At 48.7% G+C, this 844,104-nt stretch overlaps 307 protein-coding genes across 307 annotated transcripts; 162 read left to right on the top strand and 145 right to left on the bottom strand.

The window, feature by feature from the left end:
- Positions 1-37,503: 37,503 nt before the first annotated feature.
- N7477_001243 (uncharacterized protein) lies at positions 37,504-38,821 on the top strand (the record flags this gene model as incomplete). Its single annotated transcript, XM_056962906.1, has 4 exons — positions 37,504-37,621; positions 37,682-37,837; positions 37,927-38,612; positions 38,660-38,821. 4 exons carry the CDS (start codon positions 37,504-37,506, stop codon positions 38,819-38,821), a joined length of 1,122 nt encoding a protein of 373 aa, XP_056827909.1.
- Positions 38,822-41,872: 3,051 nt separating this feature from the next.
- N7477_001242 (uncharacterized protein) lies at positions 41,873-43,159 on the top strand (the record flags this gene model as incomplete). Its single annotated transcript, XM_056962905.1, has 1 exon — positions 41,873-43,159. One exon carries the CDS (start codon positions 41,873-41,875, stop codon positions 43,157-43,159), a length of 1,287 nt encoding a protein of 428 aa, XP_056827908.1.
- Positions 43,160-44,606: 1,447 nt separating this feature from the next.
- Positions 44,607-45,976, bottom strand: N7477_001241 (acyl-CoA dehydrogenase family protein; the record flags this gene model as incomplete). The annotated part of the gene is made up of 2 exons (XM_056962904.1): positions 44,607-45,604; positions 45,655-45,976. The coding sequence occupies 2 exons, from the start codon at positions 45,974-45,976 to the stop codon at positions 44,607-44,609; spliced, it is 1,320 nt and encodes a 439-aa protein (XP_056827907.1).
- Positions 45,977-46,505: 529 nt separating this feature from the next.
- N7477_001240 (CaiB/BaiF CoA transferase family protein) lies at positions 46,506-47,489 on the top strand (the record flags this gene model as incomplete). Its single annotated transcript, XM_056962903.1, has 1 exon — positions 46,506-47,489. One exon carries the CDS (start codon positions 46,506-46,508, stop codon positions 47,487-47,489), a length of 984 nt encoding a protein of 327 aa, XP_056827906.1.
- Positions 47,490-47,608: 119 nt separating this feature from the next.
- On the bottom strand, positions 47,609-49,957 carry N7477_001239 (Zn(II)2Cys6 transcription factor; the record flags this gene model as incomplete). The annotated part of the gene is made up of 7 exons (XM_056962902.1): positions 47,609-48,125; positions 48,175-48,333; positions 48,393-48,573; positions 48,621-48,810; positions 48,866-48,932; positions 48,977-49,741; positions 49,794-49,957. The coding sequence occupies 7 exons, from the start codon at positions 49,955-49,957 to the stop codon at positions 47,609-47,611; spliced, it is 2,043 nt and encodes a 680-aa protein (XP_056827905.1).
- Positions 49,958-53,094: 3,137 nt separating this feature from the next.
- N7477_001238 (NAD(P)/FAD-dependent oxidoreductase) lies at positions 53,095-54,579 on the top strand (the record flags this gene model as incomplete). The annotated part of the gene is made up of 6 exons (XM_056962901.1): positions 53,095-53,151; positions 53,203-53,247; positions 53,285-53,356; positions 53,419-54,312; positions 54,372-54,445; positions 54,498-54,579. The coding sequence occupies 6 exons, from the start codon at positions 53,095-53,097 to the stop codon at positions 54,577-54,579; spliced, it is 1,224 nt and encodes a 407-aa protein (XP_056827904.1).
- Positions 54,580-58,634: 4,055 nt separating this feature from the next.
- Positions 58,635-60,182, top strand: N7477_001237 (uncharacterized protein; the record flags this gene model as incomplete). Its single annotated transcript, XM_056962900.1, has 5 exons — positions 58,635-58,781; positions 58,839-59,064; positions 59,141-59,211; positions 59,262-59,536; positions 59,606-60,182. The coding sequence occupies 5 exons, from the start codon at positions 58,635-58,637 to the stop codon at positions 60,180-60,182; spliced, it is 1,296 nt and encodes a 431-aa protein (XP_056827903.1).
- A 413-nt stretch (positions 60,183-60,595) lies between these two features.
- N7477_001236 (Dyp-type peroxidase) lies at positions 60,596-62,582 on the bottom strand (the record flags this gene model as incomplete). Its single annotated transcript, XM_056962899.1, has 8 exons — positions 60,596-60,873; positions 60,934-61,239; positions 61,305-61,402; positions 61,469-61,579; positions 61,644-61,733; positions 61,808-62,169; positions 62,239-62,473; positions 62,539-62,582. The coding sequence occupies 8 exons, from the start codon at positions 62,580-62,582 to the stop codon at positions 60,596-60,598; spliced, it is 1,524 nt and encodes a 507-aa protein (XP_056827902.1).
- A 1,633-nt stretch (positions 62,583-64,215) lies between these two features.
- Positions 64,216-66,417, top strand: N7477_001235 (putative galactose oxidase; the record flags this gene model as incomplete). The annotated part of the gene is made up of 1 exon (XM_056962898.1): positions 64,216-66,417. One exon carries the CDS (start codon positions 64,216-64,218, stop codon positions 66,415-66,417), a length of 2,202 nt encoding a protein of 733 aa, XP_056827901.1.
- Positions 66,418-70,334: 3,917 nt separating this feature from the next.
- On the bottom strand, positions 70,335-72,466 carry N7477_001234 (ferric reductase family protein; the record flags this gene model as incomplete). The annotated part of the gene is made up of 5 exons (XM_056962897.1): positions 70,335-70,733; positions 70,861-71,293; positions 71,494-71,653; positions 71,702-72,186; positions 72,243-72,466. The coding sequence occupies 5 exons, from the start codon at positions 72,464-72,466 to the stop codon at positions 70,335-70,337; spliced, it is 1,701 nt and encodes a 566-aa protein (XP_056827900.1).
- A 610-nt stretch (positions 72,467-73,076) lies between these two features.
- N7477_001233 (copper transporter family protein) lies at positions 73,077-73,599 on the top strand (the record flags this gene model as incomplete). Its single annotated transcript, XM_056962896.1, has 2 exons — positions 73,077-73,420; positions 73,488-73,599. 2 exons carry the CDS (start codon positions 73,077-73,079, stop codon positions 73,597-73,599), a joined length of 456 nt encoding a protein of 151 aa, XP_056827899.1.
- A 302-nt stretch (positions 73,600-73,901) lies between these two features.
- Positions 73,902-75,027, bottom strand: N7477_001232 (alpha/beta hydrolase; the record flags this gene model as incomplete). The annotated part of the gene is made up of 2 exons (XM_056962895.1): positions 73,902-74,686; positions 74,733-75,027. 2 exons carry the CDS (start codon positions 75,025-75,027, stop codon positions 73,902-73,904), a joined length of 1,080 nt encoding a protein of 359 aa, XP_056827898.1.
- A 254-nt stretch (positions 75,028-75,281) lies between these two features.
- On the top strand, positions 75,282-76,570 carry N7477_001231 (FAD-dependent oxidoreductase; the record flags this gene model as incomplete). Its single annotated transcript, XM_056962894.1, has 2 exons — positions 75,282-76,263; positions 76,329-76,570. 2 exons carry the CDS (start codon positions 75,282-75,284, stop codon positions 76,568-76,570), a joined length of 1,224 nt encoding a protein of 407 aa, XP_056827897.1.
- A 79-nt stretch (positions 76,571-76,649) lies between these two features.
- N7477_001230 (glycoside hydrolase family 72 protein) lies at positions 76,650-78,691 on the bottom strand (the record flags this gene model as incomplete). The annotated part of the gene is made up of 6 exons (XM_056962893.1): positions 76,650-76,704; positions 76,869-77,568; positions 77,636-78,379; positions 78,442-78,467; positions 78,522-78,559; positions 78,617-78,691. 6 exons carry the CDS (start codon positions 78,689-78,691, stop codon positions 76,650-76,652), a joined length of 1,638 nt encoding a protein of 545 aa, XP_056827896.1.
- Positions 78,692-80,483: 1,792 nt separating this feature from the next.
- Positions 80,484-80,844, bottom strand: N7477_001229 (DUF2406 domain-containing protein; the record flags this gene model as incomplete). The annotated part of the gene is made up of 2 exons (XM_056962892.1): positions 80,484-80,593; positions 80,652-80,844. 2 exons carry the CDS (start codon positions 80,842-80,844, stop codon positions 80,484-80,486), a joined length of 303 nt encoding a protein of 100 aa, XP_056827895.1.
- A 4,663-nt stretch (positions 80,845-85,507) lies between these two features.
- On the bottom strand, positions 85,508-87,122 carry N7477_001228 (uncharacterized protein; the record flags this gene model as incomplete). Its single annotated transcript, XM_056962891.1, has 5 exons — positions 85,508-85,828; positions 85,887-86,310; positions 86,360-86,551; positions 86,604-86,761; positions 86,814-87,122. 5 exons carry the CDS (start codon positions 87,120-87,122, stop codon positions 85,508-85,510), a joined length of 1,404 nt encoding a protein of 467 aa, XP_056827894.1.
- Positions 87,123-88,468: 1,346 nt separating this feature from the next.
- Positions 88,469-90,465, top strand: N7477_001227 (nonhemolytic phospholipases C family protein; the record flags this gene model as incomplete). Its single annotated transcript, XM_056962890.1, has 4 exons — positions 88,469-88,591; positions 88,642-88,724; positions 88,783-89,047; positions 89,104-90,465. 4 exons carry the CDS (start codon positions 88,469-88,471, stop codon positions 90,463-90,465), a joined length of 1,833 nt encoding a protein of 610 aa, XP_056827893.1.
- Positions 90,466-90,614: 149 nt separating this feature from the next.
- On the bottom strand, positions 90,615-93,836 carry N7477_001226 (uncharacterized protein; the record flags this gene model as incomplete). The annotated part of the gene is made up of 9 exons (XM_056962889.1): positions 90,615-90,925; positions 90,982-91,207; positions 91,254-91,362; positions 91,415-91,878; positions 92,448-92,529; positions 92,580-92,731; positions 92,780-93,453; positions 93,505-93,739; positions 93,813-93,836. The coding sequence occupies 9 exons, from the start codon at positions 93,834-93,836 to the stop codon at positions 90,615-90,617; spliced, it is 2,277 nt and encodes a 758-aa protein (XP_056827892.1).
- A 543-nt stretch (positions 93,837-94,379) lies between these two features.
- On the top strand, positions 94,380-95,868 carry N7477_001225 (uncharacterized protein; the record flags this gene model as incomplete). The annotated part of the gene is made up of 6 exons (XM_056962888.1): positions 94,380-94,595; positions 94,651-94,743; positions 94,790-94,987; positions 95,037-95,391; positions 95,442-95,504; positions 95,561-95,868. 6 exons carry the CDS (start codon positions 94,380-94,382, stop codon positions 95,866-95,868), a joined length of 1,233 nt encoding a protein of 410 aa, XP_056827891.1.
- Positions 95,869-96,403: 535 nt separating this feature from the next.
- Positions 96,404-96,922, bottom strand: N7477_001224 (uncharacterized protein; the record flags this gene model as incomplete). The annotated part of the gene is made up of 1 exon (XM_056962887.1): positions 96,404-96,922. One exon carries the CDS (start codon positions 96,920-96,922, stop codon positions 96,404-96,406), a length of 519 nt encoding a protein of 172 aa, XP_056827890.1.
- A 1,618-nt stretch (positions 96,923-98,540) lies between these two features.
- Positions 98,541-99,684, bottom strand: N7477_001223 (NAD(P)-dependent alcohol dehydrogenase; the record flags this gene model as incomplete). Its single annotated transcript, XM_056962886.1, has 2 exons — positions 98,541-99,443; positions 99,505-99,684. 2 exons carry the CDS (start codon positions 99,682-99,684, stop codon positions 98,541-98,543), a joined length of 1,083 nt encoding a protein of 360 aa, XP_056827889.1.
- Positions 99,685-102,370: 2,686 nt separating this feature from the next.
- On the top strand, positions 102,371-104,401 carry N7477_001222 (uncharacterized protein; the record flags this gene model as incomplete). The annotated part of the gene is made up of 8 exons (XM_056962885.1): positions 102,371-102,587; positions 102,643-102,779; positions 102,830-102,912; positions 102,966-103,063; positions 103,118-103,238; positions 103,286-104,132; positions 104,181-104,286; positions 104,334-104,401. 8 exons carry the CDS (start codon positions 102,371-102,373, stop codon positions 104,399-104,401), a joined length of 1,677 nt encoding a protein of 558 aa, XP_056827888.1.
- Positions 104,402-104,720: 319 nt separating this feature from the next.
- On the bottom strand, positions 104,721-106,814 carry N7477_001221 (putative glucan 1,4-alpha-glucosidase; the record flags this gene model as incomplete). The annotated part of the gene is made up of 5 exons (XM_056962884.1): positions 104,721-105,344; positions 105,411-106,048; positions 106,100-106,196; positions 106,259-106,542; positions 106,589-106,814. The coding sequence occupies 5 exons, from the start codon at positions 106,812-106,814 to the stop codon at positions 104,721-104,723; spliced, it is 1,869 nt and encodes a 622-aa protein (XP_056827887.1).
- A 1,038-nt stretch (positions 106,815-107,852) lies between these two features.
- Positions 107,853-110,138, top strand: N7477_001220 (putative alpha-amylase; the record flags this gene model as incomplete). Its single annotated transcript, XM_056962883.1, has 9 exons — positions 107,853-108,008; positions 108,057-108,095; positions 108,140-108,255; positions 108,304-108,412; positions 108,461-108,689; positions 108,738-108,900; positions 108,948-109,094; positions 109,141-109,381; positions 109,434-110,138. 9 exons carry the CDS (start codon positions 107,853-107,855, stop codon positions 110,136-110,138), a joined length of 1,905 nt encoding a protein of 634 aa, XP_056827886.1.
- A 123-nt stretch (positions 110,139-110,261) lies between these two features.
- Positions 110,262-111,795, bottom strand: N7477_001219 (putative extracellular lipase; the record flags this gene model as incomplete). The annotated part of the gene is made up of 2 exons (XM_056962882.1): positions 110,262-110,592; positions 110,615-111,795. The coding sequence occupies 2 exons, from the start codon at positions 111,793-111,795 to the stop codon at positions 110,262-110,264; spliced, it is 1,512 nt and encodes a 503-aa protein (XP_056827885.1).
- A 1,262-nt stretch (positions 111,796-113,057) lies between these two features.
- On the bottom strand, positions 113,058-113,666 carry N7477_001218 (UbiX family flavin prenyltransferase; the record flags this gene model as incomplete). The annotated part of the gene is made up of 1 exon (XM_056962881.1): positions 113,058-113,666. One exon carries the CDS (start codon positions 113,664-113,666, stop codon positions 113,058-113,060), a length of 609 nt encoding a protein of 202 aa, XP_056827884.1.
- A 552-nt stretch (positions 113,667-114,218) lies between these two features.
- On the bottom strand, positions 114,219-115,960 carry N7477_001217 (fungal specific transcription factor domain-containing protein; the record flags this gene model as incomplete). The annotated part of the gene is made up of 6 exons (XM_056962880.1): positions 114,219-114,259; positions 114,315-114,388; positions 114,441-115,232; positions 115,307-115,538; positions 115,585-115,841; positions 115,887-115,960. 6 exons carry the CDS (start codon positions 115,958-115,960, stop codon positions 114,219-114,221), a joined length of 1,470 nt encoding a protein of 489 aa, XP_056827883.1.
- A 920-nt stretch (positions 115,961-116,880) lies between these two features.
- Positions 116,881-118,446, bottom strand: N7477_001216 (UbiD family decarboxylase; the record flags this gene model as incomplete). Its single annotated transcript, XM_056962879.1, has 3 exons — positions 116,881-117,417; positions 117,482-117,579; positions 117,609-118,446. The coding sequence occupies 3 exons, from the start codon at positions 118,444-118,446 to the stop codon at positions 116,881-116,883; spliced, it is 1,473 nt and encodes a 490-aa protein (XP_056827882.1).
- A 600-nt stretch (positions 118,447-119,046) lies between these two features.
- N7477_001215 (flavin reductase family protein) lies at positions 119,047-119,779 on the top strand (the record flags this gene model as incomplete). The annotated part of the gene is made up of 2 exons (XM_056962878.1): positions 119,047-119,100; positions 119,150-119,779. 2 exons carry the CDS (start codon positions 119,047-119,049, stop codon positions 119,777-119,779), a joined length of 684 nt encoding a protein of 227 aa, XP_056827881.1.
- Positions 119,780-120,551: 772 nt separating this feature from the next.
- N7477_001214 (uncharacterized protein) lies at positions 120,552-122,656 on the top strand (the record flags this gene model as incomplete). The annotated part of the gene is made up of 5 exons (XM_056962877.1): positions 120,552-120,903; positions 120,952-121,083; positions 121,135-121,357; positions 121,407-121,936; positions 121,983-122,656. 5 exons carry the CDS (start codon positions 120,552-120,554, stop codon positions 122,654-122,656), a joined length of 1,911 nt encoding a protein of 636 aa, XP_056827880.1.
- A 106-nt stretch (positions 122,657-122,762) lies between these two features.
- On the bottom strand, positions 122,763-123,680 carry N7477_001213 (uncharacterized protein; the record flags this gene model as incomplete). The annotated part of the gene is made up of 2 exons (XM_056962876.1): positions 122,763-123,512; positions 123,573-123,680. 2 exons carry the CDS (start codon positions 123,678-123,680, stop codon positions 122,763-122,765), a joined length of 858 nt encoding a protein of 285 aa, XP_056827879.1.
- A 2,028-nt stretch (positions 123,681-125,708) lies between these two features.
- Positions 125,709-127,214, bottom strand: N7477_001212 (flavin-containing monooxygenase; the record flags this gene model as incomplete). The annotated part of the gene is made up of 1 exon (XM_056962875.1): positions 125,709-127,214. The coding sequence occupies one exon, from the start codon at positions 127,212-127,214 to the stop codon at positions 125,709-125,711; it is 1,506 nt and encodes a 501-aa protein (XP_056827878.1).
- A 708-nt stretch (positions 127,215-127,922) lies between these two features.
- Positions 127,923-129,049, top strand: N7477_001211 (lipase/thioesterase family protein; the record flags this gene model as incomplete). The annotated part of the gene is made up of 2 exons (XM_056962874.1): positions 127,923-128,268; positions 128,325-129,049. The coding sequence occupies 2 exons, from the start codon at positions 127,923-127,925 to the stop codon at positions 129,047-129,049; spliced, it is 1,071 nt and encodes a 356-aa protein (XP_056827877.1).
- Positions 129,050-129,424: 375 nt separating this feature from the next.
- On the bottom strand, positions 129,425-130,485 carry N7477_001210 (SDR family oxidoreductase; the record flags this gene model as incomplete). Its single annotated transcript, XM_056962873.1, has 2 exons — positions 129,425-129,710; positions 129,767-130,485. The coding sequence occupies 2 exons, from the start codon at positions 130,483-130,485 to the stop codon at positions 129,425-129,427; spliced, it is 1,005 nt and encodes a 334-aa protein (XP_056827876.1).
- Positions 130,486-131,235: 750 nt separating this feature from the next.
- On the top strand, positions 131,236-133,065 carry N7477_001209 (cytochrome P450; the record flags this gene model as incomplete). Its single annotated transcript, XM_056962872.1, has 4 exons — positions 131,236-131,439; positions 131,506-131,951; positions 132,012-132,396; positions 132,451-133,065. 4 exons carry the CDS (start codon positions 131,236-131,238, stop codon positions 133,063-133,065), a joined length of 1,650 nt encoding a protein of 549 aa, XP_056827875.1.
- Positions 133,066-133,381: 316 nt separating this feature from the next.
- On the bottom strand, positions 133,382-134,672 carry N7477_001208 (metallophosphoesterase family protein; the record flags this gene model as incomplete). The annotated part of the gene is made up of 2 exons (XM_056962871.1): positions 133,382-134,490; positions 134,531-134,672. 2 exons carry the CDS (start codon positions 134,670-134,672, stop codon positions 133,382-133,384), a joined length of 1,251 nt encoding a protein of 416 aa, XP_056827874.1.
- A 1,211-nt stretch (positions 134,673-135,883) lies between these two features.
- On the bottom strand, positions 135,884-137,184 carry N7477_001207 (uncharacterized protein; the record flags this gene model as incomplete). The annotated part of the gene is made up of 3 exons (XM_056962870.1): positions 135,884-136,291; positions 136,350-136,427; positions 136,498-137,184. 3 exons carry the CDS (start codon positions 137,182-137,184, stop codon positions 135,884-135,886), a joined length of 1,173 nt encoding a protein of 390 aa, XP_056827873.1.
- Positions 137,185-138,226: 1,042 nt separating this feature from the next.
- N7477_001206 (uncharacterized protein) lies at positions 138,227-139,808 on the bottom strand (the record flags this gene model as incomplete). The annotated part of the gene is made up of 2 exons (XM_056962869.1): positions 138,227-139,525; positions 139,590-139,808. The coding sequence occupies 2 exons, from the start codon at positions 139,806-139,808 to the stop codon at positions 138,227-138,229; spliced, it is 1,518 nt and encodes a 505-aa protein (XP_056827872.1).
- A 943-nt stretch (positions 139,809-140,751) lies between these two features.
- On the bottom strand, positions 140,752-142,299 carry pgxB (uncharacterized protein; the record flags this gene model as incomplete). The annotated part of the gene is made up of 5 exons (XM_056962868.1): positions 140,752-141,135; positions 141,194-141,439; positions 141,495-141,668; positions 141,725-141,892; positions 141,961-142,299. 5 exons carry the CDS (start codon positions 142,297-142,299, stop codon positions 140,752-140,754), a joined length of 1,311 nt encoding a protein of 436 aa, XP_056827871.1.
- A 610-nt stretch (positions 142,300-142,909) lies between these two features.
- Positions 142,910-143,550, bottom strand: N7477_001204 (MAPEG family protein; the record flags this gene model as incomplete). Its single annotated transcript, XM_056962867.1, has 3 exons — positions 142,910-143,109; positions 143,204-143,496; positions 143,546-143,550. 3 exons carry the CDS (start codon positions 143,548-143,550, stop codon positions 142,910-142,912), a joined length of 498 nt encoding a protein of 165 aa, XP_056827870.1.
- A 533-nt stretch (positions 143,551-144,083) lies between these two features.
- On the bottom strand, positions 144,084-146,200 carry N7477_001203 (putative plasma membrane antiporter; the record flags this gene model as incomplete). The annotated part of the gene is made up of 10 exons (XM_056962866.1): positions 144,084-144,454; positions 144,511-144,618; positions 144,683-144,733; positions 144,868-145,048; positions 145,096-145,144; positions 145,198-145,583; positions 145,652-145,825; positions 145,874-145,974; positions 146,020-146,088; positions 146,146-146,200. The coding sequence occupies 10 exons, from the start codon at positions 146,198-146,200 to the stop codon at positions 144,084-144,086; spliced, it is 1,545 nt and encodes a 514-aa protein (XP_056827869.1).
- A 1,413-nt stretch (positions 146,201-147,613) lies between these two features.
- N7477_001202 (uncharacterized protein) lies at positions 147,614-149,299 on the top strand (the record flags this gene model as incomplete). The annotated part of the gene is made up of 7 exons (XM_056962865.1): positions 147,614-147,711; positions 147,764-147,791; positions 147,862-148,478; positions 148,569-148,729; positions 148,782-148,815; positions 148,875-149,108; positions 149,176-149,299. 7 exons carry the CDS (start codon positions 147,614-147,616, stop codon positions 149,297-149,299), a joined length of 1,296 nt encoding a protein of 431 aa, XP_056827868.1.
- Positions 149,300-149,458: 159 nt separating this feature from the next.
- On the bottom strand, positions 149,459-151,841 carry N7477_001201 (uncharacterized protein; the record flags this gene model as incomplete). Its single annotated transcript, XM_056962864.1, has 5 exons — positions 149,459-149,554; positions 149,657-149,752; positions 149,801-150,742; positions 150,795-151,412; positions 151,461-151,841. The coding sequence occupies 5 exons, from the start codon at positions 151,839-151,841 to the stop codon at positions 149,459-149,461; spliced, it is 2,133 nt and encodes a 710-aa protein (XP_056827867.1).
- Positions 151,842-154,136: 2,295 nt separating this feature from the next.
- N7477_001200 (uncharacterized protein) lies at positions 154,137-154,687 on the bottom strand (the record flags this gene model as incomplete). Its single annotated transcript, XM_056962863.1, has 3 exons — positions 154,137-154,379; positions 154,436-154,599; positions 154,648-154,687. 3 exons carry the CDS (start codon positions 154,685-154,687, stop codon positions 154,137-154,139), a joined length of 447 nt encoding a protein of 148 aa, XP_056827866.1.
- A 2,187-nt stretch (positions 154,688-156,874) lies between these two features.
- Positions 156,875-157,823, bottom strand: N7477_001199 (GPALPP motifs-containing protein 1; the record flags this gene model as incomplete). The annotated part of the gene is made up of 3 exons (XM_056962862.1): positions 156,875-157,063; positions 157,121-157,275; positions 157,325-157,823. 3 exons carry the CDS (start codon positions 157,821-157,823, stop codon positions 156,875-156,877), a joined length of 843 nt encoding a protein of 280 aa, XP_056827865.1.
- Positions 157,824-157,983: 160 nt separating this feature from the next.
- Positions 157,984-159,819, top strand: N7477_001198 (uncharacterized protein; the record flags this gene model as incomplete). Its single annotated transcript, XM_056962861.1, has 1 exon — positions 157,984-159,819. One exon carries the CDS (start codon positions 157,984-157,986, stop codon positions 159,817-159,819), a length of 1,836 nt encoding a protein of 611 aa, XP_056827864.1.
- A 176-nt stretch (positions 159,820-159,995) lies between these two features.
- N7477_001197 (uncharacterized protein) lies at positions 159,996-162,848 on the bottom strand (the record flags this gene model as incomplete). Its single annotated transcript, XM_056962860.1, has 3 exons — positions 159,996-160,293; positions 160,343-162,051; positions 162,102-162,848. The coding sequence occupies 3 exons, from the start codon at positions 162,846-162,848 to the stop codon at positions 159,996-159,998; spliced, it is 2,754 nt and encodes a 917-aa protein (XP_056827863.1).
- Positions 162,849-163,724: 876 nt separating this feature from the next.
- N7477_001196 (uncharacterized protein) lies at positions 163,725-165,254 on the top strand (the record flags this gene model as incomplete). Its single annotated transcript, XM_056962859.1, has 3 exons — positions 163,725-163,920; positions 163,976-164,163; positions 164,304-165,254. 3 exons carry the CDS (start codon positions 163,725-163,727, stop codon positions 165,252-165,254), a joined length of 1,335 nt encoding a protein of 444 aa, XP_056827862.1.
- Positions 165,255-165,439: 185 nt separating this feature from the next.
- On the top strand, positions 165,440-166,084 carry N7477_001195 (Neutrophil cytosol factor 2 p67phox; the record flags this gene model as incomplete). The annotated part of the gene is made up of 1 exon (XM_056962858.1): positions 165,440-166,084. The coding sequence occupies one exon, from the start codon at positions 165,440-165,442 to the stop codon at positions 166,082-166,084; it is 645 nt and encodes a 214-aa protein (XP_056827861.1).
- A 519-nt stretch (positions 166,085-166,603) lies between these two features.
- On the top strand, positions 166,604-169,102 carry N7477_001194 (dynamin-related GTPase DNM1; the record flags this gene model as incomplete). The annotated part of the gene is made up of 3 exons (XM_056962857.1): positions 166,604-166,702; positions 166,763-168,733; positions 168,788-169,102. The coding sequence occupies 3 exons, from the start codon at positions 166,604-166,606 to the stop codon at positions 169,100-169,102; spliced, it is 2,385 nt and encodes a 794-aa protein (XP_056827860.1).
- A 219-nt stretch (positions 169,103-169,321) lies between these two features.
- Positions 169,322-170,769, bottom strand: N7477_001193 (uncharacterized protein; the record flags this gene model as incomplete). The annotated part of the gene is made up of 4 exons (XM_056962856.1): positions 169,322-170,316; positions 170,377-170,393; positions 170,450-170,475; positions 170,524-170,769. 4 exons carry the CDS (start codon positions 170,767-170,769, stop codon positions 169,322-169,324), a joined length of 1,284 nt encoding a protein of 427 aa, XP_056827859.1.
- Positions 170,770-171,120: 351 nt separating this feature from the next.
- Positions 171,121-173,583, bottom strand: N7477_001192 (uncharacterized protein; the record flags this gene model as incomplete). Its single annotated transcript, XM_056962855.1, has 3 exons — positions 171,121-172,426; positions 172,468-172,868; positions 172,927-173,583. The coding sequence occupies 3 exons, from the start codon at positions 173,581-173,583 to the stop codon at positions 171,121-171,123; spliced, it is 2,364 nt and encodes a 787-aa protein (XP_056827858.1).
- A 5,436-nt stretch (positions 173,584-179,019) lies between these two features.
- On the bottom strand, positions 179,020-181,245 carry N7477_001191 (ELMO/CED-12 family protein; the record flags this gene model as incomplete). Its single annotated transcript, XM_056962854.1, has 4 exons — positions 179,020-179,468; positions 179,526-179,714; positions 179,758-180,916; positions 180,979-181,245. The coding sequence occupies 4 exons, from the start codon at positions 181,243-181,245 to the stop codon at positions 179,020-179,022; spliced, it is 2,064 nt and encodes a 687-aa protein (XP_056827857.1).
- Positions 181,246-181,625: 380 nt separating this feature from the next.
- On the bottom strand, positions 181,626-183,245 carry N7477_001190 (protein phosphatase regulator REG1; the record flags this gene model as incomplete). Its single annotated transcript, XM_056962853.1, has 3 exons — positions 181,626-182,046; positions 182,093-182,602; positions 182,671-183,245. 3 exons carry the CDS (start codon positions 183,243-183,245, stop codon positions 181,626-181,628), a joined length of 1,506 nt encoding a protein of 501 aa, XP_056827856.1.
- A 2,536-nt stretch (positions 183,246-185,781) lies between these two features.
- On the top strand, positions 185,782-186,510 carry tma22 (putative RNA binding protein Tma22; the record flags this gene model as incomplete). The annotated part of the gene is made up of 3 exons (XM_056962852.1): positions 185,782-185,842; positions 185,922-186,029; positions 186,089-186,510. The coding sequence occupies 3 exons, from the start codon at positions 185,782-185,784 to the stop codon at positions 186,508-186,510; spliced, it is 591 nt and encodes a 196-aa protein (XP_056827855.1).
- Positions 186,511-186,638: 128 nt separating this feature from the next.
- N7477_001188 (uncharacterized protein) lies at positions 186,639-187,986 on the bottom strand (the record flags this gene model as incomplete). Its single annotated transcript, XM_056962851.1, has 2 exons — positions 186,639-187,368; positions 187,433-187,986. The coding sequence occupies 2 exons, from the start codon at positions 187,984-187,986 to the stop codon at positions 186,639-186,641; spliced, it is 1,284 nt and encodes a 427-aa protein (XP_056827854.1).
- A 764-nt stretch (positions 187,987-188,750) lies between these two features.
- Positions 188,751-189,623, bottom strand: N7477_001187 (uncharacterized protein; the record flags this gene model as incomplete). The annotated part of the gene is made up of 1 exon (XM_056962850.1): positions 188,751-189,623. The coding sequence occupies one exon, from the start codon at positions 189,621-189,623 to the stop codon at positions 188,751-188,753; it is 873 nt and encodes a 290-aa protein (XP_056827853.1).
- A 576-nt stretch (positions 189,624-190,199) lies between these two features.
- N7477_001186 (CGR1 family protein) lies at positions 190,200-190,717 on the bottom strand (the record flags this gene model as incomplete). Its single annotated transcript, XM_056962849.1, has 3 exons — positions 190,200-190,340; positions 190,434-190,561; positions 190,645-190,717. 3 exons carry the CDS (start codon positions 190,715-190,717, stop codon positions 190,200-190,202), a joined length of 342 nt encoding a protein of 113 aa, XP_056827852.1.
- A 476-nt stretch (positions 190,718-191,193) lies between these two features.
- On the top strand, positions 191,194-192,237 carry amcA (putative mitochondrial ornithine carrier protein AmcA/Ort1; the record flags this gene model as incomplete). The annotated part of the gene is made up of 3 exons (XM_056962848.1): positions 191,194-191,331; positions 191,382-191,972; positions 192,037-192,237. The coding sequence occupies exons 1-3, from the start codon at positions 191,227-191,229 to the stop codon at positions 192,235-192,237; spliced, it is 897 nt and encodes a 298-aa protein (XP_056827851.1). The 5' UTR covers positions 191,194-191,226.
- A 376-nt stretch (positions 192,238-192,613) lies between these two features.
- N7477_001184 (uncharacterized protein) lies at positions 192,614-193,397 on the bottom strand (the record flags this gene model as incomplete). The annotated part of the gene is made up of 2 exons (XM_056962847.1): positions 192,614-193,290; positions 193,343-193,397. 2 exons carry the CDS (start codon positions 193,395-193,397, stop codon positions 192,614-192,616), a joined length of 732 nt encoding a protein of 243 aa, XP_056827850.1.
- Positions 193,398-194,238: 841 nt separating this feature from the next.
- N7477_001183 (uncharacterized protein) lies at positions 194,239-194,706 on the top strand (the record flags this gene model as incomplete). The annotated part of the gene is made up of 1 exon (XM_056962846.1): positions 194,239-194,706. One exon carries the CDS (start codon positions 194,239-194,241, stop codon positions 194,704-194,706), a length of 468 nt encoding a protein of 155 aa, XP_056827849.1.
- A 333-nt stretch (positions 194,707-195,039) lies between these two features.
- N7477_001182 (uncharacterized protein) lies at positions 195,040-195,264 on the bottom strand (the record flags this gene model as incomplete). The annotated part of the gene is made up of 1 exon (XM_056962845.1): positions 195,040-195,264. The coding sequence occupies one exon, from the start codon at positions 195,262-195,264 to the stop codon at positions 195,040-195,042; it is 225 nt and encodes a 74-aa protein (XP_056827848.1).
- A 457-nt stretch (positions 195,265-195,721) lies between these two features.
- Positions 195,722-196,391, top strand: N7477_001181 (cytidine deaminase; the record flags this gene model as incomplete). Its single annotated transcript, XM_056962844.1, has 5 exons — positions 195,722-195,806; positions 195,864-195,997; positions 196,062-196,147; positions 196,216-196,297; positions 196,350-196,391. The coding sequence occupies 5 exons, from the start codon at positions 195,722-195,724 to the stop codon at positions 196,389-196,391; spliced, it is 429 nt and encodes a 142-aa protein (XP_056827847.1).
- A 288-nt stretch (positions 196,392-196,679) lies between these two features.
- On the bottom strand, positions 196,680-201,273 carry N7477_001180 (vacuolar protein sorting/targeting protein 10; the record flags this gene model as incomplete). The annotated part of the gene is made up of 2 exons (XM_056962843.1): positions 196,680-197,313; positions 197,369-201,273. The coding sequence occupies 2 exons, from the start codon at positions 201,271-201,273 to the stop codon at positions 196,680-196,682; spliced, it is 4,539 nt and encodes a 1,512-aa protein (XP_056827846.1).
- Positions 201,274-201,878: 605 nt separating this feature from the next.
- Positions 201,879-203,350, bottom strand: N7477_001179 (uncharacterized protein; the record flags this gene model as incomplete). The annotated part of the gene is made up of 2 exons (XM_056962842.1): positions 201,879-203,267; positions 203,309-203,350. The coding sequence occupies 2 exons, from the start codon at positions 203,348-203,350 to the stop codon at positions 201,879-201,881; spliced, it is 1,431 nt and encodes a 476-aa protein (XP_056827845.1).
- Positions 203,351-204,718: 1,368 nt separating this feature from the next.
- On the bottom strand, positions 204,719-207,441 carry N7477_001178 (exocyst subunit SEC10; the record flags this gene model as incomplete). The annotated part of the gene is made up of 3 exons (XM_056962841.1): positions 204,719-205,213; positions 205,284-206,885; positions 206,920-207,441. The coding sequence occupies 3 exons, from the start codon at positions 207,439-207,441 to the stop codon at positions 204,719-204,721; spliced, it is 2,619 nt and encodes an 872-aa protein (XP_056827844.1).
- A 564-nt stretch (positions 207,442-208,005) lies between these two features.
- Positions 208,006-209,127, top strand: N7477_001177 (ditrans,polycis-polyprenyl diphosphate synthase; the record flags this gene model as incomplete). Its single annotated transcript, XM_056962840.1, has 2 exons — positions 208,006-208,516; positions 208,568-209,127. The coding sequence occupies 2 exons, from the start codon at positions 208,006-208,008 to the stop codon at positions 209,125-209,127; spliced, it is 1,071 nt and encodes a 356-aa protein (XP_056827843.1).
- Positions 209,128-209,553: 426 nt separating this feature from the next.
- N7477_001176 (uncharacterized protein) lies at positions 209,554-210,365 on the bottom strand (the record flags this gene model as incomplete). Its single annotated transcript, XM_056962839.1, has 2 exons — positions 209,554-210,199; positions 210,277-210,365. The coding sequence occupies 2 exons, from the start codon at positions 210,363-210,365 to the stop codon at positions 209,554-209,556; spliced, it is 735 nt and encodes a 244-aa protein (XP_056827842.1).
- Positions 210,366-211,835: 1,470 nt separating this feature from the next.
- On the top strand, positions 211,836-214,447 carry N7477_001175 (putative C6 transcription factor; the record flags this gene model as incomplete). Its single annotated transcript, XM_056962838.1, has 2 exons — positions 211,836-211,910; positions 211,970-214,447. The coding sequence occupies 2 exons, from the start codon at positions 211,836-211,838 to the stop codon at positions 214,445-214,447; spliced, it is 2,553 nt and encodes an 850-aa protein (XP_056827841.1).
- A 1,976-nt stretch (positions 214,448-216,423) lies between these two features.
- Positions 216,424-217,842, top strand: N7477_001174 (uncharacterized protein; the record flags this gene model as incomplete). The annotated part of the gene is made up of 1 exon (XM_056962837.1): positions 216,424-217,842. The coding sequence occupies one exon, from the start codon at positions 216,424-216,426 to the stop codon at positions 217,840-217,842; it is 1,419 nt and encodes a 472-aa protein (XP_056827840.1).
- Positions 217,843-218,272: 430 nt separating this feature from the next.
- On the bottom strand, positions 218,273-220,147 carry N7477_001173 (putative MFS transporter; the record flags this gene model as incomplete). Its single annotated transcript, XM_056962836.1, has 8 exons — positions 218,273-218,522; positions 218,580-218,793; positions 218,844-218,955; positions 219,001-219,388; positions 219,444-219,468; positions 219,521-219,690; positions 219,758-219,907; positions 219,963-220,147. The coding sequence occupies 8 exons, from the start codon at positions 220,145-220,147 to the stop codon at positions 218,273-218,275; spliced, it is 1,494 nt and encodes a 497-aa protein (XP_056827839.1).
- Positions 220,148-220,937: 790 nt separating this feature from the next.
- On the top strand, positions 220,938-222,286 carry N7477_001172 (putative O-methyltransferase; the record flags this gene model as incomplete). Its single annotated transcript, XM_056962835.1, has 6 exons — positions 220,938-221,033; positions 221,084-221,222; positions 221,269-221,283; positions 221,342-221,468; positions 221,526-221,650; positions 221,715-222,286. 6 exons carry the CDS (start codon positions 220,938-220,940, stop codon positions 222,284-222,286), a joined length of 1,074 nt encoding a protein of 357 aa, XP_056827838.1.
- Positions 222,287-223,378: 1,092 nt separating this feature from the next.
- On the top strand, positions 223,379-225,079 carry N7477_001171 (uncharacterized protein; the record flags this gene model as incomplete). Its single annotated transcript, XM_056962834.1, has 8 exons — positions 223,379-223,418; positions 223,471-223,496; positions 223,597-223,724; positions 223,782-224,052; positions 224,099-224,207; positions 224,257-224,471; positions 224,528-224,595; positions 224,647-225,079. The coding sequence occupies 8 exons, from the start codon at positions 223,379-223,381 to the stop codon at positions 225,077-225,079; spliced, it is 1,290 nt and encodes a 429-aa protein (XP_056827837.1).
- A 319-nt stretch (positions 225,080-225,398) lies between these two features.
- N7477_001170 (uncharacterized protein) lies at positions 225,399-226,664 on the top strand (the record flags this gene model as incomplete). The annotated part of the gene is made up of 4 exons (XM_056962833.1): positions 225,399-225,735; positions 225,939-226,266; positions 226,344-226,578; positions 226,626-226,664. 4 exons carry the CDS (start codon positions 225,399-225,401, stop codon positions 226,662-226,664), a joined length of 939 nt encoding a protein of 312 aa, XP_056827836.1.
- Positions 226,665-226,964: 300 nt separating this feature from the next.
- N7477_001169 (uncharacterized protein) lies at positions 226,965-227,333 on the bottom strand (the record flags this gene model as incomplete). The annotated part of the gene is made up of 1 exon (XM_056962832.1): positions 226,965-227,333. One exon carries the CDS (start codon positions 227,331-227,333, stop codon positions 226,965-226,967), a length of 369 nt encoding a protein of 122 aa, XP_056827835.1.
- Positions 227,334-228,978: 1,645 nt separating this feature from the next.
- Positions 228,979-233,674, top strand: N7477_001168 (putative ABC multidrug transporter; the record flags this gene model as incomplete). The annotated part of the gene is made up of 9 exons (XM_056962831.1): positions 228,979-229,430; positions 229,485-230,031; positions 230,067-230,810; positions 230,862-231,071; positions 231,125-231,734; positions 231,788-232,266; positions 232,314-233,095; positions 233,145-233,487; positions 233,537-233,674. 9 exons carry the CDS (start codon positions 228,979-228,981, stop codon positions 233,672-233,674), a joined length of 4,305 nt encoding a protein of 1,434 aa, XP_056827834.1.
- A 39,621-nt stretch (positions 233,675-273,295) lies between these two features.
- N7477_001167 (porphobilinogen synthase HEM2) lies at positions 273,296-274,467 on the top strand (the record flags this gene model as incomplete). Its single annotated transcript, XM_056962830.1, has 2 exons — positions 273,296-273,418; positions 273,466-274,467. The coding sequence occupies 2 exons, from the start codon at positions 273,296-273,298 to the stop codon at positions 274,465-274,467; spliced, it is 1,125 nt and encodes a 374-aa protein (XP_056827833.1).
- Positions 274,468-274,945: 478 nt separating this feature from the next.
- On the bottom strand, positions 274,946-277,026 carry N7477_001166 (uncharacterized protein; the record flags this gene model as incomplete). Its single annotated transcript, XM_056962829.1, has 2 exons — positions 274,946-276,168; positions 276,255-277,026. The coding sequence occupies 2 exons, from the start codon at positions 277,024-277,026 to the stop codon at positions 274,946-274,948; spliced, it is 1,995 nt and encodes a 664-aa protein (XP_056827832.1).
- A 1,590-nt stretch (positions 277,027-278,616) lies between these two features.
- Positions 278,617-282,532, top strand: N7477_001165 (exportin CRM1; the record flags this gene model as incomplete). Its single annotated transcript, XM_056962828.1, has 10 exons — positions 278,617-278,682; positions 278,760-278,789; positions 278,845-279,061; positions 279,132-279,844; positions 279,934-280,705; positions 280,763-281,233; positions 281,296-281,525; positions 281,603-281,981; positions 282,043-282,214; positions 282,292-282,532. The coding sequence occupies 10 exons, from the start codon at positions 278,617-278,619 to the stop codon at positions 282,530-282,532; spliced, it is 3,291 nt and encodes a 1,096-aa protein (XP_056827831.1).
- Positions 282,533-283,041: 509 nt separating this feature from the next.
- Positions 283,042-283,616, top strand: N7477_001164 (PPP1R11/YPI1 family protein; the record flags this gene model as incomplete). The annotated part of the gene is made up of 2 exons (XM_056962827.1): positions 283,042-283,246; positions 283,294-283,616. 2 exons carry the CDS (start codon positions 283,042-283,044, stop codon positions 283,614-283,616), a joined length of 528 nt encoding a protein of 175 aa, XP_056827830.1.
- A 293-nt stretch (positions 283,617-283,909) lies between these two features.
- N7477_001163 (shugoshin family protein) lies at positions 283,910-285,924 on the bottom strand (the record flags this gene model as incomplete). Its single annotated transcript, XM_056962826.1, has 4 exons — positions 283,910-284,739; positions 284,803-285,323; positions 285,377-285,809; positions 285,876-285,924. 4 exons carry the CDS (start codon positions 285,922-285,924, stop codon positions 283,910-283,912), a joined length of 1,833 nt encoding a protein of 610 aa, XP_056827829.1.
- A 241-nt stretch (positions 285,925-286,165) lies between these two features.
- On the top strand, positions 286,166-286,656 carry N7477_001162 (DASH complex subunit DAD2; the record flags this gene model as incomplete). Its single annotated transcript, XM_056962825.1, has 2 exons — positions 286,166-286,338; positions 286,548-286,656. 2 exons carry the CDS (start codon positions 286,166-286,168, stop codon positions 286,654-286,656), a joined length of 282 nt encoding a protein of 93 aa, XP_056827828.1.
- Positions 286,657-287,586: 930 nt separating this feature from the next.
- On the top strand, positions 287,587-287,952 carry N7477_001161 (uncharacterized protein; the record flags this gene model as incomplete). The annotated part of the gene is made up of 1 exon (XM_056962824.1): positions 287,587-287,952. One exon carries the CDS (start codon positions 287,587-287,589, stop codon positions 287,950-287,952), a length of 366 nt encoding a protein of 121 aa, XP_056827827.1.
- Positions 287,953-288,430: 478 nt separating this feature from the next.
- N7477_001160 (cytochrome P450) lies at positions 288,431-290,186 on the bottom strand (the record flags this gene model as incomplete). The annotated part of the gene is made up of 4 exons (XM_056962823.1): positions 288,431-288,741; positions 288,792-288,910; positions 288,974-289,731; positions 289,818-290,186. The coding sequence occupies 4 exons, from the start codon at positions 290,184-290,186 to the stop codon at positions 288,431-288,433; spliced, it is 1,557 nt and encodes a 518-aa protein (XP_056827826.1).
- Positions 290,187-291,866: 1,680 nt separating this feature from the next.
- On the top strand, positions 291,867-294,137 carry N7477_001159 (glycerol-3-phosphate dehydrogenase GUT2; the record flags this gene model as incomplete). The annotated part of the gene is made up of 4 exons (XM_056962822.1): positions 291,867-292,297; positions 292,364-292,623; positions 292,690-294,018; positions 294,073-294,137. 4 exons carry the CDS (start codon positions 291,867-291,869, stop codon positions 294,135-294,137), a joined length of 2,085 nt encoding a protein of 694 aa, XP_056827825.1.
- Positions 294,138-295,995: 1,858 nt separating this feature from the next.
- On the bottom strand, positions 295,996-296,289 carry N7477_001158 (uncharacterized protein; the record flags this gene model as incomplete). The annotated part of the gene is made up of 1 exon (XM_056962821.1): positions 295,996-296,289. One exon carries the CDS (start codon positions 296,287-296,289, stop codon positions 295,996-295,998), a length of 294 nt encoding a protein of 97 aa, XP_056827824.1.
- Positions 296,290-298,884: 2,595 nt separating this feature from the next.
- Positions 298,885-299,767, top strand: N7477_001157 (uncharacterized protein; the record flags this gene model as incomplete). The annotated part of the gene is made up of 4 exons (XM_056962820.1): positions 298,885-298,957; positions 299,007-299,046; positions 299,204-299,307; positions 299,367-299,767. 4 exons carry the CDS (start codon positions 298,885-298,887, stop codon positions 299,765-299,767), a joined length of 618 nt encoding a protein of 205 aa, XP_056827823.1.
- Positions 299,768-300,202: 435 nt separating this feature from the next.
- N7477_001156 (putative Golgi matrix protein) lies at positions 300,203-301,639 on the top strand (the record flags this gene model as incomplete). Its single annotated transcript, XM_056962819.1, has 3 exons — positions 300,203-300,233; positions 300,292-300,860; positions 300,920-301,639. The coding sequence occupies 3 exons, from the start codon at positions 300,203-300,205 to the stop codon at positions 301,637-301,639; spliced, it is 1,320 nt and encodes a 439-aa protein (XP_056827822.1).
- A 668-nt stretch (positions 301,640-302,307) lies between these two features.
- Positions 302,308-303,104, top strand: N7477_001155 (guanylate kinase; the record flags this gene model as incomplete). Its single annotated transcript, XM_056962818.1, has 3 exons — positions 302,308-302,323; positions 302,566-302,768; positions 302,832-303,104. 3 exons carry the CDS (start codon positions 302,308-302,310, stop codon positions 303,102-303,104), a joined length of 492 nt encoding a protein of 163 aa, XP_056827821.1.
- A 645-nt stretch (positions 303,105-303,749) lies between these two features.
- aspD (septin aspD) lies at positions 303,750-305,118 on the bottom strand (the record flags this gene model as incomplete). The annotated part of the gene is made up of 6 exons (XM_056962817.1): positions 303,750-304,091; positions 304,142-304,355; positions 304,420-304,557; positions 304,626-304,707; positions 304,760-304,888; positions 304,980-305,118. 6 exons carry the CDS (start codon positions 305,116-305,118, stop codon positions 303,750-303,752), a joined length of 1,044 nt encoding a protein of 347 aa, XP_056827820.1.
- A 209-nt stretch (positions 305,119-305,327) lies between these two features.
- Positions 305,328-305,816, top strand: N7477_001153 (mitochondrial 54S ribosomal protein bL32m; the record flags this gene model as incomplete). The annotated part of the gene is made up of 2 exons (XM_056962816.1): positions 305,328-305,601; positions 305,779-305,816. 2 exons carry the CDS (start codon positions 305,328-305,330, stop codon positions 305,814-305,816), a joined length of 312 nt encoding a protein of 103 aa, XP_056827819.1.
- Positions 305,817-306,555: 739 nt separating this feature from the next.
- N7477_001152 (SKI complex subunit WD repeat protein SKI8) lies at positions 306,556-307,790 on the top strand (the record flags this gene model as incomplete). Its single annotated transcript, XM_056962815.1, has 7 exons — positions 306,556-306,558; positions 306,610-306,646; positions 306,697-306,957; positions 307,012-307,178; positions 307,226-307,319; positions 307,367-307,553; positions 307,607-307,790. The coding sequence occupies 7 exons, from the start codon at positions 306,556-306,558 to the stop codon at positions 307,788-307,790; spliced, it is 933 nt and encodes a 310-aa protein (XP_056827818.1).
- A 117-nt stretch (positions 307,791-307,907) lies between these two features.
- N7477_001151 (kinetochore Spc25 family protein) lies at positions 307,908-308,739 on the bottom strand (the record flags this gene model as incomplete). The annotated part of the gene is made up of 2 exons (XM_056962814.1): positions 307,908-308,452; positions 308,508-308,739. 2 exons carry the CDS (start codon positions 308,737-308,739, stop codon positions 307,908-307,910), a joined length of 777 nt encoding a protein of 258 aa, XP_056827817.1.
- Positions 308,740-308,988: 249 nt separating this feature from the next.
- Positions 308,989-312,115, top strand: N7477_001150 (uncharacterized protein; the record flags this gene model as incomplete). Its single annotated transcript, XM_056962813.1, has 3 exons — positions 308,989-310,318; positions 310,369-311,071; positions 311,128-312,115. 3 exons carry the CDS (start codon positions 308,989-308,991, stop codon positions 312,113-312,115), a joined length of 3,021 nt encoding a protein of 1,006 aa, XP_056827816.1.
- A 222-nt stretch (positions 312,116-312,337) lies between these two features.
- N7477_001149 (copper metallochaperone ATX1) lies at positions 312,338-312,627 on the top strand (the record flags this gene model as incomplete). Its single annotated transcript, XM_056962812.1, has 2 exons — positions 312,338-312,425; positions 312,476-312,627. 2 exons carry the CDS (start codon positions 312,338-312,340, stop codon positions 312,625-312,627), a joined length of 240 nt encoding a protein of 79 aa, XP_056827815.1.
- Positions 312,628-313,045: 418 nt separating this feature from the next.
- N7477_001148 (DUF2293 domain-containing protein) lies at positions 313,046-316,230 on the bottom strand (the record flags this gene model as incomplete). Its single annotated transcript, XM_056962811.1, has 5 exons — positions 313,046-313,172; positions 313,545-315,430; positions 315,498-315,788; positions 315,839-315,958; positions 316,012-316,230. Coding segments are annotated over 5 exons (2,643 nt in total), but the record flags the coding sequence as incomplete, so codon positions are not given.
- A 276-nt stretch (positions 316,231-316,506) lies between these two features.
- N7477_001147 (uncharacterized protein) lies at positions 316,507-316,968 on the top strand (the record flags this gene model as incomplete). The annotated part of the gene is made up of 2 exons (XM_056962810.1): positions 316,507-316,802; positions 316,854-316,968. 2 exons carry the CDS (start codon positions 316,507-316,509, stop codon positions 316,966-316,968), a joined length of 411 nt encoding a protein of 136 aa, XP_056827813.1.
- Positions 316,969-317,620: 652 nt separating this feature from the next.
- N7477_001146 (RING finger and CHY zinc finger domain-containing protein) lies at positions 317,621-319,900 on the top strand (the record flags this gene model as incomplete). Its single annotated transcript, XM_056962809.1, has 3 exons — positions 317,621-318,853; positions 318,903-319,260; positions 319,350-319,900. The coding sequence occupies 3 exons, from the start codon at positions 317,621-317,623 to the stop codon at positions 319,898-319,900; spliced, it is 2,142 nt and encodes a 713-aa protein (XP_056827812.1).
- A 574-nt stretch (positions 319,901-320,474) lies between these two features.
- N7477_001145 (uncharacterized protein) lies at positions 320,475-322,783 on the bottom strand (the record flags this gene model as incomplete). The annotated part of the gene is made up of 9 exons (XM_056962808.1): positions 320,475-320,696; positions 320,756-320,884; positions 320,945-321,860; positions 321,926-321,982; positions 322,032-322,125; positions 322,186-322,349; positions 322,404-322,440; positions 322,531-322,625; positions 322,680-322,783. The coding sequence occupies 9 exons, from the start codon at positions 322,781-322,783 to the stop codon at positions 320,475-320,477; spliced, it is 1,818 nt and encodes a 605-aa protein (XP_056827811.1).
- N7477_001144 (glycoside hydrolase family 127 protein) lies at positions 322,636-324,703 on the top strand (the record flags this gene model as incomplete). The annotated part of the gene is made up of 6 exons (XM_056962807.1): positions 322,636-322,752; positions 322,807-322,858; positions 322,931-323,351; positions 323,415-323,768; positions 323,819-324,149; positions 324,209-324,703. 6 exons carry the CDS (start codon positions 322,636-322,638, stop codon positions 324,701-324,703), a joined length of 1,770 nt encoding a protein of 589 aa, XP_056827810.1.
- Positions 324,704-326,256: 1,553 nt separating this feature from the next.
- On the top strand, positions 326,257-329,184 carry N7477_001143 (IQ calmodulin-binding motif domain protein; the record flags this gene model as incomplete). Its single annotated transcript, XM_056962806.1, has 1 exon — positions 326,257-329,184. The coding sequence occupies one exon, from the start codon at positions 326,257-326,259 to the stop codon at positions 329,182-329,184; it is 2,928 nt and encodes a 975-aa protein (XP_056827809.1).
- A 293-nt stretch (positions 329,185-329,477) lies between these two features.
- Positions 329,478-330,743, top strand: cia1 (iron-sulfur cluster assembly protein CIA1; the record flags this gene model as incomplete). Its single annotated transcript, XM_056962805.1, has 1 exon — positions 329,478-330,743. One exon carries the CDS (start codon positions 329,478-329,480, stop codon positions 330,741-330,743), a length of 1,266 nt encoding a protein of 421 aa, XP_056827808.1.
- A 293-nt stretch (positions 330,744-331,036) lies between these two features.
- Positions 331,037-333,011, bottom strand: kexA (serine-type carboxypeptidase kexA; the record flags this gene model as incomplete). Its single annotated transcript, XM_056962804.1, has 3 exons — positions 331,037-332,368; positions 332,428-332,788; positions 332,845-333,011. The coding sequence occupies 3 exons, from the start codon at positions 333,009-333,011 to the stop codon at positions 331,037-331,039; spliced, it is 1,860 nt and encodes a 619-aa protein (XP_056827807.1).
- Positions 333,012-333,656: 645 nt separating this feature from the next.
- N7477_001140 (SAM-dependent methyltransferase) lies at positions 333,657-334,482 on the bottom strand (the record flags this gene model as incomplete). Its single annotated transcript, XM_056962803.1, has 4 exons — positions 333,657-333,880; positions 333,937-334,047; positions 334,098-334,115; positions 334,167-334,482. 4 exons carry the CDS (start codon positions 334,480-334,482, stop codon positions 333,657-333,659), a joined length of 669 nt encoding a protein of 222 aa, XP_056827806.1.
- Positions 334,483-335,098: 616 nt separating this feature from the next.
- Positions 335,099-335,732, top strand: N7477_001139 (endosulfine family protein; the record flags this gene model as incomplete). Its single annotated transcript, XM_056962802.1, has 3 exons — positions 335,099-335,134; positions 335,188-335,271; positions 335,361-335,732. The coding sequence occupies 3 exons, from the start codon at positions 335,099-335,101 to the stop codon at positions 335,730-335,732; spliced, it is 492 nt and encodes a 163-aa protein (XP_056827805.1).
- A 1,282-nt stretch (positions 335,733-337,014) lies between these two features.
- Positions 337,015-338,405, bottom strand: N7477_001138 (ICE2 family protein; the record flags this gene model as incomplete). Its single annotated transcript, XM_056962801.1, has 3 exons — positions 337,015-337,818; positions 337,885-338,240; positions 338,312-338,405. 3 exons carry the CDS (start codon positions 338,403-338,405, stop codon positions 337,015-337,017), a joined length of 1,254 nt encoding a protein of 417 aa, XP_056827804.1.
- A 765-nt stretch (positions 338,406-339,170) lies between these two features.
- On the top strand, positions 339,171-340,313 carry N7477_001137 (MYG1 family protein; the record flags this gene model as incomplete). The annotated part of the gene is made up of 2 exons (XM_056962800.1): positions 339,171-339,229; positions 339,281-340,313. The coding sequence occupies 2 exons, from the start codon at positions 339,171-339,173 to the stop codon at positions 340,311-340,313; spliced, it is 1,092 nt and encodes a 363-aa protein (XP_056827803.1).
- Positions 340,314-340,931: 618 nt separating this feature from the next.
- On the bottom strand, positions 340,932-341,501 carry N7477_001136 (Yae1 family protein; the record flags this gene model as incomplete). The annotated part of the gene is made up of 1 exon (XM_056962799.1): positions 340,932-341,501. One exon carries the CDS (start codon positions 341,499-341,501, stop codon positions 340,932-340,934), a length of 570 nt encoding a protein of 189 aa, XP_056827802.1.
- Positions 341,502-341,635: 134 nt separating this feature from the next.
- Positions 341,636-343,610, top strand: N7477_001135 (methionine--tRNA ligase MES1; the record flags this gene model as incomplete). The annotated part of the gene is made up of 2 exons (XM_056962798.1): positions 341,636-341,769; positions 341,822-343,610. The coding sequence occupies 2 exons, from the start codon at positions 341,636-341,638 to the stop codon at positions 343,608-343,610; spliced, it is 1,923 nt and encodes a 640-aa protein (XP_056827801.1).
- A 464-nt stretch (positions 343,611-344,074) lies between these two features.
- Positions 344,075-345,237, bottom strand: sonA (putative nuclear pore complex protein (SonA); the record flags this gene model as incomplete). The annotated part of the gene is made up of 2 exons (XM_056962797.1): positions 344,075-344,905; positions 344,977-345,237. The coding sequence occupies 2 exons, from the start codon at positions 345,235-345,237 to the stop codon at positions 344,075-344,077; spliced, it is 1,092 nt and encodes a 363-aa protein (XP_056827800.1).
- Positions 345,238-346,906: 1,669 nt separating this feature from the next.
- N7477_001133 (cupredoxin domain-containing protein) lies at positions 346,907-347,400 on the top strand (the record flags this gene model as incomplete). Its single annotated transcript, XM_056962796.1, has 2 exons — positions 346,907-347,248; positions 347,293-347,400. The coding sequence occupies 2 exons, from the start codon at positions 346,907-346,909 to the stop codon at positions 347,398-347,400; spliced, it is 450 nt and encodes a 149-aa protein (XP_056827799.1).
- Positions 347,401-348,825: 1,425 nt separating this feature from the next.
- On the top strand, positions 348,826-349,551 carry N7477_001132 (uncharacterized protein; the record flags this gene model as incomplete). Its single annotated transcript, XM_056962795.1, has 3 exons — positions 348,826-349,094; positions 349,145-349,328; positions 349,390-349,551. The coding sequence occupies 3 exons, from the start codon at positions 348,826-348,828 to the stop codon at positions 349,549-349,551; spliced, it is 615 nt and encodes a 204-aa protein (XP_056827798.1).
- Positions 349,552-350,258: 707 nt separating this feature from the next.
- Positions 350,259-353,992, bottom strand: rgsC (putative intermediate filament protein (Mdm1); the record flags this gene model as incomplete). Its single annotated transcript, XM_056962794.1, has 2 exons — positions 350,259-351,286; positions 351,340-353,992. The coding sequence occupies 2 exons, from the start codon at positions 353,990-353,992 to the stop codon at positions 350,259-350,261; spliced, it is 3,681 nt and encodes a 1,226-aa protein (XP_056827797.1).
- Positions 353,993-354,359: 367 nt separating this feature from the next.
- N7477_001130 (bifunctional phosphatidyl-N-methylethanolamine N-methyltransferase/phosphatidyl-N-dimethylethanolamine N-methyltransferase) lies at positions 354,360-355,208 on the top strand (the record flags this gene model as incomplete). The annotated part of the gene is made up of 5 exons (XM_056962793.1): positions 354,360-354,408; positions 354,478-354,517; positions 354,576-354,592; positions 354,659-355,085; positions 355,136-355,208. 5 exons carry the CDS (start codon positions 354,360-354,362, stop codon positions 355,206-355,208), a joined length of 606 nt encoding a protein of 201 aa, XP_056827796.1.
- Positions 355,209-356,352: 1,144 nt separating this feature from the next.
- N7477_001129 (uncharacterized protein) lies at positions 356,353-357,460 on the top strand (the record flags this gene model as incomplete). The annotated part of the gene is made up of 3 exons (XM_056962792.1): positions 356,353-356,575; positions 356,631-356,809; positions 356,867-357,460. The coding sequence occupies 3 exons, from the start codon at positions 356,353-356,355 to the stop codon at positions 357,458-357,460; spliced, it is 996 nt and encodes a 331-aa protein (XP_056827795.1).
- A 1,064-nt stretch (positions 357,461-358,524) lies between these two features.
- Positions 358,525-360,245, bottom strand: N7477_001128 (RXT2 domain-containing protein; the record flags this gene model as incomplete). The annotated part of the gene is made up of 4 exons (XM_056962791.1): positions 358,525-359,675; positions 359,738-359,891; positions 359,989-360,110; positions 360,173-360,245. The coding sequence occupies 4 exons, from the start codon at positions 360,243-360,245 to the stop codon at positions 358,525-358,527; spliced, it is 1,500 nt and encodes a 499-aa protein (XP_056827794.1).
- Positions 360,246-360,679: 434 nt separating this feature from the next.
- Positions 360,680-364,584, bottom strand: N7477_001127 (uncharacterized protein; the record flags this gene model as incomplete). The annotated part of the gene is made up of 4 exons (XM_056962790.1): positions 360,680-362,439; positions 362,496-362,609; positions 362,667-364,278; positions 364,339-364,584. The coding sequence occupies 4 exons, from the start codon at positions 364,582-364,584 to the stop codon at positions 360,680-360,682; spliced, it is 3,732 nt and encodes a 1,243-aa protein (XP_056827793.1).
- A 1,223-nt stretch (positions 364,585-365,807) lies between these two features.
- Positions 365,808-368,579, top strand: N7477_001126 (alpha/beta fold hydrolase; the record flags this gene model as incomplete). Its single annotated transcript, XM_056962789.1, has 3 exons — positions 365,808-366,151; positions 366,202-367,598; positions 367,654-368,579. 3 exons carry the CDS (start codon positions 365,808-365,810, stop codon positions 368,577-368,579), a joined length of 2,667 nt encoding a protein of 888 aa, XP_056827792.1.
- A 950-nt stretch (positions 368,580-369,529) lies between these two features.
- N7477_001125 (uncharacterized protein) lies at positions 369,530-369,994 on the top strand (the record flags this gene model as incomplete). Its single annotated transcript, XM_056962788.1, has 1 exon — positions 369,530-369,994. The coding sequence occupies one exon, from the start codon at positions 369,530-369,532 to the stop codon at positions 369,992-369,994; it is 465 nt and encodes a 154-aa protein (XP_056827791.1).
- Positions 369,995-370,556: 562 nt separating this feature from the next.
- On the top strand, positions 370,557-371,543 carry N7477_001124 (60S ribosomal protein uL6; the record flags this gene model as incomplete). Its single annotated transcript, XM_056962787.1, has 4 exons — positions 370,557-370,602; positions 370,861-371,164; positions 371,253-371,430; positions 371,493-371,543. The coding sequence occupies 4 exons, from the start codon at positions 370,557-370,559 to the stop codon at positions 371,541-371,543; spliced, it is 579 nt and encodes a 192-aa protein (XP_056827790.1).
- A 469-nt stretch (positions 371,544-372,012) lies between these two features.
- N7477_001123 (uncharacterized protein) lies at positions 372,013-373,981 on the top strand (the record flags this gene model as incomplete). Its single annotated transcript, XM_056962786.1, has 3 exons — positions 372,013-372,096; positions 372,226-373,206; positions 373,259-373,981. 3 exons carry the CDS (start codon positions 372,013-372,015, stop codon positions 373,979-373,981), a joined length of 1,788 nt encoding a protein of 595 aa, XP_056827789.1.
- A 111-nt stretch (positions 373,982-374,092) lies between these two features.
- On the bottom strand, positions 374,093-374,423 carry N7477_001122 (uncharacterized protein; the record flags this gene model as incomplete). The annotated part of the gene is made up of 3 exons (XM_056962785.1): positions 374,093-374,201; positions 374,249-374,319; positions 374,373-374,423. 3 exons carry the CDS (start codon positions 374,421-374,423, stop codon positions 374,093-374,095), a joined length of 231 nt encoding a protein of 76 aa, XP_056827788.1.
- A 405-nt stretch (positions 374,424-374,828) lies between these two features.
- N7477_001121 (putative amino acid permease) lies at positions 374,829-376,472 on the bottom strand (the record flags this gene model as incomplete). The annotated part of the gene is made up of 3 exons (XM_056962784.1): positions 374,829-374,875; positions 374,962-375,675; positions 375,734-376,472. The coding sequence occupies 3 exons, from the start codon at positions 376,470-376,472 to the stop codon at positions 374,829-374,831; spliced, it is 1,500 nt and encodes a 499-aa protein (XP_056827787.1).
- A 620-nt stretch (positions 376,473-377,092) lies between these two features.
- On the bottom strand, positions 377,093-379,362 carry N7477_001120 (uncharacterized protein; the record flags this gene model as incomplete). The annotated part of the gene is made up of 3 exons (XM_056962783.1): positions 377,093-377,223; positions 377,273-379,270; positions 379,332-379,362. 3 exons carry the CDS (start codon positions 379,360-379,362, stop codon positions 377,093-377,095), a joined length of 2,160 nt encoding a protein of 719 aa, XP_056827786.1.
- A 734-nt stretch (positions 379,363-380,096) lies between these two features.
- On the bottom strand, positions 380,097-380,987 carry N7477_001119 (uncharacterized protein; the record flags this gene model as incomplete). The annotated part of the gene is made up of 1 exon (XM_056962782.1): positions 380,097-380,987. The coding sequence occupies one exon, from the start codon at positions 380,985-380,987 to the stop codon at positions 380,097-380,099; it is 891 nt and encodes a 296-aa protein (XP_056827785.1).
- A 1,369-nt stretch (positions 380,988-382,356) lies between these two features.
- Positions 382,357-382,922, bottom strand: N7477_001118 (uncharacterized protein; the record flags this gene model as incomplete). The annotated part of the gene is made up of 2 exons (XM_056962781.1): positions 382,357-382,707; positions 382,767-382,922. 2 exons carry the CDS (start codon positions 382,920-382,922, stop codon positions 382,357-382,359), a joined length of 507 nt encoding a protein of 168 aa, XP_056827784.1.
- Positions 382,923-384,777: 1,855 nt separating this feature from the next.
- On the bottom strand, positions 384,778-386,661 carry N7477_001117 (rhomboid protease PCP1; the record flags this gene model as incomplete). Its single annotated transcript, XM_056962780.1, has 4 exons — positions 384,778-385,066; positions 385,120-385,628; positions 385,678-385,781; positions 385,836-386,661. The coding sequence occupies 4 exons, from the start codon at positions 386,659-386,661 to the stop codon at positions 384,778-384,780; spliced, it is 1,728 nt and encodes a 575-aa protein (XP_056827783.1).
- Positions 386,662-387,279: 618 nt separating this feature from the next.
- N7477_001116 (uncharacterized protein) lies at positions 387,280-387,705 on the top strand (the record flags this gene model as incomplete). The annotated part of the gene is made up of 1 exon (XM_056962779.1): positions 387,280-387,705. One exon carries the CDS (start codon positions 387,280-387,282, stop codon positions 387,703-387,705), a length of 426 nt encoding a protein of 141 aa, XP_056827782.1.
- A 527-nt stretch (positions 387,706-388,232) lies between these two features.
- N7477_001115 (Mob1/phocein family protein) lies at positions 388,233-389,271 on the bottom strand (the record flags this gene model as incomplete). Its single annotated transcript, XM_056962778.1, has 3 exons — positions 388,233-388,779; positions 388,843-388,957; positions 389,013-389,271. Coding segments are annotated over 3 exons (921 nt in total), but the record flags the coding sequence as incomplete, so codon positions are not given.
- Positions 389,272-389,780: 509 nt separating this feature from the next.
- On the top strand, positions 389,781-391,237 carry N7477_001114 (Paf1-complex subunit LEO1; the record flags this gene model as incomplete). Its single annotated transcript, XM_056962777.1, has 3 exons — positions 389,781-389,968; positions 390,024-390,198; positions 390,257-391,237. 3 exons carry the CDS (start codon positions 389,781-389,783, stop codon positions 391,235-391,237), a joined length of 1,344 nt encoding a protein of 447 aa, XP_056827780.1.
- Positions 391,238-391,566: 329 nt separating this feature from the next.
- N7477_001113 (Zn(II)2Cys6 transcription factor rglT) lies at positions 391,567-392,897 on the bottom strand (the record flags this gene model as incomplete). Its single annotated transcript, XM_056962776.1, has 2 exons — positions 391,567-392,753; positions 392,807-392,897. The coding sequence occupies 2 exons, from the start codon at positions 392,895-392,897 to the stop codon at positions 391,567-391,569; spliced, it is 1,278 nt and encodes a 425-aa protein (XP_056827779.1).
- Positions 392,898-393,081: 184 nt separating this feature from the next.
- Positions 393,082-395,411, top strand: erb1 (ribosome biogenesis protein ERB1; the record flags this gene model as incomplete). The annotated part of the gene is made up of 2 exons (XM_056962775.1): positions 393,082-393,468; positions 393,522-395,411. 2 exons carry the CDS (start codon positions 393,082-393,084, stop codon positions 395,409-395,411), a joined length of 2,277 nt encoding a protein of 758 aa, XP_056827778.1.
- Positions 395,412-395,889: 478 nt separating this feature from the next.
- Positions 395,890-398,174, bottom strand: N7477_001111 (putative AAA family ATPase/60S ribosome export protein Rix7; the record flags this gene model as incomplete). The annotated part of the gene is made up of 4 exons (XM_056962774.1): positions 395,890-397,244; positions 397,337-397,772; positions 397,837-398,067; positions 398,118-398,174. The coding sequence occupies 4 exons, from the start codon at positions 398,172-398,174 to the stop codon at positions 395,890-395,892; spliced, it is 2,079 nt and encodes a 692-aa protein (XP_056827777.1).
- A 156-nt stretch (positions 398,175-398,330) lies between these two features.
- On the top strand, positions 398,331-399,147 carry N7477_001110 (ESCRT-III subunit protein VPS20; the record flags this gene model as incomplete). The annotated part of the gene is made up of 3 exons (XM_056962773.1): positions 398,331-398,374; positions 398,529-398,892; positions 398,944-399,147. The coding sequence occupies 3 exons, from the start codon at positions 398,331-398,333 to the stop codon at positions 399,145-399,147; spliced, it is 612 nt and encodes a 203-aa protein (XP_056827776.1).
- Positions 399,148-399,308: 161 nt separating this feature from the next.
- Positions 399,309-400,173, bottom strand: N7477_001109 (PITH domain-containing protein; the record flags this gene model as incomplete). Its single annotated transcript, XM_056962772.1, has 2 exons — positions 399,309-399,729; positions 399,866-400,173. 2 exons carry the CDS (start codon positions 400,171-400,173, stop codon positions 399,309-399,311), a joined length of 729 nt encoding a protein of 242 aa, XP_056827775.1.
- A 491-nt stretch (positions 400,174-400,664) lies between these two features.
- Positions 400,665-402,787, bottom strand: N7477_001108 (putative ATP dependent RNA helicase; the record flags this gene model as incomplete). The annotated part of the gene is made up of 3 exons (XM_056962771.1): positions 400,665-400,796; positions 400,852-402,510; positions 402,563-402,787. The coding sequence occupies 3 exons, from the start codon at positions 402,785-402,787 to the stop codon at positions 400,665-400,667; spliced, it is 2,016 nt and encodes a 671-aa protein (XP_056827774.1).
- Positions 402,788-403,111: 324 nt separating this feature from the next.
- N7477_001107 (uncharacterized protein) lies at positions 403,112-404,559 on the top strand (the record flags this gene model as incomplete). The annotated part of the gene is made up of 4 exons (XM_056962770.1): positions 403,112-403,132; positions 403,186-403,519; positions 403,573-403,818; positions 403,877-404,559. The coding sequence occupies 4 exons, from the start codon at positions 403,112-403,114 to the stop codon at positions 404,557-404,559; spliced, it is 1,284 nt and encodes a 427-aa protein (XP_056827773.1).
- A 345-nt stretch (positions 404,560-404,904) lies between these two features.
- On the bottom strand, positions 404,905-405,254 carry N7477_001106 (mitotic-spindle organizing protein 1; the record flags this gene model as incomplete). The annotated part of the gene is made up of 3 exons (XM_056962769.1): positions 404,905-404,976; positions 405,027-405,104; positions 405,177-405,254. 3 exons carry the CDS (start codon positions 405,252-405,254, stop codon positions 404,905-404,907), a joined length of 228 nt encoding a protein of 75 aa, XP_056827772.1.
- Positions 405,255-406,539: 1,285 nt separating this feature from the next.
- Positions 406,540-406,962, top strand: N7477_001105 (GNAT family N-acetyltransferase; the record flags this gene model as incomplete). The annotated part of the gene is made up of 1 exon (XM_056962768.1): positions 406,540-406,962. One exon carries the CDS (start codon positions 406,540-406,542, stop codon positions 406,960-406,962), a length of 423 nt encoding a protein of 140 aa, XP_056827771.1.
- Positions 406,963-407,568: 606 nt separating this feature from the next.
- N7477_001104 (uncharacterized protein) lies at positions 407,569-409,137 on the top strand (the record flags this gene model as incomplete). The annotated part of the gene is made up of 1 exon (XM_056962767.1): positions 407,569-409,137. The coding sequence occupies one exon, from the start codon at positions 407,569-407,571 to the stop codon at positions 409,135-409,137; it is 1,569 nt and encodes a 522-aa protein (XP_056827770.1).
- Positions 409,138-409,186: 49 nt separating this feature from the next.
- Positions 409,187-410,406, top strand: N7477_001103 (uncharacterized protein; the record flags this gene model as incomplete). The annotated part of the gene is made up of 2 exons (XM_056962766.1): positions 409,187-409,558; positions 409,609-410,406. The coding sequence occupies 2 exons, from the start codon at positions 409,187-409,189 to the stop codon at positions 410,404-410,406; spliced, it is 1,170 nt and encodes a 389-aa protein (XP_056827769.1).
- Positions 410,407-411,269: 863 nt separating this feature from the next.
- On the top strand, positions 411,270-413,185 carry N7477_001102 (PP2C family serine/threonine-protein phosphatase; the record flags this gene model as incomplete). Its single annotated transcript, XM_056962765.1, has 7 exons — positions 411,270-411,305; positions 411,649-411,970; positions 412,023-412,096; positions 412,156-412,240; positions 412,288-412,494; positions 412,545-412,787; positions 412,866-413,185. 7 exons carry the CDS (start codon positions 411,270-411,272, stop codon positions 413,183-413,185), a joined length of 1,287 nt encoding a protein of 428 aa, XP_056827768.1.
- Positions 413,186-416,242: 3,057 nt separating this feature from the next.
- Positions 416,243-417,784, top strand: N7477_001101 (choline-phosphate cytidylyltransferase; the record flags this gene model as incomplete). The annotated part of the gene is made up of 4 exons (XM_056962764.1): positions 416,243-416,709; positions 416,763-417,113; positions 417,171-417,585; positions 417,653-417,784. The coding sequence occupies 4 exons, from the start codon at positions 416,243-416,245 to the stop codon at positions 417,782-417,784; spliced, it is 1,365 nt and encodes a 454-aa protein (XP_056827767.1).
- A 494-nt stretch (positions 417,785-418,278) lies between these two features.
- On the bottom strand, positions 418,279-419,404 carry N7477_001100 (uncharacterized protein; the record flags this gene model as incomplete). The annotated part of the gene is made up of 2 exons (XM_056962763.1): positions 418,608-419,404; positions 418,279-418,572 (listed from the first exon to the last, which is right to left on the bottom strand). Exons 1-2 carry the CDS (start codon positions 419,394-419,396, stop codon positions 418,279-418,281), a joined length of 1,083 nt encoding a protein of 360 aa, XP_056827766.1. The 5' UTR covers positions 419,397-419,404.
- A 582-nt stretch (positions 419,405-419,986) lies between these two features.
- Positions 419,987-421,332, bottom strand: N7477_001099 (DMT family transporter; the record flags this gene model as incomplete). The annotated part of the gene is given in 3 exon segments (XM_056962762.1): positions 419,987-420,138; positions 420,152-420,905; positions 421,015-421,332. 3 exon segments carry the CDS (start codon positions 421,330-421,332, stop codon positions 419,987-419,989), a joined length of 1,224 nt encoding a protein of 407 aa, XP_056827765.1.
- A 326-nt stretch (positions 421,333-421,658) lies between these two features.
- Positions 421,659-424,028, bottom strand: N7477_001098 (UTP25 family protein; the record flags this gene model as incomplete). Its single annotated transcript, XM_056962761.1, has 5 exons — positions 421,659-422,664; positions 422,714-423,197; positions 423,218-423,290; positions 423,343-423,868; positions 423,916-424,028. The coding sequence occupies 5 exons, from the start codon at positions 424,026-424,028 to the stop codon at positions 421,659-421,661; spliced, it is 2,202 nt and encodes a 733-aa protein (XP_056827764.1).
- Positions 424,029-424,233: 205 nt separating this feature from the next.
- Positions 424,234-425,363, top strand: N7477_001097 (eukaryotic translation initiation factor 3 subunit F; the record flags this gene model as incomplete). The annotated part of the gene is made up of 3 exons (XM_056962760.1): positions 424,234-424,332; positions 424,382-425,094; positions 425,147-425,363. 3 exons carry the CDS (start codon positions 424,234-424,236, stop codon positions 425,361-425,363), a joined length of 1,029 nt encoding a protein of 342 aa, XP_056827763.1.
- Positions 425,364-426,332: 969 nt separating this feature from the next.
- Positions 426,333-427,769, top strand: N7477_001096 (uncharacterized protein; the record flags this gene model as incomplete). Its single annotated transcript, XM_056962759.1, has 1 exon — positions 426,333-427,769. One exon carries the CDS (start codon positions 426,333-426,335, stop codon positions 427,767-427,769), a length of 1,437 nt encoding a protein of 478 aa, XP_056827762.1.
- Positions 427,770-429,608: 1,839 nt separating this feature from the next.
- Positions 429,609-430,730, bottom strand: N7477_001095 (putative transcription initiation factor TFIID subunit 13; the record flags this gene model as incomplete). Its single annotated transcript, XM_056962758.1, has 2 exons — positions 429,609-430,081; positions 430,139-430,730. 2 exons carry the CDS (start codon positions 430,728-430,730, stop codon positions 429,609-429,611), a joined length of 1,065 nt encoding a protein of 354 aa, XP_056827761.1.
- A 95-nt stretch (positions 430,731-430,825) lies between these two features.
- Positions 430,826-431,294, top strand: N7477_001094 (protein kish; the record flags this gene model as incomplete). Its single annotated transcript, XM_056962757.1, has 4 exons — positions 430,826-430,828; positions 430,967-431,076; positions 431,126-431,207; positions 431,271-431,294. The coding sequence occupies 4 exons, from the start codon at positions 430,826-430,828 to the stop codon at positions 431,292-431,294; spliced, it is 219 nt and encodes a 72-aa protein (XP_056827760.1).
- Positions 431,295-431,580: 286 nt separating this feature from the next.
- N7477_001093 (pentatricopeptide repeat protein) lies at positions 431,581-433,938 on the bottom strand (the record flags this gene model as incomplete). The annotated part of the gene is made up of 1 exon (XM_056962756.1): positions 431,581-433,938. One exon carries the CDS (start codon positions 433,936-433,938, stop codon positions 431,581-431,583), a length of 2,358 nt encoding a protein of 785 aa, XP_056827759.1.
- A 267-nt stretch (positions 433,939-434,205) lies between these two features.
- On the top strand, positions 434,206-434,778 carry N7477_001092 (CCDC12/cwf18 family protein; the record flags this gene model as incomplete). The annotated part of the gene is made up of 1 exon (XM_056962755.1): positions 434,206-434,778. One exon carries the CDS (start codon positions 434,206-434,208, stop codon positions 434,776-434,778), a length of 573 nt encoding a protein of 190 aa, XP_056827758.1.
- A 268-nt stretch (positions 434,779-435,046) lies between these two features.
- On the bottom strand, positions 435,047-436,007 carry N7477_001091 (zinc finger CCHC-type containing 10; the record flags this gene model as incomplete). Its single annotated transcript, XM_056962754.1, has 2 exons — positions 435,047-435,728; positions 435,796-436,007. 2 exons carry the CDS (start codon positions 436,005-436,007, stop codon positions 435,047-435,049), a joined length of 894 nt encoding a protein of 297 aa, XP_056827757.1.
- Positions 436,008-436,795: 788 nt separating this feature from the next.
- On the top strand, positions 436,796-439,428 carry N7477_001090 (putative R3H domain protein; the record flags this gene model as incomplete). Its single annotated transcript, XM_056962753.1, has 5 exons — positions 436,796-436,846; positions 436,899-437,704; positions 437,760-437,900; positions 437,951-438,318; positions 438,368-439,428. 5 exons carry the CDS (start codon positions 436,796-436,798, stop codon positions 439,426-439,428), a joined length of 2,427 nt encoding a protein of 808 aa, XP_056827756.1.
- An 806-nt stretch (positions 439,429-440,234) lies between these two features.
- N7477_001089 (thioesterase domain protein) lies at positions 440,235-440,756 on the bottom strand (the record flags this gene model as incomplete). Its single annotated transcript, XM_056962752.1, has 1 exon — positions 440,235-440,756. One exon carries the CDS (start codon positions 440,754-440,756, stop codon positions 440,235-440,237), a length of 522 nt encoding a protein of 173 aa, XP_056827755.1.
- Positions 440,757-443,457: 2,701 nt separating this feature from the next.
- On the top strand, positions 443,458-444,525 carry N7477_001088 (uncharacterized protein; the record flags this gene model as incomplete). The annotated part of the gene is made up of 3 exons (XM_056962751.1): positions 443,458-443,972; positions 444,041-444,339; positions 444,482-444,525. 3 exons carry the CDS (start codon positions 443,458-443,460, stop codon positions 444,523-444,525), a joined length of 858 nt encoding a protein of 285 aa, XP_056827754.1.
- A 2,494-nt stretch (positions 444,526-447,019) lies between these two features.
- On the bottom strand, positions 447,020-447,842 carry N7477_001087 (mitochondrial 54S ribosomal protein bL17m; the record flags this gene model as incomplete). The annotated part of the gene is made up of 2 exons (XM_056962750.1): positions 447,020-447,508; positions 447,627-447,842. The coding sequence occupies 2 exons, from the start codon at positions 447,840-447,842 to the stop codon at positions 447,020-447,022; spliced, it is 705 nt and encodes a 234-aa protein (XP_056827753.1).
- A 73-nt stretch (positions 447,843-447,915) lies between these two features.
- Positions 447,916-448,623, top strand: N7477_001086 (MICOS complex subunit Mic12 family protein; the record flags this gene model as incomplete). The annotated part of the gene is made up of 1 exon (XM_056962749.1): positions 447,916-448,623. The coding sequence occupies one exon, from the start codon at positions 447,916-447,918 to the stop codon at positions 448,621-448,623; it is 708 nt and encodes a 235-aa protein (XP_056827752.1).
- A 306-nt stretch (positions 448,624-448,929) lies between these two features.
- Positions 448,930-449,683, bottom strand: N7477_001085 (DUF5315 domain-containing protein; the record flags this gene model as incomplete). The annotated part of the gene is made up of 2 exons (XM_056962748.1): positions 448,930-449,144; positions 449,167-449,683. 2 exons carry the CDS (start codon positions 449,681-449,683, stop codon positions 448,930-448,932), a joined length of 732 nt encoding a protein of 243 aa, XP_056827751.1.
- Positions 449,684-450,190: 507 nt separating this feature from the next.
- On the top strand, positions 450,191-450,746 carry rps23 (40S ribosomal protein uS12; the record flags this gene model as incomplete). Its single annotated transcript, XM_056962747.1, has 2 exons — positions 450,191-450,449; positions 450,568-450,746. 2 exons carry the CDS (start codon positions 450,191-450,193, stop codon positions 450,744-450,746), a joined length of 438 nt encoding a protein of 145 aa, XP_056827750.1.
- Positions 450,747-451,985: 1,239 nt separating this feature from the next.
- Positions 451,986-453,468, bottom strand: N7477_001083 (translation initiation factor eIF2B subunit beta; the record flags this gene model as incomplete). Its single annotated transcript, XM_056962746.1, has 5 exons — positions 451,986-452,058; positions 452,115-452,485; positions 452,539-452,948; positions 453,001-453,296; positions 453,371-453,468. The coding sequence occupies 5 exons, from the start codon at positions 453,466-453,468 to the stop codon at positions 451,986-451,988; spliced, it is 1,248 nt and encodes a 415-aa protein (XP_056827749.1).
- A 579-nt stretch (positions 453,469-454,047) lies between these two features.
- On the top strand, positions 454,048-455,640 carry nemA (Nem1-Spo7 phosphatase catalytic subunit NEM1; the record flags this gene model as incomplete). The annotated part of the gene is made up of 2 exons (XM_056962745.1): positions 454,048-455,443; positions 455,498-455,640. 2 exons carry the CDS (start codon positions 454,048-454,050, stop codon positions 455,638-455,640), a joined length of 1,539 nt encoding a protein of 512 aa, XP_056827748.1.
- A 1,634-nt stretch (positions 455,641-457,274) lies between these two features.
- Positions 457,275-457,991, bottom strand: N7477_001081 (N-terminal protein methyltransferase; the record flags this gene model as incomplete). The annotated part of the gene is made up of 1 exon (XM_056962744.1): positions 457,275-457,991. One exon carries the CDS (start codon positions 457,989-457,991, stop codon positions 457,275-457,277), a length of 717 nt encoding a protein of 238 aa, XP_056827747.1.
- A 278-nt stretch (positions 457,992-458,269) lies between these two features.
- N7477_001080 (uncharacterized protein) lies at positions 458,270-459,396 on the top strand (the record flags this gene model as incomplete). Its single annotated transcript, XM_056962743.1, has 6 exons — positions 458,270-458,323; positions 458,383-458,453; positions 458,511-458,727; positions 458,777-458,836; positions 458,890-459,168; positions 459,226-459,396. 6 exons carry the CDS (start codon positions 458,270-458,272, stop codon positions 459,394-459,396), a joined length of 852 nt encoding a protein of 283 aa, XP_056827746.1.
- A 2,560-nt stretch (positions 459,397-461,956) lies between these two features.
- N7477_001079 (glycoside hydrolase family 76 protein) lies at positions 461,957-463,485 on the top strand (the record flags this gene model as incomplete). Its single annotated transcript, XM_056962742.1, has 4 exons — positions 461,957-462,053; positions 462,118-462,365; positions 462,413-462,862; positions 462,919-463,485. 4 exons carry the CDS (start codon positions 461,957-461,959, stop codon positions 463,483-463,485), a joined length of 1,362 nt encoding a protein of 453 aa, XP_056827745.1.
- A 562-nt stretch (positions 463,486-464,047) lies between these two features.
- On the top strand, positions 464,048-465,560 carry N7477_001078 (putative salicylate hydroxylase; the record flags this gene model as incomplete). Its single annotated transcript, XM_056962741.1, has 6 exons — positions 464,048-464,134; positions 464,187-464,357; positions 464,407-464,559; positions 464,609-464,689; positions 464,740-465,190; positions 465,256-465,560. The coding sequence occupies 6 exons, from the start codon at positions 464,048-464,050 to the stop codon at positions 465,558-465,560; spliced, it is 1,248 nt and encodes a 415-aa protein (XP_056827744.1).
- Positions 465,561-466,938: 1,378 nt separating this feature from the next.
- On the top strand, positions 466,939-468,994 carry N7477_001077 (GMC family oxidoreductase; the record flags this gene model as incomplete). Its single annotated transcript, XM_056962740.1, has 5 exons — positions 466,939-467,205; positions 467,258-467,437; positions 467,495-468,179; positions 468,218-468,502; positions 468,570-468,994. 5 exons carry the CDS (start codon positions 466,939-466,941, stop codon positions 468,992-468,994), a joined length of 1,842 nt encoding a protein of 613 aa, XP_056827743.1.
- Positions 468,995-470,549: 1,555 nt separating this feature from the next.
- N7477_001076 (putative vacuolar transporter chaperon Vtc1) lies at positions 470,550-471,046 on the top strand (the record flags this gene model as incomplete). Its single annotated transcript, XM_056962739.1, has 2 exons — positions 470,550-470,583; positions 470,700-471,046. The coding sequence occupies 2 exons, from the start codon at positions 470,550-470,552 to the stop codon at positions 471,044-471,046; spliced, it is 381 nt and encodes a 126-aa protein (XP_056827742.1).
- A 615-nt stretch (positions 471,047-471,661) lies between these two features.
- Positions 471,662-471,978, bottom strand: N7477_001075 (uncharacterized protein; the record flags this gene model as incomplete). The annotated part of the gene is made up of 2 exons (XM_056962738.1): positions 471,662-471,705; positions 471,726-471,978. 2 exons carry the CDS (start codon positions 471,976-471,978, stop codon positions 471,662-471,664), a joined length of 297 nt encoding a protein of 98 aa, XP_056827741.1.
- A 56-nt stretch (positions 471,979-472,034) lies between these two features.
- Positions 472,035-472,754, bottom strand: N7477_001074 (uncharacterized protein; the record flags this gene model as incomplete). The annotated part of the gene is made up of 1 exon (XM_056962737.1): positions 472,035-472,754. One exon carries the CDS (start codon positions 472,752-472,754, stop codon positions 472,035-472,037), a length of 720 nt encoding a protein of 239 aa, XP_056827740.1.
- Positions 472,755-474,432: 1,678 nt separating this feature from the next.
- N7477_001073 (uncharacterized protein) lies at positions 474,433-475,827 on the top strand (the record flags this gene model as incomplete). Its single annotated transcript, XM_056962736.1, has 1 exon — positions 474,433-475,827. The coding sequence occupies one exon, from the start codon at positions 474,433-474,435 to the stop codon at positions 475,825-475,827; it is 1,395 nt and encodes a 464-aa protein (XP_056827739.1).
- A 25-nt stretch (positions 475,828-475,852) lies between these two features.
- N7477_001072 (uncharacterized protein) lies at positions 475,853-476,516 on the top strand (the record flags this gene model as incomplete). The annotated part of the gene is given in 2 exon segments (XM_056962735.1): positions 475,853-476,157; positions 476,177-476,516. The coding sequence occupies 2 exon segments, from the start codon at positions 475,853-475,855 to the stop codon at positions 476,514-476,516; spliced, it is 645 nt and encodes a 214-aa protein (XP_056827738.1).
- A 970-nt stretch (positions 476,517-477,486) lies between these two features.
- N7477_001071 (uncharacterized protein) lies at positions 477,487-478,599 on the top strand (the record flags this gene model as incomplete). The annotated part of the gene is made up of 1 exon (XM_056962734.1): positions 477,487-478,599. One exon carries the CDS (start codon positions 477,487-477,489, stop codon positions 478,597-478,599), a length of 1,113 nt encoding a protein of 370 aa, XP_056827737.1.
- A 357-nt stretch (positions 478,600-478,956) lies between these two features.
- N7477_001070 (uncharacterized protein) lies at positions 478,957-480,350 on the bottom strand (the record flags this gene model as incomplete). Its single annotated transcript, XM_056962733.1, has 5 exons — positions 478,957-479,337; positions 479,434-479,642; positions 479,691-479,832; positions 479,885-480,112; positions 480,171-480,350. The coding sequence occupies 5 exons, from the start codon at positions 480,348-480,350 to the stop codon at positions 478,957-478,959; spliced, it is 1,140 nt and encodes a 379-aa protein (XP_056827736.1).
- Positions 480,351-481,805: 1,455 nt separating this feature from the next.
- On the top strand, positions 481,806-483,454 carry N7477_001069 (putative FAD-dependent oxygenase; the record flags this gene model as incomplete). Its single annotated transcript, XM_056962732.1, has 3 exons — positions 481,806-482,078; positions 482,153-482,764; positions 482,816-483,454. 3 exons carry the CDS (start codon positions 481,806-481,808, stop codon positions 483,452-483,454), a joined length of 1,524 nt encoding a protein of 507 aa, XP_056827735.1.
- A 653-nt stretch (positions 483,455-484,107) lies between these two features.
- Positions 484,108-484,842, top strand: N7477_001068 (GNAT family N-acetyltransferase; the record flags this gene model as incomplete). Its single annotated transcript, XM_056962731.1, has 1 exon — positions 484,108-484,842. The coding sequence occupies one exon, from the start codon at positions 484,108-484,110 to the stop codon at positions 484,840-484,842; it is 735 nt and encodes a 244-aa protein (XP_056827734.1).
- Positions 484,843-485,263: 421 nt separating this feature from the next.
- Positions 485,264-485,969, bottom strand: N7477_001067 (GPI anchored serine-threonine rich protein; the record flags this gene model as incomplete). Its single annotated transcript, XM_056962730.1, has 3 exons — positions 485,264-485,624; positions 485,682-485,723; positions 485,854-485,969. The coding sequence occupies 3 exons, from the start codon at positions 485,967-485,969 to the stop codon at positions 485,264-485,266; spliced, it is 519 nt and encodes a 172-aa protein (XP_056827733.1).
- Positions 485,970-486,798: 829 nt separating this feature from the next.
- On the bottom strand, positions 486,799-488,011 carry N7477_001066 (alanine--glyoxylate transaminase; the record flags this gene model as incomplete). Its single annotated transcript, XM_056962729.1, has 2 exons — positions 486,799-487,870; positions 487,923-488,011. 2 exons carry the CDS (start codon positions 488,009-488,011, stop codon positions 486,799-486,801), a joined length of 1,161 nt encoding a protein of 386 aa, XP_056827732.1.
- A 1,168-nt stretch (positions 488,012-489,179) lies between these two features.
- N7477_001065 (vacuolar protein sorting-associated protein 29) lies at positions 489,180-489,994 on the top strand (the record flags this gene model as incomplete). Its single annotated transcript, XM_056962728.1, has 4 exons — positions 489,180-489,236; positions 489,302-489,316; positions 489,374-489,787; positions 489,842-489,994. 4 exons carry the CDS (start codon positions 489,180-489,182, stop codon positions 489,992-489,994), a joined length of 639 nt encoding a protein of 212 aa, XP_056827731.1.
- A 726-nt stretch (positions 489,995-490,720) lies between these two features.
- On the top strand, positions 490,721-491,506 carry N7477_001064 (polyadenylate-binding protein; the record flags this gene model as incomplete). The annotated part of the gene is made up of 4 exons (XM_056962727.1): positions 490,721-490,789; positions 490,889-491,145; positions 491,205-491,292; positions 491,366-491,506. 4 exons carry the CDS (start codon positions 490,721-490,723, stop codon positions 491,504-491,506), a joined length of 555 nt encoding a protein of 184 aa, XP_056827730.1.
- Positions 491,507-492,318: 812 nt separating this feature from the next.
- Positions 492,319-495,380, top strand: N7477_001063 (NEDD4 family E3 ubiquitin-protein ligase; the record flags this gene model as incomplete). The annotated part of the gene is made up of 8 exons (XM_056962726.1): positions 492,319-492,402; positions 492,487-492,634; positions 492,687-492,792; positions 492,866-492,999; positions 493,062-494,295; positions 494,349-494,642; positions 494,693-494,830; positions 494,885-495,380. 8 exons carry the CDS (start codon positions 492,319-492,321, stop codon positions 495,378-495,380), a joined length of 2,634 nt encoding a protein of 877 aa, XP_056827729.1.
- Positions 495,381-497,045: 1,665 nt separating this feature from the next.
- Positions 497,046-500,985, bottom strand: N7477_001062 (hybrid sensor histidine kinase/response regulator; the record flags this gene model as incomplete). The annotated part of the gene is made up of 7 exons (XM_056962725.1): positions 497,046-497,230; positions 497,282-497,396; positions 497,461-497,752; positions 497,803-498,804; positions 498,894-499,637; positions 499,690-500,850; positions 500,909-500,985. 7 exons carry the CDS (start codon positions 500,983-500,985, stop codon positions 497,046-497,048), a joined length of 3,576 nt encoding a protein of 1,191 aa, XP_056827728.1.
- An 811-nt stretch (positions 500,986-501,796) lies between these two features.
- N7477_001061 (TauD/TfdA dioxygenase family protein) lies at positions 501,797-502,587 on the bottom strand (the record flags this gene model as incomplete). The annotated part of the gene is made up of 4 exons (XM_056962724.1): positions 501,797-501,828; positions 501,881-502,021; positions 502,068-502,116; positions 502,165-502,587. Coding segments are annotated over 4 exons (645 nt in total), but the record flags the coding sequence as incomplete, so codon positions are not given.
- Positions 502,588-503,179: 592 nt separating this feature from the next.
- Positions 503,180-504,948, top strand: N7477_001060 (Zn(II)2Cys6 transcription factor domain-containing protein; the record flags this gene model as incomplete). Its single annotated transcript, XM_056962723.1, has 5 exons — positions 503,180-503,243; positions 503,290-503,885; positions 503,964-504,038; positions 504,088-504,837; positions 504,913-504,948. The coding sequence occupies 5 exons, from the start codon at positions 503,180-503,182 to the stop codon at positions 504,946-504,948; spliced, it is 1,521 nt and encodes a 506-aa protein (XP_056827726.1).
- Positions 504,949-504,982: 34 nt separating this feature from the next.
- On the bottom strand, positions 504,983-505,735 carry N7477_001059 (uncharacterized protein; the record flags this gene model as incomplete). The annotated part of the gene is made up of 1 exon (XM_056962722.1): positions 504,983-505,735. One exon carries the CDS (start codon positions 505,733-505,735, stop codon positions 504,983-504,985), a length of 753 nt encoding a protein of 250 aa, XP_056827725.1.
- A 1,142-nt stretch (positions 505,736-506,877) lies between these two features.
- On the top strand, positions 506,878-507,966 carry N7477_001058 (uncharacterized protein; the record flags this gene model as incomplete). Its single annotated transcript, XM_056962721.1, has 1 exon — positions 506,878-507,966. The coding sequence occupies one exon, from the start codon at positions 506,878-506,880 to the stop codon at positions 507,964-507,966; it is 1,089 nt and encodes a 362-aa protein (XP_056827724.1).
- Positions 507,967-509,919: 1,953 nt separating this feature from the next.
- Positions 509,920-511,888, top strand: N7477_001057 (uncharacterized protein; the record flags this gene model as incomplete). Its single annotated transcript, XM_056962720.1, has 2 exons — positions 509,920-511,781; positions 511,837-511,888. The coding sequence occupies 2 exons, from the start codon at positions 509,920-509,922 to the stop codon at positions 511,886-511,888; spliced, it is 1,914 nt and encodes a 637-aa protein (XP_056827723.1).
- Positions 511,889-512,385: 497 nt separating this feature from the next.
- On the bottom strand, positions 512,386-513,514 carry N7477_001056 (uncharacterized protein; the record flags this gene model as incomplete). Its single annotated transcript, XM_056962719.1, has 2 exons — positions 512,386-513,174; positions 513,269-513,514. The coding sequence occupies 2 exons, from the start codon at positions 513,512-513,514 to the stop codon at positions 512,386-512,388; spliced, it is 1,035 nt and encodes a 344-aa protein (XP_056827722.1).
- A 632-nt stretch (positions 513,515-514,146) lies between these two features.
- On the top strand, positions 514,147-515,311 carry N7477_001055 (zinc-binding alcohol dehydrogenase family protein; the record flags this gene model as incomplete). The annotated part of the gene is made up of 2 exons (XM_056962718.1): positions 514,147-514,756; positions 514,806-515,311. 2 exons carry the CDS (start codon positions 514,147-514,149, stop codon positions 515,309-515,311), a joined length of 1,116 nt encoding a protein of 371 aa, XP_056827721.1.
- Positions 515,312-516,063: 752 nt separating this feature from the next.
- Positions 516,064-516,667, top strand: N7477_001054 (dynein light chain Tctex-type family protein; the record flags this gene model as incomplete). Its single annotated transcript, XM_056962717.1, has 4 exons — positions 516,064-516,093; positions 516,170-516,208; positions 516,259-516,333; positions 516,383-516,667. The coding sequence occupies 4 exons, from the start codon at positions 516,064-516,066 to the stop codon at positions 516,665-516,667; spliced, it is 429 nt and encodes a 142-aa protein (XP_056827720.1).
- Positions 516,668-517,580: 913 nt separating this feature from the next.
- On the bottom strand, positions 517,581-518,996 carry N7477_001053 (WD40 repeat domain-containing protein; the record flags this gene model as incomplete). The annotated part of the gene is made up of 5 exons (XM_056962716.1): positions 517,581-517,665; positions 517,739-518,229; positions 518,284-518,779; positions 518,881-518,902; positions 518,975-518,996. The coding sequence occupies 5 exons, from the start codon at positions 518,994-518,996 to the stop codon at positions 517,581-517,583; spliced, it is 1,116 nt and encodes a 371-aa protein (XP_056827719.1).
- Positions 518,997-519,577: 581 nt separating this feature from the next.
- On the top strand, positions 519,578-520,858 carry N7477_001052 (uncharacterized protein; the record flags this gene model as incomplete). Its single annotated transcript, XM_056962715.1, has 1 exon — positions 519,578-520,858. The coding sequence occupies one exon, from the start codon at positions 519,578-519,580 to the stop codon at positions 520,856-520,858; it is 1,281 nt and encodes a 426-aa protein (XP_056827718.1).
- A 2,764-nt stretch (positions 520,859-523,622) lies between these two features.
- Positions 523,623-524,733, bottom strand: N7477_001051 (SUR7/PalI family protein; the record flags this gene model as incomplete). The annotated part of the gene is made up of 2 exons (XM_056962714.1): positions 523,623-524,236; positions 524,295-524,733. The coding sequence occupies 2 exons, from the start codon at positions 524,731-524,733 to the stop codon at positions 523,623-523,625; spliced, it is 1,053 nt and encodes a 350-aa protein (XP_056827717.1).
- A 615-nt stretch (positions 524,734-525,348) lies between these two features.
- N7477_001050 (uncharacterized protein) lies at positions 525,349-526,830 on the top strand (the record flags this gene model as incomplete). The annotated part of the gene is made up of 3 exons (XM_056962713.1): positions 525,349-525,904; positions 525,958-526,527; positions 526,607-526,830. The coding sequence occupies 3 exons, from the start codon at positions 525,349-525,351 to the stop codon at positions 526,828-526,830; spliced, it is 1,350 nt and encodes a 449-aa protein (XP_056827716.1).
- A 391-nt stretch (positions 526,831-527,221) lies between these two features.
- N7477_001049 (peptide alpha-N-acetyltransferase complex A subunit ARD1) lies at positions 527,222-528,131 on the top strand (the record flags this gene model as incomplete). The annotated part of the gene is made up of 2 exons (XM_056962712.1): positions 527,222-527,594; positions 527,743-528,131. The coding sequence occupies 2 exons, from the start codon at positions 527,222-527,224 to the stop codon at positions 528,129-528,131; spliced, it is 762 nt and encodes a 253-aa protein (XP_056827715.1).
- A 228-nt stretch (positions 528,132-528,359) lies between these two features.
- Positions 528,360-530,579, bottom strand: N7477_001048 (uncharacterized protein; the record flags this gene model as incomplete). The annotated part of the gene is made up of 1 exon (XM_056962711.1): positions 528,360-530,579. One exon carries the CDS (start codon positions 530,577-530,579, stop codon positions 528,360-528,362), a length of 2,220 nt encoding a protein of 739 aa, XP_056827714.1.
- A 708-nt stretch (positions 530,580-531,287) lies between these two features.
- Positions 531,288-534,069, bottom strand: N7477_001047 (COPI-interacting protein CEX1; the record flags this gene model as incomplete). Its single annotated transcript, XM_056962710.1, has 9 exons — positions 531,288-532,044; positions 532,095-532,267; positions 532,314-532,517; positions 532,575-532,869; positions 532,924-533,297; positions 533,348-533,494; positions 533,557-533,667; positions 533,759-533,896; positions 533,947-534,069. 9 exons carry the CDS (start codon positions 534,067-534,069, stop codon positions 531,288-531,290), a joined length of 2,322 nt encoding a protein of 773 aa, XP_056827713.1.
- A 1,877-nt stretch (positions 534,070-535,946) lies between these two features.
- Positions 535,947-539,621, bottom strand: N7477_001046 (putative PAB1 binding protein (Pbp1); the record flags this gene model as incomplete). Its single annotated transcript, XM_056962709.1, has 6 exons — positions 535,947-536,155; positions 536,210-536,528; positions 536,575-538,595; positions 538,653-538,926; positions 538,983-539,160; positions 539,467-539,621. 6 exons carry the CDS (start codon positions 539,619-539,621, stop codon positions 535,947-535,949), a joined length of 3,156 nt encoding a protein of 1,051 aa, XP_056827712.1.
- A 1,229-nt stretch (positions 539,622-540,850) lies between these two features.
- N7477_001045 (formin-mediated actin nucleation enhancer) lies at positions 540,851-543,884 on the top strand (the record flags this gene model as incomplete). The annotated part of the gene is made up of 2 exons (XM_056962708.1): positions 540,851-540,913; positions 540,972-543,884. 2 exons carry the CDS (start codon positions 540,851-540,853, stop codon positions 543,882-543,884), a joined length of 2,976 nt encoding a protein of 991 aa, XP_056827711.1.
- A 696-nt stretch (positions 543,885-544,580) lies between these two features.
- N7477_001044 (uncharacterized protein) lies at positions 544,581-547,393 on the top strand (the record flags this gene model as incomplete). Its single annotated transcript, XM_056962707.1, has 6 exons — positions 544,581-545,092; positions 545,221-545,811; positions 546,139-546,219; positions 546,444-546,473; positions 546,528-546,614; positions 546,679-547,393. 6 exons carry the CDS (start codon positions 544,581-544,583, stop codon positions 547,391-547,393), a joined length of 2,016 nt encoding a protein of 671 aa, XP_056827710.1.
- Positions 547,394-547,707: 314 nt separating this feature from the next.
- On the bottom strand, positions 547,708-548,202 carry N7477_001043 (uncharacterized protein; the record flags this gene model as incomplete). Its single annotated transcript, XM_056962706.1, has 2 exons — positions 547,708-547,989; positions 548,080-548,202. The coding sequence occupies 2 exons, from the start codon at positions 548,200-548,202 to the stop codon at positions 547,708-547,710; spliced, it is 405 nt and encodes a 134-aa protein (XP_056827709.1).
- A 778-nt stretch (positions 548,203-548,980) lies between these two features.
- N7477_001042 (uncharacterized protein) lies at positions 548,981-549,331 on the bottom strand (the record flags this gene model as incomplete). Its single annotated transcript, XM_056962705.1, has 2 exons — positions 548,981-549,134; positions 549,216-549,331. 2 exons carry the CDS (start codon positions 549,329-549,331, stop codon positions 548,981-548,983), a joined length of 270 nt encoding a protein of 89 aa, XP_056827708.1.
- Positions 549,332-551,445: 2,114 nt separating this feature from the next.
- N7477_001041 (basic helix-loop-helix domain-containing protein) lies at positions 551,446-552,855 on the bottom strand (the record flags this gene model as incomplete). The annotated part of the gene is made up of 1 exon (XM_056962704.1): positions 551,446-552,855. One exon carries the CDS (start codon positions 552,853-552,855, stop codon positions 551,446-551,448), a length of 1,410 nt encoding a protein of 469 aa, XP_056827707.1.
- Positions 552,856-557,198: 4,343 nt separating this feature from the next.
- On the top strand, positions 557,199-558,763 carry N7477_001040 (putative Golgi traffic protein SFT2; the record flags this gene model as incomplete). The annotated part of the gene is made up of 4 exons (XM_056962703.1): positions 557,199-557,430; positions 557,621-557,741; positions 557,850-558,180; positions 558,611-558,763. 4 exons carry the CDS (start codon positions 557,199-557,201, stop codon positions 558,761-558,763), a joined length of 837 nt encoding a protein of 278 aa, XP_056827706.1.
- A 382-nt stretch (positions 558,764-559,145) lies between these two features.
- Positions 559,146-561,545, bottom strand: N7477_001039 (tRNA ligase; the record flags this gene model as incomplete). Its single annotated transcript, XM_056962702.1, has 1 exon — positions 559,146-561,545. The coding sequence occupies one exon, from the start codon at positions 561,543-561,545 to the stop codon at positions 559,146-559,148; it is 2,400 nt and encodes a 799-aa protein (XP_056827705.1).
- Positions 561,546-561,906: 361 nt separating this feature from the next.
- Positions 561,907-562,566, top strand: N7477_001038 (ankyrin repeat protein; the record flags this gene model as incomplete). Its single annotated transcript, XM_056962701.1, has 1 exon — positions 561,907-562,566. One exon carries the CDS (start codon positions 561,907-561,909, stop codon positions 562,564-562,566), a length of 660 nt encoding a protein of 219 aa, XP_056827704.1.
- A 461-nt stretch (positions 562,567-563,027) lies between these two features.
- N7477_001037 (vacuolar protein sorting family 37 protein) lies at positions 563,028-563,849 on the top strand (the record flags this gene model as incomplete). Its single annotated transcript, XM_056962700.1, has 1 exon — positions 563,028-563,849. One exon carries the CDS (start codon positions 563,028-563,030, stop codon positions 563,847-563,849), a length of 822 nt encoding a protein of 273 aa, XP_056827703.1.
- A 553-nt stretch (positions 563,850-564,402) lies between these two features.
- On the bottom strand, positions 564,403-565,613 carry N7477_001036 (ferritin-like domain-containing protein; the record flags this gene model as incomplete). The annotated part of the gene is made up of 2 exons (XM_056962699.1): positions 564,403-564,675; positions 564,732-565,613. 2 exons carry the CDS (start codon positions 565,611-565,613, stop codon positions 564,403-564,405), a joined length of 1,155 nt encoding a protein of 384 aa, XP_056827702.1.
- A 1,820-nt stretch (positions 565,614-567,433) lies between these two features.
- N7477_001035 (putative plasma membrane ammonium transporter (Ato3)) lies at positions 567,434-568,375 on the bottom strand (the record flags this gene model as incomplete). Its single annotated transcript, XM_056962698.1, has 4 exons — positions 567,434-567,777; positions 567,831-568,059; positions 568,083-568,299; positions 568,335-568,375. 4 exons carry the CDS (start codon positions 568,373-568,375, stop codon positions 567,434-567,436), a joined length of 831 nt encoding a protein of 276 aa, XP_056827701.1.
- Positions 568,376-571,209: 2,834 nt separating this feature from the next.
- Positions 571,210-573,250, top strand: N7477_001034 (flavin monoamine oxidase family protein; the record flags this gene model as incomplete). Its single annotated transcript, XM_056962697.1, has 4 exons — positions 571,210-571,448; positions 571,546-571,807; positions 571,854-572,085; positions 572,136-573,250. 4 exons carry the CDS (start codon positions 571,210-571,212, stop codon positions 573,248-573,250), a joined length of 1,848 nt encoding a protein of 615 aa, XP_056827700.1.
- A 206-nt stretch (positions 573,251-573,456) lies between these two features.
- On the bottom strand, positions 573,457-574,331 carry N7477_001033 (SDR family oxidoreductase; the record flags this gene model as incomplete). Its single annotated transcript, XM_056962696.1, has 2 exons — positions 573,457-574,067; positions 574,118-574,331. 2 exons carry the CDS (start codon positions 574,329-574,331, stop codon positions 573,457-573,459), a joined length of 825 nt encoding a protein of 274 aa, XP_056827699.1.
- Positions 574,332-574,733: 402 nt separating this feature from the next.
- N7477_001032 (aldo/keto reductase) lies at positions 574,734-575,845 on the bottom strand (the record flags this gene model as incomplete). The annotated part of the gene is made up of 4 exons (XM_056962695.1): positions 574,734-574,932; positions 574,983-575,314; positions 575,371-575,632; positions 575,706-575,845. 4 exons carry the CDS (start codon positions 575,843-575,845, stop codon positions 574,734-574,736), a joined length of 933 nt encoding a protein of 310 aa, XP_056827698.1.
- Positions 575,846-576,122: 277 nt separating this feature from the next.
- N7477_001031 (flavin monoamine oxidase family protein) lies at positions 576,123-577,637 on the bottom strand (the record flags this gene model as incomplete). The annotated part of the gene is made up of 3 exons (XM_056962694.1): positions 576,123-576,880; positions 576,934-577,246; positions 577,311-577,637. The coding sequence occupies 3 exons, from the start codon at positions 577,635-577,637 to the stop codon at positions 576,123-576,125; spliced, it is 1,398 nt and encodes a 465-aa protein (XP_056827697.1).
- A 1,788-nt stretch (positions 577,638-579,425) lies between these two features.
- N7477_001030 (GFA family protein) lies at positions 579,426-580,083 on the bottom strand (the record flags this gene model as incomplete). Its single annotated transcript, XM_056962693.1, has 2 exons — positions 579,426-579,729; positions 579,818-580,083. The coding sequence occupies 2 exons, from the start codon at positions 580,081-580,083 to the stop codon at positions 579,426-579,428; spliced, it is 570 nt and encodes a 189-aa protein (XP_056827696.1).
- Positions 580,084-581,481: 1,398 nt separating this feature from the next.
- N7477_001029 (nitrogen permease regulator 3 family protein) lies at positions 581,482-583,941 on the top strand (the record flags this gene model as incomplete). Its single annotated transcript, XM_056962692.1, has 3 exons — positions 581,482-582,526; positions 582,577-583,049; positions 583,093-583,941. 3 exons carry the CDS (start codon positions 581,482-581,484, stop codon positions 583,939-583,941), a joined length of 2,367 nt encoding a protein of 788 aa, XP_056827695.1.
- A 2,433-nt stretch (positions 583,942-586,374) lies between these two features.
- Positions 586,375-588,212, top strand: N7477_001028 (La domain family; the record flags this gene model as incomplete). Its single annotated transcript, XM_056962691.1, has 2 exons — positions 586,375-586,596; positions 586,635-588,212. The coding sequence occupies 2 exons, from the start codon at positions 586,375-586,377 to the stop codon at positions 588,210-588,212; spliced, it is 1,800 nt and encodes a 599-aa protein (XP_056827694.1).
- Positions 588,213-590,041: 1,829 nt separating this feature from the next.
- Positions 590,042-591,398, top strand: N7477_001027 (SPFH domain-containing protein; the record flags this gene model as incomplete). The annotated part of the gene is made up of 2 exons (XM_056962690.1): positions 590,042-590,523; positions 590,588-591,398. The coding sequence occupies 2 exons, from the start codon at positions 590,042-590,044 to the stop codon at positions 591,396-591,398; spliced, it is 1,293 nt and encodes a 430-aa protein (XP_056827693.1).
- Positions 591,399-592,070: 672 nt separating this feature from the next.
- hir1 (putative histone transcription regulator Hir1) lies at positions 592,071-595,608 on the top strand (the record flags this gene model as incomplete). The annotated part of the gene is made up of 7 exons (XM_056962689.1): positions 592,071-592,107; positions 592,228-592,302; positions 592,415-592,633; positions 592,700-594,527; positions 594,611-595,166; positions 595,216-595,465; positions 595,517-595,608. The coding sequence occupies 7 exons, from the start codon at positions 592,071-592,073 to the stop codon at positions 595,606-595,608; spliced, it is 3,057 nt and encodes a 1,018-aa protein (XP_056827692.1).
- A 727-nt stretch (positions 595,609-596,335) lies between these two features.
- N7477_001025 (YchF/Obg family ATPase) lies at positions 596,336-597,941 on the top strand (the record flags this gene model as incomplete). Its single annotated transcript, XM_056962688.1, has 3 exons — positions 596,336-596,410; positions 596,611-597,168; positions 597,390-597,941. 3 exons carry the CDS (start codon positions 596,336-596,338, stop codon positions 597,939-597,941), a joined length of 1,185 nt encoding a protein of 394 aa, XP_056827691.1.
- A 280-nt stretch (positions 597,942-598,221) lies between these two features.
- N7477_001024 (translation machinery-associated protein 20) lies at positions 598,222-598,927 on the top strand (the record flags this gene model as incomplete). Its single annotated transcript, XM_056962687.1, has 3 exons — positions 598,222-598,235; positions 598,309-598,449; positions 598,537-598,927. 3 exons carry the CDS (start codon positions 598,222-598,224, stop codon positions 598,925-598,927), a joined length of 546 nt encoding a protein of 181 aa, XP_056827690.1.
- A 363-nt stretch (positions 598,928-599,290) lies between these two features.
- N7477_001023 (RIC1 family protein) lies at positions 599,291-602,756 on the bottom strand (the record flags this gene model as incomplete). Its single annotated transcript, XM_056962686.1, has 7 exons — positions 599,291-600,085; positions 600,135-600,212; positions 600,273-600,610; positions 600,670-600,937; positions 600,988-601,105; positions 601,157-602,298; positions 602,454-602,756. 7 exons carry the CDS (start codon positions 602,754-602,756, stop codon positions 599,291-599,293), a joined length of 3,042 nt encoding a protein of 1,013 aa, XP_056827689.1.
- A 258-nt stretch (positions 602,757-603,014) lies between these two features.
- Positions 603,015-604,164, top strand: N7477_001022 (uncharacterized protein; the record flags this gene model as incomplete). Its single annotated transcript, XM_056962685.1, has 3 exons — positions 603,015-603,017; positions 603,075-604,060; positions 604,116-604,164. The coding sequence occupies 3 exons, from the start codon at positions 603,015-603,017 to the stop codon at positions 604,162-604,164; spliced, it is 1,038 nt and encodes a 345-aa protein (XP_056827688.1).
- Positions 604,165-604,829: 665 nt separating this feature from the next.
- tim44 (protein translocase subunit TIM44) lies at positions 604,830-606,438 on the bottom strand (the record flags this gene model as incomplete). The annotated part of the gene is made up of 2 exons (XM_056962684.1): positions 604,830-605,505; positions 605,561-606,438. The coding sequence occupies 2 exons, from the start codon at positions 606,436-606,438 to the stop codon at positions 604,830-604,832; spliced, it is 1,554 nt and encodes a 517-aa protein (XP_056827687.1).
- Positions 606,439-606,787: 349 nt separating this feature from the next.
- Positions 606,788-607,486, top strand: N7477_001020 (mitochondrial 37S ribosomal protein uS11m; the record flags this gene model as incomplete). Its single annotated transcript, XM_056962683.1, has 1 exon — positions 606,788-607,486. The coding sequence occupies one exon, from the start codon at positions 606,788-606,790 to the stop codon at positions 607,484-607,486; it is 699 nt and encodes a 232-aa protein (XP_056827686.1).
- Positions 607,487-608,043: 557 nt separating this feature from the next.
- On the top strand, positions 608,044-612,104 carry N7477_001019 (putative VPS9 domain protein; the record flags this gene model as incomplete). The annotated part of the gene is made up of 2 exons (XM_056962682.1): positions 608,044-608,121; positions 608,175-612,104. 2 exons carry the CDS (start codon positions 608,044-608,046, stop codon positions 612,102-612,104), a joined length of 4,008 nt encoding a protein of 1,335 aa, XP_056827685.1.
- A 459-nt stretch (positions 612,105-612,563) lies between these two features.
- N7477_001018 (uncharacterized protein) lies at positions 612,564-613,847 on the bottom strand (the record flags this gene model as incomplete). Its single annotated transcript, XM_056962681.1, has 1 exon — positions 612,564-613,847. One exon carries the CDS (start codon positions 613,845-613,847, stop codon positions 612,564-612,566), a length of 1,284 nt encoding a protein of 427 aa, XP_056827684.1.
- A 638-nt stretch (positions 613,848-614,485) lies between these two features.
- On the top strand, positions 614,486-614,862 carry N7477_001017 (uncharacterized protein; the record flags this gene model as incomplete). Its single annotated transcript, XM_056962680.1, has 3 exons — positions 614,486-614,590; positions 614,670-614,752; positions 614,808-614,862. 3 exons carry the CDS (start codon positions 614,486-614,488, stop codon positions 614,860-614,862), a joined length of 243 nt encoding a protein of 80 aa, XP_056827683.1.
- A 332-nt stretch (positions 614,863-615,194) lies between these two features.
- On the bottom strand, positions 615,195-616,866 carry N7477_001016 (uncharacterized protein; the record flags this gene model as incomplete). The annotated part of the gene is made up of 4 exons (XM_056962679.1): positions 615,195-615,959; positions 616,028-616,168; positions 616,223-616,725; positions 616,758-616,866. The coding sequence occupies 4 exons, from the start codon at positions 616,864-616,866 to the stop codon at positions 615,195-615,197; spliced, it is 1,518 nt and encodes a 505-aa protein (XP_056827682.1).
- Positions 616,867-617,608: 742 nt separating this feature from the next.
- Positions 617,609-619,330, bottom strand: N7477_001015 (alpha-N-arabinofuranosidase; the record flags this gene model as incomplete). Its single annotated transcript, XM_056962678.1, has 5 exons — positions 617,609-618,604; positions 618,655-618,743; positions 618,793-618,920; positions 618,969-619,163; positions 619,224-619,330. The coding sequence occupies 5 exons, from the start codon at positions 619,328-619,330 to the stop codon at positions 617,609-617,611; spliced, it is 1,515 nt and encodes a 504-aa protein (XP_056827681.1).
- Positions 619,331-620,072: 742 nt separating this feature from the next.
- N7477_001014 (uncharacterized protein) lies at positions 620,073-621,920 on the top strand (the record flags this gene model as incomplete). Its single annotated transcript, XM_056962677.1, has 8 exons — positions 620,073-620,099; positions 620,159-620,204; positions 620,276-620,351; positions 620,400-620,591; positions 620,642-620,885; positions 620,934-621,190; positions 621,253-621,517; positions 621,603-621,920. The coding sequence occupies 8 exons, from the start codon at positions 620,073-620,075 to the stop codon at positions 621,918-621,920; spliced, it is 1,425 nt and encodes a 474-aa protein (XP_056827680.1).
- A 108-nt stretch (positions 621,921-622,028) lies between these two features.
- Positions 622,029-622,853, bottom strand: N7477_001013 (PSME3-interacting protein; the record flags this gene model as incomplete). The annotated part of the gene is made up of 3 exons (XM_056962676.1): positions 622,029-622,499; positions 622,526-622,616; positions 622,645-622,853. 3 exons carry the CDS (start codon positions 622,851-622,853, stop codon positions 622,029-622,031), a joined length of 771 nt encoding a protein of 256 aa, XP_056827679.1.
- Positions 622,854-623,400: 547 nt separating this feature from the next.
- gcy1 (putative glycerol dehydrogenase Gcy1) lies at positions 623,401-624,357 on the top strand (the record flags this gene model as incomplete). Its single annotated transcript, XM_056962675.1, has 2 exons — positions 623,401-623,420; positions 623,484-624,357. 2 exons carry the CDS (start codon positions 623,401-623,403, stop codon positions 624,355-624,357), a joined length of 894 nt encoding a protein of 297 aa, XP_056827678.1.
- A 1,644-nt stretch (positions 624,358-626,001) lies between these two features.
- Positions 626,002-627,102, top strand: N7477_001011 (uncharacterized protein; the record flags this gene model as incomplete). The annotated part of the gene is made up of 1 exon (XM_056962674.1): positions 626,002-627,102. The coding sequence occupies one exon, from the start codon at positions 626,002-626,004 to the stop codon at positions 627,100-627,102; it is 1,101 nt and encodes a 366-aa protein (XP_056827677.1).
- Positions 627,103-629,133: 2,031 nt separating this feature from the next.
- On the top strand, positions 629,134-630,545 carry N7477_001010 (uncharacterized protein; the record flags this gene model as incomplete). Its single annotated transcript, XM_056962673.1, has 2 exons — positions 629,134-629,186; positions 629,246-630,545. The coding sequence occupies 2 exons, from the start codon at positions 629,134-629,136 to the stop codon at positions 630,543-630,545; spliced, it is 1,353 nt and encodes a 450-aa protein (XP_056827676.1).
- A 623-nt stretch (positions 630,546-631,168) lies between these two features.
- N7477_001009 (acyltransferase family protein) lies at positions 631,169-632,545 on the top strand (the record flags this gene model as incomplete). Its single annotated transcript, XM_056962672.1, has 1 exon — positions 631,169-632,545. One exon carries the CDS (start codon positions 631,169-631,171, stop codon positions 632,543-632,545), a length of 1,377 nt encoding a protein of 458 aa, XP_056827675.1.
- Positions 632,546-633,421: 876 nt separating this feature from the next.
- On the top strand, positions 633,422-636,417 carry N7477_001008 (uncharacterized protein; the record flags this gene model as incomplete). The annotated part of the gene is made up of 8 exons (XM_056962671.1): positions 633,422-633,666; positions 633,734-633,987; positions 634,044-634,181; positions 634,234-634,491; positions 634,560-634,801; positions 635,198-635,374; positions 635,613-635,858; positions 635,926-636,417. 8 exons carry the CDS (start codon positions 633,422-633,424, stop codon positions 636,415-636,417), a joined length of 2,052 nt encoding a protein of 683 aa, XP_056827674.1.
- Positions 636,418-636,740: 323 nt separating this feature from the next.
- On the bottom strand, positions 636,741-637,778 carry N7477_001007 (arylformamidase; the record flags this gene model as incomplete). The annotated part of the gene is made up of 3 exons (XM_056962670.1): positions 636,741-637,284; positions 637,359-637,619; positions 637,675-637,778. The coding sequence occupies 3 exons, from the start codon at positions 637,776-637,778 to the stop codon at positions 636,741-636,743; spliced, it is 909 nt and encodes a 302-aa protein (XP_056827673.1).
- Positions 637,779-638,191: 413 nt separating this feature from the next.
- On the top strand, positions 638,192-639,454 carry N7477_001006 (putative eukaryotic translation initiation factor 3 subunit EifCh; the record flags this gene model as incomplete). The annotated part of the gene is made up of 5 exons (XM_056962669.1): positions 638,192-638,199; positions 638,251-638,290; positions 638,363-638,832; positions 638,886-638,984; positions 639,046-639,454. The coding sequence occupies 5 exons, from the start codon at positions 638,192-638,194 to the stop codon at positions 639,452-639,454; spliced, it is 1,026 nt and encodes a 341-aa protein (XP_056827672.1).
- A 484-nt stretch (positions 639,455-639,938) lies between these two features.
- Positions 639,939-641,152, top strand: N7477_001005 (putative mitochondrial carrier protein; the record flags this gene model as incomplete). Its single annotated transcript, XM_056962668.1, has 3 exons — positions 639,939-639,968; positions 640,080-640,269; positions 640,329-641,152. 3 exons carry the CDS (start codon positions 639,939-639,941, stop codon positions 641,150-641,152), a joined length of 1,044 nt encoding a protein of 347 aa, XP_056827671.1.
- A 313-nt stretch (positions 641,153-641,465) lies between these two features.
- N7477_001004 (uncharacterized protein) lies at positions 641,466-642,883 on the bottom strand (the record flags this gene model as incomplete). Its single annotated transcript, XM_056962667.1, has 2 exons — positions 641,466-642,749; positions 642,803-642,883. The coding sequence occupies 2 exons, from the start codon at positions 642,881-642,883 to the stop codon at positions 641,466-641,468; spliced, it is 1,365 nt and encodes a 454-aa protein (XP_056827670.1).
- A 61-nt stretch (positions 642,884-642,944) lies between these two features.
- N7477_001003 (uncharacterized protein) lies at positions 642,945-646,712 on the bottom strand (the record flags this gene model as incomplete). The annotated part of the gene is made up of 3 exons (XM_056962666.1): positions 642,945-644,973; positions 645,005-646,158; positions 646,239-646,712. 3 exons carry the CDS (start codon positions 646,710-646,712, stop codon positions 642,945-642,947), a joined length of 3,657 nt encoding a protein of 1,218 aa, XP_056827669.1.
- A 2,050-nt stretch (positions 646,713-648,762) lies between these two features.
- Positions 648,763-649,835, bottom strand: N7477_001002 (HMG-box domain-containing protein; the record flags this gene model as incomplete). The annotated part of the gene is made up of 3 exons (XM_056962665.1): positions 648,763-648,867; positions 648,926-649,228; positions 649,281-649,835. The coding sequence occupies 3 exons, from the start codon at positions 649,833-649,835 to the stop codon at positions 648,763-648,765; spliced, it is 963 nt and encodes a 320-aa protein (XP_056827668.1).
- A 361-nt stretch (positions 649,836-650,196) lies between these two features.
- N7477_001001 (uncharacterized protein) lies at positions 650,197-653,965 on the top strand (the record flags this gene model as incomplete). Its single annotated transcript, XM_056962664.1, has 5 exons — positions 650,197-650,337; positions 650,372-650,707; positions 650,768-650,906; positions 650,981-653,620; positions 653,691-653,965. 5 exons carry the CDS (start codon positions 650,197-650,199, stop codon positions 653,963-653,965), a joined length of 3,531 nt encoding a protein of 1,176 aa, XP_056827667.1.
- A 312-nt stretch (positions 653,966-654,277) lies between these two features.
- N7477_001000 (uncharacterized protein) lies at positions 654,278-654,735 on the bottom strand (the record flags this gene model as incomplete). The annotated part of the gene is made up of 2 exons (XM_056962663.1): positions 654,278-654,436; positions 654,529-654,735. 2 exons carry the CDS (start codon positions 654,733-654,735, stop codon positions 654,278-654,280), a joined length of 366 nt encoding a protein of 121 aa, XP_056827666.1.
- Positions 654,736-655,309: 574 nt separating this feature from the next.
- Positions 655,310-656,145, top strand: N7477_000999 (uncharacterized protein; the record flags this gene model as incomplete). The annotated part of the gene is made up of 2 exons (XM_056962662.1): positions 655,310-655,671; positions 655,704-656,145. The coding sequence occupies 2 exons, from the start codon at positions 655,310-655,312 to the stop codon at positions 656,143-656,145; spliced, it is 804 nt and encodes a 267-aa protein (XP_056827665.1).
- Positions 656,146-656,760: 615 nt separating this feature from the next.
- On the top strand, positions 656,761-658,672 carry N7477_000998 (C2H2-type zinc finger protein; the record flags this gene model as incomplete). The annotated part of the gene is made up of 6 exons (XM_056962661.1): positions 656,761-657,714; positions 657,738-658,047; positions 658,099-658,239; positions 658,294-658,370; positions 658,421-658,511; positions 658,569-658,672. The coding sequence occupies 6 exons, from the start codon at positions 656,761-656,763 to the stop codon at positions 658,670-658,672; spliced, it is 1,677 nt and encodes a 558-aa protein (XP_056827664.1).
- Positions 658,673-659,327: 655 nt separating this feature from the next.
- Positions 659,328-659,745, bottom strand: N7477_000997 (uncharacterized protein; the record flags this gene model as incomplete). The annotated part of the gene is made up of 2 exons (XM_056962660.1): positions 659,328-659,677; positions 659,715-659,745. The coding sequence occupies 2 exons, from the start codon at positions 659,743-659,745 to the stop codon at positions 659,328-659,330; spliced, it is 381 nt and encodes a 126-aa protein (XP_056827663.1).
- Positions 659,746-660,321: 576 nt separating this feature from the next.
- Positions 660,322-663,071, bottom strand: N7477_000996 (ABC transporter integral membrane type 1; the record flags this gene model as incomplete). The annotated part of the gene is made up of 7 exons (XM_056962659.1): positions 660,322-660,462; positions 660,549-660,985; positions 661,095-661,852; positions 661,913-662,438; positions 662,501-662,663; positions 662,719-662,884; positions 663,037-663,071. The coding sequence occupies 7 exons, from the start codon at positions 663,069-663,071 to the stop codon at positions 660,322-660,324; spliced, it is 2,226 nt and encodes a 741-aa protein (XP_056827662.1).
- A 4,138-nt stretch (positions 663,072-667,209) lies between these two features.
- N7477_000995 (sialidase family protein) lies at positions 667,210-668,492 on the top strand (the record flags this gene model as incomplete). Its single annotated transcript, XM_056962658.1, has 4 exons — positions 667,210-667,742; positions 667,791-667,907; positions 667,960-668,002; positions 668,061-668,492. The coding sequence occupies 4 exons, from the start codon at positions 667,210-667,212 to the stop codon at positions 668,490-668,492; spliced, it is 1,125 nt and encodes a 374-aa protein (XP_056827661.1).
- Positions 668,493-668,936: 444 nt separating this feature from the next.
- N7477_000994 (uncharacterized protein) lies at positions 668,937-670,187 on the top strand (the record flags this gene model as incomplete). The annotated part of the gene is made up of 3 exons (XM_056962657.1): positions 668,937-669,632; positions 669,656-669,962; positions 670,018-670,187. The coding sequence occupies 3 exons, from the start codon at positions 668,937-668,939 to the stop codon at positions 670,185-670,187; spliced, it is 1,173 nt and encodes a 390-aa protein (XP_056827660.1).
- Positions 670,188-670,439: 252 nt separating this feature from the next.
- On the bottom strand, positions 670,440-672,103 carry N7477_000993 (uncharacterized protein; the record flags this gene model as incomplete). Its single annotated transcript, XM_056962656.1, has 2 exons — positions 670,440-672,017; positions 672,065-672,103. 2 exons carry the CDS (start codon positions 672,101-672,103, stop codon positions 670,440-670,442), a joined length of 1,617 nt encoding a protein of 538 aa, XP_056827659.1.
- Positions 672,104-673,182: 1,079 nt separating this feature from the next.
- On the top strand, positions 673,183-674,235 carry N7477_000992 (oxidase ustYa family protein; the record flags this gene model as incomplete). Its single annotated transcript, XM_056962655.1, has 5 exons — positions 673,183-673,420; positions 673,476-673,607; positions 673,661-673,791; positions 673,843-673,942; positions 673,994-674,235. The coding sequence occupies 5 exons, from the start codon at positions 673,183-673,185 to the stop codon at positions 674,233-674,235; spliced, it is 843 nt and encodes a 280-aa protein (XP_056827658.1).
- A 67-nt stretch (positions 674,236-674,302) lies between these two features.
- Positions 674,303-674,908, bottom strand: N7477_000991 (GNAT family N-acetyltransferase; the record flags this gene model as incomplete). Its single annotated transcript, XM_056962654.1, has 1 exon — positions 674,303-674,908. The coding sequence occupies one exon, from the start codon at positions 674,906-674,908 to the stop codon at positions 674,303-674,305; it is 606 nt and encodes a 201-aa protein (XP_056827657.1).
- A 577-nt stretch (positions 674,909-675,485) lies between these two features.
- Positions 675,486-677,150, bottom strand: N7477_000990 (purine-cytosine permease family protein; the record flags this gene model as incomplete). Its single annotated transcript, XM_056962653.1, has 2 exons — positions 675,486-676,613; positions 676,668-677,150. 2 exons carry the CDS (start codon positions 677,148-677,150, stop codon positions 675,486-675,488), a joined length of 1,611 nt encoding a protein of 536 aa, XP_056827656.1.
- Positions 677,151-677,821: 671 nt separating this feature from the next.
- On the bottom strand, positions 677,822-679,448 carry N7477_000989 (uncharacterized protein; the record flags this gene model as incomplete). Its single annotated transcript, XM_056962652.1, has 2 exons — positions 677,822-679,272; positions 679,418-679,448. 2 exons carry the CDS (start codon positions 679,446-679,448, stop codon positions 677,822-677,824), a joined length of 1,482 nt encoding a protein of 493 aa, XP_056827655.1.
- Positions 679,449-679,814: 366 nt separating this feature from the next.
- On the top strand, positions 679,815-681,222 carry N7477_000988 (M20 family metallopeptidase; the record flags this gene model as incomplete). Its single annotated transcript, XM_056962651.1, has 5 exons — positions 679,815-679,907; positions 679,966-680,296; positions 680,350-680,761; positions 680,821-680,960; positions 681,008-681,222. The coding sequence occupies 5 exons, from the start codon at positions 679,815-679,817 to the stop codon at positions 681,220-681,222; spliced, it is 1,191 nt and encodes a 396-aa protein (XP_056827654.1).
- Positions 681,223-681,703: 481 nt separating this feature from the next.
- On the top strand, positions 681,704-683,642 carry N7477_000987 (uncharacterized protein; the record flags this gene model as incomplete). Its single annotated transcript, XM_056962650.1, has 9 exons — positions 681,704-681,858; positions 681,912-682,070; positions 682,126-682,185; positions 682,236-682,500; positions 682,555-682,818; positions 682,869-682,969; positions 683,023-683,088; positions 683,140-683,374; positions 683,430-683,642. The coding sequence occupies 9 exons, from the start codon at positions 681,704-681,706 to the stop codon at positions 683,640-683,642; spliced, it is 1,518 nt and encodes a 505-aa protein (XP_056827653.1).
- Positions 683,643-683,740: 98 nt separating this feature from the next.
- N7477_000986 (amino acid transporter) lies at positions 683,741-685,146 on the bottom strand (the record flags this gene model as incomplete). The annotated part of the gene is made up of 5 exons (XM_056962649.1): positions 683,741-683,920; positions 683,975-684,217; positions 684,273-684,602; positions 684,694-685,052; positions 685,101-685,146. 5 exons carry the CDS (start codon positions 685,144-685,146, stop codon positions 683,741-683,743), a joined length of 1,158 nt encoding a protein of 385 aa, XP_056827652.1.
- A 298-nt stretch (positions 685,147-685,444) lies between these two features.
- N7477_000985 (uncharacterized protein) lies at positions 685,445-685,643 on the bottom strand (the record flags this gene model as incomplete). Its single annotated transcript, XM_056962648.1, is given in 2 exon segments — positions 685,445-685,558; positions 685,575-685,643. The coding sequence occupies 2 exon segments, from the start codon at positions 685,641-685,643 to the stop codon at positions 685,445-685,447; spliced, it is 183 nt and encodes a 60-aa protein (XP_056827651.1).
- A 1,473-nt stretch (positions 685,644-687,116) lies between these two features.
- Positions 687,117-687,923, top strand: N7477_000984 (uncharacterized protein; the record flags this gene model as incomplete). The annotated part of the gene is made up of 3 exons (XM_056962647.1): positions 687,117-687,239; positions 687,300-687,442; positions 687,509-687,923. The coding sequence occupies 3 exons, from the start codon at positions 687,117-687,119 to the stop codon at positions 687,921-687,923; spliced, it is 681 nt and encodes a 226-aa protein (XP_056827650.1).
- A 1,839-nt stretch (positions 687,924-689,762) lies between these two features.
- On the top strand, positions 689,763-690,023 carry N7477_000983 (uncharacterized protein; the record flags this gene model as incomplete). The annotated part of the gene is made up of 2 exons (XM_056962646.1): positions 689,763-689,859; positions 689,902-690,023. The coding sequence occupies 2 exons, from the start codon at positions 689,763-689,765 to the stop codon at positions 690,021-690,023; spliced, it is 219 nt and encodes a 72-aa protein (XP_056827649.1).
- A 71-nt stretch (positions 690,024-690,094) lies between these two features.
- N7477_000982 (uncharacterized protein) lies at positions 690,095-690,593 on the top strand (the record flags this gene model as incomplete). Its single annotated transcript, XM_056962645.1, has 2 exons — positions 690,095-690,213; positions 690,275-690,593. 2 exons carry the CDS (start codon positions 690,095-690,097, stop codon positions 690,591-690,593), a joined length of 438 nt encoding a protein of 145 aa, XP_056827648.1.
- A 1,106-nt stretch (positions 690,594-691,699) lies between these two features.
- Positions 691,700-692,608, bottom strand: N7477_000981 (uncharacterized protein; the record flags this gene model as incomplete). The annotated part of the gene is made up of 1 exon (XM_056962644.1): positions 691,700-692,608. One exon carries the CDS (start codon positions 692,606-692,608, stop codon positions 691,700-691,702), a length of 909 nt encoding a protein of 302 aa, XP_056827647.1.
- Positions 692,609-692,849: 241 nt separating this feature from the next.
- On the top strand, positions 692,850-693,029 carry N7477_000980 (uncharacterized protein; the record flags this gene model as incomplete). The annotated part of the gene is made up of 1 exon (XM_056962643.1): positions 692,850-693,029. The coding sequence occupies one exon, from the start codon at positions 692,850-692,852 to the stop codon at positions 693,027-693,029; it is 180 nt and encodes a 59-aa protein (XP_056827646.1).
- Positions 693,030-694,252: 1,223 nt separating this feature from the next.
- N7477_000979 (uncharacterized protein) lies at positions 694,253-694,723 on the top strand (the record flags this gene model as incomplete). Its single annotated transcript, XM_056962642.1, has 1 exon — positions 694,253-694,723. The coding sequence occupies one exon, from the start codon at positions 694,253-694,255 to the stop codon at positions 694,721-694,723; it is 471 nt and encodes a 156-aa protein (XP_056827645.1).
- A 535-nt stretch (positions 694,724-695,258) lies between these two features.
- Positions 695,259-696,440, bottom strand: N7477_000978 (uncharacterized protein; the record flags this gene model as incomplete). Its single annotated transcript, XM_056962641.1, has 1 exon — positions 695,259-696,440. The coding sequence occupies one exon, from the start codon at positions 696,438-696,440 to the stop codon at positions 695,259-695,261; it is 1,182 nt and encodes a 393-aa protein (XP_056827644.1).
- A 2,145-nt stretch (positions 696,441-698,585) lies between these two features.
- N7477_000977 (SDR family NAD(P)-dependent oxidoreductase) lies at positions 698,586-699,525 on the bottom strand (the record flags this gene model as incomplete). The annotated part of the gene is made up of 2 exons (XM_056962640.1): positions 698,586-699,421; positions 699,474-699,525. 2 exons carry the CDS (start codon positions 699,523-699,525, stop codon positions 698,586-698,588), a joined length of 888 nt encoding a protein of 295 aa, XP_056827643.1.
- Positions 699,526-699,774: 249 nt separating this feature from the next.
- On the bottom strand, positions 699,775-700,726 carry N7477_000976 (TIM-barrel enzyme family protein; the record flags this gene model as incomplete). Its single annotated transcript, XM_056962639.1, has 3 exons — positions 699,775-700,383; positions 700,432-700,577; positions 700,639-700,726. 3 exons carry the CDS (start codon positions 700,724-700,726, stop codon positions 699,775-699,777), a joined length of 843 nt encoding a protein of 280 aa, XP_056827642.1.
- Positions 700,727-707,484: 6,758 nt separating this feature from the next.
- N7477_000975 (C2H2-type zinc finger protein) lies at positions 707,485-708,285 on the top strand (the record flags this gene model as incomplete). The annotated part of the gene is made up of 1 exon (XM_056962638.1): positions 707,485-708,285. One exon carries the CDS (start codon positions 707,485-707,487, stop codon positions 708,283-708,285), a length of 801 nt encoding a protein of 266 aa, XP_056827641.1.
- Positions 708,286-709,426: 1,141 nt separating this feature from the next.
- Positions 709,427-711,365, top strand: N7477_000974 (uncharacterized protein; the record flags this gene model as incomplete). The annotated part of the gene is made up of 2 exons (XM_056962637.1): positions 709,427-709,769; positions 709,843-711,365. 2 exons carry the CDS (start codon positions 709,427-709,429, stop codon positions 711,363-711,365), a joined length of 1,866 nt encoding a protein of 621 aa, XP_056827640.1.
- Positions 711,366-712,027: 662 nt separating this feature from the next.
- N7477_000973 (adenosylhomocysteinase) lies at positions 712,028-713,487 on the top strand (the record flags this gene model as incomplete). The annotated part of the gene is made up of 3 exons (XM_056962636.1): positions 712,028-712,066; positions 712,126-712,258; positions 712,313-713,487. The coding sequence occupies 3 exons, from the start codon at positions 712,028-712,030 to the stop codon at positions 713,485-713,487; spliced, it is 1,347 nt and encodes a 448-aa protein (XP_056827639.1).
- Positions 713,488-714,103: 616 nt separating this feature from the next.
- Positions 714,104-715,369, top strand: N7477_000972 (Tm-1-like ATP-binding domain-containing protein; the record flags this gene model as incomplete). Its single annotated transcript, XM_056962635.1, has 1 exon — positions 714,104-715,369. One exon carries the CDS (start codon positions 714,104-714,106, stop codon positions 715,367-715,369), a length of 1,266 nt encoding a protein of 421 aa, XP_056827638.1.
- Positions 715,370-716,070: 701 nt separating this feature from the next.
- Positions 716,071-717,846, top strand: N7477_000971 (glycosyl hydrolase family 79 C-terminal domain-containing protein; the record flags this gene model as incomplete). The annotated part of the gene is made up of 6 exons (XM_056962634.1): positions 716,071-716,330; positions 716,388-716,495; positions 716,569-716,889; positions 716,954-717,006; positions 717,072-717,268; positions 717,331-717,846. The coding sequence occupies 6 exons, from the start codon at positions 716,071-716,073 to the stop codon at positions 717,844-717,846; spliced, it is 1,455 nt and encodes a 484-aa protein (XP_056827637.1).
- Positions 717,847-718,568: 722 nt separating this feature from the next.
- N7477_000970 (uncharacterized protein) lies at positions 718,569-721,045 on the top strand (the record flags this gene model as incomplete). Its single annotated transcript, XM_056962633.1, has 2 exons — positions 718,569-719,331; positions 719,394-721,045. The coding sequence occupies 2 exons, from the start codon at positions 718,569-718,571 to the stop codon at positions 721,043-721,045; spliced, it is 2,415 nt and encodes an 804-aa protein (XP_056827636.1).
- Positions 721,046-722,119: 1,074 nt separating this feature from the next.
- Positions 722,120-724,211, bottom strand: N7477_000969 (uncharacterized protein; the record flags this gene model as incomplete). The annotated part of the gene is made up of 2 exons (XM_056962632.1): positions 722,120-723,648; positions 723,683-724,211. 2 exons carry the CDS (start codon positions 724,209-724,211, stop codon positions 722,120-722,122), a joined length of 2,058 nt encoding a protein of 685 aa, XP_056827635.1.
- A 1,878-nt stretch (positions 724,212-726,089) lies between these two features.
- clf1 (putative cell cycle control protein (Cwf4)) lies at positions 726,090-728,156 on the bottom strand (the record flags this gene model as incomplete). The annotated part of the gene is made up of 2 exons (XM_056962631.1): positions 726,090-726,320; positions 726,375-728,156. The coding sequence occupies 2 exons, from the start codon at positions 728,154-728,156 to the stop codon at positions 726,090-726,092; spliced, it is 2,013 nt and encodes a 670-aa protein (XP_056827634.1).
- A 435-nt stretch (positions 728,157-728,591) lies between these two features.
- On the top strand, positions 728,592-730,123 carry N7477_000967 (U4/U6-U5 snRNP complex subunit PRP31; the record flags this gene model as incomplete). Its single annotated transcript, XM_056962630.1, has 2 exons — positions 728,592-729,654; positions 729,699-730,123. 2 exons carry the CDS (start codon positions 728,592-728,594, stop codon positions 730,121-730,123), a joined length of 1,488 nt encoding a protein of 495 aa, XP_056827633.1.
- Positions 730,124-730,882: 759 nt separating this feature from the next.
- Positions 730,883-731,706, top strand: N7477_000966 (uncharacterized protein; the record flags this gene model as incomplete). The annotated part of the gene is made up of 2 exons (XM_056962629.1): positions 730,883-731,459; positions 731,519-731,706. The coding sequence occupies 2 exons, from the start codon at positions 730,883-730,885 to the stop codon at positions 731,704-731,706; spliced, it is 765 nt and encodes a 254-aa protein (XP_056827632.1).
- Positions 731,707-732,327: 621 nt separating this feature from the next.
- N7477_000965 (uncharacterized protein) lies at positions 732,328-733,530 on the top strand (the record flags this gene model as incomplete). The annotated part of the gene is made up of 5 exons (XM_056962628.1): positions 732,328-732,843; positions 732,901-733,012; positions 733,082-733,296; positions 733,345-733,437; positions 733,492-733,530. 5 exons carry the CDS (start codon positions 732,328-732,330, stop codon positions 733,528-733,530), a joined length of 975 nt encoding a protein of 324 aa, XP_056827631.1.
- Positions 733,531-733,876: 346 nt separating this feature from the next.
- N7477_000964 (Low-affinity potassium transport protein) lies at positions 733,877-736,291 on the bottom strand (the record flags this gene model as incomplete). Its single annotated transcript, XM_056962627.1, has 6 exons — positions 733,877-734,575; positions 734,632-734,803; positions 734,908-734,975; positions 735,031-735,100; positions 735,154-735,950; positions 736,025-736,291. 6 exons carry the CDS (start codon positions 736,289-736,291, stop codon positions 733,877-733,879), a joined length of 2,073 nt encoding a protein of 690 aa, XP_056827630.1.
- A 1,388-nt stretch (positions 736,292-737,679) lies between these two features.
- On the top strand, positions 737,680-738,953 carry N7477_000963 (uncharacterized protein; the record flags this gene model as incomplete). The annotated part of the gene is made up of 6 exons (XM_056962626.1): positions 737,680-737,736; positions 737,796-737,832; positions 737,887-737,957; positions 738,024-738,147; positions 738,234-738,399; positions 738,470-738,953. 6 exons carry the CDS (start codon positions 737,680-737,682, stop codon positions 738,951-738,953), a joined length of 939 nt encoding a protein of 312 aa, XP_056827629.1.
- Positions 738,954-740,111: 1,158 nt separating this feature from the next.
- Positions 740,112-740,787, top strand: N7477_000962 (uncharacterized protein; the record flags this gene model as incomplete). Its single annotated transcript, XM_056962625.1, has 2 exons — positions 740,112-740,258; positions 740,308-740,787. 2 exons carry the CDS (start codon positions 740,112-740,114, stop codon positions 740,785-740,787), a joined length of 627 nt encoding a protein of 208 aa, XP_056827628.1.
- Positions 740,788-741,858: 1,071 nt separating this feature from the next.
- On the top strand, positions 741,859-742,515 carry N7477_000961 (uncharacterized protein; the record flags this gene model as incomplete). Its single annotated transcript, XM_056962624.1, has 1 exon — positions 741,859-742,515. The coding sequence occupies one exon, from the start codon at positions 741,859-741,861 to the stop codon at positions 742,513-742,515; it is 657 nt and encodes a 218-aa protein (XP_056827627.1).
- An 834-nt stretch (positions 742,516-743,349) lies between these two features.
- N7477_000960 (aldo/keto reductase family protein) lies at positions 743,350-744,420 on the top strand (the record flags this gene model as incomplete). Its single annotated transcript, XM_056962623.1, has 3 exons — positions 743,350-743,401; positions 743,452-743,884; positions 743,940-744,420. 3 exons carry the CDS (start codon positions 743,350-743,352, stop codon positions 744,418-744,420), a joined length of 966 nt encoding a protein of 321 aa, XP_056827626.1.
- Positions 744,421-744,899: 479 nt separating this feature from the next.
- N7477_000959 (C2H2-type zinc finger protein) lies at positions 744,900-746,131 on the top strand (the record flags this gene model as incomplete). The annotated part of the gene is made up of 3 exons (XM_056962622.1): positions 744,900-744,999; positions 745,109-745,438; positions 745,500-746,131. The coding sequence occupies 3 exons, from the start codon at positions 744,900-744,902 to the stop codon at positions 746,129-746,131; spliced, it is 1,062 nt and encodes a 353-aa protein (XP_056827625.1).
- Positions 746,132-747,226: 1,095 nt separating this feature from the next.
- N7477_000958 (chromatin-remodeling ATPase CHD1) lies at positions 747,227-751,719 on the bottom strand (the record flags this gene model as incomplete). Its single annotated transcript, XM_056962621.1, has 2 exons — positions 747,227-747,341; positions 747,392-751,719. The coding sequence occupies 2 exons, from the start codon at positions 751,717-751,719 to the stop codon at positions 747,227-747,229; spliced, it is 4,443 nt and encodes a 1,480-aa protein (XP_056827624.1).
- A 1,072-nt stretch (positions 751,720-752,791) lies between these two features.
- Positions 752,792-754,814, top strand: N7477_000957 (ATP-binding cassette domain-containing protein; the record flags this gene model as incomplete). The annotated part of the gene is made up of 4 exons (XM_056962620.1): positions 752,792-752,811; positions 752,870-752,894; positions 752,987-753,401; positions 753,460-754,814. The coding sequence occupies 4 exons, from the start codon at positions 752,792-752,794 to the stop codon at positions 754,812-754,814; spliced, it is 1,815 nt and encodes a 604-aa protein (XP_056827623.1).
- Positions 754,815-754,917: 103 nt separating this feature from the next.
- N7477_000956 (uncharacterized protein) lies at positions 754,918-755,097 on the bottom strand (the record flags this gene model as incomplete). The annotated part of the gene is made up of 1 exon (XM_056962619.1): positions 754,918-755,097. One exon carries the CDS (start codon positions 755,095-755,097, stop codon positions 754,918-754,920), a length of 180 nt encoding a protein of 59 aa, XP_056827622.1.
- A 428-nt stretch (positions 755,098-755,525) lies between these two features.
- Positions 755,526-756,963, bottom strand: N7477_000955 (WD40 repeat domain-containing protein; the record flags this gene model as incomplete). Its single annotated transcript, XM_056962618.1, is given in 4 exon segments — positions 755,526-756,179; positions 756,199-756,594; positions 756,707-756,872; positions 756,926-756,963. The coding sequence occupies 4 exon segments, from the start codon at positions 756,961-756,963 to the stop codon at positions 755,526-755,528; spliced, it is 1,254 nt and encodes a 417-aa protein (XP_056827621.1).
- A 570-nt stretch (positions 756,964-757,533) lies between these two features.
- On the bottom strand, positions 757,534-759,985 carry N7477_000954 (snoRNA-splicing protein PRP40; the record flags this gene model as incomplete). The annotated part of the gene is made up of 4 exons (XM_056962617.1): positions 757,534-758,454; positions 758,511-759,597; positions 759,650-759,789; positions 759,845-759,985. 4 exons carry the CDS (start codon positions 759,983-759,985, stop codon positions 757,534-757,536), a joined length of 2,289 nt encoding a protein of 762 aa, XP_056827620.1.
- Positions 759,986-760,142: 157 nt separating this feature from the next.
- Positions 760,143-762,070, top strand: N7477_000953 (TRAPP trafficking subunit Trs65 domain-containing protein; the record flags this gene model as incomplete). The annotated part of the gene is made up of 4 exons (XM_056962616.1): positions 760,143-760,317; positions 760,374-760,655; positions 760,709-761,817; positions 761,900-762,070. The coding sequence occupies 4 exons, from the start codon at positions 760,143-760,145 to the stop codon at positions 762,068-762,070; spliced, it is 1,737 nt and encodes a 578-aa protein (XP_056827619.1).
- Positions 762,071-762,495: 425 nt separating this feature from the next.
- Positions 762,496-763,575, top strand: N7477_000952 (Mpv17/PMP22 family protein; the record flags this gene model as incomplete). The annotated part of the gene is made up of 6 exons (XM_056962615.1): positions 762,496-762,561; positions 762,629-762,719; positions 762,794-762,819; positions 762,894-763,236; positions 763,288-763,454; positions 763,504-763,575. The coding sequence occupies 6 exons, from the start codon at positions 762,496-762,498 to the stop codon at positions 763,573-763,575; spliced, it is 765 nt and encodes a 254-aa protein (XP_056827618.1).
- Positions 763,576-764,420: 845 nt separating this feature from the next.
- On the top strand, positions 764,421-765,807 carry pgkA (phosphoglycerate kinase pgkA; the record flags this gene model as incomplete). Its single annotated transcript, XM_056962614.1, is given in 4 exon segments — positions 764,421-764,486; positions 764,548-764,968; positions 765,039-765,574; positions 765,586-765,807. 4 exon segments carry the CDS (start codon positions 764,421-764,423, stop codon positions 765,805-765,807), a joined length of 1,245 nt encoding a protein of 414 aa, XP_056827617.1.
- Positions 765,808-766,469: 662 nt separating this feature from the next.
- Positions 766,470-766,874, bottom strand: N7477_000950 (proteasome regulatory particle lid subunit SEM1; the record flags this gene model as incomplete). Its single annotated transcript, XM_056962613.1, has 1 exon — positions 766,470-766,874. The coding sequence occupies one exon, from the start codon at positions 766,872-766,874 to the stop codon at positions 766,470-766,472; it is 405 nt and encodes a 134-aa protein (XP_056827616.1).
- A 694-nt stretch (positions 766,875-767,568) lies between these two features.
- Positions 767,569-770,013, top strand: N7477_000949 (uncharacterized protein; the record flags this gene model as incomplete). Its single annotated transcript, XM_056962612.1, has 6 exons — positions 767,569-767,653; positions 767,825-767,901; positions 767,957-768,023; positions 768,083-768,430; positions 768,585-769,120; positions 769,252-770,013. The coding sequence occupies 6 exons, from the start codon at positions 767,569-767,571 to the stop codon at positions 770,011-770,013; spliced, it is 1,875 nt and encodes a 624-aa protein (XP_056827615.1).
- Positions 770,014-770,830: 817 nt separating this feature from the next.
- On the top strand, positions 770,831-772,715 carry N7477_000948 (MFS transporter; the record flags this gene model as incomplete). Its single annotated transcript, XM_056962611.1, has 4 exons — positions 770,831-771,251; positions 771,319-771,340; positions 771,395-771,818; positions 771,870-772,715. 4 exons carry the CDS (start codon positions 770,831-770,833, stop codon positions 772,713-772,715), a joined length of 1,713 nt encoding a protein of 570 aa, XP_056827614.1.
- Positions 772,716-773,910: 1,195 nt separating this feature from the next.
- On the bottom strand, positions 773,911-792,416 carry nrps1 (uncharacterized protein; the record flags this gene model as incomplete). The annotated part of the gene is made up of 12 exons (XM_056962610.1): positions 773,911-776,601; positions 776,656-776,928; positions 776,982-778,270; positions 778,324-778,984; positions 779,036-779,415; positions 779,476-782,137; positions 782,176-787,586; positions 787,652-791,063; positions 791,126-791,277; positions 791,318-791,423; positions 791,472-791,891; positions 791,946-792,416. 12 exons carry the CDS (start codon positions 792,414-792,416, stop codon positions 773,911-773,913), a joined length of 17,928 nt encoding a protein of 5,975 aa, XP_056827613.1.
- Positions 792,417-796,879: 4,463 nt separating this feature from the next.
- abcB (uncharacterized protein) lies at positions 796,880-801,885 on the top strand (the record flags this gene model as incomplete). Its single annotated transcript, XM_056962609.1, has 7 exons — positions 796,880-797,125; positions 797,216-797,753; positions 797,801-798,027; positions 798,079-800,813; positions 800,868-800,948; positions 801,000-801,374; positions 801,651-801,885. 7 exons carry the CDS (start codon positions 796,880-796,882, stop codon positions 801,883-801,885), a joined length of 4,437 nt encoding a protein of 1,478 aa, XP_056827612.1.
- Positions 801,886-803,147: 1,262 nt separating this feature from the next.
- N7477_000945 (nucleoporin Nup120/160) lies at positions 803,148-807,224 on the bottom strand (the record flags this gene model as incomplete). Its single annotated transcript, XM_056962608.1, has 3 exons — positions 803,148-804,313; positions 804,369-806,507; positions 806,579-807,224. 3 exons carry the CDS (start codon positions 807,222-807,224, stop codon positions 803,148-803,150), a joined length of 3,951 nt encoding a protein of 1,316 aa, XP_056827611.1.
- Positions 807,225-807,810: 586 nt separating this feature from the next.
- On the bottom strand, positions 807,811-810,672 carry N7477_000944 (recombinase RAD51; the record flags this gene model as incomplete). Its single annotated transcript, XM_056962607.1, has 7 exons — positions 807,811-807,855; positions 807,876-808,621; positions 808,693-808,738; positions 808,877-808,936; positions 809,005-809,070; positions 809,895-809,934; positions 810,005-810,672. 7 exons carry the CDS (start codon positions 810,670-810,672, stop codon positions 807,811-807,813), a joined length of 1,671 nt encoding a protein of 556 aa, XP_056827610.1.
- Positions 810,673-812,084: 1,412 nt separating this feature from the next.
- Positions 812,085-813,325, bottom strand: N7477_000943 (uncharacterized protein; the record flags this gene model as incomplete). Its single annotated transcript, XM_056962606.1, has 2 exons — positions 812,085-813,173; positions 813,224-813,325. 2 exons carry the CDS (start codon positions 813,323-813,325, stop codon positions 812,085-812,087), a joined length of 1,191 nt encoding a protein of 396 aa, XP_056827609.1.
- A 604-nt stretch (positions 813,326-813,929) lies between these two features.
- N7477_000942 (ankyrin repeat domain-containing protein) lies at positions 813,930-815,609 on the bottom strand (the record flags this gene model as incomplete). Its single annotated transcript, XM_056962605.1, has 1 exon — positions 813,930-815,609. The coding sequence occupies one exon, from the start codon at positions 815,607-815,609 to the stop codon at positions 813,930-813,932; it is 1,680 nt and encodes a 559-aa protein (XP_056827608.1).
- A 2,344-nt stretch (positions 815,610-817,953) lies between these two features.
- N7477_000941 (MFS transporter) lies at positions 817,954-819,516 on the top strand (the record flags this gene model as incomplete). The annotated part of the gene is made up of 2 exons (XM_056962604.1): positions 817,954-818,279; positions 818,331-819,516. The coding sequence occupies 2 exons, from the start codon at positions 817,954-817,956 to the stop codon at positions 819,514-819,516; spliced, it is 1,512 nt and encodes a 503-aa protein (XP_056827607.1).
- A 4,649-nt stretch (positions 819,517-824,165) lies between these two features.
- Positions 824,166-826,224, top strand: N7477_000940 (uncharacterized protein; the record flags this gene model as incomplete). The annotated part of the gene is made up of 3 exons (XM_056962603.1): positions 824,166-825,127; positions 825,164-825,668; positions 825,727-826,224. The coding sequence occupies 3 exons, from the start codon at positions 824,166-824,168 to the stop codon at positions 826,222-826,224; spliced, it is 1,965 nt and encodes a 654-aa protein (XP_056827606.1).
- A 1,950-nt stretch (positions 826,225-828,174) lies between these two features.
- N7477_000939 (uncharacterized protein) lies at positions 828,175-829,776 on the bottom strand (the record flags this gene model as incomplete). The annotated part of the gene is made up of 2 exons (XM_056962602.1): positions 828,175-829,671; positions 829,726-829,776. 2 exons carry the CDS (start codon positions 829,774-829,776, stop codon positions 828,175-828,177), a joined length of 1,548 nt encoding a protein of 515 aa, XP_056827605.1.
- A 2,729-nt stretch (positions 829,777-832,505) lies between these two features.
- Positions 832,506-833,585, top strand: N7477_000938 (glycoside hydrolase family 95 protein; the record flags this gene model as incomplete). Its single annotated transcript, XM_056962601.1, has 1 exon — positions 832,506-833,585. The coding sequence occupies one exon, from the start codon at positions 832,506-832,508 to the stop codon at positions 833,583-833,585; it is 1,080 nt and encodes a 359-aa protein (XP_056827604.1).
- Positions 833,586-834,237: 652 nt separating this feature from the next.
- N7477_000937 (uncharacterized protein) lies at positions 834,238-835,170 on the bottom strand (the record flags this gene model as incomplete). Its single annotated transcript, XM_056962600.1, has 1 exon — positions 834,238-835,170. The coding sequence occupies one exon, from the start codon at positions 835,168-835,170 to the stop codon at positions 834,238-834,240; it is 933 nt and encodes a 310-aa protein (XP_056827603.1).
- Between the last annotated feature and the right edge of the window lie 8,934 nt (positions 835,171-844,104).

Here is an 844,104-nt window from a genome sequence, read left to right as displayed (position 1 = left end):
CTATCGCGTAAAAATACTGAATAAAATACTATAATATTATTTGAACCCTAAAAATGAATTAACCTTATTTCGTAACCCAAAAATAGAAAACCTATAACCCTTTAGAGAATAATAATATAAAAACCTTAGGGACTAAAATTTATTAATTTAAATTATAAAAGATATCCGAATACCCGGAAATTAAGAATTATAATAAATCTATAAACTTAGATTTCTTCTATAAAATAAATCTAGATCTAACTTACTTAATAAAATCTTAACCCTTAATAAAATTAATAATAAATTATTAATATATACTTCTTATATATTCGATTATTATAAATAATTTCTAAAATTATAAATAGGAAAACCCTTACTCTTTTAATTAGAATATAAAGAAATATTAATAATAATATTTATTCTTTAATATATCTTTATCCTTTAATATATCTTTATATCTTTATATTTTATATCTTTATATTTTATATCTTTATATTTTATATCTTTATATTTTATATCTTTATATCTTATAACTTTATTATTATTCTCTTTTTTTTATATTCTTTATTCTTCTTATAATATATAAAATCTTTAATTTTTCTAATATTATAATTCTTATTATATATAATTAATAAATTCTAAGATATTATCGAATATTAATATTTCTTTAAATCTATACTTATTTTATTTATATAGAAATCTTTTAATATATCTTTTTTCTCCTTTAAATTCTATCGTCTCTTTTAATATATATTCTCTCTTAATAATAATCCTATTAGAATTTTAAAATATATCTTCTATAATCTATATATATATATTCTGTAATATTTCTTACTTTTAAATCCCTTTCCCTTATAATATATATATCCTTTTTAATTTACTAATAGATATAACTTATTAAATCCTAACTCTTAAATCTATATATAGATTTTTTAATATATCTTTATTTTATTTTCTTATTATTTTATAATATATAGACTCTTTATCTATATAAGAAATATATATTATACCCTTTTATCCTATTATAATTTAAACCCCTATAATCTTTCTTTTTATTAAATTTATTTCTTAGAATTTATTCTATATATCTTTTATAATCCTTATATATATATAATCTCTTATTTTTCTCGCTTTAAAATCCTTTCTCTTTTGAATTTATATAATTTTTTTCTATATTATATAAACCCTTACTCTAATAATTTATATTTCTCTATATTCTTTTATTTATTAAATCTATATATTAATTTTCTTATATATATCTCTTTATATCTTAAACCCCTAAAATTCTATAAAATCTAATCTATCTCTTTTTATATATATTTAATATCTCTTCTTATATATATATAAACCCTTACTTATAGATAATTAATAATATATTTAAATCTTTCTTATTTATAAAATTAAACCTTTAAACTCTTACCCTTATAATATATATAACTCTTACTCTCTTAATCTATATATTAATTTTTTTATATATCTTAATTCTATTTTATTCTTAATATCTCTTACTATATAGATTCTATCTTAATTCCTTTATATATATCTTCTTTCTCCCTTTAATTCTATATTATCTTATTATATATATTTTATTATAATTCCTATATATATATTATTATTTTTTTTTTATTCCTTATATCTCTTTTTATATATATATATTTTATCTTTTTTCTTATAATATAATTTATACTAACTATACTATTATATTAAATTCGCTATCTTATCTAATTCTTTATCTCTTTATATCCCTTATTACTTTTAAATATTTATTATATTATTAATTTAGTGTAAAAAAAAAGTAAGATTCTATTTAGTAAGAGAGTAAAATTAAGCTTATAATTTAGGTTATTTAGAATAAAGATATTCTTACTATTATTATTACTATATATATCTATAATATATCGCGAACTATATTATATAATTATATATAAACTATCTAAATATATTTCTTATATTAATATAATTATTTATAGGCTAAGTAAAAGGATTAATAAATATTAAATACTTAATTTTAGCTAATTAAGGAGATTATTAAGTATTATAATATCTTATCTAATAATATCTATAATTTTAATAAAATAGGCTTCGATAACTTTAAAGGCTATTTATTCTATTAACTATAAGCTATATATATAATTAATATAAGCTATTAATTCTTAATAGTTATAGAAGCTACCTTATACCTAAATTTAATTATCTATATACTAAATATAATATTATTCCTATATATATATTCCTATATAACTTATATCTATTATAGCTACTAGATATAGGCGATTGCGTAATTCTAAAGCGATTATATAGTTATTTCGTAAATTAATAGATATAAATAGATATTAACTATATTAATAGGCTTAATTTCCTTATAGCCTACTTATATATATATAAAGATATATTTTAGGCTAAAAATATTTAAAATATATTTAAAGCGACTAATTTAATATTACTAAATATAGTAAAAGTCCTTAATAAGCTAAATATTTAGCTTTATTTATCTACGCTATTAGACTAACTATTAAGCTAATTAAGCCTATATTACCCTAAAATACTAAGTAATATTAAATAGCTTATAAAGTATAAGATATTAGTAAAGCGACTTATAAAGTATTAGTCTAATAGCCTACTAACGCCTATAAAAGAGGTATTTAATTAAGCTTATAAGGCTTATAAAAAGATTATAAAGTATATTCTTCTATTAGAGTAAGAAGTAATAGATTTACGTACTAAAAACTATAAAAAGAAAAGAAAGAAGGCCTTACCTAAAAGGTAGATCTAGCGCTATAAAGGCTTATTCGTTTATAAAGCCTATAAATAAGGTATTAGTCTACTAAGTAATATAGAAGGTAATAAGGTAGTCTCTATAATACCTACCTAGGCGGCTTTAGCGACCGGTAATTAGACTAACAGATATTAATATATATATAATATATATAGAAGGCCTAGCTATAGGGTTAATTATTATCTAGATAGAGATTAAATTAAATATAAAGGCGTTATAGTTTTATGAAAGCTTTATAAATGAAGAATAAGTGGACGGGGTGGCGGGTTTGGTGTGGTGGCGGGTTTAGTGTGGATTATGTTATATATATATTCTACCTTTCTTCTGTTATATATATCTCTATTTTATTCTATTCCTTATATCCCTTTTTTTATATATATATTCTACCTTTCTTCTATTATATATATCTCTATTTTGTTCTATTCCTTATATCCCTTTCTATATATATATATATCTCCGTTTCGTTCTATTCCTTATATCCCTTTCTATATATATATATATATTGTATATTTCTTCTGATATATATATCTCTATTTTATTCTATTCCTTATTTCCCTTTTTATATATATATATTCTACCTTTCTTCGGATATATATCCGTTTCTCCTATATATATTCATAATCCTTTCTATCTTACCGCCTATAAATCCCTTATCGATATAAATAATATATATCTGACCCTAACACCCGATAAAAATTTAAAACCTTAAAACCTTTACTCCTTTCGCTCTATAAATCTATTTGTGCGTAAATCTACCTTTATACACTACTATATTCTGATGGCCGTCACTAATTATGCCTGCACTTATAAGGATATCGACCTTATGCACTACAATTTTCTGATATCCGTCACTATTTCTACTTAAGTCCTATTAACTCCTTTATACCTACTACTCATTTCTGATAGTTATTATTATTAGTGTTTATATAGTGCTAGTGTTTGACTGCCGTTATTATTTATACCTTCGACCCCTACGTCTCCCCTTATATATAGCGAGGTATTAACAGACGTTATCACTTATACTAACTACCACTATATCTCCCTTTGCGCACTACGAGTTGTTAATAGACGTTATTATATATACCTACGACCCCTATATCTGCCTTTGTATATAGCGAGTTATTGACAGACGTTATCACTTCTATATGAGCCCTACGTCTCCCTTTGCATACAGTGAGTTATTAACAGACGTTATCACTTATACTAAAACTTAAAGAAGTCTATATTAAGGTAAAGCTAGCCTATATAGCTATATAGTGCACTCCTAGCGGGTGTGTCCTTATATTAAGCTACCTTACTTATAGGGGACCGATATATAGGTACCTCCTCTGCGTAGTTAGATATATACGCTAGAAATATTTTCGATAGACTAATAAATTTCTCGGTCCGCGCGGCTTATAATATATCCGGAAACTACGATTTGCCTATATTCCTTATATATAGAGATAGTATAGGTAAGATAATATTATAAAGAGCTCGTAGGCGGTAATATTGTCTATAATTAATGAGAAATTATAAATTATTAGGGTGGATCTATATCTACGGCGAAGGAACACGCAAAATACTCGCTAGAATTTGCTCGGATAATACTGGAATAGAGATTAAATATAAAAGTCTTCGATTCTGAAGTTTATTAAGAAGAATGTGCCTACCTAATAGATAACGAGGATCCCGCTCCTACCACTATATTATGCCTTATAAAAATAACTTAAGTAACTAGAATAAGTAGGTAGTCTACCTGATCGACGACGAGGATTCCGCTTCTAAGCCTATATTATACCTAGTAAGAATAATTTAAGTAGCCAGAATAAGTAGGAGGCCTAGGTCTCCTTACTAGAGAGTAACCTATCTCGCTTCCTAGGCGGTTAGTATCCTATCTTAGTACCCCCTATTGAGACTAATAAGTCTAGCGAGGACGAGTCTAATAACGATACGGAGGAGAGCGAGGAGGAGTAGATATCACTTAGTTTCTTCTTAGCTCTCTCTGCACGGGTTAATTTAGTTTAAATTTAAATCTTACTTATAATACGAAGTCCCGCCTAGAGTTCTACTTTAATAGCTCGCGTGGTTTTGTGGCCGATATTTTATAGCTAATGTTTTATTAGTGTATAAAATAGATTGGTAATATATACCCTACCCTAAAACTATAACCGATTTCCGGATCTCTTTAGTAGCCCTTATATAATAGCTATTAGGTTTTAAGTGTTAGAAAATACCTGGGATGTCACTTATAATAATAATACTTTGATAGAAACCGATTAAATATATCTTACTAGTGTCCGGATAGACGTTTCTGCTAATATATATGAATAGGTGTACGAGTAGGCTCTTATAGTTACCGAGACTCTAGTCTACTAGTAAAAACTGCGTCCCGCCTACCTATAGAATAGACTAATAGAAGAACACTATTATTCTAACGCTATAATTCTGATATATGTTAAATTATTTTTTCTCTAGATCGTCCTTTATAGAGTGGTTAGCTTTAACGTAGGTTAGAATTAGGGCTTTTAGTTAGGTAACGCTAACTAGGATAAGATAACGACTAACTTAGCAATACACTTAGTCTATTTGGTGCCGAGTATAAGTATAGGATATATATTATCGCGCTATTATTGGGCAGACTAGTAAGATACAGAAGAACACTATTATTCTAACGCTATAATTCTGATATATATTAAACTATCTCTTCTCTATATTGTCCTTCACAGAGTAGTTAGCTTTGACGTAGGTCAGAATTAGGGCTTTTAGTTAGGTAACGCTAACTGGGATAAGATAACGACTAACTTAGCAACACACTCAGTCTATTTAGTGCTAAGTATAAGTATAGGATATTATCGCGCTATTATTAGGTAGGACACAGAAGAACACTATTATTCTAACGCCACAATTCTGACCTATATTAAACTATCTCTTCTCTAGATCGTCCTTTATAGAGTGGTTAGCTTTGACGTAGGTTAGAATTAGGGCTTTTAGTTAGGTAACGCTAACTGGGACAAGATAACGACTAACTTAGTAACACACTTAGTCTATTTAGTGCTGAGTATAAATATAGGATATATATTATCGCGCTATTATTAGGCAGGACACAGAAGAATACTATTATTCTAACGCTATAATTCTGACCTATGTTAAACTATCTCTTCTCTAGATTATTCTTTATAGAGTGGTTAACTTTGACTTATGTCAGATATTAGGGTGCTAGCTAAGGGGGGGGGAGGTATTAGGCGTCACTCAATCTTACTTAGGTCTCTAGTCAACTTTTATAGCCTCCTAATTGGGCGTAACACGTGAGGATAACTAACGTATACGTCTCGATCAGTTCCGAACGGCTCGGACTAGATTATACGATGTTAGTCGCGTATGACATTTCTTAATTTACTTATAAAGGAAATAAAGGTGCTAGTAAGGGCTTTAATGATTAGAGTAAAGGATATAGGTCAGGAGTGTGTAAACCGACCTTAGGTAGACACCACGTATTGACGAGGGTTATCGGACTATATCTCTAATATCTGTTAGAGATAATGACTAAGGGGCGAAGCTTTACGCGCTTATCAAATCGGGTTAGCTTCCGCGGGGATATATGCGGCTCTCGCACTAGGAGACCCACATAGAATTATCCGGCCTCTACCATATATCTTGTTTTTGTCTTCACATATTATAATCACTTTGTTTGTTCTCAAACGCACACCTAAATCCCTTAATACCCCTTAATTAAGCGAGCTCCTTCCGCGGGGATGTACGCGGCTCGCGCACTAGGAGAACCACATAGAATTATTTGGCCTCTACTATATATCTTGTTTTTGTCTTTATATGTTATAATCACTTTGTTTGTTCTTAAACGCACACCTAAATCCCTTAATATCCCTTAATTAAGCGAGCTCCTTCCGCGGGGATGTACGTGGCTCTCGCACTAGGAGACCTATATAGAATCATCCGGCCTCTACTATATATCTTATTTTTGTCTTTATATATTATAATCACTTTCTTTGTTCGCAAACGTACACCTACAAAATCCCTTAATCCCTCTTAATTAAGCGAGCTCTCAATAGGCACAATAAAAAATAAATTAAGCTATAAATAAAGACTTTCTGTTCCTAAAAACCTTCTTCTGCTTTTTCCCTAACTTTTTCCACTGTTAGACCTAAACATACCTATAAGCATTTTCTAGTCTGATATTAACAATCAGCGTATGGTCTATTTCCTATAAGTAATCTTTAGTCTGCATTTAACAGACGTTAGAGAATCTTATCTATTCCGTTATTCTTTATTCTTTTCTCTGTTAGCCTCTCCGGTCTATCTTTAATAGACGTTAGAGAATCTTACCTGTTCCGCTCTTCTAACGTCTTTTCTCTATTAGGTCTTCCTAGTCTATCTTTAATAGATATCAGAGAATCTTACCTATTCCGCTTTTTTAATATCTTTTCTCTATTAGGTCTTCCTAGTCTATCTTTAATAGATATTAGAGAAACTTACCTAAATCTTTTTACCCTTTACTCTATTAAAGTATCTACTTCACTCTTCCGGCCTGCTTATTACTTTGCTTACGAACCCTTAGTCCTCTTCTCTTATCCTTTACTACTATAAGGTTATAGGGGATTCGACGCTCCACCCGCCTATAGACTTAAGTTAAGCCTACCCCGGATCTTACTAAAGAGCCTTCGCCCGCGCCTAACTCAGAGCTTTCGCCTTTATCTCCCTTATCCCCCTCGGAACCCGAGCCTAAGCCTAAGACTAAGCCTAAGCCTAAGTCTTCGTCTAAGTATAAGCCCGAGCCTAAGCCCGAACCTAAGACCGAGCCTAAACCTAAGGCTAAGCCTAAGCCCGAGCCCGAACCTAAACCTAAGCCTAAGCCTAAGCCTAAGCCTAAGCCCGAGCCTGAGCCTAAGCCTACCCTAGCGAAGAGTAAGAAGTTAAAGGCCGCGCAAAAGTTTATTTAAAGGCCTAGTCGAAGGAATACCTTAGAAGGCTACAAAAATATTAAGTTTACCTCGGCGACGTTAAAGGATCTGGAAGGTTCTGCGGCCCATCTCGTAGGTACTATTAGTCTCTCGAACACTAAGGAGCTTCATAATCTGTACTCCTTAAAGTTTCTATATTTATATAGGGTAATTAGGTAATACCTTACTAACCGCTAAAGTGAATTCGGTAATCGCACTCTCGCTTAGAGATTTAGGATTATAAATTAGAATACTATAATACTTAGCGTTAAGGAATACGAACGATAGACTAACTTATTTCTCGCGGATAAGCCCCTAACTCTAATAACTGACTATATTAACGAAAGAAACCTCTTTAACCTACGCTAGTTATAGTGGATTCGATGATTTCTCCTTACCTATCCTACGGATCTGGGTATATAATCTAATTTACGGAATATACCGTTTAAATTCGATACTAAGGAAACCTTCCTAGCGTAAAAGGTACTGGTCTATTTTATAATCTAGCTACGTAAGAACTCTAACTTTTTGGCAGATTATTCCTAGAATAATAAGGCGATTCCACCGTAGTTAATTGCCTTCGGCCCTTTAACTAAGATCTAGATAGTCTGACCTAGTACGGAAGTCACGAAGATCTCCGAACTAAAGAATATACTAGCTAGGTTCGGCATAGTCCGCGATAAGTATAACTTAGATAACCCTATAAACCTAGACACTCCTAGTTAGGACGTGATCTCGGATTTCTAGTATAGTTAGCTAGTAGCGGATATCGGTAATTCACTTAAGAAGCCTAATATTGCCTATCTTAGTTATCCTATCTTATCTTAGGCGGACGTCTAGGCGCTCTATAACTTCTTATACGGCCTAGTCTTTTAGAATAGGACCGTATTAATCTATAAGGACCCGACCGCTATAACCGAGGAAATAACTACTAGTTACACTTTAGGGATAATTATAATTAGTGAGGCGATTAGGACCGCTATCGATAATAATAATAAACTCGCCGAAGACCCTAAGTCGGTTAACCTAGAGGGCCCTAAAAACCTTACGATAAAGATCGTATAGTAACGGCTATAACTATAGGTCTCCGCTGCTACACCCTCTTTTAACGAGGCACTCTATTCCCTCTAACTTAATATAGATATTAATAATTAGGCTATCCTCTAGCCCGCCTCGACCTTCCGAGTTAATTATATCTTACTTAAGCCCTAGTAAGTTATTGGCGTAGCGTGGATAATCACCTAAGAGTAAACCCCTCTTAAAGGGGGCCTTCTCGCTAACGCGTATAGTCTAGGAAAGATATTAATTACCCTTACCCTAATCTAGGTAGCGACCGATCTCACTCTAATAGGGCCCTAGGAACCCCCCTATATATTTGCCCTATCGTTAATTCTGGTCCCAAATACCCTCGTAGATATATAGATAACGGAGATTAATTAGTATTTTGGCGATACGCTAACTATTCTTCTATTCTTTAGGTTTAGTACCTAGATTAGTCATAGCTATCGAAAGGAGTAAACGATTAGTGAACTTCCTAATCTAAAGGAGGCTCTACGTAAGCTCGACCCTCACGCCCCTTCTATAGGGAATACGATCGTTCTCTCCTCCTACTAGACGTAGGCCCGGCGTATTACTAGACCGGTAGACGAGGAAGATAATCCTGTTCGCCGAACCTATCTATAGACTAGGACCTCTTAACTAATAGCCGATCCTAAGGCACGGAATCCGGCTAGGGAGGAGGAGCGATTTAATAAGGATATTTTAACGGATATAGAGGAGGAGGTAAAGGAGGAGGAGGTAGAGGAGGAGGAGGTAGAGGAGGAGGAGATAGAGGAGGAGGAGGTAGAGGAGGAGGAGAAGGAGAAGGAGGAGGAGGAGGAGGAGGAGGAGGCCTTACTAACCTATAGCTCTTAGCGCTCTGAATCCTATATTAGTATCTCGTAGGCCGTGCGGGACTAGCTAGCTAAACTCTAGGACGCTAACTTCGCTAATATAATAATCGCGTTTATCGCTAAGCCTATCACTCGCCAGAAGTTCTTTAAGGGTCGTATCTCGAATACGACTTTTTAGCGCGTTATCTGCGACGAGAGATACTAAGTTAAGACTATCTCCTCCTATTAGTATTAGTCTGTTACCTTTATAGCCTACTAGGTAACCTAGTTCCTAACTGCTACGCTAATATAGAATAAGCCTCTTAACTTCTGTGGCTATCTCTCACTTTTATAGACCGATAAAACTAATACCTAGGATATTAATAATAGCTTAGAGGAGGAGACCTTAACCGAGTTAGATAACTATAAGATATAGTCTAAGTGCGCCTACTTACCTAAAGAGGGCCTACCATAATATCTTCTCTCGCCTAAGGGCCTACTCTCGCTTAGCTAGAAAGGCTATCTTACTAGCTAGGTTAGCTATAAGTGTCTTCCGATTATCCTTTGTCTAACCTACTTATACTAGGAGCCTAGCTATAAGATACCTAGTGCAGAGGGGGTCCTAATTATAATTAGTAAGGATATCCCCTCTCTAGGGATTATAACGGTAAAGCTTCGCTACACCCGTACTACCTAGGTTAGTTACGACTAGATCTACGGGCGGATTATCTATAATCTATACGGTTAGTAGGTAACTAAGGATATAGCGAGGGGTAAGAGTATTATCCCTATTAATTAGGCGATATTCCGCTAGCTCTGCTATCTAGCCATAAATCCGAAGCTCGATATATTCCTCCGGCGATCTATAAGTCGCGTTCTCTCGGCAGATATTAGCGTCTTTAGTAAGTGTGGCGATAACTATAGGTTCGGTCTATTCTTTGCCTATACTATTAAGGATTAGGCCTTTACTCTCCTAACGAACCGAATAGCTATCGCTTAGTATCTGGCCTATAACTATCCCTGGCTCCGGTTCCTATTCTACCTACTCTAGACTAAGGGCACGCTTACTGTGTCTGGCCCTATCACTCGCCCTCGCTTCCTAGTATACTATAACTAGCTATTTACCCGCTAGATAGTAGAGATATTCCTCGCCGCCCTTAGCGTAAATTTCTAAGTGATCCGCGCGGGTATATCGCTCGAGGCGCGGTTTACGGCTATTAAGTAATTTACGAACCCGGACAGTGCTACTATAGTCCTTCTCACTACGTTTAACTATAGCGCGCTAGGGCTTAATATATATATATACTATAGCCGTATTATGCTTATAGAGGGAAGCCAGAACTATAATAGCGTCTTTTAGACGATCGGCCGGATTCACTGACTTAGGCAGACAGAGCCATAAAGGGCTTAGATCCTCTTCCAGGACTATACTATTTAGCGCTTTATGGAATATAACTATACCAAAAAGATCCTGCCACAGATCGCTACCTAGTTCCGCCCCTAGCTAGAAACCTAGATCGCCGCCGACACCCTTAAACCCGCGGATAGTAAATCGGATGAGGGTAAAGGCTAGCAGAGCGACCCTAAGATAGAAGGTAACGAGACCGAAACGGTAGATAAGGCGAGGAAGCGCTCCTCGACTAGCTCTCCTATCGGATCCTTAAGGATATATTAGGCCTACCTAAGAAGGCCCCTTTACGGCTAAAGATATTAGATTACACTGACCTCGGCTTAGAAGGCTCCACTAACCGCGGCTAAGTATACTTCACTCGTGGACTATCGAGCTCGGCCCCGCCTCCTATAACCCTAAATAAGCCTAATCGTTCGCGGAAGCGCGACTCGTCGCTATCTATATAAGATAGCCCGAGTAAGAGGGGTCGTGTGTGATCGGACTTCGTGCAAATAAGCCTATAGCGCCTGGGTTCTCTAGTGTTTTCTGGTGTTTTTTGGTATTTTTTTGGTCTTTATCTGCGTATAGAGATAGATCTCTATAGAATTTGTGATTTTGGCTACTATAAAGAAAGGGGAATAAGAGATAATACTAGGATAGAGATGATTTACGAAATACATATAAATCTAGGCTCTAATTTCCGTATGAATTTCTGATATCTGTCGAAAATATCCCCTCTTATAATCCTATATACTATCCTAATAATAGCCTATATATACTAATAGATATCAGAAATCCCCTCTCTTATAATCCTATATACTATCCTAATAATAGCCTATATATGCTAACGGATATCAGAAATCCCCCCTCTTATAATCCTATATACTATCCTAATAATAGCCTATATATGCTAACGGATATCAGAAATACCCTCTCTTATTAAACTATATACTATCCTAATAATAGCCTATATATACTGATATCTATCAGAAATATCCTCCCTATTATATTATTAACCCTCCGTACGTAAAGGGAATATCTTAAATGTCTCTATGCTACGCACAGTCGGATCTATATACGGTTAACCTAACGCAAGAATTCTGGGCTATTATTAACTTTAGCCTTAAAGACGGCGAGACGGGCCTTAAGCACGGTAGCTACTCTTATATAGGTATGTTCTGTGATGACCGCATTAAGATCATCGTTAACGACTAAGGTAACCGAACTACCCTATTATTCGTTACCTTTACCGACTCTGAGCGTCTTATCAGTGACGCCGCTAAGAACTAGGTCGCTATAGACCTTTATAATAATATATATTTATAATAGCTCCTGCCGTCGGTATTAATTTAGGTATTATCTACTCTTATATAGGTGTGTTCCGTGATAACCGTATTGAGATCATCGCTAACGATTAGGGTAACCGAACTACCTATCGTTCGTTGCCTTCACTAACTTATCGGTGACGCCACCAAGAACTAGGTCGCTATAGACCCTTATAGTAATATATATTTATAATAGCTCCCGCTATCGGTATTAAGTTAGGTATTATCTACTCTTATATAGGTGTGTTCCGTGATAACCGTATTAAGATTATCGCTAACGATTAGGGTAACCGAACTACCCTATCGTTTGTTATCTTTACCGACTTATCGGTGACGCCGCTAAGAACTAAGTCGCTATAAAACCCTTATAATACTATCTTCGATACTAAGTGTCTTATTAATCGTTATTTTAACGACGCTAAGGTTCAGGCTAACATAAAGCACTAGCCCTTTAAGGTCGTTAATAAGCCCACTAAGCCTATTCTCGAGGTCGAGTTTAAGGGTAAGACTAAGTAATTTACTCCCGAGGAAATCTCCTCTATAATCCTCACTAAGATACGTGAGACCGCTAAGACTTACCTCGGTGGCACTATTAATAACGCTATTATTACTATCTCTGCCTACTTTAATAACTCCTAGCGCTAGGCTACTAAGGACGCTAGTCTTATTATTAGTCTTAACGTCCTCTATATTATTAACGAGCTTACCGCTACTACTATACCTACGGTCTTAATAAGAAGTAGGAGGGTAAGTGTAATATCCTTATTTTCGATCTCAGTAGTAGTACCTTCGATATATCTCTTCTAACTATTAAGGAGGGTATCTTTGAGATTAAGGCTACCGCTAATAATACTTACCTTAGTAATAAGGACTTCGATAACCGTCTTATTAACCACTTCGTTAATAAGTTTAAGCGTAAGTATAATAAAGACCTAACCACGAACGCTCGTACTCTCCGCTATCTCCGCACTGCTTACGAGCGTACTAAGGGTACCCTATCTTTTACTACTTAGACTTCTATTAAGATCGACTCTCTCTTCGAGGGTATTAACTTCTATACCTCTATTACCTATACCTATTTTAAGGAGCTCTGCTAGGACCTCTTCCGCGGTACTATAGAGCCTATTAAGCGTATCCTCCGTAATACTAAGATCGATAAGGCTTCTATCTACGAGATCGTCCTTATTAGTGATTCTACCTATATCCCTAAGATCCAAAAGCTTATCTCTAACCTCTTTAATAAGGACGCTAATAAGTCTATTAACCCTAATAAGGCCGTCGCTTACGGTACCGTTATCTAGGCCGCTATCCTCTTAGGTAACACTTCCTTTAAGTTTATTAATAAGATCTTATTTCTCGATATCGCTCCCCTCTCTCTTAGTATTAAGACCGCTAGTGGTATTATAACTACTCTTATTTAAGTATAATACTACTATCCCTACTAAGAAGTTCGAGACCTTCTCCACTTATTCTAATAATTAGCCCGGTATCCTAATTTAGGTCTTTAAGGGTAAGCGTGCCTATACTAAGGATAATAATCTCTTTAATAAGTTTGAGCTTACTAGTATTCCCCCCGCCCCCGCGGTGTGCCCTAGATTAAGGTTACTTACGATCTCGATACTAACGGTATTATAAATATCTCCGCTATTAAGAAGGGTATAGGAAAGACCTATAAGATCACTATCTCTAACAATAAGGGTTATCTCTCTAAGGAGGAGATCGAACGTATACTCTCCGAGGCTAAGAAATATAAGAAGGAGGATAAAGCTAAGGCTAGCCGTATTTAGGCTAAGAATAGCCTTAAGTCCTATGCCTACTCCCTTAAATCTACTATTAATAAGGGTAAGCTCCCCCTCTCCGATAAGGATAAAAAGAAAATTAAGGAGAAGGTCTCCGAGGTTATCTCTTAGCTTAATAATAACTAGACTGCTTAGCGCGTCTAATACTTATACGTAGATCGTAAGGACTTTTAACTTAGCTAAGCTAATTTCGGATAGCTAACAAAATAGGCGATTAAGGGCTCGGAGCTATAGTATAAGTAGACTCTAATAGCTATCAGAGTTTACCTAAAATAAGCTCTAGGGACTGGGCTCTCGCACTAAGCTTTTTAGATAGCCGTCAGAAATTATCACTATCTAATTTATACTATATATCTACTCCGGCTAAATAGATAATATTATTACTCGTTATCGCTTAAATCGATATTAATATCCTCGCGACTATATTTCTGCTACTAGTCCCCTTTACTGCCGCCTCTAAGCTAGCTATATTACCGTTAGCGCGTCACTGGCGCCTAGAAGTTTAAGGAATTAATATAACTCTGGCTAAGTCGACCTTATGTATTTCTGGCTAAGTCGACCTTATACATTTCCGACTAAGTTAACCTTATATATTTCTGACTAAGTGGACCTTATATATTTCTGACTAAGTAGACCTTATATATTTCTGACTAAGTCGACCTTGTGCATTTCTGACTAAGTCGACCTTATATATTTCCGACTAAGTCGACCTTATATATTTCCGACTAAGTCGACCTTATATATTTCCGACTAAGTCGACTTTGTGCATTTCTGGCTAAGTTAACCTTATGTATTTCTGACTAAGTCGACCTTATGTATTTCCGACTAAGTAGACCTTATATATTTCCGACTAAGTCGATCTTATATATTTCCGACTAAGTCGACCTTATATATTTCTGACTAAGTGGACCTTATACATTTCCGACTAAGTAGACCTTATATATTTCCGACTAAGTCGACCTTATATATTTCCGACTAAGTCGACCTTATATATTTCTGGCTAAGTCGACCTTATATATTTCTGACTAAGTGGACCTTATATATTTCTGACTAAGTAGACCTTATATATTTCCGACTAAGTCGACTTTGTGCATTTCTGGCTAAGTTAACCTTATGTATTTCTGACTAAGTCGACCTTATGTATTTCCGACTAAGTAGACCTTATATATTTCCGACTAAGTCGATCTTATATATTTCCGACTAAGTCGACCTTATATATTTCTGACTAAGTGGACCTTATACATTTCCGACTAAAGTAGACCTTATATATTTCCGACTAAGTCGACCTTATATATTTCCGACTAAGTCGACCTTATATATTTCTGGCTAAGTCGACCTTATATATTTCTGACTAAGTTAACCTTATATATTTCTGACTAAGTCGACCTTATGCATTTCCGACTAAGTTAACCTAACGCCTATTTACCCTACTTAATATTATATCGCTTACACTATTATAATATAAAATCTAAGGCTCTTATACTCTAACTCTAGCTAGTGCTTAGCTTAAAAAGACTATACTTAAACTTTCGCGTAAGGCGCTAGAAGGTTATCGTATATTATAGGAGGGGAGGCCATAACGCTAATTGCTTAATATATTTCGCGGCCTTTAACGCCTATAACTAAGCGATAAGTATCTCCTTAGCGGCCGAGAGTTTAATATCGGTGAGGTAGAGTGGGACTTCCTCCTACTCCCTAAAGTATAATAGTTAATATCTTTACCCTATCGGAGAATCCGGTTAGGACTAATAATATAAGCTTAATCTTAAGATTTCTCGCCTTATAGCGATACTTCTTTGTATCTCGCCTAGGATAGATCTATTCTTACTTTAGACCGATCGTCTATCTAATATAATTAGTATTCTAGATTACCTATTAGGCGGTACTAAACTCTTATAGGAGCTCGTAAAACTTAGCTACTTTGGCGAGGCGCCAATAATCTAGCGCCGGTCTAAACAGAATAATTAGGGGAGGCGTGCCTCGCTATCCCTTCCCTAGCGCCTCAGTTATCTCTAGGTCTAATTAAGTAATCGCGGCTTATATATTTTGCTCCTATTAGTATAACTAGGCCCGAGAGGCGATATAGTCAAAATCTATATTACTCTAGTCCTATCGTAGGGGGGGGTAGAAGATAAAGGATAGCTATCTATAGTACTATCCGCTACGCTACTCTCTAGGTAAGAGAGGGCGCGCGAAGGGAGCTTAATACTATATAATAGTAGTTAACTTAGATAAAGCTTGGGTGGCCGAGGGATATTAGGTAGCGATATAAGGAGCTTAGCGATAGATACCTATATAGGGTTACTATCTTACTTAGTGGTAAAAGTAGTACTTTATAGGGGAGTAAGTATCGCGAGGAAGCCTAGGCTAAGTAGCCCTTAGCTAGGAGTTAGTATTAGCTAGGTCTTATTAATAGTAGATAGGGCCTAGAGAGAAGAAGATAGTACTAGCTAACTCTCCGATATTAGGGGGAGACTTAGGGTTAGTTAAGGTAATATCTAGATAGTAGCCTATAGAGGGTATTATTCTCGATAAGGGGGTCTGTAGCTTAAAGATATAACGGACGAGGTCTAGGTCTGCGACGCTCTAACCCTTAACAGAGAAGGATCGATAGGATAGAATACGGTTAAAGGACGCTAAGTACGAGGTATTAGCGATTATAACCGTAGGGGTAAGGACGGCGAATCAGAGGTACTAGGCGGTACTAGGCGTAGAATAATTATAGCGAAACCTTTAGGTCCGAGGGTAAGGACTAGGACTAAGCGCCGGTCGAATACTTCTCTGCTTAGTTATCGGACTTACCTTAATTTAGGGCGAGGAATACTAGAGCTAGTTAATCTAAGTCTAGTTCGAGCTCACTATATTAGCCTATTATCGAGGGATAGTAGATCTCTGGCGGGATTGCCACGGAGGCTTATAACCGGGCTCGATTAGATAATCTTTACCTTTATCTCGTGGAGTTAAGCTCTGCTACTTAGGGCTCTCTAAGCCTAGCAAAGACTAGGGGAGTATAACGGGTATTTAGGATAATAGCGAGGGGATAACTTAGAGGACAATATAGTACTCGCCCGCGTCTATTATAACTCTTTAAAGTAAGCTCGAGCTAGTTAGTATATAAGATTAATTATACTCGCTTCCTTAACCCGACTATCGATAACCTAGAGCCAGTCTGTCCGACGCCACTGCGTATAATATAATCTAATCACTATCTAGAAACTAAGGTAGGGTCCCTACTATTAATATAGTCTTATATTTTTAGAGACTAGGGAATTAGGGGGGGATATTAATTATATAGGAACTGCCTGTCCCGAGCACTATAACCCTAACCTCGAGATATTAGAGTAGGTCTATTAGACGCCACTATATATAAGTAGATCTAATAATAATTAAGAGTGATATATAGGATACGAACAAATCGAAGCTATCTACTCCATTATATATTATTAAGGAGATATAGAGGTTAGACCTAAAAGACCTAAAATAATTTAAGGAAAAATGAAGCTAAGGACTTTTGGCTCTACCTACTAAGATTAAAGTATGAGTTAGCCTATATTTTCTCTCCCTCGCACGATTTCTATTATTATAGATAGCTAGCCGTCCACGGAAATATTTAGATTAAGCGACGTAGCTAGCGGCCTATCGAGAGCGATATTATTAACGGTAGTAGACTACCTAAGTTAAGCCCGCTCCGTTCGAAGCGTACCCCGGCCCCAAGCCAATAACCTAATTTAAGTATACCTATCTCTTACTATTATAGGTAGATCTTAGTGTGATACTATCACGAACGGTGACTACCTATAATACCTTTATCGCTCTTCGGGCCGAGATTAAGCCCGAAGAATTAGCCCTAAGCGATAAGCCTAAGATTAAGATTAGGATAGAGAAGTGAAGAGACGCTTTCGCTAACGATAAGGACGTGGTATCGCTATCCTTTCCTATATATCCTATAATATAACCGCGACGCAGAGCTACCTAGTCCAGACCGATCCTACCCTTAGTCCGATAAGTCGCCTATAGGCTAGCAGACCAGCTCCTAAACCACTATAGCTACCCAGAGGGGTATCCCGAAGCGACGCCCCTACGCGGTAAAGATAGTATTAGCCTTCGGGAACTAATATAGTAGGCTATCGTACCGAATATCCTAGACTAGCCTACGTTTTAGTAATACCTAGCCCTATAGGCTAAGTCCCTAACACTAATATATTATTAATAGCTCCTCTGCGGCTTAGGCCTTAGGCCGACCGCGGGCTAAGCTAAGTCTATACCCCCTACTATTAATCCCGTAATTAATAATATAGACTTACTAACCTCGCTCCTACGTACCTTTAATATTAATAGTAGCGAAGGGTGGGCCACTAACCTCGCGGTCGCGCGCTAAGGACTCTAATAGCTCGCGATATAGCCGTCTACGAGTACCCTAACGACTTCCCTATACCTTAATCCGCTACGCATTAAATAGCGGGATCCCGAGAGCTAGCGGTTATATTACCGTTCGGTCCCAGTTTATTATATCCTGTACCTATCGCTAGGGCGGCTCTGTGGCTTTAAGGCTATAGAGCTATTTATACTATTCCTAAGGCTATATTATCTTTAGCGTACCTTATAGGTATTAAATAATAATAAGTACTACGAATAGATAGACTATTTATTGCTTCTAGCCCTACGCTAGATATTACTGCCCGAAACTATAACCCGCTTACTAGGGAGTGGATAAGAAGCGATTCTCCGGGGTTCTACCGCCGCGATAGAAGGGGCTACGGGGTCGGGTGGCTAGCTCCCGCGAATCTAGCTACTTACTCACTTTCTCCTACCCGGAAACCTAACTAGGATATAGGGTATAATCTAAGAATAACTCGCTCTAGGTCTCTATATAGCGAATAAATATAGTTAGGTAAGGCTACTCCTTACGTCGAAGAACCTAAAGGGGGAGACCCACCGGCGTTTGTGGTCGGAGATAATATAGGGCTAGAACTATCTCTAGCACTCCGCGGTTAATAATTAGTTCCTAACGAGCTCCTTTTTTAATATAGTATAAGAGATTTACCTCCCTAATAAGATTCCTTAAGAGGCGCTTAAGCTAATATAGCGATAATATTGCCTAAGTCGGTTTAAGGGGTGGCTAGTTAAGCTCGATACTACCCTAGAGACCTCTTTTACGCGGCCTCCCTTAGCGGAATCCAAAGGAATTCCTTTAACGTAGATATCCTTAGTACTAACTAAGGTAATTCCTAATTCGTAGCCCCCGATATCCTCGGTAATAATAGAGATAATTCCTAATATATAGCCCCTAATAGCGCCGGTACTATTAATAGCGCGAATCGACTGGGTCCTACTTACGTAGACCCCGACTAGCTATATACCGCGATCGAGAAAATTAGTATGGTCATAATTCTGGCCTTAGACGCTTCTCCGTGATATAGGGAGCCTTACCGTCGAGCTAAAACCCTAGTGCGCTCTTCGATAGGCCGGTCTCCTCTATATATAACTCTATAATATCTCTAAGGAGATCTTTGCGGTCGGGAAGGTATACCCGTTTGGGAACCTAGCGCTAGATACCCTCGTACTACTAGCTGCCTTAGTCCGGGTCTTATAATATATAGGAGGTGCCTACGCGTACTCCTATACGACCCTACTCGGCGGGTATCTCTATACTAAGGCGCGATATTACGCGGCGCTTAAGGGGGCTTAGGGCCGCTCCTATAGCGCCCGAGAGGAATACTAAGTTATAGTAGAGTTACTTAAGGCCTTAGATAATAAGATAGCGGCATAGGAGGAGGACGAGCACTATATCTAACCTTAAATATTACGGTTATTCTATTGCTACCGCACTAATAACGCGCTTATTTAGCTTCGGTAGAATTTAAACTGCCTTTACCTAGCTATCGAACTCGTCTATAGTCTTTGCCTCGCCCGGTATCTTCACTAGGAGTATTCGCGGGTGGCGATAGTGATAATCCGCGCCCTATATTACGGATTTAGTGGCTAAGGCGTCTCCCCTTTATATTATTAGGAGTTATAGATTAGTGAGTAAGAGTAGCCTCCCGCTAAGGGCGAGGAGGTCGGTAAGAGAATTAAAGGTCTTAGATAGGGCGAGACGATAGAGCGATATAGCTATGCCTAGTTCTTAGATAAGTTTGACTAGGAATTAATACTCTTCCGGGAACCGTACTAGCTTAGGCTAGCTATCTATCTCCTATCCCTCCTTAGAGCCTATTACCTACGATATTAGTTAGTACGGTATACCTTAGATAACTAGGTCTTTCTCTACGATATATTCCGCTAGCTCGAGACAGATCGTAGGCACCGCGTAAGGTCTCGTAAAATCCTCGATCTATTAGCCAATCTCTGCCTTACTACCTTCCGTTAGGAAGTATTCTAACGCCTATCGGCAGTCTAATACCTTTGTAGGCCTTATACCGCTAAGGCGCTCGAAGGCTAGCGACCCCTTATAATATAGACCTTTCGCGATATATTATTAGACGGATAGCTTAAGAGATATATATACCTACTTAGGCCTAAGGGGACCTATATCCGGTATATCGATATAATATTCGCGGTACTCTGGGGTTAGGATAGCGATAGTTAATAGGGGGAGCTAGTCTAATAGACGCACTAAAATATAAAGCTATATCGGGAACTCTTCTGCTATAACTTTAACGCGATTATCGCGACCCACTCCTACTAGGTAGCGTAGGAGTGGCGCGAGTTAGTCTATATAATCTTTATACGTACGTATTAAGTACTCCCTAATCCGACCGAACGCGACTTCTGGCCTAAGGGTATAGGGAATCGGCTCCCTCTCTGGTGTATATCCTATCTTACGCTTCTCTAGTACCTAGGCCGGGATCTTATAGGGTATACTATTAGTAGGTAGGTTAAGTACCGCTAGATATAGGCAGACCTCCTAACGTTACCTCGGGTAGGGTAGAAGAGGAGCGAAGCGGTATTTACTATAACCCTCCTACCTAGGTATCGCGTTAAGCTAATCCTACTATCGCTACTAACCGGCTTAATCTCGGAGTGGGTATCGAAAGATATCTAGGATAGTACTAAGGATAATAGGCCGCTAATCCTAGCGCTTAATGAGGATAGGGAGATTTCTTAGTGGATCTACGCGAACTTCTCTTCTCGTTATATACTTTAGTAGCTTACCTAGCGAGCTACGTAGAGCCCCGAGAATCTTATTAAGTAACTATAGCTTATTACTAACTATAGCGACTCGCTTAGGCGAAAGCTAGCTACCGAAGATCACGCGTTATACGACGCGTTATTAACGGACGGCTTTTAGCGCTTAGTAATTAAAGATAAGGAGCTTAAGGAGCTTAAGAAGCTTACTAACCATAACTCACTCTATAATAAATAGCGATAGGCCTATTAGTAGGCCTAGCGATATCAGGAGCGCGGGGTTTATACTTAAAAGGCGCTTAATCGAATATAGAAGTACAATACCTAGATAAAGAATTTACGGAATAAGAAGAAGCTAGTCCTCGAGGGGAGGGTCTTCGAAGGTTAAGAGGATTATAATTATATCGCGAAGAAACGGGCGATCGCATAAGAGGAATTCTCTTAATAGATCGAGAAAACCTTAGTAAAGCTAGATTTAGAGTATTTTTTTAGAGAGAAGTTTAGCGAGGTAAGGCGATAGCGAGAGATAGTAAGGGAGAGAAAGAAGGAAGTGCGGGAGCTTAGTTTATCTTAAAGTAGATACTAATAAGATAATATTTAATATAATAGTCTCTAGAAGTAATAGGTGGCCTTTACTATTTGCTAATAGCCGTTAAACGTATTAGGTTAATAAGGTTCGACGGCTGTTAGTATTCCCCTACCCCCTTTAAGGCTATTAATAGCCGTTATAAACCACTAAGGCTATATTTACTGATACCTATTAAACCTTATATATTTTTAATAGGTGTCAGTAAATAGCCTGCTTTATATAGATTATATATTATATATATTATAAATATATAGACGCTTATTAAAGATAGCGTTAGTAGTTAATAGAGTAAATATAAGGGGTAATATATATAAGTCACTGGAGAAGATATATCTTAAGAGTGGGCCTAAGAGAGTCGTGAACTTATACCCTTTACTATACACTAAATCTATAGATAATAGGGAGTTCAAAGAAATTATTAAATAAGGTAGTACGTAAATAATATCATGTATTCACTAGGATATCTATAGTGCGTAGGGAAAATATAGAAGCCGAGCATAGTTTAAAATATAGAGGGTAGCCTTAGTCGTAAATATAGAGGGTAGCCTTAGTCGAAAATATATAGGGTTGGGTTAGTCAAAAATATATAGGGTCGGGTTGGTCTAAAATGCAGACCTAACCTTATGTATTTCCGACTAAGTCGATCCTATGTATTTTCGACCAAGTTAATCCTATATAGTTTCGACTAATTTCGACCTTATGTATTTCTGACTAACTCGACTAAGTCGACCCTATCCCCTCTAAAGCCGCTTACACTTATATCTACCGCAGACTTTATAATAGCCTTAGATTGCGATACCAGTGACTTTAATTTAATTTAATTCAAATTCTATTAATCTGATCGAGCCTAACTAGCGTCGTTAAGGCTATGTAGGCGCTTCGTCCAAATCCGAAGCAAAACTTGTTATCCGTAACTCCAGACGCGCGGCTTACAGTAAATAGTATATATAAAGGAAAACCGGCCTCTGTAAGAGGCCGGCACAAAAAAGAGTATCAGAATATCTATATCTTACGTATAATCGAGCCTATATAAAAGTTAAACCTAAAAGATAATGCCTATAGTCTTTCACTTCTTCTATGTCCCCTTGTCCCCGCTATATGCTCCCGCCTCTTTAGTGTTAGTTCTCTATTCCCCTAATAAGGAAGAATACTAAGTGCTTCGGTTCTTAGTTAATTATGGTGCGTAGTGAATTAATAATTATTTTGGTGGCCTAACTATTCTCAGTAGCCCGGTCTTATTGTTCAGTAGTGTATACGTAGCGTCTTCATAACCTTCCTATAGCCGTAAGGCTAATTTATTTATGGCTATCGTCTGGTTCCGGCTCGATGTGTCGGAATTGTCCTAAGAGACCTATTTAATATATTATCGTAACAGCGTAGCGAGCCGCGCGCGGGTGGGACACAATAGTATCGTAGTTTGTAGTGTTGCTAAGGTCGGTGCGAGCGACCTTATTAAGTATAATTCTTCGCAGATCACTATATAGCGGGCATTAGAGTAAGATATATCTCGGCGTTTGAGATCCTTACTCGTAATAATAGCGGTCTGGTTCCCTTCTTTAATTTCGTATAAGAAGTGACCTAGTCTAATATATATCGACCTTATTTAGATAAGGATAGATATATATGGCTTCGATAGCCCCTCGTATAGCTCTAAGACCTTCCGCGTCAGCGCCTTAATAAGGTACTTCGTTGGCCGGCCCGTCTTCTCCCTCTCCTATTATTTCTTCTATCTCTCCTTAATACGCTTACGGGTGTTACGCTTCGCCGCGGAGGCTAGGCGGATAAAGTGTTTCTCCGAACCTGCACCCGCACGATACTAGCAGTTTTTTTAAAAATGAACCCTACCGACGCGATATATAGCGGAGATAGGGTTCGAGAAAATAAGGCTCCTAATTGCTATTTATTAAATTCTATATTAAGGCGATAAAGATAAAATATAAGGAATAGTAATCGAAAAAAAGGGAGATAGGCGTAATAAGAAATGCATAGGGTCGGGTTAGTCCAAAATATATATAGTCGGGTTGGGTCGGGTTAGTCCAAAATGCATAGGGTTGGGTTAGTCCGAAATACACAGGTCGGGTTGGTCCAAAATATAGGTCTGACCTTATGCATTTTCGACCAAGCCGATCCTATGCATTTCGGATCATATCCCCTTTTGGGAATTTCGGACCAAACGCTAACCTCTTTCGGAATTTTGGACCATCCATACCCGCTCAAGGAGAGCAACTTTAAACCCCCCCTATAAAATTCAATAAAATAGATAAAAATATTCTGATTTAATATATAATATCTGAAGCACTTTTAATTGTAGGGAAAAATATAATATAACCTAGTTTCGCTTATATAAGCCTATCGTTTGTGCCGGTTTTTGCCTACTAGACGCCCCAAATGGTGCCCCTGGACACCGCCTTCAACGTCTATCCCAAAATAAACCCTCCTGAAACACTAATGTTTAACCCTATTCGGATGAAACCCTAACCACTCTCGTACGAACGGGGATAATCAACGATAAACTAAAAACGACGAACCCTAACCACGATACCTTCTATCCTATAAATCTTGATATCGTACGGTATAAACCCTAAACCTAACCTAATATGGATCTATCCGTATATCGACCTTTATATCCTATACTTTTCTGACGGCCGTCACAATTTCTACCTATAACCCTCTGTACTATCCTTTACGCACTACTTCTTTCTGATAGCCGTTATTATTTTGACCTAAAAACCTCTATATAGCCTATGTCGGACCACTATTTTCTGACCACTGTTACTATTAATCCTACTTATATATAATACGATCAAACTGTCTATATAGATTGTCGGATATATGGATTAAAATAAAATCCCCTCTTAACTATATTCCTCGTACGACTATAATCCTTACATCCTATATCCGCTATAAAACCGCCATAACCAAATAAATCTCACTACTAATTCTATCTGTCGCATCTACCCTCGCTCCGATTCTTACCCTAAAAACCCTACCACCGCCGCTATATCCTCTAAATCTACCCCCTACGCTATTAATTACTATTACTATAACCCCTGGCCCCGTCGTATAACCGCCTACCCCGCCATATCTGCCGGCTCACCGAATATTATTATCGCGAATATCCCTATTAAAACCCCGCGGTAAACACACCCACCCCTATCGTCCATATAGCCCGCGCAAACCGCCTACGGTATCCTATAATAGAAATAACTAGTAAATACCGTATACTGAATCCGCCCGCGCTATTATATATATTACTGCCGCGCCCTACTATTCCCCGCCGCCGGATATTAATATAAATTATGCTCCGTATCCTGCCCGTTAATCGTACAAATCTAATACCGCTTATGCTATCGCTACGCTTCCGCCTCTAAAAACTCCCGGTCCTATAAATCCTACTACCTACGCTAATAGTATATACGCTGGAACCCCCCGCGGTCGATATCCTGCTGCCGGAACTCGTACTAGATCGGACGGGGATAGCTAGGCCCGGTCTACGCTTAATAGGGATAGGGCTAGTCGTGGTCGTCCGTGGATAGGGCCCCTAAGACTAAATACTATCTGATCCACTCGATACCCCTCGTGGGTGCCTATCGGACAATATATATCCTGCTAATCTGGATAGATCCTCGTAGGGCTATCGATTATCGGGCGTACCCTTATCCGGGTTCGATATCCCCCTTTTACGATAGAATATATGCCGGGCGTGGCCTAGCCCGGGTGCCTAGGTTAGTATAATAGGGGATTCTATCGGTACCTCGGGTGGCCCACTGGCCGGGGGTCGTACGACGGCGGGGGATATACTACCTCGCCGGCGCCAAATAGCCTTAATATACCGACTAGGGCGGCTCACGGCCGGACGACTAGGCTATTCGGGCTCGTATCCGTCGTATCGCGCCTTATCTAACCGCTCGGGGTAATTACCGCACCGAACCCGCTAATACCTATCGATAGGGCCGTCCAAATATATATCTAATATCACCTATTAACACTAGCCCGCCCTGGCCGTTATATACTCGTATAACCGCTATTGCTCCGCCGGCGTCTTATTGTCCGTGGCCGTATGCTCCGGGATCATCCACGGCGGCACCGTATTAATCCCCGCGGGCTAAATAATAATAGCCTCGCTAGCCTAACCGTCCTGGCCGGTACGCCCACTTTCCTACGCGTAATCTAATATTGTACGGGGCTATCTAATATAAATTACACACCGAATATCGGGGATATCGACCCCTATCCCTAACGCACTTATCGCCATAATTACCCCCGTAGGACCGTGCCGGAACCGGTCGATAATCCTAATCTAGTCGTCCTGTTCACTATAAAATATATCGCACCCTAACTCGTCCGCTATTATCCTAATATATATCTTTATACTACTATATATAATTACCCGCCCCGCGAGGATACGCTAGATCCGCTATCGTACGAATGCAATCACCGCGGCGGTCTGGATCTATTAGTTCGGTCCGATTAACCGTTAATCGATAATAGGTCGCTATACGCGGTATACGATGTTACTTTGGCTCGTACGGCCGCGGTATAACTCTACGTCTGCCCTCGTATAACGTATCTGCTGCTATAACCGCCCTTCGGCGCTAAGGGGTAACGTAGCCGTTAATAATATAATCTGCGTTTATACAGTAATTAACTAGCCTAGCTACCGTATTATCGGACGAAACGTAGTATCCCGGTTTAATATAATATAGCACTCGTTAATCACGATCCGGTCTAATCGCTATATTATTCGCTGCCAGTTTAAAAACGTAGTGAACTCTGTACTTAACGCTAATTCAGGTATAACTAATACAATCGATACCTTATCTAGGGGCCGTCGGCTCTCCTATACCATATATAATATCCCTAATATCGTATAACGGTCCTATAAATCGGCCTATAATATAATTAATAGTACCACGACCACGGTTAATCCACCGGCCACCTACGCGGGTAATATAAATAATATACTTTTGCCGCCTCCGGTAGGTATCACGGTAATAACCGGACTAGCGCCGTATTAGATAGCCTAGATAGCCGGCCCTTATACGCCTCGGAACTATATTTAGTTGTCCCCGGTTATCCGTCGGACGGCTTCGGTTATATTAGTCTCGCGTAACTGCTACCGGCGCTAGCTACGGGCCTCGTCCGCTATTAATTCCTACGGGGTTCGCTTCCGTTTACCTAATACCCGCGTTAATAGATCCTCGGACGATAGAAACCCTAAAAACCGGTGCTAATCGGTACTAGATAACCGGAATATCTCCCGGCGGTGCGCTATCGTACCGGCTTGCTCGCTAACCTCGCGGCTATATATTATCCCGGCGACGTATAATAAATGCGCGGCCTATAAATCCGTAATATAGCCTATAAATTAGTCGTGGTCTATCTGGGACTCGTCGTCCGTATCGTCAGGCGTACCTATACTATCGGTCATATAACTATTATAGATATTATTCGGGAATACACTAGATACCCGTAAAAACCGTCGACTGATCCCAATAGCAATATCGCGATACGTGGGGATATTCAATAAATACCTATATAATCTAATCGCTATCTCGCGCTTTAATACCTCCCGGAACCGCTCGGACGACCACTCGCGGCCAATATAGGGGTCGGGGGGCCATAAATATATGGCTTATAATATATAGGACGGATACTCGTACGACGACTGCCCTAGCGGGTATACCTATAATCGCTCCATAAATAGTAATACTAACCATAAGTATTATACGACTAACTCCCCGACCTCCCGCGGTAAATACCGGTAGATAGTTTTAGTATTATTCTGCGTATAAAACCCTTTATAGTACCGACTAGTAAATACCACTAATCTATCCTCGATAAATATATTGCGGTGGCTGCCCTTGGTGTTCTGGTGCCAAATACTTAATAGCTTAGGGGCTCGACTAGGTTATCCGGCGATAACGTGGATAGCGATACATAACTACTCACAGAATCGTACGACCTATTATATATATCGCTGAATAGCGGATATCCGGAACTGACCCTCGTGCGTATTAATAAACCGCTGTTATACGGCACTATCCTGCGTTAACCGCTAGGTTATCCACTACGCGCTATCCACGGGCTACGTCGTACGCGAATCCTTTAAAAAATACCACCTAGGTTTAGCCTACGCAGGGTCGTCTATTAAACTGGCCTACGGGATAGATAGGATAGGCGTGGTCTCAGTGGTTATTAATAATTCGTCCTATAATATCCCCTATAATAATCCCACTAATCTATATACGAACCCTCGGAAATCGCCTATCGAAAAATGCACCTCCTTATATAATATTTGATCGGGGCCTATCCACGCGATATGCCCGGGCGTAGTGCTATTATAATACACACATAAACCGTACGTCCGTAAATCTAATATCCACTGTATTAGGCTATACGTGCCACGGACCATAAATATATCTACTAATACCTTTAACCACTCGCGAAACGGCCGCGAACCCTACCGTCGCTACTAGCTAAATAACATTAATCCGGGCTCGTGGGATCGGGGGGGGATCTTATATAACCGGTAAATATGGGTGATCGGGCTCAGGGGTGGCCGTGGGGCTCTGGCTAGTATATCCTTTATCCTGGCCCGCGAATATATATTTAGGGTCGTCTATTAGACTCTAGCTAGCCTATTCGCCGATCCCTTATCGGTGCTACAAAAATTATACGATCTTATCCGCGTAGGGATCTAACCGTAATACCTTATATAATACCATAAACCGCGCAATCTTGATTATCTTAGACAAAATAGGGGGGGTACGACTCGGGCGTCTGCTAACCGTCCTGGCTACGCCCTAATATGGCCAATACACATACTAACGCACACTCGTACTCCTCGGCGCCCACGCGCTAATTTAATAACTCGATACAAAAGTCGATATATACTTATTTAATAGGCGTGAACTAGTATAGCTCGGGATTATCGTTCGTACAATCACGGGTAGCCGGGTCGGCGCCCTAGGCCGTAGACTGGGCATAACGCTATAATACCTGCCACGCGCGTTGCTACCGCGATATAAACCGGTATCGGGGGCTGCGCCATTTATGCGGCTACTGCGTATAAGCAAAAAAACATTAACACCCGCTACTATAGCTCCACGTGTCGTACAATATTATCTATATCTATATACGCCTGCAATAGTTAGTGCGGGCTCTGGTCCTTCTCGGTCCGCGCGGCCTCGATCCGGATTAAATAGCCGTATTACTTAGTGACACGCTGGCTCACGCGGGCGACCCGATCTATGGCGTCCTAAATAGCACGTACGATACCCTCGGGGCCCTCGGTATCCGGATCGGGTGTGGCGATAGCCTCGGATAATAGTTATACGGGGATCCCTCGTAAATACTAGGCCTACTGCGTCTGCCATAATCACGGGTTAGCCTTATCTAGCTCGCTAGCTTATACGACGGTCTCGTCGCTAGCCTAGGACGCGGTAAAACACTATTCGAGCTAGTTCACTAACCCTTAGACTATAGTAGGGTGCGGCGGAGGCTCTATAGGCTCATACGACGGGCCGGGCCGGCGCACGTGGATATAGTGGGAACCAAACTTCGTGGTAAAGAACCGCTAGTAGTATACCGCTTAGGTAGCGTCGTGAATCGCGACCTAAGTAAGGTTATAAAGCCGGGACTGCTAGTGGCCTTAATAGTAACTATATAGCGACTAATAATACTTTATACGCTAATACTTTCGAATACTCTCTTTACTACGGCAAATATAGTTATAGCCTTAGACTTAGGTATATAAGATATTATCGGTATATATCGCGAGGCCTTCGATAGGCTAGTCGACCCACTTAGGAAAGTATAACTAATTAATATTCTCCTTAACCTCGTCCCACTCCCTAATAGTCGCTTATACCTACTAGGTATTAGCGAGAGTCATACGATAAGGCGTATAGGTTAGATAAAAAGACGACCTAGGTCGGACGGACGGCGTACTAATACTAGCGATATATAATTACTAAATACTTAGGGATTCGGAGAAATAACTCCGTAGCGGTAGGGGGAGCCATTATATAATAAGGTTTCGCGGATCCTTAATATAGATATCGCTATAAGGTTTATACGAATAAGAGCGATTCGTCTATTAATAAAAGGGAAAAAGGTAAGTAGGAATTCGCTAAGGGGTACCTAGCTAAGTAAGACCTAGGATTTTAGCTTATATAATTTTATTTTTATATTAACGACCCGTACAAGATATTTTAATTATATATTAAGTATATAATAAAAGAATTAAAACCCCCTAAGACTTCTAAATATTAAGACTATACTAATAAATATTAATATTCTGATAATAATTCTAGTAGTTTTATTTACTTATAAAGAAAGTGAAGTAAAAATTTATATAGTATTATAACTATTTCTCTTACTAGCCAAAAAGATTATCTATATTCCCTAGTCACTAATATTATATAATCCTTAGGCCTTATTCTTATATATCTAGTATATACCCTAAGGAAGTTAGCGTAGCGCGTTCTTACGACCGCGGTCCTTATCTAAGGTCAGATCTATCACAGAGATCTCTTCGACGTCGCTATCTACACGCGGACGCTAATAACCCCGACGGGATGGCCGTAGGGCCGCCCGGATAACTCTCCGGTTATCCGATAGGGCAACAGATTCCGGTATAGGTAAAGGATAAGGTGGGTTACGTAGCTATAGCTATATAGTATTATAGGGCTCTCTATTATATATAGAGCACCGAGATATGTAATTACGCCACTTATAGTTACTATAAGAGCCACTAAACTAACCTAAGAGACAGATATATTGCGGAAAGGGTTTATACCGGTCTATATAGGTATTGTAGGGCTAAATAAGTTGATTACCACGGGACTAGATTAGTAGCGTATTAATATATAAGGGTCGCTAAGAGACAATTTACTGCCTATTAATATTGCCTTATATATATTAGATAGGGCGTCCGCGTTCCCGAAGGATCGTAAGCTGCGCCGGAGTTATATATATCCGGGCAAGCTTATTATTACCTACTAGCAGTTATAGCTACCCCTAGTTACCGCCTAGTCGTTCCGTGTACTAAATAAGAGACTAAATACCTTTAGCGTATATATAAGGGAGGCAAGGGTATCCGTCTTTGTCGGTATAGGGGAAGGGCCAGCTAGTAGACATTATATATTAGCTATTGATCGCTAAGAGTGCGAAGATTAAGTTATAACTTACCTCCTTTACTCCCTAGGACCAAAGTTCGGGATACCTTCGCTAGCGTAGGGAGCCTAAGGCTCCCGATCTCCGCTATATAATAGTTAGTATTAAGGATATTATCTAAGGATCAGAAGGATACGTACGACGAACTACGATTACTACCACTACTACTACCACTACCACGATTACCACCACCACAGCCACCGCGGCCTCGATCACGGCGAGAGACAGAAGAGGAACTAGAACAGAATTAGTTTAACTTTATATAATTATTAGGGTTTGTATAAGGAGCGTATCTTAACGTAATTATACGTTAAGGGAAGAGAGAATAAGGGGGGGGGCCTCTATAGGGCGAGGTAATTAGGGATTTCAGGAAAAAAAAGTACAAATAAAAATAGTAATTATTAGAGTGCAAAAGTGGTCGGGGAAGAGAGATATAAAGGAAGGTAAGTTCGAAGATTTTATATTCAGGATTATACATTAATCCGAAGTACGTCTATTATCCCAGTCTATTGAGCATATTATGCGTTTGTATTAAGGTGTTTGCCTGAGCCACATTGTCTAAGACTAATTGTCTAAGACTATTGAGCACATTGTGCGTTTGTATTGAGGTGACTGCCTAAGCCCTATTGTCCAAGACCATTGACCACATTTAGGTGACTGCCTGAGCCTTATTATCCAACACTAATTGTCCAAGACCATTGACCACATTCAGGTGACTGCCTGAGCCTTATTGTCTAAGACCATTGACCACATTGAGGTGACTGCCTGAGCCCCATTGTCCAAGACCATTGACCACATTTAGGTGACTGCCTGAGCCTCATTGTCCAACACCAATTGTCCAAGACCATTGTCCAAGACTATTGAGCACATTGTGCGTTTGTATTGAGGTGACTGCCTGAGCCTCATTGTCCAAGACCATTGACCACATTCAGGTGACTGCCTGAGCCTCATTGTCTAACACCAATTGTCCAAGACCTATTGTCCAAGACTATTGAGCACATTGTGCGTTTGTATTGAGGTGACTGCCTGAGCCTTATTGTCCAAGACCATTGACCACATTCAGGTGACTGCCTGAGCCTCATTGTCCAACACCAATTGTCTAAGACCATTGACCACATTCAGGTGACAGCCTGAGCCTCATTGTCCAACCCCATTGACCACATTTAGGTGACTGCCTGAGCCTCATTGTCCAACACCAATTGTCTAAGACCATTGACCACATTGAGGTGACTGCCTGAGCCTCATTGTCCAAGACCATTGACCACATTGAGGTGACTGCCTCAGTCCCATTGTACGAGACCATTGAGCCCATTATCGATGACAATGAGATGACTGCCTCCGTCCCATTGTACGACAGTAATGAGGTGACTGCCTCCGTCCTATTGTACGAGTCTATTGAGCCTATTATCGACTGTAATAAGGTGACTTCCCCGTTCTATTATCTATTATTCTTATTAGTATACTAAGTATAACTACTAGAAGGCCTTCTTTAAGAAAGTAGTAGGGTTTTAGGGTTATAGAAAGCTTATGTAAACTCCTAGCCTAAGGGTAACTAAGTATCGTATGAGTGGCCAAAGCGCACCCCATTAAAAAAAAGGTCCAAATTTCTAATCCCTATAACTACCTCTTCTTTTAATCGTACGATCTTCAAATTAAAACCGGGTATAAAGCGATCGCTAGTTTAGAACTTTTGAAGTTTTAAGGATTATCCGACCGATATTTTCAACTAGGATGCACTCAAGAAGTCCAACTGGTATGCACTCACTAGCGCCATTTTTCTCCCATAGTAAAGCGGAAACCCTAACTGGTATGCAATGCATCCCACCAACCCCCATGGGATAGCCTCATCCAGCTCGCCGGCTTGTACGACGGTCTCGTCGCTGGCCTGGGACGCGGTAAAACACTGTTCGAGCTGGTTCACTAACCCTTGGACTACGGTAGGGTGCGGCGGAGGCTCCATAGGCTCGTACGACGGGCCGGGCCGGCGCACGTGGATATAGTGGGAACCAAACTTCGTGGTAAAGAACCGCTGGTAGCATACCGCTTGGGTAGCGTCGTGAATCGCGACCTAGGTAAGGTTATGAAGCCGGGACTGCTAGTGGCCTTGATAGTAACTATACGGCGACTAATAATACTTTGTACGCCAATGCTTTCGAATACTCTCTTTACTACGGTAAATATAGTTATAGCCTTAGACTCGGGTATATAAGATACTATCGGTATATATCGCGAGGCCTTCGATAGGCTAGTCGACCCACTTAGGAAAGTATAACTGATTAATATTCTCCTTAACCTTGTCCCACTCCCTAATAGCCACTTATACCTACCGGGTATTAGCGAGAGTCGTACGATAAGGCGTATAGGTTAGATAAAAGATAACCTAGGTCGGACGGACGGCGTACTGACACTAGCGATATATAATTACTGAATACTTAGGGATTCGGAGAAATAACTCTGTAGCGGTAGGGGGAGCTATTATATAATAAGGTTTCGCGGATCCTTAATATAGATATCGCTATAAGGTTTATACGAATAAGAGCGATTTGTCTATTAATAAAAGGGAAAAAGGTAAGTAGGAATTCGCTAAGGGGTACCTAGCTAAGTAAGACCTAGGATTTTAGCTTATATAATTTTATTTTTATATTAACGACCCGTATAAGATATTTTAATTATATATTAAATATATAATAAAAGAATTAAAACCCCTAAGACTTCTAAATATTAAGACTATACTAATAAATATTAATATTCTAATAATAATTCTAGTAGTTTTATTTACTTATAAAGAAAGTGAAGTAAAAATTTATATAGTATTATAACTATTTCTCTTACTAGCCAAAAAGGCTATCTGTATTCCCTAGTCACTAATATTATATAATCCTTAGGCCTTATCCTTATATATCTAGTATATACCCTAAGGAAGTTAGCGTAGCGCGTTCTTACGACCGCGGTCCTTATCTAAGGTTAGATCTACTACAGAGATCTCTTCGATATCGCTGTCCATACGCGGACGCTAATAACCCTAATAGGATAGCCATAGGGCCGCCCGGACGACTCTCCGGTCGTCCGATAGGGTAATAGATTCTGGCGCAGGCAAAGGATAAGGCGGGTTACGTGGCTATAGCTATATAGTATTATAGGGCTCTCTATTACGTACAGAGCACCGAGATACGTGATCACGCCACTTACAGTTACTATAAGAGCCACTAAACTAACCCGAGAGACGGATATACTATAGAAAGGGTTTATACCGGTCTACGTAGGTATCGCAGGGCTAAACAAATTAATTACCACGGGACTAGATTAGTAGCGTATTAATATATAAGGGTCGCTAGGAGACGATTTGCTGCCTATTAATATTACCTTATATATACTAAATAGGGCGTCCGCGTTCCCGAAGGATCGTAAGCTACGCCGGAGTTATATATATCCGGGTAAGCTTATCACCACCCACTAGTAGTTATAGCTACCCCTAGTCACCGCTTAGTCGTTCTATATACTAAATAAGAGACTAAATACCTTTAGCGTATATACGAGGGAGGCAAGGGTATCCGTCTTCGTCGGTATAAGGGAAGGGCTAGCTAGTAGACATCGTATATTAGCTATTAATCGCTAAGAGTGCGGAGATTAAGTTATAACTTACCTCCTCCACTCCCTAGGACTAAAGTTCGGGATACCTTCGCCGCGCGGGGAGCCTAAGGCTCCCGATCTCCGCTATATAATAGTTAGTATTAAGGATATTATCTAAGGATTAGAAGGATACGTACGACGAACCACAATTACCACTACCACTACTACTACCACCACGATCACTACCACTACGGCTACCGCGGCCTTAACTACAGCGAGAGACAGAAGAGGAACTAGAACAGAATTAGTTTAACTTTATATAATTATTAGGGTTCGTATAAGGAGCGTATCTTAACGTAATTATACGTTAAGGGAAGAGAGAATAAGGGGGGGGGGCCTCTATAGGGCGAGGTAATCAGGGATTTTAGGAAAAAAAAGTGCAAATAAAAATAGTAATTATCAGAGTACAAAAGTAGTCGGGGAAGAGAGATATAAAGGAAGGTAAGTTCGAAGATTTTATATTTAGGATTGTACATTAATCCGAAGTACGTCTATTGTCCCAGTCTATTAAGTATATTATGCGTTTGTATTAAGGTGTTTGCCTGAGCCACATTATCCAAGACCAATTGTCTAAGACCATTAAGCACATTGTGCGTTTGTATTGAGGTGACTGCCTGAGCCGCATTATATAAGACTATTAAGCATATTGTGCGTTTGTATTGAGGTGACTGCCTGAGCCCTATTGTCTAACACCAATTATCCAAGACTATTAACCACATTGAGGTGACTACCTGAGCCACATTATCTAAGACCAATTGTCCAAGACTATTAAGCATATTGAGGTGACTGCCTGAGCCCTATTGTCCATGACTATTGAGCACATTATGCGTTTGTATTAAGGTATTTGCCTAAGCCATATTATCCAAGACTATTAAGCACATTGTGCGTTTGTATTGAGGTGACTGCCTGAGCCCCATTATCCATGACTATTGAGCACATTGTGCGTTTGTATTGAGGTGACTGCCTGAGCCCCATTGTCTAAGACCATTGACCACATTCAGGTGACTGCCTGAGCCTCATTATCCAACACCAATTGTCCAAGACTATTGACCACATTCAGGTGACTGCCTGAGCCTCATTGTCCAACACCAATTGTCCAAGACCATTGACCATATTCAGGTGACTGCCTGAGCCTCATTGTCTAACACTAATTGTCCAAGACCATTGACCACATTCAGGTGACTGCCTGAGCCTCATTGTCCAACACCAATTGTCCAAGACCTATTGTCTAAGACCATTGAGCACATTGTGCGTTTGTATTGAGGTGACTGCCTGAGCCTCATTGTCCAAGACCATTGACCACATTGAGGTGACTGCCTCAGTCCCATTGTACGAGACCATTGAGCCCATTGTCGATAACAATGAGATAACTGCCTCCGTCCCATTATACGACAGTAATGAGGTGACTGCCTCCGTCCTATTGTACGAGTCTATTAAGCCTATTGTCGACTGCAATAAGGTGACTGCCTCCATCCTATTATCTGAGTCTATAGAGCCTATTATCGACTGCAATAAGGTGACTTCCCCGTTCTATTATCTATTATTCTTATTAGTATACTAAGTATAACTACTAGAAGGCCTTCTTTAAGAAAGTAGTAGGGTTTTAGGGTTATAGAAAGCTTATGTAAACTCCTAGCCTAAGGGTGACTAAGTATCGTACGAGTGGCCAAAGCGCACCCTATTAAAAAAAAGGTCCAAATTTCTAATCCCTGTAACTACCTCTTCTTTTAATCGTACGATCTTCAAATTAAAACCGGGTATAAAGCGATCGCTAGTTTAGAACTTTTGAAGTTTTGAGGATTATCCGACCGATATTTTCAACTGGGATGCACTCAAGAAGTCCAACTGGTATGCACTCACTAGCGCCATTTTTCTCCCATAGTAAAGCGGAAACCCTAACTGGTATGCAATGCATCCCACCAACCCCCATGGGATAGATACCTATGGACGGTGATTCGCGCAGCCGGAAAACCCGGGCCTCGGATTGGCGGAAGCGTACGAAGCTTTGGTATTAATTTAGAGATAATTTAGAGATTATTTAGAGATTAAGCGAACTAGCGAATAGCACTAGATAAGGCGGGCTAGAAGAGGGAGTCGGACGTAGGCATAGAAAACATATAACTCGCACCTTCTGTATTTAATTCTCTAGCGGCCACTAGCAACTCTGACATATCGCCGTACGGGGATCAAACAGAGTCTAATGGAACTCTCTCTCTCTCTCTCTCTCTATATTTCCTGTGCTGTTTAGGGGGCGGCGGGCTTGCCGGGAAATACGATACTGATTCACCACGTGTTCCTGACCCGTGAAAATGAATGGCTCCCCGCATAGATCGCGACCTACGCCAAACTTGCTTGCGAGTGCAAAACCCACCTTATGGCTCACTTGATTTTGCCTTTTTCATTACCTGCGACGTGAAATGGTCTATCCACCACGTGGGTTGATATGCCAAACTTCATTGGGTACCGGGGAAATATCGGGGTTGAGCGATCTAGCATCGACGAGTGCCTTGAAACCATTATTCATTGAATTCTGATATTACTGCTGTCTTTGATAGATCTACCGGCATTCCTAGTGGAGATCAAATTGTCCGAGCACTTCTCGAAATGGAAGGTCTTTCCATTATTGCCCGTCACAACGGCACGTCTTGATGTCTTATTAGCCACAGTGACAGCGAAGCTTTTTGCTTGTGGCATCCAGGGCCCACTTCCCACGGCAAGAATCAGGATTCAGGAACCAGGGACGCGACTGACTTTGCGGTATCATGGATGGTGTTGGAAGCCTGTTCAAGTTACATTCGGTCTCTCAATCGCCTGACCCTTAACTCGCCATATAAAGGGCGAGCAGCCAAGATACCAGCAGAATGTTTCGCAAACCGCTTTGTGTATTGTCCTGATATCCGAAATGTCTTTTATTTCTCAGATAGCCCTGACCTTGGGCCTGACCCTGGGTGCTGCTGCCGCCCCAGACTCCATCGTTGCGCCCAAGGGTGCTGAGACCCTTACCGTGGGCCTTCTTGGCGGTAAGTTCTCCCTTTCTTCTTTTCCAGACATAAAGCCACAAGGATACTAATGAATCCCAGACTACGGCTGGACTGGTTGGCAGCCTCTTCCTCTGGACTTCTGCAACACTGCCTTGTCGAAGCTCGAGGCCGACGGCGTGGAGATTCCCCGCCAGCTTCAAAATGACTGCGACCCCGGTGACCGTCAGGCCATCTCAAACGCCACTATTGAAGAGAGTAAGTCATCCATCATCCGTGTCCCTCTAAAACTTGGAAAAGGGCGAAAACGTGGAAAGAAAGCGCACATACGCTAACGTATATTACAGCCCGCACGGCTCACTACATCGAGAAGGTCTGTCTCAAAAAGGACTGCTCGGCCTTTGTCTCTGTTGGCGATAACTTCTACGATAGCGGGGTCGACTTCACTTCAGAGGGTATTCAGCGCTTTTATGAGGGCTGGGCTGACATGTACGTCGGCGAGGCCTTCGACAACAAGACCTGGTACCAAGCTCTCGGTAACCACGATGTCGTCGCTGGCCGTGCCGGCGTTGATTTCCAAACCCGCATTGCTCCCTTAATCGATGATCGTTGGTACTTTGGACATGACCATCTGCCCTACTACACCTACGACTTGACCGGCTCCAATTGGACTGCGACCTTTGTGGTTGTGGACTCTGATTGCTTTATTGAGAAGTACCAGGAAAGCACTTCCGTCTACAACACAGACTATGTGATCGCCTGCCACAAAGACACCCAGACGCAGGTGGAGTTCTTGCGTGAGTCTTTCGCCAAGTCCGAAGCTACCTGGAAAATCCTGCAGATCCACCATGGTTACATCTCCTCCTCGACCAACTACACTGAGCTAGCTCCCCTAATGGAAATTGTTCGCGAGAACAATGCCGTCGTTGTCAACGGTCATGACCACTGCATGGCTCACTACCAGTTCGAAGGCACTGACTATGTTCTCACTGGCGGCGCAGGCTATGCCGAGGCCGGCGACTGCAACTACGGTGTTCCCTCGGCCCGTACGCCAAGTGGCTCGGTGCCGACGCCAATCAGGCCGCTAACGGCTTTGTGACTCTTGACATTAACTACAACGCCTTGCAATTTGAGTACTACGCCCGTGACATGCGCCTTAAGGGTGCTGATTATTACCCTGTCAAAGACGACATGGAGCCCTCATATAGCTTCACTGTTACCAAGCACGCAACCAAGGCTTAGGGGCTGCGTTCGAAATGGAGCCCCATGAACGACCGTCTCGAGTAGTGAGCTACTTTTTTAACCAATAAATATTTGTACGTCTGATTCTTCATTATTGCTTCAGACCATCTTTGGCGGGAAAAAGATGGCTTGGCGTCAAAGTGGCTTGAATCACCGTGTGCGCCGATTCAATGTAGCTGAATGAACTGCAAATTTGTTTTGCAAGACTCCACAATGTTGAAATTTTCGAGATTAGACATTTAGTGTGATAGCTCCCGAGTCAAGGATTGATGTATCGTAGGTTTAGTCCCACCGAATTAAGTACAGTTCTTCGACAGGGTCTCTATGATACACAAATCGTCTCTGCCATGCCAAGACTATGTGCAACCAACGAGGTACGCCAGTGGGGAGATGGGACGAGAAGTTTCTTAGCCCCCGAGGAAAATGTCAAAGTCTATTCATCGTCTAGGCCTACGGTCCTCGGCACATGTGTTGTCTGTCCCCTTCCACAGTCGGATCCCACCTACAGGGTGACCAAGAAATAAAGGTTACTTCTGTTCACCGCCTTTCCCATTTCCTCACATACCGTCCACCTATGTTCCTAGCAATACGTGACGAGTTCAGCTCTCCCCCTTTTCTACCATAGCTACGCGGTATTGAGGGAATTAAAGAGGCTGGATACGTTGATTAATATTATAGAACTGGAAGAATCGAAGTGGAGAAGTAACCTTTCTTCCTTGGTCGCCCTGTATGTCCTACCTGTTATATCATATCATCATCTTTAATAGCTTGTTCGCGTATCCATGCTTTTCGATCGCTTCCCTATTTTTGGCCTTGAGATGGAAAGCGGGTGAAATAGGCGGTCACCTAGTGGCAAAGTGGTGGGGACAAACCTTTTGTAGGAGTACTGAAAAAAGAATTTTCATATCCGGAATATGTCTGCCTGGCCCTCTCAATATGTACAGGAGTCTCTGTAGATCGTGATGGCGTTGAATCATTCCCCTCCGATATGATTGGTGGTCGGCACTGGCATGTCCACGAGCCCCCGTCTACACAAGAGCAACTGTCTTCAAACTCTACGCGCAAAGCCTGATCAGCGGGACCAATTAGCAGCGACCAGTGTCATTTTTCCTCTTTATTGACTCAGTGCAATTATGCTAATAGTCTTAAAATATAGGAAGAGCTGTAACCTACCGATTATGACGTCCACGTGAAGAAGGGGAATTTCTCGCCGTATGATGCATTCTATATTCAATCGCCATTTTCACGAGATTAAAGCATCCCTATAGTAGCAGTCTTCATTGCGAGACACATTTATCTCTGATTGTAGATCGAAAGCAACACGGCTAGGAGCTTTGACGAATTAGCGCTGTGTTACCTTAGATCTGATGAAGTTTTCTCGAAGAGGATGACTGATATCGTGGCTGCGTTCTCTGGAAAGAAGGCGGTAGGTGTAGCATGTCAAGCTAGTTCTCTTTTCCTGAGTAGCCATTTTGGCGGATTCATCGAGCAAGCTCATTATGTGTTCTTCCTAATAAGTCACTAGCCACCCTTCGTTGACGCAAATTCGACTAGAAATTAGACTGACCCATGTGAGGCCCGACGGTTGAGCTGTGGATGTATCCTGGAGCCTGCATTCATACAATTTTTTATCTCACCCACGTATGATTGAATGGTTTCGTCGCAATCCTCTCCAAGCAACGACCGAGTTTGCTCAGTGCGTCGTTCAACAGAACGTTCCAGTTTACAATATGTACGTGTGGACTGACAGAGCCCAGATCCCCGAGGTCTTCAAATTCTATTTCAAGGGCTCTAGAAACCCCACTTCACCAACCCAGCGTGCCAACAGTGCTAATATAATCAATCTCAGAAGGGGCAAGAAAATCCATAATGCGTTGCGGTCCTGTCACGAAAGACAGATGAAGCTTTGTAGAAGGTCCATGAAAAATTTCAAGATTAACAGACATAGCCAAAATGTTACCGCTCTCGCCTGTCTACTTTACAAAATCGACCTCGCGGGAAACTGCGGGAATGGCGTCACTTGGAAGAGATGGCTGACTTATGCCCACGTAATATTCCGAGGGAAGGTGAGCGCGAGACCATCAAAAAATTCGGAGTACTGTCTCGAAGAGCTGATTGAAAGGTTGGAAGAAATGCCCTGGTCTCAACCAAGAGTCAGGGCCGTAAAGGTAGAGAAAAATCACTGTAAGTCTACGTCTGAAGCCATTGAATGAATGTGATGATTCTTCCAGACTTGCAAGCTTTTTGGCCATCTGTCAAACGAATGCTCCGAAACTGCCTGGTTTTGGGAAATTGTTCAACCGAGACAGGTTAGCCAGTTTCCAGAAGGTTCGAATGATGTTGCCTAGGGGCCAAGTTCGATATCGGTGAGCCAGCAATGGAGCCCACGTGTGAGGATCACTAAGATGCGGCCAGTCTGATTTCCGCAATGACTATGTTGAATGTTTTCAATGCTCTGATACTGCTTTGAAAGTATTTCAGAATCAAGTTATAGCTTGATTTGAGCTTGGCTTAAGCTTGGCATTTGGTGTCTGTCCCGGTATGTCCATAGCGAGTTAGTAGGTACTCCTCTTAGTGCCTCACGTCCGGCTTATTGACAAGAGGACCCTTTCCCGTCGAAAAATAATTCTAGCGCCTTGGCGAGGATATCCAAGGAATAGGTAAATCCACACGTGTCACTATAAGCCAATGCAAGATTGGGATCAAACTCGTGGTATCGCCATCGACCACAACATGATAAATTGAGAGTAACTTAAATGGGTCACCCATGAGAGAAAGATGTCGTTCGGGTGATCGACGCTTTGAGTCAACCGGTTAGGTCCAGCATTAGCTCCAGCATGAGAGCATCCGATCCCTCAGACCGTCTACACAGGTACCAATGTTAACCAAATCTGCTGTCGAGACCGGGCACGTGGATCAAGCATCTGCGTATGCTTCGTTAAGTTCAAGGAAGGCTGAATCATATAAACCTGGGCCCCAGCAGCTCGCACGATATACCATCAATTATCTCGGATTCCATTCAGTCTTATTCTGCAAGCCAGGACCCACAAGATGCGTTTTTCCACCAAGGCTGCTGTGATGGCCCTCGTGCCCTTAGTCTCTGCTCAGTATAATCTACCGGATGACAAGGTTCCTTACCAGGGTGGTAATACGTTCAAGACGAACGATTCTGAGCTTGCAAGCTACACTTTCACCTACAAGGCTCCCTTCGAGGCTGAGCAGTATGGCGGATACTACACCTGGGCAGTCAACAATAACACCGTTGCCGGCTCCAACTTTACTGGTCCTCATATGGAACCCGGCTACAACTACTTGCCTGATGGGTCTCTGACAAGCTATTCTTATTTTATCATCAATGAGGGCAATCCCAAGCCAATCAAAGAATCAAAGCTTTTCAATGAGCGCCTTTCGGCGCGCATCCATCCGCGCGATTTCTGCGCCAATGGCAACATCAACGAGGGCAAGGTCAAAAAGATCCTTCACGTTATCTTCGAGAATGAGGTTTTCAGCTGGACCATGGCGTCTCCCTACTGGCAAATGCTTGCCACCAAGGGCAAGTCTTTGACCAACTTCCACGCCATCATCCACCCGTCGTTGCCCAACTATGCTGCTGTTGTGGCCGGCGACTTCGTCGGCTTGGCAAACGAGCACTTCTACAACGTGAACACCACCACCATCTATGATCTTCTCGATGTCGCAAATGTTTCCTATGCCTCTTACAACGAGTGGTACAACCCTACCGAGACTCATCGTGGCCCGAACGATTGCAACAACTACATTTTCAACGGCCCCTACGATAACACTAACCCCAACTGGTCTTCCCAACTTTACCGCCGCCTGGATGTACCAGCTCTACTTTTCAACACCTATACCTCCAGTTACGAGCGTTGTGCTCAGCTGTTCGATGCCAACGTCACGTTCGCTAAGCATGTGAATGCCCATACTTTGCCCGAGTACTCATACTACATTCCTGACATGCTCCACACTGCCCATGACCCTGAGTCGAATAGCGTCTACATAGACCAGCCAACTTGCAGTGCCCTTTGGTCCAAGTCGTGGCTCGACCTGTACCTGCCTGAGCTTGAAGCCCAGGGCACTCTTGTGATTGCTACTTTCGACGAGGCCACCTGGCAGACCGATGATGACACCAGCCCCAACAACCATAATCACATTGTCACCATGCTGTTTGGCGCTGGTGTTACCCCCAGTACCAAGGACGATACCTATATTACTACTTACGGTCTTCTTCGCGGTGCTATTCAGAATTTCGGTCTGGGATCTCTCGACCGTAACGACACCAACCCTACTAACGGCAATCTGTACGATCTGATCTACTGAGAATGCTTTTCCTGATTGATTCTCATTGAAAGCCGTCTGATCAGAAATTCCTCGCGCGTTTCTTTTGCGTATATACCACGTTGAGTGAATGGAGAGTATGCAAAATAGATATCGATTTATCGATTATATCATTCCTTCTAGTTCTTTGACAATTTCATCTACGAAACGAGCGTCACTGCAGCGTCTCAATTCACCCGCCACCAGTTAGCATTTTTGGTAGCCTATGTGACGCATGACTATCTTGAGGCCTGAGGGGGAACGGGATTAGGAAGGAGCCGTGGGTCTAACCTAATATAGGATAGAAGTGGTTTTATTTCGTAGATACTCGTTTCCCTCTTTCTCTCTTCTTCTTCTTCTCTAGTTCAGTTGCCCTGTTAATGATACACGAATTCTTCTTCGTCTTGGTCGGTAATAGCCCAGAGAGCTTGCTTCTCCTATAAGCAACAAGTCATCACCTCTATTTAAGCTTTCGCAAGATAATCAGACTTTCAGGTCCTCAACGAGCCGCAAATTAACAGCCAATCCATTAGGTCGTGACACTTATTCTGCGCGAAGAATTCGACCAGCAGAATTTTGGGGCTAGGCCCCTGCTTGCCTTCTTTCAATCTTCATACTATGTAGCAGAAATCAATATTGGATCTTAATGCAAGGTCCAAAGTAACTTTGAGGTTAAAATGAATTGGAATTTTGTCCGCGAGATGTAACAAGCGCGTTAATGTGACGTTCAAAAGTTGGTTCCATCCCAGGATTTCATGTCCGGCGAGTGAAGATTCACTGGCTCTTTCGGCAGAAATTGGTAGTTTATATTTCCTTAATCTTGACTGGCCTATATTCAGCTCTGTTAACCTAAGCTTAGGACCCCTCTAGCGTCCAGATAAGCTTACGGAGGGGAAGAGTCGATCTTGGTGTGCTAGATTACTTGGTCCCGTAGAAATCTATATATTGTTCAATAGTGAATCGTAACCCAGATGATTATATAACTGCCTTGTACGCAGTGACCTCGGGCTTTGATGTTGGACTACGATATATCCGGGAGGCGGCATAATGGTCGGTGAACGGCCGAGGTTGTTTCATGGTCTTCTGTACCCGCCGTAAAGGTTCCATGAGACGATGTCTTGCTCTTAGATACTAAAAATCGAAAGTCGACTTTGGGAATTCGAAGCAAATAAGAGGGATTTTGACATGAATCTTCCCTTTGCCAACCTGGCTATATACCGTAGAGGTGTATGTAGCAGTGTTATAGGACTGAGTAAAATGCAAATCTGGAATAATAAAGGCCTCAAAGCATAATCCTAGTTCACTTTTTCCACACTATTTCACAACGATCTATCCGAAATTTGAGCCAATATTCGCGATTGGGACAAGGTTCTTACAACTTCACTGAGAAACGAAAGCTGTAATCAGTGGCCATAATGCCTCCACCCACCCCAGGGTAATGACTAATTGACTAATAGCTTCTAGGCAGCTCAAGCACTTTCTCACTGACGTAGTTTAAAATCATCTCACGACTGACTGGGGCTATCCGCGGCACAAGGCATTCGCGGAAATATCGCTCCACGTCGTACTCCATTGCATAGCCCATTCCGCCGTGAGCCAAGACGGCTCGTTCGCAAGCCGTAAACGCTGCCTCGGCAGCCAGGTATTTGGCACTGTTGCAGGCCACCCCAATGGAATGAAATGGAAGTGATCCATCATTTGTATCGTAGAGTCGTGCAGCGTGATAGGTGGCCAGTTTGGCCGCTTCCAATTTCATATATGCATCGGCCAGGGGATGGGATACACCTTGGTTCTGTCCGATGGGCCGGCCAAACACCACACGATCTTTGGCGTACTGGGATGCCTTCTCTAGTGCGGCATACCCGAGACCTAGGGCCTCGCCTGCTAACAAGCAGCGCTCGGCGTTCATGCCGTGCAAAATTATTTTGAAGCCCTGGTTCTCCTCTCCAACTAATGCGTCGGCTGGTATTGAATAATTGTCAAAGAACACTTCATTGGCGTCCACAGCCCTTCCACCCATCTTCTTAATCTTGCGCATGTCCAAGCCAGGGTTATCGCGGTTGAGATCGATGCAAAACATGGAGAGACCTTCAGATGACTTTGTCACTTCCTCCAGAGGAGTAGTTCGAGCTAGCAAGATCATTTTCGAAGCAACCTGTGCGCAAGTGATCCAGATCTTCTGACCCGTGACGGAATATCCATCCGCAGTTCTAGTGGCAAAAGTCTTGAGTTTTAGGGTATCAAGTCCCGTGTTAGGCTCAGTGACACCGAAACAAGTTCGACAGGTTCCATTTATGATGCTAGGGATCGTCTTCTCCAGTTGGCTTTTTGTGCCGAATCTAGCCAGTGGTTGAGTCGCGTAGACATTGGCATGAATGGCCTGGGCACCAGCCATGCCAGCGCCGGATTGCGTGATAGTCTGCATCATCATTGTGGCTTCAGAAACACCTGAAAGTAGTTAGATTTGTCCAGAAAGGCTCTCTTCAGAAGTACGATACCTAGTCCTGCTCCCCCAAGAGACTCAGGCAAAGCGATACCAAGCCAGCCGTCTTTAGCCAAAGCTGCGTGAAATTCCTTAGGGTCTTTCTCTTGCTGGTCGCACTCCTGCCAGTACGTGTTGGGGAATTTAGAACAGATATGAGAGATCGCTTCTTTGACAGTGAGCTGTTCTTCGGTGAACCCAGTCATCTCCATGAGTCCCCGGCATGCCGAGGTCGAGAATGCAGCACGCGCGGGAGGTACACGACTGGGTGCGCGCTTCATTCTGAGTGATGATTTCCATTGCACACGAAAGAGACTTTGCACTTGAGTCCGAGACATAATTGAATCTGCGACTCCTTTGACCCGTCGAGTTGTGTTTTAAGTGTATCTCAGCACATTTCCCCACACGTTCATGTAACCGACATGTAACCGATTTGCCGATTTCCCCACTGAGTTCGCCCGCTCACCACCAGAGGGTGTTCACTGAGCATGATTAAGAAGTAGCATTTAAAGGTACTCACTGCCGCTGGCACTGTGTTCAATTACTATTTAGCTAAATTTTTGGCTTTGGGCACGATGAGATTGATACTTTCAACCGCCCGCGCGATAGGCTCGTCTGGTTCACGACCCGTCTCAACGGGCGTACCAATTCCGGCCTTCCGATTCTACTCCAGTGAAAGCTCAGGCCATCGCCCTCCACCTCTCGCCGGTGTGACTGTTGTCAGTCTCAGAACAGGCTATCGCCGCACCATTCTGCACACGGCAACTGGCCGATCTTGGAGCTCGTGTCATTAAAATTGAGCGGCCAGGAGCTGGGGACTTTGCGCGCCAGTATGACACACGCGTCAAAGGAATAGCGTCACACTTCATGTGGACCAATCGATCTAAGGAGAGTTTAGCATTGAATCTCAAAGAAAAACAGGACCTTGTGGTCTTGATGAAGCTCCTTGAACGCGCCGACGTACTCGTTCAGAATTTGGCTCCGGGTGCAGCTGCGCGACTTGGCCTAACGTACGAAGCATTGAAGGAACTTCACCCTTCCTTGATTGTGTGTGACATCTCTGGATATGGTCAGGATGGTCCCTATCGCAACAAGAAAGCATATGACCTTCTCATCCAAAGCGAAGCCGGGATGCTCTCCGTTACTGGCTCTGGCAAGCAGCCTGCGAAAGTAGGTATTTCTATTGCTGATATCTCTGCTGGAATGTACGCGTACACAAATATTCTGTCGGCACTAATACAGCGTGACAAGGATGGCCAAGGCTGTCAAATCGACATCTCGATGTTAGAGAGCATGGTCGAGTGGATGGGCTTCCCCATGTACTACGCCTTCGACGATGCCCCTGGCCCAGTACCTGCGGGCGCATCCCACGCATCCATTTATCCATATGGTCCTTTCGAGACTGGCGATGGTCTGTCGGTCATGCTCGGAATCCAAAATGAAAGGGAATGGGTCAACTTCTGCCGCGACGTTCTGTTTCAGCCTGAGCTAGCCGCGGACTCTCGTTTCTCAAGCAACTCTCTACGCACGCAAAATCGAGACGATTTAAAAGCCATCATTTGCCTTGCTTTTTCTGAATTGACTGCCGAAGAGACTATTGCAAGACTTGACAAGGCTGCGATTGCAAATGCGAATGTTAACGACATGCACGGGGTCTGGAAACATGCCCAGCTAAAGGCTCGCGACCGTTGGTCAGAAGTGCAAACTCCAGCAGGGGTCATCCGGACTCTGTTACCGCCTGGCGCGACCAAGAGTGCCGATCAGGGTGGATATGGGGCCCAGATGGGATCGGTTCCGAGAGTCGGGGAACACAACCGGGCGATTTTGGCAGAGTTAGGCTTTTCCAAATAGTTGAGGCGATTTTTGTAATTATTTGAGAGATATAGAGCAGCGGTTTTCGGCCCAATATAGAAATGTAGTTGACACAAAGTCACTTAATAAACGGGGTATCATCTATTTTCGCTTCAGAGCTATAGAAAACGGTATAACAAATCTAAGTTTTGAGAACTCAGGTAGTCCGGGTTTGTCAAAGATCCAGCAAGCCCTAAAAGGTCATCTCCCTCCACGTTGAAGAGCTCATACCAGTCCATACTGGCGGATGCGTCATCTGTTGCATTCAACGACGAGTTTATGTGAGCCATGGGCAAGTGGACTTCATTTCCAGGTAGAGCAAGAGAGTTCTCAGTGTCGTTTGAGGGAGCACTGCATCCTGGAGAATCGGACGAGTGTGATCTCTGGGCTAAACGCCCTGGTGGTCTGGAGAATGGCATCCCGACGTCGGCGAGCCGAAGATTCCGAGCAATGTTATCGTCGAGGCAGCGAAAGAACAGATCCAAAACCCAGTTCTCTAAGTCCCAGGACTTCTGAAGCTCTTTAAGTCCAAGTAGACACAATTTTGCCCGATGTTCTGCAAGTTTACGGGCTGTGTTGGCCACCCGCGCAAAGTGAATAGTGTGGATGCACAATGCGGAGAATGTGTGCGTGATACTACTTCCATATTAACAAGACTACTCATAGCGGATGCTGTAAAGCTTACAGATGTACCGGCCCATGTTGCACCAAATTTTCAGAGAGCATGTCCTCGAGAATCCGCGTGCTCCTTATGGCTGCGTCTAAAGCGATGTTGCCCTCAGTACTCGTTGCCTCGTTTGGTTGTTGTAAAAAGATGGGTCGATATAGCAGAATATAGAGATTGCTATATTGGTTAGCCGGGATCGATATTCAAAAGAAGAAACAGGTCAGGTGGTGCTATACTTATAAGCCATATGGAGCATGCCAACAAGGAACATCACTTTCTGACTCGTAGACGCTTGAAGCTGCATCTCTGCTGGAAGCTGAGACTCCCACTCTGACAAACGTTTGTGTAGTAACGGGCGCGATGGGTTTTCCAGTTTTGAATGGCCAGGTAGATACTGGCTAGTGACAACCTCGCGTACTTTGTGCTATTAGCCAGTGAACAACATCAATCGTCCGGGAACATACATAGCTTGGCAAGTTGGACCATCCCGATCACGTATGTAATGTGGGCCGCGGGCGGTTTCTGAAAAGTCTGAGAGGTTGTGACAGAACTTTCGTCTTCAAAATCCGCAACGTGAAGCCCTTCAACTTCACAATCCTCATCACGAATACGAGATGGTAAACCTAGTGCAGCGGAAGTTTGCTGGTCACGAACCTGTTGCTACATTAGCGACGGTGAACACGAACATCCTTTCGAGTGATTTGGTCACATATAGCGCCCACCAAATCCGTTTCCAAATCTTTTGGTCATGCTCACTCAAGAAAGGCAACTTGGACCTGAGTTGTCAGCCGATTGATATAGTTCGCAAGCAAATGCCTACATCACATGCATGCCCTTTTTCTGGGCCAAGTCAATAGCTGCTCCAAGCCAAAAGCGAACGTCTCGCTCCTCTGTAGGTCCTCCGCGCCAGAAGCTTAGTAGGAATAGTGACTGTAGCTTGATTATCGTGTCGGTCTCCCATCCGACATCAAAAATTTCTTTTGCACGCCAATAAAAGGTACCCTTTGCATGGTAGCGATCCTTGTACCCTGTCGCGCCTAAATCAGTATCCGAGCACATGCTCACTCCAATGAAGAGGATTGCTTGGAGGAGTAGAGGCGAAATTTTGTTTTCATGGTAGTCACCCTGGACCTGTGAGCGATCAAGAATTGGGAAGCACGGGTGGAACCATTCAAAATATGCACGGAGGAGTATGTCACAGATCGCGGGTGATGGAAATATCAGAGCACTCTCGCGAATGAGACGATCTTGGAGGGAGTTCCGGTGTTTGATAAGAGAATTAACATGAGGTTCTGTAGAGCCGCCAAGCTCCGAGATAGAATAGTGCAGTCGTCCCTTCTGTATCCCACATGCATATCCTTTGTCCGGTAATCGCCGTCCCTCATCAACAACACATGTCAAGGGACTTGATTCACCGAGGAATACAGTCTTATGGATGGTACTTTCCCCCGTCTCCGTGCGATTTGAAAGGTCATAATGCAATGTTTGATCATGAGTAGAGCCCTGCTGAGGAAGCAGAGTAGCCGATGCGCTTTGCGAGGCCTCACTCGATCCTAGTGAGGCTTTTTTCTTCCGGCGAGGGTATCTACCGAGAGAGATTGGCATACAGTCGAGACAAGAAGCCGAGGAACGCTTACTTTCCCCGCCGTGATACTCCCAGTTCACAAGCAAGGTTCCAAGACACACAGTTGCGACAGGGCTGCATATCGAGCACATTGCAACGCACGCGACGCGCGTTGCACGCTAAACAAGCCTTTTTCGCGCGCGTGCGCGGTCTTTCCGACTCTATGTTGGTCGCCATTTTCGATAAGATAGGCTGTTTCGTGTGCAAATTCGAGTTGCGGAAGAAGGCACAGCAGGATAATTGCGTCCGGCTTTGCTCGGTTATACTGTTCCACTCATTTGCCGCTCATGTGGGGCGTCTCGGCATCTTCGGTTGTATGTTTCCTGGCGGCACATGCAAGTAATCGAGGTCAATTTATTTCGCCGAGCCTGATGATGCCGTCTCGGCTTCATACTGATTATCAAGTATTTTGAATGATCTCAAGTGTCTACTTCGTCGATGCAAATTGAACTCACGTCTGATCGCGAATTGGAGAATAAAAACATTTTTATACTCGCCATTCCTTATCCATTCTCCTCTAGCGACCAAATTCAGAGGCTAAATAAGCCTTCCTCATATTAAAGTACTTTGCACAAGGCCACTTCAGCCTCTTGTCTCTACTTCTCGCTGTACCAGCTCCGTGGATTTAGTCTTTCGCCTCCCCCTTTCTTTTCGCACCGCTCACCAAAAGTTTCAGGAAGACCTGTTTTTTCTGAGCGCCAACCCACCTTGTTGTACACCCCTCCTTATCTATTTTCCATCCAGCCAAGATGCCTCGGCCCAGCTTCACAACCAGATTTTGAACGTGCCTGGATTGGTGCCGGACGAGATGTCGCTTCGCTTCCGTTTAAGACCTAGTTGGAAGAGTCGTCTCCGATTCATTTTAATCTCTTATCTCGCCTAACCCCGAACTTAATTAGGTCCCTATAGTCGGTAAGAGCTATTACATTTAACCCTAATTTAGATTTCTACCTTTTCTACTATTTAATAGCGCTCTATAGGAAATATAAAAAATTTTACCTATACTATTTACTCAGATCGTAGAGTAATCGTTATGTAGGGTTATATCCCTCGATATAAACAAAAAGCGACAAAGAAGTTAGTATAGTATAAGATTCCTATTTCTATTTACTGAAATTAGATAGAGAAAAAGATTTATAGACTAAATAAATCTAATTAAGAAACTAAGTAGACTTCTTTTATCTGAGACTAAGGAAATATAATTTAATTAAATAAGGAATAGTAGCTATAGTAACTATAATAATATATTCTATGAGTCTATCTAAATAAGATTAATAAAGATAAAATAATAATATTTTTAAATTATCAAAAGTGATTAATAGATAATTTATTTGGAGTATTTTTTTTAGGATATTCTTTTAATATGCCTTAGTAGATACTAAAAAAGCTATTAGTATCTATTTATCTTCTTAATACTATCGAGATTTGACTCCTTTTAAGTTTAATATATTTCTATAGCTATAAAATAGCTAAGCTTTAAAGGAATAGCTCTCCTATACTCTAACTCAGTTAGACCTGGCACTCACCCGCCCCGCGGGTCCAAGATCAGGAACCTCCACCCGCACCTCCGAGGGTCAGGGTCTAACCTCACCGACCCTGACCCTAACCCTGACCCTCCGAGGGTCCCTTGAGGGTCACCCGCGGAGGGTCCGACTTACCCGCATAAGCCACGCTTTACCTATTTAGGACACGCTTTACTCTTTTAGATGCGCTGACTAAGCGAATTGACACCTAAAATGTTAGTTTTCTGCCTAAAAAGTGACTTTTTTGCTAAATTTAGTCACGTGTGGGGAACATAGAGATACCCGACCCTCAGGGTCTAGAAGTCGGACCCTCCACCCGCCAAGATGAGGTGCGGGTGGAGGGTCTGGAGGGTCACCCGCGGGTGAGGGCCAGGTCTAAACTCAGTAAATAAAGCTTCCTTTACAGAAGTAGACTCTTTTACTAAGTACTTTCTCTTAGCTCTTCCTGTCCCCTAACTCAATTTTCGCTATTTTACCCCCGGTATCTAACTCTTAGATCTAGCGAATTTATAAATAAGCCACTTACAAAACGTTATTCTGATAGTCTGTCTCCAGGCTTTCACAGTAATGATCAGCCGACAGCCTAATCGAGCATCAATTTCCAAGCTGAGTTTCAACACAAGTCTTGTTACCTGGGAAAGATCTACATTCACCGTTCAGACTGAGGCCATCATTTGCACCGTCATAATTTTCTGAGTAGAAGCTGCCAAGGCCACAAGAAGCCTCGATGTCCCCACAATACCTATATATAGATCAGCACCTTCGAATAATGTGATCAGCTATTGCATCTTTTTGAGTGATAAGAGAAAAAAGCGATGGTGCACTCACGATCCGAAGCTAGGATGAGTGCACGTCAGGTCTCCCCGAGACGTGCCACGCGTGCCGTTGGGTGGCAACACTCGTATCGCAGGCTAGAACAATGTTGGTACCAAATGAATTTCAGGTTTCTATGGTTATTGGCTATTTCGTATTCGACATTATATCAACCTTTAGTTAAAACGACACATATTTGCTGTATCAAAAAATCGCTTGACTCATGTTAGCGTCCAGACGAGAGGCTCAGACTCGACAGATAGTCGCCCATGAATTTCGGAAATTGGAAGCGCCAGCTGTCTGCAGGCTTGGGACATTGGAACTGACAACGCGACTTGTATATCCTATGCAAATACGTGCGTGATTCCTACGCTTATCTGTCCACATATATCTGCGAGCACGTCCCTGAATGATCTATGTATACAACCATTGCTCGGGACTGATTTCTCCAACTACAATACCGCAATGCGGAGCGCGTACATGTACGCAATCTGCGAAACGCCTGGGGCTGTATGTGAAGCAGGAACGGTCTCTCAAGGCCTCCAGTGACCAGGTCGTTGATTTATTAATCCAGAGGTGAAATCCGATTACCCATGGTGCCACTCGGCTAGTTGCAAGCGAAGCTCATTCTTGCCATTGAAGCAGGTTATATGGAAAATCTTCGACATATTCGACAGTACAAATGATCAACCTCTTAGTTTCAAAAGAATTGTAGAGGTGCACGGCAAAACGTCGGCTGATCTGGGGAACACCCCTGAACATAGAGGATGGTAGCGCCATCGGCTGTTGGGACCACTGTTTCGGGTATGAGCTTATCCGGGGGCTCGGCATGTAACCAAAACGGGAACTTTGACTCGGAGTTAATCAGATAAGCGCATCTGATAAAATTCCCCGAGAAACCCTTGCCGTCCATTTATAAAGGCCATGTATCCTCCCGTGAGGCTGCTGCTGGCCATTCTTGTCTCTATCCAATTTGAAATGGCTACCAATTTGATTCGAAACGTTGTCGTTATCGGCGGTTCATTCGTCGGACGAGTGAGTAGTCAACTCTTCTTCAAAACAACCAAACACTAACCGGCTTTAAAGACAACCGCCCAGGAGCTCGCCAAAGTGATCCCTTCCACACATAGAGTAAGTTCATAGCCGATAAAAATGACCGTACTCGCAGAGTCCAGGCTTATCTGTCCTTAAGGTCCTTCTCATCGAAGGCCACAGCCATTTCCATCACTTATTTACATTCGTAAGTGAAAAACTTGTAGCAAACGTGTGAAATGAAGAAAAGCTGACACTTGATTCAAACAGCCTCGGTTTGCAATCGTTGCAGGCCAAGAGCACAAGGCCTTTATACCCTACAATGGTATTTTCTCTGGCCTCCCAAACTCGGCCTCCCATAGCGTGGTCCCGGCTCGTGTTTTGTCGGTTCAGCCGCAGCACGTAGAGCTCGATCGGGAATGGCAGGGGTCACGACAAATTCCATTTGAATTTGCGGTGCTTGCGACTGGAACACGGTTATCCAAGCCAGCTGCAATGGAGTACGATGACAAGCCATCGTCGGTTGATTATTTGCAGAAGCACCAAGCGGACGTGAAGAGATCCCAGTCGATTTTGATTGTAGGAGGAGGTGCCGTTGGTGTACAAATGGCGACAGATTTGAAAGAGCACTATCCGCATAAGGAGGTTAAGGTAGTGCAGTCACGTCCTCGGCTGATGCCAAACTTCCACTCTGATTTGCATGAACTCATCCAGCGCCGATTCAATGAACTCGGCATCAAGCTCATCACTGGATCCAGGGTGACCATTCCAGATGAGGGATTTCCTCAAAATGGCGCACCTTTCGAGGTGCAGCTTACGAACGGCACCACTGAGTCTACCGAGCTTGTTATTCTGGCGACGGGACAAACACCAAATAACCATTTGGTCTCCGACCTGAAACCTTCAAATATCTCAGGCCCATCTGTTATCAATCCTGAAAACGGATTTATTCGGATTCGACCCACGATGCAGTTCCTGGATGAAAATTATTCGAACTTGTTCGCCGTAGGCGATATCGCCGACACGGGTGCACAGAAAGCTGCGCGGCCGGGCTCGGCCCAAGCAGCCGTAGTTGCCAAGAACATCCAAGCATTGATCGCAGGACGAGAACCAGAAGAGATTTACGTGAAAGGACCGGGGGCTATTCACCTAACCTTGGGCATGGTATGTTTGATTTCTCGGCCCGTTAGTCTCAAGCAGAACTAACACAACTATTGACTCAGAAATACAACGTTATATTCCGCAACCCGAATACCGCTGAGGGCCAAACAGCACCCTGGATTAATGAAAAGCACGAGTGAGTCTTTCTCCGATTTCGCCGATTGGTCCACGACTGACATAGTACACAGTGGCCAAGAGGACATGAATGTGGAAGCCATGTGGCAAAGACTCGGCGTCTCAGTGGATAACCCACGTCAATATCACCTCTGAGAAGTTCACCAGTGCGATGAAGCTGAGCTTTGTATCAATATGAGGTTCCAAAGGATATGAAATGATAGAATTTCCTCTCCCACTTTTGTACAACTTACTTCTGTGCGTACGATGAGGTCTGTGAAAAGTCATCCGAGTCGCATAAGAAATTATCGCGAGAGATTGTGTGACACTTAGATCACTCAGAAAGCAATTCTCACCCTAAGGGGACTCGCTGCAAGCTGAAGTCTTGGCAAGCGAGAGCAACAGAGCTAGCCTCGACATCTACCTTTCCTAGAAAGTTCTTTATTGGAGAAGTAATTGCGTAATCGAATGAGACCATCATTCCCACGAGCTCAGTCATCCCGAAGGTCTTGACTATGAGGATCTCTTGACACCTCTGTAGGCTCATTGGTGTGCTTCTCACTACAGTATGAGCGAGGGATGCAGCAGTGTATATGCAAGTACGAAACCGCGCTCCAAGGATGGGGGGTTCCAATAATGGATACATCGCAGTAGATGCAGAGTCCCGTATCATGATCGGCGCTTCGTCTATCAGTCTCTGCTAGTGCAGGCGATGAAAAATATGTTCATTTTGTCTTCGGTCGAGACATTTCCAGTCCCTCTGTAATCACGTGCGACTATACCAACCTCGATGAAGTTGGGTAGTCGGCTTGAGGACTGCAATTCATTTCAAAAACAAAAATTATTTTGGCACGCAATGTTGCGTGGTCCACATAATGTGTTCGAGCACTACTGCCCTCATTATTGGCAAAATGAAATGGATCATTTGAGACATTCCCTGTTCACATCCATCAACGGGAGGACGCTTGTATCAGATTGTAGATGTCAGAGAGAGGATGACTGAAGATGGAGATGTGTAAGAGTGATGAATTAATGCTATAGGAGAAGTAGGCTAAGTAGGCTACAAACACCCCCCACGACCATAGCATGGTGCATGCGTGTGGGAGATATCCGTATAAAGAATGATAATCCCTCGACCCTGTTGAAGCCATTCCCGGGGGTGTGTGTGTGCGCCGTCAAAACGTATCTGTGTAGCTTGATTAGGGCTGTGTAGATAGAGGTCTGTGTAGGCAAGGGCTACCGTCGGTTGATAAGGAATAGACGCGGTATGTGGTTATATGTGGCGAATGTATAGCGGAATGCATGCTATGGGCGCGTAGTGGTCGTATCCTGATATTGTCGGTTGGTATGATTTAATAATAATTAGGCTGACCTAAGGAAGAGACTAGCAGGATCGTCTAGGTCGACGGTGTTCGTCTTAGGACGCTAATCTTAGTCTTGGTTCTTTAGGTTAAGGAAGCATTAATCTGTTATGTGTTTGACCTCGCGGTCGTAAAACTTACATAAGAAAAGCTTAGCCTTTGCCTTTGCCTTTACCTTATTTAAGGTAGGCATAGAATAAGGCATAGGCGTGTCGAAGTCGAAGAGACGGCGTAATTTAGAGACAATAAAGTCGGCGTAGGTGTTCTCGATAATGTTTTTGGTAGACGCCGCGGTCGTACGATTAATCTTAAGAGTATTTAGCTAGATCTAGGCCTTTAGTTAGCTCCTAACTACCTTAAGAAATTAGTAAAAGATATAGGTAGTCAAGAGACGTAGAGAATTCTCCTAAAGCTCTATAAGGGTAAGGCGCTACGTATTAACGAAGCCTTAAGGATCCTAGCCTCTATAAATAGTACGGACCTACCGATAATACTTTATAAAGCCTATATAGTAGCTTATAGTAGCGAAGGTATATTTATGCGTTTAGTAGGCTATAAAAGCGTTAGTAGATTAACTAATATATAAATAAAGCGTTAGATGGATTATAGCGTGAAGTAGTGGCAGAAGATATCGCGAGATAGAGTCCCACTTATTATAGGAAGTGGTTTCGGCTATAGAAGGAGCCTAAGGGTCGGCGAAGGTAGGGTATATATATTTACCGGTAAGGAGCTTATTAAACTATATATCGCGAGCGTTAAGAGACTAGCGAAGGCTAATAGCCCACGAAGTGTAGTTATTCTCGCGTACAAGGGTAGAAACGAGGTCGGTGAGCTTAGGCTCGGTGAAGCCGGTGGTTTTGGTCGACATAATGATAGAGTCGACATAATGATAAAAAGGCAAAGCCTTGATGGAAGGGCAAAGCCTTAATGAAAGGGCAAAGCCTTAATGAAACGGGTAGGGATGACTACCCTGCCCCCCACAAGAGGACGGCGGTGACGATGATCACGGCGATGATGATCACGGCGATGATGATCACGGCGATAATGATGATCAGGGGGCGCCAGCGATGGTCAGATCACTGGCGCCAGGCAAAGGGGCTCATAACCTATCAGAGAGAGGATGACTGAAGATGGAGATGTGTAAGAGTGATGAATTAATGCTATGGGAGAAGTAGGCTAAGTAGGCTACAAACAGTAGAAAAGGTAATAACCATGGACAAGCTTGGTCAAACATTCATTGTCAGAAGGGTGATGACCAGGTGATGAAATGTGGAAGTGATATGTATGGGAAAGTGGGCTATCTAAGCTACAAGTGATTATGATCTTCCCCTTCATCGAGGTACGGTCCCACTCAACAGCTCTGCGTAATTACCCTTGTAAACACTTCCATCCATGGTTTTTGTGTTTCGCCTGATAAGATACTGTGAAGGCCGTTTCTGAGACGAGGAAGAATGAGGAAGAGAGAGAGAGAGAGAGAGTTCCATTAGACTCTATTTTATCCCCGTACGGCGATATGTCAGAGTTGCCAGTGGCCGCTAGAGAAGTAGAAGTAGATACAAGAAGTTGCGAGTTATATATTTCTGGTCCCCATTCGACTCCCTCTTCCGTCCCACTTTGCCTAATATCATTCGCCAGTTCGCCAGTTATTGTTATTGTTGCCAAATAATAATATTATTCGCTAGTTTATAAGTTATTATGCTAAATAGAATCCTTTTTACCCATTCCCGTAGTATTCGTACGGCTTCCCTCTTACCCGTACGCTTCTTATTTCCTCTTATACTCATAACTCTCCTATATCCGTTTCCTCCTCTATAATGCGCTAGCGTAGGTGTTTATTACCTATATTTAGGTTAGGGAGTAAGCCTATTTCCCTAGATAGTATCTAACGATAAGGGAACGGGGGTAGTAAAATAGTTATTTAGCGTCGCTACCGAATACCTCCCGCTCTTATCGCTAGTATTTTAAAGAGCTTTCTCGCTATTATAGTAGCAGAGCTAGCTCCGCACGGAGCTTATACTACTTTGGCTACTCCGGCTGCCTTCGCTATTATCGCTATTATCGCTATACTCGCTACCGGTGCCGTCCGCGCTTAATTCGCTTATTCTTAAGGTAGCTTCCCTCCTTTGAAGTCCTACCTTAGGGGGAGATAAAGGGGACCGGTCACTGCTTAGTGTCCCTTCCTTCTTTAGTGGGAACGCTGCCAGAGGGTAAAGGTAGGGAAGTCGGCCTATTTCTAATAGAAACCGGGCGGTCTTCCCTACCTACTTAATATCGGATAACGCGGTTGCTAGATCCAGAGGGAATACATCGTCTTGCCAGATATCGTATCGTATATCGGTGTATCGGTCGCACTATATAATTAGATAGTAGACTGTCTCTGGGGCTTCCCCGTATGGACACTGGTCTGTGTCGGATCGATTAATCGAATGGAGGAAGTGGTTCAGGCCAATCTTGCCGGTTCAGGCTTGAAAGAGTGCAGCCGACTCCGCCGCATTGAGGTGGCTGTATCGTTTCATCGCCATTCAGAATGAGGCAGAAGCAGATCCAAGTGCACAGCGAGTCAATTCTCGAATGGTGCCTTTGTTTGTAGAGAATTTAACTCAAGCCTTTCAACTGATGCTTATCTCCGCGGAACGCATGGTGTAGGTGCATGAATTGGGGTGGTTGGGCGGAAAGCCGAAATTTTCATCCGCCATGGCTTCTTATCTTAAAAGTGGACCGACGAAATCATTATTAGTTCTGCACGAAACTTGAAATTTATAAGAGGAGGGGTATCCCCTCATTTAACGAAGAAATGGACGTATGCCACCGGCAAAGTGAACGAGAAGACCTGATCACTCTTCAACAGCCATGCCCATGTACGAGGAGGAGCTTGCTCAACGAGGGGAAAAATCTCAAGTAGGTCAGACAGTCACCGTTCCGACAGAATTTGAAGGGGAAATCGCGGAATTATATCGACCCACAATGTTCCAGAGTAATATCACCATTTTGAGCTGTGTAAGTCGGTACTAGAAATACACTATGAAGAATGTCATGCTGACAACACGCGCTCAGTACATCGCAAACTTTAGTGATGGTTTCCAAAACACTCTTGCAAATCCGACAAATGTCATCTTCAAAGTGTTACTTGGGCCACACGTTTACTCATCAGATATGAAAACACGTACCAGTAACTCGTTGATCATTGGAGCCATTCTAGGAGTGGTCGTTCTTGGCTACAATTCAGACATGGTTTCGCGAAGAGGGGGGCTGCTTTCCACCTCCTCCCTCGTAGCAATTGGTACATTGATGGCCACACTTGCTTTACAAGTTCATCCAGCGCAGAACATGTTATGGTACTTTTGTGGTGGTACGAGGCATCGCTGGATTTGGAGTGGGAGGCGAGTATCCTCCGAGTGCTGCTGTAGGTCTCGAGGAATCCGATGGAGTGAGTCTCAACTTTCTCCTAACTATAAGACCAGATTCTAATTGGAAAAGATCCTAAGAAATTACCGCGGGCCACTTTTCGTTTCTTTCACCACATTGATGGCGACCCTTGCTGGCCACATCTTACAAATTATCTATCTCATCAGTCTCGTGGCCAGCGATAACAACCTCACAGTTGCGTTTCACACCATGTATTCAATTGCGACAATTCTTCCTGTCATAATTATGGTCCTGCGTGTCTTTATGGTTGACTCATCGCTGTTTCATCACTCTAATCTGGTGAATCAACGCCGATCTCCACGGCTTTTTTGGCTCCTTGCGCGACGGTATTGGTGGCGCATATGCACGACATCTGTCGCATTTTTTCTATATGACTTCATTAATTTTCCGAATAGCATCATGTCTGGCGTCATCATTTCTTCGCTTGTCGAGAACAACGACATCCGCAAGACGGCAGTTTGGCAGATTGTGCTCGCTGTTCTGCCTGTGCCCGCTGTCATGTTGGGCGCTTGGCTCACGAACTCAATCGGAAGACGATACACTGGAATACTCGGCTTTGTCGGTTATATGATTCTTGGTTTTATCATCGGCGGAACTTACACCGAGCTTTCTCGGCATATAGCTGCTTTTGTCGTGCTTTATGAACTGCTTCAAGCATTTGGACACATGGGCCCTGGGGCTACAATCGGGCTCATCTCATCTGAAGTGTTCCCTACTGCAATGAGGGGCATGGGCTACGGAATTGCGACAGCTTTCGGAAGGACTGGGGCAGCAGTTGGCACGGAATGTTTTACTCACTTGCAAGATCAGGCTGGGAAGAGCTCAACGTTCTACTTGGCCGGTGGAGTGGCGGTTCTTGGAATATTTGTGTACTATCTCCTCCCGGAGAGCAGCGAAATTGATCTCGAAAAGGAAGACAGATCGTTGGAGGATTTCCTGGCCGAGAAAGGATACAAGATAGGTGGTAAGTAAATAAAGCCAAGTGGTAATAAAATATGGACGCAGGAGTTGGATCAGTTCGAACGAGCGAGTTTAATTGGCTTCATTTCAGTTTTCATCCTCAGTCACCAACACTTCATTAGCCAGAGAGATCTTGTTGCTTAGGTGAAAGCCTATAGTGTGCCGTCTGCCCACGGTCGCATCGAACCAATTCTTATAAAATCCTTTTTATTTTGAGCGTTGGCGGCCTAGACTAGATTGGCTCGATTTGAACAAATACTTAGAGCTGTATTTGTCTGAGTGATACGGAAAAACCTTGAAGCAACTCATTCTTACAATTTGACCATTTGTTGATTCAGTCCGAGGTAATTAGCTGCCGAAACAAAACGAAATGACGCGCTTGACAACAGTCCTATGCACCCTCTCACCATTTCGCGTTTGGTTTTTCAGAGCTTGTGTGCACGTGTTGAAGGGTAGTCAGAAGGACCCGTGAGATAAGTTCTCAGCGCTTCAATAGAGGGCGTGAAGAAGTATTCGCCACCTTTGTGAACAACCCAGCTGTCGAGCTCCATGCGAGCCTCAGTGGGCTCGTTACCATCAGGAAGGCCAATCGAGCGAGGCGGGTGGTGGGGAAGTCGCTGTCCAACAATCGCGTCTATACCTGGCCCATTCCCTCCCACGAACATATCCTTGCGGTCAGGGAAGTGGTGGTTACTTGCCCAGCCTAATCAAATAGAAGTGTTAGCTGCGCGGCTTTGAGGTGGAGGAATCTGACGACTCTTACGTGTAGTCAAGAAATTGAAACCGTTGCGAATGTCACTTTGATAGCAAACGAAGAGCAGTCCTCGCTCGAGAGCAGGGTCCGATTTTTGGCAGGATTTCTCACTTGGCGTAACTTCTCCTCCGTAAGAGATTCCTCGACGAATAATAACCGCATGATCATCCTCGAGATCTCCGCGAGGTCGCATCTTGCGAATGTGAGCCGCGAACGGACATTTGTCGTGCTTGTTGACAGGACGGTAATCAAAGTTGTTTGATTTGTGAAGGTCCTCATTGCTGTCATGATGAGGAGACTCATCGACGGGCGTTCCTGGTAGACTGATCAGAATCGATTTCTGGACAGTGGGAAGGTGGTGAATCAGATCTGAAACTCACCATTTTTCCATCTACCCATGAGGTAAGCCGCAAGTTTCTCCTTAGGATTGGGAGAATCTTTGGCAAATGGAGCTTTGTGGACATTTTCTTCCGTGAATCTGTTCACAATATGTTTAGCAACCATGCTTTCCGAGAGCGGGACTTGATGAAGCATGCCAACTTACTTGTCGAATTCTGGGACAAGCTGTTGAAGATCGCGGAAGACAAGGAAGCTACCATCCAGCGCCCACTCCGGTTGGTTCATCTCATCTCCCTCGTGACCGCAAAAGATCATTCTAAAGTGTGCAGTCAGTGATCAGTGTACTAGTCGACAACCCAGATAAATTTCATAACACATACCCTGATTTGACTGCCTTTGGTTCTATGCCTTGAGGTTCCGGGTCTAAGCCTTCTATTTGGGGCTGACTGAGTCCATCTTCAAACCCAAAGCTAAGAAAAGATGTTAGCATTCAGTAGTTCCACTTCTTGAGGGTGGTTATTGCTTACTGCTCTTTCCCCTTAACGGGTCTTGTCTGGCCTTGCCGGACAAAAAAAAGTCAATCGCGGGGTCTTGAATAATGGTGTAATTGCCAGGGTCACTGCCTGGATCTTTCAAAAAATGTTCCTTCACGCATTTCACCTTCTCAGCCAGATTGTGCTCGAGACTGGATGTCACCATTATGACTCCGTCAATCAAACGTTCTTTGTCATCGCCAAATGGTTTGTAAGCCTCGCGAAGGTCTCGGGGGTCATCCCAGCCCTCGCCCACCAAGTCGTCGTACATGCCTTTCCCAAACAATCCACCGCGGAGCTGATTCTTCCTGAAGATGGCGGACAGCTTTTTATCCTGTTTAATCCTCGCCTCATCAAAAGTAAATTTCCCCAGCTACATAGATATAGCGTTAGCGATTTCTGGAATTTCTGTGCTAGGCGTGTCGTCGGGCTCTTTTGTTACCGCTGCTAAGCCTGTCGAAGCAAAAGATATGTTGACACCCGGTAAGGACTGAAGTTCAGCTGGCCGCTTCTGGCTTCGAGCTAGTTCCTTCTCTTTCGCAATCGTTTCCTTCATCTCACAAGCTGCTTGGGCAGTTGTAATCTGAGGAATAAAGGACTGGAGCCGCGACTTGAATTCGTCGGGCTTGTTGATGCGAAAGAAGAGAAAGGATTGGAATCTCTTGGGCAATCCAGGCCTGTGAGTGCAAATGTATTAGAAATCATAAGGTAAAATAGCTGGGACTTGGAACTGGAGTCACACCAAATGTCGCCCTGGATGTTTGCCTTTCTAATTACCGAAGCCATGGTTCACGCTGATACTCTTCGAATGGCTGCTGCTTCAGAGATCACAATGGGTTCGATGATGGAAGACACAAGATAAAAGATTTACAAGTTGGGGTGATGGAGAATTTAAGAAAGGTTTGAGTGTACCTGTGATGAAGCTTCCAAAGCTGTGAGGCATGGATCGGAGGCCAAAACTTCGGATTATGTGACAACCCCACCTACGCGCATCCTCATTGTGGAGCCACGGGAGACCGCCACTTACAGAGGATATTCGATGAGTTCCATCTGGCGAGTGGTAATTGGAATTTTACATCATCCGTTTGTGGGATCGAAAAAAGACTGAGCTGAAAAGCTACAGTACTGTACAACCTTGCAAGAAAATAGAGACATGCAGGTGACTCCACCAACTAGGCAACCGACGAAGTGATCGGCGGTCGGCGTAAAAGTCTCGGCGTCCAGACGAAATACAAGGCGCCGAAAATTTCTAATCTCACTGTTTCTAGAGGTTTTTCTCAGGAGTGGATCCCTAGGATCGACAATACCCTGCACATACAGTACAGTAGAAGATCTGTTACAGAGTATAGTATACCCACTCTTGAAAGTTAGCGTGACGATTGATTCAGCTGAGGATCATGCAGCAGCCGTTCTTTGCCCTTTGGGTTGGACATCGCTGTGGAGGCGGCACGCAGGAAGTTAGGCATGCTTGGGAATAAGCTCGCCGATTTTCATCTTTCATTATGTGGTATAAGATGTCAAGCTTATCTCAATCACCTCATGAGGCTATTGAATGGCACATGTTTTAACACTAGGGAACCCGAATCAGCACAAAGCCTGGAGCGATCTGCAAGGAGAGAACAATTCTTAACTAACCGGTATGACGACATTCAGGAGTTATGGAGAGCTTGGAACCTGGCGGCTCCACATTCAGCTGAAAATTCAGATTGCAATGATGTGACACAGATAATCACCAATTCGCTTGCAGGGAACTATCCACACCTTGCTCAGCGTTAGGTTTAGCGGGCCGGCTCGGGCGGACAGTGGGTCTCCGCGACCCCACAAGCTGAAGGCGGTTCATCTCAATCGAACGATGATCGACTTGCCGCTAGCTACATGATACGCCAATCAAAGATTGGAAGTTTCGCTAGACTAGTGTCAATGGAGAGATGTGCCAGGTCCTCGCCACTCTAGAACTGGTGATGGACACTGCTCGCCATAGCCCCAATATGCACCTGCAGGAGCAAATTCAACGAGGCTGCGGCGGGGCTGAAGCTCACCAAGAATGATGCCGATCATTGGTATTTGCTCTGGATGCGAGACTCATGTCGCGTAAGACTTGAACGCCACCTGTACGCATCTGTGGAGAACCTACAGCCGTGAGTTGAGATGATGTTCGACCCTACCAATCATGAAGTGTCCCCTTTTTTGGAACTTCCAATGTGACGAGTTGACATACGCTATACTACCCATTGGCTTGATTTTGATTCCGTTGCTATCGACGATCATTTCTCTCCCTGACTTCGAGGAGGGGCGGGGACGTCAAGGACGCATGCTCTGCTCTTAAATGTGATCATGCCCTCTTCTATCTGCCGACAGAGGGAAGCAGGCCTCTTGAATTACTTTTCTCTTGTTCTGTCTCCTTCAAACCCTAGTCACAATGAAGGTACAGTGGGCTAAATTGCTCGTCGGTGCCTCCATTGGGGCAACGAACGCCATGAGCCCCTTCATGGATGAAGCTATGAGATCCGACCGGGTTTCTGGTTACGGGAAATATGATAATCCCTCATGGGAGCCTTCCTTCAACGATGAGTCGCCTCCTCGCCAAGGCATTCGAGTTCCACGCACCGAATGGGAATTGCAGTGCAGTACTTCCAGTGGCAAGTACGAATGCAACAATGTCATAGATGGCACTGATGCCACGTCCTGGTACAGTGCCGTTGCTCCTGGCCCGCACAATATCACAATCAACATGAAAAACACGTACACCGTCAGTGCTCTTGTGGTTTTACCACCACTCGATGCTACGCAGGATCAGTTGATCACTCAACACGAGGTGTACGTCAGCAACGATGGAGAGAATTGGAAGGGCCCGGTCGCATACGGAATGTGGCCAGACTCCAACAGACAGCGCATGTCTGCCATTGAGCCAATATCTGCGCGATTTGTGAGGCTGGTTGCCGATGCTCGTGAGAAAGGGCTCTCATCGGTCGGAATCTCCGAGCTCAACATATATGCCACCCTATACAACATTCCTCAGGATCCTAAGCGGGGAGTCTGGGGCCCTACACTTGACTTCCCTATTGTGCCTGTCTCCGGTGCCCAGGAGGCCTCTGGCAACATTGTTCTTTGGTCGTCTTGGACCTCCGACCAATTCCACTCCACACCTGGAGGCAAGACCGCTATGACCCGATGGAACCCATTGAATAATACCGTGTCCAAACGCATTGTGACCAATACCCAGCATGATATGTTCTGCCCCGGTATATCAATCGACGGGACCGGTATGATGGTTGTCACAGGTGGCAACGACGCTTCTGAGACGAGTCTCTACAATTCGACTGCTGATGTATGGGTCAAAGGACCCCCAATGAACATTCGACGCGGATACCAGGCATCTACCACAATGTCTGATGGTCGTGTATTCGTGATTGGCGGCTCCTGGTCGGGAGGTTCCAATGTTCGTAAAGACGGCGAAGTCTGGGATCCATACACTCAGACCTGGACATTACTCCCGGGTGCCGTTGTCAAACCCATGATGACTAACGACATGGAAGGTGCCTGGAGAGCAGACAACCACGGATGGCTTTTTGGCTGGAAGAACGAGACAATTTTCCAAGCTGGTCCCAGTAGGGCCATGAACTGGTATTATACCGAAGGCAAAGGTGACTTCAAGGCCGCGGGAAACCGTTTAGATGATGAAGATTCCATGTCAGGCAATGCAGTGATGTTTGACGCTATCGAGGGCAAGATTCTCACGGTTGGAGGCTCTCCCGATTACGATAAGTCCTGGGCCACCAGCAACGCGCACATCATCACAATTGGCGAGCCTGGTCAGAGGCCGACCGTGAGGCCTGCAGGAGAGAATGGAATGATGCATTCCGAGCGCGTCTTCCATACAACCGTTGTCCTCCCAGACGGCAAAGTATTCATCGCGGGTGGTCAGACCTTCGGTGTCGCTTTCAACGAAGAGAATGTGCAGTTCATTCCCGAAATCTACGATCCTGAAACCGACACCTTTGTCGAGCTCCAACAGAACAACTTTGTTCGAGTCTACCATACCATCTCTATCTTGCTCCCTGATGGTCGGGTGTTGAACGGTGGTGGTGGCCTTTGCGGAAACTGCTCTGCCAACCACTACGATGCGCAGATCTTTACGCCACCATATCTTTTGACTGAGACTGGAGAGCCTCGGACCCGTCCAGCAATCTTGTCTGGTGTTCCAGAAAATACCATGGTTGGCGGCGTGTTCATGTTCCAGACTGACGGCCCGATCATGAGTGCCTCCTTGGTTCGTATTTGCACCACCACCCACACTGTGAACACCGACCAGAGACGGATTCCTCTACGTCCAATCCCTCTTCCTCGCAGAAAGTTGTGTTATGGAATCAGACTTCCGAAAGAGCCAGGTATTCTCATTCCGGGTTACTGGATGCTATTTGTCATGGATCAGGATGGTGTGCCTAGCATTGCCAAGACTATCATGATCACACTGGACAACAAGAAGACCCTTGACGTGCCTCAAGGCTTACTCGATGAGTTTCATGCGGCTGAGCAGAAAAATTGCGGCAAAGAAGCAACGGAATCTTTCTGGCCATCCTGGAGACCAACATTGGTTCTGCAGATTTTGGGTCGACGCTAATTGCGAGTCTCATACATATTGTCCCAAAGCCTAACAAAACGGGTCATCATGAAAGACTAATGTGAAAGCAAAGGCTATTTCTGCATGTGAAAGCAGCCTTCACTGTTCCTTATCCATACACCACTCGGAATACTTTCGCCGATGGCACTTTAAGCTTTCCAGTAGACTTCCGTTCCTTATTCATGTATCCACCTGGGGGTTCTATATCAAGTCAAATATCACTAGGTTTCATTCTCCTTCCTGTCTCCTCGGGATATAGAGCCAAGGGGCCATAGCGATGACAAAGGGCTATGGTAGTCAGTGACAAATAGGTGTCTTGACTGGTAATTTGGTTCTTCCGTCGGAGGTGTTTACTCCGGCATGATCGTCAAAGATTGGCCTGGCGACCGGGCGAAGAAGACTAGCATTGTGCCGGCGCAGCTTATTCGTTTTTTTTTATTAACCGGGAATTCCATATTGTAGCATCTTTCATATCTTCGTCCCTGCTTAATCACCAGAAGGTGCTATGGTCGGACGAAACTTTTTTTTATGCTCATCTCGGCCATACTTTTCTTGTTCATTTTCCTGGAGAAGGAGGCTTCATCAAACTTTGAAGGTTTTCTGATAGCATTGAGTCAAGCATGTTACCTCAGTGAATATTCATGTAAAATCTTTGGGAGTGAATAGTAGATCAGCTCCCGAATGAAAAGATCAAGGAGTAGCTCGAGATAGCAAGATCTTTTGCTTGATATGGTAGTGAAAATCTGAGAACCAATCATTTTCCTTGTTAACCGCCTTCCAATTCGATCCAAACGAGAATTCTAGATGGAAAGTTCATTTTTGATTTACTTCAGCATGCGTGAAAGACTCTATAGATGGAACCACAAATTTAAGATAGACCGGAAAGTAGCTCAGAGATGATAAGAGGTTGTTTTTCCCCACATCTAGATTGTTTCTCTCGGTGAATTGATTATAAGATCATTTTTGCTGGATTATTCACTCTTGTGCTATAACGTATTCCACCACCTTCCCACCCGCACCACCTTCCCGCCCATCTAACCAAATTTCGCGTCTCCGCGTATCCCCAACCACTTTGATCACCTATAATGCCACTAATTCGTTCTAAAACTAAGTAAGAATCTCTCCACTAAGAGGGTAGGATCGAGCTTATAATATAAGCTATTCAGAAAAAATTAATTCTATCTATTAGGGCTACTACGCAGGTATATAATATATCGCGTTTCACGCTACGCGACCGCCTTATTAGCCACTTATTTCGGTTAACTAGATACGTAATATACTATAAAATAACCTAAATAGAAGAGGATATACTTACCTAGTGGATCCTCTCTACAGATACTCACGGTGTAGCCCTTAAGCACTCTATAGTAGAAGATATAGCTAACTTATTATTCATAGCCTAGGGTATTAATATAATTAGCCTAAATTAGGTTACGCGATATATTAACCGAATATTAGCTATTTAATTACACTTCTCGCGTCGGTATAACTATTAATATACGGAATAAGAAGATCCCCGGATTATATATATATATAGTTTTGCCTATTAAAAGAGACTATTTCGCGCTATAGTATTATACCTAATAATATCTATAACTTTAATAAAATAGGCTTTATAATAGGCCTTATTTCTACCGTAAAGGTAGTAACTAAAGCTAAATACTATAGCTATAGATTTATTCTATAGCTAGGTAATCGCGAATAAGTATAATTAAAATAGTTAATATTATAGGCTAGTCTTTATCGCTAATAATTATATTTAAAGGTAAGGATTTTATAGAATCTTAGTTCTATACTGATATCCTTAGTGACTAATATATTAAGGTTAGCGATAATAAGTAGACTACTAATATAATTAGTCTTTGATAGCTTAAAAAGCTATTTATTCCTTTAATAAATAGCTAGCGATATAGGCAGTATAGGCTATTAATCCTTGATAGTTATAGTAGCCACCTAACGCCCGAATTTAATTAACCATTGTTGGGATATAAGGGGAAAGCTACCACGAAGCAGATCGTGGCCCCTTAAGTCCGTGGGATCAACCTTAGTCCGGCTGGTCAGTCGGTGCCAGACAAAGGTGGAAGGTCAAAGGTCGTAGGATAGACTATAAGCAGATATAGCCTAAACGAAGGCAGAACCACAGTCCTGAGGATCAATGGAAGAAGGTAGAGATGACTTTTAGAAAGTAGAACTGACTTAATTCTTTCTGCTAGAAAAGAAGGACATATTTATAGGCTAGAATAGCCTAGAAATGATGTCTAGAATGTCATACAAATACTAGGCAGCAACATAATAAAGGTGGCAAAGAAGGGAACCGAAGAAAAGCCAAAAGAATGATGTCAAGGATCGATGGTTTCAGCCACCCCGAAAGCTTCCCCGCAGGATCAGGTTATGCATACCCAAAGGTGGACCATTTTATCCTTAAGGGAAAGTGGTCCACCTATCCTTTAAGGGGACCGAGGGTCGAAGTCTGTTCACCGAGGTCCAAAGACCATGGTCAAAGTCCGCGGGCAAGATATGCCCGAAGGCACCCCCGAAGGAACGGACCATTCATGCCTGAAGGCGGACCATTTACCTCTGAAGGAAAATGGTCCCGCCTATCGTTCGGGGAGGGTCGCGGACCAGAATCAGAAGTGGTCAAAATATCATTTTGATAGAAGGAAAAATCTGGTCACATGATTAATATCATTTTGATAGAAGGCCCCAAATTGGTCACGTGATCAATGCAATGCTGATCTTATATGTTGAATATAAGAATAGATCTTTCTATGTAGCATTGGTCTATATTCCAATAATTAAAAATAAAGGTTTACCCTATAGTGTAATAAGTGAGTCTCGGACCTAATTTATACTTAATTTAAGAGGGTTTCCAGATAACTTAGACTTAGTAAGAATTAGTCTTACTTCTTATAATACCACACTCTAGTCCAGATATCCTTCCTTACCTGACCGACAGGCTTCTACCCTGAACACGTAGATTCTTTACACTATATATAAAGAACGATATTATACCTCTTTATATGCCTGCGTATAGCTTATATCTATTATAGCTACTAGATATTAGCTATTTTGCTATTCTAAAGCGATTATATAGTCGCTTAGTCGACTAATAAATACGTCTAGGAATTAACCTTATTAATAAGCTTAATTTTCTTACAGTATACCCACGCGCGCGCTAGGATACCTTCTAGGTTAGAACTATTACGAATACCTTTAAAGCGACTAATATTATATTATTAGATCTAATATTAGTGTTATCGAAGCTTAATATTCTAATTCGGTTACCTACACTAAATATAGAATAACCTACTAGTAAATTAAGTAATTATTGCCCTAAGACTTAAGGAATATTACCTAGCGATTAAAGTATATTAAATTGGCTAAGAAGCTATTAAAATATCGATCAGAAAGCCTACTAATACCTACTAAAGATATTATTAATTAAGTATATAAAGTATACAAAACGGTAATATAAAATATACTTCTATTAGAGAAGGAAGTCAGAGATCTACGCGCTACGAATAAGAAGCAAGTACAGAAAAGATCTCTATCCAAACAGCAGATAGAACGCACTAAAGGTATAGCTATTTCTGAAGCCTATAAGTAAGGCATTAGTCTATTAAGCAATATAGAAGATAACGGGGTGGTCTCTATAATGCCTACTTGGAAGGCTTTAACCACCGATAGTCAGACTAACAGACGTTAATATACATATAGCGTATACAGAAGGCCTGGCCATAGGGCTAATTTTTGTACGGAGAAGGTTTAAATTGAATATAAAGGCGTTGTGGTTATTTAATTGCTTCATGAATATAGAAGTAGGTGGGTGGTGTGGGCGGGAAGGTGGTGGAATACGTTAGACTATTCTTTCAAAAGAGCCTAGTCCGAAGATGGAAGCTTTAAATTTGGACGCAAGCTCACCAGGCGAAACTTTCTGCATGTAGGTACACGCCCTCAGCACCTGTCCCTTTGCTTGATCCACGTTGTTCACTAACAGTGGCCACCGTGTTTCGAACGTTGCTCACTAGTCCCGAAGGTCCGCACACCGCGACACCAGTTTCGCCCTGCGCATGATCCAGTAAATCCCAGAGAAGAACTTTCAGCGCGGGCCGGCCGGATGATATCGTGCAGTAGGCGAGTGGTAATTGTGTGCCAGTATCTGCTTGACCCTGTCGAATCCGAATGGATTCAATATCTGCATCCTCACTCAAAGCTGCCTTGGGTACTTCCGGTGTCCAGATCACAACAGCAACACGGGCCTTCAACATTCTGGCACTTGCACCCTGCTTTCTTTGTTGATTTTTCCCCTGAGTCAACTTCACATGTCACAAACAATCGCACTTCTATTTCAACTCCATGCTCGACGAGTAAATTGGTTGCCTGTCGTAATTCGTTCGAGATCCACTCTATGCACGAGAGGGTCCTTATGACCCAAGCGAATACCACCTTGCGGACTGGCAACTTATGATTTGCCGACCGTGCCGCAATATCGAGAAGAATTGGTAGCGTGAATGTAACACCGGTAGATCCTGCGATGAGAAAGACGGTGTCAAAAGCCGCAAAGTCGGAATGCGATCCCCCATATGGACCACTAAGAAGGGAAACAAATTCCTCTTCTTTGATTTCCTGAGTGTTTTGCCCAATGGCCCCTTCTTTGTCTCTGACCGCTGATGAGAGATCCGTAGAGGACGATTTAGCGGATTGAAGCAATCGCTGAGTGAAGCCCCTATGTGCTCGCAAGATGAAGACCAATTTGTTTTCGTGAGACGAGGAAATGGAGAGAATTGTTGCGGGATGGGATTGACCCAGACCCAAGCTGGGAAGAGATAAGAAGACATGCTGCCCGGGCTCCATTGTGTAATTCGTGAAGAGGTGACTTGAATTTTCGTGACATCCCCTGGAAAACTTTGGAGTACGGATTTCGCGGGACTCATGTTATTGAAGACATAAACCAAGCCCCGACAAGCCGGTCAAAAACAAATACACCGACTCCAATCCAGGCATAGATCCTAAAAGGGGAGAATGGTTAGAGCTCTTCATAAGCTGTCACTGGACGATGAGTGAATGATTTCATACCTTGAGCTGAGGGCGGTTGAAGGCAAGTGGAAAAAGATAGCAACGACAAGTCCAATGAAAGTGATGATATGTTGAATCAAGAATACCTCGTAGCGCCAATTTCGAATCGGGGCTGTTGCGGAAAAGACGAGCCAAAGCAAGATCATCCAAGTAGAAAAGCCTTCACGATTTTAGTACACCGATCACTTTGGAAGATGATTTGACATACCAGTGGGGATACAGCTATCAGTGTCAATCTCAAGATTCATGACCCCATACTTATTCCAGCCATAGGCTTGAACACCACCGTGGATGGTAGCAGTGAGCAGCATGACCCTTGCGACCCAACGGTGCAGGATTTGTAGTCGTTCGTACGAAACCCCGACTGCATACCCAATCAAATTCCTTTTGCCAGCCAGGAGCAGGAGGAGTGGGAACTGGGCTATCGTGAGCCAACCTGCCCGGAGACCTTGTGCCTGCCAATATTGTGCACCGGGATAGTCCCAATCAAAGAACTGAAGTCCCATGATGTACCCAAAATATATCAAAATTAACATGATTGATCCGACTGTTGGTATCCGCAGCCAGGATCTAGCGGGAGCAATCTGATGGTATGCAATCTCTCGAACTACAGCAGTACAGCCAGCGAGGAATGAAGTGACTATGTTTGAAGGACTTGTCGGCCGGGGACGATTTGCGGCGGCCGCTCGTAATCTGAGCTAAGGATCAGTCTCTGGACGATGATCCAGACCATATGATGTGTGACTGACCGTAACTTCAGCAGGCCCCATTGAGTCCAGTTGATAATACCTGCCAGCACGATGACAATCACGATTCCGTACCAAAATGCCCTCGCGATAGCATAATCGGTCTGTTGCAACGTGGAGTCATCGAGAAGCGCAGCTAGGAAGTCAGCGGCCACAGTGGAATTTGACATATCAAGCCCGGCGTCCGTGAGGCCGGGGCCTCCAGACATGCTGCTATCCATATCCATTTTGACGATCTTATGCCAGCCCGGGAGTGCAAGTGCTAGGACTAGGAAGACTCAACAGGATTAGAATCACTTCCCGGGAATTCACGTCCGTTCGTGTTCATTTATTAATGATGGCTTGATTGTACGTATGGGATAACTGCCCCACTTCCTTCTTCCGACCCGCCCCGTCGTAGAAAAAACGACGCTTCGAGAAAGCTTGGTTCTGTCAAGCCTTTATCCATACCGCTTCCGGCTTAGCGCTGAGCACATTTGCGAGGATATTCGCTTCCACGCGCCCAACTCGGGAACTTCCAATCTTTCATCGGGCGGATTCCACGTGTTCTGACATCAAGTATCTTCTACTGGAGTGTAGTTTGAATTTATTAATTGTCTCTCATCAGCCACAAGAAATTACGCGACGGCGGAAGAAATTTTTTTTCATTTCTCAGATGCAGTGATCACGCAACCCCTCATTGTTCTTCATACATCTTGCTGCTGTTCCTTCCGCCTTATTGTTCCATTCACAAAGATATTCAGATATTATCGAACATCTTCTGTCAGGATTCCTCATAACATTGGCCGATCTCATTCACCCACTATGCACATGTCCACAACTACAACCGCCTCCAACATGGCGATGACGTCCTCCGCCTCAATGTCCACGATGAACATGGCCTTCAATACCGACAATCTTTCTACGATGCTGTTTTCGAGTGCATGGATGCCGACTAGCACCGGTGATTACGTAGGCACGTGGTTCTTTTTGTTTTTTCTCGCTGTCATATGGCGAGCCATAAGCGCGAAGGTTGCCAGTCTAGACGCTTTCTGGGCCTCGAAAAACGCAGGGTACCCTATTTTCATCAACGGAGGTCAGGAAAAGCCGTCAAGGGAGAAATTGATTCAAACATGGAGACTATCTGTCAATCTTCCGCGGGCGGCATTGCGAATGCTTAATCAAGGGATTTCATATCTATTGTAAGTACGGTCGATACGCTCGGAATGACGGTCAGCAGTTTCAAAGTACTGATTCATCTTCACAAAGAATGATTGCGGTGATGACAATGAACGTTGGATTCTTCTTCGCGGTTCTTGTTGGATATTTCGTTGGAGAGCTTGTCTTTGGTCGGGTCGGCGGGGCCAATGGAGGAAGCTAATACCCGCATATTGCTTCTAATTATTGTATTGTCTCCCAACATCCAGTTTTCATCGTCACTACTGTCATTAGATATGCATTTTCAAGTCACTACCTTCTCACAAAACTTCAGGCAACCGACTCTTCGTCGATTGTTCGCTCTTCGTCGGTCAATAAGCACCTGCTTGTAAGGTACATTTGCGGGCTTCTCAAACTTGAAAATCCTTGCAAGGGAGTGAACTACACTTCTGAGGTTTACTTGAGGCCTAAATGATGTGGAGAGTATTCAACGAAGTTAATTCCTGCTGCTCCAAAAACGGATTCTCATCGATGCAAAGTAGCTTTGATATGCTCAGCTGTCAAGTTGATGTATTGCTTTGCTTGCCACAGGTCTAGAAGCAGGGTTAGTGGCATCCATGTCGCTAGTAGCTCTGAGTACCCACATTCATCCATATGCATGAAGGGGTGTGGGACGCCGGCAAACCGCTTCTGAATCACCTCGTTCCCACCTTCTATCAACTTCCGAGCATAGGCCTCACCCTCATCCCGCAGAGGGTCACAACCTGCCGTGTAAATGACTGTTTTGGCCAGATTGGTAAATTCTGGGGCCTGCAGCGCATTGGCATACCACTTCACGGCAGCCATTTGGGCATCCTTTGTCGGACTGTCGGCAGCGATACTCTGCCACTTAAGATTATCAAACCACTTCAGACGGGCCCAATTCAGAGTTGGTGCATGTTCCATGGCTTGCATGGATGGCCATGGTGCCTCGGATGCGGACTTGTACCTTGAAATGTCATCAATCGTGGGGGTTCCCACGGCCACCAGCCGAAGAGGGATTTTGGCATCACGGGCAAGATGAGCGCACACCAGGGCGATGTTACCTCCTGCCGAAACACCTCCTAGCGACATTCGTGTTGGGTCGATTTTGAATTGTTCAGCGCCCTTGGCGTGGATATGTTGCAAGGCTGCGAACGAGTCCTGAATACCGATTGGGAATGCGTACTCCGGTACTAGTCGATAGTCCACGTCAATCACACAGACGTTGGCCGTGACACAAATTTGTTTGCAAATGTGTGCTTCAGTGTCAAGATCTCCTAGGCCCCAACCTGCCCTCCCTTGTCAATTGGTGTCGGCTTCAGGTGCAACTCATACCTCCACCGTCGAAGTCCACATGTACGGGCCAGGGTCCGGGTGTATCTGGTTCATAAATGCGGACGGCAATCGAATCACCATTGTGGCCGGAGACTTTGCTGTCATAGATTCGCCCACAGTCGGGGGCGGGCCCTGTGCCGTACGAGTACAGGACAGAGTATTTCGATCTCAGGACGGATAAATCAATTGGGCCTGCTGGGGTGTTTGCGACGTGCTCATTGTAGAGACGAACGAACACGGGGTCCAAATGAGGGAGAACTGAGGGGTGAATGGGGTTGAGGGCTTCATGCGACATGGCGATGATATGTTCACGGAAGATGTTCGACTTTGGTTTATATTCCACGTCTTCTGTCGCCGGACGCGACGAAGCTCCCCCCACTGCCATCTTAGCCCCGCGGCCGTCGCATTGGCGCCAAACAAGATAACCGACGGTCGGAAACGTCAAGACGAGGCTGTAAAGCGACGGATAAGCCCCGCACTTTATCTATGCGACGGCTGATAAGCATTGAGCGATTACTCCAGACACAAAAAGCGCGATCTGGCGACAATATGATCCTCGTCACCGCAATGAAGCCTGTATTGATTGTTGGCGCTGGCATCGTCGGCCTCACACTTGGCCAAGCACTCAAGGAGAAGAACATTCCCTTCGAGATCTACGAACGCGATGCAACTCCCGACGCGCGTGGCCAGGGATGGGCCATTACCCTGCATTGGGCACTCGAATATATGAAGAAAATGCTCCCCGAAAAGACGCTGACTCGGATCCGAGATATTCAGGTGGACCCGGATATCGCGCGTCACGATAGCGGCAACTTTCTCTTCATCAACCTCCAGACCGGAGAGCCAAAGTTCAAGATTCCCCCCAATGTTCGATGGCGGGTGAATCGCGAGAAGATGCGACGAGCCTTGCTGCATGGAATCGAGGATCATGTTCATTGGGACCGACGTGTCGTTGGCTTAAACCTGCAGACCGTGAATCAAGTCCAACTGGTGTTTGCAGATCACACGACGGTGACCGGGCGCATCGTGGTTGGTATCGAGGGAAGTCGATCCGTGGTGCGACAAATACTTCGGCCAGATGTGTTCAGCAACATCCCCCTTTCCATAAACTTCACCGGCGTCGCAGTCGACTTGACGCCACAGCAAGTCAAGCCTCTGCGTGACATGGATCCCTTGTTATTCCAAGGGTGTCATCCACCCACTGGAGCCTATTTCTGGTTCTCAATGCTGGAAACACCTTCCGTCAATGGAACGGCTGGCACTGAGGCCGAGCGGTATCGTGCTCAGATTTGTATGTCGTGGCCTGTCAAAGGTCCCGAAGATGCAGTCGCGACGACAGACGAAGCTCGCTTAGCGAACATGAAGCGGCGCGCTCAAGGATTTGCGCAATTCTTGCAAGAGGCCGTAGATAGAATCCCTAACGGGACCCCAGTTACAGAGATCACATTGGCAGACTGGGAGTGTCTCTCATGGAATAACCACGGCGGGCGAATCACTTTGGCCGGTGATGCTGCACATGCAATGACAATGTGTAAGTGATATCAACATCTTGAGAAACTTGCAAGGGTAATATTGACTTCAGGCCTTTCATCTTAGATCGAGGAGAAGCAGCAAATCACGGCTTGCTTGATGCATATCACTTGACGGTGGCACTCGTGAGGATTTACACCAGCGCTGCGTCACAAGGATCAACCATCGATGAGTATGAGACCGAAATGAGAGATCGGACAAGCCGTGCAGTAAGATTGAGTCGTCAGGCATGTTACGATGCACATGACTGGACAAAATTAGATGAGACGTCTGCTATCTTGACAAAACGGGCCATTGCCGGCAAGTAAGACGGACTTCGATGCATGAAACAATCATCTTCCAGATCTTGGAAACCCATCCTTCGTGTTCAAGTCTGCTGGATAGTGTCTAGAGCTGAATGACCTTGGCGCTGATTGCCCGCTGGTGGTTCTTGAAGATGATCCTACAATTCGAATGTAGCACAAAGGGAGTGACAGATGGTGCTAAATAACAGTTTAAATGCAAGGAGAGATTGATACCAACCCTCGTACTAGCATATGGGAGCAACTTTGACTTGACAGAAAAGTAGAATGTTGCAAGGGTAATTCCACAACAAAAGAAACCTACAAGAGAAGCATGCCCAGACCAGAGAAAAGAGCCAAAGCCGAGTAGGCGGCAATCTCAATGGAGCCAAAGCTCACGCTAGAGTGGATAGTCTTAGGACCAGCACCGGTAGACGCAGTCGAAGTGCTAGAGGAGGAGCTGGAGCCGGCAGTAGCAGTAGCCTCGGTGGTGACAGTGCCGGTACCGGCAGTACCAGCCTCCTTGATCTGAGCGGAGCAGGTACCGGTGGCCTTGGTGGTGGCTTTAGTGCTCGCGGAACCGCCAAAAGTGCAGGCACTCTCCGCTTTGTCCTGCTCGTTGTAGTACTTGTTCAAGGCAAACGCGAGCTGGTCCTTGACAGGACACATGCTGTAAGCACCGTACACTCCCGTAGTGCCGTTGGCATCCACGCCACCGCAGTCAGTGTAGCCGCAAACAGTACCCAAAAGCGTTCCGAGCTTGGTATCGCTCAGGCTGGACTTTGGGACACAGGCGGATGCATCATAGATGCAGCCGCACAGGTCAAGGTCCGGAGTTGGGGGCAAGGGGGAGGCCTTCGCTCTCCAGTCGGAGCCAACCGTGGGGCAGCTCTGCAGAGCGGTGTTGGTCGGTGTGTAAGAAGCCTTGTTAGTACCGGTGGGATTCGCGGTGGCGATGTGCTCGGAGTAAGAAGTGAAATCCGTCATCTTGCTGACACTGGTGCTGTCAACGACTGAGACGAGTCCTATAGAATGTCAATTAGTACGTAAAAAGACGGATGCTAGAGTCCATGAGTGTATCTAAAAGCATACCGTAGTTGTTGGTCTCCTGGAAATACATGTAGACAATACCGCCCGACCAGACTTCAGCCATAGTGTCGCCGTAGAGGGCAGTGACCTCAGTAAACTGGCGTGGAGTAACGTCATTGCAGCCGTATTCAGCGAAGAAAACGGGAACAGTGTAGTTGCGGAACTCCTCGGTGCGAGCCTTGTATCCTGATTCCTCATAGGTGGAGTTACCACACCAGGAGTAGATGTTGTAGCCCCAGAAGTCCACGGACAGCTCATCGGTGTCGCAGTCGAAGTAGTTACCAAGATCCTCCCGAATAGCCGAGACGTCAGCGGTAGCGTATCCAACACCCATAGATCGGTAGCCCTTTTCTTTAATGTACTTCTTCATGTCACGGACGGCAGCTTTGACAAAGGCGCTACCATCTGTCATAGAAACGGAGTTCGCGACCTCGTTGCCGGCGAAGAAACCGATAGTATTGTTGTACTGAGACAGCTCGTCGATCACACTGGTGTAGCGAGAGTAGAGGGCAGTCTGCCATTCAGGATCGTTGCGGTCAATGGACTCCGACGGGGAGGACAGATCGGAAATGACATATATGCCGGCCTCTGCCAGAAGCTTCATACACTCGGAGTGATCAGCAGTGGCATCGATGGAGTAGGTACGAATCACGTTGGTGCGCAACTCCGCCATAATAGGGACATCTCGCTTGCAAGCTGCGGCATCTGCCAGCGGATCCTTGTAGCCAGTGCTGGAGGTAGTATCCTCTGTGTAAACATTAGTGCCGAAGATTTTGGCGTCAGGGCCAGGACGCGTGCGGTAAACATACGCTGATAGGCAACACCGCGAAGATAACTATTCAACGGTCAGAATCTTTTGATTAAAATGACAAGAGACAGAGCAACATACAATTGAGTGTTGTTGCTGGAGTAGAAGAATTTAGAGCCCTAGAGGACTAATCAGTTTCACTGAGCATCTACTCAAATGGGCAGAGTCTCCTCTACCTTGATAACAATCGGGTCCAGATCCGCAACGGCGGCTCCGACCAGGGTTGCCAGAGAGAGCAGAGAAAGTTTCATGGCGATATGAGACCGTGCGGATCTCACAGATACCGCGTATATAGGTGAAGCGAATGAGAACGGAGAAGGTCTACTAGTCAGTGGTGAAATGACGAAAGGTGTTGAAAGTGAATGCTGAAATGAGTGAACAGCAGTGCCAGGATAGAAAAAAGGAATCCAGTATCAGGGAAAGAAACCAAGAGTGACCTTGCCCCCCTCATGGCCATTAATAGTCACAAACGCCAGTCTGATCAACATGATTTGCCCTTTGGCCCCTGACCAGCATTAGGGGACGCGTACAACCGACCCAACTGGTATCTGGTGGATCTTGTGGTCTAAGAGCTGGGTGCCGAATTTAGACATTAGGTAGACTACTCCTAGTGTCCGGGTATCAACTTTTCCTGGCCGGGGATGATGGACCGCGTCAACCCCATTAGGGCTGGTTCGTAAACGTATCGGTTCACTAGCTCCGAGCGACTGATAATAGCCAATCATCAAGCTCCACTGGAGAAGAGTATCTTGACTTCTGCAGACTAGCATCTTTTAGTGTGCCACTAAAGTTATTTGGGCGTCGTTCACTGTGACTACGGCCGGTGCAATAGTTGTCCAACCGTCCAAATATTGCATAGGAAATAAAAAATAAAGTTGGTCTGCCAATCAATTTGACAAATGCCCTAATGACTAATGCTGTTTATATTCAGAGATAGCGGGCTGGATAAGATTCCTTGAGTATGTTCGATGGAGAAATGAAAATGTTGACGGGCTGACGCAGTGGAGTGGGGCCTTTTTCTTGGGATGGCGTCGGCAGTGCGTGTCCTTTTTTTCGCTATGCCGCGGACTCATTTTTTGCTTTCTAGGCAGCTTGACTAGGTCTAATTCTGTCTTTAGACCTTGATCGGAAGCCGCTAGTCGTCACCCGGAGCTATCCTGCTGTGATGGGCAGCGATAAGGATGTTTGTGGGTCACCCCCGTTCGCTCGGAAATGATTACTCTGCGGAGTGAAGCAAATTTTCTGCGTGCCGTACCCCTGGCGAAAAGCCCGGCTGCTCTATGCCTTGCGAGAGGCCAATGAATCACGGATAGTACCTCTCCTCCTCAATGTTCTGCACAGGTACATGACGCCTTGGCTGGGTGAGTGCTTCAATTAGCGAGCGTATGATCGCGATTTCTTCGAATGCACCAAGTTTAAGATCGAGTAGATTAAGCACTTGATCGATAAGAATGCCAAGACAAGTCGATCCGGGGCATGCCGCCCGATGGGTATTAGCACCCGTTTCTCGTACAAATGTGTGGCCAATTTTTGTCAAAGGTCTAATTAGTTGATCACAAAGGCGATTGACTGACAGCATACGACCCCTGTGAATGGCTAAAGAATGCATCTATCCGTTCCCAATCCGGCGTGTGAAAGAATTCCGAATATCCTCAGGCTCCAATTGAACTTACATTTGGTCTCGTAGTTACTTTGCCGGCTCGACCCGACCTTACTTCCCACATCGTTCATTCCTCTTCCTCTTTACTAATCTCATACCGTGTCTCTGTGACTGCATCCAGCCACGGCCTATCCATACTTCTACGAGATGGCCTAGACAGGCGAGGTCCATAGACACGTAAGCCCCATGGGCTCCAGGGGCTGCATTTGAGTTGAGGAAGGTGAAGTATCTGCATCCGGACTTATTGACAGTATTCTGGTATAGTCACAGCATGTGAAGCATGTGAAGTAATGGTACATCTTGAGCATCAAAAGAAAAAGATAGAAACGCCATAATTCCCCTGTATATCATTCCAGCGTGATTATTTCGCGCAACTTGTGCCCTCACATCCGATTTTGCTTCCGTTCGGCGTCGATAGCGGCTTGGAAAGATCGGATGGTATCAAGGGGTCGCTCAAGACGGGCCCGTGTGGGATTTGAAAGATCGGGGTCACCTAGACAGCAAACCGTTAGGAACGGGATCACGAGCACAGGCGGTCATGGTTCACATACTAATGATCTGACCGCTGCGGTCTTTATGTTGAATACTTCGAAGAGAAAAGACGTTGCGGTCTGCCACAGGATTCATACTGGGTTGAGCCTCGTGGAGGGCCAAATTGGGGTCGGCCTTGGTTCGCAATATCTTGGGGCTCTCTTGCGAGTGCATTGAGCCAGTGCGCTCACTGGAAGAACGGGAGCCAGCCATTATGGGTGGGTTGATGGAGCTCAGGGACGAAATTTGAGGATAGAGATGTCAATTGGGCTCTCGGCAATGCGCTTTGCAAAAGTTTGTATCGTGTTGAGGTAGATGAGATGTGGGGATAGTAACTAATAAGGGTCCCTTCGGCTTATATGTGTGCAGAACATCCAGGCACCGAAGTTGGCTGTCAATCACTTAGCCGTTCCTGGCTAAGAATAGATCGCCCGTTCCGATTGGAAATTCAGAATCACGCAACTTGTGGCAACTCTGAATGATGGTCTCGGATGATCGTGATCGGCGCTGGCGGGGTCAACAGCGCCCGCCTCCAATTCCGTATGACGTTGCACAGCTCAGACGTGCAGAATGCTTAGCATGCATCTCGCCCAATGAGCACTCGAAATTCGGCTAGCCACGCAAGCACTGGTGGCTGAAGGGGCCGTGGGCCTGTTTTTCCCCTGCAAGGTACCCGGTACGAGGGCCTAGGTACCGTGCGGTCAGGTACATCCGAGGTAGGAGAGCCCGAGGTATCATGAGAATCGCGATCAACCAGGTGCCCGCGGATGGCATAGTCCCTTCGTAATCTACTGGGTTAGGGTAACTATGGAACCTGTCAAATGCAGGTATATTCTGGGTCGACCGATTTCCTCTTGCGGCCAAGACAATCGCTTTGGTGAATGTAACAGAACGGCTCCGAACATTCCCTGCCCATGTTCCTGGCGCTCGACGACAATCTTGAACTGTGGGACCAATAAAATCGGGTGATCTGGAGATTGATACCTCGCATAGGCATTTCTGACAGCAGTGACAATCAAGTCATCGGAATGCTCTGCCACTGCATGATTGTGAAGGGATCTCTTTACTTTCAATACCTGGCCAATACGATAAATACGTCGCAGTTGGTCGCGCACGGACTGTATTTGAGTCCACGCGCGGTAATTAGGCAGCACTGTTTGGAAGAATCGAGATTTGTGGAAATAAATGTACGCACAAAGGTGTTTTTACAAGTGAGAATCTCTGTCTACATGCATCATTATTGTTTTCATTCGATGTCAGAGCTGTCTAATTGCAGACTGTGACTGAACATCGCCCTGGCCGAAAACGGAAATGGTTGCATTGTCGATCACCGCATCAGGATTCTCCTCAGCATTCTGGAAATCGAACATTCTTGGCTCTTCTCTGCAAAGGGTGGCGAGTCTCAGATATTTCAGATTTACATATTATGATACATCCATGGGTATTTCGTCATCCCCCACATCCTTTCCCCTGTTTCGACATAGCGCCTTGACCCCTAATCCAGATTTCTGGCGTTGATCAACCTAAAGCGGAAAGCAAATCGTTGGCACCTTTGGAGTCACGTCAAATCATCTGACGACAAGTCCAATCCGGTGATCCTTCTTTATGCGAAGTCAACATCCTACCGCTCTTCCTCTCTTTCTCTCGTCGCCGTGCTCATATTGGTCACGATTGATGACCGGAACTCCGGCAGCGGTATGTGCTTTGTTAATTAGAGTTCGACAGAAACTAATTGTCAATCCCCGATTGTTGACCGAGACGGAGTCACTTTCCAAAAATCTATCATGGGATCACGATTCCACCAGCTACCGGGGTTGTCACGGAGATAATCACATGTCGTACCTTCTGTGCGAGCCTATGGCTTCCCTCCGGTCTCTCTCTTCACGCCTCGCCGCGCCCGTTCGTGCTCACTGAGTAAGACTGAGGATAGCCCTGAGCACACTGACCGGCCATTGTAGACACCGCAAGGGCGTAGGTGGTTTGTAATTATGTCGGCGACTCACATATGACTCCCAGATATGATTACTTGGCACCCTTGGCGTGTCTGGCGCTGGTCCTACTCAGGACGATTTATCAAATCACTATCTATGTGAGTGATCTTTCGCTTCTTCTTTGAATTTAGGGCGCGGCTATGGACTTTTACCCAGTCACACCGATCGGATGACCTCGGTGTACCATTGGGACGTCACTAATGTATACCTCGGCTGTGTGTTTCCAGAAACAGCGTAATCGCAAATGAGCACCTCTTATTATTCACACACATTAGTCAATGGATGGAATGGAGAACAAAGATGGTAGTACGAGCACATCAAAGCTTATTTTTTGAAAGGCTTATAAGTCGGACAAAACTGGGATCTAGCGCCTTTCAAGAGTAATTTGGGATGGGTTGAGCCGGAACTTCTCAAGCATACCGGTGCACCCGGTTCAAGGTGCGGATTTGTAAATATGTAACAAGGACAGTCATATCATGCGATCAATTTTGTATCTTCCTCGTGTTCATTGTCGAGATTACTTTTGGTTTTTTTTGTTTATATTCTGTCGCACTTCATCACGTGAAACAGCCTCGCCACCAAGTTCGCGTGCTCAAGCTAAGTTGCAAGTATCGACAAAGAACTGATCTCACAGTACTCTACAGTGCCGACTGTTATTGCCTTCCATATCGGGAAATGGAGAGGTTCAATTTCAAACCCTAGTCCTATGATACGCTAAACCTTATATAGCTAATCCCATGTTTTAGAAATCTATTCTAAGTTTGCGTAGTAACAAGGGTAGAAGTATATTCACGTACTTTTATATACCCAAATATGACCCTTGTTATATATCCCAAATGACCTCAACCACCTTAACATCGTTCAGCCTTACTTCTCCCAACCTAGCAACCGCAGTCACTCAAACCACTTACAAAATGGCAATCATTTCCTGGCAACGTAAGATATTTATTCATAGGATATGTAGCAAAAACAGGCTCACTACATCGCAAGTGGCGAAGGTAGCGCGGTGCAGTGAGCGTTCTTCACCTCGCCGAGAAGCCTAGCCTCTACGTCGAAGAGATGGCTATCTTCCTATGGGATAATCTCAATATATTACTATTGTTATCTAGCATTAAACGCGCTCTTTCGCGGGCTAGCTGGACAAAAGACAAAGCACAGCAGAAAGTCAAAGAACAGAACTTCAACCACGAGGTTTCTACCAGCATAAGCTATCTGAGTTTCCGTCATATCATCTTATGTTTGTTGATGAATCCGGATATAAGTAAAGGCGAACTGGCTAGTCACCACTTGGCGTGACACCAGCCTAAGTGTCGAAGTTTCATCGCGGCCAACGCTTCCACATACTGCTTGTATATGCTCAAGACGTTATCATTCCGTCTTGTATTTTCATAGGCTCAACGGATGCCACGTTCTACGAATTATATGTTGAAATGGGGACGGCTCGATGGCTGGCTGACAATGCAGACGGGACAACGCACACGCACACGCACACAACACTCCCTGGTCGGCGTAGTGATCGGTCGGAATGAGGCCGTACGGATGATCTGTCGAGGCCGTACGGACCATGCCTAATAATGCATCATGATACAGGAAATGTGGTGACAACCGGAATTTAATTGGATAGGCGCTTAGTCTATCTCCAACTCTGTCTTGAAGATGCATCATTCGCTTCAAGCATTGGTTCTGCCTGAGGCCACAGATATTCCATTATATCACCGGTTCTCACGCTACATTATGTAATATTGACGATAGTCATGTCATCTGGGTTCTACTGGACCCCGCCTTGTCCAGCCTCAACCATGGTTTCCGTCCCAACCTTACTGCAGTGGATGAACCTTCTGAAGCAACCATGCTATGGCATTCTATATGTCTATGGGTGTGAGCCTCGCCGTTGAAGATGCGTTTCTCTAGCAACAGTCCTCAATCTTGCATGTCCTGATGCGGGAACGGTGCCAGAAGCACTGGGCTTAAAGATGCACTGACCGTGTTAAGCTAGGGACGGCAAATCAAACACAAACACTTCTTCAGTACCTCTCAGTTGCCCTGCCAGTGATACCGACTCAGGGGACTACTCCTGGCCCAAACACGACAAACCCTCAATGCGCTGTGCATGATATAACAGAAGTCGTCTCATGGCTGGAGTTTAGTTATTCCAATTTCATTCAACGCTACGGGCATGTCCTAAATAATCAAACGAATGCGGCCTGATCCTTTTATGTCTCCGCCTGCGCCACTCAAAGACATATGGATCAGTTCAAGGTCGAGGAAGAGGCTGGCAGGGCACCAAGTTATCTTTGTCGCGCGTTTAAGAAGACGATAGGGGTCGCGATTGGGGTATATATGAGGAAATTTGACAAGATTACAAGGACAATCGAAAGCGAGAGCTCTATCCTCCCTAACATGGATATAAATTGTTTGGAGTTGGGCACCGCACATCCAATCACGGCAGAAATAACCAAAAGCCCAAGTGGTGAAATGGCAGAAAAGAATCTGGTAGTCTCTAATGAAGCTTTGGACTTGGATCATGATTCGGATCAGTGGCTCACGATAGGAGATCTTAATCTGGAATATTTCTGGGGTAAACTCACATCCAATGATGACTTCATAAATGACGACTTATTGAATAGTAGCATTTGCGAACGTGCTGTTAGAGGCGGTTGATCGATTCAATGCGCAGCGAAGTCGAGTTATTGGCAGCTAGGACTCGTAGGTATTCTCTACTATAGTTACTGTTCAATGTCAGAATACTTTGATATCTTGATATCATATCAGTCTTCTTCCCTTTTATGATGATGATTGTGAATACATAGGCAAGAGGCATCTGTGGGCCATCCGAACGCCCGGCTATGCCAAATTTCAATTTTCACTCAAAAGATGTTCGCCCGTTAGACTAGACAAGAGCTTCCAGAAAAGCCTGTATAGTTCCCCACGTCTATCAGCATGGCCATCCCACTAGCCTGGTGCCACAAAACGTGGCAATGGAACATCCACACGCCCAGATTGTCAGCCCGGAATCTCAAAATCGCGTATGCCCGGCTAGGAATATAGACATTGTCTCGTAACATTGCAAGTGACAGGTTCAAGCCATCGGTATCAGGATAGACGTTTGGGTCGGAGCCAGGCGGGGATGAGTCGGAGAAGGGGTTGTAGGAGCCCCAGCCAATTGGGTCCTTGTACACTGTAAGGACGTAGAAATGGTGGCCATGCTGGTATTCAGCAAGCTGATTAGTATGCTTTTAAAGTAAAAGGGGGATATATACCCACGAAATGGAAGGGATGACCGGTGTCATCCAAGTTATTTACAACCAAATCGACCCATGTGGGCTCGAATCGTTGATCGCGGTCGCCAACGACCAACGAAAGCTGTTTGTTATCCCACTGTTCTCTTGGTAGCCCATTCAGAGGAATTGGGGGATCTTGCTGCGGTGCCCAAGAAGTGTGGTTGAAATAACCATACGGCACGTTGTGGTTGATGGAGAACTTCTGTGTCTTAACATAAACAATATCGGTAGTATCTGCATGATATGGGAGCGAGGACAGGATGTTGGCAGGCGAGGGGATACTTTGTATATCGAGCTTTGAAATTTGCTTTTCTTCAAGTGTAGTTGATAGCGCTTCTGGGGCGTAGTCAGAGTTGATGAGGAATGTTTGATTGGGCGCGAGTGCTGGGTTTGGATATTTCATGCATCTAATTTTGTAAGCGTTGTTACCATAGAGTGAAAGAGATAACAGCTTACTCTGGATCCATCTCAATAGTCAATGCGGACGGTCTTCCTTCGCTCGACAAACGCATGAGAAGATCCATGCGCTGACCTGGATATAGGATACCAATTGAACTGGCCGCCGGTCTCTCCACAATCTTTATACTATCCACCTCGATAACTGAAAGGGATTCTGTGGGTGAGGTGACGGTAAATCCCACGAGAGATCTAATCGGTTAATTCACAATGCCCATATTCTAGGCTCTCCTGAAATGCTTACCCTGTGTTGACCACACGAAGGCGAAATACGGTGGGGACATCCGTATGAAGATATGTCAAGTTGGAGTGTTGCTCGACACAATCGACTGGTCGAGCAGGGACTGCCATGGAGCAATTATAGCTCCCGACTCCATTGATCAATAGGGAGTCAGGAACCGGCTACAGCGTGTCAGTTAATCCTCGGACCTTTGGGGATTGAGAGCGGACATACATCATTGCCAAAAGACCCTGCGCGCATGTACCATGACATGACTTCAGCGGCCGGTCGATGATACCAATCTCCAATCAAAAGTAAGAAATCTTTGCTGTATAGAGCTGGATCTGCGAGCAAGCCACGAACTGTCGGCCGGGATGCTGGTTCGTGGACAATCAGCCCTCCGTACAGCCCATCTGCTCTTGCGAGTCCTGAGTGAGCATGGTACCAAAAGGTGCCATGCTGATGGTCGGGGATCGTGATGTTGTAGACATATGATGTGCCCGGCGGAATACCACACTGTGTTACCCCAGCGACCCCATCCATTTGATCTGCATAACATGTCAGTTTAAGAAAAGACGCAGTGCTCAGAAAATGCATGAATACTATCAATGTGTAATCCGTGCCAGTGGATTGAAAGAGATTCTTGGATGTTGTTCGTGATATTGAAGATCAAAGTGTCCCCCGGACGAGCCTCAATAGTTGGTCCCGGGAATAGACCTGCTAACAATTAACGCGGCGTCCAAAACTTGTTCGCTTGGGGATAAGTCGAATTACCATTGATCAGATGCACCCTCTTGAGTACCCCATCTGGTCTGATGTCTTCCGAACTCAGGGTCCAGTCTAGGTGCTGAGTTTCAGGGTCTCGATAGGCATGTCCCTTCGCATGGAGCTCGACTCCTCGGGAGTGGTTTCCGCGGAAGCGGGATTAGTCTCGTCGTAAACACTGGAAATCTTTACTGGGTTTATTGTCTTGAGTAGATCTGGTGTGCTCCACTGAGACCAAAACACGAACAAGACGAACAGGCATGTAATTACTGGACATAGCGCGATGCTGTATGATTTGATGGACTGAGCGAACCATCTATGCTGGCGGAATTTAGGCTCACTCGGCCCATGCCCGGACGTGCGTTTTCTTCCGCGACTTAAGGGCTGCTCCATCTTGAGCAGTCAAGTGGCGGACATAGAGAAAGCCTTCGAGCAAGAGTGATTTGTCACTTTGACTTGATTAAATGCACCTAGCTGCAATTCGGCTGAGGGTGAGGTCCTTGTTGCGAAAGTGGGGTAAGTCAAAAGAAGCGTTGTTACTTACCCTATGTCCTGCTCCCCAGATCAGGAACTTGACCTGAGAGCCTGATTCAATATGATCAGCTTCGGAAGATACGTCGGTGCCGCTCCGTGAAATCTGATCGGAGGCCGATCGCCCTGCCAATGAATCTAGATAGTTCCCGCACGTTGAGACGGGTTCTCCACTCAAATCATGCAGCGCGGCTGCAGCCAACACGCGTAACAAGTGTGAATTTTTTGTACTTTCAGTTAAGAAAGATCGGCAGTCCCTCAAATGTGTCCCTGTCTTTCTCTCGGATGGTCCCCACGTGCGCCCGTGGAGAGGGTGGCCGAAATTAACCCCTTGTTAGCCTCCCCCCCTTTCCTAGAGGTGGGAAACACCATCGTGAGGAACATCGGACGCCTCCCATTAGCCCGTGAGAATCGGGTTTCGTCCCGGTTACATCGAAAATATACTACCGAGAGTGCCATCTACTCTAAGGGTCGGACAGATCGGAACTATGTGGTAGCCGATGCAGTAAGAGACGCGCATATAACTATCGACGCCCAGGGACCTGGCATGAGATCAGAGCCTGTGAAGAAACCTTGCAGACTCCCCCGCCAATATGAATGCACTATTGGGCTCTGCCCTGCTAATGCTCCTTGCGGGCAGACCGGCGCTTGCTGGCTCGTTGAAAGATATCGAGCATGTGATCATCTTCATGCAAGAAAACCGATCATGGAACAATGTTTGTCAACTTCTACGGCATAGAAGGGGAGGATGCTGATGAGAAAACAGTATTTTGGAACCATGGCTGGTGTCCGTGGCTTTAACGACCCGAACGTGCAGGTGAACTCGGATGGTTTGGATGTTTACCATCAGTAAGGACCATCTTGTTGGCAGACTCTTCGAAAAGTTTCGCAACTGACTTGTACATAGGATTGTGGATTCTTCAATGTCTACCAAGGCAAAGACCCTTCTGCCCTGGTATCTGGGTTATCAGGGTGGATCTACGGTTGATGCTATGCAGTGCATGACCGCAGGTTCAAACGGCTATGAGGATAATCAGGCCGCGATCAACAATGATCTCAACAACATGTGGGCCCGCAACAATACCCCTTGGAGTTGGGGATATCTTAAGAGAAGCGATATTCCAGTTCACTTCGGTATTGCCGAGGGCTGGACTGCCGGAGATATGTACCAGGTCAGAGAACATCAGACGTGACTGACTGAAACAACATGCTTATCTGCTTTACGCAGGAATCACAAGTCACCTCGACTAATCCCAACCGTGTCACTTTGGTCAGTGGCTCCATCAATGTCCCAGGCGGGCCCCAGAACCCTGATCAGGGAGGTCCCTACTTGGACAACAATGAGACTCCTGGCTGTGAGGACAACGACATCAGTTGCTATCCGCTGAAGTGGAAGACTATCTATGATATCTATGAAGCCGCTGGTGTCTCGTGGCAAGTGTGGCAAGACTCGGATAACTTCGATGACAACCCGCTGGCCTGGTTCGAGCAATTCCAGAACGCGTCATCCGACTCCCCTCTTGCCAAAAAGGGCCTGTCTTACCTCGGCCTTGACAGCTTCTACGAATCTGCTGCCAACGGAACTTTGCCGGAGGTCAGCTTCATCGTCGGCCCCGCCGAACTATCCGAGCATCCTCCTTATATGCCCAAGGATGGCGCGTGGCTCCAAAAGAAGGTCGTCGATGCGGTTACCAGCAGCCCCAAATATAACTCTACCTTGTTGATGATCAGTTACGATGAGTCTGGTGGTTGGGGAGACCACGTTGTTCCCTTCCACTCGCCTGAAGGTACCGCCGGTGAATGGATGGAAGACCCCTATGGTCACTTTGGTGACATCTACTCGGGTCCTGGTGTTCGTGTTCCTTTCTACATGGTCTCTCCTTGGACTCGTGGTGGTCGTGTGTTTACTGAGCGCGCGGATCATAACTCCCAGATCCTCTTCATGGAGCAGTGGCTGGAGGCCCGTGGATACAAGAACGTGCAAACACCCGAGATGGTCCAGTGGCGTCGTGAACACATGTCCAACCTTGTCAATGCCCTGGATCTGGATAACCCCGATCTTAGTTTGCCCGCAATCCCCGAGGCTGAAACTCCAGATATGGCTCTTGGCAAGTACACCGGCACATCGAATTGTGAGGCCAAGTACCCGAGCCCTCGTCCGACCGTGCCTTATGGAAACCAGAGCAACAAGAACAACACTTTATTCTTCGAGGAGGGATACAAGGAGGTCATCGGGTATCTGACTGAAGGCCGGTACTTGACCTTCGAGAGCTCCGGAAAGGCTCTCATCAACTCCGGGAACGGAAAAGTGAGCAGCACCTCCGCTACTGCGGATCACAGCGACAAGCACCAGCGCTGGGTGGTCCACTACACGGCAGATGAGGAGAGCCAAATCTTCCAGGTATCTAGTGCTCTGGACGGCAAGTTCATTGGCATCAACGGCTCTCTGGTCACCAGTCAAAGCAAGGCTGCGAACATCAAGATCACCTTCCTTGGTAACAGCAAGGGTTATTCTCTACAGTACGAGAATGGATCTGCCGTTGGAAGCCTCAAGAGTGGTTGCAAGATCTGGAGTGTGTCTTATCATTAAGCTCGGATCAGAGCAGGTTGAGCCAGTGAAATTCTCTTCTCCGCTTACTTTAGTGAGGTTAGCCGTCAACTCGTCATATGGGAGGAAATAGAGATGAATGCTTATGACTTAAATGAGACTGGATATTCCCAGAAACGTGATTTGAATTTCTACATTCTATTGACTTTTTCCATCGCGTAAAGCTGCCGTGCCAATGGAATAATGGACTCCTCCAGAGTTCTGACTTTCAACCCCAAAACTTGTTTTGCTTTTGAAGAGTCACAAGAATAGTGCGTATCGGCAATACGGCTTCCGGGACTACCCACGGGAACCCTGCTCACGGGAAGCCTTTCAGAAACTACATCAGCTATCTCCTGTGTGTCATAAGATGATTGTGTAAGCAAGAATCTTTCATGGTCATCGGTGGAGAATTCCAGGGACTTGAGACAGGCTGTAGCTAAGTCCTCAACATCGATCCAAACTACCACAGTCGATTAGTGCTGGATTCGGCTTTATGCGAAATAAGAGTAAATTTACCAGGAGCTTTTGTAGGAGGAAGTTCACCATGATGTCCTGCATTCAGCACGTCCCAGACAATCTGATTGCTGGCATTGAGCTCCGCGAGTGATGATATGGGATGTATCATCTTTCCGAAAACCAACCCGGGACATAGTGTGATTAAATGATACTGGACCGAGTGCTCATGAACATAATCCCAGGCAGCACGCTCGGCTACCACCTTTGATGCACGATACGCGATGGGCTGGACTCGGTTAGCCCTGTTTCAAGATCGTATTGAGTGAACTCACAACAGCCGATGCATTCACACCGTCTTCATATGTCAATGGGCACCAGTCCACCTCGGAATAGATACGACCAGGTTGAAGTCCCAGACTAGCATCATACACGCTCGCAAAGCTGGACATGACAACCACGCGTCGAATGGATGGGACCTGTTCAGCCGTTTGACGAATAACCTGCGTGCCCTTGAATCATCAACTTCTTTTCAAACTCTCCAGGCTTCGCATTGTAATTGAAAGCAGAAGCCAAGTGCAAGACAGCCTGGCATTCTTGCAAAGCGGGCAACAGAGCCTCGAGATCGGTCGGGTCGGGCACCACCGAAAATTCAAGACACGAGAGATGTTTTACGCCTGCCGCATCAAGTGATTCGAGCGTCGCTTCTGCCTTTTCTGCTGAGCGAACTGTGGCTCTGACGCGATAATCGGACTGCAAGAGGGTTGCGATGCAATGGGCGGCGATGAACCCATTCCCGCCGGTTATGAGAACGAGGGATTTGGGGTCAATCGGTGGCATTTTCATGATGAGAATTGAATCTTCGTTGGTGATCTTTTCCCATGGGAGGTGGTTTGCATTTGTAACCGTTAGGATCGGAGGGAAGCGTCGGGCATAAATCCGTCGCCGTCGGATAGATACCTGTCAATGTCAACTGAGAATGTATCCACATACCAAATGAGCATGCGCTAGTTGAGAGATTTAGCCTAAAGTATCTAGTTCAAACACCCGAAACGGCTGAGACAGAGTCTGAGTGACTCTCTGTGTCTGTTCCTCTGTCTGTCCCTCTGTCTGTCTCTCTCTCCACGCACACATACATATTTGAGACGAAACAGGTCACTGAAATTTACCGGAGGCTAGATTAAGTGACATCTGGGTTTTGTCGAGATAAAAAAATCATTCAAACACTTGAGACATATGATTAGGCTGTTGATCGACTCAACTTCGTTCGAATTGTATCGACTTTAGACTCCAGGTGGTAAAAATGAAAACATACATAATACCACAATGAACTACCCAGTATTCGTTCGGACCCTCACAATGGCGTGTCACCGGGCGAAAATCGAAAAACATACACGATTCAAATTTCAGTAAACATAACGGAAGCTTTCATCATCATGGATGTCCTGTAAATTCCATTTGTCGGCCTGTCGCGCCACCACAGAGCTGCGGGCCGGAGCCCCAAGTCGATCAGCCTAGAAATTACGAACTCCGTACAAAAGGCGCAGACCAGTGGAGACCAATATTGCTGCAGCATTCACCGCTACCAAGGTTATTTTCGCAGGAATGTATCTAGATCCGAGTTAGCCTTGGTCTTCCTAAATTTCACTCATTGACCTGACCGTGGGGCATCTTTGGCTTGAAACGTCTGTGATCCGATGATATTGGCAATATTAAACGCCATAGAGACGATGGCTGCCCCAGAAACCTTCGTTGTGTATCCTTTAAAGTCGGCGCCAGTCCAGGCGTAAATCAAAGCGAGAGGAGCAACCGTCTATTGGTGTTAGTAACCTTGGCCGAAGAATATGAAGTTTAAACTCACGGTATTGACTAGGTAGATCCCGGCCAGACAGCCCCCTTTGTTGGAGACAGGAAGAAATGACATGAGACAGGATCCCAACAGCGTAGGAATCAACAGAATATCAATGGCCAACCAGCGTGAAAACCCTTTGGAAATCGCATATGTAGAGATCATAGTGGAGGCGATACTGACCACCCCGGACGGCATGTTCAGCAAAGCGCTCTCTTTAGAGTTGTAACCGAAGCCCTTGATAAGAATTGATGAGAATGTTGTGATCACACCACTGGGAATTGTGATCAGAATGGTCAGAAGCACTAGCATCCACGTCTGAAGATCGGCGAATACTTCAAGGACAGATGGCCAGCGGAAGACCTTTTCACCAACCCCGGCTTGGTCCTGGTGGAGTCGCTGGAAGATACGCTGCTTCTCGTCCTCGGTCAAGAACTTGGCCTTGGTGGGTGTTTCAGGTAACACAAAGAGGACCAGTAGTGAAACCAAGATGTTGACCGCACCGATGACGACGAACATGATCCGCCATCCACCAAATGACAAGCTTGCCGTGGCATGCTGAGCGGCAAAGGAGATAAAGCCGCCAACAATCTGTCCAACGCCAAGACCACAGTACCAAAATCCGTATCGTGGAGTCGACTCTGCGCGAGTATACCACATACTGGTATACAGAGTGAGAGAGGGTGCTACCTCCGATCAGTAAAAGCAACCAGAAGAGATTGTGTCCAATAGCATACCAATAACCGCTTCCATCAATCCAAGCAGAATACGGAGTGTGAGGATGCCGGCGAAATTCTTGGTCGCTGAAGAGCAACAGAGGATAATACCCCAGCAAAAGACGTTGGCTCCGAGAACTTTTGCAACTGGAAAGCGCTGGAGAAGAGCCCCTTGAGGTATCTCGGCGATGGCATAAGCGATGAAGAAAGCTGTCGCCAGCCATGAAAAGTCGTTGCCTGTCATTCCCGAATCGTCCTGAATATGCCCATGACATTTGCATACTGATATCTTTAGCCGTAATTCCCCAATTTCGACTGCAAAGACTCACGTTGATTGCAATTTTGTCAATCATTTGCAAGAAATAAGTCAAAACATGATTGGCAAGATTTGCCAGTCGATCTTGCGTAAGAGCCTTTTGTCATCCATCGCCAGGGTCCCCAAGGCCAGGTCCTCAGGATCAACTTTCTCTGCAAAGCCAGTCTTTTTCTCCATCACTGCTAGAGTTCAGGAAAGTTCAGAGATGGGGAGGAATATCACGGATGCGCCCTTGCATAGTGAATAGAGGCCTTTATGAGTCGGGTCGCGTGTATTGGTATCAGTCAAAGTCAGGTAGCGAACAGGTCTTGTTGCCTAGCTTGTTTTTCTTGGATAATGATTGGTCTGGACTCGACTAGTGAGGGGGCAAATCGTGAGGAAAGATCGGCAGCGGAGAAGAAACATATGCAGCCGTCGCATAGATAACGGATGCGCCGTCGCCTATCGCTACGAGGCTTGGGAAGGCCCCATCCGAAGGACCTTTGGTAAATAGCTTCATCGCATTCACGTATAAGTACCGAATGAGGAAGAAGAAAGCTAATCTTAACATGCAAGTTTCCAATTCTTCAGTACATTGACTATGCCTTCACGTACCGACTCGCCGCTTCAAGTTGCCATCATCGGCGCCGGCCTTGGTGGGCTAGCTGCTGCTATCGCCCTTCGTCGCCAGGGCCATACCGTCACGGTTTACGAGCGATATGATTTTGCCGGGGAAGTCGGTGCATCACTCAGTGCTGCTTCTAATGGATCGCGGTTTCTCGAGGAATGGGGGGTGGACATGAAAGCAGCAAAGCCTGTATGTCAAAGCATCACCTTTAAACACGATCGGTACTTTTCTAATTAGGATGCAGGTCATCTTGAAGCAGCTTATTATGCATAACTGGTCTGATGGGAGGGTGCAAAGCACATATCCGTTGGGCGACTACAAATCCAAATTTGGCACAGTATGAAAGTCGACTGAGATTCACATTTCAAGTCTGACGGTCGCAGGATTATAACAATTTCCATCGCATTGATATTCACAAAGAACTGATCAAATCCGCCTTTGAGACCCCCGGAGAAGGCCCTCAGTGCGAGCTCAAGGTCAACCACAAAGCGGTCGAAGTAAATGCGGAAGAAGGGACCATTCGATTCGAGAACGGGGTTCAAGTAACTGTCGACATGATTGTCGCTGCCGATGGGATCCGAGTAAGATCCCCTCAAAATGAGCCATAAGTCCCTCGCTGACCATGATCAGTCTCTCACACGGAACCTGATCGGAATCACTCCTGAGTTTGAATTGTCGACATCATGCTGCTACCGATGCATCATTGGGGCGGACAAGCTCCGGGAACTTGGCCTGGAAGATTACATCTCCAATGAGGCGATCGAGTACTGGGGCGGCTTTGGGATCAACAAGATCGTCATGTCACCCTGTAGCAACGGTGAAGTCGTGAGCTGCTACTGCTTCTACCTCGCATCGGTCAACAATCTTCGGGAAGATGGATGGAACATCAGTGCCACACCGCAACAGCTAGTGGAAACATTTCCCGACCTCGATCCCAGAATGAAAACGCTGATGTTGAACGCGGAAGATATCAAGATGTGGCGATGTATGTTGAAGCCGTCCAGGATGATTGCACCGAGCTAATCGTGTTGATAGTATATCGACACCAGCCATATCCATACTGGGTCAACGGCAAAGTCTGCCTACTCGGAGATGCCGGTACGTGGATTCTATACACCCTGCCTGTTTATGATTGTGACTGCTAACAGATATAGCACACCCCATGATGCCCGATCAATCTCAAGGATCATGCATGGCATTCGAAGACGCCGGAGCCCTCGGAATCGTGTTCCACAAGAATTTCAGAAATGATTATGGTATGTCCGAAGGTTTGAAGTTGTATGAAAAACTGCGAAAGACGCGTGCGACACGCGTGCAGGAGGCGAGTTTCCGGGCGCGCGAGAACCTCAGCGAGCGGATTGGATGGAGTTCTTCAACTGACCGACCGGGCAAATTGACAATTGAAGAGGTTTGTGGATATAAAATGAAGCATCATTTTGCAAAGCTGTTGAAGGGCGAGTAGTCGGCAACGATCAAGTACTGAGAGTAGTATGTAAATATCTTTGACACTAGATAATCAAGTTCAATTCAGTTGATGGCCAAGGTCGGAGACCAAGACTTAATATGATTAGGATCTCTAAATGGAAAGCTATGTGGCAGTTGTATTTCGGAGTAAATCTGTCCATAGAAAAAGATAGAAGGATATTGTAAAAACTTCCCGCGGACTGATTCCATTGTGAACCTTTGTCGGGTTTCAAAGCCTGACGAGAGTATAGAACAGAGCACCGATGAGATCCTGGTCGTGTTCTCAATTCTGCTTTGTGGTTTCTGCAAGTCTATCCAAAGAGACAATATTGGGACCTCGGTGAGAGAAGGCGATTTGAAATGGATGTGTTGTCACTGCAGTACTGGCAAGCTACTTGGACGTTTCTACTCTGAATGATATATAAAGTCTGCGTTGGATTGCTAATCCACCTTGGATCGAAAACCTTATCTTGTGGTTTTCTCTCTGTCTCATTCAAAGATAGAGCAATCCGAATCGTACATGTTTCATTGACCTAAATGAACACTACCCCTGGGAATTGATTGTATCGTACAGAAGCCCAATTGAAGTCACCTTCTGTTTCACTCCACACCGTTTCCAGCAGCTGTCTCGCGTACTGGATATGACTGAAGCCCAGAGTATTTTCCATGACCATCAGTCGCTCCTTTACCATCATGCGGCGCTCCATACTTATACTACTGGATCCTGCAATCACAAGCGGGAAAAGAAGACATCCTTCTACCCGACTCGCGTATGGGATCTCCTGCACGGAATTGAGGATTGTCATGATAGCGCATTCGACGAATTCATGTTGTGGGTCATAACCCTCCACTACCTGATGCAAGCGCAGTCGAATGGCCCACTCAAACGCGGAGGTAGCGCGCTCAGTATCAGGCTCTTGATCTGCACTCTGATCGTAGTCTGCCCTCCACTCGTCAATTCGATTCTTTAAATGTGTTGCAGCCGCCCGGAAGCCTATCTCCGACAATTCATCTACCCGCTTACTCCGATGGTTTGCTAACAACTTCACCATCCCTAAGAGGTCAAATAGCGCCGGGGAGATGCCGTATATTGCATCCGTAGACTGGAGATGACACTCGTCACGGTATCCGAAGTCGCCGCCAGCGGCAACAGCGTTACTAGGAACGGGTTGCGATTGGCATCGTGAGAACGAGACAGGGCTCGCGCCACAATGTGAATATAGTGATTGAACAGCGACCGGTCCTCATCACTCCGGAGATAGGGATTTGCAGACAGTGGCGACCGATGAATTACAAGAGCCGTATTCCATTTGGGCATCGGATGTGGAAAGAGGGATGCGATGAACTCCTCATCGTCCAAAGCGGTTGAGTCGAATGCCTGTGCATCGCCGTCGGAAGCGTCTATTGTCTCGGCAGCGGGTGAGCTCGGCAGATGAAAAGCTGGGGAAGAAGAAGCGGGGTCTGAGTGTTCTGGATTATCAATACTGACAGGCCACTCGCAAGTCGTATTCAACCGACGGCAATCGCTGCATTTTGGGTGGTTCTCATCGCATTTCTTCTTCCTGTCCGAATCAACACTGTCATACTGACCCCATAGTGGTAGACGTACCTCGCTTTGCACGACAGACACCGGCCTGAAGAGCGCGATGCCCTCGGCCGACGGATGGCGACCGAATTTGGTTTATCGCGCGGACTGCACGAACTGCGCGGTATGCACGAATGACCGAGACCTGCAAGACGTCAATTTTGCAACTAAATCAATCGATATATGTTCATACGTTTGCATCGTGAACACGGTGAGTTGCCGTCGCATCGTTGTTTCTGTATTGATTAGCTGGGATAGGACAGTGGAGTTGATACTAACGATGCGCGAACAGCGAGCACACACTCGCCGGGGGAGCTCATCCTGTGCAGATAGCAGTGCAGTAGCGCAATGGCAAGAGAGAGAGGCAGAAGCGACGGGACTCTTTCCATTTCCCCTCTCGGACAATTCCGATCCGACGGTGATAAGGAAGATAAAGTAGACCAGGCTCTAATCCCAAGTTGGTTAGTGGTCGGCAGTCAAGTGCGGGGTGTACTAGACTATGTTAAAAGAATATTCAGCTTCGGGACCAAGGTAGACTTTGAAGTATTGTAATAAATGTAATCTAGGAGTATCTATCATCTATCAAGGAGTATCTCGGGTCATACGCTATGTCTCCTCGGGTTTGGAGTTTACATCGTACGGTTGGGATACTAAGGTCCTCAATTGCTGCAAGGTCCTTATGCCACTTGGCTGAGTTTCTAGTTGCATTTCTACCTCTTCTTCTTGCTCACCTTTTCATCCAATTCCATTCTCCCGATGCAAAAGTGGTATTCTGCAGCCCCCCCACCTACCTCGCCTCTCAATGAATTTCATCACTGCAACTTCTCGTTTCTTGTTACGAGATCCGTGCCGGAATCTTTGAAGGTGTGGCCATTTCCGGAATCATCGGTCGGCACGTTGGAGGAGAAACACCAACCTGCATAAGGAAATGGTGTGATGAGTGATGAGGTAAAGCCGAGAGACGAGTTTAAAGGCGGTGAGGTATGAAGTAGCGTTGAAAGTGAATTCTGTATTTCTAACAATGTGTTCTAGGTATCCCTGATACTTTCCGCTAAAATTCAAACGTCATTCGTTCACTTGATGGTCTACTCGTTCACCAGGACGTAGCGGAACCGGGCAGAGCCAGCGTCCATATCCTGGATAGCCTGGTTGGCCTCCTTCATGGGACGCTCCTGGATCCAAGGGTGGACCTTCTTGTCAGCAGCGAGCTGCAACATCTCACGGATCTCGGAGGGGCTACCGATGAGGGAACCACCGAGCTTGATACCCTTCACAATCAGAGCGAAGGCGGGGATCTCTAGAGCACCATCCTCGGGCGCACCGAGCTGGACGAGAGTTCCACGGAACTTGAGAAGCTGGCTGTATTGGACAATGGGCATCTTGGACGAAGAAACAGTGGAGATGATGAGATCCAAAGACTGAGCGTGCTTGGTAGCCCAGTCCTCCTCCTCACTGGTCGCGATGTATTCGTCAGCTCCAAGTTTCAGCGCATCTTCCTTCTTGTCACTCTTGCGAGAGATGGCGACGACGCGGTCAGCACCAAGTGCCTTGGCGAAGAGAATACCGAAGTGACCAAGACCACCGACACCGATGATACCAACAGACTTGCCGGGTCCACAGCCGTGCTGCTTCAGGGGTGAGTAGGTGGTGATACCACCGCAGAGCATAGGAGCAGCTTCGGCGGAGGGAATGGCATCGGGGATCTTGACGACAAAGGCAGAGGGAGACCGGTTGTATAGTGAATATCCACCATATGACTTGCCACCGTTGGCATAAGTACCGTTATATGTGCCAACCATGCGGTTGCAGTGCTGCTGGAGGTCGCGAGCACAGGCATCACAGTCACCATCCTTGTTCAAGCAGGCACCGCTCTGCGCACCAACACCGACGCGGTCTCCGACCTTGATACCGCCAACAGCCTTGGAGCCAACGCGCACGGCAGTACCGACAATCTCGTGTCCGACGCAGCAGGGGTAATCAGTGGGACCCTACAATAACCAGTCATTAACAATATTGACGCGTGCAGCAAGTTCAATTGCAAAAACATACCCATCCACTGCGCAAAGTGTGCATGTCAGACCCACAGATACCGCAGTGAGTGACCTTGATGTCGATGTCGGTCTCCTCCCACGGCTTGGGCTCGAATTCCTGCCAGACCATCTTGCCCTCGGCGGCCTCGGGGCCGAGGCCCATCCAGCCCTCGAATTTGTAAGATTGGGTTGCTGACATTGTGACTTTTTCTTTGATCAATTGAGTGTGAATTGATTCGTATTCTACTGTCCTTCGAGGGGTCTCGCCTTGCTCTTTATACACTATTCTATAATATTATGATCCTGCTCGACTGGGTCCGGGAAAAATCTCGCAACTTTCTGTTTTTATCACTGAAACAGCTTGCTCAGCCAGACCAGGTCCACTTGATCCACCGTGCGGGAGTGTCATCACGGTCTTAACGTGTGTTTATTTCCGTTCTCGGAGAAAAGCCAGTCTCGGGTGGCGTGGATGACATCTGGATCAAGGGGGAAGATGAACTAAGCGGCCGTTCTGAGTGGCAGATAACCCAATCATGCTGATCCTTTCTCATGTGGCTTCCATGCATCGAGCTTTTTTTTAAAGTTCTGACCGCCGTCCTGGGATCCGGTTTAAAGCCCAGGGCGGAAAATGCCGATCGCCGGATCCGCGTTTTCTATTTTTTCCGACTACCCGGATATCTATTTACGGCGTCTTTTTCTCGGGTCGGTTCGCTCGGGTGGTCAATTGTCCCGATCCCGTGAAGCTTCGACGACTCTTGTCTTGTGGCGGTCAGCCAAGTGGGTTGACTATCGCCGCCAGGGGTTTGGTAATTGGTCATGGTCATAAATCATGTTGGTATGCTAGGGCGAAGAAGCTTCAAATGACCCAATCCAGCCCACCTACCGTGCCCAGCGCCGCGGTTGATTACAAGCACAAGTACAGCGTGGCATTTTGTGATGGAGTGACATCATGTCACCTTGCCAGTCCCTCGCTTCTTACCCTGCCTCAAGTGGTTTGTCCGCCTTCATTATCACCAGCCCGAGAACTAACATAGCAAATCTGTACTGTTCTCCTGGACATCGACAATTATGACATCACGTATCCCTAGCTCAAAATCCGCAGGCCAAATTTCGAGTATTCGTGCAACCCCTTGAACGGCTTCTGGGCTTGCTGCTCGATGCAGCTCCCCCCATTCCCCAATTCTTTCGCGAGGGAGTTAAGCGATTCTTGGCGTGTTTATAGCTTCTTTATGATTAGGAAAGGTTCACTGACATAGCATGTTTGACATAGTATGTGAAGGATCATTGGGAACTATGACTAAACAAAATTCGTCCCTTTCGGCTTTATTCTCGAGAGGGTTCTTTTCTCCACAAATAGTGAACCCCTCAAGGTCTGCCTAGAATCATGCACTGAATGTCGTACGTACCGATTTAGAACGTCTTTCAAATCATTTGGGTCTTCAGAATTTGTTTTAAGCGTACATAATGCACGTTTCTCGGTATAAGTTGAGGTTGAGTTGCCTGCTGCAGAAATCCCAATGAGCTCAAAGGATCGACATTTTAGTCGATTAGACCCCCACAAGACTAAATTAGCACAATTCTGCTGCAGTTTATATTCCTTGGCGCCGTTTTGCGAAGGCCCCTCAAAGCTTGGCACATCAGGTCGAAGATCAATAGAGACCCACGTCTGCAGCTAGATGCTTTTTCCTACCGACAGAGGGAAAATTTGGGTTGACCTTTAAACTGTCATTGTTTGCAATGAGTAACTATACGGAAACTTGAGACCATATGATATTCGACATTCAGACAAGGTTTTTCGTATTGAGGACTCACCTGATAAGTAGTACAAGAATTTCATGTCAGGTGAATGTTTACACCTGAGGCCGATATTGTTGCCTGAGGGAAATCTCATCAGGGTGCCTGGTGCACCCACAGACTGTACATGAACCAGTGGACTAGCGACTCATGGCCTGTGCACCTACCTTGATATTACATGTAGCTACGGGGGATTTACAAGCTAAGAGCCCGGTCTCTCACGTATTCACAAATTCCCTTCATGATGTTCAGCCTCAGGAACCCACTGCGTATTTTCAGTTTGTAATTGCGATCACAGCTCAAAGATAAAAATGAGTGATCCAGTAACTCCGACTTGACAGCACAGTATAGGTCTGGAGATGAGGTGGCAGCGATAATGTCCTCCGCTGTTCGCTTGTACCAAGGTTACAGACTGGGACATGCGAAGTCAAGAATAAGTCCCGCAGGAAATGTTCGGGCAGAGACCAGAGAAAATTAGGATACCATATTGTCGAAATTATAGAAATGAGAAGAATACTGAGTGAAAGGCAATCCCATGGGTTTCTCTAGCTCAGTTATTCCTTGTCGTGGTATCTCGGCAAATCCAGCCGGTGGAGAACTGGATGATGCAATTGGGGGCTTTGATGGCGATCCGCCGTCACGCAACTTCACACATTCAAGTTCACAGTCATCTATTGCTAGGGATGGGACTCTCGATACCTCAGTCTTCATTGTCATCTAGCCACATCGTGTATGTGACAATTCTTTTTCTGTAAAAAAATATAGTATTGCGATGAAGAAGAAACAAGATCCCTCATGTTTTCATGTGAACGGCTATGCTTCTCATCTCGCGTGGGGTGGACCCCGCCCATGGCGTGCTTTGCGATCGCGATGAGAACCCGCCAACCGCGGATTATTGGCGTAAAAACGGGCAGCAATCAAAAAAATTAGCGGATATGCCGGGATGCAATACCTCGCCAGACTAACCCACTCAAAAGCCAAAGCCATCGGAGAATCAATAAGAGGGCCCAGTCCACTTCGAATGAAGTCGGGGCCCTTTTTCGCATTGCTCTTTTTTTTAATTTTCCCCTTAGCATCTTCTGAGGTTTGAAATGGTCTCAATAATCAAATACAGCGCCGGCAATGCGCCTGGTGACGATGCGCCCGGTAACGATGCACCCGAGAGCGATGTTTTGAAGAATCAGTCCACAGTCAACGTACACACGCCTCACGATGAAGAAAGCCCGTTATTATCGCGACCGGATTCAACAGAGACAATAGCCAAGGATTTGAAAGGCGTAGGAACAATAGTCGCGGTGCTTCTTCTCGGTAAGATGCCAACTCGGGAAGAATGCATGATTCCTCTTTGATTAACGATGCATAGGCGAATTCATTTCCAACGCCGATGCGACTCTGGTCTTGGCAGCTGCTGGTCACATTTCGTCCCAATTCAATCGACTACGCGATGCGAGCTGGCTTTCCACCGGATACACAATTGGCCTTTGCGCCGCACAACCCATGGTGGGTATCAATTGTGGGAGATCGCAGGGGATTGACACTAAAAAATTTAGTACGGCAAATTGAGCGATATTTACGGTCGGAAACCACTTCTGCTGGTATCATACTTTCTTTTCGCTCTCGGTTGCATCATCAGGTACAATCCAAGTGCATTCTCAGTATCAAGGCAGGATTTTTGACGCTCTATAGTGGCATTGGACATGATATGTGGGTGGTTATCCTTGGACGCGCCATCTGTGGAATGGGTGGTGGTGGTATTATGACTATCAGCTCGATCATTATTACCGGTGAGAACTGAACTGACATCGAATCAATGTTCAAAATATGCTGACTATTGTCAGATATTGTTCCCCGACGCGAAGTGGCCACTTGGAGAGCCTATGTCAATGTTGCGATGACGCTCGGCCGCAGCCTCGGTGGCCCTTTGGGAGGATGGCTCAGCGATACTATCGGATGGCGGTGGTAAGTCAGTTGAAAACATTTCGAATCCAATGTCTAATTATCTTTAGGCTTTTCTTGCTCCAGGCTCCCTTTGTTGCTCTTGCCGCTTTACTTGTAATCGTCAAACTCCCGGTAACTCAGTCCTTGTCTTTTGATATCGCTGCAGACGGCAACGGATCCCGCCTTAAGCGAATTGACTTCCTAGGAACGGCTCTGCTCGGCTCTTCGATTATAGCCATAACGGCATTGTTAGATCAGGGCGGGAAGTCATTCCCCTGGCGCTCATGGCTCACAGCATTCACAGCTGGGGGCGGCTTATTACTTCTCCTGGCGTTCGTGCTGGTTGAGGCCTACGTCGCCAACGACCCCATTTTTCCTCTCCGAATTCTACGTCGACCAAATGTGGCTACGAGCTATCTCATTTCAGTGCTGCAAATCACCGCGCAGCTGGGAATGATGTTTTCGATCCCTCTGTACTTCCAAGTCACTCAACGTGCATCAACCACGGAATCCGGATTTCACCTCATCCCAGCGGTCATTGGTAATACGTTGGGTGGTCTTCTCGCCGGTGGATTCATCAGACGTACCGGTCATTTTAAAGTCCTTCTCGTCCTGGCTGGGCTGATTGCTTCGGTGACATATACTCTGCTCTATTTGCGATGGAATGGAAACACTGGATTCTGGGAATCCCTGTATATCATTCCGGGCGGACTGGGAACTGGAATTGCGTCAGCTTCTTCATTCATTGCAATGACGTCTATGCTACCACCCCAAGAGATTGCTATGGCGACATCTGCATACATGCTTCTGATCAGCTTTGCCATGACAGCAGGCGTCACGACTTCCAATGCCGTTCTCGGAGCAGAGTTCCAGCGTCAGCTTCGACAGAATCTGCACGGACCTGGATCCAAGAAGGTGAGTTCTTGAATATCTTGTCATTCGACATTCAACTAATGTTGATAGGTGATCCAACGTGCAATGGCGGACACCGGATACATTGCTCATCTCACAGGCCACATTCGTGAGATTGTGGTCGATTGCTACCTCTTGGGTCTGAAGCACACCTATTGTAAGTCACACACTCGCTTTTTTGAACTCGATTCTGATACCTGGCAGTGATTTCACTTGGCTGCTCTCTCACCGCTGCATTCTTGGGCCTTTTCATTCGTCACCACCAGATCTAGAAGGGTGACAATAGCAAATCAAGTTTAAGCTCTATTGAAAATGTCCTATTACAATTTCTACCCACTGGTTCAGTAATAATTAGAATTGTGCTATATGTGCTTCTGATAGTGATTCTCGATGTTGAGTTCTTGAATTCGATTTATGACACCTTCGGTAAACACTGGCCATAGCAACATACTTCGAAGACTTAGACACGTCGTTTCAATTTGAAGACCATACCCTGCTATCTACGTAGAAGATCCTATACAGACAAGAGCTAGCTGTGCTGTAACATGAGATGACCGAAAAGGTCAGTCATAGCACTCACTCAATCTGACACTACCTCCAAGTGTCATTCTCTGTAACGGCCGTCGTGCTGCAGGCAGCCGGCACAGTATAAGAGCGGTTCGGGTCACTTTCCCACTCAATAGTCCCGTCACTCTCAACCCGGATGTACTTGTACTGGAAGGTAGTTCCGGCTGGGAGGTTGACTGTGACAAACCAGAGATTATTAGAACTGGTGTAGTCGCTGGCACTCAGGGCAATCGCTTTGCTGGTGTCCCAGTCACCAAGGGCATCGATAGACCCGGCTAACTTGATGTTCTCTCCATACGTGGTAGTGGCGATAAGGTCAAACGTTACTGCCACGGCTGTCGGGGTAGTGCAAGATGTGCTCGTGCTGGTGGTCGTGGTCGTGGCAGTGCCTGATCCACTGGTCAATGTAGTCGGCCAGGCTGTGTTAGTCGCAGTGCTGTATGTGCCAGTGGCCGAGGTAGAAACACACGTCGCGGGAACGCTACTAGCAGATGTCTCTCCCCAGGCAGCTGGAACGACCGAGTTGCGGCGCATGTTGGCTGTCAAGAGAGCAGCATATGACCAGGTCAGATCACGCGCCGACAGCGGTGATCCATTGGTCTTGGAGAATTGCTCGGACAAGGAGCCGTTGGTCATGGCGTACTCTTCCTACACCAACGTTAGAACATCCGGGCAATGTCTTTTTTTTTTTTGTTCTTGCAATCATTCACTTACCACGAGGCTCATGTATCCATCAGCATATGTCTTGACCGCGCTCACAATAGTTGAGTATGTTGCGCTCGACGAAGAGTAGGTGCCAGTGGCGGCGGAGCTGTACATGTCTTTGAAGAAGGGTAGGGAGACACTGTTGATAGTAAGAGAACCAATCTTGTTCCACTGGTAGAGAGCATCATAAAGAAGCTCGGCTGCCGCCATGGTACACAGATACCAGGGGTTGCCATTGTAGTATGAGTCTTCTGGATAGCGACCGACTGATACCGCTGTCCCTTCAGCGATACCCGAGTTCAGAGTATAGATGGAGCGGAAAGAATCAGTCACCACTTTGTGATTGGCCAAGGCTCGAGCTGAACAAGGCTGGAAAGTTGTGTCATCACAACCGGCCTCCGGGTCAAAGGTATGAATGCTACCAAGGAGCGTATTGGCATCCTTGCCTGTGCGGCTACTTCCAAAGTTGGCCAGTGTGTAGGATCCGGTCCAGAAGGACTGCAGGAAGCACAAAACCTGGGGAGCCTGGGAGTCGCAGTAAGAGCAAGAGGAGCCAACCTGGGAGGCGAACTTGCTGCCTTCTACAAGAGCACGATGTTGCACTGCAATTGTGAAAAAGGACGAGCCGCTGATTTCTTCCCAGAGATCTATTGATCTCGTCAGTTCAAAGTTTCATTGGCAGAGACATAGGATCCTACCAAAGCCAGTGTTGTTCCAGTACTGCGCCACGTAGGACAGATCGTTTCGAACAATCGGCCAGACAATGTTCGTTGCTTGGGTGGTGTATCCATTGTTCTGCATGAACGGATCGTGTCAATCCTGTCGCAACGCGACAAATGGGGAAGGGAAAAACGTACAAGCAACCACTGTCCGAATGCAACCAGAGCAGTGGCTCGAAGCGCAGGGCCATCACGCTGAGGACGTCCCCAAGCGCCGGTGAAGGCGGTCTCATCAACGTTGAACTTGGGTTCACCCAGGCCGCCACTAGAAAGAGAGCCTGACGGGTTGGAGACGGTCTGAAGATAGGCCTGAGCGCTGATATATTCTTCGATGAGATCCAGCAACCCAGTGTCGCCGTTCTTGAACAGATCGATCAGAACCTTCAAGGTCAGAGCTGAGTCGCGAGTCCAAGTATAGTAGTCTATCTCTGTTAGTCCGAGTTGTACATGAGATGGATCTACCCTTACAGTCCGGGTTGTCCAGGCTGGGACTGGCAATCACAATGCCTGGCTTCGCACTAGCAGCATACGCGCCACTTGCCCCAATGTTATCGAGGATCCCCTGTCGCGCAACCGTTGTCTCTGATGCCAACCAAGTATCCAAGCTACCGGTGGCTCGCGCTTCCAACTGAGGTGTAGCCAGTACGGCCTGGCCGAGAGTCCACGCCCAGAGCGCAGTCCAGATGGGAGCCATGATGATGATTAGAAAAGTGATGCCTGTTCCTGCCCTGGGCTTCCCGTGCCTTTTTATCTCCCAATTATAATGTCGAGTCATGCTTCGGTTGGGCTGTAAATTTTGTGTTGCAGGGGTTCAGGATGCGGGGAAGAAAAGGCGAGTGCATCCAAGCGGAGATCCACGGGGGTCCGGCGTGAACATAGTGGATTAGTTCGCTCTAATGCTTTGAGGCGTGCATACGCTTGCGGCTTTCGCATCTAGGGCTGTGGATCGACATCGTCATGCATCTTCATGTAATTCCTATGTGTCCCCCATGTATCTCCGATGTGACTGGTCTCAACACACATCATTCTGACGAACGCGACTCACCGCCTTAGGATGATACACGCGATGCGGAATCCTATTCATCGTGTGAGAACTAGAAAGATGAGGCGGGTGAAAGCGCGTCCAGCCCCCCCGCAGATTCTCCGCCCCTGTCATCTCATCTCATCTCGCACGCTCCCGATCGCCAATCATCGCCCCCCCTCGCAGCCCCGTCTCTGGCATCTCCGGCCTCGCCTACGAAGGAGGCGTTTTGGCAAATGTGCCTTGCATGTGAGCCTGACTGGCCTGCAACGCCAATGCGGAGCCGTGCAGAACTTCATCGTGGGGCCCACGGAGGATCTACTGCTTAGAGACTGGCGCTGCTCACTAGCGTCACTCCTGAAGGTACTCTAATAACCGACCTGGTCAATTTATCCTGCTTTTGTGAGGAAATCGACAGATTGATACGCCGGTTAGGCTTTACCACAAATTGCGACATTTTCATGGCCTGATGTAGTGCTTGTCGAGGGTGTGAAACAGCTAGCGCATTCATGCCAATTGACCCTATTCATTGGCTCTTGGCTCCGATGGTTTTCCGTTCAGACGATGACGACGCAGACAACTGAAAATAGTCAAAGCCCTGCGAGGCAGCAATAATTCTTGCGGGGCAATCGAGTATAAACGACGCGACGATTTTGTCAAAAAAATTATACTGGCAACTATCAAGGGGAGATTGGTACTACATCCTTGGCCATGAGACTACTTCTCTCTGTGGCTCTGTGCTTTGCACAGGTTGTTGCGGGCCTCACACCCGCTGAATGGCGCAGCCAGTCTATCTATTTTCTTCTCACGGACCGTTTTGGTCGTAACGACAATTCCACCACCGCAGCGTGCGATGTTAGTGATCGAGTAAGCGCGCTGAAATTCCTTGCTAGGAAAATAAGCTGACATGGCTAGGTCTACTGTGGGGGAAGTTGGAAGGGAATCATCAATCATGTACGCTCACACTCAGCGTAAACGACCCATGCTAATATCGATAGCTGGATTATATCCAAGGAATGGGATTCACTGCAATCTGGATCACACCAGTGACTGAGCAACTGTCACAAGACACTGGAGATGGAGAGGCTTACCACGGATACTGGCAGCAGAAGATGTAAGCAGTCCGAGGGTGCCCGGACTGAGGCTGAGCTGTTTGAATTAGATACGATATGAACACCAACTATGGCGCCGCTAATGACCTCCTTGCGCTGTCAAAGGCACTGCATAATCGTGGAATGTATCTTATGGTAGATGTTGTGGCCAACCATATGGTAAGTACCCAGCCTCGCAGCGGTGACAATGGCTCACTCAGACCGCAGGGATATGATGGAGCAGGCAACACGGTTGACTACAGTGTTTTTGACCCCTTCGACTCGTCCTCCTATTTCCACTCATACTGTCTCATCAGTAACTACGATAATCAAACCAATGTAGAGGATTGTTGGCTCGGTGACACTACAGTATCTCTCCCAGATCTCAACACCGAGTTGTCATCTGTTCAAAAACTCTGGTATGGATGGATTTCGAATTTAGTCTCGAACTATTCCAGTGAGTTTTTCCATCTAGTCAACTAGGATGCTGCTGACAATCTCCCAGTCGACGGGCTGCGCATCGACACCGTGAAGCATGTCCAACAGTCTTTCTGGCCCGGTTACAATCATGCTGCAGGTGTATACTGTGTGGGAGAGGTCTTGAGTGGGGACCCGGCATATACCTGCCCATATCAGAACTATCTCGATGGTGTTCTGAATTACCCAATGTAAGCAGTCCCCTATCGGTCTTCGCGCATGACTAACATGGTTTCAGTTATTACCAACTGCTCTACGCGTTTGAGTCTCCCAGTGGGAGCATCAGCGGCCTGTATAATATGATCAACTCGGTAGCTGCAGACTGTGCCGACCCAACTCTGCTTGGAAACTTCATCGAAAACCATGACAATCCACGATTTGCATCGTATGTATACATCTTCTGCCGCTACTATGCCATGCTGATGGCTTAGTTATACGAGTGACTACTCTCAAGCAAAGAATGTCATATCCTTTGTGTTCTTGTCCGATGGGATTCCAATCGTATATGCGGGACAAGAGCAGCACTATAGTGGAGGCAACGACCCCAACAACCGCGAAGCCACCTGGCTATCAGGCTATTCGACCACAGCTGAGCTCTATGAGTTTATCGCTACTACAAACAAGATCCGCAGTCTTGCGATCTCTTCAGATTCCTCCTATATCACGTCAAAGGTAAGTCTCACGATAATTAGAATATGAAGATCGTGAATGAATGTGTTCACAGAATGATCCTTTCTACTCGGACAGTCATACACTGGCTATGAAAAAGGGCTCAAGTGGTTCGCAAGTCATCACAATCCTTTCAAACTATGGCTCCTCGGGTAGCTCCTATACTCTGACTCTGAGTGGAAGCGGATACTCTTCAGGGACGCAACTCATGGAACTGTATACTTGCACTTCTGTGACGGTTGACTCGAGCGGCAACCTTGCAGTTCCCATGGCTTCAGGCCTGCCTCGAGTTTATATGCTAGCGTCTTCTGCCAGCGGCAATGGTCCTTGTGCAACCGGATCAACGACTACTGCTACATCCACATCCACAACGGCCACAACAAAAACAGCCACTTCAGTCAGTTCATCGACGCATTCATCGACTTCAACCAAGACTTGCACACAAGCCACTGCCCTGCCAGTCCTCTTCAAAGAGATTGTGACCACCGTTTATGGAGAAAGTATCTACTTATCTGGCTCAATCAGTCAATTAGGGGATTGGAATACCGCCGATGCTGTCGCTCTCTCTGCAGACGAGTACACATCTTCCAATCATCTGTGGTATGTCGAGGTGACACTCCCAGTCGGCACCTCCTTTGAATACAAGTTTATCGAAAAGGCCGGGTCCTCGGTGACTTGGGAGAGTGACCCGAATCGGTCATACACAGTGCCAACAGGCTGTTCGGGAACTACTGCAACTGTAACTGCAACATGGAGATAGGGTCACACTATGAACTAAATTGACATGATCATTCACTCGTGCGAATTGTTCTCTCCTCGATTTATTGACAGATAGATAAGTAGTATAGACATATCGGACGCTCGTATCCGGTCTCGTCCGCCACTAAACATACAACGCTTTGGGGTTCTCCAAGATGAAATCAGCAACAGATTGACGGAAATCATCGGCCAGCAATGCCCCGTGATCACTGAAGAAGTGCATTAGACTGTGATTGCCACTCCACTGCGGCCATTCCATGTATTTTCCTCGAGAATTGGGATCCTGGTCGTAAACAAATGATAGGTAGTAGGAATGGAAGGATCGGGACGCGTAGTTGGGCAAGATTCCGTAAAAGACTTGTATCACGTCGGACCCGTGGAAAGTGCCAAGGATGGGAGTCCCGTAGTCATATGACGAAAGATATGACCAAAAGGGAATATGAGGCTTTGCTTTTCTGGCGAGCGTCAGGAACGCACGTCGGGTTATTGTAAAAGGAAATGTCGCCCAGAATCGCTGCAATACGTTTATACTGGGGGTACCAATTGTTGAATCCACCCGTGCGGAAGGGCGAGCCGTAGACTGAGGTATCAGGGTATTTTGATACAAGCTCTTCAAGTTGGGCCCGCGTAGCATCGTAGAAGAGGAAATCTTGCAAGTAATTCACGACGTCCTCTGTGGTTGTGATGTTGACTTGCGACAAAGAAAAGATGGTGCCTTCATCTTCCTGGTCACCGATAATGAAGGGCACCTCGGCATATTTGCCCTCTTCGACTAGTATTTCTGGGGAGTCTGTCAAGGCTTTGCCATCTGGCCGAGGCATATATGGCAAGAAAAACGGGTCGGGGAAGGAGGTAGCTGCGTTCAAGAAGCTCGTATAATCTAAATCGCGTAGACATGCCAGGGCATCGTCGGCATCATCACAACCAGCAGTTTTCACCACATGGTCGAAGACTGCCTGACCCTTGGGGCAGTCCACCGGGTCGGCAGGGGTGATACTGCCCGAGTTCATGATGCCGCCGCGGAAAAGTGGCGATCCTTTATAGGTATGATTGCCATCATACAGGGCCAACTGATTGAAGACGGAAATGGCACCGGCTGATTCACCCCAGATAGTCACTTTGGATGGATCACCTCCGAAGGCTTCAATGTTATCTGCAACCCACTCCAGAGCTAGTCGTTGGTCAAGTAGACCCAGGTTGGCAGAACCGTCATTCAGAATCTCTGCACCAGGCAGGAAACCAAAGGCACCAAGGCGATAGTTCATGGCCACGAAGACGACCGGCATTTGGAGGTTGATCGAGGCAGTGACCATGCTTGTACCGTCGTACATGGCGGTGGAACCCGTCTGGAAGGCTCCGCCATAGATCCAGACCAGCACAGGCAGTTTCGCGCCAGGTTTCGTCCCCGCTGGACGACGGATATCCAGAGTCAGACAATCCTCTCCCACATTGGCAATGGTCTGAAAGATTGGGATATGGGATATTTGTGCGAGTACCGACTCGGGAAAATTGCTAGTGTCGGCATTCAAACGGAATTGCGGGCATGATCTGGCCTTGAAAGTTGCCTCTATAGCACCTAGGGGACTCGCAATTGGCCTCGGAGGCTTCAGGCGAAGAGATCCTGTTGGAGGCTGTGCGAAGGGGATGCCATTAAACATATCGACCTTACCCAACCCCGACGAGCCAAGTATGGTCGCCTGGGGGTGAGAAATCGTGACTGTTGGGGCATCACCTCTCTTAGCTGGTGCAGCTAGGACAATAGGTAATAGAAGCAATAAGAATATGAACAGCATGTTGACTTGCTGCCACAAAATGAGCTGCAGAAACTCAACGTTCCTTGCCACTGATCACAAAAGGGGGGGGGGGGGCCTTATAAACCATCCCTTCGTCTCCAGCCGCCTTGGAGATTGAGACATTCACAGCCTTCCATCATGCTCTCTTCTGGAATGAATTGAATGTAGGGTATCTCCAACGAAGACTTTTCACTGGGCCATCGCGCTCATCTTCAAAAAAGGATCCCCACAGAAGCGCCGAGACCCTCGGGAACCCGCTTGAACGGTCTCTGACATTCGCCGATCTGAAGGGTCATTCGGGATAAAGTATGGCAAACCTGCAATTCAACACAGGAAACTCCGCCCTCTCTTAACACTTGCAAAGGAGTTTCTGGTAGAATAGAACCTCTGTCATTTGGAGCTATTCGATGTCCGTCTATGTGCATCGCCAACGAGCGCATCACACACTAGCTGAGAAGGGTCCCAACCTGCTTGACTGACCTGCAGAAATCAAGGGAGAGTATCTTAGCGCGTATTTTGGAATGCACAATGACAGGGGTCGACAAATTGTGCAGCATTTCAGCGATCATCTTTACCAATTTGGGATGCGGTGGTGGAGTGGTTGAGCGCACGGGCTGAACACAAATTGCATACGATCTGGTGCTTTCTGGTCGTCCCACTTGATTGATCTAAGGCCTCCTTCGCTAGATGACGACATTCAACTTTGGGTGTCATCGTACATGAAAAAAAGAAAATACGATCCAGTGACAGCCTATTCATAGGCTAGTGAAAAGTGAACAAAAATCAATAGTTGAAAATGAGGAGGATGTGAGGTATCTAATGTTTTGTTGTAGAGTGAGTAATTAATTCAAGCTATGGACTATTCAGCTCTGAATGTGACTATGCAGCTTATAACCATGCCTGAGTTAGCTGAACGCAGCTCTATGGCCACCTAGAAGAGAGTTATGCTTAGCTGAGCCTACATGAAGACCTTAAAGGCGATTAATCATAGTAGATTATTTTCTCATATGTGACTTTCAAAGCCTTATCCTATGTGTTGCTCCTGTCTATCCAAAACAAAATAACGCCAACCAAGCCCTGGAAATGCAAAACGGAATGAAAAAAAAAAAGGAGGCACCTATGTCCGCTTATTTCTCAGTCTGCCAGCCCTCCCATCGTTGGAAATCGCCCGTGTCCAAATCGAATAGGTCCAACATGCGCCCCACGCTCTGATCAACCAGCTCATCGACAGATGCAGCCCTGATATAGTACGCCGGCACAGGGGGAAAAATAATCGCACCGGCCCTAGAAACCTCCAACATATTGCGCAAATGAATATCACTCAATGGTGTTTCCCTAGCCACGAGCACAAGTCTCCTTCTCTCCTTCAACATCACATCCGCAGTGCGAGAAATCAAGTCGTCACAGAATCCACTGTGAATAGCAGCGAGCGTCTTCATACTGCAAGGAACAACGATCATGCCATCGGCCTTGAAGGAACCACTTGAGATCGGCGCAGCCATATCACTGATATTATGGACGTGGTCTGCGAGCGCCTTGACGTTGGCCGGGTGGTAGTCGGTTTCGTATTTGATGGTTGCTTCGGCCCATTTGCTCATGACTAGGTGAGTTTCCACATTGAGACGACGGAGGGCGATGAGACATTTGATTCCCAAGACTGCGCCGGTTGCGCCGGTCATGGCGACCACGATGCGTCGCCGGCGGGGTAGGGCGACATGTTCAATATTGGAAGGCATTGTTTCTTCGATTGGGCTGCCGCCAGGGGTATGACGGCTGGATGATGGAGTGTGAGTTCCAGAAAGAATGGACAGCATTGGTAAAATTGTTCAGATATTGTGTGAACTTGCTCTTGAATGGTGTTCCGTGGTTTGGTTTGTGTACCGTGGTATGCCGTGGAACTTGTGAAGCTTTGACGAAGACCTTCAACCGACAGGCCAGCCTCGTTTTATATAAGACCTAACAAGATGCCGGATATCCAGTCTTAGCAGATTCTTAACTTTGGTATGATCTCAAGTTCCGAAAAATAAGAAAAAGACTGATGTCGGCCCGATTTCGAAACCCGGGTGGAACTGTCCGAGTCCCCGAAGCCGAGCCTCCGAGACGCGGCCGATCTTCCTTTGCCATACTTTTGCCGTGCCGGCGCCACGGTGGAGTTCTTTTGTCATTGATCGACGCGACAAGAAAGGGGTGAATTATTTTTGCACTAAAACTGTGAACCGGCACTTGCTGAAAATCTACGGCTGTTCATTCAGGCTGGATGGGGTATCTAGTCTTCGTATCCACTTTGTTCACAGGAACCCGTTTTCCTGCGAATAATCAAACATGGGAACTATGATATGTTAGTTCGAAGCGGCCGCGGCAACAACTGCTTAGGGAGAACTCACCGTTCATGATTGAGTCCAAATATGTGACAGGTGAAAAGTCGAATGGATTTGGCACATCCATGAGCCCGTCTGGTCTTTCCAGACATCAGCAACTGTCTTCATCATCAATGAGCTCATGAGACTTACCCGGATCCGAATTGGGGCACCACATTCTGAGTCATTCCCGCCCAGTTGGATGCCTCGGCAGCACCCGCCTCTTCCTCCCGTTCCAGTGCGCTTCGTAAAGTCACCAGAGCTCGGATGTGACGCGCTGACAGCCACTGGCCATCACCTTCATTCATGGAAACTCCATCATCAGAGGTTCTTGAATCTGTTGATGAGAACACGTCAATGACTCTCTGTTGAAGACTGCGACATTCGGGGTCGTTGCGAGTCTCTTCCCAGATACAAAGCAGTAAAGTCGAGCTTAGCACAGTATGTACCATTGACCAGCTCCGCAATGGAACAATACTGAGAGCTTGAAAATCAAGAAAAGCCTTTGCTGCATCCATCAAACCTCCCTTGGCGCGAGCTCGAAGAAAATCAGCGTGGGGAACGAGGGCCTCTGACGTGGCCTGCTTCATTGCCGGTCGGCAAAGGACCGACACACAGAAAGAAGTATGCATTCTGAGAGCTAGATGCTCGAGATTCTGTTGGAGTGTTGTGCAATTTGCTCGTGATCGAAGGTAAGGCAGGCCGCGTTGTTGAGCATCGTCGAGCCGCTGCAGCCCTTCCAATGCTCGATCACTCTCAACGACCCCAAGATCATCCGGTCGCATAATGTCCAGGCCAAGAAGACAGATAGAGTGCATGACTTCCGTGTAGGACAGATCTTGTCTCTCATAGAAGGATTTGGGCAGAGACCACCCCGTGATGGAAACAATAGGTGGTCGGTCATAGCAAAGACATAGTAAACTGTCTTGCCAGACCACCGTCGACCTATTAAACAGGTGTCAGCGCCAAGGATACTAGTAAAGAGAATCTCTGGCAGGGAAAAGGGGAAGAATTCATACCAAAGAGTCCTCGCCTTGTTCCTCACATTCTCAGGCCAATGAATGGTACTTCTTTCAGTGTGCAGCCCCATAGTCTGAGCTAATCGAACAGTCGTCCCAAGCAAGGCCCAGGCGGCATCAGACTGACCCATGTTCTGCAGCGTATTTCCCAGAATTAGTAGCGCTTGAACAATATCAAGTGATGGCCGAAATAGGAAGTTGGCCAAGCGAAGAGCATGGAACGATCGACGAGCTGAATCTTGTTAGACAAGCTTGACAAGTCCTGCAGGTAAACATACCAAAATCTATTGATAGTTCGAGTCGTTGTGGATATTCAAGATCGGAATAATGTGCCCCTGCTGCTAATGTAGCTAGTAGAAGGCTCACGTGGCCAATGGACTTGTCGGTTGCCCAACGATCGGTGATTCTCTTCGGGTCGCGCAGTTGGCCCGTCGCGTGGGCATTGAGATATGTGCAAAGGTCAGTCTCAAAGCGGTCTATCTCGGCGAGAATCGGATTAAATGGATAAGCTGTGACTTTATAGTAGTGGAAAAACCTAATCCCTCAGCTAGAGTTTCCATATTGCTTATGGGTAACGTACTTTAAGACCTCTGATCTCTGGGGCAACACAGTCAACAGTGACTTCCATCTTTCAAGGGGAGTTTTGGAGTCCATGAATGGGTAATGTTTAAAAGTATTTTGCAGGCCAAGAACAGACCCAACCTCGCGTGCCACCGAGTCATTGGTATCTGATGCTCGCAAACGCAAAATTGAGACAACCGAATTGTCTCCTGAATACACATAATTCTTCGAACTATCCTCCGATCGTGACTGGTCCTGCTCATTATTTGGTTCTGCACATGGCAATATTGGAGAAGCTGAGCGTGTTGCAATACTCTGGCGAGAGACTGATCTGCGCCTCTGTGAAAGGCCGTAAGTGCAGATTTCGGGATGCTTTCGCTTCAGACAAGTACGGCAAGGTTGCGTTCCGTCGCATTTTACCTTCCGTTTCTTGCAAGGGTAGCATGCATGAGCTTCTCGTTCTCGGCTTTTGAGGCGTAGAACTCGGTCTGCTTCGGCTTGACTGACGGCGCTCATGTTGCCGAGTCAGCGGGATTGGACTCTACTGGCCAGAAACTAGTTGTCGATCAGACTAACACCCAATTCGATGGGGGTAATCGGCATTCAGAACCAGCATTCGGCCATTGTAAATGATAATGTTGATGCCAACAGAGCGGGACTCGCCATCGCCTCTTACCGCATACGGTCAGGTGATGCGGCGTCTTTTGTGCACGGACCACCCAATACAATAACGCGCGATTCGGGAGAATGAGATTATTACAGAGACTAACGCAGGATTTGGTTGAATTGAAAATCGCCTGACTTTCAATCATAGCGATTGTTTATGATCTTCTTGTGTTTTTTAGCGACAAATAAAATTGAGCAAGGGAGAGGGAACAACATATAAGACGGGACTCAGGAATAGCAGATGTTGAGTTGCTTTATTTATAATGTGGCAAATGCAAAAATTCTACAGAATGTACTACTACTCAGCAAAACGGGCAACTACACGATCTTAAATACCTCAAAGTGATTCACTCCCCTCGAAATCCCATCTTTGTCCAGTTGTCCAAAACCTTCTTCTTAAGATCCTCAGGGTATGAGTTCTTGAAATCAGCCGCCACCCAATCCCGACCGGTAGTATACTCAGTGGGCATAAGAGCATCCGAGACAACCTTTCCACCCTTCACCGGTGATCCATTTCCATGCGCCATGTACGGAACAAGCGGGAAGCCACGTACATCCTCGAAAAATGTCTCATCCATATTAGGACGGCAGCGAGTCGAGAAAGCCCACATCACATCCTTGCCGTTATAAACGTCGATGTCATCACCGCACAGCACCAGACGGTGGATAGTATAGCCGGGCTTGCAGTTGAAGACAAGGTCTCCGACCTTCTTCGAAAATTCCTTGGAGTTGGTCTTCATCTCGCGCAGCTTCGCAGTATCGATCTTTAGAGCGACCCAGGTAACTTGTGACTCGAATGGGGAAAAGGCATCGGTGATGGGAAGGCCGGCATTCCGGCAGACTTTGCCAATCTCAGCAGCTGCAAGGGCACCAATCAATGTGTGCTGAGGCGAATTAGTAGGCAAACATTTTGAGAAGGGGGGGGAAGGAACAGGGAGGTGGACATACAGTCTCGTCGGTCAAGCGACCACAGGAGGACATGGGGAGAATTGGGTTGTTGCGGTAGGTGATGCGATTGACCTTGTACTTGGGCCAAGAGTGGGTATCTCCAGGAAGACGTAGCCGTGCATTTCACCAAAGGGACCTTCGGGACCAGTCTCAGTGATAGAGAGGGTACCTTCAAAGACAATTTCGGAAGTCGCAGGCACGTAGAGGTTGTTGGTGTCACACTTGACCAAGTCCAGGGCGGAGCCAGTCATGGCACCGATATATCCGGCCTCAGTGACACCGTCAGGAAGGGGCATGCTAGAGGCCATGATAGCGGCGGGAGGAACACCAAACGCCAGGGCCCAAGGCACATCCTTGCCTTCCTTTTTCCACATCTGATGAATCTGCCAGATGTGCTGGGGCTCGATAACCAGACCCGTGAGGTGCTTCTCATCGGAAACCATGGCACGGGCAATAGACCAATTGGTCCAGGATCCATCGGGAGACTGAACAATGTGCATTCCGTAGGTTTGGATGTACTTTCCACCGTCGGCCTGGTGGATTTGAGGAGCAGGAAGCTTGGTCAGATCGATCTGGCTTTCTTCGAGGACATTCTCCTTGCAAGGACCCGTTGACACAATGTTGGGTGCGATGGGGGGCATAGTGCTGGCCGAGAGCATCTTGTCCAGAATCTCCTTCATGGAGGCCGTCGGAGGCAAAGCGAGGTGGCGGGCAAGACGACCATAGCGGTCTTTGGGGGAGTTTCTGAGAGATGCAGGAGCACCCAGAATGCGGAAGAGACCATTCTGGGCACCGATCACGTTGTTGAAGAGCGGAGCCTTGTCATCTGTTTCGCAGACAAGACGTGTAATGGCAGCCGCCTCGAGGTTGGGGTCGACTGGGGTATCGATCTCAACCAGATCATTGTCGGCCTTTAGGGCCTCGACAAATGATCGGAAGCAGAGGTGAGGCTCGGTGTTGACCATGATGGTGTTTTCAGGTTGCAAATGTTGTAAGGTGTGTTAAAGTGGAGTAGAGGTTGTGAACAGCGTGACCCTACAAGTGATCCACGGAGCTTATATATCGATGCGAGGATTTTCGGCACGGCAGTCTCGGATCATCCCGTTCACCATATGGATTATATTCTGTCTCTGAGCGATGGATCCAAGACCAGGATCTCGGGATGCCGCACACTTCGGATGCCACCGAGGTACCGAATCCGACATCCGAGCCCCGAGACGCCGAGATTCCAGAACCTACGTGAACTCGAACTAGTGAATTCCACTAATAGTCCCCTAACCCGGAGCGGTGTGGGTATGCTATGGGACTATCATGTCAAGAATTTATGATTCATGAGCTCGGGCTCGAACGTCGGATTCTTAGGGGGCTCAGACGGATATCAATACTGACCGACTAGGTCGGTATTGAAGGGTCACTACAAAGAGTCGGCACTTTGACCGGCAGCAGTGGGTAGAAATAAAAGAGGGGTCAATATCCCCCTCCTCAGACAAGTTTCAAAGCTCATAGCTCATAGCCGAATTCTCAAGTCTCAAATCCCCAATCTCATACTCAGAAGCAGATACACCATGTTCTATCAGCCCGGCGTGACGGAGCATAATCTTCCGCATGACCCATTCAAGGTAAGGCATACCCAAAATGAAGATCGAACAGTACAAACTGACAAAACAGGCATGCGTGATTCCGCGTCCGATCGGATGGATCTCCACCCAGAATAAAGAGGGTCAAGCCAATTTAGCACCCTACTCTCAATTCAATAATTTGACCTTCGACCCACCTTATGTGATGTTCTCCTCGAACCAGACTGTCGAGGGCACACGCAAGGACACGGTCATCAATGCGGAGCAGACAGGTCGGTTCGTCTGGAATCTGGCAACATGGGATCTCCGTGAGGCCGTCAACATTTCGGCGGAGCAAGTGCCCTATGGAGTTGACGAGTTCGAGCGCGCCAAGGTGACCAAGGAACCGGCCACTTTGATGGATGTACCGATGGTTCAGGAGTCTCCAGTGAAATTTGAGTGTGAATACCACTCCACCGTGCGACTACCAGGTAATCCTCCAATGGGCACTGTGGACGTGGTGATTGGCCGTGTGGTCGCCGTGCATATCAAGGACGAGGTTCTGACCGATGGAATTCTGGATATCAAGAAGACGAAGCCGATTGCCCGCTGTGGATATTATCAGTACACAGTGGTGACTGAGACATTTGACATGGTGATTCCCGGCATGTCGGACGATGTCCTATATGGGTTAGAAGGGAGTGCGAAGCGCAATCGCGAGGCCGGCTCGCGATTGCCGTGATCCACCGTGATGCCAAGATAGACCTCAGTCTTAGAAGAAGAAATAAATTAGCCGCTTGGATCATGCGTTTTATAAATACCCGAGGTTGAGCGGTTTAATATCTCCAATCAATAGGATGTTGTAAGGGGCTGAAATCTGCCTCTAGACACGACTAGCGAGCTATTATCAGACGATATTAGTGTTCGAGACCCTGCATAGGGAGGCCATGCGATAGAATCTACGGTACTGCCTTCGAATAAAAGAAGACTGATATCGCGACGAATCATAACTCTGCCCGCTTCGTTTATTTTGAATGACTTCCACTAAATGGTCGAGCCAAGCAGTGAGGTTGCACTGTCAAGTGCCAGCCAAGCAGCCCAAGCCAAGTACCTCCCGCCAAGAAGACTCAGCTCGGACCGCCAAGCCCAGCGCAACACAGCATTCAGAGGAAGATAATTGGAAGCTATGGCTTGGCAGCGGGTTTCCATCTTGGTCGCCTACTTCCTATCAAGTATTTCCGCTCTGTCCAATATTGGCCTTATCTCGCGTGATACCGGATCCACACTAGGAAATCCGTCGGACCCCAGGAAATTATGCTCTGTAGATTCTAAAACAGGGAATGGTATTGGCCCGGCTACTGACGGTAGCCCCTTTGAGCTAATACTCCCGAAACATACTTTCGACGTCTATCACAGCTTCCTAAGTTTTTTGTCTAGGTCGGTGGCGCGGGGGAAGAGGCGACCTGGCGACCTTCCTGAACTGGAAATCCCTAAGCCCTAGTGACTTTGCTAGTCTGGGGCCTTTAAAAGGGACTGCACCTGCCCTTGGTTCTGGAGATCAGCGTCTCCCTTCTACACACTCCAAGATGAACGCTTCGGATCCAATTGACTTGGCAGAAGAAGCCAAGTCCAGGGCTATTGCGAAGGATCCCACCATCAGTGAGAAGCGTGCCGAGATTGAGCCCGCTCCTGTCCACAGTGTGTCCTCTGTACACGATGATGATGATGCCCTTCACAAGAACTATCCCAATGAAGAAGACTTGAAGAACCTGCGGCGTGTCGCAGGCAAAATTCCATGGACTACTTTTACCGTCGCATTTGTCGAGCTCTGCGAACGATTCTCGTACTATGGCACAACGGCCGTCTGTATGTTCATTCGTCTGTTCGTTCTGCTATCTGTCTAATGTCATATAGTCGTCAACTTCATTCAGCGTCCTCTACCGGCCAATTCAACCACCGGAGCCCTCGTGGCCGGCGCTGACTTCAACAATGATGTTCCCGGTGCCCTGGGCATGGGACAGCGTGCCTCAACTGGCCTGACCTTGTGTGAGTATTCCTGAAATACCTGCTGCATTGACTTCTGACACTTTTGCACAGTCAACCAGTTCTGGTCCTACATCATGCCCTTAATGGGTGCATACGTGGCCGACCAGTATTGGGGCCGTTTCCGCACTATCTTTGCCTCGATTGCTGTTGCTCTCGTGGGTCACTCTATCTTAATCATATCTGCCATTCCCAGCGTCATTTCAAGCCCCGGAGGCTCAATCGCCTGCTTCTCTGTTGGCTTGGTCATCATGGGTGTGGGTACAGGTGGTTTCAAGTAAGTATTCCCTTTTTGTTCTCGGAAACCGTAACTCATCTCCACGCAGGTCCAACATCTCTCCACTGATCGCAGAGCAATACGGCGATGACAAGCCCTACATTCGAATTGAGAAGAATGGTGAGCGCGTCATTGTCGATCCCGCTGCCACGGTCTCCCGCATCTATCTATACTTTTATTTGATGATCAACATTGGGTCCTTGACCGGTCAGATCAGTATGGTCTATGCTGAACGCTACGTCGGTTTCTGGCTCTCCTTCCTCCTTCCCACCCTCATGTTCTGCCTCTGCCCGACAGTCCTCTTCTTGTGCAAATCGAAATACAAGCTTCACCCGCCCACGGGCTCTGTGTACTCAAAGGCCTTCCGTTTGTGGAAATTGGCCATGAAGGGTCGATGGTCGCTCAACCCCCTCCGTCTGTTTCAGAGTACAACTGGCTCAGGTGAATTCTGGCATAACGTGAAGCCCAGCCAGTTGGGGGCGGATAAGCCGGAGTGGATGACCTTTGACGATGAGTGGGTGGATGAGGTACGACGTGGACTCAAGGCCTGTAAGGTCTTTTTATGGTATCCGCTTTACTGTATGAAGAATTCGCCTACCTGATGATCCTCTACTGACAAAACCAGGGCTGGCTTATAACCAGATGTTGAATAACTTGACTTCGCAAGCGGCCACCATGCACCTAGGCGGAGTGCCAAACGATGTCATCAACAACCTCAACCCGTTCGCCCTCATCATCTTCATTCCCATTTTCGACAGACTTGTCTATCCAGGCTTGCGTCGGCTCGGGTTCAACTTCACCCCTCTCAAGCGCATCACAGCCGGGTTCTTCGTGGCTGGCTGCTCCATGATCGTCGCAACCGTCACCCAATACTACATTTATAAGCTGGGCCCTTGCGGCAACCAGGCAAACTACTGCCTGGAAGTTGAAGGAAAGCAAACCAATATCTCCGTCTGGGTCCAGACGCTGACCTACGTACTGGGCGGTATCTCGGAGATTTTCGCCTCGATTACCTCGTTGGAGTACGCCTTCACAAAGGCTCCTCGCAACATGCGATCTCTTGTGCAGGCCGTGGCTCTCTTCATGAATGCCATCTCCGCAGCCATCGGTCAGGCATTGGTTGGTTTGTCCGCTGATCCTCTACTAGTTTGGAATTACGGTGTCGTGGCCATCTTAGCCTTTGTCGGCTGTGCAGGATTCTGGCTGACCAACTACAAATTGGACCAGGAGGAGGATGCATTGAACATGCTGCCTCAGAGTGGTTACGAGGGACGACGGACAGCTGATGAGGAGAAGTAGTTTATATAATATTGTGAAAATTGTCTGTCAAAGAAAAAACGGGTTTTTTATGCTCGTTTTAGATTACTTCCATCGTATATTCGTATCACTCTTAGGTATTAGCCTACTATTTCTCATCATTCTCCTCGTCATCATCGCCATCTTCCTCCGCGGCCTCTTTACCTTCATCATACTCCTCATCATCCTCTGGGAGTTCTTCGTCGGGCTCTTGGTCATCCTGACCGTCATCCTTATCATCCTTGCCATCCTTGTCGTCCTCGTCATCCTGGTCGTCTTCGTCTTTGTTCTCCTTGTCATCCTTGTCATTTTTGGCATTCTTGGCGCTCTTGTTATCTTTCCGCTTCTTCACAGACCCATTGGACTGTTTCGAACCACGTTTAGTCCCCGCCACCTGTTCACCCTTTTCCTTGTCGTTGTCGTCGCCATCTGTTCCTCGATCAGCTAAGTCACCGGACTCGAGAGCACGCCTCTTCGCACCTTGCTCCTTTGAGTCCGTCTTGCTACGCGTATTGCGATTGTTGCGCGTGTCTCTTTCCCCATTCTCCTGACTGGCATCCTTCCGTGCCTCTTTGGCTTTAGAAGTATTACCAACGTACTGCTTCCCTTTCTGTGACTCTTTGACCTTTTTCTCATCGGTCTTCTCTTTCTCGCCGTCACTCATCTGCTCCCACGCCTTCTTAGGCAGATATCGTTTCTCAGATCCATCATCTTGGCGCGCAGATCCGGAACCCTCTTTGGTCTGCCAATCTTCTTTGGTCCATTGGTCGAGATGTTTCTGGGACTCGTCTTGGCCTTCTTCCTTATTGGTGTTATAGCCACCGCCGCGTTTCTTATATTCAGCCGCCATCATTTGTGCCTGTAGGACATGAGTCAGCCATTGAAATGTCATTCACAAATAATAGTGGAAAGGGACTACCTTGCGCGCAGACCATTGACCAGGCTTACCGCCCTTGTCACCTTGATGAATTTCCTCTTTGACTTCATCGCGAAGCTTCGGATCGGAATATTTATCTTTGGGTGCCATTTTCACGAAATTTGATTAAGTGCAGGTGAGTGCGACAATTTGCAACAGCAATTGATCAAGTATTAAATATCTGTCGCGCTCAATTGATAAGTCAGCGCGATGACATCTTGATGTCCCAGTGTCGGGTGACATCATCCACGCCGGAATGCGAAGGTCGCATGGGAAAAATCCAGTTTCGCATCACATTTTGTCTCTGAGAATCGCAGTAGTTTCGGATTTCTTGTTTTAAAAGAATTTAGGCTTCTGCAGTAGCCAGGTTCTAATAAGGTACACATATCTTAGATGTCATTCGAGATCGAGATCTCGATCTCGATCCGACCCGATCTGATCTGATCTGCGCGGAAGCGGGGGCCGATGCCACAGACCAACACTTGCGTTCTGTGTTGCGACCTCCAGGCTGGAACCTTTTCGCCAATGCCTTGCGTCAATTGCCTATGATACATTCAGATGTCATCTTATAGCCTGACCAGGTTTTGTATATTCTGCTCAATTCTGGAAATATTTCCTTTCTGCCTTTGTCACCATAGCCGGTGGTTTCATAGCGGTCGTCTCTCATAGCAAGATGAGAGATTTTTTGGGCCTTGACCCAGACAAGGCCTTGCAAAATCTTCTTGATAATTTTCACATATGAAAAAAGTCAAGGGATAAAAGCGAAGAGTATAACAGTGTCCATAATGACATCAATTATCGCATTCATCAATACTTCAAAGTATCCACGAATAACGTACAACATCTAAGCATCTACACTTGCTAATGCAAGATGATCTTTATTTCAGAAGAAGAAAAAAAATGGTCGCCACAATAGTAATAGTGTGAATCAGTTGGCTGAACGGCTTGGTCGTCGCATGAGCCGGGCCACCGAAAGAGCCAGACGCCGCATAAGCCAAGCTTGGAGCCGCTCAAGTCAGATCATTTCTCGCAGTACCCATGCAAACCATGTATTCCAGGTGAAACCTCCTGAAGAATTCCAAGTCTCAGGAGCGCAGATCAATCGATGGATCAATGATCGCGAACAACCAAATTGTCCTATCGACCCATCCACTGTCACCATGTATTACATGGTGATCTCGATCCCAAAAATGGAGCGAACAATAAGGGACTTAGAGCTTGTCAACGAATTTGCAAACTTAGTCGAGCCCATTATTCCTGCATATCGATACCTTGAAATCCAGCGCCAAGCAGACCTAGTATACGTTGGATTGGTAGGACCGGGGATTACTCTCCTTCACATACTCTTCAGAATAACCGGTCCAGAGATATCTGACATTGCCGGGACCTTTTACCGGGATCATTTTTATATCGCCAGTCTACGACATAAACTGTTCAGCGACGTTGTGAAAACGTTGTAAACTTCGGCACTTACGATGGTGAGGTTTTCGTTATACAGCGAGATATCTCTTCTCCAATGGCTATCATTGCAGCCAAGAACTTGGGGCTCTAGCACGCCCGATTTCAATGCTATACCAGGGACGCGCATGGGTAGGTTGGCCGCTAATATCGTGTTGGGCTCTCTCCCGAGAAGTACTCAGCAGATTTGTGGTATTGTGACTTGGGCTGTTCGCGTGGGCGTAGATATGAGGTCTGAAACGGGCCATGATAAGATGAAACGGTGAGTAACCGATAGCTGAGTTCTTTGGCACGACTTTTCTCAAAGTTGAACTCATCTCCTGTCAATACACTTCTTGCATTCAGATTCAGTAGGGAGTTGCCTCTAATTCTTGTTCCGCGCAGCCGACCGCCGTAGCAAAGAATGAATAGGTCAGGAGCTTCTCTAATCTCCTCTGCTTCGTTAAAAGACTACTTTTGCTTCGCATATGCTGGAATACGGCAAACTACCAAGCTTTCTACAGCCCAGGTTCAAGCAAGTCAGTCTGCGGGCCAAAGAATTTCCAGTCAGTAAAGAAAATCCACTCACACATTGTATATCCAACGCCAATATACAAGAAAAGTTCGTCACGTATTTACGGCCTCCACGGGTATATACAGGTATCACATAAAGTCACATAACCGACATTCTCTCTCCCCTATTTACTGTACCACAGGACGAAGACGGAAGCTTGGCCCCTGCACAAATTCGAGCCCGGTGCTGATGTCACCCTTCAGAGCGAACTTGATATCCTTGGCGTAGTGGTCGCGTGGCTGCCAGGGCGCCTGGTCACCAGCCATGGGGAGAGTACGCTGGGCAACGGTGACATAAGTCGAGTTGAGATTGAGTAGCGGTCGTTCCCGAATACTCGATGCCTGGCTAGACTTCAGACGGGGCGTGGCAGCGATAAGCTTGCGTGATTCCATCTCCTTGACAAGACGAGTAATGAACTGAGCGGTCGCGTCTGCGCCGAGGGTCCACGAGGCATTGGTATACCCGATGACAAACGCCGCGTTCGGGAGATCTTGCAGCATAACTCCGTTCCATAGATACTTGGACCCAATATCGATCTTTTCACCGTCCACAGACAGGACCGCGCCACCAGCAATTTGCAACTTCAATCCCGTGGCAGTGACAATGATATCAGCGTCGAGAGTCTCGCCTGAATTCAAGGTGATGCCCTTTTTCGTCACCGTCTTTATGGTATCCGTACGCACATCCGCTTTGCCCTTGCGCAGGCACTGGAAGAAGTCGCCATCAGGAGACACACACAACCGCTGATCCCAGGGATTGTAGCGCGGCTTGAAGTGCGGGTCGTGAGGGATATGGGCCGGAAGTTGGCGACTGACGTTTTTCTGGAGGATCCAACGAGAGAAATTGGGGAAACGCTGACAGAAGAGGAAGAAGAAGCGGGAAGTGAGGATCCAGATGAAACGCTGGAGGCGCTGGTATATCGATGAGGGTAGAATATAAGCCAACCAACGACTGGCGCTGCGGTTGGGGAGTGACAGAATGTAGGTTGGACTGCGCTGGAGCATAGTGACGCGCTCGGCCTTATCGGCCAAATTGGGGAGGAGAGTGATGGCGGTCGCTCCACTGCCGATAATCACGATCTTCTTGTTGGAATAATCGAGATTCTCCGGCCAGAATTGAGGATGGATGACCTGGCCCTGGAAATTCTCTAGGTCAGGGATTTTAGCCTCCAGAGGCTGGTTGTAGTTATAATAGCCCGTGCCGAAGATCACATAGCGCGCAGTGAAGGTCTTTGGATTTCCCTCCGCCTCTACGTTCAGGGCCCAGGTATTCTCCTCACTAGACCAATCGGCGGACTGCAATCTGGTGCGATAGAGAATATGCTGGTCGATACCAAACTTCTCCGCGGTGTGGCGCACATACGACTTTATGGCGGAGCCCTCCGCAATGGGGTTATTGCGATTCCAGGGATTGAAGGCAAAGCCGAAAGTGAAGAGATCCGAGTCGGATCGGATACCAGGGTACTTGAACAGATCCCAAGTTCCGCCTAGATCATCGCGAGCTTCGAGGATGGCATAGCTAACACCGGGTAGCTGCTCCTGTAGACGATAGGCGGCGTTGATGCCGGAAATGCCCGCGCCGACGATGACGACGTCGAAGCGAGTTTCGGACTGCACATTTGCGTGGCCGTTCATGATGTGTGGTATGAAGCTAGACCGGATGATGGAGCAGGAACGCCGTTTACATTGAATCTGTTTTTAAAGGGGGTTCACATGCCTCGGTTTCACATACGATCGGCGGTGGATCACGCCGCATTATGAGATCGTGATTTACGTCTGTGGGTTTTGGCGGGGGCGGCGACATTTTACTGCATAAGGCATATGACGCGGGGTAGCGTGTCCGGAGTATCCTAGAACCATCTATTTTCATGTTCTAGGGCCATACTATAGTACCGAGTATTCTAGTGATTTTTATTATGGTAGCCCCTAGTAAATGTGCGAAGTCTGGTGAGTCCCAGGGTCAGGAACCAAGTTTAGACACACAAACACCTAGGAACACCTAGGAACACCTAGGAATAGCCGAACATGACTAGAGGAATCCCCTATACTCCGAGCTTTCAATGCCCAGCAATGTATCCAGTAGAGTAGTTTTTCCATCACGCAATGTCCACCGTCATGAAACTCGCCAATGATTTCTTCCCCAATGTTCCAGCCGAGGACAAGTTCAGTCTCCACTTTGAAACCGCGGCCCCAACAGAAAATTGAGTCTGTCAATCGCTGCCTCACTAGGATAGCTCTGCGAGATCGCATGTCCGAGGTTCACGCGAATAGCCATAGTCGCCTTTAACAGGCGCACTGCTCGCGCGAATGGCTCGCTCCATATCCAAGGCGTAAGCTGTCGCAATGTCGTTGTCCACAGTGAAATTGACTCTCCAGCAGAAGCTGGACTTTCTGCCTGCGATCGCATCCATTGCGCTCGCTGGCTTCTATGCTCTCCTGACAGGTCTCTGGCGCACCGAGCGCGAAGCTAAGACCCTGTTCCTGCATCTCGGCTATGCCATCTTCCGTCAGGCCACGGCACGGTTGACCCCGTCGCAAATGCAATACATCTTGCCTCCATCCGACAAGATCTATGAGCGGTACGCGAAGGAGAATCGTATTCAAGCTCAGTCTGTAGAGTTGGGCTATGGTGCTCTCGGTCACTGGATTGGCGACCGCAATGCGACCAACGTGCTGGTCTGGTACCACGGTAAGCATCACTCCTCCAAAAATAGTGACAAGAATATCTAACTCACTAATCTGCAGGTGGTGGCTTCGGTCTGCCCGCCAACATGGGCTACTTCAAATTCTACGCGCACGTTATCGGCGACCTCGAACGTGCCGGCAAGAGCATCGCCGTCTTCAGCCTTACCTACACCCTCGCTCCGCAAGCAACATACCCAACCCAACTGAAGCAAGCTGTCGCCGCCATACGGTATATTATTTCCCAACCAAACCGTGACCCGGCCACGGTCTTCCTCGGTGGAGATTCCGCAGGCGGGAACCTGGTCGGCGGCGTCCTCTCCCATGCAGCGCACCCGCACCCACAAATCGAGCCATTGAACTTGAACGCCAACTTCGGCGGCGCGGCCATGATCGCCCCCTGGACTCTTTTGAACACAGAGTTTCCGGACCAGGACATCTATCATGGTGGGGACCTCATCACGCAAGCTGTTGCCCAGCCCTGGGCATCTGCGTACCTGGGCAGTGCCACGCGGGATAATTATACGGATTTATCGAACGCTCCGATCGACTGGTATGAGAACTTCCCAGTGAATCAGGTATTGATCACGGGCGGCGAGAACGAGATCCTGTTACCGATTATTCGAGATTTTGCGGAGAAGTTCAAGAAGGGATTCGAGAAGGTGGAGTTGTTCGTGGGACGTCGCGAGTGTCATGTTGCACCAATCTATAATCTCGAATTGGGCGACAGTACAGAAACGGAGCAAGGAAAGAAGGTCAAGTCGTGGTTGACTGAATTGGCTCTGTGAATATTCCTGATTTCGACGAGATATTATTTTTAAGGAAAGAGTCAAATAAACAAGAATGACGTATGGCTTCATGAATTCAAATTAGGCGTAAATCGAGCTGGCCGATATGAAGTTTGATTCTGCCATGACTTTGCGTCAAATTGACTGTTGCTTGACATCGTCAGGCTTGGAAAACTGGAAGTATGAGACAATTTCGACATTTTTGAAACAGTCTACGTTAGCTTTGTAACCCCGTACACTCTTTAACCGTGCATTCTATTCAAAATTTAGTGTCCCACGCGAAACTACCACATGAGCAAAGTTCGCTATCGCTGAGGTATTATGATGAGAGTCTGGTAATCATATCGCATAGATTTGGGTATAATTCAAATTCCTTCACATGCAGCCTCCCTGCCCCTGCTTCTGCACATCGCGCAGTCTCCGCAGCGATCCCGAGGCAACTGTGCGAATACCCTCCTGCATCCAGGTAGGCATAGCGCGCACGAAGCTAGCCGCCGTCTGGCTCTTGGGCAGGATCACCTGGCCACTGTTCTGAGTAAGGATTTGTTTGCAGATAGCGTCCGAGACAGTCTGAACGGTCATAATGGGTTGACGGAAGTGGGACTCGTGATCGGTCAAAAGCTTGATCATGGGAGTGCGAACCCACATTGGGTGGATGATGCTATATTGGGGTCAGAAATCTACAGTTTTTTCCACGGTATATGGGAGAGTATTTACCTTGTGCGGACGGCGGGGGCATTGTACCAAGCCTTCAATTCCTGGCGCAAACTCTCGTGGAAGGCCAGAGCACTAGCCTTGGAACCGCAGTAATCTGCCATCTCGCCAATTCCGACGAAACTGGCCATACTGGCTATTGTCACGATGTGGCCGTGGTTGGCTTTGATCATGGCAGGGAGGAACTCCTTGACCATGAGGAAGTGGGAGATGGTGTTGACCTCGAAAGTTTGGCGGATCTTGGCCTCGGGTTCTTCGAGGATAGTGCCGTCGTGCCCAACACCGGCATTGTTGATAAGGACGGTGGGATCACCGTGGTCGCTGCGGATGGCCTCTGCGACCTCGGCGATATTGGCGGAGGAGGTGATATCGGCGCGGTAAAAGGAGACGTTGGCGGGGAGCTTGAAGTTGGGCTCGTTGATGTCGAGAATGATCACCCGCACGCCGGTCTTTGCGAGATCTTCCATGACCTGCTTGCCAATGCCGCTGCAGCCACCGGTCAGGAGAATGAGTTCGCGCGCGGGCTGCCAACGCTCGCTGCGAGTCCAGTTGTTCAATGACCGTTGTGACAGGGAGCTGTTGAGGGAGCGCAAAACCCCCAATGCCAACAGGACGACCAGCGCCTTTTGGGTGAGTGGTTTGGCCAGTAGCTCCTGCACCGGGCCGGGGAGCTGCGCGAGGGCAGTCTGTGTATATTGCTTAACAAGTTCAAGGGCGGACATGATGGTGAGGTTTGAATTGAGGACCACGCACTCCTAGGTCTTTTTGAACCCCGTACAACCTGTAACCGTGGAACCATCACCGTACCACACGAGGTGCGGAACCGAGGCTCACCGAGATTGTGGTTCCTGAACCAATAAAGTCAGGATCGTCGAGTTTAACTCGAAGTGGAAAGCTGTGCGAATAGATCCACTGTGGAGTTGGTTCTCCCCCTATTTCACATGTTCGTCTGCACCTTTGTTTCCCCGCAGTCTGCAGCTATTTTCGGTAGTTATTCTCCGGATCTGAAGTATGGATGATGGATGATGGAGAAAAGATTATTATGGATCATGGATTATGTATCAGGGATTAAGAAGATCCATCGTATGCGAGTCTATACTGTACGTGCGCATCGGCCTCGATGATATCACCGCGTCTTCACAAGACATCCTAGAGCCACCCATAGTCGGCACTAATGGTCTGACCGTCTCGCCCAGCCTTAGTCCACGGATCAAGTGCCATACTGATCCTGGACGAGCATCATAGGCAGCCATCAGCCAGACTCTGATTCATATGACGCTAACCGAGGCCGAACATCCCCAACATCTGGAAGGATTGCCTCATGTCGATCACTAGTGGCGGAGGGGGGGCTTTGGGCATTAGCTGCAAAAATGGGTCGCCCTGCACTTCTCTTTCCCTTTCTATCAATATTTTGTCACTTCCAAGTTGACTGTCTCTGACTGCGAAACCGCTATCTTGATTGATATTTTATTATGGCGGTCGGCGACAGTCTACCGGCCCTGTTGGCCTTTTCTCTCTTGGAAGCATACTTCCTCCAGCGCACCGTCTTTGCCGATGAGTCTTTTCGCACGGTGGTATTAGGCGCCTTGGGTGTGAATTTGGTGCTCAAGGGCATCTACAATGGGATAATATGGCCCCTGTTCATGAATCCACTGCGCCATCTTCCCACTATCCCAGTATGCCCAGACCCTTCATTTGCATACGTGCCTATGATCATGATCAGTCTCTGACACCTCTCACAGGGCTATATGAACCATGCCAAAATCATCTTTGATTCCCCGCGTGGTCGCTCACCGTTGCACTGGATGAAGACCATCCCTAATGATGGTCTTATTCATATGCGCGATATGATCAGTCAGAGTTACCTGATCCCAACGAATCACCAGGCCCTATTAGACATCATGAGTACCAACACTTACGACTTCGAGAAGCCCTGGCGTGCGCGCAATTTCCTCGCTCGGATTCTAGGGTTCGGTTTGATTTTGTCTGAGGGTCCCGCGCACAAGAGGCAGCGGAAGGCTCTCACGCCCGCGTTCAATATCAAAAACATCCGCGCTATGTACTCTTTGATGTGGGACAAGACTAATCAGCTCTTGGTGGAGATGGAGAAGGAGCTAAAGTTGAACCCGATGGAAGGTACTAATCCCAAAGATGGTGTTGGCAAGTTAGAAATGGGAGTCTGGGGAAGGTTTGTTCCATTTCAATAACTCCTAGTCAACATGGCCATAACCATGACTGACATTCACAGTCGTCTGACTCTCGATATCATCGGTCCAGCTGCTATGGGTCGAGACTTCCGGTCTCTGCAAAATCTTGATAACAGAGTCGCTGAAAGCTTCCTCAACATCCTCGAACCTACCACCGAGAAAATGGCTTTCTTGGCGATGAATTTCACCTTGCCGCAGTGGATCGCCCAGCGAGTTCCATGGCGTTTGAACCAGGTTGTAGCTAACGAGACCGGTTTCCTGCGTAATCTCTGTACAGACATTGTCATTGAAAAGCGGAAGTTCTTGGCCGATTCCAAGGCGTCTGCCAAGGATCTCGAAGCTGATATTCTCGGCACGATGATGCTGGGTGGTGATTTCTCCGATACCGAGCTAGTGGATCAGATGTTGACTTTCCTGGCTGCCGGAGTGAGTTTCTTTCCCAAATGAATCATTTGAGAAACCAAAACTAAACCCATTCAGCACGAAACCACCGCAAGTGCCCTAACCTGGGCATGTTATCTCATGACCCTTCACCCCGAGTGCCAAGAGAGGCTTCGCGCCGAGATTCGCTCAAAGATCCCAACCGCCGAGAGTTCAATCACATACAGCGATCTCGAATCGCTCCCTTTACTAAACGGCGTCTGCCAAGAGGTTCTCCGCCTGTATCCAACTGTGCCCGCCACGATCCGTGAAGCCGTGCGGGACACAACAATCGCAGGCAAGCACGTGCCCAAAGGGACTCGTCTCATTCTCTGTCCCTACGCCATCAACCGTTGCCCGTTATTCTGGGGCGACAATGGCGAGGAATTTCTTCCTGAGCGCTGGATCGACACAGACAAGAATGGAAACCTGGTTCCTAACAAGAACGGTGGAGCGTCGACTAACTTTGCGGAGATTACTTTCCTGCATGGTCAGAGGTCTTGTATTGGAAAGGACTTTGCTAGAGCAGAGTTACGGTGTGCGGTTGCAGGTGTTGTTGGACGCTTTGCACTGGAGATGCAGGATCCTAAGCAGGAGATTCATATTGCTGGGGCGGTTACTACTAAACCCGTCGAGGGAATGCATTTGAGGATGCGTCGTGTTGAGGGGTGGTAGTTGCCTTATTCTGATGATTGATAACGCGTGATGACCTTTGTTGATAGTATTATATCCTGTTCGAAATGTTTCTTTTTTCTTCAATATGGAATTGGAACTTGGCTTTCACGTTTTCTTGAACATATACCCGTAATAGTAGATCTTAGCCTTTGCATATCTAGTGTAAGACTACAATAGCGGCTGATCATTCGATAGATTTGGACCAAGGAAAATCAACAACATTTGAACAGGATAGAACTCTCAAGTCTATTTCCAAGTCTTAGCGTGGTATCATGTTTCGCTCGGGGAGTTTGTCAACTCTACTACCTCTCAAGAGTCAAGAGTGTAGTTGCAGGTAGGACATGACGACAACAGATCTGGGGTCGCAGGATACATATCCTCCCCCGTATGTCGCATTCAGCGAGACAGATCCCACTATACCGCCCGATTCCAATCGAATCCACGAATCAATCACCTTCTTTTTCAACTTCTCTTCCGACACAAGAACCTGTCTGGATCCACGAATCCAACTTCCATACCCCCCATACCCAGAGTGCTGTCCAAAGCAGAGGTTGACACCATTGCCTTTGACTGTCATCTCAGGAAGCAGACTGTCCCACTTGTAGCACCAGGTATCACCATGATCGTGACCTGAGAACACTGCAAGCACACCCGGCGTGTCGACAAGGGCTTTCATAAATGGCACGTCCTGTCCGCCGTAGGTGCAAATACTGGCATCGCTGCCATCAGCACACCATCCCTCGCCTTGTTGCGCAAGAGTAGAATCGTCGTTGATACCTGGTTCCCGATACTGGTTGATTCCAATCTCGGTCTGTGCAGCCAACGACGCATTCGTGGGGATATGCACGAAAACAAGAGACGGAATGTTCTTGTGATTCTTCTTGACAAGTTCTTCATTCGTCTTCTTGAACCAGTCGACCACACTGACATCGACCCAATTCGGCTGCGCAATCACATCTCCAGCAGAGTCCAGTTCCTGGTAATAATTTCCACCTCTGCTGTCAAAGAACCAAAGGAGTAATTCCGGCGCACCCGTAGAATTCTCATCTAAGGACCCATGAACGGGAAGATAATAATTCGAAACACCAGCCTCACGACCAAAGACCATCTGCTCAGTCCGTGAATTAGGCCAGCGGTGTTCGCGAGCGAGAATCGCCTCGCGAGAGAGATTGTAAGAACTGTCATGGTTGCCGTAGGTAGATGCCCACGTCAAGCCACGATCAACGAGCGGAGCGACAATCTCGTCAATGTAAACTGTGCTGTTCTCCAGGAATGCATTGTCGCCGGTAATCAGGTCGCCGTTGAGAACGACCAGATCGGGTGATTCGGCATTGAGCACTCGGTTAATAACAGCCACGGAGTTGACATCTTGTTCGGGACCCCATGTATCCCAGGCATCTGATTGTTGAATGTGAATACCGCTGACTGCACGCCGACAAGGAGTGGTAAGGGGTGGAGTACTTACTTTCTCCGAAGTGAAGATCTTCTAGAATGGAGATCTGAAAAGTACCATCTTTGGCGAATTTCAGAGGAGCGAACTTTTTAGGGACGGCGCTCTGAATCGAGGGCAGAGCGAAGAAAGATATGGCTACTAGAGCGCGCAACATTGTGTTGTTTATTTTCCTCGGTCGGATTAGGGTCCGTTTGAGAAAACCAAGGAAACATCATTGTTTACATTGCTCATTTCCCTCCATGTCATCGAGATTTTAGATATCGCGTCGGCGAATCCGAGGAGTAACCGAATATCTATGAACAAATGAGGTGTAATTTCCCACGTGCTGGGGATGATCAGATTCTATGGTCCGGGGTTGACGGACAGATACTAAGTGGGGGGGTTAGACCACGTAGGGGCTTATGGCACGGCGTACTATTCTAGATTTTCATTGGACTCTTCCCTTGCATTTAATGTGCATTTTATGCTACTGAGTCTTAGCTTGGTGTCAAGCACTATGTCTTGAAAGACTAGAAGACTAGGGACCATAATGTCTTCTTAGAAGTAAGGTAAGATAGTTCAATGTAACGCAAGCCAGAGTAGCCACGCGCAACCTTATAACGTGCGAAATTGTTCAGTAGCCTTGCGATTATGCAGGTCTCATCACACGTTAAATATAGAAATAAAAGAGACTGCCAACAGCTATTCTTCGGGGAGTGGATCACATCGGCACGGCAAACATCGGCACGGCACGGTGGTTTCAACCGTCCAGTCTCCATTGCCGGCCGATGCTTCTTCCACCACTCCATTCTGGTACCGTGCGATATCGTGTAAATCATTTGATGTGGATACAATTTCTAGTAGTGGCGTTTGGCGAGCTAGCCGACCCCCGATCATGAACGATCAGATCATTCTGTGACCGACAGACTGTCCATTTGCAAGACGTTGCAAGTCTGATAAAGCACTACGGCTTATCGGAGCCGTCAATCGACTTTCATCTAACTGGTTTGAGATAAACTAGACGAGCGACAACTTTGGTGGACAAGATGAAACAGAGTACTCACGTTAAAAAAGCACATAATCCCTGTGTGATGAAACCTTGCCGCACGATTCCTTGTGTGCTATAACTTTGTATGTGCAATTATCCACCTGTCTAGTGATCTACACGAGCAATAGCAACCCCCAATATCAGTTGCAAATTACATTGACATTTCATCATTCAAGACAGTATATTCATTTCATCGTTCAAAGCAGTATATTCATCTCATCATTCAAGACAATATATTCATGTCGTAGGGTTCGTGACATAGAGCCCCTCAGCGCATCACCAAGATGTCTAGGGCCTATGACCCCTACTCAAGGTCGCATGGTTCACAGTCGTGTCAATCAGTTCGGAATAGTCTGTGTTACATGTTCCACAGTGAACAACTTGGCCAGCTCAGCTCTCTTCTCATCCCCATAGGGAAGCTGCTTGATGGCCTCGAGCTTCTTGGCAAATTCCTGCTTCTTTTCTTCCTCCTCTTCATCTTCCTCGTCGTCTTCTCCGATAGTGAGGGCACTTTGAACTGCAATTTCCTCTTCACCCTGGGGGTCTTCCTCCTCAAGTCGCTTCTGCTCTTCCTCGCGAGCCTTCTTCTCAGCCTCTTTATCGATCTTCTCTTCTCCAATGGCGTTTCCATTTTCGTCGAACACGGTTCGGTAGTACTCGACTCCGATTTGGTTGCCCTCGTCGTCGAGGACCATCTTGGCGTACTCGTTTTGCGCAGCAGTTCTGGTCTCGGTTTGCTTGAGTGGCTGGATCCAATCTTTGGGTTAATTCCTGTCGAGTCAATCGATTGGAAGAAGCACTTACGCCTCCTCGGAAGAACTTGGTAAAAGTGGCAAGTCTGAAGCCGGTTCCACCGTATGCGACAACAAGTGACTGGTCAGCCTGGAGACAAGTCAGATTTCCTCAAACATATTCCCAAAAAAATTCACAGAGTGCAGATTTATCTACAAACCTCCGATGCTGTGTATGTCGTCCATCCTTCACTGTTGGTCTTCGCCGATGACGATGCATTGGCACCCCCCTTTGCAATACCAGTAGCTCCAATGTTCAAGCCACCGCTGGTATCCCGGTGATGGGCACTTTCCATAGTGATCTTGCACTCATCGGTAGACCAAGTCTTCGAAATCGCCCACAGTCCGAAATCCGCTATTTCCTTCCTATACGGACCTTTCACAAGAGTTTTGGCATTCGCCTTGATCCAATCCTCAATCGGACCTCGAGGCATACGCCGGAACTTCTCCTCTACAATCACATTCTTTGTGATCAACGCCGCCTTGCCGGTCTTGCCCCATTTGTTCTTCGCCTCGGCCGAGGCGTCAATGGGACCTCCAGCCAGGGCACCGGAAACACCTCCTTCAAGTCCGAAGCTATGTTCAGCTTCACTGCCTGAAGCTCTCGTTTCCCATGAGGATGTCTCGGAAGGCGCCCTGGTCAGGGTGAGTGTAAAGGGAGCGTATCCGTCTTTTTCAGGACGACCAGGCTCAGAGAGATCCGTGATTTGGATGAAGGTTCCATTCTTGTCAAAACACCCAATTGCACCGGGGTGACACTCGCTAAATGGTTGGGGCCGGAACAAATAGTACCCCGGACCATTGGGGTTCATCAGCGCGGCATATTCTTCGAAGACGGTGGGAGCCATCTTGATGTAGTTGAACAGGTAAGTTTGGTGACTGAACAAGATTGTTATTGCTTTTTTTAAGAGGGTGCATCTCGGGTATAAAAGAGATCTGTCATGGATGTGTGGGTCAGTTCAATACATAGGGGTGACGACATTTGAGAATAGATCTCTCCTATTTCGAGTATAGCTTCATGCATGACTTCATGATAGTCCTAAATGAGGACCTGTTCATCGATGCCAAGGCAGATGAGACCCACCAAATGAACGCCGATCACCAGTCCCTCAAGTTCATCGTGCTATTGACGAACGCTGCGGGTCCATATCCGCGACGTGGCCTTGGAACATGCATCCCATGTACAAGGGAGAGAAGAAAGAAGGTAAGATCTACCAATCCAGGACTTTGACATGTGCAGGGTGCAAGGCGAGCTACATTCGGGTGACATGCCGTATGCGCCCATACGTTGGGTATGTTGGCCCTCCAGCTGAGGGGTGTCTTTTCTTCGGACGCGACGATCAGTGGAGAGGTGGGGTCTGGGTTCAGCCCGCGGTGGCTGCCATGACATCGATCGACTCCAATAATTCACCCGGAAGGCTAGTCATCTATGCACTACGAGCCGAAACAGGCAAAGGAGGCTACTGGGTGTGTCGTTTACGACGGTGTCGGCTTCTTAGAGTTCTATGGTCTGTCCATCTGCGGATCCTAGGAGATGGTCCATGGCCTGAGCAACGCGGCACCGAACCCACTTCTCACAGATATTATCTTTCTTGAGATTCAGATTGAACCGACGAGGTAGGCTCATGGTATACAAATCAGTACGGCATGGAGTCAGCTGATAGATTGATTGTAGATTGTAGAGGAAGTGACGAAGCATGGCAGGAAACAGTCAATGTTCCGAGCGTCCATAGAATAAGGCAGCTAAGGTGAGACCCACACTCAACACAGGTTCAATAATACTAGCTGTTGACGAGGATACGAGAAGCCCATGAATGAAATGAACAGAATTAATTAAACACCTTCAGATAGACTATTCATTACAATCTTTGAAAAAATATACATACTAGCTCAGTGACGCCAATTTGAGCCGCGCCACTGCAAGATCATGGTGGGGATGACACTGACGCTCACCATCATCGCCACGGCAATTCCCGCACCGCCGCCCCAGCCGACATTCTCAAACATTTGGGGGAACCAGAAGGGACCAAGGAATCCCCAAGTCTGACGCACAAAAGTAATAAACACACCCACACTGGCTGCATCCGCGCGGTAGCAGTCGACGGCATAGGTGATGTTGATTGTGGTCACGATCTGGTTACCAGCAGCCGCAATGCCCGCTCCGATGATTGGGGTCACGTTCCAATGGCTACTTGCATTACCCAGCTGCACGGCGAAGACCACAAGACCACAAATCGTCAAGGCGTGACCGATATAGCTCAACCATAAACGGTACTCTGGGGCAGGGGGCTCGCCCGCGCGCTTCTGGCGGAGAAGCATCCACCGATCCGAGATCAATCCGCCAATCTGCTCGCCAATGACGGATCCCACGATGAGACCCAGGAATTGGAGACCGACTTGCTGACTGTTGAGGCCGAATTTCTGCGGGAAGACCTGGGGAATCTCAATGGTGAGGCAAATGCTACCGAAGAGGAAGATCATGGCGTAGGCACACGCCGGGATCAGCGCGCAGGGCTTCGCGAAGTAGCTCAGCGGTTGAATAAAGTCCCACAAGCGCAAGGGGGCAGGGTCGATGCGACGGAACTTGTAAATGCTCTCCTTGACGCTGGTGATTTGACGGGGCGCATTATCGGTGCGCAGGTACAATGACTCGGAGCCAAAGAAGAAGTAGACGATGAATTGGACGCCGTTGGTGATGGCTAAGATCCAGTAGATCCAGCGGTATCCCACGCGTAAGACGACAAAGCCGAAGATGAACGGCGCAATGGGGACACCAAGAGTCACCATCAGAGTCCAGTAACCCATGCAGCGAGCGCGATCTTTCTTGAAGAAAGTTTCGGCGACAACTGCACTTCCAATGGCAGCAGCAGGACTAATGAAAAAGGCCGTGATGGCTCGACACAACGCCATGGTTGCATATGAGTGACTCTCGGCACAGCCCACGTTGCCGACGAGGGCGCAGATGAGTGAGATCAGGAATATAGGTCTGCGTCCATAGCGATTGCATAGTGGGCGCCAGAAGAGAGGAGCGCCACCGAGGACGGCGATGAATAGGGAGACCAAGTAACTGGTGCGCTGTAGGCTTACACCTAGGTCGGCAGAGATCTCGACAAAGGCCGACTGGATGGAGGCGGCGGTGAAAAGACCGATCATGGCGTGGAAGACGACGAGGAAGAGATTGACTGATTTCTACCACCACACGAGATTAGAATCAAGTTACCCATGTTTCTCATCCATCGCACAGATCACTTACTCTCCATGTCGGCCAATTATATGGGTCTGCATCATTCATATCTGGAATTGGATCCAGATCAAGGGTGCCATGGCGCGCGAGAAGATACTGGCGATGCTCCTCGGATAGATTAGCGAGGCGATCCTCGACATAAAAGGCTTCATGTTTGCCGGCTTCGATGGCGGAAGGGGTCGTGGAGGCTCCCTCCACGTGTAGGGAATTGCTGTTGACTTTCTCCATAGCGACGAGGCGAGAAGAAGAAGGGATAAGGACGGGGAACACGAGCCAGCGTGGAACAGACAGAAAGTAAAGAAGAAAAAAAAAAGGGAGCCAATGCAGCCACTACTTATAGGCCCCTGCGCGCATTGCAATCAAAAGAGTCTCACAGTCTCGAGCCCGGGGATCAACCCCGGATTCTGCATCCCAACTCTGGGGGTTTTCTGGGGGCGGGGGCAAAAAGATAACAGCTCCACCTGTCTTTCCCCCCGGACCTAACCACAGAATGTCATGGGTTAAGCGATGCAATATTGGTGGAACTGATGCGATGAATGTTGGGTAGAGGTGGTGATTGGTGGTGGTGGAAAAGGGCGGCTATAACTTCATCCCATTGTGGAGAGCTGTGGAGGGATACCGGGGAGGAAAAAGGCCACTCGCTGTCTAATCCCCCCCAATCATGGTCTTGTCGAGGGTTTAAATGGCGATTCTTGATGACTGGGAGACTTTGCATCTCAGAAACTTAGCTTTATTCTTTACACGGAATTCAGGATTCTGAATCTATTGTCTTTCCTTTCCACCGAATCTTGCCTGGCTAACATGAGGGTTGCGGGAATGCTTATTCCCGCTTGGCTTTTCGTGGCTTGTTCGGCTTGCCACGTAACCTACACGGTCGGCTAAGAGATCGGTATTTCTGTTTGAGGCGAGATTCTAGACAACGATGGGCCGAGTGTGTGGACCTGGATAGAGCTCACCTGAGAAGGTCTCATCTCCTCGCTTCGGAGTTGAAACTCCACTATTGTGGGGATGGTCACATGGTTCACCTTATGGATTAACCATCTATAGTTATCATTCAGGAGGGGTTTGGAGTGGAGTTAGCTCAAAAAGAATTCAGTCGCTACACGCGTCGAGAACACATTTATTTTCGGACCACATCTCCATTGCCAAGTCTAGCTCTTTGCCCCCAACTTCAGCTCGAGCTCGATTGGCAACTCACCCCGATATCCCCCTGAATCCCGTCACAGATGATCTCGGCCGGGCTTCCGGCCGGGCTGGTCAGATTAATTTGCGAGAGGTGAATACCCGAGCACACGGCATTAGGCGAACAGGTCAGATCCACCACCACTTTGCCCTGCGCGCCAGACGATGTGCCGTAGATATTGTCAAACACGATATTAGTCACATTCACCTGCGAAGGGTAGGCCGCGCACTCGGTCGCATTCACGTCGAAGTAGCACTGGTCCAGCACAACCGGATGGTCGGTATTCTCGATGCGAATGTTGCGGTAGGTGATGTTGTTGATGCGCCCGTATCCGACGTCTTGGCCGGCCCATGCCTTCAATCGGGCTCCATTCTACACTTGTCAGCTTTGATCCTGGTCTCGAACTGGTCAAGACTTTGCATGCTCATACCTGGCCATTTAGGAGTGTGACGTTCTCGATGTAGGCGTTCTCGATGATGTCTTGGACGCCCGAATACTGACCGATGCTGCCCATACTCACTCCATGAGTATTGTTACACCACAGGTTCTGGACGAAGATGTTGGTTGTGTTGGGCTTTGGTGAGAAGCAGTCATCACCAATGTCCACCCGAGTGTTGGTCACGGTGAGACCGTTCACATTCAGCGAGTCGAATCCGTCGGTGTTCTTGGGTAGAGCCTGTATCGGGTCAGCTCAACTCGCGACTATACTATTATGACTTTTTGGCATATACAGAGGCATTGGTCGAGTAGGCGTTGATAAACACATCGTCAAAGGAGATGTCGTTGGTGCGCACAAAGAAGTTGGTCCAACAGGGCGAGTTCAGCTGCGTAATGCCTTCGACGCTGACCCGAGTCGCGTTATCCGTGAGGAACAAGATGGGCCGGTAGAAGGTGTTGTCAGGATCCTATTTTGATAAGCAAGACTTCTTTCCCCCCCCCCAATGCGGAGGAGATGGCATACCAGGATTTCCTGTCCGGCAAAATCATTATACCACTGCTGACCATTTCCATTCAGGGTACCCTTTCCAAAGATCTTGATGTCCTGACCACCCCAGACCCAGAATGTGATTGACTTTTGAAAATCGTAATAAAAGTGGTTCGCTTGCCAGTACTTGACATCGTCGGTGAACTACACGTCACTCTGGTCAGCACACACTTTCCACACACACAAATTCTCATCAGAGCTATGCTTCATACCTTGATCTCACCTTCCAATTGCACCTCAACATTGTTCAAGAAGCTCAAGTCCAGCTTCTTTCCAATAACATAAGTCTTCCCCTTTTGGAGTAAGAGTCGTCCACCATGATTAGCCCGTTTGATACCCCAGAGAAAATCCATAGACACATCATCGGCGTCGTTTTTCGATGGCCGGATCGTCACAGTTCGACGATCTGGGTATTTCGGATGATGAGCTCCTACGCGTCGTAGCGCAGATGTATCCTTTGCTGGAATGATTTGTGCGCCATGAATGATATGGTCTGCTGCCAGACCACTGACTGCGCCGATGAGAAGCGCGCCAATACTAAGGAACCTCATTATCAGATATTCCTTGAAGCTAGGTTACTTCACTCAGGATGGAGGGGGGAAATCCTAGTATTTGCTGTCTCCGCGATAAAACCATGGCTATCCCGGCTCTTCGTCTCCTCTTATATACTGTCGTCGCTCTCTACATGCATACTAGTAGGAATTGGCATGCGGGGATAGAATGCCCCTTTTCTCCGCCTGTAGGAAAGTCCAATTTGCAGATTTGTAAGAGAAATGATCTACAGGGACATCTCAGCGAGAGACCCCGGATCGTATCGAACGAGACTCGGTGAGTTCTCCGCTTTTCGCCAAGTGCCGAGCGCGGGGATGCGGAGAGCACTCATACAGCCTTAGCTCGTAATCTGCAGGGGTTCTTCTTGGGACGGGGAAGATCCGACCATTTTATGGGTGGTGATTTGTGCACTGTTGCATATGATTCTTCCACCAATCAATCCTTTGTTTACAGATCTAAAGAGGACTACAACTCCATTGATTGCCCTGACAAGTTACTCAAACCCAATATAAATATCAGAATGACTCAAAAACTTCTATTCTACATTAGTCACTTTCTGCATAATTGAAAACATATAATCCATTTCAATAGGTACAAGAACGATAGCATTCACAGCCTCTTGCCAGCCAACACCAAACCAGTGATGCAGCTAATGTTACCAGACCACCAGGTCACCGAGCGAAGGTAGCTCAGATTCCGAGACTCGATATACGAGTAACACAAGCTGTACGCAATGCGAGAAAGACTGTACCACACACCAATGGCATTGATAGTCTTATGGGGAACCCCGGCAACCACTGACAACAGCACTGAATTCCAAGTTAGCATGCGGCCGGACCCAATGGATGAATTCAAAGTCATCATTGATGAAACACAATTCATCAATTGACAGGATTTACTCACTCGCCGCGACAAAAAGAGGATATCCCTCGACAGCATTAGCGTGCGCTGCTTCCTGCCGCTTCAACTTATTCAAAGTACGCTGACTAATTTTGCCCGCCTGAACCGCCGCCTCGCCGTACTTGGACAGATCCTCGCGCGGCGCAACATTATTGTCGAGACCGAGGCGTATTTTCGTGCCGCGCGTGCTCATCAGAGCGTAGGCGAAACCCCAGTTGGCTACCAGGAAGCCGGCGGCATAATTACGGGTTTGTGCGCCTGGAGCGGCGCGGAGGCCGATGGTGCTTAGAATGGAACTGCAATTACTTTAGCGCATTCCTTTTATTCGTGAAATGGGTAACTTACGACATGAATGGAAGGTGAAGGTCTGTATAGGGATGTGGGGAGGATTTGGGGAGCTAGGGGGGGGGGAAAGTAATTTATAATCGGGTCTATCGCATGTGGGTTCGCGCGGCCGAGGATGAATTCATGTTCTTGCCGATCTTCAGCCCCTTTGTATTATCGGGCGTGGTGATGCCGAGTTTCTTGCATGGATATTATTTCCGGTCAATTTTCTGAATTTCAAATTTTTGGTCTTTGGCAGTACTATCTATCGTTTGAGGTTGGAGAACGTGTGTTTTTCGGTGATGAATGTGAGTGGAAGGCGCTGAAATACCAGATGTGTATGGCATTTACAGTGTTCGTGAAACCGAGGTTGTGTGGAGGTCCCAAGTTTTGGGTCAGTAGAGTATACCTTTATATCTTGCGTTTCAATTACTCTTCATCCCATTGGAGGCCAAGGTACAACTATGAATGCAAGGAGACGAAATAGAAGCTTGGATCGCCAATCTATAACAGTTGCAAGTTCTAGATGTCAAACTATATACACGCCCGAAAGTCACAGTCAAACCATTTCCCTCGCTTCACATTCAACTTGGTGTGAGGACCCCTTGATTGACGATCCCGCCGGTGACCCTGGACAGTGTTGACGACCCGGTCGTAACATGATAATATCGGGTTCTTCGTGTCGATGGTGACTTGAAAGGGAGGTTTCAGTCTCATCAGAGTGGCAAGAGAATCGGTTGTTCAGCACCATTGAATGCCCCCGTCGGTTGACCACGCTGTTGTTAGGGACCGGTTCATTTTCAGAGAGAAGCTGGACTTCAACCGGGTGGTCTTGAATGACGGGCACTCTCAGTAATTTGTATATGCAGTTCAAGGCCGGTATTGAGAGGCCGTGAACTACAATCGAGAAGCATACAAGCCAGTATACAACTGTGCAAATTTAGCGATGGTCATTCCCTGTGAGTGCTTGACCCAGAATATCTTACCTGGTATCATCGCTGATGTAAGATGGTTGATTTCCGCATCATCTTCATTCTCTCCAGGATCGGGAAGTAATCGTCGGGCATATTCAACATAAGCAATTGCTCCCACACCTGCCCAGTTAGCAATCGGATCACATATCACAGGATACATGGACATGGGTATGGGTGTACCTACCGATCGGTCCAAAGTATCCCATGAACAAAGCCTCTTTCCAGTCGCTGCAGACTTTGGGCATGAACCGATATCCCAGCATGATGGCAGGGATACGACGAAACAGTAATATCAACAAACCCAACACGACCAGTCGAGATATAGTGATCCCCGATGTCTGTGGCAGATGAAGCTGGTCCCAGGCATACTTGCCCCAACGAAGAGGAATGTGCCGTAATTCAACACGGTTTCGATAGTCGTATTAAACGAGTCATGTCGGGCCTCGGCCTCGGAATGGTATAGTCCATCCCAGTTGAGTGCACATCCAGCAATGAAACAAGCCAGTGTCTCGTCTGATCCAAAACAGCCGCAAGTCCCCACGACAAATAGCTAAGGATGTCAGTATCATTACAGGCCATACAGACCAGATCACATACCCCAATGGCAACCGGACACAAGAAAAAGCTCTCTCTGTCAATCCATCTCCTGCGCCGCTGTCAGTCACTTTGCCCACTCCCGAGTTGACCAGTCTTGCTCACCTTTCTGAAGCCAAGTTTAAGCTCTTCCGACTCACAAAGCCCACAAGCAGCCCGTATCCAGCCCCCATGACTATCATGTATAACACTCCTTCCACTGCCCAATGTGCCAAGGCGCGACCGGCATTTCCTCCGAATCGACCAGTATCCATCGCTCCAATCCAGTCGCGCTTATTTACACTCAGCGCAGGTGCGTCTGCGTATCGCAAAATTGCGATGGAAAGCAATAAGAATGGGAACCCGAAGCCATCGTTTCCTCCCGCCTCGGCAGATATAAATTCTCGCAGGTGTCTTCGGACATACTTATCCGCAAAGGGGCCTTTCGCGATGGCTTGGGACAGGACAGGGTCGATGCAAATGATACAAGATCCGATGATCAAGGCTGTCAGCTATGGAAAGATATCAGCGATCGCAAATACGAGGTTTTTTGGTATGGTGAGAAGGGAGAGACACGCACGAAGGATAGATGAGGCACCATCAGCAGGATACAGGATGATGTCGCTAGCCACTGTATGGTCATAAGAGGAAGCAGACAGATCGTCAACTCGACAAGGCGTCGTCGCAGGTATTGTTTCGGCAATTCGTAGCCCACTTTCACCATTTGGATGCCAATCACCATTCGTGTCAATGCCTAGTAATGTCAGATAGGTTCTCACGGGTCTCAATGGCCATGTCTCACGTAGGCAATGTCCCCGTCTTTATCGGTATCACTCCATCTGCTCGGATTGATCAAGTTCGTACAGAATGGCCCAAGTAGCGCGCCGATCACAAAGGACGGCACTAAAAAGTCAGCACTGATCCAGCAGAAGTGGAAGACCAACTTACATGCTTCGCCAAGGTACCATTTCTGTTTGACCTTGAGCGAAAGGAATCCAAAGACCAGTAAGAAGATGCCTGTCTGAAATTAGATCCATCAACAGAACCGACTGTGGGGAGGCGATGGGGTCCTACCAGAGAATGTAAGAACCACATTGAAGTTGCTGATATCGAGGATCGGATGAAGCATGGTATTCTCGCTACAGGCGAGGTGAAATGATTCACGATGAGTTAAGCATGGGGTGGCAATTCATGGACCGATCTCTAGCAATCTGTCACGAGTAGTCTGTTCGGAAACCATGAAGAGAATACGCAGATGAAATGGCGACATCAGCCGATGTAATTGGACTGGGGTTGGAGAGTGCGAAAGTGAGTTTCCAAGATGCCAGAATGATGTTATTCTGTTGGCAAGAATGCGCCCTTGGTCCAGGTACTGTCAGAAGAGCGATCGCGATCAGAAAGCCACGAACTTGGCAGGCTTGGCTGCATACATTGATGTACTCAGGGGTTAGATAGATCACAGATCACCAAAGATGAACATGATGATAATCTTTCGATTTGAACCATGGTAGATATTACACAGGGAGTGAGATCAACGAGGTTCGACTACGCGTACAAGGGCGGGCACCAAGAAGGCCCTGGACATGGACATCACCAATAATGTCCTAAAACATTGACTCTTTATTTCAAGATGCTGAGCTGTATCAGCAGCCAATCGGATCATCTAATGTCGAGACTTGCGCATAACTCGAGGATCCGCCTGAAGCTGGACGGAAATAGCAACTGATGCAATCAAAAAATGGCCTTTTAGACCAGCCCAGCTCGAGACTTCCATCGACAGACTAACGTAGCTTAGTTATTTTCCAATTTTTTTCCACCGTGCCTTGCGCGACTGACGACGCCTATCCTATCAACAGCCCCCATATCGGCCCTAGCCCATGCCGGGCCTCGCGCCGAATGCACAGATCGACATTGCAGCCGCCCATCGCCCATTATCGGCCCTATCAGCAATCTAGGGCCAGAATGCAGCACACAAGGGGCATCCGAGACGGTGCCGAGTCCATGTTTCAAAAAATTTGTGGCAACGTAAGCGGCCCGAGCTGTGCCAATACTTTCTAGAAAGCTTGGCTTCAGAAAAGAGAGTATAAGCTTTGAGGGACCATGAGAAGAAGGGGAATGCGAATTGTAGATTATGAATATTATCATGAAGAGTGATATATAGTGATTCAAAAGTGGTTAAGAACTGTTAAGAACGGGCTAGCAGTCCATCAGCCCCTTTTCGCGGTTCCAATCCATTGATTTCTTTGCAATCTGGGCCAAAATCCCTCATACTCGTCACATTACTCCTTGTATGAGTGATTTTTGGCAGACTCCGAGGCAGGGGACGTGTGTAGCTAGACGGCCAACATAAAAAGTCATGATTCTGTCGTTACTTCTGGATTTGAATCAATTTCGCAGGTTCTCGATTTCTGTGTTGGTTCATCTTTCTGATTCTTGCATCACAACAATAACTATGTCACCTATGAATCTTTTCTCCGAGAGACTTCCAGAGTCCAACCGAAGTTGCAGCAACGTCTATGGTTCTCGATTTGCGTCAGAACATATGCCATGCAGCAGTTTTCCAGACGAGGAGATGCCGAAAGAAGTGGCCTATCGAATGATCAAGGATGATCTGGTTCTGGATGGCAACCCCATGTTAAAGTGAGTAGCATGCCCATGTCATAGAGCAAATAATCCGCTAACATCAGCGTAGTCTCGCTAGTTTTGTCACTACCTACATGGTTCGCTTCACAAATGCCCAATCTTTTTTCGAGAGAATTCTTCTTATTAAACTAATTTGCTATGTAATAGGAAGACGAAGCCGAAAAACTCATCGCCGAGTCCTCAAACAAAAACGTCATCGACCATGAGGAATATCCCAAGTCGGTCGAAATCGAACATCGCTGTCTCAACATCCTGGCCGACCTCTTTCACACTCCCCAAAAAGATGGGAAAGCTACAGCGGTCGGAACAGCATGCATCGGATCCTCGGAAGCCATCATGCTGGGTGTTCTCGCCATGAAGAAACGCTGGCAAAATGAACGAAAGGCGCAAGGTAAAGACACCTCTCGTCCTAACATCATCATGAGTACGGGTGTCCAGGTCTGCTGGGAGAAAGCAGCCAGATATTTCGACATTGAAGAGAAACTGGTTCCCTGTACGGAAACGCGATTCGTGATCGATCCAGTTGAAGCGGTGAATCTGGTCGACGAGAACACCATTGGCATTGCAGCGATCCTGGGAACAACATACACGGGACAATATGAGGATGTCAAGTCGATCAATGATCTTCTGATTGAAAGGGGCCTCGACACTCCGATTCATGTGGATGCTGCTAGTGGTGGATTTGTCGCGCCCTTTGTGAATCCCGACTTGATATGGGACTTTCAACTGCGAAATGTTGTCTCGATCAACGTTTCCGGTCACAAGTATGGCCTAGTAAGTGATCTCCATGGCCTCATTAGAAAACAGTCCCCCCCCCCCTTTTTTTTTTCAAACGGCTAACCAATTTCTCGCAGGTCTACCCCGGGCATCGGCTGGGCTCTCTGGCGATCCGTCGAGTACCTACCGAAAGAACTCATCTTCAACATCAACTACCTCGGCGCCGATCAATTGAACTTTACCCTCAACTTCTCCAAGCCTGCATCTCACATCATCGCACAGTACTATCAGATGATCCGTCTCAGGACGTCGAGGCTACACCGACATCATGATGAATTTGACCCACACAGCTGATTACCTCGCCGACCAGCTCGAGGATCAAGGGTTCATCGTCATGAGCGATGGCGGCGGTCATGGACTTCCAGTCGTCGCTTTCCGCTTAGCCTCCGCCCACACATTGTCTTCGACGAGTTTGCACTGTCTCACAAACTGCGCGAGCGTGGTTGGATTGTTCCGGCATACACAATGGCGGCAGACTGTGAGAAGATGAGTATGATGCGCGTTGTGGTGCGCGAAGAGTTCAGTCAAAGTCGTTGTGATAGTCTAGTCCATGATATTCAATTTGCTCTTCGGGTGTTGGCTGAGCAGGAAATTCAGAACATGCAACGCTATCAAAAGTGAGTTTTGAATTGTCATGGCTGAAGGAAACCGAAAGAAGTTGAATCTTTGCTAACTTACTTACAGATTGATGCAAGGTCAGCTTGCACTTCCGAAAACACTTTGCGCCGAGACATCATGTCTTCCCATCTCGTTGGCCCCGGAGAAGACTGGAATCACAATCAATACTCGTGAATGCATTGATACATAATTAGATTTAGAACTAGAGACCATAGACTAGACTGTGAAATTTTATGTACTGTGAATTTTGTGAAAAAATGGAAAAACTCCATTCCGGGGGTATAGTTGAGATTATCAGTATTTCCATCAAATGCCTTCCAATTATCCACTGCAAGATTCCATCTCGTGCTTATGGGATGGGAGGAAGGTTTCCAAAGAGGTTGTTATCCCATAATTCCGTGTTTGCGGTATCCAGACCGTCAAACCAGCCTCCCAAATCCATAGACTGTGTCCATTAGCATGGTGTCCATATAGAGAGGGGCGGAGAGGGGAGAGGACAGAGGATAGAGGAGGAAGGAGAAAGGAAAGGGCAAATGGGGAGACTTACTGCTAAATCACCAAAGTCCGTTGACAAAAGAGACGGAAGGTCAAGGTCAAGAGAAGATGCAGAAATCGGGGTTGTTCCGTCAGGGACCACGGGGGTCTTGAACAGATCAGCGAGATTCCATAAGCTCGGATAAGAGTAACGTACCTGTGTGGGCTGGTTCTCTGCAAAAGCGAGCGCATCAGAATATGAAAGGCCATTCAATCTGCCTTTAGAGATTCGAACCGCCTTCTTAGACGCAGCCTCTACCTGGCTCAGGGGATCCTCTCCCTTGATGCGGGACTTAACCGAGGCGAGAATAATACTCAAGAAGAAGTAAGGCTTGGTCCCTGTTCCAGCGGCTCTGATTCGCCGACCAAAGTCGTGAAGGGTACGTTCGACTCCATCTAACATCACAGTCTGTTGAGACTGGACCATGCTCATCAACACGCTAGAGTTCATTCCTTCCATTGCTGAGCCCGGGTGGCTCATTTCTTGAGCTTGAAGGGATAATTCCACGCAGACAGTGCTGGCTGCATGGAAGACTTCGTCACGGAACATACCACTTCCTAGCTGTGTGATGTGCGGATACTGAATGGCATTCGGTGTCAATGGAAGTTCCATCAGAGATAAAATCTCTAAAGACCCTTCTAGGCAGATCTTCCGGGAATAAGAACATTTCGGTAGCCGTACAACGCTAAGCGAGAAGGGGCGGTGAAGCGCAAGGAGATATTTGCGCATGATGAACATGTGAATGGATTGAGCGAATTGATGCCGTGTAGCATCGGAGGGGTTAATGCTCGATGCATTGTCTTCGAATAGTGATGTGGCATGCTTCACAAAGCTGAGCATTTCTTCACCCATTCGCAGGGCATCATCGTATGAGAGATCGAATTTCAATTTGTTGATTTTCTTTGCGATCAGATATCGTAGTGGTAATGACTTTGAGAGAAGGGTCTGGTAGAAGTTTCGAGTGTACGTCGCCGTGCTGAGAGGAGTTGGGTTATTCTCCAGGCTCTCGACTAAATCCGCATCGTCCCAATTGGAGGGTGCATCACAGTCGCATTCATCAAGATCAACTGACGGAGTAACACCTCGGTCCAGAGAGATCTTTAGATCTAGCTCCACGATGGTCGTCCACAGTCGACGACGCATCTCATACCAAAATGGGCGAGCCCCCCTTGCGGAAACGGGTTGGGTCGCGATGTAAACCCATTGTCATTGCAGAACGAATGAGCGACCCTGATGATGCCCAGGCTACATCTCCGTCATTGGCAACCCCAAGACGGGCCACCAGCAAGAGCGTCTGTGTTTGGAGCATCCGAAGATTAATTTCTGGGCTCACAAAGGAGCAGGAGATGTAGGATTGAACGCCCATGATCCATTTCATGGCGGGTGTTTGGTAAGTCTCACGAGCTTCAGCCTCCATGGACATATGAAAACAGCTTCCTGCTGCCAAAACAGCCAGCAGCTGAGCGACAAATGCCATGTCAGGCTTCTGGGGGTAATCCCAGTAATCAGAGTACTGCTTCATGAAGGTCGGAATGTGTAAAACGCGATACGTCGTTTCGAAACTGTCCAAGTAAAGTTGAAGAAGCTCATCCGCGACGTTCCTGGCTGGTACCATCTCGTGCAAGCTGAAGGCCTGGTCTCTGAAGGCTCGTTGATGACTTTGACTTTCGCGAGACCAGAGTTCACATTTGAACTTCTTCATGTCGTGGAGTTCCTTGTCTTTTTGGTTCTTATGGCCACGTCGCAAGAATGAACCAATATCTTGAAACTATATTTCGTTAGCAGTCGTTCCAAATGGGGGACTTGGCTCACTCACAAAAGATACCGTTGTAGTGTAATGGCTGCGCCCGAAATACCGAGTCTTGCCGTTCTTGCCTCGAAAACTAGAGTCGGGAAGAAAGCGCACACGGTCTTCCACACCAGCTGCATCTGAACTGTGTTGGGACGTACAATTTTCTGAAATAAAATCACCCACTGATGTGTCGGGTGTTTGAATAGCATTCGACTTTGATAAGGCATGTTCTAGCGTTCGTAATCGATTCCTGAGTTCATGTAGCTCATCTGAATGGTTGCGTTTAGAAATGCGACTGGAACTTGTCTTGGGGGCCAATTTGGAGTCGAAGACAAACATCCCACCATTCCCAGGTTGGTCTTCCGAGCCACTAGGCATCCGTATTCGAGACACTGGCGGGGACATTTGGCGCGACGACTCTGGAGCAGCTCCGGGCTGTTGCCCAACAAAGACGCATGAGTCTGCTGTTTTGGAACGAACACATTGTCCGCATGGAAGTGAGCGATCGCACTTTAGTTTTCGCCTGCGACACTCGGTGCAGGAGAGTGGGGGCCTTCGCCGTCGCTGGATAACTCTGCTCTCTCCAGTCTCCCCTGGAGACAGCGGTTCTTGATAATCATCCATGTCTCTTCGGTGTTATTTTGTGACTTTTGTTCTTGCACATCGATGCCGCTCGCGGCGTTTAGTCGAAAGGCTCCAAAACGCACACTACTTTGATGACGCAGCTGGGCGCGCAATGTCGGTCTTTTCGCAGAAATGAAGAAATGACTGCTGTCCTCATCCTCATCTGGCAGACGCTCTCACGATGAATCGATCTTCCGCAGTAATTGTCGAAAGAAAAAATAAAAAAAGGCGAAGGATGAGTAGATATGCCACGCGTGGGTGGAGTCAGAAATTCCCCGAGCTCGGAGTTACCTAATGTGGTAATGATGCCAAGATATTTCACGTATCTGATTGATAAGCCTAGAGTCGTGCCCAAATAGGTTTACAAAAAGCTTGTCTCTGACTCAGAAGTTCTAGTGCTATACAGAACGCGGCCTAAATTCCCTACCTATGTTCTCTATGATCAACACTGGCTATCTAGATGACATTGTCTCCTGTAACGTCACTAAAATGATCTCAAATAGAATTGTAATACTGGAAAAGCCCCGTGACTTAAATCTCTAGTGAAAGTGCTTGTGAAAATAATATGAAAAGCAATTTCGATACAGTTCGATAGGTCTTCCAGGACCTGTTATCATCCGAGGCTAACACTGTTGCCACATAGTCCTAGGACTGTTGAGATCTCTCACATTTCTTCAAAATTGAGTGAATTTAACCTGAGAATATCCTGAATTGATTGCGGCAGCAATAGAGTGAGGGTCAGGACAAGGGGATCATCTGTCTGATTTTGCTCGATTATTCATGTTTCTATGTTCCATTATACCCGTTTTACTGCACACCAAGACAACAAGATGTATTTGCTGGACGTGTTGCAATTTATCTGAGACATGGCATTTCCAAGAAAAAGTAGATTTTCAGCCACTGGAGCCTCAATAACCAACCTCCGACCAATAAAAACGCACATCTTGTGCCCGAAAATTTATACAGATCCAGGACGAGAGATCAACTGCATCCATCCAACCCATATCAAGCAGCACTGTCGGAGTGTAGGTGATCTAATGATCGGCATTCGAGACTTTCCATCCATTTCTCCACGGTCTCCCGATTCCGGTCGTCTATGAATTTCTTGAGTCGTGCCTCTACAGACTCGTTCACAGAGCGACGATATCGTGATGCGTCTGCCCCACAGCATCCTAGTACTGCTAACACTTTCTGTCTCGGGGTCAGCATAAAGTTGATCTACAGACAGTCTCGTTACATACATCGTTGTCTTTCTCTGGCTTTAACAGAGTGATCTGCAGTACCAAGGGATATATATCATCTGTTGGAACATAATGGTCAAATGTCTCGCCGTAATGATCAATATCCCTAGACAAGCCCAGGCCAGTCAGTGAAAGATACGTATCAAGTTATTCTGGAAGCTCAGAGCATTGACTCATTCTCTGACTGCATTTATTTGTGTAGACTTGTCTGGCTTGTGAATCGCCTGATACCCATCTGAGATGCTCGTCGCAAACAGCCAGAGCCTCTGAGCTCCTTGGAGGGGGGTCTTTCTGGAAAGTGTATTTATATGCGACTTTGGCCAACTCCAGGCCTACCGGCTGAGGAAATAATGAAAATTCGTTTTCCAGTTCCCACGATGCGTCCGGCATAAGTTGTTGTATTGCGGCGATAGGACCTTCGATTCGTATTCTATATGGTCGGCTTCCAGATGTACGATGCGGCTGGCCATGTTGTGTACAGGGAGAAATGTAGAGCGGGAGCGCCATAGCACGATTATATGTGGAGTTGGATCTGGGTTCAGGGATTTAGAAAGAGAGGATTCCTGGTCAAGGGTCCTTTGTACCAAGTCATAATGGATTTATTAGGTGGGGCAAGTGAGGTGTCGCATACATTTCGAAACGACAAGGGTCCCGACCACTCACAATTGGCTGGAGCGAGTCATCTCCCGATCATGGAATACTATTCTATTCAAATAGACAGCACTGATAAACATTTCCCGTGATTACCTAAATACGGTTCAGAAGATGCGGTTTGTAAGCTATTAGATCCTTGCGTAAGATTATGTTGAGATTGTGGTAAATCAATTATTTACTCTTAAAACTGGAAAAGCTTCGACTCTTTGTTGTACGTTCTGCCAACGAAAGGATCACATTTTAGATGCACCCACAGCTCGTTGTTGTTTACAATATAGAAGAATAAGTCGCCCTTGGCTATACCGATATTGTATTTGAGGTCATCCAGGGTCTTTGCGTTGAGTGCGACTCCAAGAATGGAATGTCCAAAAACCTTTATGCTGCCATTAACATCGTATGTGTCTGTGTCAAAGAATATATCGAGCTTGGAGAGGTATTAAAGCTGTACGGAACAAGTATAACAAAGACCGGATGACTAACCTTAAAAGGACCCAAGTCGCCGCTGAATGTAAGTATATTTTGTAGGGTGATGGAGTCTTTCTTTGAGAATTTTTTGAACGGGGAAATGTCTGAATTGACTAGGTCAAGCGAGTGCGTAATTTTGCCATTGGCGTCCGTCGCCTGTTTCGCGATACCAATTGCCACTGATGGTTTAGCAGTCATTCGCTGACATGAGAACACAAGACGCTCACACGTTTGAAATACTGGTTCGACGTCGGTCATGTTTTCCATGGTGCCTGTAGACTTTGAAACTTTGAGAAAACTTTGTAATTGGAAGAGGAATGGAAGAGAAATTCAGTTTGGAAGCACAATACTTTTATAGCTAGCCGGGAAAATATGATTCAAGTCGAATGGCCTGCTGAGGGTACCAGTAGCTGCAAGCCTGTCGTCATTCTTGCCCGATGAGTATTGTGTTCAGTATTTTGAGACCGTCCGAGGTCACTATGTTGCTCACGCGACCGAAGTTGTGTCATCATTCCTGCTTAATGGTCATTGGGTTTATTATTTTGGGATGACAGAACTGTAAGAGTAGCAGCTTGCAGAAAAAAGAGGGCGCTATAGTTCATGCCGAGAAGATGACGTGTCCGAAGAGATTGTAGTCAGATGGAGACCTCAACATAGTCCAGTTCCGATTCCATAAGACGAGATCCGGACCGCCAAGTGAACCGCCAAGAGGTCCGCCAAGAGAGGGTTCGTACTTTAGGTTTCTTGGCGTTTCCTAGAGCTCGAAGGTTGGAACCGCGAAGACTTGGCTTGGCGGTTCTATGTCGAGGTCTAGGTCTCAAATGGAGTTCAAATTTAAGAAGGGAACAAATTGCGGGCGGATACATCGGACCAAGGTGGTGATGTAAGTCTATTTCCCGAATGAGCAAACTCGCTCAAGCTTAAACGTTCTAGACAGGAAAAGGCTAAGGCTAGATAGCGCGTTGTAGGGGCTGCTGCCACAGTAGCCAGGAGTTGGAGCGTAACCTCAGTTGTGTTCCCAAGGTTATGGGATGTGGGAAGAATGAGGGAGAAGGCAAAACAAAAGAAAAGAGGGAAGCTGGCAGAAGGTCTTATTAGATTGCCACTAGATCTACTTGGCGATTCTAGCTGGTTTTATGCATTCACTTTTTTGCAATATTATGGTACTATACTATTGAACGTCGATGGTGGTTGTTAACTGTTTGATTGTAATTCACAGTAGCGCGGTCACACGGGCAAAACTCCATACTAAATGCGATACATTACGACTTCACAATTCAACCACGAGCTCTGTTCCTGATATTATATAATCTAGATAGTTTTACTAACTACCGGTACAGCATAGGATGATTATACCATGTGCTGACAGAGATATATGTATTCATCTTTCAATTGTCAAATTACGCTGCGTTTTTTGCTCAGTTATCGGAATAACATTTTAAATGGCCTAAAGTCAATATATGTTCTTCTTGTGCTTATAAATATGCATATTTTAAAGATTTAACAGGGGAAACCCCTAGTGCTTCAAATACTGTCGAAGCAAAATATGATATATTAGGATGGTGTTTTGGGGTGGCTGAGCGCCCATGTGGCCGACCCGACCGTATATTACGTTACGTTTTGTTATAACCAAGCAGACATGGAACAAGTAGATACGTCCAATCCATGATACATTTAGTATATCATGTGATTGGGGTTTGAAAGAGTATCTCTCTGTCTCAAACATGGAAGGCAATAACGGTCGCCACTATAGCATGTTCAGAGAATGCACATCCAGATCTAGACACTAGACTCGCATATCAACCTCCAACTACAACAACAAGAATAGCGCAGGCCGCTTCGCGGGTTTGAGTTATGCGGATAGTGATTTGAAATAATAGAAAAAAACCCTCGTTATCATTCATCCGATAAACAAAACGAACATGTGAAATCTCATGGGTTTTCCATTATAGAGTAATCCCTCCTTGGGCTTGGGGTTCAGTCCTTCATGTGATGTGGGCGACCATTGTCGACATAGCTTGAAAAGTCATCTCTCCCGAGTCGCAAAGCCCGCAATATAGTGTCCTGAGATAGAAAACAGTCGAATCCCTTGTATTCAAGAAGGTGGACATCAGCGGTCTTAGTTTCCAGCCACATCATACTTGTCAAATCGCCTACCATACGCTTAAAATCAATGGCGTTCATTCATTGCAAGCTACTTTTCTTGGGATCAAGGGACTTTCCAAGAGGCCTACACACGTAGATTGGTCTCGGCATTCTATTGAATAGCTCAAAGAAACCGGGCACATTGCCGGTAGATGAAGACAGCTAGAAAAAGCAAAAAAATCGAGATGAGCCGGATATGTAGTGCTCAATTCAAGTTTTGTTTCGGCAAGGGGCTCTAGCCCAGGTAAGGTATCATATGGGAGCAGCCAATTTTGACTGGCAATTGGAGATGAAAAGACCAAATGTAGATTAGAGGTAATTGCCCTTGGTGAAGCGAGAGCTATAGTCGCTTGCTTTACTGACCATTTCCCGCCGCTTCGCATTGGAGATCTTGGATGCGACCGCCATGTCCTTTTCACGATCAAATGCACGCGCACTCGGGTCATCGTCCTCCTCTTTGCGAGCTTCGGAACTTTCGAGGCGACTTTTCTTGCCACTCTGTTGCTATAGCAATAATAAGCGCCGGTGCCGCGGCCATGATGGGAAAGTACTTACATTATATTTTTTGATCCTCTCTTCCATAGACTGATCGCGGGCTGTGCTGGAGGCTTTGGGCTGCTTGTCACTAGATGGCGCGCCAACTCCCATCACGGCATCTCCCAAGCGTCGCATCCTTTCCTCTGGTGTTTCCACCCACGATGAATCAAGTTCTTTCGAGCCCCCCCGAGCGGGCAGAGCGGCCTGTATTGAATTTCCGACTCCGAATCTGTGTAGGATCGATTTTGCTAGCCCAGTCGCTTCCGTCAGGCGGTGCCATCATCCAGTCGTCGCGCTTGTTCTCCTTCTTCTCAGGGGCGGACGAAGCTGGTTGAGCGGTTTCCACAGGTGCTACCATCACACCGGCAGGAGGAGGTAGACTGGGTCCGAAGTCGTCGTCGCTTTCACTGTCTGATCCATCCGTGCCACTGAGCGCCCTATCGTGTTCGGGTTGCGCCGATGTCGACGGGGGCATCGAAGGCCCCATTACCCTCCTTTTGGGAGTATTGGAGGCATCGCCATCATCCCCGGCGAATTTGCGCTTTTCAGTCGCTTCCATTGGGGAGTTCAGGGGCGAAGGAGCAAAAAGGTACCCAAGAAAGAAAACCGAGCCGCTATCTCTTATCTCCCTGATGTCATTTGCGGTGAAGGGAGATCTGGAGTCCGAAGCTCCGACTTTGGTGACGCGGGCCCCGTTGCCCCGCCCTCTACCGATTTGCATCTGCGTGGATTTGCTCGGTGACTGCGTTCCGTGCTAGATTGTGCTTCGTTGATTTGGGACTGCTGCATTTGGGATCTCCATATCATGCCATCCGCTTTTTGCGCTCACCGACGATTCTACTAGAGCATGGTGTCTGTTCATTTACGACCACGATTAGAACATGGGTGGCCAGTCTCTTCCAGAGAAGCTTCAACAGCTTCAACAGCTTCAGGGGAAACAATGCAGAGCTTCTGAATGCGATACCTTGAACAATGCCGGATCCTGCTCCTTGTCATCTATCAGTCAACAAGTTACGAGCGATCAACAACAGACCTCACATGCGTCGGAGGACCCTAAACCCTCTCCTCGCCCCGGAGATTCCTGGCACAACCGATCGAAACCTCGTCGCGCAGTTCACAACCCCGACCAACCCCCCAGCGACGCCACAGGGGACCGCGAAGACGCCCCTAATACCTCCGCACAGACGGCGCGGTTGGACGAGAACAAGCCCCGTCGACGCTTTTTGCCACAGCCGATTGAAACAACAACAAAATCAAGCAATGCGGGAAATTCTTCAAAATTACAAACATCGGAGCAGAAATGTTCAGCTGGCCCAAGACGGTTCAAGCCAGACCTGATTGAAACAGACCGTCGTTCAGTTAAAGGAGAGTCAGAAGAGCTTCCCCATGCGTCGAAATCACCAGGGTTGAAACAGGAGGCCTGGAGAAATTCGACTCGACTCAGTCCCAATCGTCCTGTCTACACAGAGCTACCAGAATCCAAGTTTTCATACGCAAGTCTTCTTCGCAGGCAAGAGGGACGAAGGCATTCATTCCGAGTCCCGGAACTGCCGTCAATCGAATCTAGTGGCAGCGAGGACTCTGATGAACAATCCCATTCACCATCTTTATCATCCTCTTACAAATCCAGGTCTTCACAGAAGTTTACTGGCAATCTCAAGCCTGAGAAGTTACGCAGCGATAGTTGCGATGCCGAGTATTCAGAATATCTACTCTCTCTCGCTGCGCGCTCAGCACAGAAGCAACTCAGGGAGCAGGCGCTTGCCGCTTCCCCCAATGAACAGGCCTACGAGCCCGTGGATCATTTCGATTTTGCCGTTGACGACGAAGACAGTCAATCGGAAGATGATCTCAAGTATCCTCAGAAACATCATCTTAAATCGCGGCGACAGTCATCGGCTGATCTATCGTGGGAGCTCGAATACATGCGCCATCACAAGGAAGAAGCTGAAATGCGCCTCCGAGCGATGGTTAACTCGAGGAATCGGAACCGAACCTCTGCTGGGTATCAACCTACACCTCGAGCAGATGGCAAAATTAGTCCACCGATGCTTGGAGAAGACATTGTCCTGCCACAAAGTGCATCTCCAGATGGGACGATGTGTGAAAATTCCACAACCGAAAATGGCTCATCACAGGATCCCTGTCATGACTGCGGCGGTCTCTGGTGCGCCGACAGTCGACCAGATGGCGAACGAGTCGCCGGCCTTTGGATGGGCACTTGTCGTAAAGGCCAAAGCGGAGATGATCACTCACAGCCGTTCTCCGGAATCATGACCCCCAGGCCAACAGACCTGGATAGATTATCGCGCTCCTCCACCTGCACAAACCTCCACGGCATGGCGGGCTCTTCCCCACGACCCGACCTTCTCGCCGTTACATCTAAATCCCTGGAAGACGAATTCCACGACGGCTTCGTCACCCAAATTTACAACTATCTATCCCTGGGCTACCCCTGCATTGCCCGCTACTATGACTACGAATTGAGTAAAATCTCGGGGTTCACAGTCCAAGACCTCCGCCGCGATGACCTACACACAGACGCTAGAGGGTACGTTGTTGCAATGGAAAGTGATGCCAACACGGCATGTACTAGATGGCGAGCTCTTCGTCGATATATTCGGGAATGGGCCCGTCAACAACCAAGCTTGAGGGAAGAAGATACAGGGCTAGAGGCTTGGGGAATGCCAGAGAGGAGAGGAAGTTGGGCAATTTGAATATCATCTTTTTATTTTCTTTTCTTTCTTTTTGTATCTATGACAAAGTATGACATACCCAGCGTGTTAATTATTATGATTGTCCTGCCAAACTCCAGGCTCCATTCCGAGCATTATCATATCGTTTTCGATTCTATCTGGGTCTCGTTTCCTCCGTTAAAACCAAATGTTGACCCTTATTGATGGTCATCCAAAGACATCTGAGAGAGTTTCCTTCCTCGTCGAATTGTTTCATGTACGATTCCGGGGAAGATCTTATGCTGTGGCACTCCGTCGGCTCCCAGGACACTACCACTTGGAGACGAGGAAAGCTCCGGCACAGGCGCCATACGGGGTGTAGTTGCTGCATCAGGACGAAGGCCGTTGGATTTAGCCGCCAAAGGCTGACCTGTCTCGGTGGATCCGGACTGCGAGACGGGGTCTGAGGCTTGCTTGTTTCGTTCGTCGCCAGCGACTTCGGAATATCGTTCAATTCTATGCATGATTAGCATTGCTTTCCCCTGTCGATCGTGTCATTACTTACAGTGACAATTCCGCCTGGAGAGTCTCGTGCCTGAAGGCTTCGCGGATGTCGGGCACATTGCTTTTCGCAACATTGTTGCCAGCCACGCCGCGGGCGCTGCAGTTCGAGCCTAGCCATCTCTGCTTTAAAGATAGCTCAAATCCACTTTGGTCGACGGAGTGCTTGGCCAATTCGCACATGTCGACGGCACTGAATTTGTAAATTTGGGCGGCCACGGAGTACTCCTCAATGAGAGGTTCCTTTGTGAAAGCGAACTGCAGAGGATCGTCGGTGGACAGGGAGACGTTCAGACCACGCTTGAAGAAGCTAGCACAAGGGTTTTTGTCATAAGTGAGGAATAGAGCGTTGTTGCTGAGTGGTGACATGGCAATACCAATCTGATTCAGATAGTAAAGGTACTGAAGAAGAGGAACCTTGCGCAGCAAGATGCCGTGACTGATGCTGTGGCAGCAGAGGAATCCGACAGCCAGATGGTCCGGGTCTCCCGCTTCACCGCAGTGTGGCCGCAGGACAAAGGTATTGAAGCCCCGACGTTGACGCCACTGGTTGAGAGAGGCGATGTTGGCAAACATGAAGTAGAGCCAGTAACTATAAGGCGGGTTCTGCTTGGTGTTCCATTCTCGCGGGATTGGATACTTGCGGTAGAGTCGACGCTCGGCCTTGCTCTCGTCGTCGACACTGTCAAATCCGACAACACGCTGAAGGAAGATGTGAAGTTTAGGGTGGCTTGACGGGTCTCTAGTGACTTCGAACAAAGGCTGGAAGACGTTCGTGATGACCTGTTCGAAGTTCTCCATCATTCCACTCGATTTATACACATCATACAGACGCGGCACTTGGATCAGCCAGCGGACATTGGGTGAGAACAACTTGTTGTCCACCACCCAAGCGGCTAATTTGTCCCATTCCTGCATGGAACGGCCGTAAATCGAGATTCGCCACTCAACCATTTGGTACTTGCTGGATTCCAGATCGGAGATGACTTCCTTGGTGATTTCGGCGAGATAACGGCCCTTGATGTAGTTATCCGTCTTCAGGAAGATCTCACGGAGTCGAGACTCTCCGACCGGGTTGTACTTCAAGTTGAATTTATCAAACCGATGGAAAGAGTCCGTGTGGGCGTGCATATCCAGGGTATCAATGCTAAGATCGTAGGCAGTGAGGTTGATACTCTCAAAGACCTCCCTCAAAGTGAGATGCTTTCCATCACGGAAGAGGACCACCTCGTCGGGAGACTTTCTCATCTTGCTCTTGATGAAGCGAAGCAGATGTTTCTGATTCATGCATGCTGAGTGGTGAACGTGAGTATCCACTTTACGCACGTTGTAGAAATCGCGATGCGGGACTTTCTTGCTGTCGGCGATTTCCTGATATTCATTCAATAGCGTGTACAGCTGGAACTTGCCCTCCAGGTAGGATAGGCGCTTGAACGCAAAGCTCTTGGTCGGACCATCGGTGGAAACATCAACCACGGCGTCCAAGTCCATGTAAAAGTCACGCAGTGAAGGGATATCAACCAGTGGCTCGTTCCGGTCCGCGGCAGCCTCCGATTCGTACACCTGGTAGACACTGTTTCGATCGAATCTGTATACATAGGAGGATTCGCCGGGAATTTTCACCTCGGCCATATCGAAATCTTCGCCTATATCCTCACCCATCTTTCGCTTCTTCTCCGGCACTACATCGGACGGACCTCCAACGTTGCCGGGCTGGTATTCCTTGCCTTCGTCCCAAGCTGGCTCAGGAGGCGGGGGTAAACATCCCAATCAGGATGATCGCGCGGATCATCTCCCGGTCGTTGAAGTGACAGCGCCATGTACTTTGATCGGCTATCCAGGAGACCCTTAATCTTGCGATAGATGGCCCTCAACTCGGATGTCACAGCATCTCCACCCGGCGCAACTCCTGCCCCTTGTGACATGCTAATGCCTAGGCCGGTGTTTTGTAGACTTTCATTTGCCGACATGTACGGTCCCTGGTTCGCCTGAGCAGCTTGATGAGCTCCCAAGGAGATAGCATGAGCCCTCGCGGTGTGATCAGCCAGATGACCGTGGCTATCCTGGACCTGGTGTATCCCATCGGCTCCATGATAAGAAGACGGCCCTAAATTCCATTCAGGTTCCATCGCCATGGAACTCTTGCGGGCTGTCAGGTTCTGCTGATGGGGACTCAGGTCCGCATTCATCGCTCTCTCCTCGTGATCAGTGGCCGAACGCGCAGTGGTCGCCGGACTGGACGGTAGGGTATTATCGCCGCTCTTCGTGGCCAGCTGGTGGTGCTGGTAGAAGAGCTTGGCTTCGGCGTGACTCATAGACTTCTCGTAGGCATAGTCGTAAGTCGCGGTCTTCTGCTGTTGATCGCGCGGCAGGATAGCACCTTCTGTAGGGTCCGGGTCTTCACGAGCAGGAGAACTCGCCGAGCTGTCGATGGAGTCCAGAAATCGGAGGGACTCATGGTTGGAGGTGGCATTGAAATCCAGACTGGGCTCGTCAGGATCGGACCCCATGGCTCTGTTTAATTTTCCGTTGCGCCAGGAAAGGTAAAAAGACGAAATAGGTTTGAAAGAGGACAGAAGAGCGAAGGGCTATCCCATGATGGGACCGAAAGAGAAGGAAGAGGAGATCGAGATCTATATTTTTCTGCCCCTGTATCCACACACCGGTGAGTCTCAGTCTCGGTGGAGCAGGTGACCTGATGAACATGCATACATTCCTTTGCTACATCACATTGACTCATATGGTCATGGGACCTTCTTTAGTACGTATAAGTCTTGGACTTTATCATTCTGGTCTGTACCTCGATTGAGACTTAGCCTATTTGACAAGCTAATGAGATCCAAGCTGCTACCTTGGTAGGGAGCCTTCACACCTGATTCTCTTCATCGCGATTCGAGCATCGCATAAAGTATACAACCTTCGAGCTATCACTCGATGCTATTCTTCAGGTTCTCTTGACTCGTCTCTTGCTGAATTAAAACGCATATCTCCCAAGTACATAGATTTATATTTAGGAGTCACCGCCTGGAAGCTTAGTGATGACGTGAAGCTCCGAGTGGACCCCCTCGGCCAGGCGACCGTCATTCTGGCTTTCTGTCTTTCTATCTTTCTCCAGGCTGTTACTGTCAGTTCTACATCTCCTCTACACATCTCACCATTAAGCCACCTTAACCCTCACTTGGCTACTACCCGTCCCTCTTGTTCCGATCTTGTAAGTAGCCCTTTCCGCCCACGTCAACTCCCCTCCCTTCACCCCCTTTTGTGTACACAGAGCTCCCACGTTGGCCCCTCCACGCCCCTCCACACCCCTCCAAAGCGGCTCTGTACTGACGATATACCTTATAAGGCTGGTTTGGGGCTCTTGATTCTTATACTCTCTTTCAGCCATGGCGTCTCTTAACCTCTCAGCCAATGGTCCCTCTATATCCAAGAGCTACCAATCCGTCGTAAACGCGACGCTCAACCCTACCTCCAAAACATACGCCCAATGGGTCGTCTTTTCAGTTTCGACTCCCTTAGTCAACGCGTTCCAGCAGGATTCCGGAAATAAAGAGAGTGTGCTGAAGGTCCAGACCTCGGGAGGTCAGTGCTCTACATGGCGTGGTGTTGGTGATATTGGTGTTGACAGTGCTTGCAGATGGTGAATTGGATGATCTCATTGAGGAATTTTCAGAAGGCCGTGTCCAATTTGCCTTTGTGAAGGTCATTGATCCGAACTCAGGATTGCCCAAGAACGTCCTCATCGGCTGGTGCGGTGAAGGTGTGCCTGAACGGACCAAAGGTTACTTCACCAGCCATCTCGCCAGCGTGTCCAAGTTCCTACATGTGAGAAAATCCGTCCGATCCATAGTTTGCGGCTATATTGACAATGAATCAATTTTAGGGATATCACGTCCAAATTACAGCCCGCGCGGAAGGCCATCTGACCCCCGAGGGCATTATCCAGCGAGTGGCCGACTCATCAGGTTCGAAGTACTCCGCGGATTCCCAGGAACCCGTCTCCTCCGGCTCGAGATCGTCCGGCCCACCTCCCATTGCAAGCAAACCCGTCTTCACTCCCACCAGGTCGGGTGGCATTGCTTCCAATCTTGCCCCGCGCCCGAAGCCCCCCTACTACCTCTAATGTCGACGATGATGGCTGGGGTGCCGATGCCCCTCCAGTGACTCGCACTCAGCTTGAGAAGGTCCAGCCTGCGTACCAGCCCACCCGGGTCAATCTGCAACAACTGAAGAATGAGAATCAGACTCCAGCTCGTCAATCGATTCCTTCCACCTCCGAGGACCGCGGTGATGTTGTACGGGGCGGTTACCAGCCAATTGGCAAGGTAGACATTGCAGCAATCCGAAGGCAGGCTGCCGAGTCTGGCCGGACGCAAGACGATCGCCCGGCACCAGTGAAGGGATCTTACGAACCCGTTGGCAAGGTTGATATCGCCGCCATTCGCGCCAGGGCTCAGAAGCCCGAAGGCGCAGGTGATGTCTCCCCGGCCCCGCCTAGCCCGGTTGCTCGAAACGAGCCCATTTCTCTTCCTGAACGCCCCGCCATGGCCCCGGAGGCTGAGCGTTTGACCACTCTACCCAAACCCAAGATCGCGAACAAGTTCGGTGGCGGTCCTTCCTTTGGCGGCACGAAGCCGCCTCTCCCCGCTGGCTCCGGCACGCCCGCCGCGGCTGCGCCGATCGTCACCGCCAGCCGAACCTTTGCAAACCAGGGAGGGAAGACCCCGGCTCAGCTGTGGGCAGAGCGTAAAGCCAGAGAGCGTGGCGAAGCTCCTGCCCCTGCTCCAGCTTCTCCGAACGCGCAGCCCATCCAGAGTCAACCCAGCGGACAGGGCGAATGGAAGAGTGGATATGCCGGCAAGTCCTGGGCCACAGTGCAGACCGTTAAGGACAAGGCGGCCCCCCCAGAATGTTGACGCGAGAGCCGCCGAACCCCAGGAGGCAGAGGCTCCGGAACCTTCATCTCATGTGGGAAGCATTCGGGATCAATTCGCTCATTCGATTCCCGCGGAAGTGCCTGCTCCTCCCGTGCCCCAAGCCAGTCGGCCTGTCCCCGTTCCTGGACTGTCTACTGGACCGTCCGAGCCCGAAACTGAGCATGATGCTCAGCAAGTTCTGCCCCCTCCCCCGCCGCAGCCTCGTTCACCTACTCCCCCCTACTCCTTCCGTGCGCGAGAGCTCCCCCATTCAAATAGCTATGCCCGTGGGTCGGGAAGCGGCCGAGGAAGTGGCTGATGCCCATGAAGAATTGAACTCGCCGCCTCCCGCCATGCCCATCCAAAGTCTCCAGGAGGTCGTTCCAGACGAGCGGGATCTGGAAGACGATACTCATGATATCGGTCGTGCCGCCGCAGAGGCCGCCGCAGAGGCCGCTGCTGAGCCGACTGTTGCTGGCCAGTCGCACGGCGGCATTCGCGCTCTGGTGCAGTATGACTATGAGAAGGGAGAGGACAACGAAATTGAACTCCGGGAGGGTGAATTTGTTACCGACATCGACCAAGTTGATGCGGATTGGTGGATGGGCGTGAATGCTCGTGGTGAGCATGGCCTCTTCCCTGCCAACTACGTCGAGATTGTGGAGGATGATCAGCAAGCCCATGGACACTTGCAAGAGGCTGAACCTGAGCCGAAACTCGAGCCTACACCTGCTCCCGCTCCAGTCCTTGCCCCTGCCCCTGCCGCTGCCGCTGCCGCCCCTGCCCCTGCCCCCCAGCTCCGGGGGCCCGACTGCCAAGGCAATTTATGACTATGAGGCTGCGGAGGACAACGAGCTGAGCTTCCCGGAGAATGCAACAATTCTGAATGTGGTAAGTACCTTTTGCTTTCTCTACAAGATTTCATTAAATGGGATGTGGCTAACCCTGGTTTAAGGAATTCCCCGATGACGACTGGTGGCTTGGAGAGTACAACGGCGCACGGGGCTTATTCCCAGCCAACTACGTCGAGTTGAACCAGTAAGAATATTGAAAACCCGTGTGTAAATAGCTTGAGTCGAGACTGCTGCCAATTCCTGTGTATCGATCCTATTTTTTTTTTCACTGTATATCAAGATCCTGAATACCTAGGCATATTTTCTAAGGCAGATTTAAAGGACGTCATGACCCTTATGTAATGATCCCGCATCACGTGCTCCGTAAAGCCATAAACAAGTCCGAGGTCGAGACTCCTGCGCCTGGCCTTGAGGATCTTCGTTTGCCAACTCCACAGGCAATTTTATTCTGCCGGCTTTTGCTTTCTTTTTGTCTACCGGACGCGCTTTCTCACCATGACCTCGTTCGGCGAGGACCTCTTGGTCACTGTGAATAAGCTCCAGGATCTGGTCTTCAACACCATTGGAAATGACTCCCTCGATTTGCCTCAGATTGTGAGTGATTCTGGTTACACTGGACGGAGCCAATGGCGTGAGGAATACTAATGGATGTAGGTGGTCGTCGGTTCTCAATCGTCTGGCAAGTCGTCGGTCCTGGAGAATATCGTCGGTCGAGATTTCCTACCACGCGGCAGCGGCATCGTCACTCGGCGTCCGTTGATTCTACAGCTCATCAACATCCCTAGCGAACGTGACGACAGACCGGATAATGACGAAATTCACGTCCCGCACACAGCCGCCAGCGTGGCCGGCCAACACGACGAATGGGCTGAGTTCCACCACCAGCCGGGCCGCAAGTTTGAGGATTTTCAACAGGTGAAGCAGGAGATCGAGACCGAAACGGCGCGCATTGCGGGTAGCAACAAGGGTATCAACCGACAGCCGATTAACTTGAAAATCTTTTCCCCTCATGTGCTCAACCTTACCTTGGTGGATCTTCCCGGTCTCACTAAGGTGCCTATTGGCGACCAACCCTCCGATATCGAGAAGCAAACTCGCACTTTGATACTTGAATACATCGCGAAGCCGAACAGCATAATTCTTGCGGTCTCTCCGGCCAACGTGGACCTGGTCAACTCGGAGGCTTTGAAGCTCGCCCGCCAGGTGGACCCTATGGGAAGGAGGACGATCGGTGTCCTATCGAAGCTGGACCTCATGGACCATGGTACGAATGCCATGGACATTCTGTCCGGCCGCGTCTATCCTTTGAAGCTGGGATTCATCGGTGTAGTCAATCGATCCCAACAAGACATTCAGTCTGGCAAGGAGTTGGCAGAGGCCCTACGGGCTGAGTCTGACTTCTTCCGTCACCACCCCGCCTATCGCAACATGGCAAACCGCTGTGGAACCCAATTTCTGGCCAAGACTTTAAACTCGACTCTCATGGCCCATATCCGAGACCGGCTCCCGGATATCAAGGCTCGCCTGAACACTCTGATGGGTCAGACCCAGCAGGAATTGGCTAGCTACGGCAACAAGCAGTTCAGTGGTAAGGAACACCGCGGATCATTGATTCTTCAGTTGATGACCCGCTTTGCCTCATCTTTCATCTCGTCCATTGACGGTACATCCTCGGAAATCTCGACCAAGGAGCTCTGTGGTGGTGCAAGAATCTACTACATCTTCAACGAGGTTTTCGGAAACTCCCTGGAAACCATCGATCCTACACATAACCTGACTGTCTCCGACATTCGGACTGCCATCCGCAACTCGACCGGTCCTCGACCAAGCCTCTTCGTGCCAGAGTTGGCTTTCGATTTGCTGGTCAAGCCGCAGATCAAGCTCCTGGAATCTCCTGCCCAACGATGTGTGGAGCTGGTGTACGAGGAACTCATAAAGATTTGTCACACCTGCGGCTCGCAGGAGCTCCTGCGATTCCCTCGTCTCCAGGGTAAGCTCATTGAAGTGGTCTCTGATCTTCTCCGTGAGCGTCTGGGACCTTGCTCAAACTACGTGGAGTCTCTTATCTCTATACAAAGAGCGTATATCAATACGAACCACCCCAACTTTCCCGGTGCCGCTTCCGCCATGCAATCCATCATTCAGAACCGACAGGAGGATGAGCGCAAGGCTGTCCTGGCCGAGGAGAAAAGAAAGCGCGAGAAGCGCCGTATGAAGGAACTCGGTGCGGCCAACGGAACAGCTGGCACGCCCGAGGATGAGGAAGCACAGAATGAGAAGCAAAACCTCCCTATCCGAAGCCAATCTGCCAAGGGCGCTCGAAGCATGTCGCCGAATGTTGGGCGTAACGCGGAGAACGGAATTTCCGCGGCTCTGAACGGCAGTGCGAACCACCCGGCTGGCTTCGGTGCCTCGCATACTACCCGTGATTCCTTCTTGAACTACTTCTTCGGTAAAGAGGGCGGAATTCAGCACTCGCCGTCGCAGGCTGCATTGAACCGGGCAGCTCACGCCAGCGAGCCCAGCATCAGCCAGAGCATTCGTCGTGCCGAGTTACGATCGCCTGTGATGCCCGTGGAGGAATACCCTGCCTCCATGGATTACGGGAGTGACACGACAGTTTTCGTAAGTGATACACCATGACCACACACCTTGAAACCCAGACTAATCCCTTCACAGCCCAATGAGAACGCGGAACCCACCCTTACTGATCGTGAGATGCTCGAGACTGAGCTGATCCGCCGCCTTATCTCATCTTACTTCCACATCGTGCGCGAAACCATTGCGGACCAGGTCCCCAAGGCCATCATGCACCTGCTGGTCAACCACAGCAAAGACGTTGTGCAGAATAGACTTGTTAGCGAACTCTATAAAGAGGATCTCTTCGGCGAGCTGCTTTACGAAGATGACGGCATCAAGGCCGAGCGCGAGAAGTGCGAGCGCCTGCTGGAAACATACAAGGAGGCCGCAAAGATTGTTGGCGAAGTGTTATAGATGCGCAGTTTGACGTGACCCATTTTCATTTTTTCCTTATTTCTGTTTGACTATTTCGAATGTGGGGATTCTTATGTGGATGTACAATTATGGAGGCCTGCACATGCTTGGTAAAATACTCTTTCGAGGTTTTTAAAAAAAAATTTTGCGTATGCTTGAGCTCTTTAGCTTTGTAAGAAAGACGAGGATGCAACCCGAAAGGTAAATACTAGATATATGCTAGGCCTTCTTCGTCGTGTTCCGAAGTCGTGCACCTTCGAACCCGTATAAACCACCGCCAACAAAGACTAGCACTGCGCCGACAAGAATACCCGATCCCAAGTCGTTCCCAAAGAGGTAAATTGACAACAAGAGAGAGACCAACTTGCGGATGTTCAAGACGACTGTCACTGTTAAGGATGAGGATTTCGCAGAGAGCAGGTGGACACCCCGAATACACAGGTATTGCGTCAGAGCATTCATAATCAGAAATGCCACTTGAACAGGGAGTCGATCAAGTGCCGACTGAATAGGCGCATGTTTTTGAACCGTCGCCAGGACAGAAACCGCCGTATTACCCATCGTAGACGCGACTGACCCCTCCGCTCCTCCCTGTGGGAATGTCGAGAGAAGCGATGGAGTCGAAGATACCACCCTCCACTGCGAAGACAACTGCGGATAGCTAGTCAAGAAGAGAGGCAGAGAAAGCGTATGCGAATAGAACAAGGCTTCTTTCCAATGATCTCGGCCGTAAGTCGCATATAATCGATCAGCATAAATCCCCTGGAATGCAGACAGAATCATAGCCAAAGCAAGAATCGTAAAGCCTGTAGCGGTGGCCATCATAGCTGTATCCTCGCCCGAGATCTCGATGGATTTGCCCTTGGCTTGCGCATCTGCTAACGCAGCGGCAACAACGCCCATTGTCAACATTGCGACGGCAAGAATCTGGCCCCGCGAATAGCGTTTACCGTTGAAAATGTATCCAACAATCATAGATGCTACCGGACCGCCGGATCGGAGAATGATATGAAGTGGCACGGAGATCTTATATGCAAATGCCCAATTGTTCAACATATTGACCGTCACAAAGAACGAAGTATAGATGACCCATGATCGGAGGGGAATGACACGTGGGCTGAGAAATAGAGCCCGTGGACCTGCGGAGAAGGACAGGAAATGAGGGAGTGTGAAGATGGCGCATAGGACGAATTGTGCGAAGGTGATTAGGGGACCTGGGTTTGATTAGACTGTCGATATACCAGGCTAGTTTCCAGGCTAGATGGAATTCTTACCAGCTGTAGGCTGTTCTCTGATAGCGTTTTAGCTCAGGTCAATTGATATATAGGAATATGGTAATTGACTCACTTGATAATAGCCTCGAGAGCGAAGACCTGCGCCAGGGTTAGCAGGGACATTACAGACCTCAACTATACACTCACGTTCGCACAGCATCCTCCGAAAATAAGCGACACCATCAATGCCATGTTAGCCCATGTTGGGATCGAGGCGTGTGCAGCCGCAGCAATAAACCCCGGCGCATCTGCCTTCTTCTTCTTCTCTGCCGCGGCCTTCAATTGAGGCGAGGGCGGCGCGGCAGGGACTGTGGTATCACTGGCGCCATTCGGAGAGAGCTTAAGCGCATAACCGTCCGCTTTTCGTTTCGAGGTATCGCTATCGTTAAGCATCGTCTCGGTCGAGGGTCGGGGTCGGTGTCGGTGTCGGTGTCGTTATCAATGTCCGTGTCGAGCGCTAACGGACTCGTGGCTTGACCCTTCGCGGTGGAGATGAACGATTGTGTCCTTTCTCCGATTTTCCCCTTTCCTTTTAAAAGAGAGCGGGCAACGGCCCAAAAGATCGACGTGGTTGGCGAAGTGGTGGTTGGAGGAACTGAAGTGGCGGGCTCCGACTTCGATTCCGCGTCGGAGATGCGGAGTTTCATTCAACTACGTGACTATGTTTACATTGACATTTTATTTACCTCCCACATTTGGAACATTGTATATTTCCATTTCTATACTATATACATGGCAGTAGATTCAATCGTCTACAATGTCATCATCACTGAGAATGTACTTTTCTTCTTCAACTTGCAGACGTGGTCCAAATGCATTGCTGCCCGGTTTGGTAGCGTGCTGGTGCTGCGGAGGATGCAGCGGTGCCAGATCATCCTCTTCAGCATCATCAGCATCATCATCAAGACGACTACCTCGGATCCTAGTGATCTCACTCAATTGCCCGCTGTCAGGTCGAATCTGGGTCATGTATGGTAGCTGATGGAGTAGTGCATCATGGCGCGACATCATGGTAATCGTTGAGGGAGTGTCTGTACTTGACGCGTGTCCGACACGAAGATTTTTCCAAGACTTGACACCTGTGGATTCAGGATCGCTTCCTATGCGTGGGGAAAGACTGGCATTGCTGGGGTCGAGCATGTGCTTCATCCATGCATCTAAGAGCCCTTCAATCTCCTCTGTCTTTCTCCAGAGGCGTAACGATGAAGGATATAGCATCTTGTGGGCATTACAGCGGCTTCGCCCATCACCTTGTGTGAGTTTCCGGTTGACAGGGTATGGAAGGGCAAAAAGAAGCCCGCGCGACGCTACCTGAAAGCTAATCTCATCTTGTCGTAGCATATCAACACCGGCGTTCAAAAGATTGGCGCCGATTCCAGTCCCTGATCGCCTGCCTTGAGGCCTGTGATCGGCGCTGAGAATATCACTGTCGGATAATGCTTCAATGCATTCATTCAAATCATTGGTAAATGTATCTCCATCACACGATGGAGGGTAGTTTTCATGAAGAGCGCAGATGAAAGTGGAGATGTCGGTACCAGTCTCGTCCATCAGGTCATTGACGGCGACTTGCGAAACGTTGGGCCGACGATGGATGTAAAGATGATCAGGTGGCGATGGAGGGATTGTAGCGTCGCTGGACATCAAACTCGGGTCAGGGCGTTTGTTGTAGACAATCTTACCCACGGCATGGAACATTCCCAGACTAGCCTCGCGCTGTGAAATCAACTTTAACGACTCTTCTTCCATTGGCGTCAAAGCTGTGTCACCACGCGCTTTTTTGGTTTTAGCAACACTGCCACTCCATGTCCCTGCTTGATCACCTTTCAGACATAAAAATTCTAGTGATGAGATGGCGCTGCGGATGTCTCCTATTTCAGAGATCTTATTCAGGACTGCTGGGCCTGGAATACGACTTCGTTGAGAAGCCTTGGCCTCTTTGTCGAGGATCGACCGCAGGGCTTTCTGCATGAAGGTTGGTGCAATGACATTGAAGTCAAGAATGGTCGTATTTGGATGGTTGTATAGGGCGGGCCCAGCAACCGATGCACTGTGAAGTTGTCTAGAATGGATGATGCAGAGCTCAATAACGTCTCTGAGACAACCATTACAATGGGCGGATGCAAGCCGCCCGCATTCTCCGCCGCTGACGCCAGATAGCGTTGTAAAGAAGTTCGGAAGGCTGTTAAACTCGACGATGACCGGCTAAGCATAGTTGGAAACTCTTCCACGAGAAGAATGCGTCGATTACCAGGATGGGTATTGCGGGTGCTCTTAGATTCAGAGAAATCTTCCAAGTCGAGTCCTCCGAAGCGATCACCTCGCCCAAGAAACTCTTCAAATTGAGCACTGACCGAGACGAAGTCCTGAGCATTAAACTCAGAGACAGCTGGATTCCTCCATTCGACAACATCGAAACCGGCAGACTCAGAGAGAAGGTTAATGGTTGTAGTCTTTCCAGAACCTGCAGGGCCTCGGAGAACAAGCAATCGCTATATCTATCAGCAAACCAAAGTCGGGAAGGGGCACGACGAAGAAAGATTCACTCACTTCCCTACGTCTCCCAGAAAAGGCATCTTCCAGCCAGTTTTGTACATCAGAGACCTTTCTTTTATGAACAGCGATTTCATCTAGATTCGAAGGAGCGAACCGTTGTGCCCAAGGACGTTTATCTTCTTCCACCGATTGTGCCGGAGAGGGTGAACGGGTGCTGTTCCCGGTGGGCATGAGAAAGCGTTTGGATGTTGGTTTCCTGGGCCGCGAGCTCTGTTTCGAAGCCGGTCGTCGCGCTTTGAGTTCATCCTTCACTTTCGTTTCAACAACACTGTCAGTCTTCGCACTGGCCAGATGCTGTGTAAATATCTCATCGTAGGAATCATAATCGTCCTCGATCACATCTGCATCAAGGGTTGCCTCCGAACCTGTGGGTAGTGATCGTTTAGGCTCAAATTTTTGCGACGACCATCGTTGTCCTTCGGTCGCTGGCTGAAAAAAGCTATGTAATGATTTGGATTTCGTATTCGGTGAAGATCTGGGCTTTTTGGGCGATGGAGAGGAGGAGACTCGTGGAGCGGGAGCTTGACTCGGACGCGCTCTGGGTTTGGGACAGGATGGAAGATTTGTTTGCTTAACTCCGATGGAGGCAGATTGTTCTGAAGTACTCGAATTGACGGACCTGCGTTGGCGCTTGGGGGGACGACCGTCCATGATGGGAGGCGCGGAGTGGAAGTGGGAATGCGCGTCTGATAAAGCAAATGATGCGAAGCACCTCCCCCGCATCTATGGAGTCTACACAACTACTCCAGGAAATAGGAGTATATCCCCATGGATATTATTTTTACCCCGGCATTCAACGAAGGTAAATTGGCGCCGTAGATGGTTTGCCAAAGATGTGATTACGCGCCTCTGTACATGCTGTTGAACAGTTTGGGCGGTGAATGAGATCGGTCCAGCAGAATCTCCTGACCGCCCGGTGCATAGCCGCTTTGAGTCTTTATATTATAGATCCTGAGGAGGAACCAGGTGATCGCAAGTGGATGCAGAGGTCGCTGCAAGAGTCACGTGACTTTTTCGGCAGATTTGGCCCGTGCTCATCGCAAGTATGTAATATTATAGGGTATGCCCTAGTAACCCGGTAATTTACCTATATAAAATATTAGTCTCTTTCTATTATCATCCCAATTACCATAGAACGCGTAATAGATTTGACCTGGCGGGCCTATAAGGATCGTACCCTCACTAAGCTTATACAGATTGATCCTGAACCTAATACGGAATCAGCGAGCGAGTATATCGATGAGTTTAAAGACTGGCAAGAATTCTAAGCAGCAATTCCTGACCCGGATGAGGTGAATATATATATTGATAATAACTAGATCCAAATTAGTTTCAAACTAATTTATTTATAGCCAGTTTATATTCTAACACTATTAACCTTTTATCCGACCTACCCTATATTAGCTACCGTTATTAAGTATATGCCTTTACTTCTAGAGTATCCAGAAACTTATAAGGAAGGGTTTGCCTATATTGTGAATATCGAGAAATCTAGACCAGATAAGCTACGAGCTATAATAAAATCTGTCAGTGAATAACTAATTATTAACTATTAATAAACTACTTACTAACTAGTTATTAGATATAGTACGCTATAGGTAGGTATAGGTCGAGAGAATTTATATATTCCGTATTCCTTAGCTACTAAATAGAGCGAAAACGCTTTAAGTATAATAGCGTTAAGTGCTATAAGTTTCTTGATCCTAGACTCTTATATCTAGCCTATATAAAGGCTAATAAAGATCTATAGACTCTGATTATAAATATACGCGGAGAGATAGCGGAGTCCTCGCTTATAGAGGGCTATAGAGACTTATAATATACTAATATTAGGTAAGCTTATTAATTCTAAACTAGTTCTAAACTAATTATAAACTAATAAAAAATCTCTATATAGGTTATATAACGTAACTAAAAAAAAATTTATTCGAGGTGTAGCTTATAAATCCGCTCGCTAAGGTTATCGACCTATATTCCGCTAATATAATTATAAAGTAAGTCTTATTCCTATTAGTTTCTAACTAGTTACTAACTAGCTATTAGAATATAGCTAGAGTGCTTAGCTATTATATTAGCTACGCAAATTTAATATAAGAGAACTATTAGGAATACTTCTATACTTCTCTTATTTCGAAAGAGAGATTACTTAATATAGAATTTCTACAGAAGCTTCTAGCCTCTACTTATTAGCCTAAACCACTAATATATAGAGTAATTAAATTAGCGAATTTAAGAAGGCCACTATACGATAAGATTTACTTCTTAATTAGTAATTATCTAATTACTAACTAATTCTAAGTATCGTCTATCCTTAAGGTTAGGGTAATATCTAATATTATAATATTTATAATATAATATTCTAGACCTTTATCCCGCTTCTCCTTAAGAGATACCTATATATTATTTTTTACTCTCGCGGAACGTATTCTTATCTACTACCGCCACTAACGAAAGCTCTATAGATAATTATTAGCGAGGTCCTTAATCTAATCTATAAGAATCTAGACCTAGACCTTAAGCTAAGTAAGTTTAAATAAGAACTAATTACTAACTAGTTACTAATTAGTTATAGGTATATTTTTACGTAGTCCTACGCTTCGCGAATTCTATAAGTAATATTAATATAATACGCTATTATAGATCTACTCTAGCTTTGCTAAGATTAATAAGGTTTTAGTATTACTCTAAAAATAATAAGCGCTTAGCTACCCCTTTAGTAAGGGTATAGCTAGCCTATACTATTAAATAGAAGTTAAACCTAAATTAAAGATAAATTAACTAATATAAATCTAGTATTTAATTAGTTACTAACTAGTTATCTCTAGGAATATATTCGCGAGATCTATAAAATTTCGGAAGGGACCTTTATCTTCTGTGCTTTTGCGAAGTAGCTCTAATTTATAGTAACGCTTAATACTATTAAGGTTAATATATCCTATAAGCGAGTGAAGGGGGATATTAATAAGGTAATCTTCGCTATAATACTTACGAACTATAGTAAAAGTAAGTAAGGTTACTATTAACTAATTTATAATTAGTTACTTACTAGTTCGAACTAGTTATAACGCTCTATTATATTTTTACTAACTAAGAGAACTCTGCGGGGTATAAATTTATTTTCCGGATGGTCTTTAAACTTATATTAAGGTTAATAGGGAGACCTATTAGGTTTTACTACCTATATAGTGAAGGTATTAAGGCAATTATTAGCGATATATATCTAAAGTAGATCCTTAGTAAGTTAACTAATTAATTTTTAGTTACGAACTAGTTACTAACTAATATAAAGGCTTAGGTACATTCCTTTAGGACTAAGATACCGAGTATTATAGGCGATCTCTAGCTTAGTACCTCGCGCGGATTATAATCTTTTACGCTATTTACTTTATATAAATAATATTAAAGATCTACCTAAATTAACCTAATAGCTCCTATATAGAACGCCGTAAGCGGCTAAATAGGTTACTACTATATAAGACCGAATATAATTACTATAAGCTACTAGATCTTATTAAAGGTAAATAACTCGCCTAAATTAGTTTATAATTAATTACTAACTAGTTACTAGAGTATAAGCTAGACCTTAAATTTTAGGTTCGATATAAGAGACACCTAATTATTATAGTAAGGCTATACTAGGTATACTTAGGTATTAGCCCTAAATTCTTTTTAGGGTTCTGGCTATATATAAATATAGTTAAGTAAAGCTATAATAAGTCCTATGCCCTTAGAACTTACGATTCGTTATTAGGTGCTATAATAAAGTATATATTAGTTTTAAACTAATTCTAATCTAGTTACTAACTAAATATTATAGATTATTATACCTTAATTAATAGGATTTAGACTAACTTAAGACTTAAGAGAAGTTTAGTATTTATTATCGCTATTAAGCTAATAATATCGAAGCCCACTTTAGAAGGAATCTCTAGCGCGAAGCTAGAAAAAGAGAAAAAGCGGAAAACTAGGCTAGTTAATATAGAGAAGTATAGATATAGTTTAATATTAATAATTAAATCCTCCTTAAGGCCTTATCTTTAGGCTATATAATTAATATTAGATATTAGTTAAGGTTATCTACGCTATAGCGATTAAGCTCTAGAGCGACTATACAGAGCTATTCTTAGTATATATTAAATTAGTTTAAAATTAGCTTAAAACTATTTACTAACTAATTTTATAGAATATCTATAAGCCTTAGTCTCCGGCGTATAGTTATAATAAACTCACAGAATTAAGACTATCTAAATAACCTTTAAGAGCTCGAAATTTGGTAAAAACGCTAAGAGATTAAGGATACTTAAGAAGAAAGATAACTAAGGCGCTAATAATTAGAGCTTAAGACTAAAGAATAAGAAATTAGGCTTATAAAGATAGAACTAAAAAGGTAGCTAGTTAAGATATAGCTAACCCAGATTAAAGGAGAAAATTAGTTTAGAATTAGTTACGCTTTATAAACCTTTATTAAAGAAAAATTTAATTTAGAACTAATTCTAAACTAATATTATTAACTTTATATCCTTAGCCTAAGCTCACTTCCGCTAGAACTAATTTAAGACTAGTTCCTCTACTTAGCTATAGGAGTTCCTTATACCTTATTTTCTCTATCTTTATCTTTATCTTCTTCCTCGATATCGGTAAAGTATTCAAAGAAATTATAGCCCGAACGCTAGGTCTTATAATAATAAACTAAAGATAAAAAGTTAGTTTTAAATTAGTTTAAAGATAGATAAGAGGATCAAAACTTATATTTAACGGCCTTCTTAGCTTTATAAGATTTATATAAGCTAGTTTTGCCTATTTTATAAAGTATCTCGCGTATTCTAGTTATATTAACCTATTCTTAGTATTAGAAACTAGTTCTATATTAGTTTATAAGGGACTCACTTTATTATTACGCTTAAGGGGAAGAGAAGAATAATACTCGATATCACTAGTATACTATTATTTATAATAAATATATAAAGGTTAGTAGAAGTTATCTAAAATAAATTAGTTTAGAATTAGTTTAGAATTAAACTAATTTAGAATTAGATAACTTACTAATAGCTTTAAGTATTATGATAGCAGAAGTTCGACCACCTCGACTACTAGTTATCGAATTATTACTACCTATATATTTTTAGGTAATATAATACTTTAATTTATTAGTGTTTTGGAAGATAACCTAGGAACTAGTTAGAAACTAGTTTTAACGTCCCTTATTTTAACTTATAGGATAGAGGCAGCCCAGGAAGCGACACTAAAGCTCTCCGGGGAAGATAATCCAGTAACTATCTGCCTAAAAAAAGAGTTAGAACTAGTTATAAACTAGTAAATATAATACTTATATCCTTAGTTATATTACGCTAGGCACCAGAAATATTAAGCTTAGTCTTACTTAGGTAGAATTTATAGGCAGGCTATACAGCGTTAGTTTCTATCACTTTTCTATCACTTTTCTATCATTTCTTATCGGGATTTGACCACTTATATTATCTTTGAGGGTTTCTATATTAAATATAGGCTTTAAAAGTGGAAATTTAGTTATGAACCAGTTAGAATAAAGGTTGTGTGGGTAGATGAATTAGTATAGAATGAGCTGAAGGTGAAGAAGTAGTATGGTAAGGTAAGAGATGCGGATGGATTTATGTTTTTCCGAAAAGTGGGGGCCGAAGTTATGTGACACTTGCAGTCACCTAGACACTCCCTTGCGGTCACCTATATGCACGATCCTGAGAGGTTGGGGTAATTCATGCCTGATTCTCAGGGCCTCACAACCAAAGTGGTTAGTCAACCTAAACTGAAGATCACTCGGCGTCCTCCTCAGTCTGAGTCCCTAGATGAAGTCCTTATCATAAGACATGCCATTACCCATGATTCTCGACCTGGTAGTATGAGTAGTCAGATGCCCTTGGACTGAAAGACTAAGTGCATGCTGGCCTTGCCAACATTTCTTACAATCATCCAGGAGAAATCTCAACATCGTACCGAACATTACATCAAGACTCCATTAGTGTATATCTTACACATCCAACCTCATTGGGTATATCGACAGGATTCCAAAGTCAACAAAAAAAAATCATCAACCAACATTATAAGGCGAACCTATGCACCACCAAAGACGTCATAATAATAATCCTCATCCAATCCATTCCGTGACGGCACACCCGGCGTTTCGCCCGCGAACGTAGCATCATCAAACCTCACATTCAAGAGACGAATCTTCAACCCGTAGTTACTAACCAGGTCAATCAGCTTATTCGTCTCCGCCGTGATAGGCTGTTGGTTCAGAAGCATGAGGAGTCCATCCAGCCACTCCGAGGCTTCACTATGGGTGGCGGGTCGAAGGGTGAGAAGGACGATTTCTTTCCCGGTTGATCGACTGGCTGTTCGAGCGTGACTTTTGCTGTGGCTTGAGTTGGTGGGCTGGGCGTAGCCGTGAATCGTGATTTTAGTAGATGCTTGCCGGGGAGCGGTCTTGACAGTTGAAGACGAGGACTGGTCCGGGTTTGCGGAGATGTTTGAGACCACTGAGGAGACGATGGAGAGATCGACTGTGAAAAATGTAAATATGAGAATACGAACAGGATATAATTTGGGGATGGGCTTACTCTTCTCTGGTAGGCTATCAAGCTCAGGAACTCGGTCACCCATCGAGTCAAACTCGCCAAAATGGAGGTATCGTCGGTTGTGCGACAATTGAACGTATTGGCAGATGGACCGAGTTAGTCCATGGTCTTTCTTGGAGCTTGATTCAAGGGAGAACCAAGCACCCTGGAGCAGACATCGGATGCGTTGCTCTTTGACAAACTGTAGAGCCTCGTGCTGCAATTCCTCGCGAACCTGTCGCAAGTGATGCCCCCCAAGCATCTTCATGGGTAAGCTCCAGAAGCTCCATCTGCAGCTCGCGTAGTCGATGGTATTCAAAATTGGCCAAGTCCTCTTCTACATCCTGAACATCCTTGGTGCGGGAAGCACCGCCCACGACGGACTCGATAAGGATGCGAACCAGCTCCACAATCTTGTCTAGATCCTCCAGCTCGGCGGCAGTCGCCTTCCAGAGACGGAAGAAGGCTTGCACACCAGCGACATGCAACCGCGTCCAGTGAAGAAGGAGAGGTCTGAACAGTTTGTCCAGACTAGACCGCGACTCCAGAATCATGTATGTTTTGGAATCATCCATCTCGGACTTGTCCACCTCGAAATGTTCGTACAGGATGGACGTTACAGCTAACGACGCCTGGGCAATCGGACACCGCTGTCGTGCCGGTTTGGTCGACTGCTCGAGGAGCATCTTCTGGAACTCATCCTGATGACTGCGCACATAGTCTGCCAAGTCCATCATGCCCAAGAATCCCACCTCGCGGAACTCGGTGGTAGGGCTCTCCGTTTCGAAACCCAGTCGTCGCCATTTCTCAGAATGGTGTCTTTTCGATCCCTTCTCCTTCTCCTTCTCCTTCTCTTTCTCTTTCTCTTTCTCCTTATCCGTCTCATCCAAAGACTTAGGCATACTAGCCAAATATATTCCCTTCAACGCTCGTCGATGTTCAGGCTTCTCCTGATTCAACGAAATGGCCCTCCACTTCCTCAGAAGCACCTTGGTCAAAGACTGGAACTCAAGAAGCGGATGAGCCAAGTCTTGCAGTGCAGAATCCTGCATGAGCACGTAAACCGCCCGAATGACTCCCAAATCCTGCAATTTTTGGATAAACTTGGGCCACTCTGCCTCCGAGTCATGAGTTATTGAATCGCGCATCAGCGAATTGATCAGCTGCAGCGCATTGGCGCACAGAGCGTGATCCGCCGAGGATAGTCGACTGACGAGCATCTCGAGGAATTGAGGGTAGATGGCAATTGCAGGCTTCAGAGCCCGGAAGCCGAACATCATTTCTGGTTGCTCTGAACCGGTGCCGGCGACTGGGTGTGAGACAACGGATACGAGAATCGACATCGCCCCGCGGAGGATGTTGACGAGAGGGTGCGTAACGATCAGCTCGACGATCTAGCAACAATGGCAATTAGCAGGTGGCACTTGGTGTAGATCGTAGATTGTGTCAATCGTACCCGTTCGACTAGCTCCTGATCGACACATTCCCACCCTTTATCGACCTCGAGTAGACGGGCGAAACTGGTCAAACTGTAGGCGAGAGTATTGCCGCTGGCGTGTAGTGTCAGATATCGCAGGCGAGTTAGCCCGCCCTCTGCGATGAAGAGCTCGGCGAAGGATGGGTCGCCGATGTTGCTTTGCAGCTTGAAGACGGCCATTTTACGCACAGCATCTTCATCGCTGCCTAGACGAGTCACCAAGTCGGCGACGTTGTCGGTCTCCATGTTGCTGAGAAGAGGAAGAGGAGCGTGGAGACGGAGTTCGCAGCGCATCAGGGGGTCGAGGCGCTGTGGGGCACCGATCTTAGGTTGAATTTAGTCCCCTCTTCTATACCTCCCCAGGGAATTTTATTGGTCTGATATTATCTAGGCATGTACACGGAATAAAGACTGTAATTTGGTGTCATTTTTTTTAAAAGTATTAGGTAGATTCGTGTATACATAAAACATGAAAACCAGTCGCATTCCTGGCCTCCGGGAAATCTATACAGGGAATGTCACCATTCAACTCCAGGGATGCAGACCGCCGCTATGTACGGAAAAAGGCTGGGAGACCTGCCCAGTCGAAAAGGTCAGCTATCATCGTCGCCAGCCTACGTTCCAAATCACGTGGGCGATGTCTCGCGCTGTGTTGACGGTGTCGACCACTCGTCCGAGCAGACCATTCTTGGCCGCTTCTCCCCTTCGCCCTCGCCATAGGGCACAAACATACCCGAGGCGGATAGCTTCAGGGGTCGGTCGCCCAGCTCGTCGACATCTTCTGAGACAAACCAGCCTCGGTCTTTATTCGTGTTTTGACCTGTGAAATCCAAACTGGGATCTTCATCATCCTCATCGAGGAGGAAGTTGGCGGATTGAGATGGTGGACGGAGGGTCTCCACGGAGGGAGTGGGTGATAAAGAAGAAGATTGGGGAAGGGCAGACCATCGGTCCAGGATGCATCCGCCTTTGGGTTCGGGGGCGTCCCCGCGGTATTTCAGAGTGGTAGAAGGGAGGGGAGCGATGGTTTTACTATCGCTGCTGAAGCTATTTCGGGGGGGTGCTTCGATTGCTCAGAGAGGATTTGGCCGACATCTGTCGCATCATTACCACTTCGTCATCCGATGAGCTTTCATCTTCAAAGGTCGCAGGCCAGTCCTCATCAGCCTCCTTGATATCTACAGCAATGCACTGCTCGACTTCGTCGTTGAAGTGGATATGACGTCGCTCACTTGGTGATGTTAATCCCGATGAGGTGGCGGTCGTCAAGGTCTTCCCCGTCGAGTAGGTCGAGCTCCCCGTGCGGTGGTGAATATGGTCCAGGTCGGTATTGGACCGGACTAGGGGAGGTCGCGCCCAGCCGTTCACAGCCTCTTGGGCTTTTAGAATCGCTCCTGCATGTTGCAGAAGGGTGTGCTGGGATAGCGACCGTTGCAGCATGGCTTCGGATGCAGTTTTCTTTTTGAGGATTGGTTTTCGGTCCATGTAGGAATTAGGAGTGTCAAGGCGGCTGGGTGGTGGTGAGACATCCGATGCCGAGTCGTCGGTCGAGCTCGAGGTTTTTAGAGGTCCGTAGAGCCAAGTTACATCACAGTCTTTCAGCCTTGAAAGAAAAGAAAAAAGAAAAAAAGTCAGTCAGGGTCTCGGATCGGCGATGTAGAGAGATCTCACCAATTCAACGTCTCTGGAGAGATGGTGCCGAGGTTGTGCTTGGCCTTGGCCCAGGTTCGCCACGACGCGTTCTCGAGTCGCACGCCATTACTATAATCGCTCCTGCGAGAAGTCACGTAGCGCCAGGAAGCCCAAATATCCTCCTCACGCCATTCGTGAGAGAGATAGTCGACATGTCGGGAGGGTTCTTCCTCCACCGAGGTATCGTCTGCAGCCGGGGTGTGACGAGACCGAGGTGTTGCGGAGCCTTCGGACGCATCGCTCATTACATCGGACTCCTTTACTGGGACGCCCTCGTAAACGGGCAAGTCTAGATCGTCATCGAGAGAGAGCGAGAGATCGCTGATGTTGGGGTTGAAAGAGCTGTCGGTCGGGGTAAAGTTGGGGGAAGGCGGAAGGGAAGAAATTGTGGAGGCGACGGGGCTGGAACAGTCCCGTGCCGGATAGACATTTTGCATGGGCTCCGACTTGGTCAGGATCCCCGAGTCGTGGAGAAAATAGCGCTGGGCAGTGGGCGAAAGATCCGGAGACAGTGACTGCCGAGGAAGCAGAATGGCCGTCATAATTCCGGACATCTCAAAGACCAACACCAACGTCCATTACATAGAGTAGAAGGGGGGAAAGCAGAACGGAAGGGAAGGGAAGGGGAGGGAAATAAAGGGCTGAGACGGAATGGGAGCAGCAGCAGGATATATGCGGGGAGGCGAGAGCGGGACTGGAGTCCAACAATCCAAAGCCTAGATCTCAGAAACCCGAATTCCAAAGAGTTCCCTAAATGGTGATGTTTAAATATGGAGGACAAGGAAAACACCCTCAGAAGACGTGGGTAGCACAATGATCTGTCCTACCTTTCTATCTTCCTCTTCCAAGGTGGGGGGGCGTTCATTCTTAGATTCTGCATTTGCCTTCCCTGCGACTTTTTGCTCGAGACCGATCCGATAATACTTTCTCCGCTCGCTAAGGCACGTCGTGCGTTACGAGCAGATCCTCAGTGGAGCTCGAACGTTGGAGGCAAACCTCGGAGCAGCACGGGATCAAGACGGTCTGAGCACTGGACACATTGGAATTGGAATTCATGGAAAGGAAGCTTCCTGTTCATGGGTTGCACAATTGCTGGAACCAGAGCTGGTCAGGTTCTAGAATGACTTCAATTACTTGGAACGTCCCCGATGCGGTGACACTGTTGACCGCATCCGGAACAGGTTATATCTACCTGCCTCATTCTTCTTGAGCATTCCTGATATCTGCTCTTCATTACTGGTTCCCATTGTCCTAACCACTGGCTCACAGATACGACCGTGCGATGCGCCCAGAATGTCTCCCCCCCCCCCGATCCTCGATCGACGGGCCGCTCTGTTGCACGGGCCTTGCTGTGCTGTACTGGCAAGATAAGCGGGATTCCGAAGTATCAATGACTCCGAGGCTTGATGTCCGGGATTCTTGTGGCGTCTGCCCCCGTCTGCCCCGACCACTCGCGGGAATCCAAGAGGAAACTTAGTTTCTTCACTGTGAAAAACATCGCCCGACTGTAGCTCCAGACCGAGATGGACGTCCAGACGGGGGCAAATTCCAATTGCCTTTTGTCTGTGCGCTTGCATCTCTTTTTTTCCATCGTGTCCGCCGAGAGGCCCGTCAAGATTGTGATTGGCCTCAACTAAAACCCTCCCCCCCTAGGAGTGCGTCGCCTGGACCAGTGAATCGCCGCCGACAGCTGCATGTCGCCGCGCACCTAATGAGCGTTCAGGCCTTCTCTGCCCTGCTTGAAACGCTCTTTGCTCCCTTCCGAGCATCCACTGTGACAGAGTTTGAAGGGGGCGAGGGTCCTTCTTTCTCTTCTTCGCCCCCATCTTCCACTTTCTTCCGATCCTGGAGAGATCTTTTGCCGATGTAAGGCGAGGATGATGTGCAAGTTGACGCGAGTCTCCACGGTCCCCACGGGCTCCCCCTGACAGGTTCCATCCCCACAGTCCTCATTGGCCATTCAGATCTATACTCGACAGCACGACATCCCAAGGCCTGGGGTTGGTGCTGCTGACGCGACTTGGGGGCCTGCGCGCCATCGTCTCAGAGATGCCCTCCTGAAGTTTCAGGGCAAGTGGACTGCGAGACTTCTCAACAAGGTTCGGAACTGGACCCCCCCCCCCCGGCGCGGCTATCTTATCGGACCTCAATGGTGATGCGTTTTACCATCAACCGGGCACCAATTGGCACCGTCATGCCGACCTCGCCCCCATGTCGCTCCCGTTCTATCCTCCGATACCATGACTGATGCAGATGCAAGTCAACGGTCCGGCAATTTTTTTGCATGGTCCATTGGCAATCGGACAGGGCTCCCCCGTTCGGCTACCGTGATGATAACAATCCCAGATAATTCCTGCTGTCATCTTACGCCATCATGAGCGGGGTATGTACTATGGACAGGGCAAAGGACCCGGGGGATCTATCAAATTCCCGTAAAGTTTGTCCGGGGTCCCCTCAACCCAGATGTTCTACATAGCGATTGGTGCTTCGCACTCAACCATCAGTATACCATACTTTGATTCTATGCGATTGACTCTGGTACGCGGCCCCGGATTTGGATCGTTCAACTAAATCCAAATAGGGTACTACTGTATACCACTAATCTCTAATCTCATCTCTTCTAGTCTCAGATAGTCCCCTGCTGTTTATCCATCAAGTAAACCTGTTAATCTGCATATCTTATCGGAGGCTATCCGAGAAGGGCGCCATGAATTCCATCTGAAACCATGGAAACCTGAATTAAAAAAACCCCTCGGAGTCTAGACTTTTTGGTTGGCATTGCGAGTCAGCTCCCGCATACTTTAGCGTCCACGGGCGCTTCTACCACATACCCGGCCCCAAAGGCCCTTATGTACGCAAACATCCTACTAGTCCACTAGTCCGTTAGTCGTGGATCCGGCCCGTTGATAGTGCGAATAGTATACTTCTTCTTCCGGGTCTTTTTCGGCGTCGGGCAACTGCGGGATCGAATCATGTGACTTTTGATTTCCTAAATAGGCTAGGCGGCAGTGCCCCTCGTCCCCGCGCGTGCAGTCGAGCTTGAGCTTCGAATCAAAGCAAATCGGAATTTCCATTACTTGATTGACACAAATGGCTGAGGTAGATTCTGGCCCGGCCGAGCCCCAAGCCCGACACATCGTTTACTGCGGAGGTGAGTACCCCGGTGGCGTCTCGTTTCTTTGGCGTCTTTGGACACTTTTGCGTTTGCTAACGGAATCTATTCCGAACAGTGTGCACTTTGCCCCCCGAGTACTGCGAGTTCGGCGGTACCGCTAAGAAATGTGAGGACTGGTTGAAGGAAAAGCACCCGGATCTATGGAATGGATTATACTCCCAAGGTACGAGCCCTCCTCGGTCTGATATGTGGGAAATTTTTCTCCTAACTCGCGTATGGCAGATGCCTTGACGGCCAACTTGTCTACCCTCTCCGTCTCTGCCCAAGAACGTGCCGCAAAGGACGCTGCTAAGAAGGAGGCTAAGGCTGCTCAAAGTGAGGCCCGAGATGCCGAGAAGAAGGCTGCCTCCAAGGTTCAGATAAAGCGGGTCGAACGCAACAAGCGCAAGTACGTCACGGTCATCCTGGGATTGGAGGTTTTCGGTCTCGAGAACAAGAAGATTGCCAAGGATCTCGGCAAGAAGTTCGCCACTGGTTCCTCGATGACCCGATCCCCGGCAGGCGCAGAGGAAATCACCGTGCAGGGAGATGTTAGCGATGATGTGCGCGAATGGTTGCTCGAGGTGCACGGAGACAAGATCCCCGCAGCGAATATCGAGTTGATTGAGGATAAGAAAAAGAAGAAGGCTGAAGGCGCTGTTTAGATTGGGGAGGGGAGAAAAAAAAAACATAACTATCTCTAATGACGACAACGAAGCGTGCGGAAAAGGGTATCATGACATGACCAGATTAAAAAATTATACAAATGCACTACAGCCTGCTAGATGGTACCTTATAACTCATCCAGTATTCGGAAGGGATCGAAGGGATCCTCTGTGGCCGCTGCAATGGGACCTGCCCGGGTAGTGCTGACCGTGACGCTCGAGGCTTGGAGGCTTTGTAGGCGGTCTTTCAGACTCGATGGGTAGCGTGAAGGACCGGCCTCACCATCATCATCTACTGTGAGGGTAGATCTCCACATATCAGTCGGATATGAAGCGCCGAGTGAGGACTGATTTGTTGCCTCTGTCGACAACGGATGCTTCTCACCTGCAACGATGGCAGGCCAGTTCTGGATCACGATGGCGAGCACGAGCACAAGCAACGCACTTCCTAGGCCAGCCCAGAAGATACGCAATCGACGGCTCACGCGCGACTGCCACTCTGACTCCCTCCGCTCCCAGCTGTCAATTTGGCCTCGGACAGCGTCCAGGCGACTACCCAGATCCTCCACGCGCTTGCCTCCTCGCTTCATTCGCTCCTCCAGCGCATCGGCCATTTGGATCTGGGGTTTGAATCCCTTGAGGTCATTGATCTGTTTACGAACTTCTTGATCCAGCCCGGCCGTCTCGCGTTCAAAATCGCTGAGTAACGTAGACGCAGACTCCGAGAGATCCTGGAACGACCCAATTGTTGAGTTGAGAGCTGTTATCTTCTCCAACAAATTGTAATACGTGTAGTCGAGTCGACGCGTGACGTCAGTCGCTTGGGTTCCTATGGAGGAGAGAGCAGACCGAAGATATCTATATAGCGATGAATCATCAGCTCATTGCTCCCCTCTGTAGTAGTCACGTAGTGTTCACTTACTCCTCGCCCTGCTTCCTCCGCTTCCTTACCAGCTCCAAATCCTCCATAGACTGAATCTCCTGTCTCCGAATCGGTCCCAATCGTTCATGCTGCTCAGGGACATCCAGCAGGCTCCCCTTCCGACTCCGACTCGTCGACTCGGAACCCCATCGGGTACGCGTAGTCTCCCTCGTCATCGGTCTCAATAACCCGTCATCATTCTCGCGCTCCTTCTCCCTAGACCACGTAGGGAGTAGGCCCCGCGCACTGGCAGAAGACGCAAGATGGCTCATTTGTCGCGAAAGACGAAGTTCTCGTGACTTGCTATGCTTGTGTTTCGGCTGTTTGGCTCCGGGCCCGTCGATGCCTAGCTCTCGTGTACGGCGCGTTTCTTGGGCGTCGGGAGTGTATTCCTCAGTCGTACGACGGACATGTCGGCGGGAACGCCCGTGGGCTGAAAACGGCTCCTCGGAGCGAGGGTCATTGGGTCGTGGGCCGAGGGAGCCATGGGTCAACGGAAATGTGGCTGATACGGATCTAGTAGGCGATAAGGGAGACGTGAGGTGGGCATCCATGTCAAAACTACCACATGTTTTTTGGTCGGGTTTGAAAGTTGAGTTTTGGAGCTTGATGGTGGAGTGTCTCCCAATGTGAGACTTAAGGAGGTGTCATGCCAAGCCGTGCCGATCTGTGAGTTTCGATCGACATGACATGTTTCAAATGTTGACATGATACATTGATACTCTTTATGTACCACATTTCCTCTGACAGTTCTAGGCTTCCCTTTCTGTTCTAGTGCTCACCCGTTCTCGCCACTTTTGCTCACTGAGTAGATCTGAGCAGAATCTGAGAGTAAGCGAGAGCGCAGCCTACGAAACGACCGTTACGAAAGGCACTACGCTAGTCCTTTTTACGTGCCACCTTGCCCCACTAAATTGCCCTAACCTTGTACCATTAACATAACGGGCATCATCAAGGTAGCTATTGTAACCTACTAAAGTTGCTGCAGAAACTTGCGCCTCAATGGAGCCTCTTCTTTGACCGGCCAGTCAGGTCCATATTTACACTATTTACTTCTGGGAACACTCCTTCGACTTTGAATAGCTTTAATCATTCCAAATATAATGCCTTATGCCTCTACAAAGGAGTCACAGCTCAAACATCTCTTGAGGTTTTTTGTGAGACCTCAAACGGATCGTGCGAGAGAGCAGACTTGGAAGAAATGAGGATCAAAAGGAGAATAATGAAATTTTTTGTAGTTCAAGTGCTGCCGACAAACTGGATATAATGCTAACGTACGGATAGAAGAGAAAAACAAGATGTAAATACAGAAGAAGCTTTAAAGGCCTTGCCAACGCCATGCAGCACTCGCGATCAACTCCAGGGAAGACACAGGAATCTGCAGGTCGATCTCTCCGGGGTTAGGGGGGCGGCAGAGCAGCTCTGCTACGGTAATGCGGAGCGAGACAATAGGCACCGTGGTAATTGGTTGACCCGCGCCACCCGGTGTGCGGGAGACTACAATTGACTGACGGGTCTCTATATATGTGGGTGGTTGCTGGAGCACAATGGATTCAAATGTGACCACAGCCACAGTTTGATTGACCGATATCAATATCACCACTTGGACTTGCCCATTGGAGTTCGCTAGCCACCAGGCGGCGTCCGCTCGTAGTTTCTTTTTCGACTCCGAGACTCCGACTTCTAGAACAATTGAAGGCCAAGTGTCGCTTCGACCCGGCGGAAGTTGTTCTGGGGCCCATGCTCCATCCGGTTCTTTAGAGCAAAGGGTGCCTTGTATTCTTCCACGTGCAAGCGACCAAAACTTTCTGACTAAATTTGCATGATATGCAGCTATCGCGAATTCCGTATAGAACTCACCCGCGATCGAATCATGGGGTTTGCCCGGAATCGTAACAATCATGCCTCGGGTGTCCGGATTGTACATCTGGCGGCAACCCTTTTGGAGCGTCAGCTTTGCCACATCCGGCGGCACGTTGGTGAACTTAGCATATAGTGTCACGATATTTGGAGTACTTCGGAGACGATTCAGAATAGTCCGAATGGCCCGGGCTGATGATCCGATCGCCTCCACCACACACTCCACATCAAAACAGTCAAGATCAGTCGTGTCCATGTCTCCGACAAGAGGTGAAGGAAGACTAATTTGTGTCTCTGACGAGAAGACAAGTTCTGAAGTAACCACAGACATTCGGGGCCGATCTACATCGCGCTAGCCCTGATTAGTCTCTTGAAAGTTTTTGGGTAATCGGTCAACAAGTCATGGTTACCTCACTGGTCTCAGGGGTTTTGGGATGGTGTTATGCCCGCACACTGTGCTGGACGAGAAAAAGTAACCTTTCTCACAAGCAGCAGAGGGGATGATGATGGCGAGTTGGAAAGGATGAGAAGGAGAGAACACAGAGGATGTTGAGGGCGAGGGTGGCAGAAGGTAAGAGAGAGAAGGAAAAGAAGGAAATGAAGACGAAGTGAGGAAGGAGCGACTTTCCACGATCCTCTTACTCAATTACTCGTGTTTATTTACCTCAGTACGCTTTTACCCAGCCTGAGTCTTGGTCATTGAAGATTAGAGGCCTTCAGTCCATGCCGTGAGATAATCCAAGATATGCATGATATACGCAGAGTAAGATTTATGTTTATGTCAAACATTAGACTCGCAACATTGAAGAGATATCTTTTGTAAAACCAATCCCAGAAACGCCAACCAGCCTTTTCTCAGACAGAGATGGTGGCCGTGCATGCAGTATGATCCTAGACAGGGACAAGCTCATGAGTTGAGCAGCTTGTTGCGCTTCTCGCGACGCTTGAGGCGCTCGACCCGCTTCTTGTGCATCTTCTCAGCCATCTTCTCGTAACGAGCCTTCTCCTCCTTGGCGGCTCTACGGTCCTTGATGCGCTGGATACGGGCCTGTGATGGGTCAGCAATTGCCTTGTTCTAAGAGAGTGTATTGAATGCTCTAGACGAGCGTAAAAGCTAGACAATCGGTATCGGGTAACTCACCTGACGCTCAGCCTCAGCCTCGGCCTTCATTTCGCGTTCACGCTCTTTCACGGCATCGTTGAGCTTACGAGCTTCCACCCGCTTGGCGTAAGAGGTAAGGCCCGCTTTAGGGCGGAAGGCTTTTTTTGCTGGCATCATGCCAGTTTTTTCCTGTTTCGGGTCAGTCGGGAGAAAGAGCAGTGGGGTCGCGACCTCGGCCTCGGGGACTGACCGTTCTTGCGCATTCCAACGGACGCGGCACCCGCAGGCGCGGTCACCGGACTTGTGGCAGTCTCAGTAGACATGGCGTGTAAGGAGTTTGATCGACACAAATCGACACGAACTTCCAGGGTAGAGGAAGGAAGCGTAGAGGTCGGGGGCAGAAAGATGAAGCCGCGCGCCGCCCGTCCCCAAATGAAATTTTCACGCAGAGATTATCTGATCGAGATAACCGGCCTTGGCGGACGCTAACAGAGAAAAATTGAACTTGGGCACTCTCCCAACTCCACTTCGGGCGTTTCCCTCATCATCTTTGTCCATCTGGACTCCAACTTTCGCAATCCTTGTCGCTTCTGAAGGTCTTGGCGTCATCTACTGTCGACGAATCCCTCGTCGATTGTGCCACACCGCCCCCTTTCCCCCCCCTGGTGCCTTGCCAAATCCTCTGCGCGGCCCCCACCTCACGTCAGACCTAAGGGCTCCGAAGAAATCACTCAACTCAAATAACCGCCCCTCTCCCGCCCTCGTTTCCTTGTTCTTTATTTCGAATCATGTCCCGATAGCCCAATACTTTGGGTGACTGTTGGAAGCCTTGATGGCGGCGACCGAGCATGCGATCCCCGTCCGTGAACCGATGGAACTCCCATCTCTCCCGCCCAACCAAGGGTTGGAGGCGATGAAGGATATTGTGTTCGGCTCCGTGAGTGGTGCCATACCCCTGGACTAGTGAATATCTGCTGACCGACTTAGACTGCTGGCATGGCAGGCAAGCTGATCGAATACCCCTTTGACACCGTCAAGGTTCGCCTTCAATCTCAACCCGCACATCTTCCTCTCCGATATACCGGTCCTCTGGACTGTTTCCGCCAGTCGTTCCGGGCAGATGGCTTCAAAGGACTGTACCGCGGCATCAGTGCCCCCATGATGGGTGCCGCTGTGGAAACCAGCTGTCTGTTCTTCAGCTACCGCCTCATCCAGGATGCAATGCGCGCCACGGTGTTCCCCGAGAAAGAACAATTGCCTTTCCTAGCTCTTATTGCTGCCGGTGCTGCATCTGGATCTGTGACTTCGTTGGCACTCACGCCAATTGAGCTCATCAAGTGCAAGATGCAAGTCCCGGTCGAGGCGGGACATCCACCCCCTCGTCCCGCTATACTCATCGCAACCGTTTTCCGACAGGAGGGACTGATTGGTTTCTGGCACGGTCAAATGGGAACTCTGATCCGAGAGACCGGAGGTAGTGCCGCCTGGTTCGGCGGCTACGAGGGTGTTTCTTCTCTCTTCCGGAAATACAATTCGTCTAGCTCCCACATCGAGTCTCTAGCTGTCTGGCAGCAATTGGTCGCTGGAGCGACGGCGGGTATTAGCTACAACTTCTTATTTTTACCCGGCCGATACCATCAAGTCACGCATGCAGACGGAAGATGTCTCGCGCCTCCCGGCTAACGGCGCGCGACAGACCTTTTGGAATGTCACTCGGTCCTTGTGGAGGCAGCAGGGCTTGAAGGGCATGTATCGCGGGTGCGGGATCACCTGCATGCGCTCGGCTCCCAGTTCGGCCTTTATCTTCTCTGTTTACGAAGGATTGCGATCATATTTTGGATGAGTTGAGATGATCCGTCTCGATATAATGCCTGGATCCGGTGCTATTCAGCTTGATACCCTTTCCCGATATACCAAACCGCCTTGCTCCTGACACGACGTGCTGTTTATGGTCCCTCGCACCTTCTGCCCTCCATCAAACTACTCAAACTTACCCTCTCGCCCTCTCGCTCCATGGTCCATTAGCCCTGCAACCTGGACTCATCCGGTGTCTAATGCCTTGCTCAAAGTTTTAAAATTTCTTGATCACATAGAGCTCTCTAGTCGATTCTCATATGCGAATTTACGGGTTTCTACCTGGGGTCTCGTTACTTGGTATGGATATAGATCATTTTCTCTTGAACATAGAATACAAATGCACATTGACTTTCTCCTGATCATCACTGCGAGTCCTTTCCCGCGACGGCCACGAGGCTCATTTCGCCAAATCCTCCTGCAGCTGCAGCATCTAGAAAGTCCTGCACCGTCAAGGCCAGCCCTCGCTCACTCAATAGATCCTCTTCGAGGTTTCCTCGCAACAACGGTCCATTCATGCCCCCATTCAACTCCCACACTTGATCACCCTTCTGTACGAATGCTATGAAATGATGATGATTCTCATCATGTGGTGACGGCGCCCTCGAAGAACCCGAAACAGCAGCCTTCATGTGCGCTTCCTCCAAGAAAGTCGAGGTGTAAAGCAACTCTGCCCGCTCAGCCGGAGCAAGCTCAACGGCGCTTTTCCTCAAAACGTCCAGCTCCGATCCCGGCACAACATAATTGTCATCCAAATTGAACACACTATGCAGCAATGCCATTAGGCCACACGCATGACCGATCGTCTGCTTCATCCATAACACAGGTTCATCGCCCGACCCCTGATACTCCGGTATCGTGGGTATCACAGCCTCCCGAGCAGCGAGATAAATCGGCTTATCCGCAAGCAGAATCAGAGCATGAACTGGACGAGGAATCCATGCAAGTAGCTCGGGAGAAGTGGATAGCACATCGTGGAATGTGAGGCCCGATGCAAGATTCAGGTTCGCGCAGAGATGGGATAGCACTTCAGGGTTATTCTCTACGCTGGGTCAGTGGGTCACCATAGGACTTTGCAAGTGTAGAGAGATTACCGAGAGGAATGAAAGTCTTGCAGCCGTTGACAATCTCGGCTTTGGGGATAGACATAATATCCTGGAAGCTTAAAGCTGGAGCTGATGCTGAGCGGGGTTGCGTAGGGCTGAAATTGGCTGAAATTCCCCTCACGTCTCTTTCTCTTTCTCTTTCTCTTTCTCCTTTTCTGTTTCCTTTTCCCTTTCCTTTTCCTTTTTCTTTTCTTGTCCCTTCGGACAAAAAGGATAATCACAGGTAAAATGGTCAGCAAAACCTCTAGGAAGAGGTTACAAAGGATTGATAAAATAGCAAAACTATAATCTCTTTAGCTTCTTACAGTGTCTGCTTGGTCAGGCGGTATTTTCCCAATGGAAAGACATTACTACACTGGAAAATGCTAATGACGGATAGGTCTTATCCTAATATGTTCTCCGTGACCTCCGTGACAATCTCCCTGGAAATTGAGCTCCTGAAAGCTCTTCGAGCTCGCGAAATCTGGAAAATAAATGTTGACATATCAAAAACTCGAGAGTCAAGCACTAACCTCTAGGGCCTTCGAGACACCCGGAACTGCGAAGCGAGCGTACCCGCCTTCGTCCTTGCCTATGAAAACGAATAGTCATGCATTGAGTGCCTCTCCACTCTTCTCAACCCTATGGTTCCTCACTAATTGCGTGTCATGGCCTCAGTAAGCTCAACGACTGTCACTAGCCCTATGAGATTCATCTCAAATACCTGAATGCCGTGGATAGTCCAGGCAGCAGTATCAGACTTCACGATATCTTTCGCAAGGATCAAGCTAACGAGATATCGTACAGCCCAAGGTCCTCACGCACTGCTCTATAAGAAAACTTGCAAGGATCTTTCTCGTCATGGAACTCCATTCCTTTGACCTGCAAGTCGCTGTCTTGCAAAGATGTCGACCTTCGATCCTACCCATGTCAACCTGAACACGGCCAGCATGGAAGATGTCCTGTGTTGTATGGAAGTCTCCTCCAATGACTACAATGGACATCTCGGTGGTCGTTTCTCCTCTATCTTTGTGATTTTCTTCGTTTCCTCCGCCTTTACTATCTTCCCAGTCGTCTCCAAGCGCATGACAAGGTGGAAAGTCCCTTTTAGCGTGTATATATTCGCTCGCCACCTTGGAACCGGTATCATCGTAGCCACAGCATTCATCCATCTTCTTGACCCGGCCTATGGACGAATCGGTCCAAAGACATGCGTTGGGGGATTGGGGTACTGGATTGAATATCCTTGGTGTGCAGCGATTGTACTGATTGTACTGGCTTACATTGTGATCATATTCTTGCTCGACCTGGCCGTCAGTCGCGACGTTTTCTCGCGCTTGGGAAAAGGTCTTTGGTCGATCTACGGCGTCTGAAATGCGCGCCATTGACCAGCCGTCTCACAACAGACTCCAACATGGGCGCATAATGTAAACGGGCGATCCAGATCAAGAGACCTGGCATACTTTGAGCTTCTGACGACAGCGCCTCTGACATGCACTGCCCACTTTAGCCTGTTTTCTGACACCACTACGTATATTGGTAGGTAGCTGCAAAGTCAAGGAATATAACATTGAGCTGATGAGCCGATGACGGCGGTTTTCAAGCCCATACAGGAAAAAATGGGGAGCTGTTGAGGAGGAGAGTTCCCTTTTTGCCGGTGGGAGCAACCTCCTCTCATAACTTCAAGATACGCTACAACATGTGGGTCATTTTCCCCCTTGGAAACTCTTTTCGGCATTTTGGGAGTTATCATCCCGAGTATCTTGGTATTTGTCTTCCCACCGACCGAGTATGTCACCAAGCTCTGATCCCTCGTAATCATCAAGTGCTTCCGCCGAACTTACATAACTAGCCAGACTAAAGCTAGGGCCATTGACCATATTTCCAAAGTTGCCTTCATCTTCCCTTGCCTGGCCCTTGACTCGAGCCATGGCATTGTTCTTCATGAACCATTTCCCTTTCTCGCCAGTGCCAAGGCATTGACCTGTCTGCTGCCATGCTCGGCGTGGCTCGTAAGACTGGCGTCAATAGAACTGTTGTAAAAACAATATAATTACATCTGTCGTCTAGCCTAAGTTCTAAATTAATTCCCTAGTATGTTCCGATGATCGATCTGAAGTGTGGTACTGAGGACCTTGTGTGGTGTGGGGCAGCAATGGACCATTAATTGATCTCACACTAGAGGTGTATACTTCTATGTCACTATACACTGATCTAGATAAATGATGATTGAACTAACCATACAGCTCGAACACATTGGGGGAGTGTACTGTCTCCGCCAGATGTAGCACTACTGATAGCTGATATCTAGCTGATATCGCGATAAGCACCCCGCTTCAAACATGAACATCGAACTTCACCCCGCAGACTCCTCCAACTCCCCCTACCATGCCGCCGATCACCAACCCAGTCACAGCCCAAGAGCTGCAGATTCTCTCCACAAAGGCCATTGAGGCCAAGAGCCGCGCCTACTGTAAGTACTCGCCTAGAGACTCTCACATCGCTAATCGCTAATCGCTAACCCGACTAGGCCCGTACTCCAAGTTCCGTGTCGGCGCGTGCATCCTCACCACGTCTGGCGAGTTTGTGGTTGGTGCAAATGTTGAGAATGCTGCGTACCCCGTTGGAACCTGTGCGGAGCGTGTCGCCTTCGGTACGGCTGTTGTATGTTGCCTGGCCTCTACGTCTCTCTATGTCTCGGGGGATAAGTATGGCTAAAGGTTTCTAGGTGGCGGGTCACAAGGATTTCAAGGCTCTTGCTGTTGCTACAGATATCAAGCCTGCTGCATCGCCCTGTGGAATGTGTCGCCAGTAGTATGTTCTCTTGAATCCTTGTTTTCTTTCTTTCCCATAACATGTTCGATCTGGACTGACGGGCTTAGTATTCGCGAGTTCACGACCCCTTCGTTCCCTGTCTACATGTATGACGCCGATGGTGCGTACAAGGTCATGACGATGAGCGAGGTGAGTAAACAGTATGATTTTCGATCTTGTTGCACGGCTAATTGTCTTCTAGCTATTGCCCGACTCATTTGGACCGGAGGACCTGCCTAAATGAGGTCGATCTTCAGAATTTAGGTGATAGGATTTAGTATGGACAAAGAATGAAATCAGGAGATCTCGCTGTTCAGCATGATCCAAAGCAAAAGAAATAGAACCTTGTCTCTTTATCCCCGTTCTTATCTGAAAATTCGAGACTAGCCAGGAGTGAGGCAATTCTGCTCCAGCCAAATATGCAATACATAAAAGAAAGAGATCAAAAGACACGCACTCGTAATGTCACATCAATATTCCCAATCACATCATATAACATTCCAAGTCTTTGAAATATTCAATCGATGGGCATCTACGCCTCATCCTCCTCCTCGAATTCATCCGCACCGAGCAATTCATCCTCATCGTCCACCACATGTGTGTAGTCGCCTCGACGGGCAGCAAAAGAGCCCCGAGTGTTATAAGGTCGCTGGTAGCCACGGCCACGACCGCGCACCATTCCACTAACACTACGCCATAGACTGGTAGCTAGCAGTGGAAGTGACTGGGCAACTGCAACGATACCAGCAATGACAGCAACCGGAATTGCGACCAGCGCAGACTCGCGACCGAACAGGCCTTCGGTCGTGACCGATCCACCCTCACCCAGGCGAATCTGTCCGAACTTGCCGTCCCATCTAGTGAAGACGTAGTAGCCGATTCCGGCTGCCACGGCGATGGGTATCACAATGGCGAAGAATAGACCAACGCCGCTGATGCCGTGTTTCTTCTCGAACTCTTGTTCCTTGTCGGGGCACGGTCGAGGCTCGACCTGGTCATAACGACGACCACCCTCGCAGGTTGATTGCGGGATCTTGCGGTAACCCGTGGGTTCCCAGTATTCAACCAACTCGGGATCGTTTTTGCACTGCTCACTGTGATCGGGCTTGGGAAGCCCAGCCACAAGACCACAGCTGCCGTCACTCTGCATCTCGTAGTTGAAATCGCTAATACTTGTTAGTTCACGGGAATGCTTGTCGTATGTGTTGATTGGAACTTTACCATTCAAAGTCTGCACGGGTGCACTCGCAATTTGAGCCGACTCGGTGAATGTGCGGCTCTCGCCAATTAATCCAGCACTGGGCTTCGGGCTTCTTGCGGTAATACTGCTCGACATGTCCGAACAGGCAAACGTCGTCTCCCTGTGCCTCCAGAGCTGGATGCTTAGGAGCCCACAAATAGTAGTCTTTGCTTTCACCCGCATCTTCATCCAATTCGCACTCACGATCCCAAATACCGCTAAAGTCAAGACTAATTGTGGCGAACTTGTTGTCAGAGGATTTGGCATCCTTACCCCACAACAGGAAGCGCTTGGATGTGTCGGAAGGTACAGTCGAGATATCATCGATGATCATTTCCTTATCCGCGAATTGGAATTCGCTCCAAGTGGCGCCCTCGTCTAGACTGTAGTGAACAACCTTAGTCGGTTGCAGCTCGCGGACAAGCACGATCAGAGACCCGGCGTCTCCATACTCGAACATGTACCGTCCCTTCTTGACATTCCTCCAGGTGACACCGCCATCTCGGCTCAGGAAAGTATCGGCGTCCTCGGAACTGCCAAGATATTCACCTACGTTACCCACGCCGATGAGCATGCCGATAGCGGATCCTGAATAGAAGGTATCACGGGCATCGCGGCGTTCTGTGTAACCGTGGAGGTGCAAAGCGCATTTCTCGGTGCCCTGGCCCTTGGTGACGGAGCAATCGAATTTCTTGCCCTCAGCGTCCTCCAAGGGCGGGGCCAATAGCGCCCACTGACCACCGTCATTGTGCGTGATCATAGAACGCAGCTTCTTGCTTGCGCCCTTGTCCTGCACATCCTTGATGTTTCCGACAACATTGGCGAGAGCGACGCCCTCGAGGCCAGCCATCTTCTCGAAATCCACGTAGCCAAAATCGTTGACATTCAGCCCCTGGAGACTGAGGGTGAAATATGTACCATTGCTGTTACTCTTGACCAAGGAACCGTAGCTGCGACCCTTCTCCGTGTTGATCACCACCTGCAGGAACAAAGCGTAGTTGGAGCCAGGCAACGCGGTGTATTGATTGACATCGACATTGATGGGGAAGTGGGCCTGGGCAAAGGTCTGGCCATCCATGCTGGTGCTGACATTCAGGAATTTATGCTTTTCAGTCGGGAAGGTAGCCACAACGAAGAACTCATTCATTGTAACGAAGTGGGCGATGTTGTCGTTAATAACATTGGGGTTTGCGAACCAGTCGTCCTTGGTGTTGCTGGAAACCAGCTGACGGTTGTTCTTCCGATCTTCTTCGAAGTACTGCTCGCAAAGAATGAGTGTTTCGCTGTTCTCCCGACCATCATGGTATCCGAATTGACACTGGTCGACACCACGGAGCATCTTGTGCCATTCATCACCTCGATTCTTGGTATACCACGCAGTGTAAGTGCAGGAACTGCCCTCGCACTCATCGTTGCCGACCCACATCATCCAGTCGATGTGCTTTTCATGGAAAGACAAGGGAGAAGTGTACATCGACATAGACTTAGTGGGCTTCTTGAATTTGTCAAAACTGGCTCCACGATTGACAGTTGACCAGCCATCTAAGCCGCTGGTCAGGAAGTAAGCACCATCAACATAGTGCGGATGAGGGGCGATCGCTACAATGTTCTCGTCCTTGAGCGCTTTGGGCTGTTCCCAAGTCTTGCCGTGATCTTGTGTCATGTAAAGTTCCTTCTCGTTCGTGAGCATGAAGATGGTCTCATCGTCTCCTTGGTTACTCGTCTGTCGCTCAAGATAGAAGTATTCCTTGTAGTTGTGGGTACTCATGCCTGTGACGGAGAAGTAATGCGGCTCACCGGCGCGAACCTTGCCATCAGCGATGGGAGGTGGAGAGCCAGTGGAGTCTCCACACGATCGTTCAACCTCTTTGTCAAGGTTCTCTCCACCGTCGCGGATACAGACATTTCCAGGGATGAGTCGCCAGCCCGAGGGTCCCTTGTAGGTATCGCTGGGGTCTTTGCATTGGCCCGTCGGAGGAGTCAAAGGAACGGCTGGAACGCATTCTTTGCCATCTTCACTAAGCTTGAAGTTGTAGTCACATTCAAAGTCCTCAGCAGAGCACTTGCATCGCTCAAAGGCAGGAGGTTTCATCTTAAACTCCTTCTTCATGAAGCAGTCCGCATCGGGGTCGCGTCGCTGGTAGACTTGCTTGTGACCCATAAGACAATCGGCTTCTCCATTCTCATTCTTGCGAGCGATCCAAGGCTTGATGTCGTCGTCGGTGCATTTGCGCTCGTGAAGACCATCGAAATCAATCGAGTATACCACGACGCCTTTAGCAGCGGCACCGACTAGCATAAATTTAAGGCTTGTCGCGTCTGGGGTAGTTGTGAGATACAGTGGCTTGATAGCCTCCTTCAGCTCAAGGGGCGTCTCCCACTCTTTGCCATGGTTGAGAGAGTATTGAACCTCCTTAGTCTTGCCTTCGCTGGTGACAGCGACAATCACACCACCCTGGTCACCGAATTCGAAATGATGCGGGCCCTTCAGAGCATGACGCCAAGTGAGACCGGCGTCGTCCGAAACATAAAGATCGCCGTCCTTGTAGTCCTTCAGATACTCGCCTGTGTTGCCCACGCCCATGACCAGGCCCGGAGCTGGGCTGGAAAACATTCGGCGCAAAACTGGCAACTCACGGAGTGCATCGTAGGTGGTCATTGAATGGAGATGCAATCTGTCGTCGCCAACCTTGAGATGCTGGAAAGTTCTGCCGTCATCGAAACTGATATCAGTCACAACCTTCTTCTCTGTCCCGTCTGAGCCAAGGGCTTCTTTCCAGTTGTCGACAGTGTTGACAATGACAATGCCTTGGATATCGGTGACCTTCTCAAAATCCACAAATCCTTCCTTGTCCCGGTTTGTATGCTCGATATTGGGCGTGAAGTAGGTTCCGTTGGAGTTGGAAGTGTAGAGTACACCCATGCGATTCGAGTCCCATGTTGTCTGCACATCCACTTGGAGACTGTAATTAGTGCTTTCCAGTAGAGTATACGCGTCCTCTTCAATTCGGTGGCCACCAAATTCAACGCGATGCCATTCGTGAGAGTCATCGCTGACGTAAAGAGCTTGTTCGATGGTGCTTGCTGACTGAAGTCCAACAACCAGATACTTCTTAACTGATCGAATCAGGATCTGTCTGCCACTGACAGGCCGTCCCCGATCCAAGTTGATTTCGGTGCCGTGCGCATCGTCGCGGAAGTAGCTGTCGGAGTAGACCAAACGTTCCGTCATATCGAAAGGACTCCGCAATCCGGGGGTCACACAGATGACCCGATCCCCAATTGTGTCGGGCATGTTGACATCATGCCCGAACTCCGGAGTACCCGCAGCCCAAAGGCATGATAAGAACGCGCCCTCCAAGGTGTTATGAGTTTTGAAGTCATCCGTTGTATAGATAGTGACCCTCACACATGGGAAAGAAGAGCAATCCTTGCCGTGAAAGATCACCTTTTTGGGATCCCAGCCACTGAACATCAAAGGAGCAGACCGTCCGAGCTTCAAGCTCGGCTGAACGCCTGTCTCAAACGGTTTCCAAGTCTTTCCTTGGTCCGTAGTAACCCAGTGAGTGGTGCCCTCGCTAAGAGCGTACGCGCGGTGTTCCTTATCATGCGGGTGTCTCCAGATTACGGCGACCTGACCTTCCATATCTCCATCAGCACCCTTGATGACCTCCCATTCTTTGCCTCCATCGAATGAGATGAGAGCATTCTGCTTGAGAGGGTCTCGCCAGACTATCGTGTTGCTGCTGTCGAAGTAGAACAAGTCGGAGGGCGGGCTATCGAATTCGGTAGAGGACACCTTGGGATTATCCCCCTTTGCCGCGGCCGGGCCAGCGGCAAATGCCAGCAAGAGCCCGACCACGAGCAACAGCCACCTCGGAATCATGACCGCTGATCCTTAGGCATCTGAATGGGTAGTGACGTGGTTTGGAGGAACCGCCTTCAAGAAGCGGGCCGAGCCGGGGCGATGAACGGGGATGAGGTGAGAGGGAGGAGTGAATCGAGTGATTGTCAAAAGAAGCAGGGTTGTGTCTAAAACACTAGATTCGCAAAGCGCAAAGAAATCCAGATGACGCGAAAGAGATGACGGAGCTGCGTGGCCTCTGCTTGGGGAGCTCCCCTGTCACGTGCAACTTATCGGCTATCGCATAGTTCGCGCGTTCCACGGTTCTTTACGCTGTATCCGGAGATCAATTGACGCTAACATGGAAGATATAGATGTGTAAAAGGTATTGAAATCAAGGCCTCCAATGCACTATTTTAAAAGATTATGCAGCAAAAATGGTTCTATATACAGAGCGCTGCGAATTGATAGATACAAGAATGTGGTGAAGTTCCATGATCCGACACCAAAATCACGCTTCAATGCAGAGACCGTCTTCCGCCAAAAGACGCCGTTTAGAAACAAATGTTCGCGCGCTAAAAAGCGAGAAAAGTATGCCAACCCCAGACGAGGGAGAGAGAGTCAGAGATGCCAACGTGTAAGAAGTTTTAGGCTCGTCGAAGGAGCTTGCGCCACATCTTCTTCATTGTGCCTGATTCGTGTAGATCTGAATCCCAAATATGTTGGCTGCGGTCTGCTGGTGGAAGTGCTGCCAATTGCAATGGATCTTCCTGAGGTGACTTCTGTGATGAAGCGGGAGACTCGGTGCGAAGGTCGGGTCGGGTCAAGGTCATCTTCAGGGTCATCTCGCGATTCCCCAGTAGTCGTTGCGGACTAGCTTTCGACCCGGGGAGTGACGATTGACGCCGCTGCAGTAACGACTGGTGGTCCACGGATGTTTGAGAACTTTCTCGTATCTGTGGCTGGAGTTGTGGCGTGGGTGGATCATTCAACGACCCTCCTGGGCTACCAATCATAGTCCCGTCTTCATCTTCAAAAAAAGTTCCACAGAAGTCATGAGACTCGCTCGCCGGCTCTGGGGTAGCAGGTAGCTCCGGTGGGATGTTTTCCTTATCCTGGTCCAACGAGGGGAAGCCGAACTCAATAGCCTCATCGAATTTCTGTGGAGATGCGAGGTAGACCCGCAGTTTGAGACGAGCATCAGGGTCCTGATAGTACTGCGCCTCAGGGTCAATACTCGAGGTTGATGACCTCGGTGCATGTGATGGTTGACGACGAGATCCTGGGCGCGAAATCGAGCGATCAGTACTGGCGATCGGACTCAGGGGCGGTATAGAAGGACTGGAAGGCAATGGACGAGGGGGCAATGAGGCTGTTGGTCGGTGCCTCAGAGCATGTTTAGAAATGGAGAGGGACCGCCGGAAGGAGGGACGACGGCGAGACTTCAACCTCGCTGCAGCTGATTCGGCCACATGTGCATGGTATTCGTCCAGTGACAGGTCCAAATCACCATCCTCATCGAGCCAGCGAAAGCTGTCGTAAAGTGACTGATCCATTCTGGGATCAAGATCGTCCTCGGAGTCCAAATCCGAGTCAGAGTCGTAAAAGACGGATGATAGCTGCGCGACAGGTAAAGTGGCTTCTGACGGGTGGCTGTCGTTGGAGTGGCGACCCCGAGTATTAGGTCTACGATAGAACGCCTCGTCGGCAGCGTCGAGGATGACACTCTCCCGATAGGCGCTGCGCAAACGGATCCGTTCCTCCGGAGAGAAGAGCTTCTGTTGGAGTTTAGCGGGGAGAGAATGGAAGCATTGCGAGTCCGCCTCGGCGACCAAGTAGGCCAGTTGTAATGAGCCGGGTTTGCGAAGATTCTGAGGTCTATTTTTCTCCAGACGATGCCTCCTCAGGGATGTCGAGGGGTTCCTCGGGTGGAGAGGGCCAGGCCCAGGGCGAGTCCGATGGGAGCCATAGTTGGAGAAGGAACTGGGATCGCTCTGGGCTAGCCTGATGCGCATGCGCTCGACATTCGAGAAGAACTGGGCCGAGTCAGCGGAATGAACGATCAAGTGGGTAAAACAAAGCGGCGTTGGCCAATGTGCAGAGTCGAGGGTAGCGCCATGGTATAATAGTGCGAGTGTTGGTGATCTCCACTTGCGTTTCCGACTTTCCGACTTTCCATTCAGGGGTAACCCGAAGCCACTCGACAAGGAAGTGATGTACAAGGGTGTTCAACAAAGAAAGTGGCTCATCGTGCCGTCCAGAAATTGATGTTCTCCGACACTATCGAGCGGACTATCGATTCACCAGGCAAGGAGGGGGAAACCAGTGACGATCGAAAAAGAGAAATGCCCACACAGGTGTCTGTGTGCATGTGTGTGCGTGCTATGTACATACCTTTCTTCTCACTGCTGGAGGTAATGACTCAAAGTCCTCACTGGCCGGAAGTTGCATGGATGCGATGTCAAATGTCGATCTCAATGCCAAGTTCAATGACCCTAACGGTATGTACGGATCAGACGCATCGATGGTGGCGTCCAATGTTCAATAGAAAAGGGTATTGTATATTCTAGGGGAACAGAGAAAGAGAGCGAGGCTTCCTGGATATAAAGATGCAGGAAGGAGAGGGGCTCCTGCAAGCGCCGAGGGTCTTACAAGTCCTACATGGATGGATTTCGATATCATGAACCGGTGCACAGACCGTGATGTGACAAGATCTATTTGGAGACCTGTCACCTTGACGCCCCCTCAGTGGAGATGTGCGTTGGCCCTTTCTCTTTCTACGAGGAACCCTTTTCCCCTCTCCAAAAGTACGAGTTATTGCTTTTGCATATCGTTATGACGAGTCATGAACCCTGCGATGGAACGGTTCACGTCTGCGTTTGCGTGCCGTGTTGTCACTTGTAGCCGAGCACACGAAAGGTACGTTTTCCGCGAGGAAATTAGCTCCTGGAGAATCAAACTATGAGACTGGTCATCCCAGAAACGGCCGCCTTCGTATCCCGGCCCGGCCCAGGATGTTTGGATCCAGGTTTCTCACAGTTTCCCTAGGATCCGGTCATCGCTGCCGATGCAAGGGCATAATGGTTTGTGACTGGTCAACTGCATGGATCGTCGCGGATGAAGAGCCTAAAATTATTATGAAGTCCACGAGGATGCGCTGAAACGGCTTGGAGATATTCAGGATCGAGTCGTCAGATCGATTTCAAATGCCAGTCAGAAAAAGCAAAGAACGGAAACGAAGGACAAAGAAGAAGAAGGACGAGGAACTAAGGCAGACAGGCAAACGAGGAAACGGGGGCTCCACCCGGATCGGTACGCTAATGCGTCTGAGAAATATGGAATCGATGAGATTTAGAACGAACGGGGAAAGCATACGAGTCACAAAACTATACCTAGGTAAACTGGCCTACTTCTAGGCTTCTATTCTACCTACTTCGTAACTACTATGACCCTAATTGGGGTTCACACAAGAGACTGCGGACGAAAACTAGAGTCTCCACTCGTCTATTACAGTGCATTCAGCACTTGCTGCATCGCTGGCGTGTTCGAGTCCTCGCGCCGCGAGACATACGCCCGTACCTCCTGCACACTCAATTTGGCTTCGGGCCCAGCTCTGCTTGACCCGCCAGACCCGGTCGCTCCACTGGCGGCTCCCCCCACGGATGCGCTCGCGTAGTGCCTCTGCACCGATAACAAATAGGCTACCCACCTCCAATAACACGTCCAGCGCGCCACCGGGGCCTTTGGTCTCCTCGTCAATGTCCCACGACTTGAGTAAGTCCGCATATTGCGTCATGTCCTTGGTCACCATTAAGCCACCGGGTCCGCTGACGGCGAACCGTTTGAAATGCTCCAGGAGCAATGCGCGCGTCCCAAGGGCGATTTCCGTGAGTACCTGACGAACGTTGGCCCCGCTGGCCGGTAACGACGTGCGGGCGATGTTGTGCACCTTCGTCAGGAACGTACAAATCGAGGCGCAGGTCTAGACTCGAAGTTAGCTTTGGGCGCGGAAACTTGTTTGATACAAGTCAGATCCGGAGAATATGACCTACCGGGGTTTGTAACATCTCCAGCCATGAGGCGTTGTCACTCTCGCGTGGTCGGAAGTCATTTTTCTTCTGTCCGGAGAGTAGTCGACTCACCCACGCGAGCGAGGCGTCGATCGTCTTCTGTTCGATTGTATTGATTTTCTCTTCGATTCGTGACGTCGTCTGGCTCGTGCGCTTTTCCATGTCACGGCGGGTGGTGATGCTCCCGGTCGCTAAGGGTAACAACACGGCATTCACACACATGATCATCAACGTGGTGATACTGATAGTCGTTCGGACCGACAGAAGATAGCTGAAGTCTGGCTCGGTCTTGCTGGACTCCTGTTGCGTGGCCGCCTCCAGGGCGGCATCGAGGCAAACATCCACGTATCCGTCACCCATTGTCACGAGTAGAAGAGTCAAAAGAGCCGACACGTCTTTGTGGGTATCCGAGTTGACACTCAGCTCGAGCCCACGACCTACCGCTTCCGCAAGCCACTTGAGCATGCGCTTGGCGTCACTCAGGTTGGGCTGCCCGTCTTCGTCGGTCAGCTTGACTTCGGTTAGCTTCGTTTCCGGGACATCGTCTATCTTGGCTATATGCATCAGAATCCGTCGTTGAACAGGCGAGACGTCGTACGAGTCCAGTCGATTGATGAAAGTATCTCGAGTCGTGGAGAGCAATTCAGTTCCAGGTCTAGACAGTGACGCCATGAACGTGGTAGCAGCCTTCTTCCGGCGAGCGTGGAAGCAAGTGAATCGGAATAGTATCGCATTGAATAGTTCCTCCAAGGTGCGCTTCTCGCGTTCGATATAGGATGACCCGACAAAATAGGGAACAAACAGCTCTTCCAGCTGTTGGTCCAGCAGCAGTGCGGTCTGCGAGGAGATGGGATCCGGGTGCTCGGTCAATCCGTGCGCTTTTAAGTCATCAATCAACGAGCCGATATAGCCCCGTGAGCTCTGTAGACATCGTAGAAAAGCTAGTGACGAAACTCCACTGGCCTTTTCTAGGACCATCTCGAGTCGCTGCTGAATCGATTGTTGGAAGACTCGCTGCAGGAATTTGCCCAGGACCTGCTCGTAGTAGGGAAAGGCCCTCTTAATAATTGTGGATTCTTCCTGCACCACTACCTTCACTTCGTCGAGCAAAGACTGAAGGCTAGAATCGATACTAGGAAGTTCGGCATCCGGATCGGCCAACTTCTCCCATGATTCAGCATCACCGCCCACTTCCTCGGTCACCAATTGACTTCGGTCAATGAAGAACTGATGCTGGTTCACGAACAACGCAATCACACTACTGCCGCCGTTGAAATCTTGCAACACGGTAGCACAGTCCTTCATGCCGTCGAAGTTGGCCTTGCGGTAGAATTCGTCGAATTGTTTCAGCAGGTCCTTCTCCAGAGTTTCCGAAAACTTCTCAATAATCTCTCGTGTGTTCCGCCGCGGTGTAGGGCTCTCATTTACCGATTCTGATGAGGAACTCGGCGTGTGTCCGCCATTGGCAGCTGATAGGTTCTCCTGCCAACTCTGCGGATCCAATCGTTGACTGATACGCAGCAGCTGTCGTGCGAACTGTGCCGAGCGCACTTTGGCCTCTCCCGTGCCAGACCGCCGTAGGTTCTCTCAGGAGCGAGATCTCGCCCCGATTACATACCCCGTCCCGACACTCCAACAGGAAATGGGCATCTAGCGCCCGGCGACGCTGTCGATCTAGCTCCTCCAATCTTCTTCCGGTTTCTACTGCCATGTTTCCCGTACCCCCGGCATTCTCTAGACCGGCGCCATTGAGTGACGTGTCCAGCTGCTGAAACGACTCAATGGTCTGTCGCAATTTCCGGCCCAGCGTGGTGAGGTTTTGCGAATGCTGAGCTTCGGCGCGTCGCACTGCTGCTGAAAGCTCATTCTCGCGTATCTCCAGATCCCCCGATAGCTCGCCTAGTCTTCGTTGGGCATGTTCAAACGTGCGGATGAGGGGCTTGGGGTCAAAGGCTTGGTTGGCAACACCGGTGGTTCCGACGGCTGAGCGGCGACCGGAGATGGCACTGTCGGAGAGCGTTTCGATAAACTCCTTGACGATAAAGTCGCGACTAGAGAAATCCTCGAGTGTGAAGCTAGGGCCTCTAGGGAAGACGGAGCGGGCGGGGTTCGAGGAGATTATAGATGCATTGTCGGGCATCATGGCGATTGTAGAATGAAATTCATGGGCCGCCTTGTGACCAGGCACAGTATGTGAGGATCGACCAGCTCAGGTATTGATGTGGTAGGATCGCGAGAATCCGGGGAAAGCTGAGATGCGCGCAGTCGGAGGTGCGCGTAAATCCACCGGAATGCGATCAAAGTCACCGCCTGGTCTTGATCGTTTGATGCTACGAAAATCATTACCTTATACACTATGTGCACAAAGCATGGATAAACCAGGCAGTAGAATTGTTTTGAATTAAATCTTATTTAATATGACACAATTGGCCGAGTTGCCTTGCAGTTTTACCTTAAGTTACCCGTGTAGAAAGGAATACCTTGGCCTCAACGCAGAGGCAGTCCAAATGATTCAGTTGGCAGCAAAAATAAGATCTAGACGGAGTTGTCCATGTGTGACTCTACGAAATATTACCAGTAGCACGAACAACGACTAGCGTGAACCTGGGCTGTGAATTAAGTTGTACAATCCACTGTGACTTGCATGTGGACAAGTAGAGGACATCTCAAAGTTCCCGCTGTTTTTCACCAACAACCGGCCACCATGGTCTCCCAAAAAGATCGCGAGATCCTGCGCGCAGAAATCCGCTCAAGAAACAACCAACTCAATGCCACTGATCGAGCGAATCTGTTGAAGCCATACCTGCCAGATCCTGCCGAACTGTCGACGCCGCAACGATCCCGAGCCTCGACCTCTGCATCCCAGCGACGCCAGAAGGCTCGAAAGACGCCCATCCGCTCTTTCATCAAGTCTCAAATCCACCACCTGACTTATGCTATCACACACATCATTTTCGGTATCATCGTACGATTGCTACAGGCCTACCATGCCGTTGTCGACCGTGTCTTTGCCGTCGTCTACCACCACCACCGCACGCCCGAGCTGATCCGCAAAGATGTTCGTGGCTTGAAACGACTGCCGCAGCATCTGAGCGTCATTCTGACACTGCGCACCGAAGATGATGCCCTGGCGGTGCTAATGGACGAGGTGGCCGAATTGACTGCCTGGAGTTCATGCGCGGGAATCCAACAGCTCAGCGTATATGAAAAGACAGGTATGATAATCTCTTCCCACTTGCTTGACGTATACTAATTTCACTGGATAGGCGCCCTCAAATCCTGCATCCCAGCCTTGCATCAAATCGTCACCACCAAATTGGCTTCCTACTACGGCACACCCTCTCAGCAGCCTTCTCTCCAACTCTTCGCCCCCCACCACCCCGTGCACGGCGACGCCCCTGACCCACACTCTGAGAACCCTGCTCTCGCACTTCTTCTTCTGTCCTCCACCGACGGTCGTGAGACACTTGTTGATTTGACCAAGACCCTGGCGGAGATGGCACAGAACGGCAAGCTGTCACCGGAGGATATTACGCCTGAACTGGTGGATGCGGAGATCAGCGAGATCACTACTCAGCCCCTCCAAACCGACTTTGCCTCTGGTACTGCGAAGATCCTCAAGCCTGAGCCGGATCTCTTGTTGATATTCGGGTCTTTCTTGAAACTGGATGGCTATCCTCCATGGCAGATTCGTCTGACAGAGATGTACTGCACTGGCGATCGCAACCACGCTCTAACTACTGGGTATGGAGAAGCCGTTGAGTACCAAGGATTCATGCGGGGCTTGTGGCATTATGCTGGGGCTCAGATGCGCTTTGGTCGGTGAGCAGAGAGAACGAAAAGAAGGCGGAGGTTTCAGTGTATCTCCTTGCTGACAATATTTGTTATACCCCGTCGGCGTGGAAGCCGAGGTCTATTCATCTCTAAACCATAGATACTGCATCTATCATAATCGAAAGCATTGTTGGAGCATCTTGACTTCTCATTGACTATAAAGTCGATTGGTATCACAATGTATTATTAAATAATGCTATGCTAGAATATCCGCATCGAAATGCCGCGGGTGATGCTATCTCCTAAAAGACAAGTTGTGAATGTGAAAGAGTAGTGAAATGCAGAGTTTCAGTGCACGCGCTATCCAACTCCATGACCGCCAAAAAAAGTATTATAGAAGAGGTGTGTTCGTGATCCACTCCGAGAAAGAGATTCATGCGGTCGTATCGTTATTCATGTGAGCGATAGAAGTGCAAAGTCATCCGCCCATGCCATCATGATTCATCTCATTCAATGTCCACGGCGAGGCAGTGGGCCCCGCGGACCATGGGGTATGACCGCGAACACAGTCGAGACATCTCACGATTTCTGTGCCGGTCTCAGTGATGCCTTCGACTGCACAGCTAGAGCAGATCTTCCTCCGTCCATCGAAATCTTCTTCCTGACTGAACAGATCTCCGTTGGGTGCTGTTACTGGTACATTGATGGTGCCGGGACAATCGACGGCATCGCACTGGCGCAAACAGATGAAACAGGCTCTTTCTCCACATAGGTCACAGTCTGCATATGCATCTAGGACGTGGCGAGTTGTGGGGCGTCTGTGACAGATGTGACACGGACGTAGCGCTGAGGCTGAATTTGATGGATAGGAGAGCGGCACGAGGGTCTTGGGAGAGACGGGCGGCGAGTAAGGGTCTAGCGGTGCAACGTAGGCGTTCGGTGAGAAGAGAGAGGTTTGCTGAGGGGTTGAAAATGAGAGGAAGGGGGTCTGGAGGTGTCGGCGTTTGCGAGGAAGGCACCGGGGTTGAAATGAACAGTCACCTCCTTCTGGGTGATGGGCCAGGGGTGAAGAGAAACCGACGTCACAGTTTGGATGGCCTACTCTAAATGGCACAAAAGATGACCTATGAAGCAAAATTAGTGAACTGATGTTGAGTGAACACCGACTAAAATTATAGGGTCAGAGGAATCAACAACGTACGGACGGGGCAAGGTTGCGGAGTCTTCATGGTCACGCTTGCGTTTTCTCCAGCAGGCAATGGAGTTTTGAGGCTCCGAGAAGCTAGGCATGAAGGAGACTGTAGAGGAAACCGGCCAATGTAGCAAAGGATCCTGCGCGAGGTGAATTGCAAGTAAATGAAAATAAAGCTCCTCCGCAGAGGCCGGGCACGGTACTCACCGCCCGCAGGCCATTGATGATTATGAGACGAGTGATTTACCCTTTTCTATCTGAGATAATGGGTTGCCTTGGTATCATGTGTCTTTAAAATTGAAAATGTGCACTTTATGTCTATATCTCTTTGCCATCATATCTTTCCTGATCTTGTTAGTTGAGGATGTCCACTGAAAAGTGTGTTAGCCCCGTTCTTGATGTGTTGTAATGGGACCATGACAATTTAAAGACTATATTTGGAAAGAGTAAGACAAGCTTACCTTTTAGTGTCTCGAATTAAAATCGGGTCTGAGGTTTTATACTTCAAAATACTTCAAAATTCGGTTCGACTTGAATGATCCCAACGACAGGTCTTGTGTTTAGATATGAAAGCCGTCGGCAAAGAATTTATCCTCTTTTTCAAACTTAGTCAGACACGTAATTCCGAGTGGATTTTTTTATCCTTCCCGACGAAGTCGTGAAATATCTTGCCCGATTGCTCCGAAGCAAAAACTCGCGATGACCCCGATACATTCACGGGTCTTGCGCAACCCTTTTCGGATAATTTTTTTATTACCTCGGGACAGACCACGAGGTATTATAGTCAGGTCGATCAGGAAGGATCTGGGTGATCGGTGATCCAGCTCGGGGCTCGGGATGCCGTAGCTGATACGGCACGGTCTCCAATGAACAGCCTCGTAGATCCTCTGAGAATCAGATCAATAGTGAATCAATCATCTTGGATCCAAGGGGATTCTCGACATGTGGGGCAGAGCAAAGTCAAATTGCCGATGGTCGGCAGTTGTCATTTCACAGGGAAGCAGTGTATATGACATACAGATTCCGAAGATAAAAGATCGATGATGGGGGGCGCTTGGCTATATGATGTGGTCTATTCTAGCTAGGTTCAATGCGTGTTGTAGACTTTTTATAGAAGACCTATAAGACCTAGAAAAGAAGTGCACTAGGGCATCAGTGCAGATGACTAGACAAGTCACCCATATCGGATCGTGGGGACGTGGGGAAGCCCGAGAGCCGGGCACAGCTCCCGATATTTGCTCCGAGCCTCAGCGCTGTTTATGATTCAAAACCCCCGAGCCATGGGTCCCTCACCGTAAGGGTAACAAGTTCTTGGTCGACATTTTTTGCGTAATCGGTTCCGATTGCGTCTCGCTGCTTTAATACTGCGCGACCCTCCGCCTTTGGTTCTCGGAGATAACCGAGATACCTTTTGAGATATCTTGGATGATTTTGGACGGAACTGGACTCCTGATCTCTTGGAACTTTCTGGGGCAATTCTGATCAGCGCTCATCGATCGCGCTTCCGCTCTGCAGTTCATTCGCATTTCCCTTGCATGACATGACTGCTGCCCTGTCCAACCCTCTTCATGGATGAGGGCTCCGACAAGGCCCCTCGGCGGAAGAGGGTCTCAAGAGCCTGCGACCGCTGTCGTAGTAAAAAGGTAAGTTGTCGCTCGATGCACTCATCAATGTCAGGCTAATCCGCGTTGTCCGAACCTAGGATAAATGTGATGGCGCGCGTCCCACTTGCTCCGCCTGTCAGGCTTCGGGCCAGCCCTGCTCCTACGACCCTCATGCGAAGAAGCGAGGTCTACCCGAAGGATACGTGCGCGGCTTAGAGAAGTTGTGGGCACTGTCCATATGTAACATCGACGGATTAGAAGAGGCCATGCTAGCCATGCTGGGAACAACCGCGGAATCGGCTGGGCGCCGCGACAAGCTGATGGCGGCTTGGACGGATGATGGGTCTTCGGAGAGCTTGCACGAAACTTGGAAGGCGAGCCGCTTGAACAGCGCGCTGGAGAAGATGCTTACCAATTCCGAGGTAACATCTACAACAGGGAAACGATCCCGGGACCCTGATGATCCCCAGGAAGGCCAGTGGCCAATCCGAGTTGGCAGAGAATCGACGCCCCTAGGTCCCGACGCGCCGCGGGTCGTCGGATCATCCGCTGTCTCTCCAGCTACCAAACGAGCTCGACTGGCACAGCAATCTGCAAGTCGCGATGCCACGACTAACGGCCGTCAGTCCGCGCTGCAGCTACCGCCTCAGACGTCTCAGTTGCTTGACATGTATTTCGCCGCCACTCACTCATGGTTCCCCATCGTCGCCAAACACAACATTCTCCGCGCTTCATACCTCTATGCCAATGCGCCCATCTCCGTCCAGACAAACTCACCTGGGTCTGGGGATCACGCTGCCCTCTGGGCAATCCTCAGCTACACTATCACGCAGTCCCGAAATGAACCGCGCACCGGCCCCGCTAGAACACCAACACTGTCTCTTGCCAAAGAATACTATTCGGTGGCTCGGAGTCTCATACCGTCCGAGAATGAACGCTACGAACTCGGCCATATCCAAGCATTACTTTTACTGACATTGGTGAACATGGGCTTGGAAGACTGGACGGCCGCCTGGCTGCTGAGTGGACAAGCAGTACGTATGGCTGTGGCCATGGGGTTGGGCTCTTTCAGTGATACGCGAAGGTCTGAAGAAGTTAAGCAGGGTAAAGCAGTCTTTTTGGGGTGCTTTGTCGCTGATTCCATGTTATCGTTTCGCCTCTCACGATGCCCTGCCATGTCTTCAAGTGATCTGGCCACGGTGGGCCTTTTGGAAGAGGATGGACTGGAGGAATGGAACTCATGGGTCGATGTTCTTCCCCCAACTGGGGCGTCGCAAGGAAAGAATCCCCCTCGGAGAGGGCCACTGCTGGCTTTGAGCTGCTTCAATCGTTTGGTGGAATTGGCAAGTGTTCTCAACAAAACAGCACGAAATCTGTCGATGGGGTATAAAGCGGACACGTTCGCGCAGCAATTGGTGATAGACCTGAAGCAGTGGGATGACAACCTTCCACTTGGATGTCGTTTGGTCGGACCAGAGAGTATCTACCCAGAACGACACTCGGCTCTATTACCGCATCAGAGCTACCTTGGCCTGACCTACGTTTCCACTCTGCTTTGGCTGTATTTACGCCTCATTCCTGGAGAACAAAGGCTGCATCGATCTCAGCGACCGGCAACGGAAGGGGCCAAGAAGCTTCTTTATCGAGGGTTGTCGATGATCACGCAGCATCTGGAGAATTTTCCCTTGTGTGGATTTCCTCCTTTGTTTGAAAATGCCCTCCGCATGATTTCTGAGCAAGCCTTCGCGCTGCGCCACATGGTTGATTCATCGGATAATTTCCCATTTGTGAAATGGGCCGAGGAGTTCAGACAGAAGGCAGCGGTGCTGATCCCTACATGGCCTGTATACGGATCGTTAGTGTCGGCGATGGAGCGCTCACAGCAGCCTAACGGTTTCTCTGGTGGTCAGCCTTCCTCCTATGCTCGAAGCCTGCCTGTCCCCACCATGCCAGCAGCAAGCTCTTCAGCGACGGCTATGCAAATCGGTGGTCCTCATGGGCTGGCCCCGCATGAACAAGAAAATTATATCCCCTCCATCAGGGGCATTAGTATTCCAGTGGACACACAATCCCTCACACCGCAGGACACAGTCATGGAAAATGCAGACCTCGGGGTGATGGATGTTCCCATGCAGCAGTCGATCATTTCAGAGAAAGGTATGCCGCGCAGGGCACCCGATGCAATTTATACCTCGGGACCTGGCCAACCACAACCTCGCACCCCTGACCCTTCCACTCCCAATACCATGATGTCTGGCATGGCTCCCGCCAGTGATCGTTCCGTTCCAGCTGGAGATCTCATGGGATTCAATCCTGCCGGTACAGGTGATCTCGATATGATCTTCAAAGATTTGGCATATTTGGACACCACTGAGTGGTCCAACAACCGTGAGGCTGGCCTTAGAGACTTTGGTTTCCTAGACGATAGTACCTTCCAGGCATTCTGTCATGACCCGGATCGATTAGTCGATTCTCAAACTTTGGTCCACCCGCCGTCGATCGCGGATATTTGGCCACCTCCGGGGTTTTTCCCGGAGACCTTCCAGCAGTCTTCCGACAAGTCGATGAATGTCTGAGGGCCCCTGACTTGAATTGAGCCTTGCTCCGATCAGTACAAGAAATTCAAGCTTACTCGCTCCAAGACTCTTCCACAGTCTTGTTCGGGTTCTGATTGGGCTGACCTCTCTTGACACTTTCTCGCCATTGAAATGGCTAATGCGACTCATTCCTCCACCTGGGCAAGATGGCCAGCAACATTTGTCTCGTCTGAGATAAGTACCAAGCTACTGTCTTAGTGTCCAAGCTTGGCTTTGCCAGACAATGTAGAGACATGATATCTTCGAATTTTCTTTTTTGGCCTATACAATGTATTTATATACCCGCACTGACGCTGTCATGCATCCTGGGGCGCCAATAATCGACAATTTATATATCAATATCTAGGGATCGAAATGATAATCTCTAGTACTGCCAGAAGAAGAGCAAACGTACTGTCATACTATCTTCAAGACTTCTATGAAGAGGTCCACATGAGATGAGAATGAATCATTAGAACTACAATGTACAGATCATTGTCGCTGCACATGCTTCTTAGTAAAGCTCAAGCCCACTTGCTGGCCACTGGTAGACACTCGTGGGACGCGTGCCACCCTCGCTACATCGAGAGGAGCACTGATCCTTCTACTTCTCACATATGTCTCCGTGGCTTCATCGGGGCGAGATAGATAGACACCTCTGTGGATGTGGCTTGCGGAGCGCGATCTTTGCCTGTAGGGACTCTATCGGTGCTGCAGTGGCCCCTCGCCGAAGGACGAGCGATCCGCGTAAGGTGCGACTTTCATCACTGGAATCACGGGAAGAAGCATCGAGCTGAAAGGAAACCCCTCAGTCCAGCCCCAGCCCCTGTCAAATCCAGGACTTTTGTTTACTCGGAGCTTATTCATACTCATTGTTCGAGCTATGTCTCAGTGCACGGGCAGCATCATCCTAGTCAGTGAAGGCGCTAATGATCTGTGTTTTACTGGAACATATATAGTCTTCGTCACGATGTAGAAGGCACATTGAGAGTTTCTTTCGTGTAGCTCCCAGGCCAGCTAGGATCTCAAAAAGCCAGACACAAAAAGGGACACTTGAGGGACATTCTGCAAAATTTTGTGCTGTCTCATTTCTTCCGTCAAACTAAGCAGGCCGATGCACGGCCACATCAAACTACACGGGTGTTGCAGGTAGAGTCTGTCTGCAGCCACGGCGTCAAGAGCACACAACTGTCCAATAGCTGGTGTAAGCAACGCTATTAAATAGATTGCGGCCTTCTCATCGACTTATTGTATTCATGATATCCAGTCTGGAGAATATAACTCCATGACACCGTGAACCAGGACTCGCGCCTTGCACATGACATTATTGCCTGAGGCGACAATCCTATGATCGTCAATCCACGGTTCGTGGACCACTTTTTTAACATTGCAAAACTCGAACTTGGAGCGGCTTGGCCTGGAAAGCTTCGCAAAAATGGCGCTATCTCGGCTTCGCAGGGTCTCTGAACCCCTGGCGATCGCTGGATCACCTCCTGAAACTTGACCGACTTCCCCCATCGATTCCCCATTTGCCACCCCACTCGTTGTCACTTCTGGCAGCCGATCCCTGGCATGCGCCTCGTCAAAAACCCGTAATCGATGACGCCGACCGTGGGGCGACGGGTACTCCTGAGCTCCTGTGCAGGCCTCGTTGGCTCCTGTCCCGCGTGCTTGATGATCCATCCTCAGTCAACGGAATCATCGGCCTATCGTTCTGATTCTCCCTGCACTGCGACCGAATCAACGTTGGCGCCTGCTTTGCCAGACCCATGGATCATCATGCTCCGCACGACCGTGGAAAAAGGGCGGTCGTCGTACCTGTTTGTCTCGATGATCGCTGTCCCTTTTTTCACGTTTCATCTAGGCGCTGCTGCCTTTTGATTTCCCATGGATTCCTGTCAATGTCGCTCTCCTAGCTCTGCTCTCTCTTTCCATTCTCCTAATACTCACATTCCTTATACTTATTTACTACGACCATGTTCAATTCTCCACGACGATGGGTCTTCGTCGTCTCTCCATTCCTTACCCTCATTCTAGTGTACTACATCCTCCTAGTCCCAAATACAACCCCAGCCGCCGTGCAGGCGGACACGAATACCGAGCAATCGTCACAGGCCGAATCAAGCACAATTGTCCTCGAAGGAGGTCAGCCAGTCCCCGAGATTGAGGAGCAGGGCAAAGGATCAAAGGCATTGGACCAGGACGAGAACCCCTGCGGGAAGCTGCGTCATGATATGGAGGATGTATTTGTAGTCTTGAAGACTGGTGCCACCGAGGCCCTCCAGAAGGTCCCTGTCCAGCTGCGTACCAGCTTCAAATGTGTCCCGAACTTTGCCGTCTTCTCCGATTACGAAGAGACTATCAATGGCGTCCGCACCTATGACGTCCTGAGCAATGTGACCGCGAAAACAATTCAAAATGAGCCTGAATTCGAGGTTTACGAACACCTTCAAAAGGTCGGCCGGCCAGGCCTGACCGATGCGGACTTTGGCGATGACGAAAATGGACCTTTCGGCAAAATGAACAACCCTGGGTGGAAGTTGGACAAATGGAAGTTCCTCCCCATGATTGATGGGGCGCTAGAAGCGATGCCCGATGCCAAGTGGTACATCTTCATGGAGGCGGATACCTACATTGTCTGGCAGAATCTGGTCAATTGGCTGGCCCACCTTGACCACACGCGCAGCTACTATCTTGGTAGTCCGATGCAGATTGGCGACGTCTTATTTGGATATGGTGGGGCAGGTATCATTCTCTCGCAGAGGGCGATGCAGCGTCTGCATAGCTACCGGTCCCAAAATCTGGAGGAGCTGGAGATCATGACTGCCAGTGAATGGGCTGGAGACTGTGTCCTCGCCCGAGCGCTACAAAACATTCACATCCCTCTGACGTGGGCCTGGCCCATGATGATGACCTCCCGCCCGTGGGAGATTGACCATTTCTCCGAGGGTTACGGTCGTCAGCCCTGGTGCTACCCGGTCATCTCGTACCACCATATGGACCCTCGAGATATTGAGGAGATGTGGCGGTTCGAGCGTGGCTTCTTCAAGAGTGGCAAGAATGCTCTTCTGCTTCACGCCGATGTTTATCGGACGTTCATCCACAACGGATCGCTCGCCGAGCGCGAGGACTGGGATAATTTGTCTCCGGCCAATATCGACTTTGATCCCCCCACGAGTCCCTCGGCTGAGGCATGTGCTGATGCTTGTTCCCAAAATTCAGATTGTCTCCAGTTTTCTTTCAACCACGAGGAGCAGACCTGCAAACACGCGTCCACCACGCTTGCCGGTGTCGCCACCAATGGCACCTACTCTGGCTGGATGACCCACCGTGTCCAGAAGCTCCTGAACACCTTCCAATCATCATGTCCCCAGGTCGAATATGTCTTTGACTGAGCATTTTCCTTTCCTCTTCAATTCTTCGAGCGTATTTTATATTGGGGTTGTATAAATATCATTCAGTCTTTGTACATATCTGTTTTCATTCTTTTACTGGGCATGGGGCGATCATCGGCGAGGCGTTATCTCGAGACTGCTTCATTTCAGTTACATGCTGTGCAGCCACTGACCATATGGACCGTTCACTTGCATTTCGCTCACACTTTCTTTGCTGGACTCAACCCAAACAGCCGAGAAGCTACCGGGATCCTATTAGAACAACAAATCAAACCTACAAATGAGCAACATTCATGTGCTACTCGAGAATTAAACAAGTGCTTAAGAATAGCTTAATACGCACTATGAAGATACTCAGAAGAAATAGTTACAGAAGTACGAGCCAGTCGCCGGAGCCATCTTATCAGTGACGCATCTTATCTGCGGGTTCTCACGCAGCGCTCGATGTTTGTAGTTGCTTGCGTCGCTCGACCAGCAACACTGGAGTGATGGTGAGGACGACCGCCGTGCAGAGGACGATGACTTGGATACCAAATACTAGACCAAGGCCATTGCGCACAATCCACTGGGGCTGGAAATATCCTACAGCGAAGCCGCCGCATGTGCGCCACATGTTCAGGATGGCGGACACGCAAGTGGACTGATTGGGGTACTTTTCCAGCGCGTAGGCCGTGATTGCTCTGTCAGTCGGGTTAGATGACTGATGAAACTTGATAGCCAAAGATTGAGACACTTACACGATGGTGGCGACCATACCGATGTTCACCATGATCCAGCCAAAAGCCAGTCCGATCCAGTGTTTGCCAAAATTTATGGTCAGGCCATAAATGAGTAGACCACAGGCCATGCTCCCAATTGGGACCCACACGCCGTGTAGACGGAGCTCGGTGCGCCAGTTGGCACTATGACGACGGTATATCCACTCATTGAAGAAGTGACCGAAAGCCCAGCCTGGAAAGAGAGTGAGATTTGGACTGACAGAACATCATGTTCCGACTTACCACAAAGTGCCCCGATCACACCAGCGAACCGCATAGACGACGCCTCGATCGTGTCGAAGAGATAGGGCGGGCTATGCAGGAAAGTGTCGATTGTTGTCGTGATGCCTGCGGCCTGTCAGCATGAGAGAATTGAAGGTGAATTGTCAACTGGACTTACCAATTGGCCAGGTAAATGCCACCAGGACAGTGAAACCTGCACATGTTTGTGATTAGTGGCTACAATCGCATGACAACCGAATTTTGCGAGCTCACCTGTCATCAGCAAGGGAAATTTGAACACATAGACAACAAGCTTCTGGCACCAAAATCCGAGCGTGGACAGCTTGGGCACGTTGGTGTTTCCGATGCCAAAGTACGAGCCAAGACGTGAGCCAGACGTCTTATCCGGTGCATAGTATGTCTCTCGGCCAAAAGCGAGAACCATACATGTAGACAGCCCATAAGCGGCAGTCAGGACCCCGAAAGAGTCGCGCCAATTTGTGCCAGCACCAATATAGCCTGCGAGCGCAGGCCCCAGGAACGGACCAACCAAGAACGTGGTGCCCCTGCTCCGGGTCAGTCGAGAATACGAGTCTGCAAGCATACTCCCTTGAAACTCACCATATGTTGATCATACGCGGCCATTCTAGGAAACGTCAGCATCAAAATATCCACCGCGCGAGAGAGAAATCACGTACCATGCGGCCTATACATATCATGAATTATAGGCAGTCCAATGACCTGTGGCACGGTACCGAATAAGCCCTGCAGCGAGCGAAAGACTGTAAAGGTTGAATAGTCATTGGAGAGAGTGGCGCCCAGCACCATGAACATCGCGATCACCTGAGGCCAGAGCCAGACGGGATAACTAGGGAGACGACAGCAGTCAACGCGCGTGTCCGGCCATTGACGTTAGCCCGAAAAGTGGTACCTACCGACCATAGGCTTCGATGAGTGGGACGGCGAAGACCCCACCGAAGCCCTGCAGCAGAATACCATAATTCATGCTTGTGGCCGAGTGGTCAATGGTGATCTTCCAGTCCATCGCCTGCTGGGTGATGAGCGTTGAGCCCCAGACCATTGCACTGGATAAGTCAATTTCCAACAATCCGTCAAGTTTACAGGGCACGTGCGTCTTACCCATCGGCGAGCAGGGAGCTTGACATGAGCGAGATGAAGAGTAAAGTCTTGCGTGTTGAGCTCCAATTCTGCGGGTTCCGAGGATCCATGCCACCGTCCTTGGCATCTTGAGTCTCATCGGACTGGGATAGACTGGCGGCGCTGTCCATCTCACGGAGTTCTTCGCACAAGTTTGGTTTTTCCATGACGAGCGTTTCTCTAGAGAACAAGATAGGCAAGGGGAATTGGTAGACAAAGGAGACTATTGAAACCGGGCAGAGATCGGATTTATGCAAAAAGGGACAACGTTCTAGATCGCACACATAGTTTCAGGAGAATATACAGCTCGCGTGGCTTTTGTCGCGCAGAGCCGAGAATTCTGGAAGATCAGATCTCTCCGATAGACCTGTCTTGAGGTCCCACACTCTCGGGGGATCCGAGAATAGACTGTCACCTAGCGTGGATTTTTAGATTTCGGGGAACATCACTAAGACCCGTCTCCACCGAACTCCATCTCCACTTTTGGTTCCAAATCTTGCATTGATCTCTCGGATATCCCTGCTCAACACGATGATGGTTGTGATAGTCCTACCCAAATCCCGCCCTCTCGTCCACAACTAGCTTCCAGGTGAAGTGTTTGGCGCTATGACTCGTTCTGTCTGCCGGCGATCAGCGCTACAGTGTAGGATAGCCCCCAGATCACCCTTGCGGGTGCATGCCCCATGTGATAGATTCGAATATGGGCTGTCGAGAGGGTTTGTGACCACTCACATATACCGAATCCCGAGTGAAAGCCTCATGGTGCCTTCCAATTCCGTGAAATCGTGCATGGTGGTGATGTGGTTACATGATCCTTGGTCATATTTACCTCGTAGATGACGCGAAGGAGGATTCCCGGCATCCCCCCTTCCATCTAGCATAGAGAGCAGACAAATAAAAAACGCATTGCTCCGGAGTTCAGCTACAAAAATCGTGCCTCTCCATTATTTATTCCCGATGTCTTTGCTGGAACGCTTGGTCAATCTATTGGGCCTTTCAAAGCCTGCCCCGACGTTGCCACCGGGGGCAGCATTGGCGGCGACGCTCACTGTGGTACGTGTAGCCTGATTGGGGAATGGAACATGCATTGAAAGATATGATAGCCGGCCTCGCTGGGATTTGTCCCTGTCGCAGTGCACTTTAAGCTCTTCGACGTGCTAGTACGGCATGGCGGACCGGCGACCGCGGAAGAAGTGGCCAACGAAGCCAACACGCTCATTACCGGAGATGAGGATAGAATCAGTTCGTGTCTATGCAGGATGATAGTGCATATTGCTAACGGTACCAGGTACTCTACTTGCCGGTATGCCGCAGCCTTGCAAAATGGGGAGACAATTCATTGCGATACTGACTGACTGTAGCGGATACCCTTTACATCATGGCCGGGCTGGGCCTACTTGATCGCGTGGACGAGAACGTTTTCCAGGCCAATGCCATCACCCGGCATATGGTGGCCATGCCCTCGGCTCAGCACGGAGCGGTGCATTTGTGGGTGGCTCTATTCTGTTCCCATCTTGTCCGATCGGCCACTGACCGTGACTGTAGCACGACCGAAGGGATGATGGCGGGCGCATTCTTCATGAAGAAGCTCCAGGCCACCCACTTTACATATCCCTTCCAGGAGGCGAATGGCCCCATTCAATATGCCTACGAACTGATGGGGAGAAGGAGTTGGCGCGACAGCATACGTACTCGATCATGGAGGCCCAGGGGCGGATGGATAGCTTCAACCAGTTTATGGTTGGCAAATTTCTCAATTCGGCACTTTTCCCGAACGCGTCGCGTCGTGGGGATACGATTTGCGCGATGCCCTGAGTCAACCGGGGACGGTGGCCATGGTCGACATTGGCGGTGGTCGAGGGGAGCTCCTCCTCGAGGTCCAAGCTGCCTATCCGCATCTGAGCGCGGAAAATTTGGTCGTGCAGGAGTTCAACACCGAGATCGATGATGTGCCCGGAGTGCGGCTAATGGAGTGGAACTACAAGGTGAGCGCGGAACAACCGATCCAAGGCGCGCGGATTTACTCGCTTCAGCACATTCTCCACAACCTGCCCGATCTGGACGCGGTGGCTTTGCTCCAGAAGATCTCCCGAGCCATGGCACCTACATCCCGACTGCTGATTATTGAGTACGCGAAGAACATGACCTATACCTCGCTGCACGCCAGTATGATTGCCCTGTTCGGGGGCCGTGAGCGCAGCGCGTCCGAATGGCGGCAACTTGCCAGTATCTCGGGTCTGCGAGTGACATTTGAAAAATATGTACGCGCGGGCGAGTCTCTGGTGGAGATGCGTCGGGCGGAGTAGAGATGGGGTTCTGGGTGGTTATTTTTTCTCGATGTATACCTCGGTAAATATTAGATACGAGGTACTAGATACCGAGATACGAGATACGAGATACTGGAGACTCATCAATAATCATTTGATATTTCATATTGAATACTAGGTGCTGAATAACTACCAAATACTCAAATACCTAGATCCTATATCCTAGATCCTCCCAAAATCAAATGCTCAATAATCAAGGCGAGAACCCCACGTACGAACTATAAATGAATCTTTCATGAGGGGAATGGTTCGTAAATGATCGACGCCTGATCGGTCACATCCGAGAATGCAATATATGCAAGCCATCGCCTTTGACTTTCCCCCATCTACGCCCTGTCGGATCTCGTCCGTTTTCCGCTCATCACATCACGACCCACGCTGTGAGCTCCAATTTGTGACACCAATCCTCGGTCTGCAAGAGACCCTCGAAGGGTGCTCTTCGTAACTTTTTTTTCTGCTTTTGGCTTCGAGTATTGCAGGTCTTCGGGTTTCCGCTGTTGAAGCGAGTCTGTGCCCCCTTGCATGATGCCGCATGGGCATTGCTTGGAGATGATTGCCACATTGGAAAGGAATGAGAACCACACATGGAAATAGGGCCTGGGGATGACCGGGGCCTTTTCAGCCGACCACTTTCAGGGCCCCAATTTTCACGCCAGGGCCTGCCAACATCCAGGAACAGCTCCATCGGGATCACAGAGAGACCTGCCGTTCGCGATATTGAGTTTTACTTCCTCGACCTCGCGGACGACTTGACCCGATTACTCGTTCTGCATCCCTTGTTCGCTTGTTCGCGTCTTTTCTTCTCTCCCCTGTTTGCTCCGGAGTCTGACCTGTACATTGCTCGTCTCTTGGGTCTCTAGAGTTTATCGGTGTTAGACTCCTTTCCGGTCACGGATGATCTGATGGATCTGTGCACTTAGATGTGTACATCAAGATTGTTCGTCACTTCGGTTCGTACCCAAATGTCATCCTTCTATTTGAATTGAACGCTCCCCCCGGTGTACTTCCCAAGATTCCAGCCCTCTTCTCCCCCCCCCCTTTCTTTCTTTTAAGCCCTTGCATTCCTCTATTATGGAAATCCCAAGGCCCAAGGAAGGAGATGTCGACATCGGTGAGTCTCGTGCGACTCCACTAATGTTCATACCATTGACAGCTTCTTCCAGGCACAGCCACATTCGATGCCTGCTGGGTAGGTCAAGATCCAATCTCCTGTGGCTGTAGCTGCTGATCATCTCATATCTAGGTTCTGACAGCGATCGTGGGTGTTGCACTGCTGTTTCGGTATGCAGTCAAGGCCTGGGTACGATGGGCTCTACCTCAAGTCACTGCCCCCGGCCGAGTCTGGGGGTATTGAAGATCTTTTCTTTCTGATAGCCTACGGCTTTGATCTGACCCATATGACCATGATCCAGATGAGGTAAGTGTTAATCGCCCTTCTTGCTTGTCTGCCATGTTCTGCGCTAACTGCCTCAAGTTCCAACTGGGGCTTGGGCCGTCATTACTTCTACTTGAATGCCACGGAACGATTCCATGCCATGAAATGGGATTTCATGTCCCAGCCCATCGCCGTGAGCTCGGCCATGGTGTCTCGCACCGGAATGATGTGGTTCTTGTTGACCTGCTTCGCCGCGAGCGATAAGAAGATCCGAATCTCCATCATTGTTTGTGCCATTGTCCAAATTGTCGTCAACATGGTCACGGTGGTGCAGATCATTGTCCAGTGTGGACCGAACCCGTATCGTACAGTATGTGCCGCTCTTCTTGTAATTCCCTCAGAGACTGACCGTTTAGGCCAATCGTGTTCTATTCTTCCACTATATGTGGACTCCTCTGCCTGAGGACGGCTCAGTTGTGTGCCAGTCACCCTTAGTCCAGACTACCGTGGGCTTCGTGCAAGGAGGTATGTTCCTAGAACATCTTGAATGTGAGCAAGACTTAACTCAACGTAGGTTTCAACAGCGTCATTGATTTCTTCTTGGGGTTTCTCGCTGCCATGGAGCTATGGCAATTCTTCCTTCGGACTCTAAACCGTGACCATCATGTGTCATTCTGGTCTCAATTCCGCAAGATCAACAGCACCGTTCGGTCCCGTCGGATCTGGCAGACTCTCACGTTGTGTGGTCCACTGATCCTTTCGGGCGCTGCCTCCATAGTCAAGACCTATGTGGGTTGTTCCGTGCTTTGCTGTCGATTATTGTTGCTAACTTAAAGGTTGCCTAGAAACTGAAGTCTTTGGGTGACCGTCTAGACTTTACTTATAACATTGTCTCTTTCGTCCTTTGGGTGAAGTGAGTTCTGCCCCTTCTTGGTACTCTGGATTCTTGTCTGACTCGTTGCAGAATCGAAAACTATAGCATCCTCATCGCCTCATGTGCGCCTGTGGCTCGGCTCTTCCTCCGTGCATTTGTCGACTCCCGCCGTGACGGTCGATTGGCTGGGTACTGGTCCAAGTCACGGTCCAACAATGGCGAGAATACGAATCACTCCAACGACACGGAGTTAAAGCGCCGCCGCAAAGACCACTGGATGGATTCGGCGACGGTGACCAATTGGGACGAAGAAAGTCCTATTCCAAACTGGAGTAACAACGAACGCTCCGAGAGCCGGATTTCAAGGGCTCAACCTCCTGAGAATCCTAGTGATGGCGTTACGGTTAAGACTGATATAACCGTACAGGTGGATGACGACCGGTCCGTCTCTTCTGGTGGCGCGCGGCTTTTGCCAGATGGTGGTGAGCCTCCTCGCAGGCATGAGAACCGAAGATCCGGTTGAAAGAATGCATACCGTGATGTGACATGTGTAGCTCAAAGCGAGCGTAAATAATGTAAAAAGTCATTTGTCGAGGTTTTGTTGATCAGTCGACACCCCTCTGCCGGGGTTTATTTTCCCACAGTATATGGCCACACTGAAACGGCTTCTCTAATAAAATCGATCTACAATGAATAATATCCATTCTCCGTATCTCCACTCTCCTCTTCCTAAAGGCCTGTACTTTTATCTCCAGTCTGCAGTGAAATGACATAATCCCAATCTCCACGTGATGATAACCCGGCTCAGTCTGTCAACGAAAGCCGATCAAGTCCATTGCACCATGGCTCTGCCGACGATCAGGAGCAAGGCATTCCCCTACCGAAGGGGCTCCAATGCCTCCGAAAATGACTTCTTCGATATTGACGACGAGCCCATTGTGGCCCTGGTCAAGCGCCAATTTCGGCGTATCCGCACCTGGGTGATACTTGCATTGTTCGTCCTATTTATTATGTGGCGTCATCGTGAAAAACCGCCGTCTTCTCTGCTACCACATATTCATTATGATGAGATCGACTGGTCACGTTATGCCTATACTACGTACGCCACCTCCGAGACCTACTTGTGCAATGCCGTGATGGTCTTTGAGGCCTTGCAGCGATTTGGATCTCGGGCGGAGCGTGTGCTGTTCTACCCGCAGGATTGGGATTTGGTAGTGGAGAATGAGTTTGATCGCATAAGCCAGCTACTCCTCATGGCAAGGGACGATTATGATGTGCTGTTGCACCCAGTGTTTATAGAGGGAATCAAGACGGGGGAGAAGGTGCGCGAAACTCGCAATACTGCGTGGAATGGATCAATGCTTAACTTTTCGCTTGAACAGGAGCCTCGCAAGCCTCGTGGGACACGAGCACTGCCAAATTATCTGCCTTTGGTGCCGTCGAGTACGAACGCGTCATCCACCTCGACTCGGATATCACCCTGCTGCAACACATGGACGAGCTGTTCTTTCTCCCTCCCACCACCATCGCCATGCCTCGCGCATACTGGTTATTGCCGCATACGAAAACTCTCTCGTCCCTGTTGGCCGTCATCCAACCATCCTACCGCGAATACACTGCTCTGACCGATTACCTCAAACCGGTCCAAGCCGGCCAAATTGAAGTGAACTTGACAGATATTCGGTATGACATGGAATTGCTGAATGACCGGTATGGTGACAATGCATTGGTGCTCCCCACCGACCGTATGGTCTCATTTCGGGTGAATTTCGCACCAAGAATCACAGAACATACCTCGGCAATGATCACGAGGCGTGGAATCCCGATCTTGCCCTGGCTGAGGCAAAATTCGTGCACTTTTCCGACTGGCCGCTGCCCAAACCATGGATCATGTGGCCACAGGAGATCCTGGCAAAGGTGCAGCCAGCCTGTGACAAAGATCCAGGGACGCCTAATGAAAGCGGCTGTCGTGATCGGGAGTTGTGGAGGAAGCTGTACGATGATTTCCGGCGGCAAAGAAAGGTATGAGTCGTACACACAGCTCCTTTCGATTTACTGATTCGTTGTAGGATATTTGCAAGCTGTTGAGTTATCCGGCCCCCGTTTAGACTGCGGATTTTTGGGTCCGCTCCGGGATTGTATAGTATTGATGGACTAGAATACCAAGGCATGGCGTCTTAAGCGTTTCATTATGGGGCATTTTCAAAAAACTTAGCATCTAGTATATCGACCTAGATACAATTGTACATTAAATGAGCTTGATCCATGAAATGATCAGATACGAGGTGAAACTTGACTCACAAGATGGGTATAGAGCAGTAGACAGTATCAAGTCGAATCATCCAGATATCGTGAACAGTGGATCATTTCAATCGAGAAATGCTCAAACATCAATCTTTGTACATTCATTAGGCATACCCCATGCCCTTCCTCCACCACATCCATACGCCTTTCTTCTCCATGCAATTCCCAAACTCTTTTACACTCTCAACCTCTGACAATCCTGCGTCGTCATCTTCCGCGGGCTGATCTGTTGCCTCATGCGCCAGAGGACCTGGTCTATTCACCAACTGGAAATCCTTATAGCGCAGCTTGCGAACTTCCCCGACCCATGACTCGACTTGAGCCTGGTCCCGGCCCTCGACGTACATGATGCCTGGGCAGCCACCGGAGCGGAGGAGCACATAACATTGGTGTAAGTCGGCCGCGCGCTTCAAGGCAGCCACCTTTTTGCGAGAAGTGATATGGTGCGTGCGAATTAGAGCATTGTAGAGCATTCTGGGGTGAAGGCTAGAATACCTTCACGTGGACATGTATGGGAATTATATGAAGGACTGCTCCACGCGATTCTGGTACGAACCCGGCAAAATTTAGCTTGACTTGGCTGTTTCACCGCCTGACCCTCGAGATGATTAAACTTCCTTCTCGAGCTCTTTCCGCTGATATTGCTATATGTATTTTCAGGCACCGCCTGAGGCGGATCTCAGATGTGAATATGGTGCAAAGCTCTCTCGCGAAAGCTGAGCAAGACCTTTTGGTCCATTTTCTTGGATCGGCTTTAAATGTTTGTGTTCTCCCTATAATAAGTTACTGGATCTTCAATTCTACATTTGATTTATTCTAAATTTGATTCAATCCCCTAAGTGATAGCTTCATAGCGGGATGAATTCGTTCTCGGTCTTTTGCTTTGATTTTTATCTTGACAGATCGCACCGAGATATGATCTTTTCGGCCTCTGGGAAAACTCATAAGAGGAAGTCGCACGAAACGTTTCCAGTCCTTTCTATGATATCAGAGTGACGGTTGACATTGACAAGAGGGTTTTGCGAATTTCAGCCGTCGACTCGACCTAAGTATGGTTATTTCCGCCTGTTATATTAGATCTTTCATGTCTAACTTGCTGATTCATCTATATTGTTCACGCTGATCTCAGGCAGTATATTGTACTACCCATTATTCTTAGATAGTCGGTTTGGTTGGTGTAGTGAATATATTTACTGATCCTTGGACTATCTATAACGGTCCATAGAGTCATATAAAAGTTCAGGTGTATCTTGATCGAGCGAATTATATACCTTCCAAGGTAGTGTTCCTTGCTGGTGCATAATATCCCCAAGACGCCGTCAAACTCCACTAGGTTTTTGTAGACATCCCTAGACTCTTTTCTAATAACATCATTTCAATACATATTCTTGGTGAGGTTACAGAAGGCCGAAGAATATTCGGCATATACACAGAACATATTGTTCTGCCTAAGGTGTCCAGGTGTCATATGCGTCTTTTGCTTTTCTTGGCCCCAATCTATCGGAGAAAAAGAGTGACAGCTTTTGCGTCAGAGTCCATCTACCAGATCAGGCTTCTGTCGACGCCCCACCCTGAAATTTCACCCTATCGCATCTCTGCATTTACCATTGAATCTGACGAGATAACCGCCCAACTCGTCAACGCAGAGCAACCTGGGATCGTGTTGGGTAAAGCATGGCTTACGAGTGGGCATAGTGGTGGAGTCAGTCTCCTCTTGGCTTCCCTTTTGTGTCGAACCGTGTCCGCGGATTCCGCGGGGAGCGCCCACTGTTGCCTCTGTTTCGCGGTCGGGGTTCCATCGACTTTCCAGACTTGGTCAAAGTACCGCGATTTCCGACTCCACCTGTTCGGGCCCCTCATGGCCCCGTTCAATACGTGCTTCTGATTGGGATTGTCCTCCGCCGTGTCGACTACGGCTCTTTATTTCTTGCAGGCCTAGACTGGGTCCTAGCAAAAGATTGGCCGAAATGACGGGGGATCCATCCTAGGGCTTGGCTTCCTCGTGCGGTCTCGATCTGGGTTTGTATAAAAGACGGCCCTCGCTCGTCTTCGTCTTTCCCAGGCAAAAATATGCAGTAGATCTCCTGCATATCATCGCACAGTTAATAGCGTTGGAACATGCCCGGTCCGCTTCACGCGCGTACTCATCCCTCATTTGTTTCTGGCCAGGAAGCCTCGACCGAAAAACATGGCCCGAGGGTGCAGATTTCCCACGAGGATGAGGATGCTCTCGCCGATATTCACCGCACACTAACGGAGGGAAGTCTTTCGGGCGTGCATCTGAATTATCCAGAACCTCATTCGTCATTTGACAAATTCCTAGAGGAACAGGTTCGCGGGGGCAAGAAACGCTCTAATTTAGGTGTCTGCTTCCAATCAGTCTCGACCTGGGGCGAGGGTGATGGCCACACCAGAATAAAGACCCTTGGCATGGCTTTATGGCGTACGTTCACCCTGCAGGATATCTATGAGTGGACCATTCAGCCTTGGCTTTCATCAAAGAAGCCCCAGCAAGGACGCCCTATCATTCGAGACTTCTCGGGCGTAGTCGAGAGCGGAGAGATGATGCTGTAAGTAGAAGTAGCCTTTTTAGCGGAATGATACATGTTTACCTTATGCCTCAGCGTTTTAGGTTGTCCCGGAGCTGGATGCTCGACCTTCCTGCGCACCGTTGCTGGCCACCACTCTTCCTTTCTGCGGGTGACGGGATCAATTGAGTATTCCGGTCTGAGCCCAGATGAAGTTCGAAAACACTACCGCAGTGTAGTAGCCTACGTTCCCGAAGACGATGTGCATTTCCCGACCCTTAATGTGCGACAGACCCTTGAGTTTGCATTGAGGAGCAAGACTCCCAAGCGCTTCCAAGACCGAATTCCCAAGTATCTCGAGATCTACGGTCGAGTTTTCGGTATGACCCACACAATGAACACCCTCGTGGGCAACGAGTACATTCGAGGTGTCTCGGGTGGTGAGCGCAAACGAATCTCCATCATTGAATCCCTCGCCACGGATTCATCCGTGACATGCTGGGATAATTCGACTCGTGGGCTGGACGCCTCCTCTGCCCTGGACTATGTGCGCAGCTTGCGCATCATGACAGACACTTGTGGTAAGGCCACCTTGCTCACTTTGTACCAAGCCTCTGATGCAATCTACGAACTGGTGGACAAGGTACTTCTGATCGACGAGGACGAATGCTGTTCCAGGGCCCAGCCGGCGAGGCCAAGCGGTATTTTGAGGACCTCGGATACGAAAGTGCCGAAATGCAGACCATTTCGGATTTTCTGACCAGTATCACGGTCCCGGAGAGACGACGCTTCCGCGCAGGCTGGGAAGACCGTGCTCCGAAGGGGGCAATTGAGCTGGAGACTGCATTCCGACAGAGTGCGGCATTCAAGAACCTCGAAACATCGGTTGAAAAGTACGATGATCAGCGAAATAGCGACAAACCCAATGGAGCTTGCACATCCGACTCAGAGTCTAACAGTGTGGATGACTTCAAGCGTACTATGCAGAGCGAAAAATCTCGCTTTGTCTCATCCAAGTCTCCTTACACCATATCGCTCTTCCGTCAGATCGTTCTTTGCGCCCAGCGACAAATGTGGCAGCTCCGGGGCCACATGGGCCCACTCTACATCAAGTTGATATCTGCGGTAGTCTATGGCCTCCTGATTGGGTCCATGTTTTATGATCAGCCCCAGACTACCGACGGCATGTATTCGCGTGGTGGTGTGCTCTTTTACTCTTCTATCTTACTCGCCTGGCTACAGATGTCCGAGCTTGAAGAAGCGATGCAGGGCCGAGATATTATTAGTCGACAGAAAAAGTTTGCCTTTGTGCGGCCTAGTGCCGTTTGTATGGCTCGAGTCGCACAGGATATGGTGGTAACTGCATTGCTGACCTTGCTATATCTTATTGTCATGTACTTCCTGTCGGGGCTGCGATCCGATGTGAGTTGAGATCATATCTTTCCCTCCTTCAAGATTCTTACGCAGTGACAGGCTGGTCCATTCTTTATCGACTTCCTCTTCATCTACATGTGTACAATTTGTTTGACAGCGCAGTTCCGAGTCCTTGCGGCCTTGTCTAATAATTTCGAAGTTGCTTTGCGATACTGCGGAGTGTCTGTGCTTTTTTGCGTCGTGTTTGGTGGCTATGTCTTGTCTCTTGACAAAATGATTCAGGACGTTCCTTGGGTTGGATGGATAGCCGTAAGTCGTCCCGTCTTGATGGCAATATATGATGCTCAAACTAAGCTTTTCAGTACACAACACCCGCTTTGTACACCTATGAATCGGTCATGGCCGCCGAGTTCCACAATGTCAATTTTACTTGTGCAACCGGATCGATCATTCCAGCCGGATCCAATTACACCGATGTCGCTTACCAGACCTGTGCATACGCTGGCAGTCAGATAGGCAGCACAGTGATCAATGGAGATGACTATTTAGCAGCACAATTTGGATTTTATTATAGCCATGTGTGGCGCAATTTTGGCATTCTCTGCCTGTTTACAGTCGCTTTCATCGGGCTCACGTGTTGGCTGAGTGAAGTGATGGAATGGGAATTGACTGGTGCTGGCCCGATTCAGTATAAGAGTAATTGTCACTTACTCAAGCGGAAGCATGGAACCTGTAGCGACGAGGAGAACAGTCCTGTCCCTGTGGACCCCAGATCTCCCCGTGCCGAGAGTTCTTTCGGTCCTTCCGGACAATCTCTATCTGGTACTGATTCCACATTCACCTGGTCGGACCTTGGGCTCGATGTACAGGTTGGAAAAGAGACGCGAAAGTTATTGGACAATGTGTGTGGCTATTGCAAGCCAGGAAGTCTTACGGCTCTTGTTGGAGCATCGGGTGCAGGGAAGTCGACTTGTAAGCGATAAAAATCCTCTGGAAATCCACCAGAAGCTGACTCAATTTTCTAGTGTTGACTGCGCTTACCCAAAGACAAAGTGCCGGTACCTTGACCGGCTCAATGTATGTGGACAGTGAACCGATCAATAAGTCTTTCAATCGGCAGATTGGATACTGCCAGCAAATGGACATCCACGATGAAAGCAGTACTATTCGTGCGGCTTTTGAATTCTCTGCTCTTCTCCGACAGCGCCATGAAACTCCCATAAATGAGAAGCTGGCCTACGTGGAGACAGTCCTGCACACTTTGGATCTGATTGAATTGCAAAACGCGATGATTGGGTCATTGGATATTGAGAAGAGAAAGCGGGTTACGATCGGAGTCGAGCTATGTGCCCGCCCTCGGCTGCTTTTATTCCTGGACGAACCGACCAGTGGACTTGATAGTCAGGGTGCGACCAACATTGTGGCCCTGCTTCGTCGTCTTGCGAACCAAGGATTGGCCATTCTTTGCACCATACACCAGGCCAATCAGCAACAATTTGAAGAGGTAAATCCCAGTTCGTACAGGTGCTAGTCAGAGACTGACATAGGTAGTTCGATCGCGTCCTTGCCTTGAGCCCTGGTGGAAGCACTTACTATTTCGGACCGGTCGGCCAGTCTGGGAAAGCTATCTTTGATTATTTCAAAAAGAACGGCCATTGCCCCCAGATGGTCACAAATGCTGCAGACTTCCTCATCGAAGTGGTTGTTGGGGGCACTAAAGTTGATTCAGAGAGCCAGGTCAATTGGGCCTCGATCTGGCGAGACTCCGAAGAGGCTGAGCATATCATTAAAGAGATCTCCGCTATTCGAGCTCACCATGACAAAAGCCGAGGAAACTTGGCTACACCATCTTTGCCCCCTCTTCACCAGCAGGTTATGTTACTTACACAGCGAACTTGTCGTCAATTCTGGCGTACGGCTGAGTACCCATACTCGAGAGTTTACGCATCATTCCTCCACGCACTCGTCAACGGCCTTACTTATCTCCAAATCGGAAATAGTAAGACCGATCTTCAGTCGAAGGCTTTCTCCGCATTCTTGGTCTTGATGCTGGTTCCCGAATTCATCAACGCCATTTCCATGCGTTTCATCTTGAATCGTGATATCTGGCTGGCACGAGAAGGACCCAGTGGAGTGTACAGCTGGGTCGCGTTCAGCACTGCACAAATCATCACAGAGATCCCTTATGCTATTGTCAGCGGGGTGATTTTTTATGTAATGTACTATTTCATGGTCGGACTTCCTCTCGGATTTGCAGCAGGATACAGTTTCCTGATGTTCTTTCTCTTCTTCCTATTTGCTACTTCATGGGGCCAGTGGATTGCTGCTTTGAGGTGAGTGCTGAATAATTATTTAGCCTCGATCTTCCTAACCTTGTCTTAGTGCTGATTCAATGGTGGCGGCTACTCTCATGCCCTTCTTCATTATCATGTGCGAGCTCTTCAATGGCATCTTGCGTCCTCACGAGCAGATGCCTGCGTTTTGGAAGTACACCATGTACTATATCACGCCTTTCACATACTGGATTGGAGGTGTTTTGACCTCAGTCCTTCGCGGAACTCCAGTAGTTTGTAATGAGAGCGAATTGACCCTCTTCGAAAGCCCACCGCACATGACTTGTGGTGATTATGCCAGTCCTTGGCTCACTTCCACGGGGGTCGGGTATCTTTCGAACCCGGAAAGCAGCGGAATTTGTGGATATTGCGAGTACAGCTATGGTGATGATGTAAGCTTTGGCCTGAAACTATTACGAGATCTGAAGCTAATTTGAGAAGTATCTTTCTGGAATTGGGCTAGATGACTCGGTCATCTGGCCGTACTTTGGCATTTTTCTTGCCTTTACTATTGCTAACTACTTGATGGTGTATCTCCTAGTGTACTTACGATCCGTCGCAAAATGGCGGTCAAAGTGATGTACGAAATTCGAATATAGAATTTGCGTTCTTTCAATTCTTAAAAAAGTATTCATTGTGCCAGATAATGACACCATTTATGACAGCTGCCATTGGGAACTATGTGCATCTGTAAGCCTCGTTCATTCGGGGTCATGTGCTAGCATTACCTTTTATTTTCTTATCGATGAGCTATCGTCTTGTGTTATTGCGCTGCCCTGTAGACATGAGTTGACTCTATAGAATGAAAGCTTCACGTCCATTCTATGATGTTAGTCGGCATGTCCATAGTACATCAGGGTGCTCGATGATCTCTTGCCCTTGAAATGAGATTCCACAGTGTACTTTGAAGACCTAATTATCCCCTCTTTCGACTTTTCTGTGCTTCTTATATTCCTATCTGGTTAGATAAGCGAAAAAAAGATGATGCCACCCAAGACGTCTAGACTTACGAATAACTCACTTATCCGATTGAAATATCTGACATAATATTGCGTTGAGGCTCAGGGACCGCGAAGAGACCGGATATAAATCTAGAATTAGATACGGAAGTCTGAGTAATTAATTGTAGTAAATTGATAGTCCTTCTTTGTAAAGGAATACCAAGGACTAGCGGTGAAGATTTACCCCGTAGTGTAATAAGTAAGTCTCGGACCCGATTTGTACTCAAGTCGAGAGGGTATCCGAATAACTTAGACTTAGCAAGGATCAGTCTTGCTTCTATTAATACCAAACTCTAGTCTAGACATCCTTCCTTACTTAACCACAGGCCTTCTACCCTGAACACGTAGATTCTTTACATTTTTGGAATAAAAGAATTATGTGGAAGACATAGACACATTTATCGCCAAGAATCAATAAATCCCTTAGTATGTGATCAATTGTGTATAATAATAATTGTATTTGGATACATATAAGCCAACAATAGATCTACGAAGAGAGATAATATTAATGATCAGTAAAAGGTAATATTTCTATATTATTATGATAAGTGTAAAGAATCTACGTGTTCAGGGTAGAAGGCCTATCAGTTAGGTAAGGAAGGATATCTGGGTTTAAGTCTAGTATTAAAAGAAGTAAGACTGATTCTTACTAAGTCTAAGTTATTTAGAAACCCTCTTATTTTAAGTACGAACCGGGTCTGAGACTCGCTTATTATATTATAGAGTAAACCTTTATTATTAGTCCTTAGTATTCCTTTATAACTATCTCCCCTTTTAGAGGCGACGGGCCCCAGAGGTAATTGCTAAAAAAAAAAAAAGTTTTTTAATATATTGTTATCTAGATTATATAATCTTTTAGGGTTCAGGATTATATAATAGATATAAGCCCTGTATTATTATACTTAGGGTAAGTTACGTAGAAGTTATAAATAATATTAGGCTCTGTCAAGGAATAATATGTGCTTATTCCTTATTATGCAGGTGTGGGTATATATATGGATTTGAGGATGTCGACCTTAAGGGTCGACATAAATGGTCTTTTGGCTAAGCGGAAGGATGTTGCCCTCAAACAACCTCCTTTACAGGCTCTCCTTAGTTTCGCGATAGTCTTAGCTATAATATAGCGATAGTATCTTTATTTTAAGCTAATAATAATATATAGCTATATTAATAAAATGTATTGATATATATTCTTTTTAGTTATATATTAGTGCTTATTTAGTATATTATTATTATTATTATTATTATTATTATTATTATTATTATTATTATTATTATTATTATTATTATTATTATTATTATTATTATTATTATTATTATTATTATTATTATTATTATTATTATTATTATTATTATTTTTATTTATTAATATTAATATTTTTATTTATTTTTATTCTTGTTTCTTTTTTCTTACTTTTTTTTACTTTTTTTTTTAATATCTTCTTAATTTTTTTTAATTTTTATATTTAGCTTTATTTAGCTTTATTTAGCTTTATTTTAATTTATTCTTTAGCTATAACTTATTATTAATTTAGCTTTCTCTTTATTTATTTATTTTATCTCTATTTTTGTCTCTATTTTAATTATAAATTAATATATATTTTTTTATATCTTTTAGCTATTACCCTTTATAGAATATATCTCTAATTTTAGAACTTATTTAATATGTTTTTTATATTTATTATTCCCTCTAAGACTAAGATAGGCTAAGTGCCTTCTTAATTATTTATATATATAATATACTAAGTTCTATTTTATATTAAGTTTATTTTTATTAATTATTCTTACCCTTTAATTTGTTTATCTTTTTTATTCGCTTTTATTTTATTACTAACTTATTTAGGTTTCTTTTAGTATATAAGATAACTTAATTAATATAATTAATTTAATTAAATATATCGCTAATATCTAAGATTTTATTATTAAAATTATAGTGGAAAACAAATAAATCTAAAATACTTATTATTAATAACTATATTTAATTAGATATTATTTATATTTATATTAAGGAGATAATTTATATCTTTATTATTAATATTTATATCTAATATCTTATTATTATAATATTTATAACTTAGATATTATATATATTACTAAGCCTATAAGTTAGAAGCCTATTTTATATAAGTTTCGCTAATAATTCTATAAGTTAATTTCACTATTTACTAAATATATTTAGTTAGTTATCTCTTTATTCCTATCAATAATCTTAGCTTTAATACTAATAATATTTATTACTTTTATAAGAGACTTTATTAATATTATATCGATTTTTTATAGATATTATATTTATTTTAGAGTAGGTTATAAAGTAAATCTTCCATAATAATATTTTAGCTATACTTTATCTTTGATTTATAAATAAAGATATTATTAATAAAATAATTATTAATAATATTGTAGCCTATTTTTTTATTATATTTTAATCTTTTAGTCTTATTCTCTTAATGTATTAATATATCTTTATAGAGATTTTATATTTAAAATCTATTGGAATATAGACCAATGCTACATAGAAAGATCTATCCTTATATTCAACATATAAGATCAGCATTGCATTAATCACGTGACCAGATTTTTTCTTCTATCAAAATAATATTTTGACCACTTCTGATTCTGGTCCGCGGCCCTCTCCCGAATGATAGGCAGGACCATTTTCCCTTCAGAGGTAAATGGTCCGCCTTCAGGCATGAATGGTCCGTTCCTTCGGAGGTGCCTTCGGGCATATCTTGCCTGCGGACTTCGACTATGGTCTTCGAACCTCGGTGAACAGACTTCGACCCTCAGTCCCCTCAAGGATAGGCGGACCACTTTCCCTTAGGGATAAAATGGTCCACCTTTGGGTATGCATAACCAGATACTGCGGGGAAGCTTTCGGGGTGGCTGAAACCGTCGATTCTTGACATCATTCTTTTGGCTTTTCTTCGGTTCCCTTCTTTGCCACCTTTATTATGTTGCTGTCTAGTATTTGTATGTTATTCTAGACGTCATTTCTAGGCTACTTTAGCCTATAAATATGTCCTTCTTTTCTAGCAGAAAGAATCAAGTCATTTTCCACTTTCCAAAGTCAGTTCTACTTTCTTCCTTTGATCCTCAGGACTGTGGTTCTGCCTTCGTTTAGGCTATATCTGCTTATAGTCTATCCTACGACCTTTGACCTTCTTCCTTTGTCTGGCACCGACTGACCTGGCCGGACTAAGGTTGATCCCACGGACTTAAGGGGCCACGATCTGCTTCGTGGTAGCTTTCCCCTTATGCTCCAACAATAGCTAATATATTAGTATATCTAAATAATATTATTATATATTTATAATAGCTATATTATATTTAGAAGGCTATCTTTTACTCTTTACTCTCTTTTATCTAGATTTAATAATAAGTATTCTATATATTAATTTTACTAAAGTATTTATTAAAATATAGACTAATATTATATAGAAAAATCTTTCCTTATATTTAATCTATAAGACCTAAAATATTAATTATATAATCTAATCTTTTTATATTAAAATAATATTTTAATTACTTTTAATTCTAGGCTATAACCCCCTAAACGATAGGCGGGACTATTTTTCTTTAGGGGTAAATAGTCCGCCTTTAGGTATAAATAGTCTATTCCTTTGGGGGTACCTTTAAGTATATCTTACTCGCGGACTTTAACTATAGTCTTCGGACCTTAATAAATAGACTTTAGCCTTTAGTCCCTTAAGGATAGGCGGATCTCTTTCCCTTAGGGGCAAAATAGTCTACCTTTACGTATATATAGCCTAATTATACAGGGGTGCCTTTAGGGTAGCTTAGACTATTAATCCTTAATATTATTCTTTTCGCTTCTCTTTAGTTCCCTTCTTTATTACCTTTATTATATTATTTCTTAGTATTTATACGTTATTTATATATTATTCTAGATATTATTTCTAGGCTATATTAGCCTATAAATATATCCTTCTTTCCTAGCAGATAGAATTAAGCTATTTTTTACTTTCTAAAGTTATCTCTATCCTTCTTCCTTTAATCCTTAGGACTATAGTTCTGCCTTCGTTTAGGCTATATCTGCTTATAGCCTATCCTAGGACCTTTAACCTTCTACCTTTATCTGGCACTAACTGACCTAGCCGGACTAAGGTTAATCCCACGGACTTAAGGGGCCACGATCTGCTTCGTGGTAGCTTTACCCTTATAGCCCGACACTATCCTTTTTAGGTATAAAGAGGATTAGTGGTAGGACCTATCCCAGGACGAACAATAGTCGTTGCCTGAGGCATCAGGACGCCTCAGGAATAATGGCATAAAGGGGACCTTTACTGCCTTCGGCAGGGGCAGTCCATGTATTTAATCTATCCGCGCTGGTCTAGGAGGGACTAGTGTTCAGTCTTTATCCCACAATACCACCATATTGTGCACACGCACGAGAAGGCTTCTACCTCGCTTACCTACCTACCCTAGAGACTCCTGCGTGGTCTCACAATTACCGCCCCTATAGGGCTCTTAGAGGGTCGAATATATCTATTTATAAGGTTCTTATTAAGATATTTTCGGTTTACGAGAGGGAATAAATTAGTTTATAAGAGGGTAATATCTCTTTCTTAAACTTTATAGTATAGTCGGTTAACTTTTATATAAATAGAATCTTCGATTAATTAGCTATAAATATATTATAAAATATCTCTAGTTTATTCAATAATATTAGTTCGGATATAGCCTCTATTTCCTTATTATCCTCTAGGAGCTATATATCCTTAGATATCTAGTGTAAAGGAATACCAAGGACTAGCGGTGAAGGTTTACCGCGTAGTGTAATAAGTGAGTCTCGGACCCGATTCGTACTTAATTCGAGAGGTTTTCTAGATAACTTAAACTTAGTAAGAATTAGTCTTATTTCTTTTAATATTAGCCTTAAACCTAAATATCCTTCCTAATTTAACTAATAGGCCATTCTTTATAATTCTAATTCTTCTTTTATCGGTTATTTAAGGAATTATATTTATTAATCATTATATCCTTTACTCCTATATTATTATTAAAGATAATAATATATTTATATTAAATAAGGCTATCGCTATATTTTAATATAAAGATATTACCGATTTAATCTAAAAATAAACTAACTTAAGTTAATCTCTTCTAACCCAGTATAATATGAATTACTCCTAGGAGACCGCGGATATCAAGCGACTTATAAGGAACTGTAAAATAATAGCTATATTATAGAAGACTAAATTAAATATCTTAATAAGAAAATTTACTTTCTTAAATATATTTAGGAGCTTAAAGGGGACTAAACTATATTAATTTTAATAATGGCTTAGCTATATAATAAGAATAAATTAGCTATAAATAATAATAAGAAAGGTATTAAGATTAAAGATATCCCTTTCTTTTTAAAGGATTTTAACTTATAAAAATATTAAGAATAAATTCTTAATCTTAAATATCAGTTTAAAGCTAACCTAAAATAGTACCTCACTAACTAAAAAAAGACATTTATTAATATTATAATAATAAAATATAATTATTATTAAAGATACCTATAATATATAGATATAAAGCTTATAAAGAAATAATAAGAGCTTAAAAGCTTATAAATAGCTTTTAAAGACTAAATAATTACTCTTTAATATTATATAACTATCTTATAAGCTAATATAAGTATTAGCCTTAGCTAAGTATATTAAAGGCTATAAAATAACTTAAATTAATTTTATATTTATTTAGATAATCTAAAATAATAATTTAGATAAAAAAAAAAAAATATAATATTTTATTATTTAAAGCTTAAGTTAGTCTTTCGCTATCATATAAGCGAATATCTCCTTAGAGAATAATTACTAAAAATATATAATATAATAATAAAATAAGATATTTTTAGAACTTACTCTAAATAGCTAAGAAATATTATTAATTTATTAATAAAACCTAAGAGTACTAACGTATTTCCCGGTCTTCCCACCCACCCGCCCACCCGGTGTTCCCGCCCACCCCCAAACTCCATAGTAATTGCGATAAATTATAACTCTATATTTCACTAACAATGAGAATTCTATAAATGCGTTTATAAAATATTATACTCTTATATATATCCTATATAATATTATGTACTTTAAAGTTCATTATATTATCGTGAATACTCACTGGAAGCGGATAATTATATTTAGCGATATTACTAGCGTAACTTTTGGTAAAGAAGGGTAATATTTAATTACTTCTTATAGGAAATACTCTCAATATGAAAGTATAGCTATAGGCAAAAGATTGGAGTTCAAACAATCATTGGTTATTGAGATATGGAGTTATAATTTATCGCAATTACTATGGGGTTTGGGGGTGTGCGGGAACACCGGGTGGGCGGGAAGACCGGGTGGGCGGGAAGACCGGGAAATACGTTAACGCTTATTAAGATATCTTATATAATTTAAATAAATATATAACTAAAGAAAAAATAATACCCTCAAGATATAAAGATTAATAATCTTTAAAGATTTACCTAAATTTCTTACGCTTTTAGCGAAGCTATAACTATTATAATCTAAATAACCTAAATTATATCTATAAATTAATTCTAAACTAAGACTAAAATATATTATACGTAGGATTAAGACCTTAATATTATAGGTACTATAAATTTAGCTATATTATCTTAAATTATACTAAAAATAAATTAGATATATGTTCTATTTATATCTAATTCTTAAATAACTTAAAAAAAAGGAATAAATTAAAATAAACTCTATATTTATAACTCTAGATCTTATAATAGGGATTATCTTATACTTTTATATTCTAACTTATAATATAGAACGCCCTGATTATATATATAAATTTAGATAGTTATACTAAAATTAATTTAGTTATTAATTTATAAAAGAATATAATCTAAAATATACCTTAGCTATCGCTTTAATTATTTAGGTAATCTTAAATTAAAAGGTTATCTCTTATAAGGTATAGAAAGTCTTTATTATTATTAATTAAGGGGGATGACTTATAACTTCATAAGATAATATATAGCTATAAATAGAGGCTTATAATTAAAAATTAGCCTTATCTTATTATTAATAATTATGATTTAAGACCTTTAGATCTATTTATTATTAAATTAATAAATAATTATTTAAAATAAAAAGCTTATAACAATTTACTAAGACTTACTAAACTAAGCCTATATTTATATTATAAGTTAGATGCCTAAGAATATATAGCTTCTAAAAAATAATAAGAAAATAGAGACTATATCTAAATTAATATTATTAAATAAATTAAAGATACTTTATAATATCTTTATAGCTAATTATCTAAAGATTTTATTTATATAAAAGTTAACTAGCTATATTATTAAACTTAAGAAAGGGATATTATCTTTTTATAAATTAATTTACTCTTTTTTTATATTATAAACTAAATTTATAAAATTAAGGAAATATTTTAATAAGAACTTTATAAATAAATATATTTAACCCTCTAAGAGCCCCGTAAGGGCGCTAATCCTCTTTATATCTAAAAAATCATAATTATATCTTTATTTAGATTATTAAGGGTTAAATACGGTCTTAGTTAAGAATCGCTATCTGTTATCTTTTATTTTAGAGATCCTTAATTATTTTTTAGGTATGAAATACTTGAGTAAAATTAATATATAAGATATTTATTATTAAAACCGGATAAGAGAGAGTAAAAAATAAAAAAGAGCCTTCCAAATATAATATAGCTACTATAAATATATAATAATATTATTTAGACTTATTAATATACTAACTATATTCTAAAGTTATATCTATATTATATTATATTATATAGCTTACTTAATATAATTTTTATCGCTTATTTAGATAATATCTTTATCTTCTTATCTAACTATAAATTATATATAAAATGTCTTTAATAAGTCTTTAAAAGATTAAGGGAAATATAGCTTTATATAAAAATATCTAAATATATATTCTATTAGGACTAAGTAAAGCTCTTAGGCTTTATAATTAGTAGCTAAGATATTTTAATAGACTTATAATATATTATTATTAATATATCTTAGAAAATACCTAAAATATTTTATAATATTTAAGTATTCCTAAAATAGAAATAATTATTATTAGCGCTTTATTAAGAGATACTCTTTTATTATAGTCTCTTTTATTAATCTCTTAAAAAGAAGCTAAAATAATAAAAAATAAGAGAATATAGACCTGAATAATACCAAAAAAATAATATTTTAATAATTAGAAGATATCTTTTAATAAGGCTTATTTCTTAGATTCTTTAACCTAATAAAATATACTTATATTAAAATTAATATATCTAACCTAAGGATAGCTAAGATAATATTATAACCTAATAATAAAGATTAATAATATCTTATAATATTTTAGTTAAAGAAATTTACTAATATAAAACTAGATAATAATATTATCTAAAAAAAAAAATATCTTATTAAGGTCTTTTTGAATTATTTAAATCTTTAAGGCTTTATAAAATAGCTAAAGATTAATAAATACTAATTATAATAATATTTGTTTTTTATCCCTTTTAATTTTATAATTAAATATTAAATAAATAAAATAAATCCTATTAATAACCTTTTATAATAGCTAAATAAAGATATAGCTTTAAAAGTAAAGCTTTTAAACCTAATTTAAGAGTAAATTATAAGTATTTTAGCGATTAAATTAAGAGACCTTTTAGTTAATAAATTTTAGTAAAAGTATAATGACTAAGAAGAACCTAAACTCTATATATAAATCCTTATTAATATTTAAATAAATTAAGGCTAAGATAATATAAAAATAGTTAACTAAGCTATCTAAGAGAAATTAAGTTATATTTAATAATTACCCTAAAATATAATATTGAGTATGAATATTAATAAGAGCGCTTATATAAAGTATATAAGCGTTAATATATAAATTTAGGTTAAGAGAATCTAAAATAATAATTTAGAGACTTAAAGTTAAAAGATAGCTATCTCGTAAGGGAAGCGACATATAAAAGAATAGTTTATTAATCTTAATAGCTTATTATATTATAAAATATATCTTTATATTTTTATAAAGAGTAACTTAAGATAAAAATTATTAGAAATTTATTATGATAATCCCTTAATAATCGATATTCTAGGAAATATAAAATAATAAAATTTCTATAATAAAAATATTACTAAATAAACATATATCTAAATATTATAAAATATATAAGAATATACTTTATTTATTAAGGAATTATAATATTTTAATATAAGTTATATAGTAGCCTTAAATCCTCACTATAACTCTTATAATTATTTATTAAAATCTTTATAGACTTTATTATAGGTTTACTCTTAATAACTTATAATAATAAGTCTTATAATATAATCTTAGTGATTATTTATCGCTTTATAAAATAGTACTAATTTATCCTTATCTTAATAGTAATTAATATTAGTTCCCTCATTATTATAATATATTATAAGATTAGATTCTAGTTAAGCCTATTAAAAGATATTATATCTAATAAAGGCCTTATCTTTATCAATAAATAAATTTTAGTTAAAACTCTACTTTTACTTAAGAATAAAACTCTAATTTTTAATAGCTTTTTCTTATAAATAGATAGCTAAATAAGAAAAATAAATTAAACCCTTAAATATTATTTATAATATTTTATAAATATTAAATATTAAATATAAGCGAATCTACTATAAATTATAGAATTTATATATAATAATATTATAAACGCTATCATTAATATTTTTCCCTTTTAAGCTCTTATAAGATATTCCCTAAATTTCTAATTATACTCTAAGAATAAAGTATTTAAAAAGAAAGTCCTAACTATAATAAATTAAATATAAAAGTGTTGGGATATAAGGGTAAAGCAACCACGAAGCAGATCGTGGCCCCTTAAGTCCGTGGGATCAACCTTAGTCCGGCTAGGTCAGTCGGTGCCAGACAAAGGAAGAAGGTCAAAGGTCGTAGGATAGACTATAAGCAGATATAGCCTAAACGAAGGCAGAACCACAGTCCTGAGGATCAAAGGAAGAAGGTAGAGATGACTTTGGAAAGTGGAAAATGACTTGAGGAAAGTAGAACTGACTTAATTCTATCTGCTAGAAAAGAAGGACGTATTTATAGGCTAGGATAGCCTAGAAATGACGTCTAGAATAACATACAAATGACGTATAAACACTAGGCAGCAACATAATGAAGGTGACAAAGAAGGGAACCGAAGAGAAGCGAAAAGAATGATGTCAAGGATCGACGGTCTAAGCCACCCCAAAAGCACCCCCGCAGGATCAGGCTGTGTATGCCTAAAGTTAGACCATTTTACCCCTAAAGGAAAATGGTCCCACCTATCGTTCGGGGGAGGGCCGCGGACCAGAATCAGAAGTGGTCAAAATATCATTTTGATAGAAGAAGAATCTAGTCACGTGATCAATGCAATCTGGTCTTATATATTAAATATAAGGATAGATCTTTCTATGTAGTATTAGTCTATATTCCAATAAAAAGCTATATAATCTTCGCAAAGAAATAAAAATATATAATAAAAAGCTACTAAAACTATAATAAAGTACTATAATAAATATTATATCTTAATCAAATTTAAGCGAGAAGATCTTATAGCTCTTTTGACCTAAAACTTAAAGCTAAAAATACTTATAAAAAAACTCTTATTACGCTTTATCGGACTATTTTATATATTTATAATAATTAAAATATGTTGGGATATAAGGGGAAAGCTACCACGAAGCAGATCGTGGCCCCTTAAGTCCGTGGGATCAACCTTAGTCCGGCCAGGTCAGTCGGTGCCAGACAAAGGAAGAAGGTCAAAGGTCGTAGGATAGACTATAAGCAGATATAGCCTAAACGAAGGCAGAACCACAGTCCTGAGGATCAAAGGAAGAAAGTAGAACTGACTTTGGAAAGTGGAAAATGACTTGATTCTTTCTGCTAGAAAAGAAGGACATATTTATAGGCTAAAGTAGCCTAGAAATGACGTCTAGAATAACATACAAATACTAGACAGCAACATAATAAAGGTGGCAAAGAAGGGAACCGAAGAAAAGCCAAAAGAATGATGTCAAGAATCGACGGTTTCAGCCACCCCGAAAGCTTCCCCGCAGTATCTGGTTATGCATACCCAAAGGTGGACCATTTTATCCCTAAGGGAAAGTGGTCCGCCTATCCTTGAGGGGACTGAGGGTCGAAGTCTGTTCACCGAGGTTCGAAGACCATAGTCGAAGTCCGCAGGCAAGATATGCCCGAAGGCACCTCCGAAGGAACGGACCATTCATGCCTGAAGGCGGACCATTTACCTCTGAAGGAAAATGGTCCTGCCTATCATTCGGGAGAGGGCCGCGGACCAGAATCAGAAGTGGTCAAAATATCATTTTGATAGAAGAAAAAATCTGGTCACGTGATTAATGCAATGCTGATCTTATATGTTGAATATAAGGATAGATCTTTCTATGTAGCATTGGTCTATATTCCAATAGCTATATTCTAAAATTATATCTATATTATATTATATAGCTTACCTAATATAATTTATATTATTTATTTAAATAATATTTTTATCTTCTTATCTAACTAAGAATTATATATAAAATATCTTTAATAAATTCTTAAAAGGCTAAGGGAAGTATAACTTTATAAAAAAATATCTAAATATATATTTTATTAAAATTAAATAGAATTTTTAGGCTTTATAATTAGTAACTTAGGTATTTTAATAGATATTTAATATATTATTATTATTATATTTTATAAAATACCTAAAATATTCTATAATATCTAAGTATTCCTAAGATTCTATAACTTCTATTAGCGCTTTATTAAGAGATACTCTTTTATTATAGTCTCTCTTACTAACCTCCTAAAAGGAAGTTAAAATAATAAGAAATAAAGAAATATAAACTTAAATAATACTAAAAAGATAATATTCTAATATCTAAAAAATACCTTTTAATAAGCCTTACTCTTTAGATTTTTAAACTTAATAAAATATATTTATATTAAAATTAATATAACTTAGGGATAGCTAGAATAATATTATAACCTAATAATAAAGATTAGTAATACCTTATAATATTTTAATTAAGAAAATTTATTAGCGTAAAACTAAATTATAATATCTTAGACTAAAAATTATTTATTATTATATATTTATTTAAATAATAGTAATATTACTTTAAAAAATAAGTACCTTATTTAGGTCCTTTCTAATTATTTAAATTTCTAAGACTTTATAAAATAGCTAAAGATTAATAAATATTAAGTATAATAATATTTATTTTTTACCGCCTTTAATTTCGTAATTAAATACTAAATAAATAAAATAAATCCCGCTAAGAGTCTCTTATAATAGCTAAATAAAAATATAACTCTAAGAATAAAGCTTCTAAACCTAATTTAAGAGTAAACTATAAGTATTTTAGAGATTAAGCTAAGAGATCTCTTAGCTAATAAATCTTAGAGTATAATAACTAAGAAGACCCTAAACTCTATATATAAATTCTTACTAATATCTAAATAAATTAAGGCTAAGATAATATAGAAATAACTAACTAAGCTATTTAGAAGGAGTTAAGTTACGCTTAATAATTATCTTAAAGTATACTATAAAGTATTAGTACTAATAAGAGCGCTTATATAAAATATATAAACGCTAATTTATAAATCTAAGTTAAGAGAATATAAGATAATAATCTAGAGACTAAAGTTAAAAGATAGCTATTTCGTAAGGGAAGCGATATATAAAAGGATAATCTATTAATCTTAATAGCCTATTATATTATAGAATATATCTATATTTCTATAAGGAGTAACTGAAGATAAAAATTACTAAAAATCTATTATAATAATTCTTTAATAAGATACTTTAGGAAATATAAGATAATAGAACTCTTATAATATATTAAATAAATATATATTTAGATATTATAAAATATATAAGGATATACTCTATTTATTAAGGAATTATAATATTTAATCTAAGTTATATAGTAGCCTTAAATCCTTACTATAACCCTTATAACTATTTATTAAAATCTTTATAAACTTTATTATAAGTCTACCTTTAGTAGTTTATAATAATAAGCCCTATAATATAATCTTAGTTATTATCTATTAATTTATAAAATAATATAGATTTATCCTTATCTTAATAATAATTAATATTGGTTCCTTTACTATTATTATATATTATAAGATTAAACTCTGATTTAACCTACTAAAAGGTATTATATCTAATAGAGGTCCTATCTTTATTAATAAATTTTAGTTAAAACTTTATTTTTACTTAAGTATAAAATTCCGATTTCTAATAACTTTTTACTTATAAATAAATAGCTAAATAGAAAGAATAAATTAAATCCTTAAATATTATTTATAGTATTTTAAAGATATTAAATAATAAATATAGACAAATCTACTATAAATCGTAGAATTTATATATGATAATACTATTAATATTATTATAGATATTTCCCCCTTCTAAGCCCTTATAAGATATTCTCTAAATTTTTAACTATACTTAAAGAAGAGAGTATTTAGGGAGAAAGTACTAGCTAACAAATTAAATATAAAAGCTATATAATCTCCGCGAAAAAATAAAGAAAATATAGCGAAAAGCTACTAAAACTATAATAAAGTATTATAATAAATATTATACTCTAATTAAGTTTAAGCGAGAAGATCTTATAGCTCTCTTAACCTAAAACTTAAAGCTAAAAATACTTATAAAAAAACTTTTATTACGCTTTATTAAATTATTTCGCGTACTTGTAATAATTAGAATATAAGCCTATTATCTAAGCTTACTTAACTAATACTCTTAGTTATATAATATTATCTCTATAACTTTTTTTAAGCCTTAATACTAACGCGAATTAAATATAAACTTAATTCTAAGATTAGAGCTCGCGAATAATAATAAATAGGAGATTAAAGAGGTTAAGAATAAGAAAATCTTCTATAATAAGATATATTTCTTAGTTAAGTAAAAAAGATAGCCTATAAAATATAATTAGTAGATATTAGAAAGGGATATAAAAAATACCTAAAAAATAATATAGGACTAAAAAAAAAAGAATAGATAAAAGAGTTTATTAAATATTTAAAAAAAGATCCTAACCTAAAGTTAGCTATTTTAAAAACATTAAGAATAAATATAAATATTTAAGATTTTAATTATAAAACCTTTATAAAGATATATTAATATATTAAGGGATTAAGACTAAAAGGTTAAAATATAATAAAGAAATAGGCTATAAAATTATTACTAACTATCTTATTAATGATATTATTATTTATAAATTAAAGGTAAAGCGTAGCTAAAATATTATTATAGAAAGTCCGCTTCGTAACTTACTATAAAATAAATATAATATCTATAAAGGATAAGCGTAATACTAATAAAGCCTTTTATAAAAGATAATAAATATTATTAATATTAGGGCTAAGATTATGAATAAGAATAAAGAGATAATTAACTAAATATATTTAGTAAATAATAAAGTTAACCTATAGAATTATTAGCGAAATTTATATAAAATAGGCCTTTAACTTATAGGCTTAGTAATATATATAATACCTAAGTTATAAATACTATAATAATAAGATATTAAATATAAGAAGTTAGTAATAAAGATATAAATTACCTTCTTAATATAGATATAAATAATATCTAACTAAATATTATTATTAATAATAAGTATTTTCGATTTATCTTTCTCTGCGATAATTTTAGTAATAGAATCTTAGATATTAATAATATACTTAACGAAATTAACTATATTAATTAAGTTATCTTATATACTAAAGGAAACCTAAATAAGTTAACAATAAAATAAGAGTAAATAAAAAAATAAAATAAACTAAAGAATAAGAATAATTAATATAGAAATAAGCCTAATATAAAATAGAATTTAGTATATTATATATATAGATAATTAAGAAGGTACTTAGCCTATCTTAGTCCTAGAGAGAATAATAAATATAGGAAATATATTAAGTAAGCTCTAAAATTAAAGATATATTCTATAAAGGGTAATAACTAAGAGATATAAAGAAAAATATATTAATTCGCGACTAGAATAATAATAAAAATAGAGATAAATAAATAAAATAAAAAGGAAGCTAAATTAATATTAAGTTATTGCTAAGAAATAAATAAAAATAAGTTAAAATAAAGCTAAATATAAGAATTAGTAAAAAATAAGAAAATATTAAGAAAAGGAAAGTAAAGAAAAAAAAGTAAAGGAAAAGAAATAAGAATATAAGTAAGTAAAAATATTAATAATATATATAAGAAAATAATAATAATAATATACTAAAAAAGTATTAATGTATAATTAAGAAGGATATATATTAATATTTATTATTATTGGCTAAATTAATATAAAAATACTATTATTATATCGCGGCTAAGACTATCGCGAAACTAAGGAGAGCCTAATACTATTTATAACTTCTATATAACTTACCTAAGTATAATAATACTTAGGGCTTATACCTATTATATAATCCCGAACCCTAAAAGATTATATAATTAAGATAATCATATAAAAAAAAAAATTTTTTTAGTAATTACCTCTGAGGCTCGGGGCCTATCATCTCTAAAGGGGGAGATAATTATAAAGGAATACTAAGGACTAGCGATAAAGGTTTACCCCGTAATATAATAAGCGAGTCTCAGACCTAGTTCGTACTTAATTCGAGAGGGTTTCCAGATAACTTAGACTTAGTAAGAATTAGTCTTACTTCTTACTATACCCTACTTTAGTCCAGATATCCTTCCTTACCTAACCGATAGGCTTCTACCCTAAATAAGTAAATTCTTTATAGAGCCGGATTCGCTAACTAGAGTACTTTATTTAGTCTTTAAGAATTTAGCAGTTTTTTTACAGAGCTCCTCTTAAGGTTACTAAGTTACTCTATAAACTCCTTAGGATTATATTAGAATATATTAGGTTAGAAGGGATAGATTTAGATTAATATAGTCCTATAATAGAATTAATAGAATCTCTATACTAAAATATAGTGATAGCCTTATATAATATAGATAAATTATTATCTTTAATAATTATATAGGGGTATAGAATATAGTTATTAGTAGATATTTTTTCTCGCTAATTACTTTAAGATAAATTAGAATTATAAAGAATCCCTATATTAAAGGCCGGGCCTATTAGTTAGGTAAAGAAGATACCTAGACTAAAAAATAATAAACTAAGATATCTTTCCCTTTAGCTTAAGCTAAACCTTTATTCTTATTTTACTAAGATATCTAGGTTAAGGATTACTAAAATAAAATATTAATTATTATTATAATTTAGACTAATACTATGTAGAAAGATCTATTCTTATATTTAATATATAACTAAATTATATAAAGGCTACGAAACCCTAGACCCTAATTAATAATATTCTATATATCTTACTACCTAAGGACTAAGAAGTTTTTAGTTATATAAGTAAAATATATAATAGATTATATAACCCTCTAAGCGCCTCCCCCCCCCCCCCCCCCTCCCCCCCCTTACCCTCTACCCTCTTTATCCTAAGAGGTAATAGGGGGGGGGCTTAATAGATAGCTTAGACTATTAATTCTTAATCCCTTTATTTTATTTTTATTCTTTTTATCTCTATATTATATCTCTACCTTATTTTATAATTTATATATTATATAGATATTATATATAGTATCTTTATGTTCGATTAGGCTATATCCGCTTATACTCTATCCTATAATTATCTAATTTTATACCTTTATCTAACTATAACTAATTTAGTTAGATTAAGTTTAATCTATAGACTTTAGGGGCTACGATCTACTTTATAGTAGCTTTACCTTTATAGTCTAATAATTATTAATAATCTAAATTTAATATAATTAGACTTAAATATTATTTATTTATTAACTTATATAGTAATTATATATTTTATATCTAAATTACTATATAAGTATATCTATATATATATATATTATATTAGTAGCTGTCGGAATAAAATAACGATTATCTTAGTACTAAAAAGTGTTATTAGTATTTTTGGTCGAGTGGTCTTCGTTTTGATAATAACTAATTTACTAAATTTATAATATTTAATTAATATATTAATTAATATTTCCTTAAGACTTAATTAGAGTAAATTAAAGATAATAATTTACTTATCTTACTTATATTAATATTCTATTCCTCTCTATCTATATTAATATTTTACTCCTTTCCTTAAGTATAAAATAACTAATAATATTATACTTTATTAAAGTATTTCTATAAAAGAAAGATATATACTTTTAGTAATATAGCCTTTAATTTATTTCTTATAATTTTAATCTCTACCTAAGAAGCCTTACTCTTTAAAGTAAATAATATAATATTTCTACTAATACTATAATATTCGTACTTAGAGTAGACTTAGTTAGCGGAGAAGGTATATTTATACCTTTAAAAAGATATAATTAGTATCTGTTTAGGGATATTAAAAATCTATAATATTATTTATATTACTATATATTATTAAAGAAAGATAATAATAAAAACCCTTAGCGTATTATACTTTGTCTTTATAACTTTATCTTATTCTAGATATCTTAGTAATAACCTATACCTTAGGTAATATAGATTAATTATAGGCCTTTTTTATAATATATTATATCTCTTTAAGGCCTTTTTTAATTACTTATTATATCTTATATAGTAGCTTAGAGATAGGTTCCTCTTAATAAGTTTATATTCGAGATTATATTATCTCTTATAAGCTTCTTAGTTATTTAGGTCTTAGATTATAGCGAGCTTCCTATAATTATAATATAGACTTCGCCTATTCTATATAGAGTATATAAAATCCTAATATAAAAAGTAAATACTTAATTTATAGTATAAAGGCCTTAAATATACCTTAAAAATCTATATAATATCTGATACCTTACTTTTATATATCTTTTAAGGGTATATTTATCTATAACTTTTTTTGATTATAATTATAATATAAATATTAGTATATAGATATTAAGAGTTATTTAAATAGGTAGGTAGTTCAATAAACACTTAAGATTATTAGTAGATATAGAATAAATATATTAGTTTATTAGATTATACTTATTTAAGGTAAGTTAAGTTTATTAAAAATAGTTATTAATCTTTTTATTATATTAATATAAGACTATATAGGAGTCTCTAGGTTTAGTTAAATAAGCGAGTCAGAAGCCTTTACTCTTATAACTATTATAAGAGCTTAGCACTTAGAATATAAACCAAAAAAGGCTACTATAATAGCCCCTTAGCAATCACGCTCCTATACTATATTAAGTACGTATATTCTGCTTATACGACTGACCTATTTACCTCACTTAAGCCTTTTAGGCCTTAGTGTCTCGAGGCCTAATATTTATATATATATATATATATATATAATATAGTCCAGACTTTATTATAGGATAGAAACTAAAATATAGCCCTTCTAGGTCTAACTTAGGTAGTAGGTAATTTAAATATATAGACTGCCTCTATAAAAGTAGTACCAATGCCCTTTTGCTATAGTTCCTAAGGTATATAATAATACCTAAGGCTAAGACTAGTATTAGTCTAATAGAGGTCCTAATATATATAGATTAATTACTAGAGTTATTTTATATACCCCCTTCTTCTACTTTAAGAGAGATATACTAAAAGTAAAGTCTAAATTTACCTATTATAGTAGCTAGGATAATATTTATATTAATTATAAAACCTTATATAGCTATGCTACCCTAGTTAGCTCTTTTAATAAGCTATATATTCTTAGATATTTTTTTCTAGATAAGATTTATTATATTATATTAGCAAAATTGCTATATAATAGCTTCCTTATTATTTCTCTTAACGATATCTCTTTTATAGATTCTTATATTAATTCTTTACTCTCTGAATATAAGGATAGATTATTTAGTATATAAATTTAACTATAATCTAATAACTCACTTTTAATTTAAGTAGAATTTATAATTAAACTAAGCTTTTCTTATATATAATTATTCTTTAATCTTATTATATTTTTGAATATTTATAAAATTTATTATCTATATATTTATTTATATTAATAAGAGAGGGCTTTAATAACTCTTAGTCTATCTCTATTTTCTCTATAGATTTTATAGCTAATCGATAATATATTTAATTATTTAATTTAAATTAACTGAGTTCTCTTAAATAAGTTATATTTATTATAGTTTGCTAAGACTATTAGCTAATAGTCTTTCTATAACGTAGTCGGTAAGCGAGCTACGTATATAAGCGAGCTGCGCACCCTAAAATACTATAATAAATAAGATATTTTAAACACTTATATTTTAACACCGAAATATTATCTTCCCTTCAAACTTTGTATAAGACTATATCTAATTATTAGGAATACTTTATATAAGCTTAAAGTAAATTAAAGACTCAATTTATCGTATTACCAAAAAATACCTTGTATTTTTGCGATTTAAGGCTTAAATATATATATCTTGACCACGAAGTCTTACTAGGTCTTTATATCTTACTAATAGACTCGATAAGCTATATAAAGTCTAATTTCTTTGGTATTATCTTATAATAGCCTATCGTTATTGAGATTCGATATTATAATTTATCGCCTTTACTATGGTATTTTAGGGTACGTAGCTCGCTTACATACGTAGCTCGCTTACATACGTAGCTCGCTTACATACGTAGCTCGCTTACATACGTAGCTCGCTTATATACGCAGCTCGCTTACCGACTATATTATAGAATATTAAGCTAAGTTATAATAGGCTTTTATAGATTATTATTTAATAAATATTTAATAATAGTACTTTATTATTTTAGTTTACTATAAATAGTTTAATTTATAATATTTAGTAAGGGTCTTTAAATCTATAACTTAACTGTTATTTTTATAGTAATATTAGGGATATAAAGTTATTTAATAGCCTATATACTTTAAGTTTACAGTCTTAGTATTATCTAAATATATTTAGTAACTTTTTCTATATTAATAATTATAAATTAAATACTATAAGATATTATAGTTATAAAGTAATATAAGCTTATATTATTTTGATTTAAGACTTTTATTAAGAACTTATTACTCTTTATATAGTATTAAATAGGTTTAACTTATATTTATAAGTTATATATCTTTTAATAAATTCGTAGCTTAATTATCTTCTAAAATTAATACAGAATAGGACACTATTTATTAAAAGTTATAATTTATTTATAATACTTTTAAGGTAAACCCCTTATATATTACTTTTAATATGATATAATCTGATAGGTTAAGTTTTTTTACTATAGAAAAGGCTTTTCTATAATCGCGTTTATAATTCTATAAATATTATTTTGACTCTTAGGTTAATTAATTAATTATTTGTTCTCGGATCTATTAGCCTTAAGGCTAATTTATCGGTAAATCTATATAGAGTAGTCGAGATATCTATATTATTATTATATAAAAATATACTAATTTCTAATATCTTCTCTCGCTTTTAATTACTCTTATAGTATTAATTCCTATTTATATCTCTAAATTACCTTCTATATTTATAATAAACCTAAACTTCTTATATCGCTAATACTAATAAATATAGTCTATTAATATAAGCTATAGAGAAATTTATACTCCCTCTAAAAAACTAAAATATCTTAATACCTCGCTTATTTATTAAAGCTTCAATAATAGTAATTTAGCTTAAGTATAAAAATAAGGAAAAAACCAGTATAAAAACGCGAAATCGTTAACTAATGCCCTAGATACTTTTTAGTGCCTAGTAAGTTATTTATCTTATTAAGAGTTTTATTTAATCCTACTTTTAGTAACTTCCTAAGCTACTAAAATAAAAGAAAGCGATTTAATAATATAATTATAATATATTTATACCTTTCTTAATATATATAATAAAAATTATATTAATATAATTATTAAGCTATAATATATTATTGATATTTAGTCTATAAAGATTATTAGAATTATATATTTTAGTTATTAGTCTTTATTCTATTATAAGCTTTTATTCGTTAATTTAACTCTATTATAACTCTTTTTAATATAAAAATAATACAAAAAAAAGCTAATAAATTCAATTAATAAGGCTAATAAAGCTAATATTGAAGACCTAAAGTTCGTAATAATAAATATAAATATAGATTTATCTTGCTTTAGTTAAGTTCTTTTTAATAAAGATATATTATTTTTAATAAATAGTATTAACTAAATTAACTAATTTATTTAAGCTATAATATAAGAAAAATTAAAAATTAAGATTATATTTTGAGTAAAGAAGCTATACTAAAATATTATTATGTAAAGGAATACTAAGGACTAGCGGTAAAGGTTTACCCCACAGTGTGATAAGTAAGTCTCGGACCCGATTCGTACTTAAAATAAGAGGGTTTCCAGATAACTTAGACTTAGTAAGAATTAGTCTTATTTCTTTTAATATTGGACTTAAGCCTAGATATTCTTCCTTACCTAATTAATAAGCCTTTTACCTTAAATATATAGATTCTTTATAATTCTAATTCTTCTTTTATTAGTTACCTAAGGAATTATATTTATTAATAACTATATCCTCCGCTCCCGCGTTATTATTAAAAATAATAATATATTTATATTATATAAGGCTATTATTATATTTATATATAGAGATATTATTAGCTTAACCCCAAAACTAAATAAATCTAAATCGATTTTCCTTAATTCACTATAATATGAATTACTCCTAGGAGACCTACGCGAATATTAAGCGACTTATAAGGAACTCCGAAATAATAACTAATTTTACTATTAAGACTAAATTAAGTATCTTTATAAGAAGATCCGCCTCTTTAAATATATTTAGGAGCTTAAAGGGGACTAAACTATACTTATTTTAATAGAGACTTAGTTATATAATAAAAATAAATTAACTATAAGTAATAATAAAAAGGGTATTAAAATTAAAGATATCCCTTTTTTTTCTAAGGATTTTAATTTATAGAAATACTAAAAATAGATTCTTAATCTTAAATATTAATTTAAAGCTAACCTAAAATAGTATTTTACTAACTAAAAAAAGGAAAAAAGGATATAATAATAATAGAATATAATTATTATTATAGATAACTATAATATATAAATATAAAACTTTTTAAAGAGTAATAAGATCTTAAGGGATCGTAGGTAGCTTTTAAGGACTAAATAACTACCCTTTTATTTAATTTAGCTATCTTATAGGCTAATATAAGTAAGCCTTAGCTAAGTACGCTAGACACTATAAGATAATTTAGATTAGTTCTAGATTTATTAAATAGAAAAGCGAAAAGAAGAATATAATATTTTATTACTCTAAGCTTAATTAAGCCCTTTACTATTTATATAAGTAAATATCTCCCTAAGGGATAATTATTAAAAATATATAATATAATAGTAAAGTAAGATATTTTTAGAACCTACTCTAAATAGACCTAGCACTCACCCGCGGGTGACCCTCCGGACCCTTTACCCGCACCTTCTCTTAGTGGGTAGAGGGTCCGATTTCTAGACCCTAAGGGTCGGCACCTATATATCCGACCCTCCGAGGGTCACCCTTAGGGTCCACAAACAGTATAAATAGGTAGAAAACGTAACTTACTCATTTATGTATAAGTTATATAGATTCCGGGGTTTTTTCTATATATTTATTAGTAATTTTTAATACCGAGTAGTTCTAATTTTCTAATAGCTATTTTTATTTAGGGCTATTTTACTAGGGCGTTACCTTTTCTAATAGCTATCAGAAAAGGGTATTAAGGGCTCAGAGCTATAATATAAGTAGATTCTAATAGCTATTATTATTTATAGGTATTTTGCTAGGGCGTTACCTTTTCTAATAGCTATTAGAAAAGGGTATTAGGGATTAGGAGCTATAATATAAGTAAATTCTAATAGCTATTAATAATAGGCTTCTTTTACTATAGTATTAGTCTTTATAAAGTTAGAGAAAAATATCGTATAATTAGATTAGTATATAGAATAAATAATAAATTATTAAGACCTAAGTATATAGCTATTAAGTAGTTTTAAGCGCTTACGCTTCTTACTAAATATATATTATTAGGTATTAGATAAAGGTTAGTATTATTATTATTATCCCTATTATAATCTATAATCTCTATCCCTTTAAGATTAGCTATTATTATATAAGACTATAGAAAGGACTCCTTATCCTAAGCCTATATATTATTCTCCTTAGTATTATTAATTAGATTAAAGGATTAATCCTAGGTTTTATTAGCCTTAGTTATCGCTACGATCTCTTAATATAAGAGATATTCTTATAGGATATATTAGCCACTTCTGCTTATAAAGGTTAAATCTTATAATATATATCTAAAATATAATATTATAAATTATATTTAGCTTTAATAAGCTATATTAATAATAATAGATATTCTAGGCAGAGTTAAAGAGGCGTTTTACCCTTACTTTAGTTACTAAAATTAAAATTATATCTTACATAAGGCTTATAAGTATAAGAAACTTATATTTATACTCTTTCTAAAATATCTAAAGGGAGCCTTATATAGTTACTAAAAAGAGGGTTTAGTATAATTTAGTAAGAAAAATTATAAGCTTATCGCATTATAGAGGTAATAATTATTATAAGTCTTTAAATATTAAATCTAGATCTATTAATATTATTATCGATAACTAGCTATCTAATTATAGCCTATCTTATAGAAGACGCTTATCGTATGACTTAAAGAACGACTTAAGGCTCTCGCGATAAATTCTTTTTTAGTCCTTTTCTAGGTTATCTAACTCTTAGTCCTTAATTAAACAGAACTATAGCTGATTTATAGGCGCTAAGATTATACTAATAATATAAAGGTTACCTTTTATATTATCTATTATACTATAATATTTTAATAGCTTCTCTTATATAGCCTTAAGCGAGGAAAGTATAAGCTATTTCTATATAACCTTCTTTCGCTAAAGTTAATAGATAGCCTTTTTAAGATAATTAAAAAAAAAAGCTTATTATAGAAATTAAAGACTAAGTGAATACTTAAGTCTTTAGTTATATAGATAATAGTTATATATTTATAGAAGGGCTATTAGATAAATAGGAGGTAGTTAATTTATCGCTACTCTTCTACACTAAATATAAAATAAGGTTAGTTATATTATAAGTAAAAGATATTAAAAGTAGCTTAGAGTCTCTTAGCCTAATAAAGTATAAGATATATTAAGTTCTATTAAGTTTATATATATTAGATAGGTATAAGCTTTAGCTTATTAGGCTAAAAATTATAGAAGGCTTCGCGACGTTATAGGCTTATATTAATATAAATAATAAGATAGCGAACCTAGAAATTTATATATAGATAATAAGCTTAAAGATTAATTATTATATAATAATAATTAAGAAACTAATCTTATTTAGCGTATTAGCGATCTCTCGCTTTTGCTATCGAGCGCAGAGTGTTTATACGCGATCCTCTTTTTGCTTTAATTTCGCGATATTATTCTTAGGAGTTACCTTTATCTTTCTAAGTAAATTTATTAGACTAATTTAAATAATATATATAATATAAGGTACTTAAATAACTATTAAATCTATATTAAGCTAAAGAGCCTAGATTATATTATTTACTATAGCTATAAGTATAATATTATTGAATATATTAATAGTAGTAAAGGACGTAGTTAATAATTTTATACTATTAGAGAATCTATATAATAATCTTACTAAGGTTAGTGCCTAGATATATATTAGATAGAGGTTTAAAGCTAAGAAGAACTTCGCGATATACTTAGTTCTAATCTAGGAAGTAAGCTATAATTACTATAAATACTTATTAAAATAATAATATCTAATAATTTAGTGCTAAAGATAGCTTTATACTTAGCGACAAGCTTTAGAGAATAGTTATTTAATTTTTAATAATAAATTAACGAAGCTTTATATATATTATCTTCTAAGAAGGAATAATTAGTGTTATTAGAGCTAGTTATATATATAGGATAAGATTATAGAACTCTTAATACTTAAGGAAAAGGAAGGGTAAATATAATATAGTAATTAGATTTAGAAGCTTCTGTTTTTAGGTATTCTAATTAAATATTTAGGTAGTGTTAGGATATAAGGGGAAAGCTACCACGAAGCACTTCGTGGCCCCTTAAGTCCGTGGGATCAACCTTAGTCCGGCTAGGTCAGTCAGTGCCGGACAAAAGAAGAAGGTTAAAGGTCGTAGGATAGACTATAAGCAGATATAGCCTAAATAAAGGCAGAACTATAATCCTAAGGATCAAAGAAAGAAGGATAGAGATAACTTTAGAAAGTAAAAAATAACTTAATTCTATTTACTAAGAAAGAAGGATATATTTATAGGCCAGCATAACCTAGAAATAATATCTAGAATAATATATAAATAATATATAAATACTAAATAATAATATAATAAAGGTAATAAAGAAGGGAACCGAAGAGAAGCGAAAAAAATAATATTAAAGATCGATAGTCTAAGCTACCCTAAAGGCACCCCTATATAATTAGGCTATATATATATAAAGGTAGACTATTTTGCCCCTAAGGGAAAAAGATCCGCCTATCCTTAAGGGACTAAGAGCTAAAGTCTATTTACTAAGGTCCGAAGACTATAGTTAAAGTCCGCGGGCAAAATATACCTAAAGGTACCCCTAAACGAATAGACTATTTATATCTAAAGGCAGACTATTTATCCCTAAAAAAAAATAGTCCTATCTATTATTTAGGGGGTTATAGGCCAGAATTAAAAGTAATTAAAATATTATTTTAATATAAAAAGGTTAGGTTATATAATCGATATTTTAGGTCTTATATATTAAATATAAGGATAGATCTTTTTATATAGTATTAGTCTATATTCTAATAAATACTTTAGTAAAATTAATATATAGAATACTTATCATTAAATCTAGATAAAAGAGAGTAAAGAGTAAAAGATAGCCTTCTAAATATAATATAGCTATTATAAATATATAATAATATTATTTAGATATACTAATATATTAGCTATATTCTAAAATTATATCTATATTATATTATAAAGCTTACCTAATATAATTTATATTATTTATTTAAATAATATTTTTATCTTCTTATCTAACTAAGAATTATATATAAAATATCTTTAATAAATTCTTAAAAGGCTAAGAGAAGTATAACTTTATAAAAAAAATATCTAAATTTATATTTTATTAAAATTAAATAGAATTCTTAGGCTTTATAATTAGTAACTTAGGTATTTTAATAAATATATAATATATTATTATTATTATATTTTATAAAATACCTAAAATATTCTATAATATCTAAGTATTCCTAAGATTCTATAACTTTTATTAGCGCTTTATTAAGAGATACTCCTTTATTAGTCTCTCTTACTAACCTCCTAAAAGGAAATTAAAATAATAAGAAATAAAGGAATATAAACTTAAATAATACTAAAAAGATAATATTCTAATATCTAAAAGATACCTTTTAGTAAGCCTTACTCTTTAAATTTTTAAACTTAATAAAATATATTTATATTAAAATTAATATAACTTAGGGATAGCTAAAATAATATTATAACCTAATAATAAAGATTAGTAATACCTTATAATATTTTAATTAAGGAAATTTATTAGCGTAAAACTAAATTATAATATCTTAGACTAAAAATTATTTATTATTATATATTTATTTAAATAATAGTAATATTACTTAAAAAATAAGTACCTTATTAAGGTCCTTTCTAATTATTTAAATCTCTAAGACTTTATAAAATAGCTAAAGATTAATAAATATTAAATATAATAATATTTATTTCTTACCCCCTTTAATTTCGTAATTAAGTACTAAATAAATAAAATAAATCCCGCTAAGAGTCTCTTATAGTAGCTAAATAAAAATATAACTCTAAGAATAAAGCTTCTAAACCTAATTTAAGAGTAAATTATAAGTATTTTAGAGATTAAGCTAAGAGATCTCTTAGCTAATAAATCTTAGAGTATAATAACTAAGAAGACCCTAAACTCTATATATAAATTCTTACTAATACCTAAATAAATTAAGGCTAAGATAATATAGAAATAACTAACTAAGCTATTTAGAAGGAGTTAAGTTACGCTTAATAATTATCTTAAAGTATACTATAAAGTATTAGTACTAATAAGAGCGCTTATATAAAATATATAAACGCTAATCTATAAATCTAAGTTAAGAGAATCTAAGATAATAATCTAGAGACTTAAAGTTAAAAGATAGCTATTTTATAGAGGAAGTAATATATAAAAGGATAATCTATTAATCTTAATAGCTTATTATATTATAAAATATATCTTTATATCCTTATAGGGAGTAACTTAAGATAAAAATTACTAAAAATCTATTATAATAATCCGTTAATAAGATATTTTAGGAAATATAAGATAATAGAACTTTTATAATAAAAATATTACTAAATAAATATATATTTAGATATTATAGAATATATAAGGATATATTCTATTTATTAAGGAACTATAATATCTTAATATAAGTTATGTAGTAGCCTTGAATCCCTATTATAATCTTTATAATTATTTACCGAAATCTCTATAGACTTTATTATAAGTCTGCCCTTAGTAATTTATAATAATAAGTCTTATAATATAATTTTAGTTATTATTATCGCTTTACGAAATAGTACTAATTTATTCTCATCTTAATAATAATTAATATTAGTTCCCTTATTATTATAATATATTATAAGATTAAATTTTAGTTTAGCCTACTAAAAGATATTATATCTAATAGAGGCCTTATCTTTATTAATAAATTTTAGTAAAAACTCTACTTTTACTTAAGGATAAAATAATAATTTTCAATAGCTTTTTACTTATAAATAGATAGCTAAATAAAAAGAATAAATTAAACCCTTAAATATTATTTATAATATTTTATAGATATTAAATAACGAATATAGATAAATCTACTATAAATCGTAGAATTTATATATAATAATACTATAAATATTACTATAGATATTTCCCCCTTCTAAGCCCTTATAAGATATTCTCTAAATTTTTAACTATACTCGAAGAAGAGAGTATTTAGAGAGAAAATATTAGCTATAATAAATTAAATATAAAAGCTATATAATCTTTATAAAAAATTAAAGAAAATATAATAAAAAGCTACTAAAATTATAGCGAAGTACTATAATAAATATGATACCTTAATTAAATTTAAGTAAGGAGATCTTATAGCTCTTTTTACCTAAAACTTAAAGCTAAAAATACCTATAATAAAACTTTTATTATACTTTATTAAATTATTCTATATATTTATAATAATTAGAATATAAGCTTATTATCTAAGCTTACCTAACTAATACTCTTAATTAATAATATTTTCCCTATAATCTTTCTTAAGTCTTAATATTAATATAAATACAAATTTACTTTGAATACTAAAACTCGCGAATAATAATAAATAAAAGATTAAAAAGATTAAGAATAAGAAAATCTTCTATAATAAGATAATATTTCTTAGTTAAGTAAAAAAGATAGCCTATAAGATATAATTAATCAATATTAAAAGAGAATATAAAAAACCTAAGAAATAATATAGGACTATAAGAAAAAGAGAAAAGATAAAAGAGTTTATTATAGATCTAAGAAAAGATCCTAACCTAAAGTTAGTCACTATAAAAAATATTAAGAATAAATATAATTATTTAAGATTTTAAGTATAAAATCTCTATAAAGATATATTAATATATTAAGGGAATAAGATTAAAAGATTAAAATATAATAAAAAACATAAGCTATAATATTATTAATAATCATTATATTAATAATATCTTTATTTATAAATTAAAGGCAAAGCGTAGCTAAAATATTACCGCGGAAAGTCCGCTTTATAATCTATTAAGAAATAAATATAATATCTATAAGGAATAAGCGTAATATTATTAAAGCCTCTTATAAAAAATAATAAATATTATTAATATTAGGACTAAGATTATTAACAGAACTAAGAGATAACTAAATATATTTAGTAAATAGCGAAGTTAACTTATAGAATTGTTAGCGAAACTTATATAAAATAGGCTTCTAATTTATAGGCTTAGTTATATATATGGTGCCTAAGTTATAAATATTATTATAATAAGATATTAAATATAAGAAATTAATAATAAAGATATAAACTATCTTCTTAGTATAAATATAAATAATATTTATCTAAATATAATTATTAATAATAAATATTTCTAATTTATCTTTTTTCGCGGTAGTTTCGGTAATAAAGTCTTCGATATTAATAATATGTTTAACTAAATTAATTATATTAATTAAGTTATCTTATATATTAAGGGGAACCTAAATAGATTAATGATAAAATATAAGTAAATAAAAAAAATAAATAAACTAAAAAGTAAAAATAATTAATATAAAAATAAATATAATATAATATAGAATTTAGTATATTATATATATAAATAACTAAGAACACGCTTAGCCTATCTTAGTCTTAGAGAGAGTAATAAATATAAAAAATATATTAAATAAGCTTTAAGATTAGAGATATATCTTATAAAGAGTAATATATAAGAGATATAAAAAAATATATATTAATTTAGACCTAATATAATAATAAAAACATCGATAAAGAGAAAAAATAAAAAGAAAGCCAAATTAATCATAAATTATATCTAAAGAATAAATTAAAATAAATAAAATAAAGCTAAATATAAAAATTAAAGAAAAGTAAAAAGATATTTAAAAAAAAAATAAAAAAAAGTAAAGAAAAAGAGATAAAGATATAAATAAATACAAATATTAATAATATATATAAAAAAATAATAATAATAATAATATACTAAATAAGTACTATTGTATAACTAAAAAGAATATATATTAATGTATATTATTATTAGCTAAATTAAAATAAAAATACTATCGCTATATTATAGCTAGAACTATTATAAAATTAAGCGGGGTCTAATACTATTTAAAACTTATATATAACTTACCTTAAGTATAATAATACTTAGGGCTTATATCTATTATATAATCCTAAAAGATTATATAATCTAGATAACGATATAAAAAAAAAAAATTTTTATAAGTTACCTCTAGGGCCTATTATCTCTAAAAGGGGAGATAGTTATAAAGGAATACTAAGGACTAATAGTAAAGGTTTACCCTATAATATAATAAGTAAGTCTCGGACCTAATTCGTACTTAAAATAAGAGGGTTTCTAGATAACTTAGACTTAGTAAGAATTAGTCCTACTTCTTTTAATACCAGACTTAAGCCCAGACATTCTTCCTTACCTAACCGATAGGCCTTCTGCCCTAAACACGTAGATTCTTTACAATTTATATACTATATTTATTGGAATATAGGCCAATGCTACATAGAAAGATCTATCCTTATATTCAACATATAAGACCTTGCATTGATCACGTGACCAGATTTTTCTTCTATCAAAATGATATTTTGACCACTTCTGATTCTGGTCCGCGGCCCTCCCCCGAACGATAGGCGGGACCATTTTTCCTTCAGAGGTAAATGATCCGCCTTCAGGCATGAATGGTCCGTTCCTTCGGGGGTGCCTTCGGGCATATCTTGCCTGCGGACTTCGACCATGGTCTTCGGACCTCGGTGAACAGACTTCGACCCTCGGTCCCCTTAAGGATAGGCGGACCACTTTCCCTTAGGAATAAAATGGTCTACCTTTGGGTATGCATAGCCTGATACTGCGGGGAAGCTTTCGGGGTGGCTTAAACCGTCGATCCTTAACATCATTCCTTTGGCTTTTCTTCGGTTCCCTTCTTTGCCACCTTTATTATGTTGCTGCCTAGTATTTGTATGTCATTCTAGACGTCATTTCTAGGCTATCCTAGCCTATAAATATGTCCTTCTTTTCTAGCAGATAGAATTAAGTCAGTTCTACTTTCCTCAAGTCATTTTCCACTTTCCAAAGTCATCTCTACCTTCTTCCTTTGATCCTCAGGACTGTGGTTCTGCCTTCGTTTAGGCTATATCTGCTTATAGTCTCTCCTACGACCTTTGACCTTCTACCTTTGTCTGGCACCGACTGACCCAGCCGGACTAAGGTTGATCCCACGGACTTAAGGGGCCACGAAGTGCTTCGTGGTAGCTTTCCCCTTATATCCTAACAGTATATATACTAGGTGGTAAGCCTAGTTACCACATAATCTAGTCTTATATAAGGATAGATCTTTCTATATAGTATTAGTCTATATTCCAATATTTATTAATAAAGATAGGGTCTCCATTAGATATAATACCTTTTAGTAGGCTAATAAAGATATATCCTATAATATAATAATCTATTAAGGTTAATAGACTATTCTTTTATATATCGCTTTCCTTATAAAATAGCTATATTTTAGCTTTAAGTCTTTAAATTATTATTTTAGATTCTCTTAACCTAAATCCATAGATTAACGCCTATATACTATATATAAATATTCTTATTAATACTAATACTTTATATTATATTTTAGGGTAACTATTAAATATAATTTAACTTTTTTAGATAGCCTAATTAGCTATTTCTATATTATCTTAGCCTTAATTTACTTAGGTATCCATAAGAATTTATATATAAAGTTTAGATTTTACTCGGTTAATATACTCTAACTAGGATTTACTGGCTAAGAGGTCTCTTAGCTTAATCTCTAAAATACCTACGATTCGCTCTTAAATTAGGTTTAGAAGCTCTATTTTTAGAGCTATATCTTTATTTAGCTATTATAATAGGCTATTAATAAAGTTTATCTTATTTATTTAGTACTTAATTATAAAGTTAAAGAATATTAAAAATAAAATTTTTATTATATTTAATATCTAATAATTTTTAGCTATTTAATAAAGCCTTATAGATTAAAATAATTAGAGAGGACCTTATAATAGGGTATTTGCTTTTTCTAAGTAATATTACTATTATTTAAATAAATTTATAATAATAAATAGTTCTTAGTCTAAGATATTTTAAATTTTAAATTAATAAATTTGTTTAATTAAAATACTATAAGATACTATTAATTTTGATTATTAGTTCATAATATTATGTTAGCTATCTTAAGATTAGATATATTAGTTTTAACTTGGATATATTTTATTAGATTTAAAAACCTTAGAAATAAGGCTTACTAAAAAGTATTCTTTAGTTATTAAAATACTATCTTTTGAGTATTATTTAAGTCCATATTCTCTTATATTCTAATTTTTTTCTAGGAGATTAATAAAGGAAATTATAATAAAGGAGTATTCTTTAATAAAGTATTGGTAAAAGTTATAGAACCTTAGAAATATTTAGATATCATAGAGTATTTCAATATTTCTTAGGACATAATAATAGTTATATACTATAGCTTTATTGTAATATTATAGCTACGAATTATAAAGCTAATGAATTTTATTTAACTCTAAAAGAATATATATTTAGATATTTTTATATAGAGCTACGCTTCCTATAGCCTTTTAAGGACTTATTAAAGACATTTTATATAATTCATAATTTAATAAAAAGATAAGAATATTAAGTAGGGTATATAATATAATATATATATAATTTTAAAATATAATTAATATATTAATGTCTAAATAATATTATTGTATATTTATAATAGCTATATTATATTTAGAAGGCAATTTTTTGTTCTTTACTCTTTTTTATCCTAATTTAATAATATATATTCTTCATATTACTTTTACTAAGTATTTTATGTCTAAAAGATAATTAAGAATCTCTAAAATAAAAGATAAAAAATAATAATTCTTAACTAAGACCTTTTTTAATCTTTAATAATCTATATAAAGATATGAATTACTATCCTTTTTTAGTACGAATAGAATTAATATCTCTATAGAGCTCTTAGAGGGTTAAATATATTTATCCATAAGATTCTTATTAAGGTATTTCCTTAATTTTATAAGCTTAATTTATAAAAAAAAGATAACATCTCTTTCTTTAACTTAACAATATAGTTAGTTAAGTTTTATATAGATAAGATCTTTAATTAATTAGCTATAAAAGTATTATAAAATATTTATAGTTTATTAAATAATATTAATTTAGATATACTCTTTAATTTCTTTATTATTTTTAGAAACTATATATACTTTAATATCTAAATTATAGTATATATGTAGACTTAGGTTTAATAAGCTTTAATAAGTCATTATAAGCTAAATAGAAAGAATTCTTTTATCTTAAATTACTATTATTAGTCTAATAATAAATAGATTTTAAGATCTTAGATTATGGTTGTTAATAAAAGAATAAGACTATCTTCTAAATATAGATTTTTATCTATAATTATATATTATTTTATAAAACTACAGAGTAATTTTCTTAAATTAATAATAACAATAGATATTTTCTATACTTTATTGAAAATAATATTTTAATTTAAAATTACTTAGATAATTAAAGTAATAGCTAAGATATATTTTGGATTATAACTTTTTTTTTCAATTAATAGCTAAGTTAACTTTAATATAACTATCTAAATCTATATATAAATTAGGAAATAAAAGTATAAGATAATTCTTATCTTAGTCTACAGTTGTAATTATAGGATTTATTTTAATTCTTTTTTTCCTAAGTTTTATAATAATTAAAAATAATTAAAATATATATTTAATTTATCTTCACTATGATTGAAGATAATATAATTAAATTTATTATCTATAATATTAAGGTCTTAATCCTAAATATAATATATTTTAACTTTAATTTAAGGTCCATTTATATAGATTATTTAAATTATAATAGCTATAGCTTTCCTAAAAGTACAAAGAGCTTAGCTAAGTCTTTAAAGATTAATAATTTTTATACCTTTTAGAGGAAATTTCTTTTAACTATATATATAAATTATATAGAATAACTTAATAAATATTAGTATTCTTAGATAATATTAATAAATTAATAATATTTCTTAGCTATTTAGAGTAAATTCTAAAATTATTTTATTTTATTAATTATTATATTATATATCTTTAGTAACTATCCTTTTAGAAAAAATTTATTTATATAATAGTAAAGGGTTAAATTAAGCTTAGAATAATAGAATATTTAATTTATTTTTAGTTTTTTATTTAAAATATTATTTTAAATTATCTAAATGAATATAACATTAGTCTAAGTTATTTTATAATCTTTAATATACTTAACTAAAGTTAAATACTTGTATTAATTTATAGAATAACTAAATTAAATAAATAATAATTATTTAGTTTTTAAAAGCTATCTATAAATCTTCAAGATCTTATTATTTTTTTTTAAATTTTAAATTTATATATTATAATTATCTTAAATAATAATTATATTCTATTATTATTATATTTATAGATATCTTTTTTTAGTTAGTAAAATACTATTTTAGGTTAACTTTAAATTAATATCTAAGGTTAAGAATTTGATTTTAGTATTTTTATAGATTAAAGTTCTTTAAAAAGAAAAGGATATCTTTAATCTTAATATCCTTTTTATTATTATTTATAATTAATTTATCCTTATTATAGGGCTAAATTCTTATTAAAATTAATATAATTTAGTTTTCTTTAAGCTTTCAAATATATTTAAGCAAACGGATTTTCTTATTAAGATATTTATTTTAATTATTAATAATTTAGCTATTATTTTAGAGTTCTTTATAAATTACTTAATATTTATATAAGTTTCTTAGGGATATTATATATTATGGCGGATTAAGAGATATTAATTTAGATTAATTTAATTCTAAACCTAAGTTAATAATATCTCTATACTAAAATATAGTAATAGCCTTATATATAGATATATTATTACTTTCGATAATAATATAGGAGTAAAGGATATAATCATTAGAAGATATAGTTCCTTAGATTTAGGTAACTAATAAAAAAAATCAGAATTATAAAGAATCTATATATTTAGGGTAGAAGGCCTATTAGTTAAGTAAAAAAAGAATATTTAAGCTTAAGGCTAATATTATAAGAAATAAGACTAATTCTTACTAAGTCTAAGTTATCTAGGAACCCTCTTATTTTAAGTACGAATTGGGTCCGAGACTCGCTTATTACACTACGGGGTAAACCTTTACCGCTAGTCCTTAGTATTCCTTTACACTAAGCCTATTATAAAGCCAGTTTTATCGAAGTTATAGATATTATTAGGCGGGATACTATAACATATGTTAGTCTCCCTAACTAGCCGAAACCAATTATTTAATAGCCGCTGATCCTCCTATTCTATATATTAATAATTATATTAATATAATGATATACTTAGATAGCCAGCGTACGCTTAATTAGTTTCTAACCTAATTTACGCTAACCGTAGTAGAACTAATAACTAAGAGAAGAACATTAGCTATATTATATACTATTATATACCTACGGGATATACTATGGTTATCTATAGATAGAATCTACTTAGTAAGTATACCTTTATCTAACTAGGTTATTTTATAGCTATTAGCGTAGGTAGTAGCCTTCGAACGAAGACTATTAATACGGTTACGTGGCGTAGGTTATAGATACTATAGACAGACGTAGTAGCCGTAATAGTCGGAATATCCTTCTTTTTGATAGCCTAGATTATAAGCTCGATCCTACCCTCTTAGTGGATAGTATCCTAGATTATTTCCTAATGAATTAGTGGCATAATAAATAATTTAAATTAGGGGGGAATACGCGGAGACGCGAAATTGGATAGGGTGGCGGATAGCTTATGGTGGCGAATGGCTTATGGATTACGTTAGATCTTTATTTATTTAGGAGTTTAGGTTTATTAATATTAGCTTAAATAGCTCTATTAACTTAATAAGTCAGCTTTATCTTATTTTATTAGAGGGAATTCACTAATATTTATATTATACTATATATAAAAACTTATAAATGCTTATATATCATAAAAAATATAATTATTATACTTTTCTTATCATTGAAGCTATTACTTAATATAAATTTAATATTAAAATAAAGTCTAATTAATATACTATTATTTCTTTATTTTAGTTCTTTAAAGATTATTATCTCTAGAGATAAAATAGAGCACTTAAAAAATATTTATTTATTTATGAATAGTCTTCTTTCACCCTTTTATAATCTTTAGTAAATTCTTTATACATATATATCGCTTACACTCTTTTAGCGAATTAGTATTTCTAAGTATTCTAAGAATATATTTCTTTCTTCTTTCCGCTTATTATAGCTATAATAGTAATAGAAACTAATTAAAAGCTAAATTAAATAAATACTCCTAATAAAATAAATGTAATAATAAGCACTAGGTAGTGTCTAGGCTATTAGATAGCTTTTTCGCGTTTTTGTAAGAGTTTGTATTATTTATCTCTTAGGTATCTATTGGAATATAGACCAATGCTACATAGAAAGATCTATCCTTATATTCAACATATAAGACCAGATTGTATTGATCACGTGACCAGATGTTTCCTTCTATCAAAATGATATTTTGACCACTTCTGATTCTGGTCCGCGGCCCTCTCCCGAATGATAGGCAGGACCATTTTCCTTCAGAGGTAAATGGTCCGCCTTCAGGCATGAATGGTCCGTTCCTTCGGAGGTGCCTTCGGGCATATCTTGCCCGCGGACTTCGACCATGGTCTTCGAACCTCGGTGAACAGACTTCGACCCTCAGTCCCCTCAAGGATAGGCGGACCACTTTCCCTTAGGGATAAAATGGTCCACCTTTGGGTATGCATAACCAGATACTGCGGGGAAGCTTTCGGGGTGGCTGAAACCGTCGATCCTTGACATCATTCTTTTGGCTTTTCTTCGGTTCCCTTCTTTGCCACCTTTATTATGTTGCTGTCTAGTATTTGTATGTTATTCTAGACGTCATTTCTAGGCTATTTTAGCCTATAAATATGTCCTTCTTTTCTAGCAGAAAGAATCAAGTCAGTTCTACTTTCCAAAAGTCATCTCTACCTTCTTCCTTTGATCCTTAGGACTGTGGTTCTGCCTTCGTTTAGGCTATATCTGCTTATAGTCTATCCTACGACCTTTGACTTTCTACCTTTGTCTGGCACCGACTGACCCAGCCGGACTAAGGTTGATCCCACGGACTTAAGGGGCCACGATCTGCTTCGTGGTAGCTTTCCCCTTATGCTCCAACAGTATCTGATAGAATCCTTCTCTTTTATATTCGCTTTTTCGCTTTCGCTATCCTATGATATGATAAATGAGATATAGATATAAATAGTCAAGATACTTGCAACAGGGTAATATAATTCAGTATATCTAATAAATAATCGTACATTTTTAGACTAAATTAGTCTTAAATAGCCTTAATATATTCTTTCTCTATTTTTTTTTTCTATTAACCTATTTATAGATCCTCGGAAAAGAACTAAATTAGTATAGTTATAATATTTATTATAATCAAACCTTCAAAGATTCCTTTTATATATATTTTATATATGTTTTCCAGGGTTGGAGAAGAAGATATTATCTAGTGAATTGGGGACGGCTCCATGGCCGTCTGTCAGGACCCATCTCAGGACGGACAATGGTCGTTGCCTGAGGCATCAGATGCCTCAGTAACAATGGCAGAAAGGGGGACCTTTACCGCCTTCAGCAGGGGCAGTCCATGTATTTAACCCATCCGCGCTGGTCTAGGGGAGACCAGCGTTCAGTTTTCATCCCACAATAATACCATATTGTGCACACGCACGAGAAGGCTTCTACCTCGCTTACCCACCTACACTAGAGACTCCTGCGTGGTCTCATACCGTCTGACAATGCAGACTGGACGACACACACAACACTCCCTCGTAGGCGTAGCGATCGGTCTGAATGATGCCGTACGGATATTCTGTCGAGGCCGTACGGACTATGCCTAATACTGCATCATGAATAGAAAAATGGGGTAGTAACCGGAATGGAATTGGGTAGTTGCTTAGTCTATCTCCAACTCTGTCTCGAAGATGCATCATGCGCTTCGGGCATTCTTTTTCTGCCGGAGGCCACACACAGGCTATCATGTCACCGTTTCTCCCACTACAATAGGTATTCTTGAGCCTAACGAAAAATGATAGGCCCCCGAACAAGCTTCCACAGAGCTTGAACAAACATGAACGGTTTGCGACCTGACCCATAAGCTCCTTCTTAATACTACATGTCAGTTGAATCAGGCCGTGCTCATTAGTAAAAGTTGGAATATAAGGATGAATAATGTAAAAGGTAAGCTGGCCTCCGAGGGACTCAGTGGGGGTATTGCAGGATATAGTAATCGTCACATTGACTTTGTAAATTGATACATTTTGTTCCAAATGTTAATATGTGTAACCAGCCCTCGTTAAATAGAAAAGCTATAGCTTTCCGAATTAATGTTCCATCTCTTTACAATTTACTCTTCCTATAGCAGCAGAGAACCAAAACGATCATACAATTCCCATTGATCAGATAAATTCCGATATCGCTAGGAAGATACATTCTAATGGAATCAAAATGGTATATTTGAACTTACCTAGATCAACCCTCTGAGATCTATGCTGTCCTATCCGCGGACTGGCCAAGACAAGTGGAAGACAACCCATATCAGAAATCAAAGAAGCATCCCGCGACCATCATCTATCCCTGAGTATATTTGTCGAATTGAAGAATTTTCAAGAAAATAAAAGAAAAATCCCACACAACCACCATCACTTGTTGTCCCCGATACCATGTGCTTGGAAACCAGACCAAAGCCAACTCTGAGATATGTCTATTTCTATGGAATCGTTGACAATGAAATATCCACAAGTAGTGTTCATAAGCAACTCTTATAGGGAAGAATATATTATTATCTTGAGATTTTCTAGGCGTAACGGAGCGGGGAATGGAGCGGGGAACGCAGCGTCGAGATATTCATGTACTGAGAGAGGGTGATTGACTTCTCTGGGTTTACAGAATAGTATCCTCAAGTTGGAAAAGATACATAGCCGGATAAGAATGCCTCCATTGCTTGGTTGCTTAGTGGATAAAGAAATTAAAAAAAATACAAGAATCAATCCAACAGACAAGATAAGTGCCCAGGGCGGTAAATCGCCTTTTGTAGGACCCAATTACAGGACGCGGCAATCGCCTGACCCTCGGCTGACAGATCAAATCTCCGCGAGATTGTCACATTCCGCTCTTTCACCTCCGTTCGCCACTTGATTTATCCTTTTACCCCTCTCCTTTCCTTGCCTTTCTCCCTGGCTGTTCTATACCACACCTCAAAATGTCGTTTTCGAATCTTGTCTCCGATATCGCCTTCCGAGACTCCAATGCCGATGATCGCTCCCAGATTTCCCACGCGCAATCCCGCACAGCTCGATCATACACGAGTACGACAGCCACCAGCGTCAGCATATCCGGGGATATTTCCAGCCAACTTCATGCTGGCTACAGCCACCCACTGACTCGATCATGGCAGGCGGAGAGGCAACTGACAAAGGTTCGTTTGCTCCGATCAGTGACCCTAGTTCGCCTGCTCAAGTAGTAAAGGACATGCTCATCTACCCCCTCTTCATTACCGACAATCCTGACGAAGAGACTGCTATCCCCTCATTGCCCAACCAATACCGCCGGGGCGTCAACCGTCTCGTCCCGTTCCTGACCCCGCTCATTCGGAAAGGATTGCGATCGGTCATGCTGTTTGGTGTACCGCTCCAACCATCGGCCAAGGATGCGCTCGGAACCGCTGCTGATGACCCGTCTGGCCCGGTTATTCAGGCAATTCGCCTTCTCCGTACTCGATTCCCCCAGCTTTATATTACGACGGACGTTTGTCTTTGCGAATACACATCACACGGCCATTGCGGAATCCTTACTGAAGATGGGACACTGGACAACGCGCAATCCGTTGATCGAATTTCAGATGTGGCCCTCGCATATGCTGTCGCTGGCGCTCACTGTGTTGCTCCGTCGGACATGAACGACGGAAGAGTGCGGGCCATTAAGCTTAAATTGATCGAGGCCGGCCTGGCACACCGTGTGCTTCTCATGTCGTACAGTGCCAAGTTCAGCGGGTGCCTGTATGGACCATTCCGTGATGCCGCCGGGTCGTGCCCCTCCTTTGGAGACCGTCGCTGCTACCAGCTACCGCCCGGCGGTCGTGGCCTTGCTCGACGCGCGATCAAGCGTGACATAAATGAGGGTGCTGACATTATCATGGTCAAACCTGCGAGCAGTTATCTGGACATTATTCGGGACGCTAAAGATCTGGCCCAGGATCTTCCCGTGGCTGCGTATCAGGTCAGCGGTGAATTTGCCATGATCCATGCAGCTGCCAAGGCGGGCGTCTTTGACCTGAAGGCCATGGCCTTTGAAAGCACCGAGGGTATCCTCCGGGCAGGAGCCGGAATTGTAATCAGTTACTTTGTCCCTGAATTTCTGGAATGGTTGAGGTGAAAGCCCTTCGGTCTTTTCGATTCTGGGAGGTGGACTCTTGACAATGCCATCGGAAGTCAATACTTGATGTGCCTACCCACGACATTTTCCACAGTGTCCGCCACCACAAGGCCTTGTTTATATGTCCGACTGCAGAGCAGTACAAAACGCAGATACCCCAATTAATCAGATCAATGTTGTCTTTCAGTCACTTGAACATTATGTACTGCACCAAACAAGCTAAAAGAAATACGCCCATATATCGCCTAGCAGTGCAAAGGGAATAACACATATTCAACAATCACATATAAAACTCCTTCCCGCAAAACGCCCTGAGGACGTATAGATAGGCGACCAGCGTAAAGATGCAGGAGGAACAGATGGAAAATGTACACATACGACCACGGGGGAGAAAATAGTAAATCGTTATCGTTCATCTCTGAATTTGACATCGAGAGCGAACGGTGTAGCAGGTGTCAGAGCTTTCGATTAATCGCGTTTAGTAGCCGGGCCGGTTTCTGGTTAGCTGGTAAGGCGCCACGTCCCGCTTCACCATGTCACCAGCTTCGATCACGGCACCGCGTCCGATGCGCACACCGGGAAAGATTGTGGACCCGGCGCCGATATAGCAGTCCTGCTCGATAATGATCGGCTTTGCTTGATAAAGGGTTTGTGGGCCCCGACGATGCTGCAGATTATCAGAAGCACATGCAGTGAGCAAGGTCACATTGGGACCGATCCAAGTATTGGAGCCGATTTGTATAGCACCGTCGTCGACAAACAAGCAGTTCTCCGACACCATGACATCTGCTTCAAGATTGATGTTCCACCCGTAGTGGCATCTAAAGGGAGACTCAACCAGTGTTCCTTGCCCGATAGAGCCGACGAGTCGAGGTGTAGAAGGGCCAGTTGGAGAGTTGACCGAATTTGATGGCGGCACGAGGACTTCCTTGAGCAGGCGATTTTGTTCCTTTGAGCTGAGCCCATAAATTGGGTTGCATGCATTATTGAACCGTGATAAAGCACACTGGCATCGATCCCTCTCCTCCACCAGCTGAATATCAAATGGCCGGTAAAGTTCCCCTCGCGTCATCTTTCCCTTCTCGGTTTCATCCGCGGGGCCGGCGGTGCGATTGGAAAGGGGGTTCTCCATTCCCAAGGCCATCCTCGCCTGTGCCTGTGGACTATTTGTATCCATTGTCACCGAAGGAAGTGGTCGATGCTCCCCTGCCTGAAACATAGGCATGCTAGGTCTCGCATGAGATCCATGGGAGAGTTCCCGAATGGGTGGCACAACCTGATACTCTGGCTTGGGCGGTCCATCTCGAGGGAGTTCATGGATCGGAGGAATCTCTCTATAATCAGGTTTCGTGACTGGTTCTGTCAGATACGGGTGATGGCCCGGTCCTGGCCCTGGCCATGCGCGCTTCGTCCATGACGTGTGGCTGGGGGTTGTGCCCGTCGGGCTGGTGTTATACTGCTGACTCGGCCGCTCAATTTCGTCCAAAACGATTGGTTTCATTTTCCGTGACTCGGCATGGTCCATCACGGTAGGCGGTCGGTCATGCGAGGGCGCTGCTTCTGGTAAGTACTGATTTCCGAGATCGGGGTATCCCTCCTTTGACTGCAAGGGAACGGGTGCCTTGGAGCTTGAGGGTTTCTGCCAAGGGGTCCGCGTGGAGTACCCTTCGCAGAGAAAACCACCGCGAGTGCAGTTGTTACCTGAAGGACACTGATCAGCTTCCTGTCCTTCAACCAAATGGAGATTGGAGAACCCGAACATTGATCCCGACAGGGGAGAGACTTACAGGCAGGATGCTGCTCGTCGCATTTCTTCTTCCGGCGACGACAAGTCATACAACCCGTCTTGGTTCTGTTGCTAAAGACGCGCTTCCTCTTCGGCGCCACCTGGATTGCCGGCCGCTCCGGAAATGCGGAGGATGGTACAGGCTGAACGTTGACAGAGGTTGTGGGACGACCTAGCGATCGTGGGTCCTGACCTTGCGCTTCTCGCTGTAGCACATCCGCCAATTGTGCATCCGAGGCATCGATCTGCTGTGCCCGTTGAGCCTGGTTGATGAGACGCGACTCGTAATCAGACCAGGGCCCACTCGACGGAGGCTGAGAAGGCTCATTCGTATCAGATCGACCTGAGGCGATCGCGCCGCTGCCCGCCTCAATCTCCGAGGCCGACGACGAACGGGCGGGAGGAGCCTCTCCAGGACGTGGTATAGAACCTCGTCCATATCCGTCTACATCCTGGGATTCTTGGGAATCCAGATCTCCAGAGCCCGAGCGCTTGCGCTTGTGAGCATAAGCGTGAGTGTGAGCGATTGGTGATGACCTTTGCGAGTGACTGGGATTCTCCCGGGGGGATGCGTCCTGTTTCTCATTCCCACCAGACGGAGCATCTCGGTCCCCGTCATCCATCTGTGTACCGGAGGTGGAGTTTACCCCCCCAACCGAGGCCGTCGAGTCTCTGCCATTCACCGCCGTAAACCGAGAGGGGCTATGTACCGTGCCCGTCTCGGTGCCAGAATCACGATTGCTCATGACTGGTGCACTTGCGACAGCCGTCATGGTTCAGAACTTCAGTCTCCCAAGCGAAACGGAACCGTAAGTCGGGAATAAAAAGACGAAAGGACGATAAATCAAGGCGCCGAGAAGGATGCCGGCGAATATCTCAGCAGCTTACTCCAATTCGGGAAGCGCACGCGGCAACTCCAAGAGATACCGGGAGCTGCGCATGCGGGGGAGTCGTGGAGTCTCAATTGACACACGTATCTTGTTTCCCCGAATGACTTGAAGCGACAGAGAACGAGAGTGCCGAGCCAGGCAGGTTAAGGATCGCGGCAACCTCGTCTGGGGTGGGGCGTCGGGGTAGACGGGCACGGGATGGTTTCAGCGCCTCAATGATCAACACTACCCGGGCAAACAAGATCATCCAAATTAGGGGAAGAGGGAGAAAATGTATAAAATGAAAGCAAAATAAGCGGATGAATAAGATGATTGAGGTAGGGTTATGTTATTTTACTAGTGCAGAGAGGGAAAGAAAGAAGAGAAGAAAAGGGAAAGGGGAGGGGAGGAAAAGACCAGGGAAAAGGAAACCGGGGGGGAGGATGAGGAAGAGGGGAATAGCAAGTATAGGTTATAGGGAAAAAATAAGTCCCAAGCCAGTTCCCATGGCCCCCATCCCCCTCCCTCCCCTCCCCCCCCGGCTAGCACACTTAGCACCTTTTGACGGGACAATAGGGAAAGGGGAGAGGAGTTGGCGCGCGATCGGCAAGGACGGCGTCACGATGGCCGCCAATCGGAAGAGCAAAGCGCCGGATCCAGGTGAGGCGTGCGCGGGTCTGAGACACAGGTCATTTCCCAGGCGACCGGAGCGACGATGGCGCGCGTTCCCAGGCGCCCCGTGTGTTGGTGGGTCGCGCCGTGAATGCCAGCCTGTCGTAGGCGTTCGCCAATTGGCGCCGGGCGGGTTGGGCGGTTATGCATCGCTTCCTTGTCTTCCCGCGCGCTCTGGCTCGGGCTCGGGCTCTGTGCTGTGACCCAGCGCCTTCATCTGGGTCTTCTAAGGTGATAGGGCTATGACCCACCCTCGTCACATATCTATTCCCCGGTGTGAATGCAGAACATAGAAAATTATCAAGAACACAAGATTCAATATGGAGTCCTACCTGACAGTACATAATCATATGTATATACCTATTTCCGGCCGCTGGCTGCTCGGCTTTCTATGATGTAGTTGTTGACAAGCGCGGATGACTAAGATCCCCGTGGCCATCCAAAGCTCAACCACACGCGCTCCTCTCACCGCCAGGTGGAATCAACTCTCCAAAAACTTTTCCTTTTTCAAACCCACTCAAATTCCCCTGCAGGTCATTCTCCCCCTCGAGATCCTGGTGGACCCCCGGTTCCCTGAGCGATCGGATATCCTAAGGTCTGAGGTGCTTACTCAACCCCTCAGGATCTCTTTGCTACCCCACCAGAACCTCACTCTTCTCAAACCCCTCCCTCCATCTGGACCCCCTTCTCCCAAAGCTTAAGCGACGTTGGTATCTTGCCAATTTCTCTTTCCCTTTCCCGATCGTCCTGATACCCTCGGACTTTTGTGTCGTGAAGCCCTTTTCGTGATCCCCCGGCGAGATCGCCAATCTCTGCGGCGGCATGTCTGTTTCGGTCCAAGAGCTGGACGCCACAGTCCAAGCCTTTTTTGAAGGCAAAGGCGACGTGGTATGTGCCCTATATTGCCTTCTGCCTTGAAGTGGGGCCATCGTATTCGATGGATTCACTTGCTAACAACGCGCCAGCAAAAACAAGCCCAACAGACCCTCACAGAAGTAAGCTCGCCAGTTTCGCGCAACGCGACCCCTGCTCACATCTGCGCTTTATTAGTTCAAGCAAAATCCCGATGCCTGGGTCACCGTGGGAAACATCCTCCAGGAGGCATCGTATCCTCAAACGAAATGTGGGTTTGAGAACCCCTTCTTTTTGCGCTCTTCCACTTCCTCGAAAGATGATCGACTGACCGCGAATGTAGACATTGCCCTCCAGGTCCTCGACGATGTGATTATGACTAGATGGAAGGTTCTACCCAGAGATCAATGCCAGGGTAATTAACAATTACCCCGTGAGGAACGTGCTAAGGAGCATGCGCTAATACTGGACGATTTACCTGACAGGTATTCGAAACTTCATCGTCAATTTCATCATTGAGAACTCCGGCTCCGAGGAGAAGCTCCGCACCGAACGCGCATTCTTGAACAAACTGAACTTGGTCTTGGTCTCGATCCTGAAGCAGGAATGGCCGCACAATTGGCCCACCTTCATCAATGAGATAGTCTCCTCCTGCCATGCCAGCCTCTCGATCTGTGAAAACAACATGGCCATTCTGCGCCTGCTGTCCGAGGAAGTCTTTGATTTCTCTCAAGACCAGATGACCTCGGTCAAAGCGCGAAACTTGAAGACTTCTATGACCCAGGAATTCTCTGCCATCTTCTCACTTTGCTCCGAAGTTCTCAACACTGCCAACCAGCCGAGCTTGGTGAAGGCGACTCTCGAAACGCTTCTTCGCTTCTTGAACTGGATTCCGCTAGGCTACATTTTCGAGACCCCCATCATCAACACGCTCCTGACCCGTTTCCTGGACGTACCCGATTTCCGGAATGTCACGCTCAAGTGTCTCACGGAGATTGGTGGCCTGCAAATTGGGTCCCCTTACAATTATGATGAGAGATTGGTGCACATGTTCACCGAGACTCTGACAAAGGTCTCGAATGTCATTCCCTTGTCCATGGACTTGAAGGAGACGTTTGCGCGGAGCAATGGAAGAGATCAGGAATTTGTCTCCAACCTGGCCCTCTTCTTGTCGAGCTTCTTTAGCGCCCACTTGGATGTACGTGAACTAATGGGCCTCCCAGCCCAAAAACCAGAGGCAGCCCTCCAACTTTTTGGACCGAGTCTAACCTCTTTCTTTCTATCTAGCTTATTGAAAAGTTGCCGAACCAAGATTACCTCACGCACGCTCATTTCTACCTAATCCGCATCAGCCAGATCGATGACCGGGAAGTGTTCAAGATTTGTTTGGATTACTGGACTCGGTTGGTGCAGGAGCTCTACGAAGAGATGCAACAACTCCCCATCACCGACATCAACCCGCTCGTGACAATGGGTGTCAGTGGGTTGTCTAATGGTGGCGCGCCTCACCCCAGTACCCTCGCCAACTATCCCCTTCGGAAGCACAAATACGAGACCGTGCTCTCGAACCTGCGTACCGTCATGATCGAGAAGATGGTCCGTCCAGAGGAAGTCTTAATCGTTGAGAACGATGAGGGCGAGATTGTGCGTGAATTTGTTAAGGAAAGTGATACGATTCAGCTCTATAAGACAATCCGCGAGTGCTTGGTCTACCTCACTCATCTGGACGTCGTGGATACCGAAACCATCATGATTGACAAGCTGGCGAAGCAAGTCGATGGTACTGAATGGTCATGGGTAAATTGCAACACTCTCTGCTGGGCCATTGGTTCTATTTCCGGCGCCATGAACGAGGAAACCGAGAAGCGCTTCCTGGTCACGGTGATCAAGGATCTTCTCGGCCTGACGGAGCAGAAGCGTGGAAAGGATAACAAGGCCGTTGTGGCCAGTAATATCATGTACATCGTGGGCCAATACCCTCGATTCTTGAAGGCTCACTGGAAGTTCCTGAAGACCGTGGTCAACAAGCTGTTCGAGTTCATGCATGAAACCCATGAAGGTAAGCTCTTTGCGCAACCAACAGCTTAATTTGACTATTGTCTGACCCACTCTCTAGGTGTCCAAGACATGGCCTGCGATACCTTCATCAAGATCGCCAACAAATGCCGACGACACTTCGTGGCCCTTCAACCTGGCGAAAATGAGCCGTTTATTGAGGAGATCGTGCGAAATATGCGGAAGATCACCATGGATTTGTCGCCACAGCAGATTCACACGTTCTACGAGGCCTGCGGTTACATGATTTCTGCTCAGGGTCAAAAGACACTTCAAGATCGGTTGATCGACAACCTCATGGCTTTGCCCAACTCGGCTTGGGATCAAATCATTGCTGAAGCCAACCAAAATGCTGCGATCCTCCAGGATGGTAATACAATCAAGATCATTGGTAACATTATGAAGACAAACGTTGCGGCGTGCTCTTCCATCGGAACCTACTTCTACTCCCAGATTGGCCGCATTTACCACGACATGCTGAACATGTATCGTGCTTCTAGCCAGCTCATTAACGATGCAGTCGCCAGTGATGGTAAGTTCGCTTTACGATGGTCAATGAACATTCAGTGTCCAATCAGTGTTGACATGACACAGGAAGCGTTGCCCCCAAGACCCCGAAAGTCCGAGGACTCCGCACCATTAAGAAGGAGATTCTTAAGCTCATTGATACCTACGTGGAGAAGTCAGACGATCTTGAGATGGTTAATGCCAATATGGTTCCACCTCTCCTCGAAGCTGTTCTCATTGACTATCACCGCAACGTGCCAGATGCGCGTGAAGCGGAGGTCTTGAATGTCATGACGACAATTATTCATAAGCTTCATGTTTGTGGCCCTTCTCGATTTGCATTTGCCGCTTCGCCCCCTTTGTCAATAGCTGACGTGTTTTTCTTCCGCTGTAGGCTCTGATGGAGGATAAGATCCCCGCCATCATGGACAGTGTTTTCAGTTGTACGCTGGAAATGATCAACAAGGATTTCCACGAATATCCTGAACATCGCGTTCAGTTCTTCAAGCTCCTCCAGGCTATCAACTTGTATTGCTTCCCAGCACTACTCAATCTTGATGGCACGCAGTTCAAGTTCGTCATCGATTCTTGCATGTGGGCATCGAAGCATGACAATCGTGAGGTGGAGAACACAGGTCTTACCATGTGCCTGGAGCTGATGAACAATATGGCCGAGACCGATATGAACACATCGAGCATTTTCTTCCGCCAATTTTACATCCCGATCCTCCAGGATGTCTTCTTCGTCCTGACCGACAGTGATCATAAGGCTGGTGCGTACATTCGTGTCTCTCCGACTTCCCGCCGCCGCATTACTCACGTTTCTCTCTCTAGGCTTCAAATCCCAAGCCATGCTCTTGTCTCGCATGTTCTACTTCATTGAAGCTGGGAAGATCCAAGAGCCTATCTATACCCCGGATCAGGCTCCAGCTGGACCATCCAACAAGGAGTTCCTGCAGGAGTACATTGCGAACCTGCTGCACAATGCGTTCAAGAACCTACAAGAGTAAGTCCCTGTTCTTGCTTTTCTACTGGAAAGTGGAAGACCTGGGGCCCCTGAAATGATGCTAAATCCTATCACAGAGTGCAAATCAAGCAATTCGTGCTTGGGTTGTTTGCCTATACCGACGACTTAAACAAGTTCAAGACTCATTTGCGTGATTTCTTGATTTCTCTGAAAGAGTTCTCCGATGACAATGCAGAGCTCTATGCAGAGGAAAGAGAACAGGCTGTGCGCGATGCCCAGGCTGCTGAGCGAACCCGAGCCATGAAGGTTGGTGGTTTGTTGAAGCCATCAGAGATGGACCAGGAAGACGAGCTATGACTGGACAAGGAATTTCGGACTGAATTTCCCCCGCCTGCATCGGCTGGCCTTTCTGGATATGTGGGGGAAGAGAAACCGGCAATGAATGATGGCCTCGATGGCTGGTCCCTCTACGAGATCTGAATCCCTAGGGGCATTGAGGGGCATCCTTTTCGCGGAACATACACCATAGAACTTGCTGAAGCCGAGAGGCTGGCAAGATAGCTCGATTCACCCCGTTCATTCTCGCCTTACACCATCGACTTTCCTGATGGTCCTGTTTGATATTTCTTAAGATAGCTTCCCAAAATTCATTCATGAGGAGTACATTAAGCTTGGGTTCGTGTGCAGCAAAATTGCCTAGTAGTAAGGCGGTGACGGCTGCCGTCTCATCAGTTGCGTCATGTTCTTGATTCTTTTGCTGAAATTGTCACAGCCCTGCTTCCTGACTTATCCTCCCAATCTCTCGGATCCGCTTCGCAAATCCATCATACATCTATACCTTCCAGTGACTACCACCTCCCATTACCATGTCACGGACACGTCAGCCGGGAACGAATCCTCAGCTCCAGACCACCACAGAGCCACGCGATCCGTCCACCGTCCGCCTCACCGGGACCCTGCGACTGAGAGGCGACGAGACCCCGAGCACAAGCGAGCCGTCGACGGCTAGGCGCATTAGGTGGAGTGAAGATGTGGTGGATAATGAAGGAATGGGGAAGAAGAGCTCCAAAGGTATCTCTACCCCTCGCCACTGAAGAGCGGACTTTAATCAGGCTCAGTGTGCTGCATCTACCACAAAGCTCGCCCTGTGGGTGAGAGCAGCTCCGAATCCGAGTCTTCTGACTCGAACTCGTCGGATACCGATAGCGAAAACGAAGTCGACCGCCGCAGACTCCGAGCAAACCGCGACCGTCACTTGCACCGTCGGGGCCGAAGACCGGCAGAGGGAGAATCGTCAGAGCAGTTGCCAGAGCAAGATCAAGAGGCTTGCTGCGGGCACCATCCTACAAAACCCAAAAGGCGGAAGCCGAGTCCAAATGCCTACGAGAAGATGCCCAAGCCTTCAAAGAATCCACCTCATGGCACACAGTCTTCTGTGTAGTCACCTGCCGTCGCGATCACCCTCTTGACTCCCTGGAGGGCTTCACCAAATAATCAGATCATTCCAAGATCCAGCAACGAATAATCTACGATTCAATGAACTATGACATGCGCCTCCTCGAGGGGGTTAATCATCTTCGGTCTACGCATCCGAGAACGCTGGAACCGAATAATAAAACCGTGGATTGGCAGACCAAAAATGCAAGAAGAGGGTATCTGTATATCCTAGCTGCAGCAAAGGACAGTTCAAAATGTAAATACACGATTAAAGCTTAGAAGTTGGGGCACAGGCCCTCACACCATCATACTCTTTCTCCTTGCCGCAACGCGAGTTTCTCGCCGAGATACTTCATCCATTGCAGAGTGCCCCCCGGGAGTTTCCTCGCCTTCCGCACCGTTCATCTGCGCGGAAGTGGACGGCAATTCTCCGATGTCCACGTCATGCGATGATACGTGTCGAGTGGTGCTGTTCGGATTCGACGAATGCCGCCGGGATTGTCTTCGACGAGAGACGGTCTCCAATAATTGCGCCGATGCATTGTCTTTGATGATCATGTCGATTGCCTGGTCTGCGAGAGCCAAGTCTGCAGGAAAATTGACATTCAAGGAAGAACTGGAACCAGCCCCGCTCTTTCTTGAATGGTCGTTCTCGTTGTCCAAACTCTCACGAAGCTGGAAACTGGACGATCTGCGAGACCCACCAACTGTAACTGCGTCTGCCAGTTCACTCGTCGGGCGGCGCATCTTGTCTCGGAGGTTGGGCTCCGCGTAGCTGACCACAGCACCACGACGGCGCGAGGGCCGAGATGCAGCCAAATCAGACACTCCCATGAGCCCCCCTCCAGATCTGGCCACGGGCGAGTCTTTGAGCGTGATGGGAACAGACTGGTCATGTGCTTCGTCAAACTCCGTAGATCGGCTGGAGCGTTTCTGCTTTTGTAGCGTTGGAGTCGATCGAACGCGTGGCTTCTGACTCAGAAGTTTGGTTCTGCTACTCTCCAGCTCCTTGGGCTTAGCGGGAGACTTGATATTTTCGTCCCTTCCTGTTTTCGGCACCATCTTGTCGTCAGGCTGTAGAACTGCTCGAGCCTTTTTTGGAGATCCCAGGGTGGCATTTGCGCTTTCTGTTTCATATCATCAGACAATTTGTACATGAAATCAATGGGGCGGGGAATTAATTGGCGTACTCGGCTCAAGAACCTTTCGTTTGCTGGCCCCGACGCTCGACGATCCTCGCTTCATGTTCACCGGTGTTTTGCTAGGCGAAAGGTCCCGACGCATGAGATCACACGCTTCTCTTTGCTTGAATGGGCTATGACTCGGACGACGAAATTGAAACTCATCATCTTCCGGCGCCGTATCGAACAAGAATCCATCGTCCTCGGGCTTGAATTTGCGCTTCGATCCGGATTTCTCAGGTTGTGCGTCGCCAGTCTTCGGACTTGAAATCTCTGGCGGGACCATGCTCTCGGAAAAAGGCTCTGACGAGCCCGTCTTCTTTTTCTTCTTTCGTGTCTCGAGCGTGGGGGGAAGAGATGGCTCTAGAGCAGGGGCACCGGCCTCAGACTGGCGCTCTCGTAAGGGTTTGCTTGAAGTGGGGCTGGAATGATCTGAGGTATTATCGGAGTGATCGTGATCTAGATGAATAATGTGGGGAGAGTTGGGCAGACTGTGATCGGTCTGAACGAGATTGTGAATTTCTTGAGGTCTGCAAAGTTTAGCAAGGTAATAAATAGATCATGGTATCGGTGTAGGCCTTACTCCAGTGTCCTGCGCGGGAAATATTTATCCTCCAATATGGCTGGGAGCTTGCTGTCGTCAACTTCAGCATTGCAATCTGAATTTATCGCTCGAGGTCTCGCGTCTAGTGCGGTCGCTTTTGGGTGATCTGAATCGCCAGACTTGTCTCCAACCTTGCCGACCTTGCGTGGTAACATTCCTAGCTCCAATGCGATTCCATTGAGCTCGGCGAGTTTTGCATCCAGGCGACTCTTAATCTTGTAGATCCCATCGTGGAGCAATTTGGCTGATTCTAGTCGTTCCAGCTCTTGAGTGAGGTTGATGACTTGTTCCCGCAGTGAAACATTTTCCCCAAGGAGGTGGGACACTTCGGACTCTAGGCTGCGGATGCGCAGTGACTGCATCGAGTTGACTCGTGCAATCTCGCGATTTTGTCGCACGAAACGACGCTTCACTGAAGCATCGCGTCAATCCAGGGAGTCGGTCGGAAAAGGGGAAGGGGAGGATAGAGGGGACTTACAAGCCTCAACAGACTCCGATGGAGCAGCAAAGTCGTTCAGCCGAGCCATGGTGGCAAAAGAGGCCGATTGACAGGTGGATGCAAGAAGCGCTGTGGGAAATGAAGTATCGAAGATCAGAGGTAAACACGGCTGTTGATGTTTACCTGCATTGAGCCTAGCGCATATTTGGATGACTCAGCTGCCCCTCCAGGAACGCGTGACCGAGGATCACGTAGTTCGAACATACTGTTGAGAACTACGCAAACCACGCGAACTACGAGCGTTCTCTGAACGAGCGCCACATTTCCCCATGGCCTATTCGTCTCGGTCGACCATGTTGCCCGGAGCCGGGCTTCGCCAGCCTTCTCAGCCTTCGTCGGCGTTGGCCACCCGTATCGCGGCCAAAAAGGCCGAGCTGGACAATCTACGACAGCTGCGGGATTTGAAGTGGGACGTTGGCCATGCAAATGCAAGCCCTCGAGAGTAAAATTGCCACGTTGAAAGATGGAACCGAAGGTGGTTCTCCTCCGCCCCCTGCGACTGCACGCCTACTAATATGTCTCCAGCTGTTGCATGCGTGCTTGCAAATTGGGACAATGTCCTCCGTGCTATCAGCCTTGCCTCCAGTAAGCTTGAGAGTATGCTTATCAGAGGGGAACTGCCATGACTGACCTTATCACAGACAAAGCTAGTGGATCTCCCACTGAGTCCACTGGACCCGAGACAGACGAATCTCCGTCTCGCTTACCAGCCACTTTGGTTCGCATCCCCGCTGAGCATCGCGACAAGACTGGCGAATGAGGCGTCTGGTTCTTTTCAACCATTGCCGTCCTAGGCGACTGATTACCACTGCGGCTCACACCTTCTCGAATTCCCTGTGCGACTAGCCTTAAATTCGGGCCTCCCCTTCTACCCTGGCAGTTCACCCAATTGCCTATCACCATAGGCCCGGAGGGAGGTTGGAGCGACCAGGATCACGATCGTGCTGGGCCCAAGCACGAGGCAAGATCGCATCATCGCCCCCGCATTTCAGGGGATTAACATTCCTTAAGCGATCATCGCGTGACCCTGTAGCGTAGTCAATGCAGCCCGAGTTTATCTGGAGGAGAGGGGGTCCGAGGTGAGAGGTGGACGAGCCAACCAAGAGCGCCCCAGAGCGACGCCGAGTGACGCAGGATGAGGAGTATCTCCCATCTTACCTTATCATAGTTTCCGGCGCTACGCCATGGACAATCAAAACTAGTGATCACGGCAAAAGGTAGCCCATGATCTTCATGAAGATGTACACGGTTTTCGGCACCACCACCAGGATAGTCCCTAGTCCACCTCGTCCCAGGCATCCAACACCCGAGGGGCTCGGACCTCATGTGGGCAGATGACGGGCTCGCGAGGCACGACATGAGTGGAGACCTTGGGCGATGTTTGCCCGTTCGAGGTTCCTGCAGCTGGAATTCTCGCCAGGTCCTCTTTTTCGTCTTAAGCGCCCGAGCCACGCCATAATTCCAACCCCCCCCCCCGGCAATCATCGTGAGCCGTGCTAGGCTGCAGGGCTTATCCGTGCCATCATCTTGCTATATTATTTGCCTCGTACCCGGGTGTGGCCTGACGGTAACACGGTGGACCCATGAAGGTGATCGTGTTCAACCTCCAGTACATATTTGCACCTCGCCTCTTTCTTGGGCCTTGGGTACCTCTTCCCAATTTCCCTACACGACTCCTTCCTCGCCCACCATGTCTACCGAATGGTCTTTGGATTTCTGTCTCGTCTGTGATCGCCAGACCTCCGGCGGTCCCTACTGCTCTCAATCATGCCGACTCGTCGAGCTGGATCGAACTTCTCCCGAAGATAGCTTGCAGCCTCGAAAGGCCACCAAGTCACACTCTCACTCACACTCTCGTTCATCCACAGCCGATTCCAACATTGATATGCGATCGGCACGAAGCCTATCGGCTTCCTCCTCCCAAACCTCTTTATCCTCCCTGAGGAGCCACGCATCAAATGCCACCATCTCCGATCACCTTCAGGATGAACTCCGTGACTATGCGAGCTCCTTCGATCCCGTCCGAGACCTGAAGCGACGATTGACCACTTCTTGATCATGTCAGACCCTGCCTCGACCAATCTGGACATGGCCTGCTTACTTTGCGGGCATCGATGCCCTTGCTCTCAGCTAAACATTGCATACGGAAAACCACCTCGGCGTCAATTTGGTTAAAAACTCGGAAAATTGGCTTGGATTTGAATCACCTCTTGCTCTTCACGACACTATATACCCTCTTCATTTTCTTTTTTACAAAGCCTCTGTGATATATTTGGAGTTGGAAGGTTTTAATGAGCTCATGATGCAGAATGTAAAGCCCGTGGGGCGATGGATCTGATGCCAGAATGTAGACTACATCGAATGAACAAGCTCCGTGGAGCAACAATTGGCCAAAGCGTTTCATACCTCTCTCGTAAACAGTGGAGCAGGTCGGGTAGATGCTCCACCTAGTTCCTCGGGCTAAAATCTCCCATCTGTCAGGCGCTCTATGGCCCCTCTCACCTAGCTACGGTTTGTAAGTACCCCGGCCCCGTTCAGGATGTCGCCAAACTTTGATTTAATGCATCCGCATTCCGGGGCACGAACCGCACCTTGTACTTTTGGGGAATGGCCACCAGACTGGTCGGATCGGAGTTGCCACGAACGGGGTGCCAGTCCGTGTCATCGTAGGGTTCGATGCGAAAACTGTTGAGTGTCCGCATGAAGACCAGATAAAGCTCACGATTGGCCAGCAGCGACCCGGCGCACATGCGGTAGCCCATGCCGTAAGTGAACAGGGGTGCGTCCGGTTGCTCCAACCATCGCTCCGGCCGAAACACGTCCGGGTCGGTCCACACGTCTGGGTCTGGGAAGAGGGATGAGTTGAGCCCGGCAGGACGCGGGACGGCCACTTACCCATATTGCATGCCCAGGCATTCAAGAAGAAGACGGTACCTTTGGGAATCACGGTACCCTGGTACGTAATGTCCCGGATTGAGGTTCGCGGGAGGGCGAGTCGAAGAACCGTGAAGTACCTGTAAGAGCGTCTGGTTAGCTTGGCTGATTGATGATAGAGATGATCTAAAATGAGCTCTTACCGAAGGCATTCTCTCACCAGCGCTGTAACGTATGCGCATTTCTGATCGTCGGTTGCAGAGCACATAGGCTCGTCGGTGCCGTACATCTCCTGAATCGCCTCGGCAGCCTTGTCCTGCACATCAGGTCGTGCCGAGAGGAGACCGATACTCCACGCAACAAGCGTAGTGACCGTATCAAGGCCACCGGAGAGCATTGTCAGGCTGATCGAAATGAGTTCCTCGCTATTCAATTTGGCTTCCTTGTCCAAGATCACGTTGGCCTGAATGCATGGCTTGTGAATACCCTTTTCCATTCGGTCGTCCAAGTCTCGATTGAGAGATCCTAAATACTTGTCTCGTCGCATGCGCATCTCTGCCGCCTTCTGTGTATTGCTGCTGAACGGGTTCAACCGCAAGAGAGGAATGTAATCTTGCAAATTACCCGTGGTACTGCGGAACTTGCTAATCTCCTCCTCGACCTGGGTAATCTCATCGAACAAGTCTTCTTCCTGCGAGGCGATCCGAACGCCCCAGTTCAGAGTCAAAGCCAGACTCAGACTTAGGCGCTGGATCATGGGCATTGGATCAATGGGGGTCTTGCCGCCATGACCATATCGATTCAGCTCGTCCACGAAGGCCTTGGACTCCACATCTAAGTGAGGGACGTACGTGTCGACCGCCGGCCGATTGAGGGCCGAGGCAGCCCCCTTTCTGCGGCGCTTCAGTGAGTCGCTGTAGGGTGAAGTTCCAATAGTCGTGCCCGATGTGTTAGAGACGATCTATAGAAGGGCTGGCGTGAGTCTACAGGCGCGGAAAAAAATAAAAAAAAAAAAATTAAAGAGTGATCAAACTCCGCCGAACTCACCTTGTGAAACGTATAGAACTCCGGGCGCGAGCTCAAAGCCTGGGCATTCTGGCCGAAAAGGACCTTTGCCGCAGCTGCAGAGTTAACCACGACGACGGGAATATTCCCGAGCTGAATCTGGTACACGGATCCGAACTTCTTTGCCCATAAGCGATACTGCTCAGCCGCGTTCGTTCGAATCTGAGCCAGGTTCCCAATCAACGGTAGGCCGGTAGGGCCCTGCATCCCTTTGACGCGGGCTGAATAGCGAATGAATTCGTTGAGCACAATATATAGGACGGGTAGGATGAGAATGGTGACGCCCAATGACTGCCAGGGAGAGTGAATCACTCTACCCTGGAGGGCCGATAATACTGTTGCGATGGCCATAGTTGAATAGTTGATTTCCCAAGTCTCACCAGCCAAGTTATAAGAGACCCTCAGAGGATCGAGGTACCGGCGGCATGGAAACCTTTCCGTGCCAGAGCTCCCCGTCAACCCGATGAGAAAGTGCTACCCCACACATTTACCCCAGGCCACTGCGCCGAGTTCCGCGCGGAATCCACCCGCCCTGCCCTCTACCGGAAATCTAGCGCTCGGAGAATTCGTCCATGTCCTTCGACTAGGATAGTCTGCATACACCGCTTATTTGACATTCTTTCGATCTAGAGTAGCTATTGAAGCTAAGAATAGATCAATGAGGCCTCCATCATTCCCGAGTGGACCTTCACCTCTTAACCTCTTCGCCCTGCCAACCCTCGAGACATGGGAACAAGTCCCGTTGACACCAATTCCAGTCTCCATGTAAATTCTTCATAATAGTCTTTTGTAAACGTCCTGATCAAGTCAAGACATATTGGCCATAGATACCTGTTCAGGCCGACGGACCGAATCCGTGACCAAGGTATATAGATATTCCCAGGCCCGGCATTCAACTCATGGGATGCACAATTGTGGTTGAATGGACCCGAGTTGATATTGACAGTAAGGTCATCCTGCGAGGTAGGATCAAGCCTCGATTATTGTGCACTGAATATGGTCGGGAGCTCGGGAACGCGGCTCAAAGCGCTACTGACCCTAGTCAGATCTACTGATAGTCATTGATAAATAGGCGGCTGGAGACCATGTCCTGGCATCATTTATACTGTAAGCAATCAAAAGCCTCCACTCTTGCACGGGTCTGAATTGTGCTCCACTCAGGGGATCGCCATTTAGCGCATTCCAGGGAGCAAGGAGCGCAAATGCGAACCTGGCATGGGGATGTGGATCTCATCCGGTTTTCTTCACCATGGCGGGTTGAGATGACACACTATGAGAGAAGAGTGGATCTGCGAACCTGGCAGTCACCCCTGAAAACTGGGGCCGCGATCTAGAGTGGAACCAGTCCAGCTGCCCAGGAAGAGATTCGTTTGAGTCCCTGCCAACGATGATCGAGTTCCGAAAGGAAAACAGACAGGGAGAGATAATTCGTCAGACCTGCCAACAACCAGGAGACTCGTACCAAATGACAATCGGGATGTTCAGTAATCCACCAACACCAGATAAAGAGAGAGAAAGCGCGAAATCTCTGCGCGTCACATGTGTAGTCGGGGCGGAACTCCGGGTGGATTTCAACAGGGCCTGCCGAGCCGATTATTGGTGGAGGAATCTCATCGCAGGCGTCGGGACGCCGTCATCTGGATCCACTTGAGTCTCCAATTGGGCTGGATCTTATTAAGGGGAATGACGCAGGGCTGGATGCAGCCAAGTGACCGGTTGGAGGGAAGGTGTAGCGATAACAGAAACCCCCCCCGAAGCCCCCCCATTTCCCGCAAATCTTGCCTTCATAGTGCTGACTTCTCTGCCAAGTACCACGTACCGAGTACCAAGTACCCATTAGTCCTTAGGTAGTAGCTACGCTTTTGTGAACCTTCTCGTTTCTTTTTTCTCTCTCTCTCTCTCTCTCTCTCTCTCTTCTTCCATCTCCTCTCATCCACTTTCCCCCTTCATTCGCCATCGACTCGGTCGATTTCTTCCCCTACGACTTCAATTGTACGAATTGTTAGGGACTAATAATCCAGCCATCGGATAATGGCCGCTCGTCATTCGCGCAAGTTTCTGCGACCTTTGCTCTACACTTCGGCGGCTGCGGCCGCCGGAGCGGGAGTCCTGTACATCTCCTACCGCCCGCGCAACATTCCCGGTCTCGAAGCTCCCGCAGTGCCCCCGCCCGGCTACCGGGAAGGCAAACTGGTGCCGCCCGTCTTCCCCGTCATCAAGTCCCGCCTCGAGCAGATCCAGGACTTGAAGCGGAGCCAGACCGAGGAGGAGTACGACCTGTTGGTCATTGGAGGTGGTGCGACAGGTGCCGGTATTGCCTTGGATGCCGCCACCCGCGGTTTGAAGGTCGCCGTGGTTGAGCGTGATGATTTCAGTGCCGGTACCAGCAGCAAGAGTACCAAGTTGGTGCACGGTGGTGTGCGCTATTTGGAGAAAGCGGTGTGGGAATTGGACTACAATCAGTCAGTCTTCCCTTTGCCTGGGGCACTCGGCGCCCAGCAAGTTGGCTAATTCGTGTCGCGTGGCAGGTATAAGTTGGTGAAGGAAGCTCTTCGTGAGCGCAAATATTTCTTGAATACTGCTCCTCACCTTTCGCAATGGCTTCCCATCATGGTCCCCCTGCAGAAATTGTGGCAGGCTCCCTATTTCTGGGCTGGTTGCAAGGCCTATGACTTCCTGGCTGGTTCGGAAGGCATTGAGAGCTCGTATTTCTTGACGAAGAGCAAGGCGATTGATGCCTTCCCCATGCTGAAGCGCGAAAATGTGATCGGTGCTATGGTTTACTACGGTAGGAGAACCCCTTCTTTGTTCATTCGGAGGAAAAATGCCATGGACCATGACTGACAGATTTAAGATGGCGCACACAATGACTCCCGGATGAACGTTTCGCTCGCCATGACGGCTGCTCTTTATGGTAGTACTGTCGTGAACCACATGGAAGTTACCGGGTTGACCAAGGATGCCAACGGCAAGCTGTGCGGTGCGCGCATGAAGGATGTGATCCCTTCCAAGGATGGCGAGGAGACTGAGGAATTCAGCATCCGCGCCAAGGGTATCATCAACGCCACTGGTCCCTTCACTGACTCCATCCGCAAGATGGACGAGCCTGACACCAAGGAAATCGTGGCTCCCAGTTCCGGTGTCCACGTCATTCTGCCTGGATACTATAGTCCTTCGAACATGGGCCTAATCGACCCCTCTACCTCTGACGGCCGTGTCATCTTCTTCCTTCCCTGGCAGGGTAACACTATTGCCGGTACCACCGATGCGCCCACCGAAATCACTCAGCAACCCGAGCCCTCTGAGCAGGACATCAACTGGATTCTGTCGGAGATTCGTGGGTACCTCGCTCCGGACATCACCGTCAATCGTAGCGACGTTCTGGCTGCCTGGTCGGGCATTCGTCCTCTGGTGCGCGATCCTAACAAGACCAGCTCCCAGGCCCTCGTTCGCAACCACCTGATCTCCGTCTCGCCCTCGGGCTTGTTGACCTGTGCCGGTGGCAAGTGGACCACCTACCGTCAGATGGCCGAGGAGGCCGTAGATGAAGCTATCAGCCAGTTCAACTTGAAGCCTCGAGAGGTCAAGAACCTTCCGGATATCAGTGGTGTCGGTGGCAGCGGCCTGGTGGCCGATGGTGCCACCCTGGACGGTTCCTGCCAGACTCACCAGGTTCGCCTGATTGGTGCTCACGGTTTCTCCAAGACTCTCTTCATCAACCTGATTCAGCACTTCGGTCTCGAGACTGATGTCGCTCAGCACCTCACCATCTCGTACGGTGACCGTGCGTGGCAGGTAGCCGCCCTGTCGGCTCCGACCAATGCTCGCTTCCCCGTGCGTGGCTGCCGTATTTCCCCCATGTACCCCTTCGTTGACGGTGAGGTCCGCTACGCCGTCCGCCACGAGTATGCTCAGACCGCCGTCGACGTGATCGCCCGCCGCACTCGTCTGGCCTTTTTGAACGCCGAGGCTGCCTTGGAAGCGCTTCCCAGCGTGATTGACCTGATGGGCGAGGAGCTGAACTGGTCCAGCCACCGCAAGGACACGGAATGGAAGGATTCGGTCAAGTACCTCTCTTCGATGGGTCTCCCCAAGAGCCTGCTCGGAATGTCTCGACAAGAAGTCGTGAATGGGCGCGTCAGGGATGTCGATGCGCATGAGCGCAAGACTTTCTCCCGCACTGGTTAGTCTCCACCAATCCTATAACCCTTTCGATCAGTTGCTGACCCATTGCCAGACCCGCCGGCGGATATTCTCGAGGGCGAATCCATTGCCCAACCGGCTGCAGCTCCGGCCAGTTAGATGTGTGGGTTGATAAATAAGCTAGAAATAGTGATTGTACAAATAGAGTTGTCTTCCTTGTTTCATCCGTGTCCCAACCTCGCTCCTTTTCATACCAAAAGGGGTGGCTCTTCACTCTTGCCAGCACAAATAGATTGGAGAGCAAACCTAGTTCTCCTGATGAGGATCTCCATCGAGTACAGAAGATCGCTATGAATGGCAGCTGCAATCCTTGAGGGTATGTTGCCGTCAACCCCTTCACCGTACCATCATCATACTCGCTATCGAACAAGAGCAAAACATTCCTTGACTGCACCTGCAACGTCATCTTAAGCCAGAGGATTCCTCTGCCAAAATTTGCGATGCCATGGCGGTTTTCAAGGCCCTTTGGCGCTGACAGTCGGTGATGCTCCTGGTGGTGTAAATCCTGTGATGAAGTCCATGTATGCCCATCTGCTTCGCGGTGCCATTTTGTGGCACCATTTTGTGCCTTCCCAGACGTCTGTGGCTTGGGCAGCATGGGCCACCGTCTATACCATTTCTCAGATTGATCTTAAATGATGACCACAGAGATTCCGGTCTTCAGCCGGGGGTTTGGGCCGCACGGTATGTATTGTGCCAATGATCCAGTCGGAATATCTGGTTGCCGGACTGGTTGCTTCACGAAACTTCCCCCTTTCGCCGCCTTTCGATCTCCTGGGATTTTTCTTTCTGGTTCCTGTATCGGAGAGTCAAAGACTTCTTTCAAGCTACAACCGTCTTTGTGGGACTTCGAGGGCGCATTCTTGTCGTGGATACCCGGCTATTCGATCTTCAAGGTGCGGCGGTTGATCTTGATTGATTTTATTGTGGGACTACATTCTTCCATCACATCAATGGTTCCGAGCTTGTGAGAAGGCAACGACAAAGTTGTTGTTCAGGGCTTGTCACAGGCTTCGCAATCACCCTGGTGCTTGGCCACCGGAGACTGTGCTGCTGAGACTAAGCTACATTGGTACGAGGAAGCTGGTATTCCACTAACCATCACTTCCGCCATTCCATGAGGTCCTATCGTTGATGTGATGCCTTGGATCTGCATCGGATTTTATCACCTGTCTTGGCGTCGCTTTCGATCGGCTATATACATCCGAGGATTCTCAACACTCGTCACCGGCCGGCTATCAACAGGTTCTCCATCCCAACTAGACTACCGGAGTATACTTGACCCACTGTCCCATGGTCGCTAGTGAGCCAGTTGGAGAATACCCTAATGGAATCATGCAGATGTCTGTTATCCGCGCTTTATAGACAGCAATCATCGTGAGATTGACATCATGTCAACTGTATGTGCTATGACAGTGCGATCATTGTCATACAACATCAGATTTGTTATGTAGTATCCATGAGACAAAGTGTTCGTCTTCAATTAGGTCTGTGTGGCATGCGGAGATGCCCTGTCCTATGCATGCGGTCCCGACTAAGACAGGGATCGATGCACCACACACCGACTCCCGCTGGAAGCGCAACGGTCCGCACCATACTGGCCCTATCCCCCCACCTCCTAGACCGAATGGCCAGAGAGGAGTAGAAGAGCCCAACCAGAAGACAGTCGCCCTGGACTACTCCTCCGCCCCCAGCTTTCATCATTGGAGACTTCTCTTCTGCAGCGGGGGATGGTCGGTGTGTTCACCTGCGGAGTACCTCATGAGCCAAGCGTCGTGGCATGCCTTTTGTCCAGATTTGTGCCAGCATGCGACAAAGTGCAGCAGGCTTGCAGAGATGCAGGCTCTACCATCATGGAGATTCTGGGATGCCCACAAACTGGAAAGCTGCCTTGGGTGGCAGACACATAGTCAGCTGGGTAGCATATCTCGAGTCAGCCTGGGGTTCTTCGTGCTGGTTATTTATTGTTTGCATCGGTGTTGGCCGGGGCCTGATAGTTGTCCCAGAATCGGCTCACAACCCGTCGGGCTACAGGATTGCCCTGAAATCGACGGAGGAAGTAATTGAAAAGTGCGAATTCATCTGGACTAGGGACATAGGTTTCGGGTGCGGCGGAAATCCGGCTCCATAGATCCGCAAGAGCAGCTTCGAGGATAGCGGAAGTTGGAGCGTCCACAGGACCGTTTTCACAGTCCCGGGCACGGTCAAGAGCCTGTCGGATGGCATCTGGATAGTTTGACGAGCCAGGCATGGCGAGATCAACGCGAAGATGGCAAATGCGGGGTCCTCTAGAAGTTCGTGACTGGGGACCGCCGCAGATGGCGAAGGCGATTGGAAATATGCGCGAGGAAAGCCGACGAGGATTGAGACGGGAAGAAGGACAAGAAGGCGAAATCTGGCATGCGACCAGATGGAAGACTGGCGGCTTTTTCTATAATCCAACGGGGCCGAAGTGGAGCAAAGGAAAGGGGAGGGGGAGGGAGGGACCCGATCCAGTAGTCCGAGATGCTAAGGGTGACACGCGGAAAAACACCAGTAGCAGTCAAGTTTAGTTTTATAGATTCCGATGTAAAAGGACAGACCCGGATCGGACTTCATCCCGGGAAAAAGAGGATGAAGCAGGAAGGAATTTCCTTTAAAAAGGCCACGGGGATGTCCAGGAAGGGATATCTTTGAAATATGAACAGGAGGGTAGTGGGGTGTGGTTTGCTATGAACGGGCTCGCCCGCTGTGGAAGCGTTAACCATCCTTGGCGTAACGGTTTTTCTGGCCCAAATTATGACATGCTCCGGCTAGGATCGAGCTAGCCGGGGAGGATCGAGACGAGTCCACGTATGCGAGGCCCTGATTCGTCGTTGGGCCATAGGGTTCAAGGGTCGGACAGGTCGCTTAGCCTGACATTAGAGGCGCAATCCAATTTGCGAGCAACAGACATACATTTCTCCGAGCCCACCAAGTATCAAGTCCGGTGCATCAGTTGAGTGGAGAATTGCTAGCCCGGGAACGGTGAGGCTCCTCTAAAACAGCCCCGAGCTAGCCATTTCCCGCTTCCAGGATCTGTCCGGCTGTTCACCATGACAAACTAAGATCGATTGGAGATCCTCGAACTCATATTGGCTTGACTCAGGTCTGACGCAGAGACCCTGAACATAGAGCGGCTCAAGAATTCACGAAACAGTGCTGAGCTTGGGTCTCTCTTTTTCGCGTTTTTCTTCTTTCTCTTCTGTTTTGCTGTTCTTCTGTTTTCTGTTTGGTTTTTCTGTTTTCCCGATCTTTTTTTTTCTTATTCCCAATTGGTGACTTGTGCCGGGCTTTGTCGGTTGTGTTGGCCGCGCACACCCGGCTCCATCTATCTCGGCTCAGACGTCATAGGAATTGGAGACAGCAAGATGACCCTCTTGCGGAATGTATTTGTCAACTGAGAAGATTCCACTTTGGCACCACATCTGGTTCCATCGCTGATTAGGCGCGTCTCTGGGCCGTTTCAGAATGTCTCGCCGACATAGACGCGGACGACAGGGCCGCCGCATGGTCTCATAATTTGAGTCCATTTCAGGTTCGTGATCTCCGAGGCGACGAACAGCACATTAACGGTTTCCCGAGGCCAGAAAGCAAATCGGGCTGAGCCTGATACGTCAGGGGCGTGGAGAGTCGGTCGAAGTCTCGCACTGGCTAGAAGGAAGCTAGAACTCAGAGAGGCTATTGCGCCGGAATGAAGTCTCTATCGAGTTTCCCACGCCAGTGCATCAAACGGGTCTCTGAGATATCGATCTACTCATATGTAGCGGATCGGGGAAAATTGACGATGAAACCTGGAGCTGAGATGAAGTCAGAGAGGGAGGAAGTCAAGCACAGTTCTCCGGTTCCTGGCTCCACCGCGCAAAGCCTAAATCCGCGAACGAACCAGACTCCTTCCGGTGATTGCTTCCGTGGTGTTCTTCCCTGTTCCAAAGGCTACGAGCATGAGGTAGCATGGGAGTAGGAGAGCTGGGGGTGAGATGAATTAGGATGAATTGAGATGAGATGGTTACTCAAGTGCAGACCGATCTCTGAACTTGGATTCTCTTCCGCCGCTTTGACCTTCCTGTCAACCCTTACTACTGTCAACTTTTCTTTACCCTTTGAATGTGTGCTATATTCTCTGGTTTGGCTTATTATATTGCCTAACTCTTCCTAGATTTCTTGAGTATTCCTTTTGCATTTCTTTGCTCATATCGGAACCTCAAGATAGGATATGAATCCATCGATTGAAGATCTTCTTTTGCTCGGCAAGAGTCCAAGTTGCCTTGAGAATATCACCGATCAACGCGTTTGACCGTGAAGATCTATGCAGAGCAAGCACATCATACCCTGCTCTGGGATTGGCCTCCTCGCGCCATTCGTAATTTGGAGTTACCGAGGCCTCTATTTGACAGGGACTCAATGACCCATGAACGTCTGCTCATTATATAGTGTAAGAAACCAGAGCTTCGACCAACGAGATGTCGTGAGCCCTAAAGACTGTATCGTGTTTACTTCCAAATGTCCAGGACAAGCCCGCTCTCTGAACGTTTTGTTGACATCTTCTCTTTTCTTGATCAGATCAAAATTCGGAACTCGCCTTTGAATATCCCCATTTATCAAGGCATCTACCACCTTCAGTATGAGAGAACAAATGAGCAAAGAACCCTGGACTGCCCGTGTAATGTGCTTTGCTTTGCAATCCAATGGCTGATCTATAGTTATCGCTGACTCATCAGTCAATATTTCGTGAGCTTCTTCCCCACCACCAATTCGGGATTTCTTGAGCCAACGTGCCCGGTACACGCCCTGTCAAACACCGCCTGAAGTTGGCAGACCGGTCGCCATGGTCTACTATTTCACATCCAACGTGGTCAGCCCGTCCGCTTTTTTGTACGTCGGCAAGGACAAGTTTGAAAGTATGCCACCGATTGGCTTGCCGGGAACACTCCTAACAATTCTCGTCAGATGAGGACCTGATCCAGTTTGGATTAGAAAGCGATGTCTGGTATGATTGACCTGCGATGGTTGAATGCGTCTAGAATTGTGCGACTAACATCTTTGTCTTGCGACAGGGTCGGTTTCCTTGCCTGTACTGCACACCCACTGTTATGACCAATGGTCTGATACTTGCTCACACAGTTCCACGTTGATAACCTCTCGAGTGCCCACGTCTACGTTCGCCTCCGTGATGGAGAAACATGGGAAAATATCCCGCAGCCCCTGCTCGATGACTGCGCACAACTCACTAAGGCGAATTCCATTGAAGGTCAGTCGACAAGAATAACCCACCGACAGCTACAGATAGTAATTCGGACCCAACGACAGGAAACAAGAAAGACAACATCACCATAATCTACACACCGTGGTCCAATCTCAAGAAGGATGGCTCGATGGCGATCGGTCAGGTCTCATTTCATAACCCCAAATTGGTCCGCAAAGTCCTGATCCGGGAACGTGAAAACTCGATTGTCAACCGACTCAATAAGACCCGCGTTGAGAAGTTTCCCGATCTCCGAGCAGAGAAGGAGGAGTTCATGAGGAAGAAGCGGAACGAGGACCGAAAAAGCCGAGACCAGCAGCGAGAAAAGGACAAGCTGGAAAAAAGAGAGCGGGAGCAACTCAAGTGGCAGAAGGATCATGCCTACGATGACATGTTTAGCGCAGAAAACATGGAGGCTAGCAGCAACCAGGACCGAGACGCCGACTTCCTGGATGACTTTATGTGAGACAACAAACTTGCGAGTCGACGATAGTACATGAAGCTATGACACCCTTCTTTCTTTGCGCCCATGATACCTTGAAAATAATGGGCATTATTCCATCAATACCCAAATGCATTCATACAAGATCAGACGAGGCACAGGCGGGTTCCTTGAGAGGCCATCGTCGAATGCCTGTACATGAGGAAGCAAGGACAAGTAAACGGAGGGATGCCAAGCATACCGTATGAGAAAGAGCATTCAAAAAGACATCTCCACTTCTCGTAGACAAGCGTTATGATGCAGTTGACAAAGTGTTGTCAGAGGTAGATTAATCATCGCGATCCGTAGGGCGGAAAGGCCTCTCCACCACCCCAGGCCCGCGCTAGTGCTGTTGACAGGTTTACCTGGAACTTCGATCGCCATCTCTTCCTCCCCCTCCGACAGTCAACCGACGCAAGCATGCCTGGAGAAAACCTCCCGCCTACTCAAGGTGCGACCATTGGACCTTTAGCCCCCTGCGAGTAATCCTGCTGACCCCGCTTGACCAGGCTCCAAATCGAAGAAGAACAAGAAGAAGGGCGCAAAAGCCAGGGAGAATCCCCAAGAGTCTGAGAACGAGCACCCAGATGCGTCGGGAAGCAAGGATAATGCTACCCAGGTGTGTCAAGGGCCCTCCCTGCCTACCATTGTGATCGTTGCTGAGATCACCCAGGACGACGGTGAATCCACCAATTCAATGGCGACCTCGGACGCCCACGGCGCTCAACAACAAGTCACCAATACCAGCGCGCAGAATGATGCCTCTGATTCTGAAAGCCAGAAGCCCACTGGAGATGCTGCTCAAGACATCCGCGATCCTTCCTTCCACAAGGCCGAGCCCAATGACCGATTTGATGCGCTTGTTCGAGACCGAGACTCACTCCGTGCCGTCGTCACCGATATGCGCAAGTCTCTCGAAGAGCTTCAATCCAGATACAAGACAGATATGGAGTCGCTGCAACAGAAGTTGGAGGATTCGGAGACCAAGAAGGAACAGGCAGAAACACAATTTCAGAACCTGCTAGAGCGTGTGAATACGATCAAATCACAGCTCGGGCAACGTATGAAGGAGGATGCTGTGCGTGAGACCTTTTCGTTTTATGCCTGCTGAGCGGCATTGCTTACATGACCACACAGGAAGAGTTGGCGCAAGCTCGGTTGCAGATCGAGGAACTTGAGGATGACAACGCGAACTTGAAGGAGCAGCTCGAAGTAAAATCTACGGAGCTATCAAAACTTGCAGAGGCATCGGCCCAGCAGATGAGGGAGATCTCTACCCTTCGGGATCGGACGAACCTATCCCAGCAAAATTGGCTCAAGGAAAAGGAAGAATTGATGGACCATGAATCTTACCTTCAAGCCGAATTTGAACAGGCCAAAGAGGCTATGCACAGCTGGGAAGTCCTTGCAATGGAGGAGCGATCAATTCGTGAAAACTTGGGCGAGAGAGTAACTGATTTGGAAGAGCAGCTGAGCAACCTCCGCGAAGCCTATGAACAGGCTTCGAATGACCGCGACAGCCATCAATCGACAGTTGACGGTCTGCAAAGGGCTCTGCAGGAGATTCAAACTGCACGAAAACAGGAGCTTCGGGAGCTGGTGGAAAGCTCAGATTCCCAGCTTGAAGAGTTGAGGCGATCTCTGCGAGAAGCACAACAGCAAGCAAGCGACGCCGAAAAGAATCTTCACGTGGCGGAGGAAGAATTGGAACGAGCGCGTCCATTTGAGAAAGAGGTCAAGGAGAAGAATCTTCTCATTGGCAAGCTACGACATGAAGCAGTCACTCTCAATGACCATCTGACGAAGGCCTTGCGATTTCTTAAAAAGGGGAAGCCAGAAGACAACGTGGACCGGTGAGTCTTGTCTTGCAGTGAAGACCAACCAAGTTACTCATTCGTAATACTCAGGCACATTGTCACAAATCATCTTTTGCACTTCCTGGCCCTGGATCGATCGGATCCAAAAAAATTCCAGATTCTCCAGCTGATCGCAGCTCTACTGGGTTGGGACGATGGTAGGTGTCCAAGTGGCATTGGTTTGTATTAGCCTCTTGCTAACTCGTGCGCACAGAACAACGTGAACAAGCAGGACTGGCTCGACCAGGAACTTCAAGTATTCCAGGCAAGCTTCGAGTGCCCGGTACCCCTCTACGCACGCCTAGCACACCAAATCTTGCCACCGATTTTATGGACAACGGTGCTTCGAGCAAGGAAACATTGGCCGAACTGTGGTCCAGTTTCCTGGAGCAGGAAGCAGAGGTAGGAAGCATTGATTCCATGAGACGAGGGAGTCATCCAGGCCCCACGAAGCCATAGTGCATGTGTTATGTTTGTGTCTAGGCTGTGTATGTATAGAAGGTAGCATAGATAGCGGAATCACCGCCTTTATTCTGCCGGACGTTTTCGTAGTTGTGCGCATCAAACCAACTTCTCTATTGCGGGCCGATGCATTGCCTCTCCCCTCTGCGTCCCTTGTCTGTCTTCTTCTCTAAATCACGTCTTTGTGTGACTCGATCGAGAAACATAATGGCTTCCAGCGCTGGTATGACCTGAACCGTCCCTGTCGCAGGGAGACCTCTCAAACAACTCTTCAAATTAACCCATTACTGCAGTCCAGAAATTCCGCCCAGTGGTGATATCAGGCCCCTCGGGCACCGGTAAATCCACAATTCTGAAGCGACTTTTTGCGGAGTACCCTGATAAGTTTGGGTTCTCCGTTAGTCGTATGTGGCATCCCTACATGCTCAGATTGGACCGAAGCTAATGTCTCCTGCGTGCGCATAGACACTACTCGTGCCCCTCGCGCGGGTGAGGAACACGGTGTTGCCTACAACTTCACAGACCAGAAGTCTTTCTTGGAATTGGTCGCCGACAATGGATTTATTGAGCATGCCGAGTTTGGGGGCAACTACTACGGTACTAGCAAGCAAGCCGTAAAGACCGTCGCAGAGCAAGAGCGGATCTGTGTTCTGGATATCGAGATGGAGGTATGTGATGGGGACATATTGACACTGGCATTTGAACACAGAGACTGACAAGATAATTTGTAGGGTGTGAAGCAAGTCAAGCTCAGCGATCTCAACGCTCGCTTCCTTTTCCTGGCACCCCCCTCCCTCGAAGAGCTGGAGCGTCGCCTGCGAGGCCGCGGTACGGAGACTGATGATAGCTTGAACAAGCGATTGGCACAGGCAAAGAACGAGCTCGAGTATGCGAAGCAGCCGGGTGCCCACGACCGGATTGTTGTCAACGATGATCTTGAGAAAGCCTACGTCGAAGTGAGGGATTGGGTGGTTGACGGTGGCAGGTTCGGAGCGCCCCAATAGTTTGCACTACTCTCCAGCGACATGCATTCCGTACAATGTGTATATTTTCATCCCAAGCGATAATACCTTCAAAAATAGCATATACATACAGCCGGATCAAAAAAACATGACAAAGGGGCCTAGACACATTTGAGGCTCTTTCTTACTCACCTTACCTTTCTAGTAGAGTTTCTTAAGGATTTTTCTTACTCCTTGTTCCTGTTCCGCGATTGAATGTTAGAATGAGTCAGGGCAGACAAGTCGATATAGGCCAATCATCTGCGTCTCATTGCCGTCGTTGTATGCGGTAAGACCGTCATGGAGTATCTAAAAAAAGAAGTTTCATCAGGGATAATTAAAGAAACTAGGTACATGGAGAAGTCCAGATGGCACGAGCGCGGAATGCCACTCTTTCTCCCGAAGAGGTAAAGTCCTTAACAATAAGGGAAGCCCGGCAAGATAAGCCCGAGAGGGATACAGAGAGTGGGAGACAAGGACAGGGAAACGCAAAGGAAAAGGGATATCTGCAAGGGCCTGCTGGCACCGAAAGGGACAGTGAGTTTTTTGCGGGATGCATGAGAGCTGGGCCCATGGGGTTTGCTTTGCTGTCGTGGCGCATCATAACGCTCACTTCGCTAAACATAGTCACAATACCAATTGGGAATATCAGTATCCGTTCATGGCGGCGCGTTGAGAGTTGCGGCTGAGCTCCCGCTCCGCAGAGGGGCTGATGGGCCGGCTGCCGGCCGAGTGACCACCACCGGCGGCACTACTCTCCTTGAGGGCCAGAAGCTGTTTGGCACGGAAGGTCTCGTAGTGGATCTGGCTGGTGGTCTCGACCAAGTCCTGCAAGTGAGTGCGAGTGAGGAAGTTGCGTAGGTAAACAAACTCGCAGTGGTTCTCATCCTCGACATTGATAACACCCCAGCGATTCTGGCGGCCGCGAACCTGCTTGCCATTCACAACGATAGTCTTCTCACTGCCGACAACGGAGAAAGGAATAATATCCTGGATCTCATATTAGATGAATCTCGGTAGCTGTTCGAGAATGGTCTTACCTTAATCTGAGCATTGATGGCACGCTCCTCATCATCAAGCTCATCATTATCGTAGGGGTACATCTTCAGGTTGTGGAAAGTGAACTCCTCCTTGATCCGCTCCTTGAAGGCCTGGCGTTCTTCGAGGGTGAGGGAATCGGCCTTGGCGATGACAGGGACAACGTTGACCACATCTGAGAGCTTCTTCAAAACGACGATATCGATAGGCTTAAGACTGCATTGGAGTCACTTGAGTTAGTGCGGGGTACCTGGAGAACATGGTGAATGGAAAAACTCACGCATGTCCAGAGGGCTGAATAAAGAACAAGCAGCAATGAATACGGGTATCTTGGATGTAACGCTCACGCTGAGCAGTGAGTTCCTTGCGGAGGTAGGCCGAGTGCTGATCCTTGATATATTTGACAATGGGGTCCCAGCTGGACTTGCTGTTAGTTTGCGCTCATTTTCCACGTCCGCACAAAAAAAAAGGGAGGGCGAAATATACCATCGGTCATTGTTGACCTGGTCACCGTAGCCAGGCGTGTCCACAATGTTCAAACGGAGACGCACGCCGTTCTCCTCAATGACTAGCCACTCCGTCAGTCAATGCGCCTTACTAGGCTCCCACATAACACGTACTATGCGAGACAGTTTGAATCTCAGTGGTGGAACGAACGGGCTCATTGGGGGTGAGACGACCCTTGGAGTCGATCAGGTGGGATGCGAAGATGGTGTTGACCAGAGTTGATTTGCCAAGGCCAGTTTGTCCTGCGCGCATTGAGAGTCAGTCAAGAGCCACCGAATATAGCAAATTCCCAGTAGTTCCAAAAACAGTCAATCACGACGAGCATATACATACCAACACACATGACATTGAACTGGAAGCCACGCTTCAACAGCTTCCGCTCGATCTGGGAAGTAATGCTGTCGAAACCGACATGGCTGTGAGGGAAGACGGTGGGCTGCTGAGCCGAAGCAGCAGTAGTAGCGGCGGCCATTATGGAGGTAAGAGTAGAGAATCGAGCAGGAGATTTCCCCAGGTGAAGGTGTTGGAGCCCCTTAACTTCTGTTATTTCCCTATCGACAGTCAGGGGTGCGCTATTCCTATTTGGGACTAGCACACCTCCGGACTCAAAACGATTTGCGCCGACGAACTCGACCGTTTCGTTGCTTCGTGCCTTGTACTTTCCAATTCCCACCTTTCGCCATGGCTTCATTGCTCGCTTCGCGCGTGCCTCGGCTCGCTCCTCTCGGCTTCATCCAATCTCTCGCCCTGCCTATCTCCATCAATGTTCCGCCGATCCTCGCTGACCTCTGGGAATCCGTCCTCCGCGCCGTCCCCAAGAAGAAGACCTCGCACATGAAGAAACGCCACCGCCAAATGGCCGGCAAAGCTCTCAAGGACGTACAGAACCTCAACAAGTGCCCTGGGTGTGGTCAAATCAAAAGGGCTCATGTGATGTGTCCCCACTGCGTGAGAGGTAAGTTTCGTGCGCGGGTGCTGTTTCTGGATTTGCTGCTTCTGAGAGGATTTTCGATCTGTGGATGATCAGGACCTTGAACTCATTCCATCGAATGGCATGCAATGCGTCTTCCGAACACCTCCGAAGACACCTTTGACGACATCGCGAGAAATAGACAAGCTAACTATCCACCAGATATCAAGGACTCGTGGAAAACAGCGCAAACCGCATGAAAAGAAGGACCGTGTATTTCTAAAATGGATGGGGTTGTGGATATATCTGCTGCATGGCATAAGGCGTCTGGTTATGAAGGTCAAAAATAGACCTTCTGTATTTTATCATCCGAGAGGACGAAAAGAATTTCTTTCTATCATGCGACACGACTTGCATCGCGAATATTTGCTACTGCTCCAAAGACCATGGAGAACTCGAAGATAAGCTCAAGGATCAGCCATGAGATCATCCACAGCGTTCCCCCCAGCCCCCATACATGAAGATTTCGGCCATATAAGGACTTCAATATCTCGGAAAGGCATGCTGGAAAATAGCCTCACAGGGGGCCTTGTCGAAGTCGGCGAGAAGCAAGACATCGAGAAAGCTTCGTTCAATCCTAGCCAGGACATACACGCTCGTCAAATTATCTCTAGACAATAGGAGAGTAGGGAAGCCTAAGAATCAATCCATCCCATCTCAAATAAGAGTGGTGTATTGAGGCTACTTCTAAGCAATTGACCCGAACTCGACGTAAAAGATTTGCCGTAACGGGGTTTCCAACATAGTTCGAGTCATTTAGAGTTATAATGGTTATAATGGTAAAATTTCCAATCCGGAAAGTGAAAGCTTCACTGTTCCCAATACCTGAGGCGCAAAGGCGGTACGCGTCTTTGCGGGTCACCCAGACCAAACGTCACAGCCTCCACAACAGTTCAACTTCGCCCAAAGCAATACCAGGAATCTTGGCCGAATTACATCATGGTGAGATGATATCGGTCGTTCAATTGGACCTACAGCTAACCCTCAGGGCAGTCGAGACAATATCTCGCGTGGGGCTCGGCGGACAATGGTGAGTGATCACATCTGTGGTGAATTTCCATACGTGCTAACCAGGACCAGCGCACCCTGTCGATATCTTCTCGCTCGCGGTGACTCAGAAGCAGGTTCTCTCGGCATCGGGCGCGCCATCTCTCAAGGTGCATTCTACGGTTGATGCAGACTTTCCATTGGTACAGTCCCTTGATGGGGCTCATGCCCTCGGCTGCCATCACGTTGTCACTGATGTTAGTGGCACACGGGCCGTTAGTGTGGGATTCGCAGGAGACGTTAAGGTTTGGTCTTGTCAAGATGACTACTGGTCCGCAGACGCGGCGGCTTCAGGTACAGTGTCGATGATCTTCGCCGAGGTACTATGTGCTGAATGAGATCTTGCAGCGAATTTAAACGAGCTTAATGTGTGGGCAGTCGCTCTGTCTGAAGACGGACAGTATCTTGCAGGGGTCTCCCAGGATGGTCACATTGGCGTCTGGGATTTGAATGCCGATGGCGCGCAGATACGAGACCATGAGACCAAGGGCAGCTTCGGCACTTGTATCGACCTGGTAAGCCACTGGAGCTGTATCAAAATGGATCGTACTGATATATATAGTCACCTGATGGCCGCTTCATTGCCAGCGGGCATGAGAATGGTGCTGTCTACATCTTCACCACGGAACATGCTCGGATGCCCTTCTCCTTATCAGGTCTGTACCATTTGCCATGAAAAGCTGCATCATTTGACACATCATAGGCTTGGTGAAACCCGTACGTGCTGTGGCTTTCTCACCTGGCGGGAAGATTCTTGCAGCGGCAGGAGACTCGAAAGTGATCGTGCTGTATGATACATCCTCGGGCGAACAAATTGCCAACCTCGCAGGCCACTCCGCGTGGGTTCTGTCTCTGTCCTGGAGCACTACGGGAGAGTATCTTCTGAGCAGGTAAGCTAAGTTGAATGCAGCCTTGAAGCATCTGATGTTGACCTTTCTCGTAGCTCCTTTGATGGGAAAGTCAAGGTCTGGTCGATCGACACCAAGACATGTGTTGCTACCCACTCCGAGACTGAAAAGGCTGTTTGGAGTGTGAAATGGCTTCCAAAAACTGCCAGGTCAGAGGCATTTGCAACCGGTGGTGCAAATCGCAGTGTTGCTTTCTATCGCGAGGCTACCGGAGGTTAAGAGAAGCTCTTCATGATCTACTGAAACACGATGATGATTTGAATGAACACGATTCTCCATGTGCCTTAAATTCATGAACTTCATAACATAGAACATTCAAATACCTTGGATTTATCCTCAGCTCATCGTTTCCATGAACAATTTGCGCATTCGCTTGAGAAACGCCCCAAAATCGCGGTCGTCATTGACCAGGTCCACCTCACGCTCCAACGCATCTTGGTCCACCTTGGGTCGCGTGTGGAAGACTTCGTAATCTCGACTGGCAGTTCCTAGTTCAAACCAGGCTTCGGCTTCCCAGTCTTTCTCCAGTAGGTGAGTGTAAACGAATTTCAACCGGTCCTCTCGGCCTGCCCCCTCAATCCGTAAACAAAGGTAGTCCTGCCAAAACTCCAATTCGGGATAATTGAGTCGAGATTGCGCGTCCAAGTGTTTTGCGTGTATTTTCTGTGCCTCGACCTTCTGACTGATCGCTCTCTGAGTCTCCGCAATCTGCTGCTTGAGGCGATCACGTTTGGCGAGTCGCGAGTCGCGTTCCAGAGTGATGAAAGAGATGGCCGCGTGCATCTCGGCGGCCTCGGCAGCCTCCTTCTGAAGAGTTTGATCGTGTGTCTGGTTCTTCAGGTTGAGGATTTCAATGTCTCGTTGTCGCATTCGTTCGTCCTCTGAAAATTTCTGATCAGTCACTGGTTCAGGGGACTCGAAGTCGCGAAGCCATACCTTGTAACTCAGCGAGATTGATATGAAATTGATTCCTTTCCTCCAGGACTTGCTTACGACCTCGTTCGATAAATGCATCAAATTTTGCAGTGAACTGAGCCATGCGATTGCGCAAGTCTTCGAATCCAAAGTTGATGCTGGGCAACGAGTCGGCCATGGATGGGGCATCTGCCGAGGCTAAGGGAGGACGCATACCACTCGTAGATAGTGACGGCTCGAACGATGAAGCCATGATCGTAGGTTGAGTTTGTACGTTATTTGATGCTTTTGTTCTTCAGGTGCGTGAGTTGGACAAAGAGAGGCGCGTGGAGATCAACGATTGTTGGGTTGCGGAGCAACGTTCTTATCGATAAGCAATCCAGGAAAAACTGTAGTCCTCCAACTTCACCAGACATGTCACCAGTCGACTTGGGCCTATTCCGATTGACTGTCGATATGGGCTTGTCAGATCTTACGCTCACCAGGAGCAAGACACGATCCGATGGATGATTATCCCGACAGTGCTCTACACTATGGGCACGTGGGACGAGCTGTCTATCTCCCAGCGACGAAGGAATGGACATTCGCCCGCTCTTTCGCCCGCTGTACCCCCATTTCATATACCGGACTGACACGGACTACAATTTTGCCGGCGCTGAACACCGCCGACCTAAAACCGCGACCCAAAATTTCTCGACAAGCAGACGACCAACTGATTTCGAACGCCCACCCCGAACTTGCAGGACAATGGCCTACTCTTCGCGACCATGCCCTTTCCAAGATAATCATGAATGCAGCCGATCTTTGCGACCCACAGATCTCTTCCATCTTTGCCTTGGGTTATGCTCTAGACCATGCGAGCGATGATTCAACGAGTATACCGGAACCGGTGGCTGTAGCAGCCTCAGTGACTGGCATTGGTCGCGATATCATCTCGTTCCGGTTGATGAAGGATGACCTGGTGGAGATCCAGAATGAGGGGTTTCGACACGATGCTTCTTTACTTATACCATCCATTGGTGATGTGGAGACAACTGAATGGTCGCAGCGAAAAGCCCCGATCCAGCAACTCCGTTTTGCACGAACCGTAGGAAAGAAGGCCACTTGGATGGCTGCTCGATTGAAGACGTCAGTCATGATCTTTCGACCCATTCTTCAGTCTGTGCCCGTGCCCGCGCACATCAACGCTACCGATACGGAGGCTCTCTCTATCTCTTTCCGAAACTCTCGACTCGACGCCAACCCCGTAGTGGAGTTGCTGCAAGACTTTACGGGAGGATTTACCTTAGCTGATGTGACTTTCAATCCGTGGTACTCGAGGATATTCGGCGTCGTTGACATTATGGGCAACTGGTCCGTTTGGGAAATCACAGGGCGGCAGAAGAAGCATGGATCCACCTACGCTCCTAGGAAACTCATGATGGCCTCATTACCGACCTCACCTCCGAGAGAGCCCAAATCTGTGCGTCCAAGACACGACGGCTGGGCATCGATCGAGTGGGTCGCTGATTCCTCGACCGTAGTGGTTTCTGATCGTCGTTCCACTGTGCTTTACGAGATGACCGACGAGTTGACCAGCAAGAGTGTTCGATCTAGCATTGTCGAACTTGGCATGGACAAAAAATCCGAGTGGATTCTGGATTTACAACGAAGCATACAGAATCCGTCTCACTTCTTCATCCTCACAAGCTCCCGACTTCTGTGGTTTGATGTCACAAGAGCGTCGATTTCAAATGGCACGAGGACATCACTATTTCCGTCCCTAACCTGGCGTCATTTTCGAGATCCTGAGGATACAACATTACATATCAGCGATCTCCTGGTTAATGGCGGTGTGTGCCTGAATCCTTTGTTCCAGTTGATTGACCACTGACCGGACTAGATCTGTACATGATTTTATATTCGCGACTCACCGACCTTGTCCAAGGATTTCCATGTCCCATTCTCGAGGGTGGAAAGACAGAACTGGTCTCCGTGCCCGATCCTTTTATTCTCAAGTTTCCCAAAGAAGGGGAACTTTTTCCCGAGAACACGCCCTTGAATTACTCGACAGTCGTGTTTCGACAAGTACACCACACTCCTGCACATGCGACAATGCACCACAATCCCAACATGACGCTAATCAAACTCTTCTGGGCTGATCAACACCTGTCCGTTCATGAAACGCTGTTTAAAGGCCCAGACAATCACCAGAGACAGGCCGGAGAGAAGGCGCTTCGCGAGTCTTTCAGTATATTGCAGACCAAAACGCCTTTTCCACTTGTGAAAAAGGACTATACCGATGAAGTTGGGTTCGATGACGAGGATTTCATTGTGGAGGACTGGGATGAATCTGCAATCTCACGCCTCACTCTTCGTCAATCTGCCTCCGGCGTTTCTGCTATGGACACTTTACACGACCGCACAGAGGATCTCCAATGGACCCTAGATTGGACGTCTGTTTACGCCCGGGCAGTGGATAACGTGACCGTCCTGACAGACACTTTTGACTCAAGAGGGACTCAATTGACCTTGAACGGCATGATTGAAAATTTCATATTGGACCCGAGTAGAAAATTCGATCATTTGAGTGCTAGCAAAACTGTGTATGTCTACTTTATTTGATCTGGTTCACCGTTCGGATGATACTGATACACCCTAGGCTGGAGATAAGCGTTGATCGCCCAATGCTGAACGACATAGACGATGGAGCGGACGATTTCGCTCATCTAGTTACGACTCTTATGTCCAAGAGCTCGGATACACACGTTCCATGGCGCTATATGGTTTTGCCTTTACAGTTCGCAAACACATTCCTGGGTCTGAAGGGCATTTCGCCGGATCCAGGGTTGGATTTCCTGGAGACATACAACCACCTGGTCGACGAATGGGTTGCGCTTCTGCCCCATGGCGAAGAAGGTATACCCGATTTTACACGGGTTTTGAAAGAACGATCTGTTCGGGGCATTGCCCTGGACCTTCTTCTAGCTCGTCTCATTCGTACATCAATACCCAATGCAGATAACATGACCAGCGAGGTCGAATCGACTGATACGCATCGGACTCGGCAGGAGCTCACGCCATCATCACAGGCCCATCGTTTAAAATTGTCATCCTCCCAAATGACATCTACTCAGACGTCGAATGGAAAAGAAAAGACCAAGAAAGTCCCGGCTACAAACTACACAGCTCTCTCTGCATATGCAGTGTTCAAACAGCCCCGTCCAATGCCTCCAAATGTGGCCAACTTGTTATCCCATTGGCAAATGGGCGTCGACCCGGCCACATATGAATGGCAGAAGAGCTCACGACTGCTTGATGCAGATGGGAACCAGACGACGACAAAGAAACCCCGGCAACGGCATCGTAGGAGGAGATCGCAGGCTTTGTCTGCTACTTCTACTGCTACTGCTACCACGAACGCACTTGCACCTGAACCTGAACCTACTTCATCCCTGCCGCCGACTCCGGTCGCACCCATGATCCGTACTTGGGGCAGTCAGCCCGACCACCCACCGATGCCTATTCAAAGCAGCCAGCCCACGGTGGACGATGTGCCCATGACCCAGATGGAACGAGGTCAATTTGGAGCCCGTGAAGTCAAGAAGAGCAGCAAACCCAGGAAAAAGAAGCGAGCTGCTGGTTTCTAGAGAGAACCCTGTGAATAACGGGCGCCTATATAGCCGAACCCGGCCAATTGTGGACTTCACACTGGTGAAAGGAATGAATAAGCATGACAAATGCACTAGACTCAGCCCGTACAATAGATAATCACAGCGCTGTTCGTAACGTTGTGACAAATCCATTTCTCCAATCCCGCCCTTTCTCCACCCGGCAGCCGCGCGGTTCCAACTCTCCAACTTCACTTCGCCATGTCAGACCACCAATACAAGTTTAACGTGTCCATGAGCTGCGGCGGCTGCTCCGGCGCCGTCGAGCGTGTCCTGAAGCGCTTGGAGGGTCAGTAAGCCTGTGTTCTCTGGGTTGTGCTTTGCTAATTGACCCCGCAGGCGTCAAATCCTTCGACGTCAACCTTGAATCCCAGACCGCGCTCGTGACCGCCGAGTCGACCGTCTCTTACGATACTGTGCTGGCCGCGATCAAAAAGACTGGAAAGCAGGTCAACAGCGGCGAGGCCGATGGGCAGACGATGAGTGTCTGAAGCTTCCAGGCGCACGACGGGCCGAAGCCCCGCTTGGGAGGGGTCAACAAAGCTTTTGTTTCTCGCGAGATCAGAGAGGATTAGAAAGAGCTATCCTTATATGATTCATAGACTTGTCTGGAACCAAATCCAAAGCGCAATGTACCTTGGCATATCTTCGCTGATTCGGATCTTTCCTTTCCCTACTTTAAGACAGCTAAGCTAAATGCTACAAGGGCAAACAAGCCTGAAGAGGTGGACGTGCGATGCTCATATGCTTGGGAAATCCCCTAGGCGACACGATCTGTATTGGACGTCCATAAGATGCGGGCATTCGAATAATAGGCAGGAGGGTATCATGGGCAACTGCGCAGAACAAATGCAGAAAATCTCAACAGAAGAAAAAGCAATCCTTTCCACGTCGCAAACTCCTTGACCTTCAATCCACAATGACCACATGTCGTCCGTCCGGAACAGTCTGTTGTTGCGGTTGCTCTTCAACTCGCTGAACGTAAATTGGGCGGTTTTGTTCCGTTACTTGAAACGATCGGGGATCATGAACCCGGCTGTGAAAGGTGTAAGTTTCCAGGCGCATACGATCCAAGGAATGGTGCGCATAGTGAATTGGCTCATCTTGTTGTAGAAAGGGCTTACCGCGTTATGCTCAACCCACTACCAGGGCGTCTTTGGCGAGGAGATCCATGAGGCTGGTGGCTTCCAGGAACAACCTCCGGGCGGCGAGAGAGCTGGTCGTGAGAATTTTTGGCCACTACCTGGGGACTTGGGGGCTGATATTGCTCTGACGAAGCTCGGGCCTGAGACAATGTCATGGTACCATAGTGATCGGGCCTCCTCATCTTGGCGGACCGACTGAGATTCTCTACCGGATGGATGGGCTGAGGCCTCGGATGTTGAATCATGGATCCGACCGGACGAACCTCGCGGGTATCAACGTGACGAACGAAACCATCCGCATACTGCTTGCCGCAGGAGGAACCTCATGAAAGATATGATCCCGATCAGTATAGGGCTTCCAAATAGGGTCGTATGGCTCTTCAAGCGTTGAGGGTTGGGCTCGGTCCAGGCGGGAGCTACGATCAGAATAGTAGATGGGACGAATTTCAGGGCAGGACGCTTCCTGTACAACCCGGATTGTGCGATCGCCTGCAGCATAGCTACCATTTGGTCCAGGAACTGGGGGAGGGCGATTTTTTGTGGCCTGCTGATGAGGATCTATGATACGCATCCGTTCCCTTGGTGGTCTCCCATCCTGGATGACTTGAGCAGCGGCAAGAGGCAACGGTATCTTTTCTGGTGGGAATGCTACAGCCAGAGGCTGCTCCGTCTGCGGGAGATAGTATCGTCGAGAATAAGGTAGATCCTGCGAGCGGTTTTCTGGGACGATCTCCTCACGGCGATATTGACCTCTTGGGCTCAACCCTTGAGAGACTGGAATTCCGTTCGGCAGTATATTCCAGGTATCGGGGCGCGAGTCTGGACGATGGGCATAATGCGCTATGCGCCTTCTCTTGGCAATTGAATCATCGAGACCATCCGGTGGCCCAGTATTTCTATGATGAGAGGAATCCCCCTGGAGGTGGTGGACCGGGGTAACAGAACGAAGCGACATCCTCTTCGTCATCTGCTCTAGTCGACCATCCACAAGCCGCTTTTCCAGAGGCAGGGGGGTTTCGATCGATGGTAAAGCATGGTCTTGTGGAATGGCTCCTGATCTGGATAAGTAAGAAACAGGGAGACCGGGTCGGGATCCAACTTGGGTCTCGCTAATCGGTTGAAGCTCTTTGGGTCCGCTAACAAAGACTGGCGCATTCGCTCTGGTATTGGACGGGTCAGGAAACCTATTAGCTCGAAGTCCGGGATCCGCTCCTGCATGAGAAGTGCTCTGAGAGTAGACGGTGTTCCCGCATGTGCGAGGGTTCCTCTCCATAAGACGGATGTCAGATGGCCCCGGGGCGGTTAGTGAGAGAGGCCTTCCACCAGACCCATATTGAGAATACACTCGCTGGCTTTCCAAAGGTAGTTGTCTTTCCTGTATACCTACATGAATCTTGTCGCTCGGGCTATCCGCTGATGGAACGCTAGGTATTTGTTGTGCTGGGCGGTTGGCCTGCATGGGACCTGGATCGGCTCTGGAGACAAATCCCACGGAATTGGGAGCGATGTCCCATCGCGAAAGTGGGTTTGATGATTCTTGCACATCAGCACATCGCTTCGCATTGCGTGGGCTTTGCTGCTCTGGCGGGCCTTTGCCGAGACGGGCCTGTTCGGCACCCTGTGCCTCGGCGCGGAAACGATGCAAAGCCAGGTTCCACGCTTGATACCTGCTGAAACCTCGACGGTCGATGGTCTTTTTGGCTGGCACCCTGGCCACAAAACGATATCCGGGGGGTGCCTCTTCAGCCAGCTCTTTTGCAAGCTCTTCACTGGAAGGAATTCCGATATTGACCGGTTGGGTTTGAACGTCCTGGAACCGGGCATTATTGGATAGATATTCCACACTCTGATCTCGAGTGTTCGTAGCGGATACCATCTCTTCTTCCGTCTCACTATCGTCATCATCGGAAATGACGATCACTTCACGGAAAACATCCTCCAGAACGGTTTGGCCATTTTCATCATCCCCGCGCCATTGGATGACTTTTTTCAGAGTAGTCTGCTCGACCGCTGCCCTTGCTTCGTGAAAAGACTTCTGCTTCAAAAGACGATCATAGTCAGTGTAGAGATGTCGAATATGCGCAACCACGGCTAATTGCGCTCGGCGCGCCAAGGGTAAACCAGGTGCCGTGCCGACTTTCTGTTGACCCTGAAATAGATATCAGGCATCCCCGATCTTTCAAGTCTTGCCCTTCTGAGCACGCCAAGGAACTTACCTTCTGAAAAGCGGTTTTGATGATCTGGAATAAATCACTTTGAGGAATATTCGGGAACAAATCTTTAATCGCATCTCTCGCCTCCGTGTTGATGGTGAGTTGGGAAGCCTCGGAGTCCGTTTGTGGGGGATGGTCCAGATTGCCAAGGGTGTGAACAGGCACCGCTTTCCCTGTACTTGTGAGATACAAACCCAGTTCTGAGCAGGCGGCTGCAACCACTGTACTCGGAAAGTGAAACCCTATTCGATGGACGTGTTGCGATAGGTTGTGCGTGTTTGCATGCGGAGTTGTCTGCTAGATATAAGTAGCGTTCGGACTGAAGAGCATATTAATCGTCTTACCGAGACCGCATGTATCTGGAGACCTTCTTTTCGGCATTTCTCCTTACATGTGGTGGTGAGAAGTGGATTCCCTGCTGGTATGAAGGTGTAACCACTGGGCGCTCGAGCTTCGAAAGAAATCTAAACCGATCGTCAAGTTTATTTTCCGGATTCAGATGTTCGGTCACACTCACCACAGTTCGGAGTTTCTTCTTCTCCTGGGTGACAGACTCCATGATCACCTTGTGCTTGCGTGCTCTCCTCTGAACGGCCCGACTAGGAGCGCGCCTGGCCGAAGCCGACGCGGCCCTTCTGACAACTCGGGCCATACTGCTCAGGCTCTTGACACGAACCCTATGGGAATCTTTCAACGCATGTTTCTGAGAGCCGGGCTGGGCGCTTGATATTGTAGGCTTGAGGGCGGTCAGTGCATAAATTCACCGGGGGTGAACAGACCGGAGAACCCCACGCGTCTAAGCAAGGGTTGCAGGATGACACGTCTCCCCAATTTATAAAGGAAAGCAAACCCAACAGAGTGATATAAGTTCAGGTGGGGGATGCAGAAAGGATAGAAGTCGCAAGTTGTAAGTTGTAAGTTGCGGCCCAAAGTCACCTGTCCCGATTAGGTTAGCGCTGCCTGAGGCCGCAGATCTTCGAATCAATGATCACGTCGTCTTGGTGCAACCAACATGAGTGCTTCGGGTAGTCTGGCTGACCAGACCGTTGTTCATGCATACCGTCACCTCTATCGACAGGGGCTAAGAACCATCAGATATGCCACTCCCGGCCGCCACGTTCTCCGTTCAACATTGCGGACTTCCTTTCGCTCGACTCCACGCGATGAGTTTGATCCGTTGAAGATCGCCAATACTCTCCGCTTTCTCGAACGTGCCGCTGACGCCACGGGCTTCGAGCATAAGATCGTGAAGAACCTACTATTTGCTAGGTATTGGAAAATGCCCAGTTTTGCTAAAGAGTCACGCACGTAAGTGCCACTACCACAAGTGGAGAAGGTTGTCATTAACTCGTACCGTAGGCTACGGGCTCTGGGAATCGGTAGACTGGAGACCCGATTCCGCAAAATTGCATACCAGCAGTATCATTCGACCCTCGAGCGTCTTAATGAGAGTCTAGGGACATGTCTGAAATGAGAGACCCGCTGCCCGTCCGATTCGTCGCACTATGATCCTGCATTGGGCGCCAGTACTTCCACTTGGGCATAAATACACCATTAGGGCGGGAAACTATCTCCTTGAATGGGATCAGGCCACATAATCTCGCCCAGCTTGGAAGTTCCTCTTCCAACAACCCCCGCCCCCCTTCTTGGGCATTAGGACGTTTGGACACGGTCTGGAACAACGATCTATCCTGAGTCTGTTGTCATCCTCGCATTGTCCTCTCTATCGGGAAAAAAGAATGCATGACGCATCTTCATCAACCCAAATTCGCAGCATGGTGCATTCGCTAGGTTCGAACAGCCCCCGAAAAGGAACTGTGTGGGGAGAGTAATCAGACTCGATGCACGATGCTGCAGGGCTTCGACCTGGGCGCACAACTGGTCGAGAGCGAAATATTCAGAAGACTTCTTAATAATATAAGCTAAGAGTAATCAAGCGCTAGATCCACTCTTCAAGTGTTCATAAATATAGATTCAACCCACACTTCGATACTTTGGTAGTACATCGGTATTCGTCATGTGATGGGCCCGACGTCACATGCCAAATTACCGAATTGCCCAAATGGCCAAACCGCCATCAATCTTCGATCGGTTGGTGAATGCAATGTAATTCACCTTGGCCCTTCATGACCAGCTTCATATTCTCCTTATTGACTGATCTCGGAATTCGCACCAGACCCCGCCCTCCCCACTCTGACCAAGCGGAGACACCTCAACGTCAAACCCACCCGGCAAACAGCGGTCACCCCGATCCTGCTCTTTCAACCATCCAACAAAGTGGTGATTCGCAATCGGTCAGCGGAAATGCAGGATCTTTGCCTGCGCCTCCTTTCTTCACAACCCTACCCAAAGACATGGACGGCCGAGCTTCGGACCCGGAAGGCGTTCGAATAATGCCTGAAGATAGCCCTCTCCCAAGTGACACATTGGCGACCGCTCGGCACACCGCCGACATTGTACGCACGGCTGCTGATGTTGTCGATATAGGGGACCTGGCAAACGTAGAATTTGGACATCGCGAGGTGACGGAGCCACCAACTACCAACCCCCCAGTTAGAAGCGACGGAGCTGGGAGATCACCAAACCCTGCTTTCAACTTGGCGGAATCGAGTCAAATGTCTCTACCCGCTGATGATGGCATGGGTTGGCTCAGAAATAAAATACACGCTATTCGCGAACTTGATCTCAGCAACGACGATAAAGCACGGATGGTTCACGAGCTGATGACAGAAAGTTATAACTCCTGTCGAACTCTTGCCCCGAATCTTGCATCAACGATATCTCCCACGCTTAGCACTCCACGGCCGGTCCAGCTAGAAAGTCCGCCAACCCTACGAAGCAAACTTTTGCAGGATTTAGCTCCGCTGAGCCCGACATTGACGGCATCGATTTCTCAGTATCAGCATCAGTTTACCCTGACTTCGGAGGATTTGCAGCCTACTTATGTTCCGAAGGTGGAGCTTGAGTCTCCAGTGGTTGAAACGGGCGAGGAGACGGGAAAAGAAGATCCAGACACCGAAGAGTTGGAGGAGACGTCTCTTGGTTGTCAGCACTACCATAGGAATGTCAAAATCGAGTGCTTCAGTTGCAAAAGGTGGTACACATGTCGATTTTGCCACGATAAAGTCGAAGACCACCATCTCATTCGCCGAGACATCGAGAACATGCTATGCATGCTATGCGGCCATGCCCAGCCCGCGGCGCATGACTGCAGAAAATGTGGAGAACAGACTGCTCAATATTTTTGTGAGATCTGCAAACTTTGGGACAATGACGGAAATAAAAGCATTTATCATTGTAACGACTGTGGCATTTGCCGGATTGGTCAGGGGCTTGGCAAGGACTTTTTTCACTGCAAGGTAGGGCTTGACTTGTAGGGAAATACCTTCTACGATGCTGACTTTTCAGACATGTTCTGTATGCTTACCCATCTCGATCGAGGATACTCATCGCTGTATCGAAAGGTCCACCCAATGCGACTGTCCCATCTGTGGCGACTATATGTTCGATTCGCCAGAGACTGTGGTTGTGATGCGATGTGGCCACAGTCTTCACCACAAGTGTTTGTCAGAATACTCGAAGACCTCGTTCCGTTGTCCTATCTGCAGCAAGACTATTACCAACATGGAATCGACTTTCAGGAATCTCGATCGCACTATTGAAAGCCAACCTATGCCTGAAGAATTTAAAGACACCAAAGGTTTGATATATTGTAACGATTGCGGTGCAAGGTCAGCTGTCAAGTATCATTGGTTGGGGTTGAAGTGTGATTTGTGAGTATCTACGACAAACGGGATGAATGAAGAGGCTAACATTCATGCAGGTGTGAATCTTATAATACTGCTCAACTGAGAGTTTTGCAAGGTGATATTTCCGAAGCGCTTGAAGAGGAAAACGTCAGGAATCTCCCACATCGGCCACGGTCGTCGTCCCTGAATGTGACTGGAGATGCAACGGCATCATTGGCATCGTTGCATCTTAGTGCTAGCCAGGTGACCCAGTCCCAACTCAGTGTCCCAGGAGCCGCCGGATCCGATCGACAATTTGTGTCCTACAATATGACTCACGGACGTGCCATTTCACCTGTGGTTAGCAACTACTTCGGTCTACCGACTGAACGCGAGTCAGAGAAACCATCCTCCATGCCCTTTTTTGGGGGTGCATCTCAAGATAATTCCGGGGGTGATTATGGTGCATTGAACTTTTTGAGCAAGAAGCTCCGAGATCGCTATGGATTCCTTGCAGGTGAGACGGCACTCACCGAAGGCACGTCCGAAGCTGAAGATGAAGACGACGATGCGGGTTCTGGTAATTCTTCGGAGTTGGAAGAGGAGGATGGTGGGGAGGATGGTGAGGAGGAGGAAGACGAAGGAGCTGAGCACATCGATATTTTTGGTCATCGATAATCATGGCGCCATATCAGCCTCCAAGAAGGAATTGGGCGCATACGGTAGATCTACCTGCTTCCTTTGGGCCGTTTGCCCATTCGAACAATGCCGCAGTCTATTCTCATCGCGCATCGGGTCTCGCTCAGGATCTTGAGCTACAAGGTTGAGACTCGTATGCAATTGGAAGGCGATGCAACTTGAACTGCAGTATAGACTTGCCCCAAGGTTCTCGGGGGAGGAATCCAGAAACCCTCGATAACCAAGCTGATGACACCAGGCTTGATTCTCCAGCTTATATGCTCTTTCCATTAATTGTGGAACGGCACCACAACAGCGCAGCATTGATCGAGGGCAAAATCGTGCATTGCGGCAGACATTGGATTCTGGTCACCTTTTGATCGCATTCACCTCGTGCGGTATGGATTCCGTTTGGCATTGCAATAGAAGCCTGCTTTTATTGGCATGGCACTCGCATATTTCAAATTTGAACCCGCATTATCTAGCATCACGACTGAAATGAACTGCTTCTGAATCATTCTCCATAATTTCCCTAAAACATGGTGCCAAAGCTGCATCAATGGTAACTGGTGGGTCAGACTATCGATGTTTGTGGAACCGACGAGCCCTGCCTGGGTAAGTCTTCCACATGGGCTATTGGGGTCTTTTGTCCCTTTTCGACATTGGCCATTGCCTCTAGTTTCTCGGAGCCACCTTCACACTCGCCCGCCTCGACATGATCCAAGCCACCGAATATCTTTTCCATTCGCTCCAGTGAGATACCCTTTGTTTCAGGGAGAATGAGGTAAACTGAGATCTAGACATTTGAAATTAAAGACAAGGCCCGTTCTGGGGTGCAGAGGGAATTTGACTTACCCCAGCCATTACATTCAGCCCAAACAATAGCCAATAGCTGTGGCCTCCAACTTTGTCGTTGAACGAGGGCCAAGATTGGGTGAGCAGGATGAGCCAGCAAGTTTGGCCAAGCATCGAAAGACCAAAGCCCTAGAAAGGATGGGCATATCAGTAAGTAGTTCCCTTTTCTCGTAATTAGCTCCAATTTACCTTGTCTCGAACATGCTGCGGAAATATTTCGGATACTACCGCGGCCGCGATGGGGCCATTAGACCAGCAATAGGTCAACCCCACAACGAAGAGCATGGCAACTTCGACTACAGCGGCAGCTTTGTTTCCATTGGAAGGGAAGGCCGTGGTGAGACAAGACATGATCAATAGCGCCAGTGACTGAATAGCGAATCCAGCCATCAATAGGCCTCGCCGACCAAATTTTTCCACAGTGAAAGTGTTGACCAAGACAATCAACAATTGCAGGACAGATTGAATGCCGTTGATTGACAAAGCTTGTGAGCCAGCGTCCCATCCGAGACTCTGATAAATGAGAGTGGCGTACATCGTAAGCGCGGCAATACCACCGCACTTGAATTCTGTCAGAATCTCCAGAAGATGCACATTAGATGTCTGGTTATGACCTACCTGCTGAAGACCTGCTGCATAGAATCCATATGCAAGGCGCTTACGCATACTTTTATCCTTGAAAAGTCCAATATAGCCGGGATTGTACCGTCGACGGAACTCGTACGATGCCACTAATTCGTGGAACTCGGTACGAATCCGTTCATCAGTCGGTACCCCAGACCTAAGTCGGCTCAACATCTGTAGAGATCGTTCAGGTGTCTCTGGGTACTTTTCCAGCAAGAAGCGGGGGCTTTCGGGATACCAAAATGAGACAGCAATAAAGGCCAGGCCGATCGGAATCTGAACAACATTTGAGACTCTCCATGCGATGTTGTAGGGAGACTTGTGGAAAGACATCCCATAGCCAGCCCAAAAAGCAATCAAAGTACCCAGTTGATAACCAAATTGGGATACCGTGCCTACGAAACTGCCTCTCAGCTTTGTGGGGGCGCATTCGGCGACGTATAGATTCGTGGCGATATAGACACAGCCAAAGCCTAGGCCACTGATGCACAAGACCAATCAGAACTGTCAGGAAAACTCAAGTAGTCATAAGATGGAAGAACTCACGTCAAGAGCCGACCTAGAATCAAGACACCAAAGTTATTTGGAACAACCTCAACCACACTGCATAGATGTTAGCCCTGGCCGAGCTTTTGCAATGGCACCTCCGTACACTCCAATGATCATAATACAGATCGAGAGACGTAACGCCCAGAGGCGACCTAGCCATCCAGCTAGAGAGCCTCCCAGCCAAAGCTGGGCCAGTCCTATATTTCTATTAGGGGTGAATCAAATTGAAGTCAAATTCTTCCCTGGACATCACATACCAGTCATAGCCCAGGGGATCGTCGCAACCAGGCCGGACCTGTTAGCAGTAATTCCATAGTATGCGATGAATTGTTTGTCCGCTAGAATGACCGTCATGATGCCAGCATCGTATCCATTGAAACAGGTAGAAAACACCATGCCATAGAGCAACATTGCCGCATAGCTGTACGTTCGGTTCAGACACGGTTCTTGGCCATCCAAGTGACAGTGTACTTACCGGTCATCCTTGGGAAGGAACTTCTCCAGAGAGTCATCTTGAGTCAGAGGCGGAATCAATGGACTTGGTCTTTGAAGGGCACATGGGGGGTGGACCCGCGATATTGCTCACAGGTCTCTACATATACACATGGCGAAACCTGAGGTATCGGGACCCCACATAGCAGACGTTCCGAGTATGTGGAGCGCATGATTCTCGAAGTCTCGGAGCTGCGCCAGTGCACTTGTAGGTTATGTGGGGGTACGAGGAGTTCCCAGTGCTTAACGGCAACCTTACTCTCCGGCGTAACCCTCACCCCCCGCCGGAGGGTCTCCGCCGGAGTCAAGCCCTTCATCCCGCTCGGAGCTCAGTCCCAGCGGAGCCCATCCACAGACTATCATGATGCTCGCTATATGGGCCACAGGGTCGCTCCATCTCCGATCCGGCTACCGAAGAGGGGCTTCCCGATGCCCTCGGTACTTATAAGGGACAATGGTGTTCCGGGTCGTACTCGGTTCATTCATCTCGAAGTCTCATGTGAATTTCAGCCCGAGAAGAAAACATGGATTATCCACAGGAAAGCTTCGTTGCAACAACTTTCAAGCCGGAGTCTTTTTGGGCACGTCGTCGCGAGGTCGTTCGAGCCCGAACGCTTCGGCACCAGCTTCAGATGCTGAAACGAACGGGTCGATATGACGCATTCAAGCTCAAATGGCATCCGTGCTATTCGGATCCCCCCACGATCTATCCCATACCCAATCACCAATTCTGGGACTCCGACGTGGCAAAATGGATTGAGGGCGCTTGTTATTTGCTAGTAGATCGCTATGAGGCAGAGATTGACCTGGCCGTCCAAGAACTGGTTCAGATGATTCGTGAGGCCCAGTATCCAGACGGTTATCTGAATATTCACTATTCTGTAGTCGAGCCGGGGAAGCGCTTTACCAATCTGAGAGATATGCACGAATTGTATGTTTTGCGATGAAATGCCTCCCCCGAGGACAAAGACCAACCATGCTTTTTCTACTTCAGGTACAATGCAGGTCATCTGATTGAAGGGGCACTCGCTCATCGGCTCTACTACAAGAATGACGAGATGATGAGTCCCATTCTCAAATACGTCGATCTACTTTCAGCTACTTTGGGTGACCAGGAAGACCAGATCCCCGGCTATCCCGGTCACCCGGAGATTGAACTCGCACTTTTACGTCTTCACAAGGTGACAAGTGATCCAAAGCATCTAAGACTGGCCCAGTTTTTCGTTGAGGAGCGAGGAAATGGAAGTGGAGGGAAAGAAAAAAGACACTACTACGATGTTGAAGCAGAGGCCAGAGGGGAAAGCGAGCATGACCTACCCATGTACTATCCTGCTGCAAGAAGCTATTGGTATGAACAGTCCCCTCGCCTGTATAAGGCTATTCTGACCATGAAGCCAGGTATCAACAAGCCCATCTACCGATCGCGGACCAGAGGACCGTTGAGGGACATTCAGTGCGAGCGATGTACCTTCTCACTGCAGTTGCCGACCTAGTTCGAATCAGACACCCTGAGAGTAGCTTCGGTGCTAAGTACTTGTCTGCTCTGCATCGATTATGGTCAAACATGGTCGAGAAGAAGTCCTATGTGACCGGTGGCATTGGAGCCATGAAACAATGGGAAGGCTTTGGTATCGATTACTTTCTACCCCATAGTACAGACGAGGGGGGCTGCTATGCAGAGACCTGTGCAGCAATTGGTGTTATGATGCTTGCCGAACGCTTGCTACAGGTATGCACCGGAGATCGCTAGGACTAACTTTCTATCTATGGCTAATGAAACATCTTTAGGTGGAACTAAGTGGCCACTATGCAGATATCATGGAACTTTGCTTATACAATGCAATTTTGACTGGCATGAGTCTGGATGGAAAGGCATTCACATATGTGAATCAGTTGGCTTCTTCTTGTCAGGATCTTTCAGAGCGACACGAGTGGTTTGAATGTGCTTGCTGTCCACCGAATGTTACTCGAACCTTAGGCTTTCTTGGGGGTTATATCTGGAGCCATACGGTGAGGGACAATATTGCCGTGGTGAATGTGCATATGTACACTTCGGCTACTCTTGCTCTTCAGGTCGGCGGTTCGAAAGTTGAAATAACACAGAAAACGCACTGGCCGTGGGATGGCGATGTAGAATTTGATATACGTGCAGATCACCCACCACTAGACATTCAGCTACGATTGCGGATTCCTGGATGGGTGAAAGCATGGGAGGTTAGACTCACGTTACCTGCTGATCCTTCAGTGCTGACTTGGATTGAGTCAGATTACACCCCGCCCTGACCAACTTCATATACGAGATGGATATCTCTACCTCGGTGCAGAGTGGTTACAAAATAATCCAAATTTCCGCTTCTCTTGTCCAATGCAGCCACGACTAGTTCGGCCTCATCCTTTGACCCTACAGCCAGTGGTATATATCATGCGCGGGCCCATAGTGTATTGTGTGGAGGATGTCGATCATCCATGGGAGGTAAATCATTTCAAGGTAATCAAATCAGGGCATCAATGAGACCGTGTCTGTGCGAAGACTGATTGATGAGACAGATGACGATCTTCAATCCCGAGTCTAATTTACGGGAAGAAACTCGGGCTCAACCAGACCAGCACGTGGCTATAGTTGCGGAAAAAGGTGCGGCAGGTAACCTCGACACGTCATTTTGGAATGGCCAAATTACAGCTGAGACCAGAGATGCGATCAAAGGGGAGATGAGGGACTTGCACTTCATCCCTTACTACCTGCGCGCCAATCGAGGAGGTCGAGGTCAGATGAGAGTTGGGTTACGGCTTCTTTAGCTTCGCAACACCCTAAGTGAGTGTGAGACGGGGCTGTATTCATTGGTAAGGGAATGATCAGATCAATGAACTTGGTGTTATGAGATCCTTCACACCCTTTTTATCTGAAGATTGCTCAAACATATAAATTTCAAGGCTTGACGGGAATTCCACCTGCGGCACACGGATAATATGCAATCATATTGACCAATCATGACCGATTAACAGTGAGATTGAAATATATTCCAAGATATACAATAAATATACAAGGAAGCCAAGATCCGACCGCGCCCGATGGACCGGGTCACACTCGAACAGGATTGGTTAGTAAACAATAGGTCTACGTCATGGCACATAGTATCACCGGATTCGGCTTCGTAAATAATGAAACAGCATCTGCGCCAATCTGAAACAAGTTCGGAACAACGTACATACCGCGGACAAGCATGTTTGCCAATTACATGTGCAACTCCCACCTGATCTCACCCCGATGCGGATTAGCTGAGCCGCGTTGAGGAATAGCTCTGTGCTTCGGCCCTCAAATTCCATCCGTACATGGTTTTCGGTTCTATATACGTGTAAGATAGGGGTCCTCGCCTGTCGGATCTTGGTGTCAAAAGCTAAACTTGTTGGTCGGTCAGCATGTTGGAAAACAAAAAAAATTGGGTGGGAAGGAAGGAACGGAAAAAAGAAATTGCACACTACCGGAGTCGAACCGGTGCTCTCTTGATTGCTACCCAGGTAGTTCCTGAATACAAGTCAAGCGCCTTACCACTTGGCCAAGCGTGCTGGTTGTGGATACTCACAAACAATTTCGTTTCATATACAACAACGCTTCTGTCTAAAATCATCGAAACCACGCTTTCGAACGCAAACAGTAGTAAGCGGCTTTGTGCCCGGTACTAGGCCTTCATATAGCTTCTGAATCCTTCGTGACATCTGATTCTGATTTTCTCATCAAGAGGTTCTCCTCTTCAAGGCTCGTCCCAGAAGTCCATACGAACTACCCCACCGCGTTGCTCACCCCCTGCACTCAGGTGCAGCGTGCTCTTGCCTTGACGATGATGCGCCGCAACTCTGACATCGAGATCCAGCTGCCTGATGCTGGTCCCACTCCCCTATCCCCAAACTCCGTAACCGAATCGGACGTGGAAATGTTATCCGAAGAGTCGGCACCGCCGCTGACTCTTCCACCACACATCGCAGCTCGCTTCTACCGTCGCAACAGCAAGGTGAGGCGCTCCTCCGTGGCCTCTTCGCGGCGGAGCTCGGTTTCTTCGCTGCATTCACAACACTCAAATGCTTCCTCGAACGGATCGCCGAGTGCGGACCAAGTCGCCCAGCACCTCCGCCGCACCTCCATACTTGAAAGCCGTAAAGCGAGGCTGGCCGACCGAGCGTTGCACGCCGAGAAGGTGAGGTTACGCGCTGCTCTCGCAAAGGCCGCTACCAGAAACCTACACAGCGAGGAGAGAGCTTTAGCTGCCCAGCAAGCTCGCGAACGTCTTCTGGCGGACATCACCGCCAAGTGCGAAGATCAGGTCAAACGGGCCAAGAAGAAGGCCGAGGACCAGCGAGAGAAACAAGCTGCAGAGTATGCGCGCTTGCGGCTGGAAATGGCAGAGAAGCTTGCAGAAGCTGAGAAACGGCGGACACTCTACCAGCAGAGCCAACGGCGGCAGCGTACCAGCAGCCTTCCGGTTGCCGAAGAAAAGAAAATGGCGCGAGCGGTCACGAAATCGTTGACTCAAGACGGAGCGGCTCGAAAAATCCAGCGCGTCTGGAGAACCCATCATGCGAAGGGCGTGATGCAGGAATTCCGGGCACTCAGCCTGTCGATTGACCGAGTTCGGGAGATGTCGTTTGAAGAAGTCGGAGCTCTTCTTTCCGACCGGAAGGCTCTCGATACTACGACAAAGGTACTTCGGCTCTGCGGGCTGCAGGACATGGAGGGAGGGGCGCTGGGTGAACGTGGTGCGGTGCGCACGTTCCTTAGCAGCTATCTCATCGTCACCCATCCAGCCGAGGTCTTGAGTGGTGATGGCGAGCAGGAACAGGACTTGATTGCTAAGGCACGTGAAGTGCTGGTCGCCTTTGAGCAAGTCGCTGCGCTACTCTCATCGGGCTGCTGCTCGCCAACCGTGATCACTGCAGACCTTCAAAACCTTTGTGAATCCTACAATGTGTTCTTCTCAGCGTTCCATGCGTGGAAATCTCACGATTCGACCGTCCTTATTGAGATCATGCTTGCTCAATTTGTTGAGTTGGAACTTATTTGGCAGACTGTCAAGGGTGATACAGCCGGCGGTGTCGCAGAGGATTACCGACAGGGCATACGTCAGAACCAAATACTACTTCTCGCCAGGCTCAAGCGGCTTGCAGGCTCTGATCGTGCTATGCAAATGATCCGAGACTCCCTGAAGAAGGCAAAGAAAGAAAAGAAGCGCTCTACCTCTAAGCAGGCCATTCCTCGGTGCGCCGAGGCAGCACCCTCATCGGGGAGTGTTTTGACAGAGAGTGTCACATCCCCCATTAGTGAGTCATTCAGCAATGTTGATATTGCCGTTCTCCAGGAATTGGATAAGCAACGAGTTTCTCCGCATGAGCGGTTCACCAAGATCCTCACGGCTCTCCCCGAGAACCGTGTCTTGGTACATGAGCTTTTGCTCAATAAAGAATATAAGATTGAAGAAGCATTATACACAGAGCCACGCAGACAAATTATGGAGAATATGTGTCATCAGATGAGGCGAGATGTTGAGGCCGGACAGGGCACAGGGTGGACTGTTGCCATGGCCACTGTGATCCAAGATCGCCTTCTGCGCTCGTTGCAACCTGGAAATTCCCTGTACGTGCTTATCAGTGAGGTTCTTGACCCGAAGCTGGTTGAGAACCAATGTAAAGCCGGGTCATTTTCTTATGAGAATTTCTTCGACTTTATGAACACTATTTTGCCTCGACTTTGTGCACCATACCGTGATCCAGTGGTCAAAGCCTTTGCCGAAGACAGTTCTGGCGATGCTATCGATCGTTTGGCGAGGCTGATGAGCATGATTGATTTGCTTTCGCTGGATCACACGAATTTCATGATCCAAATCGCGGCTCCGCAGCTGATTCAAGAGGCTCCCGGGTATGAACGGCGGATATTCGACCAGGGTGTCTCTGATGGAACTATCGATTTAAGCAAGTCCCGACGTTTCTGGCGAGTTCATCGTAAGTCTATTGCCGATGATATGAAGAAGCGAGACCCGGAAAATATCCATGGGGAGCCTCGACCGCCCGCCATGCGAGTGTATGCGCACGGGCTCGCTGATCTTGTGCTCAGTAACGCTACCGTGTCCGAGGATTTGATTCCCGAGACACCAGGCCTGGATACCTCTCGACTGGAGCGCCTGCATGCCCAAGCATTTCGCATTGTGGCAACAGCTTCTATCTTGTTGACGGCCAAAAATCTCCTGAAGCGGGATGCACGGTCGCAGTGGAAGCAAGAGGCGGATCGTATTCTATCACTGGACTTTTGTGAGATCAGCGCGGAACGGGTGCAGTCCATTCTTCAGTCGACACATCCCATGCCGCCTAATGCTAGCGCACAACTCGCAGCTACTATTCGACGAGTGCTTGCTCCGGTCGCCACAGCAAGTGTTGTGGCCGCACCTGGGGCCTCGGTCCAAGTCACAATCGAGAGATCGGAAGCTACCCCGGATTCCTCAGGTAGCGGTCCATCCGCACCCAGCTTCTCCGACCCTGTGGCGAAGCTGATCCTATCGCGTCTGCGGAGTCACGTTCTGTCTCGTCTCAGCGCCTCGAGTGCCTCGGAGAGAGTACGCGCGACGACAACCGCAAGCCAGAGCCTGGCAGGAGCAGGCATGCCCGAGTTTGTCAATGAAGTCGGACATTTCGTGGACGAATTAGAGAAGATTAGAGAGGTGGATTGGCTCTGCCATGGAGCAGTTCACGAGCGTCTTTATGAAGAAGGCGCCCCCTCATAGTAATGGCGTTTCCATGGGGCATATATAATATCATAGTGTGGTCACAGTGATTGTGGTTTTGGAGGGTTGGGCTTTTCATCTTTTGGCGCAGAATGTTTGACTTCGGGATACGATCAAGGCAGATTGGCAGGACTGGGCATCGCTACTTGTATATAAGACCAGGAGTAATCCTAGCTGTGAGGCAACGTTCTTGACTTGAAATTGATAATCACTATCTAATCGCTGGTAACCCCACATTCACTCCCAAAAATTCCCCCCTGTCACCAACCTCCGACCTCCATTACCCCCTCATAATGGCCGAGCCACACATTTCCCTCATATCCGACCTCACACCTCCCTCGCTAGAGCGGACATGGCTTACGGCGCCACACCCAACACTCCCAATTGTCGCGACTTGTAGCTCCGATAAGACCGTGCGGGTGTACTCACTCACCAACTTCAAGCTCCTATCAACCATCACCGGCGGCCACAAACGCAGCGTGCGAACATGCGCCTGGAAACCACACGTACAAGGCGAGAGCGTACTCGCGACAGGCAGCTTCGACGCCACAGTTGGAATTTGGCGACGATGGGACAGCTACGGGACCAACGGAGCTATCAATGGTGACGAACAAGATGTGACCGGACCCAACGCTGACGAGGACGAAGAATGGCGGTTTGCCGTTCTGCTAGATGGACACGACAGCGAAGTCAAGTCTGTTTCTTGGTCACCGTCAGGGATGTTGCTTGCCACATGTGCACGCGACAAGTCGATTTGGATCTGGGAAGACCTGGATGATGGGGACAACAATTTTGAGACGGTCGCGGTGATGCAGGAGCATGGTGGTGATGTGAAATGTGTGGCTTGGCACCCTGTTGAAGAATGTCTCGCGAGTGGTGGATACGACGACACGATTCGGCTGTGGCGGGAGGATCTGGATGATTGGGGCCAGGTCGCGTGTATCAAGAAGCACGAAGGGACAGTCTGGTTCCTTGACTGGGAAGGACCCGAGACCGTGCCGGCGTCAGAGTCGAGCGATCTGCAGAGCCAATGGCGCGAGCAAAGAGCTCTTTCCGGGCCACGACTGGTTTCCTGCTCTGACGACCGCACTGTTCGAGTCTGGCGCCGCCTGCCTAAGGAGAGCTCACAACCGGGAATGAGCTCGTCAGCAGCCACTGGGATTCCGAGCATTATTCGGCCCTCAGGTACCGATGAGACGTGGGAGGAGGACGCACTGCTTCCCCATGCACATGAGCTGGCCATCTACGCTGTTGCGTGGAGCAGAAAGACTGGACTTATCGCATCTGTCGGGGCCGATGGCCGCATTGTGGTATATGAAGAACGACTTTTGGTGCCATCCCCCGGTGCAGATGCCATGGAGACCGAGCCTTCTACGAGGCCTGCTTTGAAGACAGAATGGGTGATTCTTGCCGTCTTTGACGGAGCACATGGTATCTATGAGATGAACCACGTGGCTTGGGCGAACCGGGCGGATCGTGGATCAGAGGGTGCGCAAGAAGAGATCTTGGTGACGACTGCAGATGATGGCAGCGTCAAGGTGTGGACGCTGCAGCGATGAGCCACCAATGCATTGGAAACAGAGGCATGAGTCTTTTGTTCTTCCGCCGAAGAAAAAGAATTCACATGTAGACATGAGAAGATGATCCGTCGCAAGTTGACCCTGCCTATGAATGTACATATCAAATTCATTTCATTACGGGGTCGAGGAGATTGTATTGAATGACATCCAAGATGTTTAGTCTATCGAAAATCAGACGGTACGCCTAGTGCTGTACAGATGCACATATAAAATCACGAAGAAGTAGAGGAATACAAAAACCGAGACACCGCACTCAACACACGCTGCTCATATCATGATCGGTGTCCCTCATTCGGCTGGGGCAAGCCTTCATCATCATCACTGACATCACCGACTGCGTAATTTTCCCGATCCATACCCGGGGAATGGAGATCATCCAACTCGGCTTCATCAAAGTCGCCAGCTTCAATGTCGTTGGCCGTACGCTTGTTGTGGAGCCGATCGAGACTTGAACCGCTCATGTCGTTCATCTCGTTGCCACCAACACCGCGGTAACCTCTATGGGCACGGCGACTACGCCAGATGAAGAAGCCCCAGATAAGAACCCCAATGATAACCACAACGAGAATGGCCTCACCAGACTTGGTGTAGGCGTTCATCTCGGTCTCCTTCATCTTCTGTTGCTGCTCCTGCTCTCCGGCGGTGCTGTTGGGGTAGCCGCCGACCGATGTCTGAGGCAGCTTCTCGCCATCGATGCGAGAATCGGCGGGACGACCTCCGATGCTGGCGATGTCAACGTTCATGAATCTGTCAAGCATATCACGAGTCTGGCGGGGTTGATCGAAGGGAACCATGTGGCTGGAGTTATAGAAAAGGACGTAGGTCAGATTGCGAGCGTATTGATAGATACCAGCCGGCTCGCCCTCGAAGGTCCAGTCGTGACGGGGAGCCCAGACACCTGGCGAAGTCTCGAAGCCAGTGCCACCATGCCACTTCATGTTGTGGATCAAATTTTCCGTTCCAATGTGGTTGCAAATCCAGTCCTTTGCACCGCTGAACAGGAGAACATTGATACCGGATTCAATGAGGTCAGGAAGTAGCTGGACAGATGGCTGGGAATTCTTCGCCCTGAAAGCGCCGCTCACGAGACCGGAGCATTCCTCCCAGCCAGACATTTTCGCCGGGTTGATGTTCAAAGCCTTCACTACATCATCCCGACGGAGATAAGGTCTGATATACTCCAGGTCCGGGGGCCAGTTCATGCCACACGCCGGGCTGGTGTCTTTCAGCCGAACGTCATACATGTTGTAGCACATACCGTCCTTCGTGGTGAGTGTCAGAGCTTGCTGGAAGACATTCTCACATTCCTGGACGTTGATTTTGTTCTTGGAGCCTGGAGTTTCCAGCTTCGACAAGCATACGGAGTTCAAGGCCTCAAGATTGCGGAATGTTTGGGTGTCTTCTTTGATTAGACCTTCCTTTTGCGCGAATTCGAAATTAGAGGCATATTGATCGGCAGGTGAAATCCAACCATTGCCGATTAATAGGCCCTTCAGCGGCCATTTACTCTTTCCATTCGCGACGGCTGCCTTGTTGCGTTCCTGGATGGCCTTCGCGATGTATGGAATATGCTGGCCAGCGTACGACTCACCTGCGATGTAGATCTGTGATGTGTCAGAAGCCAAGCTCTCCCGAAAATACCTCCGCGCATCGAAATACGTACATCATCTCTTTCATACTCGGGGAACATGTCGAAAAATTTGTCCAAGAAGATCATAAAGTGGGCCGACATCTCATCCAACTCGTGCAGATAGCTATCGGTATTGGCATAACTGAAGCCAGTGCCGACAGGCTGATCGACAAAGAGTAAATTGGCGAATTCATCCCAAGAGCCCTTGTTGTATTCCAAAGTCTCTTCGTCCTTGACTCGATAGGGGCCAACCTCCATCAGCGCGCCATCCATCGAGCTGCATCCTGGTCCACCATTGAGCCAAATCACAGTTCGCTGTCGGTTTGCGATGTGCTGGTTCTGGAAGTGCCAGAAGAAGAGGTTGCCGTTGCTCGCAGGGTCGACTTCTATGTGTCTATACAGATTGTCCTGATGAGTCGCCGATCGCGTGATTGCAAAAGATTGGCTTACCCAGCATGCATCTTCAAGAGAGGTCCATCCGGAACTCCAGGCAGGTCGTGCACATAGTAATCGGCAGCTGAGCTGGCCATGGATAGCACCGGGCTCAGCGCCAGAGAAAGGGCCCATGACAGTATGGCGAAGGCGCTGCCCCTCTTCGAACGAGCGAGGGAGGGCATAGTGATTATTTTACAAGGTCGGCAGTATAGAGCTCATGGATATCGTAAGGGAATAGCTCGTCGACCGTGTGAAGATAGGTCCGCGCGGACTGAGCACAGCCTAGGCGGTCATCGAACCCGGAGACGGATATGCAAGGAGTTCGCACACGGGAAGAGGAAGTGGGCGAAAAGCTGGTATCAAGAGAATGCTGCGCCCTGTTGAAGAAGTGGACGGGGAAATGCGACGTAGCTTGGTCAAGTAGGTCAAAGAAGCGGAACGAGCGGAGACCAGAGTCCAGGAGATGCTGGCGTGGCCTCGGGCGCGGCGTTACGGCGTACGGTCTGGATCATCGTATTACATGTAATTTACAAGATTACCCACTTTGATCGGGTGATAATGACATACGAATACTTCACCAAACCTTCGACTTACGGCTCGAATGCCCCGTTGCCCGATTCAGCGGTCTATAGATGCGCCACGATTCACGGCCCTTTCGAGCTCAAGAGGGTTTTCTTGGCTTGCCTTCGTCTAAAATTTGTTCAGTCATAGTTCCCTATTCATTTCATACTGCTGGAGCCTCCTTTCAAAGTCAAACCGAGCAACAATGCTGAAACCGGCGTTGGGAGGTGGTTATCCCTGACGGTGGCTTTTTGGGGGGGTTCCAATTAGAAAAGATCATCGACTGCCTTGTCGGCGTCGTTCTTAATCAGATCCACCATCCCCTGAAGACTGGTTAGCGCTAACCCTAGGGCGAAAGGGGAGACCCGAACCTTGGGCATGATCGGCTCGCCTTGGGCATCCTTCACGTAGCGGAACGGCATTTCAGTCCGCTCGTGCTCGTTAATCAGAATTTCCGGGTAGTCGACATAGTCAATCTTCTCGAGAGGAACTGCATCGTATTAGGTAGGAGTTCAAGCATTGTTCCATCGCTTGAGTCTGTCTTACTCTTCTCATGCACAACCATACGAGTAACTCGCACAGCGGTGTCGGTAGTCATCTGCTTGGGGCCCAATCGGCGACCAGTGTAGCCCTTTTTCCTCAATTCCGAGGTGCGATCTGGATCCCATTAGTGATGATTCAATCCAGATTGATCATGGTGGACAGACCCCGAGGCGGATCATCACCTGCATCCCTAAGTTAGCTCAATGTCAAGCTCTAGAGTGAAGATTTCCTACCTAGAATGCCCCCGAAGAGAAACACGTCAAAGGTGTCGCCATCCTCCGGGCTCAATTCGACCTGAGCCGAAGGATCCAGCAGGCAGACCTTGTCCTTCGGATAGGTCTCCTCGACGCTGCGCTGCTCGACCTCGAAGCCCTCCGTGGCGACCAGTTCCGCGGGCAGATTTGCGCTTAGTTCAGCGGGCACCGAACTCAGCAGAAATCGAGCTCCCAGGGCATGAGATTCGCGAGCGATACAGGCATACTCGAGTGTCGACCACTGTCCCAATTCGGGATCCAGGTGCTCGACCACAAAGGCCCTTTTGTCCGTCATGGCGGGGTTGCAAAAAAAAATCAGGCGGGACGACGCAATGGGAACCTAATTGTGGAATGTGAATGTGCGGATGCGGCGACCTTCAACTACGCCCTTCTTCCCTCTGTTCCCCGGCTTTTTTTTCTTCTTGTTTTTCTAATTAGCCCATCTCGACCTAATTTCTCGTTCAGATGGTTTACATGTCGCTAGGGACTTGTCCTATTCTGAAAACTACTGGGACTCTAAATTATCTCGTCCCCAACCTCGTCATTGGCCCCTTGATGACGTACAGTTCTCCCACACCTTAGCCACTTGGTTCGTAGATAAGAACTCAGCACCAGCCATAATTCCATAGTCACCGAGGCTAGCGACTATGAATCTAGAAAGAAAATAAAAATAAAAAAAGAAATCAACCAGGAACGGACGGTGGTGTCCGATGTGTCAGGTCTGTAGCCGGGCCCCGCGTCTTATCGATAGAACCCCGTAACTCTCTCCTCTCGGTTTCCCATTTCTACAGCTCCACTGCATCTCGTAGGACTCGCTTTCAACTATCACACCGGATCTCCTTCTTCTTTCTACCCTTGACTCTTGACGCTTCACTCGGTTTCCTCTCCTACCAGACCTGACCCAAAGCAACATGAACCCCCACCAGCAGAACAAGGTAGACATCAATGTGAGTCTTTCGAGCACCCCTCTGCTTCAAAGCGTTTCTGAATACATCCCCAGGCCATGACTCCGGAGGAGCAAAAACTCTTCCGTCTCTACGGCAAGATGCCCAATAAGAAAGATCTGCTCCAGAACAAGCTCAAGGTAGGTCGAAACTCCCGGTCTCCAGCTCCAAACCCCCGCCCCCCCCGCTTCTCTGGAAACCTTTTACTCACTACCTTCTCTCTCCATAGGAGCGGAAATACTTCGACTCGGGCGACTACGCCCTCAGCAAAGCTGGCAAAGCCTCCGACGTTGGCGTCACCAGCATTGGGTCGCGACACCCGGTGCCCGAAAACATTCCCCACCTCACCGCAACCTCACCCGGAGCCAACAATGCCGGCAACGGCGGCGTGAACGCACAGGGCCAACATATTCCCGGCAGCATCAGTGGACACCCGGGCTCCATCGGCTTCCAAAGCCGCAGCCCCGCCAAGGAAGGCAGCTTCCTGCACCGCGGCACCAGCATGAGCGAGGGCTCCATTGGACCCGACGACGACAAGGAAGTTAAAGAGCTTAGCGTCAGCCCCCCGGCTGCCCGAGAGGGCGTGCCCATCCGTCGATAAATGACACCCAGCATCTCACATTCGCATCTAATTGTTATCCGGGTTTGGGAGTGTTATTGATCTTTTTGGTTCAAAAGCCTGGCGCTATGGGAAATGAATCTTTCCGGGGGTGACGAGGTGCACTGCGGGACAGGGCAAACTGGGAAAGAACAAGAATAGGCGGAACTGGCATGGCAGGCTTCATATTGACAAACGCACAAAAAGGAGGCGTGCGGTGACTCGACTTAACTTGACTCGAGCCACTGTCTGTCTCGGTTCTTGACTGTTGAGATATTCAGCATGCATCAGCTCTCTCCCTCCCATTCTTCGGCTTGTTCATATTTTTATTTTTTTCGAGTCCATGCAATCTTCGCCATCTGTGTCATTGTTTATCGTTCACAGCAATGTCTTTTGCATTTTTTTTTTCGCTGTATTCATTTCGTATTTATCAGTAGTTCTACGCAGAATGCTCGATCTATCCCGTTTGTCTAAAAGGAAAATTGTTATGAAATTCATGATGATTTTGAACTTTGAGATCGTCCAGATTAAGTAAATAATCATGTCTAATTGAAGTCTCCCAGAAATAGCGCTAGGCTGAGGGCTCAGAGACGCAACAAATGTTTCTATGTACAAAACTTAACGAAAACGAGCTATCAGCTCTTTACTCGGAATGACGGAAGCAAGGTTTGCATTGAAGGCCAAAGGCAGACGAGATGGAGGGTATAAATGTGCCAGATAATATCGGGATGAGACAAGGCAGAAAAGATAGCAAGGTTGACGCTGGTATCATGGGGGAGGTCATCAAGGCGGGGAAGACATAGGTCTCCAAACTGGAAGCAGGCATGACTTGGGTACAGTATCCCTTGGGTAAGGACCTGTGCTCCGTGTACGTGAGGAATGATATGGGATTATGCACGAGGGGGAAGAGCCAGTTTTCACAAAGACCGTTGCCAGGAAAGAGGCCCAACAGGTCGCCATGTATGACGTTGGAACCGGAACAAAACAAAAAGGCAAAGGCAAGGGCAAGAGCCATGCGTCGTGAAAAAGCCTTCTCATTTTGAAACGAGACTGGAGGTGCATGGTTAAGCAAGCTGCAAAAACTTGTTCCTCAAGACCAGCGCGACGTATCTGTCAACTGAGGTGCTTTGGCTTGACTGCAGCAATGCACATCACCATGGCTTATTTTTTAGTTGCTGCTGCGATCGGCTTTACTGGAAATCGGAGGCCAAGTCTCCGATCCATGTGATGATGATTCGTGAGGACCAAACACATGCCGGTCTCACTCAGCGTCGACGACACTAGCTCAGTCGGTCTTCCAGTGACCGGCTAGACCATTGTCCAGGTCATCGTGCTCTCCAAGCCACAGCTCGACCGCGTAAAGAGCTGTAGTGCAGGCTAGATTGATCCACTTCCACAAGTTGCCACCGCCGGCGCCTTGTGTGCTCCACCACTCGCCGCTGCCCCCCATGGCTTGAGAGGTCGATGAGAAATGCTGCATCAGAAGACTGGTATAGACAGCGACAAGAATAGTGGGTGCAAAATAGCTCAAGAAGCCCAGAAGCTGACCGGCCGCGTCCGAGTCATCGAGAGAGGCTTCCTGGGAGAGAGCGCGGGCCCCAGATCCGCGCACAGCAGGAATTATTCGTGTTGAGGCATATAGCACGAGCAGTCGGTAGGCGAGTGAAATCAGAACTGATGGTGTCACTGCACTGAAAACAGCGGTGATCACATTGAAGGCTGCGTGAATGATCGAAGGCAGCAGGGACAACGCGTGCATAAGCGTGGTGTACGACGCCATGATGATAGGCGGGAGCGGAGGGAAGTCGCCGGCCTGCGAAGGTGAAGGTGTGTGCTCCACAGGGTACGAGGGCTGATAATCTGTGAAGATCTGATAGATGCAGAGAACGACGTACGCAAAGAGGAGAGAGCTCTCTACGGGGTTTCCACGCCCACTGCCAATGCCCCAAGCACACAGGATCACTGCGCACGTAATGGAGACGCCGATCAGAGCAGCATCCACATTGGAGATCTCAGGGAACTGAAGAACGCGCCAGAGGAAGTAGACAGAGCTCGAAATGACGGTAGCGGAAAGAACTAGGAGGCCGATCTGCCCATGCAAAGTTAATTTTGTGTTTGTGTCGCAATACACAAGAGTTTGCCAGAATACACATACCATCCAGCTGTCGCTTCGTCCGCCTCGGTTCACGAGCCAGCGAGTAATTTGCCCGGCAGCCTGAATCACCAATAAACTGCAAAAGCCCTCGGCGAGCTGAAAGACGGGAGTTGACCATCTCAAGAGTCGGTCCCAGTTGCCCAGGGTCACACTCTCGACCAAACCGTCACGACCGAAGAGCCACTCCTGAACAGAGCTATCCGGCGTCCGCTTCCCACTGAAGGTGCGTTCCACCCATCCGCCGTTACTCCCCGCATCCTCCGAGAAGCGATTCAGGGACCAGATCAACAGGATGGGAATCAAGATCCATTGCGTGGATCGGATGACGGTGACGAGGAGGAACGGAACCAGGAGCGCTCAGGGGTCGTAAGCCTCAGTAGAGAGAAGAGGAAGTAGAAGGTGGCCAAGGATAGCGAAAAGGCCAGACCGCACGTCTTGCCGCCGACATCGAACGCGAGAGGGATGGACGATATCGTCACGGCGAGAAAGACGGCCGACGAGAAGACTCTGGAGAGCCACATCGGAGAGGACGCGCGGGGGCGCAGGCAATATCGCGAAAAGATGAGGAGGAGAAGGGGTGTGGAAATGCACACGACTATTTTTCTTTTTTCTCAACCTTGACCTTATCGCTCTTCACGTGGACCCGAGGGGCCAAGGAGCAAATTGCTGAATAACGTCTGAGATGAAGTTTCTAGTGGAAGGAAGAAAATCGAGGGGGCCACGTTGTACCAGTCGGGGTAGCTTCACTTCACTTCACTTCCTCAAGGTACGTTGACCGTGAAGGTATCGTTGAAGGTTCTCGCGCATCATCACACTGGAATTATGTGAAAATCTACATGTACCAGTGTCAGACTGGCGGTCAGAGCACACGGCACAGTCGGAGTCGTCAACTCTGGACGGTTATAGTTTCATTCTACGGAGTAGCTTGGATGCACACGATTATTATCTCAGGTTGAGTCGATAACGACATCACGCAGGAACTCGGGGAACATGAACCACGGAGAGACCTAACAGACCGGAGCATGTACCGGTACCTGAAAGCGCGCACTTACCGTCTGCCACTCTGAAGTATCGGTACTTGCCCGCATTGTTGTGCCCGTTTCCGCAAACAGCAGGCTCACGCTACAGTCAGGTGATGGCGAGTTGCCCTGACATGGAGCCCTGCTTTCCCGATATGGACCGGGCAGATAAGCCAGTAGCCTGCCAGAGCCCGGCAAATCATAAGCTTGCGCAGTTCTATATCTTCTTGCTCTGGTTGTATGCTTCGTTTTCATCGCTGGTTTACCATGGCCGAAACTGCTGCTAAGAAGCTCAAGACCCCGTCCCCTTTGATCGGGACTCACAGGTGAGCTCGATCATTTGCATTCCATGAGGCTCAAACTAACTCATGGCCCAGTGGTCACTTCCACGCCGACGAGGCCCTGGCAGTCTACATGCTCCGCCTGCTTCCCACTTATGCCTCCTCACCTCTTGTGCGAACTCGCGATCCGGCTCAGCTAGAGACTTGTCACACTGTGGTCGATGTTGGTGGGGTGTATGACGCCGCCATCAATCGCTATGATCACCACCAGCGTACCTTCGACACCACCTTCCCCAACCACAACACCAAGCTGTCATCTGCTGGTCTGGTTTACATGCACTTTGGCCGCGCTATAATTGCCCAGCACATGTCTCTGCCCGAGGACCACGCTGATGTCGGTCTTATCTACGAAAAACTTTACACCGATTTTGTCGAGGCTATTGATGCTAACGACAACGGTATCTCCGTCTACGACCCCGCCGCAGTGACTGCTGCCAAACTGGAGAAGCGTTTCAAGGATGGTGGTGTCACTCTTGCCTCCATTGTCAACGACATGAACAATCCCGACCCTATCAGCGCTCCCGGTGAGCCCCAGGACGAGGATAGCCTGTTCGGCCGAGCCAGCACACTCATCGGTAACGTCTTTGCTCGCAAGCTTCACCATGCCTGTACCTCATGGCTCCCGGCCCGCACCACCGTCGGTGCTGCCTACCAGTCGCGCAAAGAGGTTCACTCTTCTGGCCGCATTCTCGTGCTGCCTCAGGGCGGTGTCCCCTGGAAGGAGCACCTCTACAACTTCGAGAAAGATGCTTCTAATGGCCAAGATATTGAACCGGCTATGGAGGTGTACTATGTTCTGTACCCTGAAAGCGCCGCTGAGGACTCCAAGTGGCGCGTGCAGTGTGTCTCGGTGTCCGAGAGCAGCTTCACCTCTCGTAAGCCCCTCCCCGAGGCCTGGCGCGGTGTCCGTGACCAAGACCTGGATGGTGTTATGGCCACCGAGGCTGAGAAGGCCGGTCAGCCCAAGCTCCCCGAAGGTGCCATCTTTGTGCACGCCAGCGGATTCATTGGTGGTCACAAAACTCGGGAAGGAGCCATGGCTATGGCTGTACGCAGCCTTGAGCAATAATTTACGACGACCTTCTGAGGCATATGGATGATACGAGACAAAAGTTATGTCTGATTTTTGTGTTGAGAGAATTTATCTTATGACATCAAATGAAGATTACCCCGATACATCGATCAAGATTTTTGATCCAACGTTTGTAAACTTGCGGCTCTTCTACTCAACGTGGCTTATAGCATGATAGTTCACATCTGCGTATATGGACCATAATTTCCTGCGCACAGTGATGCCCACGCCAAAACATCTAGCCGGCTTCGAACTAGGCCCATCGAGGTGGAGAGGTGGAATAGGAAAATCTTCGACACAATGACAGCCGGCAACGCGTGAATTTGCCAGGTAAGGTTCAGAGAAGCCGCAAGGAGTAACCTCTTAAACATTCGTAGCCCATCCGAGGGATGGCATGTTGGGAGGCTTGTGTGTACAGCTCAGGGAGCCAGACTGCGATTACCCTGAGAAGCTCTCCTGGGTGTGTCTTCCCGGGCATCAGGTGCTGGACAGTCTCCGTTGAGGTTGCAAGTATACGCGTGCGCAGGAGGCTGGTGTTTTCTGTCAACAGTATCGCTTGCGGGCCATGATTGAAAAAGTTTCCGAGGATATAGTTTTGTAGTTCGGGGAATTTCCTCAGTGACGAATATTCAACGAGCTGATATCTTCAATGCTGCCCGTTCCATCACCCGGTTTCTGGCCATCTTTGGCCATTGACGAAGTACCAAGAGGCTCTTCACTCTCGCCCATAGCTCTCTGGATAAGCTTAGCCTTGACAGCAGCTCCCTTCAAGCGCTCATCCATGTCGTTCACGGCTTCCTCAGTATTGGTCATATCCAGAGAAGCCGGGTCAACTAGCTCCAACAGAGTTTCGAGGTTTCTGATCAGGCGCGCACTATGTGATGGAAGACTTGGCATATCATTGCTGATTGACGGCTCGAGAGAGAGGCTGTCAGTGGTCTCCGAGTGACTCAATGCTTGTTTGGACGTTTTCGGTGAATTTGAATCCGCGAGGCGTTGAGCCCAGACTAAAGCTTTTCCATATAGCCTGCCCATTTCGACGAATTTCTCGAAGCCTTTCTCCACGCCGAAGACACTGCCCTCGGTGTATCCCGCCTTGGCTCCATCGGCAGCTCCCAGCTCGTAGCCTTCATTATAGAACTGCTCTTCCAAGTCGAGGAGGCTATCAAGTAGATTGGACTCCATAACAAAAATCGTGGGCGATGAGTCAAGAGCAAAAGAATTTTTGATACGCGGGGCGGATAACAGTAATGTCACGAGATGCCCACTTTTCGATTTTCCCGCCGCACCCCTCCATCAGTTACAACTCTCACCACACAATGGCTTCAGATCCGATCTTGCCCAAGCAGGGCGAACGCAATATCCTTGTGACTAGCGCATTGCCCTATGTGAACAATGTTCCTCATCTGGGTAACGTCGTTGGCTCCGTGCTGAGTGCCGATGCCTTTGCGAGGTATGACTCAACACCCCACACTATGAGGACTATACTAATGCGCCAACTTTAGATATCACAAAGCCTGTGGACGGCCCACTCTGTTCATTTGCGGAACGGACGAATACGGCACAGCGACCGAGACCAAGGCGTTAGAGGAGAAGGTGACGCCAGAGGAGCTTTGCGCCAAGTACAATAAGATCCATCAGGAAGTGTACAAGTGGTTTAACATTGGCTTTGACCACTTCGGCCGCACTCCTACCGAGAAGCACACCGAGATCTCTCAGGCCATTTTCAAGCGCCTCTGGGATAACGGTTTCCTTGGCGAGCGCACTGCCGAGCAGCCCTTCTGTGAGCAGCACGGCTCCTTCTTGGCTGATCGTTACGTGGAGGGTGAATGCCCCCGATGCCACTACGACGATGCGCGCGGTGATCAGTGTGACAAGTGTGGTCACCTTCTTGACCCTTTTGATCTTATCAACCCCCGCTGTAAGCTCGACGGAGCTACCCCGGTTCGCCGTGAGACCAAGCACATCCATTTGCTGTTGGACAAGCTCCAGCCGGAGGTTGAGAAGTGGGCCAACGACAGTATCGAGAAGGGCCAGTGGCCGAAGAACTCAAAAATCATCACCGAGTCTTGGTTGAAGGAGGGCTTGAAGGACCGCGGCATCACCCGTGATCTGAAATGGGGTGTGCCAGTGCCTCTGGAGGGCTTCGACAACAAGGTGCTGTACGTCTGGTTTGAGGCTTGCATTGGGTACCCTTCCATCACCGCAAACTACACCAACGAATGGGAGCAATGGTGGCGCAACCCGGAAGATGTGAAGCTGTACCAGTTCCTTGGCAAGGACAATGTACCCTTCCACAGTGTTATTTTCCCGGCTACTCAGATCGGTACCCGGGACACCTGGACTATGAACCACCACCTGAGTGCTACCGAATACTTGAATTACGAGGGTGGTAAGTTCAGTAAGTCGCGTGGCATCGGTGTGTTCGGCACCAACGCCAAGGAGACCGGCGTGTCTGCCGATGTGTGGAGATATTACCTGCTCAAGAACCGCCCTGAGACCGGTGATACACAATTTGAATGGCGCGCATTCGTTGACGCCAACAACAGCGAGCTTCTCGCCAAGCTGGGTAACCTTGTCAACCGTGTCATCAAGCTTGTCACTGCTTCCTACGGCGGTGTGATCCCCGAGTTTTCTGTGCCCGAGGACTTCAAGCCTTATCTGGAGGAAATCACTACCTTCACGCGCCAGTACGTCGAGGAGATGGAGAGTGTCCACCTCCGTGCCGGTGTCCAGACCGCCATGCGAATCACCGAAGTTGGCAATGGTCTCATCCAGGCCAACCGTCTGGACAACTCTCTCATCGCCAACGATCCCGCTCGCGCTGCCGCTGTCGTTGGTACCGTTCTGAACTTGATTCACCTGCTGTCCGCCGTATTCACCCCGTACATGCCCGCCACTACCGAGTCGATGCTCAGACAGCTGAATGCTCCCGTCCAGTTGATCCCCACTCTGGATGAGCTCAAGGACGGCTGGAAGCCTACCTCTCTCAAGGCCGGCCACAAGATTGGCAAGGCTGAGTACCTGTTCACTCGCATTGACCCCAAGAAGGCCGACGAGTGGCGCGAGCTGTTCGGTGGATCCCAGGCCGAGCGGGCCAAAAAGGCCGAAGAGGCCGTCAAGGCTGCTGCTAAGAAGGCCGCTGCGAAGGCTAAGAAGCAGGCCAAGAAAGCCACTAAGGCTTCCGGCGTTGAGGCTACCGCTAAGGGCGGCGCTGAGAGCCCCAGCGTGAGCGAGGAGGGCATTGAGAAGGTCACTGACGGTGTGGCCCAGGTCACTCTCCCTACCTCGTAAGCCGCAAGTGACTAGATGGAACCGGGAGGACAGAGGAAGTGAATTTTTGGCGCGCGACATTGATGTTTATCGGTCAAGAGTCACGGTTGGGTTGCATGATGTGGTTTCAGAAAGGGAATACTCGACGGAATAGCATTTTACCATATCAACATGAATCTACGAGAAAGGGTGTTCTGGAAAGGGTGGGAGTTGCATTGCATTTGATTGACTTTCTGAGGACCCTATCAACTATGGGCTTCCGACCAAGTTCAGATATCACACCCTAGATATAGCATTAGTAGCTTAGAATTGGAGGCCTTTGATGATAGACACTATCTCAAACAAGGATCAAGCTTGATGAATCTCATTTGCAATTCTCTTTTTGAAACAATACACGCCGATATGGAAGATAGGTTCATTAAAATGCTCATAGCGCCAGGGGCTCGTCTATCACGAGCCAACATAAATGGAAATTGCCTCTCCAATCATCGCTTGCGAGTACCCGGACGGGGTTTTGTCTCATCGGGGCCAACGGGATGCAGCATGACCTTGTTAGGAAGCTGCGGGGTGTTTGCAGAGTAGCCCTTGCTCCAGTCATAGCTGACCGCGTAGGCGAAGATACTGCCGGTCTGGTTGAAAGCAGTAGAGGAGATGGGACCGCCGACGGCCGGGTAGCCCTTCAGACGGTGCTTGGCATCCTTGTCCCAGAAGTGGAAAGTGCCGTCACTGCCGGCAGTGCTAAAGGTGCCATGGACGGGGTGGAATGAAATGGCGTTGACGGAATAGATGTTGCAGACGTCGCGGTTGGCAGGCGGGGTTTCACGGTGACACTTGAAAGAGAAATTGGCAGACTGGTCCTTCTCCTCGACGTAGTGAATGGCACAACGACCCTCGATACTACCAACGGCATAACCTGAAGCATCGCTAAAGCAGCTGACTACCCGCGTCTGCCATTTGAGAGGGGATTGTTCGGCCTTGTAGATCTTGGTCGGGTTGTCGAGATTAATCACGTTAATGTAGCGATCAGCAGTACCAACGACCAGCAACTTGTTTTTGACATCCATGCTATAGATGCGTTCTTGACACTCCAAAGACGCGATCGGTTGCTGTTGACGCAGGTCCCAATACTTGACGGTCTTGTCCCAGGAGCCGGTGATGAGGAGCGGTGACCCGCCTACTGACGGGTTGGGGATCATATGGCAGCTTCGGATCGGGGCATCGTGGGCAGCGACCTGGGTAGCGGGGGCACCGTTTGCACCAAGATCCAACAGACGAGCAGCTTTGTCGGCACCGGCGCCAACGACCTTGGTTCCGTCCTGGAGGGGAAAAAAGAGACAATAGTTAATTTTTTGAAAGTGAACAGATCAGAAGAGAGAAAAAAACTCACTGGTGACCAGCAGCAATTCAAGACTGGAGCTTCATGCTCAAACAATGCCTTGCCTTCACTCTGACCGTCGCCTTTGATTTCGTAGATGCGGACCTTCTTGTCCCATGATGCGACAGCCAGGTGATCGCTGGTGGGCGAGAATCGCAAATCCGAGATGCTGTCCTCCGGAGGCTGATTAAGCTGCACATCCTTGGAGATATCACCGGTCGTGTTGGTCGAACCGGCCGAGGCAGCGGCGGCACCAGCACCGAAGAAAGACATCGCGAAGGGCGCGAAAGTGCGCGAGAGAGAGAAAGAGCTCTGTTTTGGGTATCAAAGAGGGTGGAAGGTGGCGAGAGGCGAGGGTGCAGAGCAAGCCACCGATCAGGATCAATCAATGATCCCCACAGATGAGCACGAGGTCGGAGCAGGGAGGTTAAATGGGTGTGGGGAGAGCTGGGAAAAAGTGACAACCGCTTGCACTGACTCGATTTGAGATGCGCGATGACTGCGGCAGAAAATGATGCTCACCGCCTTGGAACTGGAACTATATGCCGAACATGGGGTTCATGAGCTTGCTGTTTATCATGGCTTATGCGTTTGGTTCTGAATCTCAACTGTAGGATTATCGCTTTCATTGATGGAATATTCTGATTTGTGTCCAGCCAGTCTGTTCGACTTATACCGCATCTACGCTCATTGGAACGCGTCTCGCATCGGCATCGCGTGTGTTCTATTGAATCACTTTACACCAGAAGACCTAGATAAGTGAAGGTGGGCTTTGACAAATCTAGACAATTCCAGATTCTAGAGCTACGAGGGTCTATCAGGGACAATCTGGGGCAGAAAGATCTCATATCATTATTCTCAAGGATTCAGAGATCGATTTGGCTACTGATGCCTCCGGCTCGCCGGGCCTGTTCTTTGAGATGTAGCTCACACTGGTCAGGGCACTCTGAAAAGAACATTATGAGAGTATGTCATTGAGTTTGTCTACTGAAGTTGACATTGTGTTATTCGTCCATAGTCTTGGAATGCGCTTCTCATATTTGTTGCTCTCTTGTAAAATCTTTTGGAGCCACATAAAGCTCTATATGTTTTCCCACGGCTTCCCTACCTCCGCACAAAGTCATCATACAGTCGAGAGAGCTCTTCCCCTCAAGTATGTAGTATCGGTTGTTCCCTTGAACTGACAAAACAAGAGAAAGGAAATGACCAACAGTCCGTACTGTCCCGCCCCGAGGCCGGTACCCCTCCCACTCCCGCTTCGATTCTGCACCATCAAAGCCTGTTGCAGGGCCGACAACGCTGTATATTATTGCTCAAACAATCAGTGGTACATTGTTGCGCTACTTGTAAGAATCATGAAATGTTGGACAAATGATTGATGAACTCCAAATCCATCCCAGGTAGCCGAGGCCGAACCTTCCGTGGCGCGGTGCTTCGTCTCCATGGAACGAGAATACGAGAACGAGAACGCAAACCCCAATCTCATCTCGCTGTCCCCGGATCCAGCATCGCGACCCATCAACACGTCGTTTTGTCCCTTAGGCAGACCATGCCAGGTTTCCTTGCCCCGTGCTGTCGTAATACCTGACCAAAGATAGATTCGTCCCATGAGGTTGAAAGCTGGTACCTCTACAATGGACCCAATCGAATGATTCCGCACACTTTCTACTTTAAGCAAAAAACAATATATACTTTCGTATGGAAGGTGAGAATGATTCTAGAATCGCTTTGTACCCATTGTTCTAAGCTTGTGCCGGTGCTTCCTCTTTGTCAAGCTCTTTGGTACCCGGAGACCGGTTGGAGTAAGCATGACACGACTAGCTCACCTGCTTTGTTCTGATCGACGGTTTAAGAAGAAGGCACGTTGCTAGTCCCTTGGCTAGTCCCTCGAAGCGATCCTTATTCTTAATCTCTCCAGCTGCCGAGTCAATCCTTACCCGCAATGAAGACTTCAGTCGGGGCCTTGGTCCTTGTATGGACTCAGTCTTTATGTGCCCAACATGAAGGCGATGCTGATACAAGCATGGCCACATTAAATGCAATTGCCACTACCACTACAGCCAAGACCTCCTCCGCATCGGGTTCCGTTCAGACAATCAACGTTGGCAAGTCAGGTCTGGAATTCTCTCCATATACTCTCAATGTTGCTGCTGGAGACAAAGTGGAGTTCCACTTCTTCCCAGGGGATCACTCAGTGACCCAAGCCTCCTCTGATAATCCCTGTCACCCATTGAGTGGCAGCAGCTTCTCCAGTGGGTTCGTCACGGGAAGCAGTAATGGATCGGTACGTCTGAGGAAGATTATTGGCACAGCCGGCTGACCTGGTAGCCCCCGGTCTTCGCCTTGATCGTCAATAACACGAAATTCATTTGGTTCTTCTGCGGTCAAGTCGGACATTGTCAGGCTGGAATGGTCGGCGTAATCAACCCCGAGTAGGCGATCATGACCTCTACGCAGCCCCACAAGGTACTGACCGGTCAATGCATCTCAGTAATGGCGCGAACACTCTCTCCGCATTCAATACTGCGGCGGGCAGTACTACCGGTAGCAGTGTTCCCGCCAATATCCAAGGGGGTATACTCGGAAAGGAGAGCGACCAGTCTTCCGCACCCATGTCCGCGTCCGCGTCCACGTCCACCAGCGGATCATCCCCCAGCGCGGGAAGCTCGAGCCCCAATGGCACGAATACTGCAGACAACTTGTCTTACTCGAAAGGGGTGAGCGTTGCAGGTATCCTTGCTTTGATGACAGCTGGGTTTTTTATATAAGGTTGGGCTAGAGGGGTATTTCTTGATAATCAGGTCTCTCTCTTAGTCTGATCAAATGCGTGGTGGTGATGTGGTGGCAGCTCTTGAGTTTATAGTTAGTTCGCTCGCTATTGTGTAATTAATGCCCCATTCCTGCATGCCGATCGCTCACGCGTTACCCATGCTCTTATTCCTGATTGAAACGGCGAGAGCTGAGCTCGCTCCAACTGAAAATTGAGCACGTGAAGAGACCCTTTTTGGGTGATGGAGTCACATCCGGGATAAGGTATAGTGGTATGCATTGGTGATATGTGCACGGACTGTGGGGGAATAGCCCGGTATTTGTGGAGAACCGGATCCACTCCGCTTCTTCAAAAGAGGATCGACGTGACTCGGAACAAAGAGCATGTACTGTGAGCTATGGCATTCGGATGTCGGCTTTCGGAACGGGCAATGTATCAATCAAAGTAGAATGACGGAATAGCTTGTCGGAAGTAAAGTGGGAGAGGAGGGGAGGTGAGGTGAGGCGAGGCAAAGTAAGTGGCCTGATGGTCGCGTGTGCCCATGACATCAGGTGATCCTCACCTCCACAGTACGGAATTGTATGGATAGTTGCGTTGCGAGTTGGTCGCAGGTCGTGTGGAATGTATAGTCCAAAATCAAAAATCAATTCCCTCGATCGTGATTGACCTTTTCACCATACGAGTCGCGAAAGAAAGGTGAAGTCATCGCTGAAATAAAGTCCGGGTGGAGTAGAATGCGGGGTGCAGCTCCCAGATTGGTTGCCGTCCGAGCCAAACATCTCCCCCTGATGTCAGTTGCTATGATCCGGGGTTGCCGGTGAGACTAGTCAGTCAAGTGTAGAGCAGAGAAATGAGATTGTAGAAGAAAGGAAGATTCGATTGAAGAATTATCCAGGTGAAAGAGATCCCACAACCTGAGTAAAGCGTGTGCTACAAGGCGAGCATCACCGAAGCCTCTCATACGCGGATGACATCCTTGACTTGGGCGGGGAAAGTGGTGGTCACCTGCTCTTTGCTATCTGCTCGCTCCCCTCTCTTCTATCTTCTTCTTCTCTTCCATCTCTCTCCATCATTCATCCATCTACTCCATCATGTCTGTTCCACTTACCAAAGTCGACTCTGCCATCGCTGGCTTGTCTATAGACGACAAAGCTCCCGAGTCCACCAAGAAGGAGGTTCCCAAAGACAAGAAAGGCCATAGGCGTGCTTCTTCAACGGCTGCGGAAGGTGTCTGGAACATCAAGGATCTCGGTAAATACTCATATCGTACTAGTACAACCCATACTCAGACTGATCCCCCCTCTTCAGAGGAACAGAAGATTGAAATCACTCTCCCCATTGAAACCCAGAAGACTGGGTGGTACGTTGACCTCCATCCGTCTGATTACATCAACCACTGACATGCCTCAGGAAACTCAACACCAATCCGTCAAAAGTCGAGGACAAGGATATCCTCAAGCTCTTCCTCACGAACCCACCGGTCAAGAAGATTGATCTGGATTTCCCCCTGGGCCTTCATGTCACCGCCCGGAACTTGAAAGGCGTCACAATCAAGGACGCATTAGATGCGATCTACAAGCAGTTCAAGAAGAAGGTAAGCTCATCTCCTGCTCCCCCAATAAGTACCTCGTACCCCATCTAATCTAACTTCTCAGGCCGATGACGAGTTAGAAAGTCCCTACCTCGCTGGCTTCGAGTGGGACAAGGACGAGTCTTGGACACGTCTGATCGTCCACCAGAAGAAAGAGAACACCGCACAACAGCCCAGTACCAAGAAATCCAAGAAGAAGGCAAAGGAAGAAGCCGCTTTGGCATAATTTGGCCTCGTCACTGGTGGACCCAGCCACATCGGCTAAGCGCCGCCCCTTACTGTCTCTTTTATGTGCTTTCAATGCTCTATCCTTTTAACTACCGCAACGTGAAACGACAAGGGTTGATCCCCTCCCCCAGCAGGGACTTTATCAGCAACTGACCTCTCCTCTCTTCCCGACCGGGAAGAACTTCTGTCTCGACTCTACAATTGCGTTTCTCTGGGATCTAGAAACAAGAATTACAGAGAGGGCGTGGGAGCGAGTTTTCGGCCTGTACTTTGCTTCTCTCTTTTCCTTTTACTCATCGGGTGAAGACCCGGGGACTGGGGCACCCAGATGCTCCGGCACCCGTTTCAGTCCTTTATTACCCGGGAAATACCAGTTAATTTCCACATGGGAATGCATCTCGTAGATCATACTATGACTGTGTGAAAGTAGAAGTTGATGGGCTGACGTCGGGAGTGGGCGTCGCGCCAAGCACAGCGTATCCACTCAGGCCCACAACGCGCCGCTTAGTCCGCGCGCCGACCTCGCACTGACTCTGAATCAAGAGGTCGGAGAAAACGTAGCCAAGTATGTATGTCAATTCCATGTGCAATGTTATGAGTATATACAATACGCTGAGAACCACCCATAGCTTGAAGGGCGGAATAATACAGGAAACTCGTAGTGAACGGGGAAATCAAACGCAGAAACGCTTTGGAATAATAGTGTCAACGAGAGCGACCAGGCTCACGACTGCCAAAGAGGACCAGAACTATCTCGTCGAGGATAGTGAAGACGAGATGTGTGTTCAAAGGTTGGTTATTCAGTGTAGCGAAGATACGACGAGCCGCGGCTTGGGCATTGGCACGGCCGACAACACTGCCTGCTAGATCTGGGATGAGGGTTGCGAGGACGACGGTAGCTTCGGCGCGGCTATTGAGCCGTTCGGGGCCGGAGCGAGGGGTGAACTTTCGTAGGACACCGCCCGGCCACAGAGAGTCTCGAGCGAGGGTGAGATAGCGTAGAAGCGATTCATCCTGGATAAGCGAACGGGCGCCGTCGCGGACTTTGCGCTCGATCGTGCCACCAAGAAGTTGGTGCAAGACGACGACGACAGCGCGGCCACGCAGCCAGTTGTTTCCACGGTTTAATTCAAATGCTTCGAGAAAGAGGTCGCAGATTGGTTTGATGAAGGGCTCGAGCTCACGGTCTTCGAAAGCATTGAGCTCTGCTTCGGCCTCGGCAGTCGTGACGGCGTCTTCGGTAGCAATGACAGGATCTTGAGCGGCGCTGGTGCCGGTCTGTTGAGTTGCAGCAGAGATTAAATTCTGGCCTGCTGTGGATAGTTGATCCAGGACCCCGAAATTGCCGAGGAAATCGTCCATGCCATCTGCGACGGAGTTATAGATGCGCGTGACCAGGTCCTTGCTTTCGCCTTCGCTGTTGCGGGAATTGGTATTATCGCGGGGTAAGATAGCTCGTTGGGAGAGGAAGGCTCGTAGGTCACGACTACGGCAGACTTCCGGTAGATGGAGAAGTTTCTCGAGATAGGCCTCCAGGGCGATACGGCGCTTTTGGAGGAACTCTTTCTGAAGCTTCATCACCACCCGCCGACGGGGAAATTCCAAGTGTCGGACGGAGGGGTAGCTCAGTCGAAGCTTTTGGTGAAGTTCATGAAATTCGCTGTAGCGGCGTGCAACAACCCATGATGCAGCTGGCATCTGTTCTCCGGCGTTTCGCTGAACTTCGACAATATCTACTCGAACATTAGCTTGACGAGGAATGCGAAGCAGAGAGAATATAACGTACACATCGCAAACTCACGTCCATCGTCCTCATCCTTGCCCACCACAATGGACTTAATGCGGACGGTAGATCGCCCATATAAACTGTTGTCACTCTCCTGGATGATATACTGCTGGCGTTGCATCTCCTTGCGATGAATCTCACGCTCAATGCTTGCCTTAGATTTACGCAAGATGCGCAACTCAGCTGTGTTATTTGTGAGCTCGGCCTTGCGTCTCAATGCCTCGAGTACGGAATCTTGGCTTTTAAGTTTCTCGATGTCGGTAGTCAGGGCTTCAATGGCTTCAGTAAGACCGAGGTCGCCGGGTGCAGCTTCATGGACCTCATCTGCCGGATCCTTCTCCTCGGGGACAGGTTCTTCATAGTCATCCTCGGAGTACTGTTTCTGATCGGGGAATAGGTCATCGTCAAAGACACCATGGCGTAAGCCGTGACCAACAAGGCCTAGCGTCGCAATACTCTTCTTCTTCCCAACTGGGCGACTCTCGGCTCGGGATGAGTCGGTTGGATTGCGACGCGTAGGGTCAGGAAGATCCAATCCGAAAAGCGAGGAAGAGGAGTCACCGCTACCTTTCAGGTCCTCGACCCGTGGATTCTTTGGTTCATTGGTGATAATGTCGTTGAGAGCCGCCTCCATAGTTTCCAGAACTTGGCTCTGGGACGTATCATTATCCCCATTTGGAGAATCTTTCCCCAGGCTTGCAGTAGATGCGGCAAGGTTATCTGTATCATAGTCGTCGTCAAAAAGATGGCCAGACCTCTCGGAGTCTATGGATCGTCGTGGTGAATCATCATCGTCAAATAACTTGCCCATTCCCCGGATGTCAGTGGATGAGACAGCAGCTCTTCGAAGATCTTTCGATGATCTAGCGTTCGGCTGGGAGCCCGTCCGTACCATTAATGGAGGCAGAGGTCGTCTCTCGGGGGCATCGAAAGTGACCGCAGGTGGTGGAGAGTGGTTTGCAGTGGGTATCTGGGTACCTGAGGCGTCGTCTGACGCCAGGTATTTCCAGTATAGATCGGACTTCTTGAATTTTGGGTAATGAATGCTTTCCATTTCGTCCAACACAGCAGATTGGGTAGTCAATACGGTCGTCCGAGCTTTACGATACTGCTCGGGCGTGGCACGTTTGCCTGCGCTTAAGAATGCCTTGACCGTACGTCGTGCCTCGTCCGAAACCTTCAGTTCTGGTTTGTTGAGATAGGTTTCACTAAGAAGCGCCAAGTCGTTCCTGTCGCCAGTTGTCCAGGCACCAGAAGCAGACGATGTGTCGTCCCCGAAGTCGTCTTCCAATGGATTTCGGAGCCCGTCGACCACAATCCAGAATTGAACTAGAGACATCAGTTTCTGGCGGTCCATGAACTCCATGAAGTATGAGAGGCCCGATGCACTATGCATTACGTCCACAAGAGAAGTCTCTGGTGCGGCGGAGCTATCGCGACGTGGCTTCACTGCTTCAGCCAGTCGACGAGAGGCTTCTCCAGGAACCGACAGCTTGGACACTTTTTGATCCAGGACTCTTTTGCCAGTCTCTAGTCGCCGTAGATAGACTTGATCTTGTCCCTCAACCATGCTCTCACGCTTCAACTGAGTAGTCACAAGTGCACGAAATCGACGAGCATCCGACAAATTATTACATCGTCTGATGGCTCGAACAAATCGTTCAAACGCACGTTCAGAGTCCGAGGGTGAGAGTCGTGGAAATGGTTGTCCGCGCTTGGACCTTGGAACAGGCGATGCATGTTCATCCAGTGCAGCTCGAAGCTTGCGCACAGTTTTCCGATCCTGTAAAGCGGTTCTTCCATATGCCTCCATCAATTGATTCCACGTATCCGGATCCGAAAGTGATGACACAATCGGAAGTAACACTGCGCATGAAATAATTTCGCGAATCAAGACAGATACAGCTCGACTGTTGAGTACGCTTTCAGGAAACAGCTGAGGAAGAAGCCCCACGGAAATCTTGCGAAGATATTCTTGCTGGACCTGCTTTTGGTCAGACGTAGAGAGCGCAACTGCAGGGTGTAAACGGCCCTCGCGGTACTTTTTGGCGACAGCCAAGTCCAGCTCTTCGGATTCCGTCACATTTCGATTCAAATTACGCCCACGCACTTGCCGTTCGGCGACATCAAATTCTTTCAGATGGGTGGTCAATATGGGAAAGACCCGTGAGACAACTAAAGAGATCAGATCTTCTGAGAGCAGCCTGTCTCGAAGATTTTCCAGAGCGACTCGGATCGTCCGATCAATTTCATTCACAAATGTAGGATTCGGACTGATGTTGTGATACCATGAAGATATGAAGTCGCGCGTAATTAGAGACAGAAGACCATCTATCTCTTCCGAAACAACAAAAGATTGCGGATATAGAGGCCGGGGCCTGTACCGTGAGCTTTTGCGCACATTGAGCACATCTCTTCGCCAGTAATTAGGTGTGATGAAAGCCACCGAGACAGTCTTCGGGCTGAAAGGCTTGTCGGTAGGCTTTCGGATGGTGAGGACGACCAGCGCCAAGAATGCAGCGCAGGACAACGCGGCCCCCAACGCTAAGGCCCATCCGAGATATCGAAGGATCGGCAGCCAGCGCACTACCAGGCCCCAAGCGATGAAGCCGCCAACTCCCGCTAAAACAAGATCGCGACGATGAAGGACCATTCTCCCCTGACTCGCGTAAGAGCTCCACGTCTCATGACGGCCGCTCGGCGGAGCTCAGGAGTGGAGAACTCGATGCGGCATTGACGTCGTAGGAAAGACGGGAGTCGGGGATCGCAGTAACAGGAAGGTCGAGCTATTCGGGGCGCAAGGAATCACAAATGAGTAGGAACAATGTGAAAAATCTAAAGCAAAGTAGTCAATAGAGCTTGGGCAGCAGAAAAGAAGGCGCATTATCGCAGATCCCGTGACCGTGGAGAAACAGGAACGTCATTTGTTTACTTAATCGACCACGAGCTAATCCAATTCCCCTCTTCCATCTGGCATTTTCTTTCTTCACCTCCCTCAAATTTCCCACCGATTCTGCGTCATGGCCAGCTTGAATAAATTCGTCGATTTCTCTGCCCCGTCGCTGGCTTGTATGTTGAGCTTCTTCAACCCTGGTGCTTCTCCGCATTTTGCATGTGATTGGAACTGACCCCAGCAAGTGTCCGCGGCCACCATCGCATTCAACCCGATTTTCTGGAAGTAAGTCGGCCTGTCCGAGAGGTATTCTCTGCAACTACTTACCAATAAACCTTTGCAGTATCGTTGCGCGCGCTGGTTGGTCTATCCCTCTACCTGAGGACAACTGTGCCTTTGCAGTCGGCTAACAACGGCCTCGAACAGAGTATAACACCCACTTCTTAACTCGCATTTTTGGTGGCCCTTACAGAGGATGCTATTTCCTCGCCGTCACTATTTTCTCCCTGGGTATCTTGCGTGACCATCTTTATCAGGTCGCTTTGGCGGAGCAGCCTTTCTACGCCCCAGTGCACCAGCCCATTGTTGGTGGGATTTTGTTCACTATCGGCTCTGTTCTCGTTCTCTCCAGCATGTGGGCTCTTGGTGTGACCGGAACCTACTTGGGCGACTACTTCGGCATTCTCATGGATGCTCCGGTTACCGGCTTCCCATTCAACGTGACTGGCTCGCCTATGTACTGGGGTAGCACTCTGAACTTCCTCGGTGTTGCTTTGTACCATGGCAAGGTAGCCGGTATTCTTTTGACCGCCCAAGTCTTCGTGCTGTACTGGTTCGCTCTGAAGTGGGAGGAGTAAGTTTCTGCAGTCACGACCTTGAGAAATAGACTAACCGAATCACCAGCCCTTTCACTGCCGAGATCTACGCCAAGCGTGAGCGCGAACGCGCTAAGAAGCAGGGCGGTAAAAGACAGTAATTGGACATACATGTACAGCACGATCGACTGGGACATTCAACATCCACAATCTGCGCATGGCGATCTTCGGTCAGACCAAGTTTCAACCCAAAATCCGGAATGAACTCACCGGTTGCTGTTAACAAGTTCTCCAACACACGGACGCCTCCGAATCCTCAACGAAGCTGGAGTAGTAGATGATAGACGTGGCTTTGGCCTGCGGTACAGAGGCTGTGTGGCAACGGAGGTGTTCCCTCTTTACCCCTCTCTGATTTCCCCTACGCGACAACAAACAACCTTCCACCCATAGCGACAAATTTCACGCGAAAATGAGCCCAACATGTTTTGTAAGCGATTTGCTTAATAGGCCCAGTTGGCACTGGCCATTTATTTAGCTTTGATACCTAATATATGGTCAACTCTATTCACTGTTCGTTCTTTCAACGTACGAGTCAACCACGAAACACTACGTATTTACCGTATCTCCAGGCGGTTGACATTGCAATTCATATAAGGCTATTATGAATGTCCAAGGCGTCGTACTACAGATATTCTGGATGATGGAATGTAACATGGTGCAAAGTTCGGCCATTCTGGCATATGGCATCCAATTGGTCCAATCGGTAGAATTAGATGAGTATTACACTTGGGAAAATTCACCGCACAGAGCACATTTCAAGTTATGCAGAAGGGGATGAAGAGACCAGTATTCACTACCGTATCTCCAATCAGGACCATTGCAGAACATCATTTGCCGCATAGACCTCAAAAGACATGAAGCATCTTCCAGAAAGAGTCAAACGATAAGAGTCAACAATCATACCCCAATGCAGGCCTGAGGCCAAGCATTCGTCTTTCTGCCTGGTAGATCAGGCATCCAGATGATATTCGTAGAGCGCCAAGACAGAGTCTGAAAAGTCCGTTTTAAATGTCAATCTGCTTAGCTCAGTTCAAGTGGGGCGTGGAGCCCAGCTTGACACTGGTTAACGTGAATCAGTTCTAGCCAGTGTTTTCAGTTGTACCGTCAAGCGGAAATCGTGATCAATTTGCCGCATTAACAGCCTTGCCCCGGGGACGAACCGATTTGGCCTCGACCGTTGAAGGGCGGCTGTCAGAAAGATCCAAACATTGTGCGGAAATTTCTAAGTGAAATTATCCGGACGTCATGGCTCAAATACCGCACTGGCAACTTCCCAATCTCAGCGACGATGCATACTCACAACCGTCATGGATGGTCGCCTTCCTGCTTCCTATGGAAGATGACGAGCGAGATCTAATTATGCAAAAGCTCATTTCGACCGACAAGGCTTGGCTTGACCCCCCCTGCTACGGAGCCGCGCCGTCTCCTGGAAGTCCCCTGGCTGCACGATCTGATCCCGCCGTCGTCGGTCATCTTCTCGATCTTCGAGAGATCAGCCTATCGTAACTCGATGATGTTCGTAGATGAACAGTCGCGTGTGGATGATACAGTCATTCTCCTCCATAACAGGGGAAGGGAGATCCAGGCCGTGCGAGTGCCGATTAATAGAGCGAATGTGCTTCTGAGTGCCGCGGAGGAAGGAAACGTGAATCTGGACGGGGTTCCAGTTCTTCCCAATGGTCTTGAAAAACAGAATACCAAGGTATGTACGAGCCATAACAGATAGCTCTTAAGATGTCTGACATAAAACGGGAAACAGAAGAGACCGGTCAGCAACAGTGATTGCGTATTGATCTTGGAGTCGATGACCAAAGAAGAACTCCAGACAATACAAGAAGAGCTATTTTCCGAAGTTGACACGGATCTGGAATGGATCGACCTCTCTCAAAAGCTGGGATCTTCCGACATGGAGGGTTTGATGGACTTCTTTGAGTCGAAAGATTATGAGCTGGATTCCCCACCAGATCATTTCATTGCGGTGGATCGAAAGACATTAAGAGTTGCGAACAAGCCGGTCGATCAGAGAGATGAATCGAAATCTGTGATTCTCGCATCGATCGAAGGAGGCTTACTCTGGTTTAAGGATGACATGGAGGATATACATGGATCCATCTATACCGGGTATGGATTTCAACGATCCAATGTTGAAGATAGCATGACGGCGGTGACGAACTTGTCAGTTGGCAACATGGATTTTGCTGAGTTGTTTGATCAATCTGAATTTATCTACTGGAGTGGATATCATTCTTGGGCAGCGTCGAATTTAGAGAATTATCAGGATGGAGACAAACAGTTTGCTAGTGCATGGTATCCAGGTCGTGGGCGGGTCGATTGCGCGGTAGATGAATTTTGAACAGTGTCCTAGATTTACTTTACAAGTAGTCCGCAGATGTTCTGAACAACAAGCGACAAGCTAAGACTGGTCCTTAATGATACTAAAACAATGCTGGAAAAGAGACATCTGGAAAGACAGGCTAGGATGCCAGGTTGGTCCAGGTATTGCTCGCCCTGCTGGTTCAAGGTGATTGTAACCCCACTCTCATTGCTGAACATGCCAAGGCGTTGACTTTCCAAAGTATCGAGGTTCCTAGTATAAATGATGTAAGGTTCGATGAGCTTCAGACTGGGGAACATGCCAAGATGATGCAAGAAATCACAGCGGCTAGAGCTCCGCTGTCCTGAAAGGCAACCTCTTTGAACATTGATGGCACACTATACAATCGATAGATCTGCCTATCTTGGATGCACGAGGGGGAGGACAGCAGTGCGAAGGTTGTAGCTGTAGGTCCCCCCAAGTGAACAGAACACAACGCGTGAACTCTTCAATAGGGCCAAACATACGGCGAGCGTGTGTGGACGAGCAACGTCAGAATCGATGCTGACCCAATGAGAATGTCGACAGACTACTTCGGTAGCCAAGAAATACACGAGAACAGTGGTGATACTGCTTTGAATATTCTTCGGGATCAGACACCATTCATATAGATTGCACCAAAAGTCACGCGATAAGGAGGATGAATTGCTAGAGATAGAAGAATATCGTTTTTGTGTGTATGTGTATGAGAGAGAGAGAGAGAGAAGGCGAGAGAGAGAGAAAAAGAGAGAAAGAGAATCCAATCACAGACTAAATTAGAGAGGTGAACTTTCGTCTTAAAAGGTATCTAGAAGGATATATGGTACTACGAATTCACGATCGCTCACAACAGTGTGATCTGGCGAATAACTCTCTATTACTACCATAAGAATATCGAATGATACTAATAAATGTGCATACTGCATTTGACTATCTCCAATCTCCGAGGGGTATATCGACACCGGGTCCAGACGGGCTAAAAAGGACGTGGGAGATGAGATGCATGAACCGAATACCACCAACACCACGCTATGGGCAAATCAAAAAGGGACAAGGCAAAAAGACTACTGTCGTCGGCCACGGCCTCGCTTAGCAGTTGTTTGGCGCTCGTCAATGGTTTCCACTTCGTCCTCGTCGGTGCCCTTTTTGAGATCTTCGCCTTCTCCGAGGCCCCATTTCTCACGATCGTACCAGTCTTCGCCATCACTCATTTCACCAACGTGACCTTCGGCTTTGCACCACTCCAAAACGTTTGCCTTCATGTGACATGCGCGAAGGAGAGAGTCGAGCATGTGCTCGAAGCCGCGCACCGTCTCTTCTTGTTTTTGAATGTAGGACCACAGCAGACGGCGGGTGTCCTCTGCCTCGGCGGCAGGAAGGCCGAAATTCGCGTCTGGTCGAACCCCCTCCGGAACAAGGAAAAGAGGGTGGGGAGTTGGAAGGGTGCTGGCTGTATCGGCTGTAGAGGTAGGAGATCCGGCATCTTGGTTCGCGTTGGCTCGGGCACGAGTAGTCATTCGACGAGGCGGAGTAGGTGACCCATTGTGCATCTCAGCGTCTTGCTCCATTTCGTCCTCGACCTGGCCCTCCAGATGTTCGGAGTGTGCGTCAAGTCCAGCCTTTTCTCCGTCCTTCGAGGTATTCATCTCCTCATGTTTGCCTCCGGTGTGATTGGCAGTAGCATTCTCGTTATCTTCGTTGGTGCCAGTTGGATGCGGGGGAAGATCTATCACTGTTGCGTCCGCCTCTTCTGACTTGAGCTCCATGATGTGTTCTTGACCGTCATAGTTCGGCACATTGTCTACAGAGGCCGCCGGAACCTCAGCCATCTCCGTATCGTTGTCTGTACCCCGGGTTTCGTTCCCCAGTCCGTGCAGGTGCGCCTCAGCCTCTTGTGGTGCTTTATAACTAGCCAGCGGTGTTTTAGATCCACTGAATCCTTGATGGATGCTAGAGGCAATTTTACCATTGCTCAAAATCTTGGGTTCGAAGATATAGCGGTCGTCGAGGGTTTCAAGGAGCCCACACGGCATCCAGCCGCCATCTCCGAGAAAGGATCGATGAAGGTTCCTGGCTCGCCAAAGAAGAGCCCGCTCCTGGCGTAGCTTTTCTTCAACTGCCACTGTCATCTGGTCGAGGGCTGGGGAAGTGTAGGATTGGGAAAGCGAAGGATGGACCGGGAGTTCGGAGGGGTGCGTCAGGGGACGTAGAAGCGCTGCGCATAGAAGAGATTAGTACTGCGGGCAACTGATTCAATTGCGTATTGGAATCACAAACTTTCGAGCGCAATCCCTGAGAACGGGTTCTCTTCGGCGACGGCGGCGTCAGCCTCAGAATCTTCATCGTCCTCGCCGAGTTCATCGCCTTCGGAGTCATAGCGTATTGGGTTTCGCTGCAAAATGTAGCGCGTGTATCCAGCATGTTCGACCTTCTATTCACAGCCCAGTCAATGAGTCTCAGTTTCGATGCTTTTCGAGCCGGCGCCACTTAGGTCCCGCAAAAGGTCTTTTCGGCTGAGTTTCACGCACCTCTTTGTAAAATTCCTCTGCATTGATGTATCCCATGGCTCCTTCACGGACATATTTCGCATTTGCCTTCATCTTATTGCCGCGATTTGTCGGCTGGGCGATCAAATCATCTGGTCCCGAATCTGACCGAAGTGAACACGTTAGCAGAGTATCTTCTCAGGCTTCAAATTTGACACCAGCGTACCGTCACGTTCCCTGCGCAATGCCCGCTTCATACCGACAATCGTGTCGGCGATTAGTGCCGCTTGAGTCGCCATGGCTGAGGGGGTCTGCGCCTAGCAGTAGGTTCAGTCACGTTGAAGGAGCGTGTAAAGAGAGGGGTTCTGAGGGTGTGAACCGGAATTCGGTCTGAATACAAAGAAAATATGAGGTCGAGCTGGATTGGGCCCCTTCAAAGGCAAAAGCTGCTTATGATTCTTCACCTGGCAGAGCGCAACGAGCCAAAGTAACCAAGCTCGCGGAGAGAGCTGCGGACGACCGATCGCCGCTAACCCCTTTTGGAGGCGGCGAGTGATAAGGGCTGGCCACATAAGAAACCGTCGGCGGTTTACTTCAACATACTTAGTGAACTACAAGTAGATCGTATAAACGGGAAATTTTTTGAAGGAGATTCGTTATGAGACTTATTACAAGTTTTGAGATGTTCATCGATCTCTTCTCCGGGACACATATCTCGTAGCCACGGGCGCCTTTAATCCTCCGCGTCAACCCATACTAGAATACCCTTCTTGTCTGTACGCATTTCTCCGGTTGGAAGAACACGAAGAGTCTTATTAAAGTAGGTGTCAACAATAACAAGCTGAGGTTGAAGCCAAAGCCCACGTTTTGCGGCCAGGATATTGTAGCGTACTGTATGACGGCTCAACGGCACGAGCTGGACAACCGTCGACTTAGGCCCGCTGAATGCAAAGTGCTCGCTAGCTTCCATCATCAAATTGAATGTGAGGAAATGCGTAGATGGGTTCTCCAGAATGTATTCTAGATGGATTAAGCCCGACAGGGTAGTGGACGGAGTTGACGAACAAAGAACACGAGGCTCGCCCATGGGAACAACGAAGCGGGGGATCTCGAGGATGCTCGTGGTTATATCGGAGGCAATCTCGTCATCAGACGAACGTCGGCGCCAATCGATTTGCAAAGCAAAGTTGAGAGGAGTGGGAAGGCGATCACCCAGGGTCATCTTCTGAACATCCAGGAGGAAGTTCGACTCCCGTAGCTCTTCCGGGGCAATGTGAGATGTCTCTGGGCTGATGAGGGCTTCGGACTCAACACTGCACACTGAACCAGCGCCTACGGTGAGAAGCTTTAAAGACATCCTTTCAATGACAAGAGGTTCTAGGGCGAACGATACCACCTTCGAATTGAGGCACCATCGCTGCGCTAAACCACCTGGTGTGGGTTCAGGGTCTTTGCCTAGCAAGTCGTCATCGACGAAGAAGAAGCTTGGCCATGGTTGAGGGTGGACGCGAGGCAGGAATTCATAGTTGGCTTCGAATGGGCGCACGAATGAAAGATCAACTGTCATAGTGTTGATGATGGGGGTCTGAACATCAGACACAAGGTGATACACGGCCGAGAATTCCAGTGTGTATTCCGCAGCATCCTGGGTGTCGGCCAACATAATGGTGAGATCTTTGTTTGATGATTGTCCCATGACACCGATGCTCCGCTTCAAAAAGTGGGATGCGCCCTCTGTCGGGGTGCTTGCTCCCGATTCCCGAGGCTCTTCTCCTTCATCCCCATCAAGCCATTCCAGTTTTGTGGTGGACTCAGGGCTACCGAAAAGTCGTATCTCGGCCGTCACATCAGCAGCTTCATCCTCTTCGTTATGCAGACAGATCTGGAGAGCAACCCGCTCATTTGTGTAATAAGTCTTCTTGAAGTTGGGCGTCGTAATGCGAATCTTTGGAGGCTTCGGCATGATCTTGCATCTGCCAGTATCTCGGTCCTTGCCGACTCTTTTGCGAGAAGGGCCCTTCTTCGTCTGCTGCCACCAATAAGACTCATGCAGGTCGTACTCGGTTATGACGTAGGCGAGGTCGAAGTTCTCCCCATCGACAAGCATTGCGATAGAAGCAACAAGACTCTCGCCAGCTTCGCGAGGAATGCAAGTAAGATTGAAGACCTTCGTCTGACCAGGTCCAATCGTCAAATCAGCAGTTCCGAGTAGTGTTGCCAAAGCTCCAGTTGGAGATTGAATGCTAGCATCGCCAAGGCTACTAGCTTCGCGAAGTGATATGTTCGAGATGCAAGAGTAGGTTGTCGTGTCCGAGTCTTGATTATGATCGGATTGAATTTTCACTGGGCGAAGACACCCCTCGAAAACAAGCTTCACCTCGGCGAGCTTGATCGGAGCTGATTTCTTCTGAGCGCATGAAGAAATGACTAGTTGAGCCTGCAAAGGTTCTCCCACATTGCCCTCCGACTTTTCGAATACGACAGATGCAGTCACTGATACGAGTCAAAAGTCAGCTTGGTAAAGGTCTAGGATTTTGCAAGAAACATACAACTTGTCATGACGTCCTCGGCCCGAAGAACAACAGAAGGCTTGGGTTTCTCGAGGGGATAGCTCTCGAGGCTTCGATGTATGTCAAAGTGCCATGAAGGGTTCGGCGTAAAAACTACATAGTCATGTGAGAAACTCGAATCGAAAAGGGGAGGGCCGAGATGGCACTTACCTTTGTTGAGCAACTCCCAATCGACCCGCAATAGAGTTTCGCTCTCTCTCAGATGTAGAGCGCATTCTCTCAAGGCCCATCCAAATCTTTCCATCAGCACCCACCATCCAGAGCGACGCCAGCTGAGGGTCGCCCACAGTGGCTGTAAGACTTGGTATCCTTCAGACCACGAGCCAATACGAATGTACTCCTCAGCGATCTCTAGGCTGAGCCTCTCAACTTGTCGTTTCTGGTCTCGTTTGGAGAACTCTTCAAGGGCAGACTTCAATGTGGTCAGAATCAGTTCCGAATGATCAAAGCCAGGCTCTTCTGACGCGGGGTATTCCACATGAGTCTCCGGGGCGAGATAGGTATCATACAAGTAAGACTTGTTCGCATTTTGGGAGGCAGGAGATTGGCTAGGGGGCATCCGGTCCTCCTTAGGGATTTGCATGGCGAGAGCTCGACGAGCCACGGAGTGCTTGGCTGAGCTGTATAGCCAGTATCCCTCGTGATGCATTTGCTCCCACGGGTTGACTCGCTCGCTAGCTGGTACTGATTTCTCTGGCGTGGTAAATATTGACAAGTCAGACGCCTGGTCGGTATTAGTTTCAGATACTCTCTGAGAAATCTCTGCACGGCGAATGAGCTGAGCCATGACCATTGACCACCGCGCCTCCCAAGCTTCCCATCCATAATTTTTGCTGCCTTTGCCTCTGCGGTAGACTATGTCTTTCGTCCGGATCCTATGATCGACCCAGAAACGCGTCGCCGCAGTGGTCTGGGCTGTCCAAAGCAAACAGCGGATGATTCGAATCGCAATGGCATCACCCAACAGACGCGCATCATTGAAACGAGCATCCCAGCCTGCGATGTTTTCGAAAACCTCTTGTCCAAACAAAGTTTCATACGCGCCTTCGTAACTGCGGCAAGCCGCGTCCATCTCTTGACGAAACTCTGCGAATATGCCGAGCTTAAACTCATAACGTACATTCCATCCTTGTAGTGAGAGCGTTTGAGATGTACCGGATGTGGGAGGCGCAGTTGGCGGAGGGATGCTACTCCGATTCCGCTTGCGCCGAGCATGTTTGGACAAGTCTCGGTAGTATTCCACGACCGAGGGTTGCAGCAGAGAGAACAATGATTTGACAAAATCTTTGAGCTCGGATGATGTGGCGTCTGGCGGGATCACGAAGATAGACTTCTCATCCAGATTTGTTGCTCGCCGAATGCCTGCCACGCGATCATCGATTTCACCCTCGTATCCTCCGTCACCTTCCTCGGAAATCAGGACAGTCAAGAACCGCGTTTTGTAGCCAGATTCTGTCCACTCTTTTTTCAGACTGTTGATCTCGATTTTGAGTTGATTGTCGCGCAACGAATTCATATTCGGGTCCAGGGATAATGGGAAGAAGTTGATAACAGCTGCAGGGACAAGTTCTTGGTGTTTGGTCACCCACAGCGGAGTAAGCAAGCCATCTGGAAATGTGGGGGAGCTCGGCGTTAACGGAGAGATGGGCGAATGGAGGACAAATGGTGTAGTAGAGCTGGCACCGGTATCAGAATCGGCGACTGAGCTTCTGGGAGACGTAGTGGAAGGAGGGTCTGCCTTCTGCGGGGGAAGTTGAAAAGACTACCGAAACATTAGCATGCAGCTCTCTGGGTCTTTGCCAGCAATATTGTAAGCACATACTCGGCCAGTACTCTTAATTCTGTACGCTATGTGTGGCGCTGTAGAGTTTCCATTTGAGCCTAGACCCGCTCTCCAAGGCATACTGGATCCATCATTCCCTAAAAACACTCCCCGCAAGTCCTTCGCAACAGCCCCGCTCAACAAGGGGAAGTCGCTGAAGATCTTGTGACCCCTCTCGTGGATAAGGGGGTATTCAACAGAAGAGCTGGAGCCATCTTCCGAATTTGCCTCAAGCCCCGAAAGCAGGACTAAGGGAGAGGTTGTGTTTGACGTAGTCTTCAGGATATGCGTCCATTGCGGACAATGGGGTTGGTAGCGCGAATGGGTCACCGCATGTCTAAAATGAGAGACTGTCCAACGAATTGATGTGAGTGCTAATCACACGGTGAAAATCAAACAACCCACTCGGGTAAATAGCGGAGTTCGGCTTGTGCGAGAGGAATGCTATCCTGATACGAATAGCTTGGATGTGGAATACTGCCGCCGGGGCGGGCGGTGAGCATGCCCTGGAGACGCTCTGTTCATGTGTCATGTTTCACGATAAGTGACCTTCGACTACAGTGGGGGTGATGAGTATCATTCAATTCACATAAAAACTTTCATAGATATGTAGGGTTCCCCTTCTGACGACACTTTGTTCAACCTTGAATTTCAGTATTTGTTTGTTTCAATGTTGAGAAACTATATATATTTAACACGTAGTAACCACACTACGCCAGAACGAAACCTCCAACTTTAGAGGTCACAACATAGTCTATTATGTGCAGAATGATATACGAGTGCAGGGATGATGCAAATCACGACCAAGATCGAAGAATCTTATTCGACAGTCCGAGACAAGCGTTTGCCCGGCTCAAATCTGCATCAGCCACGCTCATTTCCGAGATCGTAGGCTCATGCCGATCATTTCGCTGATTTCGGGGTCTTCTAGAAAGAGGGCGAGGATGTCGCATAGCATCCCACGTGGGCTATGATGCAGAATCGGATAGGCTAGATACATGCGTAGAACGAGATCTCGTTCTGCTTTTAGTTCTATAGCTACCGCGTGGACCGGGGATAACAAGCACGTACTGCGTCGACGGAACCATGGGTCGCCGCGATACCCGAATGAGGGCGCGTACACAAACGATTGGGAAATTAGGATCCATCAAGTGGACCTCGGGAGCTGAACTGCGCGAACGCTAAAAAATCCGGAGGAAACTTGAAGATTCACTCCTTTTTAATAATCCTATTCGTTCTTTTGACCCTTTTCGACATATCTTATTTCCAGCCACTCCTTTATATCTCTCTTATCAGACCACCCCTCTTCCCCCCAACTAGAACAACAGTAAGGGGGGGTGCTTTTCACTCATTTCGCAGGGGCCTCAAACTGCATATCATGCGCGCTGCCACCCAACCCTGCATATCTCATTAATCTCTAGGAGGCTTTGGAAACAAAGCGGCCTATTATCCCTTGATCGTTGAACGCCATGCATTTAGACGACACCCCGGCCCCCCAGCAGGCCGAGTCGACCCTCTTGTCTCGTCGCCGCCGTCGCAAATCTCTAGGTGCCTTGCGCGAAAAGGGCGCAAACCCCGATCCCACATCGCCTGAAGTCATTTCGTCGCTGATATCGTCCCTGTCCACGATCTCGGTGCCCTTGAACTCGCATTTTGATAACGTGCCGCGAATTGACTCGAAGGACTCGACCGATCCCGGTCTGCCCGAAGTGCCGCACACTGCACCCTGCTTCACCATTCCTCCTTCAGAGCAGCATGGCCTCGCGATGAGGTTTGGAACATGCACAGAGGCGGACGAGCCTCAAAACACACCGTTCTTGCATCCGGATGATGCTGCTTCCTCCCCGTGATTCGCATGGCCAGAGCGCCGCCTTCGCCTAAATCTCCCAAGTCTCCGCGTTTCAAGCCATTCAAGTCGAGCGATGCGTCTACTCGGCCTGCATCGAGAGACTCTTATGCGTCAGTAAGGGCCGCTCCCGAAGACACTGCGTTTGGCACGATCAGCACAGAGTCCGTGCTTCCCCGTGTTTCGACAGCCACGAGTATCGCCTCCAACAGCTCAACTGGGCGCACAAAAAGTCTCAAGGGCACATTCGGCCTTCTGAGGAAATCTTCATCGCGAGATCTTGGAAACGACGAAGATCGCTTGCGCAAAACGAATAGCCTCAATGACGGCTTGCGTCATACTACGCCACGCAATCGGGCGAGTTTGCGCTCGATATACTCCATGGCGAATGTGGCGGAAGAGGACGGACCTAGTGGTCTTCAGGAAGATCCAAGCCAGGCGCTGGCGGCCAGTACCCCGCCAACCAGAGACTACCCCTCAGTCCATAGTACGCCAGACGGCCACAATAATCCTGGAGGCATCGGAAGCGGAAGATATATCCCTACTCGCGATTCCTCTCTGAGGCGCCGACATAGTCAGTCTTCAGGCTCGAAAAAGAGGAGATCGGGCCGTCATACTCGATATTCGTCCACTGCAAGCAAAGAGTCGGTTTTAGAAAATGGCCTGCCAGGAACGAGCAATGATGCCGAGCAAGTGACTCGGAGGATCCAAGAATTGAAGGATCAACAGCAACGAATCAAGACCGAGCTCGAAACGGATGACAGCCCTGGTCTATCTATGAAGACGACACCTGCCAAGCAAACCAAGCCCTTTCGCAGTATCAGCCAAGTGGATCATACCGCGATGTCTAAGCAGCCGAACGGCGAATCTCCTTCCTTACTTGACAGCGCTCCGTCCCCGTCAGTGATGACCGGAAAGAGCCGACCTGGGAAGCCTGGGCAGCCCTTGGCGCCAAAAAACACCAATTTCATTCCTCAATTCCCAACGCCACCATCAGAAAAAGTCGAACAGTCTCGTTATAGGCGGTCATTGGAGCCAGCCACGCCGACCAAGCAACACCGCCGCACATCTTCTGGTCATTTGTCGGCCGGACGTCCCTCAATTAACACCGAGAGACCGTCCAGTGCAGATTCGATTGATCTAGCGGTTGAGGACTATGTTTTCTCTCCGAAGTTGACTCAGAGAGTACTTCATCCTACCAGCAGCCGCACTATTGCGTTCTCTGAAGTGGGCAACCCTAAAGGTCACGTCGTGCTCTGCTGCTTGGGAATGGGTCTTACCCGATATCTCATGTCGTTTTATGACGAGCTGGCCCGAACTCTCAATCTGCGGCTGATTACTCTAGACCGACCCGGTGTTGGAGAGAGCGGACCGCACCAACCTGACGAGCCGAGCAATCCTCTCAGCTGGCCTGGTGAGTCTTTCATATTGCAGCAGATCGCACTTGCCATCACTAATCGAAATATTAGATGATGTCGCCATCGTTTGTAATTACCTTCGGGTCACTAAATTCTCTATTCTCGCACACTCCGCCGGAGCAATCTACGCTCTGGCCACCGCTCTTCGTATACCACAACATATCCGAGGACGTATTCACCTTTTGGCTCCATGGATTCCTCCATCCCAACTCTCTACCATCGGTTCCCAGAAAGAGCCTGCGCCAACCAATGCGGTTCCATATTCGCAAAAGATCCTCCGTGCTCTTCCGACATCTCTTCTCAAAATAGCCAACACCAGTTTCATGAGTGCTACCAGCGCGAGTATAACCACCAGTCTCCCTAAATCCCCTCGACGAACAAAACGCAAACCCGTGAAAGAGACACCTGTCGTGGAACATGAACCGCCCATGCCAGAGAGTACGCCGGGCGTCAAGATTGATTCCCAGCAGCAAGACGGAAATTCGGCGCCGCAGGGCGGGCCAAAGACATCTGTTGCTCATGCCAGGCGCAGTGATGCGACTCTTGGCTCTAGCGTAAAGTCTCCCGAAGAAGAGCGGGAGCGCCAACAAGACTACGACACCCGCCTTACTCACAGAATTTGGGAGCTGGCTACCACAAATGCCAATCCGGCCGTTGATCTCTTGACCTGTCTGGAACGCCGACAGACCATTGGCTTCCGTTACGTGGATATCACTCGATCTGTGGTCATCCATCATGGTAGCAAAGACACTCGTGTGCCCGCTGATAATGTTCAATGGCTGGGTAAAACGATGCGGCGCTGTGAAGTACGAATTCTGGAGGGCGAAGGTCATGGCCTCATGGCTTCTGCCGGAGTAATGGGCAGCGTTCTCACCGAGATCGCCAAGGAGTGGGAAGATTGGACTACCATCGTCCAGGGCAAACGCCGAGCAAATGCTAATCAAACTGCCCGACACGGACTTTCTGCTCATGCCTGATTTCCAACGCATTCATTTCACATCTACACCCTGCCTGCCGTTTCATGTACCCATTGGACTCCCCCACGCATTACGTCCCGACCCTCTTTCCCTCTAATTTCTAATGCCTTTTCCTTCAACACACCTCTTGCCGCAGCTGGCTCTGTGGTCTGCTTACACTGATTTCAACCCACTCTCTACACATACACTCATTCATAAGCATAATAATGGCTGATTTACGTCGTCTTATGGATTCTCATGTGGCGCCGTGTCCGGACCAAAAAATCCTGTGATTTAGCATAATACCCCATCAACTTTGATTTCATCGGAACCTTTCAATTCCAACAATAATTCGTAAATCTCGTGTATCGAACTTAGGAATCATTTCCCGTGCTGTCTAATGACAAACTACTAAGTATCCCGCTCAGACTAGTGCCACATTCAGGGATGGATTAGGGCCCCTAGAATACGCCTTGACACTCCTTTAAAAAAAAGCCCCCCGCATGATCGGGAGCTCCTATGCACACGACGAAGTACCTTTCCGGGATTGTATATGTTGGTAACCCCGAGAGAATTCATGTTCGAGCCAAGCCACATCATTGAAGCTTGATCCGCGGATTTCTTGGCGCCCAGGGTTCTTGTCACGTATCGCTTCCCGCATCTGGAGAACCGCGTCGGGTCGTGCAGGCTCGCCTTTCTCGCATTCCCCCTCATTGCGATCTGAAGCTACAGCACCTCCATCTGAGTTGACTGAGTATACTTCGATATGCCTACACAACGGCGCATGCGACTCATCGTGGTCGGGGTTGTCGCGATCCTTTTCCTCGTCTTTTACTACTCGGTACGAGATTACAATTCCAGCTCTTCTTTCTCCTGATGTCGCAAAGTACTAACATGCAATATGCTCGTTTGTATAGGGAGAAGCAAGCAGTATTCAGAATCAAAAATTTTACCAGTCTACACTTCAAGCAATGCGGGCCAAAGAGGACGCAAAGCATTCGAAATCACAAGACAAGATTCAGGACGCGATTCCTCGACAAGGATCTAATACTGCCATGCATGTGCAGGATGCTGGTGTCGAGCACCCAGTGATCTCACCGGCGATCCCCGCGGCGATGCAGAGCGAGGAGATGGAGGAGATCCCCATTGCGGGACGGACGAAGATGACAATCCCTAAGGTCAAGGATGCTCAGGATTCATCATTGTCGGACTCAATGTCGAACTCTGAACCCGAAAGACAAGGGGATACTACGGATCACCTTGAGGCAAAGAGCGAGTTGAACTCGATCCTGAAGCAATCTCCTGGTATGCTTGTCTTTTGTTCTTCCCGGCGCAAATTACGAACCATCGAAGCTAATGAATGTGCGCACACTAGTGATCATCTTCTCCAAATCCTACTGCCCCTACAGCAAGAAAGCAAAGTCGATCCTCCTTGACCACTACTCGATCTCCCCGAAGCCGTTCGTTGTCGAGCTAGATCAACACCCGATCGGAGCAGCCCTACAATCTCTCCTGGCGCAGAACACAGGGCGTCGCACCGTACCAAATGTGCTAGTTAATGGCAAGAGCATCGGCGGCGGAGATGACATCGCTGCCCTGGACCACAGCGACGAGCTGGCATCGAAGCTGCGAGAACTGGGGGGTAAATGGGTGGTAGATGTGTCGCGGGCTTCTCCTATGGAAGTGCACCTGTAAAGGATTTGCCGCAATGCGTTTTGATTTCGATGTCTTCAGTGCTTGTTCGAATAGGTTCAAAATGATAAGGCTGTACATAAGTGATCATAGTTGCAAAGAACTCCCAACGAAATGAACCGAAAGTGGACATCACGTGTAGATAACGTGTTCGCGATAAGGAACCCTACGCTAATCCGGATCTAGCCCTAAGCGACGCACAATCCCGTGACATGCAATTTCGCTCCACCAACAACTCCAACCCGAATTTTGATCCTCCCGACATCGACAACTCACCCCCTCGCCAACAACACCCACGCAGTCAAGATGCGGTACATTCACTCCGAGGAACTGCTGCCCGTTCCGGACAATGGTGAGCATGCGACTTTTCTATTTTTCGAGGAAATTGAGGGAATGGTGGGATCCATCGCACCCAATATTGTTGGACATAGCACATGATCTTAATTCGGGACGACGACCCTGCGACAAGACCACACTATTCCCTGGAGGATGACACAAGTCAACTACGGCAACGAGGAAATATTCTCTGGCTTTGTGAACAGGGCGGATTGAAGCGAAAGAAGGCAAAATGAAAGAACTGGGACTAATTCGTGATTTTCTCTCTCCACAGTGAAGGTTCACATTCGTTCGCGCGTCGTGACCGTCGAGGGTCCCCGCGGCAAGCTCGTCAAGGACCTTTCCCACATCGCCGTCACCTTCGGCCGCCCTGAGAAGAACGTCATCTCGATCGAGCTGCACCACGGTGCTCGCAAGGGTGTCGCTACCCTCCGTACCGTCCGCACCCTCATCAACAACTTGATCATCGGTGTCACCCGCGGCTTCCTGTACAAGATGCGCTACGTCTACGCCCATTTCCCCATCAACGTGAACATCGAGAAGAACGCTGAGACCGGCCAGGCCGAGATTGAGATCCGGTACGGAATACTCTGTTCCAGTTCTTATGAGAACGCGCCATGCACAGCTGAACGAGAATACTGACGGTCTCTTTTTTTTCTCTTGCAGTAACTTCCTCGGTGAGAAGTTCGTCCGCCGTCTGACTGCCCAGGCTGGTGTTGAGGTCTTCCCCTCCCCCAACGTTAAGGATGAGCTCCAGCTCTCCGGTAACTCCCTGGAGGCTGTCTCCCAGAGCGCCGCCGACATCCAGCAGATTTGCCGTGTCCGCAACAAGGATATCCGTAAGGTGAGATATCACGACCTATCGCGTCTTTCCGCCTTCAAATTGTCATACTAATCATGCACCAGTTCTTGGACGGTCTTTACGTGTCGGAGCGCACAAACATTATTGAGGAGTAAAGAATGACTCTTGATGGGTTCGGGTGTCCGGGAGAGATTCTTTTTTAATTTCGCCTACTTGCATATAGGGGAAGCAAAGCGAAATGACAAAAATCAAACGACCTTGCAAATTTCACTTTCCTGAAATGACCTGTATGAGACATGTAGCGAAGAATCCATACCAAAAAATGGTGTCGCTGTGTTCTGTTGTATACCTGAATGTGAAGGCTTCAAATGTTCAATGCTGTACCTTGTCCTTGTACTTTGTAGGAGGCGCGACCGGGTGCCACCGGCCTCGTCTTTGGTAGAACGTCACCTCCCAACTCAAAACCTCCCACCATATCTCATTCCACAATCATCCCATCAAGTTTCCCCAGATCACATTCTGATCAATTCAAGAGAAACCTGCAGTGATCGCGTAGCGTGACGCCATCTAGCATGTGAAAGCCCCAGTCCGCCGGATTCCCCGACTTGGAATTCCTCGCTTGCAATGAGGGTCTGGTTTTTCTGGCTGTGGAGCGTTCTTTCCGCAGGGCTCAGCATGATTCTAGACGTCGCGCAGTTCTGGCGAGCCGTGAGTCTTCCCTACAGTCTCGATGTTTGATGCGGAGAGAATGGGCGGGTGTCCACTACCTTATCTTGTGATCGGTAGAACTGATGGCCACATCGGCAAGATGGGAACCACGGCTTACGCAATGTATAGAATTTGGTCTCATGGTGGACGTCCAAATCCCCTCGAGACCGATGCGTTCAGACGCTTGCGACGGCACAGACTTATGAGGTGTGGGAAGAAGCCGCTTGTGAGCTGGACGACTTGCTAGGCAAGGACTTCTGGTACATCACCTCACCCCGAGCAACGGAGCTCCCCACTCACCTTTCATACAGGCGCCAAAATCCTGTCAGTCGACACTATGACTACCGACTGATCCTCGGACGACTCGAGGCGCTGATGGGCGCACGCGAGACCGGCGACATCGTAGCCCTGGCCAACCTCCTTCGGTCCGGGCTGGTGCGCAACCTGGGCAACATTACCACGACCAAACTATTTACACATGCCTTTGGAGGTACCAAGCTCTTAATTGACGACTATATCACGCAGGTCGCACTGTCTATCCAGTATGTGACGATGTGGCGACCGGAGCAAGCGCAAGAGCCAGCCCAGGCGACTACATTCACCCCGCAGGCCAAGTTGGAGCTATTGCACGATACGCGACAGGCCTTTGGCCGCACGACTCTTCTTTTGCAGGGCGGGTCGGCTTTCGGCCTGTGTCACCTGGGAGTTGTCAAGGCTTTGCATCTCCAGGGTCTTCTTCCACGTATCATCACCGGTACAGCCACGGGGGCTATGGTTGCCGCTCTTGTCGGAATTCATCCCGAGAACGAACTGCTTCCATTATTGGACGGAGACGGAATTGATGTTTCTGTGTTTGATAGTCGTCGGAAGGACCACCCCGATGGCAAAGAAAGCTGGTTTCGAATCCTCCTCCGACGCCTGAAGCGGTTCCTTCGAACGGGTTATCTGTTTGATATGGAATTGCTGGAAGAGTGTGTGCGCACCAACGTTGGTGACTTAACCTTCGAAGAGGCGTATGCTCGGTCCAAGCGAATCTTGAACATTACCGTTGCTACAGGAGGCAAGGATGGCACGCCAAACCTGCTGAATTATCTGACTGCACCAAATGTGGTATGTAATTTTTCATTTGAAGATTGGCTCGTTGACCTGATCAAGTGAGTAGTTGATTTGGTCTGCTGCTGCTGCATCAAACGCTTCATCCTCGTCCCCACTCTCCTCCCCTGTCATTATCTATTGCAAAGATGAGACCGGCTCGATCGTGCCCTGGCCACACACAGAGGACGCAGTCTTCCATCCATGGCGGCACGTCCACTACAACGACGGAGAATCGCCTCTTGCCCGAATCGCAGAACTCTTCAACGTCAACCACTTCATTGTCTCCCAAGCACGGCCCTATCTCATCCCATTCCTCCGATCGGAGCTCAATCTCCTCGACCGCCGCCAAACCGGCTGGCACAACATTTCCCGGTCACTGATGCGCCTCGTTCTCGTCGAGCTCCGCCATAGACTCCGGCAGCTTGACTATATTGGCGTATTGCCCGGTGCCGTCAGCCGGATGTTAATTGACGAAACCATCCCCGGTCCGAACCTGACCCTCGTACCCGATCTCTCGTTGAAAGACATCGGCAAACTCTTTCAACAACCAACCCGGGAACACGTGGCAGAATGGATATTGAAAGGCGAACGAGGCGTCTGGCCTGCTGTCAGTGCCTTAAAAGTGCGTGAAGCTGTGGAAATCGAACTTGACCGGGGATACCAGCTCGTCCGGCGCCGCCGACCCAGCGACCCACTGCCAGTGCGCCATTCTCCTAATGAAGGAATCCCACGTCAGAGACGAGGGAACAGCGAAGGCGATGGTGAAAATGGGCACGCTGAAGCAGAGTAACCAATAGATATTACACCGGAGTTCATCTACAAGATGGGAGCACGCGCCTGAAGGCATTCATATCAACCCCGAATCGGTATATTGCTATGAGACTACATCTTCAATCAAGCTTCACTCATTTCTTCCCGAGTTTCCAGACGAAGGAGTATAATTCGAGTACCCACTTCCACTGTTATAGTAGGTGCTTCCATTAGGGTTGGAATAGTAGTACGAGCCATTGCTACAACCATTAGTATCAGACAAACCAAAGCGTATCTGGAGACTCACGTGTTAGAGTAGTGATAGCTATTCGAGTTGGAAGAGCCAGAGCCATAGTCTCGGGAGCAATAGTGATTGCCCTGTCCATGTTAACTTCCGGGTCATGATACATGCAGGGGAAGTGCAAATATACCTGGCTATTGGTGCCGGAGCTGGTATACGAGTAATCCTTTCCCTCGGGCATTATTGATAGTTAGCTGGTTGTTGCAGATCGTTATTCGAGGAGAGCGTAGAGGATGCTCAGGCAAGAGGAAGGGGCACGAAGGTTTAAAAGAAACGGGCGAGGCGGGGGAAGGTGGGGGGACTTAGGTATGAAATCGTTATCAACACGGGGTTGACTTGATACACCTCACATTTGGAACCACGGCAGATTAGTCCTTTGGAAGAAAATGACGTAATTAGAATTCAATACATTTGGTCTTAATTGACTTATAGTGACCTCCCAGTTTTCTACCAATCACGAGGGTTTCATGAAGGGCCAGGTTACGTTGACGAGACATTTCCGCACCAAGCACCCGCAAAAGCAAAATATCGAGGGAAAAAACATACATCGCATACACTATTGAGACAATATAAATCAAAAGTCTTTCTACTCCAATCCATCCAAAGCATCTGACTCCGGCGGGCCCTTATACGCTGTATCGAAGTTAACATCATATCCCCAACTCGCGAGGAACGCGCGGGAGAGCCCAGAGGGAGTTGGGGGGGGAGGCGGAACTCACACTTCCTCGCATAAATCAGGAACCAAATCCCCGATATAGCCATAAAGCCCACGAACACAACCGAAGCATAATTCATACTGACCGGAGTAACCGGCAAGGCAGTCGGCATACTGAACAGCACCAACTCAAAGGCAATCCACGCTAGGGCAATAACATTCGCAATGGTACCGATCAACCTCCCACAATTCCACGGCGCATGGTTGACTTCCGCACGGCCGTGGAAAAGACTCAATGAAATGGGAATAGCATAAGCGACAGCGAGCGCGATGACACCTACCGAGACGAAGGCCGTGAACGCAGAGGAGCTGCCTAGATTGATCAAGCCGAGGAGCATTTGAATAACTGTTAAAAGAGCGAGCGACCAGACCGGTACGCCCAGGCCAGGGTGAACAGTTGCCCAGAGGCGGGCTAGAGGGACAGCATCATCGCGGGCGACCGCCCATGTAGATCTGGATGCGGCGACGGTGATGCTGATGGAGCAGAAGAGGGTGATGACAAGGACAAGGAATGTGAGCGCGAGACCGCCTCCTGGTGAGCCCATCACGCGGTGAAGGATGTATGGGAGGGCCTGGCCGCCTGGACTATTGATTATATCTTCGAGGGGAGGCATTGTGACGCAAAGGGGGATGATGAAAAAGAGGCCTGCGATGCCGCCAACTGGGATGGCAAGGGCGATTGCGCGGGGGACTTTGATAGCTGGATTTGAGCATTCCTCTGCCATTGAGGAGATCATCCCTGAGAGCGGAAAAGGTGTATGCTGCTGGTAGGAGACCGATGAAGAACGTGAAGCCGCCCCAGCCAGAAAAGGATTTATCATAATGGGAGAGAGCATAGGAGGCGCTATGGCGACCTGTGTCAGCTTTGACAGAGACGGCGATCAGGATGACTATAATGGTGACGGCGGTCCAAGTTGCGCAGGCAATGTCCACTTGGGGAAGATAGCGGTTTGCGAAGGTGCAGATGAGGAAGGAGCCGAGACAGACGGCGTAGAAGATCAAGAGGAGTTGCCAGCTGTTTGCACTCCAGTCCGGATGGTACATTGATATCGTTGCTGAGACCAGGGATGCGAAGCCGAAGTTGACGGAGAGTGTGATTGTCAAGTTTCCAATGAGCCAGATCCAGGCGTTGATGAATGATATCGTTGCTTTGGAGCTACGGGCGATTTGGAAAGTCCAGTAGTATGGACCTGCAGAAGTGGGATAGCGAGATGCCAGTTCGGCCAGGGAGAGGGCGATGCATTGGTCGAGGGCGCAGACTACGATCCATCCGACGAAGATGGAGAGTTGCCCACCGCCATAGATGGCGCTGAGTAGCGGACCACCCTCCCCGTAGGGAATGGCTGCCATGGCCAGTGTCTGGAAGAGGAGGGTAATGACCGAGCGATTGCGACGCAACTCCTGCTTGTATCCCAAGCGATCGAGCTCCTCGCGTTCATGAACACTGACAATCTCGCCAGCTTCGTGATCCATGGCATCGGCAGTGCCGATCTTTTCACTGGGTTTAAGAACCATGATCGCTGGTGAAGAGTAACACTCTTCGAACTCAGATAGGGGGGTCAGTCACAGTGAAGCCTCAAGTTGGCTGGGATCGAGATCGAGAGTGCAACCGAGACAGGGATGGGCCATCGCCTCGGAGACGCAGGCATGCATTTGCATTATATTGTCCGTCTGGTCCAGTCATCTGCGGAGAAGCGACAGAAAAAGGCTGCAGAAGACGCCACCAGGCAAATTCAAGCCGAGCCAGTGTTCCAATGCTTGACTTGCGTGTAGCGTAGTAGAAGCCGAAATACAGGGATTCAACTGCTGCATCGGGTGGAGCGCCAATTCTGACTGCGAATGTCGAGTCCCTGCAGCTCTTATCAGCCAGTCTGGCACTCGCGCTTACACTTCCCTAGGTGATCCTGTCCGTGGCAAGCTCTGGCAGCTCGACCTTAGCAACAAGCTCGCATTGTTAGCACTACGCGGGGACAGATAAGAAGCGGTCTAGGCCGGAAAGAGTAACTATATCCTCGCGAGGGGAAAGCACTCAAGAAATATGATTTAAAACCGGCAACAGGAAATGTGGAGAAGTTCACATGACGTAGAGGTATCAAACATCAAAAAAAAAGCAGACCATTAGATGTGAATTACGATTAAGCGGCGGTAGATGGGCGGCCTGCGTTCTCGACACTGTCGCGGTTTACATCCTGGCGTGACTGGCGCGAGCGTAGGCTCATGCGAGACGAAGTGACGGGGGCTGATTCGGTGGCAGTTAGAGGGGGAACTGTACCTGGTTAGTACGTTCGATCAACGTGAGTTTGGATTGCACTTACTGCTGAAGCCATAGCCCTCGGTGGTTCCCTTGCTATCGTGGGGATCGATCTCGACGCGAATGGCAACGTCCAATCCACCGTGCATGCCGCTTTTACTGCTGAAGCCATCGGCCGCGGCGTGGGTGGTACCGGCATTAACCTCACCCTTGTGCAGGGGCGCATGGCCGTCCTTGGGCAGACGGTCGAGCTTGGCGGACTCATCGCCCGCAACGCCGTTGGTAGCCGGAGCAACCACCTCTGTGAGACAGGCGAAGTTACGCGATGGCATAGTCACCTTGTTCCACGAGGCACTCTTTTCTACACCACCAGGCTGTTTGTCGAAGAACGGCATGAGAGTCTCGTCACAGTCATGATCCAGACGATGGATCTTGTTGCGTCGGGCCAGGAGATTGGCGACGGCCTTGGGAGGGGGCTTGTTAGTGATGGCACTGCTGACCACGTTCACGATGAAGCGATGGTCGTTCTCGCCAGACAGGTTCAGCTTGGTCTTGGAGTAGAAGCGGCCCACGGCTGCCAGGTGGACATCACCACCCAGGATGGTCACACGCACCGAGTGGGCGCGGGCAAGCTCCTGCAAACGATGAATGAGCATCTTACGCTCCTTCTTGTGCTGACGAGCTGTGTAGTGATCGTCCAAGTCATCCAACAAATCGACGTTACCGTCAAATTCGTTGAAAAGACCACCCGCGACACCGAAGCGCTTGTTCAGGAGACGAATGGGAGCAATGACGGGCGAGGTGAGGATGTTCTCGAGCCACGCCAGACGTGGGTACGCGATAGGGACACCCAGGAGAACCACCAGGTGCTTGATATCGCCATTGGCAAGCTCAATTTCGTGCTTCAGGCGATCAAAGATGACGTCGTAGGTGTCCGGGTAGTTCACCTGGTGCCGAGTGCGCTCGGTGCGAGCATCCAACCCCACAAAGGCAATACGCTTTCCAAATCGCATGTACAGACTGCGACTGCGCTCCTCGACATAAGGACCGGGGCGCTTGCCGATAATCCAACTATCCTCCTGGACCTGAGGCTCAAGAATGTAGGTGTTCTCCAACTGGCGCTCGTCCACACCAGCAGTACCGTTCACCGCATGCATGGTCTGAGGCGCATCGGTGGTGAAGGTCGATTTGGGCGGAGCAATGTGGTGCTGGAATAGGCAGTAGTACTTGAAAGCAACACCGCCAATACCTCGAAATACAGCGCACTTCATGAAGTGATCAGTGTATGAACCGAAACCATCAATGATATCATGATCATCCCAGATGTTGACCTGGGGAATGCGGCCATTGGCAGCGCGGAAGGGCTCCGTGTTGTACCAGCGAACGTAGTTGGCATAATAGTATTCATCACAGTCCGCGCGCATCTTGTTGTTGAAATCGTGATTACGACGCTTATTCGGATTGCCAATGGCAGTCCAGGGCTTCAAGGGACCGTCCACACGAATTCCGTCATTGTAAATCTGGTCACCACCACCAACCATCACGTGGAAGGGCTTTTCACCGTGGACGCGCAAAACATCATTCCACAGATTCGGACCAAGCCACGCATCCATATCCGTGCCCACGGAAAAACCATTACAGGAGTGGAACATAATGCGCATGGACTGGTCCTCCGCGGGGACCACGAACTGCCAAGGACCCTTGGGCTGCTCGCCGGACTCGAACACACCCGGGATATCATACTCCCAGCGAGCCTCGTAGGACTCAACCGGAACAGTTAGGGTGAAACGCCAGAATGTCTTGTCGGGGTCCTGGTATAGTTTGAGGCCCTCAACAGTCTGCTTAGATGGAGACAGGGCTTGTTCCTGAGACCCGACGGGGCCAAGCTGACGGAGGGCTAGCTGAGGCTGATCCTGGCCAGGCTTGGTGACAATCAGCACACTGCCAAGCCAGACGGGAGAGGGCTGAAAATGCATGTTCTTCAGATTGATCAAGGGGCCGGAAATGAGCTCGAAGCGATCGCTAGCGCCGACGGGGGCGGACTCGCCATTGGGGATGACCCCTATAGCAACATCTGGTCAGTCTCGCGCGTTTGCGCGAAGCGCAGGAGCTCCGGATCATACCATTGACGGGGGCTGCAGCACCAGCAGCCATATTCAGGAAGGATTTGACGCGACGAAAGGCCCTCGCGGATTGAATGGGAGGAAAGTCAAGGGAGTGACGGGAGCCGTAGATAGGAACGTCTCTTGATAACAACAACAACAACAGCACCAAAAATAGCGGGGGGGGGAAGGAAATTGTAACTAAAGAGAGTAAGAGTTAGGTAGAGAAGGAGAGCCAAGAATAGGGCTACAGGGCTGAAGCGAAATGAGCTGTGCCGATCGAGAGTAGCCAGTACCGCCCAGGGCAGGCATAGACCCAGCGGAGATTCCGGTACAGACGAGAATCATCGGAGGTCATGACGCTGCCAAGAGCCACGGCGCAGCTCCCCGCGCACGGCGGGCCAATTGAGGACCATTGATTAAAGGCTCCGCCCGGGATCGAGCCTCTCTAGCCACACAAACCGGTTTCACCGTGTCGTGGCGGTGCAACAAATAAACTGTACGGTACCTTTCTGCAGAGGGCCACTGACTTTGCGTCTCTTCTTCTTTCATGCAGTCTTACGTGTCCATTCCCCTATCGGATGAAACCTCATGAATTTACTCATTTTTATATATGACAAGAGCACAAAAAAAGGTCAATGACATGATCTAATGAGAGCATGAGGCACTACTTGTACTGTAGTAACGTGAGACATACGAAAACCTACCAATTACGGTATAGCAAGCCCCCATCCACTCAAACTCCGAAAATCAGTGGATCGTGGAACCAGTTTCCGAACCCGATCATCACGCCACAGTGGCTGGAGCGGTGAACATGTGTATCACTCGCATCAAGGGGGTGAGGGGTCGGAGTCGAGTCCAATGTACTGAAACGTCGGAGCCTGAAGAGCCAGCAATCTGGCCTGACTCAATCGAATCGAACAAAATGGTTGCATTCTTCTTGCGCACGCGGTACTGCTCAACCGTTAGTCCATCCTTAGCCCCAAACCAAGCATCCGTAGAAGCCCTCCGCAGCAACTCCCGCATCGGATCATAGTAACGCTGGTGGGACTCAATGGATCTACCACTGAGACAACCTAGCAGCTCGGCAAATTCGTATAGGAACTGGCTGAACTGTATGGCGATCACTAGTTCGAGAGCCGAATGAAACTGACGAGTCGATACAGCGAAAGATGTGAGTATACCCGTGCGAACAGGATTGAGATTGCCAGTAAGAGTGCATTCGAGGGCATTCAGGAACTGACCTGCTCCAATGCTAAGAACAAGCTCGGCTCGGCTCCAGACTTTTCCGAAGTCTGCCAGATGCTCGGGTGCGCGGTCAGTCAAATACACCTGGAGATGGAGGGTCTTCAAGTTAAAGCCAAGTATGATCTTCCTGTTGGGCAGCCCGAAGCGAATGGATGGGATCGGTAGGGCACGGAAAATGATCAACTCAGCACTAGGCTCCCTTCTACTAACATGAAGGAGTTCGAGATCAATCTGAGTCGGCTTAAATCCGTTAGCTGTAAGCAAGTGGACTTCATCGGGATACATCTTGTTTGTAGGCTCCTTTTCAACGACAAGGAGGTACAACCAGTAGTCAATCATGCTCCAACGAGAAATTAACGGCGAAACGGTACCGAGAGACTCTATGGTGTTGACTTTGGCTTTATATCCCAAAGAAGAGAGTCCAAGCATCTTGTTGGAATGTAAGTGAAAACTCGCAGCAGTAAATGATAGCGGAGCGACAGCGAAGCTAATTTTTATCCGTGAAGTGAAGCTGAGAGTGACGAACGTGATGAATAGAGGATGCTCATGCCTTTTTAATCCCTCTTGATCCCTCTTGATCCCTCTCTCATGCCATGACTCGAACTTTGTGGGATCTCCTTCCTACGATCGAGGTCTATGAGCATTGTCGCATGTTGAACGGAACAATAGACTTGAGAAAATAAGATGTGTGATCACAAAGCCCGAGGATCGATTTTCTTGTAAGATTCACAAAGACATTGCCTGCTCTTTCTTTGTTTCGCCGTCGAAAGCTTTGTTCTCATGTGAGACAGTGGTCTTGTATGGGTCGGGCGTGTCTTTTCATTGTTTGTCTGTGTCGAGAAGATATGATCATATTAAGACAAGTACAATTAATAACAAAAGCAGCATACGAGACATACAAAACAGATACCGACAAAGTGAGTTTCAGATCTATTAGGTAAAGTCCTCGAGCCGGTTTACGTGGGTCAATTGCAAGGAGAGAAGCATTCTGAAGGGATTGAATTCAAAAGTTACAAAGTCGAACAAATTTCTCTTCCCCTTCGGCTTAAACGTGATATATGATTTCTTTCCCTAGATACTCAAGCTCGGCTCTCGGCCCGTACCCGCAACCACGCTGATCCACATCGGGCTACTCTACGAACCACTTCTGCTCTATTACTATTATATAATTATTCACGAGAGATTTACGAATCAAGATTTCCTCTAGATTCGTTGGGTAATTTCATGACCTGATCTAGATGCTCCCCATCATTTGTTCTAAGATGATCACTCACGGTTCGTCCACATTTTAAGTAGCGTACTTTCAGAGCTGAGAAACAGGCTAGTTGGGAAAATTAGGTGAGCTAAATGACAAACGTTTGGTCTCACATGAACTGTTTCTTGCAGTGTATGAATTTAATTCTTGGGGTTCTAGTCAATACAGCTCTAAGATCTCTTTTCCAAATGATTGTTTATTCATTAGTGCTCACTAAACAAGTGTCTGACTATTCTAGATCTTCACCAATAGTCCCTAAATATTCTCCATTTTTAGTACTGTGCACGTTTATGTATGTTGAAATCATAGCTATCATATGGATTAGAATGCAAGAGCGATGAATCCGTGGCATGAGGGGTCCAAAAAGCGAGGAACGGTCGATAAGGTATATGCAGGCGCCGGAAGACAAGCATGAGACAAAAGACCGGGTACGAGCCAGGCGGCTTTAGTCTTGGTTGGTCGGTTGCGGAAGACGGAAGCTGCACAATCAAACATCTCAGCAAATATTCACTTAAGTCATGTTCATTCTGCAAACTTTTGATATCATCCCCACGGACTGTGATTGGTGTAAGGGTAGAAGCTGTAGATTGTGGGATCATTTGGGTAGCACATGTCATCCACCGAACCATTTGCCGCCGAGGCCAGTTGATCAAAAGAGCCTTCTCCGAAGTTCGGATAATCGTGGTCGGCGAAGGGCGCAGACTGGGCGAATACTAAGTCTTCGAGATGGCGAGGTTCCCAGGTAAGGCCATGGCTCTGGCCTTCTTCGTCAACATCGATCGCTTCGGAGGAGTCAATGGAGGCGAGGGAGGCTGGCTCATCGGCGGCTTGTGGTGTTTCAATTTGCGGGGTGGAATGGGAATTCGTTGATGCGCTATCCACATCTACACTATACTGTTGAAAAGCATGTTAGTCTCAGGTCAGCTGTAATAGAAGAAGGAGCAGACACTTACCTTATCCAGTAAGTTTTTAATCTGTTCTGCAGTGCGTATATCGACCACACCGCTTAAATATCTTAACATTCTCTCGTAATCTTGCACCTTCTCAAAAAGCTGCCCAACTTGCCTTGAATGATGAACCAGGTTAGCCAACATGATCAGAGGTATCATGGTAAGGGGGTTAGGTTCTCAACCTACCTATTAACTTTCTCTCTCCATCCAACAGGATAGACACAGGTCGCGCTCAATTCTCGGCACTGCCGACAAATTGGGCCTTCACCACTGCATTTAGTTTTTCGCTGCCTGCACGACTCGCAGGCCCGAGGCACTCGCCGATTGTAACGTGGGGCAATCCCCGATTGTCGGGAGATGGCAATCTTGGCAAGTTTTTTATTGCTGTCGGGCCGGACCGAATCGGAGACTTTTGCCGTTAGTGCCGTTGGGTCTCCGAATGATGTATGCAATGGTGCGTGGTCAGGTTGCATGGTCGGCAGTTCTCTTTGCGATGCAAGTCTCTCCGTCGAACTTTGAGGCGTATCTTCCATCGTCGCCAGAGTCTTTTGGGATGACATCTTAGTCAAGCGTATGGGTTGGTCGCGATACCATGTAGCGTCAGTATCCCGATGTCATATGGTAGACTTTGATGGGTTGATATGCTCGAGGGCAGGTTTGGACGTAAGGCAGCCGTAACGCTGCCTGGCGAGACCAACGGGTGCATCGAGACTGATATATCTTGAACGGCGCCAACTTAAAGAAGTGGATCGAATATTCGAGGGACTACAGGATGAGGCTTGTGACCTTGCATCGCGGGTCCCACATTCCCATGAGGCTGTTGATGTAAGTGGCTCCAGCAGCCCCATTGCTTTTTTGAAGTGCCACTTACATCAATATCATACGATACTGTATTCACGCGTTGAAACCTTCCGCCCGAGAGACTGATGATCCGTGGCTGATGAACAGGCTAGAGACGGCTAGCGTATAATCTTAAATAGTTTTGCCGGTTCTTCACGCAAGTCACGTCAGCACTGCCGTGAATGGCAGTAGACGGTTGAGAGATGACGTCATCAATCCAGCCATCGTGCAAATTTCTTTTTGGGTCCGGTGGTCTTCCACCATTGCGGGACGTGCCGTAACTTTGGGTCACATCATTCTGTATTCTGTTGTCTGAGGTCAAAGTTATCACCAGGGGGGGGGGGGTGCCTCTGATCGACTCGGATCTCAACGTGGATCTGCATCGGGCCCAAATTAGGATCCCCATCTAGTGGCCCACAAACAGTGCGGCTCAAGGATGCCAAACTCAATATAAGAGCCGCCCGAATTCATGTTCATATACACTTTATTGGAAACCATTTCCGTAACGCGGGGTTGACTTGTCGATCAAATGTCCTAGCCAAGAGTGGATCGTTCGCGAGCCCAGACATCCTGGCTGTGATTCCAGATCCGAGGAAGTGGATTGTCAAGGTCTCAATCTCCCGTGAGAGACCTATACCCCCAATCCCTTGTGAATATACTTTGAGATAGTTCCCCCGTGCCACGTGGCTCCCCCGTGCAATGTGGGATTTAATTCCTGTTCATTGGCGTTCCATCTAGTTATATGCATTTACTCATGTTGTGAAATGCACCATCTGGTATGCAACCGGCATACAATTGAAGTTGTGCATGTACACTGGGGTGACGTTGGCCAAGAAATAGACCTGTCGTGGCTGAAAACAGGTCTCCATCGTCATTGAGGTGAAGAACCTTCATTTCGAAAACCCTTAAGTGGACGACTCCCAATGCTTTCTAGCATGTTTTAGTCAAGACCCGTATTCGCACAGGGTCTGTGGCTTAGTTTCTGGCAAGTGGTCAGCCCTCGGTAGCCCACCTGGTAGCTGCAGAAGTGTGCCTTAGGTTCGTGACATTCGAGCATTCCCAGATCATTACATGGGGAAACCGTCACTACGCGAAAACAGGACTTTGAATGTAAGGAGAAGCGAATCAAATGCCTAATATGAACACCTAATATAATACAATGTATCAAAGTCTATTACCGAACCAGGTTCTCGAACCACTTCGCGTCACGGGCTCTCTGAATCCGCTCGGCCTTTCTCCTGTGAGCCAAGGCATAGCCACATCCAGCACCAGCAAAGTAACCACCCAGATGGGCAGCGTGATCCATCTTGGTGAGTCGGGACAAGGGGAAGACGCTGAGGAAGCGGGCCGGTGTTACCATGCTGAACACTTCGGTTGCGACTAGGCAAGAGAGGAAGATCCAGCCCTGCGTCCAGAGAGTTTCTCTTAAGTCGTGGGGCAGGATCCACAGGGTAATTTTGTCACTAAAGTTAACCGTTAATTATGGACAGAAAGTCTAGATAGGGGGAAAACTTACTTGGCGTGGTACATGCACCAAGCTGCAACGATACCACTCGTTGCAGCACTAGCACCAAGCGAGGTCATACCGAGGTAGCCCAGTAGCACACTTCTTGACAATGAGGCTAAAGAGCCGAGAGCTCCCGAAGCGAAATAGATGGCCAAGAAGTTACCACGACCGAGTTCATCATGGACTCTAGTTCCCATAAGACCCAGAACCATCATGTTAGTCGCCAAATGTCTCCAAGTCTGGTGACTGAAAGTGCTGCCAATCATACTCGGCGCACTGGGGTAGAACGGAACGATAACGAAGAAGCGATTGAGCAATCTCCACGAGGGCGGGATGTATTTCCACATCAGGGTCACTGCCACGTTGGCACCGATGATGGCTCCGACTGTCGCAGCGGCCGGGGGGATATCGGGCCAAAGACGGTCCTTTCTTGAGGGAGGCTCGTAGGTCGTGGCGAGGTAATAGCATAGGCCGAGGGTGAGGAGGACAAATAGCGCAGGCGCCACAAGCCGTTGGGTCTACACGAGTCAGTAAATGCATTTTGAACAGATATCAAAGAAGTCATACGGTTGTAACTTCCATGGCTTCAGGCTGGTTCAGAGTCCCAGCAATATGATGCTTCTGGACCCAAGCAAGGTACGGACGCTCGTTAGGATCCGCGCGGGGGCGAGCTAGGAGCATCAATCAGTACAGACTTTCACGGATTCCGCAAAAGAAATACACACCCTCGGTGAGCGCCGACTCCTGGTACTGTTGCAACGAGGTATTTTCTTCCATCAGGCGCTGCAGCTTCTCCTGCTCCTCTTTCTCACCCTCGAGCCACTTCTGACGCTTTCGCTCCTTCTCAGCAAGCAAGTACCTTTCGTTCTGCTCACGAGCTTCTTTGAGAACACTCTTCCCGTACGGCGAATCTTCCTCGCCAAGCTCAGCTTCATAGGATCCGCTCTGCGGCTTATACAGACCAAGCTCTTCTGCACGACGCACGAGCTTCTCCTCAGCCTCACGTTCCTCCCGCTTAATACGAGCCATGATAGCGGCATCTTCGTCGACTGGGTAATTCACACGCAGCCATTCCAGGCAAATATCGAGCTGAGACTGGGGTACGGCGCGAGCGATATCGAGCGGAAGGTCCAAATCGAGCGTTCCCTCTAGCCGGCGAGCTTGCAGAACTTCCAGTGTTCTATTAGCCAACTTTGGTGATACCCTCGTGCGGTGGCCAAAGATGGCTCTGATCTCGAGATCAGAGAGGGGCTTATCGAGGAGAGAGTCGGAGGATGGTTCGGAATGGGCGGGAGCAGCAGTCTTCTTGGATCTTCTCTGATGATGAGTAGTCGCGGGGTACCGGGGATAGGAGTAGAGAGTATTCGGCCGGGAGTTCGTCTGGCATAAAGTGTTCAGCGAGCTAAATTGGCGTCGGGATGTGCTGTTGTATAGAGACGGTGCGATGCGGAGATCGCGACAGACAGGGCGGAATGTCACTGGGGGCAGCACACTCGAGAGCCGGAGCCCTGAGCATGGAATCCGCCATGCGACCCAGATCGCATTGCTCATATCCACTGGAGGGCCTCAAAAGGGTGCACGAGGGACGAAAAGACTGAGCTCAACTTTTTGAACCGCGTTGATGGCCGGCGGTGGGTTGTTCCGACTCCGGGCTCTCCGCGATTCATGTGGGATGATCTCTTATACCCTTTGAGTGCTGTGCATGTCGACAAAAATTTTTTCCAAAATTTGTTCCCTTTGAAGAGATATGTTTCAACCCAGCTTGGACGGTTATCCTCGAAGATAATTTTCACTTGTTGGCTCTCAATCCTGGTGGTGAAATTTTATGAACAAGCCTCCAATAGTGAGGAACTTGAAGACTGCAATGTATTTACATGCGGGGGTTAGGCTCCTTCAAACCAGACAAATAAATCACCGAGAGAGAATGTCACTCAAGCTCATCTCACTCAGCAAATTTATTGAGAAACAAATGAAATACTATGATATTCTTCAGCACTTTAACATGGAAAGTCGAACACCAACCTAAATTGTTGGATACTACCCCACACGTGATGACCCAGATACGTGGAGAGCCAAAGATCTAACATAGACCCCCCTCAACTTCACCATACCCTCTTTAATCCATCTTACCCCCTTCTCTGAGCTCTGAAAATCAAACAAAAAATCGAGATGTCCTCCGAAAGCTTGCCTATTAATCCCGCCGCCTTTGCCGAAGCAATCAAAGAGCTTCCACTCTCGGCAGTCCACAGCAAACTCCTCGAGCTGCGTAACTCGATCGCACACCTCCACCGATCGAACGCTGAGATGCGCCTCTTCCTAGCCGAATCGGAGGAGACGGAAGAAGAGAAGAAGGAGCTACAGAGTTATGTTGAGGAGAATGAGGGTGTGGTCGTTTCTATGAGTGAGAGGGTTGAGTTGATTAAGACCGAGCTCGAGAATCGGGGGAAGCCATGGATTGAAAATGAGGAGAAGCTCGATGGGAATGGAGAGATAGCCGAGGTACCGGCGATAAACGGGACTGGTGAGAGTCACATCTCCAACGCAAACGGGAATGCGGACGCGAATGCGGAGCAGGAGGTTGGTGTATATCTGTGATGGAGCTGGTGATGGATCAGATGATTATGATCAACGAGATTACAGGATACGCTGCATGGGAAAGCCTCTATGTGATAGGATCAGCGAGACTGCTATCCTAGGTCCGACACCTTTCCTACCTGACACTCCATCGTCCAGGAAGCTACCAACCCTCTTCTTGCACTGGAAATGCCCGGAAAAATCTCTCGCGACGAGAATGCTACGCTTGCAGATGGGCTCATAGATGGAAACACCTGTGTTTTACCAAACCTATTGAAATCACCATACCACGCTTGAATGACCAGAAGAATAGCTCAGATGGTTTAGGTCCGGCTAATGCTAGCCTCAAATGCAAAGATCGTCATAAAATAATTCACATCGCATGCTAAATGCTCATCCCCGAATCTGAGCCTATCGGCAGGGGTTTCCCATTTTCCGAATGGCAGAAAAAGAAAGCAGAAACACAAGCCAGCGGTCTAACGCCCGAATAACATGTCGTAGTCGTCACTGATGGAAAATATGGAATTGCGCTCCCGACCGGCGGAGCTCTAAATGGCAGGCTGTTGGGCCCAGTGGCCACCGTTTAGCGCCTCCGGAGGGACCCGCTGCTGCTTGATGAACAGGTCAATCAAAGGCTGCATGGGCTCCATCTCCTTGTCGGAGACCAGCTGGTAGTACTTGGCAACGGTGACGAAGTGCACAAAGCACATGTTCAGAATATCATGTTTGTTGATATGCCAGAAAGGGTTCAGCCAGTGGGCATGGTACAGATGCGCGTAGCAGCGGAACATCTGCTTCATGATACCCTGGCAGTCCTTGTAGAATGTCTGAGGGAAACCACTAGACTTTCCAATCCATTCGTCTGGGTTGCTGTTTGCTCCAGCTGGGGTTGAGGGGTCTGTAGGGGTAGCGGGGGGAGCTCCGTTGGCAGCGGCGTCCTTGATTGAGGCGGTTTCGGGGATGCCGTTGACGTTCTCAGTAGGGAACATGACGGGATCATGGATTTTGCTGACGATCCATTTCTCGACGCGATTGATGAATTTAGGGGCGGAAATCTTAGCTGCGCGGCCGTCCACGAGCCAAGTGTAGGTCAACCTAGATGATGGCGATCAGCCTCTACCCCGGATTTCAGTATCTACCCCACCCTCTGCCACATACCTTCCTGCGGACATTGTGGGACATGTGCTCTCATTGCAAATGGGGAAGCCCGTGACACCGTTCACCTCCTGGATGACCTGAAGCATGCCGTGGAGTAGACGATATTGTTCAACAACTGCCCCGCATTAGCATTGCATACGCAGTATTCTCATCATGGCGAGCGGACTTACTCTGGTGAGCCAGCCATTCTCCTAACTCCACATTCTTCGGACAGGCACACAAGGTCAAGAAGTTACCCCTAACGTTCAGCGGAGCGTACTTCTCTTGGAAGAAGTATTTAGGGGCATCGGGGTCATTTGCGGTGAGGCCTTCCACGGACAGGCTGTTGGTCAGCGAGGGCGAGTTCGACATTGTGCCCTGCGGAGCTTGAGCTTGCGCCGGGCTCTTGGGCGGATTCTTGTTATTTCCTCCCCTGCCAAACCCTTGGCGACTGAGGGGCGAGTTAGTAGAGGTAGATAAGGAAATTTGAAGTGAAATGGATGGAAGAAATAAGATGAGGATAGGGAAGACAATGAGGATGTGACAGAAAATCGAGTGACAGGGCTATTAGACTTTTGGAGGGGACTGCAGGTGTTTGTCTCCGCGAGTACTTCAATGCAGCAATGCAGTATGGAGGGGTGAAGGGGGCAACAAATCTCAGCGATCAAATCGCAACACAGGGTGGAACTTACACGCTTTGGAAAAAATTAGACATAATGGGCCCAGACGAGTTCAAATTCCCTGAAACAACAAGATTGAAGCAACGTGGAACGCGAGACGGTGAAGGAGGAGCTGGTCTCCTTTCTGCTGCTTAAACTCCTTTGGGCTGCTCGGTCTCGGATCATAGTGTTCTTCCGTTCATCGTGGAAGCCGACCTTCAACTTCTTTCGCGCTGCTCGACTCCCTTATCTCTCCATTGAGTTCTTTTCGTTCTATACACAGTGTACAGTCTGTCGGTCATGTCCGACTCCGAGGAAGACGCTGTCCGACGCCCCGGCCGTGCCGGCGCCAGTCACCAAAGTCCTGCGCCCAGCGACAACGGCTCCGATGGCGATGATAAAGACCTGTTCGGCGATGATCAAATGGACGAGGACAATGATGCGGACCTCTTTGGATCTGACGGCGAAGATGGAGGTGCAGATAACGAGTATGGCATACCTTCGAAGGCTGTGTAATGGCGCAAAGTACTAACAAACTGCCAGCCGAGCTCACCGGACCCTGGACGACGAACAATTGGACTCAGGAGACGATGAAAACCGTTATGACCGACGCGACCAGATGGATGAGGCGGCTGACGACGACGGTTTCGGCGAGACAGTCAACATCATGGACGTGAGCCTTGCGCGGGCGCCGGTACCAGCGACCAATGATGGCCAGGTATGCAGACACAGAAAACGAATCGCAGAATAGAGCTTGTACTAATTCCGTTTGACAGGTGTATACTGTGCGTGTACCTGATTTCCTGTCTGTCGAGTCGGAAGAGTTCAACCCCGAGACATATGTTGCGCCTCCGTATTCCACAGCTGCAACGTCGTTATGCTGGCGGAAAGATCCAAATGACGAGACTTCCTTGCAGTCAAATGCTCGATTCATCCAATGGGAGGATGGGTCTATTACACTTCAGCTTGCCTCTGCACCGCAAGAACAATACACCACCTCATTGAAGCCGCTCGCACCTCTCTCCAAGTCCGGCGAATACAACACGAAACTCGATTCTCACGTCTATCTCGGTGCTGCAGTTGAGACTGCCTCGGTGTTCCGTTTGACGTCTCATGTCACACATGGTATGACCATCCAACCGACCACCCTGGAGTCGGACGACGCTGTCCAGCGACTCCAAGAATCCTTGGCTCTCGCGGCCCGCGGCAGCAAGCAGACTGCCGATGGAACTGCGCCTTTGATCGATACGAAGGTAGATCCCGAGATGGCCGCGCGTAAGGCTGAGCTCATGGAGAGAGATGCTATGAAGGCCGAGCGCCGCCGTCAACAGCTCGAGGACCGCGAGGCAGACCGTACTGGTCGCCGCGCAGCTGCTTCCCGGCCTATGGCATCGGGCCTCAGTGTCGGTGACCTCGAGAGTGGCGGTATGCGCACGACTCGACCCCAGAAGCGTCGGCCCAACCGCCGTGGCGAGATCTACTCTGACGATGAGGAAGACTACGGTCGTGGTGCTCGCTCTCGTGAAGACGAGTACGACGAGGACGATGGGTTCTTGGTCGGTAGTGATGAAGAGGAAGAGGTGGTGGAAGATGATGACGAGGAAGAGCTTATGGATGATGACATGGATGCCGAGGGCGAGGCCGATGAAGAAGCTGCACCGGCGAAGCCACGAAGCAAGCCAGCGCCTCGGGAGGGCACACCTCCAGCCAGGAAGAAGAACCGCTATGTGGTGGACGACGATGACGAGGACGAGTGATCTCCCAGAACCGTTGGTTTCCTTTCCTTTCTATTCTCCATTAGGTCTTCCATGGCCGGGGCGTCACAACTACAAAGGCTGGCATTGATAATTGAGTTATACTTGCTACTTGTGACCACAAGGTGCATCCTGTACACTAAAAATTTAATGAAATGATCAATGATCAATGATCCTCTCGTTTCCACGACACGAATAGCTCGTGCATATGTAATCATTCATCGTAAATAAGAGGCGAAGGATTGCTCAGACATCCGACCTCGATGCAATTAAAAACACGCAAACCAATGAACCTCAACTCCAACAAGTAAACCTTTAATCCATATTACCCATCAAATCGATTCAGGCGTCAAATTCTCAGGGGCAAAACCATCGGGAAACTCAGATGGATCAAAGTTGAACTTGGCAATGACAGCTCGCGCACTCCCAACAACCCTCAGACATAGAAGTTCTTTTTCTTCATGCTGATCGTGATTCCCATTCTCTTGGGACACAAGTGGATCACAAGATGATTCAGGATCCATGGGATCGAACCCATTGAACGGATGTTGACCCGGTTCATGCCATCGGCGTTGACGAGCTTCGACCTCTGTAATGAGCGATAACAAACTCGGTTGATCAGAGCACCTCGCGACGGCGTCGGCTTCAAGGCTTCCGCCGATAACAGCGCGGCAGACGATCTGACGGAGCCAGATGTTCCAAGATTGCGCTGGATCTTCACTTTGTAGCACGCGCGACACATACTCGGGTGATGCTGATTGAGGTCCTAGTTGGGACGCATCGCTGTGATATACACGTAACCAGGCATCCGCGACGACAGTCAGAAGGGTACCGGTGAACATGACATTTTGGACGCCAGTGGCGAAGACCTTCGGACAAGCTTCGCAACGGATAACGCTCTGCGCTGTTCGCGCGGCGATATAGAGAGAGCAGAGAGTGTGAGAGTTGACGGGGAAAGAGGCAAGGGAGGAGATATGACTGAGGCAGAGGTAAAGATATGACAAGCAGGTGCATTGGGGCGGGGATTCGGAGGCATTGGAGACGGGTGGCGTGAGAGGAAGGGCATCTATGTTGTCTTGAAGAGTTATATGGGCTGGGTATAGGCTAGATGTGGCTTCTGTGACTGTCGAATAATCTGGCCAGGGACTTTCGGACGGTGGAATAGGGAGATTTGGATTTTTGGGCCTTTCTGCTCGCCAATTTTGATGGTTTTCGTCTTTAGGTATATCATTCGATGGCTGCGTAGCGTGTAGCCCTTGCCAGTAGACTTGTGGACATAGCTGCGCCGCCATATCTGGTACCGTGGGCTTTTCGTCTTGGGAATAGTTCGGCGGGGTCACCTCTGGGCTAGGCCAGACGTTGGGATGCCTAGAGAAGTCGGGCGCATCGTCGTCTTCGCGGGATCTTTTCTTGGGTGGACGGCCCATTTGCTTCTGCACTGAGTAGTGACATATGATAGACTGTTTCAAACAGCGAGTGCACCCTGCCAATTCACCCGAGCACTTGAGCTTTCGCTTTCCTGTAGAGTATAGGATTAGCGCAGACCCGAGATGGCACCAACTTGGGACTTACTGCATTCATCACAGGCCGCATGTCGCTTAGGTCCATTTATTGAGGCCAGCAAATTATCATTCAGTAATGGTGGCCCCAAAGAATCAGCCATAGTTATTTAAAAATATCCAACATCGAAAAGTACAGAAAAACGGTGACAGTCAGTCAGCGCTTAAGTCATCGATAGGCGATAAGAGGGGCGGTCAGTCATGTGGGCGGTGAGTTGTGAACCCAATTGGACGAAGAAAAAAAAATCTCGGGATCAACAGAGTCGCAGCAGATTCGATACCTACGCCATGGCGAAATTGGACACCAAGGCCTCGAAAAAGCGCAAGGCTGTCACCCGAGATGTGGAGGAGGAAGCAGGTGTCTTCTCTGGCGATGAACTTAGCGCAGAAAATCTCGATGGAGCTCTCTCCGACTCCGCCAACGACCTGTCGGAGAGCGAAGACGACGACAGCGAGTCGGAAATTGAGTTGATCGACGACTACAGCTCCGAAGAAGAGGAAGATGAAGAGCCCGAGCTCGACAGTGATGAGATTCCCTCTGATACTGAGACCATGTCCACCAAGGCCACCAGTGTCGACCACGATTCCAATGTTCGAGTTGTCAAGGACGCCAATGGAAATGAACGGTACCTTTACGATGAAATTAACCCGGATGACAACTCAGACTACTCGGATGTCGAGGAGAATGCAAACACCATTGGCGACATCCCCTGACCTTCTACGATCAGTACCCTCACATCGGATACGACATCAATGGCAAGAAGATTATGCGCCCTGCCAGAGGCGAGGCTCTGGACGCATTGCTTGACAGCATCGAGATTCCCAAGGGCTGGACTGGTCTTACGGATCCTTCCACTGGAAAGCCTCTGGAACTTAGTCAAGAAGAGTTGGAGCTGCTGAAGAAGGTGCAGATGAACGAGACCCCTGTTGATGGGTACGATCCTTATGAGCCCACCATCGAATGGTTCTCCAGCCAGAAGGAAATCATGCCCCTCAGCGCCCGTCCTGAGCCCAAGCGACGCTTCGTGCCGTCCAAGCATGAGCAGAAGCGTGTGATGAAGCTCGTCAAGGCCATTCGCGACGGCCGTATCCAGCCTTACCGGCCTCCGGAGGAGCGCGAGGAGAAGGAAGACGATCTTGTCAACTACGACCTGTGGGCGGACGAGGTTGCGCGCCCTGATCACATCATGCACATTCCCGCACCTAAGCTTCCGCCTCCTGGTTACGAGGAGAGTTACCACCCTCCTCCGGAATATCTCCCCGACCACAAGGAGCGCAAGGAGTGGGAGGCTATGGACCCCGAGGACCGCGAGCAGGACTTCTTGCCCAACGACTTCGGCTCCCTCCGCCGGGTTCCCGGATACGAGAACTTTGTCCAGGAGAAGTTCGAGCGTTGTCTGGATCTGTACCTTGCTCCCCGTGTCCGGAGAAGCAAGCTCAACATCGATCCCGAGAGCCTTTTGCCCAAGCTGCCCAGCCCAGAGGAGCTTAAGCCTTTCCCTTCTGCCTGTGCAACCGTGTTCCGCGGACACAAGGGCCGTGTTCGTTCGCTCAATGTGGACCCTACTGGTATTTGGCTTGCCACAGGTGGTGACGATGGTACTATTCGGGTCTGGGAACTTCTCACCGGCCGTCAATTGTGGAGTGCCAAACTTAGCGACGAGGACGCCGTCAACGTTGTCCGCTGGCGACCGGGCAAGGACTCCGTTATTCTTGCTGCCGCCGCGGGTGACGACATCTTCCTTTGCGTGCCCCCGATTGCCGATCCCGAAATTGAGAAGACGAGTCTGGACATCATCGACGCGGGCTGGGGTTACGCCGCATCGCAGCCCCCTCCCAGTGCCGCCGAGGCCAACAAGAAGAGCACACCTCCTTCTTGGACCCGTCCATCATCCGAGCTGGCCGACGCTGGCGTGTGCGCACTCATCCCTCTTCGGTATATCGCCAAATCGATCTCCTGGCACCGCCGTGGTGACTACTTCGTCACCGTCTGCTCAGGTGCCTCCACACCTGCCTCCGTTGCGATTGCCATCCACACCGTCTCCAAGCACCTCACGCAATTCCCCTTCCGACGCCGTCTCAAGGGTGGTGGCCCTCCTCAGACAGCCCACTTCCACCCCTCGAAACCGATCCTTTTTGTCGCCAACCAGCGCTCCATCCGTGGATACGATCTCTCCCGCCAGCTTTTGGTCAAGATCCTGCAACCTGGTGCCCGCTGGATCTCCTCTTTCGATATTCACCCCACCTCGTCCAGTGCATCCGGTGGTGACAACATCATCGTGGGATCTTACGATCGTCGCCTTCTCTGGCACGATCTCGACCTGTCAGCTCGCCCTTACAAGACCCTCCGCTACCACCGCAAGGCTATTCGTGCCGTCAAATTCCACCCCGGTGGTCGGTACCCGCTGTTCGCGGACGCTAGTGACGATGGATCCCTGCAGATCTTCCACGGCAGTGTTACAGGCGACATGCTCAGCAATGCTAGCATTGTTCCTCTTAAGGTTCTCAAGGGCCACAAGGTCACAGCCGAGCTCGGAGTGCTGGATATCGACTGGCATCCTCGTGAAGCGTGGTGTGTCAGTGCTGGCGCGGACGGAACTTGTCGCTTGTGGATGTAATTATGGTGCTTGGATTCTGTGCATGATACTCTTATTCTGGCGTTTTGTTTCTCGTTGTATGTGTGTGCATAGTTCTCACTTTGTATAGCCATCTAAAAGTTGTTCCAATATAAGGTTCATAGATCAATGACCTTTGAAGCGTATTTAATCCTGGCTAGTAATTACAGCCCGGCCGAGAAGATAAGATAAGTCTAGATGCACACGCAGTTCTTTATCGACGTCTCTCCTAACATGTCTTCAAAGCTCCTCTCAAGACTTCTTTCCCTGCCTTCCTCAAGGTTTCCTCGTGTATTACTGTCTGAGGGTGTAAGCCACAGTTGCCTATTTGAAAGCCGTTTACCTTTCCATCTCTGATCTGGCTGTATGGGTCAATTTATTATTAACGGAGGAATCCATGGTAAATATGTGCATAGAAGAGGTATCCTAAACGATGAAAATCAATGTCTAGACATGATTATATGTGATCTCAAACAATTTATCAAACACCAGTGCCCCAGTCGCGCCGCAACTTTTCATACTTCTTCATATCAGTGACACTGGGACGAATGAAGGCTTTGGCAGCAACAAAGTCCTCGTACTTGATAACGTCGCGACGCTTGATAGCCATGTAACCAGCACGGCGCAGGAGACTGCCCAGATCAGCACCACTGTATCCCTCACACTCCTCAGCGAGTCTCATGAGTTCATCATTGAAGTCAATGCGCAGCTTGCGAACCAAAGTCTTCAGGATATCCACACGCTCAAGCGGGGAGGGAAGGTTCACGAAGAGCAGAGTTTCGAGACGGCCAGGACGAAGCATGGCAGGGTCGATGATATCAGGTCGATTAGTGGCAGCGATGACGTAGATACCCTGGCGACTGCTGCCCAAACCATCCAGCTCAGTGAGAAGGGTGTTGACGACACGGGCAGAAGCCTCAGAAAGACTATCGTCTCGACGGGGCACGAGGGCATCGAGCTCATCAAAAAAGATAACGCAGGGAACGGAGGATCGGGCACGGACGAAGACCTGGCGCACAGCGCGCTCAGATTCACCGACGAACTTGTTCAACAGTTCTGGACCCTTGACGCTAATGAAGTTGGCGCGGGACTCGTTGGCCACAGCCTTGGCCAAGAGTGTCTTACCGCAACCTGGCGGACCCCATAGAAGGACACCCGTGGGTGCGGTGATACCGACTTGAGCGTAGATTTCAGGGTTCCTGATAGGCTCGGTGATGGCAGTGGCCAATTCATCACGGATAGTGCTGAGAGCACCGATATCCGCCCAGGTGGTATCAGGGACTGTGGCAAAGCCTTCGCGCTTAGAAGAGGGCTGGATCTTGGGAAGTGCAGTGAAGAAGTCTGCATTGGAAACGAGAACGGTCTCGGTCTCCTCGCCGATGGGAGTATCCTTAGCATGCTCGATCAGACGACGGAGCTCTCGCACCTTAGGGTTGAGGTCATCCAGCTCTTCGATCTCCATCTCCTCGCCGCTATTCGCTTTTAAGATGGCCAGATACCGCTTAATGGCAGCCGCACCGGCTGTTGAAACGAGGTCGTTAAGATCAGCTCCAACAAAACCAGCAGTTCGATTGGCCAGGGTCTTGAAGTCAAGATCATCTGCCAGGCGTAGCTTGCGCGTAAGTGTGCGCAGGATTCTCTCCCTGGCAGGCTCCGAGGGCACAGTCATGTTGATCTCCTTGTCGAAGCGACCACCACGACGCAAAGCTGCGTCCAAGCTATCCGGGCGATTTGTAGCCGCAAGGACGATCACGGGTTTGCCATCAGTCTTCTCGAGAGCAATTTCATCCATGCATGTCAAAAGCTGGGCGACAATTCGCTTTTCCATTTCTCTCTCTGGGCGCTCTCACGCTTAGGTGTAATGGCGTCAATCTCATCAATGAAGATCAAGCAGGGAGCGATCTTCTTGGCTTCATCGAAATACTCACGCAGGGCCTTCTCAGATTCACCGGACATACCGGAGACGACAGAGGGCGCCGAGATGGAAATGAAAGGTACACCCAACTCTGCTGCGAATGCATTGGCGATCATGGTCTTACCACAGCCCGGAGGGCCGTGCAACAAGACACCTCGCGGCGGCTGCACATTAGACGACAAGTAGACCTGCGGCCGAGTCATGGGCAAGATGAGCAGATCGCCCAATTCCTGGACCACCTCATCCAAACCACCCAAGTCTGCGAGACTGACATGTGTGGGTGGTGATCGATCAATCGCCTCGCCCTTGCGTCGCTTGGATACAGACTCTCCCCCTTCTCTCCTTCTCTTCGAGGGTTTGCTGGAGGTTCCGTCTTCGGTCTTCTTGGACGGGGTTGCTTTTGTAGTCGCCCACTGACCGACAATGCTTTGATTCAGGCCATTGGGCTCCTAAATAATTGATCACAATTAGTATTACTAGCAAATCCAGCGATGTTTTATGGGTCATGAATACCGTAGCCGCCGGGTCGTCCAGGCCTTCAAAGTCCCCTTCAACTGTGTCGTCCTCCTCATCAGCCTCATCAGCCTGCAAGACAGCCAAAACCCTCTCCAGGCTATCCTCCAAAGACCTCTTCTGCTGGCGCTTCAAGCTCGAATTCGACTTCTTGATCTGGTCATACAGCATCTGAACCGACAAACGGGTATCGGGGTTGTCGTCGATAATCTTGCGCACAACCTGGTAGACCTGCCCCAGGAGTCAATATAAAACTTTTAGATCTCATTCATGGCACATACATCACGGTCCAAGCTCTGACTGAGGGTCGGTCTGCCCCCGCGATTCCTGGGCGCCATGATGGACTTTTTTTTTCCAGCGATAACACAATCAGGAAAAAAAATTGGGGAAGCGGAAGAAGCACCGCTTTGAAAAATACGTGTATTTCGGAGACCTTCTATACCGCCCCACGTCATTCTCCCCCGACTTGATCTTGTTGACTTGCAACATGCGAGATGGGAAACACCGGCAGTTCACAGAAGATCTCATCCCAGGATCGGTGAGTTCACTCCTTGCCAGACATTAATTTCCTGGGAACCACATCCACAGAAGCCTCCCACAGGACACAGTTGCGAAGTGTTTTCCCCTCACGAGACCCCGTCTACTACGTACCTTAGATCCATTGCCAGCTAATATCTACATTTTGACTATAGGGCGATTCTAGACCTTAAGAACCAACGCGATAAGATCAAGCAATACCAAGTCCGCATTACCGTCCTCACCGATCGGGAAACCGAGATCGCGCGGCAATGTCTCGCCCGCAATGATCGACGGCGTGCGCTGCTCGCACTACGGCGTAAAAAATACCAGGAAACGCTGCTGGATAAGACCAACAGTCAACTCCTGCAGCTGGAGCAGCTTACTAGCCAAGTGGAGTTTGCACTGGTGCAAAAGGATGTGATGTATGGCTTGCAGCAGGGAACTCAGGTGTTGCAGACGATCAACAGGGAGATGGGCGGTATCGAGGGCGTGGAAAGACTGATGGGGGAGAATGAGGAGGCGCGCGCTTATCAAGAGGTTAGTCTGGAACATGTCTGTAGCAAGGCCCGAATACTAATGGTCTTATAGGAGGTCAGCCGCATGCTAGAGGGTAATCTGTCGAACCAGGATGAGGAGGAAGTCGAGGACGAGCTCGAGGCGCTACGGCTTGAGGTTGCTCCCAAGGTTCCTGAGCAGCCAGTCCTACCCGACGCTCCTGTACAGCAGCCTGTTGCATCCGAACCTGAGCGTGAGGAGGTTGTTGAAGAAACGCGAACAGCCCTGCCTGCATGATAGAAGTCATGTCTTTTGATTACCTTGATCAGCATTTGGACGGCGTTGGACGCTTTTGGTTTGAATTGTTCATCATTCGTTATTGTTGGCGTGTAAACTCATAATACATTGTATCCCATCCTTCCAATCACATTCTCAAAGGTCATTCCTCCCCACTGCGATTACTGACCGGGCATAACATGGCTTCCAATGTCATTGAGTCCCGGGATGGAGACGTGGTCATTGGGGTTCGCAGCAGCTTCGTACAAGAAGCTGACCGGTTCACGGTTCAAGGCCATGAACTGGCCCTTGAAACCAATATAGCCAACCTTGGTGACATCATCCTCGCCGTCTGTCCAATTGTCCTCAAAGAAAAGCGTGATGGATGTGGTGGTGTTCCAATGGGCGCGGTTCAGTGGAAGCTCGAAAACGTCGGCTCCGGCTACGGGCTGGGGGACCTCGATGGTCTGAGTAGGGGAGAGCTCTGAGGCGGTTGAGAAGTCGAGGTCATCGCGATTCTTGAACAGTTTCACGGTCTTGGGAGCTGCAGCGGTAGGTGCAGTGTATAGGAGAAGGGAATGAAGTTTGACTTGGCCTGTGAAGCTGGTGTTCTGGATTAGCTTTTTGCTTTTTGAAGCGAGGGGTACATGGCGGGGTTCGGATTTAAATTTAAACACGCACGTCAACAAGTGAAACGACCCGTCACAACCGGACGTAGTCATGGCTTAGGGTAACTCACGGAATGTACATCAACAGCTGCTCATCGGCATCACTCTCCAGCTCGGGCTCGTCATTCAGTCTCTCGGCCCAGGTTTTCCGGACAATAGCAGCGCCGCCCTTTTCGGTCGCTTCTATTTGAATAATTAGTATTAAAGCCGGGACTGGACAATTTGTCTCAAGATGGTGCATACCATTGAGAGTAATGATCGAGTCAAAGTCGATCTGCGAATAGAGTAGGGACTGGAGCGCCGGGGTGATGTCGTTTGAGTGGTCGTGCTCGCCGTGGCAGTGGCCGCCGTCACCGTGATGGTGATGGTGGTCCGACATGGTGAATGAAAATGCTACACGTAGGGGAGGCTAGCAAAAGACTCTGAAAGGAGACTTGCGGAATCAAAATAAATCTTCGAGAGCGGATCTTCTCCGCATCCCGTGACGTCGATCAAACAGGGGTGGAGATCCTTTAACGGTTGAGTGAAGTACAGCGCGATCAAAATCATAATACAGATGTTCAAAGAAGCAGCCGCGAATGATCTCTCCAGGGGTAGTCAAGGGTTCAGTGAGCAGACCATAACAAAGAAATGGTCTAACATGGGGTCTACAGACAAGTCCAGAAGGATGTTGAGAAAGAACTGAAGAATCAGTGTTTCGGCCTACTTTGACTACCTTCTCCGTCGAGCTTCAATAGATTCTGATCACACTCTGCGCTACGGTAATCTCCATAATCCTATGCAAGCTCCAATAGATGACGCCCATGTTTTTATCATCTATGGAGTCTAACGCCAGGGTATCTTGGAAAGAAATCTTGACCGTAGTACAAACTAGGTGACTCTGTAATATTCGGGAGCATACTCCAACAGATAGCTCTTCTCAATCTTAGTTACGTCACGTATGTATGTCTTGGTGCCTGTCTGCATAATTTCATGGAAAATCACCCAGTCGGCTTTTCGATTCTGGAGCAAACAGTCAGTCATGCACAATCCCGTTTCAAGGAACAGGGATACTTACAAACATCAAGGAACTGGGATGGGCGTGAAGCGTCAGACCACCACTGACAGTCTTGAAAGTACCATCAGGTTGCATCTTGGCTGCATGGGCGAAATAGCCCGTCGTGAGACATCGTTGGATCTGTTCCGGCCGTCGGCTGAGATCCACTGCACCATGACGTGACGAAAGTGTTTCATCGGTTTGAATTCCAAATCGTTCGAGGTACCGCTTGAGTTGACCACGGATGCTCACTGCTCGTAGTAGAGCACGGTAGTTCAAGAGGTTGTCGCGACACCACTTGGAGTCTTTCTTGCCTTTGGTCACAAACGCTTGGTATACGTTCAGGTAGGTGAGGTGGTCTCCTTCTTCCACCGCAAATTTTCGTCTATGACTCTCTGCATCCTTTTTATTGCCATCATGTTGCACCCATACGGTCCCTTGGAGACTGACCATGGCTGCGATGGACAAAATCTCACTTAAGCAACTGAAAGCGGGTGCAGCCAAGAGCACTTTGGCCATCATGGGGTCAACTGCAAGCTCTGCCATTCGGGTCCCCAATGGCCTTGTGAGCTTTGCATAGTCATCAACGGCACCGAGTGAATAAAGCAGTTCAAAGGCACGAATGACGAGCTCAGCCGGGGGAGATGTTAAGAAGTCAAAGCGGACAATGTTGTCAATGCCTAGTGCCTTGAGCTGCATAATGATGGGAGCGAGATTCGATCGTTGGATTTCTGGAATAGTTGCCTCGGGAAGTTGATCGTAAGTCTGCTGAGTGTACAGCCGGAAGCATTTTCCAGGCTTCGTTCGACCTGCTCGTCCAGCACGTTGAGTAGCCGATGCTTTCGATATTGGCACAGCCGTCAAAGTTTCGATGCCCGTGCTAGGGTTATAAGCTCTGAGTTTGGCGAACCCACAATCGATCACATAAACAATTCCGTCAATTGTGACTGATGCTTCCGCGATGTTGGTTGACACGATAACCTTGCGCGTATTCTCTGGTGCTGGTTCAAAGACGTACATCTGCTGGTCCGTGGTAAGACCGGCATAGAGAGGCAGTGTAAGTAGTCCAGGAGACTTAGGATGAAGAGTCGCAGCTCTTTCAGAGAGCATCTGGATTGCTCGATCGATCTCCTCCCTTCCAGTGAGGAATAAAAGAATGTCTCCCTCTTCTTCTTGCGTGTGAATCTCAAAGGCTGTTTTAACGGCCCGTTCCACGTAGTCGTCTGCGGGAGATTCGAGAAAGAGCATGTCAACTGGATACATCCTGCCCTCTAGACTAATAATTCTCCCAACGCTCCCTCCGCGATTTCCTGACTCGGCTTCAGGCTGGTACTCATCTCCAGCGAAAAATCGCAGGAATTCCTCTGCTTGTAATGTCGCACTGCTGATGATAATTCGTAGTTCTGGTCGCTTCTTTCTGATTTTCTTGAGGATACCAAGTAAAACGTCGGTGCTTAGAGATCTTTCGTGTGCTTCGTCAACCATAATCACAGAATACCGCGACAGAAGTGGATCAACAAGTGCTTCTCGCAGTAGCATACCATCTGTCAAGAACTTTATTCTAGTGACAGCTGATGTCAAATCTTCAAAGCGGATAGAATAGCCCACTTGTTCACCGACTTTGCAGCGCATTTCCTCTGCGACTCTGGTCGCCACTGTTGTTGCTGCTACCCGCCGAGGCTATTTCGACAGTCAGATGTATCCACTATTCCATTTAGAATGTAAGCCATACCTGTGTCACTGCAATGAGCTTTCCATCTTCACACCAGCCGGCCTGGTCAAGATATTGAGGAAGTTGAGTCGTTTTTCCGCTCCCTGTCTGTCCCACCACTATGGTGACCGGGTAGGTCTCGACCAGATATAATAGACTATTCTTATGTCGCGCAATGGGCAGCAAAGCTGCAGGCTTGTATAATGCCGGAATAAAGGTCATGGAGACATCAAGCTCTGAAGCCATTCTGTCGAAGATTGATAAAACCTAGTTCTTTGCAAATTTCAAGCTCTCAGCTTATAAAAATGGGACTCTGCACTGGAAAGTGAGCAGCATGCTTAGGCCCAGACACTCCAAAAATTTCCCGATAAGAACTGCTTCATTTCGTCGTGGTTTTGGAGAATGCGGCGAACAGCGGTCTCTATAAAAGCTACCCGCAATCACGTGCACCCCACGTCACTTGTTTGGAGCTTCCCCGATGTGTTTCTGCCTACTTCAATCTTTCTCTCTTCTGTGTTGACACTATCTTCCGTCGCCTTACCTGCGCTATCACCGTGAAAATCACTCGAGATGTCGGAGGAGGAAAAGACTGTACGTGCAGACCCCTTATGCACCCTTGAAGCGGAGTCTTACCCTGAATGCAGCCCACTCCCACCAAACCCTCCGCTGTAGCGTCTAACAGCCCCCGCGCCGAGTCGCCGACTACTGCGCGACCCTTGGACTTTGACGATGACCCTCAGGATCATAATGCTCAGTCCAGCGCTGCCGCGACTGCCCAACAAAGTGCTCAACAAACTGCCACCGAGGCTCCCCCGGCTGCCCAAGCTGCCCCGCCGAAGCCACCCCGGCCTCTGGGCCCGAGAGAGCAGTCGGAAATTACACTCAGGGAAGCTTTCCCAAGTGTTGAGCCCGGTGTGATCAAGGCTATTCTTACGGCGAGCAATTGGAACGTCGAGCGGGCATTTAATGCACTCCTTGGTGCGTAACGATTCCTGAAAGGGCACGCAACAACTACTAAACCTTTGTCACAGGCATGACCGACCCGACGGCGCAAGAAGATATGGTTCCTCCCCCGAAACCTCCCCGCCCGTCCCAACAGCCTACATCTACCACTCAAAGACAATTAGAGTCCGACGAAATGTATGCGCGTCAACTCGCAGAGCATTACAATTCCTCAGGCCGCCGAGCACCTGCCCCTGGGTGGGAGAACGATCCGCGGTATCTTCAGCCCAGAGGAAGCGAGGATTCCGAAGAAAAAGACTACAATTTCTTTGACGGTAATGTCTCTAAAATCTTGCCCAGTATGCCGGATTCTAATTGTGGGGTAAATTGCAGATGATCTGCCCGCTATTCGTGAGAACCTTCGAAAGGGATTCCTGGAGACACAGTCCAAGGTCAATTCGTGGGTCACCAATCTGAAGAAGAGAATTGACGGCGAAGATTTGGAAGAGGAGCCTCGTCAAAACTATGAGCAGCCTTCGCCTTATGGACGCCCACGACGCAGTGGTGATATGGGCCGTCGCAGTGGAGATCGTGAGCGCTATGATGCCGATCCGCATGTGCTGAGCGATGATTTCTCTGCTCTTGAGCTGAGGGACTCTGAAGGTAAGCTTTTTGGTCTGATGTTCACGGGCAATATTAACGTGACGCTAGCTCCCCCGCCCCGTCCTCCTCGTCCGGGGACCCAGAACCTGCAGATGAAATCCTCGCCCTCGCCTGATAGGCGAAAGGTGTCCTTCCAGGATGGCCCGCCCACTGAAATTGACACCGGCAACCGCACCTCCTCAGCAGGAAAGTCTAGCAAGTGGCAGCCCTTGGCCACTGTTGAGCCGTCCCCCGTCGCTGAAAACGACCCCTTCAGCCTCGGAGACAGCGATGATGAGAAGGAGACCAAAGCTCAGGAGCTGACCAACCTGCCTGAGAGCGAACAGCTGAAGAAGGCCACCGAGGAAGCCATGTCCGGCGAGATTGGCTCTTCCAAGGACAAGAATGGCAAGACTGAGGAGTCTTCGAAATAATATGCCGGAGATCAGTTTCACACATGGACTGAATAATTTTCACATCAAACTTACAAGCCCCTTTCCACCCCGGCGATTTCGACTCACCAACACCAGAACATCCCACCTGTTCTACCCGAGTACCCCAATTTCTCTTATAGCTATGATCACGAGTAGAGGTAGCCACCGTGACTTCCTAATCAAACAAACAAACAAATGTCAGAATAGAAGACTCCTGAATTCCTATCTAGTAGACATAGGCCACACACGAGCCAAGGGTATCATTCCAACCGGCCACATTGGCCTTGAACGCCACAAACCAGAACAGCACCGGATGGAAACCATCAGGCATGAATTTGATAGATCTTACTCCGCAGTCGGAGCATGTGAAATCCGCTTTTGCGTAGCGCCATCTTTCCGCAAATCTTTAATCACTGTCTGCGAAGACAGTCAGTACCCAAATTCATTCTCAAGAATCACACACATACCGCAAGAGCATCAGGATTAACTCCGTTCTCAATCATAGAGACACACAGAGATAGCTCTGTCCGGTCCAGGTGGGTATTCTAGATTCTGTGAGTTCACCTTGCGCCGACCCATTCCAGGTGCTAGACCTGGAGGGAGGCAGGGGTACTTACGAGCAGGATAGAGATCTCATGAAGAATATCGATGATTTCACGTGCAGCCTGGCGCTTGTCGTCTGTCTGGGGAGGCATTGTGTCTGGTCAACTGGCGGGGAGGTTGATGGGTGGCAGAAGTGAGGTCGTGTTTGTTGTGGGTCGCTGGAAGTCAGCCTCATCCCGCCTTGGGCCATTTCAGGTATTTGGACAAGTTCATCATTCCAGGAATAGCGTCGTCATGGTCTTTGCATTTACTTTTACTTTCGTGATTTTGACACGAAATTTGGATACGCTGAAAATTGCAATATACTCATTTCGGGGTCACCTCTAGCAATCGTAGCACCGATCGCGATGCTCTGATCAACTAGTTGATCACGTCCAGGGCTCTTGCCACAGCAGTCCCTGAATCGCCCATATGTCTTCCATGGACACTCAACACATTAGTAGCGAAAAGTACCTGGCGAACAGCTCATGAGCCCAGCCTGCTTCGTTTGCAATCTTCGAAAACCACAGCAGTCAAATAGCGCTTCCGAAGGGCGACATCCTCATTGACGGTAGAGACTGAACACAGTCCAGACCTTAGAAAGAACTGCAGACTACACTACCATAAGTTAAAGTCCAGCCACATCTAGCTAGACTCGGCATCGGTGGAAAACGCAAGCTCCCCCAGATGCAGATTGCGAGTCTTCAATTGAAAAATACATCAACAATAGTATTTCACGCCACGTAGAAGGCTGCAGGTATATGGAAGCCAATCCTCTCCATGCCACGGCAACTAGGCATCCCAATATCCTCGAGACAAAGACACATGGAAATGCACTGCCCTCCTTGACACTGATATCACTGGTTCAACATGGCCCTCCCAACGAACATCTTGATCTAGGCCTGGACTGAACCCTTCCAAATCTCTCAGCACTGGTCGCAACATTTTGCTGAGTCACATTAGAACGGGAGACACAAAAATTGGGAACAGCTTGGGGACTTAGAGCAATTACCGAGTAGTGAGATAAAAGACGAGACAGCACTGAATGAGATAACGCTGGACTGAATGACATAGGCCCCGGGCCGAAAGAAACTAGAAGCGAGAATACCCATGCGCTTGAATGACTTCGTCCTCCTCATAAACAGGAAGAGCCGATAACAGTACGCGCAATATCATCAAATGACTGGTGCATACATGAACAGACTTGGTCACTGGCCACAAAATGCTAGAGCGGTGATTTTGTGCCTAAGGCAGAAATTGTCCAACGAACCTCGCGATCTCCACCCGATCAATTTTCTTACATTTGCGGTCGAATATTCAGTAAAGGCGCAGAAAGCCCCCCCCATCACCAGACCTGTAATACTCTGGAATGACCACTTAGGTCGTCTGCCGAAAAGAATGCCCTCCACCGTGACCATCTCGGACATTCATTCCTTGAAGAGGAACGAGGCACTCGAGATTCTTGGCCGGATTTCACGCGTCGAGAAAAAGACATTTCCCACCAATGAGGCCTTCGGTTTCGGCGAAGAATTATGGAGAAAGAAGCCCAACACGCGGGTTCTATACGCGACTCGTGCAGTTGAAGGGAGACAGCCGGACCTGATCGCCTACGCGGTTTACGTGCGTCAGAAGGGAGCGGCTCTCTTGCACAAGGTCTGCGTGATCGAAGCTTATCGTCGAAAGGGCGTTGGTCAACAACTCATGTCCTACATTCAAGAACGCCTTCGAAAGGAGGGTTGTCAGTACATTCAGCTATGGGTAGATGAAGCCAGGGAACCCGCTCGAGCATTATATGTCCGGGAGTGGATTCGAGGAGTGTGAGATGATCCCTGATTACTATGCCCCTGGGCGGACGGGCATCAGAATGATACTCGACTTGGAACGTGATGAGTGAAGCCACCGGTGGTTGTTCGACCCTACCGGGCCCTTTCTTGATCATATTTTGGATAACGTTCCTTGCCTGCTCGGAGCCTCCTGGTAGAAATACTAGGAGGGGCGAGAAATCATCGCCGTGGTTGGGCATGTCCGCACTCCTTGGCTCCCGAAAAGGAGCATCCCTTGCAGGACGCCTGCCGCGAAACGTGAGCCCTACTCCGACGCGCCGCTCATTCCCGGCTGTCACTTTGCTACATACTTCGGTGACGTTGAGCATATCCAGGCATGGCTTTGATCAAAGGGTTCGCGTTGAATGACTCCTTGTCCCTTTGGCGAGTGCCAGGGAGAGGCGTACTTTCTGGAGACCAGGAAGTCATCTCCTCGCCTCGCACTTTCTTTCTCCTTCTATTCTCTGTCGTATTCCTAATCCATTGATCCAGGCTCCGATAGGTGTGCAGTCGGGGGATTTGTATGCTTCGTCCATCGTGTGATAGTCGTGTGTCTCGAATTATACGCACACCTCCGGAGGTGCTCCGGATCAATCCACCGGGCATGGCCTCTTGCCTCTTCATCCTTCTGGCTTTCCTGTCTGCCGTGAGCGCAGCAGGTTTGTCCGCCAATTACCCTATCAACGCGCAGTTGCCCCCAGTCGCGCGAGTGTCGCAGCCCTTTAGTTTCACCTTCGCCGATGACACATTCGCCAACGCCGATGCGAAAACGAAGTATTCACTATCTAATGCACCAGAATGGCTGGAAGTTGAAAGTAGCACTCGCACACTTTCTGGTACACCGCACTCGGATGACGATGGCTCCAAAGCTTTCAAGCTAGTGGCGTCAAATGGATCCGATGCGGACAGCATGGATGTCACCCTCATCGTGACCTCGGACAGCGGACCAACCAAAGGAAAATCTCTCATAGCACAACTGGAAAAATTAGGGCCAGTGTCATACCCAGCAACGCTTTTCATACATCCCGGTCGCTCATTTTCGATTACATTTGACCCAGAGACCTTCCAGAACACCCACCCAGCCACGATCTACTACGGAACCTCGCCTAACAATACGCCCTTGCCATCATGGATCGGCTTTGATCCATCTACCTTGACGTTTGCCGGCAACAGTCCATCTTTCCCCGGGGCTGGCCCTCAAACATTCACTTTCCAGCTCATTGCCTCGGACGTGGCCGGGTATAGCGCTGTCAACGAGACTTTCCAGCTTTCTATCGGCCCGCACACCCTGGCATTCAACGAGACTGTCCAGACGTTCAATCTCACGAGAGGTGAAAATTTCAGCAGTCCCAATTTCCGGAACCTGTTATCAATGGACAACTCCCCAGTCTCGGGAGTGGATGTGAAGAGCATCGATGCCAATTTGCCAGATTGGTTGACAATGGACAAGGATAACATCTCCCTAAGTGGCACGCCGCCAAAAAATGCAGTCAATCAAAACATCACTATTGTTGTTACCGATACCTTCGAGGATCAAGCGAGAATGATGGTACGCTTAGAGTTCATGGAGTTCTTCCTCGAGACCGTGGAGGGTTGTGAAGCGACCATTGGAGAAGACTTCATGTTTGTGTTCAACCAGTCCATCCTCACCGACAACTCCATTCAACTGGATGTGGAGTTGGGCAGCGACTTATCGTCATGGCTTGTCTACTACTCCGAGAACAAAACGCTCTACGGACATGTTCCTGCGGATATGAAACCCCAGAAGTTCACTATTCCGTTGAAAGCATCTCAAGGATCTACTACCGACTCGCAGGATTTTGAATTTGATGTTCTCGAGCCAGCCGAAACCCACAATGGGAATCATGACCCATTCTCTGATCCGTCCAACCCTTCGCACAAGAAAGCTGGTATCATCGCGATCTCTGTTGTTCTCCCAGTCGTAGTCATTTTGAGCGCTATCATTCTCTTCTGTTGCTGGCGCCAGAGGAAAAAGACTGCTACGGTGGAGGAAGGAGAATTCAAGGCGAAACCATCGCCACCTCCCCGACCAGCCAGACCCGACATGCCAAAGAATTGTCCACCTGGTGTCACTGAAAGACCCTCTCAAGACGATCCTTCGGATGACTTGATGAATCCTATCTCTCCCTCATCCGACCCCCCCCAAACTTGAACTTGGTCCATCTTGGAACGTTTCATCGTTTGACAAGCCAGATGATACCATGGACGTGAGCATCATTCCCCAGCCTAACCCCCCACTTCGTTCTCCCAAGCGCAGTACCTTTGTTCCTCTGCGAGACTCCATTATCGAAGAGGATAAGCCAATTGATTTCTCTCCCGACAAGAGACAAAGCAATAGGTTATCGTATGCTCGCAGCTCTCCCGTTCGCCGTCGCTCTGGTAAAGGCTCTCGTCGGGAGCCTTTGAAGTCTATTCAGCCTCGAGTTGCAAAACGTGAATCCATGCAATCATCGAGGTCCAAGAGATATTCCAAGCGGTCAAGTGGAATCTCCTCCGTTGCTTCTGGACTGCCGGTTCGACTCAGCGGTGCCGGACATGGTGCCGGTGGGTTTGGACCTCTGGGACACGGAATGGTTCACATGTCATGGCAGACCACCAAGGGCTCTCTAATGAGTGACGAAAGCAGCCTTACCAACATGACTCCATTTTTTCCTCGACCACCCTTGCTCCTATGAGACACAGCATGACACCTAGCATCCCAGAACACTATAAGCGAATGACTATGAGGGCCGTCGAGCCTGATGAGTCTACCATCTCCGAAGCAGACTCACTCGAGGCCTTTGTCCACAGCCGAGCCAAGCACCGCAACTCCTCCAACCCTCTCTTCTCTGCCCAGATCAGTCGTCGTACATCTTCTGGTATGCGCGCGCTCGAGCGAGCTCGCAGTATTCGCAGTCGCGCCGACACAGTGTCGGTTTCAACCTTCAGTGACGAATTCAGACAGTCGATCCAAGGACGCCCCTACTCCACGGCACTATCTGTTTCTGAGTATGGCGATGAAAACGCCCGATTCTCCCAATATCAGACTCTCCAAGCACCGTCTCATCTTTTCCCTCTTGCTGAAGGCCATGGCCAGAGCCAAAGCCAGCTGAGTCTGGCCCAAGACTACCGCGGAGTGATCTCCCCACTTCCACGATTCTGGAGTGAAACCAGCTTAAGCAGTACCCAGCGCCGGGAATCCGGTTCCTACCCCATGCCTCCAACCCGAGTCAAAGAAAGCTCGACTGTACCGCAAAGTTCGTCCATGGTGTCAGATCTTGACGTACACCTATCCCGAAAGGCTTCCCCTCAAAAAGCCACCGACTACTCCGCCCAAGAGTGGCAAACAATAAACGAGCCCCTCGAACCGCCACCTCCCCTAAAGAGCGCTAGTTCCCGAGGACTCCCTGTAGCCAGCAGCGGCGAGTTAGCGTTTGTTTGATTGAGAATGGTTTCTCGGTCGGGGTCTGTGGGATTTTGTGCATGGCGAACTTGATATCCACTTGTTTTAGAATCATTTTCTCAGATTACATTAATTAGTTTTAAATGTCAGAAACAGTAGCATTTTTAAGCATTAGTGGTTCCCCTCCCAGGGCAGCGAGTGGCACGTGCGGTGCTGCAACTGCTGCATTTCGGTTGACAGGTCACGATTGTAGGAACCTGTACGTGTGTAAGGAGTACCGGCATACATAGTCCGATGCATGTGGTCTTCACCGACCGCTACCAAGGAGATTGTCTCCCCACGTGTATGGGCCCTACGGGCCTTACAGAGAGAATGATGAGCCCGTGGGGGGGAAAGGGGGGGGGGGGTTTCCCTATTGCGTGACCCGAGGCTGCACAGGCAGAGACTTCACACCTCGACCTGAAGGTGGGAGTCAAAGAGCAGCTAGACTGCTCTGGCATAGGAAGCTATATCTTAAGATGTGAACTATCAGGACACAACGTCCTAGTAATAGGACCTTGATAATCACTCAACTTTAACCGCTGGACCTGGTGAGTCAGGTGACTCTATAGAGCACACGACCGGTAGGTAAATTACAGAGAAAAACTCTGCTTCTCACATATCTTAGCTACACTGAAGTCGAGCGTATACTCGCTTTCCATTCCCGACACCTCTCCCCCAAGATCTGACGGGCGAGCCCTAGATCGTCATCGTTCCCCACTCGGCTGGCGACTTATCGCGGGACCCAGAGACGCGCTGAAAGGCCTGCGCCCTCACCTGACTTCAACCTCTTCCTCTTCATTCATCTGGTACTTTGCTTCAATCCCCCTCCCCCCTCCAGAAATACTTCAATTCGTGCCATAATGGGTCAGACCTTGTCGGAGCCCGTGGTTGAGAAGGTGAGTCGCCGAAAAATTCCAATTTGCCTGTTTCCTTTTGCCCCTCCCCACACTGGGTGACGCCAGACGCCCATTTTCATTACCCTCGGTCAACCCCATCTGCCCACGGTAGTTCTTTGTTGGACTTGAAGAGCCGCTATCCCATCTCTACCGACACTTCTGAATGTTTTATGAATGGTGTCGCGCGGTCGATCGCCTATGCGGGGTCCCTGCTGACTCGTGGAGGGGCTGAGTGACTTGGCCTGGAGAGGAGGCTATTCCGAGCATTCACACGACCGCTCTTGATTCCAGCACCACCAAAACATTCTTCAGTGACTGACGTGCGTTCTTTGCTCCGTTTTAGGTGTCGGCCGAAGGTGGAGATGACTGCTGTTTGTACGGCGTGTCGGCCATGCAGGGCTGGCGTATCAGCATGGAAGACGCTCACGCAGCCGTACTGGACCTTCAAGCAAAGTACACCGGTAGCGACAACGGTAAACCGACAGATCCGGATCAGCGTCTAGCCTTCTTTGGTGTATACGACGGCCACGGTGGCGACAAGGTTGCTCTGTTCACAGGCGAGAACCTGCACAAGATCGTCTCCAGGCAGGAATCTTTCGCCCGAGGAGACATTGAACAGGCTCTCAAGGACGGCTTCCTAGCTACCGACCGGGCTATTTTGGAAGGTTCGTTTGAATTGAGATCAGAGGATATTCCCTTTTGACCAATTTCGCACAGACCCAAGATACGAAGAGGAAGTGTCTGGATGCACTGCCTCAACAGCAATTATCTCCAAGCGCAAGATCTGGGTGGTAAGTGGACCTCAGGCAATACTACGAGAAGGAATTGCGGTTGGCTAAACTGATCACAGGCGAACGCCGGTGATTCCCGATCAGTCCTTGGTGTTAAGGGCCGTGCGAAGCCGCTGTCTTTTGATCACAAGCCCCAGAACGAGGGTCAGTTCCGTTTCCTACGCATTGTGGCTATTGCTAACTCCCTGCAGGCGAGAAGGCTCGTATTAGCGCTGCGGGCGGTTTCGTTGACTTCGGCCGTGTCAACGGTAACCTCGCTCTGTCCCGCGCCATCGGTGACTTTGAATTCAAGAAGAGCCCTGAGCTGTCGCCCGAGCAACAGATTGTCACCGCCTACCCCGATGTGACGGTGCACGAACTTACCGATGACGACGAGTTCCTCGTTATTGCTTGTGACGGTACGAATGTCATATTTGTGGTTTTGATCGCTTATGCTAATGGCTATCAGGTATCTGGGACTGTCAATCCTCCCAAGCCGTGGTGGAGTTCGTCCGAAGGGGTATCGCCGCCAAGCAGGACCTTTATCAGATTTGTGAGAACATGATGGACAACTGCCTGGCTTCCAACAGTGAGACTGGTGGTGTGGGCTGTGACAACATGACCATGACCATCGTCGGCCTTCTCAACGGCAAGACCAAAGAAGAATGGTACAACCTGATTGCGGAACGGGTTGCGAACGGAGACGGACCCTGTGCTCCGCCTGAGTACGGCAAGTCTCACGAGGAACCCGAAGAAACTCCCTCGTCGTGCTGACGGAAGATCTGTGCAGCCGAGTTCCGCGGCCCCGGGATCCGGAACCAGTTTGAGGACAACCCCGATGACTACGATTTGGAGATGGAGCGCTCGCGAGCTTTCAGCACGCGCTCAGGCCGAATTATCCTGCTTGGCGATGGCACCGAGGTCATCCCCGACCAGAATGAGGAGGAGCTTTTCGATCAGACCGAAGACCACCAGGTGCAACCGACCGATTCTGCCCGCATCTCTCGCGAGGATACACCTGGCCCCCAGAGCAAGCAAGAGGGCACTTCCGCTCAAATATCCGAGTCCCCAGCCTCGACCGACGACAAAGACAAGGCGACATCCTCGTAGTCTGATTTTGCATTCTTTCTCGTCTGTTTAACTGCTTTTCCCCTTTCATCAATGTCCCCCCCCCAATTTTTTGCCTTGAGAACGACTCTTCTTTGTCCCATTCCACCCCGAGTCTACGATCGATGTTCTCTTTCATTTTTCTCCTTTTTTCGCTTTTCAACACGTTTATCATCGGGCTTCACCTGTTTTAAGACCGTTCTATGCTCTTCGCTTGATGGAATTCATGTCACTCGGAACACGAGGAGAGAAGAGGAGGAGTCTGAGCAGGTCCTCGCTGAGAGCTCCAGGCCTTCATATGAGCACCGTTTATCTGTCTATGCCCACCCACACGAGATACCGCAGAAAATGCCCTTGACGAACCATTTCCAACTATTCCCCCGTCCTCATGGCCGGATGCCTGCCGGAAACAACCAAGCTTCATCGGTAGATGGTAGAGACGGCTTGAGTCGGAGCAAGAACGACGTATGAGAATTTTCTAGACTTTTTTGTTCCAGAGCAATTCAGGGCGAGGCCGTCAGGTCTCGTCTCTATACTGCGGTAATCAACGAATTTCAGGAATGATCCCGGAGTAAAGTTGAGTAGATAAAGGCCATAACCCGCTGATAGGCACGGTGGCTATAGCTATCCCCTGTAAGGTGTCGACCGGAGCTGTCCAGGGGTCTCGGAATTGACGCGTCCGTTGGGCATCTCTGCTCATACTCGTCATAAAGAGGTACCTAGAATATAGTCTATAAAATATCCTCTTTGAGGAGGAGGCCTAAGAAAGATACAAAACTAAATTAAGATTTCGATAAGTATTCGCGAAACTTAAAGTACTATAACTATTCCCTCTATAGAGAAAGGTTAGCCCTATTCCCAGTCAACTGTTTATCACTATAGTGGGTAATTCAGAGTTCAGTAAACGCATCGAGATAATTCACCAAGCCTACTTTCCAAGCCCCGACAATGCAGCTTCTATGGTTCATAGTAGTAAATAGCTACGAGATGACGAACCTGGACTATAGGTTCTAAGTGACCACCGGACTGGTCATTTGTGCAGGATCTAGACCTAAACAGGAGGCACATATGACTTGAGTTTATTCCACTCTGACTGAGTGATTTCTTGCTCTTCCTCTCATCACAATCCTGTTCTTTTTGCTCCGAGTGTACAGATGTCTTTGGACCGTGATGAAAATGCTTTCATGGCAGTGATTACCACCGTGCCGAGAGGCACGAGTCGAAGAATCACAATCACGACGCTCACCCTCGGGTGCTTTCTGAGTCCATATTGTACTTCTTTTCGTTTTCTTAAATCGAACATACGCTCTCTTTCATCTTTAAGGGGTCCCCGCAGTGCCTTCCTTACTCCTAGTAGACTCCTCACATGTACCAGGGACACAGGCTAAAAAGGTATAAGTCAGCCAGTGCTTACTTTCTCTGGGCTGCGGCCACATACACAAGAGAGAAGTTGCGCTCCACATAAAAATGGAAACGAGAACCATCGATATAGCCTCAGATTTAGCAATTCCACAAAATGCCGTCCAAAGTTTTCAATCGGGGTTCGAAACCAAGGCTTAATTATCAGAATCACCTGGTAACTGCACACATGTAGGTCTCTAGTCTTATATGTTTCGGACTTAAGAATGATTAAACCGGCACCTACACAACATGCATAGTCTCCACAACGGATATAAACACCTTAAATCTGATTGCGACGAAGCGATACTGGGCTTGGGAGACAGCCTGGGGAGTCTTCCTACCAATGACTTATGAAATTTATAGAGTACTAGTTCCCTCCTATTCAGTAGCACGACTTGACTCGAGCTATCTAGGTCTTATTTCTCGCGAAGTGATCTATCCGCGCTCATTTCCAGTCTCACATCCATGCAGTCATCCAAGGGCCCACCATATACCGAAAGAATATCACGATTCGTGCCTCTAGCTAATGTTTTCATCCCATCTCCAGCTACAGAATCGGAAGCGGCCAGATAGTCGCTCGTGTGCCAGGTTGAGAATCTTCAATGCCGCTAGAGACGGCATGAGGCTCCTTATGTACCATTACCTTTCAAGATCGCCGTAAATTACGGTACTGCACCGCTCAATTATCACCAGCCAGTGCAACACTACGTGCTACTTTTGTGTTGTAGGTATTTTATTTCGACTCGCCGTCTTCAACCAGCGAAATGTCCTTAAATTATTATCATTCCGATTTTTCGACAGACCGGTATCGACCACGAAAATATGGTACGCGTTACTGCTCGTCCTTGATAGCTTCGAATTGCTAATTGTATTCCATAGATCGATCAATAGACAACGATTGATTATGAATTCCTGCCACTCCAACCAATTACATCTATCCCAGGAGTGTCCGCGTTAGGACGGTTGTTGTTCCTCGATTAATGGCGCTTTTAATCCGAGCGTTCCCTTACTTTTTTCATTTCGCACTTCGTTACTATTATAGAAGTGAGTTTCTCTGACTATATAGAATTCAAAGTATCTTAGGCCTTAATAAGTATTCGTCCTATCTCAATGGAGCGTAGGTCAGGGATTGACATGAGACGGAGACGCGGAACGTTTAACTAGTTACGGTCGGCACTAGCGCGGAATCCACTACCATAGCTATTAAGCCTGCGCCTCTCCTTATTATCTTATTCGATAATAATCATAATCATAATAATGATAATGTAATGATAAACGGTTACCTATTGCATCGAGCCAGACACGTGAAGTAAGGCAGGCAAGGGAGCGTCCGAAGGGGTTTCAAGGCTTTGAGGTTCGATTCTATATGGAAAAAGCAAGTCGATTCATCAAGTACTCACTGTTAGCTGGATAAAGGCTCCCACCTACTCCGGGTCTAGAATAGGAAACCCTCGGTTGAGAAAACGTGGTACGCATAATCCTGTAAATATGGTAGCTTAGATACCAGATACCCCGTTCCAAGGCAGAGAGTATGTCATGCCAAGGGCCCCCACTCGGCGCCAAAAGAAAATTACGCCGGGCCCCTAAACCGGATGACGGGGAATGGTCTCTACACAACTCACCTCCTTCCCATCCTTATCTCCGCCACCTCCATCAACCATGTCGCCCTCATCTCCTCCCGGCAAGCGCAAGCGCAGCGCCTCTCACCTCCCCGTCCCCACAGCTGAGCTTCAACCATCTTCACGCGACGCGTCCGGCGAAGAAGGTGAGGACTCCGGCCCGGCCAATGCCACCCCAAACAAAACAAAGAAGAACGACACTCCAGCATCCAAGCGAGCTCGTAAGACCGGTGAGGCTTCGACCAACGGTGATGGCTCCATCCCCAAAGAGGATCCCGGCGAGCCCTCAGAGACCACCGTGGCCAGCAGCGATATTGAAGGTCGACTCCGGAGTCGCCCGGGTCTGCACATTAAGCTCCCGGTGGACGAAGGCGAACAGAACACCATGGCGCCACCGCAAATAGGCAAATTGCAGGATCCAGTTGGATACCACACCAATCCGCCGCCGACGGGGCGGGCGGTGCGGTGTACGCCGACGGCGTGTTTGATCTGTTCCACCTCGGGTGAGTATCGAGTGAACATCGATGACATCAACGTTGTGATTCTAATATCATTCCCAGCCATATGAGACAGCTCGAACAGGCTAAGAAGGCTTTTGATGACGTGTACCTCATTGTTGGTGTGACTGGCGACGAGGAGACTCATATGCGAAAGGGATTGACTGTGCTCAGTGGCGCAGAGCGTGCGGAGACCATCCGTCACTGCAAGTGGGTGGACGAGGTCATTCCCAACTGTCCTTGGGTCGTGACTCCAGAGTTTCTGTCCGAGCACCAGATCGACTATGTCGCCCACGACGACCTCCCCTACCAGGCTGCTGAGGGTGATGATATCTACGAGCCCATCAAGGCTCAGGGCAAGTTCCTGGTCACTCAACGGACGGAGGGTGTCAGCACTACTGGAATCATTACACGGTATGTGAACCTCGCAAGCTACAAACGGCGCACAAGCTGATACTCCGCCCTCAACAGGATCGTTCGTGACTATGACCAGTACATTTCCAGACAGTTCAAGCGCGGCGCGTCGCGCCAAGAATTGAACGTGTCATGGTTGAAGAAGAACGAGCTCGAGATTAAGAGGCATGTGGTGGAACTTCGCGATAATATTAAAAACAACTGGACGATGACGGGACAAGAGTTGGGCCGTGAACTGCGACAGATCTGGCAAAATAGTCGGCCCAACAGCCCCGCGCCTAGCGCCCGCAACAGCATGGACTGGGGCAGCGGCCGCGGACCTCTGGCCAGCCCGACCGGCGGCAGCAAGTCGCATCTGTCCCGCGTGGAGGCCCTCAACTCACCGCGCCCCGAGAGCCCAATTGGCGGAGCGCGCAACGAGGACTTTGCCACTGGATACAGTCTGGGATTGATTGGGGGTGTTCGCGCATGGGTATGATCCCTTCCACTTCTCCCCTTGATGCCTGATGAATTCTCAAAAATCCTAACATTTTAACCAGATGATGCGAAGCCGCCAGTCCCTCCAAGAACCAGTCAGCCATCCCCAATCACCCACCGACGAGGACGAGTCCGAGCCCACCAACGGCTTCGACGAGGACCTCCGCGGGCGCGTCAAGGGCACGACCCAGTAGATAGTCTTGCATTTCTCTCTCCCACATCTCCTTTCCACCTTGCACTTTCACTTGCATTCGGTTCATGTGTTATACTTTTCCGTTTCGGGCTTTGAGTTCCCAAATTGCAGGCGATAATATTTCGGTGCCTGGCGTTTTCTTGATGGTTCACTTGCCTTAATACTCCGCAATTGTATCTCCCCCCCCCCTCTTTCCAGGTTTGAAATTTAGCAAGGATGAGGGTTTTTGCATTGACATATTGCTGTTCATATGGCGGGGAAGTGAATGGATTGATAAATAGAATAGATCGCTGGCGCAGGCTTGAAGTGTGTAGATAGATACACACGAGCCTAGACGGAATCTCTAAACTAACAAAGTACGCGATGCTCCCATGCTAAAGGACTCTCTTTGAGTTTTATCGCTTTCACCTCTAGAGATGCCATGCAATGCACTTAGAAACATGCAGATATAAAACAAAACAAATAGGGTATCTCAACGATGGCAGAATGTCAAAATCACGCCTCAATCATCAATGGTCCCTGCCTCCCCTTCAACGGCTCCTTGATGCCCAATTCCATCTCGAAATCGATCTCCAAACCCTCGACATCGGCCAAATTCACTCCAACGTCCGAACACATCACCGCCCTCAATTGATCCCTCAATACGGCGGCATCCCTCACCAAGCCACTTTCAATCACCCCTTTCGCCGCCTCATCACACCTCGCCGTCACCGCCAACTCAAAGACAGTCAATCCCCGCACATTCAACAAGGGCAACAACCATCTCTCCTTCAACACCAGCGGCAACTTCTGTCCCGCCACCACGACCGCTCCCCCCCAGTGACCGTCCCCGTAAACCGTCCCAGATCAACACTCAACCCCAACTCCTTCAACCCATCCAAGCCCGCGACCCGGGCCCAGAAAGCCGTCCAGAGCGCATCACTATGTGTATGCGCATAGATGGAACCCTTATGATCCAATCCCGCCAGTGGTTCCCAAACAGGCATCCACTGCACCGTCAACCTACGAATCGCATTCCGCGCACGCAACGGGATTGACTCGCAGAACGCGATGAACGTATAGAGATCATCCACGTCGATTGTCGAATTCCGATACAGCACATCTGCCGTCTCGGCGTAGATGGCCCGACACGTTCGCAAGAGCGCGACGTTCCCATCACTCACTAGGTCGGGCAGTTGCTCGTGGGTGTGTGGGTAGAGCAGTCGATCCGAGTGGCCGGGGACTCGACCATCATAGACGCGCCAGCGGGCCGGGGTCGTGGGGCAACAGTGGCGGTGGTGGGTTAGTTCGGATGGCAGATTGGGGGCTTGGCAGCGGATGTGGCGGAGTTTGTTTTTGATTGTTACCAGGTGCAGGGTTGCCGGAGGGAAGACGTAGGACCAGATCATAGAGCGAATTTCTGGAGGGAGGCGGGAGAGCGGAGATTGGGATTGCGGGTTTGGTGGTGGTGTGTAGGGGTTGATTGCGGGGGAAGGTGAGGGTGTTGGAGAACAGATCTGTCGCGAGATAACGAGATCGCGGACCGTGTTGGTCCAGTTGGAGGAGGTTTGGGTGGGATAGTAGTGCCAGATGCTGTAGGGGTCGCGGATGACCCAGGCGTCGAAGTGGCGCATATTGTAGACTGTATAGAAGAGTGTATAGAGTATAGAGTATAGTAGTAGAGACTGTTAGGTTGTAGATTGTAGATTGTAAGATTGTAAGATTGTAAAATTGTAGAGTATTAGGATTGATATACACCGATATCTCACCAATGCCTCTTCATTGATCTAAAAATTTGTAAAAATCTGGGGGAAGAAACCCACTTTAAAACCGGGGCTGAAGGCTCCACTGCTCATCCCATCTCATCGCTCAGCGGCTCCTCGACGCTGAAAAGATTGATAGAACCAATAATCAGAGTCGGGCGATCTCGGGATGGCGTCGGATTGCTACAACCTTATGACGTCGAGGCGCCTGCAGTTGACTGATGCGGCGATGCGGACGTGGAGCAGTGTGCTCCGGATTCTGCGTGGAGAGAGAGAGACAGATAGCGAAGTTCGTGAAGAGAGCACGATGCGCAATGATTGATTAGTCCCTGGCTCTCATCTATATCCTATATACTGTATCCTATACATAATCCTATGATCGTGGTGTTTATCTAATCGCGGGTTATATTCCCCTTCACAGTCATTTACTTCCCAGACCTTTTCTACTTGCCCTGTGCACATCACGCCTCCTCATCGGCATCCTTGTACCTTTCCTCTTCATTATTCTCAGGCTCAGTCTCTGGCTCTGGCTCAGACCCAGGTTCAGCTTTCTCCGACTTCCCTTCTTGCATCACAGCCACCGCAATGGCACAGACCAAGATCAACGCGGACCCTGCCCAACTAACCAAACTCATCGTAACCCCCCCACACAACCTTATCATAGAACAATGCAAAGAGCACCTGTGTATAAACCATGCTCGTCGCCCGAGAACCCTGTCCCTGCTTGCCCCCAACATCAACCGGCGGCACATACGACAAGCCCGCTGTGAGCAAAAACTGTAACAGGAACCCACAAACCCCCAACCCGGTCAACAAGATCCACTCAGTAGGATTGCCCGGAAACCGAAAGGGCACGCCAGGAACAGCCAACATGGCAACCGCACTGATCACAGTCGTAACACTGGAGAAATAAGTCACACTAACAAGCGGATGCGCCCGTCTTCCAATCATCCGAATCGAAGTATACGCGCCAGCAGCGCCCAGCACACCAAAGAACGCCACCACAGTCGCAAGAATATGATGATAAGAATCTGTTCCTTCGTCGTCCTTTCGGTTCCGGAACGGGCGCGCAATCAGCACCACACCAATTAGCGAGACAATTCCCGCCGCTTGTTGGCGACGGGAGAATGTCTCACCAGGGATGAGCAGGGAACAGGCGTAACAGGTTATGATAGGCGCTAGGAAGGTGATCACCGTAGCTTCAGAAAGAGGCAGATACTGAACGGAGTAGTAGAGGCCGTAGACGCCCATGAAACCGGAGACGGCGCGGGTGATGAGGAGGCCGAGGACGGGTCGAGTGCCAAGTGGTGAGGGGACAGAGGCGTACCACATGTACAGGTAGCTTGCGATGGCAGTGATGGACATGCGGGCGAAGAGGACCTGATGTTGCTTGTTAATTGTTCATGTACATCTTGTGTGATTGTTTTTTCTTTTCTTTTTTGCATCTAGGTCATATGAAGTTGAAAAAGATAGGAAAATGAAAACTCACCTGGAATGGATGCATAGAACTATACATCTCCAGAACCTTGGTCATCACATTCATACTTGCACCGAACATCTGCGCCATCAAGACGAGGAACATGCCCTTATTGCGTAACCAGAAAAAGGCCCATTTGCTGCGCGGCCGGACAGTCTCGTAGTCGTCATATACATCTGGAATCGGACGAGGCTCGTACACGGCCAACGAGTCATCATGATAGGGCCCGTTCGACAAGGGGGCGTCTGGGTGGTCGGATGGGATGCCATCGGAGTCGGTATTGGAGAAGTGCGGGGACTCCTCGGAGTGGGAGTCTGGTTGCGGGGACATTTAAGAGGGTATTCTCTGTCGTGACGGTTCGTGACGGTCGTAATTCGTGCGTGGATGTTTTAGATGAGGGTTTTTATAAACATGAGAGTGGGTTAGGGAAGAGGAGGTAATGATTTGGGGCTGTTTTGACGAAAGTGAAAAATTGATGCTCAAGTCCGGTGACGGTTGTGGAGACGGGGCCTATTGAATGTTGACCGCTAGCTGGTTCCAACTGACCTGGCTTTTTTTGCTTCTTCTGAATTTCTGTTTCTCTCTTTCTTAACGTTATGTTTTCTTATTCACTTTTGCTTTTTTCGATTTTGCATCTATTCGGGGATCTATGCAGTCTAGTGTCTCATGCAGTGTAAATGCAAAATCTCGTATAAGCGAATTATTATACGAAGTATGTCATGAGGAAGAAGATATATGCTACATTTTTCTATACAAAAAGTAAAAGTATCTCCACCCTTCTCACGCAGCATATTGCCCACACGCGAAGTTCCCACTACACGCTCAAGCTTCAGCGCATCCCACTTGGAGAATAACACGCGGACACCACCCTCAGCCGCCTCGACTACCGCTGCCGGGTCCAGACCCAGGAACCCGACGATCTCCTGGTAAAAGGTCGGGTTCTCTGGCAATCCGTACATGATGATGCGCTTCACGCCGCGCAGCTGGTACCGGCGGAAATGGTGAGAACGTTCCGTATACAAAAGCACAGAGTGACGACCGGACATGAAATGACTGCGGGCGCGGGCGATTTCGCGCGGCTCGGTGTACTCGGAAATAGCACCGAAGGAGACATTAGTGGTTTGAGCGGAGGTGGCAAAGTGGTTGCGTACGCGGACAAAATCAAGGTACGAGGGGACGAAGATCAAAGTGCCCGCGCTATTCTTGTTTCGTCCCGTGATGCTCTTCACGAGGTTAGATAAGATGGTGGTGGTGAAATGCTTGAATCTAGCGTCTGGGTCCTTGGCCGGGGAGAGGCTGTCGATTCGGGAGAAGGTTTGTTTGACCGAGACGGGGAGAGGGAGCGCGGTGATGGCGCCAGCGTAGGTGGGAGTGATTTTGATGCGACCAGCGATGTTTTGCATGTGTTGTGAGAAGAGAGAGTTGATCTCAGGAGTGAGGTAGGATGCTAGGACGACAGTTTGCCGAACGTGCCGGGCTTGATTGTCTAGATACCAGTTGCGAACGCGGCTGAAGTCACAGCCGTGGGCTTCCTTGGGTTGCAAGTTGAAGTGCTGGAAGATATATGTCATGTGGTCCCAGTTTTGCATGAGAAGGGCGTCGGCGTGGTCGACGATTACAACTTCGATGGATGACAAGAAGTCGTGATCGCGCTTTTTGGCACTGAGATGAATTAGCAGGGTACCATCAATGTGATTGTCAGGATACTAACTCGGCCTGATCCATGATTGTTCGCAGACCAAGAGGACTGGCAAAGATTACGTCCGAGTTGTAGAACTGGGCAAAGTACTTGACGGTCTTGCGAGTAAATTTCAATCCCAGTCGGAACATGTCATCGTCGTTGCCGCCGAACAGCTCACGGAAATCGTCAGTCTTGTTCTCCCAAGTTGAGTCTTCCGGAGCCGAGAAAGAGTCTGTGAAGCGCTTCTTGTTCTCTTGCTGCTCAGCTTGGTAGAATCGTGAAATCGCTTCGACCACTCGAACACATGCCTGTCGAGTTGGCAGAATATAAAGGACCTTGGGTCGAGTAAAACCCTGGTCACGGCACTCAATATCGGTGTCGGGGTCTTTCGCGAGGCGCGCATTGTTCTTCAGCACCTGGTCTCGAGTCTTGATCAGATGATTCACAGTGTGTAAAGCCATGATCTCCCGCATATCATCTGCAGAAGAGGGTGTCCGATTGCCGAACAGAACATCTTGGTAATCGAATACGTACGGCGCGATCTGCTGGGCTGGGCCGGTAATGCTGGGAGGAGCTCTGCGGCACGGGGCTTCAACTTATTCTTGAGCTAAAAATCAAACAGTCAGTTCAGATCTAGTGTGAGAATCAAGTTGGCGTACTTTAAGATTGGCCGTGCTCTTCAAGGCCGGCAGCAACGATGCCTTTTCTGCTCCCACGTCGGGAATGCTATGCACCATCCGGAGACCGTCCACTTCCTTCTTCGCCGACATCCATTTGTTGGCAGTGATCGACTCAATCTTCTTGGTGATTTCGGCGCTGTCTGGAAGGTTGAAGTGTTTCTCAAAAGGTCCGAGGACATCGTCATCATCCTCTTCCTGAACTTCTTCATCATCCGACGGAGCCTGTTCCTGTAGCGCATCTTCGCCTTGATCAGACTCTTCCTCAACCGAAGCAGTCTGGACTTCCTCCTTGTCACCATTGGCGACCTTTCTCCGCTTGCGAGCGGGACCTGTCGAGTCGGAGTTGGCATGGAGCAGCTCAAGCAATTCGTTGTACGGGCGACCGTTGCTCTCCTCCTCCTCCTCGTCGTCACTACTAGACGAGCCCTCATCCATTAGAGAGTCATCCCCCATATCCCCCTCAACTGGGCTGCTGGGCGCATCATCACCGGAGGATTCGTCCGATCTGGATCGGGTCAGCTATACATCATGAAAAGTTGTAGGCGCACTAACTCAGCATCGCGCAATCGTGAAGAAGCAAAATTGTTTCTCCTTGTAGTACCGCCTCTTCCACCACGGCCTCTACCTCTAGCCCGAAAACCGCCTCTTCCTCGTGGGGGAGCCATTGGTGAAGATACTGACTTTTTTTTTCCGGAGGTGGAATTGAAGGTCCAAGTTGCTTATCTTATCTTAGCGCGAAAATTCCCACACACAAAGAAGAAACGGAACAATCAGACGGCCAACTCCACTTTCAAGGAAAAATTGTCTCTCCGAGCTTTGCGTTGACTGAATTTGGCGTTCCTCCAGATTATCCTTAACACCACATTCACCATGGCCGACTCCTTCCTTCACCTCGCCCGTCCCTTGGGCCCCGTCTCCGTGGGCACCGCTCCCACTACGGCCCCTCTTAACGTGGTCATCCAGCCGCAGGTACGTATGCAGTATGGGGGTATTGAGGGGCAAGCAACTAACCTCTTAGGCCGTCTTCTCCATCCTCGACCACTCGCTTCGCCGTAACGCCGATCAGGAACGTGTCATTGGAACCCTGCTTGGAACACGATCGGAAGATGGAGGTGAGGTTGAGGTGCGGTCCGCATTCGCCGTGGGCCACTCCGAAGCCGAGGACCAGGTCGAAGTCGACATGGAGTACCACAAGCAGATGCTCGCCCTGCACCTGAAGGCCAACCCGCGCGAGGTCCTTGTCGGCTGGTACGCTACCGCCTCGGAGCTGAACACCTTCTCCGCCTTGATCCAGAACTTCTACAGCGGCCAGGGCGACGGCACATGGCCGCACCCCGCCGTCCACCTGACTGTTTCCACTCAGCCCGGAAAGGACCTTGAGACTCGCGCCTACATCTCCGCACCCGTTGGTGTCACTGCTGAGCGTGCTGCCGACAGCGCCGCCTTCATCCCCGTCCCCTACGAGCTCCGATACGGCGAGGCCGACAAGAGCGGTCTCGAGGCCATTGCCAACGCCAAGGATAGCGAGGAGCGCTCCACCACCATTACCTCCGATGTTGAGTCTCTGGAGCGTGCGATCGAGGAGGTCATCTCTATGATCGATCGTGTGTCGCGTTATGTTGAGTCGGTTATCGATGAGGAAACCCCCGCTTCCACTGCCATGGGCCAGTTCCTGCTGAACGCCCTTGCTCTGGCTCCCAAGGTCGAGCCCGCTGACATTGAGCGCGACTTGTACGTGTTCCCTTTCATCTCACATGTAGATACGCTACTAATACCTTTGCAGCAACAACCACATCCAGGACGTCCTGGTCGTTTCCTACCTGGCCAACACCATCCGCACACAGATGGAGCTGTCCAACCGACTAGCAACTGCTCAGCTCACTCTGGGTGGCGGCGAGAATGCCGGCGAAGGCAACCAGCGCAACCAGCGCGGCAACAAGGGAGGCCGTCAGAACAACCGCCCCCAGGACCGGGCTGCCACTGAGGAGGCACGCGCATAGAGTGTTCAGAAATGATGCATGTGACCAATTTTCTGGAGCTACCAACGTACCCGTTGATGTTTCTTATGTCTCGTTTTCCATGTTCCGACAACTATTGGGTTCGTACTTGTTTGTTTCTATCTACTTTATTTCTCCTTAACCTTTTCCCCTTTATCCCCTGCCCACCCTCTCCCTTTTTGTCTCGAACACGAACACACCTATCTCTGTCTCCTTGTGGCCGCCCAGGCCTGGTCGGAAAAAAAAGCAATGTGGCGCATCGGAGTATCTGGCTTTGTTCAGATAGAGTCGTGGGGGGGGAGGTGATGGAGCACTGCAGAGGTGACTGCAGAGAGTCAAAACTGGGCTTGGACCCGGTTTCACGAAGTCGCATCTTATCTGGGCGCGGCGTTAGTTATGATGAAATGGACATAAATTTGTTAGACCTGTTGGGACATATTTCTAGGCATCACCATGGAAGCGATGGCTACGTAGTCTTCTCTGTTTCATGGAACGGGCAAGCAAGAACAGAGATGGGCGCCACAAAGACTCCATTTCCTTGACTGGGATAGAAGCATGACTTTGTTGTGTACTATGGTATGTCTCAGATAGTCTTTGGCAGGCTTGCTACTTGGTTTGCCAGGATCGAACATTGAGACAGGTCATGGTTTGCACAAAAAGAACTGTATATGAATTGATTGGATAGAAACATAACCCTTCTTTCACAAAGTCTCTCAAGAAGTTTACCAGGATAAAAGAAATCTGTGAGATCAAAGATTCGAATGTCTTATCTGAAATACAGAGAGCGAACCCTTTTAAATCTTCCAAGAACTTGAGGAGTCTTCCATGTTTCTTTTCTGTATATTTATCAAAATGCCACCGGCTCATGTCTGTTCAAGACCACCATCAACGCCGCCCGCTCTACCTCAGACACATCAACTAAACTTATGTCAATACGCACGTCCAACTGAATATACTTTAAACTCGACTCAAATGCTTCGGCCGCTAAAACCACTTCAGGACTGCCCTCCAATGACTGGAGACGAGTGGTTCGAATTTGCCATCGAAGAGGAGCTACTATTGAGAACAGACGAAGAAAGCCACCTTCAGAATATGGAAGCACAACACCAAGAGAAAAACCACGAAATGGTCACACCAGTCCTAGCAGATCATGAGGAAAAACAAGAAGGTGAAAGATGGGTCGAATGGCTCACACGCTGGGTATACTGCACAGAAGGTGCAAGCCTAACCTTGACAGACATCCGATATGCGAGAGTTTTCGCCGACAAAGCGTATCGAAGCCAATGCGCAGCCGAGAACTGCGCTACCTTCATTCGGAACGATGAAGAGCTTGCGCGAGCAATCAGACGTAAATTGAACGGAATCCTCAGTGTGACCGTATCGCAAAGTCCATACTATGATTCAAATATCGTCAAAGCTCTCGCGTCGGCAGGTATCAAGTCTCTGCGGGCTAATGTTTTGATAATTACTGAGCCGCGATTTCCAGGTCCAGAGTCCTTTGCTACGATTCAGCAGATAGAAGTGCCACAGGCTATGCATCTGGGTAGACAGGACCTATTGAATGCTTGTATACGATTCCTGAGTACCGAAGAGATTCAAGGAAAGGTCAAGAGATACTCCGATCGACATGCTACGATTCAAGAATTGTCTTCTCGCCAGGCAGCACAGCTGTATAGTGATTTGAACATCTACCATCCATTCTTCGAATATGCGATTCGCTCTGTGTTTCCACTTGCTGCGGCTCTATTCGACACGTTCGAGCCAGCTTCAATCGGGGACAAGGTCAAGAAAGTCAAGAAACCTTTCCTAAGAGAAGGCTTAGTGACGAATGTGTTGAAAAGACTACAATCTATTTACCCAGTTTGGAAGTACCTCACTGACCTTCACAGACGCCTGGCCAGCAAGGACGGCGAGTTTAATCCTACAGTCAGTTTCGCCCACGCTCTAGTAGAAAATAACAGCATCGAACTCGTCAATGAATATCTTCTTCAGGGTGGCGATGTCAATGCCGGTGGACCCCGCTGGACACTCCTCCAAGCCGCCGTATCAATGCACACCTACAATAGCAGAATGCACAAGATTCTCGGACTACTTTTGGACCGGGACGCATACGTGACCCTGGGACGAGGAGAGCATGGCTCTGCGCTCCGAACAGCGGCTATTTATGGAAAATGGGTGCTATTGGAGAAGCTTGTGCTTCAGTGTTTGTCTTCTGGGGCCTATAGGATTGCAGATGATCTCCGATACATCATAGATGTTATGGAGGACCAGGGCGGTATCAATCCAGGCGAAGACTTCTCAAATATGCCTGCTTCGGAACGCATCGCCATGTATGCTAAGAGGCAGGTTATTCGGATTATTGGAGATCAGATTCGCAGAGATGAGCAAGAGATCAAGCGGCACTTGTGAAAGATTTGCTATTTCCCTCTTTTCTTGATAGCTTCCGTTCAATCGAAGGTTCTTCCACATGAAAATGTTGTATAGACCCTTCACGTGCTAAAATCCTCGTTTCTATCACATGCTAAGCTCTCAATTAATATCTTATCACTTTTATCACTTTATCAATTCACAATTCACCATTGACTGCAAGGCAACTCGGAAACCTGGATATGCGGCGACTAGAACCTCGTCCGATCGACTATCCAGTTCCATTCAGTTCACCGACAATCCCGACTCAGCGGGCCTTGGAGTGGTGGGACCAAAGTGCTCATTTCGGCGACTTGTCCGGACATAGCTCAAAGCACACCCCACACTCTGATCATGCATTAATCAGTAATCCATTTCGATGCCCATTTTCTATTTCTATTTCTATTTCTACTTCTACTTCTACTTCCTTTTCAACTACACTCAACTCCTCGATTCAATCCCTCCATTCACCTCTCCTTCTTGAGCCTCGGCCCCGGATCTCCAAACTCCCCAATTTTAAAGTTCATCCACCCCGAAATCCTCGGTTACCTTCGCTGGAGTTATTCAGAAATCCATTCCACCGGCGTCTAGACTTCCGAGAATCCTCTTCACACAATTTCCTTTTGTTTCGACTATTTCCCAAATCCGCCTGCAGAATCATCCCAGTATGGGGACCCCAGCGGAAAACCAACGGTCTTTAGGCCCACAAGCCCCACAAAGGATCCAAAAGGTTCCCAAGGCCGCCAGTCACCACAACTCGAAAAGTATGGCCTGTCAAGCCTGCTATGCGCGAAAAAAGCGCTGTGTCGTCGCGTCTTCCCAATCTCGCTGCACGTATTGTTGCAGGGAAGGACAGGATTGTGTACCAAGGGAGCGACAGGCTAAGTACGTTCCATGTTCATATTCATGTTCATGTTCATGTTTCTATTCATGTTTTTACCATACGCATTCCCTAGTTCTCATTTCGGCCCTTAATCACTCACGTACAAAAGAGAATAAGAGCTAACACAAGCGACATCACTAGGTCCCAAAAACAAGAATCATCATCTTCTTCTTCGGCATCATCACCGGCTTCGTCTCACGGGTTGAATTTACAGTTACCTCATGGTATCGATCATGAAGTTCCGAGATGGGCGGCTGTATATTCAATGTTCTCCGAGGTGTTAAGGTTGATTCCACCTGAAACGAATGACAAGGACCATGAGATGGAAGAAGCGCAACGGAGTTTGAACAATGTGCCCAAACAACATGATGGCTCTGCGGAAGCCCTTTCAATAACGAATTCGACGAGTGACGCTGTGAAAACATGTAATGAACCGTTGGGATCGGGGTTCTCCTTGGGCGAACTGGATGCTTTGCTTCGATTTTGAGGATAGAATGGTGCATCGGGTTATTGGTATTGTTATCAGATTGGGATGCAGGCGTTACGGTGTACAATCTTATGGAATTTGGGAATGTAAGGTATAAATGTACAAGGGTGTTCTTGGAATGGACCAAAGATTGGAGGGAACTAGTGCTGTGGTCATGAGTTTGGGACAATAGAGTACCTAGAGCATGCCGAGATAGCCACTTTTTGGCCCCACAAATTTCAATTGTGTAGACTCTGAAGATTGCTTCGTCCAAGGCAATTTCGGTATTTGATAGACTGAATAAATTTGTACATGCAGGAATTGTGGCGGTATTATTCACGGGTATTTCAAATCAATGGGACACAGTCCGTCCAAACTCCGGTGTAAAGGAAAGCAAGAAACGCCGATGGAGGTTGACCATACCCATGCACATGAATGAGAGATAAGGAAAAGAGACAGGAGAAAAGAGAGAACCACGAAATCACGGTAAGAATCATCCGAGAGTCTTCCTCTTCTTAGGAACCGACTCCTCGGTAGCATCCGAGCCTCTTCGGTTAGCAGCACCTCGCTTTCCCTTGCCTTTGCCCTTCTTTCCAGTCACCGTACCGGCAACTGAAGCGTTGTCGTCATCCTCAGGAACAGGAGCTCCTTTCTTCCCAGCATCCTTGGCAACCTGATCATCATTCTGATCGAAAGCCTTCCGCGCCTCTTTCAACTCACGCTCCATGCGCAACAATTCCTGCACACGGCCAAGCTTGTTCGGATCTCGACGTAGTGAGAAGCGGAAATCGTCGACTTTGATCTTCTGGCGGCGGGCGTGGTGCGCGACCTGCGCGGCACCATGGCATAGCTCTAGGATGAAGTCTGTGACGATTTCGTCGAGCACGCGAATTGTTTCAGGGAGGGGTTCGCTGGAGAATGAGTGATGCGGGGCTGGGTCACCGTAGGCTAGAAGGAGGTGGCGCACTTCTTTGTGTCAGTCTTTGGTAAAAGGTTGAATTGTGATGATAGCTCGTGACTAACTCTCGGGACCAAAATTCATTTGGCCCTTGTGCCGGGCGGCACGGGCTCGTGGCTCGGCCATGTCGAATCGGACAGACTTTCTTTTAGGAGCTTTTAGAACTGCCGCTGCTGACCCTGCTGCTGGCTCTGCTGTGGACGCTCCTGTTGATGTGAAAGGAGGCGGGGCAAGGACGTATGCGTATTTGTAGCCCGCGCGGAGAAGATCTAGATCGTGAGGGTTGAAACCTCCAGGAGGTGCAAACACGGACGGAGGTTCGGGAAGACTATTAAGCTTGGACCGAGAGTTTTGCGATGTACTTGTATGATCGTGCGCGTATGGGCCTGCCTTGGCGAGAGCGCTTTCCTGAGGACTAGAATTCGAAAGAGGTCCGGCCTGTGGTGACACAAATGTATTGCGGAAAGTTGGGGTCGGACTCGGACTCGAACAAGACCAGGGCGCGAGACGCTGCGAATTGTGAGTTTGAAGCGAGCGCCGATTGATGGACGGTCTGAAGCCTGGCGAAGAGGGAAGGTGATGAGGATTTGGAGCAACAGTAGCAGGCGGAGACGATTGACGCCGGGACCCCGGGCGGTCTGTGCATCTGGCGGACATGGCGGGCAGAAACACGAGTTGTCTCGTTGCTCTTGCACACACTCGCTGATCTTGTTATCGTCTCTTTCTGGGACGTGGGGAAATTGTGATCCAAGATGGTGAGTTGAGAGTTCTTTGCAGGTGAACACCCAGGTGCTGGGATAGTGATGTCGAAGCTGTTCAGGCAGAGACGACGCACCTCAGCACACTGTGTACTTTCCGCGACCACGACATCACTAACACGAGGACTTACCTAGTCGGCCCTTTTCAACTTCCAGTCCCTACTGATGGTGATCCTGTTGCTTATTTGCACGAGCACATATGCACACTCGATCATGCCCGGAATCATGGACCGCAACCAGAACGGGTAGGTCCTGACGCTCAACTCGTGGAGCTGCCGAACTAACGGAGCATAGGTTGTTCGGTATATTCTGGAAATGCGCGCGAGTAGGAGAACGTCTCAGTCCCTATGTCAGCATATGCTGTTTCCTGATGGCTGTGAGTTGCTAAAACCAGCCCCGCGTTCAGGCAGAACATTACTGACAGCCCATTGCTTGACAGGTCTCTATCTTCCTCGGTGGCTAAAAGCCTCTCGTGATTACTATTCTTCTCAATGGCGATATGGATGCAGATGAAATGAGAGTGAAAGTCGCTCGCTGGTCAGCAAGAAACAGAACCGGTGTCACGGCATGGACTCCTCAATTAAATGACATGCTTTCAAGAGCATGAGAAGTTTCATAATGATTCAATGTATAGTACATGAGAGCCAAATTTACACAAGTGGCAACGCAACGCTCCAGCAACAGGCCCATGCCTATGCCATGCAATATTCTATGACAAAACAATAAAAAGGGTATCCATCAAACCTTGCTCACTTCAGGACCAGCTTCCGTAATCCTTTATCAAGTAGCTGGTCTTCCGATTCATCCACAGCAGGACCGCTGGACTCAAGCTCCGGCTTGGAAATTACCTGCTGAGAGCTACTTTCGGGGAATTGCTTGTCCAGCTCGTCAATGGCAACCCAGAGACGCTCTGGATCGCGAAGATAGCGCAAACTCTTCATGGTGTAGGGATCAATGGCGAATCCCTGTTCTTCCATTGCTTTGATGGTAGCAGCAGTGTCTTCCACGTTCTGCGTGTTGACATGACCACTGATGATGGTATTCCAAGTGGCTTGGTCATACTCGACTTGGTGCTTGACCATCATCTGCATTATTGTCTCTGCAGCTGCAGGTTGCCGATTGAAGATGAAAGCGCTCAGCAAGATGGTCCAAGTGCGCACAGAGGGCTTAACTGATTTAGAAGAACGAAGCATGTCTTCGACCAAGCGCACACACGACCGCAGTGCATGGGGGTTGGCACGCATGGCAATGAGGAACTCATTGTAGGTGTGGTCGGTCTCCGCGAGAGGAGCGATAGATGGGTGGCCTTGCTGTACCAACTCTTGAAACCGTTTATAGATGAGTTCCACAGTTGTGAGGCGGTTCTGGCAGCGGAAGAAGGTCGCAATCATAATGTACAGGGCGATAGGTGTGGGAGGCGTATTGGAGCCTCCGGCCCGAGGCGTATATTGTTGCGGGATGATGAGGAGATCTTTCAAAGGGGTAATGTCGTGTAAGGTGTTGTACATATCAAGCATGGAATAAAAGATTCCTGAAGGATCAGAGTCTGCATCCATGTTCTTGGCGGTGAAAACGTAGTGGGAATGAAATATCTTGTTGGTGATGTATGGGTTATTGCGAAGATCTTTCTCTTCGAGCTCACGGATCAAGTTATCGACACGGCCCCGGTCTCCACGCTTGACTGCTTCGGTCAAGAGAGTCAAGTAGGTGTAAGAGTCAAAATTGTAGTCGTGATTTGTCATGAATTGTAGCATGTCGGTACCGAGTTGTGAGTCGCCGGTCTTGTAAGCATTTGCCAGCACCAAATTCATCATGTCTCGGTCAGGCCGAACACCCATCTTTAAGAGCTGTGGAAGTATCTCAAAGTTGCGTCCATTTTCGCCATCTTGAACACGGTCCAGCGTTAAAAGCTTGCAGCAATGCCGAAGGACTCCCTTGGAATTTAATGTAAATTCTGGGTGTTTGAGAATGGGAATAAACCCGAGAGATTTGAGTGCTTGATCCACATCTTCGAATTCCGTGAATCGCCACATGAAGCACAAAGCAGTCTCTGGGGTCATCTCAATGGATCTCCCTCTTACTGTCTCGAGGGCAAAGCTTACCCCATCATGGCTAGCTCGCTGAATGAAAAGCCGAGCACCCTTTTGTGGCAAAGAAAGAATAGGCCAATCCCTCGGGTTCAAACAAGCCTCAATTAGCGACTCGTAAGTGTGAGTGCCGCCCTTCCAATCTTTCAGCCAGTCCGCATAGTAGAATCTGTCCAAATAAAGGAAGCAGTCAGCCACCATGGTGAAATCCGGCTTCTCTTCGCTCTCCGTTGTAACAAGTAAATATTCCATCAAGAGTTTGGGGTCGTTCTGCATTAGCCAGAAGGCTAGGCGCTGCCAGCAAGCGGCCTTGTCGCGTCTTGACATGGCCCGCCAGGCATCCCGAAAGCTTCTAAGACAGTCTGTCTGAATCTTCTCGAGCAGCGCTTGACCATCCTCTTTCAATGCTGGTATCACAGCTCGGTTTGATACCTCACGCTGGTAGTGCTTTGCTTTGTAGATCTCAGCATACGCCGCCTGCCATTGATCGAGGCCCAGCTCCCGCGAGTAGAGCGAGTTGCTCTTGACAACTGTCGCCAGATAAGTTGATTTCGAGTTTAAGAACCGGTCCTTCGCTTTGATCTCGGCATTGAGTCGACGAAGCACGTCGGGTGCGTTCCGAATATTGCGGCCTTGCGCCCGCATGATTCCGCGAACCCTCTTCAGTGTCAACGGCTCGGTAATGAACTCTCGAGAGCCCTTTTTAGGCTTCTGTGTAGTGGTCTTATTTCCTGGCTGTCCATCAAGTTTCTCCCCAGATTGCTCAGCCAGTTTTGCATGGTTGCCTCGTTCTGGATTTTCCAAGTCGTCGATGATGACCGTTTGTAACGGCGCAGGCTTTGTGAAATCGTGCGGTTCGGTTCCGGGCTCTCTGAATGACGTCGCATGATTGGAGATATGTTGGACACGGTGTGCAGCGATCGAGATCCCCAACTTCCGAGGCCAAAGGCCGGAGTTCCTACATTGCGACTGGAGCCCCTGAAGGCGGAGGTGGACAAGCTGATGTGGACAAGATAACATTCAGAGTCCCGCGATCATACGCATGAGGAGAGAAGAAAGGTGTGATCTGTCTGACTCTGGCAAGAAATGAAGTGGAAGTTGATCGTTGATCCGAAAGATGGAAAGCCGCCCGATTTTGCCGTGGCTGGTGTGTGGCGCACCCCAACACCTTAACCTGCAACTTTTCTCCAGCGGGCTTTATATTCGAGGTCGCGCTCGTCTTACTTCCAAAGGTGTTCACTCTCTTTCTTCACCATCTACACCTTCATCCACTATAAATTTGAAACCATGTCGTCCAATCACGCCTCTCTGGATGCGGCCTCCACCGACCGTAAAGCCCGCCTCGCCAAACTCGCAGCACTTAAGCGCAAGCAGCCCGAACCTGAGACAGAAGTCGGTGGCGATGAGGAATTACCAGATGCCGATGATGTTACTACAAAATACATCTCCGGCCGCAACTACGACGCCGAGACTCGCGGTCCGAAATTGGGATTTGAACAAGGCCCGCAGGAAGGCAAAGTCACGGTGGAAGCCCAGGCTGCGGAGATCGCAGAGGCAGTGAAGGAACAAGCACGGAAAGACGAAGAAGATGCGCCCATTGATCTGTTTAAACTTCAACCGAAGAAACCTAACTGGGACTTGCGCCGTGATCTGGACGAGAAGCTCAAGACGCTCAACGTGCGAACTGAGAATGCGATTGCCCGACTGGTGCGACAACGGATAGAGAACGCGCGGCGTGCAGCCAAGGAGAAGGGAGCTTCTAATGGCGAAGGTGAAGAGGTGGGCATTGAAGGAGACGCATTGGTGGAGGGAATCCATTTGCGCGAACAACAGGAAGCTCAGGACGAGGATACGGTTTGACATGATACCCTTTTTACGAGGATGGTGGAAATAATTCCACCTCTTCTGCTATTGTACTTTTTTATCTCATGTCCGTCTGCACTTTTGCAATCATAAAAAGGCGTTTGAAAGGTCTTGGCCATTGGGATGTATGGAATGCTATTAATACAATTGTTCTCAATGGAACGTGAAGTTGACCAATGTGTAGTCTTTTTTCCAGATCCAAAAGCCGCGCCGATGTTTCCTCTCCAGAATACATCAAATTAAAGCTCATTTTCCATTCCATCCTCTACCGCGCATGATTCATCGCCTGGGTCAGGGCAAGTCGCTTGCTAAATGGACTCAAGCTTCGCTCCCGCGGCGGTTCTGGTCGTGCTCTTTGGTCCTGCCTGGAGCGTCCCGAGGAATGTTGGTGAGTCGGAGGACTTTCTCGGTCTCGGTATGACCGTCTTCCAACGCGGTCAATCGTAGTCTCTGGGGGAGTTATGGATCGTCGCTCCTTCGCGATTCGGCTCTTATCGACACTGCGGCTGCGTCGATCGCTTCGGCGACGAGTTCCGGGTTCACGGTGTCTTCCTCGTTCTTCGGGGCTGCTCTCCCTACGACGTCGGCGGATGTTCCTTTCCTCGGTCCACTCCCTTGACCTCGAGCGTTGTCGGGCGCCAGAGGAATAGGACGAGGCAGATTGAGATGCATCACTGTATCTTCTCTTGCGGGACTTAGGGGGCGGTGACACAGAGGCGGCCTGGCGCCCATTGCTCTGAGAGCCGTGCTTGCTACGGCGGTCGGGCGATGCTGAGGCGGATCGGTTGGTGGAAATCGTGGAAACAGAATTGGTCGAATGAGATGACCATGATCTCGTCCGTTTTGGCGAGCGTCCTTGGCGGTCTGTCGTGTGCTCTCCATCAATGTCTCTCTTCCGACCTCGCTCTTCGTCCCTTTTTGCAAGTATGTCATCCGCCACGCCGTTTCTGCGATTTTCAATTAATATCAAGTTATCGAGATGGTTACCATTGAAGACAGCGGGAAATGACTTACGACTGAGTCAGGTCACTGGGAACTTCTGTTGAGAGCTTAGGCATCAACCTTGGATTTTGCAACTGCTGTGTTCGCGACGGGCGCGAGGTATAAGGACGCTCTTGCGCAGTCGCCTTGCATTCATAGCTGTAGTGCCGTAGATTCAGGTCAGCATGGCGATCAATGGGAAGACGCTTCAAGGCCACATATCTCGTTTCAAACACTTCTGGCATAGAGTGTTCGCCGAAGCTTTTGACGGGCCTCGTAGCCCTAGGGCATTGCGGTAGCGGTTCATGGGACTATTCACTTGCAAGTCGAAAGACAGAGATAGTTGTCGCGGAACGAAGAAGATGACAAAAGTAAAAACCCTGTTGTATATAGCAAGATATCAAACCCAGCTCTCCGCGGCTGTTTAATTAAAACGGGAAGTAGTAGGCGCGCGGCAGAAGCGGTCGGGAGCGGCAAAATTTCACCCACGAACCTTCGGGCTTTGAAGAATAATCACAGCTCGACCTCTCCGCCGCTCCTTCTCTACCACACGGAACGAGTACGGACTGAGAATTCACCGGAGTGTTAGAGCGCCGTGGATCTTTGCGTGACTTCATCCACTTGTTTCCTACGCCCCGGCTGGACCTACTGGCAATATCGATTGGGGGCCTTTATCACCAGACCATGAACCAGCGTTGACATCGTGTAAGGCCCGCTTCCAAACATTGGGCGTCGTGCTAGATGAGATAGCGCACATATGCTTCTCAATTTTGACGTCCAGACTTGTTTGACCCAGTGCTAACCTTGATTCCACCACAGCTTTCCTCATGGCGGAGACCCTTACTCAGAGATATGTCTTTCTTTTTTGGCTTGTGTGAAGCGGGATTCTTCAACTACTTTTTTTCCATTCAAACCTCGATCAACGCTTGTCTTACACCGGAGAACTGCTGATATCAGCTGTGTCTTGACGTGAAATTCTGTTACCTTTGTGGAATCTTGAAAACGACCTCTACATCCTACGGGCTAGTTCAAAATGGCATCTCAAAGTCCCTCATCAGGAGACCCCCAATTCTCCTTTGCAAAGGTATGCATGTCTTGAGCGTCAACTTCGGTCCAATTGCTAAATTCCCTTCCAGATCGCTGCCATGTCCGCAATCCCTCAACCCCATTCGTCCTCAGTATCAGTTGAAAGCAGCAGCTCTCAGCTTGCGACGACCTCAAATGTCTCCGAACCTTTCAACACGGGCGCCCCATTACCTCCACATTCCTTGAACACAATCAAGCAGAAGATTGCCTCGAGCGATCCTGCAGTTGATCACCTAGGCAGAGCAGTGCAGGACATTGACATCGCCCTGCAGACAGACCGGGAAGGGTCTAGATCTTCAATTGGCGACCAAGAGAATGGCACATTCAAGAGAAATAACTCATTTGAAGATGATCGCACTCATCTTTCTAATTCTTCTACTAAAATGACCAACTTTGACTCGAAGAGTTTGGCCTCTGTGACCACTTTCGCCATGGACGAAAAAGACTCTGTACGACCCGATGACAGTGCGAGCGTGCAAGCCATTGATGAAGAAGAGTCACTTTCGGGCGCCACATCTGGCGCACCGAACTCAGTAACTGGCTCCGAAGCCGGAGGACGTCTCTTCCGCGACCAATTTCGCGATGGAAATGCTCTGCGATCTCGTGGAAGTCTTCCTGTACCTGGTTCTCTTTACAACGATGGTGACCTGCGTGGCACGGTCAACATCCCCCCAGACTCTGTTGCAAACAATTTTGTTGTCCCAGCCAATCCTGACGGCCTGTCGGATGGCTCCAGTATGCATGGATTTCCTATGGAACCAGACGAGAAACTTTTGGAGGCGATGAAATCTCCAAAAGACCGTCTGACGGTTCTCCAGCTAGAGGAAAGGATTCGTTACTTCATCAAAGAGTCCGCGTAAGTGTTCTGCCCATATTTTCAACCACGCCAATTGGGTGTTAACTATGACCAGTGAACAATCCTTGGAGCTGCCCCCTTCTAATGGATTCCAACGACTTCTCGCTCATAAACTTGGAGATTATTACCATCTGACTCATTTTGTTGATAACAACGTGACCTCTGTGAGGCTGCATCGAACTCCTTTCTGCAGACTGTAAGTCGATTTCCTATTCCCCTACAGGACAATTGGCTAACCTGATTAAGCCCTGAACCTGTCTCCGCGGTGCACGCTGCCACTAGCACTACCCCGCCCCCAAGTGTCCCGGCCATGAAAATCATGCGTCGAAATGACGAACGACTATCAGCCGAAGGAAGTATGGCACCGAGCTCGTCTGTTCAATCCAAGGCTACTTCCGAGGCCGGCGATAGCGGCGCGGAGGGTGATCGCGCAGGATCCTCGGCCGATGCCACACCCGCCAAGGATCGACTGACATTGACCCGCGAAGAACGCGAGGCCAAATATCAGGAGGTTCGAGAGAGGATCTTTCGTGACTTCGCCGACAGCGTCAAGTCAGACACGACCAGTGGCGAGTCCAATCCTGATATGTCACGATCCAGCTCCACGAGTGGCCGTAGAAAAAAATAACAGGCAGCGAACTCCCCATGATGATAGCTTTGAAGCCCGATCCCAGTTCAACGCCTACTATCCAGGCATGCAGTACAACAATGGTCTGAGTCAGGCTCCCTACAATGTCGGCGGCAACGATGGTTCTTATGCTACGCAACAGGTTCCTTACCTAGTTGGACCCGGTGTACCGCCACCAACCACAGGCTACCTGCCTGCCGGTCAGAACAGCACTGTGCACCCCGGACAAATGGGTGGCGTGAACAATCCACCTCAATATCCAATGGCTATGTCGCCGCAGATGGCCTCTAATGGCTCGTGGCAAGGAGGAAGCATGCCGCAGCAGTCGCCATTCTCTGGATACGCATCGATGAGCCAGCCGGGCATGATGAATCAAAACATGATGAACCAATCATCTCCAAGCAATCCATCGCCGGCCATGAACACCTTTCCTATGCCACAGTCTGCCCAGTACCAGCCGAATCCTCAGTGGGGTTCCCCGCCCTACTCTGGGAATTACCAGCAGTCGCCTCAAAGAAATCAAGCTCCGGTCCATTGGCCTAACTACCCCTCCCAGTCGATGAGCTCTAACCTGGCGGCCTATCCATATACGCAATACCCTGGACAGCATCTCAACCCCACACTTCAGAACACCGGGTCCTCCATGATGCCAGGCAACTACAATGCTAGGTCTCACTTCAACCCTCAAACCCGCTCTTTCATTCCCGGCGGTGCACCCGTGACGCGCAACCCGAGCCGAGGTGCCCAACATCCGATGCAGCCGTTCAACGGCATGCCTCAGTCTCAATGGATGGCATACCCGGAGTCTACTCCTCAGAACCGGGGCATGGAGCATTCCTCCACGGCAAGCACAGCCCGCGTGCCAAACCTCCCTAATTTGCCCAATCCAGGCCGGGACTCTATCGCGAAATGGGGTACCCCGTCCCACCTTCCTCCCAAGCCACCGCCGTCCGAGGTGAAGTCTGGCTTCGATATGAAGCACCGAATAGGTTCTCTCCCGGTTCCCGCCCCATCCTACCCTGGTAATGGAATCCCGGTGGCTCAAAACGGCCCGCTCGTGATTACTGGCGGGGCCAACGTCTCAAAAACGAACTAAGAACTGACCGATGATTTTCTCACTGTCCAAGTATATTCTGTGGAAAGTCTGGCCTCAGAAGGCTCCGGGAACGGGGAGAGATTAATGATTACAAGTTGTCATCCAACAGGCTTGTACAGATAAAACAAAGTGCATGGCAATGCTGATCTGGGCGCTGATCCAACTCATCCATTAGCTATGAATCACATACTCATGTCTATCCTTCCGTCGTAGACCTAAAGCTTAGCATCTATGACAATATCTCATTGAGCTCCCTCCGAAATAGGGCTGCCTCATCGATAAGCTGACACACTTTATCGGCAACTTTCCCAGCTGCCTTTTCTCCAATGAAAAAGACATGATTTCCCTCCACAGACCAACACAGCCTCCTTGGCGCATCGCGAACAAAGCCCAACAACTCCTCCCATCTCCCTATGCCCTGCACTTTCGCCAACCCCTGCTTTCCAATAAGCCCTTCCAATTGATAAGTAAGAATGAACCCCCAAGTCGCCATATCGGCCATCGCATGACTAGCATCCATAGCCCCGTTAGGACACAGCGCCGATACAAGCGGACAATTCGCGAAATCCCAGACTCTCGAATCCTCCTCATGCGTGACCTCATCCAGCACAAAAGACCCTCCATCATCGTCTAACCTCAACCTCAACCCCATCAACCTAATCGGAGTCCCACCCACATACTCCCTGAGATAAACATCTCGAGGAATAATTTCCCCACCATTCACCACCTCCATCTCCGCAATCTGCTGCACTAAATTCCCCAATCGGTTCGGAAGAAACATGTAACCCTTCTTTGTACATCCCATTTCACCAAGCGAAGGCTGCGCGTACAGATTGGGTCGAATACCCGAAAATCCCCGGTGTGCCAGCGAAGCTGATAAACTGCTCCACAGCCAAACCGAGTTCCTTCGCGCAAATCGTGAACGGAACAATGATCCGACCGCCCATGCTCCATCCGATCAAGACGACCGACGGGGGCAGAGCGTGCTCCGAGATGACCTTTTTAGCCGTCATCGCGGCTTGACGGCCCCAGTCGCTTATGCTGAAGTTTGGCGCTGTGGGGTCCATGAGTGAGGGGGTTGATTCGAGAGGGTAGGAGAGTGATAGCACATTGAAGCCATGATTGTTTAGGTGATGGGAGAGGAAGTTTTGGGGAGAAGAGTTGGTGTGGCCGCCATAGTAAATCCGAGCTAGGTGAACACCGCCGGGAATGCAGACTATCAGTGGTTTGGCGGATGGTTGGGTGCTGGGTTGGTAGTTGTAGATTGTGGGGTACTCCGCGATTGTGTCGATGATTTCGCCGGAATAGAGGGTAGGATTATTTGCCATGGTGTGGTTTACAGATCGGAAGAGCCGTGATCTGAGAAGGTATGAGTAAATGAAGAGGCATTTGGGGGGTTGGGTAAGAAGATAAGTAATTCATTCGGCATGTATCTGCGGTGAAGGCACAGATACCCCGAGCTCTCTAGGTTTCGGCCCGGCACAGGGCTGGCGCCACACGTATACATTGCGTGGAATCCATGCAGTAAGATCGATGAGATTCATGGCATTTTATCAACTACTTCACGAATTACCCGAGTCTGTCTAGACGGGGAGCGATGACTTTAGTATGAATGTGGTTATAAAGCATGTGTCAGAGCAGCACATCTCATTCCCCCGATCGAGCCCATATATCACCGGGCAATTACCTATTCGTTCAAACCTCAATCAAATCGTACATCGTTTGAAAATCGAGGATCATATAACCCTGCCAAAAAGCAAACCAGATACTTCTCATGCCATGTCATCTTGGGGGACCTGCTTAGCTGACGCTTCGATAATCTCCATCACGTCGAGTCCAACAGGAAGCTTCTGTGCAACCCGAACAGGATCGAAGATCGTCTTTGATCGGTGGAAGATCGCATCAATCTCCTCAAGAGATCGGCCCCTAGTCTTGGGGTAAAACAAGAAAATAATAACACATCCTTCCGCACTCGTAGCAGCGTAAACAACATTGTATCTCCAGCGATATTGTCAAAGGCCACAGGCGTCACTTCAGCCACCATGAAATTTGAACAGCCAGCTAGAGGCCGCGCCAAAGGCAGTAACAATGTGCCGGATGCCGAGAGGGGCAACCTCAGCCCCGTACATGAACGTGCTCATGAACATGCCGATGGGGAGAGTGTAATCGGCGAAGAAGTAGAAGAACACAGCTACTTTACCGGTATCTGTATTTGTCTTTATCCGAGGTCAATCCTGCCACTGCGGCACCGTTAAATTAAGCTTGCAGCTCCATGCTATTCATCCAAATGAGTAGGCTAGGGTTCATAAGATTCGGATCATCATTTGAAATCAGTGCTGAGAGGGAACAGGACTGTGGAGGTGATCTATACGCTGATTTCCACGACAGCGACAGAGACCATCTCGATAAATTGGCATTCTCGCTACAGAACCTCGCACAAGCGAGCGTCGTTGGGGCTCCAAGTATTACCTGTGGCTGAGCGAACAAATGAATTTGTTGAAACGCCACCAATAGGCAACAAAGAGATGGAGGAATTCATGGAAACTTCATCGAAGGACCGAGCCGCGAGCTTATCTTTTGGATCCGCACGATTACAATATTGGCTAGCGTGGTGACTGGTGTTCTTTGGTCGACTCTTCGGAGAGGTGTTCAAGCGGGCACGGGGATAGGAGCCCTCATTGTGGCTCTTCTATCGGCGTCTTGACTGCATTTTCATTTAAATTCGGGAAAGTTTAAGCTATACAATGAGCCCTTTTTCGGCTAATAAATTTGGTGCCAAAGAAATTTAGCGCAGGTCTTCCATATTCATCGTCCTTAACGTTTAATAAACTTAAATAGTAACATAAAGTACCATACTTGCCGTCTGCTTCCGCTTGTTTTGGTTGAGCTTGCCCAATGATACAACGCTCTGAAAGTGATGCTACTTAGTGTACGCAAGTGCGGAGAAGACATACGCTGCTCGCGAGCATATGGCTCAGTACGCGAGTCATGGGCGCATCGTAAAGAGGACGCTAATTATATGACTGACTTGCTATGAGCTCTCCTTATCTCCAAGGTAGCGCCAGCCACTCACCTTGGGAAAATTGCATAGAGAAGCCAAATAGATACGGACAAGATCTTTGATATCATGCTTGTCGCTTTATTAACAGAGTATGGTAAGGGAGGGCAAGGACATGAACCTTCGCTTCCAAGTCTGTTCAGTGGGGTTGACCGCAGTGGCGATTGCATCTCCTCCATAGGCGAACCCACCGAATGAAATAAGTCGTCGATGCAGGGCGTCTTAGACTCACGCATGTCTGCCTCGTACTGCCTCGTACTGCCTCGTAGTAGCCTATCACGTGGCCAAGTTTTGTCCAGGCTTAGCATGATTTCCCATGTTCACACCTCGCGAAGGTCACCGTCTTTACTAGGGATTGGTGCAAGATTGCCTAAATGTGTCTCCTATGCTGTGTTGAGCCGTATTTTGTGGACCAAACCAGTTGCCGAGAAACCACAACTTCACCTCCAGCACACTAGCCTCCGGCGTGCTCCTGCTCACCCCTCCAAGATGTCTATCGTGTCGTGCAGAGATTGGCTGTTGATAGTAAGTACTGAGCCTTTTTGGTCAGATGCCGCAATAGAGAGAAAGCGGGGTAATCTTTGCTCATTCCACCTGTATAGGAAGACAGTCGTCTATTCTTAACATTGGTAGAATTTTGCTTTGGTTCACAGACTGACCCCTGGAGTTTGCTGTCAATCAGCCTCACTAGACAGTGGGGAGAAATTGGGATAGACGAACAATGTGGCATGAGGCAATGCCCTACAGGAGGGTTGGGGCTTAGCAGCGGCGGTTCACCCCAAATGTTGGAGTATAAGGATCGAAACTTGTAGCTTTTCTTTGACTCTACCATTTGTCTACCTTATATTTCGGTGAGCTGACACGCGTGGGCGAATTTGAACTTTTTTTTTTTAATCTTTTTGATATGATTCCCAACGACTTCTATGCCTCTCTGATCGTTTTTAAGACCGCGCAAGTACGAGCTGGCTGAAATGGTGGACGTCCTCTCAGTGGTCGGCCTTGCGTACCCTGTTGCTAAAGACCTCTTCAAGCTTGCGAAGAGGTTAAGAAGGCTGCATAAGCAAATCCGCAATGCGAAAACCGATTTATCCAGTGTGATCAAAAGAACGATATCAGTGGCCCGAACGTACGACTTCTTCAGGGACACCATGAAAGTTGCTAAGGAAATTCAAGAGCTAGCGCCCGTGTTCAACCGACATCAACACCTCATGGAAAGTATTGATGAGGAATCAATACGAACCATTGGAAGGCTGAAGCATATCACCGGCAATTTTCGCTCTCTCATAGATGGTGAACCTGTCAGTACGGTCGAAAGATGGATCGCACAGTTCGAGTGGTCTAGAGAGAGCAAGAAAACCGTCCCCTCACTCTTCCAGGATATGGAGGTACTAGAGAGGTCTATGAGAACGATCGGAACCCTGATGCACATCCAATTGCTTTCCCGAAACCGGCAAAGGGATGGATCGGGTGTAGTCGTGGCACAATTGTAAACCGCAAATATTCTTCAGATTAACAGATGACATGGAGTCCTATACTGACTATTTTCTTTGGCAGTGAATCTTTCAAGAAGATGCTGGGTATCGAGTTCGAAAAGCTTCAGCAAGCTCAACGGATCCAAAAGAAGCTCATGATGCAGCAACAAATCTCACCGAGTCAACATCTTAAGGCCAACGAGTTTGCCCAAAGCATAATGCAGATTTTGAAAAAGGAGATTCCTCGACTGAAACGTCAACATCCCGCTGAGAGCCAGTCTATGTCTGATTCGCGGTCGTCACCAACCTCACCAACATCAAACGAGCCTTCGCCCATTGCAACCCCCTCACCCTCTCCCCAAGCAGCTTTGATAGCCAGACGTCTGTCATTAAGCTGCAGCAGGAAGAGAATGTCTCATCACCTAGGAGGCAGATTTCGCGGAAAAGAAGAACCCAGTCAGCCCCTTCAGTGGGTACAACAGACCCGAAAATCTTCCCAGGAGCATACTAATGGTATGAGTAGCGAATACCTTTGAGATCGTCGCCCCCTTCTCTGTTTTCATGTGACGGGGAATCCGACAAGCATGACAATCGAAACGCTGAGCCAGAAATTCACAATCAAAACGAAGTTCATGATCGCGAAGGCGCATACATGCAGATGCCACCTTTTGGACCACCAAAATTGGTTTCGCGCACGGCTATAAGACGACACTCTCCTGATCGTCACGATTTATCCAGCGACACGTTTGACCAGCAACGCAGAATGCATCGTGGTGGCTCTCATCCAGCTCGAAGACGGCGGAACAACAGCAAGATATCTGAATATGGCGATGGAGGTGAGGTAACTGCTACTCATAGAACGGGCAGTATTGGTCTGCCATCAGGGAAGGAAAACCGAGGCCCAATCAGTAAACTAATATTAAGCCATGAGATGGGAACAAGCTTCTGTGTATGTCAAGTGTCCGACCAATTGTTGATGAAATGGATGAACCACACCGCAGAAAATGAGGGGGAAGAAAAGGTCTCCTAGCAGATCACTAAGTTACTTAGCACAAGGTGGCCTTCCCCATATGATTTGCAGAGACTCACCATAGGATTCCATGGAAGTCAATGGGCTTTCTTTCCATACGCGTAATATAATCTCATGTCGCATATTACTATGAGATACACGGCGCACTGAGCCCCTCAGTTTAACGAGGGCCGCTCAATAATTGATCTACGCGAAGGCCTGGGCGGTGGGGCTGGGGATAGAGATTCTTAGTGCGTATCGGCCCAGGCGGTTTCGAGAATGACTGTTATGTACAGGTCCAATGAATACCATGAGTCACCTCAAGTGGGGGAGATGGGCGCACATTCCGGCATCGTGGGCGACATAGCATTGACCCCTAGGCTAAGCAATGTGCACTGACTGCACCACGGCTAATCGAAATGAACTACGGAGGAAGTGGGGGGGGCTCGATTGGGGTCAGAGATCAGCATGGGCTGCGGGGTTTCCCAAGTCGTGTCTTCCTAGCATCTACAATATGAAGACTATTGGATTAGCTAGAGGAGAGTGATGTATAGGTGCGAAGACAAAGTGATGAATTTTGACCAAGTCTCCAGCTGGGATGGATCGCCAATCGGCAAATAAAAGGGGTGAGTGTGCCCTGAAGGCTGAACGATTTGCAGATTCTCCACTGTAAAACCCAGGGGAGAGATTATTGTCTATTCTTTGGCTCGCTGTATTGGAGATTTAGGCGCTCTAGCGAGATAGTCATATCAACGAATGTATTTACCATCCCTGATAGTGCACATGTTACCAGTCTATCAAGAATCAGAATCGGTATGGATTACCTTTCGGGAAATTTGATCACTCCCTGGATCCTCGAACAGAACGTAAGCTGTAAAGACGAAGCTCGTTATCGTAGTCGAAGGTCCAGTGTAGTAGACGACACTACTAAAGACGAAAGATTTATGCTTGATCTGGGTGCCAGCTCGAGATCGCGATATTCGGCCTCTTGTCAAAAAGCAAGTGGTCATTACCCTGGCTTGTTTCTGCCCAGTATGATGACACGCATTAGAAAAATTGTTGCGATTATCTCCATCATACGCGGTGTCTAATGTCTCTCTCTATCAGCAACTTACTCAAGCACATTGAAGCAAAGCGGACATACAACTTTAGCGATAGCGTACCATGGATTTTCTGCCCGAGAAGTATCAACTGCAGATGTATATTGTATCCTTCATGCCCTGAAAGTGTGTATGAGGTCGGTCTTTCAACAGACTCTGCTCCAGTTCGATCGGCTGAGTCTTTACATTATCCGGAAACATATTCTGGTGCCACGCGGTGCTGTGGCTTAAATGCATTGTCGTTCGGTCTCACAACCTCATCATTATATCGCAGAAACTCATAACAGACTAATTCTAGAAGCCCTCATCTCGGCCATTTCTGAATCCTACATGTTACATGGTTGGCACAAGAGAGGTTGTGTTTGCATTTGGTCTTCCGCCAGCATGATACGCATGAGAGCGCGCATTCCTGAACTTCTAATGTGGTGCGGCATTAGGTGCTTTTATATCAATCTGATCTGACGCTCGTTAAATTTGTGGCAGTCTACGTATGTCTGTCAAGGACTGCAACTCTTCCTTCGCGGCTCATTTAACAGTGGGGCGTCGTAGGGGCTGTTCATCTTTGGCTCAATGTGAAAAAGGCTGTGACCAATGTGGATGCTGAGGCATTTGAGACAGAGGAGTTAAGTGACACGATGAAAGAAAAGGGCAGTTGAATACATAAATAGTGTATGTTCCACTGTTTTCCTTACCCAGGAATCTTTACTTGTACCATATCCGGCGTTTCAGCTTTGGGGTTGGATCACATCGGCAATATTGTCAACAACAGATCATAGGTATCGAAATATTTTATACTATACACAGGCTATGTCACATGGGGGCAATTGCAATAGAAGACATATGCCAGAAGAAAACAACAGAACTCCTGTAAAGAACAACAAGAAGATGAGAATCGTCGCCTGGAGGCAGATTCATCAAAGAGACTAGACCTCGATCTACCCTCAACACATATTTAGGCCTTCTTTCTTAAAGAATCAACCTTCCCAGCGAGCTTAGCAGCCTTCTCCTCCTCGGGATTCGAAAGTTCCTCCAACCCACTCTGAACCTCACCGTCCTCGAGAACCTTGCTCTTGCTGATGCTCAGCTGGCTCACCGCCGCCTCAAGCGCATCCATGCCACCCTTGCGGAACCGAGTCACCTTGCGAATATTACGCTCAGTAATTTCATTCATATCCCAGTCCATTTCACGCTGACGGGAGAGGGCGCGCGCAGTCATGGCGAAGCGCATATCCTTGGGGCCGTCAACGAGCTCCAAGATAGCACTCGGGGCTTGATCGGCAGGTTTGCGCTCCGGTACGGCGTGACGATCGCCGCGGCGGACGTTGAAGTACTCGAATTTCTCCTCGGGCTCAATGCGGAGCACACGGGTGTAGCCACCTGGTCTGTCGGCGTAGCGTTCGCGGAGGGGGCCGAAGAGTTTGGGAAGGATTTCGTGTGGTTTCTGTCCGTATATTAGCAATAATTCCGGTTTGTTTTCCAGTAAAATCTTTATGCAAGATGATCCGGAACAGGAGAAATTGCCCCTAGAGCATCGGTGTCCAAACCGGGGAGTTACGTACATAGAAAATCTCCAGAGCGCGTCTCCGACTGGCCTCGGTGTTCTTCTTGCCCAGAGTAATCAATTGGTCGGCCAGTCGTTGGGCCTCCTTTGCCTTATGCCATGTCGTTGTGATCGATTCATTCTCGAAAAGCGAGGTGACCAGGTTGCGGAGCAGGGCCTGTCGATGGGAGGACTTGCGACCCAAGTGCCGGTATTTTCCTCCGCCGCCGGCCATGGTGGAAGATGATTGTAGGGGAAGTTGGTGACCGAGATGTGAGCAATGTGAGAGAATTAGTCGGAGTCAAAGAATGAGCGCAACTGCGAAGCAAACACCCGGCAACACAAAGCACGAGACGGGGAGAAGTTCGGCTCAAAAGATTCGAGTTCTGCCCGTAACCAATCGGCGCGCTTCCACCGCCTTGCCGACTTTGCGCGTCTTCAACTTCAATTGCTCGACCTCTACGACTGTACTCAATTTTGACACTCTCCTTCGTGGGTCAATCCTTTCCGGCTGGCTCCGTTTTATCCGGTTGGGTCTACGCATACAAACCTGCTCACAAGCCGGGAGACCTGCCAGACATGGGCTTTATCACGGGATTCGTACGTCCAAACTCCCAGCACACTCCAAAGAACAACCAACTGATCAAAATCTGCACAAACAGTTCAGCGGCTTTGCCCTGACTACCTCCCTTCTATACATAACGATCCAAGTCCACAAGGAAACACGTCTGGAGCAGCGCAAGCTCATCCGTGAACAAGTAGACCAAATAAACTATCTCGCCGCTTCCTCCGGCGCATACGACCGTCGCTTCGAGCCTTTGTACATACCCCGCCGCCTCGAAGACCGCGCAGCTCGACGAGGTGAAGAAACCGACATGAAAGAGATCCTGAAGCATAGATGGAACAAGGAAGTGGAGAAGCTGGCCCGAAAGGCGCAAGAAACTCGATGGGAGGATGTGACGGACACAGCGGTTGAGGGCTGGAAGGCTGCGGTCAAGTTTGTTAAGCGCGAGTAGAGCTTACGCTTTCCCGTTTGGTCTGCGCTTAGCGGGCTATTCTCATGATGCATATTTACGTTCTGGGCTTGCATGAAAAGCAGCGGAGTTTGGATACCCTTTGAATTAATCTCACTTCATCCCGTTCGATCTGTCCTTGTCTCTACATATTAGTGGGTTGTATTCCAATGATGGGGTAACATTCATTGGCAGGTGTGGGGTGAGTGCGTCCAGCGCAAATTCGTAACATCATGAATATCAGGATCTGGACTGGGGATTTTTCAAATCCTCCGTGAGGGAGAGAGGCAGCACGGACGAGGCCACTCATCAGTCCGCATTAGCAGAGACGGCATCTTCTGTTGTCACGCTATCAGAGTCGCTCCAAATATCCTTGCTCTCCCTTTCGACAGTACGCATGGCGTTCGAGACCTCTTCCAACTTGGCGACGACGTCCAGCACGCCCTGGTTGACCCGATCAAAATAGCGATCGTTTGCGTCGCGGCGCTTTCGCGCAAGATTAATATCCTTTTCGGTCTCCTCGTCTCAGGGCATGGTGAGAGACACGGTCTTTAATAGGGATCTGCTCGGTCGCGGCGTCAACAGTTTTGGCTTCCGAGGAGGCTCGTCGATCTCCCTCAGTGGTATTATGGCTGGAGTCAACGACTTCGTCATCTGCCTCGCTGCGTGCCCACGCCTGCGCGAGTCTTAATTGTTTCATGCGAAGATCCTCCAAAGCTTCGGCGTGTTTTTCGCCGAAGACGTGATCGCTTGTCACTGCACTCAATTCCACCTCGGACAGGGCGCTCTGCATCTCTTGCCATATGGCATCTGAACCATCCACTTCATGCTTGGACGAGCGCCTCGACATGAACGGCGAGAGAAATTCCCGTTTCTCTATGCTATCGGCGTCACGGGAACGATCTCGCGAGAGGGCTGGAGGTCGACTGCCGACCGGAGTCGCAAGTGTAGAGGCGGGTGGTGGTACTGAGAGGGAGATATTGGATGCATTATGTGAAGGCGGACCTTGAAAGAGAGCCGGCGGTGGAAGTCGCTGAGAGGTTTGCTTCTTTAAAGGTTCCATGAGGCCAGAAGTCAGAGATCAGATTCCCCAGTATGAGAGTCCGAGGAGCTCATGTTGATACCACGGTATCGATAAGATAAGAGCTGATGTAATGCGGGTGGGGTTTGTCCGATCCCGTGACTCGCTTAGGGCTAAGCGCACAAAGTCAGGTGGCCAGCGGTCCCAAGCAAGCGAGTGCGCCGGCCGATTCAAGGAACTCGAAACCTTCGACTTTTCGACCTCCCCACGACCCTCAGCCTTTGGCGACATCACCCATTTTCCGTCGGTACGTACTCGATTCCTGATCATTACAGTGCCTTGCACCGAAGAGAGATACCTGGAATTCCCTTGTGTGTGTGCGAGACTCGATCCCCCCAAGTCGTCACTGCACGCACAAAAATTCTTCCTCTCTCCAGCCTTTCTTCTACATCCATCGAAACACACCACGAGACCGGCCGCCTGTTGGGAATACAGAATCGAAAACTAACGTGTTATTTCTTTCGACTCAGACCTCATTAAACCGTCAATATGGGTAAAGGAAAGCCCCGTGGATTGAACGCCGCCCGCAAGCTCCAGGCTCACCGCAAGGAGCAGCGCTGGGCCGACCTGCACTTCAAGAAGCGCCTTCTCGGTACCGCCTACAAGTCCTCTCCCTTCGGTGGTGCTTCCCACGCCAAGGGTATCGTCCTTGAGAAGGTCGGTGTTGAGGCCAAGCAGCCCAACTCCGCTATTCGCAAGTGTGTCAAGGTTCAGCTCATCAAGAACGGCAAGAAGGTCGCTGCTTTCGGTGCGTATCCTATTCAGAATACTGGATGGTAGTCAATGATTTGTGCGCCTTCAAGCCGCAATCATCTGAACTACATCCCCCCTTCTAGGCGCCTTGTGCTAACTCTCAATCTGTATAGTCCCCAATGACGGTTGCTTGAACTTCATCGATGAGAACGACGAGGTTCTCCTGGCCGGTTTCGGTCGCAAGGGCAAGGCCAAGGGTGATATTCCCGGTGTCCGTTTCAAGGTCGTCAAGGTCTCCGGTGTCGGTCTCGCCGCTCTGTGGAAGGAGAAGAAGGAGAAGCCCCGCTCTTAAATACGCCAAAAGCAAAATGAAGACGGGGTTTGGGGGAAGGAGCCGTGTCGGACAGGAAGCCCGCCTCATCAGCGCCTGAATTTCATGAAAGTTTTTTTTTGGGAATACCACCCGGGCGGGCTTTCGTCTGGAATGACGTTGTGAATTACCACGATTTGATACAATTCCAAAAAAGATGGCGCTATGATCTCTACTTGGGTTCGTCCTGTTCTCGTAGTATCATCTGTCAGTCTTACAACCTGTAGAGTCCACCATGCAATCGACAGTGCCATTTGCCCAGATGACATGATGCCCATGAAAGCTCCAAGGCTGGATTTGAGCATACATTATGCAGCGACACTAGATCCACCCAGTCTACATGCTTTGTATCCACATTTGAAGCTATTTCCTGAGGTCACGCACGTTCCCCTGTTCTACCTAGACAAAATTGGCGAGCCAGACAATTGCTGAGAGCTTTTTTTCTGCATCTGGTAGACTAGAATCCTCTAGTATCCAATGATTTATTGCAATGGATGTTCCTGTTGTTCAAGTCATTTCCAGCCATAAGGGTCGACGCCACAGGGTCTCGTCGGAGCCCACGTAGACGATCCAAAATATATAATCACCCGCTATTTTGTACGAGCTGGGGAACCGTCCACGCATCCTCAATTGGCTCCATTGGAGAGTACTGGTAACATGTGAACGCGTACTCGAACGAGTCTCTTACATCAAGTCTATAAAACATTTGTCCAGCTGCTATGTTCATTATATAGAAATTGCAGAATCCATCTGATGTTTCCTTGATATCCAAACCTCGTGTTCATAGATATACCAAGATGATTATGCCCGAAGTCGTTTCAGTAGTAGACGAGTTGCGCTTGTGTCCAGCCGAGTGTGTGGACATAGAAACACTCTCCGATTATTACTCAAGTTGGTAGAATTTATATAGATGTAGATATCACTTCAAAAATGGGTCTCTCCAATCTGGTGTGGAAAAGCAGGGTTGTAGGTCAACCTGCCACAAACTACAAGTGTTGGTAGAAAGGGATCAACCAGCTACCCACAAATCAAGCGTTTTAGTTCTTGAATTATCTGCGATTGTCAGCCAGTCTTCAGCAAAAGTGAGCCTAGGTACGAGATTTGAGCGTTGAAAAATTTTTATGTCTATGTAATTTTCCTTCCTAGAGACACTAGAAGACTCCCTCATAGCAATCGTCGCACTCATTCCGCGGGTATCGTTACTCCATGTTTTTCGATCACTTAAAAGCTAATATCCTCCTTACGGTAGTGATCAGACACAATGCGGTAAAGATAAGACGGGGCATGGCCACCACTGTGAAGAAGTAATTAGCGAGGAAATAGAAGAGTAGCGTTTCAAGTAAGACGTACAGGTTGGTGATGTAGAGATCGACCAGTTCCGCAGGGACGTAGTCGTAGAGAGGATTTTGAACGTCGATTTGGTCGACGAGGTCTCCATCTTCGAAGGGAAGAACCTTGCTGGGATCGCCGTACTCAATGAGCGAATCGAAGTCGAAAGGATAGACGGGGCTGAGTTTGTAGACACCGCTGACAACCACGACAGGGGTCTGATGGACCTTGGCGGCGCGGGCGATCACTCGGGTGCCAGCCGCGGCGACGAGACCGCCATTGGCAAGGACAGAGTGAGTACCTAGGATGACCTTGTTGACACGAGACATAAGAGCAAAGACTGCAGAGTCCGGGATGAGGATGACGGTGATGCCAAGGGCGATCAGCGGTTTCTGGAAAGCTTCGAAGCTCAAATTCTCCTCGTCGACAGGAAAGCGCCACTAACGGTGGCGTGAGTAGCGTCGTGATTGTTGGGATAAGATTCGGCATGGATGACTGTGAACTTGCGCTTGGACGCGGCCTTGAGCAGGAACTTCTGCACGGTGGTGGAGGAGGTATGCGTGAGGATGATTTCGTTGGAATGAATATGCTCCAATGCATAAGACGAGATCTGGTCGTCTACTTGGTCCAACTCGTCAATGATTTCGTTAATGCCCTCCAATACCTCTGCGCGCACATCCTTGCCTGGGCCGTGTCCAGGGCCGCCCCTCGGCGATTGTGTGCCCGGTGTGCTCGCTGGCGAGTTATCTTCCACTGGGTGGGAAAGTAGGCTAAACATGGACGTCAGAGGAGGCCGAGAGCCAGCTCTTTCCGCCTCTGGTCGCAGCATATCTCGGTCCAAAGGTAGTGATGAGTCTGCATGAAGTGTGAGTGAATACCGTGAAGCATATAGCATGTGTCGACTGACCGTCAAAACCACGAGGGGTCTGGGGTTGACTCTCCGATCCAGCTTCACTAAGAGCGAACTCAGCATCGCGATCATCTTCTGCCTCGTCGCGAATGAGACCGAGCACTCGTCGCACAACGTTCCCCACCACCATCTCCCGCGGCTGCGCAGCAATCAGGCGTCTGCCCACGCTCTGCACTCGCTCAATGAGCCTGACGGGCTCGGACGTGCGACATGCTGAGATCACTCGTAGAAGTAAGTAGGCGGTTGCAGTAGCGCATGAGCGAGAATGCCGGATTTGACGGCGTTTTAGCAATCTGAAAGAAATAAGCTTGGTTAGCTCTAATTTCATTGCCAGCGCACAACTGCTCGAAGACACATTGAGACGCACGAGATCAGATTCTCAATAGATGTATCAATCGGGTTTGTATTGAGCGATTTGAGGAAAGACGCAAGGCCCGGCGTCAGGGCTACAGACGAAGACGGCATGACGAAGTGGGATGGACGGAATAGCGCTGTGCTGTATGGCAGTGTTAGGGCCGGAGAATTTCCCACGAGCATGAAAATGAGCAGCCCAACAAGATTATGCTTACCTTTTGAGTCCTATCCGGTTCTTGCTCCTGCAACAAGCGACCAGCCAAGAAGTGGAGGTCAAAGTGGGTGACTCAAAAGAAACCGATTTTCTGCCGTCTCAACCTTTTGTCCGCTTCCCCACACTTTGGCACCCCTTCACCTTTCCCTCCAAATTCGGATTTGCTCTTCATTTGTTCTTTGATCTTGTTTTCATTTCACGGCCCCGATTCCTTGCGGTCGGCCCCTGCATATCCGCGGTAGAAATCGGACTGGACTCGCGCATTTAGTTCCGAGGCACGGGTGGACTGGCGCATTGAGGTCGGTAAAATCACAAGTTACCCAGCTTACGCCTCCTTGCGATGCCCCTCCCCTTCCCTTGAAGAGCTTGAACCTGCGCAACCTCGATGGCCCGATCCGAGTGTACTTGACGACTTAGCTCATTTTATCAATCTTTAGATCCCCCGCGCCCCTGTCTCCCGTGGGCCTTGTTGGAAGATGAACTCGCTGAACATCCTGTCCTCGCGAGTCATTGGCCAGACCTCTAGCTCGCCGCGTCCACGATCACATTCAACTGGCGAGAAGCGACATGACTCGCGGCCGGGTGACTATGGAAAGCTACGCTCATACAGCACCGACAACTTCCGGTCGAGCATCGTCTCCGAGAAGAGCTACGACGGAACCGCATCACCCGCGGAAGATGACAGAGACGAAGACACGACGCACGAATATGATGAGAAATCGCCTTTAATACATGAAGCTCAACACGATGCCGCGCTTGTATCCAAAAGCCCTTGGCGACTTATTACCAAGCGCATATTCGACGCGATCACGGAAACAATCCATTTCATTTTGTCAACGCTTGCTGCGCCGGGTATATATGTTGCTGAATTCTTCAGAGACGATGATGGACGCTATTCGCTTTTGACCCCGGTGCGAAAAATCTGGAGACCATCTGCCGATAAAAGGGTCCGGCCGGATAAAGGGGCGTCACGAATAGAAGGCCGGCAACGAAGTAGCTCCACCCGCAAATTGAAACCCCGATCCTCGCATGACTCTATAATATCAACTACTTCTGAGTCCGACGGAGCCCATCGGCACTCCCGAAGCCTCTCAAGCAGCGGGAAGGCACGGCCGAATAAAACCCAGGACCACGACGCCATACCGGAAGGAGAAAGCACACCGCGACGGTCTATACGGATCAAATTGCATAACGAGGAATCTCTCAAGCGACAACGGCAGCGGCGTACGGCAAGCGCAGACATGGGTCACCCGATGCCCGAAGGTGTGGCTCGAGTCCAGGCTGGTATGAACCTGGATAGCCTCAAGTCTCCCACATCTCCATCTGTTCATCGTATCACCAAATATCCGCACTCTCCTACACCTCCGCGGCCTCTTCTCCCACCGCGATTGCCTTCATATACAGCTGCCCCACGCAATGCAAAGCTTCCACAGAAAACCTTAGTGCTGGATCTCGACGAAACTCTCATCCATTCGCTCGCCAAAGGCGGCCGTATGTCCAGCGGGCATATGGTGGAGGTCAAACTCTCAATGCCTATGACTACTGCTCTAACACCTGGCGGCCCGCAGACTACCATTGGACCGCAACACCCGATCCTATACTATGTACACAAGCGACCGCACTGTGACGAGTTCCTGCGCAAGATCTGCAAGTGGTATAAACTCGTGGTTTTCACGGCAAGTGTTCAGGAGTATGCCGACCCCGTTATCGACTGGCTCGAACAGGAGCGGAAGTACTTCCAGGCCCGCTACTACCGACAGCATTGCACGCTCCGAAATGGCGCTTACATCAAAGACCTGAGCTCCGTGGAGCCCGATCTGAGCAAGGTGATGATTTTGGACAACAGTCCGATGAGTTATATTTTCCACGAGGGTATGTCAATCTGATCTTCACCGACCAGAATGATCGTTTCACTAACTTCATCAGACAACGCCATCCCGATTGAGGGCTGGATCAACGATCCCACGGACAATGGTCTTCTACATTTGATCCCGATGCTCGAAGCGTTGCAATATGTCACAGACGTCCGGGCACTGCTGGCGCTGCGCCGTGGCGAGATTGAGACGTAGTCGCTCTTTGCATTTGTACCTATGGAGTGCGGCATGTAGGTGTAAAGGGAGTTTTGTGTTTCTAGAAACGATATCCATTCCGAAGAAAATCACAAAAAAAGAAGACTATCTTCCACAGAAGACATGGGGATGTACCTGCCCAATGCAGGTTCTATTCATAATAACAAGTGTTTCATTCTAATTAATGGGTGGATGTTCGTACATATCGCAATCGACTCTGGTGCATCTGCTACGTACCACGAGCTATCATGGGTACGAACAAGCTCAGATCTTTAGAGTCAGGGTATTGCTTTCATTTACTTGAGGTCAGTGACGGAATGAATCAACTCGATCATCAGGGCCTTGATTCCCGATCCATTCTCCTCTAACCTTCGCCCGCCACTCATCATGAGTGGCCTCACCACATAGATTTGCCTAATTTCATAGCCATCAATACACAACTCGAAGTCTGGCATAACCACACCCGCACAGATATGATTGACATCCTTGAGCATCATCTCATGTCGTCAAAGGATCATACGTTAAGTTCCTCGAGATCTAAAGCTCTTTTGAACTGCCTCAAGCTACAACTGAAAATCCTCCTCATTCCGGCCGGGATTACCAACCCAGGCACTCCCCAAAACCCTCCTCGTGTACCAAAGGGACAGGGGCCGTATTCATGCAGATGCTTGGCCTACAGTCAGTATAAGTTACCTCACATTGAAAGCTTCTTGTTCCCACTTTTCAGATCAGGATACATTCTCAATCTAGAATGCAAGTGCAAACAAAGGCCCTGCCACGGATGCGAATATTGCCTTTCCACTTCCCACTCTATCTGGAATTTGCGGTAAGAGATTAGTCTAAAGCCGATTAAAATACTTATCTGGCCTCTGTGCCATTGAAGCACCATATTAAATGCCGTGATGGTACCTACGATACGCTGTCCACTTTGCGCGCCCCGGCGTGGAGCGTTATGTCCTTCAATATCGAACGAGATTTAATCATTCTGGGAGAAAACACACAGCACTTCCGACCTTCCTGGCGACTCTTAAAATTGACCAGAGACCCCACTGACTGGCGTCAACTTACGTACCTTGGTACCTTCCGCAAGAAAAGCTCTACAGAGCCGTTCGAGCGGTTGGCTGTAAAGTAAGGAATGATACGAAATGTTTCTAAATCGATTGCTATTGTACAATATGCCTCTGCCTTCTTGCGGGAGTTCACAGTATCAAATACGACCAAAGGGACCATCGAGGCTTCGAAGCAAGTAGACAGATGAAGGTGGAGCAAGAATAAATTTGGCAAGATGTATATCTAGGTCGTGGCAAGATACCAAGCCTTCCCGTTGTGAACAGCTCATATCGTTTGCATTGCTAGTTGTGACTCGTGCCCATAAATCACTGACTGTTCAAGATTGGATTCTTATTCATGATCAATCGATGCGATGAATTCGATTGAGATCAAAGTAGAGTGGAGCCGGATGCTCTTTTGCTCTTTGCTCGAATGAGTACCGGGAGACCAGATGTATGGGGGCGGGCCCATGATTCTAGAACCCGGTACCGGACTAGCGACTCGGGCTGAGCTGAGCGGGGGCCGCTTTCCACATGTAGCGATTTGCCGACGCGAGTGCATTGGTGAGCGCTTAGAGAGGCGGCTCAAGCTCTTGGTCGTAAGGCATATGATTTGACGGGGAGAAGTTTGAAGTTCTTTGGGAAACCCGTCTGGATCTCCGCTTTGATCACATCCATCCCCGCGGCTTCAAAGATCTGCTTGAATTTCGCATCTGTCCGTGTGACGCTGCTGTCCTCGTCGTCAAACATATCTTGGCCCAAAGGATCAGTGGAGAGATTCTCCTTGACCACCATGACACCATGCTCAGTCAAGGCATCACGACATCGTGCGATGTAGTCAATCAATTGAGAATCCGTACAATGGCCCACACACCACTGGGTCCAGATGAGATCGTACTTCTTCACCGGGAACCAATTTTCCAGACCAACAGTGTAGATGTCGCCAATGACCCCTTCTTCTTTCAATTTTCCCTCTTGCAAAACCTTGGTGAACTTCTCCACGGGTTCCACTGCATCGACCATATCACACACATGGCGCAGGAACCCCTCTGTCACGCGGCCAACTCCTGCGCCACAGTCCACGCCGAGACTGAACTTGCCGGAGATGGCCGGGACTAAGCGACGTACCTTTGACAGGAAGTTCTTCGACCCTTGCAGCTCAATTCGAGTATACCAAGGGTAGGTACCGAGCATGCCTAGCATGTTACTCTCGGTACTCGGCAGGCTGCTCCAGTAATTGATGGACGCGGCATGGTCGATCTTGGAATCGGGGGCACACGCGGCCTCTTGGTCTGGAGCCATTGGAAAAAGAAACCCAGTTTTTTTTTTTGACTCGGGGGGCCGAGGTCGAATTGTAGTGAGAGATGCTCGCCAATTTTTCCCCATCGTAACATCATGTGACATCAGTTGGTGGCGCCCCCGCAGAGAATGTCTTGGCGTCTGACATGCAGGACCCGGCCCGAATCGTGTTTGTTTATAAATTCCCTTGCCTTTCTGGAATTTGCATGGGACTCTCTTTGAATTTTTTTTTCTTTCTCCCTTTTGTTCTTTCTTCGAGTCGTGGTGACAGGATGATTTCAATGTCGTCTATCCTATCATGCTGGCCGTTCAACCGATTCCTGTCAACAAAACCAGTAAGAGAGTCGCGTCAGGGATGATATCTGCTTTCAGTTCCCGTGCTAAGACATCACAGATCAAGCAAATCTCAAAATCTGCAGAAGATGGCTTTAGCCTGTTGTACGAAGGTGAAAATCCACTGGTCGAGTATGTACCAACCGTTGGCCCCTGATTGGAGGGGCAGACCATGCTAATAGTTGCTAGTATTATTGCGGTTCATGGGCTGGGAGGTCACCGCGAGAAGTCATGGACTACTGAAAGTGGTGTCAACTGGTTGAAAGATCTACTTCCAGTTGATTTACCTGACACGAGAATTCATACTTGGGGTTATGCCTCAATGTACACAGACGAGCCCGAGTCCCCGCAAGACACTTCCGAGAGACTAGTCTCGGAGTTGTTCGCGATGAGGAAAATGACCGGGGTAAGACCACTGATTCACGAGCTATTGACGTGAAACTAAAGAGATGCAGACACTATCGCGTCCACTCATTTTCATCGCCCATAGTTTTGGGGGAAATATTGTCAAAAGTGTATGAACCAATCCCTGCAACAAGGTGCCGATCCGCACTAACCAAGTACCTAGGCTCTCTTGTATTCTTACAACTCAAATGAGGATCGGACACTTTGTCTCCGCAACATCAGCCTTTCAACCCAGGGTGTCATTTTCATGGGAACCCCCGAGCTGGACTCGAGGTTAAAGGGGCTCCAGACCTTCTTGGAAACTGACCCTACACCCGAGAGCGAGTCAAGCAACACGATCAAAGAAGCCCGCTGGATGCTGAAAACATTGCAAGAATACTCTACCATCAGCACCACATACAAGACTCTCTACGCCTACGAAAGCCTCAACAATCCGTCTCAGGTGAGTCGACCCCCACTCAATCACGAAGCTTCGAGCCACTTATCCGGTTGGGAACAGGCAACGCAGTCCACATCAGAACGGCTCACTCCGTCCATAACGATCAATGCCACGCATGACAACATGATCAAGTTCGAATCAAGTCTCAACGAGAGCTACATCAAGATCAAAGAAAGTATCGACGAGATTATCCACTCTACAAGGGAAAAAGGATTGAAAGAACAGCCATAATGGCACAAGGTTCTGTTTGAGATTTTTGCATTGTTCCATTACCCAACGTTATCAGCAGGTTATACCCGCTCTTATGAGCCACTCGTTTGTATCAATATGAATTATTATCTCTCGGAAAAATGTCTTCCAAAATCGAAACCAGAGTTTTTAAACAAAGTCTAGACAAAAAATGTGGGAAGAGAAGACCACGCCTAATCGGGCCTATGTACGGAAAAGTGTCAAGGTCCTCGCTCCGATATTATCGGATCTCGGGCATTTGAACGACACCGGCCCGATCATGATCTAGACCGAACCGACAGTTTTAAGGCCCATCGCATCGGCTGTACCCGGCGCCCCTGAAGATCATTTCACCAAAAGTCCACCTCCTTGCATGACAGAAATGTCACACATATCTCGGTTACGGATGGATTGTTCTGGAATGTTTGTGGCTGGTTAGATATGTCAGGTCATGAAATGCTTAGACATGGACTGGTGGCCTGAGGATCCTGGATCTGAAATATAAATCCGCTTGGAAAGGCCCACGAAGGCGAAGCAGTAAGGTAACATGAAAAAAAGGATTTGAATCCCTCAGCATCCCGCTGCCACCACTGTGAGCTGCGAGTTTTTGGATATGAGCAAGCTTTGGGTGAAACAGTGGTCAAGCTTACAGCCTTTCATACTTGCCGTCCCCTCGATTTTTTCGGGTTGGTCTTGTTCCTCCATTTCTGGTTTTCCGATATCTTTTCATTTATTTTGACTGTAAGTTAGTAATTGTATTCAGACCTCGTGGTTAATTCATCGTGTATTTTGCAAATCGATACTGCCTGAAATGGGCCTCCTATCTGGCTGATCAACAATTCCTTGTTCTTTAGAGATCTGAGGCCATTCCCGGGGCCTTCTTTTGCGAAAAAAAAATATACACATATATTTTCTCCAGGAAGAATTATATTGCATGATGAGCTGCACAGAGAACCTTTTAAAGTCATCAAACTATTCTCGGGAAGGTCAAGTGGCCAACATGAGTATTGATCGTCATCTTGTGAAGAACGGCAACCCCGAACTGGCCAGGACATTCCTCCAGTACTGTGTCAGCCGTTACCGCTCAATTGTTCCTGGTCCCTTCGAACGCAAGTCAAGCTCAAAAGAGAACACTGAAGCACTCAGAAACAAGAATTGGGGATACACTCGACAAGGATTTGCCCTTATGCGGATCTGGTGTCTTGTGTATTGGGTACACAATGAAAACTTCTGCGAAGTTATATGGGGACAATAGCCTTCACGTATCATTATCGAGTCGCAGTAACGCAGAGTCCATATGTATTCCATTTTGGACTTTACAAGAGTGCCAATGCCCTTGATGTGCTTTCGACCAATATGGTGACCCATGTAGAGGTGGGACGTGCTCTGATATACATCCAATTATGACAACCGCTTGATGATACCCAACTGTTTTGCTACACAGTGGAACTTGCTGGAGATATATGAAAAAGAATATGATTCACCCGATTGACAAAGACTTCTCCGTCAAGGCGCTAGAAGACAGATCGCTGGACTGTTGAGCCCGTGTTATCCCACTTTATCACCAATTGTGTGTCACCGTTTCTTGAATTTATTCTCTTGTTTTGTTTTTTTCTTGTTTTTGGTTTCCCCGAAGTCTGTCAGATCCCTTAGGGGTCTCCAGGGGTCCAACCCCAGAACTCCACCACACCATTGACCCCCCCGATTAAATGCAGGTGTACACGCAAGCCCCAGGCAAGTGCCAAGCTCTGGCCCGGCGGCAACGCCAATGACGGCTCAAAAGCTTGCTGCGATGATGTCAGGGCCCCTTACCGCATCGGGTAAGTGATTGACAGTCCCGAAATAGTCACGGCTTTGGGATCTTTTCATACAAGCTTTCATTGTTCGAACTACACGGTTTACTGTAAGAGCATCAAACTATGAGTGGGTCTGAAGCACCTATCATCTATCCTCAAAATATTATGATGCTCAAGTCGTCCATCTTCGAAGACCCAAGGATTAGCTCCAGCATACGGTTGACACCGACCCATATTTCCGAAATTTATGTCCGAGATTATGCGCAAATGTAGTCGCTGGGTTGAGTGGACACATCCACTCGGCCCCCGACTATGGTCTCGAAGTCCAATGCAAGACAAATTATAATCCAACGTACTTTTACAAGACTTGAGAACGAGTTGACGAGGCAGAACAATTAAGTCGGAGCTCTCCTGACGATCTTCGCGATTTGGACTTGACGTGATCGCACCGCCCCCGAAAATCATCTATACGGGTCACAGCAAGGCTCCACTGCACCAAGCAACACGAGCCGCCTACGTGGGGCAATACAGAACCTTCTTGTAACTGGGACAGGTCGTTGCCCTTCTGCTCCACTTTTCTCAGGGAGAATCAGGGTGTGCGCATCTTAATTTCCAGTCGTAGAGTGACATAATGTTGAGATTCTTTTCTCCAACTCCCTCCTCTTGACAGTTCAATGATTGCGACGGTCGCTCTGCAGCGCCTCTCTTCTACGTGACATCTTCGAATCCTTTGATACGCCGCAGACTTGGCTTAACTCCACCTAGCAATGCGGTTTAGCACACAGTCAATATGGACTGTCCTCGTGCACCTGCTGGCGTTTGTCCTACAGGCGAATGCTATTGATGTGGACATCAGTTCGGAGGGTATGTGATGCAATATCTCGGACTTTTGTTCCGCAAGCCCATATGCTAATGATATCGTCACCAGCATCATTGAAAAGCGCTGCTAGCGAAGCGACCTATGGCGCGTTCAAATGGTATTACGGAAATGAGACCGGCCAAATTCCCGGGGCGTTCCCCGACAAGTGGTGGGAAGGATCACAGCTATTCGCTGCCGCTCTCAACTACTGGCATCTGACCGGAGACACCACCTATAACGAGGAAGTGAGCCTGGGATTACAATGGCAAGGCGGCGACAAAGGAGACTACATGCCCAGCAACTATAGCAGTTATCTGGTAAAGGTCACGAACGGACAATAGAATGCCTCAACTAATCATGATAGGGAAATGACGATCAAATGTTCTGGGGCTTGGCCGCCATGAGCGCCGCCGAGATGAAATTCCCCGATCGCAGTTCCGGATATTCGTGGCTATCCCTCGCGCAGGGTGTCTTCAATACTCAGAAGGCAAGATGGGATATGACTTCGTGTGGTGGCGGACTGCGCTGGCAAATCTTCGTCTATCAGGCTGGATACCTGATGAAGAACGCGGTCTCGAACGGCGGATTTTTCCAGCTCGCTGCGCGACTGGCCCGATACACCGACAACGATGAATACCTGACCTGGGCGGAAAAAATCTGGGATTGGTCCGTTTCCTCGCCATTGGTGAACAATCAGACGTGGAATGTGGCAGATTCTACACAATGTGCCAACAACTGCGGCGACTCCGGCAACGTACAATGGACGTACAACTACGGCACGTACCTGATGGGCGCCGCTTACATGTACAACTACGTGAGTTTCATGAATTGCATCTCCCAAACACACGAAAAATCAACTCACAAGCATAGACGAGCGATCAAAAATGGCTCGACGCCACAAATGGCCTCTTACAAAAGATGTCGACAACATTTTTTCCCCACGGAAACATCATCGAAGATATCACCTGCGAACCGCGCGAAATTTGCAACAACAACGAAATCCTATTCAAAGGCATAACGTCCCAATGGCTCGGTTACGTGGCACTCCTGGTCCCCTCAACCGCTGATACTATCTGGCCCAAGCTTCAATCCTCCGGCACAGCCGCCGGCGCCTCCTGCACAGGACAAAACAACAACACTTGTGGTGTGCGCTGGTACCAGTCAAATTATGACGGGTGGACAGGCATGGAAGAGCAGATCAGTGCTAGTCAGGTGTTTAGTGCGAACTTGTTGAAGTATGGGAATGGTGTTGGACCTGTGACCTCGAAAACGGGTGGTAATAGCAAGAGTGATCCGAATGCGGGCGAGGGTACCACTGATAATAAGCCGACTTATAAGCCTATTACCGGAGGTGATAAGGCTGGGGCTTCAATTCTGACGATTGGGTTTGTTGGAGGTTGGATTGGGATTATAGTTTTCATGTTTCTTGGGGCTTGAGATACCCAATGGGTTCTGCATTTTTCTTCATTGTGCATATATAGGATCATATTGATTTTGGCGTAAGTTGAACATTTGAAGAACTTTCTTTCTGAACCAACGGTCGCTTCTCATTGGTGATACAATAAATCGCAAGATACTAAGTATAAAATGAGACCATCGTCAAGTATAGCTAGAACATGAGTGTCATTCTCACGATTCTCAACAAGCAGCCATGACCCATCCCGTTGGCGTGTTCGAAGCCACTTGGAAAGGTCTCTGTGGAAACGAAGGAGTCTCAAGACACAGAGATAAGACGATGTAGAAAGATGTCAAAGAAGAGTCAAAGAAACCTTTCGGAGGTGTCTTGAGACTTCGGCCGAGCTATTTGTGAATGGCAGCTTGTCTCAGTATGCCTAAGCGGAGCGGAATCAACTACAGTACTCGGCTGGGTGGTGGGGTTGGTTAGGCAAGGAGGATCGAAGGATCCCGCTTAATAACACTGCAGATCTACATAGAAAGCACCCATTTGGCCCGCAAATCGACTTGGAATTGAAAACATTCCCTTCGAGCTGAATCCCCGATGCCCCTCAAAGTTGTTGTCGTCGGCGCTGGCCTAGCAGGTCTGGGTGCAGCCATTGCACTGAACCGCTCGGGACATGAAGTCCAAGTGGGTCTATCAAGCCTAAACAACGACCTGACCTCCTTCTAATCTATTGCAGGTGATTGAACAATCGGGCTTCCTGAATGAAGTCGGCGCCGCCATCCACGTCGCACCTAATGCTACTCGCATCTTGCGTGAGTGGGGCTGCGACTTTGAGAAGCTTCAGCCAGTCTTCTGTACGAAGGTCCAGCTCTGGACTTCTGCTGGTGACTACATTTCGACTCCTGTAGTGAGTAAATTTGGGAAGGGGTGGTGAATACCAGACTGACGTGTTCCAGGTAACCAAGAATGTACAAGAGCGTCTCGGTATAACCGATGAATTCCTTCTCACCCACCGGGTGGACCTACATAATACTTTACGAGATACAGCGGCGAAGGAGGTCGACGGCAGGCGCGTCGATATCCGACTGTCGTCTCGTGTTGTTTCAGTGGTTCGTTTTGCGGAATGAGTTGAAATGATCCCTTACTGACTTGTACCAGGATGCAGAAGCGGGGCAAGTCACTGTGGAGGACGGAAGTGTTTATACAGGCGATCTGATTATAGGTGCCGATGGAATACACGTAAGACAAGTTGCGCATTCACTCTGGATATCTTCTCACATTTCTTCCAGTCTCGATCTGTACGATGCATCACCGGCGACGAAGAGCGGAAGGACAACACCGGTCAAAACTGTTATCGGTTTTTGGTGCCCGTCTCCAAGATGCAGGCTAATCCTCTGACTGCATCTCTGTTGCAGAGGACCGGTCTAGACGGCATGCATGGGTTTATATCTGACGACCGGCGACTGGTATTTTACCCGTGTCGTCGCGGAGAACTGCTCAATGCCGCGGGAATTTATCCCTCAGGCTCAGGGACGGCGGCAAAAGACTCATCCTGGTTAAACTCGGCTGGTCAGGATGCGCTTCTCGAAACGTTCGAGTCGTTCAGTCCCGAACTTAGAGAAATGTGTCGCATTGCAGAAGACGTGAAAGTGTGGAGTTTGGGATCTCGAAAGCCGCCAAGGACATTTGTGAAGGGTAAACTTGCCCTTGCTGGCGACGCGGCGCATCCCACCCTACCACGTAAGACACCATTTATCCCTCTCTTCTCTCGTATTAATTTGAACGGTTTCTGACCCTCAACACAGACCAAGGCCAGGGCGGCGCACAATCATTGGAAGATGCAGCCGCACTAGGTGCATTATTCACATCGGACATTACGCCTGAGCAGGTTCCTGAACGCTTAAAGTTATATAACCAAGTCCGTTATGATCACTCCGTGACTGTCATGATGATGTCGAAGCTTCCGGATAATCGCCGGGCAGAGATGTTGGATGAACTACGCTCATATGTCCCCGCAGCTGAGCTTCCGCAAGACATGTTCTCGTTCACGTGGAATTCATACCCGGGCCGAGAGGCTCAGCGGGCTTTAAAGCCGGATTCAATGGTCTAGATGCCGGCTTGTGGGGAACACTTGATATACCGGGCAGATCGCTTAAGATGGAGTGAGCTGTCATTGTATTTTCATTGAACGGACCCGATCGAGTCATTCAGCGTGTCTTCTCTCAGAAGGTATAACACTTCTAGGCAAAGCACAGATGCTTTTCCCAGGTGAACTTTTGGAAATTTGAAGTTACCGTGGTCAGCTAGCTTCATGGAGTGTAGGGCGCGGCCCTCACACAGCCTCACTCTTCTTTTCTTTTCTTTTTTTCCCTTTTATCCACCTTGTCTTAGTCAGAACACGGAATCAAAGTCATTCTAGGCTAGATCAAACTCCTAGCTGCAGATATCTAGGCGTCCAAAAAAGGCGAGGCGGGACCCGCTTTTCGCCCCACCATGACGCCCGGGAAATGGACATGATAGATGATAGTCGGCAACGTATGAACAGTTCAACCAGCCTCGACCATCGCAGCCCATTTTAATGCCGAGACTATGTTCTCTCCTGAACTTGAAGAGAAAGGGGAGAAATGATTCGCGAATTAAAAGCCCAAAGAAACCAGTACCAAGCCTCAGCCGCAACGGTCCCTGGTGGGTTCAACGTGAGACGCGATCATGCGAAACACATGCGAGACTGATCCTCGGCACCAAAGACCTCGAATGTTTGCCAAGTAGCTTTAGACTGTAGAAATTCTTCAATTTAGGATACCTTATGTACTAGCCCTCTCAGATCTACCAGAATCTTTACTAAATAGAGGTTTGTCCTGAAAATTGAAATGCACAAGATCTGCGTCCAGGGATGCTTGCGGAAAGACCTTCCGCTCGCACATGGGCTCTGATAAACATGCGGGGTAAGTCCGGCAGTGATGTTGGGTAGACCGGTGCACTGATGGTGCAAGTGCTTAGCACAAGTCGCTAGACGCATGTCAGCACTTCGACTAGGATGCAGAGCACTGGCACCATCCAGGGATACTTCACATGTCACAGATTGGCGCCGGCCTCTGGGTACTAAAGATTTTTGGATCAATTCTAGATCTCTAGGAGAGATCGAATTCTCATCTCGGTATTTCAAGATCATGACATCGTCGCCCCGCGGTGTCACCTCGGTCTACCAAATGCGGGGAAAACCTTCCGCGACTGGGGCAGCGCAAGAGACCAATGAATTTCATCCAAGATACTGACGCGTCAGTAGCTAGTTTCAGGCCAGCCCTTTAGGTTTGTGCGCTTCGAGTACTGTGTGCCAGCCTTGTTCCCCCGCACGGTGGAAGGGACGTCGCCACGGTTTACGGCTGCGTTGCACGGATGAAACAAATGTACAAATAGCTCCAAGTTCCCACTCGTTCATTCTCTGTTCGCGTAAGAGCTACATACACACCCTTTTTTTCTCAACAATCATGGCCGAGCAGAATGGTGCCACGGGCCAGTCGCCCACATGTTCTATCGCAGAGTTTTCGAGCACAACGTTCGACTACATTATCTGCGGAGGCGGGACTGCTGGGTTGGCTATTGCAGCTCGTCTGACTGAGAACCCCGAGGTGACGGTAGGTGTTGTCGAGGCGGGAAAATACCGTATTGGAGACCCCTTGGTGGACATGCCTGGGGGACTATTCCACTTGTTGGAAAATCCCGAGTATGACTGGTGCATGTACTCGGAACCACAGGTAAGCACACTCTTAAGGCTATCACTTGAAATGCCTGACAAGAGTATTGTAGGAAGGGAATAATGGGCTTGTCCATCATATTCCTCGCGGCAAGTTGCTCGGCGGGTCCAGTGGCATCAACTACATGATGTACGTACGTGGCAGCACGCAGGATTACAATGATTGGGCCGAACTGGCCGGAGACGAAGGCTGGTCAGCAGAAATCATGCAGCATTATATGCGTAAACACCAGGTATGCCAAAAGAAAAATCGCTTTTGCACAAGCTCTCGCTAATCGCGAAGCTTCAAGACGCTCGAGCCGATTGACCCCTCGATCAAAGATACCTCCACGATGCCTTTCGTCGGGGAGTTCCACGGCACCAGTGGTCCGGTTCGCACAAGCTTCAACGACACTATTATGCCAATCGAGAATGATATTATCAAAGCCTGCGACGAAGTCACAGACACCCCACAGAAACCACTTGACCCGTGGAGCGGAGATCACATTGGCTTCTACAACACCCTGGGCTCGATCTGCCGCACTGGGCCCAACAAGGGCAAGCGCAGTTATGCGGCCCGAGGATACTACGAGGCTAATCGGGCCAACCGACCGAATCTCAACGTCCTTTGCAGCACGCTGGTAAACAAGGTCAACCTCACGGGCAACAAGGCCACTGGTGTCAACATCTCTCATGAAGGCCAGGAGTACAATGTTGCCGCCAAGCGCGAGGTCATTGTCTGCGGAGGCACTCTCAAGTCACCGCAGATCCTCGAATTGTCTGGCATCGGAGACCCAGCCGTTCTTGAAGCTGCTGGTGTTGAATGCAAGATCGCAAACCCAGCCGTCGGTGCCAACCTGCAAGACCACCAGATGACATTCGCCGTCTACGAAATGACGCCCGGTACTATTACCCTGGACACACTCCACCAAGTGCCCGAGGCAATGCAAAATGCATTGAAGCAATACACCGAGTCTGGCAGCGGCCCACTCTCCTGTACGTCAACAATGCAAGGCTTCTTCCTGCGAAGAAAGTCATGTCCCCTGAAGAGCTCGACAAAGTCATCCAAAGCATCCGCGAGGTCAAGCCGACTAGTGCATTCCACGAGAAACAACTCGCCCAAATCATCGCCCACCTTCAGAGCGATATTTCAGCCAACATTCAAATGGTGCTCGTCCCAGCAACAGCGGATGTCACCGGAATCGAACACCAAAGCCATGTCTTCCCGCCCCGGCCGGCCGACCAACCCGCCGGCCTGACATTCGCCCTATGTCTCCAGTACCCGGTCGCTCGAGGCTGGGTACACATTACAAGCTCCGGTAAGGAACCCCCCACCGAACCCACCAAGATAACCTCAGAGAAACATTAACACTCTAATGTATTTAGACCCCACCAAACCACCCGCAATTCAACCAAATTACGGCGGCCACGATGCAGACGTGACAGTTCTCAGTGCCGCCTTCCGCTGGACAGACAAGGTCTCCCAATCCTCACACGTCAAGTCCTCAATTATCCGGCGATCATACCCCGAGCCATCGTTGGATCTCCAGGATCTTGAGAATGGAAAGCAAGCCGTTCACGACGTAATTTTGGGCGAGTACCATATTTGCGGCTCTGTGGCGATGGGTGATGCCCTCGACTCTCGGTTACGGGTCAAAGGCGTGGAGAGACTCCGAGTCGCTGATGCATCGGTGTTCCCGAATAATGTGAGTGGCAATATTGTAAGTAGTGTCTATGCGGTAGCGGAGAAGGCGGCGGATATGATCAAGGAGGATTGGGATTTCGCGCCACTGAAGGAGGCCATGGCTTAGGGTCCTGGGTACATTTGGGTCCTGTAGTGTTCTTTTTTTTTCTCATCTTTCTTTGATCTACGCAATCTCAAGGCTACATGATCCTTATTAGAATCTTTGAAAGTCCAAAACTACATGGGTGGTGCTTTTTGTTGTTGAGCAGGTATTTCCCACTTTTTTTTTCAATTTTTTTGGATATGTCACTTCCATTCGGATATGTCACTTCCAACCCTTGGAAATGCATGTCAGACACTCCATCTCATTGGGTAAATAGTGAGTGGATATATTCCTATCAGTTAGAAAGTTGTCCCGGGGAGCACGACTCGGAATTGCCGTGTGGAGCATGGCAATTGAGTCATTTGGCGGCGGCCCCACAATACAATAGAGGGAGAATGTACAGTAGTCGATTTAGGCTGCCCGATACGGCAGGAGGTAGCGTGAGCACTAAAAAGAAAAACCCTGTTAAATTTAGGATTAGGACGAACTATGGAGTCTCAGGATTTATAAACAATCGGCATGCCGATTAAGTTGAGTTCAGGGGGCCGGGATCCGTAAAAAAAAAAAAAACTTTCGAAGCTTAGGGAAAAAAAAAATGCTTGTGCGCACATCGGGGCCGGGCCATAATTAGTACGGAAGCACCCAGACCCAAACTCCACAGACGGATGGGGGGCGGACAGATTCCGTCAGGTTCTGCGGGTCTCATGGGGGTTGTTACCCGGGGGTTTGTTTCAGGCCCAATGACCGTGTATGGATTTCTGCGCCTGGGTCAGAGTGGCCGTACCCTCCAAGAGGCAGTGTTGATCCGTCACTGATTTTCTAATGTTCGACCGACAGGGCTGAGATGCAGGCTTGAAGAAGCTTAAAATGCATTGGACCGGCTAGGAGCGATATGACAGGTCCAAGTTACCAGAGATCTTCAGATCTGGTGCGCCTCGTAGAAAAAAAAAAGTCTGTCTTCGGTCGTATTTACCCGCGGTGTTGGGCTTAACACGTTTCTAACCGTGGGTGGTCTCATTGGTGCTAACTAGTGTCAAGTCTAATTGCTAGCCGATTTTGAGGACCCGTCGGAATATGGTGTGGCGGCATGTAGAGACGGAAGTGCTGCGGTCCTATCTACTCTGTACGATGAGTCGACATGTATTGAGTCCCTCCGACAATTATCCAGGTAAAATCTCGAGTGTCTTAATGTATATCTACAAATCCGAGTGGGCGTGGGAAAGCCATCACGTAATCCGCTCGAAAACAGACTCATGGCAATCGGAGCTGGGTCACATGACCGCTATCACGGTAGCAAATTAATGGCGCACGTGTATCGACTGCGGTCGAGCTGTACCGCCGTTTCCCAATCAGGACTAGCGCCACACCTTTAGCGCTGCTCGTCTCGACCTCGCCCGTCATCGGGCGGGGATTGGCCCTTTGTAGCTCTCGCCGTTTCTCGCCGTCCAGACCTTCTTGAATTACCGACGGGAAAAAAAAAATCTGAGGTCATTTACTCTCTTTGCACTCATAAAAGCTGCACCCAGCCCAGCTCGCGCCACTCTCTCCCTAACCTCCTCAACCTCAATTCACCGCCGTCATGTCCAGCCAACCTCTCCTCCAAACCGCTCCTGGTATGTTATCGGGAAATCCTCCCCCCCCCTCTCCCCCCCCTTCCCTCCCTCCCTCAAGTCCGACGCGACCTATTCATTCCCTTCCAAGTCGATGAAGACAGCTAACAGCCAGCCAGGCAAGCGCATTGCCCTTCCCACCCGCGTGGAGCCCAAGGTCTTCTTCGCGAATGAGCGAACCTTCCTCTCATGGCTGAACTTCACCGTCATCCTCGGTGGTCTCGCCGTTGGCCTGCTCAACTTCGGTGATCGTATTGGTCGTATCTCCGCCGCACTCTTCACCATCATCGCGATGGCAGCCATGATTTACGCCGTGGTCACGTTCCACTGGCGCGCACAAAGCATCCGTCGCCGCGGGCAAAGCGGCTTCGACGACCGCTTCGGTCCTACTATTCTGGCCATTGCGCTTCTTTCTGCCGTGGTGGTCAACTTCGTTCTGCGCATGCAGGACTCTGAGCTGAACTAAAATCCCGCCATGTGAATTCCAATGTTCACCATCCTCCCCCCATTTCCCTCGGATGGCTCTCAAGTTGGCGTTTTGGGTTTGGTTCTTCATTTTTTTCTTCAGAGTTTTTCGTCAATTTGCCAAATTCCCAAGATCATTTATTTTCCACATCTTTGACCAATTTGGTTGTGTGTACATGGCTCCATTTTTCTGGGCCTCGGCGTCGGTTGGAATTTTTTTTTCTCTTTTCGCGTTCTCTGAATGTTCTATGTCCATTTCCACAATTCTACCATGTGTCCATACGTCAAGTGAAGCGTTTATGTTTTGCAACTGTGATGTGGTCGATTGTCGAGCTGTACTGAAGTTGCTGACCCGTTCGAGCCTTCGCTCCGGGAACTAGCGCTCGCTCCTAATGACCTTATCGCTTCTTACATTTCGGATATCTGCAGATATCATGCACTGAATGAACAAAAAAAACAAAGTCTATACCAAGTCATCCTTATCAAACGTCCTGAAGTTTTACCTACAGTAATCCATCACATCGACCATCCCATCCGTATACCCTGCATCAATAAACTTCTCATAACTCCAATAGTCTGCCTTGTCTCCCTTGTCACCACTCCCGCAACAGTCGCATTACTGATGAACTTGGCATTCCAATACGAGCTCCCATGCGTAAACTGAGCAAACGCAGACGTACCCGCCTTAAGATTCTTCCCCCGCAACGCCAAGTCATTCTCCAGTCCAGCCTCAATAGCCCACTCGCCCACAAAGGTGGGAAACTTGCCATCGCCTTTACTCGCCTTTGCATCAGCGCAGATAAAAGTCGGCAAGTTCTCCGAAGTCGAATTATCATATTGAAAATAATAATGATGCAAATCAAAGACGAGATTGCTAGTCTTTTCGAAATGCGGAGACCAGTACGTCTCAGGCTTGAAACTGCCCTGGAACATGACGGGGATATTGGGATTCACGCGTTCGACATGGTCGAGAACGGCATGGATATACTTCAACAGCCACTTTGCCCGTGCTCGCTCAATGCATCGGGGGTACCGAAATCAGCAAAGTCGTGGTTATCGGCTGGCTCATTGATCGGTTCAATAGAATAACTCTCTGGATGGCCAGAGGTTTGCACAAAGTCAATTAGCGCGTCAACGGCTTGCAGGGAGTATTCGAGGTTTGTCTCATTCCACCACCATCCCCAATGGCCGACGGCTTCGCCGATATCGAGACCGTTCGTCCCGCCTGGAAGGGAATGGATATCGATGACGATGTGCATCTCGTGTTTCTCGATGGCGTAGGTTGCGATACGGTGCAGGTGGTCTTGCTGCTTACCGCGGTAAAGACCTGAGCCGGGGACATGGATCCACGCAGCGTAGGTGGTTGGGATTCGGAGCATGGTTATCCCTGCAGCGGCGAGGGTGTCGATGTCTGATGTGGTGATGAATGTTGAGTAGCGGGTTTCAAAGACCGAGGCGCATTTTGAGCCTAGGTTCTCGCACATGTGCCATTCGTCGGCGGCACCGTGGGAGTATTTGTTCCACCAGGGGACGTCGATTGTTGACTCTTGTTCGAGCCAGCCGCCTAGATTGACGCCGCGGGCATGAAAGGTGTGCCAGTCAACATAGTGGGATTTGGACTTGGGCTTAGACTGAGTCTTGAGCGGAGAACTGGTGACAGTTGCTAGGGTTGCTAGGAGGGTGATGAGGGTGAGGGTGAGGGAGCGCATGGTTGCAGTGGTGCCTGTGCGGCGTGATATGTTTTGAGATATTGTAGGGATGGCCTTTGGCGGCCTGGGGATTTATACATTTTCAAAAAGCAAGCCCAAGGAATGTGTAACAGCGAAGCCGGTAGAGCAGCCGGCTGAATATCGGTTCAAACCCCCTTTGGTCGAAGACTATCCTTCCCCATGTTCTCCGCGATTGTGGAGGCACTCGGATAAGCCTAAATGACCCCTGTGCCTGGAAGGGTATACGAGCCGAGGTCTCCAAAGCCAAAAGGGACAATGTCCGGTGGGTGGTGAGCCGTTGTGAGCAAATGTGGGTGAAAGTAGACATGATCAACGGCTCAGTGGTGGGTGATTTGCTCGGACTTTCCAGGTCGTCAGGGTAGATCCGACTCTCGTCATTCCGGGCTGCTGGTAGTGCCGTAGAAAGTCGGGATGTCCGACGAGAGACCTGATTATATTTTAGAGTGCGGTCCGAGCAAGTGAGCTTTTAGAACCTATTGACCTGATATTGACCACTACTCAAATAGAAGTATATGTACACATCCCGATTGGGTCCCCAGGCACCCACACACGTGCACGATAGATCGGAAGAAGGGTTCACATCCCCGGATATCGATAGTTCCGAGACCCAGACAGGCTTAGTCCGCAAGGGCCCGGAACAAGGGACAAGTCGGGATGAGTACCATAGAACGGGGTCCAAATCTCGCAAGTCTGGCGATTCGACCCGATTCTATGGGATTCGAACGACCAGATCGCCCTAAGCTAGAGCGTTTGGCGGGATTGATGCATCACAAGGGCTCCAGGGCGCTCTGGCCGATACTCTTATGAGCTGTGATTTGACTGTTCATCCCCGGCTCACCACAGATCACAGACCATAGACCCTATTATTCATTGGGCCGAGCAAACCCAAATCGGTAATCTGGATCAGTTGTGAGGTCCAGACCACACTCTGATCCTGGGCCTTGGCATGGAAGTGTATGATGTCGTGGCAATGGGGAGCCGCCCGCTTCCGGACTGGGAGAATGGGATTGTGTCAACATAATAAGTAAGAGTGAATCGATATGTCGAATTTATCGTCGACAGTTGATTGATAGTCCATAGAACAATAGTCCCCTAATTACCAGATCGAGATGACGTGTCGCGGATCTACCACGTCAGAAGGAGGTATTTTTGTCTCAAAAGAAGGAGTATCACATCATATTTCCCCACCGCTGCCTGTTCCTCTGTGTTTGGCATTGCCCATCCCCCCCTGATTCCTGATTCCCGATTCCCCCTTCCTTCGACTCTACCACTTTCCACCTTTCACCTTTCCACTTTCCACTTTCTACTCCCTCTCCCCTTCCATCTATCCATCTTGCCCATCTCATCGTTCGACATTTCACCTTTTCCACCTTTCTCTTTCTTCCTTTTTCTTTTACCATTATTAATAGAATTTCGCCACCTTTCTCCGTAAATCGCTCCACTCCCTTCGCCCCAACTTCCAACTAAAGTTCCGCCCGACTTGACACGGTCGCGCGACACCTTCTCTGTCGTCGACGTCCATTCCTTCGCCCCCTTGAACGCCCTACACCGCTCCACACCGCTACAACCACCACCCTTAATATTCTATCGCATGGAGAGCCGATCGAATTGAATTCGTCATCCCTCAACCTTTCCCCGGTGCTTTCCAAATCCTCGCATGGCGCATGGCATGTTTAGCCTTCTGCCTTCCTGGCCCTCTGCGATCGGAGGGAACAAGGTCATGGCAGAAGACGTGAAGATGTTAAGCTCGTCCTGCGCGCCCGGGGCCAACATCGCGCTGCCCCCGATGCTCAAGCGCAAACGTTCGGATTCAACCGTGACTGACGGCCCCATTGCGACCAAATTTCGTACTGAAGATCCGGTCGCGGTCTCCTCACAGCCGACTCCATCGCCGACCGTCGCATTCACATCCGACCACGTTGCATCGCCCGTCGCATCTGCCCCGTCAGTCGCGACTACGCGTCCACCGGCGCAGGCCGCCTCGGGTGCTCCGGATGTGAATCGCCTTCGCGATACCATCAGCGCTCAGATCAGCTTGGAGGTACTGTTGAAGCACAACGAGTTGCGCCTGATCGATCAGGAGATCGCCAAATGTCAGGTCGCGTTGGAGCAACTGCGCCGTTGCGCGGAGATCCCCTACCCTGGCTCTGCCGTCGCCGGTGCATCCGCCGACGTCAGCTCGGGCTCGGGCGCAGCGCTGTTGAAGCCTGGAAATGGCCCAGCAGCGCTATCGCCTGCACCGTGGGGTGTCACGGAGGGCCCGTACTCGCGTCATTACGCGAGGTGGCTGCTCCCAGATCCTCGTTTCGATGGCGGTGAAGGCAGGTCTGGACTGTCTGCAACTGCTGGTGCCGGTCTTCCGCTGGTCGAGGGCCGTTCAACTCGTGGGAACCCTGTCGATTATCCGATGCTCGCGGGCAAGTCGCGTCCTTCGCGAAACTCTACTGGTGAAAAGCTGAACGCGGGTCTGCCAAGCGGGTATCCTATCGTCAAGGAGAAGGCTGGGCCTATGATCGTGCGACGCAAGTCGGATCAAGTCATGGTCAAGCTCGTCTGTCTGGATTGCCGGAGGGATAATTTCTCCAGCACCCAGGGCTTCATCAACCATTGCCGTATTGCGCACGGCCGGAACTTTGCGAGTCACGACGCTGCTGCGATGGCATCCGGTGAGCCTGTCGAGGTCGACGAAGCCGGTACTGTCGTGGGTGGCCGCAGCGAGTCGACCAGCAGTGTCGCAACCCCGGGTTACGTTCATCCATTGGTCCGCTCGTCTGCTCAACTCCCAACATCCTCAAACGCACTTCCGACTCCAGCAAAGGACGCCCTCACTCCACGGAAACAATTTGATACTAAATCCGCCGTTGCCACCCCTCCTGCTACGGTCTTGCACAACCAGTCGTTCCGTCGTCAATCAGTGCCTGTCAAGCCTATGAACCCCTCCTTCATGGCATCTCCTGCCACACCCCCACCTATCTGCTCTCATGCGAGACCGAGGTCTTGGTTTGAACTTGAGCAAGCTGGTGGAGGAGTCGAAGACGCCCGTGGACCTTAGTGGTCTGTCCGATGACGAGTCTGATATGGAAGAGTCAAGACAGCCGACCCGCAGGGCCAGCCAGGAACCTTCTCAGCAGCCAACTCCCGCAGCTCGCCAACCAATGCGTATGCCCACCGCGCAGGCCGCATCGGAGCGAACTGACAGCCGCAAGGGTCTCGAAAGAGCAACCCATGGTCCTCAGCTGCCGTACGAAATGACTCCCTCCCGGCCCCCGCCTCACCATCAGTCCACTATCGTGAATTTATCGCTTCACGGTCCATTCCATCCCTCCCTCCGTGATGGGGATGGTCTCGACCACGCTGCAAACCTCAGCCCGAACACGATAGAGTCTCAATCAAGCTCCTAGCTTGGTGAGCGATGACGAAGACGACTACGAGGCCGCGTCCGACTCGGATAGCCCTAGCTCCTCCGAGGCTGGTGACCAGGATCAGGACTTCCGACACATCGAAGTGCAAGATGACGAACGTGCTGCCGCACCTCCCGCCGCCGAGGCTAAGCCCGGCCCTTCACTGGCAAGCCCTGCGCCGCAACCCGCACCCACCCTTTCCAACCCCATGAAGAAGAGTCGATCGAAGAACATCTCCATGATGCCATTCGACGAACGCAACCAAGACGAGCGCATGTATGTCCGTCCCGCTGACGCACCATCCCGCAATCACAGTCGAAATACTTCTCCGACTCAGTGATCTCCCCTTCCCAAGGGGTTTTACCTTCTATCTTGTATTCGATACACTATTCTCCCCTCTACACCGGTATTTGTGTGTGCCGAAAGGCAAATGCAATTCATAGGTGCTCCATGACTTTACACTGCGTTTAATGTTGATCATCCACGCCATGCGGGATGATCGTTTTGGTCTGGGCCATCTTGACGATGGGCTCATGGTGACACGGATGATGACTCTGATTCTTTGATGATGTGTATTTTTTATTTGTTTAATGAAGACCTATTCACGGCCGGTGTGTACATAGCCGTGAGACTTAAAATGTGATCTGGCTTGAGGCATAGAATGCTATTGGACAATCTTCCGTAGAGATGTAAACCCTTGGATGGATTCGCGTTGGCTCATTCTACTCGACTTGCTCCAACAGTCGTCTTAAGCATGCTTCTCAGGTAACGCAATCACTTCAGAAACACTCGCGCCCAAAGTGTCGTGCTCGGAGAATCATGTTGGTATTTTCCGACTCCAGTATTTTCGGTTCGAATTTAACGAGAAATCTCTGACTGCCTTTCAGACTTGGTCGATCCAGGACTCGCGTCATCTAAAGCCTCAACTGGGCCATGTAGCTGAAAGGCTGATGCTATCTGGGTCTTCTGGTTTGGAGGCAAAGTATGGAAGTTCCTATGCGATTGCAGTGGCTGCCACATCTACTATTCCGTCGAACATACAGGTGCCGGTTAAGATTAGATGAATATCCAAAAAAAAAACGACAAGATATACTGCCAAGTAACGATGAACAACATGATCTCGAGCGCGGTGACACCACGGCGCTTATCGATAACCATGAACCGTGTAACGCGTCCGAACTCACTTCTCTCACTTCTAACACGACTTGTCGCTATTGTTCTACCTCAATTGCTCACCAGTCCAAGACACTCACTGGTCGCCTTGCGCAGCAGCATCGTCTCCCATCTCATTATCCTTCCAACTACCCAAAATGCCCACAAAATCCAGCAAAAGGACCGTCTCACAGGGGAAGACCTCAACGCCTCAAACCAACACAACCACCGCGCCCAACACCAAGCACCCATCGCTCAGCCCAGCCAACATCACCCCCAAAATATTCCATGACCTTCTCGCTCTCTACCCCCAAACTGTGACCGCAGTTCACAACCGCAAAAATACCCTTAAGCTCCAACCGAAACCTAAGACTGCCAAGCGCAAAGCCGAAGCTCTCGACATCGCACCGACTGAACCAAACTCTTCCCTCGAAGAAACAGTTCGCTCTGAAACAGCGAAATTCATAGAACTGGATACCTGGCGCTATGAAGAAATGCCTCAGACCCTATCCAAACGCAAATCCGAGACGAATGGAGAGAAGGGATATCTAGATAAAGCGGAGCTTATTCGAATCATGGAGTGGAAACTGTGCGTCCCCTCCCCCTTCCTTTTTTTGTCAATCTCGTTTATTCTATTCCCTTCATCCAGACTGGAACTGGATAAATTATTACATACTAAACCTGATAGAAAACACGGCCATTTCCGACCTACGCTAATGGGGATGATCAAATCGAATGCAGAGAAAGTAGTACTCGAGTGTACTTCTTCTGCGATATCTCTTCTCCCTGAACCCAGTACGACTCCCAATGTGGACTCTGAGGGAGACTTATATCCGAAAGAGAGTTTCGATGCGCTTACTCGATTGAGAGGTGTTGGAGTGGCAACTGCTTCATTGATTCTATCTATCGCTACAGCTTCTTCTGTAGAAGTCGATGAGGTGCCATTCTACAGTGATGATACCTTCCTTTGGCTTTGCGCAGGATGTTATCCCGGGAGTGAGGAGGAGGAGGTGAGGAAGTATTTGAAGCCCAATGGAGATTTAGGGGTGAAGTATAATGTTAATGAGTATCGATTATTGTGGGAAAAGATGGAAGAGTTGAGAGGGAGATTGAATAGGCCTGGAGAAGGGGAGGACAAGATACGGTTTGTTGATATTGAGCGGGTGGCTTTTGTGGTGAGGAATTTTGATGATTCAGGGTTTGATGTAGGTGGTGATGACGGTGGCGGTGATGAGGTGGATGAAAAGGGGGTAAAGAAGGTGAAAACGTGAGCATTGCGTGTAGTCAAGGTGTAATACCGTCACATGGGTTTAGGTTGGGACTTGGTCCTTTGCTAGATGATACCTGGGGCCGGGTCTCTAAATATACCGAAAGCTCAAGTATAATCACTGAAATTAAATACTCGCACAACGTTCATATAGTTAAACACGCATGATCACGAACATTTCACGAAAAAACATGGAAACATGACGCTTTGCTTACCTTTGGGCGTTGAGTAGAGAATAAGACACAGGCTTCCGATTTTACAATCGCTGCTAAAAGCGTACAGGAGAATGACATATGCAGCTCTCTAGCAATCAATCGCGTAAATACATCATGAAATGCCACCCAAGAAGACTAATAATACATTACCAACTCCCTCTTTCACTATTCCCTCCACGCCCTCTTGTCTCACTCCTGATCTCAACCTGTTTCTCAACCACAATACCCCCAACCGGCTTCAAATTCCCCATTTTGACATCCGCCATAATACGCTCTTCACTCTCGGTAAAAGTCAAGCCAATGGTCCGATCAGTACGATTCGAACTCAGCCCGCGTCTGTTAGATCCACCAATGGTCTGGAAGGGTGATTGGGATGTTTTTTGAGAAGATTGGAACGCGTCGCCGAACATCGCGGCTAGCCAGGTGCGAAGTAAGTGGAAGATCATGGGTAGGTTTGTTGTTATTACTGCGACGAAGGTTTCGCGGGTTCCCCATTCGTCGGCAAGTTGGGCGCCATTGTCTGGCTCCTGTAGGGTACGGTTAGCGAGATTCTGAACAGGGGACTGGAGCCTGAGTAAAAGAGAGAGTGAGAGAGAGAGAGAGAGAAAGAGAGAGAGACTCACGATTATGAGAAAGACGCTCTTGAGGGTAGCACAGACGAGAATGAAGACACCAGCTCCCAGAACGATGGTTGTCGCGATTTTCTTGATGAGTTTAAGACTTGATTTCCAGAGCATCGGGATTGGAATAAAGATTAGGTATGGGTCCGTGAGAAGGTTTGCGGCGAATGTTACTGAGATGACGGGTTTGGATATCGCGGGTTGACAGAGGTCTATTCGCGTTAAAGAGGTTCAATATGAGGGGTGTGAGGAAGGCTTACTGCCCGGGTCTGGGTTTATTTGCCAGTTCTTGTGGAATGGTTGGCACGAGGCGAAGATTGCGACTATACTAGCGAGGAAGCTTGCGATGACGATGGCGAATCCGATCCAGATTGGCATTTGGTATCGGCGACTTAGACCCTCCTGGTTTATGTCAATTGGTATCTTTTTTATGGCGGAAATGCTTCGAGCGTACCATCAGTCGAATGTAGAATGCCAGCATCGATAGTTTGAGAGAATTGATCATAGCGACATAAGTAGTCCAACCTGCGATCTGAATTTTGGACCCAATCACTCTTTGGACATATTCTGGATCGCTTGGAAAAAGTGAAGCACGCTGAGCACTGGTCATGCTATTATTTGCCAGACCATGGGCCAGATGTCCGACGCTGTAGGCGAGCGCTGTCTGTGCGGTATAGAATATCTGCAAAGATCAGAATTAGCACACGATGGAGCTGAGGATAGGTCAAGAGATCACTGACAATTCCAATCCAGATGAAGAGGTCGTCAAGTCGTAGGTTTCTCCAGCCGACAGCTCTGCATCTCGCATATGTCCTGAGTAATGTGATTGAAACACCAATTGAGTAAAGCGTCCATAGCTCGACTGCGGTTTTGTACGCCGCATCCGAAGCTGCGTCTCTAATCTCAATTCTTGCTGCCATGACAGGCAAGTCTGTCGATGAAAAAATTGCAGTGAAACTAGTCAAGTTTGGCCATCTCCTGAATAGATCCCCCGGGCAGTCACTTAGCTGTCCCTTCGTGGCTGTGACTTTGTACAGCGAATCAAGAACAGAGAAGGAGAAAACATGTCCTTAGCGAAATAAGCCAGCAGGTGATAAATTTGCAGGGGTTGCGATTTCTTCTTGAGCCAACGGGCTCCTTCGTTAATTGGGCCAATACAGATCCGGCCTTGAGAAGCATTCTATTGCAGATCAAGCTTTCAAAGCCTCTTTTCCAGTGAACAGAGAAGGATCTCTTCGGTTTTAGAATTTCAGCCAATAATCCTGACCCATGAGAATACTTTTGCCCAATGCAGTAGGTGCAGTGTAATCGCATGGGGGATGCTCCACCCGCAGGCTGAAGGATTCCTAAATTTCCACATTGCTTGGCTGATTACAAGGGTCTGAGTCTAGGTCTAACCTAGTAAACAACGAGGCCTCGAAGGAGAATAGTCCGCCATGAACCACGTTTTGTATAGCGTATGTCGCTCAGATAGGAAGGCGCGGAGCCAGGGACAAAAGCAGGGTTTACACTCGTCGAGTTGCTTATTTTCCATTTTGTTGTTGACAACCTAATGGGCCGTAATAGAAGAATATCACGCCTATTTCGTTCTAATTGTCATAAAGTGGTCCGGGAGATACATGGTACGTATTGAAGCAAGACAACCAAGCTCTGCAGATGCAAATTGCGCTTTCCATCTTCCTTTTCCAAATTGTTCTTTTAATCTGGCATTGTCTCGATAGCATCTTCACATGTTTGGGGGCCACTCTGGGCGGGTTGTCTTGGCTCGTTACAATTGGGCCTAAAACTAAGCACGTTCCGGAGGTAGACAGCTCTAAGTGGAGCATGATAGATGATGCTCCAAATCAAATAGCAGCGCCTCTCCCGCGACAACCGGGCTTCGGCCGTCTGAATGTAACGTCAAGCATCGGCCCTGCATTAGTGCATAACGTCGGTTATTTTCAAATTCTTTCAAAGTTCTGCATAAGGGCATTCGATCGGACTTGCAAATGAGAGAATCTGATTCATCAAAAAGCGGCGCGCTCCCAAGGCGCCGGAAGAGACGGGGTTTCCTCAACTTCCGTTTCCTCCGTGGTAATGCAGTACTGCAAGTAAAGAAAATACTTGGAAGATCATCCCTGAATTAATATCCATTAAAGAGGATCTAGCCTAAGCAAATCTAGTGCACTTTCCAAGATCGCGTTTGTTAGATTAAATAAATAATAGCCGTGATACACGGCACCCCACGCGACAAGGATTCTGCATAGATCAAGTCCTCGGCACGGTTCTGAAACAGCAAGGATCCCCCCCCATGCTCTCTCGTTGTCTCCCGTTGATCGTTTGATTTTTGTCTTCTTTTGCCAACCCTATCGAGTACCAGGGTCATATTCTGAGCTATGTATCGGCTCAAGCTGGAAGTTCTGACGGCGATCGCTACATGGGCTTTTACTGCAGTATCAAGCCCTTCCCTGGGCTGTGACTACCTTGATGGCCTCTGTCCTCGGGACGATGACTTGAGGGCACTCGGAGCCAAGCTTTCAAGTACAGCCAAGGTCTACTACCCTGGGTCGAGTGGCTTTGAGAATATTACCACTCGCTGGTCTGTTTTGGAAGAGCCCAAGGTCAACATTGTTGTTGTTCCTGGTACGGAGAATGATGTCGCGGAGACGGTGAGCCCTAATTCCGGACCTTCCTTTAATCTCTTACGCTTGCAAAAATTGCAGATGGCTCATTGTAGATTCAGGTGAAATTTGCAAACAAGAAACACCTTCCCTTCCTCGCATACAATGGCGTTCACGGAGCTCTCACCTCCCTAGGAAAGATGGATCACGGCGTAGGCATCTCCCTGAGCCAGCTGAGCGGCGTAAAGGTCAACCCTGATGGAAAAACCGCCACCATCGCCGGCGGAACAATGTCCAAGCTTGTCACAGACGAGCTTTGGGCTGCAGGAAAACAAACCGTGACGGGAACCTGTGAATGCGTCAGTCTCCTCGGGCCTGCCCTCGGCGGTGGACACGGCTGGCTTCAAGGCCATCATGGCCTTGTCGCAGATCAATTCGTTTCAATGAACGTCGTTCTTGCAGATGGCACTTTGACGAAAATCGATGCAAGCTCTGATCTCTGGTGGGCAATGAAAGGTGCTGGCCATAACTTCGGCATCGTCACTTCTCTTACCACCACGGTGTACGACATTGAGCATACCGACTGGGCAATCGAAACCATTATCTTCAGCGGCGATAAAGTGGAAGCTGTTTATCAAGCCGCCAATGACTACCTCATCAAGAATGGCACTCAGCCCGAGGGCGTCGTCAATTGGTCCTACTGGATGAACAACCCCGATGCGGATCCCAATAACGTGAGTCCCTTCCACAACAGTCTATCCATGGACGACTCTAAACCCACTTAGCCCATTATCGTGATGTATATCATCCAAGAAGGTGTCAAAGCTGTCGACTCAATCTACACAAAGCCTTTCCATGACCTCGGCCCAATCTCCGTATCCCCAGACTCGGGAACTTATCAAGACCTCGCAACCTGGACTGGCATCGCCAACTCATCCCCTCCCTGCCAAAAAATCGGAATGGCTAATCCTCGCTTCCCCATCTACCTTGAGTCCTACAACATCGCCGCACAGAAGAAAGCATGGGACATCTACGCCCCCGCTGTCCGCGGATCGTCACCCTTCAACAACTCGATCTTCATGTTCGAGGGATACTCCGCTGAAGGCGTACACGCGGTACCTCATGACTCTACTGCTTTTGCATTCCGTAGTGAAAATCTTCTTGCTGCGCCTCTGATCAATTACTTCCCCGCCGAGGGACTCGATGAGAAGGCTGCTGATTTGGGAAACAAGCTGAGGAATGTCTTGTTTGAGGCCAGTGGTAGAGATGAAATTCGGGCCTATGTTAACTATGCACATGGGGATGAGACTACGAAGCAGTTGTATGGTTCTGAGAAGTGGAGGCAGCAGAGACTTAGTGCGCTGAAGAAGAAGTATGATCCTCAGGGTAGGTTTATTTTCTATGCGCCTATCATCGGAGCTTGAATTGGGTCGAAGAAGTGGGTGTGTATTCAAGATAGGTATGGTTATATCGTGGATGCATTACGAGGTCAGGAAATAGATACGATAACTCGAATTTAGATTTTCACCAGCGATCTACCGAGCTTTTTGAAGGGCCGAGGCTTCGTTTCATTGCAGTAGATCTTAATGTTAAACGTGCATAGGACACGGATCTTCCCAATCGGACTAGGGCAATGTCAATCTGATTTCAATTGAAGTATGAATATATGTCATTCGATGATCAAGGCAACGACAGAAAGTATGGGTGCTCATGAAGCCTCGATAAATCCACTTTTTGAATTCTTCTCATGTTCGTCATGAGGTTCCATGACGAGGCCATCGAGCCAACGCAATGCACTATATGACACGGCAACGATGAGTTAGCACAAGCGAGGACTTATCACTTGAAAGTTGAAATATAATGATTCACCAAACAACGAAGCTTGAGCTTCTTCATCTATATCGAGTGAAAAAACAAAAATCAGCTAATGGCAAGCCAGCCACTAGTCCTAGCGCTAAGACAAGATGTATTCCCCGCACCAGCGCAATGCGTGAATCTCACTCCCAATCAACCATTGCATGAACCGGCATAAAACTGTCATAAATCCAAGAAATACTCATATAAAACAATCCAGACCATGACTGTCACGCTAAGTTTGGCACATATCGACGATATCCCCAACATCGTCGCAGCGGAGCGGGATTCCTTCGAGAACCCACTCCAACCCATCTTCCGCTTATATTGCCCCCTATATCACAGTCGAGAGGAAACAATAGCTCACAACGCCGCAGAGTACCAAGACAGCATCAGGCAGCAAGACCCAAACGTCGAGAATGTCTGGCTCAAGGTTACCGATTCCGACCTCTCAGGAAACGAGATCCTCGTCGGTGGAGCGCAATGGCTCTTCGTCTCCAAAGAAACTACATCCATCGGTGAACACGTTCAGTCCCTGACGAGTCGCTATCCAGCAGGCGGCGCTACAGTGTTCGCCAGCCAGGCATTCCATATTCTGCGTGAATCAGAAGCCAGACAGAAAAAAGGAAGAAGCGGAGAGCATGCGTATGCTACACTAGGCACTTTCTTCACAATACCAGCGTACCGCAAGCGCGGTATAGGCCGTATGCTCATGGAATGGGGACTGAAACGAGCTGATGAGATGGACCTGGAGGCTTGGATTGAAGCTGTGCCGCCGGCAGTCCCATATTATGAGACGTTTGGGTTTGTGCAAATGGAAACTACTCATTTGAACCCCGAATGCCCAGTTGCATTGTCAGCGGAGGCTACTGCTGAATGGAATTCTACGGCAGAATCGATATTACCGATTGCTGCGACTGTTATGTGTCGTCCTGCGAGAAACAAAGGTGCTCAATGATATTCTGGGTTAAGTATCTGCTGTACGAATCTAGCAAAGCGGGCACATTCGTGGTATGGCGTTAGGGTGTGTAGGGGTATTGTATGACCTGACTATGAATATAATACGAATTGTTTTAGATCAAGCAACCGTAATCTCTTCCCTCAGACCTAGTGGCTGACATTCCAAAAAAATTCACTACCCTGCAGAAGTAACAGAAAGGGTGTCTGAAAATACTTTCCTGAACAGAGAGCCTTTCATTCAAGACGGGGCCCTCATCAGTTACGTTCGGTGATTCAAGATATCTTCCCGATCGAGCTATGTAAATGAAGCAAATGGAATTAAAAGTACTCACAAAACAACTTGTATTAAACACGATAAACACTAGGCATCCAGACGCAAACGCTTCAATCAATTTACCAACGCCACTATGTCAAGTCCACTATACAAAGACTCCCAAAGCCAATCCCAAAAACGCCAACCAACTCCCAACAACCTTTACTCTCGCCGTCGCCGCACCCTCATTAGGTGTAGCCGAAGCCTCCAACCCTGTCAACGACTGCGTGGCCTTGTTGCCCCCATTATTACTCTCAAGACCACTTCTAGACCCTGTAGGTTCAGCCATCGCACTCGAAGACGCCGACATAGACGCCGCAAAACTAGATGCAGATGCAGATGCAGACGGTGTAGCCATGCCAGCGGTTGTAGTCAACGTGCCGTAGGCTTTTGCAGCGATGCAATTTTGCTCGCGGATTTGTTGAGCGCCAAGACGCTCTTGGTCATCGGGACAGTTGTCGTAGCAGCTGAGATGATTAGATTTCTGGGATCTGCGATTACCAGGGACAGGGAGGTGGACCTACTTGACAACATTTGTACTTCCTTGGCATTTACAATCCCAGTCGCTAGGGTCGCAGTTTTCCAGGGTGAATTTCATAGTCAGTATGCATTGGTCGACGACTCTGTATTTTTTTTTACTATCTGTTAGGTTTTTGTTGATGATTGGAGAGGTAGATTGGGAGGTTCAGTACGTACTTCTGGGCAGCACACTTCGTACTGGTGGCGGTTGCGGTGGTGGTGGCATCTTGGGCAGCGACGAGGGAAGCTGAGGCGGCGATGATGAGGGGGAGTTTGGTAGTGAGGAAACGCATCTTGAATTTGTGTAAGAGGGTCTTTGATCTCAATGATGTTTGGAGAAGCTGAAATGGAATGGATGTGTGAAGATGGGATGTTCACTTGAAAGGAGAATGAGAATGCGGATGAAGGAGTTCGCTGAATGAAGGGACGGTACTTGTCCATTCATGGGGTGATCCCTCGAACATTCCATTGCATTGCAAAAGAATGGAAGGGTTCGCTTCTAGTCTGGATGGGGTTCTAGAGCCCGGGGATCGTATCTAGGAATTGGCTCTCACGGGGGGGGGGGGATCCACTCATAGATGACTACTCTGGGCTTCTGTGGTTCGAGGGCTAGTCTAGCTGTGGAATAAGGTTGGTGCACAAGCTGTCGATCTTGGGGAGATAAATTATCCGGGGTGGCTGGTTGGTATGTGGTACTTATTCCGAGGTTCTAGATGCTGGGCAAATGGGATTATGCTCTATCCGCGACATCTTCGTCGGTGGCTGGTGAAGTAAACCTAGAAAACCAGGCGAGCAAGTCATGTGGTGTTGGCATTGTTGGGAATCAAGGGGTCACATTCCGTGTCGAGAATGATAATATCTCGGGGACAGTTCGGGCACGTGAGGCCTGTATCTTGGTTTGCCTGCGACACCGACGGGTACCTGCAGGGACCTACTGGGTTGTTTCATCTACGACAAAGCCTAGTAAAGCGAAGCTGGAAATAGTTTCCGGGGATTCATCTCGGAAGTGATATCATATAGATCAATGGGTTCTATGGACAGTTTATCATGGCAGTAAAGTCTATCTCGATGCATCTTGCAGATTACACCAGAACATTGTATTTTTGGACCAAACGTCCGCGTTTACAAGCCCTTGGCTTGCTTGGCCTCATTGAGAGATTCCTTGAGTGCCGCCAGGGCTTTGTCAATATCCTTACGGTTGGGGTCAGAGATACTGACACCCATGTGACCGAAGCGGATATACTTAGGAGCAATCTCCTTGTGCAGGCCAGCTGCGAAGATCACACCACGCTTCAGCAGACCAGGCAGAACGTCCGGCGCAAGCAGACCCTCGGGCAGGTACATGGCAGTCATGCCGTGAGCCTGGCACTCGGGCTTGGGCGCCAGCTGGGTCAGGCCGAGCTCGGCGACAGCAGCCTTGACGCGGTCTGAGGCAGCCGTGTGCATGGCGAAACGCTCAGACATGGGCCGAGCGGTGATTTGGCTCAGGGTAGTGTGCAGGGCGTGAATGAGTTGAGTGGGAGGAGTCGCGAAGTACGAGGGCTTGTTGTTCTCATAGTTTTGCATAATGGGGAGCCAGTTGGCAATGGAAGCGTAGAAAGCACCGGCGGGCGTCTTGCGGGCCGTTGCGGCCTGGATGGCGCGGCCGGAGGTCATCACGATGCTTAGACCAGGAGGGCAGCCAATGGCCTTCTGGGAGGCAGTGACCACGGCGTCAAGGTCCCACTCGTCGAAGGCAATCTCCTCGGAGCCGACGCTGCATACACCGTCGACAATAACCAGGGTGTCGGGGCTGACGCGACGGACGATCTGAGCAATGGTCTTAATATCGTTGAGGACACCGGTGGAGGTGTCGACATGAGTGGCAGTGATGAGTTTGTAGGACTTCTCCTTGAGGGCCTGCTCAATCTCCTCGAAGGCGGGACGGTCACCAATCGGGGCACGGAGGTGTGTGACCTGGGCGCCATAGGTCTCCAGACACTTGCCGAACGAATCACCGAAGTAACCAGTGTTCAGGACCAGGGCGTTCTCACCCTTCTCGATCAGGTTGGCAGAAACTAGATCCCAACCGAGGGTACCACTGCCGGAGATAATAAAGGGCTGCGCGGAGGGGTTGGTCGACTGGAAGAGCTTGCGAGTAAGAGTCAAGGTCTCGCCGAAGACTTTGACGAAGCCAGGAGCGACGTGGCTCTCACTAAGATAGAGGGGTTAGATCAATTCAAGCTATAGAAGGGTGGACAACTCACGCATAGTGGGACATGGACTGGAGGACGGCATCGTCGAATTCGATGGGGCCCGGAATGAGCAGGGTGTTGTGAGGGGGTTGAGTAGACATGGTGGACTCGGGCTCTTTGGAGGGGGAAGGAGGAATCGAGCGGTCGATGGGTTTATATTCGATGTCGTCAGGAGCGAAGGAGTTTCTCTCGGTCGAGAACGGAGTGTTAAGCTCAGGCAACGGCAGGCGCTGATCCAGGTGTCTGGAAATCAGGCTTAACCGTTGCGTCGACGACGTGGGAGCCAGCTTTCTGATTCGCGGCGGGCCGCGGGTAGACTTTGGTGGAAGGGATTGGAGGGTGAATTCCCGAGGGAAACGCGGTTTTGGGGATCGCCGGCGGTTCGGAGGTGAAGGTGGGATGCAATTGGCTGAGGAGAAGGAAGTATACAGTCCGAGTGTTGGAATAGCTATGATCTCTGAAGAATTCACCAGCAGCTGGCTCTAGGGTAGTCTTATTTATCACAAATTTGAAGGATCTCAGAGATCCGGAGTCAAACGAGCGGGCGGAACCTCCCGACTCTGTAGTGCCTTGCCCTACGCTGTACACTTAGTTCTATGGAAAACCTGGGGGAAATTGGCACCACCAAATGTCCTAATCGTAGAGATGTAGTCTGTGTTCTGTACCAATTGCTGGCCTCTGACAATCTACTCAATTGAAAACGAAAAATTAAGTCGTCTTCATAGCCCACGCTCGTGAGTTTGTATACAGGATGACAATTGGCTATAGACCTTTTGCGCCAATTCTATTTACATATTTTTCCCCTAGATATTGCTAAGGAGTTTTTCCATAGAATTCATTTACCCCGCAATTGTCATTATACTTATCTTTCTGAGGTCAATGTCACCACCTCACTGGAGCATTACATTGGAGCCCCAGCAGTCTGGTGTTTGCGCAGTATGCATGATCCTGGCCATCTCAACCACTTTCGGCGGCGAGCTCCGCTCCGGAGAGCATCCTCGCGACGACCTCGTCATGCTGCTCATGGACTGGACTAACCCAACCGAATTTTTAATCGGACGAGAGATTCGGTCTTGCGAGCCAATGCCCATCGGGAGGCCTCACGAAGCTCGGGACTCCCAGCCTGATAGCGCTAGACTACATCTGGCTTTAAGTCAGGGCATAGGGCCTGACGTGGCTTCCCCGCGAGCATCATCGGCTTGCAGCTGTAGGACTAGGACATTGGGCCCATTGATCTCCCCTATCGTGAACTCGCCCCACCATTCCATTATGACCGCCCGCTTGGTCTTGGTCATCGGTGACCTGTTCATCCCCGACCGAGCCCCTGTGAGTCCCGCCTTAGCCCCGACAGGCGCGAGCTGATGAGACAACAGCTAACCCGTCATTGCTAGGACCTTCCGGCCAAGGTACCCTTCTCCTTGCGCCCAGATCCGATCCACGTCCAGCTAACCCCCCGATGCTAGTTCCGGAAGCTCCTCACACCTGGAAAGATTGGTCAGATCCTCTGTTTGGGTAATCTCACCGACCGCGAGACCTATGACTTCCTCCGCCAGGTAGCCCCCGACCTGCAGATGGTCAAAGGTGACTTCGATGTCGACTCCCCGAATCTCCCCCTCTCCAAGATTGTCAACCATGGCAGCTTGCGCATTGGCTTCACACACGGTCACACCATCATCCCGCCGGGGGACGCAGATGCGCTACTGATCGCAGCCCGGCAAATGGATGTTGATATCTTGCTTTGGGGTGGCACCCATCGCTTCGAGGCGTTTGAAATGGAAGGTCGCTTCTTCATCAATCCTGGCAGTGCAACTGGCGCCATGAGCTCTGGGTTCACCCCTGAAGGAGATGAGCCTACGCCGAGCTTCTGCTTGATGGATGTACGTGTCGCAATAATGCCACTTTATATGGTGTTACGCTAACGATCGGCCCAGATTCAAGGAGACGTGCTCGTGCTGTATGTTTACCAGCTGAAGACGGACGCCAATGGAGTTGAGAACGTGTCAGTCGAGAAGGTTTCCTACCGCAAGAACCACGCTCCTGCTCCTACCCCTGCTGCTGCCGGTGTGCCTGCACCTGCATCTTGATCCTTCATTCTGCTTTTGGTCATCCTTCACCTACTCCTCTTCCCTCCGTGTACATAGACTCCTTCCAATCCGCTCATCACGTGTGCCTTGATCTCTTCATTGCGCTCGGATTCCACGCCTGTCAATCGATTCCCTGATACCTTGAGCTCACATGCAATTCAACCAATTCTTAGATTGACCAAGTTCAGGCTGACCAATTCTCATGCTGTTCAATGCTGCCTAATAATCGTCCTTGATACTCAGGTGAATTTGCGGACATTTCTTGAATCGTAACGGCAATCTATAAATCGGACCAAATGCGATATGCAATCTGTAAAAGAAACAGAGACATTGCACTGATTCAATGGGCACCTTTTTTTTCCGCCGCATCTTGGCTGGGCTTAAATTGCAGAAGTATGCTGTAGACGCCAAGAATCAGGCCGGTGTTCATGGGAAATCCCCGCTAGTCCTAGAACGGCAAGCCTCCAGTTCCCAATCTCATCGCGCCTCGTCGCTCTCTAGCCCCGCAAGATTGAATGGATCTTTGTTGACCCGACTCTCTTCATTCACTTCAAAGCGTCTCTCCGCTTACTCTTTGAGAACCACTAGGCCCTGTTATATCGTCTCAGGCCCCTGCGGATTCACCCGATCCTATCATAGAGCTTTAACTGCTCCTCGCATCTATTTTCATAGCTGCTGCACCGACTACACCGATACAATACTCCCTAATATACCATTGTGATCATCATGTCCGCCGAGGGTACCGAGCTCAAGGAAGAGCAGCTCCCTCCCCAGGAGGAGGGTGGTGAGGAAGATGTACGTGGAAGCTGCGATGCGCACAGGATCTATCGCAACGATCCCTGACACCTGCCCCGAAATCGTTCAGAACTACTCACTGACAATGTGATGCACCAGGAAGAAATTGCGGCCATGAAACGACGAGTTGCAGAGATGGAGTCCGAAGCGGCCAAATTGCGCGAGATGCAGTCCACCCTTGACCAGCAGTCCGAGAGCCTCCAGGAGAACAAAGAAGATATCGATGCACGGAGTATATTCGTTGGCAATGTGGATTACGGTGCCTCGCCCGAAGAGATCCAGGCACACTTCCAGAGTTGCGGTTCTATCAACCGGGTTACCATTCTGCTGGACAAATTCTCCGGTCAGCCGAAGGGGTGGGTTCTCCATCAGATGAGATACGAGTATTGCAGAAACTGACTAGTATGCTTCACAGTTATGCCTACGTTGAATTCTCTGAGCCTAGTCTTGTGGCCCAGGCTTTGATCCTAAACGAGAGCGTCTTCCGCGGTCGCAACCTGAAGGTAAGTTCGGACGAGTTAGCGGCATCATCTCTGTCTCAATCTTGGAATATGAACCTAATCCCACTACAAACAGGTCACTCCCAAGCGCACTAACCTGCCTGGTATGAACGCCCGTGGTCGTGGACGGGGCCGTGGCCGTGGCGGCCGTGGCTTCCGTGGCAGCTATCGTGGTGGTGGCTATCGCGGCCGGGGTCGTGGCTATGCGCCATACTAAATGTGTGACTCGATCCTTTCGAGCCCACTCTCTATCTCCCGCCCTCAACCGGCAGATTCATGCCGAGAGATCCCCACTCCGCCGGTCCCGCCATGACATGGCTGCAGAATCCGCAAAAGAACGGATGGGCTCTCTGATCGGGTCCTCAGGATGTGGCCTTTGGTGTAAAGGTTTATCAGGATGTACAATAAGCGAACAATTGCGAGAGCTTGGTTGCTGGCTTTCGAAAAATTGTGTAATTCATGAAGTCATTCCTCATCAATGCTATCACCAGCATCCATTTTTCAAGGATTTGAACCCATAACACCTGAGAATAGTAGCCATGTAGAAACAATTGTCAATCTGCCTAAAACGCCAGGATGAGAGCACAATTACGTTGTCTAGCCTTGTCTAGCCTTACCCAGCAGGCCTAGCAAGGTATATTCAGGGCAATACTTTACTATAATTGTCGTCGCCACCTCTCCGCCCGCACCCGCCAGCACCCACCCAGTATTACGTACGCCAGGAGGATTTCCGCAAGGCCAGCACGATTGTGGCTAAGCACTGAAGGAGATTCGACCAGAATGACTGTAGGGGAGTGCTCAGCCCCATAATAGCGATTAAAGTACCCGCTAAGTACCTTGTATCCAGCCAATACGTAGCGCGAGTACCTGCGCCATACACGGATTACCTGAGAGCCAACCCTGCCTAGTTCCCTCCCTCTTCTTCCTCCCCATCATCCTCACCACCCACTCTCCCCCACCCCATTCCACCTTCACTCGGTGGACTCTCTTTACCTGCCTTCTCCTGTGGATGTGCGCTATCGTTTAGGCTTGGGCTTGATCGATCGGCCGTTCCGCACCTGCATCGGTGTGCTTGTGAAGCAACCAGGGCAACATGGCATCCAATCTGCCAGCGTAAGTGCCTCACCCCTCCACATCGAAGTCTTTTCTTCGATCGGTGACTCTCCTAGATTTTCTCGCTGACAAGTCGAATTATAGCCAGCCAAATCTCCGGGTAACGAGTATGATCGTCTTGTCACCTTGCCCTGCGAGGCGGGACTCTGCGGGGTTCGTCACGACCTGAAACTGACACCTTCTTCACAGTTATCGCGGCAGATGGCCTTTACAAACGCGATGTATTCCGTACGTGATCCTCCTTTATTCGATAAAGATGGAGGTTGAACTGACTCATATTCTAGGTTTCCCCGATCCTTTCGCCGTGGCCACTGTCGGAGGCGAGCAGACTCACACGACCTCTGTCATCAAAAAGACCCTCAACCCCTATTGGAATGAACCCTTCGATTTGTACGTGATGGCTCCCCTCTCGCTGGATATTAATGGGGAGCATCTTGAGTGTTAACGTGAGTATTTGTTGTAGGCGAGTGAACGAGGACAGCATTCTCGCGATTCAGATTTTCGATCAGAAGAAGTTCAAGAAGAAGGACCAGGGTTTCCTTGGCGTCATCAATGTGCGCATTGGCGATGTCATCGATCTTCAAATGGGAGGCGATGGTACGTTTGCGATAGATATGATTTGAGACATTGCCCGCCACTGACCTCTCACGCCTTGACAGAAATGCTCACTCGTGACCTCAAGAAATCGAATGATAATCTGGTCGTTCATGGTAAATTAATTATTAACTTGTCCACGAACCTAGCCGCACCGCACCCGAACCAGCAAAATGGGAACCTTCGTCCTCAGCAGACTCAATCTTCAACATCCAGCGGTCTTGTGCCCCAGGTCGCCGCCGGATCCACACCTTTGTCTGGCGGAGGTAGCCATGCCGATTTGTCGCCCGCCGCCGCGTCAAGCTCATCATTGAATCCCCGCAGTTCGGCCGCTCTACCGCCTCCCAACGGTGCTCCCCCGGGAGCTGGAGTTCCGTCTCGCGCTAACATGAGCTCGTTCGAAGACAGCCAGGGCCGATTACCTGCGGGATGGGAACGTCGGGAGGATAATTTGGGACGAACTTACTACGTCGACCACAATACGCGCACCACAACCTGGTCTCGACCTTCAGCCAATTACAACGAATCCGCTCAGCGCAGCCAGCGTGAAGCCAACATGCAACTCGAACGCCGGGCCCATCAAAGCCGAATGTTACCCGAAGATCGCACAGGTGCTAGCTCACCGAACTTGCAGGATGGCCAGCAGGCGGCTACACCACCTCCGGGTATCACAGCCCCTGCTGCGGGAGGTACGGCCAGTGGCACTGCGCCCGGATCCAATGCCAATGCCGTCTCCATGATGGCAACGGGAGCCACCACTGCAGGCACTGGTGAGCTTCCAGCTGGATGGGAGCAGCGTCATACTCCCGAGGGACGCGCCTACTTTGTCGACCACAACACCCGGACAACGACCTGGGTCGATCCCCGGAGACAGCAGTATATTCGCATGTACGGCCAGAATCAACAACAGGGTGGAAACAACACCACTATTCAACAACAGCCCGTGTCGCAACTTGGACCGTTGCCAAGTGGATGGGAAATGCGTCTTACCAATACTGCTCGTGTGTACTTCGTCGACCACAACACCAAGACAACTACTTGGGATGATCCCCGCTTGCCTTCATCGTTGGATCAGGGTGTACCGCAATACAAGCGTGACTTCCGTCGCAAGTTGATTTACTTCCGATCCCAACCTGCTCTGCGAATTATGTCTGGCCAATGCCATGTCAAGGTCCGCCGCAATAATATCTTTGAGGATTCGTATGCCGAGATCATGCGACAGAGTGCCTCTGATCTGAAGAAGCGCTTGATGATCAAGTTCGACGGTGAAGACGGCCTGGACTACGGTGGTCTTTCTCGGTATGCTCTACTTACACCTGATGGTAACATTAATCATATTGACGAATTTGCAGTGAATTTTTCTTCCTCCTCTCCCACGAAATGTTCAATCCCTTCTACTGTCTCTTCGAATACTCCGCCCATGATAATTATACCCTGCAGATTAACCCCCACTCTGGGGTCAACCCTGAGCATCTCAACTATTTCAAGTTTATTGGCCGCGTGGTCGGCCTCGCCATTTTCCACCGCCGCTTCCTGGATTCGTTCTTCATTGGCGCATTTTACAAGATGATGTTGAGAAAGAAGGTCTCTCTCCAAGACATGGAAGGTGTCGATGAAGACTTGCATCGAAACCTGGCGTGGACCTTGTAAGATTGATCTCCAATCGAGCGCCTGGTCTGAACTAATAATATTACAGGGATAATGACATTGAAGGAATTGTGGAGCTTACTTTCTCCGTGGATGATGAGAAGTTTGGTGAGCGTAGCACAGTTGATTTGATACCCGGTGGCCGGGATATTCCCGTCACCAACGAGAATAAGGCACAGTACATTGAGTAAGTTGGGCACGTGCTCAAATGAGGTAGGATCTACTGCTGACACCACATCAGATTGGTTACGGAGTGGAAGATTGTCAAGCGTGTCGAGGAGCAGTTCAACGCATTCATGTCCGGTTTCAATGAGCTGATTCCTGCGGATCTGGTGAACGTTTTCGACGAGCGCGAACTTGAGCTTCTCATTGGCGGTATCGCCGATATCGACGTTGACGACTGGAAGAAGCACACCGACTACCGTGGCTACCAGGAGCAAGACGAAGTCATTCAGAACTTCTGGAAGATCGTCCGCACCTGGGATGCCGAACAGAAGTCCCGTCTCCTCCAGTTCACCACCGGTACCTCCCGTATCCCAGTCAACGGATTCAAAGACCTTCAAGGATCTGACGGACCCCAACGCTTCACGATCGAAAAATCCGGCGACCCCAACGCCCTTCCCAAGTCCCACACTTGCTTCAATCGCCTTGACTTGCCCCCTTACAAGACTCACGACGCCCTGGAGCACAAGATGTCCATTGCGGTGGAGGAAACGCTTGGATTCGGGCAGGAGTAGAAAATATTTACCCATTACCCCAACCAAATTTCATATCTGCAAATGCATTTGCAGAATCTTCCTACCACCTGTCCATCCCATGAAGTACTTCTGTACTATTCCCTCTAGGCAGCGCAAAACCACCAACTCTTTGATTTCTTCCTACGATTCCCCTTCGTGACGGCAGCGGTTTCCCGCATGAACGAGTCGCCGTTCTTTCCAGTCGTTGCTTGCTTTTGCGTTTTTCAAACTTGTCGGCGCTGTGTCTTGTATATAGGTCTTGTGTCTCTGTATCATTGTGTGAGCAATCAGTCGAATGTATGTCCGTCATTTAGCGGATTTGTGCTTTCCCGAGATATTTTGTATTGGACTATATGAGGTATGGCTCGACGAAGCTGCTAGACGCCACGTCGAAACGGTAAGCTACCTATTCCTTTGATGGTCAATATCGTAGTTCTACTTCGTGATTGCCAAGGACTCGCCAATCGTCAAACTCAGACAAAGGTCACTTCCTGCGTAAAAATAGATCTGTCTTGCCCGTGGAGTCTTCATAATTTGTAAGAAATGCGGAATTATTGAGCCACTGATTTCACCTGCGGCCCCGTCATTCACATGCAACAAAATTTCTAGATAAACGTTTGCTCCTGATCCCAACAGAGGTTTTCAAAGCCAGCACGGAGGCTAATTTGGATTGAAAGAAAATAGCTTCTATTGAAATTTTTGAGAGGTGTTTCAGATAATTTCGGAAAGGAGTTGCAGAATGAGGCGTTCAGGCCCATCGATATTGTTATATCTAATGTTGAAGCTGCACATGTAATCTTATTCAATTGAGTGGAGAGAAATCAACCAATATGGGAACTCGGAGACAAAATATGCCAAGGCAAATGATCAGCGAACCTTTGGACTATGGTATAAATACCCGGAATTCACTGAGACATAAGTTTGTAGAAGAAATTTATATGCTAATTCTGCGACTCCACATGCACTCATTGTACACCTCATTGAAAGGAATTCAAAGCAGCACTTCAAGGTAATGCTGAAATCGTGTACTTTTCATCTACCTGTGACCCTCGCCATTTCGAGGGCGTCAAACGTATCTTTGCAGCAGGTGGGGTACTCGGCCCATCGATGCGTTGTCTGCTGTGTTCGAGATCTTTCTCTGGCGAAACGTGGCGAAAAGACCATCTGTGCAGGGGGAGTGCATATATGTCCACACCTCGGGGCGCAAGCACTGATTTGAGTGCCTCGCGCGACTTGATACCGTCGACATGAGACCATCGACATTTATGTAGACAGCTTAACCTGGGTGTGCGCTGTCTTTCAGGTCTGTCAATCGGGCGCCTCTCAGTGTTTCAAAATTGAAGCCACGACTTGGGCAGCTGACTCAGATCCAGTCCACACTGTCTTACTCCTGGCTTGTACTGCGTTGGCTTATTCTCTGGTGATGAGTCGCCATCCGCACGAACCTTGGAGCCCTCATGTATGACTGTAAGGTCTTCAACGTGTGCCACACGACAACCTTAAAAACTTTCCCAAGATGAAAAGAATGCCCAATGCATCACGTAAATGTATAGATTGCGAATTAAAAGAAGCAAACTCCAAACACCGCGCTTCATAACTTCGCTGAACCGTACACATTCGAGGTGATATCATTGATATCAATCGATAGCCATAAGCCTTTTGAGCTCATGGAGGAGAGAGGGGTTTGATTAGGTATTGGTTTGTTCCTGCTTTTTGGGCCTGTTGCTGCATTGATTCTGAAGCAACGCCAGTCACGGCCATGATGCAGGATGGCCTGAGACGTTTTTCTTTTTCATATTGGCGGATTTTGCTGGTTGAGACTAGGCCGTCCATCACGGGCATCGATATGTCTGAAGTTAATTAGCAGTTTGCTTCACAATGGTTTGGGAGAATAGGCTCACCCATTAGGACGAAGTTGAATTGTTGGCTGGATGCCATGTATTTCTCCAGGGCGATTAAACCGTTGGATGCTGTTTCGTAGCTGCAGCCGATTTTGCGGATGAATGTCGCCATGATCTAAGTATTAAACATAAATGACTGCGGAGGATGGGTATCTGAACTGAGAGTTGTGATAACGGACCTTGAGGTTGATGTCGTTGTCATCAACAATGAGCACATGATTGGCTTTAGGCTGTGGGGTAGGTACAGTTGGTGACTCGACAACCGCCGCACCTTGTGATTTTGCTTCAGTCAATGCCTTTGGTGTGATTTCTCCTTCTTCTTCTTCAGGAGGGGAGCTCGGAGGAGGAGTTGATAATGCGTCGTCTGAGGTAGTCATCGGAGTCAAAGTAGGAGCAGATTCAGACTCTGCTGGTGTTTGATGAAGCTCCAAAGCTCTCCGTACAGCAGTCTGAATTTTCTGTGGACCGAATCTTTTTGAACGTCAGCATATTTCCTGGCATTGGGAATGCTGTAGACTTACGGTTGAGTCACCCAGATGACAGTTGGCGCATACGTCGTTTGCATGCTCTTGCTGCCAAGAATGACAAAATACTTGAACTTAGCTTCCATGGCCTTGATTATTTCAAGGCACGAGGAGCCTTCGGCAGCTGCATTGAGGACTGCCTCCTCGAGAACCACAACATCACCTTGCGCCTCCTCGAGGGACTCCGCCAAAGATACACTCCATCCGAACTGGGACATGAAGACATCGGCAAGAGTACTCTGTATCGAAATTTTCCGCTTAGCATCGACGGACAAGACTCCCGTGGGAACCTCATTCAGATCCGGATATCCGTTGAATGCAACCAGACATGCCTGGAATGGCACATTGATTCCATCGGTGCCAACGGCATGTTTTTCCAAGAGCAGTTGAGGCGGAATCGAACCATCAGGATCCTGAACAGGAATAAAGACATCAACTTGAGTGCCAATACCTAACTCACTTCTCACATTGACAGTGCCATTGAGGGAGGTAACAAGCTGGCGAACAATGCTCAAACCCAACCCAACGCCTTCTACCAACGAATCTTCTTGAGCAAACGGGGAGAAAAGCTTGTGTCGAAGGAAATCCGGCGCAATTCCACTGCCGGTATCGGTGATTGACAGATGGGCGATAAAGCTTTGCGATTTGTCTGGACTCGCTACCGAAAGTGAGACCTCAACGAACCCGGATTTCGTCCACTTGAGAGCGTTTCCTAGCAGATTCATGACGATGCGTCGCCATGCTCCAGGTAGAGAGCGAACCATCCAAGATTGGGACTGCTCGATGCGGACGACCAGCGACATGTCCTGGGCACAAGTTCCACCTGATTTGGCCTCATCTATTCTAGGCGAAAACCTGACGATATCACGACCAGACATTCTGGGTGCTCTCTGACCAGTATACAAAATATTTGTTACTTCCTCGACTAGATGGCCCAGGTCAAAATCGGACACAAGACTTGAAGTCTCCCGGTTGCGCTTTCCCCCTAGACTTTTTAGCCTGGGTGAGGTTGTTGATCTTGCAGAATTCAAGCCTAGCTAATGGTCAGTCGAGGAAAGCATCGTAGATGAAGTAAAAAGGACACTCACAAATGATCAGTGGTATCTAACAAGGTCAAACCGGATGTCTCAATCATTTTAATCATTTCTTCCTGTGCCGGTTGGAGAGGTGTGGCATGCAGCAGCTCCGCACTGGCCAGAATTCCGTGCAACGGCGAGCGCAGCTCGTGGCTGACAGATGAGATGAAGTCGAACTTGGACTTTTCAGTAGTCATCCAATGCACCCGGGAGACCTCAGACACAATAGAATCACCAAAGACTTTGAAGTAATGGAGTTCCTCCATACCTAGAACCCGGTGAGAGTCGCGAGCCCAGACCAATGTCCCTGCCATCCAGCGAGACTTGTGATAGTCCCATAGAGGAAGGAATAAAACCGAATCGGCCCCAGGAACAAGCTTCATGACCCGTAGAGAGATTGTTTGGATCTTCTTTGATCGAGCTCCAGAGCTGATGGCGCTTCCGAAAGCCAGGTAATCATCAGTTTCGGCAGAGTCGGACGAGGTAAAGATCTGGCCTTGAGGAAAGAAGGCGATCAATTGGCTTAACAACTCTTCTGTAACGTCAATATCAATGGTGGGAGCGGCATCGCCCGGTGATTTTTTTTTCAAAGCAGAGCTAAGAATATCGCACGATGCGTGGAGATCTTCCGAGGTTGAGCCCGATAGCCCCAGCGGGCTAAGAGATGGGGTAACTGGAAATGGCGCAGTTCCGGTTGACACTGGCGACACGGATTTCGGTAGCGGCTCCCAGCTGGCATGCTCCACGGAAACTTGGCTAGGACTTTATTAGTATTTCTGCAGAGGGCAATAATGGAAGGGTAGCTCACAAAGACGGGTTGCTTCGGGCAGCATCAAGGAAAGCAACGCCATCAAGGTCCATCGAATCCCGAAGCAAGACACTGGCGCGGGAAAAAATTGACGTGATGCGATCGGAAATGGGAATGCTGTCTACAAGAGAAACCAACGAAGCGTTGTTGTTCATAGATTTGAGATCACCGGGGCCACCTGGATTTTGTACATCATCCATCGGCCTTTCTTCTCCTGGGCTCGATATCGAAACGGACTGGTCTGAGTCGAGTGAAGAGGGCTCAGTAGACTCGGGGAGTGGACTATTGAAGAAAGCAACAGATGTGTGTTCTGTGCGGCTGGATGCTGAAGATGCTGAGACGACACCGGCGTCGGTGACTTTGACCCCGTCAAGCGACATAGGCATGTCTGCATTGGAGGCTAACGAGGTCGATTCCAGTCGACGCCCACTGGAAGCCTCGCGGGGATCGAAGTCTGAGTAGTCCTTGACAAAATTGGTCAAGCCTTCAACCAAGCGTTCTGACCGACGATGGCAATTGACCACTCGCACATTTTCCAAATGATGCACAATAGCATCGGCGAGCTCTTGCAGGGTGTCAACTTCGTGGTCGCTGAAATCAGCTCGTTCTCTTGGCTTATCATCGATAACACAATATGTACCGAGGACCACCCCGGACGGACTCTTGAGGGGCACTTCGGCGTAGAATCGAAAATGGGGCCATTCTTGAACATATGGTCGATCCTTGAAGCAGTCTTCCTTGGTCAGATCGCGGATAATATATCTGGTTCGGCTGGCGGTGATGTTGTCGGAATCAATGGTGTAGGACAGGTCTTGACCGGTAAACAGACGGATCGTGTGAGGACATAATCCCCATTCCAAATCGAGCGACCGCACTCCCAGATAAATATCATCGTCAGGCAGGTGAGAGTCTTTATTTCGCAGCGAGACCGATTTCGTCGCCTCGGCGATGATGTGCTGGTTCGACCCGTCGACGAGGGAGATGAAGGATCGGTTACACTGAAGACGGTGCGTTCCGAGTTGTGCCAGCGCATTCAGCGTAATGTCGGCCGAGATATCGCAGGCTCGTGGCTGTTCGTCTTGTTGAGGGGCGCCATCTTGCGATCGCTCACTCTCGGCGACAGGGTCCAGTGGCAACGGTCGATCCAAAGCGCAATAATATCTGCGGTTGGCAGTGGTCAGCGCGCTGATCGGCGGGTAAAAATCGTCTCAGGTCTCACCTTGACAGCTCTCGGATTCTCTCTCGCTCGGCATCACATGGAGGCTGGTGAAAGCCCAGTGAACCCGAGAAATCCATGGCTTTCACGACGAGGCATGCCTTGGACCAACAAGCCCGTGAGCAACGGAATCAAGAGAATGGAAAAAGGGTAAATGATTGAGTTAGAGAACTAGCGACCGAATTAGTCTAGACTCGACGAAAACCTGCTTTCACTGTTTTGGAGAGTCACCGACAGATCCCCCCACTGTACCGCGTCCATTGGAGGGGATTGACATAGCAATGCCCCAAACTGGGCTAGCTTCGCCAGCAGCTTCCGCCCGTGTGATCCATGGCGATCCAGGCGCTTCTAGACGCCGGGCAAGGCCGTCAAGTAAACAAAACTTGAAGGGAACAACAACTGTCTTGTCACCTGATCCATGCAACCCGAGACTGAGACTCCCAAAGCCTCGGCTCAGGTTGGGCAGGAAAGATTTAATCGCTATGCGAAAACCCCCCAGTTGCTGATTTGGAGGTCTAGTGGCGTGAGGATTGAGCGCTGTCTAGTCTATTCACAAGGTTTGATGATCGTCCCCTCGTTTCAACGTTTCCTTACTTTCCGATGCCATCATCGCGATCTTCCTTTAGCGCCGTTAGAACTTTGACAGCAGTGGGTCGATGAATTATCGGATAATTTCTCCGTGAAAATCGAAGCAATCCAACTTGACAATTTAGAGGGGCAATCGAAAAGGTCGTCAAATAAGGAACAAGGCACCGCCAACGATCACTCGATGATGGCGTGCTAAGACGCGGCAATGACTCCACCGTATTGCCACGCATCAATTGTGCGCGACTGCCAGAATTGCGGGGAAGCCACTTGGTTGCCTCGGATAGTAACATAGTAACACGAAAGCTACCGGTAGACACATCTATTGTCCCAGATAGCTGAAAAAACTTAGCAGCTTCCTCGAGAACTTACACACAGCGTGGAGCCTACCAATATCATTTGGCTGGTTCCACTTAAAACGGACCTGAAGATCGTGACCATGCGTAATCATATCATGCAGAAACTGCAGTAAGTTTGCACTTTCTTTGCGAGTCAAGCCATTGATTTGAGACTGGAAGGCGGCTTGTTCATCTGATCAGAATTAACGGACAATAAGAAGGAATGCAATGAATCCTACCTGCAGCAAATATCGATTTCCAGCCTGTAATCGGATTTGTCCGCACGACCTAGAGCATAGTCAGCTTCTATACTGCAATGAACTTGTTCATACTCACAGGATGCACAGCGAACAAGTCATCGCCCACATTAGCAGGTGATCCTCTCTGCTTCTCGTAGATTTGAAACTTGCCCGACCGCGCCATTTGTCTGAAAGTCTCGCCGTCGTGAATAGCAGTAAGACCTTCCAAAATATTTCGGTACGGCTTGCTGATCCGATCGCAGATCTCGTATCCCGACGCCCACAATGTATCACCGCCCGTTTGGGGCAGCTGTGTTAGTCGCAGAGAGGAGAAATCTGCCTGTTGACATACTGATGGGAAGTCTGGAAAGCTTTCTTTGGGTAATTTGAATTTGAATGAAGACTCATTGCGGATCCGAGAGATCTTATATAGTACTTTCCTATATTTTGATTGGAAACACTCGCAGTGCAGCTGTGCTATCGGCTTTCGCCGTTGAGCCTTTTCAGCCCATGACTGTGTCTATTGATCTTTGGTAAAGTGGAAAAAAGAATCGGAGGTCTTTCCACCATTAGTGAACTGAATACCCCACTATAATGTCATCTTGGCGTATGTGGAAGCAAACGTAGGAGAATGTTTGACGAAAGGCTCTCCCTGCTAAACGCCGATGCTCCGACAATCACTAATCAAGAAGGAATGATTTGCCCATTCATCCAGCATTCCTCTTTATGCTCATATAACTCATAGAATAATGCAAGATCCGTACCAGGCAACCCTCGAGCCTTTCGATCTTGACAGTGCCTTTACCTTCGGGTGCAACCCGAGGTCATTCCTTGGGCACAGATTGACGTCTCGTCCTTTCTGGTCCTTCTCAACAAATTTTTCCTCTTTTCTACATACCGGCGTTGAGCACAATGAAGCAAATAAGTCCCGAACACCACATTTTCGAGATTTCCAGGGAGTCATCTTCTTGATCGGGCTGGAAATGAGCCTCAGCTCAGCCCAGATGATTGACACATTCCATTGGCCAAATACCAACACCGGACCCCACTAGCCCACCGGATTCCCAATTTCCATCTCACCACATGCGATTCTCCCTGATGGTCATGGAATCATGGTCGGTATCGGAGGCCGGAGCAAAGGGTGCAAGACCTGTCGCCGGCGAAGAGTGAAATGCGGTACGTCTGTCAGTCGTTCACCGTGGATACAACTAATGTGCTCCAGATGAAGGCAAGCCTCACTGCCAGCGATGCTGCAAGGCTAATATACAATGCGATGGCTACATACAGTATGCCGAGTTCGTGGATGTGACTTCCCAGCTCACTAGCAAGCGCTCTTCCAAGAAGGCCAAATCCACAGTGCTCAGCTCAGCTGGGAGTACAGGGTCCAATGATTCTGTCGTGGAGCTGCCGTTCATGCCATTGACTGTCAACCCAGCTTTCGACGAACAGATTGTCTTCACTTCTCATCTCATTAATAGGCTGTTTTCATGGGCCACGGACCCAAATTCACCCGCCTCCGCTTCTTGGATCCTTTCACTTACCTGTCCAACCGAGGACGAACAAGGTGTCTCGACGTCTTCACTTCGTGCTTTGGCAACTGCTTATTTCGGAAAAACCCACGGACACTATGAACTCGTAAGAAAAGGCGCGGGATTCTATTCTCGAGCACTTACTTCTCTACGTGAAAAGCTGCAAGATTCTTCACACGTCTTAGGTGATGAGGTGCTGGTCGCCATCATCTGCATGGGAATTTACGAGCTCGTCACCTTTGACCAACCAAATGGATGGCTTCATCATTACAAGGGCTTGGCTCGATTAGTAAGTCTTCTTTCTCCAATATATAGTAATTGAACATATAGCATGTGAATGTATAGCAATTGCTAACTTGGGATCTAGACTGCTTTGAGAGGGCCACACTGCTTCCAAGCAGGCATCGCGCACGCGTTACTACCTACGCTTCGATCTTGCATTGTAAGCCACCATAACAGCATTGAGACTTAAGCTTTACTGATTGGTCAAGTCCATTGGATACATCGTTGAACGCAAGCGCTGCTTTCTCGATGATCTGGAATGGAAGACAATACCATGGGCGATCAAGGGCATCGACTCAAAAGAGCCCATTAGCCACCTGCACGACTATCTCAGTGACCTGCCTGGCTTTCTCGAAGACATGGATCGAGTTGTGAATTGGCCTGCTTATGAACCAGGACTCGACGACTTCAAAGCTGCCTACGGTGGACGAGTTTATGCGACCCTCGAGGCTGTTTATACTTGGCGCTGGGACTGGGAGCAAAAATTTCCTAACGCGACATACTTGATTTCGCCCAAAGACCTTGATGCAGAAGTAACCTTGGGATTACCACACAGCCCATTCCAGTCGATCATCTGGTTTTCCAACGCGTATCGCGCTACCGAGTTAATTACCTACAACTGCATCCGGCTGATTGCGACAAGGGCGCTTGAGATATCGGGAATCAGTATTGATATCCCATTGTCTGAGGTGAACTCAACCGATCCTCTAATGCCGATGCAAGGTACTAGACACGACGTGGCCGTGGAGACGTGCCGGATGATGAACTACCATCTTCATGTTCTGAGACGGAGTTCAGGGGCTTTCATGCTTCTTTTCCCGCTGAACGTGTCATACATTCATCTTGAAGGTGATAACGAAGGAGCCAAGACTTGGCTTGAAGGCGTTATGGCCGTTGTTGCGGACATGCATGGGTTTGAAATAGGACGGAAGGAAAATCTACCGCGGCAGGCTCAACTGGTAAGGTTTTCTGAAAACCTAGGTCATCCGGGGTATTCCCTAATTGTCTAATCGCTAATGAATCACAAAATCCAGACCGGGACAGGCACAAAAGCACCCACGCCCGCCTAACGCCTTGCCATGGCCCTTCTCACGACCAAAATCTTCACTGTCTCTGAATATTATCATCTGTATCCCAATCATCATCACCAGCTAGGGTAACCCTTTCGGCTGTAATCACAATCCACAACTCCTTCACCTTCTTCGTTTCCTTACTCTGCAACTTTTCAGCTCTCCCATTCCCTCCTCGCTCCTTTTTCTCAGCCTTAGCATTCCTCCTATCCGCTTTTGCCTGCTTCTTGTCCAACTTCTTCAACTGCTTCTGTTCCGCCCTCTGCGCCGAGTACGCCCCAATCTTTTTCATCCAATTGTCCGGAGCAACAGGTGCCTCAACATCAAACGAAAGCGCCATCACCCGATCACCCAGCGCATCCATTCTCCGCACTGAATGATTCCCGTCACCAGACGCCTCGCCGATCCGATACTGCCCCTGTGCAAATACCAAAGCATCACAATTGATTCCAGTCTGCATGAGCATTTTGTCCGTCTTGCAGACCTGAGCATGAAGTCTTCTTGGGTGAAAAATAATTTCGTTTGCTTCTTTCATATACTGCTTCGTACGCAGAATTGAAGTGGCTGCCATACCCAGTCCAGATGCAAGACTAATGGTGGAACTGACGATCTGAGCCGAGGGGATAGGCACAAAGCCGACAATATTTCCAGTTGTATTTGTTGCTTGTAGGACTGGATTTGCAAAGAATGCTTCATTGAGGCCGTCGATGAAAGTAAGCATATCTCTTGCAGTGATGCCGTATGGTTGTTCGAGTTCATGGGCGCGGGCGCGGGCAAAGGGGCTCATGTGTGCTCCGCCGAAAGCTTTGGTTATTTCTGGTATATGTTAGACATGGACATAGATTTACAGGAGAGATGATTCTTACGAGGAATGATGCATGGTCTTTGAGACTGTCTAGATGATTGCTGTAATTGGAGATGTAATTGAGGGTCGAGGCGGTAGGATGCGTTCGTCGTGAGAGGAACTTGAGGCGGGGATGACTGGGGCTGGTAAGGGATGTTGCAATCTGCCGCGCTATAGTGAGATTGGCCGTTCCAATGTGCTGGAGCATCGTATTCTTGTTCGTTGTGATATTGGCCAGTTAGATGCCGCGGTGGCAACGGCTGGTATTGCAGTTGATTCTGGGATGAGACATATTCTCTTCGAGACTCCACCATCTAGCCTTTGCGAGACACTGCCTCTCTAGATCCTAGGATCGGACATTGAGGCTCGAGAGTACAGGGCGGGGGTGGAGGGAGTGCAGGTGCCTTGGCACTCTCCATAGCAGAAAGATGCTTCTCGTTGCCCTCGTAGTGGATTGCCATGTCGATGTACAGGGTGTAGTCTCAAATGAAGATGCAATTGAAAGGGAACCTTATATACAGATTTATTTTCACCAAGAAACCCGGCGAATCTAAATACTCAAAGTACGCAACACTCCCTTCTCATGCAAAAACACTGAAGAATTACCCTTTTGGGCGCATCCGGCGAGCTGTGGCAGAACTGGCCCCACATGTAAGTGCTGATTTGCCCAGAAACCAGTCCCACCACTCGCGCAATGCGCCCAAAAGAGTCAACTGCCCCAGGGAACGAGGGATGTAAAGCTTGAGTCAAATCTTGGATCTTTGGAAATAAGGCGGGAGGCGGTATTTGGGATTTAATAGACCCCTGTTATTGGTGACCCCTGGAGGTGGCTGAGTTTATAGCTCGCTGATTGAGTCCGATCGAGTAAACTCGACGCTACCTAACACTTTCCCGATAGGGCTACTGATGTGCTACTATGCATTCAAGGCAGCCTCATCTTATAGATCATTTACCTATAAATTAAGTCCGCGAACAATTATCAATTCAATATCGATCTTGAGTGTGTTTTAACAAGCAACCGCTTTTACAACGCTTTTACAATCTACTATCTGCAGCATAGTAGGTACATTTTTCGCACGTTCAAAATGCATTTCTCAAGGAGCTTGCTTGCCTCTATGGCACTCATTTTGCCAGCAATTGCCCTACCTGCAACTTCCGGTCAGAATAAACTTCAACCAGCAGCTGATGCAGTACCTGGAGAATCCTCTCTCTTTGTCAACTATGCCGGCAAGAAGTCACCGATCGCCTCCGAAAGGATGAAGACTATCTCTGCAAGTAGCTCCGGCCCAGCTGGACCAGATGATCTTCTCTTTCAAAATCTACTCAGCGCAGAATGGATCATCTACTCTCTCTATCAAGAAGCAGTAGACACCTTCTCACCCTCGGACTTCACCAAACTGGGTCTCCCAAACAACACCTACCAACGCATCGTCGAGATCCGTGACAACGAAGCCGGCCATATCCGTATTTTTCAGGACCGGATTTCCACAAACTCTATCAAACCTGGCCCTTGTCAATATGAATTCGGCTTTAATACCAGCGCCAGCGCCTTCCTCGCATTACAGGTCTACATCGAAGTCTCAAGCATGGTCTTCCTCACAGGCCTTTCCCTCCAAGCCGAAGCAAACATCTCCAAGTCCGCACTGATGGCGATCGGTCAAGTTGAAACACGTCACAATACCTGGGCACTCCTCGATATCTACAATACCGATCCATTCTCTGGACCCTCGGATACAATTTACCCCTACGCCAACCAAATCCTAGACATGACAAACGCATTCATTGTTCCGGGTAGCTGTCCTGCCGAAAATCCCATATACCCAACACCCCGCCAAGGTCTTCCCCGAATCAATATCGTCGGAAATGGAACAACCGCGCGCCCTGGCTCAGATATCAAGCTCGTTTTCGAGCCTTTGGATAATCAGCCTAAGTTCGAGATTGGGAAAGATTATTATGCTATTCTTTATCACGGTTTGGACACTGTGAGTGTGCCATATAATCCCAAGCAAAATAGTGTCAAGATTCCGAAGCAGTTTGATTCCGAGGTCGGGATTATTCTGGTTTCTATCGCGGATGAGAGGGATGCGCCCACAGAGGAAAGTGTTGTGGCTGGGCCTTTGATTATTTTGGAGCAGCCCGGAGTACTTACGCTGAAAGAGCCTTATGTTGACTAAATGGGGGCTTTCAGCGCTGGAGGTCATCTAGCCTGGAGATCGTTTACAATTAGTTCTGGGTGCGGATCTGACAGTTTCTGGGTGTTTCAAACAGTTAATAGAGTCTCTTGATAGGATACAATTTGTGCTTCCATGTTGACGTATCATCGATTCCAAAATCTTTTATGTGCAAATTCTGCGCTATTCAACATATTGCTGGTTGCGTGAGTCCTCGTTAGCTTAATACGATGGTTTCAGTACTTGAGTTACGATAAGTAAGAGTTTGAGTAATGCGAAGCTATATTAGCATTCAGAAATGAGCACACATTGAAGTATCGGAAGTGAAATCCATCAATGACATCAAAAGACCAATAGAAAGCCCCTTGATTCTACTATAAGAAAGCAGGACTTATCATAGTCCCTTCGTGGAAGTGAGATATCAATCTCTCGAGCACGGAATAAGCCTATATCTTCTCTGCCTAAGTACTTGTCAAAGGGAGCCCCGCACTCATAGGGGTTCTGGACAGTCGCGTGGGGCTGCTCTGAGAGTCCTCATAAAACAGCATTGTTACACCTGAACTACCCCAAACGCCTTGATCAGGACGGCCCCATGCATCAACGGTACTTTCCCAGATGCTCTCTATGAATTTGTCCAGTTTCTCCGGCCACCATAAGGAATTTTCGAGCAGATGTTTCTTGAACTCAGCTGACGTCTTCAAAGCTGGTTTCTGGCATCTCATTGATCCGAGATATACGGCCCACATCTGACGCTCATAATCTGGGCGGATACGGTTCGTCATCTGAAGAGCGGTGAGGCATAGAATGCCATATATCATTGAATATGGTCCACAATAGCCACGGGCAAATCACAATGATAGTAACAATTACACGTGCCGCGCTCGCCGCTTCACTTCTTCAGAGAGCTGTGGGACGAGCGTGGAGAAACTGGGTCAAAGAGGAAACTCGGAGCATCATCTTCTCTCTATCCAGAAATGGAGCCTGCAGGAAATCATGATGCGACACTATGTTACAAGTGACATTCTTGTCCCGATCAGATGAAAATGTATCATCCATTAATTTGACTCATAGAACTGCATATAGTTGAAGGACTTCAGCCAAAACAAACAGCATTGAGAATACTTGGTAATTTGATGCGTCTGGTTGTAGTGCGGAAGAGACCACAAGAGCTTCTGTGAAAGCTGCAAAGGCTATATTCTTGAACATGGTGACATATCTACGAAAACAGCGTGGATGATATTTAGAGTAGTGATGAAAAGAAGCAAGTTGAGGAAGGTATACCCCGGAGTTTATGGCTTCTTGCAATGCTCTAAGAAAGGATACTTCCCCTTTGTATTACTGCTTATTTCCTACCATAAACAAAGCTAGACAAGAGAAAAACCCTGGGAAGGTCGCTCGCGATAAGTGGGGGTCAATACGAAGCGAGGAGCGACGATCATCAAGGCCCACCGAGGCTAAACGGGCCAGCTGGGCTGGTGAAATGTTGGGTGTCCCGAACCCACTGAAGCCAATTATTTCAGATTTCCCACGTATACGCGCAAGCTGTTCTTTGAGGCAAAAGACATAGGCCAAATCATACGCACCATCGCTCGAAATTGGATTTAGTCGGCCTGACTGAGCTTGATGACATGCGACCTCTCCTGCCTTCAGGGGCTTGCTCTCTGGTTCCACCCCTCTGCCACGTAGCGCCAGTCCCGCGTAGATGCGCCGCTTCAGGCTCTGTTTCGGGGGCCAAGAAGAGGCTTGGCCCCCAATCCGCACTAATAACCCAGTACAGCCCTAAAGGTCCGCCTGAGTCGATCTTGTTGCTAGGTTCCACCCATCGAAAGGCCCCGGTCGCATGCGCAATTGTGATTTCTCCTCTCTGATTCTCTGTTCAATTTCCCATCGCATTCAACCTTGACGCGTCGCACACCTCCAAGAACATCTCTGACTTTGAGGTTGGCGCCGGTTGAGATGGAGTCAACTTCATATTTTTTTCAATCTTCGCTCCGGACTTTGCACGCCGGCGCAACGACAATACTTGGAGCTATTGGCGCAGGAACATGGAGGGAAGATCAATACGAATTGCTAGAAGGGGCTCCGCGGAGGTCCCAATCCTATTATGCGCACTCTAAAAAGAGGACCTGGACCATTGTCGGGCTGACAACGACGGTGATTCTGGTCCTTTGGTACCTCGTTGCGGGTAATCTCTCCGAGACTTCAAATCGACCCACCGATACGCTCGAAGAACGCGCTTGTCACCACCCTGTAGCTCGACTTGTCTCAACTGCTAGGGAAGCCTTCAGCGAGACCCTACAACACCAATCTAAGTCCTTGGCCGAAGCAGTGGCAGAATACCAGCGACGATATCAGATGCCTCCGCCTCCGTATTTTGATGAATGGTATAATTTTGCAACGTCACGCAACACAGTTTTGATTGACGAGTTTGATACAATATACCATAACCTTCTGCCATTTTGGGGACTCACGCCTAGTGTGATGCGCTCTCGTGTCCGAGAAGATCTTGGTCGGATAAACAGCACTTATGTCATGGGAATCGCCATTCGTAACGGCAGGATCCTTGATTTTGGCAAGGGCCAGGGAGAGTTCCAGAGAGAAGCGACAATAAAGATTCTCGAAAAGTTCTCTCAATGGCTACCAGACATGAACTTGCAATTCAATGCTCATGACGAGCCGCGAGTCGTAGTCCCACACGAGCAGTTGCATAGATTTGTCCTCGAAGGCCAAATGGCACAATCTCGGCTTAAATCCCAGTCGAATATTTTAAAGTCCTTCTCAGCGGGAGATATGGATGACCCAGTTCCGCCAGTGCCGGCTTCTACAAGCAGGTGGAACAACATTGAATTCCAAGAGACATGGCTTTATTCGCGACTCTCATGCCCACCAAATACACCTGCTATGGCGCTAGATGGGAACGCGCCGGACAACACAACTGCCTATGCCATGGAACCTTTGGGTTTCGTCTTCAATCAATCTGCGGCTAGTGACATCTGCAATAGCCCATCACTACGACATCGACTTGGGGTCTTTCAACGGCCTAATTCTTTCAAATTGACAAACGAACTTACCCCAATGTTTTCCATGTCTCATCCGTCCTCGTTCCAAGACATTGGTGTTCCTTCGCCATTTTATTATGAAGATATGTCGAGCTTTGACCCGGAACGCTCGGTGCCGTGGGAAGAAAAGCAGCCCCAGATCTGTTGGCGGGGTAGAACCACCGGGGGCCACAGTCAAAATGGCAGCTGGCGCAACCTGCAACGTCAGCGTATCATTGGAAATATGACTCACCCCCAATCGCCCCAATATATCATGCATCAAAAGACTGATGCGGCATGTACCTCGGAACTCGACACCACTTGGGAGATCCAGGAAGCGGACCAGTCCCAGGTAGAGGATTACTTCAATGCCCACTTCACGGGTATCATCGATTGCGATGATGACTGCGCCGAAGAAAGAAAATTCTTCGATGATATTGTGGAACCAGAACCTCAGAGTAATGCCTGGAAATTCCGGTATCTGCTGGACATAGATGGCCATGCGTACAGTGGTAGGTTTTACGCCTTGTTGCGCAGCAAGGGCGTTCCGTTCAAAATGACTTTCTTCCGTGAATGGCACGAGAACATCTTGATTCCATGGGTTCACTATGTGCCGATTAACAAGGATGGCAATGAACTTGCTGAATTGGTCCGTTTCTTCGAGCAGGATGCCGCAGGTCGGGACATTGCACGATCCATTGGCGAAGATGGCCAGTCTTGGGCTGCTCGGACCCTCAGAAATGATGACATAGAGGTCTACATGTTTCGACTTCTCTTGGAGTAAGTTTCCCTTGTCCGCCTTCCCATTGCTCAACACGCTAAATCATACTTGCAGGTACGCTCGTGTACAAGATGATGATCGAGAGAGCCTCGGGTTTGTTTTATAGATGATGCAATTTTTCGATACTCCTGGGCAAAGGCTATGTGACGGCGTATTGGGATGCTAAACCTATGTAAAAAGGTAGAATAATTGTACAAGGTAGTTCACGGCTCGTTGACAATAAATATAGACAATATTAATCCTTCGAACTATCGTATGAGAATCTTAGTGGTCAAGATATCTTTTCAAAGCGGCAGCAAAACACTCAAATAAAGGTACGTCTCCCGATGTGGTATAGGGCTTTGAGGTACAAAGAACCATGAATTACTTCTGTAGAAGTAAAATGGAGATATTCCTTCCCGGGTTTAAAAGGGCCTATAACCATGATTGATGTGGACGAGTCAATGGAGGGATAAGAATGTCGTTGAATTAGCATTACTATTGCTAAATTTAGGAGTATGCAAACGATCCAAAAAAAAATTGAGGAGACTATTAAATCTTGCTACATGTCTCTATAGAGGTATCTCCGAAAGGAAAGATGTTTTCGAGGCTTTGGATGCATCACTAACTCCATCTGTCAGCCAGAGCCCCTCCTGGAAGAAACGCCTGTAGCGCGATATTCTCTTTGTGATATAGCCGTAAATACGAGCAAATAGAAGGACATTCCACTTTAGCCCTGAGTTCAATCCACCATATACTGCGACCTGTTTTGCAGTACCACAGGTACAGCAACAACAGCGCTACAGGGTCCCTTTCCCGGAGCAAGTCTTCGAAAGGACCACTAATGATGCGCGTGAAAACCTGGGTTTGACCTGTCGTGACTTCGCTATCCGGGTGATCCAGGATCTGGGATACTGCGTGGGCAGCATTGAAATACGCGTTGTTATTGGACGTGGATGAGTCTGTGAGGCGACAGACGGCAACCAAGGCCCTTGGTATACCATCTACACCGCTCTCTGGCAAGGGTGAGTTGATATCAGCATAAGTCGCCGCCATGACACGGAACAGACTGTCCGATCGTAGTGGGTTCATAATGTGCCACAGTGACATTTTCCCATTGAGCATGCGCAACCAGTCCAAATCTAAGTGGTCAGAAGACTTCAAAGGCCACGATTGTTCTGGGGTGTATGCGTCAGGGGATGAGAAAGTCAACATAGCCAGAGCAGCTGCAGTGCCCCAGATTGGATCTTTGTCTTTCGTTTCAATTGGCTCGCTTAGTCGCTTGTTAAGGAGAGCTGTACTTTGAGACCAGTGGTAGCATTCTTCTAGACTGCGAGGGCTGCCTAATGATCTATTTAGATAGCGGTCGTATGTAAGTGCCACAGCTAGAGAGGCGTGCATCAAATATGGGTTCTGTAAGCCACATGTCAGCCAAGGCCAGGCCTTCAACGAATATTCCCGCTTGCATTATGTCTGATGGTCACAGAATGAATTCATTAATACTTACGGCGAAGGCTAGCCTTAAAAGTCTGCGATTGACATGTCTCATATTGGGGTCATCGGGGGTGAGGAGACTTCGTCCAAGATACCGGGTGATGAAATCTTGACACTTTGCGTTCAATTGATAGGATATAGATTCGTCAGACGTCCATACAGCACTGGAGATAGGGGGCCGAAGCTCGACTTTTCCTCGAACTACCAACGCCCTCCTTGGATCAGCGGCTATAGATTGTAGGTCGGGAACATTAGACATCCAATTACATAGTACCCCAAATGAAGTACACCTCTTGCAATGTGGCTTGCTTTCGTCGCACTACGATGATTCACGAAATTCTTTCAGCCAGGCGCCAGTCTAGAATAGGTGGGAGTCACCGACCTTGAGTTTTCTGAGCTTGCAATTTCGGCAGCCAAATCTCGACCTCCGTGTAGTCCTGCGCTTCGGGACCTCTCTTGGAGAATTCGAGGCCATACTTGATTAATTGATCAAAGAGTTGATTTAGATTGCGTACGAGGGATTTTCCCAAGCTCGTAATGGACTTGATACCGATGAGGTCCGTAAGCCGGTGGGGGCGGTCATGGCCTCCAAGACACTAGTCTCACATCGTCACTGACACAGACACGCTAGCCTTTTTACGGCAACATCTTTTCTTCCACGCTAGCTAGTCTTCGGAAGCAGCAGGCTTTGATTGGCTGTGAGTACTATAGTCAACAGAGTGTCGCATCGGATGGGCCATCACTACGTAGAAGAGCAAGTACTTTCAAATTATAGCATCGTTATATAAGAAGAAGCTTCCTCATCTTTCCATTGATCCGTGACTTCATAAGATCGCCTCTCCAATTTTCAATTCCCACTCGAAACCCTCTATACTTGCACGAACATTCCAAATGGCTTCCCATCTGGCCGTCATCTCTTCGGCCAAAGGTCAACCCTTTCAGCTCGAAACCCGCCCCACCCCTAAGCCAGGGCCAAATGAACTTCTCATCGCTGTCAAATCGGTAGCCCTCAACCCGGCAGACGCGATCATGCGTGACCAAGGTCTCTTCATACCCACGTACCCCACGGTTCTTGGGTTCGATATGTCGGGTTTAGTTCTCGAGGTTGGCGACAATGTGCCCACCGACACCAATTTGGCTCTTTCTTTCCAACCAGGTATCACCCGCGTCGCCGCCTTCGCCGCCTTGTTCTGGAGGTCCTGCGATCCAGACTATGGCCCATTTCAGGAGCGATGCCTTGTTCCCTGGCAGCATGCTATACCACTTCCAGACGAGAGCATATCTTGGAACCATGCGGCAACCTTGCCCGTCGCCGTTGAGGTGGCCCATAATGCGTGGGAAATTATGGGGATTTCCCGGATGGGACAAACAACTGCTTTTGATCCGGTCTCTGCTGGTCGTACCAGCGAGGATGTCAACAACACGGAACAAAAGAGTAATGTAAGGAAAAGGGAAGCTCTCTTAATCTGGGGGGGCCTCCTCAAGCGTCGGCACTATGGGCGTCCAAACAGCCCGACTGCTGCGAGAAGATTCCAACTCACCTTTCGCAGCCGTGTACGCCACGGCCGGATCGGCGAACCAAAGTTATATTTGTTCACTGGGCGCGGACCGCGTATTCGACTACAAGGACCCACAAGTTGTGAATGAGATCGTTTCGGCGGCCAACGAAGACGGATTAGTGATCCGTCATTGTTTCCTTGCTACCGGGCAGCTGGAGCAAGGTCAGGCTGTGCTGAAAGCCTTCCTCGAAAAAGATCATAAAGGGAAGGTGAAGACGGCGAAGATCGGTTCGGCACCCGTCATTCCTGCGGATGCAGAGGTCGTAGATGGGGTTGAGACGATATTCGTGATGCCGTCAGCAGTGGAAGAGGAAAGACTGGAGCAGTTCCGATACTGGATTGGAACGTGGCTGAGGGAGAACCTAGACAAGGGGACCATCAGGCCGAGTCCGGAACCGATCGTCATTGGGAAAGGTCTGGAGGCTATCAATGCTGGTTTGGACAAATTGCTCCTGGGGGTAAGCTGTACGAAGTTGGTTGTTGAGGTTGCGGAGTGAGTGTCTGGAGAGCACAGTCAAGATTGGCGTAGGAAGATGAGATGATGCCAAGAAGCGGGAAGTTGTCTAGGGGATGTTGATACTCGGAGCTTTCTTGTATATTCTTACGGTGTATACATAGCTGAAAGAGCCTCGACTCACAAAGTATACTTCATGCGTGGTGGAAACAATGACCTAAATGTATGCTTCGCTCCACATTGCACGCCGAATCTTCAACTCAACCACGATGGATTTATATCTCAGAAAATGCGTGACCGTAAATAATAGAAAATTGTCAATACAAGCTTCAGAATTTGGAAAATTAACAAATTCAGGACTCGACATGGCAAAGCACAAGTGCGATCGATCGAGGACATGACATTAGTCAGCGCAGCGCTAGGACGCAAGACGCAACCAACCACCGGCGGCAGCGCCCACGCGATGATGCCACTCCGCCAAAACAATCAATCGCACCTCCTTCTGCCGTGATCCCCCAATTCCACGACATCGAAACTCTGCAAACCCCTAGAATTAATCTCGGTAAGCATACTTTCGACACTCCTCAGCTCCTAGACCAAAGTCGAATCCATGGGCGCATGCATCCGACAATCGCACTCTGATCTCCCCGCGGGGAATCGCGACTCGGGGGTTTAACGATGTGATCGGCTGCGCTGAGTGCTCTCGAGCTTTTGATCTGCGCTTTCTATGACCATAAACTTACTCATTCCTTCCGAACAGACTATCACTCAATCACCACCTTCAAATCATACACAATGGCTGTCGAGGGCACCACTCCCGTGTCGGTACGTCCCCGATACACCGACATCATGCAAGAACGAGCTCGCGCTTCTCAAGACACTCTCATTAACGCATCAACAGCCCATTCCTATCCCGGAGCTGACCAAGATCACCAATGATGTATGTTCTACCCGCGCTCCGTATCAGCCAAACAAAACTAACGTTCCCAGGCCTGCGATGACGCTCTCAAGACTGTCACAGAATATGAACACACCGCCGTGAGCTCCTGGAACTCCGCAATCATCGTAAGGCCTCTTCCCCTCCAACCAAGATTCAATTGACAAAAACCCCCAGAACACCGTCCTGAAAGCCCTCATCGCCGCAACCACCCCCTCGGACTCCACCAAGCCGGCCCCCTACCGCTTTACTGTGAACAGCACAATCGTGCAACAAGGCATGATCGACAAGAGCGCCGCTGCGCAAGGTGCACAGAGTAACGCTGGAAAGCGCGGGATGCACTCCGCGTCCGGCGCATTCTGGGACGTCAACCGCGATGGCATGTGGACGTTCAAGTACCCCGGTGCTGAGGAGCGGGGTTTGGATGTTGTTGTTAGTGTGACGTGGTTTGCTATGACTTAGGCAGTCTTGGGAACTGTTAATACTGTTGATAAAAATGCTGGGGAGCCTTTCTATCTGTGATTGAAATTGACCTGGCGATTGAAGGTCGGGGATGAGCTTGTTTCTCATACGGACTCGAACGTTTACTCTTTGCAACGAGTCATCGATTTTTTTTTACATGTGGCCTCAGGTGTAATCCGAGAGTTGACATCTGGAGACTTCAAGAACTGGACCTTATTTTGTTTCTGCTTGAGTTGAGCGTGGCTGTGTCTTTGTGTATTTTTCTGAATATCAGGTAGTCGAAATGCCCCTTTCTTGTAAAGAAATAGCTGACTTGCGGCAAGACAGTGCATTCAAGTTCCAAGCGACCAAGAAAGCGGTATATATTTGAGGTCCACATCATTCCTGTCAAAAGTGTCACAGGTGGCCTAACAGAGAAGTACGTGGAGACATACCTCATGGAAGGGATGCTTGCTTCGCTAGAATTGCTTTGAGGGAAGAGCTCTACGGCGAGTTACGTATATCATCGATATACGGTATTTTTGATTTACTGATTGTCATGCTTATTGGATGCAATTGGTATCTGAAAGAGGCATAATCACAAGGAATCAAAGCCCGAACAAAAGGGGCCAAATGAAGTCAAAGACAGAAACAAGTATAATACCCCCAGCTAGACTGCGTTCGCAGCATCCATCATCGGATACGATGGTCGGCGTGCAAATCATGTCAGAATGGGCCAAAAGCAAGAAGAGATATTACCATAAACCCAGCTGGACTCCATACATGGCATCGACATCAGAAATGATATTCGCCGTGCAGATCAAATCGAACCGGTTTGCGCCATGCTATGTGCCATCCCTGAAAACGCCAAAACCATGAAGAAGTTCCAAAGCAAAGTTGGAATGAAAAAGACTTTGACAAATGCAAAAGATGTTTATCGAGGCTCCGAGTAATCGTTTAGCGCAACACAGACCGCGCCACGATGGTGGCCGGAGTACTGTCGGATGATGTTGCCAGAGCTGAGTTCCCAGAGGCGAGCATAGTGATCACTAGAGACGGTGACAAGATAGGCAGAATCGGCAGAGAATGCACAGTCCCAAACCCAGCGCTGGTGGTTTGCAAGAGTAGTCTCCAGGAAGAGGGTGCCATTGTTGGGGTCCATAGGGGGGGCCATCCGGGGAGGGGGTGAAAGTTTGCTGAGGAGAAGGCGCGTCATCGCGGGGTGCTTCACTGATGCGCAAAAGGTCTCTGTCTTGAACAGGCGTATCGAAGATGCGCAGCAGGTCACGATTCTGATTACGGGTGGTCTCAGCGGGGGTGGGTGCGGCCTCAGCCTGGGCCTCCTCTGTTCCTTGTGCAGCCTGTCGGTCGTTGAACTCACGAATGGCAACCTTGGCGGGGGCATAGTCTGCATCAAGATTCCACACCTTAGCGGTATGGTCTGCGGAGCAGGTAGCAAGGTGCTTCACATCGGGAGACAGCAGAACACGAGTGAGGTAGTCTTTGTGAGCTTGGAAAGTGCATATAGGGATGATGCGAGTGGTTTCTTCATTCTGGACCATGCGCCAGATGTAGACGTTGCCCTGCAGCGAGGTGATTCTTAGTCATGAACATAGACAAGGTGCCAGCGATCATACCTTCTTGTTCCCAGCACATAATAGAGATCCATCACTAGCAACGCTCACACTGAGCACAGCGGTATCATCCTCAGGAATCAATTGATGAGTGCAGACACTCTCGCCAAGGTCCCAGACGCGGACCATGCCAGCGCGATCACCGCTGATCAACTCTCCCTGGTTTGGGTGTATCACAACATCGTTGACGGCGGCGCGGTGAACATAGTTGCGCTGCAGAGCTCCAGTGCGGGTATCCCAAACCTTCACAGTACCGTCCTCAGAGCTTGTTACCATCCACTTGCCCTCGCAGTGGAATGCGACGCCAGTGATGTTGCTTGTGTGACCTTCAAAGGTCATCACGGGGTTGGGGTTGGTGGACTTGATGTCATAAAGCTTGACATTGTTGTGACCACCGGCAGCAAGGAAACGCTTATCGGGAGTAATACAAAGACGATTGACTTGAGAGTCCGGGTGCTGGATAGTGCGCGAGCAAATTCCGGACAGCGCCTCCCAGAAGCTGATCAAAGAGCAAGGTTAGCACCAGATTCTGATCCCGACTACATTCAACTCTCATTTTCGAGAGCTTGACTTGTGAGCTTCGGGCTGCTACAGACGTACCGGATCGTATGGTCATACCCCGCTGTAAAGTGCGCCAGCAATCATTAGCTCATGTCGGGAAAGAATGCGGGGAGACCGTAATAGGCCCACTTACCAGTGCAGAGGATGACGCTCATCTTGATTGAAGATTATTGCGGCAGTGGGCCGTAGTGAGAACAATCACAGGGAGCTGAGGGGTGTATTGGAGCTGGTGGAGAGGCTGCCGCTCTCATCCGAGGTTGTTTTGTTCTCAGAGGACAGAGCAATGCTACCTGGAGTCCAGCCATCGCGTTAGGGCGGGAGTTCTGCCATGGCAGGAAAAGCGGAGAGCGCGTATAGAAGGCGGTGGCTGGAAAGCCCAGAAGGGCGGTGAGGGCTGTATTTGTCTGGCAGAAAATCAAAGATAAACAAAAAGTCCAAGTAGCAGCCTTTCACCTGACATCTATTTGCCTCACCCTCCCACGTTTATTTTTTCGTGTCCCAACCTTGCAGTCGCTAAAGCAGATCACTCCAAAGCCATGCCTCTCTGAGAAACAGTCGAGTTTCAAGTCTTGGGTCTTCTTGGGGTCACTACTGAATCCCTTCGAGATGAACATGGACGAAGCCGTGGAGCAATGTGAGTTGCCTTCATTCCAGCCCAACAGCATTGCAGGTGAAGATCTGGGGCTTACACTATCCCCTGGATCTCAGTCTCAAATGCCAGATCCATGGCTGCAGGATGAAACCCCCCCTTGACATCGGTATCGACATCGGCCTGGACTTTGACCCCTTCACGGACTTTGGTCAGCTGGTGTCTCAACTGGGCGATCCGAACAAGCGTGCACTTGACGAGCTTTTTGGAGACAACAACGAACAATGTAGCTCGGGACATCTTCAAACGAACGATTCGAACAAGCGTGGGCTTGATGAGCTTTTTGAGGATAATAACGACGACAACCACAACACAGAAGAAAGCAACTTCCAAGAATCGAAAAAGCAAAAGTGCGGAGAGCGTGATGCTTTAAAAACTGTGGAGAAAGTGTTGAATATTGCATCGACAGCCAAACCGTCAATTTTATCGCATGTTGCCCCGAATGCATGTGCCACTGTCTCTGCGAGCTCTGATATCCTGCAAAATTTCGGCCTTGATCAACAGAACATCGCGTATCTTGCGGAAATTGAGACAAGGGCTTTCAGGCCAGAACCAAAGTACATCTCACCATACGGCTGTGTTGGATATCGTCCGTCGGCTCCAAGCCTCCACTCGATGCGAATTCCTGCTGAACCCTCGAGCGAGACTCTTCAGTATCGACTGCAGAATTCTAGGCGCAGGATTGACTGTCTCACAGCTGAGCGAAACAGGTACCGTGATGCCTTGCTCAAGTACACCATCATCGATCCGAAGACTGGTAGGCTGGGAATACATGTTCAAGAGACCGAGATGGCAACATTACGTCGAGTCTGTACCACTCAGCAACAGAGAGCTGCAAAATTCAAGGCGGAGATCGAGGACTGGAGGGGCAAATACTGGAGTCTGGCTCAAACGCACAACTCACTGATTCGGGACTATCAACAATGCCTTTCCGGCGCACCAGAGCATCAAAACGCCCCGAATGAGTGGGAGAACAGATACGCCCAATTGAGCCAGGCGTACAATGATTTATTGAGCACCTGCAATCGATCAAGCCTCCAAAACTCCCAGTCTGGGATCGTGAGGCCTGAAGAGCAAAATCCGGGGTATCTAGCGCATGGCCTTGCCCCGTCGACTTCAAATATCTCCTACCCTTCCCCTCCGAATTCCTCCTCTTCGCCCATTCACATCTCTTCCAACACTTCTTTACCTTTGACTCATTCACGATATCCTCCGAGCCCCCTCGAAAGTGACGTTGCTACTGCAAGTTCGCATTTCCGACCGCCAGCCGAGAAGAACAACGCCCCAAAATTCCCAATGCGCTCAAGATCTGTGTCTCTGAAAGAAGTCACGGTGATAGATTTGACTAGTGATGAACCAGGTACATAAAATGTAAGTAACCAGGGGTTTTTCCACGGCCACGATCTCTAACACGTCCTCAAAGAAACGTGCTAATCAAGTTACACTGCAGATTCCGAAAGAAACAGTCGATGTCACGCCAGGGATCAGGTGAATGCGATTTCAGTAAGCTCGCCACTTTGGTCACGAATTTCTTAGACCCGAAGATCGTCTTCATCATCATCATCTCCTCTGTGGGACAGCTGTTCGGACGGTCTTGGGGCCTTCTCCTGCTTCTACGTTCGAAGACGTTCATGGTGCCACCGTAACCTTTGCGATCATGACGGATGTGCAGTATTGTGGTGGCTCTCTGATGATCAACTCTACGAAATAACTGAGTGCGAGCCCCTGGCAGTTCCTGCGAAGTGCACTTAGGAAGGCATATAGTTTCTTGTTCGAACGGTGTTTGGGAGGTATTCATGTAAATATCAGGTGGCTTTTCGGGCACTGCCGAGAATTTCTCATGGTCAGTAATTCGAGCGGCTTCAGTCATTTTATATGCAATGGCTCGGAATTGACTGATTAAAGTCAGTATCAGCATTCTACAATGAACTAAAACGTATCAGCCGCCCACATGGGCTGACTGAGCCACATTGGTGCTCCAGCTGGGATCAGCAAACGTATAATAACGCTTCTCTGTACACATACCCTCAAGGTAATTTGTAATTGATTAGATAGAGAAATATGAAGAGTAACTAGATCAGCCCTACAAGAAGCCGTGTGAAGTGCTGGAGTACAGAAGCCCGAGCCCATATCAGTCGCTCTCTTGCTTTGCGATGTTTCCGCTTTTGCGCAGTCCTAGGGAAATGACCAGATTATGCCTATTACAACGGCATTTTTCGAGATATATTAAATCTCGCTACTAAAACTACCTTTATATCCAGACGGTGGCATCCACAATCGTCGGCACGCATATCGAATACTCTGCAGATCGATACTAATCCGCCCGCATAGAACGGGTGATCTGCGAGAGTGATAGCTAGTCGTATGGACACTCCTGCTCAGGGCTTAGCATATCAGTTCGAAGCACACCTTTATCTCATTCTTTAGAGTGTTTCCTCATGATTCGTGGAAATCCCTTGTGGATGCGTATGATTGTCTATCCGGGTGAACTTCTACTAACACCACTAGAACATACTTCTTCGTTATTGTTTCCTATGCTCCCGATTTTTTCCACTGGTTTAACTATCATGAATGAACCTAGTGATATCAATAGCAGCTGGATCATTCTCAACCCCAAGTTCTACTTCTACCTATCGAGGAACCTCGTACCCCAATGAGTTATAGAAATCCCATAGAAATCCCATAGGAATCCGGGCACAAAGCGCCGTAAACAAATTGAGTGAGACTGATGGTCTCCATCATCGACTAAAGCAACTGAGCCTAAAATTGAACAACAAAGTCGGCATCTTGTCCCATTGATTGATCCTCGACAGCTGAATGACAGCTGAATCCGACAATTCTCATCTCACTCAACTCTCTCATTCCTGCTCTTCCTTTCAATAATCACCATATATATTCTAAGAAGACCATGAAGCAAATATGCGCAAAGTTGAGACCACAATAGCGAGGAGTATGTCATCCCCTCGCGAGGTCCTCTTTACGAGTTCACATATATGTCGATCCACATTAGCCCCCCTGTCAAATGCATGGACTGTATGTAGATCTTCCTTTCAAATGAAATATCAACCTCAATCTAGACATGATCTTCCGATCTTCATTTACCGTGCAAGGAAGATAACTTGGCACTCCGCACTATGACCCGTGTCCACGGTTTAATCATCAGTCCATAGCCCCAAGGGTCCACATGTCTACCCACTTTGCACGCCTCCCGTCGGCTATTGTGGAGTTGGTCTCTTTCCATGTTTTCCAACCCTGATAGGGGAAGCGGTTCGCTTTCATGGGTTTGTAGATGTTTGTGGGGAGGTTACGCGTCTTCGGTTACTTTGCGACGATCGGAAGGGATCAGGGTAGGTTTCAAGATGTAGTTCCGTCTGAGGAGAGGGTGAGACTAGCGTCATCCGGTGCTATGATGAGATAGTGTACTGTAGTCATTGCCTAGTAGTAAAGCGTGGTCACGATGCGCTGATTGGATCGGTCGAGCATCATATGCAAGAAGATGCGTAGTGTGTAGCCTGAGATGGGGCATACTAGGTATCCGCTTGTTTCCGAATGGGTAGACTTAATCGGTTTGGACTCAGGAGACATTGCAAAAGGGCCGGAATAATATTCTCGTCTTGATTACGCATCCGTCCTTGGGAGTTTCTCTGCATGTCCCTAAATGTTTCCAATATTCGTGTCCCAAATCATCCTTTCAGGCGACTTCAAGTATGACCAGCTGTTACAACCTCGCTTACATAGCTCGGTAGATATCTCGCTGGACTAGCGGCAGAATTATCCGCGGCGCTTGGTTCAGACTCATTAACTAGATGCCCCGCTGTAATTTGATCTCAGGGTCTTCCAGTGCTAGCCATTGGCCCACACATCCCACAAATCGCGTCAGCATACGACTAGTTAGACGAATTGCGAATTAAACCGACATATCGGCGATTTTTCTATGTGCGGCAGATCTAAATACTAGACTAGGGCAAGGGGATATTGCACCAGAAATCCTGGACAAGCGCTGGCTAAATCGTCCAATCGTAGTAGATGTTCAAAATAATCAAACATGTACGACTCAACCATTCGAGTCAGAATATCGAAACCGAGAACCAAATAAAGAAAGAAAAATGAAAGAGAAACGAACGTAGACCGTTTAATCGCGGGTCACGGCGTGAGGCACGGCCATCTCACGGTCCTCGGGCAGGTAGCCAGGCTCCACAGGAGTATCAGATTGGCTAGTGTTGTAGAAACCCTTTTCCTTGTAGTTGATGCCCTGCGCCTTGAGTTGCTTGCGAGCCTTGTGTCCACCGCAGCAGGAGGCACAACAGGAACCGAATTGAACGATGAATGCGATCAAACTGGATCCAGAGCCGATCCACATAAAGACCATCATTTGAGTGCCGACATGGGCCTCAATGTTGAAATCCAGCGCGGCGGAAGCGAAGACGTTGGCGAAGATATACCACATAACGGTCGCTACGGCGGAGGCCACGATGGTAATCAGGGCCGTGAAGAAGCTGAGGAACAGCATGGGCAGCGAACGGAACAGCAAAAATTTGCAGCGGCGGTGAGGAGGCTTTCCGGTGAGGTGGCCTCCATTGGCAACGACGGCCTTGATGGTCTGGGGAGGTCGCGAAGACACGGCCAAGGGGCTAATGAAGATCATAACGAAATTGAGAACAGCAGCTGTCAGGAACAAGCCGAACATCCATTGTGAAGCGACCTTGGCCAGGTGGAGGGGCTTGGTGATGTCGGAGGGTAGAGCGACTGAACTGCGGTCAGAAATGACTCTTGCGGTTGGGAGATGGGATCTGGGGGTACGTACTACTAGCACCGGCTAGCAACTCGCTCACAATGATCTTGACCGGATTGAAGGCGTACAGGGTTTCCGGTTTGGAGCAGCGGGTGATGCCCTCATTATCGTAGCCCTCGCAAAAATTCCACAGCCCAACCTGGTAGAAATCGTGCAGACCGATCGACCGGGCGATAGAGTTGATCAGGACGGCATTGGGCACGGATAAGGGGATGATGTTGGACAGGTCGAGATAGAGGAAGTAGGTGTTTCGCAAGACGGGCTTATCGGCGACGTTTCCGATCACGACCAGCAGGATGAAGACCCAGGCGATAAGATAGAGGAGGGCACGAATAATTCGGTGTGTGTGGACGGTGTTGGCGCGACGGGCAGTGAACGGCTGATTAGGTCTCGAGCGACTGAAGAAGGGCAGTTTTCGGCGATTGCCATTCTGTTGAGGGTCCCCGACCATACTGTAGAAGGTTGGAAGGAGGAGGGGAAGACTGGATGACGTCTAGGCATCCATGTATGTTATAACAAACGGATAATCAGATCTGGTGAAATCCCTGGTGCTCCAAAGCTGCCGTGGGATCGTCGGTGGCTGCCGCTAGCTCGTATTTAGCGCTGGGCGATCGTCCAGAAGATGATTGAATAATGATTTTATTCCACTATTTCATCATCGCTCTACACTCATGGCTCATTGATCGATGAGAGAGTGTCCACCTTGGGAAAAATGAAAATTAGGGAAGGATCAAAACCTGCTGCGAACTGAGCCACGTCAGACCTGGAGAGACAAGCACTTAGTAACTCTAAAGAAAAAATAGGGGCGTTTTTTGACCATGGACACAATCAGGTCTCAGACACCACGGCCGAGACCATCCTTGGGTGGAGTCCACAGCCACACCCTATAATTGGAGCATCGACTGGGCAACGGTGGTAGCCTGCGTCACCGGCGTCTTTGGGGAGGAACTCCACCTGCTCCTGAAAAATAAGGACCCTATGCTTGGCACACCTTTAATCCCCGAAATAATATCTCCTCTTCTGTTTCCTTTCCCCCTGTACATGACAGTCGACATTCACCTTGACTATGAGGTGGCTTTCCCTAGTCACCCTGATCGGGCTGGCACTAGCTCAGGATACAGCCCATACTACCACCACCTCGGACACCTCTACGACCCTGTCCTCCACCTCGTATAATTTATCCGATGCTTCCACCGTCACAGGAACCGTAGCGTTGCCCTCCGGAACCTACGTGACCTACAGCAGCACCGTCACCCTCAGCAATGGCGATACTTCCTTAGAGGCTATTATTTCATCCATCGCCGCGAACGCGACCACCACCGGGAACCAGACGGTGGTTACCACTACCTCCCACTCCGTGACGGTCCTTGTTGGCGGGGCAGGTACGACAACGCTAGGCAACAATAGCATGAATGCCACAGCCACGACCACTGCCACGACCACCACCCAGACCCCCGTCATCAACAGCCGGCCTTGCAATGGCTACGTCGAGCTCTGCGGGCGGAACTATTCCAACATCACCAATGTCGCGGCACATAACAGTCCCTTTGACCGCTCAGGCAATGCCGCCTCCAACCAGATGTTCGACGTGACTGCCCAGCTGAATGACGGGATTCGCATGCGTAAGTCATCTCGATCCAATCCTTTCGACGCATCGCAAACTAACAATGCCAAGTGCAATTCCAAGTTCACTACCAGAATGGTTCCATGTGGCTCTGCCATACCTCTTGTGATATTCTTAACATGGGAACCCTTCAAGCCTACCTCGAGTCAGTCGCCATCTGGATGCGCAAGAACCCCTACGACGTGGTCACCATTTTAATGGGCAATTACGACTACGTCAGCCCCCAGAATTTCACCGAGCCCATCCAGAATTCAGGTCTCATGGACTACGTGTATACTCCGTCCAAGATTCCCATGGCCCTGCATGACTGGCCCACCTTGTCAGAGATGATTCTGACTCAGAAGCGTGTTGTCTTCTTCATGGATTACCAAGCCAACCAGACCGCCATCCCATGGCTGATGGACGAGTTCTCCCAAATCTGGGAGACCCCGTTCTCTCCGACCGACGACAACTTCCCGTGCACTGTGCAGCGGCCACCGGGTCTGGCGCGCCAAGGTGCCGAGACTCGCATGTACCTGGCCAACCACAACCTGAACCTGGATCTCAGTTTCGGCCCCATCAACCTCCTGATTCCCAACACCGCTCAGCTGAATCAGACCAACGGAGTCAATGGCACCGGCAGTCTCAGGTAGCATGGCGCGCAATTGCACAGGTAAGATTTCCCCAATCCCTCACTCATAGCACCACTAACAAATGCCAGCGACATGGAACCGCCCGCCCAACTTCCTCCTAGTCGACTACTACAACTACGGCGATCCTAAAAACGGATCAGTCTTTGAAGTCGCCGCCGAAATGAATAACGTCACCTACAATTGGAAGTGCTGCGGGTCCAAATCCGCCGCCGTCCACGGAGTGTCCATTTCCAGCCTCTCAACTCTGCTTGCCCTAGTAGCAGGCATTCAGTTCCTCCTGACAGCAATCTAATGACGAAAGGCCACGACTCATCATTGTTTTGATTCCTTGCCTGTATGCAGACACGGATTTGCATGTAGATACATGAATAATCTGGAAGGGAAATATCCCATTACTTTCCGATCCATCCAATATCCAATATCCAATATTATTCCCAATATAATTTCCAATTCAAAGTTGAATTTAATTCCTCTTCTCTACAAATTTACTTCCTCAAATTGTAATAACAATTGCGTATTATCTCCCCTCCTCTCTAATCCCTCTTCAAAGAGAAGCCCCCACAATCACATGACCCCACCTCCCATCCCACCACCTCAATCCAATCCCTCCTCACCCCAAACCAACCCAAACCCTCTTCAGCACCCTTCCCCGCGGTCCACGGACCCCCCCCAAAAACAACACAATGGTCGACATTGTCCCCCTATCAAGCTACCCAAGCTACATCGACCTCCTCCCCTCAATCCAAACCTGCAACATCACCAACCTTCCCGAGAACTACTTCCTAAAATACTACCTCTACCACGCTCTCACATGGCCACAACTCTCCTTCGTCGCTGTCGTGCGACCCAAGAACGGCTACGCTAAAAGCAATGGCATCGCCGGTGCCGGCGCAGCGGGCAATGTCGCCGGCGAGTATCCCAAGGTCGTGGGATACGTGCTCGCGAAGATGGAAGAGGAGCCAACGGATGGGATGCAGCATGGACATATTACCAGTTTGAGTGTTATGCGGACGCACAGGAGGTTGGGAATTGCGGAGCGGTTGATGCGAATGAGTCGTACGTATTTTCCTTTTTTTCCTCTGCTTTTTTCTTGGTCTTTGTCATTTGGCGAGAAGACGTTTCACCGGGGCTTGTGATTTGAGTCTGTAGTGCGCTGGACTCGAAAATACTCTCGGACAATGGAAATGCTAATTGAATTGGATAGAACGCGCAATGTCTGAATCGCACCGTGCAAACTACGTTTCCCTACACGTCCGCGTGTCTAATACGGCGGCTCTTCGTCTCTATCGGGATACATTGGGCTTTGAGGTCGAGAAAGTGGAGAGCAAGTACTATGCCGATGGCGAAGATGCTTATGCGATGCGATTGAAGCTCGATGACCAGTGGCTGGATTGGAAGTCGATTGAGAAGCGTATTGCGGCGGAGGACAAGGCCAAGGCTGGGAAGGAGGATGCAGACGGTGATGAGGGAGAGCCTGTTGGTGAGATGGGGAAGAAAGAGGACGGAAAAGAGGGCGAGAAGATGGTTAAGGTGAAGGTTGGGAGAGGACTCGGAGTTGGGGATTTGGTGGAGAGGAATGAGAGTCAGGTTTAATCTGCTTCTTCTTTTTTTTTTTGTTACGTCGATAAAGACCGAGATCAGGGTTGATGGATGTGTGTAGGAATTTGGATGAGTCTGGATGGGGATGTGAATTATCCATGAACGGATGGATCTATGTGCGATGATATGTACATGATACATGAATGCTAAACCATACTAAATCGTAAATCGTGCCCAGAGTGATGATACATTGGCTCTCTGATGTTTCTTCATCTTTGCCAATTATTTACTACCCTTCTTAGACCTGTCCTTCTCTGCTTCCGTCTCAGCCTTTTGCTGCTTCTTCGTAGTCCTCGACTTCAGTATCTGCTTCAACTTCGACTTCTTATCCGGAACCCCAGCTTGGGAACCATGCGCACTGTTCAAAGATACAGTCGACGGCGTCTTGATAGCGCCAGGCACACTGACTTCAGAGCTTGCATCGGAGCGAAGAGGAGCAGGCTGAGGCCGATGAGCTTGAGAAATAGGTTCGGTGTGGCTCCGTGCCGGTGGACAGAATGTAGGTTCTTCAACAGCGAGAGATGCCATTCGTCCATCGAGCAAGACCTCATCTCCAGGCTTGCTTTCAGGTTGTGGTCGTGCATGACGGAGACGATTCTTCCGGGCTCGTCGCTTATCGCGCTGTTCGTCGCGTGCACGACGGACTACATCTCGGAATGCTTTCTTGGTGGCGCGCATTTCCTCTTTCATTGCTCGGCGCTCAGTGGCATCGCGTTGTTGTTGTTCGGGAGATTCCCATCTTCCCCAGTCTGTGCTATCGGTTTGTGCGGCTTGGCGGCCGTGGCGCCAATTTCGACGGCCAGATGTTCGGGCCTCGCGGCGAGATTCTTCCAGAAGAGATAGTTGTCGACGGAGGTCAACTGCAGCTTCGTAGAGAGTGCGGTCATGACGGTCATGAAGAGACTGGAGTTGCGTGCGGACGTTGGCTAGGTCTGAGGCGTCGAGGTCGGAAGTTGTGGATAGGGAGTCGATTGAGCTGAGCGATGAGAGGGAAGAGATGGAGCTGGTAGAAGCGCGGCGAGGGCGCTGGAGAGAACGCTCGAGAGACTTATCGTCACTTTGAATGTGAGGCTTAGGTTGGGACTCTGGGTGAGGTTGAGGTGAAGGTCGAATTTCTGCGGTGCTGACAGAGGTGGCGTTGGTGGTAGGTGAAGTCGGTGTCGATGACGATGTCGATGTCAATGTCGATATCGGCGGGTTGTATGCAACTCCCGCGATCGGGCCAGTCTGTTCAGTTGGAGCGGGACTCCATGGCGGTCTTCCATTGCATGCACCTGGCGGATATCCAGGAGGGTATACGTTTGGCTTACGGCCATGAAACCTTGCCTGATCTTCGATCCACCGTCCATGCGCCATCGCCTGCTCTTCAACCTGCCTTCCATACTGCATGGCCTGTGCGCTGATCTGGTCGCCATAAAGTTGCGCCTGTTCAGCAAAACGTTCGCCGTACTTTTGCGCCTGGGAGGTAAGATTTGAAATCCAGCCAAGGGCTCCACTCTTGGATGTCCCTGACGCACCAAATTGTGGCGGTGTATAGCCCCATGGCTGCCATTGCCATGGAGCAACCCCAGGAGGTGGCTGTGTATAGTATTGTGGGGGAGGTTGGCCGTTGGGTGTTGCATGTGCAGTAAATGGCGGAACACCGTACGGAGTGCCGTAGGGCATATGCGGTTGTGGTGACCCAAAAGGCGAGTATTGAGGCATAGGCCACGAAGTTGGCGAGGGTGAAGGCTGCCCAACTGGCGACGGCGCATTGGCTGTGACAGGTGCTTGGCCTTCAATAGAGGTCGGAGTACCGGTGTTCTGGGTTGCCTTTGTGGCTGCTGGATAACACCGAGGACATAGCGCAGAGGTGGGCGCGGCATCGGGCTCGCCGACATAGACAAAGACAATGCGAGTAGCGCGCGGCTCAAAGAAACATTGATTCCATTCGTCCACGACAGCTGAAATTCGCGCATGACGCTGCTCATCTGTCTCCTGTGGGCGATCCTTGCGATCTCGCTGGATCTCGGCTCGGAGCTGCCGGGGCAAGTGCTGCGAGGCAGCAGCCAAGCCCAATTGGACGGGGAAAAGATAGCGGAGGAAAGCGTCCCAGTCCTGTTGCAGTACTTCGCCGAATTGTGCATTCCAGCAGCGAGGCCGCTTGGGAAAGTCTTTTGCTTGGCTGCGGGGGTATATGGTCATGTGGTGATCCAAAAGGACTCGGCTGTCGTCGATGACCGCTGGCGGGCGTTGCTCGAAGTATGTGACGGCGGAGGTAAAATGCGTTGGCACAACAGATGGAGTTGAAGGACCGGGCTCCAGTAGCCTTGAATTGCCAGCTTCTTGTGATTGCGCATTACTGCGTAGAGGTATAGGCTGCGCCGAACTGCCGTTGCGGGGATTCGCTGCATTCAAAGGGTCGGCGGCCGAGTAAGGCGGCGGAGCCTCCTCGTCGTTCATTTTGCGCTGTTCAACTCAAATGAGAGAACAGAATTTACAGTGGCCTAGAGGATCGCGAATTACCGGCCTGTGGATGCTGGCCGACCTAGCATGGTGTGATAAAGATAGCCGGACGAAGGCAAGGCAGCAAGATTCCGTCGAAGGAAGGTCAGCACTTAGAGCTTGGCGTCCGTGCGGTCTTTGAAGATGCGTCGCGAACTTGGCGTGAGCAGCTCATTGACTAGGTCCGATAGAACGGTTGAAAGATGAAAGCAAAGGGGATGTAAAGTCCAGACTGATAAGAGATAAGTGGGGGAAGGTTTTATATCCGGGTCCGCGGAATGCGGTGAGCAGAGGATGCTTCACCAGGGCAGTTGGTGTTTTTTGGAACCCCTTGATACCCAATCTTATTGCAAGCCAATTCAGGTAGCCGAGGCAAATTGGAACGCTCAGCTAAGGGCACTGTTTGTACTAGACCATAAAGGGCCAATGCAGCGTCCAGCCCTACATGTGTGGAGACTGCATACAAGCACATCCAACGCCGGGACTTGGCAGCGTCTAGCGCAGACTTCTATAAAAAAAAAATATGGTAAATACCGCCTAACAAAAGTTCCCTGCTTCATTGGAAAAGGGATCTAGGTACCTAGGGCCACGGGTATTCCTAGAAATCTAGACGCAGTCTAATCAAACATTACTTGCAGTATATGCAATGCCGTGGAAACGAACACGCTAATCCCAAGCATCACCCCAGCCATCATCTTCGTCCTCATCCTTCGGCTTCGTGTCAAATGTCTTCGGCGCCACTGGCTTGGGCTTTGGCACAGTATTCCTCGTAGGCACAGAGGTGGTAGACGCAGACTTGCCCAACCCTTTAGGCAGGGGGTTTTTCGCCTTAGTGGAGCTCTTGGCCGCCAGCCACCCGGCGAAATCCGGTTCACCACCATCATCATATGGCACGGCGGGAGCCTTCGAAGAAGGGTAAGGAGATAAAGGATCGGGTGATGCTACGGCCGCGGAGAAGGTGTCTTCTTCCTGGTCGTCATCGTCCATTGCGCCCCAGGCATCGAAGACGTCGTCTCCTTCCTCCTCTGGGGGTTCTTCTTGGACGATAGGGACGGGTCGATCGGATTGTGAGCGACTGAGTGGGTGTGCAGCGGGACGTGATGGTTGTTTGGGTAAGTCCAATTGGGTAGAGGGAGATGATTTAGCCGGGCGAGGAACGGAGGCGGGTCTTGGGATGGCTGCTTCGGCAGGTTTGGCAGCTGTAGGCTCAATTTCGCCATCGGCCGCGGACATCTTGTTTGTGAATGAGGAGATGGCCCATCCAGCCCAGGATTTGTCCTTCGACGTGCCGATGCGAGCATCGGATTTGTTTGGTTCGGGTGTAGAGGTTGATGGTATCACTGAATCGGCCATTGTGTTGCCGAACTTCCGTACCCTTTGGAGATATACATCAAGTGTTTTGTTTGCTTGATCGCGGAGTAGCCTGGAATGTATGAGTGAGGTTTGAAGGAATTTGAGTCTCCTTGAACTTACTTTTCCTTGTCTAGAAGTGAAGGACAAATGGCTGGCAGGATTTTTGAAGCACAATCCTCTTCACTGAAGACATCGATAGTTGCAGACAAGGCAAGAAGTCCAGCACATCGAGCATGCACAAAGGGATCTCTGATGGCTCTTGTAAATGCAGCAATGAGCACCTTTGAGCGAGTCTGAGGAGTATCAGCACCTGATGGACTGTCATAGTGATAAACTTACACTCTGCCCCAAGTTCTTAGCAATGCGACCAAGACAGATGGTTGTGTTGGTACGAATACCCGGTTGCTCATCGTTCGCAGTGCGCGCCAGGAACCTGAGAAGCTCACCGTTAATCACTCGGTCACTGAGCTTGTTGATGATCGTCAAAACAGCCTTGACGGTCTGTTCTCGAACAACCGGGGCAGCGTCGGTGAAGCCAGAAGTCTAGAATTTGTGAGATCCCAATTAATCAGACACATTGGAGGTAAGGCTTAGACTGACCATCGGAGGGAAGATCTTGTCGGTGACGACCTTTTGAGGGAGACTATCAATCATTAAAGGTAGGTTATCCAAAAGGCACACGCGTAACGCTCGGTCCGGATTGCCAAATAATCGAACAATTACCGGTGTCAACTTGGCATTAAACTCGTCCGCTGATAGTTTAGAACCAATTTTCAGAGTAGCGCTAAGCACCTTCGGACCACCGCCACCAAACTCGACAGATTTGAGCAATTCAGGCAAGACCTTCATCTTGAAGAAATCCTCGGGAAAATCCTCAGAGAGATTATCGAGTTCACTATTTTCCATGTAAGCAAATGCCAATCATTATCGAAATTGAGACGAAACAAACTTGATAAATTCCTCTCGCTCAGCATCACTCTTGAGACCCAGACTGTCCATGTCATCCGTTAGACGAATTAAGGGGGTCTGAAAAAATCCACCATGTTTCTTCCCCTGCTCAACGAAATGCGCAGGGCTAAGTCTCAACTTTGGATTAGCCGTGCAAAGACGCTTGTAACTCTGTTGCATTGCAGGAGGAATGTTGGTCGTCTTGCCGATCTGATCAGCGCCAGAGAATTGACCATTGAATACTTCAAAAATCAAAATACCCAGACCGTAAGCATCGACAGCCGCCAAAGGGTGCCGCTTAATAGACTCCCAGCCGCTCTTGACAACTTCCGGCGGTGTAAAGCGAGCTGCATCGGGGACAAGGCTGCCGTATGTCTGTTGATTCTTAGCATGCAAACCACCTGTGATCATAAGGATTGACTGACATAAATAATGGCATCGTCCTCCTTCATCGAACTCAAGATATCGAAGCCGCCTAGCTTCCACTCGCCACTCTCACTTGTATAAACAGATGATGCGCGCACAGCGCCATGCACAGAGGACGCATCCTCATTGATGAATTTCAGGGTTGACTACCCACGTCAGCACAGAATCAATAGCTAGGTAATGACCTGAGGAAGAATAGATACCATACCGACACAGTATGTAAACCCCATTTCGCCGTCTCCTCACTGATGCTCCTCCTCCTGACCTGCCAATCAAGCGGAGCAACGCGCTCAGTGACGATATACAGAAATGATTCATTCTGTCTCGTCGTCAGCCACATACTCCTCGTCCTCAGCCGCAGACCTCAACCCAGGCCCCTTTATCATGTAGATGCATAGGTGCATACATACTTCAATCGTATCCAGAACTTTGATCACGCCCGGGTGGCGGAGCGTGCGCGACTTGCGCACGGCATTCTTAGCAAGCGGGAGGCGTGACTTGTTCGCCGCAATATCAAATGTAAAGACACTGCATGCCGAGCCATCATCCTATACACGTATTAGACACCAGACAACCACCGCGGCGGAGACTGCCCTACGCGTTTTATCCCATTGTGCAGCGTCCAAATGGAGTCGCCGATATCGACTCGGTCGCCTAGTGAGAAGGGTAACGAGCTGCCCTTCGCGATGGCCGACGCGACGGCCGATTTGAGGAAATCCATGGGGGGTGGTGTTGTCGGGCCCGGGAATGGGCTGGCCAATGGGCCTTAGGAAGGGGAGCAGGGGTATTAAAAGGGGTTGTTAAGAGCAGACCGACGTGTTCGGAGATGAAACAAGAGAAGAATAAAAATATGTGCAGAGGAGATTGAAAGTAGGATCTTGAATGCTGGATCTCCGTGGCCACCTTGCGGTGGTGAGCCCCGCGGGAGCCTGAGGCAGAACTCCGCGATTATTTGAGCTTCGGAGCTTCCTTTCGTCAACACGCCACACACCACGCCTTGCGCATACTGCTAATTGCAGCAACTCTACGCTCTCGATACACTATTTCTAACAGGTGAGCTCCATATACACCCCTGCACTCCCACTGCAAACCGCGACCCTGCTCTCCAAAGATGCGATCCTGGTAAAAGGTCAGACCGCGCAAAGCCAGCAAGGAACCCCAGACCGAAGGAGCTCGCCACCACACTTCCAATATCACTCGCAGCACACATTTCGACCGATCACTTCCACACCCACGTCAACAAAGCACTGGTCTAGCCTCCACCTCTATCAACCCTCTCTTCCCTTCGCGCAGAACACATGGCTAGGCAAAAGGGTTCAAGCCGAGACCTATGGCTTTCCGCGGACATGGAACCTTGGGAGAAACCATGTGTACATCGTGAAATTTCTGTACCTTCCTCAGAAGGTCATAGATATGTCCGGCCGTTTAATGGAGTTCCTGGGTCCGCTTTTCTCTATGAGGACCACTTAGGAACTAATGGCTGCGGTCGATAGTGGGTTATGTTTTGAACTGCGCGAACGGTATGTGAGAGGCGGAATGGGACTGGAGTGGATAGGGTGTGGCGAGTGAGAGGGAGGTCGGAGTTGTGTCGTGATTGATGTGGATGGGCGTGGTTGGTTAAGCACCGCGGGTAATATGGTGGTCTCTTGCCTTGACTTGTATGAAGACCAAATTGAAACTGAAAAGACCTGAGGAGATCTGATGTTCTTGTTTGAACTGCACTTATTTGCGGAAGAAAGCTAACGTCTGTCATAGTTGTCACAGGAAGTTGATTCGATGGGGTAAAGGACGCACGCGGGATATTTTGAATGGGATCAAATTGGACCTCCACTATACAGTCTACGAATGGAAATCAACTTTTTTAGATATAGTCATCTCACATTGCACCCCAAGGAGTGCCAGCAACTATCGTGGAAGCTACTATCCCGCAACTGCTCACACTACGCTGAAAGCTGTATTGACCTCTTCCCGCCTGTCACTGGTATTCGATCATCTTCACTTCATGGTCACGGACACTAACCCATCACATGCGAAGCTCTACCTCGTCGGTTAGAACACTCGGGATTTCGGTAAGCTCAGTGAGACACGTAATATCCACATTGGAAAGAAAGAGAGTAGAAAAGGCAAAAAAAAAACCCCCCGGAAGGAAACACATCCTGATAGACACTCCTTCAAGACCGGGAAACCCCAGCATCAATATCAACCGTGAGGATAAGTCTCCGAGAAAGCTCGGTGAAAAGTAAAGAGGACTTGATGACGGCCAGTGGCTGAGTTGTCTATAACTCTGAGAATTCTCGGCAGGTCATGTCTTCAACCATGCTCATGATAAATAGACAAAGTGATCATGTCCAGTCATCGAATCTATAACAATCAGTATAGGCAAATCAACGTATCGGGTCTGAATCTTACCTTTCAAGTCTTCCATCAAAAAGTTCTTCGTCTGTGGTACACGATGGTACCAAAGGTCGAAGGGCGGATGGCTGAGGAGACACATTCGAACCCGAGGGGGTTTGATAAATAGCTATCGTCAACGGTGCACAAGTTGAGTTCCAGTTGCTGAACCACGACAGTCACACAATCGATCTTAAGTCATGCATTTCATTTGCCCTCATCGGTGGGCTCAGCAGAGTGCGAACCAGAGCCTGCGTTTGCCAGGGCGCCAGATGGACCCTGGGAAGGCATCTGAGGGACCTGGTTATAGCTGTTGCTTGGTGTTCGGTGCTGATTAGGAGGGAAATGGTGACCCTGGTGCGGGCTCGAGGAGAAATGAGGTTGCTGCTGGGGATAGCCACCACGACCGGGAGGCACTGAGTCCGAACAGTCAGCAGTGAATAAGAATAGTTGTACACTTTGGGACTAACTGTGTCCGGGCTGTTGAGCCCCATATCCAGGCTGTCCAGACATGAACATCATCTGCTGGGGAGGCTGGCCCGACTGCGAGTTTTGGTGCATCATCATGGGCGCACCGCGACTGGGGCTAGGGTAGCCGCTGTGCGGCTGATGAGGGGGCGCATGCTGGGGATAGGCGTGGGCGGGAGAAGGGGAGTACATCTGAACCTGCGGGTTGTAGGGAGACATGCCCTGGGGCACACCCATATAAGATCCGTTGGAAGCCTGCGGCATCATCATGGGAGCTCCCATGGCAGCTTGCGGGCTCATGAACTGGGGGCCACCCTGATACTGTCTCATGTGGCCAGGCTGAGGTCCTCCCGTAGAATTGCGGCACTGGCTGACCGAATGCCAGCTGCGCATGTGGGACCATAGGGGACGGATATCCCAAGTGACTTTGTCCCATACGAGGCGAGGGGAAAACCTGCGAAGACGAGGCGGACAACTGCATGCGATGATGATCATCCATGTGGCCCGGATTAGGGCCATGGGAGCCTTGGTGCATGTGAGGTCCACTGGAAAGACCGGAGGAAGTTGGCATACCCTGGTTGGCCCCCGGGTAGAAAGGCATCTGCGACTGGGGAAGATGGGGGTTGTTTGAGGCAGAACGGCCCTGAGGGGAAGCCGAAGGAATACTGCTCGGCTGTTTGAACATCTGGTCAAAAGTCTTCTCCTGATTGGCCTCTGACACATCCCAAGTGGGCAAGGTCTTGTAAGGAGGGGGAACGCCGCCATTGAATGGAGTGTAAGGCTTGCCGGCCTTTTCAGCTGCCTCCGCGCTCTCTTTCTTCATGCGCTTTATGGGATTAAATTGATCATCAATGGATGGTCTCTCGGAGATGGACTGAGGCTTCTTCGTGCCAAAAAATGCAGAGGGTGTAGTCGCACGAGAAACAGAAGTATTTCGCGAGAAAGATCGCGGGCTGGCACTAGCGGCGGCGGTGGCAGTAGCAATCGCGGCGGCAGTACCAGTAGCACCAGTAGCGCCAGAACCAGCAGAGGATCCGGAACCGCCGCCAGGGGTGAAAGTGCTTGCCGCAGGGTTGGGCTTGAATTCCATCGCGCGTACATTGAATTTTGACGCAGCTGAGGCCGATGTCTGAGACTTCACGGGGCTAGTGATCCGGAGTTGATCGCTTGCAGGGCCAGTTGGAGGTCCCCGAGCATCCTGAACGGGTAACGGAGCTGGAACAGGGGCCATGTTGGTACCCTTACGCTGCTGTAGATTGTCCTGGAGGCGGTGGCTAAGCATACCAGCACCTGGACGACCCTGCTGCATGGGCTGCTGTGGAAAGCGACCACCAGGGCCAGCAAGAGGGCCCGTAGGAGGATAGCCTTGACGACCCCGAACAAAATTCTGGCGATCAGAAGGCGCAACAGGTGGTGCTGTACCAGTAGGGCCGGTAGCACGAGCAGTGGGCTTCTGCTCAGCCACCGGCGAGGCAGGCTTCGGGCTGGCCTTCTCATCTGGCGATTGAAGCCGGCCGATGATAGCCTCTTGCTTGTGGGGATCCTTGGCGAGAATGGGCACTAGATCCTTGGGAACAGGAGTAGAGAGTTTGAAATTTTTAGAAAACTTCATTAATTCGTTCAACTTGACCGTACGATCGTACGACGCTTGGTTGCGACGACGTTCTTGAACCTTCAGCTTCTCGCTGCTGGCAAATTGGCGGAAGTGATCGAGAACCTCAGTCTCAACGTTGGCAGTGGCATTATCGGGAGCAGGGCGCTGCTGCTTTGCGGTCAAAGCAGCAGGCGCCGCCTTGACGTTGTCAGTGTTCTGCTCTGTCTCAGCACTTGGCTGGACTGCGGGAGTTGGCTGTTGCTTCTCAACATGGGCAGTTTCCTTGGCTGGAGCCTGAGGAACAGGAGCCGATGTTTGCTTCGTGGAGGCAATGGGAGGTATCGGTTGACGGCGTCCAGGAGGAGTATATTTATTGGGTTGGCCAGAAACGAGAGGCTGGAAGGGTTTGGCCTCCCGCTGGACACCGCTGTACTTAGATTCTTCGTCCTGGTCACCAGAGTCAGGGGCCACCAGACCTCTCTCTTCACGCATGTGGGCATTTTCATGATCCTGGCCTTCGATCTCACGCGCAATGCGAGCCGCCTCGGCCTGCTTCTGGCGGTATGTAGGGTCTGAGCGGTCAATGCGAGTAGTGTAAAGGTTCTCATCGTAATTGGTCTTTGCACCGAAGAGACGTTCGTTGGCCTCAAATTGATCCCAGCCCGCGGAATCACCCGCAGTGCTCTCCAAGGACATGTTAATCTCGTCAGCAGCAGGCTCCCAACGCTTGAGGGTGCGCTCGCGCATTGCCAAATTCCCGGAAATGTCAGCGTCAGTTCTGAAACCACTCGCGCCTGGTAGGGTATGTCAATTTGCGCACTTCCACCAGTTGACGGTGCAGTCTTTCTTACCATTGGATTCCTTGGCCGAGACCTCAGCCGGTGAGACGTCCGGTACAGCGATGTCCGACACATCTTTGATATCAAAGATCATGCTGTGCTCCTGTCCAGATCCTAGGTAAGGGCTGGACGCATCACTCACGCCATTAGTTTTAGGTTGGTTCTCCTGAGATGCTCGCTGCACCATCTTCAGTAGAATTGATGACTCGCTCGCTTCCAGTGTCGAAGATGAGAAAATGCCGGTAAATCTGTCTCCGCCTTTGGTAGTAATTGTTGTATGCAGGCCCTATAGTGAAGACGAATGAGCGCCAGTCCTCTCTCGCGAGGAACAAGTCAGCTTACAATGAAACTGGCAAATAAGAACAGTAAACGGTCATGGGCGTGATTATCGGGGGTGTTGGACTCCTTCAGGCCGGGCTGGGGAGAGCCTGACTGGCGAGCCATGTTTCCGTTTGAAAATGAGGAGCGTTGGGTGATGGGGTTGGTCCCTTGGGTCCAGGCTTTCTGGGAGTTCGCGCGCCTGTGGGTTAGAACATGCCCGGATCAGTAGATGCAACCAAGAATCACAGGATAACGACGGGATGAAAGGGTCTGCAATGAAATCCGAGAAACGCATTGGCTACATCGTAGACATAATAATTTGCCAGCCCGTGGGCCAAGCTCGCGAGCTCGAGGGCACGTGCACAGAGACACATTGGCCGAGGACGAGTTGATGCGGGCAGGGAGAAATCCAAAGACATCGTGGGGATCCGATGGGTAAAGAATTGGGAAGGAGGGCAAAGCTATCCAACTCAAGGGCAGTGGGGGACAGGGTACAAGAACATACCGCTGAGCACCATCAACAGGGCTGCCAGACTGTCGGCGACCGTCCCCCTTGGTGCTGGCGCTAGGTCTCAGAGAGGGGCGCCCGGAGTTCTGTGTCGAGTGGGCATTGCCGGATGAGCTGTTTGCAGCCGGAGCAGAGTTCAAGGTGGAAGCCATTGATTGACTCGGGAGTCAGGGTGGGCGTTGTGGAACTTCGCACGGCGGAAAGCCGCGAGGATGAGACGCTACCACAACACACCGCCTGCACAAGCAGGACAAAAAAGTGATGTGAGAGGGAAGAAACCACAAGCGCCGAACAAAGTCGACAATGAGGGAGAGGGAGAGAGGGGGAGGGTCGATGAGAGGGAGCCAAGGTAAGTGAGGTTTGGGAATTGTTTGGGGAAAGGGCAAGTCACGGGGAAGGTCGTGTATTGTACGGTTCGGTGCAACCCTGACAGTTCAATCTGGGAACTTCCACTTCCTATTCCTAGATAGACATCTATTCAAAAGAGGGTTGGTAATGCTGTATCGTGTGCAAATTGGGTCTTTTTTTTTTATCCCATAGCTTTGATCCAATGTAATTTGATCTCTGATCCAGTAGCCCTTGGGCCTCCAAACCATGCGACGGACCGGTTCACAATGTCGTATTGGCAATACACATGCAATGCCCCAGAACCCATACACCTCTGAAGACCAGCACGGTGAAGATAACCTGCGGGGAATTATCATCGGAATCCACGATGCATAGACTATGATCTGTTCCTTGTAATGTTTGAGCTGTCGATTTCATTCAAGCGCAGCTCCAAAAGCACGTATAGAAGGGCCGGCCCAAGCAAGTCTCCACCCGAGACTATTCAGTCATTTTTTCCAATATCAATATTGTGGACGGACTATTGACTTGCTTTGTTCTAGACGCGGCTACCCTAGGGTACCCTTAAGGTACATGTGCATTAGGGCTTCTGTCAGCTAGGGTTTGATAGATGAATCTACAAGTATGTACATGTCCCAAGAGGCTTGGCAGCATAGATACCTATGTAGATAGAGTAGATTACGAAAAGATCGTACTTCCAGACCTCCCCATGGCGTCGATCAAGCATAGTGGATAAGCGCGGGTGGTTCCGAAAGCTCGGCGAGTGGATTCAAAAGACCTGCAGAGTTGATGCAAATAGTGCAATTTCAATGTGCTGGTGTAGATTACCGTGCGAAACGGTAACAGATGTCATTTATGTAATTTTAGGTCCGTCTAAGCGCGCCGATCACAACCCTTGGATCCAGTGACGGTTCCTACGCGGTAAGAGGAGGCTGGGCGTCACCTATTTCCCTCGCTTATCATCTCACCCTTCCCTCTCATGTCTACTCCCTCGGATCTTGGTCAACCTGATTCCTCCCATTATCCCAGTGAACCTATGGCCTCTAACTCTGGTCGGAGCTCGTCCGCCTCGGGGCGCTCCCAGTCAACCAAGACCGTGGTATGACTGAACTCCTTCATGTGAGACTGAATGATTGCTGAACCTACATTGTCGATAGCCCGATAAACAAATCTCCACAATCGAAAAGAGTGTTACGCACCTTCTCGTCGCGACCAAGCAACTGCTGGAAACCCTCACACAATGGTCTCGAAAACAAGCATCCGAGAATGATGTGTCGGATGTATATGTGCGCCTGGGATATGAATTCAACTTGGCATGCCGGGCCTTCAACGCCATCGGAGTCGAAACTTCCGACCTGGGACCAGTTCCCGACGTCCTCCGCACAATCTTGGAGGATACCCTCAGTCAGGACGCATCCGCGCAAAGTTTGGACCGATACCTCCCTCAGATCCGCGATATAATTATAAATTTGCTACATGGACTGAAGAAGAAGCAGGCTCGTTTACGCTCTCGGCAGCAGCGCGAGGATGGAAGAGCTGGTATGCCCGGACGGCAAGCCAGTGCTGGAAGTTTGTCTAGCGAAAAGTCGACCATCGGACAATTATACGACGAAGCGGCCGCCTCAACTATGCCGAATATTCAGCCCGGTGCACAGTCGCCCAGACGGCCAGCTCGTCGCTATGGTAGCAATGGGTCTCTAGATGATGCCCCACCCGGCCAGCAACCATCTCCAACCCGAGGCACCAACCACCCAGATCGCGAGGCATCGAGACGTGAGACACAGCAGCTCCTGACTCAAACAAATGTAGACAATAATGCGACCCCGCGAGCTGCTCAGTCTTCCTCGGGAGCACCTCCCGATTTTCCTGCTCCGCCCCCACCTCCCAATCAAGATGATGCGCTAGGTGCTCTCCAGAGAAGCGGCGAGCTTGAGCGACGAGCCTCTCGTCGTTTCTCTGCCTATCAAATCCAGAAGCACCTGGGGACATCAACCAACGGGGTTCCAGTCCTTCCTACCCAGAACTCTCCTATCCCTAATCGGGGACGTGATGTGCGCGAATCTCTCAATGCTGTTCGCTTGCGAGGCTCGGTAGTTCACTCGAGACAGCGATCTACCAAGGGCTCTCAGGATATTTCGAAGAGTGCTCAGGCTCAGGCGGCTGCGAATGTTCCAGCTGCAGTCCAAGAAGAGCAGACCAAACCACCCGTGAAAGTCGCCCTGGAACCTGCGAACGAGGAAATTTCCAAGGTCTCCGAGAGTCAGCCTCCTGTGCATTCAAAGCAGCCCGAGGAACTGGTCGAGGTAGCATCACCGAGCTTCCCACAGCCACCAAAGGGGCCATCCCTCGACGATGCTTTTGATCCAGAGAAAATCGATGCTCCTATTCCCGTAGGTCCGACAACACCAAAAGCAGGCCGCTTTTCTCCCACTGGCATTGCAACACCCCCACCCGTACCTGCATTTGTGGGTGAACAGCCATCTCCGGGGAAGGAGTTGACGCTCTTCTTGCAATATAAAACTAAAATCAAGAAATACGTATTGCCTGAAGGTATTACAGACCTGACTATTGGACGACTCCAATTGGCTTTCATTGAGAAGTTTGCTTGGAATACCCATAGCAATGGAGCTGACCTACCCGAGATCTACATCCAAGACCCTGTCTCTGGCATTCGACATGAGCTCGAAGACCTGGCCGACGTCAAAGATCGATCAGTCCTCGTTTTGAATGTCGACAACTTGGATGAGGTCAAGAAACACTTTGATGATAGCCTGTCTGGAGTGCGTTCCATGGTCGAGGGCGTCAAGGATGCTCTTGCTGGCCAAGGAAAGATTATTCAACGCGTTTCGGACCGTCAGCTGGAGGCGGCAAAGGAAATGGCCCGTTTGGCTGCGGCTCCCCCAAGGGCTGTCACAGCCGTGCCCAATTCGCTTTCCGGCCAGATGGCACCAATTTCAGGAAGCAACAGCCAGATTGCGGAGCTTCAGAGCCTGCGTCGCGATCTTGCCGTGCTGCGACAAACCTACTCCAACTTCACCTCTGAGATCACTGGCTCAATGACTGCAGTGCGCGCCAAGGCCAGCCAGGTCAAGACTGCCGCAGAAAATGTGGCTGTTCCCACATACGAAGGCGATGCCGGCCGTGCACGTGTCAACACTGGCAAGAAGGAACTCGGCGATGAGTCTGAGCGACTTGTGTCTCGTGTTGATGATCTCCAGGATCTGGTCGAGGATCTTAGAAAGGACGTCGTCCAACGTGGCGTGCGACCTCTGCCCCGCCAATTAGAAGGGGTCAACCGCGACATCAGTACTGCCATGAAGGAGATCAAGAAGATGCAAGACTTCCTCGCACGGGAGAAGCCCATCTGGACAAAGATTTGGGAGAAGGAATTGCAGTTGGTCTGCGAAGAGCGAGACCAACTGACCATGCAGGAGGATCTTGCGGCCGATTTGCAGGACGACCTGGAGAAGGCTGCTCAGACCTTTGCTTTGGTCGAGCAAGCCACCAAGGAGCAAGCCATGGAGAAGGCTAAGGATCCTGCTGGTGTCACTTTGCGGGCTACCTCGCGTACCCTTGGCATTGATCCAACCATGGACCCCAAGAAAGCCAAGGATGGCGTCTTGGGCGAGGTGCGCGCACTGCAACCGAATCACGAAAGTCGAGTTGAGGCGATCGAGCGAGCGGAGAAGGCTCGTAAGAAGGAACTCGAGACCCGCCGGATTGGTCTGTTCCAGAAGGAACTTGGTAATTTTGTCCAAGAAGGAAAATTGAAAAAGAGCGGTGGTGTCGAAGAGGCCGAGCGATTGCGCAATGCCAAAGACGATCGCATTCGCAAGGAAGTCTGGGATAGGCAGCAGGCTCGCAATGCAGAAATGGAGAAAGCCGAAGCCGAAGCTGCCGCGGCCGCAGCAGCAGAGCCGAAGCTTGAAGGCGAGGAAGAACCGAGAGACCCATCGCCCGCTCCCGACTCCGACGAAGCTGACGAGCAAAAGCCCGAGGTTCCCCCTAAAGAAGAACCGGAGGATGAGAATAAGGGCTCGAGCCCTGATGAAGCCGCCCCCGAGTCCTGATCCAATCCATCATGAATCCTCTGCATCTCAACTCCCGCGTCCTATGCCCCCGGCCTTTATTTGCTTGCATTTCCTCAAAGACCATTCCCATTCCCATTTTCGTCTACACCTGTGACGTGTTTTCTATAGCGCCTTTTTTCACATTTGCACTTTGCATCCATGGCACTGATTGACGATACCCAGCCACGAATGGTGGCCTATACCTACATGTCTTGTTCATTCGCGCGGAGTTACTAGTTGGCCCACGGGTAGTTAATTCAACCTGTTTCCAACCCACATTACCTATACCTGTAATTGTATGTATAGAGCTGAGTTGCCGTAGATGTAGATACCCACATGGAGCTCAGTCAGGGCACCCATGCGAGACAAGTGGATAACAAAAAAGTGTCGGTGTGGGTGGTGGCCGGTCCCAGCCATCTGATTTTCCTCCATTATTTAGACTACAGACTCCGTACGTATTCTTTCTACATTCATATGTGATCACCACTTTCATCTGCACTTCGGACTTTGAATCTTGAAACCTGAGGGGTTGGACACCAATCTCGAAATCAAATCAATCAACAGCTTCGGGCCCTATCTCCAACCCAGCTACTCTGTGTCACGACGCAACCCACACCACGCCCACAGCCACAATCTGATTATAACTCCAATTCCAGCGCCGATCAAATTTACAAACGACCTCGGGTGGTGGCAGCGATGCTACTCCTCCCCTTCCTGTCCCTACTCATCTCGTGTGTCTATGCCGATGTAAACAACTCGTCAAATACATCACACTCTTACCTGAAGACTTCCCTTCACGATGATGAAATCACTCGTCGCCTATCACGAGATACCATCCAAGGCATTCGAAAGATGTCATCTGACGAGGGCGAGAAATTCTTCCTCTCATATTACAATTTCGCTGGGTCAACTGATGGAAATTCCACTCTCTCCGAGAGAGACCTGGATCCTAAGTACGAATATCCTCTCCTGGCCCGTTCTTTCCCCTTCCAATCCGCTTTAGAAAAAGAAGGAACTGCTTTCGGTCTGGAAACGAGAGATTTCAAGTGTCCGACTGGGACAAACGCGTGCACGTCCATCGGCCGCTCGAACCGGTGCTGTAGCACTGGCAGTACGTGTGAGATCGTGACGGATATAGGGTCTGGCGATGTGGGATGTTGTCCGGCTGGTGAGCTTTGTTCTGGGACTGTTGGATCTTGCGCGAGTGGGTACGCCACTTGTTCGGAGACGCTTGGGGGGAGGGTGTTGTATTCCAGGGTATGAGTGTGTTTCTGGAGGATGTGAGTGCCTTGCCTTGAAAAAAAAAAGAATTATCCGAGGCGAAGAGCTAACGGAGAGTTATAGGTGCTTATATCTCTGTTGTGACGATTACGGTTGATTCGAGTGTTGTGGTTTCTACAGAGACATTCTCCACTATTCCCCAGAGTACGCATTCTACTCATTCGACGACTTCGACGTCGACATCGACTGAGTCTAGCAAGACGGAAACTACTGATAGCTTGAGTCCGCCGGCGAGACCTACGAGTCTGTCGACTACGACTCATTCTACGACTAGTCGTGTGGATATTTGTCCCACTGGATTCTATGCTTGTTCGGCGGTTTACCATGGTGGTTGTTGCCAGACCGGGAGAGATTGCGATACCACGTCTTGCCCAACGACCTCTTCGACGACTTTCACCTCGGATGGGGTCACGATCGTAGAGCCTGTTGTGACGGGATCCTCTGACCCGACAGGGAAATGCGCTAATGGCTGGTTCAGCTGTGCGGATACTGTAGGCGGCGGGTGTTGTCCGTCCGGGTATGCATGCGGACAAAGCTGTACGGCGACCGCAGCGCACTCCACCGTTGCCAAGGAACAGGCGACTGCGACGAGTAGTGGGAGTCGAGTAGAGGTGCATTTGTCAATTTGGGTGTTTGCAATTATATTGTGTACTGTATGGATATGAAAATCACGAAGATAGGGCAATGACACATGAACAATGGTATACAATAGACAACCCACGGGAAAAGCAAATGCCCGAACCCCATGGGGCGGTTAGTAATACCCGGCAGTTTGTTCCTGCGGTGAAACTAAATCGGATCCCGTCACCGAGTATTGCCGACAGCGGCGACCCCATCATCTCCATCTCCTCTCTTTCTTTCTCCAGCTTTCTATTTTCTAGTTTTTCTGGTAGGTCTTTTTGCGCACATACATCGCGTGCATATCAATTCGTTGCTCTGTATTCTTACTCTGCATTCGTTGAACTTGTTTCAGGTCAAACGGTCGCCATCATGTCCGACAAGCCGCAGCAGCCTCTCCCCTTCATTTACCAGTTCGCCGCAGGTGCGGTGGCTGGTGTGTCCGAGGTAAGTCATTCCAACTAGTTGTCTCTAGACGCTCTTGGAGGCCATCCCGACGTCGAAAGTCATCCCAGAGGTGATCCAGTGACTAACGCGACCATATCCGCACGACAGATTCTGATGATGTGCGTACCTATCCCTTCGCCCAGACAGTACTCGGAGACTGTATCCCGTTCATCGCCTTCAAAATGAATCATACTAACCATATGCGACACCCAGGTACCCATTGGACGTTGTCAAGACCCGAGTGTAAGCATACGATTGGATGGATCACCCGACCACAACTAACACGCCTCTCCGCAGTCAACTTCAGTCTGGAGTCCCCGTCCCGGGCGCCGAACACTACAATGGCATGTTCGATTGCTTTAGCAAGATTGTCAAGACCGAGGGGTACGTGAAAACTGCCTTGGACACGACTGCTTTTTCCTCCGAAACTTACCGAAGATCTCCACAGTTTCTCGCGCCTGTACCGCGGTATCTCCGCGCCCATCCTGATGGAGGCGCCTAAGCGTGCTACCAAGTTCGCCGCCAATGACAGCTGGGGCAGCTTTTATCGCAACGCGTTCGGCGTCGACAAGCAGACGCAGTCCTTGGCTATTCTGACCGGTGCCACCGCCGGAGCGACAGAGGCGTTTGTGGTTGTTCCCTTCGAGTTGGTCAAGATCCGTCTGCAGGATAAGGCGTCGGCTGGCAAGTACAACGGCATGTTGGATGTCGTGAAGAAGATCGTCAAGACGGAAGGTCCCCTGGCCATGTACAACGGTCTGGAATCCACTTTGTGGCGTCATATCCTGTGGAACGCTGGTTACTTTGGATGTATCTTCCAGGTCCGCGCGCAGCTGCCTGCTCCTGAACCTGGTAACAAGAGCCAGCAGACCCGTAACGATCTGCTCGCTGGTTCTATTGGTGGTATCGCTGGTACTATCCTCAACACTCCCATGGATGTGGTCAAGTCGCGTATCCAGAACACTACCAAGGTGCCCGGCCAGACACCCAAGTACAACTGGGCCTGGCCTGCTGTTGGTACCGTCATGAAGGAGGAGGGCTTCGGCGCGCTGTACAAGGGCTTCATTCCCAAGGTTCTGCGTCTCGGCCCCGGTGGTGGTATCCTGCTCGTCGTGTTCACCGGAGTGATGGACTTCTTCCGCAAGATGCGCGACGAGAAATAAGCTATCAGCTGGTTCGGACATTAAAAATATCCCCGTTTTGTCGTTATCGAGTGCTTGAGCTGGGCACTGTATCTCATGGCCCCGATATACCCAGCTGTACCTTACCCTGAGTTCATGCGTTCAATGTTGTTTAAAGCTGGCATTTGTTCCCATGCATCAGACTAGAACAGACTAGATGGATAGAAAGCGATTTACTGTGCTTGTGCTTGTTTTTATATGTATAACAACACTCAACCCCAAAATAACCCCCCACACGCCTAGATTCTGCATCAACTGAAACTAACATATAGATTCTCCTCAAAATCATCCCCGTCTCAAGCACCACCATCACCCTTCCTTCTCTTATGAGCCGTCGTAACCGCGACGATCCCGAAAATCATCATGAACAAAGTGATCAGGATAAATGTCCTCGACACAACATGACACGTATATTGCTGATGCTTCGCCTTCTCCCGCCTATCCATCTGTCTATCACAGACTTCGCAATGGACGTGCGCTTGACCATCCACCGGTCTGGGGTTTAGAGGAATGGCGCCATCACCGTGATTGTGAATGTCGCCTGCTTCGGCGTCAGACTCTTGGTTTACGCGGGTATACTGAGATTTATCATGTCAGTTTGGATACCGGAACACAGGCAGGTGGAATCGGAACGGCTGAAACAGAGGTATATGAAATGGATGACATACACCAACATGGAACGAAGGAACTTGGAGAGTTGGGACACGTACACCCGAGAAGATATTCGTAGGGTTCTGGAAGATATCCGCGTATGAGGGCGCTGGCTCGTTGTCTTTGGTCTGGTTCTCCATCGTCGGCAGAGTCTTTTCTTTTCACAGGAACCTTGCACCGGTAGCTAGGATGTCTGGGCTGTAGTAAATAGAGAAGTTCGGGGATGCAGCAGGCAGCTGAATTACAAGTACAGTGGCAGTGCGTCAGATCAGCTAGGCGGTGATATTCTATACGGGTTGAATGTGGGGCGCAATGCCGAGGCGTGGCGCTTCGTGCTAGGACTATTTGGGGCTTAGCGTGTTTCTCTCTATCTCTCTTCTTGTCCTTTCGATTGTGATCGTGATTCAATGAGAGCTGGAACCTCTAAACCCTGACCGACACCAGCCTGGAAAGTTAGATAAGGACGAGTGCTATCACCCCGAAGAATACTCGATCTCGATTAGACAAGAGATGTGTTCTTGTCTTCCTGACACCTTCGGATTGCACACATCAACTTTTGACAAATAATGCGATTGTAGTGTTCTTCTAATGTCCAAATCCATCACCCAGACATTTATTGATCCAATGAAAAGCATGGTATCGTTTTGCCCTAGTTTCCTCTATTCACTGCTCGTTCTCAATAATTCCCTAACAGCCGTGACTCCCACCTTACCGGCAAGCTCAGGATACAACCCAAGCACAATATCCAACTGCTCCCTAATAACAGCCTTATTGGCCTCTGTGAATTGACAATAAGTCTGAACAAAATTGCGTATGAACATCCTTAACATGACAAGCCGATTGAAAAAAGAACCTTTTCCCCGATCCCTTTAACAACGACGATAGACTAGTTCCCATATTCTTCTCAATTTCCCTCCTTCATATAGCATCTTCAAGGTACTGTCGGTCATCTGCAAACTCAACACCGAATTCCGCACCCTCGTTATGCCACCCCGGGATTTCGGCTATAAACCACGGATGATGGATCAAGGCTGGGAGGGGTGCGACGGATAACCAGTCCCAGTCGATCACACTTTCAAACTCAAATCAAGTCAATCATACATGCCAGCTGGGATGACAAGAAATGATAAAGAGAAGGAAATTGTCGACATACCCAGTCAAGTTCGAATCCTCGCCAATGAGAACATTATACGCATTTACATCTCCATGGTCAAATGCATTCTCGGCGTATAGATTGAGATCAGCGTACTCAGGAATCATAGACCGCATAATTAGATAATCACTCGCATTTCCCCAACGCGCCGTCCCATTGAGAGTCCGCTTTAGACCTCGATCTAGCCTCTCCGTCAGCCAGCAAGTGTACGAACCCTTTGTCTTAGAACTCAAGGTCCGTGGAACATTGGCCGTCCAAAGCTGTAGTAAAAAGTTTGCGAAATCATTGAGAAACTTTTGCCGTCGATGTAAAGGGTAATCGTGGCAGAAAGGTGCTGCAGAACGATCAAACAGACGTTTGAGGCTGATCACTGTTACACGTGACCCCCAATGCTTGTCTGCAGCATGTGTTATCAAGATCAAGATCTCTATCCTTCGAATCTAGAACATTTATCTGTTACGCTTCGGGGTAGAATTCGCCCCGAGAAGTATCTCCGAAACCCCAAATACCGATCCCATGCAAAGCGCACAACGTAAAAAAGAGCCAAGTCTACAAAAGTACCAAAAAAAAGAAAAATCCAATATCAATGCTGATAGAGTCCAAACCAGAATAACCAAGAAAAAGATATCCCCCCCTGAAGGAAAAAAAAAAGCCATCGAAATCATACCCGCGCCGACCCTCCAAATCTTGGCGGGAAAAAGCAACCTCGACCGAAAATTTCCACCCCAGCCCTCAAACTCCCCCCCAAGGCACCTATCCTCGACTATCCGGGATCTACAATCTACCAGGTGAAGATCACCGCCCTGAACCCCATGATTATACAATTCGTCCACCTCTCCAGGTAAGTACCGGCAAAACCCATCCCTAGCCCGCGGACAGCCCCGCCCCCGCACCCCTTGGCAGCGGGCAACCCTAACGGATCGCAGCTATGGGATTCTTCTCGGGGCGCAGGTTTTTCAGGTACGCCTTTCCCCTTCTCCTTTTATTCCCACTACGGAGAATCTATTTATATATCCCTATTCCCATTCCAAGAATAGGTGATAGGTGAAGAGGGTGTTAATATCATGAAATTAGACATTCATAAACGGCATAGTGGCATTCAAAGCGCTCGGAAGGCCCTATTTCGGCGTTCATCAAGCGGCGATATTCCCCGTTTATTTCTCCTTGCAGAGTTTCTTGCCGGTGTTAGTTGGGGTCACGTCCACGGCACGGTTACGGGATGTATTGAATTCAGGGTCCTGGAGGACTCTTGGGGTGGTTACGGTGACGGGGTTGATTAATTTGGTGATTTTTCGGCCTTTGACGCAGGGGGCTGTCAAGGCTAGGAATGCTCAAGGTATGTTTTTTTTTTTAAAATCTTTTGCATCGGGCGTTTGGAGGGGGAAAATGGAAGAGATGGTGAAGAGATTGCTCATGAATCATGCAGAGTTGAGGGATAAGAAGAATGGAAGAGAGGCACCTTCGAAGGAAGCATTGGAGTGCATACAAAGGTTTATGGTTATTCATGGGACGTCGATTTTTATTAATGTGATTGGGTTGTTTGCGACGGCTCAATATGGGATTGGACTTGGGATGAGGTTGTCGTGAGCTGCATGTTTAGAGCTAGAGATGTTTCATCTTGATACCCAATAGACGACTACTTGAGAGATCAATCTGCGAGGGACGGAAGAGGCACGTAGATGGCAGATTGCGTACAACTGGCGTGGCCAATGAAATAAATTGATTTGCCAAAAAGGAATAACCTAGGAACTGCGTAGAAGCGAATACGGATGGAGAAGTAGGAAGGGGTATTAAGGCGGCAAGGCAGGGGAGACAAGGTCAAGTTCAAGCAGAATGGGCGCACCTGGAAAGCATGCAAAAACAGGATCATAGAAGGCACCATTGTAGGAAACATCTGGAAAAAAAAGAAAAAAAAGGAAAAAGAAACAGGGTATCGATGGAATAAGGAAAAAGAAAATGGAGGGAAAAAAAAAAAAATACAATCCGAGAAACATTGACACAGACGCATAATCCGTAAGGAATGGAAGTCTGGCAGAGCCGAAACGACCATTGAAGATCAGAATCAGGATCAGGATCAAATCGCAACAATGGCGAAATCAAAATGCGGCATCGTGGAAAAAAAAAATCACAGATATAAAATTCCAAGAGCATTCTCGTGTTCCCGTACACCGAAAAAACTTCCCTCCTAGACGCCGTGTATGCAACAAAGATCTCACTGCAGGCATGCGTCTCACATGTCCATGCCGTATTCATCCTCCTCCTTGAAACTCATGGCGGCGTGGCCGGCACTGCTCCAGTACTGGGGCTGGCCGTTGGCGCTACTGGATCCACTGTGGAATTGAGGGCTCAGATTGGGTGGGGTGAGACCTTCACCGCCAGGTCCAACAGGATCACCGGCCAAGTTGGTGTGCTTGGGGACACGAAGGCCGCTACCAGGACCACGAGTGTAGGCAAAAGAGCTGGGGTCGTTTCTCTCAAGAGCTTCGAGAATTTCACTGCGCATGCGTTTCTCCTCTTCTGTGGGCTCGAAGGGCCAGGTGCCGCCGAGGCTACTGATCATCTCGGCCAGCTCGGCTTCCTGCTGGTACTTGATATGAAGGGCCCACATCAGGTCGCGAGTCCAGCTGACGGCGCCGTTGAGAATATCACCCTTGTTGGGTCCTTTCTCTTTCTCTTCGATGGGGAGGCCCATGGTGATGTTGCCTGGTGTAGCACGACGTCCGTTGCCGCCAGCGAGAAGAGAGGTCGCAGCGTTTCCACCAGCACCGGCCATGGAAAGGGTGCTGTTATTCACCAACTGCTTGCGCACCTTGTCATCCTCAAGTCGGTGTTGTGGTACCAAATGAGAAAGATCCTGGATGCGCTCATTGATGTTGTCGCGGCGACGGCGCTCAACCAGATTGTGTGATGCACGGCGTCGTCGGCGCTTGGCCTCTTGTGATTCCAGGTCCTGGCCACTACCTGGCAAATGGTCAACCTTGGCCGGCAAGGAGGCGTGCTTGCCGGATTTGATGATCTCGGAGATGCCAGCATGGTGTGAGTGATGGCCGGGGGAAGAGATGGGGGACTCGGCGTATGAGTGTGCGCTGCCTGATGTTCCATCCCATTGGTTAGACAGAGTCTTCTGATGGCGAGCCTGGAGTCCACCGGTTCGAATAGGCTGGCCGGGGAAGCTGCCGGAATCCGGGGTACCTAAGGTTAATGATCCCAAAGCGGGAGTTTTTGGGGTCCTGGGGCTGCGGGCATCCGATGAGGTCCGATCCATGGCCTGCAAACTCGGTCGCGACTTGTTGTTCATGTAGTTCTGGTCAAAGGAGCTGGCATTCTGAAGGTGGTTGTTCTGTTGGTTCATTCGGAACTGTTCATAGTTGAAACTGTTGTGGACAAATGGACTGGCCATCGGGGCGTTATCTGGGGTATTGGAATAGAGGTGGGACATCTGACTCTGGTGACTCATGGCGATGCCACCGGACTGGTCCTGCATGTAGTTCATGTTATCGCCACGGGCAACGCCGTTCTGTCCGTTGATTTCCAGGTCGAGCAGTTCATCGGTATCGATTCCAGAATTTCCAAAGTTGAAACTGGAAGACATGTTCTGTTGCGAGCCGTACGAGTACGGCATGAAGCCGCCTTGTTGCATCGTCAAGTCCGAAGGATCTACCCATCGTTCGGGTTCCCAAATTGGTTACCCATGTAACCGGAGTGAGACATCATGAAAGGATTGCTGCGATCGTCAGATTCGTGCTTGATGAAAAGACTTGCTTCCGCCATTTCCACGGACTAACGGAGGTGTAGAGGAGGTTGTGAGGGTAACGTGGGGGTCGGGCGCAAGTGTGGAGAGCAGTCGTTCCGTCCGTTTACTGACCCTCTCTAGATAGTGATCGGCAGTGTCAGGCAGCCGTCAATGTAATTTGCCGTAAATGGGTACGTGACAAATGGAGACTGTGGAATCTAGCGGCGAGGATGATGTTAGCTGCGAGTGGCTCTAAACGGGACGCAGGGAAGTGTCGGCAAATGAGATGCGCCGACATCCGCAAGGCGACAGGAGGCAACTGAAGCCCCGCGGAATTCGCGGCCAGAATGTCGAGGGAATAATTACCTTCCTGAAGAAGATTGACAGGCGGCTATGAGATGTCTATGGTCGCGAGATGCGGGTCGAGGACAAGGAGAATTGGAGGAGGGATGAGTTGACGGGCTCGGGGGACGAATGTCCGGGGTGCAGATCGTTCCCACGGACCGAGATCGGCAATACAAAGATAAAGAGAAAGCGCGACCGCGTTCTAAACCAGAGACTCAATGAGCAAAGATCCGAAAGAGTCGGTGAAACAGGCAGCGGTAGAGGAAACGTGTCTTGTCAGAAGGGGGGAGGGGGGACGGAGGGGAGTAGATAAGCAGAGGGTATGATAAATGAGGAATCGACAATCGAGCAGAGTTCAGACTGAGGAACAAGGCCTAGAGGCTCAGAGATCCCGTCAAGTCTCTGTCAATCGCGAAGGTATAGGAAAAAAAAGAAGTGGAGAGAAGGCGGGGGAGTGGAAAGAAGCGGTGGAGAGCGGTGAAGGGTGGCAATGGAGTATGAAGTTGACGCCTTGACCTGTTTGAGGCTGAGACTCTTCTCTCCACGCTTGAGATCGGATGAGATGAGATGATGAGAAGTGTGATGTCTTACCAGGTATAAGGTTAGGGTGTAGCTAGGTTGTAGCCAGGTAGTGTATCGGACCACGATGCTGCTGAGGATGTTAGTGATGGTCTACCACATAGACAAACAAGAACCTATAGGCATCCGAACAACACAACAAAACATCACACATAGTCCAACTCATCCAACCCATCATGGATATCGCAGACTCCCAGCCCCCATACGTGGATCCAAACGCAGGAACAGAAACAAAAGGAGACCACGTACCTGCGTAGAAGAGAGCTTGTTGATGCCACAGAAGTCTAGTCGATCCACCGGGACAGTCTTGCGAATCATGGGGCGCGGGGGAAGGGAAGAAGTTCTCGAAGAGTCAAAGAAGCAGTGACAACACAGCAGTGCAGGATGAAAAGCACTTGCAGGATTTGAAAGGGACGGCGCAGACTTTAAGAACTCGAGCCCCTCCTGCACCTCTCATTTGATATATTACAACATCGGTCATGCAGCCCGGCGATCGGTGGAAATCGAGGCTTACCGGGCTTCGGCATCGGAGACGATTTCTTGTTTTACCCGTTTAAATATTTATTATTTTTAGGTGAAGTGGTGTGGGTGGGTTTCATGGGGGGGGAAGGGGGGGGGGGAGAAAGGTGAGGGGTGGCAACCGGTAAACCCCCCGAGCCTCTGCTCCTCTCTCTTTTTAGATATAAGTCACATTTCACGTAGGGTGAAATAGGGTGAAATAGGGTAAAATACAGAAGAGAGAAAGGGGGGAAGGGTGATACAGCCGGATTGAGTAAATGGCGCCCCATGATGCCCTGATGTTTGTCACCCTCACCGGGTCATCTAGGACTATGGTCATGACTCAGAGCAGAAGAGATAAAATAGAAAATCCCTAAAAAGAGAGATGGGAGGAAAAATAATGGAGAAAAGACAAAACTTAATAAAAACCTTAATAAAAAATCAAAAAATTAAAAATTAAAAAATTAAAGAGATCTTGCACTGGCGGAATGTATCAGATGGTCCCTCTACGGTTACAGACACGCTCTGAGCAATGGAAACCCCTAATCTACCTGGTACTATAGGGCACCTAGTGCATTAGCCCGAAGATAGCACAGGAGGGCTAAGCCGTGTAGATCCGCCAATGAAACCCTGTCCCATGTGGGAGAGTGTCTGATCTCCCGGCATGCAGAGCTCTAGGAGCACTTGCGCCGGAGTTAGTAAAGATCGACCGCAAGTCTCATCCGGGGAATATAACGCGATAAGCGACCCATATCTAGTGGTGAAGCCTGGGGAACATACGTGCACGTACGTGGCGTGAAAACTCATTACAGCGGGATTTGCCGTCTATAGTCTGCAGTAGAGGCCCAGTCAGGTCAGCATCTCGCATGTCGTGCAGAAAGGATCCCATCACGGATCGACCACAGGAGCTTGGGCCGTGCCTCCCACACTACGTAGTGGGGTCCGTGACCGCAACGCTCCAATGCTGGGCCTCTTTTTCTTTCCCTCGCTGATCTGAGGAATGTGGCGGCCTCATGATTTGGATTGGGAATGTGTCTTGGTCTGGCAACGAATCAGAACTAGCGATGCAGCACACTGCTCACCTTTCGCAACGCGACGGAAGGGCAGAACCGGTTTCAACCAAACTGAGCCACGCCAAAGTGTCTCCCAGGAATGCATCTAAGCCACCTGGGCACAAGAATGTGTCGATAACAAGGTCGGAGAGGAGGGGGACCAGGATAGCACCGTGGATCTTTCCACGTCCCGTCCCGTCAAGGTTCGGAGGGTATCGCCGAAGTACCCACGGTTGATGCAAGGAGGGCCCGCTAGAGACACTGAAACGCATTCAAATGCTATGTTACTGTGTCTCGGGTGCACAGGGCCCTGACATGACGTCGAGAATTGCGTTTCCCCCAGTTTTCATGCGGTTCGGACATACTAGGTGAGGAGGCAATGTTACCCAAGCCGGCACGGCACTCGCCCGACTGTCGGATAATTAGACATCGTTGTACGGGTGGTGGCAGTCGACTGAACCGATCAGATAGTCCAGATGCATTTCTGCACAGTATAGTGATTTCGATCGCCACAGGGTGCGCACCGGCCAGGCTGGAAAGTTTGAGGGAGATCGACCACTATGACTCGTGAAGGTGTGTGGGGAGGGGGGGGAGAGATTGTGGCGCGAAGTGTACCTCCATCAACTATAACAATATTCGCGGAAAGTCCGTGTTGGGAAATGCCATATGTAGCTGCTCCGTTAGCAGCTCTAGTGTGTATGCTTTTCAATAGCTAGTGAAACTAGTGGTTTACAAATGGGATAGTGATATAGATAGCTAAGACCAAAAACCACATCCTAAACAGAGAGAGAGATGTATAGTAAGATGGTCCGTGTGTTTGACCCGCTCCGGGTTTAGCTTCCTCCTCTCCAACATCACCACCACCACCTCCAACGACACAGGTATGTGAGGACACTCTTACCCTGAGACCTGAGCTCGGTCCGAGTTCCATCATCTGACACCTCTCATTCTCCTCAGTCTCGCCGATCCGGGTTGCTCGCATCGGTAGCTTCACGCCATCTCGTCATCCTTCCCCCCCCCCCTCTTTGGACTTTCTACCCTCGACAGATAGCGCAGCGCTTGCCGGTCCAATCATCGCCCTGCTGACCGCGATCGTCCTCCGACCCCTCCTCATTGTTGGATCGTGTTTCGAAGGTTCAACGTTCCCTCCTCTGCTTGGCGATCCGGCGCGTCCGTTGACGTACGCTTCGATCCGCTGCTGCCGCGTCGGAGACATCCTTCTTTCGGTCCCCGCTCCAATATTGTTGCCGGAATAGTCCTGCAGATCCCGTGGACTGGCGCGTCCTCCGACCAGAGACAGGCAGCAACCTTGCAATTCAGTTTTGATCGGGTGAATCATTTTACAAGGTTTCGATCGACTCGCGCCATTATCAACAGCCTCCTCAGACCCTCCAATCCGGGTTCGTATTGGAAACCAGCCGAAGGTCGTAGGGCTCAACCATCATCGTAGCCTGTGCGCTCGAGAACATAGCCCCAAATTCGTGAGCAAAAGCCAAATTCGCGTACGGCCTGGGCGTCATCTGCTCATCCGTTAGCTCGATCTGGTATCCACTTCCAGCCAATCCTCTGGAAATCAGTACATCATCCGGCGCAGATCATCTGCACTCCATCGTGCATAGTCCCTGCAGACGTTTCTCGGTTTCGTCTTCCCAGCCCACGGGCCTTACCTGCAGACGCGGCCGTGCACCGTCTTCCTCTTTCTTACACCTCTCAATCGGGAAATATCCAGATCTTACAGACCGAGAACTCGGAGATTAGGACAATAGGGCTGAAGTCATGGCCAATAACTCCTTCCGGGATTCGGTCAACTCGTTGGGCTGGTCGCGCAGAGACCCGGATCTTCCCGTGCGCACCAATGCCTCCCAGGACACTTCGGTCTTTTCGCGACTGCAGTCGTTGAATCCATTCGGTCAAGGTGGTTATGTCCAGCTCCCTACCCATAACGAAGGGCCCGGTGCTCCACTACCGGCACCAAATAGACAACAAGAAGAAGAGGGTTTCTTTGCCTGTAAGTTTATCCTCACGATCACTCGTGACCCCCAATCCCATGATCGTCTCGTCCAGATCGACGCCTGATCCAGGTGACGAGTGTGCGAGTTCCTGCGCCGGGAAGGATTTCTCAACGACCACGCTTGTCTACGGGGTTTCCAATCCGACAGGTGTAGATTTCAGCCGACGCTAACGCCAAGTTATTGTAGTAAGTCGATGGGATCGGATGCTCATTTTCGCTGCCTGTAATCTGGGCGCCGCCGTCTGCTTCCTGATCTGCTTCTTCCTATTTCCCGTTTTAACGCTCAAGCCTCGAAAATTCGCGGTTCTGTAAGTTGCCTCCCCTCCACCTACCTTTGCCTGCATCCAGCGGCCTCGTCCCCCACCCATTCAACCATTCTTCTGAGCTCTAAGCTCGACCCGGGCTGGATCGGCCAGTCATATCTCACACTGGCATGATCCTGGTCATGAGCGGGCGTTTTGCTCAGGCATGTGCGAGTTCGCAATCGACTCACTTGCATCTCATTCGCCAGCACCGCAACTATGTCCTGCGCCTCATGCCAAGAACTTCGCAAAACAAGATCTCCAGGATATTTCCATGCTAATACTTCTACCTAGCTGGTCCGTCGGATCCGTTCTGTTCCTAATATCATGGGCGGTTCTCATGGGACCGTGGTCGTACGCTAAGCATCTGATCTCGGGATCACGGCTCCCCTTCACGGCCGCCTATTTCGGCTCGATCGGGCTGACACTCTACTTCGCCATCGGGGTACGTATTTCATTTCTTTGTCGATCATCTTCTAGTTCCCCATCCCGACCCCAATACCCACGCCCCCTAACCCCTTTTGTACCGTCGCACATCTCAAGACGTGTCGCACGGCGCAACCTCGGGGAAAGAGGGAATCTTGCATCTCCTACTCTATCTCGCAGTACGGCGTGACACGCTCGTCACGCCCTACAAATCCAAAGATTCCCCAGGATGGAAGGCACTGCTATCTTGATATCACCCTGTACTCATCGGCCTTGTGTAACCGGGCACGAGCGAAACCCTGCAATACGTCAACGTTCAACGTTGACCCTCCCCGGGTCCAACACAACAAGTCCTGAGCGATGCATTGCCATGTCCCTGCCTTGATTTTCCTTTCCATATTCTTGAGCCTCGTTTCGGTGCACCTGGATTCTTATGCTAACTGACACAGCGCCAAAACCTCTTCCTCACCCTCATCTCCTCCATCTGCCAACTCGTCGCTCTGGTGTGGTACCTCGTTAGCTACTTCCCAATGGGCAGCACCGGCTTGCAATACGTGGGCCGCTTTGGAGTGAACCGTGTTTCTGCTTGGGTTTCCGGTTGATTTTGTACCCCCAACTGACGCAGGTGGAAGGCATCTGATATCAAGCGTTGGGGGGTGATATGAGCTAGACAATGTCTCGTATTCTGGCATCAGCAATATTACGTCTGGATTTGTTATCCTTGTACATGTCATGTCTATAGATTGAGACTCGGATAATGAGTAGATAATCCCATACTTCAACCCACAAGTATCTTGCAGTGCAAAAAACGCCATCTCTATATCCAACTTTTAGACTTCCACCTAAAGATGCACCCATGCGTGTACGGATATTTCTCTAAAGATATCTACCTCGTAACAAATAGGTATCAAAAAGCATGACCTCGCGTCAATAATCGACCACATCAACTCTCACTAAAAAATCAATACTTTCCACGACTCATAGTCATCCCGACCACCCCATCAACAACCAAAACCCCACTAACCTCCATCTCATGGATCCCAGTACTCTCACCACTCCCCCCTCAACCCACCTCGCCAACAAATCATTACTCTCCTTCGGCTTAACATCTGCGCTCGCCGTACCAACAGTAATATGCGGAATATCGTTCGCATAAGATAACTCCTCTTCCCCCTCACTCGACAAGATCCGTACCACGAAAGTCATGATCCTATCGTCCCAGAGTAATCGTTCCAGACGAACACGCGCAGAGCCGAGACTGGGTGGATTAGCAACGGGGTCTTCGACGGGGTTATTCGTCAGAGAGTCGATGTAAGCGTTTGTATAGCGGGACCAAATGGTGGGATGGGACTGGGCTGATGCGCGATGGATGAGTGTTACGTGGAAGGATGGCTGGATGCGGCGAGATTTGAGGAGGTGGGTGTATAATTTTGAGGTCTCCGGTGAAGTATTGGAGAACAGGCTGTTGAGGGTTGAGGTGATGGGGTGTGCTGGGACAGAGATAGAGATGTATTCGAGTTTGCGGGCGAGAACGGCTGGGGCCAGATTTGTTGAACCTGTCTTCTTGGGCTTGGAGTAGCCTGCGGATAAATCCTTTTGAACCTCGTAGTCGTTCAATGCGGCGGAGATGGAGGCGTCGAGGGCGTCATGGCTAGGAATTTCGGGAACGAGGAGAGGGTAGGCGTCGTGGAGGGCGTGCACGATTGCTTCGAGATTTTCGCGCGAGGAGGCGCAGACGTCCAGGTCGATTACGAGGTCGAAGTTTTCGTCTGGGTCACGGTGAATGTCGATGCCTTCAAAGCGGGAGAGGAAGCCATTCATGATTCCGATGGTTTCTTCGGGGTTGTTGGTGCCGGCTCGGATGGTCTGGTGGTTGTTTCCTCGGTCGAGCACTCGCTTTCGGGTCACTTCTTTGATGGCAGGGAGGAGTTCGGCCTTGGGCTCGTGGACATAATGAAGAGCCACGAATTGGGCGTCTTTGATCACCGGGAAGATGTCTTCCATAAGCTGTTTGCGCTCGCGACGCTGATGATTGTTTCGGTCTGCGATGACAACGGGGTACTCTGACATCGCGTTGGTGATCTCGAAGGCGAACTTCTTTGGCTTGTTCTTCTGCTTGGGGATGTTGTCATTCTGAATGTGTCCCCATCCAAAGAGATGTACCAAGGCTAGGGCTACTGTGGTCTTACCACAACCCAGCGAGGCGATGGGAGCAAGAACAACGTTCTTGGTTGTATCCTTGCCACCCTTCTTACCTTCAGCTTCCATGGCAATAATTTCGGATCCCTTGAGTCCCCGCTCCTGCAAAAAAGCTTCACGCAGAGCGATGATACCATGATTATGGGTGTACTGGTTAGCAAGGTTGGGATCCCTGATGAACTGCCTGCGCGCAAACTGGAGATATTCTTCGGTGATCTTCTCATGCTTCTTGATTCTGGGAAGCCGTCCTGAGATAACGGCCTTGGTGCATTCACGCCATTGGCGGTACATCAAGTAGGGCTCCTCAAACTTGTACTTGAAAAACCAGTCCTGATAGGGCCCACCATTTTCACTCAGCTGGCATCGAATCACGAAACCTTCAGTCTCTCGGCCGTCCCAAGTTCCTGTTTCAGCACAAGCTTCGAGGAAACTCTTGACGGATTCAATGTCATCTCGCATCTCGTACTTGGCTTTCTTGAAGCCCCATTCATCTGCGAACTCATGCACTCGCTCACCGGACATTGTGGCAAACGTGGGGAGGTTGTAGTTGAGACCATGAATATAGATACCAGAAGCAGCCTCATCGTAGGCAAGAACGTGCTCCTCAAATGTGTCGTCACAGAGCTCTCCGACAGCAGTTACGTTCATTTCACGCAATCTACGGGCAAGGTCTTTCGAGGACTTGCCAACAGAAGCAACATGGCGTTCAACCCACTTCTCACCAGCCTGGGCGTGGCTGAGATTGGTATCAGGACGAACACCCGTGGAGTGTTTGCTGCAAACAAGCAATTTGTCGTCTTCCATACCAGCGATGAAAATAATGCATCCATTCTCCTTCACGCTCATCTCATAGGGCCCCTTGGTGTTCTGCTCAATGTTCCTCCATTTTGTATTGTTGGTCTCGTCGATGTTGAAGAATTTGTCGTAGCCGCGCACTGCGATCTCGGGCTGACCATCCTTGCGCCTGGTAGTGAAAAGTCCACGGGCGTATGTGGGGAGATCCTTGCTCTTGTAGTCCCAGTCGTTGAACTTCCATGAGTCCACGGTCACATTATTGGTGCCTGCAATATTGAAAGTGGTCTTCTTGCAGGTGTAGGTTCGCTTCTTTGCGCCTTTGTCCTGCTTCCGAGCTGCCTCCAATGTGGCAAGGAGCTGCCCGACCTCGCCGGGATCCTGCACAGGCATAATTCTCGTTTTTGAAGGGACGATCGGTGGGAGCGGAAATCGATAGTGGGATGGAGGGGGAAGGTGGGGTGGAGGTGAAAGGAAGGGAATACTGAGATCACAGCGTATCCAATCGCGCAGCTACCTTGTCCCTTAAGAAGCTGCAAGAAAACTCCAGTGTGTCACTTGGCGCAAGGTTGAAAATTACAAAAGAGTCATCGAAAGTGTGTCACAGGCTGCGGGGAGCCAAAAAGGTTAGGCGGACACAGCCTTATCGTATCGCCATTTTTTCCCCGCCGCAAATCTCCATCTCCAACTCAATTCAAAGAGTCAACATTCCAACTCATTTTTATTTTGTATCAACTGTGACTCAGACACTATCATGACCCAACCAAACCCTTACCTCTTAGCTTGCGACAATCCGTCGGCACTCCTGGAGCTTCTGAGCGCGAACCCCTCCATCGCTTCCTGCCAGGACGAGTCCGGCTATTCTCTTCTTCACGCCGCCGCATCCTACGGCCATACCGACCTCCTCCGTGCCCTAGTCAAAGACTACAACGTCGATATCAATCTTCTCGATGAAGACGGTGAGACCTGCCTCTTCGTGACCGAGGACGCCAAGGTTGCCCGGTGTCTGGTGGAGGAGCTTGGAGTGGACTATAAGAGAATGAACTTTGAAGGGCTCAAGGCCCACGAGAAGCTAGAGGCCGAGGATGAATTCCCTCAGGTCAGCGCATATCTGCGAGAGGTGCTCGGAGAGCCTGCTCCAGCCTCAACAGATTCGCCCGTTGGCCCGTTGAACCCCCCGGGGCCGATCCCCGCCAACCTTAAGGTCAATATTGGCACAATGTCAGAGCAGGAGGCGAGCGCTGGCGAGTCAACAGTCAATCCCGAGTTCAAGCGTCGCATCGACGAGCTGGCGGCTCGTGATGACTTCCACAGTGAGGCTACGCAGGCTCAGTTACGGGAGCTAGTGATGGAAGCCATCTCAGGGTCCCAGATCGAGACGGCGGACCGTGAGTCGCGCAGGCGAATTGATTAATAGGAGACGGTGTAAATTTTCACTTCTTCACTGGGATCCTCGAGTCTCTCAACACGCTGGCTCAATCGTCTGAGACCATTTACGCGATTTCGTGGGCCTATCAGCCACATACCTCGCGGTCCTTCGGCGTAACAGCCCATCGGCACTTAGCTTGCGAGGCTTTTGATCCCAAGCCATGTCTACCAGATATCCTCGCGTCGCCAGTTACGGCCTCGTATTCCAGTCTGATAGTGCGTCAACTTGGACGACCTGCCCTCAGCAACCGTGCTGCTGCTCTATAATCAAATAACGAAACGAATGGGCAATTCAAAAGTTCATATGACTAGTACTATTTCCTATTCCCATGTCAGACCGTAGAAACTATTGCTCTTATCGGAACTTCCTGATATCGGGCCGCCAAGCTCCCGCTGCTTTCCCGCATCTCCAACTTTCCTAACGTACAAACCCCACACCACCACACCATGTCTCAATCCGCCTCGCCCTTTCCTACACAGCCATCATTCTACTCGACGCCTCCGATGTCCCACTCGGCCCTTAATGCTGATACGCCACCCCCACCACCTCCGAAACCGAACAGCCATGATGCGAGCCGCGGAGGCACCCCCCAGAATACCTCGATGCCACCGCAACCAGCCAGCTATCAGCCAGATGCCCAGGCCTGTTACCAGAGCCAACCAATACCTCTACCGGCACCCCCATCAATCGAAGAAGGTTGGGTTCCAGAAATTGTCAAGGACAAGTCGTGCGCATTCCAACCCCAAACCCAACGCAGGCCCCAACCAGCTAACAACCCCAGAACAATCGATCTTCAATCAATTCTCAAAGACCCAAGCCTCATAGTCGCCCTCGCAAATCAACATCCCTCCCTCACATCTCGTCAAGAATACCTCGACACCCTAATACAAACGAACAAAGACCTCGTAATCCGCCTCCTAGAAACGCAGTCCCACGTCGCGGAGCTACGCGCCTCAACCGAGAAAATGCTTCTCACACATCAGTCCTTAGAGGTCTCATGGCGCAAAAAACAAACCGAGATGGACACGGCGCTGGCCCCGTGGTCGCCTAAAGCTTTATACCAGCGCCTGAGCGCCGCGATCGCGGAGCAGGAGGCTGTATGTCATGCGGTGGAGGAGAGTTTCCTTGATGAGGATCATCATGGTCGGGCGACGGAGAAGGAAATTACAGACTGGGTCAGAAGGGTGCGGAATGAGGCTTCGAAGCTTGCGTCTAGGAAAGAGGCGAAGGCGAGGTGGGATGAGGGGAGGGTTGGGGGATGGCGTTGAGTCGGACGTAGCGTGCCACTGACTTGTAATGATAATACGCCGTCTCCGACTTTATGACTTGGTCATTGCCTGTATATACTTGGCCTTTGGAAGTGAATGAGTTGTCGCTTTGGGGAAAAGAGAAGCCGGGGCCAACTACCTTTGTCTTTTCTTGCTACTACCTGAGGCTGCATTACAGGGGTATGCCCGGTGCACGTTATTCCTAGACCCAGGGGAAGCCACTGAAAGATAAAGAAAAGTACAAGACTAGCTTCACCCAACTCGCACATTGTACATGATTCCGGGCCTCGCTGCTATGCCCCCTTCCATAAAACCCTTCACCTTCGAGGCCATTTTGAACGGCTTCAGTCGGTATCAACAATGCGTGAATTTGCAGTAATGAAGCCGATTTAGCTTGAGGATTTTTACCCAGCAAGAGATGAAGAAAGAAAAACTCATTTGACTATGCTCGAATTCGACAAAATATTGTACTAGAAGAGAATTACATTATAATAACAGTTGATGTGTGACGGACCCTGTCATGTCGGGGCTTCGGCCAGAAGACACTCTTGGATTACTGCAAGAAAGCAGCAAAGGCAACCATAGCTCCGAAGACACCGGCGAGACCACTCACACTCTTTCCACTTGCACCGTTGAAGACGGGAGTGGACGAGGCAGAAGCGGACGAAGAGGCCATGCTACCCGAAGACATCGAGGGCATGCCAGTCTTGGAGGCAGTAGGCATAGGCATGGACATCGACGACCAGCTGGACATGGAGGCCTTGGGGCCGGGTCCGCTACCAGTGCACTTCGAGCCCATTCCCATGGGTCCATTGGGCTCACCAACCTAGTTGAAGTTTAGTATTTGGTATTTCGAAAAGTCTTGAATGTCTTGAGACTTACCTCAACGATAGCGGGGCCGGCGACGATGTTGTCATCCGTAGCCTGCTGGTGTCCCTTGGTCAAGACGACGTAGCTTTGGCCAGCGATACCTTCGGGAACAGTGACGCTGAACTTGCCAGCACCAGTGGACTCAAGGGGAGCCCAGATTGGTCCGGTGACGGTGATGAAAGCGGCATAGATATCCGAAGTATCCTTGGACATGCCACCGGCAACCATCAGGTCGACCTTGGAGCCGGTCATGACGGGAGCCATGGAGGGCATAGTCAAGGCGGGGAAGGCCTTGACTGGCAGCTTGCCATTGCTCTCGGGGCAAGAGGCAATGAACTGCGAGGCGAGGGTATAGACCTCGTCGAAGTCGAGCGGGTCGTCGAAGGCCTGGGCGGCGGGGGCCTCGCCCAGGGCCGCACGCAAGTAGGCGCTGTGACGGGCCTCAGTGGTCAAGATGCTGCCAGCGGCAGTGAGGTAAGTCTTGTCCATGATGCTGGCGGCCGCACCAAGGTAAGCACTGACACCCACTCCTTCCAGGATACTTCCAAGGGCAAGGAAAGACTTGACATCTGTGGAAGGGAAAGTGTAGGTGCAAGCATCGACGGGCTTTGCACCGGCGGCCTTCAGAGCCTTGGTCAAGAACTGGACGTGCTGCTGCTCGTCACTGGCCGTCTCCTTGAGGTTGGCGTAGAAAGGGTCCTGCATGCCGGCCTTCTGGAAGTCGCTTTGAGTATAGTTCTTGAGACCCTCCTGATAGAAAGCAGCTTCGAGGTGCTCCAGGGTCAAAGCATAGTTGAGGACATCGGCATCGGTAATTTGGGCGCGCTCAGCGAGAGGAGTAGCATGAGCAAGGCCCATAGCCGCGCCGGCAATAGCTACAGATGAGAACTTCATTTTAGAGAATGACTTGAGTGAGAGAATCAACGTACAGTGACATTGGGAAGGGAGCAATACACCAGGTACTTTATACTCCTGGCCACGCCCAGCAAAAGGAGCAAACCTACAGTCCTCTACGGTCCCTGATCTCGGAAGGGTACCTGGATTTACCCAAGGAACTCTAAGACTCCCCTCCTCCATACTCCACATGAAGTATATGATCTGCAATTGCAGCATGTGCTCGACCCAAACCTACCGTCGATCTTCCTTGCAAATAATGCGACAGGATCAGTGGCTACACGATGATAATCTCCGAAACTGTCCGAATAAGTCTAATATCAGGGTTCAACAGGCAATATACCCCACCCGTGCTCCAGAATGGAGTCAATACTGGGAAGATCGCAAGTTTGTGACTGGTGCGATGAATGAGGTTCATCCGGTTTAAAAGACACCGACAACAACAAAGTCCAAGCTCGTGTGGAGTCGATTTTGGGCCCCCACCTTCACCAATCGGAGCAATTTATATACGGCAAAGTACGAGCGATAACGAGAACGAGCGCGAGCGAATTTATAAAAACTTACTTTACCTGTTGTCTCCTTCTTCTCTTCCCTCTTAGCAGGGGCCCTTCGAGATAAAACGATCCACAGTGACCAGAAAGGATCCTCAATGCGCGAATTTGGAAATTGTCCGAAAGACGGCGCCCCAGCTCTAGAGCTTACCCATTCCTCTCCATCGAGTACCCTGCTCCTCATCAGATAAGAGCGAGCTTTGACGCGACTACCACACTCTAAGAGCATATTTCCGACCATCCCGACCATTGACAATTAATGATTTTTGGCATAAGGTCACGATGTGCTCATCGCGATGATTCAACCAACTTAGTGTATTCATGCCTATGCGGACCTTCCTCTTGAAGGTGATGGGCTTTGAAGGCGGCCTTCAAGCGCCTAGGAACAGCGAGGATGTCTAACCTGATACGCTTCCTATTACCTGGAATCCCCTAGACATCTCGCTTAAAGTGACTTTACTCCCTCGCTCTCCAACGAGGCGAACAAGAGGGAATAACAAAAAACACATTCGCTCCTTGTCTCCCTTAGTGGCATTCCACCACCTCTTGCTCAAGCTTTCACTTTTCGATGGCTGAGTTTTGAACTGGGAGCAGGAAAACACATCTCGTTATAGCTTGATCCTTGCTCACTTAGACCGTCGGAGACTGTCATTCAAGTACTGTAACAACTGACAGCTATTTCTCGTAGTCCAAGAATGGAGAGTCTGTCAAAACGTAACTGTTTGGGAGGAGAGATTTGGCTAAGGCGCTAATTTAATTAAGCGCCTCGATTGCGGGGATTTACATGCAAAAATGATGACATCGAGATTATATTTTGGTAACGAAATATTAATGACAGAAGGCAGGTCTTTTCAACACAGCAGGCAGAACTATGAAACCATTACTAAAGAAACGCACTTGTTTCGAAGCCTTCTTAGAGAACACGGTTGAGAGTGCACTGCGCATTCAGGTCTAGGTTGAGAAGACCAATCTGTGAATTGTCAGTCATTTGAGCTCGACGAATGGTTCAATAGCATCCGGAGTATGACAGTGCAAGTGTCGCTTAGTCACGTTTAGGTCTAATGATATCACGGGGGAGTGTATGTATCGTTATAGTAGCTTCTTTACGAATTAAAACGGGCGTTGGGCTTGGGATGCCATATGATTCTCGCATTCTGGTGACTTTTATTGTTCACTATTGACCTTTATCAGGTTGATCACGAATACTGGATCACCTTCTGCTTTCTCGTATTCCTGAACCAATTGCCCCTAGTAATACTTGTCTCTAGTTCACTGTGTCTCCACCTCCCGTCTCCTCGCCTTTTGAGACTTCCCAAGGACAACAGTACTCAAATCACCCACAGGGAGCGATATGGGGAAATCAACAGCATCAAGAATCTGAGCGATGAAGATATGCCAGATCGGCAAACACAAAGCAAAATTGAATGCGCCAGCCGCCGTCTGAAGCCTAGCAGCTTGAATAGCATTGCCCAGCGCAGCTTGGAAGAAAGTAGCAGCCGTCAGAGAGAACGTGATGACAAGGAGGAACAAGGCCAGGAAAAGGCAAACGTTAGTTCGAATGGAGCAAACGAGATAGACGGAGGTTATGACGGCAAGGATCACGAAATACAATCCTATTAACCCCATTGTCAGTTACAGGTTGTTTCAAGTAAAATTGAATACGTACCAACAGTGGCACTATACTCAGCCGTGGTCATCCCTTCCAATGAGTTTCCCGTTGGCGAGTAGTTGGTTCCAACAGCGAAGAAGGGCATCATGCTTGTACCCTGAACGATCCAGAAAGTCCCATAGGTGAAGAAAAGAGCACAGGTAAAGGTATTCCCAATGATCCATTCGCCCACTGCTCCAAAGATCTGGACAATTCCTCCAAAGAAAATATATACCGGTCTAAGATTCTATGACTTAGCACTGTCCTCACTCTAGTCACCGTATGGAACTCACAAGATCGCACCACCCTGGCCACCAGCCCCCGCCACCCCATCGTCAACATCGCCGCAGGTGTCGCAGCAAGCAAGAACCCCATTAACGAAATTGGCGTCGGGTTACCGAAGGTACGTCGCAAATTACCCGCAGTCGGGATCCTAGGACTCAAATAGAGCTTCTCGAATTCATCGCGTGACATAGGGAGCAGAACACTCTCCCCGTCTGGATGCGCCGTAGCATGTCGGACGTAGAAGCATTCTGCTTTTCGCCAATGTTATCGTCAGACATGATGGGAAAGGTTTATATGAGATTGAAAGTAAAATTGAGAAACAATTATCAACAGGTAGCCGCAAATGGCCTAGAGAAATTTCCAAATTTCAAGGGACGATCAATTCCACTCGGGGATCTTATATTCTTCGCGCTCCTCTGATTTTACACTCCACCCCAACTCACCTAAACTCGAGAGCCAGAACTCTTCAAGCCCAATGTCGCAAGCTAAACCCATTTAAGCCATCGGAGAAACTCCAGGCCCAACAAAACATCCCACTCTCAAGCTCCGAAAGTCCCATCGATCCGGATCCAAGCCAGGGATCATTTGCATCGAGTGCATTCGGCCGCCTTGATTCGTGGGTTGAACATACCTGCCTCGGCAGACAAGCGGTTCAGGCAAGCGTTATGCGGAGAGAGTGCGGGGGATAGACAGTCATAGCCCCTAAATGGGTTCGTTCCCGCGAAATCCGGGGGAAAACCGAGGCATTGTCGGGACTTTAGACTCGGCTACATACTTGTTTTTTTTCGCCTTTATGCAAATCCGGGGAGTAAGATATAAGATGGATTGCACTTCCCGGAATTTGGTTAGTTGGTGGCGTGGGTGTAGGTTTTGTTGAAAGCTTGCTCTACTTTTTTGCCTGGTTTGCGTCTGGGGAAGTCTCCGTCTTGGGCAGCTTTGAGTATCCTCGTGGCAAAAGGGGTCCACTATTGCCCCTATTCTTGAGACGGGAGGTATTTTGCGTAGCTCTTGCAGATCTGGGAAGCTGTGAAAATGTCATGACGTTGGAATGGTGATCACTCCGGGCCCGACAGCCTAACTATGGGCGATTCGTTTTCTTTCTCTCGCTATTAACAGAATGCAGGGGTCCGGAGACATGGAGGTACCGGGGTAACTCCGGTCGACCCATACACGATGTGCATATAGATGACGCGGTACCCCGCGCTCGATCAGTCACCTTCCCTTTTCGTACTGCGGCTCGTCTCTTCTTGCCAGTGATTTGGAGGGTACATTCTTGTGTAAGGCTGTGAATAGCGACCACTAGGGTCAATCACATGAGCGACCTTACTATAGCAGGTCGTCACTGAGGAATCTAGATTATGGTGGATCTAGCGCTTCGCGCACAGAGGGTCTTCATCAAAACACCCCCTTCTGGACCGTGCATGGGGCAATCTGATCGCTTACTCCATGCTTTCCTGGGCTGATTGTCCTATTCTACTCCAGTTGGCTTTGTGCTGTTTGATTAGATCGGACGGTCACTGTATCGCAATCTACGGCTGCTCCTAGAAATGACGTATTTTCAGTACGGATTGCATCTTTTGAGGTCTTTTTCGAATGGAGCATGGATCGCAGCGTTTCCTGTTACCTTCTGTGCATCATAACTTCTCTGTCAAAATCTCCAATCGTGAGGTCCAGTAGTTAGCTGTTCGTCGCTTGCGATCCCTGAAATATGACTTGTTTCGTCAGAAGTTCCTCAATGCGATGGGGGATGTGTCTACATTTCATCTTCCCCTAGGTCAAGCACCCTCTTGAATCACGCGTACTGATGTATAGGCTCATCCTACCCTTCAATTCTGCGTCTTGCTGGCACCTTTGTTGCCTTATTTTACATAGGTCTTCGCCACTTTCCCATGGCAATTCAACATCAGCAAGGTTGATCCAAGCAGAGGCAAAGGGAGAAGCCGTGGCCCGATTTGGGCCGTTCAGCTCGTTACTCAAATTCAGAATAATCCAGTGACAATTCGGCCGTTCTCAGAACCATTCTTTCGGGACGGGGCCGATTATTATTATGCGTGAAACCTGTAGAATGAAGCGTTAGCATAGGAAATATCTCAAACGAGAAAGAAAGCCAATGTGACAAAGAGTATTCACCACGTGTTCAAGGAAATACAGAAATGCATTGTTCATTGCACTACTGCATTACAATGCCTCTGACATAAGCTTTGGTGTTTCAAAACAGTTTGTTGATGGAAAGAGGCGCGGAAGTATCCCCGTACCCGGGCCCTTCAGAACTCGCGAATTGAGACCCTGATAAGCGTGCCAAGACCTGTTGCCGAGCCGTGTTGCATTCGCTTCAACAAGTGCTGCAGTTGTTGATAAGGTACTCTTGCCTACCGTAATCCCGATTTGACTAAACAAGAACATTGGGTGAATCTCCCACCTGAAGACCTCCTTACCCCAGACATCTCACACCGCTTCAATTGTTGACAGATATGATGACGATTCTTTACACACTCCAAGCAAATACTTACCTTACATTCTTGACGCATTCTTGGATTCTTTAGATCTCTGCACATATTCCCCTTGGGGCATCTACGTGTTTGCCAAGCCAGCCTCCGATCGCCGCCTAATACTAGATCGGAAGCACGATGCCATGCTCGATAATCGCTATAAGCATAGCCTCAGCCCCTCACTAGTTGTTGATAAGATAGGTACCTACCTCAGTAGCTGCGATAACGACTTTTTCGGCTGCTTAAGCGAATCCTACGCATGAATCGTCTGCATCTCGGCCGGCGGAGTCAATATTTGGAGAAGTGCGCCCTTCGAGTGTCATTGCAGCTTTACGTAAAGATTAAGTCTGAGTCTTTCATTTATCTTCTCGGATTGAACGGCATTTCCGAGCACATCTCGACGGTCAATATGATTCTCGTCTATCTTGATAAGGATAGATGCGACAATGCACCCAGGTCTCAACGCGGAGGTTAAACCAAGTACGTTATCAGACATTGACGTTGCAATTGAGTCAGCATGCATGGCTCAATTAAAATATATAAAATGATCGGTGTCAACATGTTTCCTGATTCACCAAACAACCCTCTAGCAACTTCTCCAGGCTTTCCTTGCCAGAACAGCGATGAAGGCCTTTCGGCATATCCTCCTTGGATTGGGAATGTCAGGGCTCGGTTTGGCTAGTGCTGTGCAACGAGGTGATGAAGTGATACGGATTCACTCGCCTGGAGATGTGACGGCTGACTCGCTGCACAACATCCATGTGGAGTTCCTCGACAGCTCCTTTGAAGGTCCTTTACAACTCGTTTACGGTGAATGCGAAATGCAGAACTCATGGCAGATGCACCATGAGATTGGAACCACGTTTGTCAAGCGTCAAGCTCACCCAGAACGAATTGTCTGGGTGACCCCTCCTGGATGCTCCTCACGCACTCTGTCTCCATGCATTTTCTGGTTCCAGTCTCCTGGGCCGGTCTTCGCCCATCAGTGTATCATCGCCTATGCTCAAGCGTCAAAGTATTGCAGATGTGGCAGACACAATGGGACCGTGGTTCGACGGGATTGCCTACATGAAGTCCAAGAAAGAGAGCGAGGCATTCGTCTCCAAAGCCAAGAATACCTCTGTCGCCATTGTTGGAGGTGGCATGTCCGGACTCATGACGAGCCACCTGCTGTCATCCGTCGGCATTCACGATTGGCACATCTACGAGTCATCCGAGCGCGTTGGCGGCCGCATTCGCACAAAATACCTGAATAACACTCGTCCAGACCAGTATCAGTACCAGGAAATGGGCCCCATGCGATTCCCCCGTCAGCATCACCTATGCTGACACCAACGAGACTCTTGAGATCATGGATCACCGAATGGTTTTCCAGCTTGCCGGCGTCTTGAACGAAATGAACGCTGACAAGCCGGATCTCCAAGTCAACTTCATTCCCTGGATCCAGAACGGCCCCAATCTCCCTGCCGATTCGGGAGGCGTTCGTCTGCCCGACGGTCGTATCCCCTCAGCTGCCCAAGTAGCAGCCAATGCCTCCTTGACTACGCAGCACCATCATCAAACGCATCGGCTGTCACTGCTGCGGAAGCTGCTTATGCCAATTACACTAAGCTGGATGACAAGGCTACGATTCGCGAGATCGCAACCAACATGTACCAGGCACACAAGAAAGCTGTTGAAGACGGCATGTTTCATTGGTCAGAGGCCGGATATATGCGCTATGCCCTAGGCTATAACGCCAACATCACCGACTACGCCGCCGGGACAACAGACTTCCCAATCTGGGGAGATTTCTACGATGATGTTTATTTCGCTGCAACTAAATGGCGTACCATCGACAAGGGCCTCGAGTCTCTCCCTCAAGCTTTCTACCCTCACGTCGAAGATAAGCTTACCCTCAACCGCACCGTGGCAGGACTAGCCTACAACGAATCAACCGGCAAAGTCGCCGTAACCTGGCGCGACGACCCTCTGCAAATGGTGCCCGAAAAGTCCAGAGAATACGATTATGCTGTCGTCGCAGCCCCCTTTAGCAAAGTTCGTCTCTGGGAAATGCCTCGGTACTCATCCCTTCTCAGCCGAGCAATCTCATCCCTAAATTACGACCCCGCCTGCAAGATGGCCCTCCTCTATGAAACTCGCTTCTGGGAACACATGGAAGAGCCCATCTTCGGTGGCTGTGGCTCCGTGGACATTCCCGGCATCGGCAGCGTCTGCTACCCATCGTACAACATGAATGGCACTGGTCCAGGTGTCATTCTCGCCTCTTATATTTCCGGCACAGAAGCTCGCTCCGCCGTTGCTTTGAACGCCGAGGAGCACGTAGCCCTCGTCCAACGCGCGATGGTTGAGGTACACGGCGAGATCGCCGCTGAACAGTTCACGGGCATCTACGACCGCCAATGCTGGGAAACTGATCGTCACCAGAATGGTGCTTGGTGCGATCCACTGGTTGGACAGCAGGAGCTTTATCTGCCTGCTTATTACCAGACTGAGTTCAAGACTATCTTCATTGGCGAGCATACTAGCTATACCCATGCATGGATTTTCTCGGCTCTGGATTCAGCAGTTCGCGGTTCGACGCAGTTGCTGCTTGATCTTGGGCTAGTGGATGAGGCGAAGTCTATCGTTGAGACTTGGATGGGAAGATGGATCAAGCTGTGATCTTTTTGGTCATTTTCGAACTTCATGGGTGAGATGAGAAGCACGAGTCTTTTTTTGTTATTACTGTATTTGGCATACCAGAGCTCGCATAGTCACGATCATGAATTTATGTTTTACAGCAAATGGAGTCTCGTAAGATTTGCCTCTTTCAACGTCATATCGTTTTGAAATTGTATTATCGGGACAAGTATCTCCAGAGATCTTGATCAAGGAATAACTTCCTCTCCCTTCCAATCCCAGCATCGTCCCCTCCCACCTTTGACTCCTGGTTCCATCTCCACCAGAAACTTCAACAACCTCTCCGCTGAATCAGCTGGCTCAAGCATTTCCCTCCCCTTCCAAAACTCCTTCGTAAAATCAGTCTTCACAGTCCCAGGATGCAAGGCCACAGTAAGGGCCCTCTCCGCACATCTACTCCTCAAATACAAATCAAAAGTCTTCACAATCTGATACACACCCGCTTTACTCGCGCGGTAGGAATACCATCCGCCGGAGTTATTATCAGATATTGAGCCGACGCGCGCCGCCATCATGGCATAAATTGCGTGTGATGGGAGTTTTAGCAACCCGTCTGAATTGGCCCCCGAGACTGGAAATGCAGCCGATGATTTAGTGGGAAGGAATGGCGCAAGATGTTTCATGAGTAATAGTGGACCAAGAGCGTTAACTTGGAAACTGTCCAGCGCATTCGCTGCGTCAATTTGAGATGGTGATTTCTCAACGTGCAATACACCAGGTACTGTCAGGGCGAGACGGAGTGGTGTATCTGGTAACTCCCGTCGTATCGTCTCTGCCATGGACGAAATGGTGGATTCATCTAGGAGTCTTTTGTTAGCTGCGACAAATTCAGTTAGGAGAATGATCTACCTTTCACATCTACCTTCAGTATGTGTAGCCTTTTTTCTGCGCTCGAGTGTAATCCCTTGGTTGAGAGGAGCTGGTCTCGAACTTGGTCACAATTCTTGCGCGCTGTGGCCACGACGGGGAGGGTCGTTCGTGCCAAGAGCTGCTGTGCGAACGCGAAGCCTATGCCTCGTGAGGCGGGGGTGACTAGAGCAAATCCTTGCGAGGCTGCACCCATTGTCGTTTCGGCCGCGGTGTGCGGTTGGGGGATCGTCAATAATTTGAGGTTCCCCAAGCTCCCTTGTCAAGCTCGATCGTGACGTCATACGCTCAGTATCGGAATGCCGATAATCTGTGCCTTGCTTGCTTCTTGAATCTCATTCTGCAAATCTCTCTATAAATCTCTGTAATTGTCTCTAAATGCAATCAAAAAAAAAAAAACAGGAAAGGCCAGATGACTTGGTCTAATCGACCTTGTGCCAGGAATCAGAGTAACCACGGTACCCAAAACCTAGGCCTATCCTCAAATCTAATCGATGCGTCTGTTTCTCAAAAGCAAGTAATCAAAAGTAAATAATCAAAATTGAAAGAAGAATACTTTTCAAATAATGCTGGGCAACAACTCCTGAAATCACCCATCCTACTTATCTTCACAACCATCGAAAAAGTCCCTCCCAAATTCCCCACTACTATCATTGAACCGAATCTTCTTGTTAAGCTTCCGAATACTCTCCATATCCTTTTCACTCAACTTGAAGTCACTCTCTAGATTCGCCTTGATCCGCGACGGCGTCTTGGACTTCGGAAGCACTGAATGACCCTGGGTAATCCCCCCCACGCTAAACAATGATCAGCACAAATCCAGCGAAGACTTTGAATAGCATCATACTTACCAAGAGCAGTTTGGGCAGCGTTTTTCCCATACTGCTTTCCAATTTCCGCTAAAAGCGGCTCGTCAATTAATTTGCCCGCCACCCCTTTGTCTCCGTAGAACGAGTTCTGGTTTCCAAAGGGCGAGTAGTGCGTGACGTGGATTCCTTTCTCTCTGTGCCATGCAGTGAAGGCCTCTTGTTGGAGCCAGGGGTGACATTCCATTTGGTGCACTGCTGGCATGACGGATACTTCTTTGACTAGCCGCTCCATTTCGGACTTGGAGCAGTTGGATACGCCGATGGCTTTGGTTTTGCCTGTTTTGAGAAGCTTCTCCATTGCTTTGTAGGTCTGTGCATGAGAAATCAGTGACTGTAGATTGGGGGAATGGGAGGGGTGGAGCGTACGTCAACGATGTCGATATTTTCGAGAATATAGTTCTCGCCCTTTTTGGGGAACAGCTCTTCGCCGCGTTTCCAGGCAACTGGCCAGTGGATTAGAAATAGGTCGACATATTCAAGGCCTAGGTCGGTGAGGGATTGTTGGAGAGCGCCGGCCACGTCGTCGGGGTGGTGCTTGTTATTCCATAGTTTTGTGGTCACAAAAAGTTCCTTGCGGGGGACGCCGCATTTGGCAATTGCTTTTCCAACTGCTTCTTCGGTGAGATAGCTAAAACAGTACAGGTAACATATCAGAACTCCGGCATTGTATGGCTGGCTTGATGTTGAGGCTGATCACTCACACTCTGGCCGTGTCGATGTGACGGTAGCCAGCTTTGATTGCTTCTCCTACAGCAGCCTCCTGTGATTCCGCATCTTGCCAGGTACCAAAACCAATGGCTGGGATCTCGGCACCAGTATTGAGCTTGAATTTGGTATGCATTCTGGGTCTGACGAGCTAGCTTTGTTGGGTCGGCTTTTGCTGGCAGGTACACTTCGCTGGAGGCATTCTTGGGGGGAAACCTCACACTTTTAAAAGTAGGGCGAGCTAAATACGTCAGATTGATATATGTGCTCTCGGTCTTTTACTGCTAGCTTCCATGGGTCACTACAGTATTTGGTGCCAGTGACGTCGAGATGAGGTCGCAGGCCGCAAACATGAGAAGCCCCCAATGCTTTCATTTAGATGAATCCGAAACGGTATACAAACGTCATGGCTACTAGGTCTGACCAGAGGAGCTTCTGGATAAGGCTTGCACGACTTCGGCACCTCCTCGTTGTCCCGATCGCACAGCACCTTCCATGTAGCCTCGCCACACATTGGCAGTCTCAGTGCCAACAAAATGAATATTCTCAAATGAGGTTGCCAGCTCAGTTCCCACAGATGTCAGCACTCCAGGGGCCATGACCGGACATGGGGCTCCGAGGAAGAAAGCTTGTTTGGCCCATTCCATCTCCAATGTATTGGTCGGCTCAGGCACATGGTCAACAAACATTTCAAAGCTGTGTCTAAATTGCGCCCAAGCCTCATGATGACGAGCGGCCCGAGATAGCTTCGACCATTGCCTTCCTAGGTCTCCGACTATGAAGCAGGTTATCGACCATTGGTCGTCAGCCGGAATGCTGGTATCTCGTGTGAAGCTAGCGGGCCCCATTTCAGAATCAATTACGCCGGAGAATCCAGCGTCACGCCACCAAGGCTCATCAAATACGAACACCATCTTGCTGTAATATCCCATGGCTGTATTGTTTCCGAGTGCCGTCTTCTTCTCGGGTAGGGGTGGGTTGAACTTGATGGAAGGGTATAACGTGGTTGGAATAGACACGATCACTTTCCGACAGTGGAAATCCAATCCAGCTTCTGTTGAGACTGTACAGAGATCGCCTTGGGACTGGTCAATCGAGATGACCGGGTTCCGGAAGAACACAGTGTTATGGTCGAGCTCCTTGGCCATGTTTTGTGAAATGGTTTGGTTGCCTTGTAGAGGTTAGTCTATGAACCGATTCAGAGGTTCCACAATTTGCATTCACCGTCTCTGTTGCGCAAGTATTGGCCTCCATTCTTCTTATCTGAAAGTAAATTGTCGATGCCAGTACCACATTTGAAATAGTGCAGCATGTACAAAGCGCTCACTTCACTACTCTCCACACCAAGAAGAGCAGAGCAGATCAAGTCGGCAAAGCCAGCGACATCCTCAGTCTCAGCTCGAGTCACACAAAATTCTCTGAATGTAAGTTGATCAATCTCTTCGGCACCTGGAGAGTTAGAAGGATCGCTTAAGTCAACAAGCGATGACTCTGTTCGAAATACCTCAAGCAAGTTTTCGAATATTGGAGATGCGATCTAGATGGTTCAATTAGGCCTTCAAATCCAGTACAAGATGGTGTCCTCAAGTTGGCGCGCTTACCGGTTCTTGGCCATAGGGTACTTTGACAACAGAGCCATCGGCGGATTCGAGGACGGTATCCCCATGATCTCGCTGGACCTCGCCTTCAATACCGTATTTCTGGAATAGTCTGTACATCTCGCTTTGATTTGTGTCGTTGATCCAGGCGGCACCTAAGTCATTGAATCCCTTCTCGCAGGATTGGACGGTGAACGTCTTTCCTCCAACTCGGTTGGTCGCCTCCAGGACGCAGACACTGAGGCCCGCAGCTTTAACACAAAGGGCTGCTTGGAGGCCACTGAGGCCTGCCCCGACCACCACGACATCATATACTTTCTTGATAGTCATATCGTGTTCCAAGGCGGGACCCTTGTTTCTCGGCGACGCATAGATCAGTGTGTCGCACAAATTGAAACAATATGATCAAAACGAGATCGATTCGATTGAATCTCAGAGTTACAATACGACGGCTTTCATGAGCCTTTGTGTAAAGCTAGCGAAGTGAGGTTGCGTTGGAGAAAGAACGGGTGACTGGAGGGGTCACTGCGGGGTACCCAGGTATGGAACAGCCAAGAGAAGCTGTGCAGGTATTACAGTCAGATTTGAGCCATTTGAAGATCTCAACAATGATTGTTTGCAGCCATTAAGAAGTACTGTCTATCTCAAGAGGATGGCCTCGGTTCTTCATGTTTCCAAAGTGGAGTAAGAGCTAGTGTTTGACGCGCAGACAAACTGCGTGACGGGACGAACGCGGTCACCGTAGCTCCGTTTATATTCTGCGCTCCACCCACAAATTTTTTTCCTTCTCCCGTACATGTGAGCTCCCGTCCAGGAGCTGGGAGCTCCCATTTTTCTTTCTCAATTTTTCCTTGGGATTATGAGTAGATCTGCTCCTTCTCATGATCTTTGAATTGGTCTTCATAGGACACTCAAACACTTTGATGATGGTGTTCGTCCGTTGACCAAATTTTTTTTCTCTTTTTTTCAAAAGGTAAGAACAAACTTTGGGCTCGCCCACCTCCCTCCTTCTCCCCTTTGAATGATGAAAACAAGACATGCATATGGCATTCCTCGATCCTAAGATATACGTGTGGAAATCGTCTACTTTTAAGTTTCAGCCTTGTCTGACTACACTTTACTTTACAAATTGCACCAAGCACATTGCCGAACCAGCGCTAACAAAGTATGGTTCAGGTACATAAGAACTCTTCACTTCCTCTTCCCCGTTGCGGCATGAGCCTAGCATGAAGAAATTTTGAACGAACGGGCGGACATAACGTCTCCATCTCCCTGCGCTCAATAAAACCAGAGCGTACAAACTCTGTGGGTGTATGGGAATGGATTACTTGTTGAGAACTCGTCACCTGATCCTTTGCCCATTGTCACAACGCATTGATGCCGAGCAAGATGAATCATTGAACATTGATCTAACTCGCTTTGATTCTAGGTATTTTACACTTGTTTCTCTCTTGCACACACTCGACATGGCCTTTCTATCATGATGAACATGTTATTCACACTGTTGGACCTGGGTACTTCGGTATTTTGGGGATGAACATTAACATACAAAATTCTGATTTAATGAGGTGAGTTGCCATCATTCCAAGCCGACCCTTTCCTATGCTGACTTCCTAAAGCCTGAAATAGTTGCCATGTTTTGATTCGCTTCACTAGCTTGCATTGTGCTTGAAAGCCGTTGCTGACTCGATGCGATCAAATCATTTAGGACCTTGAAATGCCTTGTAATACCCTTGCTACCATTTGTGAGTGTCGCCGTCTTCTGATTTCTACCCTACTGTCTGATGAACCCTAAAATTCGCTGTGTTCTTTCCGAATCACATTGACGAAACAAATTTTATTTCACCTTGGAGAACTGAACCTTTCAAATTCTCACAATATTTCACTCTTGTCTTGTTGTGATCTCATGCTAATACGCATTTCAGATTCGTTCGATACCCTATCATAGTTTCTAATGAAATCTTTTTGATTATCATCTCTCTTTTTCTCAAGTAATCCCGTAGTTCTTCCAGTAACTCGTCCCTCACAACTCCTTACCCTTCCATCTTGACTTCTCTGCTCCGTCCCAAATACCTCGCTCGAATCACAACTTATATCAGATACTACCGTGAGTTTGATTCACTCGACGAAAACCCCATGTTTTTTATGCCACCCCTCGATACTATCCTCGTTGTAAAGCTCATGCACACTCTTCTTCCCCTCGGGCCACCGTACCCACTCCGGCTTCGATCCACCCATAACACAGACCATTTCATCCGGTACGGGCAGCTCGGTATCGATAGCAGAAGCAAACGGATGAATAAGTTCGGGCCAGTGGTGATCCCACAGCCACAGCATGGTGCTGCAGATCGAACAGAAGTTGCGCTCGGAGGAGCAGCGCTCTTCGTTAGGTGTGCCACGATCTTTAATTCCGGAGTATTTTCTACAAGAAATTAGTCATTGGGGTTTCCTGAGCTGTTTGGATTACCGTTGGACACATAATAGGTACGGCTTGGGAGTATAGAGCGTACTTGATCAGGTCCTTGCCTTTGAGAATCTCGAGGCTGTCGGCGATGCCGCCGAGGTTTACGCTGCCGCTGTATCCGCCGACCTTGCGGCAGATGCTGCAGGCGCAGAGCTGGTATGGCACGGGCGTCTGGGACTGGAGGGTGAATTCGATGCCGCCGCATTGGCAGCTTCCCTCGAGTTTCCTGGGTTTTCTGTTAGTGCCGTGGAAACGAGGGATAGCGGATTGCTTGAAAAACTGAGTTATAGGGAACAGTTCATACATAGGCATTTTGAGATTCAATTGGTTTCTCGATAAATGAAATGGGAAAGTCTTCTTGAGGTTGGAATGATCAGATGTCTAGGTGACTGGGACTCGAGTACTTTAAAGTAACCAGATCCAGGTGATCCGACTGATATATATACTTCTGCCAATTATGGCTGCGTTCCGATCAAACCGAGCAATGCCCTCAAACAAAACGCTTTGCAACCCTGATTGACGGAATCATATCAAACCCCGCTTTACCTTCCACCTCCTTCGCAAAAGCAGGTCCGAGTCCTGCTGTATTCTATCGCAGAATACATCATCGACCACATCCTGCAACGCTGGTTGGCCGACTTGGTGTTTGACTAGTTTGCTCTGTTTGTCTCCAAGGCCGAGATCCTGCGCTGCCTTCACTTCGCTGCACTGCATCTTACGATCGGGTTCACTATTGATCTGCTTAATCCACTGAGATTCTCACTTGCCGAAATTGCCCAAGATGAGTTTCGGAGCCCCCGGAGGTGGCTCGATCAACTACAAGCCCTCACCGTGAGTCCTTGCCGCATGCCGTTCTCTTTGCGAATGTCGCTGTTTCACAGAGAACATGCTATCCTCTGGCGTCTTCGTCTACGGACGCTCTTGCTAATTTGGTGATTTATTTTGAAGGCCTGAACGCGGTAGTTTTCCCCTCGATCATGAAGGTGCGCAAATCGACTCGGACGGATCATCTGGTTCCTGTGTTGATGCAAGTCCCAACAAAAGAGAGCAAAGCTAATGGGCTGGCTGGCTTCTAGGAGAGTGCAAGCACATTATCTCTGGATACTTGAAATGTATCAAGTCCAACAGGGGCACCAACGATGAGGCGTGCCGTAGACTCGCCAAGGATTACCTCGCCTGCCGGATGGACAAGTACGTTGAATGTCGCATGGGCCGAGAACATATCATATCGCTTTCTTTTCTGAGAGGCATGATTGAGGTGCCAGATCCATGATGAAAGATATTTTGCTGATCGATTCGTTCTCCGCACAGGAACCTGATGGCACCGGATAACTTCGAGAACCTGGGCCTCATTTTCAAGGAGGACCAAGACAAGAAAAAAACACCAGCGCAAGGGCCGACACAAGGGACGGGACAAGACAAATAATTAAGCCATTGAATGTTAGACATGGTGGATGAATTGTACGATATCCAAACCGGCCACTCTCAACCAGGATAAGACCTGGCATACGGGCGTTGATTGAAAGCATTGTACATACAAAATGTAATATACTCCTAAAACGAGAGCATCTCAAAACTCCATTCATCAGATCATCACGAGCACTGTGATCCCCCCAAAGTCTACCCAAATCGGCTCAAGCTTCCCATGCGGGGAACCCGCTCCGCCCAGCCACAGCTTCTCGTCTCCAACCTAGACGATCCAAGACCCCAATGTCGTCAATCGCCCGACCACCAGACCCATGTCTAGTCGCAATAATCCTAATTGTCCGCTCGCGTACCGGTCCCCGTCTCGTCTTCCATTACCCACCGAACCCTTTGAGTGAAAACCGCGTAAAGACAACCACCAAGGGCGGGCGACGCATCTCCCGCACGCGCACCAGACAAGGCGGCAGAAATACCGACTCAAGCTCTAGCTCCGAGAGTGGACTCAGTTCCGATGAAGATGAGGAGGAGCGGGAGATCCACGCTGCTGCGTTGGGGTCTGCGCCTGCAATAGGTCGCCGCGCGAGCAACTTCGGTGTCGATGACCATGCCTCTGTCGCGTCGCTGAACACGGAATCGCACCGGCCTGGATCTTTAGGTTCTGGGCGAGTCTCCTCATTGCGGAGGCAAAGGGGCGCGGGGTCGGATATGGAAGATGATGAGCATGAGGGCTCGTTCCGGGCGCCTTGGGAGTCACTTCTTGGTGTTCCTGGGAGCGTGTGGGAGAAATTACTCAGTCCATCGAGGTCATGGCATAAGAGACGATTTGAGGTCGGGATCAATGATTTGGCGCTGATTGGTTGGCCTGTTTTCGTACGTGAAGATGGGAGCTGGCGCAAGCAGCGGCGAAAGAAGACGAAGAAGCCTCGTGCCGAGTGGGAAGGTGGGGAATTGGGACATAATGAGACTGAGGATGGTCAAAGGGATGAGGATATGGTTCTTTCGCCTGAAATGGTGGCTAGTGTTGCTTCTTTGGCTGATTCGGCGGTTTCACCGACGGATACTACGAAGAGGGCTTCCTATGCTAGTATGAAGCATGGGAAGCATGCTGATGGATCGGCGAACTCGGATGATAAGGACCATATGACGATGTTTAATGTGGTTTTTGTTATGGATCCTCCTCTGTTGGAGTATTCGATGCGGGTCAAGGAGATCTATGAGAACATTATCAAGAAATTTGCGAAAGCTCTCAAGTGGGAGCAGGCTCGCACAGACTATGTTTGGAGGGAATCGCAACATATTCTGCAGCTGAGACGAAAGGCGCGGGAAACGAGTATGTTTCATCTCCTTGTTCTTTGAACACTCTACTAATCACCGTACCAGAAACATCTGTGCACAATCTCTATTCGGAGTTGATACAGCAGTCCTCTTTGGCACGAGCAATGTATACCGTCTACTCGAGTATCTCAGCATCGAAAATTGCATCCGTGTCACTCAGCCACGACGTTTCCATTTCCTTGCAAATCCCTCCACTTACTTCTACACCATACCTCGCGGGACCAACAGACAAGGCGTATCCGGGTCTTTGGTTGACTACCGCCGACAGCGCAACACCAGTGGATGACCCGGGTGCTGACGAGAACAATACACCTCATCAAGTTCTTGCAAAGCACTTCGCCCTGCTCCTATTGGATAGTGAGGCATCTATCATCAAGGACGTTGAGCTTTCAGGCGGTGCTCTTGCTCCTGCGCTAGCCCATTACATTCGATGCTCAAAGCCCACCAAGTCTTTTGCGCAGATATCAATGTCTTCGGGAATTCCGCTTTCTACGATCCAAATGCTGGCAAGTCATTTGGTCTCACTGGCGCCGTGCCCGAGCCATCCCCCCTATTCATCAGCGAGACACGTACATTGTGTCTCCTAATTGTGACTTGAGCAAACTAGAAGTCGCAACCATCGCCTATCAGACGGCCTTCCCTACCTTGCCTAGCTTGCCGAAGATGCTCTCTGCCCTGAGTGGCACGCCACGTCCCTACAGCAACTTCATCCCAAGTAAGGATCACAAGGAGGCGTACTTCAATATCCTGGCATGGCTCCTCCGTGGTGGCTGGGTCACGCAATTGCGAACATTCGCTCGTATCAAGGTAACGCCTGAAATCAAATTGGCTGTTGAGACGGCTCTCCGAAAAGAAGAAGTGGATCGATATCTCGCTAAAGCCAGCTCCAACGCCGGGGTTGATGAGGAATCGACCGATGATGAAGACGACGCAAGCTCATCGTCTTCGTCTTCACTGGCCAGCCATGGCAGCGGCGAAGAGACACCCATGCCGGGCCGAAACGATCCGCAGTTGCAGCTCCGGACGTCCCATAAGCTCCTCGACCGATCCACAGCCCTGCGACTCTCATCTCTTATCCTCTCACCTCATCGTGCCTCCCCACTCGAGTCCCGCTGGCTCGACGAAATTGTCGCCCGGTTTCCAGATAAGTCGGGCCCTAGACGATCTCTTGAAGCGACGAGCCCGGACATCGCGCCGAAGGATATGCACACCCTCCTGCAAAAGTATTGGCCTATATTCTTGAAATACTTCAACGGCATCGACGCCCTGGAAAAGATCCCCGTCCGGGAGACCCTGAAGCGGAAACTAGTTTGGCAGGTGCTAACGCGCCTTGGATTCGTGACTGGGCCGATGGGAGCGGTCGAGTTAGATGCAAGGGAGCAGGTGCTGGTCAGTGTCCGGCATTGGTAGATATTTCACCCGTGCATTTTTGATTAAAAAGCCTGGCGTTCCGGGATGTCAATTTCACCTTCACATACCATACCAATTTCAAGTTCGATCCCATACCTTGCCTTTGAGATCTTGATCATCACTAGGAAGATCGCGTAATACAGATACCCCATCCCACGTTCCAAGGTCCCCCTGCTGTATTTGGATTACACATACCCACACCATTCCGAGGGATTCCGCTGCCCTCTGCCCTAAACCTGCCTCTACCGATGAAAATCCGCGACATTCAGTAAATTTTTTTTTTTTCAAGATTAGCCCGCCTAGTAATTAGGAAAGAAGAATTACAGCTTTGTACCACAATGCGAGAGATCTTGCAACCCCGAGCAAGATGGTGTATGAGTGCGAACCTAATTATGAGCAGGTTCACGTTCGGTCGCACAAAGAACCACGGCTGAGCATAGGCGGCTTGGGCTGTAGCTAGTGCTGACTACGGCTCTAGTTATTACCCAAGTAGGAGATATTCTGCTTTAGTCTCACGGTACAATCATCTGAATCAGAATTGTATTACGTATACCCCCGTGTACCCGTCAGGTACCCGAGCGTTGGCCGATTCACACATCCGAGATTCTCCACGAAAAGGATACACGATACACAAAAATGAAGTTCCAAAGACTATTATCCGACACTACCAAGGTGGGCACCTATGTAGAGTGTAATATTACTACAACTTCACGAACTCAATGAGCGTTCTTCGTTACACGACAAGTCAACGGAATTGTGCCCAGTGACCCCCCGGGGCTCAATCGGCGGAGGGGCTCCGGTGGACCCCGCGAAGGGTGCTAACGTTAAAAAAAAAGAAGTGCCGTTGAATCTTCTACGAGAGTTCGGAAAAGTGTGACACACACATCGCACACTCCTGGGGCACTTCCGAGTAACTAATTGAGATATAGGGCACTATTGGGGTAGCTGTCCACTGTCGAATTTGGTGCCTTTACTTTTTACCTATTGGTTAGAGAAAGCGATACTTTCGCGTCCCCCTCACTTCTAGTAGAGATCCCGAAGAACTGCTCAATTATACACTATCATTGGATTATAGATGAGGCTCGTTGAAAATCGTCATCGGTGAATGACCTGTGACAATGTAGTGTATAGGGTTAGCCGAGGCCGGGATGACGGATAAAAAGCTTACTTAGTTTTGTTCTCAAGGAAACATTAAAATGAGACGACAGTAACTTTGAGTAACCGGTTGTAACGAGAACATCTAAAAGATAATTTTCAATGAGCTACAAGTACAGGTGTAGAAACTGTGTAATCGTTCCGGGCGTACGGGAGGGACTCGGATTTCCACACGGTCTCCATATTAACTAGGAGAATTTTTCTTATGCGAAATTCCACAACCAAATTCCGCCGGTTCTAACATCGAAAGATATCAAGTTTGAAACGTTCGACAGGCGCAAACTGCGGATGTTCTTTGCAAATTGATTACCTGTAAGTACCAACACAACCCTGTACCCAAATAATAATTTTGCGTTCCTCCCTCTTTTACCCTTCACCACTCCCCTCCCCTCCAACCCCTCCGGGCGTTTGTTTCTTCCTCCCTTCGCGCCGCATTTCCTTGCTTCATTCCTCGTCTTCACGCGAGGCCTGTTTCTTGCTTTGGTACCTCTCCTTCCCTGCGGATCCAGAGAACCGAGATTCTCCTCATCTCTCTCATCCGATCTCCGATTCGCGCGCTGCTCGTGTGTGTGGTCATCTTTTTCTTTCTCACATCGCTTACAAGGGGCCGATCCCTCTCATCAGGAACCCGATACGGACACTTGTGCTCGCATCCCCGTTTCGCGTGCTATTCGTCGACTGGACATCTCCCGGCCGTCGTCATCCTATACGAGATTCGAACGTGGTTGGACCGAGACAAGGAATTTTCGTGGCATTCCGAAGTGATTTTGTGAATTGAATCGTGCGCGCCCAAGGCTCGACCTTTCTTGACACCGGCTTCGACATTGACTAGGCTGCGCCTTCTCTCTGTTATTGAGGAATTTTTTTTTCCTGCGCTCCCGAGTCGATCTGTGTGTTCCGCAACTTGCAGAGATTCGGACCCTTCCTTCTTCATACCGAGACCGACGGTTCCATCAATGCTATCCGTGGTCTAAACTGTCAACACAACAGACACGCCCGTCCCAGATCATAACTACGTGTTTCCGACTCCCCCGCACTATTTCCTCCGATTTCTCCGCACCGTGCCGAGTGGGAGTGATTTGACACAGAACCTGCGTGTTGGTGGGGTTGCAAGAAGGTGGAAGCTTTCTTCTGAATACACCAGTGCCGGAGTTTCGTGCGTGGACATCCTTGGAGATTTCTAGGCTCCTTGAACGGAAATATCTCCGCTTCATCGCACTTCGAACCGGATTTTCACCTTGAAATTCACATCGTGATTTTAGTTCCAACGAGCCCACAATGAGCTCTAACTCTGCATTTTCATACGCGCAAGCCGCAAAGGGTTTGCAAGGATCCTCTGTTCCCAGCAAGACGGCGTCGGAGCCTGAGAAGGCTGAGCCTAAGATGGAGGAGCAAAGCAATGGTGCTATTGCGGAACCTGCGCCCGTTGCCCCCAAATCCGAGACACCGCAAGATGTCGAGAAGTCTGCAGTTGAGCCAAAGGAGGCTGAATTTACGACCGTCACTAGCAAGGCGAGATCGAAGGCTGTCAACTCCAGGACCGCTTCACCAACCGTGAACAACCGGTCGAATGTTCAGTCGAGGAGGGTGATTCTTCGAGTACACCCAACGGCAACTCAGAGGCCTCTTCAGAGAAGAAGGCTCAGGCTGATGGAAAGACTGATAAGTCTGAGGATGGCGCTGAAGGTTCCAAGGACAAGTCGGATAAATCCGAGAAGTCTGATAAATCCGAAAAGGGCGAGAAATCCGAGAAGAACACTCCTCCTAAGGAGCTGAAGGCCGCTCCTCTACCCTCCGTGAACATCTGGCACCAGCGCAAAGAGGCACAGGATGCCAGATCCAAGACCGCTCCCGCTACACCAGCCTCCACCGGCAAGACCACCGAGACCCAGCAGGATTCGTCCAAGGCCAACCCCAAGAAGAAGGGTGCCGATGGTGTGACCGAAGGTGCTAAGGGTGGCAAGAAGACCGAGGGTGGAAAGGCTCTTCCCGCTGTTGGAGATGCTACCGCATGGCCTACTCCTGAAGTTGCCCTGGGTGAGGAGAAGAAGAAGGCTCAGGAGAAGACAGACAAGAGCCCCGTCATTCGCCCCCACGGCAAGGAGAAGTGGATGCCCGTCAACTACGTTCCCACTGCTGTTTTCAACACTCCCCTTCCTACGCCTGGCAGCGGTAGCCGTGGTGGCCGCAGAGCCACTCGCGGTGGACGCGATGGCGGCCGTGGAGCTGCTCACGGTGCCGGTGCTGCTGGCGAGAAGGCTGCTTCCGGGCAGGCCACTCAAGGAACAGCCAAGCAGGCCGCTGGTGAGCGAGGACGTACTGAGGCTGACACTGGACGTGCCGCCTCGTTGCCCGCTCAGGCCAGACGCTCCGATAGCGCCGAGGCTCCCGCTGAGGGTCGCAAGGCCCAAGCTGCCGAGCGCGGCCGAGCTACCCGCGGTGCTGAGGACGCCGCTGTCTCCAACGGAAAGCAGACAAATGGCGAGAATAGCCGTCCCCAACGTGATGGCAAGCAGTTTGCAAAGAACCAGGAGGCTCGCAACTCTCGCGCTGCGAATCTGGCTGTCGACCCCCATGCGGCCGCTCGTGTCAATGAGCGTCGCACAGAGCCTGGCTCCAAGTCTGCTGACCCGGCTGGTTTCCACGAGTTCAACCGTGAGCGTGGAGGGCGCTCAAACCGCGGCCGTGGTCCCTATGGCTCCTTTGGTGGACAGAATGGCCAGTTCGGCAACATGTCGAACAACTTCGGCAACCCCAAATTCGGAGGCTTCAACGACCGCCAGCGCTCTCAGAACGGGGTGCCAAACGGCTCTCAGCAGGGCAACCGCATGCCCTTGAGGTCACCTTCATTGCCAGCTTCTGCTAGTCCCTATGGTTATTACCCCAATGACATGAATGTCTACGGTTATCAGGCTGTGGCTCCTGGCCCGATGAGTGCAGTTCCTTACCAGCAGTACATGGAGCCCTTCTCACTCATGCCTATGCTCACTATGCAGCTGGAGTATTATTTCTCAGTTGATAACCTGTGCAAGGACATGTTCCTTCGCCGTCACATGGACGGCCAGGGTTTCGTTCCTTGGGAGTTATCGCTAATTTCAAGCGTGTCAAGTCATTGACTGAGGATTTCGAGCTTCTCCGCCACGTCTCTCGTGGTCTCCGAAACGTTGAATATCAGGTTGGCGAGGACGGCCTGGACCGCCTCCGCTCCCGCGAGAAGTGGGCTCAGTGGGTCTTCCCTGTAGACCAGCGGGATCCCTCTGCCCAGCACGACGGTGTTGCTCCCAGAAACTACGACAATGTTCCTTTCAACCACCACGCCGAAGGTGTTTCCAATGGCTTCAATGCGACGCGGGAATTCATCCCTAACGGTAACGGATCTCGTGGCTCTCAAACGCCGCTGTCTTCCGCCGCTCCTGAGTTCATGCCATCAATGCTGCCGACGCAGAATCAAATTGCCAATGTAGGAGACCCCCGTGGATTTTTAATACCATCACCCTGTTGAAGCCAGCCTCAACAAGGCCCCTTTCTCTTGCGATCCCTTTGGCAAAACGGTTATTAACGATGATTCTTCAGCGCGCCGACTAGAATCGCATCTGCCGAAGACATATGACTTCTGTTCTTGGACGACGGAGCAACCTGCTGGGTATGCTAAAATATCCTAGCGTCCAGCTTGGATGTCCCAAACCGCCACTGATTGATTCTTTCTCGTATGCCAGCTTCAATGCCGATCCCACCCACCGTCGAGCAGCAAGCGATGTGACCTCCGACAACTCCCCTCTCTCCCCTAATGCTCCGCCTTTGACGCCCAGAAAATCCGATTCACGTCACCACAAAAAGTCCGTTCATGCCCGTAACTCATTCGATATCTTTCACAATACCGCTTTCGGGGCTCAAGACCCACGGGTCACCCCTTCATCGCATGGCCTTTCCACAGGCCCTCCTTATCGTTCCTGGTCTCAGCACCTTACGCGCAATTTCAATTTGCAACTGTACAATGAATTTCGGCGTCTAGCCATTGATGATCTTTTCACACGACACAACAACTATGGAATCAACGCGTTGACTAGGTTTTACCACAATTGTCTAACCAGCCGTTATTCTCTTCCTGACGAGGTAATTCGCGACATGGTGCGCTTATCTCATGCCCCATTCAAGGATTGCCATTCTGTCATCAAGAACCTCCTCAAGTTGACCATGTCGACAGGGGTAATAGAGATTGACAATCGCCTCAAGGCTGGCTATTACTTTGATCTTGAGTATGGACCTGACAAAAAGGCGTTGGAAGGACTATCGTCGTTCGAGATGATCTTCGGGGTTTTTTTTCTTCATCCTTTTTTCTTTGCTCATTTTCCGCTCTTTCCGCTCTTCCCGAAAACGTCTTTCTCTCCTCCGTTTTATCCCCAAAGGAATTTTGTTTGGGTGTACCTTTTTTTGTGCATAAGTCAGGTTGTTCAGAGTTTCTTTTTCTTTTTCTTTCTTTTTCTTTTTTCCTTTTTTTTTTTGGCTGGGTAAATGATATGCATACCATCGTCCATCAATATTTCTCGCTAATATATGGTAAAATAAATGCAATTCGTAGATGCGGTTGAGGTTCCTTGATAGTTTCAAAGCTTTCGAAGATGTTTTCGGATTCTGTAGACATTGTTCAAGACGGGCGTTTGAGCCTATTGATTTTGTCCCTAGATGACAAGCTCGGAACCTACACAGCTAGAACAAGACTATTGTACTTAAGAATTATGAAAGCTTTGCTTGCTACAAAGTCTCAACGGGACGCCTTATCTTCCACCTAGAATCGCGCAAACAAACGCGTTGCATCGAGTGCGGAGATAATCGTCGCCTCAGGCGCCAACACCTGAAGCCGAACCTCGTTCCACCAGCTCGTCCGATCCAGCTGACCTTCCATCTCCTCACCAGTTCCCAATCCTCCCTCACAAGATACCCACAAATGGAGGGCGCATACCGTCAAAGCTCGAGACTATTAAGGTCTCGCAGCTCCACTCTTCTTCAACAGGGCCGCCGCCTTCCCCGAACCACTGCGGTGACTGCAGTACAGCAACGAGCTCTCACGAATTCGCCCCGCAGTCTCGCCCCCGAATCCATTTTCAGCAACTTCGCATCTGGTCAGCCGCAACAGGGCGGTGGCCACGTTACTTACTTTAACAATCAAAAGACTCTCCCGGCCAACACCGTTGTGCGTTTCGTGCCCCAGCAAACAGCATGGATCGTTGAGCGTATGGGAAAGTTCCACCGGATCCTGGAACCTGGTCTCGCGATTCTGGTTCCTTTCTTGGACCGCATTGCCTACGTTAAAAGCTTGAAGGAGTCGGCTATTGAGATTCCGAGCCAGAATGCCATTACCGCGGATAACGTCACCCTGGAGCTCGACGGCGTCTTGTACACGCGGGTATTCGACGCGTACAAAGCAAGGTGCGTCATTGGAGACTCTGCAGGCTGAATGATAGGGAAGTGACTAATTTTGGATGGGATGTAGCTACGGTGTTGAGGATGCGGAGTACGCCATTTCGCAGCTGGCGCAGACGACCATGCGATCCGAGATCGGACAGTTGACTCTGGACCACGTCTTGAAGGAGCGTGCCACTCTCAACACGAATATCACACAAGCCATCAATGAGGCTGCGCAGGACTGGGGTGTTGTCTGCCTTCGATACGAGATTCGAGATATCCATGCACCAGACGGTGTCGTCGCCGCCATGCACCGCCAAGTCACCGCTGAGCGATCGAAGCGTGCCGAGATTCTCGACTCTGAAGGTCAACGCCAGAGTGCGATTAACATCGCCGAGGGTCGTAAACAGTCCGTCATCTTGGCATCTGAGGCGTTGCGCGAGGAGCAGATCAACCGGGCCACTGGTGAGGCCCAGGCTATCCAGCTTAAGGCACAGGCTACCGCCCGTGGAATCGAGGCCGTTGCCCGTGCGATCCAGCAGGGAGAGGAAAACGCCCAGAGCGCTATTAGCCTGAGCGTCGCTGAAAAGTACGTCGAGGCTTTCGCGAACCTGGCTCGCGAGGGTACTGCAGTTGTCGTTCCCGGCAACGTCGGAGATATGGGTGGCATGATTGCTAGCGCCATGTCTGTCTACGGCAAGGTCAGCGAGACCCAGGCTAAGGCTCTTGCTGCCAAGGCTATTGGTGCCCAAGAGGCACCTCGGTCTGCCGAGCCTACCCCCCGAAGTCACGCCGAGGAGCACCTGGATAGTGAGGTCGCGCCTATCGAGGAGCACTCAAGTGGCGTTGCACAGAGTGTTCTGGACAGCTTCGATGAAGCCAGCCAGCAGAAGAGGTGAACTCTTCAAGTAAGACGACAAGTATGATCCTGGACCTTTTCATTTCCCTACGTTTTGCATCTTCTCTCCGTCAAGCATTGCCATGGCTATATCTGTACCACTTTCCCCGCTCAACTTTTTCGTTTCCTTGGCAGCATTGTTTCGGGAGTCAGGCATTACTTGCCCAGTGGAATCGGTGACCCGAGATCTGTATTGTGTACATAGGGACATCGTGGGTATTGATCCAAGACGAAGAAAGGAAAAGCGTGTATGATAGTAATTTTGAAAATATTTGAGATGTTCAATTTGTATCGAGCAGCTAAGTGCTTTAGTGTAGAAGTCGAACGCGAAAGGGAGCTCGGGCCACGCGCCAAACGGAGATCGCGACTTTTTGATCGCGCCCTGTCCACCCTCCACCCTGCACCCTTTCATCCACCCCTCCCGGTCTGTCGGCTGTTCATACAGTGAATCTGTGTGCTTATACGGGATTTCCTGGCTGGGATCTACCTCTACCCTGCGAGTGCGATGTCCACATGAACACCTGACCTTACCACCACCTCCGCCCGCCTTAAATTTCCCCCGGTGCTAAGCCGCAACGCTCAAGCATTCCCTATTGTCCCCTCTCCCATTCAACGAAATCGGTGCTATCCTCGCCTGCTCTAGAAAGGTAGCGCACTCCGCGCGCTCTGCGCAATGCATATCATCAAGCCAGTCTGGCTCACTCATGGAGGTACGCTCTTTGCGACAGCCCTGTCTTGATGGCCACGGGGTGTGGGATCGTGCCCCGTCTGACAGAATTTGGGCAAACATTTTTCTCGGAGAGCTAGACTGACATCTTCGATCCAAACAGGCGAACGGAAAGACTTTGAAGTCTATAGTTGCGATGTATCGCCCGATGGAAAGAGACTGGTGACTGCTGCTGGAGGTGAGCTTCCTGGATCTTTGAATGGGCACCACAGGCTAGAAGAGAAGCTAGGCTGCAGCAAGCTTGCTTCTGGGGAACTATCACTAATGTACTCGCTATTTCGGTGCGCTAGATGGATACGTTCGGATCTGGTCTACAGAGGCCATCTACAACACAGGCAATCCTGAGTTCGCCGATAAGCCCAAGCAGCTTGCGTCTATGAGCAACCACTCCGGCACAATTCATACGGTTCGCTTCTCACCGAATGGGAAATATCTTGCATCGGGAGCGGACGATAAGATTGTTTGCGTTTACACTCTTGATGCTAACCCGCCAACGCACTCGACATTCGGTAAGCCCTGCAAAAGTTGGAAAAACGAAGAAATCAGGCACTAACTACTCTGGAAACGGGTTGTAGGTTCCGATGAAGCACCTCCAGTCGAGAATTGGCGTACTATCCGGCGATTGATCGGGCACGACAACGATGTCCAGGATTTGGGGTGGTCGCACGACTCATCGATTCTGGTTTCCGTCGGTCTCGACTCGAAAGTGGTTGTGTGGTCAGGGCATACTTTTGAAAAGCTGAAAACGATATCGGTTCACCAGAGTCATGTCAAGGGTATCACTTTTGACCCAGCAAACAAGTACTTTGCTACCGCCAGTGATGATCGCACTGTTCGCATCTTCCGATTCACCTCTCCAGCCCCCAACTCTTCCTCTCACGACCAAATGAACAACTTCGTCCTCGAGCAAACCATCTCCGCCCCATTCGCGAACTCTCCACTGACAGCATACTTCCGACGCTGTTCATGGTCACCCGACGGAATGCACATTGCGGCTGCAAACGCGGTCAATGGCCCTGTCAGCTCAGTTGCAATTATAAATCGTGGATCTTGGGACGGTGATATCAATCTCATTGGCCACGAAGCTCCCGTGGAAGTCTGCTCGTTTTCTCCCAGATTATATTCAAGGGAGCCCATCAACAAGAATCCGCCTGATGGCCATGCGGCGCATTATATCACTGTAATTGCATGCGCGGGAGCGGACAAGTCGCTAAGTGTTTGGATTACGAGCAATGCTCGCCCGATCGTGGTCGCTCAGGAAATGGCTGCTAAGTCGATGTCAGATTTGGCTTGGAGTCCTGATGGCAAGTGTCTCTTTGCTACAGCTCTGGATGGCACCATTGTCGCGGCTCGGTTCGAGGATGGCGAGTTAGGCTATGCCGTGGAGATGGAGGAGAACGAAAAGTCTCTGACCAAATTTGGAACCAATCGCAAGGGCGCCGGTATTACAGAGACCACCGATGGTTTACTGCTGGAAGAGAAGAGTAAAGCTGGTGAAATAAAGGGAGTCGAGGGCCGCATGGGCGCGCTGATGGGAGATGGCCATGCTGCCGCTGAACCTGCTGTGAACGGAGGAACAGCACCGCAGCCATCGAATGGAACAACTCCCGCTCAAGCACCTTCTCCTGCGGCCGACACAAACAAAGCCCAGGCAAACGGGACTGCGTCAACACCGAATGCTTCCGCGCCTGAGAAGGACAAACCTGATCCCTACCAAGCTAAGCTAGAGAAACTCAAGCAGCGTCCGACGTACACAAAAGAGGGCAAGAAGCGTATTGCCCCTCTCCTTGTCTCTGGGGCCGGAGCTGGCGAGTCTTCACTTCCTCAAGCTCGCCTCATGGCTTCAGTAAGCAGCCAGGTAAAAGCCGATGCTCCAACATCTCTCGTTGACCTCTCGAAACCATTTGACGGCTTGCCTAAGGGTGGGTTAACGGCTCTTTTGCTTGGCAACAAGCGCAAGCTTGCCCAGCTGGAGGGCGATGAAGACGGCCAGGCTGAGAAACGCGTGGCTGCAGCAAGTCAAAACGGTGCAACGCCGATCATGGCCAACACTCCCGATGGTCTTCTGCCCGCTCAAGTGCAGCCTGGAGCCAACGGCCAGCAACGAACCCCAGAGTTCATCCGTCCTGCAGTCATCAACCCTTGCATGTCGGTCAGCCAGCTCCGTTTGGCCGTTCCCAAAATCCGTACCCACATACTACGCGCGCTTGATGCAAGTGGGAAGCCTACCGAGCCGCCAGCTCCTGGAGGAGGAGACTCAAGTACCAAGTCACGAGTAGATGTAGTGTTCGAGGCTCGCAACCCTTCACTAGCCAGCTTGACCGGCCGGGCTGTGGACCGCGAACCAGTCCGTCTCACACTCTTCCGTGGAGAGCAGCCATTATGGCAAGACTTCCTTCCCCGGTCTGTTCTCCTCGTGACAGGAAACCAAAGTATGTGGGCCGCTGCCTGTGAAGATGGATCGGTCTATCTCTGGACCCCAGCAGGTCGCCGGCTTGTCAGCGCATTAGTTTTGGAAGCACAACCAGTCATTCTGGAATGCAACGGCCCTGGATTCTCTGCATCTCTTCTGTGGGCATGTGCTACGTCTGGAACGTGAAGCATCTCTCTTCTCCCCACCCTCCCGTCTCCCTCCAGCCCGTCCTCGACGCCGCCATCCACACATTGGGCGCGAATCCTACCGCTGCACCGGCAATCACAGATGCACGCATCAACTCCGAAGGTCGCGTGGTCGTATCTTTAACCAATGGCGAAGGCTACTCCTACTCCCCATCCATGTACACATGGCAACGCATCTCAGAAGCTTGGTGGGCCGTCGGCAGCCAGTACTGGAACTCAACAGATGCCCCTGTCAGTAACCTTCAAGCAAGAGATGCCCAGCAAGACACCAAGGATGCCAAAGCAGCCGTTTCCGCTGGTATCATCCCCTTCCTTGAGCGCAACACCACGAATGAAACGCTTCTACGTGGTCGTGCGTACTTCTTGCAACGACTCGTCAAGGTTTTGTTATCCCGTGAAGGCTACGAAACCTTTGAATCAAGTGTTTCTATCGCCCATCTCGAAAACAGACTCGCTGCGGCATTGTCTTTAGGCTCTAAAGGAAGAGTTCCGCCTATACCTGAACATGTACGCCAAGCGCATCGGCGCAGAGGGATTGAAATTGAAGGTCGAAGAGCTACTCAAGAGCTTGATCGGCGGTCTCTTTGAAGACGACGAAGGCACTGAGGCTATCACAAAGCTTCAGGACAACGAGCGCAAAGGCCGGAACTGGCGCGAGGGCTCAGAAGATCTTTGTGGCTGGCCACGGGAAACGTTATTGAAGGAGGTGATCCTGGCTCTTGGTATGTTCTTGTTTTCACTGCTATTCATCCAGTCTGCTCACGACTTTTTAGGTAAATACCGCGAGCTCCAGCGCGTCACTGTTCCATATGCTAAGCTTCTGGATATGGTGGACCGCGTGGATGGCGATGCGATGGATCTATGATGACGTTTGCTCTCGCTGGTTTTCTTCGATTTGGCGTTGACATTTGCTACATGGGCTTGGGTCGGGGAGGTTGCATTTGATTTTCCACTCCACTGGTAACCCGCAGAGGAAGCTAGCTTTTATTCTATCCATGTCTGTATTTGTAACAAAAGCTAGGCAATGCCTGATTATGCAAAAGCATACAATGACATATTTATCCTGGGCCAAGGATGGTAAAGTCACAACTAAAGGTTACTATATCTGGCATACCTTTTGAAGCCCCAAGTAACTGGAAAATCACTCCATCGTCTTGGACCTTCGTCTTAGCCCTTAAAATTTCGTGCTATAAGGTTTGAATCCATAAAGAAAGATCCTGGAAAACACAAATCAGCGTATAGAAGCACTGACGTAAAGGGCAGGGCTAGCACTTCACGTGGGCGGTAGCTCAAGTCAGGCAGAAAACTTCGATGACATGTTGCACCTCGTCGTCTTTGCGATTGTATCAAGCCACTCTCTTACTTTTCTCCTCATATTTAACCCAATTGACCCTGTCCACTACATTTGTGGGCACTCGACATCACGTCTTTCCCGACCACCTCCCTTTTCTTCCTTCGTATCGTCGATCGATCCGCAGCTGGTCCTGCTTTCACCGCGCGCCATCCTGCGCCCGCTTCCGCCTTCCCACCTCCCCCACCTCCCACCTCTTTCCTGTCGCTTCTACTCGAGCAAGAAAAAGAAGTCCAATAAAATGCCTCCCAAGAAGGCTCAAGTTCAAGAAAAGGTCCTTCTGGGCCGTCCCGGCAACAACTTGAAGAGCGGTATCGTATGTGAGCAGTGTCCCCACCCCTTTTTGTGTTCTTTTTTTCGCACAGCACAGTCCACTTTTTAATTCCACACAAACTATTTAAGCCGAGCTTTCCCCCCCCTGTTCCCTTTCTTCCTTTTTTTTCCCCTTCAACCACCCCTTCAACCACAAAAATTGGTTAAATTTGCTCTTTCGACATGGACTTACGATGATTCCAGGTTGGTCTTGCCAACGTCGGCAAATCTACTCTCTTCCAGTCCATCACCAAGTCCTCTCTGGGTAACCCGGCCAACTTCCCCTATGCCACCATTGACCCCGAAGAGGCCCGTGTCATCGTTCCCGATGAGCGGTACGACTGGCTCGTCGACCACTACAAGCCCAAGTCGCAGGTCCCCGCCAACTTGACGGTGTATGATATCGCCGGTCTGACCCGTGGTGCCTCGACTGGTGCTGGTCTGGGTAACTCTTTCTTGTCCCACATCCGTGCTGTCGATGCCATCTTCCAGGTCGTTCGCTGCTTCGACGATGCTGAGATTATCCACGTTGAGGGTGACGTTGACCCCGTTCGTGATTTGACCATCATCAGCGAGGAGCTCCGCATCAAAGATATCGAGTTCGTCGAGAAGGCTCTTGAGGCTCTTTCCAAGCAGACACGCCGTGGTGGCCAGTCTCTTGAGATGAAGAAGCTGAAGGAGGAGGAGGCTACTACTGGCAGAGTCCTTGAGTGGCTGAAGGAGGGCAAGAACATTCGTGATGGTGACTGGTCTCCCAAGGAGGTATGTGAAAAATTCTCTTCCTTATTCTTTCCCCTTGCACACTCCATTACCATGATGAATAAGCGCCATGAGCGCGAAATAAACCCAGCTCGTCGATGTGACCTCATTTATATTCTGTAGAGGGCACTATGAGAAGAAAGTTTATACTGATCTTTGGAGTTTCTTTCTTTTTGAAACACTCAAACCTGTTATGATCATCTTGCTGACAACAATGGTTTTAGGTCGAGGTCATTAACCCCTTGTTCCTTCTCACTGCCAAGCCCGTTGTGTACCTTGTCAACTTGAGCGAGAAGGACTACATCCGTCAGAAGAACAAGTACCTTCCCTCTTTGTTCGAGTGGATCAAGACCAACTCTCCCAACTGCCCCATTCTGCCCATCTCTGCCTGCTTCGAGGAGCGTCTTACCCTGATGAAGGATGATGCCGCCGCCGAGGAGGAGTGCAAGAGGCTCGGCACTAAGTCTGGCCTGCCCAAGGTTGTTACTACCATGCGTCAGGCTCTGAACTTGGCCAGCTTCTTCACCACTGGTACCGATGAGGTCCGCCAGTGGACTATCCGCAAGGGCACCAAGGCCCCTGCCGCCGCCGGTGTCATTCACACTGACTTTGAGAAGACCTTCATCCAGGCTATCGTGTACAACTTTGCTCTCCTTAAGGAGCTTGGTGATGAAGGTGCTGTCAAGGCTGCCGGTAAGGTTATGACCAAGGGCAAGGACTATGTTGTTGAGGACGGTGATATTCTCCTCATCAAGGCTGGTGCTGCCAAGGGCTAAATATTTTGTTGATACTATGTCATCAACATCTGAGCGTCGCCCCGGTAGATAGTTGTTTCAAATTAAAAATATCTATTCCCCACGAAGACGTGAATGCTTTTAACCCTGTAAAGAGTACATAGCTCGTAAGTCCAGCTCTATTCGAACAAGACAGTTCTAGCAAACAAGCTCCAAGCTCAAAAGACCGAGCGCTGCAAAATGTAGACAATGTCACGTGATACTCCCCGCGCATCCCACTTCACGCACTCGGAGCATTCAGTGACCTGCAACAACCAACATCATGTTCAAGAAAGAGTGAGAAGACTCTCCGAGAAGCCATAAAAACCTCACGAAATGCCCACCATGCTAACAAAACCCCCAACGCCAGAATCCCGTCGAGCAATCGCTCCAAGGTCAAGTCCTCCGTGCAGCGCGGCCTGCGCCAAAAGCTGCTGGAGACCTACCCGGGCTTCGAGCCCTACATCGAAGAGATCATGCCTAAGAAGGCATCTCTAGAAGCCGTGAAGCTGTATGACCCCAATCTACATCTCTTGATTTCTCCGTCACACCCCACCATCAGCATATGCAAAGAAACCAGAAACTAACACATCCCCAGCCCCGAGCGTACAACTCTGTACACAATAGACTCAACACCACTCTTCTTCCAACCCTTCGACGGCCCGCCCATCCCGCATCTCAAACTTGTGCACGCCTTTCCCTCCGCCCTCCCAACCATCCAGATCGACCGCGGCGCCATCCGCTTCGTCCTCTCCGGCGCTGCCCTCATGGCTCCTGGCCTGACGTCCCCGGGAGGTCGCCTACCGGACGCAGAGCATGCGCTTGAGGCGGGGAGTATCGTTGCTGTCAAGGCGGAGGGCAAGGAGGAGGTCTGTCTTGTTGGTATGCTTAAGCAGGGTACCGAGGAGATGAAGAGCAAGGGCAAGGGCGTCGTTATGGATGAGGGACATTTCTTGGGTGATGGTCTTTGGAGGATGCAGTTGGATTAGATTTGATATGGTGCAAATATTAAGATACCAAGTTGGGTTCCCGGGACATGATATTTACCTCCCCACCATCTAGGATGTGTTATGGGACTTACGATGAGAAAATGAAATGACAAAATGACCTGGATTGGGCTCTTCATGGGGTATTTTTTGTCTCTAATCAGGCTTGTTGGAGTAATCCGTACTTCCGAGGTATGAACTGAGGGGAGTGGAATACGTGAGATCCGTGCTTGTAATGATTCAGTTTGAGATAGTGATCTGAAATGGGAAGTTCACTTCCTCGAAACTCTCCATATTCGAAAATTAATTCACTAAATTCGATTTATATACATGAAGCTTAGATATGCACAGCTTCGAAACACCATATTACCCATCTCGACTGTCCACAGAACGGGGATAATCATCCGAAACTTCCCCATCACGCAGACTTTGTCTCGAAACAGACCCTGTAGGCGACAAAGATGACCAAGAAGGCGTCCTTACAGGCAAACTTAGGCCAAGTCCCTTGACACTAGCTGCCGAGCCAGTCCTAGACGGCAACCCTGAGCCAGCACTATTCATACTTGGACGATGGCGCAACCCCACACGCCCAATGGCTCTCTGAAGCATCTCACCCGATGCATCAAGGGCAATTAAGAACCTAGCCAGCTCGGCACAGAGTTCCCAATCACTCTTTTGCGACGCAAGACCTATCAGTCTAACGACGTATTCCTCAATTCGGCCGTCGTGGCCCTGTTCCTCGTCTTCGAAAGCCTGGAGGACGAGGAGGTATCCAACTGCTGTTTTGAGGGCGTCGAGGCGGAGGGCTTGTTCGAAGAGGTCTTTTGGCGGCGGGAGGTAGGTGAACAGGGTGCGCCAGAAGCGGAGCTCGGTTTTGCGAGTGCATTGAACGACGATGTCGAGATATTCGCGGGTTGGGAGGGTTGCTTGAAGGAAAGAGATGACTGTTGGAAGAAGAGGACCTTCATGGACGTTTGGGTCGGTGGATGTATTGGCGCGGGTTGGGTTGTCGACTTCTTCATCGAGGACGTGATGTAGGAGGATTTCAAGGCCATGGGCGAAGTAAGAGAGGTGGGAGAAATGACGGCAGAGAGATAAGGCAGCCGGAGTGCCGAGGTTTGTGAGGCTGTATTGGAGGAAGTACGGGAGGAAGAGATGTGTCTGGAGAATGTCAGTAGAGGAATAGCAGGAGAAAAGATGGGCGACGTACTCTGATAGCAAACTTGAGACTGGTAAATGTTACATCTCGTCGTTGTGTCATTTCGGATTCCACGCCCAGAACGATGCCCTTGTTTAGAAGCACGGAAAGGGGGTAGAAGTCTCAGGGGATGTTGAGCGGTGCCGGCACCGTTTCTTGTTGCAAAACATCTTGGACGTCGTTCCATGCCAGTAAGTCCTTGCCCCGAAACGTCCACAAAGAGTCTCGAAGGGAAAGACTGCTATGAGACGGACCAAGCGTCATCTCTGCAGATGGGCTTGCTGGAAGAGATTCGTCGACTGACGGAGAAAAGTTGAAGGAACCTTGATCACGCATCAAGATATAGTATTCCACGTCTTGTGAAATAACACGCATATCATATTTGAGATCGCCCGCGTCCGACACTGTTGGCTGTAGCAGAACGAGGTTTCCATCAACAAGGAGAAGCACAGATGCGACCTTGACATCTTGAGACGGGTCACCGTTGCCTGATTGATTATTATTAGAATCGTCTGCTTAATCACTGTGCGAGGGAGAAACAACATACGCATTTGTTCCTCGGGCAGAACCCAACTGATCGCCCTTACTCGAGTCGGTGCCCGGACAATGCCATTGAAGGCAATTTGACCAACAGGCACGAGAGTGATTTGAGGCTGTGTAGAATTGATCACGTAGTGATATAGGATGTTGTCGTATGTATAAACCAGGAGAGAATCCTCCCCAGAGGGCCCAATGAACACCACAGGTGCTGGAAGATACTCGATGAACATGATCGAGTTGTTGTTCAAGGCTGCCTCGCGCGAGTAGAGACGCACCTAGTGAAAGGTCAGTTAGGTGAAGAAAGATGGCCCAGATAATAATATACCTCATAAGATCCATCACTTTCGACGGCAGCAATTAAAATATGTCCGTACCAGCACATTCCACCTCGAACCGCAAAAGAGTTCTCGACTTTGGAGTCTTCGAACACCTTCCATCGACCACTGTTCACACTATAGTGTGCCAGTCCACGCCTGCCAGCGATTGCCACATACCTTCCATCCTGGGACACAACGCACGATCTGATCGGCCATTGGGAATGAAGGTATGCCGGGGGGTATTGCGCATGATGCCACAGCGAGTCCTTGCCAGAGATGGTCATGAGCTCTGGAAGATCATGCCCGCGGTAGAGGATAAACTCGGTACCGGTCTGAAGCAATCCTTGGGCGAGATTAGCCGCAGAGAAGCAGCCGGTCAGTGCACTGCGAGCAGTTTCCAAAATCCAGAGTCGTCGGTCGTTCTGTCGTGACAGAATAATGTCGGATCCACCGCCGATCCAGCAGCCGCTCGAAACGCCTGTCAGCCAATCTTCACCATTTGACTCTGCCAAAGTAGGATCAACTGTGAAGCTGTTACCACCGGGTTTTCCAAAGACACTCCATGTTGTCCAGCCATTCTCATAGCCTGCGAAAAGACAATATCCGTCTGGTGAATAGCTCATGAAAGTCAAGGCCCCGGTAGTAGTGGGGGAAGCTGGGAGCTGCAGCTTCTGGGATAGCGGCACATTTCCCATATAGTCTTTGGCAGTGTACACCCAGATCTCGCCATTTGCACAGAACACAGTTAACAAGGAGAATCGAGCATTGACGGCCACCTTCACGGCCCTTTCGCCATCCTCCTTGGGGTTGTGAAAGCAATGCCCGTGGAACAGTTTCTTAGGTGCATCCAGATCCTCTTGAACATCGTGAGCTCGTTGCACAGCATAAGCCTGACCATGACTCGTGAGCCAAATGAGAAGGTTCATAGCACGGTCATAGACCATATCCGCCACCGCAACCTTTCTTGGTATATCCAGAATGCGACTCAGTAGTTCCGAAGTAGTTTGCGTTCCACTGGAATCCGGGGCCCAACGAATACACTGGATAGCAGGCGGCTTCATAGTAGCAACGACAAGCTCCCGATCCAAGGCCAGCGCCTTGACAATCCCTGACTCGATCTTGATTGCCATTCGGAACCTGATACTTATATCGCCGACAACATTTGACTCTTCGACGGCGGCAAAATGTGCTAATTGTTGGCGGCGCGGATGTGTAGAGTGATCGAAACGTTGCTGGTAGACATGTGTTGCTGGGTCGGACGCTACCGAGTAAGTCAGGAGATAGCCCCCCGGATGTTTGTACAACCAATATTGTCGAGTCTGGGTGCATTAGAAGTGCTGAATTTGAGCCGTATGTCTTCAGCGAGTACAAGGACCGAACTATCGCGGCCACGACGGCAGTTGGCTGTGACAACCATTAATATCGAAGCTCATCAATTACGTTCCCAAGGTCAAGATCAAATCCCTGAACATACCCTTGTTTGCCATAGTGATATAGAAGACTCCGTTATTGTCGCAAACATATGTCCTGAGCGAGAGACGCAGATTCCATTGACCGGTTCTTGCTCCCATCTGGGGGTCTCCGAGTTGACCGACGGCTTGAGTTCATTGCGCTCAAAATTTGAAGATTGCGTGTCCTCAGTATCGTCTCTGTTATCTATCGAGCTTCTGCATTCCGCGTTCAGGCTGGTATCCTTGAGACGTCCATCTGAGGAGACATGGGCGATGTCTGGGCCATTGACCGCGTAGACCCGGGGGACCCCATTAGGCCAGTACATGGCTCGGCTGGCGAAACGGGGAATTTGTATTAACAGTGGAGCTCATTCAAGCCCATCTCGCTCCAAGGAAATGACAAAAACGGAAGCTTCCACCCGCAAATTGTTCAGTGCAAGGAGGACATGAGCTAAACACAGCCAACGAACGCGATAAGCGGTATCACGTGCGGCAAGCTTTCCTCCCCCCGCATTCTCTTCTTTTTTCTCCCCTGAAAGTGATTCTTGTTCATCAATCATTCGTTATTTTTTTGATTTGAGATCATGGTAATTCCTCTTCCGGTGGAAATGACAGATTCACGGTGCTAATCGCGCGATGTCTAGGCCCCGAACGAAAGCAACAAGCGTCTGGCTTTGGCCATCATCGACTTCCTCGGCGGCAGCCTGAAGGACGGTACTCTCACCGCCGATGATGCCGAGTCGATTGAAATCGCCCAGTCATGTATCGCCGATACCTTCAAGGTTGACCCTACCGATGAGGGCGCTGTGAAGGATGCTCTTGGAGGACAGTCCCTCGCCGGTATCTACAGCGTTTACGAGAAGTTGCGCAGCAAGTCTTCGCCCCAAGCCGATGCTGGAGCTTCGCAGCCCCAACAGCCCAAGGTTGGCGCGCCTACCCCCGAGTCCGATAAGTTGAAGTCTGAGGGCAATGCTCTCATGGCCAAGAAGGATTACCCCGCCGCCATTGAGAAGTACACCCAAGCTTTGGAGATCGCCCCCGCAAACCCTATCTACCTTTCCAACCGCGCCGCCGCTTACTCTGCCTCCGGAAAGGCTGACAAGGCCGCTGAGGATGCCGAGATGGCCGTCTCTGCTGACCCTAAGTACTCCAAAGCCTGGAGTCGTCTGGGTCTCGCCCGCTTTGAGCTGGGTGACTACCGCGCCGCCAAGGAAGCTTACGAGAAGGGTATTGAAGCTGAAGGCAACGGTGGCAGCGACGCTTTGCGCCGTGGTCTGGAGACTGCTACACGAAAGATCGAGGAGGCTGGCCGTGCTACCGAGCCTCCTTCTGAAGAGTTGGACTCTGCTCCTGGCGCATCCCGTGGCGCCGGCGGCATGCCGGATCTCTCCTCGCTTGCTGGTTTGATGGGCGGTATGGGTGGTGGTGGCGGTGGCATGCCCGACCTGAGCTCCATGATGAGCAACCCCATGTTCGCTAGCATGGCTCAGAACCTCATGAGCAACCCCGATATGCTCAACAACATCATGAGTAACCCTCGCATGCGCCAGATGGCCGAGAGCTTTGGCCAAGGTGGTGGCGGCATGCCCGATATGTCCAGCCTCATGAGTGATCCTAGCATTGCGGAGATGTAAGTTTTGATTCGACAAGTACACTGTTAGAATTAGATACTAATTGAATTGCAGGGCTCGCAACATGATGGGTGGTGGCGGTGCCGGACGTGGCAGCCAGTAAATGATTCAAATGACTGATGGATGACATTGGAAAAAGAAGAAACGATCGATGCTACTCTACTTTCAATAGCGTTCTCTAGACATTACTTGTCCTATGTTAATCTTTCATTTTACCACATGAAGCGGATCGTAACGAGTCCAGATATGCCAATCACCGGATACATTCTCCATTGCTATATATACACGACCTCATGCAACTCCAAGGTCGATACCTCAACTCATCGGCATATCTATTGAGCAAGGATACTACCGAAACCGAATGGCCCAAGGCCCACATGCAGATCAGAAAGTGTCGAGGGGAGAGTGAAAATGCAAAGCACAGGACGCCGCAAAACACCTCAAGATCAGATGCCATCAGACCAGTTCAAATCCAACGCGCAGCCAGTCTGAGTCTATAGAGATAATGGGGCGTTTTTGTTGAGCCAACCCGCAAAAATAAAGGCAAAAAGACAAGGTAGAAAGGAGGAAGTGAACATTAATACATGAAAAAAGTCACCCATACTGACCAAGGTCGAAAGGGTCACGAGGACAGACACAACCGTGAACAGGCGCCAGTTCCGCCTGGCTTGATATAAAACAGTCATATGGTACAGTCGAGGGGGAGAGGGGGAGGGATGAGAGGAAGCAAAGATATGAGTTGAGAGGAGCAAGTGCACACTTGTCCACTTAAATGTAGTCACGAGCAGCCTTCTGCAGCTCGATCAATCTCCAGCCCCGGGTCTCGGGATTGTTGACCTCCTCGGGGATACGGGTCATACCGATAGCGTAGGTGACAAGCTGGACCTTGTCCTCCATACCAGCGGCGAGCTTGCCAGTCTTGGCGTTCTTGTAAACATGCACTTCCTGAGCGCGACAAGTAACGACGAAGACGGGAATTTCACCAGGGTCCAAAAGGCGGGCACTCATAACGTCAACGCCACGGATGTCCAGGATGCGGCCATCCGAGACCAGACCGGCGGTGGTGTATTGCTTGGCGAGAGCAGCATAGACGGAGAACTGAGCATCGGAGAGCCAGAGCTTGAGAGTCTCGATGTCACCCTTGACGTAGGCGTCCAGGACCTCGGGAAGCATATATTCACGGAGCTCACGGAGGAACTCCTCCATTTGGAAGTTGGGATCAACCTCACGGAACTTCTTGATGACAGTCGCGGTCTCGGTCTCCGCGAAGAAGCCAGTGATACGGTCGGAAATGCTGCGAGCGGTGCTAATGAAAGGGTTCTCGGACTCCTCGTAAACTTCGCGGAAGCCAAAGAGTTTCTGCATCATCGGGTTGGAGTCCTTGAAGTTGCGCCATGACTCCTTCCAAGCGGCGTCCTTATGGAGGGTAACGTGGGTGCCGGCACTATTGACAGGTTAGCGAATCTTGTCACTAAATGACCCTCGAGATTGAAACCTACTTGGGGTCCTCCACCATCTGCTCAGCCTTGCGCTTTCCAGACTTGAGCTCTGCCGCCTCGCGGAGCTGACGCTGGCGGCGACGCTCCTCCTTCTCAATCCAACCACCGTAGCGAGAGCTGCTACCATCGTCAATGGCTTCCTTCACGCTCTTGTAAGCCTCTGTCTGACGGACAGGCCGCGTGGCCTTCTCGAGTCCTTCACCGGTGGCGCTAACACCCTTGCGAACGCCCTTCACAACAGAAGTGTTCCAAGTCCAGGCGGCACTCTTTCCAATGACCTGACCAGTGGACTTGAGAGCGGCACCTGTGCGGCTGGTGGTAGCGCTCGTAGCAGCCTCATAGGCGGCACGGGCTCGCTTGATGTTCTCGTTCTCAGTGAACTGGTGTGCAGAGGAAGCGAGTGCCTTTGTAGACTCATTCCATTCTTTGGACGCTTTGAACTCGGATTGGAGAGTGTCGCGGAACACCTGCCAAGGAGACTTGTCGCCGTGAGGCGGCGGAGGAGCCTCGTCCTTCTTCTTCTCCTCATTACCTTCCTCTTTGGACTCTTCCCTGGACTCTTCCCTGGACTCTTCCCTGGACTCTTCCTTGTGCTCTTCGCCCTTCTTCTCCTCCTTTCCTTCCTGCTTTGTCTGCTGTTGTTGGAAGAGAGGGGTGGCGGCGTGGAAAGATCTGGTCAAGGGGAGGACGGTGAACGGGGAAACAAGCTGGGAGACAGGAAGACGGCCCTTCTGGTTCTGTACCGTGAGCTTCAATGTCTGAGCCTGCAGAGCTGAGTATGACATCGCTCGGGATGTTTGCGAAGCTGAGCGGAGGATCGGAGCATGGGACCGGAGGGTCGCCGCACGCGCGGCGCCAGACATCTTGGTCGAAATCATGCTCTGGGAGGGGAGGAGTATAAAAGGAAAGAGAATGTGAGATTAAAAGTCCAGCCCAGCCCGGATGTTTTGGGGTATGGTGAGGAATCGAAAATAAGCCGGGGAGGTGAGTAAAGGAAAAGTTCGAGAGATGCCAAGACTTCGAAAAACTTCCAGTGTTTCCCTTTCCGCCTCTCTCGGTCCGACCACGGCTGTTGCGCAGAGCCCGGCTTGCATTGTCCTGTTGTTCAATTATTTTACTTGCACTCTTTGATTTCAACTGCTACTCCGTGGCTCGCTTCGGCCGGGTTTGTTTCTTTCGATACCTGCGTGGACCCCATAGCCAGCACATAGGCAATCCGTTGCCGCGATGAATTCTTTCTCCATGAATGCGCTCGCAAAGAGCCTCCCGTCGGTATGCCGGCAATTCATACCTCGATCAGCTTCTATGCGCCCCGCCCGTTCCTTCTCTTCGTCTCCAAAGACCTCTAGCAGCACGGAGGAGGCTCGGAAAATTGAGAAAGGGATCCTGGACCGGAAGCCGGCGAACTCAGAAGACTCATCACCACTCTCTGCTATTACCAAGATGATGCAGGGAGACCAATCCTCCTCCTCACCGCGTGTCAAATCCGACTACAGCAGATTGGCCGAGAGCCTGGAAGCCGACATGATGCGAAACCCCTATGCCGACCGCGCTCCTCCCCACCACCTCCACGTCTACTGTCACAAGCATAACACAATCCTTACCTTGACAAGACCGAACGGAAACCCTCTCATGTCCTTGGGCACTGGTCAGATCGGCTTCCGCAAAGGCGGCCGAGCTGGATTTGACCCTGCGTATCAATTGTCTTCCCACGTTATGTCCCAGATTCAAGAACGAGGATATCTGATGGAGATCAAGCGGTTGGAGGTGATCTTCCGTGGCTTCGGAAAAGGCCGTGATGCCTTCATCAAGGTGCTTTTGGGCAACGAGGGACGTAACATACGGGGCCTTGTCAATCGAGTGACTGACTCGACTCGCGTGAAGTTTGGTGGTACTCGTAGCCGGAAGGTGCGCAGACTTGGTTGATTGTCCATTTTGTATTCTATATCTGTCCTGTACGCAGATTCGAGATTTTGTTGGCTCTCCTTCTGTAGAGCGCCATCACTGGGTCGATATTGAAGACCTGGGGTTTTCAAATAGGCAGATACACCTATCGTCGCTTGTCATATGTACAATAACAGTCTGTTCTAAAATATTCATTATGCTCCAATACTTCGCTATACTTATTCTGTTCTGATAGACGAGAAACGCTGATTACCCAACTCGGCTAGCGCGCCTCAGCTCCCGCAGCGATCACGTTCTCGATCTCCCTGCTCATCTTTCGCGTTGGTAAATCTACTCTGTAATTCTGAGATCTTTTGACCTCGTTACCTTCGATTGACCTCCAGTCTTCCTTCTCGGTCTTGTGAACGTTCCTCCGGTGACAACTCAGGCCATTCCTTGGAACCTGCTGCCTGCAGCTGAATGCGCCGGAGCTCTTCCCCGCGAAATAGTGGACAACGCACAAAATCCCCGCGTTCTTGCAGATTTGACGGCTTGATGATTGCTGGAATTACTCTGCTGGGCCGTCCAAAACCGTTTGGATGCACCCTCTAAACCCTTTCCTTCGTGCCTTCTTCCGAAGCACTGTTCCCGGGCAGTGTATACCCGTGGAGAACCATGTGAGTCTAGCTCATGTATCCCCTCGGATCGGCCGGAGTAGCTAACATGACAGGTCTTGCTTGTTCCCACGACGGAATGCCTAGTCGGCTCGCGCGACCGGGAATCTGGCCTGTTATATTCGGATCTCATCGCGTCGGAGGAGTTTCTAGGAAGCCATGTACTGCGGATTCCCATCAACCCGGGTTCGACGATTGGAAAGGAGGACTCCAATGTGCGCGATAATCGGGGGAAGGCGAAGCAGGTGACGACTTTCAATGGAAGGACGGTGATAATCAAGGAGAACTCTATTTACAGTAACAAAGGTGGGAAACCCAAGAACCTCCAGAGTAACTATTCATTGACCCAGAACTTTTCAGGCTTTAAATCCCTTACTCAAGCTCAGCTCTTATCTGACGCGCTTTACTACACATCGTCCTCTTCCAGCGATTCTCGGCCATGGCTCATATACTACATTTCGCGGCCATTGATCGGCTCTTACGACCCCGCCAGAATAATCCCAGCTACGGTTCCGGGTTCGATACCAATGCTGCCCACGTCGAATAAAAAAAGGGCAGAATCATCTATCTCGGATAGGAAGGGTGCGACTGGGGAGTCGGTGCCTCCACCGAAGCAAGAGATAAAATTGTTTGGAGAACTGCTCGCCAATTTTCCAATGATTGCACGGCAGATGCAGCCCGGGCTTGAGCGACTATTCCGTGAATTTGGCAAGGAGCTTGGAAAACCGCTTCCGCCTCCTCCCTCTCGATCGCCCTCTGCTTCTGGCAGCGAAAGCGAGATGAAACTTTCTCGCGCGCAGACGCTTGCAGATGACACTTCATCAATACGCAGTTGGTCCTCTCGCAACAGAGGTCGACTGCCATTCAATTCTGAAGAGTATTTCGAGGATGATGAAGATTTGATGCGGCGGAGTCTGGAGACAGCAGTGACTGCAGCAATTGATCTTTTCCGGCTAGTTGATAAGCAACAATTGTCTTTACTAGGCGCCACTACGGACCTCACAGGCCCTTTGGTCGAGCGGCTCATCGAACGTTACGTTGCCGAGCAAGTCCATGAACCACTTCTATTCCCGCGACTCTGTGCTTTCCGCCAGCCAGAAGATTCAGAGCTGGACTCTAGGATCCGACACATGGAAAGTCTTGATGTGATACAAGTCGGAATCACAGTTGAAGGCGGACGTGAAGGCAAAAGAGAGCTTACCCGTCGCATCGGACGAGGAGTTGATCAGTTTCGAAAAATGGGCGATGCAAGAGGCCCTCATGAGATGCTGAATATCCTCTTGGAAACCGTCAAAGTGGTATCTTTCCCGGGCAGCTATGACACTCTGGATGGTTTTTCTTCTGAGAAAGGAAGATCCTCTGTCACAATCAATGCCGATGTCTTGGTGTCGTTGCTCTTAGTGGTTGTCATACGATCGCAAATTCGACATCTCCAAGCCCGCTTGCTGTATATGCAACATTTCATCTACATAGATGATGTAGAAAGCGGTGAAATGGGCTATGCCCTGAGTACGTTAGAAGCAGTTCTGATGTACCTTGTGACCGACTCGGCGGGTCTTCGTGTCGCGAGCGCTCGAAACCGTCGTCTCTGGCAAGCGACAAAGGCTGGCAGAATCTCTGACATGAAAAGTATCTTGGAACCAAATGGGAACCATGTATCCATCGATGAGACTGCTCCTCTTGAGCCCGAGCGCAAGTCCGTTTTCTTCCAAGAGGACGAAGAGCCGGACGAATCTCCCTTCGAGACATCTTCTATGTATAGCAGCTCGGTGCTCACCAACGGCGATCCATTGACCGAGGCTGCACTTTTTCAACCGCCACCATTAGCCCATGTGTTTCCTTTCCAGACCTGGGACGGAAATCCTGCTCTCAAAGACACAATACGCCCTGTCAAGAAGGTCTCGATGGATGTTCGCAGCTTGTCAGAATCGTCGGCTGTCTCGTTCCTTTCCAGAACAAATACAATTGGATCCATGACCAGCAATATCGAGGGTGACAGTTCCATAGAGACCCTTACCAAGACACAGGATCCGACAGGAGACTCTATTCCCATGATGGCAGTAGAGAGTGGCCAGACCGAAGCTTTGAAGTATCTGCTGAGTCTAGAGGAATACTATCCCCTGGAAGATATCCTGGAAGATACCAATGCAGATGGCACAACGTTGCTGAATGCAGCTGTGCAGCTCGCACATACTGAGGTTGTCGGCATACTGCTTGACTTCCTGTTTAGCAAAACAGACGAGGCTGTGGTCGCCAAGTATATGACCAAATCAGATGTGCATGGTCGAACTGTTGCTCACTATCTGTTCAGCACACCTGGCCTATTGGCTCGATTGGGTGGCCTTCTACCATGGCGCCAGCGAGACAAACATGGTCAGACCCCATTGTTTGCTCTATGTCGCTCATACGATCACCCCGAGTACAAGGCCATGGTAAAAACCGCCTTGACAGCAGCTCAGAGAGCCCAGGGTAATGGGAAAGCACTACAACTTGATGATCATGTCGATGGGAAGGGCAATACATTGCTGCATATCGTTGGTGACCCCGAAATCACAACACGGATCTTGCAGGAGAGTGACTGCGATCCAAACGCGACCAACGATAAGAGATTCACGCCCTTGATGATGGCTAGCAAATATGGGCGAGTCAACCAAGTCCGCATTCTGTTCATGGATCCGCGGGTAGATGTCCATGTCAAAGAGGCTCGGGGACTGACAGCAGTTGAGCTTGCGAAGGATGATGAAGTTCGGAACCGAATTGACGATTTGATTCTGCTGTCGCACCCGCCATCATCCTGTGGCGATCCTTCGGGTCGTGTCACTACAGTGGTTCGATCATTCTTTGTCGAGGATGCAACAGTTAGATTCATTCTAAAGTCCGGCGCACCGTATCCGCCGTCGGAGTCAATGGCAACGTCACGGCCAGGCTCGACGACCTATACTGTCACGACGTGCCGGCGCAGCTTCGCCGACTTTGAGAACTTAGCCAAGTGGCTTGCAGTGGAGCATCCTGCATCGTATGTTCCATCACTCTCTGACTTCCGCAATCCCTTCCAAATTCACTCCAAGCCCTCGCGGTCCGTTCTCCATGATCTTCAGGAGAAGCTTGATCGGTTCCTCAAGACACTGCTTGCCCATCCGACGTTCTCCACGCACGAGATGCTTTGGGAGTTCTTCCTCGTCCCTGAACTGCAACCCGAAATGATGGCCGACCGATCCCGCCACAAAGCAGCAGCTTTAACGGAAACGATCGCCGACGAATTTTCACCCGTCAGTCAAGAGGGCATGCGTGACACCGAACAGTTCATCTCACACGCACAAGAAATGGTTCGTGGTGTTCACGCCAACACTCGAAGTCTCATTCGCCGCGGCCACGCCCTCCAAAACAGCGCCTCGGACCTAGCAGACGCCGTCTCTCTTTGCTCATCCATTCTCTCCACATTCCAAGCACCAACCAACGCTCTCCCGTCAGTCTACATAGATGCTTTCACGCGCTACGGCACGTACCTCTCAACTTCAAGCTCCGACTCATCTCCCCTCCTCCAATACATCGCCGCCTTAACCTCAATCGACAACACCACTGCCGCAATTCTCAGATCGCTCTCTCGCCCTAGCGCCCTCATCTCATCTCTCCAATCTACAACGCGCACAATCTCCCGCAACCGCTCATCCCTCCTCTCCTCTTCTCTCCCTCGCAAATTCAACCTCAACCTCCCTGGCTTCGAAGAATCACGCCAGAAATCTGTCCGCGACCTTCAGCAGAAAATCCGAGACGGCGAAGCCCAAGCCTCCCGCCTCGCACGCGAGATCACTTGGAACAAGGACGTCGTCGTCGGCGAATTAGCAGGCTGGACTACCTGGCGCGAGAAAGTTGGTCGGGATGCCATCCGTGCCTTTGTGAAGCAGACTCTTGTTAGGGAGAAAGAGCGCGGTAAACGCCTGGAGCGGTGTTTACGAAGTGTGCAAGAAGCCAAGTCGGCACTCTGATTCTGATTTCTGAATTTGACTCGTATAGATCTGTTTCAGGATATCCTCTTTCGTACTTGATTGTACATTCTCATGATGGACGTGGGGCTGCGTTGGGGGTACGCTGTTTGTTGTTTTTCTTCATTTTGCTGCGGTTTGCGTATCCCGGCTTGGAACGGCGCGGGGTGCATTTTCATTTCGAGGTTACTTTTTTTTATTCTCACATTTTCTAAATGTCTAGCTAGCTTAGCGATTTATGGATTAGAAACGAAACTTGAACTTGTTTTTGAACTTGAATTTGAATTCCTGACTACTGAGTATCGAGGTCCTTATTCATGTTACCGGTATAAAGGGGGAATTCCATCTCAACCATAAAGAGTATCTTGCCAAACCACCATAGAGGAGAGTAACCATTACCCAAACGCCAAAATGCCAAAATGGGTTCAGGGTTCACCTGAAACATCCACGCTCGATGGAATCTCAAGCGTCGGAGAATCGAAACAACGGCGACGGAGTCGACGGAATAGAAGGCAAATGCCCCGAACTATTCGACTCGGCATGAGGCGAAACATTGGGTGAGACACTCTGCGAACTTCGCGTTCTCACAGGTCGCGCGCCTCGAGAATCGTAGATTCCACGAGGGGAGCTTCGAACTATATCACCGCCGGAATATCGTCTCGAAGTCCTCGAAGTGTTCGAATTCGAGGAGCGAGGCTGCATCAGTGAAGTGACTGGGCTTGGCAAGGCTTGCGACTTGTGCATGGGCTGTGAAGCTTGAGAGACAGATGACTGTTGGGCTAAAAGGGAGCTTCTTTTGATACTTGTAGATGCAGTTGTTGCGGCTGTGGTGGTTGTCCAGAGTTGGGAGGATCGTGGAGAAGGCGGGAGTGTTCCTGCCAATGATGCGCGCGGAGAGGTGATCGATGTATGCTGGGCTGAGGTAGTTTGTAGTGACGGACCCGGTAGAGAAGAGGAGAGATCTGGAAGCATGAAAATAGGTCGAACACCATCTGCTGAGACTCTAGTGAGGGAATCTAGGGTTTCCAGTTTAGTCAAGGTGCTCGATTCATCGTAGCTGTTGCGATTGCTGTGGCGGTTTGCCTCGTCGATGAGATATGTCACGGATGGTGAACGAGTGCGACTGAACATGAGAGATGTTCGCTCTGGTGGTACGTCGCGCATGAGAAAATCGTCTAGAGTCTTGCTTGTTTCTGGGCCCAGGGTGAGAGAGGATGGGTTGAAGAGATCTGAGCTTGGGGATTGAATTTCCGAAAGACGGCGTCGGCGACGCTCTCGCCGGATATACCAGAACAGAAGGAAGCAGATCGCTCCGAAGACGATCACGCCGATTATTGTTGCTGCTGCGATGGATGGGTGAGTGGCATCGATGAGGCTCTTGTTGGGCTTCACGATGATGTTGGGGTCCGCGAGCACTGGTGATTCGGCATCTTTGGTTGTTTCGTTCCAGAAACGGTGCTCGAAATCATTGTTTCCTCTTCGAAATTCAGCCCGGAGGCTCGTGTCTCTTGATTCAAAGGACTCATCTGATGGTGTCTGCTCTGGTCGTGTGTCCTTGACTTGAGGCCTGATTTGTTCTGCGCCATTTGGTCGGGTAGCAGACGGAGGTGAGTGATGAATCTCGATAGTAGATCTCTGCTGTCGAGACACAATATCGCTGAAAACTTGTCTAGGTGTACACACCCGGCGTCTGGTCATTTCAGACCATAATAGCTGGACCAGGCGGCTCTTCTTGAAAGGTGTCATTGGTATAGAGATTCCGAGGATAAGATGGACTCTTTCAACGAAGTTCCCTGGGTCACGTATTTTCACAAAGCACAGAAGAGTAAAAAACTTGCACCAGAGAAAAAAAAAGCCAATGCTACTATAGACATGGCAGTCGCCCGATCGGTTTCCATGGCGAGTTCACAAGGGTTGGGTTACAGCGTGACTTCCTTCCGCATCAAGACAACTGACTCCTTTGCAAGATTATAATGTTTACATAAATGTCACTCACCCCCAAACATAATGCAGCATATCTTGAGGAGTCATTTTACAGTTTCCAACTATGCAGTGGTGATTCTAGAAAATGTCCTGCAAAGTCGTCATCTCAGCAAGGACCAGACTACTCCAACGTCACCATCCAGGAATCCAAGGGTAATTTCTCCATGATCACCTTCGGATCCACGCCATCTAAATAGAGGATCTTGACTGGCCACAGCAGGAACAGCACAGCCCATTCCCCGATCTAGCAAAGTGACTAAGCAGACTTATCGCACCTACGTCATCGGGTCAACGTCGCATATATAGATGTCTACACACCTGGAATTGCCCCTCAATTCACTTTGCCTTGTGTCAAGCTCCTAAACTTTAATAAGTCAAGAATCCTCCATCTTATATCCATCATGCCTATGGTCGTACCTGGTATCAACTCCTCTATGGGGGACAAGTCCGAATGGGTCAACAAGTTGATGGGAAAGAAGATCAGTGACTCGGGGAGTGATGAGATGGTATGTGACTTGCAGAGCAAAAATTAACATGATTCTATTAAGCTGGTGATGCGTGTATGGCTTACATACTGGACTATAGTCTTTCGCGAAGAAGGATCTTCCGCAAAATCACCGTGTGCTGAAGCCCGATGACATGAAGACCATGGACCACAACCCCGATAGGTCAGAATGGAAACAGATCTGATGACAGGAAAAAAGTGCTGACTGTTATGAATAGACTCAACATCCATGTTGGCCACGATGGTACCGTTCAGGATGTCACCCACGGCTAGATAAAGAGCCGAGAGTGTTTCCACTCAGATTAGATAACGTTGCTAGACGAGACCCAGTTCATGATTTATGTGATTGATTAATGTACCAATGATTCTAATTGACGACTTTGATTAACTTTTGATCATCTGGAAATTTCTCATTCGTAATGTAAAGGAAGCGGGGATCTGAATCACAGGTCATTGATCTGATTGATCTGATGTCTAATTCCATGAATCAAAAGTTGTCACCGCATGTACTAGCAGTGGCACCCTTTTAGGCTGCCATAGCAAAAAAGAAAATAGAAGCGCCAGAGTTCCAATCCATGTATTCATGTTATCGATGTTGTATGCATCTAGCGCTCAAACAGACAGGTGGAAGAAGGCGTCGCATTTGCGGTTTCCAAGAGAGCCCAATGCTTCAAAGCAGCTTCTCTCAAAGGCACCGCGAGGCCAAATCCGAGAGACTCGATTGCACTGAGTGCTTGCTGACACCACATGAATTTCTCTCGCCATCTGAGGATGCTGTAAATATTGGCGACTTGGGCCAAAGGGAACATGGCATGTTGTGCACCCCATATATTTTCCGTATCTGTCAAACAATGCGGAATGCCCCGACATACCTCGTCGGCATAAACCCAAGAAAGCATAGTGTCCTCATCGGTGGTCAAATCCATGGAGCCTGAGCTTTGACTGTGTGCCTTAGCACGCACCTTGACTTGACACATCATGGTATAGACGAGAGCCAAAGCCGTCCAGTACACGACATGCAGCCTCGCACTTCCAAGTGAGGGAAAATAATAGGCAGGGCCAAATACCTCATCGGTTAAAGGTAGCTTTGCGCAAGTCGATAGATAGTTTGAGATACGAGTTGGCTCAGCGCCGAGAGATGACACTACCCCCGCGAACCATGCGATCGTTTTGTCCTTGTGCAAAACTAAATCTTGGAGAAGTGTCTGGCAGGCTTCATGGTTAGAGGCATCCAATTGCTTTATTCCGCGCAGGATGGGCTTGAAAGCTGTGAATAGCTCAAAGACACCACCTATCGGTCTATCGCGATTGGACTGTGCGGGTGGTTGTTGTCCATCGCCTGAGGTATTCGGGGATGATAGGGGATCTGCCTAGCAAATAGAGAGATCCTTAGAATCAGTGCATGATAAGAAATTAGCTTAAAATATGCCAGACTCACAACTCCTAATACCTGCTGATGCTGGTGGACAAATGCTATGAAGGGATTGTTCGATGAGTTATGATAACATTCACGTAAGAACATATTTGTCCCCTGAGCATGGGCAAGCCATGGCTCGATGCCATGGGGAGAAAGCAAAGGCTGCCTGATCAGCACACGTGGACATCAGCACAAGGGATATAGAAAAGAACATACTTCAAGCCGTTGAAAGATGACCGTGGCAAAGAGAAGCTCCTCGTTGGGTAGTCGGCGCTCTATCATGTCCGACATGTGTCGCACCGTAGCATTGTACAGACGAGTCCCTTGGTAGAGCATCCGTTGATCTTGGTTTATCTGTCCCAGTCCAACGCAAGTAAGCGACGAAAGTGCCTTATCAAGCACCGGGCCCTTATTTGGAATGGTAGATAAGCCCGTAATTAGATGATACCATACATCAGCTCCAGCGATGCCTGCAGTATAGAGGGGAAAATATGCGCTTAAGAAAGATGAGAACAGTTGCGCGCGATCGGTTGGAGGTGCATCAACGGCTTGAGGAACAAGTACAGATTGGATAGAATTGGCGGTATGCGATTGAGTCTGTGCATTCCTGGCCCTGGATCGCGCCAGCACTTTTCCATGGTCATGGTGGATGAATGTTCGATCATGCTCGTACCCGGACATGAAAGACCACGCTTGATGCATCGTACACACGCTGGTTGCTGCAGATCACACTAGAGTGTAGGTTAGTGACCGCCACCTTCTATATGGCCCAGACGCTCAGGGAAGATGGTGTCATGTACCTTGATCTTTCGCGTTTTGCATGTTTTGCATCCCTTTGACTGCCAGGGAATGCCACCCATGTCTGTTCGAGGGGAACCCTCTCTAAGAAGCGACAGCTTGTTCTGGGTAGCGCTTGAATGGCTCTATGATGAACTCAGTCCCAAGTGTATATGGAATGGCACACCGAACCCACGTCAGAAAGCTGTTGACTGCCGCCACTTGCTCCTCTTCTTGCTAGCTATGGCTGACATAATACTTTGGGGGCAGTATGGCGCCATGCTCAACTGTTTCGTAAACCCATTATCAGCCTCGTCAACCAAACCTTGACCTCTACCCAGTAGATAACTACACGAGCTTTCCGACTCAATAGTCCTTGAGTGCTTGATGCCGACTTGCCTTATGGAATGTTCTTGTTTTCTTGGCATTTGGCCCTAGGGATTTCACATATTGCCTAATCTTTTTCTTTCAACGCAGTGGAAAAGTTTTGGAATATTTCCACGGTGATAAAGCTTCCTTTTTCATTGAAGACTGTGAGATGGGCTCTAGAATATGACGAAAAATGACGAAAAACCATTAAACCAGTGAGATTTCCCATCCCTGACTCCCATCGGTGAGTCAGCAGTTTTACATTCGAGCATGCGATTTATGCGAGGAAAGGTGGGATAGAGAGAAACATAAATACAATATGTCGTGGAATATCCTCAAGTGAATGGTCACATTGAATGATTAAATCATCAGAATTTCTCAACCGAAGACATCGTGCATCAAATTCGGGGTCTCTAACATTCTCTATCTAAATTCTCAATCTGCGCTGGGCAACACTTACTCTTTCCATCTCAACAATGTCAGTGAATGCTTCGGGAAGAGATACTTCCCGGCTCCATCCCACGTCCCCTCCTTAATACTAACCTCCTCAGCCCCCTTCATGTTCGAAACCATGACATCCGCCCCAGTAACAGTAAAAACCTCCACAACCCCGTTCACCCCCTCAACCACAGCTTCAATCCCCTTCTCATCTGAAATGTTCACAACCGCCAGACTCACAAATCCATCCTCTCCAACGCTAGCACTAACATCCAACCACGGCGTTTCCATAGCGCCCCTCAACCAAACAGGCGCCGTCTCCCCCTGATACGTCGCACAAGAAACATGCGCACTAACCGTCCAGCCACGCATATACCTCGAGAATAGATACAATGGCCACCATGTCGTCTGCTTGGTGATTCCCTCCTTGGTCGTCATAAGAGGCGAAATTACATTGACGCTTTGTGCGATACACGCCATGCCAAGATCACGGCTCTTGCGAATGAATACATTCAACCACACTGCCACTGCGAGGGCGTCAGAGAGGGTGTAGCTCTCTTCTGCGCCCTTGGATCCTTCGGCGCGAATCGGATCCCAGACATTCCACTCGTCGAAGCAGATGGTCGGACGGGGTTGGGAGGGGGGTACGTTGTTCTCGATGCGCGCAAGGTCAATCAGAGAAGATGTGATCTCGATAGCACGCTCAGCTGCTAATGGAGCTGTGGCGTTCGGAAGATGAGAGGATGAGCAGGTGTAGAGATGGATGCTGTGCATGTCGATGAGGGGGACAGAGCTGGTTGAGAGGGCGGAGTGGGCTGGAAGGAGACAGTGTTTAAGGGTGTAATAGTCCCACGATGCGGTACCGTCTTGGCCACAAAGAATGAGGATGAGGCTTGGGTCAAGGAGTTTAAGGGCTTTGGCCCATTGGAGGGCTTTGTGGGCGTAGGCTTCTTTGGTCATTTGTTCGACTTGCCATGGGCCCCAGGTTTCGTTACCAAGTGCCCAGTATTTGACCTTTGACGGAAGTCAGTGCTGCTTGTTGGTGGTGAGCTTAGGTGGCTTACATTGTAGGGTTCCTCGTGGCCGTTGTTTCGGCGGAGGTTAGCGTAGTATGTGTTGCCGGTACCATTGCAGTACTCGACCCAAGCCAGGGCTGGAGATGGTCAGTGATAGTAAATTGAATTGAAGCGGATATTACTTACCTTCGTCTAGAGTGCCAGTACCAAAGTTGAAGCAGAGGTATGGCTCAGTCCCAAGAACTTTGCACCATTGCATGAACTCATCAGTTCCGAACTGATTGGTCTCTGTTCCGAGCCAGGCTAATTCAGGCCTAGTTTGCTGTCAGAGTCTGTGAATGGAAGTACAACAAAAAGCTTACCTCGAAGGTCGTTGATTCTTAGGTCCGACACCATCGAGCCAGTGGTAGGTCGCGCAGAAGTTCCCGCCGGGATATCGGACAACAGGAATGTTGAGGTCCTTCAAGGCCTCGAGGACATCCTTACGGAACCCATTCTCGTCGGAGAGAGGGTTCCCAGGATCATAGATACCTCCATAGATACATCGTCCCATGTGCCTAGGAGCTATTCAGCAACTTGTTCGGAACGGTCACCAGATCAATATGAGGATAACTCACTCGGTAAAGCCGGCATAGATATTGGGATTGATCTTAGAGATACGACGGTCTGAGTGCACGGAGATGACAGGGGTCTCCTGCTCCTCCAACTTGGTAAATGTAGTCATTGTGAAAGGAACAAAACGTCAAAGCTCGAACTTTCCAGATTTTTATGCCGTGGCTGAATTATAGACACGATCAAATCCACTGGACATTCAAGAAGCCAGAAACAACTGAATCCCACTAGACACGGGCATCCAGCTCAAGCCCATTTATCTCATGCCACTTTCATTACCCTGTAAGCGGAAAATCTCCTGCGGGGTCGAGTCTGGACCTGTCTCCCCGAGGTGGATCACGCTGACTCCGATGCCATGGCATCGCCAAGCCAACCCGACTCTAGCCTACCACCCTTTGGGCAGCGCTTAAGCGATTGATAGACTGGGGGAACGCCTATTTGACTGACTTTATGGAGAATCGTCATTGGTGTTGTGTCGTAGCTGGGGCACGCCGAGGAAGGAGGAAATCTTCCGTCAATCACGGCATCGCACGCGCCGCCCCTCAGGGAGAGACTCCTCGGCCCCGCTTGGATATACTTTGTTCCCCGGCGATGCTGGCAAAGAATTGATTTGGATGGAAGGGTCATCCAATACTAGCTTCGATGCCAGTTTTGGATTAGCTTAGAGGAACAGAGGCGATGGGACAATCTCGGTGGCGCGGTGAAAGTTCCTCGCGCAAGTCTTACGCGTGCTGGAGTATATGAAGACAATGGCTCCCCGCGGTGTTTTCTGTGGAGATTCCCCAGATTCTTTTCCCGGTTCGCGTTGATCGTGGGTCTGATACCTGAATCAGTGTCTACTCAAGTTGCCCACCATGGGTCTTTCACCATCATGGTACCAGGTAAGCTACCTCGGTATACATAGAACCCTGCGATGCATTGAGACTGACTTTTTATATAGTTTCTAGTCGGCGTCTTCGCCTCTGTGGGTTCATTTCTGTACGGATGTATGTAGTAGTGCTTTGACCTTTTCTCTTCACCTTGCTTCTCTTGACATGTAAGTCTAACGAGAGAATAGATGATTTGGGTGTCATTGCGGAGGTGATTGTATGCCAGTCCTTCAAGGACAAATTCGAGGCAGATGATACACAAAGGTCAGTCAGTCAGTAGCCCGTCAGTCACGCATATTAACCGAACAACAGCGGCCTGGTCGTCTCCATGTTCACCACAGGCGCATTCTTCGGCGCAGGATTCGCTGGACCGTCTGGCGACTATCTCGGCAGAAAAAAGACCATCTCACTTGGCTGTCTGCTCTTCTGCTTGGGAGGAGGACTCCAAACCGGTGCCAAAAATCTAGGCTATCTCTACAGTGGACGTTTCTTTGCCGGATTAGGGTATGCTCTTTTTAAACGCTCAACCCAATTCGATCACTCACACTATGCAGCGTTGGTTTCCTCACCATGGTTATCCCACTGTACCAAGCTGAGATCTGCCACCCCAAAATTCGTGGCCGAGTCACTGCTCTCCAGCAATTTATGCTCGGCGTGGGCGCGCTCTGTGCCTCTTGGATTGGGTACGGTACGTACATTGGCTTCAGCCCGACCAACAGCGCTCAATGGCAGTTGCCACTGGGCATTCAGATTATCCCTGCGGTGATCCTGGGATTGTTGATCGGAGTCTTTCCCGAAGTGAGTTTTCAGAATTGCAGGCGAAGTGTTCCAAGTCTGATTGTATAGTCTCCACGTTGGTTGATCGATCACGGCCGCTCTGAAGACGGTCTACGGACATTGGCGAAGTTGCATGCTCACGGCAACGAGCATGATCCCTGGGTTCAGGCTGAATATGCTCAGATCCAGGAGACTATCAGCTACGAGCACGAACATGAGGCTAAGTCTTATATCGAGCTGTTCAAGAGCCGATCGTCATTCCGTCGCTTGTTCCTCTGCTGTGCCCTTCAAGCATCCGTCCAGATGACCGGTGTATCAGCCATTCAGTAAGTTCCGATCCCAATGTCAACCTTGAACAAAGCTTGACGCCCATCCTAACACATCGCAGATACTACTCTGTCACAATCTACGAACAAATCGGCATCTCCGGCGAAGCCACCCTCCGCTACCAAGCCATCAATTCCATCATCGCCCTCATCGCCCAATTCCTCTGCATCCTCTTCATCGACCGCTTCGGCCGTCGCTGGACCCTGATCTCCGGTAATCTTGGGAACTGCGTGACCTTCATCATCGCAACGGCGCTCCTCGCCAAATTCCCCCCCAACAACCAACAACACCGGCGCGCACTGGGGCTTTATCATAATGACCTGGCTGTACAATTTCTCCTTCTCAGCAACCTGCGGCCCGCTATCCTGGATTATCCCTGCTGAAGTCTTTGACACGCGAACTCGATCAAAGGGTGTTTCAATCACGACGATGATCTCGTTTGCGTTCAATACTATGATCGGTCAGGTTACGCCAATTGCGATGAAGAATATCGGATATAGGTATTATTACCTGTTTGCCATCTGTAACTTCACTAATGCACTCTTTTTTTGGGTACTATTGCCTGAGACGAAGAAGGTGCCGTTGGAGGAGATGAATTACATGTTCTCACATGCTCCTTGGATTGTACCGGGGACGAAGACAAAGGATTATATCGCGCATGATTTGGAGAGGAAGGTTGAGGAGCAGGAGGTTAAGCAGAGTACGGTGCATTATGAGGAGCAGATTTGAGAGCCTTAAGGGGTGAATTTGGCGCCGAGTTGGTGGGGAATCGAGAGAGGAGGTTGAGTGTGGTTTACTATAACAGGCAGAGAGGTGTACTTAATGGTCTCGATTAATTTAATCTGAGTCTGAATCCGACCCATACGCGACCAGTCCAAGGGATGCAGCTGCTGGTTTAGTCGGTGCCTTGACCTCTGGTTGCTTGCTTGTAGATGAGCTGTGTGTGGCATTTCCAGCCACCGTGGGAGTCGTACTTGTGTCTAAAGTAGTCGTGTTTGTAGACTGCGCAGAAGTCTTTTCAGGAGCTGGTCCTTTCCCTTGACTCGATTCCTCATCTTTAGACGTATCGGGCTTTACACTGCCCTCCGCACTGGAAGCTTTGCGCTTCTTGCCGGGAAGCAGCAAGTCTTTACCCTTGTCACGCCGTCTCTTACGCGCGAGAATTGTCCATTCTTCCTCCTCTGCGCGTGTCACCTCCGAGGAGGCCGGACCAAGCATAGCCTTCTCCGCCTCTTCGCGCTGCTTGCGAAAAAGTTCAAGCTGGTCCGCCGTCTCCTTCTTCACGGCTGCCTCTTGAGCGCGAGTGGACTCGAGACGGAGTCGAGAAAGTCGACCTCATCTTCGTCCAGGGCGCGAAATTGATTCTTGAGACGCGTTTTTTCCTCAAATGCTTCCTGTTTGGCCACTAGACGCCAGAAAATCACCCTAACATGTCAGCCACAGATCCCTGCACCCTGCGCGCTTGTAGGCGCCCCGGATCCACAAGAGAGGCTCACTCTTGTTCGCCTCCAGCACCTCGAACAGACTCTTCCCGTCGGTCTGCTTGCCTATCTCCGCCTTGCGCCTCCGCTCCTCGTCCAATTCCTTCTGCGCGCGTAGCCACTCATCGTCACGCTCAACAGGCTGCTCGTTGGTCCCGGCTGAAACGAATCCCGAAGACATGACGACACTCGGGAAAATGGAAGTCTTGCCGAGACGGACCCAAGACTCGGGTATAAAGGGGATCGGGAGGGCGAAATTATCCGCGCGCAGACACCGAGTGGGGAAGGCCGAAAGATGGGGGGGGCGACTCCGCGAAATTTCTGGAATTGGAGCAAAAGTGTGTTTGTTGGCTGGGATGATGTCAGGTGGAGATGAATAGAAATTGTGGACCACTTACCACGCTGGGAAAAGAGTGCCCTGCATTTTAGCCGGAACCGCATGTCTCCAACATCAACCGTAGACAGCGGAATTATTAATGAAGGCGATATCTACCGAGGGGCGGGTAGGGATGGGCGTACCACTGAACGTTCGTTGACACTGACTCCCCTCTACTTGGTGCCATTGCCCTCCAGACAAAACAGGATCCACTGGGGGGGGAAAGAGGGGCACGACATCATTGCTGCTTGGACCTGCCCACTTTATGTTGTAATCATCCCCGGCCACGTATAAAGACCCTGTCCTCTTCCTCGTCGATTCTCTCCGATACAATACTCCAATTCCTTTCAAAATGTCGAACCAGCACACTAAGTAAGTGAAGCCAAGCCACTCAAGGGAGCTCTCAACATTGTCCTAACCTTCTTCCCCGCACAGAAAGACCTACACTCTCAACACCGGCGACAAGATCCCCGCCATCGGCCTGGGTACTTGGCAGTCCAAGCCCAATGAAGTCCGGGAGGCCGTCAAGAACGCCTTGTTGAAGGGCTACCGCCACATTGATACTGCCCTCGCCTACGGCAACGAGCACGAGGTCGGCCAGGGTATCAAGGACTCCGGCGTTCCCCGTGAGGAGATCTGGATCACTACCAAGCTGGACAACACCTGGCACCATCGTGTGCAGGATGGCATTGCCTCCTCCCTGAAGGACCTCGATGTCGACTACGTCGACCTGTACCTGGTCCACTGGCCCTGCTCTACTGACCCCAACGACAAGTCTAAGCACCTGCCCGACTGGGACTTCATTAAGACCTGGCAGGAGATGCAGAAGCTGCCTGCCACCGGCAAGGTCCGCAACATTGGTGTCTCCAACTTCGGCATCAAGAATCTCGAGAAGCTCCTGAATGACCCCTCCACTAAGATTGTCCCTGCGGTGAACCAGATCGAGTTGCACCCCAACAACCCCTCGCCCAAGCTGGTTGCTTACAACACTTCTAAGGGGATCCACTCCACCGGATACTCGTGCCTCGGCTCCACCGACTCTCCTCTTTACAAGGATCCCACTCTCCTCAAGCTCGCCGAGAAGAAGGGCAAGACTCCCCAGCAGGTTCTGCTCGTCTGGGGTATCCAGAAGGGTTGGAGCGTCATTCCCAAGTCTGTCAACAAGTCCCGCATTGAGGGCAATTTCGAGATCGATGGCTGGACCCTCACTGATGAGGAGATTGACCAGCTTGATAACCTCAAGGACCGCTTCAAGGTCTGTGGTGACAGCTGGTTGCCTGTCAAGGTCTTCTTTGGCGATGACGAGTAAATAAAAAACAAGGACGTGATGTTTTATGAGTACATAAAGATTTAGATACCAAAACAATTTATTTCTTCCGATTATAACGAGCCTCGAAATGCTGAGTAAAAGTGACTATCGTTGTGGGTTAGTATATTTTCCAATTTGATGAACGGCGTATGTCGATGTCTACTTTTGTCAATATCAAAAGTAAACTGTCGATCGGGCTCGCTATAGTCCACCGCCATAAGTCACCGGTGTCTCTGCTATGACGAATTCATACTTTTTATAGCAATAATCTAGATGACTAGGGAGGAATCGGCTCTCATATGAGGTTCAGAAAAGCCTAGAGCCTCTGTGTTAATGACAAGGGCGCTTGTCCGTCGGTGACCGATATGTTTCGAAATATTCTACTTGGGTTACTCTGATACTCTTTGGCAGAGCTTTTATATAGCACAGGGTATTCTACCATCTCCCTCTCCACCCCGCCTGCCCCATCCATTTTATATGCCAGAAAAGAAGACAACCTGTATCTTTGTTCTTCTAATTGCCTGTGTCTCTATAAAATGGGCTATCATTCCCTCTTCCTCTTTTGTCTCGTGCTCACCGCGACCGTCGCTGCCGACCCAGCCACCCAACGCAGACAACCCAAAGCGTGTCTATTCAAAGAGATGGACAAGAGAACTAGCTTCCAAATTTTGAATTTCCACCAAATGATTTGGGAAATCTAAAAACAATCGTCGACAAAGAGGTTGACAAAAGAACCCCTTAGAATGCATAGCGATGAGGATTAGGAAAAGGTCTACAAGGAAATGGAGGAAACAGCAAAGAAAGGTATGCCGAACAATCCAGCAGACAAAGTCGATAAATTTCTTCATACGCTAAAAAACAAGAGAATGCATTGTGCGAAGGAAATGGGCTCATAGTCATTGTATCACACTTATATGCGGGCTACGTTCGAGGACAATCTTGAAGGGATCACTGTTGGATAATACAGGAACTGCGGTGCTATTGCTTATCTACATACCGCCATATTCTACCGACAAACAATTTATACTTCTTGAAGCAACCAATTGAGGTATTATCATTGAGACATTTCAAAGTATAGACCAGATGATTAGAAAACACTTGTAAAGACAGAAAATCCGGTGCCAATGTACACAACCTCCACTGGGACGTCCAACCTTATTCCATTATCCGAGAAAAGACGAAAAGACAAACGGAACATATTATTCCATGATTTACCATGGCCAGACAAATCACCAATCAGAAGACTCGATATGCCCTCAGATCTAAGCAGAGGCATTGGCCGAAGCATTGGCCGAGGCATTGCCAGATCCAGAGGCCTGAGCACTAGCATTAGCGGCTGCATCAGCAGAGCCCGAAGCATCAGCATTAGCATCAGCGCTAGCGCTAGCATTGGCCGAAGCTGCAGCAGCAGCAGAAGCAGCAGCACTCGCCTCAGCAGCAGCAGTACCAGATCCAGAGATTGAACCGCTAAGTTCACCACCAGCAGTTCCAGTAGCGCCAGGAATCAACCAGCTGACGCTAGTGCTGGTCGTAAAGCCACTGGGAGTAGCACCAGTGGCGGAGCCAGAGCCTGGGTTGCCAGAGACGCTTGTGCCAGTCGAACCAGATCCGGAACCGCTAATATCACCGGCGCCAGAGCCAGAAATGCCAGTGCCAGCAGAGCCCGAGCCGGAAATACCGGCGGAGCCCGAGCCTGAAGTTGAGCCTGAGCTGGATCCTGATAAGCTTCCTTTTCCTGAGGCACCGCCGGTGTTGGTTGCGCTGACGCCGCTTTCACCAGAACCGGAGGCACCGCCAGAGACATCACCTGAGCCAGAAGCTCCGATGCCAGCGGATCCTGATCCCGATGCACCAGTGGTGCCAGTACCCGAAGCACCTCCGCTGAGAGAGCCGGAAGCACCGAGACCAGCAGAGCCAGAGCCGGAAGCACCAGCAGCACCAGTACCGGAAGCACCACCGCTAAGAGAACCGGAGGCACCGCCAGAAGCACTGCCTGAGCCGGAGGCTCCAACACCAGCAGAGCCGGTATCAGAATTACCTCCGCTAAGAGAACCGGAAGCACCACCAGAAATACCACCCGAGCCTGAAGCACCAGCCGCACCAGTGCCCGAAGCACCAGCGCTGAGCGATCCAGAGGCACCAAGTCCGGTCGAACCAGAGCCAGTACCGGACGCGCCTCCACTAAGAGAGCCTGAGGTGCCGAGACCAGCAGATCCAGAAGCGCCAGCACCAAGAGAGCCAGTGCCAGAAGCTCCTCCATTAGCTGAGCCAGAAGCCCCTAGGTCAGCAGAGCCAGAGCCACCGAGACCAGCGAAACCGGAACCACCAAGGCCAGCGGAGCCTAAAGCACCAAGACCGGCAGAGCCAGAAGTGCTTGCGCCGAGCGAACCTGTGCCGAAGGCATCTCCACTGGCTGAGCCAGAAGCACCTAGGCCAGCAGACCCGGAAGCGTCGCCCGATGCAGATCCAGAGGCATCGGCAGAAGCGTCGCCAGAAGCATCAGCCGAGCCACCCAAGCTAGAACCGAAGCTAGGAAGGAGACCGGCAAGAGCACTAATACCACCGCCAGCAGATGTACTTTCACTGCCTTCACCAGAGCCACCGAGCATGCCATCAAGCCAAAGACAGGGCTTGCGAGCTTCGAGAGACCTGGAGGCAGGCGCTGCAAGAGCAGTACCCGCGAGGAAAAGAATGGCGGTATTCTTCATGATTAACGATAGAACAGAAGAATCGAATTGTGAATGAAGAGCGCAGCTCGAAAAGGTGAGAGAAAAGATAAAAGCAAAGTCGAAGCGAGAGAATGTCAAGTTGAGCCTGTCAACTGAAGACTGAAGCGAAGGATGAAAGGTTGATGATTCATTGATGGACTGGGAAGATGCTCATCTTTATACTCCTCTCGAGCGTACCTACATTGAACGTGAGGACCGGGCCGAGGAGATAGCTCCCCTGGTGCACCGGACTCTGAGCTCCAATTTGCACTTGAGGTCCACCGAGATATTCCGCGCAAGGTATGGGTAGTTTCACGATTACCCGTGTCTTAACGCATCCTGTTTCAAGACCTGTCGAGGACAAGGGCGAATGCATCGGATGTGCAGATCATTGCGCCCGGAATTGAGCACATATTTCTCACAAAGTTCAAGCGGACTGATGACTGGAAGTGCAAGCGGACTGTGGTAGGTAGCGTGCTCTGCAGTCATCAACTACTCAGTCGAGGTATACAAAATTCTCAGCCGAAGCCAGGCCCACGAAGACTACATCTGCACAGAGCACAGACAAGCCTCCCTTCGCGCCGTGACCCTAAAAATATGTGTCAATCATCGCGGCACAGGTCACGCCGCGAACGCTATCCTTAGATGAAACCTGGTGGACGGGTGTGTAGATCGCCAAAAGATGCGATAATTTGCCGTGCGCGGAAACTTGACCGAACGGACCAAAAATGGGGCTTATCTAGCGCCCTACCATCCCGAACGACGAACCGTTCATGAAGACGGCATTTTTGTGGGGAACGCTTATTTTTAGGGGCAAGAGTGTCTGAGGATGATTAAGGAGAGCATAGCTAGGTTTCGCTTTGTATAGGATGTGAATGTCGATTCTTCTGATACGAGGCCGATCGTTCACTCTTTACTTATCGGCTACTCTCCTTTCTTTCTTCCAGGCACGAGTATTCGTTGATCAAAGCCTTTCATTTTCAGTAGTCACGTAGGCAAACAAAAAGAAGCGAAGTCCCGCAATGGGATAATTTGGTACTTTTGTTATAGAATGGAAGCTTTACAAATCTCCAATACTAGAAAGTACGCAAGCATAACACATAGGACCGAATCTATTCCTAGGTATTGTTCCGTCACCTCAATAGCTAATAGCAAGACTAAGTGTCAGACTGAGCACATTCTCCCGGGGGACTATCTTCTGCCTCAGAATAAAGCTCGGCGAGGAAGCGAAGAGCCCGGACGATGAACCTGAATGGAACCACCTCGAGGATAGCCTGCTCGCGACTAAACTAAGAACTAAGATTCCGCCCAAGGCTGGTTGATAACCCTAGAAGATCTCCAGCCCGTGCGCCTGTATCAGTTTGAGACTTTTTACTCGCCCATTGCCATTTTTCACAGTAGCAGCGTCCATAAAACAACCTCCAATGATCCCTACGCTTGATTTTACTTGTTATAAAGCTGAGAAGAGTGAGTCAAGCATATGTCTATTGAATTTGGTACCAAGAAAATAAATGATTTGCCTTGCAAGGGTGAACTCCCCAGGGCCTACAGGATCGTCGAAGTTCGTTTCAGGTTAAGGGTGTTCGTTGAGACAATTTCTAACGTATGCACGTCCTTTTCTTGACCAAGAGGATGATACGATGGCCCCTCCAAAAACACACGTCCAGTTTTTGATACTACGCGAAAGAGATGCGAGGAAGAGTATCACGGATCGAGACCCTACCTCCGTAAGCCTACTGCTACTCTTTCATACACTGACACATGATACTACTTTCGTCGGTTGAGATGTATTTTCCTTGCATTCTCTCAACACCGTCTTAATTAAGTCATCATAATTGAATCTGGTACATTTAGCGCCAAAAAGGTTCAACACATTCCATCCATGTCATCTAAAGTTGGCAGTGCCAGTTTCCGCGCAGTAGAATGTTGACCGGGTCACATGCGTGGCAAAGCATCGCCACAGCGGGTCTGCCTAAGGCTGACTGATAACGCCCCCGTCATCAGGCACTCCCTTCATCTTCCCAATTACCCCATCTTCTCAGGATAAATACATCTATTGACTATCAGCATGGCGCCTCCGAATGGGCACCTGCTGCTCCCCAAAATGTGGAGAGCAGCGAGGTACGTTTAGTTGATTCATCTTCTTATCGCCCTTGACTCACCCGCTGACATCACCCCAGGTTCGCCTATGAGAAGGCCTCCAAGGCCATAAGGGCCAAACTACCAGAGCCTACGCAACAAGCGTCACTACGATACCAACCTGCTTATGCCCGCATCAACCGTCAGCCTATCAATCGCGTTGCCGCCATTCGCCAGTCCCGAAGCCGTTACTTCTCGACTCGTGCAGCCAATGCCTTCATCTCGGCCGTCCGTGGTGTACAGGCGGATCTTGGTGGTTACAAGACTACTCGCGTCGCCTCAAACATCAGTCGACTGACAAGCCGTGCTCCATTTGCGTCCACCCTTCGCCCCAACCTTACCGGTGGAACTCTGGGTCGTACTGCCGGAGGATACGCTGTCGGAGCTGGTCGTTTCGGCGGTGCTCGGTACTTCTCCCATGGTCCTGCGGCTCCAGCCCAGGTGATTCAGAATGTGTCCCAGGGCGTTCGGGCTTTCTTCCTTTCGGGGCAGAAGGTCCGATTCGACGGCATCGACCCCCGCACTGGCGAGAAGCGGTACAAGGCTGTCAGCGCTCTCCAGGACCAGGCTGGGCGTAAGATGACTGCCAATCCCCACAACGCCTCTGGATCGTTCCTCGACTTCCAGCTTTCGCCCACTATCACCGCTTTCGGTGCCCTCGCTGCGCTCGACAAGAAGACTGGTGTCGCTTCCGTCGAGACACTGAATTCAGATGGCTTGATGGATCTACTTTCTGCCGACTTTGCCCGTGCTTTGAAGGAATTCGCCTTGGTGATGAACGATCTTAAGCGCCTTTCAACACTTGGTGATTTGCCAATCATGCTCCATGATCGATCCACCATTCGTGTCCGGTTCCCTGGCTGCGATGCTGACACTGTCGAGCGCCTCTGTGACGAGGTTGGTGTTCAGAGAGGCCGAATCACACAGGACGAAGACTTCGAGCTTCGCACCGGCGCTGATCTGGCTTTGTTGTTCCCCTTCGCCCCTAGCTATGCCCCATCATCCGATACGGAGTACTTGTTCGAGAAGGCATCGCTACATAAGTCGCAGCAGTCCGATGAGCTCGACTGGCATGGCATGATCTCACCGGAAAGTCCATTGTCAAAGGACTCCGGTCTTGACACCAGCCCCGCCATCAGCTTCGATGATAAGGAACTGTTCGGCAGTAACCCGTGGACAGCCTCGCCATCTGTGTACTCGAGCATTAACATCAGTGAGCTCGGGGATCGCGCCTGTTTCCAGGAAGTCTCGAGCACTGGTCTGCCAGAGAGTTCCTCCGAGTACGATGGCGCCGAAGGCATTCACAGATTCTTGGCTGAATGTGATCGCGCTCGGCGTTAAAACAGACCAGGCTAGGGTTTCTTTTTTTTTGTTTCTTCTTCTCTTTTCCCCATTGATTGAATTTGATCTTATCCTGGCTTGCCGGGTCACTTAACGACAGCGTGATACCACTCCACTCTCTTGGAATCTCTTTTTTTTCTATAGTGTTTAAACAGATTTCGTTGAATGAAACACCATATCTTTATAAGACAAATGGGACCACCAAGTTTAAGTTGCAAGTGCTTATACAGGGCTTTTAATCTCGCTACTCAATCTCATTCTTTGAAAGTGGAGAGCCTCGGAACGGTCGGTCGCCCTGCATACCGATCAAGTGAGCAAGTTTGTGCATACGCTTATTGTTCCTCGATAAAAGCTCTTCAATAGTAGCAGAATTTTGTACTTTTCATCATAAAACCAAATACTGAGCACTAAACCAAACCGAAGACCCTTGACCCTGAATATCGCGAGTTCAAGGCCAAGTCCCGCTAAGCCACCCCGCTAAACCAGACTCGGGCAACTGTCTCATAAGAAAGGGTCTAGTAATACGAGCTGATTTTGCGTCTTAAAAAAAGCTGAATTCTGATACAATATCGTCAAAACAAAAAAACCCCCCTAGGGGAGAGAGATCCCTATACCCACCTCCCATGGAGCGCACCAGATGGCTAGATGGCCTACGAGGCATAGCAGCTGCCATCGTGGCCTTCGACCACTTCTTTATGAGCGAAGTCTGGCACCCGTTCGTCTCCTTTTGGACCGATCCACCCGAGGGAAATAGACACCTGGTCCAACTACCTCCTGTCCGAATTTTGTTCTCAGCTCATGGCATGGTGACCCTTTTCATGGTGATTTCAGGCTATGCCATTTCAATCAGCCTTTTGAAAGATCAGAACAGCACCCATTTCTTGCCACGGGTGTCATCTGCTATCGTAAGGAGGGTTTTCCGGATTTATCTCCCTGTTCTAGTAACGGCGAGTCTAGCGCAGGTTCTCTTCTTCTTCGATCTGTTCCATTGGCAATTTGACGAGGGCCTTTTGAATGATCTTCCTAAACCATGGACGGCCCCGTGGTCTCATGTTAAATGGTTGCTCAATTTCATGGCCGATAGTATGAATGTCATTGCTTTTGAGTATCGTGGTAGCCTGAACGGGCAGCTTTGGACTATGCCGCTTGAATTCAGGGGGTCCAATGTCGTCTACCTACTCATCGTTGGTCTTTCGGCATGGCGCATGAGCTCAAGGCTCTACATTCTGCCCATAATCGCAAGTTTCTATCTCTGGTACGGCAATTGGGATATTTTCGGCTTCATATGGGGTCTTTGGCTGGCACAGAAAGCGTACGCTGCCTCTTTGGCCTTGAACGAGGACCTCAATACCGAATTCGAGATGGCAGAGTTTGAAGAAAGCGATAGCCGCCTCTTCACCTTGCCTTCCTGGAGCATTCTAAGCTCGTGCGGTGGTAAACACCGATACGTCGGCCTCAACCCGAGAAAATGCACCATATTTTCGCGCATAGGAATCGCACTCACCTTTGTTGCGGGCTATTATCTTCTGTGCCTTGGAAATGACGGTCACTTACCACCAGGATACCAATTTTTATCCATTCTCCAGCCCTCGCGCTGGAAGGATAATTGGAACATATATCACTTTTGCTGGAAATCAGTCGGGTCAGCTATGTTGGTCTATGCGATTGGAGAGTTCCCATGTATGCAACGACCGCTCAACACGCGGCCAGTTCAGTATCTGGGCAAGATCTCGTTCGCGTTGTATCTGCTCCATGAGACAATTTATCAGCTATGGAGAGATCCATTGCTACATCTTATTTATTCGATGCTGGCTGGGAGGCAGTATGGTAGTAGTGGGGAGGCATTGGGCGCGGATCCGTTTTCGTTTCATCTTGCTTGGTGGATTACGGGGATCGCGTTAGGTGGTGTTGCTGTTTGTGCGGCGCATTACTACACAATCTACGTGGACAATAGATGTGTGGAGTTTGCTAAGAGGGTAGACCGGTGGTTTATTTCTTGATGTTGATTTAGCTTGACGCATTTTGGAGTTCGGAACTTTCCATGAATTATTTTGGGTTTCATCCACATACAGGGAAAGATACATGGTTAGGCACAAGTAAGAAAAACCTGAGATTCAGGCAATTAGCACGCCTCCGTTCAGTACTCCTGAGGCCTAGTGAGCAAGATTGAGGTCACCAAGAGGAGGTATAGGACCCATTCAAAAACGGAATGTTGAGCCTAGAGGGACATTTCATTCACCCGGGGGCCCGAGAACTCTGAGTGTGTAATCCTAAGTGCTTCAAAGTTCTTCAGTCTCCTGAAGAAGTTTAATCCACATATTCCCCGCATCACATCAGCCACATTTCGTCACGGGCGACTATGCTCCTGCATATGGCACTTTCCAGCAGGGCCATGAACTTCCCTTCACGGCTTGGGATGAGAACATCCGTAGGATTCTCCGTGTCAGAAATGATCTAGGCACCCGGGGCATAATCCGGATTCCAATATCACTCATTTGAGAGCCAGCCATGTTCTTTGAAGATCGACAGAGAATATCCACTTTGGGGACGGGGAGCCAGGTCCGCGTGAAACAAGCAGGGGCCTCGTGTGATACTGGCCTCGTCTGAGGGCTCTTGTGCCTAGACAGCTTGGCTTGAAGAAATTCATTTAGGCAAATTTAAGCCCAATGGCCTTTCAATTGTCACTCCATGCTGCCAAGGCCGGACCCTGATCTGTCTCGTGGCCCCGGATATTTGGTCCAAAAGATGCCATGGCGTGGGTAAAGTAAGTCAGGAAGAAGCTATAAATTGAGAGATAAAGCGACATCATTTGGGAAAACTAGCAAGCCAGGAAAAAAGGATCAGACAAGACACGCGCAAAAACCTTCTACTTTAAGATGAAGTCTTTGCTTTGTATCGCCCCATTCCTAGCATCCACTGTTGCAGCAGTGGCCATTGCAAACGCCAATGCGCCTGCTATCACGGCCCGCGCTGCTTCTACTGGCAATCCTTTCTCGGGGTATCAGCTTTATGCCAACTCATTCTACGCATCCGAAGTGAGCACTTCGGCTTTGCCATCTATGACTGGCGCTGCGAAGGCAGCCGCCAGCAAAGTTGCGGAGGTGCCTTCTTTTTACTGGCTGTGAGTTATTGGCTGCTCTGACACCATCATTATCGAGACTTGTTCGTAGCGACTCATACTTCTGCAGTGACACGGCCGACAAGGTGCCAACAATGGGCGAGTTTTTGGCCGACATTGAGTCGAAAAATGCTGCTGGCGCTAGCCCTCCTATTGCCGGCACCTTTGTTGTATATGACTTGCCTGACCGCGATTGTGCTGCTCTCGCCAGTAATGGCGAGTACTCTATTGCTAATGGTGGCGTCGCGAAGTATAAGGCATATATTGATAATATCCGCGCCACGCTTGTAAAGTATGCTGATGTCCATACCATCTTGGTTATTGGTAAGTCAATCTTTGGCCCGATACTGCTGCCCATGTTAACCGAGAAATTTCTATAGAGCCTGATAGTTTGGCGAATTTGGTCACCAACATGGGCGTCTCGAAGTGTGCCAATGCATACAATGCATACCTCGAATGCACAAACTATGCCATCACTCAATTGAATTTGGCTAATGTTGCCATGTATCTCGATGCCGGTGAGTGGTCTTTCTCTCTACCGTAAGTTTTACATTATTTACACTCTTGCAGGACATGCCGGATGGCTGGGCTGGCCTGCCAATCTGAGCCCAGCGGCTCAGCTATATGCTCAAGTCTACAAAAACGCATCTATGCCTGCCTCTCTACGGGGACTGGCAACTAACGTTGCTAACTACAACGGCTGGTCTCTGACTACTTGCCCATCGTATACGTCAGGAGACTCTAACTGCGACGAGAAGAGATACGTGAATGCAATGGCTCCCCTACTTCAAAACCTAGGTTGGAATGCTCATTTCATCACCGACACTGGTAAGCCACTAGATACCCAGCATTTCCCTTTGTGGGGGGGAGAGAGAGAGCTGACAATCTACACCCAGGACGTAACGGTGTCCAGCCAACTCAGCAGAACGCCTGGGGTGATTGGTGCAACGTAAAGGGCACTGGCTTCGGAGTTCGTCCCACTACAGACACTGGAGACAGCCTCGAGGATGCGTTTGTCTGGGTCAAGCCTGGTGGTGAAAGTGACGGTACCTCGAACACGAGTTCATCTCGATACGATGCTCACTGCGGATACAGCGATGCTCTGCAGCCAGCTCCTGAGGCTGGTACTTGGTTCCAGGTAAGCGAAATGCCCCTGCTCAGTTAGATATTTCTCCAGGCAATCACTAATCGGATATATAGAGTTACTTTGCACAACTGGTGGCCAACGCCAACCCCTCGTTCTGAACTATTCTCTCAAAGTGAGATGCCGGAGTGAATAGCCATAGCTGACATAAATGGAGCCATCATCTTTATAAGTGTGTGCAAAATGAAACACTGTAAAAGTCCCAAAAGCATTCGTAGATTATGTTAAAGGCGGTGTAGCTTGATCGGCAGAATTCCGTTCGCACTTCATCGAATTGGCGGGCGCACTCAGCCTCCCCTCGATTCTCCAGCCTTTCGTCCCCCACCATCGAGCCAACCTTGCCCCTGCTCACCAGCTCGACATCGATACTGCGCTAGAATTGCCTTGCAGCATCTTTGTTGGGGCTTCCAGCACCCTGGGTTGATCCGCCCAAGTTCTGTGGTTGCCACGTACCTGCTCCCAGTGCGCGCCTGGTCTGAACGGATCCTTTCAGCAATATTATCCACCATGATGGAGGACTTTAATAGCGAGACGGATAGTGATTACACGAGTTACTGGAGAGACTGGGTATGTTCCTTGTGGTTTCGGTGATCTGCGATGTCCCGCCCGGGAGCCCCGCGAAATGTCCGAATTGCGACATCCGCGGCTTCTTCAGATGCTTCTTGGAGCTCAGTGCTCTGAAAAAGTCTCCTGTGGAGAGTTGACCTTGCGCTGCGAGCAACTTGGCCTTTGGAACATCTCTCTCATGATCTACCGCTATCGTCTTTTTGCTCGAACTCAGCTAATTGCCTTATCTGCGCTCTAGTTTGTCTCGTCCCGAGGAAACGAGTACTTCTGCGAGATCGACGAGGATTACTTGACAGATCGGTTCAACTTGACGGGTCTGAACACCGAGGTTCCGTACTATCAATATGCGCTGGACCTGGTGACTGATGTCTTCGACCTTGATGCCGATGATGATCTGCGTGAGCAGATCGAAAAGTCTGCTCGTCACCTCTATGGGCTTGTTCATGCTCGCTACATTGTGACTACCCGTGGTCTTGCTAAAATGGTATGTTCGCATCATTGTTTGATATTGTACACCTTCCCCGGCATCATGGCTCACATTACTTAAACAGCTTGATAAGTACAAGAAGTGCGACTTTGGAAAGTGCCCTCGCGTTATGTGCGAGGGACACCCACTTTTGCCCATGGGCCAATTTGATCTCCCCAACATGAGCACTGTCAAGCTATACTGTCCCAAGTGCGAGGACATCTACAACCCCAAATCCTCTCGACACGCTTCCATCGACGGCGCCTACTTCGGAACCTCTTTCCACTCTATCCTGTTCCAGGTATATCCCGCTCTTAATCCCGAGAAGAGTATGCGCCGCTACGAGCCAAAAATTTACGGCTTCAAAGTCCATGCCGCGGCCGCGCTCGCCCGCTGGCAAGATGGCTGGCGTGAGGATTTGCACTGGCGCCTAGCTGAGTTTAACATGACCCACAAATTTATCGAAGAAAGCGAGAGTGAAGAAGATGGCTTCGACTACGTTGAAGAGCCCGAGGGTACTAAGGTCGACAAGGTGGTGGCAGAGACTGCATCGGGTCGGATGGATCTGGGCAAATAATTACACGAAGGGATCTTATGAGCAAATTCGGCGTACCAGGGACCTCCTATGATTTGATCTTTCGTGATTATGCGTTTACGAATTATGGCGTTTCAAGGCCTACACTGTATCTACATCATGCCTTCAAGCCTTTTTGATTAATGAAGAAGTTCGCTTCAAATGGACCGTATGACATGATCGTTACTCAATTTACACGTCTCACAACCGTGGTCTCAAGCAATGCTTACCAGACATCTTGAAGTCTATTGTATGTACAATTCAGTATGCCTCCCAATGCTGCTATGTGCACTCTGTACAGACGCACTTTCGGCACTTCCTCTAAATCAAGCCTCTGGGGCAAGTCCCATCTCCTGCAGCTCCTTGAAAGCGAACTGAACAGAGCAAGCAATTTCATCGCCGTTTATCCAGGCATCGTCATGAGCGCCGCTGATATCCAAGATCCGTACACGACGATCCTTGTGAGTGAGCTCCTCAGGCGGCACCTGAGCCTCCGTCTGCTCCCACCCTTTCAGGGCATCCTGCATCGCCTCACGCTGGCCCATATCCACAAGCTCATCGTCGGGAGATTGAGCCAAGACTACCAATCTCCCAGTCTTCCAGCCACCTTCAACACCACGAGACCCAATCATCTGCGCCGGAGATACAGCATCCCAGACCATATCATCCGGCCCAAATGCACCTTCAACAAACTCACGGTAGGCCGGAATACTGCGATGCGTATCTACCAACCGCCGGAGATCATAAATGCCAGCTACACCTACGATAGCCGTTGGCTTCGCACGAAGACGTGGGGGCAATGGTTCGGGAGTGGTAGAGACAGCTTCAACACCAGTACCGCCTTCAGCGTCTGGATTGTGCGCCATTTCCCTATGATCCGCAACAGAACCCATGACAGACTGGAACGCTAGCGTTGCGCCGCAGCTGTGTCCACGAGGATATACCGCGGCCCGAACCCATAGGTGTTCTGCAGGAACGCCAGTGCTGCTTCAACATCGCGAATGTGGTCCGGGTGCTTCGCATTGCGGGACTCGTACGGTGAAGTAGTTGGTGGGTTCTGGGGGAAGCGCGGGTGCGGACTCAATCTGTATGAGATAGATGCGAAGCCTGAGATGGGCAGATTTGATGCGCGAAGAATGGCTTCGGCTTTGTCGAAGGATTCTGATGTGACGGTTGGATCGCGCCAGGCGCCACCATGAATATAACTGATTTTTCATGGTCAGTATCATGGCCGAGAGGCAGCAGAGGGAGCTGGCGTACATCACCCAGTACGCATCTTTGCGCGACTCTAGTGAAGTGATGGAGATAGTCTGTAACACGCTATGCCGGCCGTAGGTCACGGTCCTCTTACCAGCGGAAGTCATGGCGGAATGCTTGTCTACAAAGTTGGCTGTCGATCACGATAAGAAGCGGGACTTGCAGAGAGACTCCGCTCAACATGACTAAGTCTATTCTTGCGATTGAGTCAGTATGATGCATTATTGAGACCGATGTATGATCAGAACACATCGATTATAATGAATGGGGTACAAATAAAGCATTGGCGAACAATCTACCTGGCTCTTGGAAATTATCGACGAAGAAAATGCGGAGGTGTGCTCGGACAATGCTGAGAGCGCTTGTAATACGCACGTATTTACCCCTCGTCGCCGCCAACGTCTCTGTAATATATTACATACCACGCTAAACCCGAAATGAATCCTTTCACACAACCTTCCGAAACGCTTCAACTTGTTCTCCAACCCAACCCCTCCACTCCCGGTGACAACGCTTCAATATGGCCGAGTATGTCTTGAACTCCACTGAACAAGTATTCATATGCTAACAACCGCGCAGATCCCAAAGCCCCCTCGCGGCCGTCAAGGTCGAGGCCCTGGTACGAACTCCCCGAATCTTGAAAATCTGCCTGAACCTCGCCAGCGAGAAATACTCATGCCGGATACTTTAGGTGGTGATGAAAATCATCAAGCACTGCTCCCAGACTTTCCCGACGACCGCGACCGGTTCCCTTGTCGGCCTGGACAACGAAGGCCTCCTCGAGATCACAAACTCTTTCCCGCTCCCCGTGGTCGAGACTCCCGTGGAGTCGCACTCCGATAACGCCGCCCCCAACCCGGCTGCCTCTGCGCCCCGCACCAAGGCGAACGCTGTCTACCAGGCTGAGATGATCCGGATGATGCGTGAGGTCAATATCGATGCAAACAACGTCGGCTGGTACACTAGCGCCAACATGGGCAACTGGGTCAACATGAACGTGATCGAGAACCAATACTTCTACCAGAAGGAGCTGAACGAACGCACAGTTGCTCTTATCCACGATGTTAGCCGCAGCGCTCAGGGTGCCCTCAGCCTGCGCGCTTTCCGCCTCTCCGCCAAGTTCATGGAGGCGTTCAAGGAGAACAAGTTCAACTCGGAGGAGTACGTGACGCGCCAAATCTACATACTATGGCTCCATTCTGACCGGTTTACAGGCTCCAAAAATCCAACCTCCGCTACCAAGACATCTTCGAAGAGCTGCCCATTGAGATCCACAACTCGCATCTGATTACCTCCCTCATCCACCAGCTGCAGTGCCCCAGCACCTCCGGGCCTACCGAACCTCCCGCCCTCCCTCAGTGCTCTCGAGTCTAGCCCCTTCTCCAAGTCCTCTATTTTCACCCCCAACTTCGACAACCTGTCGCTCAGTGTCGACCCCTTCCTCGAGAAGAACTGCGACCTCCTGCTCGACAGCATCGAGGCCCACAACACCGAGACCAACAACTACCAGTACTACCAGCGTGTGCTCGGCCGTGAGCAGCAGAAGATCAACAACTGGAAGCAGAAGCGCAGCCAAGAGAACGCCACTCGAGCCGCACTCAAGCAGCCTCTCCTCCCCGAGGACGAGTGGCAGCGTCTGTTCAAGCTCCCTGCCGAGCCCAGCCGGCTGGAAGCTATGCTCAACACCCGCCAGGTGGAGCAGTTCTCTCGCCAGGTCGACAGCTTCGTCTCGTCGGCCACCGGCAGAGATGTTCGCTGTCAAGGGCAACATGCTGCCCGGTGAGACCGCGAAATAAGTTGGAGATGAGGGACTTTAGGATTGCATGACCTTTTTACGGCGTAGGGAGGGAAAATGTTCTCTTGGGATGTTAATACGACTGCCTCTTTTTTATTATTGTATGACAAGTCGAGCCTTCCCATCTGATGTTTGATGAGATATACAGACCCGCATAGCTCATAGAAAAAAACGATGACCTTTTAGATATCACTTTTATCCATGTCATTTGCATACCATTTTCTGCAGCTCTCGAACCTCGAACCTTTTGACTTTTTTACCCCGGAGTGCAAACAGCCCTAATCCATGTAGGGCACTTATCAGCCACGTGATTTTGAGATGACCTCATCCTAGAACGATGATCGGCCCGATAAGATGCTAATCAAGGAAGCTCTAAAGTCAACGAAACGTCCTTCATGGCTCACACCGCTCTCAATCCATCTCGTAAAGCTATAGATCCATACTTATCCTTTCTTTTCTTCATGCTCTCAAAATGTACAATAGCCACACCGACATCTGGTTTGTGAGTCTAACCTATACATTCACATACTCCGAGCTTCAACGAGAGGCTTGAGGGACTTCTCCTTTGGTTTCTGAACCAAACCCTTGCTAACCACGCATTGCCCAATACCAGGCCGGCGCATTTGCCGCAGTAACAGTAGACTTCATCGTCTACCCATTCGACACTCTCAAAACGCGCATTCAATCCCCGAACTACGATACAGTCTTCAAGGACGCGCGTACAGGCGCGATCCGGCGCAATGTTCTGTTCAAAGGCCTATACCAAGGCATATGGAGCGTGGTATTTTCCACAATCCCCTCATGTAAGTCCTATATATATCCAATCGTCACATCACACGCAAGACCCTGACCCCTCGAAAAGCAGGAGCCTTCTTCACAACCTACGAAGCCGTGAAATGCACACTTCACGACTCATCCACGCACTCAAGGGCCAATCCCTCTAGTCCAGAATACTACTCCCAAGGCTCGAGAATAGCTCTACCCCTCCCTTTCACTCACTCCCTCCCAACCCCAATCATTCACGGCATTGCTTCCTCGGCCGCAGAAATGGTCTCCTGCCTACTACTTACACCCGCCGAAGTCATAAAACAAAATGCCCAAATGATCGATTCAGAGAAAGGCTCCGTGACTCCGGTGCGCCAGGTCCTCTGGAAATTCAAAGGTCGGCCCTGGCGGCTTTGGAGCGGGTACACGGCGCTCGTCGGGAGGAATCTGCCCATGACGGGGATGCAGTTTCCGCTTTTTGAGTATCTGAGGACGAGGATTTTGGCATGGAGGCGGGAGAGAGGGATTGGGAAGGGGGGTAAGGTTAGGGAGCAGTTGGTCGAGAGGGCGGGTGTGACGGGGCTTAGTGCGGGCCTGGCGGGGACAGTGGCTTCTTTTGTGACGACGCCTATTGATGTTGTGAAGACGAGGGTGATGCTTTCTGCTAGTGCAGACGGTGATGGAGATGGGAAGGGCAAGGGAAAGGGCAAAGCGAAGGGGGCTTTGACTGTTGGGAGGGAGATTTATAGGAAGGACGGGGTTAGGGGTTTGTTCAGAGGGGGTGCTATCAGGGCTGGGTGGACGGCTGTTGCGGTCAGTCTGTATTTGAGTATGTATGAGAGTGGGAGGTTCTTCTTGGAGGAGAGAAGGAAGGGGATGGAGGGTATTGACGGAGTTGCAGACGGAGATGCGGTTATGTAGTGCTTGATATTGGTAGTGTTGCCCCAAATTATGAGGAGTTTCAGGTAGAAGTGATAAATATCAAGGATACTACGAGTTACGAAATGAAACAAGAACGAGCCCTAAAAACCGTAAAATAATTCGCATACATTGCATCACTTGATAATCATAGAATCATATCTGTCGTGAAAAAGATCCGCTCAGATAAAGCTGACCTCCTCGTAACCAAAGAAGAAGAACTAATACAAAGAACCCGCTTCACCCAATACAAAACAATAAACATAAATATCCCCCTTATGTACGAGGCTATCAACATCGATATCGTCAAATCGCTTTAAAAAATTTTCTTGAACCAACTCGATTTCTTAGCCCCAGAGCTAGGCGGCGCTCCATGTCGACTCCCTTGAGACCGCATGCCGCGATCACGCTCATAGTCACCACTACCGGAGCTGCTCTTCACGCGACTCTGGCGACGAGACCGAAGTTCTTCGATTTCTTCGTCTGGTATGTCGCCGTACTTGGCGCGACGGCGGGCTCGACGGCGGACGGCGCGACGGGCTTCCTCGTCCGAGGAGAGAGAGTGAGCGTTGACTTGGTCTGCGGCGGCGGCAGCAGCGGGAGGCATGTCAATGACTGTTTCCACAAAGGGAGGAGGATCCGGCGGGTCGTCAGATTGGCTATAAACCCAAGAGGAGATCTTGTCTTTCTTCGGCCCGCCTGTGTTCCCATGGTTGAGGCCACCAGTCATGAGGGGTGCGCGGGTGCGTTCCTGTGGGGTAGCCTTCGAGCGGCGGCGACGGTCTTTGTCGTCTGCTGTGCGAGAGCCACGGCGGCGATCATCAGCCTCGTCGGGGTAAACTTCAGGAGGAGGTTCGTCAACGCGCGAGCGGCGGCGTTTGGCCTTGGCGGCCATCTCCTTAGCGGCCATTTCTTCTTCATGGAGACGACGGCGCTCGCGACGTTCGGCGGCCTTGGCTTCAGCTGCTGCTTCGGCTTCGCGGGCGGCTTGCTCTTCTTTGGCGCGACGCTCTTCGCGGGCTGCGCGGCGGGCTTGTTTCTCAGCAAGGAGTCGAGCTTCCTCTTCCTCGCGAGCGGCTTGTTCGCGAGCCTGACGTGCTAGCTCTTTTTCTTTCCGCTTCGCACGTCGTTCTTCTGCTTCTCGAGCTTCCATTTCGCGAGAGTCGGACGGAGCCTGGCGAGAGGATCGCTTGGCTCTTCGAGCAGCTTTGCGGACTTCCGGATCTTCGGCTTCCGTTTCACCAGCGGCGGCCCCGGCTATATCTGTGGTGAATCCTTCAGCATCAGTATCAGCCCGCACTGATGGGCGGCGGCGTTCGTCGCGTCGGACACGCCGCTCATCACGTTCTGGCTCGGTCAAGGCGCCATCGCGATTTGATCGAGACTTTCGCCTTTCGGGCGGATCAGGACGTGTATTTTTTCGGAGGGAGCCAAACAGACCCATGAGACCACCGACCTCTTGCTTTTTGGGAGCTGTGCTGGACCGCTTCAGGCGACGTTCCTTTGGTGGATCCATAGCGCCCAAGTCCACATCCGGGGCACCACGCGCCTGCTCTGCATCAACCATGACAGCATCATCATCGGCTGATCTTGGTCGCGACTAGGGTGAAGAAAGTTAGCAAATATCTGAAAGCTGATATCGTGATGACTGACCTCGCGTTTCGACTTGCGTTTCGACCCCTTCGAGCCCTCTTTCGGTGACCCGTCGGCGTCTTCATGGTCGACCACAACCATGTCATCTTCATCGATAGGAAATGGATCTCTAGGGCCTGCAACTATGAATGAGTGTTGACGATCAAATTAGTGAGATGACCGAAACCGTACCTGACTTTTTCCTTTCGGCACGAGGACGCTCCTTTTCCCGCCTCGATTTCGAGCCATTCATACCCATCAACTTGGCTGCCTTGTCAGCCACCTCCGGCTTGTCATCGAGAGGTGGTGGAGGCATTGCAACGTCAGCATCTGCATCAAATGATGGACGTCTGGATGTAGGCTTTGATGAAGGTCTTGAAGCTGCTGATGGTTTCTTGGTGGATTTGCTCCGCGGCGGTGGTGCACCAAATACGAAGTTGGACAAGGTCGTAGCGCGTTGCTGTTTAGAGGAACGCGCTTCCCGCTCCCGCCGCTTCTCTCTGTCTGATGAAGATTTCTCCATATCAGCATCGGATTCTTTGGGTCGGGGCTTTCTAGAGTGGGATCGAACAGCAGCTGAGGCATCGAGTTCGCGAGCTGCTTCTTTAGCTTTGCGTCTCGCTCGCCTCTCTTCCTTCTCCTTCCTCTCGCGCCTTTCTTCCCGGGTCTCCTTAGGCACCGTAGGTTCCTTAGGCTCTTTAGACTTTTCTGGCTCATTGTCCTCTTTTGGTTCCTCAGCTTTGTCGGGGGCCTTCCTTTCCTTCTTGCTGGACTTCTTTGGGGGCGGTGCTGCTCCCCAGAAGCCCCAACCGGAGCTGGTTCCACTCCGTTCAACGCGCGGGCGTTCTTTCCTTGATGATTTCGTAGGCTCCGGCTCAGCAGGCTCAGGCGGAGGTGTCGGTGGAGCACCAGCCTCCGCCTCTGGCTCTTCGGGCTCCTGTGCGGGCGGTTCCTCTGGAGCCGGGGGTGGAGAAGGTGCTTCTGCCGCAGCAGCGGCAGCGGCAGCTTCTTTCTCAGCCTGAGCTTTCTTGTATTTTTTCAACTCTTTCTTGGACATTTTCGAAAGATCCGGCTCAGGCTCAGGTTCTGGCTCAGGCTCAGGCTCAGGCTCAAGTTCTGGCTCAGGTTCCGGTTCCGGTTCTGGCTCAGGCTCGGGCTCGACAGGATCTTCATCTGGGAAACTTCCAGGAACTGAATCATGCTTCTCCTCTTCAGGTTCAGGCTCTGGTTCAGGGTCGGGTTCCGGCACAGCTGCCTTTGCTGCCTCCGCTATCTCCGCTGCTGCTTCTTTCTCGGCCTGAAGCTTCTTGTATTTCTTCAGTTCTTTCTTGGACATCTTAGAAAGATCTGGCTCTGGTTCCGGGTCTGGCTTGGGCTGGGGCTCAGCAGGAGGCTCTGGTTCTGGTTCTGGTTCAGGCTCAGGCTCAGGCTCAGGCTCGGGTTCAGGGTCAATTTTCTTCTCCTTCTTGCTTTTTGAGCTTGATTTCTCCTCTTTCACTTTGTCCTTCTTAGCCTGTTCGAGGGCCTTGATGCGTTCAGCCACAGAAAGCTTGGCCTTGCTTTTTGGCTTCTCCTCGACGACAGGCTCCGGCTCCGGTTCTGGTTCTGGTTCTGGTTCAGGCTCAGGCTCAGCCTCCTTTGGGGGTTCCTCTACATCGATGAGTAGATCACCCTCCGGGATAGGCTCAGGCTCCTCTTCCTTGGGCTTGGACTTTGTCTTGGATTTAGAGGCAGAACCACCGGTCAGAGATGCCCAGAAGCCCTTTGCAGCTGGTTTCTCTTCCTTAACAGGCTCGATTGTCTTCTTCTTTGAAGACTTGGATGTTGGAGCAAGCTCGGCCCAGATGTCGTCACCATCCTCGGCTATGAATTCAGGCTCGGGAGTGAGGCCTTGGGCAGGAGGAGTCGGAGCTGGGGGTGGAGGTTCTTCGAAGCCCTTCTTTTTCTTTTTCTTGTCCTTGGTCGTACCCCAGACACCACCCCAAGCATCGTCTTCGGCGGGCTTCTCGGGCTCAGGCTCAGGTTCAGGTTCAGGTTCAGGTTCTGGTTCAGGCTCAGGCTCAGGCTCAGCAGGAGGCTCCGGCTCGGGTTCAGGTTCTAGCTCTGCGGGCTTGTCGGAGGGAAGTTCAAAGTCCTTTCCGGGAATGGGAAGTCCCTTTTGGATTAGTTTTTTTCTCCCGTCTCTTCCGCTCCTTGGAAGATAAAGTGGCCCAGCCCTCGTACAAAGGATCATCATGAACTGCAGGTGCAGGCTCCGGTTCTGGCTCTGGCTCTGGCTCTGGCTCTGGCTCTGGCTCGGGTTCAGGTTCAGGTTCAGGTTCTGGTTCAGGTTCTGGCTCCTTGCCCTTTTTCTTCTTCTTATCCTTAGTGGTGACAGCCCAGCCACCCCAGTCGTCCTCCTTGGCGGGTTTTGGCGCCGGGTCCTCGATCACTGGCTCAGGCTCTTTTTGAGGGTTCTTATCCTTTTTCTTTCCTGCTGTGCCCCAGCTATCTCCCCAGTCATCCTCAGCCGGCGGGGGAGGAGCGGCAGGTTCGGGATCTGCTAGAAGTTCAACCTTCTTCTTCTTGTCCTTGGACTTAGACGAGACATTCCAGTCCCAGTCATTTTCCGGCTGTGGAGAGACGACCTCGCTGGCCCTAGCTTCGTCATCTGCCTTTGCCTTCGCGTCTGCCTTGGCTTGCCTAGCGTCGAGCTGAGCCTGGCGCTGTTCTTCGGCCTCCTTGACCTTCTTCTCCCAAGCCTTCTTCTCTTTTCGCTGCTCCTTTTTGGAAAGCCCTATATACCAAGCTTCCTCGGTAATAGGCGGGGGAATTTCAACCAAAGGCTCTTCTGGCTCCTCGGGCTCGGGCTCGGGCTCGGGTTCATGAACGGGTTCAGCAATGGGCTCAGGCTCAGGCTCGAGATCTAGTAGGTTCTTTTTCTGTTTCTTGTCCTTGGTCGCGACTCCCCAGGCGCCCCAGTCGTCATTGTTAGCTTCTGGGGCAGGTTCAGGCTCGTCGTTCTTCTTGCCTTTCTTCCCGACAGCGGTAAATGCACCCCAGCTGTCGTCGGCCTTGGGCTCCTCTGCAGGCGGTGATCCTAGATCGCCGAAATCAAACCCTGCAGTAGTTTTGGTCGTTTTCTTCTTAGAGCCTACTGTCCAGGGGTTGCCATCTTTGGGTTCTTCTTTCGGGGCCGATTCGCCAATAGCCCCAAGACCCCATTTGTTATCAGGAGGAGCAACAGCACCTCCACTGCCCGTGCTCCAATCTTTACCCCAGCCACCAAAACTGAAGCCGGTGCCTCCAGTCTTGGGCCCAGACTCAAAGTTCAAATCCAGGTGCGGGGCCCCATCATTCAGGCTCACATCTTGGAAACCGCCAAGTGGAGCATCGGACTTCAATCATGGTCAGACCGAACCCAAGTACTGCGAGTAATTTTCTCAGAACTTACTTTTCCTTTCTTCTTCTTCCCTACAGTCGCGAATTCGGCCCATGAGTCATCGGCGCCTCCTTTGTCGTCCATATCATCAGCCCAGTTGAGTTTGTTACCCGCTGCGGCCTCTGCAGCTTTCCGTTCCTCCTCTTCCTCTTCCTCGGTCTTCTTCTTTTTCGAGCCGCTCGTGGTCCAGCCGTCCCAGCTATCATCCCCGCCGCCGTCTCCATTACCATCACCTGCTCCGTCTCCACCTCCGGCGTCCCCGCCTCCGTCACCGGCGGGTTGATCCGGGTTATCTGAGCTCCCACCATTATCTGCCGGCGGAGGAGGCGCTGAGACTTTCTTCGCGGCGTTATTACCGCCAGCTTTTTTCTTCTTATGTTCGCGGACCCCGACAGGTTTCTCAAAATCAATGTAGACGTCCAGCGTGCGATCTTTTAGCAGCGAAGTCGCGCGATCCGTAGACCTAGCCCCGTGAGCAACCGGTGCATCAGAGACCTCAGTCTTCCGCATAGCGAGCGGCGGAAGTTCAGCGTAATCCGGAGGCAGATCGGCAACGGCATCATCGTAAGACGGCGGAGGCGCAATGTACGAGGCGGCGCGGGAGAAGGTAGACTCAATTCGTTCTTGTGCGAAGCTCTAACCACGCAGTAACCCCTTTCCCTTCCATAAGAGCAGCCCAGACATCATCGACGGCCCTATTCACCGCCACTACATAGCGGCTTCTCTCCGCGAGGACCTTATCGCATCTTCCCACGTCATAGGAAACTAGCGCGCTTGTCTCCATATCGCAATCGCGGGCCTCTCTGGCCACTGGCCGACTAGTGACCCGTCCGCTGGATTGCGGGGAGAGAACACATGGGGTGGTGGGCTAGAATGAATCTCCCGTGGGAGGCGTCGATCGGGTACGAGTCAAGAGCGGGATCGTACGTGGAGTGAAGTCGATTAGGTGGTGGTGATGGTAGGAAGAAAGTTGTCAATTCAATTAAGCGTCAAGTAGCGTAAGGGAATAGCACACGAAAAGCACAATGGCCACCCTGCACGACCGGCGCGAAATCGGGTATTCGAGCGAGGTTAGAGGATCGCAGTACTGACAAAGGCGATCGGTATGTAGAGGTGCACAGGGCGATAAAAGGCGAGTCAAGAATATAGAGAAAAGAGGAGTAAGAAAAGGGATCAGCTGGAGGCAGGGATAAAAAGTTTATGGGGCGGTGGAGGTTGATCATCCGGTGGTGAATGGTTGAGTCTTGAGTCTACATTCGCCCCGATTGCCTCCTCCTTCTTTGACTATCCTGGACTGCTTCTATCTTGGATTCGCCCTACGTAACTGGTGGTCTCCTTCGGGGAGCACATAGCTTATCCAATAACTACTCTTCGCATACAAAAACTCTCGCCGGATTTTCGTCGGCTCATCCCTCGGTCCCTGATAAGAAAGAGATCGCGAAAAAGAAAAAATAAACCGCCCCGGGAAAGTCGAAGGCTGGGACGAGCACTGATCATCACAACACCTTCATATTTTTATAACCATCCATATCGCCAAAATAAAGCAAAATTAAACGACTCTAGATCTCTTACAATCCACTAGGAAGCAATCCCAAGCCCCAGTCCTTCAGTCCTGCGTCGCACAGACTACGTGCATGTTGCAGCAGCGGGCGGTCCTATCGATAACAAGATCCCCCCTCCATCAGGCCCAAGGGAGACCCCAAGGCAGGGGATCCCACAACCTGGCTGGTCGACAAGTGCTTTGCTAGACAGGAGACGTGCATATTCCTACATTCCAGTCGTAAGTACTCCTTGCCAGACATGTTTGTAGATTTGTTTACACCGCATCTCCGCCTCCATACCTGGGATCGTATACCCCTCACCCACGGGTTGACCGGTACGTGGACCGTGGATGCCCGACTAGCGGGTAGGCCCGTCTGCGTGGAATACAATCGGGTTGCAGCTGCAGAGTCTTACTTGGGTCTCCGGCCCTGGGTCTTGGTATGTACTTTCGCGTGGCACCTGTACTGGCACTTGTACTTGTACCTGATGTATGTAGGACCTCGATGCAGGGACCGGAGCGGCGAAAGCGGGTTCCGATATGAAGTATACGGCCACCACAGCTCTACAGCAACAAATCCTCATATCTAAATCAATGCCTACATGCCATTGAGTATCATTAAGTTGGGCGTGAACATCATATTTGCCAGACCCTTCTGCAGGGAGGGCTGCACGCGCAACACACCAGACTCTCACCGCCACTTGAGAATTTCGGAAGCCGACTAGTGCGGGGGATTTCTCCGCTGTGGATGCATTGTGGCGCCGTTGACTCATGGTTGGATCTTGATCTGATGGAAGAGTTCCATGGTTTGGGCACTCACTCGCGATGGATATGTCAATGAAAAGGCACAATGGGGGAGACAAGTAACAAAGATACAGGTGGCATTGACCGACACTACAATACATTGACAGAGGAAATAGGGAATCGAGAGACTTGGGACATTTGAAACACAGGCGCGACACGATAACCAACCCTTTTCCGATCCAACCCATCTAAAACACCAAATATGAATGACTATCCTTATTCCATATCTTTGGAATTGCTTGGAGCCGGAGTCTCGTCGTATACTTCCTTGTACTCCCGCTCGAATCGTGTGCGGTCCTCCGCCTGCTTGTTCTTGTAAGGCTATGAACATTGTCAGCTTTACATTGATCATGAAATCGAGCGGAAAAGTGGCACGTACCTGCTTCTCATACTCGGTCAGTTTCGACCACTCCTCACCAACAATGCGAGTAACATCGGGGCCACGCTTGCCCTTGAGGTCACCGTCACGAATGCGCTCCAACATGAAGAAGAAGTAAGCAGTCCGAGGACGCTTGACCAGCCGGTCATCCTGGAGCAGCGCAATGCGCTTCTTCTGCAAGCGAGACAAGGACCGACGGGCGCTGTTGGCTTCCTTAATCTGCTTGGGGGTGTGTGTTTTGATCCAAGCCTCATAGTTCGCAGCGTTGGTGGCTCGGTTCTGAGCGGCTTTGTCTTCGAGTTTCTGCGCAACCCAGTCAGTATATGTTCCACAATGAGATGATGAAGCAACCTACCTTGTACTCCTCGGGACTCAGGGCCTTGAGCTTAGTGATGGCCTCCGTCAGCTTTTCCTGGCTGGTGCCAGATCCCGAGTTGACGCTTTCGTACATCTCCTTCACGCCGAGGGGCCAGGCGCTCGCTGTGAGCTTCGCGGGAGGGTTCAGTGAAAGGACCTTGAGTTCCTTAATTTGTGCCGAGCGCGCACGCTTTGCCTTGTCCTCCTTTTGCTTGTCGGTCAATTGCTTCTTCGGCTTCTTGGCCTTGGCGGCCGCCTTCTTAGGAGCTTTTCCATTCGAGCCGGCTGCCTTCGTAGAGCCCGGCGGGCGTCCACGCTTGGGCTTTGCGCTCTCGGTCTCTGCCGCAGTCTCTGCCGCGGTCCTGGTCGACAATGCACGAGTCTGGGAAATAAATGCTGAAAAGGAGCCGATCTGCGAACTCTTCGATCGAGGCTCTGCCGACAAAGATAAGTTGCGGAGCTGGTTCTGCACGGCGATCACGCGAGTAGGAGAGAAGGTGGCGCCGAGGCGCAGGTGTCGCAAAGGACCCGCTCGAGTCCACTGTAGAGACATGCTGAAGCTCTGTATGTTTACTTGTAGAGAGTAGTACCAAGAAGGAATGGTTTGACAGGGAGTAGAACAAGCCCTGACGCAAGCGGCAAGATAAGGAGGCTGGTCGAGGGTCGCGTCCGAGCTTCGTTTGGTCTTCTCCGTTTTGGGATTAGTGCGGTATCAGGCTATGCACGTGACAGCGATCCCCCAGGCGCAAAATGCATCATCGGCTTTTATGGTCGCGACAAGACAGTGGCCCGCACGGCCGAACTACAGTCAAGCTCAACCCCAACTTATATGGAAGTGTGGTGATCCTTCAAGTCTTCAGCTTAACATCTCAGTGCTCTGCAGAGTAATACTCACTTATCGTTGGCCTGCAACAATGGCTCGCCACGGGGATACTCGCTCACCATCTCCTGTAGGCAGCACATACTCTTCATCTCGACGCAGCCGCAGAGATGATTCCCGTCCTGAGAGAAGGCGAGATGAAGGCCGTGGACACCGAAGGTCTCGCAGCCCCGAGGTAAGTGGCAAGTTCCTCAGTCTCACGAATGCAGATTCTCACCAATCTACTTCTATCCAGCGCCGATACCGCGATCGCGATGCTGGTCGCGATAGAGACGGCTACCGCCGACGCGATCGTTCCTGCAGATAGACGTGACGATAACACATATCGACCTGGTCGGAGAGACAGATCACGAGACCGCCGCCGAGACGATGATCGTGATTATCGTCGCAGGAGTCGGGATAGAGATTATCGGGCCAGGCGAGATGATTCACGCGACCGCGATCGCAGGCGCACAGATGATTCTGCTGACTTGAAGCCCAAATCTAGACGGGAGGACAGCCGTGACCGCGGCGTGAGTCGACGATCCGGTTCTCGGGCTCTGGAGGTGAGTTTCCATAATGCTTATGGGTCAAGACTAAAGCATTCCGCTAACTATTCCCTGCAGACCTCTAAGCCCACGACCCCCACACCTGCAACACAGACCGAGGAGGATAAGAAGGCCGAGCGACGTGCCAAGTTGGAGGCATGGAAACAGAAGCAAGCAGCCGAGCGAGAAAGAAAGCAACGTGAAGAAGGAGAAAGCGGTCCCGAAACATCTTGGATGCCATCGACCGAAAATCAAACTTATCTCCTGTGGTTGACTCGCCACAAACACAAGTAACGCCCGCCGAATCTGCACCACCAGCGCCGTACGCTGGGAAGTTCGACCCGAAGGCCATTGCAAAGAACGCTACCAATAACACCGCACCAGCTCCAGCTGTCCTCGGCACTGATGTTGCTGTGCCACAATCAATTAAAGCTACCGTTCAACCACCTGCTTCCCCTTCTGTCCCCTCTGCCCATACGTCTGCTCCGTTGAAAGCTAAAGGCAATGTCAGTGGTTTTGGACTAGGTGCAAAGACTGCTATAGATGCTGAAAAGCCCTCGGCTTCTCGTACTCTGGGATTTGGCGAGGAAGAGTCAACCCGGAAAAAGCTGGAGCGCCTTCCAACACCTCCGCTCGATGACAGCAAAGACACCGGAGTGAACGATGAAGCCGCAGAGGACGATGACGTCGATATGCAAGATGGCGACAATGAGGAAGAGGCTGCCGCAGCGGCTCGATTAGCCGCGGAACGACGTGAGGAACGGCTTCAAACCCAATCACGGGCTTATCAAACCCAGGGTGATGTTCCAGAAGGAAAGCTTCGATTGAATGAGACCAACGGTGCCAATGGGGATGTCGATATGGCTGATTCGAACCAAGAACCTGAACCCTCTAAAATGGAGGTCGACGAGGAAGAGATTGACCCTTTGGATGCGTTCATGTCAGACCTCGCTGATAAAGCCCCACCGAAAAAGACATTTGGTGCCAAGTTAGGCAAGAAGAAGGACTCAAAACCTCCCCAGGCTATATTCGGTGACGAAGATGACGTTGATATCACAGCTGTCGGTGAAGAAGACGCAGACGACGTTCTTGCCATGGCGAACAAAAAGAAAAAGAAGGAAATTCCAACGATCGATCACAAGAAGATTGAGTATGAGCCTTTCCGTCGAAAGTTCTATAACGAGCCGTCTCATCTTGCGGAAATGACCGAGGAAGAGACAGCCAACTTGCGTCTCGAGCTTGACGGTATCAAGGTTCGTGGTCTGGATATCCCAAAGCCTGTCCAAAAATGGTCCCAATGTGGTCTGGGAATGCAGACACTCGAGGTAGTCGACAAGCTAGGCTATGAGGGTCTGACATCGATTCAAGCACAAGCAATCCCTGCCATCATGTCTGGTCGAGATGTGATTGGCGTTGCAAAGACTGGTTCTGGAAAGACCATCGCTTTCCTCATACCTATGTTCCGTCATATCAAAGACCAACGGCCACTGGAAAACATGGAGGGTCCCATCGCCCTGATCATGACGCCCACTCGTGAACTAGCGACACAAATCCACAAAGACTGCAAGCCGTTCTTGAAGGCACTTGGTCTCCGGGCTGTGTGCGCTTATGGTGGTGCACCTATCAAAGATCAAATTGCTGAACTCAAGCGAGGTGCCGAGATTGTTGTTTGCACGCCCGGCCGGATGATCGATTTACTTGCCGCCAATGGAGGCAGGGTCACCAATCTCCGGCGTGTCACATATGTTGTCCTCGATGAGGCAGATCGCATGTTTGACATGGGATTCGAGCCTCAGGTCATGAAGATCATGGCCAATATTCGCCCAGATAAGCAAACGGTGCTCTTCTCCGCCACATTCCCTCGTAATATGGAGGCATTGGCGCGAAAGACACTAAAGAAACCTGTCGAGATCGTGGTTGGTGGTAAAAGTGTGGTGGCTCCTGAGATCACGCAGATCGTGGAGGTTCGCAACGAAGATGAAAAATTCTTCCGACTTTTGGAATTGCTCGGCAACCTTTATGCTGATGACGCTAATGAGGATTGTCGGACCTTGATTTTCGTTGAAAAACAAGAATCCGCAGATAATCTTCTCAGAGAGCTGATGCGGAAGGGTTATCCATGCATGTCCATCCATGGAGGAAAAGACCAAGTCGATCGTGACTCTACGATTGAGGACTTCAAGGCGGGCATCTTCCCTATTTTGACCGCCACCTCTGTCGCTGCGCGTGGTCTAGATGTGAAGCAATTGAAGCTCGTCGTGAACTACGATGCTCCCAATCACTTGGAGGACTATGTTCACCGAGCTGGTCGAACCGGTCGTGCTGGAAACACCGGTACTGCAGTCACGTTCCTTACAGAGGACCAAGAACGATATTCAGTGGATATCGCCAAAGCCCTGAAACAGAGCGGACAAGAAATCCCTGAACCTGTGCAGAAACTGGTTGATTCTTTCTTGGAGAAAGTCAGGGCCGGCAAGGAGAAAGCCAGCACGTCTGGCTTCGGTGGTAAAGGATTGGAGCGTCTCGACCAAGAGCGTGAAACCGCTCGTAATCGCGAGCGCCGCACCTACAAGACCGGCGATGGAGACGACGAGGAGGAAGAAAAGGATGAAAAGACTAAGCAGGCCGACGAGGATCGCTTCAACAAGGCTTTGTCCCAGGTACAATCTGCTGCCGCTCCTTCTGCCCCATCAGGTCCCCTTCCCGGCGTTCCCAAGGGCATCGATCTCGACGGCAAGATCACAGTACACAAGACCGAGAAAGACCCCAACGCCCCTTCGAAGAATGCATTGGACAAGGTTGGATCGGCTGTGGCCGATATTCATGCCCGCCTAAGCAAGGCTGGTGTAATGAGATCCGGTGTGCCTATCGACAACCGTGGGCCCGACGCTGGCGCATTCCATGCAACTCTAGAGATCAACGACTTCCCCCGTAAGTTCCCCACCCTTTCTGCCGTTAACTTCCACTTTTCAAACACCTACTAACCATACTCCATCTATAGAAAAAGCTCGTTGGGCTGTCACCAACCGCACGAATGTTGCCAAGATCCTCGAAGCCACTGGCACATCCATCACAACCAAGGGCAATTTCTATGCCGCGGGCAAAGAGCCCGGTCCCAACGATCTACCCAAGCTGTACATTCTGGTCGAGGGCGAAACCGAGATTTCCGTCACTACAGCCATGCGTGAGCTAATGCGCCTGCTCAAAGAGGGAACTATCGCTGCAGCTGATAGTGATGCTCGTGCACCGGCTAGTGGTCGGTATAACGTCGTTTAGCCTCGGGTGCCTTAGACTTGAAGTGTTGCACGATCATGTACTTGGTACTTAGGCTGGCGTAAGCATACCTGAAATGCAAGAGCCGTGATAATACCAATCTGTTCTTTGTACAGTCCATCTTCATTTAAGGTTATTTCAAATGACACTACATGTGCCGATAAAGATCGGTGCTCAAATCTCAAAACTCACCGCCAACCGCTAGATAATGGAAAACGGAAATTAAAAAAGGATGCTCGCATTTAAAAAACCCAATCTTAACGCCCGCAAGTATAAATAACGCTCAATGCTCAAAAAATCCTGGACATAGACGACCTATTGCCACCGCCTCGCCTCCTCCGCACCATCCGCGTCGCGCGCAGCTCTCTCATCCTGACTAACCTCCCCGAGAGTCTGCGTTTGCGTTTTCGCCTTTTGCGCAGCTAGTTTCGAGCCCAATTTGCCCTTGTTCGATGAGGCTTCTTCGGCGCGCTTCTGTAAATTGGCGAGTTAGCAAGCCTTCTAGTCCAAGCTTCAATCCTCATCCCTCTCAAGGAAGGTGGAGGTGGGGAGGGAATTGAGCGTACCTGCGCTGCTATGGCGGCATTTGACCGCGCTTCATCGGCACCCCCTGGCGTGTCGCTGGCCTCGCCGAGTGTGCGCCCGGGCGTATTCTTCCAGTTCTTGGTGGGGAGCGGGGCTCGGGGTGCGGATGGGGAGGAGCGGGCGCCAACGACGCGGCCGGGGCCGGAGAATGCCTCGGGTTCTTTGGAGCTGGAGCAGCAGTTGCCCATGATTTTTGGAAGGAACTTCGGACGAGGAGGGATGAATGTTGACTCGCGCGGTGATGGTGAGGTGACTTCAGAGGAAAGGTCAATTGAAGATCCGGGTGAGAGAGTGGAACGGATCTTGGATGGTGAGGAATGTTAGGAACAATTAAGGTTGAAGTTGCCTAGTTGTCGGATAAAGTGAGATTAGCCTTGCGATTGCGCGATAAGATGTCGATCCGGGGAACAAACACCGGTGTTTGTCACTCTTGACCTTCTTCATTGTAAGGGAAAATTATTTTCCTTTGACTAACACAGATACACGCAGTCGTTTAAATGCGCTCATCATATCTGTGACAAGTACAGGACCGCTGGACAATGAACGTGATATCATTCGCCTGGAATTGTTCGGGCTAACCTCATCTTGAATCGGAGTGGTTGACTCCCTCACTTCACCTGCCCTTCACACTTATAGTTATTTCCTCCCAGGACGCGCGGTAACGCTCTTCTTAAACACACTCCCTCAATATCTTCATCCTCTTAAAGTACAGTGGAAGAACTGATAATCAAACTGGCTGAAGCTACCTTGGCTGAATCTATCATGGCCGAAGCTATCATGGCCGAAGAAGGTCTTCCGGAGACAACGCCCTTGTACCGGTTCCAAGGTATGGAGCATTGTGTACGCAGCTTTGAGCTTGAAATCGATCGGTTTGAAACGGAAGGTCAGGGTTGTGGTTACGTGGTGTTTACCCATGTGGATGATCGTGCCTTCGGCGAGTGTTTCGAGGAGTCCAGAGAAAAGCTCCTCATGCATGCCTGCAAAACCTACAACTTCACCACTCACTTTGTGGTTCTCAGAATGCCGTCCCGCATGCACGAGCGCGCCCATCGAGCTTTCTCTGCTATTTTTGATACCTGGCAGCGTGGTCAGAGCAACCGTCTTGAATCTATGGGAGGCGCAGAGTTTCAGGGATACCAAAAAAAGAAGTTTCCAGACAGTTCCTGGGGAGAAATCCAGAAGAGGAAAAAGATCCAGAATGGCCGACGATCGTTGTGGAGGTTGGATGGACTGAGGCTACTCCAGCTTTGATGAAAGATTGTCTCTTCTGGCTCCGAGAGTCCGGCGAGGAAGTCAGGGTGGCGCTCTCCTTCAAGGTCTACGTGTCGGGACAAATCACGATTCAGCAATGGTCACTACGACATGACCCAGTACGCGTCGAGTCTACTCAAGAAATCACGATCGTTCGAAAGAAAAGCACAGAACAGCACGAGATCTCAGGTTCCCTGACCATCCCGTTTGAGGATGTGTACCTCTGCCCGAAGAGTCCCGGCGATATCAATTTCGAACTCACACACGATGATATGCGTGGAATCGCCACGAGTGTCTGGAAGAGTCTCGATTTTCACATGAAGAATCGCGCTCGTCGCAAGAAGTAACTGTCGCAAGAATGAAATACTGACCAGGTACCCTTCGTGTTAGAAGTTCGACCCTCACCTCTGATCCTCACCGCCTTCCCCCGCCGTAACAGTCTCTCACCCCCAAGGTCCCCAATCTTTCTCTCTCCGTCCCAAAGGTCCTCACCAACTCGAGGGCCAGACGCAATGCATCCTCGGATCCCCTCTCGTGCGCGGATTGGAATCGGTTATTTTCCTTCTCATCCCCAAGGTCCCCATGTTCCCCTCCTGCAATCTTGTGCATGACGATCGTCTGTTCTCCGATCCCGTTCTTCCAACCACAGCCAAGATAGCACACATTCCGCGGGTTAAAAGCGCATGATACAATTTGTTGGACTATTTGCGGAGGCGCTTCTAGTGGATTTGTGTTTCCATGCCCTATGACGGACTAGTGACCAGGAACTGCCCCGGTCACGAAATTTGCCTTCAGAAATTTGACCGTACCTGTCACTTTATCTGCGGTCGCACACTTTTCTGTCGGCCCTTCAAACGTTCCATTCCCGACTTCTACACGGACATCTACTCGCTGCATTAACCTCGGTTCTCCATCCCGTTTCGCTGTTCTTTTGCCCTCCTTCGACCTGGTTCGTGCGCAACATGACTGCCCAAAACCAGGCAGATGCTTTCTGTCTTGAGTGCCATTGGGAGGATTTCCATATCGATGGCAAGAATCCTACGGAGTCCTCGGGTCCTCCCCGGCCTCAATGGCCATGCTCGGACCATGACCATCACAATGCGCTAGGGTGTGAGGTCGACGAGGCCTGTTGCGATGTGGACGATTGCCAGGTAGATCATTGCGCGCTAGACTGTGGGTCAATATGCGACGGCTTCGTGGAGTGCGACGCTTCGAGCGTCTGTTCCGTGCCTCACTGCGATGACACCCACTGTGGTGAGCAGAACTGTGAAAGCACAGACCCTCTCTGCTTTGAGGATCACTGCTGTGATGCCACTGCTGACCCAGATTGCGGCTTCGACTCCATGTTTGGTCTCAATCCTCCTTTCCCCCTGGATACTTCGACGTTGTTGCCCTCTACCACCATGAGCAACCACGTTAGCGAACCGGGCAAACTCCCAGAGCATGCTATCCCTGGGCCTCTTGACCCATGCTACCACCATGACTTCCTACACTCCTATCAGGCCCATGCCAACCACTGTGATGAGAATGTCTCTAATCACTTTGAATGCCATGACTTCCAAAAGGATCTGCAGGGGCTGTTTCCAAACCAGCAGTACCAAAACCAGACAGACGTGAACCCAGCAGAGGTCTTCCATATGATGGGGATGTGTTCGGACTACTCTATCTGCGAAAATCCTCAGGCCCTGGAGCAGCAGCCTTCAGCTGATCTCCAGAAGACCAAACATGATCTTCCAATGAACCCCTTACATTGCGTGCACCCCAAACATCATCATGTCCATGGCAACTTCAAAAACCCCAACGACTTGAGTCTTCATATCCCTCGAGGGCCGCACCGCAATCATCATCGATGCCGAGGCCATCATCACATCCATTCACATCCCTATTCTCTTTACTCTCGGCAATCACGATCTAGCGTGAGCTCAAACTTCCTTTCGAGTCCTGGAGAGACTCCACCCCCGCTGGACGGAGGTGTGTCCTCGGTCTTGACGACCCCGACTTCTCGGCTGAAGACAGTGGCTTGCACATTTGCAAGTGGTTAAATTCAATACACGGGGTGAAAGCTGCCTGTGGCGCAACCTTTGCAGATGCCGGCGCTTTGCAAGATCATTTGGTCGCAAGCCATATGAATACAATTGATGGAGCCAAAGGCAATGGGTACTACTGCTGCTGGGGAGGGTGCCATCGGCCGGATGAGCCATTTTCGCAGAAGTCAAAACTCCAAGGCCACTTCCTTACCCACAGTAACTGTGAGTCTCATTATGCGCTTTATCCATACAACCTAACTGACCATTTTGTAGACAAGAACTTCCGGTGCTCCGTGTGTGGCAAGTCATTTGCTCGCCAGGCAACTCTGGATCGCCATGAGCGTAGTCATCGCGGTGACAAGCCCTATAAGTGCAAGATATGCGGGAAGACATTCACAGATAGTAGTGAACTGAGTATGTGATGTCCTTTGGCACTTCATTCTTGAGGAGCCCGGCTAATGAACTTAGAAACGCACTCGAGAACCCATTCTGGTGAAAAGCCCTTCAAGTGCACCTATCCTGGATGCAATTTCCAGACTGGAGATGTAAGTTTCATGCACATGTTTGCTATCGACTATCACTCATTTCATGGCAGTCATCCAATATGTCAAGCCACCGGCTGACCCATGGCGAACGCAAACATAAATGCCCTTACCCTGGTTGCACGAAGAGTTTTACTCGCCCTGGTAATTTCGAACCTGACTATCGGAGAAAAAGTTCGCATACTAATCCATCATCATTAGATCAATTGAAACGCCATCAACGAACAACACACAAGGAAGCCTCTTCCACCCTTCTATCTCCCAGTCCCGACCACTTCACGCTCCACCCCTTTGCAGTGGTCTGACGGCCTCTAGCCTCAGTTATTTGTTGTATGATGTTCAATGCTCACGCGATCTACCATCTACCAAACATGGGGCGCGTCTGACCAGGCGTATTTTTGGCGTTCACCTTTTTAACAACCTTGGATGGGCTTGGCATTGACCTGCGATGACTTTTTAAAAATCCGAACTATGTGCGGCACTGGACTCCATCTTCTCCAGACCGGCTATTACGAATCTAATCCATGTTTGACATTGCTGCGCTGCTTTATGGGACGTGGCTTTGCTTTTAATTCACTGAATAGTGGGATTGAAATCCACTCAAAGTGTGTAATATCTGTGGACTTGTAGTTTTCCAATACTTCGATACATCTGATGTTCTCTTTCATGGAGTAGACTAAATAATACCCGAGTGATGTACACTTTCTTAACCTCACATACTCAACAGAATGCTAGATATACATTCATTCCATCCCCATCTCTATACTCAACTTCCCTCGTACCCACCATGTGTACAAAACAGAAACTGAGCCTATTCGGCCCTAGCCCTCTCCTCCAGATTAACAACCGCGCTCCTCAACTCTCGAACCCTCTGTCCGACCCTCCTTCTAACCTCATCTCGAAGCTCATCCGACACAGCAGTCGGATCGAAATTTGTCTCGACAATCGGACTTCCCTCCGTCATACTCCCCCTTGACCAACACCCTCCATCTTCTCCCCAGGCTTCGCGCTATAAAGATGGTAAACAGCAATAAACTGATTCAACGCATCCCGCGCAGACTCACGATCCGACGCGGCGTAGATCGTCGCGCTGTCCGTGCTATCGGTAGCGATCTCGAACTCATCCGTTGCAGCCTCGTAGAGGTCTTGCAGTTCTTCGACTAGCAAGTCCCCTGTTGCTTTCCCGGACGGATGGAGGAACGAATAGTTTCTTTTTTGTAGGCTGAGCGTAGATTTGATGATTGATGATGTGTCGAGAGTATTTCTCTTAGGCAGATGGGAGGCAATATGTAGAGGTCTAGCGCTGAGTACTGCGAAGCTGGAGCTGGAGCTTGAGCTTAGACGGACGGGTTGCAAGCTCCGGAGGCAAAGCCGCCATGCCCGGGTTCGTAGTGCTTGAGAGGCCATCTTAAGCAAATATCCTCTCTTTTTCCTTCTGTAAGGTTTGACCGACTGCTTGCACTGGGGAAGTCCAGGGATATATAGTTGTCAGGAAAATGGGCTGCGAAGGAACTACCTTTGGTGGCTCTTCCTCGAGGTTATCGGCAAGTCGATGGCATGACGTCAGTCACGTGGCGATAAGACCGAGGTATGGTGGCTTTCATGCGATATTTCCTACGTTACTTTCTTACCTCATTATGGCCTGTCTTGCCTCTTTCCGTCCTAGAACTGCAATTTGCAGTTTGAATGAGATGGCGCTGAAACTGAGAAAAAAACAGTTTGACCATCTTAGTAGACGGAACTGATCCATAAACGTCCTTCAATAGCCTCAGGACTTTACTTGGGCCGTGCACTCTATAAGACGCAGATAGATATCAGCTCCCATGCGGATCTGTCACCGTTCATCCATGGCGCCACCAATATGATAGAGGGAGCGAGTAGTATGGCAACGTAAAATCATTAAGGTAAGTTGAGCTGTTATTGATTTATTGACAAAAAAAAAAATCAAATGACACTAGGACTCTTGTCTATCTGTTCCGTAGTACATCTGCTGGAATAAACCTCCTCGAGCAAGGAGATTTTGTGGCGTGTCAAACTCAACAAGCCGTCCAGCATCCAATACTGCAATTCGATCAAAATCTATGATTGTGTCAAGCTGTTCAACAGTTAGCTTACTCTTCACCCCAATAAAATAATTCATAATCACCAAGCTAGGATGGTAGACCGAAATGGGGAACATACTCTATGAGCGACACTGAAAACAGTACAGTCATGGAAAAACTCTCTCATGACTTTCTGTACTTGTTGGTCTGTTTGAGCATCAAGGCTGCTTGTAGCTTCATCAAGAATGAGCACCTGGCACCCACCGCCACTGGCTCGCTTTCTGAGAATTGCCCGGGCCAGACAGAAGAGTTGCTGCTCTCCTTGCGACAGTGGATGGTCTTCAAGAAGGGCGTCCAGACCCCCACGGCTTTCAATTGCGGCCCAAACGCCGATCTGCTTCATTACAGATGTAATTTCGCTGTCAGTGGAGAGTCCCATGATGTCGGCATTATAGCGAATGGTCCCCAGAAGCGTGAACGGATCCTGTGGCACGGCTATCAGCCTCTCTCGGATTGATCCGGGGGCAACCTTAAGAATGTCGGTCTCGTCGATAGTGATATCGCCGTGCGAGAAGTCTACGAGACGTAGCATGGCTAGTGTGAGAGAGCTTTTTCCGCTGGAAATTCGAGGATTGATTAGAAACCTGGTGATAAAACTGGAAGCCAGAAAATGTGAAACACGTACCTGCCAGTGCGGCCGCAGATACCGATTTTTTCGCCCGAGTATATGCGCATGGTGATGTTATCGAGAGCCAAGGTTCCGTCAGGATAGCGGAGGGAGAGATCCTGTATGTCAAGTTCCCCCTATCGGGCCATAATGCGTGCAGTTCTTGGTCTGTATCTAGTTGATTTTCACAAGGCGTCGTCTCAACAAATGACTTGACACGGGCTATCGCTCCAAGCGAGGTCTCCAGGGTAGTCCATGAGATGATTAAGTATGACAGTAGTTGGTTGAATCCGAGAAGATTGTTCAACGCGACGCCGAGGTGGCTCAAATTTGTGCTGCTACGCAACACCACGGCAAGTGTTACCACAATGGTTGCCAATGCCATCACCACGATGTCCAAAACCAGGTTCAACCACTTCTGTGCACATAGCAGCATGTAGTACGGCATTTGAGATTTGTCGAGATGCCGAGTCAACATTTTGGATGAGGCTTCTTGCCAGCCAAAAGCTCGGATGGTTACCAGACCTTCGAGGACCTCGGCAAAGTGAGAGTACAATGGACTTCTCGACTCCAGATCGAGATATCGTAGTTGGTGGCTCGTCTTGAGATAAACCTTTTGCAAGAAATAAAGCACGACCAGTGTGGCCGGAATTGTTGTCACCATAAAAGCAGACCCTGTGGCGATCAGACCAATGGTGGCAATGCATCCAAAGAACGCCTCAGCGGAAGACATCAACGCAATTGGAAGGGCCAAATCTATTAATGTCATATCCTGACTAAAGCGATTCAGGGTCACACCATTATCTGTGGCGGAGAAGAAGGATAGCGGTGCCTACATAGTCGTATCCAAAAGCAACCAGTGCAGTCGGATGGCCGATTTCGGCATCAGCCCTAGAAAGACGATCGATATGCAGTAAATGGTGAGGAGCGATGCTGCCAGAGCCAAGAGAACGTAAATAGACACATAAAGTGGAAGATTTCCACCTCCAGCTGCGGTCCATTTGCTCAACCACACCTGGGGAAAGTTTTCAGCAAAGGCTAACATGGCATGTCCCGCGAGAAACACGGCACAAAGTATTGGGCCGACTGTTTGTGCGTAGTAATAATAGACAGACAAATATCCAGTCTGCCGCGTTCGATCCATATTCTCAATGTCACTGATAGGGTCAGAGTTTGAAGAAGCGGCCCCGTGTAGATGCTCGTCAAGATTGTCATTGAGGTCGTCCTGGGTTTGCGGACTAGAATATTTCCTAGCCAGCCAAAAACCTTTGTTTCGAATGGCCTCTGTTCCTGTTGTTTCAAGATCAACTCGACCCTCTGAAGTGAGTGAGACCACACTACCCGCAATTCCAAGCAGTCGAGCTAAAATCGAGAAAGTCGAGAGTCAGCACCGGTTTCGCTCGAAGATCCGGAAGACAACATACCACTATGAGTCGTCAGCACCACAGTTGTGCCCAGCGGGCGGAATATCCCATCAGGAGAGAAAAGACGTTGAATGATCAATTCTTGCGTTTGCGCATCCAACGCACTCATGACATCGTCGAGCAAAGCTACTTTGTTGCGACTATACACCGAGCGCGCAAGGGCCTAAAGAGCCATTAGCACTTATCAAAGTAACATACTCCCTGGGAAGTTTGCATACCACTCTCTGTTTTTGACCACCTGAAAGGGTAAGACCTTTACTTCCAATCTCACTTTGATCACCGTCAGGCCAGCGACGAATATCCTCCTCCAAGCAGCATGCATAGATCACAGTATTATACCATTTCTCGTCAACCTCGTGATCAGAAATACCAGTGATGATTTCCCTAATAGTCGTATTGGGTAGCCATGGATTCTGGCTGCAATAAGAAATTCTGCTCGGTCTGATAGACACAAAACCCGACAGACAACCAAGCTCCCCTAGAATAGTCTTCAACAATGTCGTTTTACCCGAGCCGACAGGCCCAATAACAATGACCAAGTTGCCTCTGATGATTTCGAAAGACACATCATTGAGGGCGGTACTTGTAGCCTTTTATGATGGCAAGACAGTGACATGATCCAAGGCGATGGCGACCTCCGGTTCATCGCTGCCTGTACTGAGTGGTGAAATTTTCTTCTTGCTGACTCGACTATCTTTTATTGGTTCAGATACCATGTATTCGTGGATCCGTTGGAAGCATCCCATTGCAGCCGCTAGCTGGGGCAAGACAGCGAGTAGTCTTTCCGCGGGCGTAGTAACAAGGGTGATGATACTCAGAGCAGTGAAGGCTTTGACCGTGGTGAGGGAGTCGTCGGCTCTGATCTGTGCTTGCACAGCATACACAATAAAGGTAACGACAGGTGACCAAATTCGAGGCACACTTGCTGCTTGATTTTAGCGGAGGTAAAACACGCGAAGACAAGTTGTCTGACCTAGACCATTTAGCCACATTATCTCTTTGAAGAAAGCCCGAGATACAAAGAGTTCTCGTTCCCGATGCCCCTACAGGACCTGAGATAATTTGCCAGAAAGTCCTGATATCTTAGTGGCTTTGATAGACCCCAATACGGAGGATGTATTCTGAATCCTGTTCTGTATTTCAAGGTTCCAATTTTGCTGGTTCTCTCCGATCGTCTTCGCCACGAGTTTCTGGCCACCCAGGAATGCTGGTCGAAAACATAAGTTTGAAGCTGCGCATGTTTGGATGCGAGGCCTGCTGCTTACCTAGAGTCAGAATTAAGGGAACCACACAGGTTGGTCCCACTTGTCTTCCAAGTAGCCATGTACCAATTGCCACATTGCCACTTCAATTGTGCGTGCCCAGACGTCATTAAAATTTTCAGGATGCTCGATGATGCCGTCGATGTCTTGTGGGAGCGGATTAGCACACCAGACTTTCGCTTTTGATTTCCCAAGTAACGCGACGTGCGCCTTTTACTTCCCTGTACTCATCAAGGTAAGAGCTGCGCTTTCCGCAAAGATGTCATCCTGGAGGGTCAAAGTCCTGTCATGGATCAATGAGATCATTGTACCGTGGAACAACGTGCTCACTCTGGAGAAACGATGTCTGTAGTGCACATTGCATAGCTGGTGTTTTGATGAGCGGCGAAAGCATTAGCGAAGGAAAATATCATACCGCTAGCCCAAGGTAAATCAATAAAGCGGCTCCGATGAGACTATATCCACGATACCGGCTGTCCGGTGTGATAGGGCTCTCTACGTAAACCAAAACTGCCGTGATCAAGAACGGTTGGGCAAAGTTGAACCCAATCATAAACAGTCGAGGAAAGAACACAGTGAGCAGTTCCCACCAGAAACAGCAGATAAAAGCCCAAGGCAAAGAAAGCATGGTCTCTGGTTTACCTGGGGCACGTCAGCGTATGATATATCCAACTTCAGAAAAGATATCACACCATGCTTCTCCCACGCTCTTTTTAGCCTTTCGCCTGTGTTACAAGAGCTCAGACCAGGCTCAAGAGCGAAAAGATCCTGACTCCCAATTACTTTCCGATAACCAGCCAGGAAGAGCCGATTCAGCCACCAGACAAAGCTTAGATTCACAATGCCACAGGTTGCCTCGGGCGGATATTCTTTGTAGGGAGAATTTAAATAAGACGTTTTCTCTCGATTCTCCAACAATAGCATGGCAATTTTGATTCCAATAACCGCGCTCTGGACAGCTGCAATGGCGACTTGATGTGTAAGCCATAGTGTGCGAACCTGTGTCGCGTCGGACAAAATCGAGAAAAGCAGGTAAACAGTCAACAGGAAAGACGGTCTTGTTGATTTTATATCTTCGAAATAGGACAACCCAATGACGAGGCCAGAACTTGCGAGGCCCAAAGCAGCAGAAGGGATGCTAGTCGGAGTCCGTGAAGTAACCGATACGCTCCATATCACCAGGAGGGACAGTTGCAGAGCAAAATTTATTGAAGTGGTGACCTATGGTGTCATGAGCTTCAGCCTGGCTTACGAAAAATCATAGATGACAAGTGTATCTGACCAACTTCAGAATATAGTGATGTTTGAGACGCGTCTTTCTTTGACAATGAGACAGATGAAGCAATCGGAGTGGTCCAGCAAGTAGTAGTATGGTCGAAGGAATGATCGACAATATGGCCTGTTCGAAGGTGATGGTAAAGTCAAACGGCCTCAGGTGGCTAACGGGCCCGAACGTGTTCTCGGAGGCTTCTTCTGCCCAAGCGGCAGTTGAATTGAAGGCCATCGGTGTGTGAGTCCAGGCCCGGAGAGGCACCGTTCACTAGAAGGACAGCTGTAACATGAATGCAAGGACTTTTTTGGAATCTTTAGGAATTAAATAGCAAGAGATAGTGGTTCTAGTGGTTCTAGTGGTTCTAGTGATAACGGAAGCGCGATGGTGCCTAGACACAAAAATGGCTGTACACTATGATGGTGGGGATCAGGTAGCGCATCTGATTTGACGAAGCTCACTATGTAAGCTGAGACTATGATCAGCGATTTCTCATCAAGTGGAGGCAAGTGAATTGGGCAGGAACTGGGGTTTTGTTTATAATCCCATTTGCGCCCCTCTCGCGGACGACCGTCGGACGTCTCCATTTGGTCAAAGTTCCACTCCGAAGTTCCACACTTGGTGTAGACCGCCCCCACTTACTGAACAGTAGAACACACTTCTTCAATTTACCTGTCCGGATCGCCGATCAGAAGCAGCTGAAGGATATTGTAGCTTTTACATATTTTTGTTCAGGCAATTTATAAGTGTATGCTCACTGTGATACATATTTTAGATCTCCTTGTCCAATCACCATCTTCTCTGAGCTATAGGAATCATTTCATAGCCAACGCGCCATCGGGTTCGGAATATGTTCTTAGACGGGACACTTCTTCCCTGTACACCACGGGGAGAGTAGCCATATAGAGGAAATCCTTACTGCAAGATAATAACACGCGGCAAAACAGTCAGAAAGCTGACCAGGGACTAGTATAGCTTGCTTGGTGAGTGAATCTAGTTAAAGTTACATACTGGTGAACCATATTCGTAGCAGTCACAGATCCGGTGGTTTGTTTCTTAGATCCATCGGCTGCACCGAGCGCGTAGAAGAATGATTCACCTGGGACCTCATGGCTCGTGTCTCATTCTAGCTTTCATTTTAGCTTTCATATTATAGCTAGTCCTAGATATATTTTCGGTTAATTTGGAGGCATTAGTATATCTCCATTCCCATAGTAGATGCTCGGATAGGTCCCCAACAGGTTTAATATGATTCTCAATTCATTGCGAGGGCTCGGTCGCGTCTTGTCACTCGACATTGAACGCCACACAAGTAGACTTGGATCGGCTGGAAACCTCAAGGCAGCAAAGTCAGAAGAAGTGAATTGTTCTTACTACTCCTTCATCTCCTTTGAAACCTGCAGGGTGTATCTCCTACAGGGCGTGATTCTTCAAACTAGTTTGAGTTGGCGCATCGCAGAATTTGAGTATCCAACCCCATGAGGGCCGATGATAGCCCTCAAGTATAGTCAAGAAGTGTAGGAGACTGGGAAACACCTCACAATCAGTCTGCTTCTCCGGCGCTCGGCGGATAGCATGTACTGTGGCATGACTTAGCCGATGATCAATGAATTTGTTCAGATATCTCCCCCACCATGACGACCACTTCCTTGGATGTTAGAACCGAATAAATGTCCCTCCAATGACAGAAACGAAGGCACATATGACGTGATGTTGCACCCCGGCAGATTGTTCATCAAAGCAAACTCTGACGATCAACTCAATATTGGATTTTGTCAATTGGGGGCTGGATCAACAGAAGAAAACCAATCCATTCTAATTGTGAAATGCCTGCAAAACTACAGGCGGAAACCCAAGCGCACTGGGTTTCTCCAATCGCGAGAATACGGAGGATTATTTGACAAGCGTTCAATAAGAAAAAGTGCCTGAGATGAGATGATACCAGATGCTAGGCAATCTCGATGCGCGGCGTCAAGCAAGAGAGGTGATTGACGGAAATTTCGTGGCCCCACTGCAAATAGCCTCAAACAAATCCCAAAAAAAGGACAACTCCGGTGGGATAACTTGGTACCGTACCCCACAAAGTTGCGAAGATGGTGTCTCTAGTCTATAAATTTAGTGAAAAGGATGCACATTTCGAGGCTTATGGATATCGTTTGAATTGTATTCCAGCAGCTATGAAACTCACACACCTCGTCTCTTTCGCTGCTTTAGCAGCAGCGGAAAGCATCTCACACTCCTCATCACCGACTCCGCTCACGAATAGTACCATCTTCGCCCCGCCTTCCGATTACAATATTCCTCGAACACTATACGCTCGCAACGAGCAACTCCCTAATGGAGATCTCCTTGCCACATGGGAAAATTACTCTCCGGAGCCTCCCTTAGTTTACTTCCCTATCTATCGCTCCAAAGACTTCGGTAAAACATGGTCGGAGCTATCTAAGGTCCACGACACCGTCAATGGATACGGACTGCGATATCAACCATTCCTCTATTATCTTCCCGAGGTTATTGGGTCCTTCAAGGCTGGAACTCTTCTTCTAGCCGGAAACAGTATCCCAGAAGATCTTTCCTCTACACACTTAGACTTGTATGCATCACACGATGATGGAGTAACTTGGAAGTTTGTGAGCCATATCGCGGCAGGAGGGGAGGCGGTACCGGACAATGGGTTGACTCCGGTGTGGGAGCCGTTCTTGCTTGCTCAGTGAGGCTCTGTTGACCTCGAATAGAGAATGGCGCTAACAAAGTTCAGCAATGGCAAATTGATCTGTTATTACTCAGATCAACGAGCAAACACCACCCACGGACAGAAATTGGTTCACCAGGTCTCTACTGATGGAAAGAAGTGGGGGCCTGTTGTGGATGATGTGTATGGATATTCACTTCAACCGTACAGTTTGACCCAGCTGACAAGAATTTAGTGCATACCCCACTTACACTGACCGGCCGGGGATGCCAACTGTTGTAAAGGCAAGTCGCTCAAGTCGTAAAGTTTGAGGTCGCAAGATACTGACCGCTATAGCTCCCCAATGGCCAGTACATCTATTTCTACGAATATGGTTCCTTTTTCGACACTGCAACTTATTCATTCCCGCTCTACTACCGCCTGTCATCGGACCCTGAAGACTTTGCGTCCTCTGAAGGAATCGCTCTAGTTGCATCAAGTGGTACCGTTCCTACCTCTTCTCCATATGTTGTGTGGACGGAATACGGCGGCAAGAATGGCACAATAATTGCAAGCTCCGGAACACAGAGCAATATCTTTATCAATCAGGCTCTGGGCGAGGGAGAATGGACCGAAATCGCATCTCCTGAATCTGCCAGCTATACCCGGTCTTTAAGGATTCTGTCTGAAGGCAATGGTCGGTATCTGGCCATTAATGGTGGAGGTGTGCTCGGGGGAACTAGCAACACTGTGTCGATGAGCGTGATGGATCTTAAGAAGGCTCTTTGAAACGGACTAAGGAACTACATCATTCTCAGCATATAGCTCAGCATATAGCCAATTTTCATCTCAATCAGAATCATCCTACTGCTATATGTTCAGGATCACACGTTTCAGAGTTGTAGTTTGGTATCGATTTTACCGCAGTGAGTGTCTCAGTGGTCAGCAACGTGGAATGCGGTTTACTTTTCCAAGGGGTAGATCGACACGTGTGGAAAACCGATCTGATCTCTCACATTCCAGCTATAACCCCTGAAGGAGACAGCTCCTGTGGGTCCTCAGCGAAGGAATGGAAGAATCATGGGCTTGTTATTTGCCCAGGAATTTGAGGAAACGCGATGTCCTCATTCAACGCGAACCAAGCTCTTATGCCCTTGAATTGAGAGCAACATCATAACATCCCCAGTATAGCAGTGTCACCAAGCTTTGAGAACAAACCATACATCAACCAAGATGCTCCGACGCGTCTTCCTAGCGACGTTGACCACGGTCCACCTAGTCCACGCGCAACAAATTGGGGACGTCCCCGAAATCCACCCCAAACTCCAAACATGGAAATGTACTACCAAGAACGGCTGCACACCACAAGAGACATCAGTCGTCCTCGACGCGCTATCCCATTCACTCCACGAAGTGGGAAGCACCAGCATCTCATGCGGTGACTGGTCTGGCCTAAACAAGACTCTCTGTGCCACCGACGAAGACTGCGCCAAGAACTGCGTGCTCGAAGGTGTTGACTATGCAAGTCGCGGTGTCAGCACAAACGGCGATCAGTTGGTTCTTCACCAGTATCTGCAATCCAATAACGAGACGACCGTTGCTTCACCGCGTGTCTACCTTCTAGACGAAAGCGGAAAGAATTACGATATACTCAGACTTCTAAACCAAGAACTGAGCTTCGACGTTGATGTTTCCTCGCTTGTCTGTGGTATGAATGGGGCGTTGTATCTTTCTGAAATGCTTCAGTCGGGAGGACGCAGTGAGTTGAATCCCGCAGGCGCGCAGTATGGGACGGGATACTGTGATGCGCAGTGTCCCGCGACGCCGTTTATCAATGGCGTTGCGAATGTTGAGGCGAAGGGGGCTTGTTGTAATGAGATGGATCTTTGGGAAGCCAATTCGTTGTCGACGGGTATACGCCTCACGCGTGTAATATCTCAAGCTTGTATGAGTGCAATGGAGAAGAGTGTGGGAGTGAAGGTGTTTGTGATAAATCTGGGTGCGGGTTCAATCCGTATGCGCTTGGGGATCATGATTATTATGGACACAAGAAGCTCGTTGATACGAGTAGGAGGTTTACTGTTGTCACACAGTTCATTACGGACCTTGAGGACGAAGAGAATTTGGTGCAAGTCCGGCGGTTGTATGTGCAGGATGGGACGGTGATTCAGAATGCCGTGGTTGAGACAGCAGGGATGGAGATTGATTCCTTGACGGATGAGTATTGTTCTACCACGGCGAGTTATTTCGCAGAAATGGGTGGATTGAAGCAGATCGGGAAGGCAATCTCGAGGGGAATGGTCTTGGTGTTTAGTATCTGGAATGATCCGGGGGGCGTTCATGAACTGGCTGGATAGTGGCGATGCTGGGCCATGTAACAGCACTGAAGGAGATCCAAAGCTGATTCAAGCCCAGCATCCTGGAACTTCAGTGAGCTTTTCAAATATTCGATGGGGAGATATCGGATCTACTTATGTTGGATGAGTCTCAGGAATTTGTGTAATCAAAACATATTGTCATTCTACTTTAACTGTTCGAATTACCTTTTCCTTCATTTTCTAATACCAGAAAACCAGATCCATCATGTAAGGAGCGTATGCAGTTCGTGTCCTCATCAAAATCATGAAGTGCATCAAAACGTAAATGTCAAAATATCAAAACAATCCGAAAATGCGATTATGCTTCCCCCGAGAATTCCCATTATGGTCTGTGCGCATGAACAGTAGCCCGTGGCGCTTAGTTGGCAGAGACAGTGGCAGTGGGGGTAGCGAAAGCGTGGGCCTGGTGGTCGCGCTCAGCGTCGCTGACATAGCCAGAATCGTTGTCGTAGTGGCTGGTCTTGCGGTCGTAGTCATTGTTGTCATTGTGACCGTTCTTGTAGTCATAGTCATTGTTGTCAGTGTGGCCGTTCTTGTAGTTGTTATCAGTGTTGTCGTAGCTGGGCTGGTTGCGTGCGATAATTACACTAGGGGAGGGATTGGCACGGTTGAGGTTCCAGTCGCTGCTGCAGGACCAGCCGTTGCGGTCGGTACGGTCGCCATTCTTGCAGCGGTCATAGTTGTCATAGTCTTCGTTGTCATTGTAGCGGTCGTTGTAGTTGCAGCTGGCATCATAGCGACCGCAAGGGCGAGGCCAGGTGGAGGGCCACAAACGAGCAAAAATACCAGTAGGGCGCTCGGCGTTAATCTCAGCCAGGCGGTTTTGCTCGTCGATCACGTCCTCTTCAGCGGGCGTCCAGCGTCGGACAACGACAGTCGGCGTCAAGGCCTCGGCAATGTGGGCGGCGTCACGGTTTTCACGGTCCCAGTCGTTGTTGTTGTATCGATCATCGTCGTAGCGGTCATTTTCTGGAATCCAGCGACGGACAGGGGCGGTGATAGAGCCAGAAGGGCCAACAATGTGGGCAATTTGGCGGCCAGCTCCATTATTGTACTGACCGTTGTTGTACTGACCGTTGTTGTACTGACCGTTGTTGTACTGACCGTTGTTGTACCGGCCGTTGTTGTACTGACCGTTGTACTGGCCGTTGTTGTACTGACCGTTGTTGTACCGGCCGTTGTTGTACTGGCCGTTGTTGTACTGACCGTTGTTGTATTGACCGTTGTTGTAGCGATCGTTCTCGTTATCAGGGTTCCAGCGGCGGGAGACGGTAATAGAGCCGGAGGGGCCCTCAATCTCAGTTACGCCAGAGCGGCCAGCCCCATTGTTGTACTCGCCATTGTTGTATTCGCCGTTGTTGTACTGCCCATTTTGATACTGTCCATTGTTGTATTCGCCGTTGTTGTACTGCCCGTTGTTGTAACGGGCATGGTCGGGGATCCAGCGACGGAGGATACCAGTAGCACCAGTAGCAGGAGTTCCGAAGTGGTTCATACGGTTGGCGCCTGTCATACCAGGGACACCAGCGTTAGGGGCTCCCGTACCGGGAATGCCAGGAACACTGGTTTTGGGGACACTGGCTCCGGGAACACCGGCGCCAGGAATACCCACGCCAGGAATACCCACGCCAGGAATACCCACGCCAGGAACACCAACACCAGGAACACCGACGCCTGGAAGACCACGCTTAGTGTTTGTGTGCCACTGGCCGTTGGCATCAGTCCAGCCGTTCTGCTGGTTGTTGGAGTGCCATTGACCGTTGTTATACTGGCCGTTGTTGTATTGACCATTGTTATACTGGCCATTGTTGTAGTTCTGGCCATTATTGTACTGGCCGTTCTCATAGGTGCCGACCTCACCGCCGTTGTTCGGGATAAATTCGCCGTTCACATAATGACCTTTGCGGTACTGGCCGGAAGGATCCCACTGGCCGGCCTGGTCATTGGGGTCGACAGGAAGAGCAAGAGAGGTGAAGGGGAGACAGCCAGCATAAGCAGGCCGTTGATGAGAGTGTAGCGCATTTTGGAGAATTGAGGTGAGAAGATGGAATTGCGTTTTGAATGATCTGAGAGAAGCCTGTGGACTTGTGAGGATCTTGAGAGCTGCTTGAGTTGATGAGTGATACAAGACCGTGCCATCACCTCCTATTTATTCAAGTCGAGCACAGCTCGCCGAACTTCAAGCCTGGTCATTACGTAGCTCTATGAGCTCTCGCAGGTGTTGATGTCGATGTCTGAGCTCGATGGCAGCTCACGTCACTGAGTTCTGGGGATCGGAGCAAGCTGCAAGGGACGAGCTGTTCGAACGTGTAGTGAACATCATGGCGCCTTGCGGGGACGGGAGAATCGGCAAAAGACCAACTGCGCGGTGATTTCAGAGAAACACCGCCCCGTGGTTGTATGAGCCATATATCTAAGGTAACTCAAGAAACCCCCCCCGCGTGGAATGTCTTACTCTGCAGGTGCTTAAACTTTGTATGATGATCCTCGCATCGAGCTGCGTGGAAGCTCGCGCCACTTGGCTTTCGGGCTGTCGATCTCTCCCGAAGGGGTTTAAGCACATTCCAGTCGATCGTCGCCTTTCATCTGCACTTTGGACATCGCCTGTCTGTGACAAACCTCGATTACGACATCACTTCTCGTGGCAGTGCCAATACTGTGCCAATGCTGGCCCAGCCTCCCAAGGGTGACATGTCCGATCACCCCATTGCACCACGCTCTGGGGTCACGCATGGGAACAAGAAACGTGTAAGACACGCAGGGGGAGACTCTAGACAGTGTCAATGCGCAACTGTGACTGTGATGGCTCGTCCTGGCTTTCGCAGTTGACTTGGTTGAGAAATGCGCGTCCCAGACTAGCGGTCTGGCCAGGGTTAGGCTGACAGGGTTTGAGCTATGAGGTTTTTCTGAGCTTGTGCTTGTCTCAAGCTAGCTTTTACGTTGGAGCGGAAGCAGTAGTGGTCGTGGTCGTGGCCAAGGTCGTGAGCGGTGTTTGTTGATCCCTTAGAAGCTCGATTCTTCGAAACTCCCAGCCCACCTCTGGTGTTTCTACTCCCCTTCTAATTCTATCTGAGATTAAAGGTTCTATTTACCGAGCGAATATGTTCAGAGAAAAGTCCCCTGACTTGGAAGACGGAGACTTTGAGTCTCGCGAAAGCCTTCTGCCTGAAGAGCAAGAGGCATGGAGCCAGGATGATGAATTCGATAGCTGCGACGACTGTGTCACTACTGTTCTTCAATTAACTGCGCTGGGTGTCTTTTTCCTTCTCGGTTTATTGTTCGGGACAATGTGGCATGGCGACTTGGACAGCCGGTGCAGTCAGCATGTTGCCCGGTACTGTGAGTTCATATGACCCAAGATTTCTTCACAACGCTGACTTGAAGCTTGATCTAGCCCCGGTGATGAGCGAGGTGGGAATCACATACCACCTTCAAAGGTCGAACAACCCGCTACTGAAGGACTCGGTCTACCGACAAGAGGCGAATCCAGAGGTAGATGCGGCCTGGGATGCTCTTGGAGTTAACTGTCCGTCAGTCGTATGACAATTCAATAGTAAAAGTGGCTAACAAATAGCTAAGATCGAAGTATCCGGGTATCGCCCGAGGAAGCAGCCGAGTCAGATTTCTCATCTGATCAAGTCAAGATCAATCCGAGCTACGGTGGAGGATTTCCCGCTGACGTAGAGGGTCTACGGCATCTTCAGTGCTTGGTATGTATCTTCCGTCGCCCTTGGAACATGACATTCTGACTACTGGTCTAGAATCTCCTTCGTCAATCTCTTTACTTCAATTACGATTATTACCATTCCGAGGGCAAAGGCGTTTTCGCAAATAACGATTTCATCGCGCGGCATCAAATTGGTATTCATTCCCATCAGTCTGTTCCAGGTTTCATGCTAAGTCCATTTCTAGCCCAATGTGTCGATGTTCTCCGCCAGCAACTTATGTGTACGGTAGACACCGGCGTTGTAGGCCAAGTCTGGATCTATCCCGAGAACCCTGAACCATTCGTCAACTTCAACACCCGCCAGCGATGCAAAAACTTCGACGAAATACGTGAATGGGCAGAAAAACGTCAGTTGCCAGAGGATCTACCTCTCGATTTCCTACAACCTCCTGCGCCAGGTGAACACATCTATAAAGCAATGCCCTAGGCGACCGGAACAAGTAACGTAGCTACGGTCACAACAAAATGGTTTCATATCCTACCAAAATCAAATTCTATACCTCAAGCTTCTCTGTCAGGTCATAAACCTCCAAGTCTCCCATAGAAGGCAAAGCATAAACAGCACTCCTTTTCCCCGCAAACACAACCAAATCCCCAACTCCCCTAAACACCAATCCAATTTTCTCCAAAACCCTCCGGCTCCGCATATCCTCAGCAGCACAAAATCCAAATGCACTCTCAATGCCAAGATCCTTCTGCGCATACTCTAGGATACCTTTTCCCGCCTCGGTCGCATATCCCTTCCCACTCTCCTCGGGTAGGATCGTATACCCAACATCTGGGGCAGTGTAATACGCATCAGGCGGCGAGCCTTTCATCAAGGAAACCATACCAATATGTCGGCCGTCGTGTAGCGATACGAGGAACATGCCGTGTCGATTGCGGGCATAGGACGGGATCACGCGATTTTGAATAAAGGATGATGCCTTCTCGGGGGTGTCAATGCCTGTGCGACCATTTGAATTGATGAAATCGTCTGTATTCCATAGTTGGACGAGAAATTCGCAGTGAATTTGGTTTGTGGGGTCGAATGGAGTAATTCGGAGGCGTGAGGTGGAGATCCGGAATCCCGGTGGGAATGGGGATTGCTCCACAGACATGGCTGATTATGTGTTCAGATGACCTGATATCTTTGCGCATATATGGATGCGATTTTCCTCTGCAATGAGGATACAGAGCTTCAGTTCTTTTCGGTGATATATCCTGAGTGCTATCTTTGACTGTTGTCTGAATCTGTGATCCTACAGTGAGTCATTCTGACTCGGACCTCTTTCATGCGGCTTTTCCTTTTAAGTCTTGGTGAGCATACTATCACTACAAAGGCAAGGTCGCTACCTAATAATAAGCCTCCGGGTAAATTGGGATTCCGGCGTAACCTTAGTGAACAAGTCTGAGCCACCACCCAGATGGTAGAGCGCTCGCCAGGCGTAGGACCTTTGTGGAGAGTCTTCTGGAGTGCTCTACTACTGTTGGATTGTCTAACATAATCAGTGTGGACGGCGATGACAAAATCAATTGATAATTTGAATTTGTGAGAGGGGATGGGAGATGATGGAGATCGAAACTATGGATCCGGATTGTTGCAAAGACTCCAGGCAAGGGATGCGGCGAATAGGGACAGAAGCCCAAACATTACAAGTCCTGCCTTGGTACCTTTTTACCGCCTTTTCAAGGTCATCACCGGCCAAATCTCCTGAGCTCCAACCATCGTAGCGGCGGATACACCAATCCCGCCCATGAAATACCAACCCAAATACCCAGATCCGAGCCATAAGCACCAACCCTTTGGGCAATAGGTCCAACATACCAAACCTGATCCATCGAAACAATCGCACCGGCCCAGCCAACCAAGAAAGCCACCAAAGCCGCGATACCAACCGGCAACTTCGAAGGGTCGGCCCAGTCATCCCAATTGAAGCCCAATTTTCGCCGGAAGATAGAATGTTCCTCCACAGCAATCATTAAATAGATTGTCACCCAGTATCCCATCAAGGACAGGAAATTGTCGAAGATATCGTAGAGATAGTCCCGGCCACCGAGCGCACAAGCAGTGTAAATTACAACGCCGACGCAAGAGTAAAACCAGCGTGGAAGGCGGGCTAATTGTCGACCCATAATTTGAAAGCCCAAGGAGGCGGAGTATGTCCCAGGAATGTTATTTGCGATCAAGCCAAGCGCGACAAGAACACCCATGAATTTACCGAAGCCGCCAAGACCATCGTAGCCTGCGAGAATCAAGGAACCGGAAGATACATCATATGCTGTTTCCCAAGATGCATGGGTATATGTACCAGAGGCGAGTCCGACACCCAAGAGGTTGGCAAAGGTCAGTGCGAGTCCGACGCCAAGGAAGGTCATGAGAAAAGTCTTCCACTTCGACGTGGTCGGCGGGAAGTAGACGAAGAAGTCAGCGCCGGCAGGTGCCCATGCCACCGAGGCCGATAAACACAGCGAGAAGAATGAGAGTCGGTTGCCAGCGATGGTTTCAGATGATCCTGTTGACGCGATTGAAGTATCGAATTTAGGACCGGCGCTGCCGACCAGAACAAACGCAGCGATGAGTTGGGGCACCCAAGCGTATCGTTCGTAGATGTGGAAAACACTCATTCCGAATAGAACGATGACCCAAGTCACGACGGCGATGATGATAATCCCCACGATGACGGTCATTCGGCCCCCCGCCACGGCCGACAGAACTTGACCACCGACTAGACAATCAATCATACCGTATCCCAGCATGATAATGATGTTCAACAGACATGCGATTTTGCTAGGATAGTAGCCCATAAAGTATCGTGCAATGACCTATCCAGGCATGAGTTCCCACTCTGGTCACAATTGAGCGAAAATAGAACATACCATCGTTCGATTCCCGCTTGCAGGACCAAAGGTACCCATGTACGCAACCCCGGCAGCACCAAGCAACGCACCGAAAGTCGCACAAAGCGCCGAGTCTACAAATCCCAGATCATAACCCAACGGCCCTAGCATCCCCAGCGCCATGTTATTCGCCGTGATATTAGTGCTGAACCACAACAGGCTCATCTGCAGATAATCTGCCGCTTTGATATCATGGCGCTCTTCGATCGGAACACGCTCGATACCACGCGACTCGAAGAATTCCATCGACACGAGTCGATCGTGGAGGCGGGCCCATGCGCTCTTCCCTTTCACTGGGGACCCGGATCCTGGAATGGGCCCGTCAGCCACGCGGGGAGATTTGACATTGTGAAGAGTCTTTGAAACGGGACATGTTTCGCTGAAGGGAATTCTCCCATTGGCTTCTTGTGATGTGTCTGAGAAATTTTGAATCGGTAAGCCCTTCTCTACGTCTGGGGACATGGTGCGCGTTGTTGAAAAGGAAAATTCAAGCTCTCGGGTGGCGGGGCTTATCTGCACCCGCAATTGCTTAGTCTCTTGTATTCCCGAGACCCACGTGGTGTGATAAGTTGGTGGATCTTGTGTCGTCGCGACTGCTGGTTCCTTGTTTAGTAGCTAGTCATGTAGATGACTATAAGCTATGGTGATGTCGTCCTAGCTTCGACCGAGCGTTTTGTGCGGGTCAAAGAGCAACCCGGTTGTTAATTCATGGTTCCCCTGGTGGATGACCTGATCTGTGCGACATCTTGGAGATTTATCCCAATTTACTCATATGCAAGATACATCAGTAAAAGTCCATGTATGACAACCAGCTCAACCCCACTCAGTGGCTGGTAAAATTCAATTGGAAGTCCCAATGGGAATAAGGCTGGCTCCCCTGAATAATCTCATCGAAGCGCCTACTGATACGCGTGTAATTTTCACCGAACCTACCAAGTTCCCTCAACTGGATAGCCACCCAGTCTTGATAGATTTGATCCAAGGTCGCAATACCAGCGAGGAACAAAGGCCAGATTATTCGTATCATCAGACGCGGTCGGCTGCGATGCAGTTTCAAGCTTAGCTCGAGTACCTGGGATACAGCGTCGCGAAGAGTCATGAGGTTGCTGTGGACCTGAGTGCCGGGGTGTTTGTTAAGGATTCCCTGGAAGCAAAGGTGGAAAAAAATAATTGTACTGTAGAAGGTTATGGCGGACCAGTAGACTGTCTCTAGCACGCGCCGGTCGGCGGTTACGTCGCATGATGCTGAGGATTTGGCGGTCATTAGCACGGTATCGTATTCCTATTTGAATTAGCGAACAGTTGAGGGATTGATCGAGAATACCTACAATGGAAATCGTATTTAGTTGGTCGATCAACTGCTGATAGGGTGACGTTGCGCTCGAGGTGTTATCCAATTCGCCCTGCTGGAATAGCTCGGTGATCTTGAACTGAATGACGTGGCTGCGGTGGTACAATGTCAAACCGGGCAGATTTTCCATGTCATCCAGCTGGGCGGACATTGGATAGTTCTCACCCCAGAAGCGGGCGGGGGACTGCCTGCATATTCGGTAGAGCTCAGGCAGGCTTAAGTGATCCGCGTTGCCATTTTCAGCATTGAGGAAAAACTGGTAAACATCTGTGTCCAGTCGCGTCGTATTGGGTCCAAAAAACAAGGCCGACGGTGTGAAAAAGTACAATGTCCATAGAAGAAACAGAGGCACCGATGTAGAACGAAGTGAATCGAGTGGTTCTCGCAAGGCAATCTCCTTTGATCCTCCGGCGAGAGTAGAACCAGTTATAGACATATGTTCATTCGGTTGTGTTTGTGAGTCGGTACTCAATCCTTCAGACGCGATTGCGACCGCGAAGTCGGCTGGAGATGACCCTTGGGGCGCTGTCGCATTTTGAAGCAAAGGTACGATATGGTTATGAAGAAGAGTCTCAATACCTCGGATGTGAATATTGATAGCCGTAATTCCGCTACCGAATCTATTTTCATAATCAATCATGAGCCATAGAGTAACAAACACGGCCTCGATTTTCTGTGGTGTCTTCACGTCCTGTTTCAAGGCATGGCGAAGACTTGACAATGCGTGACCGTAGTGCATGCGCCCGTCAAGTTCATTGGACTCATTTTGAGAGGGACTGCTGGACACATTGTCTTCATCGAAGAGTCTCGAGCGATGGATCTCACGTGCGGTACTGGCCAGAATCATGCTCATGACCATAGGCTCTATAACGGCGATCTTATGGTACGCATACGAGATGGTGGACCATGGCCAGTGCTTTCCCAGGATCACCACTAGTGTTGAATTCTGCAAATAGCTCAGACAACTGCGATCAAAAGCAGACAGAGTCAGGGAATTTGCCGCCTGAATGCTCTGATCGGGATTCGCACTGCTCAATCTTTGCGAAGGAAGCAACGGAGGCTTGGCAGCATTGGAGGCCTGCTCAACGGCCTGCCGCTTTCGCACAAGTAGATTCAGGTCAGCACCTTTCAGATGATTCCTTTGCGATTGATCCGAGAGCGATGAAGATGACACTGATGCCGATGCCGATTTGCGCGGAATAGGCCCGCCTTTCCACTCACACCGGAGACGCGCTGAAGAACAGCGCTGGCATTGCGGTTCATCTTGGCCATTCACATTGTGCTTTTGCTCATCGCATTTGACCTTACGAATGCGGCACGTGCGGCATCCTGCCCTTGCTTAGTCTCTGACAAGGAGGCATGGTGTGTGGATCCTAACCTGTCTTGGAACGAGTCTTCGCCTTTTGCATCGTGAACCCTGCCGAGCTCCATTTGGCCCTGGTCCCTGGTGGATAAATCTGGGGTTTACTGGGCCATTGAGTGTTTTGCCGAACCTATCGCGTAGACAGGTCCAGGAGATTTATGTGAGAAAATGGCGGGGAAGAAGATGGCTGCCGAGTGGAGTTGCGAGCGAGGCACATCGATAAGAGTTGCCGATTCGAATCACCCGAGTGGCTGCGTCGGCAAATACCCTCCTAACCACATTCAGCAATGCGATAAGTTCCAATGTTGAGTTGCATCAGGATTTCGGGTTCAGATGGTTTCCGTTCTTTATATTTAATTCCACAGATTCCAATCATAGCGCCTATCTAAAATCCCTGTTGGTGAAAATCATAATGCACGTCCCCAAAGCACAGAGACAATTCCTGGATAAGGTCCACAAATCCCTTGGCGGTTGGGATGAAAAGTTGAAGGAGATCAATCACAAAGTAGAAGATTCATCTGGTCCAATTGCGAAGGAGAAGTGACAAGACTGACTTCTACCAGATCTGGTCGAATCCAGAACTTGCATATGCTGAGCATGATGCTCATGAAGCAATTTGCAGTTTCTTCGAAGCAGTCTCATCGGATGGATATATAGTCCATCGCAAAGCCTGGGGCCTGGACACCGCTTTTGAAATTGAATGGTCTAATGGCAAGCCAGGGCGCGTTGTAGCGTTCAATGCCGAATACGATGCTCTTCCTGGAATCGGTCACGCCTGTGGTCACAACTTGATTGCAACAAGCTCTATCGCCGCATTTATCGCGACCTGCGAAGCGATCAAGTCTATTTCAGATGTTGGATACACAGTCCGTCTCTTCGGTACCCCGCCGAAGAGTCTGGCGGCGGCAAAGTGCGGCTAATCGACGCCGGTGCCTACAAGGGTGTAGACGCGTGTCTCATGGTACACCCTGTCCCGATGGCACCTGGAAACCCCGATCTTCATGGCATGGCAACTGTTATTGAGGGAGGTTTTCTGGCAAATGATAAGGTCAAGGTCACATTCACAGGCAAGCCTGCTCATGCGGCTGCAGCGCCCTGGGAGGGCATCAATGCCTTGGATGCCGTTGTCTCGGCGTATGTCAGCATCTCTATGCTTCGTCAACAGATTTTACCCACACAGAAGATCCATGGTGTTATTGTGAACGGAGGAGACCGCCCGAACATTATTCCAATGTCGGCCTCGGTCGACTATTACATTCGATCGCCAACTAAGAAGACCTTGAAGCCCTTGACTGAGAAAGTGATCAAGTGCTTCGAAGCAGCTGCGACTGCGACAGGGTGTAAAGTTGACTTTGAGTGGTAAGCCCTCACCACGGAACACTATTATAGTCATAACATCGCCTAATGAAACTTGTTAGGGGTCCTTCATACGACGATCTGAAGAGCAACAGACCAATCTGCGAGAGCTACGTCTCAGCCATGCGCGCAATGGGCCACCACACCCTCCTTGACAACTCAGAACAAGAAGGCGCACTAGCCGGAGCATCCACTGACATGGGTGAGTACTTCTACTCAGCCCACTAAAAACCAGCTAATCAAGCCCAGGCAATGTATCATATGAAGTTCCCGGATTCCATGGTATCTTCTGCATCCCGGTCAACGGAGTCAATCACACCCCCGAGTTCACCAGTGGAGCTGGATCGCCCGAGGGACACAAGCGATCAATCGCGTGCGCAGCTGGGATGGCCGTAGTCGCTTGCCAGATGTTGGTTGACGACGAGTTTGCCGAGGCTGTGAAGGCGGATTTCCAGAAAGATTGATAAGAGAATCTAGCAAATAGTCAAACGGAACAGTATTCCTATCACAATCCGACACCCGTACTTCGCCGACTTGTGGTCTTAGATGTCTCAGAGTTCTCGCGTACTCTGGAGACTGCCAACTTTGATTTCTGGAAAACTCATTCCACTTTCTTATGCGCCACAAGCTGGCAGGCCGCTTCCATTTCAATATACTCAGATTCCTCGGCACAAGTGTAACGTACTTGGCCCCCGCCTAGCCTTGCCGATGGAGCCAATGGCGACTCGCCCGAAGCCAACCCGCTTAGTGCACCCTTATCAGGTGAATAAAAATGAGGGGAGGGATTTGTCGTGGCGCTCAAGATATCGGACAAAGGCGATAGGATCATAGCTTTGTTCTGTAGGCTAGGGAGATATGGTAGTTGATATAAATAGAGAGGGAGATACGACTGGGAAATTGCCCGGTCATTTTAATCGCTTCACCTGATATTCTACGAAAAATAAAATGACGGAGAAGAATGATAAAGGCGAAATTGCCAGTGCAGAGCGCGAGATGGATAGACCCAGTCTTGACGACGGCGCCGTGGAGCAGCTTCAATTGGCCTCGTTCCAGTTCTCCCCAGAAGCAGAGAAAAGACTCGTTCGAAAGATTGATTTAACGTCAGTCGCCTTCCACCAGATGGGATGTTTCGGTGTTGACAAATTGTTTCTAGGATTCTCCCAGTCATGCTTGTTGCCTATATGATGGCTTTCCTGGACAAACAAACGCTGAGCTATACTTCGTTGATGGGGATTCGTGAAGAACTTCATCTCGTCGGCTCACAATACAGTTGGGTCTCGGGAATGTTCTACTTCGGTTATCTATTTTTCTCGTGCGAAACCATCGGCACATCTTACAAAATGAAACTGGAACTGATTGGCGTACAGATATCCGGCATCACTCTTGATGGTCAAATTCCCGCTAGGAAAGTACCTTGCAGTGAATTTGTGAGTAACCAAAGCTGTCCCTCATATCTAATGCTTCTCCTAATAAAAAGAGCCAGCCTTCTCTGGGCAGTTGTTCTAGCCTGTCATGCAGCTACATCCAACTTCATAACGATGATGGTGACCAGGTTCTTCCTCGGATGTACCGAGGCCAGCCTCTCTCCGGGGTTCACTCTCGTCACCTCTCTCTGGTATCGAACATCAGAACAACCACTTCGTGCCGGTATCTGGTTCTGCGGAAACTCGCTCTCTCTAATCATTGGCAACCTAATCGCTGTGGGCATCCTGCAAATTCATAGCAGACTCTATGCATGGCAGGTCAGATACCATATACTCTTGACTTAAAGTATCTAAATTAACGGTCATCTCAAGTGGCTCTTCATCATCTTTGGACTCGTGACCTTCCTCTGGGGCATCGTTATGCTCTTCCGTCTTCCAGACTCTCCGGTGGATGCGAAGTTCTTGACTGATGAAGAGAGAATGATTGCGACCGAACGACTAAAGGCAAACAAGACCGGATTCAAAAACAACCAAATTGACCGAAGTCAAATTGTGGAAGCCTTTACGGATATCAAGACTTGGATTCTTGCGGTGCTAATCTTGGCATCAAATATTCCGAATGGAGGATTCACTACAGTGAGATTGACTCTCAACACATTCGAGCCAGGCTGCTAATATAGAGTTAGTTCAACGGTCTAGTCCTGCAAGGCTTCGGGTTTAGCACGTTCAACACCCTTCTTCTCGGCATTCCAGGGGGTGTTATTGTGTTCATCTTTGTGCTGGGCGGGTAAGTGGCTCGCAAGTGTTATCACCAAAGCTTGCTTTCTGACCATCACATAGAGGTATGATCTCGTCCAAGGTCGCCAATAGCCGGTGCCTTGCAATGAGTGGATTGAACATTATTAGGTACACGATGAAAGAGCTGTGCTAGAAGAGTTCATTGCTAACAAGAAGTAGTATAGTGGGAAGCGCCCTTGTCTACGCCGCACACTCGGTCGGGGCTCGTTACGCGGGCCTGCTTATCATGGGAGCTTACTCTGCAGCCATGCCGGTCTCTATGGCGATGATTAGTTCGAATGTTGGTGGATTTACAAAGAAGGCTACAGTCAGCTCGGTCTATTTCATCATGTACTGTGCGGGTAATATTATTGGACCCCAATTGTTTTTCGAGCGAGAGGCTCCCAAATATCAGGTATAACTCTTCCTTGTGATGCTATGCGCGATGATAGAGACTAACAAACTCACAGAGCGGCTTCCTAGCCATCATAATTTGCCTCGTGATCTGTGTGATTGACGGCTTTGTGTTGTTGCTCTATCTTCGCTGGGAGAACAGGAGACGTGAGAAGAAGGCTAGCAACGATGATCCTGTCGTCGAACAAGAGAAGACTGTTACCAACACTCAATGTGAACTGGTGGACATTACAGACTTGAAAAACAGACAGTTCCGGTACGTGTATTAATAAAACTGGGAGCTGCAAGAACGGCTTCAATTGAGATTTTCTTGGTTGTTGTATGGAATGTCAGCAAACAGTATATCCAAATTTCGGAACTCCACGCCTCAGGAAGTCTCCATAACAGGACCCTGGTAGACATGCCTAGCTCGCACAAAATAGTACACAATAGCTAAGAAAACCACCCCAACCGTACCAACAACACTGTAGTTCATGTCCTGCACGCTTGGGTCCATAGAAGATGGCCAATAACTGAAGAAAATGACGATCATCATGTAGACAACGGCCTACCCATTAAGTAAGATGCCCCAAATTCCGGGCACATGGAATGGCCCCCACACCAATTTTGCGCCAGGTACATTGATGGTCGTTTCGTCGCTTTCGTTGTATCGCGAGATATCACCTTTGCACCGGCGGTACAATAGGAGACCTCGAGCAATGAGATAGGAAGAGTAAATTCCAGACACCGCCATGGAGAGAATATCGTTCAGCGCTACCTCGGATCCGATGTTGATGAGGCCGAGAAGGGTGGAGATGATAGTCGTTAACAGAGTCCCGTAGACAGGTAGGTGGCGAAAGGATATCTGAATGAAAGAGTTTACTGAAGCTATACAATGATCCTCGCGATGGAGATCTTACCTTGGTCCAAACGCGCCATCCTGGGACACCACGGTCTCTCGCAAAGGACCAGAACTGACGAAAGGTGGCGGCCAGCATACCGATACATGAAGCGATACCAATGATCAAGAGTATTGAGCACATAGTCAATGTACCGCTCATGAAACCTGTCCCCTGGTAGAATATCTCGATGTAGGGGTATCCGGTCGGAGAGTTCAGGGCAGCGTCGATGTCTCCTGCGCAGTAAAGAATTCCAATCAACATGCCAAATCCAAGACTGCCATTGATCAAGACACTGAGCATGATTGCACAAGGGATTGCGACCGAAGCATTTGCAACTTCTTCGGCCATCTTTCGAGTCATTAGTCAAAGAGCGATGAACCAAGGTCCAGGTTTACTCACATGGACAGCGGCATCTCCGCCGGCAAATGCGAATACGCACCCGCTGAGACCGACAAACCACGACAAGCCCTGGGTTGCAAAGTTGCCCCCCATTCAGGAATTCAAGGAAGACTTCTCGGTCTGTCTTATGATCGGACATGCAAGTCAAAGGGATAATGATAGCGAAGAACCCCAAGATGTGAATGATCAGAATGAATCCTTCCAGTCTGGGCAAGAATCTGCCGCCAACCAGATTGGAGAGGAGTGCAACTACCAGGGTGGCCCACATGATCAAGGTCCCTTGATACGACAAAGCATTGTACGCTTTGTTAGCGAGAATTGCTACTCCTTGAATCTCAGTGCCAGAAAGATAGGCACTTGAAGCGAAAGCGGTCTGCCAGCCAATAACCGCGAGCCATCCTGTTGATCATTAGTGCCCTAAACTTCTTGCATCAACTATCATCTTACCTGTGATGTAGCTAAGGAACTTCATGTAGCGGGCTGGTGCAAGCATGGCTGTTTAGTGGTACTAGCCTCCTGAGGTGGGAGCCCTGGGCTCTGGTCAGGTTCACTCATGGAGGATCGAGGAAAAGACGTTACATTGATGCCATTTCCGATAATACTAAGAAGCAACATGCTGTTCCTGTCCAGGCAAAGATATAGGCGTAGACAGCGCCCGCAGATCCAGCACTTTTGTCAATCAGTGACACCGATTATCAAAGCCAAGATGGAAGTAGAACAAACTTTGTCAGGGAAATGGTAAATATACTACACAGAGTTAGAGAATAGTACGCCTTAGATCGTCAAAAGACTCACTCAAGTAATCCTTCCCAGGTTGCGAGAATAGTACAACTCAATCCAAGAATCGAGAGAACGCCAGAATTTCGCTGGTACGATCCAGGATCAGCGCCATAATCCTTAAGATCCTCGGAATGAGCAAACCTTTAGCACTGGCCGCTTTCCAAGTCTCTGAAGCTGTATCGCATCGTTGTCGCCGGCAAAAATGGTCATTATTGGCTTCATTGCTCAAGACCGGCCTATGCTTCAGCTCGTACGATGCCATTGTTGTCGCTAACTCCCCAGAATGAAACAAGGGAAAGAAACACAAGCATGCAGAAGAACGGGGGCGGAAGAGTGTGAAAGAGAAAAAGAAAAGTTTCACCGAAGGATCATAGACTTCCGCATTGCAGGTAATGGGAAATTAGACGCAGCTAGAGCGACGACCACTGAATATGCATAATTTTTTGAGTACTGTAGCATGCTGGAGCGGGCCGCAAGAGAACCGAGACATGGAGGCCCACAAGGTGCGATCCTTCAATCCGAGACGGTAGCTTTCGTGGGCCGTTGCATCAAGTCGCAATTAGGCGCATTTATAAGGCCTTGGCGGGTCGCAGACACCAGAGTACGTTCTAGGTAAGGTTGCTATCTGTACCTGGGGCCGCGACTGGGCCGTGACAGGGATCATGGCGGGGGTTCGAATACTTCGCTTCAGATTCGGTCACCCCGGGCGCTGGAGACTTCATGAGAGGGGGCTAGTACTGCGCACATCTTGACATGGGCGAAATTGAAGAGAATGCAGATGCTCTCGTGGGTTGGAGGGGGAACAGAATTCGGCCATAAACATCGGAGGTGAAGCCAACGTGGAAGCCATTCGGGAAAAGTGCCTGGATGTTACCCCCCCTAAACTCTTTGAGATGGCGCTATCGGCCTTAATTGCACCATGGTTTAACTTCGACATGGATACGCGCCATGACACCGAAATTCGCCTGACAAACCTTGAATCTGCCAGGATCAAGATCCTGACGTTGTATTTTTTTCGCTCTGGAGCCCTCGTGTGCCCCGTCTCAGGATTGTGATGATCGATCGGGGGCACACGACTTATTATTCAGAATAGTCGCGATAACAACAACCCAATTCTCGAGACATGCATCTTCCAAGGTTTCTTTGCTTCGTTGCTGTCCCTGATAGTTTCTTCCGTCGTGTAACGATTCAGTTCCGATGGGAACCCGATTCATCGGTGATAGCAAAGACCCGGCCGTGAACTGCACGACTTGGTTCTGTTTGGTCGTCGTTTCACTGGCGGTTCTAGTACGGCTCTGGACAAAATGGCGTCTGTACAAGGTCCTGAGACTTGATGATGGTCTAATTGCGCTTTCGCTGGTGAGTATTCTCTTTCTGCCAATACACAGCATGTGTTCCACCGCATGGACTTACGAATTAGATCTTTTGCATTGGCCAAAGTATTGCCATCTCTTGGCAGTAGCATCTGGTTATGGAAAGCATTTCAACATAGTCTCGTCATCAGAGTTTGACGCGACTATGAAAGTAAGTTGAGTGTCCGGCGAGACCAGTCATCAGGCTAATCAAAAGCCACATCAACGAAGAATTTATACTCGGCCAACCTCCTCTACATTCTCCCTCTGCACATCAAAGCTTTCTTTAGCAATTTTTGTCCGCGGACTCACCCCGGTCTCAAAGGACCATATGCTGGCTCGCATCGTGGAAACCTCGATCGGGATTTGGACAATTGTTGCATTCCTAGGCACTGCCTTTCAATGTGCCGTTCCTCGAACCTGGGATTTTTGGAATGGCAAGTGCTTTGATTTGGTACGTACTTCAATCTTTCTTAAGACATAGTCACTGCTGATGCCCTTCGGGTTCCTGCAGACTGCATGGCATTATTTCGTCAGCACATCCAACATCGCAACAGATTTTCTAGTCCTCACGCAGTCCACGCTGCTGATATACAGCGTACAGACTAGCTTCACGAAACGCATAGGTTTTGCAGGCATCTTCCTTCCCAGAGCACTGTAAGCTTTAAGAAAAACCGTTACTGCAACCACGACGACTTCAATGACTAACCCTTGTTTGTTCAGAGTGACCGAAGCAATCATCGCTGAAATGTCTCTTATAAAAGCTACGACGGATACAAGCGATCCTACGTATGACCTCTGCGATGTAACAATCATACAAGAAGTGATTCAATGCTTGAGCATAATCACAGCATGCTGGGGCCAATTGCGCCCGTTCATCAAGTGGATGAAGTCCAACGGCCTGCGAATTCAGGGTGAAGGTCTCAATCTCCTTGACACAAATTCGGAATCACACCCAAGCACCTATTCGAGAGATAGAAAGATCGTTAAACATCAAAGTTTTATCGTCACTCCACGGCAAGAGGACTTGATAGAAGATTGGGAATTGGGTATTCAATCAAGTCGGGTGCAAATCATCCCGGAGACGCAGCCATGGACTGAACGGACTTCGGCACAAGAAGAGCCTCATGTCAACTAATTGACGACATTCAATAGCAATTGCCAACTAACAATCCCTCCTTTTATCACACTAATTATAAAGCGTATGTCAACTAGATATGCCGGTGTTCAAGGAGAAGTAAGAGTAATGAGACGGTGCAGCGTCCGGGAACTCACGCTCTATACGGATTCAGAATGTCTCCCTGCAGATTACAGTAGCCACTGAGGTGCATGTGTGGTCCATTAAAATATTAAGGGTCGTGCCTCGCAACGTGCTTGAAACATTCGAGGGGTATCCAAAATCTTCGTAGGCCATTGTATAGGAAAGACAGGAGTAAAGAATTTCCGACTAGAACATTTCCTTCTCTGACAGGGTCATGGTTAAGGACACACGAGACAGGCGATGAGAAATCGATCACCATCAAATCTAGCAAAACAATTGTCCTGAGATGCAACAAAAAGGATAAATTAAAAGAGTTCGTAGGAAAAAACATACAACAGCAGGGATTCGCTGGTGGTCACCCACCCAACTACTAACCTGCCGGCGTGTGGCTTAAGTACGGCTGAGCGGACGGGAAGCCCTGTTCTCCACACCCTATGGTCGTATGTACCATATTGATGCTTCTTTCAAAGTAAGAAGCTTTAGACGGCTATTGTGAGCTTTATTACCTGGATGAGAATTGGATAAGTGCTACTTTAGCGCCGCGCGACTGGGGGTCACAAGGATAAGTGCGCAATAGACAGGCTGAAAATACAGGTGAGAATAAAGTGAGAATCCGTTGTGATAGCGCAGTTGCCGCTGAACTTTGGATATTTGCCTCGCGCTTTAAACGGGGAAGCCAGTTTGCGTTTTAAACGCGTAGTCGAGACTTATTAATTGATAGTTGCCGGAACCTGGAAGTCGTCTACGATATAGGTAGACTCAGAGAGATCCAGGGATTATAAATAGAGCAAGGTCGAGGACATAGATTGCTCTGATATATGTTATGGGAGTGCTTCTAATCTTGCTATAGTAAATTCAGGTGGCCTTCGTTATCTTCCATTTAACTTAGACGATATCTACTGTTATGTAACCCCTTAATTACGCAGTAATATTGATATTCTAAGAAATGTCCGAGACCTACCGACCATTCTCTCTGCATAATAATATTTCGCCTTCTATCGATCTAGATTTAAGTAGTTTATGATAGTTAGCGGCCATCTTTTGCATTAGATTTACTTCGGCGCGTCCAATCCTAATCGCGGCTGATCATCGAAAATTCAGTATGATCCGATCGTGATATTCTTGGGGCTGATGATGGGAGCGCCTGCATAGAATCTCCTTTAGAATAGCCGGTGACCATGCTCAATTCGTTGCACATGCTGACCTCGCATAGATCAGGTGTCAGACATACATGACTCTTCCGTGGGTGTCAGTTGCGGTAGACTCGTAGAAGCTAACATGGATCTTTCTAAGACTTCTATCATATGGAGAGATCTCTCAGCTTGACTCACCTAGACCATAATACGCTCCCAATGCTGAAAAGTTTGATATTCCTTAGGCGACAAGCTCTGGCTTTAGTCCCTCCACATCTGTTGTACCCCAGAATCAGTCGCACCCTGATGCTCTTAAGCCACTTTGGATTTTTTAATTGGAGGAGGAAAGAGTATAGGACCAAGAGCCACCGACCGCTATGCTGGCAGAAATTCTTACCTCTAAAAGTGGTTGTATAGCTGTTTCATGCATAAGACTTGAATTTGGCAAATCAGCCCCCCAACTCCTCTTTGTTAGCACACCGCTCTTCCTCTCGTCACTCTTGCCCTTTGTTAACTCGGTTTCTTCCCCTCACAGCTCTTCTGCTAAATCTGCGATATTTTCAAACATTTCGAACGTAAAAATATGGCTACCAGCGATATGAATTACGAGGTTGAACAAGAAATTGTGGCATTTTTCGAGAAGACTAAAACGACTCGCTTAGCTTGTGACGACTATACGAGTGAGAATTTAGGTGGCAATGTCACTCCAGTCGACGTATAAGGCGTGTGTACCTACATTGACTATGCTGGTCCTAACGCCGAATTCGTCGTGCAGTATCGTCTGAAGTCATTAGCGCTGAATATAGACATTGTGAACCTCGCCAAAGCCTATTACGAAACTTGACACCCCAGATCTCCTTTAAGGGACAGATTGGGGAAGATCACGAGATTAAAGAACCCCTTTATATATACGTGATGAACCGAATGCCAGCTATCTCTCATCCGAATTTCATCCTAGCCCGCACCGGTGATGTACCTGAAAACTTGCTCGAGTTCTCTCGCTGGCACCAAAATCTGGTGGCCGACAACGTGAAGTATGTGATTTATTTCTGTGTGATATAAATAAGATACCTGACTATATGTCTTACTATGTAGATTCTTTGCTCTATCTTGGGAAAGTCCTCAGGATGTTGATCAAACGTACCGCGAGAGCCTAAGCCATGAGTACGAACGAGAGCTGAATTTGTTACTTGATTCTCTTCCCATTCGATTCCATCCATTGATCAAGAAATCTTTAGACTTATTGTCGGCCATCTTCTCTCTTCCTATGGTGTTACTACATAATAATTTTGGTTCTTTCAGCATGCTGGTAGATGAAAACTCTTGTAATCTGCTCGGCGTTATTAATTGGACCGAAGCTGAGATTGCCCCATTTGGTATAAATCTCTACACTCATGATCGGTTGATAAAGTAAGATCCACTTGAAACATGGCTGGTCCAGGTATGATGACTATCGCCTCTTGGATGAGATAGCCTGGACTACATTTAGTCAAGGAACCGGGGTGAACAATGCATGAAACGATCAATACCGTCAAAACCGCAAGGATTGCTGTAGCACTGTTGTGGCTTGGCTTCAGAAGTCGTCTTCCGAATGAGCCAAAGCCTGTACCGATTTCTGATGATGATGAACGTGGAGCATATGGTATGCGTAATTTAGACGGGCTTTTGATTAACCCAGCTACGAAGTTTACGGACTTGGTATGATTTGATGAACTAGAGAGAAAAGAACATGTGAACATGACTAGGCAATTGGATACAAATCATGGCACTAAAGGAAACCGACCATAGCAAGAGCGGCTTTCAAGTCTATAGGCTCCCCTGCATTGAAGACTCTGTGATTGCCGGTGTTGATTTTCGCATGTGTTTTGTTTGATGCGCAAACACGTGGTTTGCCATCGGAAGTCTCGAATTTCCAGTCTGTAATGTGGGTCCGCACAGTGTTTTTCAAAGAAAGCAACTCCACCATGACAGTCCCTTCATCTAGAATAAGCTCCTCCATAAAACGATCTCTGCAGCCAAGAGCTTGTAGGCCAATGAAGGTGCGAGATTGTTGTTGAAAATATACGCGAGGAAACCATCAAGGAATCCAGGCCCCACGCTAGACTGATTCGGAAGAGGTCCATCTTGTAACTCGTACGCGCACAAGCCGTCCTGAGTTGAGGGCGAAAATATGCCCATAGATACGAGAAGGATCGATGGCGCTGATGGGTGATTCTTGTCCCATTTAGAAGAGTTATTCTCAAAAGTTGATCCCAAAAGGTAGAGATTTACTATGCGGGACGACAAAAAGGGGTGCAGCTGAGAAATGTGTGCACTAGGTGAAGGTGCAGCTTGCGAGCTTTGACTGCATATCATACATAGACCTTGACAATATCCGCTATTTCCCAGATCAGGGGCAGCGTCAACGTCGGCGTTGGACGGCCTTAGAGGTGGTAACTCCCTCCACTTCGTTTCTTCATCTCAATGAATCACAGACACAAAAATATATGTATTGTACTACGTTGCTCTGAAGCCAGCTTCTCATATTGGTGTTATCTTTCGGATGGTAATCCAATCCTGTACAGCCTTCAAGCCGCCGCTCTCGAGGTCCCGTGTCAGAAAGCGCGTTTTTCTGCGTAGCACCTTGGTGCCGTTGACACAGGAATGCTCGCCTACTTGTCGCTCAACAGCTGCACCTAAGACACGCTGGCCCTCGCTTGGCAAATTCAAGTCCTTATGAACGTCGCTAAGCGTCACAGCCTTTTCCAACGAAAGCTCAAGGCCATGTTCGATTTCAACGATACGGCGGCCGAGTGCGTAACTGACACCGGCGTCCCAGAGCATCTGTCTCGGGCAAGAGAGCTCTTTTACAAGTGACAGGGCCTCCAGCCGTAGACGAAGATAACGACACTTGAGGACGACGAAGTGTAAGATAGGACAGTGCGCCATCTCAAACATGAACCGGGCAATCTTTGTGGTAAATGCACCTCGGGAAGAGATTGCGCGTTTACCGAGCTCCACCAAACAGCAAAATTCGCTACGATGATTGTCGTAGATGATTTCCTCGCGTGCTAGACAGGTATTCACCCATATCTTGCAGACGAGCCAGCGCATCTCTAGAATGACGCGCATCAATTCATTCGTGCCGCAAGACTTAGGCTCGAACGAAAGGAGACCTCCCCGCCAGCCAGCCAATTCAGCATTCAGCAATTGCTGCTCCATGACGAATGCGGCCGGGATTGGTACAGCCGAGTCCCCGCTCAGGCGATACGCATCTGCAGCCCTCACAAGCGCCACAGTCCGGGACATAAGCCATTCCAGCGACCCCCGGGCGTGACTCAGGCTTTTAAAAGGGCTTCCTACTGCTTCAGGGGCAACGTGATTGACAATGGGAAAGTCAGTGATTGTGGCACTAAAGAAGAAGGGAAAAGTGCCCAGATGCCGAAACATGATGGTCAGTTCTGGGCTAGGATTCGAGAAGTTAAGCAGATTGATGCCGTGGCGGGCATGTGAGATGGCTGCCTCCGCATCGCCACGCAGGAACTCTATACAGACAAAGAGAAGACAAACGAGCAGCACCGTGTCGATATGTCCAGAAGCCGGCGCAAGAACATGTTTGATGGCTTGGTTGTAGTGGCGAATAATCAGTCTCGTAGCCACGCCCCAGAGAAAGCCAACGTATCTCACCAAAATGCTCGTAAATATTACTGACAGCCACAACGGCGTGCCTTACTGCTGGCTCGTGGAAGAGAACTCGGGCGACAACGCGGGTTCAAAGCGAGCCCTCCAACGAGCCGGAGATGACGGGGCCCACAATCTCGCGAAAGTATTCCAGACTACGCAGCTCGCCAGCGTCGGCTTCTGGGATTAAAGAGGGCCGCGGCTGCAGCGACAGCAGCTCTTCCCACGACCGAGAAACCGGAGGTGGCTCTCTATAACCGTCGCATCGCCTGCCAGTGCTGGTGCATCGCCAGCAATGGGGCCGGGTCTCGTCACACTTGATCTTGCGAGCTCCAAGACATCGACGGCAACTCAGCATAGGGGATCAGAAAGGCATGAGCCCGACCGCACATATACTTTATAGATAGTATAGCGCGAGTACACGTACTTGCAAGTAAGGCATCCTGTGCGGACCTTGGGGAGTCCTTTCCGAGGCATAGCCCGTGAAGGTTCTTTATCGAATTGGGTATAATATGGGCGTGTTTTCTGTGATCCGATATGATGTACCTTGTGATACTGAGGGCCTGTTTAAGCGTGGACATCAACGCCAGCGCCATTCAAAGGTCTGTCGGATACGGCTGCGGGGGCATCCCGTCTGATCGACGGTTGGAACGGGTGGGGTGGGGTGGGGTGCTAAGGGTGGGGCAAATGCGAGCGAGCAAATCATAAACCGGGCACAATCTCACGACACTGCAGCCTCGTTTGGGTAATCCGGGAGAAAAAAACCGGGCTTGTTCAACACACCTATCCTATAGCTTGGCCACCTACATTTGCACCTGTACTTTTCTAGCTTGTGGCAATTAGCTTGGCTCAAGTCTTATGAGGAGTTTCCTTCCTCTTCCAGACACTCTCTGGGTTTGGGGTATTCCTGATTTATAAAGAAGCGAGACGGACGAGATCTTTGAAGCCGGAGACTTCTCACCGTAGCATCACCATCCCAGTTTAGTCGGCCCTAAAGGCACTAAAAAGACCCAGATGCGAGCTTACGGTCCCATGATATCACTTTCTTTGTGAAGATTCCTTCGCTACCAGTGATATCAAAATAGGATACGTCTCAAGCGGAGCATCATGGAGTAATTGGTCTATGAATTCATACCTAATATCCACAGATCAACGAACATATGAAACATGACCTGAGAGGACGGAGGACGCCTTGAATGTCTCTCATAGGTACCTAGACCCATTCGTCTCTCGTCTCTCTGTGACGTAGGTTGCATAGTAAATGTGCAATTCTAGTATAAAGACTGAGGGTCTTTCGCTTTTGTTGAGTCTTTATCATTGAGCTTCTCGTTGAACCAGCAAGCCATTTACCACTTCACAGCTCAAAAAAAAAAAAAACCACAAACCGCAAGCACAAATCTCGAAAACAGCGACATGCCTTCAGCATCGTTAACTGCTCTGGTTGTCGCCATCGGATCTTGGGGTCTAGCTCGTGCGGACTGCATTGTGGTGTCAGATTGGACGAGTGGTCCCCAGTGCGTCACAGGCAATGGCGGAGATGTTACCTCTGACATCGTCTCGGCCCTCGCCACGTGCATGATAAACAACCCGCCTGGCAACGTCACTATCTCAGGAAACGGAGCAGTGCCGGACTTTGGGTCTGGTTTAAAGATCAATTGGTACCAAGACAACTTCGAGTTGTACATGATCAACACCCAGGAAGACGATGTCTGCGTCGATACTGCCAACGTTGCAACAATCGTCATTCGGAACTTTCAGGATGGCTGTCAGAATACCAACTGGTCTACCGGTGGAGAATGGGATGTCAAGCTGGGGGTTGCTCAGTGTGATGCGGTTTACGGGTGCACTGACGCTGTCTACGCACCAACCGATTGCTCATCGTAATCTTCCAGACCTTAGCAGGGTTTGCTAGGGCAGTTTGGAGATTTTATAATACCAAGGGTTGGTCTTGAGGGAGGTTTGACACTTATCTTGGGAGAAGGCTAGCTTTTTCTGCATATTGTCGCCACGGCGCGACCCTAGAAGCATTTCACGGACCAGACGTAAGATGAACTGCGGCGGTCAGATGACTGGATCGAAGTAAACGTATACAAGGAACCGATGAAGACCACCCACATTCGATCCAAATTTTGTTAAGTCATTGAGTCAGAATTCAAGATGATTCCATTTAGACCTTTTCCAACAAAGTGGCTGATCCGGCGAGCACTATTCCATGCAATTCTATACAGTCAGCCTATGGTAGCATGTGCCGATTCTAGACAATCGCAGTTTTCGAGAGTCATAAACGGTGTGATACCTTGGCTTCTCGCTATCCACAGAGATCTGTGGTGCAAATTTTCAAAGAAAGATCCAATACAGAGAAAATTAATATTTGTAATGATACATGGAAAACACTTCACGATATATGATAGGCATAATCCTATAGAGGAGCCTCGGTTCCCACATAATGACCACAATTTCCGTTTGCCAAATTGATAGTGGTCGGGTTACCATAGGTATAAACCGTGGCGTAATTAGACGTTGCCGAGCAAGTAGTTGTGGTAATCACGTAGCAGTAATTGGAACCACCCGAAACCGCCATAAAGTAAGAAAGGGCGCAATCAGAGGTCTGTATGCAGCTAACGCAGCAATCGTATGCAGTATCCGTGCTGCCCACGCTCATACCTTCTCCAGAGATTCTCGTAAATTGAACAACGTTGATGTATTTACCCGCGTAGGACCCATAGTCTGAGGTAAGAGGACTGGTCGCAATGTTGTTGGCAGCACAAGCTTCGTAGAAGGACGCAGTGGCTGTAGACACAACGGCGGTGGTGGTGGAAGTAACGGTGGTGGTCTCACCAGCAACAAGAGTGGTCTCCGTGATTGTGGAGGTAGTACTGTAGCTCAGCGTAGTTGACACGTCCGATGGAACAACCACTGAATTGCTTGTAATGGTGCTCGTCTCCGTGACTGTCGTAGAAGGGGTAGCAGCGGTCGTAGTGCTGGGTGATTCCGTGACTGTTGAGATAGATGTGGTCTTGAGGACAACCTTCTCATAGCACTCCACCTTCTGGGGATACTTGTACTCGTCCAGCCAAGGAGAGCAATTCTCATCCTCATCCAGAGACCGTTTGACAGCAGTAGGGGTGGCAAATGTGTCCACAATAGGAGTGAAGCCTGAAGAGGTGCTGATAGTGGAAATTGAGGTACTCGTGGACGAGATGGTGGTGTAGACAGTAACCGTGACAGGGTCATCAGTCAGGGTCACAGTCGCAGTGTCATACTCGGTCGAAGTCGTCGAGAAGGTGTCAGTGATGGTGTCAGCGGTGGAAGTGATCGTGGTAGTGTCATATTCTGTTGCTGTCGCGGTGGAAGTGCTGGGAGTCACCGTGACCGTGTCCTGGACGGTCGAATAGATCACGACCGGAGTATGATCATGAGCCACCCGTGTGACGGTTGTGGTCGGCACTGATTTCACCGAGTTCAATCCCAGCTCGGTTCGGCAGCTCACTGTGGGCACATGGGCTTGGCTGCTGCGCACTGGGGAGCTGGCCGCAGGCGTGCTGGCCGAAACCTGACCGAGCAAGAAGCTCGCAGCGAGGGCGAATCGGTGGATTGACATTTTGATCAGCATTCAAAAACTGAGATCGAGTTTCCCGAATGACAATCTGAAGTCTAGGAACGTAATGGATCCTGCTCGCTCTAAATACTCCGTGTGGTGCTGGGTGGAGCGTGGCGCCGGCTATTTTCACCACGGCAGTCGATTTCGATCTAAGGCCCTGGTGGCGTCAATAGTACCCCTGATGGCGGTCCTCTGGATCAGGGACCGAGTCTGTGAAGCCCGTATTTAGAATTTGGAGTCGGTGTTCGCCGAGTTGCATTCGCTGGCATCCCGAAGCGACTCTGTGTGTAGCTCTTTCACGGAGTCGCTCATTTCCACCCTTTGTTGTCAATCGCGATTTCTCGCCACGAGTCATTCATTTTGTAGTCGCATACCACTTGATCGTAACTAGAATGCCTGTTTACCCACTAGCTATGGCTGCTCGGTTATTTCATGCGGTACACATTTCAGAAGTGATCGTTGAACCCGGTCCAGATGGGCCATTGGCTGGTTCAAAAATGGACCCTCGCCGCGTTGCTCCTCTAGCATAGCGTCGAACTGATGGTCTCCGCTGATCCGGGGAACGGTCACTGTTACTTTTATTCCTAAAAGGATTTACAGTTGACCACTTCAATCGTTCTATTCACTTGGGCTGCCACAATTACAGCCTGCCCTGCAAGCACATCTGCCGTCATCACCATTACTGCCTGTCTTTCGCGTGTGACCCACAAGCTCCCAACTCGGAATCCGTGGCACAGACGCCCAGATCATAGGGAGGCAGAATCAATTGACAATACTGAGAAATAGAGCCCCCAACGCGCAAACATCTTTCATCTCGACTGCTGAAATGACAAATCAGTCTCTCGCTAAAAACAAGCCTTTGAACTCTACAGCCGGTGGGACCAGGGCAAGAGCTACCAAGCTCAGCTAGAGGCGCGCGCTTACCCAAATTGAGAGAAAAGAAGGTGTAGTGAAAAAAGTAACTTTCCATTTGCCCCGTGCGGCTGACGTCTTAAGACGCAGGGGAACTGCACAAGAGCACAAATTGCCGACCGTAATCTGAAAAATGAGATAATCTTACCCACTATGTGCTGGCATCCCCATGCATTATGGGCGGGCTTTCAATCACTTGGGCTGAACGTAAACCCTACCTGAAGTTGTGATTAACTTATGTAGCTTTGGTATGGGAAAGCCCAGAGAAGCCTGGAGAGATTCGAATCTCTTTTATACCTCGCTTCCTCGCTGTGAAGATCCTGAAGGTGACCTGGAAGATACTCTCTGATCTTACGTGTAAAGTGTCGAGACCGTTGTATCATTCATGTTCAGGGGGCGAGCAGACGGGCCACCTTATTCGGCAAGTGTCTTCATAAGTGTGAGTATCTCCGTAACGATGAACGATGTTTCGGACGTCTTGGGGTCTTTTATTGTATGCTTCGTGTCTATGGAATCTTGAGTTGTGTCGGCGTTAGGAATGAAGTCAATGACTAGACTTTATAGTCCTTGTTCGTCCTCTTTTTCTTCTTCTCTTTGGCCTTTTTTGTGACCGCCGTCTAAGTCTCCCACGTCAGATCCCTCCTCACCATCCTCGTTCCGTTTCCAAGCATGTAATGCACGTATTCAATTCTACCAAAAATACCTTAATTTTCCGCTGATTCCTCTTTTAAAACTTATCTCGGCCACAGCGCGTTAGGGACCTTGAGTGTCACGTGGAATTGCTTCTCGTCAGTCATATTCCCAACTACATCCAGCGTTGTCGCTAGCACATAAACCCAAGTTGACTCTCGAAGTTGTATCTTCTCATTGTCCATGGCGTCATTGCTGAAACTGCAAGTAGCCTCTGGATACCCGAAACACTTGACAGGGCATTCAAATGCGTCCGGGCATCTTCACTCAGTGGCTTTTGATCTGGGAAAATCATCAAACTTCATGCCGAGATCTTGTCCCTTACCCTTTGAGTCATTCGCCGCGCGCTTGGTGCATGCTTATGTCCCCGAACATCGCTCCTCTCATTTGTCGTCCTTTATTACTATCAATCTGCACATCCCGAATCGGTGACATTGTGCGCATTTCCACAAGACATACGACCTTCTTCTCCGTCAATTCAGGCTTTCCGATGAGTTGAATTTCTCTTAAATTGTATTTCTTAATGACAATGTGTCTGGCCAGTTACTGTCCCATCTTCATTCCCCCGTTTGCACAAACCACACTGCCGGTGGTCCAGATACCATCAGGGGTACACAGCATGCCGACAGTGCAAGCGACTTCGCTGGTAAATGCAGGTCTCCGGCCACCCATCTTCTCTTTAATCAAACGAACTTGCTCCTCGCTCAATCGACCCATAGTTTCCGGATCACTCTCCACCAACTTGCTCATGGGGGTATTGTCCTGGTATCCTTGAATATCACTCCAGAAAGCCTCACCTGCCTTGAAGTACATATCGCCAATGACAGGTCCGGGGTTGACAGCATTGACAGTCGCGCGGTCTGCCAATTCACGCGCCCATGTGCGAGTCATGGACTCAAGCGCAGCCTTGGTTCCACCATAGATTGACTGGCCGACGAAACCAAGCGAGGACGAGACACTGGAGGTGTTGACGATGCGGCCGCTGCGATCGGTGGGGAGGTAGGGGGCAACGGCTTGGGTGAGGAGTAGTGGAGCGAGGACGTTGATGGTGTACTGCCAATTGAAGTGCTCTGGGGCGATGGGCCCACGGGCGGCGTCATTCAAATTGCGGTCTCCCGCGACGCCGGCATTATTGATCAAGATGTCAATCTTCAGCTTGCCTGAAGAGCTGAATTTCTCTTTTGCGGCGTTGATGATCTCGTTCACGGCCTCCTCGGGCTTGCTCAGATCGGCCTGGACGGCTTCGCAACGAATGCCATGGGTCGAGGCGAGGGAGGCGCACAATTCTTCTGTGTGAGAGCGCGAGGACTCGGATGTGAAGTTGAGAAGTAGGGAGCAGCCCTTGGCGGCCAGATTGCAGGCAATCGCTTCACCGATTCCTGAAGCTATTGTGAGTGACGGCCTTATCGCAAGCGGGGAAGAAGACCCTACCCCGCGATCCACCTGTGACGATGCCAAATTTGCCTTCCAAGACGCGCGCCATGTTGAAAATAAAGATATTCTGGGTTGTCAATGAAAGCAAAGAGGTTGGGAAGACTATGCTACTTTGTACTCCAACACTCAATTCTCAATTTAGCCGACAGGCGACATCGGTGGAAGCTCCAACCCCACGTCTCCACATGCGCTGGAAATTTACCCGTTTAGGACGTGATGAGGGAAGACCGGTTAATTTCCATGATTTCCTCGAATGACTGAACTCTTAAAGACTCCTAGCTCCATCGCGCCCACTTTCCTACTGTAACCGCACCTTCAACCGCTTAAATTCCTCCGCATTCTCTTTGATCGCAATCTCCACTGGTAACCGCTCCATACTACTCGCCCCGAAGAACCCATGGACCCCGACCGTCCGCGATAACACAAACTCGGCGTCTGAGGGGCGCGCAATCGGTCCGCCATGGCATAGGACTAGAATGTCAGGGTTCACACCGGCCGCGGCATCGCGAATCTCCTGTACAAAGCCGACGCAGTCCTCCAAAGACCGACCGCTGAGGGCCCCGATCGAACCAGACGTCGTCAATCCAGCATGAGCGACAACGACGTCTGCTCCAGCACGAGCCATCTTGACCGCATCTTCTTGATTGAAGACGTACGGGGTCGTGACAAGCCCTTGCTGGTGCGCCTCGGCGATCATCTCCACCTCCCGATCATACCCCATGCCGGTCTCTTCAAGATTCGCCCGGAATTGACCATCGATCAGTCCGACCGTGGGGAAGTTCTGCACGCCCACGAAGCCGAGTTTCTTCAGCTCTTCGAGAAAAGCGGGCATCGAACGGAATGGGTCAGTGCCGCACACACCTGCGAGGACGGGCGTCTTCTCGACAATCGGAAGGACTTCGCTAGCCTGGATAGTGTTAGCTGAGTGTAGTCGTAAAAGTCAATATTGACACACCATTTCCACGACGACCTGATTTGCATCCGAGTATGGCATAAGTCCGGCAAGTGAACCCCGACCGGCCATGCGGAATCGACCAGAATTGTAGACCAGAATCAAGTCGCAACCGCCAGCCTCGACGGCCTTGGCAGAGAGTCCAATACCTATTGTAAAAATCAGAAATATTCAAAACTTTGGAATCAAACATGAAATGCGAAGTCTTACCGGCTCCAGCCCCGACAATGATGGAGCCATCGGCTACAGTCTTGCGTAGTCTTGCGAGGACTTCCTCTCTGGTTTTCGGGCGCGGCATCTTGTCTTTCGATGAGCCAGAGCGTAGAAGCCAATTACAAGTGAATTGAGTCTCTTGGAGTTGAAAAGCAATGTATACGAGTTTAGCTGGTGTTCCCTTAATTGAATCCGTTGCAGGTCGTGCTGGCTACCCCTCACTGCCCCACGAATTACCTCATTGTGCTTGTACCTGGCTACCGCAACGCAAACTGTTACCGTCTAGTACTTATTTCCAAGGTCGATCAAATATTTAGATTTTTTTAGTAGCTCGTTCTCTATTGTTTCTAGGCGATTATAGCATTCCTGTCTCAAATATGTTTTTTGGGTGATTGTCATAACGGTCAGATCCAAACATATAAATGAAGATTGCGCACCATGATTGGAAACTAAAGTTGGTTAAGCTCCTTAGCGACTCTCGTAATCTTACTCATAGAAGTCGCTTGACTCATTCAAACGTCTCTCAATTCCCTTTCAAAATAAATATCGGAAGGACGGACGTGGTCGTTGCCTGTTGACAAATGTCTATCTGGGAGTCGCCTCACTTCCCAACCACTGAAGTACATGTTCAGAGAGATGCGCGGAAAAATCGCACCTTGAATGTTAGAACAATAAAAATTTGAAAGCCAGGGGTGAGCAGTCTCAATTTAGAAGAGATCATCATCTCTATCTTGATTACAATTTTTTGAATGATCGAGAATGAGCCCTTTGATCTTTTCTAATATTATCCCCAAAGATTTGGTCCGCCAAGCCCCCAAAAATGAGGACGACCAATTGTTTACCATGCCAGAACACTCCATAAATGAGAGAGAGTTCCAGTGGCAGAGATTTGGAAGAGTCACAGAACCAAGAATAGTTCAACCATGAAACTACCATGAAACAAGGGTGCATCTCAAAGTGTGTGCATGACCCCTGGTTCCTTAAAAAAGACCAAACAGAGTGCCCGATTGATCATCGATCGGTGGTCTCCTGCAATAAAAGTGGTATGAAGATTGAAGACGGTATATTTCGAAGACCCCTGCCAAATTAAAGCGGACGTGTCATGATCGTCTAAAGGTCTTACCCTCTGGCAGCTATCATGGACATCTAGTTCTTTCGGTGGAGCGGGCACGGCTCATATTTCGAGACATTGAACCTTGCTCAAGCTCGTTACTCGAGATACCGTGTTTTTGAGCTATATTTGATCCTTCAGGTATTGGTGAATCGCGAGGGAAAGGTTTGATAGGAACGGCGCTTATGATTGGTAGGAAGGAGAAGGAATCGATTCGAGGTTGGAAGAGAGCTGCTGTCGAAGCTGGAAATTGTCAACTGTTTCAAAGCCAACTGAGATGTGTGAATTACATCGACACGATTGCTTTGTATGCATTGACATTGAAATGGTCATGAGTGAAACCTTGAAAGCTCGCTGAGATCTACAGAAAGAGAATTGAGCTCTCCCTGCTTGTTCTTCTCCTGGTCAGGCTGCCCATCCTCTTACCATTCTAATCTCTCAATCAATCATAGTGATGGCATCAATTAGATAATCAACTCCAGTCTGTCGACATGAGTGTGGCTTTCACAAAGAGGGCAAAACAAGTCCATGGCAAAGTCAGGATATGAGAGCCACAGAACTGCTTATTAGGATCGTCGGGAATTTCAAAGACTAAACTCAAAAGTCAATAAAATCTTCACTTCTCCTCCACCCAATCTTAGCTGCGCGAACCAACTCCCCTATCCCGGTGACACTTTTAAATTCTCAAGACTTAGCGAAAACAAGACCACGTAAGAACTTCGCCAGTGCCATCTTCGCCAATCCACTTAATATGCAGGGGCCAACCTATCAAGCAACCCAAGCAATCACCTAATTTCCCTCGTCTTGGCACTGAACCAATAGCTCAATCTACGTTCAGACAGCCCGCCCACCAACATGACGTTTCTGTTTACGCAGCTTAGAGCAAGAGCATTTTACTTAGATGGACATAAAGAGAACACTAGTCTCGTTCGTGGATGAGGCCGCGTTTATATGAGTCCCAGCTCCATTCATGTTTGTTCTGACCCATCGGAAACCTATTTCCTTGATGTATGGGGGTCGTATGCCTTCAATACACAAACCCTTCCGAGTTCCGTGATGGATACATTAAGAGACTGACAGGGCTCCGATGTCGTTAGTAAATGCTCAGCCACTTGCTGTATGTCACGTCTTTGTAAATGGCTGAGGAGTACTCGTCACCGATGACTCGTTTACCCTGCCACACCCGACGCCCCCCCACCTCCCTACCCGAGCCCCAGCCGGACCCTACCTGCATCCGACTCAGTGAGGATGGAGTTTGGCGTGCGCTGATAACAATAGTGGGCGGAAGAAGATGGAGCTAGGTTGAAGCTTAGCCAGTGAGGGCCAAAGAGCTCGTTCGATTTGTAACCGTTCAGGAAACAGACTCCGCACCAGCCAGGCAAGCAGTAGGTTTCTAGAAACCGGTCCCCAGAGAATTGAAGAAGCGAGTAGAGATTAGGAGTCACCGCTGCCTGGAACTCTTGTGGTTGTCACTCCTGCAAAATTACACCCATGGTGTCATATCTGGGTTGTGGGATAAGCCACGTAGAATCTGCATCGTGACATCCGCCACACGAACCTAGATGTAGGGACGACGTACGTGTTCGCCAATAGTCCCCATACACTGGACCCGTCAATCCAAGCGAGAGTCAGGGCGCAAGTACTGATACGTTAGTGACTGAACGGATCTCGGACGGGGAAACTTTCCCACCGCAGGGTGCAAGTAGGGTCCCCAGGTCTAGAAGCCCGCGGTAAGTAATTACGCAATTACCTCATCCCCTTTCCCCATACACCGATTAGTACGGTGTCGACCCAGGATCGAAGACAGTCACAGCTCCGGGCCATTCTTGATTAAATTTGGTTTTACCCCATTGGAAATCAAGCATTGAACAGGGATGGTGCTATTTACAGAACTCAGACCGGGTCTCCGCTTCACTCCGTACTATCAGCGCACACTGTTCGCAAACTATCGAAAAGCACGGACAACCTGGATTTAGAAATAAACCGATTCTGGATACCATGCGCCACAGCGATCGGTGGATGTGGTAGGTGTGTCAGGCTAACAAGGCAGGAGTTCCGACCCCATGGTCCACAATCGGCTGCGACCATAACCGGAAGGGTGGGAGCCGGATCGTCCATGGAGTTAGGCGAAGTGCCGAAGCTGGCTGGTTGTCGAATAGGATTCAATAGTGCCGGTGTGTAGGGGTTCGGGAATGCTAGGCAGCACTGGAGAAACTAGGAAGGGAAAACGGGGCTGTGGCTGTGTGCACATAAATCCGCGCATAGCACACCAGCTTGGCGTGGATGCCTGGACTTCTAGAGAGGGTGGGGGGGGAATGTCATCGGTCGGGATTTATGGTGTTTTCTCCGATCGTATCTGATGTATCGTATTTTGGTCTTGTAAAGATGCGGGTTGAATCTGCACTTGGGGTCCAAACCATCTGCGGCAGTCCCTGTTGCTAAATTAACATTTCTCGGAAATTATTAGACGCAAAACAAGGACGAGTTGACTATTTCTCTGAAGCCACCCGATCCTGCGCATGGCGTAGATAGCCTGAAAGGCCGCGTGGGCAAGCGTGGCAGCCGTAATTTAGCGGACTCCATAACGCTAGCCCAAAACAGCGGATGGTGGCTCGGGGCTTGGTGAGGCCGAGCTAGTCTGATCCTAGTTAAGTGAGAGGGGAGTGGCCACGAGTCCCTGCATTCAGGGTGCGCAAAGGGCCGAGTCTGAATTGGAAGAGTATAAAACAAGGGTCTACGAAGGCGGCACACGGACAGCGCTAGGGCCTGCCAAGTCAATCATGTGGCGTAATGTTCCCAGGGCTGGGACGTGCGAATCATGGCCGGAGTGCGAAGAAGCTAGCACTTGAGCGTGCTAGTCATCTTGAACGCGGACGTAGTAGTGCTAGATCGGGACAAGCTAGTCAGCCCAGCTTGTGGATATACGTAGTCTGCGTACGTATGCCCCGTCCGTAGCTTTACGCCGAGCAAATCATCGCTCGGCTTGAGACACCCCAAACGGTCCGCGTCGACAACGTACGAACCACCGCGCTTTCTAAATGGTTATTTTACTCCATTACAGGGTCGAGATCGGGTTGCAGAAGCTTGGCTGATCGGCATTCACCATGTAGTGCATGTAAGCTTATGGCTGACGCTCGAGGGCTTTAGTGGCTAGGCCGGGGTCTCTAGGGCGGTGAAAATTAAAAGTGGGCGAGGATGAGGTGACTGCGTAGTCGCGTATTCGCGCGATAGAAAAACGATTGATGCCAGGACTTTACACTAGAGATAGCCATTGACAGGTGCCAAGCAGATGGATCTTTTATTGAAACCTCAGGACAAACTTCGAGATGGTCACGATCCATACGTCGCTATCTTACGTACATTGAGCGGAGCGTCCCCGCGCAAATGGTTCCCGGGGCGGGGCGGCACAGGACGCGTACGAGTACGAAGGCTCGTACAAGCCAAGGCCTTCCTGAGCCCAAAATGCTTTTTAATCTTGGTGGTGTAGATGAGGCTAGTCTGGCCTTGTCTTTAGTCTGACCCTCGAGTACGTATGCTGTTTGACTGCGGGGACTGCAACAAAACCTCGAGCATTCATACATTACTTCAGTGAATTTCAAGAATACGCGTGTACATCGGGAGGCAAGGGCACACTATGAGAGGGGTCCGACCCAGCATCCAAAGGAAAAGATCTAATTAAGGTTCTAGGAAGAGTTCATTGTACAGACAAAACGAAAGCAGTTACCGCCCTACGACGATCGGATTTACAGGGCCCTGCAGAAAATACCAATACCAAGGAAACTAGAACGGCAGGAGGATCATGAAAGATACACTTGTCTCCACCGTCCGAAATCTCGGAGCCGGAGCTTAGTTCCAAAATGAGACCGGACACCCAGGCGCAAACATCATCGCCTTACGTATGTCCCCAGACTCCAGCGGCTCGCCCAGCCCTAGGATACCTAGTACAGGCACTTATTGATGAAGCCAGATCTACAGATGTGTACGTAAATGGCCCGGCACGTAGTACAGTATCGTCTTTCTTTGTATCGAACGATTAAGTGGGTAAAGGATTTGCCCAAGCGACCGGAAATTCCGGGCTCTGTTTCCCAGTCCCGATTGGTTATCATTCCCAGGGTCCATGGACCAGGAAATCGAACAATTTGAATGGTCGACCCAAAGTCTTTTTTCATGGTTTTTCTCTTCATTTGCCCGTAGTTCTACCGACGTGCTTGCATTGTCCGAGTGGAGCCACCAGGGCAGGCTTCGCTTGGGCCAGCCGAAGCCCTAGTTCATTTGGTAATATGAGCTCAGTCGGAGTTTAGAGGGCAAACCATGGACTAGGGAACAGCCACACCAAAAAAAAAAAGAAAAGGCGATAAATATGATAAGCCAAGGAAAATCAATTACGCGCCAGAGCAGATCTTGCTGACGAGTCTGTCCCCGCCAGGGGCGTGATGGGGCGGGCCGGAAGAGACGGAGCCCAGAAACGGGTCTGCGTCTGCACAGAAACCGCCGTAGTTTCCAGGGGTGGGTAGGGGTCCTCTCTCCTGCTCCGATTGATTACAACGAAAGTATCGGTGCCACTTCTCTAGGGGCAATAGGCCATACCTAACATGTTTTTTCTCTAATTTCTTTAATTTTGCTTTTTTTCCCCTCCCTCTTAACTCCGTATACGCTCTGAATGGGGATTCGTGATCCGCTATGCTCCACTGTTAACGACCAGCGAGTGCGATAGAGGCTTCGGTATTGGATGTAAATACATGGAGCTTCTAGAGAGCCTCGCCGTACAGACCCTGGAAGCTTGGCTTCGCATATTTAGTATTGGCACTTCCAGAGATATCCTCTTTTTTTCCTTGGTTCTCGTTCTTTTCTCTCCCTCTTCCTTTCCCCATCCACAAGCTATACTTCTAGCTCTTGTATTCTTTTGATCTTCTTTTGATACCCAGCATCCCCTCCTTAGCCTTGATCGTCTTTTCACGCCCTTTTGGTTTTTCCCCACCGATAAGCTTCCTTAACTCCCTATCAGCTCTCGAACCATCCACTGGTCCTTACTTTCTCCTCGGACTCTCGTCTCTGGCAGGCGCCTTTTTTGCTTTTTAAATCGTCTGGGGTTTCGTGTGCAGTGCACCTTTAAGTGAACGGCTTCGGTTCGGCAGACTCTGACCACCGGTGTTGGATTTTGAACCCCCCTGCAATACCCACAGGCCATTTCGCAACTGCCGTTAGGATTGTGTCCCCCTCGTCAAATTGGCGAAGAAGGCAATAGAGAGTTCAACGGTGTGAACAGAGGCATCGCCACTCTCCGGACCGTCATCAATCATCGTGGGAACAGGATTGTTCAAATATCTTGCCAAAGATCGCGCTTTCATCGTATCGAATCTCGTATCGCTCGCCGGTCTTTGAAAGACGGGATACGTAGCTCGAGTCATCGGGCTTTTCTGGCAGGTCTGCAGGCAAGCGCCGTCTTAGGGCCTAATGTTGTCGACGTGTTGTACGACGCAAAAGACAAACATATTTCGAGAACTGGTGCGTTTGCTGCCTCCGGAGACACGAGAGCCTCTCCCTTTCCTTTCTCTCAGCCTTTGCTTTTCCTACCAAACGGCCTTAGGCATTTCTTGATCCCCTCGGGTCATCTCGAGCGTCCGGGCCGGCAGGTATTTCTATATTATACCCCAGGTCAACGTGCTGACTTCAATCTCTCCGCTCAGTATAACTTTCCCGCTCCGGTGACTACTCATTGGGGTTCAGAGGAAATGTCAAGTGGCAGGACGAGCATTGTATCGATCCTAAACAATGACGATCATCCGTCGTTTGCTGTCCGGTCGAACTCCAGGCTTAGTCGAAATCAGGCATCATTCTATCCATCAGACCAGCAGCTTGCCCCGCCCGTCAGCGACTCCCAGTACGTCCGCCCGCATGCATCGTCTGTGTCGCCCGTGGCCTCACCGCGAGGCACTCGGCATCCGTTGGAACCGGTAACCGAAACCGTTCAGCCCAACTCGCCGGGCTCTTCAGAAGGTTCCGTTTATGACTACCTGATAAGTCAGGCAAGCTCGGGCTACCACCCGTACGCCCGACAGGACAATCAATATAACGCACGGTATCCCTCGCGCGGGCCCGCAGCGCCTAGAACACCCCCCGAGGTTTCTTCCAGCAGCCAAGAAACGAGATCACAGCCAGGAGGAACCCGGGGTACCGGACGAAAGAACAAGTATCCGTGCCCTTATGCTGCGAGCCACGGATGCTCCGCTACATTCACTACCTCTGGCCACGCCGCCCGCCATGGCAAGAAGCACACTGGCGAGAAGAGCGTGCATTGCCTTATCTGCAACAAGGCATTTACTCGGAAGGACAATATGAAGCAACACATTCGCACTCATCGCACACATTCGGACGATATGCGGTCAACTTCAGAACCTGAGACAGACGGTAGATGGGCGCTGAGCCGCGCCGACTCCAACTATGCGTCAACCACACACAGCCGGACCGTCAGCCAGTCTACAGATGTGAGTATCCTGCCTGCTTCGGGCAGTGGACCGCATCATCCCTCATGAACAACTGCTCCACCGGAACGATCATAAAGAGACCACCTTACCATTCAACTCCTTCTCTAATCCCGCATACGGACTCGATGTCCTTCTCGACCGACCATGCATTTCGACCACTGCTGTGCAGTGTGATGCGAATCTCTGATCTCTAGCGCAATTCCTGGATCAGGAGTTCTAATGCGATATCACAAAACCGGACCTACATTTTACCCCGTCAGACGTCCCAGCATGGCCCACCCTCCGGATCCACCCCCGATCCGACGAGAGGTCCAGGCCCAAGCCCGACTTATGTTCTATGAAAGCTTTTTCTTTGATGCCATTGTGATTTGCTTCTCTGCTGTATACTCTCCATGTATCATTTGCATCTGAAACTTTCGAGTTGCGTTTTGTGCGTTGGTTGACGCAAACCCGGCATGGAAAGGGAAGGTGTTGCCATGTACTCATGTATAGTGCTTTGCAAGGATTACCCTGAAAGAAATCATGAAGTGTGACCAGTTCTGGCTGCACCAAGCAACGTCTATGTGCAACGAATCGTAAGGGAAGGCATCCTACGGAATCGCGGGGCCGGCCGAGGGTTGACCCGTGGAACGTGGACGGACCTATACTCCCGTGTTCCAACTCGTCTATAGTGAACCTGTGAACCTGTGAATAGACATCTAGAGCATTCAGCTCTCGAAGGGGGTAATGAGCGGTCAGGGCAAAGCTTAGTGGCAGGGCTGTCAGTTCAGATTCCTTGATGGCCCAGCCACTGTCAACTGCAGGATGACGTTGGGCGCTAGTTCTGATACACAAACTGTGCGATTCGATGGCTGAACATTTCCATGACATGTCTCCAGACGTCATCGGCACCACCAGAGCAAGACTAGATATATGAAGTGGCAGCCCCTGACATTTTCTCCCGAGGTCACTCAACTCGTCTCACCACAACATGGGTGAACTTCCATCTGTGAAACCGAATTCTCTCAGCCACAGCCAAGTGACCAGCCCCAGTTGATCCCTGCACCTTAATCGACGTCACGCCACTTTGCCCTGCCCCGCTACGATCTGACTCTACGTTTTTTTTCTTGTCCTTCAACAACTATTCCCAGTGAACGGTAGAAAGTTCTCACTTACGACTTCATTCTTGTATCACTTTCGATCCTTCCTCATGGCGTACTACGAAGATCGTCGCTACGCGCGCGACCGTCGTCCAGCCTCTGGCTACGCTGCAGACTATTATGATGACCCGCCGCGGGGCTACTCGCGATACGAAAGAGAGTCCTATGCTCGCGCAAGCAACGACTCTGTCGAGGAAATTCAGCGCGAGTATCCCCCGGGTTCAGACTATGTCTACGAGCGCGGCTATGATTCCAGGCGATCGCGACGCCCCGTATATGAAAACGTGCGACGTTCGTCGTCAGTCAGCGGTTACGATCCTTATTACTCTCGTCCGAGACGGTCCAGGAATTATGACGATCGCCGTGAGTTTTACCCTTGGTGGCGTGTGGCGTGTGAGATCACCCTTTTGTTGACAAACCTCGCAGGTCCTCGTCGCTCCAGATACGACTCCGCTTCTTCTTCCAGCCCTTCTCCGTCGCGTCATAGACGCCGCAAGTCTCTCAGGCGAGACTGCCCTTGGTGCCCTCGGCCTCGGTGCCGCTGCTTCATCATCCAGACACTCGGACCGTGACCGAGACCACCGTGGCCGTGGCCGTTCTTCCTCCCGCCACGGTGGTCGATCATCTTATTCGTCTTCGCGATCTCGATCTCGCAGTCGTGATCGTGGTGGTCGCTCTGGTCGGAACCGTCAGCGCAGCGCGCAACGAATTCAACAAGCAGCACGCGCCGCGCTTACCGCTGGTGCTGTGGAAGCCTTCCGATCCCGCAAAGATCCCGGCCCATGGACCGGCGAAAAAGGGAAGCGCATTCTCACTGCTGCTGTTACTGCTGCCGGCACTGATGGTCTTGTCGACAAAGATCCCAAAAAGCATGGAACCCGACATGTCATTGAATCTACCCTTGCAGGTCTTGCTACCTCTCACTTCATCAATGGGGGACGTTCCCAGTCTCGTGGTCGCGGTAGCAATGGTCGCAGTCGTTCGTCCGGTGGTGCTCTGAAAGATCTCGCCGCGACGGGCGCTTTGGCCGCTGCTGGAAAGGAGATCTTTGATCGGGTGTCACGTTCGCGATCTCGGCCTCGCGGTCGCGGGTCGGATGACAGTGACGATGACCGTCGAGGATCCAAGAGACGCAGCAAGAGTGTCTCAGACTACATCAACAAGGGCATGGCCGCCCTGGGCATTGGAGAAGAAAGCAAAGAGCGTGAACGGAGCAGAGACCGTGACGATCGTGATTATGATCGTCGTAGGGAGCGGCGTTCTCGCCGTGACCCGCGGTACGACGAGTATTCCGACTCGGACGCAGACAGTGACTATCGCAGCAGGGCATCCAGGGATAGGCGAGGCAGAGGCTCGAGAGATGTAGGTTCCTATCGTTCTGTGAACGGTCGAAATTCAAACCCCCAAGCACCCACCAGCGCACCACGCGGCGCGAACGACACACGCGCTCGATCCGCCGATGACGGGTGCGACTGCTCCGAGAGTGATTCTGACTTAGGTGATAGTTCTGAAGAGAAGAAGAAAGCGAAGAAGCTGAAGCGTGACATGCTACTAACTTCGGGTCTGGCTACCGTCGCGACCATTCACGCAGCCCATGGATTGTACGGTGGTGTACAGAAGAGGAAAATGCGCCGGAAGGAACTGGAAGAGGGAAAGATTACAGCCGAAGAGGCTCGCAAACGTCGCATCAAAGCCAACACCATGGATGCCTTCAGTATTGGCCTCGCAGCACTCGGTATTAAGGGCGCCTATGGAGAGTGGAAGGAAGTCAATGAGAAACGCAAGGAAAACAGTCACTTCAAGCATGAGTGCGCCGAGCGGGCCGCCAAACGTGAGATGCGTCGCTCTCGCAGTCAAGGCCACGGGTCTGGCCGCAATCGCTGGCCAGATGAAATTGAGTACCCTAATTCTTCGGCTCACAACGGTTTCTCCTATCACGATGGCAATCCGTATGGAGCTACCTCGGATGCTCCGCAGATTGCCTACTAGTGCACTTCCTTGCGTTGGATGTGTGATGAATTATGGATTGATGAGGAAATGAATTGCCCCCCCTGTGTTTTTAGCCCCCAATAGCTCTCATTCTATTTTATGAAATTAAGATTTTTTTTTTCCCTGATTCTCGTGTCATCTTTACTCAACGTTTCTCCGATTCTGCACAGAGATATGGGTCAGCATACGAGCGACTCGATTTTCTTCTATCGAGTCTCGGGGCTATGGAGTTGCCGATTTTTTTTTATCTTTTAGAGGACACGATGTACTACAAATGATGACCCTCTTTTTTGCCAGCACATGCATCAACCATGGAGTACAAGTGGGTTCAGACCATTCGGCATCGACAGGGAAAGGCGTGCCGCTATCGGGCACGTGACTGAGGACCCCGCTATCAGCGGTGGAATGATCCGCAGGTACTGCTACTTCCTTAAGTATGGTTGGTAACGCACAAACTACGGTACCGCTACTTGTCCCCTTTAGTAACTGCAGAGAGTTTTCCATGGTTCCCCTCCTCTAGATCTGCACCTCCCTTTTTTTCCTCTTTCCCTCACCCAACCCCCTCTCCATCCTCTTATTTATTCGTACGTTCCCCCTCAACTTCTTTTCCTTCCCTCCATACTGACAATCTCTCTTCAGTATTCTAATCACATCCACACATCATGGCTGCCCCCGCTCAGAAGTTCAAGGTCGCTGACATTGTATGTGTCTCTCAATCTTACTTCTCTGATTCCAATGCCTAACAATGCCTTTTCAACAGTCCCTGGCTGCCTTCGGTCGCCGGGAGATCGAGCTCTCCGAGATTGAGATGCCCGGTCTTATGGCCATCCGTGAGAAGTACGGCCCCGACCAGCCCCTCGCCGGTGCCCGTATTGCTGGTTGTCTTCACATGAGTATGTGCCCTGACAAAACATAGCCAAAATAGCTTCAAGCTAACTCATTCACAGCCATCCAGACTGCCGTCCTCATCGAGACTCTCACTGCCCTCGGTGCTGAGGTTACCTGGACTTCCTGCAACATCTTCTCCACCCAGGACCACGCTGCCGCCGCCATCGCTGCCGCCGGTGTCCCCGTTTTCGCCTGGAAGGGTGAGACCGAGGAGGAGTACCAGTGGTGCCTCGAGCAGCAGCTGTTTGCCTTCAAGGACAACAAGAAGCTCAACCTCATCCTCGATGACGGTGGTGACCTCACCTCCCTTGTCCACGCTAAGCACCCCGAGATGCTCGATGACTGCTTCGGTGTCTCTGAGGAGACCACCACTGGTGTCCACCACCTGTACCGCATGCTGAAGGAGGGCAAGCTCAAGGTTCCCGCCATCAATGTCAACGACTGCGTGACCAAGTCCAAGTTCGACAACCTGTACGGTTGCCGTGAGTCCCTCATCGACGGTATCAAGCGTGCCACCGATGTCATGATCGCTGGTAAGATCGGTGTCGTCGCCGGTTACGGTGATGTCGGCAAGGGTTGTGCCCAGGCTCTTCACTCCATGGGTGCCCGTGTCATTGTCACTGAAGTTGACCCCATCAACGCCCTCCAGGCCGCTGTTCAGGGTTTCGAGGTCCAGACAATGGACGAGGCCGCCAAGATCGGTCAGATCTTCGTTACCACTACCGGCTGCCGTGACATCCTTGTTGGCCGTCACTTCGAGTCTATGCGCAATGATGCCATTGTCTGCAACATTGGTCACTTCGACATTGAGATTGACGTCGCCTGGCTCAAGGCCAACGCTCAGTCCGTCCAGAACATCAAGCCCCAGGTTGACCGCTACCTCCTGAACGGCAAGCACATCATCCTGCTCGCCGAGGGCCGTCTGGTCAACCTTGGCTGTGCCACCGGTCACTCCTCCTTCGTCATGTCCTGCTCCTTCTCCAACCAGGTCCTTGCCCAGATTGCTCTGTTCAAGGCCGAGGATGCCGTTTTCGGTGAGAAGTACATCGAGTTCGGCAAGGGTGGCAAGAAGCCCGTTGGTGTCTACGTTCTCCCCAAGGCACTTGACGAGCAGGTTGCCCTGTGCCACTTGGAGCACGTGAACGCCAAGCTCACCAAGCTGACCCCCGTCCAGGCTGAGTACCTCGGCCTTGACGTCAACGGTCCTTTCAAGAGCGAGATCTACCGCTACTAAGCACATCCTCCACCCTCTTTTTCCTCCAATTGCGTCCACTATTTCTATGATTTTTTCTTGAGATATAGATTTTCAACACGATTCGACGATGTTACGATTGGCATTTACCGGGTTCTTCATCAACATTGAACTCAAAAGTGGTTGTCTTCAACGGCATAAAAGTGTGGCTCCTTCCGCGGTGGGGGAGAGGTGTGCTTGTTTTCTGTTTACTGGCGTGGGTTGACCTGGGATGGTCTTGCATTCAACACTGCGTACGGATGGGATCCTTTCTTTTTCTTGATACCTTAAGTCCTGTGCTTGCTTAGTGTGCACAGTAGAAATAATCAAAGTCGAGTATTACTCGCTTGTGACTACCTCGGTTGTTTTCATTTGTATATTTCTAGACGTAGGACCTTGAGAAGTATTTGGGTCAGAGAAGCCTTGCATTTAGTCATTCGAGATGTTCATATAATATGGACACAACTCTTCAATCCTCCGCCAAGCCCCACCATGAAGTATAGCTGCATTAACACCACCACGAACGCATGACGTTACAACCCCTCATCTACACCACGTTTCTCATTCCCCCAAGACTAGTATCCCATCTCAGCCTCTCACTCCATTACTATCCATCAAAATGACTACCCCAACAATTCTTCTCCTAGGAACATGCGACACCAAACTCCCAGAGCTTCTCTACACAAAATCCCGCCTCTCTCCAAAGACCAACGTCCTAATAATGGACATAGGCCGCAACCCATCAACCAACCCCGCAATCGACATCCCGCACGCCACCATCCTCTCCTCTGCCTCCGACAAAGACAAAGTCTCAGCCCTCGACCGCTCAGCCTACATAGAAGCCCTCACGCCCCACGCCACGAAAACGGTCCATGCACTCTTCCAGGAATGCCGTATCCATGCCGTCCTCGGTATCGGGGGATCCTGCGGCACTGCGCTCGCCACGACACTGATGCGGGACGCGCTCCCGGTCGGGTTTCCCAAGGTGATGGTCTCGACTATGGCGTCTGGGGATGTGGGCCCGTATATGGGGGAAACGGACATATGTATGATGTACAGTGTGGTTGATATTGCGGGGAGGAATCGGGTGCTGGAGACTGTTTTGGAGAATGCGGCTGGGGCGGTGGCGGGGATGGCGGGTGTTTATCAGCAAAGGGACTCTGAGCAGAAGGATCAAGAAGGGAGGATGGAAGGGGTGAGAATTGGTATTTCTATGTTTGGGGTGACGACACCTGCTGTTACGAGGGCGAGGGAGTACCTTGAGCAGGTTCTGGAGGGATGTGAAGTCTATGTGTTTCATGCTACGGGCTCAGGAGGGCGGGCTTTGGAAAGGTTGGTGAGGGAGGGAGTCTTGGATGCTGTGCTTGATTTGACGACGACGGAGATTTGTGATGAGGTGGTTGGTGGGGTGTTGAGTGCTGGGCCGGATAGATTGTGTGCTGCGAGTCAGAGAGATGTGCCGAGGGTTGTTAGTGTGGGAGCGTGCGATATGGTCAATTTTGGGACGCCGGACAGTGTTCCTGGGGAATTCTTGAAGGGCAAAGAGAGGCGATTTCATCATCATAATCCGACTGTGACGTTGATGAGAACTACGAAGGAGGAGTGTGTGAAGATTGGCAAGGTTATTGCGAGGAATCTTCGGGGTGATGGAGAGAAATGGACCAAGGTGATTCTTCCTACGGGTGGAGTGAGTATGATTGATGTCCCGGGTCAACCCTTTTGGGATCCTGAAGTGGATGAGGTACTCTTTTCTACTTTGGAAGAGGAGCTTCGTGATAGTGGGATTCCAATTATCCGGGATGATCGTCAAATCAACGACCCTGGCTTTGCTGTTGCTGCAGCGGAGATGCTGCGTCAATTGATTGAGAAACATCGGGCTGCATAACTTTTGATACCGGCTCATTACATCATTTCGGTGAACTTGGTCATTTGTACTACTTAAAGATATTGCAGATGAGGGGGTCCGTATATAATGATACCATGCCTAGTTGGCCTGGTCTACCACATGGCTCGAGATAATATGATGGGAGGAAACAGGGGCAAAGTGATCATCACCCCTATATCTTCTTGTTCTGACAACTAATTTCGATTCCAGTGGCCAGGTATCTTCCTCGACCAGGTTTTTTTAAATTGCAGGGGTCTTACTCAAACTCCACACGCTCCGATCTTGAGAGAAAAGCCGAGAGTCGGAAGTTGTGGGGTGAAATCGTGGGGTGAGAACGTGGGGTAAAGCGGAGTGCTCGAGATTGTGATCGGGATGTGGGCTTCTTGGATGGTGGGGTGCATAGAATGACGCACCCCAGCCATTCTATTGGCAGACGGTATTTGAAGCTCGGTAACCGCCAGCGAACAAGATGGAACAAAGTCATCCCGAGGCATTCGATAAAGCTGTGTGGCTATGGTAAAGATCTGCGAGTGGCTCGCGTCAGGGGTTTTTGCCGAGTCTAGCAAAGTCAAAACAGTCGACGGTTCCCACTTCGCTATATGTCAAAAGCCGATGAATACGAATAGCCCTGAATAGATGCAGTATAAAAGAGGTTGCGGCTTGTGAGTAGTGGTCAAGAAAGTGCGTATTTATCATCAAAAATGCGTTCTTTCACCTTCGCGAGTCTTGCCCTGGCTTTTGGCCAAGTGCATTGCCACATCAACCCGCTGGTCATTCCAAAGCCAAATGATCATAGCAGTCCTGTGCCGAGGGACCTTCAGGCGTTTTCTATTGAATTTGCCTTTTTCCCCGATTATGCTGGAAATCATTCGCATCCCAACCAATTCTCCAAAACCTTGCTCGGTAATTTCCAAAGCATCACCGGGGCGCTTCCGAAAGTGAGAGTTGGTGGGACTACTCAGTATGTACCTGCTTAATTGTCTAATATGACCTTCTTTGCTGATATATTGCCGCTCAGGGATAAAGCAAACTACTTTCCCGACCAAGAAAAAGGCATCCAGCTCATCTTTGAGAAACCAACGGACGACCAGCCAGTCCAAATTGACTACGGCCCAGCATTCTTTGAGTCATATCACACACTAGGCAATGTGCATTTTGTCCATGGCTTGAACATGAATCAAAATGGCTCTATGGAGCAGCTTGCGGAAGCAGCCGTTGAGGCATGCCAATCCATCGGCCCCCCAGTTAGCGCTATTTGAGCTCGGCAACGAGTGGAACTTTGCGTCCAAGAACTATCGACCTGGGAATTACTCGGAGCTGGATTATGTTGAGGAATGGAACCAGAAGTCTTCCTTTGTTAAGGCTGCGGTCCATAAAGCTTGTCCTGGGCCGTTCCCAGGATTCATGGCGCCTAGCTTTGTCTTGCTAAGTGAGACTGATTCCAGCGGATGGACGGCAGAGGAACTGTACAGCCTTGGATATGACCCTCATAGCTTGACACGAGAGCTTTCGTTCCACAAGTGAGTTCTCATGCATTTTTTATGACTGAGATTACAACCATTTGACTGACACTACGAATTGCAGCTATATGGGTGTTAACGAGCCGCCCAATCCTCCTGCGGCATTGCAGCTTCAAGGTACCCAGCATCCACATCCACACATTCCTCCGGATGGCATTTAAGCTAGGTGCTAACGATTGTAGAAATTCTGATGAACCACACCAATATTGTCAGCAATCTAGCCTCACAAGTTGAACGATCCAATAAGCTCGCTTTTCTCGGCCTTCCCTATACTCTGGGAGAATTGAACTCGATAGCTAACCAGGGCATTGACGGTGTCACTAACGTCTTCGGTGACGCATTATGGCTCGTCGACTTCTCTCTCTGGTCTGCAGCGCATGTAAGGCTCCTTTCTTTACTATCCAGCGTACATTGTATATTTCCAATGCTGAATTGTAACAGAACATCAAACGCCTCCACTTTCACCAAGGACTGAACTACCGCTACGCCTCGTGGCAACCGATTGAGAGTGAAAGCGAGCCCCCAACGACCCGGCCTCCCTACTACGGCCAAATCATGGTTGCGAGCGCTATTGGCCACTCGGAAGATGCTCACGTCGTGAACATCCCTCTTTCAGAGGACACAGAAGCGGCCTACGCGATTTACAACGGGAACAAATTAAGCAAAATCGTTGCAATCAACATGCAGGCCCACAATGCGACCACCACAGGGACTCGCCCCAGTCGGGAGTACACGTTCAATGTTGCGGGTAAATCTCATGCTAAGGTTGAAAGATTGATTGCCCCTGGCAGTGATTCGTTGGAAGGTGTGACGTTTGGAGGTGTCTCTTATGATTATTCGCTGAGGAAGGGCATGCCTGTTGTCATTGATCAGAAGGAAGAGATCTTGCGAGTTGAGTCGGGGGTGTTGAGTGTCAATGTGCCTGACTCTTCAGCTGTCCTTGTATCGTTCTATTGAAGTCGAAGAATTCCGTAAATCTCTAGGAGTTTCAAAGTCTTGCAATACCATTATTGGCATAGTCTCGTAACTCAAAAAAGAACATCTCAAGGCAAATGCATGTTCTCCGTTGGCCCGAACCCACTGGTTTCAGCTTGAATCAAATGAAATTAAAGGCAGCAAGGTTCACTCTAGCGGGGCTAAGGATTCATTGACCACGCGAACCAGTGTTCGTTAGTCGGTTTGAACCTGACGGGAACAGTAAGGTGCTTACCATCGGTCTACCATCATACACTAATTTCTCCGTCCCCTATTTCGTGCATAATCGCCTTTAGCGCTGATTTCCATTACGCCATTTTAGATGCATGGAGGCTGCATTTCGCCCGGGATCTCGCCTAGATCGCGTAGCTCCGGCCACCACCAGCAGGGGTCATGGTAGGGGTCCTTGAAGTGTTCTTTACGGAGCCCAATTAGGGGGTTAATTGAAACCCAGTGCACCCTGTCTGACCGCGATTTGGGGCCGAAAAGTGGACAGTATTTACTGGATGTAGACAAACCGGAGATCTGAGCCCTTGGCCCCTTCACAAGTTGTTGAACCAGCCGCAGTCCAAAGACAAAAGTCCCGCTAGTTTTTGGTTCGCACTTGGTCCAGGTCTAGCTGGGGCGGAGGCCTTCAAATGAGGTTCTCCGTCGCTGCTCAGGCTGACGTTCCCTCGTGTTGATGTTCATAACTTGTCACCTTCATGGCTGAATCGCGGCATTCGCTCCTCTCCGAGGCTGACCTCGAAACCACGCGGCCTCAGCGCACGTGGAATCCGCTTGGTCGTAATTCACCGGAGCTCGAGTACACCTTCCTGCCGACATATCGTGAAGAGCGACAGAGCTTCTCGGAGGAGGTTCTCCGCGAGGTGGGATTGGGCATCACCAACACGTCCGGTGAGACGCTGCCGCGGGGCAAACGAGACTCTATTTCTGGGGAGACCAGTCCTGCTACCACGCCAGGCTTCTTGAAACCGCCTCAGGGCACACCAGCGAGCCCTCATCAGCATCAGAGCAATTGCCCGAGCCGTACGACTGTCCTGCAACGACGACTTTCGTGGGTGCCAATCACGATCTTCGTTCTTGCCCTGTATGCGACTGTGTTCTCGGGCATCTACCTAGTTATCGCTATCCGAAAGCCAAGATGGTCGAACATTGGGAACGGGGAGTCTTTGGCGGCATCAACAGCCAATTTGCTTTGTGCCTTTTTCGCAAAGACGATTGAATTAGCATATGTGACGATTTGCGTCGCGTTTCTGGGCCAGGTACTGAGTCGACGAGCATTGACTCAAGATTCAAGAGGAGTGAGTATTTCAGATATGAGTATGAGAGCGTGGATAATGCAGCCTGGGTCCATGATTGTACACTGGGAGACACTACGATATTCGGCACTTACTTTCCTCGGACTCATCGCCTTGATTGCCACATTCGTGGCCATGCTCTACACGACCGCGGCCGAGGCGCTGGGTGAGTTGCCTTCCCGAATCTTTGCACGCGATACTCAAGCACTAACACTCACATATCGTCAGTATCTCCGAAGCTGTCTATGGGACCACTAGAGTCAACCATCATTTGGGGCAAAGTATACGCTAGCTGGGGCAATCCTGACTTCCTCGGAGAGCAATGCCAGACTCCGATTTCCATCTCCATGGATCCGCTGGATCGCAACTCAACATGTTTACAGATGCAGCACGTCGGTCAGGCCTATCATAATTTCGAGCAGTGGCTGACATTATGGGCGGGTCTGGTAGAGGGTGACAACAAAACATCCGACCAACTAGGCTCACGACTCAAGCCAACTGCATCCATGTGGGATAACACCACCGTAACCGGCAGCTGGATCGAAATCCAGAATACAACTGAGCTATCATTGACTCACGGTCGCATGGTAAACAACGTCACCATGGCTCTGCCGCACGCTGGAGTTCCGGCGGCCGCGATGGATCCGAAGAACAATATTCACCAGCCACAGGACGCATCAGGCGAGGGAAAGTACATTTTAGAAGCCTCCGTCCCTTCACCTGCTGTCAACGTCCTCTGTGTCGGCATGAACGAATCCGAACTAGCCCCACTAGTATACTCGTCCTGGCCGGACGCCAACTTCAGCGCGACGGAATATAGCGTGTCCCCACCATCCAACATCCCACAATGGCCATCGTGGCTGAACAGTACTGTAGTGGATGACATCTTTGGCTTCGGCGAGAAATACGGCCAACGGCCTCCAGTCTTTGGTACATTTCCCGTATCGAACAACACAATCCTAAACACGACAGGCATCTGGCCCACAGACGCAATCTACCTCCTAGGAAATTCCTCCATCTCAACCCCGGAGTACGTATTATGTTCAATCCGCAGCAAAGAAACAGGCGTCTGCTCAACACAATACGAAGCCGCCTCGTCAGGCGCTCTCCTCTCCTCAAACTGCGAAGACAAATCCAACACCCTACAACACAACCACATCAACCCCTCCTTCGTCGAAGGGCTCTGGTCCGCGGATTGGAAAAACGTCGCCGCAGAATGGGCCAGCGCTTTAAGTCTCGGCTCAGGCATTACCGCCTCTCAAGCCAGCACAGAGCGTCTCATCATGCAAATGATGCCCTCCTACTCCAACACCTCAAAGACATACACTCTCAATCCGCGACTTCCCTCCGTGGCAGAAGCCCTCGCCGTAATGGCAGGTAGCACTTTAATCCTGAGTACCCAAAGTGCGCCCTTTGTGCAAGGATGGAACTATACCGCTCCCCCCGATATCCTTCCTGTACCAGCATACCAACACTTCCCAGCCACGTTACAGTCCGTCAATTACGCCTCTGGCGGAACAGAGAAATGGCAAGGTATCTTCTACGTCATTCTGGTCTTTGCATTCCTCACATCCGCCGTGTGTCTCGTCTTTATGACCGTCGAAGCTCGAGGGCATCAGATTACCGATTTCACGGAACCGCAGAATCTTTTCGCGCTGGCGGTCAACTCTCCTCAGAGTTCGACACTACACGGTGCCTGTGGCGGTGGGCCTGTGGGGAGACAGTTGAAGGAAAGGTGGGTCATTGGGATGGAGGAGATGGATGCGCATTATTATATTCGGTCGAAGGCTGAGGCGGCTGGCAGCCCCAGGGGTATGGTGGGAAGGCAGATACGAGCTATAGAGGTGTTGAGCAGATGGATATTGATGATGGGAGTTTGAAGGCTGTTAGTCCGGCTGTTGACGAGTTTAGGAGTGTTTCGAAGAGAAGGAGTTGGTTAGCGAGGTTCTATTAGGGCGGTTCGATTGTGCCTTTGGGGGCTTTCGAAATCAGGTGTGATGGTGTTGGCTCCGTCGGAGCGAGATCTAGTACTAATGGTGATAATAAACACGAGTTTCATTGCTTATTGGCTACCTACCTTTTATATTGGGGTACAACGAGTTCAATACTTGAAGACAACGCGCGGAACCATGGAGATCTTGCTAGTGTTCAGAGATACATTCTATCACGACGTAATCATTGTCAATTTCACTGGAAGTCTGCCAGCACGGAGTTCACTCTGCCCGAAAAACTGTTTCCCGTCCGCTATCACCTCCAGTCGGCGCATCTCACGTCTGTTTTAGCAGAACGGTGAAGGGGCTAAACCACGAGTTACTTTCAAGGTGTTACAGACACTTGCCACATCTACAGTACTTCCTGGAGTTTATCAGATGGTCGACTTGTACAGTCAAACTCTGCGCTCGTCGAAGCAAGCGTAACACCAATAAATCTCCAACCCACTCACAACCAGGCTACCCTACACACACACACACACACACTACAGGAATGACTCCAATGATCACAATTGTGGATGGATACCCAGGTACCCTTGATTCCAAGAGATATGTACAAGACGGCGCAAGTTCAAACAGGACTAGGTTCAACTAGCGCGCGGGACAGGAAAGAAAGTAAAAATATCGACATATCGACACAGCGACAGTGGAAACAGAGACTGTGAGGACGCTCAAGGATCGCTCGACAGAGAAATAGGAAATGCGAGGGAAAAATGGCAAAGGAGATATAGCGATATGCAACACCGAACAAGGAAGATGATGTGACTTTTTGCAGAGTCCGACGCCTTAGGACGCCATGCAGGAATGAGAGATAGAGATGAGGCTGTGGTGAGGTGCCAGTGAGGCATCTTTGAGGTATTGGTGAGAATGTGAGAATGACAAGAGAGTGACGAGAAAGGTGAGAAAGGGGAGAGAGGGAGAGAATGGTAGGGAAGGTAAATGACCCAGTGGTTTTTCAAACGATCATCGACCGCCTTGAAGGTTAAGCCAGCTCATATCCGCATTGACATTTGTGTTTTGACCCTGCATTGGGAGCTCGTCAATATCTTCGGGTATGATGACGCTAGACCGGCGATTGTTGCCTGGCTGGCGGCCAACTTGTGACGGGATGTCATTTGTGCTAGTATTGTAGAAGCTAGTTGTGTAGTTGCTGCTGCTTGGGCGGCCGAGCCAGCTGTTCTGACCTGCACCGGTCCAGTTCGTGTCATGGGGGTCGTCATCGGAGTCCATACTGAGTGAGCTGGCGCTGGAGATACGTGCGGATTGCCCTTCCGGAATCACAAGGCTGTGGCTCGAGGCCGGGTTGGCGGTCGTTGGACTACCGCTGTACACATGTCCTAGGGGCTGGGGCTGGTCAAGGAAGCCAAAATTCAACGGTGCCAGGTTTGACATGGGCCAGCCGCTGCCGCGGTAGTCGGATTTCGTGTAGATGGAGCTGACGGTTGAGCGATCGGACTGCATTCCAGCGAGATTCGTCGCGTTACCGTCTTCGAAGTACTTGCCCCACCCTTCGTCTGTGGTTCGATCGCCGGGTTGGTTGCCAGGGGTAGCGCTGGCGACTGACTGACGCACGTCCGCGGAATACACACTGGATGGGGCGAGGCCACTGGATGGAATTGTGGAAAGCGGGCTGCTCTTGCCCTTTGCCAGCCCATAGCCAACACTGGCAGAAGGTGGCACCAATCCCTTTTCTCCGGTAGCCCGCCCGGACATGATGGCGAGCGAGTCATTCGACATCGAAGCCATCGGAACTGGACTCCTTGCCATGGGGTAGCCACCGTTGGCCAGGGGTTCTATGCCCCGGTCCTGGAAGCTGAGTCGGTCTTTGTAATCACCTCCCCTTCCTTGGCCGCTCTGCTCTCTCCTTTGCCTTTCGCGCTTGAGCAGGTATAGAATGACGAGCAGGATCAAGGCCAATCCGCAGACACTGCCCAGAGTAGCACCAATGATGACCTTGTAGTTCTCACCGGAGCTACCTGCAGCAGTAGCGGGGGTGGATGTGGCGGTGTGAGAAGTCGCTGTTGGAGAGGAGGTGGCTGTAGGCGTCGTAGCAGTGGTCGAAATAGTGGTGTTTGGTTTTAATACATGTTGTGTACCGCTACCAGAGAAAAGTTCGGTTGTGTTGACCCAGCCGTTGGCTGTTGAGTTGAAGATGGCGAGGGAGTCATCCCCCTTGCCACTGGATATCACAATCAGGTCGTCACCTTGAGCAAGCGCGTAATTTGAACGTGTCATGGTTGACGCGAATGTGCTGTTGTAGGTCGGGTAATCGCTCGAGCTGCCCTTCGTAGACGGAACTCCCACTTGACCAGCTGGGCTCTGGGTTGTCCCATCTTTGACTACAGCGTAGCTTGTCACGGTATTCGGAGAGGCGCTCATATCGAAGGCCTCCAGGATTTTGCTATTACCCGACTTGACAAGAGCACAGTGAATATCCGACGGCACGGCATCGGGCAAGCTTGCTCCTGAGTTTGCCCACCCCCCCCGGCAATCTGTAGACATAGATGGCAGTCGCGCTGGAGCCACCGACCAGGGCAACCTCCGAATCGCTCCAGGGGAGAAGCATGGGGCTGAGAGCTGCTGGGGCACCGCCGTCGGTCTGAGATGAGATGACATAGGGAGATACCGTAGAGATGGTAAAGGTCGAAGAAGATGCCGCCTTGGAATCCACGCTACCACCGTAGACCAAGATCGTCGCATTTGACTTGATGTACGCGGCTCCATGGTATAACAGATTCTTCATGGAAGTCGTATTGGACTGTAGAGTTCTCCACTCGTTCTTGGTGAAGGAGTATCGCTGAAGGCCGGAATAGTCGGACGAGGCACCGGTCCCGCCGATCATGTAAAGTCCATCGTCATCTTTGTTTCCATCAATTGCACCGGTGACACAAGCTGCGCCGGTGACATTCACCTTGGCAGGTTCCAATGTAGTCCAATTACCATTTCTTTGGAGCGGGATCGACAGAAATGCGTCGGGCGAGTAGGCATAGAGCGTGTTGTTGTAGATGACCGAGCAGTGCCCCGTGAGTTTAGTCGGGGGCTCTGGAACCGTCATGATGAGATGCGAAGATTCGACCGGTGATACCAGACCAAGGAAGATTGCGGATAGCCAGCCGTCAAAAGGGAATCAGTCAGGTCGAAGAGAATGGATGGTGACTGCCAGAGCACTATCTCATCTCGGCAGGGTGAGTTCAAAGCACGACGGTAGAGATCAGACTTGAGGGTTGTTGGCCAGGTATAGTGATAGTGTGAGAGTAATTGGCCGTGGATATGATGCAGTTGACTCAATATCGGAATCGGAATCACGGCGTCGAGCTCGGGGTTTGGGAAATGCGGGCTGGAATTCAACGAGATCACAATTTTTTGCCAGAATGAATGAGACCAAGTCGAAGGTCAGAATGGCGAAGATGATCGAGGCAAGGCCAAGGCCACCAAAAGTAAAGAACGGGGGTTGGGGCGACACGTCGCGGAAAAAGGAAACTGGACGAGTAAGTCTCACCACCCACAACAACAGCCACATTCACGACTCACCGAAGGACGAGTGCACAGCACAACAAGACAGGAACAAGAGCCAGAGCCAGAGCCACCTGGAAAAACAGAAAAACACCTGGAAAAACAAACCTGCAAGACGTGACCTTGGGAAGGGAAGGTGAGACACGGTGAGGAGCCCCCTAACGGAGGTTAGCGAGGGCCGCCATCCCCTTTTCCGCATTGCCGTCATCTTCATTTTGCATTTTCTAGTTTAGGGTCTATGATCGCCCTCCCTTTCGTGGGGATGAAGACCTGCGCGGACTACGATTGTTTTCTCTTCTCTGTGGTTTGTCTTCCAAGTGGTTCGGTTCACAGTCTTCATCTTCTGTGTACATGGTATGACTATGTGGAGCCCCGGTTATAATGAGACCTGCCAACATTTGGGCTGCTTTCTCCACTTGAGTCTCACTGAAGAGGCCCGAGTCCTGAGTCCTGAGTTCTGACTTCTGAGTTCTGACTTCTGAGTTCTGACTTCTGAGTTCTGAGTCCTGAGTTCTGAGTCCTGAGTTCTGAGTCCCAAAATCCCTACACTCCCAGACCCAAATTTGAAGCTCATCGCAAAGCAAGGGTGAATAAATCAAACAAACAAACCCCCTTTTTCCTGACACGAGCTGAGGGGGAGAAACCATGGTTGAGTGGAGTCACAAACCAAGGAATCTGGCAGTCATAAACCTGGCTCGTGCACTGTTCCTGATCGTCCCGGCCTCGGATGGTTCCTGGCGTGAATCGTGCCGGCTTCCAAGGTTTAGTCGAGCATGAGAATATCAGGAGAGGAATATCTGCAACGACAGCACAGCTATAGACTAGAGTATCTATCTCCACCACTAGGTCAATGTGAGATGCTAAGAATAGCTCACTGGAAACTTCATGGAAGGCCGGGCCCCTTGGACCCCGAGAGTGTCGCGGCCAGACTATGAGCGTCCAAACGTGCCATCACGGCCATTCTATCTTCTGAACTGGTTCTTGCCCCCAATAGATACGATTGGGGGATCAGATCTAGCGGAATTGTGAGAATGGAATAGAGTCATTCTAGAGTCATTCTCGAGTCATTCTCGATCTATCGCCAGGCATATCGTAGATACTTTCTTATCATCGGGCAAGACTGGTTCGTCGCACTAAGCCCCGCTCTTCACCCGCACGAGTCCGTCGTGTTACGTGGGTGTTTTATCCAGGCGACCACTGAGAAAACCAGGATCACTGGGGGAAAAATCGGAGATTTCTACGAGATCTAATTTGATCGGATGATTTGTGTGTGTGGTGCAACTGCCTTCCTGTTTTTCCTGATTGGCGAAGACCCGGCGTTTAGAGAAATTATTAGAACACGTGAGGATATCATTTTCTCCGGCCTTGCACGAATTGCAATTACACATACACATACACGTACTCCCGCTCTGGACGGGAATTATGCCTGGCCCTGCTTCCACTGGTGCGCCCGCTGGAGCAGCTTCGACAGGTTCGCGGCGGATTTGTCGTCGGCCGGGAAGACGTAGTCCATGTACTCCTCGTACCGGTCGTCTTCCAGCTTGCGACGCTTCTTGACCCGCCGGGGCATCTGCTTTTCGATATTGTCGATCTCTTCGGGAGAACCGTGTGTGTGCTCGAAGGAGCGCCAGGCGTTGAGCAATTCCACTCGCTACATAGCAGTTAGCGCTGGGTTCCGGGGTCCGTGGGATCCGCATGGGCATACCTCTTCCTTGAGCTCCTTGTCCTTGAAGACCTTGTGCGCCCGCTCGAATACCGCCCGCGCTCGTTTCTTCGCGTCTTCGCTGACAGGCTTCTCCTCGTCTTCGTCTTCCTCCTCTTCCTCCTCCGGTACGTTGATCTCGAAACGTGCGTAGTTGATCCATACCTTGACGTGATCGGTCTTCTGGAGGAGACGCTCGTATAGAGCGCGCACTCTGTCGTACTCGCCCTCGTACTCCTCGAAGTCGATATAGGACTTCCACACCAGCTCGGGCATGTCGAGGGTCGGCTGGTCGATACCCAGCTCGTAGAGCGCGCGAGCGCGGTCTGGATCATCCAGGCCACGCTCCAGCTCGGCATATCGAATCCAAGACTGGCTGTTCGAGGAATTCCACTCAAGCTGCTTCTCGTACAGAGTGCGACAGCGCACGAACTCGAACAATTGGCGCTCAAGTTCGATGTAGCCGCGGAAGAGTTTGTCTTTCGGACACATGCCAATGGCCATGCCCAGGGTCTTTCGTGCAGCCTGCAGCTCCATTTGGCGAATTTCAAACTGGGCCTTCATGAGCCAGACCTTGGCGAATGTGAACTTCTTATGAGGGATCAACTTGATGCATTCTTGGTAGATCTGTCGCGCGCGATCCGCATCCTTGGCCTCCATCTCTTCCCACACGGCGTAGAAGATCCAAAGGTAGATATACCGGCGCCAATGCCTCTTTTCTTGAGACGGGGGAATTTGCGCGATGGCTCGCTCGTAGACATCTCGCACCTTCTCTGGGTCGCCAGCCGTTTCTTCGAGCCTTGCAAAGTCGAACCAGATGTCGTAATTACGCGAGTTTTGCTTGAGCTCTTCTTCGTATTGTACCCGGCGCTTGGACAGAATCACATCCTCGACGCCTTCCCGGTCACCGAACTGCTTCTCGAATGTGGTGTAGGCCTTGTGCAAGACCATCGATTTTGAGTGTGGCAGACGATCTAAGGCATACTTGTAGATAGCCCGAGCGCGCTCGTATTCCTTCAACTTAGCCTCGAACTTGGCGTAGGCGATGAAGAGCTTCTCGTCCATAAAGTCCTCTCCCAGTGTCTCGATGGCCAGGCCATAGACCTCACGAACAAGGTCACTCGTTCCGTATTCCTCCTCGAACCGAGCCCATTTAATCCAGTTCCGAGGCTCAGGGTGGACGATGGTGAATCGCTGGAAGATAGCACGCGCTCGGTCGAACTCGTTGTACCGCTTCTCCAACTTGATATATGCGCCCCAAGCACCCTCTTCAGGCTCCCATGACATCCAACGTTCAAATACCTGGCGAGTACCCGGGATGTTACCCAGAGTCTCTTCCATGTAGACATACTTGTACCAGAGCTTGTCAATGCGAGGCAAAATGGTCACCGCACGATCGAGGAGGTTTCGGGCGTGGTTGATATTTCGAGTCTTCATCTCAGCTTCGATATACCGAATCCATAAAGCGACCGAAGTCGAGTCGACGTCCAGCGCGCGCTCAAAGATCGACCGGGCTCGGCGGAATTCCTTCTGCTCCAGTTCCCATGCTGCATAGCGCATCCAGTTGTTCATGTTAATACGGTTGCGCCGCACATAGTCCTCGAATTCCTTGCGCTTGCGACCCTGGAATTCATGTAGCTCTTCTAAATCTGCAAAGCGCTGTGTCGGTGCTTGCAGGCCGGGCTCCTGTCTGTCCACAGCCTCGCGCAGCAATTGCTCTGCGGAAATCTGGATCGGCGCCGGGGCCTTATTCTTGACCCGAGGAGGGCCACGAGAAGCCTCCATGGTGGGCTAGATTGGAGGTCTCGATTGAGGTGTAGTTCAGTTCGAGGTATCGGCGGATGGCTGAAATTTGCGTGGCGTTTCAAAGGTTATGGGTGGAGGGGGGGATTTGGAAACCCAAGGGAAATAACCAGGCGCACCAAGGCGCAATAAGAGTGAAAGTGCAATAGGACAGTCCTATTACGACCCGAACGATGTTAAGATGGTCTCAAGAAGTGTCGCGAATCACGGATGAATTCCACATGCTGCGTTCCTGGTTTCTGTCGTCACCCGCAAAGCTCTTACCTGACTAATCGTAGCTCCGGGGAGTTGCTTCTCGAAGAATTTCAACCACAACTTTCAAAGTCAACTTTCCAACTGCCCCGGTGGCGTCGTGGAAAATCTATCTCGCGCGTTCTCCTTCTTGACACAGCCCGATATTTCTTGTATTCAATCAAGATGTCCACCGCGGAGGAACTTTTGCGCGACTTCGAGGAAGATGAGGACTTTCAGAACGAGGAAGATGTAGAGCAAGAGCTCGAGGAGGACCAGGGCCTCCAAGAAGGCGCGGAACCGACCAACGAGTTCGACCGCTCAGTAACGACGACCGACGAATTGACCCGGCTACACAAAGTCCTACGCGATCACTACTCTACTCGATTCCCCGAACTCGAGACTATGGTTACAAATCCGATCAAATACGCGAAAACCGTTGCGATCTTGAAAAATGGACCCTTTGACGATATCAAGGCCCTCTCATCTTCGGCGGATAACATGGCTGGCGAGCCGCTCAAGTCTGTGCTGGATGGGCCGTCTCTGATGATAGTTGCGCTCGAGGGAACTACTACCCGTGGACGAGAGTTGAGCGAATCGGAGCTTAAGCTCGTTCTTGATACTTGTGAGAGAATTCTGAAGCTTGATCGCGAGCGTACGGCCCTCACTCAGAGCATTCAGTCCCGCGTGAATTCAATTGCGCCTAACTTGGCAGCCTTGATCGGATCGGAGACAGCAGCTCAGTTCCTTAATCAGACCGGCGGTCTGCTTGAATTGGCCAAGATCCCCGCGTGTAACCTGGGCGCTCAAGGTTCCAAGAGACAGGAAGGGCTGGGCTTTGCTACCAACCACGGAGTTCGTGCGCAAGGTTTCCTCTACGATTCGCCCCTCATCCAGGAAGTACCAAACGACCTCAAGAAGCAGGCCATTCGCATTGTGTCTGCCAAGATGGTTCTCGCCGTTCGAGCCGACGTTTCCAACTACAGCAAGGATGGCTCTCTCGGTGTCGACTTGCAGGCACAATGTCTCCAGCGATTGGAGAAGTTGACCGAGCCCCCGCCCAACTCCGGAGTCAAGGCACTCCCCGCCCCCAACGACAAGCCATCTAGGAAGCGTGGTGGACGACGTGCCCGAAAGGCTAAAGAGGCCGTGGCAATGACCGAACTACGTAAGGCACAGAACCGAGTCGCTTTCGGCAAGGAGGAATCGGAAGTTGGGTACGGCACCGGCGAAGGCACTGTGGGTCTGGGTATGCTTGGACAACAAAATGACGGCCGCATCCGCGCTACACAGATCGACCAACGCACACGTGCCAAACTCAGCAAGAACAACAAGGGCTGGGGCACATCCACCCTGCAGGGGGCACTGCTTCGTCGCTACGTGGCTTCGGCCAGGGCGGCGTTGGTGGCACTGCCAGCGTCCTGCAATCCAAGGGCCTGCGTTCGTCGGGCGTTGGAACATCTTTGAATGCAGGCGCCGGTACAGCCAGTACCATCGCATTCACTCCTGTCCAGGGTCTGGAGCTCGTCGATCCCAAGGTGCAGGCCGAACTGAACCGCAAGCGCAAGGCCGAAGAAGATCGCTGGTTCAACTCAGGCACATTCACCCAGGTTGGCGGGCAAAGCAAAGAGAAAGACGGCTTCAAAGTGCCTGCTCTTCCACCCAAGAAAAAGGTCGACACGGGCGATGGTAAAATGGGGCCACCACCCAAGCCCTAGGCATCGCAGCTTCCAATTTACGACTGTTTATTGCTTATTGCGGGTCTTGAGCATCAGGACGGCGTTTGGAGGGGCATTGCACATGATACCATTATTTTTTTTTGTACATCTAGATCACTTCGGGCCCAAGCCTGGAACGAATCAAACCTCTTTAGTTATTTGCCTGTCAAAGGAAAGGATCCCATCTCCTCTAACAACGCACTGGCGGATTCGAGGACCTTTCCGGAATCGACGCGCATCTTTGGGGCGCAGACGCCCGGTAGCTTCTCTCACATGTAGGGCTTGGCCATCGGGGGAACCAACACATCAATGTTTCAGGACAGAGCAATTCACCACATAAGGAATGTCACATCGGAGTAGATCTCGGAGGCGTGGCCGGAAGAGATGTGTTCAGTGCGAGGTGCCGTTTTGCAATTGAACCAACCTCGAACCAGTGGCACTTGATTGCGTGCTCGAGCTCTTTTGCTTTGCGCATATCGGGACCAGCTCTGTCGCAATTGCGTGGAATGTGGGACAAGCTATGAATGAGAAAAACGCGGGATGTGCTCAGTGATGTGCCCAATGATGTGCTCAACTCTGTGCGAATATTTATACTTTACGAAGATGGGCATAGAATGAAAGGCTCCTTCTACTTTTCGTCCTGAATTGCGCCTACGACTTCAAAAATTTTTCCCCTCACATCAACCTTTCATAGATCTTTCAACTCGAGTCTTTTTTATCCATTCGTGCCATCACACCTCTGATCTCAACATCGAAAGTATGACTGTCAATGTGGCCACTCCGGCCATTAACAGGACCCTCGACCAACTCGACACCGTCGAGAAACCCAAGATCTTTATACAAATCCTCCACCACACCCAAGTCACAAAAGACTTCGACCTACTCAAATTTGCCGCCGCCGCCGCGAGACAATTGCAACAATTCAGCAACTCAACCTTAGACACAGACACAGATGCGCACCTAATCTCCTCGCCGTACAATGATTCCGCCCACCTACTAGATCTTAATCGCCTCGACACCCAGAACAGACTCCTCTCGCTAGCACTAGCATCCTTCCGACCAATTCGCGACGATTACGCCACAGCCGCCTATCTTGACTCATTCAACTGGCAAGAAGTCTTCGACCGGGTCAAAGCATACGCAGACGCAGAATGTCACGAATGGACCACACAGTCTTTCTATCTAGTTGAATTCCGATCGGTCCTGAATCCAGGTATTGATCAGGACCGTCTGCATGCATTAGATGCGTATTCGCATCAGGAAGCTACCACCAGTGGTGGGTTACTGAAGTATTGGTTCGGGACGAAGAATGAGAAAAGGCAGAATTTGGCTACTTGTGAGTGCATCTTTTTCGTTTCATGGGTAGTGTTTATTGATGATTTGATTCCCCCTTAGGTATCTGGCGCAGTCGAGAAGATGCGAGGGTGGGTGGGTTGGGGCCGTGGCATGCTAAGGCGAGGGCGGCGGCGAGAGAAATGTATGAGAGTATTGTGTTCACGACGATGAAATTGGAGATCGGGAATAACGTGAAGGACTGGAAGATTGGTCCTTGGCATGAGAGGGGCCATGTACAAAAGCATTGACATTCTCTGACTATTTTATTTGGACGAGGCATCCAGAGATGTCCATGGGGGTCGTTAGATTATCAATCATCAAGTCAGAAGTTTAGGTTTGGTGCTTTTATAATACATTTTCCTGAACATAGGCGCAGGAGGATCTGAGGTTCTACCCAATTTGCGTAGTTTCGATGAGTGAAACTTGGAGGCTGACAGGCTCCTAAGTCGAGCTTATAGCCTGTGCTCAGATGTCTTGCTGCAGATATGAAGAGAGCTTGATGCCATCACTATATAGGATCCTGAATCGAGAACTATTCCCCGCCGTGGGTCCCTAGTAACTTCCCCACTCTCGCGCCGATTCAGCAATATTCCCCGCTTGACATGCGGAAAGGTATACCGCATTCACTCCCTTCCCCATCGACTCTGGCATCATCAACACTCCCTGCACAAATATCCACGAATAAAGTCAAACACCTTGGTCATGAGGTACAGAGCCGGTTCTCTTTCCGGAATAGTTGGACAAGTCGTCCGGGTTGATTCCTGTCTACCCCGCCGTTGTGAAGGCCGGATAAAAAGAGGACAAGATATAAAGACGCCCTGACATCCTTCTCTGGCTCATTCTCAAACACTCCTCTTCTCAATTCCAACATGGTCGGAGTCACAGCAGACAACCTCGCCGTCAATGACGGCCCCCTCACCTCAGAGAACGCAGCCTTCTTGCGTCCCTCCGAACCAACTCTCCCTATCGAGGAACTCCGCAAGCGCTTCGAAAAAGACGGTTACCTCTTTCTGAAGCAGGTACTCCCTCGCGCTGATGTCCTCGAAGCTCGTAATCAATACTTCTCGTCTCTACAAGCAACCGGCGTCCTCAAGCCCGGCACGGCCCCCGTGGATGGTATTTTCGATCCGGCAAAGAACCACTTGGAGTATCCCGGCATTGGAGCCGGCCATGTGGATGGGAATGGAAAGCCTGGTGGTGATCAGGCGGCTCAATTTGTTGATCTCGCGCTAGACGCTCATTATCAGGAATGGTATGCGGAAAGGTTCTGTCATCATCCGGCACTGTATGAATTCATTGCGCAGTTCTCTGGGTGGGGGAAGAACACGCTTAATTTGCGTCGCACGTTGCTTAGAAACAATATTCCTGGATCAAAGCCTATTGGTGTAAGTTTCTCTTATCTTTTATGATTCCTCACGCTTTTCTGACTTTGTCGGGGTCAGGTTCACTACGATCAGATCTTCCTGCGGTATGGTGATCCCACCAGCATTACAGCCTGGGTCCCAATGGGAGATATCAAGCTCAACGGCGGTGGTCTGATTTATCTCGAGGATGGTACGTTATTTTCACTTTGCTTGTCTTCATTTGCTGTTCATTTGCAAGTTGTTGATTTTTGTTCCGCAGGTGACAGCATCGGCATCGAGATGGAGCAAGCATTCTTCACCAAGGCCAAACAAGCTGGTCTCTCGGACGAGGAGGCCAAGTCGGCTTTCAACTCCAACATGATGGCAACAGGGCTTCTTTCCGAGACCCCGGCTCAGTTCGCTCTCGATCACGGTCGAAAATGGCTGGTGTCGGCCTATGAGGCGGGTGATGTGGTACTGCACAAGCCTCATATGGTACGTCTTCTTACATGATGGCTCATATAGTGCTAATGTTCTCAATAGATTCATGCATCGACTATCAACAATGATCCTCATAACGTCATTCGTCTCGCGACTGATTTGCGGTTCTGTGATTCTTCGAAGCCTTATGACAAGGTATGTTATTGATCCTTATAGCGACGAATGTAATAGGTGACTGATACATTTTAGCGATGGATGAACCACTATACCTTCAACGATGGAGTTTGAAGCGGCACGGTTGAACATTGATCGCCGACGTCGTTGTCTTCATTTTTACCCATGTGGCGTTGTAACTCTGAGGATATCTTGGGCTCTTGCAAAGTGAATACGATCCCTGCCGCAAATTATACTTATCAATCATCAGGGCAGGCACATCAGAATCCTGTTCCTGCACTCGTTTGGATTTTTGCCTTCAATACATCTACCATGTGCAATCACCTTCAAAACCATCAACGTAGATTGGTAGTCATCGAGCATGAATCACTGCGCACGAGGTAAATTAGGGGATTATACCGTCCTTTCCTTTTTCTAAGAAAGATGTACAACGTAATGGGATTGCAAAAACGATCAGTCACTATCGAGTCCGACTCATCGTCCGCTCCATTCTGATCAAAGCATCTTCCTCCTCCGCTTTAGCAAGCTTATCACTAGGAAGCATGATAGCCTTGTCGATCGCCACGGGCAGAGCACGATGACGGCCACGAATCATGACAGCACAGAGCACGAGCTTGCTCAGTGTATGCCAGCCACCAGAGAAGCTGTAGAGCTCGGTCGGAAGGCCCGTGCTAATACCGACGCTGCCGTATGCACTGACAGTTTCGAAGATAATGTTGAAAGCTGAATACGTGACTGGGTCCCGAGTGAAATTGCCAGCTTCCACAATGCAGATTACTAGAACAGCTAACGCGATCCACCACAAATCATAGGCGATCTGTGCACGGAGTTGATGGCGGATGAAATACATTCGCCCCGGCGAGGGGGATCTGGGCGCCAAAGAGGAATTTGAAGAAGAGGTTTCGCGGTCTTCGGTCACGGTGGGGTCGTCGGCGTAGATTCCCAGGCTTCTTTCTTCATAGACGTTGGAGTGACGCATGGTGATGACAACAGGATAGACGGATATGTACATCATTATCACGTAGAGTACCTGTGTTCCGATTTGGAGGGCGGAGATGTTGGTAATGTAGAAGCCTCCACTGCGAACGCAAAGTGCTTGAAATAGCCCGTCCAAGATACGCGGACCGACTGGAATGGCATCGACCGCCGGATTGTCGTACTTGAACATGGGTCAGTATCTCGAAAGTGTGTTGAAGTGGAAATAATGGAACTCACGTTGAGGACCTCATATGCCACCCAGTCGATTCCATTCAATACAATCACCGAGAGGAAAAGCCACCATGTATGTGCTGAAGGAAAAAGCGTAGTGTAACACCGTCGGGGATGTTCCAACAGGAACGTCAAGGTCTCTCGAAGATAGTGAAAATACTCGCCGGGAGGGAGAATCCTAAGTATGGTAGACAATATCCATCGCAGAAATACGGGGTAACTGCAAAGAAAATCATGAGTCCACACGTGTACAATTCCCCAGGAAACAACGAGAGGACATACCATGTATTGCCTGCCAGGATGAGAAGACCCATTGTGATCAGCATGTATGTGGATCTTTGGAAGGGGACCTTGAACAACGGATGAGCGGCATGCCATTGTTAATGGGGAAGCTCTGGTGCTTACCATATTGGCATCAAGGATACTCATCCCGGAATTATTGAAAGCCGAGATGGCGAAAAAGAATCCCACCCACCTAAATACGAAACAAGTTGGCAGGGCCAAAGGAAACCTGGAAGAAAAACTCACCAAGGGTTCATTCCATTCGCCCTAGCCAGTGCGGCCTTATTTCTCGCAACATACGCGCCCACTCCAAGCCCACCTAACAGTTGCCATAGCAGAAAATATAGAGGTACAATGACGGACAGCAGAGATACAGCTCGGTACTCTGCACCGCCGAGCCGTTGGCGTTCTCGCTCACTCAGATGATGAAATGAGGAGTTGCGACTGATTTTGCGTAGAAAGTTCCGATGGCTGTCGTCTTCTCCATCGGAGTCTTGGTCATGACCCTCCTCGAGTCCATTCTGGGCTGCTGCCATGCTCTGGACGTTCACATATGGAGGACGCATGCGTCGGCGCATTGGACTCCGCCTGTCTCCCCGCCCATCCCGCACGTCATTAGTAAATGCGATATGAACATCAGTATTTTCAGTGTCGTTGGGATCTTCTGAGAAACGTCGATCTGGGAACCTTTCATCAGAGACAACAGATCCACTGTCATGTCTGCTTATGGGGTGAATATTTTCCGCTTGCTGGTCAGATGGTCTGTCATCAGCTGAATCAGTTGAGATCTGGCCCTGGCTTTTGTTACGTGACCCAATCGGCCGGAGAGAGATGATGGAAGGCCGCCGCCTATGTATATGTAAGTTTGGATCTTCTGGTATTGTTGGTTGCCGCGATATAGATCGCGACCAGGTAAGCCGACGGGCAAAGCCGGTCGATTTACGGAGCCTCTTCCTCCGGAGAGTTTCTTTTTGCACGATCTCTTTGAATTTCTTCTCGAAGAAGCTCTTGCGAACTGCGATAACTCCAATTGAGACCCAGATCTATACACTATGAGCTCTTTATTCCAATAATGAATCAGGCTGCACCCTGGATTGGATAAAGGGGTAAGGTTTACCGTAGACCCAGCCATGATCAGAAAGAAGAGTAAGATCTGCTGAAAAGTGTTGAGGGTAGATAAGTTGACTGTGTTCAGGCCAGCGAGTGTCATGGCGCTGACTGTTAAAAACAACGAGTCGATATACCGTACGCTGTGGGCCGGGGTGGAGCTACCCCAGAAGATAGCAGAGGTGACGAGAGTCACTCCGATAAAGTAGGCATAATGCACGGTGAGGAATCGAACATGAGGTAGGTGAGACTTGAGGTCTTTCCAGTGGAAAGACATCTTGGCAATGCCTACCTCGTCCCGAGGTGTTTACAGGACGAAGGCGCCTCGCGCCTCCCAGTGGGGCTTCTCTATCTCAGTTGCGTCTCAACGTGTGGCTCGTGATCACATGACTGTCCCCCCTTATGATCAGTGAGCTCCATCGCGCATGGACGTCCCGTACTGGAGAAATTCTCCGAGGTGGCCCGTCAATAGTCTCTTTAGTGTCTCTGGTCTCTTTCGTGTGGCTTTCGCCGAATGTGGTGAATGGTTTTAGTCCGAATTTTAGGGTGAATCTGACGCATGGACTCGAGCATCGGGACCTTAAATGTCGAGCTGGGTTCGGACTAACCCGATTAGGCTTGGTACCTCACGCGAGGTATTGTTAGATGTGCGCTTTTTATCAGTTTGGTCTCCCTCCGAAAGGTGAAGGTGTTTTGACGCCACATAACATTCGTTTCGTTTGGGGTTTTGATCTACTAGGCTCTTGGACCGCATCTCGAAAGACGATCAGATCGCGCCTAGGTCGCCAAGTTCCAACTCACAGTCCATGAGTGGGAGCTTCTTTCTTGGCCCCCCCACTCGGGCATTTTAAATTTCCAGGATCTCACGCAAACTGGGTCGATCTGGCAATGGGTCCCTGAGGTTTGATTTTTCTTGCGAATATGCTTAGCAAAACCTCTTGGCCGCAGGAAATCACCGGGTCATCATTGTTTCATTCTGTCCACTTGGAGGCTTAGTTTCACTACTCATGTCAAGAGCTACAATCGCCCGACCCTTCTGCATCTTGTCTAGTTCATATCACCTTTATTTTATTTTATTTTTATTTTTCTACTTCTAGGCCCAAAAAAAGATCGTGGGTCGATCGATGAAACTTTAATTCTTCGAACCACTTTCCGCGCTATTAGTCAATTAGGGCTCGCTGTAAGATCGGCTCAAGTCCGAGTCCCAGGATTTCCAAGACGCCACCACCCTAACGAGATGTTAATACGAGCGTGAACAGATCTCTCGCGGGAAATTAGCTTGTTGGGAATTGTCAGACGGCAACTAGTGGCAAATCTCAATATTGAGTCCGACTTAGGCTCGATGCAGACGCCGGTACCAATAATCTCACTGGTCTAGGCGCGCTTATAACACGAGAGAAGTGGATCTATGGGGCATCTAGTCTCCATGGAGTCTCGCGAATTGTTTGGACATTTGGGCTAAGAGCCGAGTCTGTATGAGGAACCCGTGTCTCCAGTTTCCTGTGAGGGTATAAACAATATTCTTCAAGCCCGGTCTATGCAAGGGCCTTTTCCGTCATGGTTGCGACATAGAGTATCAGTCCAGCGTACATCCAGGGACCGCTTATCGCGGTCACGGTGTTTGGCGTTCTGGCAACTCTTGCCACCGGTGTACGCTTTTATGCAATGCACTTGAAGACACTGAAACCTGGAATGTCCGAGATCTTCCTTCTGTTGGGAGTGGTCAGTCATCTCCATCTATTGAACATGGTTCACAGCCATTCTGCTAACGTCTCTGATAGATGATGATGTACGGTGCTCTGTCTTTGATCTACATCAGTTAGATTGCCCATCTATTGCCTCCCGAAGACTTTACCTTCTAACAGGACGTAGTGACTAAGTACGGAGGTATGGGTCTACACGCGAAAGATCTGCCGCCCGCAACGATCGCCATATCGATGAAGGTAGGTTTTCCAATTTAGGAGACAAGTTGAGAGACTGTTGTCATCCTGTGCTAATCAATACTGTAGTCGCTCTTATCTGTCGAATTCATCTACGGAACTTCCCTCGGACTTGTCAAAACTTCCATTGCTCTCTTCATGGTCCGCATTTTCGGAACCAAAGACGGCTTCAAACAGGGGTCATCGTGGCCCTGTCCGTTGTCTGGGCATGGGTAATCAGTATCATCCTCGAAGCCTTCTTACTTTGCCGGCCGTTCCGCTATAACTGGGACGCATCAGATGGGGGAACTTGCGGCAACCGCCCGGCAGCTTTCATGGTAGCTGGTATCATGAATGTCGTTACCGACCTTATGGTCATCGCACTGCCTCTGCCTCACGTCTGGAAGTTAAAGCTCAACGTACAGAAAAAGATCGGTCTTACCTCTGTGTTTTGCGTGGGAATTGTGTACGTCCCAGAAATCCTGAAACACATGAATCAATGCTAAAAAGTACTGACAATCGTGTTACTTGTCCAGAATCTCTGTCATTAGTATCATCCGTCTCATCTCCATCTACAAGCTGAATTTCGAAGATCCTACATACACCATGCTCGACCCTATCATGTGGACAGTACTGGAGCCTCAACTTGCCATCATCTGTGCCAACATGCCATTCTTTAAAACAATCATTGCCGCTTTTGCTCCTGCTATGGGATCCTCCTCCGATCGGAAGTACGGGGCCGGTGTTTCCTCTGGGAGGACCTTTGACCGACTTGGGTATTCGGCGAACCACGAAACTTATAACATGGATCCCTTGGACACAAAGACGCACACGGTCAATGTTGGTCACGACTTTGGCTCCTCGAAAACCGCCAATGCCGATGTTGAGTCCGTCAGCTCGGACGAGCAGCGCCTGGCCGCTCATGCGGGTCCTTATGGGATTAGCGTCATTCAAAAATTCGATGTCGAGTATGAGAAGGCGAGCATGAGAGGAAAGTCGGCCGGAAGTGTACCCCATTAACTCTTCTGAATCGTAACGTGACCCTATCTGGACGATTGTATCTGAGATTGTCTCTATCTAGAGTCTATGATTCTGTCCCAAGAGCATCATATATTAGCTCAGCCACCATTTCCACTCCTTTCATTAATGTCAAAGATTTTTTTTTTTTCATAGTGGTCTTTTTAAACGCGCGCCCGATCCAAGAGTCGGCCGAGGCGATCCAATTCGGTTTTCCCCAAGAAAGGAAGAGAATGGAAAACCGCAGCTCTGAAATCGGTACGTTGGGAATGAGACCTTCTTTGATCATACTCCTGCATCTGGGGACTTACCATTGATTTCTGAGATTGATCTCAAGTCCAATACATTGAGAAGCAATATAACCACAAGTCTGCTTGGTTGTGTACTCCTCACAACACCCTGGACGTCGGAGAGAAAAACAAACAAACGGCAACTACATTAATCGAGCGGTCAGCCTCTTCCAGGCTAGACTCTAGAATTGAAACCTCGCGGAGAAACCATGGCGGGCACTATTGGATCTTGACGGCGAGGATAGGCGTGGTGAATAAATATCTTCCATGGCTTCCCGGAACCGAGTCATGCACGGTGAGAGAAGAGAGTATCACCCCGTCATTCCTCGTTCTGCCCGGACCACACCTTCTCAAAAGATGTTCTTTTATTCTTTCTCGGCATTGTCATCATGATTAGCGATCGCCGTTCCAATGTGTGGAAGGTCGAGTGGCGGGAATGCTGACCTGCCATTCCAAGGGATCCACCTCCAGCCAAAATATCCCTGGATCCGCTCCAGAGCGCCCTCGACGGCCGCCGTCACTAGGAACTACAACGCTTTATTAAAATTTGTAGAAATCATCGAAAGTGATAGCAGAGGGCCAGGCCAATTCCTCTGTGACGGCTGGTGAATTGAGAGGCTGTGCAGGCACCGAGGACAAAGTTTGCGGAGGCTGGCATTTGTATACCAGCCCTCATTCCAGATCATCGCGAAATTCCCCATTCAGACAGATCATATAAGACCTATGATTCACCGGGGCATCATCGTCTTTCTTCCCGTTTTGAAAATTATTCCTAGGCGCGTTTACGGTGCTTGCTTTCGTCGTCACCTACAGCACTCGGAAAATCTACCAGAGACATTTTACCTTATACAACCAAGTCAACCCATTCAAAATGTCTTTACTTTCTTCTAGGACAACCTGGTCTGCCGTCGCAGTGCTGGCTTTGCTTCCAGTCGCCTCCGTTTTCGCGCGCCCGATCCAAGAGTCGGCCGCGGCGATCCATGTCCAGCCCGCAACGAGGATTCAGCCTCGCGATCCTGTACGTTTACAAACACAAAGACGAAGAAGCGCTCCTAATAGAGACATAGAGACTTATTCCCGATACTGAGCACTATCTTGCCGAGATCTTCGACCTGCTAGGTGTACAAGACCCGAATAGCTCTTCTGAGACTCCTACTCCTACTCCTACTCTGGCCTCCTCTATCCACATTACAGTCGAGCAAGACAAGCCTATCAACACCACAGCAACGGGAACATCAACTAGCAGCACAATCTTGACTATGTCTACCCAGCCTGCCATGTATACCACGAACATCCGCAATGGAGATTCTAGGCCCATGGAGAACATCCAGATCGGATCTGGATGGACTAAAGACGGTAAACTGCAAGCCTCCGACCTGCCTGTTATCTTTGGTGCGGTTGCAAAAGAACTTGATCACCGATTCCGCAACATGATCGATAGCTCCGATGAACGTGGACTCGGAGACGACGCCGACGCGAACAAACGCATTTTGGAAAGCGACCCGAACTCTGATTTTTTCGCTGCTAAACTTGGGTTGTTGGGATGAGAAGCATTCAAATTTACCATTTTAAACTGGAGAGAATCTGGGACGAATTTTCATGACTTATATAATGTGATGATCCTTATAGCTTCATTAGTACATCGATTGATTTCTTTCTATCTACATGATGAAGAATGCCTGGGGGCAGTCTTGCAATTCGACAGCCGGAACACGTACACAATTGAAACGGACACGAGCATTTCTTGTCTCAGCCCGGCTTGAACTGTATCGAAACTCTACTTCTCGCTTCTTCAGAGGCGGGAGTAAGCCCCGACGTTGCCACCACGGCTTGAGGGACTGAAAGGAGGCTTATGCGAAGTCAGCCAGCAAAGATACAGTGTCGATGGAGAATACAAATCCTCCTTGGTGTTCAAAACATCGCTTGTGCTTAGTACACTGCACTAGTCGGTTTTCAATTTAACAATATCAATATCGCCGACATCCTGGTTTACTCTGCATAAGCAGCTGAAGCTGTTGCCAATGCTGATGTCTTCTGGAACAATTTCGAAATTTTCCGTAAATTGATTGAGCGCGTGAAGTACATAGACAAAAGAGGATTTGGACAAATTTGAGATATTTCGCGCCTACGCTAGAGCCTCTTGGTCCATGTTTCTAGCCCCCACAATCATCTCAGAGTCGCTAGATCTACTCGGGTAGTCAGCGCCCCCGCTAAGGACCTCAGGGGTACAGGGGTCCATTTATTAGCGCAATTGCCGGAGGGATTCGGTGGTTCACGCTAGCGCCCAGGACTGCCTAGTACCGGGACTCAATGCTGCGCTTCTGCCCGCGCAGAGTCATCTGTCGAATGAGCGCGATTTATTATTGCCGTGAAGCTAGCAAATGTTACTATCAGGGAAATTAGCTTCTAATGTCAGAGGCTCTAGAGTCCTTCTCCAAGACATGTCCAATCAGTCGAGCCGCGTTCAGTTTAGTGGCTTGGCTCGCATTCAGGCTCAAGTGCTCGACTCGACAGGTTAGACTGAGACGCTAGCTTGCCTCCCATTTAAAGGGACGCGTTCGTCCGCTACACCGCGCACCCTCATTTACACAACTTTTCCCTTTCTGAGTACCATCAATATGCGTATCTCCGTTTTCCTCGCTGCGGCCCTGGCTACGCTCGCCCGCGCTGATGATGGCAGCACCAGCGTCTTTGGCTACTTCTCTCCTTCTTGGGACCAGGAACTCCTAAAGTATGGCGGCTGGACAAGCACTGCCGCCAGCCTTGTCGCCATCAACACCGACGCCGCCACATACCACGTCGGCTGCGTTAAGGGCGCTCCCAAAACCGACTGCAATTATCCTCATTCATGGACCATTGTCCAGGGCCCGGAGACAGTAAGCTTCAGCGGCGTCTATATCGCATCCACCTCAGACAAGTCAAGCAGCTACGACATCACCGTCACCGAGTCCTATGAGTGCTCTTTGCATTCTTCAACCATGTCGGCCAGCTGCACCATGAGTTACGGTCAGAGCGGCTCAGACAACGGTGGGAAGACTGCCTATTCGACTTCCACGTCGGCGACCTACACCACAGCTCCAATGGCCGAGTCTTACTATCAGTTGACGGTCACTGCAGGATTGAGCTCTATCACAGAATTCGCGGCGACCTATACTTCGGCCGCAACTACCACAGCATCTGCGGCAACCCAAACCGGCGCTGCTGCCGCTGGACCCGTGGGCGCTTTGATTACGGCCGCTCCTATGGTTGCTGCTGCTGTGGTTGCTATGCTATGATGATTTCCCACTTTTCATGTTCACCTGTACCGAATGACCTGTCACAACCTTCTAGAAGCATACTTTCCGCGTACATAATTTGGTCCAGAGACCCAGTCAAACATTCAACAGGGGATGTGCTCAATTACAAGAAGAAATTGGATTTTCCAAAGCTTAGATCCTGTCGGCCATCGAACGTGGACTCGATTCAGTCTCCAAGGACGCGTTCCCTCACCCATTTACTTTTCGCTATTTGCGAGAACCCTTCCGTACACCCTTGACCGTAGGCATTGTGTGCAAAGTTATCTTTCAAAAGACCTTCACACAATGTTCAAGTGACAGGTATTAGATCTTTCACAAAGGATGAAGATCGAAAATCAAATTTAAGTATTTGCGCATATTGACGTTATTCCCTTGATCCGTAGTAACTTGTTCCTCGTCAGTCATGAATTTGTGTCCACGGAAATGAGAGTGGTCGATTGGTGTCAAGGGCTCTCGGTAAGCGCCACGTTAACTCCGGTGCCGCTCCAGTCATTTGTGGCTCCATGTGCGCTTATCCCCGCCTACAGTTCGGAGACCGACCTCACCCCCCCTGAAGATTACCCGGGAATCCGCTTGGAAGCTTCTATGTGGGCGGATTGGAGCCGGCAAGGCGCGAGATCGACGGCGGTCGACGTTGGTAGAAGAGGATCGGGGTTAACGGGAGCCATGACACAATGTGGGACTCGACTAAGTTCACTCAGCCGTATAAGAGGCCCTTCCGGCGCAAAGCTTCAAGTCCGTCAATCATTCTGCTTTAGCAACACCTGATTATATTTCCATCACGGTGCTCAATTAGTACCCCATATTCACACAATGCCTACTCTCGTCGGAAAGGAAGTCGGTACCACCGGCTATGGCACCATGAGTACTACTATCCCCTCCGCAACTGAGAAATTGTGCTAACATGAACTCAAGGAATGACATGGCAGGCTCAGCCGCCGGCGCAAGAAGTGTGTTTTGAGACATTAAACAAGACTCTTGAGCTGGGCGCCAATTTCTGGAATGCTGGTGAGCTGTACGGTACCCCGGAGTATCATTCGATGCACCTCTTGAACAAATACTTCACGAAATACCCTGAGAACGCCGATAAGGTCGTTCTCAGCGTCAAGGGTGGTCTTAAGGTCGGCCAGCTTGTGCCGGATGGCTCGGAAGAGAACATTCGTCGCAGTGTAGACAACTGTGTCCGTCTACTGGACGGCAAGAAGAAGATTGATATCTTCGAGTGTGCGCGCCAGGACCCCAACTTTCCCGTCGAGCACACGGTCGAGGTGCTTGCAAAGTTAGTGAAGGAGGGCAAGATCGGAGGAATTGGATTGAGCGAGGTGGATGCGGAGACGATCCGACGAGCGTATGTTTTGATATGTGGATTGGATTACGATATGCATGCTAACTATTACTCTTAGAGCCAAGGTGCACCCCATCGCTGCCGTCGAGGTCGAGATGTCACTATGGTCCACGGACATCCTTGAGAATGATATCGCCAAGACCTGCGCCGAGCTCAACATCCCCGTCATTGCCTACTCGCCTCTGGGCCGAGGTGTTCTGACTGGTGCCGTCAACTCGCTGTCCGACCTGCCCGAGGGCGATATCCGACGGCACATGTCCCGCTTCCAAGAGGACAATTTCCAGCACAACCTTAAGTTGATCAAGGAAGTCCAGAGCCTAGCATCCCGCAAGGGAGTCGCCCCAGCTCAGATTGCTCTGGCTTGGGTTCGCACTTTGAGTGGAAAGCCCGGGATGCCCACCATTATTCCCATTCCTGGAGGCACCACCGTCGATAAGCTCGTTCAGAACATGGGAGGTGTGCAGGTGCTCTCCGACGAGGAGATGGCCGAGGTCGATGCGATCATTAAGGAACACACGGTCGCCGGGCCTCGTTACTAGGAGACACTATAATCAGATCCTTATGACAGTTAGCTTCAGATCAAAGCATTTCTAGACAAGACAATGTCATGTTTATTGCAGTCAGATCAAGTGTAGAAAAATCAACAGTCAATCTCACAATACATAGGCCGAAACAAATGCTTGGAGATTATCAGAATTGCAGAATTCTTCTTTGTTGTTCATCATATGCAAAGGACAGAGAAATCAAAGGAGAAAGCTTACCATAGTGCGATTCCTTGATTCAATTGACTGTAGGTTAGTACGAATTGCATGCTGTCAGGATAAGTAGTAAAACCACAATGTGTGCGAAAGCAAACCGAGGAGAAAAGGAAAACCGCGACTTTGGGGGGAACTCTCTGTCACGTGACGAAATGCCGTCGGGGAAAGTAAACGCTTCACCCTTGACGTCGACACAACGATAACAACCGAAATACCTTGGTGCCTTGAGTCTAAAGAAATCGAGATCAAAGAATCTCGCCATGGCCTCTCGAGAAGCCTCCCCTCTTTCCTCGGTCGGCTTTGCTGAAGAGTCAGACCACGAATCTATCAAGCAGGAAAGCCGCGCCCAGTCACCAACGGGTCCCAACATGCCTCCATCCAAGCGCAGGCGCACAGGCGTCGCTTCTTGGGACCGACAAACTCCTCTATCTTCCATTCAAGACGAAGTCCCCCCCGCCTTCCCCCACAGCCTCCATCTCCTCCGACAGCTCCGGAGACGTCCCGAACGAACCCAGCCTCCTGGGCGCCCTGGGTAACAACCAAGACGACGATTACACCGGCCAGAGCACCGACCAAGTCACTATATGTCGGTGGGATGGATGCAGTGCAGGCGATCTTGGCAATATGGATGGCCTGGTCCAACACATCCACAACGAGCACATCGGCAGCCGACAGAAGCGGTACTCGTGCGAATGGATCGACTGCTCCCGTAAAGGCCAAACGCACGCCTCTGCATATGCACTTCGTGCTCACATGCGAAGTCACACTCGCGAAAAGCCCTTCTACTGCACTCTGCCTGGTACGTACCATGCCAACATACCCTTGACTAGATGGCAACTTAATTGCTAACTCTCACCTAGAATGTGACCGCAACTTTACTCGCTCTGACGCATTGACAAAGCATATGCGCTCCGTTCACGAAACAGATACCCTGCGCCCATCCGACTCCAAGTCAAACGCCCTTCTCGGACACGTCGCAGGAACCCCTGCCTCCAAGCTACAGCGCATTCGTCTGAAGCTCTCTCATCCGCCCAAAGAACCCGGCGCCGAGCCCGAGCCCCACGAATCCATCTTATCCACATCGATAGCCGATGACGAAGACTCAACAATGCCCGATTACGGGCCCGAGCTCGGCTTCGACGACCATGAGCTGGCTATGCACCCGCATGATCTGTACCGTCTACTACGTCGACAGATTCACTGGGCTGAGAAGGAGTCCGCACAGCTGCGCGCTGAATGGGATGAAATTCGGCCAAAGCGCGAGCAGTCCTGGCTGGAGAAGGAGGCGGTATTCGACGATCTTATCGATGGCGAGTTGAGACTGTTCAGCGCGATTGTGGGGGACATCGGTGGTCCTGCCGTGCCGACGACGAATTTGTCTACCAGTCTGCAGAAATTACAGCATCAGCAGCAGCAATTCAGGAATCAACAAGAGCAGGAGCGGATGCAGGCTAGGGCCGCCGAGCCGGCTGATGTCAATTCTGCCGCTTGAATGCATTGAGCTGAAACTGCATCAACCTGATTTGCTTTGAATTGGTATTCTGCTACAATCTTGATCTCGGTTGTTCTTTTAATATGGCGTGAACGGAGTTGGAGCTTTGGGTCTGTTTCTTTCATGATTTGAAAAGGTTAAGGTTGAGGGGAGTGGGATATCATTTGTACGAATAGCTCTTTTTCCATCTGGGGTGTGCTTTCTGCTTGTAGCCAGGATGTATTTCCTGCCTGCTCCAGGCCCGCTGGCATTGTCAATATTGATGATCCTATCAATGCCGGTATCAGACTTGTAGCTGTGCTGTAGAAGCTCTAGATCATTGATTCTCGTGTACGGTTGATTAAACTAGATATGAGACCCAAGAAGAATCCCCCTTGGGGGATTCATTCCATTTGTTCTAAATTGCAAAAGGACATCATGAACGAGCTCCCAGGTGAAAGGTCTTGTCAGATACAGAAACATTAATCGACGCCGTGGTAGCCACTCCATAGGGTACATGTGCTTCAAAAGAAAAGAGAAATGAAAGAGACAAGAAATCAAATTGCCAGCTGCACCGTCAGCTGCCCCACAGTGATGCAAGCATGCCAAGCGTGAAAAAGAAACAAGAATTAGAAAAAGGGCAGATCCAGCTAACCCCATGCTGACCTTTTCGCGGCCAAAAAGATCAAGATCCAGGTGCAGCACGATCTGCCAACGAGGAAGAAATGAAGATGGAATGGACAAACTCCGAAACAAAAAAGTCCCAATCACGCCATGCAAATATCGTCTGATTTGAGTCATATTCAAAGTCGGAGAGTCTCCTTTCTGTGCTGGGAATTGTTGGGTTGCGCAATTCATAACGACGCCTTTCAAAATGCCATGCAACTCGTTGCATCCGTATGTACTTTTAATAATCATCCATAGATCTTTTGAGGTGTCGTTACCGTGGCAGGGGAGAGGTTCTGAGAGGTCACCGAGGAGGAGGATTCGGTGAACCAGGGTATCCCGTCATATAGGACTAAAGCCAAAATGCTCACTATTTAAGTCGTAGGCCCATCAACAACCCAAATGGTACTTTCAGCCGCGGCAAGGTGCGACAAGCGGGTTCTGTCTGCATCAGGCTCCGTTGGAAGGTTTCTTCTTGCTAAGTTCCTGAACCTTCTTGAACATTTGCTGGAGTTTGGACCCGCTGGCCTCCTTGTTGGGCCAGTAATTGACAGAGACATAATCCCTGAGAAAAGTTAGTAATTAGATGACACGGGCAACCAGTAGTAGACTTACCATAGACGGGTCTCAAGGGACGCCATTGATGCCCCTCCCCCAAGGTTTCTGTTGATGAATTCACCAATGTTCTCAATGGTATTGCGGAGCTTCAAAGCTCGCTCGGTCTTGTTAGGGATGTTTTTGGCCGTGATTGTCGAAACCTCTTTAAGCTTTGGCACAATAGGTTTGAAGAACATGAAAGCCATGTCTTCTTTGCTAGAACCACCATTTTCATGACCTTTGCGCCGACGAAGCTCTTCATTGGCGGCGTCGGAGAGACGATGGCGGGGACGATCAAGATCATGCCCAGACTTCGGACGATCATGATTGGGGGTGTGGTGACGGTCATCCCGGCCGCCATGGGTGTGAGAACGCTGTCGCGAGCGATCAACCTCACGCTCGCGCTTGCGAGAAGAGGGAACTGGGGAAGCAGAGACACTACCGCTGCCAACGCGCGAGTTGCGCTTGTTGTTCCGGTGGTGATTATCCACTGCACGCCGTGCGGTAGCGTTGTTCCCGTTGCTGTACTTGTTTCTTAAGACGGAAAGCAAGTATTCAGCGCGACGGACAAGATGAACAGCGCCGGGGGACTTCGTTGACTTCTCTTCTCCTTGTGCACGCTGCGTTTTTCGCTCCACTCGGTGCTCTTCCAAGAAGAACTTCTCGCTGAGACCCAATTCAGTGTCATCGCGAATTTGGGCCCAAGCTCCGAATCCGTGGCGTCCAATACCAACAAGGAGCATCCCATCCTCCCGTGCACCCCATTGGCAGCTATAGTCGGCCAGCTTGGTAGCTTCTGGAAGACGGAAAGTCCGGAAATCAGCCAAGGAACCGGTGATCTTCCGAACAAGGCGCATGTCCGGCGGTCGATCAACGATGGTCCAGGCATTTAGACGTTTCACGCCATGATGGTCGAACAATACAGCCTTTTGCTCCTTTTTCGTGATGTTCTTGCCTGATTGCTTGAGAGCATCGATCTGAGCCAGATTCTCGTTTACCAAGGCAGCTGCCTTGTCCGTCATTTCACGGAGAGCGGCTTTCACGGTCTCTCGGTCACGGTTTTGCAATCGAGAGTCCTCGATAATGAGCTCTTCGCAATCGGCCATGTCACCATAGCGCAAGAAGGCTCGAGAAAGAGCACGATACTCCTTCTCACCAAGAGGGCGCTTGGGGTCCAATGAACTATCATCCTCAACATCATCGACGACGACTTGCGCTCTAGCCTGCCGTTTGGCCTTGCGTTCTTCACGTGAGTCTTTGGACTCTTCGGCGGGCGCTCCGCGTTTACGAGGTCGGTTTTGCTCTATCACGTCGTTGAGGTATTGTTCATCGGCCTTGCGCTTCTCAGCTGCTTTGATCTCGTCGAGCTGCTCCTGAGGAATAATGTCATCCCAACTCAGATCATCGACCTTAATGTCCACGAAGTCGAAGGCCTTCAAGAATTCTTCACCACCATCGGCTTGGATCTGCTCTGACTCTTCCGTCTGGTGTAGCTCAGCGTTGGCAAGAACCGAATCAATATCGAGCTGCTCAAGCTTCTTCTGGTTGTCAGTTTGCTCAAACATCTTCTGACCACGGCGCTTGAGAATCCGGGAGATGTCTTCAGTCGAGTTGGGTTCGCCAATGACACGAGCCATCTTGTTCTGCATGTCAGAAGCCTCTTTGTCGGTGACACCACGTTGGATGGTGATGAATTCGAGCAGAAGCTTGTTGCGTGCTCGCTCGATGACCTCCTCCTCAATGGTGTCTTTCGACACCAGGCGATAGACACTGACAGGCCTTGTTTGACCAATTCTGTGTGCTCGAGCCATGGCTTGCAAATCAGCTTGCGGATTCCAGTCCGAGTCGAACAGGACGACCGTGTCAGCAGTCATCAAGTTGATACCGAGACCACCGGCGCGGGTCGATAAAAGGAATGTAAAGTCTGTACTGTCAGGGGCGTTGTAGTGCTCAATCGCCAGGCGACGAGCAGCTGATGGGATGGTACCATCGAGTCGCTGGTACTTGTAGCCACGATACTCCATGTACTCGCTGAGGATATTGAGCATGCCGACCATTTGGCAGAAAATCAATACTCGATGGCCATCTTCTTTCATCTTGCGAAGCAGCTGGTCAAGCAACATCATCTTTCCACTGCTAGTAATCATGGCACGGAGAATATCCTCTCGTCGGTGGCTCCCTTCAAGAATTTTGGCTTCCGCGTTGGGGAACATGAAAGGATGGTTGGAAGCCTTCTTTAACTCCATCATGATGTTCAGAAGGGACTGCTTCACTCCCCTAGCGCCATCATTCAATGCCGCATAGTTCTTGGTCAAAATGTTCTTGTAATACTCCAACTGAACATCGGAGAGCTCAACTCGAATAATCTTCTCGGTTTTGGGAGGCAGATCGGACTCAACCTTGGATTTTGTGCGTCGTAACATGAAGGGTTGAATAGCATCAGTCAACTCGGCCAGTTTCTGTGAGGCGGCCTCAGAATTGAGATCCATATCCACGTCTACCTCGATCTTGCCAGGGTTGAGGAAGTCCATCAAGGATGCCAATTCTGCAAGGTTGTTCTGAATGGGTGTACCAGTGATGAGAAGTTTGGCTTGGCATCTCCATTCAGACAGCTTGACGTAAAGCTGAGAGTCACGGTTCTTGAGACGGTGCGCCTCATCGATAGCCATAAATTGCCATTTGAATTGTCCAAGGAAGGCAGAATCATTCATCGCATACTCGTATGTCGTCAACAGTACGTTGAACCTCGGTCGCTTAGGATTGCCATCAACCATCAGTTCATATTCACGGAGAACACTGCGTGCTTTCTCACTGCCGTTGTAGACGACGTAGTTCAAGTCTGGTGTCCAGTTGTCGAATGTTTCGGCCCATGCGGGCATGGTTGAGAGGGGCACAATGACGACAAAAGGTCCTTGTTGTCGTCGGACATGACGCAGCCAGTTGATGAAGGAGACGGTCTGCACAGTTTTTCCAAGACCCATCTCGTCAGCCAGCACGACATTGCGATCCTTGACCCAGTTGAAAGCAAGGAAATTTAGACCCTTGATCTGGAAATCCTTGAGTTCCCCATTTTGCAAGAAGCTGGGGGTTCCGTGAATAGGCTCGAATGGCTTGCGAGTGGCGGGATTTGACTCGTTTCTGTCAGAGACAGGAACTCGAGCAGACCGATCTAAGAAGCGGTCGATCTCGCGCTGGGCGATCTCACTGACCATTTCTTCCGCTTCCCAAGTACATGAGTCGTACAAGAGGCGCTTCCATTTGACGAGGTACTCTGTACCGTCTGGGCCGACCCTATTTCCAATGACTCGCTCAACTTTCTTGAAGTCCTCAATCGCTTCCACGTCTCTCTCGCGATCAAGGTTCCACTTCTCCCGGTCTTCAGGTGGGGTGGAAGTTTCCTGCAGAAGCCGTAATTCTTCGTCGAGTACCTTCCGAACATAGTTATCGACGCGTCGCGTGCTCCGATAGTTGACAAGCTCGTCATTTGGCACCCAAGTGGCATGATAATGTGACTTATCTTGCCACTTGATGTAGAAATCGTAGTCTTCGCGATCTACGGAGAGATCACGGCTAGGGTCCTTGTCTTTGTTCAAGCGATGGTTGAGGACTACATCCACAGCAGGACGAGTATCGACATAGTCGACGGGCCAGTAATTGTCTGCGACTTGATCTGCGCCGTCTTCGAAGATGTCGTCCTCATCATCATCATCTTCATTGTAGTTCGACACCTTGGCAGCATTTCTGGTAGAGAAGCGGACTTCAGAAAGCGAGGGTTCCATTCCAGCGCTTTTTTTCAATGCGCGGCGACGTCTCGCCTTGCTTGCTTGTCCGCCATACTCATCACTGTCTGACTCTGAGAATGATGAGGCCGTAGCCGACCGTGAGGTCTTCGAGGGCTGGTGGGAAAGTTCCTTGCGCGGACGCTTCGCGCGAGGCGCAACGGCATCGGAGTCGGAGTCAGAAGAGTCGGCGAGGGTGCGCGTTGTGCGCGCGCGACCACTACGGCGAAGTCCATACAAGTCTGGATTTTGTCTCATGTACTGAGTTTCGTCCGGCGGCGATGATTTGCGCTTGATACCGCGGTCGGACTGCGGCGATGAAGAGTTTTCACGGCTGGATGCATCGAACTCGTCGTCACTGTTATCTATCGCGCCATCATCGTCTTCTCCGTCAGAAGCTGGAGACTCGACACCATATGAATCGTCCGCGGCATCGGGCTCGGGAGAGGACTCGGAGATGGGATGGGACTCGATGGGTTGGAATGGACCACGCTCACTCTTGGCGACCACGTCGGATTCAGTTCGTGAATCGTCGAGAGCTGGTGAGTAAGGGAAACCATTAGGCATTGTGGACGTAGAAGAAGGTTCTTGACCTGATGGGATCACCATGCTAGAGGCTATGACAAGAGGGGCAGTCAGCATTGAAGCTCAATTCTAGCAGGCGGGCATATCAGAGATGCATGTAACGGTAGAAGAGTGGTACGCGACCCAAACTACGGGGAGGTCGAAGCTTCTAGGCGGCAGATTGGGGTTGAATCTCAAGTTTGATGGAGGAAGATGGTTTTTGATGGCGGGAGGCATAGACGCGGGCACGGTATGGGAGGGAGGCACTGGAAAATTGACACCAATCATCCGTCCAGCAAGAACGGCAGCCTCAGATTGACAGGGAACGGTCAAGGACAACCTCGATCTCGAGTCCAAAGGGCAGGTTCTGGATCTCGTGCAGTGGGTCGAAGAACGCGGAGAAGTACCCGGACGAAGAGTTTGGACAGAGCCCCAGCGAGTAAAAAAAATCAAAACGACTTACATTCCATAGCGTGGTGACCCCACAAAAGGGGCAACTAAATTATCAATTTGTAAAATGAATGGTGGGCGAGGAGGAGGAGGATGGACGAGGTGTGGGTGTAGACGAGACGAGTGAGGAAGAACAAGAGTTGGGGAATCTGATTCGGTTTGGTTTGGTTTGGTTTGCACGGCCGATCTGTTGCATGCCTAAGTTGTCAGGCACATATGTTCAATTCCTTCGGGACTAGCGTCTTCGCTTGCCGCCGACCACCTGTCAGTCACGTGAGAGACGCATGGTATGACGGAAGCGGCGGAACAACAGTCCCACCGAGAAGCCAATGACAGGCATCGAGATTCGCATTGAATAAGAATTGGCGCGCGGGCGGTCACTGGTGGCCTCAGGCGCGACAGCCCACAATAAGAAGTTCAATTCTGCCCCCTCATCACTCGCTGCCATTGCCCTCACCTCCACTATTGTTCCGAGTCTGCGACACTTGGTGCTCTTCTGCGCCTCAAATTCCCTGGTTGCGGCGGCTTCTTTTTGCTCCGACTTTGCAGGGTTTCCATCCTCAAAAATCTTTTCTTGTGACCCGCTTTTGATACCTGATTCTGGTTCCTCGAACATCCCGCCACAATGTCTGACAAGCTCACTCGGTATGTTGCGATGAAGGCCTTCCTCCACGGCGCATTGCTGACAGTCACATTTCCATAGTATTGCGATCATCAACTCTGACAAGGTTCGTCTCCTAATACCCCGCTAATCGCGTTCTGCTGGGCCCACTCACCACTCATTCAAACTCGACTGACACGACGCCTTCTCGATCTATAGTGTAAGCCGAAGAAATGTCGTCAGGAGTGCAAAAAGTCTTGCCCTGTGGTCCGCACGGGTAAGATGTGTATCGAAGTGACCCCCGAGTCCAAGATCGCCTTCATCTCCGAGCAGCTGTGCATTGGTTGTGGTATCTGTCCGAAGAAGTGCCCATTCGGTGCCATCCACATCATCAACTTGCCCACCAACTTGGAATCCCAGGTCACCCACCGTTATTCCGCCAACAGCTTCAAGCTCCACCGTCTGCCCATGCCCCGTCCCGGCCAAGTTCTCGGTCTCGTGGGAACCAACGGTATCGGAAAAAGTACTGCGCTGAAGATTTTGAGTGGAAAGCTCAAGCCCAACCTCGGCCGCTACGACAACCCCCCTGATTGGGAGGAGATTCTGAAGTACTTCCGTGGATCCGAGTTGCAGAGTAGGCACTTCCAGTCGAGTTTCAACTCTGTTGAGGACAGAAAGCTGATAATAAACAGACTATTTCACCAAGGTTTTGGAGGACAACCTGAAGGCAGTCGTCAAGCCTCAGTATGTTGACCAGATTCCTCGTGCTGTGAAGGGCCCCGTCCAGGGTGTTCAGGACCTCATCAAGGGGCGTGCCTCTCTTGGCAACATGGAGGAGATCATGGATGTTCTGGAGCTGCGCCAGGTTGCAGACCGTGACATTGGCCACCTTTCCGGTGGTGAGCTTCAGCGTTTCGCCATCGGTCTGGTGTGTGTGCAAAAGGCCGACGTGTACATGTTCGATGAGCCTTCTTCCTACCTGGATGTCAAGCAGCGTCTGGCTGCTGCCCGTACCATCCGCAGCCTTCTTCGTCCTGATGACTACGTTATCGTCGTCGAGCACGATCTGTCAGTTCTTGACTACCTTTCCGATTTCATTTGCGTCCTCTACGGCCGTCCTGCTGTCTACGGTGTGGTTACCCTGCCTTCCTCTGTCCGTGAGGGTATCAACATCTTCCTTGACGGTCACATTCCTACTGAGAACTTGCGTTTCCGTGATGAGTCCCTCACGTTCCGTCTGTCCGAAGCCGGTGACGATTTCATTGCCGACAAGGCCCGCGCTTTTAGCTACCCTACTATGGAAAAGACTCTGGGCAACTTCCACCTAAAGGTTGAAACTGGACGTTTCACTGACTCTGAGATTCTCGTCATGATGGGTGAGAACGGAACCGGAAAGACCACCTTTTGTAAGATGCTGGCTGGTGCTGAGAAGCCTGACCACGGCTCCACTATTCCCAAGATGAACATCTCCATGAAGCCCCAGAAGATTACCCCCAAGTTCCAGGGCACTGTCCGTCAGCTCTTCTTCAAGCGTATCAAGGCCGCCTTCCTGTCTCCTCAGTTCCAGACCGATGTCTACAAGCCCCTCAAGATTGACGACTTCATCGACCAGGAGGTCCAGAACCTCTCCGGTGGTGAGTTGCAACGTGTTGCCATTGTCCTCGCTCTGGGTGTCCCCGCCGATATCTACCTGATTGACGAGCCTTCCGCCTACCTCGACTCTGAACAGCGTATTATCGCTGCCCGTGTCATCAAGCGTTTCATCATGCACACCAAGAAGACCGCTTTCATCGTCGAGCACGATTTCATCATGGCCACCTATCTTGCTGACCGTGTCATTGTCTTCGACGGAAAGCCGTCCGTGGACGCTCGTGCCAATACCCCCGAGTCTCTGGTTACTGGCTGCAACCGCTTCCTGAAGAGCCTGGACGTTACTTTCCGTCGTGACCCTAACAGCTACCGTCCTCGTATCAACAAGCACCAGAGTCAGATGGATCAAGAGCAGAAGTTGGCGGGCAACTTCTACTTCTTGGAGGAAGAGAATTGAAGAGGGCATCATTCATGAGAATTACCGCCGCCGTCACAACCGTGATGGCCGCGATTCTGAGCGGCGACGCAAACAGCGGCGCGGCAACAGACAGTTCGGGTGGTCAAAGGCGTTCGCAGGCGTTTGCAGGGCCGTTGCGGCTCATGGCCGAGGACTTTGCTCTCGCCTTGACGGTCTTCCTGATGATGGAGAAGGTCTTCCTGAGGATGGCGGGGGTGATGAGGACGACGATGTTGCTGGTATTGGGGATTTCGGCTAAGTAGTGATTGGTCTCGACCACCATCCTTCAGCCTGAAGCCACTTCTCCAGCCTCTTCTTACCGTCTATTTCATCATAATCCCTCGCCATTCGCCCTGCAATTTTGCCTATTCCAGTACTCTGGTTCTTTCTTTTTGTAAATTTCTCCGGGTCTTTGGCAAAACAGGGCGACAACCACCCGATCCGTCACCGGTCTCGTTTCAGATCTAATGGGTTGGGATTTTATTTGCTTGGCATGGTTTTTACTGGAGTTTGTCGGTTTTCCAAAAAGCTCTTCCATGAATTCATGATTGATAGAGATGGCTTTATGGCTGGGGAAGTGGCCAGGCTGTGGTCACTTCTGAATCGTTGAAAAGTTTCCTTGCATCGGGCAGCACATCATGTATATGGTTCTAGGCCTGCTTTCTGCATCACTTATTTCACGATGATTTTGATCTTGTCCGCGTAGTATATCTATCGAAACACTCGCACCCGTGAGTCTGCACATCCAGTGGCAACCACACATCGAATCCCCTTCCTCTCATCCACTTTATCACCCTGCATGCTCGGCGCCCATCGAATACAAGTCACAAAGGCATCATGTCCTTCCAGCGTCTTCACCAATCTCCCCTCTTGCTCCAGATCCCAACATCGCATAGATCTATCATCACCAACACTGATCAAATATCTCCCCGCCGGGTGAAACACCAACCCTCGCACCCAATTCTCATGTCCATCCAACCGCTTGATACAAATCCCCCTCGAATTCCACAGCCTCACACTCTTATCCCTCGACCCCGTAGCCACAAACTCCCCCAAGCTCCCCGAATCCGGCCTCTTAACCCCGGCCATTTTAGCCAAAGCCCCATAACTCGCCACCGGCGCAAAAACACAACACTCAACATAATGCTCATGTCCATCCAACACAGCCTTCACACTACCAGACGCCAGATCCCAAATCGTCGCCCCTCCGTCCCGTCCCCCAGAGACAATCCATCTCCCATCCCCAGAAGGACAAACAGCATAGATCCAATCTCTAGCATACAGCACTCGAACACAGAATCCCGATCCCACATTCCAGATCCTCACACTCCCATCCCGACTTACCGATACTAGTAAATTCCCCCCCTTTATGGAGATATCGCACACTCGTCACCGAATGCTCATGTCCTGATAATGTCCGCACATTCGCGTATTCCTTTGCTGGATCCCAGATCTTGATTGTCAGGTCGCTGGAACAGGATGCGAGCAATGTTTCGGGAAAGCCGCCGAAATCGACGCCATTGCAGCTGCGGATGTGGCCGCGAAGGGTTTTTTCGAGGTCGCCGGATTCGTGGTCCCAGATCTTGATGCTGCTATCGTCGGAGGAGGAAGCAAGGGTGCTATGGATTGGGTGGAGGGCTATATCGGTGATGGCGCTGCGGTGAGACTGAAGAGTATGTATTGCTGGCCCCGGAAGCCATGTCCTGGGGTCTTTGGGTGTCGAATTTGTGTGGATGTGTTGGGTTTGGAGAGTTGATAGTTGGGATTCTAGGTCCATTATCTGAGGTTCCAAAGTTTGTAAGTGCTTTCGATCTGTGGCTCTTTGAATCGTTCGAATATTCAAGTCACGAATATACTTCCAGCTAAGCTGCTATAGATTGGGCGTGTCTTACTTTCTTTTGGAGTCGTGCATTACTGGTCCATTTTCTCTCCAGGAGTCCTTCGTATTTCTTGACGGAGGCTTCGGTCAAGGAGTGGTGTACTTCGAGTTCTTCTCGGAGAACACTTATGCTTTGGGATGCGTTAATTGATGACAGATACCCAAGCATGGCTTTGTGCCTGTGTTCTGTCTCAGTCTTGTCTTCCCGATGGTGCGGCAGAATCGTACCTACAGCTCTTCAGCTTGGCTCTTCGTCAGTAATGGGGCCATCATAATGAACACCAAGTGATGCAAAGTAGGTTGGAGCCTTGATCCTACAATGGGATTCTGGCTGTAGAGTCTATAAGCCGGCTGCCCCTGTCGGTGACGAATCTCCCAAGGGTGATGCATGGATGGCAGTAACGCTGCAAGGACAAGGGGTCGCGTGTTGCCCAGGCGAGAGTCAATAGTTCAATGGGATAAGATTTATTACTTCTCGCCTAGGTGACCATCGAATAGAGAGCTTGCCAGATTGTCCAGCTATCGTGAGTATTGCAAGCCGCCCAGTCCGTTGTTTAGAGTCGAGATGGTGGCAGTACTAGGGAGGAAGCATATATACATCTGGACCCACCTGGCACTCCAACGCATGAGAATCGGAACGACAGAACATCGTGAAAGGGTTTACGATGCAAAGAACTTGAAGATAATGAAGACCAAAGAAAATACAGATTCCATATTTAACCCTAGCGTGACTAGCAAGTAATCAGGTTAAGCTAGGGACACCAAGGTCCATTCGGATGCAACTAGTCCTCCTCGATCTCTCCCTCCTCACTGCCCGAGTGAATGGCTTTCTCATCCTTCTTAGTATTTTCCTCGGGGACCGCAGAAGTCTCCTTTGCACGATCTCTTCCGCGGACCCTTGCTGCGCTCCCTCTCCCGACTGTCCCTCCGATGCCGCTTCACAGACCGACTCGCGACACTCTCCGAGTCGCTTTCACGTCGACGTCGGCGGTCACTGGCCGTACTACGAGCATCGCCACCGTAGTCTAGCTCGTCGCGACCACCGCGTGGATCTCCGCGGGCGCGGTACAGACGCTCGCGCTCATCCTCGCGCCGGTCACCCTCTCGGGGACGTCTGTCATAGTCCCGGCTGTCGCGCTCACGGTAGCGCTCGCGGTCTCGATCACGGTCATCGCGACGGTCGCGTGTTGGCGAAAAGCCGCTTGTTTTGCGGTAGGATCGCTCACGGTCTGCCATTGCCTTGCGCCTGTCGGCTTCATAAGCGTCGGGCTCTGGAGAGCGGCTAACACGGCTACCGCCTCGTCGTTCACCACGGCTACTGCGATAGTCGCGGTCACCGCGGTCGTAGTCACGGCGGCTCCGATCTCGATCGCGGAGCTCACGGTCCTTATCGGTGTCTTCTTCTTTCTCCTTAAGACGGCGAATGACCTTTTCGAATGCTGATTCGCGAAGCTCGTCGGATTCAACAGCCTTGTATTCTTCGTACTTCTCAATCCGGGGCTGGACCTGCTCCCATGTATCTGTAATGCGCACAGGGGGCTCCAGACGCTTGATACGAGACCGCAAAGCGTCGACTGCACGGCGCTGGTGGCGGTCAGCCGCATGCTTCTCTTCCTCATCTCTGCGGATCGCTTTATCCTGGATGCGCTGGAAAAGGAGCTCGAGAATGTCAGGGTCAATCTTCGAAGTGCGTCTGTCAGCAACCATGATAGACTTGAACTCTTCGTAGGTAGTTTTAGAGGTAACCTCGAAGCGTTTGTCCTGAGAAGAAAAGTTAGTACGCGGCTACCCATTCACTGTACGAGATAGTTACTCACATCGAGAACGTCAAGTACATCATTACGAGGACCGCGGAGCGAGCGCTCCTCTTCCTCCACCATGTCCCAGAACAGATCCAGAGGGGTCGATCCGGCCTGACCCAGAATTGCATGGTACCTAGGATCATCCTGAATCACCGGGCGTATGTGCATCCACTTACTGCCAGCCTTGATCTTTCCCTGGGACTTCAGCTCCTTGAGAAGCTCCAGATACTGCTCGCGGTGGCGACGCTCCTTTCTGGCCCGAGCGGCCTTTTGCTGCTGGCGAGCATCGTTGAAAGTACGCTCCAAGGACTTGATGTGATTTTCGAACGCGGTCAGAACATCGGATTTGCTCAGGGTTTTGAACTTATCGTCACCCTGGAACTTGTCACTAGACTCGATAGTCGCTTGTGCCTCCGCCCACCGCGTGTATGGCTCCAGCTCTAGTGAGTTAAGAATTCCAACCAGCTCATCCATAGCCGCTTTGCGTGTTGCAGATTCCTGCTCCGCGTGAGTCTTTTTGAGTTCAGTGACGTACTCTTCGAAAAGCTGGCGTCTCTCACTCTCATCGTCGGTGGCTCGGAAGGTAGTCTCACCCTCGATGATGGGCCGGATTGTCTTCCAGCGACTGTAATGTTTGATTTCAGGATGCCGCTTCAGCATGGTATTGAAATCTGCGCGGAGCTTAGCGAATCTTTCCTTCGCCCGATCCTTTTCCTGCATGCGAACCTCGACCGCATATTTCTCAAAAGCAGACTTGCGGTCTCGCGGATCTTTGAGGGAGCGGTATTGCGGGTCCTTGATTGTCTCTCGCATCGTCTGCTCCCAAGTCCAGTCAGGCTGGACGTTGTGGCGCTTCAGCATCTTCATGAAAGCATTCTCTGCCTCCTCAGTCGAGCCATAAGCGGGATCGGGCCCGGTGTCCACGGCTGGCGCAGGCATCATGCCGTTGTCATAGGACCCATATCCACGTCTTTCGCGTTCACCATATCCTCTGTCTCCTCGGTCACCGCGGTCTCGGTCATAGTCATCACGTTCGCGTTCGCGTTCACGATACTGAGGTTGTGAGGACAAGGCGACCGCGCCTGCAACGAAGGAGGGGCCACTTCAATAGTATCAGTATCAGCACGAAAGTTAAATTCAGGAATTGGACTTACGCAGCTGGGGGAGCCTGTGCGAGCGCCTTCTTGTAAACCTCGGGCATCTCCCATGTGCTCTGCTTGCTCTCCGTGTTGTACCAGTACTTGCGTCCTCCTTCCGCGGTGTATTCCTTCCATGGCTGATCTGCCAGAGCACGCTGTGTACGCCAATGTCAGCCTCGCGTTAAATCGTTCTACCGAGTATAAACTCACCTCAACGCCTGTCATCAACTCCTCAGGTTTCGTCCATTGTGTCGCCTTGGTCTGCGTGTTATAGTAGTAAACCCTGCCATCAGCATTACGCGCCTCCTGCCACAAGGCTGGAGCACCCGACGCAACGTTCATTGCGTTCATGGTTGACCTTTTAATCGTGAGTGAGGGCAGAAGTGAAAAAGAGCCAGCGCGCGGATTGAGCTTGAGGTTGTTTGCACTGTTTGCACGAATACCTTATCATTCGTATCGCTCTCCTTAAGATGCTTGTTTGTTCACATTCGCGACGAGAGCTGTCGCAATGCCTGGCCTGGAGATCCCCGGCGAATTCCTGCGGCATGCGATACTGGATACCGTTGTGCCCCATGCGCCCGGCCTTGACATCGAGGGTGCCCTAACTTCGGCATTGGAAGATGGCGCCGACGATCTCCCCTCAGTTCTCTCTGCGATTCCCCAACGATCCCTGCTTTTTTTCGGTAGGTAGCTCATTGAAATCATTGAGCTTTTGTTGATCGAGTTTTTGCTAATCTAGAGCTTCATAGACGAATTTCTTCCTGTTCGCATCGTGCTAAGGCTCTCCGATTGCACAGAATCCACCCTGAAATATTACCTCCTCGTCTAGAAGTCAAGCTCGATATATTCGCGGTCGACCCAGCGGACTCTGTCGCGGAGAATCCAACGTCTACCCGTGAGATTATTTTCTCGGGCCTTGTGAATACTGAAGAGGAGCCGCTTGTGGTGTTCAATGAGTTTGAGGGCGACGAGGGGACTGGAAATCATGTATACCTCATATGGAACGTCCAGACCTTTATCAGTGAGTCATTCCATAAGTTTTACACAATTCGATGTCTTCTGACGAAACGACAGAGCGACCTCGTAGCCGCATCCAGCACCCGTCGCTATTGTTCATGGCCTCGGCCAGCCTGAATCCTTCCGAAACTTGTCGACTAAAGGACCCAGAAGACGACTATCTACCTCCGCTCGTCCCTGCCTCGACAAATATGTTGCAACCATTATCCGGCGACAAATCCCTTTCCCACAAAGAACCCTTTCTGCCGGCATCAAGACTCTTGCGCGTGGTACCGATGACCTCCTATGCGGATCCCATCTACAATATCCAGCAGAGCCAGGGCCATCCATTTCGTGTAGTACCCGCCGCTAGCGCAAGGATCCGATACACGCGACTCAGCTCATACAATAGTCTGCCCCAAACTGTGGCTTGTCTCGACTTTGAAGTGACTCCGTTTTTGAACTGCGAGGTCTCATTCGAAAAAGCAGATATTCGATTATCCGACGGATCCATTGAATCACTTTCTAACATCCCAGGCCTCGCCCTTCCTCTAAAATGTCGGCCTCGAGACGATGTAACATTAGTGTACAAACTCACCCCCGAGTATGGACCGGAAACGAATCCGTCTACGACCGCCATCATCAGTACGCTAGATATCTCTCTCGGAGCAATCATTCTTCTATCCGATGACTGCAAGCCTCGCATCGCGATGGAATGGAGGACCAATGTTGATTTCTCCATGGCCTTGAATCCTACCTTCGGCGGCCCTAGCCAAGCGCTGCAGAGAAATAATCGACCTACGAGCCTGTCCGTGAGCACAAACCAGCCAGGAGTCATTCCAACCAACCGTAGCTCATTACGGGAGCGAGCCTACTCTGTCACAGATGTAGGCGTTACAATTTCATTCTCCGGACCGAGTCGCGTGCAAGTCGGATCACCATTCGCCTGGGGCGTGTTCATCGTGAACCGTTCAAATATACCTCGAAAGTTTGCCTTGATCGCAATTCCGCGACGGAAACGTACCGATCCTCGAGGCCACGTTGCGCGACCATCATCCTCGTCTATCACCAGTCGGAAGGAGAACGAAGTGGCCGAGGCTGTGACAGACGACAATATTGTGCATGCAATGCAGAAGAATGTGACAGGGCAAGAGGTCGAGCTCATCAGTTTGAGTACTGATATCCGCGTCGGGTAAGATGATCACTCTCCATTCCCCACAATTGATACGAGCGAACCTTGGGAAGCTAACATACCTCAATACAATATAGACCTCTTCTGCCTGGAACCTGTCACTCAACCGAGATCAAGCTCCTTCCTTTGGCCACCGCCCCCTTCATCTGGAGGCAGTGCGCCTTGTGGACCTTAACACGAATGAAACGACCGATATTCGAGACTTGCCGGATATTCTCGCCGACGACCAGCCTCGAGCATCTACATAAAGCTTTGAACTACCAAACCATTGTACATTGAGAAATAATGAGATAAAGACACCCAAAAAACAAAAAAAGAATATCAAAACCATGAATATCTGGAAGTTTAATAGATGGCTTAAGCGCATGGTTGCAGTTGGCCAGGTGACTTTCATGGCACGTTTAGTCATAATGCAGACTGGCGCATCCTCCCATTTGAATCCGGGGTAGAACAGCCCATCTTGCTCTCTAAAACAGTTGCTGAAGTCCCTTTCACCTGCCTCGTCATTTCTAGACAAAATTCCAAAAAACCTGGCTGGCCCTGCATACCCATCATTCCGGGTGGTTCGTCCTAGATTTGCGTCATACTGGCGCGCGACAGCCCAGAAACTTTGCCCGGAAATCTTGTCTTCGCTCATCGCTCCATAAAGCGGATCACGCCCACTCTGGCCATTATGATTACCGCCACGAAGCGAAAAGTACTTGACGGACTGAATAGGAGATACATTTACGGTCGCGTGGTGAGACCTGCCTTCTTCGAATCTGCACATTGGACCCAGCTGATCCGGTCGCCTCCCATGGCTCTAGCCCCTCCTGCACACGATCATCTTCCTCATCGAGATGGCTGTAGCCACTCGCCTCGCGGCCAAATTCAATACCTACTATGCTGAGAAGCCAGGTATGCCATGCCCTCACCACCCCGCCGTGTCCCGGCTTCGATGCGACCGCTCACTAACGTGTCTGCCTGGATAGTGCTCACGACCATGGTCACCAACGCCGTAAGCATCCCTCGAATTCGACGAGTGCAAGCCCCGGACATTGAATTGATATATTGACGAACGGATGATCACAGGTGCTTGGTGGCGTGGCCGACACCGTTGCCCAGCTAATCACCGCATTTCGATTCCGCTCGCATCAACGAACGCAAGAAAATAACGACTTCATATCGATAGAGATTGAAGATCTGGATAAGCAAAGGCCTCCTGTTGTTGGCGAATTGGGATATTCTCGGAGCTCGCCCCCGCCGTTTGATTTTGAACGCATGACCAGGTTTATGGCATACGGTTTCTTTATGGCTCCGGTGCAGTTCCAGTGGTTTGGCTTCTTGTTGAGAACGTTTCCTCTCACCAAGAAGAACCCTTCTATCCCAGTTTTCAAGCGTGTGGCCTTTGACCAGCTCATGTTCGCGCCTTTCGGTATGTGGCGGCGTCATCAACTTCGAGGGTTGAGACTGACATATAGGACAGGTCTGGCTTGTTTCTTCACCTATATGACGATTGCCGAGGGCGGAGGCAAGAGAGCATTGACATCGAAGTTCCGTGATGTGTACCTGCCGACTTTGAAGGCCAACTTTGTACTATGGCCGGCAGTGCAGATTCTCAACTTCCGGGTGATTCCCATTCAGTTCCAGATTGTAAGTCTCATTTCTGCCATCGATGGTCCCAGGCTAACAAACGAACTAGCCATTTGTTTCCTCCGTCGGTATTGCGTGGACCGCATACCTCTCGCTCACCAACTCCTCCGAGGAGTCTTAAGTACGGTCTTTCCGACGATTATCACGATAACGATCCTTATACACTGCTTCTTCCATTTTGTGATCCTTTGATCCAGGCGTTCCGGTTGCTTCAGGCTTTCTGGCCTCGTGTACAGGTGTATCAATCTTCGCACGGGGAGGACTGGTTGCATCCAAAAGGTATTGTTCTGCGCAATTGGCTCATCATTGATCATTCTTATACATGGTCTTGTTCACTGCAATCATTTGAGATATTCTCTTCGCTAGGTATCTAGGATATTGCTGTTTTGTTTTCATTCGAGCACTCGGGTTTTTCTCGAGCTAAGCGCACTCAAACTCCGTAGCGACTGGGCACTTCCAGCGGGACCAATTGAGGGTTGCTGTTGCAGCGGTCTCCCCAGAATATCCCGACTCCGAGGCTATCCAACACATCAATTTGTCCGGGCTGCTCCGCATCAACGGGAAGCTCTGACATCAGTCCCGCATCAGCCCGATCTATAGCTCCGGAGGATGTCGGGACACTTGTGGGGTGGGTATTGTCGGTCCTTAGACTACTTGTAGGTGGACTTGAAGCTGTATAGATGAGCTAAGTACCAACCACGGATGCAATACATCATCGGTAAGTACCGTTGCTACCTGCAGGCTCAAAGCGGGCAGCCTCCCTCACCGGCTGCCCCACCAAAACTACCCCTCCAACCTTTGGCGTAACTTAGGACTCACCGTGACCTGATTAAGTTCCCATTCCTAGTCTTCTCTTTCTTCTGGCTTCAGTTTCTCTCCTCATATCCCGTCCGTTGTCTAGGTATTCATTACGCACTTCCCCCACCCCCCAGAAGCTTTCTCTGACATCACAGACTTCTATACAAAATGTCTCTCTCCAACAAGCTCCCCATTACCGACTGCGACCTCAAGGACAAGCGTGTCTTGATCCGTGTATGTTCCTAATCCCTCCCACCTCATCCCCCGATTCAATGGCTCATAACACTACTCATAGGTCGACTTCAATGTCCCTCTCGACGAGAACAAGGCTGTCACCAACCCCCAGCGTATCGTCGGTGCTCTGCCCACCATCAAGTATGCCATCGACAACGGCGCAAAGGCCGTCATCTTGATGTCCCACCTCGGCCGTCCCGATGGCAAGGTCAACCAGAAGTACAGCCTTGAGCCCGTCGTTCCCGTCCTGTCCAAGCTGCTCGGCAAGCCCGTCACCTTCACTGAGGATTGCGTCGGCCCCAAGGTTGAGGAGACCGTTAACAACGCCTCCGGTGGCCAGGTCATCCTGCTTGAGAACCTGCGCTTCCACGCCGAGGAGGAGGGCAGCTCCAAGGACTCCGAGGGCAAGAAGGTTAAGGCCGATGCCGCCAAGGTTGCTGAGTTCCGCAAGGGCCTCACTGCTCTTGGTGACATCTACATCAGTACGTACACTCCCAAAATATATTCATTCTACACAACCCAAAAACCAGGCTAATCAATCACTCTATCTAGACGATGCTTTCGGCACCGCCCACCGCGCCCACAGCTCCATGGTCGGCGTCGACCTCCCCCAGAAGGCCGCCGGCTTCCTCGTGAAGAAGGAGCTTGAGTACTTCGCCAAAGCCCTCGAGAACCCTGCTCGTCCCTTCCTCGCCATCCTCGGTGGCGCTAAGGTCTCCGACAAGATCCAGCTGATTGACAACCTCCTCCCCAAGGTCAACAGCCTGATCATCACTGGCGCCATGGCCTTCACCTTCAAGAAGACTCTCGAGAACGTCAAGATTGGTAACTCCCTCTTCGACGAGGCTGGCAGCAAGATCGTTGGTGATATCGTCGAGAAGGCCAAGAAGTACAACGTCGAGATCGTCCTTCCTGTCGACTACGTCACCGCCGACAAGTTCTCCGCCGACGCTACCGTTGGCTCTGCCACCGATGCCTCCGGTATCGCCGACGGCCTGATGGGTCTGGATGTTGGTCCCGAGTCCGTTAAGCTTTACGAGAAGACCATCGCTGAGGCCAAGACTATTCTCTGGAACGGTCCCCCCCCGGTGTCTTCGAGCTGAAGCCCTTCGCTAACGCGACCGAGAAGACTCTTGATGCTGCTGTCAAGGCTGCCCAGAGTGGTTCCATTGTTATCATTGGTGGTGGTGACACCGCTACTGTCGCTGCTAAGTACGGTGTTGAGGACAAGCTCTCTCACGTCTCTACTGGTGGCGGTGCTTCTCTTGAGCTCCTTGAGGGCAAGGAACTGCCCGGTGTTGCTGCTTTGTCCAGTAAGTAAATGGAATTAAGAGATTCTGAGGCCAAGTCCTCCCAGGATCTGCTACTGGGTTCTTGGACCTATTGGGCCATTTTCACGACACTGTAACGTACACAGCCTACATCGTTTTACAAATCAAAAATTTCGTTTCAAAGTTTATCTATTCTGTTGGGTTGAGGCTAAGCTGTGCGTGTTCGTAGATACGGGACCGAAGCTGTGATGACCCGTCGGGGACCTTGGAGGGAAACACCTAAACAGGTACCCTGGCATGGATACTTGAGTACCTGGGTAGGTAATTGTACATAGCAAGGATGGCCATACAAGTCTACTCTACCAAACCGAACAATGTAATTGGGCACATGTATGCACTTGATAGTGGAGGCGTAAGGCCCATTGTCATTAATTCATCCTTGCTTGCTCAGTCCATGCAACCCTGGACACCAAATCCCAAACACAACCCAGAAGGTCCAGGCTCTGTCTTTAGCAGGTAGTAGATCTGTCAGCGGGATATCAAGCCGTCCTGGCGCAGTCCCATCTGATGCTGCCCAGCTCCTGTTCTCATTCTCTCAATCTAAACAAGGGGGGTATAGTGTGTATTGCGAGGTGCGATCGTTCTTTTGTTTGTTTCTTCATTCGTCTAGCCTAGTGCGCCGCCTCGACCTTCTTAAGTTCCTCCCTGTTGTTCATCTCGTTAGCCTCTGCTTCAAGTGTGGGGGTTGTTGGCGTGGTGAGGATGCCAGCAACCGCAACATGGGAACGGCGTACTTCAACTGCTTAGAGAAATCCTCTGCGGCATCATCGTCGTCCCAGCTCTCTTCCCACAGGTGCTCATTTCCGCCGTTGGCTGCTGAGCCGGCGGCTTGCTCCGCTTCCTCCTGGGGCCAGTCTGTCGTCATTGTCAGCTTTGATTCGTATTCGAGGTTTTGAGGCGGGGTGAGGGTTGGGGTGTGTTTGCGTAGAGGTGGTGTGAACGTACCCTCAACGGGGAAATCTTCGAATTCGTCGTCTTCTTCCAAGACCTGGGGCTTCTGTTGCTGCTGGGGCTGGTCGGTAGGCTCAGCCTTGGTTTGGGTGGTGGAATTAGACATTGCGGTCGCGGTTGTGGGGATGTGTTTATGGAATTCTGGGCTCTTGGTGAGGTGAACTTGATCGGGACGTCCGACCGAGGAGAGAAAAGTCGTGAGGATGGGGAAGTTGATGGGACGTAGATGGGGTTCTGGAGGATTCGAGCTTGAGGAGGTCGGTGACTTAGTCAGGATGCGATAGGCGATAAGAGTCTTTGAGGCGTTTAACGTGGTTTATACCACTTTGCAAGGTGGTAGCTATGGCATAGATGTAGTACAGTGAGAATTAGCTAGATATTCATAGATTGTTCCACTATCATGCCTGGATCTCTATGTGGATCTTACTGTATGGGTATAGCTTCCTAGAGACATTGGAATAGCTCGCCATCCGGTGTGAATTACGCACCGATAAATCGCCCCTCGGAGCCGCCGGCATTCGCCTCTGAAAGTGTGGAAATTCAGACATCTGATTCGATGCACCTGATTTGGGCCTTTGCGAAATACCCCACGACGCTCTTTTATTTATTATCTCCTCTTCCAATCCCCCGATGTTCACGGAAGTCCATGCCGCATCTTATGGAACCATTGACATTCTTCCCGATCCGTCTATCTTAGGGCCATGAGAAAATTGCTTCGATCGAACTCCTCCTACTACTTTTCCTCCTAGGTTATCTCGATCAGACTTGGTGATCCTGGTGATCTCGAATCTCTTGTTACGATGATGCGCGTAGGCTCCTGGTTGTACGGCAAGAAGGCCAATGCCTCCACGCAGTCGCTGGACTCGCTGGCCGAATTAAAAGACTGTAAGTCTTGTTGATCCAGACTTTACTGTCAGGGCGCTGGCAGGAGTTGGGGACTGGAGCGGTGAATTGCATGCTGACGATCTCGAGCGGGGATGCGTAGTGGATGAGGCGATGAAAGGTACCGTGTCTCTCTCTCCCCTTCCTCTGTGAATGAGCCTAACAAGCAAATAGCGGCCACTTTCATCCTCAATGACGATGTCGACGGCGCCGAGAATGGCCTCGCAAAGGGCACATCAACCTTCCACAATGTGTGTGCTCCGCGATGTAGCGGGAAGAATCTTGGAAGTATGCTGACGGGCGTAGTTGGGAAAAGGCGTGGTAGCATTTGTGCGCGCGACTTTGGGATTCGAGCAAGAGATCATGCGACAAGGTACGCTGCCTTTTTTTTTTTGTCGTCTTAGTGGCGATCATCGTGCTGACAGCCAGAAGCGTCCGAGCGGCTTTATGAGGCTGAGACGTCCGCCGCCAGCGAACAACACCGAGCGCAACATAATTCCCATGCGCCCCATGCTTTCCGATCGGAGATCTATGCGCCGGGAACGGAATATGCACTATGCCAGGCTATTGCGCAACTGATGAGCGCCGTGGTCGGGGTGCTCAACGAGAGCTTGACTGAAAGTATCAAGGCTTTCTACCGCCTGCGCAAGGCGTACATCGCATTGGACGCCATATTGAAGATGGAAGAGAAGTTCATGGAGTTGAGAGACCCCAGTCGCGAGCTTCTGACCAGCTCAAGTGATCTTTCAAAGATCGGACCGAGCCGATTGAACACCTCCAGTCCGTCATTGGACAATCGTCAACCCGTTTTGACAGAAGAGAAAGACCTCGCCAAGTCTCTTGCAAGAATGAACGTCAACGAATCGGCTTCAGATGTCTCGGGGCACTTCTACCCCCACTGGATCTAACATCATCACTCACGACCCTGATTCAGATATCTTCCAGAACGAGATCGACGTCTTTGTGCACTCGGGCGCCAACTTCTGTTTCGGCATCCTCCTCCTGCTCATCTCCATGGTTCCGCCCGCGTTTAGCAAACTGCTTTCAATCATTGGCTTCCGCGGTGACAAGCAACGGGGTCTACGCATGCTCTGGCAAGCCAGTAAGTTTCACAACCTGATCGGTGCCATGGCTGCATTGGCGCTATTAGGCTACTACAACGGGTTTGTCCGTTATTGTGATATCATGCCCGATCCGACTTCTGGCGAGGATGACGTTGAGGGATACCCGCAGGAGAGACTGGCTACGTTGTTGGCTGAGATGCGGTCCCGATTCCCCAATTCTCGACTCTGGCTGGCAGAGGAATCCCGGATGAGGGGCGCCAATAAGGATTTGGAGGGTGCTTTGGAAATACTCTCATCCAGTAACAAGAGTCCGCTCAAGCAGGTTGAGGCTCTCTGCACGTTTGAGAAAAGTCTCAACGCCTTATTCCTGCACAAATACGACGTGTGCTGTGATGCGTTCATCGAGGTAAGTGTTTCCCATTGCCTCATCTTCTCTCACTATTCTCGTATCTGTCAATCGTGTCCGCAACTGACCACTTTTGTAGTGCGTGGACCTCAATTCCTGGTCTCGATCCCTATATTACTATATTGCCGGAGCCTGTCACGTCGCACTTTACCGCCGATGCATTGTCGCAGATCCTAAAGCAAGCCGAAAAGCATGCCGCGACCGCCGCCGAGTATATCCGCAAGGCCCCTTCACATGCGGGCAAGAAGAAGTTTATGGCGCGCCAACTGCCCTTTGACGTTTTCGTGACTCGCAAAATCGCCAAGTGGGAAGCTCGTGCCAAGGCCTGGAATGTTCCTCTGGTGAACGCGATTGGCGTGGATCCCGTCGAGGAGATGATCTTCTTCTGGAATGGTCATAGCCGTATGACCGAAGCCCAGCTCGAGGAATCCCTTTCTCGACTAGCATGGTGCGAGAGCGATGCTAACGCGACGTGGTCTCGCGAGGGACCTGAGGAGAAAGCCATTCTTGATCTCATCCGAGCTGCTGTTCATCGATCTCTGCACAATTATGACAAGGCCAAGCAGATTCTCAAGACTGGCGTGTTGAACCACGACAAGGCGGTCTTCAAGGGGAACCTCAAGGATGATTGGGTTCTCCCGGCTGCGCACTTTGAAATGGCTGCCAATCTCTGGATGGAACGCCCGACCTACCAGGCTCTACATGGGTTGTCTGATCAAGCGTCCACGGACTCTGGCGAGAAGAAGCCGTTGAATGAGAACGAGCAGGTTCGCGAGTGTAAAGAGTATCTGGAACACGCTGCTCGGTGGGAAAGCTACGAACTGGATGCTCGTATTGGATTGAAGGTCACAGCTGCGATCGAGGCAGTGAACAAATGGGAGAGCATGCCCTGATAGAATTGGCGATAGATTGGAGATTGTTGCTATTCCGTGGGGCCTTTTTGTCTATAGCATTCGCATTGTATCATGACAGCCAGTCAACACAACTAGAGAATAGACTGTTGATGTTAGACCTGGAACCTGGGGACACTGAAATACGATATCATGTGACGCCTGACTGTGTCCACTACGTCAAGATGAGTGCTCGTCCACCGCGATGCATCGTTTCCTGGCAATTTGTTCAATTCTCTGGAATTACCTGCTTTCACCCTTCTGGTTGGCTGTCCCGACTCCGTTCGGAAATACTCCGCCTGCTCCTCTTCAATGAGTTGGTAATCGTGCTCTGAAAACCCAAGCCGAACACTTGCCAGCCCCAAGGGACTCACACAATAGGGCTGATGGGATAAATTCAAAGGCAGAAGCCTCTCTCTCTCTCTCTCTCTCTCTCTCCGATATGCCGAGCAAGGTTCAACTCCGCCTCTCTCTCGGCGAGTCACTCTCCAAGCCCGAAAGCGGGACCCGCCCATCGCGCCCCACAAGGTTCTCTCCTCCCCGGATAAGACGGCTCGGCGTCGGACGTCCGACAGAGCCATTGGATAAAAAGCAGTGGCCCATCCTAAGAAAATTGCACCTGAGTCCGATCTCTGAAGGGAATGACGTCGCAATCCACGGTTCCTGCGAATATCTCGGCAACGGGTTAACTACCTTTTTCCATTTGCACCCTCTCGATCTTGGGAGATTGCGCTCCCGCTAGCTCAAGTCTTGAGATTGTTTTTCAATTCCAAGTTGCATCGTGCGCACCCCAGAAGTATCCAGTGCACATACAGAGACTATGGCGCAAACCGACCATGCCCACGAGCAAGACCTCGATCGCGAACGAGACCATGAACACGGCTACAAAAATGAATACGACCACGACCACGACCACGACCACGACAACTTCTCCCGCAACTCCGTTGATATCGAATCACACGAGACGACCACGGAAAACACAATGCCGGACAGACTGGACAAGCAAAGCACCGCCGCATCGGGCTTCTCCGTCTTCGAGCAGCGCGCGCAATCAGTAGTATCGCGCATACGCAGTCGGGAGCCCGGGCAGACCGCCAAGTTCACGCATCCGCTATCCCATACGAAAACGAGTGCGGATGTCATTGTTGACTTTGAGGGGCCGGATGATCCGTATCGGCCGTTGAACTGGGGTTTCAAGAAGAAGGCTATCACAACGGTTTTATATGGGTTGACAACTATGGGTAAGTGTATTTGCGGAGATGCTGTACGGTGAATGGGAAGCTAATTTGATCGCTTTCTTGAGGATAGGTGCTACTTGGGCGAGTTCGATGTGAGTTTTCTCCAGTTTGATGGGCCGTTCACATGCTGGTGCTGATCAAAGCAGTTATTCAACGGGCCAACGGCAGATTAGTGATGAGTTTGGCGTTTCGACGGAGGTCTCGACCCTTGGTACTTCGTTGCTTCTTTTCGGATTGGGGCTTGGGCCTCTTGTTTGGGCGCCGCTATCTGAGGTCTTTGGCCGCAAGCCGGCTGTTCTAGCGCCGTATTTCATTGCTGCCATCATGTCTTTTGGTACGGCTGTGGGGAAGGATCTGCAGACGATCATGTTGACTCGGTTCTTCTGTGGGTTCTTTGGATCCGCGCCCGTGACTAATACCGGCGGTGTGCTGGCTGATATTTGGACTCCCGAGCAGCGCGGTGCTGCAATTGTTGGATATGCCATGGCTGTTGTTGGGGGTCCTGTCTTGGGCCCTATTGTCGGTGGTGCGATCTGCCAGAGCTATCTAGGCTGGCGATGGACCGAATACGTATGTCTAACCCCCATCAATCTTCGATGAGCAAGCTAACATACTCCAAAGCTTACCGGAATCATGATGATGTTCTTCCTCGCCCTCGACCTTCTCTTCATCGACGAAAGCTACCCCCCAGTGCTACTCGTCTATAAAGCCCGCCGCCTCCGCTTCACAACAGGCAATTGGGCCCTGCACGCCCGCCACGAAGAATGGGACGTCACTTTCAAAGAACTAGGCAACAAATACCTTATCCGGCCTTTCCAACTCCTCGCAACACCAATCTGCTTCCTTGTCGCCCTCTATGCATCTTTCGTGTACGGAATCCTCTACCTTAGTCTTGCCGCCTTCCCCATCGTCTTTCAAGAAGTACGAGGCTGGAACCAAGTCGTCGGTGCCTTGCCCTTCCTCGCTTACCTCGTCGGCATTCTCATCGGCGCCTCAATTAACCTCGGAAACCAAAAATTCTATATCAAACGCTTCAAAGCGAATAACAACCGCGCTGTCCCCGAAGCCCGTCTTCCGCCCATGATGCTGGGCTCGATTCTCTTTGCAGCGGGACTCTTCGTCTTCGGCTGGACGAGTCCGAAACACATTCATTGGATCGGACCTGTCATTGGTGCTGTGATGATGGGTTTCGGGTTCTTCACTATCTTCCAAGCTGCGTTGAATTACCTCATCGATACTTTCCAGCGATACTCGGCTAGTGCCGTTGCCGCGAATACCTTCCTGCGCTCCGTGTTTGCCGGCACATTCCCCCTTTTCACGACTGCAATGTTCCACAATCTCGGTGTGCCGTGGGCGGCGAGTCTCCTTGGATTCATTGCGATTGCTTTGATTCCGATCCCGTACTTATTCTATACGTATGGACGAAGCATTCGCGCGCGGGGTAAGTGGTCCCTTGAGTCCCTTTAGATGGGAAAGCTGGGGTAGCATAAAGGTTTGATTTCCTTTTGCTTGGTACATACATATACCCTTTGCATTACACTTATTAGGAAGGGGGGTTTTCGGACATATTAATGAATTGAATGAACACGACATGATTTCCATACTATATGACTAGATTTGTTGGCCTAGGGGCGCTAAGTGCATTAACTGCCTATAGCTTTGTTCATATACAGTTTAGATGCGGCTCGCGTCTGCTGTAATTACTTCTCACTTCGCTAGTCCTCGTTTACCAGGCTTGACTGCTTGATGGCCGTGCGATAGCGATGTCTTACTCCTGCAGAGCGTCCTACCGCATGTCATTGCTTGCAACATGCACTACAGAGCCATTGGAAACGGTATATCCTTAAGCCCAACAATTCTGGTAGTCGTCTGACGGAAGTGTATTGATCGATTATTCGCTAACTGATCATCTGCAAACAGAATGAAAAGATGTGCCCTTAAGTTGATACAACTAGATCAGCTTCCACTGGAACAAAAAGATTCTTCCAGACTGTCTCTCGGTCATCTTAATTATGTTTCTTGAATTCTTTGATCCACGAGACTAAAGTCACGATGCAGCTGACTCGGCTTTGGCACGATACAAGACATCTAGCTGCATCCCCTCAACAAGTCAGAGGGTATTGCCTCACGCGACAAGAAGCCGACGAGATCAGGGCTACGGCAGGGAACTTCTATGCATGGAAGAATGAAGCCTCCCTGCTAAGGTGAGGTAGGAGTAAGCTATGAGAAAATGACAGGAAATGAGAGACGAAAGCTTTGAAAGGCCGGAAGTGGAACTCTAGAGAGTGTTTACTACAGAGATTTTCCGGGAGCCTATTGTGATAGAGATGAGATTCCATTGTTCTAGGAGATAATGGGTACATGAGAGGCATCCAACATGAAAGTAGAGAGATGCGAAGACAAATGTGAGTCTAAAGAAGGACAGGACAAGGCCAAGACACGAGACAAAGGAAAAGATGCGAAAGAATATCACATAATCCATCAATTGAGTCCAAACTCATAAGGGTATAACAAAGGAAAAGAAAGAAAGGGCTGCAATAGCAGCATCATAAATCAGATACACATCTCAACAATGTCAAGAGAAGCATCGATCGTCTGTTTGCTTTTTGCAAACTTCGGTTTTCGCTTTTTTTTTCTTTTTGTTTGCATGCTCCATGGCCTCTCAAGCTCGGCTAGGCACCATATTGTTACGACGTGTTAACTTTCTCGCGAGTGTCATCGCCTTCTCCCAGGTCTTCTTCTTCTCGACCGGGTTTCGGCCTTCTGAATCTGGGGAGGCGGCACCAGTGGCGTATTCGACCGGGTAGTCATCCTGGTGCTTGGCATTGTGCAAAGCCAGGACGGCCATCTGGCCCAGGAATGAGGGGTGCTCGAGGAGGTCTTCGAGACGGACTTTGAGACCCTCCTGTTCAAGTAACCAAGTGAGCTGGGCCATGTTGAAGATATCGCCACCAAGATCAAAGAATGAAGAGTCCAGCTGGAAGACTGCTTGGTTAGCAGTCTTGTCTCCCGCTTCGACATCCCCGGACGGGGCGGTAGGGCGCGGAGGTAAGGCCTGGTGCCACGAGCGGGAAAGAATGTCCGAATGGACAAGAAGTTCAGCAATTGAACGTGACTTGAGGTGTGCGCTGAGGAAGTGCTCATCTGAAGAACGGGGAAGATCGTCGATTGTCTGGGATGGTAGAGAGGAGAGCATGTTGGGGGACGGCAAGGCAGTGGATGGGTTGGCGACGAGGGACTGTGCAATCTCACAGACCATGTCTAGGACCTTGTCTGCAAAGGCAGGATGAATGGGCCCCTTCTCAGAATAGCCAAGGGTAACACTGAGATTGCGCTCGTCGGAAGGTCGTGAGACCATGGTCAGGTCTGCAAAGTTATCGTTGACACCAGCACCGCCCATGCGGTACTTATTGTTGTCGAGCTCCAGAGAGCCTTCATAGTCAACGTTCTGGTGGAAGACCGAAGTTGTGAAGTAGGTCCAGTCAGGCCAGTCGGTACATTTCTTGATAATTTCACGGAAGCCGAGAGACTCGAAAGGCATGTTGGAAACCTGCTGGTCCTGGAGGAATCGGAAGAGATCCAAGCCGGTCCACTTATCGTCAAACTTGACACGGACAGGCACCACATTGACACAGGGTCCGACAGTTGATTCAATGCCAGGGACAGTGGCATTGCGGCCACTGATAGTGAGACCGAAGACCACATCAGGCTGGGCAGACAGCTTGGCGAGAGTGAGAGCCCAAGCAGCCTGCATGACTGTTGCAACAGTGACATTGCCTAGGGCAGTAGGAGGGATCTCGATTGTCTTGCGGACCTCAGTAAAGGCACCGATGTTTTGGAACATCGTAGTACCCTTACGGCGGACGACCTGGGTCATGCGCGAACCCTTAAGAAGCTTCGACCAGTGATTGTAGTGATCCGGAGTAATTGTTCCTGGGAGCTGGCGAAGGTAACTGGCATAGGGTGTCACGGGAGGTAGAGGACTGCCCTCGTAGCCTAGCTTCAGGGCAGTCATGATCTTAGACAAACACACTCCATCGTATTGGGTGTGAGACAGGCGGATCATGATGCGGTGCTGGTCGCTTCCCTTCTTCTTGACAACATAGAATTGCACATACTGTTCACCCTCACGTGGGCCATATTCGCGGTCGCGCTGCTGTAAAGTCATGGTGAACTCATCCAATCCACGATCGGTCTCATAAACGAAGATGCTGGGACGAATCTTGCGCAGCACGACCTGGAAAAACTGGTCATGGAAACAGACAAAGACTGTCCGCAAAATATCAAAGGCATCAACAACCTTCAAACAACTCTCACGAAGACGTCTGAGGTCAAGAGGCCCGTTACCCTCCAAGAAGAAGTAGTTCAACATCCATCGCGACTTGAAGAGAGTCGCGGTCAAAGACATCGCTTGGAAGTCAGTCACGGGTAGGACATCGGCAATGCCACCCTTGAAAACACCGATCTTGGGGCAAATGCCGTTTTGAACCGAGGCATCATCAACAGCCATGCTGGGTCTGAGCACAGAGATGCTTTCAGAGGATGGGGTCGGGGCAAGGGTAGCAGCCATACTGCCAGGGAATGCCTCAACCTCCCTGTGCGCGGGCTGTAGATCAGCGTTCAGCATTTGCTGCGTCACATTAGCAGCGCTCACCGTCGCAACCATGTCCTCAAATACAGGGTTGTTGAAAACATCCGCAACAGTCAGAACGAGACCCTCGTCACGGGCCGCGCTCACCATCTTCATGGCCGTGATACTGTCACCACCCAACTTGAAGAAGCTGTCCTGGGGCCTCACGGTATTCGGCGAGAGACCGAGAGCAGTACTCCAAAGGCTCCAGAGCTTCCGCTCCACATCGGCCGACATTCCATCTTCGCTAGAACGGGACGTCGCCGAACAAATACCCGAATCATCTGCTCCTTGCATACCCTCCAATGGGTAAGGCGAATCGATTCCATCGTCGGTATGGCCGTACCCGGATGAGCTTGTCTGCAAGCGAGGCCCCTGCGGCACCATCAACTTCCCATCCCTCAACATCTGTCCGATGACCTCAGTCACTCGATCATCAATCATCTTCTGAATGGCAGCGCCATCAAGACCTTCCAAAGTAGGCTTCGCTTTCTCGCTGAATGAAGTCTGCGGGCTGTCCCAGCCGGAGCCGTTTTCGACAGCCTTTTCAGCAAAGTTGGCTGCTGAAAGGGTCACAGCGGGAGATTCAATGAAGCCGGTGAATACCTTGGCTATAGTATCCACTAGCGACTGTGCTTGACTATCAGAAATCACATCGTTCCAGTATCGCAGCATGATTCCCTCGTTGCCGCGAGAAATGTCAACATTGACAGTAACGGCGTACTGGAAGGCTGCTTAGTAAATCGAACTATCAGACGGTTGTTAGGGTTGACTTACCTCGCTTGGGTCATGAGCATGTTGAAGGTCGAATGTCAATCCCTTTTCCTTGGTGCCACCCGCAACGGTATGGTTCTGGATTGAAAGAGTAGTGTTGAAGAGAGACTGGCTCTGCATACCAAGGTCATGCTGGATGCTAGCAAGGGAGCAGCTCTGGTGGGGAATGCTGCGGATGTAGTCCTCGTTCACTCGTTTCGAGACATCGGTCAGAGTTTGTTGGCCGCCGAACTGCACACGGCAACAGAGCATGTTAATGAAGATACCGACCATGTCCTGGATGCCGTTGACGGGGCATCGCGACCGGCAGACAGGTAACCGAAGCAGACATCGTCAGAGCCGGTGAACTGCCTGAGAACAATAGCCCACGCAGACAAGGTGAGATTGGCCAAAGTAACTGAGGCCTGTTCACAGAAGCCGAGAAGCTCAGTGTAGCGGGAAAAGTTCATCAAGATGCCCTTCAGCTCACGGTTGGCTTGGAAGCTGGAAGACGGCTGTAGGTGGCATGGGCTGACCCCGCCCAGGTACTCTTTCCAGTGCTCGAGGGCCTTGACCTGGCTTTGTGTTCGGATATACTTGATGTAGTCGCTGAACTTGGGGCCATCCGTCTCAAATAGGCGGCGATCGTAGACCATTGTCAGGTCACGGAGGAGAACATCGACACCACCACCGTCAATGATAGCATGGTTGATCTCAAGCTTCACCAGAACACGCCCGCTAGTCGTGCGGCAGACTGTGAACTGATGTGAGAGTTTCGCGGGCCGCATGGCGTTGAGATCTCGAAGTGAGATGGCAGCCAGCTTCTCATCAACCTGGGAATCGGTGCATTCCACTCGCAATACATTGTCAGTAAGCTTGGCGAGGACGAGCTGGTCAAAAGAGCCACCGCTGTAATTACTGTCAATGAAGACAGTTCGCAAAACTGGGTGGCGCTCCACAAGTATCTGCCATGATCGGGAAAGCTTCTCGGGATCGACCTTTCCGGTGCGAGCATCCTTGATCTCAAAGATGGTGTGGAACATATAGGCACTGGGATCACGCAGCTGGCTGAGTAGTAGACCCTCCTGCATGGGAGAGCAGGGATAAATATCCTCGACATCGTGCTTGTTCTGAATTCCGAGCTTTCGGAATGTGTGGTTGGTGAGGATCTGGAGGCCGTGGTAGTTCAGTGGCAGCAGAGGGTAGTCGCTGAGGGTAGGTTCCGGGGCAGCCTTTTTGAGAACCACCATATCACGCTCCAAAACACCCTTACACTGGAGTATCCAGCGACGAATCTGCCCCTCGCGAGTCATCTTGCGGTTGTATGTGAATGCGACATTAAGTCTCTCCTTGATTACAATGGCGGAGACCTCAAACAAGGCGAAGCGTGTAGTCTCGGGACCCATGTCGCCAGCGACAGCGAAGTCCGAACCATCGAAAACATTGCCCTGGTGGCAGAAGAGAGAGTCAACCCGCTCAAGCTGCTGAAGACGACCGAGGTAGTTGAAAAGAATTTCCAAAGGAAGCTGGAAATCTTCGTGATCGGTTTGCAGCATGCTCTTGGCAAAGTATGGACGACCATTGTCGGTGATCTTGCGACGAGTGTCTTTGACGCGTTTGATTATGTCAATGATTCCCACTGTTACGCATTAGCAAATTGAGAGGACAAAAAAGGGTAACAAAGACACGCACCATCGTCACCTTCAACAAAAACGGGGGCCATAGTGGTGAACCAGCCCACGGTCCTCGAGAGGTCAATGTTGGCATCCCAAGGCTCACGTCCGTGTCCTTCATTGTAGACTGTAGGAACCTTTCGGTCAGTGAAAGTTTGGCGGAAAGATTGGATGACAGAAGCAAGCAAGATATCAACAGTATCGGTATTGAAGACTTCGTGACATCCATCAAGAACAAACTTGGTAGCATCTTCACTCAATGAGAAAGACTCCATCTTGATGTCGCCATACACATTGAGTGATTCATGCATGCCCCAGTATTGCAAGTTGGCCTGCTCCGGGGTAAAGGGGAGGGTAAGAGAGGATTCGTTGATCTTGGCTCGCTCCTGTTGCATTAAACACCAGCTCTGGAACGAGAGGGCCTTGTCATCAGACAGAGAGCCGGAAACGACAAGCTCCTCGAGGTCTTGGAGAATGATTCGCCATGAGACCATGTCTACGCACAAATGGTGAGCGACGAGGAAGAGCACCTGCCCGCCGCTACGTAGATTGAAGAGATCGGCAGCAAAGATCGGCCCATTCATCGGATCCAGGCAGGACTGGCTGTCGGCAACCTTGGGGACCATTGCACGGATATCGCTCACCGAGTGGACTCGGAAGCGGTAGGATTCTTCAATCTCCTGTGACAAATGGTTAACAACCGTCATATCTTTCAACAAAGAAAAACTTACTGCTGCTGCTTTTTGCTGCCATGTGCCCTGGACGGTGCGGAATCGAGCCCTAAACATGGAGTGTTGGCTAGTAACGGCCTTGATTGCCCGTCGAAGTACTTCTCCCTCCACCCTGCGGGAGACCCGCACAGTAATGCTCTGATTGAAACGAGCGGCTCCTTTGAAGGAAGTCGAGGACTGCATGTAGAGTTTCTGAACAGGAGAAAGAGCAAAAGCCTCTTCAGAATTGTCCTCACGTTGAGGAGCAGCTGGTGTCTTGGCAGTCGCACTTTGAGCCAGTTCTTTTACGGATCGACTCTGCAGAATGTCATTGAGAGTAACAACCAGGCCCTGCTTCCGCGCACGGGATATAACAGCCATTCCGGTGATACTGTCGCCACCTAGACAATTTTGTTAGTGACTAGAGTTTGGATTGGGACTGGAGCGAATTGAAAACTTACCCAGGCTGACGAAGGAGCGGTCGGCGTTGACCTTCTGCAAGGAGATGTTGAGGACTTGCGAGATTATTTCGCGCATGACCTTGAAGGGACCATCCTGTTCCTTTTCCTCGGGCTTTTTGATGTCGCCGCGCTTCATGCGGTCGTAGTCGGCCATAATGCGTTCGTAGCTTTCGTCGTCGATGTTCTCAAGCCAAGCTGTAATCTTTTTGCGGTCAAGCTTGCCAGAAACAAGCATAGGAAGCTTCTTGATAAGAGCCCATGTTTGCGGAACCATGTAGATGGGAAGCTGACTCTCGAGATTCTTCTGGACCTCAACCAGGCCAGGCAAGCCTTGATTAGATAAATCCTCTTCATCAACAAGCTCACAGGCCCTGTCTGAAATCAACTTATTATCTTGCGCGATCTTGTTTAGTGACATGACAGTCACGAGGCGCTGCTTCAGAGGTCCAGTCTTGGGCAGGATGACAACTGCATGACGGACAAGTGGGTCCTCATACAGCCGGTGCTCAATCTCACCAAGCTCCATACGCTGGCCGTGTAGTTTAACTTGGTGGTCCTTGCGACCGATGTACTCGATTGAGCCATCAGTGTTATAGTAGCAAAGATCACCAGTCAGATAAATTCTGCGAGGAGAAGGCAGAGTCGATGCCTTTTTGAAGTCCTTGGCCCAGGTAGGGTTGGTGATGAAGCACTCAGCGTTCTTCTCAGGATTCTTGAGATACTCACGTGCCAATGAAACTCCTTCTAGGGCAAGCTCACCAACAGCACCGAGTGGGACGAGACGATCATGGTTGTCAGGGTCCACGATCCAGGTGAGGGTACTGGGAATGCCGTAGCCGATGCGTCCAGGATCGCGAGTGGCAGCAACAGCAGTCTCCATGGTAGCGAAGACACAGGTCTCGGTCGGCCCGTATCCGTTCATGAGTTTCACGGTGCTTGCCCACTTAGTGATAACTTCACGGGACATCTTCTCACCACCGCAGATGAGGACCTTCAGCGAAGGCACCGATAATGGCTCGATGATGCTAGCAATAGATGGCGTGAGGAACGTCCAGTTCACGTTCAAGCGTCGAATAGCACCCGCAACATCATTGAGGCGATCATCCTCACTAGGAACACAGATGCAGCCACCGACCATTAAGATGGCAAGTGTCTCCATAATGGCGGCATCGAATGTCAAGGATGCGAATTGGAATACACGAGAAGAAGATATCATCTCAGTCAGTGGGGCGAAAGACATTATGCTGCTGACGACGTTGCGATGCTCAACAATGATGCCCTTGGCCCTGCCAGTGCTCCCGGAAGTAAACAAAGCATAGGCCATATTAGCTGGAGTTACCTCACTGCGGCGCTTGACGGAGAGATTGAGAGATCCGTATGCCTTGAGGGTCTCCTTACTGATGGGAATCACGGTTTTGACAACGCGATTGTAGCGGTTGGTATAGTTGGGAGTGCACAGGATCATGCTAGCGCCAACATCCGCGAGAATCTCTTCATGTCGCGAGACGGGGTGATGAGGATCAAGAGGAACATACCCACCGCCAGCAATCAGAATGCTTATCAGGGTTACCATAGCCCAGACTGACTTGTCAAGGCAGACAGGAACAAAGACTTCAGGGCCGACACCACGGGAAACCAAGTAATTTGCGAAGGAAGAGGCCAGATCCCAGAACTCTTTGTAGTTAAGCTCTCCGTCCCATGCGCAGACGGCGGGGGCATTAGGGGTCTCAATAGCCTTCTCTCGGATGAAGTCATGAACAGTGCGTTCGACCACGAGAGGTTCGCGGCCGTTCCACCGGGCAATCTCCATCTTGTCCTCGGGGCTGACAACTTCCAAGTCGACAACTCTGCCGGTGCTAGTCTTGGGAACAGACATCAGCTGTTTAAGAACATGGCTAAGTTGCTCAGCAAGATGCTTTGACTGCCATCCATTGATGACAAGCTCATCGTGGTGCACGGTGAAGTGAATGTGGGTCTTGGAAATGCCGCACTCAAGGACAAGGGGGTGAGTAAAGAAGTCTTCGCTGGTGGCTTGCTTCTCGTCGAACCATATTTCGTTGTTAAGCTCGCCCTCTCCGGGCTGGATCACTAATAGGTTCTGGAAGTTGCAGCCAGCAGCGGTGTCCGCATTCAGCTGGCGGATGCGCTGAAGACCGGTATGAAGGTGAGGGATCATGTCGGTAGTAGATTGGTGAATCTTGTTGAGATACTGAATGATAGAAGTGTCATGGTTGACAACGATGCGAGTCGGGACAGTCGATAGCACGGGGCCAGCGATGTCGCCAACGCCAGGCAAATCGATATTACGACCTGACAAAGTCTCTCCGAAGCATACATCACCAGAGCCAGTGTGAGTTGCCACGACGATAGCCCATGCAGCTCGCAAAAGAACAGGCAGAGTGAAATCAACGCAGTCAGCTGGTCGCGAAATACCAATGCTATGGTATTGAGTGTTTCCAGCGCGCACAGCGTCCGCAACGGCATTCTTGTTTTGGGGGAATGGCGGGCTAGAGAACTCAGCTAAGTAGTTCTTCCAGAAAGCATCCGACTCTTCCATGTTCGTTTTATTGAGGTATTCGATGAAGAGGCCATAAGAAGTGGCTGCCTGTTTGTTTCTGGCATTGCTGTAATTCTCTTCCAACTTGCGGTAGACGAGGGAATACTCCAGCCATCGTAGAGTGCGTGGTGGACAGACCATACAAAGTAGGCAGTACGAGATCCGTGGGGTTGGACAATTGCATAACCTGTCAGAGGGGCACCATTGTGTTTGGGCAATTCGATCGAGTTACCGGGTAACTTCTCAAAGGACTCGGCATGAACCCAGTGAATAGGAGATTCCTTGAGCACGACCTGAGCAAAGTTCATGGCCTCAGTGTGCACAATGCGAGTGCGCAGAATGTCGAGGTCAGCCACAGTTCGCTGCCAAGCGGTCTTAAATTGGTCAACATCAGTACCATCCGCAAGACGGAAGACAGGCTGAGCGACATAAGCACCATGATGCTTGACGGACATGGTCAGAAGGCCCTCTTGCACGGCACTGCATGGATACACATCGGAGATCAAGTCGTTGGCAACAGCACAATTATCAGTCACCTCATCCATAAGACTCTCGATATCCACACCCTTAGGTAGCAGCGAAAATGGCTTGAGAGAGGTCTGCTTTGGGATCGGGGACTCTGTAATCTCCGAGCAAGTCTTAGCCATGTCGGCCAAGACGGGGGATTTGAAAATAGTAGCAACGTTGAGTGCGATGCCCTGGGCCTGAGCGGCGCCGACCAAGTTCATAGCAGAAAAAGAGTCTCCACCAAGCGCAAAGAAGCTGTCATCATTGGTGACCGACCCCTCTTCCAAATCAAGGGTCTTCTCCCACAGGGTGCGAAGCTTGGCGTCGACACCATTCGTAGAAGCTTCTTCCTTCTTGCTGGGACCATTGAAGGTTATGAACGATTTGAGAGTCTCTTTAGACAGAGTCTGGACCATCGCGCGAAGACGGCGGCGGTCGATCTTGCCTGAAGAAGTGAACGGCAGGTTGCGTAGCGGGAAAAACAGGCGCGGCATCATGCTCTGAGGAAGAAGATCAGGGAGCGAACTCTTCAAATTCTGGATCGCATCCATGTTTGACACTGAAATTGGGAGAAGCAGCGGGTCTGCACCTGGAACGCTGGCAACGAAGTCATCAGTGCTGCCACCTTGGAATGAATCCTCGTCGTGAATGGTGAAGAAGGCCGCGAGACCCTTGGCGACCGTTCTCTCCTGAGGAACAACAACATCCACAGCAACCTGAGATCCCTCAGGAAGGGCACGTGCACACTGGTGTTCAATCTCCTCAAGCTCGATACGCTGACCATTGAACTTGATCTGGGTGTCTTTGCGGGAGATGAAAGCAAGAGTGCCATCACTGTTATGCCTGACCAGATCACCAGTAAGGTACATGCGATCTTTTCGTTTGAAGAGTCCCTGAAGACCTGTGTGGTGACTCCAAACAGGATCATCGACAAAAGCAGCTTTTGTCTTCTCGGGGTTTGCGAGGTATCCACGGGCAATGTTGCTACCCTCTAGAAGCATCTCTCCAATGGCCCCGACTGGGAGAAGTCGGTTGTAGTTATTGGGATCCACGACCCACACCCTGCAGTTTGGTGCGGTTCCAATGCAGGTTGGGTCGTTGTTCACACGGTTGCCTTCCCAGTCGACCTTCACGCCGACGGTGGCCACCACGGTAGCTTCGGAGGGGCCGTAGGCGTTGATGACGAATCGATCGTGCCAACGATCGATATGGTTGGCAGGCATCTTCTCACCACCGGTAATGATAGTCTTCAGTGTCGGCACAGCCTTGGGCTCCAGAGTGTTGACAATAGCGGGAGGGCAAGCCATGTAATTGGCCTCCAGTCGACGAATTGCACCGCCCAAATTGTTCATGCGCTCCTCCTCGCTAGGCACACAAACACAGCCGCCAGTCATGAGTGTCATCATGATCTCTAGGACACTAACATCGAAAGTGTAATTCGAGAACTGCAGGGCACGGGTACCCGAGTTCATGTGCAGAGCATCAGCCATTGCCATAGCGGTCGTGCTGAGAGCCGTATGCTCAACAACGGTGGCCTTAGGCTTTCCGGTCGTACCGGATGTAAAAATGGCATATGCTGCGTTTCCAGCGTTGGGGCGTGTACCAGACATGGCCAGAGGGGAGTCAGGAAGCTGGGAGATGGAGCTCTGGCAAACAGCGAAAGCTTTCTTGCACAGATTGGCCATCTTCGCTTGAAGGGAAGAAGAACACAACACCAGATCAGCACCGATTTCTTCGATGAGCATTTGAAGGCGTGATTCAGGGTGAGAAGGATCAACAGAGACGAATGCGCCTCCCGCCTTGAGAATTGCCAGTTGAGAGACAACGGCCCAAGCAGACTTTTCGAAAGAAAGAACCACAAAAACTTCCGGCTTTACGCCCACACTGGTAAGGTACCTAGCAAGACGAGTGGACACGATCTCAAGCTGACCGTACGTAAAGTTCTTGTCCCAAGAGCAAATGGCCTCAGCGCGAGGATGTGAAAGGGCTTGCTGCTGGATAAGCTCATCGGCACATTTCTCAACCCTAGGAGGAAGAACAGCATTCCAGTCACGGATCTGACGGCAGGACCGCTGGGGGAATAGATCCAGATCACCAATTGTGCGGTGTAGAGGGCTGGAAGACATGATATCATTCAGGATATGATCGAATGTGTCAATGACATGAGTAATCTGGGCGGAGGAGAGAGTGTCCGAGGAATAGCTGAAATGTATTTCGGCAACGGAGGAAGAAACTGCAGCCTCGACGGCAACCTTGTACGTGTTCGCATAGGTGACGTCTCGAACTTCGCCCTGGGGAAGACGGGAAGCAGTACGGTAGGTCAGGAGGGTGTTGAACACCTCGGCATCCTGGATTCCGAGATGCGTCTTGACAGCAGTGAGCTCAGCGAAGTTTTCACGACTTTTGTCAAATTGGGCTTTTGATTTCTGTAGAGCCTCCTCGAGCGGACGGTCATTGTTCAGAATGGTGCGGAAGATAGAAACAGTCGAGCGGATATCAGGCTCGCCGGTGGAGCACCCGAAGCAGATATCGTCATTGCCAGTGTAGCATCGCAAAACAAGGCCCCAAGCAATTTGGAAAAGGGTCTCGACAGAGACGCCAGACAATTTGCTGAATGCATGAAGCTTGTCAGTCTGCTTGTTAAGGGTCCGAGTGGAGCGAGCTTCCCCACTGGAGTGAAGGGAGATAGAGGGGAAACCGCAAGGCTCAATGTCGGCGAGATATTCCTTCCAGAACCCAAGGTTGGCACCTGTCAAAGAAGATCCGCGAGAGGTACGGGTTCCGGGCTTGACTCCAGTCCAGTGTTTGATGTCAAAGGACCTGATGACACTGCTAGACAGGCTGGCAATTTCCGAGCTGAGAGCCTGGTAATTAATTTTTCCAAGAGGGGTTAGAGGGAGTGCTGAAATGGGGATATATGTACTCGGAACCTTGCTAGCGGGGAGTCTTGTGCTGAGATTAGTGTGCAGCGAGGAAATTGTCGAGGTCATCTCCTTTGCGGAAGTTTGGATGACGCGATCGACGAAGGTGGTTGATACTCGATCCGCAGTAACGATGAAAGCGACAGTGGATGTCGAGCCTTCAAGACACACCACATCCACAGTAGCCTTGCGCTTCGAACCAAAGTGAGCGTCAATGGCATGCTGCACCAGTGAGCGATCGGCGCATCCGATGGAGCCACCCTTCTTTCCAAGGTAGACCAAGGCTCCGTCAGAATTGTAGCGAGCGAGATCCCCTGTTTTGAAGAAACGACGGGGCTCATTTCTCTCGGTCAATTGAGATGCCCAAGTAAGGTCCTTCAGGAAGTTCTGGCTCGGGACTTCCTCGTCATCGAGATAGCCACGACCGAGAACAGGACCTTCGAGTACAAGCTCACCAACAGCACCAACGGGAACGAGAGAGTTGGTGTTGGTGGGATCAACCAGCCACGAGACAGAAGAAGAAGCGAATCCAACAATAGCTTCTCGAGTGCCTTGATCAATGATCGTGTGCAAGGAAGCAGAAGAACATTCCGCGGTACCGTAAATGACGTGAAGCTTGAGAGCATCACAATGCCAGTTCTCCAGGTCGCTGTCCATGGTAGGCTCTCCATGGAACGCAACAGTTTGCAAGCTAGGAACCTGCTGCGGAGATAAGAAACTAGCCAGAGTAGGGGTGATGCAAGCGACATTGGCGTGTAGAACGCTGATAGACGCTGCCAAGTTGCCAGGCTCAACATCGGCGGGGATGCAAACACAACCACCATACATGAAGGTGCCGAAGGTTTCCAACAGGAGCAAGTCAGAAGTATGAGGCGAGGTTTGAAGCGTTCGAGAACTTTCTGAGAGCTTCAGGGAAATCGCAAAAGCCTCGGCACGAGTCATGACCGCAGTGTGATCTAAAACCACACCGCGGGCGGATCCGGAGCTTCCTGCAGTGAAGGCGACATAGGCTGGGTCAGATGGGGAGGAGGCAATCTCCAGATGCTCATCATCCAGATACTCCAGAAGAGACTCGCCCACCGGGATAACATAGGGAATAGTCTCTTCAAGTACATGAGCCTTTTCAGGTGATGCAAGGGCAACCTGAACGGCGTTGTCGGCAACCCAATGCTCGATCATACCCATGGTATGGCTACTGTCGACGGGAATGCAGCCTCCACCTGCCTTCATTACTGCCAACACGGAGACAGTGTTCCAGACAGATTTGTCGAAGCAAGTCGGTATCAAGGAACCAGGACCCACGCCGAAAGTAACGAGGTAGCTTGCGAGGCGGGTGGAGTACTGATTCAGCTTAGAGTAGGTTAGGTTTCCATCCCAAGCAGTGATGGCCATGGCATTTGGAGACTTCTCAGCCATCTCTTGGACAACTTGGTAGACACATTTTTCAATGCCTTGAGGAATATTATCGTTCCAGTTCAGAATATCGGTTTTGTTCTGTTCACTGAGGCTGTCAATCTGGCGTATCTCACTGTCAGCGTGGGTCATAATGCTCTCGAGGCATTTAACATAAGTGTTGGCAACGTTGGTAGCCTGAGCATCGGACAAGTTGCTGGTCCAGTAGTTGAGGTCAATGCTGGCTTTCGTGTCTTGAGCCTCAATATTGATGTAAACCGGGAACTCAGCCGGATCATGAATGGACCCCACCTCCACACATTCAATGTCACTGCTCACCGTGTCTTTGGCGCTAGGTAGACGACGGTAGGACACACCTGAATTAAACAGATTGGCGTCAGACAGCTTCAGAGCATGTTGGATGTCAATGAGCGAAGTGTGGCGGTAGGGAAGGCTCTCCATGTAGTCGTTCTGAACCTGGTTCAGAACATCGCTCAGTTGAGAATTACCCGAAATTCTCATGCGGCAGACCATCAAATTGATCACAGGACCAACCACCCACTGTACCCCATCCGCGGCAACATCCCGAAGAGAGGCCATGTAACTGAAGCTCACATCATCCGAGCCACAGTAAAGACGCAATGTGAGACCCCAGGCAGCATTAAAGACGTTAGACAGGGTGATGCCTTTCTTCTCTACTACACTCTGTAGCTGGGCTAGAGATCCGAATTTGACTGGAATAGATCGGAGAGTCTTTTGATGAACATTCTCTCCGTCGAGGAGAGTTGGGAAGATGCACGGCTTAGCATCCCCAGGTAAGAGCGCCAGTACTTGATACTAGCTTCTTGTGGGGCATCTTTCAGATACCGAATGTAGTCTTTGAACAAGGGCCGTGGGCTCTCTTCCAGTCTTCCGGCATAGGCGAGTTGCAGATCCCTCAAAATGATCGAGATCGAGTTACCATCCATCGCGGCGTGGCTCAGCTCGATTCGACAAAAGAGCCTGTTAGTCGACGTCTGACAGATGCTGAAGCGGTAAGCCGGTCGCATCTCGCTGTAATCCTTCGGCTCCTGAGCATCAAATGTAGTCAACACATCGTCGTCCCCAACCGAGTGAAGAAGCACTGGAGGTTGATCATACTCCTTCAGAACGACTTGGCAGAACGGATCGCGAGGGGTGAGGTTCTCTGCGAAAATAGTTCGGAACATTGGGTGGTGTGAAACAACCTGCTTCCAAGCCTCCACCAGGCGGTCCAAATTCGGCTCTGTCGATCCAGTCGCGCGAACCTCAAATGTATCATGAACGGCATAGTAAGAGCTATCGCGAGAACGACCAAGCAGAATACCCTGCTGCATACGAGAGCAAGGATAAATATCCTCAACAAGCTCTGGTGACTTCACACCGATGGCAGGTAGCTTCTGCGTGAGCAAATTTTCCAGGTTATCGTATGACAATGACAGCATGGGGAAGGAGCTCAGGGTCAACCGAGGCGACATATGCATCAGTTGATCAGACATTGAAATGAGCTGCTGCTGACAGTTGGACACCCAGGTATGAATGCGATCTTGGTGCTGCATAAACTTGTTGAAAGAGAACGTGAACCGAATCTTTCCATGCACGACCATTGCAGAAATCTCAAACAAACCGAATCGAGGAGTATCTTTGCCAAAGTCCGCGGCACCACCACCCTGGCCAGCCTCTCCGGCCATTTGGTCAACAAGTTGAAAAAGGCCATCTTGTCTCTGCAGGTCACGATGCTGGCCGACATAGTTGAAGGAGATCTCGAAGGGACGAGGGTGAGTTCCGCTCTGCTTACCGTGGCCAGGAAGAACTCGACTGGCGAAGTCTGCCCGACCGTTGTCCGACACCCGACGGCGTAGATCCTTGACTTGCACAAGGGTGGCAATTGGACTCTCGGCCTTGAAGGCAGAGACGAAGATGGGGTGCAGAATGGTGAACCAACCTACGGTATGTGAAATATCGATCGACGGGTCCCAGACTTCACGGCCATGGCCTTCATTATAGATCACAGGCATAGATCGGTCATTGAAGGAGCGACCGAATGCGTGAAGCATGGCTGCGAGGAATAAATCGATTGGCTCAGTGTTCAAAGCCTTGTGGCACTCAAGCAGAATGGCGTTACTGTGAGAAGCGTCGATCTCGAAGGAAGCACAGTCGACATCGCCATAAGTCGTCGAAGTACTTTTCAGGCCCCAGTAGCTATAGTCAGTGACAGGCAAATTTTCGGTCGAAGCCTTGCCCTCTTCAATCAAAGACTTGCTATGGTCGGCCTGTAGACGGCACCAGGTTTGGAAAGGAAGGGAGCTGTCCTCGCTGACAGATTTCTGGGGATTCAGAAGCACATCCTCCAAATCCTCGAGAATGATTCTCCAGGAGACAATATCAACGACCAGATGGTGTGCCGTCATAGACAAGACATGAGCCTGCTCTTTGCCCTTCACACGGAAGTAATCGACAGCCAAAAGAGGCCCGGTGAAGCAGTTGATAGAAGACTGACTGTCAGCTATGTATGGCTTTATGTTGTCCATATTCGAAACGCTATGAGTCTTCCAACGATACGATGCCTTCACATCCTGCGTAATGCGCTGAGCAGATGCTATCGCGTCACCGGCGTGATCAAATCGAGCACGGAGCATTGAGTGCCGCGAAACAAGGGTTTCAATTGCCTTGCGAAGTGTCCCTTCATCAATAGGCTTGTTTAATTTGGTGAGAATACCCTGGTTAAAGTGGCCCTGACCCTCCTTGCGCACACCAAAGTGAAGAACTTGGATAGGCGAAAGGTCGAACGGCTGGTCTACGGCTTCCTGGTAAGTCGTGCCGTGATCAATTGCTTTCGCGCGGGTAGCAAGTTCCCGAATTGACTTGCTTCGCAAGACTTCCTGTACAGAAAGACCAAGACCACGCTTCTTGCACAGTCCAACGCAAGTCATTGCAGCGATGGAATCACCGCCCATTGCCAGGAAACCCTCATTGTAGCTGACTAGATTCTGAGGAATGTTCAAAACGCGACTGTAAACAGCGGCAAGAGCTTCCTCCTTTTCGTTTGCCGGCTGAGACATCTGTTCTTCCGACACAGATACGGTTTTGGCGGTTGTGATGTCGGGGTCTTGTTCCATACCACCAACCCAGCCGGCAATACCTTTTCGATCGAGTTTCCCAGACGGAAGAAGAGGGAGAGCTTCGACACAAAGCCAAACAGCTGGGACCATGTATGTCGGCAAGCGGGCCGACAAACGCTCTCTAATCCCAGGCACGATCCTTGCTTTGTCTGAGGCGGAAATCAATCGGAGAGACTCCAATTCCGATTCGGACTGTTCAGCCAGAAGACCGGTGGAAGAGATGACAGCAGCCAGACGACCCTTGGAGTAGCCAGTCTTGGGAAACAAGACGGCGCAGTGAGTGACATTCAAATCAGTACTCAGTTGCTTCTCAATTTCTCCCAACTCAACACGCTGGCCGTGTACCTTCACCTGGGTATCTTTGCGACCGAGATAATTCAGTGATCCCTTCTCGGAGTTATATCTCACCAAGTCGCCAGTCTTGTAGAATCGGCGATTCGTGCCTCGTGTCGGATCACGCTTGGTCCAAGCCGGATCGTAAATGAAGGATTCGTTCGTCTTCTGCGGATTGTTGACGTAGCATCGAGCGAGCGTCGGGCCTTCAAGCAAAAGTTCTCCAGGGCAGCCGACAGGTACGAGATCATCGTGGTTCTCAGGATCCACTAGCCACGCCCGAACACCGATTGGAAGGCCGATGTTCTTGCAGTCCGTGTCAGGCGTGACATGGGAGTTAAGAACGGATGCGACACTGGCCTCGGTAGGCCCATACCCATTGATCAATTGAATGCTGGACCAGGTCTCCAGTTGTGACTGGGACATTGCCTCTCCGGCCAGAACCAGACTTTTCAGACCAGGCACGCTTCCAATTTCAATGAAGCCGATGAAAGACGGGGTGAAGCATGCTTGGGTTACCCGCATCTCATTGATGGCGCCTACAATATCATTTAAGCGAGCTTCCTCGCTTGGAATGCAGACACAGGCACCAGCGATCAACGGCGTCAGTGACTCTGACAAACTTGCGTCAAAGGTGTGAGCTGCAAATTGCAGACACCGCGAGTCTCTGGAAATAGCCAGCCCAGGCCCATGGGCTTTGGCACTGGACAGGAAAGCACGGTGCTCAAGAAGAGTGCCCTGAAAAGGACGAATGTTAGCCCTAACCCCCGCAGATCGAGTCGGGTCGCGCGAATACATACCTTGGGCTCTCCCGTGGAGCCAGAGGTGAACAGAACATAGGCCGCATTCTGGCTCGTCACACCCGATGCAAGGTCGACTGCAGGGTCTGACAGACGTTCCAAAGTGTCGGCGCAGAGAGGGATTAAAGTCTTTACAACAGGCTGCAGGGCTTCTGCGCGTGTCTGTGAGCACAGCACAACCTGCGCCTTGACCGACTCGATCAAACGCTGCAATCGCGAAGTCGGATGTGTTGGGTCTCAATGGGACGAAAGCTCCTCCCGCTTTCATGACACCAAGCATTGCGACAATGTTCCATTTCTGCGCTCGTTAGTTCCGCCGCACCAACAAAGTCAGGCGGCCACTTACCGATTTATCGAAGCACAATCCGACCCGTACTTCTGGGCCAACGCCCTGCATACGCAAGTGGCACGCAAGCTTGGCAGCCGCCTCGTCGAGCTCGCGATACGTCAAGCTACCATCCCACGCGCATACGGCCTCCCGGTCTGGCCCATTGAGCGCGTTGTCTCGGATAGCGTCGTGGATGCACCGATCATGAAGTTGCGGGGTGTGGGCATTCCACTTGCAGACTCGCTGCCAATCATGCTCCGAAAACGAATTAAGCTGGCTAATAGCGGTGTTTTCGGAAGGCGCAAGCACTTTGGCAAGTATCTGCTCAAAGATGTGGGCAACGCTCTTAATCTGCTCACCGGACATCTCTCCATTGCGCCATTCAAGGAAGATATTGATATCCCGGCGCAAAACCTTGACATGAAGACGAACTTGGCACTGCAATGATATTAGCTTTGTAATATTCCGACGGCTGGTGTTGCAATCGCATACCTGGTCTGGGAGTGCGGAGGCAAGAATGGGTTGAGATGTTGAGGAAGGCGGGTCGTTCGCCTTGCGATATGTGCGAAGCATCAAGATGGTATTAAAGGGCCAGTGGCCCTCGGCTTGCTTTGAGTCTCCATTTTCGTGCAGTTTATCTACAATTGTCTTGACGGAGTCGTTTTCGCTGACCGCTAGTCGCACGGTGGACAGGTTCGTCGAGCGCTGTACAGGGTTTCGAGTCGAGATGGAGTCGCTATCGATGTGTTGGTAGCCGAAGCAGATGTCCTCGGAGCGAATATAATAGTGTAGAACTAATGCCCAAGTGGCCCGCAGGACGGTTTCAAGTCTCCCTTCGTGCCATGCGGTTAATAACTGCGCATGTTGAGAAGGAGTCGGTCTCGTCTTCATCGAAACCGGCCGTTTCGGCCCATCGGCCGCCGCAGCAAAGCGAGGAAGATAGCAGTGAGAGGATTGAGCCATGACGCGGGACTCTTTTGTTTGTGGGTATTTGGTACGCTGCCAGAAATTCGCTGAATGGGGTATGCTATGTGTTGAGCGAGCCTTCGTATTAGGGATGTATAAAATTTAGAAGAGAAATCCGAGGGAAGGCCACGCACACCGAGTTCGCGTAGATGGATGATCTTAGTTATTTTAAAGAGGTTTTATTTTACCCGGTCAAGATCGGTTACGCCGTCATTGGGACTGAACGCTGCATGGCCATGCTCCAGCGCGTTTACGAACATCTAAGTACGGGATTACCGTGATACAACCCAATCAGCCAATGACATCGACTGGAGCACTGGCAATTTCAGGATGCCCCAAGTAACTTCCTTGCATAGGCTCGGATCTAGATGATGAAGGGTTGGAGACGCCACGCCGCATCGGCCCTGAGTGGATCAGCTTGGCCTCGGTGGGACCGAGTCAGGCTCAGAAACAGCCCAGATTCGGGTGGGCTCTGTGGTGCCCACTTTCTAGACTTAGGAAGGGGGGAGGTGTCGTATCCGGTACTTTGGCTTTTGTCTATGTTTTGCTAAGATAAAAATAAATGAATGGAAAATCAAAATTAAGTAACAAAAAAAACATGAAAATAAAACATGGAAAACAAATTCGAATCAAATCAAAATTATGCTGGGGTATGTAGTTCTGCTCCGCTTTGAGCTTGCCCCAACTTGTTTTTATTTTTCTAATTTTCATTTTCCATTAGTTCCATTTCCAGCGCCTTCGCCTTAGTAATCTTGCAATCTCTTCCTTTTGATAAGTCTCATTTCTTCTCTACCATATTTCCGCTGCAATTTCCCGTGTCCCGGTCAGACCCCTGGAATATGCGGTCTCGAACGTGGTTCAGTAAGGCGGACGCCAGGCTGTCAAAAGAATGAAGATCTTCGATTTAGGTATTCGCCACAGTAGTCACCAATGGGCGCGGGATTTTCTGGCAAGTGCTCAACCACTTCTTCTAAGCGCTCAAGTTAGGCCTGCTGATGCCGATGGTTCAGGTGGTGCATAGGGTAGTTCCTAGAGAATGATCACATCGGGGCCATCCCCGTTCCATTCATGTAGGGTTCCCACCGGCAATGCATCAATTGGCCCACCGGGCACCTCACGAGTTCATGAAGCGAGTCCGTTGAGTTACACCGACGGAGAGCAAGATGAACACATGGCGAGGTCCACCCCCAATGGCTCGGGTCTCTTGCGAGAGTCTGTGCACATGAAGCTTGAGGGTTCCATACCAGCAAGGTTGAAGTCGGAACTGGATGATCAGACGATTTACCGCGCATCTCTTCACCGCGAGGGTCACTGAGATCAGTGGAGCACGGCTGGGCTTCATACAATGACTCCAGTCTGTCTTGCATGCCCTTGGTGTCCGAGTAATTTTACTGCAGTCTGCAAAGTCATCAGTTGGGGTTATTGTATTTGCTTAGCTGAGATTTTTTCTGGACCCAGAAGATCGTTGCATCCCTTAGGTGTTGTTACGGGTGAATGAGCCCAAAATATCCCATGACTAAGGAGCGGAGCGAGTGGAAAGCACGGAAAGGGCAACCAGTTATGAGACAGACAGACCGAATAGTGATAGTTAGATGCGATTGGTGAAATGTTATGGCATAAAAAGGCACTACGAGACCATGGCAGGTAGCACGTACTTTGCCGAATACATGGGTTGTGTGTAGGTCATGGCTTGGAGACAAGAGCCGGCTAACCCGGGGATACGCTCCTAGCCCCGTTCCCTCGCGTAGGGCGTGCCCACTTCGTGCTCTGCAAGGGCTTCAAGGGATGTTTGCGGGCGGATCCGATGACGGACCTATCGACTCTTCTGCTTGGGCCGCTTTATTTTTGTCCGTACCTGTTAGCTGGATGACACTACACTGTCATTTTCCTGATATAGGAAGAACACGTATCAGAAAAGGACAATTGACTTCTACGCCACTCAGCCACAGCGGATAAAGGGGAAACTTTCTAATCATATTGGCTCATCTGATATCGAATCCTGGGAGCTGCGATTTGAATTACTACATGCGAAATACGAATTGCGATCGTTGGGCGCGGATCGCAAGATGCGATTCGCGTCGCATTCCTAGAACGCGGGCGAAGGTGAAGCATGGTTGGGGCGTGGCCGAGTTCCTCGATATTCTCCGTCCATGTGGCGAGACTTTTCGGTCGTTCCGAGGTTTCAAGGCTTCTTTTTTAATTCATCGTATTCCTCAACCGGGGCAAACACGCATTCTGGAATGCTGATCGCGGAACGGATAATGGAAAAGCGGACGAGGGTTTAACCTCATTTGGCTCCCGATGGAGCTCGTCAGACTAGCATCAGATTCCTGTTATGGTGTCCGTGCAGTAAGTTTCCAAGTTTTTTTGGCAACGCCTGGGCGTCTTGTCAGTATGTCCACCAAAACTAAAAAGGGAGGAGGGGCCGCAAAGCCGCCGGGAGAATCGATCAGTGGTAAATCGTAAAGTGGAGTAGTGCGAACCTTGGAACTACTCGGCTAGCGCCATGACAAACCACTAAGCTAGATGAGGCCCAAAATGGCGACGATGGCGAGCTAGAAGGTAGCTCCCGCGACGGGAGCCACTCGATGCTAGTCCTCAGGATGCTCAGACAATAAGCAAGCCATCGTCGGCTATTAAACCTTGATGGGGTCCATTAAATATATTTTTGATCATCCACTAGCTCTAGACCTGACATATTACCTCCGATCCCCGATCTCGATTTCGGAACTTCCATACTATAGTCCTGGGATCCTCAATTGGCCCCTGACATCTTTCTCTGATATATTCCTACTTTATTGGTTGATCCGTAATTCATTAGCCGATGGATCTACCATGGAAAATTTGAAATTTACGGGAAAAAGTGGAATCGCGGGACAAGTACATGCAGCCCACATTCGCCACCTATCAAACACGCTCCACGCTTTACGCTGCCACAAACCGGCTTATCCTGGTCACTTTGCATGCACCTCGCATTCCAGGGTTCTCGGCATGCTCTAGCTGTAGGTACAGGCCCAGAGCATGCAGCTCAAAGCCACAGCCAGTCCCATGTCGTGGGCGCCTTGGCCTCCATGCCAGTCAATATTCGAAGTCAAATACTACAGATTGGGCTTTACCCCGAATTTTGCCCAGTCTAGCCGAATAACCCAAGGCACAAGCTCTGGAGCTGATCATGAGCGAGTCAAAACGATTGGACGTGATATTTTCCAAGAAATCAGAGATTTCTTCGGTTCTCTTCGCTAGTAGTGATAGAATAGCAAATCCTGGTCTTGATAGGTGGAGAACTGGAGGTAAGAAGAGCTAGCCCGGAGGCTTTCCGAGCAGCATATCACTTTTGCCCCAACGCTAAAGTATCGTGCAATGACGACTTGTTTATGCTGCGACTGGACTACCCGCCCAATGGCGGACATTTCGTGGCGGCTGAGGCTGTCGTTCCCGGACACCTGACACGCATTGCCATCCTCACCGACGTCTTGTTGTACAAAAGTCCCTTGAGTTTGGGCATCGGTGTCTGACCTGTGGACTCTTTCTAAGCTTCAAGCTGCGGTCAGGGAAGGTTCTTGTTGCAAGTCTACTTGTCTCAAATTGCGTCAGCGGTAATCATCAGGAAGATCCTAGGGCTCCGACATCATACGCGAGACGCCCTCGCATGAAACTCATTGTTATTTCGCTTCGGGGACTGTATGTGTCGGCTTAAGTGGACCAGATCAAGTCTGAACCTGCACAGTTTGGTCTCCACATCCGCCCCGAACAGTTGGTCCTGCAAGGTTTCACCGCGTCTCCCTCGTGTTGGTTCGGCGATCTTCCCACTTTGAACCTCACCAGGCTTTTGTCCCTCCAGGGGTACGCGGTCTATTGACACCTGTCTATTCCCCCAACATCCCCAAGGGGGAAAGTCAAAGATAGAGAGCAAACAATTCGGCTTTGGCGAGGCAACATGGTCAAAATTCTAGCTCAGATCAATCAGGTCGACATACGCAAAAGAACGAAAAACAAATTGAAGAAACATAAATGACTAGGTCAAAACCTCCCGTTGCATGCAGGCAAAAATCTGGTCAGGAAAAAAAAAACCTTACAGTAGTACCATGCAGCAGTACCGATGAACGCCTAAAATGACCGGGTTCTGATATATTCAAAGTACATTGTCAGTAATGAGATTGTAAGAGGGTTGCATTGGCAAAGCCCACTCTGTTGCAGGGGCCCCGTGGACGGTCCCATAGGAGCTCAGGAGTGTACCTCTCCTGCATCAAAAGTAAGCTCCTGCACCGAGGGATAGCGGAAAGGAACTTTCCCTGAGTCTGGAGCCTTTTTGGATCGATCTGATCCAGACCATAGACTACCCATTTCCCCCCCCCCCCCACCCGTCCAAGGATATGATCTCCTCTGACAATTTCTAATTCAACAAACTCGACACTCGTGGTGCCTAACTCTGACGACTCTCTCGCCATTCTGCAACTCGAATGGTTACTGGAGAGCAAGTCATGGCTATCTCGAGCAATGGGCCTTCGTGCCACGATTTAGATAATACCATCCGCGTTGGTATGGGTAAATGCCGCGGAGGATTCGACTTTTCTCTTCTGTTTGAAGAGACTATCCTGCAAATCTTACCGATCGCCTTAATTTTGATCATTACTCCTTTCCGCGTCTGGCAAATTTCACAAAAACGACGAAAGGTCACCGGCTCATTATGGCTTCCTGTCAAAGTCGTGAGTAATTCCCTTCCAGACCATGCATAATGTTGGAAGTTGTGTGACTTTCCTCTGCGGAGCTAACACTCATTTCTTGACAATTGCCAGGCTGCTTGGTTGTTCTTCTTCGGTATTCAAATCGCTCAAACGGTCCTCTGGGCTCTCCCAGGCGCTGATAGAACTTCGGCCTCCATTGCATCCAGTGCAGTTCTGAGCGCTGGTGCACTGCTGCTTGCCGTGCTCTCTTATGCGGAGCACACGCGATCTGTCCGACCTTCATTCATTTTAAATACCTACCTTCTCTGCAGCCTGCTTTTCGATGCCGCGCATGCCAGAACGTTGTGGCTGCGGTCTGCCGACTCATTCAATGAGATCATTGCACTCATCACCAGCGTTGCCGTTGGGGCCAAATGTCTTCTTGTCCTTTTGGAAGCGGTGGAAAAGCGAAGTATCTTAAAGACCGAGTTTGCCGGTTACCCTCCTGAGGCAACCGCTGGATTCTACAACCGATCCTTATTCTGGTGGTTGAACCCTCTCTTCCGCGTGGGCTACAGCAATGTCCTATCCGTTAGGGACCTCTTCGTCTTGGACAAAGAGCTAAGTTCTGAGAGGCTACTTGCCCTTTTTGAAGAAAGATGGAGCAAAGGTACCTTCCCTGCTCCTTTGCAATTGAGCTCATCTAACTCTTCCCAGTACAAAAAAAATCTCCGAATAGTTTGCAATTCGAGTGCTTCAAAGCTACCAAAGGACCCATTTTGGCTGCTATTCCTGCTCGAGCCTGTGTTGTAGCATTCAACTTCTGTCAGCCTGTTCTTTTGACGCGGTCACTCAATTTCTTTGATGAACCAGTCAACGCTGCTACCAACAACGTTGGCTATGGTTTGATCGGTGCTTATGTCCTGGTCTACACAGGTCTTGCAGTAAGTTGTTGATCTCATGCTTGAATTTTACTTCCATTGACAATTTATCAGGTTGCAATGGGCCAGTACCAACATAACACTTACCGCGGAATTACTATGGTGCGCGGTATCTTGGTCACTATGCTCTACAAGAAAGCTAGCAGCCTCAGCCTCAACGAAGCTGACCCCGCCAATTCGCTTACATTGATGAGTGCCGATGTCGAGAGAATAACCAATGGTTGGCAGACCATGCATGAGATCTGGGGCAACACCTGTGAGATTGGGTTGGCAATCTTCCTACTTGAGCGCCAGCTCGGTATCTCCTGTGTCGTTCCCGTTTGTGTGGCGATAGTGGCCTTACTTGGATCTCTGGTCGCAATGTCCTTTGTTGTGTCCCGGCAAGCCAAGTGGCTAGAGGCAATCGAGCGCCGCATCTTGTCTACTTCAGGCATGTTGGGATCCATGAAAGGTGTCAAGATGCTGGGCCTGCAGGACTCATTCATGAAATTTGTGCATGGTTTGCGTATTGACGAACTCAACATCTCCAAGAAATTCCGTACCCTTCTTGTCTGGAACATGGGATTCGCCTGGTCGACTCGTATTTTCGCTCCGATTGTCACTTTCGGTGTCTACGCCGCTATTTCCCCACACGCACTGACCGTTTCGAGAGTCTTCACTTCACTGTCGCTATTCTCTCTTCTCTCCGACCCTCTTATGACCTTGGTGATGGCTCTCATGTCATTCTTGGGCTCTGTTGGGTCGTTTGTGCGAATTCAGGAATTCTTGGACAAGGAGGACCACTCTGATCACAGACGTGATGTACCTCGTATTCCCTCTCTCGAGGACGTGGGTGAGGCTAAGCTTCTCTCGAAGTCTGGCGATCTTGATATTTCTTCGAGCCACTCGGAATCCGTGGAATCATTCAAGCGCAGCCCTATTGTTTCGACTTCCCCCAATATTGCGGTTATCCAGAATGGAAGCTTCTCGTGGGATGCTTCTAAAGGGCCTGTTCTTAAAGATATAACTGTCACTATTCCTCGCGGCAGCTTCACCATGCTAATTGGACCCTCTGGATGTGGAAAGTCGACTTTTCTCAAAGCTCTCCTTGGTGAGATCCCTTGTGCCGAGGGAAAGGTCTCCTTATCTTCTCCCAGTGTGGCCTTCTGTGATCAAACACCGTGGCACATGAATGGCACCATCAAGGACAGCATCGTTGCCATGTCGGAGTACGATCCCAAGTGGTATTCAACGGTGATTCAAGCCTGTGCCCTCGAAGAAGATCTTGGTCAGTTCCCGCGTGGTGACTCCAGTGTGATTGGCAGCAAGGGTGTCGCACTCAGCGGTGGTCAAAGCCAGCGAATTGCTCTGGCCCGCGCTGTCTACGCCCGCCGAAAGATGGTCATACTGGATGACGCTCTAAGTGGCCTCGATGCCACGACTGAGAACCACATCTTCCACTATCTCTTCGGTAACTATGGTCTCTTCCGCGAGAATGGAACATCCATAATCGTCGCTTCTTCTTCGGTGAAGCGTCTTCCCTACACAGATCATATTGTCGTTCTCGATTCTACTGGTCGCATATCTGAGCAAGGCAGCTTCAGCGCTCTCAGTAAGACGGGTGGCTATGTTGCTAGTTTCGGCCTCGGTAGTCCTGAATGGGAGTACAAGACAAAGCGATTCTCCGAGTCTCCCAGCAGCAGTACCTTCGATTCAATCGAGAAGGAGAAGGAGATCTTGACTCCTGAGCCCGAGCACCGCGAGACTGGCGGTGATTTGTCGATCTACACATACTACATCAACGCCATCGGCTGGGTTCCTGCGATGGTCTTCGTTGGTGCCATGGCGGTCTTCGTTTTCTGTCTCTCGTTCCCTAGTATCTGGTTGAAGTGGTGGGCCCAATCCGACACATTGGAGCCCAAGCAACATGTCGGTTACTATATGGGCATCTACGCGATGCTCGGTGCGGTGGCTATGCTCTCTCTCATTCTTGGCAGCTGGCAGATGATTATCACCATGGTTCCAAAGTCAGGCGAGAGCTTCCACCGCAAGCTTTTGATCACCGTGCTCAGTGCTCCTATGCTGTTCTTCTCGACCACCGACAGCGGTGCTATCCTCAACCGATTCAGTCAAGATTTGCAACTTATCGACATGGAACTTCCCATTGCCGCCATCAACACCGTTGCTACTTTCTTCCTCTGCTTGGCGCAGATGGCCCTGGTTGGTGTTGGCTCCGAATATGCAGCCATCTCTTTCCCTATCGTGCTCGGTATATTGTTCCTGATCCAAAAGCTTTACTTGCGTACCTCCCGTCAGCTCCGGTTCCTGGATCTCGAGGCCAAGGCTCCACTCTACTCGCACTTTACCGACTGTCTTCAGGGACTTGTTACCCTACGGGCCTTTGGATGGCAACATGGTATGGAGAAGAAGAATATTGAGCTCCTAGATCAGTCTCAGAGGCCCTTCTACTTCATGTTCGCTATCCAACGGTGGTTGACTCTTTCGCTGGATCTCCTTGTCGCCGGTATTGCCATCCTTCTAATTGTGCTTGTTGTCGTTCTCCGTGGAACCAGTCTCGGTGCAGGCTCCGTTGGTGTCGCGCTCCTCAATGTCATCCAGTTCAGCCAGAGCATTAAGCTTCTAATCACTTTCTGGACCAACCTTGAGACCCACATTGGTTCCATTCTACGCATCAAGGACTTTACTCACACTGTCAAGTCTGAGGACTTGCCCGGAGAGAATGGCGATGTGCCTCCCGACTGGCCTCAAAATGGCGCAGTAACCTTCCACTCGGTCTCAGCCGCCTATAGGTATGACTATTTTCCACCTACTTTTCTCAAGAATCAAAGCTAATCTCCCTCCAGACCCGAGGAGCCGGTCCTCAACGAAGTCTCACTCACCATCCAAGGGGGAGAGAAGGTGGGTATCTGTGGACGAACAGGAAGGTAAGACCATCCAACCCAAAATCTACAACCTCAACTCACAAAATCGCGCAGCGGCAAAACCTCCATGATCATGAGCATCTTCCGCATGATCGAGATGACGAGCGGCACTATCACCGTGGACGGCGTTGACATCACTCGACTTCCCCGACGCAAAATTCGCTCACGCATCAACGGGGTCTCACAAGATTCTCTCCTGTTCAAAGGCAGCGTCCGCCTCAACGCCGACCCGACGGGGTTAAGCACCGACCGAGACATTCTAAATGCACTCAAGGCCGTGCAGCTCCTCTCTGCAATCGAAGAAAAGGGGTCCCTAGAGACCGACATCGATGAGATCCACCTGTCGCACGGCCAGAAACAACTCTTCTGTCTCGCTCGGGCACTCCTTCGCCCGGGCAACATCCTTATCCTCGATGAGGCAACCAGCAAGTGAGTACATCCCGACCTATTGACTCTGCCCCTTCCGTCATTACCCTCGCGTCCCCTATGCGCTCCACTTTGATTTCGATTATTTGTAATTTTTTGGGGGGGGGTGGATTTCGATTTTGCTTTTTCGCATTTTGCAAACCTCACATATTGGCGCCTGTCAGCAACCCCCTGCATATGCGATTTCATCCGAGCGCAGCCATCGGATCTATAAGCCCATCCGCCCCTTGCAGGAACCTGTGGGACTGGTGAAAGAGACACAAGCTAACCGACTTTCAGCATCGACACCAAAACAGATGAAATTATGCAGCGGGTCATTCGCGAGAAATTCTGCAGGCACACAATTATCTCGGTCGCGCACAAGCTCGACACAATCCTTGATTATGATCGGGTAGTGGTGCTCGATGCCGGACGGATCGTCGAGATCGGTGAGCCGTACGTGCTCCTAACCGAGCCGAAGTCGCATTTCAGTAAATTATACTCGAATGCGCTGGCCGCTGATGATGAGGAGTAAATACTAGCCCATGTTGTTGGTCTTGGTTATCTTTGGGAGGTTTCATATATTTGCATTGCACAGATTGTGTCCTTGTGACCTGCTCGACTTTGCGCGATTGGTACATATCGTCGTCACCATACAGAGTTGAATAGTTGTCTGTTGGTTTGTTAATTTTGGTTGTCATTTTTTTTTCTTGGTGCCCTGGTTCCGATCCCCTTCTCGACTCTCGTTGATCACATCGTTTTGTTTTCATTTCATTATTTGTTTATGGTCCCTGTGGCCTTTAGTTACCCTCCTAGCTTGTGCTTTGAGCGGTATGTTTATAACTCGGGCTTGGTCGGGCATGGTGGGGGGACGGATACTTAGCCGTCTTAATGATAATCAGGACTACTTGAATATCGGTACAATGACTTTTGAACAACACTTTGATTATATTTATCTTGGCCTTACCATACAGTAACCAATTCGACTTCTGTTATGTCCAATTGTCTTTACCTACCGCTCTCAAAGGTAATGATCTATACGCCCCGGGGGCGCTCTACGGCTCCCGCTGCCTTCAGTGTTTGAATAGCATAGGAGTCAATTTCAACCTCAAACCTCAAATCTTTTCCGCTTTCAACAACTGAAAGATTAATTAGATCTAGTTTGAGCCTTTTTGGGGCCTCTCTACACGAAGTTCGGCGAGTACGGACCGTAGTATCGATGATGATAGTTGCATGTATATGTGGGTGGTAGACTAGGAAGCAGTTGGAGATATACATTTACTTTTACTACAAATTCTTCGATGCTCATACCATTTTCACCATCTTCGTGAACAGATCAATATTCGAGGCTTCGTATGGCCACAGAGGACCCGAAGGATCAGGTCCTATTCACTCCCTCTGATCCTCGAAATTCGTACATGGGTGGCTACTGGCAGTCGATTGCTGGCCTCGGGCCGAGTCCACGGGTACCACTCCGGCAGGGCGCCAGGTATATTGATGTTCAGTAGGACCGAAGCTTGGAGTTATTTAAGGATATGCTGAGAGTGATTCAGCCTTGGTGGATTCAAAAGAAACATTTCGTCGGAGCAACGACGTGATGTATTCTACTATAGTACTATAATGTGAAAAGCTACACAGAGCTCAACCTCAAAAGCTTCACTGGAAAACATCTCATGTCCTATTTTGCAGCACCTTACTACCTAAAACAGATAGAACACTATGAAAACATGCTAGAAACTCCTCCGATGACAACTTCCAGCCACACAGGCAAATGGTAGAAAATCTCGAACAACGTCCCTACGACAAAACCATCGTGTCATCGTTATCATCCTCATCTGCGTCATCCAGAAGCCCAAACTCCCAATCACCCCTTTCAATGCGACTAACACGGTCAAGTTCGGACTGGTACTCTCGGCGCAGATGTTCAAGGGTAACGATGACGCGCTCCTGGGGCGGTTCAACGGGAGTCTTGAACGAGACACCGGGCCCGCTGATGGAAGAGCGGCTTCCTCGGCGGCCAGAGGCGATTGATGCAGCGCTGAGGGACCGGTGGTGGCCATGAAGGGGGCTTGAGGAGCCCTCTGCGTCTTCCATGAAGACATTTCCGTCGTCGTCTGTGGAGCCGCGGCGCAACTGTTGGGAATGGGTTGAGGCAACGGGGCCGGTTTCGACAAGAATGTAAGCTTCGCTCTTGTCAACAGAGGCGAGCAGATTCATGAGCGAGAGGAGCTCGTGGCGGATTTCCTTGCTCTCGATGTCGTCTTCAGGCACACCGGTTTCTTGGATTTCCTTCTTGGATTTGCGGGTCAGAGCGGTGGATGGGGCGTCCCGTGCTTGGCGGAGTCGCTGGACGTTTCGGTAGGCGATTTCGGCGGCACCGCGGAAGTCGCCGCGGGCAATGCGGTATGCTTGCAGGATACGGTGGTAGTCTGGAGAGATGTCGGCTTCGTTGTTGTCGATGTCCAGCCATGAGGAGAAGGTGTTCTGTTTCCGTGCGAGAGAGACAAGGATTTCGTCGATGTGAGAGGCGATATTGGGGACGAGCGAGGTGGGGAAGCGGAGGATTTGCTTGAGACCGGCCGGTCCTGGGCCGGAGACGATCAGGATGTTGGAAACGAGGGAGCTCAGTGCGGACCTCTGCAACGCAAGATCCTGGTACCGGGCCAGGGCGGAGTAGGCTTGATCGAATTGGCAGGTCTTGAGAGAGGCATGGAAGAGTCGGGAGAGCAAGTCGGTTCGCATGCTCGTGTACTCTGCAGCTTGCTCAGCCCACACTTCCGAGTCGAGGGCCTGCAGCGCCAGGCTGGCAAAGTCCGCGACATGCGAGAAGGAGCGCACTTTTTCGAACACTGAAAGGATATGCTGGTAGTACTTCGGGATTCCATCATGGAATGACTTCACAGAGACAAGGTCCAGAAGTGTTGAAGACATCTCATGAAGGTTGCCCAAGGCCTTTCCGCTGGCTATAACGACATATTAGCTAATTGAACGACATGATCGGGCCGGGTTTCAACTTACAAAGGAGGTAGGCGGCCTTTCGGAAGTAGATGGCTGCAGTGTCAAATTCTGCCATGGCCACGTACAGGCGACCCTTGACATAAGTTGCCCAGGGCGTGCTTGCTTGAAATCGGAGGAAATCCCAGGCGAGATCGATGTTGTTTTTGGCGATAAGATCACACTGGATGTAGGTCAAGGCATTGGGATACGCGACTTCGCCCTGTCGGGTGACCCAAGCCAGGACATCCCTGATGCCAAGGGTCAATGTGTAGCTTTGCGGCAAGCCAATGGCTTGACGGGGCTTGATGTCTGAGACAAAAAGATCCTCAAGGATGGTCGCACTTCTCTGGTGCTGAATTTGGAACTTATCATCCTTGAGTGAGAATGTTGCTGAAGAATCTGTGCCGCTGCTGACGGACCGATCAGGACATTTGCGGACATTTGAGCTCAGCCAGTACATCATTTCGTATTCACGGAGAAGGTCGACCAGGGTACAGAACAGGTCAGGAGCATCGAAGTGAGAACGATTCCCTTGTTCGATCTCGCCATCCACGAAGACAACCAAAATTAACAAGTCATAGAGGATCTTTCGTGTGAGGAGAATGGTCTCTAGCGCACCACTGACAGTAACGCGCGAGCCGAAACAAGTTGATTTGAGTTCCGAATCTTTGCCGTTGAAGCCAAGAGGGGCGGTATTAATAATGGCGTAAAAGGCATCGCTGGACAAGTTTTCGGCATCAAAGTAATCATTCAAGGACGCTACGAGACTGTCAAAAGTCTTGTTTGAAATCTGATCAAACTCGCAGCGTTCTCGGAAAACGTCCATACGATCAGTGATCGATGAGAATGGCTCAGTGAAGATCTCAACTTCGAGTGCAGCACGGCATGCGGCATCGAGCTCTGCCGAGAACTTTTTCCTGAAATCGGAGGCAACCTTCATCAAGGAGGAGGCCTCTTCAAACAAATTGCCAAGCTCGGAGCTCAGGTTACGGTGTCTCCAGCGGTCGACGATTTTGGGAACATCATCACGTAAGTCCGCGGGGGCATTATTCACGAGTAATTCAGTAGTATTGCATTCCCGAATCAGGGCGCAGGAGTCTGACAGGAGCAGCCATGGCATCTCACTGTATGAGTCGTAGGCGAGAGAGATAGGTTCAAATCGGCGCTTGTTGAGGTCATCCGCGACTTGCCAGAACTGACGCCACTTCGCATCCGTGTCCGTCCGGTACCTGGTGTAGTCCATCTCATCATCGGCGTACTTGCGCAGAGAGACAGTGGCGGCTATCGTCGCGCAAAGCCGCTCTGGGAGGGGCACATCCCTTTTCAGTGTTCCCGATGAAGCTGCTGACAAGGGCTTGAGAGCCTCTTGATAGATTGCAAGTGCGGTCTCAAGGACTTCGGGTAGATATCTAGTGGGATGCAAAAGGTATGCAAGCCACTTCTCAGTTGGGTCCACTACATCGTCAAGCGTCGGCACAGGGAGGGGCTCTTGTCGGTGCGTTTCGAATGTGGTCGAAACCCAGTTTGTCTCCCAGTCAGTGACCAGTGTCTGTAGATCAAAGTGAAGAGTATAGAGTTGATATAGACCGTGGTTTCTCCAGAGAACCCACAACTCCATGCCCTTTCCTTCATCCACGGCCTTGATATGAAAATCGGCAATGCTCCAGAACATATTACCCGTGGTATCTGGGTCCTCCGGTCGGAACACAGCCTCCGCGAAGAGATCTTCAATTACAAGATCAGATGTCAGGCCTCCCTTGACGGCCCAGAATTTGAAGCGGCCATCCTCGAAAGGGGAATATGTGACCACATAGAACCGATGACTCCCATCCAACGCTCTCTCTGCACTGAACACTCTGATGAATGACGTCTCCGCCGGGTTTAAAGTGTACGGCACAGTAGCGGGGTCCATTGGGCGATCCAGAAGATCCTTTGTCCCAGCCAGCTTGTTCGAAGCCAAATTCCAAATCTTCAGCGTGTGATTCAAGCCAACCGCGAAAACATAGGTCTCATCAGAGGTGGTAGCTATAGCATTGGCGACATTGGGATCAAGACTGCGTCCATTGTGCTTCAGCGAAGAAGGTGCGTTCCATTTCACAAGGCCGCGAATCGAAGCGCCCCATGTCCGTTCGTCGAAGGTAAGAGGAGTCCAGTGCGAACCTAGTGAATCCACAATTAGTTCCGATTTTTGATACCCGCCACTACGGGCTATATCTGATCAAGGGGCTTACCATCATCACCAGCCCTCCGCGTCAAGCGCAGAAGAGCGCCATTGTCGAGAGAGATGAACAGCTCTAGTGGGCTGCTCGCGTGTAGACGATGAGGATAGGAGAAAGACAACGGCGCCGGCAAACACGACTTGCACCAGTCTGACACGTTCTCGTCAATCGACTCCGGCCTCCGGAAGAACTCAGGGCGAAGCGAGAGAGTGTGAAGCTGCTTCGAGGCCGTGATCACAAAAACGGTGAGAATCTCATGGTCCTCGCGATCGGCCAACGCGACACCTGACGGAATGATCTGCTCGTTGAAATTGAGTCGCAGAGTGACATTGTACTCGAAATGCTCCGAGCCACCCTTTGTCAAGTCCGCGCATTGAATCTCCAACACCTTGTTATCATTGACGACTCTCCACACGAACGTCCTCGGGTAAGTTCTGCGCTTGCGGAAATAGACTGCGCCCTGCGTCGTCAGGTATCGTCTGGCGAATTCGTCTTCATCTTTAGCGATCGGGGGTTCGGAGTCAGAGGCAGAAGCAGAGGAGATTGAGAAGCGCGGGCGACGGGGCGCGCTCTGCTGAGGCGTGAGGTTGATATTGGCGACCGTGGCCGCTGAGAATGGTCGGAGGTCGACCCTCGTATCTTTGTAAATTTTGGCCATGATAAAGGGAGCCAGCAGGTCTCAGACTTCCATGGCTGATGGAGAAGGTTGCAGGGCGGAAAGCTGGAGCTCTCAAAAAACAGAGTCTTGGCGCGGGAACTTCTTTGCGCGCCGGCCATCGACTACACACGATCAATCGCCGCCGCGCCGTAGGCTTCAGGCGATCGGAAGTGCATCCAAACAATACCTTTCTTGGAAGATTGACATACTTTATGCAGGGCGAGCTCAGGTATACATAATTTAACAGACTACGATACAGATCCGGCTCGGCGTGAAGGTAAAAGACAAGCTTGGGGCTTCTTAACGAAGCCAGCCCGTCACTACTTTCAAGCCGACATATCTTTAAGCTCACTAATCAGCGTGGGATTCGCCATGATATCTAGCTTTATCTTTTCCATGGCCGGGCTCCTTCGTATTAATGAAATTTGATTCAAAATCAGAATGTTTATTCTATATGATAGTGTCATACACAGGATTGTTTTTGGGGCCTCTAACTACATAGGGGTATGGGCAATGCTGGGTAACAAGAAAAGTTTCAGGGCTCGTTAAGTCACTAACATCGTGTCAAGAGTAAATGAAATGGTGTTTACTCATTCTCCACATCCTTCTCGTTAGGATCGCCGATACCGTCCTCGTTGATAGCAAAGAGACAATCGCTTTCAGGGAGACAAGGCTGTCATAAATTTTGCAAATACGAGTCTCACCACGACCCTTCTTCAAGCTGAGGCGAGTGGTACTCGCGTGAGCAATGATATTACCACCAATAGGCTTCTTTGGATCAGGATTGAACATCGCACTCGGCCCACCGTCCACCTGAGCAACGACCTGATTGGTGATGACAACCGCGATACCAAACTCATCAGCGAGACGCTGTAGCGTACGCATGAACTTGGCCAGATGCGTCTGTCGTGACGAGAGCTCACCACGACCGTTGAAATCCGTACGGTAGAGGGAGGTTGCTGAGTCGACGATGAGGAGCGAGAATCGGGTCTCGCACATCATCTGTGATGCCTGGTTGAGCAGTTGCAGCTGATGGTCTGAGTTGTACGCGCGTGCGTATGCCACGTTGTCGAGGACTTCTTCTCCAACGAGGCCGAACCGCTGAGCGACTGCTAGGAGACGGACGGGTCGGAAGGTTCCCTCGGTGTCGATGTACAAACACTTCCCTTCACCTCCGCCCATGTCGAAGGGAAGCTGGCAGGTCACAGCGAGCGTGTGACAAATTTGACTCTTTCCCGTTCTGAATTCTCCGAATATTTCAGTAATTGAACCCGTTTCAACACCGCCTCCGAGTAGGGTGTCGAGGCGCTTTGATCCGGTGGTGATTGAGATAAGCTCACTTCGTCGAGCATGCATTTCAGTGGCCGTTGTGAACCCCATAGGCACGAGTTTCGCAGCTGTTCAACATTGTCGTGTTAGCCTTCTCTGTGCTACAGATTGCATGATATTGTCGCAGATTAAGACTTACCCTCGACCAAGACCTTAGTCGCCTTTTGCTCAGAGATGCCCTTTATCTGCTCCAACAGACGTTTTGGTCTGCAACAATCCATCATTCAGTCCTGATCCATTTAAGAGAGTTTCGGCGGGGTTCAAGCCGCAGTGGCAGACAAGAATGTATGGCAGGACACATACGTATAGGCAATCGACTCGACAGTGTGGTATCCAGCATCCACAAACAATTTGATATCTCTGGCTGTTAAGCCCACAAGTCCCTATTGTAACGTTAGAGGTTAGCTTGACGCGAATTACCAACCACAAAGTCACCAGCGAGACCACTCACCTCCAGTGCGGAGAGAGGGGTAGGCGCACCGGGGCCGGGCAACCCACTCTCGTCCATCTCCTGAGTCTCCATGTTATCCGCAGTCATATTAGAGGATCTAGAAGGCGCGTTTCAAATCGTTTAAGCCGTATGCACGTCTCAATCGGGCGTGGAAGGTTGTTCAACACGAAAACACGCGTCTGACCTCGAGGTGCGGTTGGTCGCGTAATGGCAAAATTGTCTTGTCGACAGTTGCGGAAAAATCAACTTGGATTGAAATAATGAGTCACTAGGCAGTCTCTGCTGATTAAAAGGATTGTTTGTGGCGAATGCCGGACTCTCTTAGCAGTTCTGTCGTCGCCATCATTTTGGACGCGTCGAGGCCGTCGCGCGGTCACGTGTGTGTGTTCGTCCTTCCTAATCGGGCTCAGGCAGCAGCATCCAAACACAGTATAACTTGTTCAGGGTTTCTATCCGATCTACACGATCACTTTGATTTTCATCCATATCCATTTCTCTCGGTTGTGAAATGTAGAATCCTTGTACCTATTCCAAGACAATAAGAAACAATATTTGCCATGCATGATTTTCAGTCTGATTGTGTAATTGGGCTCTAACAGGACAATCGATCTTAAGGGCAAGTATATACCGAGGCTCGATCACAATGGCGAACCATGTACTCAACATCATGGGAGATGAAAAACCTCCATGTCACTTGCTGGTACCATCCGCTTCATCTAACTCGAAAACCAAAGCACTGCAGGCAATCAGAAACCGTGCGCTGATTTCAACGCCAAGGCCCAAGTAAGGATTTCCGAAGGCTTTGTCTCTTTCCTCGCGAAGCTGAGTCAAGTTGAAGATGATCGTGCGGCATGTTCATATGAATTCTCTCGTTGAAGATCGCACTCAACCTGTGTCTGAACTCCTCCGACGACCGCCTTCGAAGAAGCCCTGTGTGAATGGAAGAATAGGTCAGTAATTGGGAATCATGTCTCGTTGTCGCCCGAGAAAATGTATCAACGTACTGTTCTTCCGTGAAGCCTGCTGCTCGACCGGTGCGGAAGCACTAGAGTCATTGCCAGCTGATTCCAACTGCGCCTCGTCGAGGTCGTTGAGACTGGCGCGACTGTTGGTCTCGGACAGCTGGCTTGCACGGAAGACTCGATTGTGGAAGCTGGCTCGTCTGTCGGTGGAGGTCGCGATGTTGCTGCGGCGATTAAATTTACTTGGTGAACTTGGGAATGTGGATGTCGTCAAAGGGGAGTACACTCCTCCAGGACGTTGCGGCTCATAGGTGTAGTGGAGTTCCTTGAAGATGTCTGCGTCGGGGAGAATTGGAACCGGGGCGAATGGTGGCAGAGATGCGCGAGATACCGCGATATTCTCGAGGGCTGGTGGTGTCACTGGAATAACCGGTTGGATCGAAGGTGACCTGAGGGCTGAGTTGGACGGGAGACTTCTGAGAGACGTGCCTCTTCGGATGGTGCTGGGAGTCCCGGGCTGACAAGGTGTTTGGATTGGAGTATTGTTGTTGGAGACCCAGATACCTTCGACCTCGATTCCTCTCTCCAGGGCTCTGGCACCAAAGGGGACGTCATCTTGTGCCAGCAGGGGATACTGCTCGAAATCCACCAACTTCTGACCAGTCTCGAGTGCGGCGTATCTGCGGATCCTCCATCGCTGGAACATCAAGACAAAAGTTGCCGCAGTCAGCACGAACACCTAAGTTATTTGTCAGTGCGCCTGCTTGAAATCATAGCACAACTTCTCGCACGATCAGGAGTCCCAAAACCTGTGAGAATAGGTTGTCAGTGAGTAGCTCTAAAGGTTGTTTATTTCAAAGCCAAGGAGTATCCGCACCATGGTCAACTTTACCCACAGCGCCCAGTCGACCCAAATTGCCATATTCAGATTTTGATGTTGGACGTTCCAACCGATGTCCGTTCTTGGTTGATCTGACTGCGGACTGATCTGATATGAAGCAGAATAAAGTAGAGTAGGTGATTGATTGATTCAACGGGAGACTAAGATAATGGGGTCTGGGGATTCATGAAGACAACAAGAAGTGCACGAAGTGCTGCGTGTAGGGTTATTGAGCAGGGAGGGAAAGAGCAGTGCTGGCCACTTCTGGCAGCGTTGACTTTGATCATTCAAAATGGAAGGTGGTCACTGAGACTCTTTCTCTCTCTCTTTCTCCAGAGCTATTCTGCTTGCCCTTTTTCCCATTTGCTATCCAGGCTCGCGGGCCTTCTGAAGATCGATCACAAGTCGCCTTGATACATCATAGTCTCGCAGACCAGTTATTCATATAATCAGGCTGGCATACAGTCTCTATATGTGATAGCTCTCGCAGGAATGTGGGAGCAGGAAATGCATTAGGAAACGAACGGAGAGTGTCAAGGAACATTGATGAAACCCCGGAGAGTGTACACCACGGGGTTCGATCGGACCTGCAGGGGCCTGCGGCTCAGCACGGCACCTTGATTGATATACGTGATATTTTACACAATTGAATGTATTCCGAGCCAAGAAAAAAAAAAATAGGGAGTGTCTCAGTGTTGATTGGTGGTGTGCGAGCAAAAAGAAACTCTCCCTCGGGGAATCGAACCCCGGTCTCCCGCGCTTATCGGGGTTAATGACAAGCGGAAATCATGACCACTAGACCAAGGAAGATGCGATAGCCGAGTTACTGCTCGACCACTTGAGTGGTTGATGCATATCTTGCTCACGTTTAGTTTTATCACATATAGATGAGCTCACCAACTTCACCACTCAACAGGTCCTCGTCCGATCTTGAATCTAATCTAACACGATCGCATATAAGTTTAGAGAAGTTCAAAGGTTCGATTTTCAAGCTATTGATGTACCAGTTCGCCTCCCTGGGTTTCTAAAGTATTCTATCTTAATTTGAAGAAAGTTGAAGTTGCATGCTGCGGATGTATATATTGGGACTAGAGTATGTTATGAAAGTTGAGCAAGGGTTACTTCCGAACACCACCACAATAAATGCCAGGATTGAGCCAGAGAGGAAATACAACATGAAGTCGCTCAACGGTAAAACAAAGAATCATAATATATGAACATAATTTCGTGAACACTTCTCACAACTCCGCCAAGATGTTAAGTGGCGTGCTCGCGTGCAACTGGGTGGTGTTGCCAGCGACCGTGACCGAGAACTCCGCCTGCAGCGAGTTCAAATGCCGCAAATTTTGAGTCGAAAAGGTAGGTGTAATCCGGCCCGTCGCAGGAACGTCTTTCTCTCCAGCCTTCAGGCCACTTGTGTGGAGAGTAAGCTGAAGCATTTTGCCGATGTTGAGTGTCTGACTCTTGTTGGTCAAGGGAATCGTCAACGGAAAAGCGTCGAGTCGCCTGATAGCCTCTTCTAGCCCGAGATCGATGAGAGAGCAATGCACACTGGATGGTGCGTGAACCGAAGTTCCTGCGGTCACTCTCGTCTCGGATCGTATAATAAACTTCGCCGAGTTGAAGAGGACTTTCAGCTCGATATCATGGAGAGCGTTACTGGTCTGCGGTAGGAGCTCGAATTTCAACTTATATGGGATATTTGAGAGGTTGCCCAGCTGGACAGTAGCTGGAGCGTAGACTTCGACTTTATAGTGAAGCTCCGGTGCGCTGATTGAAGGGTGGATGAAAAATTCTCGTGTTCTTCGCACGAACGAGCGTTCTCCATGGTGTACCGCTGACAGCAACTGCTGGCCTCGGATACTTCGGTTCAAAATCCTTCGTTCCTTGCCGAATCCCCGGAAAATGGTCTCAGGACTGTGTCGCACTTGAATGGGACATGTTGAAGTGTGAACCTTTTGGTCGCCTCTCTCCACGTATCGCATCTCGGCCTCGAGATAATACTCCACCCAACATGCCGATGGGGAGCTGGCTTTATTGCATTCAACAGAATAGAATGTTCCTGGTAAACGGGAGCTTGCGATGTCCTCCCAACTTGGAAGTAGATCGCCGTTAAGAAACCCCAAGTCCTGGGAATAGGGTGACATCTTGATCTCAAAAGGCCAGTAGACAGAGTCGTTACTATCTGGTATGTGAAGAGGGCCCTGGAACAAGGTATGTCGCTCAGGGAGTAAGAGTTGCTTATAGATAGGCCCCTCCTGGTGTCTATCGTAGGACACGCCCGATCCCTTGGTGAACTGGACCTTGACCCGTCCCCTCAAAGCTAGCTTGACGGTAGCTTCAGATGCGATAATTGGTGAATGACGAGACACCATACCAATGACCGTATCACCGGCGACATAGCTCCATCCTGCGGTGCAGCGAGGCTGATTTTCAGGGTGCCGTTACCGCGGTTCATAATGGGCTTGCTGCTGTTCATCTTGAACAGGTGGCAAGGGTCGCGCAGTATAGATCAACTAGATGAGAATACCAGGACGATCATGGACAAAGTGGGATAATGGAAGCAGGAGGTTCGAAGGCGGGGGGACGAAGCAGAGGTAGTTCTCGATTACCCCAGACTACGAGAATCTAGATTGTCAAAAATAGCCGATCCACGCGAGCTGGGCACGGCCCCGCGCGGATGTGATGCGGCCAAAGCTCTCGCCACTATACTTTCACGGTTCGTATTTGCCTCCAATACCGCCCAGACAGCTCATCTGGCTCTGACCCCGCTCTCTCAGGTTCCCAACTCTGCCTCCCATTCGATGTTGATAACCGAACAGGTCGGTAACCGTCACAATTTGGGTAACCTCATGGGATCCTTGTGATTATGTTTTCCAGAGACTAAATCCGCCCTCGATCTGTCAAACAATGCATTATTCTACTTTCACCTGTCATCGATAGCCAGAAACACCAGGAGGATCCCCGTTTTGCTCCTTAGAATCTACTTCTTCCTGTGCGCTCACAATGAAACGTCTGACCGAGAGGCGGAGACCTGTTTAGCTGCCCAACTTAGAGGTTTCTTGCCCTTTCAAACTTTCATGTCAGGGCTGATGCCATTGGAATTTCGAAATCGCATGGTAGCTCGGGTTCTGTAGCCAAATATGCAGTGGGACCCGACCAAACACATCGCACACGTTGGGATCCGCGCCTCTTGAAAGGAGAAATTCGATTGAAGAGATGCAATAGAGAAATGTCGCGTGATGCAGTAGAGTGCGACCGAGGGAGTCTCGAGAGTCAACACTGGAGCCCCTATCAAGGAAAAATTCAAGTAATGTTTCGCATCGGTGCAATACGCCCGGTCTGGGAGGTAAGCTTGTACGACAGCCATGAATTGGTGGAATTGCGCAGTAAAGATGGATTTGTTCCAGAGACATATCGGGTATTGCGGACGGTGACCCATATATCCTGTGGTTCAGGGCTTGAAGAACAAGATCTTCACCCCCAATACGCGCCAGATCCTCTGTGGCGCCCGCATGTATCAAAAGTATCGTTGCATCATGACACCCGGTTGATAAGGCATGACCCAGAGCGGTCTTCCCATCCAAGTCCACGAAATCTATCCAAGCTCCCCTCTCGAGGAGTAGCGAGATGATCCCACAGCGATTATTCATGGCTGCAAGTCGAAGCGGCACATCTCCGTTCGGATCGATGAAGTTTGGGTCCACGCCGCGATCCAGCAAGAGTCTGACAATATCCTCATGGCCCATCATCGCAGCGATACACAATGGCGTATGGCAATTGGAGCTGCGAGGGACAATGGCCTGCAAGTCAGGAAGATGTGCGTTAGTAAATAAATCCCTCTGCGAGTCGCACGTCGAGAATTTCATGTATTCGCCAGAGATAACTCTGAAGAACTCCTCTCGTGGCTTTTTGGGAGGATATCGGGCCTTTTCATCCAGACCTTCCGGATTCACACCGGAATCCAGCAAAGTACGGACCACATCTTTGTGGCCAAGAAGCGTGGCGATAAACAAAGGCATGAAGTCGTAGGTACTTTTCCGGTAAGGGTCGGCACCTCGATCAAGCAAGAGTCTGACGGTCGCAGCTTGGCCATTCCCTGCAGCTGAGTAGAGTGGGCTTCTACAATCATTCGGCTCGACTGAGTTGACATCGAATCCCAAATCTAGCAAAACCTTCACACAGTCGTTTTTGCCCTGAGAAACCGCCGTATTCAACAAAGAATCACTGGCTATGAAGCCCCGTTTTAGCATAAGCGCCAGGATTGAACTGCAACAATGAGCCAAGGCCAAGTTGAAAAGCTCCGACTCATCATCAAGCGAAGCCGGTGGATCGGGATGCCTGTCTATTAAGATCCTCGCCACTTGGTCATGACCGGCGCGCAAAGCGTCGCAAAGTGCATGGCTGTGAATCTTAACTTTTAAACGACAAGTCGCCGGGATGCAGTCCACCAACAACAGCACAACCTCCGCATGCCCGTGCTTCGCCGCCTCCAACAAAGGAAGGCCTTTGTCATGCTCGAGGTAGTCGACAGGGTCCTGCCCTTGATCGAGAAATTTGCGAACAGCCCCTAGGTGGCCATGCCGGGCAGCCAGTATCAAGCCGCAGCCATCATTGTCCTTGATATCACGGACGTAGACACAGAAATTGAGAACTTCGTACAAGCGTCGACAGACCTGGGTCAAAGCATTGACATCACCCAGATTTTTCAGCCGAGACGCTATGATCAACAGGAGTTCATTAGGCAGAGCAAGAAGGGGCATGATCTGCTGGATCGGATGACAGGGATGAGATACCTGAGCCCTCAGGCCAGCTATTGACGTGCGGAGAAGAAACCACAACACAAGGAACAGGGGACAATCTGATGGGGAAGCACAAGCAAGGCTGATCGCTGGAAAGTCATGTTTGTGGCCAGTTCGGGTGTTAGTTCCCGTCCCAACCCGGTCGGTCGGCCAGGGCATAAAAATGGACCCACCAAAGGTATTGGATCTTCGTGAACGCGTCAACGTCCCCCATTTAAAGATGCACATCTTTATTTTGATCAGCCGGAAACTAGAAACTAGCGGCGATCATCAGGGCTGGGCGATCAACCTCATAGTTGGGGATTGTCAGTCCAAGGGTCAAAAGGGGGATAACGCGTAGGATTGCGCAACTGTCGAATTTTTGATTCGGGAACAAGTATCTGTTTTAGGGTTTTCGAGATCCTTAATTTTGAGGATCGCCGTAGCTAGAATTATCGAGCTGAGTTGGTTGCTCAGCAGATGTCTGTGGACTGATAACGCGCTTGAAGGGGCCTGGTCAGGGTCTGTCGGGATCCGTTCATGCAGAGCGATTACACATAAACGTGAACGAAATCTGAAAACTGAGGCGAAATCCATTCCATAGCTACTAAACAGATTCATCACTTTCACGCTTAGTGGCGAATCAACACAAGGGACGTTCGCATATGGACCATTATTGTTATCAAAATACCGACGTCCACAACCCTACATGTGTTGTAAAATGATGGGATAAGAATGCCCGGACTCCTTTCCCGCTGAAGAAATCCCTTATTGTTGATGTATCCTCCATATCCTCGCTGAAAGCTAGCTTAGGCTTCAATTTCCGCCCAAAAGAAACTACTGGGGAACATATTCGGCATCCACATTCTTCGGCACAATGTGTATTCCGGCCACTCTGATCTCATGAGGCTCGGGAAGCGTCTCACGACACCTGAACTCCCTGTCGCAGAACGGTCTGTGTCGCGAAATGCTTTTCGCCCCTTCTCCTTGCTTGACGCAATTCTCACGATGATCATCGTAAGATTATCACTGCTTAGAATCATTCTATGCCCTAGATAAAGCCTTACTACACATGCTTGAGGCATTTGATTGCGTAACGATTTCCCTCGATTGTGTTGATACCTTGCTGGTCCACCCTTCACCCAGAGGACCGTGATGGATGCTCATGTTCTGGTTCGCGATGCTGTACCTTGTTATTAGCTTTGAGCACCGTTGACTTGAGATCCGCTGAGTTCCGCTATCAATGAACGTCTCCCCCTCCGCCTCATTCGCTCGCGAAAGCGCTATCCGATCGAGCTCAAAAATTGGGCCATTTGCAACCATTATCATATCTATCCCACCAAAGACCTTGTCGTGACATAGGTTCGGGCGCAGTTTCCAGAACTCACTTTTCCGGGCTTGTTCCAAGCCTGGAAAGTCGCGGGAATGCTGGGCCTCCAAAACGGATGGGCTCTGACGGGACAAAAGGAGCATACTGTGATGTACATGTGATGTGGTATCCGACCTCCACTTCCAAGAGATCGGGCCACGTATTCGTGATGTCAATGGAGACATGACATCTTCAGGAGATTGTAGAGTGGAAGAGGGCACGTCCAATTAGAGTACAGAATGGCTTGAAAAGGGGGAGAGGGAGGATGAGGTGCCCTCCATCTTTGATATGCATGTTGGGGTCTTTCAGTGGGTGTACGATGCAGATCGTCTGGATCATTGATCTCCCATCAACCTCTGAATGTTCGCGGTAGGAAGAATCAGACCAGGTAATATGCGAAATGTAAATGTGATGCAGTAATAATTAAGCGCTAGGAAAAAAAAAAACCTCGGTGCATGGAGATACCCTATCTTGCATCCAACTTCATTTTACGACCGTCTGGATTCTTCAGCGGGAAGTCGGAGGGGCGATAACATGCGTCAGTAGATAGGCTGACTCGAGAGAAGAGTGCCCCAGAATTCAGATCTGTCCCCATGAGCTGAACGGCTGCCATTACTCGCTAGTGAAAAAGCCGCGACAGACTCAACTATTGCGTGCACTGGATGGTCCACCCATCAACAGGTGGGAGACTCCCGAAGGGGCAATGACCCACTATGCCAGCTTTTTTACCAAAGGTCCATACTTCGATTTTTCAAAAAAAAGAAATCCATATTATTAAGATTGACCAAAGCTATCAATGTAAGACAGGATATCCTAGATTCTTCATTTCGATCAGACACGAAACAATGGCAATCATCGGCTGGTATCACCGGCTGCGTGGCCAGGCTACATGGAACAATGCAAGCGCGCAAGATTCTCCTTCCTGTAAATACCCTGAAGCTACCGTGATCACTGTCCATGACCGACCCTTCTGCTTCTCCTACTTCAAGTGTCTCGACTGCCTCAACCGTCATTGGTACGCCGACTGACACCGAAAAGGCCATGACGTTGGAGAAGCTTCCTCAAGAGTTCTGTCGGCTGGGATCTTGGAGAGGTGCCTTGATTTTGCTGGTCACGTCAGGTTCTCAATCTCTGGATAATGTTTTCATGACCAGTTCCAATATGGCATTGGCGTCAATACAAGAGGGGTTTGATGTGTCGACTACCAACCTGCAATGGATGATCTCTGCGTATACTCTGACCTTTGGAGGTTTCCTTCTTTTGGCTGGAGCACTATCCGATCGGTAAGAAGAATGCTGTGAGAAAGACTGGAAAGTTACTAACGCTATATTTAGCTACGGACGAAAGTTCATTCTCTGCCTTGGCCTATTATGGCTTTCCATCTGGACACTGGCCATTGGCTTCGGCCGATCATTCATTCAGCTCACGGTCTTCCGTGGCATCCAGGGCATTGGAGCGGCCATGACAGTTCCTTCAGCAATTGGGATCATCAGTTCATATTTCACTGGCACCGATCGCACACGCGCTCTGTCCATCTATGCCGCTTCAGGGACACTGGGCTTCTGCGCCGGTCTTATCCTAGGTGGCTTTCTCACCACTTCCTTGGGCTGGAGATACATCTACTACATTATAGTCATCATGACTGGTGCCCTACGTACCTTGGGGCTGATTGTTTTACCCGGTGATCGCGCACCCAAAGGTGAGAGGCCTAGAATGGATTATTGCGGTGCGGTTCTGTCAACTGTCGGCCTGATCCTTCTTCAATTTGTTCTCTCCAGCGGTGGTGTCTACGGTTGGGATACATCTTTCGTCATCGTGATTCTTATTTTATCTATTGCCCTTCTTGTCGCCTTTGTTTTGCTCATGCCACTGTCCTTGTGGAAGCTTCCCAACTTTGCAGGCCTCTGGATCGCGGGCTTCACTTGCTATGGAAGTTACCAAGACGTCATTTACTACGTCGTCTTGATCGCGCAGAAAGTGGACGGGCTTTCTGCAGGAGAAACTGCCCTTTCGATTATTGCCCATGGGAGTCATCGGCTTCATCGCTTCCATGGGAACAGGCAAGCTGCTCGAATACGTGAACGGAAAATATGCACTTTTCGTCGGCCTGATGCTTACGGTATTGGCACCGATCCCGAGCGCCCTGACCGTAACCGAAACGATCAACTTCTGGGTAAACAACCTGCAACCTCGCTCATTAGTATCTCTGCGGTCTCCTTCATCTTTGTTACGACCAGCACAACCATCCTGACTAGTGTCCCCGTCAAAGTCAAGAGCCTATGCGGCGGTATGCTCAACACTGCATTTCAGATTGGCTCAGGTGTCGCCCTGGCGATTTCGGCTGCCACCACAGAGGTAGTCGACATAAAAAAAGGTCATGACCTCGACCAACAATACTCAACCGGACTCTGGTGCTCAACGGGCCTTGCAGGACTCGGCCTCATAATTGGATGCTTCGCCGTCCGAAGAAGAGGAATTGGTCCGAAAGACCGAGCGGGCGGAGACGATGTGGCGGTTTGATTGACTCTATCTGTTTTTGTATCTATCTTACACAGCATCCTCCATATTGATAGATTATAGATGCGTACGGATACATAATGATGGGACGATCTCTGTTCTTATGATAAAAAGTAAAGAGCCAGGCTTCAAACATCACCAGAGACATAATTGATGCATGAGCTAATGAGGAAAACAAGGTGGGTATTCGGATCCACAACAATGTAGAGTACTAGTGAGCTTCTGGTTCTCAAGACATGCGAGACTGGAAGTCTGGTTAGTGCTATTACTGGAGTTCACAACAGTCCGGTTTTTTGTAGCATCGCTGGTCTGCACTGATAACCACAGCGAGTAGATAATACCACCAAGCATCTGTGTCTGTTGAAGAATGCTGGTGGAGCTGGCCACAGGAAAGGAGAGATACTCGACTCTGGCGGCAATCTCCATACAAAGAAAAGATAAGGGCTCTTGTATCTTTCAAGAGAAAAAAGATGTTTCTACATTTCGGGGAAATTACCCGGTACCTGGGATGGCTGTCATGGCCACCTCTGGACTCGGGCGGATCCATGGGCGGCATTGAGCTACTGCACTTTTCGGGTAACCCAGCATATCTAGAGACTGTTCGAGATGTTTGGTATCAGACAAACTTCGGGTGCCCCGAATAGGACGCCGTTCGCAAGACAGGCGCTATCGTAAGGTCCCTTCGTCGGCTTTCAGACAGAGGCCATCAAGGTTGACAAAAGTACCATGTGTAGGCAATTTGTCGCGACGGGTAATGCCGCTATGGCTTTTCAGGAACAGTTCGGGCGGCCTAAGCACCGCTAGGAACGCCCCCGCGTTCCCACTTGATTGGCGGTTTCCGGGTCTCATTTTCCCAACCGAGAGTCCGGAGTTCTTGATGCGCGCTGACAATTAATAACCTAAAAATGTCCGACGCTTATCGGCCGGCTTGGCAACTTCGGCACTTCACTCATTCAGAGAGCGAGCGGGGATCAAGGCAGTTATCGTCCATGACAGACATGAAATGGACTGGCCAAAATATAATTTTCTAGTATGATGCGTTGGCTCGTCTTTGCCACGTCTGAGGGTATACTCATCAACGCCTCCGTTCACCGTACCTCTTCCACAAGGAAAGATGGTCCGAACGCCCAGCGGGAATCTAGCCAATGGAAGGGTCCCTGATACTTGAAGCCTAAAAGGTAGATTTCATTTAGTATCGCCTAACTACTGTTTTACCCATGATGCCTCCGCCTAGCGAAGCCTCCGAGCGTGATCAATACGGTCACCGATCGCATCGTAATAATACTTACAAGACGGACAGGGGACCTACCAGAAATGGCATGGGATAGCCGAGTGGCGGTGATTCTTGGTTTAATCTCTGTCACAAGCCTAGGAGGTTGAGTCGTTCCGCATCCGAAGACCTGGAACAGGGGATAAGGGCCCAAGGGCCATGAGGGCTGGAGGATGCAAGAACGGCCTGGCCGGCTGGACTGGAAACGAAAGGGTGAAGACATTAGTCGAAAAAAACCCCGGGCTAAAGCAGACTAGGCCGGAGTGACAAGTCTTGACTGGTGCTTACAGGAAACTCGGGCGAGATCTGTGGTGGTGCGAATTCCCTGAGTATGTACCAGCTCTTCCAGTAGGTGGTGCCTCTGGCATCGGAATTGCTGGAAATGATGGATATGATAGATGGTGAACATGGATCGGACGTACCGGGGCTCTGTATTTGTGATGTTTTGGATATTTTTGAATTTAAGTAGCTTTGCAGGAGGAATACCTAATTAATGTGATATTTAGTCTGCGAGTCATGCCAAGAATCTGCATCGAAGTTTCTCTTAGTCCAGAGTTGATCCGTAGATCCTTCCCATTAAAAACCTTTAGCGTCCGGTCCTCTCGTCGATTGAGTTTCATGGCAAAGCGATCGTAGGGCTAGTGTCAATCGCTACTTTGAGTACTAAGATGCATGCCTCCGTTGAATTAAAAAGTCACCAAAATTTCGCCCGCCAAGCAGCGAGAACTAATTAAGAAAGAGAACTATCAATTTCCAACAAATCAACAGACCTTAGTAGTAAGTGAAATGTAAGATCGAACAAAGAAGGGCCTCTGTAGTTTCAGAGCTGAGTCTCATAAAGAAATGCATGACAAACACCTAAAGCTGCACTACTACTCTACAAGATCTCTTTGAGTGTTGAAATAGTCCACCCTTAAAGCATAGGGCATAATGATTGTGATAATTAAGATTTGAAGAGATTTTATTGGTCCAACAGCGGGCTTAGTTGTTCTTTGAGAAGGGAGCCCCGACGAAGTAAATTTTCGAATGCTGATGCATATATCAGAATTGATTTTATCCAGATTGTAGAGCGCAGGAGTAATAACCATACCTTCTGGAGGCGGGCCTTTAGGCAAAGGTGTGACAACTTTTCGATATTCAATATCGGTTGGTTGAATCGCGATCTGATAGACACTTAGCTGATTCCGTAAACCACAGGTACTTTTGAACTGGGATGTTAGTTCACATTATGTGCCTTTAGATCTGAATACAAGATGTCGGCCTTCTCCTCGACATTACGCAACATATTGCGGAGCTCAGTCGTTTGCGAAGCGATCGACAAAAGCGGCAGTTGATACTTTGGGAATAGCTTTTTCCAGCTATACCATTTCACCGATGTGGAAACAAGGTTGTAGTTATTTTTTTGCAGCCAGGACACAAGTTCGATATGTGTGTGGGCTAGAAGAAGTCCATGATTAATGCATTGGGAATGCTTCCTCGAAGCGAAAACGAGACGACCATCTGATTCAGCTCGTGCGGAGTACTCCCGCAACAATTTCTGAAACGCCTTTCGATCAATACGATTGCGTTGTAAATTAGTTGCGACGGACTGTACAATGCTGGCTAGGTTGTTCAGTAGCTCCACCCCTGGGGGCTTTTCTTGGGATTCTTGAGACATAGCCGCGGAATGTTTGCATTAATTGATCACGATTGAGTGTGCATGTATCTTCATAGCGAAACTGGAAGACACCTTATCATATTGATTCAACTTTTAAGTTTCTGAGCGCTTGGGTGACGTAATTGATTGAATGATTCTTCACTCCGCTTAATTTGGATCGTCTTGAGCGCATGACTATCAGCTGTAAGCCCCGGGCCGATTGTAGAAACACGAATGCCAGAGCCGTGGACGGTCCCAGGGCAGCCATGGTCCCACTTATCCGCCCACGGATGCCCCTTCCTTGAAGTGAATCCGAACCACTGTACTTCATGATGATCGCGTCTGTCTGGCAGCCCCTCGGAGCCGAGGAGCCAAGCGGCAAGAGCTAAAGCGTGATAGCCTAGTCTCAATTCACGGTGACTGGTCAATTGACAAGTTGCGACCCACTCTTGGGTGAACCGCCTTTTACCCAAGCCTCATAACTGTACCAAGGTGCGAGCAGTTCGGCTTCCCAATGAGTCTCTTCTATGACACCTTCAACACACATGCTAGGGTGTACATCCCAAGCACGTCCAATAATACATCATTTGAGCTTTCACAACCCTGTCATTGCTATGAAATGTTTCAGACAACTTCAAGGACCAGCACGACGCTGGTTGGCCAAAACACGACTTTTGGCAGAGGCGGGAAAGTTACGAGGCGGTGACCACCGGCAGATGACAGGCTCCGATCATGTGCCTTGATTTGCGCTTTATCCTTCTCCAAGAGAGATGTTTTTCTGAATCGATTTCTGAGTTACAGTGGCGACCGTCATTGCCTTTCATGTCCGGGAATATAGGGATACACTTTCAAACCCTAATCACATGATACACTAAACCTAATATGGATTGAGCGTAAATTACCTGTTTTGTATGTACACTGTAATAATACTGTACCTGGTCTTTTATAGAATGAATACAAGGATCTAGAACCAGATGCCTGGACGACTAGAGGGTTCCATGTAAACTGAGAAACGGATAACCAATGCAGCTTGAATGTCAGTTAGCGATGCGAAAATGAAGTGGAAATTCGGTGATCAAGCAGGATCATCAGGCTTGCAGTTCCGTGTTGCTACAGTGGCGGGCGTTATCGCCCTCCATATCGGACCTTGATAAGACGGTTTTTCGAACCCTAGACACATAACGAGATAAACAAATGTGGTTCGCTCGTAGTAGTATCGCTCTGTGTAGCTCCCATGTACTGGTAATTGGCTTCCTAGGAACCAGTATAAGAAGTACACGTCCCCGGAAGTTAGGAGCCTAGAGCAGGAGGTTGGACCTTCTCCCTTCTCGATTAGTATTAAATGGACTCCGCGTAAAGCTAGGTAACTTATATCGTTATAGCAATAGTATTTGATCTCTTGCCACCCTGCTCAGGTCCGGCCTCAAGAGGTGTTGGTGCGTCGCCAATCATGCTGAGCGGTATTGGAAGTGATTTTTCTCGTATACCCGAGGCACTATTTCGACTCGTGTTCGTGGCTCATTGGCCGATCCCTCCGCCTCACTTTCCAGGCTCGCGCTGAAGCGCTCAGCCCCTCAAGTTCTCTGGCCCCAAGCAATGACTGTGAGGCTCTGGAAGGTTACGCCGGGTGCTCTCATCCGCCTTCCTTCTGAATCGTTTGTCTTATTCATTAAGTCCGTTGAAAATATATTTTTATTGTTCTCCTTCAACCTCTATTAGCGAGGCACGACGACTGTGCAACCGAAGATGTCGAAACAAAGGCTAAGCCGCGAGTCCTACAAAGTAGGATGGATCTGTCCGTTAGAAGTGGAACAGGTCGCGGCATTGCAGATGCTGGACGAGGAGCATGAGCGTCTCCCACAACCTCGCGGAGACACAAATATTTACAATCTTGGCAGTATTAATGGCCATAACGTCGTGATTGCTGGTCTTCCTCGCGCTGGGAATTGTCCTGCAGCCACTGTCGTTACTCAAATGAGGATGACTTACCCAAACCTCAAATTCGGTCTTCTAGTAGGTATCGGCGGCGGCGTACCAAGAAAGACAGAATCTGGTATGATTCGTCTAGGGCATGTTGTGGTCAGTGAACCGACTGGTGTACACTCTGGAGCAGTGCAATACGATCACGGAAGGGCGAGGACGGGTCACTTCGAACGAACAGGCTTCCTCGCGCCTCCACCAACAGCCCTTCTTAATGCCACACGAGAGATAGCTGTACGACGTCAGCTAATCGACGATGATCCTATTTGGGGAAATCTGAAAAGAATCGATACTAGTCGCCGAGCACTTCGTCGATTCGAGTTTCCCGGGTCTATAAACGATTATCTGTATCCATCGGATTATACGCATAAAAAGGATGGGGCATCATGTCAAGATTGCGGGTGTGACATTAATCAACGGATTAAGCGACCAGTAGATGACGATGAGGAAGAGGTTTCATTCATTGTTGTACACAGGGGCACGATAGCATCCGGAGAAATGGTGATAAAGGATGCTCAGAAGAGAGATCAATTGGCGCAGGAGCACGGGGTGTTATGCTTTGAGATGGAAGCAGTTGGGGCACTTTCCGATTTCCCATGTTTGGTTGTCCGGGGCATTTCGGACTACTGTGACACGCATAAGAATGATATATGGCACGGATACGCAGCAGGGGTGGCTGCTGCCTACGCAAGACAATTGTTTTTCTATATGGCCATTGAAGAGTCGAAGTGAATCACTCCCTATTAAGGAAAAAAATCTGACAGGGTTTCTTTCAGTGCTGACATAAAGACAAGACCAGATGCACTGGAGATTAATAAATCACCAAGTCCAATTCAAACTGGGGCATTTCTTCGAGCTGTCAAGGACGGTCAAATCAAGGATATCGAATCCTGGCTAGAAATAGTGGACGTGAATGCCCGAGACCCGCGCAGTGGGCGCACAGCGCTTTCATTCGCAGCCGAGGCTGGCAAGATTGATGTGGCCAAGACTCTTCTTGAGCATCACGCCTCAGTTAATGTTCGACAATATAGTCGCCCAGGTGATAAAAGCCATGTCGGACCAGCATGGACAAATGGACGGTCCGAGTTAAGCTGGGCGGTTGATCGCGGACATGCCGAAATGACTGAGCTTCTGTTGAGGCATGGTGCACATCCGAATAGTCGGAACACCGTGGGACAATCAGCGCTTCATTATGCATGCATGAGAGACGATCGCAGGATTGCGAGAAATTTGCTTGAGAAAGGGGCAGATGTTAATTGTTCGCACAATGTACTTTGCCCCGTACCCTTTCTACCATATCTTCTGGGCTTAACTGATGTTCGAAAAGGGCTGGAGACCGGTCCACGAGGCACTCTTCAGAAACCATTTTAATCTTCTCAGGATGATACTCGAGTACCAGCCGCTACTTGATGTCAACGCGGAGTCTGGAGCTAACGGAAAGGCTCCTCTGCATTTTGCTGTCGTTAAGAAGAACTCTGAAATTCTGAAGCTGCTCCTAAGAAAACGAGCCTGTCCCGACATTAGGATGGTCGAAGGCATTACGCCCCTGCATCTGGCTGCCGCTAGGGGCTGGATCGAAGGCATCAGAATTCTGGCTGAATCAAACGCGTTAATTGACTCGAAAGACTCCCTGCTTCTCGAGACACCACTCCATAAGGCTGCACGAAACTGCAACTCCGAAGCCTGCCGTGTTTTGATTCAATACGGCGCGAATCCCAAAGAGCGAAACATAGATGGCCAGGACTACGAGTCTATCTTGGAATCTGCGCAACAATATCCCGATGATTGGAAAGTAGACCCTGGAAAAGTCTCCTACCTCACTTGATGACTATGTTCTTATCTGTGGCATATAAGCCGACATTTTGATCAATTCTCAAAATCTTATGATCACAAGGTATTCTGAGTAAGAGTAATGTGGTCACAGAGGGCGTCTAGCATGATAGGGGCGATACTTGGTTGTCGACCGACCGGGACTGGCACTACCGAACAACCACATGTTCTTGCGTATGCTAGTGATAGAACACTCACTCCACTTCGCCACCTTTGCCATTCGTGATATAGTGGGTCTGTTCTTGCTGCGTATTATATGGACAATCATTTTACGCTGCCAGGGATCAATATTTCTTGCCATTTTGTAAGTGGTTTGGGTGTTTGCAGGTGCTAGGTTGGGAGGAGTGTGTACGGACGACGCCATTGTGGGCGGGGTGGTCATTTTTGGATACTTAACAATACATAATTATACAGCTTACTCATATTTAATACGTTTTCGTTATTACAATGCAAACCTGGAACAAGTCTTTGAATACGAATGCAGCCATATCAGGATTAGCGTGTCATGTGACTAGGGTTTGAATGAGTGTCTCTATGTTCCCCGACATAGAAGGCAATAACGGCCAGCACTATATATATTGCATTATGGAATCTGAAAGGTGAACATGTATAGGACCTTGAAACTTCTGGATTCTGTCGTGGATTCTAGCCAGACCGTCTGCAGAATGATGTTAATCAAAGAATCTTGGAAGCATCTATAAAATGTCGCAGGGTATTCAAGATGTTGACCGAGACATAATGAGCGAGACAAGGTGAATGCAGAATAGCATCTTTATGTAAAGAACAAAAGGTGTGAGTGGATATGTCGAGCTACTCTCAGTGGGCTCTCTCGCGTAATTTGGTACACATAGCTGGATGGCCTGTAACCCGAATTCGTGGAATGAATGACAACATCTTGCGGTGACTTAATTGAGCTACGAGATTGGAGAGAGTATAGCTGCAGCAAGAGGAGGTTTTGGAAAGGGCTGTGAGGTACTATGGTAAGTTTGAAGTGGCGGGAATCATAAGGGAGGAGGATTAGTTCAGAAGGCACTTTGGAGCGATTCTACTGGGAAGGATCCTTAAATGACCACCTGGGAACATCGAAGGATACTTTTATTGATCAAAACCCACTGCACTGCATCAAACTAGATGTATGGTATCTCGCTATGAGTGTTGGAAATTGTGCTCCCTGGCTAGTAGAATGCGATGCCTTCGGAGTATAGGGGTGGGAGTTTTCTTTCGGTTGCAAATTGTCACAAGGCTTCAATAAGAACCCTGTGAAAATGTTCCGGCAGTTCCTTTTTTATCTATCATAGAAGTATTGCACCGTGCCTCATGCCTCATTGGGTATCCCAAATTGGGCACAAGTTGCCTAAACTCCAGCAGGGTACTAAACTCAGATGACGGAGATTCGAGAACAAGAGGGTTGGTCGCCCCCAAACAAACGGTGATACATGCAAGCAACAGAGTGGGCAGCCAAGATAGCAATTTGAGCTGAAACTTGTATAACTTAGATCAGATTTCTAGCCCAAAATTTCATGTCTTTCGTGTTGTCTTGACGTATACATAAACGAATGTGGTAGTTATTATGAAAGAGTTCCTGATTTTCAATAGCGCAACCTCAAGAATCCACACAATCTTACTTTAAACAAGAGTGACAATAAACGAGCGGCTGAAAGGTTACCGAGAGGACGGAGGGTAAATTTTACAATTTCATGATTAAACAAGTAATGAGACTAAGGGCGCGAAATCTATCGCATTAACAAGCAGAAATTTATCCGAATGAACAAACTGTCGTACAGATGAACGTATCATTCACGATACTCGAACGACACTCGAACGCAGCGGTAGATAGACAAGGTCTGCGGAGATAGAAAAAGAAAGCAAAATTGAATCACAATTTTGACCAAAAGAATATAAGGGACGTAAATGGGTCTAAAACAGATCAAGTCATGAGATCACTCTACAGCACGAGGGCGAAGAGGGCCGCAACAGAGGCCAGGCCGAGGCCGGAAGAGACGGCCAGAGGAGAAGCAGCGTTGAAGGCGGGGGTCGCACTGGCCGCAGGGGCGGTGGTGGGCTTGGGCAGGCTGGTGCTCATCATGGTGGAAGAGGCGATGGGACCAACGGGGATGCTTGTGTTACCGACGGGGGAGGTGCCGGATGGGACACTGCTGAAGGGAGCAACACCGGAGGGAGCAACACCGGAGGGAGCAACGCCAGAGGGGGCAACGCCAGAGGGAGCAACGCCAGAGGGAGCAACGCCAGAGGGAGCAACACCGGAGGGAGCAACGGTAGACTCAGTAGCGGAGCCGGTCATCGTAGGAACAATGGCGGAGGTACTCTCAGTCTCAGTGGCACTGGGGGCAGGGCCAGTAACGGTCATAGTGGAAACAGAGCTCCAGGTAGTGGTGAAGGTGTTAGTACCGGAAGTCATAGTCTCAGTGACGGGGCAGATAGTGGTGGTCTCGTAGGTGATTTCAGTGACAGTCGACTCCTGGGGAACGGAAGTGGCAGCAGGCGAAGAAGGAGCAGAGGTAACACCAGTGGCAGCAGGGCCGGTAGGAGCAGGACCGGTCATGGTCACAGTCGAAACAGAGCTCCAGGTAGTGGTGAAGGTGTTAGTACCGGAAGTCATGGTCTCAGTGACGGGGCAGATGGTAGTGGTCTCGTAGGTGATGTCAGTGACAGTCGACTCCTGGGGAACGGAAGTGGCAGCAGGCGAAGAAGGAGCAGAGGTAACACCAGTGGCAGCCGGGCCGGTGGGAATAGGAACAGTCACAGTCATCGTTGAAACAGAGCTCCAGGTGGTAGTCATGGTGTTGGTACCAGAGGTCATGGTCTCAGTGACGGGGCAAATGGTGGTAGTCTCGTAAGTAGTTTCAGTAACGGTCGAATCCTGAGCAGGAGCGCTGGACGATGGAGTCTCGGTAACCGGGCAGACGGTGGTAGTAATCGGAATAGTCGAAGTGACCACGGTAGTAGAGTCCGCAGGACAGTTGGTAACGGTGGAAGCACAGCTGATGACGGTGATCTCACTGGTAGTGTAGATAGTGGAGGTAGTCATCATGGGGGGAGTGCTGGTGATAGAAGAGGCCATGCTGGTAGTCTGAGACGAAGTAGCAATGGAAGAGCTACCAGCGGGAGAAGAGACCGGGGTAGAGACAGGCACGGAGAAGACGGGCACCGAAGAGCTCGGCACAGCAGAAGAGCTGGGAATAGGCATCGAAGAGCCAGGCGCAGTCGGGATAGAAACCGGGATCGACGTGTAAGTAGATGACTGAGTGGCAGATGACTGAGCAGTAGACGACTTCTCATCACAGGGAGTAGAAGATGCCATAGGAGTCCGAGAAGGGCCGATCAGAGGGATGCTGGAAGTGATCTCTCCAGGAGGAGGAATGGGAATAGAGGTGCCAAAGTGGCGAGCCTGGACGGCAGCGGGAGCCTTGACGTGCCATGCCTACCATAGTGAGTTGAATGACACGGTAGATAGAGATATGACAATATGATTTACCTGAGCAGCAGTCAGGATAGACGCGAGAGTGACAGCAGAAGCAACCTTCATTGTGCGGGTTTACTGCAATAAAGAATTGCACAGATTATAAAAGAGTGATATGACTGCAAATAGGCAGATAGGAACGAGTGTTGAGGATTTCCGGTTAAACGAGAGATACCAGAAGCCGTGAACGAATGTGAAAGACCGAAGTCGAGGATGGATGTTCGAGGTTAGAAATCAAACAGCGAGATCGAGCCCTAAAAGAGCCCCGAGGGCAACAGTGACCTACTTACTCCACTAGATGCTCAACACGGAAAATGAGCAACAACAGGATGTCCATGAATCCGGCGCACATGGAATCCACTCAAACCCCGCTAGATGCAGGCACCAGTGGGCCCTTGGAGCGAGTCCGAGCCAATTAAGGGTCTATGGTGGCGCGCCCGTTCTCACGGAGAGAAGGGTTCAACCGGAAAAAACCTTGTCGCGGGCTGTTCCTGGCTCCTTGACACGGTCGAAGGGTCCTTAGGGTCAGCCTCCGTGAATTATCGACCAGGGGTCAGAGATCTTGCTCTATATAGTCTAAATGGGCAGCTCAAAAGGTCGTCTCTTGACGTAGAATCCGGCTGGTCACATCAAAAATCAGCACCGATCGAAACCATTGATCGAGTTTGACAAGACTGTCAGAGTCGGGCCAAGAGGCTCTAAGAAGTCTAGGTTCATGATCGATCGGCATTCGAATGTTACTGGCCCTTTGTCCATTGCAAGTCCATCGATCTCAGTTGATGTCGACAATAATATTGCGATCGGCATAGATTTTTCCGGTCGCTGCCGCGGGACTCTCCGGACACGTCTTGGAAAGCTTCCTGTCTCCTCGTCCCATAGAACAGGGTTTTCGAGATTAGTCTCAATCTGCTCAGTACGCGAGGCTCTCAGCCTTGGCGATAGTAGTTCGCTTCGAGAAATTACAATCAATCCCCCTATGTCACCTCGGTTATGACGCCGAGCAATTTGAGCTAAGCGGCTCCACTTGTTCCCCTCGCTGCTCCCATTCAAACCCTTCGTCGAAAGACCATCAGATACCAATCCGTCCGGCTTGGTGGTCTTAATCATGATTATGTCGCCAAAGGGCGGAGGATTTGTCCACATTCTGAATTAGGCTAATGCCTGCACTACCGTCGATAAATTCCTCGGAATGGAAGTCTGATTGGTATCTTTAATGCCGATCCCAAGGTCGACCGTGGTTCGAGCCAGACATTTTGATAGAAAAAGTACACTGGCCCCGGGGGCGCCACAAGTTATTCGAACGAATGGCGACGCTTGGACCAATTCGGCTCTCAGAAGGCACCGAACCTGAGCCTCGAGCCCTGAACCCTGAGGCTAGCACTGAGTCAGCTCCACAGTCCCCCTCACCGGATGGGACGATTGGTAATGGGGGTTCCTTGATCTCAGCTCTCATGAGAAGTGCCTGTTCAGAAAACAATCAGGCTTTCTGTGTTCCTAGATCATCGATGATTGAGTATTGGCTTGGGACTGCCCAGTTCAGAAACATCAATGGCGGAAGACACCGACTAAAGAAGGGCTACGAAGGAGGCTTCTTCCGGCGTCATCCGCTAAAGAGGTTAGGTTCCGGTGCTATACGGTACGTCAAAAAGAGACCGGTCAATTTCCTACCAGCGATTGTGCCAAGGCTTCTCCTCCCACTCTGGAAACGCTCCGTAGCTAGTTGCCCCAACATCACAAAGCTATTTCCCTAGCGTAGACCAGTAGTTCGCAAACTAGGGACAAAAATTTTAGCGTTGCTGCGCTTGTCATTGGTCCCCGTGTTTTCATGCCTAAGGGGTCCCGGGTCGGGCGTTGACAAACGTCCGCCTCGCCGCGAACAATTGTCAAAGAAAGACAAGCCACAAGATAAACTTCAAGGGAAGATGTCAGGCAACCGTGTCGTTGCATAAAGTCGCGGGTCCAACGGCGCCACAACAATTGAAGGCTTTGTATTCCACTCTAAAGCTTACCAATTTTCTTTTCTTGTCAGGATTGATTCGATCATGAAATTTGATCGTTCTCCACGTCCACGCGTGCCAGGGGCTTAGGATGCCTATGTAGAGATTGAAAGGAACTAAAGCTTCAAGAATGGAAGCTTATAGAGGTTGTCTACTCGGTCGGGTTGTCACCAGTAAAGCTCCTTCAATTTTCAAACCACAATTTGATGTCAAACCCAAACAGGCCGTACTGGTTCCTGACTGGCTTTCAGCTCCCGATGCCAAAAAGCTTCACATTTTACATTCCCTACTACGTAAAAACATTTACGATAATTGGACGATCGCATACTCTCAGGAAAAGAGTGATACGAGAATCTAGTCCTCAATCCAAGCCCTGTAAATTCTTTGTGTGGTACATTTCAGGTAAAGATTTTATCTGAATGAGCAGACGACCGCTTGTCTGCCAAAATCTAGGGATTCATTGATTGTAAATTTTATTGCCGCGCAATTTACCGGGCGACCATCGAACTCTGCTCTATTTCACACTCGCTATACCTCACTCTCTCCAAACTTGTATCACATATCGCGCATTTTCAACAACCTGCTTGATTGATTTGCATATCCCCCGCATCATGCGCAATGATGCGGGGGATCAGGTCACAAGTCTCGGGTAAATAGCTCATTGCTGCAGATCGGGTAATCTACGAAGAAGAATGGTCATTCTTGTCAGCTGTTTGACCACAAGATTAATAAACCTGGCGACCCTAACTGATCAATTATTACAAAAATGGCCCAGATCTTGAAGCTGAGACTGTCAGAATGATCATCCCTCTTCTTTTCTGCATCGTTGAATTTGGCAACTTAGCGACTGCGAAATGGCTCTGGTCGAGTTCTCCAGCTGATGTTTCGGGGATTGAAAAGACCGCATACCCCCTGGGTAATGGCCGTATGGGCCTCCTACCCGCTGGATGTTCCGGATCCGAAAGCATCAACGTTAACCTAGACAGTCTCTGTACAGGCGGGCCTCTCGAGATTTCAAGATATTCTGGAGAGAATCCACCTGAAGACCGGTCTCACATCTTGCCCGGTATACGAGAAGAAATTTTCCAAAATGGAACAGGCAATGTTAGCGCGCTTTTCAGCCCAATCTCTTCTTACGAATCATACACGCCTCTTGCCAAACTGACAGTCTATATTGGCGGTATTGATGACCCCTCTTCCTACTTTCGAGGCCTAGATCTCACCACAGGAGTTCACAAGGTCTCGTTCTTGAGTGGGGGGAATCAGTTCAATGTTTCTATCTTTTGCTCAAGACCTGATGACGTTTGTGTTTATCACCTCGCGTCGAAGTCTATAATGCCGAATATTCATTTCAGTTTACAGAATGAGTACCTAAATAAATCGCTGGTAGAAACTACCTGCACTGAGGGCCAGCTGCAGTTCAATGGCCAACTAGCGCATCCGGGAATGAAGTTCCTCGGAATCGCGCAGGCGCTCCAGCCAAGCAGTATTATGTGCGATGGGAATTCACTCGCACTTTCCAGCATGTCCAAGTCAAAGACTGTGACGATTGTTATTAGAGGCGGAACAAGCTACGAAATCTCACACGGAAATCAGAAATTTAGATTCTCGTTTCGTGGAGATGATCCAGAGCCCTCGCTCAAGAAGACCTTTGCTGCCGTTATTTTCAAGTCATACGAGGAGATCTTAGCACGTCACATCACAGACTACCAGAGGCTCTTTAACACTTTCTCTCTCGATCTACCGGACTCTTCAAATTTCAGCACAATCACAACAGCCGACTTGATACTGACATACGATCCCAGCAATGGAAATTCCTTTCTAGAATCCTTACTAGTTGACTACGGTCGCTATCTCCTCGTAGAGTTCTGTTGGTGATAATTGGTGAGCACCGTCTTGCACTGACGCGCTGCTTGATACCACGGTGTTATTTGGGCTACCACCTGTGGATTGAGGTACTTCAAACTCGACGCAAAGATCATTGTCTTGCTTCAAGTCCCGGCTACTTCGCAAGCGCGGTCGTCAACCACGCTTCGAACCGCTTTGGTATAGCTGCATGGCTCGTCGCGCCCTACTTAAGTTGTTAGATGAGATGAAACATTCGATTCAGTTTCACTAAATTTCAATACCTGCACATCGATGGCTTGATGAAGCTGTTAGCTTCGGATCCAGACTTTATTATTCATGACACGTACCACGGATGCTGTCCATCACAGCGTTGTTTGAAATGTGTACAAGAGTCGCAGGCTCTTAACACACGCGACTGGCTGCGACAAGTTCCGTTTGTGCCCACCATCTTGCAGGGCATATTCCGAGGAGGAGAAGGAATATGCGGAGGTGGAGATGCGGGGCGAGGCGGAGCCAGGAACTAGGGGGTTCAAAGGGGCAGTGGCTCAGGCTCAAGTATGAACGGGCCCGTACAGATTTAAGTGCTCCTAACGAAAGCATGAACTTATGCATTGGTTTCTTCGAGTAAAATTCGTGCTTTAGTTCCATCTCGCCATCATAACTGGTCGTTCTTGAATCTCACTCATAATCTAGTATCTACCGGCCGCCTTCTCGCTACGTCCCACCCATCGCCTGGAATCGGAAAGCAATAGTCTTTCCACCCCCCTAGTATATCTTGCACTAACTGAACCAGAGCCTTGAACTCTTCCATCTTCGTACATTCCGATTTCGTTGACGTTGGATCATCTGGAGTCCAAAGCCAGCGCTGCTCACCTGTCACCCGGAGAACCTGCCGAGCTGTATCCAGGTTTTCCTCAAGCTCAGCGACCGAGGTAATCCCCATTATAGTGGCCACTCGGAAATCAGAGACCGATATTGACTGCGCTCGAGAAATCGAATACCTCAAGGCTAAGGCCGCAAGGGACTCGCCCCGCGCAGCAACATAGTCCGCCGCCTTTTTTGCTGCGCTTCGCAACCCTTGAGGCGCCGGATGAAAGTCACCCAGATCACCTACAGGGACACCATTTGATCGCAGGAGCCCAATCGCAAGTGGACTTGAGCTACAAACACAGGAAACGCCAGCCTTTTGAAAAGCCTGCAAGCCCTCGTGGGCCAAGCGATCATTCTGTAGCGTTAATTGAGCCCAATTCTGCACTATATCAAGAGGCCTGGAGTATTTTTCTTGGACGCTTCTAGCGATTCGCGCGAGGACGTCAATGCGATATCCCGATATCCCAACATATTTGATATGGCCCTCATCAACCATCTCAAGTAAAACACGCACAGCATCGAGAACCTCCTCCTCGGAGACAAATTCCACGTCGTGACAGAATACCACATCCAGATATTCCGAGCGCAGTCGTTCAAGTGATCGCATGACTGACTTGCGAACCCAGGCTGGCGAATAGTCGAATTGTGTAGCAGTGATGCGACCGACCTTGGTCATCAAGATGTATTGATCGCGAGTATAGTTGCCGGCAATGTCTGGATGTGCAAGGGCTTCTCCAAGTAGCATTTCCGAAGGGTGATAATAAGCAGATGTGTCGATGGCGCGCAACCCCATTTGGAAAGCGCGTTTAAGTACTTGGAGGGCTTGCGCTGAGGAGGGATTTGAAACGATTTGGTGGGAGAAACCCAGCTCCACCCAGTATGAGTGGAGGTAAGAGATGTGCCAAAGGCATCTTAACTTGGGGAGAGCTCATGGCGAGGAAGTCTGTGATTGTGCGAAAAGGAAGCAAGTAAAGAGAGCATTATCTTTTCTGCTCATAAACCAGACCTACACGTATCCTGGCCATTCCTGACAGCCCACTACTGCCGACTATTGGCGGAAATGGATGCAAAGTTGCAGACCAAGCTAAGGAGATAGTGGAGCGCGAAGAGAAATTACCCGATCTAAATACCCGACGGAAGATTGATGATTGCATCGCGGGGTTGAAGATCATTACCATCTCTCCACAAAAACTCTATCAAGTCGTGTCCCCCGCGACTCCGCAGACGCAATAAATCAATTTGAAAACAGGGATAATGTTCCATGCTTTAGAGTCAGGGACTTTAAAGACCTCTAAGCATACATTTATCAACACTTTCGATGCAAGCAACGATGACCGATTCACATCTTACAACATGCGATTCTTAGCGAGCATACTATCGATAATATACAATATGTCATTTAAAGTGGCTAGTATTATCTTACAGACGTCACTCAATAAGACCCGCTCCGATGGCATGAGCGAATGCCTTCGTATTAGTATCTTACAAATAATTCTGAGATACAGTGGCCATAGCATGTAAATTACAGGCGAAGGGCATATCACCATCCTATTTACATAGTATCAAGGAACATTCGCTCAAATAATTCTGAGATACAGTGGCCATAGCATGTAAATTACAGGCGAAGGGCACATTACCATCCTATTTACATAGTATCAAGAAACATTCGCTATCGGCTGCGGTCAGGACTTTGGATATAACACAATAGGCCTAATCGAGACCGGAAGTTAGCAGATTTCGCACAAGACTGGGCGGCATCCCGGCGCTATCTCACATCCAACTCCTGGCTCCGACGCATATGCCATAGAAAGACGTTATTCACAAGAAACTTGGAGCCGTCCCTGACGCAGGCTGGGACCTCTGATGCAAAGTTGAAGCAAAGCCATTTTGAAATTTGATCGCGGATATGACGCCTGAAGAAATTGTGCAGTGTATCAAACGCGGGTGTTGAATCCTATGGCGCGCGGTTGAGATTCATGCAATAGAGGTGTACGGCTATTGGATCTTAGATGACTGGCCTTGCTGGGCTTTACGATATGTCGCAGGCTACCGTACTGTAATTTAATTTGCATTGTGAAGTAAAAAGTGTAAAAACATACAACAGTAGGGATTCGCTGGTGGTCACCCACCCAACTACTAACCTACCGGCGTGTGGCTTAAGTACGGCTGAGCGGACGGGAAGCCCTGTTCTCCACACCCTATGGTCGTATGTATCTTGACAAACGTTAGAAAGATTCAAGTATTCTAGCAGATTTAGCCATGTGGTATCCGCTGGATTATCACAAGGGGAGCTTTCGATTGGCGGTACCCTAAACACAGGTATATGGACAATAGACTGAGGCTTAAATATCTGCATGAATATGCAGTCTTGATCGGGGATATAATATCAGGGCTCGCCATCTCCTAAAATTGTTCAATATTTAGTCATTTGACTAAGGCACATATTTTGAAGCCTTCAACCCGACACTCACGATATCGCCCTCGAGTGCATCGTCAGTAGACTTGATGACCACGGTATCAAAAGGGGGCCGATATCAAATTATATCCAGTTTTGAAGAATTAACTTGATGTCCGTACGTTAACTTCATCGCTGAATTAGATGTCAATTAGTCCTTCGAAGATGTTAAGGTAGATGCGGCGCACACGACTATATCTATCGAGATTGAACGCAGTACAAGATCTGGCAATAGAAGTTATGAAGTCTATCAGCTTCCTCTATCTCACTGACATCCTCACCCGGGAGAAAGCTCCTCAGACATTGTGCGAGATGCAAGTGAGGTAGAGCGAAAGGCCGAAGACAGATGAGCGAGATCCCACAGTCTCGGCCTACAAATATAGCTCGAGATGAGGGAGCTACAGACATGTCAAGATGCGCGAGTTGTTGGAGCACAGTCTGATCGTCTGGTTCAAGTACTTCATACCTAAAGCCAGCAATAGACCGAGCATCCCACTAATAGAAACTACATTCGAGAAAAATAGCTGGTGATCAAAGCCAACCAAGTCTAGTCTGTGCCTGAAGTCATTGAGTTTACAACCGAGCTGGCGGAGTTCGAGCCTGGGTCAATCGAGAGCCGACATCGCCCGACGATAATCTCGGACATGCTGTGGCCTGAAACGCAATCAGAGGCAAATTCAACGACCAATTGAACTGCTCCTTAGCCCTTAGACAGATTGAAGCGTGATTCGTGATTTTCCCATGTCATTAAGGCCGTACCTTCTCCGCACGAAGCAGCACAAGCTAAACAGAAAGTGAATCCGTGGCCACGGATATTTGCTCATTGGGTCCCCGGGTAAAGGGGTGCGGGCCTCGAAATACTGCGTCCGGAGAGGTTCAAGACCAGCTTTGGCATAGCAGTCTCGCATGAGAGCTTCTTGAGCTGCCTGGCTAGGCGACGTGAGGTAGAGTCTCCACGCTTCGTGGCGGACGACCCGCAGCATTTGCGCCTGGCGGAGAATGAGGTAGAAATTGAAGTGCGGGCTGTCGGGCTTAATTTCAAGGAGTGTGTTCCGTGGTTCCCGAAGCCGACGCGGGGAAAAAAAGAGCGAAGCTGGCTCCTCTGAAGGAGTTAATAAGGATGTTGCATTATAGGGCCATCACTATCCTTGCTTCTGTCAGGTAATATAATGGTGGTCTGTCGCTGCTTAGGGAAGCCATCGGCTAGATCGAAATTGGAGCTGAGATTTTGAGTACCTGACTAGAGACGGCGATCACTCAGAAACAATCTCTGCGTAATCCTTGACGAAGCTAGTTAATCCTTTGACCAGGTTGTCGGCGCGACGATGATAATACACGGAACGGGTGTTTTCAAGATCAAGGGCGATTGCATCGGAAACTTCCTATAGTAAAGCTACCTCTGCGTCTCCAAATTCCACACGCGGGCTATCATCGACGACGCAATATGATCCAAGATGCTACGAAGGAAGAGGAACGAGCGTGCGTCAGTCTGAGATAGTTGATTCTTCTAACTAGTCTCCGTAGAGATGACATAAAGTAGCGGGAGTGGTCACCTGACCCGGTAACATCTGCCCGCTTCGGAAAAGCGCACTGCCCTCAGTGCGAAAGAAACAAAGGAAATATAAAGCGAGAATAAAAGAAATATTAGTCCTGCGTATAAATGTCGGAAGGGAACTCCGGAGCTAGTGTAGAGATATAGTCTAGGAGAGCTTCTATTATACGTTTAAGGGGGCCGGGGTCGAGCTGCGCGGTCGCGGTGTCGAGTATTTCGACGGTATCCTTAAGATTTAGGTAGTCTGTTATATGCTTACGATCTATATCTATTGCTTCCGCTAGGAGAAGGTCGAGGTCGGAGTGTGATTCGATTCTCTCTCTAATTATTTAACGATTAAATTAATATCTTAACCTAGTAGCGAGCTTTATAGTGAGGGGGTTTGCCTTAATAAAGATATTTAGCGCTATAGCTTTCGAAGTAGCGGAGAAAAGCGCTAAGGCGCCGGGATTATTAACGGATTCTATAGCGCTTATAATAAGCAGTCTGACTCCTCGTAAGGTGGCGTTCCTAGTGTTATAGTAACTAATAGATACTAGAACGATAAGGGGTATAGCGATAGGTACCTCTTCGTCTAGGAAATAGTTATCTTAGCTATCGGCGATTAGTCAGATTCTGCTTCCGGAGATTCGGATATAATACTTAGGTTTTTACTTAAATAGTAAGGCGATAGTAAACTAGTTAATAGGTACGGAGAGTGTATCCGAGGGCGGTATCGGGCTATATAGTAGGCCTCTATTAGTATAGATATAGACTAAGACCGCGCTATTAGGATCTATAGGGCTTACGGTAGGGTGGACTAGGTTATAGAAATCGGGGATTTAGATTTAACGGAGTAAGGTAGCTATAGTTTTAGTTTTAATAGCCTAGCACTAAGCGTTAGGATAGAGATAAAACTTAAGGTTAATCTTATATATTTCCGCGGCCTATATAAGTGTCTATAGATTACCGATTAGTGCGAACTATCGGAGGGAATAGGTCTCTAAGTATAAGGTCTAACCCGCGGCCTTAACTGTGTCCTATAGAGCTAGGATAAGGCCTATAATTCACGCGCGCTAAACTTAATTTATATTCGTTAAACGCTAAACTATCTTCTTTAATATCTATCCTATAGCCGTCCACTATAATCTATAGAGAATATAAGTACCTTTCTATACCGGGAACTAGTAAAGGCTATACGCCTTAATAATGGCCAGAGGGTCTATAGGAACCCTAGTAGCTCGGATATCTTGGTAGGTATTAAAGTCTATAGGGTACGTAGCGGCGCGGGTAGTTTAGTTTATATAGAGGGAGGCCTATAGTATAACTTAATCGGACGCGCGTACCTTAATAGAGGATATCTCTGCGTTACCTATAAGGTTTATAAGAGTTTAGTTCGCTATATCGCGGATATCGAAGTAATACGAACGGTAGGTCGCGAAGGTCTTAATATTCGGCCGGCCGCCCTTCGCTTTACTTATATAGCTATCCCCGTCTTTAGTGCTCTATACCGTGGGATTAGCCCCCCCCGAGGTGAATAAGTTTGTTATAGTAAATTTCGCCTTAACGCCAGAGCTTAGCGATTAAGCTAAGCTCTTAGTTTTAAGGGACGGTTCCGGAAATCTTTAGGATAGATAGTGTTAATAGCCTTATAAGAGGCAGAGATAAGGAAGAGGGAAGTAGCGGTATATTTGCTAAAGGCGGTAGTAAGTAAGGAGGTAACGGAGGGTATAAATTAGTAAGTAATAATAAGAAAAAAAGGGAACTTATACCGAAGAGCGAAGTTAACCGAGAGGAGGGCGTTAACGGAGAGAATAGTTATTAAAGAAAGAGAAAAAGTTAAGATTAAGGTTAAGGTTAATAAAGAGAAAGAGTTATTAATAAAAGAGGAAAAGGTAAGATTAAGGTTACTAAAAAGTAAGGCAAAAGTAAAGATAACTTCTTTAAAATAATAGTAATAAAGGAAATAGGCTTAAATGTATAATAAGCAAAATAACGTGAGTTTCTTTCTTACTAATAATAGTGACTCTTAAAGTCGGCTATTATCTATTCCGTATCTATAGTATTTCTTTTGTGTACCTATTTATTATATTCCGGACCTATACCCTTTTAGCGAATTAGGTAAAAGGTGACTAGCTTATAGCTTCTTCTATAGAGGCGGATCTTTTTGTTAAGGATCGCTTCGACGTCGAACCTATCTTATTTATCGGGGAAGTAATTATCTATCGTAGGGATAGAATCGCCGGACTTAGTGTCCCGGGTATTATCCGGCGCCGGTTCTAGGTGCTAGACAGAGATAATATTATAAATATACCTTAAGGATAGTAAGAGATTAATATAGTAGGCTAGCTTCCTAACGCGTTTAAGGATACGGAAGTAACCGGCGTATTACTGCCCTAGCTTCCGAGAAAGTTAATTATTAGCGGGGATATTATAGCCCTTCTAAAGCTATAAATAAACGTAGTCGCTAATATTAAAGTGCACTAGCTTATATTATTTATTATATCGCTTCTTTATCTATATTACTATATACTTTAGGCACTCGGCTATGTCCTAATATACGGTAAACTTAGGGGTAAGGAACGCTTTCCGGAGCAAATCCTAAGGTATACGGAGGTCTAGTCTATATATTAACTTATACGGAGTATTACCCGTAAATACGTTAATAAACGTATTTAGGGATACCTATAGGGCGGGTAAGGCCTCCTTCTATAATATTATAGGGTATAATATATAGAAGTGATATAGCTAGATCTCTGCTATCTGGTTAGTGCGTTCCGATTGCCTATCCGATTATATATAGTACGCTACGGAATAGAGTAACTGCACTTAAAGCGCGGTGAAAATACCCTTCTAGAGGCCTTTAATAAAATAGGGGTCTCTATCCGAGATCTAGACTAGCGGAATTCCCTAATCACTAATCTAAAGAATAATAATAATAGTTATGGCCTACTGCTCGCCTATCTAAGTTATCTTTCCGGAGATAGCACCGATCCGCTTCGAGAATTTATAGGTAAAAAAGGCGACGGAATTATAAGCGTAAGTGTCCTTTAGCTTCGGTAAACCTGTGACAAAGTTAATTATTAGCGTATAGAACGGGATTAGCGGTGTCAAAATCGGCTATAGAGATCCGTAAGGCTTATACCGGCGAGGATTGTTCCGGAGATACTCGGCGTAGGTCGCGACGTACTTCTTTAGGTATTTTTATCCCTTATATATAACGATACCTCGTATCTTATTTTAGTATTGGTTAATACCTTAGTGACCTTAATTATCGTGGGCTATTCGGAAGATTTGTGAGGCTATACTAGAGGGAATATATAGCTATTTATCTCTGTTAGCCTAGGTAGAGTAAAGGATTTTATCGCGTAAGATATAAGGAAGTCGTATTCGGATAGGATCCGAATCCTCACGAAGTAATTCCGAAATAACTACTAACTAGCGGGTATCCTTTTTATAACTATTAAGGAGTTATTATCGGAACTCGTTACTTATTTAAATTAGTGAGGCTATTAGTGCGTAGGCGATATCTTTATTAGGACCTTCCGTGAGCGTAAATAGCGTATTAAGATCTTCGTTAGCGCGGGGAACTATCGGGTTCTTTGATAGCAGACGCGATAGTGCGTTAGCGACCTAGTTCGATACTCCTAAGCGATACCAGACTCTAAGGCGGGACTACTATAGGTACTAAGAACTACGGACTAAGCGAAGATTTAGCCTCTCCGGGAAGAAGTAGATAGGGATATAGTGAGGTAAATTATAGCTAAATAATTAGTGTAGAAAATCGGCGTTAGGTTAATCAGAGCTACCTTAATATAATAGCGTAGCTTACGGACTACCTATATAATATAGGAAAATTCGAGCTCTATAGCAAAGTAATATTATTCGATAGGCGTTAAGAGTCTGCTAAGAAATATGACGGGCTTAATAGCTATTACCGAAGGGGAGTATATAAGCACTATATAATTATAGTCTCGCTAGAGGTAATAGACTATAGCTCCGTAGCTATTTTACTACGATATATCGATATTAAAGTATAGGTAACGCGCGCGGTCTTAGTGCGTAAGCTATTAGGGGTTCTGGAACACTACCTAAATATCTTCGAACGCCTTCGCTTCTGCTAGAGATAGATCCTAATACTATATACGGAGACTCTATTACTTATGTGGTTAGCCCGCGACCGGGCTACCTTTAAGTAAGGCTATCTTCCGGAGCTATAGGGGCTCAGATTTCTTTATATAATATATTATATATTAACGGAGCGCTCCGGTTATACTAAGGTATATCTCGAGCTACTGTAACGTACATAGGAACTTAAGATTAGCGATTACTTTTAGCTTCTCCTCTAGCGTAAATATCCTAAGTGTATTAATATATTAACCGAGGAACGAGACGGATAGAAATCCGACGTAGGCCTTAGACAGTTATAGGGCGATATTATAGCTTTCTAGATAGGCGAGGAGGGTATAGAGATAAGCGATATACTTATCTATAGTGTCCGAAGCCACGATAAGGTTATTAATATAGGCCTTATACTATATAATAAAATCCTTTAAGATAAAGTCTATTTATCTCTAGATATAGGCTACGCTATTATAGAAGCCTATAATAGTGATATAAAATACCTCTTAGCCGCGATAGGAGATAACGGCTATACGTTACTAATAATCCGGACAAATACGCTATTAGTAGAAGAATTTACTAGTATCTAGCACCGTAATATACTTCTTTCCTTAGACTATATTCGTGATATTATTGATCGTAGGAATCGGATATAAGTCTGGCTCGACGATCTTATTTAGATCGCGTATATTAATAATAGGCCGACCTTCTATCTTTCCGGAGGCCTTATTTATACGAAAAACCATAAATATTAGGTACGCACTAGGCGTATAGTTTGTGGCCTACGATATCTTACTCTCGTTATATAGCTTATCGAAGGTTTTGTCGACGAGCTCGCGCTACTTCGGGCTAAGAGGGTATATCTTATTATAAGGTAACTTAGACTCCTAGCTATTAATTAGCGGGATTATTATCTAACGGTCCTTTAGTATATCGATTATTCTAGGGCGGTCTCCCTAGATATCGTACTATATAATTACTACGGAGAGGATATTAACTATCTCCGGAGTACCGTAAATTATAACGCCGTTCGGTAATATAGTCTCTATTTACGCGAAGGAGAGAGCTTATTCGACTTAATATTCCTTAGTCGGTTAGCTTCTAGCGAGCTCCGCGGCTTCCGGAGCGGCGGCGTAAGCTATAGGGATATTAGCTTCGGCGAGCGAGCTAATATAGTATCGTCGTGCGAGAGTCTGCGGACGCGATATATTATTAATGGCTTCGATATATACGAAATTAATATCGACTAAATAAGAGTATATCGATAGCGTCGGATATTATCCTTAAAAAATATAGTCACGATCGTCCGATAGTGGGGCTCTAGTCCTAACTAGTATTCTCGCGAAAGAGTGCGGGGGAATTATTACTTTAGCGTCTGCGTATACTGAACGTTCTTCCTAATAATAAGGCTTTACGTAGATCGCGATAGGGAAAGTTAGCCCTATATAGGAAGCGATACGCGCGACGCCTTAATCTAGGTCTAGCTAAAAACCTTCCTATATTAGTATATCTATACCGATTAGGAGCTTCGCCTTAAGTTCGTTAATAAGATACGCTTTAATAGTGATTTT

The sequence above is a fragment of the Penicillium maclennaniae genome, assembly GCF_028827695.1.
Source record: "Penicillium maclennaniae strain IBT 15551 chromosome Unknown utg000001l:1.0-3280838.0:1.0-3283122.0, whole genome shotgun sequence".
Lineage (NCBI taxonomy): Eukaryota > Fungi > Ascomycota > Eurotiomycetes > Eurotiales > Aspergillaceae > Penicillium > Penicillium maclennaniae.
Note: the sequence above shows the minus strand (reverse complement) of the source record. Positions and strands in the feature narration are given on the sequence as shown.